This window comes from Acinonyx jubatus, chromosome B4, assembly GCF_027475565.1.
Source record: "Acinonyx jubatus isolate Ajub_Pintada_27869175 chromosome B4, VMU_Ajub_asm_v1.0, whole genome shotgun sequence".
Lineage (NCBI taxonomy): Eukaryota > Metazoa > Chordata > Mammalia > Carnivora > Felidae > Acinonyx > Acinonyx jubatus.
Genome location: NC_069387.1, coordinates 125,585,839 through 126,739,271, shown reverse-complemented (window position 1 = coordinate 126,739,271; position 1,153,433 = coordinate 125,585,839). Strand labels below are relative to the sequence as shown.

The 1,153,433-nt window shown below is 44.6% G+C and overlaps 1 protein-coding gene and 4 long non-coding RNA genes across 10 annotated transcripts; 2 read left to right on the top strand and 3 right to left on the bottom strand.

Moving 5' to 3' along the window:
- Nucleotides 1–75,353: 75,353 nt before the first annotated feature.
- Nucleotides 75,354–81,002, bottom strand: LOC113602749 (uncharacterized). Of its 2 annotated transcripts, none has more exons than XR_008300486.1 (3): nt 80,401–81,002; nt 78,518–78,644; nt 75,354–75,848 (listed from the first exon to the last, which is right to left on the bottom strand). It is a non-coding gene; the product is annotated as an uncharacterized LOC113602749 (long non-coding RNA). The 2 variants fall into 2 exon arrangements; XR_003424245.2 differs by having other exon boundaries at nt 75,354–75,665; nt 80,401–80,996.
- LOC113602747 (uncharacterized) lies at nt 77,903–93,673 on the top strand. Its single transcript, XR_003424243.2, has 3 exons — nt 77,903–82,391; nt 89,738–89,910; nt 93,570–93,673. It is a non-coding gene; the product is annotated as an uncharacterized LOC113602747 (long non-coding RNA).
- On the bottom strand, nt 84,705–471,126 carry LOC128316491 (uncharacterized). The gene is made up of 5 exons (XR_008300485.1): nt 470,244–471,126; nt 189,502–189,593; nt 160,389–160,557; nt 90,317–90,452; nt 84,705–84,896 (listed from the first exon to the last, which is right to left on the bottom strand). It is a non-coding gene; the product is annotated as an uncharacterized LOC128316491 (long non-coding RNA).
- A 70,431-nt stretch (nt 471,127–541,557) lies between these two features.
- LOC113602873 (uncharacterized) lies at nt 541,558–562,172 on the bottom strand. 2 transcript variants are annotated; one of them, XR_008300484.1, is made up of 5 exons: nt 560,093–562,172; nt 559,554–559,661; nt 558,203–558,366; nt 556,740–556,804; nt 541,558–543,289 (listed from the first exon to the last, which is right to left on the bottom strand). It is a non-coding gene; the product is annotated as an uncharacterized LOC113602873 (long non-coding RNA). The 2 variants fall into 2 exon arrangements; XR_003424403.2 differs by lacking the exon at nt 541,558–543,289 and having other exon boundaries at nt 555,269–556,804.
- A 51,711-nt stretch (nt 562,173–613,883) lies between these two features.
- Nucleotides 613,884–1,151,937, top strand: LARGE1 (LARGE xylosyl- and glucuronyltransferase 1). Of its 4 annotated transcripts, none has more exons than XM_053226710.1 (15): nt 613,884–614,030; nt 756,628–756,815; nt 858,079–858,380; nt 875,174–875,256; nt 892,444–892,567; nt 925,591–925,762; nt 1,037,730–1,037,834; nt 1,069,847–1,069,959; nt 1,071,655–1,071,780; nt 1,095,271–1,095,426; nt 1,109,751–1,109,914; nt 1,120,223–1,120,501; nt 1,141,467–1,141,613; nt 1,147,399–1,147,594; nt 1,150,418–1,151,937. In XM_053226710.1, the coding sequence occupies exons 2-15, from the start codon at nt 756,710–756,712 to the stop codon at nt 1,150,613–1,150,615; spliced, it is 2,271 nt and encodes a 756-aa protein (XP_053082685.1). In that variant the 5' UTR covers nt 613,884–614,030; nt 756,628–756,709; the 3' UTR covers nt 1,150,616–1,151,937. The 4 variants fall into 4 exon arrangements, with proteins under 4 accessions (XP_053082685.1, XP_026926699.2, XP_053082686.1 ...); XM_027070898.2 differs by lacking the exon at nt 613,884–614,030 and adding an exon at nt 616,191–616,613; XM_053226711.1 differs by lacking the exon at nt 613,884–614,030 and adding an exon at nt 657,704–658,384.
- Nucleotides 1,151,938–1,153,433: the final 1,496 nt, after the last annotated feature.

The window sequence follows — 1,153,433 nt, the reverse complement described above, 5'->3', positions numbered from 1 at the left end:
AAATAAATAAGAAAACTTAACATGAGATCCACCCTCCTAACAAACGTTTAAGAGCAAAATGTAGTATTGTTAACTACAGGTGCAATGTTGTACAGAAAATCTCTAGAACTTACTCATCCTGTGTAACCAAAGCTTTAAACCTATTTAACAGCAACCCTCCGCACCCCCCACCCTTGGCTCCTGGAGACCACCATTCCACTCTCTGTGACTCTGAGGTTGACTATTTCAGATATGGCATGTAAGCAGAATCATGCAGTATTTGTCCTTCTATGTTGGGCTTTTTTCACTTAGCATAATGTCCTCCTGGTTCATCCGTGTTGTCACATATGGCAGGATTTTCTTCTTTTTTAAGGCTGAATAACATACCACATTTTCTTTATCCACTCATCTGTTGATGGACACTTAGGTTGTTTCCATATCTTAGCTTTTGTGAATAATCCATACTGATGACTCACTAATCTCTGCACTTTTCACACAGAACTCTCTTGAGCTTCAGACCTATAAAATCAACTCCTCATTAATACCCACCAGCCTGTGAATTTTATGGGCATCTAAAATACAACATATCAAAAATTAACTCATGTCTTTCTCTCCAAACTGTTTTCTGATGTTCCTCCTTTCAGTGATAACACCCATTTAACTGTCAACCAAGCACAAAGCACAGCCATCATTCTTAACCTCATCTTCTTCTTTTGTCTCCACATGCAATTAGTCACCATGTCCTGTGAATTCTCCCTCTGGATTGTCTCTAAATTCTCTCCTCTCCATCTCTACCTAGTTAAGGCTCTTACTATCCTTTGCTGGATTACTACAATAATCTCTAACCAATTTCCCTCCACGTAATAGCCAAAGGGATGTTCCTTAAATGCAAATAAGCAATTCCTTATGTAAAAAGTATTTAGTGGGTCCCCTTTTGCCCTAAATGTTAAGCATGACCAACAAACAATGCCATTCCCTGGCACCTCCTGCCTGTCCAGCTGCATCTCTTTCCAATCATTCTCCAGACCTACACTTTAGTCACAATGAGCCATCTGAGGTGCCTCTGACATGTCATCTCTACGAGGGTCAGGTCTCCTTTATTGGAGCTTTTCCACATGCTGCATCCTGAAGCTGGCATGCTCCCCTGACACGATCTTTAAATTTTTTTTCATTTAATTTTTACTTGCCATGCTCTATTTTGGTGGAAGATTATATTTATTTGTATTAATGTGTTTCTGTTAATAGTAGACTTGGAAATTAATATTTTTGCAGTTTTATTGACAAATAATTGACAAAATTATGATATATTTCACGTGTACATGATAGCTTGATATATGTATGCATTGGGAAATGATTATCATAATTAACACATTCATCACCTCACATAGCTTTTCTCTCTCCCTCTCTTTCTTTCTTTCCTTCCTTCCTTCCCTCCTTCCTTCCTTTCCTCCCTCCCTCCCTCCCTCCCTCCATTCTTTCTTTCTTGTATGGTGAGAATGCTTAAGATCTACTCTATAAGTAAATTCAAGTATACAATACAATATTATTATGTTTCCCATACTGTACATTAGATCCTGAGAATTTATCATCCTGTAATTGAAAGTTTGTACTCTTTGACCAATACATCTCATTTCCACCACCCACAGCCCCTGGCAACCATCAATCTGCTACCTATTTCTATGAGTTGAAGTTTGTTGCTGTTGTTGTTGCTTTAAGATTCCATTTGCAAGTGATCCCATACAGTGTTTGTCTTTCTCTGGCTTATTTCACTGAGCATAATGCCCTCTAGGTTCACCCATGTTGTTGCAAATGGTAAGATTTCCTTCTTTTTTAAGGCCAAATGATTTTGCACTATATAGCATATGTTTATCACATTTTCTTTATCCATTCATCTATAAAAGGACTCTTAGGTTGTTTCTATTTCTTGGCTATTGTGAACATGGAAGTGCAGTTATTTCTTTGAGTTCATGATTTCATTTCTTTGGGCATATACCCAGATGGAATTGCCGGATGATACAGTAGTTCTAGTTTAGTTTTTTGAAGAAACTCCATATTGTTTTCCTTAACAGCAGTATCAATTTACAGTCTCCTCAACAGTGCCCAAGGGCTCCACTTTCTCCATATCATCACCAACATTTGTTATCTCTTGTCTTTTTTGATAGTAGACATCCCAAAAGATATGGGGTGATATCTCATTATGGTTTTGATTTGCATTTCTTTGATGATTGATCATGGTGAGCAACTTTTCCTGTATCTGTTGGCCATATGTACATCTTCTTGAAAAAAAAAAATGCCTATTCAGGTCATTTACATATTTTTAAGTCAGGTTATTTGGAAGTTTTTTTTTTTCTTTTTGCTATTAAGAGTTCCTTATATATTTTGGATATTAATCCATTATTGGGTATATGGTTTGCAAATATTTTCTCCCACTCTGCAGGCTGTCTTTTCATTTTGTTGATTACTTCTTCCTGTGCAGAAAAATTTTAATATGACATAGGCCTACTTGTTTATTTATGTTTTTGTTCCTTTGCTTTTGGTGTAAAATTCAACAAGTCATTGTTTTTTTTAATTTTGTTTTGTTTTTTAGATTTTTTTTCTTTTTTTTGAGAGAGAGAGTTGGAAGAAGGGGCAGAGGGAGAGGGAGGAAGAGAATCCCAAGCAGGCTCCATGCCCACCATGGACCCTGAGGCAGGGCTTTGTACCAAGACCATGAGATCATGACTTGAGGTGAAATCAAGAGTTGGACACTCAACTGACTGAGCCACTCAGGCAGCCCCAAAAAGTCACTGTTAAGACCAATGTTAAGGAATGAGGTACTTGGAACAGAGAGGATTTTTTTTAATGGAAAGTTTAGTCTTAGGGAGAAGAGGAATATTTTTTCTACTGTTAAAAAAAATTAAATGAGGGGCGCCTGGGTGGCTCAGTCGGTTAAGTGGCCGACTTCGGCTCAGGTCATGATCTCATGGTCCGTGAGTTCGAGCCCCCGGTGGGGCTCTGTGCTGACAGCTCAAAGCCTGGAGCCTGCTTCTGTTTCTGTGTCTCCCTCTCTCTCTGCCCCTCCCCCATTCACGCTCTGCCTCTCTCTGCCTTTCAAAAATGAATAAATGTTAAAAAAAATTGAATGAATTTCAGATGGCATTAGATAAAAATAAGGTCATAATTAGAGCAGGAGATTTGGATGGCACTTCTACTCCTTGGCTATATTTCTTATGTGAAGTAAGAAGTGAACTAGGAAGGAGATCATATACTGGAGTGGGGTCCGGGAGGAACTTGGTGGCTCAGGTTGGGAGATAGAGTTTATGAGATCCTGTACCTCTCATCCTCAATGAAATTATTATGTTCTTATGTCCTGTAGCACCAGATTCCCTTGGTGGATTAATTAAGAGATAGGATCTTGTCAGGCAGGGATTAGAGGTCAAAAGGCAGAAGTGAGATTAAGGGTAATGTCACAAGAATAACCAAATCATTGATTCTGGGGCATGTAGGGAAAGTAGTGAAAACAGAAAACTCCTCTAATAGATTGGGGGCAAAATCAGGTGTTCAAGGAAGTAAAGACCTCAATGAGGGAGTGAGATCTAGAAGGACAAGAGATTGGGATTATAGGTAGAGCAGATTTTTGGTAGTATCAAAATCCAGGGTAGGTATGATGTAGTCCTACTTATCCATTTTTACTTCTGTGGCTTGTGCATTTGGGGTCATATCCAAGAAATTATTGCCAAGAAATAATTGCCTAGCTTTAATAATGAAGCTTTCCCTGTATGTTTTTTTCCAGGAGGTTTAAAGTTTCACGTCTTATATTTAAATGTTTAATCCATTTTGAGTTGATTTTTGCGTATGGTATAAGATAAGGACCCAATTTCATTCTTTCACATGTAGATCTCCAGATTTCCCAACACTATTTGTTGAAGACCCTATCCTTTCCTGTTGTGTATATATTCTTGGCACCTCAACTGAAGGCCCATTGACTGTATATATGTGAGTTTATTTCTGGGCTCTCTATTCTATTCCATTGCTCTATATGTCTGTTTTTATGACAAAATCATATTGTTTTAATTACTAAAGCTTTGTAGTATATTTTGAAATCAGGAAATGTGATGGCTCCAGATTCTGTTTCTTTCTTGGGATTGTTTTTGCTACTGGGGTTCTTTTGTGGTTCCATATAAATTTTAGGATTGCTTTTTCCATCTCTGTAAAGAATGCCATTGAAATTTTTATAGGGATTGCAATTGAATCTGGAGATTGCTTTGGGTAATACGGACACTTTGAAAATACTAAATGTTGCAGTTAACGAAGATGGGATATCTTCTCATATATTTATGTCTTTATTTTTTTCGTCAATATTATGGAGTTTCCAGTGTACAAGTATTTTCACTTCCTTGGTTAACTTTATTCCTGAGTATTTTATTCTTTTTTAATCTATTGTAAATAAGATTGGTTTCTTCATTTCCTTTTCAGATAGTTTGTTGTCAGTGTATAGAACACAACTGATTTTTGTATGTGGACTTAGTTTATGGGCTCCTCCTATGGCTCCCACAACATTTCATACTTTCATCTAATATACCACTGATCATATCATATTATAGTAGTTGTGTTACATGACAGACACCCTCTACAGAGAGGAAGTCTTTAACAATTTTTTTTAATGTTTGTTTCTGAGACGGAGAGAGACACAGCATGAGTGGGGGAGGGGCAGAGAGAGAGGGAGACACAGAATCAGAAGCAGGCTCCAGGCTCTGAGGTGTCAGCACAGAGCCCGACACGGGGCTCGAACTCACAAACTGTGAGATCATGACCTGAGCCAAAGTCGGTCCCTCAACTGACTGAGCCACCAGGCACCCCAGAGAGAGGAAGTCTTTAAAACCAGAAATTCCTTATGTTTTTCGGGAATGATTACTGCTAGACAGTCAGTATAATATCGTGAAGAGAGCACAAACCTTGAAATTAAAAATACCTGAGTTCAAATCTTGACTTCCATTTATGAGGTGTGATGATGAGAATCAAATGAGAGAGCAATTGCAAAGTGCCTCATAGAGTGTCTTGCACTTAGCAAGCATTAGGTAAATGGTCATTATTATCATTGTTGCTGCCTGCAATCCTTGGAAAATTACTTAACTTCTTTATTGAAGTTTTGTTTTCTTCTTTTGTCAAACGGGGGATAAAAATGTATTTAATCAAGCAGACACATGTAATTCTGATTCCTCTTCTTCAGTGTTTCTATTCTAGAATGCCCGTGTGTGTGTGCGCACGCACGTGCATGTGTATGTCTGTGTGTGCGCGTGTGCTTGCTCAAACATTTCTTCTCCATTAATATTGCTTCCCCTTGCCTTATGAGAAATCCTAGCTCCAATCTGATAATGTGATGGAGTGAGAGTCCTTTAATACACTCCACCTATTTAGATTTGAGAAATTTCTCAGCAAGTCTAGCTCATACTCCTTCATGTCTTTTGTTGTGTGTTTACTGACTGGGGGCTTAGTTTCTTAATGCATGGTGGTTGTTATGGGGTCAGTGACTCTCCCAACAAAGGCTATCTTTACTGATTGAAAAATTCAATATGGTATACAACAGATTTTATATAACTAATTTTTGTGATTCTGTGTTATTATGATAGCTGACAGCAGAGGATGCTTTAGTCAAATTAATCTCAAAATTTTAACTATGAAATATTCAATTATACAAGAGTGTAGATTAGGGTTGTCCAATGGAATTTTCTATGATGATGGAAATGTTCTATAATCTGCTCTCTTGCATATGGCAGTCACTAGTCTTCCAGTATGGCAGCCACTAGCCACATATGGCATTAAGCACATGAAATGTGGTTAGTGTACTAAGAAACTGAATTTTAAATTTCATCAAATTTTAATTAACTTAAATCTAAAATGAATTAGCCACATGTGGCTAGTGACTACTGTATTGGAAGGGATAATATTGAAAAGCCCCTTGTCTCTACTACCCAGATTTATCAAAGATTTTTCATGTGTGTTTCAGACTTTAAAAAGGAACGAAACATTATAGATGCAGTTAAATTTCCCTATAAACACGATCTGCATTCCCCGCCCCATCTCACTTATATCCCTTCCTCACCAGTTATAATCACTCTTCTGAGCATAGTTTAACATTTCCACGCACATTTTTATACTTGAACAAAATATCTATCCATAAGCAAGATGTTGATGTGTTTTGCACATTTTAAACTTGGCTTATATCATACTTTTCATATCTTTCTACAACTTGTTTTCCCATATGCCCTTGGGACTCATCCATTTTGATATAGATAGTGCTAGCTCATTTTTTTTGCCTCCCGTATTCTACTCCAATAAATGAACATAGCAGGAGCTGTTTACCTGTTCTCCTGTAAATGGAAATTTGGGCTGATGAATCTCTCACATTTACAAATCATGTTGCAGCTAACAATCTTGTACATGTCCCCAAGTGTGTGAGAGATCCTTTACAGCTAGGACTTTGGTCATAGAGTATGTGCATCTTCAACTTTGCAAGATGCTGCCAAATTGCTCTCCAAAGGCTTGTCCCAGTGTACACTCCCACCAGTGGTACATGACCATGACTCTCACTCCACATCTGGTAGTGTCCAGGAAATCTGTCTCAGGGTATGCACAGGTGTTCTGTGCATACTATCCTGGCCACAAATTTTGTATGAGGAACTGAAAGTAAACTATTGACCTTCCCCAGGGTTTTTATTCTTTTGCTATATTAAGAAATGCTCTTCCAGGGGCGCCTGGGTGGCTCAGTCGGTTAAGTGGCCGACTTTGGCTCAGGTCATGATCTCGCGGTCCGTGAGTTCGAGCCCCGCGTCCGGCTCTGTGCTGACAGCTTAGAGCCTGGAGCCTGTTTCAGATTCTGTGTCTCCCTCTCTCTGACCCTCCCCTGTTCATGCTCTGTCTCTCCCTGTCTCAAAAATAAATAAAACATTAAAAAAAAAACTTTAAAAAAAAAGAAATGCTCTTCCATTCATTGCTCAGACCCCTCCTTTCCTCCTTCCCCCCTTTCCTCACTCCCTGACTCTCTCTTCCTTCCTGTTCACTAGGGCAGCAAATAGTTACAGAGGCATTTAAAATGTAGATGGACATCAAGATGAAAGGCACAGCTGTTTTCTTAAGGAGCTCCCAGCTGAGTGCACACACAGGGCTAAACCCCTGTGCACACACAGGCTGCGGAGGATGAAAGATGGAAACATAGAATCTCTGGCAGTCCGAGCATCAGGAAGGGCTGTCTGTTAAAAGATCACATCAAAGCAGAATAAAACACGGTTTGGGCAAAGAAACAGTCAGGGGGCATTTCCAGTAGAGGTTCAGAGGTGAAAAAGAAAGCAGGGCATCCTCCAAGAACTGCGGGTTGTTGGGCATCACCAGAGCACAGCTAGAGTCCTAAGAGATGAGTCAGGGGAGGCTAACAGGGCCATATGGTAAAGGCCCTTGTATGTCACGCTAACAGGCCTGTATTTCATCTTGGGGGCAGTGATGTGCCATTAGTAGTTGCTGTCTGTTGTTTCTGTCTGCCACACGTTCGTTTCCTTCCTTTTGTGATATGGCCTTCCCCTGCCCATCTTTTGGCAGAACTGACTTCCTCAGGTCTGCATGGTTCTGAGGAGCTAGCCAATCACAGCCTTCTTCCAGCTGCATGATCCAGGCCTGACAAATCACAGTTCTCCAAGCCCTTGTCTCAAGTTCTGGGTATGTGATCTAAATGGACCAATCAAGGTCCTTCTCAGGAGCTATAAATAAAAACGTGGAGAAGGAATGTTTCCTTTGATATAAAGGAGATAAAGATTTTACTTTTAGATTCATCATATAATATTCAGGAGGAGATGTTGAATGAATGGAGAAATGTTCTGTCCTGGAGATATGGATTTGGGGGTCTTTACTTGATTCTCACTTTCTGTCATCTCTTCCACTCCAGAGTTAAGTCCTTCAAGCTCTGCCTCGAAACTCACCCAGAATCCACCCATATTTCTCCATTTCCACTGCTGGGGCTCTAGTGTAAGCAACTGTCTTCTGTCTTCTGGGCCATTGCACTAACCACCCATCGTCTACAGTGTCATCTTTTTCCTCCATACGATATGCTCTCCACACAGCAGAGTGATCTTTTCAAAAATACAAATATGACAAAGTGGCCCCCTTTTTTACTTCCCCAAAAGTTTCCCATCAAATGTGGAGCGATTTAACTTCCTAGTGTGGTTTACAAGGCTCCATGTGTTCTGGCCTCTGCCTCCTCTAACTTCACCTTACAGCACATTTGATATCCATTCACTCATTCATTCATTCATTCAACAAATATTTATGTAGTACCTACCACTTTTCAGGCAATGGGGATGCAATGATAAACCAGGTAGACTAGATCCCTGTGATGATAGAGCTTACATTTTAGGGGGTAAGGAGGGAAAATCAGTAACATATAAACAAGATGCTTTCAGACGGTGATCAGCATTTATGAAGACAACACAAGTAGAATGATAACAAAACAGTGATCGGTATTGAATTAAATGGGTGACACTTAGATTAGATAATTTTCTTTTTTCTTTTTTTTTTTCTTCATACCAAAAGGCCAGGATGTTAGGAAAAATAAGTAAAACGATCTGATTTACATTTTAAAGTATTTTTTTCTAGCTATTGTGTTAAAATACAGTGTAGAAATCAAGGACAGAAGCGGGAAGAACCAGTTTGGAGGTTCTTGCAAAAATCAAGGTCAGAAAGACTCTTTTTATTTTAAGTTTATTTATTTATTTTGAGAGAGAGAGTGTGTGTGTGCACACAAGTGGGGAAGGTGCAGAGAGAGAGGGAGAGAATCCCAAGCAGGATCCACAATACCAGGGCAGAGCCCAATGCAGGGCTCGAACTCACAAACTGTGAGACCATGACCCGAGCTGAGGTTGGATGGTTAACCAACTGAGCTACCCAGGCACCCCTCCCTTTCTCTTTTTTAATGTGAGTTGTGTTTCTATTTCAGGACCTTTGCTTGGAGCCCTTTGCTCTTGTGTCTTCCCCTGGCTGCCTCATTCTTGCCGTTCATGACTCAGTCCAAATGCCATCTTCTGTGTGAGGCTTCTCTGACCATGCCACCTAATGTAGCTATAACTGTAGTTTCCCTTTGTTTCATGAGTTGCCCAAAGGGGGACCTGGCCATCCGTGAACTAGGACAGGGTATGTATCCTCAGAAAGGGGAGGAATTGCTAAAGGAACATCCACTTCTCAACCCTTATTCCAAACTCCTACTCATTTTGGACTGTGAGGGGCTGTCTCCACAGCAGTGCCCTAGAATGCTTGTATTTCATATAAAGTAACAAAACATGAAATACTAATAATATAGGTTAAAATAAAATCTGGAAATTGAGAGGTAACCAGAGATGTAGGCAATTTCTTCAATCAAGCTGAAAGCCACAAAAAGATTCTCCCTTTCTCTCTCTTCCTCCCTCTCCCTCTCTCCCTTGTTTTCTCCCCTTCACAGGATCTCAGCTTTTTCATTATGTAAAGTGAGACCATTAAGACTAGGAGGTCTTGGGAGATCTTCCATTTTTCTGAGTTCTGCCCACCTCCCTCCTAGTGTTTGCAGCACTGAGCTGCTCCATATGGTTCTGGAGTGCTTGGTGCTGGCACAGGCAGAGAAGAGAGACTCCTGTTTGCTAGAAGAGTCCGTGTTCACATTCAGTGACCCTGGGGGCTTCACCAGAGATTCAGCAGCAAGCCTGGAGGAGAACAGGAAGGCCAAGGGAGCTAATTAAAAGCTCTCTGATTGATCACTGGAGGAAGGATGAGTTACAGGGATGGGCCCAGGAGTTGTTATGCATTTGCAGCTACAAATTGCTTTTCGGACTCAGAATTGGCTCTAAGGAGGGACCTATTGCATATGAAGTGCTTGCTCCCCACCACCATCTCCCAGATTGTCATGTAAGCCTCTCCAAGGAACTCACAGAGAAGGCAGGCAAGGCACTGTGTGCACAAGAGGCTTGCCCAAGAGCAGGAAGTTAGCATGATCTGTACTATTTTGTATATCCAAGGCTGCCGTGTAGCCTCTGTGTATCTAATGAGGCCAGAAACCAATGCACCTTCAGTCTGTCTGTTGGAGGTTCCTCCCAGAACCTGATTCCATCTGGAGGAACTGTTGTTTCTGCCCCATAGGAGCTACATCTCTGGGACTGCATGTATGGGGAGGGTGAGCCTGGGCATCTGTGTGGGCATTGAGCCATTCAGCCCAGATTCGTGGACAAGCTTCCTACTTCAGTCTCCTCTTGAACACATCACTTCTCAGCTGTAGTTGAAGCTCTGTCTTGACCCTCAGCCTCCTGACTCTTTTACCCATCTCTACCTCTTAGCTGTCCTCTGGGGGTCCTGGCCCTGTTGCTGGAGGGCCTTCTGACGACTTCTGATGACTCACATGCAGATCACAGATGTGACCTGACACCTGACTCTGAGCATCACTATTGTCAATCAGACAGCCAGACCTGTCCGACTAGGTTGCTGAGCCCCTGCAGATATGATGGACTGGGCCACGGGGTGCCATGATGGCCGACTCCATACCCTATTGCTGCCTAGACCCATCTTCCCACCCGCACACCTTGTAGCTGAGTCCTCCCAGTCTGTGACTTGACTCTATGTGAGCCATTCTGTTTGGGAGCTAGGCCACAATGGGGAAAGAACAAGGTCCTCAATCCCAGTGGGTCTCGAGGAGGATGTTCACATTGATCAGAGCATACCTTGGAACAAATCAGGGGAGGTAGAAACGGATGTTCTGGGGATTAATTACGTGGAGAAGGTGGAAAGCAGAGAGTGGTCAGTTTAAGTCAGAGAAGCAAGGCCTCTGCTCCTTCTCAGCCATCGACCACCATCTTCCCCTCACCTGGTGCCAGGTGTCCTGCCTTTTTGCTGTTTCCTGACTGTGTCTGGCAGGGTCTGCTTCTTCTGGGTCTGCATGGGTCTTTCTTTCATTTCATCCAGGCCTCCACTCCACTGTCATCCCTCTCCTGAGAGAGCCTCCCCTTCCCACCCTTCCCTCTGTGTCACCCCATCACCATATACTGCTTATTCTTCCTTAGAGCACTAGTCACCATTTGCCATGGTGCGAGTGTTTATTTGTGTATTTGCTTATTTTCTGTCTCCTCCGACTAGAAGCTAAGTCCCCTCAGGGCAGGGAATTACTATTTGTGCTGCTGAGTCCCCAGTACCTCAAAGATTGCCAGGCACATAGTACCTGCTGAATTGATGCTTCTTAAATGAATGAATAAATGAATAATACAAAGGGTGGCCAGCAGATGGTAGATCTTGGGTTGGCCTTGAAGGACAGATGGGGCTGAATTGGGTCGGCATTCCAGGAGGAAGCATTAGTGGGGGCAAAAGAATGGAGGCAAAGAAGTGCAGGAGAAATTCAGCAGGTGGGGGATTGGGATAATGGAAAGAGGAAGGCATGAGTGTTGGTAGCCAAAATGGGACAGGTGCATGTCAGAATAGATAAGGAAATTCACACCAGCCTGTGATTGTGTTGGATCCCCACCCATCCACCTCTGGGCTTCTTCCTCCATCCAGATACTACACATCCCTCAAGCCTCGGCGTCCCACCTGTCTAACAAACTGGGCTTTGGAATCTCGTAAATTTTGGTTAGTTTTGTCCTTGGCACTTACTTGCTGTGTGACCTTGCAAGAATCCTGTCTCAGAGCCCCTGTGTCATCCCCTGCACCACACATTGTAAACGTGCTGCTCAGAGTGGTCTCTCAGTGTTTCAGGTGATATTCTTCATCCATTGTCACGAGCTTCTCTAGCACATGACTCTGATTGTTCATCAGTATTACAAAAAAGTGACCCTCAGGATAGGGAGAAAAGCAGAGATGAATCTGATTCCTGGTTCTACCCCCCTTACAAGTTGTGTGACTAGTAGCTGGACCTCAGTGTCCTTATCCATAAGATAGGAGTGAAAACACTTCCCTCATGGGTTTGTTGTGAAGATAAGTGCAATTCCATTTACAGGTGCTAAGCACAGAGAGGTGCTCAAAACAACATATCTTGCCTCCCTCACTACCAGTCCCCCACCCCCACCAAAAGGGCCACAGCTTTTTGCTAGAACTTTCTTACCAGGCCAAGTCCCCAGCTCCTGGTGGGCCTGGACCACCTCAGGCAGCCAAGGCTCTTGCTAATTAATGGGTTGAATTCTCAAGCAACCTTAGCCTCTTAGAGGGGATCATCAGCCCCATTAATCAGAGGAGGCCTTCCCAGTTCTCCTGTAAGGCAGCCTCGGGCATCGTGCAAAATTCATCATAAAAGCCCAAATGAAATGGCAAAAGTATGTTTCCATTTGAAAACTCTGATTACCAGTTTGCTAATGCAAGCTTGCTCTGAGACATGGGTGACATTTTTATTTATTTATTTGTGGGTGGTTGTTTGTTCTTGTGATGAAGTTTTCACCCTTCTTCTGAAGACTGATTGGACCTCCTACAGCCAGTGGGGTATGTTTATTTGCTTAGAATCTAATTACATTATAGATGGTCGGGCGTGGCACCTTGCCGTTTTTCTAGCCTGCTTTCCCTTTCCAGAGCATGTGGGAAGGTGGACAGCAAAGAAACGTTATAAAGCAATCATTCCCCTTGGATTTGGTAAATAAGTGGGGACCAGAGGATGTACGTGGATCCATTTCTGAAGGTGAAAAGGCCAAACCATCCCTTTCAGTTCCATGCCATGAAAACACTTCCCATTCTGCTCACGTAGGTCAGTGGAAACTCTGTCCAGAGCATACCCTGAAAAATGTACTTTTTCCTTCCCATATTTACACAGCAGTAAGTACTACTTGGTACTTATATTAGTACTAATATTAGTAATAAGTACTAATACTTACTGAGCTTTTACTAGGTGCCAGGCACTGTCCTAAAGACTTTAGTTGCATTGTTTCATTTAACCCTCACAAAAACCTTATTTATTAGCTGTATTATTCCTATGTAACAGATCAAGAAATTGAAGCACACAGAGGTTCACTTGCCCACCCACCATCAGCTCTTAAATGGTTGAGCTAGGTGTTGATACCAGGCATATTTGATCCAAAGCTGTGTTTTTAACTGCATTAATATATTAATATTAATGTTAACATATTAATTTGTATTGATGTTATTATTCGTATTAGCATATTGTTAATAAACAAATTAGTTGACAGAAAATGACAAATAATTAAATTGATAGGATTATGACGGTGGCAGCTTCTTCTGTTTATTTCCCAAGCAGTTTTCCTTTGGGATTCTTGGTTGCTCAGCTCAGGCTATACTTAACATCCCTGGCTGTGAGGTGGAGTCATGTGACCAGGCACACCAAAGGAATGGAAGTGCAAGAAATGTGTGCAATTTCTGTATCCCTTGGATCATAAGAAGCCTCAGTCCTGGGCTTTGTTTCCTCCCCACTGATGGGATATGGTGATGACTGGGAGCCTCATGTTGAAGGCAAAGCCACACTCCAATCCTGCCCCAGCCCAGTTCCTTTGATGATTTTATGGAGCAGAGGGTGGCAATCTGCCCTACACTGTTATGCACAAGAATCATAAATTTCTTTGCTCTTTAAATGACTGAAATTTGAGTCTCTTTGTTATGGCAGCCTAGCTCTTACTCCAACTAATATAGTGATTTCTCCTCCTTTCATAGAATCAAAGGTAATCTAGGCTAACTTTTGAATCTATCACCTGATAGAACATCTCTTGAAGACATTTAGTTGTAGATGGTTTACTTCCTATTGAGTCAGCCCTAAAGCTCTACCATTAGAAAGCTGTATCATTAGAAAATTGTTAAAATTTAAATTCTAAAATAAAATTTGTCTCAGTAATTCACATTCAGGGTCCCATTGTCCTTAAGGCCATATAAAGCAATTGTGATTCTCTTTCCAACATTGAAAGCATTTTTTTTCCCAGAAAGAGAGTGCAAGCAGGGGAAAGGGACAAAGAGAAAGAGAGAGACAGAGAGAGGATCTTAAGCAGGCTCCATGCTTAGCTCAGAGCCCAACACAGGGTTCGATCCTATCACTCTGGGATCTTGACTTGAGCCGAAATCAAGAGCCAGACGGCTCCACAGACTGAGCTACCCAGACACTCCAAAGAATCTTCCATTTTCTGAAGACAACAATCATGCCCCATGAGTGGTCTTGTGCACCAAATGTTCTCCATTCTTTCAATTTTCTTCTTACAACATTGATTTGAGATCCAGGCACCAACTCCCCAGCTATATTCCAGGGTGTCTATAGTTCTCAAAGCGTAGTGACTCAAGACAAATCTCAACCTCACATGTGTTTTGTCCAGTTGGAGAACAACAGCATAGTTATTCCTATTTTCATTTCTGTGCTTGTATTCATTCCTCTTAATATTAAATTCAACAAACATTTATCCACCTTTCTGCATTCAAGGATGCTCAGAGCTTGTAGGTGTGGCTTCTGTGTATGCTTAGCATGGCTGATTTTCTCTGAGCCTCCTGCGGGCTGCTGTCATATTGTCCTCACTGTTCTGTGAAGACAAGGGCAGCTGGTGTCAGAGAGCAAGAATACCTATCCCCTTCAAAGTCTCTCTAGCTGGACTAAGAACCAAATTGACATGAGACAGATTAGCAAGAGAAAATCAAATTTAATGACATTCAAACAGGGAATCCACACAGACAAGGAAATACCAAAGACAGACCAAATGAGGTATATATGTCATTCTGGAGTAAGGAGAAGGGGCTAGGGAGCTGGACCTACAAAGGGAAGGAATGCAATTTACAGGAAGATGAAAACCAGTACATGTTATAGTAACTAAATGTTTGCTGAGCTGCTCAGAAACAATGGGACATGAAGGACTTTGATCAAACAGGTCTTGCTAGGTTCCTCTGTGTCCATCATACCTAGCTTATAGTATAATGTAGTTCTCTGTGGTGACAGCTCTCTTCCTGGAGCAAGTCCTCTATCCAAATTCTTTTTAGGCAGTTGAGGGGGAGGTAAAGAGCTTTTCCTTGATCTGCTGAGTTTTGATTGCTTTTTAGCTCAAAATAATCTTCATGCCGAAGTAGCCCATCTTGGGGCAGCCTACGCTGGTTTCTTTAGACACAAGTGCAGAATTTCATATAATGACAGTTAGTTCCTCATATTGTCCAATCAAAATTGTCCTCTCCTGATTCTGTCATTTATGTTTCCTCCCAGGAAGGTGATGGAAAAATAGAGATAGTTTTGACAGAGAGCCTCTAAAGAGTAATAAGCTTTAGTCCATCACCCACACACCACATCATTTATCCTCAATCTAATATTTAGTTTATGTGCATGAAAGATGTCATTTTCAATACTGGAGAGGATGATTTACTTGACCTTGAGAACTATGTTACTCAGATTATTATTGTATGGAGTGGTTGCTTTAAAAAGCCTGTGTCATATTCAGTATAAAGCCTTTAGGTATTTAACTCAGGTTTGAGTTATTTTCTGGTATTTGGTAAAACAAACAGTTCCTTTAATCAAAATTAAAGACATGTTAGAGAGCCTTGGTGGAATGAATGGACATGGCATCTGAGGTATTTAAAATGTCTGCAGAAGAAAGAATTCTTGGAGGTTTCTCCAGGGAACATTGCTTCATTCGTATACTCTCTCTTCAAGTTCACCCCTATGACCATGTGCATTAGCCCATCCCCCCTCTCTGTCGTGTCTCAGTCTCTGTCTCTGTTTCTCTTTCTCTCTTACACACAGACACACACACACTCACACACATATACACAGAGCCAGGAAGGTCTGTTTTCCATGACCGTGCCTTCCACAGCTTTTCAGCTCTGCTTCTGGCTGTCTTTGTTCTCTCTGGCTAGGTATCCCTGGTGACCACTGTGAGTACCGCTGTCCAGATCCACTGCAGGGACCCTCATCCTGGTCAGGACCCTCCCTGGCTTCTCAGCAGGGGGTGATTTCTGCATTTCTGATGTCCTCAGACAACTTACAGACTGGTCACCTTCCCAAGGATGGCTTGGGACTAGGAAATTCAGTGGCCCAGGGACCAAGAATGACACAATTAAAGGAGACACAAGAGACAGACAGAGAAGACCTAGTCATTCTGTCATTTCCGGGACACCTGAGAAGCTTGGTGGGGGAATCAGGTGAGACAGGTGTTTTGGCAAGGCTGCCAGACATATATGTCTCATGAGGGCAAATGTCTCAGTCTTCTCAGGCTGCCATAACAAAATACGATGGGCTGCATGACTTATTTACTTCTTACAGTCCTAGAGGCTGGAAATCCAAGATCAGGGTACTGGGTGATTTGTCTCCTGATGAGAACCCTCTTACTGGCTTGCAAACAGGCGTCTCTTGCTGTGTCCTCTCATGTGGTAGAGAGTGAACAAGCTCTGGTTTCTCTCTTCCTCTTATAAGGGCACTAATCCCATCATGGGGGCCCCAGCCTCATGACCTCAGCTAAACTGAATTTCTTCCCACAAGCTCCAGATCCTAACACCATCACACTGGGGTTAGGCCCTCAACATATGAATTTTGGGGGACAAACCTATTTAGTCCTCAGCATCAAGGAAAATAAGCCAGCTCTTTTCATACCCAAACTTAGAATCCCAGCTCTGCCATTTACTAGCAGGAAACATAAATTCTCCAATCTCAGTTTCCCCTCTATGCAGTGGGGGCATGAGCATTCATGTTGATGCCCTTAGTGATATCCTCATGATCTTATCTCTTTCCCTTGGAAGCCTGGTCATACTTCTTTCCAGCATTTGCCTTTGGTTATCAGTAGAGGTGGGGTTAAGCTGCAGTGGATTGGAGGCCAAATGTGTGGATAAAAAAATATCAGACCGTCATCCCAGTACAGCTAACTTGAGAAGAAGGCAGAGGCCCACCCTCATGCACACATTCAGTCTCAGTATCCACTCCCTAGCCTCCCAAGGGTCATGGTTATTTCACAAGTGCAAGGAAGCAGTGGCAGGATGGTTAAGTACCAATCTCCCTCTACTCCCCCAAAGTTGAATGCGAACCAAAACTGGGCTCGTTGAATGCCCAAAACATACTGTGATGGCCGTGTGGGGTTCTTAATAAAGAGCTGTTCATCTAACACATATTTACCTGGAATTTCCATGTGGTGGGTTTTCATACTGGAGGCTGGGGAATCACAATTATAATGGTGAGTAACAGGTGTCACCACAGCTTTGCTTATGCTGTTCCCTCTGTCTCAAACACCCTTCCTCCTAACCCCCTTGTTTGCCTGGAAAACGGATACTTCACACATCATATCGTTTCATGCCTTCCCTGATCCTTCTAAATATCATTACTCTCTCCTCTGTGTTCTTATGGTACCTGTTCATACTCTTATTTTAACGAACCACTTTAAGTTATAGTGCTTTATTACAGAGAAGTAAGCTCCTCCAAGGCAAGGACAATACCTTAATATTTGTCTCTTGGAGATCTTGTAGGGATCTCAATAAATGGAGGTACTCAATAAATGAATGAATAAAACGATTCTTAAAAAGTTCTCTGTCCTGAAGAACTCAGGGTCTAAGAGTGAAAGAGCATTTATTTCCTCTACATCCCAACAAAAATAACAAACGGTAGGTTTTATTATGTGCATTTTATGGATGAGGAAACTGAGTCTCACAGAGGTGATACCACTTGCTCAAGGTCACATGGTGAGTGATTAGCAGACTGGAGATTCCAGTCTGAAGCCAGAGTTTTTCCCACTGCTTCAAGTTCACAATTAGCTGTGATATGGTGGGCTGAAGATGACTGTAGCCCCAGATGGAATCCATACTCTTCAGGCTTGAAAGTGTCATAAGAAGATTTGTTGGTTCTTCCAGGTCCGGAAGCGATGGAGAAGGCTCAGAATAGATATTAGGGAGGCAATGGCTTCTCACTGATCAGATATTAAAACAAGACTCTGATAGGGCTTGGGATTACCTGGCTGAAGTAAGACCATCAGCCTCCAGATGGCAACTCTGCAAATTTCCCTTCCTTGACTCCACCCTGAGCCTCCTGAGAAGCCGGGGAGGAAATGTGAGACCATATTCAATCCAGAATATCCATTTGGTAGAGTGGAAATGCCCTGATGTTTGATCTCATTTACTTGAGTAAGACTTTATATCCAGGCATCTCAGGTTCTAAATTACATGTCGTAGGCAATTTTTCTCTTTGGACATGACACGAGGGGCTGTCCTTTCAGGGAAGCCAATATGAGCTCAGTGTTGGGCATCTCTCTGTCTCAAAGAAGGGGAGGTTCGTTGGTTTCAAACATTCAGCATATCTATGCTGAGCATCTCTGCAGTGCCGGGCCCCATAGTAAGTGTTGGAGATACAAGCAGGAGTGAGACATGACTCCTTGTTTTAAGACGCACAAAACATGGTAACACTAATAGCTACGATTAGTCTATTCATTTCTTCCACAGATACATGTGGTGTACCTACTCTGTTCAGGCCCTTGGAATCTATCAGCTGGAGTTTATATTCTAGCAGGGGAGAGAAGTAGTGAGTAACACAATAAATGAGTAAATTATGTAATATGTTGGAATGTGATACATGCTTAATAGAAGGTAAGGACAGGGTTAAAGAGCTGGAGAGTGCTGGTAAAAGGGAGGTTTGTCACTGCAAAAGGTGGTCATGTGGATATCGTTCAGGAAGCATCCTGTGATGGAAAACATGAAGGAGAGAATGAGTACATAGATTATATTAGGAATGCACTTTGAAGCAAGGGCATAGCTTGTGCAAAGGCCCTGAGGTGGAGTGTGCCTCACGTGTTTTGAGGCACAGTGCAGGCATTCCTGTGGCTTCAGAGGAGAGAGCAAGGGAGAATAGGAGTTGAGGTCAAAAAGGAAAAGGGGAAGCACAGTAGGCAGGGCCTTGTAGACCATTGCCAGGACTTTGGCTTTGATTCTGAGTGAAATGGGAAGCTGCTGGAGGGTTTTGAGCAGAGGGGGGATGTGATCTTACTTCGGCAAACTCCACCAAGGGTGGAAGCAGGGAGACAAATGGGGAAGCTATTGCCTGATCCAGGTGAGAGATGGTGGTGACTGGGTCAGCTGGGGCCATGGAGGTGGTGAGAGATGGTGAGGTCCTGGGTATGCTCTGAATGTAAAACCAGTGAGATGTCCTGATGGATTAGGTGTGGGATGTACTAGAAAAGGGGGATCATGATGTTAGCCTGAGCCCTGGAAGGTTGGTGTAACCATCCACTGAGGTTAAGGAAGCTGTGTAGGGAATAGGTTTTGGCGGGAAAACGCTATTCCCTTTGAACACTTTACATCAGAAATGCCCATTAGGCAGCAAAGCAGAGAAGCTGAGTTTTTCATGCAAGCCCAGAATCTGATGTTGTGGGAACAGATTTGAGGGGAGGCTTGGACTGGAGACACGAATTAACAGAGCACTTACTAATTGCCAGCCCTGTAGTAAGCAGTTTATATGCTTCATCTCACTGAATTCTTAACACTGTCCTGGGGGGTAATATGTCCTCATTTACTGTCGAGGAAACAGAGGCTTACCCAGTTTCAGGTAACTAGCCCAAGGTCATGCAAGGAAGCAGCTGTACAGCCAGATCTCAAACTCAGTGTCACTGTGGGATGAGCAGTGGGCACTGGGGAGATTGGTCCACCCAGCCTGGGTTATGCTGTGCCAACTGCTACACAGCACTGGGACAGAGCTTGGGGACAAGGCAGGTTTGTGGTGGTGCTGGTGGTGGTGCAGGGCCACTTAAAATCTGGAGTATCGAAGAAATACAACAAGTTGGTGTGGGTGGGACCAGTTAGGTAGCCAATCCAAAGGAATCCCAGGCTGCTAAGCCAGAGTCTGGAAGGGTTGGAATTAGAACCAGAGAATGATAGAGGGGAGAAAAGGAAACAGGTTGTGGGGATCCCCTGGATATCCTAACCTCTGGTGGCCCAGCCTCGGACTCCCTCTGCTCCTCATGAGTCTTCCAGAGCCACACTGGTGAGTCTGATGCACAAAGTCAGACATTTCACATACAAATTATTCTCTGTATGACACAATTGTGACATCAGAACCTTTTGGCAGATCTGAGGGTGACTCCCAGAAGGAAGGGTGTCTGCCAGCCCCCATTGTAGATAATGGACAGTTAAAAGGATCCAGGTGAGACTGCTGACCCTGAGACTCCTCAGCATCCCCTAGCTGGGAGGATGTAGACAATGAAAGATGAAATAAATGTCCTGACCAGATTTCCATGCCTTTCTTTCTTTGGATACTTGTTTTTATCCAGGAGAGCTCCTCTTCTTGATCTAACTTGAGAGCACTAGAGATTGACCTAGTCTAGAATGGAATAGCCAAGCGAGCCTTCTCGGCCAGTCCTACTCACAGGATGTCAGAGGTAAAAGGACATTACATTATAATTCTATAATTATAATTCTGTATATATTTTCCATATATTTCTAATCTCTTCTTGGATGCCCTCAGTATGAGAGAATTTCTTAGACTATTGATGGAGAGAAGACAGGTTATGGCTAAAAGTGAAGGAACAGCCTTTGGAATTAGATGGCTATCGGAATAGGCTCCTCTACTGATCCATCCATTATGCAAGCCCCTTAATTTTCTAGCAAGTTCCTACATTCTTGCCTTCTGATGGCTCATTGGTAGAAGGAAGATGCTGTCCTCTTCTTAGCTGGTTGTTGTAAGGATCTACTGAGGCAGGATAGTTCTATGGTCAAGAGCATGGGCTGTGGAGTTAGACTGCATTCAAATCTCCACTCTGCTCAAAACCTGTATATTCTTGGGCAACTTACCTAAATTCCCTTAGGCCTCATTTTGTTTAGCTCCAAAATGAGAGCCAGAATAATGCCAACCTCCTAGGCAGGCAGGGTTACTGCCAGTTCATGCATCACCTGGACATGAATTAGAGAAAGGTTCTCTTTTCTCCAAGCCAGCATAGCCCAACACCTGGGCTCAGGACTTGGCAGACAGCATGGCCCCTCAGCAGCCAGGCAGGCCTCTTTCTGCAGAACACGTGTGCATGATGGGTCACGGCTGTCTGTTCGTGGAGCTCTTGCCACAATTCACTCCTGTGAGCCACCCGGAACGTTGTCTGATACACATAAATAGGTACTTCATTCACATCAGTAATTATTATTATGTAAAAATATGGATTCTTAAGGCAGCCTGTTTTACTGTGGGACAGTTTGGACTATTTCCTCTTGCATATTCTGAGATGAAATCTGCCTTCTAACAATAGCTCTTCACCCTGATCCCTGTGGCTTCACTGCAACACTGTTGGGCGGGCTACCCTTTTGGAAAAGCGATTGTTGGAATGCCCCCAGTTCCCCACCTCTCTTGGTATCTGCGCCCTTTGCCACTGGACTTCTCCTGTCAAGACTCAGAACCTATGTTTCCCATCCCAAGAATCTGGGCCTTGAGACTCAATCTTTTGTGCTTCCATTCTTTCTTGGAACTTGGCTGCCACCATAGGAGCAAGCCCAGGCTAGCCTGTGGGAAGATGGCAGACACCTGGGGCAGTTCAGTCTGACCCCAGCATAATGCACCTTGGCACTGCATATTTTAAGCTGAGGGAGTTTGAGAAAATGGCAGAAACAGGAAGGCCACTCCGACTTGTTTCTGCCCTTCTCCCCTGCAGCAGGTCAGGCAATCCTCAGGTGAGAGGTCCTCTCCCTGCACCCACAGGAAAGGAGCATCGCCCGTCTGAACACAAAGGGACACTGAGAAGAATTCAAACAATCAGGGCTTGCTAAGTTTCCCTCAGTTTCCTACACTGACCTCCTAATCTTTGCTCTATCATATTTCTCTATGCCTGGCCACTCTTCATCAAACCCAGCACACAGACACTCAGCTTTAATGGCTTCTTTGGGTCTCCATTTCCTTATGATGTCTCCTCTGTCATGTAAATCATATTAAATACATTTATATGCTTTTCTCCTGCTAATCTTTGCCAGTTTAATTTTCAGACCCAGACAGAGGGTCAAGGAAAGCTTTTTTTCTCCTCACACCCTCATTGCTTCAGCTGATAGCCAGTCAACTGCCAGACTTGTGAAAGAAAATGTTCTAGATCAGCCATGCCCCAGTGGACCCACCCACCAACCACAGACACAACAGGAAGACCAGCTGAAATGAGCTCAACCTGACTCACAGACTTGTGGGAGAAAAATCGGTGCTTACTGTTGCATGTGTCTGAGGTTTGGAGACCGTTTATTATGCTGCATTATTGTGACAGTAGATAACTGATTCAGGTCCGGACTTATTGGTGGCTATATCCAGATTGTGTCCCTGTTGCAGGCAGAATCCAATCTGGCCCGTATCATTAACAGCCTCCTTCCCCCTTGTCCTGCCCCCCACCAGGCTCTGAATTTATAAACCTCCCCCACATCTGTCTTGAGCCCTGCCCCTAAAGCCAAAGTGATTTTCTGCTCCCCCCAGTTCTTTGCCACATCCTAGATGAGGCTATGGGGACCAGACTTGGTCTGAAGGAACACAGCACAAGCCCTGAGGCTTTCTCTCTGCTGGTCTGGATTTCAAAGGACATTTGATTCTGGCCCCGCCGCACACAGTTCCGGGCTTAATGACATCTCAGTGCTCCCGCTAGAAAAGCCCTGGTTTTTCCAAGGGTATATAACTTAGCTATTATGACTCACTCTAGGGTAAAACTGGGCACACAAGTCCTACCGCCCGAAGGCGATTTGGATTTTTAAATTATGAAATAAATCATCTTGAACTTTTATGTTTTCTTGGGGTTTGTTTTTGTTTTTCTCTTTTGCTCCAAAACTTCCACAGTAGCTTTCTGGTTTGGGATTATTTATCACTTGGCTCTCTTCGTGCCCAAACCATATTTGTTTTGTAAAATGACAAATCACCCCATACACTCCAGGCCAGAACCTGGTGCTGAGCGGAGCGTGCGGGCGTGGAAGGGGTCAGAAGTGGAACAACAGAGGTTAGCTTCACTTCTGCTAAGAGGCTAAGGTTCTGGAGGTAGAAAGGGGCGGGGGAAGGAAGAATTCCCAAGCTATGTTGGTTATGAGGACAGGTTTGGATACACGTTAAGTCTCTGCTTTGGCACATCTGCTTATTATGTTTGCGTGTTTGTTTTCCTTATTGAAAAAGTCTCGGGCGCCTGGGTGGCGCAGTCGGTTGAGCGTCCGACTTCAGCCAGGTCACGATCTCGCGGTCCGTGAGCTCGAGCCCCGCGTCAGGCTCTGGGCTGATGGCTCGGAGCCTGGAGCCTGTTTCCGATTCTGTGTCTCCCTCTCTCTCTGCCCCTCCCCCGTTCATGCTCTGTCTCTCTCTGTCCCAAAAATAAATAAAAAACGTGGAAAAAAATTTTTTTAAAAATAATAAATAAATAAATAAATAAATAAATAAATAAAAGAAAAGTCTCCACAGATTTGTTGTGAACCCCAAATGTTTCAAACCAGGAATCAGACCCTCCCAGAAGTTATGGGGCCATTGTTTAGGGTCCTCAAATCTATGAATGTTCCAGAATTGTCCATAGAGTAGATAGATATGATGTCTCATAAATTCACATGTTCATCTTCTAACAAAATGGATAGTCATCACTGCACAGGCAAAATTCTATTTGGATTAATAAGGCAGCATTTTTTTAAAAAGCATCTCCAAATTCATCACAGATTTTAGCCTTTATCCATCTTCTCAGTTAATGAGTGTTAAATGTATGACTTCCACCGCTGGGGAGGAGGTGGGCTACATTTTATTATTATTATTATTATTATTATTATCATCTTAGATTATAAAAGAGGTTTTGCACTTGAAATCTTTGGGAAGCAGTTTCTTTTTTTTTTTTATAATATTTTTTAACGTTTTTTAATTTATTTTTGAGACAGAGAGAGACAGAGCATGAACGGGGGAGGGCCAGAGAGAGAGGAAGACACAGAATCTGAAACAGGCTCCAGGCTCTGAGCTGTCAGCACAGAGCCCAACACGGGGCTCAAACCCATGGACTGCGAGATCACGACCTGAGCCTAAATCGGACACTTTACGGACTGAGCCACCCAGGCGCCCCTAGAAGCAGTTTCAAATATGGAGGGAGTAAGGGCGCCTGAGCATTTGGGCATGGGGAATGTCAGGAGGACTAAGTATTTTCCTGCTGGGGGTTGTTGGCCAGATTTATGGATATAAATTAAGATTGCTGCAGAGGTTGCAAGTCTGGGAAAGCAACAACAAAACAGTCAATGGCAGGTTCCTGGCTGGCTCGGAGCCACGACCCCCAGCTATGTGTAGCTGCACTGAGGAGAATGACTCATGGTGGAGACATGGGTGGGAAGGGGAAAATGGGAGAAGGTGACCACATGGCTACTCAGGGGCCATGCAGACTTCCTGTCCCAGGAGGAGACACATTTTTACTGCTTAGGTCACTGTTATGTGGGTATTCTGTTACTTGCCGTTAAGAGCATTCCTGATACCGCAGATACACATGAGTGCTTGCTGGATATGAGCCTACACTGCACTGCACATCTTGAGGGTAGAATTCAATATTTTTAACATCTCGGCTCCCCACGGCCTTTAGCGTAGTGCCTGTTTCATGCTTGGGCTTAAAACACATGGCGTTGAGTTACATTCCCTCTGTTCCCTGCCAAGTAGGAAACCCGAGTAAACCTAACTAATCTAGCTGCTGCTAGTCCCTGCTGCAATGTGTCCTTTGCACAGACACCAGACTAATGACAAAATTTCTCTTTCCTAAAATCTTCCATGGCTCCCACCGGCTTCCATAATAAAGTCAAAAATTCATTTATAAGGCAATCAAGTTTCTCAGCAACTTGATTCCAGCTTGTTTCCAATCTCATTCCCCTCTGCATCCCAACCAATCTTCCTGCACACGCCAGTTTCTTCATTGTCCTCACCCCAGGCCAGGCGTATTCCCACGTGATTCTCCCAGCCTGCATCACCTGTCTGCCTCCCCTCCATGCATCCGAACTCTCTCCTTTTTAGGTAGAACCCAAGCTCCAACTGCCATGTGTGTTCATCCTAATGAGGGGGAGCAAAGCCTTGCTTGGAAAGGACAAGACCGATAGAAGAGACTTAGAAAGAGAAAACCAAAAAAGAAAAACCAAAAAAGAAAACCAAAAAAGAAAAATAAATAAATAAATAAATAAGAGGGAAAGCTAATGACTGACAATTGAACCAAAAGGACAATTCAGCCTAATCAGATAGAAACTGGCCTGTGAATAAATCCATACACTTGCAAGAATTTTTGAAAGATTACCACTGAGTCTGGTATTCCACTCAAGTGGACTCAATCACGCTGTGGACTTCGATACTGTAAAGCCATAAGATCAGAAGCTTGTTCAGGGAAACACATTTCGAACTGCTAAGCCGTAACTCTTGTGCTGGGTTTCCCACCTGGCCTGAGCCCCTCCTCCCACAGGGCTCCAGAAAAACATGATGAAGAACAGTATTATCCCTAATTGAAAAATTATTCTTGCACCTGCGAGTTGTAAACGCTCCATTCAGATGGGGGCCACATGCCCATTTATGCAAAGGCTGCTTGAAGTTCATAGCCACACAGGGGCTGATGCCTGGCTCCTGCAGCCTGTGGTTGTTTACTGCTATTGCTCAGAGTGGCAGTCAGTGAACATATGCACATTTTGTCTCTTTTGTGTGGGGGGGAGCAGGGGGGGAAGCAAGTGAAGGCACCTGAGTGCATAAAACCCCAGTCCAAGTTCACGTACTCAGGGAAGGTCCACTGAAAACAATCCCTGTGTTGTTCACTCAGAAATTCATTTGGAAGGGAACATTTCAGGTACAGCTGGATGCCAAGCAATTTCTTTTCCAGCCAGCAATGTGTGGACATGGCATTAGGTGTGTTAGCAACGAGAAAAGGAGAGAATCGGTACTTACTGCACTATTGTGTGCAAGGTGCTTTACGTGCCTTCTCAATTATTCTTTCTAATAAAGAGGGAGGAAGATATTGCACTTCCCATTTCACAGATACAAAAAGGGAGGTGCTGGGGGCTCCTGGGTGGCTCAGTCAGTTAAGCGTCCGACTTCAGCTCAGGTCATGATCTCACACTCCGTGAGTTGGAGCCTTGCATCGGGCTCTGTGCGGACAGCTCAGAGCCTGGAGCCTGCTTCAGATTCTGTGTCTCCTTCTCTCTCTGCCCCTCCCCTGCTCATGCTTTGTCTCTCTCTGTCTTAAAAATAAATAAAAACATTTTTTAAAAAGTTAAAAAAAAAAGGGGGGGGAGGTGCTGGGAGCCAACCTGAGTAACCAGACACAAGTGTGTAGAAAATGGTGGCGCTGGTATTCACATCCATGCTTGGCTAATGTCCCTGAGTCCCATTTATTCATTTAATTAGGATCCCTGAGAGCCTACTGTGTGCCAAGCACCAGTCTACAGCTTTATGGGAGACACCAGATTGCAGTATGTGCAACCTTTGGAGATGAAAAATGAGCTGGAAAGTCTTGGTCACTGACTGTGCAAGACCGGGGTCTGGAGGGCTTTATTATCTTTCCCCAGGTCACAGGGCTAGCACGCAGTGGTGCTGGAACTAGAACTCAGTTTATTCTGACTTCAAAGCCCATGCTCCCTTTACTGTTTGTCACTTCAGCTGGGCTGGGCTTGTGTCTAATTTCTGTGCCCATGACCATCCCTGGAGGAGCCCTCTCAAGGCTCAACTGCATTTTCCTGCATTGTGACCATTCACTGCCTACTGGGTGGTTATTAGCCAATCCAATAAATTAGTTGTGCCACAGTTTTAATGGGCACCTTAATGTTTTGTGGAGCCCAGAGAGCATATTTGCATTTTAACAGCAGCTCTTAATTCAGCCCCATGCACCCCGACTTAATTCAACAAATACGATGAGGCTCAAGGTTTGCTACATATGAGGCACTTTGCTATGTGATGTGGGGGGACAGAAGGTGAAAATGACCCAGAATCTCTTCAAAGGACTCTCCGGTTCTTGAGCAGTGGTGGGAGAATGTACACAACAACCTAAATACACAGAAAAATGATCCCAAGCAAAAAATGTAAAAGTTCATTATAGAGGCACAAAGAAGAATCATTTTGCCTTAACCCAAATGAGTGACTAAGGTTTAAGAGAAAGGTAATGAGGGCCCTGTCTCTCAACCCCTGAATAAGGAAACTGAAATCCAAGTTCAAAAGCCAGAAACAGAGGTAATCTAACTTCACCAAACATGTGTTTAAAGAATTTAGGGGCCAGAGGTTCCAAATGAACCAGCCACCATCTGGAACACTGCAACAGCTTACTGACTGATTTTCTGCCTTTGGTTTTGATTCTTCCAATCCATTCTCTTTTCTGAAGAGCTGGAGTGATCTTACAGAAACTCAATTCTGTTCATTATTCTCCTGCTTAAAATCCTGCAGTTATCCTCCATTGCCTTTAGGATAACATTTGAACCTCTGAACATTTGTGAAGTGACTGCAGAAATAAATAACTAAAATGTTGGGTAGGACTTCTCCCACTCAATCATGCCCCTGCTACACAACATCTCGAATATTGTGTCCAATCATAGGGTCTGTACTGTAGAGGGATAGAGACAAATTTGCACCCATGCAGAGGATATTATGAGGACATTAACTGGACATAAACTCATGTCATAGGAGGAAGGGGTAAAGGGACAGGATATGTTTAAATGAGAAGACCAGATGATAGGACAGTGACGGGAAGTAAAGGCTGAGGATTAAACCCAGTCCTCAAGTCTCTTTAAGACTTCCATGTGTAAGAAGGTGGGATCTTGTCCTTTTAGTTTATAGAAAGTAGAAGCAAGTTTAAGTAATGGAGGTCAGAGGGAGTAAGACTATAGCTTAACCAAAGAATGTCCCAAAGACTAGAGCAGCTCAAAGATACAGACAGGGTAGTATTTTGAGATATCAGTTGAGAGTTATTTACTGTGATATCCTCTACTCGCCTTGAACTGCCTCAGACTCATTCCCCAGCCTTATCACAGTCATGGCCTGATGCCAAGGACATAGCTGATGTTCTGAATGGATCTGAACTAGAAGAGACAGCAATCTTGAAAGACAAAGCTTTTGTCATTGTCATTGCTATTCTGAGACAGTGAGTGCATTTTTGTTTTTGCTTTTGTTTTGATTCTGAATGCTAGATGTTGAATATCAAGAAGAAAAGTTCTCATGGAATTTAAACTAGAATCAATAGTTTGAGAGGAATGCATGATGATAAAGAGCTGATTTTTACCACAATTCATTTATTTGTTTATTCAACAAATATTTATGAACACTTATTATTATTATTTATTAAGCACTTCTATTGGGGAATAGAAGCAAGCAAAAACGAGAACTTACATGTAGTGGGGTGGACAGCTGACCAGTGTCAGCCTGACTAATAAACCAATGTTGTACATGTTAGAAGGTGAGGAGGACTATACATAAATGAGAAACGGGCTCAGGGGTGCTGGCTGAAAGGGAATTGCTATTTAAAAATGGTGGTCAGGGTAGACCTTAGTGAGGAGTTGCAGTCTAAGCCCAAACTTGAAGATGTGGAAGTTAGCCATTTGGATAACTGGGAGAATGGCACTGTAGGCTGAAGGAACAGCTAACATCGAGGCTGAAATTTGAGATTGTTCCTGGCAGGTTGTGTTAAGGAAGAGTAAGGGGACCACTGAGGCTGGAAGAGGTGAGTAAAGGGGAGGAGACAGGAGACAGAGAGTGGAACCTAGGAGAGGAGTCTGGAGGGTGCTTGTAGGTTGCTATCAGGACTTTGGCTTTTTCTCTGAGCAAAACAGGGAGCTGTTGGAGGGGTTGGAGCAGAAGAGGGATGTGATACAACTTAATTTATAATGGGATCACTCTACCATGGTTGAGTACGAGCTGCAGAAGAGCAGGAATGATAGTGGGAAACCAGGTAGGTGCAACTACAATAAAACAGGCATGAGAGAAGATGGGGTGGAGAATGCCACATGATCAGATTCTGGATGTATCTTGATGGTACAGCCACCAGGATTTCCTGAAGAACTGGATACCAGTGAAAAGAAAGGAGGAGTCAAGAACGAGTTGAAGGTTGGGGGGAAGTAACTTGAAGTCCCTACACATGGTGATGGACAAGCTGAGTGGAGCAGGTATTAAATTGGGGGAGAGACCTGCAGTCCAGTGTCAGACAATTTCAGTTTGTTCTGCTTGTTAGACCTCTAAGGGAAGATGTTGAGCATGCAGGTGACAGACAAGATAGGATTTCAGGGGAGAAGTCTGGAATGGAAATACAAATATGGGAGTGGTCTTTATGGAAAAATCTTCACTCACCTTACTTTATAGTTTCATTCCTGGAGAACTCAATATATATTAAATTCAATGTATATAAAATGCAAGGTATATTAAAGTAATGCAAAAATATTTTGTGTTGATTCTGACTCAGGTTATGATCTTTACAGTGCTGGGATTGAACCCCATGTTGGGCTCCATGCTGGCGTGGAGCCTGCTTAGGATTCTCTCTCTCCCTCTTCCTAAGCCCCTTCCCTGCATGCTCACACTCTCTCTAAAAAAAAAAAATCTAAAAAAATGCTTTGTGTTTATTTGTAATGAGAGTCTAAGCACAGATCATTATAAGCATCAAGAGAGTCATGCAAGATGAAAGATTCTTTGTGTAGGAGTGTCTCCAACATTGTAGGACATCTAGAATGTCTGGGTCCCACCCAGTAAAAGGCAGTTAGTGTCCCCAATCACAGTGACAGTTTAAAAATTCCTGCATACACTTCCAAAATGTCCCCTGAAGGGGATTGGGACACTTCCCTTGTTAAAAATCCCTGCTCTGCACCCTCTACTCCAGGTTTTAAGGACCACGTGTGCACTAGTGACAATTCTGTATTTCCAGGTGGAACTTTCTTGCATTTGAGACCCACTGGCTGCTAGACACCTCTGTATGAATGTCTTGCTGGCAGCTAAAACCCAACATGTCCAAAGGTGAATTTATCTTATCATTCTGCCGAACTGCATTCTTACCTATCATTCCCACAAGCAGCACATGCAGCTACCTTGTTGCACAAACCAGAAATTAAGGCTTTATCCTTCTATTCCTTCTCCCCCAGCCAACCCCCTAATTTAACATGTCATCCCCATCTATTCATTTATACCCTCTGTATCTCACAAAAGCTCCCACTTTCTTCCAACCCTGCTGCCATTATCAAGTCTGGGCCACCACTCGAGACATTGCAATATCCTTCTCTGGCTTCTTGCCTTGTCTTGATTCCTTCAATGCATCTTCTCCTCTGGAGAGCTGGAGTGATCTTTGGGAACCTCAAATCAGATTATTGTTATCCTGACTAAAACCCTGCAGTGACTCTCCATTGCCTTCAGAATAAAGCTCAAACCTCTAGACAGTTGTATATTCTTTCATCTGATCTTCCCCCTGCAATATATTGGGGGTAAGTTACTTATCCTTTATTCTCAACTATACATATTTTTCTTCAGAAAGCATTCCTTACCCTCTGCCCCCAAATCCGGGCCAAATTCTCCCCCTACATGCTCTCAAAGTGTGCTGTTTTCTTTCTCTTGCACATTTATCCCGTTGCCTTGTAACTGCTGTTTGTCACTCTCTTCACTGAACTGTAAATGACACGAAGGCAAGAATCTTGTCTTGTCTTCTGCTGTCTTCTTAAAGCCTCAAACATTTCCTGGAACATGGAAGTTCCTTTGAAAATGACTCAGTGGGGTGCCAAGGTGGTTCAGTCCATTAAGCATCTGACTTTGGCCCAGGTCATGATCTTGCCGTTTGTGAGATTGAGCCCTGCTTTAGGCTCTGCACTGACAGTACAGAGTCTGCTTGGGATTCTCTAAACAAACAAACAAACAAACTTAAAAAAAAAAGGAAAATAACTCAGTGGCAGTGGATGGATAGTTAGATAGAAGGATGCATAGACAGATAGATGAATGACAAACGCAGGATTAATATTTGATTCAGCCCATTGACTATATCCCGCCACTCCTTCCTGGCCTGCCAAGTTTCTGTGGACAGGTCTGCTGCAAACCTGATCTGTCTTCCCTTGTTGGTTAAGGACTTTTTTTCCCTTGCTGCTTTCATGATTCTCTCCTTGCCTGAGTATTTTGTGAATTTGACTATGATATGCCTTGTTGATGGTTAGTTTTTGTTGAATCTAATGGGGGTCCTCTATGCTTCCTGGATTTTGATGTCTGTGTCTTTCACCAGGGTAGGAAATGTTTCTGCTATGATTTGCTCACATAACCCTTCCACCTCTATTTCTCTCTCTTCCTCTTCTGGGACCCCTATGATTCTGATGTTGTTCCTTTTTAATGAGTCACTGATTTCTCAAATTCTTAAATCATGCTCTTTTGCCTTAATCTCTCTCTTTTTTTCTGTTTCATTATTCTCCATAAGTTTGTCCTCTATATCGCTGATTCTCTGTTCTGCCTCATCCCTCCTTGCTGCCGCAGCATCCATTCAAGATTGCAGCTCAGTTATAGCATTTTTTATTTCATCCTGATTAGCTTTTACTTCTTTTATCTCCACAGAAAGGGATTCTAATCTATTTTTGACTCCAGCTAGTATTCTTATTATCGTGATTCTAAATTCTGGTTCAGACATCTTACTTATATCTGTGTTGGTTAAGTCCCTGGCTGTCGTTTCTTCCTGCTCTTTCTTTTGGGGTGAATTCCTTCATTGCATCATTTTGAAGGGAGAAAAGGAATTAATGAGTTAGAAAAAATTAAAATTAAAAAAATAAAACTAAAAATATTAAAATTAAAAAATTAAACTCATACACAATCGAATAAATGATGCTAGAATCTAGGTGTGTTTTGGTCTGGGTCTTGAAAGTGGCTTGATAAATTAGAGAAAGAAGGGGGAAAAAGAAAATAAAAAGGAAATTGTTTGAAAATTTGAAAAAATGAATACACTAAAGTAGACTAAAATGAAATGATGGAAGTAAAATAGAATTTGAAAAAAATTACACAAAAGTAAAAAATATAGTAGAAAAAAATTAAAGAAAAATGTTTTTAATAAAAATTGAAAATAAAAATAAATTTTTTCTCTTTCTGTATTCAAGAAAAAGAAAAGAAAGGAAAAAGAGGGGAAAAAAAGAAAAAGAAAGAAAATTGAACAGTTGGACCGGCTAACAGACTGAAATATGACTGAAATTACTTTGTTTTACCCTAGAAGTCAAACTATGAAGTGCCTTATAGTCTATAAAGTAAGCAGGTGGAGAGACCTGTGTTCCTGAAGAGCGAGGTTGGCCCATTGGGCGGGGCTTAGTATAATGGCTCCATCCTCCACTAGATGGTGCTGCTAGCCTACTGGGGTGGATTGTTGTGGCGCCTGTAGGTGTGTATGCACATGCATGGGAGCGGTGAAAATGGCATCACCCAGCTACCCACTCTCTGGTATCGGAACTCTGTTCTCCCTGATCAGCAATCATGGACCTGTCCTTCGTCTTCAGCTTCTGTCCACTCCCGATTTTACAAAGTCTGTGACCAAGCCCCAGGCAGCACCTCCCTCCTGAGTTTTGTCTCAGATGAGGCTGCCTTCCCTGGCCCCCCACTTTGAGGGACTGCAGCTTTGACCTGCTCTGCCCCTCTGCGGAGGGTCTCACGGAGCAATGGCTGGGTGCCAGCCACACCTAGGAATGTTCGCGGGATAGTGCTACTGCTGATGCCTAGAAACTGTGGCTGGGTGCCAGCCTGCCCCAGAAAAAGTTCGCGAGACAGTGTAGCAGCAGCACCTCAGGGATTATGGAAAATCACAACAGACATCTGGCACCAGGTTTCACCCTTAATGACCTTGTTCCAGCACCAGCGATTGTGGCCATTCTCTGGGGTCTGCTGGGCCCAGGTGGCCTCACAGCCTCTGCCAAATGTCCTTCCAGCAGTGGAACTGCTTCCCCATGTGGCTGGAGAACTCCCGGACCCCACTCTGCTCCTGGGGATTCACCCTTTCCACCAGAGCACCGCCAGTATCAAGCTGCGGAGTTGCAGACTCTGCACTCCCCCTGTTTACAGTCTTAATGGAATTTAAACCTCTCCTTTCTCCTTTCTCCTTTCTCCCTTTTTAGTTCAGTCCTTGTGGCTGTTTCCAATTTTCCACTTTCTCTCCAGATGCTTTTGGGGAGGGGTGTTTTTCCCGTATTCTCCCCCACATCTCTGTCTTCTCTCTGCATGCAAAAGCAGCTCCCTGTCCTCTGCAGCTTCACCTCTCCATGCCGCGTACTTGCTGAGTTCTGTGGCTCAGGTTGTGCAGATTGTTGTGTTAATCATCAGATCAGTTTTCTAGGTGTGCAAGACAGTTTAGTGTTGGTCTGGCTGTATCTCATGGATGGGAAGCACACAAAAAACCTCCATGCTGTTCTGCCATCTCGGCTCCTCCCCCTGCAAGATTAATATTTGAAATAAACCTGTGAGATGCGGGCTTCTACCAATCAGAGTAGAGTCTGACCATAAAAAATACCACCTAAATCATATGCACTTACTGAATATCAGCCCTGGATGGATGGATAGATGGATGGATGGATGGATGGAGCACAGCCCTGAGGAATACAGAAAAGTAAAAATATTTGAGAAATGAGATCAGAGAGATGGATGCTCACTGGGGTCCTTCAGAGAAGATTTGGAAAAGACACCTTCATGTGGACATCTTGGCCATGATTTCAGAGTAATAATCCTTATCATGGGGTCTATGGATACTGTTCAGGATGTCCACAAGCCATGGCAGTCACTGACAACTTTTCCATTAAACTTGTTGATTATTTTTTTGGCACGTGACTCCATAGCTTTTTATTAGGTTTCCAGAAGGGTCTATGACCTAGAAAAAGGTTAAGACCACTGCTTTAAAGGCACCAGGCCATCAAAAGCTAACACTGCCCTGTCTTTGAAGCTTTGCCCACCACGGTGGCTTTGAAGCTGAAAAGGCCATTCTCAAAGTTTTTTATGTTCAAGCAGGGGACTGATATTTTTCTGATGAGAAGCTATTTTTGACTTCTCTGAAGCCTCCTGAGAATGGGGCTCTCAGGTGGAGAGGTGAGGGGGGCTGGCTCTAAAGTGTAAGTAGGTGAGGGCGGTGTGGGCAGGTGCTGTGGTCTGGTCCCTAATGGGGATCCCAGTGAGCTCCAGAGAAGGGAAGCTATGTGATAGCAGCATCCAGCTGGGCAGTCAAATATTTTGCATTCATTTGGAGATTTTACAGACAGCTTTAGAAAAGATCATTCCTGCTACTGACACTGTGGATTGAAAACTCTGCATAATATCTATCCCTGGGCTTCTTCCAGAGGGTGTAACATATATATATGATTTGATATTTGATTTGATATATATATATATAATACATATGCATACAGAAATATATATTTTTCTTTATATATACATGTATACATTTCTTTTCCAAAGAATTGCAGAACTAATTATTTTATAAATATGCTCATTTATAGACAATTAATTTTTTTAATGTTTATTTTATTTTTTAGAGAGAGAGAGAGAGAGAGAGAGAGAGAGAGACAGAGTGTGAGCAGCGAAGGGGCAGAGAGAGAGACACATGCACAGAATCTGAAGCAGGCTCCAGGCTCTGAGCTGTCAGCACAGAGCCCAAAACCGGGCTTGAACCCACAAACCATGAGATCGTGAACTGAGCCAAAGTCGGATGCTCAACCGACTGAGCCATCCATGCACCCCTATAGAGAATTTTAAATGAAATCAGATTTGTACCGTTCAACCATGGCCTCAGGAGCCTTGAAATACCCAATCTGAAGAAGCCAGATGAACCCCAAGCAAAAATAAGGTGCACATTTCTTGACCCCCAGGCTTGACCTTCTCCAGACATTGTTCCATGCCATTCACATGCTTCCCTTGTCTAATTCATTCTATCGTTTACACACATGCTAACACACGCACAAGGAACTTGTCCCCTGTTAATTTTCCTTTGGGACAGTGAATCTTTGCCTCATGAGGACCCAAGATGGATGTACCCAAGCAGATGAAGCTTTGTTCTTTTACATAACATATAATGTATATTATATGGTTGGAGAGAAGGGAGGGTGCGGGTTGGGCTACCATGTCTTGTCTGCAACTGTAACCTATGGTGTCCAGATTCCTTTCTGAAAGCATGAGGCCACAGACTTTAATTAACTTCCTGCACTGAGCCCGGCTGTGGCTAATGAAGCACCTAATTCCCTGGCAAAGCAGCTTCTCACAGTGTGTTCAGGAGCCCCAGAACCCTGCAGTGCTCAGACTCTCAGCCCCTGCCTGTCACCCCTCACATTTCTGCACATTTCTGCCCTCTGTAGGGTGGTTTTGCCTGGACTGGTTTCTTTGGCATTAAAAGCTTGATTTTTCTTGAATGTAGTCCTGATGGGGATCTCACACCCCTGGCCGGGCAAACCCCAGAGGCCCTCCTGTGTGTGTTTGTTGTGTGTGTATTGGGAAACATGGGCTTCTTCCCATTTTATACTTGTTCTGTGACTGTCACTCCGGAGTCCACAGCATATAAAGAGTGAGTGGGATATAAGATGACATACCTACTCTTTTTTTTGAGGGACAATGAAAGGTGCTCCTAGCCCCTAACCACACTCTAAATACTTGTACAAATTCTTAAGGTGCCCTGAGGGGTCAGGTTCCCTCATTCCACAAGGAAGCCTAAGGGTAAAAGAGAAAATGTCCCACAGAGAGAAGACCCTTTGACCTGAGTTTATTTATGAAAGAAGCATTTATCTGGATAAGACAAGCTGCAGTGATTGTCTGGCACCTACTGAAACAGCTGTCAGGAGGCAGGAGGGGCACCTTGGTCTGGGCAGCCCCCAGAGCTGAGTTGTGTGAAGCAGAGTTGGTGTAGAAAGGTAATTCCCCAAGGTGGGAACAACATAAAAGACAAGAGGAAAGTGAGACATTCTCCAGGTGAAGCAAGGGACCAGCTGCTGGTGCGTTGGGGATCGCCCCTCTGCTCCAGATGGACATTTCAAAACCATAATCTCTACAAGCCTCATCTCGTTTAAGATTTGACAAGAATCACTGATGTCTCCATGAGAGTTGTGGACTTAGCAAGGGTGAGGGAGAAGAATGGGAGAGTCTGAAGGATCTGAAATGAAACTGGTGTACCAGCAGGGCAAAAGAGTATAGGAGAGGATTTGGGGCCCTGGACCTGAGCTTGGCCTGTGTCTGAAGAGGTAAAAGTGTGCCCTCTGCAGATTGAATGGCTGGGCATTAGATCTCAAATTCCCCCTTTGCAATGTGTTGCTGACTGCGAGTATCAAGGTTTAATCAGGAAAGCTAGGAGAGCATTCCCAAGAACTACAGCATGGGTAAATTTTATTTACAAGCAAGCATCAGTGTTAGCAAACCTTTAATCTAGCAGTCAAAACTCCGCACCTACATTGCCCAACAGCGATGCCAGGTATCATGATTCTGTCTTTTAGGTAGAAGCCATTTCCCACCCCCACCCTCCAAAATGCTTGCATTTCCTGACAGGCCAACACTAACACATACAAGAATGGCTCACAGAATACGGATACTTCTCTACCACTCAGGCGACTTGGAAATGTCATTCAACATCTCCTAGCCTGCTACCTTATCTCTAGCCTACAAATGACATGTATGGGTGGTTACAAGTATCAGAGGTTCAGAGTGTGGGGTTGACTATTTTACAGTGATCTCTCCTCTCTTCTGGGAAGGAATGTGCACACAGGGAGCCAGAACCAGATAAGAACCACTGGCATAGGCCTGGAGACCCAGCAAGACATCCTAATTCATGCCCTAATGGGAGTTTTAGAGGCAGTAGGAACAGAGGGGATCTGTGTCCACTTGTCCAGTAAGTCACGTGATGAGGAATAATGTAGTTGTGAGTACTTAGCCTTACAGGGCCCAGGGTAAGATAAGAAGCTCAATTTACAGTAGCTATTAACTATTATGAGTGATAATTTGATCTAGGATCATACTCTCCTAGAGAAGATAAGTACATTCCTACATCTTTTATATTGAGAACGTCCTCCTTATTGCCAAATAAATTTAAATTTCAAAAAACATGCTTAAGAAAGGCAGAGGTGCCTGTGGTCTAAGTATAGCCATTAGATGAGGTTAAGAGGACTCAGGTACTTAATTTATTTGGGTGACACACGCTGAGGAACAATAAGACACAGGTAGATTTCCAATACAGTCAACCTTCGTCTGTGCTGGTGTACCTTTAGCAGAGGCATCCCTGACCACCTGCCATGCCTGTAGGATGGCGTGTTGTCCTCATCAACTGTGACATCATAGTCACTCTCCATGCCTCAGTTAACACGTCTGTGAAAAGACTATAATAATGCCAGCTTCACCACATTGCAGCTGGGTCACATAGACCTTCTCTCTGATGTTTGGCACATCAGAAATAGGATACTCGATAGAGTTACTTGTGGTCTCACTAAAAAAAAAATCACTGACTTAGAAGTCTCGTTGTCAACCTCTGCTTCCCTCACTTAGAAAGGAGGAACTTAGCCAGCTTGGGTCTTTTCATTTCAGTCCTTCTGCGTTTCCATGTTATGATCGTGACTAAGAGGTGCAGGTGGAAATGTTATATAGCCAATGCTAAAAGAGAGTTCATAATAAGAGAACATGGATCAGACGGTAGAATCACAAACAACTGAGCCACATTTAAAGAGAGAGCTAGAAGTCATATTCAAGAGATCCAAAAGTGAGAGTTTTTCTGACCCAGGACACCAATTCTGAATACTCAGCTCTGGGACTTCTCACACCTGTCCCCAAAGACACAAGTGAAAGGGTATTCGTGGGAGTGTTGTTTTCAGCGTCTGGGAGACAGAAGCCACCTAAGATCCAACACTGGAGGGAATGGCTAAGAGAAAAGAATGGACGCTAGCTAAAGAACATTAGTTAGCTGTAGTTAGAAACAGCCAACTAGTATGTACACAGCAATAGGTAGATCTGGTAAATATAGCTGAGTAAGAAAAGGAACAGAATGAACCCTATTCTTGCAATGCCATTCTTGTAAGTTAGACACCAATGCTCATATGACAAAATTACAGATTTACAAAGCTCTACATAAATTCAAGAATTGCTAACAAACACATTGGAAGGGCTGTTCAGGAGATTAAGCAAAGTGAGTTGGGAATGGAAATTTTTTAAAAAGGACACATGCCTCGAGAAAAGGAGGAAAATATGAAAATATTTTTTCATATGAAAATATGAAAATATGAAAAGGAAAACAAAGTAAGAGTCTTAACATCAACCATCAGCGACCCACACTGGAGGATGTTATGTGCATTCTGGGAGATTGAGAACATATGAAAAGAACAGGAAGCAGGGCCTCAGTCAGAGTGAAGTGATTGCCAGGTTTTGTGTGGAGAACATATGGTCTGGAGCTGGGTCATGGTTCCGGAAATGTTCTTTGTGCCTCTCCAGATCTGCTCCCCACCTTTCTCCACTTGCTCTGCATCCAGGAAGCAGGTTTCAATCAACAACATCTGCCTGGATCCCTTGCCCTGGGTATCTTGATGGTTTGGGCCAATGGGAGAGGCTGGCAGGAGATGAATGGGCAGGAAGAGGGAGAGGTTGGGGTGTTCATTTCGGGGGGTTCCTCCCCACCAGGCCTTTGTTTAGCAATGTTGTGCTCCTATCCTGAAAGTTCCAGCTCTAGCTGGCCAAGACTCTCCTAGGCTTCAATTTTTGCTAGTTCTGGTAAACATTCCCATCCCTTGTCCCTTCTAGACCTAGGAATGGTTACAGCTTCCTGCTGTGGATGACCTTGGCTGCTTTACCCTCTCTTGCTGCTGCTCCTTACCTCTGCTCATGCATTCATAAATAGTTCCTTCCTTAAACTCTTAGTCAGGACCCTGGTTTATACAGTGACTTCACCAGAACTAGTCAAACAGGATTCAGGGTTTGGCTCACTCACATATCTGATGAGTGCTCTGACAGCCTCCTTGCTGTGGGGAATGAGACACTGGTAATTCGTGGCATGTGTTGGTGTCAATTACTTAAACTATTGCTGGTGGCAGCATGGGAGAGAGTGCTGGTGGAGACCAAGAGTTTGGGAGATGGAAGGACTGAGATACTTAGTCACTATGGCAACAATAGAGATCTCAGAGATGTCATGTGGGCAGGTTGCATCTGGTGTCACTAGAGAGAAAATACAGAGAAAAGGACAAATTGCAAGACTTAAATATCCTTGAATGAGCATGGGGGTAAAATCAGAAAGCCCTTATGGTCATTGTGAATGGATCTCTTACTTCCATGAATAGCTGCTTGGCAGTAAAACTCAGGGCCTGATTGTTAGGGCTAAGGAGTTGCAGAGCCAACAGCTGCTGGGTCTTTTATGCTTAAAGCAAGGGACTGGAGGAGAGAGTGAGGCCCTAAGACATGGGATAGGGATTTGGGACAGATGTAGCTGCAACTGAGAGCTGTGCCCTCAGGGTAGTGGCACAGAGAGAGAGAGAGAGAGAGAGAAAATTTCAAGCAGGCTCCATGCTGTCAGCACAGAGTCCAATGTGGGACTTGAACTCATGAACCATGAGATCATGACCTGAGCCAAAATCCAGAGTCAGACACTTATCTTACTGATCCACCCAGGTGCCCCTAGGGTAGATTATTACTTAGCAAACTAAAACAAATAGCAAAGCATTTGCAGCCATCTTTACCAGATTTACATGTGCTGATAAATTTGCAGTGTCTTGCTGACTTTTTTCAACAAAAATCTGGAGATTATGAGAGTTGATTCTAAGAGTGACAGATCAAGGGGTTTACAATATAAGATTAAATCAGAAGAAATTTGTCAATAAGGGACGTTCATTTAAGATATGGGAGTGATATATTGATGTAAATGGCAGGGAATGGCAGTAACTATTTACTGGACTGTGTAATTGAACATGGATTCAATAGCACTCTCTAGTACCTTTTCCATCAATTACAAAGAACCAAATTCTGCCAACAATCTGAATGTTCTTATAAATGGCTTCTTCTCCAGTACTTGTATGTAAGTGCCCAGTCCAGGCAACACCTTGACTTTGAACTTGTAGGACCCCACGTGGAGAACCTTTACCTTCCTCTCAGGTGGGCTTGTTTGGTTACTACCACTTCTGAGTGCCCAATTCACCAGCAGAAGAGGCCATTGCTGAATTTCTGATTTGGCACATTTCTTTGGGGGATGTCATCTTCCTTAATTAGGTAGATTCAATTAGATTTCTTTTCTTGTGGAAGAAGTAGGAGTTTATCTTCAAGGGAATGTGTGTGTGTGTGTGTGTGTGTGTGTGTGTGTGTGTGTGTGTGTGTATAGATAGATGATAGATAGATAGATAGATAGATAGATAGATAGATAATACATAGACAGATGATAGATAGATATACAGATAGATAGATATTCTAAATATAAGCTAACCTTCTTGTTGGCACTGCTTCTGCCAGGACCACCAGTCAGGGACTTATAAATGTTTTATCTATTGCCATGGCATCCCACAGTTTATGTCTCTTCCTCTGACAAAGAAACTTGTTTTATGACCAAAGAAATACACCACTAGACTTACATCCATTAATTTCCATCATTGAAGAGAAGCTGGTTTGATAAACTGATGGAATGCCTGTTGAAGCACTTCTGGTGCCAGCTGGAAGACAATACTCTATGAGGTGAGAACTTGTAGGGTGCAGTGTATACTGTAAATCAGTGGCCCATGTATGGTGCTGTCTGCTTCCTCTAAAGGGATAGAAGTGAAAGTGTACTTAAGGAATTTTCACTTCCTTTCCCAAGAACCTTACCCTTAATGTGTTTGGAGGCTCTTGTGCACAAGAGAGGAATGCTACTGTCAGGAAAGACAGACGTGGTTCTGTTAAATTTGAAGTGAGAATTCTCCTATTTTGGGTTCCTCATGCTGCTGACCCAACAGGCAAAAAAGGTGGTCACCGTAAAGGATGGATCCTGATCACCAATGAGAATGTTATGTGTTGTCATAGCCATCACTGTGGTAGCCCACAATATGCCATCTATAGTATTATTAATCTATTACTGTGTAGAAAATCATCCTGAACCTTGGTGACTAAAAACAATAGGCACTTATTAGCTGAGTCTTAGGCTTCAGGGTATCTCACAGGGCTGCAATCAAGGTGTCTGTCAGGGTTACATCTCATCTGAAAGCTCAACTGGGGAAGGATCCACTTTGAAGTTTACTCACATGGTCGTCAGCAGAATTCAGCTCTGCAATAGCTATTGGACTGGGGGCTTCCATTCCTCAGTTCTTCGCCTGTTGACCAGAGTCTACCCTGAGTTCCTCTCTATAGGGTTCCTCATAGCATGTCAGTATGCCTCATCAGAACAAGTACACCTGAAGAGCGAGATACAGGGAGGGAGGGAGGGAGACAGGGAGAGAGATCAAAATCCTTAATGATCTAATATCAGCATGCCATTTGTGCTGCATTCCATACATTAGAATCAACTCACCAAGTCTATCCCCCTACACTTAGGAGGAGGAGTTTACACAAGGGTGTGAATAACAGGAGGTAGAGATCATTGGGGGCCATTTTAGAAAGCTGCATGCCTCAAGGTAATTCATTTTATGATAAAAGAATTGAAGAAGTAGTCTTATATCCATTGTGTTCTATTACCTAGAAGGACTAAATTGAAGACAAATCCAGGAGCCAAGGAAATTCTCTTGGTCCTTCTTAGTACTTCCTTGACCAATTGTCCTGATCAGTGGAAAACTGTTACCTTTCAATAAAGAAAGGTGATCAATGACTAAGAGTCTAAAAAAGTGAGGGTTTTGTTACCCCACCAGGTAAAAGATTAGGAGATGTTCTGTAGATAGTAATTGTAACATGGTAGAAGGAAGCTATGGTTATCAATCCATGCCTTGTGATTGTTACAGAAGTGTGAACTGTAGCAGCTAAATATTAGGTGAATTAATTATTCCCTTGCCTTCTTCCCCCACTGGCTTTATATTAAGAGCCCTCTTGGTGTTAATATTTTAGGTTTAAGGTGGGAATGACTGAGTTGGCATTATCAGGTGATGATATCATAGCTGAGAAAATTTTGGGTGTTCCATCTGTTAAGGACAGGAATTTTCCATCCAAAGGATAAAAGTAAATGAAAATGGACAAAGGAAGGTGGATTATGTTGGATGCTCTTCGTTTGTTCTCCCAGCTGCACTCCCTACTCTTTTCCATGGCTCTTCTGTGCCCCAAGGGACCAACTTCTAAGGGCTGTTGGGTTCCTGTGGAATTCAGCCAATGACAGTCATTGGCAGAAGTTTATAGGGGGAAGGGGGAAAGACTTGAGTATTTACTTCCTTGTGTCCCTTCTGGGTCACAGTTTGAAAATGGGGGCTTTCTTCTAATGAAAACCACAGTTCCAACTGGGAGGCCATGACCTATAAAAATCATAGCTCTCTTCAATTCTGATAGCAGCCTCTTCCCTTGTCCCTTTTGTGTAGGGAAAGTAAAAGTTTTCACTCTTTCTGGCCCCAGGGTACATCACTGTCCCTTGTGGGTTTCTCTTTCTTCCCAGGCTTTTATAAATAGTCTCTTCTTCAATCTCCATCCTTTTGTGCAAACCATCTGTTTCACGTTGGGGCCATGATTTTCATGAGCAACTTTGCTTTTCTCTTCTATTCAGAAAATATACACAATTTAAGTTTATGCTCATGAATTATTTAGTATAGTTTATTATAAAACTTGTTTTGTGTTTCACAAAGGACGTTCAGCAAACACTTATTGAATGGAATGTGTGAGTTGTGACCTGAAATCTAACAGGAGCACCCTTTTTATAGAGACAGAAGCTAAGGAATCTTCAAACATAACAAGTCACTGCCACAGTCCAGAAGGTCTTATTTGACAGGCCAGAGTTCATTGAACGAGTTAGAGAGCTCAAGTCATAGGACGTGCAGTCCTGAATTTCCTCAAAAGGGGAGCTGGCCAAAGTCTGCCCTCTACAGAGATAGGAGAGAAGGAGGGAGAAAACATAGTGGATGATGACCTTCTCTGGTGAAAAGACTGGGAATGTTATATACAACTTTCTGCAAGTGATACCTGCCCAAGGCTGTTCCTGAAATTCCACTCTGGTCTCCCTGAGAGCCATCAAGCCTGGCCCTCCTTCACGTCTGCCAAATGAAGGCTGATGCTATTCAGTGTCCATCAGAATATCTCAGAGGCAACTAGTTAGGCTTACAAAATGCTTCTGACTATTTTTAAGACTTGACTTTCAGTTGACTTTAAAGCAACATATTTGGCTAAAATGCTATCCTTGGCTTTAAGAAGCTGGCTTGAGTCAGCTCCGCTAGGCACTGTTTGATCTTTTCCTCCAGTGGAGAGAGCCCTGGACACGGTGAGCACCAGATTTCTTAAGCCTTGTTCTGAAGTTCCTTCAAGGCTGGCACCCTGGCCCCTGGAAAGTACCTGCCAAAATTTGGATCTCAAAATTTCCATCTGTCTACATGTTTCTCTTTTAATCTTTCTAGAAAGATAGTCCCTGGAGCTCTTTGTTTATTTTCAGCTATCTTTGGCCATTCTCTGAGTTCCCTAAGATTTGATGATGTCTTTCTGATTGACATCTATGGATGAACCATTTAAAGTGATACTGATAGAGATTTGTAGAACACGAAAGAGACTATATTATAATGTTATATTAGGAAAGAACTGTACAAAGCCATATATATATATATATATATATATATATATATACACAATATGATCAGAATTCCTTGAAATATACTCAGGAAATACAGCAGCATACAGGGCTTTGGGATGTGGGAAATTGAGTTAATTTGTATACATATTAGAAATACTTTTTATAAAGAGTATGTATTACTTGTATAGTGTAAATATTAACTTTATTTAAAATAGAGTTAAGATCACCATTTGCAATTGCTGAGTTTGTACACTGCCCCAGGCACCTGGCCAGAGGGGTGAGCTGGGGCTGAAATTTAGACCATGCTTGGCTGTGGCATGGCTTGGCATGGGCGCATTCCCAGGGTACCAGTTCTCTCACATTTATCTGTTCACAGGAGGCAGCTTTTCCAATCTCTATGGGGGCTTTAGAAAGAACAATGGCATTTCAGAATATGTAGCTGGTGAGTAAACTGGTTAGCCTCATAATGGTGAGGCTAGGGTCCTAAGTAATTCTTCTAAATGTGACAATCGTGCTTTACATGTTCCCCATCCTCTGACATCATTTAGAAGCCCAGAACAACTGTTGTGTAATTGTGCTTTGTTGGTTCCAAATAGAGCTGAACGACTGAAGTCCAATCCCCTGTGCTAGGAAGACACGCCAAACTCAGTGGCAACTTCTCAGCCTAAAGTTTGATTTTGGCAAAACGTGGTAAGTGTTTTGGATTATTCAGCGTTAAGACTCTCTGAGTAAGTGTTGTTCTCAGAGGGAAGTTGGGCTGATTCTATCTGGTGCAAGTTAATCAGAAATTTCTTAGCCCAGGTTTTGCAAATTGAGCTCTGCAAGATGTTAACATGGTTTATGTCCACGCATCCACACATGGATGATAGAACAATGATTTGTTCTAAAGTTCACATAAAAGAATATTAAATGAGGTGCTTCCTATTTTCTCAGGGGCCTCAAAGGTCAAGAACAGCACAGTAGTCTGTGGTGTTCCCTCAGGCTAAAGAGATGTGTTTCTTTCTTTTTTCTTAATGTTTATTTATTTCTGAGAGACAGAGAGAGACAGAACACAAGCAGGGGAGGGGCAAATAGAGAGGGAGACACAGAATCCAAAGCAGGCTCCAGGCTCTGAGCTGTCAACACAGAGCCTGACACGGGCTTGAACTCATGAACCATGAGATCATGACCTGAGCCGAAGTCAGATGCTTAGCCAACTGAGCCACCCAGGAGCCCCTAAAGAGAAGTGCTTCTAAGGATGTGAACACATCACGGCTTACACTGGCCCCAACCCCCTTCTAGCCTCGGTATTAGGAGAGGTGGGGTGGATAGAGGACTTCGGAGAGGTTAAAAAGTGAACACTTGTCAGAGAAAGAGCTGCCAGGGAGCTGTGAGTCTCCACTCCCCTCTTCACCATAGAGCAAGGGATGCTTCCCCCACAACTCCAGCCAAGCAAAGAAAGCTTCAAGAAGACATTTCAAGAACTTGATATGTGTTCCCTGGGGTTGAGGACTGCAGGGCCTGGTATCTGACTCACATTCGAAAATTCTGGAAAGGAGAGCTGGTGCGGACGTTCCTCCAGTTGGCATGAGAGCAAGGAACAGCTGATTTGGGAAGGATCTGACTTCTAGCGTTTTGTGGTACAAGAATACATGCCTATTTCCAGAGGATCAAACGTGGACCCCTAGGAAAGGCACATGGAATGGCAGTCATGAGAGGGATTCTCCTCAAAAAAGGCCATCTGCAGGGGTAGAGAAGGAACAAGAATAGGAGAGTGGGCCAGGAGAAACCAGGGAGCCAAGGAGAAAGTCATCAAGGCGACAACAGTGACTGAGAAAATTCAATGGTCCAGGGAGTTTATGAAGAACTGACAAAGACGCTGGAGGAAAGGAAGGGTCGCTTCTGGACATTGAACTTACCTGTAAGATTCCAACATGAAACACAAACAGTACTTGTCATAACTTCTCACAATGGCAGGCGTCTCAGGTAGCAGCTGGTGAATGGAGAAGGTTAGCATAAAGAGGGAAAAGAGACAGAAAGGAGCTATAATTCTCCTTTGGTATCTCAGCTTCTCAGCCTAAGGTTCACCTGAACGGGAGGCAGAGAAAGGTTTTAAATTGCCTGAAGTTTGGAGTTTTGATATTTCACTGGACTATATACATATGTATATATATGTATACATATACATATATATACATATATATGTATATATATACACACATATATATGTATATATATATTAATATCAGGGCAAAGTCTACTTGTTTAATAACATAGTTATAAAATGATGATATCTTCCCGAGATTTCATCACAGACAAGGAGGAATCAGTCAAGAGAGGGTCTCAAAGAGAAAGTGGTGTGAAAGAACAGAGTGAGTCTCTGCTCATGTCTTACCAAGGTTAGCTCATTTGAGTAGCTGGTTATGGATGTCTAAGTATAACACCTTGGGTATTGATCTTACCTGAAGTTAATAGCCACCTGGACTCCTGCTTCCTTTACAGCAAAATATTATAGAAGGAGCACCCACCCTTCTACTTGCTAGAAACGATTTCACATTTAAGTATTCCCCCCTTCTGTCATTTCTTTTTTTTCCCCCTGTGGAATCGCAATCCTTACACAGAAGGGCACATTTTTCTGATCCCCCCGCATGTCAATTTTCTTGTTGCAAACTGCGGCCTCTCTTGTTGGTGATTCTTATGACAAATTGCTAGTTTCCATTGGTTCCACGGGACAGGTGACTCTTCCCTGGCCCCAGTGACAAGGCACTGCCTTCCTTGTGTGCACAGTATCAACCTTGGCTCCTCAGATGGCTACTCTGGAGCAGGAAATCCAATCTTCCCCTTGAAACAGGAGGTTTTATAACTGCTATTTCAGAAACTAGCCATTTCTCTGTGCTCCTGGTGCTGATGCTGCCACCAGTTGAGAACTCCTGCAAAATCAAAATGCTCAGTGGTGCCACTTACGCTTCCCTGTCTCCATATATCCCAGGATCTCCCACCTCAATTACCATCCCAGCTGTCTCTACATGTTGCCATTGCTCCCAGCCCCAGAGAGAAGAGTCTCTTTCTTCTCTATTCCAAATCCACTCCATTTCCTGGCTCCAGATTAACTACTTCTCCAGGATGCCTAGAGGGCAATTGTTAATTTCCTTTAGGAAAGTGCCTTACCACCAACCACTTGTGTATCACTTTGGCCCCAGCAACCTAGCAAGACAATAACAAAATTGACTTTTTCTAGGGTTCAGATTATCTATGACTAACTTTTCACTTAGGAAACTGAATGTATTTGTATAACTGCCTTAATCATTATACGATAAACTATCTTTACAATGTATCCTACCATACCATTGACACCACATTAGCATTGCCTTTGTTATGGATAGTGTCCTATAATTTCAACACACTTTTGTGACGACATTCAAATTGTATTGCATAATAAATATTTGCATGATTCCAACTTATTCCCTGGGGATCTATGGCAAAAAGAAGGAAACTTTGAACCTATCGTGGAGTTTCAATTCCCTCAAACTGTCTGAATCAAACAAAAACTCAGAACACAATCCCCAGTGAGGACAAATGATTGCACTTTATAATACATGAGCTACTGTTGGCATTCCATCAATGCATAAAAGCTATCACAGCGTGCCAAGTGTCAAATAGTTTAAGAAATGCTGTATTATCAGATGAGTGGGGGCTGGTAAGTAGAAGGTAGGTGGGTGCTGGTCAGGTTGTTTCAGAATCATGTGTCTGTGTGTCCATTGTGCTAAGGTGTCAGTGGCAGAGGATGAATAATCAGACTTTGCTTAGCAGTTAAGGGTGTGGGAGTTTTAGAAGGTGCCACAAAAGATCGTCATTTATCTTGCTGCCCAGGAGGTGTGGACAGAGCTCCAGTGACCTGCAGGGAATGAGTAATGTTTGTCTTTCTGCCTGGAGGCTCTCGTCAATTATGGGTTCTATAAAAGTACACTGGGTGCCCTGCTGGGGAGAAGGTGAAAAGGCCTTAGGGATTTCTCTCTGCTCTTCTTCTTATTAGTGAGGATGAAGCAGTCCCTGAGTGGGTGGGAGACATAATCCCACAAAGCAGTCAAAACAAAACAAAATAAAAGGATGCAGGGAGGCAGAGGAAGGATTAAAACCATTGACGTGAGTCTGGTCACAGAAAGAACGCAGCTCACAGCTCAGAAGAGCAAGGGACGGGAAAGGCTTTGAAGCGGGAAGACTGGCAGGTCTGGGGCTCTGCCTGCCACAGGGAAAGCTGTGCCTTCTAACAAAGCTGCTGCAGCTCATGCTTGGAAAGCAGGTTCAAGGAGGCTTGTGCCTCCAGGGGTGGCCTGGAAGTCTGCTGAGCTGCATGGGGTGTCTGCACGCAGATCCCATCCACCTGATCTGGCGGGAAGCTGGCTTCCTGAGCTGCCTGCACATCTGCCCAGGTGTATCAGACCCAGCAATCACTACCCACTTCCTTCAGGCCGTGTGGGTGAAATTGATCCAGCCCTAAGCAGCTTGAAACTTGCCTCAGTCTTAATAGTTTGATGTCTGGGGAAGAAGACTGAAGGCCCTCAAGACGCTGATATTGACATTTCTTCTTTCCCCCATGAAAGGATGATCATTTAGAGGAGAAAGGAAGGCGTGTGGAGTGAAACTGGTAGAAGATTTCAAAGAAATGGGTCACGGCCTTCTAGACTGTATGTTGAGATACCAGAATAATGAGCTTGCTACTGCTAGAGGCTACTGGGAAGAAAGGGTCTTGTTAAAAGTGAACTTCTCCCCTGATCAAGGGGGCTTTCAACTGAAATTTGAGAGGAGTGTTGGAAGGACCCAGATAAAAAGGTGTGCCAGGAGATTGTGGAGGATGAAGGGCATGATCTAGAACAGCTATTCTCAAATGGGGGAGCTTCAGTTCTGCATGAGGTTAATTGTTGTTCAGCTAAAAAGGGTTCTGTGATGAAGGAAGAGTGAGAATCCCCAGGTTACACCTCAATCAAGTTTCTCTAGGGAATGGCGGCTCACACCACATGCATGGTGACTTTCAGAGGGGGCTAGAGACAAAAGTGTTCCATAACTTATTGTACCACAGAATGTGTTTTTTTTCCTCATTGACATGTTTTAATGTTTCATAAAAATGCCAGTGACCCATGGCACCCCATTTTGGAAACAATGATCTGGAGGCATATAGCAGTTCTATAGAACCCCTTCCATCTTTTTCCACAATTTTACAAATCTCTGGGTAGGTCAGTGGGCATTTAAGACAGATCAGTAAATAAAGTCCTATTCCCTGCCAGAGTTAGGAACTGAAATAAAGCAAACAGCTGAACCAGAAGGAAGAGCATCCAGGAGTCCCTTTGTTACTAATCAGAGTTGGGCAGAGAATGAGGTGTGAGGTCTTTTAGTCATGTGGTGCTATGGACTGAAGTTTGTCCCCCCAAATTCATATGTGGAAGCCCCACCCCCCAGTGTGGTAGTATTTGGAAATTATACCCTTGGGAGGTAACTAGGTAACCTCATGATGAGATTAGTGCCCTTGTGAGGAGAACCCTGCCCCCTGCCACCTGAGGGCACAGAGAAGGTGGCCATCCACTGAGCCAGGAAAAAAGCTCTCACCAGAACTCAGCCATGCTGGTACCCTGATCTCAGACTTGCTGCCTCCAAGGTTGTCCAGACTGTTGTATCTTGTTGGGGTGGTCTGAGCTAACTGAAACATGTGGCCTCCCAAAGTGAACTCCACCCACCCAGTCATAAAGAACACTGGAAAAATGCAGGCTTCCACAATGGAGAAGTTTACCTTTGGCTAAGAACTGACCAGAATCCATGCAAGTGAGCAGATCTGCCATGCAGGCTAAGTGTGTTCTCCCAAACTCATTGATTACATATGTCATGGACCCTACTTTAGGATGGTTGAGAATGTGCTCTTTCCTCACAAGTTTTCCATTAACCTAAAAGGGAAGTTAAACTGGTGAGTAAGCATTTGGAACACTACTGATGTCCTGTATGACCATGAAATGAAATCAAACAAAGAGAAGCAAGAGGGCCTGGTATATTGCATGTGCTCAGTAAATATCTGCCAAATGGGTAAATCTGTGAGATGCATCTGTGTCTCCCTGTCTGCTCACAGAAACGCCAATGAGCTCATTAAGATGAGTAAACACTTCAGTACACACTAGTTCATACCTGTGGACCCACCTTGATGGCATATCCAGGACCACATGCAGAGAAGAGAAAAGACCGTGAGCTAATTATGTCCTTAGACACTACCAAGAGATCAGAGATCTGACCAAGAGATCAGAAGCTCAGTGTGGATTCTAAATATTCTTGGCAGAGAGGTTGGGAACTGGGTACCATGGTTCTGAGACCTGGTCAATTCTGACCCTTGTAATATTCTTCCATAAGGGATTCTTCTGTGAGCTTCTCCCTCCATTTCTGTTGGTTTCCATAATGATTTATAGTTATAAAAAGTTATAAAAGGAAAATTCCAGAAGAAGAGAAACAAGAGAGTCAACTGGGAGAGGGAAGCCCAGGGACAGAGGAGCTGTGAATCCATGGCAAGGAAGAGAGGGGTGTCCAAGCTGGTCTGGGCCAGAGTGGGGCCTTGGTCTTCAGCAGTTATGGGACTCTGGGTGGTACTTATGCCCAAATATGAGATAGAAAGATGCAACTTGTTTTTAAAAAAGTCTAAGAAGGTGGGCTTGTTCCATCCAGAGAATGAACAGTGGAGTGGAGAAGTTCAAACATGCAAACTGAAGAAAGGGTTCTGTCATCCTGAACTCACCCCATAGGCATCTGCAAGGTGCACACTGGCTCTTAAAACCATGAATTCATTCATTAATTAAATACACAGCTTGCCTTATGTAGATCTCTACTGGTTATCACATAACTGAGAATTAGAAATGCACAGTAAAAAATAATAATTGCTGAACTTCCCTTGTGTGTGTGTGTGTGTGTGTGTGTGTGTGTGTGTGTGTGTGGTTTTTGTTTTGTTTAAACTCTTATGATCTTTGGCCTCTTAGTTTACTTAGGTATATGCTACATGCAAAACTGTTCATATAATGGTCAATGGTGGTAAGTAAGACTACCTGTGACTTGAAGGGCAGACAAAACTGCATTGGGGTTTGGTTTTGAACCATTTTTAAATGAGTTTATTATTTTTAGCTTGCAATAACAAGACCAACATTGAACTGTTAAAAACACCTTTAGCTCTGGATTTTTGGAAGAAAAACAGCTTTGTTATTTTGACTCTGAAATTCTCTACTCTGAATTCTTTCTTTCCTAAAAGAAACAATTGTTATTGTAACATGATTTCCCAACCAAAGTTGTGTTTTCTCAAGAACACAACTTCCATGTTTTATAAGAGAACAAAGAGTGCTTGCAGGATCTGTGATGTCACAGGTTCTTCTTTTCTGTTCAGTGTCTTACCTTGGGTGTCACTTTTCTGGGCAATATCCCTTCCCCCATCTCCATTCCAAAGTTGGGCCATATCACCATGGGCTATTCCTGTGTATTTACAAGTTGGTCACCCCTTCTGGACTAGTATTCACCTTCCTAAATGGTGGGAACTGTGTCTCATTCACTGTTTTTATTACACTAAGCACAATATAGACCTTCAATAAATAGTGGTTGAATACATGAATTGACAAAAGGCAGATTTTCAGTGAGGTTAAAAGGGAGAAGGAACAGATGAGGTCTTGTGGGATTCTGGAAGAGCTCATTTGACCAAGCCAAGACACAAGTAATGAACAGGAGAAAGTGAGTTGAAAAGGTGCTGAGGTGGGGAGGAGGGAAAGAGTTGGGCAAGAAGAGCTGCATGAGGTGGGAAAGGTATTTAGAACCCAAAGAAAGCAAGGACGTACTGTGCCTGTTCTGCTAGAACAAGAATGTAATGTTCTTGAAAAACTTCATATGATAAAAATTCAAGTTATTAAAGTATCATTTCAATGGGAAAAGAGGGTTAAGGGGTTAGAGATTTTCAGGCTCAAAATAACAGATGATGCTTTTTCTATATAGATCTCAAAATCTGCAAAGAATTAAGATCTTTTACCAGTGGGAATTTCAATGAAGCAGACATCTGCTGGAGGTCTAACTCTGTGAAAACACACCAACTGATAAACTGTTATAAAAATCTAATAATCATTTCATTTTTCAGAAGCTGGAATAAGCAATAAAGGGAATAGAACTTAATAGCGATGGGCACAAGACAAGGCAGAGATAAGGAAGTGGAGGACCTTTATTCAAGCCCTCCTCTCTTCTTCCTTCCTATTCTCCTATTTTTCTTCAACATTTACTGTGTGCTCAGTGCCAGAGACACAAGATGATGATTAATAATGTTCCATTCCTTTCTGTCTTCAAGGAGCTCACAGGCCAGGAAGAAAACAGCAGAACACAACTAAAAAGTAATGTAAGAAGTCGCATTGAACCCAGAAGTCTGGGTTCAAATTGTGCAGCTATCTGCAAAGAGTTATTTGCAACTGCTGGCATTGGCTAGGAGGCTGGTCCCACTTTGTACAGGAGTTTCTTCTTTAATCAAGTGGGATAGGCAAAGGGATTTTACAGAATTCCCAGTGCAGGAGACAGCTTGAGTAGAGGCATGAGGGACACAAAAGGGTGCCATGTGTATGTAGGGGAATCATGACTGTATGGTATAGCTGGAATTAAGAGGATTAAAGAAAAAAACAAGTTAAGGCTGGAAACGTGAGCCTGTAAACAGTGTCTGCCTTCACACATGTTATGTGTCAGATAAATGTGAGTTATAAAGACAAAGAAATAGACAGAAGGGATTTAAATTGATGAGTTAAATGAGTAGGTTTGCATTTTAGCTGATAGAATCTACCGAGTGGTTAATGGCACGAAAGGGAGAGCTGAACATAATACAATACAATCTACCGTACTTAGCTTTAAGACGGTAGACTTTAGCAGGATCAGAACAAAGAGGGGGAGTCTTACAGGTTCGCATGTGAAAAGAGAGAACTCATCAGGATATTTCACAAAATGTAACTCTTGATACATTTATTTATTCACTATTCAACCAAGTTTCACCAAGTAAAAGTGTCAGGGATTGTGGCAGGTTTCAGAGATATGGCTGTGAACAAGAGCTGTGATCCCTGTCCTGGTGGTGCTTTACAGTACTGGCACAGCCCATTAGTTGGCTGTGAAGTGAATGTAATGGGTTCTGTCCAGTGGCAGAGGAAGAAAAAGGAGGGTGGGGGAGGAGGAGAGGGAGAGGGAGAGGGAGGGAGAGGGAAGGAGAAGGAGGGGGAGGGGAGGGGAAGGAGAACAAAGAGGAGGAGGAGGAGAAGGAGGGGGAGGGGGAGGAAGAGAAGGAAGAGGAGGAAGAGGAGGAGGAGGAAAAGGAGAAGAAGGAGGAGGAGGAGGAGGAGGAGAAGAAGAAGAAGAAGAGGAAGAAGAAGAAGGAGGAGGAGGAGGAGGAGGAGAAGAAGAAGAAGAGGAAGAAGAAGAAGAAGAAGAAGAAGAAGAAGAAGAAGAAGAAGAAGAAGGCAGGGGAGGAGGAGGAGAAGGAGGAGAAAAAGAAGAAGGAGGAGGAGAAGAAGAAGGAGGAGGAGGAGAAGGGCAACAAGAAGAAAAAGAGTAGGGGGAGGAGGGAAGAGGGGAACAAGGAAGACAAATAGCATGGCATAGAATTAAGGAGAATAAGAAATATTGGGCACATCTCACAAAGTGGGAGTAAAACTGTCTCATTTCCTCCTATGGCATCCATATATGAGTACATGTACTGAGTCATGATATAAGATGTATGCCTGACTGTGGGTCACAGTCAAGAGAGTTTGAGAAGCTGCTGGTTTTGGACATAGCACTTTGACGGCTTCCTCGTTGGTATCCGTTGTAGAAATAACCCAAATGCCAACATCCCCGAGACTTTCCTACTGATTCCACACCATTTGCTTTCTCTCTCTTCTGCTCCTGATACTTCTTTTCTCTTCCATCCTTTTGGTCCTTTAAAAATTAAGCTTACAGTTACTTACCTTTGTGTGGAATTGGCCGGTAATTATTTAGTTAATATAACATTCATGGAGGTTCCCCATCATGCTAAACACTGATGATTGAAAAGTGACTTCAGTAAGACTCCCTGGCATAATAGGGTTTATAATATAGTGGGGAAGGTGAATGTCAATAAAAAGATCACACGAATAAATAAAGAACTACAAACTGATGAGTGATCCCAAAGAGAAGCTCAGATTTCCAGTACAGTATATGAGTAGGGTGTGTGCATGGGAGGCGGTGGGGTGTTTCTGATGAAGCTGGAGGGGAGAATGTGTGTGAGGGAAGGTGTACTCATTTCCTGTGGCTGCTCTAACAAATTGTGAAAAAGTAGATGCTTAAAACAACAGAGATTTAAACTCTTAGGATTCTGGCAGCTAGAAGTCCAAAATTAAGGCATTAGCAGAGCCTGCTGCCTCTGAAGGTTCTAGGGAAAGGGCTTCTTCCTGGCTTCTGGTGGTTTCCAGCAATCTGCTGCTCTTTGTCTCATAGGCTCATTACTCAGATGCCTGCCTCTGTTGTCACATGGCCCTTGTCCCTGTGTGTACTTCTTGTGTCCTGTCCTCTTTCAAAAACAAAACAAAACAAAACAAAACAAAACAAAACAAAACAAAACAAAACACCAGTCACTGGATTTAGGGCCACCCTAATTCAGTATGATCTCATCTTAAGGAATTACAGCTGCACAATGACTTCCAAATAAGGTTCCATTCTAATGTTCTGGATGGATGTCAGTTTGGGGGAGTACTATTCAATCCCCCCCACCAGCCAGCTTCTCTGAGCTAAGAGCTAAGGGAGGAAGCATTAAAAGGGTGCATTAGGCAAAGAGGTTTGGGGGACAGAGTGATCCAGAGAGAGGAAAGGTGTGAGCTGGAAGAAGTGTGGGAGAAGTTAGAGCCTCAGAGGAACTAGCAGGATATAAAGTACATTATGGTTCCCCTCATGGGGGCCAGATCATGAGGCCTGACCTACCATGTAAGGGACTGGGTCTTCTAGGATAAGGAGCAACAGAAGCCCCTGATAGCTTTAACCTGGGCCAGATTCACATTTTACCTGTCCAGCTGGCCTTGTCCATGAGAATGCTCTGTCTCAGGGGTGCCAAGGATAATTTCTGTTCTCTTGTCAAACATCTGCTTTTCATCAAGTCCTGGCTGAATAGACCTCCTTAGCCAAACCCTTCCTGACACTCTATCTTTCCCAAAACAGGATTGGGCCACTCATCACAGGACTCCCATTGAACCTGGTGTTTCCTCCTTCCCAGTTGAACTGGAACTGACTATGGACTTGGCTCTTTCTCTCCATGAAAGTGTGAGCTTCCTGAGGACACCTAAGCCCTGATGCTTAGCATAGATTTAGCAGGAAGTACTTAGCAAAGGAAGGAAGGAAGGAAGGAAGGAAGGAAGGAAGGAAGGAAGGAAAGTAGGAAGGAAGGAAGAAAGGGACTGAATAGGCCAAGATCCTCTCCAACAGGGAGACAAAGATCTTCCTCCCCAAAGCAGAGGATGGCCAAAGAAACCATGCACTTCTTTCAATATGTATCTCTGTAGGGCATTTTCTCCTGTCTTCCCCAAACCCTGTGGTCAAATCAACCCCTTGTTTCCATCACACAGGCTCCATTAAATATGCTCCATGTGTGTAGCCTGGGAGCTGAGAGAAGAAGGATATTTCTGATGGAGTCACTTATTCCACTTTGTAGTCTACTGAATGCCTAATGCAGCTTGGGAGGTGGAGACAAGTTCATTACTTCCCAAATTAGGAGTTGAAAGTGAATTATAGTATCACTGACTGGCTCTCGTTTTAGCCATAGTTCTGCTTAAGAAGTTTTTATATTTTATTTTTTCTAGGTCCATACATAAGATATGTGAGCTGGACTCACTCTGCTATTTAGGCTTTATTGATGGGCAAGACTACTGCATCTTCTTCCAGATCATTCCTCTGATCAGTACCTGCCTTCCGTATGTGCTTTCCCTCCAGGCTAGATGAAAATGGTGCTTCTTTTCATCTGTGTCTGTAAGGCAGAGGCAAGGAAATCAATTGGCTGCCAATGTCAGTGTGATTCAGTGGTCACTGGGCAGAGTCTGGGGGTCATTTCTGATTCCATGGGTAGGTAGGGAGGCAAAAGACCACGAAATAAGAATTACCAGGCACGGAAGCTGTGAAAGCATTTTTTAAGATGAAGACACATAGCACCCCGGGGCTACTGGAAGAAGGGGACTCTGGCATCTTGTAAGCACGGAAAGAATAAGAAGAAAATACATTAAAAGTATCCTTCTGGAATCTAGGAATCTCAAAGATCTGATTCTACCCTAGTGATTCCAGCTCAGCTCTCAGGTCCCTCAGATGGTCTTAGCAAGGAATCCGTGCAGGGAGGTGACCAAAGCTCTGAGAGTCAATTCCCTGCCAGGTGCTGTGCAGGGTACTCTTCATCTCCAGGCTCGGCCAACCTCCTGACTGTTCTATGAGAAAGACCTCATCATGCTGTGGACAGCTCACAGTACTGAAGCTTCCAGAGGAAAGTAGCTTGGACAAGGTCAATCATTCATTCTACAACAGCAATCTCTGTGTTCAGCTCTGCAATGGGCAAGGGGATACTGTGGTTAACAAAATAGGCAAGATCTCTACCCTCCAAAAGCTTCAAAAGGATAGACAGCTGGTATGTAAACAAATAAAAATAAAATTTTAGAGTGATGAGTGCCATGGAAACAATAATGGTATAGTGTGATTAAGAATGACTGGGGTTTATTTTAGAGGCTCTGGCCAGGGAAAGCATCATAACAGCGGTGACATTTGAGCTGAGAATACTTGACAAGAAGGAGCCAGGCATAGAGATATATGGGAGAGAATGTTTTAGGGGGGAGACAGAAAATGTAAAATGTTCTCAGTGGGGAATAAGCTTGTTATGCTCAAGGGGCAGGAAGAAGGCCAGTGTGGCTGGAGCATCATGAGAAAAGGATCATTGAGGCCCCTCAGGTCAGGTTAGATCAAAAAAGCAGGAACACTACAAAGTATATGGATAAGCTATTTGTTATGGGGTTTGACCTTGTGCAATTGTAGGAACTAGTTAAAGAGTTTATGGAAAACATTGTTTTGTCCCCAGAGGCAGCATTACATGAGGGGTACCTAAGACCTTTAGACCAGCAGAGTCTGAAGATGCAAGAATAAGAAGCAAAAATTTCACTTGTAGATCATTAAAGGAGACGCTCCTACTTTTATCCATTGATTCTTCACCTGTGAAACCTGGATGTGGGGAAACACACCATGCATTGGTTGCTGATCAAGAGTATGTACTACAACATCCAGGAGGACATTGCCCTGATTCTGTAAGATGTGACCCTGCTGGTGCCATAGCTGAGACTTCATACAATTTGTTTCAACTGTCTGCTGTTGGGTAATGGATCATCCCAAAACATGGTGGCTTAAGCAATAACAATCATTTTATTCTTAATCTCTCCCAGTTGTAGAGTTGACTTGGCTTAGGTAAGGGTTTCTAGCATAGGGTTTTTCATGTGGTTCAAGCCAGCACAGGGGATGGAGTCACCTCAAAGGACTCCTCACTCACATGTCTGGTATTGTTCTGGCTGTTGTCTGGAACTTCATCTGAGACTGTCAGTTAGAACACGTACTTGTGGCCTCCTCACGTGGCTTGGGTTTCCTCTTAACATGGTGACTGCATCCAAGAGTGAGTGTCCCAAGATACAGGAAGTAGAAACTGCCACTTTTAAGGTATGGACCTGGAAAATGGCTGAGCATCATTTCCACCATATCCATTGGTCAAAGAAGTTATAGAACACCTGGACCCACCTCTTACTAAGAGAAGCAGATAGTCATTGACAGAGTGAGTTTTTAAATGCAGATCTAGTTGAAAGCTTATGAATTCTCTATTTATCTGTGCTGTTTTTGACTAAGAACCCTGGGTTTAGGTCTGGATAAGGGACTGGTTAATTCTGTGATACTTAAGAGAGTTTTGTTTTCCTCCTCAGTTATAAGTGAAAATGAGGGCATGAATGAGGTCCCTTCAAACTGTAAGGCATTAGGCCTTCTCAGGATCCTCGGGACAGTCTTAGTCATGACTGATTTTGCACACGCTGAGGCCTCGTTGGAAGCCTTCCCAAAGCTTTCCACAAATGGAACACCCTAGATGTTCATGTCCGTAAGTGAGACGCCCCAGGTGAAGTCCTACCTCCTCTTTGACCACAGGCTGTACTAGTACTTCCCAGTGCAGTTTAACATCTCGGCCCATAATTCTGTGTTTTAACTATTCGTTAACTAATTTGATAGATTTGATAGTTCACCCTCCTGCAAAGAACATTTGGGATATGTTCTCTGAATTTCTGGATTGTTTTGGAAGGGTGCAGGGAGCAGAAGGAAGAGTATTGCATCTGGGCTGCCACTCCGCCTCTGCCTTAACTGCGTTCTCTAGACTAGGCAAGCCACACCTCCTTTCTAGACTTCAGTTTCGTCCTCTGTAAAATGAGATGGGGGACAGGCTTGGGTAGGATGATATTTAAGGCTGCTTCCCCCCTCCATTTTTTAATTTAAATTTTAGTTAGTTAACATACCACAATATTAGTTTCAGGAGTAGAATTTGGTGATTCATTACTTACATAACAACACCCGGTGCTCATCACAACAGGTACACTCCTTAGTACCCATCCCCCATCTAGCCCATCCCCCATCCATCTCCCTCTGTCAACCCATAGAAAGGCTGCTTTTGACTCGTCTCGGCACCATGATTGATGCTTTTATATTTTATTTAAAAAAACTTAAGAGCTTTGTATATAGTAGTTGCTTAATGTATTTATGCTCCCAACATGATGACTTCTTTTGTTTTATAGATATTTCTCATTTTTCTTTCTTATCCCCAGTGAGATTATTGGTTCCTTATGGAGAGGGGCACAAAGAATTGGTACGTGCCAAATATTTGTTGAATTGATGCTGAAGAGTTAGGACTAACAGAATACCACTTCAGGCTGGAATAAGGAATCAAAGAAATATAATCAACAGGGGCACCTGGGTGACTCAGTCAGCTGAGCGTCCGACTGCAGCTCAGGTCATGCTCTCGCAGTTCCCAGTTCGTGAGTTTGAGCCCCGCGTTGGGCTCTGTGCTGACAGCTCAGAGCCTGGAGTCTGCTTCAGATTCTGTGTCTCCCCTTCTCCCTGTCCCTCCCCTGCTTGCACTCTGTCTCTCTCTGTCTCCCAAAATTAACTAAATGTTAAAAAAATGAATTCTAGGCTCTATGGTTAAAGTCTGGACAGAGTCTTATGGGAGATCACAGGGAGGGACAGTGAATTATAACTGGGAGCAGGGAGGGGTCCATTCAAGAACAGAATACAGGAATAAAATCTTGGTGGCAGAAGGGACACTAAGAAGGCTATTCAATCATTTATTTGACAAACTTCTATTGAACACAAACAATATGCTAGGTGGTTTTGTGGACATGGGAGATATAGGTGCACGGAAATTAAAGTGGAAAGGGTCAAACTACAATATAAAATCCAAACAATAGCAATAATATCTGACATTTATTGTATTCTTAGCAATGTGCCAGGTACTATACTAAGTGCCTTTGTGATTAACTTAATCTTCACAACAACCTTGTGAGGTATATGTGGCTATTCCTCCCCTTTTATAGATGGGAAACTGAGGCATAGAGATGAAATATAGGTAACTTTCCTGAGGTTTTATCATCAATAAATGGTATGGCCAAGATTTGAACCTAGACAGCCTTAGCAGGAAAAGAGGAAAGTCTTAGCAACAGGGTCACATTACCTCTTCACTAATGGATAAAGAGATTTTGGAGAACAAGAAGTGCCATAAAGAAACCAAAACAGGGCAGAGGGTAAATGAGATGGGGTCGGGGCAGGGCGGGGGGGGGGGGGGGGGATGCCACTATAACGGGATGCTTGTGAAAGACCTCACATGGGAGGTGATATGTGAATGGTATCTGAATGATGGGGAGACTATGGTCATGAAATGATCCCAGAAGGAGAGTCCAGCAGACTCCACTGGACGATTGAGAATAAAGGAGAGAAAAGCAACAAACATGCACATTGCCTTCTGGCTGGATGTATGGGTCAAGAGACGGCTGAGCTGGAGATGCTCTCAAAGGAGACATCAGAAGGGATGCCAGCAATGACCAGCTTTGCAAGGCCCAGAAGTTTCCCCCGCACTGCCTAACTGCCCTGGACACTAGCTTGCCACGAGTCTCCCCAGGTCTCAGCTATTTCTGGCTAATGTTCATTGGCCTGATGCTCTGGTTGAGAATTTAATGATACACATAGGCAATCTGGGCTTTGAGCAGGTGAACATGTATTTCCTAATTCTGCCAGAGCTGAAAGCCAAGTCTTGGGGAGCAAATATGTAACCAGATGTCTTTGAAGTGGGTGAGGTGGTTAAGCTTGCAGCAGAAGGTGGAGGGGCTCTCTGCTGGTCAGAAGACCAGAAGCCTCATCCAGAAGGTTGTGTGGGAGGCTGGGTCTTTGGAAGGAACTCTGGCTAAGTTTCTGGGAAAGCAGATGGGGGGTAAAATGCTGTTCAAGTCCTGGATCAAGAATTTGAAGATCTGGGTATTTACACTACTTTTGCTGCCAGCTTACTGTGTGATCTTGGCCAAGTCATTTTTTTTTTCTTTCTCTGGGCCCAATTCTCCATGTAAAAACAGGGCATTAGATTGAGTGAACTCTATCCTGATAGGTGCCTTCATCTTAGGGTTCAAGCACTTAATACATAAGGCAATTGTAAAGTAAGGATGGAAATTAAAAAAATTTTTCAAATAACTTAGTATTTCAATATTTCAACAAATATACCTAAGTCTCTATCATGGGAGAGGTATCAGAAGTTTGTGGGACTCTATTTTTGTTGAGGTTTAATATGATTTCTTGAAAATGAGAAATACACATAGGTTGCTCAGGAAGCACTGTCAACTGATTACTGAGTATCCCTGAAGGTCTAACCCAGACTTGCTCAGTCCTGCTCTTGCCTTCATTCATGTCTGGAGAGGACAGACATTTGGGAGGGAACAGGGGAGTCTTACCTGCTTTCCCAGATTCTTGTTCTCGTAGAAAACTTAGGTTTTTGCCAAAAGTTTTGAAAACATGGTGTTTAGGGATGGTACTGGGTGGTGCCTTTGGGCTAAAGGAATCTCCATCAAATTTTTGCTTCTATTTCCCCCTGAGCTCTGGATCAGTACTCAAGACCCAGAACCAAGCTTGAAGAATGGAATTGTGAAGGGCAAACATTCTGATTCCCAGAGGATGTGACAGCAGATGTTTCTACAGGTCTTTCAAAGCTTGGTGCATTTGTTCTTCCAACTTAGAGGCCTCTCCACCATCCCTATTGAAACGAGTGTGATGCTTTAATTCAGAGCTGATGGCCAATTGGGCACTTGGCTAATCAACTTCACAGTTAGCAGGTGGGAGTAGGTGGGAAGTGTCCTTGGTCAGAGCCAGAAGGCCCATTGTAAGTGCATCATTTCTCAGAGAAATCTGAAATGGCTATTTCTCTTACCCCTCTTACTCTTTTCCTTGTCTTTCTTTCAGGGAGCTTGAAGCATCCCTGCTTCTCCCAGAGAGATGGGGACAGATTAGCACAAGTAGGGACAGAGCAGACAAAGGCAGAGACTATCCCAAGCAGCCCTCTCTTCCCCAGGGTTCATCACCAGAGGTGGGTTTATCTTAAAGGCAATAAAGGAAGCTGAAGATTCAGGACCGCCAACTGCCCAAGACCCTTTGGAGGCTCTGGAGGAAGTCCTATCAGTGTGTTCACATGAGCAAGTCTGTCTTAATCCATTTGGGCTGCCATAACAAATATCATAGAGCAAGTGGCTTAAAAACAACAGAAATTTATGTCTCAGAATTCTGGAGCAGGAAGTCCAAGAACAGGATGGCGGTATGGTTGGGTTCTGGTGAGGGTCTCTTCCATAGTGCAGATTGTTGACTTCTTATTGTATCTTCTTCACATGGTAGAATGAGAGCTAACTAGCTTTCTGCCCTCTTCTTAGAAGGAAACTAATCCTATTCACAGAGGCTCCGCCCTTATGACCTAATTACCTCTCAAAGTCCCCACCTTCAAATGCCATCACACTGGGGATTAGATTTCAAAATTTAGAATGTTTGGAACTTAAATATTCAGCCCCAAACAATGTGCTATTATAAAATTTGCCAGAATAGCAAGTATTGATCACAATTATCCCCCTAGTGCTGGGTGGTTGTTGGTTTGAAGTGGCTCTGGACCTCTTTGGCACTGGCGAAAGGAACATTGAGATGGGGACACATTTGATTTGGGGTTAGTGACCTATATTTATGTAGTTGAGGCCATTTCTATTTATAATTACGATATTCCTGGCCATCCTGGTTAGGAATTGCTTCCTGTTATGGCAACTCACTTTTCAGTGGGACCCACAGATAGAGCCTAGGGCCTATTGTGGTATGAGTATGTACTATACTATCTCGTGCTGGAGGTACATGGGTGGTGGGAGAAAGCAAGGTTTGAAATGCACTGAGGCAGAAATTAGTACATGGCCCCTTCTTCCCCTCATGAGAAGTTCAGATTTGTAAATGGAGGATTGATTCATCTCTTACCAATACCTGGTCCCTAGGGAATTTTCCCTTGTCAAAAATATACTTGATAATGCAACACAAACAATTATGGACTGTTTGGGGGTTGGGGGTTTGAAGGGAATTGTGGCAAATACTGTTTATCAAAATTCCCATATTTTTAGGGAGAAAATTTATAGCTGTAGCACAAACATAAGTACACCCATAGCAGCTCGTATATAAAGCATGTGTGATAGAAGATTTGCCATATTTTGACTATAATCATAAACATTTACATGAAATTACAATATGAAGTTGTGAAGCTACAAGAGCGTTTTCATAAGCTATTAATAAATTGTTTTGATCTAGAGCGAAGCTTAATTATCTCTGTGTTTTCCATAGAATAATACAATTGTTATCACATGGAGAGCTTATAGAAGAGTATATAGCCACAGGGAGCATTATAGAAATGGTCACTTGATAATAATATTTATTTCTCTAATGTTGTGATTTTTGTATGTGTCATCTTTTAAAAAATATTTAAAATTCTTTTTTAAACCTAGTTTTGCATCCCTTTCCTTAAAAGGGTCCCCAGGGATGCTTGGGTGGCTCAGTCGGTTGAACATCTGACTCTTGATTTCAGCTCAGGTCATGATTCCAGAGTCGTGGGATTGAGCCCCATATCAGGCTCTGTGATGAGCATGGAGCCTATTTAAAATTTTTTCTCTCTCTCTCTTCCCCTGCCCCTCTGCCTTGCTTATGCTCTCTCTCTCTCTCTCTCTCACTCTCTCTCTCAAATTTAAAAAAAAATTAAGAAGGCCCCAAACACACAGGCATCAGACCCCATAAAGCATGGATCCATATTGCACCTCAGCTGTGGCTTCCGATGCCCCCACAGTGGCCTGCAGCCCACACCTCCTCCTGTACCAAGACAGGAGCTTCCTTTCCTCATGTCTGTAGAAGGGGGGGTGCAGGCCCATTCTCAGGTCTGGGCTGGGGCTCAGCACTCTTCTGGGGTCTTCTTCTACCCCTGGAGCCCCCATGCATCCCACTCAGGTCTGCATCCGGCAGTGCAGAGGTGAACCCCAGATTTGGGGGGCAGTAGCCCCTCTCCCAGCCACACATGCAGTCCTTATTCTCCTCCTCAACTTCCCACCAGAATGACTGAGGCCAAGAATCCAGGCCCCTGTCCAGGCCTGATCCTATTCAGGCCAAACATGCACACCTGGGGCTTGCTCTGGGTCAGGATCCAGGGTGCAGGACTAAGCAGGATGCAGCACTAGGACTATTGGAACGAGTGGCAATGAATAAGAATGACAAACCTTTCCTGACATCAGGTAAGGATGGTGATATGCAGTGTGATGTGGGCACTCCTGGAGGTTGCATGGAGGGGACAGGGGGATGGGGAAGAAAGCAAACTCTCCTTAGTTACTCATAATAAAGATGACAGTAACACTGCACCTTCAGCTGACAATAATCCTCAGCAAGAAGAGCAGTCCATGGTGAGCTGTATAAGGGCAGAAGCCACACAGGTTTGGAAACTTGCTTATCTGTAGCATCTGGACCAGAACGTGGTGCATAGTAGGTTCTCAATGGATGGTGTTTGTGAGTGAAATGATAAGAATTTTGGGTGCTTACTTTGTGTCAGGCACCGTGAAACGTGCTCCACTTCATTCAGACCTTGCAACCACCCTATGGAAGGTGATGTCAGTATCCTGTTTCACAGATGAGAAAACTGAGGTGGGTGTAGGTTACATGGCCAAGGTCCCACAGCTGCAGGGGTGGGTCCTGTCTGGTACTCAGCTTTCTTGCCTCATTCTAAGCCTGGAAAATTGCTTTTCCTTACTCAGTCCCCATCTGCAGCCAAATCCCAGACTGTGTGGTTGGGAACCAGATATCCCAACTGCCAGCCTTTGGTCTGGTCCTAGAATCCTGCTGCCTGCAGAGACAGGTGTTCTGGCATGACGACAGAATGGCCGGATCCCAGGTGTTAGGCCATAGGTTGGGCTCGCTACCTGGACTGCTCCACCAGTTGGCTGGATGTGATCTGCTTCTGAAATTAGGGCTCATCTGGCTGCCCAGACTAAACCCACAGAGTACGGCCAGGCTGTCCTACGTGATAGATCTAAACTCACACCTCCCTGCCACCTGCCTGGGGGGCTTCTATTTGCATCCACCTCTCCCCCTAGTCTACCCATCTTTAGAAATTGCTAATAGCTTGTACCCCTGTAAGTATCATCAGTGTTTATGTGCCTGCCTCCTCCAATGAGCCACGCATCCCCAGAGGTAGGGGCTGTGTGATATATGTAACTTCATGCCCTGTGCCCTTCATGGAGTCCTATATGTCCAGGTAGTGGCAATTTCGTACCTCATAGGGTTGTGTGAGGATTAATTTAGTCAGTAAACATGAGGGAAAAAAGTGGCACTTGACACAGAGAAGCTCTCTATCAGCGTTAGTCATTATTATTCTTAGTGACCATGGAGCACATTATTTTCTTTCTTTTAAGCTTGTTAGTAGTGCATGCAACACATTTTAACACCAAACCATTGGCTGTCTGGTGTTTTTCTCTGATTGTTTCTTATGGACACATTTTGTTGTCTTGATTACATTTTATAAACTCTCTAACGTTAAGGACCATTTGTTCGGAAGCTGCTGAGTTTTCACCTGGTGTGGGGTATAGACCTCTCCAGGAATCTGAGGAAAATCATGACTGCTTCTGCTCAGGGACTCATAGATGCAGAGTATCACCTCCCTTGTCTTCCCACTGCCAGCAAGGGCTCTCTAGTCAAGAATGTCCAGCCTGACTCTAGATCTCAACTGTCCCTCTTTGGGCTTCTGCACAATAAGGGAGACCATAGGGGCTTGATGGGTCCTTCTAGTAGGGACATTCCACACTTTCCATCTTTTGCTTTACCAAGCAATAACTTCCTTCTAAATTCTATTAGATCCGATAGAGGGGTAAAAAAAAAAAAAAAGTCTCATTCCATTACAGCTCAAAGCTTTCTCTTCTCTTCATAGTGCCTTTTAAATGGGATAGACAGAGAGAAAGCTTCATAAATCTCCAATAAGCCAGGAGCTTGACTAAAGTAATTGCAATGCGGGGCAGACAGGGCAGGGTGGGTCTCCACTTGCCGTGGCTGGACTCGGCTTCCCTCAATCTTCATACATCAAAAGCCAAAAAGGAGGGCACCGTTGTATATCACCTCAACCCCAAATGGAGGTGGGGCCAAGGACTGCTTCTGATAGGACAATTGGACCCTGGGGACCTGCTCTCCCCATCTCCAGTCTCAGGGGTCCATTACTCTGTCTCCACTTCCTAAACTGGTCCTTCCTCCACACTTCAGATGCACTCCTCTCCTGCCCAGATGTTGGTACTGGGCAGAAAGTACACAAAATATGTCATCTTTTGTAAGCTCTTGGCCCCCTTTTTTTTTTCAATTGTTTTTATTTTATTTTGAGAGACAGTAAGCAAGCGGGGGAGGGGCATAGAGAGAGGGAGGCAGAATCCCAAGCAGGCTGTGCACTGTGTGCAGACACAGGGCTCGAACTCACAAGTGGTGAAATCATGACCTAAGCCGAAATCAAGAGTTGGATGTTTAAGCAACTGAACCACCAAGGCGCCCCTTGCCTTACTTTCTTAGACTTTAAAACACCTTCCCACCCCACTGGGTTGGCATTTCCCAGGTAAGGCTCCATCAGAGGGATAATGACACGCAAAAACCCTGTGGTGGGCAAGCTCGATAGGAACTAAAAGAAGGTCAGAGCAGCTGGACACTGAAGGGTGTGGTATGAGATGTGGTGGTGAGCAGAGGCCAGTTCTTTCAGGACCTTGAATTTCCTACATAGTATTTTAGTGTCCAAGAGAAGTAGAAAGCCTACTGACAGGTTTCCAGCAAGGGTAGGGACGGGGATAGTGTCTTAAGTTCAGTGGCAGCTTACAAAGCAGGATGTCTTAGGAGAGAACATGGTGTTCACCCAGACAAGGCTCAGGCCCCAGGGAACAAGCACCATATGGGGCCTGGGACACAGGAAGCAAGCAGAGGCTTGGCTTCCAGAGCTGGGATGCAGGTTAGCAAGAAAAGCAGCAAAGCATCCTTAAGTTGTGTTTCAACTGGAGATTCTTGAAACCACACCTCTCCTCCTTCCTAGGGAGTGGGTCAGTGATGGCCCATGCTGGGGAAAGGACAACTCAGTCTGCAGGTGAGGGTCAAGTGATACCAGCTGGGGCCTGGAGGGCTGCAGGATGGGCCAGGGAGAGTTTAGGGCCTAAAATCAGGACCTGCACTCGGTCCTGTCTTTGAGGAGCTGTGGAGGGGACTCCTGAGGAGGAGGAAGAGTGCAGAAGACGGAGGGCTGGTGCACAGATAGAGTGGCTTTCGGAAGATGATGTAAAAGCACAAAAGAGGAAGCCCATTTCCTTATTTTTAGTGCATTTGCACTCAGGATCTCCCTAGCTGAGAGCTGGCCAAGTTCATTGCGATAGGCATTTTCTCTTGCAGGGACCTGTTAATGTATCCCATTATAGCCACGCCTCTCCTTTCTGTAAAGGTACTTAACATACATCTAAATTCTTCCTCTTTTAAAGCTGAGCCATGGAAAAGGCCCACTGAATTATGGGGTTGGGACCCTTCTTCCCACTCCCTCCCCCCAAATTCCTCTAACCTTACTTGTCACAGAATCATTATCACCTGCCTGCAGTAGCCCATTAACTAAAGAGCATATTAGCATAGATGGCTTTCTCAGATGTACATCTTCAGGGTACAATTCCACACAACCCTGGGCCTTAAGGGGGTGATCACGAAGGGGGTGATAATTGTGGCTTGCCTCTATATGAAGTGTAAAACTTCCATTTTTGTGGAAGGCAGCGTGGTCTCCTAGAAAGGACCAGGACCCCAGGTTCTGGTTCTCATTATGCCATTTCTCATCTATTCATTCATGTAAAAGGTTTGCCCTCATATTTCCTAAAGGCAGGAATCGACCCTGCCCTTAAGGATTCTTAATATTCTGCAGGAATGACATGATAGTCATACAGAGACTTATTTTAGTGTATCCATGTATTCAATTAAATGAATTTGTATTTCAGTTTAGGGTAAATTAAGAAGTCTTCATGGAAAGGTTAGCATTTGGAGAATGAAAAGGGACTGAACAACTCTTGGGGCATCGTCTGTAACATGTAACTTATTCTTTCTGTGTCACAGCTTCTGACCAGATCTGCAGATGGAGAAGCTCGCTTCTAGGCATGTGAATCGACTTTTAGTAAGTAACTTTCATGAGGCAGGGGCTGAGTTGCACACTAGGGTGTAACGATGCAGTGACTGGGACCTCTTGGTAAACAACCCCCAAGGCCATCACAACACAGAGCCATCTGCTTCAACCCCTGACTTACCCACACAGGCCCACATCTCTATTTCAGACCAAAATCAGCACTTCCGTTGCCTCCTTCCCGGGGGAATCACTGTTGGTCAGATTCTACCGCTGACTTGTTTCTATCTTTGACATGTGTGCAGTGCTCATGCACAGTCTCGAGGTGTTGCACAAACGTGATTAACACCATCATGTCTGGTAAGATAAAAAGCAGAGTATGGAACTTTCTAGCACAAAAAGTGCTGGGATGATGGAAAGAACCAAAGTAAGAATCTTGAAAATAAATTGTAGTGAAGAAATTACAGATGTTGTGGTCTGCGTGGGATGATTTGACTGTAGAGGTACCTCCAAAGGGCAAAACGCACACCATGAAGTATATGCAAAAAAAAAAAAAAAAAAAAAAGGCTGAATGTGTGCAATTGTCAATCTCCAGAAAAAGCAATCATAGTGACAATGGCAGAGCACCTACAACTTGCCAGGCAATTTCTAAGTGCTCTGTATACACATTAACATGCCTGTTTCTCACAAAAATCCTCGGGAGGTAGGGATCACTATTAGCATTAGCTCCATTTTACAGATGGGGAAACTGCGCCTCAGAGTTGTTATACAACTTACCCAAGGTTAGGGAAAAGCATCCCCTAGCAACCAATAAATAGGCACAATTAAACGTGTGTTGAGTATGTATTATGTGCCAGTGGCTGTTCTAAGGGCCATCGATCCACCTATTTCCATATAAGTTCATTTCATACTTACCGTGGCCCCGTGAGGTAGGCTCTAATTGTGCCCTTGTCCTGACGTGGAGAGAGGTGAAGTGACATGGTCAAGGAGGCAAAGCTGAGAAGTGAATCCAGCCTTCCCAATTCCAAAGCCTTCCCTTGCACAGGAGAACATTAAGGCAGTGCAGTGTTTATGGAGAGAAGGGGACCAAGCTGAGAAATGCTTGAGGCAAAACCCAAATGGCTTTGTGGCTGAGGGTGCAAAACAGGGAGAAGCTGAGATTTCTCTAGGATTTCTTCCAGCTTCCCCTCTATGATTCAAAGGAGGATAGCAGATGTGGGGGCCTTGGTGAGCTGTCTGAGCATTTGAAGCAAAAATTGAACTGGCATGGCGATGTGAATGCTGGCTCTGGTGTGCAACCAACTTCTGACTTCAGGCAAATTATTTTTACCTCAATAAGTCTGTTTCATCATCTGGAAAATGGAGGAAATAAGATCTGCTCTCCACTTACTTCACTTCAGTGTTTTTCAGATAAAAGACTGAATTATGCAGAACAGCATGTCTCAGCCACTGGGGTCGGGGAGTGGGGAGAGCACAGGTGCGAATGACTGACATCTGCAAATTCATTTATTCCCTCACTCATTCAGGTATGGGATCATAGACTCTTACAGCTGGAAGCCTTAGAAGCTCACTCCATCACCTCCCCAATGCAGGAATCCCACCCAAAATCTCCCTTAGTGTTCTGTTGCACAAACACCTCCAATGATGGCTACATACTGACTTCTCAAGGAATGTTCTTTCCACTGTTAAAAAAGGAAAAAAAAACTGTCAATGGAGGAAGTTATCCTTCCATTGAACTGAAGGTCATCTCTTAGTAGCTTCCTCCTATTGTTTTTATTTTATTCATTAAAAAAAAGTTCATTTCAACATGGAACATTTGGTGATCCACTGGCCATGTAGTAGACACTGTGGAGGACCCAAGGGAAACAGCCATTGCCATTGCCATTGAAGAGCTTCTAATGTGGCTAAAGATATAACATGAAAGCTCCTAAAGACCTGCACAGCAAACGAAAAAAATAAGAGCTATCAGAAAACTGAGCCCTGTAGGAGCCGCACAGGAGGTACAAAAGTAAGTGCCAGAGGGACTCAACAGAGGAAGAGAATCCAGTGTGGACTGAGTGGTCAGGAAGACCTGCCATAGGGGGACTTTCGGGGGATCCTTAACAGAAGAGTATCATTTGACCAGGTAGGGGAAAGGAGATCACCCAGGCCTGGGGAAACAGTAGGAGCAACGTTCAGCGACAAGACAGCACAGAGGCAGTACAGAATTTCAGTACTTCAGTACGGTACTTCAGAATTACTGCGTGAGGCAAACGATCGGACGCAAATTTCTCTCCGGATTTATGTACGAGAGCAAGTTAACATCCCAGTTGTGAGGAGCCTGAAATGGCAGCTCCGAGGACTTTAGGACTGAGTGAAATGTGATGTGCCCAGTGGTTACAGTCTGGAAACTGAGAGTCATCCTGACTTCCATGAATCTCTGTCTTCACCTCTTAGAGCCGGTGGCCCATGCAACTTCTCTAACATCTGCAAGCCTTAGTTTTTCATCCGTAAAATGGAGTCAATAGTGACTTCTTACTCATAGGAATGTAGTGAGGATAAGGTGAGATAATGGGGGTCAGGTGAGATGCTGAGCAGGTGAATGTGAGCTGCTATTGTTCTTGTTGATGCTTTGGTGGTTTTACCTAAACTCTCAGAAATGTGGAACCACTAATCCTCTATAAGCCTCAGGTTAGCATAGTTTTCTTCCTGGGAAAAGCCATTTATCTTACTAAGACCCAAACTGGCAGACAGACTGTTCTCTTTTGATTGTTCGGATCCTTTTCTGGCAGAAGACAGCAGTGACCCCAAAAATGGCCCAGAGGCCTCTTTGCTAAAGGAAAGAGAGGGAAACCAGCAGACCAGAGGGAAAAATGTCGGCGTTAATCTCAGCTCTGTCACTGACCTTGGGTGAGCCCCCCTACCCTTTCTTGCCCCGTTTTCCTTACCTGTCACGTGAGGGGCTCTGTCCTGGCAATCACTGACATCTGTTTCCTTTTCACTCTGGGGCTGGGATACGCAGTCTATGAATAATTGTGGCTTGCCTCTATATGAAGTGTAATCATTATTCAAATTAACTTTTGTATTTGTCTAGCACTTTTTACACTTCATGGAGCTTCCACATCCATCATCTCACCTGTGGCTTGTCACAGCCGTCTGACAAAACCAGGGAAACTGCTTTTGTATCTCCTGACACATAGGGAAACTGAGGTCTAGAGCAGAGAAGTGTCTGGCCAACCAACCCAGAGCCTCCAAGTCTCTGGATTTGTGCTTCTCATCTCTGGGCTGATTTCATCCCAGGGAAATCTTTAAACAATAAATAAATAAAACCACCCCCAAACATCTTATGTTTTAAGTTGAATGTTGTTTTTCTATTTCCAAATGAAACAGTCTATTTAATTTCTCCTCCAACTGCAATCTTGGTCCCTAATTTCTCTAAACCTTTTCTTTTTTTAGTTGAAGCTGCCAAAATTTCAGGTTGCTTGCAGTACAGATATTAATTTGACTAATGAGACTTGGAAACTATGTGATCCCATTTTCCAGTTCGTACCACACTATAGAAATTAAAGAAACATGCAGAGATTGGAGTGACAAAGAAGTATCAGATATTTCTCCCTGAGGAAAATGTTGATAAAGGCTGAGGTCTCTGGGTGGGTGAGAAGTTTGGACAGGTATATGTACCCACCGAAGCTGGTTGAGTTAAACTTGAAAACATACTTGAATATTCAAAATATCAACACTTGAGGGACATCTGCGTGACTCAAATGGTTAGGTGGCCAACTCTTGATTCTGGCTCAGGTCATAATCTCGAGGTTTGCGAGATCGAGCCCTGCATCAGGCTCTGGGCTGACAGTGCGGAGCCTGATTGGGATTTTCTCTGTCTCTTTCTCTCTCTGCTCCTCTCCCCACTCACACTGTCTCATTCTCTCTCAAAATAAATAAATAAACTTAAAAAAATATCAACACTTGAAACATTGGGTTTTCAAGTATGAAGAAAAAGTGCATGGACTAGGTTTTCAGTTGTGTCTTTGTCACTTACTAGGTATGTGATATGGGAAATGTCATTTAAACTTTTGGAGCCTTAGTTTTTTGTTTTTGTTTTGTTTGTGCGTTTGTTTGTTTGTTTTTCTTTGGAGCCTGAGGGTTTTTTTTTTTTTAATCTTTTAAGTGGCAATACTAATAGCATCTAACTCATAGGATTGGATTGAAGTTTGAATAAGGCAATCAGTATAGACTATCCTTTGTAATGTTTGGTGCATACTAAGAGCTCAAAAAAGTTAGTTGCCATTAATATGAGCTTAGGACCTAGAAGCCCATGTTTCCAAGATGTGCTTATATGTTGAAGTCCTCAGGCCCTTTACATCTCAGCCCAGCTCCTCAGCAGAACTTCTGACCTACCTATCTCCCATTCAACATCTTTTTCGGAAAGTCTTACAAGCACATTGGTCTCAACAGATCCCAAAGGGCTCTAATGATCTTCCTCCCAAACCAGCTTCTCCCCCAGGCTCCCCTGTCTCAATCAACAGCATACATACCATCCAACTATTCAGCCAAAAAAGCTGGAAACATTCCCAGGTCTTCCCTCTCTCTCCTGCCCTACAATCCCATTAGTTCCACCTCCTCAGCATGTCTCAACTCTGTCCATTTCCTCCTAACATCCATTGCCATCACACTAGCTTGAGAATCACCATGTCTCCCTTGAAACACCCCCACCATCTCTCCCCATCATTTCTGGCTTGTCTCTAATCCACTTTTCACAATCAGTCACATGGACTTTTGAAGTCAGTCCCGGGCTGCTTATTGGGATCTGTGCAGTTCCCCTACACACTGATAAATTTCTGACCACGGTCCTGTGCATCTCCACATGATCCACAATCTGTTCTGGCCTCCCCACTGTACTTGCAGCTCAGGGCTCTGGATGGTTTTCATTTTTATCAATATGCTTTATTTTTTATTTTGTAGGAAAATTGAATATATGGTACAGGGAGATCCCATACACACCCTCTCCCCACATCTTCCTCTATCAGGAGTGGGGTAAATTTGTTAAAATTAATGAACTAATATTGATACATTATTATTAACTAAAGTCCATAACACAAAGTTAACTTTCCATTGAACGACTCCATGGGTTTGACAAAGATGGAGTGCCATGTAACCACTGTCACAGTCTCCTGCAGAATAGTTTTGCTGTCCCCAAACATCCCTGTGCTCCACTTACTCATGTCGCCTCTCCTCCTCTAAATCTTTTTCCTGTTGCTATAGTCTTTCTTTTTCCAGAATGCCACACATTCTGAAAGCCATACAAGTGGAATAATATAGTACATAGCTGTTTTAGATTGACTTCTTTCACTTAGCAGTGTGCATTTAAGGCTTCTTCCTGTAGTTTTGTTACTTGATAGCTCATTTCTTTTTATTGCTGAATAATATTACATTATATGGCTGAGTAATATTACATTATATGGCTATAACTTGATTTGTGTAGCCATTCACCTGCTAAAGGACATCGTAGTTGCTTCAGTTGCTTAGTTGATGATTATGAATAAAGCTGGTATAAACATTTGTGCGCAGGTTTCTATGTGGACGTAAGTTTTCAATTCTTTTCGGGAAATCCTTAGGAATGCAATTGCTGGAGTGTCTATGGTTAACTTTGTAAGAAATCACCACACTGTCTTCCAAAGTGGCTGTTCTATTTTGCATTCTCATCAGCAGTGAATGAGCATTCCTGTTGCTCCCCATCCTTGTGAGCGTTTGGTGTTGTCGATGTTCTGAATTTTAGCCATTTTAATAGATATGCCAGAGGTATCTCATTGTTGCTTTAATTTGTAATTCCCTAATGACTTATGATGTTGAGCATCTTTTCATACACTCAGTTGTCATTTATATATCTCTTTGATGGGGTATCTGTTCAGTTGAAAAGACTATCCTTTCTACATTGTACTGTCTTTGCTCCTTTGTCAAAAATCAGTTGACTCTAATTGTATGGGTCCATTTTTGGACTCTTTATTCTGTTCCATTGGTCTGTCTATTCTTTCCCCAATACCACACTGTCTTGATTACTGTAGTTCTACAGTAGGTCTTGAAGTTGGATAATGTCTGTCTTTTGTTATCCTTTGTTCTGTGGTTTTGACAGCCCTAGGGTATACCTGTCAGCCTCCAAGGTTGATTCCTAAAGGATTCTTGATAAGCCTCACAAATGTAAGAGGGGTGGGGTCATAAGCAAACATGCTCATCCAACTCCCTTTCTCCAAACCCCCAAGTTTCTTACCATAACTTATTCAGACTCTACAAGTCAGGCCCTGGCTTCCTCCCTGAAATCATCATTCTCCTCTTTCCCTCTAGCACATTCTGTCCTAGCTACACTTGCTCCACACTGTGGGTCATACGTGCCATGTTTTAGCTGGCTTGTGGTCTGTGCTTCAGTGTCCCCTCTATCAGGGGCACCCTTCTTTCAGACTATGACATGGCTCAGTCACTTCATGTAGGCTCCTGTTCCAATGGGACTTCTGCAGATGTCTCCCCTGACACCTGTAGCCAACTCCCTTGCTCTCTGTTCTCTCATCCTACACTTACCATTATCTGTGTATTGTCTACCGCAGGGCCCTTGAATATAAGCTCTGTAAGGGTGGTTGGATGTCTTGTTCACCTCTGCATCTTCAGTGCCCAGACCAGTGCCTGGCACATCACAGGTGCTCAGAAAATATTTGTTAAAAGATTCAATGCACTAATAACCCTGGCAGTGCTGATTACATGCTTGATATGGACCACGTCTCTTGGAATCATTTCTACATTTTATTTCTAGCATTTCCCAAATAATTTTGATTCTAGGATAGAAATAATTACCATGAGATTGTTAGAGGACCTAGCACAGACCTGGGCACACACTGAGGACACAATGACATTTGTGGATGGATGGAGCTCTGCTGGACCTTTGCTTTTAGGTTGTGCCTTGAGCTGAATACAGTATATGCAATATCTGCACAGAGCCTATACGAGTAGGAGTTCCAGCAGCATTTGATAGGATATTTGATAGTGTACTAATTTTTCTCTGCTGCTTTTAATTTTAATTCATTCTAACCTTTTCTTCTCGTTCACAGTCCCACTGTGGTGCCTGTGAGCTGATGTCTTCATCAAAGCAGACATCGCTGGTGAACGTTCTGGGATGGCCCTAACTCTCCCTCAGGAGCCTGCTACTAATTCCACCCATTACAACATGCATGGAGAGTTACCATTTTCCTTCCAACACACTCTACCAAGCACTTTTTTGTGTCTTATTTTGTTGTCTGCTGTATTGAGTAATTACCCAATTAAAAAAAGTTCCTAAAGGTCCTCACATTCTTCCTTTTCCCCAAATCCTCTTGATCTAACTAGAAAACTTTGAGTTTCACATAAGTCTGAATTTTAGGAACATAAGATAACTTAGACAGACTCTTTTGATCTACTTCACTCTTGCATGTAGGAGGGACGGATTGCAGTGGCTCAAGGGGTTAGAAATGGTGCTATTTCCACAGGGCAGAAATTTCTAACTGACTCAGCCAAGGGTTTTGAGAACCTGAGAGTCATATAAAATCAGCCTTTCTGGGGCATCATAAATTCAAACATCAGACACACCAAGTTAAAGCCCCAAGTCCAGGGTACCAGAATCAGAGACGAGGATAGTGTCTCAAAGCCAAGAGCTGACAGCTCAGCTTTGATGGGAAGAAATTCAGAGGAGGTTGGATGGGATTTGGAATGTTCTCAGTGGCTGAAGCCTCATGAGGAGAGACAGGTAGGCCAAGAACAGGGAGAATAATCACTTCTTTGGGAGGACTTTTGATATTTCTGTGTGACCACAACTGTCACATGGGCATTCAAATCTTGATATAGAGTTTATGAAGGATTTTAACATGTGCTATTGTGTGTGACCAGTTCTGCTAGTTAGAAATGATTATATTTTCTCATTATTATTGCTTAGAAAACTAAAGGATAGAGAAGTTATATGACTCGCCCAAAGTTACAAGCTAGGAAATAGTTGAGACAGGATTCAAGCAGAGTTGTATCTAATTTAGAAGTTCTTTTTATTTACTCTATAGATACTTACTCAGTACTTACCATATGCCAGACACCATTCTAGAGGCTTAGGAAATATCAGAAAATCAGAAGGACAAGCACCTACCCTTCTGGGTCTTACATTCTCTCCGTTATAACTACATCATGCAGACCTTCTTGCTAGGCTCTTGATCTAACGAGTACAGGGTGGTTGTACCCAGTGCAATAATACAGCATATCTGTTTATGAAAAAGGCATTTTCCAACCACAATTAAGAAGAAGAAGAACGAGCATTTATTAAAGATGTATTATGTGTGGAGCATTGCAAGAAGTGTTTTCTGTGCATTATCAAATTTATCTTCACAAGCACCCTCTGAAGCAGGTACTATTGTTCCCATTTTAAAGATGGAGAGATTGAGGCTTGAGGATTTTTTTTTTTTACATGATTCACACAGCTAGTCATATTACAGCTGGATTTGGATCCAGGAGAGTCTGACTCCAAAGCTCATGCCCTTTATCATAGCACCTCACTGTTAGCGGTTTTGTTGCTTGACAAAAAAAGAAGGAAAAAAAAAGAAGTGGTCAGAGATATACTCAAAAGGGGGGGGGGTACCACTTTGACTGGATGTCAGCAGGAGCTGCACTTTTCTCTTTTCTCACCCACATCAATAGGACGGTGTTTCTGCAGGATTTCCAGCAACTGTGGGCTATGGTCCCTCTCCTGATAAGGTCTTGTGAGATTAAAACAATTAAAAGTCAAAATGACTCTCAGTGACCTTTGTTAAAGTACTCACAAAAGAGGGCTCAAATGTATTTTTTAAAAAGTAAATAGGGGCACCTGGGGGCACTGTATCCTAGTCAGTTAAGCATCTGACTCTTGATTTCAGCTCAGGTCATGTTCTCACAGTTCATGAGCTCAAGCCCTGCATCAGGCTCTGTGCTGACAGTGCAGAGCCTGCTTGGGATTCTCTCTCTCCCTCTCTCTCTGTCTCCCCACCGCCAAAAAAAGATAAACATTAAAAAAAAAATAATAGGGCGCCTCAGCGGCTCAGTCAGTTAAGCATCTGACTTTGGCTCAGGTCATGACCTCGCAGTTTGTGGGTTTTCGCCCTGCGTTGGGCTCTGTGCTGACAGCTCTACCCCTCTCTCTACCCCTCTCTTGTTCTCTCTTTCTCTCTCTCTCTATCTCTCAAAAATAAATAAATAAACATTAAAAAAACAATAAAAGGGGCACCTTGGTGGCTCAGTTGGTTAGACGTCCGACTTTGGCTCAGGTCATGATCTCAGGTTGTGAGTTAGAGCCCCATGTCAGGTTCTGTGCTGACAGTTCAGAGCCTGCAGCCTGCTTTGGATTCTGTGTCTCCCTTTCTCTCTGTCCCTCCCGCACTCATGCTCTGTCTCTCAAAAATGAAGAAATGTTAAAAAAAATTTTTTTAATAATAAAAAAATAGAAAAGCAAATGTAAAAATCTTTCAAAAATAAATAAAATATTTAACAATAATAATGCAGGACTAAACTCCAAATTCTATAAGCAAAACAAGAAAGTTGTGGAGAAACATTCGTGGAGACAGAAGCTTGCTCCTGTCTTCATTGTATAGGGAAGTAAACAGGATTTCATTGTTGAAGGTGATAATAAGAAAAGTTAATTTTGAGTATTTTTTAATGCACAAAGGGTTTGACATTGAAGACACGCTATCTCCTCTTCTCAAAGTCCCACTAAAGGAAAAATGTCCCACACGATGATCAGGATGGGAGAAGGCTCCTTAGCAGCGGGAAGAATGGAGGGAAGGCAGAAGGGAGAAGTGGCAGCTAATCGCGCTGTGTCAGACTCGCTTTATGGCCCTGTATATTGTTAATTTTAGCAAGTATTTTTTTTCCTGTATCCCCTTTAAAAAGTAGGTATTTGCAGTTTCTAAATGCATGTTTTGTATGTTTCATTATTTCTAAAATTAAGTAAGTACCTGTTATTTCTAAATTATCATAGTAGGAGCTGTGGGGAAAGAGCTTTATTTGAAAGCAGTGGTGCCTATTTTTAAAGAGCTTAGAGCACAGCTCCCATCGCAATTTTGAAAAAAATAGGTTTATGTAGGCAATAAAACCACCTGTAATCTCATGGTAACCTAATACAAACATTAACATTTTATTTTACTTATTTTAGTCCCCCCTCACCCCAAATACCTATTACTCATCTAAATCATGTCACTCGGGCAAACTGAAACACTGCCTTCCCCCACTCTGTTAGATACCTTTGCTCTTTCTTTCTACACCCACTCCCCTTAACCCTATTCTGTGTCCTGGGAATCTGGCTGGTATGGACACATCAACACTTTCTCCTTCCTCTGGCATCCAGTTGGCATTTGGCTAATGGGAAATCCCAGCAGGGTTGCAGAAGGAAGGAGTAGAATGATATTGGGTTAATTTTTCTCCTTGCTCTCTTCCTGCAGGTTCACCGCAGGTGGACTTCATTTTTCAGTTGAAGATCAAAGCTCCTGTCAAGGAACTCCTGTCCATGTGACTTTCTCGTTCCAGGTGCCAGTAACTTTATCCTTCCATCCACCCTCCAGATTTAGGGGGTTGCCACCACCCTGGGGTAATGTACTATGTGACTGTACTGCACTCTCCTCTCATCTTTGTAAGGAGTCTGTTTATTAAGCTTGTGTCAAATTAGTCTAACTAAAGCTTGCCATTTATCTCCTGTTGGGATCTTGATTAAAACAATAAATGGTATCGTATGAGGTCCCAGAATAGAGACCTTCAATATTGGGTCCTGGGATTGGGTTGCTCATATGTTTGACTAATGTAGGGATAACCTCCTTGCCGCGGGGAGGTGGGATGTGGGTAATCCATGGTAAGTGGAGACATGCATCATGATTAGGGTTTCATCAATAGTAGCATGGATAATGTGCAGGTGGGGGACATAAAGTGCCTGTGATACCTTATGGATATGGTGATAGTTATCATAAATATTGTGAAATCACATGGCCTCCTCTGTTGGCTCTGGAAGGTATTCTTGGGGGGAGAGGAGAATTTGTAAGCTGTAAACACTGAACTGAGAACATGGTGGACACCTGGAAGCTTTCAGGCTGTGTTTGAAGAAGCCCTTCAGCTGCTATCATAGGGCAACTACAGTGAGGATGAGGCCACATGTCTTTGTAGCACCACTCATTATGCATCTGGTGCAATGCTACACCACAGAAAAGACTGTCATGGGAGAAAGTATGTGATCCCGAGTTGTGAGTTGAGTACATATGAGCAGGCAAGTATGAGACTGAGACTAAAACTTTAAATCCTTGAATTTCTCAAATTCCTCTGAGCTTCCTTTGGCTACAAGGCAGTTCTACCCATGCACCGCCTCTGACTTCCACCACCCACCCCCAGCCACCATCAGCAGCAGCCTTACCATCAGAGGGGCAGCTGCATCAGAAGCTGAAGTTGATTATCCCAGGGCTCATTCCCAGCACACCTCCCTGTCTCCAGGCCTGTCACCAGACCCAACAGAGCAAGAATTGAGGAGCAGAAGGCTATTCCTACAAGAAAGAACTTATTCACCAGAAGAATTTCAAGGCTGGGACAGCAGTGTGGGACTGAATTATAAGGGTGTTTGTGCAAGTAGGAGAGAATAGCAATTTCTAATGGGCCAAGTTCATGAACACTGGAGCATCCTTCTAGGATTTGGGACTTAATGTGCTGGTTAAGCCATGTACCTTGGGCATTCGTGTCTCCTAGATTGGATAATTAAAACTCAGACTCAAAGCATGTGAGTTAATGAGGTTGAAATACTGGAACTTCCTTGATATGTTTCAGAGAAGGGAGTCTGAAGATTCAGGGAGACAGAAATGTGACAATGTGTCTACCATGTGCCATCTCGTAGCCTGCCTCTAACCATATCCTCATAGGAGAGCCTGGAGACATGCCCTTCACCAAGGCATTAACACATTCACTAGTGAGAGGAGCAGAAGCATCCTTAAAGCATGTTGTGTTGTCTGTATCCTGTGGGCTGGAGATTTGGGAACTGGATTTCCTGATCTTGATGGAGTTAATGGGATCCCACACAGCATAAGCTAGGTGGCAGCTCTTCACCATTAGACACAGAGTGGGTACAGGTAACAGGATAGACACAGGGATGGAGTGGTCACAAAAACACTCTAACTCTCAGGGATCTCTGAAGTTGGTTAATTGACCACAATATCCCTAAACACAAAGTAATCTACTAGGGTGCTTTATATATATAGTAAAAATTCTAAGACTACTGGCCAGAAATATGACTTGAATCTCTGCTGTGAGGATTTTCAACTTTTTACTTAATCCCAAAACCAAAACCGATTCACATATCCACAATCTCTCAGCCGTGGGTGAGACTGGCCCTCCTTGAAGAAGGATCCTGCTATGTTTCTCCACGTGTATAATGTGAATCTTCCTCAAATATTTCTCCAAAGGGGACTGCAGCCACTTACTAAGGTGTTATGCACTGAAAAAAAGGATAATAGCTATGTTTTCCATGGTCATTAGATACTGGCTCCTAACTGATGCCAGTATCCAGAGACCCAAAATATCTCCATGGTCCACCCTTCAGGATGGGGTCTTACAGAGACGAAGTAATAGATGGGATCTTGGCTCTAGAAGGTCTCACATGGACCCAGTGGCCCAAACACCCACCTGCCATTTCTCCCCAATCCTGGAATATGTAGTGGTAATAAATACACAGAATTGTCAGAGTAAGTGCTATGATAGTTGAGAGAGTCAAGACCAAGTGAAAGGCCTTGTAACTAATGTGAATTGATAACTGTCCCCAGAACAAGACACATAAATCAAAAATTAGCACTTACAGCAAAGATTTGAGAGACTGCAGGAGTCATGATTCCTACCCAATTCCCATTTAACTCAACTGTTTGGCTGCTACAAAGGGCACTTATATCATGGAGTGTAACAGTTGGTTATCACAAATTTAGCCAAATGGTACTGCTACTACCAGCTATGATCCCAGAAGTATCATCTTTACTGGAGCAACCCAGCACAATTCCTGGCACATGGAGCTATGACTTGGCAAATGCTTTTTGTCCCATCTCAATTAGTAAGCAAAATCAGAATCATCCTGTGTGTACAATAAAGCAGTATATGACCATCTTGATCCAGAGCCATGTCAGCTCTCTTGGTGTTTGTCACTGTAGTCTGGAGGGGCCATGATTATTCTCATAACCTACTAAATATCACCCTGGTCTGTTACATTGGTGACATTATGCTAATTGGTTATGGTTAGCAGGAAAGAGCAAACACCCCATATACCTTAAGATATATCCATGTCAGAAGATACTGGACAAATCCTGTTAAATTTCAGATGCCTAGCACATTGATGAAGTTTCTAGGGTCCAATGGTCTGTGCTTATCAGCATTATGCCATTGAAATCACAGCCTGTTTGCTGTGCCTTTCATCTTCCACCGTGAAGAAAGAAGTGCAGCACTTGCAGGCCTCTTTGTGTGTTGTAGACAACATGCATCATATTTGGTCATGCTCCTCTGACCTGTTTATTGAGTAACTCATAATGATGACAGCTTTGAGTGGAGCTTAGAGCATAATAATGCTCTGTAACAAGTCCAGTCTGTGATGTAAAGCATTACAAAGCTTTGTGATGCTGCAGGCCCAATGGTATTGAAAACATGTATAGCAAACAGAGATCCTGTATGAAGCCTCTGGCAAGCCCCAAAAGGTGCTTGACTCCTAGTGTTTGTAATGAGGACTTCTTCTGTGACAATTATTCTCTATTCGAAAAGCATTTACTGGACCCTGGTAGAAACTGAATGTCTAGCCATCAGACACCAAGAGACTATGAGACCTGAGCTGTTCATCATGACCTTGATGTTATTTGATACATTGAAGCATAAAATTGGCACATACAGCAGCCTTGCATTATAAAGTATAAATGGGATATACAGAACGGGGCCCCGATTGTCTGGGAGATACAAATAAGCTGCACTAACAGATGGTAAGACTCCCCTAGAGTCTCATCTACTGCTTTGCTACCTCTTCCTCAACTCACACCTCTGGCTTCATGAGACATTTCCTATTGCCAGTTAATGGAGGAAGAAAAAGTATGAGCCTGGTTTAATGATGGATCTGCAAAGTATGAGAGTATACACTGGAAGTGGATGGCAGCTGCATTTCCCCCATGCTGGGATGTCACTGAAAGAAAGAAATGAAGGAGACTAATCCAATGGGAACAGCCTCAGGCACTACATCTGGTTGTCCAATTCATGCGGAAGGAAAGATGGTCTGAGCTGCAGATATACACCACCGACACATGAGCAATGGCTAATGGGTTGGCTGGCTGCTTTAGGGAAAGAACAAGATTGGAAGACAGGAGACAAAGAGATCTGTAAGGAAGAAATGAACTGGAACCTAGAATAGGTAAAGAGAGTGAAGACACTTATATCCTACATTGATTCCTATCTGAGGGCATCCATTGCAGAGGAAGCTCTTACAAACCTAGACAAGAACAAGTGTCTTGTGGATGTCAGTCCCTACATACCCCTGGACTTGCTCAGTGGGCCCATGTATGAAGTGGGCATGACAACAGAGATGGAGGTTATGCATGGTCTCAGCATCATGGACTCCCCCTCATCCATGCTGGCCTGGCTGTGCCATGCTAGGTGCCTACCTTGTCAAGACCGGAGGCCAACTCTAGGCTCCAGATATGGCACCATTCCAGGGAGAAGCGGCCAACTCTCTGTTAAAATACCATATCATTGAACCGCTCCTCTAACAGATAGGGAAACCCTCTGTTCTAATAGGGATAGGCACAAATTCTGAGGGTGGATTAACCTTCCCGAATCAAACTGCTCTTTAGCAACAGTGCTGTTAGTTCAAAAATACATTATGCTTTATCCATACTGTGATATCTGAAACACCATCTCTGTGGACCGAGAAACTCGCTTTACAGCAAAGAAAGTACAGTCGTGGACTCATATCCATGGTCTTCACTGATCTTACCAGTCCCTTCACTACTCAGAAGAATTGGCTTGACAATATGAGGGGATGGTTATGAAGGTCCCATGTATGGCGCCACGTGGGAGCCACAACTTGGGTGCCAGTGAGAACCACCACAACCCAGGAAATGAGAATCACTACAACCCAACCAGTGAGAACCACTACAACCCAGCCAATGAGAACCACCACAACTCAGCCAATGAAAAGTTGCCACACCCCCAAACCCTCCCTTTCCTCCAATGGACTTTCATTTCAAACAGCCCCTTCCAGCTCCCTTCTTTTATCTTCAAAGGTAAGGCCCACTCAGTGTTCTTAAGACTTGCCTATGGTTGGGCATGTTTTGCATGACCTGTATAATAATTATCCTGCTACTCCTGAATAAACTCATTTTGCTGGTAAATTAACTCACTATTTTTATTTCCAAGGTTGATAGGGAGAAGGGGAATGATATTAGAATATTCTCCTGGATCACTCCACGGAGACTGACTTTAGGATGACTGTGTTCCTTGGTTTAATGAAGTCATAGCTCCTATCAAGGTGGACCTCTCCATACTACTTTCCTTGCCCCTTTCCCACACCTTATTAGACTTAGAGGTAGCAAGAGCTCTTTTACTAGCTCCTTATCATAAGTTTTCCTATACTCTGTCCATGCCTTTGTAAATAGTTTCCTTCTTGAACCTGTCTCAATTCATTATTTAAAAAAATTTTTTTTTAAATCTTTATTCACTTTTGAGAGGCAGAGAGAGAGCATGAACAGGGGAGGGGCAGAGAGAGAGGGGGGACACAGAATCCAAAGCAGGCTCCAGGCTCTCAGCTGTCAGCACAGAGCCCAACGAGGGGCTCGAACTCACAGACTGCGAGATCATGACCTGAGCCAAAGTCCGCCGCTCAACCGACTGAGCCACCCAGGTGCCCCTCAAGTCATTCTAATGTAAACTCATCGCCCATTTCCTTCCAGAACCATGACTGATTTACCTACCAACACCCTACAAGCATGGGTGAATATATCATAATTAACTCCATTTCCTCCTTGTCGTTAATGTTACTTATGATTATTATTTTGAATTATGCTGCAGAGAGCCTCTCGCTAATGTGTCTCCTTCTGTGTCTCTTCTCGATCTAACATTTCAACATATTTTTAGCTTAGATTCTGAAAATTGAAATGCCCCTTAAAAATTATCTGAAATCTTTTCAAGCGTCTTAGTACAAATTATGAAAATGTTTTGTGAAAGCATTACACAAATTCATACCATGCAGTAGATAAGTGTGATCATTTTTTATACTTTTACCAATATTGAATATTTGTATTTAAAAATAATTTTGCCAATTCTGTCTTACAATCCATACTTGATTTCTAAAAATTTACCATTCTCTTAATTGCTAGTGAGCTTGTATCTTTCCCCACATTTGTTTATCGGATATATTTTCCTCATATGTGAATTTTCTGCCTTCTCCCATTTATTGAGCTAGCTAGTAGTGTTATTTTATATTGACTGATATGAGCCATTTATAGGAAAAATTAATACTTTGTTAATATTTGCTGCAACTGTTATTTCAGGTCTGATTTTAGCTTTTGTATGTCTGTGTGTCAGGATTTTAAAAATTAAATTGTAAGTGGCTGAATCTGTTAATCCTCTTTGTGCTTTATTCTATTGGTCTAAGCTTAGAAAGTTCTTACTCCTCTGGGGATTTAATTCTTATTCACTCTTCTTTTTTCTCTAGTTTTTCTGAGATTTGATATTTTTATATTTAATTATTTAACCCATCTGGAATTGATTTCTCTGCATGATGTGAAGTAAGGGCCTAAAATTGATTTTTTCCTCCTAAATTGCTACCCAGGGGTCCCAGCACCATTTGCTAAATAATCCTTCCTTTTCTTATTGATGTGTGATGTCTCCTTTATCATATATTAAATTCTCACACATACTTTAATCTATTTCTGGACTATTTTGTTTCACTGGTCTATCTATTCCTACGTATTCTAGTAAAAAAGGACTTCTTTAGATATGCTTGGGGTAAGAAGATATGCAAGGAAGAAACAGGCTGGTTATTTGGGATCAGCTGCAAAATTTTGATGCAATGATGGAAAAAAATCATACTCTTTATTTTTTCCTGTTTCTCTTTTCTTTCAGAAAAACACTTCATTAAAAAAGAAAGGTCAAATTTTAGTCAACGGGGTATTAGCAGTTAAAAATGGGTGCAAGTTATTAAAAAAAAGAATAAAAAATTTCATTTACTTTTTTAAATGAGCACAAGTCTCCTGGCCTCATAAGCAAGTTACTGGTATCTTCCATGGTCCAGGAATTGTGTCTGAACTTAAATCCATGATCTCATTTAATCCTCAGATAATTTCTTTGTGGGACACATGTTGTTATCTCCATGTGTCGTGTCCCCAGGATTTCTTAGGCTTCAGTAACCCAACCATGATTCCAAACAGACCCCCACTAACAGAGACAGAATGCACTCTTTCTCTGGCTTCATCCTCGACTGTAATGTAGGAGCCATAGTACTCTCCACATTCTTTACAAATAAGCCAGTGGAGTCCAGTGGTGTCCTCTGTCCAGTGGTGTTCTCTGTGATTAGTTGTCTCATCACCAAGTGGCATCTTACAACTTACCTCCTGTCCTGCTCCAACAATCTTGCTAATGCTCCACCAAGGCAGCATCAATTCTGCTAAAACTTGCCAATACCCAGCCAAGGCTGCTGGTGCCCCATGTTGAAGGGAATAGAGTAGGGCTGGAAGAGTCAAGATGAGGGAACTTCAGCAGAAAGAGGATAACTAGGCTCCATCAAGGAACTGATCAGGATATGCAAGGAGCAAAGACAGAAATAGGTTATGATGTTAGTAAGGTTAGGAAGATAATTATGGAGTTGTTTAACTATAACCACAGGATGCTGAGTAACAGTTCCCATAAACCTGGAGGCAGTCATCAGGGCCTAGGTGACCATCTCCCTCTGTATCTCTGTCCTATTTAATCTTTTCCTCAATGAATTGAAGAAGGCACATTCATCGTGTCTGAAATTAACACTGGAAGTGTAACATTGGAAGTAAACATAGGGTGATATAATAGGAACCCAAATCATTCTCAGTGGATTGGTTAGTGGACCCATATAACTGACTTGGAATATCACAGGCTGCTCAAGTCCTGGATGAAGACAGTAGTCCAGCGATACGTTCGAGAAAGGCTAGGTATTAACTGAGTGTGACTTCAGCATGGCTGCTCAAATCTTAGCTGTCCTATCTTCCAGTTTGCTTCTTTTCCCCACCATGTTCTGTGTCACACAAATTATCTCCTTGAGAAGTCTTTACTTGGTATGGTAGGCAGACTTCTAAGATGGCCCCCAATGACTTCTCCCACATACAATTCCCTCCTCTGTGAATATGGTGAGATATCACCATGTTAGGTTATAAGACAAAAGACATTTTGCAAATGTAATTAAGGTTACAAAGTTGACTTTGAGATAGATTGGGTGGGCCTAACATAATCACATGAGCTCTTTGAAAGCAGAGTTTTCTCTGGCTTGTGGTATAAGAGGAAATCAGAGAGATTTAAAGTGTGAGAAGGACTTGACACAATGTGGCTGGTTTGGAGATGGAGGGGCTATGTGAGAAGGGATGTTGGCAGCCTCTAGGAGCAGAGAGTGGTCCTGGCAGCAAAGAAATGGGAGCCTCAGCCCTGCAAAGGAACGGAACACTCCCAACAATCTAGATGAGTTTGGAAGTGGATTCTTCCATAGTGTCTCTAGATATCTGCCTGGCCCAGTTGGCATTATCATTTCAACCTTGTGATATCCTAAGCAGAGAGCCCAGCTAAGCACAGCCAGACTACTGAACCACAAAACTTTGAGTTAACAAGTGGGCATTGTTTTCAGTTGCTACGTTTTTGGTAATTTGTTATAAAAAGCCATAGGAAATGAAGACACTTGGTTAATGTGCCTTGATGTCATGATAACAAAACAACAAAAACAACAATAATAGTAATGTATTGCAAGCTTGCTATGCATTGAGCACTTTATAGGATTCCTCTCAATGAACCCTTAGCTCAACTCTATGACCTAGTTTACAAATTGCTTAAAGTGACCTGCTAATTAGTAAAGCCAGGATTTGAACTCAGCTGAACCCTTCCATTCAATTATAAAATGATCCTACTCTCCACGCTTCCTGGCTTGGTTCATCAACGTGCCCCTGGCCTGCAATCTCTTTGCATGATTCTCAGATACAGACGCCACGCTCTACATATCATCATCCACAGTCTAAGGAGTTATTCCCCAAATAACCCTTCAAAGCTTCTCTGGCTACTCGAACCCTTGGATCTATTTCCTCTCTTTTTCCTTAGTACCAGTTATTAGCACCATTTTATTTGGCATTTAGTGCCATGCAGCATTATGAGAATTTCCCCCATATTTTATTTCCTGTCTTTCTACTTCCAGTAGAATATAAGCCCAATGAGAGAAGCAACATTTCTGTTTGGGTCACTGCTATAGGTCCCAAGAACCTAGAATACTTGCTAACTCATTGGAGATACTCAATGCATTTTTGTTAAATGAATGAATAAACTTAGACACTTTTCATTCTCTCCTTCAAATTATGGTGATCTGATCCATTTAAAATCAACTTTTTCCAGAGTTCTCTCTGCACGGCCTTCTGCTCTCTACTATACTCGAGCTTCTTGGAATTCATGCAGAAGATGAAATGTCGGTGTTTTCCCTTGAACATATAGCCATTAGTGCTCTAGCTGTGGAAGGGAAATACTATTTATTGATTAACTGCTTTGTTCCTGGTCTTTACCAGGTACTTTACATGTATGCATTATCTCATTTAACCATCATGCTACTGTACAAAGTAGGTGTTATAGCTCCTACTTAACTAGTTAAGAAATTGAAGATCAGAGAAGCCAGCCCAAGGTTACATGTCTAGTAGAGGCTATAACTGTCATTCAGGTGTTTCTGAATCAAAGTCTACATCTTTCCACTCTACCACGACCACTAGAAAGTCAACGCTGTGAAAACAGGCTCTTAGTTTTTATTTATTTCTCAATCTTTAGTGCTTAGCACACATTCGGAGATCAATATACATCTGTTGAATAAAAGTGAATCAAAGAACAAATGACTGAATCAAAGAACAAATGACTGAATCATGCTTCTTCTCTAGTCTTACTTCAGAGAGAAAGACTCTCATCCAAGTAACTTTGATTTATATTCTCCTATGCATGTTTCTGCATACCTTCCACATTCTTCTTGGCTTAATAGGGGTATTAGCATATCGGAATTGGAAGGGTTCTTAGAAGGTGGTTTTTCAGCTTCCCACCAATGTAGAAATCCTTTTTATAGCACCCTGGACAGATGGTTGGCCAGTCTCTGCATGAACACCTCCAGTGATGGAAGACAGAGGAGAACAGGAGGTGGCCTGCTTTATTTTGGAAGCAGCTCTGATGATTAGAAACATTTTCATTGAATTGAACTCGATTCTGCTGTGTCAATAACGATTCTTCATGTTGTAAGAAGCAGAAAGCAAAACTGAGGTTGGATTTAAAAATAGTGAGAATTTGGTTGACTCCATGATTGAGAGGTTCAGTGCTCAGGTGAGTTCTAGGTACAGTTTGAGTCAGAGGCCCATGGTGTCCTCAGAGTTCTGTACCATTTTTCAGGAATCCTCTGTGTCCTGACATCTTCCTTGGGCTGCTTTTGCCTTGTGGTGGGAAAAAATGGCAAGAGCATATCTAGAGCCTTCTAGCCACAAACTACCATTACAGAGAGGAAGAGAGAAAGCTTCTATTCCAGCCAATCAAGCAGAAGTCATGAGACTTACTGAGGAGACAGGATTAGAACCTAATTAACTCATGGGTCTGGGATAATGAAACATGGTGATTGAGCATAAGTCAAGGGTTCCAATATTGTTATGTTGTAGGAAGGGAACTGTAATGAACACTGTCAGCTACCCTGCAATCCTTCCACCTTTCCAATAGGAACCACATTTTATTCATGTGTCTACTCATTGGCCATGCAATCCATGTGACTCAGAGGAAGCCACTCTATCCTGGCATAAATTCTATGGTTAACCTCTGATTAGCCCAATATAATCAGTGCATGAACTCCCCCTGGTGACTGCTATTGGCCTGGGGTTAGGCCATAACCTAACTTGAACCAATCAAATAGAAAGGAAAGATGGAAAGATCATATTCTGTGTTTTGGAAAGAGGGGTTTCTCTTTCCTTCATGGAGATGAATACGAAAGTGTATAGTCCTGATTGCCACCAGCAGCCCCTTTGTGACAATAACAATAAGAGGTCAGACCTCAGGCAAAGCTATTGATACTGGCAGCAGAATATAGATGAAAGGACCTGGGTGTCAGTGTATTGTTGAGCTCCTAACAGCTCCATGCCTGAACCCCTCCCACCCATAGCTTCCGATGTCTTCATTATTTAATTCTTCATGTATGGGGATTTCTCTTTGTTGAAGTCAAAGTTACCCTTAGTGGCCCAGGTAGAACAGATATTGCAGTGGCTATCGACAGGCAGGTGCAGCCTCATGGGATCCCTCTGTCATCTGTCCACTGGCTCAATTTCCACCACTCAAGAATTTAAGAATGGGTGTCCTCTGACATGGTGCAGTGTTTTAAGTCAGCTAACATACCTACCTTCAAATTCACACAACTGCTCCTGGTAGAGATTGATCATGGTATGTTCTACCTTGAGTGGTTGTGTCATCCACACTTAGGGACCTCTGTCTCTGGTTTCCCTTCCAGGTAAAGCAATAGAGTTTACCACTATTCTACTGGTGTTGACTGTGGCTATTGCTGGAGTCTGGTTCTGATATGCTCACAGACAGGGCTATGATCTTAGTTTCCCAGGACCAGGGAGTGAATCGGAGAGAGAGAACAGGTCCCTGAAACCCTGATGGTATATGCATGAGGACGTGTTTCTTGGAGGTGTGCAACAGAGAGAGTGTAAATCTGCTGGTTAGCTGGAAATGAATACAAATCAGCCCTCATTTGTATTCATTGATTCACAAGCAAGCGGGTTTGGGAGGCTGCAGATGAGGCGAGAGAAAGCCTGGTCTCAGCCGTGCCTCTAACTTGTAAGTGAACTTGGGCACATTATTTGCTGAATGAGTCCGAGAGTCTTCTCTGTGAGGTAGGTTCATTAATAACTGTCTGCAGAACAGTCATGTACTTATGGGTCACATAGGGCCATCCTTGAATCCCAGCTCCACCGTCTGCCATTTGTGTAGCACTGAGCATGTTACTTAAACTTGTGAGCCTCGGTGTCCTTATCTGAGCAGTGGGAATAAGTAAGGATAGTAATCCCTAACTCAGAAGGCTACTGTGAGACTAAGTGAAGTAGAGCATTTATTTCACACAGAACTTGGCACATGGTAAGCACTAAAGCAGCGTTAGTGGTTCCCATCAATATTATTCTCTCATAGGGTTGTTGCACATAGAATATGAGACTTTATTTTCCCAACTGATTCAACCCCAAGAAATAATCATAATTATATATCAACAATAAAAACTGCATTATGGATTTAAAGGATCACTGATATTGACCAGTACATAGCAATATACTAAGATAATAGAAACATCTATCTTTTGACTAATAGAATTTTAGAGATGATTTAATCCTGCTCTCTTGTTTTATAGGTGAGGATACTGAAGTTCTATGAAATAGAATTGCTTGCCAATATCCAGAGCTAATTAGGGCAGATCGGGACCAGAAACCAGATCTCCTGACTCAGATATGGTTATATTTCCATTTGCTTCATTTTACATATACAGAAGCCAAAGTTGGAGACTGAATGCCCATGGTCACACAGGTCAGCAGCGATAGATCTAGGACTCCTATTTATGTAACTCACAACTACGGTGTACTTTGTATATGCTGAGCACTGTTCTCCGTGCTTTGCGTGTATCCAAACATTTAATCTTCCCTACTACCCTATGAGTTACTATCAGGACTCCCACTTTTCAGATATGGATGGGGCTGGAGAACAGACCAGGTCAAATAAATTGCCCAAACATTCATAGGACACACCTGCATTAGAACACAGACCATCTGGTTTCTAGGTCTGCATAAACCCCCATTACAATGTCCCTCAGCACCAGTAAGTCTGAACTAACCAGCTACAGCCCACACAAGGATCAGCACTTGCACCTGGTACCTGCAGTTCAAGTGTGGCTGTCTCTGAAGAACAGCCTGTGGCAGCACGCCAGACTACTGACCTGCGCTCCATGAGGGAAGGAGACTGCCTTGCCTTCCACCTCTGCATTCTGGAAAACCCACTGCTGGACCAGCATTGACATCAAACAGCAATCCACTGACTCACTGGATGACACGGGGCCAGGTTTTCAGTCAAGCCTGTATGAAGCAAGAGTAGGAAATGGGGGTCAACCTACTGACTGGATTCTCCAGGTCTGGGTTCTGGATTCTCCAGGCAGCAGAACTGCCTCCTTTGTGCTGATTAAATACTCTTGGACCATTCCAGGGCAGTGGAGAGGGCCCCAGTAGGAAATTCTGGGCTTCTTTGTAATCTGGGCATATGGGGAGCTTGACAAATTAATTGCACTATTAAACGAGATGCGACTTTATTTGTTCTGCGACTAGTTACATGAAATAATAGCAGGGACATTTAATGAGAACTTACGATGCTCTAGGCACAGTATCAAGTAATTTACATAACTTAACTCCTTTAATCTTTGCAACACGAAGGGGTAAGACGTACAATCCACCCTTGAGACACAGGACGACTGAGCCCCAGGAAGTTACATCACTTGTCCAAGGTCACAAAACTAGGCTGTGGCAAAGTATTCATAATCAAGATTTCTAATAGCAAAGGATATCCCTTTTCACTGTGAAACACAGCCTCGATTAAAATAGGGAAGGAGAAATATCATAGTAAACATATTAGATAAAAAGATGCATATGTGTTTTTGTGAGTTCTCTGGCAGGGAAGGAACTAAATAGCCAGTGAGTCTTGCCTTTAAGAGAGAAGCTTTAGTGGAAGAAACTGGTGTCCAAAGTGGGGAGGTAGGGGGAGAGCCTGCTGACTGAATAGGTTTGCCAGGTGAACTTGGCCAAGTCAATTTTCTTTCGAGTCTAGAGAGCAGCCCAGCTGGAAAACTGGGCACAGCACAAGAGCCTTTTCTGAAAACCAGATCTCGTCACTGAGCCAGGCTTTGTCCCTGGGAAAGAAATTGCCACAAAATGAAAGGCAGGAAGGGTCCTTTTCTAACTGCAAGAGCTATTTCAGAGCTGCATGAGAATGCTGTGCCAGGAGGCAACACAATTAGCAAATCCTGACACCAGTGGCTGCTTCTCTCCTGGGCAACGTCTGTGTCGGAGCCAACATCTGCTGGCTTACCTTGCCCAGCCAGGACAGGGACTGTGCCAGCCTTGCTGCCCACACGCTCCATGCCAGGTGCACTTGGCAGGGCCCTGCTGTCCCCCTGAGGGCTGTGTGGCATGGCTATGTTGAGGAAGGGACAGCCGAAAGACCGCAGGTGGCCCCACAATCAATGTTACTGCTGCCAACGCAACCTCTTGCTGTAAATACTGACCATGGCTCAGAAGAAAAGATAAGCCCAATAAATAAGATTGAAATGGACTCTGAGCATATTAGGATGTCTTTGCTGCAATGCGCTGGCAGAATGTGTTTGTTCAACAGAACTAATAATATTAGTTACCACTGACTAAGTGGAGACTCAGTGCCAGTCCCTCTTCTAAGGCTGTGTGAACATCATCTCAATGGATCCTTACAACAACACAAAGAGGAAGGTGCAATTGCACACTCCATTCTACAGGCTGGGAAACCGAGGCCAGGAGGCTAAGTAACCTGACCCACACTATCAAAAGTGACGGAGCCCAGGTAGAGTTCGAATCAACCCCAATCCTGAAAACTCTCACTCCACACTGCCTTCCCCTCCAGTTCCATCCCTGGCACAGTGGATCTGGAAGCACATACCTCAGAGAGTCAATCCTTTTGAAAAAGAACACAAACACAAAGGACCATGTTTACCTATTGGATATGCTTTTGTGCCTCTAGATTCACACTCATCACTAGAAATAGCAGTTTCCCAGGAGTCCTGAAGCTAGATTGTGACTCCGGTCAAAGAAATGATTCTCAGAGCAAGTTTTGGAATCTTAAGCAAAAGTCTATGTGTTCTTTTTTCTCTCTGGGCCTTAATCTCATCTCTAAATCCACGGGGAAGGACAACAGAATATCTGAAGTGCCTTCTACCTCCAAAACGCTAAGGTTCCTCAGAAAATCTGCACCACACACATGCTGGGGCCAAAGAGAACGCAACCATCCCCAATGCACAGAGATGGTATATCAATGTTGGATCTATTAGCCTCCATCATTCTCCCTACAAATGGCCTCTTTTTCCTTTTCTGTCTATCCAATCCTCTCAAGTAGTATAATCCCAAATCATGGACCATCTGCTTCCTGAGGCCTTCTATGAGCCACTGAGCCAGACGTAGCCTCTTTTTCCTCAAAACCATGTGAGCTGGCAGCATGTTAGTGCCTCTTCTGTGCTGTCCTATAGCACACCAAGGTTGGAAACTCCATACTTGCCCCCCCTGGACTGGCCGGCAGATGTGAGCAGAGCAGGTGCCCAGGGGATGGTTATGCTGGGGTAGAGGAAGGAGGAACATAGCAATGAAACATGCATGTAAAGACTTGGGGAACAGAGGAAGGGGCAAGATGTTTCATAGGTGCTGAGTGTGAGACTTTGGGGAGAGGGACACAAACCTAAACAATAATATTAGGAAATCTTGGAGTCAACTGTATTCCTACCCTTTGGTATTTTTAAGTAAGATCACTGGGAAAAATTTGATTGCCACTGATTACCTGTTGGTAACTAGACTCTTTCTTTGAATGTGACTCTGTACAGGGACTGGGCCACATGGAGCATGGGGATTTATACAGTTTATAGCAGTGTTAGCTGACAGTGTATTCCCACCAGACTCTACATCTATCTGCTTCCCACCCCATGCCTGTGATTTGCCCCACTGCCTATGGTTCCCTTCATGTAAGTTTGCTTTTATTATTTTTTTAATGTTTATTTAGAGAGAGAGAGAGATAAGGGGAGAGGGAGAGAGAGAGAGAGAGAGACAGAGAGAGAGAGAGAATCCCAAGCAGGCTCCATGCTAATAGCGCAATGCAGGGCTCAATATCACCAACCGTGAGATCATGACCTGAGCTGAAATCAGGAGTCAGATGCTTAAATAAATGAACCACCCAGGTGACCCAGTTTGCTTTTGTTCTTACTTTTCTTTCTGCCTAGAATTCCTTTTCTTTCCATTTTTTGGAAGCCATCTTTCTAGACTTATCTGTAGCATCACCTTTTTGAAGTGTCTGCAGACATTTTGGCCAAATAGAAGTGTCCAGTCACTCTGATCCTGGCATTGTAGCCATGACAGTTATGTCAGACGATGGATGCTATAGACTTACCTCCATTGATTTGTTGTTTACAGATCTGTCTCCTCCCCAACACGGTGCAACCAGAGGGCTGAGACCCATATCTGATTCCTCTCCAATCCCCAACATTCAATAAATTTTTGTTGAGTTCAAAAAGGTGAGAACTTTCAGAGCTCTAGTACAGAGTTTTTAAAATTATGTATAATTAATAATATCTCATATTTACTCTGTTTACTATTTACCAGAAAGTATGCCAATGTTTTTAGTGGATCACCAGATTTAATCTGTTCAACAACTCTGTGAATAACCTTATGTGATAGGTTCTACTATTATCATCGTTTTGCTAAGGAGAAAAATGAAGCATAAGAGGGTCAACTCAAGTCCCCACTACTAGCCAGGATCTGAGAAATCTAAACTAAAGTGAGCTCATGTATTCAACCTCAAAACTATATTGTATCAAGAAAGGAGAATGCATAGAGGGAACAAATTATATGTAATATGAGAACAGAGGCTGAATATTACTCAGGTGTACTAACAAAGTAACATATCTAAATTTTAAATAAGAATGCCTCACCTTATAAATCTTGGTAATTATTGATTATATATTCTATGTTTAGTATACATAGCTGATTACTCTCCCCGCCCTAGGCAGCCACCTGGAGAAGCCTGGGATACGCCAGAGTAACAAAGCCATGATTTGGAATGTTTCTGCTCCTTCTCCATAGGCAGCTACAGATCCCTGAGTGCATTCACCTGAATTTCTTCAGCAAGAGCAACCAACTCAAAGACATCTTTGTGCACTAAGAAAGGATGCCCTGTGTGGAAAGAGTCAAAAGTCACAGGGATCCGCACCTGGTGGGCTAGGAGGCAAGAAGAAAAGCTCCATCCTCTTAATTAAGAAATAGAATGCAATGTTACAGGAAGAGAAAGGTCTCTGAAGCCACGAGGCCCTCAATTCCCATCTCTTACATGACGCTTCAAAAACTTTGGTAAAGTCACTTAACTTTGAGTTTGTATTTCTTATAGTAAAATGGAAAGGCTAATAGCACCTACTTTCCAGTGCAATTTGTTGTGCTGCTGAAATAAGAATGTACGTAAAGAACATGCACAGTGCCTGGTACATAGTAAGCATGAGATAGTACTCTGGCAGGTATGACTTTAAAATTGTGATCCTTACTTTCAAGCATACATATGAGTGTGTGCTCATGAAGTTCAGGCCATCATCAGAGATCCAGAAAATTTCCGAGGAAAGATTGTATCGTGTAACTTCTGCAAAGAGTTCCCCTTTGAAGGAGAAACTTCATTCTGGTGCATTAAGTCACGTATTTTGTAAAATCAGGGAACATCTTCATTTAGACACAACTCATACACCTCTGGGCCCTCTAAAGTGCTTTGTGTGCAGAAAGATCTCACCAAACATGTAGCGAGTTGATTCATAATTTGAGAACTTAGCTGGAAGTCATGGTGGTGGGGAAGTAAATACTCTAGATTTATCCTTCCACATCTGCTGGTCACCTCCTTCAAGTATGCTTTCTTTTGTGCTGCAGAGGGAAAACTAAAAATGGCATTTCCTACCTAGCCTTGCCGCTACAATTTCAGATGTGATTTTGGTTGTGCAATCAGCCACAGCTGGCAAGACTTGAATCAGTCTTAAGCTAGTCAGGGAAGGTTGTAACCTAGGAGGCATTGTGTCGCTAGTATTGACCTTACAGTCTATATGAACCTGTGCACAAGAGCCCCTGTAGTGCATTCTTGGCCTCCATCATTCTCCTTATGATAGAGGCAGTAGTTCCTCTAAGAGCCACCTGTAGTTCCTCTACAGTGGTATTCTAGAAATCAGTCTCAGAGGCCAGTTTCACAGCCAGGTTCTCTGGATCCTCCAATAATTCCCTGTTTTAAATCTCTCAAAAATTGTTAAAGGAGTCCTGTCATATACACATCAGCCCTGATGGATATAACATCTGGTACCAGAAATGGCTGTAGGTGTTAGACTCCCAAGGATGGAAATCTGAGATAGGTTATGTAACCTGGATGGACTGAAGGTAGTAAAACCCTGGATACCGTCAGAGAATAGAAAACTAGTAGTCTATAGTGCCCAGTGGTAAAACAGTGCTTAAATGCTCACTTGTAGTCATCTGGCACGAAGCAGCTATTGAAGCCATAGCTTTGGCAAATGGAGTGGTGGCTGTGTTGGTTCTGCCGACACCCAGTACCTGGCATCTGATGAAGGTATGACGGACTAAGAGAGTAAAAGGGACAGCAGGTCTGACTCACCTTCCTGTCCCAACAGGGCAACTTATTTGAATACCCTCATTACCCTCCCCTTAACGGAATTTCACATTTGCCTAAAATTGGCGGTGGCCCCATGACTATAGCATGCCATTCTTCCAGCTGGAATTATTACAGTTTTACGTGAATGAGCAGGTATGTGTTCACAAGTGAGAAAAATTACTCCCTAAAATGACTAACATTCATTTTAGGGACAAGAAAACTGGCTTTATGGTTTTTTTTTATAGATACATCATGCTAGCATGTTTTAGTTTTTTTGCACATACTTTCCAGCCCAAATTTGAGAAATGCCAACCTATCAAGGGCACATGAGGGCACCTGCTCTCTCTGCCTCACCCCTTCCCCAGCTGCTCGGTAATCCCACCAGTTGTGAGGGTTGGACTGGTCCCTGTTGGCGGCATCCATGAGGAACCCCTGAGGCCCTTCTTCACAATTTGGAATTGTGTTTACTGCAGTGTGTACTGAGGCATCCTGTTCCTGATGCCAGATGACACTGTCTACATAAGAACAAACTGAATCTGTGCCTCGCGCTAATTGCCAGTCTCCCCCAAAGGTGATGGGTTGATGTAGTGGAGATAAAGTTTCTCCAACCCTCAGCGCATTTGGCACCTTTAATTCCATATTCATACTTAAAAGTTTTTTCCTACATTACTTTCTTTTTTTAAGTGCTGTAACCATTTTTCTTTTGATAAGACTCAGGCAGCCACAGCTTGGTCTTCCCTTGGGTCCTCCACAAAGCGGTTTTATTTTTCCACTGCCTGGCCACAGACCACTTGGAGATCAAGGCTTCTGCAGCCCTTGGTATTGAATGCAGACAGGAGAGGAAGCTGCACTGTTGAATATGTAAATCCTCCCTGGCAGACAGCCTTTGTCATCTCATCTTGGTGTGAGGAGTCTCAATTAAGGGCTGAACTCTAACCCTGGAGCCTAAAAGCCTTTGAAGGAGGCTCTGCGAGGTGTCCACGGAGAGAATATTGAATATTGAAGGTTAAAGAAGAAAGCTAAAAAGGGATCTTAGAGAAAAGGCCTTGATTATGGTGGGATTTTTTTCCCCTTCAATTCAAAGGATAGACTGGTAGCACTATGCTGTCACTGGCAGAATCGATCCTAACGAAGGCTACTCTCTAGAAGGTTTCGGGGCCTGGAGTTCCTCAATGGGCCGAGTAAGTGTTGTCGTCTTCAGGGCCATTTACCTACACATCCAGATAACACCAGCGATGATGCCAAGCAACACCGACTTTAAGAATCTGTGGTACCCAGGCTGAGCAGAACAGAATAGTGATGAATTCCAGTGTGCCAGGGGGTGGCACCTGGAATTGAGGTTTTGCTGCCCCGATGATGCCCGCAGCTTCTCTATTTTTAATTCACCCCATCTTATTTCTGATGGACTCTTCAGTGCCCCTGCTGGTGCTAGAACTCACTCCTGAGTTTCTCCCACCCCCTGTAGCCTGCTTGATGGCTTCCGAAAAGCTGCCCCCGCCTGTCTGTCTGTCTCACCGTTGTGTCTCCACATGACAGTGGCTCCCTGGTATTTGTTGAATGCATGAACTCCTGGCTCTGGGCTTAGGGCCTGCATTGTAGCCCAGACTGCTCTGATCCAGGCTGCTTGGAATTATATGGCTTCCACCAAAATGACTCAGAGTATTGCCCCTTCCTGAGCTTTCTGGGTGGTAGGGTGTGGTTGGGGGGGAGGCACTTACCAGATTCAGTCCCTGGGAGAGCAACGTTGGCACCAAAGAAGCTTGCCATGAACTTTGAACATGCTTCGGCTTTCCCTGAACATAACTACTCTCCTTACCCTCAGGTCTTTGCTCCTTCCCTCCCTCTGCCCAGTCCTTTCTTTTTCCCTGCCCACTGGCTAACTCTCACTTAGTCTGCCCCCTTCAGACTTTGCCTCAGGTGTCACTTCATCAAGGAAGAACGCCCTGATGTACCACACTCCTGCCACCCAAGGTTTGGTTGAGAAGCTCCTGTTTCCATTACCCTTGTCCTATAGTGTAACACTTACCAATCCATAGCCTTGCTTTCTCCCTTGTCAAACTTCTGTTTGACTGGAGCAGAGGATGGGGTGGGGGCCAACTGGGTATAGGGGTTCAGATTGTGAAAAGGTCTGCGTCTCATAAGAAGGATATGGGAGCACATTTGTGACTCTAAGGCAACCCCCAAGCCAAATCTGGCCTGTTGCCTGTGTGTTTTAAGTGGAGTTTTATTGAACACAGCCATGGCCATTCACTTAACTTGTGTTTGGCTTCTTTATCTCTATAAGGGCAGATTTCAGTAGTTGCAAGGAGGGCTGTCTGGCCTGAAAAATCTAAAATATATACTCTGGCCCTTTATAGAAAGAGTTTGCAGACCCTTGCCTATAGCCAAGGAGCAATATGGCCAGAATGACCTTTTGGAAAGATCATTCCAGAAATGGCATGATGCTTCTCATAAGACCTCATTTGGAAGGATAAAAGATGATGTTTCTAGAAGACTTGGAAACCTCCAGACTATGCAAAAACCTCAGATCCCCCTGCCACATGCGGCATGATGATGATGATTTCTTTGCCTCCTTCGAACCTGTGATCATCTTTATGTTCCAGTCTCTAAGAACACATTCTTCCAGGGCAGGGGATTGTAGCACTGCAACTTTTTGTCCTCATGCCCCTGATATCTATCTCACTGCCTGCCACCCATGGCTTAATACTGAATTTCAATGCATTGTTGAATGACTGCTCAGCTGACTTAGAGACCCACTATCATCCCATTCACCCCTCTGACTGTCCCCCTGGCTGAGTGCCCATCTGCAGGCAGGAATGCAGAGAGGAGACAATCTGGTCCCTTGCTCTGCCTGGAGCCCTAGCAAGGACTGAGTTGAGAAGGTTTTTATACTGCCATGTCTGCAACTCTTTTGCTCTTCGGTACCTTGAGGAAGATCTATTTTGAGGACTTTTCCAGGCTGTGTCCCCAGGTTGGCAACTCCTTGGCTGAAGTCCCAGAGAGAAGAAAGTGAGGTGAGGGTTGGGTTTACTCCTGGCCACCGGGAGTCCTTTAGGAGGCTAATCGGCATTTGCAAATGAAGATTAAGGACCAGGCAAACAACCCAGCAAGTGATAACTGCAAAGCTGACCTAATCTTAATGAAATCTGCAACATATATTTATATAAATCATAATGACTCTTGCTTGCTTTCCATGTAATTTGCTCAGATGGGTTTGGAATGACACAGCCAATTGTTTTGCCACTGCCTTTGCCCTATTTTGAAGAGCTTCTCAGCAGCCCACGCCATGCTAACAATGACATCCGGCTGGTCTAGTGGGACCTCAAGCCCGTTGAAAATGCATTATGTTTAACTCCTTATCCTCCTAGGAAAGCCAAGGATTATCTTCTCACCTGAATCTCAGAGAGGATGCAGTGGAGGGAAATGTGGGTGTGCCATTACTGGGGTCCCATTAGGAAGAATTTCCCTCCATCCCATACCAATTCTCCCTCTGGATGTCCTTAGGGATTCCAAGATTCACAGAATCAAGTTCTTTAACATTCCTTGCTGTTATTATGACCCATCTTGCTGATCTGGGCACAAAGAAGCCAGATACAAGCATGTCATGGAGAAGCATGGACAAGGATGCTGACGGTACACCTTCCTCCACCCTTCCTCTGATTCACTGCTTCCCCCACTCCACCACACCCTGCACCTGTCACGCCTCTTCTGTGTCCAACCGTAAGCCTCCTTCTTGTCTCTTTAATTCCGTGCTTCTCCAAATGTGTTCTGAAAATGGTCTGCATCAAAGCCAACTCAGGTGTTTGTTGAAAAGTTTTCTAAATTTCTTGAGGTGAAGTCCCAGAATGTGCTTTTTAAACAGACTCTGAATTATTCTTATGCTCATTCAAGTCTGACAACTATTGTACTTAACCTAGATATTAGAGGACTTTGTACTTACTTTGTAGCTTGGATTGGTCTTGTTTTTAATTCATCCAGTGCCCAAGACCCCTTCCTGTGATATTCTGGTTTCTTTCTATCCATGACTGAGATTACCTGGGTCATTTCTGATTCTGTCTTATTTTTTTTATGGCTAGAGTCTTATACATGTGGTCTCATTTAGCTGAGCTAGGCTGTTCCCGCCTCTCTGCATGGCCAGTTCCACAGCCTGTTTTCAGATCCAAGTTCAAACGTCACCTCCTCAGAAAGGACTTCCCTGACCCTCACATCTAAAGTATCCCCCACAGCTTAGTACCTACCACATTGTTCTGCTTCTTTCCTTCAGAGCATGGAGAACAATCTGTCATCACGCTGTTGTTCATTTATGTGTGTTACATCCAATGGGAATGTAAGCTCTGTGAGGTCAGGAGCTTTGTTTGTATCTTTGAATCCCCAGAACCTAGCCCAGGGTCTGACATGTGTAGGCACTCGGTAAACATTTGCTAACATTTGCTAATGAATGGATGAATGCACATTGCTGTGTTCAAGGAAGATGGCAGACGTCAAGTGGAGTGTAGTCACATGTGTCATCATGAGCAAAAGTTCTGGGGCTACCAGATGATGGGGCAGAGGCAGAGGTACAATTATGGGGCCCTAAGTAGTCACCACAGGGCCCTAATTAGTCAATCTTAACTATGCAATGAAGCCTTTATAAAACCCAAGAGGATGAAATCCAGGAGCTCTCTGGTTGGTGAACACTCAAAGGAGCAGGAACAGTGTTGTCCCTGGAGAGGGCATGGAAGCACCACACCCTTTCCCCAGACCTCGCCCTATGTATCCCTTCATCTGGCTGTCGATTCATATCCTTTATCATATACTTTAATAAACTGGTGAATGTTAAGAGAGTGTTTTCTTGAGTTCTGTGAGCTGTTCTAGCAAATTATAAGACCCCAAGGAGGAAATAGTTGGAACCCTGGATCTGTAGCAGGTGGGTCAGAAGCACAGGTACCACCAGGGGGCTTGTAGCTGGCATCTGAAGTGGGTGATAAAGGGGCAGTCTTGTAGGACTGAGCTCTCAACCTGTGGGATCTGGTACTGTCTCTGGGTAGATAGCATCAAGATTGAGTTGAATGAGAATTGCTGGCTGTTGTGTGGGGGACACCACCCCCACGTTGGAATTGGGTCCAGGAACCTAAAAGCAGAACTTACAACTACCCTGTGCTCTGCTAAGCTCTTCTTCTTCCTAAACCACTCATTTTATATATTTTTAAAATGTTTTTATTTATTTTTGAGAGAGAGAGAGAGACAAAGCAAGTGGAAGAGGGGGCAGAGAGAGGGGTGGGGGGAGACACAGAATCCAAAGCAAGGTCTAGGCTCTGAGTTGTCAGCACAGAGCCCTACTTGGGACTTGAACTCACAAGCTAGGAGATCATGACCTGAGCCAAAGTCCGACACTTAATGGACTGAGCCACCCAGGCGCCCATGAACCCCTCCTTTCCTTGTCTCTAAGACCTTCCTTAGATTATTCCCTCCTCTAAGAATTCCTAACTCACAATTCTATTCCGTTGAAAGTGCTAAGACTCCATTGGCACATACAGAAATGATTAGGGAGTGACTCCCTGCCACTGGAGCTGAAGGGCTAAAACTGTTTCCTGTACCGCGCCTGGTGACCTCAGGAAGCTGCATTGCCCTGCCCCCACCCCAGCAGTTCTCAGTTGACTCATGTGCCACTGCCCAAGGTGTTTGGATAAAGTTCTCTGCAGGTTCCCCCAGCTCTGAAAGTACTGTAATGCTCATCATGGAACTGTGGGCGCTGTGTCAGGCCAGAGGAGACAAGGCATATCTGGGGCAGACTTTTGTGCATTTCCTCAAATGCTGGCATGTCAGAAAATTCCTCTCTGCCTCTGATCAGCCCTTGTCTTCTCTCGCCTCGGTGCCTCCCAGACAGCCCGGTGATGTTTAACGTTGGGCAGAAATCAATGCGGCCAATTTCTGAAAAACAAACAAATAGCCCCAGTGTCATGTTGAGGCTGATAATAGATTAGCAGCACCTTCAGATCAGAGAAGTCATTAAATATTGGGCTCCCCTGAGCGCTTACAGGAAAAGAGCTTCCAACACCAAGTCGAACCTACCCCGCTGAGAGGTTTCCTGAATATGGAGCCTGCAAAAAATAGCCATGGTGATGAGAATATGGCCCAACCAGCCCAGGGCCTGACACTCCACCTGCCCCTTCCAAGGCCTTCTTGTTGGAACAAAAGACATCAGAATTAACTTCATTGTGCTTATGTCTATCTGTTCAGGACACATCTGAGCTGAGTGAGAAAAGGTCTCCCAGGATCTCCTGAAAGCATAAGGACTTTGGGGATAGACAGATCTGAGTGTGAATCCTGAACCCTCTCTGTATTGCTTAAAGTGGACATTGATCACATTGCTCAACATTTTAGTTTTCTCTTCTGTCGAAGATGCCATTGCCAGAATCATTAGATGGCATACGTGAGGTGCCTGCCCACGTGCTGGGGAACACTGGAGGTGATGAGCAAGTTAGGTTTCTTTTCCCTTGGTCTGTTATTCGGACCACTGCTGTGAGCCAAACTGGTCATCTCTGAATATACAGTTCTTTCACCACACGCTGCCTGCCCCCACCCCCCATTTTTCAATCCAGGTGTTTGGTGGAAGGTATGCAGCTCTGTTCCCTCCCACACACATTCATCCCCAGCTTTCTGACTGGCCTTCCTCACATCGCAGACCACCACCTCCCCGCCTCCAGCCTAGGGCTTATCAAAGTCCATCGCAGTTGGCTGAACCATGTCCCTGCTTCCCGCCCAAGATGGAGAGTTATTTAAGAAGCTATGGATTGTGTTTGTTTCTGTATCCCTATTACCAAGCAAACCGCCTGGTACATAATAAGTGTTCTGATTTCCTGTGGCCAAGAGATTAGAAACAGCACCCTGGAAGAGGGGGGAGATACAATGACAGCAGGAGATTCAACAGCTGATGGTTTGACATAGAGGTCAAGAGGGACACATCGTTCTACTGGCTACAGAAACCCAATATATAACAACAGAACTTCATAGGGAAGAAATGACTTTCTATTCTCTACACGCTCATTCATTCAACAAATATTTACTGAGCATCAATTTTGCATGAGACACTGTGAGGCAGAACTAGAAACAAACTTTGAATCCAGCCCTATTCAACTCAGCCCAGTTCAGTTTCGAGAGGAGAGATACCCTAACCCTGAAACAGAGTCAATGTAAAACCAAAGACATCCCCTATGCCTTCCAGCTCCAAATATGGCTGCAGACACAAGATTGAAAAGCAGAGAGTAATTACGTATTTAAGGTTTTAACCGTATGATCTGTCATGTTAGCACAAATATTGTGTCAGTTTGTTATTTTCTTTTCATTTTGTTTATGTGGGTTTTGATATCGAGAAACTTAATTTCTATATAGTAATCTATCAGTCACTTTCTCCTAGCCTCTTGGGATGTATGTGTATATGTGTGAAGGCTCTGATTGTTTCTGTGCTGGTGGGATTTTTTTCCCCCTAACTGGCAATTTTTATTTCTATTCAGTAAGACTAGATTACATTTGTAATAAAAACTTTTTTTTTCATTTTGCAAAGGAAGTCATTTTAAAATCAAACAAAATACATGGGCATTGAACAAAGAACCTAAGGATAGCCACGAAGAATGAAAATGTGTTCCAAACCTCTGCTTAAGAAAGCAAGGAAATATGTATTTACTTCCTTTAAGAATTATTTCCATGAAATGTCAAACCAAATGCTAACAATAAACCTTAACCTGAGCTGTATTGACAATTGGTCTCACTTCTTTCCTAACCTTTTTCAATAAGGAAAGCATGATTACAAAAATGCGATATGTGTGAGAGTGAGCAGCATCCTAGTCCGGGTTGTGCCATCAGAGGAGGGACTTGGAAATTAACTTATGAATCATTGTCAGTGTGCAGGTGTTGAGATCCTTAGAATGTAACTCATTTTAGCCAGTGCAACAACCATGCGGTTCTGTGTTTTTATTTCCATTTTCAAGAGGAGGAAACTAAGACTCAGAGACACCAAACTATTTCCTCCAAGAGGTGTGACTGGTGAATTGTACATTTGAAATCCAAACCTAGAAGTCTCCCTACATGGAGCCTAAGACCTACCCGCACCCCCCTGGAAGCTACCGGCTGTTTGTCCCTCTGGAGGAAGCAGCTGAGACTGTTAGAGTAACATGGAAGCTTGAACATCTCTCAGGCAGAAAAAACCATGTAGGCCACTTGAGCAAAACTAAGCCTGGTTTATTTCAAGGACATGAGCGACACTTTACCTAGGTTATATAATGTAGATACCTCTGATAAGCATAAACAAAACTGAAGCCATCTTTCTAAAATGGTACAAGATGATGATTTAAAAAAATTTTTTAATGTTTATTTATTTTTGAGAGATAGAGAGAGAAAACAGGTGGGGGAGGGGCAGAGAGAGGGAGCGAGACACAGAATCCAAGGCAGGCTCCAGGCTCTCAGCACAGAGCCCTACACGGGGCTTGAACTCACTAGTTGTGAGATCATGACCTGAGCTAAAGTCGGACACTTAACCAACTGAGCCACCCAGGCGCCCCCAAGATGATCATTTTTAACCATGCCCCTGCCTTCTGGAAATCCCCACTGTAACAACCACTCACTGTAAAGGTTGAACAATTTCCTCATTTTCCCTATATAAGCCATTCTGTAACATCACTTCCAAGCTTCATATTAGTTTTGGGTTTGAAGACTCCCAGTTCATGAATCGTTCTTCTGTATGCAATAAACTCTTACTAATTACTCTCTTACTGATCTGGTTGCAATCTTTACTGTTCCTAGATTTTTGACAAGATACACAGACTGTAGCTATTATCAATTATTTGTAAACAAGGGTACCCCAGTTTCTGGTTGCCCATCTCAAAGATTCATTACCCCTTTGCCACATGAGAGAAAAGCATGTAGGGTTTGCAACCTCTGGTTTAATGACCCTTTCTTTGTAAGCATGCTCACTGGTCTGTCCTGTTTTTTACATTAGGAAGAGACGTATGCCCTTTTGGAACTCTCCCAACTGTGGCAGATGAGTGTTGTTTCCACTCCGGTGAAGGAGAGATTCGGCCTATGGAATGGAAGATTGAGCAAGGGCCTTCAGGAGACCTGGGGCTTGAGGGAGAATCTAGATCATGTGCCCTCCCTTATTTCGACTTTTGGGCCCTATGAAATGGAAGCCAGGCCATTCTATACCTCAGAGCAGGAGATGTGATGATTCTTCGCAGGAATCTGGGTGGCTCAAGAGAAATATTTAAAGATACTGTCAAAAGAAAAACCAAAAGAGCTTCACTCGATATGAATATTTTATTGCACAAGAAACAAACGGTTCACAAACAGGGATACTTCGAACCCAAAGTATGGGTTCTGAGTATGAAGCTCAGAGGCAAATTTACAGGATGGTTTATACAGGGCAAATGAGGAAATTGTTCAACCTTTTACAGTGATTGGTTACTACAATGGAGGCTTTTAAAATGCAGAGGAGTGGTTAAAAGTGATTACTTTGTGTGATTGTAGGAAGACAACCTAAGTTTCATTTATGATTATCAGAGGCATGTACAAGAAATAACGTAGGTTAAGTTTCAGTCATGTGCATGAAATAAACAAGTTTTAGTTGTCGCTTATGTGGCTTACATGGTTTTGTTTGTGTGGGAGATTTTCAAGTCTGATCTCCATTTAATTTTCTTTTAGCAGTTCTGACTATAAAAGGTCTCCTAACCAGGTACTCAGGCAGACTCCTTTGGGGCACAGCTCCCCAGTTTTGATTGCAGGTTCTCTTAATATGAATATGTAGATAAATGTTGCCAGACATTCGAGGAAAGCCTGGAAAGATGGAGACAAAAAAATAAGAGAAAAGGAAAGAAATGAGATGAAAACAGTAACCTTTTGAGAGGCTCTTTCCAAAGAAGACGATGAAGAAAATTAACTGCTCAGGCAGATCAGGAATGATAGTATATCCACATAACAAAACCAAGGCACCATAAAAGGGAACATTCAGAGAACAAAAAAGAACTTTGGAAAATTAAAGACAAGACAGTAGAAATGAAAGACTCAATAGTGACTATGAAAGATCAGTGTGAGTAAATATGTCAGAATAGAGATTAAAAAAGATAGAAATGGGCACTGGCAGCAGTTCTAGGAGGGAGAAAATACAGAATAAAGAGGGGGAAATTATTCATAAAATCTATAAATAAAAGCAAGGTTTCCAGAACCACAGGGACTCAATTCCTAGACCAAAAGGTCCACAGTTTGTCTAGCCTAACGGATGAAAAAGACCAACAACATGGAATTTCAGAACACTGGAGGAAAAAAAGGAGATTCTTCAAGTTTCTAGAGAAAAAAAAAAGAAAGATAATTAAAAGACCAAGTATGAGGATGGCATCTGATTGTACAACAATAGCACAAGAAGATAAAGATGATGTAAAAATCCTTTAAAGTTTATTTATTTTGAAAAAGAGAGAGAGCAGGGGTGGGCAGAGAAAGAGAGAGAGAGAGAGAGAGAGAGAGAGAGAGAGAGAGAGAGAATCCCCAGCTCTCAGTATGGAGCCTAAGGGGGTGCTTGATCTCACGAACCTCAAGATTATGACCTGAGCTGACATCAAGATTCTGACCCTTAACCGACTGAGCCACCCCAAGAATTCTTTTATGATTCTGAAGAAGTTCTAACAATGCTGAACAAACTTCCAGTTCCGCCTTCAGCCAAAAGAATCAATTAAGTATGAGTGCATCATAAATTATCAGCTATGGAATCTTCTCAAGATTTCCCTCCCCTGCAGTCTTCTTCAGGAAGCTGCTGGAAAAAGGCTTTACTGAAATAAAGGAGTGAGCCCAGAAACAGGTGTGGGAGCTAAGAAACAGGTGCACCGACAGGGAAGGGAGGAAAGGCAGGTTCCCAGGATGAGTGTGATGGCAGGCGTGGGCTGAAGCAGCACTTCAGCAGACATCTCCAGGAAGACAAGGCTGATAAAACCCAAGGCATCTGAGTGCATTGAAGGGAGATTTACACACAGACGGGAGTTTGAGGTTCTGTGATGGGAACATGGGAAGTTATGACCTGAAGGAGAAATAAATGGTTACTTCCAGGGTAGGGGGTGGGGGCAGAAACAGGGAAGGAGATGAAATCAGAGCCTCCTACCTCGTTTGGCTATAAATGTGGTCACACAATCACGGTAATATCATGGGATGAATCCCCATCGTCTAATAGTGAGGAAATGAACACACAATGACTGAAACTGGGAGGGTTAGGTTTTGCAATATAGGGATATTATTTTTAGATACAAAAGTGAATTGCAAAAAAACACAGAGGAGTTAAAAATGGTTGCCTCTGGGGAACAGGAGGAGGTTGAGGACAGGAGTGGGGCAGGGGCAGGAACAACTGTGTGTTATAGTAAGTCTCTCTTTTTTTTTTTTAAGTTTATTTCTGAGAGAGAGAGAGACAACACAAACGGGGGAGGGGCAGAGAGAAAGAGAGAGAGACACAGAATCTGAAGCGGGCTCCAGGCTCTGGCTGCCAGCTCAGAGCCCAACACAGGCTCAAACTCACAAACTGTGAGATCATGACCTGAGCTGAAGTCAACACCTAACCTACTGAGCCACCCAAGTGCCCCTGTCATAATAAGTCTTATAGAGCTATTTGACTGATTTAATATTCAGGGATAAAACCCAACACCTGCAGGCAGAGGGCAGGTGGCCTGCAGATCGTACCTGGATAATGCTTTGCATTGTGTTTGATAAGAGATAAAATAATGATACAGGGCACAGAATAATCATACAATTTAGCTCTCATGGAAAGAAAACAAAGATCAAAGTTTGGCTTGGATATGAGGGTAGGTGGCCCAAGTTTGGCAGACCCTCCCTAGAACCTCAAAGTCAAAGTTGCAAGGTAAAAGCACACACATGGTTTAATTTGATTCTCATGTGAATCCATTCTCATTATAGGGAAAGTAATAATTTGTCGCCATTTTGCAAACGAGGGATCTGAAGCTCCCAGAGACAAAGGGCACCTGGCTCTTGAGAAGCAGGACCCGGACGCCAACCATCGAGTTCAGCATTTCTTCTGGTGTTTTGGTGCCTGTTATTCTAAAGGACTGAGCCTGAGCTCAAGGATAGATTATTGATACCGAGAGCAAACAGCCCAAGAGGTGCATTTATTTAAGCGATCATTGACTAACCATCCATATTCATTGAGATGGTTACAAGATGCTTAACCAGATGGTCACTATTCATTGCCCACATGGTCCAGAACTGAATCCAACAAAGAAATTGGTAAAAATAAGGTGACCCAGGCACTGGCAGCTTTGACTCAGAACAGAGACTTCCTTAGATACCTTGCCTTTACTGCATGGTTCTACTCCTTCTTTTCGGTTGGTGTTCTCTGCCTATTGCTGCCTTTGGAAACACTCCAGCCTTACCGTGTGGCTTAAAAACTGACATCTGGCCTTGGCTTGAGCCACAGTGACCAACTTGTTTCAGTTTACCTGGTCTCAGCCCTGAAGGTCCCCTACCCTAGAAAGTTCTGCTGGCCCAGGCAGATGGGACAGCTGGTCAACCTAGGGCAGGCATTTCTTTGCCATCTCTATGAAGATGAGCTAGTCCAATCCACATGCTCAAAGATGATCCAACAACTTGTGAATGCTTCTTTGAGAACTTCTCACTTCCTTTCCAGGTCATGGCTTCAACTGTCTTGAAAAGCAGGCGGATCCTTGTGTGCACATGCACCCAACTTGCCTTTTGTTCCCCCAGGGTTCCAAACTAAACAAAGATCTGCCTACAGGATCTTGAGCAAGTTATTTAAACAGCTTCAGATCCCTCACCAGAGCTAACAGTGCTTCATAGGAATGATATAAAGATTAAATTACACCATTTGTGAAGTGTTTGCTCTGTGCCAGAAACTCCAAGTCTTTTATATACCTTATAATTATTTATTTGCTTTCTTTCCTATCTCCTTTCAATAGCATATAAGGTTCATGAAGGTAGGAATTTTATCTTTTTTTCCCAGTGAGGGGAAATGTATATATGAATATACCCTGAATATGTGTTGGGTCAATAAATGAGGGGTGTTATTTAGTCCTACACAAAACTGTAAAGTAGCTGTACCCACTCCAGTTTCACAGATTAGGAAATAGTTGCTCACAGGAGTTAAGTAACTTGCTTACGGCAATAAGTGACAGACTCAGGGGGCGTCTGGGTGGCTCAGTCGGTTGAGCGTCCGACTTTGGCTTAGGTCACGATCTCGTGGTCTGTGAGTTCAAGCCCTGCGTCGGGCTCTGTGCTGACAGCCGAGAACCTGGAGCCTGTTTCTGATTCTGTGTATCCCTCTCTCTCTCTGCCCCTCCCCTCCTCATGCTGTCTCTCTCTGTCTCTCAAAAATAAATAAACATTAAAAAAAATAAGTGGCAGATTCAGAATTCAGAATCAGGTCTGCCCAACCCAAAGACCAGCCTCTTGGCCATTATGCTGAACTCAAACAAGGCATGTGAACCTCCCATATGGTGCTGGGCCATAGAAAGATGATAAATCCCTTCCTCCTGCTCTACTATACCTCCACTCTTTGATCATGGCTTCAGCCTGCACAGAGATGCATGGCCTATAAGTTTCTAGCTCTGAAAACTGCTTCCTTGATGCCTTCGTAGCTCACTTAGGTCTGTTCCAATAGGAAGGCAAACCCAATGGAGCAGCATTAATTGCTGGTGACTGGTGTGCACATCTAAACCAAGGAAGTGGCACCTCCTATCAGTGTTTGTCTCTTCACATCATACTGGGAGTAATCTGACCTGACACCCCATCACCATTTGACAGGGACATCGCAGCCTGGAGACACAAAAATAATAAACGTAAAAAAGCCCCGGCAGAGTGACAGTCAGAACGTCTGCATGGGACAATTGTGAGTGGCCGGCACAAGCAGGGCTTCAGGCTTGCTGGTGGTTGCTCACTCCATTCCTCAGCCTTTGTATCCTGCATCTGTATCTGGCTCTGTTGAAAGTACAGGTTCCTGGGTTTGCATCCTGGCTGTGCTCCCCCCACAACTGTGTCCTTCCGTGGCTCCTAGATCCCTTCTTCCTCCCTTGTCACTTACCTTTTCCTGGTTCTCCCAAGGCTCTCTAAATTCCTGGAGTTTTGCAGCTGTTCTGTTATGCACCTTTATTCTCTCTTCCACCCCCAGTATCCACCTGCAGGTGGGGCATACCCTGGTGTAAATTTCTTTTATTCTCTAAATAAGATAAAATAAAAAGAACATGTGTGATAGATCCCCCCGACCTCAAGATATCCAGAAACAAAGGATGTTAGAAGGTAGAAAGCGAGAGGAAAAAATACCCTGTTGCCTTGTTACTATTAACGACTGCATCATTCTTCGAGATGGGCCCCTCTTCCGCTTTGCTCTTGCAGCAGCTTGCCTGGGCTTCTCTGCAGCTCCCCCTCTGTGCTGCTCACAGTGGATTCATGCTTATGGTGCTGTCACCTCTGGTTGACCACAGACAGCTCTCCTTGTGCTCTCCAGCCTAACATTCATTCGCCCTATGGCACTTAGCAAAGAGCAGGTGTCCTAGGCTAAGAAGCTGGCTGCATTCAGGCTAATGAGGGCAGGTGCATGACTAAGCCATAGGCGAATGAACTGATCACGACTTGACTCAAACCACACATGCCTCCAGAATCAGCTCTCACCGACCTTCTTTGTGCTTCCTCTGGCCCTAAAGCAGCCTTCAGACTCAGGCTCCACCTTTACTTCTGATGAAAAGTGGTTGCCCACCTGTGGATTGTTCCAGCGACCACTTCCCCACTCTGCTTATGCTTTCTTCCCACTGCATCTTTTGAAACCACCTCATCCACAGTGAAAATAAAAAGTGAATATATGGCAAAATTGAATCACTGGATGCTGTACAATTTATTGGCATTATTATCATTGCAGTGTGATAAGGTATGACATATTCATTTCTGAGAATCCCTAGCATTTCATTCTTCCTTCTGATGCCTGCCTCTCATTTAGGAGAATTTTCTCACTCAACTTTTTCCTCTTTCCCCACCCTTTAAAGGAGTTCTGTATTTGCTCAGAGGTCCCCAAACATACTAAGCAGAATCAAGAATCTGAATACAGAGATTCCTAAAGAGATTAATCCAACACCAGAATGTAACATTTGTAAACATCTTTGCACCCAACATAGGAGCATCTAAATATATAAAGAAATATTAACAGACCCAAATAGGGAAATGGACAGTGATACAATAGCAAGGGATGTAAATGTCCCACGTGCACCAATGGATAGACCGTCCAGACAGAAAATCAATTAGGAAACATCTGGCTTAAATGACACGTTAGACCAGATGCACTTAACAAACATATATAGAACGTTTCTTCCCAAAGCAACAGAATACACATTCCTCTCAAGCACACACGGAAAATTCTCCATGATACATCAGATGTGAAGCCGCTAAACAAGTCTTAATAACGTTGTGAGGAAGGAGACATCGAAGACTGGAGAAATCAGGGAAAGGAGACATTTGCTGTTCAGCTTCCAGGCTTCACTGTGAGCAGTGGGTGAAGCGAGAAACCTCCAGAGAGGGGATGGTGTGGGGGAGGAGGAGATACAGCAAAAACAGGACAGGGATGTGGCTGAGAATGTGTAGGAGTGAGGATGAGACATCCGACAGCTGGGCCATCCATACAGTGGCCACCAGACACGACCACCTATAAAATCTAAACTTAAAGTAAAATTAAACAAAAGTAACAATTCGCATTCTCAGCCACCCTAGCCACAGTTCAGATGCTCACATAGGCAGTGGCTACTGTCCTGGACAGCTGGACATAGAACATTTCCAGCATCACAGAAAGTTCTTTTAGATAGTGTGGTTCTGGGGACACCTGGGTGGCTCAGTCAGTTAAGCGTTTGACTCTTGATCTCGGCTCTCGTCACGATCTCATGATTCGTGAGTTTGAGCCCCACTTCAGGCTCCATGCTGACAGTGCAGAGCCTTCTTGGGATTCTCTCTCTCTCCCTCTCTCTGCCCCTCCCCTGCTCATTCTCTCTCTCTCTCTCTCACTCTCTCTCTCTCTGTCTCAAAATAAATAATAAACTTAGATAGTGTGGCTCTAAAGGTATTATATAATGTGAAAAAATTAAAGAGAGGGGATTTTTAGGAAGTATTGTTGTGAGTTATAAAATAGATTTTCTTTTATCCTATGAGAGAAACAAGTAAATGTTGGATTTTTTTTTTCTTTTTAGGTAGTGGGAGCATTTTGACAGCTGATATATGTCGTGTGTGTGTGTGTGTGACCGGGAATAGAGTAGGTCTCCATGAGAACACTAAATTGGTTCTTGTTACAATGGCTGTAAATGTAGTATTGATTGGGAGGTACCATTACATAGGAGAAAGAGTATTCGTGTTGGCTTCAGAAAATCTGGGTTCAAATCCCAGCTTCTCCTCTTACCACTTTCATTCAAAAGATGCTGGCTGAGAAGAGTGGATCATTTTCCACTGGCTTTGTCTTGTTCTACAAGAAGAGAAATGCCACTCAGGGAATATTTACTGAGTTGCTACTAAGTCCATCCTAAGGCTCAGATAAGAGAGCAAATCAGATGGAGGGAAATGGCTTTTCTAGAGGAATCCTGATCATAGACAGAAGACAAAACAAATAAGCAACTGAAAGAAAAAAAAAAACACCCTCAGGATTTCTTCACGTAGATGTACAGACACATGACAGTCTCAGAGAATCTGGAAAGCAGATAGAACTGAGCCTGACTTGAATGGATCAGGCACCCGTTAGTCCTGGGCTATCTGCCTGGGGCTATCTAGCCACCTCTCAATTAGTCTGTTCCACTTGGAGGTGATTTTATCTATATCCACTAAGTCAAGACACTCATTGCTACTCAATCTCTCAGACTTGTTAGGCATTCGTTGGCATAAATGAGATGAATTCATGTTTGCAAAGAACCTATCACCAGACGAGGGTTTGTACCTGGAAGCTCCTCAGGTATAAAAAGATGCTTAGATTAGTTTTGTCAAATCAGGAATCTGTTTGGTTTTTCTTCTACCAGCTTAAAAAAAAAATCTTTCCCATGGATCTGTGTGTTCATAAAGTAGGATTGTTGTTTGAGTTTCCTTTTGAGCTTAATATCTAGATGCCTGGTGAGAACTATCTCTGAGTAAAACCACAGTTTAAGGGACATTTTACCCTTCCCTTGCTTTGACCAGATGTTGAACTGTGTTTCAGAAAGGCTGCCGAAAGATGATGGTTTCCCCAAATACTGTGAAGATGATCACAGGCTCTGGTGCGTTATAGCCATGTACACCAAACTTCCTTCCCTAACACCACGCTTCACCAATTCACTCATCCGTGTTTCTTCCCTCCTATTTTATGACTTGAGCTACTGGGAAAATGAAACCACATGCACTGAAGCCACCCTGACTAGGCAAGCCCTAATGAAATATAACTTAAAAATCTTTGATAGCAACCCTCTCAAATATCCGTTGACTTTGTTCTTAGCCTCCCATGCAGCCAGGCTTGGTCGGTAATGCAGTTCTTAAAAACAAGAATGACAACCCTAATAAAATATGTAGCATTTACCAATTTCCATGATGCAAATGCTTCCACCATGGTTGATACAGAGCCACCAATGGTTAACAGCTGGCACACAAAGTCCCTAAGAATTTAACAAGCAACTATTGAAAGTTGGTGTAAGTCAGCTTAAACAGACGAGTGGTTCTAGCCAATAAGACATTGGCTAGATTCTGCTGGGATATCTGGGAATTTTTTTTACCTTTCTAGCAGGGGAAGATAAATATTGCAGGTGCCATGTTTTCTCTATCCTTCCTGTCTTGAACATGGATGTGATGTCTGAAATTTCAGCAGCAATATTGCCACCGGAAGGCAAAGAAGTGCAATGCTAGTGTGGTAAGATAGGAAGATGAAGGGAATCATGGAGCCATCTTGCCAGTCACGGCTTGCCTACCTACAGTCTTCTCAATTTATGAGATAAAAGCAGACCCTATGGCTTCTAGTTGCAGGTCAAAGGAACTCCTATGTGAAGGGGGGTTCTAAAATGAGTGTTAGGGTAGAAAGAAGAAAAGAGACAGGTGGGGTAATGAGTCACGCATCGTAGCTGGACGTTGAAGCTCAAGTTACAGAAATGCTTGGGGCACCATTTTCTCCCTCATACTATATCTTTCTTCTCTAGTGTTTGGAGGTTATATCCTCTATTTCTGTTATTTAAGAATTACCCTAGTAATTTTAATGTACATACTTAATAAGTCTAGAGTTAATCTAAAGTCCCTCTGTGGGATGGGGGTGAAAGTCAGTCTTTCAGACTAAAGGGCAAGTCCTCTCACTGGTATGTGGGTCACACTTACAGGCACAAAAAGAGGCTGGAGATGCCAAGGGCTCTAACTGTGTTGGAGTGGAAATCCCTAGGGGAGGCATGAACTCTGTGACCTCCCTCGACAGTGTGCCTGGGTCTCCAGCGACAGGGAGCTCATTACCCTCCAGGGCAGCACTCCTAGATGTCAACACTTCCTATCATAAGCATTCTTTCTGTGTGTTCTTGGCCCTGGGTGTAATTTCTGAAGTTAACTGAACCAGCTTAGCCTTTGTTTCTCTCACAACCTTTCAGATATATGAATACAATAATATCCATTTTAAGCCAATGTCACCAGATAGTCAGAGAAGTGGTTGGTAGGAGGAAGGTACACTGCATGTAGTTCCAAATCTCTAGCTGTCTGGAAAATCGCTATTTATTTGTCCTGAACCCAACACTTTCCGAAACACTCTTTCTCATAAACACTGCCTCCTTCATCCTGCAGGAACTCTGAGAAGAGTGTCTCATTCCCTTTATGCAGATGGCACCTGGGAGGCTCTGCAAGTTTCCACGACTTGCTCAGACCGCAGGCTCTGAATAGTGGAGAGTTCAATGCAGAGCTTCTGTGGCCAAACGTGTGTTCTTGCCACTTCTTATTTTCACCGGATTCTGCTCTCCCTCTGCCCATCCCTGTTGCTGAACAAGCATTTCGATTTCATAACTGGTTGCTGGCTGATTTATTTTGGAAGCAAGGATTGACCACACGTGCCCATCTTACGAAGGGCACAAACTGAAAAACTCAGAGGAGGAGGGGGTCTTCACAAAAGAAGACACATTGGAAGAGGAAATGCAAATGGGTTTGTGGGGGACAGACAGCCAAATTCAGTCCTGGGTTTCAGTGGCCTTTGCTGATAATGGGAGGTAAGTCAGACACCCAACTCTGGGAAACACGAGGGACATGATTTCTCAAAGGTTCTTTGCCTCAGTCAGAGCCCACATGAAATGCAGTGAATCTGCTCTAGGGCCCTCCCCCTTGTTCCAGCTTCCGGTGCTACTGGCTGATACACGGTTTTGAGGCAGAATCCAGACAGATTCAATGGGGATTTTGTACCCCATCTTCAGAGGGAAGGATGATAGGGAGAACTACCATTCTGGCAGCATAGAAACAGCACGAGGCATGGAGCTTAAACCATCAGGTTCCAGTTATGACTCATTAACTTAATTTTTCCTTCCAACAAACATTTACCTAGGGCTGACTCTGCATCAGGGACTGTGCAGGTGTGAGGACACAATGCTGAGCTGAACCAGGCAGGTGAGGCCGCTGCTCTCAGGTGAGGCTTTGAGCTTGCCCTATGATAACAGCAGTGAGGACTCTGTACCAGGGACCAGTGTCAAGTACTTTCACATAATTAGCCTTCACAAGGACCCTCTAAAGAAGAAAGATGTCACCTGGGAAGACAACGGAAGGTTACACAGTTGACCCCAAATCCAGTAATCATTAAATGGCAAAGTCAGATTCAAACACACATCTGTTGACACAAAAGCCAGTATCCTTAAATCTCGGGACTGCAAGTTTTGTGACCCATGAAACAGGACAAATTAAATAATCCTACCTTTTAATGGGCTTGTTGTTAGTATCAAATAAAAACAGTTTTAATTTCGGGGCACCTGGGTGGCTCACTCAGTTGAGCATTTCGGCTCAGGTCATGATCTTGCGTTCATGAGTTCAAGCCCTGCATTGGGCTCTACACTGACAATGCACAGCCTACTTGGGATTCTCTCTCTCTCCCTCTCTGCCCCTTCCCCACTCGGGCCCGCATATGCCTGTGCACAGGCTCTCTCTCAAGTAAACATTTAAAATAAAAACAAACAAACAGTTTTAATTTCATCTGGGCACACAGTCATCTGGAGTTGACAGTATGTTTCTTGGACCTAAGGTGGCCACATGACCAAGTTCTATGTAAGGAGAAGCGTTGTGTATAATTTGTGGTCACACTCTTAAAGGGAGGATATAGTTTCCCCTTCCTTTTTCTCTCTTCCCTGCTGACTGGAATGAAAGTGTGTGGTGACCAGGAAACTGAGAGCAACACCAAGGGATGGTGAAGCCACAGGACTGAAGGAGCCTGAGCCTGTCACCATGGGGAGCTATGCCCGCCTCAGACTTATCATTGGAAGACTATTGTGGGAGGAAAATTAACCTTATCTTGTTTAGTCTTCATTACTTTGGATTTCTGATATATACAACTGAACTCATAGCCCTACCAAAATATACCCTTACCAAAATATCATCTATGAAAAATGGCAGGATAGCAGAAAGGACCTGTGACTGGGGATCAGGAAACCTTCTTTATCCTTTGTCTCTAACTTACTGTGACCTTAGGCAAGCCACTCTCCGTCTCTGAACCTCAGAGTACTTTCATGTGAAATAAATGGGGTGGTATGAGAAATAATAACGCCAGCCTGGGTGGTCTCTGGACCAAAGAGTGTTACTTGTGATAGAGGGCTATGTATTCCATAACTATTACCAATTCTTTCCAGTACTGGGCTATGTACTAGGGCTCTAAAGATAAACAAAAATAGCCTTGTTTTGGTTCACAAGAAATTTATAGTCCAGAGAAGACATACATGCAAGAAACCAGTTACAATCCAATGAGATTTGCAGTTTGGCAGACATGTATGAACTTGTAATGTGGGCATAAAGGAAAGCACTTTCTAGATCTGTCTGGAAAATCTGGGAGGAATCCAGAAAAGTAGTGACAGCCTAACTAAAACTTGAAGAATAAGTAGCATTCTGCCCTATAGATTAGGTGGGGGAGAAGGCTAGAAAAAAAGAATAATATAATCAAAGGCTTGGAGGAATACACTCAATGGTGGGTCTGAAAAACAGGAGGCAATTCAAGATGGCGACAGGGCCGGCGTGTTGGAGAGGCTGGCAGGATATGAGGCTGCACAGATGAGCAGAGAATAGGCAAAGAAGAAACACTGCTTGACAAGGAGCTGTGATCACTATCCTGGAGGCAGCCAGGAGCTATTGAAGGGTTTTAAAAAGGAAATGGCATGATCATATTCGCAGGAATAACAATTGTGGCCAAAGTGGGATGGAAGAATTTAATGGGCATAAAAACAGCAAGGGCACAAATTAGAGACTACCACAATAATGCAGACAAGATGCTTTGTGCCTGCAAAGAAGATGGATTCAAGAATATTCAGGGGATATACTTGACTATTTGACAGGTCTTTTTCAGTACCTGGATGAGGGTGAAGGAGGAGGCAATGTCTAATCTAGGGTTCCGGCTAGGGGTGTGAGGAGGCTGAAGAGATGATGGAGGCATTAACCAGACAGGCAATCTAAGGATGTGAGCAAACTTCTTTGTTTAGAAGGGAAGAGATGAATTGAGAATGGGCATATTGACGGGAAGGGTCTGTGGACATCCGGGGGGGGGGGGGGGGGCGGTGCATATCTGATGGCAGCAGTCATAACGTCTGGCACTTGCTTGGAGCCTGGCACTGTTCTGCATGTTGTACATATATAGTGAAGCTTTCACCCCTCACAACAGCCCTACAGGTATGGTTGCTCTCCCTGTTTTCAGAGAAGGAAACAGAGGCACGGAGAGTTTAAGTAACCCGCCCAATGTCATGTCTAGCAAGTGGAACACTGGCAGATGGGCTCCAGGTCTGCGCTCCGCACCACCAGAGCACACAAACATGAGCTATAAGGGTATGGTGCTCCGGCACAGATCCCCAGTTCCGCAGCAGAAATCTGGGCTGGGAGGCACCAACACGTTTGTAGCATGATGAACTTAGGCTAAACGATATCATACAAGGAAGGAAATCAGAAGGGTGAGTTTGTGACTCTGGAAAACAGCAGTATTTAAAAGCTGGGCCAGGAGATCTCCAACACAATAATAAATACGCACAAAGTGATATCATGACACCACACAGGGGAAGCAATAATCATATGACATTTCATATGCTTCTAGCACCTACTAAGTGACAGGTCTCGTGCTAGAAGGTTTAGCACCTGTCCTTGCAGGTGTTTATTGGGGGATAACAGATGTACGAACACACAGCTACCCAACACAATGTGTGTGACAGAGGACATGTCTATGGGGCACTATGGATGCCCACAGGAGAGATCCGCTAAGTTTCTCTGGGACATCCAGGAAAGATTTCATAGACGTGGGGAAACTTGAGCAGAGATTGCAAAGAAGAGCAGAACTTTATTTGACTGATAGGGAAATAAATGGACATTCCAGTCATAAGGGAAATATTATGTTCTAGATCCACTGTGACTCATGTTTGTCATCAGCTAACTCAACAAACTACGGCTTGTTGCAACAAGAAGCAGGTGGGGTGGGGGCAATCTCATGTTGCGGTAATGGCTCCATAATGCCATAATGATATTAGACTTTTTTTTTCTCTGCCATTCTTAGCATTTTGTCCCACGGTGAGTTACCTCATGGCCCCAAGATGGCTGCTGTGCTTTCAGACTCCTATGTTTATGTTACAGGCAAAAATGATAAGAAAGGGCCACAAGGGTGAAACGATGTACTGAATCTGTACTGACTAAAGTAGTTTCCCAAACACCTCACATGGTCAGTGCAGGCCCACATGGTCACACTTAGCTGCAGGAAAGTATGGAGAGGTGAGTATTGCCAGCTGGGCATGCTGTTCTTTCTTAGTGAGAAGAAAGAGGAATGGAGGTTGGGCAAGTAACAGGTGTCTACCATATTGCTGTAGAAAAACTGTGGGTCTGGAGGATGGGAAAACATGTCCCTGGCTGTAGCTATGACTTTGGCCAACTAAGATCAAAACTCTGTGTCCTAATTTTGCCCTCCATGAAAACTAGACATAGTGATATGAACCCCTCCCCCCATGTCACACAATTGTCATCAGCATCAGGGTTGAAGGTGCATCACAAAGTGCTTGGGACAAAGAGTAGACAGCTCTGCCTGCATGTGAAGAAACACTGTGGTATTCTATTAATCATTTTGAGAAGGAGACTCAGGAAATTGACTACCATCCATTCAGGAAAATGTTCTCCAAGGTGCTAAGGGGACGTGTGCAATGTGTGTTTATCTCAGCAGTGACATTTTTAGCAGATGCATCTAGTGCCTTAGCCTCTATTCCAATTGTAACGGATAGGTTTTTTTGGGTTTGTTTTTAGCATTCATAGATAAAGTATGTATTGTTGGAACATATTGAAACCAGATTAATCTAAGAAGTAACAATGCTGGAAGCATAAGACTGTTGTACTGGGGGTCTGTAGCCCTGGATAGCTCAGCAGCAAGAGAGAGGAAGGAAAGGAAGCTGATAATGCCCTTATCTGATAGGGAGAATGTGGTTTGTGGGGCCGCCTCTTCCAACAAATCCCATCTTCTTTCTTCATTTCCTGAGTAATCCTGCCAGTGGCTGGGAAGGGGCAAGTTGGCATTTTTGTTGCCTGCCTACAGAGTAAAGCCAAGATGATTAATTTTCATTTGCAGAAGGCTGAATTATCTCTGCCCCCCACATGTTAGCACACATTGTCCAGTAATTTCTTTTTTCCTCCAACTTCTTTCTAACATGAGTCCAGATGGGACTCTGGGCCAGCAAGTCAGGATCTCTAAATGGCTGTGTCTTTTGGGAATTAGCATGTTTGCCTGAAGATGATAGCCAATGAATATTTATTATTAATAGTGATAACAGCCAACAATTATTGAACACTTAGTATGTATTGGACTTCTATGTGCATAATTTTACAGATGATGAAATTGAGGCACAGGAAGATGAAGCAAACTGCGTCATGCTTTACAGCTAATAAACAGTGCGGTTGGGATCCAGATCCAGTTTTCTCCAATTCCTGTGTCCTTAACCGCTATGATATACAGTGATCATCAGATCAAGTACCTACTATATGCTGGACACCGTGCTAAGGAGGGGCAATATTGTTCCCGACCTTGAGAAGACAGGCTTGTAAACAAGTGTTATAGAGGCTCACTGAAATCCAGACGGGAAGGTGACACAGAGGAAAGTGGACAGTTCTAGAAGGGAAGAGAAGAAAGGTCATGAAGAAGTTGAAGCTTGAGCTGTGTATTGCTGGCCAGTGAGCCAGGAGTCCTGAATGTCATCCCTTCCTTACTCTGGGTGGCCATGTGACAGTGGGCAAAGTGATTCCCCTCTCTAAGCCTCAGTCTTCCCATTTACCAAATGGGAGAATCGCCTTGACCGTCTGGCCGGGACGTGATGAGAGTCTGTAACTTTGTAAACATCACAGCTGTAAAGCCAGAGGGTTTACCACTATGGGCTTTCTCTTATTCTATGGAGTGCAGAAGTGGAGTAGGGAAAATTTACTAACTTACTCCTCCATTTCCATGTTCTCTTCTTGTTCCTTTCTCTATCAGTGCATTTCATTCTGATGAGCAGCCTAGGACCAGAAACCTTCCCCTGCACCTCAGATAGAAGCCTGGAAGGGCCACCCTCAGAACAGAGGACTTTGTGACTATTCCTGCACTGACTGAATCATCCACATTGATAGGTCAGCACATGAGGGTCAGTGGACAGCCTGGCAAACCTCCAGGGCTCACATCTTGATTTAGCTGTTATCCTTTAGTCTTTATAGCACACATATTTAATAGGGACAAATTTAGGGATTCATGAATTGATTCAATCAGTCAACAAATATTTATTGAGTTCCTACTGAATGCCAGGCACTGATGTAGATCGTGGGGATACAACAGTTAACAAAGTTGGCAAAGAACTCGCATTCATAGGGCTTATATTCTGGTGATAGAGGCAATTACTATAAACCCAACACCAGGTAAATGGGGATCTGAGGAAGCCTTGTTATCAGGTCTTCAAGGCTCCTGTTTAATTCTCTCATGGTTTATCCCGTCTTCCCCATAATCCACCATACTGAACCTCTTACAGGTTTTGATAGGGTCAGGCTCCTTTTGTCACTGCTTTGTTGTGAAAGCAGTTCCCTCTGCCCAGCCTTTATCACCTTCTTACTTGGATAATTCCTCTTCATCTTTAAAATTTGAACTTCAATGTCACTTCAAGAAAGACTTTCCTATGTACTTCCACATTTACTCCACACTTTTCCCAGTATAGCATAGATCAGGCTGTATTAGATTCACTGGTTTTCCATCTTAAGGACAGGACCAAGTCATTTAACCGTGATAGGAATCAGATCAGTGGTTGTCTCTGCTGGAAGGCAAGGGGAATTGACTGGGAAGGGGCAGAAGGGAACGTTTTGGGAGGATGGGAATTTTCTATGTCTTGAATAGGGTATTGGTGTATGGGTGTACACATATAGCAAAATATTTCCTATTACTCACTTAAAATGGGTACACTCATTTATTGTATCTAAAGTCTAACTTAAGAAGTTTGATTTGAAAATACTCTCTACTGCTCTATAATTGAGTATTCTTCCCAAACTTCATGTGCAATTGGAGATTGGATAGGCACACAGCTAATACTTCCTGGTCTGTGTTCAGCCTACAGAGGATCAAACCTTGCCCTGCTCCTATTGGTAACATCCTTCAGTGGGCTCGTCTGTGGTGGTGATTCTTAATGACAAAGCATCTCAGAGCAAGTCCAGGTTGACTCCTCCTCTCTTTTTTTTTGCCCAGGGAGGAGGGCACTGGCAGTGACAGAAGACACCTCATGTGAGCTGTGTCTGAGGAGTCAGGGGGATCTCAGGGGGCATTGGCACACATCATCCCCTGGCATGGGGAAGTGGAAGCTGGCAAGATGCTTCTCCTTCCCAGCAGGGCAGGGACACCAGGGCAGAAGCTGGGCTCTCCATTCTGGATACTGTCATGGGCTTGGAAACAATGTCCTTCAATCCACTCGTGCAAGCGCATTCCAGGTCAGGATAGTGTGTGGGGTCCAGTTAAGACCCTAGACAGATTATTTGTTCTCCTTTCCTCTTGGTCCTCTTCTCGGTCTCGTTGCATTTTATTTTAGGACCACAACACACACAGGGTCAGATCATCTGAGTACAGCTCCCAGAGACTCTGTCTGAAATAAGGGACCACATAAAGTGGCTTCAGGGTACCCTGCTGCTCCCTCCCATCTGCCTTTAACTCTGAGCATCTCTGCTCTTTACCTCAGACTTCAGCAAGTCCATGTTACTTTTTGGCACCTACTTTGGTGAAGTGGGGGTGGGGGAGAGAGTGTGGGGTGGCAAAAAGGCATTCTCTAACAGGGCTCCTCTCCATCTCTTTAAACATCTGTTTCTCAGGAGATTAGCAGCTTTTTGAGGGTGGGAATAGTGTTTCATTCATCTCCCTACCTGCAGGGCCTAGCACAAGCCATGACGTTGTGTATTGAATGAACATTTATATCCTGAGCATTGTCTACATAGATTAACCATCATTAGGGGACAAAATAAAGTGAAGACATATTGTTTTTTCCTCAAGGAATGCGTTCTGCTGTCATGAAGATAAAACATTTCCACATAAAATAATTAGGAAAAAACACAAGTGAGCACAAACTTGGCTCCCAGCTCTCTTACAGTCAATTCCCATTCCTGCTATGGGGAAGCAGACACCAGGAACGATGCGTGCAGAATGCACTTGGTATTAGGAACATGGTCTTGGAGGGAATGGGATTTGACCCAGTATTTGGGGGGATTGGTGCATTTTAGGTAGACAGGGAGAAAAAGAAGAGTGACTTCGCAGTAGAGGGCTGGGCATGGATAAGACTTGGAGATGCACATTATTATTATTATTACTAGCATTGCTTATCCAGTTGAGACTCACATCTTTCATAGACTTTCCATTTCAAATGCTTTCCAGATTTCCCATCACTCGGGGATGTGAGCTTCCTTTTTCTTTCTTCCATGTTGTAGGATAGCAAAAAGCTTGTTGGCATGGCAATCTGGAGAGCAGGGCTCAAATGTCTGCTCCATGAGTGTAGTGCTGGGCATCCAATTCAGTATTTTTTTGCACAGGGGGGAAAAACAATCGTGTACATGTATCACTTCACCCACTGGAGTGCATACTCTGAGAATTGGTTTTATGACTTATCTCTAAGACTAATACCCTAGTACCTGGAATAGAGCCACATACAGATTAAATACTCAGATTAAATATTTACAGAAGTTAGTAATTAGCTTCTTTTTTTTCAGCTAAGCTCCCAGAGAGCAAGTTTTCATGAAATGGGAATAAGCAAAAAAAATTTCAATACCCCAGGCTTGGAAGTATGGGGAGACCTTGGTCCTGGTATAGAAGTGGTAGCCTGAGGTGTAGAGAATGGTATGAGGTTATGGGTTGGGCTTAGGTGGGGAAAAAACACTGGAAGGGTTGGCTGTGATCACTGCTCCCCCTAACTCTGGCTTGAGACCTGGATTGAATCCTGGATGTGTTAGCTTGCCTTAATGATCCCAGTTTTGTGCCCCTTCCTCTATCTACATCCTTTATCATGCAACTTTGTATTATCTCCCTATTATGATTCTGGGCTCATCTATCTGATATTCTTTAGCCAGTAGAATGAGGTGGAAATAACTCTGTTCCAATTCCAAAACTTGCTTTGGCCAATAGAATGAAACAGAAGTGACCATGTGCCACTTGCAAGACTTCGTACATGTTTCTACTTGTTCTCTCTGACCTATGCCATAGCCATGAGAAGGACCTTCCCAGGCTAGCCTGATGGCCCGAAGAGGATTAGAGACACATGGAACAAACTTATCCATAGCAGAGGCCAGTCAAGACTGGCCAAGCCCTGGAAAATCTGCCAATACGTTATAAATCATAAATGATTAAGGTGTGCATTTCTGAATTTTGGAATCATTTGTCAGATAACAATAGCTAACTAGTAATACACTGGCCCTTTCATATATTCATTGGGTGGCCCTAGGCAAAATACTGACCCTCCTATCTTAGCCATCATGGGCCACCATAACAAAATAACCATAGACTGAGTGGCTTAAACAAGAGACATTTATTTTCTCATAGTTCTGGAGGCTGGGAAGTCCAAGATCAAGGTGTTGGTGAGAGCCCTCTTCTCTCTTCATGGCTTGTAGACAGCTGTCTCCTTGCTATATGCCCACATGATATCTTCCCAGTCACCCTGTGCAAGGGTGAGCGGTGGGGTAGAGTGAGCAAGTTCTCAGGTGGCTCTTCTTATAAGTACACTAATACTATCAGATGAGGGACCCACCCTTATGGCCTCATTTAACCTTAATTACCTCCTTAGTAGCCCTATCTCCACATACTGGAGGTTAGAGCTTCAACATATGGACTCAGTAGGGGAACACAAACAATTAATTCATAAAATCCCTTAGTTTTCTTTTACTCATCTGAAAAATAAGGGTGCTTGGTACATGATACACATTCAATAAGTATTTGGTGAACGGAGAAAACTGGATTTTATAATTTCTAAAAGCCCATCCAAGGTGGTTTCCTTTTACATTTTCTTTTTCTTTTTGCCACAAAGTCATCCAGAGTTGATGTGAAAGGAAACATGCCCTCCTCTACTGAAAGTAAACTGTCAGTGAGTGGGGGGCGGGGCATGGACATGCCTGACATTATATACATACAAGTACAGTTCATATCATTGAGCAAGGAATGCAACCATTTCGTTCAATGTGGTTTCCTCCATTCTGTATAGCTTTTGCTATATAGTAGGTACCTTAGTATATTTACTGAAAATGAATGATCAAATGAATGAGTCAAATAAGGACTCATGCCTGCCTGCAGCAGTCCTCAAAGAGTTCAGGGAGATGAATCAAAATGAAGTGAGTCATTAGAGAGACGGGGTCATCTGCTCCACTAACAGGAAGTCCAAAGAAGGAGGCAGAGGGGGTTCTGAGCTATTTGGATGGTTGGAGTTCCCTTGCTGCAGTCAGCAACTCCTGCCTCTTCCCTCGGCTTCCCTTCACGATTATCCTCCTTCCCCAGGTGTCCCAAAGGTGCGTCAGCTGCAACATTCCAAACCACACTCATTTTCTTCCTCCTTCTCCAAACCTAATTTTGCTTATCCTCAGTATCCGCTTAGTTGTCCAAGTGAGAGATGAGTCATCTGCTTCCCTACAGCCACTCCACTGAAATGGAGAAATCCAACACGACCGTAATTTCAACCACTGACCTACCACCTGCTGGGATTTACCATGGGTCAGGCACTGTTCTAGATGACCAGTGTAAAAGATCTCATCAAATCCTAACAACAACTCCATGAAGTGGGTATCATCTTATACGGTAGTAAAGACATGCGAACTCAGAAAGGCTACATGACTCCCAAGGTCACAGAGCTGGATAAGGAATTTCACCTTATCTGATGGACTTTAACACCCCTGCCCTTTCCAAGCTGTCAGAATGCCTCCAGGTCAGATATTCCCTCCTCTTCTTTCTCCATTGTCTCCACTCTGGAATTGGGTTCTCATCTCTATTCCCATGCATATCTCTCTACTATTAGCCCGGATCATGTGAGAGGCTAATTTTTCACTTGCTCCTTTATGACCTGCTGGGAAGTGTCTTAGTTCTGTATTCTTTATTCTCAGCTCAGAGTCAGCTCTACATAGCACCTACTCCATAGATATTTTCAGAAATAAACTCCTATGTTCTCTTTCATGGTGTAGAGGGTTACATCTCACATAAATTGTGCGGGAGAAGAAAATCTTCCCTATCAGTCCAATCTTTTCTCTAAGAACAAAACTTTTACCGCCCCCCCCCCCCCCAAAATGTTCAGGCCTTCCTGCTATAAGATAAGAGCTGTGGAACTACCTCCATACCCCCACTGGCTGGAGGGGATGGATGCTCTTGAAAAGACTGACATGCCAGGGAAGCTTAGTGCATCCAGCTGAGCCAGGCTAAATCAGAGACCCCTCTCCTTCTAGAAGCCTGAAGGGGCTGCACCCCATTTTCTTACTGTGTTTTCCAGACCTTGTCATTACAAGATATACTCTTAAACAAATAAATAAACAATAACAACAAAAACAAAGAAAACAGTAACCTTTGGCTTGCTGTGTATAAACCATGGTTCTTGCTACACAGCTGTGCTTCTCTTCCCTCCAATATCACAACTCAACTTTTCTTTAGCGGTTCCATTCTCTCTGTCTTTCAGAATTCATGCTTGGGCACCAAGCAGACTCAGGAAAAGACTTCTAAAAATTGCTTGCTGTTCCAAAGGGGGAAAATGAAGCAGAACAAGCCCGATTTCCTGAATTGCAAAGAGGCAGCCATCTTGGCTGCCGACTCATTCCAGCATTCAAGTAATCCCTGAATTCACTTGGCAAAAAGCAAACCAGTAATTACCCAAGACAAGAAGTGAAATGGTTTTTATTCTTGCCTGCTTTTTTTTGCCTGCAGGAGAGAAATGACTGAGTGATTTTTATCTTGCTCTCAAAATAACTAATCTTGTTGGCCCAGAAGGAAAAAAAAAAACACTACTGTGTTATGTCCTACACCGGGAAATATTTCCAGGATGTTTCAAAGAATGGATCATGGGTTGGGGGCCTTGAGAAACTACAGTGAGTGCCACTGGTGTGGTTTGGTGAGGGCCAGAATTTGCGGAAAACAGGTGATTCTGTGGAGAAAATAAAGCAGGGCTTACGTCTAGTTGTCCTAACTTTAGCTTTTTCAGACTCCTCTTTGTCTAAAACTCTGGACTCTTAGGAACATGAGTGCAATTACTTCTGAACCATCTACCTGGAGTTAAGCCAAACTTTAAAGGGTACATTCACAGTCCTCCATAAGACCACCCTCACCTCAAACATCAGCCATGAGTTTGGGAGTTCCTAGGACACCCCCACTTCTCACCAGCTGTCTGCAAACTTGTGGATTCCTGCTAGGTCCCCAGGTTCGGCAACTCACTAAAATGACTTACAGACCTCAGGAAAATGCTATAAGTTTGGTGTTATTATAACAACAACAACAAAAAGATACAAAGGGAGAGAAACACAAGGTGAGATGTGGGAAAGTCTCAGATGGGAAGCTTCTGTATCCCCAGGGATGTGTACCCTCTGGATGCATTGTTAGGTATTGTCAATGAAGGGAGCTCACTAGAGCTTTTCACCGAGGTTTAATTATAGGGGCATGATTGACTGAATCACTGGCCATGTACTGGAACTGGATCTCCAACTGCTCTATCCTGCTGGAGGTGGGATTAATATCAACAGGGCACAAAGCCCCCCTCTTTTAGTCACTAGGCTGGTCTTTCTCACCTGGCAGCCTCCACCCTGAGCAATCTTATTAGCGTAAACCATCTAGGGGGCCATCTAGAGTGACCTTGTTAGCATAACTATCAGGTGTGGTCAGAGGCACTCACCAGGAATAACAAAGACACCCCTAGTACTCAAGAAATTCCAAGGACTGAGAGGTCATCTCCCAGAAATAAGGACAAAGTCCAGCCAGTTTCTTTAGTAAACAATAAAGAAGCCCAGATTCAGACTTTATGTCTCAGCTCGCAGGTTTCACCATTTCACCTCTGTATATAAAATGTGTGCCCTTATGCATGAGTATCTGTAGCACAAAATTCCCAGGAGAAGAATCGCTAGGCTACGGGAAGTCATGATTGTGTGGAAAATCCCAAAGTATCTACAAAAATCTCCTGCAACTAATGAGTGAGCACAGCAAGATGGAAAGATACAAGGTCAATAAGAAAGTCAGTTGTTTTCCTATTTACCATCAGTGAACAACTGGAATATGAAAGTTATAAAATCACCAAAAATAAAATATTTAGATATAAGTCTATCAGAATGTGTTTGGGATCTGTATGCAAAAAACTGTAGAGCACTGATGAGGGACATTAAAGTTCTAAATAAATTGAGACATGTACCAAGCTCATGAATCAGAAGACTCAATGCAGTTATTAATTCTTCCCAACTGGACTTATGGATGCAACACAGATAGCAATCAAATTCCAACAAGTTATTTTGCAGTGTTGGCAAACCGCAGAAGTTTCTCCAAAAGTTTTATGGAGAAACGCAAAATATCTAGAATAGTCCATACAATACTAAAGGAAAACAAAACCAAAGGACTCACCTTAACCTAATTTCAAGACTTGGTTATAAAGTTACAGTAATCAAAACAGAATAGATGACACAGAGGTCAATGGAAAAGAACACAGAGCCCAGAAACAGACCCACACAAATATAGTCAACTGATTTTTGATAAAGGAGCAAAACACTTCCATTGAGATAGGATAGTCTTTACAACAAATGGTATGGAATAATTAGACATCCATGTATGAGCAAAGTAACCTAGAAATAGACCTTATACCTAAAGGAAAACTTAACTCAAAAGCTATCATAGACCTAAATATGAAATGTAAAACTATAAAAATGTCTAGAAGAAAATAAAGGAGAAAATTGATGTTGATGAAGTTTTGGGGTGATGAGGGATTCGTGGGGTCTGGAACCGACAGCCAAGAAAGAATTCTTGAAGATGTCTTTGGTGCAAAAAGGTGATTGTATTGAAACATGGGAACAGGACCCACGGGGAGGGAGAGCTGCACTAGGGTTGTGACGAGTAACTCATTACACACCCTCAGGTTGGCAGGGGGCAGGGGTAGAGTGAGACTCTAAGGTATTTTGGAAGCAAGGTTTCCAGGACCTTGAGGGGCTAGCTGTTGCTAGGGAAACTCCATTTATCACCATTTAATAAAACCTCAGTCATGAGACCCCTCAGATGTATATGGGGGGCCATAAGCTTGAAGTGTTATTGCCAGCATATTATCTTGGGGCAGTTGAGATAAAGGAAGTAGATTTACCGGATCCTCGAGGTTGGGATAATGTGAAGCTAAGGTTCTCTTCTGCCCCTAGCAAAGTGTCATCATCAAGGCAGCTGAGCTCCTGGAGGGAGGTCACTCTGCCGGCTTCAAGGACTTGTCAATGGGCTGTAGGCAGTAAAGGAATTTAATTTTTCATTTGCCTTAGTTTCCCACATCACCACAGCAAGCACTTAAAACCCTTTCCTTTGTTCTTGGGTAGCTGGGAGAGTCCAAGGAATAGCACACAGATCCCACCTGGGGGCGGGGGTGGGGCGGGGTGTGTGTGCCAGCCTGTATTTTGCCCTCAGCTTGCTCCAAGCTCCCTCATCAATATGATTTTGAGTTTGGTGATGAATTTCTAGATACAACATCAAAAGAACAATCCATGAAGGGAAACAATGATATGTTGAACTGTACTAAAATTGAAAGCATCTGCTCTGTTAAAGACAGGAAGACAATGCAAAGAGGAGGCACAGAATAGAAGAATATATTTGCAAAAGTGCATCTGATAAAGGATTTGTATCCAAAATATATAGAAGAGCTCATAAAACTCAACAATAAAGAAAAGAAATAATCCAATTTAAAAATATGCAGAAGATCACAACACCTCACCAAGGAAGATATATAGATGGCAAAAAGGTAGAAGAGGTGCTCAACATCATTTAAATTGAAACCATAATGGAATGCCACTACATATACTTATTAGGCTAAAATAAAAAAAAAACTGATAATATCAACTGTCATCAAGGACACAGAGCAACAAGGACTTTCATTCATTGCTAGTGGGAATGCAAAATGGTACAGCCTCTTTGGAAGACAGGCAGTTTCTTACAAAGCTAAGCAAACTCTTATCAAAACCCCCCAAATCATGCTCCTAGTACTTTCAAAACTGATCTGAAACATCATGCACCAGAATGCAAATTTTTATAGCAGCTTAATTCATAATAGACAAAGACTGGATGCAGCCAGGATATTCTTCATTAGGCGAGTGGATAAATAAACCCTGACACGCCCATACATGGAATACTATTCAGCAATAAAAAGGAACAAACTATTAAGCCACACAAAGATATGGATGGATGTTAAAGTACACTGTTAAGTTTACAAAGCCAATCTGAAAACACTCCAGACTGTATCATATTTATAGAACATCCTAGAAAAGATAAAACTATAGCTATGGCAAGCAGATCAGGGCTTGTTACCATGTGGTCAAGGGAGGGGGCTGATTAGGTGAGAAACAGAGGATTATTTAGGGTGGTGAAGCTATTTTGTATGATCTTGTAATTGACACTTGGCATTGGTCAAATGTAGACAAATTTGAAAAGAATATATTTAGGAGGTCAGGAAATGCCAGGATGGAGTGCAGAACAGGACAAAAAATAATCTAACTCTATTCCAAGTGTACAAAGCAGCCTCACTGAAAGAAGTGCTGATTTAAGTTAATTTTGGGGAATGAATGGATTCTGTAAGATTGAAGGCAATATGAGCTACAATACAAGTCCTCTACTCTGGTCGATAGTTGTTTCCCCAGGAGATATGGGATAATGATTCTGGAACCACTATACATACAGGCAATTAAGTAAATGGATGATGGGAGTCAGGCTCCTTGCTGTTGGGAGTCTGATGTTACAAATAGACAAGAGGAGAAGACTGGAATAATCCATGTTGTAATGGATTAGAATTGGACACATCAGTATCAATTAATATGTTGCCTAATATAGATGCAGTTGTTTACATATAGAAATATTTAAAGATAGGCATCTATACAGCAATTAGTATATTCATTCTGTAGGCAGAGGGCTTAGAAACCAAGAGTCACCTCCGTAGTAAGAACACCTTGTACCTAGATCTTGGTTTCTAAGATAACATTTTCTAATAAAAGGAGCCAGTGCTCCTTGGAGAAATGGATGATTCTAGGACTGGGGTAGGGAATTTACAAGATGAGCCTGGAGCATCTTGTAGTTCCAGAAAATAAGAAAAAAAAATTTTTTGTTTTAAAGTACAATGATGAAGATATGTGAAAGGGATAGGGAAGGAAGCCTAGGGAAACAGTTCCCAAAGGAAACACTGGAACAGTTTGAACCACAAAATAATGTAGTTATTTGACTCTAAATATAAAATAAAAATTTATGAATCAATACTGATGTAAAACAATGTTGAATAAATAAATGGAGGAGAAGAGACAAATTCCTCACACAGAAGGACTTTAAATAACGTATGTAGAAAATCCACCTGCAGGGAGTTGGGGCATGTCTCTCCACTCCATAAGTGGGGACTATACATAGTGATTTCCTTCCAGAGAGCCCAGTGGGAAGAGGGAAAATACAGAGGAGAAAAACCTGGCAAACACTGCATCCGCAGTAAAAATTCATGGTGATAATATGTACCCTTATTAGGATGGGATGGGTTCCAGAATGTCATTTGGCCTGTTTGGTCTTCCTCCCAAGAACATGTGATACATGTTGATACATGAGAAAAACATCAGCATATCCCAATTGAGGGACAATCTTTGTACACAGACTTTGTAGTACCTGACCAGGACTCTTCAAAACTGTCAAGGTCATCAAAAACAAAGAAAGATCTGAGAAACTTCATAGCCAAGAGGAGACCAGGGAGACATGAAGACTAAATATAATATGGTGTCCGAGATGAATCCTAGATGAGAAGAGGCACATTAGGTAAAAGCTAAAGATATCTCAGTGAATTAATGACTTTACTTAATAATAATGGATCAATATTGGTTCATTAATTGTGACAAATGTGCCATAATAATGGGAAATGTTAATAATAGGGGAAACTGGATGTGAGGTGTATGGGAACTGTCTGCATTGTCTTCTTAATTTCTCTGTAAATCTAAAATAATTCTAAAGTTAAAAATTTGTTTAAAAATGTTGATTGAGGGGCGCTTGGGTGGCGCAGTCGGTTAAGCGTCCGACTTGAGCCAGGTCACGATCTCGCGGTCCGTGAGTTCGAGCCCCGCGTCAGGCTCTGGGCTGATGGCTCTGAGCCTGGAGCCTGTTTCCGATTCTGTGTCTCCCTCTCTCTCTGCCCCTCCCCCGTTCATGCTCTGTCTCTCTCTGTCCCAAAAATAAATAAATGTTGAAAAAAAAATTTTTTTTAATAAAAATAAAAATAAAATAAAAATGTTGATTGAGGGGAACCTAGGTGGCCTCCAACTCTTGGTTTCGGCTCAGGTAAGGATCTCACAGTTTCATGGGTTCAAGACCCACGTTGGGCTCTGCACTGGCAGTGTGGAGCCTGCTTCAGATTCTCTCTTCCTCTGCCTTTGCCCCTCCCCCACTTGTGCTGTCTCAGTCTCTCTCAAATAAATAGACTTAAAAAAACCACTCTATAAAAAATGTTGATTGATACTGACAAATTACCCCATTAAAATGTGTTCATATACACTTCCACCAACTATATATGAGAGTTTCTGTTCCCTTGACAAAAGTGAATATTATCAATCCTTTTAATATTTGTAAATTTGAAAGGTGACAAATGAGATCTCATTGCTTACATTTGCATTTTTAAATTACAAATGAGATTTAGCATCCTTCTCATTGATTGGACATTTACATTTCTTTTTCTATAGCTGTATGTTGCTATCGTTTGCTCATTTTTCAGACTGGTTGTCACCTTTCCCTTGTGTAGAGCTTTTGATGTGGTAAAAAATAAAAATAACCCTTTCTTTTCAGAAGTTTGTATTTTTTTTTTTGCAGAGTGTTTTGACATTCTTTATGTTTTTTCTTTAATGTGCAGAAAATGTAAACACTTTTAGATAATCAAATCTCCCTTAAATTACAATTTAAGAGTTTCAACACATTTCAATTTTATTTTCAAATTAAGTGCCCAGTGGCTTGATTACCATAAATGGGGTCCCTTCAAGCTAGTTTCTAATTATTTTACATGTTCATGAAAGGATGTCTCCTACGGGTTCACAGTCCACTGTCCGTTCAGATCCCTTCCGGGTTTTGCTCTTGCTCTCTTCCTGACCTGCCACTGGTTTTCTGAAAGCCATATGGAGACAGGCAACTGAGTCAGCCCTGGGGACACTAACACCCCCACCAAGAGTGCTGTTCTATCATTTTGGGTTCTATTCTTCTGCACATCAGAATAGTTTGGTTCACAAAGCAATGGTAGGAATGCCTTCTTTTCTGTTTATCATGAGGATCACGTTGTAATGTATATAAATGCTGACTTACGATGTCATACACCTGCAGCTAACATGATATTGTATGTCAAGTACACTTTAAAAAAAAAAAGAGAAAATAAATGTCTTCTTTTTTGAAGGACTTTTTCATTTGGTTCCTGTACACACACCTCTGATCACTCACCTGTTCTTCTTAATATCCTTCTTTGGTTTCTCCCAACTTCCTAGGGATTAAATGGTAGGTTTATGCTCTAGGTTTCAGTTCTTGACCTCTCCAGCAGCAATCATTTCTCAGGTGATGTCAGTTCATTTCATGGCTATAGCTAATGCTTCCTGAGATTACATATCCCCAGCTATAATTCAACCCTGGACCTCCTCTCTCCTCTCTAGACTCATATATACAAACTTACTCAGCCTTTACATTGTTTATTTAATACACCTCCCATGGTTAGTAAGTCCAAAGTTGAACTTCTGATCGTCATTCCCTGTCTCCAACATCTCAGTAATTGGTGACCCCATTATTCCAACTGCTCAGGCCAAAAATATTGGAGTCATTACTTATACTTTATCCCACACCCCATATCCAGTCTGCCTAGAAATTCAGTTCTTTTAAAAAATTTTTTTTAACATTTATTTATTTTTGAGAGACACAGAGAGACAGTGTGATCAGGGGAAGGGCAGAGAGGGAGACACAGAATCTGAAGCAGGTTCCAGACTCTGAGCTGTCAACACAGAGCCCGACGCAGGGCTTGAACTCACGAACCACAAGATCGTGACCTGAGCCAAAGCCAGACGCTTACCCGACTAAGCCACCCAGGTGCCCTGAGATTCAGTTAGTTCTAACTTCAAAGTATATCCATAATCCCAATGTCTTCCAGCACTCCTACTGCTATGGCCTTGGTCCAGGGTAAGGCCATCTCTCTTTTGGAATGCTGCTTGAGTCTAAGTGATCCTCCCACTTCAACCCTTGTGCCCCCACCAGCCGTTCTTTAAACAGCTACGGGGGATGTTCTTCTAGAACGTGTCAGAGTATTTCACTTCTCTGCTTAAAGCCCTCAAATGGTTTCCCCTTTATTCCTGATAAGACTCATTAAAACCCCAAACCCTACCATTGGCCTCAGGCCCAACGTTATCCTGGCTCCTGCTGTTTCTCTGAGCTGATCTCCAACACCCACTGCTGTCTCCCCGAGAACCACCGCCACCAAGGTTCTTTGCCATCCCTTGAATACACCAGGCGTGCATCCACATCAGGGCCCTGGCCCTCCCTGGTTGCTTCCTCCACCAGATAATTACGTGGCTCCTTATTGTTTCACTTAGCTCCCTCCTCACACACAGGGCTCCCCGCACACATCTTCTCCAAACCCCCAAAGAGCAACTCTCCTCACCTTCTGTCATCTTGTCACCTGTTTTGTTTTCCACCTGTGCACTGGTTCCCAAGTGACATTCTATGGTTTTGTTTGTTTATTGTGTAACTCCCCCCACTAGATGATAAACCCAAAGTAGAACAGAGATTTTATTATTTTCCTGGTTAAGGCCCTAGCAAATACCAGCATATACAGTAAGTGACTGCATCTGGTTATGTGCCTGCCAACCAAACTTGAAACAGACATCATTACTTCTAAGCTGCGGCCATATTTGCATCCCTTCATGTCTCAGTGGTCAGCACACTGGGGGCACCGAATGCTTTCTTGAGAAATAGAACTCAATTCCCAGGGTCTTGGCAAGCTAAGAGGAGGCCACGATGAAGGCAGAACAGAGTCTCTGGGAACACGTTGGAGTATGACCCTGGGGAGAATACACAAAAGCACAAAGTAGAGATGACCTATGAATGGCATGTGCCAGATCTAATGGCAAGGTGGATGCAGAGAGAAATGACACGACTCAACCATTTTTCTGCACCCTTTTCCTTTCTATAGGAGCTCAGTTTTCCTTCAATCCACTTCCAATGTCCAGCTGCTCTTGGAAAAGGCAGCAGGATCATGAGAAAAGAGCCCTAAACTTAGGAATCAGAAAGACTTGGGTTATAATCCTGCTTCTGATATGCAGAGCTGAATGAACTTGGACATGTCATTCACTCTCTGGGGATGTCACTGTCCTCATCTGCAAAGGGCAGTGAACAATGCCTTACCTCCCTAATTTTGCAGGAGTATTACATATGACGAAAGCCAGAAGAAAACATTTGTACCCAACATAGAGTAGATGCTCAGTGAATGTAAATGAAACCTATCCTACTGGCAGAAATTGGTAGACTTTATGCATGACCTTACAGCTTTCTTGCTTTATTTATAGCATCAGCTGGTGGAATTGGACTCTTTCCCCAATCCTTGCTTCCTTGAGTGTTTTGTTTGTTTGTTTGTTTGATTATCTGGACCCGTGGAATTCTGAAGTCAATCTGATTCTTCTCTTTGTACACACGATGTTGAACTCTGAGTTTTAGAACAAAGAGAAGCAAAAGAGAAGATGGTTGGATATTGTTACCTAAAGAAATGGTCTCTCTCTTTCTCTCTTTCTCTGTTTCAAGGTCCACAGTGGGGGAAAAGAAATGATTTCCCTATCCCTGCCCCAGCAAGCCTGCTACAAAAGCAGAGCTGGTTAACAGAGCCCCAGGACACCTCTTAAATGCATTCCTCCCAGTGTGGCATCAGTAGGCTCTACCATTAAGAAACAGCAAGGACAAGTAAGGGTTCAGAATAGCCTGGGCCCCTGGGGCACACAGAGCTGCCTTGATGAGAACAGACTGGGGCACCCTCAGGAGCTGTGACTTCTGACCCTTGGGAGGGAAAAAGAGGCTCAAGAATTAGAACTGAACTTGAATTCTGGGAGGAGAAAGCGTCTCTAGGCCCAAGGGGCGTTGTCTCGAAGTGACACAGTTGAAAACATTAGAGAGCATGAGAGCCACCTACAGGGTGCGTCTGGGCTGCCCCTGCAATTTTCTTGGGCTCCCCTCTGAGTTCCAAAACTGGACAGAATAATTCTCACCTTGATTAAGACAAAGCTTTCTTCCCAGCATGGTAGCCTCAAAAAGTACACTTTCAGGGCCATAAAACTCTGAATTCCATCTCTGCCATTCTGCCAGTTACTAGTGGTTGGCTTTAAGAAGGTTAGTTAACATCTGGAAGCCTCAGTCTCCTATCTATAAACTGGGGGTAGTGATACTTGTCTCCCAGAGGTCTTTAAAGCCTTAAATGGGAGAGCATATACAGAACATGAATCTGCAGGTGTCAATCATTTCTATTTGCATAGAATATTTCCACGTGGCCAAACTCTTCTTTTCCAGCTCCCTGGAGAATTTCTGAAGTCTGGGATATAAATGTTAGCAGAGGGAATGTAATTTATATTCTTATCACTGATACTCCTCATCCATATTATCTCTGCCATGTTTCCACCTCACCAAGATCTCTCCTTAACTCCTTTTCTCTACTGTCTACTGTCAGAAAGACAATATGGTCACCCCTGGACCACTCAACTCAGCTGGTCCTCCAAAAATATGTCTCTTTGAATTGTCTTGTATTCCTCACCTCCGCTTGCAACCAGGGAGCCCCAAATGTTCTACCCTCATTAATAAAGGCAACAGAGTACACAGCAATGTGATATTTTCTGTTTTAACTCCTGCCCTCCCATGATTCCATTCTCCATATGGCCATAGAGTGCTCCTTTAAAAACTCATAAGGATCTCACTCTTCTGGTAAAATTCTCCAACAGACTCCCATCTTATGGAGAAGTACAAACCTTTTACAATCACCTGCAAAGTCCTCCTTTGTTCTTCCCTCTGTTTTCTGTTCTGGGCTGATAAGTAGCTAAGAGTGGTATGTAATTCCCTCATTCCTTGCACTACCTGGCCAACAGAATAATCTTCCTAAGTAGCCAGTCTTATTACTTAACTCTCATTTTAAAATTGTTTACCAATGATGTTTGTTACCTGACAAACTTTTTGAAAAACTCCTGCATAAAAAAAAAAAAAGTACTTGGAAATGAACAATAAAATGTAACAGCATTCTTTTAAATGCATAGCTGAGCTTTTGAGAAGAAAGGATAAATCTCCAGGGACCTGAAACAGACATGAAAATTCAAGTTTTAAGCTGCCACCCATGCAGCCACTCTCCTGGAAGCATTTGCTATGCTTATTAACCAAGATATTTGAGTTTTAGTGGCTGTTACAGGAGAAAACAAGGCTTTTAGCTTTTTAAAGGTGGAAGTTGGGACTGAAACTCTGCATAAACCGGAGACCCTCAAGGGGCTACACTATAGGTAAAATAATGTAATAGAAAAAGTGTGTCCTGTAACAAAGGAGGCTGCAAGGGAATGTGTTTGCTTCAGCATGGGGCTTTGGGAAAGAAAAAGTCTTCTTTGAATATATATAGCCATAGGCTGCCCATTCTGAGGGGCTGGGGTACCGAGAAACCCCAAACACATCAGGGTCCGTTCTCAATAGCCAATGAAAATCCTCTCTGGAGGGAAAGTCCTCAGTCCAGGCTTCATAGGGTTTTCAAAGCTGCAGATGTGCTGAGGAAGATATCTAAGTTCAAAAGGAAAGCATAAAAATCTGAGAAATTAACTCAGAGAGCAAGAGTCAGCAGAAAGAGGGGTGCCTGCCTGGCTCAGTCGGTTAAGTGTCTTGACTTCGGCTCAGGTCATGATCTCACGGTTCATGAGTTCGAGCCCTGCGATGGGCTGTGTGCTGACAGCCCAGAGCCGGGAGCCTGCTTCAGATTCTGTGTCTCCCTCTCTCTCTGCCCCTGCCCTGTTCACACTCTGTCTCTGTCTCTCAAAAAGTGAATAAACGTTAAAAAAAAGAATAAATATCAGAATTAGACCCTCAGTATCCTCAGATAATAGAACTATTGGATTCAAACTATAAATAGGTGGAAAATTAAAAGCAGACTTGAAAATACAAGAAGTAAGCAATATCCAATAAAATAATACAACACAAGGTTGACTTAAGAACCAAACAGATCTTCTTAAAAATAAGATAGGATTATTGAAATTGGCAATTTAGTAAATGATTTAAAAAAGGAAATAGATAAATGTTTGAAGTGGAATAAATATTAGGAAATTATTAAGGATGCGGTACAGACAGTAAAAAAGAGAGAACACATCAGGTATAGAGAATAAACTGAGAAATTTACAACACACATCCAATTAGATTTCTAGGACAGAAATTGAAAGAATGGGGGTGTGTGGCAATTGTTGAAGATATACATGGGTAAGAATTTTCTATGAATGATGAAGAAATCATATATTCAGATTTAGGAAGCACAATGAATGTCAATCAGGATAATTTTTTTTTTTTAACCCACATCTAAACACATATTGAAGAACCCAAAATGGAGGGAATTTGCTAAAGTAGTCAAGAGGAAAAGACAAGAGATTTCAGTCTAAAATTACTAATTTCTTATTTTTCAGGGAAACAGAACTCTGTTTATTATTAAAATTCTCTCACTAAATGAATGTCTAAAAAAACATGTCAGAAAGAAAAAAACTCCTGCCCAGAGGGAAGACTTAGATACTGCAAAGACACTGAGTAAAGCAACAGTTAATTGTTGTGTAGGCTTTTGGAAGTATTATCTACATAAAATAATGATAATAGCGACTAAGTTGGGAGCATGTTAAAAACAAGTTGTAAATAAAAATATACTAGGTGATAATAAAAATAACATGAGAATGTGATGGCAAAATTCTAAGTTGCTTGAGTAGTTCTGAAAAAAGATTATACACTTAATTATTTTATTTATTTATTTTTAGAAGTTTATTTATCTTGAGAGACAGAGAAAAAGAGAGAGTGTACATGCAAGTGTGCAAGCAGGGGAGGAGCAGAGAGGGAGGGAGAGAGAGAATCCCAAGCAGGCTCTGTGCTATCAGTGTGGAACCCAGTGTGGGGCTCAACCTTACAAATCGTGAGATCATAACGGGAGCCGAAATCAAGAATCAGATGCTTAACCAACTGAGCCACCCAGGCACCCCACGCTTAATTAAATTTTAAAGATCATCACAAAAAGAAACAAAATGCAGTGTATAACTTGCAAGAAATGAAAAAAGAATTTAAACTATTTGATCAATCAGAAATAAGTCAGGAAAAGAGAAATACAGATGTAAGATAAAGTAGAAAGCAAAAAAGTAGATGTAAGTATATATATATTTACAAATATGTTTATATACATCTCTATATACAAAATATTTACAATATTGTATATAATATGATAATATATGTGCATATACACATGTATTTATATTTTTATTTATTTTTAAAATTTTTAAATGTTTTTATTCATTTTTGAGAGAGAGAGAGAGAGAGAGAGAGAGCGTGTGTGCACTAGTGGAGGAGGGGCAGAGAGAGAGGGAGACACAGAATCTGAAGCAGGCTCTAGGCTCTGAGCTGTCAGCACAGAGCCCAATGTGGGGCTCGAACTCACAAACTGTGAGATCATGACCTGAGCCTAAGTGGGATGTTTAACCATCTGAGCCACCCAGGCGCCCCTATTTATTTTCATTTTTTTAAATGTTTTTATTTATTTTTGACAGAGACAGAGTGGGAGCAGGGGAGGGGCACAGAGGGAGACACAGAACCTGAATGTGAGCCGTCAGCACAGAGCCTAACACAGGGCTCAAACTCATGATCCCCAAGATCATGACCAGAGCTGAAGTTGGATGCTCAACTGACTGAGCCACCCAGGCACTCCTACGCATGTATTTTTAGGTTGAACTTTTATTTATTTATTTTTTTAAAGTAACTTTTCTTTTTCTTTTTTTTTAACTGGTTCTTTTTTTTTTAAGTTTATTTATTTATTTTGAGAGAGAAAGTGTGCATGCATGCGCACATAAGCGCACATAAGCGCACATAAGCAAGAGAGGGGATCTGAAGTAGGCTCTGTGCTGACAGCAGCGAGACTGATGTGGGGCTCGAACTCACAAACTGAGCCATGAGATCGTGACCTGAGCCAAAGTTGGACACTCAACAGGCTGAAACACCCAGGTGCCCCTGGATTGAATTTTGAAAACTGAGAGTTATAGGTTGAATTGTGTTCCCCTAAAATTCATATGCTATAGTCCTAATCCCCAGTACCTCAGAAAGTGACCTTGTTTAAAATTTTTTAATGTTCATTTATTTATGAGAGAGAGAGAGAGAGAGAGAGATAAAGAGACAGACCCTGAGTGATGGAGGGGCAGAGGGGGAGAGAGACACAGAATCCAAAGCAGGCTCCAGGCTCTGACCTGTCAGCACAGAGCCCCACATAGGGCTCGAACTCACAAACTGCGAGATCATGACCTGAGCTGAAGTTGGACGCTCAACCGACTGAGCCACCCAGGTGCCCCCAAAGTGACCTTACTTAGAAATAGGGTCATTGCAGATGTAAAGAGTTAAGATGAAGTCACACTGGAGTATGTGAACCCCACATCCAATATGACTGGTGTCTGTAGAGAAAGGGTAAGAGGTAGACCCAGAGGCATAGATATAGGGAGATCACATTTGAGGATGAAAGCAGAGATCAGGTGATGTTTCTACTGACAAGGAATGCTGGAAGTTACCATCACATCAGCCAGCACCTAGGGAAGAAGTATGAGGCAGATTTTTCCTCAAAAGCTCCCAACACCTTGATCTCAGACTTCTAGCCTCCACAATTGTGAGACTTTCTATTTTTGTGTTTAAGACACCCAGTTGATTGTTCTTTGTTATGGCAGCCTTAACAAAGCAAAACACTCAGTGGTGTGTGTTTTACAAGAAACATACATACATACCTGAAAGATAAGGACAAACCAAGGTTGGAAGGAAAATGATTAGAATAAAGATGTATTAGGTAAAGTCAGGGGGAAAAAAAACACAAAACTGGTTTATTTTAGTAATAGCAGCATAAAAATTTAACCTCAAAACCAAAGCTTAATGATTATAAAAAGGATCATGATATGATCATAAAAAATGAATGTCACCGGGAAAATGCGGCAATTCTGAACATATATGCATGTTACATAGCTACATGCACATTATGTACATGTACATACATACATACATGGTTTATGGTAGAAAAACAAACAAAAATTAAAGTGGAGAGCTATAGGATATTTTAATACACCACTTCTAGTATTCAATAGGAAAAGCAGACAAAAAAAACTATGTACAGAAAGGAATAGAACAACACAACCGACAAATTTGAGAAACATGATTAACAAGCTTGATCGAAGAGTCCTGCCTTACAAGAATCCTGTCTGCAATTCAAAAAATAGATATTCTACTTGAGAATACAATAAACAGTCATGAAAATTAATGACGACTGGATCAATAAGCGAGTCTTCACAAGTTTCCCCAAATTACTATTATTACACACATCACATTGAGGAGGGTATCTATATAAACTCATGGTAGCAGAGTCCTACTTTAATAAAACTAAAACCCAAACAAAACACAAAGCATAAATAAAAGTTACATTATACTACATTAAAATCAGTAAATTAAACATCAGAGCTAATGTGGGGCGCCTGGCTGGTTCAGTGGGTAAAATGTGCAACTCTTGATCTCGGGGTTGTGAGTTCAAGCTCCATGTTGAGTCTAAAGATTACTAAATAAATAATAAGTAAATAAATAAAGTAAATAAATCTTAAAAAAAATCAAAGTTATGGGCGCCTGGGTGGCTCAGTCAGTTAAGTGTCCTCAGGCCATGATCTCACGGTCCGTGGGTTCGAGCTCCATGTCGGGCTCTGTGTTAACAGCTTGGAGCCTAGAGCCTGCTTCAGAGTCTGTGTCTCCCTCTCTCTCTGTTCCTTCCCCACTCACACTCTGTCTCTCTCTCTCTCTCAAAAATAAAGATTTAAAAAATTTTTTTAAAAATACACATTTAGGGGCACCTGGGTAGCTCAGTCGGTAAAGCGTCCAACTTCAGCTCAGGTCATGATCTTATGGTTCGTGGGTTTGAGCCCCACGTTAGGCTCCATGCTGACAGCTTGGAGCCTGGAACCTGCTTTGGATTCTTTGTCTCCCTCTCTCTTTGCCCCTGCCCCACTCGCTCTCTGTCTCGGTCTCTCAAGAATAAGTACACGTTAAAACAATTTTTTAAAAATCAAAGCTAATGTGAGTAAAGAAAAAAGACCACAGTTTCCAGAAGATATCCGCATTTCAATGTGATAAATAAGAATGACTAACTTAAAAAAAATTACTAACTAGAACATATAAGCAACTAAGAAAATGTTATTTTATTAAAATACCCAATAAAATATGAGAAGATACTCTATCTCTCCAATATCCAAGAAAATGAAAATTAAAGCTACAATGAGGTACCTGTCAGGTAAGCAAAATCTAGAAAATATAACAAAACCGGGGCACCTGGGTGGCTCTTTGGTTGAGCAACTGATTCTTGATTTTGGATCAGGTCATGGTCCCAGGGTTGTGTGATGGAGCCCCACATCAGGCTCTGCACTGAGCATGCAGCCTGTTTAAGATTCTCTCTTTTTGTCTCTCTCTGTCTCTCTTCCTCTGTCCCTCCCCTGGCCCGTGAGCGCATGCATTCTCTCTCTTCAAAATAAAAAAAATTTTTAAATGACAGTACTAAGGATTATGAAGACAGGGATAAATGAGGACTCATACGCTGTGGTGGGAAGGGAAACTATTTCAAACACTCTAGTGAACAATGTGGCAATATTTATTATGGTATAGTTGAAGATGAACATACTTGATGACCCAGCAATTCCACTTATGGATATAAATCATAGAAAAACAAGACATCAAAGAGAAAGAAAAATAAGGCAGACTGGCTTGGTCTAAAGGAGAAACAAGGACAGAAAAACTCACCTCTGGAGAGAAACAACTACTGATGCTAAAGCTGATTTTCCCACAGAATCTCCAGAGAAATGCCAAGCTAAGAGTCATCAAATACAAAGATCTTCAGGGATCATGGGAAAATAATCAGAGAAATTAACTAGAGAACTAAATTTGCAACAGCTGCTCACATCCTGCACATTGAATATCTCGTGGCCATCTTCTGCCCTCGGGGAAAAAAACCCTGAGAACCAGTATATAGACCAGGCAAATGACTTATTTTGGAAGGGCTCTTAGCATGAATGTTGGCATTGGAGAAATAGACATAGCAGAATTCGAGGCAAATGTGTAAGCATATACATACATACAAACAGACACTTTTGTTTTTGAAAGAGTTGGTTGCATTTAAAGTCTCCCACAAAGTAGTGAGAAGTATAGGTGTATCTTGGGAGACTTAGCATGTTCTATGTCCAGGGAATCAAGATACAACACCCAGGTGATAGAGCACAAAAACTGGAGACATGCACCCTTCTGCTCATGTGTCATCACTGATGAAATCCTCTTGGAATGTCCAGAATGTAGATTCATTGATGAGGAAATAGAGATGTATATTTGATGTAATAAAGGGTGTGCCAGCTTTCACTATTGTTCAGTTTACCCTTTAACTGCAAACTGGACCAGCCAAGAGCGGTCAAATATTTGAACAGACATGCACCTTGAAAGAGGACCAGAACCGAATGTCAGAAAAATTGGCCCTCCCCGCTAAAGAACAAATGTGATTGAGGATATAGAGAAAATACTTCGGAATAAATATAGTTATGTCCTCAGGGAGATTAAAAAGCCATCTGCTATGAAATGGAACCATAGTTCTGGAACTTAAAAGTAAGATAATTAGACCCCAAATATTTCCATATTCTAATCCTCAGAACCTGTGAGTGTGAACTGTTATGGCAAAAGGGACTTTGCAGATGCGATTAAGTTACAGATCTTGAGATGGGGAAGATAATTCTGGATTATTCAGGTACTGTTGTATTTACAGAGATCCTTATGAGAGAGACACAAGACTGTCAGAGACAAAGGACAAAGCGATGTGTCAACAGAAGCAGAGATTAGAGTAATGTAGCCAGGAGCCACGGAATGCCTGCAGCCTCCAGGACCTGGAAGAGGCAAGGAGCAGATTCCCTGGAAGTCTCCAGAAGGAACCAGCCCCACGGACACCTTGATTCTGGTACTTTAAGAATCACTTTGGACTTCTGACATACAGAACTGTAAAAGAATAAATGTTGTTTCAAGCCACTAAGTTTTGGTAGTTTGTTACAGCAGTAATAAGAGACTAGTACCTACGGCAAAGAGGAATTAAGGTTACAGATGAAAATCAAAACTGTTCATCAGCTGGCCCTACACATCTGAAAATCATGAAAATAATTCACACATTAACAGATTAAAAATAAAAAATCATATGATCACCTCAAAAAAAAAAAAAGAAAGAAAATCATTGCAAAATTCAATATCCATTCCTGAATTAAAAAAAAAAAAAAAAAAAAAACCTCCGCAAACTAGGAATAAAAAGTAAGTTTCTTAACCTGATAACAAGTATCTATGGAAAATCTACAAGGAACATTTAATAGTGAAAGACTAGGGGGCATGTGGGTGGCTCAATTGGTTAAGTGTTCGACTTCAGCTCAGGTCATAATCTCACAGTTCGTGAGTTTGAGCCCCGCATCGGGCTCTCTACTTCAACACAGAGCCCGCTTCAGATCCTCTGTCTCCCTCTCTCTCTGTCACTTCCCCACTCACACTCTCTCTGTCAAAAATAAATAAATAAAGTTTAAAAAAATTGTGAAAGACTAAATGATTTTCCCCTAAAATCCCCTAAAAATGACTTGTCCCCTAAAACAAGACAAAGCTGTCCATGCTCAGCACTGCTTAACATTGTACTGAAAATTCTAGCCAGTATAAGGTAAATACAAGAAATCCCAGTCAGAGAGACAGACATAAAACTCCCTGAATTCACAAATAACATTATCATTTACATTTTAAAAAATCACATGCACTACACAAAACTACCACCACAAATATGTGAATTTAGCAACGTTGCATGACATAACATCAGTACACAAAATCAACTCTATTCCTATATACCAGCAGTGAACAATCAAAAAATAAAATGACAGAAACAATACTATTTTCAAGGGCATCCATCAAAAATATAAAGCACACAGGGATAAAACCAGCAAAGGGTGTTCAAGACAGGCACTTGGAAAATTAAAAAACCTTGCAAAAAGAGTATGAAGAGGACCTAAATAAATGAAGAGATGTGTCATAAATTGAAAAACCTATTAACTTAAAATGATGTTTTTCTCCAAATTGATCTATAAATGCAACACAATACCAACAAAAAAAAAAACCCTCCCAATTATTTTGTAGCTGATTCCAACATGCATATAGAAATACAATGAACCAAAAATGGCCAAACCAGTTTGAAAAAGAAATCTGAAGGCTGTACACTATCTGATATCAAGATTTATTATAAGTCTACAGATATCAAGACAGCGTGGTACTGGTGTAAAGATAGACAAATAGATCAGTGAATCAGTCCAGATTTCCTACAAGTAGATCTACACTTGCGTCGTCAACTGATTTTCAACAAAAGTGCAAAAACAGTTCAGTGGACAAAGTACAGTGTTCTCAACAAATGGTACAAGAACAATTATCTATCAATATATTTAAGAGCTTCCATTTATACTTTGCACATACACAAAATTAACTCTAAAAGAATGATAGAACTAAATGTAAAATCTAAAAAAATAAACTCAGGATATTTGTTAGAACAATAAAAAGGCAAATGACTGACTGGAAATAAAGATTAGCAAATTACAGGGCACCTGGGTGGCTCAGTCGGTTAAATGTCTGACTTTGGCTCAAGTTATGATCTTGCATTTGTGGGTTTGAGCCCCATGGTGGGCTCTGTGCTGACAGCTCAGAGCCTGGAGCCTGCTTTGGATTCTGATTCTCCCTTGTTTTCTGCCCCTCCCCCACTCACGCTGTCTCTCTCTCTCTCTCAAAACCAAATAAACATTAAAAAATTACATATTTAAAAAAGATTAGCAACTTACATATTCAATACCTGGACATTTACCGATATAAATGAAAGTATATGTCCATAGGAAGACTTGCACACTAATGATCGTAACAGTGTTACATATAATCATCTCAAACTGAGAACTACCCAAATATCCATCAAGAGGGGAGTGGATAAACAAATTATTTACCTACACAAATGGCTACTATTCAATAATAAGGATTGAACTATGGATATGTTCAACATTGATGCATTTCAAAATAATGAGGCTGAGTTTTTAAAAAGCCAGACAAAATGGGGTACATACCATCGACTTCATTTATATAAACTGCTAAAGAATGCCAACTAATGTATTGTGACAGAAAGAAGATAGATCTGTGGTTGCCTGGGGTAAAGAGGTTTGGGAAGGGGGGATTACCAAGGATATTAATAAACTTTTGGAGATGATCTATATGTTCATTTTCTTGATTACCATGATGGTTTCATGGGAATACACATAAGTCAAACTTATCAAAATGTACACTTCAATTACATTCATTTTATCATATGTCAATTACACTGCATTACAGATGATTAAATAAAAAATTTTCTAAAAAATGACAGTAATGAATTATAACTTATTGAATAAAAATTTTAATCATTTAGAAAGTCAGTTCTAAAGGGATAGTAAATCCAAATGTGAAAGATAAAAAAAAATCAATCTAAAAGAAAATACATGAGGTATATTCATGACATTGGGATAAGCAACGTTTTGTTAAAGTAGATACATGTCCATCAATAAATGAATGGATAAAGAAGACATGGTATATATACAATGGAATATTATACACCCATAAAGAAGAACGAAATCTTGCCATTCATGGCAATATGGAGGGACCTAGAAGGTATTATGGTAAGTGAAATAAATCAGAGAAAGACAAATACTGTATGATCTCACTTTTATGTGCAATCTAAAGAACAGAATCATTGAATCCACAAGCAAACAAACAAAAACAGAAACAGACTCAAACACAGAAAACAAAATGGGGGCTGCCAGAGAAGATGGGAGCAGGGGAATAGGTAAAATAGATGATGGGAATTAAGAGGTACAAACTTCAAGTTATCAAATAAATAAGTGGATGCAAAGCACAATCTAGGGAATATAGTTGATAACATCGTAGTAACTTGGGATGGTGACCAATAGTAACTATACTTAGCATGGCAAGCATTTCATAATGTATATAATTGTCAAATCACTATGTCGTACACCTAAAACTAATAAAACATTATAGGTCATCTATACTTCATTTAAAAAATAAATACATAAAGTAGGTACAAAGAAACTAACTGGAAACATTTGGATAATCTAGTTAAGTTAAAATTAAATTTTCTGTTAGTTAAAAGACAATATTAAAAAAAGTAAAAAATGCACACAGTGAGGACAGATAAATACATGATAGATAGATAGATGATAGATAGATAGATAGATAGATGATAGATAGACCCAAATAAAGAACTTTTATCTATAGCCTTAAAGTAAGTTTAATCACCTAAATGTGACATCTAAGGCTTTCCTGACCTGGATCCTATCTACCTCTTTGTCCTCACTTCTATTACCCTTTGGTTGGCACATAAAACTCGTCTCCTGAGCAATTTACTATCTTCTCCATATGCTAAGCTACTTCAGTCTCTGCCCCTTCTCATGTGCAGTTCCTTCTGCCTAAAATAGCTTTACTTCCCTAATTTGTGAGTATCCTTGCTGACACCTCTTTCAGGAAGCTCTCACTGACCCCAGCACAGAATTAGGCACCTACCCTCAGGTTTCTGACATCACCCTAGGCACTTCCTTTCAGTGCAGCACCACTCTTTATCACAATGGTCTGCTTAATTGCTCAATATACCTTATTAAATTGGGAGTCTGAGTGGCAGAAACTATGTAGCTTATCTTTGCATTCATGGTCCCGGAGATAGTAGTTGCTAAATTAATGTTTACTGAAGGAATGAAGGAAAGGAAGAGAAAGGATACATCAGCTCTAATCTTACAAACATAAATCTCAAAACACTTGAAGAAAGCATTCCTGTCCCACAAGATAAAGCAACATCTGGCAGGCATCTGCAGTCCCCCTCTGTTGAGTAGCTTCTGGGAAATCAGAAATGCATGTAATAAAAGGTTTGGGCTTTTTTTCTTCCATAGGGTGTTCAGTGAGCCCCATGGAGAGCCAGGGGAGGAGTCAGGACAGCAGCCAAGCAGAACCTGATCACAGATCAGCTGTCAGATTGCAAAAGAAGTCTTTCTCATGCTGGACAGATTGCTTGCTGAGGATCATTAACCATTTAGGACACATGACATTTTTTTCCCCCATTGAAATTGCTTTCCAACCTAGCAATATGAAAATGAAACCCCATTATGACAAAATCATCTTTCATTCATTATCAGAATCTCATCCTTCAAATGCGATTAGGGAGAACTTGAGGTCATCTCCCACTTCTTGAGGTCGACCAGGAGGAGTACAGTGGCAATTCTGAGAGGGGTTGAAGGTTTGGCTTAGAAGAGGTGGTCTCTTTCTACTTATATATATCGAGCTCCTACTATGTGCAAGACACTGTACATAATTTCTTCTTAAGATGATGAGATAGTCACTTCATAATGAGAAAGAGGAGTCTCCAAGGGTGAAAGTAAATGCCACAAATTTACAGGCAGTGTCAGAGACAGGATCTGACATCAACTCATTAATTTATTCATCCAATAAATATATAATTATTGACTGCCTCATGTGAGTTCTATCCCAGGGATAGAGCAAGGAGGAAAATAGTCACAAGCCACAGGGTCACACAACCTCCAGCACCCCCCCCAAGATAGACTATAAAGCATTAATTACCATAAATTAGGATACCAGGAACTATACTGTGGCAACATAGAACCAGGGAAGCTGGTCTGTGGATTGAGGGCTGGCTTCCAGGAAGAAGTGACATTTAAGCCAAGATCTGTAAGTACAAGTCAGGGTTAGACCCACGAGAGTTTGGGAAGGGCTTTTTTTCAGGTGGAAAAAGATTTAACTAAATGTCCCAGGATTGCGGAAGATCCTGAGTTGCTAGAGTAACTGAAGTTTTAAGTGAGCAGGCATCAGGGAAAAAGAGGGTTCTGGGAGAATCCACAACACTCAGGTAGATCTAGGACCTTCGAAGCCAGTGGGCACAGCTGGACATCATCCTAACCGCAAGAGGGGGCCAGTTGGAATCCAGAGGGCAGCCCAGATAATAAGTAACTAAGGACTGTGCCCTCCTTGCCACTTTTCTAAGCAGCATACAGGCACTAACACCTTAGTTGCAGTAGCATAAGCCCCGACACTGGCCTTTGGTAATGGCAGAGCCCGGACCTGAGCTTTGATTGGCAAGGTATCCGCTTCAAAGGGGGGGCTACCTTCGCAAACACATTGCCAGTTGCTCTAGGTAAGGAGCCCACCCCCCACTTGTCTTCTTTGTTTTAGAGATTTGATTTGATAACTGACCATTTGGGCCCCTCGTTTTTTCTCTTCCTGTGCTTCAAATTCCGTCCTTATGTTTTAAATTCACCAATAAAGAGAGTCAGCCTGAGAAACTCTAGGCTCCCAAGCTGGACCCCAATGAAAGCAAAACCCCAGACCTATTTCTCTCTCTCTCTCTCTCTCTCTCTCTTTCTCTCTCTATCTGTGAACTTGCTGTGTGGCCCAAAGTGTACCATATAAGTTCCAGGACTAGTAAGTAATGAACCTAATTTTCTCCCCCCATTTCCCTCAGGGTCACTGCAAAGACATCCCTCGGTCAGAAAACCACAGGGCTGGTCCCATCACAGCAGTGGTTATTGACAGGCTGAGACCAGCACAAAACAGTTGCCTTATGATTTATCAGCCAAAGCAGGACAAGTTTGAGAGTGAAAATAGTAATTAATAACTAGGCTGGGACACCAGCAAAATTGTTCTAAGCAAATCAGAATGTATGGTCACCCTACATCTAATCCCCAGAACAAGCTCATGAGGTAGGTACTATTATGTCCATTCTGTATATGAGAAAACGGATAAGCAGGGGAGTTAAGTTACTTAATTAACCAAAGCTATACAAGGTCTGTCTAAGTGACATTTCAGATTTGCCTCCTTTGAAAGATTTTTCTTTCTTTTAAAAAAAATTTTTTCATGTTTATTTATTTTTGAGAGAGAAAGAGAAAGAGAGATTGAGACACAGAGAGTGAGTGGGAGAGGGGCAGCAAGAAAGGGAGACCACAGGATCCAAAGCAGGCTCCAGCCTCTGAGCTGTCGGCACAGAGCCCAACCTGGGGCTCAAACCCATGAACCGTGAGATCATGACCTGACCTGAAGTCGGACACTTAACCGACTTAGCCACCCAGGCGCCCCGAAAGACTTCTTTCATGGGTGCAATCAAAACTGACTGGTTTTCTATCTTGTTCCAGGCACTTGGTATGCGACAGTGAGCCAGAGGGACAGTGTCTCCCTCTATGGAGCTTCACTCTAGTGTAATGGAGCTGATGGGATCACAGAACTCCAGGATCCAGAGGGTAGACCAAGTAAATAAATCTGTGACATAAAGTCAAGCGGTGCTAATTGCTCAACAAGGGCATGAGACAGGGCAGTGGTTCTCAACCAGGACCGATTCTACTCCTGGAGACATTTGGCAATACCTACAGACATTTTTAGTTGTCACAGCGGAGGCGGGTGGTACCAGCTTCTAGTGAGTTGAGGGCAGGGGTGCTGGGAAACATACTGCAGGCACAGGACAGTCCTCCCCAATAAAGGATTATCTGCTTCCAAACAGTCATAGTGTTTGGGCTGAGAAACCCTAACACACACTCCTTCCTCCACAGACAGACACCCACACATAGTCACATCCCCACACCCCTACAGACACACCCACAGACACACCCACAAACACACACACTTCACTGCCACTGCCTACCCTCTTGCCCACCATTTTTTTTTAAAAATAAATCCTTCAAAGCTGCAGAATGTGAACTCTTCAGTTCGTAAAATCCAGTTTTATTGAAACCATCCAGATTTGGGCACTGCATAGATGCATGTTATGATTGAATAAACACACTAAGAGTAGATAAAAGCTGCAGTTTGGAAGATTAAATTGGTTTTATTAATTTAACCCATTACAGGTACTCTAAGCAATTTTCCACGCTTCTAATAATTTCATTTAAAAGTTAAAGACTGCAGTTATTATAGGAAATGGGTGTCTAAGTGGTAGGGTCTTAGGATTCTCTCAGGTGTTTCGGTTTGAAATTTGGAATAAAATTTTTTCCCTATAGAAATCCAAGAAGATATCAAGGCATTCTTGTTTATGGGAATAGGGAGCAAAATTATTTTGTTTCTTTCATAGTAAATAACAAGAACAACAATCCAACCTCTTTTAGTGTTCTCAAACCCAATTTCAATGTCAGAGACCCTCCCCCCACAACACTGAGCAATTCTCTGACACCAGCAGGGTGTTAAAGATTTCAACTCAATTCTGACGCTGTCTACCCGGGGACAGCACTGGATCCCACAGGATGAGGGCTCAGTCTCCATCTTAGACGCTAGTCGCAAGCCACCCGCTGGTACCTGCGGTTCTGACCCACTCGCTACAGATCCGGGGTTCCAACCACCTCCTCAATTTGCTAGAGCAGCTCACAGAACTCAGGGAAACACTTACGTTTATTAGTTCATTAAAGGATATGATAAAGGATAGGAGTCAACAGCCAGATGAAGGGATGCATCGGGCGAGGTCTGGGGAAAGGGTGTGGTGCTTCCATGCCCTCTCCAGGGACAACACTGTCCCCTCTCCCCTATGTGTTCACCAACCAGGGAGCTCCAGAACCTAGTCCTTTTGGATTTTTCTGGAGGGTTCCTTGCACAGTCAAGACTGACTCAGTCTCAGGCCTTTGGCTGATGAACCTCCAACCCCTCTCCTCTCCCCTGAGGTCCAGTGTGTGGGACTGTAAGTTCCAATCCTCCAATCACCTGGTTGGTTCTCCGGGCGGCCACTCCCACTCTCTGGTTACCTAATGGCTTTCCAAATATTGCCTTAACATAACAAAAGATGCTTTTATGGCCCTTATCACCGGAAATTCCCAGGGTTTTAGGAGTGAGTCAGGAACACTGGACAAAGATCAAATACATATTAGAAAGATACATTAGAAATATATATTTGGTCATTCAGATAGACAAATATATATTTCTGACAAATCACAATGTCGTACAACCTTATTCCCACATCCTGAAAACTGAAGAGACCTCTTCAGAAAGAAAATGTTATACTTTATAGTATAAATATAATTTATTTATAAATTTTGCAACTTTACAATAGCCCAAATAATATGGGAAAAATTTGCAACTTTACAATAGCCCAAATAATATGGGAAAAATCATAAAATACTGACAGAATTAAAAACTGAATGGTTATAAGCACTAAAGATAAGCCTGATCCTCCTCCCCGTGTTACTGTTAACACCCTCTCCTGAATCACTCCACAGTGTTGTCCTATAGGAATCCCCCCTGCCTGCACCCTTCCCACTCCATCTATTCCCCACAGATGAGGAATTATGTAAATTTCATACATTGCATAAAACTCACTTAATTGTTGTGCATACTATTTACTTCCAATCTTCTTTGCCAGCTAGAATGTAAGGTCAGAAGATCTTCGTTTTGCTCAATGATATCTTACAGGTACCTAGTACAGTGCCTGGAGCAAAAGAGGATTTCAAAACATGACCCATGAATGAACCCCTTTAATTCTTATCCAGGCACATGGTAGCCAGACTCGCTCGCCAATGAGAGCACATTATGCATCTCTTAATGTGCAATCATACACCCATGCTAAGATACTATTTTGCTTTTGGCCCTCATCTAGGTATGAGCAAAACAAGCAATGAGGCCTGATCTCTATCCCGTGTATCCCCCATTCATTTTACACTCCGTCCTAATCAGCTCAGTTTTCCCCAAATATGCAAAATTCTTTCAGACTCCTTTGCCGCTAAGATTTCGTCCGCCCAATGAATAATACTGAATGACAGCAAGCGCTAACATGCATGGAGTGTGCTGTTCTAAAGGCTTTCTATGCATTTACTTCTTTAGTCTTTATTACAATACCATGATTTTGGTGCTTTCAGTATCCCTTTGCTTACAATGGAAGAAAACTGAGGCTCAGGAAAGCGAAAATAAATTGCCTAATGACACGTGGCTGGTAAGCAAGGAATCTCTGACTCAAATACAGGAGGTTTGATTTTAAAATGCCCCTCTTTTAAGCCACTCTGAGGTGGGAAACAAAGGCAGAAGGAAATGGCGGATAGAACTAAGTTTCCTCATAGCCTGCAGCCCATTGACAAATACTTGAGGCTGGCAGAGTAAGACTTTTCTCCAGGAACTCCCTACATCTCAATGCTAATGCTTTGCTAGAGGGAAAAAACAATATTAGCTTGACAACAGCGAGGCCTCCAGTATCCTGTGAGTCTTCTTTAGCATATGAAAATCTCATTGAAAACTTCCCCTGGACTTTACCTCCCCCAACTCCATAGTATATAACCAGTCTCTCCTCATGGTCCCTGGGCAACTCTTCCTGCCCTTGGGTCCTGTCCCCGTGCTTTAATAAAATCACCTTTTTGCATCAAAGAGGCCTTCAAGAATTCTTCCTTTGCCATTGGCTCCAGACCCTATGAACACCACTATCACCCCAAAATTTCATCACACTCTATGACAGAGAAGAGCCCCTTTCTGTTCTTTGTATGCCCCAAATCTTCTTTTGGTCTAACTTAGAAGTCTTGAACTTAAATTCATTCAGGAATCAGGTGGGTAACAAAAATAGTGAAAGTGTTGATTGAAATGAAAGGGAATTGTAGGTCTGTAGTGAATTTGGGACTTCCCCAGTTCTCTTACAAACGCCATATGTGTCCACCAAGCCATGTTTCTGCTGGATTCAGCCCATAGGTCGAGATTTAGCAACAGTGCTGTGGATGCGTCTCCAAGGTCAGGGTCAGTCACTCCCTCTTGGGCGTTCCCATGGCCTTTATGCCACTTAGTACTTCATCTATGACAGTACTGAGCAGGTTGTTAGCACACAATGGATGGGCACAGACTCATGCAATATGGTGGTGTCTAAGACAGTGAAACATCCTGTCTTCTGAAGCTTCAATGTGGTAAGAAGAAAGACCCACAATAATGGCACTCAAGTATTACAGCCGCAGTGATAGAAGCCTGCTCAGGAGAAGTAGGGGAACAAAGGAGAGGGTGAAGCCATGGAGAAAACAGGGAACAAGGTCATTCCAGGCAGCATGAACTAAGTCATGAAGGCTTGAACAGCCAGAAATCATCAGAGGAATTTAGGAATATCCATATGGCCAGAACTAAAGACCTACATGTACAGGGGGGAAGGGACAGCAGAACAAGAGGAAGGCAAGAGTTTTCGTCTGGGTACAAAATTTCCACTGTGGGCTAAAGAAGGATTTTAAGATGACAAGTCCCCTGAGAAGGAAGGTTAGGTGATTTAAATAGCTGGATGAGAGATAACATGCTTTTGTATTCTTTGGAGGGGAAAGAAGGCAATGAAAAACAGATTTTAGAGATGGAAAACATGGAATCTTAAGGGCTTTCTAACTAATTGGGTCTAGATGAATGAGAAGTAGTCTAAGATGATGGCCACATTCTTGGCTTAGAGGGTAGGTACGTGACAGAGCCACCTGATACAGAAAGCATGGCTGGAAGGATAGGATTTGGGGGGAGACATACTAAGTTAAGTAGACTTTTAGGGCTCGAGAAACATCTGCATGGAAGTTCCCAGTGAGGTTTTAATACATAACGTCTGAAACTCAAAGAACAGCTCTGGGCAGTTGTTGAACCCATGAAGAGTAAACGATTTCAAGTGGATGCAGAGTAAATAGAGCAGAAGAAGCCAGGACAGGCCCCTGGGGGAAACAAGAAGATCTATGAGGCAAGAAGAGAAAGACAAGGCTGCAAAAGCAGCTGAATGAAGAAGGTATGGCCAGAGATCCGAGGAGAATTGTGGCAGAAGGGAACTGAATAAACATCACTGAGGACATCCAAGTATCTGCTGCATTCATCAAGACAGTGCTCAATGGTGGCTCTGCCAGGGCAGTGCTAGTCAACAGAGGAGGAGTATCCTGATTGTAGCGATTGGATGGTGATATGTGCAGAAGTAGACACAAGAAAATGTAGACAATTCTTTTGAGAAACCTGGCTCTGAAGATGAAAGAGAGAGGACTGGAGGGAAATGAATGGTTGGGGGAGGAGGTTCTTGCCATGGAAAACACTGGAGCGGGTTCTTCATCTCAGAAGAAGCAGTCAAGAGCAAACACAGACAGCAGCATGTGGGCTGAGACGGGAAGGCAGGAGATGCTCTGCACAGGTGGAGAATGTCCACCCAAAGAGGGAGGGCCACTGTCTCTGAGGCTGGGAGAAAGGAGGTAAAAGTGTAGATACAGGCATATTATAGCCCCCCCCCCAGGAAGTGGGGGGAGTTTCCATCTGACACCATCAGTTTTCTCAAAGAGGTGGGAAGGAAGGGCCTCCATTCAGAGCACCTTCTTCACAGTCACATGGTCCACCTTCCTCCGCAGAGCTGCCCTGGGTTTTTGTTTCCACGTGTGCTTGTTCCTCCCTAGGTGGTTGGAGGGCTTCTGTTGCCGTAACAACAGGATGCGGCATTTTAGATTAGTTCTTAAAGCATGTGTGTGTGCGTGCGCGTGTGTGGGCGCACGCTTCAGTGTGCATGGGCTACAAAAAATGGACTTGAATGTTCTAGTAAGTGCATGCGAATATGTGAATATCTAAGAGTATTAGAGTAGGTACTTCTATGACTGTGCATGTGGATAAGTAAGTTGGCAACATGTAAGTCATTTTTGTGTGCTGGCTTGAGGAGATGGAACTGAGAAGCAAGTGAGTGTGAATATCTCCTTAGGGCATGAGTGTGTTTGAGTGTATTAGCATGATGGTGTATCCACAAGGACAAGTTTCGTGTCTGGGCATGTGTGTGCATGCGGTATGTAGGTTTGTGTCGGGAAGGTCCTATAGGTACATGAGTCATGAGAGTGTATGAACAGCTGAATAGGTATGTGTCTGTGTGGGTGTATCTGTGTGGTGATAAATGTGTGTGAATCTGTGCACATGGGGGTGTGAGGATGTGTGTATGGGTTGGAGTGTGCCTGGTATGTCCCACAGCATCCCAGGTAGCCTTAAAGTCCTTATGCAGACTAGTGAAAAATTTCCATGCACTCCCTTTCATTCCCCACATAGATTTCAAATTTTATTCTGGCCATCTTTTTCTATGTCAGTGCTCCCTTGGAGCTGGTCTCAGCTTTTACCTGATGTTAGGAGCAATCACATGGGGACTTTGTGGAAACCCTATAGATGTGAAAGTGTACCTCAGAGGGTATGTGAGGACTATGGTGTATGTATGTGTTCGAGTCTGCATATAAGCTGTATGTGACAGCCAGCATCCCTTCTTTCTGCAAGAAATTATAGAGTAAGTTCTATGTGTCAGGCTTTGTGTCAGATACAGAAAACAATAGTAAGCAGAAAAGCCAGTTCCTGCACCCCTAAAACTTAGGTCCCTGTGAGGTGTGAGAGACAGTAAATTAATAAACTGGTATGTAACACGTAGAAGGTGAGGACTAAGAAGAAAAATGAAGAAACTGATACGGGGAAGCTCTTTTAAATAAGATGGTCCAGGAAGTGCTGCTCCCTGGGGAAGTCACATCGGAGCAGAAGCTGGTTTGGGGTGATGGAACAAACTGTGGGGTGGCTGGGGAAAGTGTTCCTGACAGAGGAAGAGCAGCAGCCCTGAACAGGAGGGTGAGGAAGCCGGTGTGGCAGGAGCTGGTGATGCAGGGAGAGAGCGGGAGCAGGGGGAGGAATGAGGGGTGGTTCAGAAGCCAGGTCAGGACTTGGGATCTTACTCCAAGGGTGCTGTGAGGGCAGTGAGGGGAGAGTTTTAGCAGAAGACTGTCACGAACCAACAAAAACTGTAAAAGATTGCTCTGCTTGCTTGCAGATGGACTTTAGACTCTAAGGAAGCAAGATTGGAAGCAGGGGCACTGATCAGGAGGGGCTACAACCAAAGTCCAGAGGCAGTGGAGACTGTGAGAAGCTGTCAGATCACGGGCACATTCAGTAGATCAGACAGGACTTGTCAGTGCACTGCAACCGAGAAGAAGGGAGTCAGTGGATCTCCAAGGCTTGTGGCTTAAGCGACAGGAATGGGGCAGGTACCATTTACAAGAATGGGGAGGAATACAGAAAATGTAGGATTAGGTATGGAATCATGACGATGTTGTTGGAAGTGCAGTCTGAGATGTCCCCCGGATTTCTGAGTTGAGAGGTCAGGTAAGCATTGCAGACAGGAGTCAGCAGTTTGAGAAAGGGCTCTGAGAAGGAATGAGAAATCTGAGAATCACCAGTCCAGAGGTGGTATTTAAAGCTTTGAGATAGACTGAAACCACGTGGAGAGCAACTTGGACTGAGGGTTGCAGAGGAGGAGAGGCCACAACACTTAGAGTTCAGGAAGTGAGGAAAGATCCCACAAAGGCAACTGGTAAGGTGCCTCTGGGAAGGTAGCGGGAATCCCATTTGGTTCCCCAGTCCTAAGACCCAAGAAAGGATATTTCAATGAGTCAGTCACTCCCTGTGTCAAATTCTGCTGATAAACAATTTAGATGAAGACCCAGCATTGGCCACCAGATTTGGTGATGTGGCAGTTGTTAGTGACTTTGACTTGAAGAACTTCCATGCAGGGGTGGGGCCAACAGCAGGTGTAAGGACATGGAATGCTGGGTAGTGGGCTTTGGAACAAACTCATCCCAAACTGTGAGGGCAATAGCCCTGAGGCCACAAGATGGGAAATCTTTCAGCCACTTGCAAAATGCATCTATCATGAGACCCATTGTTTTTGAACAGGAAGCCAAAGTCCTTAACATGACATAAAAAGGTACTGCATGATTTGACCTCAGTCCACCTCTGGGGTCTCATTTCTCTACTTGCTTGTTGCCCCCTCTTCCCCCAAATGGTAACTCTCCCAGGAGCAGAAAAAGAGACTGCATTTTCTCTTCCCGTTCAGTCCATTAACCGCATCTCGCTTCTTCCTCAATACCTTGCTCTGTAGATGCTGCATAAATGACTGAATTTTAAACTACATGATATGGACCAGAAGAAGGGGGAGCCCAGGGTTGCCCTTCATGCCGGGGAGCCTGACTCCTTCTCACTGGAACCTGAGAGCCCTGCAGGGCATTCAGAGTTTGAATCTGGCTTCTAGACCCCAGCATGCTTTGATTTACTGATGTTCATTTCTGTTCCCTGGCTTCTCAGAGCTGTCCCCTCTCTCCTCCCTCACTCCCTTGTGGCCTCAATCAGGGGCATGAAACCCCAGCAGGAACAGTGGATGAGCACCTGTTCTGGTCAGGCTGCTCCCTGGCTGGAATCCTTGAGTAGTGGTGACCCATCTAGGACCACACAGTCAAGGGAAACACCCTGGGAAGCCAGAAGAACAGGCCAAGTCAGTTTGGTGGGGGATGCCCCTTATCTACCATATGCTCTGGCAACTGACCCTTTGGAAACTGACTTTGAAGAAAGTAAACCCTTTCTTCCCTCCAGCTCTCTGTAATGTCAAGGGAGGGTGACCTCCATCCATTATTAAACTTCTGCTTAGGTAGGGGTGCCTGGGTGGCCCAGTCGGTTAAGCCTCCAATTCTTCATCCTGGCTCAAGTCATGATCTCATGGTTTGTGAGATGGGAGCCCCGTGTGGTGCTCTCTGCAGACAGCATGGAACCTGCTTGGGATTCTCTCTCTCTCCCTCTCTAAAGTTAAAGGCTGAAATAAACCTTTAGACTTCTACTTACTTACTTACTTACTTACTTAATTTATTTATTTATTTAGAGAGAGAGCAGGGGAGGGGCAGAGAAAGAGGGAGAGAGAGAGAGAGAGAGAGAGAGAGAGAGAGAGAGAGAGAGAAGAATCCCAAGCAAGCTGTCGGCTGTGCTGTCAGCCCAGAGTCCGATGAGGGGCTCAGTCTCATGCAACATGAGATCACGACTGGAGCTGAGATCAAGAGTCAGACACTTAACTGACTGAGTCTCCTAGGCGCCCCAAACTTCTTCATAGTTTTAAATTTCAAAAAGGTCATACGTGAAATCACTGCTATTTACACATATGTGCTTTGGGGAGAGCACCTTACATTTCCTGTGGCTCAGCTTCTTCATCTGTAAAATGGGGACAAACATAGTATCTTCCTCATAGTGAAGGATAAATGGGTCAAAAGGTGTAAAGTGCTTAGGAAAGTGCCCATAATAAATGCCATTAGCACTATAATTATTATTATTCTGTGCAGGGATAGGTTTAAGTTCAGATGGCTTCTTCATAAGCCTATTGGACAAATTCCTTGAATACCAGGTTGCCCTTCCAGATTTGCAAGGGGGTTATAGGTCTCTGACAAACATCAGGATGTAGGTGTGGCTGCGTAACAAAGACCCAAAATAAGGGTAGCTTGAGCAAGATGGAGGCGTATTCTTTCTCATGGAACAAGTTGGGGCTGGAATCACTTCTCCACAAAGCCAGCAGGAAGCCAGGCTTCTTCTCTCTAGCTACTCTGGCTTCCCTGGGGTGTAGCCCATGACTATGTGGCCCAAGGTGATCACCACCCTCCCCCTTTCAACCAGGAAGCAGGGGGAAAGAGGAAGACAAAACCATGAACTTGTCATTATCAACACTGCTTGCCCTCCATTGGCCAGGACATGGTCCCCAGACCCCATCTGGGGTACTAATTCTCTGTGGCCATGTGTCTGGCCTCAAATTCTGTTATTCTGGAAGAAGTGTAGAATGAATGTTGGAGGACAAAGTCCCTACCATACTCTTGGTGTTCATGAATGTCTATTTCCAAGTTTCAGAGATCAGGGCATAACCTGTGGCTAAGGCAGCGGTTAATAGCACTAACGCTGGAGCCAGACCATCTCAGTGTGAATCTGCTCACTAGCTGGGTGATCTTGGGCAAATTACTGGAGGTCTCTGTGCCTCAGTTTACTCATTTGTAAAATGCAAAAAAAAAAAAGCCAACTCATAAGAATTAATTATACGCACAAATCTCTATCTAGCTTAGACTGTGGTCACTTTATATTAACCAGGAAAGTGTTCGCTATTATTGTATTGGTGAACGCTGTATTATTATAAACTCACTATTTTTTTTCTTAAATAAAACATGTATCTAACCTCTTCTAAGGTAATAGTATGTATGTGCCGATAGTATATAAGGTTTAGTATACCAGTTATATGTAAGCTTTCCTTTAATATATTCTACTTTACAATAAAACAAACATGTAAGTCCTAAAATACTATTTTAGAAATTTACACACGCGACACCTGCAATCATCTTTACATCACCAGTGCACGTGCTTCCCACTTCAGGAAAGAATACCTGACCGAGAACCAGAACACTCAGATTCCAGTTACTGGCTGTTTGACCCTGGGCTATTTCTTCTGACACTCAGTTTCCTCCTCTATTAAACAAGGAAGGAGTCAAATCCATCCCAGGGTATGGCAGGGAAGAACGGATAAGGAGGACGTGGGACAGCATGGAGACTTTGCACCTGGTGCGGGACAGGTATGCAGCCGAGTGCAGCCGAGTCTGAACCTACCAAAGACAGATGTCTTCATTACCTTGTGAGAGGGGTCGACTGTGGGCAGCTTCTTCATCTGAGGGCTTTTGGAGAAGTAGCAATTTTAGAAACCAATGGCCCATGACTGTCTTCCTTGCTGGATCCAGAAGTATTTTCCTTGAAGAGTGAAGTCATGAATCTGCCACATAATTGTCTACTTCTTAAAGCTCCTGTGAAAAGGAGGGCAAACCGAGGTCAGGAGCCAGGCAGTCTCCAAAATGGAGGGGAACGCCCTTGAGACAGCAGCTCCCTTCTGCCCACCTCCCCCACCTCCATTTCCTTTTTCCTTCCCTCTGAGGTGGATTACATCTCCCCTGACAGGCTCTGGAGATGGAATTTTCTGAGAACTGGGGCAGAATCTCTAATAGAGAGATGCAGCTGCTTATCTGAGCCCTGTCACAGCTGCCTCCGTCTCTCCTCTCCCTTCTTATCTCTCCCGGCCCCTCCAGGTCTCCAACTCAACTGTTTCTCCTAGTTTCTTTCTTCTCTTTTCCCTCCCCCCTCCATACCTCTTGGGTTTGCTTTGCAAGCTTCACAAGAAGTGAATTTCCTGTCTTGAGACCTAATGTGGCCTCTGTGTGTCTTCTTTCTTTTCAGGGAAGCTTGCAACTTTCCTTCTATCTTCCATCCTGATGGCAACTGTGGATGCCAGGCATGGAAAGTTCTGGAATCTAACCACTGCACTAGTTGTGTGTCTTTAGTCAAGTCAAGTTACCATACCTCCCAGAGGCCCGGTTTCCTTCTGTGGAAAGGACAGATGTCCTTTCCATGTGGGGACCATGTCCTGGCCAATGGAGGGCAGGCAGTGTTGATAATGACAAGTTCCTGGTTTTGTCTTCCTCTTTCCCACTGTTTCTTCTCCTGCAGGGGAAGTCAAACCGGGAGGTACACTTGGGGGTCCTAGCACAATTCCTGAATGGGGACAGCCATTCAGTGGATATTTTTCTCTTCTTTGCCTTCTTTGATTTTCCTCATGGCACTCTGACCGTTTCATTCCTACAAAGGCTGTAGCATTTACTCACAAATGGCTAAAGTCCCAAAGCCCACAACTGGGACCAGGAAAAGAGGTGAGTCTGTTTCTTGTTGATATTGAAGAATATGACTCTAGGTTACTGAGTATGGACCATGTGCCAGGTTATTTTCATACCATTTTCATCTAAATGTGAATGTGAATTCACTGAAAATCTTCCCAAGGAGTCTAGGAAAATAGCCAATTGGCTTTGGCTAGAGGCTGCGGACCTTGTCTGAAGTCCCTGGAGTCAAAAAAGCAGACCTGGAATCTGATCCCGGGTATCTTTTGTGATGAAGATGAAAACACTTTCCCCAATCTCACGCTGCCTTCTCCACATGGGGGTGAGATGATGTATCTGGGCCGGTGAGGAGCACGAAAATTATCTTAACTATTTCAAGCAGAGGAAATTTAACACACGGGATCAGTTACACAGATGATGAAGGAACTGACAGACCATACAGGGTTCCAGCAGTAAGAAGCTGCTGCCTAAATCTTAGGACTTTAGGGTCATGGGGAAATGACGGTGCTACCAGAATCCAGGCATGAAGACCCTCCAGGAGATTTGTTGTAGTGGGAACCGCAGTGGGAACTGCCCTCCAGGAGCTGGATCCCAGAAGAGATGGTGCTAAAGTGGGAGATGTTTCCAGAAGCCCAGCTTCTCTCCTGTCCAGTCTTCTGCCAAGGCCCTCCCATCGGCTGAAACCACTTGAAAGCCAAAGAGCAAAAGATCCTGGGGAGTGTAGTTCCTTGCAGTGATGAGTACAGCAGGAGATGACCTTGGAGTAGACTTGGACTTGTGGGGACAAACAGGAAAGAGGTCTGCTAAAATAGCAGTGATGAGGTGCGCCTGGGTGGCTCAGTCGGGTAAGCTTCCAACTTTGGCTAAGGTCGTGATCACACGGTTCATGAGTTCGATCCCTGCAGTGGGCTCTGTGCTGTCAGTGTGGAGCCTGCTTTGGACCCTCTCTCTCTCTCTCTCTCTCTCTTTCTCTCGAAAAGAAATAACGTTAAAAAAATTTAAAAAAATAAAGAAGCAGTGATGAAGCAATGACGAAACAGGAAGAGAACTTAAACAAGGCCCAGTTAACATGTCACAGGTGCACTGAGAGAGGTACGAAGGGAAGTTGTTTGTCAAAGGAAGGAGAGCTCACTTCCATATTAGGTCGTGTTTTCCCAGGGAGATGGAGAGAAAGCACACCTCAGGGGAAGGAAAGAAACAGTCCAAGAGAAGTTTTCCTATGACAGGAAACACCTGTACCTGCAGGAAACTTGGGCACAAGTACTGGAAGAAAGTTTTTTGCAGGATTTTGAAGGGAGTGCTGGTCAGCACTGGTCCCAAGGCCATGTTCAGGATGGCAGCTGCCAATGGGGTAGCTTGGAACAGAAAGGGCTTGAGAAGCCTGAAGAAGCCCATCCCTGGCCCCATTACCTCCTGAGGGGAGGGGATGCTGTGGGGGTCTGCCCCCTTTTCCTCTAGGAACTGGGTGTCTACAATCAGTAGCTCTCCAGCACAGCCCCTGTGCTTCAAGTCTATCCAGCAGGGGTCAGGCCACAGACAGCAACACCCTAAGGCCACAGAAGCAGTGTGGATTCTCTGTTAGACAGGACAGGGTGTTTGTCCCCGGTTGGCAGCACAAGAGGTGGAGAGACATCCACCACACCCTCCTGTTGTCTTCAGCTTCCGTTTGTTCCCCCAGATCTGGAATGTGCCCTGCTCTGCAGCAGGGAGACGGTATCCCTGGGCGACCTGCTATGCTGGCTTCTCACTGGACTCAATGGGAGGTGCCAGCTAGAGTCTGAGGGTGCAGGAGAGAGGCATGCAGGCATTTCTTCCTCACTCCCTCTCTGCCAGCCTCAGGGGGCTTTCTCTCCTGAGGTTACAGGACAATAGCCACCTACTTTTGCCACTCTGGCTGCTTCACCCAAATCTCTGTAAACAATCCCCTCATTAAACTTTTTCCAGCAAACCCTCTGAATGTGCCACTCGCTTTCCTGCCGGGACCACGATGGAGCCAGCATCCTGAGGATACCTGCCAAGTCACAAAATCTCTATCAACAGGGCATCACAGAAAGCCTAGATGTCATCGGCAGCGAGGAGGGCATTGGACATCAGTAGGTCTGACTTTTGTCATTTTTCATTTGAGGGAATCGCAGCCCGCATCACAGTTAAGCTGTGGCTGGATGAGAAAAGGCTGTTATCACAGAGTTATCTCCACAACATTACACCCATTTTGTGCCTTAAGTGAGTACAAATTTTTTGTATTCAGTCACCTCTTGAAAAAACTAAAAAAATAAAAATGTTCCATCCCAGCAGAACTTCCTTACACAGAGATTCAATAAGCTGCTCTAAGCATAACATGCACTAAAGATAACAGTAATTTATGTTTTGTCGTATTGCCCTACTGACGCTGAACTTTGGTGTATTTGCAGAATAAAAAATTCTCTTTCCATATCCCATGTCCGTCGAGTCAACCTTTTTTTGGCAGCGAAATTTAAAAGAAGAGCTAGCATTATAAGTTGTAACCTTTACTGTGAACACAAAATGGCAGGGTCTTGATCATACCCTGCACCTGACAGCAGTCGGCAGCCCTGGTTCTTGAGGAGGAGTCAAAAGATTTCTCTCCCATCTTTGTCAAAATGAAGATCTCTAACAGTCTGCACGATTCCTAACAGCGTCTCAAACCTCCTTCTCAACCCAGGGGTGTGGTTCCCAGTAACTAAGAGTATAAGGTGATCCAGTGTCTCTGGCCACAGACGACTGGACCAAGCCTGTGAGCCAAATTCTCTTCTCCGGGGATTTGGACTTAAGAGAGGTAGACTGCAAAAGAGAAGGGCAGAGGGCACAGAGTCACGTGGCCAGAAAACCCCAGAGGTGTGGGTGGCTATTTCCCATCATGTGAACTGGAGAACGGAGAGAAATCAGACCCACAAAGCCAGAGTGGTAATACAGTCTCTGATACCAACAGTCCCCACCAAGACTTTACCACCTTCCAGTCCCGGATCATGGTCCGTGTCCTATATCAGGATACTTTCTGCTTTTAATTTGCATAAAGCATAAGTAGGTTCCTGCTAGTTAAAAAAACATGCCCTTGCTGTTCACATGTCCTGAAGGAGTTGCAGTCAACTATGAAGACACAGAGCTTCCGCGAGAGACAAACTCACAAGTTCTAGGTTGGAGGCATACTTAGAATCTGTGGGTCGTGGCACCTCTGATGCACTAGGTTTCCTTTGGTGACCTGCTTGGGTTGGCTCAGAAAAATCCCATGTCACCCAGATAAGGGAAGAGTTTCCTTTCAAAATTGTTCACCTTTTACCCTAAGGGCGGAGACCCAGAGAGTTTGGGCGACTACTTATCAAGAGCCTGCTATGTGCCAGGCACTTCCCACAAGCTGCTGATGCAGCTTCAATTCCCAGGAAATTTAGGAGGTAAATATCTTTGCTCTCCCCCACCCCTTGCAGATAAAGAGGGCTTATTAAAACACAGATTATTGGGCTCCACTATCAGGGCACCTGATTCACTAGGTCTTGGGTGGGGACTGAGATGTGCACTTCTAAGCAGTTCCCAGATGATACTGACTGATGCTACTGGCGTGGGGACCACAGTTTAAGAAACTGGTTCAACGCTTTCATTGGACATGTGAAGACCCTAAGGCTCAGAGGTGCAAGCAACCTTCCCAAGGCCATACAGTGAGCAGTGGCGCCTTACAGCTCATACCTACAGCTCCTTGTACCATCTTTCATTCCTCTTTACCCTGCTCATGCACCTTTCAAGGTGACCATGAAGGTAATTATAGCAGGTAATTTTTCAGTTCTTCTGAGAAAATAATTTAGGATGAAACTTGGAGGTAGAGTAAAAGCCAGAAGCTTGGTTTCCTAAGTCTTGGGACTATGCACCCTTTCTCTGTTCCATGATGTTCTCTTGTAGGGATAAGAGTACTGAGTTAGATAAGGGACCCTGGTATCTCTGAGGAGTAGGACAAGCATCCCACTCCCAGCATCCATGTCCTCATCTAGATTAGGAAGCTCTGCCACTTACTAACCAGGAGCAATTTGGCCAATGTCATTAATCTCTATGACATTCTCCATCTATCTGTGAGTAAAGAGTAATAGTAACTCCCTCATGGGGTCGTAGTGAGCCTAACACGATACTAAACAGAGTATCTAACAGAGGCCTTGCAAGCCAACAGGTCCCCAAGAACTGCTCATCTCCCCCTCACTTCTCCTTTAGGAACAGAACAAAAATAGCTCCAAACTGCTATAATAATAATGGATGAGAGTAAGAAGAGAGTGTAAGACCTTCTAGATCATCTAATTCAACCCAAGCATTTTGCAGATGGAGAGATGGAAGCATGAAAGTGCAAGCTGGATGGACAGAGAACTTTCCAAGGATAAAGCTGCACAATCTCCTCTATGTTCTGGTTTTTTTCTTAGGACAGAGTTCATTTACACGTGCAGTGGTCCTGCCTGAAAGCTTGAAATTAGATCAAGCAAGTCCTAGGTGTTATTAGACAATAAAAGGGGGAAAAACCTTGTAAACTGAATAACTGTAGAAAAGAACTTACATTTTTGAGTGTCAAAGCAGTATATTTTAAGTGTCAAGCATTATATTAGACGCTTCACTCGTTTTATCCTAATAACAACCCTGTGAGGGAGGATATTGCTTCTCTGGTTTGCAAATATAGGGGGAAAATGAAGTCCGGGGAGATAGAGTCGCTGGGCCTAAGGGCGCAACATATAGCAAGTCTTTTGAAAGACAGAAAGCAAGGTTTGAATTGGGTGTGTCTGGTTCCATAGCTCTTATTCTTGTATGTTTACCACAATCTCTCTCTCACTCTCGGATGATGTATAAAGGCTTTTTACTTGTTATGATGTATAAACACTGTCTTTATGTGTATATACTGATGCCCCAGGTATACCAAGGATCACTTGACCATCTGGCATCTAAACAAGGATGCTATTTGCATGCAAACTTCACATTCAGCTGACGTTAGGAACATTGGGTAGCAAAGCCAAGTCTCCTGTAGGGCTCTGAGAATGGGTTGCTTCATCACAAATGAAATGGAGATGTTCCAGGAGCCATGACTTTCATCCATACCCATTACCTGTACTCTGGTTGTCGCACTCCATTGGGCTGTGTACACAGAGGGGGTCTCAGATTGGCAGATCAACAGTGGCTTGCCTGAGCTGAGCACTGAGCAGAAAAGTCAATTACAGAGAAACAGCCAACACTTGGGAATATCTCCTTCCCGCGGGTTATCAGACCTTGACATAACTAGAGGGAATTGTAGTCAAGTTGATGTGCCGTTACACTAAAAAGGAATAGACTTTGTTAAGTTCATTCCATTTTATCTCTGAGGGATAGAAATAGGGCCATGAGATTGAAATTACTAGGGATCAGAATTGGCTCGATCCACAAAGGAACTTCTTATTCATCACAAGTGTGCAAAGGTGAAAAGACTGGCTGTGTAAGGTAAAGAAGTCCCTGTCACTGGAAGTGTATAAATACAGCTTGCATGAATGCTTTCAGAAGATGTTGAAGATAACGTTCAGTCAGTAGATAAATGGCTGTAATATTAGAAATTCTTTCTTTTGCAAACTGTGACAAGGTTCTGATAGCATCGTAGCCAAGAATTCTGGAAATAGCAACATCCTAGCTTCATCTCAGTAACTCCTTCCCTATGAAGTTCCTGAGGAAGCTTACAAGGTACAATGGTAAGTGAGAAACAAAATGAATACTTTATAATTGATTGAACTAGCATGTTTTACCCCAAAGGAAAAAAATCTGGTATCCCTGGATTACACCAAAAGCCTCACCTATACAACCCATTACGATTTCTATCTTTCTTCAAGCCCCAGTGGATCTTAAAAACTCAAGCTCTTTGGTTTGGTGTACTGGTCATGAAAACAAACTGATCACATGTTTGTCACATACACATGCAGGGAACAAAAGAGAGGAGATTATAATAGCTGGATATTAAGTGGCCTCTAGCTGAGCTTTCAACACAGCTGCACGGAGAGAAGACCCATGTGCATTTATACAATGTTTTGATGCACATGACACTGTGCACTTGCAAATGTGGTACAGTGTATGGTCTGGATTAGGACCCATCATTGGTAACTCCTCTGTCCTTGTGGAGGATTGGCAGGGATGGGGGAGAGGAAACTTCCCTCCCACTTGAGCCTACTCCCTCCAGCACATAATGAATGTGTTAAACTGTGGAAGAACCAATGAGTAGAAGTTGCAGTGAGCTGAAGTTCTGAATCAATTTTAGGAAGGTGTTTCTGACATAGCTGCTCCAAAATGGAATACGCTACCTATTACAAATTCTTAGAGTGGGGACACTTTCTTTCTTACCTCTATATCCTCCAGAATATGTAGCACAGGGCTTGTTGTGAAGCAACAAAAAACATGTTGTTGGGGAGTTGTGTGTTGAATTTGGGCTGACTAGGTCACCATAAAGGCCAAAAGACCATTCAGAAGGCTCCAGAGGAGCTGCTCACATGAAGTGAGTCATTACATTACACAGGCTGTAAATCATCCATATCTAAAAGTCAGTGGCTTATTTGTGTATTTCAACAGGGGTCAGGCATATGGTGAGCCCTGATACTACTGAAATGACTCTTCTAAAGTCATAGTTGTAGTTTTTAATTGATGAGGGAAATTGTGATTCTATGGTATGGTAGAAAAAGTTTGGGTTGGAAGTTAGAGAAACCTGGGTTGGGTAATGATTGAATGAGATAATAGAAGGGGACAGATTGTAATGGAAACTTACACAGGCTGGTGTGTTGGACTAGCTAGTTCTGAAGACCAGCTCTGCCACCATAAAAGGCATAGAGTCCAGATGAGAAGCCAGAGATGAAGGGGGTTCAGGTTGGATAGTGTCCAAGTCAGAAACAAGTACAGAGATGTTGCTGTATTAACACTATGAGACAAAACTGTGGTCACAATCTGGGAATTCTCAAGTAATACCTTCCTTCTCTTTCATAGCTGAGCAGCCATAAAGGTAGCTTTAAAAAATCATATCTAGATTGCTTTGGGCAGTATGGACACTTTACCAATACTAAGTCTTCCAACCCACAAACATGGGATGTCTTTCCATTTATTTGTATGTCTTTTAATTTCTTTCATCAGTGTTTCACAGTTTTCAGTGTACAAATCTTTCACTTCATAGGTTAAGTTTGTTCCTAAGCAATGTATTCTTTTTGATGCTATTATAAATAAGATTGTTTTCTTAATTTTCTTTTCAGATGGTTTGTTATTAGTGTATAGAAATGCAACTGACTTTTGTATGTTGATTTTGCATCCTGCAACTTTACTAAATTTGTTCATTATTTTTATCAGGGTGTGTGTGTGTGTGTGTGTGTGTGTGTGTGTGGTCTCTAGGATTTTCTATGTATAGGATCATGTCATCTGCAAACAGAGACACTTTTACTTCCTTTTTGTTTTGGATTCCTTTCATTTCTTTTTCTTGCCTAATTGCTCTGGCTAGGACCTCCAGTACTATGTTGAATAGAAGGGGCAAGAGTGCGTATCCTTGTCTTGCTCCTGATATTAGAGGAAAAGCTTTTATTTTTTCTCTATTGAACACTGTGTTAGCTGTGGCTTTTTTATATATGGCCTTTAATATGTTGAGGTACATTCCATCTATACCTAGTTTGTTGAGTGCTTTATATTATAAAAGGGTGTTAGATTTTGTCAAGTGCTTTTTCTGCATCTATTGAGATGATGTGATTTTTATCCTTCATTCTATTAATGTAATAAATACAATCTATTGTATTTATTGATAGGTGTATGTTGGAACCTACTTGCATTCCAGGATAAATGCCACTTGATAATGGTGTATTATCCTTTTAATGTGCTGTTAAATTTGGTGTACCTAGTATTTTTTTTTTTTTTGAGGATTTTGCATCTACATTTATCAGGGATATTGACCTCTAATTTTCTATTCTTGTTGTATCTTTGTCTGGTTTTGGTATCAGAATAATGCCAGCCTCATAAAATGAGTCCTAATGGAAATTTTTACAGAAATAGAATAAAAATTCTAAAATTTATATGGAACCACAAAAGACCCATAGTAACCAAAGTGATCTTGAGAAAAGAAGAGCAACGCTGGAGGTGTCATATTTCCTGATTTCAAAAAATGTTACAAAGCTACATTAATTAAAACAGTATGGTATTGGCATAAGGACAGACATATCGGCCAATGGAATAGAATAAAAAGCCTAGAAATAAACCCACAAATATAAAGTCAACTGATCTTTGACAAAGGTGCCTTGAATACATAATGGGGAAAGGATAATCTCTTAAACCAATGGTGTTGTGAAAACTAGGTAGCCATGTGCCTTAATAAATAAATGGGAAGAGAAAAAAGAAATTGAATCCCTACTTTACACTATAGGCAAAAATCAATACAAAGTAGAATAAAGATTTTAATATAAGACTTGAAACTATAAAACTGCTAGAAGGAAACATAAGGGAAAACCTTCCTGACATTGGTCTTGGCATGATATCTTGGCTATGACCTCAAAAGCACAGGCAGCAGAAGCAAAAATAGATAAGTAGACAAAATCTTCTGCACAGACAAAGAAACAATTAATGGAATGAAAAGTCAATATATACAATGGGAGAAAACATTTACAAACCATATATCTAATAAGAAGTTAATATCTAAGGTATATAATGCACTCTTACAACTCAATAGCAGATAGAATAAAATAAAACAAAACAATTCAATTAAAAAATGGGCAAAAGACTTGAACAGATGTTTCTCCAAAAAGAGTATACAGCAGCCAACAGGTACATGAAAAGATGCTGACAATCACTCATCATCAGAGAAATGTAAATCAGTACTACAATGAGATATCATTTCACACATGGTAGGATGGTTATTATTAAAAAAAAAGATAACGTGTGTTGATGAGAGTGCTGCGAAATTGGAACCATTGTACGCTGTTGACAGGGATGTAAGATAGTGTGGTAGCTAGAGAAAACAGTACAAAATTCCTCAAAAAATAAAAATAGGACTACCATATGATCCAGCAATCCCACTTCTGGGTATCTATCTGAAAAAACTGAAATCAGGACCTTGAAGAGATACGTGCATTCTAATGTTCACTGCAGCATTATTCAAAGTAGCCAAGATACAGGAACAACCCAAGCGTCCATCGACAGATGAGTGGATAAAGAAAATGTGGTATATGCATGTAAGGGAATATTGTTCAGTCTTAAAAATAAGGAAACCCTGCCATTTGTGACAACATGGATGAACCTGGGGATATTATGCTAGGTGAAATAATCTAGTCCATAGAGGGATAAATACTACAGGATTCCACTTACATGAAGTATCCAAAATAGTCTACCTCATAGACACAGAGAATACACTAGACATTGCCAGGGGCTGGGAGCTGGGAGAAATGGGGAGTTATTGCCCAATGGGTATGAAATTTCAGTTATGCTAAATGGATAGGTTCTAGAGATCTGCTGTACAACATAGAGCTTACAGTTAAGGATCTACTACTGTGCATTTCAAAATTTGTTAAAGGGGTAGATTTCACGTTAAGTGTTCTGACCACAAAACGAATCAAAAGCAAAGAGACAACAAGGAAACTTGGGGAGGTGATGATTGTGGTGATGGTATCACAGGTGTTTGCATACGGCCAGCTCATCAGACTGTACACATTAACTATGTGCTGTTCCTTGTATATCAGTTATACCTCAGTAAAGATGTTCTATATGTTTCCATTTTTTTAATACTTTTTTGTGTTTCCATTCTTTCTTCACTGAGCATGGCTTCCAAATTTATATCACCACTTTGAGCTTCTTTGAACTTCAGACTCACATATGCAACTGTATCCTTGATATTTGCACCTGGATGTTTAATGAATAATATCACCCCTCCACTCAAAACCTTCCAGTGGCTTTTCTTCTTACTCAAAGGATGACATTCTTAGGCAATTATTTATAAGGCAACAGCACTCCTTTAATGTTCTTCCCTCTGATAGTCCCATGGCTTCTCCATCACATCCCTCTGGTGAGTGCAGAGTTCCTACATCCCTTGAAGTGCTATCTTCAAGAAGCACTCCTTCTCTTGCTACCACTTTTTCACCATAATATATATTATCATCTCACACACTTCACACACTATATGCTTCTATTTACCATCTATCTCCTTCACTAAAATGTAAGCTTCATGAGGGCAGGAACTTTATTCCCCAGGGCCTTGACTTATACCCAGCACATGGATCAGTAAATATGTGCTGAGTGAATGTACATTGAACTTTTTTTTAGCCAGAAAGGGTAAATAAAAACAAAAAATAGTAGAGAAGCAAAAGTTCCTTTATAAAAAGCACTCAGCAGTGGTGAGATGGATATTCACATACAGACATGTCTCAAATTTCAGGGCCATATTAATGACTGCCGTGATTTGAGTGACATCTCTGATGTATTAGGCTTCTCACTGTGAATTCAATTGGCACCCTCAATCGTTGGCACAAATTTATTCATTTCTCACTTACAAAATAAAATTCCTTTAAAAAAAACTTGTCCCTATTTTGCTGATAACAATAAAAAAAAATCAACTAAGAAAAAATTGAAGTACAAAATTGCTGCATTTTATATTTTTGCAGAATTTTATAGTTTTCAAAGATCTTGTATATTCTTGGTCTCTCAGCAACCATAATGAGGAGCCATGTTCATACCCATCTTACAAGTGGGGCAGCAAAGGCTCATAAAGGTGAACTGACTTGCCCAGAGTCACTGCAGAGCAGAAGTGGCAATGCCAAGGCCTCCGGACACCAGGGCCAGTGATCTCTTCTACTGTCCAAGTTCCTTCAATCTCCTATAAGGTGCTGTGTGAAATCAAATCACATGAGGGGAAGTTCTCTACAAATGGCAAGGTAGGTGATGTGCTCTTGCTATTATTAACATGTCTTGCCACCACTACTACCATTCTCATGGCTTATTTGGAAAACTGTGACCTCATCTAGAACCGAAGGGTCTGGACAAAGGCGTCTCCCTTGATCTTTCTCACCTTCAACAGTCAATGATTTATTTTCCTTTAAGATCCTCTGGCATTCCTAAATGGGCCTGGGCAAGTCCCTCCAGAACAGATCAAAGGAAAGGCTGTCAAGGATGAGAGGCGAACATGAGAAAATTCAGCACCTTAAGAAAAGAATTATTTCAGAGCAGGAGAAGCCAGACAAACAAAAACACCACACTCAAGGGTTTCAAATGAAAGTGTCTCTTCAACCATGGCTTTAATGGAAACCACTAATGAATCAGGGCATCTGGTAAGGAATAAACAACTTCAAAGGGGCTTGGGGCTAAGATGGACCACAGAGGCTGATCTAAGACAGTCAAACAGGGTGTGGAAGGTTGCTTTTGTTCTGCTGGAAGGCAGTAGCATGGGACATGTCCATTATTTATTGATTCATATCCCTAAATGCTTACTGAATGCTTACTACGTGCCAGGCATTGCTCTCAGAGATAATAATACACTTTCTAGCTGTGAAAAGAGGTAAGGAAGCTAACAGGAACCAAGTTAACCAAGATTGTGTGATATCTCAGTGACTTAAACACTCAGCTTCTTTCTTTAATATTAAAAATTTGGAAGGAGCTACATAGGTCCTTAGATGCCTGGGGTCACTGAACAATGTGCATTTGTTGGTGGGGATATACCTGTATTTGTTTGTTAGGATTGCTGTAACAAAGAGCACAAACCAAACTTCTTAAACAACAGAAATTTAGTGTCTCCCAGTACTGGAGGCTAAAAGGCTAAGGTTAAGGTGTCAGAGGGGTTGATTTCTTCTGAGTCTGTGAGGCGAAGATCTGTCTCGGCCTCTGTCCTTGGCATGTAGATGGCCATCCTTCCCCTGTGTCCCTTCACACTGTCTTCTCTCTATGTATCTCTCTCTGTTTCCAAATTTTCCCTTTTTATAAGGACATCAATCATACCGGATTCATGCCCCAACCCCACCACCACATCACCTCATGTTAACTTTACCATTTCTGTAAAGACTCTATTGCCAAATAAAGTCACATCTGAGGCACTGGGGGTTAAGTTGTCGACATATGAATTTGGGGGAAGACATAACCCAACCCATAACATACCCCTTTGCAGGCAAAACCAGCCACGGAAAGGGAGTGGACAATGTAGTTTTGTTCTACTGAAATTTAGTGAAAACTTAGCAATCCATCACGCACAGAGTATATTCAGAGATGACTAGGACATGGCCCTGCCCTGAGCAGTAATTGTATTCATGTCACAATCTTGTTTAGTGGGCTTGAAGCCAGGATGTAGGCATCTAAATATGAATAAGAAGTGACCCTAATTCTACAAGAAACAATTATTGGATAATGAGAAAATTCAACTAGCCCACTGTGAGATACTAGGGAAAACCTCACTTTGAAGGTGCCATTTGAACTAAATCATGAGGAGTGCTGATGCATAGGGGCACTGTACCCCAATGTTTATAGCAGCACTTCCAACAATAGCCAAATTATGGAAAGAGCCTATATGTCCATCAAATGATGAATGGATAAAGAAATTGTGGTTTATATACACAATGGAATACTACGTGGCAATGAGAAAGAATGAAATATGGCCTTTTGTAGCAATGTGGATGGAACTGGAGAGTGTGATGCTAAGTGAAATAAGTCATACTGAGAAAGACAGATACCATATGTCTTCACTCTTATGTGGATCCTGAGAAACTTAACAGAAGTCCATGGGGGAGGGGAAGAAAAAAAAAGAGGTTAGAGAGGGAGGGAGCCAAAGCATAAGAGACTCTTAAAAACTGAGAACAAACTGAGGGTTGATGGGGGGTGGGAGGGAGGGGTGGGTGATGGGTATTGAGGAGGGCACCTTTTGGGATGAGCACTGGGTGTTGTATGGAAACCAATTTGACAATAAATTTCATATTTTAAAAAAATTTTTTTAAATGAACTAAATCATGAGGAAGGAATGGGAATTTTCTAAATGTGAGTGAGAAGTCCATTCCCCTCGGTACTAGTCAGAGGTCTCCAGAGGAACAGAACCAATAGGATGTGCATGTATGTATGTGGATAGAGAGATATCTGTCTGTCTATCATCTATCCATCTATCTATCCATCTATCCATCCATTCATTCTTCTACCCATCCTTCTTTCCTTCCCACCCACTGACCCACCCACCCAACCTTCCATCAACCTATATATCCATCCTTCTATCTATCTATCTATCTATCTATCAATCGATCTATCGATCTATCTATCTATCTCTCATCATGAGATTGATATATGTTAAGGAATTGGCTCATTGGCTCACATGACTGTGGAGGCTGTCAACTGTAGAATCTGAAGAGTAGGCTGGAAGGGTGGAAACCCAGGAAGAGTTGATGCTGCAGCTTGAGTCCAAATGCAGACTGTAGACAGAATTTCTTCTTCCTCAGGGGACATCTGTCTTTTTTGTCTTAAATTGATTAAATGAGGCCCACCCACATTATGAAGGGTAATCTGCCTTACTCAGAGTCTACTGATTCAAATGTTGAGGAACACCTGGGTGGCTCAGTTGGTTAAGTGTCCAACTCTTGGTTTTGGCTCAGGTCATGATCTCATAGTTTTGTGAGTTCAAGCCCCATATTGGGCTCTGCACTGGTAGCATGGAGCCTGCTTGGGATTCTCTCTCTCCCTCTCTCTCTCTGCTCCTCCCTGACTTGTGCTGTCTCTGTCTCTCTCAAAATAAAGAAGTAAACTTAAAAAAATTGATCTCATTTAAGAAATACTTTCACAGCAACATCTAGATGAGTGTTGGAACAACTATCTGGGCACTTGGCCTAGCTAGGTTCACAAGTACAATGAACCATCACATCCTCCATTCCCTGTGTGCTAGAGGATGCAGACTATACTAGTGTGACTTGACCTCACTCTCAGACAAAACCAGGGTACATCCTTCCATTGCACTTAGCATCTAGAGGTCCTCTAGAGTCACTCATGAATGACCATGATGCTGGGAGGCATTCTCAACGGCAGTTGGTCATCTGGTGTGTGAGGATTCTTAGCACGTGCACAGCATTGATTGCATTTACTTGGTGACAGAGTTGAAGACAAGGTCTCAAAACCCAGGGTGATGTCCCCTCTCCTGTGACTCCCAGATGTTCCACATGCAAGATCCAAGAGCAAAGCACACTATCATTCCGGACAATGGGACTAACCTAGGGAGACTTCCCTGCTATGGTGCAAGGTTGGTTTTTCTATCCAGGACAGTTCCTGGACACTCCCATATGGCCCTTCTCAGTAGATGTGTCCGCCTACTGGCCTAGTAGTTTCTCTTTCCCTACCAATATTAGGGCCATTCCCAGGAAACAAATCCCTCATCTAATTCATCTAATTTCTTCAGTTTCTTTGTAAAAACAAATGCTCCCTGACATTTAATTGATGTGTTTTCTATATTCTTCACTAGAATATAAGGACCCCAAAGGCAGACTTTTAATTCTTTTGTTTACTACAATTTCCCTGGTATCTAGAAGAATGGCACATTGTAGGCACTCAATATATAATTGTGGAAGGAAGGAAGGAAGGAAGGAAGGAAGGAAGGAAGGAAGGAAGGAAGGAAGGAAAAGAAGGAGAGAGGGAAGGATAATCCTCAGACCCAGTGCCTCTTCTCCCTGACATTTTCCCTCCCAGTATTTTCTCAGGGGCAAATTTCCCCATTAATTCTCTATCTTCCCTACTCCCTGGCTCATTAGCAAATAATCGTGGACTGTATTGACAGTAATCACTAATACTTATCATGTGCCTAGAACCATTCTAAGTGCTTTACAGTAAATCTTTATGACAATCCTATGAGGTCAATACTATTATTGTCTTTACAAAGAAACTGAGGCACAGATTGATGATTATACTTGCAAAGGTTGCCAAATTGGTATGTGGGGCAAAGCTTGGAATTAAGCTTAGCAGTCTGGATGCAACGTCTGTTCTTTTAACCATTCCATTATTCATACACACACACACACACACACACACACACACACACACACATATACACACACCCTTGAAGGAATTTTCCTACTTCCAGGTAGCTTTGTAGAAATACTTTTTTAATGCTGAGTTACCTCAACTCCAAAAAGGTTGGCAGAAGGACTTCTATAGCCCTGAAAACCCACAGAGTGATTTTTCAGTAGGTCACTGGGTCACATCTCCCTCCACGTTTGCTGGCCCATCTGTATTGTCTAGTCTACTGCTATTAGAAACAGTGGTCCACACATAATTGTAATAAATTGTACTGATGCTGTGGAAGGATCTTAGGACTCCAGTTCCTTTATTCCTATAGTAGAGTCACATATTTTGGTCTTTTCTCTCAGTGATGTTTATTTTTTAAAGTATCAGCATTCCTACCCTATGGCCTATATTTGGCAAGCTGCAAATGCACTTATTAGGAAAAAAAATGATTTTCAAAAATTTTACATTTTATTCATGGTGCCCAAAACAAGTCTGAGCACATCAGACATATGCTAAATAAAGTAATAAATAATTGCACTGTGACTCATGAGGGTATTTCTATCAACTCAGTGCATCAAGCTGTTAGGATCTAAGTGTACTTATGCTGAATCACTGAATCATCTGACTCCATTTATGCGCTGTTCTGCCACTGGAAGTATCCAATATTTCCCATTTGCTTCCAAAACCAAACCATCAACTCCTTAACACAACATTCAAATACTCTCCCAATCTGGCCCATTTACTTCTCCAGCCATATATTTTGCCAGTTTCACATATTTTCCTAACATATCATATATTTTTCCAACTTTCTAAGTTTGCTTATATTATTGCCTCTTCTTAGAATGGTTGTCTCCCATTTTTCTCAACCTAGACAACTCCTATTTATCCTTCAAAACCCAGTTCAATAATGACTTTCTCCATGTAGTATTTATTGACAGCTAGAGTTGGTTATTCCACTCTGTATGCCCACAATTCTTGGTATGTAATGGCAGCGTAGAACATAATATATCATGATTTTTTAAAAGAAACATATTCATCTGCACTAAGGCAGTTCATGGCATGAGCTATGTATTCATGAAATCTTTTTTGAATAAAGGCACTGCTCTCTCATTTCCTTAAAAACAAAATCAAGCTGGTAAAGAATGGCACATAGAAAATCCTAATATTCAGTAATCAGAACCATCTGGATGCTTTGGATATGTAGCCATCCAATACCATCCATGAACTACTGACTGACAACCAAGCAGAAAACAGACTCAACATACTGAACAGGCTATGAATTTAAAAAACTCTAGATAAGAATTGCTCATAACTCCTAAGCTCTACTGGGTTAGATTGTAAGACCCAAAATGTGTTTTATTGCCAACCTAAAAAGAATTAATTAAATTTTTTAATTTCTTAAGTAATTAAGAAAACAGATTTTTATAGTATCTTTTAAAATAGTTGTTATGATTTGCCTCCCTATCTGTAGACTCTTAAATAAAGAGAACAAACTGAGGGTTGCTGGAGGGGTGTTGGGTTGGGGGGTGGGCTAAATGGGTGATGGAGATTAAGGAGGGCAATTGTTGGGGTGAGCACTTGGGTGTTATATGTAAGTGATGAATCACTAAATTGTAATCCTGAAACCAAAAAATAAATAAATAATTAAAAAATAAAATAAAATGGTTGTTTATCTTGATAAGTAGTTCCCACTACTTGCACATAACTTAAAAATACAACAATGTATGAAGGAGGAAAAAAAAAACCCAAAACATACAGTTCCACATTCCCCCAGATAATCATGATGAAGTATTTTATTCTAGCCTGTTCTCCTACTAGCCTATTACATTAAAAATTAGTGAAAAATTCAATGAAAGTGTTTACTATTCTATTGTTTTCACTTAATATATTTTGAGCTATTTTCCATGCCATTAAATATTATTTGAAAGCATGATTTTATAACACAGTACTATCTGCTCACATTTATTTAGCTGTACTCTGGTTGTACATTTGGCTCATTCCCTTGTTCTTTTGCTTCTATAGGCAATGTTGTGTGCACACACTGGAACCTAAAGCCTTCTCCAATACTAACTAGCTTGCATCAAGTAGCAGGATAATGTTTTAAGGTAAGTATACATTTACAGACTACATTTATTTTCCAGACCAGTTTGGAGGAGCCTAGACCTAGGAATAAGGATGAGCCTGATCACTGGCCATTTCCTGACCCATCTGACAAACCCCGGAGGTGATGGGGTTGTGTGAGTGTCTGTGTGGCAGAGTCCTTGGTTCTGAAAGTGGGACTCTGGTCCTAGAAGAATATCATGTAGTGCCCTTAAAGAGGAAATGCCACATTGTCACACAGGAGCTTCCACCTCCTTGGGGATAGATGGAGTCTCAGGTACAAGCCCACTCAGGAGGAGAGTGCTGGGGGCGAACCAGAACTGTGTTGGGTGAGGGACAGGGAAAGCCCTCCGAGGTGGCCAAAAGTAGCTCAAGACTCCATATCCAAAGGGAGTGCCAACTCAAGCCCAAGCACAAATGGAGTCCAAGTCCAAAGGGAAGATCCAAGGTCAATCTGGTCAATTCAATATGATAAACTGGGTATCTCTGGCTTTAAATTCTCCTTGCACCTGGATTCCCAGCCAGGCTTTGCCTTTTGCCAGCTCTTTGATCTAGGGCAGGTATGTAACCACTCAATGCCTCAGTGTCCTCCTCTTAATACAATAAGTAATATCTGCCCTGAGTTAGAGCTGTAAGGTTTATGCATAAGACATGGTGCATGGTCTGCAAATAGCAAGAAGAAGAGAGAAAAAGAGAAGGGAGAAGTGTATTATGTCCGATGCTCTGGGAAACAGAAACAGAGATGTGTGTGCAGGAAGTTTCTTGGGGAAGGATCTCAGGACCCACACCTCTGTGAGAGTAAGGGAAGCAGGACAGGGACAGAGGGATGGTGATGTGGCAACAGAGGCCTTGGCCAATCCCAAGGGGACTCTGAAGCTGAGGTGATCCTTTTAGAGTTGTTTTGAATCTCAGCAAAGGAGCCAGGCCTGCTTGAGGAATGACTTTCAGATGCAGGCTGTGGCCCCATGGAGATGTGACCTTGGGGAAGGCAGCCCCCTCTGCCGACATTCCCTGCATTTGGGGGAATGTGCATGTCGGCCCAAAGAGGGGGGTTGGCATCTAGATGGCAAACCATTGCATCTACTACAGGGAGACAATGTGTCATTCATCGAATGCTTCCACCATGTTTCAGACACAGCATCACAATAAAATAAAATACTTCCAGTATTTACTTTGTTCCAGACACAGTTCCCAGTTATAGACAGTCACTCATTTATTCCTCAAAACAGTCCTGTAGGAAGTGTTATTGAGGAGGACACTCAGAACAGTTAAAAGATGGACCCAGTAGAACACGTTCACCCAGTAGAACACATCAGAGGCAGGATTTGAACCCAGGAGATCTGGCTCCAGAGTCTGTGCTCTGAATTTCCAAGATAATAGCAGACACTCTCTGGAGGAAACCACCACCTCATCGGATGTAAGGCACATTCTTGTTAAAGGCAGCAATGATTAGTTTTCTATTGCTACCTTAACAAAGTACCACAGATTTAGCAGATCGTCCAAGGTCATTCCAAGTTGCTGGCCAAATGTGGTTCCTTATGGTTTTAAGACTGAGGTCCTGTTTCCCAGCAGGTGGCCATGGGGGACAAATCTTTGCCGCCCCCCCCCCCCCCCCCCCCCGCCCCGTGAAGATGAGGGAAGGAAATCTCACTGAAGGTGGAGTGCGAACCCTGCAGGGGGCGCTCTCTGCAGATCCTTCTCCTCGCAGCCTGCATGTCCAGTGGAAGGAAGATAATTCTTACCTTGACAAGGGAGGATACTCTTCACACAGGAATTTTATCGCTTGCTTTTAAGAAAAAGAAGGAAGATGTTTCCCTGCCCAGTAACTAGGCACTACCCACCTCTGGCGGCCAATGAGGAACAGCCACAACCTCCAACTCCTCTCCGGTGAACTTTTGTTCAAAACAACCCTCCCGGTTTCCTCCTAAAACCTAATAAAAGCTGACCTTTCCTTTGTCTCTTCGGACTTGCCTGTAGTTTGCCATAGTTTGCTTGTCCCGAATTGCCGTTCCTCTGCTGTTCCCCGAATGAAGTCATTTTGCTGGTGAAATAGCTATTTTATTTTTAAGGTTGCCAGCCCAGAAGTTGTCCCCATTCCTCCTTAAGCTTTCCAACTGTCCCTTCCTCCAGGAGCAGCAGGCTGAGTCCCTCTTCTGCTTTAAATCTCCCTGACTTCTCCTTCTGCCACCTCTTTCGTACTCTAGACCTTTCTTAGCTTTTAAGGGCTCCTGTGACTAGGTAGGGTCCACCCAGTAATCTGGAATAATCTCTCTATTTTAAGGTCCATAAGTTTAATGACAACAGTAAAGTCCCTTGTGTCATGTAACATAACATATTCGCAGAATCCAAGGATTAGGACATGTTTCAGGGGATGGTCTGCCTTCAACAGGCAGTTTAGGGCTATAGGCATATCATCACAGTGATTGTTCTCTATCACCTTTACTTTTCAGGCAGACCTTCCCCTTATCTGTGCAGCTGGCACCCAGTAATGATGGGGGTGGGGCACCATAATTCAACTATCACTATTATTTTGGCTCTCCCCCACTTAAGGAGCTTCCCACTTCATTCTTGAATTTGCCTGGATTTTGGCCTTCTTGTTTTTATCTCCCCCTTCTAACTCTGCCTTTGTCCCTTGGGCTTAAAAGCAAATCGGGCTTCCCTGGTTTTCACCCATGTCAACTACCCTAACAAGGTTCCTTCTGTGGTTGATGAGTCCAGGAAAACTCTCCATCTGATTGGCCAAGACCTTCACTACCTAGCATCTGCCTACCTCTCCAGCCTCCGTTTTCCACTGTCCCTACTCCCCACCCCACCCCCTTCCAGAACCTCCCTGGAGGGCAGAGACAGTGTCTTATTCAGATCTGTAGCCACAGCTTCTAGAATAGTGGCTTGCATAGAATAAACAATCAATACAAGCTTGTCAAATTTTGAATGGGAGTAAAGTGGATGGATGGATGGATGGATGAATTAAATGAACAAAAGAACTCAACTAGTTATGAAGCATTGCTTTTTCCTAAGTGTTATGATTCATGAGGTAGGCCAGCAGGGTGAAACCCAAATGTATTTTCCTTTATAGTTTGTTTATTAAACAAATATTTACTGAGTGTCTACTACAAATTAGATTCTATAATAGGTTCTTCTGGTGATGCATAAGACATGCTCCTTGAGTTGAGGGAAGTTTACTTTCCTTCAGGAAGTGTAGCTGTATACACCTTTGTTTCCATTTTTCTCCCTCATGTCTTCTGACCCATCCCTTCCTCCTCTGTTTCTTCCATTCTGCCTCTCTTCCCTAAATCACTCCCAAAGCCCAGACCTGTGACAGCAGTTCCATAAAGAAAGAAATTTCCCATCCTAGGTTAAAGTTTGAAACAATTAGGAAGAGTTTGGGAGCTGGTTACATGTCCTCGGTGGCCCAAAAAAAAAAGAGAGTAAAAAATAATTTTAAAGAATTTTGTTATTTTGATTGTCACTCTTGAGGTCATTTGCTTTTACCTTCCATTCTTTGTAGCACAGATCTATTTTGGTGCTGGTCTCATGATCAGAACCAAATGAGAAAAGCGTCATGGCCATGGCAAAGCAAGAAGACCACAAGCTTGGGGCCAGAGTGGCTGGAATGTTTTTGTTCTCCCTCCTCCCGTCCCCCACTGCCACCAATGGAGATGAAATTCACTTGACATAAAATTAACCATTTGAAAGTGAACAATTCAATGGTATGTGTGATGTTGTGCAGCCACCACTTCTATCTAGTTCCAAAACATTTCCATCACTCTAAAAGGAAGCCCTGTATCTTTTAAACAGTTACTCCCCTCCCCACCACTCCCTTCCCCAAAGCCCCTGGCACACACCAATCTACTCTGTCTCTAGGGACCTTTCTTTCTTTCTTTTTTTAATGTTCATTTATTTATTTTGAGAGAGAGAGAGAGAAGTCCATCCAGGGGAGGGACAGAGAGAGAGGGAGAGAGATAGAATCCCAAGCAGGCTTTGCACTGTCAGTGCAGAGCACGGTGTGGGACTTGAACTCACAAACCATGAGATCATGAGCTGGACAGAAATCACGAGTCGGACAGTTAACTGACTGAACCACCAGTGCCTCTCTAAGGACCTTTCTATTCTGGGTGTTTCATTTAAGTGGAATCATATAATATGTGACTTTTTATGTCTGGCTCTTCTCACTTAGCATAATGTTTTTGAGGTTCATGCCTACACCTTGTAGCATGTGTCAGTATTTCTTTCCTTTTTATGGCTGAATATATTCATTTGTATATGTGTGCCATAATTTATTTATCCATTTTTCCATTGATGGATGTTTGGGTTATTTCCACCTTTTGGCTATTGTGAATTATGTTGCTATGAACATGTGTGTACACACATTTGTTTGAGTAACTATGCTATCAATTTTGGGGGGGGCATATTACTGGGTCATGTGATAATTCTGTGTTTAACCTTTTGAGGAACCAGTGCCACTTGGGTTCACACCATTGGGACATATGGATGAATGGGTATATTTCTGCACATACTTGCCAACATTAGTTATTGTCTGTTTTAAGGAAATTATGGTGACCCTACAGGGTATGAAGTAGTAGCTCATCCCTTACCCATAATTTTCTCTCCACCCCACTTCCCACTTTCCCTCTAGTTGGAAAAGGCTTATTCTTCTGAACTTTTGCCTCTTTTATGCCAACATGATCTCACACACTCCAGACTAAGCCTACTTATTCTGCAGGGATGCCTTCTTGGTTCTTCCAAGACATCAGAAGATCTGAGTTCCAGTCTCTGCCCACTGCATACTACCTGGGTGATTTGAAGGAAGCTACTTTACCAACCATCCCCCACAGGGTTGGTGTGGGACTCCAACAGGCTGTGAGTTGTTCATGCTATTGTTATTATTGGTTAGAAGGACTGGCTTTATTTTACTGTGTTTCCCTAGCACAAGATCTGGCCAACAATAGAGGATCTAGGATGAATAAATGAATGAATGACTATTATCATTATTATCTCACTGTGTGAATGACATTGAGCTGGAGGAGATATTCTAGTTTGTCTTTAAAGACAGTTTAATAAAGGATGCACACGCTGGAGAGTGCATCATCTGGTCTCAGAAGGGGACTCCTCCTTCACCTGGATTGTACAATCTTGGGTCCACTTGCAAAATGAGGTGCCAAGCTCAACAGGGGGCCCACTTTCCACCATTTTTCTGGCTTATCTTGGTCACAATATGAAGTGGAAAGTCAGAGGTATTAAGATCTCAGTTTATGAGCCGTTAAGGCCCTAGTTCCAAATGGACTACAGAGGTATAGTCATTTCCATTTATGGGATGCACTCAGTCCCTATCCCCATCTGGGAAAGGGGTCTCCCACCTGCCTCTGATCCAAACCCCCACAGTTCAAGATGGTTTAGCTTCAGGATTACTACTCTGGGTTCTCCATTATCTATTTTCTTCTCCCCCCGCCCCCAATGCTTTTGAACACAGCCACATTCTCCTTATTAGTATATAAAATATTTGATCTATAATTTCTATGCAATTGGATCAGAGAGAGAAGTGTCAGAGAATACTCACATCTCCAGATTGTCCTAGAGGGCAACGTTCATTGCTCTTTCTACCTTTCCATTAACAGGGCCCAGAAGGTTCATACCACGCCCCTTCCATTTATAAATAAGTAAATAACAAGCAGAAAGTAACTGACATAAGGCTTACTACGTTTGCTGGTTATACAACCCTATGCAACAGATGGTATTATCCTCATGTTATGGAAGAGGCACCAGTTTGGTATGTTCAGGATGCCCCTGTGAAACTGGATTCTGGTTTCGTTCTGACTCTATCACTAAATGTGATGTCTGTATATACTGCATCGGTGTGAGGAAGAGAAAACACGCATGCGCACGCACACACACATATTGTGCAATGGAGATGCACTCTGCTGTGAATCCTACGTTGAAAGGATCTTTGCTTAGAGCTTGTCAACACCATCTACTTTTCTGCTGTTTAAATAGCAGCAGAATCACTTGTCTTTCCACTTGATTGATGGGAGAAATCAAGGCCTTTGCAGTGGGCCCAGCCTATTAATAGGCTACAGAGTGGGTGCCCTTTGCCCCTTCCCACCCCCCACCCTTTTTTTTTCCCAGAAGCCAAGGGATATGGAGAGACAGGGAGCACTGGATCCGACAGTAATGGACTGTAATTTGAGTTCTCAGTTTATTTTAACTGCCCGGGTGTGATTGCCTGTGAAAATGGTTTGATTTTATGTTCTTTGTGAAGCTGCGTCAAGCCCCATTTGAAATAACTAGGCCCTTACTTTCTCTTGTTTCTGCTCAAAGTGGGGATGAGTGGGGTGGGGAGAAGGGAGGGTAAGTCTCCAAGAGAACTTGCCGGGGAAGACTGCTTGGTGATCACGTGCACAAGTGAGCGGGCAGATGGGGGAAGCCGTGCTACAGAACTGCCCTCAGGCAACCTGCAGCCTCGGCACATAACAGGTGGGACACGCATCTGGCACCTTCTACGCTTCTCCTCCAATCAGCAGCTGTTCTGTCAGGCCTGGTTAGGCGGGCATGTGATGAGATCTGCTCCATTTCCATGCACAATGGTAGCTCGGAAAGGGAAAGTAGGAGAGGTCAGAGGTTAGGCGTACTAACCAGAGCTCCATAGAACCCACTGGAGAAGGTCACATGGCTTTGTCCTGGCTCATTTTCACAGAGGCAGAGCTCAGAGCTGTGATGTCCAGTTCAGGAGACACTATCCACAGGTAGCTGCTGAGCACTTGAAATGCAGCTGAATTGAGATGTGCTATTAAATATAAAGCACACACTAGATTTCAAGAGCTTCATGTGATAAAAAATGTGGAAGAGCTCAATAATATTTTATTCCATGTCGAAATGGTAATATTTGGGATATATTAGGTTAAATAAAATATATTATTAAAAGTTAATTTTTGCCATCTGTGTTTTGTTAATGTGGCTAGTGGGAGACGTGAAATTACACGCATGGCTCACGTTGTATTTCCATTGGATGGTGTGATCCAAGGACTTCCCCAAATCCAGCATCCTCGTTTAGGACGAAGCACAGACAAAACTAGCAGGGATCCTGCAGTTTTGCTGACTAGAACCTCCTATCTTGAGGAATCATATTGAGATGCAAGAGAGTGGGAGTTCTATTGTCACAGGAATTCACTAAAACAAATCTGATGTTTCAGTAAAATGACTCATTCAACGCTGTTGTATTTTTGTTGTTTAATTAAGAGCAAATTCCTTATGTCATATGGGTATCAGGTAAGACCTCTCCCGAGCTGTTCAGATTTAAATTAATTTGTCTGGATGACTTCTAATCCGTGGTCTATGGAAGTTTCTCAAGTCCTGCTACTGGTGTAGGTGGTACAGGAGAGAGTTTCTTTCTTCAGGCCCCCTTCCCCATTTCTCCACCATCAACCGGCACAAGGAATATCCCCACCTGGGGTTTCCTCCACAAAGAACTCACATACCAAGCATTCATGACTTTAGAAGGCTGCAGTGAATACAGGGACTGAGGAGCTTCCTGGGGGAAAAGTCACGTCAGGCTGTGCAGAGCCCTTCTACACCATTTGGCTGTATATTGGTCAGTATTTGCTTGGGCTATCCTGTGATGACCCAAGATCTCAGAATCCTACAAGGACAAAGACTTATTTCTCACTAACACTGCACGGTTCGTGGCAGGTGGCCAGTAGACGGTGGCTCTGCTCCCACGGGTCTTTCATTCTAGGGTCCAGGCTGAAGCAGCAGCTTCTAATTGGGAGGCTGGACAACACAAAGTCCTCCTGTTTAAATATGGCATGTTGACTTCTTCTGCTCACATTCCCCTGGCCAAAGGTGACCTCACTGGGAGGAGGAAGAACTCCACAGGAAGGTGCTGCAAGTCACATAGCAACAGACTAGAGTTGCTTTTGCTCACAGTCTGTTAGCCAGAACTAGTCACGTGGCCCCAGTACAACCACAGTGGAGGCTGGGAGGCAGGGAAGTATGAGCCATTTGGTGAGAACTGTTTCTGCCATCGTCTCCACTCCATTCAGTCTGTGGTGGCTTCCCAGAGCACAACACTTTGGACCATGGCCGATTCCGGTGGTCATTCCGAGACATGAGCAGATGTCTCCAATGGAACTTTGGAGCCTTTGGCTCAAAAAAGGACACACCAACAAATCTTAAGAATTGCTTAGAAAGAAGCCTGACTTCTCAAGACTTCTATATGTTCTTCACCCTCAGGATTATCTGCTTCACTTCATAAAGGTGCCCTGACAGCAGTTGAGACTGTTGTCTTAGAGATTCCAATGCCACCTCTCACTCAGTGAACAACCTAGAGTAGATGGTTGACTGGGGTCAGCTTATACTCGCACCAAGGACAGGTGACCACAGAAAGCATAGAACTGTCAAGAGTGTGTGGAGGGTGATAATCTGCTCTGGTACTTACACCCTGAGTAACACAAGAGAAGCCCCTCCACTCACTATGCCTCGGTTTCCTTGTCTGTAATATGGTGACGATAATCTTTGCCAGCTCTGCCTCCTCAGCATGTGGGAGTGGGGGGCGTGTGTGTAAGGAAGATGTGAGTTGTAAAACTCCTACAAACATAAGGTCAGAGCATTGGCTGGAGCGCAAGGGCTGCATTTCTCAGTTCTGGCAGGAGCTCTCGAGTACCCGGAATATATGCAAAAATGTGTTTGAAACCGTGAGGAGATACTGATTTGCAAGGTAACCCCCCCTGCTCTTGAGGAGGCTGGAAACTAATGGGAAGGCAGCCCATCCATATAACCAAGTTACCTGTAGGTACAATCAGTATCTGTAACTCAACTCATGGCTGTTGAGTTAGAAGGATCATGGTGAACACGGTCTAGATTCTCATAGATGAGGAAACGAGGAGGAGGAAGGAGAGAAAAGAGAGAGAGAGAGAAAGAACAACTGCAGTTAATTACTGGCAATGTGTAAACAACCTCTTAAATGTCGTGACTCTCCAAAATATGTTGGGCAGAAACTGGCATATTGTAGGTGCTTTAATTAGTCAGGATATTCAACACTAGTTGCTTTAACAACAAACCCCAAAATAAATCTCAGTGGTTCAACAACACAACAGAAGTTTACTTCTCACTCCTTTGCAGTTCCATAAATGTCAAATGGATCAAGTGGGCAGCTCTTCGCCAAGGATTCCCTTGGAGCCCAGCCCCCCTACATCATGTGGCTGTCCTGTCACAGAATCCTTCACTGTCATCCATGTGGCCATGGGAGAGAGAGAATGTTTATAACATCTGGAGAGGAGGACCATGCATTATTGTTCTTCTTTCCTTTTCTTTTACCCTCCCATCTCCCCCACTCCTTCCTTTCTTTTCTATTTCTGTTCATTCTCCCTGCATTCCCTCTTTCTAACAAGTATGTACTGAGTATCCTGGAAGAAATGTGAGTGAATGATGAGAGGGAAGCAGAATAGCCTTACTGAGGAGCTCTTCCAGCACAAGGGTCTTCTTGGGGTGGTATTAGGAGTGGGAGATGGGGAGAAGCCGGGATGTGTCCATCCCCCCTCAACAGATGGCCAACATGCGTGCAGTAGATGAACCCCTAGGTTTCAGTTGTGTTGATAGGTCAGGTAACACAATGTTAAAAACAAACACTTTCTGTGAGAAGATGTTGCACATCAGAAGAAGAAAGCTGTCACTGATGGAGCTGGTGAGGCCAGAACCAGCCTCCTGGCCCGCTGGGGGGCTCTTCACCAGCCTCCCTCTGCCAGTACCCTTCCTGAGCCTCCTCCCCACCAGCTGGAGAGAGTGATGGCCACAGCATTCTTCCCATCCACTGCTTTCAATGTCACCTTTCCAGTGGTTAGCGTTGAGCTCCCTACATGGCGATCTCACTTTGGCAACCCCAAATGTAGCTCAGTTTATTATAGACTCATAAGAACAGCTTTATGAGCCCTTAATTGCTGCAGTAAAGGCTCAAAAAGGCTTGATATTCTAACTCCAAATGCAGTCAGAGCTGCAGGGTATTGTGTGGGCAGAACTGTGAAAAACAGACGGCACAGAGGTCATAGTCCCCAGGAAGGCACTCGTTGCCTCTGCTGTCCACACCAGTGGCTTTGTTCTTCCCTCTCTTCAGACCTCCATCTTGTTTCTTAGCTTTTCCTCATGTCCCCTAATGCTGGAGGATCCAAGCAATATCCATTGGATGGCTACATGCGCCAGGTACATGCCCATGACCATCACAGCACTCCTCCGAGTGGCTACCATTGTCTCAACAGAAAGATGGTGGAACTCAGGCTCTGAAAGCTGGGGGCATTTGTCTGAGGTCATATAGCCAGGTGGCAGCAAAACTGGGACTCAGAGTCCAAATTCAGTGCCCCCGCTAATTCATTGACTTATTCATCTCCCATTTTGCCGAACCACGTCCGGCTGTTAATTTTACTACCCTCACCCTCACTTATTACAAGAAGCCCTGGGCTTCATGCTTCACAGAGGGAAATAGTAGAGGAACAGGAGGGAGGCAGCTTTGTGTTACCTTTTATGATAAATATATTATCTTGCCTTTTTTTCCCCTTTGATTGGTTGATTTGCCGCCTCCACATTCAGGATATTGTCTCCTGTGCAGCAGAACAATCTGTGAAATGTATACGTAGAACCAAGGGAGTCCTGCATCCTGGATGCCCATCTCTGACCTAACTGGCTTGCTCACCCTTTGTCCTTGTAGGTTGCATTCTTGTTGGTGTGACTTTCATCTTTTTTCCCAAAGCCTAGAATACCCAATGCCACCTCCTTTAGTTTATCCTAGTCTACTTCATCTCTAAGGACCAGCTTAAATGTATCGTCCTCTTGGAAGTCTTCCCTGATCCTGCTTAACCAAACATGATCTCTCACTGTACCTGACATACGTTGTCCGGTTGGCCCTTTTCAACCTCGTATTATAATAAGGATGCATGCATGCCATCTCCCTTGTGAGATTTTGCAGGAGAAGCAGGCATTGTGGTAATTACATGGATTTAGGTGGCAGAGAGACTTGAGTCCACTGCTGGTTCTGCTACTTACGAGCTCTGGGACCTCAGGCAAGTGATGTAGACTCTCCAACTCTCAGCTTCTCTGGCTCCAATGTGGAGACTTTAACATCCACATCACGGGTGCTGTGGGTGCCAGACTAAGATAGAGGAAGGAAACACTTTAGCATAGTATCTGACACCCAAGAGGCTAGCAAATAGCAGGTACTATTACCTTTGTTATTAAATAAACAAGGATTTGAATCCCAGATCCACCTCTTACTTTGACTTTAGGTCTCTCCTAAAACCTCAGTTTCTTTATGCTTAAAACAAGGGAAATAATACTTCTCTGATAGGGTTTGAAATTAAAAGAGATCATATGTAAAATGCATAGCACAGTGAAATAGACATAAAGCAGGTATTCGTTAAATGTTTATGGAATGGATTGATAAATTAATAAACAGGCATAATGGTGATAGGGGCCACAGATACACAACAGATAGAGTCAGAGTTAATTCTGGCTTATTTAAAGGCCATATGACGATTTATTGACAATCTTACAAAAAAGTAAAGAAGAATAATAGTAACCATTTAGTGAGCACCTCCTCTATGCAAATATTTTAAAATAGTATCTGATAACTGCAAGAGACAATAATTATTACCCTCAACAAAGATCTGGCTGATTTAGGACTCAAACTCCTAACCACTACATTGGTTTTCCACTCATCAGATGGGAAAATCCAGGTGTTTTGAGAGTCAAGACACTGTTAGTCTGAGTGGTAGAAAGGCAGGTCAAAATAGCTCAAGCCAAAAAGAACTTATGGTCATAAAGCTGGGAAGAATATAGGATCTCTCTAAGAATTGAGAAAAGTCCTGGAACCTGATGTTTAAACCAGCAGCCCCACCTTTCCACCTGTTAAAAATTTGCATATCATTTAAGTGCAGAATCAAAGCTTCATTATTCATTATTTCTCTTCCTCTTCCCCACCAAACACGAACTGCTCCATTTTCAGATTCCCCCAAATACTTTGTTCATAGTAAAGTACTTGCCATATCTTGCCTGGTAGTGGTAAATAGCACAAATAACCTTTGTTATTCAATAAACAAGGATTTGAATCCCAACTTCAGCTCTTACTTTGACTTTAGATATCTCCTAAAACTGCAGTTTCTTTATGCTTAGAACAGGGATAATAATACTTCTCTGACAGCATCTGAGATTACAAGAGATCATATGTGGGGCGCCTGGGTGTCTCAGTCGGTTAAGCCGCCAACTTCGGCTCAGGTCATGATCTCACGGTCCGTGAGTTCGAGCCCCACGTCAGGCTCTGTGCTCACAGCTCAGAGCCTGGAGCCTGTTTCAGATTCTGTGTCTCCCTCTCTCTGACCCTCCCCCATTCATGCTCTGTCTCTCTCTGTCTCAAAAATAAATAAACGTTAAAAAAATTAAAAAAAGATCATATGCAAAATGCATAGCATTCTTACATGATAGTGGTACTTACCTTTGTATTCATACACAGACCAATTCGGCATTTGGTGCTCAAAAAGTTTCTGAATAGATTGATGAATGGACCAAGGGATGGACTGATAGGTCCATCGATAAATGGGTAGAGGTAAGGTAAAAATAGAAATTAATGGATAGACGAGTGAATAAATGAGTAGATGGGAAATATATTGATGGGTAGAATTGTCATTGGGTGAATGGATTGAAGAACAGATGGACACAAATAAATGGATGAAGGGGGATAACTTCATGACTGATAGATCGACGGGTAGATGGCTTACTGAATGGGTGGACATATGGGTGAATGGGTAAATGGATAATGAGGTGGGCAGATAGATGTCAAAGGCTCCTCTCCCTTTCAGGTACGTATAGAATTTTAGTCCCCTCTTGTATAAATAAAATGGGCAGCTGGAACAATTTTCTTTAGTTTTATTTTTTTGTCATGATAATTCTCTTAGAAGACATCAGGACAAAGTTGATGCCTTCTTTAGATGGAGTCTGAGAAAATGCAAGCAAAATGTCTACCTGCTGTCGTTTTTATATTACTCGTCATAATGTGTTTGAGTATCTCACTGAAGAGGAAAAGGAAAAACAGATTTTATATAATACGTGACAGTCCATTAATCCTGACTTGCCTCCCTCTTGGATTCTGAGAGTAATGCCCCCCCACGCTGACTAGGGAGGGAAGAAAGATCTGGGAGGTGAACAGAGCAGCAAGATGGACAAGTTCATCGCTTATTATCATTCATGGGGCAAACAACCCCCAAGAAACATATCCTGCTGGCCCCCTTTATTTTATTTTATTAAAAAAATTTTTTTTAATGTTTTTATTTATTTTTGAGAAAGAGACAGACAGACCATGAACAGGGGAGGGTGATAGACAGAGGGAGACACAGAATCTGAAGCAGGCTCCAGGCTCTGAGCTGTCAGCACAGAGCCTGGCACTGGGCCTGAACTCATGAACCGTGAGACCTGAGTGAAGTTGGATGCTTAACTGACTGAGCCACGCATGTGCCCTCTGCTTGCTCCCTTTAACCTGCCCTCTGCTGCACTCCTGACTCTGGCTCAGAGGGGCTTCCTCTGCTTTGGAATGACCTGGAATGAGCAGGAACAAAGTTGTATTGTGGAGCAGAGTCATGAAGAAAAGTCAATGAGTTCTTAGAATTCAATATAGCCCCAGGTTCTAGTCTGATTAAATTGGAACAGTCACTACACTCATGTTAGATGTAATATGGTTCCAAAGTGATGCAAGAGGATGGTGCTTAAAGGTCCTTGGAGGCAGGCAAATTTGAGTTTGTGTCCAAATTCTTTCTCCTGTCAAGTGAGGGACTTCTGTTTCTAGTGACATGGTAAACCAGGTGCCTCCTACCAGCACCAGCCCCCAACCCTCCTGTCAATGTTGGATAAAATATTTTCATATCTTTTTGAATGCTTCTTTGAGCTGGCCAGAAGTTAAGTGACCCTCATGATAAAGACCTAGAAATGTAAGGATAGCACCAAAAGTACCTTGTGCCTGAATGACATTTTCTGATCTTTGTGAAACTTAATTTTAAGTTCTTGCAGCTCTACAGGCTGGAGACAGAAGACAAACCCAGAACCCACCCAAGACAAGGTGATGGCTGCTGTAGGATCTCCCCAATAAAATTGGGCTCTGTAGAAGTTAGTACACTTTAATGCACAGGAGAATTAGAAATAATACGTCCTGGAGAATTGCAAAGAAGTTTGTAATAAAAAGAAGTTTGCCTTAGAAACCATAGCAATAAATAAAGAAGAAAATTTTCCCATGAGAAGTTACAAACACAAGAGCGGTCATCCAGGCTGCTGCAGTCAGAATTCACTCTATCTATTGAACGTCTGGCTAAGAGTTTAGTTTAAAATGGTCTTAGTCTTGTAGACCCCCCTGCCTTGGGCAGTAGAAAGAAACCTAGGTAAATCTTGACTGCAATAACCCACCCCAAGTTATTTCCAGAGGTAAAGTATCAGGGAAAATGTGCATATCTCAGTAAAGTAAACCACTAACTTTTTATATTTTTTTATGGGCTAGACATAGCTTTCTCCCTCAACCCTATAGTTGTCACTTTTCAAAACGGCAAGCTCTCATTTGAGTCCCGGGTAATATAGCTTTCTTTGAAAGAAGAAAATAGAACGGATGATAAGAATAATAATGAGAGTAACAATGAAAACAGGAGAAAAGATGCAAATGTACAGAAGGAAACATAATTTACATGACTGTTACTGTATTGCTGGATATACAGACTGTGACCAATTTCAATTAATATAAATAATGCTGAAAAGAGTACTTTTATGTTGAAATATTTGACCAGATTCTTTTTATTTACCTGGAATAAATTTCCTAAAAGTACAATTACAGAAATGAAATGAATGGCCATTTTGGGGTCTCCCAATTCCCAATGGGATCATGTATACAAAGAGCCTTATGAAACCTAAGTCAGGTAAAATAGAAGGAATTTTATGTTATTTTTATTAAAGGTAGGGATAAATGAAGAGTAATAAATGCATTGCATTTCAGTTTGATTAATTCACCAAATATCTCTTAAGCTCATGCTTTTTATCAAGGAAATCCTAGATACTAGGGATACAAACAGAAAAAGTCACAATCCTTGCCCTCCAGAAACTAACCATAAATAAGACGGGATGGGTAATTAATTGTATATCCATGCTTGGCACTGTGCCAGCACCTAGTAGCTGCTTAGTAAATATTTGTTAAGTTCAATGAACAAGTAGTTAGCATGTAATAGTGCCACGGTAAGGATGCAGGAGGGATTTTTCAGTTGAGCCTAAGCAGTGACAGGATATGGGGTTGACAGAGAACTCAGCACCCAGCTTCCAGGCAAAAAGCCAGTGCCCTGAAACAAGACGTGAAAGGTGAAACTCCACCTTCTCCTGGGGGTTCCCCTTGCACAGATGTGGGAAGCAAATCCTAGCAGGCATGGGAGGTGGTAGAAAGTGGAAGCACGGGGCACCTTGAGTTTGAGCTCGGGAAAACATCCAAGATGCAAGCCTGTGTGCTGAGCGCTAAACACCTCTTGCCTAGGAACTTGGAATTTGCTGCTTTCATGGCTGGACCACTCTTCTCCAAGAGCCGTAGCCTACAGCTCAGCCCCACACTCCACGTGGATCAAACATCACCTCCTCAGAGAGGATTTTCCTGGCCCTCTTGGTACTCAGAACCCCCCCCCCCATTCCTACCTTAATTATCTCCATTTTATTACCAGATGACTACTATTCTTATTAGTTAAATGTTGACCCCCCCCTCCCCAACGAAAGGAAAAGGGTCTTTGTCTCTTTCATTCCTTCTTGCAACCACAGTGTTCAGAACAGCCATGTAATATGCAGCAGAAGCTCTGGGTAGTGTCTGTGCTTAACAATACTCACGCTCAGATGTTAAGTGTTCTTACATACACAAAAGGGACTCAAGGAATTTTTGGAGGTAATGAATATGTCTACACATTACCTGGATTGTAGTGATGGCTTCGTAAGTGTATGCATATGTTCAAACTCATCAAATTGTTTACATTAAATAGGAGCAGTTAATAAAACTCGTAAAACAAACAAACAAAAAAGATACCCGATGAATATTTGTTGAATGGATAGATGAATGAATAAGTAAATAAAGGCTATTTTGCCTGGAATACCACCTTATTTAGCTACTTAGTTTCTTGTAATAACTGCCATTTCCTAAGTGCTTACTATTTTCAGGCACCATTTGGCTTTTCTTTGTACATTATTTCATTTAATCACCCAAGAAACTTATGCAGTGAGCCCTACTTCTATCTCATTTTATAGACAGAGCGATTATATAAGCCAGAGAGGTTATAAAATGTTCGTGGCATAGTGGCTTGATCTTGTTGTTGTTCTGCTTGTTGTTGTTTTTGGTTTATTTAACATTGAGAGGGCTTTGTGTGTCCTCTTAATCATATCACCTAACAGCTATAACAGAGCAGAGGGAGGTTGTGGAGAGAATGTAGGATTTGAAATCAGGTGACCTGAATTCTGGCTCCAGCTCTGCTCTGTCAGAATACAACTTTGGTGGGAGCCTCACTTTCTTCATCCATAAAATGGAAGCTCCTTCCTGTCTGTCCTGCTTTACAGAGTTATTGTGAGCAAAACGCAAATTAATAAATGGGAAGGTTCTCAGCAAGCAATAATTTGCTATACAAATCTGGCTATATTCTTACAGCTATACCCTCAGGGGAACTAAGTCTGAAAGACCTGAAGTTTCTGAGCTTCCAAGTTTATCTTCCTTTGCATATTTCATTTGCCTGACTTTGGTAGACAGGATCATTAATATTAATGTTCAGGCTTCATGAATTATGCACGTGAACCAAGAAAATTTTCTTCTACCTTTCCCATCTTCTACTTTGTTTCACTGGCCCAATGAACTTCTGCCACTGACAAAGACCCCACAGAAAATGAAGACAAGACCTGCCCTTGGAATGACAGAACATGCGGCCATCCCCACACCAGGCACTGTCCACTGCCAGCACAAAGTCTAAACTTCCGCATATGCCAGCACACATTTCAGTTCCCAGGTGTTGGTCTCAGTGTTCGCAAAAGTCCTATTGGGCCACCTACTGACCTGTGGTTGGAAACACTTCTGGCAGAAGTCCAGCCACACACTCAGTCAATGGCTTGTCCAGTAATGGACACTAAGGAGGTATGTTGAAGATATAACTCTCAAGGACGAGAGGGAAGAGCATATATATTTGGTAACTTATGATATGATCTCAACATTTCCACATCAATCAACAAGGTATCAAGGGAAGTGGAGGGAAGATGCCTGTGGTCGGCAGAACATTGCCCCCACCCCAAAAATGTCCTAATACCCAGAATGAGTGACTATGTTACCACACATGGGGAAGTATTAAGGTTGCAATTAGAATTAAGGCTGCTGATTAGATGACTTTGAGACGAGCCGATTCTCCTGGATTCTCCAGGTGGGCCTAATGTAATCACAAGAATTCTTAAATGGATAAGAGAGACAGAAGAGAGAGCATGTCACAGTGATACAGTGTGAGACCCAACTTGCCATTGTTGGCCCTGAAGATGGAAGGGGGCCAGGAGCCAAGGAGAGTGGGCAACCTTTAAAAGCTGGAAAAAGCAAGTAAATACATTTTCCCCTAGAGCCTCCAGAAACAAATCTAGCTCTGCCAAAACCTTGATTTCAGCCCAGTGAGGCTCCTTTCAGACTTCTGACCTCTAGCACTGTAATGCAATAAATCTGTGCTCTTTTAAACCCCTGAGTTTGTGGTTATTGCTTATAAAAGTAATAGGAAAATAATACAGTGCCAATACTCTAAATATCACCTGGAAGTTTCTGATCAGAATTGTGGCTCATTGCCCTGAAAGCTAGAATATTCCTCTGCTATATCAATCTGGAAGTTACAAGACCAGACACATTATCCGTATACTAAAATCAGTGAGCTGACAGATATACCTCCTTCTGAATCTCCACTTACTCACATCTGAGAGGGTTCAACATTGATCTCCAGGGTTCTTCTAGATCCAAAACCCAAGTCTGCAGGAACGTTTTGCCTCTGTGGCTTGCAACTACTGTCCTGATAGGAATGGACTCATTCATGTGGCTATAGAAGACTGACATATAAACACCAAGATTGGTTTTTTTTAATGTTTATTTATTTATTTTGAGAGAGAGAGAGAGAGAAGGATACAGAGGAAGAATGGAGGATGGGCAGAGAAAGGAGAGAGAGAGAATCCTAAGCAGGCTCCATGCTCTCAAGCACAGAGGCCAATGTGCGGCTGGATCCTAAGAACAGTGAGATCATGACCAGAGCTGAAATTAAGAGTCAGATGCTTAACCAACTGAGCTACCCAGGTGCCTCAACACCAAGATTGCTTTTAGAGACAATTCGCTAATACATGAAGCATTTCATAACGCTGCTGAATCAGGTACTCACTGTTGCACAAAAATTTTGCCCCAGAACTTTCAGTTCAGGACAACAAACACATGTGTCCCAGTTCCTGTGGCTAAGGTCTCTGGGTGCACCTTAACTGGGTGCCTCTGGCTTCATGTCCCTCACAAGGCTGCAGTCGAGATGTCAGCTGGAGCCACAGTCAAGGCTTGACAGGTGGAGGATCTGTTTCCAAGCTCCCTCGTGTGTTCATGTGGCTGCTGGCGGACTTCAGGTCCTCACTGGCTACTGGCTGGAGACATTAATTCCATGCCATATGGCCTTTTCATAGAGCAGCTCACAACAGGGCAGCTGGCCTCCCTCAGAGTGAACAACATCCGGTGTAGCACATGACCCTTCTGCTCACTAGGAAAGAATTAGTGAGTTCAGCTCACACTCAGCTGTTGGGGGCTGCAGATGACACAAGCGTGTGAATATCAAGAAGCCCGGCTTGTGGCAGGCCATCTCAGAGGCCACCTGGTTCAGATGCCCTCTATAATATGTAGGATGATGAATTGGTGAATATCCCCAACTATTACAGGGAATAATGAGTTTCATTCTTGGATGAGTGAAAGAATCCTATCTTACTGTGGCTGGTTTGACCAAAAGTTAGGAGATTGATCTAATGAGCCGAAGTCGTGTCTTTAAATCTCTTACAGGCCCAGGCCCACTACCTTCACCCTGGCCTGAGGCTGCTGAGGGTGAAGGATAGGAGCGTTTCTGCTCTTACCCTCACATAGGCTGGCATCATTTCACACCTGGATGACTGCAAGAGTTCCTTAATGGCCTATTGCCTTTTAATCTTGCTCCTTTTCAACTCATTTTCTACAAAGTAGCAAGAATATCTTTAAAATAAATTATGCCACTCCTCTGCTTAGATCTTTCAATGGTTCTCATTTATTTAGGATAAAGCGTGAAATTCTTAGCAGCCTACAAGACCAGCATGATGATATGGCAGCTGCCTATTTCTTCATCTTATTTCATGCTTCTATTTCCCCCTTGCTCACTGCTTTCTAAGCACTGGACCCTCCTGTTTGTCCCTTGAACCTATCCAATTTCTTTTTGCCTCAGGACACTTACACATGCTATTGTTTCTGCCTCATACATGCTCTTAGAACTCCACCTGGCTAGTTTCTACCTAGTTTAAATGCCATATCTTCAAGTGATGTGATTTGTAATTATATATATGGTTTCCTATTTGACTCTAAGTTTCTGAGAGGAAGACCCATATCTCACATGCTTACCATTATATACCAGCCTAGCACATAGGAGCTTGGCATATAGTTATTAGAGTGAATGAAGAGAACCCAAGAGTATCTAAGCCCTAGTTCGGACAAGCCACATCTCCTTCCCATAGGTCTTAGAAGAACAACATAGACAAAAGCAGAAGAACAAAGTAGGGAACTTAGGGTTAAACTCTAATAAGTGACACTCAGCCACAGGTAGGATTTTTTTTTCTCCTCTACTTGTTAGCTTTCAATATAACCTTGAGCCGATCAGGCTGAAGGCCTAGGATGTCTATTTCTTCCCATTGTTCAAATATGTCTCCTGCTTTTTCAATGAACCTAGAGGGACCATAGGAAAAGGGTCTGGGATGGTGGGGCCGGGGGCGGGGGGGAAGAACACTTACCTCATGGTGGAGAGCCAAGCTTGCTAAGGCTGCCCACAGACCTCTTGGTCTAGGGTTATATCAATGGGCCATATTATGTCTCTTGGAAGAAACGAGAGCATCCAAAAGAGAAAAAGAGAGGTGAGACCATATCATCACCAACTTGCTGAAGGAAGAAAGAGGGGGACATGTGCACTATCTTATCTTTCCATTTCCTTGAAAGTGCCACCCATCAGAATCATAGTTCTCATTAAATAGATGGAATGAGGCCACACAGGCCAGCATCCTTCCAACTCTTCCTCCTCAATGGGAGAATGCTGTGACCTTGATCCTGCTACATCTTTGGGAAGATAGGAAAGGAAGAAGGAGGAATTGTGTGCTGGACTTTTCTACTTAGAGAACAGTAATGACAGTTACTGGACTAGAGCCATTCCTGTGTGTGTGGAAAATGGAGGCCTATCTTGGGCCTTTTATTCTTTCCCATCAAATGGCACTTTAAATTTTGAATAGGGACTTCACATTTATTATCTCATTTGATCCCTATAGCGCCTCTACAACATTGGTTGGGGTAGGATGTTAATATTATTTGAAAGATGAATCATGAGACTTAGGTCATCTTACATATTTGAAAACATTACCAGCATGAAAATATTTTGAAATAACTTTTTTTTAACTCTATAAATTTCTTTTAAATGCTACTTCTCGAAAGTATTAGAGGATCTAGCACTGTTATCAATTTACGCACATATTTGTGAAACACTTAAGTTTGATTGTTAAAAAACAATTTTTTTCCTCAAATATTTCTCCATTCTTCTTCCCTCCCCTCCCTTTGCTTTCTCTGTCATTGAGTCAGAGAATAATTCAGTCTTAAGTCAATTAGGTGGGACAGAAGAGGGTAGGCATCAGCATTTGCAGGGGAGAGAGTGCAGTGCTCTCGAGTGGGGCGGGAGGGGAGAGCTCAGGGAGGGGAGGAAGGCTCCATGTGAGGGCTGCCCAAGCAGAATAACCTGAGCCTGGCCACGCAAAGGAGTAGCCTGATGTGAAGTGTCAGGGCCTGGAACATGTGAAAATGTTGTCTATGTCAGGGAGAGCCATCCCAAGTGTGCCAAGGGGGGGCATTCACAAAGTGGAGCAGCCTTCAGGGCCCAAGTGGGGTGAGAAGTAGATCTATTCAGTCAAGGAGGGGCAGCTGCCTGGCCTGGGAAGTCAGAACCTTAGCAAGATGAAGAGTGTGATCCTCAGGATGGACAGTCCATGGGGAGTGTCATGTGGGGGAGGGTGGCAGGACTAGCTTAGAGTGGAGAGTCAGAGCACGAGCAAAGTGAGGAGGGGTGCCTGGCAGTGGGGGGGGGGGCAAACTGCAAGCATGATCCTTAAGAGTATGCCCCTGTGTGGGGGCAGCTCAGTGCAGGGGTATCCAAGGCCCAGCAGGGTGAGGCAGGTGTTCATACAGTGTGGTGGCCCCACAGGGGATGTTGGAATTCCAATGGAATGAGGGGGCCATCTGCTCTGGGAGAGGCAGTGGGGACGGGAGATTAGCTGTGTAGGAGAAACTGACCAAATATAAGTAAATAAAGTAGGGGTGGTGGGAACCATTTGGAGAAGCGAGATACAAACGTGGAAAGAAAATTAGAAAGGAAACTGCGGAGTTGGATTACAGTTGGAGCAAATTCAAGGTTTTTAATATTGATAGTCAGAAACATGAATGCGTGAATATACGCACATATGTTCCCTGACTCTGTCCACTGAGAAGATCTGGGAGCAGCATCACCCCAAGAACAGTGAGCACACCTACAGCTCATATCTTGGTTTCTTAATGTCATTCTCCACTAAAAGAAACTCAAATTCACTGGGAAGTAGCTAATTTCAGGAGTGGGGCAGGGATGAGATTACAAAATGGAAAGGGAACACCGTGTGACAGAGAGAAATAACTGAAGCGTATTAAAGGGGCACAAACCTAGCTTGAATGAAACACTGCTGGCCAAATTGGAGAATAACCCAAGTAATCAAATAAGTCATAGTAATAGATTATTGCACACTGAAAAAAATAGGAAACCGTGAATCCACACTGATAAAAACAACTTAAGAGTTTGATGACAGTGGCATATTTAAATAGTCATAGAGTACTTTCCCATAAAATACTTGCTAGTGACAAAAAGAAGAGGAGTGAGTTTACAGGGGGGCAGACACCGGCTTTTCATCAAAGAATCAAAGTAAGCAAATGCACTCATCCACCACCTGGGGGGATGGGATGGGAAAAACACAGCATCGCTTCCACAGTATTTCTGCCAAAGAAGCACAACCCAAATCTAATCGTAAGGAAATATAATATAAAACCAAATAGAGAGGTATTCTGCAAAATAAAAGACTGCACTGTTCAAAAGTGCCAAGGCCATGGGAAGTCAAAGAAAGACGGAGAAACAACTGAAGGACACCCAAGTAGGTTCAATACATGATTAATAACGGAGTCCTCTCGCTATCAGGGAAATTACTGGGACAACTGGAGAAACTTGAGTGGATGGTGGTGATGTACTAATGCTGATTTCCTGATTCAAGGGATGTGTTGTGCTTCTTCTTCTTCATTTTAAATGTCTATTTATTTTTTGAGAGAGAGAGAAAGAGAGACAGCGTGAGGGGCAGAGAGCAGGAGACACAGAATTGGAAGCAGGGTCCAGGTTCCAAGCTGTCAGCCCGACACAGGGCTCGAACTCACGAACCATGAGATCATGACCTGAGCAAAGTCAGACGCTTAACCGACTGAGACACTCAGGCACCCCGCGATGTGTTGTGCTTCTGTAAGAGAATGTTGCTGTTTGCAGGATAGACACACTAAAGTGTTGGGGTAAACTGGATATCTGTTTGCAAACTTACTCTCAGATGGTTTAGAAAACAAAATATCTGTATGTGTTTGTAAAAGTTTTCGAAGTTTAGGGTTGTTTTAAAAATTTTTTAAAGGCAAATGGAGAGATAATCCTTCATTGTCAACAAAAATGCCAGGTCTTTGCTTTTTATTGAAATTAGTCTGATCACACTGCTGTCTCCTCCCTACCCCAACTCCTAATCAGAAATCCTAATTTGCAGTCATGAATGTCTCTGATCCATTTTAATGAAATGGTAGGGGAGGAAAGAAATTAAGCATTACTTACGTGATTGAATAGACCAAAATTTCCAATCTATGGATTTCCTGGGGAAAAGGACAATAAAGAGGGCCTTACTAACGATAGTAACAGCTAACAATTTCTGGGAGTCTTCTGTGTTCTAGGTGTTATTCTGTTTTATATTTCTTAATTCGGGCTAGTATTTTTCACAGCCCTATGGGGTAGGTTTTAATAATGCCACATTTTTTGGACAAGGCCACATAGTTGCTAAATAGCAGAACTGAGATTCAAAGCCAAGTAGTTTGACTCTTGGGCCCACAGCTACCAGGTTGGCAATAATAATTATTGTTATTGTGATAGTTGTTAATCGGTATTAAGTATTTAATATGTTCAAAGCACAGAGCTAGAAATCTATTTAGTTGAATGTTCACACAAACCCTATAAATTCGGGTTTCCAGATACGTAAAATTTGACCAACGGCACTCAGTAAGTGGGAAACCACAAATTCATAGGTGGGTCTGTGTGACACCTAAATGTGGTCCCTAAGCAATTACACCAGATCATCTATGTGTTGGTGGAAAAGTCAGTAACTCTAGAACTTTACTGTGCTTTTCACTGTTCCTCATGAGGTCTGGATTCTTTGTATGATACCGTTTAGGAAGAAGTAGATATAAGGTTTGATCTTTGTCAAACTCGGTCAGCGGCTGCCATATTTAAGTGATTCAGCCCTGTGAGTGGTTGGTCAGTTAGTCAATATACTTCTGTGTGACCTTTCCTAGCAGAAAACTGACTTTGAAGGTCCCCCTCGCAGTAGTGATCACACGGTGCTCTTGTAATCCATTTTTTTCAAAGGCCAAGCTGATCAAAACCTTCTAACCGGGAGCCAAGTTGTTTCCTGAATCTTCATCTAATGGGCTCAGAAGCCGCTGTACTTTGCAGAATTGCCTGTGCTCTGCTGTCATGTCTGAAATATAATGACTGGCAAGGAGGGATCTGATCAACAGCTGTGTATGAATAAAGCCCAATGTCAAAGGTAGCCCTCCCTGTTGTCTTAGAGTTTCAACAGAGGCCCCAGAGGCCTAGAATGCATAATGGGTGATGTGTACCCCCATATCCTAAAATAAGATGGCATACTCCCTACATGGGACATGGAAAGGATGTGATAAGACTGGTTCTGCCACTGAGATCACTTACCTCCAGCCTGTAAAATTGTCAAATTGGAGGTATTTGCAGAACAGAGCCCTTTGAAGAGGGCTGTTGGAGTGCTATAGGTTCTCTCTTCCTCTTTCCCTTCAAGGTGGAAATGTCAAGGGCTGTACCTCTGGACATTAAATTAGATGAGAGACAGCTAATGGGACCACACAGGGAACATGGCCTGTGTCCCTGAGGATTGAGGGAATGTTAGGGTGGTGTGAGCTGCTGTTGAGCCAACTGTGAGTAGGATTTGAGCACATGAAAGCCATCCTTTTGCTATGGTGGGACACAGTTGTGGATTTTCTTGGACCAGATACTGGCCACAACTCAGAGAGCTTGCCTGGCACATCTCAGGAGGATTCTGTCCAGAGGACACATCCTGAAGACACCCAATGAGAGGATGGACTCTCAGAAGATCCAGGGCTGATCGGAAACACAAGGTTGTCCCCTAGTGACACATTGATTTCAGTAAAGGAATTGCCTTGCTGGAAGATCCCAAGGGAAACACACATACGTGGTCTAAGAAAGAAAAGTCAGTTTTAACTGTTCACCAAACTTAGACCCGTAGCACCAGCTTTATGTGGTCAGCCACGTGTAGGCTGACTTTCTTCATCTGGGCTTACCCTAAAGGTGATGGAAGCAGCAGGTGGCCAGGGGACTAGAAGGATATCAAGAGAAAGACAAGAAGCCGAGCACACCCTCTATCCTCACTGGGGGCCAGTTTGCAAGCTGAGTAGGGGATGAGTTCAAACTTGAATCATGCTTGGCTTTACACTGCATGTGACATTGTCATTCACACAGATCAAAAATTATCAAATATTGGCATCTTCTCGTGGTTTAACCTAAAACAGTAGATTGGATTTGATGGTTTAATGGCCAACATGAAATTACTCTCGAGAATGAAAAGAACCCAAAAAGCAATGGCACATGCATAAGATTTCTTGCAGGTTCAGGGTAAGAACTAACCCACACAGCAGGCTTGGAGGCCAGTGGGAGAAAGAGCTAAGCTGTAATAAAATTGCCCTCATTAAGTCCAGTTCTTCCCACATAATGGGAACATGTATGATGCATTTTCCTACTGGGAAAAAAATAACCTTTGATATGTTCATGAGTTAATGCGCTTGGTAAAGAGCAATTCTTTAATAAATTGATTCATCCAGTAAATACTTATTGAGGTATTAGCACTCTTTGGTTCCAAGATTACATACTGAGGTGAGAAAGACAGACAGGATCCTTGCCCTCAAGGAACTTACATTCTTTTGGAAGGTGTAGACGGCTGGTGGCCACTATGAAGGAAAAAAAAAATAAACTTATAAGATCTTCCCAAGATGCCCAAAAAATGTTATGAGGAAAATGAATACCATGGTCTGACCAAGATTATCTAGGGCTTGGTAATCAAAAAGGTCTGCCTAGGAGATGACCTATGAACTGAGATGTCATAGGAAAAGGAATCATTCAATGAATTAAAAGAGGAGGGGAGAGGGAGGAACAAGTGTAAAGACACCAGGCAGGTGTGAAGGACAGAAAGGATGCCAGTATCAATGGCGATGATCAAGTTCTTCTCCTTGACTGTAATTGACTTGAAAGCTGAACCATGTCCCCTTCATGTCAGTTTCCTGATCCCCAGCTGGGCATAGTGAAGGTGCCCAAGTCAGGTGCACAATTCTTGAATGAACCTCACTTGTTATGTTTGGGGATACTTCCCTGGCCCCAAGTCCAAACCAACTTTTGAGCAAATTTCACAGTCAGACATGAAGTCTGACCAGTGAGAAGATGCACAGATGAGTGTAAGCCCTTACTTAAAGCCCAGGCTCTTCTGGCCGCGAATGAGCATGTGACCTTCAAGTAGAAAGGAAAGAGGCACGATGAGGAGGTGGAGAAAGAGAGATGGAGGGACATTTTCAAAAGAAAAAGAGTTCAGAGGGATGGTCAACAATCATATTTGACCTTCCACTTCAATACGGGCCTTCTTATTTCATCATTAAGAAGTGCTATTGAAGGTAGATGTTGTCCATTTTTTAATCATAAGGAAACTAAGGCTCAGAAAGGGTAACTTTTTGCAGAATATCACATAGCTAAAAACTAAAAACTGACAAGTCCAGAACTTGAAACCAAAACCATAGGATTCCAAGTCTAGTGCCCTTTTTAACTACAGTGTATTCCTCTAAGGTACAAGGCAAATGAGCTCATGAGAAAATAGATGTTGAGATGTTGAGATGTTTTCATGAGAAAACACATGTTGTCTACCTGTTGCACACCCCTATTGTATATAATTCAATCCTCTTTCAAACTCACAATGTTGGCATGACACCGTGTCAGCTACACTTCCCTGGGAAGCAGTAGCCAAGATGGAATTAGAAGCCCAAGCAAGGCATGCAGGGTGCTTGGGTGGCTCAGTCGGTTGAGTGTCTGACTCTTGATTTCAGTTCAGGTCATGATCTCACAGTCACGGGACTGAGCCTTGCATCAGGTTCTGCACTGAGGGTGGAGCCTACTTAAGATTCTCTGTCTCTCTCTCTCTCTCTCTCTGTCTCTCTGTCTCTCTCTTCCTCTACCCCTTTCTCTTGTGCACACATGCTCTCTCTCTCTCTCTCTCTCTCTCTCTCTCAAATAAAAATTTTAAAATTAAAAAAAAAGAATCACAGGGAATTTATTGAGGTAAATGCACATGGAAGATAAAAGGGAGCAATGGCAGGAGTAGATGAGGAGGGTCTCAGACCAAGATGCAGGTCTGGCACCTGTGAAGGGAGGGAGGGTAGAGGTCTGGGTAGGAAGAGCTTCTAGGGCTAAGGTGTAGATCTGAGCAAGTCTCAGCAAGGCTGTGGAAGTTTTGGAGCAAAGATGGGCGGTTAGAGGAGTCCCACAGAGGGCAGGTATGTCTGACGATAGTCCCCTCACGAGCTCAGTCCTCGGCTGGAACAGCCCAACATAACTTCTGCCACAGGTCATGAAGGTGTGACAGCTGGAGCTGTCTGCTAAGTCCTCCCCTCGCAGCAGGTTCTCCCATGAAGGGAGATCTGAGTGGGACCCCCACCCCCCCCACCCCACGGCTGTACAGACACCTACTTTATAAGTGGGTGTAACTGAGGTGCAGGGACATCGGGTGCCCTGCCCAAAGTCCCTCAATAATTGGCAGAGCTGTTTTTCTAAACCTGGTCCATCCCAAACCAAAGTGTTTTCCATCAAAACAAAAGGACACAAAGAAAGCAATGAAAAGGTATGGTGTCTCAGAGGGTCTCTCACTGTTTCCCTCCGTTTCCATTCACCTTGACCTTTATCTTCACAGACCTACCCAGACTTCACTATTTCGACCTTTGCTTTCTCTTACCCAAGGCCCTAGCCACACAAAAATGTCAAAGACACCGTTTCCTGTTTCCATGACTTCACACATACTGTTCCCCCATCTGGAAAATCCTTTCTGCTCTTATCTTCAATTGGTATTTGTGGCTGTTTGTTTTCATTATCCGTGTATGTGCCTGCCTGCCGCACTTGACCGCACGTTGTGAGTTCCGTAGCCTGTAGGTGACTCATCTTTGTTTCTTTATTCCCTGCTCCAGTGCCAAACACATAGCAGGATCTCAGAGAGTGTTTATGGAAGGAATGAATGAGTAAACAAATGAATGAGTGGCTATTACCACTGCCATGAGTCAGCCCTGGACCCTTGGCCTTCCTTCTTATCCCCTATCTGTGCAACCAGGTGGAGATGAAAGCATTATCTGAGCAGTTCCATCAGCTTACAGTAATAGACATTTCTCCTGTTTATCAGTGGTTACCACTCTGAGACACACAGGGATGACTTCTTATTTGCCCCCTTTACATTATTTCTAGCAAGCAGGGCTTACTTGGAACAATGAAATATAAGCCAAAGTGGTGTGTATCACTTTGGGGTGGAAGTAGCCCATGGCCAGGGTTCTCCTCCCTGCTGGGGAGTATCCCAGAAGCATACTTTGTCATGATGGTACCCTGGGTGAAGACAGCCTGGGATGGGCGCCACCACGTGGAGGACCACTGCTCTGGAGAGGCACCCACATTGACACCCGATGTTGCAGGAGCGGAAAATACACTTGTGTTAAGTGTCATACAACAAAATCTGGGATTTGCTTGTTACTGCTCTGCCTTGCTGCACCTGACTAACACAGGCACGGTCTCATCAAATCCAAGGACTAGAGAACTGGCAATAGTTTGCACATTCTTCCATGTGTCAGACATGAGCTTGCTCAACCTCAGACTCCCAGGTCTTATCCACAGAGATCTGTGAGTCTCCAGGCTTGGATTAAGGTTTAAAAATCTGTTTTTATGAAGCTTCTGGAGGCAAGTCAGATGTGTAGGCACATTTGGGAATGACTCTACCACAGAATATTAAATATAAAGTTTTTTTTTTTTATATGAAAGGGTTTGCCATTTGGCAGAAGGGTTTTGCTCCAGGATACCGCATCAGTACCGGAAGAATCTGGATTAATGCCATGGTATTTCTAGCTGTTCCCTCCTGCCACGGTGCTCCGAGTCCAAGCTTCCCTGAATCACCTACGTGGCCTTGGACAAGTCACTTCACCTCTCGGAGCCTGCTTCCTCACATAGGAAATGGATAATAAAACTTTCTCTGCTGGGTTGTTACATGCATCAGGATGGGTCTAACTGAATGCATTGCAGACGTCCAGTAAATGTTGCTTATGGTCACAAAGAGATTGAGGTCCCAAGAACCACACGAACGTGCCAGAGCTCACACAGGAAGCTTGTGGTCCAGAAGGGAACAGACTGCAGGATCCTTTCTGCCTCCCCAGCTACACATCTGGGTAACTGAAACAGGAGGGGAACATTTAGGTAAGAAAAGGGTCTGGGCTGGGCTAGGAGGAGCTCGGGCCAGCTCTGCTCTGTGAGGCATCAGGACACGGCTGGCTGCCTGGTGCATGAGTTCCCAGGTACCCGGTACAAAGTGAGAGCTTGCAGCCAGGCAGCGGGAGCGCAATTAAAAAACTAATGGCTTTTAAATGGAGCTGCCTCTTAAGCTGGCAAAAGTCAAGTTGCCTCCAAGTTGTAAGAGAAGATGGAGAGAGAGAAGGAGGGGCTTTTAAACCCAATCGGAGAGCATTCATTTCAAACTACCCTGACTCTTCCTTTCTTCCAGCACACAGGTAATGTCTTCCCTGAAGGCTGGGCTAGCGTTTCAATGGAGGGAGAGCTCAGACCACCAGGATTTTGATCAGATCCCCTGTTCACTTCTTACAACCAGCCAGTTCTTCTGGAACATCTGGCTGGGCTCAGTGGTCAATTGGTTACTCGACAAACAAGTTTGGAGCTGTGAGTTCAGGGTTGGGTTAGGATCTGTGATGTCCTGCTGCCCAAAGAGCCCTGCCTGGGAGTTAGTATGTATAAGTTCTGTCTCAGCTCTGCCACTCGCCAGCCGTGACCATCTAAGTGACCTTAGAAAGGTCCCTCCCCTCTTTGTGCCTCATCATCTATAAAATAGCAGAGAGGCTGGTTGAATCATACCATAATAATAACAAGCAACATTTATTTCGTGCTTATCACTTCTCAGGCACTGTTCTAAAGGCCTTACGCTTATAAACTTATTTAATTCTGGCAACAAATCGACTTGATCATTCCCATTTTACAGATGAGTAAATGAAGGCACAGGAAATTTCATAACTTTCTGAAAGTGACACATTTGGCAAAGCACCAGGGTCCTCCCCATCTCAATTCTCATGGTCTGGCTTCCAAGAATGCACTCTTAAACACTGCACTGTCCAGCTCTCTAGACTCTGCTAGCCTTACCAGCGTATGGTTCCAAAGACAAGAACTGGGCCTCCTTCCCTTGGAGATTTCTTCCCTAGTAGAGAAACAAGACCAGTGCCAAAAAAAGTAATATTGAGCATGACGGTCTGGACTGGAGAACTCAGAGAAAAGACAGAGAGGAAGGCTCCCAGCAGTTGGGGAAGGCTTCATGGAAAAGTTGACATTAGACATGGTCCTTGCAGAGGAGGTAGGATTTGGACAAATAAGAGAAGAGGGGGGGAGACATTTCTAATAATAGAAATGCATCAGCGAACCCCTGGAGGTTAGAACATGTGTGATGTCTAACAGAGAGCATGTCTGAGGATCTTATCCTTTTCTGTAAGCACTTAGCCTCTTGGAACACTCCTGCCCCATCCTCCCAGGTTCAACCCCAGCAGCATCTTCTTTTAACCCTTTTTATGACCACCTTCCACCCAACACAGACTTGGCTATCACCATCTGTGCTACACCTTGCCTTTCCTGATGGACCATGAGATTCTTGAGGCCAGATATAGGAATCTGTATTTGGTTCCCACCTCTGCACCCCAGCTCACAGAGCCTGTCACCGTCTGGTATGCACTAGATGAGGAATTCATAGTAGAGATAAGATTTATACCAAATGAAGCCAGGGCATGGTCCGACTGGCAATCAGAAGAGTTTGGATTTGGGGTGCCTGGGTGACTCAGTCTGTTAAGTGTCCGACTTCAGCTCAGGTCATGATCTCATAGTTTGTGAGGTCAAGCCCCGCATTGGGCTCTGTGCTGACAGCTCAGAGCATGGAGCCTGCTTCAGATTCTGTGTCTCCCTCTCTCTCTGCCCCTCCCCACTTGCTCTCTGTCTCTCTCTCAAAAATAAACATTAAAATAAATTTTAAAAAATAATAATAAACATTAAAAATTTTTCTTTAAAAGAAGAGTTTGGATTTGATCTGAATTTCGACTGGGGAGTTGAATAACCTTGGGCAGAGGAATGACCCCATAAAATCTGTGTTCTATAAAACCCACATTGGTGGGGACAAGATTTGGGGTAGGACAATAATCTTTTATCTTTTTAATATGAATTTAAGACCAGAAGAGGAGAAACCAATGATTCACATTCTGTAAATTTTACGGGTTATGGTTAAGGTTATTGGTAAGGAGGAGAATGACAGTGATGGTGATGTTGATGGTGGTTGATGATCCAACTTTGTTCTTTCAAGAATCTTTTCTCTTAAACCAGGCATATTTTTTACTTTTTTTTTTTTTTTTTTAGAATTTTCTCCCTCTCACTTCCCATCTCATTGTCAGGTTCTAAGACAATGCTTTTTACACAGTAGGTTTAAAAATGAGGACAGGGAGAGTAACTTTTACAGTGCCTGGCATTTAGTAAATTTCAGGTCAAACTATCTAATCAAGGATTTCCAGGAAAAAAAATTTTTTCAAATTACTCAGGTAGCCAATTTGAGCATTATTGAAATTCTAGTGTAGTTCTCTGTAGTTAATCAACTGCCCTACAGCTACATCAAGGACACAGGAAAAGAAAAAAGAAAGACGGATCCTACACCTAGAAGCTCCAAAGTGCCAAGAACATTTTTTTCCAAAAAGTGAAAATAGATGGAACTCAAGATAAATTGGGCTGGAGAGTTTTGAGGTCATTCACACAAGGAGGAAGGTGATTCTAGAGCTGGGCAAAAGACTTAGCAGGCACTTAGAGCTCTTATCAGCAAAACTATAAAAGACAAGGAAAAGGATAATTCTTCAGAAATATCCTAGGGGAAAATGAGCCTCTCTAGTTCAAGAACAAGGAACTGAACTTGCAAGGACACTTATACCTTTAGAATTTAATTGTTCAGATCTTAGAAAGTGTCTTAGGATCTTAGAGGTAAAGCCTTGGATCTTTGAGAGAACACACACACGCACCACACCACACCCATAGACTCAGCACATGACTGCTACAAACAAGCAAAACCAACTGGACTTTAGGCTCTTGTGTTTTATAGCCACATCTTACAGGCATCCAGGGATACCTGCTTCTCATTTGAGGGATCACTTAAGAAGACAGCATTCTATCTTCCCTTAACCCCACCTATGCCACCTGTGCCTACTGGACAATTATGGTTTCTGAGATCCAGCTGTGGAGACAGATTCCTCACTAAGAAGACACAATACAGTGTCAGGTCCCTGGAACCTAGGGGAGTCAGTTCCTGACAAGATACACCCCAGTGAGTCAATGGAGATCGCAAATGACATTTGCTGTAACGTAAATACATCCCATACCTTCTTCTTGCACATCACCCCCAACCACATCCTCAAGCACCCATCCTCAAGTACACATACACACTTTCACATACATGCTTTCAGCGCATGCTCATGTGCACACACTGCATAATCACGCACAACGCCTATCACCTCTGCAAACCTCACATCACCTCTACACTAACTCACAGATGATCAGCTATGTGATCTGATTTCCACTGTCCTAGGAAATTCCCTGAGACCATCTTATATACACTCAGAGGCACGGACACCCCACTATCATGTCACCCCCTCCCCACACATCCATTTATTATCTCATGCCAGGCACCGTTCTAAAGAATTGACGTTACATCAGCAAATAAGATAGCATGGCTCTGCCCTCCTGGAGCATACATTCCAGTGGACAGATACACGAGCAGTTATAAAAATAACACAGATTACATAGATAAATAAGATAATCACAAGTGAAAAAAAAACAATTTAAACAAGGTAACGTCAGGGAGACAAGAATCATTGAGCAGGATCCACGAGCCCACACCCACCACTCATACGCGTCACACCTCAGACCCTCTACTGTGAACAGTCCCACAAATATGCCTTCCATACAGTGGTGCACAAGTGTATTTTCCTCACCCACCCCATGTCATCACCCTCTCACCATCCCCACCCCATCTCTCCTACAGACAAATAACCACACATGTAGTTCCTTCCCTACCGTGCTCTATCGCACAGCACACCCTTGTCAGCTGTATTGCTCCATCACACCCTTGTCTGTTCACATACCAATATACCAGGGTCACAGTTCCACACACATGCACTCCCCATCACAATGACCCCAGTCCACTGCCCGCCACACACTATCACACATGGATGTACCTACACATGTCACCAGCATGCGTCATGACTCATGAGTTCCACACATCACATCACAACATTCTGTGGATCGACTATTGTGTCTGCACAGACCCGCACTCACACACACACTTCATTTATGCACAGATATACACAGTAGATCTTGCATTCAGCCTCATTTTGCTTCACAAAGGAGTGCATCTGGTCTATCACCAACTTACTTTAAGAAATAACACATCTCCAGGGCGCCTGGGTGGCTCAGTCGGTTAAGCATCTGACTTTGGCCCAGGTCCACCGTTCGCGAGTTTGAGCCCCACGTCAGGCTTTGTGCTAACAGCTCAGAGTCTGGAGCCTGCTTCAGATTCTGTCTCCCTTTCTCTCTGCCCCTCCCCTACTCATACTCTGTCTCCTTCTCTCTCAAAAATAAATAAACATTAAAAAAAAAAAGACATAACACATCTCCTATTATTCTCCTCACCAGCCCCAAGGATTATTCAGTCTGTAGTTCTGTTAAGAAAGAACAGAGCTTACTCTGAGCTCAGACTAGGTGATATCTGTAAACAGTAATGGGAGAAAAAAAATTCCAACTTTATTTGGTTGAGACCCAAGTCAGGAACTTTTTCACCATTTCCCCTGAAGTCAAAACCATGGGGAGTTTGCCTCTTCCTTCCCCCTGACCTCTGCTTCTGCAGCTTGTTAGCTGCCACTGTCATTGTTGGAAACAAAGATTGTTCCAAACAGGGCTCTATGGGAGCCACTGGTGTGGGGTTGTGGTTGACTGTGCAGTGAATGAATCCTCCGTGATGCCTCTACACAAGGGGACACATCAGAGGTCCTCATGACATATCAATTTTCTATGGCTCAGTGCCTGGAAACAATACCCACTTGTCATCTCGCAGTCTGCAGATCAGGGACCCCAACATGGCTCTCTGTTAAGGTCTCAAAGGCTGAAATCAATGCCTCCACCAAGCTGAGTTCTCATCTAGAAGCTTTGCAGAACTTCTTCCTGACCCACTCATGCTTGGAAGCTGGTTCCTTACAGTTATAGGACTGAGGCCCTCATTTCTTTGTTGACTATCAGACAGAAGTTGTTGTCAGCTCCTAGAAGGCTCCACATACCCTGCCATCTGGGTCCCCCACCTGCCTCCATCAAGCCCCTCTCGCACTTTCTATCTCTGACCTCTGTCTCTAACCTCTAGATCCAGATCGAAAGGGCTCAGGTAATTAGGCCAGGCCACCAGGATAGTCTCTCTTACTTAAGGTCAGCTAATTTGGGACGTTAATTGCATCTGTAAAATCTCTTCCCAGCAGTACCTGGACTAGTGTTTGAATCTCTGGGAGAAGGGGTGTGTAGTCACGGGCTGGGAAACTTGGGCCCATCCTAGAACTCTGCTTAGCACACTAGTGTTTGGCCTGTACAAATAGCTCGCTTCTCCTGGGTTTCCCTTGGCCCATATTTAGCCAGATATCTCCGTGTCCATTCTGATGGTAGCTCCTGTCTTTATTCCATTCTTCACTAATCACTGTGCTGAGGCCTGGGCGCACTCTCCTTTATGTGTCCAGCCTTCAGATATTTGGCCTGAGTAGCACAGCCCTCTCGGTCATCATTTTGCTTCATCTCACAAAGAAAGGACCTTTCATTTTTCCTCATAAGGTGCTCTTGACAATCTTCCTTATCCCAGCCCTGGGCCGCATACTCTTGAGAACTGAGAAATGTCATGCCGGACATGGTATTTAAAAGTCACTGAGTCCCAGCCCCTCGTTTTGCTGTTAGGGAAGCTCAGGTTACCAGAGAGACTGCCCAAGGTCACACATCAAAGAGGCATTAGAACTGCAGCCGCCCTAGCTACTTGTGATCCATGCACCCCGGTGGGGAAGACCTGTCTTCCCACCAGACAGACCAGAGCCGGAGGTCTGGTGCCAGCAACAGGTAGGCAGAAGGAACTTGGTGTTTTCTGAGCCCATGCCATGTGCCAGGCCTGAGACTGGGCAACTAACACACCACATCTTGAATTCTCACGGTCACCCTTAGTCAGTGGTTCTCAATGCGGGGCAGTTTTACCCCCCACAGGACATTTGCAATCTGGAGAGATTTTTGGTTGTCACAACTTGGCAGGGGTACTTCTGGCATCTAGTGGGTGGAGGCCAGGGATGCTTCAAGTATACTACAGTTCATGTGACAGGCCCCATGACAAAGGATTGTCTGGCCTAAAATACCAACAGTGCCAAGGTGGCGAAAGCCTGCTTTGAGTTAAATGCTACTATGCTTTATGCATCCCCATGATTCTTAGCCTGCCCAGACTTTTTAAAGGTAGATTGGGATATAACTATAGATCATCTTTGTTATGCAGGCTGTTACCCCTCTTTCTTCTCCAAGCTATAAAGACTCAGAATTTCCCTCAACATTGTCTCATGTGTGCTCAGAAACAGCTGCCTCAGCATCTCAAGGCACTCACCAAGCTCTTCTTCTATATCAGACCTTCCAGAAATGTCACCTTGCCAGAACAGTGAATGTCTACATACCTGAAGGTACCTCAACCTGCCTCTGATGTCTACCCCAAACGCCACTTTGCTGGGCAGAGTGACAGCCTCTCCTGATGGCTGATGTAGTTCCCAAATGGGCATTCTTTTCCCAGGGAGCTCACAAAGAAAGGGCCAAAGCCATGAGGTGGCCCAGAGAGAAAAGCTCCCTCTCTGCAGCCTGGGTTCTCCCTGGGTTGCTGCAACATCCAGACAGGATTGCATGGGCACCGAGATCTCAAGGAGATTTTTTTTTAATGTTTATTTATTATTGTGTGTGTGTGTGTGTGTGTGTGTGAGAGAGAGAGAGAGAGAGAGAGAGAGAGACAGCATGGTGGGGGAGGGGCAGAGAGAGAGAGACAGAGCACGGTGGGGGAAGGGCAGAGAGAGAGAGGGAGACACAGAATCTGAAGCGGGCTGTAGACTCTGAGCTGTCAGCACAGAGCCAAACGAGGGGCTCCAACTCATGAACCCTGAGATAAGCACCTGAGCGGAAGTCAGACGCCCAACCGACTGAGCCATCCAGGTACCCCACAAAGAGCTTTTTTAAAAACAACAGCAGAAATCATTGCTTCTGCTTCTGCCTACATGGTTTCATTTTCTAGGATCTGGGTGCATGGTTAGTCCTAGTCTGGGTGAGAAGGACAATTTGCAAGGGGCGCCTGGGTGGCTCAGTCAGTTGAGCGTTGACTTCAGCTCAGGTCATGATCTCGAGGTTCCTGAGTTGGAGCCCTGCATCGGGCTCTATGACAGCTCAGAGCCTGGAGCCTGCTTCAGATTCTGTGTCTCCCTCTCTCTCTGCCCCTCGCCTGCTCATGCTCTATCTCTCTCTTTTTCTCTCAAGAATAAATAAACATTAAAAAAACCTTTAAATAAATAAAAAATAAAACACACTTTTTTTTTTTTTTAAGAAGCACAATTTGCGAGATAAACACCGTCTGCTTCTTGCAACCCCCCTCCCCTGTGCTCTGGCATTGATGGTTCTCTTTTCACCAAAACCCTTAAGCAAGCGGACTCGTGAAAACTGCATTTGGGGGTGTCTGTCCCACAATCTTCCATAGCTGTACACACCAGACAAATCTCAGGCCAAATCTGGGACGTTTGACGGGGGTGCTTCTGGCATCTACCAAAGAGTAAACTTAGATGCAGAAAGGTTAAGAAATGTGCCTAAAAGTACAAAATATTCTTTCGGGCTCCAAAACCGACACTGGGGCATCTACATATTTCTGCAGAGATGGGATCAGCCCCCTACCTTCTTCCTGAAGGAAGAGAATAGCACATCCTTATCCCCTTGAATCCATAGACTCAGCCCTCTGATGGCCGTAACATATAGAGCAAATCACTAGGACAATTCCAGCTTCTCCTTTTCTATGCCTTTTATTTCACTTGACTTAACACTTCTTTTCTTCATAGTGTTTGTCCAAAAGTGTGAGTCACACAAAAAGTTCATTTGACTTAAATTTGCTCCGTGGCCGGGCAAGCTTATTTCTGCATGTGTTGGCCTAAGTCTTTCTTCTGAAGTTCATTCATTTCAGTGTTTTCTCCAAAATTTGGGGTCATCCTCCCTCAGGAGAGCTGGCGTTTTCTTCTAGCCCATGCTCCCCACCTCTCCTTTGGAAGTTCAAACTGCCCCCCCACTGTTTTCCGTGGCCTCCTGGTTGAACAAAGGCTGGGCACACCCTCCTCCCAGTGCTCTCAGGGCTTCTTCTGTCAGTTCAGAGGGACCCTTCTGGTCCGGTTCCCATGGGAACGGAGGTTCACATTGCCAAGGCCTCCTGTGGCCACAGCATCAAGGTTTCTCAGGGAGAAATCACCTTGACATACAACAGGCTCTGGCCTCCTCTGCTTTTTTCCAACCCAGAGCCTGTCAAACCTTCCTGTGTATCACCTGAAGGGGGTCAGGTTCAGTGGGTCTGGAGTGGGACCCAGGAATTGGCATTCTCAATGATTTTAATTATCCAGGTGAGTTTGATGTTTATCCAAGTTTGGTAATCACTGTTCTAATCACTTTGCAAACCTGCTTGAGACATTCTGGGATCCAAGAGTTTCCTGGTTTCATTTTTCAACCAAAGCTTCCTACTACTGAAGGTCCAGGTCCTGACCGGGTAGGATGGACCCATTGCCAAATTCAATGTCTTGCTCCTTCTAACCATTCACTCATTAGCAGATGATTATTCAAGACTTACCATGAGCCAGATTCTGCTTTCAGGTAACATAGTCCACGGAGGGGAAACAGTCTTCATCAAGAAAGCATCTACAAGAGCTCTCTCTCTGGGCGGATCCTGGCCCTAGTGCTCCATGCAGGTTTACCCACCCAGGCATTGACAAGCCTAAGTCCATAGAGGGTTTGTGCTGTGTGTGTGGTGGGGGAAGGGGCACGGAGAGTCCGGAGGACAGAAAAAGATGAGCATACACACCGGTGAGGGAGGTGGTGTCCAAGTCATGCTCATGGATACTTACACTGTTAAAAAAGTAAAGACCCCACACCACGCATGGACCAGTGATGTAGCTGTAACCCAAACACAACATTACACCTAATCCAATTCTGGTCAACAATGGCCCAGCCAGGAAAAACAATCCTAATCTTTCTCATAATCACAAAAGGGTCTATGGGGAATCGCTGGACTCACGCCGAAGAATGGGAAGTAAGTGCAGTTTATTCTAGAACTTTGTATATTATAAACCACAAAAGCCATGTGGTGGTGTCTGTAAAGTAAATTTCCTAAGATTTCTTAAATTTTATAAGTACCACATATGCATAGGAGAAAGTGAATTAAGTAGCATGACAAACAAGTACATCATATAAAAGCTTGGAAAGATGTAAAGAAGAATATTAAAATGACCCCTAATTCTACTACCCAGCTATAACCTCTGTTAAATTTTTGGTGTACTTCTTCATTTCTCTGTCTCCCTATATAGATACATACATGATAGATAGATGATAGATAGATAATATATTATATATGTGTGTGAATGTGTAAACATTTTATGGATTCCATTCTCTTGCTTAACACTTTACTGCAAATTATTTCTCTTATCGTTAAATATTTTCTAAATCCCCTGCGTCAATAAATATCTAAAATTTTTAAATGTTTATTTATTGTTGAGAGAGAGATTTTGAAGCAAGCTCCAGACTCTGAGCTGTCAGCACAGAGCCTGATGCGGGGCTTGAACTCATGAAACATGAGATCATAACCTGAGCTGAAGTCAGACATTCAACCTACTGAGCCACCCAGGCACCCCTTGTGTCAATAAGTATTTAAATTAGAATGCCATTTTTGTGCCAGACACTAGGTTTGGCTCTGCAGATCTGAAGGTGATGAAACACACATGGTTTTTGTCCTCCTGGGAATTACCCTCTGATAGGAGATAATCATGTGATCATATACATAAATGTAACATGACAAGTGTCATACAAGCTATGAATCCAGAATTCACAGTGCCAGGGGAGTGCATATCAAGAGGGAAAACTGGTGTGCATGTCAGGAGGCACCATAGTGTGTGTGTTGGGGGGGTGTGTTTCTTGGGCAGTATGGTGGATGAACTGAGTTCCCCCTGCCCTAAAGTCCAGGTCCTAACCCCAATACCTGTGAATGTGACTTTATTTAGAAATAGGATCTTTGCAAATATAATTAAGTTAAGGACCTTGAGATCATCCTGGATGTCGGGTGGGCTCCACATCGAATGACTAATATCCTTGTAAGAGAAAAGAGAAGAGATTTATTTTTTTTTTAATTTTTTTTCAACGTTTATTTATTTTTGGGACAGAGACAGACAGAGCATGAACGGGGGAGGGGCAGAGAGAGAGGGAGACACAGAATCGGAAACAGGCTCCAGGCTCTGAGCCATCAGCCCAGAGCCGGACGCGGGGCTCGAACTCACGGACCGCGAGATCGTGAACTGGCTGAAGTCGGACGCTTAACCGACTGCACCACCCAGGCGCCCCAAGAGAAGAGATTTAAAACACACAGACTTAAGAATAGGGTTATGTAAAGATGGAAGCAGATACTGGAGCTAAGAATCCCCAAGCTGAGGAATGCCAAGTGTTGCCACCAGCAGCCAAAACTCAAAGAGAATCATGAATGGATTCTCCTCCAGAGCCTCCAGAAGAAACCCACCTTAATTTGAACTTGATTTGAACTTCTGGTCTCCAGGACTGGGAGAGAAGAAATTCTGATGCTTTGAGCCACCCAGCCTGTGGTGGTTTTCCACAGCAGTCCTAGAAGATGAATACAGGGGCTTTCTAGAAGAAATGACATGTGAACAAGCATCTGAAGGATGGGAAGGAGTTACTGAGGAGGTATTCTAGGCAGAGGACATGACTTGCTCAAGCAGTGTGAGGTGGGAAGAAGACAGGTCAGCCTGAAGAACTCAAAGAAAGCCCATGTGGGTGAAGGGCAGAGCATGAGACTGGACAAGAGCCTGGGCCCCCCAGGTCCATCTACTGTCTTGTGAGGTCATGGTCTTTATGCAAAGAGCCAGCAAAGTCATTAGAAAGTTAAAGCAGGGCAGGATGTGGGGCTAGAGTGTGGAGAACAAATGGTGGAGGTCAAGGTGGATAAAGGAAGCTGGTCAGAGGCAGACTCCATGGAAGAGATCACTGAACAGATTATTCCATTCTAAACAGATTCCATATATTAATCCTCACAACAACCTTCAGTAACAGGAAGCCTTATTTTCCCCATTTTACAGCTGAGAAAACCGAGACACAAAGAGATGAACTAACTTTCAAAGTGTCGTATTGATAGTAAGTGATAGAGTGGAGATTTGGATGCATAGAGTCTGGCCCCAGATCTCATTCTCTTAAGTGTTAGCACAGATTAGAGGGAGGTGACTGGACAGAGTCCAGAAAGCCTGCTTTGAAGGGTGGATGGAATTGAGGTAGGCGGAGAACATATGAAAGGACATTCCAGGAAGGAGAAAGAACATGTATATAGAAAGGAGGTGTATTCATGGCATATGACATCATGCCATCATGGCAATTAGTGCCATGATGAGGCCACTTCGCTTGAAGCAGAGACTGTACACCAAAGAAGTTAGTCACAAAGATTGTCCCCAAGAACTCTCCCCAGGCTTTACACTTTGGTCTCTTCCATATAACATTTGAGGTGAACGTAAGAGACTAAGGAAACAAAATTAAAGTGTGGGGATCCAAGAGAGGACAATGGGGGCAATCGTTATCTCCTTTGCATCCCAGGAGAAGTCGCTGTATTCTCCATTTCTTCCTTTCCCCATTAGGTGTCATCTCAGGAGAGAGCCAGGAAATTTATCGGGCTGCAGAAGTTGAGCCTTACAGTCCAGTAAATCACAAAGCTCATGTCACTTGGGCTGCTAGAGAGCTTCCACCAGGGTCTCCCACAGGGTACGTTTGTGCTCACGTGTCAGCCACTTTCCGAGATTTATTCACAGCCTATTCCCCTGGAAGTTTCCCCTTCTGATCCTGGGACAGAGAGCTCAGTATGTGCTCTAGGTAGGGAGAGAAAGTGGGGAAGCAGAACGCTGGTCAGGCTCCACATGTCAATGGCTGGAAGAGACCTCCCAGGCCATCTACTCTCAACCCACAGATGTGGAAGCCAAGCCTCAGTGAGAGGAGATTTTCCTATGACCTTTCAATATATACAGGGCATGATTTGTTCAAGGTCATCTAGCAAGACAGCATGAGAGCCAAAGCTGAAATCCTGAGTGGATTCCTTTCAGCTTTACCAGAAAGTGTCTATATATGAAGCTGTGATATTTCTCTATATTGTAGAAGTATAAATTATATTTAAACTTTAAATTATATACATGTCTTCCTGTTAGGATGAGAATTTCCAGAGGTCAGAGACTTGCTTTTAATGCCCATATTTTAATACTTGTCAGGTAATGGGAACTGTGTGAGTAATAAAAGAGTGGATGGGTGGATGGATGAATGGATGGATGGATGGATGGTTGGATGGATGTATTCAGGTGGAAATTTTCTTCATCTTATCTCTTTCTCAAAATGTGATGTGCCTTCAGGATTACTGTAGTGTTTTCAAAGGTGCTAAGCAGTGTCTAGGGTTGCACTAGAGAAAACCATAAAATTAAATGAATTTCTTGTGACATCTTTTCCATGGTCAGTAGGTTCTTCTCACCAAACATACATCCTCTCACAACTAGAGAAGTTAAAAAACTTCCTACTATGCCACATCCCCGGGGCCTTTCTTTTCACCTGGTACCTATATTCTGCATCTTTGACAAGCACCTATTCTTTGTCAAAACTTCTCCATCCTGGCTCCCCTTCTTAGTCTCTTCATTAATTCTGTCTCCACAAAGAGCCACCTGGTAATCATCAACACTGTTCTCCTTTCTGTGGTCTAGATGCAAAATCGTAGGGCTATCCTTGACTCTTATCTTAAAATCAACAGTCAAGCTGCCATTAAATCCACTTGCTTCTCTCTCCACAGCATCTCTCTGTTTATTTGCTCCTTCCTATCTTGGTACCATTAACCTGTGTCAGGCCCTCACTCTCCTTGTCCATTACAACAACCTAATGGACATCGTTCCTTGCCTCTCTTTCTCACCTAGATTTGTTTAGTTTAGCACTAACGTGGTTATTTCTCTGGTCCTCTCACTACCCACCCCCACTCACACATGCCCCCTCACACACTCACACATATGTGCTCATACATGGTCTCACACGTGGGCACACACATACTCACATTTCCTTCTCCGAGCCTCAGTTTCACCACTTGTGAAATGGGGTCAGTGATAACTATTTCTCAGGGTTATGGCGCCATGGAAATGAGAAAGTATTAACAGACACCCTCATTTTATGTGAGTGAGACACTCACTGTGCCATGGTATTTGTGGTCTTATGCCTTCGAGCTTTCACAATAGTCCCAGAAGATAGGTATCCGCCACCTTGGTTTTATAAACGAGGACCCTGAGGCATAGAGGAATTTAATAAGTTTCCTGAGTTTAAGTATTAAGTTCTGAATTTAAACCTAGGCAGTGTCTCCTGAGAGCACTGTACTCAACTACTAAAGAATACAGCTTGTGTTTTGTATAAAGCACCTTGCAAACTGCCTGGCAACGTTAGGCGCTCATTGAATATTTTCACTTCCATTCCCAATAGAAATGTTGATTGCACTGAAGTGAACATGTACCATGTTGTTGAATCAAGCGCAGCTGTGGTTGGGAACTCCCCGTTTCACCCAAGTTGGAGAAGCTTGTATGAGACCAATCGTCTTGCCAAGAACTATGAAAGCTAAATCAACAACTATAACAACTACAAAAACAGCTGATGGAGGGCTGTGGACAGTGGCCAAGGTAGTCAGCACACAAGAGAAGGAACCTGTCGATTTGTTTGCAATGGGGAGCAAGGCCTTGGGTTGGGGGCTAAGCTTTTAGCAGTCTGGAGGTACTGGGGAAACAAACAGTAGAGTTCATGGCTACTAAATCAGCCAGGATTTGAAGGGTCAATATTCTCTGACCATTCTTGTTTGAAGATTTCTTATACCAAGGAGTTTGTTGAATCTGGACCCAAAGGCCTCGGCACAGCCCACTCTGCTTCCATTTCAGGGCTGATTTGTTACTGATAAAAGCAACTCTGGAGAAGGGTTTCCTTGCCTTCCCCTCCCACATCCCTTGAAACTCCAGTTCCTTTTGTTCTGCTGCTTTACTATCTGCCTCAGTCACCCTACTTTTCCATCCCCAAAGCCCAAGGATGCTGCTTTGAATTGCTTGGATCCTCACCATCCCTCTCCTGGATTATCAACCCATCTCCCTGCCACAGGCTCTCCCTGCTCTAATCTGTTCTTTTCACAGAGGCTAAACCTGTCTTCCTAAGGCACATGTCCAATCAGTTGACTCATTGAAGACTTTCCACAATCTCCCACCAATCTTGGGGGGGGGGGGCGGGTGGAAAGCCCATCCTTGTAGCATGATCCAAAAATCTATTTATGCCCTGGGCAAACCTTTGTAGCTTCCTTCTCTTCTCATCCCCTTCTCCTCTGTCTGTCACCTCAACCTACAGTTCTTCAAAGTCTCTCCACATATAAATCCCTTCTTCAGGAAATGGTCTCACCTTGTAACTCCTGCTTTGACCTGGCTAGTTACTATCAGCTGCCACACCCAGCACATGTCATTCTATCAGGAGACCTTCCTTAAGTGAGCCTACTCTTCCACCCTGGCAGCTGGATCCCATCATCTTTCCTGTGTTACCACAGCACTTTACGTCTCCTGTATTGCAGTATCACCATGCCAGAGAGAACTGGCCAGCTACTTGCTTCTCACCCTCCTTGATCACAAACTAGCTAAGGGCAGACAGAGCCCAGGTGGTTAGTCTTTACATATCTAATGCACATGCAGCTCTGGCCTATCACAGCCACTATGTTTTGAATGAATAAAGGAAAAAAGCATGGAAAGAAATGTCTACGATGATAAATGCTTCCAGATGCCAACTGCATTTAAATTAAGCTAGACTGGGCTGGGGTTAGAAGTAACTCAACAGGCAAGACCTTTCCCCGGGTCTCATAGCTCAGGGAAGATCATTGGCCATGGAGTAGGTCTCGTTCGGGACTCTGGTTGCAAGTCGCAGAGGCCTAGCTCATACTAGCCTAGAGAAATCGTGGACATTATTGGTTCACATGTCAAGTCCACACCAAGGTCAGGGAAGGGTGACACCAGGGACTCTAAGTCCACCTGCAGAGTCACCCTCTCATGATTCAACTTTGGTCTTCCGCCCTATTTCCCTAGATCAGGTTCTCCTTTTGACAAGGAAGTCGGTCAATGGTAGCTTCCAGTTGGCATCTTTACGGTCTCTTTTCTCATTTGGAAAGAAGCTTTTCTTACTCTGCTTCAGTTTTCCAGTTGGGAAGTTCCATGGCCTTTGATTTCCCTAGTTTGGTTCACATGCCCTCCCCACATTGGACTAATTACTATTGTTTGGGAATAAAGTACTCTGATTTTGTCCAAATTGGGCCCTATGCTCATCTCTGGCCTGTGAAGGAGGTGGAGTCAATAAGATGATGGCAACTCTCCCTTTGTTCCATGTGGCTAGAGAAAGGATAAGAGGAGGGGCAGTTCCCTGGCTGCCACAGCCATGGTTGCTGGGGGTGTCTTTGGAGCTAGAAAGGCAAGCCAATTAGGAAAATGGCTCTAAGGAGGATTTGGAAATGTATGAAATGGAGATATATCAATTTAGCTATTGCTGATTTAAAAACAACTCTAAACTTAGTAGCTGAAGATAACACTATTTAGTTAGCTCACAATTCTGCAGGTTGACAATTGGTCTTGGCTCAGTTGGATGGCTTTTCTGGTTTTGGCTTGGGGACATTCCTCAATCAATAGTCAACTGCCAGTCAATGCATGGCTCTGTTTTGGGGGGTTGACTGGCTCAGCTAAGGTGCCAGGGCTGATAGGGCTATGTATCTGTTGTCATCCAGCTGGCTAGCCTGGGGTTGTTGACATAGTGGCTCAGTATGATGCCAAGAGAATGAACAGAAATGTGCAGGGTCTCTTCAGTCCTAGGCTCAGAATTGGCATAAGGTCACTATTGCCATATTCCACTCCTCAAAGAAAGTTACAGGACAGCCCAGATTCAAGGGGAAGGGAAATAGAATCCACCTCTCAATGGGAAAAGCCAGAGAGTACAGGGAGGGTGGAGAAACCGTGTCTCCTAGGAGGAAGGAAGTGGGAGAGTAGGAGGAAACATAAGAAAAGGAGGGTTGGCAGAAGGGAGAACATGGTGGAACCAGAGGGACTAAGTTCACTAACAGTGTTCTGGGATGACAGGGAAGTACAGCCTGGTGGGATCTGTAGGCCGCAGAGTCAAGTCCAGGTGTTGTCTATCTGTCCAAGGAACTTGATGGTAGAGGCTGGAGGACAAATGTCCCGTGGGCTCAGCTTCATGGCACCCAGTCCCAACACTGGATCTTTGACTTTTCATCAAGCTTTTCTCTTAATTGGCTATCTCTAGAAAGACACTGAGACTATGCCTTGGCCAAGGATGGCCAGGGACACGAACAAGCCAGAGAAGACTGGGAGGCATTTTCCAAGCAGATCTTAGTTGGTTTCTCTCCTTCGGTTTATGCATTTTGCTTTATAAAAATTAAAAAGATAAAAGAAAGGCAGCCCCTGTGTTCCACTAAACTGGCTGTTAGGGGACTCCAGAGGGGAATTAGCAATCGTGTGTTATGATGATAGCATCTAGTTAAACCAGCAAAATGGCTCCTCTGACTCCAGCAGGGGAACTGGTGGGTGGGAACTCTCACAGCATCTGAGAAAGCTAAGCATGTGTTCCTAACAGGCAAGTTAGAAGCTACAGCAGAGTGAACCTCCTTACTCAGGAATTTCTGCCTGGGGCAAATGTATGAAGAACTGGCAAAGGAAGTGACTGGGTAGGGGGAAGGTAAGAATGGAACCCTGGAAAGAGCTCATGGTTTGGCAATAGAAAACCCATATCCAGGAAAAGTTTCTTTCTGCCACTTTCAGGCTGGGTGACCTTGAGCAAGTCAGGCTGAACCGCAGTTCTCACATCTGCACAATAAAGATAATAATATCAGCCTCAATAGAAAATGTTAATGATTCAGTGAGATCAGCTGGTAGTAATGTGAAAAATTTAAACACAAGACATAGTTCTAGCTATTTTGAGGAAAGTGAGTTCCCCGAGTCAGAGGCAAGATACAGAATGAATGATAAAATTTCCTCTCTGAGCTATAAAAATCCCTACTCCCTTTCCATAGTCCCAAATAAATGAAACTTCTCTAATCAAAAATGTAAAGGAAAAGAGCTCCCCTATAAACATGGGCCTGCATCAGTAATTCCAGAGCCAGTTTTTACCTACATAATTATTTAATTATGGCATTGTGGGTTGTGCTCGGGCTGAATTGGGACCACTGGACCTGCTGTCCCAGGCTCAGGTCTCCAGCGCTTCCTATTCCTCACTGAAACCCTGGACAAGGCACCCTGGCTAGAGGGATTGTGCACTAAGAGTCAGCAAATATCTCTGCATTCAAACCAGTATGATTAAAAATAAAAATAAATATTACCCACATTTAAAAAAATATTATCTCTTTTTATATTTTTGTAATGTTTATTTTTGAGAGAGAGAGAGAGACAGACACAGAGCATGAGCAGGGCAGGAGCAGAGAGAGAGGGAGACACAGAATCTGAAGCTGGCTCCAGGCTCTGAGCTGTCAGCACAGAGCCTGACGTGGGGCTCAAACCCACAAACTGCGAGATCATGACCTGAGCCAAAGTCGGACGCTTAACTGACTGAGCCACCCAGGTGCCCCAATTATATCTCTTTTTAAAACAAAACAAAACAAAACAAAACAAAACAAAACAAAACAAAACCCAGGAACTATAACAAGTACAATTGCACTAAAGAGTTGTTTACTGTTTGTCTTTGAAGTCAGGATGTTTGTATGTGACTAAAACGTGTTAGTAATTATGCCATGAGCACACATGTATGTATGAATGTAATACACAAGCATCCCTGAACAAACTTTTGGTGCAGTGGAGCTGTGGGTGTTGGATAGTGAGAGGTTTGGGGGTGGGGGAGGAAGGCAGTGACACCATAACACCAAATAGTTTGGGCAGAGAGGTGGACGAGAGAGAGAGAGAGAGAGAGAGAGAACAGGAGGGAGGAACCCAAAAGAGTGTATTGGAGAAGAGTCTGTTCCATGGAGGACTGGGTATTTTCTTTGTTCCTTTTTTCTTTTTCCTCATTATCATTTCCCCAGTGACTTGCAAAATGCAGGCACATATGTTCTCAATCAATGTTTTCTCAATGACTGAATAAAAAAGTAAATGAAGAACACACCCTCCACTGCAAATCAGGTGGCATCCCAACCGTGGGGGAATGTAAATTAAAACAATACATTTTGAATAACTGGCTTTTTTCCCCTAGATCTAATCTGTAGAACCCCTAGAAGCAAACACACTGGGCCACAACATTTCCCAGAAGGAAGAGGGAACAAGGCCTCCCATCCTTCCCCCGAGGGCACAAATCTCTCTCACGCTCATCTGGGACTGGGACTATGCTACATGCCACTTCCCCACCAGTGTCTGGAGCCTGTTGCTGTGGCTCTTCAGAAGCAGCAGAGGGCTGGCTGGGCCTCTTGGCCCAGTAAGAGGCTTTGGCACAGGATGGCTACTGTGTGAGCAAGTGAGATGGTTCGGCTTTGACTTTAGGAGGTTTGTGTATTGATTTGGTTGTTGTTATTTGCTTCTGAACTTCAACTGAGACAAATTACAAATGAGGCGAGCCAGGTTTGTTCAACAAGTATTTGTAAATCTCCTACTGGGGTGCCTGGGGGGCTCAGTTGGTTGAGCATTGGATTCTTGATTTGGGCTCAGTTCATGATCCCCGGATTGTGGGATCGAGCCCTGCATCAGGCTCTGCACTGAGCATGGAGCCTGCTTGGGATTCTCGCTCTTCCTCTCTCTCTGCTCCTTACGTGTTCACATGCACTCTCTCTCTAAAATAAAAACAAAAAAACAAAAAAAAAATTCTACTGTTTTCCAGGATCCATTCTGGGCACTGAGGATACAGAAGAACATTACAAGAAAGAAAGAAAGAAAGAAAGAAAGAAAGAAAGAAAGAAAGAGAGAGAGAAAGAAAGAAAGGTGATTATATACTGATGTGGGGACCAATTAAAATGATAGTAAATAAATATACAAAATGTTATATGATAAGTGCTCTGGAGATAAATAAAACAAGATAAGGGAAATGGGGACACACTCTACTAAATTGGGTGGCCTGGGAAAGAGAGCTACACGGAGGACCACAGCTTAGGGGAGCAGAGAGGAACACGTGACCCAGTGGGCATTTCCTTTTAAGAAGAAGAGAAAGAGAAAAGATTGAGCTACTCATGTATAGTGTCTCCTTCTCAAGTCACCAAAGGAAAAGTCTCAGCTTCCACAGAGGCAACAATGAGGGTGGAAGGTGAGCGTGTATGAGTGTTACACTACCATACGTCCCTCCACATGGAAGGGAACAGCAGGCACAGAAAGGAGATGTTCTGTTCTCACAAATAATTCATTAGGAGAACCCATGTAAAACACACAGCACGGTTGACCCATAGCAGGTGCTCCATCATTATTAAAAAAAAAAAAAAGCAAGATTAATAGCAACCATAATCATGTGTGCCAGGGTAAGGTTGTGCACCAAACATAATGCCAGGTGTCTCCTGTGTGTATTCTCCATTTTCAGAACAAGTCTAGGAGGCAGGCATGACTATTAAGTTCAGCCAAATGGAATTACCAACATTTTACGGTTCCATCGACTATGAACCCTACTTAACAGACTGGAAGATAAGCTGGTTACTATTGTTGCTGTCAATGTACACGGTCAATTTCTGAATTCACAGAAGCCCAACAAACACAAAATGAGAGATAGAACAGGTACAGTGGTTTCTTCTTCTCTTAATGAGGCTGAATTTGAATTGGCTTATCCTTCCAGCCTATAGAGATTGTCCTTGCTCCCTGCAGCATATTCCAGAAGATCGGGGTTATTTGTGGCTTACTGTATGCTCTTCCTGGACCCTACCCTCAGCAACATTTTCCTCAATAACTTGGGTTAAGGGTTAGTGCACTGAACAAATGTGTGGAGGACGCAGTGCCAAGAGAGTTAGATGAGCAAGCATGACTCCAATCAAAATCTAAGTTACAAGTTCCATCAAAGTGACCAAATCCAATTAGATTATATGGAGCAGGAATAAACTCATTCATGCGTGTATGCATTTTTTTTCACGCAAAAATTATTGATTGCATGTTTACCATATGCCAGGCACTGTGCTGGATGCTGGAGATTCAGAAATGGTCAAGGGAGGCAAGGTATCCACTTTGCTCTGTTGAGCTTTACCATCTAGTTCAAGAGACAAACGGTATACATGTACGCCAATAATAATCGCCACCTGTGACAGGTGCTATGAAGTAGGATGAAATGGAATGCAGGTAGGCAGAAAGGGCTATTTAAGTTGTGTGTCTCAGGGTTTAGGAGGGACCTGTATCATAAGAAAGAGGCAGTCCTCCGAAATCGTGGGAGTGGGGAGAGCATTCCTGGCCAAGGCACTACCTCGTGCCAGATTCCCGAGCTGGCAATGGCATTGGTGAGATGCACGAATTGGAGATCACAGGGACTGGAGTGGAAGAAGTGAGGAGGAGGAGGAGGAGGAGAGTGGCAGGAAATGAGACAAAACAGACCAGATTGCACAGGGCCTTGGGAGGGGAAATGAGCTTTATTTCTTGCGGCTAAATATGTACTAATCCACCTCCCCCCCCCCCCCCCCCCCCGCCAGGCTCAAAAATTACCTCCTCAAATACTGGGAGAAGCCGGAGAGACCATGAACTTCTTAATGACTTAATGATGGAACAGTGCCATGAATGAGCACAGCAACAGCAGATTAGGTCTATGGAGAGCTAAGGCAGCCTGGCGCTGTGTGAATAGAGCTGTGTTGTTCCTTACAGAGGAGGTGAGTAGCCTGGTCCCTCTGGGATACTCAGAACACAGCTGTTGCCCTGTGCACAGACCTGAGCTCCACGTTTTCAAAAGCAGTATCAACAAATGGAAGCACACCTCGAAAATGGAAAACAAACTCCTGAGGGGTCTGTAAATAAACGTGAAGTGCAGAACCATTGAGGGAAATGGCTTTTAGATTAAAGAAAAGGAGATTTGGGATGATCCGGGAAACATGGACTTTACAGTCCTTATCTCACTGAATCTATCCAACAATCCTTGTGAAGCATGGGGTGTCGTCCTTGTGTTCATTTTTCACATGAGGAAACTGGCTCTCAGGAAGATCCCTTCCCAGGATTTCATAACTATTCAGTGACAAAGTGTGATCTGAACTTAGGACCAGATTGGTGTTCTTTCCAATATGTCTACCCTCAAAAGAAAGAGAGTATTTCACTCGGGAGCCCAAAGGACAGAGAGAAATGGGATTTATAAAGAGGTGGAACTGGTCTCCAGAGGAGGGGGAGCTACCTAGGAACATGTGTGCTGTGTAACAGTGGAGTTCTATAGCATCATCACATGTGGTATTTGACCCGAGGCTGCAGGATCCTTTGTCTAGGAAGTTGTAGTGGGGTCCCACATATGAAGGGAAGGATGACTTGGGCTCTCAAGGCCCTTTTAAGAGTAACAAGATTCTCTGTTTCTCTCGAACAGTTTCCATCTATGCCCAAAATACTATAGGAGGCATAGAGACCAATGCAATAAAATTGAGAGTCTAGGAATAAACCTATATATCTATGATCTGTTGATTTTTGACGAGGATGCCAAAAAAAAACAATGTATGATAAACTCCCTCCCATCTCCTTGGCCAGTTCCCAGGGGGATGAGCCTCCTACTGCCTCTTTCCTCATAGCTCTGTCCAAGGTCATCTAAGGCCAAGTAAAACAAGCACATGAGCTGTAATTTGACTCTTGGCTTGGTTCCCCTCTTGGGTAAAGAGTCCTATCTCAACATTGTTGGCTCAAGGATTCTGCACAAACTCCTTTATAGACCAGACTCAAATCCATTTCACAGATCCATCTGGCTCAGAGGCCAGGCTGATCTCACTCTAGACTCAAGTTCCACAAAAAGAGAGAGGTCAAGAAAGTGGATTATTCGTGTCTTCTTGAAAAACTAATCATTTGAAATTAGTAAGGAAGTCCCTCCATGTAGATTAAGTGTAACTGTGTACCTCACACAGGAGAACCACGTGACTTGTGCTCACAGTATATGTTAAATTAGCAAGCGCACCTTACATTCCACATGAGTGAATACACACACAAAGCCACAGCACATTCCATGTACACACGTATGCAACTTTCTACACACCTAAATGCACATCTCCTGCACAATCACAAATATTCAGCATACATGCACTTCTGAATTCCACCCCCTACAAATGCATACAAATGCATGTACGTGCATGATACAGTCATATTCATAAGTGTGTACACATACTTATTAGTAACTACTACCTTTAGAAAACTATCTCAACCTGCCTGATTCTCCTTCAGAATCAGAGTCAGACACGGTCTCATCACTCTTCCCCAGGCCCCTTACACGTGGGAAAAATGCTTGTTCCTACCAGAGGAAGCATGTGACCCTTGCCTTCTCACAAACTCATTACAATAAATGTAACATCACAGTCATGGGGCCCCTGGGGCTGGGGATTAGTTAGGAGCTTGAGTTGGTAATCTAGATAAACAATTATTCCTGTCTCCCAAATTGGAAACCAGGTGATCTTGGCCAGCTGAAAAAGTATAAGAAGGCCTCCCCCTTTGTCTTGAACAAAATGAACTCTCTTCAGATACCCTTTAGCAGAAAAGCAGGAGATAAGAGGCAAATGGAAGGCTACTAATCTCTCTTTTCTTTTATGATAACAATGCATTTTTTATTATTATTGCTTATTTCATTCCACAGAAAGTGCTAATAGAATTGTAAACCAGTATAACTGCTCATGGAAGGGGAGAGAAATAAAGTTGTAGCCATAGAGATTCTAGCCTTAAGACATTGTTCTCTTCCCCCTTGTCTGATTCCCCACCAGTGGGATGGAACGGAGTCAAAGGAAAAGTCTCCTGGCTCCTTCTCATGTCCAGTGTCCTATGCAAGCTAGTTCCCCTTCACAGTAAATGTCAGACTGGCCTAGATTCAAATTCTACCTAGGATGCTTACCTAGCAATTTCAAGTAAACTAGTTCATTTTGCTAAACTGCAGATTTCTCTCCTATAAAACAGGGAGCTAATACCCCACCCTGCAGAATTACTGGAGAATTCAATGAAATAATCATTGTGAAATGCTCTGTAAAATATAACAAATCTAAAGACATCAGCTGTTTGTTGACTTGGGGAAATATCTCAGCAACTCATTTTTCACATTTGTAAAAATTGAAAATTATGGACCATAAACATATGGTAAAGGGTGTGTGTGGCACAGAAAATAAAAAGTACTTAATTACATTAATTCCTTCTCTCCTATTACAGAAAGATTAGGGTATTACCATACAGCTAATATCACACACACAGTATTTTTATGACCTCTTCATCTTTTCTGGGGTCTTATCCTCCATTGATGTGTGTACTATATATATATATATATATATATATATATAGTATGTATATATGTATATGTATATATATGTATATGTATATGTGTGTGTATATATACACATATAGTATAAAATAGACTCTCTGAGGGCATCAGGCAGCAAAGGCTACACTTTGTCTTAAAAGTCAGTGCAATATACTGAAACAGGGGTCATGAGGTTAGAGCCTCAGTCCTGGCTCAGCACTTGCATGCTGAATAATTCCAGAGAGTTATCATTAGGACTCCTAGGGTCTCATATTTCTCATTTATACAGTATGGGTGCTATTAATCTATTAATGTTCCACTTCATAAGACTACAGTGAGGAGCATAACCAATGTGGAAGAATTTTGAAAACTATTCCGTTATTAATCAGGTCCTTGTCTGGATCAGCAGATATTACCTAAGTAGTTACTCAGCCAAGGGGCCTGGCTGGTTGTTTAAAACCTCTCAACCATGACCTCTTGGTCGATGGATCATCTAGACTGGGGGTTGGCAAGATTTTCTTATAAAGGGCCAGATAATAAATATTTTATACCCACTCACCTCAATATCTCTAGGTGGAAAGAGGGAAGATGGTCTCTGTCATGATTACTCAACCCACTTGTGGCAGCACAAAGGAGCCATAGACAATATATAAAATGGGTGGGAGTGGCTATGCTCCCGTGTGACACTATTTACAACAACAAAAGGTAAAACTTATGGTCCAGATGAGATGACATAGGCCTGATTTTCCCTGCTCCTCCCCAAGAAGCACAACTATAAGCCCTGAAAATGGCACAAGAGACAAGCAAAGGAGAATCGTAACAGGCAGTAAGAAGGAGACGAGCAGTTTGGGAGGAGGGAGAAAACTGCCTGGGCTTCTCGTACCCCTCATCACCCAACATAAGATGAGCACCCAGACCTAATGTTTTTTGACCCATGGTGTAACACCAGAAGACCTCTCACGTAGATTCATTCCCCCACCATATCAACATCAGGTAAGACTAAATCCACCGCAGGTGAAAGACGCTCATTTCTCACTGTGCCAGAGACTCCCCTTTTCTGTTGAGGGACAACAAGCAGAACAGGAAGAACTGGCGGGGGGCAGGGGACAGCTACAGCAGGCATCCAGTCCAGAAAGACTCTTTGTACTACCCACGGGCTTGAGAATTTACTCCCCTGCCCAGAGACACCAGGGTAACTTAGGAGTACCAATAGAAGGATCTCCCCACATGCATCCACAGCAAAGAGACATTCAGCAGCCCCACCCCCCCACCGTTAGTGAATCCCGTCCACATCAGGCAGCACCACAAGGAACCCAATGGGAACCCTAGCAGCACCAGATAAACCAAGCAGCCCAAAAATAACACTGCAAAGTCTCTAGAAATTAAACTGCCTTTGGAACCATAGTCCACAGAAGTGGGCCAAGACCCACATGCAAAACCAAAAGGAGGTGATAGCCTGCTAAAATAAAAGAATTAAATAGAACCCAACGTCTCTTGACATAATAAATATAATGAATACAATGTAAAAAAAAAAAAAACCCATCATACCAAAACCAAGAAAATCACAACTTGAATGCGAAAAGACAGTTAATGCCAACACTTAATTTGAATGCAATATTGGGCTTATCTGACAAGAATTTTTAAAGAAGCTATCACAAAAATACTTCAATAATCAATTACAAATTATCTTTAAATAGTTTTTAAAAAATTAAACACAGAAACAGAACTTATTTTTAAAGAACCAAATGGAAATTATGGAACTGAAAGATTCCATAATATAAAATTTAAAAAGCCCTCATAAGATAGGCTCAATAATAGAGTGGAAGTGACAGAAGATAGAATCAATGAACTTAAGGACAGAACAATAAAATTCACCCCATCTAAACAACAGAGACAAAACAGAGAAGGAGAGAGAGATCTTTGGGACAATAACAGCAACCTAACATTCATACATCACAGTTGTAGAAGGAAATTAAAAAAGAGAGAGAATGGAACTAAAACAATATTTGAAGAAATAATTGCTGAAAACTTCATAAATTTGGTGAAAGACACAAATCTATGAATCTAAGAGGGTGAGTTAACACCAAGCAGGATAAACCCAGAGATATCCACACCAAATATATTATAATTAAGTTTTGGAAACTGGGGCGCCTGGATGGCTCAGCTGGTTAAGTGTCCAACTCTTAATTTCAGCTCAGGTCATGATCTCACAGTTCATGAAATGGCCCCACATCAGGCTCTGTGTTAACAGCACAGAGTCTGCTTGGAATTTTCTCTCTCTCTCTCTTCCTCTGTCCCTCCCCCCTCCTCAAAAGAAATAAATAAACATTAAAGAAAATGTTAAAAAAAAGATTTTGAAAACTAAAGTCAAAGAAATAAATCTTGAAAGCAGCCAGTGAGAAGTGACATATTACCTATAGTGGAATTTAAGTGAAAGAGGTTCTCATGCGAAACCATGCAAACCAGAAGGAAGTAGTTAATTCTATATCCAATGAAACTGTCCTCTAAGAATTAAGGGGAAATAAAAACAGTCTAAAATGAAAAAAAAATAAAAGAATTTGTCTTCGGCATACTTATCCTTAACGGTAGTTCTTCAAACACAAAGTAAAGGAAAAAGAAAAAAAAATATTGCAGCACCAGGAAGCAAGAAGGAAGAAATGATCAGAAATAGGGACCTACATTAAATAGTGTCTTTTTCTTCATGAGTTTTATGTCATGTTTTATAATTGAAAAAAAATTAGGATATCATCTGATATTCAAAACAAAGATATTTAAAAGTGAGGAAGAAAAAGGGCTCTAAATTCAACTGAGCTTTCCACATTTCTCTCTTTTTTTAATTTTTTAAATGTTTATTTATTTTTGAGAGAGAGACAGAGCGTGAGCAGGGAAGGGGCAGAGAGAGAGAGAGGGACACAGAATCCCAAGCAGGTTCCAGGCTCTGAGCTATCAGCACAGAGCCCAACTCAGGGCCTGAACTCATGAACCACGAGATCATGACCTGAGTCAAAGTTGGATGCTTAACTGACTGAGCCACCCAGGTGCCCCCTCACATTTCTCAAGTAGCAAAATGATACTAGGTGGCTATTATAAGACACATATGTATACTGTAATGCTCAGAGTGACCACTCTGAATACTATACAAAGAAATACACTCAAAAACACTATAAATAAGTCAAGATGGAATCTTAAAATATGTCAAGTAACCCTGAAGAAAAGAAAAGATGAGGAAACAAATAAAAAAACAAATACTAGAAATGGCAGACTTAGGCACCCAGATTTTAATGATACCTTAAATGTAAATGGTCTAAATACCAATCAAAAATCCAGGATTGGCAATATGGATAAAAATAAATAAATAACACCCAACTCTATACTGTTTATAAGAAATTTACTTCAAGAGTGAGCAAAGAAAATTACTGGAGACCAAGAGGAATATTGTATCATAATGATAGAAATATCACATTGCTGGAAAGACAATGATCATAGTTGTACACACATCAAACAACAGAGCTCCAAAATACATGAAGCCAAAATTGATACAGAACTCACCTTTCTCAGCAACTAATAGAACTACTAGATTGAGAATAAGTAAGGATACAGAAGATTTTAACACTATCTACCAGTAGGATCCAAAAGGCATATATAAAACACTTCACCCAACCACAGCAGAATACACATTTTTTTTCAAGTGGCCAAGGGATTTTCATCAAGATTACATAAAAAGACCATAAAACAAGTCTTAACAAATTGTAAAAAATTTAAAAGAATTTAAGTCAAAGTGTGTTCTCTGGCCATAATGGAATCTAAGTAGAAATTACTAGCAGAAGAGCAACAGGAAAATGTGTAAATATGAAAATTAAACAACATATATCTGAATAATCCATGAAGCAATGAAAAAGTCCCAAAGTCAATTTAAAAAACACATAAAACTGAATGAAACTGAAACATACCAATTTATGTGAGATGCAGCTAAAGGGTACTGAGAGGGAAATTAATAGCACTAAATGCTTACAATACTAAATTCTTATCTCAAAAAACTAGAAAAAGAAGAGCAAAATAAGCCAAGAGCAAGAAAAAGAAAATAAATAATAAAGATAAAAGTAGAATTCAATAAAACCAAAATAGGAAAAAGATCAATAAAATAAAAACATATTTCTTTGAAAAAAATCAATAAAGTTCATAAACCTCTAGCGAGATTGACATCAAAAAACACAAATTACCAATATCAGGAATGAAATGGGATATCACTGTAGGTTCTGAAGCCATTAAAAAGATAATAAGATTTCAACGACTTTATGCTCATAAGTTAGACAACTTAGAAGAAAGGGATCAATTCCTCAAAACCACAAACTACCAAAACACATCCAAGATGCAGTTCACAATCAGAATAACCCTCTAACCATTAAATAAATTGAATTTGTAATTAAAAACTCCTGAAAAACAGATGCGTAGGACCAGATGATTTCATTGGAGAATTCTACCAAACATTTAAATGCAAATTAATACCAATTTTATACAATGTCTTCCCAAAAATAGAGAGGAGGGAATTCTTCTTAACTCATTTTATGAGGCCACGATTACCCTGATACCCAAACCATACAAAAATAGTACAAGAAAACTACAGACCAATATCTCTCTTGAACATAAGCACAAAAAGTCTAAACGGAGTATTAGTAAACTGAATCCAATAATATATAAAAATAATCTTATACACCATGAAGAAGGGTCATTTATTCTAAGGGATTCAGGGCTGGTTTGAAAATTAATCAACGTAACCTATCATATCAACAAACTAAAGAAAAAAAAATCACATGATCATATCAGCTGATGCAGAAAAAAAAATGACAAAATCCAACAGCTATTCATCATTAAAAAAATACACTCAGCAAATTAAGAATTAAGGGAAATTACTTCAAATCAGTAAAGAGTATCTACAAAGGTCCTATGGCCAACATCATATTTAATGGTGAAAGACTGAATGTTTTCATTCTAAGATCGGGAACAAGGCAAGCTCTTAACCACCTCTTGCATCACTGGGAGTGGGAGGCAGGTAGATATGATAATAAAAGGTAACATGAAGGAATCCTTGTGGTGTTAGAGCTGGTCATTGTCTTGAGAACTGTGGTGGATACATGAACCTACACTGGTGATAGAATTGTAGAGCACCCGATAAACACACAAAAGCAGAATGGGATATATCTGAATAAGATTGGTGGATTGTATCGATGTCAATTTCCTGGTTGTGAAATTATACTACAGTTTTGTAAAATGTTATCATTTAGGAAAATGGCAAACTGTCAAGGGATCTCTCTTTATTATTTTTTGCAACTGCATGTGAATCTACAACTATCTCAATAAGAGTCTCAATTTTTTAGAAAAAGAAGAAAACTCAGGCAGTGGGCTATATTTGTCCTATGAGTCAGAATTTGCAAACCACTGAGCCAGACCATTGTTTCCCAATCCTAAAAACAGGTTAAAAATCACCTGGGAAGTTGTTTGTTTTTGATGTTTATTTGTTTTTGAGAGAGGGAGAGACAGTGTGAGCAGGGGAGGGGCAAAGCGACAGGGGGAGAGAGAATCTGAAGTGGGCTCTATGCTGACAACAGGGAGCCCGACTCAGGGCTCGGGCTCACAAACCCTGAGATCGTGACCTGAGTTGAAGTCCGTCATTCAACCTACTGAGCGACCCAGGCACCCTTCACCTGAGAAGTTTTTAAAGATGTCTAGGCTATACCCCCACAGTTTTTGACTTAATTGTTTTAGTCTAGGACCTATGCAGCTTTTTCAAAGCTTCACAGGTGATTCCAGTATACAGTCAGATCAGTGAACCTTGTTCTCTTGAACATAACATGTCTATCATTTTTGTCTTTTTTCCACTTAGCCCACATTTAGTCAGACACCAAAACCTAAAATATACCCACAGAAAACTTTAAAAAATTTCCTGTCTGTCTATGAAGAATACCAATGCCTTAATTTGACCTTCATCACCCATCACCTGAACCAGTATAATGGACTCTGGACTGCTCTGCTTCTCTCCTGTATTTTCCCTAGAAAACTAGTTCTGATGTACTTCCAGACTGCATGCCTGATTGTGGCATTATTTTGCATAAAATCCTTTTTAAATTCCACTTTGCCTGAAAGGGTGGAACATCTCTGTTGTTTCTTTTGGCGTGTTCCATCCAATCCCACACTCATCTCCATCACATGCACCTGTGTCTCACTCATTCAGAACTTCTCACCATCCTCTGGACACTTCTGGACTTAGCACAGCTTCATACTTCTGCACATGCTGGGCCTAAAGTAAACTTTTTAATCCTTCACTCGAAAAATTCCAATTGTTCTTTCAATACTCAACCCTCTCAATGAGCTTTCCTCCAGAAGGAGTAGCTCTTTACTCCTCTGCATAGCACTCTGCCCAGACCATCTTTCCATGTGCCTGTCCCCACACTCCATTTTATGTTCTAAAGTCAGTAGCCAGGAGGCTAGTAGTTGTCTGGTATAGGACTTGGAATACAGTAGCATTTTCAAACACAGAAATAATTGAAATAAAGAAATAGGGTCAAGGTACCTGTTAGAACCCAATCCTGCTACTCATCCTTGAGTCTTGGTTTAAACATGGCCTTTAGGAAGCCTTTTCTGAGTCCCATGAGTGAGGTTGGATGCCCTCAACTACTTCCCTAATAACACTATGCTTTTTCTATGGTAACACATATCACATTTTCTCCTATACTTGCTGATTTGTCTGTCTCCTACAGGCTGGAAACTCCATGAGATAGAGGGTCTGGATTTTTGTCACTCTTTGCTTTAGGCCTAGCACCTGGTATGGAATAGATGCTCAATAATCAGTGGTTTCATGAATGAATGGATAATCTCTGTCTAGTGATCTCTTAGTACATAACTAATCTCTCTTCTTTGCTTCATGCTCTAGAACTACAGCTTTGCTGTCCTGACATCATTTCTTAATGACAGGATATACTGTTTCCAAGCTAAATTGCTGAACCGTCTGTACTACCTTGACTTGGGAACGTCTTTGCTGCCCAAGTGGTGAAGAGGTGATAATACATGACCAATCTTCTTTGTCAGGACTTGGATAAGACATCACTCTGCCTGCTGAGTGTACAATAGTCAATTCCAATGGGCTTTAGGACCTGTTTACAATAATTACAGAACATCCTTTTGTTTAGGGAACAGGAGAATTTGAGCTGAATGTGAGGGATCCCAAGAGGGAAGGCAGCTTTGAAAGATGTGATGTTATCATCTGTGCTATGCAAATTGAGTTTGGGTTGAAATATGAGTTCTGTTTGCCTGACTCAAAAGCGCCCGGTGAAAACATTAGTGTTACTGTAAAATATGGTGACACACTGGAGCTCACACATTATGCCAAGAGCCTCCAGTAAAGCGAGGCAGCCCAAACAGTTCTCTTTTATTCTTTTATTCAGTGTTTGAGGGAGTTGCCGATCTAATAATAAATTCTTCTTCCTAGGAAGAGGGCACCCGATGAGTACAAAACAGCATTTTTGATTAAAAAAAAAGTATGCATGTTGGGGGAGGAAAGCACTTTGCATTTTTTCAGCTCCTTCCATAGAAGAAGGAGGTGGCGCTGAAAAACACACACTCATTTATTGTCACAGCAGCAGAACAGCAGGGACTCCACACTGTCTGTTTTTCTAAGGAAGTAAAATGGAGCCAAAGGAGAGTTCCTGAGAGCTAATAGCAAAAAGGACCAGGAACAGGATAGAGAATTGGCCAGCCCTCTTGAGGCCAGTAAGGTTCTGGGGGAAAGAACCCTCTGAAAGGGCAGAAGACTGTCCAGTTGTATTATGATTCTTAGCCTAATAAACAGTTTCTAAACTTTCAAAAATTAATTACTCCATAAGTGTTTTTTTTATTTTTCATGTTGAACATGCATCACCAATATATCTGTCCCTCTTTTTCCCTCACCTTTCACAAGAAAAACATAAGCTCTGTGAGGACAGAGACTGTCTTATTCAGTGCTGTATGTGAAGGGCCTAGGATAGTGCCTGGGGCACAGGGAGTGCTCAATAAACATTTGTTGAATGAAATAATAAACACATGAGTAAATACACATGTATTTATTTATGAATTATATTCATGTACTCAAACAAACTAATGTATATTCATGTAGTGAAATATTATGCAAATTGCAATTCCTATTGAAAAAGAGGAAAACTCAAAAAAGAGAGGCAAATAAATATGAATAGCAGTTCCAGTGATTTTTCCCTCCATTCCCCCTCAGCACATTACTATCTACTCCACTTTAAATTGCACATAAAATTATTTTTAAACTTCAGGGTGAATATGAATCACCAGGGAAGCTTTTTAAAAGTGAGTATTTTTATTCAGCTCTCTCCTTTTTCTTCCCCTTCACCTTTGCCTTAGATTCTGATTTAATAGGTATGATTAGGCAAGGCTTGGAAATTGCATTTTTACAAGTCACAGGAAATTATGTTGTAGATCTACTTGGAACTACATTTTATGAAACTCATTGTGGAGAAAGTGTTGGCTTCATGGGGCTTAAGTCACTCCAGTTCCAAGCTTCCGAAATGAGCCAGCTCTGCTACCTTCCACAATCATGGAGTTCTTTGGAGCCTGGCTTTACAAATAGGAACATACACATACACACACACATTTCCCACAGTATGTGGTACCCTAAGGGTCATATTCAATTACAGCAAATACATGGCAGAATCTAAGAACTACAGCAGTGCCTTGGCCAGATAGGGAACTACAGACATCTCAGAACCACGGACAGCTCCTGGGAGCCAACCAGCGGCCCAACTCATGGCCCCCTGTGTATGGTTCTTGGTGATATGCTGCCCCTACCTGGTGAGTGTGGAGCAGTACATAGGACGATAAACTGCGGGAGCCTCTCCTCTCCTCCCCAATCCCCTAATGCCTGTGCTGTGCCTGAGGACATGGTAGCGGCTTTCAATCCCCATATCCACCTTTGTTTCTTCTCTAGTGCTTCCTACTCCAGAATGCTCATGTCGTTCACATCAACATCAAATAATTCATGGCCATACATAATGTCATAAAAACAAACCTGGAAATGTGAGGATGAGAGAATAGCACCCCAATGAGGGAGACTGATTGAGATCATGGACATGGCAGCAAAACAATTTGATAAGCATATATTACATTTATTATTTTTTTATAAATAATCTTATTGTTTAGAGGAGCAGAGTGTTTTGTTTGTGTGTGTGTGTGATATTTTGCTTTTTTTAAGTTTATATTTTTAGTGATCTCTATACCCAACATGGGGCTCAAACTCACAACTCCAAGATTAAGAGTTGCACGTTCTTCTGACTGAGCCAGCCAGGCACACCTATTACATTTCTAGACATGCCAGGCACTGTGGAGGAGGCAACCAGACTAAGTGTTTATTTTTCCCTTTTTTTAAAACTTTTTATTTTTAAATATTTTTATATTTACAGAAAAGTTACAAAAATAGCTGAGTGTTTACATTTTATAATGTTAACTTAATTAACCATAGTTTAATTATCAAAATCAAGAAATTAATATTATAGACTATTCAAGTCTGACTAGCTTTACCCCAATGTTTTTTTCTATTCGAGTCTCATCTAGAGTCCCACATTCCATTTATCAATTATTAGTGATATTTTCATAGTATCCTTAAATCTGTAACAGTTCCTTACTCTTCCCTTGTTTTTCAAGACTTTAATGTGTTTGATGGGTACTGATCAGTTTTTTTGTAAATGTCTCTCAATTTGGGTTTGTCTGATGTTTTCTCATGATTAGTTTGCATTCAATGACATTGCTGAAGATCTCTCAGTGGCCAGAGATAGGAAATGTATTCATGCATTCATACATATCTAATTTACTTCTCTGTATATCTATCTGTATATATTATAGAGCTGTAAGTTCATATTGAAACCTAACATTCCAATCCAATGACACTAAGTTTATTCTAGCTGTTCCACTTTCCTTGTGACTTCTTTCTCTGACAAAATACCTGGATCTCATTATCTACAATTTACTCACTTGTTTGTACAACAGTATAACATGCAGTAATAGAACTGTAATGCATATACTATAAGGTTACAGTATTTGTGCCCAGTTCTTTTTGTCTTTAACCTTATAGCATCCTGTTTAAAAAAGCACTGCTTTCCAAATGTAGAGTATCTTTGATGTCAGTTTATAGTGTATGTGTGTACGTTTATGAGCGTATGTGTTTTATTCAGTACCTTCCATAATTTAAATGTGTCTCCTAGTCCCATTTCCCAAATGTAAACTGAAATTAAGCCAGTAGAAATGGCTGTTAATATATCAGCTATCTACTGTAGGTGAGGGAAGAATGGAAGGCTCACAGAAGGCATTCTGTCTCAGACATTAGCCCTTCCTTGCTATAACCCTCTTGATGTGTATCCTGACATCTTCCACAAAGCTTAGGATTAATTGCTTGCCAGAGTTTTACCAGAGCAATAATCAAACCTTCTATAACCACCATTTTCCTAAGTCTGTGTTTCCACAGATACCTGTACTTGCCTTTGTCATAACGTTTATTGCCCTCTATTATAAACTATCTTTTTACTACTCTCTTGGTGCCCAGAATGGAGTTGGCACTCTATTGACATTTCCTGAATGACTGAATGAAGATGGGGCAGCTTGGCTTAAACAGTGTCCTTAAATCCTTGAAGAAGATCACCCAATGTGCTTGCTCAATATGTCAACCTGGGGCCCTACCTGGCAGTCTTCAAATTCAGTAGATTGAGACAATCCCCAAGAATGCATTTTTGCAAGACACCCAGGAATCCTTATTGACTTTCAAGTTGGCTAACCACATGCACACTGGCTAATACAATCCTGAAAAGAAAAGTTTGGTGGAATGGAGTAGACAGGGGAGGCTTCTTGAAAGAGGAGTTACTATCTGCCTTCTTAAAAATGGACCCCACCAAGCCAAGAAAAAGCCAATGTACCCAGGTGACAAAAGGGTTGACAAAAACTATTTCACATCTCTTTCAGTTTCCTGGGAGAATAAGGAAGCCTTTAGAAATTCTTCTCAGAAGCCCCAACCCCTCCCTATGACAATTGTTACTATTTATAGAAAATGCAGAAGACGTGTTCTGGGGCTGGCTCTTCCATTAAGCCTCTGAATCTGAATGACGTTGAGAAATAACACTCATAATAATTACTACTGTAGTAATATCATTATCATCATTATTATTACTTACCCAACATTTAAACTATTCCATACTGTGCTAGGGCTTCTTTGCACATTGCCTCTATATATTGACCATAGACCTCGTCACTATTATAATTTCTGTATTTTGGGAGGACATACAGATTCAGAAAAATTCAGCAACTTCCCCTAATTTGCAGAATGGCCATGTTCCTCCTCTGTAAACTGGGAACGATAGCACCTCCCTCTTAGGGGTTGTGACGAGTTTTAAATTATAAGAGTTGCTGCAAAATTTTCTGATCAAATGCAAAAAACTACTGACAGCTCCAACTCTTTGGAAATGGATCGGGAGTTGGGATGACAGGGAGGTTAACGGTCCTTGTATATTTTTTGGTACTTTGTAAAATTTCTGTGAGCTTTCAATATCAAAAACAAATGAAGTAAAAAAAAAAAAATTCAACACAGAAGAGAGTGAAGGCAAAAAAGCAGAAAACTGCCGTAAGCCCTAGGCTGGAGACACAAAGGGAAGGGGCCGCATTATGAAAACCCAAGGGCCAGAGTCATCAGTGGAAGCTGGAACCAAAAGATGTCTGCCAGGGGAAGCTGGAGTCATTAGGAAATGCAGCTCTAAGCAGAGACAGGGCAGAGATTCCGGTGTGATAGATTACCCAATATTTAAAAATATTACTCCCGGCTCCCGCCCTCATGGGAAAAGTACATTTTCCCACTCCATCGATGTTGGGGTTGGCCATGTAACTGGCTTTGACCAAGAGAGATTAGCATACAGGACATAAGCAGAGTGTGCTTGCACAGTTAGACTTGTTCCCCTGCACTTTTGCCATTGCCATGCAAAGAGCATTCCCTGGGTAGCCAACTTGTCCCTGAAGAATAAGAGACACATGGAATAGAGATACCCCAGAAAACTTGCAGAATTGAAGCAAGGGGTATAGTTTCCTTGCCACTGTAGATCAAAGCAGAGCCAGCCCAATAGATCCATTGACATGGGAGCCTGAAATGCTTGCCATCGTATGTTACTGAGTTGTGTTATTACACAGCAATAGCTGATGGCTGCACCAGCTGTTCTCTTCCTCCTGCTCTCCAGTCTTCCACCCATGCCTCCCATTAGCTACACCAAGCCAGAAGCCAGTTGATGTAGGATCTTAGCAATTATAGCCACCTTGTGATACAGAGATAAGCAAGGAATGGATGGGGGGTGGGCAGGAGGGTCGGGGAACAGAAATAGGCACGGATCTGTCACAGCTTATTACAATGTTACAGTGTCTGGAATAAAATATGTTACCCGATAAATGGAGATTATTGTAATTGGGGGAAAAAATCTCTAGATAGAGTAAGGTTTACGACTGGGCTCAAGGTCACCTTCCAGGACAGTGTTCCTGGCTTCTAGCTGAAGAATATTCCTGAGAAATAGATCAACCAAGAAGCAAAGCATAATAATTTGATGACAACAATGATGATAAGGACGTAATGGTAAAATAGTTAACTTTGACTGAGCATTTAACATGTTACAGTTTTTTAAAGTTCTTTACATGTGATGATCAGAACAGCCCTGTAAGATTGGTACTAATATACAGACAATCCCTGACTTAAAATGGTTTGACCTACGACTTTTCAACTTTACTATGTGCAAAAGTGATATGCATTCAGTAGAAACTGTACTTCATATTTTGAATATTGATCTTTCCCAGGATAGTGATATGTGGTACGACCCTCTCTCTTGATGCTGGGAAGCAGCAGCCACAGCTCCTGGTCAGCCCTTATGATCACCAGAGTCAACAACCAATTCACTTACAGCCATTCTGCACCGATGCAACCATTGTGTTTTTCACTCTCATTACAGTGTTCGATGAATTACATGAGATGGTCAACACTTCATTATAAAACAGACTTTGTGTTAGATGATTGTGCCCAACTATGGGCTAACATAAGTGTTCTAAGCATGTTTAAGGTAGGCTAGGATAAACTACGATGTTTTGGATAGGTTAAGTGTATGAAAATGCATTTTTGACTTGGGATATTTTTAACTTACAATGGGTTTATCGGGACTTAACCCCATGATAAGTCAAGGAAGAACTGTATATCTATTTTACTGGTAAGAAAGCTGAGGCACAGACAGGTGACCCAAGATCATATAGCTAGTAAATGTCAGGGTCAGTATATGAACCCAGATAGTCTGGCTACAGAGTTCATAGTTTTGACGACTACGGTATGTGAGAAAAACTGTGTTTTACATAGTGGAAATCAAGAGATATGAGTAGGGGTGTGTGTATGTGTGTGCATGTGTGTGTGTCTGGCACTGATGGGGGAGGCACTGGCTCCTAAAGCTTAATCACAAGGCATTGTGAATTTATAAGCCTCGCTCATGCCGGGGAAGATGAATGGGGAAGAGGGAGCTGAGCTAGGGCATGGCATCTTGGAGCCAAGTTGATGAAGCTGAAGCCATAAATTCTCCTTCTGAAGCACTCCCTTCTTCCTGGAAGACTGTAGCTGACAAGCAGAGGAGAGGGACACTGTCACCTGGACTGGGGACATCACTGGTGGGTCCTTCTCTGGGAGTTCAGGCAGCTCAGAGACAGAGAAATGTATGTGTGACAAGAGTGTCCTGTGTTCTTTTCTCAGGTGGAGGAGGAGGGAAAAGCCTGGGGACTATCCCCAGAAGCTCCAAGGGATAATGGACTTTGGAATTAGGGAAACCTAGGCCCCAGTGTGGGTTCTTTCCCCTATCAGCTATATGACTCCGGGGAAGCCATTCAATGTCTCTCAATCAAACCACTGACACGAAAACTGGATGATAACAAATAATATCTCCCTGGGAAGGTTGTCGGGGACATTCAGTAAAATAATGTTTAATAAAATACTAGCTCAGTGCTCAGCATCTGATGGCGTTCAAAGCTTGTTGGAGACAATCCCTTTCTCTCCTTAACTGATTGTGATGAAACTAATAATGGTTGCAGGTGGTTTACCTATAATCAGATGGCAAACATTACAACAGCACATTCTGTAAGAAATACAGTTAAAAGGAAAGACCTTCCCCAGGTGTCAGAGGTGGTATAGCTAATAGGTTATGTACATGGGCTTGGGCATAAGCTGTCCGCATTCTCCATCCAACCCAACCCAACCGCTCACCTTCTATATGGCTTATAGCAAGCCAGTTAATTTCTTGAAGCCTTGGTTTCCTCATCTGTGAAATGGGCAATAATAACAGTGGCTGTACCATTGGGGAGTTACGAGAGCTCACTGAGCTACTGACACAATCAACACTGTCCGTGGCACACAGTAAACTCTTGATGCATGCTACTTGTGATTATCATGGATGTTAGATACACTGATCAAGGGTGTAGGCTCTAGAACCAAACCTAATTAACTCAAAACCTGGCTCTTTCAGTTACCATTGTACAGTAAGCATCCTTGGACAACAGCTTGGTCCTCCTGTGTCTCAGCTTGCCCACCCATGACATAGCAATAACAATGCAATCTTCTTCATGGAAGTTGCTGTGAAGATGAACCAAGTCAGTACATGAAAAACAGTCAGGATACTGTCTGGCTTAGATAAAGATTTGGGAACCATTACATTGTCTGCACTTCCAAAAAGTATCAACTTTTTTGGGCAAAGGACATTTTATCAGGTCACAAGATCACTGCATATATACTTAAAACTGATTCCATCAGGGACATGAAACCAACAACAAGCAAATCAAATCTCTATGAAATACCTAGGATAAAGGAGCTAAAAACAGGCAGGGGTTATTGATTGGGCAGGAAATGAAGTTAGAGGACGGTTTCTTTGTAAGCTCCATTAAGAGGGAGAAATCACACAAATAACTCTATCCATCATACAGAAAAAGTCCTCAAAAAATTATATATATAATTTATATATTTTACATATGCATGTACGCATATATTTTTAAATATATAAGGTATGAAAAGATGGCAAAAAAAGAAATGATTCTCTATACCTAATATCTAGGACAGTTAACCTGGTCTGTCGTTAGGGAAGAAGTGTGGTATATGCTGATTTAGGAACAATAATAGGCATGATCAACTAGGTGGAGACCACTGGTCCACAGAACCCCTTTCCCGTTCCTAGCATAGGAATTTAACTTTCCCACCTCGACCCCACCTCCCTTTCTTTTCTCTTGTTCCTACATCCATCCTCTATCTACCTATGATTGTTCCTTCCTCCCCAGACATAAGCTGCCTTACTTCCCTCTTCTCTCTGAGATGTCCTTCCTTTTGCCTTGTTAATTGCCAACCCATCCCTTCAAACCCTATTTAAATGCCCCATCCCTTCTGAAGTCCTTCTCAACTACCCCAACTACCTCTTTCCTCCTTGTTTCCATATCATCTTGTCCAAACATTAATTCTAGCTCTGACCACAGTGTTGTGATCACCCATTTTTGAATGTGTCTCTCCCTCTCCCTGATTTACTGTCATAGTACAGTGTTAGGCACAAAAGTTGATGTTTAATTTCTATTTGTGAAAAAAAAAGGGGGAACAAAATAATGGATGGATGAATATTTTCAATTCCTGGATGGACTTCTGCCCTTTCCTCCCTTTCCCTTCTCTTCCCACAGAGATTTCTCTCTCCCCCACCTTTCTTATGCCTTCTTGCCACTTCCAACCCTTCCTTTACTATACTCTATACAGGACCTTCTGATCTACCTGTTGAATCTCAGATGCCTTTCTTGCATCCCAATCTCTGACTGAGCCCTATGACCTCAAAAGTCTTCTAAAAGATCTACTTGGCTCTTTCCTACTTGACAGTCAGCATTCTTGCCTGGCATTACCACCTCTGCAAGACTTCTTGTACAACCAACCTGGACTCTTTCAAAGAGCCATTCAGGATTCAAGCCACACTAATCTAGGACTCCAAAACCAGGATGGACGACCCTCATCTTCCACATCCTTGCTGTGTATTCATTTCCACTTGATGCATTTGCAATGTTCCTGGAAATCTTCCCACTGTTCTGGCTCAGCTTCCAGGCTGCATGCTGCGACACAGGGAGTTCTGTGTCAAACTCGTAATTAACTAACTACTGTACTTAAGCTAATCTCAGCCTAATTGATGGCTGCTCAAGCCATTGGTGCTGATAAAGCAGGACTGTTCCTGCTCAGGAGCTCTATTTCCTGCAGACTCAACTGTGTCAGAACAGGGATGTGGCACACATCCAGACTTCTTCAGAGCCCAGGGGCTTCTTAGTTCAATCACAGGGGATTGAGTACAAAGATGAATTTTCATTTTCCGACTTTCTAGGACTCTTGGGAAGTGCTCTCCTGGGGTCCCAGCTCCAGTCATCTGCCCCACTCACCTAGAGGGGCCTTTGGGAGCCTGCAATACTCAGTGAACTAGTTGCTAGGTAAATTTGCTTACACATAGTCAAACTGACATTTTGCTGGCAGAAAACTTTTCCAAACTTTTCTATTTATTTCCTTTAAGGATTAAGGTATCATAAGCATATAGTTTTAAAAAGTATATAAAATTAAATTTCCCCATTAATAAAATATGCTGATCACAGAAGATGTAAGAAATACAAAACCATGAAAAGAGACACCTCTTCTAAAGGCAATCTCTTAGATAATTTTGATACATTTTCCTCCAGTCTGTTTCTCTAAAGTCTTCTCCAATTTTCAATCTCAATGTTTGCATAGTTTCGACAACCCTGTGGATGCAACCTTGAATCTTAATTCTTATCAGTATTTCCCAAGACCCTCTTTTGCTTGCTATGGATATCAACATGCATCTTGAATGTAACAAAATAATAATATCTCGTATTGAACATTTAGTAGGGTCCACAGTACATATTCCCATTCTCTCTATATTTTTCTAACTTAAATCTATACACCGATCCGGTGAGATAGTACTATTTTACCCACTATTACCCTCTCAGGACACTGGGGCTCAGGCAAACGAAATAACGCACTTAAGTTCACAGCACTGGGGCACAGCAGGGCATAGTTTGAATTCAGATCATTTAGATCCCAAACCTACTCTTACAAGACTAAGCATATTGTAGCCTAAAAACACTTTGATCAGTTTTCTCTAAACTGATGGATTTTGCACATATTTATGCGTATGTGTAAGAAAAATCTAATTAGATTTCAACAGATAAATACCTACTTAGAGTTCAAGCATTTTTAGGGCTCAGATTTTCTGCTAAGGCAGAAGCAAAGTAGAATGAGACCTGCATGGATTTCTCTATGTCATCAACTTAAACCTGACCCTCAAGGACCCATTATCCTTTCCCCGATTTTATTATTATGATAATATGATCCTTCTGTCCATTGATATAGCAAGGGCTTGGGAGCACACAGACTTAACTTGAATGCTAACTCTGCCATTTGCTGTTTCCATGGCCTTGAACAAGTGACATACACCCTTACTTTTCTCATTCACAAAATAGGAATAATCAGGCCCATTCTCCGATAATTGCTTTGAGTCTTAAATGAGAATAAATGAGTCAATAGATACAAAGCATTTCAGACTGTCCTAGATAATTAGCACAGTACGGGAAATGGTAGATACTTCCTTCTGTACGAATCAACACATCTGGGGTTTTAGCCTTCCTGGACAGTCATCTGTTATCATTCATTCAATCACAAATTTTTCTTTGCACTCAGTACCTATCTGAGCCAGCCTTTGAGGTAAGTAAGAGAAATGTGAATATTAAAATTTTTTACTCATCTCTGCAGTTCTCTCTCCTGAGAGATCTAGATACTCCTGCTTAAAATCAGGAGGCTGGGAGAGAAAATAAGCCGCAGGCTACTGCAGTGGCTCCTGTCCTGAGCAACCGGATGAACCAGGAGAAGTCGCTCCACCAGCCCAACATCTCTCCACACAGTGGTAGTGCTGGGTGATGCATTTGTGGCATGCGGATTCCAGAAATGTTTACTTCATTATGTGTACTCATCACAACTGTAGTTGTGGTTTAACCAAGGAGAGTCTGAAAATGTTTGCCCCCGTGTGACTGCCTTTATTTACATACAATTACTCAGAGTCTTCTCCTCCTGAGCTCCTTCTTTGTTGCACAAATCCTAACTAAATACCTCTCTGGACCTGCTTCCAGAATGGAATGGGCAGAACACTGGCTGCTGGTATCTAGTTAGGATTTATTTCATCAACATATGGATGGGTTCCTCATTTCAATATCATTATCACGAGGTGGCTCCACTCCCAGGATACAGCTTTATTATATATCTGTACCTTCTGCTTCATTCGGGAAAATTCTGTATATGCACACAGCCAAGCTTGCTTTTGTGATCGTGAGGGTGTAAGCACGCACCAGCTCCTCTTCCTTATTTTCTGATGCCCCATCTGCCTATATGCTTTTTTTTTCTACATTCATTCATGTTTCTTATTCTACTTCTGTTAACTAATACCGGTATTTTTTCCTCATCTGATAGAAAACATTTCACTTGTGATCAGTGCTGCCTATTCAGCAGAGTTCACCATGCAGTAGGGTAGACAGACATAAAATCAAATACCAGAAAACATTATTAGGTAAAACAATCTTACATCTGAGTACTATACAAACTGTAGAGGGGTAACAAAGAGGAGTTGCTAATTCTGTTCAGAGCAGTCGAGAAAGGCTTCTCAGGGGGGTAAAATTTGAATTGTGTCTTTTTATGGTTCATCCCCCAATCACCAAAAACACCCAAAACCAAAACAACAACAACAACAAAAACCCACAAGAATTGAGAGAAGATTAGCCCGAGGCCATAACATGGACAAAGACATGGAGGCCTGAAATATCACGATGAACCATGTAACTATGAGGTTCTTCCATAAGGGCTAGGATGTAGGGAGTGGGGTTGACAGATGGGAGATAAGGATGGGAAAACAGGTTTGAAGTCAGGTAACAAGAGGTTGTAAGACTATAGTGCTTCAAACTATAGGTGATCAGGAGCTATTAAATAATACACAAACAAAACAAAAATCTATACTATCTATAATTAAAACAGCAATCATTTAGTGAGCCCGAAATAATGTGGCAGGCCTGTGCTAAGCACTCTACATCTATTTCATGTAAATTCACTGTTAGAGACTAAAGGGAATGTTTGACAATATTGTATGGTATTACAGTGAGAGATCTAGGAATGCCTGGATCTCATAGGAAACCATCCCAATCCTACCAAGAAGTTCTAATAAATAGAGCAAAATAGGCAAATGGACATCTGGGCCTGGCCCCACCACATTTTAGAAGGACTGCTGGTGACTCAGTGCAGAAAGCTGGGAGGAGGTGGAAAAGGAAGCAGAATATCACTGCATGGGTCAAGGTCTGAAAGGCCTGAATTAAAGAAGTGGCCAAGGGGAGGAACAGAAGGAAATAGAGGGAAGTATGAGAAGCTGGAATAAACAGCGTTTATTAGTTGAAAGAGAAAAGTGAGCAGGAGAGAAAAAAAGCCTAGGCTGCCGGCTCTGAGCTGTTAGGGCGGAAATGGCAGGTGTGAGAGCTCTCTAGCTCTCTTTCAGAACCTCAACTTTTCTCATCTTGAAACTCTGTGAAAGTTTTCCCCACATGCCAGGGCACCCACTGCTCCCAGCCTTTCTCCATAGCCACTACAAACCCCGAGATGATTCATCTGCTCCCTGTCAAGCTTCTTGTCACCTTTCATTTGCCAACCAACTCTTCCTCTTCTAATGCTAACCACTCTGGCAGACACAGCTCATGTTCTGTCATTTCTGGTCCCGCTGGGCCAGCCTGGCACAGGGCCATTTCTCCTGAGCTCCTGTGGCCATTCATAGAGTGATGGGAAACTGAGTTTGACTCTAGTTTTTAAGCCTCCAGTGCTTGGCACAGTGTCTGGCACATAGAAGGTGAATGAATACATGAACCTTGGACTTGACTTTCCTGAGCTTGGGTCTCCTTATACACACAAAGGGGATGGGAAATCCTATCTCAGCGTACAATTTTGAGGATAAAATGTGGTTAAAAAACAAAAACTAGGTGTGCCTGGGTGGCTCAGTTGGTTAAGCATCTGACTTCGACTCAGGTCATGATCTCACGGTTCGTGGGTTCGAGCCCCACATCCAGCTCTGTGCAGACACGCTCGGTGTCTGGAGCCTGCTTCAGATTCTGTGTCTCCCTCTCTCCCTGCCCCTCCCCTCCTCACACTCTGTCTCTCTCTCAAAAATAAATAAACTTTAAAAATTTTTTCATAAAAAAGGAGAAAGTGTCTTGCAGGGTGCAATGCACAATGTGCAGCGAACATGGAAGGAAATACCATTGCCCTCATTATCATACATGATGGTTAGGTTTATGTGTCAACTCAACTGGGTCATGAGACATTCAGACATTTGGTTAAATATTATTCTGGGTGTGTCTGTGAGGGCGTTTCTGGATGAGAGGAACATTGGAATCAGTAGACTGAGTAAAGCCAATGGCCCTCCCCAGTGTGGTGTATATCATCCAATTCATGGAAGATCTGAAGAGAAGAAAAGGCTGACCCTCCCTGGAATAAGAGGGAACTTATGCTTGACTGCCTATAAGCTGAAACAACACTTCTCTTCTTGCTTTTATACTTGAACTGAGAAATCGACTCTTAAGCCTGTAGCTTTCAGACTGGACTTTGGCCTCAGTCTAGAACTATTTCATTGGCTCTCCTGAGTCTCTAGTTGGCCAACTGAGATCCTGGGACTTCTTGGCCTTCATAATCATATGAGCCAATTCCTTATAGTAAATCAACCTCCCTCTCTCTCTCTCTCTCTCTCTCTCTCTCTTTTCTTTTTCTCCAGACGAAGAACACTGACCAATACACTATGGTTACTCCTAAGGCCAATATTCAGGAATTCTCCCTCTTGGGAAGCTTGCACTGAGATCCAGGCCATGGTGAACAGAACAAGAAACACTGTTCTATGGGGCACCTGGGTGACTCAGTTGGTTAAGCATCCAACTTCCACTCAGGTCATGATCTTACAGTTCATGGGTTTGAGCCCTGCGGTGGGCTCTGTGCTGACAGCTCAGAGCCTAGAGCCTGCTTTGGACTCCCTGTCTCTCTTTCTTTCTCTCTCTACCCCTACCCTGCTAGTACTCTGTCTCTCTCTCTCTCTCTCTCTCAAAAATAAATAAAAACATTTTTAAAAAATTTTAAGAAATTTTAAGGGAACTTGGGCAAATACAAGATATGGGGACTGGAATGGACTAAGCATGTGGGGGCAAGCAGGGGAGAACAGCCAAGCCGGAGGCATCATCCAAATTTCTACCGAGGAAGAGACCTCAGAACTATCTTCCAACCCCAAGGCAGTAACAACTGCTGGGCCATTAACTACTGGAAAGAGGCATGACCAACATGTGACAATAAACCACAGGGCTGCAAGCCAAAGGTTCTAGTTTCTCACTTTTTGTTGCATTGTATCAGGACATACTTATATTATTTCGGGAAACATGACAGAAGTGAACAATAAAACAGCTGGTGAGTGGCACAGGGGTGGGTATCTTAGAAAATCATGGAAAGTCCAGAGATGCAGCGTAAGTTTTATCAAGTGGTTCAACACTAACTTAGTAACAAAGGTCAGGGGGTCAGGGGTCTATTTTTAACTCCTGTTTGGTATGACACCAGGAGGTACATGGTATCTTAAAGAAGTCAGGCAAACTGAAGGCTCTGAAGGAAAGTCTTTTCATGTTTTCATTTTTAAAAAATATTTGAACATAAGCATTACACTTTCCAAAAGATAGAAACATATGCAGGTGTAGCCCTGGACTTGAGTTGGAAGTGAGTGCTTTCGATATAGCTTCAAACTATTTGCCGGGTCATAGCCTGCCCTGAAACAAATTGCCTCTGAAGCTGGCTCTGCAAGGTTCCTGGGAAATGTATATCCATAGACAGCAGAGACGCAGAAATATGAGTGGCCCGGGTGACCTGAAGGGAGACTGATCAATGGGTTATTCAATGTCCAGGAAGGACCCGATATCAACAACATCAACCTCACTGTGAAAGCATGTGTAGAGTGCTTGAGGACCAGAGGAACTCTTCAATCTGGAACCAATCATAAAAAACTCAGACATAGTAAAGGATGAACCAGAGGGTCCATGCTGGGTCTGGGCCAAATGGGCTGGCAGAGCTGGATGAGAGTTACTCAATTTCAAGGTCACATGTCTGAATCAAGAAGGGTTACACATAATACATTAGGCCAAGAGTGTGGCTCGGCCCTGGGTTGATCTCCATGAATATACATATTCTTACAGATCCACCTCTGCGTTAATAGAAAGAAGATATTATCGCCTGAAAGATTTTTTTCCCCAACATTATTTATACCACTATAAACCATGAAACTTTTATAAGTTTACATAATGTCTCTGATTTATCCATTAAATAGAAATTAAAGTACTTTGGGTACAAGTAAGATAAACCCAACTTAATGAAGCTTAAGAAAAAAGGAATTTGTTGACTCATTGACTTACATCATTAAAAAGTCCAGAAAAATACAAAAGTTAGGCAAGCAAGATCCTGGAGATCAGTCAAAATAGTGGAGATTCTGTTACTCTTTTCTATTCTCAGAAATGGTCTTTCCATGTGAAGGAAAAGATGGTGGCCAGCAACCCCAGACCCACAGTTCATTTCCAGTGGAAATAAGTCTTTCCAAAAATTCCAGCAGAAAGCCTCATGGAAGACTATAATTGGTCCAGCATGGACCATATTTCTAAATCCTTAAACAAATCACTTCGGCAAGGAGAATAGGACATTCTTATGAAAAGAGAGAAACGAGGGGCGCCTGGGTGGCTCAGTCGGTTGAGCGTCCGACTTCAGCTCAGGTCACGATCTCGCGGTCCGTGAGTTCAAGCCCCGCGTCGGGCTCTGTGCTGACAGCTCAGAGCCTGGAGCCTGTTTCAGATTCTGTGTCTCCCTCTCTCTCTGACCCTCCCCCGTTCATGCTCTGTCTCTCTCTGTCTCAAAAATAAATAAACGTTAAAAAAAAAATTTAAAAAAAAAGAAAAGAGAGAAATGAGAAAAGGAGAGGCAGTGGTAAAATGGGCACTATACAGATGAAAGGAACAGATGTCTATACTTGCTTCCTTTTTTAGGTGTTTAAGACCAGCTAAGATAACTGCTTGCAGATCGGGTGGCAAAGTGAACTTATAAAAATTCAGAGATGTCTAGCACTTAACTTAGGGGTAGTAAATATTAATGTTTTATTTATCAGTGTCCACAAATAGCTGAGAGATGAATATGAGAGATTTTCTTGATTTTTCTCCCTGAGCAATAGAAAGCTACAGTTTCTGGAATAATGAGACCTGAGTTCATTTTTTTCCCCAAGCTTTTATTTAAATTCCAGTTAGTTAACATACAGTGTAATATCAGTTTCAGGTGTAATATGTAAGTGAATCATCACTTACATACAACACCCAGTGTTCATCACAAGTGCCTGAGTTCAAATCCAGACCCCTCTCTGTTACCAGATCCATGCTCTAGGGCATAATATACTGGTTCATAGGACAGCTAGGAGGGTTAAAAGAAGGGCAACATGTGGAAGTACTTTGTGACCCAGAGAGCTGAATGCAAACAAAAGAGGAAATAGTAGGAGTTGTGAAGCCAGATTCCAATACGAGGAGAAATGGGCAAGGTGCAAATAGCTAGGAGCTGAAAATTCCCCTCAAAGCCTGCAGGGCAGCTTCAAGGACTCAGATGGAAAGGTCAGTGAGACAAAATCCTCAGTAGTGGTCAGTTACAGAAGCAAGGACAGCCTTGGACAGTCATTGATGCCAAGGTCTTTTGGTAGATCCTTTAAGTGCAGAGAAGTTCAGGCTCAAGACTTTTCTGTCCTGCCTGCTTCTCTCCATCATTCTACATCACTCTCATCCTACAGCCTCTACTTCACTCCTCTTGAGAAGAGTTCAAGACTGAAAGAATCCACTGAAACAAAGGCTATCCAGAAAGCAGAGTTTACTGTTAGTATCTCATTACCGAGGGTCAAGGAACCCTGGAGAGTCTTGGTCTATCCAGACCCGCCTTTAGGGAAGATGGGAAGGGCAGGAAGAGACAGATTGGAAAAGGAGCGGTCTGGATGATTTGGCTACAGTACACGGATATCTTCTACACCAGATTCTTGGGTTTAATCTTATCTGGTGGGTCTTGCCAGATAGAAAGAAAGAGCAGCCTTGTTTTGGACCATGCCCCACTTAATTCAGTGATTTGATTAAATTATTTTATTTTTACTCTCTAAATATCCCATAGTGTTGCTCAATTCAGTTCTATTAAAATTCATTGAGTCCCTCTTCTGTGCCAGGTCTTATGCCAGGAGCGGGGGTGTGAGAATGAGTAATATATGATCCCTGTCATCCCAAGGAGCCAAGGAGGTAGGTACAGTGCAGCATGATGAATGTCACAACAGCAGAGGCACAGGTGAACTGGAAGAATGGGAGAGTGGTATCACACCCAGTCTAATGAGGCATTTCAAGACTGCTTCCTAGAGGAGGCAGTCCCTAAGCAAAGTTGGCATTATCCAGGTAAAGAAATGTGGGAAGGCCATTTTGTAAAGAAATACAAGAAGCAGCATAATACGTGTAGAGATTATGAGAAGATTTGTTTTATGAGAGGGTAAAGTGTGAGATGGAAATTAGGTTGTTGAGGGGGAAATATCTTGAGGGTGTGTGGTGTGTGCTAAGGAGCACGGACCTTATCCTGTTAGGGAGCAGTTGAAGGACCTTACGTGAAGTTCCATGGTCTTATTTTTATTTCAGAAATATCTTTATGGTGCCTGCATGGATGATATATTAGAGGTGAGCCCGCGTATAGGAAATAGAAAGCTGAGGCAATAATTCAGGTGAAAGATAATGAGGTTTTGAATAAGGACAGAGCTCTAGGAGGGATGAGAGAGGAGAATTAATTGAAATATATATAAGGTAAAAATGGCCAGATAGGCAACTGATTGAATGCAGAGCTGAGGAAGAGGACCGAATCAAGAATAACTCCTAGGCTGCTGACTCCAGAGACTAATGGCACCATTAAATGAGTTTGTCGAAAGGGGTGGAGCAGGTTTAATGGGGACCACAGTAGGTTTGGTTTAGGACATGTTTGAAATTGTGATATTCATGGAACATCTAAATGAAGACGGCCATTAAGTAGCTGCATCCACAAGTGTTTATGTTGGCAAAAACATAAAGGGGTGTGTGTCATCAGACGAGAGGTGGCAGTTAAAACCACAGAAGCAAGTGCAATTGCTCAAGGATAACTCAAAGACTGATAAAAGAAGCTAGTCGTGTATGCCAAGAATCTGAGCTATAAGGGAAAGAGGAGGCGGCAGAGCAGATAAGGGATGATAAGAAAAGAATGGCTTAAAAAGGAAAGACGAGAGAAGTTTCAAGATTGACAGGAAGTGGTCATTACTACCAAATGCTACTGAGATATCAGGTGAGGTAAGAGCTAAAGAGCTTTGGACAAGGCCATTAAGAGAGTGGTTGCAACTGAGCGTGAGTAGTTTGGGGAAGCCAATTAATAGCACCCTACCTTCCCAGGCTGTGGACGGAATCAGCTGAGGAATTAACACCTGAAACTCAGATGGAAAGCAAAATGCGGCTTAGGTGTGCGGTCAAACGGACTGAATACTTCTCCCTTTCCCTCGTGCTGACCATCTTCTCTGCAGTGTGGTTCTCTCGGTTGCAGGGTAGAATTTGCCCAAGGAAGCTTACTGCATAGGGATGAACAGATACGCCTGAAAGAAGAGGAGGATTGTTGAACAAGTAAACTTCAGGATTCTTCCAGTATCATCAGTCAGACGAGTCTATCCATCCACAGAGAGGAAACAGAGAAGCTAGCTTTTTCACAAAGCTGCCTTCTAGAAAGGGAGAGAAAAGTTGCCTTCCCTCTTCGAAATAAAAATGAAAGGGGAGGGGTGCCTGAGTGGTTCAGTTGATTAAGCGACAAACTCTTGGTTTGGGCTCAGGTCATGATTTTGAGGTTTGTGAGTTTGAGCTCTGCATTGACTCTGCACTGACGTTGTAGAGTCTGCTTGGGATTCTCTATCTCTCTCCCTCTCTTTCTGCCCCTACCCTGCTCTCACTTGCTCTCTCTCTGAAAATAAATAAATAAACTTAAAAAAAAATTTTTTTAATGAAAGGGGAAAATAAAGCTCTCCTCCAACAGCGGTAGGGATAAAATCCAAATGCCAAGACATTGGTAGGGGCAATGAGTGGGTGTTGAAGAAGTAGGGACCACTGATGTAGACAATTCATTTGGGGAACCTGTTAGCACAAGCAGAAGAGAGAGATGGGAGAGAGATTTGAATGACTGGGTCAGAGCACATGGATGTTTTTTATAACTAACTCTTAGATTTTTGTCTTACCTGCCCCAAGGCTATGACCCTTCTTCATTTCAATAAACAGCACACCCTGATGCAAGCGAGGGACCACTTCATCCTAACCAAACTGAATTATCAAAGTCAGTACTTTTGCCTCAAATATTTTCCCTGAGTGTTGAAAGAGCACTGGGCTCGAAGTCAGAATATCTGGACTCAAACATCAGCTCTTTTACTCACACCTTATACCTCCTTGAATAAATCTATTCTGAGCCTCAGATTTCCCATCTCTGGATTGGAAACAATTGGCCATATCTCATAGGGTTGTGAAAATCAAATCAAATGAAGTCAAATCACCTTAGGTTAATATCAATGAGAATATATATAAGGAGACCTCAGCACATACCTTAGGTGCTCAATAAATGCTCTTGATCCTAAATCTATTTACTGGCAACAATGCTCTTCCATAAAAGCATCTAAGAACTACAATCTAGGATAATGACACATTAGTAATATTGTTAGTATATTGTTAGTATAGTAGTATAGTATATTGTTGTCCTTTGGGGAAGATTCTTTTTTGTTACAGAAGAAATATCACACTAGGAGTCTGGCCTGCTCCCTCAGAGCACAGAAATACCTTGTTAGGATCATTTTTTCCCCTACACTTTAGTCTCCAGTTTTGTAGATTTGGATCCTCAATTTTGTCTCAATACCTAGAGGTGATATAACTCAAGGAGACAGATTAGCACTTCCCAAATTTACAAGACTCCTGATAGGTAATGTAGGTGCCAATATATATTTTCAGCAAATCTCCTGTTTGTTGATGATAATACTCAATAGGCTAAATTTATTTATTCAATCATTCATTCAGTGCTTAGTTGCATTATGTGTTAGATCTTGTGGAGACAGAGATGAACAAAAATGAGCTCTTTCCTTAAGGAACTCACAGTCTGTTAACCAGACAGGCATGCAAACAAATGCACATGAAGCTAGAGATGAGCATGAAAATCCAAGTCTAGGGACCTCACTGCCACTGAAGAGGGGTGAATTCACCCTGCTTGGAGGAAATCAGGAGAGATTTGAGAGTAGCAGCTGCTTGAGCTGAGTTGTGAAGGGTAAGTAGGAGTTTGTCATATGGAGATGGTGAGAAAGAGCCCTCCAGACAGAGGGAACCATACCCATAAAGCTATGGAGGCATGAAATGGCCTCTCTTTCTAGGAATTGCCCATTCAAGACACAAGTTTAGTGACAAGGGAGAACAGGGTGGAAGTGATGGAAGGGGGAGCAAAAAGGGAAAGACAGATGTCACTTCAGGGGGCACCATGAACATGAGGAGCTTGGACTCAGCCTATAGGCAGAAGGGTAGTGATACAGAGGGACAAACATGAGCCAATCTCTGCCTTTAGGGAGGATACCTGGGAAACCAAATTCTCCCAGAAAATTGTTTGCTGATTCTGATGCCAGAACAAGCATATTGGTAACATTCTTCAAGTTCATACAATTCACCTTACTAGTCCATTACTCAGTTGGCCTGCCATCATCCTCTGTAAGAGCATTTCACTCCCCATCCATGAATGAAGGACATATTCTAGGCTCCATAGGGTAACCTATTTCCATCAACAAAACCCTTTTCCTAATGCAAATACAATACAGCTTAGCAGTTAAAAGCATGCAGCAGACTGTGTGGATGCGAATCCTGGCTTCTCCACTGACTAGTTGTGGGACCTAAAATGTGAGCTTGTGCCTTTTATGCCTGTTTCCTCATCTATCAAATGGGAAATAATGTAAGTATCTGCCTTACAGTGTTGCTGGATTAAATGAGTTAATATTTTATACATATGATGTGCTTGGAACTGGGCCTGGTTCACAGGAAAAGCTATGGAATGTTAGTTGTTGTATCTCAGCAATTAGATTACAGCTTTGAAGTTCTGTTACATACCCAAGGGACTCCTCTAGACTCTGGGAGATTTTGTCCAGTGTTAATCAAGGAGATACAAATCCTAGTTCTGGCCCACAGTATCCATTTAATCTTTGACAAGCAACAAAATTCTCTTAGCATCAATTTCCTTATCTATTACCTAAAAGCAATTATATGCACTCAAAGGACTATTGTGAGGGTTTAACACGAGAATTTTGTAAGTGTCCCCATCATACAGAGAAGATGCAAATAATTTTCTTTTCCTTCCGTCAGGAATTGGCCAACACTGATTCTTTCCTATGTTCTGAATGAGAATGTAAATCCAACGAGCAAGAACACATGGAGAATTTTTGTCAAATAGGTATCAGAGATGAAAAACTGAAATGAGAACTGACTTCGAATTTGTCTTTAAAGCCCGGTGAATAGATTAGTTATGATTTATCCAGACATGAGTTTGCCTAAGCTGATTTGAAAATTGTGAAATATGTCTTCTTCCACATTGGCCCTAAATTCAAGTCGGGGGCACATCTATCCCAGGTCCTTTTCATGTGTATCAATGATGCTGGAGTGGCAGTAACTGTGATAACTCACCTTGGTGACAGCCTCTGGACTCCAGTAAAAGTTGCTTTTGAAGTCCCAAGACCTGAAGAGATGCCTATTGGAAGGTGACTTTGAATTAATCTAGCTGCCTTTCAAGAGACACTCAAACTTCCTCCCAGTGTACAGCCACCTTATGTGAACATCCATTTACCAACATTACTTTTGGAATTTACCTATCTGGGCAGCCAACTTCTCACTGGTAAGAATGCAATTTCGATGATTGGAGATTCTGAATGAAAATATACATGGGAGGGAAGGAGGACTGGGGAGTTGTCAATGTTTTCAGGGCGGATACGCTTTCTTCAAACTGTGCAAGCCTCTTGGGGATGCTGATCACTGCTTTCCTAGAGAAAGAGGGGAATAGTGCAACTCTCCCTCCCCTTACTCCTATTACTGAAAACTGGTTTTATACAAATACGAATAGCATGGGTAGGAGAATGTTGAGAGCTTTGGCAAGCTCTCAGAAGGGAGGCAGTTGGAAGAGTATATGGATTTAGATACTGGAGAAGTGAGAGTCAAGTCCCAATTAGATCTTTTATCAGAGGGAAAAGTTGTTCAAGTTGGTCTAGCACTGATTTACCCATCCACAAAGTGGGAAAGATGATCATTCTCTCACAAAAGAGAGATTGAATGTAAACTCATAACGTAATAAGAAATAATAAGTGCTCAAAAATGTTAGGTCCCTTTTCTGTAACATTCTGAATCTATGATTTGATGGGTAGTTTACAGGCAGGCACATTTTCACTGCATATTAGGAAGAACTTTCTAATATTAGGGTTTCCCAGCAATGAAACAGACTGCTTCACAGAATTCAGAATCCCCCAGCTCCTGGTGTCTCCTGCCATTGCTGACAATATTCAGACACAGACTCAATAATCTGCTTTTATGGCCATTTTGAAAGATGATGAGCTAAGAAGTTGGACTGAATGCCATTTAAATTCAAAGACTTCAAGATTCTTTAAAAGTCACTGCTAATGTTTAAAATTCCCTAACGGAGAAACTGGATGCTTCTAAAGGCATCACAGGAGTTCACAGTGAGACACCCCTATGACCCAGAGAAAGAAGAAGATTCTCAAATTTGAACTTGATTATCAGAAGGTAATTCTAGTGATATTAACCCTAAGGCATCTACCTCCTTGAGACGCCATCGAATTAATTACTTTAGTGTGTAAAAATGGAGATTAGACGGTGTCACAGCTGTCAACTAAAAAAATGAACAGAAAAAAAGCATTCAACAAAATGGTTGCTCATTTACATGACCCCAAAACAACCATTTTGACTTCTTGTTCTCTGTAAATTGACTGGAACTAACTTTGGTGCTTCTTAAAGAGAGGAAGAATATCCAAAGCGTCTTGGAGGTTGATGTTGGCTCTTTCACTTAAAGCAAATCTTCATGATGAAATCCTATACTCCAGCCCCCTCACTGCCCCTTGCAGCTATATGTCCTTGAGCTAATCATGAAATGCCCTGGAATTTCAATTTCCTCATCTCTAAAATAGGAGTAAACTTTTAAACACCTTGCGGTGCTGTTGGAAGAATAATCGAGCTCTGATTTTTCAAAATGTGTTTCCTTGCAAAATGGTGCAGCCACTTTGGGAGACAGTTTGACAGTTTCTTATGAAACTAAACATGTTCTTACCATACAATCCAGTAATTATGCTCCTCGGTATTTACCCAAAGAACAGAAAACGTATGTCCACACAAAAATCTGCACAGGGGTGTTTACAGAAGCTTTATTCATAATTGCCAAAACCTGGATGCAACCAAGATGTCCTTCAGCGGGTGAATGGATAAACTGTGGTGCGTCCAGACAATGGCATGTTAGCAATAAAAAGAAATGAGCTATTGAGCCATGAAGAGACATGGAGGAACCTTAAATGCAAGTTACCATGTGAATGAAGCCAATCCAAAAAGGCTACATTCTGTGTTATTCCAACTCCATGACATTCCGGGAAGGGCAAAACTATGGAGGCACTAAAGAGATGAGGGTTTGCAAGTGTTAGTTTTGGATGGAGTGGGGGAGGAATGAATAGAAGCACAGAGGATGTTTAGGGCAGTGAAAATACTCTGCATGATACTATAGTGATGGATACATGTCATTATACATGTGTCAAATCCATAGAAACACCATTCACAACACCAAGACTGAACCCCAAGGTAAAGTACGGACTTTGGGTGACAATGACGTGTCAGTGTTAAGTTCATCAGTTGTAACAAATGTACCGCTCTGGTGGGGGAATGGGAACAGTCAGGGGGAGGCTACCCATGTGTGGGGGCAGAGGGGAAATCTTTGTACCTTCTTCTCAATTTGCTATGAACCTAAAACTGCTCCCCCCATGCCTCCAAAACAAGTTTTTTGAAAAATGTGTTTCTTGATTCACTATGATTCTGCTAGTGAAGGGGGTCCCGAGAAATCAAAGTCTGGGCCTCTACTCCACAATGTCCAGAGCCATGCCTTACTCATTTTTCTTTTCAAATTTGGAAACCCTTAAGCTATTTCATGGATACATTCTTGCACTCACACATGTTTAGTCTACCCTGCTATATGCCAGGCACTGTCCTAGACCCTGGGGACACAACAGTGACCAAGACAGACAACGTCCCGGGCTTCATGGGGCTGTATTCCAATGGGATAATGCTCATAAGACTGTGAGGAAATCGATGGGAAAGTGATTATTACTTCACTAGGGGATCAGCTCGAAGGAACCCATCTGGCTGTCATTTGGAGAACATGTGAACTCTGAGTGTGGAAGCCAATCTTTGTGTCAGGCTTCTCAAGAAGTTGTGCCCATCTGGCCCCAAACACTTTGCTTTTGGGGAAGGGAATTGCCAAATGGCAAGGTAGGCTCCAGGGACTTAGTCCAGGCATCCTTCCCCCAACCCCCACCCAGGACAAGAAGCCCACTGGTCAAAATTACTAGCCAAACATCCTCTTTGTGATATGCAGAATTCACCCCTCGGCACTCTAATTAATTGAATCAATGCTTAATCTGCACTCAAAGGCTATCTCTGTATTGCCTTGGGGGAAGTTTTCCCTAAACCCGGTCATTGCCCTTCCATTTTGGAGATGTTTCCCCCCTCTCATTTGCTCTACCCGTATACCTCTGTTATTATTTTCTCACTATATAGGCTTAATCCTACTCACATTTTCGTCAAATAAATTTACTTAAACAGGAATATCTAGTAAATGAAAAGAAACCGGAACCGCTTTCCATGAACCAGAAGGTATGCGTAGGGAATAAATAGCACTCAGACAAATGTTATTAAACTCTAACTGGCTGCCTGCTAAAGATTCAGAGCCTGAGGCCTCGTCTGTCTTTGTTAAGATGTATTGCAGCAAGGGTTAAGATCCTGCTAAAGATTTGCTGACACTAAACCAGGACTTTGCTCGCCTTAATCAGAAATACGGAAATTGAAAAAAACTAATGATCTCAGTGTGCTGCTCAGTGTTGTGAATTCCACGGCTGCCTACCACCTGAAGGATCTCTCATACCACCTAAACTCAAGTCCTGCCAGCGCCCAGTGCCCCACTTCTGGAAAGCCGCTTCTAGGGACTTTGCCATTAGGCTCTGTGAAGCCTCAGATTTAGGAGATCAGCCCCGTAGATGCTTCCACACGTCACCCAGTCTGTGAGCCAGGGAGGAAGTCACTGCGTCTCACCTCCAAACCCACCCTGTGCTTTGCTTCTGAGGCTGACGCCAGGGCTCTGCAAACCATGTGTCTCCCTTAGCCAAGGAGTTCTCATTAGATTCTGCCAGTCAGAGGCATTGAAGAGATCCCACGTGGCAAGAAGAGGGAAGGGACTTGCTCCTTTCCGTTTGCATACGGTTTCTGCCAGCTTTGCACCAGCAAGGGCCTTTCACCCAGCCTAGGCATGGATGGCCACCATCCAGCCTTTTTACACACTTGCGGGGTCAGCCTCACCGCACCCCTTGGGGATGTCCCTGGCAGCCCGTCTGCACCCTCCCCTTGGACCCTCCATACCTCTGCACCCCATCTCCACGGGGACCTCTGAACTTTAGAGGTACCCCCGCAGAGGCTGACTCCCAGCTCCTCTAACTTCTGAAGTTCTGGTGACTCCACTCTCTCCCATTGTCCTCTTGACCCCATAGTGGTGGCTGCTCCCTCTAGTAACCATCTCTGTAGAACTTCAGAGCCCTCTTTTGGCCTTCTCAGCTCCCCAACATCTGTTTTGCCAATTCCTTTGATTAAATTCTCTTAGTCGAAATACGTGGTCACTTCTGTGTGCTGACTGGCCCCTGACTGGCACAAATTTGTTCACATCTTTCTGACTAGAGGGGGCTCTTTAAGAACAGAGGTCATTATTAATAATTCCCCCAATGGCTTCTGAATGAAAAAAACAATTATGCCTCTTGTGATCACCACTCCTTACCCTGTCCTGACTCTGAGTCTGTTCCCCTGCCGAGAGAGGTCTGCTAATCTGATTGGTTAGCCCCCAACACCTTGGATTTGCATCAGTCTCTAGGGTCAGGATACCCAGGCTTCTGCACCTCCACTTTCACCCTGTGTTGAGCTGATTCAATAAAGGCCTTTTCAGGATCTTTCTCTTTCCCCCCATAGACAGATGAACACATGCTGTCCCTAAGGTTTCGATTCAGAGGCAAGTGGGAGTCTCCCTTGGACCTCCAGGGCCAAAGCTCAACACAACTTTTATCTTAGACCTTGTATATACATTGGGGTTATTGGGTGCTAGATCTGCAAATGATAAAGTAGAACTTTAACACAGCCTTCTATTGGTTCTAACATGTTTTGCTTCCTTAGGAACTTGGTGGAGATAGGGGTGGTATTGTTTTCTATTCCTGCATAACAAACCACCCTAGTGGCTTAAGAAGACCACCATTTATTTGCTCATTCTGTGGGTGGACAGTTTGGACAGGGCTCAGCTGGGATGGCTTCTTTCTACTCTGCGTGGTATCAGCTGAGTTCACTCATGTGTTTGTATTCAGTTGGTGGCTCAGCCAAGGGCTTGCTGGCCCTGGATGCCTGATGACTGGCTGGGCTGATGGAGGCCACTGGACCACACATCTCTCTCCATCTAGCTGGTTTGTCTGAACATCTTCATAGGGTGGCTTAATCCCAAAAGCAGCAAGAAAAAGAGCAAGCTCTAATGCGCGGGTGATTTTCATGCCTTTGCTACTATTCCGGTGGCCCAAACAAATGACATCACATGGCCAAGCCTAGTCAATGTGGAAAAAGACATGGGTTGTAAGGCCTTCAATGATTTGTGGTCATGCTCATCTCCTTGGTTTTATCTCTCTCTAGAGTTCCCGAGCCCAATCACATCTCCTCCCTGCAGCCTCCTACCTGCCTTGTCTCAACCCTGTCTTATAGTCCAGACTTATGGAACTGATTGCATCCCCTGTCTCCTCCATGTTTATTTATACTGCCAGGCCTTTGCACATGCTGTTTCCCCAGGCTTGGACTCCTTTTTTTCACTACCACCCACCCTTCCTCTGCTTCTTGTGATCTGCTACTGGTCATCCTTGAGCATTAAATGAAACTTCCTACTGGAAGCTTTTTGCCAATCTTCTGAGGCCATGTAAACTGTTCCCAAAATGTATTCCCATGGCACCCAGCTCCTGTCTTATTATATAACATAAAGCTTGTCTGTTTGTTTCTCTGTATCCCCCACCAGACGATGAACTCTATAAGGACTGAAACCATGCACACTGGACAAGGAGAGAGTTCCTTTTCTGTGAACACAGCCCATCAAATTTGTTTTCTTTAGCCTTCCTGAAGAAAGACTTCTCTAGGATAGAAGGAACTGGTCTGTTTCCCTCTGGCATTAGGATGGTGTGAGGGCTGGGCAACCCTAGGATAATGAGATTTGGTATTTTCCCATCAGTTTGAAAGATGTTTGGTTAATGTGCTTTATAATAAGCTTCCTGAATTCAAACTGTTTTCCTTAGAAAGCAGTTTACCTGCCATACACAGTTACTCTAAAGTGTTCCTTAAGGGCATTACTGGGGTGGAGATGAGAAGCTTTAACTGCTAAGATATTAAGATTTTTTTCACTTTATAAAGATCTTATATTTGTAGACACAAATGGGGTAACATTTATCCATGTTGAACAACAAATGGGAGATCACTCAGACACCAAGACTAGAATGTAACAACTCAAGAGCCATACCTCAGCAGAATCCCCAGTATCTCTGCTTACAGGATTCGTGCTGTGGGGCAAACTCCAGGAGTCCCTTATTGAGTAAACTTTGTCTGACCTTCAAGGGCTAGGAGAACTTCTTGCTTTTGACTAGAAGGAACCCCTCACACACACACTGCCCCACCACTCCCAACATCAGTGTGGAAACAACAGAAACTTTTGCAAAGTAGTCATCTAAAAAGGGACATCGAGAAACCCATTCCCCCACACCCAGTGGCCATCAAATTTGAGTGTCATCTTGCAATGTTTACATACAGTCTAGGGCATAGAAGATACTAATAATTATACGATGAATAAATTGATGATGTTGGCCAACAATAACATAGAGTCTCTATTCAAGCCCATGTTCAAGTGCATAAAATTACAAACATGAGACATATCTTATAGAAAGTGCTTAACAAATACCTGTTGAATGAATGAAGCTCGGGCCCCAGGGAAGGCCATAACTCCCAATAAAGTCAGCAGTCTCAGGAATCAGCCTCTTCCTCCCAACATTTTCCCCAAAGTCAAAGTCAATTATCCTTGAACTGACACTGTGTCTCTGATTATTCTCAAATATGGTAACAAAGGGAAAAACAATAAGAAGGTCACCTGGGGAAATAAACTTTATGATGGTAGGCTTTGAAAGAGAGATTTGATTCAACCTGGCAACCCAACATAGAAACTGAATATGCGACCATGGGAAAAAAGTGGGAATGCCTCTGGGCAGTGATGTTGAGTCCTGCCCTCTGCTTCTCACCCCATCCCCCATCCTGGGAAGATACAAGGTCATTAGTCTGTCAAGGCTGGATCTGGATAGAGGCCCACTTGTCTCTGCATCTTCTTGTACTGCATGGAACCACAAACTCAACTCAAGATGAATAAGGTGGGCAGAGCAGGGCATAAAGGAAAGAGGCCTGTGTTGCACGTTGATAGACCTGGGTTCAAGTTCACTCTCTCCAGATTACAAACTTTAGGAACTGCATGAATTATTATCCCCCTTGGGGGCTTTAGCTTTCTAATGTGTAGATAACTCATGTGTAAATAACAATAATGCCTCAGGTTGTGGTGAGCAGTAAAAGAGAAAATGACTTATAATGAACAGAGCTACATAGTACGAGCTGCCATTATCATTGCTATAAAAGATGGAGATCCCAAGTGCAGCAACTTAAAATCTAATCAGAGAAATAGATCCATGTTTGACACTAGAATTCATGGAAATCTATACTCCTAATCTGTCTGTTCCTTGAGTGATTTTCAATTGTTATTTGTTCATTTAACAAATATTTATTGAGTACCTATAAGTGAGGAGATAATGCGCTTGGCATTGAGGGGACATCATGGCAAGAAGAAGGGAGACTATCACTCTCCTAACTGGATACTATGATCACTTTAGTTATTTTACTTACCTGAGTTGGAAACAAATAGGCAAAGTATATTCTGTGTGTGTGTGTGTGTGTGTGTGTGTGTGTGCGCGCGCGTGCGCACGCATGCTAAATGGGATACGCAAGACCACAGAATGGGCATCAAAAACCTAGAAGGATGACAAGGCTCAGTGATATGTGGATTCCCAAACTGAAAGTTCTTAGACATTAAGAATCCAGGTTAGATGAAGGTACTCCTATGTTTTTCCCCGGGCTGGCTCTTTAGGCTAAAGTTTAGTTAGGGGCCCTTTACAGAGGAAGGTAGGAGTCAATATGGCTCCCTACTCTAGAGTCAAGGCTAAAAGAAAAGAAAATTAGTGATTGTTCCTGGGGAATTGTTCCTCATCATCAATAAGAAGTTCATGACAGACCCTGGGAATAGAAACATGGGAGTTTGTGAAATACAGACACTTTTTCTCATGGGTGTTTTCATACAGATCAACAGTGAAAATCCTTACAGGAAAAAAAAAGGAAGAAGGGATCACTTCGTTGGGAGAAGCTGAGAAAAGATGGTGGGTAGAGATGATATTCCACTCTGCAGCCAACTGGATACCAAGCAGAAGCCGGGGCTGGGGCTGCTGCAAAGACTGTGTTTTCATGGCTCTGCTGGATGGAGAGGGAGGCAAATAGGCTGTTTGGATGCTGACCTGGGCCAGGGAAGGATACTGGGCTGAGCCCCAGAAAGACAAAGGAAGATTCATTGGATGAGGCTTTTGCTTATAAAACCAGAGAAAGCCCACTTCAGGCAACTTCTTCATCCCCCAGAAGACAAAGATGAAACCAGGTTAAAATTGGTTGAGATTGGAGCAAAGACCTGACTTCAAAACACATCCATGAATGAATGTAAGAGTAAACATGTGTTTGTTTCTGAGAGTAAATAACAAATAAGTGGAGCCTAAATATCCCAGTGCAGAGATGATCTTATCATACCCATGAATGCCGCAAAACTTCACAGCCCCTGTGACATGCAGGTGCCTGGGGCCTGACAAGCAAAAAGCTCAGTCCTCTTCAGTTTCCAAAGTGTTGCTTGGCTGATGAGGAAGACTGAAGAATTCAGACAGTGGTAGGAGGGAGGAGGAAAGGGGCAGGAGTTGACCGAGTCCTGTTCTGTTCATCCATTCTTTGGCTTGACACATGGTTTTCTCCAATTCAAAAAGAAATAAAACAGAGACCTCTTTTGCCTCCCTCTGCTCATCCTAAACCCTCAAGCTCATTCCCACAGGTCCACAGAACTATCAAATATCCACTGAAGTGGAAAAAACAAGAGGTTCTTTATCCTTCAAGTCACAAGCTTGGGAGCCCCTCTATTACAAGAAGACTTGATCTGTCACCTCAGTAATTAGACCGTCTTCCACAAGCTCCCATGGTGCCTCCAGCTGTCCTTGCTGTCACCACAAAAGGTGACCCAGAAGTGGGAGCGCCTCACCTTATCGATGTAGGTGAGGGGGTACCTAGAGCCCTCTTACAGAAGTAGATTTTTCTCGAGCTCTCAAGACTAGGACTGAGCACACCATAGGGTTCCCCCAAAAAGCTGGCTTCAGGGGTGTAGAGGTACCTGGGCATTGTGAGGCAGGCAGGATTCCCAGACTCCCGGACTTCCCTCAGAGGCTCAAATGCTTTCACACTTCCTACTCTCTCTTACTACTCTCTCTTACTGGTCTCTCTTTATCAAAATGTGCTTCCCTGATCTCTTCCATGCCAACCCAGACTTGCAGTTTCACCCAAAATATCACCTCCTCCAAGAAGTCTCCCTTGACCCTCAGATTTTTTCAGAATAGTAGACTGGTTAAGAGCACGGCCTAGGCCTGGAGTTGTACCCACAGCTACCACTTACCAGCTGTGGGCTTTGGGAAAACTACTTTACCTCTCTGTGTTTCAGTGTCCCCTTTCGATATTAATTTGGGGGAGTAATGTTGTGAGAATTAATTAAGTTATGGCACATAAATCACACAGAGTAGTCCCTGTCATATAACAAAAATTCCATAACTATCAGTTATTGTCATTTGTATTATGATTTCCCTTTATTGCACTCTTGACATGCAGAGTTATTTGTTCAATATCCACATTTGCTCCCAGACTTCAAGATCCCAGAGGTTCAGAGAGTGTGTCTGTCTTGTTTACTGCTGAATTATGACTGCTTAGCATGGCACATCAATGGCTGAATAGATTTTGAATAATGAGTGAATCAATCAATGAATTGAAAACCTTCCATAAATGCTGAAGTGACACACAGACCCCTCCAAGAATATTTATCATGTTTCCTTTAAAATTCCCAGGGCCTAGCACAATTTCAGGTTCCTAATAGACAAGAAATAAATATTTTTTGGGTGAGCAAATGATACTTTTGGGGGGAGGTGGAAGAGTAGTAGAGACAGGAAATGCAATTGCCAAGCTCGTGCAAAAATGCCAGAAAAGGCTTGTTCGTGCAAGCACTTAACATTCAACGAAGAATACCTATGATAAAGGTGCTTGCAGTGTAAAAGCCCATGAAAACGCAAAAAAAAAAAGCATAGTCATGGCTATCACATGAGCATCTTCAGAAAGGTGAAGCCAGATTGTGTTATTGGGGAGAAAGCATAATAAACACCTCACCACTTAGATCAATGGAGTTTTATTTCTGCTGCTGCTATCTGTGCAGCACTGAGCTGCAGGGAGTCCCTGGTCCCTGGAACCCCCCCCCCCCCCGCCCCGGCCACCGGGCTAACAGAATCTCTATCATCATACAATACTGCCATCTCAACACAAGACTCTAGGGTTTGCAGTAGCCATGGGAAGAGCATGGGGAATCACACGCCTGGCAGTTCAGGAAACAAACCAGAGCCTTGGATCATGAAAAAAAAAATTTTTTTTTTTAATGCTTATTTATTTTTGAGAAAGAGACAGAGACAGAGTGTGAGCAGGGGAGAGGCGGGGGGGGGGAAGACACAGAATCTGAAGCAGGCTCCAGGCTCTGAGCTGTGAGCACAGAGCCCTATGTGGGGCTTGAACTCACGAACTGTGAGATCATGTCCTGAGCGGAAGTCAGGCGCTTAACTGACTAAGCCACCCAGGTGCCCAAAGCTTGGATGATTGGAGCTCTGGTTTGAATTAGCACAGCTGGATCTTGATCTTTTGTGCAATCCCTGAGAGGCAGAAGTCTTTGGAAGTGGAGTGGAAGTGACAATGTATTAACTTAATAGTTGGTACCAGAAATTTTTCTTAAGGAGGAAATTGTGTGTGTGTGTGTGTGTGTGTGTGTGTGTGTGTATGTATGTTTAAGGGACATACCTTAGTATGTTTCTTAGGGTAGAAGGTGGGACTCTGGAAGCATGGGTTTCGGCAGGAGCTCGGGCAACAAAGAAAAAACTAAACCATTCTGCATGAGATAAAAGAGAAGAATATAAAGGAGGGAAAAAAATCTCTTGTTCCAAGGAAGGAGCATGTGGTTAAGAGAGCAAAGTGAAATGCTTGATGTGTAAACTGGGCTCCAACATTCCTTGCTTACACACAAGTCTTTAGCAAAGGCAACCAGCACAATGATAGCTTCCCATGTGCCTTTTGTGTATGAGTGTGTGTGGGTGCAGGAGGCTGAGCTCCTACCCTGGCTAAGCACAGATGCAAATGAGATACCATGCACCAGAGGGTAAGATATCCCAGAAACCAAGGGAGCCAGGCTAGTGTCAAAGAAGCTACGGGAAGGGTAAAGCCCCTGGGGATTGTTAGAAATACAGGACACTACTTTGAATTTTCAGAGACTGGGATAGAGGCCAAAACACACCTCATTTAGATCACAAGGGGTGGGAAGACTTTGGCTGGAGTCTGGGACACCTATAAATTCTAAACACTCCTCCAAATGTTTCTGCTCTCATGCCTGGCCATTGTAAATACCACATGCTAAAAATGAAAGCATTCATGGGAAGAACAGATCGGGGAGGATGGGTCAGAACTGCTTGTAACCAAAGACCTTACAATACAATCACAACCCTAGGACAGTTAACTTTGCACCAGCAGATGTACCCAAATCACACTTCATTCTCAGTGGCTTGACACCCTGGGCCTTCTGTCTCCTTTGACTAACAATTTCATCAAAATTAAGAATATGACTCAGAGGGTAGTCTTCTTCTGGAGTCCATGGCTTTAATAGGGGGGAAATGTCATCCCATATTCCCTAGAACCTTAACATGTGGGAAGTACAGTGGTTACTGGAGCCTTAAAACTAGCCATTAGATGTACTAGAGAAAGCGATTTTTGTCTTCTGTTGCGGGGTCTTCTTTATTATTTGGAAAACTCGCTCCCGATGACAGTAAAGCATTAATGTGCTGGGGAAATCTGAAGGAACTAACATGACTTCCAAACTACACAAACGTGTCCCTCTTAACTGATCACATAGGAGATGATTCACTCAATGCAACGTGACAAACAGTTTTGACTACGTGCTTCTCTCCATCCCTGCTTTGGCCTTTTGAAGGGCAAGATGGAGACTTCTGGGTATCTCAGGACCCACCAAATCGCCCATCCGAGGCCCTGCTTACCCCAGGGAACATCCTTGGCAACAGAGATGCAGGGATCTTGGGAAGAAAGCCAGAGAAGCCTTGAATGTCGTGAAAAGTCTCTTGTCCGAGCCTGTGCTTCTTAACTGTTCTGTTACTCTTTCAGGATCGAGTTTTGTCACAGAAATTTAATCATATTTTCAGAAACTTTTCATTGTCATATATTCATTTTTCTAGCTTTTCACTTATTCATCTTTTTATTAAATATATATTAAGTGGCTGCTGTGTTTAAGTGGAGGATACAAGGCATGAATATATATTAATATATATTTGTTTTCTAGGCAATCTTCCTCTCTAGATGTTGAAATCGTTTAAATCCAAGGCTCATCTCCCTATCTGCGTGGTCTATGTCATGGCCAGGCATACAACCGGCCCCCACAAATCCTGCTCAGTGAATGAATACAATTTGAACTTATTCAGCAGAGCAAAGCACATGGTCTGGATCCAGAAGAGCCAAATTTGAATCCCTGTTCCACCACAGACTTAGACCTGCTATTTAATCCCACCAGCCCCAATTCCCTATATGTGTAATGGGAACAATAGTTGTGACAAACGAATGAGATAATGTGTGTGAAACAACACAGTGCATGGTACATGTATTCAATAAATGTTGGTTGTTTGTATTATTAATTTGTTATTTTATTATCTATTATTGAAAGTATATGGATAAGACATTTGCCTTGCCCCCAATCTATATATTGATAGATCTAACTGACTTCTAGGTATCATTTAAGTGTTTTACAGATTGGGGAGATGCTCAGAGATTTAGAATGATTTGTTCAGGGCAGATTTAACAAAATCAGTTAAATAAGATACAGCACCATGAAGAGTTTTCTAAATCCTAGTCTGTCTGTTGTTTCTGGCCCTTTTCTGAATCTATTTTACTCTCTCAGCATCCATCCAATGTTTGTTGAAAAGACATAGACGCTACACTTATTCAAAGGATATAATTTTATATGTTCTTCCATGTGTATTACTGATGCTACCTTGGAGCCCTGCAGACCCCATGAAAAAACTGTGGCAAATATTATCCTCTCCATGAAGCAAGAAGGGTTTTTTAAATTGCAAGGAGTAGAAGACCCAACATAAAGTAGATTAGCCAATAGAGAAGATGGCTTGGCTCATGTGACAGGAAAGAGTGAAAACTGGCAGACGTTAGTGTGAGCTAACCCCGTAGCTCAGTGATACAAAATTAAAGATATGCTTGTTTCTGATTCAGCTCTGCCCTCCAGAGTCAGCGGCATCCTGGGGATGGCCCCATCATGGTCACAGAATGGCAGAAAGCACCAATCTCACGTCCAGTGAAAAGCTGCCAGTTCCATCTTACAGTCATCAAACAATGTCTCAAACTCTGTGGGGACTAGACCACCTCTGAACCAATACAGTTGACCAGGGAAATCCCGTATGCCAATTGGCCCAGACCTAAATGATATTCTCAACCAGTCACTGTGGAAAGCAAGGTGGAATTAACCAGATTGGCTTGGACCCAACAAGGCCCACCCGTGGAGCTGTGCATGGGGAAAATGCCACCCAAATCAGATGGCTGTTGGACAGTGGGAAAGAGGTCAAATGAAGAACCCTAGTTATAAATGAGTAAGACTAAAGGAAAAGCTGGGCATGTTGAAACTTTGTTTAGAATAGGGTTTGCCTGATTCTCATGCCAGCATGTTTTTTCTTCTATTTGCTCACTTTGTGAGAGGTGGGTCAATTTACTATTGATTCTATCTTTGCTCTGTAAAGGGAGTGGGGAGTGGGTGCCAAATCACTGACAACAGGGGTGCTTTCTAACACATCACTACCTGGTGTGTACCTGGTCTATGCTATTGTCTACAAATGGTTAGAATGAGTTTGGGGGACCCCGGAGGTCAGAACAATTTTACGGTCACCATGTGAATCTTATAGGACAGGGCAATTAGAAAGAAGTACACAGATCTTGTGCTGTCCAGCTTCTGCCCCTACATTTGCCCAGTCCTAAAGCCCATCATCCTATCATGATAGCCAGATGATACCTAACCCCACCAAATCATTGCAGGTTGGAGTTCACATGTGCAGAGTTCCAGGAGGTGGCTCAGTATGTCTCATCACCCAGGTTACAAGAATGACAGCACCACCAGGACCCCATGTTTCTGAAAGTATGTCCCAAAAGTCTGAATGGCACCTATGATTGCTCAGGGCTGAGCACAGAATCAGGGATCACTTTGCTCTTTAAACTTGAAAGAACCATATGGGAGGAAGTCTCATGAAGTAGAAAGACTCCTATACTTTGAAGAGCAAAGCCTGTGTTGAAATCCTGCTCTATCACGTGAAATTTGCTTTTCCTAAGTTATTAACTAGCATATATATTCAGCCTATAGCCAAACTTCCAAAACAAAAACAAAAACAAAAACAAAAAACACGTTTTGATTCCATGCTACTCTCAAGCTACCGCTATCCTCTCCTTCTGTCCTCATCCAAAATTCCCAGGGGCGCCTGGGTGGCTCAGTCGGTTAAGCGTCCGACTTCAGCTCAGGTCATGATCTCCCGGTTTGTGAGTTCAAGCCCCAGGTCCTGACAGCTCAGAGCCTGGAGCCTGCTTCAGATTCTGTGTCTCCCTCCCTATCTTCCCCTCCTCCCTTCCTGCTCTGTCTCTCTTTCAAAAAGAAACATTAGAAAAAATTAAAACTTCTCAAAAAGTGTTACCTGTATTTCCCTACTCCCTCAACTATATTAATTCTTCTTTAACAGTTTTATTGAGGTATAATTCATATGTCACACATCACCTATTTAAAGTCCACAATGTGAAGGCTTCTAGTATAGTCACAGTTATATAAATATTACCACAATAAATTTTGGAACATTTCATCACCTCATAAAGAATCCCACACTCCTTACCCAACACTCCCGATCCCCTCATTAGCTCTTCTCGAAACTCTTTCTACTGAGAAATATGCCGTAGGTGCAAAGGAGGGATGTAATGTAGGTGTCAAGTTAACAAAACACAAATAAAACACTTGAAAAACAAGCACTTGTAGAGTACAGAACTCATGTGTAATAGACAGCTGAAAAGTGGGCAAATGAACACACATCACACCCTCACTCCCCAAATGGAAAAATAAAATTTTGCTAATACTATTGGTACTTCCTGTGTTTTTATCTGATTTCATCCCCTCGCTTTTCTCCTAGAGGTCCCCAGTGTTTTGAATTTTTAAAAATCAAGTTGATTGCTTTTCTTGATAGTTTTACCCAAAGGCATGTGTTCTGAAACTACATATTTTTAGGTTTTCCCTGCTTTTGAAAGCTGAATTAATGAAGCAAACTGAATACATTCTTCGGCAACTTGGTTTTGTTTTGTTTCTTTCTTTTTCCCTCCCTCAACAACATAGTTTTTGAGACTTACCCATGTTGATGCTTATGGCTGTATTTGGTTTCACTGCTTATTTATGTGATGTCTGCATGAGGCACAATTTATTTAACCATTTCATAGTAGACAGACACTTTAGAGATTGTTTCTGCAATTTTAAAAACAATGCCACAATGAGCATCCTTTAGATGCAGCTCATTATTCATAAATACGCCATTTCTACAGTGTGTGCTCCTTGGTACAGAATTCTGGGACATTTCACATAGCAGGCACATGTTCCACTTTAGAAGCGGGGCCAAGTTGTTTATCAAAGCAGTTACCCCGATTTCCACTTCCTCTGTGAGTGAACACCACATCTTTGGTAGATTTTTAACTTTTTTCAATTCAATATGTTTATCTTGCCTTTTCCTAACTAATAATGAGGTTAAGAACATTTTGCTATATGTTTATTGGCCAATCATATTCCCTGTTCTGTGAAATGCCTGATTTTGTCTCCTGCTCATTTTATATCTTACATTATGGATACATCCTTCCTTGGCCATATATACTATGAAATATCTACTCCCAACTTTGTGGCATGTGCTTGTGATGTCTGTTAAGATGAGTAAAAATTCTTAAATTTCATGTGGTCAAAACCATCGAGCTTTTCCCCATGGGTTGCACATTTTTAGACGCTGTTAAAAAGTCCTACCCTTTCTGAGATCAGAAGGCCATTCTCTTACACTATCTTCTAGGAATTTTCAAAGCTTTCTTTCACATTGAAATCTTTAGATCCATCTGGAAGGGATTTTTACATGTGATGTGCAGAAAAGATCCATTACTATTTTTTCATCCATCTAACCGCTGATGAACATATATTGAAAAACGGACTATCACTTCCACTGGTCAGAAACACCAGCTTCATGCTATATCATGACTGCATATGGACGAGGGTACGTCTAGGGTACTGTATTGTGTTCCCTTGGAATAGCTGTCTCTTTCTACACCAGAATGATAGACTACCGATTATCATAGCTTTATAGTGAGTTGTGATGTCTGTAAGGACGAGTCTCCTTGCTTGGTTCACCATCTTTAGGAGTATCTTGACTATTAGTCGGCTTTTGGTCCTCCTGTGTGCTTATTGGAATCAGTGTATCACATTCCACAAAAGTGCTTCTTGGCATATTGATTGAAGTTTTGGGAAATTGAGAGATGAATTTGGAAGGAATTAACACATTTCATGGCATTGAGTTTTCCCGCCCACTAGCTTAGTATCCCTTTCCTGGTATATTGGATCTTCCTCAACGACTTTTCTGTAACACTTTATACTTCTCACCATAAAAGTCTCAGATAACTTCTCTTATACTTTGATGATTTCCATTTTTTGGAAATGTTATTTGTTATTGCATTTTCTCTTTAAAAATTTTTTTTAACGTTTGTCTATTTTTGAGAGAGATTGAGAGAGAGAACGCGCGAGCCAGTGAGGGGCAGAGAGAGATAGAGACAGAATCTGAAGCAGCCTCCAGGCTCCAAGCTGTCAGCACAGAGCCCGATGTGGGGCTCAAACTCACAAACTGAGATCATGACCTGAGCTGAAGTCAGATGCTTAACTGACTGAGCCACCCAGGTGCCCCTGTTACTGTATTTTCAACTTGACTGTGAGTAATGTATAAAAATGCAAGTGACTTGTGTATGTTGATTTTTTTTTCATCTGGAAACTTTGCTCAACTTCTTATACATTATAATAATGTACTATAGGTTCTTTGAAATTTTTAATATAGAAAATCTCATCTTCTAGTAATGACATTTTGAGTCTTGGTTTTCAGTTCATTTACCTTTTATTTCCTTTACCTGTTCTATTTTGCTAACTAGAAATCTCCAATGAAATACTGGAAATAACTAATGATAGATATCATTCTCATCTGTTTCTCTGACCATAAAGGGAATGCATTAAATATTTTATGAGTATAATGTTTGCTTCAGGATTTTTGTGTCTATGTAGGAATAATTCTTTTTTTCTCAATTTCAAGTCTGAGAAGAGTTTTCATGTTATCATGAATGAGGGTGGAACTTTGATAAACTGAGTTTTGTACCCATGGAGGTGATCATTCATTAGTAATTTTCCTTGAACTTGGAACGTAGTGATTATAATAATAAAATTTTCTAATTTTGAACAAACCAAACATCCTCAAGAGGAAACTCAGCTTGGTCATGTTATATTACTATTTCACATACGACTATATTCAGAGTATATGTGTACATTCAGGAAGAAGAGTGAGCTATGATTTTCTGTTATTACAATAGCAAGGTACAGTTTTGATGTCTACGTTTCAAGAAAGATATAAAGAGTGAGTTGGGAAACTTTTCATCATTCAACTTACTTTTTAAACAATTACTTTAAATTTACAATTGTAAAATTCATTCCTTTTGACGCACATTTGGTATGAGCTTATTTTTTCTACTTCAGCTGCCATCCTACTAGGCCCGTGGTGGCATCTCACCTAGTGACCAGTAACTGTATTGCCTGTCTTTCCATGTGCCATTCATATATCCTCTTGGGAAAGTGTTCAGATCTTTTAATCATTTTTTTAATTGAAAAAAAATTTTGTTGTCTATTGTCAGATTTTAAAAATCCTTTGTATAATCTTGACATAAGTCCTTTATCAGGATATATGATTTACAAATATTCCCTTGCCCTTACAGTACTGGTCATTCTTCAGGGGTTGACTTCCTGCCCCAAATGGCCTATTAATTATTTTTTCAGAATCTCCAGGTAGTTGATTTTTTTTTTTTTTGGTCTAGGGTTTTTAGTTGTAATTAGTGGGAGAGATAGTCTATGAAGAATTCCAGGGGCACCTGGGTGGATCAGTCAGCTAAGCATCTGACTCTTGATCTCAGCTTAGGTGTTGATCTCAGGGTCATAAGTTCGAGCCCCACATTGGGCTCCATGCTGGGCGTGGAAACTACTTTAAAAAAAAAAAAGAACCAATTCCACCTCAGCCTGCACCAAAAATCAGTCAGTTTTTATTCTTAAAATATTTTTCTCGAAATTTGGGATGATCGGTCCCTTTACGTTCTGTAGAAGTCACACATAAGATTGTGTGAACGTTTGTGGGTAGGTGGTAACTGCTCGTGTGTTTTGAAGCGGTCATAAAATCATTTGATTTTTCTCTCTGTCCTTCAGTTAGTTTTGTCACAGTCTCTTTTGTCACAGTATTCTTTCCCTTTGCTTCCCCTTTTCTGGGAGGGACATATCAGCCTTGCCAGAGGTTGACAATTCCTTAACTGTTTGTAGAGACTGACTTTCTTTTCTTTTTTAAATGTATATTTGCATTTTATTCCACTTCATCCCTTCCTGTGCTCTTCGTTATTATTTCCTTCCTTCTACTTTCTTTGGGTTTGAGCACTTATTCTATTTGAAACTTCTTTAGTTGGATGATTATTGCATTTGTGTCCCTTGATTCTGCACTATAAGCATTATACCCTTGATCTTAACCAAAAGGCCGAGAAGCGATGCATTATAAGCATTATAAACAATGCTTCCCTTCTGTGTAATACTTTAGTTTTTTTCTCCATAAGATTGCAGGTTTGGGGCGCCTGGTTGGCTCAGTTGGTTGAGCATCCGACTTCGGCTCAGGTCATGATCTTGCGGTTCACGAGTTCAAGCCCCGTGTCGGGCTCTGTGCTGACAGCTCCGAGCTTGAAGCCTGCTTTGGATTCTGTGTCTCCCTCTCTCTTTCTGCCCTTCCCCCTACTTGCGCTCTGTCTTGCTCAAAAACAAACATTAAAAAATTTAAAAAAAAAAGACTGTAGGTTTGTAGTTAAGAATTCTTAGGATAGACTTTTATATTTCTATTAGTTGTGTATTTTTAATTCTCTATTCCATGGAGGATAATAACCCTTTCTTTTGAGGCATCTCCAGTTTCTAGTCCATTCTCCTAGCCCCACACAACTAGCGCATGCTCTGTCGGTCTCTCCCCCAGGAGAGCCCATCCGTGAGTGCCATGCCTGCCCTTCCGCCTGTACCTGGAGAGGCACGATCCTTGGGGAACAAATGCGTCAGCTCACCCAGAAAAGGCTCTTCTCTCTCTGTAATTCTCATTCATCTATTGCTCTTTGCTTTCACAGCTCCCAAATGTTTTTGAAAATGTGAGTTTTTTGCAATGTTTTCTCCCTAGTTGATGCAATGGGAATGTGAGCCTACTATAACCTACCACATATTACTTAGAAGTAAAAGTCCTCTTTGGAAAAATTTCTTATGTCCTCATGACTCATAAATTTGTTATCTCTAGTTCTGAGCTTTCCCCTGAGCTTTGAATTCATATATTCAACTGCCCTGAGACCCATCGACCTGAATGTCCTACTTATGGTTCTAACTCAAGAGTATCCAAAATCGAACTCCTCGTGCACTGCTTCTCCTTCCTGCTCAATCCTCTCGTGCTCCTGGCCTCAGCTGGGGGCGCCACCGTGTCTCCAGTCATCCAGGCTGTCTCTATAAACACTTTCTATACCAAACAGTCCTAATGTGACTTATTATCTGTTTACCTTATATTTGTCACAAAGACAATGGATAAAAACCTGACTCAAGATGAGCCGATTGGAATCTTCTGTGGACATTTCATGTCTAGACCCAGAACAAGAAGGTCTTTCCTCTCTGGAACGATGTGTGCCTGTAGCATTTGTGACAATGGTTCCAATGCGATGGAGAAAGCAGAGCTGAGCGGGTAATACAGACATGAAGAGAGTGGCAAAGATGAGGGGGCAGCAAAGAGAGGGGATCCTAGCATTTGTGTACATTGCTCCAGCTCTAGGCTGGGAATTTCTATGGCCTTAGCTAGTACAAGTCAGGTTTTCTGTCACATACAACCAACAGAGCTCTAACCTGAGACGTGACTCAGCACATCCTTATTGGGCTTGGAGTGGTGCATGAAGCTAACGGCTAAGGCGTTAAAGTGGAGAATATTCCTAGTATCTCACTGTTAAATGGGGGACAGAGAAGTAAGGCACACACTTAAAATGACCCTCTTGTGAGTGTCACCAACCATCATTATTGCATGTGCCAGAAAGGGAAGTGCCCTTCTGCATGGGGTCATCTATGCCGGCTTCATGGAAGACAGAAAGAAACAGAATCAAGGGAGGCAGCCATGGACGGAGAAAAGTGATAGCTCACGTCAACTGAGCACACACCATGTGCCTGGCACGGTTCTTAGTGTCGTGTGTATTAACTATTTAATTCTTACAGTAGTCCTGTGAGGTAGGTGTTATTCTTCTCTCCATTAGACAGATGAGAAACTGAGGCACCAAGGGATTAAGTAATAGCCAAGATGGCACAGGTGATGAGCACCAAGGCAGAGCTCCAAACACAGGCAGCCTGGCTAGTCCCTTAGCCACTACACTATACTGCCCCCTGATGGTCAATCAGGCATTGCAGATGTAGCACGCCATATGGCAAAACCATGATCACGTGCAAGGTCATGTTAACTAGAATTCCCATTCGTGTGGAGTAAATGTTCTTATTTAAAAGAAACAGAAGAGAAAGTCAAAAACCAGCTTGTAGGTCACATGCTAAAAGCCTTTCAATGCCATGTGAGTTTGAACTTGCTTGTGTCGTCCTGAGATCAATGCAGCTAAACCATGGTCAGGTCACAATGCTGATATCAGTCTTCTGAGTCACCGGGGAAAAACTGTTGAAGTTGTGCACTGCACACAGGAACCTAGCTGCACAGACAGGTGGGGACTGGCATCTAGCCTACACATCTGTCCAAACTAGGGGCCCTGGCACAACGGATATCCACTTGGAGAGTCCACCCTTTTATTTTATTTTTTTTTAATTTTTTAAAGTTTATTTATTTGGAGGGGGGGGTGGGGACAGAGAGAGAGTCCACACAAGCAGGTGAGAGGCAGAGAGCAGGAGATACAGAATCTCAAGCAGGCTCCACCCCATCAACAAAGAGCTCCATGTGGGGCTTGAACTCACAAACCACAAGACCATGACCTGAGCTGAGATCAAGAGTCAGACACTTAACCCACTGCGCCGCCCAGGTACCTTAAGAGAGTCCACTTTTTAAAATTTGCGCAAAGTCCTATACTAGCTAGCAGCAACCCACCCATCTTCTCTGCAGGGTTGTTTGCTAGTAAGAAACTGAGAGAACTTTCCAGAAACTATTACTGAGAGCATCCTCCGTTTCAGGCAATAAACTGGATGTTTAAATGCTCTGACTATCCTAATCTTCTTTTCTAAAGTTGGTTAATGTTTATTTATTTTTGAGAGAAAAAGAGGGACAAAGTGTGAGCAAGGGAGGAGCAGAGAGAGAGGGAGACACAGAACCCGAAGCAGGCTCCAGGCTCTGAGCTGTCGGCACAGAGCCCGACGTGGGGCTCGAACTCACAAACTGCAAGATCATGACCGGAGCCACGGTTGGATGCTTAATCGACTGAGCCACCCAGGCACCCCATGACTATCCTAATGCTTACACGACCCAGCAAGGCAGGTTATAACATCCCATTACAGAAAAAGACTAAACGCCAAGAGAAGCTATGTCACTCACTCAAGGCAGCAGGGCCAACATTCAAATCCAGGTCGGACACCAAAACCGGTGACGGTTCACTGCTCCTGCCCTACCCCTTCCACATGCAAACTGACCCCAAACCTCAACCTTTCGACACTATGCCGCTAACCTGCCAGTGCCAGAGGGAAGCTGGCCAGCTGGTTCCTAGTCAACCACACCAGGACCGAAGACACCCCTGAAACCTCCTTGCAGCCACAGGGGGGTTAAGAAAGTCAGCGCCTGGGCTGGAAGAGCAGAGACAGACGGAGTGGACTGCCGTTGGCTTTGAATCCCACAGGAACTAAAGCACGGGAGACAGGTGAACGGTGTTCCTGGCAGCAGACGAGAGTGAAAATAAAATCTATTCTAAGCTGCCAGCTCGCACCTCTCCTTCAGCTTAACAAGTGTATTACTGTCGAATTTGCAGCTACGGACATGCCACTTATAGTTCAAAACCATTTCTGTTTCAGCCTCAACTCAGTCAGGACTAGCAGGGAAGGATTTTAAAAAAAGAAAAAAACATACCTTCCGAGCATTGTTCTCCAAGTGCATCTGAAGTCACTGTGACTCGGGCGTGAAGATGGTCAGGGAGTTCCCCAGAGGGCTCTCTCAGTTCAGCAAGGAGGGCATTTTGCCGTATTGCCACCCCCTGGTCCTTAACAGATAGCTCTTTTGAAACAGAATTTTTTTTCCTCTGAAATTGTTTTGAATTTCAAACGTCAAACAGCCTCCAGAAAATCCTGGTTGAGGGCATAGGATCCTTGCTGAGCCAAAAGAAAAAAAGAGATGATTTTGAATTAAGGTACTTCCTCACTTGAAGAGATGCTACATGGGGACCAGCAGATGGATGTATAGTTAGAGAACCAAGAGATTCATTGTAAGAAGGTGAGAAAAGGAAGGGAGCCCTCCTGCATGTGCTGTGTCCAGTGCTGTTCTAAGACACTTAGACTTAATTCGTTCACTTATTTTTTTTCTATTGTTTTATTGTTTTTTTTTTTAAATATAATTTATTGTCAAGTTGGCTAACATACAGTGTATACAGCGTGCTCTTGGTTTCGGGGGTAGATTCCCATGATTCCTCGCTTACATACAATGCCCAGTGCTCATCCCTAACCAGTGCCCTCCTCAATGCCCATCATCCATTTTCCCCTCTCACCTGCCCCTCCCATCAACCCCGTTTGTCCTCTGTATTTAAGAATCTCTTATGGTTTGCCTCCTTCTCTGTTTGAAACTAGTTTCCTTCCCTTCCCTTCCCCTATGGTCTTCTGTTAAGTTTCCCAAGTTCCATATGAGTGAAAACATACGACATCATATGTTATTCATTCATTTAAACATCACAACAGTCCAGTTGGGCAAATAACCAATTTTTATCCTCACTTTGCAGAGGAGGAAATGGAATCATTAAAGAGGTTAAGCAAGCAAGTCACCCAAAGTCAAAAACACTGGGAGTAGGGCTCTGGTTGGATCTAAGCAGTTTGGACATAGAGGCTGTGCTCCTAACCACAACACCATACAGCCTCTTGGTGCTGGGTGTGCTTTCTGGGACATTCGTGAGGACAAATTCTCACACAGCTGGATGGAGGAATGCTTAACAAAGGCACAAGCCACACACTGTGGGTGCACACAGGGTGAAGTGAGAGAGAGTGGGAAGGTAGGGATCCCTTCACAGATTGGGAAGCTTTGGACAGGGTCTTGAGAACTCGGTCAGATTTTGAAAGGTTATAGATAAGAGGAGAGCCTTTTAGATGGTTCCTTCTCTTGATTCTGTGAAACCCTCCAACTTGGCCAACCAGTGGGACTTCAACATGTCTGAAACTCTTCCGTTCCTTCCAAGCCTGCTTTTGTTCCATTCTGTCTCTGATGGCGGCCCCTTCACTCACCCAACTTAGAATAGGCTTTGATTTCACCCCCTCAATATCTCGCCAATAATTATCCTGTCCTCCACAGTCTTATCTTGAGAATAAGCCAATTTAACAGGGGGCTTGGCCTGAGGAACACAAAGGGGAGTCTCTGAGAAAGTCTCTGTGGGAAATATCACAAAGTCAATCCATGGAGAGCAAGCACACAGGGGAACAATTCAAGAGACAGTTTCTTAGACTTGGCATTCCCTAACTTGTGCAAAATGAATTCATCTTCCTGGACTTCAAATGCCCCTTCTGTAAAATGGTGGGTGAAACAGGAAAGAACAGAAGTTGGTGGACTAAATTATTTCTAGGTCTCCTCTTAGTTAAAACATCCTGTCATTCTTTGCCTTCTGTCCCATCACCTCCACGCTTATTAATCCTCTTCCCATCCTATGTAAGTTATGAAGTCAGACAGAGCTTGAGGTACCTGTGAACTTTGTTCCCTACAAGGTCAGGAGCCCTAGGAAATTACCTCACCGAGGTCATCAGGTGTCCACCCTAATTTCAAGGTAACTCCATTCATACCTCTATCCTAGACCAGAGGGCAGGTCTAAATGACCTGAACAAAGCTTCCTTTTCCATGAACCACACTCTCATTCCTGCCTAGGTCCCTCAAGAGGAAGGCTTCTCCCCAGAAGAGGTATTCCTGACTTGTCCTATCAAGCCAGCCACATAGGAAAGAAAAAAGAGAAAAACCCAGATAAGACAGAGAGAGAGAAGAGTCTGAAACAAAATGAAGGAAAGGACACCATAAATCCCTCACATTTGAAACAAGAAATCCCAGAATGGAAAGGTACCCAAATACAGTAAAAAGTTGATTTTCCATCCAAATATTCTATACCACCACCATCACCACCATCCTTTCCCCCACCCCCTGCCAAGATCACAGCTCCAGACTGCTTTCAGAAGTGAAATTGTGCCACAATGGTCCAGTGCCAAATAAACAGTAGGTATACAATCAATAACTGTCAAGTGAGGAATGAATACATTAACATTGTAATGTTCCTCTCAACAATACTTTAATAACAAAATCCAATTCGAGGCATCATAAATATTTGACCAAAGAAAACAAGCTTCCTTCCTTCTTTCCTTCCTTCCTACTTTCCTTCCTTCCTTCCTTGCAACTACTTGTGCCTCTGGGTCTCTGTTCATTTCATTTTTATTTTTGTTTTAGAAGCTTGTTGATTTAAAACATACTATTATCATCACATTTATCCTATCATTGAGGAAAGAGAGTTTTAGAGCTCCAGGTACTACTGATTGCCAAGTCACAGATTATGAGGGGAGCCAGGGAGCAAGTCTTGTTCTGCCTCACTTCCAAGCTGGTACTTTCTCCACTCACCTTGCATCGCTAGAGAGAAATGTGAACAAAGTCCGAAAAAAATAGACTCACATTTTAACATCTTCCTTTCCTCCAGCTTGCTGAGAAAGGAGGAACTTTGCTTTTCTGTTTGCCTGTTCGATATATGCCTCTTAGACGCCATGTCAAGAGGGAGATTGTGTTTCTTTAAGGAGTATCCCTTTCCCCATTTCCAGAAATGATGACTTTACCACAAGGCTAACATTGCATTACTATGGATTTTTTTTTTTTTTACTTAATTGAAATGAATGAGTTTTTCAGCTAGACTCCCTCCTCCTAAGAATCTGTCTTAAGATGCTGGACGTGCTATCAGGCACATTTAGTTATTCTTTTTCATTCCAAAGAATAGGGACAAACAGCCTTCTTTCTGGGGTGTGATGATGGGGGAGAGGACAACAGTGTTTGCCTTTTGCCTTGCCTATCTCTGTCACTATAACTAAATCTATTCCACTTATAGTTTAACTTTCCACACCCCCGTTGATTCTTTTATTATTTATTATTGAAGTATAATTGACACACAATGCCATATTTAGCTTCAGGTATACAACATATTGATTGGACAATTCTGTACATCACTCAATGCTCACATCCCCATTGATTCTTTTTTTTAATTTTTTTTTAACGTTTATTTATTCTTGAGACAGAGAGAGACAGAGCATGAACGGGGGAGGGTCAGAGAGAGGGAGACACAGAATCCAAAGCAGGCTCCAGGCTCCGAGCTGTCAGTGCAGAGCCCAACGCGGGGCTCGAACTCACAGACTGCGAGATCATGACCTGAGCCGAAGTCAGCCGCTTAACCGACTGAGCCACCCAGGCGCCCCCCCCCCCCCATTGATTCTTATAGCATCCACCTGTCTTTCCAAAAGACCTTGGCCAGAATACGAAGGCCTAAGTCAAACTCTTAGAGACATCAGCATGAGCAGGCTGATCTAAATATTAGCTCAACTGAATGTAGGCTGGGGCTAAATCTTGAAAAAATGAAAAAGAGACTGTTTATACTCTGCAAAAGCTTTGTCTTCCAGATGACTAACCCGTACACTTGTAGTTTTAAGTTTCTGTCCTTTGAAGATAATTTTTGTGATGATCTTTCAATTTCTGTATGTTCTCAAGGGAAAATATTAGTAGAAGGACTGCTTGGATAATGTCAGTATTAGACAATATTGATGTAGGTACACGTTCACACATGCCTGTGTGCAACACACACACACACACACACACACACACACACACACAGCCATTCCCTCCTCATCCTTTTCTACTTTAGAATTATTGGAGAAGAAATTCTATACCTATAGCCCAAAGCTTCCTTGCACACAATTCCTATCCCCTAGTGTGACCCCCTCCTCTGGCACATTGCACTCATTCTCCCCGCCCGACCCCCACACCCCCCACCCCGCCCTGGGTGCTGGGAGCAGTGCTTGGTCTAATAGTGAGTTTGAGAAGATCCAGGTGTGTGCAGATCAGCCTCTTCCCACTGCTTTCTCTTTGGGACTGACCAGCTCTCAACCACATGGTAAGTAAGTTTATCTGTAAAGTCCCCTGTCCTGTTGGTAGGACCTTTCCCAACCTTGCCCGTGTCTGAGGTGGAGAATCCTGTCTCATCCTGAAGTTTAGTATCACAAAGCCCACGTGAAGCTCATCTGAGCTGCATACTCTAGCTTTAACAATGATAATACCTCATTTTGCCATTCACTGGATTCCTGTTTTTTTCTCAGTTGGTTCAGAACACGGGCAGGGGAAAAAGAGGATTTGCATATGGATTTATGCCAACAGTCCTCAAGAACTACAACCACTTCCATTTTCCTTTTCCTTTGGAATGTGTATTCATTTTTTTTGAGAGAGAGAGAGACAGAGAGAGCAAGACAGCGAGAGAAGGCATGAGTGGGGAGGGGCAGAGAGAGAGGGAGACACAGAATCCAAAGCAGGCTCCAGGCTCCGAGCTGTCAGTGCAGAGCCCGATGCGGGGCTCAAACCCAAGAATCATGAGATCATGACCTGAGCCAAAGTCAGACACTTAACTGAACCACGCGGGCACCCCAACCTCTTCCATTTCCTAACCTGTAAGCAGACACTGGCTAAAGGAAGGGAGCAAACTCAGCTATCTGGGTGGAACATGAAGGGCACCTGTAGATACCAGCTACCAAAAGTCCCTTCCTTTTAATGTTGGGGGCAGGAAGGGAATCCTGGCTTCCTTTCTGGACCCAGTCATCAAACCAGCACCATAAAACAACTGTCAAACAGGAATGAAGACCCTTCCACACTCCCCTCACGAGCATAAGTGTTCTTTACTGACCCACTTTACAGATTAGGCACCTGTCTGGGCTGCACCTCCCTCACCTATGCAGATAGAGGTGCCTCTCACCTCGTAGGCTTATGGAGGACAGAATGAGGTAAAAGACGCAAAGTACTTAGTTTCTGGCACTCAAAAGATCTCAGTGAAGTTTCTCTAGGTTTGCTGCTTCTTCAGTTTTGTTTTTATTTCATATCGTTACTGTGTTGCTGTAACAATGACACTGAGTCCCAGTAGGTTATGTATCTCGTGCAAACATTCATTTCACTATCTGCCATCTGTTGGCTTTGACGCCTTGCCCATCTTTCCTCTGGTTGCCAGCGTGATGGCAAATTAGCCTAGGTGGACAGATCTCCCTTTTATGGAATGTTGTGAGAGCCCTAATCATTTTTTTAAGTGATCACCTTTAATTAAGAGAGACAGGACTTCCATGTGCCAAGAATTCTCACTCTGTCCCACATTGATTGGTGAAGCTGTTAATGGTACCAGCCTATAAATAATTATGCCGCCTTCAAAGTCAGCATTTCTGTTATCTCCAGCGTCATCACTAATGTGCCTAAGTGAGGGAGGCAAGGAACGAGGGAAGGGCCTGGCATGCCCTTCAAGGCAGTTCCACTCCCTGGAGGCCTGGGGGACCCACTGGGCACAGGGAGCAGATCAGATAAGGAGGAGGCAATGGCTTTAAGAGAATAATAGTTTAGAGCCAGATACTGTAGTGGTAAGCGTCTTAGCCTCTAAGTTGGGGGTTCTGGGTTCAAGTCACGTACCTGCCACTAACTCGCTGCATAAACTCTGGCAGCAGAAAGGAACTAACATTACCAACTGTTACTCCTCCAGGCTCCTAATGGCATGATTTTATTTCACCTCTTTAATGCCACCACGAGAGAGACATATCACCCCCCCCCCCCCCCCGCCAATTTACAAGGAGTAAAAATTAAGCTCAGACTAGTGAATACTTACTCGAGGGCACACAGCTAGAAAATGGCAGATATGAGATTCAAACTCTGCAGACCGGCTCATTGCACCATATCCTTCTGTCTCCAAGAGATCACGCTCCTAAACTACAAGGAGAGGAGCTGCCTCCACACCACAATCCCGTATATTCCCACACTACCTCCTCTAAGATGCTGCCTCTGACCCCAGCTAGATGTGACATCTCTTCGCTCTTTACAAGTCAGGGTTGTAATCAGTGCGAGGAATCTTGTCAGCCCCCTGCCTCAAATACACCAGCTCTTTTTAAAGAGCCATTTTGTTTGTGCCTATAATGGATATACATTAGTAGGTCTTCCCAGAAGACCTACTCTGTTCCACTAGGAAAAGCATCTTCTTTTCCTGGAGTTTCTCCTCCTGTAATTTCAGCTGTGATCCTCAAGGGGGCACTGCTATCTTCTTACAAACCCAGTCTCCTTGATTACATCAAGTTCAAGCCAGCCAATGATGAGGCCACATCTCCCATCCTGTTTCCATTCTCCAGTGATTGGCCCAATGGTGAAATAAGCACAACAGGGTGTCTGCAAGTGGAAGCAACTAGATGCAAAGTGCAGAGCCCATTGGTGGCTGTGTCCTGTGCCGTGGGGGGTAGCAGTGTGCACCGGAACAGACGGCAGCACAGATGGGAAACCGAGTCAAAGAAAATCCAGGCAGTGCTCAAATCCTCCATATCAGCTTCGCTGCACCCCTACGCTGCCTGCCATCTTGTGGTTCAGCTGCCACCAGGGTACCCTTGAAACATATCATGTTCTGCCTGCCTACGCTCACTTACTGGGAACTAACATATCTTCACATAATATCTACCCATCCATCTTGGGGCACACGTCCCTTCAATCCTCGCTATTCATGGATTCCATATTTGCAAATTTGCCTACTTGTTACTATGTATTTGTAACCCCAAATCAATACTCACAGCACCTCTGCAGTAATTAGCAGACACGTGCAGATGTGCAGAGAGATGAAAAATGGGTCTCCTGACACGCATGTTCCCAGCTAAGGTCGAACCAGACAGCAACACTCTGCCTTCTTGTGTCTGCTCTCATAGTATAAACAAACAAGTGTCCTTCTCACAGGCTACGTAGCACTACGTTTTTTACTTTTTATTTTTTGTTGACAACTTCACCATTTAAAATGACCCTTAGCCTAGCACTGAAGTGCCATCCGGTGTTCCTGGCGGGGATGTACCTTAGGGAAAAAATAGGTGTGTTAGATAAGCTTCATTCAGGCATCCATTACAGTGCTGTTGGGCCATAAGTTCGATGTTAATGAATCAACAATATACATCAAATTAGATGTCTTTAGGCAGACACACATACAAAAAAACAAAGGTTATGCATTGATGACTTGATGAAAATGTGATCAGAGGCTTGTAAGAACCTAAACCTGTATTTCCCCTTGGATCAATGGCTGAGTGTTTGCAATGACTTTATGGAATATTATTGTGAATAATAAGAATCAACTGTATATATGGTATATACTATATATACCTATGTGTGTATGTGTGTATACACACACATATATAGGTGTGTGTGTGTGTGTGTGTTTACACACACAATTAGTGGTATTGTGTATATTGTATATACACTAACTGTATATACATATACACATTACATAGACATAGACATATGTGTGTATGTGAGAGAGAGAGAGAGAAAGAGATTTATCATAAATATTTTCCAACAATGTGTTGGAGAACAGGAGCAATTTCTTACATATTTCTGACCTCTTTTCTCACTACTACCCTGCTTCATTCTTAATATTGAGTAAAAAGGGGCACCTGCGTGGCTCAGTGGGTTGCACGTCAGCTCTTGACTTGGGCTCAGGTCATGATCGTGGGTTCAAGCCCCACATCAGGCTCCGCACTGAGTGTGCAGCCTGCTTGAGAGTCTCTCTCTGTCTCCTTCTGCCCCACTCCCCCACTCGCGTGTCCTTTCTCTCTCTAAAATAATTTTAAAAATTGAGTCAATAAATGTCTGCTGAGTGAAAAATGTTGGCCATCTCACTTTCCCTAACAGATGCGGGTTATCAAGCACCTATTTATAACCATAGAACATATATTGAGGCAACCCTGCTGGGATGATACCAATCAATCCCACAGGAAAGACAACTGCTTATCCTGGGTTTGCCCATTGTCAGGACACCCTGCCTGAGGATGTACGGACCGCGGTCTCCACACCAAATCAAAGACCTGGAGAGTGCCTTCAAGAGGAAGCTGTGAAATAGAGACTGTGGACTTTGGAGGTCCAAATACCTGAGTTCAGTCCTTGGCTGCACACTCTGGGCCTTTGGCTTGTCACTTAGTACTCCCTCCATGAAATATTCCTCTTGGTATGAGAAGGTGCTCTCGACTCACCGATGTCCAGAAACCCTTTGTGCTGTGTGCCCATGGGGATGTCCCTGCAGTCACTCAGAGGATGGGGCAGTTCTAGAGAACAACACTCTCACTGCCTCCCCTCGTATCTGCTCATACAACGGGGGAGACGAGAAAGTTCTGTGTGACTCCACAGAGCACCGCCATGCAAAAATGGTTCCAAGAGGCCTTGAGCCTACAGCTGGTTGCTCAAACCGGCGGAAATAAACAGCCAAAGACGGAGCTAAAGAGGCGCCCAGGGCGGAGAGGAGACCGAGTAATTAAAAGCCCTGGTGAGAATTCTGTGATAAGGGGCAAGGTGAATCATGGCACGATGGGCAGACGTCATCCCGAGGCTAGTCTCAAATTAGGAGAACAAACAGACAACTCCCTGCGGAAACTTCAGTGATCTGGAGAGCCAGACCTCTGGGGCCAAGCCTCCTGTGCACGCACTGAAGCTGCTGACTACTCAAATTCCGTGCATAAAAGAGAATAAGTGCTTACATAAGGCCCAAACGCTTTTTAGTCGGCAAAGCACTTTCCTTATACCGTCTCATGTTTGATTCTCTCAAATACTCTAGAAAGTAGGCAACTGAGATTTTACTAAAGAGGAAATCAAGGCACAAAATTGAGGTGAATTGCACAAGGCCACGTTGCCAGTAAGGGGCAGAGCTGGGGCTCGAACTCCGGTCGCCTGATTCTAAGCCCAGGGCCCTCTCTGCCCACCATCACTATCCCCACTAAACTTAAGGACACTGGGGACTGAGCAGCAAGTTCTGGGCTCCTTCAAAGGAGACCAGCAGCAATAAGCCTGCCTGCCTGCCTGTATAGACAGCAAAGAGACTGGATGCCTACAAAGGACAGTTTTCAGGCTGGACCCAAACATAGTCTCATGAAATGGTAGAAAACACTTTTAAATATTTCCCTGGCAATTCCAATGCACAGCCAGGTTGAGAACCACTAGGTCAAAGAGTGTTTCTCAAATGTTGGCAGCAGAATCACCCGGAGAATTTGCTGAAACACAGATGGCTGCCCCCACCATTCCCCATCGCCACTTGCATTTCTGGTTCAATGGGTCTCAGTGGGGCCTGTTGATTTTCACTTTTAATAAGTTGCCAGGTGGTTCTTATTGATATGGCTGGCTCAGGGACCACACTTTGAGAACCACTGGATTGGAGTGTAGGGTGCAGTCTTGCCTCTCCCTTCTCAGCCCCACCAGCCTGCAGGGACATTTCTTTCCAGGCAACTCCTCTCTCAGTGGTAAACTGTGCAACGGACTCAGACTCTCTGTAGTGAGGTGTGCAACTTTTTAAAAGGAACCCCAAAACTGCTAAGATTGAAGCCCTATTTCCCAATCCCACCGTGCTTGAAATGATACTAATCTTTCTTTTTTTTAATTTTTATTAATTTTTGAGAAAGATACAGAGAGCAAGCAGGGGAGGGGCAGAGAGAGGAGACAGAATCCCAGGCAGGCTCCACACTGTCAGCACAGAGCCCTTGGCCAGGCTCGAACTCATGAACCGCGAGATCATGATCTGAGCTGAAATCAAGAGTTGGATGCTCAACCAACTGAACCACCCAGGCGTCCCACCCCTTTTTTAAATGAAGCTAATATTTCTGATCCCTTGTACAATTTTTCCATCATATCTGTACTCAGAAGAGGCAGACAAAGGTGTTATTTGTAAGTACTCTTCAAGTTCCAATGATAAAGAACACAATCTTCTGACCTTTGAGCTTGATGCTAGATTGGATGAAACTTTTAGGGATCTCAGGGTGAGAGTGAGTGCATTTCACATATGTGACCAGGAAGACTGGCTGTGACAGATGAAATCACCAGCCCAATGCTTCATTCCCTTGCAGCAATTATGCATCCACAACTTTGCCATGGCATCAATGGCTTCAAGGCCCCCCATGCCTTGACTTAACCTTGCTCGATGGAGTATCAGCACATGTGACATGGTCAGGATTTTTTTAATGTTTATTTATTTATTTTTGAGACAGAGAATTTTTGAGACTCGAGCAGGGGAGGGGCAGAGAGAGAGAGAGAAGGAAGGAAAGAGACAGAGAATCTCAAATAGGCCCTGTGCTGACAGCACAGAGCTCGATGTAGGGCTTGAACTCACAAACAGTGAGATCATGACCTGAACCAAAGGCAGACGCTTAACCGACTGAGCCTCCCAGGTGCCCCGACATGGTCAAGATTTAAAATAGGTCTGCCTGTTTGGATCTTCCTCTTGTTCTCTGAACCGCATCGCTCTAGAGAGGACATGTCTTAACCATGCCCCAAGAAGGAGGATGTGGAACAAAGCTGACCTGACTAACACTCAGATATGCAGACCAAGAGGAGCCATCCCAGCTGATCTGAGAGCACTTGAGTGAGAAATGCACGATTATTAAACGCCCATTGTGCTTGGGTGCAGCATTGACATAACCATTGCACTTGGGGGTGGACTGTGATGCAGCATTAACGTAAGAATTCTTGACTAATACAAGAGGGACAACAGATATCCCAAATGATATTTTAAAAGATACAGAGGAATGGAAATATTTGGAGAAGTTATGAATGGTTTAGGGTTTTCCAGAGAAATGAAAATAATAGAGTGTGGAGTGTGTGTGTGTGTGTGTGTGCGCACATGCTTTTAGGGCAGCAGTCATGGTCTAGCCCCTCACTAGAGTCAAATAAAGCTAAGCCAATTACTAGCAACCTAACTTCTCTATGCCTCAGTTTCTTTTTCTAGAAAGAGGGCCAATAATAATAATACCCACTTTTATGGGGCTTTTAAGGAGCAATGAATAAATGGATACACATTGTGTACTTAGAATAATCTGGCACATCAGAAGTGATATGTGAGTGTTTGTTACTATTGCTTACATCAGAATTTTTAAATAGCATCAAATACTAAGAGAAGTCAGGACATATTCAGGTGTTAGTGTACGATGGGAATTTTGAACTTATATTTTACATTCTACTAAATTATAATTTAAAATTAATATAAAGTAGGGGCACCTGGGTGGCTCAGTCAGTTAAGTGTCCGACTTCAGCTCAGGTCACAATCTCACTGTCTGTGAGTTCGAGCCCTGCATTGGGCTCTATGCTGTCATCTTGGAACCTAGAACCTGCTTCAGATTCTGTATCTCCCTCTCTCTCTGCCCCTCCCCGGCTTGCACTCTGTCTCTCTCTCAAAAATAAAAACAATAAGCATTTAAAAAAACAAACAAATAAAAATATATTCTTGGATGTTTAAGGTCTCATGATGTTTAACCTTTGTGAAATGGAAATGACCCAGAGAAAGATAGGACTAACGGTAAGTAACGTAATAAAAGTTGATGTTGTTTCAATAAACAGTAACCAAGAATGCAAGGAAAGGAAGCACATATCTGTGGTAGCACAAAGCAAAACTTCTTGATTGAATCAATGTGGGAGGGGTGCATGGTTACATAGGTATACATGGTGAGAAGTGAAATCATATGTTCATGCAAAAATCTGTACATAAATATTCATAGCAGCGTTATTCATAATAGTAAAAAAGTAAAAACAACTCAAATGTCCAACAATGAATGGATAAGTAAGATTTGGTATCCATATAATGGAATATTATTCAGCAATAAAAAGCAATGAAGTGTTGATATATTCTACTACATGGACGAACCTTGAAAACACTGTGCTAAGTGAAAGAAAGAAATCAGTCCCAAGAACACATAGTACATAATTCAATTTACATAAAATGTTCAGAACAGATACCTCTCTAGAGACAGATATAGATAAGTGGTTGTCTAGGGTCAGGGGTGCAAGGTGGGGATGGAAGTGAGTGTAACTGCTAATTGGTGTGGGGGCTTCTTTTTTGGGTTAATGAATATATTCTAAAATAGATTATGAAAATGATTGTATGACTCTGTAAACAGACAACAACAACAGTGCACTTTAAATGGGTAAATTGTATGGTATGTAAATTACATCTCAAAGAAAACAAAAAGGAAGTCTTGAGCCCATGTAAACAAAAGTCTTTCAAGAATTATGACAATAATAGGATCAGAAAAATAATTCAAAGCACAAATCATTTCAAAAAGGTCACCTTAAATTGATAAAATATTAATTCCAGAGTTAAGATAAAAGAATCATATGTTTCAAAGGTCAAAAAATAAGGCAAAAATATGAAGAAGCTTTTCTGTATTAGATGAGAAATTTACAAATACACAGCTCTTGTGAAAGACTTCAATGCACCTCTCTCAGCCCTTGACAGAAGAAGATGTGGATGTGAAAGGAAGAGCATGATGGAGAAGATTTAATAATTTACACAGTGTGATAAAATTAATAAAATATATATGCAATTATATTAACATCAAACAGAAAATATACTTTTGTAAGCATTCATGTGGTGTTTACAGAATTTAATTATACGGTAGAAATTGTAGAGGCCATATTCTCCGGCAACATTGCATTAAAGCTAGTGTAATCACAAAGTGTAATCAAAACAATGTGAGAAAACCTCTTGGAAATTAAACAACATTCTATTAAATAAGGATTGGTTCAAAGAGGAAATAAAAATTATAATTACATGCTATCTAGAAAATAGCAAAAATGAGAACAATATTTATCAAACCCAATGGAAAAGGTTACCTTTTACCTAAAGTCAAGCCCTTTAAAAGCTGTCATTATTAAATAGAAAATCATGTAATTAGAGTAACTAAGGATTTAATTTTTTAAAACAAACTAAAATAACATCAGGAAAGGAGAAAATGATAATGTTGAAGGCAGATATTTGTGAAGTACAAATAAGTAAAATAGAATTCTTAATTAAACTCTGGAAGGAATTCCTGGACTTCCCAACACTAAGACTATGACAACAGTAGAAGTCCAGAGAGACATCTCAGAACAACATACAAAATGCTGGATGAAATATGGGGCTTGAGCTTTTGAATACATCATTCAGCTGGAGAGGAAGCAAGAGAAATCATAAAAGGCCAAAAACAAAATAAAAAGAACAGATACAAAGAGATAAGTGAGCCTTGTAGCACCATTTGCCCTCAGGACTTAGGTCATCTGCTGCTGACCTAGACCGTAGGTTCTAAAGGATTCCATGTATCATGGGGACAAGACACATAATCAAAGGACAAAACCTGAGATACACAGTTGGGAGACCCTTGCATAAAGCCAACCCCTCTAAGGGCAACACCATCTTCAGTGAATTAAAATTACACACAGACACACACACACACACACACCTTCACACCTTCAGAGATAAACAATATGGATTCTGGTCCATACTGGCTCAGGTTTCTGTGAAAACCAGTAATAACAAACAACAACAAAAAAAAAGGGTGCCTGGGTAGGTCACTTGGTTAAGCGCCCGACTTCAGTCCAGGTCATGATCTCACAGCTCATGAGTTCAAGCCCCACATTGGGCTCTGTGCTGACAGCTCAGAGCCTGGAGCCTGCTTCAGATTCTGATTCTGTGTCTCCCTCTCTCTCTGCCCATCCCCTCTCTCTCTCTCTCTCTCTCAAATCAATAATACAACATTAAAAAATTATTTAAAAAAAAGATTCAAGGGGCGCCTGGGTGACTCAGTCGGTTAAGCATCCGACTTCAGCTCAGGTCACGATCTCGCGGTCCGTGAGTTTGAGCCCCGCATCGGGCTCTGGGCTGATGGCTCAGAGCCTGGAGCCTGCTTCCGGTTCTGTGTCTCCCTCTATCTCTGCCCCTCCCCCATTCATGTTCTGTCTCTCTCTGTCTCAAAAATAAATAAACGTTAAAAAAAAAAGATTCAAGATTTAATCCCATGAATCCTTAATGCCAAGTTTACGCTTGCATGAGTTTTAACTACCCAGGCCATTGTCCTCAAAAATAAAATAAAACTATAATTTAAAGTGTTCTGGAATGATAATCTTCCCTAACCCACCGGCAATAGCAAATGTATTCCTCTCTGGAATTCACACCCCCAAAATTCCCACCGATAACATTTCTCAAAACATCATCTCATAATCATAAATCACAGGACTTATGTGGGAATTAGGCATCATAATGCAAGGCAGCAGAAACAACTAACCATACCCACAATGACTGTAGATACAGGAATATATAATTAGATATGTAATTTATTTAAAATAAAGTCAAAGTGATCTATAGTTCAATGTAATCCCTATCAAAATGCCAATGGCTTTTTTTTTTTTGCAAAAATAGAAAAATTCCTTCCTCAAATTCACATGGAAACTCTGAACAGCCAAAAGAATCCTGAGAAGAAAGAACAAAGTTGGAGGATTTATTTACATGTCCTGATTTCAAAACTTAATGCAAAGCTACAGTAATCAAAAGAGTGTGGTACTGGCATAATGGCAGACATAGACCAATGGTATGGAGAACCCAGAGATAAATGCTTGCAAAGATGTTACAATGATTTTCCTCAAGGGTGTCGAGACCATTCAATGGGGAAAATACAGTCTTTTCAATAAATGCTGCTGGGAAAACTGGATATCCACATGCAAAATAATGAGGTTGGACCCTACATTACACCATATATGAAAATTAACTCAAAATGGGTCAAAGATTTAAAATGTAAAAGCTAAAACTCGAAAACTCTTAGAAGAAAGCGTAGGGGGGCAACCTTGTGACACTGGTTTGGCAATGACATCAAAAGTACAGGCAACAGAAACTGGTGAAATGGACTTCATCAAAATTTAAAACTTTTGTACGTTAAAGGATGCTAGTGGGGCACCTGGATGGCTCAGTTGGTTAAACGTCCGACTTCAGCTCAGGTCATGATCTCATGGTTTGTGAGTTTGAGCCCTCCGTTGGGCTCTGTGCTGACAGCTCAGAGCCTGGAGCCTGCTTCAGATTCTGTGTCTCCCTCTCTCTACCCCTCCCCAGCTTGCACTCTGTCTCTCTTTCTCAAAAATAAACATTAAAAAAAATTTTTTTAATAAAGGATGCTATTGACAGAGTAAAAAGGAACCCACAGAATGGGAGAAAATATTTGCAAATCATATATCTGATAAAGGATTAATATCCACTATATATAAAGAACTCCTGCAACTCAACAACAACAAATCAAAAGATGGGCAAAGGACTTGAATAGCCATTTCTCCAAAGAAGATATGTGGATGGTCAATAAACACATAAAAAGATGCTCAACATCATTTCTTCATTAAGAAAATGCAAATCAATGGGGCACCTGTGTGGCTCAGTCGGTTGGGCATCTGACTTCGGCTCAGGTCATGATCTCGCAGTCTGTGGGTTAGAGCCCCGCGTCAGGCTCTGTGCTGATAGCTCAGAGCCTGGATCCTGTTTCAGATTCTGTGTCTCCCTCTCTCTCTGACCTTCCCCCAGTCATGCTCTGTCTCTCTCTGTCTTGAAAATGAATAAATGTTAAAAAAAAAAGAAAAAAAAGAAAATGCAAATCAAAACCACAATGAAATATCACTTCATACCCATTAGGTCAGATATTAAACAAATAAACAAACATCAGAAAATAACAAGTGTTGGTGAGCATGTGGAGAAATTGGAATGCTTGTGCATTGCTGATGAGAATATAAAATGGTATAGTTGCTTCGGAAAACAATACAGTGATTCCTCAAACAATAAAACATAAAATTACCATATGATCCCTCAATTCCACTTCTGAATATTACACCCAAAAGAACTGAAAGAGAGACCTGAACATATATATTTTTGTAACAATGTTCATAGCAGCATTATTCACAATAGCCAAAGGTGGAAAACCACACAAATGTCCATGACGAGATGAATGGATAAATAAAATGTGGTATATACATATGATGGAATATTATTCAGCCTTAAAAAGGAATGAAATTCTGATAGAAGCCTCACATGAATAGATCTTGAAGACATTATGCTGAGGAAAATAAACCAGACACAAAAGGGCAAATATTGTATGATTCCACTTACATAGGTACTAGAGTAGTCAAATTCATAGAGTAGAACTGTGGTTGCCAAGGACCAGGGAGAGGGGGCAAGAGGGAGGGGGAAGTTATTGTTTAACGGGTGCAGAGTTTCAGTTTGGGAATGATAAGCAAGTTCTAGAGCTAGATGGTGGTGATGGTCGCCCGACAATGTGAATGTGCCTCATGCCACCAACTACACACTCCAATTTTATACTATTTATAATTTCCCACAGTACAAAAAATATTGATTAGTTCTACACATATATCATCCCATTGGGGGTGGGGGGCTAACTAAAAATGTTATGAATATCAAACCAAACGAAACCAAGTTACTGAAAGTATGATACAGGAAGGTAAGATCGCTATCACTAATACCCACGCGGACTTGAAAAAGAACCAAAAAGAGCTTCTAGAAAGAAATGTCTATATAATAATAACAAGTATATACTCCCACAAGTTAAAGAGCAGATTAACACATCTGAACAGATGGCTAGTAAATAAAGATAGAGCTGAAGAAATTATGTAAAATTATGGAAAATGTAGCACGGAGGGACAAAAAGAAAAAGTGTGAAAAAGAGGTTATAAGAATAGAGGAAAGGGAGAAAGTTTATTATGTGTCTAATCAGAGTTCCATGGGGAGATAATAAAGACAGAAGGGAAGATACAACATTTGACAAGGCAGTGGCCGAAACTTTGCTGAATACACGCAAAATCGCATTGCTTCAGGCTTAAAAACCCCAGCGAAACATGAGCAGGATGAAAAATAATAATAAAACTTACAACCTAAACTGGTCACAACCAAACTGCACAACATGGCAGAAGAAAAACATCTTTCTTTTCAATTTTTAAAAATATTTTTATTTATTTTTGAGATAGAGAGAGACAGAGCATGAATGGGGGTGGGTCAGAGAGAGGGAGACACAGAATCTGAAGCAGGCTCCAGGCTCTGAGCTGTCAGCGCAGAGCCCGATGCGGGGATCGAACTCCCGAACCATGAGATCATGACCTGAGCTGAAGTCGGACGCTTAACTGACTGAGCCACTCAGGCGCTCCTAGAAGAAAAATATCTTAAAGGCTGATGCAGAAAAATAATAAATTGCACAGAAAAAGATTAAGATGTCAGCTGACATCTCCCAGCAAAAAAAAATGGAACCCTGATAGGGCTAATAGGGGTGGAATAACATTTTCAAATTTAGGACAGAAAATTACTGTTGACTTAGGATGTATACCCAGTAAAAATGTCATGTCAACACTATGGCACAATTAAGACATTTTCATGGAAAAAAACAAACAATCTTTTATGCATAGACTCTTGCTAAACTTCTTATAAAGAATGAGTTTAGAGGGTTCATTTTAGGAAGGAGTAAAACATCTCACAGCATATGCGTAAATGTACACATCGAAACAAACACTGATTAAACAAAAACAATGTCTAAATGTTAGACTTTAAAAGAAGGTAGACTAATGTGGTGGCTAACAAGCAAACAAACCTCAGGAGAAGAGGGTGGGGACGGGTTAGAATGCATTGTTCAGAAGGAGAATAATGATACTGATTAACTTCTGACTTTGTTGTAAGTATGTTAAAAGTTCTGGAGTAATCACTCCAGAATTGAAACAGAACACAGAATTTTCCAGATTATTAGAAGGGAAACGTGGAAATGGGGGAAGAGCACAATGAATCCAAAGGAGGAAGAGGTATACAGAAAAGGTATGATAGCAATAAATCAAATATGTAGGAATCACCACCTACAAAACTCAACTAACCCCTCACAATATAGGACAGAGTTGTCAGATTAAAGTATAAAGACATATCCTAGAGGCTTTTGGTGCAACCAGAACATGTGACATTGGACACTGAACTTTACTGTCTGAGCAGGGCATTCTGACCTGGCAGTTCATTAGAGGCTTGTATAAGGCCAGCTTCTGACTGATGAGGCCTGGGCCTTCAAGCCTGAGAACACGTGTTCTTTGATGTTGGCTGGTGGATTCAGCTGATGGTACCTTTATCTGCAGGCAAGTGGCTCCTTCTATAAAGGCAGCACAGATAAGGAGACGAATTCCAGAGCCCAGCAGCTGGGCTTTGATAATAGGCACATTATCAAAGTCAGTGACACAGTCAGAGATCTGAGGGGCACCCATCCGAGACTGCCATACTAAGCTACCTTCCTTACATTGGGTCATAAGTAAAAGCCAAGAGACCACAAGGACCTCTTCAAGGATAATGTCTGCTGTTCAGACGGCCTGGTAAGCAGAGGCACTGACCTTCTGTTCTCAGCAGGTGTGGGTCACCAGTAGATGTGCTCTACATGGGGCTATGAGACCAGCAGAATCAGCCTGGCCTGGAAGTCTGCTAGAAATGTAAATTCTTGGGCTGCACGCTTGAACTTCTGAATCAGAATCTCCAGTAGTAGTAGGTAGGGCCAGAAATCTGGGTTTTAACAAGCCCAGCAGCAGATTCAGATGCATACCGAAGCCTGAGAACCACCGGTCTACAGCAACAAGGGAAGTTTCTGGAACTCATGGGCTCTTAGCACTATGGTGGATTCAAGATGCAGACTGCTACAGCCTCTTCCACAGCACAGCTTTTCCTAGGCATCTGTGTCTATAGCAAATAATCCATGATAGAGAAAACAACATCTCTATCAGACTTTGAGGCATTTGGGAGAGGAGAAATATTTGCTGCGTTTATACTGTGCAACAGCTTTTTTCCATGTGTGCCTCTGAGTCCTATTGGAATTTCTAGCTTTTAAATGACTGGTATCCAACCTAGACATGAAGGACTGGGCAGCTGCCCCAATTTCCCTTTAATGATCTTACCCTAGAAGGAGACTGGGAGTTTAAAACTTGGAAAGGGTAAACAGAGGGTGTTTGGGCTGGAAAAGTTAGAAACAAGACCAGTCTGCTCATAATCATCACTTTTACTTTACACTGCACTGGACGTTTCAGATGCCACAATTTAACAAAAAGCAATGAAAAATGGGAGAAGTAAAACAATCATTAGTTTCAGATTATGTTATTGTAATCCAGGAAAAAAAATCAAATAAAAAAACTGAAAATAAGAAGAAAGTGCAGGAAGGTAGCTCAATATGGTGGTCATGAGTGGGCACCTCTCAGATCTGTGACTGCATCATCGACTCTGAACTTATAACTACAGACCCAGCTGCTGGGCACTGGAATGCATCTCATTTGTGCTGAGGGCTGGCATACAAAGACAGGACCATTCCTAGGAGATGGAGGCTTCTGGAATACCTGATCCATAGGAATAGAATCCTGCATGGAATGACATCGGGCTGGAAGACCACATCAAGGTGACAGAGGTGTTGGTGGGCCCATACTCATGGGTTCCACTGGTGGGCTCACATACTGAACCACCCAGAGGCAGTCTTCCTCATGGGACACTGTAGTGGCCTTCTAAAGCTTAGATGGAATGCCAGATTTAGGGTAACACTGAAGACAATGGGGTACCATTCTTCAGGATGCAATGTATGTGTTAAATTAGAAAGCTTTGCATGATACTAGATCCCCAAATAGAAGGATGGGTCCAGGATGGATGAAGGGGTAGAAGTAGGAGCGGCTGTGTTTATGGACGCTCCCAATGACCTGCTGGGGTATTCTGTGCCTCCCATTCTCTCTGGATTCTGCAGGGTTTGAAGGTCTTATCTCCCAAGGAGGAACCTTGGCAGGAAACATAGCAAGGGTTCCATTGAGCTACAACGTGTGGCTATCACCATACTTGGGACTCCTGGGACAAGGGACCAGGGGTGAGGAAAATTGTCACTGGCAGGGGTAATGGATCTCAATCAGCATGAGGAGGTAGGGTTTTTACACAGGAGGTCAGGGTGGAATAGTGTGGAATGCGGGCACCACTATAACTGACCAAGAAGGATACAATTATGAAGAGTTCATGTTCTCGTCAATGAGGGTTTGGGGCATACTACCAGAAGAGCCACCAACTTGCTGAGGGGAGTGGAGGGAATCCGGAATGGATGGAGAAGGGAGCAGATGAGTGTACTTACAGCCCTAAGATCACTATGGTGACAAGGGCTCCACTCCCTTCTATCTGCTGTGTTTTCCCTCAGGAGGAAAGACCCACAGGAACCATGGCAGAGCTGCTCCCAAGTCCATGTGGAGAAATGCAATGCCAGGGGTGGACTGTGGTAGCCAAATGATGTGCTCTCAGACCTCAGGGTGCATAATTGACCAGCTAGCCCCACTGCTTGAAATCCATCACCACATGCCTACAGAGACCATGTTGCCCACTGGCTGCTCTCACCAGGGCTGAGCGTTTCAGGGAAGATGAATGGCTCCTCTAACAGGCGACCTTGGCTTCAGGACCACCCCCCACCACCACCACCTCCAGTGGCCTTGCTGAACTTTTCTCAGAACTGGACTACACTCTGACATGCTTCCACCCAGCCTTTCTCTCCTCACTCAGTGTCACACCTACATCTCCCAGCCTCCCTCACTCTCAGAGCATTTCTGTTAATCAGTCTCTGGCATGTCTAACTCCCATCTTGGCATCTGCTTCTTGGAGTTAGCATACGTAACAGAAAATTAACATATCTGTCATATACTCATCCAACAAGCTCTTTGTATCCTTCAACACCCATCAGCAATCAAGAGCAGACCCCATATACAATCACAATAAAAAAGATGAACTACCTAGAAAATAGAATAACAAAAAGTATTCAAAATGTATGTTTAGAAAAGACTTGTGGAAACAAACAGAATTACTGTGTTTTGGGATATGTAAATTCAATGTCATAAAGACTTTAATTCTTCTTATACAGTTTAGAGCTTTCACATAATGCCCATCGAAATATTAATGGGTTTTGTTTAACAAAATAGAAGTATTGATGGTCAAGTTTGTATGGAAAAAATTCAAATGCCTAGACAGACCATTTGGCCCTGCAGTCCCAACTTGGGGAAATGACCTCTACAAATGGTAAGTTATTGTAGCCTTGTTTATGATTGCTAAAGACTGGAAACAATGAAATACCTCTCAGTAGTGGACTGGTTAAATAGAATGTGGTGAATCCATACAATAGAATTTGCTATCCTGCTCAAAAGAAAAAAGAAAAGAAAGAAAAGAAAAACGAAGCTATCTACCTACTGGTTTGCAAAGATCTACAAGTCACACTGTTAAGTGAGAAGAGCAAAGTAGATAAGAGTGTATATAACATGCTACACTTTGAAAAAAACATATGCGACACTTTGTGTATAAAAAGAATAAAATAAAAATATATAATCATATCTGTGTGCATTTGCATAAAGAAGGTCTGGAAGTTATGGAAACTAACAAATGGTTAACTCTGACTCAGGATAATGGGGACTATATATAGTGAGAACAAAGTTGAAAACAAGACTTTGTCTTTGAACCATGCGTATAAATTACCTGTTCCCAATAATCGCACAACTTTATCTTTAAAATGCCACTGGGATTTCACACTGACTAGAATACTATTTCATACCCACAGTTTGGCAAAAATTAAAAAGCCTGGCAATGCTAAGTGTGGTGAGGGTTTGGGGTGTTCTAAAGCATTTCCAGTGTCTGCATGAACTTGCTCAACCCCATCAGAAAAGAATATAACCTAATAAGGTTAAACTCCAAATATCCTATGATCTGGAAATTTCTCTCCTTCTTATATGTCTGAGAAAGGACACAGGGGTACTAGAAAATATGTGCAGGAATATTCATGGCAGCAGAAGTTGTGATAAAAAACACTTTATCTGGGGGGCACCTAGGTGGCTCAGTCAGTTGAGCACCCAACTCTTGATTTCAGCTCAGGTCACAATCCCAGGGTTGTACAACTGAGCTCTATGTTGGGCTCCACACGGAGCATGGAGCCTGCTTGGGAATTCTCTCTCTCCCTCTCTCTCTGCCTCTCTCCTGCTCACATGCTCTCTCTCTCTCTCTCTCTCTCTCTCTCTCTCTCTCTCTCAAAAAAATAAATAAGTAAAAAATTTAAAAAATAATAAAACACTTTATCTAGAAGTCCTTTCAAAACAGGATGGAGGAACTGTATTATAATTCATTTGTGGGAATACCATACTGCAGTGAAAAAAGATCAGCCCCACTACATGCATAAACCTCAAAAACTTGCAACTGAACAAAAAATCATATGGCATGGGTCATCTCACAAAAAGTTCAAAAATGGCAAAACTAAATTAGATCTTATTTAGAAAAAGTACCTATGTTACAAATATGCCACTGACTCATATGCTATCTCAGGATGTGGTTACTTCTCAGCAAGGGAGGAAAGGGCCATTTGGAGTGCGTGAATCTGGGTAACCGGTATTATCTCTATTTACCTCGAAACTAGAATAAAATGTTTATTTTAGTTTTAGCACTTAAGTGTATCTCTATTTAAATGTAGTTTTTTGTGTGTGTAGGATATATTTTATTATTTTTTAAAGGTAAAATAATAATTCTTTCAAAGATTAGTAAAGTGGATACCTCTGACATATTAAATCAGGAAGAATAATTACATGAGGAAAGAAATCTTGCTACTGATGAGGAGGAAAAAAATAAAATAGTGAAAGACCATAAAAAACTTAAACTTCAGAATCTCATTGAAATGGAAAGATTCTGGGGAAACAGACACTTTAAAAAATTCACTCATGAAAAGGTAGAAAATTTGAACAAATTACTGGAGAAGACTAAAAAATTCATCAAAGAATTACTTTGCAAAAACTCCTATACCAGACAGTTCTGAGATTTAGTACTTTCAAACTTTCGGGGGACTAAAATCCCTATGCTATTAAAATTGTTCCAGGCTTAGAAAAATATGAATACATTTTTCATTTTGTAAAGCCAACATAACCCTGATTCCAAAACGCAAGAAGTGAGGATAAAAACTGTAGTAAAATTGGGAAGTCATGTAAAATCCTAAATAATACATTATTGGACCAAACCAGTGGCAGAATTAAGAGAATTATTCACAATGGCCAGGTAGGAATTATCTAAGAAATGCAAAGATAATTATTATAAGATCTATTAATGCAACATCCCAATGAATATATTTAAGGAGAAACAGGAATAATCATTTTAATAGAGGAAGAAAAAGTGCTCAATGACATTCAAATACATTCAATAATCACCAAATTTGTTTTGGGAAGAAATGAGAAATAGAAGTTTTTTTTTTTTTTAACATAGTAAGACTTTATATCTTAAGCTAACTATCAACATTACCCTTAAGAGTGGAAAACTAAAGAGAATTCTTATTAAAACCAGTGGCAAAAGCAAGTAAAGAAGATACTCGTCATTATTACAGTTTAGCATTTTCCGAAAATTCTCAGCAATGCAATTAGCATAAAACAGGAGGACATAGGATTGTTGAAAAGATAACGAAATTATCACTTTGTAGCATAATGCAATGGTACCTTTATAAAACTCCGGAGAACCTATGTTTAAAACATATCTTTCAAGTTAGTGTTTTTTTAAGTTTATTTATTTTGAGAGAGAAAGAGGGCACAAGTGGAGGAGGGGAAGAGACAGAGGGAGAGAGAGACAATCCCACGCAGTCTCCCCACTGTCAGCATGGAGCTCGATGTGGGGCTTGAACTCACGAGCCATGAGATCATGACCTCAGCTGAAGTCAAGAGCCGGGCGCTTAACTGACTGAGCCACCCAGGGGCCCCTTAAGTTAGTTTTATAAAGTAACTTCACAGAAGGTATTTTTTAAAGTCTGTATATTTCCTATATGTATCAATAATAATCCATGAAAAATGACCCCAAAAAATGACTTTACAGTGGTGTCCAAAACATATAATTCTGAGGGGGGAAAAACGTTTTGAAGAATAAGTAAGATCTGCAGTGTATGCCCCCAAATTTGCTGAAAAATAACAATAAACATTTTTAACATATAGGCAAAAATATTTGTGTATGAGAAATTCATACATTAATGCTTCTGAAATTAATTTATGGGCTTAATAAAATTCCAGTTACATTCCTAATGGAATTTGTTTGGAAATTAATTATTGGATTCTTAAGTTCACCTGGGGGGGGGAAGTGATAATAATACAAACAAAACAGATTAATGAAAAAACAGCTGTGAACTTTCTAAAAAGAGTGATTAAAGAGAGAATTTTCCTCCAAAAGAACACAAATGAATCAAAACATACAAACATCAGAATTGTGTGATAAAAGCAAAACAAGAGGGGCACCTGGGTGGTTCAGTGGGTTAAGCATCCAACTTCGGCTCAGGTTGTGATTTTGTGGTTCCTGACTTCAAGCCCCGCATCGGACTCTCTGCTGTCAGGGCAGAGCCCAGAGCCCAGTTCAGATCCTCTGTCCCACTTTCTCTTTGCCCCTCCCCTGCCTGTGTCCACTTTCTCTCTCCCAAAGTAAATAAACATTAGAGAAGGAGAAGAAGAAGAAGAAGAAGAAGAAGAAGAAGAAGAAGAAGAAGAAGAGGAATAAGAAGAAGGAGAAAAAGAAGGGGGGAAGGAGGAGGAGGAGGAAGAGGGAGAAGAAGCACTGTTAGAGGAGGTTGAGAAATAGGACTGATTCCTCACCAGGAAGGGAGACCTCACAAATCGACAAGGCAGTGAGAGGTTACCCAGGACTCTGCAATGGAGAGATTCACTTTTGGGTGGGGGCGTACAAATGGCAGCCTCAACTGAACCACTAAAAACTCATTCTGTGCTGACAAAGCGATAAGAGTACAAATAAGCAAATACACACACCCAGAAATCAGAAATCCAGGGGAACACATATGGGTGAGCGTTCATCTGTCTTTGGTTAGCCTGGGCTTCTTCACCAAGACCTGCCTCCCTCCTCACCCGCCAGATTGCATCCCACGGAACTGAGTTCTAATGCACGTCTCTGACGCATCCCCATCTCTCCATCTCTGTGCCACTCTCCCCAGGACCACTACCATAGTCACCACAGCTCTTCTGGTTCCACATGCCTCCCATCCATCCCCTACCCGGCTGCCAAAGTGACCTTCATCACACACAAATTAATTTGCATTCCTGCTCTGCTGACTTCCCTTCTTGACTATCCATTGCAGTTGGTATACATTCTGAAGTCAAAAAAAGTGTGTTATCTGATCCCCTCACTACCTGTCTCACCCCAGTTTTGCTGGTGTCCCTTTACTCCCTCTGCGGCTCTAGCTACCTTGGCTTCATCAGCTTCTCAAAAGTAAGAAGCTTGGGGGACACCTGGGTGGACCCGTTGGTTGAGCATCCAACTCAATCAAATCTCATGGTTTGTGAGTTCGAGCCCCACATCCGGCTCTGTGCTGACAGCTCAGAGCCTTCAGCCTGCTTCGGAATCTGTGTTTCCCTCTCTCTGCCCCTCCCACGCTCACATTCTGTCTCTCTCTCTCTCTCTCTTTCTCAAAAGTAAATAAACATTAAGAAAAAAAATTTTAAGAAGCTTGGGAAGAACACAAAAACAGGCAATGAAAGGAAGAGCCAAGAGAAAAGAATGATAGATCAGATTACTTAAAACTTTAAACTCTCTACATAAAAACCATCATTGGAAAAAAAAGCTGATGACAGACGATGAACAGGGAGGAAGGATTTGCAACAAACAACTAGACAAGGATTCAGAGGCACTGCTGTTTAACAAGGCTGTTCAAGTTAGGGAGATAAGAACCCAGATTCCTGTTGGGACCAGGTCTTGAACAGGCACAGGCAATTCACCAAATAAATGCTTAAGATAGATAAGCGTGTAAAAGATTTTCTTCCGCATTCAGTCAAAGAGAGGCAAGTTTGAACCACAAGACAGCATTCTTCACCCATTGCTTTGGTGTTCTCCTTTTAGAAAGCTTTTCATTGAGCTACACTTTACATAAAGGACACCAGTGTTTGGCATATAGTAGGCTTACTTTTTACATAGTTTTTACATCTGTGTAACCACACCCAGGTCAAAATATACAACATTTACAGCCCTCTGGGAACTCCCTTGTGCTCCTCCCTAGTAAGTTCTCCCTTCATAAGAAGCAACTCTTACTCTTTTTTAAAAAAAGTTTGTTTATTGGGGCGCCTGGGTGGCTCAGTCAATTAAGCATAGACTTTGGCTCAGGTCATGATCTCTCAGTTTGTGAGTCTGAGCCCCATGTCAGGCTCTGTGCTGACAGCTCAGAGCCTAGAGGCTGCTTTGGATTCTGTGTCTCCCTCTCTCTCTTTCCCTCTCCTGCTCATGCTCTGTCTCTCTCTCTCTCAAAAACAAATAAAAACATTTAAGACAATTTTTAATAAAAAAGTTTATTTATTTATTAGAGAGAGAGAACAAGCAGGGGAAGGGCAGAGAGAGAGAGGGAGACACAGAATCCAAAGCAAACTGCACACTATCATCACAGAGCCTGAGGCGAGGCTCAGTCTCACGAACCGGGAAATCATGACCGGAGCCAAAATCACAAGTAAGACACTTACCCGAATGAGCCATCTAGGTGCCCTGCTATCCTTATTCTTCTATTTCCAAAGTTTAGTTTTGCCTGTTGCTGAACTTGATAAAAACAAAATTTTACACAATGTACCTTTTCTGGACCTGCCTTATTTTGCTCAACAAAATCCCCTGGGGTTTGCAATTGTTAGTAGTTGCTTTGTGTTCTGTTTAAACTCGCTGTGTGGTACCCCACTGTAGGAAACACCTCAAAGTATCTCTTCATTCTCCTGTTGATGGACATCAAGGTTGTGCCACTGGGTCTAGTCTGGATAGATCTTCCATGAATGTTCTTGTGCATGACTCATGGTGGGAATAGATACTCATTTCTCTTAGATAGAAAACTTGCAGTAGATTGCTTCGATCATAGATCAGACAGGTGTATGTTTAGTTTTAGTAGATAATGCCAAATGGTTTTCCAAAGTTATTGTACCAAGGATTGGTGCTCAAACCTTCTAAAATGAAGTTCGGTGCCCTTTCTAGTCAGCAAGTGTGAAGGTGGAAGGCTCCTCCCTTCCTTATGTCTTCTTTCTGTCTTCTCTCTCTCTCTGTCAACCTTTTTTTTTTCCATCCACACAAACTCCCTGCTCAACCCGTCTGCATCCCCCTCCCTTCTTTCCTCTTCCCAAACCTTTTCAGACCACTTACAGTTGGAAGATGTTCCAGGCCTAAGCAAGCCTTTAAACTAGAGTCTGAGCTCCCTGCATCAGCAACTGCCTAATTAGAGTCACGATTTGCAGCCCAGTGAAGTCTCCACCAGTCTAATGTGCCTGGCGGAGCTGTGCTTCTGGTAGTAATTACCTTCAGCTTCCAGTTAACAGAAGGGAGAGAACATCTGTATCAAGAGTGATGAGAAAACCCCTGCCCAGGTTCCTCTGGAGCTGGAATGTGAAAGCAGGGAGCCAGCAGAAAATCTCATTAAGTGGACCATCCATGACTTACCCCCTGACAGCTTCTATCTCCTGTTACATTTCTCTCTCGCCCAAGGAAGGGAATTTAGTTCCTACTTCTGGAGCTGGGTCTCTGTCCAGTATGTATTATTTAAGTGGGAGAACAGGAAGAAAATGTGGCAGGGGGGCATAGATTCTTAAACATGAGAACACTGAGGCATGTAAAAAAATTAGTTCCTAATAATTAAAGGACCACTGTCCAAGGGAGTCTCTTTTCCAACAGAGAGAAGAGGCAAGTCTTTCCTCACAGGAACACTCCTCTCATTTACAGTTCCAACACCACGTATTAAACTCTCTTTCCAGTACCTACTTGTGCCCAGCAATGGGTACCAATTGTGAGAAAAACAGAAGTGGTCCCTGTTATAGTGGTTCTATGGTCTAGTGATATATTAATCAAGTAATCGCTCAGCTACTTCCCTAGTGGCTGTTTCATGTTGGGAAGGAATGCAGAGAGCATGAAGGCATATGAGAGCTTATTACAAGGGTCTTGAATAAGGGGTGGGAGGGGCAGGAAAGGCATCCCTTAGGAAGATCTCCAGGATGAATGGGGGTTGGGCGGTTGGAGGGCAAGCCACCAAATAGCCTACAATGAGGCTGTTTTTGTGGTGGGAGAGAAAGGGCCAGAGTTCCAAGAGGGCACCCAAAATTACTAATCTCCCTGGTGGCTCCCATTAAAGTATCATAGGCATATGATGGTTTATACTAGTCTCATTTACTGAGGCAGAAGAAAACAAAGAGAAACATCGTCTAGCAGCTAGTATTTTTTGAGCACTTACTATGTCTCATGCATGAGAAGTATTTTCTCATTTAATCTTTAGACTCCTCTTTTGAGGTTGGCCTTCCTATTACGCTGGTTGTACAGAAGTGGAAACTGAGGCACAGAGCAGTTAAATAAATTTTACAAGGTCGCCCTACTCCTAATTGCGGAGTGCTAAAAAACAAAATTCAACCGAGTAAAATTTAAAGTTCTTATTGTCTTTATTCAACCATTTGTGAATTGGACAGCAACCCATCTAGCAAACTGAAAAGAGCTCCAAAGAGCTGCACAAAATGAAAGACTTTTATAAGGAAGAGAGGGTGGGGGAAGGAAATTACTAGCAAAGACTGGATTGTTCCAGGCAAAGTCACCTTCCCTTAGGGGATGGCAGGTGTCTATCAGGCAGATGACCTCACTGGTTCTGATCAGGTGAGCCCAGATTGACCGGTTTAAGATGTCACTCACGGAACAGGTTGAAACTGTAATTAAATTAGGTCTTGAGTGTTCATTTGGTGACAAAGGCTTAACACTAGTGACTCCATTTGGGGCCTGTAGTCTCTTTTTAAGGGGAGCCAAGGACACATAAGATTCCTGTGTTTTGCAGAAGCAGTGATAGCCATCATCCATCTTCGGACTTCTCTCTAGCAACAAATCTTCTGTCAGCCCCGGGAGATCCCGTGAGAACTTAATGGAGCCAGCAGGCTTCCCAGGAGCCCCTTCTTTCCTGAGGCCACGGGTGTCAGTCCCAACTTTGCCCAGCCGACCTTCAGAGACAGGCTCCTGGGGAAGGACCGGGGAAGCCCAGGAAGGGCATGAGGAAGTGCACTGTAACAGGTCGGAGGAAGCCCCGCACACAGGCTGCACACAGCCCTGCACACTCAGGATGACGTCACCCAGTGAGAACATCAGGGTAGCAAGCATGAACTTACTCCCTAAATTTCAGGTTTAAAAAATACATTCTTTCGGAAGGCATTCTCTTTCTGAACCAAATGGAATCTGGCTTCTAGGGCCATTAGTGAGTATTGGTTCCTCTCCGTAAGGTCGCCGGAGAACTCAAAGCGACAGAATCAGTACAGAAAACATTATGGGTAGCACTGTTCTTTCTTCCCTCCAGGCAGTCTCCCCAGCTCCCTCTACAGAGGACGGCTCCTCTCTCCATGGCGAAAATTCCAGCCCTAAAGACCACCCCTGGGAGGGAAAATGCTCATTCGTTCCCTGTCAGTGCAAGTGCAAGTCAACCCTCCGTATGCTGGTGGCAGAAGCAAATTGATATACCACTTGGTACTTCCTGATGAGCCTAGGGAAGAACCAAATTATCCTCTGTGCATGCATGTGTGCGTGTGCTTGCGTGTGTGTGTGTGTGAGAGAGAGAGACAGACAGACAGACAGACACACAGACACACAGAGACAGAGAGAGACAGAGAGAAGACAAAAATCTAACTCAAGAAAATACTCCAAATACGCATACCAATCACCTCAGCATATTGGGATTTGGAATGATTCTTATTTCTTTCTTTGTACTTTTCCCTATTTTCTAAATTTTCTGAAACTGCCTTGTAGTCCTGCCATAATCAGAAAGGAAGCCATAGAAGCCCTTCCTTCCTCCCTCCTTCCTTCCTTCTTTCCCTCCTTCCTCCTCCTCTCCTTCCTTCCTTCCTGCCTTCCTTCCCTCCTTCCTTTCTTCCTCCCCTCCTTCCTGCCTCCCCCCATTCTTTCCTTCCCTCCTTCCCTCTTTCCTTCCTTCCCTCCTTCCTTCCCTCTTTCCTTCCCTCTTTTCTTCCTCCCTCCTTCCTTCCTCCCTTCCTCCCCACCTCCTTCCTTTCTTCCTTCCTTCCTTTCCTTCCCTCCTTCCTTCCTTGCTTCCCCCTTCCTTCCTTCCTTCCTTCCTTGCTCCTTCCTTCCTTCCTTCCTTCCTTCCTTCCTTCCTTCCCCCCTCCTTCCTCCTTTCCTTCCCTCCTTCATTCCTCCCTCCTTCCTTCACCCCTCCTTTCTCCCTTCCTTCCCTCCCTTCTTCCTTCCTCCCCCCTTCCTTTCTCCCCCTCCTTCTTTCTTTCCCTCCTTCCTTCCTTCTCTCCTTCCTTCCCTTCTTACTTCCCTCCTTCCTTCCTCCCCCCTCCTTCCTTCCTCCACCCTCCTTCCTTCCTTCCCTTCTTACTTCCCTCCTTCCTTCCTTCCCTTCTTACTTCCTCCTTCCTTCCTTCTTTCCTTCCTTCCTCCCCCTCCCTCTTTCCTTTCTTACCTCCTTCCTATCTTCCTCCCCCCTTCCTTCCTTCCTTCCTTCCTTCCTTCCTTCCTTCCTCCCTTCCTTTCTTCCATTCCTGTCTTCGCTCAGGCCTGTGAACTTTCAGGATGCCTCCATTGACTGTAAGCCCTTAGAGTTCCACTGCACATGAAGCTGCATTTTGTTCCCTTCTGTCTGACTGCCATGAGCGGCCGCTGTTATTATTACCAGCTTTCCTCCTGCTTCACCATCTAGAGAGACAGGAGCTCAGAAATCCAGCCTCCTCACCTCACACACAGTAGGTCTAAGGTTGGGATGACTGGGACCCGTGCCTGGAGTCTGGAATGGAGGGGGAACTTCTGGGGGTCATAGCAGTCTTAGCCAAGAGGAGAGAGAGAGAAAGACAACTGGGACAGAGGGATCTAAGACGCCACGGTGCTGGTGCTGCAGTTCTGTGTGTTTTCACGAGAGCAATTTAGTTCTAATTACTGACAATAATTATTTCCCAACCCACAGTGGGAAGCTGTTGGCCTTGTAGCTATGGCAAATTCCAAAGGCCTCTACTTGGGCTGTGCCTCTGTTGTGAAGCAGTCTGGACCCCAGAGGTTCTCTGGTAAGAAAGGCCGAGCCTAGAGATTAAGGGGGAGAGAGGGAGGAAGAATTCCAGGCAGGAGGGAAAGAGCCAAAGGAGGCCAGGCTGGTGGCCAGAGCATCAGCAGGAGAGCATTAGCCTGTGGAAAGAACACCCACCACAGGGCCGGGAGACCCAGCCCTGTGGCTAACTTGGACCTCTGTGCAAATGTGGACCTCCTTTTCTTTAATTTTTTTTTTTATTTGAGTATAGTTGACATGCGCTCTTACATTAGCTTCAGGTGTACAGCTTAGTGATCTGACATCTGACATCTGTCATCTCTACATGTTATGCTAAGCTCACTACAAATGTAGCTACCAAATGTGGACCTGTTTCAGCCCTTGCTGTTGCAAATGTAGACGCCCCCGTCCCCATTAAGCCTCAGTTTTCTCATCTGTAAAATGACAATAACATGCCAACCTCACAGGCTTGTTGTGAAGATTGAATGGAAGGTTCTAGAACAGAGGGCCTTTGTTGGATTATGGCCTTCCATCACTCTTTCTACCTTCCTTGAGTAACTACAGTTCAACTTCCGACTGAAGAACTTTCCCCTCCCCCACTCTGTTCACATGCCTCAGTGGGCACCCCTCACGTGGCTCAAGTGGCCAGAAGCCAATCATGTACACAGGTCCCTGGCCCACTGGTTCTCACAGGAAGAGTGCGTGTGCACATTCAGTTACAAAAGCCAAATAGAAATTGTACATGAACCCAAAGTGAGGCCACTCAAGCAAACTGAAATGTCAAGTTTTCTTTTTTTTTTTTAAGACTCAAACTATATTCATTCAATGTAGGAAAACTGATTAATTCATGCCTGTCAGAAGGTCTTTTTGTGGAATGCCTTTGGTTTTTTAAAAGCATGAGTACAAATTAATTATTGCTTAACAGATGCACTGTTTTAGACATAGCCTTCTGAAACATTAGATCCCAGGGGGAAATAGCTACCGGGCTGCTTGGGTGTTAAAAATGATGAAATCCTAACTAATTCCCTTCTGGCTCTAACAATCTTTGAGCATCATGTGGAAACTGTAAGCCTCTGACAGGCAGAAGGGAGTATTTGAGGATTTGGGAGCAAAGCTCAACAATCAGGAAACCATACTGTGTCATCAAGCAAAGGAAGGAATAACTAAGCAGAGGTTAGCACTCTGCTGGGCTCTTTCCATGAGTTTTCTCACTGAAGTCTCACAAAAACCTGACAGGTTGGATTATTATGCACACTTTACAGATGGGGAAAACTGAGGCATGGAGAGGGTATAATCATTTCCACAAGGTCACCCATAAGACAGCAGTATAGTCAAGGTCACAGGGCAGGGCTTCAGAACTTGAAAGGCATGCGTGCCCAGCACCAGGAGAGCCCCTCTGAACAAGCTCGGAAGAAGCAGCCACAGCCAGTTCACTGAGCCCTGCACGGTAACTCAGTTGTATTGTCGCTGGAGCCAATAGTTTCTGCCCTGGAACTTCTTGATTCCCCAAATCCTTGATGCTGCTGAGGAAGCAGCTCCATGGGCACATTGGTTCCTCCATGTTTTTCTGCGTAGCCCCAAGCCCAATGGCTGCTGCTCCAACCTTCCCAAAGATTTGGAAATACTCTACTACTCTGTTTGAAATAATTCCTGCTGAAATTATCTACCATAGCCTCTGTTACCTGCATCTGATTCCCAGTCAGGTCAACTCCAAACCTCATTCAGGTTAGGAAAGGAAGGGAGGGAAATAGCCAATGTGAGTATCTGAACACAGAGCAGAACTCTTCCATGGGGGGGTTCACTTTCATTTCTTCTGCCAGTGGGTTCCACGTTCTTACCTTGGGATAGCTATGACTGGAGCAAGTTCGGGACTGTTGATTCCTATTCTTCCTTTTCCACATTGTTGCAGAATTGCTCACAGAACATATATATTTAGGAAGCAGTGATGAATCTACTTTCTCGGATGCCCTCTAATTATAAATCAGCATTTAGAAAGCCCTTACACATTTACACAGAGTTTAACAAAAATGTTTCATTAGATATTCCTTAGGCTGATGTGCCACACCAGGCTCTGGAACGGGCTCCAGAACTCATGTGGGGGAAAACTAAGCATTTGTGGGACCAGAGTAAGAAGGAGCATGTTCTGGGATTGGAGTCCCACTTCCATTGCCTCCCTGATGGAAGGCAACATGGGGCCCTGGAGTCCCCAGGCCTTGTGTGAGCATTTCACATCCATCCCAGTGCTTCATAATACTGTGCACCCATGGACATTTATTTAACCATTTGGTGTTATCTGAGCCTTGACTATAAAATTAGTCGAAATTATAACAGTACATGATTCCAGAAAATTGTTGTGGAAATTAAAGGAAATAATGTGTATGCTTCACTTAAAACAGGTCCAAGCAAAATTGAGTTCTATCTAAGCATTTTCACCATTAGTATTTTTCACGTGATTTATACATTTTACATTACATTTTACATTTGAGGGATGGGAGGCTCAGAGAAATGCAGTAGCTTACTTCAAGTTTCTGCTGTCACTTCCTGTCTATCTGACAAAATGTCATCCTGCTTCCTGCCCCAGTTCAAATGCTCCCTTCTCCGTGAAGCTCTCAGTCATACATACAGACTCAGCCCCCCCACACACACACATACACTCTCCAGGTTAGGCGTAATATTTCCTCTCATTGTACGTTACACTTTTCATAAGACTTAACACATTTGTGCCATATAAAGTCAACAAGGGCACTAATAATGTCCCTTGCTATGAATGTATATATTTTAATGTTTATTTATTGTAAGAGAGTCCATGCGTGCATATGCCGGGGAGAGGCAGAGAGAGAGGAAGAGAGAATCCCAAACAGGCTCAGCACTGTCAGTACAGAGCCCAACATAGGGCTCAACCTCAGGAACCATGAGTTCATGACCTGAGCCGAAACCAAGAGTTGGCCGCTCAACCAGATGAGCCACCCAGAGGCCCCAGTGTCCCTTGTTATGAATTGCAAGACTCCACAGAGACCCCCAGTGGCTAGCATTGTGGCCTTGCACATGATAATAATAATCATAACCTGTGTATGTGGAACAATCTTTCATTTGTGTCCCATGATGCAGTTCTAACCCCCCCCTATGGACTAGATATTGCTCTCCACATCCTACAATAATGAGATAGAAGCTGAGAGATGTGATGTCATACACCTTGTAAGATGTCATACAGCCAGTGTCTCAACTGAAAAGCTTCTGGCTGTTCTAAGACACTACTGTCACATCAGTAACAAGCTTTGGGATGAATGGAGGCATGGAGAGGTGGAGTAGAATGGAGAGATAAAACACAACGAGGAGAGGTAAGGAGAGGACAGTGCGTGCAGGGAGAACAGCATGCACCGTCTGAGTCCTAGGGTAGAAAGGAACAGTACAACTTGACCAGTGGACCACATTTCCTCAATAAAACCAATAAAACCATCTGTCCTTTCCTTTTCTTCAAGGCTTTTGTGAACATGAAAAAAAAACCCAAAACTAGAAAATGTTGAAGGAAAAACCCAGTGCTCCCCAGAAACAAAGGACTGTTAATGTTATCTCAGTGACAATGGAGATGACTGGGCCTCAGGGTGCTCTCCCAGTCAGAATATCCTGGCCTGTCCATGCTGACATCAAAACTACTGGGGGAGGGGCACTGGGTGGCTCAGTCACTTAAGTGCCCCCCACTCTTGGTTTTGGCTCAGGTCATGATCTCACAGTTCGTGGGTTCTAGCCCCATGGGCTCCATGCTGATGGTGTAGAGTCTGCTTGGGATTCCCTCTCTCTTTCCCTCTCTCTTTGTCCCTCCCCTGCTTGCTCTCTCTCAAAATAAATAAATAAACTTAAAAAAAATACTGTGGGCAAAGAGTCATTCCTCCTCCTCCTCCTAGCCATGGCTGTGTCCGATTCTCCTTCTCTCCATGGGGCTGAGATATGTCAGAACAGAATATGAGGACCAGACCTACTGGGCTCAGGTCAGCCTGGAAGGAACTGGGTCCCCCAGGCAAGAACCGGTCATGTTTCTGGCAGGTCAACAGGATGTGGGAGTCCCTGTGGGGGTGACACTGGGGATCTAGGCTAGAGGCCACAGCTGATGGTTGGCATCTGGGCACCCTAAGCAAAGGCAGCTAGGACCCACTTCACAAGAATATGTTTGACAACCAGAACTCCATTCTTAAAAATGCACAAATTTTGTGCAGGAAAAAAAAAAGGGATGGGCATCCTTTCCCCCAGGTAAAACACAATGCAACACCATGAGCCAGGAACTAGGCCACAGGAAATTTCTTGGTCACATCACTCAAATGGAGCACCAGGGCCAGAGCAAGTCTAGGAGCAAAGTTTCTGTGATGCTGTATTGCTGGAGCCCCTGACTAGAAGCCATACTTGCTTCAGGATGGGCCAAGCTGTTCTTCTAGGTGGAAGTCAGGAGTGTCCATCTCCTGAGTCCTATCTCGGCCCCTGCCCCACAAAAACTCAGGACCTTGTGCCATCTGAATTCACAGCAAGTTATATCTCTGTTTTAATAACTGATGGGATATCAAGAAGCACCTAGGAGGGTCAATGCTTGAACATGTGATGTGATTAGGAACCAAGGCACACGTTAATTCATTTTTTTTTCATTTATCAGACATGACAAATTAAAGATTGTTCCTGACTTTAAGGTGCTTGCATAAGACAGACATGTAAATAAATTATTATGTTCTTTGAGCAAAGGGCCATGCACAGGCAAGCCCATTCCTATGAGGGCTTAGAGGAGAAGTGTCTTAATCAGACTTGAGAGAGTGAAGGAAGGCTTCTAAGAAGAGATGAGGCTTAGGTCCAATACTATAGGATAAGAGCGAGTCCACTGGATTAGGAAGAGAGAGAAGAACATCTGGGAAAATATCTAGTTTACTCAACATGTCTTTGCGGAGACTATAATATGTGCCAGGTACTCTACTAGGGAATGGGGACATAGCCAGTGAATGAAATAAACATGGTTCCTGGCTTCATGGAAACTGCACCCAAGTACTTACCATAGACACCTTATAAAACCCTGATTGGCATCCCTAATGGACAAAGCAATTTGAGAGAAATTTATTTTATAGAAATTGGTAGAAGGAATAGACGAAGGTCAAAGAAAAGCCAGAATCAAGCCAGATGTGAATATAACCAATGACTTTAGTCTAGGGACTTGAGCCAAAGTCCTAAGAAACCAAGTAGTATGAGGGGGTAGCAGGCTGATGCCACAATAAGGTAGATCTGATGAAATAGCCACATCTCTGAGTCCTTTGGTAGGAACCAAAACTTTAAAACCCAATGTGAGAGGAGGCCAATGTGGGCGAAATAGATGATGAATCCCTGGGTATTCACTTGATGACTTTTGGAGAAGAAGAAATTTAAACTGTTAAGGAGGTGGAACATTATCTCATATCAATAGCTTTGAGACAGAGAGGGTGACCCCACAGCTGAAGGGTCACTTAGTGGTCTGCATCAAGGGAAGAAGTACTAGCAAGTGCCAGGAGGTGGAAGAAAATGGTGGGTGGGTGCAGCCAGTGGTGAGTCCCTATGAGGTTCCTCATGGACTCCTGAGAAGGACAGAAAGATTCAGGTGGGGTTAGAGTCCTAAGGACTCCGTGGTAGGAACTGAGCCAGAGTAACCATTCTGGTGTCTACCCTCAGAGAAGGCAGGATACCCCAACTCAAATTCCACCACCTCTTGTTCACCAAGAGTCTTCTTGGAGGTCAGAACACCAGATCTCAGGCCAAGACCCCCTGAAAGACAGAATGGCCAAGAAAGCAAAGTGAGCCTGACTGACCAGTTTCTACATAAATAGCAGCATTTCCCTTTCAAAATGGAGTAAAAGAAGTAGGAGCGAAACCAGTGGCCAGTGTTGGGGATCTTAAGGAACCCTGTCACAGACTTTGAGACATACATGGATAAAAGGCAAATGCTCCTCTTACAGCAAGACAGCCTTGCCCTCTGAGCCTCCACATTCTTTCTTCAACTCCTTCTGTTTCAAAATATCTTACCTCCCCTTACTACATATAACCTTCTTTACAGGACCTAACCTCAACACCAACCGCCCCCACAGTGGTAGGCTGGCCTGACCCCCAAATAAGCCCAGAACTGCTCACTGCTCTCTGCCAGGCCTTGATTCTCCATGGCGGGAACCAGGATGGGAAAGGAGAGGTCTGGGAGAGGATGATGAAGAAAATGCCCAAGGGCATGATGGGTGGGAAAAAGTTTATCAAAGGGCAGCATTCAGCTCAGCTTACAAGTCGGGAGAAACTGGGGCACAGAGAGGCTAAGGGACTCAGCAAATATCACACAGCTCAGAAGTGGCAGAACTAAGCTGTGAACCCAAGTCAGATTTGAATTCCCAGTCCAAGTCAGAAATTACATCATGTCCACGGAATAATCCCAGTTAATATCTGTTGAATGTTTAGCACATGTCATGCCCTGCTCTAAGCACATTTTACATGAAATAATTCACCTAATCCTCACAACAAACCATGATAAAGATTAGTATTTGGGGCGCGTGGGTGGCTCAGTTGGTTAAGCGACTAACTTTGGCTCAGGTCATGATCTCATGGTTCATGAGTTCGAGCCCTGCAGCGGGCTCTGTGCTGACAGCTCGGAGCCTGGAGCCTGCTTCAGATTCTATGTCTCCCTCTCTCTCTCTGCCCCTCCCCAGCTCATGCTCTGTCTCTCTCTCTCTCTCCTTCAAAAAGAAATAAGTATTTTTTAAAATAATTTTTTTAATGTTTATTTATTTTTGAGAGAGAGAGAGACAGACAGTGTGAGTGGGGAAGGAGCAAAGAGAGAGAGGGAGACACAGAATCCAAGTAGGCTCCAGGCTCTGAGCTGTCAGCACAGAGCCCCATGTGGGGCTTGAACTCACCAACCCTGAGATCATGACCTGAGTTGAAGTCGGACCCTTCAGGTACCCCATACGACAGTAGAACCCCCTCACTTTTACAAACGACCTACATTACTACATGTTTTTGCTATCTGAAAGCAATCTAAAGAGGGCTTTTTCTTTTATGGAAAAAGTCATTACTGGACTAATATAGGTCTTTTGTAAAAGCGAAGGGGTACAATGTGAACTTCCAGAAAGTAGGAGATACTTGTACATCTATTTTACAGATGACCAAAAAAAAAAAAAAAAAAGAAAACAACCTGAGGTCACCCAGTTAGTGGGTTTAAATCTAGACAATGCACCTCCAGACTTTCTACTTTTTGCTCACAGTAAATAATCACTTCATTAAGCCCTTGATGGGGAAACATACATAGGCTGTACCCAGAAAGCAAAGTAACCCTTGATTTAGTCACTGGGACAGACTGAGTCCAATACAGAGACCTCTGCCAAGATGGACAGGGCAGCACAGCACTCCTTCCCCTAAAATCAGTTTACATGCTTCTAACCCCAACAAGCCTCGAGGATGCTCTATTTTCATGCCAAAACTGTACCCCGGATCTTCCTGGCCTCAGACCAAGACACCTGGTCATGAAATGGGTGGGTCCTTACTCTGCAGTCCAGAACTTAGGGAGGTAGAAGTGATACCTTGCAAAGGAATTTGAATTTGGCCAGGCAGGAGTTTGGACTTGGGGAAAACACATCAGTGAAGAAGGTCAAAATCAGGTGCAAGAGGATCCTATCCCAGCGTGGTTTTGGATCACACCATGGGCAGTGCTCTAGAAACCCCATTCTCCAGACTCTGTTAGCAGCCAGTGTCCTGGACTTTGGACTCTAAGGCATTACAGAAAAGGGACAAGACATGATGCTGGGTCTCCTGCCTTTTCAGCTTTGACTCTGAACTTTGTGGGATGTGAAACCATTTGAACGGGGCCTCTAGCACAATGGGTTTAGCTCCTGGCCCTGAGCTACCCCATCCTTCCTCTCAGTGTCAGGAGCATAGAAACACTGAGGGTCAAGGTCTACCTTTGTCCTTCTGGGCTGTGCAACATTGGGCATGTTACTTAACCTCTCTGAGTCCCAGATTCCCACCTGTCAAATTAAGAGAGCTGATATGGGACCTAATTTGCTGCATAATTATGAGGATTAAATGAAAGTGGTGGTTTAAAATACTTAGCATCAGGGCGTCTGGGCAGCTCATTTAAGCATCCAACTCTTGATTTCGGCTCAGGTCATGATCTTATAGCTTGTGAGTTCGAGCCCCACATCGGGCTCTGTGCTGACAATGCGGAGCCTGCTTGGGATTCCTTCTCCCTCTGTCTCCCTCTCTCTGCCTCTCCCCGCTCATTCTCTCTCTCTCTCTCTCTCTCTCTCTCTCAAAATAAATAAATAAACATTAAAAAATTTGTAAGTGCTTAATATCACACATTACAAGACCTCAGTAGATGTGTGCTAATGCATTATTTTTTCTACCTTTCTTGAGGTATGATTGACACATAAAAATTGTATATATTTAAGGTGTACAAGGTGTTGTTTTGATATTCATATACAGTGTGAAATGATTAGCATATCCATTATTTTGAAGGCTAGAGCACACTGTTGAAACAAATCCCAGTTGGCACCCACTCAGGGACTGCCACCACCCTCAAATTTGCCCAGTTAGCCATTGAGGGCTCCCCATGCCCCTGCCCTCCCCCAGTGACTGCTGAGTGGTCAGCTCCCCATCACAGTGATACCATGTTCTGCTCAGAAGGAAGAACAGACGTGGACATGACCGGCAGAACACTACTGGGGGCATGACGTCAGAACCCGAGATTCTGGGAACAGAGCAGAGTGCCAACACTCACTCTGTCCCTGTGAATTCCGATACTCTTCTTCCCAGAAAGTTTTTATTTTTTATTTTTTATTTTTTTTAAATTTTTTTAATGTTTATTTATTATTTTTGAAAGACAGACAGAGCGTGAGCAGGGGAGGGGCAGAGAGAGACAGGGACACACAGAATCTGGAAGCAGGCTCCAGGCTCTGAGCTGTCAGCACAGAGCTCGACGTGGGGCTCCAACCCGCTAACCATGAGATCATGACCTGAGCAGAAGTCAGACACTTAACCAACTGAGCCACCCAGATGCCCCCTCCTCCCAGAAAGTTTTTAAAAAGAGAGAGAGAGAGAGAGAGAGAGAGAGAACACATTCTTTTACTGACTTTAAAAGCACTGACCTTTTAATCTGTCCTTCCGGGGAGAAAATGGTTTGTGCTTCACAATTTCTTTGGAGCCAATGATCCTGAATACATTCATCGAAGCCAACTCTCATAAATCTCTATATGTACAAGTTAAAAAGATAATGAAGCTCTCTGATTCTGAGAGCCATCCGTCCTCGACAATTAAAAGTCCCAAAATGCATTCACCTCAAACTCTTCTCTTTCTGAACCCAAAGAACTTTCCTTGCCTTCTTACTCCTTCTCATAATAATTCAATCAAAACAATACTCCCTGAGCATATTTTCTCACTCAGTTCCAAGGGAGCCCTGGAGAGAATACAAAGTAAATAAAAGAATGGGAGCCCATATTCTCTAAGAACTTAGATCAGGTGCAAGGCAAATTCAATTCTTTATCCCACCAATATTGTCAGGTGGGTGCTAGAGACAAAACAGTGACCCAGACAGGCATGGTCCTTAAAGATATGGGGGTAAGGGGCACCTGGGTGGCTCTATTGGTTGAGCATCTGACTTTGGCTCAGGTCATGATCTCATGGTTAACGAGTTCGAGCCCCGCATCGGGCTCACTGCTGCCAGTCTGTCCATGCAGAGCCTGCTTTGGATCCTCTGTCTCCCTCTCTCTGCCCCTCCCCTACTTCTGCTCTCCCAAAAATAAATATTTAAAAAGAAAAGAAAACGTCATTTGCAAAAACAGGATATGGAGGTTAAAATCTAAAAAACTATTGAAAATAAGTAATGAACAAATGCCCAGCTAAAATCAGGGGCACAGATTGGTAGTGGGGGCCAGACTAATTTGAGTTCCTACTGTGTGACAACATTATAAAGGACACTCTGCAGGTAGGATAGGATTGAGCTCTACAAGGAAGGGGCAGAGATGTTCTGCTTTGTGAGGGCATTCACTGACTGGCCCACAGTCACACAAACAGAACGGTGGCAGAGCTGAGGTTTGAAACTCAAGTGTGTGTTCTTTCAGCAGTAGGAGAAGTACTACGGTGTGAAGATTTGCCTGAGATGCTGAATCCAGAGCCCAAAGAACTGACTGGCTCCCGAATTTCTGGTGCCTGCTAAAGCAAATTCCTCATCTGATACTGAGGTTCACAGAAATGGACATGATTTACCACAGGTTAAACACATGTGTTGTTCTTTCCTTGCCTCGGGCCAAAGCCTCTTGCTCTGGGGAATTCCTGCTCGCAGCTCCCCTTTGGGTGAAATGGAAGGTTCCCCTGTTTGTTCCTCTGTGAAGAGCCAGCCTTCATTTCCTAGGGCTGCCATAACAAAGAACCACTAACATGGTAGCTTTCAACAACAGAAATGTTTTGTCTCCCAATTCTGGAGGCCAAAAACCCCAAATCAAGGTGTCAGCAGGGCCATGCTCCCTCTGAAGTTTCTAGGGGAGCATCTTTCCTTGCCTCTTCCAACTTGTGTTGACTTTTGGTATTTCCTACCTTGTGGCTGCGTCCCTCCAATCTCTGCTCCTGTCTTCACATGGCCTTTTCCCCTGTGTCTCTGTGTATTCTCACAGGGACACCAGTCACTGGATGTTGGGTCTACCCTAAATCCAGGATGATCTCACCTTGATATCTTTAACTAAATATATCTGAAGAGATCTTATTTCTAAATAGGGTCATACTCTGAGGTTGTGGGTGGACCTGAGTTTTGGGGAGATATTCTTCAATCCACCACTGGACACTATCATCTATTTCTTTGGCTTTGTTTATTTGTTTGTGTGTTTTTAAGTTTATTTATTTATTTCGAGAGAGAGAGAGAGAGAGCACGAGCAGGGGAGGGGCAGAGAGAGAGAGGGAGACAGGATCCCAAGCAGGCTCCACACTGCCAGTGCAGAGCCCAACGTGGGGTTTTAACCCATGAACTGTGAGATCATGACCTGAGCTGGTCAAGAGTCAGGCGCTTAACCAACTGAGTCACCCAGGTGCCCCTCTATCTCTTTGTTTTATAAAGACAGATGTTGGTCAACTCAAAATAGTCTTTCCTAAGTTTATTATTAAGCTATGAGGCAAAAGTGGAGGGGACAGGGTCTAGAACGACCTGAAACGTTTTTATGATACCATCAGGTAAGGTACTAACAATATGGAATACGAGCTATGAGATATGGCTTGTAGTATTAACCTCATCATTTGCCAACTGTGTGACCTTGGACAATTTATTTAACCTCTCCAGAAGCTCCATTTCTCAGATAAGGAATGGAAATTTCCAGAGGTTTAGAAATAGCGAACTGCCCACCAAAGATTTTTGTTATCTCTTCAATACTAGAGATTATTGCTTGAAAGCAGCTCACCTACCAAAGATCACATATCAAGTTCACTTTTCATCCCCTTGGGGCCCCATGGCAAGATCTTACTGATGGTATGTGCATCACCTCCAGCCTGTGTTGGCTAAGGAGTAGCTATACCTTCTCTACCCTCCATTTCCCCATATTTAGACGGAATGAAAGGGACGCTGAGGGCCCGGGAGGGATGCAGTCACAAGGCGGGCAGAATCAGAGTCCCTGAGTAACCACCACAGGGAAGACTAGCCAGTAACAAGGAGCAAAGGTGTGAAACTGGTAAATGAACCAAAAAGAAGCATCTGCTACACTGTCTCTTCGAGTTGGGGCCTTATTTGTGATAGCACATAACATCAGCCAGACGATACCCTACCCAAAGTCATGGGACAGGAAAACTGAGATGCAACTACACTCTTCCTCTGAGCCCCACACCCTTCCCACCATGCTTTCCATTCTCAGATATGAAAGGGAGTGGGATCTGGGCTCAGGCCAGAATCTCCATCGCAGAAGCAAGACGAGCATTTGGCCCGAAAAGAGCTTATCCTGAATCTCTAAGGAAATGGCATTCGATGGATGTGGTGCAGAAAATCAGTGCTAAGGGGGGCCACAGAGGAATGGTAGAAAGGTGGACTAAGCCTATCAGCATGAAGATTGAGGGTGAGCTCAGTGCAGATTTGGAGGGAAATCTCCACACGGATGAGCAATTCCTCGGTTTCTACAAAGGGAGAGATCTTTGAAACCCGGAGTGACCTCTTTCAGACTTAACCGCGTCTTCATTTTCCACACAACCAGCCCAGCACAGGACAATGTCTCAGAGACAGTTTTACTGTTCTTTTAATAAACCTAAGCCCTCTCTTCTCTCTCCTGCCACAGAAATGTATGGGCCTGACGTAAAGAAATTGGTAACTACAACTGCGAACATCAGATATTGAAAGTCAACTGTTGGAGTTTAAAAAAATAAAATAAAAAGAACACTTCTTGTAGAGTACATTCCTTTGAAAAGCCTTTGTATTTCCCAGTATTGAAGTGATGGTGTTTCATTCAGCCAAACATAAGAAATTTGAAGCCATTGTCGAATATCCAGAGGAAATTTGTGGATGGAATTTTCTGCCTGGGATTAAAGGCACGTTTGAGCAAACGCTTAGCATTTTATTGCACATAGGAGATCCCATCAGAGCTGGGGCTTTGTTTGGTGGCAGAAAGGCCTTTATTGCTGCATTTAATGCCTTGTGTTATAGATAGTTTTATCCATTCAGAGCCCTGGATTTGAAGTCTGACAGACATGATGTTCAGGAATTCATTATAAAGTTTTGGCCCTTAGAACCCAAAACAATATTCAGACCTAGCCATCCTGGCTTCATCCCAAGGGAGAGACACTCACAAGGGACAATGACAAATGGGAAAAGTCCGTAAAATTTTATTGTTGTTGGGCTTGTACCCAAAGCCACAGGCATTGCCCTCTGGCAGATTTACCTGGAGAATGTAGACATGTTCACCTGCTGCCTGTCAGGGATGGATCTACTCTGAGCCAATAGGGCAAAACCCCACATTTACCAAGTGATAACATTCAAGTCTGAGAGAGAGAGACAGAAAGAGAGAGAGAGAGAGAGAGAGAGAGAGAGAGAGAGAGAGAAGCCATTATCATCCCTTTGCTAGGCAGTCAACCACCTTCTAAAATACCAAGCCTAGTCATATTTCTAGAACTTACCAGATGAGGAATTCCTGAGTAGAGGGCAAAAGGAAAGCAAAGTTTGGAGGGTGGGAGGTGAATCATTTGGATGCAATTCACACCCAAATACTTACCTTCCCTCAAAACACAATCCTCTCTCTCTTACCACATTTTGTGCCCCTGGGAAAGCCATCAGTCTTGCTTTAACCTTGTCCAGATGACTGATGCAAATAATAAAAGGAATAAAATACATAAAGTTTCTAAAGCAATGCCTGAACTCTACCAAGGTGGCGCCTTTCCTAGCTCAGATCAAAACAGGCCCTAGAGATTAGGGGGAAGCCTGAGCATAAGCTGGAGGTAAGGTGGCCTCAGCGGCAGAAAGGAGGAAGGCAAAATTAGAAGGCGCTGGTCTGAGAGGGCTTTGGGAGAAGCGCTTTCATCTTTGACGAGGCAAAACCTGGAACAAGAAACAAGAGGCAGGCTCGCTCTAGGGCTGGAGTACAGGTCACAACGAGATCCTCAGCTAGTCTGACTATCTGGGATTTTTGAGTCCTCCTCGGATGAATAAGCTGGTTGGTTCCAGAACCCGAGGCAGCCCCGGCCTGCTGTGGGGATAAATGGCCTGGGCTGCAGAGGATCGGAGAAAGATGGAGGCAGGGAGCCAGGCAGGTTATTACAGATTCCAGGTGCCAGCATACAAAGGAAGTGGAGTCTGGCGATCACAGGCCAAAGAAGTGCCAATGCTTTTTGACAACTGTCATTTGATTGAATTGTTCCGAGGCAGCATTGCTCGGCAGTAAATACACTGTGGAGGTTCAAGAGAACTCGGAGGTTCTGGTGGCCACTGTGGCGTGACGAACAACTGAATAACTCCATCAAAGGGGGCGGGCCGGGGGAGGGGTGGAGATGGCCGTGAAGGATGCTGTGCTGCTCTACTGTTCTGGCAGGAAAGTGTCCAGGAGTCAGAGTTCAGCAGCTCCTCTTCTGGGCCCTGCTCCCTGATCTAGAAGTTTGTTCAAGGTCACCCTTGTTCAGTCCTCCCCGCCCTACCGGGGAGGCCAGGGAGAGCTGGCTTTTGTAGGTCTTCCAATGACTGGGCAAGTACAAAGTGTTTTCCTTAACCAGCACTGTTCAGTGAAGGTTATAATGACCTATATTTATTGAACATTTATAATTTCTTTTTAAAATTTTTTTAACGTTTATTTATTTTTGAGAGAAAGAGACAGCATGAGCAGGGGAGGGGCAGAGGGAGACACAGAATCTGAAGCTAGCTCCAGACTCTGAGCTGTCAGCACAGAGCCCGACACGGGGCTTGAACTCATAAACTATGAGATCATGGCCTGAGCCAAAGTCAGACACTCAACTGACTGAGCCACCCAGGCGCCCCTGAACATTTATAATTTGAAAGCACAGCGTAAGTGCATTTTAAGAATTACCTCATCTCATTCTCTAAATAAACGTACGGCTTCACAACAGTTATAAAAGCAATTGCTCCAATGAAGAAACTGAGGCTCATGTGTGTTGAACAATTGCCCACAAATATGCAGCTGGTCAGCCAGCCAGGAGCTCACTCCCGTGCCCACACCCCCAAACTCCATGGCCTTGCTTCCAGGAACAAGAGCCTGATGGAAGCATATACTTGGTGCCATTTCCTCTAGGATGCATGCGGTTACAGGAAACAGATTGCTTGCCAGGAGTTAGTATTAGAATTGTTAGTACTTGCTTAATAAATTCAGCACCTCACCAATGTAAGGTCTCTGGCCAAAGTCTCTGAAGTTTCCTTGGTCTTTTCCTGGTGGCTGAAAGATACTGTCACAGTTCCAAATGTGACATCCTACCTAAGAGCTACCATCCCTCTCCCTGCTCCCCTTTAAAGGGAGACTCTTCAAAAGAATTTTCCTTACCCTCTGTTTCTCCTTCACCTCCTGCCATTCTCTCAGGAACCCAATCCAATCAGGCTATGTTTTGCACCAACCCCATTAAATCGGCTCCTTTGAAGGTCACCAAACTACCTCCACACCACCTGCTCCAACAGTCAATTCTAGGTCCTAAACTCTTAACCCATCAGTGCCCTTTGATACATGTGATGACTCCATCCTTTGTGAAGGACTCTGCCCACTCTTGGTCCTCCTTTTACTTTTCCATCTCACTCTTCTGATGGCTTCCCTTCATCTTTGCCAGCTCCCAACTCTTGGTGTGTTTCGGGGCTCCTTCTGTACGTCTTTAACATCCATGGGTAATACTACCTGCTAGGGCTTTAAACACCACTCATAAACTTAATCAGTCAAAGAGTATGTCTCCAGCACTAAATTTCACACTGAAATATAAGGTTGGCTTTTTGACCTCTCTACCTAGTTGTCTCCAGAGTTTACATGCCCCCAACCTGAACTTTTGATCCCACTCTTTTCTCTGAATCTAATTCTTCCTCTGATGACCCTTCTCAATAAATGGTAACTCTATTCTTCCAGTTGCTCGGTCCAAACCACTGGAATGATCCTTGATTTCCACCTTTCTTTATCACTCTACATCCAAACCATCAGAAAGTCTTGTTTGGTCTAGCTTTGAAGTAAGTCTGTAATCAGACTACTTCTAACCGTCTCTTCTACCAATCTTCTGACCCACCTTCACCTCTCACCTGGGCTGTTGCAATGGTCTCTTACTCTTCTCTGTCCTTCCACCTTTGGTTTATCATATTCCATTCTCCAAAGAGCAGCCGGGGTCATGGTTTAGAAACATAACTCATTCCTCAACAATAAGTGTTCTCTTAGCCTTCCTACTCAGCCCCCTTCAAGAATGTGAAAAGCCCATCTTCTGGCCACCACCCCCCCCCACTACCTCTCTGATTTTAATTCCTAACACTCTCAGCCTATCCCAGTGTAATTGTAGGTTCTGACTACTGGCAGATTATGTAATCAGTTTACGTAGTCATGACCAGAATTTTTTAATAAAATAGAATAGACAATATTACAGAACACTGCATATAGCAAAGGTGAGTATTCTTTTGTAAGACTCTGAATTTGGTGAGAGTGTGTGTGCATGCGTGTGTGTGTGTGTGTGTGTGTGTGTGTGTGTATGTACTGGGTCCCCATATAAAATGTACGTCTCACTACGAGTCATGGCCCAACAATTTAAGCCTTAGCTCACTCTGCTCCTATCACTCAGATGTCTCTTTAGTTTCCCCAACATGGCAACCATATCACCACTTGAAGGATTTTACCCTCTTCCTGGAATTCTCTTGCACCACTCACCTATCCCCTCACTTCTTAGCAATCTTTCCTCAAGGTTCACCTGATGAGAGAAGTCTTCTCTGGTCACATTATATAAAATAGCTCCATCCATCCTACCCTGCTTAATTTCCTTTCATTTTGCTTCTTACCACTTGACATACTACAGATTAATTTGTTAACTGTGGGGTGCACAGTAGTGCAGAACCATAAAAATGACCATTCGTCTCATGAACAATGCAATCTCAACAATGGGAAAAATTATGATTGTTCTATGACCTTGAAAAATGTTTGTCAAGACAGTACTCTTACTACCATTTGTAAATCTAGAGAGAAATGATAAAATAAAACTAATACCATAGTCCTATTTCCCTTCTTATGTGTCCCCTCTCTGTGACAAGGTTATATGTCTTGACGTCATTTCCCTTCCCACTTGCCAAGGACAATGGAACATGAGACCAAGTGATACCTAACTTCAGAGCAGAGTCTTAAGAACTAGCTCTTGGTTCATCATGTCTCTCTTTTCAGTCCCAACAGGGCCTTCTCCCATATGCTGGCAAAATAAGATGATGCAGAACAGAGCTACAGACAACCCCCAGTGCTCTTGTAAGGTAAGTAAGGAACAAGTCTTTACTGTTCTAAGCCAGTGGTTCTTAAACTTTAGTGTGCACAAAAACACCCAGAGGGCTTGGTAAAGCAAAGACTGATCAGCCCCATCCTAAGATGGTCTCAGTAGGTCTAAGGGAGAGACAAGAATCTGCATTTCTTTTTTTTTTTCTTAATTCAAATTAGTCAACGTTACAGTGTAGTCTTGGCTTTAGGAGTAGAATCCAGTGATTCATCTCTTACATATGACACTCAGTGTTCATCCCAAAAAGTGTCCCCTCTTAATGCCCATAACCCACCCACCTCCCCTCCAGCAACCTCCAGTTTGTCTTCTGTATTGAAGAGTCTCTCATGGTTTGCCTCCCTCTCTGTTTTTATGCTGAGCGAAATAAGTCAGAGAAAGACAGATGTATGATTTCACTCATGTGGAATTTGAGAAACACAACAGATAACATAGGGGAAGGAAAGGGAAAAAAGATAAAAAAGAATCTGCATGTCTAACAATTTCCTAGGTGATTCTGATGCTGCTGTTCAGGAACCACATGTTGAGAATCACTGTTCTAATTCACTAAAGATTTGGGGGCACAATTGTTACTATAGCACAACTTAGCCTATGCTAACTGGCACAGAGCAGAATAAACATATACAGATATAGGAAAAGAATGGCTCAGGCAGAAGGTACTTCAGGGCTTTGGAATCAGACAGATTCCCCAATGTGTCAGAGATTGTACCAAGATTCATGAAGGTGAGTTAGAGTTTCTTCTCTCAGAAAGTTCATACCCTTTGGAATATTATCTAGATTTTTAAAAAATGACTCCTTAATCACTTCCCCAATGGTGTGACACTTATGATTCCCTCAAGTGACATTACACTGAATCAATATGGGCCCATTTAACTATTTCTCCCAGAAAAATTAAAATTTGATTAAAGGTATAGTAGTTAAGTTAGTTATTTCATTAGTCAGTTTATTTAATTGTTGTTGTAAAAGTAACAAAAGAGCCTGAGGAAAAAAAGAGAAATGAGATATCGAGAGAACTTTGATGCCATATCAAAGAGAACATGCTCTCAGTTTTGGGGTTCTAGAACATCGATGGAGGCTCTCACCCCAGCTCTCTGGAGAGCAGAAAGAGAAGACCAAGGCCTCCTATGGCTTCCCTGCAGCTGACCTGGACCTGCTTCTCACCTCACAGCTGATCTTCACCCTGTCTCTTTTCTCTGCTTCTCACCTTCTCACCTTCTCACCTTTTCACCCCTTACTCATCACTCCATCCCCAGGCCTCCTGCCCATTCTCTCAGGGCTGGCTCTGGACATAACTGCCTCTGTGGTGTTTTAGGTAATATGGGCTGAGCCTTCCAACTCTCCATTACTGTGCTTGTCACAGTGCTCAGCATGTACTAAACTCTCATTAACCATCAGATGGGTAGATGGATGGGTGGGTGGGTGGAGGGTAGAATAGTATAGTTATTAAACGTATGAGCCCTGGAATCAGGCAGAGTTGGTTTGGAATACAGCTCCATCACTTACTATCTCAGTGACTGTGGGCAGAGGATAAATTTTTCCACGCCACAGTCTTCTCATCTGAAAAATATTGCCTACATCATGGAGTAGAATTTTCAGGAACGTTAGCTTTTCAAAAATCATTATAGGAGCTAGTTTAGTGGATAGTGAAGGACGCTCCTTCAAGATTGTTTTGACAATGATGGACGAGGAGAAAGACAGATATCAGATGCTGAAGTAAGGAGGGAGGAGGAAAAGTTTAAAATAATTTAGAATTCAAGAATGGGTGAAATGATTCTTGGCATTCTGAAGACCCACACTGATAAAAGTGGATGAAACAATCAGCTTCAGGGATCTCCATGGACATCCAGAGGGGAGGGCAAAAGGGAGATGCATATACTCCCTTTCTCCTTCTACAACCTTGAGAAAGTGAGTTAAGAAGTGGCTTTAATTTCCATCTGCTGGTGCTCTAAGACGGGAAGGCATTGGAAAGCAGTTAACCCTAAGAGCTCTGATACTAAACTACTTGTAATCCCTCTTCCTGTGGGGGGAATAGATAGAAGTCACTGCCTTTAAGAGTCAATGTCCATGCAGGAAAACAGAAATCCAAATAGGAAACTTGAAAAGGGAAGATGCAATCCAAGGAATGAATTATAAAGTGTTGCTGAGGCTGAGAAAGCAAGGAGCAGAAGGTGTGATGACCTGGGACTGAAAAACTGCAGGAAGCAGCAAGCACCCTAGGGCAGGAGGAAGGGTGGGGGGATGGCGCAGGCAGAGACCAGGGTGCATTCACACCAGTGCTGTAGCCATGCCGCCTGGTCAGCGCAGAAACTGCCCAGGAGAGCGGACCCCAGTCCATGCTCAACCCATGGAGAAGGGCTGAGGATGGCAGACACATGGAAGGACGTCCCCTTCTGAGGCTTTGATCGCCAAGAATCGGGTGCTGTGTCTGACACCGGGATCATTCCAGTGCGAAGCAGCCCTCTCCAGAGATGCTGCCAAGAGCAGAAAAAGAAGAAGCCAATGCAAAGCCTTCGCTTTCTGACAGTGTCTCCTTATTGATAAAATTGAACAAGGAGCCAGATGGCAGGGGAGTTCAGGAAATGTAATTTACACAGGCTCCCAGCCTCAGCATTACAAAGAAAAGTACAAGTCTATTACCTCTTCTGCAGAAGGGAGGGTAAGCTGGGAGGGAGGAGATGATGATGGTGATGATGTTGACGATGACAAGGACAGTAAAGACAGTGGTGGTGATGACAACGATTATAATAGAAATACATCAACAGCAGCAAAACCAGCATTTATGGCCAGGCACTGTGCTAGGCACTTCATGGATTTACTCAGGAGCAAGAAGGAAGAGGAGAGGAATCAGAGGGAAACAGAGTGAAGGAGAAGTAGCCCCTCCTGCTCTGAGATTGAGGATTTCATCGCTGAGAAACTTCTGTCCTTGTCCTCTCTCACACCCCTCCCCTTACACACACAGACAGAGGAGAAACACACACACACAATGAACAAGTATTGGCTGACAGCTGGGGGCTGGCCATGGTGCTGAGAACTCTTTATCGCATTACCTTATTCAATTTTCACAAAAATCGTAAGTTGAAAAGAGAAACAGGACAAGAGACGTTAAGTAAGTCACTCACAGCCAGTAAATAGCTCACAGATGGCAAAATTTAGTTCTGTCTGATTTCAGAGCCCATGCTCCTTCAAATTAAGTAGAAAGAGTGAAAGCTGTTCTCACCCAGATGTCCAAAACCAACGCTCCTACCTGCTCCCTCTCAGAAAGCTGCCTTCATTTCCAGAGAGGTTCTGGCTTCAGGGCTGTCTTTTAACTGGGAATCTACTGAGGGAGCACGGAGCCTCTGGCCTGAGGCTAGCCACTCTGGCCTAAAGGGGATTTGCTTTGAGAAAGGGGTTTTGAAGTTGACAATGAAAGTAATTTCCCTTCTAATGGAGCCTAAATAGCAGATCTTGAAAGCCCAGCCAAGTAAAGAATAGTTTAAAAGAAAGAATGAAAAATTCAAAGTACTGCCACCAACTGCCCACCCCCAAAAAGGGGACAGGATTCAAACACACTGAACTATCTAAACTAACAGAAAGGACCAATAACCCTTTTTTGTCCCCAGCTTTACTGAGGTATCATTGAAATGCAGCGCCTGTCAGTTTAAAGTGTACGATGTGATATTTTGATACAAGTATACATTGTGACATGATTATCACAATAAAGTTAGTTAGCACCTCCACCTCCTTACATAATGACCTTTGTGTGTGTGTCGATTTACTCGCTGGACAGCTTTCAAGTAAATAGCACAGTCCTGACAATATAGTCTTTCTATTGTGTACTAGTGAATGTATTCATCCTATAGCGAAATTTCCTACCCTTTGACTAACATCTCATCTCCCCAACCCTTGCCCCTGGTAACTACCCTTTCACTCTCTGTATGAATTTGGCTTTTTCAGATTCCACCTGTAAGTGACAGCCTACATACAGTATTTGTTGTTCTCTGTCTGACTTACTTCCTTTAGCATCATGCCCTCAGGTCCATCAATGTTGCAAATGGCAGAATTTCCTTTTGTGTGGCTGAATAATATTCCATTGTGTATATATCACAGGTTCTTTGTCCATTCAGCCACCAATGGATACTTAGACTGTTTTCATGTCTTGACTCCTATGAATAATAGGAGTCCCATGCCGCAGTGCATGGGAGTGTAGATGTCTCTTTGAGACAATGATGTCATTTTTTTTGGAAATCTTCCCAGAAGTGAGATTACTGGACCACGTGGTAGTTCTATTTTTAATATTTTAAGGAACCTCTATAATGTTTTTCCATCATGGTTCCACCAATTTATATTTTCACCAACAGTGCACAGGGCTTTTCATTTCTCCACACCCTCGCCAACACTTGTTATTTCCTTTCTTCTTCGATAATAGCCATCCTATCAGGTGTGAGGTGGTATATCTCATTGCAGTTTTGATTTGCATGTCCCTGATGATTAGTGATGTTGAGTGCCTTTTCACGTATTTGTTGGCCATCTCTATAACCTCTTTGGAAACATATCTATTCAAATCCTTTGCCCACTTTTAAATCGGATTTTTTAGTTTTTTGGTTTTTTTGTTTTGTTTTTTGCTATTGATTAGCATGAGTTCCTTATATATTTGATAAGGTGTTAATGCCCAATAGAGTTTTTAAAAAAATTTTAAGTTTATTTATTTATTTTGAGAGAGAGAGAGAGAGAGAGAGAGAGAGAGAGAGAGAGAATGAGTGGGATTGAAGCAGAGACAGAGGGAGAGAAAATTCCAAGCAGGCTCCACACCGTCAGTGCAGAGCCTGATGCAGGGCTCGAACCCACAAACTGTGCAATCATGACCTGAGCTGAGATCAAGAGTCTGTCACGTAACCGACTGAGCTACCCAGGCACTGCTAATAGACTTTTTTTTTTACAAGAAGCCACAGGTGTTAAGGTTCATCTGTGTGTGGGTGCCTCCATTGAGAGAGAAGCAACCCAAGCTGCAGTCAGTCAAGTTCATGCCATATGAATGGGTTCACTGTCTTTTTCCAAGAGAATTTTCTGATGATGGAAAAAGATAAAAGTGTCCACTGGTGCTCAAGGCAAGAAGGAGAAGGGGCCACTCTATTTGTTTTCTATCACTATTGATTTCCATCACCAGAACGGATTACAACAGACTTAGCAGAGCCTAAGAGAGCACACACTTTCTATGCTATTCTATCGGGAGTCCCAGCATGGCTTAAGGTCCTGTAGTTAAGGGTCACAAGGCTGCAACAAGGTGTCAGCCAGAGTGGAGTTCCCATCTGAGGCCAGAGATCCTCTTCCCAGCTCATTCAGGTGTCAGCAGTACTCGGTTCCCTGCAGCTGTAGGACTCAAGGAGCCTTGCTTCTTCAAAGCCAGATACACACACACACACACACACACACACACACACACACAATGAAGGAGAAAGAGAATGTGGGGTGAGTCAGCTGGCAAAATGAGACTTCCATACCATAATATGATCCCAGCAGTGATGCCCCATCACCTTCTATGTATGATTGGTTAGAAGAAAGTGACAGGGCCCAGCCACACCGAAGGAGGGGATCATACAAGGGTGAGAACACCCAGAGGTGAGGCTCACAGGGAACATCCTAGAGTCTGTCGGCCACAACCCCTGAGGCTGCCAAACATGACAGTGATGCCATGCTGCTGAGAAGTCACCTGCCCTCCTACTTTCTCTTCCCATCTTGTACCTATATACACCCACTCCTTGTCCACCTTCCCTCCTACGAGACCACTCAGCAGCTCCTGATCACACATCCCAGGGGCCCATTTGTCTGAAAACACCACCAGAAGCCTCTGCTGCTCGGGGCTCTCCTGACAATGGGTCTGGGACAAGGAGGAAGGCCCTGGAGGGCCCTGCTTGCGTTGGCGGGTCCACACCTCAGGCCCCACACCTGCACCTGCTGTGGGAATCGAGAGGAGGGGATTAGCAGCTGATGAGAAGAAGCATGGGTGTGTTTAAACCTTCTCCCCACATAATCTCTTATTGACCGAGAAGCATCACAGGGAGGTGTCTGGGAGGAATTAACACTAATCCTTTTCCAACTCTTGGGCGGCTTTGCTCACCAGCCCCTCCTTGCCTGGACAACCACAGGAGTGGGTTAGTCACAGAGGATGCTGGGTAATCAATTAGGATGCTAACACACCACCTTCAGAAATGCATTAGCCCTGGTCCCACCAGCACATTCTTAAATAAATCACAATAAAAGTGAGATCTGGAGCATCACAAATGAATTAAAAGAGGAAGATGAACGTAGAGAGAAACACAGGCATGGCATGGGGTTTCATTTAAATAGGAAAGGAGTAGACGGGACATAAAAGGTAAGAAAAATGAAGGGAAAGAAGAGGAGAGGAAAGGAAGGGACAAATATATTTTTCTTTTAAAACTTAATTCTGTGGCTATAAAGTGGGCCAGACAAGCCCCTCAGGCCTGTTCAAAGGGAAGATTCACAGCAGTGAAAGTATAACAAGAGCCAAGTGGTCTGAGGTCAAGTTCATGATGATTGAGAGACGACCGGCCCTGTCTCTTGGGTCCATACTGCCAATCACACAGCTGAATATGGAAGAGGTATTCTGGAAATGATTGCTGAATGGATTGGTCTTTTGTTTCCTACAGCAGCCACATCATTCCCCCCCAAGGGCCCTGGTCACCCCATCTTCATTCATGCTTCCATCGATTCATCTATTCATTAGATATTTCCTGAGTGCTACCAGTCTGTGCCGGGCACTATGATCATATATGGTGTTATCACAGTGAGTCAGAGGACATGGTTGCTTTCCCCACACATTCCTGCTCTTGGGCAGAAATCCTAAAAGCTAGAAGACAGTATAAGTAATAAGTATAAGTCAGTACCTATAGGAGAGGCACTTAACCCCAGTTTTTATGGGGTATAGAAAACCTTCTGGAGCTAGTTACATCCAAGTTAAGACTAACAGGTGACAGCAGGCAAGAGAGCTTGGGACAGGGGTCTTCCGGTCAGAGAGAAGAATGTGTTCCAAGCCCTGGTGTTAGCACAGCACACTAGAGGAAACCAACATGGTTTGGAATGACGTAGGCAGGACCAGGTCCAAGTCCCCAAGTACAAGAAGTGCAGGAGCATCCGAGATACAAGACTGGAGGAATAAGCAGGGTCAGATAAAATTGGATATTCTGTTCTGAGGCAATAGAGACCACCTGGAGGGTTTTAGGCAGGAAAAATGGCATAATTCAATTTGTGTTTAGCACAAAACTAGACAAAAGGAGATAAAAATGGAAGGGAGTAATGGACCAGGTGAGAGATGAAGGTGGCTTGAATGTGAGAGGTAGTACGGATGCCGGGAAGAAGTGAAGAGATTGGGCGGGGGGTGGAATCTAACAGAGCTTAGTGGCCGATTGGACGTGGCGGAATAATCATCAGTGACTTTCCTCCTGGTATCTATGTTGCCCAACTGGCTGGATGGTGGTGCCATTTAGTGGAAGAGTAGGAAGGTGTTTCGAGAGAAGACAAATGAGGGGTTCAAGTGTAGAGGAGTCCATGGGACATCAAAGCAGAGAGATGTCCAGAGGCTTCCTGGGAGCAGTCTGGGCTAGCAGCACCCGCATATAGGTGCTAATCAAGGCCAAAGGACCAGATGAGATTACACAGGCAGATGTGGGTCCTGCAGCCACGCCCTGCCCTATTCATTCTTCTCCTGCCAGACTCTTAACAGACCTGTCAGATCCCTGACCAGAGGTATGCATGTAGCTGAGCTCCCCTAAAATGGACTTTGTAGCAGCTTTTTTGGGGGGGGGGGAAGACAGCTTCCTTAGCAGCAGAAAAGCTTTCTGCTGTTTCCACTGTGATTCTTAGAGCCAGAAATGTGTATTTGGAAAGTTGGCTATTTTTATACTGCCTGTATTTGCTGCAATTATTTCCTTTCAGTTTCCCTTAGTGTTGAGTAAAAAATCTTTCTGAAAATATCACCCTGTCTCAGTTGTGTTAAAGGGATGGAGGAAAAGAGAGTCTTATCAAGCTTGGGCTCAACTGTTGAAAGGGATGCTGTGGCCCTTGGAGGCTTGGCATGGTGTCCCAGGAGGAACCAGACAGAAAGAGACCCAAATGGAAGGTAAAACGCTAAGGAGTGGAGTCGGGGCCATTTGTACATCTGCCCACTCCAACCTGAAGATACAGTCTTCCAACCTGGTTCTCTACTCTCACTTGCTCTGTGAGATATAGCAGAGTGCTGTGAAAAGAAAAAGAATGTGGGAGTCAGACAGAAATGGTTTTGACCCCTAATGCTGCCACTTAACAAGCTGAGAAACCTTGGGCAAATTATGTAAGCATTCTGAGCCTCTGTGTTCTCACAGTAAAATGGAAGTAATAATAACCAACCTGCAGGGTTGTGAAAATGATGTCTGTAAAGCTCCAGGCTTAGAGTAGGAACTCAGTAAATGGTGCCTGTTATTATTATGATCCCTATCAGGGGTAGCCAGAAGTAGTGAAAACAGCAGAGAATTCAAACTCAGAAGTCAAAGATGAGCCTAAAGGGAACGAATCTAGGGAACTTAAAGACAAAATTAGGTCAACAATGGGGGTGGGGCCAAAGCCAGGTTCGGATTCAAACCCAGCACCCGATCAGAAACAGGAGGCTTTTAGGAAGCAGAAGCAGAGAACAGAGAGAACATTAAGAGGCCCCAGCCTTCGAAAGATGTCAACTTGAGACTAATTTATGCCCCCGCTCTTCCATTCTTGCATTTTTCCTGCTGGGATGGCAGCCTGGCCCTCAGCTCCACTTCCCTGTGATCTGAGGTTGGTCCAGTGGCCAGAGGGAGCATATAGCCAGAACTGAAGAGGGCATTCTGAGGTTCTTCCTGGGATGAAGTTCTCTATAGACCCATTCGCACTGAGCCCCTACAGCTCACCAGTGGCTCTAGGTGCAGCCCATAAGCTCTATCTACTTCCTACATCTACTCTTTCCTTCAATCCCCAAGGCACCAAGCAGAAAAAGACCTCAGTTGCATCCCATACTGGTCACCTTTTAAAGGCTGGGTGAGTGACTACAAGAGCAACCCATGTTCTCCAGTCTGCTTCCTCCCTTTACCATTGTCTCCATTCTTCTCCCCACCTCCCATGGGAGGAGGCAGACAGAGAGCAGTCACTTCCTGGGAATTAGAACTGCAGAGATGACCAGATGGCTGGGAGGGAGGTACCCTGGCATGGATTTTTCTAGATATTTTTAATGCCAGAGCCGGAAGCGTTCATTAGATCACAAAATCCAGGGGTTGCAAACTCAAACAGTCACCCCAATCCTGTGCCCTTGTCCCTAGGCCTATACCACCAGCCGTGGCATCCTCTTGTGGGAACAGGTCTTATGCTGTCAAAAGAGAACAAGGTGCAAGACTTTTATTCACTGGTTGGTGGATGAAAGGCCATTTCCCTGCTCCTAGATGTGAGTGAAGAACCAAGTAGCCCCAGGAGCTGTCAGCATCTGTATCATTAACATAAGAAGTCAGCTTGAGATGAAAGCCAAACTACAAAGGAGAGAAGAACCAAGGGAGGTGGGGGGGGGAACTGGAGCTGTGGCCCCACATCCATTGTGAGCCCCTAAATCAAACAGACCCTGAAACCTTCTCCACTTCTGGGTCAGTGCCAGTAAGCCAGCTTGAGGCAGATTTTCATTACTTGGAAACATCAGCACTCCTTCCTGACTTACTACTTTTAGAGACTCCTTCTCTTCTCCTCCCACTTTGGATCAACACGGACCTCAAACAAGGGGCCATGTTGCCACACTCCTCACTCCCTCTGTTTGGAGGGAGGACTACCTTTTGACCCTGGATAAATTACTTAGCCTCTACACCTCTGGTTCTTTATCAGTAAAATGGGACAATAACAGATCCACCATATGTAATGTGCTTATGCCAGCACACGAGTGCTCAGTATATATTGGGAGTTGTTATTATAAGTAGTCGTAGAAGCAGTGGTAGAAATAGTATTAGTGTGGGTATTACTACCCTCAACTCTGATTCTGGGCGAATTCTCATTCGCTTCCTTTTTCTGTAGCCTGGGTAAGTCACTGGGTAAAGATCAGTTAACTCTGTAACAAATAACCCCCAGGTCTGGGGAAGAGCCCAGGATCTATGAGGTGCCTGGGCGGGACACCTAGTCAAGCATCAGTTCAGTGGACTGTGGTGTTATCTGGGTGACAAGGGGTGAGAGCCAGACTGAGGTTTCTTATCGAGGACTTGGGAAAGAAAACAGCTGACCAGGCAAGTCAAAGCAAAACCCTTACTGCTCATGGTTAGCCAACCTAGGCAACCTGAAGTCAACCAGCAAGCCCACATGTGAAGAGCTGAGTCACAATTCAGGTACAAATCAGAACAGAACTGGAGCGGGGCAGGAGGAAAGAACAATTCTAAGGAGATTGCTATTCAGCCGTGAAGACTTTGGTGAACTGGACCACATCCTCTGGATACTATTGTTACCAAGGGAGATGCCATATTCTCCACTCCCTCTTACTGGTCACTGGCTGTGTGGGTCACAGGGTTGGGGTGGGTGAGGACTGGGTTCAAGAATCAAGGTCCAAAGGGACAAGAGGTACTGAGGATTTGGTGTCAGTCATTGAGAAGCTTCTATGGGTTATGTGATTCTGTGAACCCTAAAAACACAGGGGCCATCATCGCTGAGATTTACTTTGTGCAACTGGCAACATCAAAGCTTCCTGAAATCTTCCTCTGAGAAAGCGATCACCAGCCTGTCTGGTTCCTCCTGGATCAGTCCCTCCCCCTGCTACCAAATCACACCAGGTGGACAGAACAGTTCTCTAGGGAAACCAGGAGCTCTCACTTCCTTCCTTCCTAATACAATTGGTCTCTGATAATCTACTTGTCATATGTGACTTTCACCCTAGCTAGCAGCAGCAACAAGGGCCCCTCTCATTACATGGCTGCCAGGCCTGCTCCAGCCCAGCCTGCTGCAGAATTAACTTGTCATGTCCGCCCCACCACTGGGGACCCACAGGGTGTCACAGCCTTGAGCAGCTGAAGCGCCAGCGGGAACGAAGACTGGCCGCCTGAGTCACTCCCCATCTGCAGCACGTTAAGGAGCGCGCTGGAAGGTGCTGTGGACAGATCCACATACAAGCAGGATGGGGACCTGCTTTTGAACCCAAGGCCATAGGACACATGTTCATAAGACATTTTACACCTTCCGGAACAGCTTCTCACATTCTCATATGTGAAGCATGCCATGGGGAGGTGATTATTTCTCCTTTCACAGAGCTAGTTGCCAAGCTGCAGAAAAATCCTTGAACTCTGAGTCAGGGGCACCCGTTGCAGTAATGTCTCTGCTCCTGACCAATTTGTGAATCTGTGCGAAGTCCCCTAGCTGTTTCGATCCTCCGTTTTCTCGGTTCCAAAATCAAAGCAATAAAACCAATGTTAAGAGCACTCGATCAAACGAAAAGAATTTTAAAATGCTTTGTAAATTTTAAGAGACTACACCCATCGATCCATTATAATGATTCTACTCTGAGATGATGAAGTGTCAGCAAAGGCAGGAAGAGGAGGGGGTGCCCTGGGGCCAGACTCCCTGGGTCCAGTCTCTGCTCTTCCTCCTCCTCCTCCTCCTCACTCTGTGGCCTGGGGCATGTTCCTCGGCTTCCTTGTGGCTCCGTGATTGCATCTATAAAACGGAAAGTAATAAAAGCTACGTGGAGGTTTATTTTGAGGATTAAGTTAGACAGCACAGGCAAAGTCCACGGCACAGAGGCTAGAATAACACCGACGTGCAACGAACAGCTGGCATCCGTATCTTCACTACTAATTTCCAGATACTACACTTTAGGATCAGAATCCAGCCTCCATGATCACTGGTCCAGTGCTGCAGAAGTCCCCTGTCAACAGGATGACTCTAATGACCCTGACCTCAGACCACAGATGGTTGGAGTGAGGGGAACGGGCAACCGCAGTCCCCCTTTCTGAAGTCCTCCACTTCACAGGTGGAGTTAGGGAAGGAGCTCAGACGTTAAGCCCAGTTCCTGGGCTCCCAATCCAATGCTCCTTCTACCATCCTGCTGACCCAGAGACTCACTGACTTTTGGCCTGCAGAAACTGAGAGACCACCGAGCTCACCCCTTTTCCCACAAAGGGAGGCAGTCTCCATGAGGACAAGCACAACCACATTGCTACCCAGCTTCTTCCTCACTCACCTCAAGCCGCCTTAGAACTTCACACTGACCACGACTGCGGAAGCGAAAATCGCGAACTTGCAAACAAAAAGGAGAAATCGCCTTCAGAGAAATAAAAAGGATAAGGTGACTCACTCATCAGCAGATACAAGGAATGCCAGAAACAAGAGAATGGCCGCTTTAAAGCTCTGGGGAAAACCAACCAACCAACCAACCCAAACAATGGCCAGGCTAGAATTCTACTCAGAAAAACTGTGCTTCAAAAACAAAGATAAAATAAAGACATCCCCAGACAAACACATACTGAGAACATCTGTGACCAGTAGGCTTACACCACCAGGAATGAGGCTTTCCAGAATGAAGGGAAATATTCCAGACAGATGCATGCAAGTTCAAGAAAGAATGAACAAGCATTGGAGAGGATAAATATATGGGTCACATTAACAAATATATTTACGGCTTAACACAACAATAGTAACAATGCCTCTTAGAAAGCAGGCATGTGTTGAGGGAAACATACAACAACAACAAACAGGATGAGGCTAAGTGGAGTTAAACTACAGAAAAGATGTAGCAGTGTTCTGAAGGTGATAAACAATAAAAAAAATTAGAAGAGATAAAACAGACGAAGGAAAATATGCACATGAAAAATACCAAAACTAGTAAACAGGGAGTAATAAAGCAAAGAACATAAAGGACCCATAAAAAACAGCAAGATGATAAATTTGATCAATTTAACCTCAATTATATCAGGAGCGGTATTAAATTTAAATAAATAAATACTCCAATTAAAAGGGTGTCAGACTGAAGTAAAAAACAAAAACAAAACACAAGATGTGCCTATGTGCTGATTACAAGAAACATATCTTATTTTATTTTATTTTATTTTATTTTATTTTATTTTATTTTATTTTAAAGTAGGCTCCATTCCCAATGTGGGGCTCGAACTCACAACCCTGAAATTACGAGTCACCTGCTCTACCGAATAAGCCAGCCGGGCACCCCGAGAAACACATTTTAATTATTTCTTTATTTTTAATTATTTTTTTTTATTTTAGAGAGAGAGAGAGAGAGAGTGGAGGAGGGGGCAGACAGAAAGGGAGAGAATCTTAAGTAGGTTCTATGCTCTGCGTGGAGCCCGACCTGGGGCTCAATTCACAACCGTGAGATCATGACCTGAGCCAAAATCAAGAGTTAGAGACTCAACTGAACCACTCAGGTGCCCCAAGAAACACATTTTAAACATAAAGGACAGGTTGTCAGGATGGAAAAGTATATGTCATACAATATGCAAATGCTAAGCAAACATTACGCAAAAGAAAGCAGGCGTAGCTCCATTAATACGAAGGAATGGCAACTGCAAGGAGAGAGTTATGAGTGAACATGAGGAACATATTATAACAAGAGAGTAAATTTAATTGGAATACACAGCTATCCTCAAGTTGAAAGTACTTCATAATATACTGTTTATATAAACTTGAAGTAGGCAGAGCCAATAGGAGAGAGAGACACAAAACCACACAAAGGTTGTAAGTTGTCACACACGCATGTCAATAATCACAGACCAATCAGAAAATATTAGTGAGGCTACAGAAGATTAGAACCATGTGGCCAACCTGACCAGTCGGACCAAACTGAATACATTCAACCACGCCAAATATGTATCTGTTGCAAGTGTACGTGTAACATTCATCAAAACAGGCCAGACTATTTGCTAGGAATCCCATCTCAAAAAATTTCCAAAGAAGGCAATAACTTAATGTGTATACTCTGATGACTGTGGAATTAAATTAAAACTCAATCACAGAAAGATAACTAGAAAATCTTCAAATGATTGAAAATTAGATAACACATCTCAGACAGCCCATGTGCAAAATGGAAATTAGAATGGAATTTAGGAGATAGTTTCATCTGAATATTGAATATCTCAAACACTAAATATCTATATTTGTGAAATGAAGCTAAAGCAGAACCTGGAGGGAAAGTGTATTTATGTGCATATATTAGGGGAAGAAGAAAAGTTGAAAATCAATTATCTAAGCTTCTAACTCAATACACTTGAAAAATAAAAAAATAAATTAAGCCTAAAGAAAGTGAAAGGGAACAAAAGTAGAGCAGAAAAAACTATAAGACAGTGTAAAATATAAGACCTGTGATAGAGAAAGTAACACAGTCAAAAGTTAACTCCTGAAAATATTAATCACATAAATAAAAATGGAGCAAGAAAAGAGAAAATATGAAATACACAACTACACATATCAGGAATAATCAGGTACATCATTATAGAATTTGCTGACATTTAAAGGTAAGAGTATACTATGAATAACTTTAGGCCAGTAAATCTTTTAAACAGATGAAATGGACAAATTCTTGAAAATCATGATTTACCAAAACTCTTGCTAGAAGAAATGGAAAATGTGAGCTATCCTATAGCTAAATGGTTTCACTGGTGGGTGCTATCAGACAGTTGGGGAATAAATAATACAAATCTTTTTAAAACTCTTCCAGATAATGGAAAAACAGAGGACGCTCACTGACTTGTATTATGAATTCTTTATAATCTTGTCCTGAAGCCTGACAACAACATTCTAAGAAATAAAAATTAAGGTCAATATCCTTCATGAACACAGAAGCAACAATCCAAAACAGAATATTATCAGGCTAATTCAGTGGCTATTTTTATTTGTTCCAGGAACACATTGAAAAAATAAAGATTACAAGAAACATTATTGAAAAACTGCATGTCAATCTCTCTTGTGAACATAGAAGTAAAAATCATAATAGCAAGAAAAGGGGGGAGGGGGAGGAGAAAATCATGTAGTAAGATTTATTCTGGGAAGGCAAAGTTGATTTTATATAACAAATCAGTCCTATAATTCACCATAAACAGAAGAAAGACAAAAACGATATGATTATTTCGAAAGATGAAGAAAAAGCATTTGATAAAATTCAATACCCATTCATGATCTTAAAGAAAAATTCAATTGAAAAATTTTTTCAATCTGATAAGGGATGTCTTCAACAAATACCTACCACTAACATACTTAATGGTGAAATGCGACATTGGGAACAAGATTAAAGATTTCTACTAGGGTGACATTTATTCAATTGTATTGGAATTCTTAGAGCAATAGGACAAAAAAAATAGAAATAAGAGTCATAAAGATTCAAAAAGAAGGACTAAAACCATCTTTATTCCCAGAAAATGATTCATAAAATTCTGTAAGGAGAAGATCCAAAGGATCCAACAAGGAAATTATTAGAGTTAATAAGTGAATTTAATAAAGTCAATGAAAACAATATAAGTATACAAAAAACAGGTCTATTTATATATGCCACAGCAAACAATTAAAAAATAAAATTTTTAAAAAGGAAAATATTTACAACAGCATCAAAAATATCAAATCCTGGAAGTGCTACACTTCCATACCAAAAAAACAAAACAAAACAAAACAAAACAAATTAAAACATTGCTAAGGGACATTGGTGTGTTTAAATAAATAGATAATCCATATTTATAATTTAGAAGACTTCCTATGATAAAGATGTCAATCTTCCTTGAACGAATGTATAGATTAACGCAAAATAATTCCCGTCAAAATACCAGAAGTGGTATGTGTGCACATGCATGTGTGTGTGTAAATTAACAAGCTAATACTAAAATTACATGAAAGTGGAAAGAACATAGAGTAGTCAAGAAAATCGTGAAGATCAAATCTGGAGGGCTTCAACTATCACTATTAAGTTATAGTAATTATGACTGTGTGGTATTGGCTCAATGATAAATAGAACAATGAAAGACAATAGAAATGCATGTGAGACATAAATCCTCACATACATTGCACTTAATCTGTGGTGTGCATTCCGATGCAACTCATTTGGGGGTGGGGGAAAGAATGGTCTTTTAATACATGATTCTGAAACAACTGGATATTCATATGAAAGAAAAAAAAAAGGACCTTGACTCCTATCCCACATCAAAAGTTCATTTGAGGTGATCACATTCCTAAGCATCAAAGGCAAAAATAGAAAGTTTCTGGATGAAAATGTGGGAGAATATTTTTATGACCCTGGGGAATGTGAAATTTTAAAAATAGGACAGAAAACAATAATCATAAGTGAAAAATAGATAATTTGTACCTCATTAAAATTAAGAACTACTATTCATCAAAAAAAAAGATAAGAAAGTAAATAGCCAAGCCACAGACTAGAAGAAATTCTCAATATATGTATCTGATGAGGACTCATCACCAGAAAGTGTATTTTTTTAAATGTCAACCCAATTTAAAAATGGGCAAAAAAAATTGAATAGGCAGTTCACAAATGACAATATTCAACTGGCCAATAAGCCCACGTAAAGGTATTCAACACTGGGCAAATGCAAATCAAAATCACAATAGGACAGTGACTCACCCCCATGAGAACAGCTAAAACTAAAAAGACAATTCCAGATTTTGGCAAGGGTCATAAGTGACCAAGAAATCTCACTGCTATGTATGTATACGCAAGACAAATGAGTGTATATGCCCACCAAAAAATATGTACAAAATTTTTAGAGCAGTTTATTCATAATAGTCAAATCTTAGAAATGATCAAAATGTCTAACAACAGAGAAAGTGATAAAATTTGGTATATTTGGTACGGAACAATAAAATAAACAATAAAAAGGAACACAACATCCAAACGTACAATAACATGAATGAATCTCACATTATCGTATTAGGTTAAATGAAAGAAGCCAGTAGTTTCCATCTTCTGGTTGGACTCTGATGGATACAAGTACATACTATATGATTCCATTCATAGACCTTCAAGAACAGACCGAATTATTCTTTTTTTTTAAGTTTTTTTTTAAATTTATGTATTTTGAGAGAGAGAGCACACACAGTGGAGGAGACGCAGAGAGAGACGGAGAGAGAGAGAATCCCAAGCAAGCTCTGCACTGTCAGCACAGCCCAATGCAGGACTCGAACCCATGAACTATGAGATCACAACTTGAGCCGAAACCAAGAGTCAGATGCTCAACTGACTGAACCACCCAGGTGCCCCCAGACCAAATTATTCTATGGTTGATAGAAATCAGAACAGAAATTACCTCTGCGGTGGTGGTATTGACTAGAAAAAGGTAGGAAGGAATTTTCTGGGGTGTTGATGGTATTCTGTTTTGATCAGTATGGGAACTACACAGTTGTATACATATATATTCACTGAGTTCTTTACTGGATGTTAGGTCTCAATAAAAAAGAGAGCAAAAGGGGAACCTGGGTGGCTCAGTGGGTTAAGCCACTTCGGCTCAGGTCATGATCTCATGGTTCACTGGTTCAAGCCCTGCATCAGGCTCTGTGCTGATAGCTCAGAGCTTGAAGCCTGCTTCAGATTCTGTGTCTTCCTCTCTCTCTGCCCCTCCCATGCTCATGCTCTGTCTCTCTTTCTCAAAAATAAATAAAAAAACATTTTTTAAAAATAAAAAAAAAAAGAGTGAAGTATTGAACTGCCCTTTCAAATCAATTTTCCTGTTGTGTTATCTTTTCCTTGTCAAATTTTAAGCACATTTTTATTTTATAGATGTCATGTCTTGATCTATTGGCAATATTAAACTTTTTCAGATCTACTATTTATTAATTCTGTCCACTGATTATGTTATGGTATCTTTCATCATACAGAGTTTTCAATTTTTACATAGTCAAACATTTCTATCTTTTAAAGCATCTGGACCTGTAACTATGGTTAGGAAGTTCTCAAGATCAGATTGTACATGTAGCTCCCTGGACACTTTATAAGATTTTTATTCATTCATATATATGTATTTAAATATATTAGTATATATTTAAAACTTTAATCTATATGGAATTTATTATTGTACATAGTGTTTTCTATGGACTGAATGGTGCCTCCCCAAATTCATATGTTGAAGCTCTAAACCCCAATGTAACATATTCGAAAGTAGGGCCAAATGGAGTAGTTCAGGTTAAATGAGGTCCTAAGAATGGGGTCCTGACACTACAGGATTAGTGCCCTTATAAGAAACATGAGAGAAATGATCTGCCTCTCCACCGTGTGAGGACCCAATGAGAAGGTGGTTGTCTACAAGACAGGAAGAGAATCCCCACCAGAAACCAAGCCCTTCCAGAACCTTCATCTTGGACATTTTAGCCTCCAGTACTGGGAAGAAATAAATCTCTGTTGTGTAAGCCACCCAATGTATGGTATATTGTTACGGCAGCCTGAGGAGACTAAAACAGCCTATTACGGGAATCCATTCTTCTCTTCTCCCAGGTACATACTCAATCCCTCTTATTTATTTATTTTTTAATGTTTTTATTTATTTTTGAGACAGAGAGAGACAGAGTATGAGCAGGGGAGGGGCAGAGAGAGAGGGAGACACAGAATCTGAAGCAGGCTCCAGGCTCTGAGCTGTCAGCACAGAGCCCGACGCGGGACTCGAACTTACAGACTGTGAGATCATGACCTGATCTGTAGTCGGCTGCCCAACCGACTAAGCCACCCAGGCGTCCCATAATCAATCCCTTTTAAATTGCCTTTCTTTCATCTACTGATTGAACTTCTCAAGTATTTTGGGATCAACATGTGGATTCTCTATTCTATTCCATTGAAAAGTTTTCCATTTCCACATGAATTTCAATACCATATGAATGAAAAATGCCCAGAAACAGCCACGAAAAAGGAAGAAGAATACTAAGTATCAAACTAAGTATTATGGCTCCTGTCTGATTAATATGGGAGTTGCCAGTGGGCATCAACTGAGAAGCGTACGTTTATGTATTGTTGGTGGAAATGTGAAGGCCATAGCATTTGTAGAAAACGATGTGTTCAGCATCTATTAAATTTCATAATACATATTTCCTTCAATGCAGCCATTTCAATTCAGGGTATATGCCTATGGAAATAAAAGTTTAAGTACATGAAGACATGAATTCTAGGGTGTCCATTTCAGTAGTGTTCTAAGAGGCAGTGTACTGGAAATAAAAGTGAATGTCCATCAATAGAGAAATGGCTGAGTAAACTGTGGGCATTCCTACCATTAACTACAGAAAATGAGTTAAAGTTACCTAAGGACTTGGAAAGCTTTACAAAAGGCATCACTGAGTGAGAAAAGCAAGAAAATGCAGCAAATACTACGCAACTAAATGACTCCATTTCCTAACCTTCCTTGTAGAAAGGTGTGGCCATGTGACTAAGTTCTGTCCAAAGAAGATATACGGGTAGTTGGTAACTGCTTCTTTTTTTTTTTAATTTTTTGTTTGTTTATTTATTTTTGAGAGAGAGAGAGAGAGAGAGAGACGAAGACAGAGTGCAAGCCGAGAAGGGGTAGACAGAGAGGGAGACACTGAGTCCAAAGCAAGATCCAGGCTCTGAGCTGTCAGCACAGAGCTTGACACGGGGTTTGAACCCACAAACTGAGATCATGACTTGAGCCAAAGTTGGACACTTAACCAACTGAGCCATGTAGGCGCCCTTGGTAACGGCTTCTTGAAAGGAAGAGGATATGCTCATCCTTTGTCTCTTTTCTTCCACCTTATTTCCTCAAGTATGGATGTGATGCTTGGAATTTGAGCAGCCACCCTAGAATATGAGGATTAGCCATGAGGATTGAGTCTATCCCAGGAGTAACAGACACAAGAGCTGGAAAGTTCCAGAAGTAATCACCATTAGCAGTGGTCCCCAACTTGACTGCATATTTGAATCAGCTGGGTAGAATTTAAAACTCCTAATGTCCCCCCAAATTAGAACTTCTGTGGGCATCTGTATTTTTAATAGCTAGGGTTGCCTTGTATGGCCAAGGTTGAGAATGATTGTTTTAAATTCTCTTCAGTGTTTTCCCAATGGTGACCAAAGAATGACAAGAGTCCTTATGCCCATACGTGCCCATCCAATGGAAGTTATAATTCAGTAGGGCTTAGGTGGGGGCCCAGGAATCTGTTTGGTTTTGGTTTGGTTTCTTTTTTTTACCAAGCACTCCAGGTGAAGCTTATCTTCAACCAGGTTTGGGAAACACTGGGTAGATCAGTGAGCCCAGATCAGTGCATCTAAATCAGAGTAAAGCATCAGGATCACTTGGAGAGCTCGTTTGGCTTTTTAACAGCTTTACTGAGGTATATTTTACATATCATAAAATTCACCCATTTCCAGTGTACAATTCAATGATTTTTAGTAACTTTACTAAATGGCATCGTAACTTTAGATGCATTTTCATCTAATTTTAGAACATTTTCATCCCCCCGCCCCCAGTAAGATCCCTCATGCCCATGGACAATTAATTCCTATTCCCACCCTCTGCCCCAGGCAACCACTAATATCCTTTCTGTCTGTATAAATTTGCCTTCTCTGGACATGCATAGAAATGGAATCACACAATACTTGTCCCATGTGTCTGGCTTCTTTCACCAAACATCATGTTTTTGAAGTTCATCCATGACAGCACTTGCCAGTAGTTTGTTCCCTGTTGCCGAGTAGTATGTGGAGAGTTTGTTAAAATCCAGACCTTGTCGGGCACCCGGGTGGCTCAGTCAGTTGAGCATCTGACTTCGGCTCAGGTCATGATCTCACGGTTCATGAGTTTGAGCCCTGCATTGGGCTCCATGCTGACAGCTTGGAGCCTGGAGCCTGCTTCAGATTCTGTGTCTCCCTCTCTCTCTCTGCCCCTCCCCTGCTCATGCTTTCTCTCTCAAAAATAAATAAATACTTAAAAAATAAAATAAAATCCAGACCTTATCGTGGGCTCTGCCTTGGAGATTCTTATTCAGTGGGATTTGCATTTTTTAACATGCTCTCAGGTCTTGCTGGTGCTGCTGGTCTACAGACCACACCTGAGTATCACTGGTCCAGAAAATGCCAAACCAAGACCACCTAAAACTAACACACCAGCCTACAAGTTACCATTCCCCGCCAAGTTACAAAACCTCATTAGGAATGTGCCCTGGGCACACGGATTCATCCTGAGAAGGTTTATCATCAGAAGTTGCCTTTTACTTTTACCTTGTCATTTACCAGCAAAGATGTCACTGCACACAGGTCCCTGACAAAAGCTCAGAGAAGCCAGTTAGAAAAATAAAGAGAAATCAGGTCATCAACACATGGGAGCAGTACATTTGTCCAACAACGGGGAAGAAAATGTTTAACTTCACTAATAGTTCGAAGGATAAAAAGTGAAATCATATTAACCGATTAAACTGCCAATGATACATTTAAATATCAAATAATCAGGGTGGATAAAGGCATAGCGAAATCAGTGCCACCATTTATAGCTGGCGGAAGATTAATTAATAAAACCATTTGGGATGGCAATACTGTCCGTATTGAGATCCTTAAAACGTTCACGCCCCTTTCTCTTCTTAATTCTGCTTTTTGAAATTAATCCTAACAAAATAGAAACACATGTATATATACAATGTTGTCTGAGGCTGTGTTGTCTTCATGTTGAAATGTCCAACACAGTAGAGAGAGGTGCTATACATATTTTAATGCATTTTAATGCATTAAAAATGGTCAGAGGCCAAGAGCAGTAATGAGTCTAACCTAGAGGAGTTGAGATCCCTGCTGTGCTGATTGCTGACCGCACGACAATGGGCAGATCACTTAATCTCTCTCTGCCTCAGCTTCTCCATCTGTAAAATGGCAATAATTATATTACCGACCTCAAAATGTGTGATGATTATTTTTGTAGGTCAACTTGATTGGGTCACAGGTCACAAACACTTGGTCAAATATTATCCTGGGTGTATCTGTGAGGGTGTGTTTGGGTGAGTTTAGACTGAGTAAAGTGTCCTTCTAATGTGAGCTTCATCCAGTCAACTAAATTAGGCATGAATAAAACAAACAAAAAAAAGGGCTGACATCTCCCCAGATAAGAGAGAATTCCTACTACCAGACTGCTTTCGAGCTGAGACATTGAATTTCTCCTGCCTTTAGACTCAACTAAAATATTGGCTCTCCTGGGTCCCCAGTTTGCTGCCTACAGATCTTGGGACTTGTCAGCCTCCACAACTGTGTGAACCAATTCCTTATAATGAGTCTTTATTCCCCCTCTCTCTCTCTGTCTCATATCAACTGATTGGCCAATTGATCACCTATTGGTTCTGTTTCTCTAGAGAACTCTGATACAAAATAGCAATATGTCCAATAACTGGGAATAAAATGTTAAAAATAAATTTTAAATTTGTTCTGAAAATTAAAAATATAATTATCAAATGACTCAGCAATCCACTTCTGAGTATATACCAGAAGAATTGAAAGCAGGAACTCAAATAGGTATTTGTATATCTGTGTTCACAGCAGCATTATTCACAATAGCCAAAAGGCAGAAGCAACTCAAGTGTCCATTTATCTATGAATTGATTTTTAAAATGGGATATATCCAGGGGTGTCCACGTGGGTCATTTGGTTAAGCTTCCCACTCTTGATTTCAACTCAGGTCATGATCTCACAGTTTGTGAGTTCAAGCCCTGCATTGGGCTCTGCACTGACAGCATGCAGCCTGCTTGGGATTCTCTTTCTGCCTCCCTCTCTCTTACTTTCTCTCTCTCTCTCCCCCCCCCACCCCTCAAAATAAATAAATAAACTTAAAACATGTTTTTAATGGGGTATATCCATTCAGGCTTTAAATAAAGGAGATGCTGACATGTGCTACAATGTAGATGAACCTTGAAGACATCATGCTCAGCAAAATAAGCCAGTCACAAAAGGAAAAATACTGTGTGATTCCATACCTAGAATTATCAGATTCATAGACAGGAAGTAGAATGGCGGTTACTAGGGGCTGCAGTGTGCAGTGAAATGGGGGCTTAGTGTTTAATGGGTGCAGTTTTGGTTTGGAAGACAGAAAAGTCTACAGGGGTGCCTGGGTAGTTCAGTCAGTTAAGCATCCAACTCTTGGTTTCAGCTCAGGTCATGATCTCATGGTTCATGAGTTCGAGCCCCACATCGGGCTCTGAGCTGACAGCACAGAGCCTACTTGGGATTCTCTGTCTCCCTCTCTCTCTCTGCCCCTCCTCTGCTCGCTCTCTCTCCCCCCCAAAAAATAAATAAATAAACTTTAAACATTTTATAAAAAAATTAAAAAAAAGGAAAAGTCTAGGGATGGTTGGATGGTAGTGCTGATCACACAACAATGCGAATGTACCTTGTGCTACGGAAACGAACACTTAAAACGGTAAATGTTACGTATATTTTACCATGATTAAAGAAATGGGGGAAAAAAGCATGTACCTCATAGGATATCTGTGAGAGGTAAATGAGTTAATATGTGTAAAATGGCCCAAAATAGGCACGATATCAGTAATATTTGATTCACAAATGAAGATCCTACATATTTCCAAAGTATATTTACATATGAAAATACTCATGGGAGAAGGTGAAATGAAAACACAGAATACAAAACCAGGCACTACCAGTATAATCTGAATTTGGCTTGAAATATTTTTTTGAGATCTACGAAGACCTGGGGCGCCTGGGTGGCTCAGTCAGTTAAGCGCCTGATGTCGCCTCCTGTCATGATCTTGCGGTTCATGAGTTTGAGCCCCGCGTCTGGCTCTGTGCTGACAGCTCAGAGCCTGGAGCCTGCTTCAGATTCTGTGTCTCCCTCTCTCTCTGCCCCTCCCCCACTCATGCTCTGTCTGTCTCAAAAATAAGTAAACATTAAAAAAAATTAAAATTAAAAAACGATGTACATATAGCTGTCTATGCATAGAAAAGAATGCAATCAAGACCAAGCACATGTTAAACTAGTGAGTTCTGAGTGATGATATAGGATACTATATGTTCACTTGTCTTGATATGTTTCTGCTTGTCCCCATTTTGACTAAGGATATGTGTTATTTCTTATGCATCACCCCTAAATGATGGTTTTAGGTGTTTAAGGGGAGCATGTCTGCATCCCGTGACCTGTTTACATTTCCTCATCAACTGGATATGCCCTCCTCCTTCCAGGAGGCAGCCTGCCCTCTCCATCCCCACAAATGCCATCCGCATGTCCAAGAAAGATCAGCAGTCCCTCTAGCATGGGCACGCCTGGCAGCTTCTGTCTCACTCCCTGCATGCAGAAGAATTTCGAGAAGCAACGGGGACCTGGAGACTGGAAGTTCAAAGGAAGAGGTGTCAGGCAAGAGAGTTGGCTCTTGTCACTTATGGACACACTTGACACTTTTGTGTGTGACAATCGGTTCCGGTGACCTCAGGGAAGTCCCCCACATCCTGTGTAATCAGGGCTCATTTCAACATCTCCAAGACAGTACTCTTCTCTGGGCTCTCTGTGTCAATCACGCCCCCTCTCTTGGCTTCTGTGTGATTGGAGGGTTTCAGAAGAAAAGCAAAGCTCCAGAGAATGTCACTGCAGGTCCTTCACAATCCAGACTCAAGTGCCCCCACCCTGCTCCAGGTGTCTGATATCTGAACATGAGGCTACAGCTTGCGGCATCCCATGCTATGAATGTTCAGACCGTGTGTGTGATTTTCTCTCTTCCTGGGCCAATTCTTCCTAGTCTTCTGCCTTTGTGAAAGTATTTCCCATTTTTCAAGGCCCAAGGGCATTGTCATCTGTGTACAGCCTTTCCGATTCTCCAGGCAGAGTGGAGTTCTCCAGCCTCGGAGGGCAACTGGAAACTACCCAGCTGATTCTTGTGATGCACCTCCCTAGACAACTAGAATGTGAGTCTCCTATAGACCTGGGTGGTACTAACTCAGCTCTGCTAATACAGATCAGATATGTTTTGTTCAGTTTTACCTTGACTGTGACATATCACTAATGGGAGCCACAAGCTCATCTGTTACATGGAGAGGCCATTCTTACCTACTCTGCATGGCTGGCAAGAGAAGGTGAAAATCTAAGAGGTTCTTCTGGTGGGGGTGGTGGAGGGGAGACAGTGAAATCTCTTATTCAGAAAGTTTTGAAATCATCCAAAGGATCGTGATAATAATCATGAACTTGCCTGACTCCAAATAAGCAAGTTGGGCCCAAAACATTGCCCTGGTCACAGCTTTGCTTTGTACTGCTAGAAATGGAAGCTTCGCTGCATTCGCCTGAATAATTGAATGGTTCACTGCTCGGGAGAGGAACAATTGAGCTCACTCCATTGTTTGGGAGAGGACTGATTGAATGTTTCATTGCTTGAGAGGAACAATTGAGCATGAGACTATTTGGAAGGGAAATAATTACGCATCCCATTGTTTCAGAGAGGAACAATTTAATATCTCATTCCTTGGGAGAGGAACATTTAAGGACAGACTTTCACCAATTTAGGACTCTATTCTACCTAAAAGTTAGCTTCCAAGCCATTTATTTGTTTGGAACAGAGAACACATTTACCCAGAGACACAATGTTTGCCATGATTTGTAGATTTGCAGGCATCCTTCCAGAGTAGGACCTTCACCCCCATCAACGTCTATTATCTTTCCATTATATTTGAAGCATGCTGGCTTTGATTTCATTTATACCATACCGCCACTTCTGATACTGCATCCGTAAGGATTTTCATTTCCGAATCCAGCTCTAGGTGCCAAGAAGTTGCATGATCTGCCTTCACTGCAAACATGTGACCTCTGTTTCCACTGTCCTTGTCAGTTGTGTTCCTTCATAGATAGATAGGTTACATGATCCAGCTAGGTCGCTGTAACTCTCAACCCTTCCATGTAACTGAAGTCAGCTCTGTGTGTTTGCATGAGAGAAAGTAACTCTCTGGGCCAGTCACTCTCCCAGGTGTCGTAAGTGGAACACTGACTCAAATATTCTGCATCCAAAGGTCGTATTAAATCTCAGGTTACTAGAGTCCCATTGCTTTGTATGTCTTGTCTTCCAAGTGTAAGTGACAATGAGTGGAACCATCTGCTGAGCCACTGGACAAGATTTTAAAGAGTTTCTTCAACTGGTTGTCCCATCTAGGCACTGAGATAAATCTCTGACATTGGGGTGCCTGGGTGGCACAGTCAGTTGAGTGTTCGACTCTTGATTTTGGCTTACATCACGATCTCACAGTTCGTGGGATTAAGCCCTGCATCAGGCTTTGCACTGACAGCCTGCATGGAATTGTCTCTCTCCTCTCTCTCTGCCCCTCCCCACCCCTCTCACTCATGTGTGTGCTTCCTCTCCCTCTCTCTCTCTCTCTCTCTCTCTCTCAATAAAAATAAACAAGCTTAAAATATTTTAATAAAAAAATAAATTTGACAGTGACAATGTCCTTCAGATAAGATCTTATTTTATTTTTTAAATGTTCGTTTATTTTTGAGAGAAAGACAGAGCATGAACAGGGGAGGGGCAGAGAAAGAGGGAGACACAGAATCCGAAGTAGCTCCAGGCTCTGAGCTCGAACTCACAGACAGTGAGATCATGACCTGAGCTAAGGTTGGATGCTTAACTGACTGAGCCACCCAGGCGCCCCCTTCAGATAGGATTTTAAGTAAGTCTTTCCGTCTTTCCATCTCTCCATATTATGATGGATTGCTTGCAAAACTGGCTGTCCTGGTTATCTTCCCTGTAATCTCAGCCTTGGTTATCTCCTCCCATGCTGCCTTGGGTTTGGCTATATAACTTGACTGATCAATGGGACAACAAGAAATATAATGCAGGCAGAGACGTGAAAAGTGCTTATGGACTGGAGCTCGCTCTATCCTTAAAACTCTGCTACCGTGAGAAGAAGCCTGGGCTAGCTAGTTGGGTGATGACAGACACTTCGCCAAGTCCCCTCTATTGCCCCAACTCAAAGTCTGTAAACTTCCAGGTGTGTAAGTGAGGCCATAGATTACTCACTCAGTCACCAGTCTGCCAGCTGACAACACGTTCAAGAGCAACCTAGCAGAGCTCAGCCACGATGACCCACACCAAGAGAACCAGCTGATCCACAGAATCAGAAGCTGAGGAAATCGTTGTTATTTTAAGCCAGTAAGTTTTGGAGTGTATTGTGACACAGCAAAAGCTAACTGGTACAGGAATTGATACCTAAAGGCTGGCTGCTGCCATTAGCAAAATCTTATACATGTGGCATTGGCTTTGGGACCAATGGATGGAGACTGGAGAAGAAGCAAAGAAAATGTTAATGAAAGGGATAAAAATGATGAGCAAAGTGTTAGTGGAAACTGGAGAAACAGTGATGGGAGTGCAAGAGAAACAGAAAAAAATGTTGGCCTGTATTATATAGCAGTGGGGCAATCAGGGCAATCATCAACACTGTCATCCGTGGTAAAGTATAGCAAAGGGTCTCAAGCTTTTGGACTTTGGCAAAATCACTTCCAGGCATAATGTTGAAAGAATCAGTTGGCTTATTTAAGAGTCTGTGTAAAGATACAAAAAAAAAGAGTATAAAGGAACAATTATCCAGTTCTGGAAGCAGAATTTAGAAGGCATAGAAGGGTCAGAATTTTCTTGACGGTAACATGAATGTGTTTCTCAATCCAAGTCTTGAGCAGGCAAAAGATTCTCAAAGTAAGTAACAGCCTCAAGGTAAAGATAAATTAAGATGTGGCTCCAAAAAACTCTAAACCTCATGAAAAGACTTGATGAGCTGCCTATCAGACATTCTTAGTTAGTGAAAGGGACTTATCAGAGTCTTAGGGCAATTGTCCCATAGTAGAGATGAGCTTTTGTCAAATGGAGTGGACTTATTATTTGATACCTAGAAAACCCACAAAGTGTTGAGAGACTTGTATCAGTAAAAGAGCCATCAGCTTTAACTGGGTAAGACTGATATTGCTCAAACCGCAAAAAGACCTCTAGGCTCTGGGCTCTACATGGGCATAAAGTGAGCAGAGAAAGCTATTCAGCTGCCAACATGGGCCATTTCTTATGGAAAAGGAAGTATATCTCAAAAGGTAAGGGTGAGAACCAAGAGAATGGACCCTTTAAAAATAATAGACTCAGAGTCCCTATCAAGGAGCTGACCTGAGTCCTCATCAAGGAACATTTCCTTTGTCCACAGTAGGGAGACAGGGCAGCATCTGCCTGGAGGGCTTTCAGAATTTCTCTGGGTCAGGATTGCCATGTGCATCCCATTATTTTCACTTGCATGGCTGTCCTTCCCTGTATTATTAAGGTATTTTGAGGGGGGGGGGGTTGGGGTCAGATAGCTTTACTAGTTCAAGGGCTCAAGATGAAGGGGAACCACATTCAAAGAACCACACCCAAGAAACCTTATCCATATCTAGACTTGATGGCGATCAGGAGATCCTGATGCTATAATTGGATGACATGTAGAGGACCCAGAGATGGGACAAGCATGTTTTGTGTGTGAGTGGAATGTAAACAATTTTGCAGAGGGCAGACTATGGTAGATTGGAAAGGTAGCCCAAGATTCTTCTTCAAAAGGCTTACCTCTGGGGTTTCCCAATCTTGGTCTTCTTGAATAAGCCATCAATTGAATAAGCTGGGCTAGCCTGCCACGTGAAAATTCCCGAGCTAGCCCCTTGGATGATTATAGATTGTGGCACAGTTACCCCCATTGCTCCTAACCAGCAAATCACCAGACATTTGAGCACCACTTACTATCATCCAGTACCAGCTAGCCTCCAGCCAACCTGCTAGGACCAAACGAACTTTTGATTGGATGCAAATATATGAGCAAACTCTACTGAGATTCACTGAGTCTAGCCAATCCAGAAGATCCACCCATCAGAAATGTGAGCAGAAGCTGACACACTTCTAAACATCTATGATCTATTATTAACCACCTTACCAAGAGGGAACTATAAAACCACTTGAATAAATTACACATATTCTAATTTGGAAGCCTTAACACTGGTTAATGACGTGCTCCATCCACGCTATGTATTTACCACTTCCCCTTCTCCATTCAAAACGCTTGCTACTTTATTTACTGTGGAGAAAAGTCTCCCCTCTTTCCCAACTAGACTGTAAACTCTTTTAAGAGGAAATGTGGCACAGTAGTTACTAGCACAGACTCTGCAGCCAGATTGCCTGGATTCAATCCCTAACTCCAGGACTACAAGTTCTGCAATTCTGAGTGAGTCACGTGACCTCATTGTGCTCAATGTCCTTAGCTCGAAAATAAGGAAAATAACGGTATTGGTTGTAGGGCTATGGGAGAATTACATGAATCAACATGTGTGTATCTGCTGACAATGGTTCCTGACATATATTAATAGTGAATGATATATGTTTGCATTATCTGAGGTTCAAGACGAGTCTTGGGAATGCTGGACCCCCTTCACTTCCTGGTGTTTTGAGGGGTAACACATATCTACAAGGAAGCAATCGTAAATCAAAGAAGTGGAGAATTCCAGGGCACTAATAAGACTATAAACCAGTGAAGCAGATGTAACATATTCATCCCATTACCAGTATAAGGTATGTGGGAAACACTTTTCATTTGAGGATCTGGGAGTGCTCCCCAGCTATTATCTCAACCAGCCCCGCCACACGCACTGCTAAGCTCTAAACCCAAAAATAGGTAGATGATTTTTCCACATTGGTTCTCTGCTTTATTATCAGAATGTACCTTTGTGTGCAGAGGAAACAAGAAAACATCTGTTGTGCCACCTCAAAGACTGGCCAAGGCTGAGAAGAGCCCCCACGTGTTGGCATCCCACTTTCTTGATAGAATCTACCATGTGGTCTGTGGGCTCTGATTTCACAAGAGATTTTTCAAATTGCTGGACAATTACTGGACAATCAAGCAGCACAGTTTCTTTGAAGGCAGTGCCACGACGCTGTTACCTGAGACAAAGCCTGGGAATGAGTCCTCTATGAGCCAATGACAGTAGAATTTCCTTCAAGGAGGATGAAATGATGAATGGATATTTCCATGAAAAGAGGAAGCTGCTTCAATGTCAAGAGTCTTCATCTCTTCAGACATGAGGTATGTCAACCTCGAGCCGCTCATTGCCCCAGTAAGAATGAGGACCATTGAGCAAGTCAGACACAGTTTGTTGGCATTGATGGAGACCTGCACAAATTCAATCTCTCCCTTTTGCTTATGGATATCTGTAAAATGCGGTCTTGGCCCTGCATCAGTATCTCCAGGAAGCCAGCTACAAATCTGATGCTGAGGCTCAACTCAGACCTATCCAGTCAGTGTCCCTAGGGTGTATGGGGCCTGGGAAGCACCTCTCACCAATCTCCCCAAGAAGCACACCTTGTGTACAGTGACTGATATTTAGGTCAGGTGCTGGCTTGAACTATAATGACAAGAAGCACTGTGAAGAGATCTGGAAGTGAAGAATCAGATATCCTTTCTTAACAAGTTCCTCCAGTATTCAGAAGAAAGAGAGGCAGAGATAGAGGGAAAAGGAGGAGGAGGGGGGAAGGGTGGAGGAGAGAAGGAAGGCGGAGGGGGAGGAAGAGGGGAGGAGGAGGAGAAGGCAGGGAAGAAGAAAGCTAGAGAGAATGACTATTTATACAGAACACTTTTTACGTCGAGACCTGACATACAAGCCCACAAATGACACACACTTAACCAAAACAAAAGTCTCAGGAAACAATACTTACTGAAACCTCCTGACACAGTGTGGACACCTATTCTTTTTATTATATTTTTTGTGAATCCTGGTCACATCCAAGTAACTTGGTGCTTCCATCCACTAATGGATTGCAGAAAGTACTGATGTGCAGGACCCAGGGGTGGTGGTAGTGGAAACCAAGGTAGACAAGAATCAAACAAGCCTGGGCTTTTTCTCTTTGCACTGACAGCTAGTGACTGTTACCAATCAGAAAGAGGATATGAGGAGACTCGTTCCTCCTCCAGCTTCAGCGATGAGCCTCCTGTCCTTTTTATGAAGCGCAAGTCACAAATCCCCTAAGATAACTAAAAATCTTGGGGAAAATGAATCGAGAACAAGAATGGTGGTTAGACAGGAACGAAACACACTGACCTGAGAGAAGAGAACAGAATACGATAATTTTACTATTTGTGGGGACTCTGATGTTTCTCTCACGTAAAAGAAACTGCACTTAGGTTAATACGAATCTGCGAAGGGTCCAGAGACATTAACTGGTGCCTCTGTGGCCAGAACACTTAGTTTTCCATACCATTCTTTTGTTCCTTCAACATATATTTATTGAGTACCTCGTAGAACTAGCGATACAACAGCAAATGAGAGATGAATAGTCCCTGCCTTCATGGAGCTCACATATCAGCAGAAGAAGGCAGACTTTTTTTTTAATGAATGAAATATAGAATATACTAGATGGTGATAGAGAGTCCTTGGTTCTTCTGTTGGGAAGTGGTATCTGAAGACCACACTATGGGGACTCAGAGCGCTCACTGCTGCAAGGTTGGTCATTGTATCCAGGTCTTTCCAGTGGTCCAAGCTTGAAAACAAGGTTTTTGTGATCTGTTTGCATAGGAGGAAATTCATCACAAGCCACAGTTAAACTTCCAAATCAAATTCAGGACTAAAGAGCCTTGACTTACCCTCTTCAATCTGACGCCTTCATATCATTTCCGCCACACAAATAATTCTGCTCCTTGACAATATTAACACAAGCGCTTAATCTATCTCATGGCATACACATACACACAGGTCTCAGAAGAGCCCGATTAGGGGCACCTGGGTGGCTCAGTTGGTTGAGCAACCGACTCTTGATTTCGGCTCAAGTCATGATCTCACAGTTCGTGAGATCAAGCCCCACATTGGGCTCTGTGCTGACAGTGCAGAGCCTGCTTGGGATACTCTCTCCCCTTCTCTCTTTCCGCCCCTTCCCCCTTGGCACTCTTTCACTCTCTCAAAATAAATAAATAAAAAGAAAAAAGAACCCCATTAACCCCACACCGACATTAGGACCACTGCAGATGTCCACGTTTATTTTACTAGTGTTTCTATCCATAGAGTATACGCCATTAGAGATGTAGTTATCTACATCTACATTTTGAAGTCATTTGAAACAATTCTTCTCTAATTTGATTGTTGAACACACACGTTCATTTATTTCACTTTGCTTTCAATCTTCAGAGACTGCTGTTTCCTAGATGTGATTTTGCTTTGTAATTATGTAAAATGTCTTCCTGGTTCCAGGGTTCACCCTGCCTGTTTCCCTCATCTTGTTTCTTCACTGCCTTATAGATATGCGTAACCTTTCTTATCTGTGTTTGGTTTCTCTTCCTATCATTATATATATACATACACATATGTATATATACACATATACATATATACACACACATGTATATGTGTGTGTATATATGTGTACATATGTGTGTGTATGTGTGTGTGTATATATATATATATAATTTATATGCTTGTCCTCATATTCTTAAATTACACATGCTTTTTTCCACTTTGCTTAATTTACTTGCTTTGGTCCAGAATATATTCCAGAGACCACTCCACTGTTGTCCTTAAACATATTCTCTGTTACAGCTATGTGGAAATCTCAAGGTTTATTCAACTAGTGCCCTGTTGATGTACATTTGGCTTTTTCTACTCTTTTGGGCATCTTTCTGTTTGCCCAAGGGCATTTTTAGATCCTCCTGTAAATTTTATGAAAACTTTGGCTCTATAGACAACAGAAATCTCGAGAGACCAGTTTGGAGGTAATACATGGAGAGAAATATACCCTGTTTATGTCTTATTTCAACCTAACAAGGGTTATTGATCCTGTGTTGTGTCAAAAGCACAGCACTAAGTGTCAAGGGGGAACACCACAATATAGAGAACCATCCTGCCCTAAAGGGCCCCAAGTGGGTCAAAAAAGCAACAAACAATTAATTGTGTAATAAAAAAGTAGAATGAGCTCAATGTTACAATTATGGAGGAGAAAACAAAGAGAAAACATGTGATGATGTATAGATGGGAAGAATTAGATGTGACTCATAGTGAAAGACTACTGGATCCTTTAAAAAAAAAACTGCAGACATTTTGGCCAACATGGGTGGAGGATGGTACCTTGGGAAGAATTAAGGGCACAAACATAGATACGCTCAAGAGATATGTGAGGCAAAGCTTGCAACTATTAAGAGGTGACTTATGGAGAGTACAGTGGTTCAAGCTTGGGGTAGACACTGGAGTCCAAATCCCGGATGTCCACTTAACTCTGATCTTCACCAAGTTCACTCAACAGCTACCTATGCCTATATGGGATCAGGCATCGTGGGGTAGCCCTTGTCCAGCCGAGCCCTGAAATAGAATTTTGCAGTGTGTGACACTGTGGACAACCTCCATCTCAAAACTCTTCGCCTTGAACTTCTGCCATGACCTCTCCATTTCCTAACAAAACTGTCTATTCTGCCCTCCCATGGGCTGCCTTTCTCCTAAGGACACAGGGGGCAATGTCTGCTGCAGAGGAAACCTGGCCTTTGTTCTTAGCACAAAGGTGTCTTCTTCCCCAGGTGGCCACCTCCTTGGCTGGAGATGTGTTGGCTTCCATGGCAACCACCTCTGCTACACACACATCTCTTCCCCCCAGACATCTCCAGAGAACTTTCCCAAGCTTGGGGTGTGGCTTGCACCTGTAGCGTCTCAGCCATCCCGAGATTCTATGTCAGACAAGATTCCCCACTTTGTCTTTGCCTCTAGCACACCTTATTCCTCAGAGCCGGATCAAACTCTTCCAGACATTGTGATGTAAAGTCACCCTTCATCTCTCCACAGTAACAACAATGGCTAGTTTGACAGCCAACATTTTCACATGCATTCAACAAATTTCTTTTGACTGCCTATCTTGTGTCTGGGAGGCTTTAGGCACTGAGGATAAAGGTGTGAACAAAACACCTGGATGAGGGGGTTATGGAGCACACAACATGTGCCAGGTGCTCTGCTAAATATTTTAGGGCAATCGGATGGTTGGATCCTTGCAACATGTCTCTGAGAGCAATATTTTTGTCAAGTCAATAGATAGGTGAATAAAACGAGTGTTGGTCGGATTAACTAACTCGATACCTGAGCTTGTATCTGGTTCTTGCTCTGACTTGTTATCCAACTTTAGGTAAGTTTCCTTAGAAGTGCTTGGGGCACTTGGGTGGCTCAGTCAGTTGAGCAACCAGCTTTAGCTCAGACCTTGATCTCACAGTCTGTGGGTTAGAGCCCCGGGCTCTGTGCTGACAGCTCAGAGCCTGGAGCCTGCTTTGGATTCTGTGTCTCCCTCTCTGTCTCTCCCCCACTCATGCTCTGTCTGTCTGTCTGTCTCTCTCTTTCTCTCTCAAAAATAAATAAATATTAAAAAAAAAATCTTAAAAGAAGTGCTTTGCCTTACCTTCCCAATCTGGAAAATAGGGATCTTAGTAGCTACCTCATAGTGTTTTGTGAGAAATAAAGGAGCTTTTATCTGGAATGAAAGTAAAGGGGTACCTTACCTATTTCTAGTCTTATACGATGTAACGACCATTAGTTTAAGCATTTTCTCCTATTAGATCATGAGATTCTAAGGACTTCGAGTTTGTTTTTATCATCTTGTGTAAAATGGGGTTAATAATACTGACTTTGCAGCTGAGTTGCAGGATTAGGGAGAATGTTTCTACAAAGGACTTCACACAGTTCCTAATCTATGGTCAGTGCCCAGTAAATTTCCATTATTATAATTATGATTGTTATTGCTATCATTGCTACCAGTATTATTCTGTAATGATTAGCACAGTTCTAGGAATGGAAAGAATGTTCAAAAAGCATTTTGTGACTCACATAGAAATAAATGGTGTAGCACTGATTCAGAAGCACCCCCCACCGCCCGTGGGACCTGAGGGATTAGTACTGCCTCCCTCTGTTTCCTGAGTGGCAACTCATCACTTGCTTTGGTTAACATTGAGCGGTAAGGGCTCACCCCTGCTAACTACTTAAAAACTAATATTGAGTTTGCAAAAACTGCTTTTTAATGATCTTTAACAGCCCTCCAGAAAACCTCATTAGCAGGCACCGAATCACTCAGGGCTGTGCAGAAGAAGGTTTGCATGCATGGCCAGTGGCCTTTAGCCTCATTTGTCTCTGACTGAAGGCCAAGCACACGCCATGTACAGGTTCACAGAGGCCCCTCCATGAGGTCTCTGAGTCACCCCTTCCCTCTTGTCCACCTTGTCGGGAGCCTTGGACCTTCCAGAAGAGTATTGCAGTCACTTGTCAGCTGATCCAGCAGACTCCAGTATCTTTCTGCACAGAACCTCCCTGCTCCTAATAGCGAGGCATCACTCCTCTGCTCAAATGCCCAGCATGGCTCCCTATTGCCTCTTTCACCAACTCTGAGCTCTTCGCCGGGGACCCTTCCCACCTTCCTCCCTTGCCTCTCATGATACCCCCACACTGAGACTGTCTACATCAAATGAATTAGGATGCTTTTCCCAGATCAAAGGCTTGTGGTCCATTTTTCCTGCTTCTAAGTTTTTACACATACAGCTCCCATAGCCTGGCTTGGCATTGCTCATTCCACAGTTGTTGTTGGAACAATATAATGGAGGACAAAGAACTCAGAACATGGACTCTAGAGATAGGGGTTATCTCATTTTTGCCCTGACCAACTATCGGGTTGAGCCCAAATACATCATTCTATAGTCCACCTATTCTTTTCCATTGTTCAAAATATTACAACAGTGTTCCTAAAACTTGGCACAATTGATATCTAGGGCAGGATAATTCTTTGTTGGGGGGGAGTGCTGCCCTGTACATTGTAGAATATTTAGAAGCATCCCGGACCTTACCCACTAGATGCTAAAATCTGTCCCCTTTCCCCCAGTGGTAACAATCAAAATGTATCCAGACATTTTCAAATGCCCCCCTGGGAACAAAACTACCTGCAGGGAAGGAGCTTTTCTTTACAATGACTATAAGAGCCCCTGTGATATTCTACCCAAGGTAGTGTAATTTTCTCCTCTACTTGTCTGGACCCCTTGTTAATAAGAACAATCATAGCTAATACTTATGTAGCACCCACTATATGCCTGACATTGTCCTTACGAGATTTACTTACACTAGCTAAGTCTCATCACTTACCCCGTGGAGTCCATGCTTTTGCTGTCTCCATTTTATAGATGAGGAAAATGAGACACAGAGAAGACAAATAACTTGTCAAAAGTCACACAGTCAGAATTCAGTTCCGGGTAGTGTGTCTCCAGATTCCCTCTTCTGAATCTATAATGCATCTTAGAATGAGCAGGTACTTTGAAATATGAAAGACCTATGCTTATATTCTAGCTCCAGCATCTATGAGCTCCAGAGTTTTGGGCAAAAGGTAGATCCCCAGTTTCCTTAGTCAGCAAGATAGAAATAATAAAATCTATACTGAGGGTTTGTTTGAAACTTAAAAATAACATACATAAAACTCCTATCATTGGGTCTGACCAATAGAAAATGCTTAATGTTGGGGGCTGATGATGGTAGTGACTGAAATAAGAAAGACAAAGTTGAAAAAGCAGAAGGGAAACAACAAAACCCTGGGAAGAGTCGGTATATTCCTATGGTCCAGACAGTGCCTGGCATAGTATAGCTGCTACATCTCCATCTTTCTGGAATCCTAGAGCATGAGTTGGCAAACTAGATCCCACAGGCCAACCCGGCCCACCATCTATTTTTGTTAATAAAGTTTTATTGGAACACAGCCATGCCTGCTCATTTATTCATTGTCTATGACTGCTTTCATGCTACAATGGCAGAGCTGAGCAGTTGCGACAGAGACTGATGACCCACAAAGCCAAAAATATTTGCCATTAGGCATTTTTCACAATGGGGTCACTTACCTCTAATGTACAATTTAAATTAGAAAACACTGAATGTGAAGATCACTCATATCCTTTCGTGGCTCAAACACAATTCTGTGATTTTCTCAATTCTCAGCTCTAAATTCGCCTTATCTTTGTAACCTTCTGTAATTGACCGCATCCAGCAAGGGCTTTGTTGACTATTTCCTCTCATTGTCCACCCTGCACCCTTGGATGAAAGTACCATGCTATTAACTTTCACTATCTCTCGTGTTGTTCATATGCAGGTGTCCGTGAGTGCTCCCAGCATGTGCTTCTGCTGACAAACTCCCTAGTGTTTGCTCAATGGTGTTGCCACGGGCTGCCCTCTGAAGCTGTTTGACAGGGCAATTACCAGCCTCACATTCAAAGGGAATAACAGAAAAGACTCAGGCCAGCCCACAAGTGGCCCAGACCTTTCCATCTTCATTTCCCTTCCATCTTTGCTGGTGGCTCCAGACCTGGCTGGTCTCCTGTAGGCACCATCATGCTACTCCCTGCCTATCAAAACTCTTCTCTGTCTTGACCAGTTATGGTAGGATAGATTCTCTCTTAAGAAGAATTTTGGGGGTTCCTGGGTGGTTCAGTCAGTTAAGCAGCCAATTTCGGCCCAGGTCATGATCTCATGGTTCGTGGGTTCGAGCCCTGCATGGGGCTCGATGCTGACAGCTCAGAGCCTCGACCCTGCTTAAGATTCTGTGTCCCCCTCTCTGCCCCTCTCCTGCTCTCTCTCTCTCTCTCTCTCAAAAATGAACATTAATAAAAACTAAATATGAGCTCTGAACTGGAGAAGAACTCCGAAACTAGAGCGGGAAATAAAACAAATCTGAAAGTATAAAGAAAAATAATCTCTGAGTTAATTTTGTTTCCTAGGGACTAATGCTTAATTTCCAAGTTAGATTCCAACTCAGAAATTGCATCATTCTGCAGAGTGATGCTATGATATTAACAGACATGGTGTTCAAAAACACAGCTCAGGGCCACCTATTCACCATGTGACAAGGAGGCATCTTTCTTCATTAGGGAAGAAAACTCTCCCCAGAAACACCCTCAGATAGGTTCCTGTGCTCCTGCCATAGCTGCAAGGGAGTCTGAGGAAGTAAACACCTATCATTTCAGCTTCTGTTGTGAGAAGTAGTCTCTTTCAGAAGGAAAAAGAGGTTGGGGAGCGGCTACTGAGCAGGAGCAATCTGTGTTTGCCCTGAGTAGTTTCCACTCGATAAAAACATATAATAAAACATCCCATTTCTATATCCAACAATGTACATTCTTGTTTACAAATGTCAGCTACTCAGAGGGCCCATGCTGTGAGCCTGCTTTCATCTTTGTTCTCAGAAGGACAGGCATCTGTTTTCTCTAGGATGATGAGTTTTTTCCCCTTCAAGAGGCCGGAAATTTCTAACAGATTCCTAGGGTCAATTTCCCAGAGTCTGGTGAGACTGGAACACTGGGGCTAAGAAAGGGAAGGCCCCAAATATTCACAGTTCCTGTAGATCAGACACTCTGCTAAGTACTATTTGTGTGTGTGTGTGTGTGTGTGTGTGTGTGTGTGTGTGTGTTTTATTTATTTTTGAGAGCAAGAGAGACAAAGCATGAGCAGGGAAGGGGCAGAGAGAGAGGGAGACACAGAATCCAAAGCAGGCTCCAGGCTCTGAGCTGTCAGCACAGAGCCCGACACGGGGCTCAAACTCACAGACCATGAGATCATGACCTGAGCCGAAGTCAGACGCTTAACTGACTGAGCCATCCAGGTGCCCCGTGTGTGTGGTTTTATTTGATTGTCACTGCAGTCCTATGGCATAGATATGATCATCACCAAGGTTGGGGGATGAGAGTGAGGAAGTGGGGTACGTAGGGCTAAAAATTTAAGGTGGCACTCATTCTCAGGGCCGAGCCAGTGGCATCCCTGCACCTACATGATCCAGAGAGTAAGTGCCCCCTTAAACTTTACCCACTAGGCTCATCACTCACCTCAGCCTTATCCTGGCCACAATCCTCGTGACTGTATAGATGAGACAATCAGGGAGGTGGCAATTTATCCAAAATTACATTCCTGAAAATTGACATTAAACCCAGTCTGCCCAACTCCAGAGAACTCACACTGGGCAATGCTCCTTAGGGCATGAGTGAGGCAAATATCATAGAAACAGGGTAGAGGTATGTTCAAAGAGCTGGAACCAACAGGTAGACCAGATATCTTGAAGAAGGAAGACTCTGCTTCACTGAGCGCTTATCCATTAAGCGCTCCATGTTGACCACAGCTGATAGAAGTGTCTGCCCACTTCCCCTCCCTGGTTTGCTGTCACTCCCACCCATGGCTCTGCCCCCTTTTGTTCCATTCTTCTTCTGTGCCATTTGCCATCCTTCCTAGTGAAACACACATGCAAGTCCCTATAGCACTACTGAACCTCTCTTTCAGATAACTAATTAAAAATCTAAAATGAAGCATTACCCAATGCCTCCCTGGTGTCACCCAATAAGAGATGTCTCCCAACTGGATGCCTTTGTTGTCTGCTCCTTAGTTCACATTTCCTGTATGGTAGCCACGGAGGAAACTGAGCAGCAGAGTTCTTTTCTACACGTGGGTAAATTTCACAGGCCAGTTCATCTAACTCTGCCGATGTTCTTCTAGCTAACCACAAGAATCTGAGTATAGAAAACAAATCCATCTGGCCCCTGCCTGGAAAAGAGGAACAGGTTCAAATGGTGTTTACTCCCTGATTAGCAAGTACACACTGAGCTGCTGTGATGTGTGAGCCACTGTGCACGTCTTTACCAAAGACACTAGGGCACGTGTGCTGAGCTCCTGAGATTCTGCCCCCCTCCAACCTAAGTGAACTTAAACTGGAGGGCAATTAACCCCCACCCATAGGTCCACCCTGCCACAAAGGTGAAGACCAGTGTTTATTACCCAAGTAAGGGGTCCATTATGTGAACACCTCCAAATCTACCCAGTCCCTTGTTCTCACTTTTATTCCCCTACTTATAGGAAGTGGCATTTTCTTATTTAACAATCAAGCTTCTCTCTACATTATATCCCCAATTTAACAAGCCGGTCTCGGTCCATCCCACCAGACTCACACAGCGCCTCTCCTAGCCCTGGGTAGACATCCCCGTGTGATGGAAAGAACACGGGCTTTGGAATGAGTTAGGTCTGCTTCAGAAAGCCTGAAGTTAAGCAGAAAGACTAGCTCCTGGTCTAAACATACCCTATTGACACCAGTTAACAATTATACAGCACAAATCACATGCCAGGGACTGTTCTAAGTGCTTAATGTAGATTGACCCATTGCATTCTCACAGAAGCTCTACGCAGTAGGCACAGTGTTGTATCTACCCGATCACTGAGGAGATTGAAGGGACAGAGAGGTTAAATTGCTTGTCCAAATTTTCACAGCTGGAGAGCGGCAGAGGCAGGACAGCACAGCAGTCCAGCATGAGACACTGCACTCTTAATGACGGTGCTTCACAGCCTCTCGTACAGAATTCTTGGACAAAAATAATTACAACCAAGACAAAAATGCAGTAGCATTTGAAAGCAATAGGGAGGATTCTCCGCTGCGAAAAAGAGGGAATTTAAAGCCAAGAGGTGAGCAGGGGCTGAGGGCAACATCCAAATTGGGCCTGGGGTTTTGATATCCACTCAGGAACAGGAACAGAGACCTCACTTCCTAGGTCCAGAGACACCTTCCCAGCACAGAATTCATAAAAACTCTGAGTCAAGTATAAACAAATGAGGAAATTCTACAGAAGTTAGAAATGATGGGAAAATAACAAGAGTCCGAAGAGAAAGTATCACTTTCGTTAGGGCTGACAATTCTTGGCAGCCAAGAACTTTGGTTTTAACAATCCATGCAGCTAGGGGACAGCAGACAAAATATAGGACTTGCAGTGGGGGGGCTGGGGTGTCGGGGGAGTTGAATTTGGAACCCATATCTAAAGATAAGACTCTCAAAAGTGATTTAAGAAAAATTATTTTTTTAAGGTTTATTCACTTCTCAGAGACAGAGAGACAGAGTGTGAGCAGGGGAGGGGCAGAGAGAGAGAGAGGGAGACACAGAATCTGAAACAGGCTCCAGGCTCTGAGCTGTCAGCACAGAGCCTGATGCGGGGCTTGAACTCACGGACCATGAGATTATGACCTGAGCCGAAGTTGGATGCTTAACCGACTGAGCCACCCAGGCACCCTAAAAATAATTTTTTTAAAAAGACTTGCTCTCCAAAAGCAAGGTTGGACTGTTTTTTTATCTCTTGGTAAACCAGATTAAATCCTCTTCAAGAATCTCTCCTCTTGGGGCTCCTGGGTGGCTCAGTCGGTTAAGGGTCCGACTCTTGATTTCAGCTCAGGTCATGCTCTCACAGTTGTGATATCGAGCCCCACATTGGGCTCCATGTTGGGTGTGGACCCTGCCTGGGAGTGTCTCTCTCCCACTCCTTCTTATGCTCCTCCCCACCATCCTCCTTCCCCACTCTCCCCCCCTTTCTAAAAACAAACAAATAGATAAAAAGGGTCCTTACCCATAAGTCTATCTGCATGTGGGTTCGGGTCCAGAATTCATATCTGATACATAGTCCAAAAAATATCCCAAACCAAAAATGTAGCTAAAAGTAGTCCAATATTTTAGTAGTGCCCCCAGGGTCCCTGGGGCCTCCTCTAAGAGGCCTCTGAAGAATGATGTTCCAGGGAACATGCACTCACAGTAACAAATTACATAACATATAGGAGCAAGTCAGTATGATTAAGATTAAAATCATGAACAACACTACCACCCCAAATTGCAGAACTAGACTCATAAAGACTCAGTGTTGGAACTGACATAGGAAGATAAAAATAAGTGTAAAAAATATATTTAAAGGGGTGCCTGGGTGGCTCAGTCGACTAAGCATCCAACCTCAGCTCAGGTCATGATCTCATGGTTCGTGAGTTCAAGCCCCATGTCAGGCTCTGTGCTGACAGCTCAGAGCCTGGAGCCTGCTTCAGATTCTGTGTCTCCCTCTCTCTCTGCCCCTTACTCACTTGTGCTCTGCCTCTCTCAAAAAAAAATAAATAATAAACATTAAAAACAAAACTATATATATATATGTATATGTGTGTGTGTGTATATATATATATATATATATACATATACTTAAAGAAATATAATAGGGTATTGAAGGTATTGAAGGTATAATAGGGTATTGAGAACACCATTCTCCCTCAAAAAAAAAAAAAAAACTATCAAAACCAACCAGGAAATATTGAAAAATAATAAAATGGAACTTTTAGAAATAATAAACAAATAAATGAAAATTAGAAACATTATGAATAGATTGAGTAGCAGATTACACAGAGATGAAGAAAATCTTACTGAACTGGAAAATAAGTTTAATTAATTACCAAGATTGTAGTCTGGAAAGACAGGAGGCAGGAAATATGGAAAAGGACTCACAGAGAATAGAGCAAGGAGGTCTAACAAGCAACGAGCATCCACAAGGGGCCAATAGAAAGACTAGGGAGATGGAAACCATGTGAAGATTACCATCAGAGAAATGTTCAGAATAACCAAAAGGCACAATTTCATAGCTGTGCTCAATCTAATGAATCCCAGAAGCAAAAATGCACGTTACTATCAAAGGGGCTATGGACATAAGCTGACCTCTCATTCACCATCCACAAAAATGGAAGCCAGAAGTCAAAAGAATAATATCTTAAAAGTAGTGAAAGAAAATCTTTGTCAATCTAGAATATGTATTCTGAGAAATCATTTTTTTCAAGAACAATAGTGAAACGAAGACATATTCATACAGAAACCAAAAAAAAGTACTTACTACCAAGAGACCTTCGTAAAGAATGTATTTTGAAAAGAAGAAAAAATGAGCCTCAAGAAAGGCATGGGATTCAAGGAGGGAGGGTGAAGGGGAAAAATTAACAGGTGTGAATCTCAACCACGTAGGAATGTATAAATAAATCAGATGTTCTCTTTGTGAGGTTTAAATAGAACGAAAATTGGGCATCATTTTATTATTGGAGGGTAAGCAGCACAAAAACATCCTGTGATCCTTTTATTGTTTAGGAAGAAAATAAAGACAAATTTTGGGCTATTTGAAGTTAAGTGAAGCATCGAGGATAACCACAAAAAGAAACGAAATAGCTAACATGAACATGTGTAGTCATAAAAATATAATTGAAAAGATCTCAATTCAAAAGATGGCACAGAAGGCGTGCCTGGGTGGCTCAGTCAGTTAAGCATCCGACTTCGGCTCAGATCATGATCTCACAGTTCGTGAGTTTGAGCCCTGTGTCGGGCTCTGTGCTGATGGCTCAGAGCCTGGAGCCTGCTACCGATTCTGTGTCTCCTCTCTCTGCCCCTCCCCAACTTGTGCTCATTCTCTCCATGTCTCTCAAAAAATAAATAAATGTAAAAAAAATTTAAAAAAAGAAAAGATGGCACAGAGGGAGATAAAATTGATCAGCACATTGAAATCAAAAACAAACAAAAATAAAACGTATGATTTTTACCCCCTTCCACTGCTTGGAGAAGAGCAATGGAATCTGCTGATCCCCTGAGCTAGACGAAGTCAGCCCTGAGTAATGGAAGCTCCCATCCTTGCCACGAAGCATGGCATCCAAGTTAACACTGTCCACATGGTGTCCACCCCAAACTGGGAAATGTACAAAAAGACTGATCCAGAACAAGTTAATCCTGTAGCTCCTCCATAGAGGCCAATGGTAAAATCCTCAATAGGATGCTTGCATAAATCAGGACATGTAGGATTCACAAGAGAAAACAAATGCCACTGAAGACAAGCTTGCAGTGAAAAACTACAAAGTACAGGGGGAATAAATGTCAAATGTGACCCAGCCGATGGAGCAAATGTCAGAATCACATCCCATGGAAGAACCAAGGATAATAATAATAAGCAAAAAATAACAGCCACTATTCTGCAGACATAGAACTCAGTGTTTAGTGAAATTCAGTCGCCTTTCTAGTCCTCAGTATATTACACTTTATCCATATTTCTGACAGTTTTGGGGCCGAGGCCAGATTGGAGATGCAGCTTCCACTTCTGTATGTTTAAAATACTCAAAGAGAAAAAGGATGAAAGAGACTCAATAGTATAATAACTATGAAAAAAAATTGCCTACAGATTTGAAAAAGAACCAAATACAAATTGTGGAAATAGAAAATATAGTAGTAGAAAATAAATAAATAAATAAATAAATAAATAAATAAATAAATCCTCAGTGGATAGCTTATATGATGAATCTGTAACAGAATTTCAATTCTACCACCTACTAACTAACCTTGGTTAAGGAAGTTATTTTATTTCTCTGACCCTTAAATTCCACATTTATAAAATGGTCTTTTAATAGGTATTTCATTAGGTTATTGTGGCATTTAAATGAATAGTACACATAAAGCGTGGCACATGGTTAGTCTCAACCTTGTTCCTTTTTCACATTCCTGCCTAGTTTTCTGCTTTGTATTATAGTTATATCTGTATTTGGTTTTCCCACTATTAGACTGTGAGTCTTTCACAAGCAAGACCTAATACAGAGCTTGCATAAAGAAGTCTTTAGATAAATAAAATTGTATAGAATATACAGAATATGGAACATATACAACATAAGGGAAGTAAAAATATGTTTGAAAATGAAAGTAAGGGGAAAATCAAGGATCAGTATCCAAACATATTCAAGAATTCTGAACAATTGCCCCAAATTTGGACTGATGGTTCCTAGAAGTCAACCACACTTCTTAAGTTAGCTCAGGAAACATTTTCTGTCAAGAGCAGAGAGTAAATATTTTAGGCTTTGCAGATCACACGATTTCTGTTGCCACCACTCACTCGACTCTGCCCTTGTAGCTCAAAAGCAGCGGTAGACAGCATGTGAGTAAATGAGCATGGCAGTGCTCGCTAAGACTTTATTCATAAAAACAGGTATCAGGCTGAATGTGGCCCAAAAGCCACAGCTTTCCAACCTCTGAGGCAGGCTACTTTTTTTCTATGGCCTTCTGCCATTTAGTTCCTGCCTTTTCTAGCTTTTATCTCACCACATGGCTGTGAACTTCCCCAGGTTAGGGACACGAGTGATTCACTTCTACAGCCACCATGAGTAGGTAGCAAAGGCCTGGCACTGGGTGGGTGGTCTGTAAATATTTGTTATGGAAGTGAGTGCTTGAGAGCTGAGGTCTACTCCCCTTCCCCTTGAATCCATACCAGTTTTAAGGACTCCCTTGACTAATGGGATGTGATGAAAGTGACATGGGGGATGTCTGGGGCTATGACGTGAGAAGTCTGACAGCCTCTGTGTGGGTCTCCTGGAACACGGTCTGGAGCCCTGAGAGCTATGTAAGAAGTCTGACTGCTCTGCAGGAGAACATTGGGAGAGGCAGACTCTGAGACTACATGGAAAAGGAGAGTGACCCAAGGCCATCCTGCCTGCTCTCGTCATCAAGGCATCAGGCATGTGAACAAGCCATACTGTGAACAAGCCCTACGGTAGCCCAGCCTCCACGAGCATGTGTGGCTGTAGCTGATGCAACGTGCAGCAGAAGAATCATCCAGCTGAGCCCCGCCTGAATTCCTGAGCAAAGATGCAAAGATGTCACAGGAGACTACCATAAAATGGTGGTTGTTTCAGGCCACTACGTTTGGGGTAGTTTGTTATACCTCAGATTACTGGAACAGTTGGAGATATAACCACACCATTGGGCTCAGTAAGCTCCATCCATTTCTCTGAGTGCTACTGTCTGAGAAGCTGTCTCTCTCTGTCTTGGAATTTTCATGTCCTGTCCTTCACTCCCAGAGGGCTCCCCTGACTCTTGTTGACCTTTGAAAGTTCTGCCTTGATGTAGACCAGGCCACGGTCTACACCCTTCTCTGTATTTCAATAGTATGTATTTCCTGTACCACCCTTTGGAAATTCCATCCAAATCACTATTTGTATGAAATTGTTGTTTAAATCTTATCAGGGTTTTTACTTTTGTTCCTGTATTTGTGGGAGGTGGAGCTATAGGACCCCTGAGTTCTCTTCCAGCTCAGCCATTTCAAGGTTCCACTGAGGATAGCTGAACACTTAACTCTAATCAGGTCTAAACTTCTCCTCTTTGGAGATCTATCAGGGATAGGGCCTGGGGCAAAGCCCAGGATGTCACTTAATGTGCAGGCAGAAGGGCAACAGCTCATGGCTCTCCCATCATCTCTGCATCCTGCAGCCAGGTGTGCTTAGACCTGGGGACAGCTGGACAGCCTGTGGGTCTGGGCTCCAGGGAATGGACCCCTACCTGCTGCTCTGCCTTTTTAAGGGATGAGCATGAGAGTGGCCTCAGAGAAAGAAATAAACAATTTAGACTCAGATACCAACCAGATTAAGCCTAGCTGCCAGACATTTAGAGGAGCCCTGGAATGTCCAGATGCCAACCACACAGAGACCTTGGGAAGTGGGTGTCAGGCATAACCCTTCCCACTAAAGGGTGGAGCTCAGACTTAGCTCACTGGTTGCCAAGCAATTTGAAGAGGGCTGAAGGGATCATTCAGCCCTTCTTGTCTGCACAGGGGGTCTTGCCTTCCCCTGTCATGTCCACTAAACCGTGGTCTCTCTTGTTTTGCCCCATTGACCCAAACCATCCTAAACCACTGTCTTTGTGTACCAGGCCCGTCCCCCACCAGCTTTGCCCAATGGAGGACAGACATGCTCTGTTCCTCTTCAGGGCTGTCAAGGATTTCTTTTGCTCACACTCTGCATCCTTGAGCAGTCCTTCATGAATCCACAGCAGATGTTTCTTAGTCCTTTCATTTTCCATTTTCAGAGGAATTGTAATCGGCTATGCTTTAATTAGGATCTCCCTCAGGATACTCAGGCTTTTTTCCACACCCGGGAGTTTGCAGATTCCCTCTTAGTGCACCAGACTGATTAGATTTCTTAATTCCCTAAAATTTGCTGTCTCAAAGCCTAATACCCTTGTAGTGATGAGGTCTGTTTCTCTTCCTCTCCTCTCCTTATTGGGCTAAATCCAGGTGCCAGTCACTGGTAAGGTGTTTAGTCTCTGACTTGGTATGAACGCCTTTCTGGAATGGGTGAGCTGGCCGTGCTGAGGGAGCCTCTCCTGGATGGACAGATTTGCTGGAGCTGAAAGGTGCCTCTGCCCTGATTTGGACAGTTGTCCCCCATTCAGCAGAGTGGGGCTGGCCCCACTGGGTTGGATCTCACTTGGAGCGACCAGAGCAAGCCTAGCACAGCGCTTAGTTGTAGCCTCTCCTTTATTGTGCCACGAGTTTGTATTGGGGTCCCACTCTGTGCAAGGGGGACACAATGATAAACATGGTTCTTAATTTGCTAAAAATTATTATCTAATGGGGGAGACCTATAAGTGAAAAGACAAATACTCTGTAATACTAAGAAATGTGCTTGCAGCAAAGCAGGACACCAGACTCTGGGGGAACAGAGAAGGGTTTCTGGGAAAATCGACATCCAAATTGAGACTTGAAGGGTAAGTAGGAGTTTCGGGCCAAGGAGACTGAGGATAAGTTGAAAAGGCAAGGTTAGAAAGAGGAGAATTTTCTGGGCAAAGGGAAGACCCTACGAGGCAGTGAGGCTTGCCCTGGGATCTGCAAGCAACTCATGGCTGCTGGAGGACAACTCAAGGGGCAGAGAATTGAGGGGCATATGTGTGAGGGATCTTGAGAGCTGAAGAACAGCATGCAAGGACCAGTGGGCCATTTTAAGTCATTGACACTGCACTGGTGGAAAGGGATCTCGCCCCTTCCTATCATTTATAGTATGGATTTCAGGACCCGGAGCATCATGCTCCCGGGAACTGAGAGAGCCCCTAAATACTCATGTGCTAGTGAAGACTGGTCCTGGTAACAAGTGTCTCCAAAACCGAAAACACACACCATCTCTGCTAGTTGAGGCCTGCAAACCTTCCGACAAAGGGAGCAGCCTTGGAAAGACAAAGTGGATCCAGCAGAGATGTAGATGGAAAATACCTACAGCCTCAGTGAACTAGGAGCTGGGTTTTCTGGGCACTGGAAGAAGAAGCCAGAGTGATGGGCCCGAAATGCTTTCAACTCTCTGTTGTCAGTAACATCCTTGCTAGTTCCACACATGGCCCAACAGCCATGCCACGTAGACCTGAGTGTGAATACTTGTCACAGATACACGGGCAAGTTGTGACATTTCAGACTTTGTCTCAAAAGATTCTTGTTGGTCTGGAGGGTAGAAGAGTGGAGGAAAGGGGCAGAGAGGACAGGCATGTTTGTGTTATTTTTTTGTCCAGATTCAAAGCAAAGCAGAAAATAGAACTCTCTTGGAGGATACAAGTCCAGGAGAAACAAGAGCCCGTGGAGATTGTAGATCAGAGCAGGCTTGGAGTTAGGGATCAGGGTGAGAAAAACACAGATTAAAGGGTAGGAAGACACCAGAAGACGAAGTTGGCCAAAAGACAAAACCAAAAACCCCCAAGAGCGTATTGGACCAAACTATCAGCTACACAGAACATTACCAATTATCAATCAACTGACAACACTGTTACCAGTGTTAGTTGAGAACAGTAATTGTTAGCAATGATACCATTGCTATCAACTGATTACATCAGCAATGATCATCATTGATAATAAAAATGACACGCGTTTGTCAGGCACTTCCTGTGTGTCAGACACTACATTTTATAGATGGGTACACAGACACATGCATACATACACACATATATGCATGCATACAGTCAGGTTACTAGATACATAAGTAGACAGATAGCAGGAAGGTCTGTCTCCTTGTTCCCTCTGATAAGGAAATAAAACGTAAGGACTTCAAAGCCGTAATTGGGCAAAGTGCTTTCAAATTTAATAGAAAATGTCTATGTAGAGCAAGAAATAGACACAGCCACTCTTATCAGATTAAAAATTATAGTAGTGTAAAAAATGGAATCTTATATGTATCCTGGGTGAGGACTATTGCTACAATATTAACCCATACAGGACAAGGTATCTGTTTTGTTTGGGGTGTTTTTGTGTTTTGTTTTGTTTTGTTTTGTTTTGTTTTGTTTTACTACTTCAGGATACTGAAGAAACATGGGGAGTAAAAAGTCAAAGGGGGATCCAAGAGCAGATGGTTCTCACGTCTTTCCCCAACCCCACTGTGTCATCATGGCTTTCCATGTCCAGCTACTCAGCAGCAGAAACAGACGCAAGAATCCTGAGATGCAAAAGGAGCCTGGGAGCTTGACAATTGCTAGGGAAGAATGACGGTGTGGGGAAAGAAGGGAGAGGAAAGGAGGGGAGGAGGGGAGGGGGCTGCAGGAGAAAAGCAGTGACATTCTTCACTGGCTGAGAGATTGTCTGCAAGGCGCCTGGAGGCTGGCAGCTGGTGCCAGGAGCTGCTGTGAAAGCCCTGTTATCTGGAATGATTAGAACCAGTGAGTTGAAAGAAGAAAATCTTTAAAAATGAAAGATGCACCCCTTAAAGGTTTTGTTTCAATCTAAGACATATGTTGATATGTCACCTTTGTTTCCCTTTGGCTGTAGAGCGCACTTCTTTCTTCCAGTAGGGGCTTGCAAATTGGAAATCCCAATCTTCTTGTACAAAACTCCTTTCCCTTTCAATTTCCAGTTTCAAATCCGTTAAAACAGGATGAGGATGTAGAGACCGAGTGAAGGAGTGTGAGTGAAGGCTCGGTCTCTATTTTTATGATTGTTTTCCAGCCGCTTACAATGATCTCACACATATCTGAACAACATTTTTAAATGACTTGGCTTTTCAAGTTTTCTTCAACTGACTTAACTTAGTTTTTATGGGAACACTGCTCTATTTCCTTTTACATGCACATTTTATCAACTTATATAATTTCTAATTAGGTTAAGGTAATAAGAGTTGCGGGATAGCAAATGGAACTTTTACTGTTGACCCAGAATTAGCTACTCAGACTCAAAGCAAATGGCAAAGAGGCATCCAGTACCCCAAATTTTGAAGGGAACTGAGAGTATTGGGTGACCACACACCCCCTCTGGAGTGATGGCATCACTCAGCAGCTGAACCAATGACAACAGACTCCTTAATGCTACTAATAATATCCACTTCCCAAAAGCCTTATACCTCAACTACTACACATCTAGATTTAAAACCCCTTCCATTTGTTGTACATTTAAGTACATTATGTCAGTAGTACAGAATGAAGTGATACAACGATATCAACTGTACATTAAGAAACAAAAATAAGGCCTCTTTGGGAGACCTGAAATGAGTTCCTAAGAAGAACATATAAATACAGTAGTACTCTATGGAAAGTAACTTCTGTATAGTCAACCTCAAATAAAAAGCAATTGAATGGCTTAAAAACAAGGTTCTGATTAGAAAAATTATATCATCACAGGGTTTTATCAGAACAAGTGACGTTATGGTCTCATTAGTTTTCTGAGTATGTCTATTCTAATTATAAGAGAATAAGATTTAAAAGTGAAGCAGAAGAGGTGTGCATTGGTAGCTGGGTTTCCTTAGGAGAGAGAAAAAAAAATGGGTGGCGGGAATATTTGATGAGTACAAAGACTGTTTCTACACTAATTAGGAATAAATCATAAAAGGGAAGTCAAACTGCATATTGAACATGAACTTCTGCTCCCCAAGCCAGCAGACCAAGCTGTCCAGGGCAGCTTCGGTTAACATGCATCGTGATTTAGCAAGCGTCTGTTTCTCCCCCACTTGTTGAAGATGTGCATTCAGATCCAGGCTGCAAAGTACCCTGAGTGAATATTAACCACTTGGCACTTGTGGGCTTCTGAATGGACTACCCTTGACACAGGTAAATCTGCTCTGAAGAAGGGATTAATAGGATCTTCAATTTTTGAAAAGCAGAGGCCAAGAAAGTATCTTGGTCAAATGTCTTTTGATTGCCAATGACAGAACCCAACTCAAACCACCTTTCAAAAGGGGGCGGGAGGGTGTGGTAAACTGTGGCTCGTTCAAAGAAAAAGTAGGGTATTCTAGCTTCAAGCAAGGCTGGATCCAGTTGGTCACACAATGTGGAAATAAATCAGTCCTTCTGTCCCTCAACTCTGCGTCCCATTATAGAGGCTTAATTTTCAGTCTTCTCCACACTGTGGAGGGTGGGGATAGAGGGCAGAAGCTCCTATGAACTCGGTGCTTGTGTGATCCCAGCTTCAAATCAAGTGGAAAGACAGCTCCTTTCCAAACGTAACAACAAAGTTCTATAAGCACATTTCACTGAGGCCCAAAATAGGTAATATGCCCAGGGTCTTAGTCTGCTCAGCCTGCTCTAACAGAACACCACAGATTGGGTGGCTTAAACAATAGACATTTCTTTCTTGTAGTTCTGGAGGCTGGAAGTCCAAGATCAAGGTGCCAGCGTGGAGGTGTCTGGTTAGAGCCCTCTTCCTGGCTTTCAGACTGCTGCCTTCTTTCTGTGTCCTCACACAGTGTGGGGGGGGGGGGTGGGGAGAGAGAGAGAGAGAACTCTAGTCTCTTCACTTCTTCTTACAAAGACACTAATCTCAGTATGGGGTTCCCCATCTTCATGACCTCATCTAAACTTATTACCTCCCAAAGGCCCACACTTACAGATACCATCACATGAGAATTTAGGGCCCCATATAATTTAGTGGGGACCCAAACATTCAGTCCGTAGCACTGAACCAACTACCGTTGAAAGGGATACTACACAGTGAATGGCCACACTCATGGGGTTTTATGCCCTTCCCTGATGCCAGAGGGGAAGTCAGCTCTGCCTGGACCATACACACTGACTGGACCAGGAGGGCTTTTCCAGAGGAATATTGAGACACTGTAGTAAGGAGAAAGGGGATGGGTCCTTGGAAGGAAAAAAGAGAGAGAGAGAGAGAGAGAGAGATTTCTTCTACAGCCAAGGAAGGTCATTGAACTACCATTAACTGAGCATATATTTTGTGTGGAGTAGGCTACATGCGTTGTGTCTTTTGATCTATACAACCACTTTCAGAGGTGGCTACCATTATCCCTATTTACTATAAAAGAAACTGAGCTCTGGAACCATTAGGAGACTTTGCCAGGCAGCACAGAACCAGTAAGTAGGGCTGCAGGGGCTCTAAGACAGAGATACCTCACCCAAGGCATCCGCTGCCCAGTGTTCTGACTTCCACTGTGCCGTTTATAAGCCCACCAACATGGCATGCTCCTGCTCGGTCTGAGGCAGGGGTGAGGCTGGTGTGTATCTCCCACGTGCTTGGGGCCAGCAGGTAATTTCACAGATGAGCAGAGAACTGAACGGGACCCCGAAGTGGAGGCAGAGTTCGTTCATTGGGAAGAAAAGGCACATTCAAAATTGTAAATACCAAAGAGTCTAATTCTGTAAAAATCCAGCCAGGAAAAAAAAAAGAAAAAGAAAAATACCTACATCATATTCAAAAAGGTTGGGGAGTAGATGTTCAGGGAGTTAAAACTTAAAGAAATTATTTTCTTCTTTATACTTTTCTGATCTTTCCAAATTTTATACCATGAGAATGATTTATTTTGAATCAGGGAAGATCTATTTTAAACAATCCTGGAAATACAAGGTGAGAAAAGGTAAAATAACCTCTAAGATTTTTGAACCAGGTTGATAAGCTGGAAAAAGCTGTAAAAATCTTGTCAGGTTTCTGTGAATGAATTTTTTTAAATGAAGCATTGGAGTTAATAGCAAATTCTCTGCATGAACAGAAGTTAATATTTTCGTGCCCTCCAGCACTTGGAGGCCAGCAGCACACAGTGCAGGCATATATATTAACAACCTGGACACTGGTGCAAATAGCAAGGTTGAAAAACTTGATGACTCAGCCAGGCTCCCCTGACTGGTGGGGTTGAAGCAAGGACAAATCCTGAGGACTCCTGAAGACTGGGAGATTCTAGGATCACAGGCAGAAGAAAAGTGAGCATAAACCTGAGAAAGGAAATAAAAGCGATTCTTCTCTGGAGCACAGGACCCTGGACAGCTCCCGCCCACTCGCCGCCTGAAATCCTGGTTCCTGGTGAAATCCGAGAAAAGAATCCTTGTCACAATCATGATCCCTTAGGTGTCTATCACTCATCACAGTTTACAACCCGTTTTCTCATTCACTGTCTCATTTGAGCTTCACCTTTCCTCATGAGACAGGCAGAGCAGGAGAACCAGGTAAAAGTCTGGCTGTAATTATCTCTCATTGGAAGATAAAGAAAACAGTAAACCTCAAGCTATGTTAGGGGCTGAACGAAGTGTTTTAAGAAAACCAAAGTGAGCTTGGAATTATTATCAACGGCTGATTGCAAAACTGTGTGCAGCGATGCTATTGCTGTGTGTTGCACTGAGGGGAAAAAAAATAGATGTGAGCCATTAAGAACTAAGCCTCCCTCCAGTAATGGGACGAATCAACATCATAAGCCTCCCAACATGACACACCAAGAAGGACACAGCAGCACTTCTGTGATATTCCTGCCAAAAATTTGTAACCTGAATCTAATTGCAAGAAAACATCAGACAAACTCAAGTTGAGGAATATTCTGCAAACAACTGGCCTGTTCTCTTCGACAATAACAAGTTCATGAGCTACAAAGAGTGAGCAACTATTCCAAACTAAAAGACACCAAAAAGATGGCAACAACTGAATGCACCGTAGGATTCTAGATGGGATTGTAGACCAGCAAACGTTTTTGGTTTGTTTTTTTTGTTGTTGTTGTTGTTTGTTTTTTTACTGTAAAGATCATTATAGGGACTACTGATGAAATCTGAGTAAGTTCTATAGACTAGATAATATTATTAAATCAATGTTAATTTCCTGATTTTGATCATTGTACTCTGGCTATATAAGAGAATGTATGTTTTTAGGAAACACACACTGAAATATTTGGGGTAAAGGAGCAGGGGCATAAAGCTTGCAATTTGCTCTCAAAATGATAGCTGGATAGATAGATAGATAGATAGGTATATAATGATATAGAATGATAAAGCCAATAGTTACATAGGTAAAAAGACAGATATGTAGGTATAAGTATAGAAATGAAATGATAAAGCTTATTGACAATTGTGAAATCCAAGTGAAGTATTTCTTTGTACTATTCTTGCCACATTTTGAAACTATTTCAAAATAAACAGTTTAAAAAGAAGGAAAAAAAATAAATAAGTCCTCATTTCTGTTTGGCAGGTCAGAAGCAAGTCTCCATAGCATTTGACAAAAGATGCAAGAAGAAATTAGGTGGTTGAATATGGTCACAGGTGAGACTCATAAAGTAAACATTGCTTGCTTGCAAAGTGGATTGGACCTGATTTGACTCTATTCTTTCCTTATATATGCTACTGTCCTAGAGTACTCATTATGATCACTAAGAACTTCCAGCTGCACCTTTACCTGGAGAGACATCACAGCTCAGGTGAGTATCATCCCTGGAACCAAGGATTGGAGATGAGGGAGAACTAGCCGCTTATGACTCGTCTAATAAATAGACTTCAGTCTTAAAAAAAAAAAAAGTAAGTGTTAAGGGGCACCTGGGTGGCTTAGTCGGTTGAGCATCTATCTGACTCTTGATTTCGGCTCTGGTCATGATATCACAGTCATGAGATCGAGCCCTATGAGGGGCTCCGCACTGAGTGTGGAGCCTGCTTGAGATTCTCTCTCCTTCTCCCTCTACTCCCCCGCTCAAAAAATTAAGTGTTAAAAGCACTTATTTGAATTGGTCCAGGTGGACCGACTGCTGAGGACTGTAATAAGCTGTTCTTACAACTGAAATACTGGAGCTTACCCATGAGCTGAACACTACATCCATCACTTTAGCTATAGTAAGATGGCCCAGCAGAGCCCAAATGTTCCTGTCTTCATCCTACCCAAACAAAATGGATGGACCATAGAAACCCTGCCTCCTACAAGATGCCAGAGTGGTGCATAAGACTCAGTACCCAGACGAGAACAACATCTGCAGAAATGGGCACACAAAGACTTCTTAAATAATGTGTGTGACTTGTTCACAGTTTCTCAGAGGGCAATCGATACCATCCCACCAGTGGTTAAATTTCAAGTCCCCCAAGACAGGGTAAGGGCTGCTGCTTATTATTCTGGCTAACCCAAGGTCTATTTGGAGGAATAATATCATTTCCACCTTGAAGATGAGAAAAGCCGAGAGATGTTAAATGGCTTGCCCAAAGACACACAGAGCAAAAGCAGAGACCTGATAATTACACATTTTATATCCTCTAAATTACACATTTTACCTGAGACACTTCCAGAACTTGTGATTTCTACACTGTTTCCATTTTTTATCCCTGGCCATTAGACAAAAACATTTTGTGGACAAGATTTTTGTAGATTCAATTTTGAATGCACATCATTCCTGGTATAATACCAGTTATATAGTTAGTGCACAATAAATGTGTGTTTGACTAGATAGTAACGAAGGCTTTTGGCCATCTAGCCCTGTGGTTCTCAACCTTGGCTATTTATTAGATCTATCTTTGGATGGTTTTTTAAAAACCCCAAAGCCCAAGATCCACCTTAGACTGACTAAGTACAAACAGTTGGAGCTGTTTGTGTGAGGGGATGGGAAGGGATAGGTTCTATACCTCTTTAAAGTTCCCCAAATTGTTCTAATGCAGCCAGGATTGAAAACACAGATCTAACCAAAATATCTCACTTTTCAGATGTAGAATTGAGGTATGTGGAGAGGTGAAGTGGATTTCTTAAGGTCCTATGTAATTCAGTGGTACTACGGAACTAGAAGGCGCCCTTCCTTGCTCTCTGCCTTGCAATCTTTCCATTTATCATGCTGCTTCCTAATGCACTCATATTGTTTTAAATGCAATGATATGGGGTTCAGTGGTATGGAACAGAATGGAAAAGTATAGAAAGAACAGGAATAGGATGGGAAGGGATGGGATGGGATGGGAAGGGAAGGAATGGGATGGAATGGAATGGGATGGAATGGAATGGGATGGATGGGATGGGATGGGATGGATGGATGGGATGGGATGGGATGGAAAAGAACAGAAAGAGGTGGGATAAAATGAGTTGGGTTAGGATGGATGGATGGATAAAGTGGAGTGGGATGGGTGGGTGGATGGATGGATGGATGGATATATGGACTGGAGTGGGATGGATGGATGGAGTGGAGTGGAATGGAATGGAATGGAATGGAAGGAATGGGGGGGTGATGGAATGCTATGGGAAGTAAAGAAATAGGAGAGCTAGGGTGCAATGCAATACACTGCAATGTGATGTGAAAGGATTATAAAATGAGAAAGATACTGTCAAGCAGAAAACACAATGTGCATGGTAGCTCCTGACATTCATGGCATGAGACAACCTAGCACCTAGACAGTGCTCTTCAAACTCAAAATTTGGGGTGATTTTATTCCATGCTTTTCTATCTTTTCTTCTCAGCTGAAGACACAAATCCATAACATAAGCATTTGATTTTCCAGTCAGGAAGCTCTGGATTTTTTTTTTTACCCTGGCACCACCACTTTCCAGCTGGGAAATTTCTGGAAAGTCCTTCCCATCACTAAACCCCAAACCCCCTTGATGGGAAATCATGCCTGTGTCACAGGGCTTTTGTGAGGAAATGTGAAATACGTGAGAACCATCAAAGAGAAAAGAACTTTTTATTCTGATTTTTATCCACTTTTACGTTCTCAGAATCTGGCTGCCTCTGTGTCCCAGAGGGACTGGAGAGCTAGGCCGAGCTGTAGGCTCTTCCCCCTGGAAGGGTTTCATCTCACCACTATCCACTGAGTGACCATGCCTGACCTAAGACTGGGATCATGAACCACTGGGAAACCTAAGTTTCCTTATAGAAACTTATCCTCATACACACCAAGTAAACATTTTGAAAACATTTTTATCCAAAAACAGATGATGAAACCATTAGCAAATGTAATGGAAAATATAATATGAACCACCTTATCTCTTTACAAAGCCACGAAAATGAGGCACCATTATTAATAATGAAAAGGGATGCTTCATTGCATTTGGCACAATTTGTGATTTTTGTATTTATTCGTTTTTTATTTTTACAGTGTCTCTCTCCCCTCTAGACTAAGCACCAGAGGGCAGGAATTAAGTCTTACTCATCAATGTTTCCCTAGTACCTAGTAGTTTCTAGCACATGGTAAATGATAAATATATGTGTGTTAGGTGTATGAAGGGCAAATGAATGAATGAATGAATGAATGGGATTTTCTAGGTCTGGAGGGGCTTCTAAGAGCTGATGACTTTGGTTTGCATCCATTGAACTTCTAACAGTCTATTCAATTCTCAAAAATTATCCACAGAGACTTGGAATATGTAAGTAGACATATTCTAAACCCATATTCTAATCTTGCCTACCTCAGTTTGCTGGGACTCATCCTGAGAGGATATGCCTCCAACCCCCTGGGTGCAACCATGTTGGAAGAGATTCCCTGTGTCCCTATTCTCAAAAAGCTGAAGATAAGTGTCCAGGGGACTGACCTGGAGCTATGTTCTGGAGTAATCTTGTCACCTCCAGATGAAGAACCATCAGCCTTCCATTTACAAGCTAAAGTGGCCAATTAGTAGGGGACCTCAGAAACCAAAGGAGATCTGGAGGGGAGCCATTGGAAATCAAAGCCCATCTGCATAAGAGTCAGAGTAGAATGAGTTTCTGTGTCCTTACTACCTAGGCCTGAATCCCAGGTCCACCAGGCGGGTGCTCTGTGACCTGGGGAAAACCCCATCAGTTAGGAATACCTGTTTCCTTGTCCTTCAAATGGAATGGGACAATAGACTATATTTCAGAAGATTTTGTGAGCCATCAATGAGGTAATGCAAGTGAAGAAATTAGAACAGAACCAGGTACGTAGTAAGCACTCAGTCTTTGCTTTTTTTATGGCGAAAGATCCAGGGCAAAGAACGAACAGGTATCAACAAGAGACCAAAATAAGAAGACCTCAAAGTGGAGACAAAAAATGTGACTTAAAAACTTCATTAGAATGTTTCTGGGACAGCATGCTCTTAGAAGCCTGCAGCACAGCCTCTGGACCATGCTATAGCCTTTTCAAAGGTTCCAGGAGCATCTGATAATGGCCACTGCTGAGTGCTCAGAGAGCATGGCTGACTGGCAGAAATGCATTATGTGTCCTCTGCCTGAATTCAGGGTTTGCTCCCTCCTGCCCCATCACAGGCTCCTGAGAAGACCAACTTGAAACTCATATCAACATTTAAATTGTCAGGATATGATTAAGCCTTGGAGAAGATTAATTACCAGCTTTCTTATGCATCAATCCCCCCTGCCCACAAATGTTCCCTACCCCCCACTAAGCCTCTGAAAGAATCTAACATTATAAACAAGGATCTAATTAGCAACTTGAATTCAGGCTTAAGATCTTTTGTGAAGGTTTGGTCACAGATGCTGCTTTAATCTCTGAGGATTATTCTTCAGCATCCGGAGAGACTTCAGTTACTTTCCTAGGCCTTTGAGGAATTTTATCTCACTTGAATACTGCTGCCAGCCCCAAGGACCTGCTGAGGAGTGGACCCAAGATTAGCCCTTGCTGGGCTATAAAGAACTCTCTTTTTTGTATTAGAATTCCTTCCCATTTCATTTACATCTTCAGAGGAAGCTAAGTAGGGGGAGGCTCCCCCCACTTAAGTTTCTCTTAGTCAGGGTGACAAAGGAGATATGGATCTTCAAATGCTGGCTTCAAGCGGCAATTCAGCTTTAGTGGTAAAGGCTCACCATGTGGCCTCCAGGGCTCCTGTTCCTTCCCCCTCCTCATTCCCACTGTTCTGCCCTCGTGGACTCCACATCGCCTCTCGCCAGGACCACAGTCTATCTCCACTCCACCCCGTTTTCACTCCCAGATGGCTTTCACCTTCCAGCCAGATCACGGTCCTCCACATGGCTCTGGTCACATCGCTGTCCAAATAAAACCGTTAGAGGTTCCCAGCTGTCCAATGACGAACGTGCAGAGTCCTTACTCTGACACTGGCAAGCCTCCCTGCTATGGATCCAAACCACCATACCTGCCCTTCTGCTTTAGCTACTTTTCCACACCTCCATTCTATAGGTCTCCAAGCTGCAGGCAGTGGCTCATCAAGAAGGTCCTGAAATCAATCATGTGTTGTGACCAGCATTTGTAATGTGGTTCACAGCAAAAGAGCAAACACTCACATGACTTTTACCATACAGCAGGCTCTGTGTTCAATCCTTCACATAGATTCACGGACTTCTCACACTGACCCAGTGATGTAGGCACTATTGCCATCCCTGTTTTACAGATGAGGATACCATTACATGGTGAGATTAAATAAATTGCCCAAGGTGATTAAGGTAGGCTTGCACCCAAGCAGCCATGGTGTCAAGGCCATGTTCCTCATCACTATGCAATACTGCCTCAATATACCGTAGAACCGTGTGGAAGAGGGTAGAAAATCTAGGGTGCACTGAACACAGAAAGGTGACTTTCATGAAGGTCTGTAGCAGATAACTAAAAATGTATACAGGCATAAGTGCAATAAAAAGTGCTCGTCGTATTGAGTGTACAATGTAAAATCTGTGTCTTGCTGTAGCTTGTGGTCAAAACAGGTGAAGTCCTAACCAAACCATAGGACTGGCCACCAGTCCCTCACCCTTCCTTGCCTCTGTGCCTTCTTCACCCACTCTGACCCTGGCCCTTAAAATGTCTTTCCTCATCTTTCCCCTCATTACACCTCTTCAGTCCAAATGTTGTCTCCTACACACAGCCTTTCTTAGTTCTTCTTCCATTCTGTCTTCCGAAGTATAAGCTTTTGGAGGACCTGGGTGCTTTGAGTTCCCCACTGGGACTCACTTTCTGAATGGCTAAGCCCCATCTTCCCGGAGGCTTTCTTTCTCCCTCGCTCCCTGTGGGTCTGACGGTTTTGCGGCACTCAACTTTCTGTGTTAATTCAGGGCAGTGGGAAGTGTGGTCCCCAGGCCAGCAGCTTCAGCACCCCCTAGGAACTTGTTAGAGATGCAAATTCTCAGGCCCCACCCAAGACCTGCTGGATCAGAAATTCTGAGGCGGGGCTACAGCCATTTGTGCTATAACAAGCCCTCCGGATGATTCTGATGTTCACGCAAATTTGAGAACCACAAGATTAAGGAAAAGCCATCCTTATTCAGTATCAGAGAAGGGGTCTCTCCATGAATCTGGGCCAGTTGACTGCAATGTGATGCTTATGAGGACAAGGTCATGAGATCATCCTCACGCATCAAGGCCAGTGATATTTTTCCCCCTATACCGAATCCCCTAACCCTAGCCTCTGTGCACTTGCAGGCTATTTAGTCCTAAGAGAAGGGACGGACGTCGCAGCGCAAATCTGTTTGCTCAAGACTAATTCCCAGCTCTAAATTACGAGTGCAGTGTCCTTGCTCATTGGTGGAGCCCAGCTTAGAGCAGTGAGCTATCTGTACCCAGAAGGAGGCAGTAAAAGCAAAACCAGGAATAGACAAGGATATTGTGCAAGGCCAAGGGAATTTGCACAGAACACCAGCCTGTAAGGCGAAAGCATTTTAGGAGGTATGATCAAGACAGACTGCAAATGACAACAACAGGCAATGAAAGAACATGTGGGTTTAGAATAGGAATAAAATTTCACAGAAAATCCAAGGTCATGGAAACAACAAGCCAAGAAGGCCTGGGAGCTAGCTCTTGGATTCAGAAGCATTTGCATGAACATTTTATATTTGAAGAAACTCAGATCTGCATTCTCAGATCACACAGTGAGGAAGTGGCAAGGCTGGGGTGCAAACCGAGCTTTTACTGCCCCAGCCTCCCCACCCTCAGGGAGCTTCCCAGTCATCTGAGTGTTCCCCCCGCCCCATTCTCTTTCCTCTCTGCTCCTGCCACAGGTCCCTGATGTGCCACCATGCCTGACAGCAGGGCTCTACACCTTCTGGTCCTTCTGGAATCACCCTTCCCTAGATGTCCCTACAGCTGTCTCTGCTTATCCTTCCAGCCTCAACCCCAAGGTCACTTCCTCACAGAGGCCTTCCCTGACCCCTCAGCCGACCCTCTGCCCCATGCTAGTTTCCTGGGGCTGCCAAAGAAATCAATGACTACAGTGGGTGGCTTAAAACAACAGAAATGTATTCTCGTACAGATCTGAAGGCTGAAAGTCTGAATCACATCAGTCTCCGCCTGCATGCCACATGGCACTGTCCTTTCTGTGTCCATATCCACATTTTTTTCACAAGGACACCAGTCATTGGAGTAGGACCCACCTTAACACAGTATGGCCTCATCGTTACATCCGCAAAGGCCCTCTTTCCAAATGAGGTCACGTTTCATAGGCACTGGGGGATTTCAACATGTATTTGGGCAAGGTGGTGGGGGACAGACATAATTCAACCCATAACAGTGCCAGACACTTCCCATCACAGCACTTTATTTTATCTTCTCCATAATGCTTTGCTTATCTCTACATGAAATTATCTATTTACTCAGAAGTGTATGTATCCATTGTCTTCCCGCTCCCATTGTAGAAAGTAAGCTCCTTGCAGCCAGGGTGCCTCTGTCTTGCTCACAGCTGAATCTCCAGCACCTAAAATGAAGCCTGGCACAAAGTAGTACTTAACAAATATTTACTGGCTGACAACTGTCTCTTCCCACTGGGGTCTTTCATTACACGGACCAAATTCACCAACCATAGGGATGAATATTTCCCCTAGGCTAGTCATTCAGAATCATTTTAAGAATAGACTGTGTGAGAGTGGGAGTCGTGTTCTTTCCTCTGAAGCTATTGGCTATGAGGATGATAGTTGCTAGCAAAAATACAGAATGCTTAATGCATTTTTAGTGTAAGTATATGCCAAACATTGCATGGGGTATACTTATGCATGCAACATACAATATTTTTTAAATGTATTAAGTTATCTGAAATTCAAATCTAACTGAGCTTCTTATATTTTTATTTGATAAATCCAGCAAATTAATGATGTCAGTCCCAATTTATCAGCAGCCATGTTGTCCACCCCATGTAGAAAGCCTGCCTAAAAGTGAAGGCTTTCTTCTTTTTTCATAGCTTTTTTTAAAGTTTCTTTCTTTGTTTTCTTTCTTTCTTTCTTTCTTTCTTTCTTTCTTTCTTTCTTCCTTTCTTTCTTCTTTTGAGAGAGAGAGAGCATGAGAGCTTGAAGGAAGGGCAGAGAGACAGAGACAGAGAGAGAAAATCCCAAACAGGTTCTGTGCTGTCAGTGCAGAGCCTGATGTGGGGCTCGATCTCACAAACAATGAGATCATGACCTGAGCCAAGATCAAAAGTCAGATGCTTAACCAACTGAGCCACCCAGTGTCCCAGGACAAAGCCTTTCTAGAAGAAAGCAGAACCAAGAAAGAAAGATTGATTCCTGGAGGTATTTTCCAAGTGCCTGGGTCCAGGTCAGGCCTAAATGCTTCCTTCACCCCTGGGACTCCCCAGTAATCCAGGTCAATAAAATCCTCCTTTTTTTTCTTTCTTAAATTTTTTGTTGTTGTTCGATTAAGCTTTGCCACTTTCAAATCAAGGAGGCCTGGGGCAAGCAAGTTACCTTGCAAGTTACCTTGCAAGTTACCTGCAAGTTACCTTGCAAGTCTTCTCTCCAGGAACACCAGAAAGTGCACAATGTCTCAGTCTCCCTCCTTGCTCTTCCACCACTTCCCCAGGGGGCCCGATTTCTTTCTGATGTGGCCCTTTGTGTTCAGGCCAGACCTCTCAGCCACCACCCCTGCACCTGCATCATCAAGTCCCATCAAGACACAGAACAAGCACCAACAAGGCACAAAAAAGAAGTGAAGAAAGCAGAGAACCCCATCCTGCTGCAGCAAAAACTCAGCCACGGCTCCAAAGAGACAGGCCCCGTTGCTAGGGCTGGGCACTGTGCTACAGGCAGCAGCAGAAGCCCAGCCTTTCGGTCTCTTCCCCAGCTTCACTGCAGTGGTTCAAGAAAGACCCAGTTGACCATACAAGAGTGAAGCAAAGGATAAGGTCCACAGAGGCAAGACAGCACCCAGACAGCTGTACCCACAGGTGATCTGTGCAGTATGCCAGCTATAAATTGTGTCCTTATGGTTCTGCATAATGAGTCTCTTGGGAAGTGACAGACAGCTGGGATTGATACATTTAGTTTTGGCAGAGCCTGATTTGATAAAGATCAACTCCTTCATTCCAAGAAGGAGAGAAAGAATAGGTCCAATACTAAGGTGCCAGTCCCTTAGCATCCGGGCAGGAGAGGAGACAGAAAACTCAGGGCCTTGCCAAGAAATCACTCAAATGGCCATGGGCAGGGACATTGACCTCCCTCCAAATTAAACACCCAGGCTTCTGAGCTGAGTATCTGCCAAGCATACACTTTGCAAATCGAGACATTGTTTATCCATCCCGCAAATATTTATTAAGATCAAACAACATGAAGACCCAGTGCTAGGCTCTTGGGAAACAATAACGGGCAAATGTAAACACTCCCCCTTCATCTGCCTGCTTCTCTCCTTGGGAATACAGACATTGATCAAATAAATACTTAGGTAAGTGGAAACATTATTGTGCTAAATGCTACCAAAGAGAGAAACGTGCAATATAAGAACAAGTGGGGGAGGCTCAACAGACTTCATTCGATATTCAACTAATTCTTTGCTGCTCTGTGCCAGACCCTGTTGTGAGTGCTAAGAGTGCTAAGCTACAACCACACTTTATCCATCCAGGGTTTGGATCTATTTATTAACTGGAATTATTTACACACACCCCCACCCCCATGTGGAAGCTCATCTCCGTCCTGGCTTGTGTGGTGAACGTTCCTCCCATCCGATTACCGGCTTCCTGGGTACCTCCGTCCCAGAATACACGCTCACCGTACTTATTAGTTCAAGCCCAATGAAGTCCAGGGTCTGCAATTAGTCTCCCTGGGCTCCTGAGAAAGCAGGGCGCAGGCAAATGAGGACTCACATCAGAATGGAACAGGCTGTTATTTCAGTTTTTGGACTCCATCTGTGAGACTGTAGAATTCAGAGAATTACACAGTGGAATTAATGTAGTGCCCAACTGGTTCGTATTCAGGAGCTCTACACGTCGCTGGTGAGTCACAAGCCGGGCACTTTGGGATTTTAACTGCTAGGTAGTAGCCTTTGCGTTTTTGTTTAACATCCCTGGCCGCCCGTGGCTTCTCCCCAAGTCTGATGGTCCCCGTGACAGCTGGACTGCAGACCCACCCTCCACCATTAGCTGAGGAAAACCCAGTGGTCCTTTCCTTGCCAGGAAAAGTGCCCTTGCTCTTCCCATAGAGTATTCTGGCTGTTTGCCCAGACTCAAAATTCTCAAAAATTCTACAAACTTAGAAAGCATCCTCCAGCTGCTCTGGACCTTAGCATCTCATGTGTTAGTCCTTTGGCTGAAGGTAAAAACAACCCACTTCAAATGAGCCTAAGCAGCAAAAATAGAAGTGGGGAGGGGGTGCAGGGGTTATTAACGGGACACGTGGATGAGTTACGAAACCCAAAGGAGTAGAACATTGCTGGGCCCCACAAGGGTCGGGTGCCAGTAACTGAGAAGCCAACAGGAAGCAAGATGGCCCCAGATCCATCCCTCTGTGTCCCCAGGTCTGTCTCCACTGACCTCTGCCGTATCTGGATCATTCTCTTCCTCTGCAAAGTCCCTGTGTCTTTTTTCTGTGCACAGATGGAGAAGATGACTCTTCTACAGCTCCTGCTCTTTCCTGTCCTTGCTTTCTGCCACACCAGAGACTGACTAGCTGTCATTTTCTTCCGAGGTGCTAAAACCTGCCACTTATTCATTTCGCTGCAATTAGTAAGGACCCACAACGTTCCAGACACCGTCCTAAGTGCACTATGAATATTCACTCATTGAGTCGGGCCCCTCAGAAACCCCAAATCATCACTGTTGGTTAGGGTCTTTTGTTTCTGTTTTTTAAAGTTTATTTATCCATCAAGTGAGAGAGAGAGGACAAGGAAGTGTGCTCAAACTCACAAACTGTGAGATCATGACCTGAGCCGAAACCAAGAGTCCGATGCCCAACCAACTGAGCCACAAGGTGTCCCAGTTCGGGTCTTCTGTAAGGGTCCAATAAACAGCATCCCCTCCCGCACCTGTGTACGAAAATGTACTTTGAGAGACGAGAATATCAAGCCAAACTATTGTTTTTATTATTGATAAAGACTAGGTTGGACGTGTATGCTCTCTAAAACTGAACCCCAGAATTGAAGGGACTTACTTACCTTCTCAGACACAGACAAACCTGCCAGGATTGGCCTGGGGCTCTGAGCAAAGATAAGGTGCACTGCCTCAAGGAGAAGCTTAGAACTCATTTACCCTAAGGGCAGCTCAGTCCCAAGGAGAAACCAGGAAGAGCTGAGATGAGTGTGATCCATTTGCTTCTAAATTTACCAAATAGATAAATCCCTTCACCTCCCCTGGGGCAGGGTGTCTGAAGAAGCCAAGAGAGACAGAGAGAGGTCAGGAGGAGTGAAGCAACCTTTCCACGTGGAAACATTGAGAACAGGAAAAGCACAGTGTATTAAAACAATCATATTCGGCACCTTTCTTTGTCTTCATCACTTAAGGTTTTTAAATCTTTCATTAAACAGTCTGATTTCCTACTTGGCCTAGTTATTATAGGGTTTATCATTCCAGGCCAGTATCCCCAGGGTGTGTGAGTGTGTGTGTGTGTGTGTGTGTGTGCGTGCAAATGTAATTTCTGAAAATTTTTCATGAATTATGTTTTGGTTGTTTTTCCATCCCACTATTTAAGAAAAAAATTTTTTAACGTTTTATCTTTTGAGAGACAGAGAGCAAGAGAAAGTGTGAACAGGGGACAGGCAGAGATAATGGGAGACACAGAATCTAAAGCAGGCTCCAGGTTCTGAGCTGTCAGCACAGAGCCTGATGCAGTGCTTAAACCCATGAACACAGATCATGACTTGAATTGAAAGTGGATTCTCAACCAACTGAGCCACCCAGGTGCCCCCATCTTACTATTTAAAAAGATGTATTCTCTGGGGCGCCTGGGTGGCTCAGTAGGTTAAGCGTCCGACTTCAGCTCAGGTCACGATCTTGCGGTCCGTGAGTTCGAGCCCCGCGTCGGGCTCTGGGCTGATGGCTCAGAGCCTGGAGCCTGTTTCGGATTCTGTGTCTCCCTCTCTCTCTGCCCCTCCCCCGTTCATGCTCTGTCTCTCTCTGTCTCAAAAATAAATAAACGTTAAAAAAAAAAATTTAAAAATAAATAAATAAATAAAAAGATGTATTCTCTCACTGTGTTAAAAGGAAACGAAAAACAAAAACAAAAATAGAGACCACCCATTATGTGTATGTTGTATCCCCTTTATCCACCTTCCATCACTATTGTTTTATGTCGAATCCATTCTCGTCCTCTCTCCAGGGACATTTCATTTAACTCACTTTTCTTAATCTCTCTTCCACCTCACTCATTATGTTTTCAGCCATGTGGAAGTCTTTATTATTGTGTCTCCTCTTGTAAAAATCTTCATTCTTGTGATGGCTTTATTTTTATCCTTCTCTCTCTCTCTTTTTTTTTTCCTGAGATCCACCAGATCACATTTAAACTTTTCTGTTGTTTTATGTTATTTCCCCTGACCAATTTTATGTCCACTTTAGATTAATTTTACAAAGGTTTTTTTTAACATAGTGATAAAATGTCTTTTCAAAATGTGCTTTACAGTAATATTTTGTAGAAAAAATGGCAAAGCCCCAGAGATCGGCTTGATCCTCAAATGCATATAACCCTGATGGGTATTGAGAAGGGCACCTTTTGGGATGAGCACTGGGTGTTGTATGGAAACCAATTAGACAATAAATTTCATATTAAAAAAATAAATAAATAAAAAGTAAACAAACAAACAAACAAACGAACAAATGCATACAACCCTTGTGGTGCCTGGGTGGCTCAGTCAGTTAAGCATCCGACTTTGGCTCAGGTCATGAACTCGTGATTTGTGAGTTCGAGCCCCACATCAGGCTCTGTGCTGACAGCTTGGAGCCTGCTTTGGATTCTGTGTCTCCCTCTCTCTCTGCCCTTCCCCTGCTCATGCTCTGTCTCTCTCTGTCTCCCAAAAATAAATAAATGTTAAAAAAAAAAAGTTTTAATGCATACAACCCTCCGACCAACCCACACTCATACACAAGGAACATACCCACAACCTCACCACCACAAACTGCCCAGGAAATGCACAAGACCAACCTCATCATGCCTGTATTTCTATTTGTCAGAACCACCAGACTTGTCAGACTCTCTGGATAGCACTTATCATTTTGACTCTCAATCCCAGCTGGTGATGTATACTCTTTTATTTAACCACTCGCCTACCTTGCTTCATTTCTGGGAAACTCTATTTTCTGCCCTCTGGAACTCATAGTCCATTATCAGCAAAGTCCCTTATATTCTCACTTCTTCTCTGAGTTATTCCTTCATGTTCCTCCTCTCAGTGAAGCCTGGCCCTAACTAAAGACAGACAGTTAATCTCCTACAGAGTTTTCCAGAGCTGGCTGATTTCCCCCAAATCCCTCTGCACCACTGGACCTGGTATGGTGCTTGCCTGCCTACTCATCAGTGTTTTTTTCTCAAATAATTTTCACTGCTTTCCCCATGGAAAAACCTTGGCTTTGAAGCTTACACCATCAGCTTATACACCATTCACTACCCCACCCCTTCCTGCATTTGTCTACAGAAGTCTGGATCAATCCTCCTCATCCATCAAAGATTTTAGTACCTGGGTCACCTCAACACTCTCTGATACTATTCTCAATTATTTCAGTATCTCTACGTAAGATCCTCCCAATACCACATTCCCTAGGTTTCTTTATGTCTTCTAGTTCAATGATTTCATTGTCCACCTAACCCAGGCTCTCATTCTTAGAATCACATTTGATTTTACCATTACTCCTGATTGCACTCCCTCCTCAACAGTTTTGTGCATCCTAGGCCCTACCTCCTTTGAAGTGTCCAGCCCATTCTTTCTCTTTTCCCAACACCAATGACTTCTGAATCCAACAAGGACCTTCAATATACTGATTCTGCCACCACTTTCCCAAATCCCATTTCATATGCTTATTTCCCTGCTTATCGAGCTCCGATTTTATGTTCCCTTATGTACATCTTCAAATACTTTCCTTTTTTCTCCCTTCCAGACATCATTAGCCTGGAGAAATAAAAGAATCTTGGTTAGATATTTCCTACCCAAACAAGTGAACCTGTTCATAAGATATGCATATTTACACACATGCACACACACACACACACACATACACACGCACACGCACATGCACACATTTTCACTGGGCTTATTTGGCCCTGTGGCCATCAAATTCATATGGGCCCTTTAGGTATATCCAACAGCATAATAATAATTTTTTCCTTTGCCCCTTCATTCTCTCTTCTAGAAAATAGTTGTTAATTTTCTCTCTTCTCAAGTCTTCCACATGTCCTTCCCTACTCTAATCTCAACTGATAGTAATGCCTTCTGGGACTTTGAAAGCATAGAAGCAATGAGAACCCCAATAAGCCCCTCTGACATACATGAACCCTCCAGATCTAATCCCATGTACTGCGTTCCCTTCTATTGCCAAAAATACACATGCTCCTGTTAAAAGTCTAGTTCTTCTCCTGTATGGCGGACCCCCTCCTGTCTCACCTCTACAAGAATACTGCTCTCACATTTGCTTCCCTGTTCCCCCACCTTAGTGGGATCTCTCTTCTAGCAACTACCCTCAGCACCCTAGCGTGCCCATGCTCTTGTATTAGTCAGGGTACTCCAGAGAAGCAGATCCAACCAATATATCTGTATCTATAAACAGAAAGAATTGACTGACCACACAAGCAGAGCTTTTGAACAAGATGATTTTGAAAAAGCCAAGGACATTTTAAGAAAGATGAGATCAAGTTAGAGAAGATTCCTCTCTACTGATTATTAGTTTAAAAGTTTTAAAAATAAAGTTCTTGTATGTTTCAAGAAAAAAATCTATATCTACATCTTTTAAGAGTGTAGTATGAGGAATGGGTTCATGCAACTCTGGAGGTGGAGAAGTCCTATAGTCTGCCATCTGCAAGCTGGAGACCCTACAAGCATTGGAGGCCAGTGGTGTAGTTCCAACCCAAGTCCAAAAACCCAAGAACCAGGAGAACCAATGATGTGAGTCCTAGTCCAAGTTTGAAGGTCTGAGAACCAGTAGCACTGATGATCAGAGTCCCAGTCCAAGGAAGGAGAAGATGGATATCTCTGCTCAGTCAGGCTGAGACAGCAAATTCCCCCTTCCTCCACCTTTTTGTTCTATCCAACCTCTGAACAGATTAGATGATGCCCACCCACACTGGAGAGGGCAATTGCCTTTACTCAATCTATGAATTCAAATGCTCATTTCATCCAGAAAAACACACACAGACACACCCAGAAGTAATGTTTAACCACATATCTGGGCACACCATGACCCAGTCAAGTTGACACATAAAAATTAATCCTCACATTTCTCAACCCCACCTTCCTGCAGCTGTTACCCCATTGCTTTGCTCACCTTTATAGCAAAACTCGTGTTGCACTTCGTCACCGCCCATTTTGACCTTACCCACTGGGTTTTCATCTCTACCCTCCAACATCCCAGTAAATATCATTCTCCTTTTCAACTGAGAAGGGCACCAGCCTCTTCTGAGCGAGTAAAATAAATAAGCTTCTTCATCACGATTTCTTTGTTTATTCGTGCCAGATGGTTAATACTGTCGCCAGGCTGGCTGAGAGCTATACACATTACTCTGTTCTGTAGGGGCTCACTATCTCTTCATCATCTTGCAAGACTGATCCCAATCACTTCCTTTTCCACAATATTTCCCTTGAATTCTCCACCAGTTCAAAGTGAGGTCTTCAACTTCTGAGTTAGTTTGACACTTCTATCTGTATCTCTCTGATAATGTCTCTAACCTTCTACTTGACATTAAATAAACATGATGGAGGCTGCATTACCAGCCCCAAACCTTTTACTACCCTGTGATATTATAGATCTGCATTCTTGGTGTGGTCAGGAGTACTTGGCGTTGGGCTTTGACGTGTGACTTGCTTTGGCCAATGGGATTGTTAGAGAATGTGACTCAAGATGAAGCTTGAAATGGACCTTCAGAGCTGGGCCTGTCTTCTTGCATTTCTTTCTTTTTTTAATGTTCATTTATTTTTGAGAGAGAGCACAAGTGGGGGAGGGGCAGAGAGAGAGGGAGACACAGAATCAGAAGCAGGCTCCAGGTTCTGAACTGTGAGCACGGAGCCCGACGCAGGGCTCGAACTCACGAACCACAAGATCACGACCTGAGCCCAAGTTAGACGCTCAATCAACTGACCACCCAGGCACCCCTGTCTTCATGCATTTCTGCCTTTTGCCAGGAGAACATTCTGGAGGTACACACTGCTCTAAGAGGATCAGAAGGACCCAAACTACAACTTGAAACCAAGCCCAGCCTAACCTAGACCAGCCAAATCCCAGCCAATCCAGCATCTGCATGAGTGAAAAATACATGCTTGTTTTGCACGCCAGTGTGATTTTGCTAATGTTTTTATACGGCAGTCACAGACTAAACACACATCAATGCAATTTCAGCTCCTTTCTTAGCTGGGGCACTCCTGGAAGGCAAGCTTTCCAGCTTACTCTTTGTACAGCTTTGTGATGACAACTGCATCCAAACATTATAGGATGCTTACTACAGACCCTATGAAAAAGCTGAGGCCCAGAGAGGTTCAGTAAATTATCTAAAGGTCCCTAATGAAGCAGTAGTGGAGATGGGGTTCCAATCCAGGCGGCCCGGCTACAAGGGCTTGGTGCAATGCATCCATCTGCATAAAAAAAAGGTTCACAAAAATATTTGTGGATGCAAAGGAGAAAGAAAGGGAAAGATAAAAGAAGAGGGGAATTAAGGAAGAGCTCTAAGATTTTTGTTGTATTTTTAAAAAATATTTCTACATTTACTACTGAGAGTTCTGAAGTATCATTGTAGTTTATGCCCTTGAAGAGGATGTTTACCATTTGGATTGCTCAGGAGTCATTCCTCTCCTAAGAGCACCTGACTACCTTTTGGGGAACACCTGTACCCATATGTCTGGGTGAAGTGTGCATCCTGGCAAGGCCTCTCACTACAGAACCCCTCCATCTACAGGATTTCCTGCCCCTCTGCCACAGAACAGAACAGCCAAGGGATGGGCTTGTGAGCCAAACTGACCCACTGGCCACTCTTCCCAGGACTCAGGTGAGTGGTGGACGTGTGCACGCCAGACTCCCTGGTTGGGACCCATGGTTGGGGCTCCTATGCCGAGTTCTCCTTAGCTCTCCCCAGCTCCTCCCCTTTTCCCTGCCCAGTCTCAGCCTCCTTAATAAAGAGAGAGACACAGGCAGAGAGAGAGAGAGAGAGAGAGAGAGACAGAATTTGAAGCAGGCTCCAGGCTCTGAGCTGTCAGCACAGAGCCTGACGCGGGGCTCAAACCCATGAACCATGAGATCGTGACCTGAGCCAAAGTCAGACACTCGACTGACTGAACCACCCATGTGCCCCTCAGCCTCCTTTAGACTGAGCCACCCAGGTGCCCCTCACCCTGCCAGTGAACCTTCTTGCACCTAAGAAACCCAGGGTTGGTTTCTGTTGTTTGCAACCAAAAACCCTGATTGACTCTATTCTTCTTCCCAAAACAATCCACAGAGCTATGGAACTGTGTGCTCCATTGACCTGAAATCAGGAATGCCTTAGATTTTGAAAGAAGTCCGTTCAAGGCCAAGTTGCCTGTTGGTTGCTCTTTTGCCAACTGTGGTCTGAATGAGAACAGTTCTGGGCCCAGTAGTCAGTGGTTTGAACACATCTACTGTCCGGAGAGGAAAATGAACATGATCTATGTAACAGCTTCTGTCACTAAATCACAGAATGTTAAAACTAGATAGGCTCTTAGAGAACATCTAGACCAACTCCCTCACTGAACACATGAAAATAAACAAGGCCCTGAGAGGGGAGATGACTTCTCTAGAGATGAACAACTTAACGGCAGGGCAGAGACTAGAATGAGGGTGTCCTGATTCTCATCCAGGTCTGGTTCCACCCCACCACCTGCTGTCCATCTGCCAGAATGTTTCATTCTCTTGGTATAGTGGTTAAGAGTGCAGTTTCAGTGGATAGACCACTGGGCTCATATCTTAGCTAAGCCACTTAGCAACTCTCCAACCTCAAGAGCACTGCTTGACTATTTGCACTTCGGTTTACACATCTGTAAAACAGAGATCATTACAGGATCTATCCCCTAGGACTGTGATGAGTAACAAAGAGTATAAATATATTATCTCAGTACCTGGCAGATAGCAAGTGCTTGATGAATATTAGACATCATTACAATTATTCATAGAGAAGTGACCTTGAATATCAATTCTTCTTCATCTTAGCATTTTAGCAGAGGTAAAGGGAACACACCAAGCTCATGCATCTTGAAACTGGCATGCTATTCCCACACACCATGCGTGTGTTTCCCAAGACCAGGCCATTTTCAGTTGCATTGACAGGAAATCTCAACCTCAGCAGTGAGAACTTACTGATTCATGTAACTGAAAACGATGGTTGCTGATTTCAGTACTGTTGGGTCCATCTACTTACACAGTGGTCTATCTGTCTGTCTCTTTCTTTCTCCGTCTGTCTCGTTCTCCTCCCACTGCTCCCCTACCTCTTGGCCTTGTTTCCTACTTGGTTGGTTTCATCCTTAAATAAGCCCTGCCCACATGGAGATTCATGCATCTCCAGGCTCAAATTATTATTATTAATTATTATTATTATTATTATTATTATTATTATTTTGGGTGATAATCCCTGTGGGAAAAAAAGAACTATTATTTCTCAACTATTCCTGCAAAATTTCTGGAATTCATGCTGATTAAAGTCAGGTGTTCGAGTCTCAACCAATCATGTTGGCCAGGGGCACTTGAGTGATGAGGCAGCCTGACTAATGTGCCCATTTCTGGATCTGATGGGATGGTCACTCCCACTTAATCACAGAGACAGAGTGTAGAAAGGGATTCAATACCAGAAGAGAGGATGGGGATGTGCGGGCCAATGCAACCAGAATCAGGGGCCCACCTTTCCACTCTTCTCTATTATGGAAAGACCCCTAAGGCACTCATTTGCCATCACTCCTCTTCCCTCTGGCCTCCTCAATTCTGTCAATCTCTTCATTCTGCTTCTATTTCTTCTTAGAACTTAAAGTTTCTTTTTTTAATGTTTATTTATTTATCTTGAGAGGGAGAGACAGAGCACAAGCAGCGAGGGGCAGAGAGAGAGGGAAACAGAGAGAATCCCAAGCAGCCTCTGCATTGTCAGTGCAGAGCTCAATGCGGAGCTCCATCGCCCAAACTGCAAGATCATAACCTGAGCTGAAATCAAGAGTCAGACACTCAACAGACTGAGCCACCCAGGCACCCCTAGAACTTAACATTTCTGGACTCCTAAAAGATTCCCGGTCCCAAATCTGAGCCTCAGTCACCGTGTACAACTCCCTGCACCAAACATAGAAATGTGGTAACCTATAAGCACAGTTATCTCTGAAGCAGATCTGGAGACTCAGCCAAAAGGGTGACCTACTTCTCTTTTCTTTAGCACCTCAGACCCCTCCTGGGTCAGGGACTCATCCATCAGCAGCCAGGATCCTCTAAAGAAGAAACAGTGGGGGCTCAGATTTGCTGAGAACCGGCATGGCCTTGAGCACAACCAGGGAAAATCAGAGTCATCCTCTCCTACTGGTTATGGTACCTTAACAGCAAGCAGGCTGCCTACCTGCTCATTCATAAGCCTTGGGGCCATATAAAGGGGCACATATAAGGGCTTTGGAAGCATGGGTTCTAATACCACATCTGCCATTAGTAGGCAATGACCTTGGGAAGGTCGCTTCTCCTCTTGGACGTCTCAGATTGTCACCTGTAATATAGAAACAATAATATCTATATGCCAGGGGTGACGTGAGCATTAGATGAGACAGTGCATGTGTTGACCTCTGGTGGGGCTCAGCACTCTTTGGTCCCCACCCCCTAGGCCCAGCCATTCCCCTCCTTTGGGATGAGCCAGGATCTGGGACAAATATCTCTACCTCCTTAAACAGAAGAATGCCAAACTGGTGAATTAGATCGCAAGACACAAATTGGGCTATGTGTTCAAAGGGTCAACTGTTCAATGGGTGAACAGGTCAGTCAGTGTAGACACACCAGGGCTCTCTTCCTCTTCCTCACCCCTGCAGTGTGAGCGCTGGGACTCCCTCTGGATGTGAGAGGACCCAGTTCTTTTTCTGTCTCTGTCTCTCTGTCTATCCCCTTGTGGCTACTGTTGTAGATTAAGAAAGATTAGGGCAGGAGTTTCTCAGCTTTGGGGTCGGCCTTTCTCTTTCTGTCTGTCATCCTGATGCCATATCCTCCAGGGCTGGGGGAGCCTCTCTTGTTGCAGTGGCATACAGCTGTGTGACACTGGGCAAGAAATTTAGACTTTCCTGGCTTCAGTGTTCCTTTCCACAAAATAGAGATAAATAAGACCAGACCTCCAGGTCATTGTAAAGGTGATGTGGGATTTCAAGAGCAATGCAACTAGCACAGTGCTTGGAATATTGCAGGTACTAATTATAAGTCATTTATGCTTTGCTCTCGTTCTGCTTCTTTTTTTTTTCAAATTTTTTTTAACATTTATTTATTTTTGAGACAGAGAGAGAGCATGAACGGGGAAGGACAGAGAGAGAGGGAGACCCAGAATCAGAAGCAGGCTCCAGGCTCTGAGCCATCAGCCCAGAGGCTGACGTGGGGCTCGAACTCACGGACCGCGAGATCGTGACCTGAGCTGAAGTTGGACGCTTAACCGACTGAACCACCCAGGTGCCCCTCTCGTTCTGCTTCTTGTAAACATAATGTAAACTGGCTCCCTAGCACAGTTCCATCAAGCAGCTTCTGATAAATGTGTATCCTGCCCAGACAGTGGTCAGAACCCAGAACTTTCCTTTTGTTCCACTAGTTGTTTTTTTTTTTTTTTCTCCTTGTTGGAATTCATGTGAACATCAGGTATTCCTGGCGTTAGCAAGAACCATTTGTACGTTTGACATCTGACATTGGTCAAAAGGTGTCTGACCAATGTCCTGTCTACTCAGAGCTTCATGCCCTCACCGCAGCCAATAGGATCTTCTGATGGGCTTTTCTTATCTTTTTGGTGGCATTCATCCCATCTCGCTTTGTGGTTAAGGGGAAAAGAGTAGCCATGCATGGAGCCATGGACATGTAGCCATCCTAGGTGTGAGTCTTGGCTCTCCTAAGTGCCAACTGGGTGACTTTGGGCATATCACCGCCCCTCTGTGAACCTATTTCCTTTAACGAGATGAAGATAATAATATTTTCTTCATTAGTGTTGTGAGGATTTGGGGATGGTTATGATATAAACCCATGTACATATTGGGTATTACTGAATATTTTGTCTGTTTTCTAGAAATCTCTCTCCCTCTCCTACTAGACAGTAGGTTCCTTAACGGTGATATATCATTGCATCAACAATACCATTCATTCATTTACCACTCATCATTTATCACTGATATGATTCAATGGTGTCAGTCATTCATTTGAGAACCCCACAAGTTCTAGAACACAGAACATATCCAATGTGTTGACTAATCAAATGGATTGATGGGGATTCTCTTCAATATATTTATTTTTTTATATATTTAATTTATATTAATTTATTTAATATATTTAATTTATTTCGTTTACAGGACCCTTTGGTAAATAATCTTTCTGATTCATTTCTGGATCCCCATGTCTAGAAGCTCTCCAGTAAATACTTTCTAAAAGAATAATTGAATAAATGAGTGATAGAGAATTCATATCTTTCTTCTCTCTGTTCCTTTGTTTCTCCCTTCCTTTTAGTATACATCTACCACCTAGCTTGTGTTGGCCACTTTACTAGACTTCATTCACTCTGTGCCCTTGGCATACGCAGCCTGCATCACACAGTAAGGAAGTACATAAAGAGGCAGTATGGTGCTGCTGTTTAATTACCAGCCTCTGAACTAAGACTACCTGGATGTGAATTCCAAATCTGCCACTTACTAACTATATGACCTTGTCCTGGTTAACCAACTCCTTCAACACTTAGCTTCCTCATTTATAAATTAGGAATGATAGTAACTATCTCACAGAACTTTTGTGAGAACTATATCAGTATGTATGTAGAACAGTACTTAGAACAGTACCAATACATATTATTAGTAGTACTACGGGCTGAACTGTGTCCCCTAAAAAGATATGCTGAGTCTAACCCCTGGTATCTGCGACTGTGACTTTATTTGGAACTAGGGTCACTGCAGATGTAATCAAGTTAAGATGAAGTCCTTAGGGTAGGACTTAATCCAATATGACTGATGTCCTTATGAGAAAGGGAAATTTGGACACAGAGACACAGACATGCACAGAGGGAAGATAATGTAAAGACATGGGGAGAACACCATGTGAAGGAAGAGAGAGAGATTGGAGTGAGCCTCTATAAGCCAAGGAATGGCAAGGATTGCCAGCAAATAGCAGAGGCTACAAAGGAGCCAGGAAGGATCCTCCCTTAAAGCCTGGAGAGAGGGCATTGCCCTGCCAACACCTTGATTTTGGACTTCTACTCTCTAGAACTGTGAAATGATACAGTTCTGTTGTTTTGAGTCAACCCACTGTGGTACCTCGTTATGGAAAGCCACAGAAATGAACACAATTAGCTGCCATTATGAGTATGTGGTTTAAGTGCTTTTTTAAAAAAATTTTAATGTTTATTTATTTATTTTTATGTTTTATTTATTTTTGAGAGCAAGAGAAACAGAGCATAAGTGGGGGAGGGGCAGAGAGAGAGGGAGACACAGAATCTGAAACAGGCTCCAGGCTCTGAGCTGTCAACAAAGGGCCGGACAAGGGGCTCAAACTCACAGACTGTGAGATCATGACCTGGGGTGAAGACAGATGCTTAACTGAGCCCCTAGGTACCCCATGTTTATTTATTTTTGAGAGAGAGAGAGAGCGCGCAGGAGAGGGGCAGAGAGAGAGGGAGACACAGAATCCGAAGCAGGCTCTAGGCTCCAGCTGTCAGCACAGAGCCTGATGTGGGGCTCAAACCCATGAACTGTAAGATCATGACCTGACCCAAAGTGAGACTCTTAACTGACTGAGCCACCCAGGCACCCCTTAAATGCTTATTGAATACAAGAATGACAAAGGGCACCTGGGTGGCTCAGTCAGTTAAGCATCTGATTCTTGATTTCAGCTCAGGTAATGATCTCACAGTTCATGAGTTCAAGCCCCACATCAGGCTCCATGCTGACAGCACAGAGCCTACTTGGGATTCTCTCTCTCTCTCTCTCTCTCTCTCTCTCTCTCTCTCTCTTCCCCTCCCCATTCACACTGTATCTCTCTCAAAATAAATAAACTTTAAAAAAAAAAGAATGAATTCATGTATTTTGGACTCTCTCTCTGGGTTTCTGGGACCCTTTGGGAGTCCAGAGTAATGAAAAGGATTCAGAAATAAATCTGGTTTGCAGAATCTTAGGAGATTTTATTGCAACCATTGTTTCATGACATCATGGAAACAGGGCCATGAATATCTTCAGCCTAGTTTACTAGGAAATTTATTTTAAGTGTATTTATTTATTTTGAGAGAGAGAGTGAGAGAGAGAAAGGGAGGGGCAGAGAGAGGGAGAGAGAGAATCCCATGCAGGCTCCATGCTGACAGCACAGAGCCCAGTGCAGGGCTCGATCCCACAAACTGTGAGGTCATGACCTGAGCCAAAATCAAGAGTAGGCCACTTAACCGACTGAGTCACCCAGGTGCCCCTCACTAGGTGAATTTTAACTGAGGCTTTTATACAAATGACAAAAAAAAGCCTGCTCCCTCACTAATGCCTCCTCATTCTTATACAGCTTCAACCTTATGCCCATCTCCATGATCAAGCCATATCCAAGGACAAGCAACAGGCATTTCGCACAGAGAGATGAAAAGAAACAGCCAGGTCATGCAGCCTCTGTCCCCATTTCAGAAGGTTGATCATCAGAGGTCACATCCTAACTGGTCTACTCTCCGAATTTGATTTGATTCTCTCCCATGAGTTCTAAAAGGGTTCCACATGGAACCAGTCTTCAGTCAAAATCTTAGCACCAAGTATATATATGACTTGAAAATCTCTTCCATGTCCTAAGAGTATTTTTCCATCAAACGTCCTCCTGGTGGTCAGATCAGTTGGAAGGTATGTACCTTCGTGGCTTGATGCATATTCATGGTGGACTGAGTTGGTTGCCTACCCAGTATCCTTTTGTCCACTTCTCCTTCTGCCTGCTCCACAAGCCACGAGCCTTAGGACACTCATACCCCTGAGTTCAGGAATCGATCCTAATTGGTCTAAGTGTAGTCTCATTTCCCTGGCCAAGGGTTGGTTCAGGAATGGGCACTACCCAATTCAGGGCCATAAAATGTGAGGGGTATTCTGCAGATGGGCCAGTGAAAAAATTTCCTCAATCAACCAAAGAGGCAAGGAGGGAGAAGAGGGGAGAGAAGAAAGAGATATAACCTCTCTCCTTCTCCAAACATTACTGACTTTTGATATGACACTTTCAGCCTAAGATGAAGGAAACACCCAGGATAGTGGAGGAGAGATTTACAAAGACTCTGGATCTTTAATACAAATATTGAACTGCTAAATCAACCAATTTGGAAGCCTGACATGTTTTTGGATATGTTCTATTAAATGAGCCTATAAATTTGCTTTATTATTTAAGCCAGATTGAGTCAGTGTCTGATACTAGCAAAATCAAAGCATTTCAATAAATAAAATATAAAATATTTTAAAAACAAAACTAAAATATTGAAAGTAATGTTTATCTTGCTTTTTCACTTACCAAGAGATTTTTCCTACGTCAGTAGATAATCTTTATAAATTACATTTTATGGGGACATTATTATATTTTGAAAATGCATCATAATTTATTTAACTATTCACACACTTTGGGGTAATCAGGTTATTTCCATTTTTCACTATTATAAATAACATTGATGTCAACATCTATAAACAACCCTATTTAGTTCCTTAAGATGGATTAGAGACATAGAAATTCTGGTTTAAAAATAAAACTTTTTAAAGGTTTCTGACGTTGCCAAACTGCTTTTGAGAAAGACCAAATCAATTTATACTCCCATTAACATGGTATAAGAGAGCCTTTCTCACTACAACATAAGTCATAGGCAATTTATTAAGATAAAAGAATAGTATTCTCATCTTAATTGAAATATTTGATTACTAGTGATGCCGTGTTTCCTTTTATTTAATGGCCACATACATTTTTCTTCACCAAATTGCCCATTCATGTTCTTACTGATTTTAATTGAGATTTTACACTTCCCTACAGACCTTTGAGAGCTCTAGGACTAACATGTACAATTAACCTTAAATTCATAATTTACTTTAATGCCCAATATAATTTTTTAAGGTAGGTTTGATTAAACCCATCTTACAGAGGAGAAGACATAGGCTCAGAGAAGTTAGATAACTTTGTAGTAGTCATCAAGGTGTGTTTCAAGTGTGAGGGCAGGTGCGCACACTCAAATACCAACTTGACATTTGCCACTTGGAGTGACTTCAGCTACCACCCACACTGTGCTCTTTTTCCTGAGGGTGGGCCTTTATACCTTGGCAATTGTCTGGTTCTCCATGTAAAAGGGCTTCTGGTAATTAATTTTAATTTTTTAACTTTTTATTTATTTTTGAGAGATAGAGACAGAGCATGAGTGGGGGGAGGGCAGAAAGAGTGGGAGACACAGAATCTGAAGCAGTCTCCAGGCTCTGAGCTGTCAGCACAGAGCCCGACGCGGGGCTCAAACTCACAGACCACGAGATCATGACCTGAGCTGAAACCGGACGCTTAACCGACTGGACCACCCAGGCACCCCCCTGATAATTTACTTTTGTAAAAGGTAAGGTTGTATTTCTTCTACTAGGTATGTTTCCTCCTCTTTTGATGACACGTATAACCTCACCCACCTCCCTGTGAGTGAGATATTTCCCACCATCAGAATGCCTCCCAATGTGGCAACTGTAGCAGTAAATACAGATGTTCCTAATGCGTGAAATCCGGCCAATAACTGACTATACCACCTGCTTCTTGGTTGTTAGCAAGTGCAGGGATAATTGCATCCCATGCTTGAACTGACAGATGATACAAGTGGTAGGGGACACTTTGAGCTCTCATTTTGATAGAGATCATAAAAGGAATCCAAAGGAGGAAACTGATGGTGTTTATCGGGGCTGGGAACTATAAAGCAGTGGTTTTGAACCCGCATGTAAGAATCACCAGGGAGATTTTTAAAACTGCTCCTACTTCAGGCTACACTCAATACCAACTAAATCGGGATCTCATGGGGTGAGACCCAGACATCAATATTTTTTTAAACTCCCCAGAAAATTCCATTGTGCAGCCAAGTTTAAGCACCAATGCTATAGAATCACACCTCTGATTTCCTGTCCTAAAAAGGAAACCTTGCACTCAGAGATGCAGGAAGGCTTCAGGAGAGAGAAGAAAGGAGTGCTCAGGGAGAGTGTGGTGATCTGGCAGGACCAGCAAGACCACACTAGGATGGCATCGTTCCTCACAGCATGCCTCAATGTGAAGACGTCCTTTGATATAAAAGTAAGGTATCTCTGCTTGTTTAGGTGATACATGTTGAGAATCTCCCATCCACCTTTGAGTAAACTTGTACACTGAAAAAGTCAACTCACTGTCTGAAGAGAAGGGCTTGTGTCAAAGACTGAGGCAGGTCCTTGGCTCAGAAAGCAAGTATACACTTTTAATAGATATCTCTTTTGATCCAGTGAAATAGATAGGAGCTTGGAGGCAGACAGGACCCAGGAACCCTCCTCACTGAGTGTGATAATGCTATGAGACTCCCCCAACTCCAAGCTCCAGTCATGTGCTTCTGAGCCAGACATTTTCCTAGAAGCTGAGTAAAGCTGTAAGAGGATACCTTCCTTGCCACACCAAACAAACCAAAACAAAAAGGGCAAACATGTGGAAGTTACCACTGGCCTCTAAATACAGTGAACTCCCATTTCATCCTTGCCTCTTTTGGTTCTTCTTCACAACTCCACACTCTCTCTCCAGAGGCTAATTAAATGGTAGTTGTCTATGCACAAATGTGCTTCAACATTTCTGTTGTCTCAGAAAAATCTTGCTCTCACATGATCACAATTCAAGCTATTGCTTTATGTTTCCCTGTAGTTATGTGTTTCCTAAGCTTTCTTTCCCATCATAATTAGCAACAATGTTCTAAAAGTCCTCTAGTGCAGAGCAGGAACTACAATTCTCAACTCACATATGGACAGGTCAAGAGCATTCCCAGACCCAAAGCTACACAATGGGAAAGCTGAGGGACACTGAGGCAGGGATGTGCAGAGAGAGACAGCAGTTCAGAGATGATTAGAAAGCAGACAGATGCTCAAAGATCCAAAGAAGGAGAAAGACACAGAGATTCTGGGGGTTACAGAGACATGGAGACATAGGAGAAAAAGACCCAGAGTCAGGACTAGAAGGGTCTTACTTCCTGGTTTGAGAGTAAAGCACCTACAGGCAGGTCTTAGCAACAAAATCTACAGATGGGTGGTGCTAGGTCATTTCCACTGTTCCTTTCCCCTATACAACTGCTGTGACCAGATCAGAGGTGACAAACGAGTTTCAACATGCCAACTGCAATCAATCAGCAGTCACTTAAATGCTGTATTGACAGATTTGAGGCTACACGTGCACGCAGAGCAAAAGACTACAGTGATGGAATCGCGATGTCTGCCATGGATGTGGGTGAGGAGAATTACAGTGCATGTGCCAGGTGTTCATCTTGGAAGCAGATTACTTCTAAATTCAAATTTCAGTTCTAACAGTCTATGATTCAAAGCAACCATAGCAAAAATGCAAGATCTTTTCACTAGACCACGTTTTTCTCTAAAATTGTGACTATTACCTGCCACCATTGGGTATGAGGAGAAGAAAATATGATACAAGCAATATTTCAAGAGGGAACATTTGTGGTTTTTCTTTTCTCCAAGAGCTTCTAGAAATATGAACATTTTAGAGTGCTAGAGGCTGCTTTTTGCATCCCTTGGAGAGGTGGAAGAAGGGAGACAGCTGGAAAAATTTAGGACAGTTCTAAATTATTTAAGACCCTTTGCTTTACTTGTACTTTCCAAAAGAACACAGGCACCAAGGTTTCAGCCACATGCACCCTGCCTGCTCAGTAAGAAATATGGAAGCTTAGGCTGCAAAAACTGAAGACCACAGCATGTGCTCAGAAACATCTGAAAGCTGGAGTTTAGTGATTTGTGTTTTACAGTACAAGCACTCTGTTCTCCAGGAACTGAAATCTGTGAAGGAGGAGGAATCGTTGGTAAGGAGTTCAGATACATGGTGGTTCAAAGGGTGGTGATCTTTGGGAACAGAATATTCTAGCTTGGGGCCTAGCACCAGGCTGCCCTTGGGGGGTCTAGCCATCCTATGCCTTCCGGCAGAGGCATCTCTATAATGAGATGCTCTGGGCTGAGACATCTAGAAACTGATTTTAGATTCTAAGAACAGTGGGCCCTTGAACAACATGGGGGTTACGGGCACTGATCCTCTCACACAGTTGAAATTCTGAGTGTAATTTCTGACTCCCCAGAAACTTAACTATTAATAGCCTACTGTTCGCCTGAAGTTTATGATAACATAAACAGTCGATGAACACCTCTTTTGTATGTTGTATGTATTTTTATGCAGTATTTTTGTAGTAAAGGAAGCTAGAGGAAAGAAAATGTTAATAAAATGACAAGAAGAAATACACTTATAGTGCCGTAGCGTGAAAACTCCATGCAGAAGTGGACCCGCACAGTTCAAACCCAGTTGTTCAAGGGTCAAGTATATTTCAGAAATCTTCTCATCTCTTTCTGACTCTCCTACTGCCACCCTGGATGAGATCCTCATTAATGTTCTCGCAGACTCTACCAAGGTCTTGTTTCTCCTCTCTTTGTCTCTTGTGACACACTTGTTCATCCTCAACGCCGCAGCCACACTGACCTTTTCAAAGTGTACCCTTGACTGTATCGCTCCTGTTGAAAACCCTTGATGGCTCCTTTTACCTTTGGATAAAATCCAAGGTCCTGAAAATGTCCTAGGAGATCTGACCTTACCCACGATTTCTGATCCCCACTTGTAATATGCCGCTACCTCCAACAGAGTTGAGTTTTCCTGCAGAATGTGCTCTCTTCCCTTCATTCCTGTCTTCGCTCAGGTGGCTCCATCTGAAATCGATGATCCATAGGTGTTCGCCTGGAGAATTCTTTAGCCCTCCATTTTGCCTCTTTCTGCATATCATGATATTTACCATATTTTGCTAAAACAAGTATATTTTTTTCTTTGCTCTTCCAGACAGGAGATCCTTGAGAATAAGAGCCAACCTTCTCATCCCTAATTTTTGCCATCTGAATTTGTGCCAGCCACCTTACAAATCTTTGTTCAATAATACAATGAATGAATGATATAAAAAAAGTACCTACCTTATACAAGACTCAGTCCTGTTCTTTAGCAAATTTACCCAAGGGAGGTAACAGTGCACCTTAAAAGGATTAAACCAAAGTCAACTTGAAATTTTAAATGGGTTATACTAATAGTCTACCTACCCTTTTTCTAACTAATCTTCCCATTTTGACCATTTTCTCAGTGAAAACTTACTCAGCTTCCCATCTCTTTCCAGTCATGTGGAGCTATTGGCCCTCCTCATGCCTCTCTTAACAGCTAAGTTCACATCTTCACTTCAGCACAAAGGGAATCTCAATTTCATATATCAATGTAAACATCAGTCTCCCAAGCTAGAATCCAAGTATCTTGAAGGTAGCAATTGTGGTTGGCTTGTTTGTCTTGGGAGTAAAAAAACCACAGTGCAGACAGTAATCATGTACTACTTTTTAAAATAAACAAGTGAATTCTTTTTTATTATAATAACTTATATTTACTGAGTACATATTAACTTCTCACAATGAGATAAGGTAGCTACTATAGTTTTGCTTATTTTGTAAATGAACAAATGGTGGCCTCTAGATGTTAGGTGACTTGTCTGAGGTTAAATTACTCCCAAGTGGCTGAACCAAAACTTGAAGCTGGAACACCATCTAGTGCCTCGATGAATGGATGAGTAGATGGATGAGTAGATGGAGTGATGGGTGGATAAGTGACTTATGGGTGGGCAGATGGATAGATGGATGATGGATGGATGGGTGGGTAGAGGGATACGTGGATGGACAGGCAAATGGCCAGGGCACTGAAATCATATGGAAACATTAGACATTCTTCACCACCATCGCCCCCTGATGTTTTGAGAAGACTAGCAATTCTGGTATTCATTTATGAAATAATTTCAGTGGGAAGGAGAAGAGAAAATCTGAAAGAAAAAGCTTAGATTGATTCACCAAAAAAGGAGAGTGCCTTACTACCTATATCCTATCTGCAAATTTAATAAATAAATAAATTTTTTAAGTCTTTGTCCAGACTCCCTCATTTGTTTTGCTCTCTGAATATTGCTGTGTGTGTGTGTGTGTGTGTGTGTGTGTGTTAAGATGAGAACAATTTTTCCCATTTACAAAGGAAATATTGATATTTTATATTGTAAAAGAAATCATATTGGGGCACCTGGGTAGCTCAGTCAGTTAAGTGTCTGACTTTGGCCCAGGTCACGATCTCACAGTTTGTGGGTTCGAGCCCCGCATCGGGCTCTGTGCTGACAGCTCAGAGCCTGAAGCCTGCTTCGGATTCTGTGTATCCCTCCCTCTCTCCGTCCCTCCCCTCCTCATGCTCTGTCTCTCTCTGTCTCTCAAAAATAAACGTTGAAAAAAAAATTCTTTTAAGAAAATTATATGAATGCACTACAAGAGACAAATGGATTTATCTGGTTTCAAATGCTGCTAGAAAAAAAAATTATTTCTCCCTGACTCTTGATGCTTTCCTGTTCCAGAAGGAATTCCCACTTAGTCTAATTAGGCTCTCTCTCTTCTTCACTGGGTCTCCATCACTCATTAGTTTCCAGCTGGGTGATGCATTACAAGGAGCTTTCTAATTACCTTCATTTTGTAGACATCCTAACTTGCAGGTGGCCAATGAATGCTTACTTAAGCCAGATTGCTGATCTCCACTGACCAGTGACCTGATACCTACAAGCTGCTTGTTCTCCCTTTCTTATCCTATTAGGAAACCAGGAACCAAAACTCACACCAAACAGAATAAAGAGTATCACCATTATAGGTCTCTTAAAGGATTGACATACTCAAGGTAAAGAAGCAGGGATTCACTTTCTGTACCTTTCTCAAAGCCGAGAGTTTAACACAAGATTTCTCCATCAGACCATCCTGGTCCAACAGCAGCTCTCTCTGTGCTCCATCATATAAGACCTATAGCTTGTTGCCAGCAATCGCACCACTCTCTTCAACACATCGGTAGCTCACGGAAATTTTCAATAACCAGTGTTGCTGTATAACTTATCATCCAAATTAGGGAACTTGGGGAAGCCAAAGTGGGCACTATTGCAGTTACACCAGGAAAAAAAAAGCGCCAACTAGGACCATCCTGATCAATAACCCTATCAATAACTGACTCAAGCATTTGTACATTTCTCCCCTTAACCTCCACCCATGTTTTCCAAGTCAGGTTAGGCTTTGTGGTCAGGCCCCTGGCCCTCTGACTCAGCTCTCACTGGACACACTGTGCGCTTGAACCAAACTCCCCACGTAACAGAGGTCTACTTTATCATGATTGCTTGGGTCATTGTGTTCCCTCAGAGACTATATGCTACATGATGGCACGCACTGGGTCTCTCCTGTGTCCCTAGCGCTTAGCACAGTTCCTTATACACAATAAGTCTCTAATAAATAATTGTTTTGCCCTTGAATGTAGAGAACATACCATGTAACCTGGTCACTTGTGACCCAATTAAGACCTTCAGATCGTGGTAGTAAAGTTGATGACAATTCACCCATTCATTCATTTTTTTGATTAATTTAGATAAATGTAAATAAGTGTAAGCAATAATAAAAGTAACTGATTCACATTCACAATTGCACCAAGAATCATAAAGTACCTAGGAATAAACCTAACCAAAAATGTAAAAAAATCTGTATGCTGAAAACTATAGAAAGCTTATGAAGGAAATGAAGAAGATATAAACAAATGGAAAAACATTCCGTGCTCATGGATTGGAAGAATAAATATTGTTAAAATGTCAATACTACCCAAAGCTATCTACACATTCAATGCAATCCCAATCAAAATTGCACCAGCATTCTTCTCGAAGCTAGAACAAGCAATCCTAACATTTGTATGGAACCACAAAAGACCCCGAATAGCCAAAGTAATTTTGAAGAAGACCAAAGTGGGAGGCATCACAATCCCAGACTTTAGCCTCTACTACAAAGCTGTAATCATCAAGACAGCATGGTATTGGCACAAAAACAGACACATAGACCAATGGAGTAGAATAGATACTCCAGAATTGGACCCAAAAAAGTATGGCCAACTAATCTTTGACAAAGCAGGAAAGAATATCCAGTGGAAAAAAAGACAGTCTCTTTAACAAATGGTGCTGGGAGAACTGGACAGCAACATGCAGAAGGATGAAACTAGACCACTCTCTTACACCATTCACAAAAATAAACTCAAAATGGATAAAGGACCTGAATGTGAGACAGGAAACCATCAAAACCCTAGAGGAGAAAGCAGGAAAAAACCTCTCTGACCTCAGCTGCAGCAATTTCTTACTTGACACATCCCCAAAGGCAAGGGAATTAAAAGCAAAAATGAACTATTGGGACCTCATGAAGATAAAAAGCTTCTGCACAGCAAAGGAAACAACCAACAAAACTAAAAGGCAACCAACAGAATGGGAAAAGATATTTGCAAATGACATATCGGACAAAGGGCTAGTATCCAAAATCTATAAAGGACCCACAAAACTCCACACCTGAAAAACAAATAATCCAGTGAAGAAATGGGCAGAAAACATGAATAGACACTTCTCTAAAGAAGACAGACAGATGGCCAACAGGCACATGAAAAGATGCTCAATGTCGTTCCTCATCAGGGAAATACGAATCAAAGCCACACTCAGATACCACCTCACCCCAGTCAGAGTGGCTAAAACGAACACATCAGGAGACTATAGATGCTGGAGAAGATGTGGAGAAACAGGAACCCTCTTGCACTGTTGGTGGGAATGCAAACTGGTGCAGCCACTCTGGAAAACAGTGTGGAGGTTCCTCAAAAAATTAAAAATAGGGGCGCCTGGGTGGCTCAGTCGGTTAAGCGTCCGACTTCGGCTCAGGTCAGGATCTCACGGTTCGTGAGTTCGAGCCCCGCGTCGGGCTCTGGGCTGATGTCTCAGAGCCTGGAGCCTGCTTCTGATCCTGTGTCTCCCTCTCTCTCTGCCCCTCCCCCGTTCATGCTCTGTCTCTCTCTGTCCCAAAAATAAATAAATGTTAAAAAAAAAAATAAAAAAAAAATAGATCTACCCTATGACTCAGCAATAGCACTGCTAGGAATTTACCCAAGGGATACAGGAGTACTGATGCATAGGGGCACTTGTACCCCAATGTTTATAGCAGCACTCTCAACAACCAAATTACGGAAAGAGCCTAAATGGCCATAAACTGATGAACGGATAAAGAAATCGTGATTTATATACACAATGGAATACTACGTGGCAATGAGAAAGAATAAAATATGGCCTTTTGTAGCAATGTGGATGGAACTGGACAGTGTTATGCTAAGTGAAATAAGTCATACAGAGAAAGACAGATACCATATGTTTTCACTCTCATGTGGATCCTGAGAAACTTAACAGAAGAACATGGGGGAGGGGGAGGAAAAAAAAAGGTTAGAGAGGGAGGGAGCCAAAACATAAGAGACTCTGAAAAACTGAGAATAAACTGAGGGTTGATGGGGGTGGGAGGGAGGGGAGGGTTGGTGATGGGTATTGAGGAGGGCACCTGTTGGGATGAGCACTGGGTGTTGTGTGGAAACCAATTTGACGATAAATTTCACAATACATACATACATACATACATACGATAATAAAAGTAATATAAATACATATTAAAAATAAATTTAAATAAATATTTACTGAGCCCTTAACTATCTGCCAGCCACCACATCTTTATTTGCAGGCAGACTAAGTCAGGTGTATTTGGTCTCTGTAATTTTGTTTTTCATTCTCTTCCACAGTGAATCAGCTGATAGATGGATCCTATCCCTTTTAATTCCTGAATTTTCATTTTCCTTTTGCTGTTTTTTTTTTCCTGCCCAAAACACAATGCCTATTTCTTGGCTGTGAAGGTTGTATCTTTTTTAAACTGGGTCAGCAGATTTTGATCCCGATACACCACAATGGGATAATATGATACATTAAGCCTAGACAGTCACAATTAATTCCTAAACAGACTTAATTTGATTTCCCTTCTCCAATAAACCCAATTTACCTCGGCGGAGGTGTGACACGTCTGATTAGGCACAGCGATGCTCTGAGCAACCAGCCTGAGAGGAAAAGGCTTGTGTGTGCAGAGCGATATGAGGTCAAAGCTGAGTGGGATTCCTCCACACAGTTTGATTAGCTGTAATTCAGCAGAACCTCCAGATTGGTGGTCTGCCCTTTGCTCTTTAACTGGAGAGATAATTACAGGAGGAGGTGGGGAGGGGGAGCCAGGGTCAACCCTCACTTAGCACTGGCATTACAGAGAAGAGACTAGTTCAGGGGAATAATTATATAATTTTCTAATGCTAACCCAAAATCCAAATTCATCTCCCATGGCATCCCACTGAGGAGAGAATGGGGTCAATTCCAGTGCTGTGGAGACAGCCACCTTCCTCAAGAGAATTAAGAGACGCCGATGCTTAGGTCAATATGCAAAGTATTTTTTTTTAATTGAACGAATGTTAATTCGGCCCTATTCATGTTTAGGGCACAGGACTTTTGGACCACACTGTTTTGACTTTGGGTGTTGAGGGTAGTGAACTTAAAAAGACACACCAATTCTTGTACCAGTTCTCAAAACCTTTAGAGGTTGAGGGTTGCAGACTTTGGATTTCCCCCATTTAGTCATCATTGTTAACTGCTCCTGAAAAACCTTCAGATATTCAAGAACTCATCCCTTATGTGGGCAATTTCATCAACCTACCCCTCATTCTCTTTCTTTTTGTTTAAGTAGTCTTAATACCCAGTTGGAGCCCAACACAGAGCTTGAACTCATGACCCTGAGATCAAGACTTGAGCTGACATCAAGAGTCAGATGTTTAACCGACTGAGCCATGCAGGTGCCCTGTCCTACTTCTCATTCTCTAGCATTCCTCCCATGATGTGATGCAGACAGCTGACTCTGTGTTTTCAATTCTTGTTCTTGCCCTGACAAGCTGTGCAGCCTTAGGCGAGCTACCTAACCTCCCTGAGCCTCAGTTCCTTCTCAGGATGAAAGAGGATGATATTACCTGCCAAGTCTCCATCAAATAAAGTAGCTAACAAAAACTATTGCTTCGTATGTTCTCAATAGAACACAGCGCCTTTCTTTTCTAGGAGTTGTGCCAGTGACATACTGCCCATGAAAATATTTCAGACCATTTCCTGATTAAGCAAGGAGGCATCACGATCGGGGGTCCAAAATGACAGCAGAAGAAAGGAAGACAAAAAAACACCTCTTAATTGTGACTCTGTTGAACAGAACTGAATTTTAATTAAGCAACAACATGGGAGACACCATGCATTTCCAGGCAATTATGGAACACTATAGGGGGTGTTTGTAAGGTAGAAGGCTGCAGGCTGAGTGACTTCAGAAGTTCACCAATTCCCACTGACACACAGCCCAGGATGTCTTGTAGCCAATAGGGAGCGATATTTGTCAATGAAAATAAGAGACAGTTCTGGCAGTGAGACAGAAAAGGTCACCAGAGGGAAAAGATGGAATTTGGCGGGGAGGGGAGGGTCTGAGCAGAAGGATCCAGGGCCCTTTCCATCTCATGCTGAGCGCACACAAAATACCTCCTGATGGACAGATTTAATATCTTATTTAATATCTTACCCACAGTCGGCTCTCCTCACGTCAGCCTCAGGACCAGAGGAAGCAGGCAGGGCACGTGCGGGGAGAGATGCAAGGACCAGAAAAGCTGGCTGGGAGACCAGGAGAGAGAACCCGCAGAGGAATGTGGAAATCTAGAGCCAAGACAGAGGCAGAGAAAGGAACCTGGCACAAGACCCCCAGTGGGAATACAAATGGTATGTCAGTGCTCATTCACATCCTCAGAGCAATGCCAAGTACTTTATAGACATAAGACAAAGTCTGGTTTATTACATTTAACAGAAAAAAAAAAAACAATTGAGGCTCAGAAGGATTAAATATATATGTTTTGGAATTTCCCCAAAGTTACATAGCTAGTAAGTGATGACTGAGGATTTCAATCCAAGTGTTTGATTCAAAACCCACACTCGATCGCTACACAATCATGATATATAATCGATACATTCAGCGGGATTCAAAATTGGAGGAGACGGTTTCCGAAAGCAGGCAGGTGGAGGGTTCAGAGTGCATACCAAGAGTGAAGCTATAACCTGGGTGGGAGTCCAAACATCATAGCTAAAATGTGGAGCATAGGGGCGCCTGGGTGGCGCAGTCGGTTAAGCGTCCGACTTCAGCCAGGTCACGATCTCGCGGTCCGTGGGTTCGAGCCCGGCGTCAGGCTCTGGGCTGATGGCTCAGAGCCTGGAGCCTGTTTCCGATTCTGTGTCTCCCTCTCTCTCTGCCCCTCCCCCGTTCATGCTCTGTCTCTCTCTGTCCCAAAAATAAATAAACGTTGGGGAAAAAAAATTTTAAATGTGGAGCATGAAATCACCCTGTCAGGCCAAAGCAGAGAGATGGTCGAGAGGCATGGATGTAGTTGCACAGGTCAAGATCAAGGCAAGGAGAGCAACCAGCCAGGAGAACCTTTCATACTATGCCAGCCCTCTGTGTCAGCCTAGGAGATGTGTGTACTCGCTGTCGAGAAGGGTCCTGTCCTCGGGCTTTTTAAACCACTCCCTGGGGTGCTGCTTTGTCTTGTCTGCCTGGAGCCTTCTTACTCACCGGTTCAAAGGCACAGGTTGAAAACTGGTGACCAAAGCATCCTGCACGTGAGTGTATTTTGCCAGAACAGTGTTCTTTATTTTTTTTTAATTTATTTATTTAAATTCAACTTAGCTGACGCACAGTGTAGTAGTGGGTTCCAGAGTAGAACCCAGTGATTCATCACTTACATATGACACCCAGGGCTCATCCCAACAGGTGCCCTTCTTAGTGCCCATCACCCATTTAGCCCATCCCTCCATCCACCTGCCCTCCAGCAAACCTCAGTTTGTCCTCTGGATTGAAGAGTCTCTTATGGTTTGCCTCCCTCTCTGTTTTTATCTTTTTTATCCTTCCTTTCCCCTATGTTCATCTGTTTTCTTTCTTAAATTCCACATCTGAGTGAAATCATATGATATTTGTTCTTCTCTGACTGACTTATTTCACTTGGCATAATACACTCTCATTCCATCCATGTTATTGCAACTGGCAATAACATTCAAGATTTCATTCTTTTTGATCACTGAGTAGTATTCTGTTGTATATATATATATATATATATACACACCATCTTCTTTATCCACTCATCACAGTGTTGTGTAAAAGGTTCCTTTGGAGGGGATGGGTATTCCGTGCTTGCAGGATGCCTCTTCTCTCCCAATTGTCCCAGATCTGGTCACTTTAAATATTTATCTTACCTGTCAGCTCCAGGAAGGATCTGAGTTTGTAAGCCCAGTTTAAGGATCACCGTTGTGATGAAGGTGCCCCTGAATGACTCAGGCAGAACCTTCCTCTCTGCTCCCCAACACCTTGCATCTAACTCCATCCTAGAGTTTATCATGCAGCCAGTGTGCTTGTGTACTTCTCTCCCATAAGAAAAAGTTCTCGCGGGACAGGTTCCCAGGCTTGTTCATTTCTCCAGTACTCAGCATACCGTGTGGAACACAGAAGGAGCTCCATAAATAGTAAGTGGATGAATGAATATTTGGACCTTGGAGACTTCCTGGGACAGGATGGGACGATGGTTGAGATGGTAACTCATTGGCTATCCTCATAGAAATCTATACAGCCAGTGCCATTTTCAGCCCAAGAGACTAAGAGTTTGGGTCTCAGATGTTCGTCCTCCTGTCTCAATATGCTGCTGAAGGCAGCAAAGGTCCTTGGCATAAATGTTGATAGCAAGAGGTATTTCAGTCGCATGCCAGCTGCTGGTGGCCATCCTGGAAGCTTCTCCATTCCCAGAGTGGGTATGGGCGGGGGGGGCTCCACTTACATGTTCCTGGGAGGAGTACCTAATCACACCACACACATACATGTGCACAATACACACCACTCCAGAGTCATCAAAAAGTCATCTAAAGTAGACTGATACAAAAGACACATGGTGGCAAGGAGTACAGCCCTAAGGCAGGAAGATGTGACGGAAGAGGGCCCTGGGCCACCAGGCAGGCTTGGGAAAGCCCAGCTGTGTCACTAATAACTTCAAACTGGGCACATCAGTTATCCTACATAGGGTACATGGTAGGACGGTGGGGGAGAGTTTCAGGAGGCATAAAATCCAACTTGAGTGGCTTAAATAAAAGGGGGATATTACTGATTCATATAAAAGCAAAACACAGGAATAAACTGAGCTTCAAGTATGGCTGGATCCAGGCCAGGGTTAGGTGATCGGGACTGTTTCTCTCCATCTACTGGCTCTGCTTTTCTTTGTGTCGGCTTCATTCTCAGGCAGGCTCTCTTAAACCGGTGGCCCTCAGAAATCCCAGGCTTACTTAATATTCCCGGGTTCGAGTCCAGCCCACAAGAGAGCATCCTCCTCCTAATAACCACAGAAGTCACCAGATTAGCTCTGATGGACATTCGGGGTTACATGATTACACCTGGAGCTGCAGGGCAAGTCAGCTCACCTTGAACTTCGTAGAGGACCTCCGAGTTTTGTCCTTGTTCCTTTATTTTTCTTTCTATAATTCCCCCCTAAATGATCTCATCCAGTCCAACAGCTTTAAATATCTTCTATACCCTGAAGACTCCTAATACGTCCCTATAGCTCTGACCTCTCTCCTCCAGAAGTCCAGACTCATGTATCAAACTGCCTCCTTCATGCACCTCCACTTATTCATCTATTAATCATTTCAAAGAAAATTTCCAAAATAGAATTGTTCATTTTCTACCCCAATCTCTCTTTTCCTCTAGTCTTCCCAATTTCATTAAACAACACCACCACCCACCATGCTGCTCAAGACAGAAATGCAGGGGTCATACTTGATTCCTCTCTACCTCTGCATTTGTCTGATCCATCAGTCCCTTTAGTCCCTCCTTCAAAACACATCCCACATCCAGGGAAGAGCATGGAAGTTTTTTTGTGTGTCTCACATCCCTGAAATACAGACAGATCAACACTAAACCACCCTGCATACCTAGAAAACTGATTTGAGGATTAGCACAACAATCCGCACAAACTAAACCACGGAATTCAGCAGGTACATGGTGTGGAAACGTGAACTTGGGGAGAGAGAAGCCACGGAGGGCAGGGAGCTGTTTTTGCATGCAGAGAGGACGGAGACGGGGAGGGAGGGAAAATATGGGAAAAGCACCCCGCCCTCCCAAAAGCAGCTGGAGAGAAAGTGAAAAAATGGAAACAGCCACAGGGACTGAACTAAAAGGGGAGAAATGAGAAAGGAGAGGGTTTAAATTCCATTAAGACTCTATAAACAGGGAAGTGCAGAGTCTGAAACTCTGCAGCTCAATACCTGGTGGTGCTCTGGTGAGAAGGACAAATCCTCAGGAGCAGAGTGGAGGCTGGAGGTCTTCGGGCCACATGGAGACAGTTGGTTCCCCTGCAGGAAGGACATCTGGTAGAGGCCGTGTGCCCCCCCCCCCCCCAGGCAAAGGCGCCACTGGTCGTGGGAGAAAAACCACATTCGCTGGTGCTGGAACAAGGTCGTTAAGGGTGAAGCCTGGTGCCAGATACGTGTTGTGATTTGCTATAATCCCTGAAACGCTGCTGATACACAACCACCCAAACCTTTTCTGCGGCGGGCTGACACATGGCTGCAGTCTCTGGGCATCGGCAGCAGCACAGTCCTGCGAACGTTCCTGGGTGCGGCCGGTATCCAGCCATTGCTCAGTGAGACCCTCTGTAGAGGGGCAGAATGGGTCAAAGCCACAATCCCTCAGAAATAAGGGGTCAGGAAACACAGCCGCATCTGAGACAAAACTCAGAAGGGAGGTGCTGCTTGGGGCTTGGTCACAGACTGTGTAAAATCGGGGAGTGGATAGAAACTGAAGACAAAGGACAAGTGCATGATTGCTGATCGGGAAGAACAGAGTTCTGATACTAGAGACTGGGTAGGTAGGTGACGCCATTTTCACTGCTCCTGCACATGTGCATATGCACCTACAAGCACCGCGACAATCCACCCCAGTACGCTAAGCAGCGTCATCTAGTGGAGAACGGAGCCATTACACTAAGCCCTGCCCAACTGGGCCAACCTTGCTCTTCAGGAACACAAATCTCGCTGCCTGCTTACTTTATGGACTATAAAGTACTTTGTAGTTCAACTTCTAGGGGAAAACGAAGTAATTTCAATCATATTTCAATCTGTTCTCTGGTCTATCTATTCAATTTTCTTCTTTTTTTTCTCTTTTTGAGTTCTTTTCTTTTTCTTGAATACAAGAAGAGAAAAAATTTATTTTTATTTTAAATTTTTATTGAAAGTATTTTTCTTTAATTTTTTTCTACTATAGTTTTTGCTTTTGTGAAAGTTTTTTCAAATTCTATTTTACTTCCAGCATTTCATTTTCTTCTATTTCCATTATTCATTTTTTTCAAATTTTCAAACAATTTCCTTTTTTTTTCCTTTCCCCTTTTCTTCTCTAATCTATCAAGCCCCTTTCCACACCCAGACCAAATCACACTTAGGATCTAGCATCATTTATTTGATTGTGTGTGTGTGTGTGTGTGTGTGTGTGTGTGTTGCTTTTATTTTTTAATTTTTTTAATTTTAATTTTTTTAATTTTTTTCTACCTTATTAATTCCTTTTCTCCCTTCAAAATGACAAAACAAAGGAATTCACCCAAAAAGAAAGAGCAGGAAGAAACGACAGGCTGTGACTTAACCAACATAGATACAAGTAGGATGTCTGAACCAGAATTTAGAATCAAAATAATAAGAATACTAGCTGGAGTCGAAAATAGATTAGAATCTCTTCATGTGGAGATAAAAGAAGTAAAAAGCTAATCAGAATGAAGTAAAAAATGTCGTCACTGAGCTGTAATCTCGAATGGATGCCACAGTGGCAAGGATGGATAAGGCAGAGCAGAGAATCAGCGATATAGAGGACAAACTTATGGAGAATGATGAAGCAAAAAAAAGAGGGAAACTAAGGCAAAAGAGCTCAATTTAAGAATTAGAGAAATCAGTGACTCATTAAAAAGGAACAACATCGGAATCATAGGGGTCCCAGAAGATGAAGAGAGAGAAGAAGGGGTAGAAGGGTTATGTGAACAAATCATAGTGGAAAACTTTGCTAACCTGGGGAAAGACCCAGACATCAAAATCCAGGAAGCACAGAGGACTCCCATTAGACCCAACAAAAACCGACCATCAACAAGGCATATCATAGTCAAATTCACAAAATACTCAGGCAAGGAAAGAATCATGAAAGCAGCAAGGGGAAAATGTCCTTAACCTATGAGGGAAGACAGATCAGGTTTGCAGCAGACCTATCCACAGAAATTTGGCAGACCAGAAAGGAGGGGCAGGATATATTCAATGTGCTGAATCAGAAAACTATGCAGCCAAGAATTCTTCATCCAGCAAGGCTGTCATTCAAAATAGGAGGAGAGACTTAAAGTTTCCCAGACAAACAAAAATTAAAGGAGTTTGTGACCACTAAACCAGTCCTGCAAGAAATTTTAAGGGAAACTCTCTGAGGGGAGAAAAGATTAAATAAATAAATAAATAAATAAATAAATAAATAAATAAATAACAAAAGCAACAAAGACTAGAAAGGACCAGTGAATACCACCAGAGACTCCGACTCTACAAGCAACATAATGGCAATAAATCCATAACTTTCAGTACTCACTCTAAACATCAATGGACTCAATGCTCCATTCAAAAGACATAGGGTAATAGAATGGATAAGAAAACAAGATCCATCTATGTACTGTTCACAAGAGACCCACTTTAGACCTAAAGACACCTTCAGATTGAAGCTAAGGGGATGGAGAACCAACTATCATGCTAATGGTCAGCAAAAGAAAGCCAGAGTAGCCATACTTATATCAGACAATCTAGACTTTAAAATAAAGACCTTAACAAGAGCTGAAAGGCATTATATCATAATTAAGGGGTCTATCCACCAAGAAGACCTAACAATTATAAACATTTATGCTCCAAATGTGGAACACCCAAATATATAAATCAGTTAATCACAAACATAAAGAAACACATTGATAATAATACCATAATAGTAGGGGACATCAACACCCCACTTACAGCAAAAGACAGACCATCGAAACAGAAAATCAACAAGGAAACAATGGCTTTGAATGACACAGATGGACTTAACACAGATGGACCAGATGGACTTAACAGATATATTCAGAACATTTCATCCTAAAACAGCAGAATATACATTCTTCTCCAGTGCACATGGAACGTTCTCCAGAATAGACCACATACTGTGACACAGATCAGCCCTCAACAAGTACAGAAAGACTGAGATCATACCATGCATATTTTCAGACCACAACTCTATAAAATTTGAAATCAACCACATAAAAATTTGGAAAGGTAACAAATACTTGGAGACTAAAGAACATCCTACTAAAGAATGAATGCATTAACCAAGAAGTTAAAGAGGAAATTTAAAAATACATGGAAGCCAATGAAAATGATAACACCACAACCCCAAACCTCTGGGATGCAGCAAAGGCGGTCATAAGAGGAAAGTATATAGCAATCCAGGCCTTCCTAAAGAAGGAAGAAAGGTCTCAGATACACAACTTAAACTTACACCTTAAAGAGCTAGAAAAAGGACAGCAAATAAAACCCCAAACCAGCAGAAGACAGGAAATAATAAAGATTAGAGCAGAAATTAATGCTATTGAAACCAAAACAAAAAAAAGAAAACAAAAAACTAGTAGAACAGATCAATGAAACCAGAAGCTGGTTCTTTGATAGAATTAACAAAATTGAGAAACCACAGCAAGTTTGATCAAAAAGAAAAAGGAAAGGACCCAAATAAATAAAATCAAGAATGAAAGAAGAGAGATCACAATCAACACAGCAGAAATAAAAACAGTAATAAGAGAATATTATGAGCAATTATACTCCAATAAAATGGGCAATCTGGAAGAAACGGACAAATTCCTAGAAACATACACACTACCAAAACTGAAATAGGAAGAAATAGAAAATTTTAACATATCCATAACCAGTAAAGAAATCAAATTAGTAATCAAAAACCTCCTAAAAAAACAAGAGTCCAGGGCCAGATGGCTTTCCAGGGGAATTCTACCAAACATTTAAGGAAGAGTTAACACCTATTCTCCTGAAGCTGTTCCAAAAAATAGAAATGGAAGGAAAACTTCCAAACTCTTTCCATGAAGCCAGCACTACTTTGATTCCAAAATCAGACAAAGATTCTACTAAAAAGGAGAACTATAGACCAATTTCCCTGATGAACATGGATGCAAAAATCCTCAACAAGATATTAGCCAACCATATCCAACAATACATTAAAAAAATTATTCACCACGACCAAGTGCGATTTATACCTGGGATACAGGGCTGGTTCAATATCTGCAAAACAATCAATGTGATTCATCACATCAATAAAAGAAAAGCCAAGAACCACATGATCCTCTCAATAGATGCAGAGAAAGCATTTGACAAAATACAGCATCCTTTCTGGATAAAAACCTCTAGAAATTAGGGATATAAGGATCATACCTCAAGATCATAAAAGCCATATACGAACAACCCAACGCTAATATCCTCAATAGGGAAAAATGGAGAGATTTCCCCCTAAGGTCAGGAACAAGACAGGGATGTCCACTCTCGCCACTGTTATTCAACATAGTATTGAAAGTCTTGGCCTCTGCAATCAGACAACACAAAGAAAGGCATCCAGATTGGCCAGGAGGAGGTCAAACTTTCACTCTTCATAGACGACATGATACTCTATATGGAAAACCCAAAAGATTCCACCAAAAAACTGCTAGAACTGATTCATGAATTCAGCAAAGTTGCAGGATATAAAATCAATGCACAGAAATTGGTTGCATTCCAATACACCAACAATGAAGTGACAGAAAGAGAAATCAAGGAATCGATCCCATTTACAATTGCACCAAAAACCATAAAATACTTAGGAATAAATCTAACCAAAGAGGTGAAAAATCTATACACTGAAAACTATAGAAAGCTTATGAAAGAAATTGAAGAAGACACAAAGAAATGGAAAAAGATTCCATGCTCCTGGATAGGAAGAACAAATATTGTTAAAATGTCAATACTATCCAAAGCAATCTACATATTCAGTGCAATGCCTATCAAAATAACACCAGCATTCTTCACAGAGCTAGAACAAACAATCCTAAAACTTGCATGGAACCAGAAAGATCCCGAATAGCTGAAGCAATCTTGAAAAAGAAAACCAAAGCAGGAGGCATCACAATCCTAGACTTCAAGCTGTATTACAAAGCTGTAATCATCAAGACAGTATGGGACTGGCACAAAAACAGACACTCAGATCAATGGAACAGAATAGAGAACCCAGAAATGGACCCACAAACGTATGGCCAACTAATCCTTGACAAAGCAGGAAAGAATATTCAATGGAATAAAGACAGTCTCTTCAGCAAGTGGTGCTGGGAAAACTGGACAGTGACATGCAAAAGAATAAACCTGGACCCTCTTCTTACACCATCCACAAAAATAAACTCAAAATGGATGAAAGACCTAAATGTAAGACAGGAAGACATCAAAATCCTCGAGGAGAAAGCAGGCAAAAACCTCTTTGATCTTGGCCGCAGCAACTTCTTACTCGACACGTTTCCAGAGGCAAAGGAAACAAAAGCAAAAATGAACTATTGGGACCTCATCAAAATAAAAAGCTTTTGCACAGCAAAAGAAACAATCAGCAAAACTAAAAGGCAACCAACAGAATGGGAGAAGATATTTGCAAACAACATATCAGATAAAGGGATAATATCCAAAATCTATAAAGAACTTATCAAACGCAACACCCAAAAAACAAATAATCCAGTGAAGAAATGGGCAAAAGACATGAATAGTCACTTCTCCAAAGAAGACACCCAGATGGCTAACTGACACGTGAAAAAATGCTCAACATCACTCATCATCAGGAAACTACAAATCAAAACCACAATGAAATATCACCTCACACCTGTCAGAATGGCTAACATTAACAACCCAGGCAACAACAGACATTTGCGAGGATGCGGAGAAAGAGGATCTCTTTTGCATCATTGGTGGGAATGCAAGCTGGTGCAGCCACTCTGGAAAACAGCATGGAGGTTCCTCAAAAATTAAAAACAGAACTACCCTATGACTCATTAATTGCACTACTAGGTATTTATCCAAGGGATACAGGTGTGCTGTTTCAAAGGGGCACATGCACCCCCATGTTTATAGCGGCACTATCAACAACAGCCAAAGTATGGAAAGAGCCCAAATGTCCATCGATGGATGCATGGAAAAAGAAGATGTGGTATATATATACAATGGAGTATTACTCAGCAATCAAAAAGAATGAAATCTTGCTGTTTGCAACTATGTGGATGGCACTAGAGGGTACTATGCTAAGCCAAATTGTCAGTCAGAGAAAGAGAAATATCATATGGCTTCACTCATATGAGGACTCTAAAACACAGAACAGACGAACACAAGGGAAGGGAAGCAAAAATAATATAAAAACAGGGAGGGGGACAAAACAGAAGATACTCATAAATATGGAGAACAAACTGAGGGTTGCTGGAGGGGTTGTGGGAGGGGGAGGGGCTCAATGGGTAAGGGGCATCAAGGAATCTACTCCTGAAATCATTGTTGCACTAGATGCCAACTACTTGGATGTAAATCTAAATACGTGCATACATACATACATACATAAATAACACATCCCACATCCAACCATATGTCATAGTTGTAGTATCCTCCTAACTGAATCCTCGGCTCCCTCTTTTTCTTCGTATAATTTATTCTCCACACAAAAGCTTCAATCATCTGTAAAGGACATAAATCCTTCTCCTACCAAAACCCCCCAGGGGCGTACATTCACTCAGAATAAGATCCAAATTCTTTTCTAGGACCCACATGATCCTACATGATACAGTCTCTGCTGGCACCTCTCTGCTTTTATCTCCCTTCACGCACCCTTGCTTGCTCTACTTCAGCCATGCTGATCTTTTTGCTGTGTCTGAAAATGCCAAGCTAGTTGCTACCACAGGGCCTTTGCACCTGCTTTTCCTTCTGCCTGGCACACTTGCCCCCGACAACTATCATATGGCTTGCTCTCTCACCTATTTGATTTTCGACTTCAGTGAACTTCCTCAAAGAAAATTTCCTTGCTACATAATCTTCTTTTCCCATCCTTCCCTATACCTAATTTCTATACCTAGTTCTATACCTAATTTCTACACCTAATTTATTCTATACCTAATTTCTCTTGATCACATTTGTCCCTTCCGTAAATTACATATTTAACTTATTTCCAATTTTCCCTACTAGCATATAAGCTCCATCAGGACAGGAATCTTGTCCGTCTGACTCACCACATCCTTTATACCTTTCTTAGTATGAAGCACACGACATAAGCTCAGTAAATAAAGAACGAACTGATGGTGGAGGATGGGTAGCTATGTTTTTAAAAATGAGGGCGAAGGGCACCTGGGTGGTTCAGTCAGTTAAGCGACCGACTTCGGCTCAGGTCATGATCTTGTGGCCCATGAGTTGGAGCCCTGGATCGGGCTCTGTGCTGACAGCTCAGAGCCTGGAGCCTGCTTCGGATTCTGTGTCTCCCTCTCTCTCTGTACCTCCCCTGCTCATGCTCTATCTCTCTCTGTCTCTCAAACATAAATAAACGTTAAAAAATGTTTTTAAAAAACGAGGGCGAATTTACTGGCACCAGGAGACATGAATGTAGGGCAGGTGCCGCCCACAATATAACCCTCCCTAAAAATATCTGATGATCGAATCCACCCATTTTCTCAGAATTTCCAGTAACTAAGAGGTACCACACATGGTTACAAACAGAAGAGTCCAACCTTTTCCTAACTCATCCCAATGCTAGATTCATGAAATACTTCAGGTTCAAGAAAGACTACAGAGGTTGATACAGGGCTACGGTTGGAGTCTATGTAGGGCCTTGGTTCAGAAGTTCAAGAGTGAGCACAGAGTTTGTGGAGTGGCGAGCAGAAGCTGTGGTCGGGAAAGGTGCACAACACCAGCCTCCATCACATACTTCCCTTCAGCATCAGGGCACGGTGAGGAAATGTTTCCGTTTTACGTATTCACACAAGACGAACTGTGAGGGTGGGTATTTAAGAGGGTGAGGGTAAGGGTTCCATCATCCTGAATGGGGTTGATTTCATTTCCTACATAAAAGTTGAATGACTCAGAATACATGAACTAGATCATTCTCTTCCTATTAATACACCCGAGCAGCCTAACCTATTTTCAGATTGCGTGACATCTTTTTATTTTTTTCCTCCTGAAGCTTGTAGTAAGAGTCTGATTTTAAGAGCAGGTGAGCAGCAATGTGGCCTTTTTTGCAATGATGACAGGCTGATATTGTTTTTACCCGTTTTCTTTACCCTCTTTCAATCAGTTGCCTTGAGATGTTAGAGATAGCTGCATTGATTCCCCAAATCTCCCTACCCACCCTTCTATCAATACTGAGTTCAAGGTTACAGGAGGTACCATTTGTCTTATTGATGTAATTCCTCCTTCTACTTCCACTGGCCTACCTTGGATCAATTTTATTAATAATACAATTGGTATCTTTCCACACCCTGCCCCTCCCTCAATCCCCAAATACATTTCAATGTTTGCCTCCCCCTTAAAAGCATTCACTCTGTCAGAACATTCTGAAAAACTGCACTCTCAAGAATGAACCCTCCCTTGATTGTCTCTGAGCTGAGGGTATTCAACCTTTGAAGAATATTTTTAAAAGCTACATGGTGTATTTAAGAAGGTACAAGCTTAGGGAGTCTTTATTTCCAATGTTTACATGTTCTTTTCATTCCATAGGGTTCTAAAGTCCAACCTCACTTTATTTATCCTTTTACTAGGAGAGATTATTGTTTTTATATACTTCAAACTCCTTTTTCTATTGTAAGCTTCTTGAAGGTAGATATTGTATCTCAGCCACCACTGAGTCTCCCTTAGGGCTTAGCAAAGATCTTGGCAGATAGGTGGCCCTCACTAAGTATTTGGAGAATGCAGAAGCAAGTGAATAGCTAAGATTTCTGCAGGGGCATATATGTTATCCACAGATTTCCTAGAACATATTCTCAAAATGAGTGAGCCAAACACCCTCAAATGAGCTTCTAAGAGCCTGGGTGACCCTCACCTCTGTATCCCCAGGAACAAACCAGCGCAGCGCATGACAGAGAACAGTAGAGGGTTGTTAAATTGGAAAACAGCAATAATTTAAATTACATATCTACTAAAGTGAAAAGTTGCAGGTAATGCTCCTTGGATTTCATAGGATGTTAGACTTTCTCTGCTGGGAAGAGAAACTTGATGAGGGGCACTTGATGAGTTGAATGGTGCCTTCCCTTCCCCAAAAGAGAAGTCCACTGGAAAACAGTCTGGAGGTTCCTCAAAAAATTAAAAACAGAACTATCCTACGACCCAGCAATTGCACTATTAGGTATTTATCCAAGGGATACAGGTGTGCTGTTTTGAAGGGGCACATGCACCCCAATGTTTATAGCAGCACTATCGACAATAGCCAAAGTATGGAAAGAGCCCAAATGTCCATCGATGGATGAATGGATAAAGATGTGGTATATATATATACAACGGAGAATTACTCAACAATCAAAAAGAATGAAATCTTGCTGTTTGCAAGTACGTGGATGGAACTAACATGTATTATGCTAAGTGAAATTAGTCAGAGGAAGACAAATATCATATGACTTCACTCATATGAGGACTTTAAGATACAAACCAGATGAACATAAGAGAAGGGAAGCAAAAATAATATAAAAACGGAGGGGGACAAAACATAAGACACTCATAAATATGGAGAACAGAGGGTTACTAGAGGGGTTGTGGCGGGGGGATGGGCTAAACGGGTAAGGGGCATTAAGGAATCTACTCCTGAAATCATTGTTGCACTAACTAATATTCTAACTAAATAAGTTATTTAAAATTTTTTTTTAAAAAAATAAATCTTTTAACAAATGGTGCTGGGAGAACTGGACAGCAACATGCAGAAGGATGAAACTAGACCACTCTCTTACACCATTCACAAAAACAAACTCAAAACGGATAAAGGATCTGAATGTGAGACAGGAAACCATCAAGACCCTAGAGGAGAAAGCAGGAAAAATCCTCTCTGACCTCAGCTGCAGCAATTTCTTACCTGACACATCCCCAAAGGCAAGGGAATTAAAAGCAAAAATGAACTGTTAGGACCTCATGAAGATAAAAAGCTTCTGCACAACAAAGGAAACAATCAACAAAACTAAAAGGCAACCAACAGAATGGGAAAAGATATTTGCAAATGAAATACCGGACAAAGGGCTAGTATCCAAAATCTATAAAGAACTCACCAAACTCCACACTCGGAAAAAAAAATAATCCAGTGAAGAAATGGGCAGAAAACATGAATAGACACTTCTCTAAAGAAGACAGACAGATGGCCAAAAGGCACATGAAATCATGCTCGATGTCGCTCCTCATCAGGGAAATCCAAATCAAAACCACACTCAGATACCACCTCACGCCAGTCAGAGTGGCTAAAATGAACACATCAGGAGACTATAGATGCTGGAGAGGATGTGGAGAAACGGGAACCCTCTTGCACTGTCGGTGGGAATGCAAACTGGTGCAGCCGCTCTGGAAAACAGTGTGGAGGTTCCTCAAAAAATTAAAACTAGATCTACCCTATGACCCAGCAATAGCACTGCTAGGAATTGACCCAAGGGATACAGGAGTGCTGATGCATAGGGGCACTTGTACCCCAATGTTTATAGCAGCACTTTCAACAATAGCCAAATTATGGAAAGAACCTAAGTGTCCATCAACTGATGAATGGATAAAGAAGTTGTGGTTTATATACACAATAGAATACTATGAGGCAATGAGAAAGAATGAAATATGGCCGTTTGTAGTAACATGGATGGAACTGGAGAGTGTTATGCTAAGTGAAATAAGTCCTACAGAGAAAGACAGATACCATATGTTTTCACTCTTATGTGGATCCTGAGAAACTTAACAGAAGACCATGGTGGGGGGGGGGGGGGGAAGAGGTTAGAGAGGGAGGGAGCCAAAGCATAAGAGACTCTTAAAAACTGAGAACAAACTGAGGGTTGATGGGAGGTGGGAGGGAGGGGAGGGTGGGTGATGGGTATTGAGGAGGCAACCTTTTGGGATGAGCACTGGGTGTTGTGTGGAAACCAATTTGACAATAAATTTCATATTTAAAAAAATAATAAATAAATAAATCTTTAGCAATTAAAAACAGAGAGAAGTCCAAACCCATGGATGTCCAAACCCATGGAACCTGTGGATGTGACCTTACTGGGGACAAGAGGCTTTGAAGATGCAATTTAGTTAGCAATCTTGAGATGTGGGACCATCCTGGATTACCTGGTGGGCCCTACATTCAATGACAGGTGTCCTTAAGAGAGACAGAAGAGGAATATGGCACAGCAAAGAGGAAAGACCATGCGAACAAGGAGCCAGAGATTGGGGTGAGGGATGCCACAAAGGAGGGAGCAGACACCAGAAGCAAGAAGAGGCGAAGAAGAACTCTCCCGAGAGCCTCCAGAGAAAGCACAGCACTTCTGCCTCCAGAGAAGGGAGAGACTGAGTTTCTGGTGTTTGAAGCCACCACGTCTGTGAAGTGTTTTCCAGTAGCCTCAAGAAACTGACACGGGCACGCACACTGGGTTTTTATGCCACTGAATCCTCTGAACGCTTAGTGTTTTCATTGTTACACAGGAGGAAAGTGAAGCATGAAGAGTGAAACAACACTGGTGTCATAACCAGTCAGGAACCGAACTGAGGTTTCAAACAAGGCTGGCCTTGAACAGCGATGCACCAGACCTTCATTGAAATGGGGCTTTGCTCCCGGCCCAGGTGAGGCTCTGGGAGTACAGACCACACAAGATAGGAGATCTACTCATGAGGGGCTTCCAGGGGAGGTACTACCTTCAAGCCCAAGTCCTTTCCTCTGTACACGTTGTGAAGAGAAACCTCGTAGCACCACCTTACACAACTGTCCATCCTTGCTTCCACATGTCCCAGCAAGTCATCCACGAACAGTCTACCCAGGGTCTGAGACACAGGAAAGGAAGGGGGGGAAGAAGAAAAAGTCGATTGACCAGGAAGGGGTAGTAGCATGGGAGTTGTTCTAGAATGAAGGACACTGGCTTACCTGATACGCACCTGGTTGCCAGTGCTGCCCTTGGGAGTGACAGAGACAGAAAGAAAGCCCCTTCTGTCTTCCCCTGGAATTCCTTCAGACATTTGAGCATAGCTGCTGTGTGCTACCCCTGCGTACTCTTTCTCAGGCTAAATCTATCCATGGTGTACTGCTTCGTGGTTTGTGAAACCTATCACCACCCAGTACCATGTTGAACTTCCACAGTCTAAGGAGGTAGGAATGGTTGTTCTCGCTTTGTAACAAAGGAAGCAGTTGCATAGATGTTCAGTGACTTTCCAGGTCAGAGACAGGATCCAAACCCAAGTATTCTGAATATGGATTCCCCTGTATCTACGCGTGAAAATTTATGAACAGAGACGCTTTCTATCAGGGAATGCTAGTCCCCTAGTATCTACTCTTGCTTTGGATTTTAGCAGGGCATTGGGCCACTCAAAATAAAAGCAACATTTCCTAGCCTCCCTGGCAGTTAATTATGGCATGTGGCTGAGTTCTAACAAAGAGACACGTGCAGAAAGTTGCATCCAATTTCCAGAACAAATCCATACATGGAGGAACTGTCTTTTTTATTTCTCTGTCCTTCCCACTCCTGGCTGGAATGCTGATGTGCTGGCAGGACCTGAGCAGCCACGATGGACTACTAGCTGAATGTTGTTTTGAAATGGCAAAATAGCTGCTAGAAATGATCTGGGACCCAGTGATCAAGTAACTGCCTCATCCAGCCAGCATTATCTATATTTACCTATATTTACATGGGGGGGGAATGAATTTCTCCCCATTTTGTTTAATTCTGTATTGCCTGGAGGGTTCCGTTATTTATCAGCCAAACCTAATTTTAAGTGATACGGTGCCTAAACTTTCAAGGAAACCAAATAGTTTAAAATCTCTTGGTTTTAAAGGTTCAGGTTGGGGGGGCACCTAGGTTGCTCAGTCGGTTAAGTGTCTGACTTCGGCTCAGGTCATGATCTCTGGGTTTGTGGGTTCAAGCCCCACCTCAAGCTTTGTGCTAACAGCTCAGATCCTGGAGCCTAATTCAGATTCTGTGTCTCCCTCACTCTCCCACCCCCACTCTGTCTCTCTATCAAAGAAAATAAATAACATTAAAAAAAACTTTTTTAATAAAATAAAAAATAAAAATTCGGGTCATTTGCTGGTTCTTGTAAGTTTCCTAAAACTGCTTCAGTATCTGAAGATTGTGAAGATGGGGGAAGTTAAAATCAGAATTACACCAAAGCCACAGAACAGTTAGGAGGCGTCAGGATTATATTAAGAAAGAATTACCTACATCAATACCAAGGCATCTATTCTTTTAGGTCTTACTACAGGTTGAATTATTGCCTATTATAGAGACCACTTAAACAATTACATTTTTTGTAGCCTGCTTATTTCATCCTTTTCTTGGTACCAGCTTTATAGAGATATAATTCATGTACCATTCAACTCACCCATTTAAAGTGCACAATTCCATGGTTTTTATAGTCACAGAGTTGTTGCGACCATTGCAACAATCAACTCTAGCAGATTTTCATCATCCTGGAAAAGAAACCCCCTGCACCATAACAGGCACTCCCCACTCCCCCACCCCTCCCCAGCCATACGTAATCACTAACCTACTTCCTGTCTCCGTGGACTTGCGCACTCTGGGCATTTCGTGTACAGATCTCTCTTGATGTGCGATGGGGTCATGTTCCGATAAACCCATCACAGGTTGAAAATGCATTTGCTACACCTAACGTATCAAGCATCCTAGTTCAGCCTAGCCTACCATAAATGTCCTCAGAAGGCTTCCATTAGCCTACAGTTGGGCAAAACCATCTAACACAAAGCCTATTTTATAACAAAGTGCTGAGCATCTCACGTAATTCATCAAATACTGTACTGACACTGAGAAACAGAATGGCAGTCTGGGCGCAGAATGACTGTCAGTGTCCAGGTTGTTGACCCTCGTGATCACATGGCTGACTGGGAGCTGTGGCCGCCTCTGCCCAGCATCAGGAGAAAACCATCCTGATATCACTAGCCTGGGGAAAGATCCAAATTCAAAATTCTAAGTATGGTTTCTACTGAATGCCTATCGCTTTAACACTATCATAAAGCCAGAAAACCCTAAGTCAAACCATCCTAAGTTAGGGACCTTCTATAAATGGAATCGGGCAATATGAACTTCTGTGCCTGGCTTCTTTCATGTAGCACAATGTGGTTGCAGATTCATCTATGTTGTCATATGTAACAGTACTTCCTTTTATTGCCAAACAATATTCCACTCTATGGATATACCACATTTTATTTATATAATTGTCAGCTGACGGACATGTGGGTTGATTCCAATCTGGGGCTATGATGAATAATGCTGCTATGAACATTCCTGTGCTATTTCATCCTCAAAGAGTTCTATTACAGGGCTCTTTTTTTAATTTTTAATTTTGTTTTTAATTTGAGAGAGAAAAAGAGAGCATGAGTGGGGGCGGGGGGGAGAAGAAAGAGACAGAGAGAGAATCTTAAGCAGTTTCCATGCTCAGCACAGAGCCCGACACAGGGCTCAATCTCACAACTGAGAGATCATGACCTGAGCCAAAATCTAGAGTCAGACACTCAACTGCCTGAGCCACCCAGGCACCTCCCCAAAAAGCTCTTATTTATATAAACCACATTCTAGCATTCTCTAAGTTACAACTTAACGTTTATTCATTTTTTGATAGAGACAGAGCATGAGTGGGGGAGGGGCAGTGAGAGAGGGAGACCCAGAATCTGAAGCAGGCTCCAGGCTCTGAGCTGTCAGCACAGAGCCCGACACGAGGCTCGAACTCATGGACCGTGAGATCATGACCTGAGCTGAAGTCGGACGCTTAACTGACTGAGCCACCCAGACGTCCCACAACTATTAGTCTTAATTTAATTTTTTGATAATTATTTTAGGACAAAATATGTTTTGTCTGGTAACCTGGTGTTATAATCACAGTACTCTGGGAAAAGCAACCTGTTCTTAGCATCAGAGGTTAACAGCACCAAAGTTACTAACATGTTACTAATAACAATAATAACAGCAGCTACCAGTTGTCGAGATTCTCCTATGTGCTAATTACTTTCCATTCATTCAGTTCAGGCACCTAATTTATCTAATAAATCTCCTATTGCTGATGAATTTGGGCTGTTCCCATTATATAACATTAAGGTTAACACTTCAATAACCATTTCATGCAATTTTTTTTCCTTCTTCCCGAAGTATTTTCTCAGGATAAATTCATAATCCTGGTAAAAAGGATAAACCCTCTTCTAGTCTCCATGCTTAATTGCTGTATTGATTTATAAAAGTATTTAGAAATACCTGTTTCAGCACACTTCACCAGGGACAGGTGCTGACTTCCTAAACTTTGACAAATGTTGTCTGTGAAAAACACAAACTCCTCCATAATGCTTTAGTTTGATTATCTTTGATTACTTCTTTGTTGTTTTGTTGAAGAGTAAGGCTGGGATACCTCATGAAGTCCTTGTCAAAAGCTAAAATTAAATGAACACAAACTTTGACCCAAGAGCCTATGAAGCCTGACTGAAGGGGTGATAACATAGTTAAATTAAAGATGATTATTTGGCACAAGAGCGAGCCTCAGTGGAATTACCCAGAAATGGCTGCAAAACTCAATTCAATTCAATGTTTTATCATCATTAATGATTTGGAAGAAAAGAGTACACAGCACTGAAATTAACTTCACAAATGGCTCTAAACTGAGAGAATTGTAAATAGCAATGAATAATGAGAAATTTCCCAGGGACCAGAAAGGTGAGAACTCACAATATATAAAAGCTAGTCCATACTGGAAAACAAGGCTGCCAGGTCAGGAAAATAGAGCATCCGGTACAAAAGTAAGGAGGTGCCATAGGCCCACATCCACCGGTCACCCACCCAGCACATGACAAGTATCAGGGCCTCTCATATCCCCCAGGTAGCTGCCTTTTCAACGCCCTGACCACTCACACATGCTGTTCCTTTTGCCTGAATATATTATCCTCCCTATTTACCCAACGGACTTCTCCCGGGACTCAGTTCAGACAGAAGTTACCTCTTCTAGCTGACCTCCAAACCACCCTCCATCCACCTTCCTTTGCATCTCATGGGCATCCTGTGCCTACAGCCTTTTTGGCACTTTTAAGACCACATTTTGGAGTAAAAAAAGAAAAGATGGCTACTATGGTATACTAGATTTTTAATCCCTTCCCATAAAAACATACAGAACACTTGGGACAGCCAAAGTGAAATTCCACAGACAATATCTACCATACAACCAGATGACTAGATATTCTCATCAACACCATAATAAGACCCAGTGAAGACAGACCACTGCCCTTCATCAGCATGTGTACCTGTGTGTAACGTAGGAGAGGGAAGCAGAGCGGCATCTGACAGACTGGGATGGGAAGAACTCTCAAAAGAGCATCCCATATTCCTCAAACACATAAGTCAACTTAAGAATAATAATGGACACTAGGAGAGATTGCCAACATGATCTGTGAGTGAATGCCAGGGGGTTCACGCAACACTGGAAGGGCTGAAACCATCTATGCCGTCTCAACACCCCAAATTAACTGGTCAACATAACATGCCCTTTAAAACAAAGTTCCGGGAGCACCTTGGTGGCTCAGTTGGTCAAGAGTCCACCTTCAGCTCAGGTCATGATCTCATGGTTTGTGAGTTTGATTCCTGCATCAGGCTCTGTGCTGACAGCTCAGAGGCCTGGAACCTGCTTCAGAGTCTGTGTCTCCCTCTCTCTCTGCCCCTTCCCTGTTTGCACTCTGTCTCTCTCTCTCAAAAATAAATAAACATTTTTAGAAATTTTTCTAAAAAATAAAACAAAGTTCCACAGTGATGACAACTTCTGTGAATAGAGGTGAAATTAATAGGATGAGGAGACAGGAGAAAGGACAAAGACATCCAGATAAAAATGGAGGAAGGAAAAGGGGCCAGGAGATGTCAGAATTAATAAGGACTTGATTTTTGAACACTTCACAAAACAACAGAGGAGAGAAGTCCAGAGCTAAAGGTAGAAAGTCTTTCCTACCATCCCCAGAGGTGCCAGAGAATACATTCATGTAAAAATGACCATCAGGAAAAGATTATGCACAAATCCCACACAAAATTATTGTGAAAACAGCTGCATGAGCACAGAAAAATGTCCTCCCATACCAAGGACAAAATAATGACCAAAAATTGAATGTTTTTAAAGAAACAGATGAGGGGCACCTTGTTAGCTCAGTTGGTTGAGCGTCTCACTCTTGATTTTGGCTCAGGTCATGATCCCAGGGTTGTGGGATGCAGCCCCACATTGGGCTCTGCTCTGTGCTGGAGACTACTTAAGATTCTCTCTCTCTCTTTCTCTCTCTCTCTCTCTCTCTCTCTCTCTCAATCTCTCCCCCTCTGGCTCTCTCACCCACTCATGCACTCTTGCTCTCTCTCTCTCTCTAAAATAAAACAAAATTGAAAAGAAAGAGAGAAAGAAAGAGATGAAACTGTTTATAATCTAATATTTCCAATGATCTAACAGAAACCAGAAGTGATCATAGAAGATGTGAACTAACAACATGAGTCAGAATAAGAAATAGTAAAAACTGGGATAATACTCAGGAAACCATAGGAACAAAGGCAAAAGAGCATTTTAGAAGTGGAGATTCACACTGAAAAAAAAAACACAAGAGGAAAAGAAACACAACAGATAATGCCTTAAAAGAAATAGAAGATGTAAAGGAGGAGTTTTTAAATAAAAAAATAAATAAGGAGAATTGAACGAGAAAGTGACAAATGCAGAAGATAGTCAAAGACAATCCAGTACATGTATAATTAGAGCACTAGACGAAAAACAACCAAGGAAAAGTAACCGAACAAATTCTAAAACTATAGCTTAAAAAGACTATCCAAAAATAGTTTTTTTTTAATTTGAAACCACATTTAAAATGCCACATCCTATATCTGGGTACAATCAACCCAGGACAACCAGTATAGAGACATATTCTAATAAAATAGCTTGACTTTGAAGGAAAAAACACCTTAGGGCATCCAAGTACAAAAACTAAGTCACTTCCAAGGGAAAGAATATCAGATTGTCATCAAACGTTTTGAAAGTAGTACATACAATATGCCAGAAGACAAGGGGCAAGAGTTAGTATACTCAAAGAAAGAGAAGGTGAATGTTGAGTGAATGAAGCCAGTCCTAAAATACCACACTTGTATGATTCCATTTATTTTAATATCTAAGATAAGCAAATCTACAGAGACAAAAAGTAGATGAGTGGTTGCCAGGGCTGCAGGGAGGAATTACTGCTAACAGATACAGGGTTTCTTTTGAAGATGATGACAGAGTTCTTGAAATAGACAGTGGTGGTAGTTTCACAACTTGGTGAATATATTAAAACCATTGAATTGTACACTTCAGAAGAGTAAATGTTATAATATGTGAATTAGATCTCAATAAAGCTGTTAAATTTTAAAAAATGAAAGAAAAGACAATGTGAGCCAAAGATTTTATATCTAGCCAAACTAACCTTCAGGTATAAGTGCTAACAAATGGTTCTCATCAAGAAAGTACTCAAGGAGGAGCACCTGGGTGTCTCCATCGGTTAAACATCCAACTTTGGCTCAGGAAATGATCTCGCAGTCTGTGAGTTCGAACCCCATGTCGGGCTCTGTGCTGAAAGCTCAGAGCCTGGAGCCTGCTTCAGATTCTGTGTCTCCCTCTCTCTCTCTGCCCCTCCCCCACTCATGCATGTGTGCTCTCTCTCTCTCTCTCAAAAGTAAATAAACATTTTTAAAAAAATTTTTAATAAAAATAAAAATAAAGAAAGTACTCGAGGAGTACTGTTGCCAAGAACTCTTCCAAGCATCCACTTGAGTGTGAGCTTCAGCTTGCCAAAATCACTGGAATATTAAATACATATAAATATAAATAGATAAGTACTTGTATAAATATATGTAGTAGAGCTAAGACTTTTATAAGGGAGAGTGTGCAGAATGCAGTGACTATATGTGTGACAGCATAGCTACCAAAAATGGGTGGGAGAGACAAATAAATAAAAAACAGATTCTCAAATATAGAGAACAAACTGGTGGCTGCCAGAGAGGTGGCGGGTCGGGGATGGGTGAAATAGGTGATGGGGATGAAGACTACGCTTAATCATGATGAGCACAGAGTAATGTACAGAATTGCTGAATCATTACATTGTACACCTGAAACTAATGTAACACTGTATGTTAATTATTCTTGAATTTTTTTAAATGGGTGGGCGATGAGGAGAGTGCCTAAGAATTCAGTTAAGCTAGTTGATTTATAATTTTTAACTGGGTATAAGAAGGTTTTACTTGGGGGGAGAGATGAGCAGAGGAAGAAGAGGTTACTCACTGATTTCAATAATGCTCATTGCAAAGAACCAATAGACCATAATTAAGAATGAGGAACTGAAGGTATTATGTAAAGCTATTAGTATACAGCTGGAAAAAAAAGAAATGAAGTGTATCTCTATCTACCCCTATGGAGTAATCCCAAAATATATGCTTCAGAGAAAATAAGAAAGAAGAAATAGAAAAGCACATATAATATGTTCCTGTTTATTGAAAAAGGGGGGTATACATATTTGCTTCAATTAAAAAATCAATGAAAGATAAACCATAAATTTTTAATGGTTGCCCATAAGGGAGGAAAGGAATAAGGTGAAAGGTACAGAGACAGAAGCTAGAGTTACTTGAATATATCTTGTTTTGTAGATTTCATTTGGAGTCATGGATTATTTTATGGAATTGTAAAGTAAAATGAAAAGCAATGACTAAACGTTAAAAATAAAGAAGTTTAACAATATCAAAGATCTCCAAAAGCATATCCAATTGTCAGCAGAGCCACACAGAGAAGAATTATTCCAAATAACTTTAAAGACAGTAATTTTAACTGTAAATCCTTAGTAGACTATACACCAAGATCCACCACATTATTGGAGCAACTACTGCTATTGTTTTTCTGTTCAGGTGTGTAATCACAAAGCAAATTTTTATGATACTCTCATTCTATTATTCCCAATTTTCATGAGATCAATCCCAGAATAGAAGAAATACAAATGTAATAGAGAAAAGATTAAGGGAAAGCTCTATATTCCTGACATTTGATTGTAAGTACCATGAATTCAAGTATTCAAGTATAAATTCATGATGTATTTTATCTGTTAAAAATGTCTTAGCACAGTCCACTGAAAACACCTAAAACCCCAATGAAAACCCCAACAGCAATGAGCATTCCTAAAGTACAGATTGTACTCTTGACATTTCATTTACCAGTAGAAGAAATCAGTACTCCTTGGAGAAATGACTGATTCCGGATCTGGAGCAGGAAATACACAAGGCGAGCCTAAAACAGATTGCCATACCAAGATCCTAGAAAACTATCAAATATTACCAATGTCAAAACAGATCAGGAACCAAACTGAAGAGACTCCCCCTGGCCAAAAATAGGACATTTTGAGCTTCAGTGGATTGAAATACATGGAATTTATTTACACCCACGAATAAATAATGATGCTTTAAAAATTTAAACTAATCGGTCACTGTTGGGATGATATAAGAGAACTCAATTTACTATTTTTAAATACCTACTTTCCTTTATTTCTAGGCAGCTAAATAGAATTACAATGTTGCCATTTTATAACTTCTAATTCATTAACAAACGTAGGCATTGATCATCACCAAGATCACAAAAAGAACACTATTGCCTCCTGATGGAAGAGTCTTGCTAATAATAATAATAATAATAATAATAGAACCTGAATCTGATCATTGCCAGTTTATAGGAAGTAGAAAGGACAGAGAGATAGTTTAAAATATAACAGTTGGGTACAATCACTCAAATTCAGACCAGCCACAAAGAACAAAATACATACTTGTAATGGGGTAGGGAAGAAAGAGAGGAAGAAAGAACACATTAGATTTTAAGAGTAAATTACATATCAAACAATCACAAGGTATTGACCTTATTCAAAGAAGTTATTAAAACTGACACTTAGGAAAAATGGAAATTTGACCAATATCTTAGTGTTTGATGGTATTAAAGAATTGCTGTTAAATTTTTAAGATATGAGAATGATATTGTGGAATTTATTTCAAAAATAGTCCTTATTTTGTAAAGCTATATAACTATAACAATTCTGGGAGCAATTACATAATGTCTGAGATTTGCTTCAAGATGATATGGACAAAACACATACATACAAAGAAGTACAAGAATACAGGAAAACCTGGAGAAATCTGAATAAGACAGCAGGTTGTATCAATGTCAATATTCTGGTTGTGATATTGTACTGTAGCTTTATAGATATTCCCACTGGGGGAAACAGTGTGAAGCATACACAGATTTCTCTGTGTCATTTTTTTTTAGCTTTTTTAAATGTTTATTTATTTATTTTGAGAGAGAGTGCGCATAGGCAGGGGAGGGGCAGAAAGAGAGGGAGAGAGAGAATCCCAAGCAGGCTCTGCACTGTGTATACACAGCCTGATGCAGGGCTCGATCTCCCAAACCATAAGGAGGTCATGACCTGAGCCAAAATCAAAAGTCAGCCACTTAACTGACCGAGCCACCCAGGCACCCCTCTCTGTGTAATTTTTTATAGCTTTGTGTAAATCTACAATTATCTCAATAAAAGTTCCAATTTAAAAAAAAAACACTAATATGGAAGATGTTGGTGGAGGTAGAGACATAGTAAGATTAGTGAGGCTGGCAATGAATTGAGAATTGTTGAAACTGAGTGATAGGTTCAAGGGAGTGCATTATATTATTTTATTCATACTTGTATATGTTTGTAATTTTCTATAATCTAGTTTTTGTTTGTTTTTAACGTTTATTTTTGAGAGAGAGAAAGAGGGAGTATGAGTGGGGGAGGGGCAGAGGGAGGGAGACACTGAATCGAAGCAGGCTCCGAGCTCTGAGCTGTCAGCACAGAGTCCAACATGGGGTTCGAACTCACGAACCGAACTGCAAGATCATGACCGGAGCTGAAGTTGGACACTTAACTGACTGAGCCTCCCAGGCGCCCCTATGATCTAGTTTTTAATGCTCTTTTTTTCATATATCTCCATCTATGCACTTCTGAAGACAGGATTTGTGTATTATGTATCCTGGATTACTTGTAGAGGACTTGGATGAAAATATGTCAGTTAGATAAACTCATGAAGAAATGGATGGAAAACTAGTTATGAATGAGTGTATAACCAGCTGGAAAAATACATAAAACTGGTGAAGCCTTCAGTCCCAGATCTGATGCCAAAGCCTTATTGTTACCAATCAGTGCCAACCTAAGGACCAAAAAACACCTATATGGTAGACTAAACTGCTTACCAACATCTGATTCCCCACCTTGGCAGTGGATTATAATTCCACGGAAATCAGATTTGTGGTATGACTTCCTCTGGCCAATTAAAGATGATTAAAAAGTCATTTGTGTCATTTGCAGGAAAATCTTCAAGAGACCATTCACCATGTTCCCTCTCTTTGTCGTGGGCAGGGACTCCAACAGAAAGTGGCCGCGCCATTCCAGTGTGTGGGTCCCCTGAGTAACATGAGGAGGAGATACAGCTGGTCAGTGTTGAGTAGGTAGTATGTGCAAAAAGTAAACCTTGGCTGTTCCACACGACCGAGATTTTGGAGCACTTTGTTATTACACCATACAGTAGCATAACCTGATAGAATTACCGGGGTTTGCTTTGTTTTGGTAGAGCAGGAGCAAGGAGGGTAAAATCCAGGCTTGCAGTAGCCCAGAGCAGGTAGTGAGAGTATAAACCAGAGCAGAGGCGACAGAAAGAGAGCCGAGATGCTATAGAGGGAGGATCCACAGGGCTGGGAGGATGCATAGCGGGCATGAGGGAGAGAGACACAAGGATGTGGAATGAATGGCGTCACGGTTACTGAGGAAGGGAGGACTAGGAGTCGAGGGGCAGGCTGTTACTGAAGGGGAAGAGGCGGATGACTTTGGTCTTAACTTGAAAAGGCTCAGGCAAGACGGCGAGTACGTTTTGTACATTCCAGCTGCACAGTAAGCAAGGCAGAATCTCAACACCGACTGCAGGAATGGGAAGACTGGCAATGTGAATAAAGGCCCCCCGCCCCGGCCTCCAAGCTGGGCTGGGCTCGCAAAATCCCTGACAGATGGGCACGTTCCCGCTTCTCAACCTTTGCCAGGAAAGGCGAGTTCCCTGACTTCCCCAGGAACCCGGCAGTGTCTGACAAGGCCAGCGGTCAGCAGGCTTTCCCCTTAGTAAGCAGGCAGCATTCACCCCTGGGGGAGGCAGACCACAAGCATTAATCAATAATCACTTCAATCGGGGCTTTCAAGAATTGGTTTTGGAGGTAGGGTTCCAGAATTTCTGAGCTTTAACCTTGAAATGACCTCTTTCCAGAAGTCTCTTCTTGTCAAAAGTGAAACACACCATGAGAGATCTAAGTAATACATCTTTATTTGGTAGTTTCCCACAGTAGCAGTCTCTTATATACAGAGACTTTATATATATTACATATAAAGCAGGCTTTATGTACATTACCTTACTCATTCGTGTAGCCCTCAAATCAACTGTATGAAGTTATAAAATAATGTGATAGAAAACACAGACATGGCATGCTGACCAAGTAAGGCAAATTCTGGAAGTATGGCTTTTCTGTTTGCTGAGCAAGGTGATGGTTGTGGGGATGTAAGCTTGGAAGAACCAGAGGTAAATTATTGTATCTAATCAGAGGACAGGAGGATGCAAGAGACAGAAGAAGAAGGTGAAGGAGCTAGAGGACAATGCCTAGAAGCTGCAGCCCTGAGTAGGAGAAAGAACAGTGCATGCACACGCAGGCACATGCACAAACACACACACACACTTGGTGAGGCGTCTGGAAATATCAAACAACTTGATGTTTGTTGCAGTGCATAGCAGGTGAAACATCTCTGAGTTCCCTCTACAAAATCTTTAATGAAATATACATTGCACACTAATGCTTTGAGAGGAGGATTTTGTTGGGGGGATGGTTATAAAGAGGTAATAATGCCTGCATGAAGGTTAAGGAAAAGCAAAACCAAGGATGCTCAAGGCATTATTCTAAGTGAAATAAACCAAAGATAAATACTGTATGGTATCACTCAGCTGTAGAATAAAAAAAAAAAAAAAAAAAAAGACAAATTCATAGAAACAGAGTAGAATGGTTGCCAGGGACTGGGGAGGGAGGGTAGAAGAAATGGGAAAATATTGATCAGAGGGTACAAACTTCCAGTTATAAGATGAATAACTTCTGAGGATCTCATGTACAGCATAGTGACTACAATTGATAATACTGTATTGTCTATTGAAATTTGCAAAGAGTAGATCTTAGACATTCTCATTATTAAAAAGGTAATTATATGAGGCAATGAATATGTTAATTAATTGGGGGAAATATTTCACAATGTATACATATATCTAATCACTTCATTGTACATGTTAAACATATATAATTTTATTTGTCACCTACACCACAATAAAGCTTGGGGGGTAGGAGAAAGGATGCTCATGAGTTCTTTACAGTAACAATGACAGCAACATTTATATTAAGCTAAAAAGAATCCAAAACTCTAAATGGACCCATCAAACTGTGGTACATCCATACAGTGGAATACTACCCAGCAGTAAAAACGAGTAAGCTATTGATCCAATAGCAACAAAGATGCATCTTAAATACATTTTGCTAAGTGAAAGAAGTTCAGACCCAAAAAGCTTAATGATATATGGTTCTATTTATATGATAAAATGAGGGGCACCTGGGTAGCTCAGTCACATAAGCATCCGACTTCGGCTCAGGTCATGATCTCATGGCTGGTGGCTTTGAGCCCTGTGTCGGGCTCTGTGCTGACAGCTTAGAGCTTGGAGCCTGCTTTGGATTCTATATCTCCCTCTCTCTGCCCCTTCCCCGCTTGCACTCTGTCTCTCTATTAAAAATAAGTAAACATTAAACAATTTTTAAAAATTATATGATAAAATGAAAAAGGCAAAACTAGAGGGGCAAAAATCAGATGAGTAATGGCCAGGGGTTGGGAGAAGGGGAGGGGTTGACTCTAGTGGAGCACATAGGGGAATTTTTTAGGGTGATAAAGCTGTTCTGTGTGTTCTGAAGTGGTTAAATACATGAATCCACATTTGTCAAAATCCTTACAGAGTAAACTTTATTGTATGTAAAAAATGTTTAAGCAATCAGAATGTCTAGGGATCTCAGGATGGAATGCAGATCATGAAAAATAAATCTATCTGTATAAAGTACACATCACATAACCTTACTGATGGGAAGGAGTTGGTGTAGGTAATTTTGATTGCTTACAGTATTTTAACAATTTATATAAATAAGTTGTAGGTAACGAGAACTAGATTTCCTACTGTCTGAGAAAGAAGGTAAAACTCAGAGAGAGAAAGCTAGAATAAACCTTGGGTATAGGCTGGACTTATGACTCATTTCCAAGGAATAAATTATGGAAAGGGGAAAATATAACCCTTAAAATGGAGAACGTGGCAGACCCAACTGGAACCAAGAGATCAAGGTTAACATCGTGAGTCTTAAGTCATATGGATGTCCTGTTTCTTGGACACGAAGGAACAAGGACACTTCCCCTCAGTGGTATTCTTCTCCAAATCCCATAATCCTAGTCTAATCATGAGAAAAAGAAATCCAGAAAAACTAAAATTGAAAGACATCCTATAAAATATTTGACCAGTTCTCTCAAAATTACTAAATTTGTGAAAAACAAGCACTGAATGAGAAACTGTCACAAATTAGAATAAACTAAGGAGATAAGGTGCATAAACGTACTGTGGCATCCTGGGTTGGATTTTGGAACATAAAATGGGGTAGGAGTGGAAAAACAGTGCCATCGGAATAAAGTCTATCGTTGAGTTATCAGTAAGGCGCCAATGTCAATGTCTTAGTTTTGACCAGTCCGTCATAGTTATGTAAGATGTTAACATTAGGGGAAGCTGGGTGTAGGGCCTATGGTAACTCTCTACTCTATCTTTGCAACTTTTCTGTAAGTCTAAAATTATTTCAAAAGAATTGGCATGGGCTGGGAGTAGATTATACCACCTCTACCCACACGCTATTGGCTAGAAACTAGCCACACATCCCTAATCAACCCGTATGGGTATCTGGGAACTATAATCAGCCTGGGTGCACAAGAAGGAGAACATAAAACATGATTTTGCAAACACCTAGCACTGTCTCTATCTACCACTCTAAAGGTACAAGGCAGACACAATAAGCAAGAGAAAATTCACCATCCCAAGCTCCAGCAGCATCTTCCCCCAAACCTTGGGACCCTGACCTTTAACTGCCCACAGAGTAGCCAGCCACATTTTGGGAACAGCTGTGGTGCTGGGAGAAGAGTTTGTGCAGCAGTGTGGGAATGAACACTTCCAGCTCGTGAACCACTTTATGCTTTAAATGTATTGTCACATTTTATCCTTTCACCAGCCTCCAGTTTTAGAGATGAGGAATCTGAGAGGTTTGGAGGTTCTCACCATATGGACTTACCAAAGGTCTTAGTGGATGTTTGATGAGGCCATGTAGTTAAAAATAAAATAAAACGAAACGAAAAACTTACTGGGACTCTGTTATGGCCTGAATTGAGTCCCTTCTTCCCCCAAATTTATATGTTGAAGTCCCAACACCCAGAACTTAGAATGTGGCTGTATTTAGAGATGTGGGGTTTTTTTAAGCTTAGTTTATTTTGAGAGAGAAAGAGAGAGAGCTTGCTCTGGGGAGGGACAGAGAGAGAGAGAGGTAGATAAAGAATCCCAAGCAGGTTCTATGATGTCAGCGCAGAGCCTGATGAGGGGCTCGATCTTAGGAACTGTGAGAGATCATGACCTGAGTTGAAATCAAGAGGCAGACACTCAACTTACTAAACCACCCAAGTGCCTGAGATATGATCTTTAAAGAGATGACTGAGTTAAAAGGAAGGCTTCAGCGTTGTTCCTAATCCAATATAAGCATAGGAAGAGGAAATCTGGACACAGACACATGTGCACAGAGAGGAAAGCCCATGTGAAGATTGCTGTCTACAAGCCAAGGACACAGCCCTCAGAAGAAATCAACCCCACCAATACCAGAATCTTGGATGGTCAGCCCCCTGAACTGTGGGAAAATAATTCTATGGTTAAGCCACTCAGTCTATGGTCCTTTGTTATGGCGACTCCAGCAGATTAACACAGCCTCTCTGTGGTTGTCCTCAGGTCACTGAGGCCCATAGGAAGGAGTGAAGAGTGAGTCTTTTTCTTCTCAGCTGGCTTTTCCCAGGGAAGCAAGGTGCTACCCACTCACTCAGCCCCTAAAGAAACAGGAGATTCATTCTGCCCATCCCCACTACCGACCTCGATCACCTTTCCAGGTCTAGTGTGAAAGGTGAGGCCATGTCCCTCACCAGCTGAGTCACCTTGAGAGAGTGACAACCTCTCAGGACCCCCACTACCCCATCAAGAAAATGAGAAAAATGGGCAATGCCGGCCCAACAAGGTGTTAGTCAAGCTAAATTGGTCTGTGAAAGCTCTAAACACCAGGCCCAGTATACATCCAGTCAAAACATACACAGCATCCCCCATCACTACAACTTGGATATTCTTTTCTCCTGTGAGTCACGGCCAAGAGTCAGGATGCAGGAATCACTGACACCTGGGCACACATCCCCAAGTGACCTCAGTTAAGTCAGCCCTCTGAACTCTGCTCGGCTGTAAAATGGAACAGTGGCTCCCTCCCAGGGCTTTTCTGGGGCCCTGACAAGATCGTATGCACAAAGCTCTCAGCGTGGAGGCTGGCCCATCGTTACGCTCATCGCCAAGGTTATTAGAATGTTGAGTTTTGTTTCATTTTCAAACGTCTCTTTTTCCGTTTCCCTGTGACGCTGCTAACATGAGCACAGCTCACATAAACTCGTCTGAGGCTACCGTGCTTTAATCACCAGTCAGACCAGTCTGCGGATGGGCAAACGTGGGGCCTCATTGACGTTCCTTGGACTGTGTTTTTAAAGCAGCCTTTTATTGGCTTCTGGGGAATGGATACCTCCTAACAAATCTTTGTTTTAGAGATGGCTCTACTTAAAAGGGCAAAAAAATGTTCAAGGAAGGAGTATTATATTCTTGTTCTCAGACATTGTTCTGGAAAAGGAACAGAAAGTACTCCCAACAGGTCGGCATCAATACAATTCTATATTTAATCGTGTGGTTTGCTTTTGTGAATTCTTTATTAGCCGGTCATTAAGAGCATAATCGCTGATTGGAATCGGTGCTCAGGGAGGAATTTTCTTGCCTCCTGCTTTTGAATCTTAATTGTAAGGCAGATGGAATGAGTTTGTGTACTGACCTGGGAATGAGCCTGAAGACATCTTTTCAGCGGCGTCAAAAACAAACAAACCAGCCCACGCGCCGCCTGGCTCAGAACGAACAACCTGGAAGGTGGTTGGAAAAGGGGGAACTGGAGACAGACCCCTCTGGAGCTGAACTCTGCTTCCAGAGGCCAAGAAATGTGAAGTGTGGATTGACCGCCAGAGACAAGGGCGAAGGAGGCTGAAGATTTTCAAGCTTGTACTGAGCCCCTAGAAAGCACCCCACGCTAGGCGCTTCATGGCATACCAACCACACAGCCCTGGGAAAGCTCCCTATTCTCCCTGAGCCTGTTTCCCTCGCTGTAGAATGGAAATAATAATGCCTACTTACTAGAACTGTCATGAGATTTAATGAGCTAATGTCTAGTAATGCGGCTGTGCAGTAAAAAGTACTGCAGATAATATTTATTAAGTGTTTACGAGGTGCCGAGTGCTTCCCATGGCTTGTCTCATTCAACACACACAATCCTATCATTCAAAATTTCTTATTTTAAAAGAAAAGAAACTTTAGACTCCAGGGAGTGGAGAAGTGTGCCTTGCCCTCAGATCCGGCAAATGTAGGCTAGAACCAGGCTTCACGTTCAAGTTATTGATTACAGTCTCAAGTCTTAATTAACCCGATAGCGTGGTCAGTGGCAGAGGCAGGGACATCTGGATTCACTGATAATTAAGCCACAATCCTGGCCCCTAAATAGCTTGCAGACTGATAGGGGAGCCAGACACTGTAAACACATAAATGACTTAACAATGCATTAAGTACTGGAACGGAGTCACAGACAAGATGCTGTGACTATGTAAAGGATACAGGAGCTTATCAGCCTGTTAGAGCTAGAACAGAATCACCGAAGAGGAAATATTGAAGCTAAAGAGCTCGCCAGGCAGAGAAAAACAGGAGAGGTGGGGGCAGAAAACAAAACCAAAACCAAAAATACCTTCAAAACAAGGTATGAAGTCACAAGATCATGAAAGAACCTGTTTTGTCCAGGCCATGATGACAAGTCCAGTGTGCCTTTACTTGATGGCGCATGCATAGGGCAAGCAGTTAGTCGTGCACAGAAAGGTCCACGGAGGCCAGTGATGAAGGGCCTGATGGATAGCAAGTGATGGAGTTGATCCTTGTAGAAACCAAGACGTGAATGGCGGTTGAAGCAGGGCAAAAACTTATCAAATTGTGTTTTTTTAGGAAAAACTCTCCTAGTAGCAGCTGGCATAGTTGAGACAGTCCCTGAGAAGATGAAAAAACTCTGAGAATTAGATCAGGAACTGATGAGTGAGCGACAATTAGGACCATAGTGTCTGCAAACCGTAGCTTACAGACCAGGCAGGATGGGCTCTGTGGTCTAAAAATGAAATACACGTTCCAGAGATGGAGAAGCATGTCTGCTTGGAGGTCAGATACAGCAATGGAGGAGGCCTTGACATGAGAAATGAAGGAAGGGGCAAGTCAGATAAAACCTTTTGCCTGGGAAAATAAGGATGCATTCAGACATCTGACAAATTCTCACTAAGCTACTTATTAAATTGTAGGCACTGGAAGCACAAAGATGAACAAATCACCATAGTTCCTGATCTTAAGGAACACACAGTCAATACATGTGAAGAACACTGAGTGCAGGAGGTGTCCAAGGGTCACATGGGAAAGACCGTGGTCAACATGCCCAGGGGCTCTCCACCTTCCTGCAGAGCAAACATGGATGACGAGCAAGGTGACCTAGCGGTCACTACCCAAGGAGGCAGTGCACTCCCAGAGCATCACTGAGACCCAAGGAGGCAGTGCACTCCCAGAGCATCACTGAGACCGGGTGAAACACGATTCAATAAAGGCTGACCAGGACATAAGAAAGGATTCTTCTTCCCTTCAAGATGAAAACAATGGAGATTCCACTGACCAAAACTGGTGACCTAAGTGACAACGGAGCAGCTTTCTATATTAGCATTTTAATAAGATAGAATCACCTGGCACCATTTTAGGAACATAGGATTTGGAGTTTTGCCAACCTGGGTTCCATGTCAGACTCCCAAGTTGACCATCTGAGCGATCTTGATCGGTTGCTGCATCTTTCTCCTGCTTGTATGGTCTCTTTATCTGAAGAATGTGGACAGTAACACCTTCCACTTAGGTTTGTGGTGAAACATACATGAGGGAACATTATAAAATGCGTATTGAAGGGCCTGGAAAACAGCATGTGAATGTCAGAGTCTCTGCAGCACATCCAGTGCATATATATCTCTCCTCCCCATCTAACTTTCTAAACAAGGAGAGAAGTAAAAAGCAAGAGCAAAATAGAGGCCAAATATCAACTTTATTACTGATCATCTACTGCTGTATAACAAACCACCTTAAAATTTAGGGGCTCGAAAACATATTTATTGTGCTCATAAAGCTGCCATTTGGACAGGGCTACATTTTGGACTCCCTGTCTCTGCTCTACTCGCATTGGTTGGAGCAGCTCAAAGGTCCAGGGCTAGAATCATCTGAAGGCTCTGTCACTCGCATGCCTGGCAGCTGGGCATGTGACCCCCTGGCACCTGGGACCTGGGACCAGGACAAGGATACATGTCCTCTCCATATGCTGGCTGGGTTCCATGAGCAGGCATCCCCGGAGGACCAGGTGGAAGCGATACTGCCCCCACCTTGGACTCCACCAATGACTCAACCTTGGAATTCACGTGGCATATTTCTGCCATTTTCATAGTCCTGCCCAGATTTAAGGAGGGAACATGGAGACTCTCTTGGTGGAAGAGTATCGAGATTATGTTTGAAGAAGGAGGGTGGGATGGGATATATATTGGTGCAGCCATCGTTGGCTAACCCACTGATAGAAGCTAACCAGTCAGGCTAAGTTACGGAGGAAGGTTTAATAAAGTATCTATTTATAGGCACCTGCGTGGCTCAGTCGGTTAAGCGTCCGACTTCAGCTCAGGTCATGATCTTGCTGTTTGTAAGTTCAGGCCCCACATCAGGCTCTGTGCTGACAGCTCAGAGCCTGGAGCCTGCTTTGGATTCTCTCTCTGCCCCTCCCCTGCTCAAGCTTGCTCGCTCTCTCTCACTCTCTCTCAAAAATACGTAAACATTAATAAAGCATCTATTTACAAGGGTATGGGGAAGAATTTAGGAAAAGCAACTAGACCTGCATACAGTGGGAGCTGTCACTATGCTTAAACTTTAAGGCATAAGGGGAGGGAGTGACTGCCTGAGAGAGTCACATACTTTAGTTAAGGAATGCAGCTGACCAATGACAGCCGGCAGGGAGAAAGCCATGGGAATAAATGCCCCAGCCTTACCCTCTTCCTTCCAGACCTCCCCGGTCTGAGACCAGGGCTACACGTATTTTCTGAGACCGGGGTGAGCACGTATTTTCGAATGCAGCAAAGAACAGAGAAGGTAGGATCTGGAGGGGTAAACAAAAGTCATCAAGCACAAAGTCCATGTTGGAATATCTGGGGGTTTTGGTGGGACTGCTAAATGGATCCATCATCTTCCGGCCTCCTGATCCTGAACTACAACCAGCCCATTGGGAAGAAGTTTGCATCTGCATTTACTGGGGTCATTGCCTCCTGTTGGTCATGTGGAAGACGAGGATAAAGCCAAACCAGCCCCCTTTGTTACTTGAGTCCAAACAGAAATGTGGACAGATCACCACCCCCCCAAAGCACACACACCCCAGACAATTTACTGCACCACTCTGGAGGTGGGAAGCATAAGAAATGCAGGGGTTGCTGTTTTTGTAATAGGAAAAGTCCATACCAAGAACATGGGAGGACTCCCCCCTACCAGGGCTCAGCCGTGTTCCTCCTTTTGTTTACCTGCCCCCTGCCTTCCACTGAAAAGGAAACCCGGGCTGTGTGAGTGCAGTGCGTAGCATAGAAGGAGAGATTTTTGTCTATATTAAGCCAGCGGCATCATCCATCAATTTCAGGCACATCAAACAGACCAATTTAAAACAAAAGACTTTTCATTGGATTTCTGCATTTCCCATGTACACAAATAATACGAGAGGAGACAAGCAATGCCCGAGCATTTCAATCTTACTCCTTCCAGATCTTAACAAAACCTGACATTCTTCAGGGCAACTTTTCAAACAAACAGCCAGGGATGGACAGGAGGCAAATGCTTTGTGCAAACACCAATAATTCTCATTCTATCCCCTTACATATTGACATGTTCTAGCTGTAATCTTTTTATTTATTTTTTTTCTTAACCTGTTCTGCTTTGGGAGAAAGTGAAAAGTCTCAGGAGGCAATTTAAGTGACAGAAAGAGTAGAGGCTTAGTAGTGGCCCCCCAGGACCTGCCCCAGATCTCCCAGGCACTGTTGACCACTCCCTCTTTTCACTGCCCCCACGCCATGAATTAATTACACGTGGCATTTCCTTGTTCATGTGCTCTACCTTTCCACCCTCCTTAAAGGTAGAGACAGCTTCTTGCAGGTGGAAACTATGCCTTTCTCAGTGCTACATAGCTGAGTACCTGGCTCATTAAACATGAGGGGTGTGACACCAGCTCTGGAGATAATTGTAACACTCTTCCCCTTCTCCAGTGATACATGCTCAACAGATAAGATGTGTGAGATTGCTGTACAACCTGTAATCCCGTTACTACATCGTACTGGTTAGTCCCAGTGCTGGGAGACACAGTGGTCAGGACCCCGAGGCTCCACCGTGAGACCAGAACAGTCTATTTCAAATCCCAGAAATACAGCCCAGAGGTTAAAAGCGGGGACGGCCTCAGTTCATATCCCAGCTGAACTCATTACTAGCTGTGTGATTTTGGTGAGGTCACTTCCCTTCTCTGTGTGCCTCAGTTTCGTCATTTGGAAAATTGGGAGTATAACAGAACCTACCACCTAGAGTGGCTGGAGAATCAAATGAGCCAAAACCTAAAACTTTTGGAACAGTGCCCGGCATATGGTAAACACTATATTAACATTAGCTACTATTAATAAGCATTGTGATTTTCATTCTTAATGTTACTAGCCCGTCTCTGGCTGTTGCCACAGTCTCCTGAAATCCCAGAAGTGGAGAGAATCTTAGAGGTCCTGCGTTCCCACCTCCTGCCAGCGCACCTCTGATGGGTGGGTGGCCGACCACAGAGGGAATTAACATGTTTCAAACACCTACTATGTGCCAGAAAGACTGCTACATGTCTAGCCCACTGCATCACACTCTCGTCTCGATAAACTTCGCTGAGAAAGATATGGCTCTTCCTCCATTTTACAGAGGGGGAATGGAAGTTCGAAGGGAAAGCTGCGTCTGGTCACACAGCTAGGAAAAGCAGGAGGCGGATTCCAACTGGGATCGCCTAAACCCCTCCTTCACAATTTGTTGAAATTTGTTAGCTCGAGTCCTGCCCTGCGCTCCAGTCACTGTGTGAGTGCTAGCCTTCTCTCTGTAACCAGACTCAGCACCTGCCATTTCCTCCTGCACCATCCCCTCCACCCACGCCCATTTAATAAGTGTAAAAATACTTTCACTGAATCATTTATTCATAATTCTCCAGACGCCCACCATATGTCAGTCACTACCATGTGTGCTGTGGGTACAACAATGAGTAATCCGTAGTCCCTGACCATGGAGTCTAGGGGAGTCTTGGGAACTCTGTGCTTCTCATGCCAGGTAAATATCAATTAGGCCATTTAATTCATTGAGACAGCGGAAGAGATAGACAGCCACAGTCAATGTCTTAGACTGAGTTTCCTCTGGAAAGCAGGGCCTGAGTCAAGGACTTGCATGCAGGTAATTTGTTTTGGAAAGGGAGCCTAGGAACAGGAGTGGGAGAATGGATAGTGAATCATGGAAGGGGGGAAAGCCAATGTGAGGGCATGATGTGTAAGACCAACTTGGTCGCCACCATGGGCAACTGGGGTGCTACTTCCCCTGGGACCTTCAGAGCCACCGTCCAGAATGCATCTCAGAATGAGGGGCGCCTAGGTGGCTCAGTCAGTTTGGTGTCTGACTCTTGACTTTGGCTCAGGTCATGATCCCAGGGTCGTGGGATCCAGCCCCGTTACAGGCTCCACATGTGGAGCCTGCTTGGGATTCTCTCTCTCTCTCTCTCTCTCTCTCTCTCTCCCTCTGCCCCTCTCCCCAGCTCACATTTTCTCTCTCTCTCTAAAAAAAAAAAAAAAAAAGAATTGCCTACTAACATGTAACAGCAGCTCTTATCTTCTATGGCTCAAGGGTTCATCATGAGGCCTTAAGTGCCTTGCACTTCCAGACAGCACATGCTGGAGCCCCAAGCAGTTTCCCTGCAAACATCCACTGCTAAAAATGCAAAGATGCCCCAGGGCAGAACGCGTGGCAACTGCATTCACTTGGACAGAGGACATTACTTCTGAACAGACTGGAACAAAGGAACAAGCAACATCAGCACCACATTAGAAGTTATTATAAATACAAATTCTCATACCCCAGCCCAGACTTAACTGACTCAGACACTCAGGGAGTGGGCTCAGCTATCTGTTTTACCTCCAGGTGATCCTGGCGCACACACAGACCGGAGAATCTCTGGCCTATGGAACTTTGGGTCAGGATGCAAGAGGAGTCTAATCCAGTTAATACGCTGATCTAGAATTCTAGCAACTGAAAGGTCCAATAACTTCAGGTCCCGAAGTAGAAATCTGCAGGTGGCCTTCAACTCACCTCCCAAGTCTGACACTGCCTCTCTCCCTACAACACCTATTGTCTATGGCCACTGTCGTGCAAACCAGACCATGTGGTCACAAGCCTACAATATTTACGATTTAGCCCTTTAAGAAAACTTTTGCCAACTCCTAAAATAGACTCCAAAAATATACCTACACAGATATGGTCATAACTGACTTCTGACAAAGTTGCAAAGGCAATTCAAATGATAGTCTTTGCAGCAAACAGTTTGGGAATGAATGGGCATCTATACGCAAGAAAATAAACTTCAACCTATATCTTGCACGTCATACAAAAATTAATTCAAAACAAGAAACAGAGACATGAGTGGAAAACACAATCATATAAAACGCTTGGAAGAAAACATCAGAGAAAACAATGGTGGCCTTTGATTAAGTAAAAGTTCATAGACACAGTAGTGAAAGCATGATCCATAAAATAATAAATGGATCAATTATGCTTCCTTAAAACCTTTGGTCTGAGGGTGCCTAGGTGGCTCAGTCGGTTGAGTGTCTGACTCTTGATTTTGGCTCAGGTCACGATCCTACAGTCATGGGATCTAGCCCCACGTCGGGCTCTGTGCTGAGTATGGAGCCTGCTTAAGATTCTCTCTCTCTCTCTCTCTCTCTCCCTCTCTCTCTCTTCCCCTTTGCCACTCTCCTCTACTCACTCTCTCTTTCTCTCTCTCTCTCTCTCTCAAATAAAAAAATAAATAAAAAAACTTTGGTCTGCAGAAAGCAATGTTCAGGGAATGAAGCACAAGCTGAAGACTGGAGGAAAACACTTTGCAAATCGCTTTTCAACAACAAAAAAGAGCTTCTAGTTAGAATATATAAAGAATGTCAAAACTCAACAATAAAAACACAAACAACCCAAGTTTTGAAACGGACGAAAGAATGGAGCAGATACTTCACCAAAGAAGATATGTGGATGGCAGAGAAGAACAGGAAAAGATATTCAATGTCGTAAATCATTAGGAAAATGCAAATTAAAATCGTGAGATATGCCCACACATCTATTAGAATGGCTAATTTTTTCTTAGAAAATGTTACATCTGACATGACTAAGTGCTTATAGGACAGGTGGCAACTGGGTTTCTTGCGCATTGCAGTCGGGAATGGAAAATGCCGCAACCCCACTAGAAAATACCTTGGCAATTTCTTAGAGAGCTTAAACATACACACAACTGCATGACCAAGAAATCACACTCCTTACATGGACCTTGGAGGAATGAAGACGTGTTCACTCAAAACCCTGAGTGTGAATGTTAGTCAAAACCAGCCAGTGGGACGCCTGGGTAGCTCAGTCGGTTAAGCAACCAACTCTGGACTTTAGCTCAAGGCATGATCTCACATTCCATGAGTTCAAGCTCTGTGTCAGGCTCTATGCTGGCAGGATGGAGCCCGCTTGGGAGTCTGCCTCCCTCGCTCTCTGCCCCTCCTCCACTTGCGCTCTCTCTCTCTCTCCAAATAAATTTTAAAAAATCGCCCCCAAAACTGAAAATAACAAAAATGTCCTTCAGTAAGTAAATGGATAAATAAACTGTGGTACATCCATACAATGAAACACTACTCATCCATAAAAGGAACAAACTATCGATAGTCACAGCAACGTGGATGAATCTCAAAAGCATTATGCTGAGTGAAGAAAGTCAATTTCAAAAGATTATGTACCGTATGATAATATATGACATTCTAGAAAAGACCAAACTATAGTGGTTGCCAAAGGCTAGGGGTGGGAAGGATGAGATTATAAAGGAACACCGTGAGGCTGGTTTTTGAAATGGTGGTGCTGTTCTGTGTCAGAATAGTGAAGATGTTTACAAAAATCTACGCATGTATTAAAACTCATAGAATCATATGCCAAAATAAAATGAGTTGTGTTATATAGCAATGAAAAACAAGCATCGAAGAGCACAGAAGGCAGGCTCTGGGGTCACTTGAGCCGTTTGGTTCCCTTACTGGCTCTTACTGGCTGTGTGACCTTCAGTGGGTCACTTAACCTCTCTTTGCCTCAGCTTCCCGAATTGTAGAATGGAGATAATATTTCCTACCTCATAAACTTTTTGTGAGGATCAGTTGAGAAAATCATATAAAGAAAGCACCCAGACACAGCTTGGCATATGAAAGAAATGTAATAATAATAATAAATGCTTACTCTCGTTGGAGTGCCTGGGTGACTCAGTCGGTTAAGTGTCCGACTTCAGCTCAGGTCATGATCTCACAGTTTGTGGGTTCAAGCCCTGGGTGGGGCTCCATGCTGACAGCTCGGAGCCTGGAGCCTGCTTCGGCTTCTGTGTCTCCCTCTCTCTCTCTGCCCCTCCCCTGCTCATGCTCTGTGTCTCTCTCTCAAAAATAAAAACTAAAACATTAAAAAAGTTTTTAAATGTTTACTCTCATTAAGGTTAGTCCAGCTGTTACACTGAATGGATTTTATTTTATCATTCAAAAACTGATCTCTTCAGGGGGCTTGAACAGTAATTCTCGCTTAATTCAGAATATCCTATTTCATATAACAACTCTTCCATCCGTACCAGATTCAGAAGGATTTTATGAATTTTTGTGACTTATCCTTGTAAGACCATGAGATCATCCCTCTGTATTAAACTGTCCATCGCCCAGGTTGTGAGGCTTTCTCCAAGTCTAAGAGTTTAAGATAGTTTATGGGAAGAAGTCAGGACCCAAAATTAGAGTCCAGAAATGGAGAGACGCCTCTTCTAACACTGTGTAGTTGATATTCCTTCCATCTAGCCTTGAATCCCATTACTTTGATGGAGTGAATCATGATGCTTAACACCGAACAAGTGACTCACCCTCTGTTCCCCCACCATGGAATCTTCTCAGTCATTCTTTCCTTTCCTGTCCTGGGGTTCTTGCAATAATCCCTCTTTTATACCGCTTCTATTCTCCTGCCCAGAGCTTTCCACCAAACCCAACTCCCTGAGTAGATGATGGCCTTTGATATGTCATTTCAGTCTTCAATGGCCCCGAGATTCTCTTTCCCCTTCACAAATCATCATTAGGTTTCTTTAGCACATTTTCCACTGGAGATAATTGTTGTGACATGTCCTCGATCCCTTTCTAATGAGAGTGGAGCGTAACCCAGGGCTTTTCAAAATTTGAACAAAAGGACTTCACCTCAATCATACATAATACAGTCATAGCCAGCTGTCAGTTCAATAGCTTAACAAACGTATATTGAACATCGTTTGTGCCATGTGTGGTGGGAGCAAACATGACTAAAAATGGCCCCATGGAGCCACAGGGATTTTCATATACTGCTGGTGAGCATGTAAACTGGAACAACACTCGAGAAAACAGTGTGCCATTATTATCAAAGCTGAAGATGTATCCTATGACCCAGCAATTCCACTCCTGGGTATATATCCTAGAGAAACCTATGTGCACGTGCTCCAAGAATTGTATACGAACGTCATACAGCATTCTTCCAACAGCCCCAAACCAGAAACAACCCAGTGCTTATCGGCACTTGAATGGGTAAACACATTGCCGTGTATTCGCAGGATGGAACATGGAAATGAAAATAAGGACAGCTACACACAACCACGTAGGTGAATCTCACCCTGGTGAACACAGGAAGCCAGACATAAAAGTACGATTCGATTTATATACAGTTCAAAAAATGCACAGCTACCGTGGTATAGATGGCAGATAAAAGATAAGTTCCGAAATGGGCACCATCAAGTCCGGAGATAATGGGTGCTTCTAGCAGGAAAGTGAGAGAGTCATCACGGACGCTTTTGGGATATCGGTAATCTTTTACTTCTTAACCTGGAAGATGAGAATTCGAACGAGCAAACGGGAGGTGAGTCTGCCGTGGCTTTTCCTCTGGTGGTGCCCAGTGGGTGCACACAGCAGCCCAAACCCAGCAAGTGAGCACCCAGGTGAACACAGACGGCTCCAGGAGCAGCTTCTGGTCGTGACTCCAGGCGCAGGACAGGGCACATTTTCCCCTCTCTCCGTTCGCAGATCTAGACCCCAAGCAATCCTGTGATGTCAGTGCCAGAGGCCCAGCAGGAGGCTACGGGGACCAAAACGCTGAGGGAGGGGGCCTGGCTCAGCTCAGTGCAGCAAACACCCATTTGAGGTTTTTATATTTTTAATTTTTTTAATGTTTATTTGAGAGAGAGAGAGAGAGAGAGACACGGATCGTAACCGGGGGGAGGGGGGTGTGCAGAGAGAGAGGGAGACACAGAATCCAAAGCAGGCTCCAGGCTCCCAGCTGTCAGCACAGAGCCCAAGGCCAGGCTCGAACTCACCAGTCAACCAACTGATCCACCCCGGCGTCCCTCTCCATTTGTGTTTTATAAATGCACTTTTTAAACTCTATTTATTTATTTATTGAGAGAGAGAGACAGAATCCGAGCAGTGTAGGAGCAGAGAGAGAGGGAGACACAGAATCTGAAGCAGGCTCCAAGCTCTGAGCTGTCAGCACAGAGCCTAACATGAGGCTCAAACCCACAAACTGTGAGATTATGACCTGAGCCCAAGTCAGAGACTTAACCAACAGAGCTGCCCAGACGCCCCTGTACTTTTTCAGTTTAGAATAGTTTTCAACTTACAGACAGCCCTGAGGACAGTGTGGAGAATCCCCATGCACCCCAGAGGCAGTTTTCCTATTGTTAGCATCTTACATTCGTCTCTATTTCTCTGTCTTCCTGCAGCTTGGCCCCAGATACAGGCATAGCTGCTAAGTGCTTAGCAAGGTAAGCTAACTAAAGCCCCAACTTTCTAGCCAAAGGAAGGAAAAGGGGAGCCCCAGGAAAATAAATGAGAAGCACCGGAGACATAAAGCAGACACAGGGGCTCAAGAGAGAGGACCCCCCACCCCACCCCGTAAAGTGGTTGATGAATTCGTGTGCTCACACCCAAGCTGTGCCTGCATGGGGTCGGATTCAATTCAGCATACCTAACACTGAGACCTGGACTCACAGATGTACCCTGACCCATGTCTCTAGACTGACCACCGGGTGGCGCAGCGGTGGCCAGATCTAAATAGCTGGACAGAGGTTTGAAAAACAAACTCCCTTTGGAGCCAGAGTTCACAAAAGGGAGGTTGGAACTTGCTACCTGAATCTAACCCATTGATTTCCTGCTCAAGCAAAACAATTTCCATAAGAGTTAGTTAAATAAGGACCAGAGTTGCATAATATGCAACCCAAACGTTCAGAATCTAACTCAAAATCAGTCAGTATACAAGCACCAGAAAGCTCTTAGCTCCCTTGGGAAGAAACGGTTAACAGACAACACAGGTGTTGGAATTAGTTGACAAAGGCTTTAAAGCAGTCATTATACAAATGCTCCAACAAGCAATCATAAACCATCTTGAAACAAATGGAAAATGGAGAATCTCAATAAAGAAATAGAAGATCTATCAAAAACGTTAAAAGTAGCTAAGTGAAATTTTTTTTTAAAGAATTCCCTTGGATGGGCTCCATTGCAGAATGGAGATGACAGAGCAAATATTCAGCAAACTTGATATTTTAATAAAAATGATCCAATCTGAAGAACAGAGAGGGAAAAAAAACATTACATAAGTGGACCATTATAGACCTGTGGCACTATTACAAAAGGTCTAATATTTGTGTTATCTGAGTCCAAAGGGGGAAGATAGAGAGTGTGACGCTGAACACCTTTAAAAAATAAAGACTGAGGGGTGCCTGGGTGGCTCAGTCGGTTAAGTGTCTGACTTTGGCTCAGGTCACGACCTCACGGTTCGTGGGTTCGAGCCCCACATCGGGCTCTGTGCTGACAGCTTGGAGCCTGGAGCCTGCTTTGGATTCTGTATCTCCCTCTTTATCTGCCCCTCCCCTGCTCGCTCGCTCTCTCTCTCTCTCTTTCTCTCAAAAATAAATAAACATTTTAAAAATTAAAAAAAAAAGGCTGAAAACTTTCCCCAAGTTTGGCAAAACTGTATAAAGCTACAGGGTAAAAGTGTTCAGTGATACCCAAACAGGATATACCCAAGGAAATACACATACAAAGACACATCACAGACAAATTACAAAAACTAAAGATAAAGAAAAAATTCCTGACAGCAGCCAGAGAAAAAGAATGCATTACTTAAAGAGAAGCAAATATTCAAATGACTATGAATTTCTCATCAGAAATCATGGAGGCCAGAAAAAAGGACTCTAATGTTTTTTAGTGCTGAAAGAGAAAAATCGTCCATCTAGAATTCTGTATGTAGTGATCTGTAACAGAACAAAGTTAAAATAAAGGCATTCTCGGATGAAGATAAACAGAGAATTTCTTGACAACGCACCTGTAAGATACACCTGCTTTTAAGGAATTTCTAAAGCAATTTCTCCTGGCATGAATGTACATGAAACCAGAAGAAGACGAAATATTGTCAGAATGAAGGAAGAACAAAAGACATAGAAAATATCAGGATAAAATAATAGGCAATTCTCTCCTCTTGAGTTTTTTAAAATGGATTTCACAGTTGAAAGTAAAGAGCATTTTCTGGTGGAGTTTTAAATGAATTCAGAAGCAATATGTAAGACAGATACAAAGGTGGGGGAGTAAAGGCACCTAAAGGATGGTAAGTTTTCTATACGTGTCTTGTTTATAAGTAGATTACAAGAAAATAAGTATGTATATTGACATCCCTTTGTTGAATACTGAAGTAACTATAAAAGAGATATAGTCAAAATTTAAATATATAATTAAAATAAAACACTAAAACTATTAAAATAACCCAATAAAGGGCAGGGAAAGGGAAACTGAGAAAAACAAAGGGAAACAAAAGGAGAAATAAAATGATAGATCTAAATAAAAACGTAACAGTAAATATATTAAATTATAGTAAATATAGTAAATTTTATTTACTATAGTAAATATTACTACATTTTATAGTAAATTTTAAATATAGTAAATTTTCTAAGCACACTAAATAAAAGAGATTTTCAGAATGGGCAAAAACATATGCCCCAACTATAGGCTGTGTATAAGAAACTCACTTTGACTATAGTGATATAGCTAAGTTAAAAGGGGAAAAAATGAAAAATGACGTATCACACAGACACTAATATTTATATATTTTTTAACATTTATTTTTTTGAGAGACAGAGAGAGACAGAGTGGGAGTGAAGGAGGCACAAAGAGAGAGGGAGGCACAGAATCCAAAGCAGGCTCCAGGCTCTGAGCTGTCCGCACAGAGCCCAACGCAGGGCTCCAACTCACAAACTGCAAGACCACGACCTGAGCTGAAGTCGGAAGCTTAAAGGTCTGAGCCCCCAGGCACCCCTCATAGAGACACTAATAAAAAGGAAGCTGCAAGGGCTATTCTAAATAGACTTCAGAGCAAAGAAAACTACCAGGCCCGAAGAGGAACAAAACGTAATGGTAAAAAGGTCACTACGGCAAGAAAACATAATAGTCCAAAATGTGTATGCAACCTAACAACGATTTTCAAAGCACACAAAGCAAAACTGAAAAACTGAAAAGGAGAAATGCATAAATCCACAAATACGGTTTCAGATCTTAACCCTCCTCTTTCAGCTATATATAGAACTAACACACAAGAAATTAGCAAGGACGTCAACCAACTGTATTGAACTGATATTTATTAATTATGAGTGTTGTGTGCTTTCCACACAACAACATCCGAATACACATTCTCTTTAAGCACGCGTGGAATATTTACCACAATAGACCATATTCTAAGCCGTAACACAAGCCTAACAAGCTTAAAAGAGTTGAAACCATACAGAACATGTTACTGGACTCCAATGAAGTTAAACAATAACAGGAAGTCTGCAATACCTCAATACCACTTGTGTTTTAACAACATACTTTTCAATAATCAGTGGGTCAACCAGGAAGTCTTAAGGGAAACATACACTGAACTGAAGAAAAATTTGCCAAATCTGTCAGCTGCCGCTAAAGTGCATAAAGTGCATAAAGGAAAAATTATAATATTAAATGTTTATTAGAAAAGGAGAAAGGTCCCAAAGCAATAAGCTAAGTTTCCACCTTAAGGATTAGAAAAAAATAAAAGAGCAAAATAAAAGTAAGCAGAAGGAAGAAAATAATAAATGTAATGAAGAACGGACAAAGTGCTTGAAAAACCGTAAACTACCCAAGGTGAAATAGATAACCCGTAGCAGGATTCTCACAGAGTCCTGACACTGAGGCTTTTCTTTCCAGGAAGTGACTTTATTCCTGTTGGCACAGCTCAGTTGGGTTTGTACCCAAAGAACTGAGCCCTGAACGCCATGTGGCATAGTTTTTTTATATATTTTTTACTGTTTTGTCTCCCATATATGGTAACACACAAACATGCAGTCTGATTAAGTGGTCTCATTGTTACAAGGTCAGGAGGGATGTTGTCACATATAGCCAGGTTGCCTACAGGTTTGTCTGTTTTTTTTCTTTCCTTAGGGAGGGGACCCTACCACAAACACGCACAGACTTTTAACTATTAAGGAAATTCAATTGCGGGCATCTGGGTAGCACAGTTGGTTAAGCGTCCAACTCTTGATCTGGGCTCAGGTCATGTTCTCACTGCTTGTGAGTTCAAGCCCCACATCAGGCCCTACGCTGATGGTGCAGAGCCTGCTTGTGATTCTGTCTCTCCTTCTGTCCCTCCCCAGCTCCTGCTCCCTCATGTTCTCTCTCTCTCTCTCTCTGAAAATAAATAAATAAACTTACATATATAAATAATTTTTTTAAAAAAGTAAATTTAATTCAGAGCATAAAGTCTTCCAAAAAATAAATCTCCATGTCCAAATGGTTTCACTGGAAAATTCTCCCAAACGTCGAAGGAATACATAACACCAATTCTGTACAACCTCTTGCAGATATTATAAGCAGAGGAAACACTTTCCAACTCATTTTATGAGACCACATTCCCCTGATATGAGGGGAGAGTTCGGGGCTGGCGGTTGGAAGCTGGCAGAGCAATAGCAAATAGCAGTGCATGTAAAAATGCAATGGCTGAGATGCCCCAAGCAGAATGCATCTAGTAGAAAGAATTGGGGACCCAGGAGAGAACGCTGGGAAACCACCAGGGACTGGCAGGGCAGAAGGATGTCCGTGAAGGAGACCAAGAAGAAATGGTCAGAGTTGAGACCAAGAGAAGTAACAGCTTCAAAAAGAAATGAGGGGTCAATAGTATCAAATGAACTGGTGTGGTTCAGACAAGAATAAAGGTGCCCACAGTTAAGAAAAAGTGTAGGCTCCCTAAAAGGGAACCATTGTGCACTGATGGTGGGATCATAAATTGGTTCAGTCACTATGGAGAACAGTGTGGAGGTTCCTCCAAATATTAAAAATAGAACTACCATTTATGATCCAGCAACCCCACTTCTGGGTATACATCCAAAGGAAATTAAAATAGGATATGGAAGACATCTATGCCCTGCAATGTTTTTTGCAGTATTATTCACAATAGCCAAGATTTGGAAACAACTTAAATGATCATCAATGTATGAATGCATAAGAAGATGCGATGCATACACACACACACACACACACACACACACACACACACACAATGAAATACTATTTAGCCATGAGATAGAAGGAAATCCTTCCATTTATAACAACATAAATATGGACCTTGAGGGCATTATGCAGCGTGATACAAGACAGAAAAAGACAAATACTGTATGATACCCCGTATATATGGAATCTAAAAAGAATCCATCTGGAAAAAACAAGAAAGTAGAATGGTAGTTACCAAGGACTGGTGGGTGGGGAATAGGAGAAATGCTTAGGGGTACATACTTGTAACTAATGGATACATACATGAGTCCTGGAGATCTGATACACAGTATCAGATTATAGAAAACTGTAGGGAAAGGTCATCAAGAAGACGTGACCGGCAGTTGACCTGTTATGGCAAGGGGATCAGAGGCTCTTCACCCCCATCCCTGTCCTTGGAATGTGGGTTCTGCTTGCCTTTACTCCCCCAGAGGCTACTCCAAGGACATAGCTTTGAGATAATGTTTCTATTTACTAAAATTGCCACCTAACAACTTAGAATGGCCTATCTCTTTCTTCTCTCTCTGCCCTCCCAGTTCAGGGGGCCAATTTCCATTACACCCAGGAAGCTCCTGAGAAGGTTACTAACGGACATGAAAACTGTACTATAAACATTAGACTTGCTAAAAAAATAGATCTTAATTGCTCCCACCTCTAGAAGAAATGATCATTGATTGTGTGACACCACAGAAATGTTAGCTAGCTCTACAAGGGCAGTCACGTTGCACTATAAATGTATCAAATCAATATGTTGTAACCCTCACACTTAACAATATTATATGTCAATTACAGTTGACCCTTGAACAGCATGGTTTGAACTGCACTGGTCCACTTATGCACGAATTTTTTTCCATAAAGATAGTATGGTACTTTAAATGCTATGATTTCCTTAATAACATTTTCTTTGCTCCAGCTTACTCCATTACAAGAATACAGTACATAATATATAAAACATACAAAAATATGTGTTAATCAACTAGTTATGCTATCGGTAAGGCTTCCAGTCAACTATTAGCAGACTATTTAGTAGTTACATTTGGGGGAATGAAAAGTTACACTCAGATTTTCAGCTGTGTGGGGAGGTCAGTGCCTCTAACCCCCTCATTGTTCACTTGTAAATTGTAAAGTAATAAATAATCAGCTTTAGAAAGAGCATTAGTTCCCAAGTCCATCCTACTGGGCTCAAACCCTGGTTTCACTACTTAACTCAGATAAGTTACTTAACCTTCTATGCTTCAATGCCTTTATCTGTAAAATGGGCCAATGATAATCCCTGCTTCGAAGATTGCTGTGAAAGAAAAATGAGGTAACGGGAGTGAAACATTAGCACATAGAAAGTGCTCAGCAAATATTACCTGCTAATACTTCAGCACCTTACCTGCCAACTTGCCTAGCAAGAATCAGACCTAAAGTATGTGGAGGAAAAAATGAAGCAAATAACAGCCCCTTACCTCGGGTGGTCTCGTTGCAAACACGTCACTCTTGTCTTGGCAGTGAACTCTGCTGTCAATAAAGCCTCAGTCCTTCTCTGAAAATTCTCAGCACAGTGAATCCCTAATTATAGGCATCATCTTATTTTCTGATTGTTCCAAGTCAATAAGCCTTATCTTCAGCATATAATTAAAAGGCAGCACGGTATTTATATAGGATCCGTAGTCCAGTTCTCCAAAGGCAATGTTTGCAGCCCTTGGCTCAGCCACCAAAGGGCTGTGTGAATCTCGGGCAATTCCATCGACGTCCCCGAGCCTCAGTTCCTGGTCGCCACTGACATGCTTCCTTCTTAACGTAATGGGTGCAAGGGCTTGAGCAGTCCACTGACAGCAGAGTCTTGACCTTCCTCAATATTCCCGGGCATCGCAAATAGGCAGCTGTGTCTAAAATTCCAAGCCTGAAACAAGTGAAGATTTTGAAGATCAGCAGGCCAACGTGGATGACCGAGAGAGAGTGACCACATTGCTCTCTGGTTTTTCAGATTCCCTTTCAACCTCTGCTCCATACTTCCAAGTGATGGAGATCTCACTGGTCATCAAGACCAAGCCCCAAGAGCCTGGTTCCACCTTTGACCAGCTCTCACCACCCAAAAGACGCCTTAGTATGTGGAAGCAGAAGAATCCGGGGAGTCAGGGCACCTGGGTGCCCAGCCAAGTCCTGACCCTAATGAACTATGAGATCACAGACAAGGTAACTCCTCTCTGTGGGTACCCGTTTTCTCATCCAAAAAAATGAGAGTGTTGGCCTGGGCCCTGAGAAGTTTGCTTCTAGCTCTCAGATTCTTCATCCTAAAATGAAAGGGACAGAGAAGTCTTCCTGAAATTCAGTGAGAGAAACTTACTGGAGGAATCACCTAAGCATGAAAATAACAACAGAGTTAACCACTAGTTCTCCAGAGTCTCTGGGAACCACCCATGAGCATTTAAGTTTGCAACCAAAGTACATTGTTGCTTTTTAGTAAGGAATCCACCCCCCCCCCCTTCTTTCTCTCTTGGGTTGGCATTTAATGTCCACAGAAGAGTAGGTTTTATTTATTCTATTTTTTTAAAAAATTTTTTAAATGTTTACTTATTTTTGAGAGAGAGAGAGAGCATGAGCAGGGGAGGGGCAGAGAGAGAGAGAGAGAGAGAGAGAGAGAGAATCCAAAGCAGCCTCCAGGCTTTGAGCTGTCAGCACAGAGCCTGATGCAGGGCTCCAACCACCAAATCATGAGATCATGACCTAAGCCGAAGTCGGAAGCTTAGCCGATTGAGCCACCCAGGTGCCCCAGAGGGTAGGTTTTAAAGCTACAGTGGCAGAAATGCAGTATGATGGTGACAAGAGGAGCTTATTCTCAAAACTGCTTGTTGTTCAAGGGCACAGAAGGAAATCAACCCACTATCATTTCCCAATTATTTTTCCTGAAGCTCATTAAGGCTTTCTCAATTCATAATCAATACATTAAAGTCCCTCTGTTTTATAAAAACAGTTCATCAATATTTTATGGTTTTAATAATTTATGTTTTATTACAGAAGCAGATGGAACCCTACAGCACACATGTTCTCTAGAGACGGCAGAGGAGAGAGAAAACCTGAGTTGCAGATTCCAGACTTAACTAATCAGCCTTTCCAGGCCTCTGCCTCCAATTTGGAAGTTTTTGCATGGTGGGTGGGTGATGACCCACTTGACTATGAACTTCATGAAGGAAGGGATCAGTTCTGATTATTTCTTCACTATCTTACCATGTGTCAGCCACTATGCTAACTATTTAACAGACACTCCCTCATCTACTCCCCCACCCCGCCCCCACCAAATAGCCATAGTGGAAAAGTATTATTGTCCCCACCGCACAGATGAAGAAACTGAGGCTCAGAATTAGCAAGTAACTTGGCCAAGCCTGCACAGCCAGGAAATGCCAGTGCAGGGTTTGAAATGAGGTCATCTGACTCCAGCATCCATGCAGTTTGACACCTCTGCCATACAATGGTCAACATTCCTTCGTTTGGAAATATTACTTATTGAGCATCGACTTCTGTAAGCAGTGGGGATGCTGAGATGAACTGCACAGGCCGACCTGAACACGTGGGGCTAATGCACTGGTGGGGTTAGACCACATACAAGCAACGGTTTTTAAAAATCCAAAGAACTCGGAACTTCCACCAGATTCCATCTAATTCCCCCCTTGTGGCAACGCTTCCTGCAGCCCATTTCACTAACCAGGTTGTGGCATGACTTGGTCATCTTTGCTGGGCTCACGTGGTCCAGAGCAGAGATCTGGACTGGATGGTGGAGAGACCAGCTTCCAAACATGTGCTCCAGCGGGGTACATGTTTTGAGGACCTATCCCCTGGGAATGTGTTTTCCCAGCGCACTGGTGAGTGGTCTCCTGGGTGTTAATGTTTTCCCAGTGGCTGTTATTCTTAGGGGGCCTGTGGTTTATCAGGACAGTTAACTTCTTTCAAAGCACACAAAGGAACCTCAGGCTGGTGGAAACATTTGGCTTCAGTTTCCAAGGTGGAGACCAAATGTATAAAGGCTCCTGTCACTATAACTTCATTGTCTGCAATGCATCTGTTTCCCACATCAAGTTATTAAACCTGGGCTTTATGTTTCTTTCAGTGCCTAACACAGTGTTTGGCATGCATTAGGTGCTCCATAAATTAATGAAAAGAATCATTGTTTGAGTTCAAAGCTGGGGCACATTTACTTCCTGTGCAACCTTGAACAATTTACTTAACTCTCTGTGTCTCAGTTTCCCCATACATAAAATAGGGCATTGAATAGTACCTATTTCTTTTGTTTTCTTTTTTTTTTAATGTTTATTTATTTTGAGAGAAAGAGCGTAAGCCAGAGAGAGGCAGAAAGAGGGAGAGAGAGAATCCCAAGCAGGCTCCACACAACATCAGGCGCTATCTCACAAACCATGAGAACATGACCTGAGCCGAAATCAAGAGTTAGACACACAACCGACTGAGCCACCCAGGACCCCAATTTCACAGAGCTTTTATGAGGAACAATTGAGTTAATAGGAAGCCATCAGTAGAAAGCATGACACTTGATATACACAAAATAAATGACAGTTTCCTGTTTTTCACAGTATCTATAACAGCAAAGGCCATTTTCCAGATGAATGTAATTTCCTGTGCATATTTTCCCAGTGAGTATTTGTTCAATGCAGGATATGTTTCTGTAGGTAATTTTTAATACTAGGTGCGATCTTTCCCCCCAGACATTTTTCTGCGCATATTTTTTGAGTGGTCATTTCTCCTAGTGAATGTTTTCCTGGTAGGCATTTTTCCTAGAAAGGCTCTTTCTCCAGAGGTTATATCTCCTCCCCGTTTTTTTTGCAATTATTTTTTCCAGTGGATACTTTGCCTAGTGAGTATTTTCATGGTGAGCATTTTCATAATACAGTTTTCCCAGAGAATATTTTTCCTAAGGAGCATTTTTGGGGAGAATTTTTCCTGTTGGATATTTTTACTAAGCAGTATATGTTTTCATCAGATATTATCTCAGAATGAAGTGTGTTTCCAGTAGTTATTTTTCCAAATAGGCACTTTTCCCTAGAAGTTACATGTTTTTCTGTGAATGTTTCCCCAAAGAAGTATGATCCCATTAGGAACTGGATTATGTCCTCAGATTCATCAATTGGAAGCTCTAACCCTCAATGTGAGTGTATTTGCAGATGGGGCCTTTAAGAAGGTGATTAGGGCTTGATGTAGTCATTAGGGTCCAATAGGATTAGTGTCCTTCTAAGAAGAGAGACAGTCACCAGAAGGGTGTAAACACCGGTGGAAAAGCCATGTGAGGACACATCAGGAAGGGGACAATCTGCAAGCCATGGAGAGAGGCCTCAAGAAAAACCAACTCTTCTGATATTTTGATCTTCTGGAGACTTCCAGCCTCCAGCCCTGTGAGAAAAAATAATTTGTTTTTTAAGCCCCCACCCCCAGTATTTTTTATGGCAGCCCAGGCACACTCTTGTAACTCCAGGACTTTGTATCTTTGTGGCTGGAGCCGAAACAGTGGCAACCTCTTTCCTTCAGGCCACTTCTGCTGGTCCCTCAAAGGTATCTCTTGTTCACCCCACATTGAACACTAAGTCCTAACTCAACACAATTAGAAGGTCTATACTGGCCTGTGGCTCCCTTTAGTGCTGGCGAAGGAATATATTGTCCTTAATCTGATTTATTTCTCAGCCTGAAGCTCCCCATAACTCCAGTCCTGCAAAACCAGCCCAGTAACAAGTGCCCTGTTACCATCCACGCAGCCCTGAGGTTGTACCACAAAGCGATGCAGACACGTAAAGATCCTGAGGAGTGTGGAAGAGGTGGCTTAGGTCCCTTTGCCCGTATAACCTTAGGGGAGGGACACCCCGAGGGTTTATCCCTTCTGATCTGAATGTGTTTCCAGAGATGTGGAGAAGTGTTTGTAGACTCTCTTCACCAGAGGGCTTGCCCTGCTGATGGCCATAGCCATCATAGTTGGGAAAGGCCACCTTACACACTCAAATGTCAGACTTTGGGTAATCATATATTAATTCCATGTAGGCATAGGGACAAATTCTGGGCACCACAGACCAGAAGAGCCAGAGAGCCAGGCTAGCTCATACTTGAAAGATACTTCACCATCAGCCCCCACCCCCCTCCGGGACCCCAGGAGCAAGGACCTGGGACCACCACTCACACCCAGCCTTTCACACTGCCTGATAGATTGCATTCCTTCTACACAGAACGCACCAAAATCCCTTTCCTCCCTTCTTATGTTTTTTTCAGTAACAAAAATCATCAAACACAGATCCGTGCTGGGGCGCCTGGGTAGGTCAGTCGATTAAGCGTCCAATTTCGGCTCAGGTCGTCATCTCACAGTTCGTGGGTTGGAGCCCCCTGTGGGACTCTGTGCTGACAGCTCAGAGCCTGGAGCGATTCTGTGTCTCCGTCTCTCTCTGCCCCTCCCCCATTCGCACTTTGTCTCCGTCTCTCTCAAAATAATAACTAAACTTTAAATTTTTTTTAAATAAATAAATAAAAGATTCAAGTCCTTACATTAAAGGAGTAAATATCTGCTATATGGAGTTTGCAGGATCAACTAATTGGGGGAGGGATGATTGGCAGGTAGCAGCCATCTGCCCTGTACCTTCTCTACCTTTCCTGCACCTGGTGGATGTTCTAGAAACAAAGTCATCTTGCAGGATGCCGCAGGGCGCCCAGGAGGGATCCTGCAGATACCAAACAAAGCTCAAGATGTGCTCCCCTCTACTCAAGTCAGCACAAGACATTTTGTAGAGTGAAATTTCCCATGTGTAGGAGAAAGGAAAATGCCCCCATCAAACATGCAAGCGGCTGTAGGCGTCCGTGTCTTTTCTGCTGCATTACTCCAATGAGGCTCTGCCTCTTACCACCTATTTGGTTCTGGTGGATGTGACTGGTGCTCACTGACCTCCACATTCTCCTCTTCAAGGGCACATGGCCACACAGCATTTCCCAGCCATGGCCACAAAACGAGGTTCTGGACAACGGAATGGGAGCAGAAGTGATGTGTCCAACTGCCAAGTTCAGCCCATAAAAACCCCCTTGGGGTGATTCTCACACCTCCTTCTGCAGCTGAGCACCGACCGTCTCTGCGGACTTGTAGCCGGAAGAAGCCACGGTGTGGAAGGCACCTGGCTTCCCCAAGGGACTGGAGGGAACAGAGCCCCTGCCCGTCCACGCTGGACTGTGATATGAGTGAAAATTTAAACTCTATTGTAGCAAGCCACTAAAATTGGGGGAGTAATTAGCCTACAGTGAGCCATTTACTTGCCCTCTCTAAGCCTCAGTTTCTGGACTAGGAGAATAAGGAGACCATGTGCTGTCTGGGATTACTGGTCATGAAAGTCTCTGCAGGTCTCTGACTTTTTCCAGAATTTGGTCCCAGGTCTTTGAACACAAAGGAAAAGAAAAAGTGCATTTACCCACCAAGTGGGCTCTTAGTGTTCTATATGTTATGCTCAGAACACATCCATTTCTTTTAATAATAGAACAGCAGATCCATCCGTAACTGGCTCATTCCTGAGACAGGGTTTCAACTGACTGAGCCTCCAAGCGTTTGAATTCCATAACATAAAACCAGTCAGCAATTGACGGGATTTAACTAATTTCAGTTTGTGGGAAGGCTCCTGATTTAAATGTAATTTCTTTCCCCCTAACCCTGCTCCAAGCCTACTGTACCCCAAAGAATGACTATCATTCCACATTTTCCAGCCAAGAGAGCTCTCGGGGGCTTGTCCACCTTGAGGGAGCAAACTCTTGCCTCGATTTCCTGTTTGGGAACTTTGGAGGCATTCTTGGAGGCTAATATTCAGGGTCAGTGATGAAGTCTTTCCAAGTTCCATGATACTGGCTTTGAGTGAGACCCACCAGGGTAGGTGAGTTTTATTTGTTGGACGATGCTCACTGATCTTCCTAATGGTCCCACTGTTTCCCTGCTTTCCCCTAGAGTTTACTCTCAACACAGTAGCCTGTGTGATCCTGTTAAAATGCAAGTTAGATCAGGTCACTCCTCTACTTGCAGAATTCCAAAGAATTTCATCTTGCTCAAAGTAAAAGCCGAAGTCTTTATTAACCTGGCCCATGAGGCCCTACATTTTATGGTCTGACCACATTTTCTTCTCATCTCTCACGGCTCTCTCCACCCCAGCCACGTGTACCTCCTTGCTGTGACTCAAACACCCTAAGCAGACACCTGCCTCAGGGCCTTTGCACTTGCTGCTTCTGCTTCCTGGAATATTTTCCCCTAGATATCTTTTTATCCTCCCACATTTTCTTAGCTCTTTGTTCCATTAGAGAGCTCTTCTCTGAAAATTCTATTTATGATTATAACTCCCTTCACCAATGGGACTGCCTAGCCCACTTTCCAGATTTTACTTTTCCCTATAGCCCTTTTCTCTTTCTAGCATACTCTAGCTGTCATACCTAGCTTTCTTCTATTGTCTTCCCAGCCCTTCCTGAATATGAACTCCATGAGACCACATCATTGTTCTTTCACCGCATTCCCCCAGCACCTAGAAGATTGAATGGCACATAGCAAATGTTCAATAAATACTTGTTGAATAAAAGTAAAATTTTATTCTGCCCTCGAATTTATCAAATCATACTAGAGGCTCCTTATATTTAACATATTTCATTATTTTCCTTGGACAGATGTCAATTATTGTTGTTCTTACTGTAACTCTAGTGTAAGTTCAATTTGGTCACCCATGTTCCATAGACAATGGAATGGCACTGCCCTACTGAGAAGAGTCAGCCGGGCAGGACAAAGAGGGCGGTGACAGGTGCTGAGGTGTTGGGACCCCATTTCCGCAGAGTTGGAGATACCTGGGCCACAGTAGAGGTTGCTGACCCAAGATATGTGGACCCCAAAGTTTCAGGCCTATAAATCATCTGAAACCATAGGCAAAAGTATGTCCGTGTGTGTATGTGTGTGTGAGTGTACATGTGTGAGTGTGTACGTGTGTGTAAGAGCGTGTATAGAGTATGTATATGTGTGGGTGGACGTGTGGTAAGAGTGTGAGTATGTGCATACGTGTGTAACTGTGTATGTACGGGTGGATGTGAGGTGTTTAAGGGTATGTGGGGGGGTGTATGTATGGGTTGACGTGGAGTGTGTATGTGCATAAGTGTGTAAGAGTGTATTTGGAGTGCGTGTGTATGTGCGGGTGGATGTGGAATGTATGTGTGTGTGGAGTGTGAGGTGTGTGCAAAAGTATGGGGGGATGAGTGTGTGGGTGGATGTGGGATGTGTATATGTGTGAGTGTGAAAGGTTGTATGTGGAGTGTGGAGGTGGGGTTATGCATATGTGAGTGTGTAAGTGTGTAAGAGTGTGTGTGGAGTGTTGTGTATCACTATGGAGAATGTGTGGAGTGGTATGTGTGTGGCTGTGTAGATGTGGGATGCATACATGTGTGAGTGTGTGTAAGTGTATGAGTGTGTGAGTGTGTGGGTGGGCAGATGTGTGTGCAGCGTGAGTGTGTATAAGTAAGTAAGAGTGTGTGTGGAGGGTATGAGTGGATGGGTGTGGAGTGGGTGTGAGTGGGTGGATGAGGTGTGTGTGTGTAAGAGTGTGTGTGAGCAGGTGGGTGTGAGTGGGTATGAGCGGGTGTGTAAGAGTGTGTGGAGCGGGTGGGAGCGGGTGGGTGTGGAGTGTGTGTGTGAGTGTGTGGGATGGGTGTGGAGTGTGCGTGTGTTTGTGCGAGTGAAGCATCCGTGTGCGCTCCCCAGTTCTTTTCACGACGCCCACAAGGGCCGACCCCCACCGCCGGGCTGTAGGATGACCACCGGAAGTCACTGCCCGGGAGCAGCTCGCATTCTGGGGAGAGAAGACGCGTGAGGCCCACGCCTATTTTCTATAAGTAACAAAGCTAAGAGGCCAGAGAGTAGGCAGGCTGCCAGGGAGCCCTCGCAGGTAGCTTGGGCTGGAAGGTCTCTTCGTGAAGGTGGACCTTGAGTGGATATCTGAATACAGCAAGGGAATGGGAAGTGCAGTCGTCTGGGGCACAGTGTTCCGGACGGAGAGAAGAGCAGATGCAAAGGCCCTGAGATGAGATATTAGCATGTTCACGAGACGGGGAGGATGCCAGTGCGGCGGGAGTGTGGTGAGCAGCGGGGAAGATGGCAGGACAGGAGGACAGAGAGAGAGATTAAGATGCATGTAGCATCTTGCTGAGCGATGTGTTGGCTTGGTATTTGATTTAGCTGTGAGGATAATGGGATTCCAGCAGCCGGCTGTGAGCAAAAGATCCAGCACCATCTGACTCGGGGTTTTTAAAGGCTCGCCTGGTGCAGAGCGGACTGAAGGGGGCAGCGTGGAGCAGGGAGACAACAGGAAAGGAGTGCAGAGACCCACGTGAATGGATGGCCTGGACCTAAGTAGCAGTGGAGGAGGTGAAACGTGGGGATGCTGACTGATACATGCAGACACGTGGACGTGTTTCTGGAGAGACAGTCTCTGCTGGCCATCAGTGTCTCCTGACCTCCCCGCATGCATTCCTCCTTCCTCTGGCGAAAATACATCCGCTTCACATTTGGCCAACTACCCTGCCTTGATGGACACAGTGGAGATGGAAACGTCCTGCAAAGTTCCCAGACTCTCCTGGCTGAGGGGCCAGCCCTGGATCTCAGCTAGGCAGCAAAGGTCTCTTCCTGGAAAACTGTGTCTTTATTCAAATGATGTAGTTCTGAAACTAGGATATATCCACCCTGACAGGGTTCCCCTGAAGGGACTGCCCATGCGTTCTGCTGGCCAGACCCTAAGGCTTCCTTGGTCCCCTTCTTTTCCACTGACTGGAAGTTCCACTTTTTCCTTTTTTGTACCATCCCATTATACACACACAGACACACACACATGAACATATATACACCTATATGTATGAATATATACATACATGTACATATACACATTCATATATAGACCATATGTTATTATATATGATTGATTATATCACTCTATGCTGTGTATGCTATGTTATGCTATGTACATTAGCCAAAGTTTCTGTTCTCATCAACCAAATAACCTTAAGCAACACAGAGTCCTTAGCTGTACTCAGATTGTCGAAAGGGTCCAGTATCTCCAAAGATTCACCAATAGTTTTCAGAGCCTTGTGAATCAAACTGTGGTCTGCAAACGAGCATCATCAAAATCACGGAATCCTACACCCCACCCCAGACCTACTAAATCAGAATCTGCACTGGCACAAAATCCCCAGGTGATTCCTGTGCCCGCGAGAGCTTGGAAGCTCCAAGAGTCAGTATGATGTGGGAAGAAGCTATCAGAGAGGGATTCAGGGAACCTGGGTCCTAGATTTGGTTCTGGCACCAAAGAGTCACATGATGTTGCCAACTCTCTTCCCTTCAAGTCTTCTGCATTTTGTTTTCTCGCTTCTTGCAAAAAAAAAATAATAATAAATAAATAAATAAAGTGGATCCGTGACTAGCTGTTTGCTGTGATGGCTCTTTGTACACACCCACATTCCAGCAAGAGACACGGAACATTATAACCGGTTCAATGTCTGCATCCTCCACCATCTGGAGGAGTGGGCAGCTTTATTCATTCACTGAGAAAGGTTTGTGGACTCCATTCCACGTGACAGGCACCTGCAGTGTTCTGGGATGATTACCTGTGCCCGCCCCAGCCCAGTGTCAGTGTTCAGTAAATGTTTTCAAACAAATGATTTCATTAAAGGATTCCTTTAGAAATAAGTGAATGTGTCAAATGTACAGTGTAAGTTACTTTTTAATTATTATTGTCTCTCTATAGAGATCCTTCTCCGGTTCCAACAGCCTAGGAATCTATGGAGTGAGTCATTTATCAGCTGAAGGGTTAGCAGGATGGATCATATCTTCTGGAAATCCCAAACCCTCACCTGATGCTTCTCTTAAGTGATGCCATTAGCAGGTTACTCCAACCCACCCAAAGAGACCTTCTTAGAATACAATTGGTAGGCAATTCACCTGCCTGGGAAAACAGGTGCTAACTTCTTTGTAGCTAAGCTGTTGGGGGGGGGGGGAGGGTAAAAACAACCATTTCCATAGCAACAGAGATGCACAATTTAAAGGACATAGTGTCTCGCTTAAATCTATTTATAAAGAATGTGTAGGAAATACAATTAAGGAAACAGCAGATGAAGTCCTCAGTCTCTGACTTAATTGTCTGTCTTCTGTCACTCAGCACTCAAGCAAAATGAGCTATGAGAGGGTCCAGGGGTCAGCGGCCAAGGAGGACGCACCACAAGGAGCATGTGGCTTTCCCGCGTTGCTGCAGAGAGCCCAACCCCTTCACAGCCTGGTATTCCCAACCCCATTGCAGGAGCTCCCACTGCCAGAGGCTAGCTTCAGGCTAGCTTCGCTCCAACAGTTTTTAGGGCGGGCCAGAGATGTAGGTTAGGAAGTCATCTCCTTAAGGGCTGCTTTCATTGTCCCTGTGGCTTACTAGGCTGCACAAGTCTTTTCTGTGACCTGAAACTCCCAGCATGAGACTCCCAAAGCTGCATTTATAACTCCTGCTTCCTCTCTAAAATTCATCACGCTATTTGGTGCTACAGGGGTGCCCCTCACTCAACATTTCCAAAGCCAGTCATCTGTCTGGCTGCTGACTTCTGTCCCACCACCGTCTCTGGCATCCAGGACGCACATCCCTAAATCGTGCCCACTTTTTCTTCTCATTGTCTCTTGCAACTTGTCCATCATCGTGACCCAAGACTGCACAAAACGCAGCCCAGCCGGGCTGGATGCAGGGCTCCTGGGGACAGTTCTGGGCTCTTTTCCAGGCCACATGGCCTCTCCCACCACACACCCTAGTCCCTGGGCTCCAGCCCCCAGGAGTATCCAACTAAAATCTAGTGTGCAGAGCAGAACCCTGGCCACATACCTCCTGAACTTGCTGGCCCAGCCCTGAAGATCCAGATGCTGGAGTAGCTCGTGTTGATGTTCCCTGTGCAGCTTCTCAAAATGGGTTTCAGTTTTCACCAACTCTGCGGGAGCTGGGAGCTGCAGCCTCCTCTCCACGGACACCCCTGTCTACAAGTACGCAGGGTGTGCCTGACTGGCAGTGGTGACTGGCGACCCCCTCCTCTGACCTCTCATGCTCCACGTCAACCTCAGACACGCATGCAAACTGGAAAGAGGAAAAGGCCACCCCTGAGCATGAATGCGTTTCTCTAACGAGGCGAACCTGTTAGGGCCACGTGCAATCCACATGGACTCCTAAACCGACTAAGATGTGCCTCTCCTTGTCACATGAGTTGATGATGACCCAGCACGTCAAAATAAACAGAAAATCAAAACAAAAGCACAAGAATACATAGTGCCTTGCTTGTTCAGCTAAACTTCCTGGGCCATTTCTCCAGCACCTTCCTCCCTTCCGCAAAAGAACACATCTTCATTTTTCTGGAGCATCTAACATTTTTCTGTGACACAGGTGCTGCTGGGCAAAGTTTACCCTTACACCAAGGTTCTCAAGCAAAGTCCATGCTCCTTCCAAGGCTCCAGCTCCTTCCCCCAAGGAGCCAGGCACATTCCCTTGTGACGTGCTGTTCCCTCCCTGGGTTTCTGGATCTCTCTTCCCCCAAATCCTTATTTGTTTGGCTCCTTCTTTTTTTTTTTTTTTTTTTTTAATGTTTATTCATCTTTGAGAGACAGAGAGACAGAGCATGAGCGGGGAAGGGGCAGAGGGAGAGGGAGACACAGAATCTGAAACAGGCTCCAGGCTCTGAGCTGTCAGCACAGAGCCTGATGCGGGGCTCAAACTCACGGACCGTGAGATCATGACCTGAGCCGAAGTCGGACGCTCAACCAATGGAGCCACCCAGGCGCCCCTGTTTGGCTCCTTCTTACCCTTCAGTTCTCAGCCCCGAGCAACCTTCCTGGACCACCCTGTCTGAAGGAGCCTCAGCCAGGGTCATCCTGTCACTGTTTCCTTCCTCCATGGCATTCATCACTGCCTGCAATGATTCCATTCACTTGTGACTCCACTGATTTTCTGTGTCCTCCACTTGGATCTTGATTTACTGAAGCAGACACCCTGTGTCAATTCTGCAGCCTTAGTGCATACTCAGAGTCTGGCACATAGTAGGAGCCCAGCAAGTTAGTTTGTTGAATTATTGAATAATCTTTGTTTACACCTTCCTAGTGTGTGGTTAGCCAAATAATCACCCTGAGTAAGAGAGGACAGTAGATCTCATGGGATTCTGTGAGCTCTCAGGTAACAACCTGGGGTGGGGCTCTTCCGGAAGACCTGCTACTGTAGACCAAGGGTAGATGCCCTGCACCTGAGAAGAAAAGTCAATGGATAACAAGGGATGGAAAGATACGTAATAAAATTCAGTGCAAAATGCTGAAGAAAACTTTAAAAGATATGAAGCACGACAGAATGCTTCAGAATTCAGGCAGAACCTCGGTCCTGAGCTCCCATTGGTTAAATACTCAGTAGATGTTAGCTATTACTGCATACTGCCTGGTGCAATCAGGAGTGTGAACCAGAACAGAATACCTGCTTGCTACAAGGGTGAATGTATTAGCCCGTTCAGGCTGCCATGACAGAATACTCCATACTGGGGGGCTTAAACAACAGGAATCTGTTTCCTCGCAGTCCTAGAGGCTGGAAGTTCAACATCAGGGTTGGAAAGATGGGTTTCTTCTGAGGGCTCTCTCCTTGGCTCGTAGATGGGCATCTTCCAGTGTTTTTGCTTGGTCTTCTCCATGTGTGTATCTGTGTCCCAATCTCCTCCTCTTGTAAGGACACCAATCCTATTGGATGAGAGCCCAGCCTACCCTAATGTCCTCACTTTACTTTAATTACCCCTGTAAAGGTCTTATCTCCAATTACAGTCACACCCTGAGGTAATGGGGGTTGGGACTCTCACAAGTAAGTCTGGGGGGAGACACAATTCAAGCCATAACAGTTAATGAGATTTCCAAACATAATACTGTGTATGCAAAATTCTTTAAAATGATGCCTGATACATTCTCTTTAAAAAAAAAAAAAATTCTAATGTTTATTTTTTTGAGCGAGAGAGAGAGACAGAGTGTGAACAGGGGAGGGGCAGAGAGAGAGAGGGAGACATAGATTCTGAAGCAGGCTCCAGACTCTGAGCCATCAGCACAGAGCCTGACATGGGGCTTGAACTCACAAACCCTGAGATCATGACCTGAGCCAAAGTTGTACACCCAACTGACTGAGCCACCTAGGTGCCCTGATGCCGGATACATTCTAAAATTGCTCTATAAATGTTGTTATTATGATCATTATCTGTAATTTTAATAGATTTCATCTCTATATCTTTGCCTGGCATGTAGGGTTCAATAAATATGAGTTATTTTATTAGTTTATTCTAGAAATATTGATCATCATCTACTGATGTTAGCCATTATTCTAGGGTGTGGAGTAGAGCTGTGAAGAAGATGGATAAGAGACCTGTCCTCATGGAATTTATTATATTAGTAGTAGTAGTAGTAGTATTTCCAAGGCCTTTCATAATTAGCCAGTCACATAACTTTACTTTAAAAAAAAAAAAAAAGCTGTGATTTAGCAAATGTGAATCCACGTTAGCACCAAGAGATTTACTTTTCCTAAATGTTGGTACATCATCTGTTTGTTATCTGCCCTGGGACTTGATGGAATTAAAGTTTAGTGCTTTAGGGTGCCAGCTGTCTACGTCATCATATGCTGGGACAGAACAATCCCGTGACCCCTCCTCCACATCTCCACCACCTCTGGGCTCCTCTCACCTGAGCCCCTCAGATATCTTCTCTGGGTTTCTTAAGATACAGCTTTTCTCTCTCGTTGTATTTATTTATGATGATACAAAGTCCAATTGTTCTTTTTAAGAATTTATATATTCTTGGGACACCTGGGTGGCTCAGTGAGTTAAGCTTCTGACTCTTGTATTCAGCTTAGGTCATGATCCCAGGGTCGTGGGATCAAGTCCCATGGCAGGCTCTATGCTGAGTATGGAGCCTACTTAAGATTCTCTCTCTTTCTCTCTGCCCCCATTCTGCACTCTTTCTCTCTCTCTCAAAAAAAAGCCTGTTTAAGAATTTATACATTCTTTCAACAATTATTTATCAAGCACCTACTATATGCAAGATACCTATTGTAGATCCTAACAGTATACCAGGTAACAGGAGAGACACTATCAATATGCTCCCAGACCCTCTACTTCAGTGAGGTGGGGCATGATATGGGTATAATATAGGTTTTATTTTTTAAATGTCTTATCCTAGTTTTGAGGCCCTGGCTAGAGGGTGGTCAGTCCCATTCTTGAGTAGTTGATTAAGTTCACACCCCCCACCCACCTCTCTTGTAGGGCTCACACTCTGGGTCACTGCCCATCAGCTCTAACCACCCCAGGGCCACATACCACACAATCAGAGATAGCCTTTATGGCCCACAACCTCCTGAAATTATTCAAATCAGCCTATCCTAAACCTACTTTTCCTGCCACACCCTTTCCTTCTTGCAGAACCCACAAAAAAGCCTCTGTCTACAGATACCTCCCATGAACCTCATCACCCACCCTATGCTTCAGCTGAGTGTCTCTGAAGAGTATGCTATTTCTTCCCAGGGAGCCAAGATTAAGAAAATGGTACAACTCTTTCTAGTTTCTCTCTCTTGATGTGCGTCTGGCCTCACTATGCATCAACCAAGATAAAAACAATAAAACAGTGTGCCGGTTGAATCCCTGATTCTTGATGTCTAGGTGTAATTGTCTCAAATTCCCATTGACATGACCGAGACGAGCCCTCAGATACAATGGAATTTCTACTAATTCGTTGTGGTTTGGATTCCTGCATTTCTACATAGTATCCGTGTTCCAAGCCCAAGTCTCCTTGACAAAAAGCTCACCTTCTTCTTCTAAAAGAAATACACTCACAACTAGTGTTTGTAAAATTGTACTGAAGTCTCTGTGAGCTTTTGGCAGATATGGACATGGTTGCCTGGGGAGAGTACAGCAAGAGAAGAGAAGATCTAGAATGACACTCTGAGGAGCTCTGACATTTCAAGGCTGGGTAGAGCAGGATATGGCTAAGGAAGACTGAGTTAAGGCTTCCAGGGAGGTGAGAGAAAGAGCAGCAGAGGAAGCATCCCAAGAGCCAAAGGAAAGGGAAGGTCCTGTCAATAGGTCTTGAACTTCCATGAGACCAAGAAACCTGAATGTTGAAAAGCATTCCTTGGATTTAGCCATGTGGGGATCTGTGGAGATCTTCTCATGAGGTATTTCAGTAGAGTGGTGAAGACAGATAAGAGTAAGCTGAGGACTCTGTGGGAGGTGAGAAGGCAAATGCATGCATCTCCCTGAAGGATCTTGACTAAGAACGGAAGAATGTGGTGAGAGATGCTACAGGAGCCCCAGATTCCAGCCCACAGCTCGGTGTCACACTCAAGTGGCATAGAGGTGAATCTTCCAGCATGGCCATCAGAGTGGCTAGATGGATGAGACGGAGGGAGTACTCCTGGGCCCATATGGCCTGCAACTGTGGCCAAGCGATACCAGGAACATCAATGTGCTCCAATTAGAGGACTCTGAGTTTCCAAGGGGAATGTCAGAGCAGCCACCTAGAGGTGGAGCAGAGAGACTGCAGAATCAGATAACCAAGCCCCCAGGAATGCCAGCACTCATGTTGACCCACAGAAACAGATGGCACCAAACCCACATACAATGATGCAAGCGTGTCAAAGAACACAGCAGCCAACTGGAGCCAACTGACTCCATGGCCAGAGCTGGAGCCACTTAAGCAACAAAATTAATAAAGTACTATTGGATTATAACCCAAACTATAAAATAAATATCCATGAATAAATAAATAAATAAATAAATAAATAAATAAATAAATCTATCTATCTATCTATCTCCTGTGCAGATGGAGCATTACTTTTCACTCCATGATTGTGAGCTGTGCATAGTGACTTCCTTCCAAAGAGGACAGTATGGAAAGGAAGGGATACATTGGTGGTGGAGAAGCCTGACATATACTACCTTGGCCAGATGGTCAAGGTCAACACTAACAGTGATAAGTCATATCAAAACTATGTACCTTTGATTTCATGTGAGAAAAATGGAACTTTACCTCTGCGATCTTCCCCCCATTCACACCCACACCCATAGCCCCAGTCTAATCATGAGAAAAACACCAGACAAATCGCAACTGAGAGACATTCTACAAAATATCTGACCAGTACTGCTCCAAGTTGTCAAGTGATTAAAAGCAAGGGAGCTCTGAGAAAATGTCACAACCAAAAGGTGCCTAAGGAGACATGACAACCGAATTGCAGTGTCCTGGAACAGAAAGAGGAAAAACTAAGGAAATCCGAATAAAGTGTGGACTTGACTTAATAATCACGTATCAGGGTTGGTTCATTAATTGTGACAAATGTACCATACCAATGTAACTCGTTAATCATAGAGCAAACAGTGTGCAGCATATGGGAACTCTCTGTATTATCCTCACAATAATTCTGTAAATCGAAAACTGTTCTAAAATAAAAAGTTTATTAAAAACACAAAACAGCATCAGATGTAGTGTGCTTCAGGGCTCCACACACCCCTGGAGATACTCCACTCTGCAACAATTAGCAGGAAGGATCCTGAGGATTTGAGAGGAATTCAAAGACCCTGTCTTTCTCCTCCCACTGCCTCCTTAAAGTCACCTGAGACACACTCCCTTTTCCATTCAGATTCTAACATGCAGAGAAACAGGAGAAAAACAGCACTCTGCAAATCAGGGAATTATCAAAGCCAAAGAAAAAGCTTAAAGCACTGGACTTTGATTACTGGGTTGGACCCACCCGATGGGGTAGAAAATGGGGACAATCAGAATAGCCTTCTGAAATAAAGAGGCTCCATTTATGTTGTGCAACTGAATGTATTGTGAGTAAATGTGCAACTCCTTTAACCTTGAGGTATGTTCAGGATTCTTAGTCCATGTGTGGCATGCACTTGCCCCCACAGGCTGATTACAACTCCTTAAACCAAAAATAGCATAAGGTCATCTGTGGCTGCTGCCAGGATGCCAAGGCACAAGAATGTGTAGAGACCCCGTGTAAGCAAATCCACATAAGAAAGGGAGGATGTGGGGAGGAAGGGTCTCCTGACTCGGTAGAGGTCCTTGTCGTGCATAATGGTCTACTACCCGAACTCCCTCCACTCTGGTTGTGCAGACCATACTGCAGCAAGCTGGAATGAAGAAATCCACACCTGCTGGCGGGTCATCCTTTGGGGACTCTCACCCAGAGATCCCAACTGTGTTGGGATCACTTTCCTCAGAGTGGAAGAAACTGAGAGATCAGCATTGAACATTCCTAGTGCATCCTATAATGCCCTCAGAAATGATGCCATTAGTTTTTCTCTATTTCTCCATGTTCAGATAGGAAATTTGACCACCCCCTGTTCTCTACTTTGGGAGATGGAGGGGCAAGGAGGTGATGAAGATCAGGGAGGTTATTTAACATGCAGCCAATTTTAGACAAAAGGCTGGGGGTCCAAACTAAGCAATGTTGTGAGGTATTACAGAGACTTAAATGAGCAAGTATATAACACCAGACTAAGGTAGCAGGGCCTGCAAGACAGGAACCATGCCTCGCTAGGGAACACCAGATAAGAAAATGCAACCAGTGGCAGGCAACCCACTCCCTTGCTCATGACCGGGAAGCTTTATTCCAAGTATAGAAAGTGAGTGAAACAGGGGAACCCACAAACTCTATCTGGAACCCCGTGGCTCCCATCCTTCTCACCCACCTTCTGACTCTGAATCAGTAGATCTAGGATGGAGCCCATTAATGCGAATTTCTAGCAAGCTTCCAGGTGGTGCTGACTGCTGAACCGAGGGCCACACAGTGTATTGTACTAATATGGGAAAAGCTAACTACATAAAGCAATGAGCAGAGCACAGGCATTTATTCTTGTGCATCTCTTTTCCCAGCTCAGTGTGTGTGCTTCCTCTCTGCCTGGACAGGAGTATCCACGTTACCTGAAAGTGTAAGATTGCTTGAGAAAGAATGAAAAGAACAGCAAGTTGTAACCTGTAGGAGATTCATGAGTAAAAGATTCTCCCATCCTGTCCACTGCAAAGTCACTCTTCAAGACTCTGCCCCCAGGATCTGCCTTCCCGACTTCAGAGAGAAGCTTTGACTTAAACTGGTGAATTTGTTACATGAGGGGGAGGGGTGGGATCAAACAAGGACTGAATTAAACACAAACGTTGAAAATCTGGGTCCCACTGAACAGATGTAAGAGTTAGTTCCCTTCCCCTACCCTAGTTAGGAGGTCGGTTAAAAAGCAAGCCTTCACAAAGCTGTTCTCATGGTGCCTGAGGTATAAATTCATAACATCCATTGAAGGAGTGAACCATAATCTCCTCTGTTATACATTTCTTCTAAAGTAGTTGCTTGCCTCCCAATCTCACGTAATCACTTATTGAACACTTACTAAGGACCATGTACACTGGGAACAGAGACAAAGGACAAGGCTCTACACTCAAAAGCTCACAACCTAATGAGGAAGACAGACAAAACAATGGTCTGTGGTGGTACAGCTTGATGGGTGCTATTGTAAGAGGTGTTTGCAGAGAGAGATCTCAACCCATGTTGAGAGTTTTACCAAAGGCTTTCTGGAGGAACTGATACCTGAACCAAGATCTGAAGGACAAGAAAGAGCTGGCCTATGTTATGGACTGAATTCATATGTTGAAGCCCTAACCTCCAGTGTGATGTTACTTGGAGGTGGGGCCTCTGGGAGGTAGTTAGAGTTAGATGAGGTCATGAGGGTGGGGCTTTAGGATGCTGAGATTAGTGGCTTTGTATACAAAGGGTAGAGAAGGAGATGGCTGGCCTCTGGATCTGTGAGAAATGAATGCCTGTTGGTTAAGCCCCCAATCTATGGTATTTTGTGGTAGCAGCCCAGGAAGACCAGCACAGACTAATAATAAAGAACAAGAGGGGCATTCCAAGGAGCAAGAGCAGCCCCAGCAGAGCCCCAGAGGATTGTGAGAGTTAGCCTTGTCCTGGTAGCTACAAGGGCTTCCAGATGCCTGAATCCCAGGGCTCCCTTATTGCTGGTACTACAAGGAAGGTAACAGTGAGAATGACAATTAGAAGTTCAAAGCAAGATACCAAAGAGCAAGAATGCACACTACCAACTGTGATTAGTATGGGCATTCAAGGAAGGACAAGTTCAGTGAACGCCGAGCAGGGAGGACTTCTTGGAAGGGGTGTGGCAGCAGAGGGGACGGGCCTAAGGCACAGGATGGAATCCCATCCAATCCCACTTTGCATTCCATTGTAAAATGAGCGTGGCTAATTCTCTTCTCTCATCCCCTCTGCAGAAATTTGCTTTCCACAGAAAACTGCTTAGGGACATGTATTTGCTTGAGGCAGATTGGAGAGGCCATGCCTTTGGTAAATGTGCATGGAGCTCATTCAAATTGGATGGATTAAAGAACATTTTGGCCAAAGGATTCTCCAAAGCTTTTGCCTGGCTGGTTACATAGAGGCAACTCTGCTGATCGTCTGACTCCCTTCTGCGTGCTGGGCTGTACATCTATGGCAACCTTGTAGGGCACTTACCCAGCAAAAAATAAAATTATGCATCGAACTGGAGGCGTGATGTGCAGGAGAGAGACAACAGCGTCTCTATTAAACCACTTAGCATCACCATCCTCAGCCACTTGGGGCCGGAAAGGATGGTGTGTTTGAAGGGCGGTGTTTTAAAAAACGTGTCCCAAGCACATACAGAAATAGTTTTTTTCTAACAATTAAGAAACACTTTCAGATACTTTGCTGTGGTGGGGTATTTCAGAAACATTTGTGTCTTTAAATGCCAGATTCTTCAGACTGGTTATTGCAGAAGTATGAAAAGAGAAAAAAACTTCTATTTGAAGAAATTTGTTTCAGAATGCACTCAAGCAGTAGTGATTTGGCTTGGGGAATTTTTCATTCTCTTTCAACCTCTTAAAGATACGTACAAGTGCCTTCAGACCTTCGAGGATCTTAATGACTGGCCCCCTACTTACCTCTATATTTTCTTCTCTTAAAACTCTTCAGTTGACCTCCTACCCTAAAATGTTGTCTAAATGTCAATACTTAGCCAAATGTTTCATGCTGGTGGGCGCCTTTGTCTCTGTGCTATTCCCTCTGCTTAGAATGAATTTGCATGGTGAACCCCTTCCCACATCCTTTGAAATCAATAGAGACACAAGGAAGTCATGGAAGACGTCCTCCAGACCCCCCAAGGTAAAAAGTGACTCATTTTCTCTCTTCCGCAGTCACACCTTTGAGTTTGGTCCCTACTCTTGGCCACTGGGGCAGTATGGATGAGCCTCTGCTCTTCTCATTACTTTGTAAAAACGGAGAGTCAGAAACAGCTTCAAACATGACCCTTGGTTCCTCACCCACCCCAGAAACATACAGCTTCCCCAGCCCTGCCTCCTGCTTATTCTAAAACTCTCTCATGCTTAAGTGGGTATGTTCCTTATCTGGTAAGCATGTATGTTCTGTGTATGTTCTCTGGATGGACACATAGGCACATGGAGGCACATATAATATCTGACAGTCATGGAGTGCTTTATGCAATGGGCTTAAGAAGCGAAAATTTTCTTACTCTCAGTCTTTATAGGCCTGGGCTTATGGAGGCAGGGTGAACCAAAGGAAAGCCTATATTGGCCAACTCGCCAAAGATGAGGCTTGAATTCTAGGCATTCTGATGAGCACTAAATAGAGTCTGGCACAAAGTTCTATAGGAACACAGAGGGTGGAGCTGCTGGTCTTGCCTGGCGAACAAAGAGGGCTTCCCAAAGGAAGTGCCCAGTGCCATCATTGCATCCTTACCAGTGCAGCCCAGAAAGCAAGGCAAAGTCTTGTTCGTGATGTCTGGTTGGATGTGGATGAACGGTTTTCTTGATGCTTAAAGATGACAAATGATACATGTACCATGTGGATTTGGCCAAAATTCGAATAACCCGAGTCTATGATATACCATTCCATTTGCTTACTTGATGAACACCATTCTGCCTTCATTGAGAGAGGGTCATTCGCCTAGACGTTTTCAAATATTAATTCATTTGAGCCTCATAACAATTCTATGAAATAGGTACTATGTGATTTTTCAGGTCCATAGGACAGAAGAAACTAAAGCATGGAAAAGTTGGACAATTTACTCAAGGTTATAGAACCAGCAAAGGGGAAGATTTGAACCCAGGGAGCATGGGGCTAGAGCCCATACACTTAGATACTATTGTATGCTGCATCCAGTGCAGATACAGTGAGAAACCATAAGCTCAAGGAAGCTTACAGCCTGGCACATAATAGGAGCTAAATATTGAACACTTTTGAATAAATGGATGATAGAAACAATAGAAAGAGCAGATCACTTATTTGGTTGCACTAATCACACTATTGTATACACCTGCTTACATATTTGTCTTCCTGTGAAACACTGAGATTCTTAAAGACAAGAAGGGGATCTTAGTCACTTCAGAATCTTCTGAGGTCCAACACACGCCTATACTTGCTCAGTGAAGAGACATGTATTTAGTGCTTTGAAACTAGATATCACACAGTAGAAGATCCACAAATGGTGCTATAATGCTGCTCTAATAATTGGGAAGAATTCTTTTCTTTTTTTTTTAAGTTTATTTATTTATTTTGAGAGACAAAGAGAGCAGGGAATGGGCAGAGAGAGAATCCTAAGCAGGCTCCGCACTGTCAACGCACAGCCCAATGCGGGATTCCATCTTGCGAAATGTGAGACCTTGACCTAACCTGAAATCAAGAGTTAGGCACCCAGGTGCCCCAGCACAATTCTTTTCTTTTCTTTTTGTTTTTTTAATGTTTATTTACTTTTGAGAGAGAGAGAGAGACAGCACTAGCAGGGCAGGGGTAGAGAGATGGAGACGCAGAATCCAAAACAGGCTCCAGGCTCTGAGCTGTCAGCATGGAGCCCGATGCGGGGCTTGAACCCATGGACTGTGAGATCATGACCTGAGCCAACGTCGGACATTTAATCCACTGAGCCACCCAGGCGCCCCAGGAGAATTTTTTTCTAATCAAAGATGATCGGCACATCAGCCATAGGTCTATCTATACCTGTGTCTGGCCATCCTCACAATGGGGTAATTCCTTCTAAGAAAGCCAGCTTTTCACAACAGAGAAGTTGACAGAGAAGCCAGGTTACATGTGTTACGAAGAAGTAAAACAGAGCTTCCCCTTCGTATTGATTCCCCTGTGATGGACTTCAAAGTCATCCTATTTTTGAAACGTTAACTGGCACTCACTTTTTCAAGGACAGTTCTGTGATTTAACATGAGCATGCCCACAAATCAATCAACTCACATTATGCACATATATCTCGCAGGGATGCCCACAAGAAAGGGCACAGAGCACTCTTGTCAGATATTTCATAATTCTTTTGACAAAATTAGGCAATGGCTACCCTTTCAATCATAATTAGTGACATTATCCAATGGAGTATGGTACAGAAGAGTGGAGAAGAAATGAATTTGAAAATTGGACCCACATGGGCTCAAATTCTAGTCTGTCTCTTCTAGTTGTATGCCCTGGAACATGTGACTCAACCTTTCTATCCTTACCTGTGGAAAAAAAAAATGGAAACGATAATGTCCATCTGTAAGGGGCCTTGTGAGATGCATATGCCAAATAGCAGATACATAATAGCTCTGATATAAAAATTGTTTTCTTTACTTCTTTCCCATGACCCTTGGTATTCATAAAAATATCATCATCTCCATACTACCAATAAGAAACACCTAAGCTAGAAAAGATATGTCTCACCAATGTCTTGACCCTCTGAGTCAACCACACAAGGAGTCTGGTTATCTAGGGTATTCAGAGTGAATAGCAATTAAAATATGATGATAGGAGGGACTGCCCCCCAATCCCGGGTTTTCTTGGGGCGTTTTAGTTAGTGAGTTCTTTGAAAACACAACAAAAGGAATTCCCATTATGCTATTTCATGGGGTGAGTGATGCAATCTCTAGCCACTTACATATAAAACGTGTGTATGTGCACATACTCAGTATATTCTAGTTTTAAGAATGTACACCCTAGAGTCAGACTACTTTAATTAAAACTGAGGCTTCAACATGTATCAGCTGTGTGTCCTTAGGAGCTATATCTAACTTCTTCATGCCTTGACTCTGTCATTTGTAAAAGGAAGATAAGAATAATACCCATTTCTTAGAGTTTTCTGGGGGATTGAATGAAATAATGCATGGAAAGCACTTAGATCAGTGCCTACCATGTCGAAAGTGCCCGAGGAATTATACATATCCAAGTATCAACAGGGTTATCTGGGTAACAGGGTGATGGTTGATTCTCACTGCCTCATATTGTCATGCATTTTCTGAATCTTCTGCAGTGTTAGTCATTTTTGCTTTCACACATATCCAAACCTTAATGCTGTTTCAATTTGAGAAACTTTTTTTTTTTTTAATGAGCAGCCCTCAAGTCAAAGGGTGGGAGAGAATAGAGCCAATGGGTGGAATCCAGAAACAACAACTGAACATTGGGAGGTGAAGTCTAGAGCAATTCTTAGGGGGAAAGTAACTGCAAGAGCTTCTTAATAGGTGGCCTGAAATTGCAGGCCAATGGGGTGAAAAAAATCTTTAGAGTAGGGTCCGGACTCAAAAACCTGCAGGGGTTCCTGTAGACAGCATGAATGGGTGAAGCTGGCAGGGTAAAATCAATACTAGAGGGGTGTTGGGTGGGGGAATGGGCTAAATGGGCGAGGGGCATTAAGGAGGGCACTTGTTGGGATGAGCACTGGGTGTTACATGTAAGTGATGCATCACTAAATTCAGTTCCTGAAAATATTATTACACTATACGTTAACTAATATGGATTTAAATTAAAAAAATAATAGTAATAAAATTTAAAAAACATACCTCAATAAAGCTGGAAAAGCATCAAAAAAATAGTAGTGGCAGGCACTCCAGAGACCTGGATAGTACGTGACTCATTCTAACAGGGCAGTCACCACTGACTGTGGCTTGTTGCAGCCATACTATGCTTCTAGATCTTGTGATTTGGGGAGAGAACTCAAAAATCTGGAATTTTATGTAAAGTACCCCAAATTTTAAGTGTTGCAAACTACTTTAATTTTTTTTTATTATCGAAAGCTAAACAAATATGTCAGGAAGCCATCAGTTTGCAACCCATGCATTAGAGAGCTTGTCTCCATCCTAAAGAATTGGTAGAGGAAGCAGAGAAAGTTCATATAAAACGCAACAGGGGGCAGGAGAGATGCCCAGTGGGTGGCAAAATAGAAGGAGCAGAAAGACCTGGGTTCTTGATGACACTGGTAAGACAACAAACCAATCCTGGCACTACCTGTCTCCTGTCTGGTTAAAGATAAAAACGATAAATGTTTAATGACTTCATCCACTATCAGCCAGGTTTTCTGCTTTTGCAGCCAAATGCACCCTCCCATACACACAAAGCAAAAGAAGGTCAATCTGGAGAACAATCCAGACAGAAAGGTGAAGGTGTGGATAAGCAATGCCTCAAAAAAAAATCTATTTGCTCACTTAGTCATTTTACAAATATTTATGGTGGAACCACGCTGTGCCAAGCACTGGGCCAGACACTGAGGGTTTCAGGGATAAATCAGATTCAACCTCTAGGAGCTCACAAATGGAGGCATTTGCAGCTTATTTTCATGGACCAAAAGGAAAAAGAGAATGAGCTTAAAAGACTAGGCCATGTGAATGGGCTGCCTACAGGTGCAATCCAGAGGATGGTTTCATGCCAGGTGGGGCAAAGAAATAGACCTATAGACAATCCTTTGGCTGGCTGCCAAGAACATGGAACCTGTGCACCAATGTCAAGGACAGGGTGTTCAAACATGGCCCCCATGCCATTTTTATAAGGCATTTTCATCTGGCTGCTATCCAGGAAAGCCCTGGCCCTCGTCTCCTTGCCACTTTCTTGTACTGTCCAATTTCACAGCATAATTTACAGCTCTTCCTGCTCAGATCCTCCCTGGGACTGGGGAAAAATAGACAAGCAGAGTAGATGGCCCAGAGAGAACCTGGGGAAACCAGGGCGATCTGGGAGGAGAAAACTGGCTGGGCATCGCTCTGCTGCCCAGAAATGAGTGCGTTCTCTCCATCCTCTGTCTGTCCTCCCTGTGATGTCTCCCCACTATGTTCTTCCCATGTAGACACTGAGCCAGCTGTGGGGAAGGCTGAGGCTGGTCCAACAGTCGCAGAAAGTCAAATAAATTAAAAGGCAAGGACTAGTTGTGTCCTATTGGAAAGAACATCTTTCCCTCCTGTTTCTAAGTTCCCATGCTCAGAAACAAGAAGTGGTCAAGTGCACAAAGGAATAAAAGAATTTCTTCCCAAAAGAGCCCCATTTCCTTCTGCAAAGGCCCTGTCCAATTAACCTGAAGGAAGGGGGGGTTTTGCCTTTCTTCCTTGAACCACGATTTGCCAGATGTGGTTGAGTCTGGGCCGCAGGTCATTAATCTAAGCCTCAAGAGTATTGTTGTTACGGTCTCCTGTAAGGCTCAAAGACATAAAGTTACAGAACTGGAAGTGAATTTAAACACCATCTGGACTTATGCCTCCTCTGCCCCATCTGACACTTCAATCCACCCTGCCAAATCATTTAGCCACTCAACAGACTTCCCTTGAACACCTACTGTGCACCAGGCACTGAGAATAGAACAGTGGACAAAACAGGCAAAGGTCATCACCCTCATGGAGCTCACACTTGAATTCCATGTGGTTGTCCTTCATCTGAATAAGAAAATGAGATCTTGCAACCTCTGGGGCCAGAACAGCCCTTCCTGGGACAGGTCTGACTTCTCCAAGGGTCTTCCCTCCATTGAATCAAAATATCCATAAAAGTCTTTCCCTTCACATGCTAGGTGTTATATCTCTTTCACACCCCCTTTACAGCTAACAATCTCCTCATCACCCCTTCAAAATCCAGCAGAAATGCTACCTTCTCCGTGGGGTCTTCTCCACTCCATCAGGGAATGTAAGTCCATACTCCCCGTGTTCCTGAAGGACTTTGTTATTGTTCACAGCTCTGCTTTGGCACTTACCAGGCTGAAGCCTAGGCCTGCCTCCAGTGCTGTGTCTGTCCTCATTCCCCTAGCAAAAGTCACTGAAGGGCAAAGCCTGAGTCTTCCTATCTCTACGCACAGCATCAAGCACAGAGACTAGCATCTAGCAGGTGCCGGGGCATTGATTGATTAAATGAATGAATGACCAAAATATGCCCAGTTCTTTAGCATATTTGTTATTCTGAGGTAAGTAGCCTTCAGATATTCAGTAGCTACCTCTTTTTTAAATGTTTATTTATTTTGAGAGAGAGAGAAAGAGAGAGTGGGGGAAGGGCAGAGAGCGAGGGAGAGAAAGAATCCCAAGCAGGATCCACACTGTCAGTGCAGAGCATGATGTGGGGCTTGAGCTCATGAACTGTGAGATCATGACCTGAGCTAAAATCAAAAGTCAGAAGCTTAACCAACTGAGCCACCCAGGCACCCTTCAGTAGCTACCCCTTAAGTGCCTACTGCATGCTGGGCACAGTTTGAGGCCTGGAGCCAAATAATTTAGACAAAGCTCCACACTTGTCACTCAACTCTGTGTGCACCAGTTCTAGCCACGAAAATCTTACTTTACCTCTGTGATCAAATTCCCACCGAGAACCTCATTTCCATCATTTATGTTTCAACCTTGTCTCCTATTAAGGAACCCACCTGAGCCCAAATCCTGCCTCTATAACCTAGCTTGAGACCCCAGATCTTTCAAAACCAAGGATTGACTTTAACTTAAGGGATTCTTGCCTCTGCTCCCCTAAAAGAGAGGGCCCTGTCATGTGCTAGCTGCTGCCAAGCAGACACTTGATATGGCAGTCACTAGACTAGATGTATTTGCAAATATTCTAGTTCTCTTACTTCCAGGGACTTTCACACCCCCTGAGAGCTGTATGATCAGTGACATACTTTAGCCAACGAACTGTAAACAGATAACTGAGTAACTTCCAGGTAGAAGCTTTACGAGCCAACGTACAAATTGCCACATCTCTCTCTCCAGCACCACAAAGGTACGGCATTTGTCAAAAGGAAGCCCCCTTCTCATCTGTGTTGGACATAAAATGTTAACAGAAATAAACTTGTGTTGTGCTGAGGCACCAAGAGTCCATGGTTATGATTGCAACACAATGTGCCCCATCCTGATCAATATAGAGATTAGTACTCGAAAGTAAGGGATGGCCGTAATGAAGAACTAAAGTACATTATACTGATCCAGAAGATGGACAGTGGGTGACTCAGGATATCCAAAATTAAGTCAAGAGAGCAAGTCAGGGGAACATGGAAACACAGCAAATCTAGGAAATCTAACTACTAAAGAGTTGTAGGTATGGCTGTTGGCTCACGGGAGCTACTACAGTTTAATGCTGGCCTCTAGAAGCTCACATCTGTGGACAGCTCAGCTAAGTAAACAAGTAAGGACAATACTTTGTGTAACAAGTGCCACGATGGAGAAGTCATAGGAACAAAGTCATAAGAATAAGAGAAAGTGAAAGTGGCATTAGTAGTGCCTTTAGTTATACAGCAATAGTAAGGTTAGTTGGCCAGGCTACATTTAGTAGCTTGTGTAGAGTCTGTGCAGGTAGGGATTTGTCTGCCTGATTCTCTGCTGTATCCCTAGATCCCTAGTAGGCACTGGTGAGTAGATGTTGCATAGATTTTTGCCAAATGAAGAAATTTTGAATCTCAGATAAGGCGGTAAAAGAGTATTTCAGGCAGAGGCAAGTGCATATGCCAAGCCACGAAGCTTAACTTTATAATCTCAGGATTCCACTTACCTGGATAATGTGATATAGCCCAGGATAAGGAGGCTAAGAGAGACATGGCAGAAGGAGTCAGGATGATCTTGGAGAAATAACCTGGGACTCTGATTTGCAGCCATTTAGTCAAGGTCAAATACCCACAGGGACAAGGAAGAAAATGTGAGTGTGTGAGGCCATAGGTTGTTAAGACAATATGTGCTGGTAGAAACCTGGCCAACTTGATGAACTGTCGGGTGCATCTTCCTCGTAAAGGCTTTCAGTTTGGGATGATTAAAAATATTGTGATGGCCTCACGCAACATGTCTGGAGGCCGTAGGCCGGTTGTAAGGCACCGATTTTCAAATCCTGCCAAAGGAGACATTCAGAAGACAACCGGGGTTTCAAGAAAAAGAGTGCAAGTCCCCAATCATTATCCATAATCTCAAAATTCTAAAAGCTGACAGCTGAAGGCTTTTCATGGGTTTGGCCCAAACTCATCTGGCAGCAAACACTGACTGAACTTACACGAGGCTATTCACAGTCTTCATTTTTCCCTCTTCATGTGAATATTCATACATTTCACTTGATGTGTTTGATTACAGGGTACTGCCCTAGAGTTCACTGCTAGACCTACACGATATGCTGTAGCTTGTTTTTCTTAACTCCAAAAGCTTCCAAATTTTTGGAAGACTCAAAGTTTTGGATCAAGGATTATGGGTTTCTGACATGATCAGATGCATAATCTTTTGGTGGAAAACTCTGGAAGCTGAGCTAAGGGTAGGCTGAAGGAAGGAGAAAAGAGAGCTGGTTAAGGAGCTATAGGCAAACCGGTGGTAAAAACAATGGAGAATTGCTCCAGGATGGATCCACTGGAGACAGAGGGGCTTGGGGGACAGCTCCCAGTCGGAACAACACAAATCAGTGCCCGATTGGAGGTGGGAGGTAAGAGAGGAAGGAATCCAGGATGAGTCTCATGCCTCCAGCTTGTCAGAGTGGACAGATGGTGAGCCATCCACCACAAGAGAAAAGCCAGAATGATTAGAGTGAAGGGAATTGAAACTATAAATGCCAATTTGGACCTGTGCATGTGAAGTTCTTCGGCACCCTGTGGTTGGAGATGCGCAGCAGGGAGTTGGAAATGTGGATCTGGGTCCCGGGTAAGAAGCTGGTGACAGAGTATAAATTTGGGAGGTGTCATGGTTCAAAATTTATTTATTTATTTTGAAAGATGCAGGACATGAGTGGGGGAGGAGTAGAGAGAGAGAGGGAGAGAGAGAGAGAATCCCAAGTAGGCTCTGCACTGTCAGCGTAGAGCCCAGGGCAGGGCTTGATCCCATGAACTGTGAGATCATGACCTGAGCTGAAATCAAGAGTCAGACACTTAACCAATTGAACCACCCAGGCACCCCAAAGAGATTTCATGATTTAAATAGTGTCCCACAAAAAGGTATGTCCAAGTTCTAACCCTCAGTAACCATGAGTGTGGATTTGTTTGTGGATATGACTAATTTCAGAATCTTGAAATGAGATCATCCTGAACTAAGAGTCCTAAATCCAATGACTATTGTCCAAATAAGAGAAAGGAAAGGGAGGTTTGAAACCCAGAGAGAACACAGAGGAAATTAGAAATGAGAGTGATTGCCAACGATGCCAGAGCCACTCGAGGCTAAGAGAGAGGAATGCAATGGGTTCCCACCCCCGCCTCAGAGCCTCCACCAGGAACCAGCCCTACTGACACCTTGATTTTGGACTTCTACCCCCAGGACTGTGAGAGAATAAATTTCTGTTATTTTAAGCTCCCCAGTGTGTGGTAGTTTGTTGCAACAGTCCTAGGAGATGAACACAGGAGGCTTCAGCCATGCAAGGAATTTTAAGCTCCAGGATATGGCGAGGAAGGAGAGAGGTGGACCCAAGACAGAAATCAAGTGAGACCAATATGGCATTGAAAATATGGCGTCAGAATGGTGAGTAAGGGCAATCAGAGAGGTAAGATGAGAACTATGAGAGTGGAAGCTCGAAAGGGCATGAGCTTCAGCAGGAAGGTGTGCTCCTCAGTGTCAGATTTTGCAGAGAAGACATATAGACTGAAGGCTGAGAAGAGAATACCAAATTTAGCAATAAGGGCATTGGTGACTTTGAGTTGGAGAAGTTCCAGTAAACTAAGCAATAAGTAATCTGTGAGAAATGTGAAGTCAGTAGAGAATTCTTTCAAGAAGTTTGGCAATTGTGAAGGGAAGAAGGTGGCCACGCCGGCAGCTTGGAAGCATTTAAATTCAAGAAAAAGCGTCTGCAGGCTAGGGAGCATGAACATGTCCAGAGGCTGTTGTAGGAACTAGCACTGGGCAAGGCTGGCAATGTAGAAGAGAGCAGAGACAATGAAGGGACTAAGACCATCTGAGAGAGACTTAAATGCAACATTTGGGATATGGAGTCCAGGGGACTTCTTAATAGAGAGCTGCTGTGGGGAAGCAGGTGCCCAGTGGGAAACATCTCCCAGCCTCCCTTGCAGCCTGATGGGGACATGTGATCAGTTCTCGCCAATGGTGTGGAGCAGAAGTGGTACGTCCCCTCCAAGCCAAGGTGGGTGAGGAGTGGGTATGCCTTCTCTACCCCTTTTCCCCTCACCTCCAACTGGATGCAGAGGACGTCATAGCCCTTAGGGATGGTGGCACCACAAAGCTGAGAAAGCCTGGGTTCCTGAATCACCACCCGGAGGAAAGCCTTCTGTTAATAGGAAAAGTCACAATGGACTCCCATAAGTGAGAAAGAAAGATTGTCCCAAGTCATGGAAATATGGGAGTTTGTTTGTTTTAGCAGCTAGGTGACTATAATACAATCTGCATATTATATGTGTCCAGAACTTACACTGCTGGCTTCCTGCAACCTGCCAGAGCTCTCAGCTGCTACCAGACTAACCCATTAAAGATCATCTGCCTGACAGTATAACACCTCTCCTACCCTAACTGAAAGTCTCTCATTCATTCAACGTAAATGGTTAAGCTCCTACCACGTGTAGTACCCCGAGCAGGAGACAGGGATTTGGCCATACGTGTGATAAGGTAGCTTACATTTTTAATGGGGCACACAGAAACTAAACAGACATGTAAACATGTAATTTAATATTAGGTAGGAATATATGATGTACTTTGAAAACATGAAGCAAAATAAAGGCATAGAAGTAAATCGAATAAACAGAATAGAGGGATGGATGGGCTGGGGTGCAATTTTAATTGAGTTAGTCCAGGAAGGTTGCCTTGAGGATAAGACGTTGACGCTGAGATTTATGCAAAGGGACCAAGCAAAGCTAAGAAAAAGCTGAAGGAAAGGCAAGCTGGACAGAGGGAGCAACTCATGCAAAAGCCCGGAGAAAGGAATGTGCTTGGCATTTTGGAGGGCAGCGAGAGGGCCAGTGTGGCCTCAGCAGAGTGGGCAAGGTGGAGGGGGCGTGACAGAGGTAAGGCAGAGAGGTGAATCGCGAGTCAGACTGCCTTGGGTCTTGGGGAGGAATCTGAGTCCTTTTCTAGGAAATTGGGAGCATAGACCCTGTCTCCCAGGCAGACAGGCAGGCAGGCAGGCAGGCAGGCAGGACTTCTCTCACCATTTCCCCAGAGCTTGCCTGTTTCCTCCCCGCACACCTGTCTGGCTTCCAGGACCCAGCTCCTGCCCCTCTGTTCCTCCCCCTGTTAACTCGCTCTGAGCTCTCCTGGGCACGGAGCAGCCAGACTGCAGGGTGCCTTTGCCAAGGAGAAGCAAGGTAGAGGAAGCGGCTTTTTCCATGAGAGGTGACTCCTCTGCAGAGAAAATGAAGTTCATGGGCATACTGGGAGAGAAGCAGCACCCACGAGGCAGTGAGCACTAAGTCTATATTTGAGCTGAAAAACATGCAGACAGGCGGGCGGGAGCCCAAACACAACTGTTTATGCCTTCTGCGATCGCAAATGAGTAATTTTGCCTCCTGGAGTTTCAGGAAGCTCCTCCAGCTCGGAAGCAGAGCCATCTCTCATACTAGAAGGCCGCAAGGATGCGCGTGAGGGTGTGGGGGCCTCCACAGATGGAAACGCTTCCAACACCCGCAGTCATTTGCATTTGCACACTACGCTCCGCTCCTTCTATCCTCGTGGTCCTGGACACACAACAATCTGGGGCAGGGACCGGCCTGTTTTGTTTGACAAACGAGGGCATACTGGTGCTGACAGGTGATGTGTTATGTGGGCCTAAGTTCGCAAAGCCAGTAGAGGGGTTATTCTTGTGAACCACGTTTAAAAGTCATCATGATTCCACCCCCCCCCCCAACCCCCTGCATGAAATAATCCATGGGTACTTAAAATTCAAACTCCTTTCCATGTCCTAAGAAATCTTACACCAGGGACCAGCAAACTCTAGCCTGCTGCCTGATTGTGTAAATAAAGTTTTATTGGGACAAAGCCATGTTTGCTTATTTGCGTATGTCTATGGGTGCTTTTGCACTACAGTGGGAAACTTGAGTAGTTGCTTCAGAGACTGGCTCACAAAACTAAAAGAATTTACCATCTGGCCCTCCAATATCAGATTTATTGAACCTACCTCTTCACCATCTGTTCAGACCCACCTTTCCTCTCGTATCTCTGCTCTCTCTTCTACTCACTCTTTTCCAGACACACTGGTTTTCCTTCTCTTCCCCAAACAAGCCTAGCTCCTCCTGCCTCAGGACCACTTGCCATTCTCACTGAAAGGCTTCATCATGATCTTCACACACTGGCTTCCTTTCACATTTCAGGTCTCAGATCAAATGCTAACTCCTCAGGGAGGCCTTCCACAATCTCCTCACCTAACAGGGCCCCGGTCCTGTCTCAAATTCACTCCTCTGCATTTTTTTTTTTTTTTGGTGGCATATATGATCTTCTAAGTCATCTTATTCTTTAATGTACTCATTGCCAGAGTCTTTCACTAGAAAAACAGCTCCATGGGAACAAGTACCCTAACTGTTTTGGTCACAATTAAATCCCTGATATATAGAATGGTATCTGACACATAGTGGATGCTCCATAGTCAAGTGCTAAACGAATGAATGAATCAAAGAATCAATGAGTAAATCATCACTATCCTTGATGTACATCGTAGTTTCTCAACCTCGGCACTAGTGATATTTGGGGCTGAATAATTCCTTGTGGCAGGAACTGCCATGTGCACTGCAGTGTTTTAAGCAGCATCCCCGATCTCTACACACCATATGTCACCAACACCACCGAATTGTGACCACAGAAAATGTCTCCACACATTGCCAAATGTCCCCTGGGGGTGGCCGGGGAGCGATTCACTGCCAGTTGAGAACCACTGAAGATACATGGTTTAAAGCTGTCCTTGGAGCTGGAAATATAACAGTGGGCTTTTATACAAGACCACACTCATCCAGGTTCCTAGTTAATTGTAGATGTACCTACCAGGGGCGTCTGTGTTGGGGCCAGCTCCTCGATGAGCTGATGAAATTGTTTCATTAAGGAAGTATGAGCATTGTTTTGGAGACGAAAGTCCCAAGCCAGAAACCACTTTAATGTTTTCAGTAGGGAATGGTGACTAACTGGGGAGCCTGAATGTATGGATTACAAGTTATTACCAAGCTCTGAACTGACATGAATGTAAAGAGACATTGCTGTGTCCCAGGCAGGGTGGCAGGCAGAAGGGGCCGTGTGGACAGAGAGGCCAAGGGGCTCTCTTGGGGGATCTGGCCATTTACAGGGAATCAGAATTATTAATGTGAGTGTTTTGTTAAGTCTTTTCCCATGACAAGAAGAAAAATGGATGAGAACTGAGATGGAGCAAATGCACCGCCTGGCAAGGGCTGCGGGTGATCTCTGGGGTCCGCAGATGCAGGGAGGGTGGGGAGAGCCACTTAGTGATGTTGTTTTCTATGAAGAAACTGCTGAGTGTGGGAGCCTGCTATTGACACAAGCCGGCTCCTGCCACTCTGCCTTTGATGTAAAGGCTGGTCAATGTATTCTGCTCAGTTCCTGGGGTTGGAGTCTATTTTCATAGCTCTGGCCCCCATGGGGCATAGCTTAATATGCCACCCAACAAACACAGCCCTGCCTCGCCAGAAGGATGGTTGTCCTCCAGCAGGTGACCCTTGGGGCACCATGGTGTCAGCAAAGAGGAGGGACTCAGGCCAGGCCAGGCCGTCCTGACCCATCAGCTGCAATTCCTGGTGAAAGTGGGGCTTGGAGGGAAGAAACAGGGCGGCATCGGCAGCAGGCAGGAGCACTGCCTCTTGCAGCTGGTACATTTCCCTCAGCCTAACTTCCCGTGGGTCCTTTTCCCCTTCCGACAGCCCCAGAGACTAATCCTGCCTCCCATTCCCCTTCACTGCTGCCGGGACTGCCTCCAGTTCTCAGATTTGTCTCCCACCAAAGACTGGTTTCAAATTAGGATGCAGTTCTGGCTCCCGGATTTCATTGTGGAAAATAAGCACACAGCCTTTTCTTCCTAGGGTGTTGGGACTGGGAAATAGACAGGGGTGAATGAAAACAGCACAAGAAGGGAAATGAATATCGTGGAATCTGTTATTTTTTTATGTATCTAGGCTCTATTCCCCCTTCTGATGATAACACTCACATTCTGGGGGAGAGCCATCACCCCCTAACTCTCAGTTCTTGGGATCTGAGCTACGGCCAGATTCAGGGATAGGTACTTGGCCCAGCGCTGTGACAATCATGGTACACCATCCTTCTGTTCATGGTGATGGATTTATAGATGGACAAATGACCCTGGTCAACTCAATCATCATTAGCCCAAGGACTGATGCTACATGCTAAGGAGTTTAGGGAAGAGGTATGTTCCTCCTGCTGGGATTGAGAAGAGAACAGAATGATGGCCAGGAGCTGTTGGAATCCATTTCCACCACTGGCAGGGAGACTGCCAATTGAGCCAACAGCTCTATGAGATGGGGACAGCCTGACCACGTCCTGGTGCTGCCTTGCTACAGCCATACCTGAAACTGGCCCCCCTTGGAAGCTGTCAACTCCATAAGACACACATTATATACAACAGTCCTTTTGATTTTTGTTTCCAGCTAGGTTTTAGTTGGGTTTTGGATCTCTTGCAACAAAAGAATTTTGTAGTTTAAAAAATTTCTCAGAGGATTTTGATCGAGGATTAGTTTCCTTCTTCCCTATAATTCCTAAGTCCTTTCTCAAACAGTGGCTGGGTACTTTCTCATATATAAGAGTACTCCTTCTTTTTTTTTTTCTCAATATATGAAATTTATTGTCAAATTGGTTTCCATACAACACCCAGTGCTCATCCCAAAAGGTGCCCTCCTCACTACCCATCACCCACCTTCCCCTCCCTCCCATTCCCCATCAACCCTCAGTTTGTTAAGAGTACTCCTTCTTTAACCCTGATGCTGGAAGCTGCTGAGTAAATATTTATTGATAACCTACTATGTTCAAAGTACCATGTTTGGTTTTTTACCTAGGGTTGCTTATTATTATTATTATTATTTATTATTATTATTATTATTATTATTATTATTTAATTCAGGTTACAACAACATGCGATGGATAGTCTTACTCTCAATTAAAGATGAACAAACTGGGATTTAGAAAGCAAAGTAAGTGCTGAAAGTCATACAGCTAAGAAATGGCAGAGTGAGCATTTGAATCCAGCACATCTCTCCTACGTCATATAAGCCCTTCTCCCATTGAAGCCTGAAGTTACAGTTAAGAAAAACAATGGTTATGCACTGCTTGATCATTGGAATTAATAATACAATTCGCCATTGGAGTGCTCACTGGAAGCCCAAGCCCTGGGCTAAGTACATTGTCTATAATATTTCTAACGTCCACTCAATACTGTAAGATATGGATTGTTTACTTACCACCATCTCCATTTTAAGAACGAAGATCCTGGGGCACGTGGGTGGCTCAGTCGGTTAGGTGGCCGACTCTTGGTTTCAGCTCAGGTCATGATCTCATAGTTCATGGGTTTGAGCCCCACATCAGGCTCTGTGCTGACAGTGCAGAGCCTGCTTGGAATTCTCTCTCTCCCTCTATCTCTGCCCTTCCCCTGTTTATGCTCGCTCACTCTCTCTCTTTTTCAAAATAAATAGATAAACTTTAGAGAAAATAAAAAAGAATGAAGATCCTGAGGCTCAGAAGATGTAAAATAATTTGCTCAACATGCTACAGTTAGCTCAAGAAGAGATAGAATTCCAGAATTCCAGACCACGGAGAGTCCAAGCCAGCTCTCTTTCCAGTAGCCAGATTTCCTCCCAAATCTCAAGTGAGAAATTAACATCTTAAGAGCTTTGCGTTTTCCCACCCCCATGTATCCCTGATCCATAAAAGAAAGCTCTTAGGAAATTTCGTCATATGCCATCCACTTAAATATTTCATGCAGGAGAAGCTTGACTCCCCAGTTAAAATAAGATACTTGGAGGCTGGGTCCATGATTTAAACATCTACACACCAAGAAGCGTAACAGGTGAATCATGAATACTTACTGAAGAAACAAGGTAATTCTCCATCTAAACCTTTTCCCCAAGTGCGGTCTGTGGAGATTTCCCTGGTAATCTTGCTAAAATTGCAGATGTCCAGATCTGAGGCCAGGCCTAGTGAATCAAAATACAGGAGATGAAGGAATAAAGCAAATGTGGTATATATATATAATGAGATCTTTTATGTATATATAAATATAATAACAATATTATTCAGCCTTTAAAAGAAAGAAGGAAATCCTGCCATATGTACCAACGTGCATGAACCTTGAGAACATTGTGCTAAGTGAAATAAGCCAGTCATGGAAAGATAAATACTGCATGCTTCCACTTATATGAGGTATCTAAAGGAGTCAAACTCACAGAAGCAGAGAGCAGAATCGTGGGTGCCAGGGCAGGGAGGGAGAAAGTAATGGTCAAAGGACATAGAGTTTCAGTTATACTAGAGGAATTCATTCTAGAGATCTGCTGTACAACAGATCTCTATAGTGCCTCTAGTTAATAATAATGTATTGCACACTTAAAAATCTGTTACTACAGCATGCACAGCACTGAAATAACCCTGAGTTATTTACCAAAAAAGAACACCAGCACTTGTATTTTTAAAAATCTGTTAAGAGGGTAAATCTCACCTTAAGTGTTCTTACCACAATAAAATAAAAATGCAAATTTAAAAAAAGAACATAGGGGGACAAAGCACAGGAATCTGCATATCAACAAGCAACCAAGTGTCAGTTATCCAAGTGACAGTGCATCCAAGTGTCTACTCTGCTAAACAGCAGTCAACCTGAGGGACAAGCCTTTATTCCTTCACTTAACAAACTGCCTGAGTGTCTCTTATACCAAATGTACCTTGTTAGCCATTGAAAATAAACAGTAACCAAGGTCCTTTCCCTCAGGGGACCTAGCAGTGGAAAAAGATAGTATTCAAGTAATTACGAAAACTACTGTTTATTTATGATTATGCCAAGTTTTGTTGGAACAGCAGGGAGAGATCATGGTACACCTTGTGGACCAAGTGACATTCTCACTGGGCTCTGAAGGTGGGGCAGGTAAACAAGCAAAGTGTCTCAGGCATAAGGAACAGTATGTACAAACACCTTGCGAAGGAAAGGTGAAAAGAAGGTTCTAGAAACTGAAGGAAAGGGAGGAGGTCTACAGTGTTGAGAGGGAGGGTAAGAGTGCTACATTATGAGGCTGGTGAAGCACAACCTGGGGGGGGTGGTTGTATACCACTAGCATTTTTTTGGTTTCTTTTGTTTTAATTCCAGTATAGTGAACAGTTATATTGGTTTCGGGTGTACAATAGAGGGACTCAACAATTCCATCAGATGTGCATTTTAAAAACATCAGGTTTTTCCAGCTGCCTTGTAAAGAAACATTGGAAGAGGACAAGAGTAGAAGCAGGAAAAGCAGTGGGGAGACAGCTGTTGTCCAAGCAGGAGATGAAGGTGAAGGTCAATGTGGACGGGGGTGGTTGTGGACAGTGGACAAAGCCACAGGTATTTGGGGAGTAGAAACAACAAATCTCAAGGATCAGTAGGATACAACAGCACGGGAGAAGAGTTGCAAATGGCTAGAAAGACACCCAGGAGAGAACAAGTGCTCTGTCGGGGAACATGATGAGCTTGGTTTTGGAAACATCAGTTATAAGTGTATGTCAGTCAAGGCTCAATGGCAGGCAATGGAAACCACTCTAGCTGTTTTAAGCAGTAATGGATTTAATTCCCAGAATTAGATGTTCTCTCTGGTATCTCTTACTGTGGAACACACCATTCCAAACTTTGTTTCTTATAACAAGAGCCATTTCCTTAGCTCACAATGTCTCTGACAATTTCGGGTTGAGCTTAGCCAAGTGGTTCTTCCAGTCTTGGCTGGGCTCACTCTAGTCTGTGGTCATTTGCAAACTAGCTTAGCAGCTCTGCATCTGGACACTGATTAGCTGTTGGTTGAGCATGATGAAGAACCCTGGGCCATATATTTCTCATCATTTAGCAGTGTGGCTTGAGCTTTTCACACAGCTGCTGGGAGAAGATGTATATGAGGCCCCTTAAGGGGTAGGCTCAGACTGGGTAGAATGTCACTTTACCTCATTCTGTTGGTTAAAGCAAATTACAATGTCAGCCCAAATTCTAGCAGTGGGGAAACAGACCCATCTCTTTATGGGAAGAATTGCAAAGTCTCCCTGCAAAGGGGAATGGATATAGGGAGATATAAGACATCATGACCATTTTTGCAAGCAATCTATCACAAGTACTTACAGAATCATGGAAAGGACTGCAGGAACACGCCCCATGCTCAGGCTCCAACAATGAACCTGAGAACTTGCCCTCCAGGGGAACCTCTGCCTCTGCCACAACCAGGATGGCTGCCGCAGGACCACTGCTTTCAAGAATGGACCGCTGTCATTATGATACAACAATCAAGAAGCCGCTCTTGCTGCTCCCACTTCAGAAGCAGCTGCCTTTCCACATCCAAAAATGCAGTGACCAGAGGCGGGGACCCCACTGCAGAAGAATCCAACATCCCACCAACTGCAGCAGGAAGATGGCCTCTACCTTCCAAATCTCATGTGCATACATGTAATTGGTTTTCCTCCAGAATTCCAGCTGCAATGGAGTCTGAGAAATATAACTGCTAGCTTTCCAAGCTTAATAGTTCAGGAAATTACTCCAGAAGGCATTGGGATGGATTCTGGGTGTCTGACCACAGCATATATCTCAAGGTGATTGCAAGTAAGCCAAGGAAAAATTAAAAAGAAGCAACTGGGTAAATGCAACCGCCATCCAGGTGAGAAGTCTGGACTGGTTTGAGATTTGAACAAGAGCTGAGCATGGCCCAGGGATTCACAGTGTGCCTAGGATTCATGCCAAGGCCAAACATCCTGACCATTTCCAGAATACAGTTAACAACCTACCCCATCCCCCACTGTCTCAATGATTCTTGCTCTAAGACAAGAATGATAGAAACATTCTTCAATTACACTGAGCCCAGAATCTAAGCGTGCTACTCCATAGCTCTGTGTATTTGACCACTTCCTCCTACAGTCTTGGTGTTTTCCCCAGTGTAGCAAGATGAGTCGGATTTGTCTACATAGATGAATCTCAAAAGCCTTTTGCAGCAACGGAATCTATGAGAGTTCCTTGCTCCCATGCACAGGTATGATTCATCCTCCCCCTCCAGAGTCTCTTTGTGAAATGTACACTTCCCAGCAGGTAGAAGGATTCATTCCCTCGACATTTGGTGATGACAGCAAGGAAGGTGCCCTAGATTCCAGCCAGGCTGTCCTGTTCCCTACTCCTGCTGAGAGGCAGCTCTGCCCCAGTGCTGGGCTCCCTCCATGTTCCTTGCCGTGTCACTTTTCTCTTCTACACAAACCCTCCCCCCATCCAGCTGCAGACCTGGTCTCAATCTGGGACCAATTACAACACTTGATCCAATTGTCCTATGAGGGCAGCTAAATGGCTGAGATCTCAGTAAACTTTTGAATCCATCTATTGTAGACTCAGTGATTACTCAGGGACCAGTCAGATGGTTGGTAAAAATGTCTGGGGGCTTTGTCCTGTGGTACTATTCAATGAAACTAAAGGATCAACGGAGAGAGGAAAGCAAAATGGAAGAGAAAAATCTAGAAACTCAGCAGTTCCATCTTTTTATCGAATCAAAGTATATGAGAAAGAGTTCATCCAGAATAGTGCCCTAGACATAAAATGAGAAAAAAAAAGACCTCTACCTATATATTTGAAGATCATGCTGCCTCACATAGCAGAAAGTTTTAGCGTCCTTACTACCGGTCCCAGATTGCTTCTTAAGCCAGGAACTAATATAAAGATCCTTCTTTCCCACTTCCTGTCCCAAATTTTAGTCCTAAAAGTATAGCCTCCCTATTTCCACTCATGACACACCCACTAAGCCATCCTCCAACAGCTAGAAATGCAAACACAATTGTGTTCCTCCCAATTTATAACCTTTTAGTGACCCCCATTGTCCCTTTATGTCACACACGAGACTTTTCATGATCTGGCCTCTCCAGTCTTGTCTCTTGCTATAACTCCTTGTTCCAGCTATGCTCCAGCCCTGTCGACCTTCTTATGGTCTCTGGGAAACACCATACCCTCAGTGTCATACCTTTGCCTGTGCTTATCCTGCTACCTAGAAAAGTTCCCCACCCACCATCCCACCCCTGTGTTTAGCTTCCTCCGGTGCCTGCCTTAAAACTTATCCAGGCACCACTCCTGGACCCCAATAGAATGGGTTCCAAACCCAACAACTGGGCTTTCCTCCTCCTCTCCCCTGAGCAAAGTTCATGAGGGTAGATATTGCCTTATTAGTTACCAGTGTCCGGCCCAGAAGAGGCACAGAGTCAAGGTTAGATTTTAAAAAGAAAATAAATCAATCAATGCATTAGAAAAACAATGGTTCCTGAAGATATGACATGTTTTACTGGGCGTCTCAGTATATACACTCCACTATAAACAAGTATGAAATTACAACACCAAGGTTTTAAATCCAACTCACAAATGGTTCCAATAATACCTCTGTGTGTTTGGCAAGAGGTGGGACCCCTAACTTCCACATTCACCCTGATGGTCAATCACCAGGGCCATCCAGAGATCAGAATATAAACGTGGTGGCCCAACCATTTCTCCAGATTGTCAATAAATATTTATTGAGCAGTTACTATGTGTCAGACATGGTTCTAGGTGCTGGAGATTCAAGGGTAAAATATTTGACAGAAGCTCTGATGTTGTTGAGACTGCACCCTAGAGAGGAGATGGTGAATAAAGAAAGGAGCCCATAGATGAGCAACATAACTCTAGCAAGTGTTAAATGCTGTGAAGAAACCAACACAGGACAATGGAAGGTCCATTGGCTGCAACAGGCTGCCCAGTTCCAATGACTGTGAGGGCTACTCAGAGGGTGTGGAAGACATCACTGAGGAAGCAGCCTGTGAGATGATTGCTGAATGTCAAGAAGCATCGGAAGGCAAAATTAGGGGAGTGTCAGGCTCTGGGAAGATAGGGGAGCAAGTGCAAAGGTCCTGGGTGCATGCCAAGTTTGGGGCATTCAAGGACAGACAGGCAGCTAGTGTGGTTGGAAGTCAGTGAGCAAAGGGCAAGTGGTAGGTGCTGGTGGTCCCAGAGGTCTGCAGGAATTGGTGACATAGAATTGTACGGACCACCTGAGGAGCAGGAATTCTATTCTAAGAGCAATGGGAAGGGGCTGGGGGGTTTTGAGCATAGGGATGGCATGATCTAATTTAAAAGATCACTCTGGCTGCTGTATAATGAGTAGGTAATGGGGGCTAGACAAGAGGCAGGGGAATTGATTAGGATTGTTATTGCAGCGATCCATCTAGGTAGGAGGTGACATGAGAGATGATGGGGCCTCTGCACAGGTGGAAGCCATGGAAATGGCTGGGGTGGGGATGGGGGTGGGGGCTCAGACCAGAGGGTTAGCCAACAGGACTTGCCATTGCAGGGAGTAAGGGAAACAAAGAAACAGAGAACGACTTCTAGGTGTTTGGTTTGAGCTGCTGGGTGGATTCTGATGACGTTCACCGAGAGGGGGAGGTCTAGAAAAAAGACAGATCTGGAGAATCAAAGTGTGAAAACTGTCCGTGTTACACCTGGGATGCCTCCAAGATGCTGACTTGGATGTGTGAAAGAGGTAATCCATGTGGGAATCTGGAGTACAGGAAGATCAGGCCAGAGATACTGATTTCACCATCCTCACCAAATACATGGCTAATAAAGGCTTGGGCTGGATGAAACCATGCAGGAGAATAGCACACACCAGAAAAGGACCCTGGACTGAGCCCAAGGGTACTCTGTTGTGTTGAAATCAGAGGGTAATAAGTCAGCAGAGGAGAATGACCAAGCTAGAGAGATAGGTGTGAGCCCAGGAGAGGGCAGTGTCCTGAAGCCAAGGGAAACCCAGCACCCGAACAGATAAGAAGAGCCCACATCAATCGCGCCTCCTGGAAGGACGTTCGATCACTGACATCATCTGCATGGAGAAAGGAAAGCACTTACAAGGAAACGACGTTGGGTAAATAACTATGTGATAATCAATACCCACATCAGGCAAAAGAACTATTTGGTGCCAACAGTAATGACAAGCCGAAATCACAGATCATGGTTTGAATTAATTTTGAGAGCTTAATCTTGAAAACCCCAGTCCCTAGAATAGGAAATATCGCGAAGGACTGCACTCCATCCTTTGGATAAGGTCTGTGAAGTGCCTATTGGTTAAAAAAGAAAAGAAAAGAAGGTCCTAATCTTTAACTTACCTTATAATTGCTTCACAACGCTTTTACCTGTAGCTAATCAGGGGTAGTTTCAAAGTGAAATGAGGTGTTTCTGCCATAGGAGGAAGAGCACCAGAAAAAAGAGAGAAAAGAGGATTGATTCACCTTGTTTTAGGTGTACCGTTCTTACCTGGGGCCCCCTGGGGAGCCATGGATAGAACTCAGGGGTCTATGAAGTTGAGTGGCAAAAAAAAAAAAAAAAAAATTGGTTTTTTGTTTTTTTTGTTTTTTTGTTTTTTTTTTTAGCAAACTTACTTTTGCTAACCTCTGACATTTGCCATTTTTTTCAGGACCTTTGATTCTGTGGCCAAGAGAATCAAGAAACTTCTATATAATATTACAGTTGTGGCAGGGATCTTGAAATACTGTTTACCCTCACCAACGACTTCAAAGGACACCTGCCTATAGATACTATTATTTCATGGTGAACGAGGACGGACGAACATTACTATATCACAACTCTTGTTGCTTTTGCCTTATCAATATTTTGATAAACTGAATTTCAGTATAATTCCTCAATACTCTTTTGTGTTGTATTTGATGCATTTAAAAGCATGACACTGAGAAGGGGTCCATAGGCTTCCACAGATGGCCAAAGGAACCCACGATAAAAAGATGAAGAGAATGTGTCTAGAACAAAGTCTGGCCTCGGTGGGGGGAACTACTTTAGGAAAAATGGGGGCTCCAGAAGCAACTCTGATTTGGAAGAGAAGATACTCAAGAATACCACACACGAGAAGAACAGAGTTAAGTAGAAATTGTTCCTCAGGAAATCTAGAAAATGTGGAATAGGAAAATTCAAAATATAGGAGCCCTGAGTACTTAGGAGCAGCAAAGAAGCAAGCATCTACTTTTGGAACGGTCTGAAGCAGAAAAACCCAAAGCAGAAATTTCACAGTAAAGATTAATTAAAAAAAACAATAATAGTAAGGTGACAGAGTATTACATTAATGGTTCCGATGTAGCAATGCCAGATACAGCAAATGAAGATATTAGATGATCAATTAAATTTGCACCTCAGATAAACAAAAAATATTTTTAATACAAATACACCCCAAATATTGCATAGGACATACTTACACCAAAATATATATATTATTCTTTACCTATCTGGAATTTACTTATGGTTGTCCTGTGTCTTGTCTTGCAATCCTACCGATAAATCATGCAGCCACACTTCTGTGTGGTCCCTCCCTTATTGATGCTGGCCATGTGACTTGCTTTGGCCAATGAGATGTCAGCAAGTGTAACACATACAGAGGCGTGATAAATGCTTGGGCAGAGACTGCTGTTCCTCTTGAAGACTACTGCCACCGTGTGAGGAAGCTTGGTTTAGCCTCTTTGGAGATGCATGACACCTTGGAGAGAGGAGCCCAGCTGGCCCAGCTGGCCTAGCCCCAACTGACCCTCCAGCTGAATGCAATCACATGAGCAGCCCAGATGAACCTCTCAGACTGCCAACCCACACAATTAATGAGAAATAACAAGCCACTGCCATTTAGAGGTGGTTTGTTAGTAGCAATAAACATTCAATACAGTGCATCTTATCCTACCTCACCTAATGAAGGTTTCTAGAACCTTCTTCTACACACAAGCCACTAAAATAGGTAGATGCTCTGTAATTGCCAGAATGCTGTAACCTGCCTACAGTTGGATCACATAGAGTGTGTGTTAAAGATCTATAGTCATGTACCTACCTACTTTTGGAAGTAGGACTGAGTAATTTGCATTTTTGATGAGCCTCCCTGGTGATTTTTAATCCTCTTTAGAGTTTGAAGACTACTACACTAAAAAGACCCCCAAATCAGTAGACACTGTTCAGCCTTCAAGTTCTGTGATCAAGGGGAGGACACAGAGGGGTGTGTGAATACCTACAATCCAAAGCAAAAGGACAGGACTGCTCCAAAAGTGGCAAAAGGAAAATCGTATAGCACAGAGCAAGATGAGATTCGAGGTACAAGAGGGCTTCACAGAAAAGGGGGCTTTGAAGCTAGAACTTTTGCAGTGAGTATGGGTCACAGAAAAGTCCCGGACTAAGAATTTGGGTTCTGGGTTCGGGCCTCAGCTAATAACAGCCACCATTTATTGAGCAACTACTATTTATAAGGGAATGAGCTAGGCTCTCTACACTCTTTTGAATCTTCACAACAACCCTGAAGCGTAGATGCTATAATCCTGTTTTTAAAGGAGAAAAGAGGCTCAGAGAGAATATGGCACTCTCCCACGGGCACACAGCTCGCAGTTGGCGGAACAAGAAGTTCATGCCTATCACCTGACTCTATAAACCAGGTAGGTGCCTTGCATCGGATGGCATTGCCACTGACAAGGAGCCAGCGGCCCCTCTGAGCCTCCGTTTCTTCATTTGTAAGATGGGACAGGATGCATGAGTTAATTTCTGAGGCCCCATTACTGGAGCCCAATCAGCTCTGCCCTCGATACTGATTGTCCTTGTTGGGTTGGGGGTGCGGGGAGGGCGGCAACAGAAAGGATGGACTTCAGCCCTTGGGGATTTGGTGCTAGGTATCTGTCTCAGTCAGCCTGGGCTGCTGTAACAATATGTCATAACCTGGTTGGCTTATAAACAAGTTTATTTCTCTCCGTTCCGATGACTGGAAAGTCCGAGATCAAGGTGCCGATGTGGTCAGGTTCTGGGAAGAGCCCTCTTCTGGGTGGGCAGACACCAACTCCTTATATCCTCTCATGGCAGACAGCAGAGAAAGGCAAACTCTCTAGTGACTCTTGTAAGGTCACTAATCATGGGGGCTTTACCCTCATCTAACCCTAATTACCTCCCAAGGTCCCCCTTCCGAATACCATCACATTCGGGATATGGTTTCAACATATGAATGGGGGGGCACCCACAGTAAGTCGATAATCATGCCCAACCCAGAAATACCAGTCACAAACCATCTGCCTGCCACTTTCCATAACAGTGGCTCTCAGGACTCTGTTTGCCTCCTGCAGGAAATGAGAGGGAAAGATAGGATGAAGGGAGGGAGGCGGGTTAGTGATTAACTGAGTGCCTGAACGAATGATTGAATGGACGATAAATCAATGGATGAATTATGGGAACCAGATGGTCGAGGAAACTCTGATAAAATGGCCTCAGCTGAATCAGGAGGACTAATACGTACTTGAGAGCAAGGGTAAGGAGTGGAAACAGGTGCTCCAGAGGAAGAAGAGCCTAGCAAACATCAACAAAGGCCAAGGAATAAGATAAAAGGTGTGACGGTGTCACAAGACCCACCTGCACAGCTTTGGCCTTTGGGGTCCAGGAGGAAGGCAGAGAAGGGTGTAGGCAGAGAGAACTGAGCAGAAGGTGAACAGAGCCCTGCCAGTGTCGCAAAGCAGCTTGCCACGGAGTAAAGGCCAAGCAGGGAGCGTTGGGGCTCCCTGCACAGAGTTCAGCCCAAAGAGGGTGGGAAGCCACTAACTGATGAGGAAATAAACAGGGAGAGTTCAAAGATCAGCCAAAGATCAGCAAAGACACTCAGATGCCTGGATGGCAAAAGTGCTAGGGTCTTTAGAATCTGAGACCGTGCAGGTTAACGAGAGGGTCAAGGATATCAGCCCATGCCGAGAGCCCGTAATTCTGTACTAAATGAAGTCAACTCAGATCATTTAATTAACTGTTCTCAGGTTTTCTTTGAAGAGGAAGAAAAAAATACTTCTATTTTCTTCTGATTTCTGAGAAAATGAGTCTAGGCTCTGAGGCTGCAGTAGGCACTTTGATAATCAAAAAATGTTTTTAAAGTGCAGGGGATTGCTCTGTTAAAGCGAGGAAATCTGTTTAGAAGGAGAGAACAGGAACCGATATTTATACGCCCAGTACTGTACCAGGCGCTTTATAAACACCAAATCATGTAAATCAGCCCAGCAGCCCCCAAGTGGTGATTTGCTGTCTATACTTTACAGATAAGGAAACTGAGTCCCACAGTATCCAGCCAACAGGACACAGAAACCCAGGTTTAGACTCTGCCTGGGTGCTTGCCTCTGGGACTTTAACTTGTCAGTGTTTGATTTCCTCTTTCAGGGTACAATCCAGAGAGTTCATCTCTTCAAATATTTGCCACATTAAAGTATATTTTCCATTGCCAAAAACCATCCTATTAATTGAATTTGGGCATCTAGTCTAGGACCTGACTTTTCAATAATATTTAATAACTATTGCCTCCTTCTAGTTAAAAGGGTAAACATAAGAGCTGGACAGAAGTGTTCAATCCAAACACACCCCTAATTGAGGCTCTCTTCCAGCGCTAGTAATGATAAATTATATTTCTATAGAATGTTACAAAATTCCAGGCATCTCGCACTTAACACGCTCAAACCGAAGCTTTGATCTTCCCCGAAGCTCTCCTACCTTTTACAGTTTTTCCTCATATCAGCCAATGGCACTGGCATCCATCATCCTGCTCGGGCCATGTGTTGAGGATGCAGTTTTGTTTTCCTTTCCTTCACCCCTCCCCCACTCGTTCCCCACCCAGCCCTGAGTCCACCCTCGTTGCCAGCGTCACACCCCCCATCTCTCACTTAGCTCACTGCCATGGCTTCCTAACTTCCATTTTATCCCACTCTGATGCACTCCCACAGGTAGCGAGTTATATTTTAAGGAGGTGGCCATTCTTAAGTAATCTTCCTGCTTAGAATCTCCCAATGATCTGAAGTTGCGTTAATAGTACAGTACCGGTGTTAATCCTAGGTTCTGATCAATGGAACCATTTATGGGAGATGGGAGATGGCTATCAACATTAGCAGGAACTGGGTAAATGGTATGAGGGAACTGACTATACTATCCTCGCAACTCTAAAATTATTTCAAAGTTCAAACAATTTTTTTAACCTTCCAGAGATTTCCTTCTGACTTGGACTAAGATTAGGACTCCTTTGCACAACCTTGCCTGCCTCCTGTACACCAGTTCCTGTAACCCTCTCTTGCCCCCTGCTCCATTCACTGTGGCTTCCTCTTGGCTCCTAGAAAACACCAAGGGTCAAAGTCCTTCCTCACGTCAGAATCTTTGTACATGCCACCTTTTCCTCTGGTGACTTTTTCCTCCAGTCTCCATGTTACTTCTTTTTGGTCCTCAGGTCTCGGCTTTAAAAAAAAAACCCGCTTGGGGGGGGGGGGGGGCGTCTTCCCTGATTTCCCATCTAAAGTGGTTTTCTTCCTCGCCATGTCTGCTTGCACGAGGCTGTGGGCTCCTCTAGCACGTTGTCTGGTACATGGAACACGCTTGGTGTTCCCTTCCCTCCGTCAGCTTGCACTGTGATTCCCAGATGGATGTTTGGTGTGCTTAATGCTCCCCATCTCTGGCACCAGCATTTACATCACAGAAGCACAGTCCTTGGAGACCTGGAGAAACTTGTCCTCACCAAGGCATGCTGGAAATAGATAAATTGTAGAATTTACGTCCCCAGCCCATATTCTGGAGAATGGACATTTTGAACAAGATTGATAAAAGGAATGAGAAAAACCCTTTTCTGCACACTGTTTTTGGTCCCATTTCAGCCCCCCCCCCATCCCCCGCACAGGCTATAAAAAGGTTATAGAAAACACGATATGAAGAGGTGGAAGAAATAAGCTTGCCATTGAGAACTTCATCCCTAATTTAGATAAGTGTATCTCAGGAGACATCCTCCTGTCATCCCCTTGAAAGGTTTTGATATCGTGTGACCCTCAGCTTAGCATTTTAGTTCTGAATTCCCCCATCCCCTCCCCACTGCCATGCTAGTTCAATGGATCAGGCAAAATCAAAGTCGCAAAGATGCTACATACCACCCATGGGCAGGGACAGGCTTCAAAACAAACAGAGTGCACATCATAGTTCTGTTTAGTGAATAAGAAAATGTGGTACAAATAGCTGTCATTTGCTGCCGGTTTCACCGCTTACGAGGCATTGAGTATTGAAATGTATGCCTTATATTATCTCATTTGATTGTTTGCATTGTCTTGTTTAATGATGTCACCCAAGTGCCAAGGATAGGCACAGAGTAGGTGCTCAGTGATGTTTCCTATAAATGAACAAATAATCTCCTGACATAGGTATTGTTAATATCACCATTTTCTGGATGAGGACTCTGAGACTAAGAGAGAGTAATTTGTTCAACATGACACAAGCAGGAAGTGGAAATCAGGATCAAACCCACGTCTATTCTGAGACCACATGCTTTCCAATCACAGCCCCCTACTCCATTCCAAAACTCATTTTGGCTACAGGTCCATCAGATTGCCCAATCCCCAAGCACAAGTGCCCAATAACCCCCCAAATCTAAAGATAGTCACCCCCACACCGAAATACCTCTCTATTGACTTTCCAGATGATTGGATCTGTGCACCGCTCTGGATGAAAGAATAACCTTACACAGAGACCTTTCTCCAAAACGGCATTGCCCTTTAAATTTGAAAGTCATCCGGCACTGTATTTCTTCCATTAGTTCAGGGTTGCTGAATTTCCAGTTACTCGTCCTGTCGGTAGATATACAGGGAATATGCGCGGATCAGAAAGTCCAGATCCGTTTTGCTGAGTAACTTGAGGGTGAAACTGGTTTGATTGGTGTTCTCACCAGGCTGCTGGTCAGAACCCAGGAGTGCAGAGTCTTAAATAGCTCTACCAGCCTGCAAGGCTTCCAATATTCATGCAGAAAACAAGACCCACAGGGAAAAGAAAAAAACAAGCAAGAAAATAAAATGGGAGTCAGAGCATCTGACATAAAAACAATGATAAAAAGTAAACTTGTGGGGGCACCTGGGTGACTCACTCAGGAAACCGTCCAACTCTTGATTATGGCTCAGGTCATGATCCCAGGGTCATGGGATTGGACACTGTGTCAGGAGTGCTCAGGAGTCTCTTTCTTCCTCTGCCCCTCTCCTTTTTGTGCACATGCACACATGTGTGCGTGCTCTCTTTAAAGCAAAAAAAAATTTTTTTAAATTTATTGAACAGGATAATCTAAGAATATAATGGGAACTGGGCCCCTGGGATTATGACATCAGGCAGACTTATATAAGTGCCAACAACTGTACTAAACACCTTACACGAATTTTCGCAATTAATTCTCACAGAAAATCTTAATATAAGCCATGTTATTGTGTGTGATTTCCAATGAGGAAAGTGAGGCTCAGAGAGATTGAGCATCTTTCCCAAAGGCACACAGCTACTACATGAGAGAAGAATTTTACCAACTGCTATGAAAATCAGCAAAAATATGGAGAAGTCACATGCATTGGTGAGATGCTATGGCTTCAGGATATGTGGGTTGTAGTCCTGAGTCTGCTTCTCACCAAGTATGTGCTCACAGGCTAATCCCTTCTAAGATCTGAGCCTCAGTTTCCTTATCTGTCAGATCAGGAGACTGAACCATATCAACCAATTAAATGGGGAGTTGCTGCCTATAGATAGTTGGTACTAGAAAAACCAGAAGAGGGGTCTAATCTGGTGTGGCCTAAGGCAGAGGGAAGACATACAGGGGGTCTCAGGAGGTCATTTGTGACCTCGGACATAAAAGGTAAGTAGAAATTTGTGGGGACTAGGACTTCAGGGACAGGAATGGCACATGCTAAGGGACAGACTGGTGAGTGCAAGGCAGAAACCATAAGAAAATAACATGTTCAGGTCTTCAGTAGATCACCTCTCCTCTCCTCCTCCCCACTTTGTTTGTTTTTAATCTATGAGATGAAGGAATTGGGGTAGAGGCTCTGGGGGTTACATGTCTCCATGATATTATCAAGAACACCAGAAAGTGTTTTATTCAGTGTATTTCCAGTAAAGACTATGTCCGCCATTTACCCAGGTAATTAACTATCTAGTTAGGACACCTTTCCTTCTAATTTCAATATCTTACTTCACTTACTAGATTGCCTACATTCAAAGCCAGCCCTGCAGACTAGCAGCCATGGAGCCGTGGGCCAATAACATTGCTTCTTTCTCCATGAGTCTATCATTTTTCAGAAAAGATTTGAGAGAATAAACAAATGTGTCTCTATTCAAGGTGATGAAACAGGAAATAGTTGCTGGGTTGGACGGTACAGTTCTTTTCAACTCTCTACTGCTCCTAGAGCTAGAATGACTTTGGGCTTCAGCTACATTATTGGAACAAGAGAAAAAAGGATGTCTTCATTTTCCTAACACTAGCCTTCCGCCTGAAAACCTGGGGTTGGTTTGGTAGATACTTGAAACTCAGCAGGCATTTCCCAATTCCCACCTCATTCTGCCCACAGCTGGACTCCAGAAACTTGGAACATTAATCTACCATAACTCAAAACCGTGATCACTACTGATGTTACAAACATCATATTTATATTTTCAGATTTGGCTCACTGACACGGCTTTCAGTCACCATCGATGGCAGAGCCCAACCTTTTTTTCCTGTAAGTATGAATCAAATAATTGCTTCTTCTTCCTGACCTGTCATACCACCTGAAAATCCACTACGAACATCATTTTAATCGAGTCCTGCCATAAAGCTAACACCTGAAGATTTTTACCAGCGAATGCCAGGCCACTTTCCAAATCCACAGGAATGGCAGACAGACAGAAGAATGAACCTCGATATAAATGGATCAAGCACAGGAGAGGGAGACAATAGAAGATAATTCCCACTATGGCACAATTTTCCCAGGGGCTCAGACAGGGTCAAGAAGTGCAGAGAATTAGGGGTTCTGCTCTTTAGAACTTGCATAAATGAAGAAAGGCAATACGAAATGAACTCAATGATTAATGTATAAAAAGGTCCAAAGAGAAAGAGTGTGAAATCAACCATGTGAACCAAAGTCGTTTTTTTGTTTGTTACCTTACAGTTTCCAAGCAAATAGAGCTCTTCCTCATCACCGTCTCCAAACTTAAATTCAACAGATCTCACACACACACACACACACAAACACACACACACACAAAATGGGTCTCTTGTTTAAAAACCTACTTAGGCTGTAGCATTAACTCTTTGTGTTGTGGATGCTGGAGAGGCAGTCTTCCAAAGCCCAGGGAGGATGGATTGGCTAGGAAAACTGGCTTGGCTGGGATTAATCTGCTATGTAAGAAATAATATTTATCTCCAACTGTGGGGCAAATTAAATTTGAGATGGCTCTAGAGGGCCTTCTCTCTTCAAAAAGCACCCCTAGGGGCGCCTGGGTGGCTCAGTCGGTAGAGTGTCCAACTTCGGCTCAGGTCGTGATCTCACGGTTCATGAGTTCGAGCCCCGCGTTGGGCTCTGTGCTGACAGCTTGGAGCCTAGAGCCTGCTTTGGGTTCTGTGTCTCCCCCTCTCTCTGCCCCTCCTCCACTCATGCTCTGTCTCTCTCTCAAAAATAAAAATAAACATTAAAAAAAAATCACCCCGAGCACATACTTCCTACAAAAAGGGATGATCTGCCTCATACCTTGAAGAATATTGAGTTTTATCTGAATGGTTTATTACTTTGGAGTTTGGGGATGGGAAAGATTTAAAAGACACAGGACTCTGGCTATCAAGATTTCATCTGTTAGAGGGGGAATTTTGACTACATTTCTGCGACTGCAGCCTGATGACTTATTTGATGATATTTTCTTCTCAGACATTTCCTCAACCTTCACACCCTTCTCTCCAAACTTGGTTCCATGCAAAACCCAACAGCAAGTCCATTAGAACTACTGCTGGAGAGGCTGATAAGAATACTTATTCCAATAGTCATAAACTGGAATTTAAGAGGAAAGATCATGCAGTTATTAAAAGCGCCTGCATTAGGGTCACAGTTAGTAGTGCTATGACCTTGGCCAAATTACTTGACCTCTCAGAGACATGTTTTCCTCATCTGTAGAATAGAAATCAGAATATTAACCCTGAAGGGCAAATCTAAGTCTCAAACGATGTCTGGAGAACTTTCAGCATGGTGCCTGGCATATGATAACTGAACATTGAATGGAAGGTACTATTGTGTGAAGGAGAAAATGAGAGTGGTTTTCCACTGGAACTTACATGAGCTTGAAAACAGGGACCACACCTTATCTCTGCATAGTAATGCCTACTATAGGGCTTGGCAAATGGAAAATGTTCACTGAATATTTGAATGAAGAAATGAATAAGTCCATTCAAAATCAACACAGTTAAAACGATACTAATAATATCAAAGACTTGTATAGTCTTTACTACATGAGGTACACATAGCAAACTCTTTTAAAAGGTTAACTCATTTAGGGTCGCCAGGGTGGCTCAGTCAGTTGAACGTCCAACTCTTGATCTCAGTCAAACGTCTGACTCTTGATCTCAGCTCGGGTCTCGATCTCAGGGTTGTGAGTTTAGACCCCATGTTGGGCTCCCCACAGGGTGTGAAGCCTACTTAAAAAAATTTAATCTTGGGGCACCTGGGTAGCTCAGTCGGTTAAGCGTCTGACTTCAGCTCAGGTCACGATCTCACGATCGGTGAGTTCGAGCCCCGCGTCGGGCTCTGGGCTGATGGCTCAGAGCCTGGAGCCTGTTTCCGATTCTGTGTCTCCCTCTCTCTCTGACCCTCCCCCGTTCATGCTCTGTCTCTCTCTGTCTCAAAAATAAATAAACTGAAAAAAATTTAAAAAAATTTAATATTTTAAAACTCGTTTAATCTTCACATCAACTCTATGAGGAATGTCCCGCTAGTATGCTTATCTTAGACAAGATGAAATGAAGACACAGAAGAGGATATTAATTTTCCCAGTGCCACACAGCTAATAAGTAGCAGGACTGCAATTTAAACATAGGCAGCCTGGGTTTTGATTCTGCGCACTTAAATCTAAATGTATTGCCTATCTCAAAAAAAGAAATTTTACTTATTAAAAAATACCCCAATTCATGCCTGTTTTGGAAAAATTGGAATGTGCATAGTGTGAATCTTTTGGTTTACTTCCTTCTAGGCTTTTTTCCTACCTTTATTTGATCTGAGGTACAACCATAACCTACATGCAAAGTTACAGCTTTTCAAAGGGACTGGTTGCATAATTAACTCTGCTACAAGTTTTGTAAAGGATTTTTGCAAAGTGAAAATTTGAAAAACCTGATTTATTACTCACAAAACTTTGGAGTCCTTCCCAGCCCCTTGGTCGTAGGGGCTCTGATAGACCTTTCCTCCCAGAATTTGAATCTGGAATGTGGAAGCTGATAATGCTTAACTGGCACCTATTCCCTGATTTTATACACTCAAAATCAATCCACTGCTCCTCATGTCCAGCATTATTGTTCCCTTCACAATCTACTCAATATCCTCTTCCCCTTGTCCCACTCCACATCTCCCAGTTAGGGGTCTATTTGGACAACTGCTATTGAACACAGCAGGGGACAGTAAGGACTTTTTACCTTTGAGTTCTTGTTAGTTTATTCCTCTGGGGCCTGTGAGTTACAATCTACAGAAAGTGGAGTCTGTGCTTTTCAAGAGAAGTTAATACAGTGTTTACAGCTGAACTTTGTGCCTCCTCTGCCCATCGCTGCTATCTATACACAGCATTTATTATTAAGCCTTCCTACATGGTGAAAAGATGTGCCGGGTGCAAGCATTGGAAGCCTTTATTTTTTTCCTGATATTGACCTATAATTTCCAAGTAAGTTCCCTTATTTCTCAACATCACCTCACCTAGAAAAATATGGGCCAAGGCAGTGGTTCCAAATTTTGGCTGAACATTGGGCAAAGGATCTGAATAGACATCTGTCTAAAGAAGGAACACAAATGGACACCATAAATAAATGAAAATATCTCAACGTCGCTGGTGATCAGGGAATTGCTGATGAAAATCACAATATGACACCACTTCATACCACGAGGAGGGCTATAATCAATAAGACATATAATAACAATTGTTGGTGATGATATGGGGAAATGGGAGCCTCATACACTGCTGATGGAACTGAAAAATGGTGCGGCCACTGTGGAAAACCATCTGGCAGTTCTTAGAAAAAAAATTCAACAGAGAGTTATAAGATGACCAAACAACTCCACTCCAAGGTATATACATAGGAGAAATGAAAATACATGTCCATACAAAAACTTGTACATGAATGGTCACAGCCACACGAGTCATAACAGCTCAAAAGTGGAGACCATCCAAATATCCATCAACTGATAAATGGGTACAGAAAAGTGGTATGTCCATACAATGAAGTATTATTCAGCAATATAAAAGAAATGAAATATGTACTGATAGATGCTACAGCATGGAGGAACCTCAAAAACATTATGCTAAGTAAAAGAAGCCAGCCACAAAACACCGGATATTGTATCATTCCATTTATATGCTATTTGCATAATACGCCAATCTACATAGATAGAAAGTAGACTAGTGGTTGCACCCGGCTGGGGGAGGGGGAGATGGTAAGCTGGGAATGACTGCTAACAGGTGCTGGATTTCTTTGAGGGGCTGTAAAAATACCTTACAATTGATTGTGGTGCTGGTTATAGGACTCTGAATACACTGAAAATTGTTGCATTATACAGTACCCTTTCTTATCTTATCTGCGGTTTTGCTTTCTGTGGTTTCGGTTGCCTGAGGCTAACTGTGGTTCTGAAGCAGATGGTCCTCCTTCTGACATATCGTCAGGTCAGTAGTAGTCTTACACTACATCACAGTGTCCGCAGCGTTCACCACAGTGCATCTCACCATGTAGGCATTTTATCATCTCCCATCATCCCAAGAAGTAGGGTCCCAACAATCAGATATCTTGAGCAAGAGAGACATATTCCCATAACCTATTAAAGCATACTGTTATAATTGTTCTGCTTTATTATTAGTTATTATTGTTTAATCGCTTACTGCACCAAATTTATAAGTTAAACTTTATCACAGGTGTGTATGTATAGGATAAAACATAGTATATAGAAGGTTTGCTGCTATTCAGTTTCAGGCATCCACTGGGGGTCTTAGAACATATCTGCTGTGGATAAGGGAGACCACTGTATAATTTAAGTGGATGAATTGTATGGTGTATGAATTATATCTCAGTAAAGCTATTTTTTCATCAATCAAGATAATCAACTAATTCAGTCAGACATTTGTCATTTCATCATTGAGTGGGTCAGACACACCAATCACATTTCCGACCCAGTCTTTTCCTTCGTGTAGATATGCTAGCCATCCAAAAACAACACTGTGTCTTATAATGGCAACATTTGTTTAGCTCATAAATCTGCAGATCTAGTGGGTGGTACCGCTGCTCTGGGCTGAGCTAGGCTGATCTTGGCCTGACTTGCTCATATGTTGGTCAGCTGTTCATTCAGCTGACGGTTGGCCAGTCTAGGATGGTGTTGGCTGGAATGATTATCTCTGCCTCACGTGGTCTCTGCTTCTCCAAAGGGCTGGCCCAGCTTTGTTCACATGGAGATAGTGGGGTTCTAAAAATAAATGGAAGCCTGCCAGACTTCTTGAGCCCTAGGCTGAAATTGGAAATTGGCACAGAGTCACTTCATCACATTTTTTTTTTAATTTTAGAGACAAAGAGAGAGCGTGAGCAGGAGAAAGGGCCAGAGAGAGAGAGAGAGAGAGAGAGAGAGAGAAAGAATATTAAGCAATCCACACTCAGTGCAGAGACCAACACAGGGCTCGATCCCACAACCCTGGGATCATGACATAAGCCAAACTCAAGAGTCAGACGCTCAACAGACTGAGTCACCCAGGTGCCCCCACATTTAATCAGCGGGTCATAAAGCCAACCAAAATTAAGGTGGGGTGGAGGGAGCCTCTGAAAAATCACATTGCAAAGGGCGAGGATCCAGGAAGCAGTAAAGAATTTAGGCAAGTTTTGTAATCAATCTATCTTACAGTTTTTGGGGCAATAAGTCTAGCTTTTAATTTCATATTAACCACTCATTTTGTGGGTAGCTTTGGGCACATTTATTGCTTCTTGTAAAAGAGATAAGGCATGCTTGATCTTCAATCAGATTTCCTGGTTGAAATTAGATTGAAAACTTCTTTAGACTATGTATTTTAAAAAATTAAGGTTAAATACAAAGAGGATTCCATACTTATTAGCAGCAAGTGTCTTATGATCCATGCACATAAATAAGGCAGAGTTCAAACAATCACCTACTGGAGAGACCTGAGATTTCTGAGAATTAAAAACCTATTTAGGGAGTACCTTCCTTGGAATGAAAACAGAGTACAGAAAACTTTTACATAGCCAGCGTGATTCACCCATTCTAATCCATTTGATTTATCATGACCTGCTAAAGACAACAGGGATGAATTACAAGAATGAATAAGACCCTACCCATTTTCCCTAGGAGCAGGTTGAGGTGAGAATAGGAAAAGAGAAGCTACATCCCAGAATCCAGAGGAGAGAATTTCAAGCAGGATGGACAGTCAGCAGCAGGAAATGCATCTGAGAAAACTAGTAAAGTGACAGCGAAAAGGACCCACAGGGTTTGGCCGAGCACATTCATTCAAAAATGTTAGCTGAGAAGATACATATGCAAGGCCCTTGGTTGAATGCCAGCACACATAATTAATGTCTTCTTGATCTCAAAGAGCAAACCAGTGGGAGAAAACAGACATAAAAAAATAACAATACAATGTGAAAAAGAGTTTTGATGGAGGTTATTGGTCTCCTTACAGAGTGTGCTTTTGGTGGGAAGAGAAAGTCAAAGCAAGCCAGCTGCAGGTTGGGTAATGAAGGAACGATAAAGACTAATGATAGTAATTGAAGAGAAGGAACCGGGGAGCAACTTAAGGGAAAGGTTGAGTTCTGAAAAAGTTTGCTTTGGTTTGTCTTTGTTTTTATTTTTGTATGGGGGCCACCAAAGCATGTCGAAGGCTACTGGGAGAAGCCAGTAGAAAACAAGAGCTTGAAAAGAGAGATGAGGTGGAGGGGGAAGGGGAAAGCAATAGCATCGCTTCCCAAAGGGAAACTGGATCCAGGACACAATAGGGAGGATTTATTTTGGAAAGGAGTAGGAATCACTTCATCCTCTAAGAAGGAAGGGGAGCAGAAAACTTGGACAAGTGCCCCTATTTTTTAATCAAATATCCGAACATAGAGCAGTTTGTGTCAGCTGGGGTCAATGAGAGGTGATCTAGGGAGATTTACTTTAGATTCAAAACTATTGGCGTCTGCAGGTATCCCTAAGGTTTACTGGGAAAACAAGACAGGATAATTGAAATGGGTAGTTTCCAGGAGAGTGATGCCATGTGTTTGCTTAGATATCCTTTTTGGAGACAGATGTGAGGGAAGTTGAGAGAAACCATGGGAGTAGGTCTGTGTTTGCCTGCTGGGGCTGGCATTAGGTCATCTGCAGACAGGGGCAGGTGGAACAAAGCAAGGGACTTGATGGAGAGAGGCAATCACTTGGAGCCATGGAGACAGGAGGGGAAAGGGTGCCAACCACGGGTCATCTCCCACATTATCGAGAACTACTGCAGAGGAATTGATGTATTCCGGGAGAAATGCTGAAGAGGTCATGCTGGTTTATGGGAAGCCTAATTAGGAAAGTTAATCAGATGCAAAATTATCCCAATGAAGTCCATGCATTCCAAAGCTGGAGAGTTATGATTCGGGGATTGCCTGCTGTTCTGGATCTTGTGTGCTGCCAACTCCCCTCTATTACTGCAGATAATTGTGTCAGCTCCGTAGAGTGTCTCTATATATAAATGCGCAGGGCGTGTCACACTTTTCCTGGGTTCCACTTGCCTCTAGGCCACCGTGTCGCCTTAAAGCTGTCATCCTCACGGTTGCGCCTGCAAGAAGAACCGTGCAGCCAGACATGAAGACCACCAAGCCTTCGGCGGCATGCAAGCGACATGGGTACCATCCTAAATCCTGAAAACCCATGATCTCCATCCCTAAAACATCAGCTCCAGTTCCCCTTATTAAAATATGCTTTCTTCTTTGCTAACAGCAAAAAAATGTTGAGGAAGATTGCTGATGCCTTTATATTTTTCTTTCTTGGCAGTAAACTTTAAAATAACTATCCTGAAGATGAATTGCTGATGACTTCTAATCATAATCTTGATGTGTGTTTGAAACATTCCAGCACTGGTTTTGGAGTCGACAGTTCTAGACTAAAAAACCAGCTCTGTTGTCTGGGGTCTGTTACGTTCTCTGAGCCTCTGCTTTGTTCTCTGTGTATTACGCCAACTATATGCACATAAAGTGGTGTATAGGGTATGTAGACAGAGAACAGAAAGATGGGTGATTGATAGAAGCAGACAGACAGAAAGAAAAAGAATAGAGATGGTGAAGATGATGAAAATGGTAGGTAGGTAGATGATAGATAGATAGACAGACGGATGGAAAGATACGTAAGGATAATAGTGAAGGAGAAAGGAAAGGAGAGCATATTATTCAGGTTATACTACTAGTTAAGAGCACAGGCTATACAAATACACTGCTAAATCAAAGCCAAGATGTTTCAATTACTAGCTACGGGAAGTTGGGCAAGGTCTGCCTCATTGGATGGTTGTGGGAGTTAAACTCAATAATCCTATGGGGCTCCTGGATGGCTCAGTTGGTTGAGCATCCAACTCTTGATTTCAGCTCAGGCCATGATATCAAGGTCATGGGATTGAGCCCCACATCAGCCTCTCAACTGAGCGTGAAGCCTACTTAAGATTCTCTTTCTCCCTCTGCCCTTCTCCCCCACGTCCGCTCTCTCTCTCTTTCTCTTTCTCTCTCTCTCAAATTAAAAATAATGATAAAAATCCTATCTAATAATCCCTGGCACATAGCCACGTTCAAAACCAATAGTTACTCATGCCAATTCCATGTCAGCTACCAAGCTAAGCAATGTATGCACGTGAACTTACTTAACTCTCCCGCCATCGCCCTAAGGAAGATATCGTCCCCGTTTCCAGATGAGATGATGCAAGTCCAGGCCACCATAAATAGCTGGGAGGTCTATGCATTGCCCACCCTTGGGGCTGCCATCCACAAGGGCTAGATGGGCTGGGACTTTAGAGAAATTGAGTACCTTATCCCAACTCATATGGGAAACAAAGAGTAAAGCAGTGATTTAAATCCAGCTGTTCCTGACATCTATGTATGCTTTGAATGCATCCTACCATAAGCACTTATTATTATGTTACCCAGATGAGGCTGGTTGATAAATCGGTTTAGTGTTCAGATGAATAAAGAAGGAAAGAAAGAACTGTTGAAAAGATAATCTTGACATGTCTCCATCTCTTCTCTGGCCCTCGTCTCGGACACTGCACAAATTTCATTACCAAGCCTACAAAGCCCATTTACATTGGATTTTCAATCCTTTTGCATTTAAAATCTGGTTGTTCCCTACTCCCAATTAACTGGGTGTGGCTTGTCCTTTGCTAAATCATCTGCAAATGCCCCTTATTTCCCAACCAATCACTACTGCCCACTGTTGCCTCTCTGTCCTAGTGTTTGCTGAGGGAACAGAAGCCAATTTAAATCCTAGCCCTAGGAAATCTTAATTAGGAAGTCAGGGTGCTGTTCTTTTCCTCCCTGCTCTGACAGATTCCACAGCTGAAGGCCCAGCCTCAGCGCAGAGTCAGGAGGGTGGAGACACTCATCAGCATTTAGATCATTCAGCCTGGAATAGACTCTGAAGGGGCCAGGATGCAGGTTCCAGCACATCTGAGAGTTGTCAGCAACCTAGCCTGTCATCCCCACGTTGGGCTCAAATCCAGGGTTGAAGAGCAGCGTGACTAAAACATTTGAGGAACCCCTCTGTCCATGGTTCTAAAAATTAACACCTTGGAAGCATCCTCCCTCCTTTCTTTAAATACCATTGACTTCTATCCAATCTCTGTGAGGAATGCAAAACTCAGTGCCTTTATTGCCTGTCTTGTAAACATTTCCGATAAGGGCAAAGCTTAGTGTTAGAAATGCAATGTTTTGACCCATGCTGAACAAAATTTACACAAGAGTGCAAAGTATCCAGTTATTTAAAAGTAAATTATTCTTTTATATATTTTTATATTTGATGGTGATTTTCTAATCACCATCTCAGTGGCTAGATCTCAATGGATACATTTAAATCACAACGTGGCATTTTAGTTTTAAATGTCAATATTTATAACTCACTAAAAATGACATCCCTGGCAATTATTTAAATTTCAGATGAAAATTTCAAGACATTGACTCAAAAACTTTTGAGGAAGCATATTAATTTCCAAAATTATTTTCAGAGGTAATAAGCAAATACATTTGGAGACTGCTGTTAAGCCAAAAAAGAGCTATGACAGAGGGAAAATTTGGAAGTGCAAAACTTTTAAATAATTGTTTTGAGATCTTTGCTAAGTTTTAAGTACCCATCCTTCTCCAGCTACTGTACACATTTGTTCATGGCTGCAGCTAATCCGAAAGCGAGCAGCCAAGATGGATGATGCCTGCCATGGAAGCAAGTGCACAAGCACAGAGTCCCCATGTAGACAAGACAACTTCTCAAGGCTCAGGGGCTACCCATCACCTGCATCTCCTTCCTCTGGATTTCTCCTCCAGGTCCCTAGACTGCTAGGTGCTGCTCCATGAGGCAGGGAAGTTTCAACAAGAAGGCAGTGGTTAATAGAGTTTCCTCCACTCATACACTAATTAAAACATATCTATAATAGCCTCAAATCTAAGCATGTTCCAAGTGGCAAGGAAGACTTTGTTGTGGAAGAGACATTTCAGCCCAGACCTACATGACTCCAAGGAGCTAGTGATGGAAAGTCCAGGAAAAAAACAAAAAACAAAAAACACATTCCATTGTATTTCTCTGATGATGAGCAGGTTAGCCATCTGGATGTTTTCTTTGGAAAAGTGTCTATTCATGTCTGTTGCCCATTTCTTCACTGAATTATTTGTTTTATGGGTGTTGAGTTTGATAAGTTCTTTATAGATTTTGGACACTAACCCTTTATCTGATATGTCATTTGCAATTATCTTCTCCCATTCCATCAGTTGCTTTTTAGTTTTGATGATTGTCTCCTTTGCCGTGCAGAAGTTTTTGCCTTAATGAGGTCCCAGTAGTTCATTTTTGCTTTTGTTTCCCTTGCCTCTGGAGATACGTTGAGTAAGAGGTTGCTGTGGCCAAGGTCAAAGAGGTTTTTGCCTGCTTTCTCCTCTCGGATTTTGATGGCTCTCTGTTTTACATTTAGGTCTTTCATACATTTTGAGTTTATTTTTGTGTATGGTGTAAGAAAGTGGTCCAGGTTCACTCTTCTGCAAATCACTGTCCATTTTTGCCAACACCATTTGGGGCCGAAGAGACTGTCTTTATTCCATTGGATATTCTTTCCTGCTTTGTCAAAGATTAGTTGGCCATGTTTGTGGGTCCATTTCTGGGTTCTCTATTCTGTTTCATTGACCCAAGTGTCTGTTTTTTGTGCCCATACCATATTGTCTTGATGATTGCAGCTTTGTAAATACATCTCGAAGTCCGGGATGGTGATGCCTCCAGCATCAGGATTTCTTTGGCTATTTGGAGTCTTTTCTGGTTCCATACAAATTTTAGGATTATTTTTTCTAGCTCTGTGAAGAATGCTGGTGTTATTTTGATAGGGATTACATGGAATATGTAGATTGCTTTGGGCAGTATCGACATTTTAACAATATTTGTTCTTCTAATTCATGAGCATGGAATATTTTCCATTTTTGTGTGTGTCTTCTTCAATTTCTTTCATAAGCTTTCTATAGTTTTCAGTGTATAGATTTTTTTCACCTCTTTGGTTAGGTTTATTCCTAAGAATTCTATGGTTTTTTGTGCAATTGTAAATGGAATCGATTCCTTGATTTCTCCTTCTGCTGCTTCATTATTGGTGTATAGAAATGCAACTGATTTCTGTGCATTGATTTCATATCCTGTGACTTTGTTGAATTCATGGATCAGTTCTAGCAGGTTTTTAGTGGAATATTTTGGATTTTCCATATAGAGTATCATGTCATCTAGAAATTTTGCCTTATTTTTACTTCCGTTTTATAGATGAGACAACTGAGATTCAGAGGAGTTAAATAATTGCTGTATGATTGTAGGGCGCATAGGCAGCAGAGCTGGGATCTAATTCAACCAAACTGGTTCAAGAGTGACCAGTCTCGAATGTTATACCATGGATTCTTAAACTTGTCTAAGCCTTTGACCTCCTCGGCATTCTAGTGAAGCCCAGGGACACTTTCATTTTAAATGTTCCAGCCAGAAGCAGCAGCATGTGTGGAGATGCACAGGTGTGAAAGCTGCAGCGGTGTGTTCATAGGACCATGGCAGTTCCCTGTTGTTAGAGGGACATATTTTCTCTTCTTTTGATGTCTTTCCATGGCCTCTTTCTACCCCTTTACTCACTCTATCCCAGGGGAAGTAAGGACACTTATGTGATCAGTAAGTTTGGAAAGAATAAAACAGACCTCCCTTTATCCTCTGGTGAGCAAATTACATGCAAAGAGCAGTTCTGTGCATCTTCGCATCATGCATTTTACACTTGCTGGTTCAAGACTCCCCAAGCCAGGATTTCTTGTAGCTGGACGGGGGACTTGCCTGGCTCAGGGGAATCAGCTAGCAGGCCCATGCCACTCACACAAACTGTGTCATCTAACTTAGCCCCCCCTTTTTTTTAATGTTTATTTATTTTTGAGAGAGAGAGAGATCATGAGTAGGGCAAGGGCAGAGAGAGAGGGAAACAGAATTCCAAGCAGGCTCCATGCTGTCAGCACAGAGCCCAGTGTGGGGGCTCAGACTCACAAACCATGAGATCATGACCTGAGCCAAAACCAAGAGTTAGATGTTTAACCAACTGAGCCACCCAGGCACCCATAACTTAGTTCTTATCAGAATGAGAGGTGGTAATTTGGTGTTCTGGCTCCCTTGAGTTATTTTTCTTGACTTGTTCAAAACCCAGATGAGGAAGTATAATGCTACGCTCCTCAGAGACTCCAAAAACCACAGCTTGATCTTAAGTAATGAATGGGAGGTGTGGGTAGATATAAAACCAGGGGGGGAAACAGGAGTGAGACTGACCAGGGAGGATGCTGTGGTCCGTGCTTTGGAGTTCTGATTTTAACTTGAGGGTTTGAAATAAGGGAGAAACATAGCCAGATTTGTATGTCGGAGAAAATCATTTGATAGAAGAATAGATTGGAGCAAAGGCAAGGCTAATAAAGGGAGATGAGTTCGAGGCCTATATCAACCTGTCCAGAAGTCAGGTTGAGGAAGTGGACAAGGAGGGGTAAGTATGGATTCTAGAGAAACTGAAAGAATTTCTTGGGACACTTGGGTGGCTCAGTTGGTTAAGCATCTGACTTCAGCTCAGGTCATGGTCTTGCGGTTTGTGAGTTAGAGCCCTACATCCAGCTCCGTGCTGACAGCTCAGAGCCTGGGGCCTGCTTCAGATTCTGTGCCTCCCTCACTCTCTGCCCCTCCCCCACTCACGCTCTGTCTCTCTGTCCCTGTCTCTCAAAAATAAATAAACATTAAATTTTTTTTTATTTCTTTATGTGACTTCCACCAACTCTCCCATTCTTCCCAGCTCCACGTGAGCAATAGTCTCTCAGAATCCCATTTCCTTTTGTTCATACTCCCTGATGAAAATCCCTTTGCCATTTTCACCACTCATGATAGTTATCTGCCATGTTTTCCCGACCCAACTGGGTTGTTGCTTCATGACAACTGAGACTTTGACTAATCCATCTCTGTTACTCTCACTGACCCTGGTCAGAGTTAGCCATAAATAAATTCATAGAATGCATTCATCTTTGTAAATCAGGAAAGAAAGATTCTGGCAAAATGAGTGAAAGGTAAACCTGAGAAGAAGGCTGTAGCAGTTAGCTATTACAGCATAACAAACTATTCCCCAAACTTAGTAACTTAAAACGGGAGCCATTGTTTGGTGAGCCATTGTTTAGAGGTTCTGCTGACCTGGGTCAGGCGTAGCCTTATTGGCTGGCCTCAAGCATGTGTGGTCATCTGGCAGGGGGTTGAAGGCTGATCAAGCAAGGATTGCCGTCGGTTGGTGGGGTGAGTACTCCTAGACCACATGGCTGTCACCATCCAACATGCTAGTCTGGACTTATTCTCATGGTAGAAGCCAACTTTCCAAGAGAGCAAACAGAAGGATTCAAGACCACTTGAACTGGGATAATAATAGTTCTGTATTCTGTTGACCAAAGCAAGTCACAAAACCAACCCAAATTTGAGAGGTAGGAAAACAGAGATGGGAGGAACTCAAAAATCACACTGTCAAAGGCATAGATATAGGGAGGGATGGAGATTTGAGGACATTCCTGCAAACAGTATACGATGGGGAATTTTCAGACATAGTTCTGCCTGCAAGAAAATAATCCCCTTACCAGCAGTGACCAAGAGAAAGACTTGCTTGATGATTGTGGATGATGAGGAGGAAGAGGAGGAAGAAAAGGAAGAGGAAGAGAAAGATAACACCACAAGTCTTCTTCACAATAACTGTGAGTTGGATACTGTTGTAATCCCCATTTTGCAGATGTGAAAATTCCGACTTCAAGCAGGGAGGTCCCTTACTCAAGGTTATCTAGCTACTGAAGTAGTAAGTAGCAAGCCTAGAAACACACATATGCAGTCACCATATGGAATGCAGCACAGCTAGCTTGGGCCCCAGCTACAGGGAAAATTTGCCCAAAGTTTCCCTACACGGCTGGGAGCTACAGGAGACTTTTCATCCAGGTCTGTTTTTCCTGTTGTGTCTTTCTCTGTTCATCCCTCTTGATTATCCCTATTCTTGTTAAGTCTATTTTTCAGATTTAGTTCATAATGTGTTATAATAAAAGGCTTTTTTTCTTCACTGCTTTATAGAGGCATGGAGAGGATTAACAGTTAATTTAATGTTTGCAAGACGCCTTGAGCACCTTAGAATTAAACATGTCATGTGCAAATAAATAAATAAAGGCTTTAGAGTATAGAGACATTGGTCTTCTCTGAATAACACGCTCACAGTGTCTAAATGCATGCATGCACACAGCCAGCTGAAAATCTGCTGATTCCACTAGACAGGAACCAGGTGACCTTAGAATTTGTGCTTCCACGTATGGTATTAGAAGCAGAGTTGCAAGCCAAAACTCCATCACCCACCACATTTTCTATCTTTATGTCGGGGATATGAAAATCAAGAAAAGTGCTCAGTGTTTGGTAACCCAGGTACGCGCATACATACACATGCCCCTTGCCAGGATCCAACAAGCTGACAGGTGACTAAGCAATGAGAAAGAAGAGGATTGAGCCCTGCATTGGGCTCTGTGCTGACAGTGTGGAGCCTGCTTAGGATTCTCCCTCTTCCTCTCTCTCTGCCCTTCCCCTACTTGCCCTCTCTCTCAAAATAAGTAAAAAATAAAATAAAATCAGAGAAAGCAAGAAGTTTGAGGCTTATATAGTGGCAATGTCTAGTTTATGAATATGTCTTGGGCTTTTTAAAATATTTTATTTGTTTTTGTATTCTTTCCTTTTAAGTGGGCTCCATGCCCAATGTGGGGCTTGAACTCACAACCTTGAGATCAAGAGTCACATGCTCTACTGACGGAGCCAGCCAGATGCCTCTATGAACATGTTTTTCCATTGATAACCAGTCTATTGGCACTCCCCTCTGCAAACAAGACTTCCACCCTGGTCCTAGCTTCTTGAATCTCAGCTAAGGGAAGTATCCCTGAGAACACAGCATTCATGGAAGCCCAAGGTTCAGGGAATCTCCAGAACTCATAATTTACCTGAAATTACATGTGCGCTTAATAGGTCTTTGTGGGGTGCCCTGAAACCATTTAAAATGTCTTCTCTTTGGAAAACCCACTTCAAGTCTTAAACAACTAATATGTCAATGGATTCTTAGAGTAAAACTTAGGGTTGCCAGGCATGTGGATTTATAATCAGATACAGCAGACCAGATGAGAAAGTCTCCAATTTCTAGGCCCACCCCTCCAACCACATGGTGCATCTTTTTTTTTTTTTAATTTTTTTTTTTTAACATTTATTTATTTTTGAGACAGAGAGAGACAGAGCATGAACAGGGGAGGGTCAGAGAGAGGGAGACACAGAATCTGAAACAGGCTCCAGGCTCTGAGCTGTCGGCACAGAGCCTGATGCGGGGCTCGAACTCACGGACCGTGAGATCGTGACCTGAGCGAAGTCGGACGCTCAACCGACTGAGCCACCCAGGCGCCCCGGTGCATCTTTTTTTAAATAGATTTCTTTTTATTAGAGCAGTTGTAGGTTCACAACAAAATTAAGAGGAAGGGACAGAGATTTCCTATACTCTCCACCCCCCACCACAGGCATAGCCTCCCCCATTATCAACATCACTCAGGATATAGTTGTTACAATCAATGAACCAACACAGATACGTTTATCCAAAGCCCATAGTTTACAAGTTCCCTCTTAGAACTGTATATTCTGTGGGTTTGGAAAATGTATGACATGGAGCCATCATTATAATATCATACAAGGTAGTTTCACTGTCTTAACTCAGGGATGGCACATCTTGATGAATTATTTTCCCGTCAAGGCTTCTGTTGGTTTTCACCTTGACCAGATTAGAGGAACGCTTTCAGGAAGGATAACACTTTCTGTGAGTGGCTCTAACTTCCAAACGTTAGGAGAAATAAGGGATGGAAAGTGGATAAAGGAACAAATGTATGCTGGGCATCTCTAGAACCCGGTTAAGTTTAGCTTTCCTGCATTATCTCATTTATGCCCCCAGACCCTTCGAGGGTGGATGTTTTCACCTACACTACTTTACTCATGAAGTCAAATGAGGCTAAGTACCTCATACAGCTCTGAAATGGACTGTGGTCACCTTGAGGAGAGGACAGTCTCTTACTCATCTTTATACCTCCCCGTGCCTAGCATAGCATCTGGCACAAAGTAGGCCCTCTGTGCATATGCGCTAATGGAGAATTAAGGAAACAGAGGTGGAACTGAAATCCATCCCTGTTGGTCTCCAAAATCTGTGCATGTTTCTATAGAACCAAACTCGTGTGTGTGTGTGTGTGTGTGTGTGTGTGTGTGTATAAGACCACAGTTCTCACCCTGGCAAAGGTAATGCCCAAATATGAAAACCTGCTAAGCTCTTTGTCTGTTTTTCTCCTCCTTCCTGAAAATTAAGTATCAGTGGAATACATCTTTGACAATACAAGGATTTTTTATTCTTCTTACACACTTGTATTCTCATTGCCTCTTCCTGCTTCCAGAGATGGGCCCTGAGTTACAGAAACTCCCTACAGATTCATTCATGCCTCTTATGGAAAGACATTTGAATAAGACCCTTGAATTCTTGGCAAACTGTTTAGGTTTGAGAACTATATACAGATAGGAAATTCTCGTTTTATTATTAATTGGAACTTTGAACCCAATCCTATAAACCCAACATGACCTTGCCCTGTGGCAGCACTGGCCCTGGTTTCCCACGCTCTCCTCCTTACTCACTGGGCTCCCGATACAATGGCCTCCTTGCTGTTCCTTGGACAACCCCACACTACTCTTCCACAGGGACTTTGCATTTGCTGGATCCATCTTACTGTGGAAACTCTATTTCTCACTTCCTCACTTCCTTCAGGCCACTGCTTAAATGTGACCTAATCAAAATCCCATTCCTGACCACATTATCTCACATCCACTCCTCTACCCCATAATCCTAGGTGCTATTTGTTTTTTTCACAGTCTCAACACTACCTAACATCTTACAAGTGCATTTGTTTATTGTCTCTTTCTCCCACTAAGATGTAAGAGCTTGATTCCCTCACAATTCTGCCTTTAGTGCCTAGAACAATGCCTTGAACTTAATGGGAACTCTGTGTATTCTGAACACCTGAATGGAATCCCCATGTCCTGGATGGCAAATGTGTGTTTCACTCCCCTCTTCTGTGTTCATTTCAGACATCGCTCTCTGATCATAGTAAACATTGCTGCTAAATCAGGAGAGAGCCTCAGAATCCCCTCTAGGCAACAACTGCCAACCAACTGAAGTCAGCACTTGTGAAGAAACTTATGTGCTATTCTGAGGCCAATGTGGTCTTCTGCCCTGGTGAATGAGCTGGGCCACAGATCATGCAGGAGGACCCTCCTTTGTCCCTCTAGCTTAAAGCCAAAACTAGACCTAGCCAAGTGGCAAATTCCTTTGTATTTACTTCCACTGGCTCCACAGTCTGGTCCTCGGACTTGGCCCAGAGCTGTACTGGAGCTGGAGTGGGTGGCTCATGAGAGCAAAAATTGTGCCTCTCTTTTCCCAAGTCTGTGTTCTGGGACTTCATTTGGTAGCTTAAAATCAGCCATAAGCTGGGGCGCCTGGGTGGCTCAGTTGATTAAGCATCCGAGTCTTGATTTCGGCTCAGGTCAGGATCTCATGGTGTTGGGACTGAGCCCTGCGTTGGGCTAAATGCAGAGCCTGCTTGAGATTCTCTCTTCTCCTCCTCCGCCCATGTACGCACTCTCCTGCTCTCAAAAAGATTAAAATAAAATAAATGAATAAAGTCAGCCATAAGTGGAAATATTGACGCCATGGAAATCAGCAAGTGCTACAAATAAGAGTTTTTTGTTGTTTTGTTTTGTCGAGAGGCCATTGTGAAACCAGAACACCTCTTCCTAGACCCTGTGCATTCCAGGAACCAGGGAAATATGGAGACAAGTGCCCAGTTTCTTTCCTCACCTAGAGTGGGAGTGACCGAAGCCACTCGTGGGAGGCTTCTGTCCCAGGGCCCCCAATCCAGTTTCTGTCTGGCCTTTTATGAGGTATCTGGGGGTGGGGGAAGGTGGCCCCCCAACAGGAAGCAGTCTGGGTCACAGGAGACACAGAGATGACAGTGGCTTGCCACAGGGAAGAAAAGGGCCTTTCCATCTTTGTTCTGTCCATGGAAAACCCTACTCCATACCCAGGAACATCTGGGGACATTCCAAGACATTTCCCCTCCTCCTAAGTGAGGAAGTGAGGTTTGTGGGGGGAGGGGACCAAGAGACACTGACGAGTGTGGTTTTCCTACTACTTGCTTCAGAATCCCGAGATGCGTGTTAAAATTTTCACTACTGTGCCGCTGTCCCCCGTGTGCTGATCAAACTCCGAAAATGGGATTTAGAAAAATGCATTTCCATGAACACAACAAAATGACTCTTATGAGCGCAATAAGTGATTATTAGGCTTGCTAAAATGAATCCAACTCTCTTAGGGAGGTCATTTAAAATGCATAAGCCTGAGCCTGAGATCAGGAGATTCTGATTCGGCAGGTCTAGGGTAGGGCTCTGTGTTCTGTGGTTTGATAAAGCTTCCCAGGTGACCTTGATGTGGGTTCATGTTAGACTTTGCGGTAAACACAGATTTTTTTCCCCTCTCCTTTCATTGCTTTTCTTCACAAGATGAGCTTTTCAAAATTCCTTAATTCTTTGCAAGAAAACATGAGTACTTTCATCAGATAACACTGCTAAACACATACTGAACACTTAATATGAGCAGGCATTATGCTGAGCCCAGGAGGTGGAAACTTTTACTGGAAAGGTAGATGCCATTATTGTTCCCATCTTAGAGGTGAGGAGACTGAGGCCTGGAGGAACAAAGTCATCTATTCAACACCACAGGGCTAATGAGGCAAAGCCAAAATTTATACCCAAGTAGTTTGATACTAGGACCTACGCCCTTAATTGCTAAGCTTACTGCCTCCGAAAGACTTCCAGAAACAGGGGCACCTGGTGGCTCCTGATTGGTTAAGCGCCTGACTTAGGCTCAGGTCATGATTTCATGGTTCGTGAATTAGAGCCCTGCGTCGGGCTCTCTCAGAGCCTGCAGCCTGCTCCGGATTCTGCGTCTCCCTCCCTCTCTGCCCCTCCCCTGCTCGCACTCTGTCTCTCTCTGTCTCAAAAATAAGTAAACATTAAAAAAATTTTTTTTAAACTTCTAGAAATAAAAAGACGAAACTTTAATTTGAAAATCTCACTGATTGAGCAAAAGGATTAAAAAAAAAAAAAAAAAAACCCAGCAACAACGGATCCTAAACATTTCACTAAAATGTCAAAATTCCATTTTTCTGGATTTTCCCCCTATAGAAGTCTGGACTAGTTGAAATAGATTTCTATGGGTGGAAAGCAATCAGAATAATTGGTTTGAGTAGCGCAGAGTAACCAATAAATTAGCTTGAACATGACCTTTCCAAGGCCGGCCTGTATTTTGTTTCTATTCTCTGGCCCTGAATTGTCGCTTGTTAATTGGTGGTTTGTTCCTCAGGCAGGCTGCTGGTTTCTGACACAGGGTAATGCATTATGAGATAATCTACTTTCTGTGACTTCACACAGTTCCCATGGCAACCGTCAATGCCATTTTCCTGCAGAGCGGCTGCCTCGCGTGTTCTGAATGTGTTGCGGGAATGTAAACATCTTCACTAGAAATGTCCCGTAACATGACAGTCCAAGAAAAGAATGGCATTTCTATAATTACAAATGGGAAACAATCGAGAATTATCCCAACTTTCCCCCTGGACCAAACGGGGGTGCAGGGTGGCTTTGTTGTTGCTGTTTTAACTTCTGTTTGAGGGAAAAAAATAAGGAAAAGGTTTAACAAGACTTACTCGAAGAGACACAACACTTCTTTGGAAAGACCTTGCTCATTAAAGCTTTGGTTCATTAGAACCAAGGTGGCAGCATTTCTGGAAGGAAAGAACCATATCTGTCAACCCAACTACCATGACTCCAGGCAAGCATTCACTGGGAGCCTCGGGTGACCTAGACCTCCTGTTGTTCAAAACTAATAATCTGAGGTTTTCTTGGTTGATGGAGAGAATTCTTTATTTTTAACTATTGCTAGCTAGCTATGTGTGTTCTCAAAGTGAGTTCCTAAGGACATTTCTCCAACCAAAAACTTCAAGACACAATCCCAAAGTAAAGGAAGTCAATGCCTGGATTTTTCTTTTAGCTTTATTGAGCTATAATTGGTAGACAAAAATCTGCATGTATGTAATGTGTACAGTTTGATGAGTTTGGACATAGCATCTGGATCTCGATGGCATTTTTCAATGACTTCTCTTTCTTTTATGTGCAATTCTTTCTGCCTTGTGTGCTCCCCCCACTTCCGGGTCAGTTCATTCCACTTGTTTTTTTAAAACTAACTTCAAATGTCACCTACTCTGGCAAGTTGTAGTAGGCAGAATTTTAATATGCCCCCCAAGATTCCCACCCCCTGGTGTATATACTATATGTAGTCTCCTCCCATTGAGTGTGGGTGATATGTATGTGCACATGGAATTTCTCTCCTGGGATTAGACTAATGAAAAGGGAGTTTATTCTGAGTGATCCGGACATAATCAGGTGCACTCTTTAAAAAAGTCAATATGGGGGGTATATGGGGGGGGGTGGCTAAGTTGGTTAAGTATCTGACTCTTGATTTTGGCTCAAGTCATGATCTCATGGTTTGTAAGATTGAGCCTTATGTCAGGATCTGCACTGATAGCACAAGCTGCCTGGGGTTCTCTCCCTCTCTCTCTGCCCACCCCTCCAAATAAATAAATAAATAAATAAACATTTTTTAAAGTCAATACAGGGCTGTCAGTTTCAACTTGGACATGTAAAGAGCTTGGAAATTTTTATTCCCGTCCTTACACCAAGAAAAAATTGGACAACGTGAAAAATCAATGAAGTTTTTTGACTCATGGGATGGCCGTAGTTGTAAGAGAAACTGCCACCCTAAAATCCAGAGAGACACAGGTGAGATCTGCTTACCCAGAAGATAAATTTTTGGGGTCGTAAGCTGGTAGGAAGACTCAGAAGGCAATTTTGACAAATTGCTGGAGGCTCAGTGTGGATGACCATGAGAGTGAGAAACTCCTGGAGGCCACAGCCTTAGAAGGACCCACGCTTTTGTGAGTTTTACCTCCAGGAACCCTACCAGGTTCACATGCTGAAGATCCAAGAAAGATCCCTTCTTGGCTCTGCCAGCAGGAGGGAAATACACCAGGAGCCTTCTCCATTACAAAGGCCTGACCTTCAGAAGAGCTTTGCCAGAGCTATCCACCTGGAAGGATCGTCCCACTCCAGCCTGCTTCAACATTCCCAGATCACCTACAGGGAGGAAAAACATAGTCAATAAGGATAAGGCCTTCCAAGAAACAGATAAAAAAACACTATAGCCAGGGAAGGAGGGAGGAGACAGGGGAAGGGGGAAAAACAACTGTATCACTGGAGAAATAGTTATGAAGGTCACAGCAAGACACAAATCCAGGGAAAGACTGTGATTTTTAATTAATTAATTTATTTTTTAGAGAGAGAAGAGCACGCGTGTGCACATGCAAGTTGGGGAGGGGCAGAGGGAGAGGGAAGGAGAGAATCCCAAGCAGGCTCCACATTTAGCACCAAGCCCACTGCAGGGCTTAATCTCACAACCATGAGATCATGACTTGAGCCCAAATCAAGAGCTGGATGCTCAATGGACTGAGCCACCCTGACACCCCCAAAAGACTTGAGATTTAACTGGAAGGTGTAGACTGCTCCCCATTCCTCATACCTTTCCACCACACCAATAGGTCTCCCATACAACAATAGTGGATTTGGGCCGAAACAGCAGCAAGGGACAGACTGTCTCTGGGGAGGGTACTGAAGGAAGCCCAGAGTCAAAAAGAGAGATACAAATAAGGGCATTGAGGAATGGGAAGCCTCTGGCACCTGTAGTTACAGCAAACATTAATACAGCACATTTTGTAGACAGAGTAACATAAACCCTTATGTTTAAGGCCTATTTACCTGATCCCCTATTACCTAATACAGCATGTCTGGCTTTTAACAAAAAATTACAAGGTTGGTCAAAAGGCAAGAAAAGCAGTCTGAAGAGACTAAATAATCATCAGAACCAGACTCAGATATGACACAGATGTCAGAATTATCTGACAGAATTTAAAATAGTTATAATTAATATATTAAGAGATCTAATGGAAAAAGTAGACAACCTTCGAGAATAGATGGGTGATGTAAGTGGAAAAGTGGAAACTCCAGGAAACCATCAAGTGAATGCTAAAAGTCAAAGCACAGTGGGGGCGCCTGGGTGGCTCAGTTGGTTAAGCCTCTGACTTCAGCTCAGGTCATGACCATTCGTGGGTTCAAGCCTGCATCGGGCTCTGTGCTGACAGCTCAGAGCCTGGAGCCTGCTTCCAATTCTGTGTCTCCCTCTCTCTCTGCCCCTCTCCTCTCATGCTCTGTCTCTCTCTGTCTCTCAAAAATAAACACTGAAAAAAATTATTTTTAAGAAATAAAAAGTTCAAAAAAAATCAAAACACAGCAACAGCTATGAAGGACACCTTCAGTGGGCTTGACAACAGACTTGGCATAGCCAAGAAAAGGTCCAGTGAGCTTGAAGATAGGTCAACAGAAATACCCAAAAAAGAAAATTCAAAGGGAAAAAAACAGAATAGAGCATCCAAAAATTGTGGGTCAACATCAGAAGAAATTACACATATAACTGAAACACTGTCAGAAGACAGAGTGAAGCAAAAGAAATATTTGAAGTAATAATGGCTGTGAATTTTCCAAAATCAATGACAACACCAAACCACAGATGTTCCAGAGAACATCAATGAGGATAAGTAAAAACAAAACCAAATGTATCAGGGCATTCATATTCAACCTGCAGAAAACCAAAGACAAAGAGAAAATCATAAAAGAAGCCACAAGAAAAAAACACCTTAGCGATAGAAGAACAACGGTAAGAATCATGCGGAACTTTGTATCAGAAGCCACGCGAGAGAGAAGAGAGTAAAGTAAAATCTTTAAAGTTTTGAAAGAATAAAACCCTACCAACTCGGAAATCCGTATCTAGCAAAATTCTTCAAAAGTGAAGGAAAAGTAAAGACTTCACAGACGAACAAAATTGGAGGGATTTTACTGCCAACAGACCAGCCCCGCGATAAATGTTGAAAGTTCTTCAGGATGAAGGAAAATTATATGGGACTGAAACTTGGAGGTGCGTAAAGAAAGGGAGGATGTTGTAGAAGGAATAAATGAAGGTAAAATAAAATAGTTTATTGTTGTCATTCTTTTTTTTTAATTTTAATTTTAATTTTTTAATGTTTATTTATTTTTGAAAGAGAGAAAGATAGAGCATGAGTGATGGAGGGGCAGAGAGAGACGGAGACACAGAAATCCAAAGCAGACTTCAGGCTCTGAGCTGTCAGCACAGAGCCCAGTGCGGGGTTCGAACTCATGGACCATGATATCATGACTTGAGCCAAAGTCTGATGCTCAACCAACTGAGCTACCCAGGTGCCCCTGTTGCCATTCTTAATTGGCCTAAAATATGACATATTGTTTGAAGCAATAATGGTTACAGTGTGCCAGATGAGTGTACTTATAGATAAGTAAATAACAGCGATATCCCAGTGGACAGGAGGAAGAAGAGTGAGAAATACTCTTGAGGCACCTGTACAACCTCTGAAGTGACGTAGTGTTTTTTGAAACAGACATAGATTGTTCGTAAATGGAGATTGCAAACTATAAATGGGATGTGGGATCCTGAGCGGGATCTTGGAATGGAAAACAATACTGGGAAAAACAAGAGGAAATCTGAATAAAATCAGAATTTGAGTTAATAATAATAATGGTTCATCATTGGTTCATTCATTGTGATAAATATACCACACTCACATGTGCTGTTAATGGTAGGACAAGGTATGTGTGGGATCTATGGGAACTCTCTGTCCTATCTTGTGACTTTTTCATAAATCTGAAATTTTTCTCAAGTTAAAGGGAAACAAAGTGAGACTCAGAGAGATGATCCTGCTGACATCAAGAAGGAAGCAAAACTGTCTTGGAGAAGGGCTGTTTCCTAGCTGCAAGGGCCTCAGTCCTACAACCACAAGTCAACCACAATGAGCTTGGAAGAGGACCCCAAGGTCCAGCCGAAAACCACAGAGTGGCCAAAGCCTTGACTGCAGTCTGGTGAGTCAGAGGATCTGTCTGAGCCGTGCCTGGAGCGGCTCTTTGGGGGGAAAATGATACTTCAAAACTCTACTTCCAACTGGAACATGTTTGGCACACAATCATGGTTTGCTGCACGAGCAAATGGAGTAAAGATGTAGGAGGGATTCAACGTTCACCACTGCCCCTCAGCACACAGCCCAAATGTGAAGAGTAAACGGAAGTCCTCTGAAACGGGAAAGTAAATGCCTTTACAGGCGGGCGGTGAAGTTCGTGTTCTGTCCTCTAGGGCGGGACACCCTTGGCCAAACAGAGAGCCAGTTCACAATTTTAAGGAATTGGAGTTATCTTGTTTCTTAGTCCAGAACAGATTAAATGAAATTTATGGGAGTTGACGCCCTAACAATGAACCCAGAGTAGGAAAATAAAATGCACCTGGCTGTTGAAATTGGGGTGTTTTGCTGCAAAGAAAATGCAGCAAGTGGGTGTCTAACCTCCAGTCTGTAGCCACATAATGATTTTGCAGATTTAAAAACAAGGCAATTGTAATAATGGGCATCTGCATTGCGCTGTCCACAGACAAGTTTCACTCAATCTTCTTAGCAAATGTGTGAGAAGTTAAGATGCTTGCTTGCAAGGAATAAAAAATGTAAAATCGAGGAAGTAATGGGTTTGGGGAGTGGTAGACAGTACAGAAGGGAGGAATGTGAGACGAAAGAGGATTCACTGGAGACTTCAGAGGTATTGGTGATGGTCTGGGTGTGGCAGGGATATCCAGGGAGAAGACAGAGCATCTTTCTTGGTTAGCACCACAAAGTTGAATAATATTAATGTCATTGTTATGATTATGCTTTAATCCTTGTGATGCATGCAATGCGCACTGGTCTACGCTGTGTCTGATTTTATATATAGAAAACCACTCAAGTGCATCAGAACTGCCTGCAAGGCAAGTCGTAGTGTTCCCTGAAACAGCAAAAGAGATTCAGGTTAAGTAACTCATAACAGGAGCTGAATCCACTTCTGCCTGACTTAAAAAAATTTTTTTAATGTTTTATTTATTTATTTATTTATTTTGAGAGACAGAGTGAGCACAGGGGGAGGGGCAAAGAGAGAGAGGGAGACAGAGGATCTGAAGCGGGCTCTGCGATGACAGCAGAGAGCCCAGTGTGGGGCTTGAGCTCCCGAGCCTTGAGATCATGACCTGAGCTGAAGTCAGATGCTCAACCAGCTGAGCTCCCTAGGCGCCCCTCTGTCTGATTCGAAAATGTCATTCCAGCCACTAGCCTCTTCTTGTGAGTAGGCCCCCACTCTCCAACTCTTTTTCATGTTTCTTAGAAGTAAAGGATGAAGCAGGCAGGATCGCTGAGACCCTGACTCTCAAACCACCCTTCCTGCTTACACAAGGTGGTGGTCAAGGCTTCACTTCAGCCAGAGTTTCCCACAAGCCCACTTCTTCACCGCAGAGTTCGGGTCAGATGCTGAGTGTGTGGTTCAGGCGTGAGGTATAAATGCCTTACTGCTTTCTGATGCTAGGGATGCACATGTTCAAGTAGGCACGCAGCAAGAATGACAGACAGACAGACAGACAGACAAAGACCTGGCTTCTCAAGAAGTCCCCAAGCCCACCTGCTCACACAGCCACCTGGATAAGAGATGGGATGTTAGAGTGTGTGTCTCTGTAATCAAATGACCTTGATTTTCTTTAAAAGCAAAGCCCAGTGGATGTCCTGGATCTTCAATGACCAGGTCAGTAAGTCCAAAGTGTTTTTCTTTCCTTATGGCAAGTTGGTGCCTAAAATGTGCTGCTTGGAAATAAGGTATTTATTCAAGACCCAAATGGTACTTTCTGTCTGGCTTCCAGCACCAGCCTAAATAAGTCTGGTCCATTTGTAAACTCTTCTTAGCCATAGGGGAGCCTGGGTGGATCAGTCAGATAAGTAGCCAACTGTTGATCTTGGCTCTAGTCATGATCTCATGGTTCATGAGGTTGAGCCCTACATCAGGCTCTGTGCTGGCAGTGCAGAGCCTGCTTGGGATCCTCTCTCTCCCTCTCTCTGCCCCTTCCCTTTGTGTGCTCTCTCTCTCTCTCTCTCTCTCTCAAAATAAATTTTAAAAAAACATTAAAAAGATAAGTAAACTATTCTTAACTATAAAATCCTCTTTTTGAATGAAATCTGTCATATACACATGATACAGCAGAGGGATACATGTGAGAGAGTTGTGTTTTTTCTGAATTCAAATCCATATCATTGGACACAATTCTTACATTATTTATGGAACCCATAATAGCTCCTTTCTAGGCATGAAGTTTAAAAATCATGATCTAGATCAGTCTCCAAACCTCTAGACCAAAGAAGGGTCAAAATGATCCATAGGAGTGTTGGAAAAAATTCTATACCTTTATTTTCTGTACCTTTTTATACCTTTATTTTCAGTTCATTTAAAATTTCTAGTTTGGGTGTCCTCTGATGAAAAATATCTATTAGAATGGTAGTACATTTAAATATTTTCTCAATAAACAAATATACCTATGTAGTTCAAAGGATGTGGGGGTGTGTGTGTGGTTTTACTAATAGGAGCACACGATCAAAATAGCTTGAAGGTCTCAGGTCTCTGAACTAGATGGGGGTCAGTAAACTTTTCCTGTAAAGAGCCAAACAGTAAAATATTTTAGGCTTTGGAGGCCATATGGGCTCTGTCAAAACCACTCAACTCAGCTTCTGTAGCATGGAAGCAGTCATAGACTATATGTAAATAAGTGAACATGAACGTGTTCCAACTGAATTTTATTTGCAAAAACAGGTGGTGGCCGGGTTTGGCCTACAAGCTGTAGTTCTCTGACCTAGGTGATCATGGCCTAGGTGATTTCTGGAGACAGTTTCAGCAGGAGCATCTTTTGGCTCAATTCCAATATTGACAAACTGTAGTGGGCCAGAGTGGAGGGTCTCCAATATCACCCATACCCACTCGATCCTAACCTTCCACATATGCAACCCTTCTTTAACAGCATTGAAATATATAACAAAGTCTCTTCAGAAATTACAAAGTGGTTAAATCTGAAGCACTGGAGTTGAACAGAAGTTAGAATGCAAATTCCACTGTGTAGAGCTGGGCTCAGTTTAATTACTTCTCCATCCCTGTCACGTGTAAAACCAGGACTCTAACAGCCACCCAGCAAGCATGCTGCACTGAGCGAGAGGGATAGTGGACCCAGAAGCATCCAGTGCAGAACCTGTCATGTAGTCTGCTATCCCGTAAGTGCTAGATTCCAACCCTGTCTTTGTTCTGGGCCTTTTTTTGACTTCCAAAGCAAAAAGTAGAAAAAAACAAACAAACAAACAAAACAAAAACAGAGTGAGAGCAAAAGGAAGAAGAGAGAGACAATGAGAGAGCAGAAAGAAGGTTTTGTCTTCCTATGCTCTTTCTCCCAAAGGTTTTGTGTCTTGTGTTGGGAAATCTGCAGCTCCTACTTGCTTTTGTCCCACACCCAGGAGCCTCCCTGAGGACAGGAGACAGGGATAAGAAGATGGGTGTGGCCAGCAGGATCTGTAACGCATCCTTTTGGTTATTGGTCCCCCAAAGGAGGGGTCTACACCGGGGGTCTTACAACATGATCCACTGGGGGCACAGGGAGGAAATGTTAGAACTTCTGTTCATATTTATTTATTTTTGTTTTGCAATGTTTATTTATTTACTCACAAATGGTGAGATCATGACCTGAGCCCAAACCAAGAATTGGACACTTAACTCGCTTCACCCACTCAGGTGCCCCATATTTATTTTTTATCTCATCTTTTTTAAATTTCTATTTTCGAAATTGAGATGTTTTCTTAGGGATTTAATATATTACACTGTAGTACATGCATCTGATTTATCAATAATTATACACACATTAAAGAATCGGCTCAAACAAATGCCCTCATTGTAGTACACGATCAAGGAGATAAAAAGTCGGGGATGGGGTGCCTGGGTGGCTCGGTCAGTTAAGTGTCCAACTTTGGCTCACGTCATGATCTCACAGTTCATGAATTTGAGCCCCGTGTCAGGCTCTGTGCTGACAGTTCAGAGCCTGGAGCCTGTTTCAGATTCTGTGTCTCCCTCTCTCTCTAACCCTCCCCGATTCATGGTCTCTCTCAAAAATAAACATTTTAAAAAATTGTTTAAAGTTGGGGAGACCTCTCCTTTAGGGTTTGACAGACACATTGATGTGTCAGGGGACTCCAGAGGCGGCAGGGTAAATTTGGTATGCCTTCTTGACGTATCCATGTTGTTTGCAGATGTTTCCATGATCGTTCAAGCAAATACAGATTTTGGAGTTAAATCCAAATCCTCATGATTTTTTTTTTTTAGTTTAAAGTTCAACATAAGACTTCTAAGAAATTTTTCAGTGCTTAGTTCCTTCAGGTATACTCCACACCATTCAAGAATCTGTGTCTACATTCTTCCATCTGGAAGGGGAAAGTCTGAGAAACAGTGCTATTGACAAAGGATCTGCTTGAATAAAGTTGCTCTTGGCTGTCTGAATCTAACTTTTTCCAATGTATAGAGGTAGGGGATATTCTGGAGGCATGCCCTGGAGACTCACATGAGACTCCTATATCAATATAAATAATAGTTTATGTTTATTAAGCACTTATTCCATGACAGGCATTTCATCTATGTCATGTTGTACAATCCTCATAACAGTATCACAGAGTAGATGCTATTAGTATTCTCCTTCTACAACTAAAGAACTGTGGTGGGTGGACTTCCAAAATGACCCTCCGTGACCCATGCTTTTGTATAACCCCTTGTCCTGGACTGTGGGCAAGACCAGTGGCTATGATAAGACGTCACTCCTGTGATGTCCTGTGGTTGTGTTACGTCATATGGCAAAATAGATTTTTGTAGATGTGATTGAGGTTGTTCATCAGCTGAGTCCATCAAAAGGGAGCTCATCCTGGGTGGGCCTGGCCTTATCAGGTGTGCTCTTAGAGGGTCCGGCAGTTACAAACAACAAAGACGAGAGAGATGTGTTTCTGCCGGCCTGGAAGAAAGCAGAGTTATGTCGTGAGCCACCTAAGGCAGTTATGTGTTAAGAAACTGCAGGCAGCATTTGGGATCTGAGAATGTTCCATGGCCAACAGCCAGAGGCAGAACAGGGACCTCAGTCCTCTTACCACAGGGAAAGGAATTCTGCCAAAGATCGGTCATCTTGGAAGAGGAGCTCAAACCTCAGCTGAGAATTGCAGCCCCAGCCAGAACTCTGATTTCAGCCCAGTGAGACCCTAAGTAGATTCCCAGGCCGCAGAAACTGTGAGGTAATACATTTGTGTTCTTTTAAGCCACTAAGTTTGTAGCAATTTGTCACACAGCATGGCAAACAAATACAGGAAAACTGATCCTGCTAACCAGAGGTGGTACCGGAATGCAAACCCAGGCACTCCTGGTACATTCGTTTGCCCATTCATTCATTCACTCATTCAACTCTGTTCCTGGCTCCGGAAGTACAACAGTGAATAACATGTGTTCCTGCTGTGATAGAGACACCATTCTAGAATCTCCAGAACTCTTGCTTTTAGTACGGGGCCACACTGCTCTCTTGTAAGCCAAAGGGGCCGTAAGACAAAGTATAGTCCCCAAGTAGGAAAGGGATTTCAGATCCCTGTTTTCAACTTCTCAGGTGAAGGTGCTTTTTCCCAAATACAAGAATGGGAATGCACAAGCCAAGATGAGATCACCACTTTGCTCTGGCTTTCTTCTTGGACTCAGAGGGTCTTTCCCACATAGACCAAAGAAGGTCGGTGTAGGGGGCTTCTGTCACAACATGCTTTGTCATATATTTAATCTTATTTGATCTGGTTTGTTTCCATGGGGTTTTTTCCTAATCCGTTTGTGATTCTTTTAAAGATATTCAGGATAACTAATAAATCTTCCAATATGGTTTTCTTTACTATTTTTTGTAGATTCAATACTTGGATGCCAATGCTTGGAGAGAAAGGACTGGAAAGTTGCCATTAGTCTGGGAGGGCTCTGGTTGAGCCATGTTTAGGTGTTTAGTATGTTTCTCCTGCACACCAGAACCTGGCAGTGTGGCAAATGAAAAGAAAGTCTATCTCATACCTATGTGCTCAGAGGCTGGACAGAAAACACACACACATGAACATCTAAGAGTATAAACCTTCAGAGATGCAGACATCAGGGCACACCTAGGAAAGTCCATGGGCTCTGGAGTCACCCTGACCCAAGTTTGGATCCCTCCTCTGCCCCTCTCTGCCTTAGTAGAGTTAATCATAGTGATAGCAACAGCCATCATTTTATTAAACGTCTCCTCTATGCCAGGCACAATGCTGAGCCCTATATACATAATTGCAGTGACTGAACCCATGAACCTGGAAAGTACAGTATACTCCTCATTTTATAGATGGGGCCATAAAGCTCAGAAAAGTTAAGCAACCTGCCCCACATCACCCACCTGAAGAGTGGGGGAGGTGAGATTTCTGTTGAACTTCCTAACCTAAACTCCGGGCTTCAGTTTCCTCAATAATAAAATGGGCTTAATAATGCCCACTTCACAAGGTTGTGTGGAGGAATAAATGAGATCATGTCCTCACTGCCCCTGGCCAAAGGCAGTCACTCAGGACATGTTAGTTTCCCTGTGGAAAGAACTACTGGGCTGCAGAAGTACCAGCAGTCTTCCTGGAGGAGGTGTGGCCTGCGAAAGGTGCATTACACTCAGAGACCATTTGGAGTTCGAAGTCGTTAGAGTTACGTCCAGTTTGCCTTGGCAGTCAGGCTGCTGGGCACCACGCAGAAAAGAAAGAACTCTGCCTGATTTAATAACAGCGATTCATTCTCTCCTCTGCAGGTAAGTCTGGTGAAGGCACCTGGGATTCCGCTCTTGGTGCACACGCCTCAGTGCTGGGCACACACCAGGATGCTTGACTCGGCTGCTTTGCAGATGAGAAGGAGCCCAACAGGTGACCCCACAATATGCCACTTTGGCATGTGGATTATTTTGAGCTGAAGGCAATCAAGACCCGGCAGATTCAAAGAAAACTTTTTTCTCTCTCCCTTAGCTACGCTTAGATAGGGGGACTGGCCCAGAGAGAGAGCTATTACCAGTGATGACTTTTTATCTGAAATGACCTATCTGTGTGGCAGGGCAAACATCTAATTACCAAACATCTGGTCCTCTTTTGTTCTGTGAATCACCTTCCCCCACTTTGAAGCCCCAGGTCCCTAGCCGATTCCTTAGCTCAGGATGGCATATCAGCCACCATTGCCAGAATTGTCCTTGGGTGTCATATTTTTTATGGCACTCCAGGATGTACGTAATTAAATTTGTTTTTCTCCTGTTAAACCGTCTTATGTCAATGTAATTATTAGACCGGCCAAAGCACTGAAGGGGCGGAAGGGAAACGTTTCCCCCTCTGCCCTGGAGCACTGCACTAAGAGGAAAACGGTGCCCTTCTTGAGAAGGTGTAAGCTCTTTTCCATTTGAATTGACAGAGAAATATTTATCCAGGGTTGCAAAAATCCTCCAGGAGGGCATTGCGTTAAAAAAAGAAAAAGAAAGAAAGAAAGAAATTTCCTGCTGTACTGGAGAAGCAGTGCCTCCCTTTTGACATTTCGTAAGGCATAAATCTGATAGCAACAGAGGCCCCAGAGACAGGGTGTTAGCTAAACTTCAGGTGAAGGCATATTGCGCAGGAAGTCGGGGAGCACCGCGTCCTTGCCTTTGTTATCCTGAGCACACTCATCTACAGTGTCTCTGGTGTCGTCTTTCTCCAAGGTTAGCTCGCCAGGGACTCCGGCTTTCCATTGCAGCCTCTTCAAAACGCGTGTTTTAATCCACTCCCCCAACTCCCTTGCCCGGGTCCTGATAGGTCCTGACGGGCGATGACTCCAGGATCTGAATGTGAGAAATTTGGCAGAGCCGTCTGGGGCCTTGCGAAAGCCTGTTCCTGTTGTTTCTGGCTGGCTTCTTCAAGTCACCCCTTTGGTGAAGGGGCAGCAACGGTGACCGCCATTAGGACCAAGGGGAGGTTTTGGACCAGAATACCCACCAGTGCTCATGGTGGGGTTCAAGAAGACATTTGCTGCACCAGCTTTGAAAAACTATTTATTTGTTTGTTTGTTTACTTATTCATTCACTCATTCATTCATCTATTTATTTATTTCAAAGTTTATTTACTTTTGAGAGAGCACAGGAGCAGGGGAGGCGCAGAGGATCCAAAGAGGGCTCTGCGCCGACAATGGCGAGCCTGATGCGGGGCTCAAACCTACAAACCCTTGAGATAGTGACCCGAGCCAAAGTCGGAGGCTCAACCGACTGAGCCACCTAGGCGCCCCACAATTTTGTTTATAAATAACGACTGGGTAGGGTTGGGAATCTGATCCTCTATGGGATGAATTTAGGGATCTCCTTAGTTACGTAGAAGACATTGAGTTGCTGTGGTGCTTGAACTTTTGTGCAAATGTGATTTACCTGCTTAGGGTTGTTTGTTTTTTACAGAAATTGACCTTTATTTATTGTACTAAGGTCTGCCTGACATTTGATCCAGAGTAAGTCTCGTTTTATGGAAACTGTAGATTCCTGGCCTCCATTCCAGGAAGATTTGCATTTTGCAAGACTTAGGTGCCATTATTTATATATATATATGTATTTATATATATTTATATAAATATAAATATATATGTATTTATATATATTTATATAAATATAAATATATATGTATTTATATATATTTATATAAATATAAATATATATGTATTTATATATATTTATATAAATATATATGTATTTATATATATTTATATAAATATATATGTATTTATATATATTTATATAAATATATATGTATTTATATATATTTATATAAATATATATGTATTTATATATATTTATATAAATATATATGTATTTATATATATTTATATAAATATAAATATGTATTTATATATATTTATATAAATATAAATATATATGTATTTATATATATATAAATATATATGTATTTATATATATTTATATAAATATATATTTATATGTATTTATATATATGTATATATATATACACACATATATATACATACATACATGTGTGTGTGTGTGTATATATATATATATATATATATAAAGTAATCTCTACATCCAACATGGGCTGGAATTTACAACCCCAAGGTCAAGAACCACGTGCTCCACCAACTGAACCAGCCAGGTGTAATTTTGATGTAAATGGCTAGGGAGCCAACCTCTAGAAGCTTGAAGAAAGGACTCTGAAGTCAGGAACCAGCCTCTGGCTCAAATTCAAACCCACTAAGGCATTTACTTGCTGTGTGATTTTGGGCATGTGATTTAACCTCTCTGGGCTTTGGTTTCCACATCTATAAGTAAACCTCTGTCTCAAGATGTCTGTCACCTTTTGGAATCCTAGACTACTGAATCTTTGGATGGAAAAGGAAAGGGGACAGGAGCCAACATTTGGTGGAGCCCCTAAGGTATGCCAGGCTTGTGATCACACTCCCACTAAGTCTCCTTCAGCTAAGTTTTTCTCCTTCCCAAGTCAAAGAGCCTGTGCTACTCTGTTTGGGCTTCTGAAAAATGCCTTCAGGGCAGAGATTTCTGACCCATGTTCTAACACAAAATGTGCACGGTGGATTAATTTTGTTCAACACACCTTGGTTGTTTTGTGAAAGGAAAGTCTATGCAACTGAGTTCACTCATTCCCAGCAAGCATTTTTTGAGCTCTACTGTGCTCCAGAGCCTGTGTGCAATGCTGGGGACCCCATGGTGGGCCATCTTTGTGGAGCTGGGCACACTGGCACTCCTCGCTGGCCGATCGTGTGAACTAATTCGCAAGCAGGTGGAGCAGACACTGCCCGGCTCAGCCTGGGTTAGGAGAGGCTGAAGGGAAGCCATCAGAGTCTGCTCTGGGAGCTGAGCCGAACTCTGCATCCCAGCTTGGCTGCTGGGAAATGAGAGAGACTCAGGCCAGCTGAATTCAAAACACCTGCCTGAGATAAATAGCAAAATAATAATAATGTGATATTTAAACACTGGCGTCCAGACTTCTTAGCCACTGTGCATGCTTGTAGGGAGAAGCCTGAAGCAATGGAAAGATCACACACACCCCCTTAAACAGAAATACTGAGACATGAACAAGCAGGTTTCCTCAACATGTGGTCCCCAGGCCACTGGCCACACAACCATCTCAGGGAGCTTATTTTAATTTTGGGCTCCTGTTCCTTTTCCAAATTTACTGATTCAGAACCCTGAGGGGGCGTGCTTATAAACTGTGTATTTAACAAGATCTGCAAGCCTCCCCACTTCCCCTCACAGTGAGCCGACTCGAATCTGAGAATTTCTGGAATGTCGCTACAGCTAAATCTGTATAACTTATGCAGTAGATGTGTCTCCCTCCTTTCTGGTCTTAGTGGTAATAAAAATAATAATTGGCAATATTTACTGAGCACTCTCTATCTGCCAAGGAGTGGTAGATCAGGCATTTTACACACAACTCATTTTATCTTCACAAATACTCTATTTTGGTCCTATTGTCATCCCCATTTTCAAGATGGTGAAACTGAGGCACAGAGTTTGGTGACTTGCCCAAGGTCTTACTCATTAGGAATACAGCCAAGATTCAAACTCAGATCCACGGCTCATGCAAGAAAGGATCCGAATTCCTGTAAACACAAAACAAAATAAAAGCAACATGTTGGTGGCAGCTGCTTTGGGGTGCTGGGAACAAAAAGTTTAATTTTTGTCTATGTGCCCTTCTAATTTTCCCTACAATAAATGTGTATTTGTTTTTAGTATGAAAACAGACCGGCGTTCATATTTGTTATTCTGCACTTACTTGCTGTACAAATTCAGGTAAATATATAATATCATTGAAGTTCAAGGTTCTCATCTGTAAAATGGGTATAATTTGTGTTATTGTCAGACTGAACTAAGATATTTTAAATTAGAGAGCTCAGTGCAGTTACATAAAAACACATTAGGTCCCTTCCTTATTTATTTACCTCTACTACTCTCCGACCCCCCAAAAAAGGCATCATTGTTTTCCACTAATGACTGGAGCTACAATTGTACCCTGAACCCCAGAGCCTTCCCACCCCGAGTGTGGTCCTGGACTAACAAACATCATGAGCATCCCAGAAAGCTTGTTAGACTCTCGGTCCCCCACCCAGGACCTACTGAAGCAGAATATGCATTTTAAGAACTGCACTGGTTCTCATGGAAGCATGGTCTAGAAGATTGTTCTCCAAAAAGGGGAGTGTCACACAGGGAGTTAAATCACTGATGTTCTGGGAAGCAGGAAGAAAATACTAGAACTTCTACTTATGTTGACCTTCCAATTCCTTTGTTAACATCTGGTATTTGTGCATGTTTTATGATGTATTCAGTAGATTAGTAGTGAGTACACACATACACAGTTTGTAAGTAAACATTGTCCTGAAGGAGGGGACCCTGAGGAGGGGATCCAGAGTTCTGCACACTCAGATAACATTGGCCTGCCACACTTCCCACAGCAACTTCCGGGAAGTTGGTTAGGAAGGGGGATGCGCCTCCCATGCTCCGGCTGTTTCCTTAACCTTTTGGTGCTACTTCTAACCTTTATCCTCCCTGGGAAGGGAGGATATCCTACCCTGCTGGGTAAATTGGTAGCTCACCTTTTTTCCCCCTATCCCTCAGGGAGAGCACATTTCACTCCTTCTTCCCATGATGTGCACTTTAAAGGGGCTTCTCTGTCTCTATGGGGTACCCCATCCACCACCACACCATCAAGTCTCCCACCTGCCCTGTCTCCATTGTCCTTGCTCAGCAAAATCCAAATCCCAGTGAACCCCAACCCTCAAGCCGGCTCGGTGCCTGCTCAGGAAGCAGGATGCAGCCGAGAAAACACATACCCAGGCTGACAGCACTCTCCTTAGATTTATGGCCGTGAAAGTCAGATGGACCCTAAATTCTGCCTGCCTCCCCCCACATCCCTACCAAGTTTCCCTCCTTCCATTACTCTCCCTTCCCTTGTTTCTCAACACCGCCCCCCCAGTCCACACCCCCCCCCCCCCATCCCCAACCTCAGATCGGGACCTTCGTCCCATGCTTCACATGTTGAGAAGGGGCTGTCCTTTGCCAGGGCATGCCTGGCCTGGATGTTGCATTTAGATACTTCAGTCCTCTGGAATCAAATCAGCTCGTCTCTGGTGTTGTGTTCTTTCCAGCACATGCCGCTGCTGGCTCTCTGTCAATGTTGAATCCAAACACCACGGTTTTAGAAACTGCCCTTTTTCCAAGCACCTTATTAATCCTCAAAGCACTTGTGAGCTTTAAAAAATGGTGCTAGCAGCATGTGACATGTGTGACAGGCCACGGCTTGCACTCCCCATTTTCCACACCAGGAAAACTGGGACAGCCGGGCAGAGTTCCTGAGCCAGCGTCATACAATGAGTCAAGTCAGAATTGGAGGGGCTTATCCCCTTCCTAAAACCCACTGCCTCTTTGGGACTGTATTAAAATAAAAAGGAATTTTTAAAAATGCAAAATACAAAGACTTCTCCCCTGCCCCCTCCCCCCAACATGAGTTTGAATGCTGTGGTCTGGAAGATGTCTACTAACATAAGCTAGTTTCAAGGCCCAGAATCCAGGATGAGAGCTAGAGACACCAGGGACAGGTCAGTGTTTTTATCCAATGAGATCTTTTAAAATAACAAGAATGACTCCAATCCGGGCTGGCTGTTCAGTTCTCCCAGTGGCTGTCAAATGCCAGGGAAGCTGGGCTTTGCAGAATGGGCTTTGCAGAAACACTGAAGCCAATTTAAAATGCCTGTTTCTAGGCCCCCAACTAGACCTACAGAATCCAAATCTCTAGGGCTGGATCAGAAAATCTTGATTTTTTTAAGACACCCCTTAGCTGCTCCTGATGCACACACAGGTTTAGGAGCCCTTGAGTCCTTGTCATTATGACTCTATTTATATCCTAAAATGGCAAAGCTGGCAGGGACTTAGAGATGCTTTAGTCCAACCCCTCATTTTACAGATAAGAGAATGAAGTCTTGGAGAGATGTGGCCTGTCCAAGTTCCTAGACCCAGGCTGAGTTAACTGTGGCCCATTTAACTTTGGGTTCCAGTAGCAGGATCTAATTTCAGGATCAAATTGGCACCACAAAAATACACTTGAATATTAACTTTTTAATGGCTAAAAAGCAGAGCCAGGTTTTCTTATTTAGATTCTCCTATCCAGTAAAGTAGGTAATTTAAATCGTAAGACTAGTCATCCTCGCACTCTATAAAACTCAATCAAGTGATTTCCATCTTCAATGGGGGAATAATGCATTTTATTTTTCGGCATTGGCCTTTAAGTATTGAGCAGTATTGGTCCTGAAATCGGGTCTCTACCTCCATATACAGCTCCCAGGAATATTTGCTCACCGTCTTTCATTGGCCCGGTCAGTTAGATGGATGCCTGTGGCTGGCTGGTGTCTTTCAAACACTGAATGATCAGGTGACCTCCTTAGTTGGACCTTGAAAGCCACTCACCTGAAACAAACAAAATGCAAACGCCTTCTGTGTGTGCTTTCTCCCTGTGGTAGGTTTGCAAACAGGGGTTATACACCCGATGTAGAGAAAGAAAAAAAAAGCTCATGTCCCTTGGCCCAGGGAACAGAGTAGCTGACAGAATAAACATGCTATCTTAGGCAGTATAAGAACTAGGAGGGCAGCTGCAGCAGTTACTACCTGATGTCCCTACCCTACCGAGGTCTCTCCCTTTAGGGATTTGCTCCTACCGTCTTGGCTTGAGCTGTGTAGCCCAGGCCTGTGTATTTTGCTGCTGGCAAGCTGTGTGCTTTCCTGGGCATCTGCCTCCTTAAACCCACCAGAGCCCGCTGGGAGCTTTGAGCCCAGCACGGTGCCTGGAACTTTGTGGGCATTCACAAAAAATATTTGTTGAATTTTTGAACTGGACTTACCCTCCTCTCTGATATCCATATGTTTCTTGAGCTGCTTCCAACTGAATAGCTGATGCCAAAGTGAAATCGACTGGATTTTTCTCCAACAAGCATTGAGTGCCTGCTGTTTGCTGTGGCTGTATTAAGATCAGTGAAATAGAGGCCCTCCCTGCCAAGAGGCTGTAATTGAGGGGGAAATGCACACAGACATTCACGTCATCCTTACATAAGGTAGCCTGTGATAAACGCAATTCAAAGAAGTGCAAAGAGGCAGGCCGCACAGTGGGAAGATTCCTGCCTGACTTCCTCCTCTTTATATAGATTTTTAACAGCTTTATTGAGGTACCACTGACATTAAAAATTGTATGTACTTAAGATGCGTGACCTGATGTTTTCATATGCACATACATTGTGAAATGATCACCACTATCAAGCCAATTAACATATTTATCACCTCTACACAGTTACCGTTTGCACGTGTCTATTGAGAAGATTTAAGATCTATCCTCTTACAAATATCAAGTATACAATACAGTATTGTTAACTCTCATCACCGTCTCCGTATTAGACCTCCAGAACTTATTTATCTTGCATAACTGCAACTTTGTGCCCTTGACCCATATCGTTCCATTTCCTCTCCCCGCACCCCAGCCCCCCCACCGCCAGCATTCTTCATTCTGCTTCTATGAGTCTGACTATTTTGGATTCCACATATAAATGAGATCATGCAGTATTTCTTGTTCTGTGTTTTGCTTAGTTTGCCTAGCATAATGCCTTCAAGGTCCACCCATGTTGTCACAAAGGGCAGGATTTCTTTCTCTGTTAAAGGTTAAACAATATTTCATTATATATATACATATATATATTTCATTATATATACATATATATTACATTATTGTTATATTATTACATATTACATATTACATCATTACATGTCCCTTTATCTGCCTGAGGACACTCAAGTTGTTTCCACATCTTGGTCATGGTGGATAACAATGCAGTGAACTTGGGGGTGCAGACACCCTCCTAACTCAGGGCAGGTTGTTTATCGCCTGTTGCCCCTTCTCCAGACAGTAAACTCCTCAAGGGTAGGGATCTTTGTTACTGTTTGCTGATCTTGCCAAGCACTGAAAACAGTAGCCGGAACATAGTAGGTGATTTAAAAATAGTTCTAAATGATTTGGATTCAGATCCTCTTTCTGCTGGTTATCAACTACATGACCTAATCAATGCTTTTTTTTTTTTTTTTTTTTTTTTTTGGGCTTCAGTGTCCTGATCAATGAATCTAGAAAAATGATAGTTGAGAGGATCAAAGTTTTTAAAACAAGTGGTTTTCAACCAATGGCATTAATCTTACTGTGATCATCATATCCTCTTAGTGATAATATTTTTAAAAGGCACATATCTCAGGAGAGATGATTAATTATAACTGACACACTGATTCTATCTTGTAACTATCCATTAGGTTACTTTCAGCCAGAAGTCACGGAAAACCAATTTGCAATGGCTTGATTTTTTTTTTTTTCCTCGTATAATAAGTCTGGAAGTGAATCTACAACATCAGAGCTGGCGTCTCTATAATTCTCTTGACCAGGGATTGACAAACGATGGCCCACAGGCCAAATCAGGCTTGCCAACTGTTTTTGCAAATAAAGTTTTATTGGAACACGGTTATGCTCATATGTTTACATATTATCTTCGGCTGCTTTTGTGCAACAACGGCAGAGTTGAGTAGTTGTAACAGAGACTATATGGCTTGAAAAACCTAAAATATCTGCTTGTTGGCCTTCACAGAAAAAGTTTCTGACCCCTGCCCTTACCATTTCTTAATGTGCTCTGGAAAGCACATTTGCTTTCAGGACAAGGTTGGAAAAGTGGTGTAAGCCCCATCCGGCCCCAGCTGACTTTCCTTTTCACCTCACGGGTCACATGGTGACCTTTTGCAGAAAAAGAGTCTCGGATACTAAGAGATGGATAAACCTGAGCTTTCCAGTAATGGAGCCACTAGCCGAGTGCAGCTATTAAGGACTTGACATGTGATTGGACTCAAGAGAGATGTGCTGTAAACATAAAACATACAGCAGATTTCAGTACCAAAAAGAAGGCAAACCGTCTCATTAATAGTTTTGTATTGATTGCATGCTAAAATGCTAATATTTTAGATATATTGAGTTAAATATACGATCAAAATTAATTTTACAAAATTTAAATATACCATCAAAACCAGTTGTACAAAAACTAAAACATACTCTCGAAAGAAATCATACAAAAATTAAAACATACCCTCAGAATAACTTTCTGCTTTTTTAATGTGGTCGCCTCACAGTTGTGGCTCTCAGTCTGTTTCTCTTGGACAGCGCTGTGCTGGGCTAATCATGACCCATTGCCTGAGGCTGGGAAAATTGTTACCTTAACCACATAGGCATTCTGTCAGCAAGGAGAACGGGGGAGGAATGGGGAGGCCAATTTGGACAGTAACTAACAGGGTTTGCCATACTCATTTGTTTAACCAAAAAAAGAAAAGAAATGAGTACCCAATCCGTGGCAAGCACTGAGAGATGATAGCATACACACGGTCCAGCCATCATGGACCGGAAAAGGTAACATTGGACCTGGGCCTTGTAGAATGGATTGGACTTCGAAAGGCAAGTGACAGGTAGTGTTGGGTAGGATGAGCTGGAGGGCATTCCAGATTCCAGTCTGAGGGTGGAGAATGTAAAGATGACTGGGGGGCGGGGAGGGGGCAGGTAAATAGGGAACAGGATGAGGAGGAAGGTTTTTACCTCCACCCATTCTCCTCTTCTCCCTGCTGTACCTTAATCCAAGCAAACTCACCTTCTCTCCATTTCCCAAACATATGGGCATTCCCACCCCTGAGACTGAGATGTCCTTCCTCATTTTCCTCTCCCCTGGGGGGGGGGGGGGGTGGTGCTCAGTCAAATCCCATTATATTTCCAGGCTCAGCACATGCATCCCCTGTCCAGGAAAACTTCCTTGACCCCTAACCCCAGAAGTTAAGCTCTACTTCCTTTGTGCTCTAATAAAAAAATAATAATAGTATTAAAGTAGTAATCATGAACATCTGTTGAACACTTATTACGTCTCTGGTGTCGTGTTTATACTGTATATGAATTAGATTATTTAAGTTGCATGACCACCTTATTAAGTAAAAATTGTATCCCATTTTACAGATGAAGAGAATGAGGGTTAGAAAAATTGATGGGTCCATTTTACATGTCCTGAGCTAAGACTGAATACTACAAAAAAAAAGTAGGAGGCTTCCAGGTGGATTAAGGGTAGAAAAAAGACATTTTAGAGAACATGGTGTTTCACCAAAGCAGGTGATTCCCTAATAGGAGAGGCAGACATGGCAGGAATGAGACCCAGAGAAAGAGGAAGAAGCACGTAAAAATCAGACAGGGAGGAGCCCACATGTCACACAAAGATGCATGAATTTTACCTTTTAGATGACTGGGAACCACCGAAGGAGTCTACACAAAGGGCATCACTCAGTTTGCATTCTGGAGACAGGAGAACTTTTAGGAGGGGATCCCACCCATCCAGACAAAAGATGATGAGTTGTATCAGAAGGACAGTAGCAGCAGGGGTGCCTGGGTGGCTCAGTCGGTTAAGCATCTGACTTTGGCTCACATCATGATCTCACGGTTTGAGGGTTCGAGTCCCGCATCCGGCTCAGCACATTGATGGTGTGGAGCCTGCCTGGGATTCTCTCTCCATGTCTCTCTCTCTCTGCCCCTCCCCCCAATTCACACTTTCTCTCTCCCTCTCTCTCTCTCTCTCTCTCTCTCTCTGTCGAAATAAAATAAACTTAAGGGGTAAAAAAGGATTGTAGCAGCAGAAACAGACATTTGGGGGAACTTTGAGAGGCATGACCCTGGTAATTTGTACCCTGGGATAAGAAGATGAAGGTTGCACCCCCACTTCAGGTGTGGCTATGTCACTCACCTCATCTAACCCCACATCCTTCTTCAAGTTAGGTGTCCACATTCGGATGAGGGCCCCAAGACCCAGGCAGATAAGCAGCTTGTTCAAGGTCACACCGAGTATATGATAGAGGCGAATAACCTATCTGGCCTTTCCAAAGCCCAAGATCTTGTTGCGACCCTGCATCACCTCTAACCTTAAACTAGGAAATTATTCTCTGTCCTCATCTCTCCTTGTTTGTCAAACATTAAGTATGAGGGACTCATTCATTTACAGAGTGTTTAAATTCCTCACTAATCTGCAGAGTACCTTGCTATCTGGGTTCTTCACTTGATATGCATTTTGTGTCTTTTGGGTAAATACCATGTTTGCAGATGGATAGCAGTCCCCCTATTTTGTACATACTCATGCCTTTAATGGTAAGAAATTAAGGGCCAGAGACATCCAGTAAATTATTCAAGATCCTACCATCAGTAATGAGCAGAACTTGGGTTTGAACTCACATCTGTCTTATTCCATGTTCTTGCTCTTAAATACTACACTCTCCAACTTCCCGGATTAAAGGATTAGGTCCAGCCTACAGAGGGGAGAACCTGGGAAAAGACTGACAAGGAAGACACTAGTTTTTTGGTTCCCCATTACCTTTTACACCTACCTGCCAGGCACTTTGCCCTTAATTCTGCAAAATGCAGAGATAAAAGTATTTGTTTCATAAGGATACTGTAATCCATGCAATTAGCTCATGCACACAGTAGGTGTTTGATGAAAGGAAACACTATCTTTTATAATTTAACCACTAGCTGCCCCTTCAGTTGTATAGGCTGGCTTTGCTCTGGCTTTGAGCCAACCTTTCTGCAAAGGTTGACCCTTCACTGACTCCTACATGAAATTCAATTGTTCAATCATGGCTTTTGCAGTTTGGGTAAACTCTTTGTGAGGAGACAGTGGATAGGGTGTACTATTTCCAGGAAACAGCTTAGAAAGCCTCCCATAGATGTAGTGAAGATGCATCCTAATCAGGGTGAGCCCAGAGAATCCATGTCTGCTTACAAACTAAAGCAGATACATACAATGGAACATTACTCAGCCTTAAAATAGAGGGAAATCTTGTCATGCTACAACAGAGATGAAACTTGAGGACATTGATAAGTAAAATAAGCCAGTCAGGGAAAGACAAATACTACAAGATTCCACTTATAGAAGGTATATAAAGTAGTCAAATTCATGGACACAGAAAGTAAGATGATGGTTTCCAGGATCTGGGGCCCAGGGGAAATGGTTCAACGTGTATAGAGTTTTAGTCATGCAAGATGAAAAAGTTTTATCGATCTGCTATACAATGATGTGAATATAGTCAATGATACTGTATTGTACTCTTAAAATTTTGTTAATAGGGTACATTTTATGTTATGTATTTTTTTTACCATAATATAAGGAAAGAGGAAGGGAGGGAAGGAGGGAGAAAGGGAAAGAAAGAAGGGAAAAAGGAAAAAGGGATCAAAGGAAGTATTCCATCCTAGAGCCTTCAGAGGGGTCATGGCCCTGGCAACACCTTAATTTCAGACATCCAATCTCCAGTACAGCAAGAGAACACATTTCTGTTGTTTTGAGCTGCCTAATTTGTGGGCATTTGCTACAGTTGCCCTAGGAAACTAATCTAAGAAAAAATACTAAGTTCAACACATTGAAAAACTAATACCCAAGGAAATCAGAGGGCCAAAATAGAAAGAAAGAAAGAAAGAAAGAAACAAAGAAAGAAAGAAAGAAAGAAAGAAAAAAAGACTTTAAAAGAAAGAAAAGTTAAGTGTTTCTGCAGGGACAAGGAAGGATATCCATGAAGTAAGAATAAGACCAGTTTGCCATCATAGATAATATAAGCCATAAAATCAAACCAAACGTGATAGTCTGAAGAACAGGATGGACATGTACACGGAGAACAATGTGAGAAATCGGTAGGCTGAACCTAGGAATTCTCTCAGAATGCTGTGCCAAAGAATAGAAAGGGAGAAAGTAAGAAAGAATATTAAGATAGAGAAAATAACAAGAAGCATGAACATCCTCCAGTCAGGATTCTAGAAGAGAGAACAAAGAGAATACAGCTGACCCTTGAACCAGCTATCAGTTAGGGGTACTGATGTATAGGTGTTGACTCCGCCAAAAACTTAACTAATGGGATACTGTTGACCGGAAGTCTTACCATTAACATAAACAGTTTTGTATGTTATGTGTATTATATACTGTATTCCTACAATAAAGGAAGCTAGAGAGGGGCGCCTGGGTGGCTCAGTCGGTTAAGCGTCCGACTTTTGGCTCAGGTCATGATCTCATGGTTTGTGGTTCGAGCCCCGCGTCGAGCTCTGTGCTGACAGCTCAGAGCCTGGAGCCTGCTTCAGATTCTGTGTCTCCCTCTCTCTCTGCCCCTCCCCTGCTCATGCTGTCTCTCTCTGTCTCTCAAAAATAAATAAATATTAAAAAAAAAAAAAAGGAAGCTAGAGAAAAGAAAATGGTATTAAGAAATTACAAGGAAGAAAAATACATTTACAGGACTCTATTGTATTTATTGAAAAAAATCTATGTGTAAGTGGACTGCACAGATCAAACCTGTGTTGTTAAAGGGTCAAATGTGCACAGGAAGTAATAATAAAATGAATGAGAAGACATTCCACAGAGTTAAGAAAGATACAAGACTAAAGACTTAAAGGGCACAAGAGCAGTTTGAATGAAAAGCATGTTGATGTTACAAATTTGGGTACCTAGTGCATGAGATGCTCAGAGGTAATTGGGTTCCCCACCCTCTCCTTTAACATTTGTCCTAGGTCTGTCACTGTATAGAGGCTTTCTCTTTGTTCCCTTGTCTTCAGTGGAACTTCTCCATTATATAAAATGCAATAAAAAGCATCATCTTTGATTCTGGGCCAATATTTGTGGTGGATGGAATTGGAAGTATCCATTTCAGAAGAAGCCTGTGGGATAATTAGAGTTTATTAGTCTCCGTAGCGTGTTATTCAGTAGTTCATCCCGTTTGACACAGTCTTGGCCTATGACAGACAACAGCTTTAACCCTGCCAAATTGGAGGGAAAATCAAAATAAGAAACCATCTCTGAGATCCTTTATTGCATATCAAATGTGCAAAATGCTAAAAAAAAAAAATCTCATGTAACAATCTGCTTGGATAATATTTCAATATATTTATGGGTGATGTCGACACTTAAGCAAGATAATTATTGTTCATCAAGTAAAGCAGACTGGGGATTATAAGAATCTCTGACCAAGTAACAAAAATAAAGAGTTACGTAAACCCATCAGTTTTTAAAATTAAAACAGCATTAATCTCAGATGTGTGATATCACTTTTGTATGCACGGGCCAGGGCTGGCACTTGGTAAAGTCCAGTGTCTCCTGGGGAGTGAACAGTTCACAGGATTATTTTGTTAACCAACTCATGGGAGACAAAACTGAACAAAAACATTTTAATAGTAAATGGAACATATTTAATTTGATGTCTCATTCTGTACCAGTCTGTCATTAGAGGGACCTACATCGAAACTTATAACAACAGCTTCCCATCAATAATTGTTCGACAGTTACTATGCTACTGGGTGCACCTTTCAAATGTATAATTAGGAAGACCTGGCAGATGGGACATCTTGATCAATAACATAGTCAATTTCCTATTATGGAAATAAATTGATATTTCCACTGTAAAAACATTTCTTTCAGTACCTCAGAACAACACGATTTATTTCCAGCAAGAAGGTAACTAAGAGGAAGTATAATGTTAAGACAATACTAGTAGGCACTTACCAGTCCTTTGAATTGCACTCCATTTCCAACATCCCCAGGAGATGTCAGGTTTGCTTAGCAACTTCCTTGCAAGAGATTTGTTCTCAGAATCCTGCCTTCGGGCAGGAAAACTGGATCCAACTCTTATCTCACTGCTCATCCAACCAGGGCCACTGTTATTGGAGATGGAGTTAGCATTGGTGGGAGATGTGATACAGAGGAATACAGATACCGAGCACAGGTGCAGGAATCACATCTGGATATAAATTTTAGCCTTGAACGTGAACACATTGCTGGCTCTCTCTGAAATTTATATGCCTCACCTATAAATTGGAATCAACTAGACCTAACTTCAAATTGTTTCTCTTCAGCTTACTAACTAGCTAAGAAGCTTCAACAATTTACTGGACCTCTCTCAGCCTTGCTTTCCTCAATGGACCGTGTAGGAGTGAAATGACATGATATACCCAGGTATTACAGCACCAAGGGCATGCCTCACAGATTTCAGTTACTTTGTCCTTCCCTGTGATATGGGCAATGTACAAACAACGCACCAAAGTCTTGAAATGTGACTCTCAGTGTGCAAATTGCTCAGTCCTTTTTTTTGTTGTTGTTGTTTTTGTTTTTAAGAAAGGCAGGTTGCCACATGCAGTGCCCCATTGGATGTGTCTGGAGCCTTGGAAGCTTGACTATCCTTTGTTCTACAAATGGACCTTGAGAGCTTGTTTGGAGGTTCTAGCAGGGGAGCGCAGCTACTCCTATACCCTTCACCAAAGAACAGTCTTCCTGTATCAGGGAAGGTTGTCCACTTCAACTGAATATAAAGCTTTGAGAGGGACACACATGGAGCAGTGAGGGAGGAAGGGGACCCCACCTAGTCAGCAAGATCCACAGAAATCAAGCCTGTCAATGAGGTGACAGATATCACATCCAGATCGCCCTCAAACATTCTGCCCAGTCCTTTCAGATGTTATTTTCCCTAAGAACCTGAGTGTATACTCAAATACATTTTATGTATTGCTTCATCAATTGTTGATGGCATCTGCTTGATCAGGTCAATCGCAGATGTTTGATGAGAAGCACTACACAGGCATGAGAGCTGATGGACAGAAGACCATGTCATGACCTCCGATATTAAGAGGGTTAAATCTAGTTGGGAAGTCCCCACACAAACTGAGATCACCTAGTCACAACAGTGACCCTAATGCCTTTTAGGGGGTAAGGGGAGCCAGACTCTTAGAGTGTCAGGAATTCTCACCAGTACCCAAGTTCTGCCAAAGTATCTCAGAGAACATTGTGCCTGAGACTTCTTTCTTGCCGTCTCTCTTGCCCACTAGGAATCTAGCCAGCCTGAGGAGGAGGGAATAGTATATTCCTGCTTCAATTACTGACAGCCTCATCATCTCCATAGCCCACCTCAGGCTGAGATACCATCTGTTCTCTCCATTATAGCCTCGTGATATTAAAGAATGCTCAGGATCAGAAGAAAATTTGATTACTTCCTTGGGACTTGGTTCTTGGAAACCATCTCAGGATGGTCAAGGACAGTCAGTGGTATAAGGAAGACCAGCAAAAGAACAAGTGAACTTGTTTGGGAGGGGTGAGAGAATGGGGACTCAAGAGTTCTATTTCAGACATGTTAAATTTTCACTCCCAATCAACACTCATGGCGAGATGTCAAGTAGCGTTTCAGATATGCAAATCAGGAATTCAAAGGAGATGTCTGAAATGGTGAACTGATGTTATAAATTGAGAAATCATTATCACACAGAGGTAAGTAGAATGTTGGAGTTACCATACATTTCCAGGGGAGTGTAGAGACAGAAAAGTAACAAACCCAAAGGAAGGCCTCCAGGAGAGAGGCACTGAAGGATTAAGATTTAGATGGATGAAGAAAGAAGAGATGCCCCCAGGTAGGTTCAGGATTATGAGCAGAAACACTACAGGACAAATATAATGTCTTGTTTGGCAGCTAGTGAAGATACTACTAACTGGGTTTTCAAACAGTAGCCCATGGAACCCCTGGGTTCCCCAAACCCTTCAGGACTGTTACTTGGGGCCAAAAGGAAGTCCAGCCATGTGCATCTCAAATCTCCCATCTCTCCCTCAACCATAACAGCTCCTTTAGAGTCTCTTTTATATTCTTTAAGTTAATGTTTTCTGCAAAGACAGAACTTTAATGCCTTTTGAAGAAGTTGGTTTTGTGATAGACTCACAGGTCCTAGAGTCCCAAGAAATACCTTAAAATCTAGACTCTGGTCCTTAGATGCTATATGACCTCAATCAGTTTTCCTCTGGTATAAAAAGAGGCTACTAGCACTTGTAACTTGTGAGTTTATTGAAAGAATTACATAAGAAAATGTATATAAAGTACCTAATGGAGTACCTGACACTTAGTAGGTCCTCCACCCTTATTGATTTCCTTCCATTTTCGAGGGAGTGCTGACCTAGGAGAATTCATTCCAGACACACCGTTCTCCAGGGTTCTCCAGCATTGCTAGCCTGATCCAAATGCGTTTTCATCTCTTGGAGAGTTTCTGCTCTCTTACCCTCAACCTCAGCAACCCTGGCGTGTGCGCACACGTGCACACACACACACACACACACACACACACACACACCCTCTGTTTTATTTCCTTCTGGTTCCTGGAGTGTTAAGTCTCCGCCTTATTTCAGCCTCCCCCATGCAGACTCCCTCCTACTCTCACAAATTCCCAAAGGTCAACTGTGATGGATCAAGGCTTCCCCAGGACCCAGTGGGCTCCCTGGCACCAGACAAAGCCACCAGAGTCCCCTCTGGAAACCTGTCCCTCTTAGGAGGCAGGTTTGGATGGGAGGCTTCCAGCATTCATCAGCTCACTTCACACCTGTGAAGGCCAGCGCTGAAGGTGCCCAGAGAGGAAGCCAGGGCCTGGAGAATGAAAGAGAGACATTTTGAAGACTTAGTAGAAAAGCTATAAACTGCTGCTTTCTTCTCCTGGACAGACCGTATTTTCCAAAGATGGCTGCAACATTCTCTCCCATCCCACATGCTCTTCTACAAAGTAACCTGACCCTCCTCCCTGAGATATGGGCTCTAATTCTCCTGCCCTTGAAATCTGAACTGATCTCGTGATTTGCTCATACCCAGTAGAAGGCCGCTGAAATGGATTCTCTGACCTCCAAGACTGGGTCAGAAAAGTACAGGTACCTCCCACCTGACTTGCATGGACTGCTCACTCTGGGCACACTCCCTCCTGGGAATCAGGCCCCATGCTGGGAGAAGGCTGAGCCACATGGAGACACTGCCTACCCATCATGCTCTGGGTGAGTCATCCCAGACCAGGTAGCAGGCAATATCTCTAAATGCTCCCAGCCTCAGACATCTGAGCCACCACCAGCATTTTCATTCTCCCCAAGTGAATCCCCAATATTATGGAACGGAGACAAACTATTGCCTTTGCTCCCTGTCTGAATTCTTGACCCTCATAATCTGTGACCTGAACAAAATGCCCATCACTCAGTTTTTACATCACTCAATGTGGGCTGGTTTATTATACAGCATTAGTGAAGGGAACACAACCCCAAAACATACAAGTAAGCACACACACACACACATGCACGTGCTCACCCATGCTTAAAGAAGAAAGAACAACTCACTATCTCTATCTCCCTGTCAGGTGACAGGAAGGTACAGCTCTAGGCTCCCAAAGACCCTTCCCGCTCTGACATTCTGCTTCTGGGACCTACTGGGACTTTCCCTCCCTTCCCTGTTCTCTTCTGTTCAAGACTTGTCTGAAATCCTCAGCTTCTCTGAGGTATCCATGACTGAAGACTCCCCAGTTATAGTTGCATTTTTATTTTATTTTATTAACATTTATTTTTGAGAGAGAGAGAGAGAGAGAGAGAGAGAGAACATGAGTGGGGCAGGGACAGAGAGAGAGAGAGAGAGAGAGAGAGAGAATCCCAAGCAGGCTGTCAGCACAGAGCCGGATGCAGAGCTCGATCCCACAAACTGTGAGATCATGACTTGAACTGAAATTAAGAGTTGGTGACTTAACCAATTGAGCACCCAGGCGCCCGTATAGTTGCATTTTACACAGTGTGAAAGCCTCCAGCGAAAGGAATCAAGCTTTGATGGTGGGATTTCAGAGCCAGAAGCTATTTTTTTTTTTTTAGGGGATGGGGGAAAGTGGTTATCCTAAGTCTTGAAATTATGAAAGTATTTGTATATCATTGTTCCATAACGCATTATTTATACACAGTAACTGTTAATACATAAAGTGTAACCTCAAGCTAGTGCTGTGTGCTGAGCATCCTTCTAGGCACAGAACATGTTTTCTCCCGTTAGCCCCTCACAACGGGAGATCGAGTGTGCTACCTGTTAGGGAACACAAGGACACCTGCCACGGGGGGAGATCAACATACCCGAGAATTCTACACTAAATGTGGGTCTGTCCAGCCCAGGGGTTTTCAAAGCTTGCTGCAGTGAGACACATCTTATGCTTGGAATCATGGTGTTCCTCTGATAAAACAGAATGATGTTAATGTCTTCGTTTGCAGAGGAAGTATATTAATAAGAGGATTTTCTATTTTCCTCCCATAATTTCTTTTTTAATCTTTGGCATTCACCGCCGCTTGCTGACTAGGAAAACCAGTTCTAGCTCAAAGAAGAGGAAGATATTGGAGTAATTAAGAGAATGGGCTTTGGAGTTAGAAAAAAAATGAAGAGGGACACTTGGGTGGCTCAGTCGGTTAAGCATCCGACTTTGGCTCAGGTCATGATCTCACAGCTCATAGGTTCGAGCCCTGCGTCTGGCTCTGTGCTGACAGCTCAGAGCCTGGAGCCTGCTTCAGATTCTGTGTCTCCCTCTCTCTCTCTCTGCCCCTCCCCTGTTCACGCTCTGTCTCTCTGTCTCTCAAAAATAATAAATCAAAATTAAAAAAAAAAAAGAAAATGAAGAAAATAAAGCAGTCACATATTGCCATGTGACCTTGGCATGGTCACTGTTCTCATATTTAGTCCTGTCATCTGTTACAGTGATCATGATAGTTTCTCCCTCATAGAGTTGTGTTGGGATTAAAGGACATTATGTATTAGGTACAGTGCCTGGCACATGTAAAGGCCTAATACAGATTCACTGCTTTTATTTACCAACCATTCCTGTATCATTGCAGGCAAATTCAAGATAGAAGGTGATTTTCAAGGTGATTTTGGCCCGCTAGAAAAAGTCTCAGGAATAAGGGAAGGTATGTGTGTACATGCATGCACATCTGACTTACAAATTAGATAATGTCTTATAATAAAAATGTCCAGATTAATTGTTGAATTTTCCATACTTCTGATACAAAAATGCTGAAGCAGGAAATGCATGGCCATTGGAGCAGAACAGAAATAGATTCTAATCCCAGATTAGTTACTTATCTTCTCTGAATCTTGGTACAGACACGACGTATTAAGTGCTCAATAAATATTTGCATCACCAAATTCTAAAAATTACTATACTAATATCTACCTTTTTCTTGTTTAGGATTAAGTGAGATATTAAATAAAAGTGCCTAGCTCACAGTCACTAGTTGGCAAATGTTCATGTTCTTTATCCTCCAACTATGTTTTAAGTGCCTGGCATATTTTATTAAGGAACTCCAAATTTGATCAGTTCTTTTCATTCTGATGAATTTTAATTCCTTTATCATGCAGATAACGACGTTTTAGCTACTGAGATAGTTTTACTGAATATACTCTATTCATTCTGGAGATTAATAACCATAGGCTCTATGGATAAAGGAATGGTGCTTCTCAGAGCAACTCAAGAAGCTGTATACGTATTAATCCTCATCCTTGTGAAGAAAGTAGGAAACACCTCATTTTTCACTAGCTTAAGAGATAGCTGAGTTTGCGTTTATCATGAACACACACACACACACACACACACACACACACACGCACACCTTGAATACAGTGTCTCTTTATAACCATGAAGTCTGAGATGGTCATGGAATCATTAGACTCCCTTCCTCTGGAGATAAATTTAGATCTCTGCGACTTCCTGAAAGCAGATCATTTGTTTCATCTTTAAAATTAAGGAGTAGTGGGGGAAAGTTCCGGTGATTCTTTTTTAATGCTCAGCAATTTCTAGTCTTCCACTTAGAAGCAACTAAATTCACATCATGTGACTCACCTTCCTGCCATAAGTCTGGTGATCAATTTAAAAGCTCCAGTCTGCCAGCCATTTCCTAGGTAACCAACCCCAAGTGACTGTAATGGACAGCCCATGACAGACAGAAACCAGCAAGAGAAAGGAAAAACTTGTCAGTTTGTACTTTTTTCTCAATACGTTTAAATAATTAAAAACGCCATCAAGAAACTAATCCATAGACACAATGGTATATAAAATATGCTTGCATAGTGCTTTGCTAGCATCATTGATTTCACTCGAGAAGGGAAAGAACCTTTTACTCAAGACTTTGCTTGTCCCCAAAGGAGTTTCTTCCAACCCTTGAAATGAAGTTAGTTATCAGGTCAAATCTTGTGGAGTGGATGAGTGACAAAAGAGCTAAGTATTTACAGCATGACCTCGAAGTTTCCTTTCAATCTGGAACTATCATAAACGGACTCCTGCTGGAACACACATTGGATTACATATAGTGAATCAAGAAGCAAATCTTTCTCTCCTGGCCCAGCCTTTAGGTGATGGCAGACCTGTGGCCATCTTGACTGTCAAGATGCCCTGAGCCACAACCAGCTAAGCCATTCCTGGGGACCCTAACCCTTAGACTACGTGTGATGATAAATTTGTTGCTCTAAGTTGCTAAATTTGGAGTAATTTGTTACACAGCAATAGACATATTCTTAAGTGAAAAAGCAACTGGCACACACCATGAGGCACACTATGATTATTTTCGTTTGTTTGTTTAAAGCATACCTAGGCATATGTAGAAAAAAAAAGCACAGATATTGCTACCTCTAGGTGGAGAGATTATTTGCATTTTTCCTTCCAACGTCTCTTTATTTTCCTCACTCTCCACAATGAATCTCTTGTTTCTGTAATAAAAAACAATTGAAGTTAAAAATTTTTTAGTAATTCAACGAAGCTTAAAGGTTAAAGCATATCCATTTGGGAGTCAGTCCTCAGTGGATCCTGGATGCAACCTATATCAGCGCATGACCTTTGGAGAAGATACATAATCTTTCTGAGCCCCTATTTTTTCATTTGTAAAATGTTGGTAATGAAAATAATTGTATCTCATTGGGTTTGGGGGACGCTTCAATCAGGTAATGCAGGCCAAGCACGTAGCACAACGCTGGTCACATTGTAAGCATTTAATAAAGGTTAGAAATAAATTTAGAAAGAATCACCTTCCTATATGTAAGTAGTTTCTGAGTGTCAGGCAGCAGGTTAAGGTAATTAAACACAGAAAATACCAGGGCAATAAAGAATTAAATGGCTCTTAAGTTGAAAGAAAGAAAACCATTAACTCTGGAATAGCAGCAGCAGCATTGTAAAAGGCAAACAAATATTGAGCACCCTCCCTGTACAAAACAGAGCAGTGGATGGGAAGAACATGGGTTTTAGAAGCAGAAGGAAGTACGTTCAAATCCTGTCTCTTCCTTATTAGCTCTGTGATGGTTGAAACACAGCCTGCCCTCTTATCTTCAAAATGTTCGAGTCCATTGGGGCCATGGTTGCAATTGACATAAATGGACTGGGCAAACTTACCCCGCCCCCCCCCCCCCAAAAAAAACACAAGTCATTGGAAGCATTCGGGTCTTCTACAGCCAATGAGACTAGAAGACCAATTTGGAACACTGGTAAGTTTGGGAAGGTTCCAGGTGACTGGGCAGAAACCACAGCAAGACCATGCAGCAGCAAGAAGGTGGTTAGTGACCATTAAAGCTGCTGGCATGAATATGACCTCCAACTGGCCCCATGTCCTTACATTGATCATTGGCTCAAGATTCAACGTCTTCATTTGTGACTGCCACGTCACTCCCATGTTGTTGTTGGCTCTGCCAGGATGGAAGAGATCTCTTCAGCCTCCATCACTGCAGGGGTTGCTGTGTCCACCATGACCATGCATGTTGGGCTATTTCAGGAAAGGGAAACTGGGTACCAGAATGCCAAAAGCCCACCCTCATAGGGATAATGATACAAAATACTGCAAGCTCATTATGAGGATGAGGCACTAAGTAGACTTTAACATGCATATCACAATGCCTAGCACATAATTGGTTCTCAAAAACTGGAAGCTATTATTATTAGACAATCAAAATCTAGCCTCTGGAACAGAGCAAAATTTAACTGGCCACCAATTCTGTGCCTGGCTCCATGCTGGGCTGAGGCTAGACCAGTTATAATATTGTGTAATATAGTGTTACATTGGCTTATAATGAGATTACAGGCCAATGGGACAGCAGAGAAATAAAAAACAATAATAGAAATCTGAAATCACCACGATGAGGATCAGATGCTCTAGGAAGGAGTAAAGTGTTCTGATTCTCAGAGGAGGGAACTATTCATTCTGTCTTGGGTGGCTGGAGAATGTGGAAAGAGAATGTGGTCACTGGAATGGTGGCATTTGAGCCTGGAAGACATTCTCCTCTCATCTATCCTGATCCTGCACATTCTTCAAGGTGCTTCTTCAAATAAGACAGCCTTGCTTCTCAATCCAAAATACAGATTGAGGAATTTGAATAGAGAAAAGTTTGGAATGAAACCTTCCAGGTGAGCAAGGGGTTGCCAGTCAAAGGTATTCTTTTTTTTTTTTTTTTCCTTCATTACCTTCCATTGTCATCCCTACATCATGCCCAGGGGATACTTCTCCTTCTTAATTAATGGTCTGATTCAAAGCAAAGGTTTTTCTCTTATTTATTCATTTGTCATTTCAATAGATGGCCAACACTTATTGAGGAGGTAACCCATGCAGTAATTTCCTGTGTTGAAGCACCTGGGTTATAAAATCAAGCAGATCTGGTACAGAGCCTACTTATTCCCTTACTCTCCAGGTAACCTTGGACAAGGAACTCACTGGAACTGTTTACGCATGTGTAAACCAGGATGAACATGGAAAACATGATTCTCAGAGCTGTGACACCACATGGGTACACCCTTGCAGGGTGATAGATGTCCAGTAAATGTTAGCTATGTTGTTACCATAGGTAGGATGTGTGTTAGCTATGCTACTATTCAAAGTGGATTGTGCATCATTAGCCAAGAGAAGACAGGCTGGAATTTTCAAAAGCCTTTGTTAAATACTAGCAGAGACGGGAAGGAAATAAAGAAAATTCAAAAAATACAATAGTTTGACATAATCGAGGACAGCTTTCTGACTCTTGACTACCTATTCTGTTACTGTTTATTCATGTCTACAATGGTGGCCAGCCCCAGGAAGGTGCTCTACAGCTTTTAGCGAATTATTTGATTGATAATGTATGCTTACTCAGTGAGGGTTAGCCCGGGACTGTTACCTTCGACAACTCCAGGGGGTACCATTTACATATGACACACGTAGATGACATCCTGCTTTAGCACAGTGGCTCTCAAGTTTAGCTGGACTTTAGAATTACTTGGAAACCTTTCGAAAAATATTGATGCCTGGGTCTCACCCCTAGAAATTCAGGTTTCATTGGTACAGGGTGTGGTCTGGGCATCAGGATTTTCTAAAGCTTCCAGGGATCTTCTAAAGCTTCCACATGCAGCAAAGTGTGAGGACCAATTCTCCAAGTATTTTGTGTGAGTTTTGACCTCTGGATTGGGTGGCAGGGTCGTCTTGTTATTAATGGCTCAAAATGCCGAGTTCTCTAAGATGTACAGTGAGAGGCGAAAACAGCAGGTCTGCCTGCAGGGGTAATTTATTATGGTGGGAGAGTGCAGGATTGCAAACAGGTATGCCTGGATTGAAGTGTAGGCCACAGCTTATTACTAAATTGTGTAACCTTAAGCAGCTTGCATTGGTGGGGAGTGTCTTAAAAATTCAGGGAACTGTGACACAGAGTGCCTGGCGGAGGGTTGGCCCTGAATAACGGCTGGTTGTAACTAAGGTTTCTCTGACTGTTCAGAGCCGATCACTTCTGCACCCTTCCCTCATGTTCAAGCAAAGCGAGAATTGGCAAAGTACAACCAGTGGATCCAAAAGATTTGCCCACCTGTGTTTTTAAATAAAGTTTTATTAGAACACAGGCATGCTCATTCCTTTAACGGCTACGGCTGCTTTCACACTTCAACAGCTGAAGAGACTCTTATGACCTGCAAGGCCTAAAATAGTTACCATCTGGCCCTTTACAGAAAAAGTTTGCCTGTCCCTGGTCTAATCACCAATGAAAGACATTTTCTGTGCTGTTTATGATAATGAGGATCTATTGTTATTTGAAACCCCCCTCCCCCACATTGTGATTTAGGTTCTTGGAAGCCAGGCCAGCTCCTGTCATTTTTCTCTGATGATTCTATTTCATATTCACTTCTTGCTTGCCAAAGAACTTTGATGTGTGAGCTGTCATTTCCCACAGAGTCTAGCATAGTGTTGAGCAAACAGAAGACACTTGAAAAATATTTGACTGATTGATTGCCTTTCTCTGATTTATTTCAAGCTTGAGCAATTGGGCCAATGGTTATTTTTGTCACTGACGTGATAGGTCACGAAGACCATCACAAATCCCTATATCAAATGGGGACGGGATATTTCAAACCATTGTATGAAATGGCTTTTTTATAACATTTCTGATCATCACTAGTTTTTATCCATTCCTTTATAAGCATTATGTGATTCTTCCCACAAGAGACGGTGCTGTTTCTGTAGAAAAGAATAACGTTTGGGCTTGAGCTAAAACCCCAGCCTGGCCAGTTCCTAGCTTTGAGGCCTCGACCATGTGGCTCATGATTCTGCATCATTTAGAACCTAGGCAAGTCAGGTTGTCTCTTCTCTTGGTCTCTGTCCTCTACCAGTTCCTGGGAAATCATGTTGGTGAATTGTCTTTTACAACTGTAGACAAGGGCACAGACCAATCTAAAGTCAGGTTAGTCTGCTGAGAAAAACGGCGATGAGAAGCAAATGTTCAAGGCATAGATAAGAGATGTCGTGAAATGCACACGCCTATCTGTGAGACTCTGGAGTGATGTGACATTTCTTGTCATTGATTTGATCTGCTTCCAGCTCTTCTATGTAATAAGTGGCAGGACATTCAATACGATTAACTATTCTATTTCTAAACAATGTAGAGTTCATTTTAATGATGTTTTCCACTTATTTTGTGCTTGTTGTCATACCAAGAAGACCACTTTTTTTTTAATAATTGAATTTACCAAGGAGATTGCATTACAAAAACAAGCTGAGCATGGCCCAGTTACTTAACACTGTGGCTTAATGTGAACCTGATGTTGACGTTTTTAATGGGAGACTTATGTAATTATTTTGAGTTAACTCTGTCTTTATTCCAGATATTGGATGGTCCTTTGTCGGGATTTTGTATGTATCGGATGCTTTTGTCTGGGATAATTTATGAGGGCCTCTGAAAGAGATTATGTAGCTGGAAAACAAGACCAAGAGTGGAAGAGATATTTTTCAACTCTACAAGAAAATGGCATGGTCGCTAATGGTCTACCCACCATTGCAGGTAAGCCAAGGCACGAATTATCTTCCCCACAGTCATATATTTTGTAGCAAAATGGATTTTTAAATTTATATTTGAATATGGAAAGGTCTTATGTTATGGGAATTTGCTTCAAATTAAATAATGAACCACGAAAAATTAAATCTGAGCACTCTTCAGAACTTTGATAATGTAAGTCTTAAGCTAATAAATAATAATAATCTTTCCATGATACATACTTGATAATCACAATGATCCTACAAGGTAGGTGTAGCAGGTATTAAAGTTCCTATTAAGTACAGAAAGAAAGTCTTAGGGAAAGCAAAACCTATGCATATGACTGGGTTTTAAACCCATACTTGACTTCAAATCTGAGGTTTTCAGTCTTTTGCAGATAGGTCATCTTCTGCTCCCCAGGAGTGGGGCAAGCCAGATCTTAATCATTGTCCTGTGTTCTCCTTCCCTACAGCATCTATGCAGCTTCTGACTTTTGCTTTGGTTTTGTCTCTCAGCTCTAATCTGCACCCTTCCCTTGGGAACCATTATAGAATTTAACTTCCCTCTTTGTGGCCACATTTTTGGCTCTTCATTATTTTAGGGTAACTGTCCAGCCCTTACCCAACTCTGCTGCAAGACCTGAATCTATTCTTCTCCACACTTGGCAGACACGGTCTGCTCTAATGAGGTGTTCTGTCTGGCAATGAGGCCACGCACTCCGTTTACTCCAGGAGCCTCTGTTCAGAGCCGAGTGGTGGGGGCCAGAGATCTGGCTGGAGGCTGGAGATACAAGAGGGGATGGAGATTATGAAGGGGATATTCTCCAGCTGGCAGGCTGCGGGAGCCAATTTTGGTCCTCGTGGATAGAGGAATAGAGGATTGTTTTCGTGAAAAACTTTGTGAGACTCGGAGCAAAAATCAAAGCTGCTTTGGAGCCTAGTATTGTCATTCGTTCAACAAATATTTAATAAACAACTACCGTGTGCCCCACACTGTTAACAGACATTGAAGATACATCAGGGAATGAAATAGGAAAGAATTCCTGATCTCAAAGACCTTACATTCTAGTTGGATAAGCAGACAATACACATATAAACAAAAATATGCACATTTTAGTCTTTCAAACTTTGAACATGATATATATTTCTATTTAGTTATTTTATTTCTCTCAGCAGTGTTTTATAATTTTTAGTGTTCAGACCTTGACTTTTGTTATATTTAGTTCCAAGTATTTTATGTTTCTTGAAGCTATTATAAATAGAATTGTAACATTTCATTTTCTAATTGTTTACTGCCGACATATACCACACAGTTGATTTTGCATGTTAACCTTGAACTGTGCAAGCTTGTGAAATTCACCTATTTTTTCTAGTCATTTTGTGGATTTCTTAGACTTTTTTATGTAAATAATCATGGCATTTGCAAGTAGAGACAGTTTTACTTCCTCCTTTCTGATCCCTGTGTCTTTTCATTTCTTTATCTTGCCTTATTGCAAAAACTAAGATGTGTCCTGCTCAACATTAAAAAGTGCGGTGACAGTGGACATCCTTGCCTTATTCTTACTCTTGGGTGAAATAATTCAGTATTTCACTATTAATTATGATGTTATTTGTAAGTTTTTTAAAAATGTCCTTTAACAGGTTGAAGAAGTTCCTTTTATTCCTTCGTGGTTTGCAGAGAGACTTTATCATGACTAGGTATTGACTTTTGTCAGATGCACTTCTGCATTACATGGCTTTTCTTATTTATTCTGTTAATGTTATGAATTATATAAAATATAATATGAATATTATGTATAACATTATATATGAAATAGTTAATATAGAATATGTATAAGATATAATAATATTATGAATTACATAAAAATTATAGTAAAAAGTTGAAGTATACATGCTATAAGTTCTATTCCACATAGGAGTGAAATCACATGGTATTTGTCTTCTCTGACTTATTTTGCTTAGCGTTATACTCTCTAGCTCCATCTATGTTGTTACAAATGGTAAGATTTCATTCTTTTTTATGGCTCAAAAAATATTCCACATCTTTATCTATTCATCATGTGGAATTTTATTTATTTATTTATTTATTTATTTATTTATTTTTTCAACGTTTATTTATTTTTGGGACAGAGAGAGACAGAGCATGAACGGGGGAGGGGCAGAGAGAGAGGGAGACACAGAATCGGAAACAGGCTCCAGGCTCTGAGCCATCAGCCCAGAGCCCGACGCGGGGCTCGAACTCACAGACCACGAGGTTGTGACCTGGCTGAAGTCGGACGCTTAACCGACTGCGCCACCCAGGTGCCCCTCATCATGTGGAATTTAAAAAACAAAACAAAAAAGGCAAAGGAAACAGAGAGAGAGAGAGTGAGAGAGAGAGAGAGACAAACCAAGAAACAGACTCTTAACTATCCAGAACAAAGTGGTGGTTACAACAGGGGAGGTTGGGAGTGGGGGGCGATGGGTGAAGAAAGTAATGGGGATTAAGAATGCATTTGCCATGATGAGCACCAGCTAATATGAATCACTATATTGTACTAACATAATGCTGTATGTTCAATGCTGTATGTTAAAATTAAAAACTGAATAAAAAATAATAAAATAATAAATAATTTAAAGGGAAAGAGAAGAATGGGATGACTGTTTCAACAGTGGGCAAAGAAGGCCTCTCTGAAGAGATCACATTTGGATAAAGACTTAAATAGGAGCAAACTGTTCAAAAGTTTGAGGAAATATCATTCCAGGGACCAAGTGGTAGAAGATGGGTTTGACGTGATAACCAGAAGTTGACTATGTAAGGCCTTAGACACCATTGTAAAGAGTTTGGGATTTATTCTGAGTGCCTCAGGGAATCATTAGATTTTTTTTTAGCAAAAAAACAAAAAAAAAAGCACCATGAATTGATTTATGGCTTTTAAAGATCTTTCTGGGTGTCATATGGAGAATTGAATGCTAGTGTCAAAAGTGGGTGGGGAGTCAATCAGGGCTGTTTTATCAGGCCACCAGGGACACCGGCACCCTGGATTAGAAAGGTAACAGATGAGGTGGTGGAAAAGGACCTGTCTGAGATTTGCTGTTGGATTGGATCTGGGGTAAGGGGAAAGTAAAGATTCAAGGAGTCTCCTAGGGTTTGGAGCCTGAGAAGCTAGGTGCTCGGTGGTGCCACTTACTGATGGGAGAGAATATTGGGAAATAGAATAAAGAAGCCTGTTTGGCCATGTAGACACTCACCTCTTTGAGTGAATCCAAAATAAACAACCAGACACACAGTTCTGGAGCTCAGGGAAGAGGTGGGTAGAGAGAGAAAAAAAAAAAGGGAAGCCTTAAGAATATAGATAATATTTAATCCCACTGGGGTGAGGTGAGTTCACAGAGGAAAGAGAGTAAGTAGAACTGTGTGCTGGAGAATTCTAACACATGTCGAGTCAGGAGGAGGGGAGAAGTCTCAGAAAGGAGGAGGAGAAGGAGCAGCCAGTGAGGTAAGAGGAAAACAGGAGGAGGGGGGTAGCTCAGAAGCCACAAAAGGCTTTGAGAGAAAGGGAGTGGTCCACTGTGTCCAGTGCTTCTGAGATGTCAAGTGAGATACAGATCAAAAATTGACCATGGACTTTGGTAAGGTAGAAAAGAACAGTGGGAATGGAGGAGGCAACCTAAATAGGCTAGGTTGAATAACAAAGAGATTTACAGTAACTGGGTTGAATGGTTTGGAGACAGCAAGTATATACACAGTCTTTAGAAGTTTTACCTTAAAGGCGAGCAAAGAAATTACTTAGGTTTGAGATGGGAAACGGAGGTTAAAAATGGCTTGTTCAGTTTTGCTTAAACATCACAGCTATTTCTCATGTGCTCATATACTTATGGGAGTAGGTCCTACAAAGAGAGAAGCTGTCCATACAAGAAATAGGTGGGATAATCCAAAGAGCGGCAAAGCTCATGACTAATAGGGCAGGATGAGAGCCAATGGCAATCCCGGGGAACCGGACCCATTCTCCACAGAGAAGACAAAAAGAGGAAAAGCGATGAAGCAGGAAGAAGCTGGCTGAAGCAGCCCTCTCCCTCCAGATTCCATCATCAATGGCAGTGAAGAAAGAGATGGAGTGAATGACAAGGCCAGAGCAGCACTGGAATTGTGGGGAGGGAGGAGACATGATGAATTAGTAGCCCAAAGGGTAAGAGAATGAGGGGATCAGGGCATCCAGTAGAATAGCCAGGCAGCCCTAACATCTGCATATGACTTACCATAATTTGAAGTGAGGTTCATCAGCAGGGATGTGTGTTTTTCTGCTATAGAACGTTTTTCCACGTTCAGCTACTTGGGCTGAGAAGCAGATGGTGAGCAGTGTTGGGAACTAGTGTGCTGGCTCGGTGGTAGTGACATGTACAAGCTGTGTTGATTGCAGGGGTGGTCTGTGTTTTATAAGCTGAGTTCAAAAGTAATTGATAAATAGTAAAACAGTGTTAGGGTTGGTGCAGGTCTGAATGAGGTGGGAGAGACCTGTTTGGGAGTGGAGGAAGGGGCTGTCGTCACATAAATGAGCTGGAAAAACAGAATCCACTTGTCAAAGAGTAAGATGCTTCAAGCAAGAACCGGAAGATAGTTCAGCTATTGCCAATGACAAAGTCGAGGGGGGAGTCATGTGACAAGATGCTTGGATTTAGTGGAGGGAGAAAATGAGAAGGACATGGGAACGCAGGACGGAGGCCTGGATGTTGGATGGATAGGTTACCTCAATGTTCTCCTTGAAGGCTTCGCACATTGTTTCTTTCTCAGATACATGCCTGGTTCACTGCCCATTGGATGTGCTTTCTCCTAGATCCTAGCATCCCTGTTTTTCCCTCTTCCTCTCCTTTTTTTTACCCTCTGCTTTATTTTTTACATGTTTCATAGGTATTTGTTATTTGTTGCCACCCCCGTCTCCTTCATGAAGGCAAGGATTTTATCTGCTTTGGTTCACAGCTGTAGCTTCAGCCTAGAGGGAACGTGGGTGGGTCTGGATGAGAAGCCCTTAGGACATGTATCTTGTCCCCTAGTCTGCTAATCCTTGGGGTGAAAATAACAACCAGCACTTGAGAGGGCCACCTGGGAGGTGGTTTTCTCAGGGGAGTAACAGCAACGAGAGAACGGGGACACACAGACAGAGATGGGGTGATGGGTGTAGATTTTTTTCTTTTTCCTTTTTTTGGAATACAGAGAAGAGTGAAAGGGACCAGGAAGGGAGTGTGAGATCAGGCCAAGCAAGTGATGTGCTGGACAATTTGGGGATGTGTCCAGGGGACCAGGGATGGTCAGACAGGCTTGCCAATGTGACAGGGACTGAGGTAACAAGGCATGGAAGGCATAATAGGATCAGTGCTGGGACCTTACAGGAGAAGGTAAGCTATCGATTTTCATTATGGACTCCCTTTACGGATTAGCCTTGAGAATAGTTAGCTAGGGGGAGCAGATTGTAATGGTCTTCCCAAGAGCCCATACATTTCTGGTGGCTTCCTTAAATACTCTGGTGGGTCACATCATGAGATGTCTCTCCCACCTCTGCACAGAAGCCCGCACCCCAAGTCTTCGCAGTTTGGAGAGGATTGGGTCACTCTGCCCTGCATGGACCTTGGTATCCTTGCGATAAGCACGTGGGACAGGGGTAACTGTAGGAAACCTTTCAGCAGATTCCAGATTCCACGTGGCACAGCAGACTGATGAGAGCCAGAGCGGAAGAGGGTTCCCCAAAATGACCTCCATTCCTGCATCAGAAGATGTGGGCTGGAGAGTTGCCCAAGTCACTGTAATTTGGGCTTAAGTATGAAGAACCCCCAGGTAGAGGGTCACAGGTAGAGGAGGCCAGGTCACAGGCAGAGGAGGCCAGTGGCCAAAGAAATCACATGCAACAGTTTCCATATCTAGCTTCTTTGCCACACCTTTCCCTAATAACTCACTTCTTGCTCCCTCTCTTAAAAAAAATAATAAAGAAAAATCTGCCTTTTTAAAAAGCTTCCCTAGAGCAGAGGTGGTTCTTAAGGACTCACTTTTGAAAGGACATCTCAGTCTGCAGAGCCCTCCAGAGTTGAGATGTCAATAGAGAAAGTTAGAAAGTGGAGAGCCGCGGGCTGCCACACAGCACCGTGAAAGTTCTGCACCAGGACACCCAGAACAAAGATCACCATTTACTAATTTGAACAAAGGCACCTTATGGGCAAATGGCAGTCCTGGGTCGATAAACTTGAAAGCAAAACCAGAGCATATGTCCACGAGAAAACAAGAGTGCTCTTCATCCGTACGAAGTAGGAAGGCAGAGACCTCATTTATGGGATGAGAGAGAATCAGGTGAAAGGTGGAGAGAGACACAGGTATTTGAGTGGTTCTAAGGAGTCTTAGAACACAGCCCTTCTAGCAAGACTTCTCCAAAAAGGCAATTTACAATATTTTATCTTCAATTCTGCATGGAGGGGAGGGAGGGTCTTGCAGCGTCTCTTTTAGCTCTCAGAATATATTTGCTTGTGTTTTCTTTCCCTTTCCAGGGGTTAGGGTTCTCGTCTAACTGATCTTTGCATTCCCAGGACTTGGCCAAGGCTGGACACTCAGAATATGTTCGTTGAGCAAAACTGTATGACATGCTATAGGTCATAATGTGAAGTTTCAGTTCTAAGAGAATCCTGAACTCAAGATTTTAATATTACAAAATCAGAATGGGTACTAAAAATAACTCGCTTTTATTGAGAGAGCTGTATGAACTCTATGATTTAATCCTCACAGCATAGTCTGTAAGGTGGGTATTGTTATTACTTCCCTTTTGCAAAGAAGAAGAAAAAGGAGGAGGAGGAGGAGGAAGTAGAAGAAATACATACATAGTGTTTAATATGTGACAGGCATTGCTCTAAGCACTTTTACTTATATAAACTAATTAAACCCTACTAATAAAACTTTGTGGAAGCTACTGTCACCATCTTCATGGTACTGATAGCAAAACTAAGCTGTGGTAGCACATTTAGTAGGTAACAGAGCTTGGAAACCTCCTGGGCTCCAGGGTACATGTGATTAACCAATATCATCCCCAAATATATCCCCAAATTCCCTATCTAAAATAAAAACATTCCAAGACGTTCCAAAGCATCCGTACCGATCTCATCCAAATATCAATATTATTCTGAACTCCGAATCCAAAAGATTCTTTCTTCTTAGGAGAGGGGAGAGTAACAGGTAACGGGAACACGTTAATGGGAGGGAAAAAAAATCAAGAGTTTAGAACTGTTATTTCAAAGCCTGCCAGCACCCTTTCAACGATCCATGTGCCACCCTCACAGTAAGTGGCTCAAGTATAGATTTCCCATTTGGTCATTAACACCCATTATCTCACTCCCCCCACAGACTTGCCAAATTTACTTTTAACTGCTCTCAGCACTGAGACAGAGGGGGGCAGGATAATGAGTCTCCACAATGTATAATTATTATAAATGAGCAGAGATAAACTACACCTGTCAAAATAAATGATCAGCATCCTAAAACTGCTGGTTTCTCCATTCACTGTTTTGTAAACTGAGAGTTACCTGCCCTTGCTAATTTCTCCTACTGCTGTTGCCAGGACTTTTTTTTTCTCCTAATTTGAGCCCCTAGAGTTAGCTCAGAAGGTGCTTGTCACCCCTAAATTCTTCTGAGGATAAGAGAAAAGCTCGAAGTAAATTGTTCCACAGGAAATGAATTACTACATAACTAGAGCTCCCTGAAAGGATGTCAGACATGGGCTGGCTCATTGTGACTCCGTCTATCAATGTTCAGTTTTTCAATAATACCCCATTTTTGTTCTTTTCCTAAGGTTCTGCCAAAGTGACAAAAAAGACAATGGAAACACAGTATAAAAGTCAAGCTAATTTTAAGTATAACTGCATTTGAGGAATGTTCAGCCAACGGTATTTAGGATGCAGAAACACATATTTCCATGATCTCTGAAGTGCAAACCCAACTAACAAGACTCCTGACTGGTCTATACCAATGTAAAATAGTTGTCTATGTGGTTTTTAATGATAGTACGCTTACATCTTTTTCCTGCAAAATATTTTCCTTACTATCTTGGGTGTATTGGGATTCTCAGAATGTGAACAACAGAAATAAGGAAGGGAGCTTTATTAGAAGGACAATGAAGTCACTTGGCAAATCAGAGAGAGAACTGAATGACTATCGGACAGGAAGCAGAGCAACTCTGAGCATGTCAGGAATATGGACGAAGTACTTCCTAGGGAGACCAAATCAGATTAATTCTAGCACCACCCATCCCATTGAAAGAAGATCTGATTGACCTTGATAGCACCACCCATTCCATTGAAAGAAGATCTGATTGACCTTGATAGAGCCATGTGTCCAGCTGCAAGGGTGGATGAGCAAGACATTGTGAAAAGTGAGCCTATAACCAGAAGAAGGGAAAATAAAAACAAAACAAAAACAGATGGAACTCCTATCCTGTGTTTGGTTTGTTACTCCATACAGGAAACTCTCAGCTTTCCAAAATGTAGTCCCTGTTCTGATTCTCTGGTCCGAGATACAAATCTGTTTCTCTTTGAGTTCTCAGGTAACAAGAAGCTCTAAGAAATGACAGGGCCAGTGGTGGTCAGTACATGAGACTTTTCAGACAACTCCGAGTCCACAGATTTGCTCTTTGTTGTACAGGTAGGGAGATTAAGAGTGTCAGGAGAATAAAGACTGGGTAGCTGGTCTCTATTTACCAAACACCCCAATTACACTTCTTAAAAGTCTCTCTCACATACCCTCAATCCACTGCTGATCCTGTGGTTAGCTTTACCCTGGGGATGAATACATGCAAGGATGATATTCCAAGCCTATAATAACCTGCATCAGCACAGCCTCCCCTACCCCCCTGGAACAGATCCAGACCCTGCCGTAGTGGGAATAACCCCTTCAATTGCTGGATCATGGGAGGTCCATAGGCAGATATATTCCAGCACCAATCAGAAGCTTCCCTCTCCTCCCAGGTGAGGGTCCACCCAGCCTCAAGGACCCTGCCCTCTTTCCCACGGCTGTAGCCTCTTGAGGTGCACCTGCAACCTGGGAGCATTCTGAGAGCTCTAGTCAGAGACTTGGTGTCAAGCCATTTTGCTGGACATCTGAATCTGAGTTTCTTCTGTTGGATATCTGGGTTCCAGTCCTATTTTGAAGCTATGGTCCCCACGGAGTGACCTGAAATTGAGTACAACAGCCACCCTTTGTCCCTTGTAACCAGCTTCTGTTCTAATAATATGCTTAGTATCTCATTCCCAACCCATGACTGGGGCATGGCCTGCTATGGACCATGTCCCTTTCCATTCATCCATTTTTCCATTCATGAACATTCCTTAGGGATTCTGAGATTAAATAAACACCATCTTTGCCCTTGAAGAACAAAGAGGGCCCCACCTTGCACCAGGGGACTGACTACAAGCTCTTGGACTTCTTAGAAAGCAACAGCCTACTTGGACATCTGGGTATTGCTGCATCTAAAATTGCTGAAGCTACACTCCATCTATTCGTTGGGAAATCTGACTACTGGTCACTGTGGGCTGGAGAACTTGGATATTAGGACCAGTCCTTGCTTCAGCGTCAGGAGCTTCTCCACCCCTCCCACTCCCCACGCCTGCCAAATGAAATCAATTTAGCTCTCTGAACCCCCTCTCACCTTCCTTGGTCTTACTAAGTAACCGGGCACATCTAGTCACACCCCCACATATAGCACCCTTGAACTCTCTCTAAATTCATGCTCCATTGTCATCATGGGAACTCTTGTGTTTTCCCTGTTCCTTGGGAACTTTGAGGCTAAGGACTGTATTGGTAGGCACAAACTGTGAATGTTCAGCTTTTCCCAAAGACTCTGCTTTAATATAAAAAGTATGATATTAGCTTAGAGATGTCACCATAAAAAATCATCACCAAAAATAGGTTATTAATTCAGAAGATGCCTGATTTTGAGATGTCCTACTTTGTTACCCTAAATTTCAGACTTTGCTATATCTATGTCTGGCTCTGCTGCAAAGCTATCCCAGTGTTTACAGAATACAGAAAATTGGAAGAATTGGCCAAAATATATTCAAGGGTGTATTTGTCCTTCAGGAGAAAGTAACCCCCTAAAAAGCAAATGTAACTTGTGGGTATCAGGCAAATTTTGGGTTTTATTCCAAAGGCAACCAGGACACATAACTGGGAAGGCACTAGATTGTCTACCTCAGTGTGTTCTGTAGCAAAGGCAAACCTGCAGAGGGGAGTGGGCAATGCTGGGTTGGCTGCATCTTGTGAATGCATTTGGTTAGTGTCCAAAGATGTGAAGAAAAAGCATTTGTAGGAGCAAGGGGACATTGGCATTCAGTCCTGCAAGGGTCTATCTCCTTGATTCATTAACCTGGACCTTCAATACCCAGTGTCACCTGTTTCTGCCCCCTCTTCCCCACTCCACCCCCCAGCCCCCCACCAGGTACACTCAGCACAGAGCATTCCAACCAGGTTCCAATTGCCTAGACTTCCAACTCTGTCACTCTTTTTCCTGTTGATGGCCATGGTTCATCTTGAAGGCCTAGTGTTCAGTCTCTCTTTCCAAACTATGACCTTGACTGACATTCAGAAGCCATCTCCAGTTATTTTGCTCTGGATTCTCTGAGTAACTGTGCATCCCAATTTGTTGTGTTCACTGGGCACTAGAATGGTGCCTCCTAGAAAGAGGATTGATAGTCAAGCATAGTCATTCTCTAAAATGAGCTAACATCTATCTTTCCCAAAAAGAATGGCAATGGCATCAGGCCATTCCCTTCAAAAGAAGCTATGAAGTCTATTGCCTTGGTTTCCATCTGACATTTCATGAGGGTTTGTGTGAAAAACAACAACAACAACCAACAATAGCAACTGCAAAAACCTGATTTGCTGCCTAACTGGTGAATTTGGAAGGTAAGTGGACATTGCAGCTTACCTTTGGTTAGAGCAGCAGGGCCTCCCAGCTGGGTCTTTTGGCCCAATTCCTGGCTGTGTAAGCCAGCTCTACAAAAGATATTTGCTGCTTTTGGCTATTTGGTACATTGTAATAATTAGTTGGCGGTTTATGTGATTGATAATGGAGCTTTTAAAACAGATTTTCTCCCCCAGCCCCTTGTAAAAAATTCAGGGCTTAATTGTTCTTTCAGAGTGCTATTGGAAGAATTGGGGTTGGGTGTGGAACTCAAAACAAAACTGATGCCTGCGTGAGAGCTTTTCTGAAAACATTCCACCATGCACCTGCTTGCAAGGCAATGGAATTTTGAGAGAAGAATGTTCGAAAAGGAAAAGTGACTCTAGATTCAGTGTGCTCTTGGACTTAGTTGTTTTTCAAAGCAAAGAAGTAAAAGTGGCTTTTGGTTCCTTCTTTAGAAAATGTAAACATGCTGTATCTCAGTCTCACCATGTAAAGCTCTATCAAAGTATGTTTTAGTAGCAAGAACTCTGGACTCTGAATTCTAGACCTGATTGCCCCTAAGACATCATGTGACATAAGATGTGTATTCATTTACTCATTCACAATTATCTATTGAGCACCTACTGTGAGCCAGACTCTACTGGGCACCAAGAATACTTCAGCAAGTACAGTGGACACCATCCCTACTGGTAAGAGGTCACATAAAATGAGAATTGGATCCAGCAAGACAGAAGCCAATGGGGACCTTAGCAAGCGCCACTTTCCATGAAGTAACAACGTCAGAAGCTTTACTGGGAGGTGGGGAAGGATGGTGTTGAAGAGTGGCTGGTGGGACATGAACTGCACAGCAAGGGCCCAACACATGTTTCCAAACTCTCAAGAAGGCAAAACGATTTGAATTGCTCACTTTTAGAGAAGAGATGTGAAGCGTAGGTCAATCCCCCCCACCCCAAATACAGCAATCAGATGATGCCAAAATTAACAGCTTGATGGGAAATTTCTCTCAATGGAGTTTAAATTCAGGATGATATAGATTACATTCTCCTGGAACAGAATGATTGTCATCCTAACGAGGCTTAACAAAGGAAGATTTTCTCTCCAATGTCTATGCTTTGGCCCTCAGATACCACCGATTCTACAATGGCCTTTGGCAACTCTAACATGAGTTCAGACCAAGGGGTGGGCTCTTAAACACAATTTTGTGTGGAGTAGATGCTCCCAGGGCTGAGGATTAACCGTTTAAAAATTATGTGGATGTGTTTGGGAAAATCTTATGAGTACTATTGATAAAATCTTCCCTTGACTCTCAAGCTACTGCTCTATTTATCTCTTTCTTAACAGCAAAACGTCTCAAAACACATGATACAAAGCACCCAGAACAGTACCTGGAACATAGCAGACATATATATGTATTTTTTGGTTTTGTTAGTATTATTTTTGTTTCCGTGATTTAATCCCCCTGTATCTCTAGTTAGGACTTCGGTGATGGGTGTCCACATATCACTGGTAATTTTGAGTACCAGGCAGGTGTTCACAGGCAGCTACTAAACAGAAACATTTTTATACACAGTAAAATTTGAAGAACCATAAAGTTGATCATTACAGCTCAATTTTGGTGGGGGGAAGAGGGGCATGAGTGAATGGTTCTCGAGATACATGTGTTGGGATGCATTCAGCTTCAAGTAACAGATAACATTGACTCAACCAATCTAAACAGTGAGGACATTTAAAATGTTCAAATTGCAAGGATTCTAAGATTAGGTGGTTTCATCATTAATTAAGTCAAGATGCAGTGACATTAAGGACCCACAGTTCTTCTAGTTTTCAACTGTGCCATGGTGCTAGCTTTGTCTTTGGTGAGATCATGGTCACGGGATATGGCTGCCACCATTTAAGCATTACAATGCGAACACAGTGATGTGCAAAGGAAGGAAAGTGACCACTGTGTCCCTTTTTATCAGTGATGAAACCCACCTCCCAAACCTTCAGCATACTCCTCACATCTCGTTGGCCAGAACTACTTTAAGTCATATCTCTAAACCAACTTCTGGCAAGAGGACTGTGGCTCAGTGGTAGATATAGACTAATTAGGATCTGCCCCTGGAGTTGGGGCTTTGCCTGCAAGAAAGAAGGGAGGATGACTTTGTCAGTAGGCACTGTGCACCATCTCAGAATTACTGCAGGACCATCTTTGAGCAACTCCCAGAATGGTTGCTTTGCATTAGGGAATCAAAGAATAATCAGGCCTCCCAGGGTTCCCTTTCAGCAGAAGGGTACACAGAGTAGTCTAGGAGTGTTTTATAAATAAATGTTTAATAAAAAGCTACTGTTCTGGGCTAGGGGGTGATAAGGGAGCAGGCTTGGAAACAGCCTCAGGCTATTTCCTGTGGACAAGCCTTTATGGCCATTGACCAAAAGCTTTCCGTAGACAATGGATACTCCATTAAGACCCTTAATGACCTTAAGACCCCTTGGCTGGAAGAGTCAGTTATACTACAAATGTATTGAGGTTGGACAGTGTGATATTGTGATTTACAAAAAGAAATATATGATCTTTGACCCTGTTTCTGGCACAGAGCTCCTAAAAGTCTTGGAATTGCCCAAGAGATTACTGAAGTGTTTTTTGATGTGTTAAATACATGACTTTGGGGACTTACCTAAGGATGGTGCTAGTTGCCAGGAGAACCAATCACCTGGTTAGAGGGCTATAACTTTGAGACCAATGTGCTACTCCCACCCCAAAACCTCCAGGGAGGGCAGAGGAGCTGGAGACTGAACCTATAACCAATGGCTAGTGATTTCACCAATCATGCCTATGTAATAAGCCTTCATCAAAACCCAAAAGCTACATGTTTGGAGAGTTTCAGGTTTGGCAAAGAAGTGGAGATTCCAGTGGTAGTGGTGTGACCAGGGAGCATGGAAGTTCCAAGCCTGTTCCCCACACCTGGTCCTATGTATTTCTTCCCTCTGGCTGTTCCTAAGTTGTATCTTTTCACAGTAAACCAGTGATCTAGAAAGTAAACTCTTTCTCTGAGTCCTGTGAGCCACTGAAGAAAATTAATCAAACACAAAGAGGGTTCATGGGGATCTCTGATCTGTATCAGGTTGGTCAGAAGCACAGAAGACAACCTGAACTTGCAACTGGCTTCTGAAATGTAAGTGGGGAGAGGGGCAATCTTGTCAGACTGAGCCCTTCACGTCAGATTTGATGTTGTCCCTGGATAGACTGTGTTGCAATTGAGTTGAGTTCTCAGAAACCTCAGGCACCACTCTCCCCCTCTGCTCCCCAGTTGAAACTGGGTGTAGGAATCCAAAGCAAGCAGTAAAACATTCAAGTCTTTCGTGAAAAATAAACCCCAAACAAATGAGACTGTTACCCAACACTGGGTTTGCCTCTTGGTGGGTGTCAAGCCACAATGCATTTGCAACAAATGAAGGAGAACATCAGGCACATTCCCCAAAGTAGTGTCTCCCCCAACAACAAAACTGGGGAGGTTTGAAGCTAACGGCACACACATTCACAAAGGGGCTCATGCAGTGGGGAATTCGGCATGGAAGTGAGGCAAAAGTCGTCTTAAGGAAACAGATTCTAGGTCTTAGTTGATGGAAGAAGTCACCAGGGCTGGCAAGGGTGAGTATCATCGATTCTCTTGCTCCACTTGGCCCACTATTTGATTGCTCACAGGGGTTTCAATCTTGCAAAGACAACTCAGGAATCTCCATCTTCAGGTCAAGTCTTTACGTTTGAATCAGCACTGGGAGTTTTACCACTGATGTATTGCCCCTGATGTGATTGGATTATCTCCTGCCCTGACAGTGGCAGTTTGTCCTTATACTCGTACCTCGCTTAAAATCACAACCACATAGGTCTGTCCTTCTGCAATTCATCATATCCCAGGAAGTTCAGTAAGGAATGTGCTTTGGGCAAGTAGTGCTGGTCAGGGACAGATGGCAAGATGGCGGGGCACCTTCAATGACGTCTCTTATGTCGAGAAAGCTACTACTTTTTCTGGAGACTCCTAACCTTTACTGCTTGCAAAATCACCTCAACAGTGAGGCCCCCTGCTTTTCTTCTCCCTAACTGATCCCCTGGGAAGTGGAGTGGGAAGAGATTGCATGGGGAAGGAGACAGGATAAATAGTGAAGGCTTTTCCAAGATGCAGAAAGGACTAGAAGAGAGAATGGGAAAGCTAGAGACATAACTGAAAATCTGTGTGATGCTTTTAAGAACCCAAGAAAGGATGAATTTCCTGCTCAGAGCAACTCTGCAAATGTACAATAGTAGCATGCCTGTTGGCAGCTAGACTCTAGTTTTTTTAGGGAGCTTATCACTGGATTAGGCACTTGGCTCAACATCGATTTCTCCATGAATGATCACTAAAGTTTTTAAGTCTGGTTTTATTCACAGAATTTAAGTAGTATCTCTCCCTTAAACAAGGATTTTTTTTATACCTTTAGGCCAATCACTATTTTTCTGAGTTAGTTTTCATAAATTAACTAATTAAGCAACTATGCTCACATCTTTAACACAGAAAATAAGACGTAATGTGATTTTTTTACATTTATTTATTTTGAGAAAGAGAGAGTGCACATGAGTGGGGGAGGGGAGAGAAAGAGGGCAAGAATCCCAACCGGGCTCCACGCTGTCAGCACAGAGCCTGACTCAGGGCTTGATCACATAATGATGCGGCATCCCATATGTAATGTGATTTAAAAAAACCAAACCAAACCAAACCATTGTTACTCTTTAGTGTCATAATCCAAATGATTTAAACAAAGTTGGGGGTGGGGGGATGCCTGGGTGGCTCAGTTGGTTAAGCCTCCGATTCCTGATATCAGCTCAGGTCATGATCTCACATATGGGCCCTGGGCCCTGCGTCAGGCTCCGTGCTGAGTGTGGAGACTGCTTGGGTCCTCTCTCTCTCTCTCTCTCTCTCTCTCTCTCTCTCTGCCCCTCCCCTACTTGTGTTCTCTCTCTCACAAAGAAAGAAAGAAAGAAAGAAAGAAAGAAAGAAAGAAAGAAAGAAGAAAATAAATTTTTAATGATTTTTAAAATTTTAAGTAGAATTTCTGGATGTTAGAGCTAAAGGCAGATCAGTTCACACCATCCAACCAAAAATCTCTAATCAAAATATCAAGGATATCAGTAGCAATTTCTGGTTAGTCCCGAAATCTCAGGTTTCACTAGGGAGAATGACCGTGTAATTTTGCTAATATCACACACTGACAGGGAGGAGCAAGAAAGCTTCTAGACAGAAACAACCACAATGTCTAAGTAAATGAAGGGATTATTCCAGAACAGACTAAATACAATAGTACTTGATTAAAAGACCCTCAGAGGATTTTTGATATCAATTAATGAAATCATAAAAGTTGTTAGAACAACAGTCACTACCATTTATTGGTCATCTCATGTGTCAAGCATCCTGCTGTGTGTGAGCACTTACAACCAGGCAGGGTGTAGGCTGCAAACAACAGAAACCATTTCTGGTTAAGATAAGCAGAAATGGATATTTTCGGAAGGAACCAAAGTGGTCTATAGTGGAATTGAGAAGGTTGGTGAGGCAGGGAAACTGAAAGGACTCCATTTTATTTTTTTTTATTTATTTTGTTTTTATTTTATTTTATTTTATTTTATTTTATTTTATTTTATTTTATTTTATTTATTTGAAAGGACTCCATTTTAGAAAGACTCCATGTTTGCTATTTCTCTGCTACACCTTATTTATTTCTGTTCTGTATTTCACCTGGCATCTGAGTAAACCAAAGAAGCAATGTTCCCACTCCAAGGGGAGGCAGGAAAGCTAATCATTCTCCGAGTTTCGTCCTAGGCCCCCGTACACCTGATAATGTCTAAGAAGAATTGGATCCTTAGCATGTTCTGGGACATTAGTTTCAAACAAACCTCAGTCAACACTGGCATCAATACTGCCTACTTTCCGTGATTTACGGTGTAATATCTGTTGTCCACCTGACACTTGTCTTTGATGGGACCCTATCCTACCTTGGATTCTTGGAGGAACGCGTACCTTGGACCTCTTTCCAATATAAACCCCTGACCCCAAATGATGGGGAGACTTACCTTTCCTTTCCGAGTCTCCCAGACACTCTGCCTGCTGTGCTCTCTCACTTATGCTATTTGATAAACTCTGCTCTCACTTCCTCTTTCCTCACGTTTGATTTCTATCCTCCACGAAGCCAAGGATCCCCTTGGCTGGTCCTGTCAGACCCCCTCTGGGTCCTTGGATTCAGCCCATTTACGCCACGGGTGAATTCAAACTAAAAACTGGTAGGAAAGAAAGGGGACAAGGGAGCTGAGGCCGCAGGCAAGTACGCATTTCAGAGTGAGTCCGACAACTTAATATCTAAACAACTGCATCTGCCTCCTTTGAACTCTGAAGCTTCTATTTGGTCAACCAGGATCAGGTGGCCACATCTTAGCTGCCAGAGGGAGGAAACACCTGCTCCTATCAGTTTCCTTATTGGGGGTGGGGCCGTATCCAACCAAGGTCCTTATAATGAGGAATTTCACCTCAATAGGAAGGATATTCAGGTTCCAGGCAACCACAAAGTATAAGATAAAAGATATGATAAAAAGATCTCCTTGAAGTCTGCCCCTTCTAGCACCCAGTAACTTCAGAACACTTCTTCCTACGTAAAAAAAAAAAAAAAAAAAAAAAAAAAAAGACTGCTTCTCACTAAAATAGTACCAATTCAACTATTCCTCATACAACTGAGAATGGTCTATGAATGTTCTACTCAAAGCCCTGTTCATGGCAAGGCCACTCCAGCCCTATTCTACAAGACTGCCCATAAGTATCACCACAGGGTATGTTAAAAAAAGAAAGAAACCCAAATTGGAGTCATTTGCTCCCCTCCCCAAGCCAGCAAACCAAGACTTAATGACAGTTTCAACCTATTCTAGGAATGTGACCTTTTAACTGTCAACCTGAAATTTCCAGATCAGCATTAGTGAGGTAATCCGTGTGATAAAAACCCTGATTTTGCTCCTCTCCAAAAAAAAAAAAAAAAAAAAAAAAAAAAAAAAAAAAAAAGCCCTGCCTGAAACAATCCTTTCTTTTGTTTTGCTAATAATGTCTTTGTCCTGCCTATTAAAAACACAAACAAACAAACAAACAAAAAAACCTGCCTATAAAAACCTTCCATTTTGTGCAGCTCCTCAGAGCATCCTGCTACTTGTTACTTGGGGTGCAGCTGGATTCACGGGTCGCTTAATAAAGCCAATTAGAACTTCAAATTTACTCAATTAAATTTTGTTTTTAACAGGCACGATTCTGGCTTAGGCACACAGTGAGGACCCACCATATGCCAAACTCAAATTGTTTCCTCCTCAGCCACTGGAAAATCCCATGATTTCATAGATGTGGGGCCTAGATGAGTAGCAAAGTAAAAGGGGTAAGTACACCTGGAGTTTGGGCAGTGTTACTGTAATGCATTTGTGCTTTCAAGACCACGGGGGGCTTGTCTTTGCGCCTGCGCGCCCGCGTGGGTTTCGGCCAACCACCCAAACTATCCGTTAGAACTAATTCCAGTTGTTTGAGCTAACACACTGAATTCAGCATCTCCAGCATGTAAACCCATATCAAAATTTTGTGACTCATCCTTTACCCCCAAGGCTTAACTTTTAAGTTGACTTCCAGCTCAAGGAATACTGGGACCTGAGTATTCATAGGTATGGAGGTCAGGCAGAGAAGTAACTGTGTCTTCAAAGAGAATGCCTTTAGGCCTTCCAGCGAGAGAAAACAGCCTCAACACACGTGGGTAGAGAGGGCTGCTTTTCCTGCGGTTTAGTGGGAGAATTACTGAGGGTTGGGAGTTCCCATGCTCTAAATTCTCTCACATATCCCCCCTTCTAACTCTTGAGGGCCCGCTCTTAACAATTACCTACCTTACACAAAAGACACTTGGTGGGACTGAATTCAACAGGCATTGCTTTGGTAATCCACGGGATCAAAATTCGCTTTTGATTTTCAGCTGCAATAGATAACATTATTTAGCTGCAGTCGTTCAAAGTCCTCCATTTTTGAGTTTTGAGCCCAAATGGGAAGATTTGAAGACGTCATTCTATTTCTTTGTTACCACCCATCGTCCACGAATCCCTCATGCTCTCGTAAATACAAAATTTGACGTGTTCTCACATTAATTGTTCAACATTTCCTTCGAGATGTTTTCTCTTCCATACTGTTAGCTTTTAAGCTTCTTGGCCTATTTCCGCCCCCTCACTGCTAACTGGTGTGATTTCATTGCTTAGCTTGAAGCTATGGGCCCTTCTACTTCTGATGAAAGGAATCTCAAGAAAAATAAGGAGATAATGTTCACCTTTCTGCTTCAGCAATAGAAAAGCAGATTTGATTTTGTACAGGGATGCTGTATGTGCAAATGTATTTTCTTAACAGAGGAGTCCTTACAACTCTCAGACTCAAGATGGCCTCAGCAGGTTGGGTGTTACCTTTTACTTCTAAAGCTGCTGCAATTGTCTTTGTTACTTTTAATGATTTGCTGCCTGAATATAATATATAGAGCGGCATCCTCACAAAGGCTACAAATACTTGTGAAGTTTCTTTGATAAACCAAAAGTCTTCTCGGTACTTCTTTCTTTATCCTACATGCATGGATGCTAAAAAATTAATAAATAAAGCTTTGACTCTGTTGGAGTTCTTACTGAAACAAAGTATCTCAGATGATTTCAATAAAAGCCTGTTATTTGCCCTGTAGCGGCGAGGAACACTCACTGGTCCTTCAATGGGCACAGGATTCGAGGTGAGCCAATGCACTGATTTAATTAATTAAATGACTGTAACATTGTAATGTATGGCATATATATATTTGGTATTCACCCGTTTAGGTCACAGAGGTCCTAAAACCCCTGGAATTTCCTGAGTGCTGAGAGAAAGCAAGGTGTCCTTTGTTATGTTAATGAGGTGACCCTTGGATTGCACTTAGAAATGCCATTGGAACTTACAGGGAAGGGGAGAGGGGCTGGAGGGTGAATCCTTTGCCAACGGCCAATGATTTAATCAATTGTGCCTTTATAGTGACACCTCTATAAAAATCCAAAAAGATGGAGTTCAGTGAATGAGCACCTGGACGTATGGGGAGAGCAGCGCCCCTGGAGAGGCCATGGAAACTTCATGCCCTTTTCCCAGACCTCACCCTCTGTATCTCTTGCATGTGACTGTTCCTGAGTGTTATATCCTTTGATAATAAACTGATGATCAAGTGGGTGAAGTGTTTCTCTAAGTTGTGTGAGCCAGTCTAGCAAATTAATCAAACCTGAGGAGGAGGTCCTAGAACCTCATTTACAGTTGGTCAGAAGCACAGGTAACAATGGGAGCCTGTGATGGGCATCTGAAGTGGGGGAGGGGCAGTCTTGTGGGACCCAGTCCCTAACCTTGTGGGGACATCCATTTAGTGTCAGAGACTTGCTGGGTGGTGTGGGGGAGCCAAGTGTAGGGGCCAAGGGCACGCTGTCCCTAAATACACCACTTCAGCCATATTGATTACGTTAAATTAAAAGTTACTCAAGAAACGGCCAGTGAAAGAAGAATACTCTGACCTTCCTTTGCCCCCCTGAAAGCTGGAAATAAATCTCCCACGTGAGAGGTACCCTCCTGTGCCAGGAGGTAAAGAGACATCCCAATCACCAAAGAGAGACCATTTAGAGTCAAAGGCTGTATAAATAAACCTTGTTACTTTTTACTAATTTACTGCCCCAGCCCAAATGCTGTTTAGAATTCCTTACTAATTGAAACTCCCAAATGTAAGTTTACTTTGTCCATCAGTTCCTCACAAATTTGCTGTCTCTTCGTCTAAAAAGTATAAAGACAACCTGCCTTGGTCATTTTTTTAGGTCATAATTTCATTATGGGGCCTCTGTGCACATGTAAGTAAACTTTTTTCTCCCTTCTGTTAATCTGTCTCATTTCAATTTAATCCTTAAACCAGCTAGAAGACCTAGAAGGATAGAATACAATTTTTCCTCTCCAACACCCTCACATGTTGGAATCAGGTCCAGGAACCTATAAAACTACCATATACCATAATCTGCCACATTGCTACAGCCCCGATTAGTCCAAAAACAATCACAGATTATTCCCTTTTCTCTTTGGTCTACTGTTGTCCACCACCTACTCCCTACTCCCAGTTTCTATACCAACGAGTATTGCAAACATTAGAGAAATTATTTTACTGGAAGGTTATGACAAAGCTTGTAGAACTGAAGGAAATGACGGAAAAGCAGGCTCAAAACAAATGTGGAGATTAAAGGAAGCCACCATAATCGAGTCTATGTCTTAGAAAGAATCGGGTTAGGATGCCACTCTGGGTACCGTCACCCCTGGAAAGCCACTGAAGCAGCCCCCAATTTTCAATTCTGCCACGGTCACCAGGAGCAATCTCCAACTGACCTGGGTGTCTGCTTTGCTCTCTCAGATGGCAAAGTCCTGACGGGGACATTTAGTTAGCTCAGCCTTGATCATACGCCCTTGCCTTAGCTGCCAGAGAGTATTGAGAGGGAATATCTTCCCTGTGATAGATACTTGGATATTTCTCGTGTTTTCTGTCTGCCTAGGAAACCTTTTGATTACCCTGTAATCTCTGGGCAATCCACTCCCTCCCCCATGGGTCCTATCTTCCCAAGGTAGAAATCAGAAAAATTATTTCTCCGGACTCCTTTGCAGCCTTGACCCAGAGATGCGACCTCAGCTCCACCCATCCATAGAGGACAACAAGAGGAAGCAGGTTTTGGGTGGAGTGTCTATTTTGTGGGGTTGCTGGTTGCAAGGTCAAGTTCCCCATGCATAAATGGCATACTAGACAGGGCAAAACGTTGAGTCCCTAATGGGCTGCAAGCGCTAACATCTAGAACTCAATGAGAGCACAGCAATTTCCTCATGGGGCCAACTCCCCAGCACGGTTTCCACATCCTTCCTAATCGAACCCCTTTCCTCAGCCCTCCAATAATCTGTAAATTGTCTGTCCTCTGCTTCATCATCCAGGGTCACTTAGTGTTGATCATAATCAGGATCCCTAGCTGATAATATATCGCTCTTCAGTTTCCACGTTGAAAAGTTGGGATCTCACTCCTACCAAGACTAAAATAATAAGAATGTCTCCCCAATTAAGAATGGTATTTGGGGGCACCTGGTTGGTTCATTTGACAGAACAAGTGACTCTTGATCTCAGGGTTGTGAGTTCCAGCCCTATACTGGGTGTAAAGATCACTAAAAAAAATAATAAAATAAAATAAAAAATAAAATAAAATAAAAGAAGAGTGGTATTCTGGCCCTGGGAAGCAAAAGAGAAAAACAAGACACATTAGGGGCACCTGGATGGCTCAGTCGGTTGAGCTTCTGACTTTGGCTCAGGTGGTGATCTCACAGTTTGTGAGTTTGAGCCCCACATGAGGCTCACTGCTGTCAGCATGGAGCCCCCTTCGAATCCTCTGTTCCCCTCTCTCTGTGTCTCCCCTGCTCATGTTCTCTCTCTCTCAAAAATTAAAAGGAAAATGTATTTTTTTAAAAAAGACACACTAATACTACAACAGCACTGTTACATATATCTTCTCCAACACTCACAATGATCCCTAAATTATCTATTACTAACATAATCATTTTACGATTTTAGAAATGAAATGGGGGCAGCTGGGGGCTTAGTCAGTTAAGCGTCCAACTTCATCTCAGGTCATGATCTCGCAGTTTGTGGGTTTGAGCCCCCTTGTCGGGCTCTGTGCTGACAGCTTGGAGCCTGGAGCCTGCTTTGGTTTCTGTGTCTCCCTCTCTCTGCCACTCCCCTGCTCGTGCTCTGTGTGACTCTCTCTGACAAATAAATAAACATTAAAAAAATGAAATAAACGAAGGCTCAAAAATTTAAAGTGACTCGTGTGAAGTCCACAGACAGCTACGGGGCAAAGTTGCAGCTGAATCCATCGAGCTCTGATGGCCACTAAGCATCGTGAGCCAAGTCTTTCTAATTCCTATTATTTTCCACTGTGACACACCTTTTTGTTAAGAGTAAAAACACAACACAAAACACAAAAGTCAGCAAAAACCCTCTCTTCCAGAGAAAGTACATTATGCCTGGCGGTAAATTTTGTGAATTTTCTAAAAAGGTGGGCATTTCTGTTGGAACGTTCCAGAAAGTGACCAGACTCTACCCTCACCAAGAGTTTCACAGCACACAAAGAAGCGGGCTTTCCTTGGCTTGTCTACCAGGCAGCACAGCATCATAGTAGCATCCTGGGAAAGTCCCTTAACTTCATCTGAGCAGTGGGGATAATAGAACCACCCTCTTTGTTCTGAGGTTTGAAAGATAAAATGCATCTAGAGCACTCACGGAACGCAGTGTCTGATATATATTAAAAACTCAACAAGTGTTGGCTATTATCCTCGGGTGATTTTGATAAAAGGCGAAGGCACTGCACAAAGAGGAATAGGTCAGCTAAGGGTTGGGAGGGAGACTCCAGGGATGTGGTCGGAACCTCGTGTTGGTCTAACCTGCTTCTGAATATCTATCAGAGTGAATCAAGGCTGAGTTTTGTTTTATTTTTTCCCCTGGGAGATAGTAACATCCACCCTCCCTAATTCACAGAGTCATTAAGCGGACAAAATAAGAGAATGTATGTATAAAAAAAGCACTGGGAAAAAAGTTAAGTGCCATAAAGTTGCAAGGTATTGTTGGCCTTGTGGCTGTTATTGTTTTTGGAAAGCTCTTACCCTGGTAAATAATAAGACTTGCCCTTGAAAGCCCTTTCAATATGTAAGGTCTAAATATGTAACCAAGAAAAAAAAAAGTTTAAGGGATTTAAATTAGTCTGGGGAAAGGAAAGCTGAACAGGGTGATTTAATTATTTTTTGTAACTTGAATATTGTCTCCACAAAGAGAGCTGTGACCAAATCATCTGGTTTCTACCAAGGTCTACACAATAGGAAGTTAGTTTCAAGTGCTACTGAAAGAGATCAGGTTTTAACTCCAAGAAACACTTCCAGAGATTGTATTGGGAGGATTAAAGATGTCTTATGTAAATACTGTCAGTGTAAGAGTTGGGGCTTTCCAGAAGGAGGAGGCCAGTTGGATGCTTTGAACAAAAAAGGCCAGTGCTTTATAAAATAAGGTCACGGCTTTTAGTCCAAAGGTAAGGTGTGAGGGATATGCGTTCCTCAAAATGGGATCCAGCGACAAGCAACTGATTGGAGGTGGTACCAGGAAAGCCACAATTACTGAAAGGCCATCCCATTCCCACTGGGAAGGAGATGGGAATGTGATGGGATGGGAGGGGATATCGCAAACCTACTCAACGTAGTCAAGGAAAAGTTGACAGTTTCCAAATAATCTCCCTGCTTAGGATAAGGTGTTTCCAGAATATAGTTAAAGACAAGGCTACATAAGAAGGTTAAGTAGGCCTTGTAGCATGGATTAGCAAATGCAGAGGCTAAGGGACCAGGCAGACCATCACAAAAGGTGAAGCTGGGTTATCTTGCATCTCTTTAACCCAGGCAAAAGTAGAAGACAGACAGAGTGAGAGAATGTTGCTGGAGAAAGTCCCAGAACGGGGTTGAGATGGATCAGCACTAATTTCTGCTAAGTTCAAGGGGCAATGCTGCTACTTCATATGTTCATCTCTTGTTGATTCCCTTAAATGCCCTCAACAGCTGCTCATGTCTTGTTCTCCTCTTCAGGACTGTCCTTCCTGCTCACCAAGCAGCAGCCGCACTGGCCTTTCAGTCCTTAAACATGCCAAGACTTCCTGCCTCATTGCTTTGCACATGCTATTCCTTCTACCTGGAATATTCTTTTTTTTTTTTTTTTTTAACGTGGAATACTCTCTGTCCTCATTGATTGCCTGGATTATTTCTACTTCAGGTCCCAGCCTGAGTGTCCCTTCCTTGGAAAGACCAACCTGAACTCCAGCTTTTGTCCTTTTCCCACTGTACCCCTAACATGTATATTGTAGCATTTCCCACAGTTAACAGTTATATAGATATTTGTGTTTGGTTGCTTAATTATTTGTCTCTCCAACTAGATCGTAGCCTCCACGAGAGAAGGAACATGTCTATTCTGCCCACTTTTGGCACCAGGCTAGAAAAGCAGGCCCTCAAAAAATCCTGGTTGAACATATGAGTGTTAGAATCAACCCAAATGGGGGTGCCCAGGTGGCTCAGTCAGTGAAGCTTCCAGACTTCGGCTCAGGTCATGATCCCACGGTTCGTGGGTTCAAGCCCCATGTCTGGCTCTGTGCTGACAGCTCAGAGCCTGGAGCCTGCTTGGGATTCTATGTTTCCCCCTCTCTCCATCTGCTTGTGTTCTGTTTCTCTCTCTCTCAAAAATGAATAAACATTAACAAAAAAAAAAAAAAAAAAAGAATTCTTTAGAATCAACCAAAATGTCTCTCCACTGGAGACATTTTCCACCAGCTTTCAGCATGTAATTTATTTATGTTGGACAAGAAAGAGTTAACTCAACTTTTCATTAGCATCAATGAGAGCATGAAGTAGCAAGTTGGTTAGGTTAATCTGGCTAGCTCTGGTTTGGCTAACTTGCCCAACAAGTATGTCATCTTATGCTGGGTTGAAGTGGTCAGCTGCTCCCCAGAGAAGCAGTATCTGACTTCCCCACTCTCCTTCAACCTCAGCCTGCTTTCACTGGGAAACTGAAGTATATACCTTTCACTAAAATTATAACATTAAGAAATCCTTCAGAAGGTGGTGCTCATAAACAAAGGCCCTATAACCAGACACAAGAAAACCATAAGTTGTGATCCTCTCCCTCCTGAGCATGAAAAAGCTTTGGCTGATCACACATCACCTTTCACAACGTTTTACAACACAATAACATGGAAAAGTGGGCCTATCGATTGAGTAATTATACCAACCACATGGCTGCTGGTGGGGATGAAGAAGCTCACAGTCATGGATCGCCTTCATTGGGCCAATAGAAGTAACGGGAGCTTGAAATTGGTGGATAGACCCTTCGGCACAACCCCCAGCCCCCGCCTTCTGATTGAGAAACTCTAGGTCTCAACTAACCAGAGTCTGAAAGGTAGAGTCTTCACAGGCAAAGCAAGATAGGGAAGCACAGTGAGAGGAAGAACTGGGAATTCTAGATTTGCACAGTCCACTTGTTCAGAGTATCAGAGAGCCACATGGCAGGGAGAGAGAAGATTCATTCTCAAATGAGCAAGCCACAGAAGACACAGTGGGCTGTGGGGTAGGTGGGGATGAGACATTGGGCCAGGAATTGTGTATGCATATCAGTGTCCAGCCAGCTGTAGATCTGGAAAACAGTTCAAAACTACCACTCTGAGAATTGAGCTAAGGGAAATCCATCACCAGTATATTGGTAAACACTGGGTATCGATGGATTTGTTCTTATTTGAGGATAAATGAACAGGGAACCACAACCATATGAAGCCAGTGAAAAACACTGCAGAATAAGGTAAAGGGAAGACTGTCCTGAAGATCTAAGGAGAGAAGAATTCTCTCACAATGATTTACTCTAGGAAATAAAGTGATACTTTAGAATCTGCTTAACATCTATAAAACTGGAGCAGAAAGGCCAAGATGTCAAGACAAAGAAAATGAAATTAAAAGAGAGACAGGTGGTATAAATAAGAATTGTAAGGAGAACAAAAAATGAAATACAAACAGAGAATTGAAATCTACAATGAATCAGTAGAGAGCGGGACTGAGCATATGGAAATGTGGATCAACGCCAGAGAGGATGAACTAGGGTAGCCTTCTCAGAAGGCATATATGAACCCTCAGGGGTTAAAAACAATGAGACAGTGAATGGCATCTCTATCAGATGACACCTACAGACAAAACGAACTACAGGGAACTAACCTGCATCTTTGTCTACTCCCTCCCCAGCCCTTAGCCAAGGTTGTGAACAATCTTTAAAAAGCCCCTACAGTTTTGTTCTGGGGGCTCAGAGCTGTATCTCCACAGTCATCTCTTAGCCTTTGTTATGATCTCCTTAATTTGTTCTACGCTCACACTTTGCGGAGGCAATATGGCATAGTGATTAAGAGCTCAGACTCTAATTTTTTTAACATTTATTTATTTTTGAGAGACAGAGACTGAGCAGGGGAGGGGCAGAGAGAGGGAGACACAGAATCTGAAGCAGGCTCCAGGCTCTAAGCTGTCAGCACAGAGCTGGACATGGGGCTCCAACCCACGAACTATGAGATCATGACCTGAGCCAAAGTCAGACGCTTAACTGACTGAACCACTCAGGCATCCTAAGAGCTCAGACTCTGGAAATAAACTGCCTGTGTCTGGAATCCAGTCCTACTGTTACTGTGTGAACTTTGTAAGTCATCTGATTTCTTTATGCCCTCATGTTCTCATCTGTAAAATGACCACAATGATGACAATAATAGTAATTACCTCAGAGGGTTTAGTATAACTAAATGAGCTAATGTACGAAAGCGTTCTGAACAGTGCTAAGTGGATTGCAAATCCGTGGTAAAGCATTATTTAAATCTTTTGCACTGTCCCTGGTTTCTTCCTCTCTACTGAAATGGGTTGATACTTGAGGACTGATACTTCATTTGAGAATTTCAGGTGATGTTCTGGACTTTGGGTTTTCCCTTGGCTCTCCTCTCTGGAGAACAGGGAGCTTTTGGATACTCTCTAAACCCCAGTCTGGGGCTAGTATCTCAGATCCTCACTTTGGGGAGTCAAACTAGAATTATAGATATTTGGGGGAAGGACCTAGAATAAATAAGACAGAAGTAAAGTTAGTAAGTTAGTAAGAAATATGCTCAGATTTACTTTGTAGAGTTACTTTGGTTAGCGTGTAGGAATGGGAAAAGGCTAGTTTAAGGAAGTTGAAGGTAAGTTGGGTGGGTTCTACAATTTTCCAGGTGAGAGATAAAGATCTGAGCTAAAAGGGGCACCTGGGTGGTTCAGTCAGTTAAGTGTCCAACTCTTGATTTCAGTTCAGGTCATGATCTCACGGTCATGAGATCAAGACCCACGTTGGGCTCCATGCTGGGTATGGATCCTGCTTAAGATTCTCTCTCTCTCTCTCTCTCTCTCTCTCTGCCCCTTCCCCACTTGCACTCTTGCTCTCTCTCTAAAAAAAAATAAAGAAAGAAAAACCAAAAAAAAAAAGGATCTGAGCTAAGGTAGTAACAGTTTGGATGAAGCATTTGAAGGATGTTCTGAGGGTAGGATGAACAGCAGTTGGTGACTGAGGATAAACTGTGGATGGAGTCAAAGTTAAGAATTTAACCCATCACATTTTAATATTTTTCTTTCCTCTGTCCACTGGCTGTGAGCCACTAAAAAAGTAAGAACTGTCTTTAGTTTTATTAAAACCCTCAACAGTCAGCATAGTAACTGACACTCAGCAGGGATTCAGACACTATTTGTCAAATAACTCTAGATTGAAATTAGCTTTCCAGTCTCTGATCCTTCAAATAATTGTGTCACTTTAACCAATCACACCTTCTATTTAACGCCTTAGTTGTTTCTCAAAGCTTGAAACCTTTTCTCTTTGCATACGGTCAAATCTTGCCAAACCGTCCATGTCCAACAAGAAACTCCTGCTTTCAGAAGTCTTCCAAAGACCGGATGGAGCATGGTGATCTCTGTCTTCGGATTCATAGTATTTCTTGTTCTTACGGCATCTTTTAAGAATACTTAAGGACAAGTCTTTGGATTTATCTCATATTTGCAAAGTCATTTAACTCTTCAAAGTAAATGCTTTGTCCCCTGATTTGGATTTGGAGATTCTCAAGTGTAGGAACACATCCACATCTCCTTTGGCTTGCTGTCCCCACAATGCCCACCCCACAGAATGCATAGCACAGCAGTGATGTGCCTCACAGTAAACCATGAGGCACACGATTCTAAACACTCAGGTTACGTTTTTTAATCTTCTTAATGGAGTAATTTTTAAAACTGTTTAAGATGAGAAATCCATGACTTTCTAGCAGGACTGGGTAAAACACTCAGAAATAGCTCTTCCCTGGCCTCCAGACCTGCTCTATTCTGCCTTAAAAGAGACCAATTTGAGGCTTGGGTTTGGGAGTTTAACTAGGACACCATGACTTGCCCTGTCAACACAGAGGTCATTGATTCAAATTCCCTAGTTCTGTAACTACAGCACACTCAAACTCAAACATATGGGATTAAAAGCCAAAGGTCCAATTGCCCTGGTGGAGAATGGAGCTATCACAAGAACTGTCAGCCATCATCAGTTCTCAAGTCGGGTTCTTGCTGGAATGTAGATCTTCCAAAGTCAAAGCAAAGGTTCTAGAGGCAGGCTCCAGCTCCCGTGATAGAAATGCTGGCAGGAACTGTGGGGTAGGAGAGAGGGTGGTGAAAGAGGTAACCAAGCAGGCTGGGTCTTCATGCCAGACTCAGCAGGAGATTGGAATGGTAAACGGATCCTTGTGCAAAGGCAAGTTGTAGTTGGGGAGACCAACCACATGTGATAGGTGGTGGGTAGAGTGTGGGAACCGCAGGTTCTAAGTCTGTTCACACTAAGCATAAAATAGCAAATGATTTCCAAACAGAATTTCAGTCTCTGGAGGAGGGGGAGCCCCTCGTACCCTTCCAGGATCAACTGTCATCCCATCCAGGAATACGGAAGGTGAGAATTGCTAAGTCCGAGTCTTTGGGCAACAAGCCCTCTTACCTATATTGGTTAAGATATTTTTGGATGCAAATAAGAGAAATCTCAACTAAAACTTATGCAATAGGTATGTTTATTGGTTCATGTAAATGGGGAATTCATAGGGTAAGTTCCAGTGTTGCTCTATTCAGTGTCCTCAAGGGTCCTAGAGAAGGCACTGTTAGCTGGTCACTTCCAGGACCAGCTATTTGTTATTTGTTAACAAAACCCAACAGTGCTCCATCTCCAGAAGAAGAATCATAGCCCAAGTCAATCCTAAGGGAGAAATCTAACAAAAGACAAAGCACATTCTGCCTGGCTTTTTCTTTCTGCTTTGGATGCTGGTTTGAGAACATGATGCTTACAGCAACCACAGCCAACTTGTGACCATGAAGCAACACATAAAGCAATACATGGAGGATGGGAGAATGGCAGGCTAGAGAGAAAGATCTTAGCTCCTTGATGAAAGCATCGAGCTGCTGTACCAAACATGGACATGCCTACTCTGAGATTTATCATTTGGGAGATTATGATTTAAAGACCTATTACCTGGATATTTTGTTACTTGTAGCTCAAAGCAATCTTAGTTGATACAGATAGATTTTTCCCCTCTCTCTGCGCTCTGCTATTCTCAGTGTCACTTTAATCTGTCATGGCATTAAAATGGCTCCAGCAGTGCTAACATTTGTATCAGCAGAACACTGATAGGACACTGAAAGAACAGTGGTAGACCAGCATCCCAAATAAGACTCCTGAGAGTCACCTTGATTGGACTGCCTTAGGTTATCTACTGAGCCTTGAACCAATGATGGTGTCTAGGATATGGAATGCTTTGATTACCTTATGTCTACTCATGTCTGCTCCTGGAACTGGGGATAGTTCAGGTTCAAAATAAAATCTGGATTCATTTAGCAAATGTTACAAGTGCCTTGCTCGTATCCCCCAGACCCACCTTGGTGATCACCTCCACCTTTGATGGATAGATTCCACATAAACTGAAGGTTTCCTATCTTAAGCACCTGTACCTCTCTGCTGTGGGTATTCTCTGGCCTTGGGAGCATGGAACAAGTGCTAGAAGTGACCAATTCCCAGGAGCAATGCTCAACAGATGAAGGGATTTGGTGGATAATTACTTCCCTAGGTTTCCTGTCCCTTAATGGGACAATTCTGAGTTATGTTCTACATCTGTGCTGTCCAACACAGTAGTTAATAGTCATGTGTGGCTATTTATATTTAAATCAATTAACATTAGATAAAATTAAAAATTCATTTCCTAAGTCTGACCAGCCTCATTTCAAGTACATAATAGTCACTAGTGGCTACTATATTGGACAGTGCAAACATATAACATTTCCATCACGCAGGTTGTTTGGACAATGCTATTCTACACAGTCTCTCAGAGCATCCTTTTCGTTAGTAAGCACCCACTGACCACTTATTAATATACCTCTTATTAGCTTCCTGCCCTTTCTGGTTTTATTTCTTTGCATCTTCACTATGCTTCTTGGAATCTCCTTCCAAATAAGCTTCTTGCTCCCAAATCTTTGTCTCAGCATTTACTTTCTGGGGAACCCTACTAACACCATACTCTCAGGAATAGGAACGCGAGGGTAGGATATTGTTGACTACCAACAAGTGTCCTCTATATCCTGGCTACTCAAAGTGTAGCCCCTGGACAGGAATTTGTTTGAAAAGCAGAATCTCATGCTCTGCCCCAACTCTCCCGAATCAGTTTCTGCATTTTCAGAAGGCTCCTAGGTGCTTTATATGCACATTGAGGTTTGAGATGTCCTGCTGTATGGGTCCCTTAGATAAAGAGGGGAGAAATAAGCAGAACTGATAAAATATACTTACACAACTATGATTGCCATTTAAACAGCATTTTGTTTTGTTTTGCATAAGAGCTTCAAAAAGTAGATTTCATCATTTTGATTCAATACTTTGATGCTTTTACCAATGTTCAAATATGTACACATATATATGTACATATATGTATGTATATATACACATACGTGTATATATATGTGTATATATATGTGTACATATATATATGTGTATATATATATGTGTGTATATATATACATATATTCATTTTTTTGTCTTGGTCTTCTGGTATACTAACTTGAGGTCCCCTTTTCTTCCGGGGGGCCAAGACCTCAGGATAAAACCTGGCTCTGGCCTTTAAAGTGACCTCTTCAGCACTGATTTTTCCTTCCTATCTCCAAAAGGCCTTTGCATTCCCAGTTAAGCACTTTATCATAAGGTGATCAGGGAGCTATATACCTGACAAGGTTTTTACTCTGATGGATTTTCGCATTCAGTGAGTGGATAAACCCTCTTTCTTCTAAAGACAATGGGATTCTCTATCTAGAGCCAAATTTGTTCTAATTAGCTGCCTCTGAGGTTTTCAGTGGCAAGTCTTCCGGAAGTTAATAATGCTATTTTGAGAATACCTGTATGTTGCCTGCTTAATGAACATGATGATGGGAACATAAACTATTTTTCATTCCACCAAGAAAGACTTTATCCTTATTCCCCATCTCACATCAATTCTAGACTTGCTTTGTTTTTAGTTAAATTATGTTCAAATCACACTTTCATTAGTGTTAATTCTGTGGCGTTTGCAATGCTCTTTAATCCTTCAGCTAGCAAGTGGCTGGTATCCTGCTTAGAGCTGATGGAGGCATTTTGTTTTGCTCAGAAATGTCTTTTGATTATTGGCCTGAATGACAGAGGAATGTTTCACGCCCCACACATACATTTTCCCTTGAAATGTGTCTGGGTAGACTACCTTTTCTAGATACTTCTCCAGCATCAGCTGAAAGATAACTAGTCTTCTCTATATCTGTGCAGTCTGAGTGCTGTTTGATTCTTGACTCTTGGAAGGGCATTGTAACCTAATTTACCGGTAAGATGTGGGAAAAATATTATGTGACTGCTAAGTATTTGAAACCTTGAAGATTTGATTGCTAGATATTGAAGTCTACAAAAAAAAATTTGAGCAACTTTACATATAATCACACCTGATATTCAATTGTTTTGACAAATATAACATTACCATTTAAAATATTGAAATCCTTCCAGCCCCCATCCCCTGTCTACCCCAGCTGCCATAGTCCTCTGCCCAAACCTTTACTTCCTCCCACCACCGTTTCACCAAACCCAGCACCAAAGAACTAATACTGGGCCTACCAGACACCTCCAGACTCTGTTCTAGTGCTGGTGCCCCATGGCTGACTTGACTTCCCATAAGTTGCCTGGTAGGTGCCCTGCTGTTACAGGTTATATAATTTTCATATTACCCCTGTGAGCATTCATTAGTTTCCCTACCTAGCACTTGAACAATGTTCAAAACATTCAGAAAACAGCTCTAAAATTTTAGAAATGAGATTCCATTTGGAATAGTAAAAGTAATTGGGTTGACTTTAAGATGGTAAGAGTATCAGGCCACCTTCGTCTGGATGAGTGCAATATTCTTTATTATTATTATTAGTAGTAGTATTGGGAGGAAAGACAGAATTGGGAAAACGGAACTCTCTTCTTTAAAAACATAAAACCAATCTGCCTCCAGACTTTGCATCATGTTCTTATTCCATTCCAGTTCCTTGGGGTGCACAAAAAAATGAGACCAGGAAAAGCGGAGGGGAGAGCAGGGTTCCAGGCTTCCTCTTTGAGATGCTTTTAGGGCCCCCTAGTGGCTGATTTAAGACAATTTTTATTTATTTTATTTATTTTTTTTTTAGGATTAGGTCTCCTTGACCCTGATTAAAAAAAGAGAGAGAGACCTTTCTGAATCTCTCCTGTGACAGGTGCAATAACTGTGTGGAGAAAAATAGATAACAGTTGGTTTAGAGGGCTCAGTATTTTTTCACTTCTCAGTTCTTAGCGAAAGCAGTGCAGATTCTTTAGAAATAACAGATATATCACCTTACATATTTTATTCTGCATTCCTCATACTATATTATGTCATAGCGAACTCCTTTTAAGACATTTATATCCTGGTTTGTGTCAAAGGGCTATAATTCATAGGTAAGTACATCCTATCTTAGGTTTTACACACACACACACACACACGCACACACACACACACACACCTATCCATACCATTGGTGGGGCAAAGGAATTCTTTTCATGTGGGGCTTCACGTGATATTAACAGAAGGGCTCAGTTTCTGGAATATTTCACTCTGACAACATTCCTATCGTTTAGAATATTAGATAGGCTACTGAGTTCAAAACTGCAACATTACATTGAGAGAGCAAAGCTTCTACCCGTTTAGGGTGCCTACTGACTGATGCAAGTAATTTTTGTGAAATCCCCTAATAATGAAATATATCTTTAATGTATCTTATTGACCAGAGTGAGTATTACTCTGTCCCTCACTATGGTCATATTTTTCTCTCTAAAATCCAATCTAGAGAATGCAATATACTGGGTAATTATAATGGAGATGTTTCTTTACCACATGCTTATCTTTTAGTTTCTGATATTATTCCATTATTTCTTCTTTGCTTATAAATTTCAGGTCTCCCTCCCCTTCCTCAGTAACGTTAACCTTATTACTATGCTAATGTGTTGTAATAATGCATTTTTACACCACTAATGAAATGAAGCAAAGCAATGAATAAAAAGAAAGCCCAAATTCTTGCTTTAACTTTACCGAATTCCAGGGCGGGGGGGGGGGTGTGGTTGGGGTACGGGAGGAGGAAGAGTAGGAAGCACGGTCGACCCGCAAAATAAAAATGATCCCCTTGTTTTCAGCGCGTTCTAGAACAGAGCTGCACGTCAGAGGAAGAAGGAAGCAGCATTCGAGCTAAAAGGATTGACATTAAACTTTGACACTTTAATGGTCTCTAGGATATTAGACAATATTTTATCATCTAATGTTCTTCTCTGACACGGTAGTGACATCAAAACCAGATAACGATCTCCTATCCCTGCAAACGTGCAGGGTGAGACTCATCCCCGCGGAGATAAGCCAGCAGGACCCCGGCTTCGCAGTTAACTTATCCAGAAGCTCCAGTGCAAACGTGTTTTACTTCTTCGCCGGGGACGCCGCTGTGTAACCGCTACCGTCTTTTTGCATTCTCCTTTGCTGGGTCTGCCGCTGAGATTAGGTAAACAGCGCTCCAGAGCTGCGGGAGAGCCGGTGGCGGTGCACGAGGGGTGGGGTGGGGAGCACCGAGGCCGCGGGTCTTTGCCTAAAGAGGCTGGAGGAAAGGGAGGGGATGGCGGAAGGGTCCCGGATGGGTCGAGCTGAAGGCCAAGAGCGGGGTTACTTGGCGGGAGCCAGGTCCGAAGCCGAGCGAGGGGCCGGACTTCAAAACCCTGGGGCCCTCAGCCTGACCTCTGGGGAGTGTGGTCAGTACCGCAGCCCGAGCTCGGCATCCTTCTCTTATGCACCCTCCCACCCCACGCCTTGCACTTTATCTCTGTTTTTGCATCCTTCCCCTGCCCCTTCCTGGAGTACTGTGGGCTTCCTGCTGCCTCATCTGCACCCATGGGACGAGAGAGAGGCGAGCGGAGGCGAGGCTGGGACCCGGGGCTCGCCGGGCTGGGGAGGGGTGGGGATCCGGGGCTGGGGGGGGGGGTGGGGTGGGGAAGGGGACCCCAGAAGCCCTGGGACCGAGCTGAGGAAAAACCCGGGAGCTGGATCGCGCGCCGGAGCTCGGGTCTCCCAGTCAGAGTTGCCCATCCCTCTGCGTTCTCCTCCTCTCCGGGCCTGTTTCCCCCTCCTTTGGGTTTTCTCTCCAGGCCTCCTCCTCCCATTCACTCTCACACCACTGGCCCCTTTGGCCTGCCGGTTTCACCCACTCCTTCCGTAGCTTCAGAGGACTCTCGGCGCCCCACTCGCGGCTTTAGGACTGGGAGGCTTTGGAAGTCCATTCAGTGGGATGTCGCGCGCGGGGCTCTTTTGCCAGGACGGAGAGCAAGAATGAAATTGGAACGGGGAGGGGCATGTCGTGCGTGCAAGGGTGTGTGTGTTGGGGGTGGGGGCAAAGAAATGCAGTTTTCCCGAAAGAACTGGGAGCTTGGGACCGGATTCTTAGATACAGAGCTCCAAATAATGTGTTCGAGCGCTTCATCGTGGCTCCTCGCAGCCGCAGGCTGCCCCATACCCTGCCCACGTCGGAGAGAAGCGGCGACCCGAGTAGAAGTGGAGGCGGGGAAACTTCCTACTTCCCACGACGGCGGTTTTGTCCAAGGGGGAGTGGGCAGGCTGTACAGCCCTGTGAGCCTGCCGGCGTCACGACAGCGGCAGCTGCGGACCCGTCCCTCTTCCCTTCCCCCTCTTTCCGCGAGGCTGGCCAAGCCCGAGGCGGCCGGGGGCGGTCGGGGTGGGGGGAGAAGGGCGGGGAGCTCCCAGCTAGCACCCTTTCATCCCAACCCGGGCCGAGATTCCGGCTCCGGGTGTTGCTTCCGCCCGCGTGCGAGTGAGCTGGAGAAGTAGAAGGGAGGAGCCTCGCGGGAGGGGGCGGAGCCCAGGCCGGGGCGGCCTCGCGGGCCTTGCGGCTGCGGCTCCTGCTATTGGCCAGTCGCGCCGTCACGGGGTGGAGGCGGGCGCCCAGGCGCGCGCTGGCCCCGCCCCCCGCCGGGAGCCCGGCCCGGGCTCGCGGTCCCCCCCAGCTGCACAGACATGACACAGACACACAGTCACTGCAGCTGCTGAGCGAGCCCGGAGCTCTGGGCACGCGGCGGCGGGGCCAGCCCGGAGCCCGGACCCCAGCGCCCGCCCGCGCCCCCCCTCCCCCCGCGGGCCTCCGCGCGGCGGCCCCCGCCTGGCCGGGCGCGGGAGGCGGGGATCGCGCGCCGGCTCCGGCCAGCGGCGCCCGGCTGCCGGCGGCGGCTGCAGCGGCAGCCCAGCTCCGAGCGCCCGGCGCTCGGGGAAGCCGGAGCGTCTCGAAGGCGGCGGCGGCGGCCGAGGCCGGCGAGCGCTCCCGGCGGCAGCGGGGCCGCCCGCCCCGGCTCCCCGCACCCACCGCGCTGCGCAGCGCCTCCGCTCCGGTGACCTTCCCGGGGCGCCTCCCCCGGCCCCGCGCCCCCGGCCCCGCGCCCCAGGCCGGGGCGAGGCCCTATCCAGCGCCTCCTAACCGCGGAGCCGCGGGAGGGCGGGCGGCGCAGGCCCGGGGGGAGGGGGCGCCGCGGCCGGCTGCAGCCTCCGTGCCGCCGCGCTCGGCGTCCGGCCCGGCCAGACTGCCGCTGCCCCGCCGCCGCGCGGAGCCCGGGCGCCCGAAGCTGGGGGCGCGGCCGCGCTCGCCTCGCGGGGCCGGGAGCGGGCAGGCCCTGCCCTGAGGGGGCGAAGCCGCGGGGAGCGCGGGAGGTGGAGCCGGCCCCGGCGGCCGCCCCGCGTCTCTCCCCAGCGCCCCCTTCCCAGACCCGGCCCGAGGCGGACGCAGGCCCCTGCCCGTGCGGGGCGCCCCCGGCTCTGAAGAGTCCCTAGGGCGGGGAGCAGCTCCAGGCAGCGGCGCCGGAGGGAGAGGAAGAAGGGACTGTGCCCAGCCTGGGCGGCCCGGACCCTCCCCGCAGCTTTTGGAGCCGGGGGCCGCCCCGAAGTCTGCGCTTGGCACCGCCGCTTGAGCTAGGGCAGCGCCTGCTGGGACCCGGACCCGGACCCTCTGCGTCTTGTAGGCGGCGGCGGCGCCGCCGCGCCACCCAGCTCTTCCGCGGTCCCCCTGTGTTTGGCGGCAGTCACGGCCAAGGTAAGAGCCCGGGGGTGCTTGAGAGCCGCCCCGGGGACGCCCTGGTGAGCGGCGCCGGACAAGTTCTCCGAACCTGTAGCTGGTACCCCCTGTGAGGGCACACCCTCAGCTGTCTGGGCCAGGAACCCTGGACAAGCTGGAAGGAAGTACAAGTCCCCAAGTGTCTGATGTCCCCAGGACCCTTCTCAGGGACTGTCTTGCTCCTAGGCACGTAGGCTGCTTAACGGGGAGCAAGCAAGGAGGAGTTTCCTGTTCAGCACCGGGAGGTGGTGTGCCCGCGCCCCCCCCCCCCCAAACCCCCCGCAGCTTGTTAGCTTTGGGCACCTGTGCTTTGGGGAACCTGCTGTGTTTTTAGCTGCCCCTCTTCGGTGATCCTCACCTGCCTTTCCTGGTGTGATGCTGTGAAGAACTTTTCTTTGCTCCTTGTTGTAGAGAGTCGTGGCGATTTAGGGTGAGCCGCCACAGCTTTCCAGTCCCTCTATAGGACAGAGTGGTTGGGTGGCGGGGACATCTGTAGAGAGGAAACCTAACCAGAGTGCCAGTCCTGTTTCCACAAACCTGCTCGTGGGGAGTGATCAGTATATAGCGATCCAAGTATTCTTGTGAATATCTCTGTTGCTGAAGGCTAGAATGGCCGACTCCAAGGTTTGTGCTTCCTTATTTTGTTTATTGCTGTATTACTTTCTTCAAAGTTTTCCTTTTAAGGAACCTCAGTCCTATAAGCCTGTCCTTGCCTGTTTGAAATTTATTAAGCCTATGAGATTTCCCTGGAACAATCTGATTTTAAATGGGTCACTTAGGAAGGAACAGATTGTCTCTCCTACATTGACTCCATCCCCCCGGTGACCCTGTTTAATGGGGATGGATTTTTTCCGTCCCTGAGCTGATGTACCTCGGTTGAGCAGGTTTCTGTTGAATCCCGAATCCGTGAATTTTGTCACTCAGTCCATTAAAATGATCTCCTGAGGGAGCAAAATAGCAGCTTACATTTTCCGTGAATGTCACAGGAAGTTTTACAGGGTCTTATGTAAGTTGCCCTAGAGAGCACTCAGGCTCCTGCTTCCTTCTTGGGGGATGAGGTGGGGTTGCTGCTAGTGGGTCCGGCACCTCCCCTAAAGTCACCTCCCCTAAATGCAGATCGGTCCCTCTCAGACACAGGTGGAAACCCAGAGTGCTTATTCACTCCGTGGAGGTAGTCACCTCGGGCTAATTTTTCTCACCTCTCCTGTCTTCCCTCCCCAGGAATCAGCTTTGGTAGACTTAAGACAGGGGAAGGTTCTAAATAAGGAAAGGAATAAGTGGTGTTTTCTTTTCTCATCTCTCACAAATGGGTGACACGAACGAATTGCTCGCGGGCATGAGTCCTCACTGGGGATCAAAACAAAACAAAACAAAACCTGGCTTTAAGGTTTCACACATTTTAGTGAACCTTTCTATTTGAAGAGTGTTTTCCTTCAGTGAAAATTGTTTGAAGAGAACACACGTTTATCGAGCCAGGCCCTGTTACTTCCATACCAGGAAGAAAATTAATTGGAACAGAGAGGCAAAAGTCCTGAAGATCTACATGTTAATGGGTTTTCAAGGGTGGTGAGGAAAGGAAACAAATTCCCCTAACAGGATAGAGAGAAGGGATCATCTTTCCCTTCATCTTTCAGGGAGAAGATGGGATCACTCTGGAGTGGGCCCTTTTCCTTCAGGTAGTGAAATGTGCTAGCTGGTGGGTTAACTTTTGGCTGTAAGAAAACACAGATCGCATTGACTTTGGAAGCAGAACTAGAAGGGCCTTGGAAATGAAGTGAAAAGTTTTCCCGGCTCCTCATAGGTCCCAGAGGACCTCCATCTCATTGGGATGATATGAAGGTTTCCTTAGGTTCTTGGGTTCCTGAGCTGTGGTTTACTGTGGATGCTGATTGCAGGAGTATCTCCATTTTTCAGCCATCTACAGTGGCAGGACACGAGGGGACTAGTTTTCTATTCCACCACCAATGAAGAAAACATAAGGACCCATGTTACAAAAGGCTATGGTGTATCTTTAGGGCTCAGGAACTTGACTTTTTGGTACCTGATGTATGCTTGCATGAATGAGTGTATTCCAAATGCTTAAATGATGGGCCTGATCACATCTAAAGTGTCATTTAGGCAACTCAGAACCGGTTGACTGCAAAGTACTATGCAAGACTGAAAAAAACTCAAGTTACAGTCTCTAAGTTTACAGGGGCTATACATTTCGGGCAGACAGAATCTCTTGCAGATTCCATCCTTTGGGCAGCAGACCATGCTGACTTTGTGTTCCCTGAGAGGTTGTAATCCCCTTTTTGGTTTTGGACTGCACCGAACACCCACAGTCTTCTGAGTGGAGTCCAGCATCAACTCCCTCAAACTTAAAATTTCTCACTTGTCACCCCTTAAAAGTACACACCTTGTATTTATACACATAGAACATTTGACAGTGTGGTTTCATCTCAGATGCTCTCTGCACTTTTAACAGCATTAAGTCATTAGTGTCTAGGTTTCTTCCAGCAGAATTGCAAGATAATTCTATTTCACTGAAGAACAAAGCCCCATTGCCCAGGCTTACCTTACACACAGTGGCCAAACCTTATCAAAGCTGACTTCCAGAGGTGAACAGACAGAAAAAGGTGAGAAGCAGAGTCCAAGAAGAGATTACCCATTTCAGAACACTGGCACCAAAAAAGGCAAATGTCACCAAGATTTAGGTCTCAATGGATTCTAAAAGCCCCAACTCAGCATATGGAATTAGATTTAGTGTCTGGAACCTGTGAACCTGTATGAGTTATTACACTTTCCTGAACCCTGGGGTCTGGCAGACCACATTTGTGATCTTTTACCCATATGCGTAGTGCATATTTAGGTAGTTTGAGGGGAGCTATTGTTGTGGTCTAAGGAAAATGGTCAGCATAAAGCTTTATTTCTGTTATTAAAGCTTTATAGATTGATTCTCATAGGCACCGTATAGCCAGGAGGTAGGAGATTGGAGCAGGAAAACACTGTTAAATTTGCCATTGAGCATCAACTAGTGAAAACTGGTCCTGCAAAAGATATATACTGTGGACCTACAGTGTGTGCGAAGTCTTGTGAATTTTAGGGACACCAGGTGGCAGAGGGAGAGTAAGAAGTTGAGGCAGAATACTGGTCTTCCTTAGGGTCTGTGAATAATGTGAAGGCATCTTTGCAGCCAGAGTTCTCAGAGAGTAGGGAGCATGCAAGGTCAGGGGTGTGTGTCCCAGGGCACTGGGAGCTCTGGGCACCCAGTCATTGACACACTTGAGCAATATAGCCCCCCTCACAGGATCCACTAGTGTTGTTGAGGCTTTGCTGCTCTACTCTAGAGGATTTGGCATTGAGAGGGACTCGGGTGCTGAGTTCCTCTTTGACCACATTGATGTTTGGAGCTCAGTAGGAAGCAGCTGGTAAAGTTACAGCATAATGCAATCTATTTTCTTTTATTTTCTTTTATATATTTTTAAATGTTTATATTTGAGAGAGAGAACGGGAAAGCCTTGGTGTTAGAAGGGAGAGAATTTCATAGGATTCCATGCTGGGGACTAGCTTCATGCTCCTTGTATTCAAATGGCAACAAGAAAGGTTTCTGGATAAGATCCTCGAGTGCTAGTTAATTATGCCACAGTGTTAATAGAAACAGGAACTCTCTTTTTTGTCCTTTATCCTTCTACATATAGCACTTTGTTCTTTAAAAAAACTATTAGCAATGCAAATAAAGAAAGGGTCCCTTATCAACCATAAGTCCGCCCTCTTGTGTACAAGAATTCCATCTGGGGCTTTCATTATGTGATTATGCAGCAGTGGGAGAAATGACAATGTTGCTTGACAAATGATATAGTATGGGGGAAAAAAAAATCCTTCTCTATGACAACAAATTCCATTTTGTCAGAGTTGCTTCTGGGTAGAGTTATGGCCGTGTTTAGCACTTGAACAAGGTTCTTGTATTTGAATCCTCTCAGTTGTGGTCTGAACTTTCTTTGCTGTTGGAAAGAGAAGAATGTAATAATGAGGATGAGTGTGTGTGTGTGCATGTGTGAAATGTACTTGTGTGTGTGTGTGTGTGTGTGTTGTGGCATGAGGAAACTGTATAGTGAAGAAAAACCACAGTATAGCTGCTGGAGGATGTTAGGGAGGAAGGAAAATCACAGTGGCAGCAGTGAGCCCCAGTGCAAAATATATTTAGTGTTTTCAGAAATAGGAGCCAGACAGTGGAGGTAAAAGAAGCTTCTGTGTGCGTTTGCTTGTATCATCTTTACCTGTGTTGAGTGAGAGGCAGGGTGGTTTAAGTAAAATCAGAAAATCTGGGTCTAGCCTTGCATCATCTGTTGCTGACTTGCTGTGTGACATTAGAATACTTCTTGACCTCTCTGGGCTTCAGGCCTTGTCTCTCTATACATGAGTTGTTTATCTTGCTACTGGGAATTTAGAGCCCAGAAAGGGAATGGGATTACCTAAGTTAGTTAGTGGCAAAGTTCGGACTTCTTAAGATTTCTGACTCTGAAATGGGAAGAGGCCTGGCCAGTTCAAAGGTGTACTTTACCTGGAAATATAAAACACCACAAGGATGGAACACTGAATAAAAGAATCACAAAGTCTTCGCTGTGTTGCTTGTAGATTCTCTGATCTCTCTCTGATGTATTGGGCCATTCACACATAAGCAGCTAGGCTTGCCTGCTAACTTATTATGTAATATGGAAGCCAGTTGATTTTGATGTTACCTATTCTTTGAGAACGACTTGAGAATTAAGTACCTTGTGATAAAAAGCAATGCTGAAAATTTTGATTGTTTCCACCTTAAGTAGATAAAAGCTGAGTTGACCCTTAGGGATTTTGCAAAGCCTGGACTCTAATGTGGAAAGGGGAACCCTTTCATATGGCTGGGGCGGGGGCGGGTTACCTTGTAGTCAAGCTGTGGGGCAAGTGTGGGGGGAGGGATGTTTGGAAGAAAAATAGATGCAGAAAAGCACTTGGGTAGATGAACAAGTCTGGAAAAATAAAAACCAAGTTAATTTTATGCTTCCAAATTTGTGTTCTAGAAAGAAGGCTCTTCCCCCACCAGACATTGATCTCCTGGATGTAGAGGGTGGTGCTTACTGGAAAGAGGAGATTCGAAGTGAGTGCAGTGTAAATATAAGGTTTTGGGGTTTTTTTTTTCATTATTATTTCAGTTTTGAAGCTAACTATAGGAATGCCCTATTTTAGGAGAATTTGCCTTGTGAAATCTGATTTTATTTAATTTTATTTATTTGAAGTTTATTTATTTTTGAGAGAGGGAGAGATACACACAGAGTGTGAGAAGGGGAGGGGCAGAGAGAGAGAGGGGGAGACACAGAATTTGAAGCAGGCTTCAGGCTCTGAGCTGTCAGCACAGAGCCTGATGCAGGGCTCGAACCTTCAAACCATGAGATCATGGAAGCCGGACGCTTAACCGACTGAACCACCCAGGCGCCCCTGGAATCTGATTTTAAAGGTGAACACGTTAAGATAAGTAATTGGGGCACACCAGATTTTTATTATACAAAAGGGATTCATAAAAGACTCTTTTTAAGGGCTAGTTCCTTTATTGTGTTTCAAATTATTTGATTACGACAATCATGATGGATGCTTTTGGGAACCTCTGTTCCATAAAACCATGGATTTTTTTTACTATAAACTTCTCAAATGTTTTAACAAATAACTCCCTATGTTCACCTGCCAAGGATCCTAATAAGGATCTGTTTTACTGAGAGAAGTACAGTAGTTATATTAACTTTCATAACCACTAACTAGCACCTAGTGTTCCCTCACTTACCTAGTTACTTGGGGCAGATTTACTTGTTTAACTGCTCATCTTCCTGGAGATGGCAGTCCTAACTACCCACCTGCCTGAGTCTCTTCACTGCCCCCACTGAGCTTCTACCTCTGAGAATATATCAAAAACAGAAGCGGTTTAAAGAGGAAATTAGGTAAGAGTTTCCAGGATTGTGAGTTTTCCTAATTGCGGAGACATGGAATGAATTTTGTTCTCAGTCTACAGGAGAGGAGATAAATGTAGGAGATGTTCAGAATCATGCTTGCCTGCTAGCTTGTCCTTTGCCGCATCTGAAATGTCTAGGGCTTTTAGTTTTGTTTTTTTGTTCCTTTATCTCTCATGAAAGTTCCCAGAAAAGAATTTGTTCTAGGAATGAAATAAAATAAAATGTGAAGCACTTACGGCTCCAGAGGTAATTTGGGGGCAACCTGGAGTTGTAGGCTGGGGCCAGAATGGAAAGTCCCGTGTCACCGGTAATTTTGGCCTCTCTTGTCACCTTATGGGGCTGCGCCTTGGACAGGCAGCAGGCGAAGATGGAGACAGAGCTCTGACTTACTGGGAGAGGTTTGCTCTTTGCACAGTCCTTTTTCAAAGTGCCAAGGCCAGTCGGGAAGAAAGGCCAGTTGCTGATCTTTCCACAGAAGCAGTAGAATTTAGGGGGTTTACAGCAGCACATGGGCATGTGGGGATTTCTTTCTTCCTCCTTTTTTTTTTTTTTTTTTTTTTTAATTTAAATTCAGCAGGGAGTCATGGGCTCTCCAGTGTTGTTCTGTGGCTAGGGATTGCCTTGGATACGTTGGACCACATACTTATTATTGAGTAAGGTTAACATTTCTGTGGCTACTGGGAAACACCCCCTCCCCTGCTTTGTTTCCAGAATGGTTGCATAGATCTTGAATATGCCAGCCTGTGTGTGTACCAGCCTCCTTGACTGATGTCAGCTCTCATCTGGGAATGGCATTTCCTGGTTGCTTCAGGAGCCAAGGGAGGCACAGGCCGAGGGACGGAGCAGGATGGGGCTTTTCCTTGCCTGCACGCTTGGTGCCTGGTGCTTAGTAGGTCTGCACCAGGTAAGCAGTGTGTTCTCCCAGAACGGTTTGTTTGATGAATGCACAAATGGTCGTGTTTTCAGTGCTGGGGTGGGGGTGATGGGGGAGGGAGAGTGAGTAAACACCAGCAGACATACAGACTCGAGGCCTCTCCAGGAAGATGTTATTTTAAAAATGTGAAGGACATTTCAGGTCAGCAAAATGAATTCTCTTAGGGGTCATTGTTGTGGTTCAAACACTGATGGCTTTGTAACAAGGCAAGGGAAGTACAGTACCGAAATGTGTGGCGGATTTCCTTTGCTCTGAATTTGTGAGGATTTTGACTTTCTGGCACCAGACGAAGGGGCGTGCCCTAAAGCCTGTCAAATGTACACGCCAGGTGGCCTGGAAGATGCCTGGAAAAGCGGGATTGTTGCTGATGCTGTTCCCAGCAGTGGTGAGGGTGATTATGAAGTGACCCGAGTGGAGCCGGGTGGGGGTGGGGGTGGCTCCCTCTTAGGAGGGGGAAGAGGGGGGGCTTGGAAAAGCTTAGGAAGGCTGGAGCCTGCTCTCTTCCTGTAGGGAGACCTCTCCACTGCCATCTTGTTGTCTGGTCTCCTTTCGCTGTTTACATGGATCACTGGCACGTGGGCTCTTCCATGTCGGGGAAGTTCTCTGCATCAGGGGCAGAGCTGCGGTGTGGAGATGCCACCAGGGCTGGAGGAGACCTTGAGCCCCCCAGACCAACACCTTCCTTTCACAGCTGTGGTTCCTAAGGCCGGAGGTAAGGAGGATTATCCGGAGGGGAGGTAGGACCAGCACCCAGCTTCCTGACCACCCCGTGTAGCCTGTGGCTCTGCCTTTTCACACCCGTGACTTCTGGGTGTCTGTCCCTAGCCCCCTTCCCTTCCCGTCATCGCTCTATGTCAGCTTGTTCCACACCCAAAACTACGTTCCCCGAGTGCCTCCTTTGTGGCAGGCACTCTTCCAGTGGGTCATTTTGTGTCGTTTTGGCTTCCCGCACCCTTGGTGGTGGGCACGGCACTCTTGCTCTCCCCAGCTACTGGGCGTGGAAGCTGAGGCTTGCGCAGGTCACACAGCCATGAAGCCTGGGGCTGGGACTCGACCCTGGGCTGTTGAGACTCGGTCTACTGCCTCAATACTGACCTTGCCTGGCTTCCCTGCCTGTCTACACTCGCTGTGTGCCCTACGACCCTGTAGGTCTTCTCCAGTCCTAGCCTATTGGCTGTTGCCCAGAAACGCCTCTTGTTTTCTTGCTTGGGCCTGTTAGTTACTGCTGCTCCCTTTGCTGGATCAGACTCTTCCGTCCTCCCTCCTTTGGTCAGAATCTCTCCTGCCTAGTGGCCCCGTGCACTCTGTGTGTCTTTGATGGCATTTCCTTCATTCATTCCACATCCACTAAGCCAACACTCTTCAGCCAACGTTCAGTATAAACTCCCATGATGTACAGGCCTCAGCTTGACATCTGCAACACGGGGGTGAGATCACCCGCCATCACCCGGGAGCCTTGGCGAGGGAGGTATATGCTAACAAGGGCATGCATGAAGGGCAGTGGGCACCATGTGTTGGCAGTGTTGTGCTTGGGGGGTCGAAGAAGAGAGTATTCAGTCTGGCTCTTAGTGACTAGGAGACAGAAGAACAGAGTGGAAGAGGCATTGCCCCAGACCTGGGAGACTGTGGCATGTTCTCATATGGTCTTCTGCGTGGCATCTTGTCAGTGTCTCTACCCTTTTCTTACTTCCTCACTGTGGCTGGGTTAGCCCATCTGTGTTCCTAGCACTTAGGAATCCTAAAGTAATCAATCATTTATGAAATCAAATTGAAAGCCCTCTGTCCTTGCCCTCAAGAAAGATACTTGGAGAGATTTAAAGAACGTGTGGTGAGGCACCTGCATGGCTCAGTCAGTGGAGCATTGACTTCAGCCCAGGTCATGATCTTGTGGTCCGGGAGTTCGAGCCCCGCATCGGGCTCTGTGCTGACAGCTCGGAGCCTGGAACCTGCTTCAGATTCCCCGTCTCCCTCTCTCTCCTCCTGCCACTACCCATCCCCTTGACCCTCGTGCTCTGTCTCTCTGTCTCTCAAAAATTAATAAACGTTAAAAAAAATTAAAGAATGTGTGGTAAGTTAAACAACAAGAGAAGATTCAAATCAACGGTTCAGAGCAAGAATAGAAACCATGTGGCAGTGCAGTTAATGGTTGTAGATTATTGGAGCCGGATGGGAAACAGGAGGTGGGAGTTCACTTTAGCTGCTCAAACTCAGTGGAGGTAGGATTTGAGTTGGGTCTTTGGACTCAGGATAGTTAAAATCTGAACAGAAGAATTATAGGGAGGTCAAGGGGCCCACGTTAGGCGGACAAGTAAGTATTTCTGGGTTACAGGATTTCTTGGGTTTCTTTTAGCAGGGAGTTGGAGGTGAACTTGGCAAGCAAGGTTGGGGCTGTGGGCTTTTGGAAGGCAGGGTGACTTTGATCAGAAGGATGGTGTATTAAAGGCTGTGTTTTAGGGGCGCCTGGGAGGCTCAGTCGGTTGGGTGTCCGACTTCAGCTCCGGTCATGATCTCGCGGTTCGTGAGTTTGAGCCCCGCGTCGGGCTCTGTGCTGACAGCTCGGAGCCTGGAGCCTGCTTCGGATTCTGTGTCTCCATCTCTCTCTCTGCCCTTCCCCCACTCACACTCTGTCTGTCTCTCGAAAATAAATAAGCACTAAAAAAAGTTTTTAAAAAAAGCTCTGTTTTAGGAAGATGAGCCCAACAGTATTGGGGTCAGATTGCAGTGGGGAGACATGGAAACTGCAAGGCCGTTGAACAGGCTTTTGCCCTGGTTCGCACGAGAAGTTCTGAAGACCACTGGGCCAGAACTGGTACGGTACGGATGGTAGCCCAGAGGAGCTTCTGAACTTTTCTCTGATCCCAGTCATTGGTGCAGAAGTCAGATGGTTGACGTTTCCTCCTGGAAAGGTTACTTGTGACACTAGCGGTGTTCTTAAAATAGCGCTTTCTCCCTTGGCTCTGCTGGGCAAGGGGATGGGCTTGGGTCAAAATGCACCCTCCAGAGCCTCTTTCACTGGGGTTTTGTTCACGTGAGCCCCGCGGTAGAGAGCAACGTTTTTCCTAGCCCTGGATGATAGTAAGGGATGGAATGGAGAAAATTCTTCTTTTCCTCCTGAGGGGTCCCTAAAGCAGTGGCAGCAGAGAGCTGAGAGCAGAATGACTGGGGCTGTGACGTCCAGCTCCCGATCCACCTTACAAGCGAAGCTGTGCTGTGTGTCCCGTGACTGGTGGTGTTTCTCCGCCTGAGCAGGGCCTTGCTGGGAGATTACAGTCCCCACCTTTCAGAATTGCAGAGTAAGCCATTCTGGATGACAGAGTTTTTCAAATCGACTAGCCTGATCCCTTCTAGATAAGAGAGCCTTTATTTTTAATCTTTAAGGAGTGAGCGCTTTTCTAGAATGTTCTGTGTATTTACCCTCACCGGCTCGCTATTGGCCACTGGAAAGCATCCAGCTTTCTTATCAGGACACACAAAGCTTGTTATGAACTGGCCCCTGCCTTTCTCTGCGGCCACATCCGCCTTCCCCCACCTTCATGCATCCTCACTCATTATCTTTTTTTTCCTTACTGGCTATTTCCCCCTAAACCTGCCAAGCTGTGCATGTCTTTCTCCTTCTCTCTGATGAGTTCTCTCCCTCTGTCTGCCTCTGACACCTCTGTTTTTCCTTCACAACCCAGGACAGGCAGCCTTTCCTGCAAGTTTTTCCTGGTTCTGGGTGCTAAACCGCATCTGTGTCTGGGGCTGGACTCTGCCTCTGCATTTTCTACGCTGTATTCCTCGCTCTTCAAGCTGGCCGCCTTGCCGTGAGTGTGGGAGCCTTTCAGAAAAGAGGGCACCTTAGGGCTGAGGGCTCTTCAGTGTTTCCCCGGATGCCTGGACTGTGCTGTCCGCTCCGTACGTGGTGGCAGTGATTGTTATTTGGGATTTCATCGAATTTGCGTGTCCAGGCATAAGACAGCCCTTTCCTGCAGAACCTTGAGTGTTCAGTGTGCTGTAGGGGCACATGGGGTGTGCGTGTGTATTACCTTCTCAAGGTACCCCCAGTCTAAAGAGGGCATGCACCCTTGCTGGGGACCAGCATGGCTAATGTGGGGTGGAGGTGGGGAGGGGGCCCTTGCCACCTCTCCAGACAGAGAAGTGCCTCTTACACAAACCCCCAGGCTGAATGTTGAAGTTTCGCTTAAAGAACCTCTATATCCCTGCTGCTTCCTCTTGTCTTGCTCCGTGTAACTATGTTGCCATCACCCTCACCACACCCTCTTATGTGTCTGCTGCCTCAGCGTTGCATTTCTCTGCTTTCCTCCATTGTCTCTGATCTTTAGCCTCTTCTTTCTTCTCCTCCTAGGCTTTTTTAAACCCTGATGGAGAAGGTCAGCTCTTTCCTTCAAGCCGTAGCGGACCTTGCCCTCGAGTGTTTGATTCTTTCTGGTGATGCTGCTGGTCCCTAGGTGCTGATGGAGTCTTTGACCGTGGTTTCCGTTGTTTACTAGGCTTAATGCCGTCGCACGTTCTTTAGAGAACCAGTTGCAGAGTGGCACTTGGAGTAGATTGAGAGATTACCAGGCAGTGATGGGCAGTGGCTGAGGAGGATGGATAGACTTGCACAGAAGCCCAGCCCCAGCGCCCAAAGACTCTGCTTCAGGTAACCAGCGTGTTTATGTCGGAATTTTTAGGATCACCTCTAGTATTTGTGAGGTCCGTTTGGGTTTTTATCACACTGCCCTTGTAAGCCCGGCATTGGTGCCGTGTGAGTAGGTTTGCTTAGCGAATCAGGGAGGAGTGATAGATGAACCCTGGGCTTTATCAGAGGGTGTATGTGATCTGGGCACTGGCAACACTTTGTAAACTTGCACTTGGCATGGGAGTTGGTTTCATGGTTCACAAAGCCCTGCTGCTTTTCCAATAGTAGTCTGACTTCATACATACCAAGGGATGCTTTCTCTGGCTCTTACTTATTGACATTTCCCTTTTTCTTCTGCTTGGATTTATCGCTAGCTCCTGTTGAAACAGCATTTTTGAGCTCATTAAATCTGTTAATGTGTCTGTAATGCTTAGGACAGAGCCTTACACAGAAAGCATGCCATAAGTATTAGCTGTTGTAATTGTGTTTTTATTTAGAGCTTCCCCACCGTTTCTCCCCTCTCCCTCACTACTTATGGTGGTCGTGCTTGGCAAAAGAAGGAAGCCAATGGCTTGGGGCAGAGGAGGGGGCCACAGGCTTTGTCTTTTCAGCTCTGTCCAGAGATCTCAGAAAGCTTGCAGAGAGGCCCTGAAGGTAACGGCAAATACTAGCCCACTCATCACCTGAGACTGTTTTTCTGAAGCTTTCTGTCCCACCATGCTCCTTTCTCATATTGGGAAGTTGGCACCCTGACTGGCAAAGGAGGTGAGAGTCAGTGAATGCTATAGGAGAGGACTCTTCCTTAGCGAGTTGTGTTTCACAGTATTTAAAATAACAGTAACCGTAATAATGGTAACAGTTGCAGTGGTAATAGTCGTAGACCATCCGCTGAGGGCCTCTCACGTGTTTACGAGATACACTTTCCATGCACGACACCTTTTGATGCTAACTACAACCCTCTGAGCTATGCCATTTTATTTTACAGGTGGGGAAACTGAGGTGCAGAGATGTGGTCATTGGCCTAAGTGTAAAGCCAGAGACTGGACCCCAGTTCTGTCTGTAGAGCATTTCCTCTTAATCTCTGTCCCGTAATCCTCCAGCCCAGCGGTCTTGACACTGGGATATACACACCCCTGGGGACATGTGAAGCCTTTCCATGGAGTATGCAGATGTGGATGGCTTCAAGGGAATCAGTTTTCAGATTTTCAAACTCACATGTGAACTGTCCCCTGAAATTTATTGCACGGAGACCACTGCTCCCAGGTCCATGGACTGTCTTTTCATTTTCGCAGTCTTCCCCCGTGATTTTTTTTTTTTAATGTTTATTTTTCAGAGACAGAGACAGACCGACAGACAGACAGACAAAGCGATAGTGGGGGAGAGCAGAGAGAGAGGGAGACACAGAATCCAAAGTGGGCTCTAAGCTCTGAGCTGTCAGCAGAGAGCCCGACATGGGGCTTGAGCCCACAAATCGCGAGATCATGACCTGAGCCGAAGTTGGACCTGAGCCACCCAGGTATCCCAAGTCTTCCCCCGTTTTTAAAGGGACATCTCTTACCCAACACGAATCTCCCTCTGGTGCACTGCTCTTGAGTAGAGAACCCTTCAAGAGGCACCAAACAGAGGAACTGTTTGAAACTGGCGGGCAGGAACCTTCTGTGAATGCAGCCACTGCCGTATGGCACCCCTTTGCAGACTCACTCTCTCACCTGTTTAAACTTGGTGTTTAAGCAGGACATCTGGGCCCCTTTGTCATGCTGAGGAATGATGTAAATGTTTCCAATCTCCAAAAAAATAACTTGCTCTTGAATTTTTAAAAATGAGTGATGGGGCTCAGATGGTTAGATTCTGTTTAAAGATGTGATGTGAAGGTTTTACTTTATTTATTTATTTATTTCTTATTTTTTTTTAAGGTTTTATTTTAAAGTGTTACTGTTTATATGATATGCTGGGAATTCTGTCCTTAGAAATTAGTTTATGATGAAGAACTTCAGATGTCAGCCTAAAAATAGGCAGGGTGTTGCAAGTGTTTCAACTTTCAGAATTCAAAAAATAGCCTGATCATTGTACTGTCCTTCCCCCACCTCAGATACTGAAGTTTGGAGGGGACAGCTCCTAAGTTGGGTTTCTGCCACAGACTCTGATGCACCTAATTTTTTTTTTCTTTCTTAGAATTTCAGAGACATCAATGTCTCCTAAAGCTCATACATTGCACTCCTAGTTAAGCACACTTGACATCATGTGGGGTTTTAGTAAACACACTTTGAATTTTGATGAAACTTTTACGTAGGGAGCAAGACATGTGATCATGAATACCAGAATGCCTCAGTGGCTCAGTGAGGACTATTTCATGCATAAATGGTGGGAACCCCGTTCATACTGGTGTTAGGCAAAAAAAAAAAAAAGGACTTTATCTGCCTAAGTAACTGAAAAACAGAGGGCAGCATCAGGAAGTGCTGGATCCAGTCCTCAGGAAGTCATTACTCTGTCTCTTGGCTCTGCTTTCTTATCTGTTGGCTCTGTTCTCAGGTAGAGTGTCCTCATGGGAAGGCAGGATGGTTGGTCCTCAGGCTTGCATCGTACTCACCTCGCCATCACAGCTGAAGGAGGGCGTCTCTTCCCCAGTAGACGTGGTGGGAGTCTTGGTCATGATCTGTTAGGAGGGCTGAGATGAAGCCCTGGGGCTGGTTGGGGGGAAAGTGACCAGTCCTGGTTGAATTGCTCAGAGAGTGGGGAGGGGTTGCCAAGAGAAGCTGGCCAAGCAGAAACCCCCAAATGCCCAGTGGGAAGATGAGCCTGGAGATCTTGAAGTCATATCAAACCAACCACAAGTCTCTAAAACCCTTTTATTCTCCTGGATAAGCTTCCCTTACACCAACCCCCTCCCCCCCCCCCCCCCCCCAGCCAACACTTTCAATGTTAGGATACCCATGTGCCCAATGACACAGTGACATTAGTGATACCTTCTGTTCCCTGCTTTGGTAGTGTCAAGACTTTGAAAGAAATGCCAAAAAAAAATCCCTGACATAGTGTATTCTGTGATTTTTAAAGACCGTGAGTTATGTGATTAAAGAAAAGAAATTTAAAAAAATGTGGAATTTCATGGGTGTCAGTTTGCTTGGGCTGCCGTCACAGAGGACCGCAGACTGGGGGGCTGACACAACATTTATTTCCCCACAGTTCTAGAGGCTAAAAGTCCAAGATCAAGGTCTCAGCAGGCTTGTTTTTTTGGAGGTTTTTCTGTTGGGTTGTCTGTGGCCGTCCCCCCCCCCACCCCCTCCACATGGTCCCTCTAAGTGTTATTTGTATCCATCTCCTCTTATAAGGATACCAGTCAAACTGGGTTAGGGAAATCATCTCTTTTAAAGAGATGGCCTCCAAAAGCAGTCACATCCTGGGGTCCTGGAGGTTAAGACTTTAGCCTATGGATTTGGTGGGAGAAGGGGGAGGGGAGACACAGTTCAGCCCCTAACACCATCCTGTCTTTCAACTCTGTGAATGGGTTATATTTTGAAAAATAATACTAATGCACACACCTTGTTTAAAGCACAAATTGGTAACAGATTCGCGAATGAAATGCAGACAACCCATTACAGGGTGGTAATCTTGACTCTGTATTTGGGTAACTTGTCCCCTTAATAGGAGTAGAGAGAAGGCAGGTGAGAACTGATTGTGGGTTTGCCAAAAATGCTTGGGATCCGGGGTGGGACCTGGACCTTTCACCTCCTTAAGCTCAGCTGCCAGTGTTGTTCAGGTAACAGTTTCCCTGACATTCCCTGAGGGTGAACTTGGGTTGTGGAACGAGTTTTAGGACTTTTTGCAGAGCTGGGTAAGAGGCTGCGTTGAGGCAGGATTCTTGCATTAGCTCAACAGCTGGTGGCCAAAGCCGGTTTCCTTTACTCTTTCCCTTGGAGCAGGTGCATTATTTGACCTTGAGCTCTGTTGGGCCCCCCCCTTGTGCCCGGGCTGGTGTGTGTGAAGGGGAAATCTCGTCATCCTGTATTTTGTGTCTTAGGGAACAGAATTTGCAAGTGAGGGGTTTTATGAGTCAGCCTGACCCGAGTCCCTAAAAGGGCCGAAATCACTTTCCATTCACATTCCGGGCTCATCTCTGAAGCTGGCAGGTGACAGACCTCTCAGATATTCTCCTTTGCTGAGTGGTTGTTACTGAGACCAGGAACAACTGAGACCAGTAACATCTGGTCTGTTGATGGAGCATCACAGCTGAAAAGATGGGGGGGGGGGGGCGGTGAGCAGCCGCCTGTCAAATTGTAGTCTTTTCATGTCAAAACCCCCAGATGTCCCACCCAAACTGTGCTTACCTACAATCCAGAAAGTTCAGTACTTAGTGCTTAGGAAAGCCCTCTGCTGCAGGACGTGGTTGAAGGGTACGTATGTTGCCCGGAGAGAGGATGAAGTTTTGAAAAATCCGTCCACAGAGTAACACCCCTTCATATGCCAGTGTGGGTTGCGGTAAGCGATTTCGAGATTGTCTTCACTGAAAGCGGGTCACAGTCCCTGGGAGACTAGGACTCAGGAGGTGGAAGTTTGGGCAGAACATGGTTTATTGTTATTCACTAGCTCAGCCTTGGGCAGGGCACTTGCCTTCTCTGTATGGGATTCCTGTGGCTGCTGTAACAAAGTTCTGGAACTGGGCTTGGGTGGTCTAAAACAACAAGTTTCACAGTTCTGGAGGCCATCTCAGGGTGTCGGCAGGGCCATGCTCTCTCTGACAGCCCTAGGGGAGAGCCCTTCCTCGTCCCTTCTAGCTTCTAGGGTTTGCCTGGATCCTTGGCTGTTATCACTCTGGTCACATGGCTACCGGCTCCCTGTGTGTCTGCACACTCTCTGCCCTCTGTGCACAGCTCCGTGTCCAAATTTCCCGTTTTGTACGGACACCAGTCATTTTCGATTAGGACTCATCCTAATGACCTCATTTAAACTGGAATCTTCTGTAGAGACCCTGTTACCAAATGTAGTCACATTCTGAAGTCCTGGAGGTTAGGACTTCAACATACCTTTTGTGGGGGGGGGGGAGGACACAAGTCAGCCCATTGCTCCCCGAGCTTTATTTTTCCTTTTCACAGGTCCGTTATCTGTTCCCATCTTCAGCGTAAGGATCAAACACAGTCACGTCCAAGAGCACTCTAGAAAACATATCCCCTGAGTGACGGCTGAATGCCCTATGGGATGTTAGATGTGTCTTCTTCCTGGTTTCTGGTACCTAGTAAGCGTTCGGATCTGGCGCATGCCATGTTCTCTGTGATTTTTCAAGTAAAGGTCCTTTGGGGACTGTGAATGTTTGACCAGGGCTGTGCATTTGCCGGAAACTCGGGGCAAGTTGTCTGTGGACTTGCAATGGGTATGTCACCCCGAGGATGAAGCTGTGCCCCCACAGAGTCTGAGACTGCTGTGTCTCCTGCCTCGTCCGACTCGCTAGCCACTCACTGCCGCCCCGCGGTACAGTTTGGATGTAAACCCTGAGATATCGGTCCAACTCTTGAATCTTTCATTGAGGGCATGGGACTGTGTGGTAGCTTTATTGGTTTGTTTTCATGAGATGTATTTTGATATTCAAAAGAGGTTCACTGGGGCAGAGGCTAAGGATGTTTTCGGAGAGTGTTTCTCTTTTGCTTTCTCTTAGTAACTTGCAGTGGTATGAAAAAAAAAAAGCTACAAAACAAAGCAAAAACAACCCTCAAAAGCCTCACCCTGACATGGGAAGGATTTGGAGTCTTCAACTTCCTTTTACAAAGAGCTTAGTATGTTCTGCTGTCTGAATACTCGTACATCTTGATGTTTGCTTGGAGATGGCACAAACTTGGCAGAGATCTCACTTCTTTGTTAAGGTCTTAACATGGTCCCCATCAGCTGGATCAGTGTTTCCAGGGGCTTCGGGTCAAACGATGCTGCATTTCCTTCCTTCCTTCCTTCCTTCCTTCCTTCCTTCCTTCCTTCCTTCCTTCCTTCCTTCCTTCCCTCATTCAGTGAACACGCATCATCTGCTATGTCCCAGGCACTATGCTGGGCACTGGGGTGAGGACAACACGTGAGGCCCTGCTTGCATGGAGCTCTCATTCCCAATGGCCTGTGGTTCATTGCAGTTCATTTTGTCTGGGTTGTGTCGTCTCCCTGCTCTCTGTCCCACTTGCATGCAAAGCTACTTCCTTTGACACTTGCCACGTGCACTGAAGGCTGAAAGCCACCATATATCTAACTCCACTTGGTATTTATTGGGTTGTTACACCAAATTTTGCAAAGCCAGAGGCATCGCTTGGTTACAGGGAATCCTCTATTGCACTCCCAAGAGGCTGCTCAGCGGGCTTTGATGATCCGTAAAACCCAACTCCGTTTCTAACACGAGAGAGCTTGTAACTTTTTTTTTTCTTGCCTTTTCTGAATTTGAGTCCTTTATAGAGTATTTTGAGAGTTGGGCACTGTCGGGCGGGTTTTATGTCAATGCCTCTCAGATGGCCAATGAAGCCCTGGGATCAATTTTGTTATATGGCTGCCTTGCGTAGTGCCGCCCTTGGAAGCATTACATTGCAAGAAGTGTTCTTTTCATGTAGAGATTTAGATGTGGTAATTGAAACGGGAATGCCTGAAAGGACCGTTGATGTCCCCACACTGTGTGCAGGAGTCGCCAGCCATCTTGCAGAAGAGTGGAGAGCCTTTGTTGCCTTGTTGCCTTCTGATGGGGAAGGGCATAAATTGGCCCTGCTGTGGGGAGCTGGCCCAGCAGGTTTAGCCTTACAGACCTCCCATCCACTTCCTGCTGGATAAAATTGGGAGAGGATTCCCTTACAGGATCTACGATGACCTGTCCCTGGACAACACCTTCTCGGGGAATGAGGGGCGGGAGGGAAGGTTTCCACGTGGATGGGAGAAGGAACCAGTGGAGAGAGTCTCCGACAGTTGCACAGTGGGTTGGTTTTATCTTAGGATTGATGCTTTGTAATGATTTTGTCGAGAGAGAGGAGGAAATAAATACAAGTACTGTTATCTGGCTTAAAGTTCTTCACTCTCCCTCTGCATCCTATAGAGATGCAGACTCTTTGGGCTCCAGAGAGACAGACATGTGGACAAACTGGATGATTTGGCAATGGGTACACTTCAGCCCGGGAGGTCAAAGGACCTGTCTAAGGTCACAGCAACTTCAATGGTGAAACCCAGGCCCCCTGACTTCTGGCCTCTGGTTGACTCCCTCTAGCCCAGGCCAAATGGCCCAGGCTGTTATTGGGCTGGTCTTCCTCCCCCCCCCCCCACTCCAGAGAAATGGTCTGGCCCTCCTGGTGATGGTTGGGTACCCTGTGGGCTGCTACAGGGGTGGCCACATTGATGCTGGAAGGAATGGCAGGGCTGGGTCTTGTTTTTTAAGCGGGGTCTCATTGCTACGATTATTGAACGTATCTTTTAAAGATGAATATAAAACAGCTACCCTCCCAAGCAAATCAAAAACAAATTATGCCCTTGCCACCCAGAACTACAGAGAAACAGCAGGCTCTTCGTGGCTGGGAGAGTAATGGCTGCAATATTAAAACAATGATGAGAAACCCGGGATCGGATGGCTGGAAGGCAGGGAGGAGAGCAGTCCCTTAATCCCCCAGGGATAATGGGTCTCCACGACAGGCCCCTGTGATTTATTGTGCTTAATGTACTTGTTTTTATTTGTCCCCTTCAACACGGAGCTTTGTCACAGAAGAGATTTGATAATGGCCTGTTTGCAGTCACTTAGACTCTGTAATAAAGCGCCACATTTTTGGCTGTCTGGAGTTGGGCGGCCTCATTGTCATTCACTCTCCGATTTCACCTTCACTGGCGGAGATGGGATGGAGTGAGGTAAGGACTCCTTTGCCGCCCTTGTGTATTCCCGTCACACGACCCGGCCCAACTCCTGCCATGGAGCCAGGCCCCTCAGTGGCCCAGCAGACGTGGCCCATCTCCCTCTCTTGGGCTGCTTTGGGGACAGCAGGAAGGAACCCCTCATGCTGCCTGTAATAACACATCCCTGGGACTTTGTTTGCATGAACCACCCATGAGAGTTGACCACTTGCAGCTTTTGGGGTAAGCAGTAATAAAAGCAGAGCCGTGGGGGGGGGGTTGGGCAGGAGGATTTCCAAAAGAGCAGGCTCGACTTACAGGCTCCAGGTGCTCTACCCCAAGTGACCAGCTGCTGCGCAGAGAAAGATGTGTCTCATTCATTCGCTGAGAGTGAGTCACCCTGAGGTTTCCTTTCAGCTTCCTCCTGGCTTTTTGGGGAAGGGAGCGCCTCAAAGGACTGGCCTCCTTTTTCCTGCAACACTGCCCCTAACCTGCTAAGGTTTGGTCAGAGAATTCGCAAAGCAGACGATAGGGGGAAATGCCTAAGAGGGGGGGGAAACAGACTCCAAGTCTTTTCTAATCCCGAGTTTCCTCTCTTGGAGGACCTTTCCTGGTGTTGTGTCATCAGGTCTGGTCAGTGGGGAAGGTGCTCTGCTGTGTGGCGTCCACGCTTGGCCTCTAGGCAGTGCCAGGAGAGACTGTCTTTGACCGTGAGCTTTTCTGAATACCGAGAGAGCAAGTGTCTGCTTACAGGAAACTCAAAACAGAAAAAGACTCCTTCAAAATGCAGAATGATGAGCAAAAGTCAAGAGTACACAAAGGGTGGGTAGGTATGGGGAGTGGTTGGCATCCCGACCCCTGTAGGTGGGATGCCACATCCACTTTTCGCTTGCACATTCTAGCAGGGTGACGGCATCCCTGAGAGAGAAGAGGTGCTGACAGTGTTATGTTGCTCCTGGGTGTCATTGATTCCCCCCATGTGAGGTGCTGGGGGGAGTCCCATTCATAGAGACTGAAGGAGTGGGGGCTGACGGGGCCTGGGGAGACAGGAGAACAGGTAGTTAGCATGGAGGGCTAACACCTGGAGGGCTTCCGTTTGGCGGGAGGTCAGATAGGAGGTCCAGTAGGCAGAGGCAAAGGTCCCAAACACAGTCAACAGTCACCCTTTCCTCTCCCCGTCGAGTGGCTGATGGACTGATTGACTGAGGTTGCAGGGTTTCAGTTTAGGGAGATGAAAAAACTCTAGAGATGGATGGAGGTCGTGGTCGCCCAACGGTGTGAATGGATCTAATTTCACTGAATGGTGCACTTGGAAAGGGTTGCAGTTTTCAGTTTTGTTATTTGTTTTTTTTAAGCTTATTTATTTTGACAGAGACAGTGTGAGTGGGGAGGGGGGGGGAGAGAGAGAGAGAGAGAGAGAGAGAGAGAGGGAGAGAATCCCAAGCAGACTCCACACCGCCAGCACAGAGCCCGGTGCGGGGCTTGAACCCACGAAGCCACGAGATCATGACCTGAACCAAAACCAAGAGTCAGACACTTAACCACCTGAACCACCCAGGCGCCCCTTGTTATGTGTATTTTACCACAATGGGGAAAAAAAGTGGTTGTCTGTGACCCCACTGGCAGATGGTCACGCTCTTGTGTGATCCCTTGCACATGGGGTGTGAGTGAACTGGTGTCTTGCTCTGACCAGTAGAACGCAGCAGGGGCGATGGGATGCTGCTTCTGTGATTCTGGCTGACTCGTGGTAGAGGCTGTCTTTGTTGGCTTGATGAAGTCGGCATGCTGGGGACGCCCACGTACGTGGCCAGGAGCCGTGGGTGACCGCCAGCCTGCAGCCAGCAGGGAGGCGAGGCCCTCAGTGCTACAGTGCAAGGACTCGAGTGAGCTTGTGTGTGGGTTCTCCCCCAGAGCGTCCACATGAGGATGCCACCTGGGACCCCTTGGCTGCAGCCCTGCATGTCTCTAAGCAGAGGACCCAGCTAAAAACCACAGCCAGACTCCTGAGCTGCAGAAACCGTGAGATAATAAATGTGTGCTGTTTGAAGCCACTAGCTTGGTGGTGATTTGTTACATAGCAGTAGATAACTAATACGGAGCCTCACAGGAGACCTGTGTGGATTTATTCCATTCTCGTTTTCCATCCACCTTGTCACTTCAGACCTCCATCTTCCCTTTTGTTTCACTGGCAGTGTGCAGCTTCTCTGTTTTCTGTTTACGCTCAGTTACATTCCACGTTAGAGCCGCTTTGTCCTTCCGGTTCCTGCCTACTCTCCTTCGGTTTGTGGTTTGAGGGGAGTGTCCCGTCCCCTGTTGGAAAGAAGAAGAGTAGTTTCTGGTGTACTGGTGGGCATTGCCAGAGAGAGGCTCGGGGTACCACCTCTATCCCTCACCTGCTTGCTCACTGCCAGTGGCTTAACCTGTCTTGCCTCCTAGTTACAGTGCTCACTATATAAAATGCAGGTAATCGGATTTTCTAGGGTGGCTCTGGTTTCAAATCTTCTGCCCCATTTGTTGTCCCCGTAAACCATGAAACTGTCCCAGATAGTCTGTTTTGGGATCTACGCTCTTTTTGGACTGGTTCCCTTGCAGTAAATTAATAAGAGCTGCTGCCGTCTTTTGAGCACCTGCTGTATGTCAGACCCTTGATTAATGATTCCCCTCGTGTCTTCCCATCAGCCCCGGTGAGGTGGCTATCATGATGCCTGATTTACACAGGAGCACGCTGAGATGCAGTGGGGTTTATTTTCCTGTCCAAGGTCACACGGAGTGCGTGTGTGTCCAAACCAGGATTAGAACTCCAAAACTGTTCTCTAACTTGTCTGGGCTCACTGCCTCGGAAGAGCACAGGGGTGTTCCTGCCAGGTCCTGTGTCCCAGTTTTGCTTGGAAGATAGAGTTGCTGCACACAGGCCACCTGGAGGTTTCTGATAATTTCTTCCTGGTGGACCACAGTCGGACAATGTGGGGTAGAGGGCACAGCTGAGCCTTCAAGCCAAAATAGGGAGGGAGACCACCAGGTGCTCAGGAATGGAGATTTCATTTGGAGTGGGCAGAATGAGGGGTCCCAAGTGGTTCTCAGCCCTGGCTGTCTACTAGGATCATCTGGGGAGCTTTCACATCTACTGATGCCTGGGCCCCACCTCTGGAAGTTTTGATTCAACTGGTTTGGGGTGCAGTTTGGGCGCTGGGAACCCCAAGCTCCCCAGGAGGTTAGCACATGCAGTCAAGATTCAGAACACTGGAAGAACCTTCCTCCACGTGGCAGGAAGTTGGGTAGGAGGTCCAGTGGACAGAGGCTAAGGGTAGGGGCATGGTCCCAAATACCACCCTACTCCCCCTTCCCCTTTGGTTGATTGATTGAGAGAGCATGCATGCACAGGAGCATGAGCAGGGGAGGGGCAGAGGAAATGGTGGGCAGAGGAGTGGGAGGGGCAGAGAAGTGGGAGGGGCAGAGAAGTGGGAGGGGCAGAGGAAGTGGTGGGCAGAGAATCTTAAGCAGGCTCCATGCCCAGCCCCAAGCCCCCGAGCCTGACGTGGGGCTCAATCTCCCAACCATGCGATCATGACCTGAGCTGAAATCAAAAGTCAGAGGCTTAACCAACTGAGCCACCCAGGCACCCCCTCTTCTCCTGTCTCCCCCATTTAGAGACAGACTCTGTGTTTATAGCCTTGGCCTTGTAGAGTCCAGGCCCACAGGACTGGCTTCCAGGAGCCTAATTTGGGGGCCCAGTGAGGCAAGCTCATAGTTGGCTGTGGATTCGGTGGACCCCCGCTTCTCTAGTGCCATCAAGTCATTCCTACTCAACACACAGTGAAAGGGATAGAGGGGTCGGGATACAGATCCCAAAGCCTTAGTAAGTCTGCTGGTATCTGCCTGGACTGCTTTTGGTTCTTGCCTAGAGTTAGTGGTTACATCTGGGCTGGGCTGTTTTCCCACGTAGCTGGAGCACTTCCTGACGAGCGGTGCTAGATGGCAGTCATCTTGTGGGTAGGACCTCGCGTGTGATCTGCTGGAACGAATGGCGTGATGGATTTACCATCATGGGTGCTGTGTACAACTTCAGCTGGCGATTGGTTTAAAAAGCTTTTGGAAGTTGAAGCGCAGGGAACCTGAGGTCACTTGGGCAAGTGGAACACTTAGTGATTTTTGCCCTGTTTAATTTGCAACTATGTTAACTGCACCCACCGCCTCCTGTAGCCTGCTCCATTTTTTTTCCTATATGTAGCATCACTGTTTGTTTATACACTGTGCAACATACTTAAATGTAAGCTAATGGTGGCAGGCGTTTCTGTCCCGTTATATCTGGCACATAGAAGGCTCTCGGTAAATATTTGCCGAATGCATGAACAAATGGTGGCTTGTGGCTCATCTAAGACTTTTCCCCTTGGTTGAGCTCTGAGATGAACTGCAGGCTTTCCCAGGGCAGGAGGAATGGAGAGCTATGGGTTAATTTTACTTTACCTACCCTCTTAGATCTGGTGTCTTCTTTCTTAATTAAAATGTCTTTATTTTTCTTTTTAGCAGTTACCTTGTAATGGAAAATGACAATTCTGCAGGCTTTAGTCTTTTATGTCTTGCAAACCGAGCCCTTTCCCCTGCTGTGGCTTCAATAATGCATCATTTCATAAGTTCACGGACTTTAATGTGCTTCTGCTGAGCCTCTAGTCTCAGGTAGGTAGTTAAATGAAAATTAACCGCCGTAGGTTTGATTCAAAGTCACCTCTTCACCTTTTCCCTTTGGATCCCCTTCCCTTACCTCATGTGTGCAAAACACTGTCACATTTTCCTTCTTTTAGGGAGAGGGCGTGATGTGTGTGTGCATGCGGGCTCCCGTGTGTGAATGGCTATATTGGTTTATTCCATAATCTGAGATCCATGAAAAAAATAACAATGTGTTCACACAAGGTTTTGAAATTTTGCCTTTTCAGCTAGAGTACAGGGGCGTCTAGGGACCTGTAGCCAACGAATATTTAATGAGAGTGTTGTTGTATTACCAGATTTAGGACTCAGAGTGGCTGCTGGTAAATTGTCATGTGTCTTGACAAGGTTCTGAAAGACACTCAGTTTTCTTTCATTCATTCATTCATTCATTCATTCATTCATTCATTCACTTATTCATTCAGTTAGTCCGTGCCCAAGGATTCTGTTTTTATGTATAAAGGTGCCTGGGTGGTGGATGTGATATGTAATATGCATTAATGGTCTCAGTTTTTCACACCTTTCTGAATTCTCGGAATTCCTATCTAAAGATTATGGTATATTTCAACTAGGTGACTTTAGGCTGAGGATGAGACAGAGGTGCTGGTGTGCCAGTTCTGACCCTAGGCCTTTGAAGACCTTGAGTGTTCCTGCTTTTCTTTGCATCTCTGTGCCTTTGCCATGGGAACAGCATGCCCTTTTAGCTTGCTGTTCTGAGGAAGAGCAGGATGAGAGATCCTTGGAACAGAGCTGCCCAGCCAACCCGAGAGACTGCAGTGAGGAGCCGAGCCCTCCCCCCCCCCCCCCAACCGGATCTGCTGAGCGCCAGCTGACCTGCAGATGCTTGAGTGCAGATAAATGATGGTTGCCTCAAGACACTGCTTTTGGGGATGGTTTGTTACACAGTGTTGTGATGTGACAGGTGGCTGAAGGAGGGATCTTAGTGTGACTCAGACATAGATCCTCAAGTCTTGGAGTTTGGGAATGTGATGGTGGGGCCAGGACAAGATCATTACCTCCTACGGGGCAGAGAAGATGCTTGAGTACCCTAAGAAAGGACTCAATAAAGGGAGTTCAAGGAGGGAGAGTCTGCTGGGTGAGTGATCCAGGAAGGCCTCAAGGAGGGGGTGACCTTTGGAAAGGATGTTCTTTGACTATGTTATCAAAGTTCACAATAGAGGACCATTGACTAGATTTCTGAATTTAGAATATGTGATTTTTCAAAACAGATTTCTCATCAAAGCTGGATTGCATTGGTATCAATTTTCCGTTAAGTGTCTAATGACTTTGCTTTCACTGGACCAAAAGAAGGCTCTTAAGACTTAAAGCTACATTGGTGTCAGATTACAGCATTCCCCTGTGATGACAGCTAATATTTCCAAAGCTTATCACAAAGAACTACCCGATGCGTATTTGACATACCTACTGAGTTCCGAGGATGTGGTTACTCAGCATTTTATAGGCATGATCTCATGTAATCCTCATCACCTTAAGATGGAGTGATAGATACTAATGCTAATTTCATTTTCCAGGTAAATTAACCAAGCCAGAGAGGGTAGGTGACTTGCTAAGCCCTGCAGTAACGTCAGAGTCTCATTCTACTCTCTGTACCTGTCTCTCCCATTAGATTGACATCCTCTCCATTCATTTTTGTGTCACTACGCAGAGGATGATGTTTTGCACACAGTAGGTGCTCAGATGACATCTGTTAAGGGAAAAAAAAATGAGTAAATCTATTAAGAAGGAATAGTGTCTGTATGGAAATTGTATCTGGTAATGAGACTTCAGTCTCCAGATTTCTGGACTGATCCTTATAAAACAATGAGGCTGTGTCAGTGGTTGGAGATCCTGGAAATATTTATAGGTATTTGGGAGAGCCCAGAAAGGAAGGGTAGCACCTTCTGGAAGTGGTGATCTCTGGAGTGAGTCTCAAATGAGTCTGAGGTAGACAAGGGAGAAGCAAGGGGTCTACCCGCAGAGGAGATGTGAGTTTATAGAAACCATATATACATGCCCTCCAGTGCCCAGCATAGCTTCTGGGACACAGTGGGCGCTCAGTTATAAATGTTCGTTGGGTGAGGGAGGTGCTGGCAGTGAACTTTCTGAGCTCTTGTGACCACAGCTGTGAACACTTGAGTCTCTGCAATCTTATAACCTTGTTTCTAGTTCCCCTAACCCTTGTCACTTTAAGGAAACTGAGGCAGCATAACAAAAGGAACCAAGACCCATTTTGTCGTAAACAACTTGAGGAATTATTGCCTAATAAGGCTGGCTTATCACCAAGCCAATGATTCTCTTGAGTGGAGCTAGGAATTCTGCAGATATAAAATAAATTTGGAATAGTTCGTGGTAGTTTGAACCGCCGTAGAATCACACACAGTGACTCTCAGTTTTGAAAGTATTTACTGACAACTTGCAACTTGACCCAGATCTGAATCCTGGCCCCAGCATTTGTCTGTGAGAATTTAGTGAAGTTCCTTAATAGCTTTCCGAACCTCTGTTTCTTCATCTGTGAAATAGAGATAAAATCCACATCCTAGAGTTACACAGTTAAATTAAAAAAAAAAAGCTAGGATTTTTTTTTCTTTTTCTTTTTTCTTTGTTTTTAGCACCAACTATGTGTCAAGTGGTCTTTTTTAACCTCTGTATGAATGGATTCATTTGATATTTTGAATCCTCACAGAAAACCATGCGATGGGGTGATTCCCCCCCCCCCCTTACAAATGAAGTGTGATAACTCCCCTTATCGCTACAGCGCTATTTAGGGGGGCACTAGGATTTGAACTCCCCAGAGCCATCCTCTTAACCCCTCAGCTGTACTAACTCTGTCCCTAAAACTTGTGCAGACCTCCCCTTCTTTTGCAGACCTGACCACCATTGTTCTGTCCCAGTCCTGAGGAACCAGTGTGCCTGCCAGGCTGGGAAGGCTTGGCGGGCACCAGCTGGGGTCCCGGTTCATGGGTGGCACCTTGGGGCGTCTCTTTCAGTGCTGACATGTGTGGCCATTTGTGTTTGGCCACATGTTTATCATTGTTTATCCTGTGAGATTGCATACATCACCAGGGGCAGAGACCATATCTGTTTTCCTGTATTTCTGGCACTTAGTACTTTTTCTGCTTTGAGCTCAGTAAATACCAAATGAATGAATAGATTTCTGTTCACTTATCTTCTCCCCTGTCCTCCGGTCACTCAAGACCACTCTCCCTTCAAATGATCCCATCCTCCTGTAGGGAAACTAACAGCTTGAGCCTATATATTAATATTATGCTAGTATTTTATGTGGGTGCTTCAGCGAGGGCTGGTGGCGGTCTCCTTGCCTGCTGGTGAGTGCCTGTGGGACAGCCACCCCCGCAGCAAATATCAGGCCCAGAGCCCATTTTCCCATGTCAGATGTTCTCAGTAAGTGCTGTTGACATGAGTTGATTGAACAGAGGCCCTCTTTGACTTTTGCCTCTGTTAGAACTTCAAAGGGGACCAAGAGAAAAAAAGTTTATTTAAGGAAACTATTTTGCATAGTTTCCAAGCCTGTATTATTCCAGCTCAAACTTATGAATGGATGGGCTCCAAAGGATACGTCTTCTTTTCTCCCGCTGAAAAAGATGTCATAAAGATGCTACGGAATGCTGCTCGGTACACAAAAGTCTGCCTGGCCCAGGAGGGAGTTAACTCTGGGACCTTTGCCACAAAATTGTCAGACGGCCACACTTGCAAATCTGACAATTAAAATGGGAAGGCGATACAATTGACTCAGAATGTTTTTCATTTATATTGAATGAAGGGGCTTGTAATTAAAAGGAAAACATAGAGCTTCTGGAGGGAGCTGGGTAAGAATTTTAGAGGTACCTATTGTTTACAGTTCAAAGGAGAGGGTTTTCTTTGGTGGAGGGGGGAGGGAGTTGAGGTCCTGCACGGAGTCTGGGCTCTAGGATCAGACAGACCTCGATTAAATCGGGCGCTTGACTAAGTGTGGGGCTGACTTTAAGTAAGGTACGAAAAACACCCGTGGCTTTCTTATCTCTAAAATGGGTGAGATGTTTTATGAAACGGACTGCGTGTGTTATAAGGACATATTTGAAGGTGCTTCTCAGGCAGGAGGGCCTCAGTGGATGTTAGTCCCTTTCTCACCCTCGTGTGTGATAGATAGAAGGACTGTCCATTGCATGCATCATTATTGCATTTATACACAATACACACACCATTTCTGAGACTGGAAGAAAAGTGGAAAGGCAGCTGAAAATGCAAGGGGGACGGGTTTTTTGAGGGTGTGGAGATTTTGACAAATGGAAGGGAAGCAGGTTCTTTGTTTCTCTAACAGTGTTCCCTGATGGGCTTGCAGGTGTTATCTGAGACTTTTTTTTATCACCTAAATTTTTTTTTTAATTTATTTTTGAGAGGCAGAGAGAGAGCATGAGTGGGGTAGAAGCAGAGAGAGAGGGAGACACAGAATCTGAAGCAGGCTCCAGGCTCTGAGCTGTCAACACGGAGCCCGACACGGGGCTCAAACTCATGAGCCGTGAGATCATGACCTGAGCTGAAGTCAGATGCTCAACCAACTGAGCCACCCAGGCGTCCCGCATGTTTTTAATTTTTTAATATTTATTCATTTTTGAGAGACAGAGACAGAGCGTGAGTGAGGGAGGAACAGAGACAGAGGGAGACACAGAATCCGAAGCAGGTTCCAGGCTCTGAGCTGTCAGCACAGAGCCCGATGGGGGGTTCGAACTCACAAACCGCGAGGTCATGACCCGAGCCGACGTCGGACGCTTAAACGACTGAGCCACCCAGGTGCCCCCACTTAAATTTTTTTAAATTGAATTTTGATGTCATCTCAAACTAATGTAAATATGTTCTGGGTCATCTGGGTGACGACCTATAATCAGATACTCGCCCTGGATTTGTACCGATAAACCATTGCCTTGGCACCAAATGGTTCCTTGTTAAGTTGAGCGAAGCTCATGAAGGAAGGATAGAGTGCTTATCATGAAGGAGGCATCTGGGCTATTCCACAGTGTTTCCAACATCAAGAAGGCATACAGCTGGGGGCACTAACCTCAAAAGAACCTCGTTGACCTGAGCACAGTGAACCATGCTCCCTTGGGAAAGTGCTGGCTTAGGTTCAGCCTTGACTATCACATTGAGTTGATTTACACTTATATTGTTGCTGAACTTATAAAAAACAAGCAGGTACCTTGTAAGTTGGTTTGCCTTCAAGGTTGTATTAGAGCCACAGGTCCTGGGTGTGCGGCCCCCATTGGATGGTCATGCCCACAGCTCTTCACCTGGTATTCTGTCCTCATTCATCAGCCCTGTCCAGGAACTCCCCACCCTCAATTTACTTACCAGTCCTCAGTCCTCCCACACTGCCTCGTCCAGGTCAACACCTGCCTTCTGTGTTTTTGTTTTTGTTTTTAATTTTTTTTTAATGTTTATTTATTTTTGAGACAGAGAGAGAAAGAGTGTGAATGGGGGGGGAGGGGAGCAGAGAGAGAGTGAGACACAGAATCCAAAACAGGCTCCAGGCTCTGAGCTGTCAGCACAGAGCCTGACGCAGGGCTTGAACTCATGGACCGTGAGATCATGACCTGAGCCTTGCCTTCTGTGTTTTTAAAAGAGCTTTAAGACTGCTTTCCCAGTTGATTTTTACAGTTTGTTTGTTTGTTTGTTTTGTGGGATGTTTCAGTTCATTTCTTTCTTAGGTGATTTGCTGAGGCCAGGAGGACACCTGGAGGGTACCTCCTTGTTACTCTGTCTGCAACACTGAGCACAGTGCCTGGTGTTTAGCACTCAGTCGATATTTAAATCATTTTTTAATTTTAATGTTTTACATTTTAATGCTAAAATAACACTAGAATAAAAACTAAGCCATAATGAGGCTTCCCTGCCAATTTCTTTTCTGTACAAGTGGCCCCTGGTCACTCAGGTTGGAGGAACATTGTGTGAGAGGGATTGCCAGAGGTGGAGGAAGTGGGGAAGTAGGAATGCTTTGGGTCCACGTGATCTGCTGAGCACCAGGAGGCAGGACTGCCCTGGGTCAGTGTCTGGTGGGTCCAACGAGGACACGGCGGCCTACGGCTCACCTTGTCTACGTACCTGAGGTGCTCACCTGGAGAGCTTGTAATCTGAGTCTACCCTTTCTAGATTGGGTGTCGCCTGGAAGGTTCTTGTCCTTTATGAAGTTTGGAGAGACTCAGGCCTAAGTGGGAGGTGAGCAGGAAATTGCAGCTCAGGTGAGCCCATGCTCACCTCTGGAGGGTAGCTGCTTATGCCCAACGTTCAACTTCTTAATGGGTGTTACTTGGACTGCGTCATAATCATAACTGTGTTCTAACAGCCTTTTATGGGACAGAGAGTACACCAGCAAACCTTTTATTACTGTCTATAAGGTCTTGACTGCAACCAGGGGAAGTGGATATGGGATAAACATTCCTATTTCACAGATGAGCAGACTGAGGCTTAGGGGGATTGATCTGAACTTGAGTCTTAGGGCTTCAAGGTCCTGTTAACCTCCACGTGCCGTTTGGCCCTCTGAAGGAAAGTGAGCGCCTCCATCCAGGTCTGGAGTTTCAGCTGCTTCCCCCTGCAGAGGGTCACCTAGGACACCAGCTCGTGACAGAGTGGCTCAGCAACAACTCTGTTATATTTTCCAAACTGAAAAAGGGATAGGTCCTCTTGGTTCCATGAAAGGCAGTGTGGCTTGTGAGACTCACGCCCTTGTGCCATACAAACTGGGTTTGGAAGCGGGCTCTGTCCCTTTCCGGCTGGAGTGGATTACTTCTCATCTGAGCCTCAGTTTCTGCCTGGGTAAGATGGGGATACTGATGGGTTGAATCAGGGCATTAGGGTGAAAGGAGCCATCATTTGAAAACTGGCTGGCTCAGCACGCATGCACATTTTATTGCTGTTATTCCTGTTCCCCAAGGTTCTCAACCTGGACTTTTATTAAAAAATTTTCTTCAGGGCTTCTGAGTGGCTTCTCAGTCAGTTGAGCGTCCGATGGCTCGGGTCGTGATCTCGCGGTTCATAGGTTCTATAGCCCTGCATCTGTCTCTCTGCTGTCAGCACGAGAGCCCGCTTCGGATCCTTTGTCCCCCCCCCCCCCCCCCACCCCTCCCCTGCTCACACACTCTCTCTCCTCAAAATAAATAAACATTAAAAATTTTTGTTTTGTTTTGTTTTCAGTAGAAAGCCTCACAAATGCATGTGCTCTTGTAGCATCACGGGCGCAGGGTGACCCTGTCCTTATGCTCAGCAGGCACCTTGGAGGCTGCAGGAACTTGGGCTTCAGAGAACAGGAAGGAGGTTGACTTGAGCCGTTGGGGGAACCTAGAGACGCTCCTGTCATGGTCCCTCGGAGGCGAGGGCTGGCTTTTGGAGTCCGTGTGCGTGTGTGATTTGCAGGAGGGGGAGGCCTCCCTTCCCCGAGCAGGCAGATTAAAGGCTGGGTTGCCAGCCCTCAGCCGTGTAAGCAGTGACCTCAAGGATCTGGCAGCTCTGTGGGACGGTGGCATCTGGCCTTGCAGGGCCTCCCCCATCTGGCTTCGCCCGCCCTCCCACTGACTGATTCCCTGCTTCGTTGTGACTTTCCGGCCAAACTCACAGTCGCTTGGATGTGGCACGTGCCTTCTCGTGTCAGGTGCTCCGCTTGGGCTGGCGCCGTGTTAGGGCCGCGGAAGAGACGTGGGGTTTGATAAGTGGGCCGCTTCTCCTAGGCTCACTCACCCCGCACCGTTGCTGTGTGTGAAGAGCACACTCTTTAATGCCATCAGAGGAAAGAGGTCCCACATGCGGTGACCCAGGACCACGTTCTTTGCAAATATCCAGGTGCTTTAAAGTGATGTGTTCCGAGCAGCCTGGAGGGATGGCTCAGGAATGACTAGTAAATGGTAGTAAATGGAGGAATCTAGCGTTGACTGAGGCCTGTCCTGTCCGCTTAACTTCTGCTGTCCAGGAGCTGGTGCTCTACACGCTAGCCCAGACTGAGAGAACAGAGAACACCTTGTGGCAGACCTGTGTTCAAATCATTTTTTTTTATCATACAAATATTGATGGAGTACTATGTGTGGCATGGTTATATGTGCAGTGGGTCTATTAGTAAACTAATTATAAATAAACTAATTAGTTTACTAATTATAAATTAGTAAACTAAGTTTATAAATTATAAACTGGGTGATAAAGTATTTTTTTTTAACATTTATTCATTTTTGAGAGACTGAGACAGAATGAGAGCAGGAGAGGGACAGAGAGAGAGAGAGAGACAGACAGACAGACAGACAGAGAATCTGAAGCAGGCTCCAGGCTCTGAGCTGTCAGCACAGAACCCGATGCAGGACTCAAACTCATGGGCTGTGAGATCATGATCCGAGCTTAAGTTGGACGCTGAACCGACTGAGCCACCCAGGTGCCCCATAAATGGAGTGATAAAAGTCCCTGTTCTCAGGGACCTTACATTCCATTTGAGAGAGACAGAGTAACAAATAAAATAAGTGAAATATGTCGAGCCTTCTGTGGTGATAAAAGTCCCCACGGAGAAAAAGAAATTGCAGGTGGGAGGGTTGGGGATGTGTATGTTGGGAGGTGGAGTTTGCCAGTTGAAGTTACTCAGGTGGGGATTCTCCAAGGTGATTTGAGCAAACATCGGATCTGAAGAGGTAAAGAAACGAATCATGGGGCTATCTGGAGAAAGAGCTGGGGTAAATGCAAAGGCCCTGAGGCCATTTTTCAATTGCTAATTGAGAGACCACAAGGAGGTCAGTGTCTGGAAGGCAGGGAGCATGGAGGAAAGTAGTGGGGGATGAGGTCAGAGAGGAGTAGAGGCTCAGTGGTTCAGGTGGTGAGCTGGGGCCATTGGAGGAGTGACCTAATAAGCCCACCCATTTCTCAGGTAGTCACTTAGGACACTCCTCTGTTGAGGATTGCCCTTGGGGGGCACAGATGGAAGCAGGGAGACTGTATACGAGGGGCTTTAGTTCAGGCAGGAGGTGACCTTGACTCCGGCTAGGGTTACAGTGATGGGAAGTATTGGTTAATAGTTAATTCTGGGTCTCTATTGCTTACAGTCTCTGTGAACCTGCGCAAGTTACTTATTATCCTTGGATTTTAATTTTCTCAGCCTTGCAATGAAGATAATGAAACCTACTTCACAGAGCGGTTGCCACGCAATGGCCAGGCATGAGCCTGACCCAGTGGGGGCACTGCCCACCCTCCCCACAGCTGGCATTGGAGGCTGTGTGCTGTCCCTTCCGTCGTGTCACTTGGGAAGGGGCTTGAGGTGTTGAGGCCGACAGGCTTCTGGCAACTTCTCTGCATGGTCTCTGCTGGGGTTGATGAACCAGCAGGTCTGCAGAGGTGTTCTCACCCAACCTCCTTGAGTTCGTGATTCGGAAGCTGGGGCGCAAAGTGATGAGTCTTCGCATTTTCCACATAATTCATCCAGCTGTGTGTCACGTCTCATGGCGTCCAAGGATTTGTGAAGAGGCGGGGTGATTTGTGGTCCAGTGTGAGGAAAATTGGATTATGGAGCAATAAATTGAAAGAGTGCTCCATCAGTCTGTTGAAATCCTGTAATTTTGGGCTCTCGGGGTTCAAGGTAACTCCTAGCAGAGAAAGTAGAAGAACAACAGAAGAAAATCAAAATTTGGGCTCATTTTTCTTAAGGAATGCACACCTGTTGTTCAAAGATCGAATATCAGGCATTGACTAGAAGTGCCCTAGTGAGGTAATTAAGGGTGTTTTATTGCTCTGTGGGACGTATGGAACTTTTATTTGCAAAGTGCATTATTTACTGTCGTTAGTTTCTTTCTGTGACAAAGGTCAGCATTGCCGCGCCATTTTTCCTGATGCGCCAGTCCTTGGTTTCCCAGCTGAATGCCATCGGGGTTGTTTTCCCTAAGGTTGAGCAGTATTTCCTGCTGGCATGTCTCCTGGCCCCCTTATGGCTGCTGGGGGCAGAAGTGGTGGCCGTCTGGCAAGATCTGGAGAGATGTTAGATGGCTTCATCTGGATGGATATCATTTACCCTGGGCCCCTGGCCTCTTTCATCAAGGAGAGGGACAAAGAGTTCTGGAAGGACAGAGGCAGTTTTGCTGGTGTGGTAAGGGTGTTAGCACCTACTCTGTGCACGTGTGTGGAAGGCTTTTCTTCCGTGTCACGTGTCCGTGCTGGTTGTTACTGCCCTGGCGGCTTTTGCAGTCAGCCTTGGGTCCTGGAGAACAAGCCCCAGATGTCAGTGTGGACACAGCATCGCCGCACTGTTCCTTGAACTTTCCCTGACCCGTAAGGCTTAGCCTTGGTGACACAGACTCTGTAGGCGGGTCTTTCTTCTGTATGTTCTAGGAGAGGGAGCTGCCACTTCAACAAAACTTTTTAAATTGGGGGTGTATAAGTCGATGGTAAACTAAGAAAAAACAAAAAAACATTGCCATGAAGCTTTGCTGTACTCTTTTGCAGTTGGCATGTATTTTTAGGAAATAGGACCTGTGCTTTTGAACCAGCCTCCCCCTCCCCCTTTGAGAGGCGTCAGTTTGTTACCCACGTTGAAGAAACTTGATGAGAATTCTGTTTTACCTTCCATTTCCTAGATTCCTCTCCAGGCAGAGAGGCTCAGATCAGCCTTCCTATGCAGATGCACACCTTCCCTTTGCGTTCTCCACCTGTTCATTTGGGGAGCAGGAGGCGACTCCCCTCCATGACTTAGCACAGGGACCCCTGGGGGCTCCTGAGCCCACTGCAGGCTTTGAGCAGTTTGCTCGTGAAGCTGGGCAGTAAGCCGTACAGCCTGTCTTGTGCACAGAACTCTTTTCTCGGCCCCCGGGGGTGCTCGTAACTACGCTTCTGGAAACCTGGTACATGGGAAGGCATCTGGAATGTTAGACTTTCCATATGGAAGCCTGTCAGGGAATGTCATGGCGGGTTGGCCTAGCGGCCTACTGGCATCTTTATTGAGCATGAAAAAATCTGCTTTTTTTGTGAACTAGAAGGGGACAATTTGGAAGGATGACATTATTCTTTGCAATCAGAAGCCTAAAAAGTACATGAACACGTATGGTAAATCTTCCTCACTTTGTACTTCCCTCTGCTTCTGTGTTTACTGCTCACAAAATGGTGCAGAGACAGGCACATGTGAGGGAGAGGAATATACCTTCATCAACACCTGTGTCACACGTGAGAGAAGCAGAGGGAGTAAAAACGTCTGCATGAAAACTTGTTCTAGAATTTGAAAGCAAGATTTAGCTGAAGGTTCTGATGAAAACGTCCTCACCCACTATGTCTGGGAGGTTTGGGAAAGCGCAGCCGGAGGAGAGAAAACTTGAATCACGCAGGTCAGCCCCACTTCGATGAAGTGATCAGAGCGAGGCAGGTGAGTCTGGGAGAGCGGGCCAGGCCGCAGGGAGGAGACAGGAGTGTGGTCCTCAGGTCTGGATGGCAGGGACTAGTGATCACTCGTGCAGTGATCACGGAGGCCGTGGGCAAGTCTATGGTGTATTTCTCAGCTGGGCCTCAGTGTCCGTCTCTGAACGCTGGTATAACACCAGAGTCTCTCACACTGTGAGGGCATGCAAGTGAGAATGTACATCAGGGTTCACTGTGATGCCGACCTGCTGGGTAGAAGCCTTGGATGGCTGAGGTTTTGGTCAAGACTGTTCCAACATCCGATGCGACTTGCACCCACATACTCTGAAAACTATGGCAGCCGTGCAGGGTCCAAAAGGCCGTGAGAGATTCCGTCTCGTTTCAGCTTACACCTGTTTTCTTGGTCATCCAGAGATGCTTTCGTGTTAGCGTGGGTGGGCACAATTTGGAGTGCTTGATTAACCCAGCAATTAATAAAAGTGGAGAGGTGACAATTGGTGTTACCAAGCTGCAATTGAAAGCAATGCATTTGGCTTCTCTCCACGCAAACAGATTGGTGGAGAAGCCACCCATGGGGAGGAACATCGGAGTGCAGAATAAGGAAGCTGGTTGGAAAAAGGGTTCAGAGCAAAAAGCGGTGTCAGGATGGGTTGCTTGGTTGATTATTCTTTCAGTCAACCGATATTTATTGAGTAATTCCTGTGGGCCTGATTCTGTGCCAGGAACTGAAGATACGTTTGTGGGTAAGGTGTAGCTTTTCTTGTGAAGAGCCTGAGACTGTTGATGATGGAGGTAATGGACACATAAGCAATGAATTCTGATGCTTTATAGTAGGTACAGGATAGATGGTATTCAAAGTTCATGGGGACCAAGGGAAGGAGAGGTTGGTGTCTTTTTTTCTTCTTAATTTTTTTTTAATGTTTATTTATTTTTGAGAGAGAGAGAGAGAGAGAGAGACAGACAGTGTGAGTGGGGAGACACAGAACTCGAAGCAGGCCCAGGCTCCGAGCTGCCAGCACAGAGCCTGATGCGGGGCTCGAAGTCATGGACACACGGATTGTGAGATCATGATCTGAGCCGAAGTCAGCCGCCCAACCGACTGAGCCACCCAGGTGCCCCCCTGAGTGGTTGGTTTTAAGAAAAAAGAGAGAGCAGTATTAACTTTACAGAAAAGTAGTGTGAAAACAGTATTTTCGCACAGGCAACCGCAGGAGCAAAGGTTTGGACGCATAAGATGGGGGGGGGGATATGCAGTTGATGAGCAGGGACTGGTTTGAATTTCAGCTCTGCCACTTACTAGCTGGGTGACTGGGCAAATCACTGAGCCTTCCTGTGAGTCGGTTTCCTCATCTGTAAAGTGGGCATAAAGACTCCATGCCTCATGGGGTATTGGGAGGATTCTTTCCTACTACGTGCAAGGTGCACTGTGCTTGGCCCGTGGTGACCCTCTTGTAGCAGTGAGCCCTGAGATACACCAGGTTCCTTGAGTGTGCCCTGCGTAAGAAGGACCTGAGACTGGAAATGTCACGGAGGGCCAGCTGTTAAAGGGGTCAGAATATCACACGTCCTGATTTTACCTCTGCAGACATTTACTCACACCTTGTTTAAGCCTTGTCTCCCCTTGAGGTACCCATTGATCTTACCCTTTAAGAAACAGCCATGTGTTTGTGATCTTGATCGCAAGGGATTGCACCTTGGTTCTTCATTCTCTCCTGGGGAGATGGCATAGGGCAGACTAGTAGACATACGCCAGTTGGTCTGAGCGTTGGGAGAAGCTCGGGCAGTGTCTGTTTGGACCTGGACCTTGTTCTGGCCGCACCGTTTGTAAACCACGTGACCTCACTCCTGGGTGGAGTTTCTGCACCTATGGCATTTTGTCTGACATGTATATATGTATCGTGTGAAACATTTATCTCAAGGACTAGGATGGAAACACCTTTGAAGGAAGGAACTGCCTCGTGTAGGAAAAGATGTTGATAAGCTACAACATGTTGTCCAATAGAAATAGAATCCACATATGTAATTTAAAGATTTCTGGTAGCAAGGGTAAAAAAAAAATAAGTAAAAAGAAACAGGTGAAATGAATTGTGATAACAGGTTGTATGTAAGTCAGTATAACCAAAATGCGTGTAAAAATTATTGCACTATTTGGTATTCTTTATTTTACACTAAGTCCAAGGTGGTGCATGGTTTATATTTATTGTGTAGCTTGATTCAGACCAGCACGGGACAAGTGTGGCTCCTGTACTGGGTGGTGTGGGTCCTGGGAGGAGCCAGAGTCACAATGCTGTAGCTCTTCCTCCCTCTCTCCATCTGTGTCTCTCTTCGTCTCTGTCTTTCTCTCCATGCTTCCCTCCCTGAAAGGGCTGAGAAGATAAATGAGCAGTGGAGACCATAGTGGATGCTTTGTGTGAATGGATTTTTGTCGACAATGAAGACCGGGATAAGTTTCATGGAAGGACACAGAGAAAGGGGCAGTGCACTAGGAATTTGCAAAACAGTAGCAGCCGTATGTCCAGCACTGTTCTAAGCATCTCACTGGAGCCTCTCTATCTGCACAGAACCCTAAGAGCTCATCATTTCTCCCCTTTTGAGAATGGGAAAATCAACACAGAGAAGTTAAGAAACTTACCCAGAGCCATGAAGCTGAGGTTTGAACTCAGATAAGCTGTCTCTGGAGCCCTGCTGTGCTAGTTACCTTAAAAAATCCAGGAACTGAATCTTACCATTCGGCCTGGACTGGGTAGTTTACACCAGAGGTTGAGGAGGCAGGAAGGCCCCAAGGATCATCTGGATGAGCCTGAAAGTCTGCTAGAGAAAGGGCTTTCTCCGGTTTGCTCCCATCTAGACCCAAGCCTGGTGCATAGTAGCTGCTTGGTAAATATTTGTGCACGTCGGTGGGGATGCGTTAGCATCAGTGGATATGATGACCCCTGAGCCCGTCAAAGGCTTGGAGACGAAGCTGTGCCTTTGTGGGATGGTCTCATAAATACAACCCTGGGTGAAGGGGACTCATGTGGAAGCATGTTCATATCCAGAGTTCTCGCTCTGAGCTGAGGACAGAGTTTATACATCCCATGCCAAAGCTCTTGTTTTGTTTGTTTTTCTAGCAAAATTAAGAAATCGAGATACAGCATAGCCAAGCCCAGAAAACAGTGTGCAGCTTGATATATTTTTAATAAGGGGAGTCCCCTATATAACCAGTTCTCACATCAAGAAATAGGGCATTTCCAGTACCCCAGAACCCCAGAGCCACCCTGCCCCCGCCCTCCCAAGAGTATCTGCTCTCCTGACTTCTGACCTTCATGTGCCCATGCTTTTGAGAAATCCTGATGATTGGAGATGGGGGGGAGGGGCAGTTTGTTTGTCTTGTTACACTGATGTTCTCCAAGGTTAAGGTTCTGACCTGATTCTTGTGCCCATTGCGCAGATGAGAAACGAAGGCTCACATCGGTAATACAGCTTGCCCAGGTCTCATGGCTTGAGCATAGATCGGCAATTCAGACCCAGAGCTTTAGTGCTCCAATGCCTGTGTTCTTGACCATCCCATATCCATAGGTCTCCTTCTACGACATTTTGTCTAAAACGCAAGGTTGGGACGTTCAGGATGAGATTGCTGGTCTGAGCAATATTGGAGCCGCCTCCTTGATGCTGCAGAGGAGGGCTAGCCATCCCGGCTCAGAGCTCAGCGTGCTGGATTTATCCCAGAGGCCGCACCTCCCGCACCTTCCAGAGTGGCTTGGCTGGCGAGCCCATGCCGGGTGGGGTGACAGGGACAGGTGGGCGGGTGGGTTCCTCAGTGCCCCATGTTCTCCACCCCCGCTTGTTGCTGACAGGCTCGCCCAGGGCTCTGTTGGGGGGAAGCTTTCCATTCAAAAACAGCTCACTCCCACCTAAGTGGAAAGGACTCTGTGCTGCCACACACACTGGTCTCCTGCTCTGGGGACACGGCTGGGGCTGCTGCCTGTGAGGACCTTGGAGTTTAGCACCCATCAGTGCTCCTGGGAGGGAGCCAGAGTGGCAGGCTGGGGAGGGCAGCCCCTGGCTGGCCTGGAGGCCCCTCAGAGGGTTGGAATTGGGCATACGTATTCTACGCTGGGGAGCTTTGCTCTCTCCGTGGCACTGCCCTCTGCCCCCACCGCTCTCCAGTCCAGAGGGACAGGTGGTAGCTGTCATTCTGCAGTTGGCCATGGCCTGAGAGAGATTTGCCAACAGTTCTGGAATAGAGATACCCCCCAGCCTCTTTGGCCCGGAGAATGCCGCTTGACCCATAAAACTGCAAACAGGCAGTCCCTCAGCCTGGCTTTCTCTCTGCTAGGACGGGAGTGGATAGCAGGCAGAAATAGAAGCTATTACCCTAGGCTCGGTGCCCTGAGGACTGAAATTTAATTCAAAAAGGCAAAATAAAATCATCCCTCTGAGGCAGTGGTTCTTATAAAAATAAAGCCAATATTATTATAATAATCCTAGCAAGTGAGTTGCTGAACGATTTACTCTTAGCTGGCCACTGGGCCTAGCATCAGGGATTGAATGGCATAGCTCTGGAGCCAGATTGTCTAGGGCTGAATCCTGCCGTCCTCTGCTTAGCTGTGTGACCTTGGGCAAGTGACTTGACCTCTCTGTCCAGCTGCGACGTGGAGCTGTCGTGTTCATGAATGGGTCCACGTGGAGCCCTTCGGTTACTGCCTGACATGTTAAAGGCTCAGTAAACTTTCATGTGGTGATGATAATGAAGAAGATGATGGTGATGAAGACGTGCACGGATCGGTTCTAGTCTCTGAGCCATCTGGGGTGCTAGATAATTTCGTCTTCACAGTTCACCTGCAGAGAAACTGAGACGCAGATAGGGTCAGCTCCTGGCCGGGAGGCCACTGAGGTGGAATGTGAACCCAGCACAACCTTCTGCAGGCTTTCCAGTGAATGGCGGGTAAAGCTGCTGTTGGCTTTCCCAGAACTACACACGTTTCACACATTCTTCCCATAGTTGCAGGAAAAAAACAGGACAGATGCTATTTATTTTATGATCCATTTAAAATAATACACATAACTAATGTTTGCTGAGTGAATGGCCCCATTTCAGCTGCTACATTTCCATGGCCTTTGTGTGTGGCTTGTGTCTTGAGACCTGGGTGAGAAAGTTCTGTGGTCCTGTCAGACCTGAGGCTCCTCGTCTCTCCTCGTCTCTCCTCGTCTCTCGATGATGTGCTCACGAGAGGGGGAGAGGCTTTGATGTGGGAGGGTGGAGGCAGAGGAGTCTTCAGAGAAGTGAAGCCTCGCTGTCTCATCTGTCTGTGCTTGGTGTCTGTTGCCAAGGCTGGCTGGACCCTGCTGACCTTCAGCCCTTCTTTAGGTCCCATCCTCGGGACCTGTACCAGCTCTGGGAAAGGACCAGAGCAGCCAGGAAACAGGAGAGTCGGGTTTGACAGAGATAGGAGGGCACTGCACAGTCTGTGGAAAGAAGGTACCATTTTCGTGTTGAAGTTCCCTGAGTAGAGGCAAGAAACCAGCACCAGAGAGGAGGCCAGAGGAAGGGGGGGGGGAGAGAAAAATGCCATAGGGGTGGAGAGTGAGGGGGAGGGGATGGGGCAGAGGTGGGCGCAGGGGCTCAGGAGGAGGGAGGTGAGCCTGGTGACTTGTATTTGGAGTTTTGTGCCTTGGGAAGTGCAGGGCAAGCCTGGGGTGGAGCCAGCGGGGAGGAAGGATGTGAACAGCAGGTGGCAGACAGTGGGAGGGTGGAGGATGGCTCGGGAAGAGAAGGGATCCCACAGGTTTTAGTGCCAGAATAGACTCCAGGCCCCGGGATGGGGTGCCGCTGAGAGGCAGACCCTGGCCCACCTTTGGCCACGCAGCGGGTGAGTGGCCAAGCTCCCTGACTCCCACCCCAGTGCTCCCTGGCTGCCAGGTGGCCTCTCAGGGCAGAGGAGGGTGAGGCTAGAGGGGCTGGAGTCTGCTCCTCAGCTCAGCCTATGGGTCTCCCGCCTGCAGCAGAGTTTCTGAGAAGGTCCACCCGGGGACCTCGGCCTCCGTGCCCGACGCCATTCAGAAGAGGCTCCACAAATAAAGTCCACGGTGTGTCTGTCTCTTTAGTCCAGGAACAGCTTGAGCTAATCGAGGCGTGCCTCTGCCGTGTGCGGCTCCTGCCAGGGGGGTTAAAAAAAGAAATACTCACACCGATCCAAGGGCTTTTTGTAGCAGTGCAGAAATAATAAACCCAAACACAGAGGCGAGCCGTTTCAGGAGCGAGGTTGGTGCCTTATCGGGGTCACTTTCCGCCAGCTTCTGCCGGGCCCCGGGAGACCAAAGCTGTCAGACGGCCAGTTCCGCCCCCTCCATAGGGGCAGGGCGATCTCGTTAAGGGGCAGAGGTGAGTGGGAATGTTTCCTGGTGAAAGGATCCGATTTTAGTGTTTGTTTTCCCAGTGAGGTCAGTTCCATGGCCCTTGACCATGGTTCCCTATTTCCTGCCAGCCTGCTCCAGGAAGACCAGCTCCCAGCGTGAGCCGGGCCAGCCTCCCCTGCCCGCGCTTAACTCCTGGTCCTTCCACTCCATGAGAACTGGGTTTCACACATGTGGAAGTTCAGGTCGAGAGATGTAAGGGGCTTGCCCAAGGCTTGTACACAGCTCTGGTGGCGGTACTGGTGATGATGATTAGTGATGGTGATTGGTGATGGCGATGGAGAGGCGTAGCTGCTGGTTGGTTGCCTGGGCACTGTGTTAAATTCTTTGGTGATGAAGACCGTGTTGATAACAGTAATGGCTAGCACTGACCGTGTGTCTGTTCCATGCCTCACTTTCCTCTTTAAAATGGGACAGCTTTGGGGCAACTGAGTGCCTCGGGCAGTGGAGCATTGGACTCTTGATTTGGACTCAGGTCATGAGCCCAGGGTCATGGGATCCAGCCCCATGCCTGGCTCCGTGCGCTGAGTGTGGAACCTGCTTAAGATTCTTTCTCCCTCTCTCTCTCTCTCCCTCCCTCTGCCCTTTTCCCTCTGTCTGTAAAATAACCAGAAACTGTGATAGCTTCATGGGGTTGTTGTGGGTTAGGGTCTTCGTGGAGATTGTACAACTTAATATGTGTAAAGCACTTAGTGCTGCCAGGTTGGTGTTTGTTCCCAGTATCATTTGCTATTAATTAAGCCATCAGAGGTGCACTTGATCTTGAAACCACTCTGTATACCCCCTGTATGTATGCATGCGTGTATGTGTGTGTGTATTTTTAAAGTTTATTTATTTATTTTGAGAGAGAGGGAGAGAGAAAGAGACGGGGAGAGAGAATCCCAAGCAGCTGTCAGCGCAGAGCCTAATGTGAGGCTTGATCCCACTACCATGAGATCATGACCTGAGCCAGAATCAAGAGTTGGATGTTTAACTACTGAACCACCCAGGTGCCCCTGTATGCCCCCTGTAAAGGCTCAAGTCAGGAGGCGCCTAGGTGGCTCAGGCTGTTAAGCACGTGACTCTTGATTTCGGCTCAGGTCATGATCGCACAGTTCGTGAGTTCAAGCCCCGCATCAGGCTTGCACTGACGGTGCGGAGCCTGCTTGGGATTCTCTCTCTCCGCTCTCTCTCTGCCCCTCCCCACTTGCTCTCTCTCTCTCTCTCTCTCTCTCTCTCACCATGAATAAACTTAAAAATGTTCTTTTAAAGGGTTAAGTCAGAACCTTCATTCTTTCTGATAAGCCACGCATGATCGTGCCATGCTGTGTGTGGAGAGGCCCTGCAAGTGAGTGAATGGCTGGTTGAAAGGTGGGTGACAGGACACATCTCTGTTCTAGATCTTTCTTCCTTGACACCCCCCGTCCCCCACATGCTGCTCCCTACCCTCCTAATTTTAGTGTTTGTTTCCCCAGTGAGGTCAGTTCCATGGCCCTTGACCTTGACCTCCACCTTTCCTAATACTGTTCTCTCATTTGTTGATAAAGAATATAGATGGGGCGCCTGGGTGGCTCAGTCGGTTAAGCGACCGACTTCAGCTCAGGTCACGATCTCGCGGTCCGTGAGTTCGAGCTCCGTGTCGGGCTCTGGGCTGATGGCTCAGAGCCTGGAGCCTGCTTCCGATTCTGTGTCTCCCTCTCTCTCTGCCCCTCCCCCGTTCATGCTCTGTCTCTCTCTGTCTCAAAAATAAATAAACGTTAAAAAAAAAAAAAAGAATACAGTGCAGTATTCTGTCACTCTGTCAACAAATGAGGGATAGTTTAGCTGAATGACTGCTCGTAACCGTCACCAGTTGTCTGTTGACTTTAGTTTTGCAAAGGCTCTGACTCTTCCCCCATTTTTTTTTCTTTTTTGAAGGTGAACAATTAACTCTATTCCCTCTGCTATGGATTAGTGAGCATGAAAATTGAATGTCGCCAAATGTGCACCAGTGTGTTTCACGCAGTGAGAATACTCTTGTTTCAGGGAAAAGTTACAGAGAGACAAAAAGGAGGGGGGCGGGAAAGAAAGAGGGAGCTGTTTGGGTCAGCGTCATAACAAGCAAGATGGTGCTCAGATACCTCCTATTCTGAAGCCCCTGCTGTGGACCTGGGCAGATTCAGGTACCTCTGCTCTGGCCTCCAGCAGCACCTCTGCGCTGACCTCAGTGCTGGAACCCGCCAGGATAGGTGGCCGTTTGACCATGCCCATGTCCTTCCCGGGCTGGAGCTGTGACTTTCTGCTCCCATGACCTGACTCTGTGCTGGCACGTAGTGGGCTCAGTAAACGTTTATGGTACATAAAAGCTTTGTAAGTGAAGAGCTTTATTTCACTCTGCCTGTTTAGTGCTCGAGCTACCCTAATTGCTTCTTTCCTGTTTTCTCTTGCCCATATGGACCTGGGTCAGTTTTAACTGCTAAAATGAACTAATTTGAATTTAATCTGAATTAATGGTATGCATGCAAGTCACTGCTCATTTAATTAATTTGTCCGTGTCATCAAATAAGCATTCTGAGGTCCCCTAAGTGCAGAGCATTCTGTTTGACGGGTGGAACACAAAAGGTGACACAGAGGCCCAGGATGTGGGCTTTAACACCAGAACACCTGAGCTCAAGTCCTGGTTAGACAGTCTGTTTCTGGCTTCAGGTGGTGACAGTGAGTAAGAGCACTGATTCCGGGTGTGAGTTTGAATCCGGCCTCCACCACTTAGGATCTGTGTGACCTCAGGCAATTTACTTAACCTTTCTGTGCCTCACTTTCTTTCCTCTTTAAAATGGAATACCTCCTTGGGGTTGTTGTGGATTTTAAACAAGTTAATATATATAAAGCACTTAGTAGCAGGTTGGTATTTGTCACTAAGTTTCAGTGCCCTCATGCGTAAAACCTGACTCTCTCAGTACCTACGTCTTCATAGAATTGGGATGAGGCTTGTATGGGTTTCCTGTGGCTGCTGTAACAAGATACCATTAACTGGGCAGCTCAAAAGAGCAGATATTCATCGTTGCACAGTTGTGGAAGCTGGAATTCTGAAGTCAAGGCACCCCAGCAGGGCCGAGCTCCCTCTGAAACCTGTAGGACAAGCCTTCTTTCCTCTTCCTAGCTTCTGGTGGTTGCCAGCAATCTTGGGTCGTCCTTGGCTTGTAGATGCATCACTTTTATCCTGTGTCGTCAGGGTGTTCTTTCCGTTTGTCTTCACATGACATCTTTATAAGGACACCAGGCACCCCGGAGAGGAGGGCCCACCCTATTCTAGTATGACCTCATCTTAATTATATCTGCGATGACTCTGTTTCCAAATAAGGTTTCATTCTGAGTTCCTGGGGGTCAGACTTCAACATGTCCTTTTTGGGAGGACACAGTTCAACCCATAACGAGGATGGAGTAGAAGAATCCATGAGAAGCAGTGGACACAGAGCCCAGAAGAGAATAGTGCCAGTGAACATTGGCTGTGCCTGTCATTGCTGTTACCCTGTCATCATTAACACAATGGCAGCCCTTTGCTGGGTGGCCGTGGGAGGGTCTCTGAACATCTATGAACCTCATGTCTTCACCCTGTTGGTTAAAATACGAGCTTTCCCATGTATTAACTGAATGGCGTGGCCCGTCTTCCAGGGCGAGGCTGTTTTTTCACCCCGCTGATCTGCAGCGGGTCTCTGCGATGGGAGGAAGTAGGACTAGTCCCTCCAGGATGAAGTGAGGCCCAGTGTGTTGGTGGCCTAGACACATGGTACTTCCCATGCTTGCCATCCTTCAATCATGGTGGGTGATTTATAGCCCATTGAGGACAAACTCCTGTGGGGGCCACTGCACAGACAAAGAAGGGTCCTTTTTCCCTTCCTATGGGGTCAGGAAGGCTCAAAGCTGTCTCCAGACATCAGCTGATTTGGATTTTCCAGATCTCCAGTTGCTTTTGCAGTCAGAATGGGGAAAAAAAATTTTTTTTTTCCACTTGGGAGCCGAACAGATTTGCTACAGAGAAGTCTAGATATCTATGGAAACAGTCCTAATTTTAGCCTTGCCACACTTAATGCCAGCTCGGAGAGTGCTGTCTTGGGTCAGGGCCCAGAGAATGGGGAAGGTGAGCAGGCCTGAAAGGGTCAGAATGAGCACAGAGTAGCCAACTGACAAGCAAGAATTTGGAGGGTGCTGCAGTCTCAGTGGTCACAAGGGACTGACTCCGGGGAGAAAAGGTGTCTGGAGAGAGGGGCTTTGAGAGATGAGCATGTATCAGAAGTTAGTATTTGGACCCAAGCAATTTCCTTCCCCTCCCCCTCCCCCTGTCCAAATTCTGCTCATTTTCAGCCCAGTCCAAGACCCTTTCTTCACTCCCCTCCCCCCCCCCCACCTTTGGAATCAACCACAGCTGCCTGGACTTCCTACCATTTTTATGATTCTGAGGAAGCACTTCTGGCCTCTCATTTCATTGTAAGGTTAGTCTGTGTATCTTGCAGTCTCCTGTTTGTTTTTTAGCCCCTCGAGGTCAGCCATGGTCATTGTCGTGTCTGTAGGCTGAGCCTGTCATGGAATGGACATGCAGAAAATGCAAAACGAGTGGAATTAGACATGACTGGTGGTCTCCTGTTGCCCAAACCAGGGCCTGAGCAGCCTTGAAAAGGACATTGAATGAATGAGAATAATAGAGTACACAGAGACCCCTTTGGTGGGAAGAGTCCACATGGATGGGAATGAAAATCACCTGTCATTGACTTAAGGACATGCTTAAGCTTAAGCTTAAGCTTAAGCTTAAGGACATGCTTAAGACAGGTAAGAGGTCCCGCATGGTATGCTGGGTGTTGAGTGCAATGGGGTGTGGGGAGAAATGGACAGAGATCATTTCAGGCCATGTAGGGAACATCGCTTCCCTGTGTCAGCCCTGTCCTCCTAGCCAGCTCAGCTCCTAGCAGAAATCATCCTAGAACATCAAACACAGCACAACCCTTAGATATCATCCAGTCCTGTGTGTTTTGAAGTGTGATATTCAAGACAAGCATTTTTATATTACTATAAAACTAGCATCCTACACCTGCCATTTCTCAGGTATTACTGCTTAGGGTAAGATAGGTCACAGTAGCTCTCTCTTGCAGATCCCACGGATTACATGGTGGTTCTCCTGCATGCCCCTGTATGTGTGAGACCTATAATGAGCAATGTCCTATTATAACCATTTGGAAGTCAGGCTTATGCAGATGGAAGAGGTTGCTGATGTGAATTCTTGTATTGCATTTCCAAATACCTTGCATTCTTTTCATCTGGATGAAAAGCAACATAGCTGTGGTAAAATAGGGAAGGCCGTGTGCAAGAGACTGCACAGATCAGTTCAGCCTCCTCTTTGGAGTGCTAAGGAAGTGGGCGAGGCATGGGTTGACCAGCTGGCCCTGATGGTGTCAGCACATGGGGCTTAGACCACATCTCCTCCTGTTGTCAACCCATCTTGACATGCTAGACAGAACGTAAACTAGTTCCTACTATTTGGGAGCTTTAAGTTCTGTCATTTAATCCCGCCAACAACATCGTGTAGCGAGCAGTATTTCTCCTTACTGTGCAACCAAGGGGAGGCTGAGACATAAGGACTTGAAATAACTTGCTGAGGCCTGTCCTGTGGATAAGACGTAGATCCAGTGATTCAACATAGCCCCCTCCCATGACATTTAGCTGTGTCAGGGAGCTGCAAACCTATCAAAATGAGCTTTTAGATTTTTGCAAATAGAAACACAGGCAGAGGTATGGTGCCATTTGCCGCCTCTTGGGAAAGATGTGCCCAGTGAGTAATAGAACTGGGGCCAGTGTGCAAGAGTTGCCTCAGCCGCAAGTGAGTCTGAGGGCTGGACAGGAGTTTGCTGGGCAACAGGATGCCTCCCTCTTGGGTGGCTGTTTGTCCAGCACCAGCAAAAGGCTGTTTGCCTGGTGTGAGAGGTGGGTAGGCAAAGTGGGTGTGGGTCCCTTGGTTGGTTCATTTCCCCTCTGGGTACTACGGAGGGGAGTGAGCAGCCCCAGCTGGCAGGGTGAGTCAGAGCAGAGCCCAGAATAGAAGCCAGAGGGCATGTATGTAAAGGCCACCTCTATCCTAGCATTCGAGTTTTAAGATTCTCGTTAAAGATGATTAAGCTTTTATGCATAGCAGTTTGCACACTGCTGTAGGATCAGTTGTTAGTGTTGCCTGGCAACAGCTGTCTGAGTTAGCCACGCCCACCAGAGAGTAATTTACTGGGTCACCCAGGGTCCAACTCACTATTTGTACATTATCTAGTCCCCTCCCAGCTCCCTAATTCATCCATCCATCCATCCATCCATCCATCCATCCAAAGAGCACTTTTATCAGGTATCTGTTTGGGGCTAGTTTTATATTTGGCAGCATTCTCTCTGCATTGCTGGGAGTGCTTAGGATGTGGTAAAATGGAAATCTGGCTCTGCCTATTTGTATCAGCACAATAGAGCCCCCGTTCGTTGAGACCCTAAGCTCCAGGAGGCAGGGCCTTTGCTCATTTCTAGGTCTCTAGTGCCTAGAAGTATGCCCAGCACAGAGTAGGTGCTCCATGAACATTGGTTGAAAAAAAGAGTGAATGAACTGAGTGTCTGCTATGTGTTTGGCCCTGTGGGAGGTGTTTTACATAAAACTTAAAAAAAAAAATTCTCCCAGTAACACATCTCTCATCCTACATGTGTCTGTCCCCCATTGTAGGGTACTAGCTGGTGAGTGCCAACCTTTACTGTAAACATTATCGTACGCGCTTGCACAGCAGATAATAATCATCACTGAATAATGTAGCTGCTATTATCCCCATTTTACAGATGAGGAAATGAGGCACAGAGACGTTAAGTAACTTGCCTAAGGTCACACAGACTCTCTTTCTTCAAGCCATTTTTCCTTCCTTCCATACGAGCGCCGTCCAGTAGAACTTTGTGGTGACGAAATGCTCTGTTCCTGCCCTGTCCAGTATAGTAGCCACTAGCCAGAGGTAGTTACTGAGCACTTGAAATATGTTTAGTGTGACTGAGAGACTGAATTTTTAGTTTGATTTCATTTTAATTGATATAAAGGTAAATGACCGCAGGTGGCAAGTGATTACCTTATTGGATAGCACGGTTCCTTCCTATGCGATCTGTACATATTCTAACAGTTTACCGTAATTGTTTAGCATGTGCTGCAATTTTTCAAATGCTTTACAGCAGTAAGTGATTTAGGTTAATCCTCACAGTCACAAAGGAACTAACGAAGGTCAGGGGTCAAGCACTTCCTCCCACCCCCGAGATTTTACAGTCAGAAAGTGGCATAGCTGGATTCTACCCCAGAGAGAATCCCAGCGTTTTAAATGATCTCCCTGTTGCCCTCCCTGTTTTCCGCACATACAGCAATGGATATCGCCATGAAAAATGAGGTCTTGGTGTTCTAAGTGGTTTTGAACCTCACACACAATGCCGCTCTCTTCCCTGCTTGGGAAAGGGGTCAGCCCATATGCAGGCTTGCGAACTCACTGTTCCCACCAAATGACTCATTTGGGTCGAAAACATTTATTTACCTGAAGTAGAGTTGTGTCAGTGTCACTCTGAAATAAAATAAGATGCCAGTATTCCTTGCCAGGATGTTCTTTAGTGAAAACAAACAGACCAAACAAAAGCTGCTTCTTGGTGTAATGGTGATAATATTTCGAGGTCAGGCTGGGAAGGAGAGGAAGAAAATGGAGCTGAAATAATCCGCAGTCCTGCTGGGGTGAACAAGGGACTGCAGCCTTTGGGCAGAATGAGCAGACTCTACTGCTCCTGGCTGTACCCTCCCTTCTTGAGGATGGGTGGGAGAGGGCTCTGTGTCAGGGCTGGGGTGGCAGAGGTCACTGAATTGTGTTCCACAGTAGAGGTCAGCTTACTTTGCGAGAAAAATTCATCTGACTGTGTTTTGCATGCTGGGCTGAGGCCGTCTGTCATTCATGCCCATGGCTCATCCAGAAACCAAACAGGGATTCAGGTTACAAGCAGAGCTGGGGGAACGGGGATGGGGAGAGAGACATAGAAAGAGGGTGAGAGGGATGGGCCTAAAGGATGAGGCCACATCAGGACCATGGTCCAAATACAGGCAGTGATGGTGGATGGAACCCAGGGACCACAGGCCAAGAGTGCTTTGGGTTCTGAGAAGCAGGGACAGAAGAAATGTGGCCTCTGGGGAAAGCCTTGCTCTCTGAGGGCTTTGATTGGCCAGTTAGACACACATTCTTCTTGTTGCTATCTCAAGGTGGTCACACAGCCTCCCAGACCAGCCCCTTCTCTCTGTGTGTTTGTCCATCCATCTGCCCGCCCACCCAGCCAGCATTTGAGTCTGTCCGTGATCCTGAGGATAGGGTGGTGAACAAGGCACCGTCCTTATGCTTGAGGAGGTCATAGTCCTGTTTGGAGACATGTACGTAGGCATGTGTTTATGAAGCAGGTAAAGAAGGCATTGGATGCTCTGCACCCCATGGTCAACAGCACTTTGGCTGTGTAGCTTTTGCCAGTAACATGAGGCCAGCATGGCTTTCTCTGCTTCTCCTGTTGTCTTTATCATACATGTAGTTACTGTCTGCATTATGCTTCGGTGTATTTAAGTTATGCTCAGGGTAGCCCTTTACTGCATCTTTATTGTAACCCTCCTGAGGATAGGGGTGTCCTTGGGACCCAGCCCAATTATAGACATGGCTAGGGACTCCAGGACCATGAAACTAAATCAGAGCCCCTTAAACTGGAAGGGATCTTAACAGTCCTCAGTGACTTGAAGGGCCATCCCAGCTTTCTCCTCTGTCTTTGCCTCTCTTGGGTAAGGCCCACCAGGGTATGTTCTGTCATGAGCTATTGCCAGTCAGTGGAAGAAGAAAGGGAAGCCTCACCTCTCACTGAAGACAGAGGTTCACCAAAGCTCGCCACACCTCCATGCACTTTACGGTCCCCCTGGAAACAGGTGAGGGATTAGTTTTCTGGAGTAAAAACGTGGGACGTTACATATTACTTTGCATTTAGGTAACACTGAAATGTAAGCATGCCAGACAATTTGTTTGGTTATACAAAACTCCAGGTTTCTCTTGGTGTCTTCAGTGTAAGAACCACAATCTACAAACTTTTGGAGAAAAGGCACTCTTACCCACTCCCCTTGCCCCTTTACTCCTAATAAAGTTCACCTGAGCCTAGAAGGAGTCCAAGGCCTCGTTCAGACTCCTAGAAATGGGGATGGCATCGTCCAGCATTGGGAGGGGTGCCACTTCCCACCCTCCCATCAGGAGGCGGGAGGCAGTAGGCAGTCGAGCAAGCAGAGAAGGCATGGGTCCCTCTGAAGCCGGAAGAAAGAAGGTCACCAAGTTCATGGGAGTTTATTTTGTGTCAAGGGCTTAATTCATGTTGTTTTACTGTAATTGTCTTGGGTTCCTAGTGAGCCTGTATTAATCTCCACTTAAAAACGAGGGAACAGGCGCGCCTGGGTGGCTCAGTCGGTTGAGCATCTGACTTTGGCTCAGGTCATGATCTCACAGTCTGTGAGTTCGAGCCCCGTGTTGGACGATGTGCTGACAGCTTCAGATTCTGTGTCTCCCTCTCTCTCTGACCCTCCCCCGTTCATGCTCTGTCTCTCTCTGTCTCAAAAATAAATTAACATTAAAAAAAACAACAACAACGAGGGAACAGGGGCACCTGGGTGGCTCTGTCGGTCAGTTAAGCATCCAGCTCTTGATGTCGGCTCAGGTCGTGATCTCATGGTTAGTGAGATCGAGTCCCTCATGGGGCTTTGCGCTGACAGTGTGGAGCCTGCTTGGGATTCTCTTTCTCTTCGTCTCTCCCTGCCTCTCTCTCTCTCTCTCTCTCTCTCAAAATAAATAAACTTAAAAACAAACAAAAAAACAACAAAAAATGAAAAACCATGGAACACTGTAAGCCCAGGAATCCCATTTTGGACTTACAACCTTCAGAACCATACGGATGCAAAATTTGTGTTAAGCATCCCTGCCCCAAATGTCTTACAGCTACTGAGTGGCAGATTCTGGGACTTGAACCCTAATCTGTTGGCTCCTCTATGTTCCCGTCTGCCACGATGATGTGTGGAGAGGTGGGCATACTGAATTCCCTGCCGAGGGCCCAGGATCACATTCACACAATCTGGAGTAATTCACTTGATTCCTGTGCTTCAGTTTTCCCACCTGTATCTGTAAAATAGTTAATGATAATAGTAATATCTTGCAGGATTGATAAGGATTAAATGAGATTACTCAGGTAAAGCCTGGTGCGCCACAAGCTCTCAGTACATGTGAGCCCTACCGGATGAGTAGCGTTAACAGTAACATTAATGATCATTACAGTTTTGACAATTGTTGCTTCTAGTAACAATTTTGACCATTGTGTTACTGGACTGTGCCTTTGTTAATAGAGTTGTCATTTTATTAATGAAGACACAGCTCTTAGAATAAGAACTTCTGTTTTACAACATCAAGCCCATATGCAACATTCCGGGGGCCCCCAAGGACATGTAGCCAGAGCTGTCTCTCCAAGGACCCCCGTGTCCTGGCTGACAGTTTCACCTCCCATGGTCCTGGTGACTGTGCTGCTTGTAGCCACTGTATGAGGGAGGCCCCCCCCAAGGGAGCTTATGATCTCTTGTGGGGGAGCCCCAAACGCCACTGGAAAAGCGGAAAGGCGGTACGGGACTGTGGTGGTACTCAAGTCCGGGCTTGGATCACCACTCGGTGCTGGCTGGCTGCCCTTCCCTGGGCAAGTCCTGTATTGTTCGTGGCACAGTTCGAGTGTCACCACCCCAGAGAAGCCGTCCCTGATAACATGGACTGTCCGCTCATGCTTCCAGGTGGTGTGAGCGGAGCCTTCCTTGCTTCCATGGTGGTTTGTGTGAACCTCTGTTGTAGCCTTTCCCATTGTGTGTTCTTAGAGGTTTGTGTGTCTCAGCTCCTCCACTGCTGGGAGCTCTTGAAGACAGGAGACTGTGTCTGTCGTAGAAACTTCTGCTTCTCACCCAAATCCCACCCTCTTTTTCTGGGGACGGGGGCCAGTTCCCTAACCCCGCCCTTTCAGTTAGGCAGGGCCAAGCGGCTCCTTGTGGCCGAACTGTGGCAAGCAGAGGTGACATGCCTTACTAGCTCCCATGTTGATCCATTCAGAAGCCGGTGGGGCTAGGGAAGTGGTACCAAATACAGAGGGGAGGGGGAGGGGGTGTCTAAACCCTGAGCAGCCGAGATGGCAATGTGTCCATTCTGCAGGTGAGGAGCCTGAGGCTTGGCCAGGTTAGTCAGGGTCCCACAGCTGGGATTCAAGTCCAGGTCTGGCTTGTTCCATGATGATGTGCTACCAGCACCCTGTCCTGGTTTCTGTTGTTGTGTTGTGGGGTGGAGGGTGTGTGTGTGTGTGTGTGTGTGTGTGTGTGTGTGCGCAGGTGGGTGGGTGAGGGGACATCTAGCAAAACCACAGGGCTTGGCTCCTCTTGCAGAGTGGGTGATGGTGAAGGCTGGAGTCATTAGCCTGCCGGGTTCAAGGAGGGGAAAGGAGCCCACTGTTCTGTTGGTGCACAAGCCACTTTCCCTTTAATGTGGAACAATAGCAGGATGGGGCTGAGCTTTGACCTTTTCCTTGCTGCCCGGATGGGGCAGGAGAGTGGGAAGAGCCGAGGTAGAGGCTGCGTGGGCGACGTTGCCTCCCCACGCTCAGGCTGAGCAAGCTTTCATGTCCCGCCCCTCTGGGGTTCTGGGGTGAAGGGAATGGATGCCCCAGCCCAGCTGTGGCCGTTGGAGGGGTGGGCTGGCCTGGAGGGGTTGGGGGGGTCAGGGCAGTGGCCTGGCTAGCTGGCTGTGTTGGGTTTGTCCCCACTTTCACCTGGTGATTTCACCTGGAGCTTGATTCCAGTGCATCTCAGTTTATGAGCCCTCAGCATGTGCCAGGCGCCCTCCTCAAGACTTCCCGCACATTTATTCCCAGAACATTTCCCCTCTGAGCTCTGGGTGGTCCCGCTGCCCTTTTACAGATGAGGACCGTAGAGGTTGGGTAACTTTCCTCAGGGCACACCTGGACGGTTTTGCACCAGGACGTTCTGACTCCGGAGTTCCTAACTGGTGTGATTTCTCTTCCAGGCACTTAATTGCTACCATATAGGCATCAACAACTAGAAGAAAGATTTAAATATGTGCTTTTGGGTGCCTGGGTGGCTCAGTCGGTTAAGTGGCTGACTTCGGCCTAGGTCATGATCTCACAGTTTGTGAGTTCGGGCCCCACATGGGGCTCTGTGCTGACAGAGCCTGGAGCCTGCTTAGGATTCTGTGTCTCTCTCTCTCTCTCTCTCTGCCCCTTCCCCGCTCATGCTCTGTCTCTCTTTCTCTCAAAAACAAATACAAATAAATAAAAATAAGTTAGATATGTGTTTTATTGTAGTATCTTCTCTGGGAAGCGTAACTGCAGCCGGGGCTTAATTTAGCTCTCTCTTTCTCTGACCACATCATTTCTTACAGTTGTGTGTCCACTGGGAATATTTACTGTGCACATCTGTTAACTCTCGCATTTGAGGCTGTTTGAGTACCAGAAGCTCATGATGGATTTTCTCCTGCCCTTGAGGAGAGTCTATTTTTTTTTTTTTTTTTTTTTGCTTTCCAGTTCAGAACCAAGTGGGCGATGAGGTGAGCTCCCTAAGGTTGCCAAGCTCCATCTGCCTCGCGAACCTTGACTTCAGATGCTATTTTAGCCTTTTCTGTTTGCTCTTGGCAAAACAGAAATTGGAAGAAAAAGAGATAATGACAGACAGGTTCATCTGACAGCTGACCTTAGGAGGGGAACTCGTCTATTTTTTCGAACGAACATTTAGACACAAATTCAAATGCATTGGCCGTTGTAGAGCACCTGTCATGTGCCAGGTAAGATGTGGAGTGTTTCCAAAGCTGTTTTATTAAATCCTCAAGGGAACCTTTGCAAATTGGTGTTTTGCATCTGGATGAACTGTGCTTAAGTGACTTGCCTAACTGTCACAGAGCTGTAAGTGGAAAGGCCGGTGCCTCAGCACTGGCCTCTTATGAGTTCGGGGCTCTCTTCTGCTTCTCCCACCACAGAAGACATAATGGCTTCCTCACGTTGACCCGGAAGTGATCCTGCATCCCAGTCCCTGGCCTCCTCCTATGGAGGGTTGTGTAGCCCAATGGAGAACATTTCCAGAGGAACACGGCTGCCCAAGAGCTGTTATAGCCACAAATCAACACTTAACTCTGGTTAGACTCTGCATATGGAACATTCCGGAATCTCTTCAGTGGAAGTCTGGCATGGAGCTCTCTCCCATAGCTTTCCCCTGCCCTACCCCTCTCCCCTGCTCTGCCCTTGCTTCTAAAAACAGGCCATTCCTTGTGCAAACTCATCCCCCTCAACCCACAGTCCTGAGGCTGAGCGGCTTCTAGGAGGGCTAAGGTTGATCCTGTCTCCATCAGTTATTATTTATGTTCTCTTAATCTTTTTTTTGCCGAGGTTTCCTTGTCTTGGGGTGAGAGTAATACCCCTCTGTGTTGGTGCTAGGTCTCAGGGAGCAAAAACGTTTCATGGGAGCAGGTATTTTTGTTTCGCTCACTGTTGTATTTCCAGGTGGGTGCTCAGTGAATGTTTACTGAATGACTGAGAGAATAAGGGGTACCTCTCTAAGCCTCATTTCCCCCACTTTGAAAAGTGAGATCATGATGTTGATCAGAAGTTCTTAAAGGGGGATGCTCCTCAGAAATTCCTTGGGGGCTTTTCCTATAAGCCCCCAACAAAGCCCTGCTTCTGAAAGTCTGCCTCACTACATCTTGGCTGGAGCCGGGCACATGCATTCTGAAAATGAGCGTTCCGGGTGATGCTCCTGTGCAGCCCCAGTTAAGAAAGAGGGGCATGCTGACCTCTGAAGTCTCTTGACTGATTTGACTTGACCTGTTTGACAGGTAGGGGCAAGTTCTCAGGGTCTCCTCGCACTCATTTCAGCCCTCCACCTCCCACCCCTCCTTCAAGATGCAGCTTAAAAGTCACCTCCAGAAAGACTCCCCTCTCCTCCTCAGATCAAAAGCACCCCTCTCTGTTCAGTGCCCCACGGTCCTGCTCCTGGACATCTGTAATGCCACCACCAGCTGGAATGAGATGTGTCTTCTATGTTAGGCGATAGGCTAGTGGAGGGCAGAGTCTTGCCTGATTCAATGGCCACCCCTCCCAGCACGTTTCCCCAGCCTCTTGGATCTAATTGGCACATCATAGATATTCCAGTGTGTCACCAGTAAATATATGAATTACTTTTTCAAAAGCTAATTTATCTGGTTTCACATGTGTAAGTCATAGCTGACTCCTTCTGTTCGTTTTCAGACCAGTGACAAAGGACATCTTTGTCAGACAGGTCTTTTTTTTTCTTACCTTTTTTCTTTTTAATAAATCAGGGACATTTGGGGTGGGGGGAAGGATACTCTTCCTTTGTAATTAGCCTTGATGATTAGACTGTCTTTTCCATTATGTTTTATTTTTATTCCCTTGGAATTGATCAAGTGGCCTCTTTTCTGTGAAGGTTACCCTTCAGATGAGCAAGGGAGCTTGATTAGAGCACCAGGGGATTTAACTTTGTGTTTTTATAAAAAATAAGGAACGTGGCGGAGAAGGCTGATGTGAGCTGATGGGTGAAAGGTCTGCCCTTGAGCTATAAAAAAGGACCTTCACACTGAGGAACTGAAACCCATGCTCCCAGGACAGGACTTTTTTTTTTTCCCTTTTTTTTTTCTTTGCCAACAACTGCTCAAGTATTTAATAGTCACTTTTAGTTTTGAATTTGTTTTATATTTGGCAAAGCTTCCCGACCAATCCCTCGCCGCCAGTCATCTGTGCCAAGGGCAAGTTCCTTTTTATTTTTTAAGCACATTAGTATTTGCGTTCATTAACTATGAATTTATCTTAATTGTTTGAGTGTGAGGTTTGTTTTATTTTTTTAACTTTTAATTAAAAAAACTTTTTAATGTTTATTTATTTTAGAGAGAGAGACAGCACAAGTCGGGGAGTAGCATAGAATCTGAAGCAGGCTCCAGGCTCTGAGCTGTCAGCCAGAGCCCAATGCGGGGCTTTAACTCACGGATAGTGAGATCATGATCTGAGCTGTTGGAGGCTTAACCGACTGAGCCACCAGGTGCCCCTGTTTTATTTTATTTTTTTGATACAAACAAGTTTGAGTCAGTTGTAGAGTGCCTTGGTAGACTGCCTAATCCCCAAGTGGCACCTTAATTTTCTTGTTCAGCATCTGAAAAGAATGTCTGGTGAGGCCAGGCTATGTGTACAGCTGGCCATATTCCTGCCTGTCTGTTGGGAATCAGATGCGGACATGCTGAGAACAGTTTCATTTCACATTTACTTCCTCTTGTCCACAGCTGAACCAAGAGGTGATCTTGGGGGAAGGGTCCCTCCAGTGTTCTGGGCAAAGGGCAGAAGGAAGTTTGCTTTTCTCTCTGTTCATCTGGTGAATATTTAGTACCTGCTTCAAGGCGGGTTCTGAGGATACAGAAGTGAAGACAAAGTCCTTTCCTTGTGAACATGCTCTTTCCAGCTCAGCTTATGTGGGACGGGAGCTGGATGGGTCCTTGCTACACAAGGCATACTTATTTAGACCTCACCAATATTAGGGATTATACACACACACACACACACACACACACACACATTTGTAAACATTAGTTTGGTGTGGGGTGTTTTGCAAAAACAGTTAAGATATGGAATTATGCAGTCTGGGTTTGAAAATAAACCCTGCATCTTTTTTTTTTTTTCTTTTTAAGTTTATTATTTATTTTGACAGAGACAGAGGCAGTTTGAACAGTGGGGGAAGAGCAGACCAAGATGGGGAGAGAGAGAATCCCAAGCAGCCTCTGTGCTGTCAGTGCAGAACCTGATGCGGGGCTCAAACTCATGAACTGTGAGATCATGACCTGAGCTGAAATCAAGAGTCAGATGCTTAACTTTCTGAGCCACCCAGGCGCCCCAAAAAATAAACCCTGCCTCTTAACCAACTGTGCGGTATTGAAAAAGGCACCTCAGTGTTCATAGCCTCATGTCCTCCTCTGTTGAATGAGGCTAATGGTTGGTTGGATGTCCCTCTCTGGGTCATTGAGATGACAAGTGAGGGGCATAGCAGATGGCCTGACTGCATAGGGGCAGCACTTAGTAGGTGGGATCTTTGGTGGGGAGGACAAATTTTCCCCTGCCCTCTAAGATTCAGCGGCCAGGCCTGCAAACTAAGCTGACAGAAGACAGATTAACAGGAGAAAAGCATTCAAATTTTATTGGATGTTGCAAGTTTTATGGGGCACAGAGGTGGGGGGAGGAGGCTTAGGAGTAAGAAGAGAAAACTCCCCAGAGAAGCAGCTAGGACGGGACAAAGGAAGATACAAAGAAAGGGGTTTCCGGACCTTTAGGGGTGGTGAATTGTGGGAAGGTCACTGTATCCGGGTGGATGGGGGGCACCAGTGGCAGAAAAGGGTTATCTAGCAGGGTGTGTTTATGTAGATTCTCCTCCGTGCAGTCTGCCTCTCTGGCGATAAAGTTGTTCTCCCCACTTCCTGGTGTGGGAGGGAGGGAACCTTCACAGGGGAATTTGTGCCCTGTTTTCAGGCAGGTAGGGAGAGGGCAGAGAGCACATCCTGGGTCTGTCTGCTTTTTCTCCATGACATCTGCTCAAGTGGTCCTTATGCCAGCGGGGCAGATCTTGAGTGGCCTATTCTGAGTCCGGCGATGTGGATACACCCATGTGTTGTCAGCCTGGCTGCGAGTGAGAAAGTGAGGCTCTTTCTAGTTTCAGAGTGCACGCTTACACCCCTGAGTCTGGAGTTCATCCTGGGCCCAGTCCTGCGCGAGGGATGACCTTACATCCAGTTTGCTGTCAGAAAGGTCACTTGTGGCAGAGGATCCAGAGGCCACAGGGCTCCCTGGTTCTACCATGTAATTGCAAGGTGGTTTCCGACATGTTCCCTGCTGCCACAAGTGTCACTTTTCTTGTTTCTGAACTAGGACAAGTTGCTAACTTCTGTGGTCCCCGTCCTTCATTTCCTTCAAAGTGTCTGTTTAAATTGCATATGGAGGAGGCCACCTCTGGCCACCTGCTTATCACTGCTGACCTTGCCTGGCATGTCCCATCTCCTTTGCCCTGCTCTGCCTTTTATTTTTTTCCCAAAGCACTTATCACTTGTAATATACTGTAGAGGTTGTTTTTTTTTTTTGTTTTTTTTTGATGTATTATGTTTATTTTTAATTATCTCTTCCTCCCATTGGAATGTAGCCTCATTAAGGGTCAGGAACTTCATTTATTTTGAACTTCCATCGTCTTGAAATTGCCTGACACAAACAGGTGCTGTGAAGAGTTGAATACGTTATAGAGAAAAGGAAAAAAACCCCAGCAGCTTCTGACTGCTGTGTGCATGGGCTGGCCTGGCTCTGATGGAGAGGCCCTGGTGTTCTCCTTTTGGATGAGAGGAATTTCACAGCGCACCGAGATGTGGCAAGGTCACTGTGTGATGGTGATAGAACCTAAGAGGAAGGCAAGGCCACTCTATGACCAGGACTGATCGCAGATGAAGACAAGCTCACTGTGCAGTCCACGAAACTGGCCAAACACCCGTTCTCTCATATCATGTGAATGACTGCTGTCTCTTCACCAATTATAGCCGTAGCCCTTGTCTGTTCCTCCTGCTTCTCAGATCACTGTTACAAGGGTACGTGCTCAGAGAATTCCTGCTCTACGACTGCACCCACCAGGGCAAAACCATGCTTCCTGGAACCCTCCCCCAAACCACTAAGCAGGCCCAAGTTGTACTGAATACTTCCTAACATCCTCTTACTGAGACAGCTCGGACTCTCCAGGGTGACTTCCTTGTTTGACTTCAGGTGTGTTCCTGGTGGTCTTTGGCTGGAGGCTTCAGCATCGAATGGCCTGGAGAATAAAACTCTGTCACTAGGCATCACTGTACAACTGTGTAGGTCATCATTAATAGATAAATGGTATTGAACAGATGTGGTGTCCGCTCAGCCTCAGTTTTCTAATTGGCAAAGGGAGAGGGTTGACCAGATAACTCACTGGTGTTTCTTATAGTTGCCACATTCTGTGACTCCTGGGTATTACTAAGTGCTCAGTGCGTGTTATGCATTGTGAGGGCCAGAAAAGAGGTACAAGTAGGAGGAATTCCCTCCTGGGCTGTAGCACTTGCACGCTGTGTGGCCCTGCACAAGATGCAGGGCCCTGAATTCTGGTGTTATTAACTGTAAAGTTTTGACGATGTTAATTAATAATGATGTGGCCAGATAATATCAATGGTAATGATAGCATAAAATTTCCAAGAGCTTACTCTGTGTGAGGTGAGTCAAGGTCCCATGAATTCTCACAATAACCATACGAGGGAAGTGCTGTTACTTCGGTAAACACACAAGGAAATGAAGTCACAGAGAGGTTCCTAAGATCACACAGCTAAACAGTGTCAGAACTGGGATTGAAACCTAGGTCTTTGTCTTGTGAAGTCACATGTTTGGACTTCCAAGCTCAGACTCTGCATCGTAATGCTTCAGTGAACCACAGTGATTGCTGTTGGAAAGAAGCGGAGGGCTCAGTCCATCAAGCCTCCCCTGTTTGGGATGTTAATGCAGGGGTCCTGGTATGTGTGCCTCAAGGCCTGGAGGTTGAGAGAAAGGGAAAGCCTGCTGGAGGGGGCTGATAGGACAACTTCAAGAGACACTGCAGGTCTTGAGAACAGCACTGGTCTTCTGCTGATTTCACTGTGTATGAGCTCGTAATGACTCTAATTGCTAGAATTTTAAAATGTAAAAAACAGGGCCAGTAATCTCTCTCTACCTCACAGAGGAGGTAACTCTGGTAGAAGTGCTTTATAAATGGTCGGGTGCTGTAAAAGTGTAAGGAAGGCCTACTCTAATTGTGGAGAAAAAGAAAAACAAACAAACAAATGTGGTTTCAAGGTATTTCACGGAACAGAAGCCAGGTGCTAAGTGAGCCCTCTGTCTTCCGCTACTCAAACTTTACTAAGGAGTGTTGCCATAGGAACCTTGTCATTATTATTCAGCAGATGTAGACTTGGGAGGGTAGAGTATTTTCCCAAGGCCCTTTAGGTTACTTGTAGGGTCTTGGGGGCAGGAATGTGGTGGGAGGGGCATTACATCAATAGGGGAGCCCACACAGCCCCTCCCTCCGGTGTCCTGGATTGAAGGCACTGCTACCTTTAAACCATCTGCCCTATCCCCTCCACTCTGAGTCAACCTTAATTGTTCAGGGATTGAAACTGGAAAATGCGTTAACCACATTATTCTTCCAAATAAGGTTATAAAATCTACCTGTATTAAAGAGGGGAAAGGGCGCACCTCCGTGCTGACAGCTCAGAGCCTGGAGCCTGCTTCAGATTCTCTGTCTCCCTCTCTCTCTGCCCCTCTCCCACTTGCACTGTTTTTTTTTTCCTCTCTCTCAAAAATAAATAAACATTAAAAAAAAAAAAGAGGGGGAGAGTTCCTTCTATGGAATTTCAGACGATGATGATGATGATGATGGTGGTGGTGGTGGTGGTGGTGGTGATGATGGTGATATGTAGCAATAATACCGCTGTCTACCGTTTACTGGGTGTCATGCTCCAGACACTGCACTCAGCATGCGTATGCATTATCTCATTTAGCACTTACAACAAATCCATTGTTATCCCCCTTTGAAAATGAGGAAACTGAGGCACAGAGAGACTGAATTACCTACCCCCAGTTACCAATCAGCAGGTGTCATAGCCTACATTTGAATATGTTCCTTCCGACCTCAAGTTCCAAAGTCTTAAGACTCTGCTCCCTGGGGTCCTCTCAGAGAATCCTAGTATATGAGAGCTATTTATGTAGGGCATCTTCTTTTAGTTGGGTAAAGGGAGGTTGGAAGAGGTGAGGTCCCTGTTAGAGGGCCATGCTGTTGGTGGGGTTGGGGGGGGCGGCTGGGCTAAGACCTCGATCTCTACCTCAGTCTAGAGAGTTCATATGATTTTTTCTCCTGATGGTTTTCTCCTAGTGTGGTTTCTTGAACAGAAGTGTGGGTCCCCTTTTGTTTTTCAGTTGGAAAAGACCTAAGACCACAGAGCCAAACTACCTGGGCTCCCAGCCTACCTCTGCCCCTGGCCAGCCACGTGATGTGGGGCTTGTTGTATAATCTCTGTGTGCCTTTATGTTTCCTCATGTGGAAAATTGAGATAACAGCCATACCTATGCCAGAGGGATATGATAAAAATGGGAGGAATTAATATATTTGAAATGCTTAGTACACGGTGAGTTATCAGTAAGTGCTACCTGTTCCACGGTCATAGTCCTAATTTGAGTCTGTTCCAGTATGCTGGAGCTCCGGTCCTTGCCCCCGCCCCCTGCCCCAGCCCAGGACCCATATCCCCCCGCCATGGATGCCGTTGAAGACATGGTGAAGTTGGGGAGGTGCTGGATGGTGAAGTTCACGAAAAACATTTGCTTACCACACCCACCCAGGTGGTTGGGTGTTCTGTGAAGTGGACTTGTGTGTGTGTGTGTCTGCTGGACCTGGTATTTAGGAGACGGGTTTATTTTGATCAGCATGCCATCCTGGGGTGACTCAGGCAAAGGTATTGCCTGGCCTTTGAGACTGATGATACAGCATTGCCCCTAGGCCAGAAACAGCACAAGGGCATAGAGGTTATATCCTGCTCATCTATCTATGGTCCCTGAGACAGAGCAGGCGCTTGGGAAACAGATGAAGAACAGGGAAGCAGAGTGAAAGAAGAGGGTGGGGTGGAGCAGAGAAGACAGGGAGTGGTCATATAATTACTCTTTTTAATCCTTTTATTATTTATTTTTTTAATATAATTGTCCAGTTAGCTAACATACAGTGTATACAGCGTGCTCTTGGCTTCTGGAGTAGATACCTGTGATTCATTGCTTACATACAACACCCAGTGCTCATCCCACCAAGTGCCCTCCTCAATGCCCATCACACATTTCCCCCACCCCCCCATCAGCCCTCAGTTTGTTCTCTGTATTTAAGAGTCTCCTGTGGTTTGCCTCCCTCTCTGTTTGAAACTATTTTTTCTCCCTTCCCTTTCCCCATGGTCTTCTGTTAAGTTTCTCAAGTTCCACATATGAGTGGAAACATACAATATCTGCCTTTCTCTGACTGACTTACCCTTTTAGATACCTTAGAAGGTAGTGAGTATGGCTCTCCAATTTGGAGACCAGAGAGGTGTTTCAGATAAGTTATTTACTCAGGGCTAGTTAGGGATGGATCAAGGACCTGGACGCAGGTCCCTGTGCCTCAGAGTCACTCTGGGATGGACCCAAGGGCTTACCTCGAGTAATTAGTAGAATAGCAGTTTATTCGGGACGAGAGCTCTGTGAATGCAGGTGGGCATACCTTTGCTGGGTTTAAGGGCCCCATGCCTGGCTGTGTGTCAGAAGTAGGGGATGCCTTTGTCTCAGTATGGCTTCAGGAATAGTTAGTTCCCTCTCCTCGCTGGCTGAGGTAGAACCCGGATCAGGCTGGGAATGGGCTGCTGGCTTGGGGAGAGTGGATAAGGGGCACATCTTTCCTCCTCTTCATTAATTCTGGAGGGAATGGTTATTTAGTGGCCCTCGGGGGGTAGGGGATAGAGTTGCTGGCCAAAAACTCTTCATACCTACTCTTAGTCCACTGCTTCCTTGGGTCTGTGAGCCTGGTTTAAAAACCACTTAGCCATCCTCCTGTTTCTGGCCTTCTACACGACATACTTCAGATGTAAATAAATGCATTTGCCATGAGCATTATTGGGGTGGTCAAGATAGACTTGGGAGGAGACTTCTGATTAGTCTTTTCTTGATAAGCACCCACTTGTTTATACTCTGAGCTTCCACAGTGGATCCAAGCAATAGTGTCATGCCAGTAAAAAAATAAATAAACCTACAGAGGGCTTTAAAAAAATCTGTGTTGCTGATTTGGTTTTGATTGCTCATATTCTGGCTTCTTTCATGGGACTATTAACGGACTGGAGAGTGACTGCTTTTAGCCTCAGTAGGTCCCTCGTCAGGAAGTGGAACAGGGACATCGATCGTTTTGGGGTCCTCCAGACAGTGCCACACAGAAACAGGCTGTTAATTTTGTAACCACCAGTTAGCATTAGTGGGGGCGGCAGGAAGCACTGCTTTGATTATTGATCGGGGACTATGGCTTCTAGTTAGGCTCTTTGGGGGCGGGAAAACTGATGAATGAGCGACTTGAGGCAGTAAGAGATGGGGTCATGCTGGGATTGTTAAGCAATTATTTATAAAAAAAGAAAATGTGAAGTGGTGGAAAACAGGGTTTGGTTGGCTTTTCCTAGCAGTTTATCTGAGAAGATGATTGAGAATTTTTAGCAGATGTGGTATCTTCAGCCCTTGCGCAGGTCAGTTGATAGTATGTAATACTCTTGGAAGTCGGTGGATTCCGGGGCGCCTGGCTGGGCAGTCGGTGGAGCATGGGATCCCTGATCTTGGGGTCGTGAGTTTGAGTGCCACATTCGGTGTTGAGATTACTAAAAATCAATAAATAAAAACTTAATAAGACTTAACAAAATTTAATGGTGTTGCTTATTTATTCAGTACCTGTTTATCAGTCACCTGCTATGTGTAAAGCACTGTTCTGGACAAATTCTGGAATTTAAACTGTAAGTTGTTATAATGTCAGCTATACCCAATATCATTACCATGTTAACTGTGTCTTATTGAATTCTGATTTTTAAAGTGAATAATCTCACATTGTTCAGCGAGAGCTTCAGATCAACAACAGGGTTTAATACACTCTGGGTAAAAACAAAAAGGTATAGCTTGATGTTTTTGTATGTTTGTGAAACATTTTGGAAGATACACAAGAAGCTAAAAAATAATCTAATAAAGAAAGTCATAATTAATGGCTGCCAACAACGCAGAAAGAAAACAACCAAATGTTATGTGTCTCCTGATGGAACTGGAATCTGGTTGAGATTTCTTCCCCCTTATTTATTTTGAGAGAGACAGAGGTAGCACAAAGGTGTAGGGGGAGGCAGAAGGAGGGAGAGTGAGAATCCCAAGCAGGCTGTGCACTGTCAGTGCAGAGCCTGACACGGGGTTCAAACCCATGAACTGTGAGATCATGACGTGAGCCAAAACCAACATTTGGATGCTTAACCAAATGAGCCACCCAGGTGCCCCAGTATCTGGTTGAGACTCTTGATCTACTCTGAAATCAGCAAAAATACACGAGGTACAGCCACATGTCAAATGACAGAGATGCAGTCATGAAAATCCAGGCAGTGGGAAATGCTATAGAAAAAAATCCTTCATCAAATTAATTGCAAGAGGGAAAAATTGATGGAGCAGTGACTTGGATGTCAGATGATATTAAGGAATTAATGTTTTTATTTTCTTAGTAATGAAACTGAGGGCTAGATTTTCAAAATCTCTTGTCTTTTAGATAAATATGTTAAAATATTTTTGAGTAGATGACAGCATTTTGGGAGATAGTTTTTATTATTATTTTTTAATGTTTATTTTAGTTTTGAGAGAGACTGAGCATAGCAGGAGAGGGGCAGAAAGAGAAGGAGACATAGAATCTGAAACAGGCTCCATGCTGTGAGCTGTCAGCACAGAGCCTGATGCGGGGCTTGAACCCGCAAACCGTGAGATCATGACCTGAGCCAAAGTCAGGTGCTTAACTGAGCTACCCAGGCACTCTGACATAGAATTTTAAATAAAGTAGTCATCAGTCTGGTCTATTTCTCCTCTACTCCATGTGGAGAATTATAGTAAGGTCTGCTGTAAGTAATATGCTGAAATGTTCCAATATGGTATGATCTTAGAAAGATGAACCAGTTTGCTAGAACTGTCCCCTCGGTCTCTAGGGGTTGGGAGAGGGCAGGGAGAGAGACTCAGTAGGTACGGCTTTGTGAATCCTACAAATGCACTTTGACCACAGCTGTTTCACTTGTATATTTTATATCTTGGAGTTCTCCCGTAAGATTTCATTTGGGACAAAAAGATATTTTTACTGCCTAAAAAAAGAAAAAAAGTTTGGAGAGCACTCCTTAACATTATAAACCAGGAAACTGAAGCCCAGGCAGGGAAGGTGATGTATCCAAATTCACACCCCAGGCACGCGGCAGAGCCTCAGACCTCTTGTTTGCTGTCCCTTGCACTGCTCAGTCATGCTTCTGGTTATTCTTTTAGGCTTCTTGTGCAGGGTCCCCCAGGAGGCTCGATCACCTGCATTCTGGTATTTGGTGCTGCGCTCCCCAGCTGCAGTGGAAGCAGGCTGAAGTCCTTCTCTGGGTGCAGTTTTTGCTCTAGGCTCCTGCTCCGGGCTCCCGGACTTGCTCTCTGCCCAAATTCATGGCTGTGCTCCTGTGCCAGGGAGCCTTGGAGCCTTGCAGCAGGAGAAGGACATCGGATATCGGATTTGGGAAATAAACGGTCTCATTGGGACCCTACGCAGGCTGGAAAGCCTGTATACTGAACACTGAATCATTTTTAATGCTTGTTTCATCTGCTGCTTGTCTTTATTTGCCTTCAGTCAAACTAGGTGCCTTGTAGGGACTCAGGAGATGCCCCATCCTTCAGGGCCAGGTACACAGGTGGAGCACAGCTAGAATCCAGGCTTATAAGGCTGTTTCTGTACATTGAAAGTAGAGGTTCCCCTCTCCCCCTCCCATCCCGTATCCAGTTATCCACCTAGGAAAAGAGGGGAATTGGTAAACTAGAAGTATGGAGGACAGTGGTAGAAACAGATTGTTGGCTTATAAAATCTCTTAGGTTAATGTTGGGCCAGTGGCACTTTAACTTCTGTTACTGCCCCCAAAACCTGCAGGATAAGGCTTAACTTCCATCAGGAACATTTGGGTAGAGATTTGGCCAGATTGGGGATGGGGAGAGGGTCTGGGCTAGTGATGGGACATATGGGAGGGTGGTGGTAGTGACTTTGAGTGCAGTTTGAATAAGCCCCCATGAAACTCTTTGTTCTACCTGTGACTTCCCTCCTCTATGTCGGGTTACCCTGAGATCTCCTGTTTAGTCTCAAGGCTGTTAAGCATTATGGGGTATATTCAGAACTGAATTCAGGACTGGCATCCATCTGCTGGAAGGAGAATTACTAATTTCAGTCTTTAAGTTGTGCCTGCTGTATGCTCTGACTCTGGGTTATGGGGATGGCTAGGTCTAGTACCTGCTCTAAGGTGCATAGTCTAATAAGGTCATGGAAAAATCATGCCTAAGAGCTCAATTTTATTGAGTCTTTGCTCCTTGCCAGCCACCATGGTAATAATGTTTTACCCGCGTTTGGTCATTTAGTCCTTGAAGCAACCACAAAGGAGAGTTACCATTAGTAACCCCATTTTACAGAGAGGTCCTGTGACTTGCCTGGACCCAAAGAGCTCATAGTAAGTGCTAGAAGAAGGATTTGACACTAGGCAGCTGTCTTCTAGAGTGCTCCCTCTTACCACCATGCCCTACTGCCTTCTGCTGTGGAGGGGACATTGCAGTGTGCCAAACACAGCCACGGAAATGTGCGTAAGCATAGAGGTGATGGAGAAGCAGAGGCAACCCACTCTCATGAGTGTGGAGGAGAGAAGGGAAAGTCAGGGAAGACTTCAGAGAAGCGGTGAAACCTAGGTTGTATTTTGGGGATGAAAAGGAGTCTACCCACATAGGCCCGGAGTGGAAATTCCAGCCCAAAGAAGCAGCACGTGCAGGAGCCAGAGGCACAAACAGGCACCTATTTGGAGAGAGGCAGGTGGTTGGTTTGTGCTGGGATAGAAAATGCAAGTGGGGGAGAGAGACCAGTAGATGGACGGACATACTGGAGAAAGTCTCAAGGGCAACATCTGTCCTGTCCTCCTCTTCAGCAGCCAAGAGCCACATGTAGCTACTTTAAATTAATTAAAATAAAATTAAATAAAAATTCCAGGTCCTCAGACTTAATAGTCCCATGCAGCTCGTGGCTGCCATATTGGAGAGCACAGATGTGGAACAGTTACATCATTGCAGGAGGTTCTGTTGGAGAGTGCTGGACTAAATCATTTCCTTATTTGGCAGGCACCTGTCAGGCCCCACCTGGTGTATCACCTGCAGGTGTCAGGTTTCAGAGAGTTTGGTTTGGTTGGTTTGGGGGGAAGAGCATGTGTTGGCTGCCTAGGCTCTCGCTGAAAGGGTAGTGGGATGATGTGTGCAGTTAGAAGAGAAACACTGTACACTTGCTTAAGATCCGAACTTTTTTTACAGCACTGTTCAGATCAGTATATAAAGCTCCCAAGAAATATATCATTTCCCCTCTAAGCCAGCAGAGCTACTAGTTTCATTAAAAAGGCAATGGCAAATCTATTTTTAATTTTATTTTTTATTAAAAAACACCCTACTGCTTGAGATTCTAATCTCTAACTGAATAATAGGTGTCATTTTAGAGTTGCAAATAGCCAGTGAAATAGCACGCATTGAGGGTACTTAATAAATAGGATTCAGTGCTTTACATTAGTGGAGGGACAAAAATAGGTCAAAAAGCTTTTCCTCTTTCCTTTTGAGTACAATGATCTGACTTTCCAGATGGTGAGGAACCATTTAGAGCCATAAAGGGATTTTGATTTAGATAATGGTAACCTTGCTTAATTTCACAAAATTTATGTTTTGTAAAAGGGGCTTGGCTTTCTTTGAAGTTCTGTGAGCCATCGATCAATAGTTTCAAATGTTTTTTTGTGACCAAGAGGTTTGGTTTTGAGGCTTTTTGTGATTTACTCCCTGTGTTTTGAAACAGTTTGCCACTGTTTTTGGAGTGCATGCTTTCAGAAGATTTTTACTTGAGTCCTGATTGTGTCTCTTGGTATTCTGTTTGGTGGGGCAAGACTTGGAAGGGCAGCTCTTGGTTTTCCAACTCAGTATGTGTTCACCCTGTTCAGGTGGTAGATTTCTGTGGAAATCTACTTCACCCCATGAACTTTGGAGGAGACAATATTGTGCCTGACTTCAGGGTGTGACCTTCAGGGGTAAGACAGATCACCCCTCACCACAGTGATTTGAGTGGGCACATGGCTTAGTCAGAGCCAATTAGATGTGATGGGATTTTTGTAGGGACTCTTGAGAAAGGTGCGTGTGTTCCTTTCCACTGGCCTTGAACCTTAGAGGGGAGAGCTGTGCACATCCTAGCTACATCCTACGTGGCAGCTGTCTCTTCACAGCTTGGCGTCTGCAAATGAGGTCAGTGTGGATAAGAGCAGAGCTGAGAACTGGAGAGAGACCAGGTCATCCCTTAGACCTAGATCAAACCTTGCCTGAGGGCAGATCTACCCTTGGACTTTGTAGATTATAAGCCACTAAATTGTCTGTTTTGTTTAGAATAGTTCTTCTATTCCTTGCAACTGGAAAAGCCTCCCTTTTTAAACATTCCTAAAGGAAAAAACAATGAAAGTATTTGCCTATCACCTAAGGTTATTGTAAAGGTGAAGGAAGGTGACATATCCAGAAGCATTTTTTCAAAGGGTGAAATCATACTGGTATCAGGTATTTGTAAGAAAAAAGATGTTAGAACCTTCTAAACCAAATTTTGACTTTGTTATTTATTTATTTATTTATTTATTTATTTATTTATTTATTTGATAAGGAGCAACAATTTAGTTTCTTCAATCAACGTTAACAGAAGAGACTAGACCCTATTATAACATTCTCAGTATTTTCCCAAAGTGAGCTGGCCTCCAAAAATAATTTTTAAATGAATATATGTAAAAGTAGTTCTTAAGAACTGGGAGTAAAACTGCAAAAGGGTTCTTTATTTTTAGGGCCATTTTTGGTTTTCTAAACTAGGTCCTTTTTTAGTGTATTAATTTCCTAGATTTTTAAGTGGGGCTTTCCAATTTGAGAGGCACCTATTTAGTGCCAGGCTAGCTGTTATGCATAGGATGTTATTAAATCAAGTACTTTTATATTAAGCATGAGGTAGACTGGAATCCCAAACCTAGTCACAATGGGCGTGTGTTTTTCACATTGTACAAATTTTTCTCTATTGATTTGTGTTGTGTCTTACCTTTTGCCATTCAGAGGCATTTTAGAGGCATGTTCTCGAACTGACCTGTGGATGGTTGAATAATGATTTCATAATCCACAATTGACTGGAATAAGCAGAGTTTTATGTCCTAAACAGCAGGAAGTGCATGGGCTTTGTTTTGAGGTTGGGTGGATGTGGGTTTGAGACCTGGAGCCCCCACTCCTGGGTCTGGGTGACCTCATCTGAAAAAAGGAAGGATCACAGTTCTCCGTGGTGGGTTGGTTGTGAGGACTGAAGGGGGTGATACGTGTCAAAGCACCTCACACCTGGTAGGTTGTCAGTAATTACCTTTCTTATTTTTCTTTTTTTATTCATGTAGATGAGGTATTTTCAGGCAGTGAGTCTAGCTCTAGGGAAATTAGGAATTTTATTAAAGAACCAATTGATCCCAGTAGCATCCATCTTTTAATTCTTTAGACTACTAAAACTGGTGCTCAGCAGATGTTCTATTTTTTGAGATCTGGGCAAGTTTTAGGTAGAAAGATGAGGAGGTTCTCTGTTCAGACATGTGAAAATATATTGGTCCATTCATTTATTCATTCATTCAAATTATAATTGGGACCTTCTCTGCCAGGTGTTGAGGAAACATCTTTCTTTTCACCTGTCCTAAGTCATTTCTTGAGTTCCTAGTAGGTCTGTGGACTTGGGGTTATTTCTGGAGCTGATACTTAGATGAAAGTAGAGTTTTCCACCAAAATTACATGTTTGCTTGCTCTCTTGGGTTAGATTTTATTGTCATGGGAATAGTCTGTTTCTTTCATTTTCCCCCTCTCTTGATGCAAATAAAAATGTGGAAACTCTTAGGGGGAAAATGGAGGGTATAAATTCTGCAGACAAAATCCAGGAGACCCAGGAGCTCTGGGGAGAGTCACCAGGAGGTGGAGAGCTTCCTGGCACAGAACTTTCAGCACTGGAGCTGTCCACCAGCCGGGTGGGCTGTTTCCTCAGGTAGGTGGAGATCTACTGGCCAAGGTGCTTCACAGAGGCCAAAGGACAATTTTTAAAACAACATTTTTTGGGGCACCTGAGTGGCTCAGTTGGTTGAGTGTCTGACTTCGGCTCAGGTCATGATCTCACAGTTTGTGAGTTCAAGACCCACGTCGGGCTCACTGCTGTCAGTGCTTTGGATTCTCTGTCCCTGTCTCTCTCTCTCTCTCTCTCTCTCTCTGCCCACTCAACGCATGTGAACATGCTTGCTCGCTCTCTCTCTCTCTCTCAAAAAAAGAAAAAAAACATTAAAAATTTTTTTGAGATATAGTGGTTTTATGAGTTACTAACGATTGAATAGAGGAAATTCCAGCATCCATAGCCCCAGCTTAGAATGTCAAGAGAATCTTGACGTTCAGACCGTGTGATAAGACACAGCAGTGGGGAGTGGTCTAGAGCAGGCATTAGCAAACTACAACCCACCGCCTGAGCCCATGAGATAAGAATGGCTTTTATTACATTTTTCAGTGGTCAAAAAAATGAAAAAAAAAATACTGTTTCATTGCATGTGAAAATTACATGGAATTTAAATGTCAGCGTCCACAAGGAAGGTTTTGTTGGTACACAGCCACACCTGTTCATTCACTGTTGTCTGTCGCTGCTTCCCACTACAAGGGCAGAGTAGTGGCACCAGAAACCATATGGCCCCGAAGCCCAACATATTCCTTTCTGACCTTTACATAAACAGCATGCTGATCCATGCTCTAGGGCAGAGCTTTCTGACGCTTCTCACCCTGAAGCATCGTGGAAAATGATGCCCTTTGCTCAGTGGATGGTGCCCTGCTGGCCCAGGACTGGGGGAGCCCTCACCACACCTGAAATCCTCGTTCGGAGACTGGCCAGGAGCTTCAGCCCCACCTGCGGCTGTTTGATATGGACACTCACCTGGGCTTGCTCCCCTGCAGCTCCTTGAACGTCCTCAAGACTCAGATGTTCCCATGAAGATGTTCTCACAAAGCTCTTTATGGTTTACAAATGCTTTTCACTCTTGCTGCTGTATTTTGGTCTTTGTTCTCAGGCACTAGGTCTGCCTTTCATAATCCGTTTGAATTAGCCCTTCTTGAAGGTGTTAAGGGCAGGTATGAAAGCGTTAAGAATTTCGTGATGTTGTTGGGGAAACAGTATATATGTGGAAAGGAGGGTGTTACAAGGACTCTGCCTTTGACATGACTGTCATGGGCTCTGCCACATTCCCAACACCTGCGGATAGCAGTGGCCTCCCCCTTGTTGATGGGGACTGTTGTGGGCATATGTGTTCATTGCCTTAAGGGTGGGCAGCCAACACGGCCATTGCAGAGTCTGGGCAGCATTTTTTTGTAGTGGGCTAGCATAGGAACCCGAAACCTGATGCGATAATGGTGACTAGTTATGTGTATCTTTTAGAGAATCTTAACTAGAAATACAGAGAGAAGCAGTCACTTGGCCTCAAGAAAAGAAGAGAAATTCATTCCTGTGACAAATAGTTACAGTGTTTCTTCTATGGATGAGGCACTCTTCTAGGGGCATGAAGAAGCAAAGTCCCTTCCTTCTTGGATGTTACATTCCAGGGTGAGGCAATATAGAAAAATGCTTTTTATTGTTTTGAAAGACAAGTGCTATAAAGGAAATAATCCAGATCGATGGGCTAGAGAGTGGACAGTAGAAGGGAAGGATTAGGTGTCAGGGAAGGCCTCTCGGGGAGGAGACAGCTGAAGGCTGTGATAAAGCAGCTGTGCAAAGATAGGACAGTAGAGCATTTGAGGCAGAGGGATCGGCAAGTGCAAAGGCCCTGAGGTGCAAGTGAACTTGGCTTGTTCAAAGGACAGAGAAAAGCTGTTGTGTCTGAGATGTAGCAGTGGCATATGAGATTGGAGGAAACGAGGCCAGATCTTAGAGACACATGGAGCCATGGAATCCGCTCGTGGCAGAGCCCATGCTCCCCCAGCTGAGGTCACTTGTGCTGCCTGGGTTCTAGTGGCCAGTTCTACATTGCTTGGTTATACTACGGCTGCTACTCTGGGGTTCATGGGAGGGGCTGTCTCCCTTTTTGTCCTTAAAGTGTTCATGGTAAATTGTCATTATCCACGCTGGCCTCATTAAGTCTGTGTTTTTCGCAATCAGATCTGAATCACAGCTAGTACTCATAATATGCCAGGACTGTCTTCACACTTTACATGGATTAACTCATTTTTCCCCAGCCAGGTATATAACCATGATCATCCCCATTTTACAGATTGAGAACCTGAGTCCTGGAGAGGTTAGGTTACTGGTCTCCAGTCACCAGCTAGGAAGTGGGAGGGCTGAGGTGTGAACCCAGGTGGCTCGATTCTGAAGCTAATGCTGCCACTTGAAGGAGGGATGCAACTCAGGCCCTGGCTGTGGGGCCAGGCATGGACGGGACTAGCTGGGAATAGAGAGAGTGTGGGATTGTGGGTGGGTGTAGATGGGCAAGATGAAGCCCAGCCAGGTGCAGGAATAGCCTAGGTGGCATGGGTTCGTGATGTGCACGAAGCAGCGAATGGATGGAAAGATAAGATGAGGTGTGTGCTTGGTCCTCTTGACCAAGGGAACCCTCCCATTCTCCCAGCAGGACTGTGAATGGGAAGACTAACACTTAGTTGGTGCCACTGCATGTCAGACATGTGTTATTGTATTTAACCCTCCCCAAAACCCTGCAAGGAGGTGGCCTAGATCCTGTTTTGCTGCTGAAGCACTGTGCTCAGAGAGCTGGAGAGCTCTGCCATCAGCCCCTAGCAGGAAGGGCACAGATCCAGGATTTGAACTTTTGAACTGACTCCACTGTCTTTCCACTTCATCACACGTGCTCTGTCCAGCCTGCAGGAAGCAAGCTGAACAAGAGGAGCAAGCTGCACTCCACATAGGTCGTTGTCAACCTTTTCTGGCTGTGGATCCCTTTGGAGAGGCTGTTACAATGTGGCCTCTTCCCCAAAGGGGCTCGTTTGTGCATATTTGCATGTGCACAGTTTTGCATGCACGTGGAAGGACTTTACTGCATCTCTTGAATGGGTCCGGAACCCCATTCCCACTCTCTCAAGTCAGGCTGGACCCTGACACACCAACGCAGTGGGGAAGAAGAGGAACAGAGTGACTCCTGACCATTCTTCTTATGTGGATCCAATAAGCTGTGACCTCTTTTACCTAAATAGCATACCTTTAAGTGCCTAGTCATGTGTCGGGTCTGGGACCAAGAGCTTACGGCTTCATTTCATCTCAATGTCCCCGTGATCCTCTGTTAAAGGTATTGTAATTTCCTCCATTTTAAGGATGGTAGAACCAAGCCTGGAGTTTGGGGGATTGATCCTTGCCAGCTGAGCTTCAGAGCCTGGATTCTAACTTAGCTCTTAGTTACACTGAATCTCAAAGTAGTCAGGCTGCAGTTAGTGCCAGAATGTTCTTAGCGTGAATAAACAAGTGCTTGTAGATATTGCCAGGACCTCAAATGTCATTTCTCACCTGCGCCTCTGTTAGGCAGCTCAGATCCACGAGCCTGGGGAATGCTATTGAATTTCTGGTTCCGTCTTGAATGCCATCGATGCATTAATTAACGTGGCTACAAAAGCACCTGACACTCCTGGAGGGCTGTGGGGATGTGGAGTCCTTGCTGTTTCTTTCGCACGCAGCAGTGCGGTTAATCCCCCCGCAGAGACAGCGCCAGGCCAGCCAGGGGGTTGACAGTCACAAGGGGTTTGCACAGACTTGCCTGCCATTACGGACCCCAAAGTGCAGGATTGTAAACGGAAAAACACTTAAAGATGCCACATGTTGTGTAAACGCCTCTCTCGCGGTAAAATATTATACCAACATAAACCCCTCATAAACATGTAATAATAATTTACGCGTAAGCACCAGCCATAAAGTGAAATTCAGCTCGATCCAGTTTTGCAAGAATTTTCCCTGGCGGAGAGTGTTAGCCATTGTGCGGATTCTCATCTGGGTGAAGAAAAACAAAATCCATTTCCCTGAGCGTAGTTATTCTTTGAAATAGCTCTGGCCTCAAACTTTAGAGGGAAAATTATCCTGCGTAGGAAAATGCTAACTGTATCATTTCTAAGGCTGTAGCTTTGCTGCCGAGGCATATTAATGTGATAGAAACTTTACTCAGGGCTTATAACTTGCCACTGCTTGATTTTTTTTTTTTTTCATTTAAAGAAGAGTAAAATGAGTGAGCAATGTTCTTTTTTTCCCCAGCACTTTTCCTTTGAATATTCACTTTATGGCTTAGCTTTTTAAAAACAAAACTTTAATTGTTTGGCTTCAATGTTTGTAAACTACAGATGGGAATAAGAAAAAAAATTGCTCATATTTCTAGTGCTCCCTGGTTATTTCTTAAGGTAGATATTTTATATTTATCGGATTATGGTTATCATTGACCTCTCCTTCAGTCGTAAGCTCCATGAGAGAAGAAAGAGGCTTTTTGGTGACTCTAGTATCCTTAGCACCCTTTAAAAGATCTCAGCATATAGTAGATACTCAATAAATGTTTTGCAGTAAATGTCAGATCCTTAGGAGGGAGTAGAAGGAATTAGGTTTTATTCTCTTGAATCCCTCTTAGCGGTTAAGTCTGAGAAGTCCAATGTTCTCATGGTACAATGAAGGTAATTAACACACTAAGACTGACCTCTTGGGTGTGTTAGTTAGGGCTGTTGTTACAAAGCACCACAGAATGAGGGGCTTAAACAACAGAAATGCATTTCCTTACAGTCCTGGAGGCTGGAATTAGGGGGTTGTTTCTCCTGAGGCCTCTTTCCTTGGCTTGCAGATGACCGTCTTCTCCCTGTGGCCTCACATGGTCTTTCCTCTGTGTGTGTCTGTCCTAATGGCCTCTTCTTATAAGGACACCAGTCAGATCAGACCACCCTAGAGATGTCATTTAATTTTAATTACTTCTTTAAAGACCCCAGTCTCCAAATACAGTCACAATCTAAGGTCCTGGGAGTAAGACTTCAGAACATGAATTGGCAGAGGGTGAGGCGGGGGTGGGGGGTGGGGGTGGGGAGCAGGGGTGGAGGGCCAGGTGAAGGAGGAGACACGGTTCTACCTGGAACAGGGAAGTTACTGACTTGATTATAGGGCTTTGTAATTGGTGAAGCACCATTCATGTGTTTTGGTATTACTGAAGAGTTTCAAATCTAATTGAAGATACAGTATAATTAATAGCATGAAAGTCAATTCACAGGCTGGTATATTCTAAGATCTTGGCGAACATGGTGCTTTTGGGTTCTAGAGAGGACCTCCTTCTACCCCTTTCCTGCACACGTTCTCCTGTGGAAGGTACATATGCGTCCTGGGGCTTAAGGAATTGCTGTGGCCTGCCTTTACCTACCTGAGGACAGGGTCACACTTCAGACGCTCCACAGTACCTGCAAAGTCCTGTCTGGCCTAGTTCATTAACAGTGGCCTAATAACAGCACTTATTGAGCGCTTACTGTTTGCTGGGCACAGTTCTAGTTGGGCTCCTATGTAGAGTTTTGGTAAGCTCCTCCAGGATAGCACAGCATGTGCTGGAGTTTGTATTTTTAAAAAAAAAATTTTTAACGTTTATTCATTTTTGAGAGAGAGACAAGAGCACGAGTGGGGAGGGGCAGACACACACACACACACACACACACACACACACACACACACACGCAATCCGAAGCAGGCTCCAAGCTCTGAGCTGTCAGCACAGAGCCTGATGCAGGGCTCGAATCCACGAACCGTGAGATCATGACCTGAACTGAAGTCGTTCACTTAACTGACTGAGCCACCCAGGTGCCCCTGGAGTTTGTATTTGAAACCCAGGGGGCAGCTCACCTACTCTATGCCCTCTGGGTGGAGCCAGCCTGTTCCCAGCCCTCTGGGGTTGCCTCAGCTCAAAAACCCTTCCTGACTTCTGGTCTGCAGAGTTCTAAACTGGGCCCAAGCCACAGCTCCTGGGAAGCTTGGAAGCTCTGGCTCTGCATCCTGGGTCCCTTGGTCATCGACTTCACTTTTGGTTAAGACATGAGTTTGTCTTGGTCCCTCTGTGGTTTTGGTCATCAGACACCCATCCCCCTCTCAGGGCTGTTCCTCATCTATTTTGTCGCTTAGATGGGGGCTCTTGGAGTATATGGGACTTAGGCTTTGTGTCTGCCCTTACATCTGATCCATGCATGAGGGCAGAAGATAGCTGGGGGCCTCCAGGGCCCCAGGGAGGGGCTCCCTGGGAATCTGGTTGTTATGGCAGGTGCTGGGACTCCCTGTGCTCTGACAGGGGACGTAAGGAGCAGTATTATGGGGCCCTGGAAAAAGGGCCACTGACTAGAGGCTTTCAGGGGAGGCATTTGATTCCAGAACCTTGAAAACTGATTTGGAGTTAGCTAGAAAGAAAGGAGGGAGGGCCTGCCGGTCAGTGGGAGCTGCAGGAACAGGATGGTGAGGGACTTTTGAGATAAGTGGTGGAAGACACTGTTCACACCTGTTAGTACGACTGCCCAGGTGCCTGGGATTTGGAAAGGTGAAGTAGGTGTCAGGGGATGAGCCCTGGGCCAGGTTGGGAGGGCCTCTGTGTGCTGGCCAGCAGCTTGAATCCCCTCTTCTTCGGGGGCTCAAGTCTGTGTGCAGGTACATGTGCGTGTGTGGTGCACCTGCATGGGCACCTGTGTGTGTGTGTGTGTGTGTGTGTGTGTGTGTGTGTGTTGTGTGGACTCTGTCCTGTAGATCCCACGTTACCCAGTGGTGCACCTGTGCCTGAGTGCAAGGGGTCCATGGACTTGACTGTGAGGGCTGGAGGGCTGGATGTGAAGGCACTAAGGAGAGAGGCAGACATACCATGTGCGTTCTCATTCAGTGATCTTTTTTAAAACTGAAAAGTACTTTTCCAGCATCTGCTTCCAGGAAGTCATCATCAGCCCCAAGAGTGCTCCTGTGAGCCCCCAGGGCCACCCAAGGCCTCGGGGCTGGCATTAGGTCCTAGTGCAACTACTGATGAGCCTCCCACCCACCCTGTCGGCTGCTCTCTCCCACTGTCGGCATCTTTTCATCTCTCCAGACTTGTCTCCTTGTTCTCAGTTGTGTTACTGGAGGAGTAGGAAAGGAGGGGCAGAGGAACAGTACTCATACGCACCCCGTGCACGATAAAGTACTGCGTTTTATGTAACGCTTCTCTCAATGTAACTCCAGAATCTCTGCTAATCTGGAAATAATATCACCACGACCATCCCCTTCATTACCACCACCGCCAGTCCCGTTACCATCATCACCACCAGCATCATATCATCCTCTCCGGCCTCTAGAATACAGGTGTACCCCAGTCCTTGGTCTTTATGCTTGACATAAATGAACTCACCTAATTTTTATAACAACCCTGGGAGTTAGTCACTTCGCCTTACTTCGCCTTTGAGGTGTTGCAGCCTTACTTCGCCTTTCAGGCGTGGGGATGTTAAATCAGTTGTCAGAGACCACACAGCCGCTGAGCGGCCGAGGTGGAACCCCACCCCAGGCTGTCTGGCGCAGTGTGAGCCGTTGCTGCCTCTCACGGAGCAAACGTGTCCCTGGTGGTGTCTCCACCCGTGCTCCAGGGAGGGGGTGTCCTGGATGGCAGCCGGCTCCCTCTGCCTTGGCATCTGCTCACTGTTGCTTTCCTGTGCTCTTGAGAGCTCCCCGAAGTTTTATGTTCGAATCGAGTGTGGTCAGCACTTGCTCGTGGAAAGTGATTAAGCTGCACAACTTGTGTCTGTAAACCTCAGAGGTGGACTGTCCGTTGAAGACTGAGTGGCCGTGGGTCTCAGGCCTTGGAGGTGGCAGCACGCACCATCGCTTTAATAAATGAGCTGAAAGCATCCTTGGCCTCCAGCCTGAAGGGCCTTGTTGACGGATGGGCAGATGGTATGTTACATCTGTCGCTGGGGTGGCGCTCCTTACCTCCCCCAGGCGCTTTCACTCTCCTCCCTTTCTGGGACCGTCACCTGTAATCTCTCAAGCGGGGACCCGGCCTGCCTCCTGCCTCCATCCTCAGGGAGAGGTGGTTTCCTCCCAGCCTGTGTGGAAGCTCTGTGGCTCAGAAGGAGTTAAGTCCAGCCAGGCTGCCTCCTGGGAACCTGTCCCCCTGGATCACTGTTGGTTTTAATCTTCATTATCTTGAATGACAATGCTGTCAGCACCCAGGAGGGGTCCTTGAACAGCCAGATGGTGGCTGGATTTTTCTGCCAGTCATCAGTTTTCCTCTGATTGCAGCACAGGTGCAGGGAGGAGCTGGTTTTTACTCCCTCAGGTTTCCACTGCTCCAGTCCATCCCCCCAGGGACCCTTAAAGGGACTATTAAGGTTGGGATGGGATTCCAGAGAAGTAAGGCGATGGATTCATCAATAGTTCTTGATGCTGACTGTACACAAATAAAAAACAATTTTTTTTAATATTTATTGAGTCCCTACTACGTGCCAGAAGCTACACACTGGGGATATAGGAAGGAGCAAAGCCAACCCCATGCTCTAGTGGGTCTTCTAGTGAACAAACAAGCACGGATTATGTCAAGTGCAGGAGGTACTGAGAAGGGAAACTAAAGAGGGTGACTGGGCCATAAGCATGGGGTGGGATGTTGTTTTAGAAAAAGAGGTTTTTAAGCCTCCTGGAGAAGGTAGCAAGTAATCATGGTCCTGAGTGAGGCGGGGAGGCAAGCCACCTAGATAAGCAGGGAAGAGCATTTCAGAGAGAGGGAACAGCAAGAATAAGGGCCCTGAGTGCAGAATGTGATTGATTTTTTTTTAATGTTTATTTCATTTTAGAGAGAGAGAGAGAGAAAGCATGAGCAGGGGAGGGGCAGAAAAAGAGGGAGACACAGAATCCGAAACAGGCTCCAGGCTCAAGCTGTTAGCACAGAGCGCTACGTGGGGCTCGAACTCACAAACTGTGAGACCATGACCTGAGCTGAAGTCGGATGCTCAGCTGACTGAGCCACCCAGGCGCCCTGCATGGAATGTGATTAGAAAGGAGACTCTGGGAGCTGAGGAATGGGTATGAAGAGGTGCACACCAATTTTTCTTTTCTTTTTCCTTCTTTCCTTTTTTTTTTTTCCTTTTTAATCCTCACTTTTAAGTATGGCCAAATGAATATTCTCAGCCTTATCAATCAGGCTAGCAATTTCTCCTTCCTTGGGGAGAAGAAGAAAAGTGTTGGCAATAAAGGGGGTAGGGTGGCAGGTGCATTTTCTCTTCCATCTGGATTAAATTTAAAAAGATGCTTTTCAGGTGGAAATGCTAGAGCTGAGTTTAAGAAACAGAAGTCCAAAGATGGGGGGAGCTATTTGGAACTGATGTTGGTCTGTTCTTTCTTTTGTCTTTCCATATCACTCTTACAGAATTTTGATATTTTATTACATTATATATATATATAACATACATAACAAATGTAACTTATACCTCTATATTATTTACATTTTCTCATTTATTCATTTATTCCTTCAGTTTTCCTTTACCAAGGATGCCACTTGTCAGGTACTACTTTAGGGACTGGGAATTTATTTCATTTTTTTTTTATTTTTACAATGTTAATGTTTATTTGTTTTTGAGAGAGAGAAACAGAGCACAAGCAGGGAAAAGCAGAGAGAGAGGGAGACACAGAATCCGAAGCAGGCTCCAGGCTCCGAGCTGTCAGCACTGAGCCCGATGTGGTGCTCAAGCTCATGAACTGTGAGATCATGACCTGAGCTGAGGTCAGAAGCCCAACCAACTGAGCCACCCAGGCACCCCCCATTCCTCTTTTTAGATGGCTCTTTTACCTCTAGAGAGAGTGGTCCCTCACTGAGAAGATATAAAACTCTTTCTTCCTTCCTTTTGCCTCCGCCTTCAACACCAGGCCTCAAAGAAGAGCCCATGGCCAAGGCTTTCACATTCTCAGCTGGGCCATCAGAATCTGGCTTCCGTTCCCAAGCTGCAGTCTGTGCTGTCAGTGAGTTGGTTGTTAGGTCTATGCGCCCCTCTTCCATCCTCCCCCTTCCTGAACCAGGTGGCGCATTTCATCCCACAGATCACCCCCCGCTGCTGCAGAGGCCTCCTCCTGGGCACTTCCTGGAAAAGGATTCTCCACACTCAGCTAGCTCCTTGAGGACTCCCATCCAGCTGGCTATGTCGACACCCCTTCTCCCACCCTTCAAACGCGGGTCACCTCCAGGTTCTGTGGCTTCACCTCATTCATGAGCTCGCCCCCTGGGTGTGTGGATGTGTTTGCCCACCTGCTCTGTTGTGGCAGCTTTATACTTAGCGTGTGGAACGCCGAATCCTTCACCTTCCCTCCTCCTCACGGCTCCCCCTTTATGCTCCCACTTCTTGTGAATACAGCACCTTTGTGCCTGTCAACTCATTTCTTCACATCCACCAAAACCGTAGGAATTCTTGAGCAGTGCTGTCTCTGATACCCACCCCTTTTGTTCCTTTTCTACTTCTCTTCCCTGTCCCAGCCTGGGTCCTCCAGAAAACAGTCCCCACAGACCAGCAGGCAGCTTCCCCAGCACCTGGGGACTTGTGAGAAATGCACATTCTTGGGCCCCACCCTGGATCTACAGAATCTGAGTCTCTGGGGGTGGGGCCCAGAAATCTGTGTTTTAACACTGTCCATCCAGGTAATTCTGATTGTTCCTGAAGCCTGAGAACCAACGACGTAGGTAACTGAATAAGCCTCTTTCCCCGTCTCCATGACTCATTTCTCTCTGCTCCCATCAGCTGTGCACCACGATGCTGGCTTTCTCTTCCTCAGGAGCAGCCCTGATCAGATCCCAGTTGTCACACACCTCCCGTGTGGCTCCTGCATAGGCCACTGTGTGACAGGTCTGAGGTCACACTGCCCAGGCGTGAACCCACGCCAGAACTCTTGAATTTCATATTTCTGGTCTACTGGGCTAACTCAGAAGTGGCTTTTTTTTTTTTTTTTTTTTTTTTTGGTAAATTATATCCCTTTGTAGAGATGTGGCTCATTTTATGCAGCAGATGTACCAAAAATTTATGCACGGTGGATTTTTTGAGGGGGGGGGAGAGGAGGGTAATAGAATATTCTTTTCAGGGAAGTTGTTTAAATGCCCTGGGAGAAGCCGCGGATTGAAGTAGCTTTTGTTTGCCTGGCTGTGTCTTCTGGGGAATTCCAGGCCAAAAACTTTCACCTCTGGCCTCTTCTTTTCAGTTGGAGGAGGCTGGAATGTGCTGATGTCTAAGGCTGTTACTCCAGCATTGGCTATCCTAGGTCTGTGACTCTGAAGGTAAAATATTTGTCTATTTTCTTAAAATTAGGTAAGAAGAGACTTGAAGTAGGCTGAAAAATGTCCCCCACAGATATGAGGTCTTAATCCCCGGAACCTGTAAATGTTACTTCACTTGAAAGTCGGGAAAGACCCTTTGCAGGTGTGATTGGTGAACGATCTCCAGATAAGGAGATAATCCTGGATCATTGGGGGTGTGTCCTAAATGCAATCCCGTGCATCCTTATAAGACGGAGGCAGAGGGAGATGTCCATGCACAGAAGGGGGGAAGGCGATGTGACCACGGAGGGAGGGACTGCTGTCAAGAAGCCACAAGTCAGGGAATGCTAGCAGCCACTGGAAGCTGGGAGAGGCAAGGACTGGATTCTCCCCTGGATCTGCTGCAGGGAGCCCAGCCCCGGGATACCTTGATTTTGGACTTGTGCCTCCAAAGCTCTAAGAGAGCAAGTTTCTGTTGTTTTAAGCCACCAAGTTTGTGACATAAGGAATTTTACCACAATTAAAAAAAAAAAAACAAACTTTCTTTCTTTCTGTTTTAAAAGAGAAACGAATGTGCCTGTGTTTGAAATGTATGCTGGATGGCAGATGTGTCTGTCCTTGGCACCAGGATTTCTAGGTGTGGGACGGGCAGGTTGGCATCCTCAGCCCTGCCCCTCCCCAGCCCCGTTCTGATGCGTTCCTGAGCCTCCTGCTCTGCGTTCCTCATTGAGTGGCACTTTGTGTGTTGCATTCCCGGCCGCTTCCTCCCATCATGCTGCTCTCCCACATGCACACCTGCTGTTTTGTTCTCACTAATTGCAGCTGGGGAGTTTAGTGGCTTCCAGTCTCTGTTGGAGTCAGCATTGATGGGTGGTGGGAACGCCAGGTGGGCTTTGTTTCCCTGTCTTTGTCTCCATCCTGTATTTGGGATCTGATAAATACCCCTATTCTGACATGAAAAGAGTGGCCTCTTGGATGTTCCTTTCTGAGCTTTGTTTTAGAGCGGCTCAGTCATCTGGGACCCCCCCCCCCCCCCCCCGTTTTCTAGAGTAAAGACCCGTGTTCTCTGCAGAGCGGACTTGGGGGATTCCCTCGGGTGCTTAGTCATGAAGTCGCTTATTTATTGATCAATTACTAGAATCACAAATCAGAACATTTTAAGACAAGTTCCTGGAGATGATCTAACACATTGTCCTCATCTTGCATACGAGAAAGCACAGCCCCCAAGTGTTGCCTCTGGGGTGAGCACTAATACAATATAACATAAGACCTGGTCCCTATTGCCCACCTGCCCCCATCCCTCTCCCACCTCTCTTTACCAAAGACTGTGCCAAAATGTCTTGGTGGGCAATAGCTGTCATTTATTTAATTTTATAAACAGCTGACATTTTCTGAAGCCATACTATGTGTGTGGCACTGCTGTTAGCACATTCCCTATATTATATAGTTCATCCGATTATCATTAAAACCCTATGAGGTAGGTGCTGTTATTAGTAAAGAGTGCCTCGGCTTTGTAATGAGTCGAACCTTTAAATTCTGGAACCATCATTTGCTAGTTAAATTGAAACCTCATATAGAAAATGGGGATAGTAGAGCTCTCAGTAAATATTTGTAGGTGAAAGGAACAAGTAGATGAACAGATAAATGGTGGATTCAGAAAAATACATGTGATTGAGAAATACCAGTCAATAAAATGTTAAGAAAATCCAGGACCTGTGTGTGTGTGTGTGTGTGTGTGTGTGTGTGTGTGTGTGTGTTAATGTTTATTTATTTATTTTGAGAGAGAAAGAGTTTGAGCAGGAGAGAGGTAGAGAGGGAATCTCAAACAGGCTCCAGCTATCAGTGAAGAGCCTGACACGGAGCTCAATCTTACAAACCGTGGGATCATGACCTGAGCCGAAATCAAGAGTCAGAAGCTTAACCAGCGGAGCCATCCAGGAGCCCCCTGGGTGTTTCACTTGAGCATGTGACATGAGCCTTTCAGTTCATTCATATTCTCATCTAGAAAATGAGGATAGCAATATTTACCCTATGAGAGTGTTCTAAAGATTGGGTGGGAGAGGAATGTAAGCAAAGTACGTAACCCAGTACGTAGCACAATGGCATGATCACCCAGTACATGGCACCAATTTTTGTTAGTTGGTGAGGTACTTGAAGGGCACATGAGGAATGCATTGTCATTGGGCTGTGGGGTGCTCTGGGGTAACTACAAAGTCCTGTTCCATGGTCTGACCTTCCAACAGGACAGCCAGTGTGAAGTTCAGATGACTCAGTCGGTACAAGGATAACTTGACCCCAAAGGGCAGCAGAAAGAGCTCTATCGACCATCAGCCCTGGCCAGAAAATTCCTCACTGTCTAACGGGCAGGCACAATGGACAGAAGGAGCCGCTGGCTGGGTGCAGATGCATCTGTCCACAGTCACACTGTCTATGGGCATGAGTCATTGGCTGTGTCCTCAGATGTGGAGGGCAAGGACAGGGGACAGCATGCCATTGGACCTATCTGATGGGGTGGTTGGAACTGTGGTTTAGGAGGATGGTTGAGCCTAATTCCTTTTCCGTTACAGGTCCTGTGTTAACTTGGGCAAGCTCTACTAATTATTTTTTCCACCCTACATTAGTATGTATTGACCTCTGTTCTGTATCAGGCACTGTATTAGGTTCTGGGGAGACAGGAAAAAGACATGGTTTCTGCCCTTGGGCAGGTTTTAGCTCCCCGGAGACATAGCAAGGAAGCAGTAAAATCAGGTGCACTCTGGTACTGTGGATGTATTTATAAATTTTTTTAAGTTTATTTATTTGTTTTGAGAGAGAGAAGGAGAGAGTGTGTGAGCTGGGGAGGGGCAGAGAAAGAGAGAACCCCAAGCAGGCTCCACGCTGTCAGGGCAGAGGCCAAAGTGGGGCTCGAAATCACAAAACTGAGATCATGACCTGAGCCAAAATCAAGAGTTGGACGTATGACTGAGACACCCAGGCGTCCCGGGATATATTTATGCACGTGAGCAAGGGCAAGGTGTGTGTTGTGGTCTGAGTATAAGCTCATGAATTTTTCTCGTTGGAGGGCCTCTTGACAGATGACTCATGATTTTGTTTTCTTTTTTAATATATCATTTATATTTGTCATGATGGATTAGATTATGTTATTTATATGAGCAATTCCCAAATCTCTGTGGTTTAAATAACAAGGATTTATTTCTTACTCATGTAACATACTCATCTGTGGTTGGTATGTGTCTGTGGGGAGGGTCTCTGCTCTGTGTTACTCAATACTCTGGGACTCAAGCAAGTCCCACTCCTTGGAATGTGCTAGATCCCGGTGGCTGGAGGAAGTTGGAACTTGGGGAATCATGTTTTGGCTCTTACAGGCTTTTGCTTACAGTTGGTTGTCCAAAGATAGTCACAAGGTCACTGTTCACTTACAGGAGCTGGGGACGATCGGGTCTGCCTATGATTGGGAGAAGATGAACCATGTGATCCCTGATAGCCTTAGATTATTCTGACCAACTTCATGTTTGAATTCCTAGGCTAGAGGATATAACAAAACAGTGCATTGAAAGACGAGCTTGAGAAGCTGGCCAGAAACATGAAAAGGAGTGACAGCCTGACATCTAGGAAAAGTATGGGAAAGTCATGTCTACCAGTGATAAGGTCAGGTAGATCCATTGTGTAGAGCTGATTGCCAGGATGCTTCTTTAGCTCCCGGGGGCACATATAATGCTGTTGCATATAGTAAAAGCTATTGCTACACAGTGCCTTGGTCAGGCCCATGCCAAGGTTGGGGATATGTAATTAACTAGGATCATTAAGAAAAATTTCGAATATATTTGTTATATTGGTTATAAGACCAGAGGAAGTGTCTTTTCACTTAGTTAAAACTAAATGTAACAAAAACAGTAAGCCTTTTGTTACCCAAAAATGTTACTTCAATAGAACTTGGGTAAATTGAGGCACTGCTGTTTATAGTTTTCCATTTCTTCATGGGCAGTTTGTAAGTGCTTGATCGTTTGCGCAGACCTTAGTCTGTCTCCTTTCTTCTTATTTTATTCTTGTTCCTTATGCTTATGGTTGTTGAGAATTTCCAGTAGAGTACTGACAGTTGAGCTACTTTGATGTAAGTATATATGAACACACGCACACATATCTTTCTACTAGGAGAAATATGGGCTTCAGCAAGCAGAAGATCATTGGCTGGGGTAAAGAGGACACAGGACATCATTTTGGAGTAGTCTTTACCTGTTATCTCTGCTCTGTTCTCTTTCTCAGCATGTTCTTCTATATCCTTTATATAGGTGGCTAGGAAGAAAGATCCTTAAATATCTTTGGTTCACTTTCCTGGAGATCTGCACTAGCTAATCAGTCAAACAAACATTTATCAAGCATGGTTTATATCCCCAATGGCATGGTGGAGAAAGAAAGGGAAATGTAAGTATGGCCCCCAGACTCTAAGAGCTTACAATTTCGAGATGGGGAGATCAGTCAGGATTTGCCTATTACGTGCCGCACACCGTTCCAAGCTTATATCACCTAACTTAACCCTACGGTAGGTTTCTGTAGCTGCCAGGTTTTCTACTTGATGATGAAGAGATTGAGACCGGAGAAGACTGCTAACTCTGTTGTGCTTACATAGTGAAGTGGCAGCATTTGGATGTGAAGCCAGGGTTCTCTTTAAGTCCATTCTGCCCTTGCTATGATACCTGCCAGCCAGCATGGAGCATTCGGAGATCCCTGAAGCAGAGTGGGATCTCAGGAGGGCAGAGGGGTTTGTTCTGTTTACCACCATGTTCCCGGTGACGACATGGAAGTCTGGTGTAGATACAGTGATGGTTAAGAAAGGCTCCTGCCCTGGGTGCCTGGGGGGCTCAGTCAGGTATGCGTCCGACTCTTGATTTCAGCTCAGGTCATGACCTCATGGATTGTGAAATGGAGCCCCGTGTTGGGCTCTGCGTTGACAGCATGGAGCCTGCTTGGGATTCTCTTTCTCTCTCTCTGCCTCTCCCCCACTTGCGTTCTCTCTTGCTCTCTCTCTCTCACAATAAACTTAAACAAGAAGACGAAGAAGAAGAAAGGTTCCTGCCCTCAGGAGTGAATAGTCTAGTGCTGTGTAACTGACAATAAGTTCATCAAGTCGGTGCAGGGAGTCTGCTACCATGGGCAGCGGCACGGGCGAGGGTGCCTCATGTGTAGTTCATGAGAAGCATTGAGGGTGTTCAGGGGTGTGGCACTGTGTGACTGAGTTTCAGCCAGCATACCTCTTGAGCAGCGGCGAGGAAGGAGCAATTTGGGAGGTGAGTTACCAACCGCCCCCCCTCCCCCACCCTGGCCCACTGCTGTCTCCATCAAGAAGCCATAGAAATGAGAGCCATCTGCATTCAGATGGCTGCAGGGGGATGGAGAGAAGCACTTGGTCTCATGAGTGGTGAGTGGTAAGCATGGGGAATAAAAGAGAAGAAGGAGCCTGGGAGGGTCTGCACATTCCTGGCTTGGGCAGCTAGCTGGGTGGTGGTGGACCAGGAGGGAGGACCACATTTAGTAGAAAAGACAATCCTGTTTCAGACAGGACCAGAACACCTGCTTTGGAGTCAAGCCCTCTGTTCTCTCTTAGCTTTTTGACCTCAGGCAGAATCCTTAACCCACCCTGAGCCTTCGATTCCTGAAACCTGGGAATACAAATGGTACCTCCCTCATAGGGGTTTTGTAAGGAAATGAAATCGCACACACAAAGCACTTCAAGTTTGACACGTGAATGCCAGCTGCTGCTAGTTACTGATAACCAGTGCTTAATAACTGATGATGAAGATGGGTAAAATGCAGCTTACTTCAGAGAGGAATGTATTTAATTAGTTGGTTTATTTTGTAGTTTTATGGTTGTATTAACAGAAATACAATGCGCGTGCGAGCTGTCTGTCCACTCTCTTCATTGTGCAGCCTGGCGTTGTGATGGCTGACTCTGATGGCCGGCCGGGCTGCTCTTTCCGCAGTGGCTTTGGAGGACACGTGTGAGCAGTGTCCACATCTGTGCAGTGCGACGTGTTGCATGTCAGCAACACTTCAAGCTCCTTGACGGTGTGGTTTAGGAGCTTCCGGGAGTCACCGGGCAGCACGTGCTTTGCTTTCTTGTTACTCCCGTAACCAGGGTTGGGCGTCACGATCTGTCGCTTGAATCTCCTGTGCACCCTGTTGTTAGTGCCTCTGGGTTCCCGCCAGTTGCTTCTAATTCTGACGACTTCGTCTGGCTGGTGCCGGATGAACTTCTTGGTCCACTTTTGAATGGTCTTGGGCTTTACCAGGGGTCTGAGCAGGACATGGCTGTCAGCTTTCCAGGCAGCACTGAGGGCGAGAGTGCAGTGGGGAATTTAATACCTGGCAACCTCTGTTCTCATTTTAAAGAGTCGGGGCAAAATGCTACAGGAGCGAGTAAAGGGAAAAAAATTAATCACGTGTCTGTTATGTTGGCAGGCTCTATGTCACATCCCGTACTAGGCATTTTGCAAATGTTTTGTTAATTATTATAACCATCTCATTAGAGCAGCCTGAATAGCCCCAAGAGTGTAGAATGCTTCAAGAGGTTTGTTTCTCATTCTCCAAAGGAGAAGGTTGGGGAGAGTAAAGGAGAGGGGTGGCATGTCTGCTCCACACAGTGACTTGGGTCCTCATGTGGTCTCGAAGCTGTGGATACTGATGTCCAGCCAGCACAGGACAAGAGCACGGTGCCAGTGCTGCTCACGTCCCACTGGTTAAAACTTAGTCCCCCAGGGTCACACCTCACTGCAAGAAGGCTGAAAACTGTCTCACCTTGTGTATGGGGCTTGGTGAACAGTGAGTTCTCTCCACAAAGGGCCCCACGGTTGGGGGATATGTAGGTTAAGGAAAGTGGATTTAGTGGGATTAAGTAATTCGTAAAGGAGGGATATTTATAGTTCAGATAGTTGAGGAAATTCTTGGATGATGTCTGGGACCATGAGCTGGTACCAAGGAGGCGTGGTGGTGAAGGATGTTGGCATCAGAAATTAAGGACTGGGTAAACCGGTGGTACGGACAGCCACAGGCTGGCTGGAGCTGCCCGGGGATGGTGGTAGAACGGGAAAGGGAAGGAGAAAACCTGAGATCTGTCAGCCACAGAGGGATACAGAGTTTGTGGCCAGAAGGTCTAAACTTCAAACAGGTTATTCAGGGCATTTGTATGTGTGGGATAACTTACTTGTTTAGTCCTCCCATGTGCATTGCAGGCTAGCAGACCCAGGGAGAGCTTCGAGCTCACGTACCCTGGGGAGGAGATAAAATGAGACGTGACGGTGGGGTGGACGGAAATTGGCTGTCGTGGTCAGTACTTCTGGATTACAAAGGTTATGGGATCCGTGTGAACTTGGAAACCCGGATCAGACTGCTGGTAAAATGGATGAGTCCAATTCCCCTCAAACTGGTGGTCTTTGAGGTTGCTTTTGAGCGTGGGGATAAATCAGTCTATCAACGCATATTTATTGAACACGTACCGTGTGCCCGAATATTTGTGGCATCCGTTCCTGGGAAGGCAGTGAGAATGGGATGGGGTGTAACCCACAGCCTTGGCCGGAGCCTGCTTGTGGAGCGGAGACGCTCCTGAGGAGGGGTCGAAGGACTGATGGTTCTTTCGGCATCCAAGGGAGTCAGTGATCACAGCACACAGAGCCCCCGAAGGTGGGACCACCTCGGTTCTCACCCGCTGAGTTCTGTGAGCCTTTGCCAAGTCACTGGGCTTGCTGGTCCTTGGGTGTCTCATCTGTTTAAAAATAAACCAGAAAGCGCAGGCAAGGCTGCTTCGTTTTCATTATTCAATAAGTATTTGCTATGTACCATCTGTTCAGGTCCATGGGGCACAGAAGGGTAGGACACAGAGCTGCTGCCCTCAAGAAGCGAAGGAATAAAATAAATACATGCTGGGGGGGGGGGAGGGGGGAAGGCAAGCTTGTACAGACTGTGGACAGGTATTGATGAGAACCCCTGCTGTACAAGGCTCTGCCCCCAGGGCCCCAGCAGTAGGTAGTCTGCCTGCTTCCCGCGTGGTCTCAAGTCCATTCCAGTCCTGTGCAGCCACCCCATGCTCCTCCTCTCTCCTCCTCCCTGATCATTTGGAAAGTACTTCTCAAACACCTACAGTCTATTGGGCTCTGGAGAGACAACCATGAATGAGTTGGCAGGGTCCCTGTCCCCATGGAGCAAATGTTGTCTTTGGAGCAACAGGCTGTAAACGGGCAAACAGGGTGGTTTCACACCTTGGTATGTGCCCCAGGTAAAGCAGAGACAGCAGTGTGATGGGAGTGTCTTGTGGGGTCATGATGGATGGGAAGGTCTTTGCAGGGGTGGGGGGTGCTCTGGGTTCTGAGGAGGTGGAGGAGCTGCCCCGTGACGGGGGGACCAGCAGCTAACCTGAGGGGTGAGGCTTAGCCGTGGGCAGCAGGAACTGAAGGGGCCACAGTGGTGGATGGCTCAAAGCTCAGTCAGGTGATGGGGGTAGAGTGAATGCATATTGAGATACACGTGAGAGATGGTAACCCTCTTCCTAGTCTCTGGCACGTCATAGCCGCTCAGTGAATATTTGTGAAAGAGTGGGTGCCCCCATATGCACCACCTCTTTGAACCCCCTTCCCTCCCAGCCGACTCTTCCAACCTTCCGAGGCAAAATGTTTTACTAAAAGCCCTTCTCCCACTTTTCTTGTTAAAATGCCCTGGCTACATAAGAACTAGTAGCCCATGCACATGAATAAATCTTGTAAACTGGCTCTCACCATGCCCGCCATATTGAGCCCTGGGAGCCCCCAGGTTGGAATCCTGAGCCCCTCACTCTCTTGTACTCCATCTTGACTAGGAAAAGAAATGCCATTTATTTAACTCTTATAAACTGGCCATTGTATCATAGGGAGATTTTAATATTTGTGCTAGTGTGAGTAAGTATAGTCATATCTTGTGTTTTTTTTTTAAGTTTATTTATTTTGAGAGAGAGAGCATGTGCAAGCAGGGGAGGGGCAGAGAGAGAGAGAGAGAGAGAGAGAGAGAGAGAGAATGAATCTCAAGCAGGCTTCCCATGTGGGGCTCAAAGTCAGGAATCGTAAATCACGACCTGAGCCGAAATCAAGAGTCAGATGCTTAACTGAGCTACCCAGGCGCCCCAGTCATAGCTTGTTTTTTTTTTTTTTTTACTTTTTTTTTTAACGTTTATTTATTTTTGAGACAGGGAGAGACAGAGCATGAACAGGGGAGGGTCAGAGAGAGGGAGACACAGAATATGAAGCAGGCTCCAGGCTCCGAGCTGTCAGCACAGAGCCCGACGCGGGGCTCGAACTCACAGACCCTGAGATCATGACCTGAGCCGAAGTCGGCCGCCCAACTGACCGAGCCACCCAGGCGCCTCATCATAGCTTGTTTTTATAGGTGACACACTGTGGCACAGACTGTCCAAGGTCAAAATAGTTACTGAACTGGGGTGTCCTTTGGGGTCGTCTGCCTGTAAAGGCCCCTTTTCCATGTGCCACACTAGGCTCCCCAGTTTTCCTTCCTCCGTTCTGCCTTCCCTCTCTCCTCAGCCTCCCTATCTGTCAACCATGGATAATGATCTTGTCCTACCTTACCACCGACCCCCTCCATGATATTGACCTAGCGGGAAGTTGTAAGGCATAACCAGTAAAAATGACAATGAAGCGTTTTGCCAATAGAAGGTGTGCTACTGAATGTTAATTCGCAGTGGAGCCTGTCTCAGATGTGAGGGCACATTTATTAGGTAGCTGTTTAGCCAGCGGGCTTTTTCCTGCCCCCAGCTCGACTAGGAAGCTGAGTCTGACTCCAGCGGCCCTAGCTCCGTCCTCTGTATTTTGGTCTGTTTCCCTTCTGTGATCTCTCTGCATGTGGATTCGGTGACTCTGCAGCAACTCAAAAGCTCTTTGGCTCTGTGAACTGGCCAACAGCCACAAGAACAGTGGACGTCGTGCTAGGGATCCAGCCATGAAAGCAGTAGGGGCTGCCCTGAGGGTGTCCTGGTCTAGAGAGAGGAGAAGGGCAAGTGTGTGACCAAGTGCGGCAAGCCATGGGAAGGCCTGAGAAAGATGCTCACACATGGAACACCATTGGAGGAGAGGTAAGAGGGAGCCAGAGGGCCTTTCATAAACCTCCGACAGCCTCTGCAGGGGTCTGTAGAGGGAGTGGCCTACAAGGGGCTGAGGTGCGTGGGAGACAAGGTTGTAGGCAAGTGCCAGGTGGGGAAGGTACCGACGTGCCTGGCGAAGGAGAGACTATGGAAGCTACTGAGCCTCAGGGGTATGTGTTTGACGCTGTGTGTGGGTGTGTGTATGCAGATAATGTGTGTGGGTATACACATGTATACTTACCCATAACACACATACACACATATGACATTTACCTGGTATCTTAGTTATAGGGACAGATTGGTTGAAGAGAATGACTTGAGAGACAGGTCCTTAGGGAGAGTGACAGTCCCTCTGAGCAGCTTTTCCAGGAGAACATTCTGGAATTTGAGATGGTCAAGTGAGGGTAAACCCTGTGTCACAGAGAGGATATTAGTTTTGGAGATCAGACAGACCTGACTTAGAATCTTGGCTTCAACAACTCACTCACTCCCTATCTATTTATTCATCCATCCATCCATCCATCCATCCATCCATCCATCCATCCCCACTATCTGTGTATCTATCTATGAATCTATCTATCCATCCATCCATCCATCCGTCTGTCTGTCCATCCATGTCTGTCTATCCATCCATCCATTCATCCATGTCTATCTGTCCGTCTATCTCTCCCTCCTTCCCCCCTCTATCTGTATCCATCATCTATCTGTCTATATATCCATCCATTCATCCATCCATGTCTATCATCCCTCCCTCCCTCCATCCCTCCCTCCCTCCATCCCTCCCTCCCTCCCTCCATCCATCCATCCATCCATCCATCCATCTGTGTCTGTCATCCATCCATCTGTTTATATCTGTGTCTGTCTGTATCTATCAGTCTGTCAAAACAAACTGCCTCTTGAGGGTTACCCTGCATGTTACTCCAGAGGCTGCCTCACGCTGTTCATCTTTGGCCTGGGATTTTCACTCTCTCCTTTCCTGCACAGGCCACAGGGGCTACTGTCAGGCTCAGTTTCCATCACTTAGACTCTTGCTATTTGTGAAAACAGTGCAGGCATCCAAACGCCAGGCCATGCTTTGTGTGCTCATTTAATGAGAAACTTGAATGCAAAAGAGGGAAAGTTTGGAGATAATTGGACTCAGGAGGGTTGCAGGTTTTTGGAGGTGATGAGCAGTTGATAGTCTCATAAGAGGTGCTCATGATGGTCTACAAACGGCTGAGCAGCCGGGTTCCTACTTCTAAGGCACATCTCCCCAAGGTCTTCCTCGTGTGGCCACCCCTCCTGCTCTCTGCCTATGCTTGAGGCTGAACACTCGCAGGGCGTCCATGTGCATGTGAATGTGCATGCACCTCCGGTGATGCCCCTTGTGGGAAAGGCAGCAAAGGAGTTCCCACCCTCGCTGCAGCTCTGTTTTGAAACTTCATTTTCGTGGCCAGCCTCTTCTCTGAAGTTGCACAAGTGTGTGAGTCCCTGGGCTGGGTTGACAGGCAGGTTCCTGCACTTGGCTCACTGTTGAATTCCAAAGAGTGGGTCTTAGATGAAAAGAGTCCTTTTTTTTTTTTTTTAATGGTTGTAGAAGCCATGGTCAAAAGCCAATCACTCACTCACTTGTCTTCGAGCGGATGAAGGCAACACAGTGCTTTTTCTCCGATGGGAGATTCTCTCGGCATGAGGAAAGAAACATAATTGGAAAATGGGCAATATTCACGGAGCAATTACTGTGCCCGTTAATGAGGTTTACATGAAGGCTTCCAGTGAATTAATGAAGAACGGTGATTTTGGCATTCATGTTGAACAGCTGGACAGCTTGATAAGGGAGCACCCCAGGAGGGCCCAGGGCTTAGCCAAGGTGATAAGCACTGAGGGAAACTCTCTGCTCGGCTAGCCCCTTCCTCAGTTGTCTGTGGTCTCATTACTGTCCTGGGAGAAGTTGAGCCTGGTAGGCTCTGGGCTGCAACACCAGGGCTGCCCCACCAAGAGAAGAGGAACCAGTTTGCTTAGGTTGTGGGCGTCCATTTTCCTTGGGCTGTGTTCAAGATGTAGCCAGCGGCAAACTGTTAAATCTCCTTTCCTCGGGTGTTCTGATTAGGGATTACAGTGGCTTTTGGGGGACAGCATGTCTTGGGAGAAAGGCACATGCCATTGCAATATGACGGTCTGAGTCTAAGTGATGGCCCCGTCAGTTATGTCTGTGTGTTCCTTGGATGTGTTGTTCAGTGGTGGGGAGCTGTGGTTTCTTCCTCTGGAGAAAAGACACTCTTACATCAGTGACCTGTTGTGAGGATCAAATGGAATAGTTCACACGGGATTACATTATGCATGTGTTAGTCGTTGTATCAGGCAAGGTTCTCCAGAGAAACAGAACCAATAGGACATAGAGATATATTTATACCTAGAGGCTTTATTTTAAGGAATTGGCTCACAAGGTTGTGGGAATTGTGAAATCTCTAGGGCTTGCCGGCAGGTGGGAACCTCAGGCAAGAGTCAATACTACAGTCTTGAGGCAGAAATTCTCTGAGAAACCTCAGTTTTGGCTCTTCAGGTCTTCAACTGATTGGACAAGGCCCACCCACATTATTGAGGGTAATCTCCTTTACTTAAACTCAACTGATTGCAGATGTTAACCACATCTACAAAGTGACTTCGTAGCAACACTGAGGCCGGTGTCTGATTAAGTAACTGGGGACTATAGACTAGCTATGTTGACACATTAAACTAACCATCATTGTTGTTGTCACTGTTATTGAGATGCCAGGAACCAAATACTGTATTTGCCCCCATTGGGGACTATTGGAAAAGTGTCATTTGCTGGCCTAACACACAGCCAACATGTTAACTGTGAAGACAGATTGTGATGGATGAGGTCAGGTTGAGGAGAATGACTTGAGAGACAGACACACTTAGGGGAGAGTTACAGACCATCAGACCAGCATTTCTAGGGGAACATTCTGGAATTTGAAATGGTCAAGTGAGAGGATGTCATGGAGAGGATCTTCATGGAGAGGATCTTCATTTTGGAAGCGAGACAGACCTGACTTAGAATCTTGACGTCAACATAACTTCCTTCCCATTCCACACTGTGATAAGTGACCCTCAGCGATGGCTTTTAAAACATTTTTTCTCCATAAAATGGGGAAAACAAACATCTTTTAGGCTTATTGTAAGAGTGTGGAGTATATCCGGCATGATTGAAACACTCAGTAAATAATTGTTTCCCTCCCTGTGTATCTGTTAAGTGCTTATTGAGTTGTTACGGTGGGACATTTGTTTTCTAATTAAAGATTTTCCTATAAGGGGTTTGAAGCTGGGAACGTTGCAGAATGCAAGAGAGTTCAGGAAAGCTGGAAGTATCTGTCAAGGTGGGGACAAGTATGGTGTTCAGGACTGCCTGGCTTTCCCATGTGCACAATGAAAGTGCATTTCACCAGGAGATCTTTGATGAGCAGAAGAGATAGAACACCCCGAAGGAGTGCTTTGTCATCCGAGCTGAGAGCTGGGCGAGGGCAGAAGTGGAGGCTTGTTTCCTGATGCTTGTGTGCAAATGGGAATCGGTGACGTATCATTTCTGCAGATAATCCATCACCGTTGTCAATCCTGTGTCATCCATCCCTGTCCTGTTGGGCAGAGGGGATCTGAAATGCACTACATGTCCATCTTTCACCAGCATGTTTGTGTGGGACAGTATTGGCACCTGTTTTGTTTCTGGTCCTGGGGCTGTCAGAAGATGGACAGGGAATCTATATGAGCCTGGTAAATTCCCGCTGCAACAGACCGGCCATCTGTCTATCTTCCCCTCCGATATTTATGTTGGAATCCTAACCTCCAGTGTGTTGATAGTATCAGGAGGTGGAGCTTCTGGGGATCATCATGATTAAATGAGGTCATGAGGGTGGAGTCCGCCATCAATGGGATTAGGGCCCTTTTTTTTTTTTTTTTTTTTGTGGGGGTAAAGTTTATTTATTTTGAGAGAGAGAGAGTGTGCCCAAATGGGGGAGGGGCAGAAAGCTAGGGAGAGAGAGAGGATCCCAAGCAGGCTCTGCACTGTCAGTGTGGAGCCAATGTGGGGCTTGAACTCGCCAACCATGAGATCATGACCTGAGAGGAAGTCAGATGCTTCACCGACTGAGCCACCCAGGCACCCTGGGATTAGTGTGCCCTTATAAGAGTCACTGCCAAAAGGCTTTCCAGATGCAAGGATACAAGAAGTCAGCAGTCTGCAACCATGCAAGAGGGCTCTCACCAGAACCTGGCCACACTGGCACCTGAGCTCAGCCTCCCAGCCTCCAGAATTACAAGAAATAAGGGTCTGTTGTTTCTGAACGCCCCCCATTCCATGGTACTTTGTTAGAGCATTCTGCAGTGACTAAGACAACCCCTTACATACAGACTATTTGCTTCACATTGGTTTCTATACTAACTTGGTACCTCTGCATGGGAAAACACCAAAAAGCATGCAGAACCAGTTGCATTAAATAGGTCTGTATTTTGTCTTTTTCTTTCTTTGTCTCCTTGAGAAGGCTGTGAAGTCCTTGAAGGACAGATGGTTTTCTTTCCATCGCTGTGCCTCATTGTCTAGCACAGGGTCTGGCATGTTGTCAGGGCACAGTGTATATGTTTGTTGGATGAGCAGACACACTGTGAAGGAGTTTCTTGATCCATGTTGTGCTGTTGGCCTGGACAGCTGTTGAGGCTTGACTGTGCTTATGGAATGAAATACTCCAACACAGGGAAATGCAGTAATGGACCAGAGTCCCAAGAGGAACACCTCGGAGGGTCTGATAGATGGATGGGACAGCCTGGCGAGGCCTGTACCATCTGTGTCTCCGACCTGGCAGATCGAAGGTGAACGCGTGATTGAGTGAGGTCTTACCAATGACAACTCACCCTAGCTGGAAGGTACATGCTGGGAGGCGCTGGTGTGAGTCCTGGTGTCCCTTGAGACTTGAATGGATTGAAGTGGCATCGTGGTATGCAGGGAGAGGGCCATCACTTGAATACATCCGGTGGAAGTAATGACCTGGAGAAGACAGCACATGTCACAGACGGAGCCTTGTCCAAAATGTAGCTGTCCATTACACATTACAGGCAGGCGTGCCGCTTTGTCAGAACCACAGAAAAACAGAGTAGGGGGGGGCGCCTGGGTGGCTCGGTTGGCTGGACATCCAACTCTTGGTTTCAGCTCAGGCCATGATCTTGCTTTGTGCTGATGGTGCAGAGCCTGCTTGGGACTCTCTCTCTCCCCCTCTCTCTCTGTCCTTCCTCTACGTGTACTTTCTCTCTCTCTCAAAATAAATAAACAAAACTTAAAAAAAAAAAGGCAGAGTAGGGCAGGCAAGATTCTCAGTACGTTTCAGAGCATGTTGGATCCTTGTGTAGCCTTGACCTCATGATCTAGCCCTCTGGGGCCTCTGCTCTTGGAGTTGTTCAGATATGAAGTGCCCTTGAATGGGAAAAGAAATGAGATTTTAACATCTGTGTTTGCATATGTTAATCATCTCTTACATTTCCCCTCCCAGATTAAACCTATCAAAATAATTTCAAAATGTCTCTTTTAATGATACCGTTGTGTCCCCAAGGTTGAAATGTCAGAGTCCTCTTTAGGAACTCTGTCTCTGATATTTCCCCTTTCTTCGTTCCTCCTTTACTTAGGTCATCCAGGCGAGGAGGATTTTCATCTCCACCTGCCACAGGCTTGGGTGGGGTTCCCATCATCCTGGGCCTGGACGATGGCACTAGCTGCTGGTCTGCTTCCCCGCCCCCCCCCACCCCCCGCCCCCTTCCTGTGTCTCCTAACCCATCATTCCCATGCGGTGAGGGCTTGTTCTAAAGCTCAGAGCAGCTCATGGCAGCCCATGGCTAAGCCTCTGTGATTATTCCTCATTGCCTCTAGAAAAAGTCTGAACAAGTGAACATGTTATAGAAAGCTGTTCCCAGTTGGGCTCTGGTCCTCCTGGCCTTGGGCCCTACATCTGTGTACCAGACCTCAACTTGACCACTCTCCGAATCTAACATATTCTCCATGTTTCTAAGATTTGTGAGCTCTTTTCCCTTGGGAAGCCTACTAACTTTTTCTGCTTCTGAGACTCTTACTCCTCCTTTAAGACTCAGGGTTTTTGCTTTTTGTGTTTTGTTTGTTTGTTTTTGTTTTGGGTTGAATTGAATTGCATGCAAATGAGCATTAAGAAGGTGCTGGAATTGGCAAACTTCTCTTCAGTGCTTTGCTTTAGTTTAGTGGAAATTCTCTTCAGCTGAAGCCATGAGTGCCCCACAAGGGAGCCCAGTTTGTTCATGTCTTCACTCGCTCTGCTAAATTGTGTTTTATTAATGTGTGTGATTGTACTGATGCTCGGGCTACTGTGCTAATGACTGATAATTGCCTTAATGAGCTATTTGTAAGAAATACAGTAATACCAGTAGGGATGAAACCAGACCCCACCACAGCTGGTGGTGTAATAGCCCTTTCACTGGCTTTGGGGAGGAGCAGACTGCTGGATTCTGGCAGTGAATATAAGGAAAAGCTCCGAGCCCCCCACTTTTCCTTGAACACCAAACTTACCCATCTTCCGCTGCAAGTTAACTGTGTGCACGTCCATCAGGAGGCTAGGTTATCTGGGTAACCAATCTCAGTGGCTCACATTAATGAGTCCTCTCCCCAACCCCCCACCCCTACCCGTAATACATGTTTATCAGAGGTCACCTGTGGCTCTAGCCCATGCCATCTTCGGGATCCAGGATGATGAGGCACCATTTCTGGTCATCATGGCAGAGAGAGGGAACACTCACTGGTTCTTAATGCTTCCCCTCAGTTGCTTGTGTGCTCATTTCATTGGCCAGAGTAAGTCACGTGGCCACACCCGAGCGGAGAATTTCTGTTTCAATGAGCTCCGAGCTGGAGAACTGGTATTTGGGAACAGCCTGGCACCCACCATAGCACAGTAGAGTGGTACATTCCTATGCCTTGTACAGTGTGGTTCTAGGGAGTCAGTACAGAGAGATTATGGGGCTCGGCGAGTCTTGTAGTGAAGGACACAGGCTTGGGATTTAGCAGTCCATGGTTCAGATCCTGACCACCACTCATTAACTATGTGACCTTGGCCAACGACTTAACCTCTCAAATCCAGTGTCTTCATCTGTAACATGAAAACAGCAATACCTGTCATCAAGGACTACTATGGATCAAGTGAGATAATGGATCGAGAGCATCTCTGATTTTGTCACAATAAATGGTCATTGCTGCCTCCCCTAGAGCCCATTCAGAGTGGAAGCTTCTGTGCCTGTTCCCTGCAGACTGCTATACTTGATATCTGTGCCCTCCCTAATGGAGGACACACCCCCACGTGCTTCTGGAGCTTTCGAAATGTGGCTGGTGTGACAAGATTTTATTTAATCTTGATGATTTAAATTTTATTTTATTAAAAATTTTTTAAATGTTTTTGTTTATTTTTGAGAGAGAGACAGAGCATGAGCTGGGGAGGGGCAGAGAGAGAGAGAGAGGGGACCCAGAATCTAAAGCAGGCTCCAGGATCTGATGCAGGGCTCAAACTCATGAATCACGAGATCATGACCTGAGCCAAAGTCAGATGCTTAACCGACTGAGCCACCCAGGTGTCCCTTGATGATTTAAATTTTAAAATGAGCAGTGTAAAATATTTTTCCTTTAAACACAAGGATAATTGTTTTGGAAGGACTGCATTTCACTTTAATTATTGAAAACATAGCATCAAAATTGAAGTGTACCATAAGTATAAGACATGCACCCAGTTTTGAATATTTAGTATGAAAACAGCATGTAAATTATGACATTAATCATTTTTATGTTGGCCACTTGTCGAAGTGATAATATTTTGGATATATTGGGCTAAATAAGATAATTAAGATTAATTACTAGAGAATTTTAAATTACATACAGGGCTAGCATTCTATTGGGTGGTGCTGGTTTAGAGATACAGAAAGTGAGGTCCCTGCCTTAGTGGGATTTCAGTCTGATTATCTTTCTGTCCATCCATCCATCTATCCATCCAGTCAGTATAGATTTACTGATCACCTCTTCTGTGTCAGGTGCTGTGCTAAGCCCTTGGTTATCAGTACTGATCAAAACAGATGTGTTCTCGTAGCTTATGCTTAGTGGTGGGGGGCTGGGGACCAATGATACCATGGTGTATATACATAAGTGTAAGTCACTATATGCCACATCAGACAGATAGGATTATAGGAAAGCAAATGACACAGGACCTGCTCCTTTTAGTGGGTGGGTGGGGTTAGGGAAGGGGTTAGGGGGTGCTCCTTGGGTTGGCTGGGTGGGGTTAGGGAAGGATTTGCTGAGACCTAAACTCAGAGGGAAGGGGGTTGGATGAAGGCGGGCCTGGGGTTCAGAGAGGAGTGTCTCAGGCAGAGTGAGAAGTATGCACCTGGGTCCCGGGGCTGAGGGGTAAACAGTGCCAAGTCTCCGATCTCATCCTTTCGAGCTGCACAAATAATTCATTGTCATGGGGAAATACAGAGAGGATGATCTCCTGAAAAGTGTGTGAAACCCTGAATCTTTTCGCTGTGTTCCCAGAGAGGTCCAAGGCCAGTGTGCACTTCACTCCACGGAAGCCATCAGACTGTGTACCTGCTCAGGATGGGGCGATTCCGAGTCCTAGGTACGCTCCTGATCCGAAATGGTGCACAGGGCCTTGCAGCTTGAAAACATTTGGGAAATACTCATGACGCTTACTTCTTACTGGAGAAGGCTCCTTATCACGTTCCCCCTGCTTTTTTGTGCCCGGTGGTGGGGGCAGAGGGGTCTGCTTATGCCCCCTTGCTGACTCCTCTCAGCACTCTGGCGAGGCTTCATTCTTCTTTTCCCAGATAACAAGATGGAGGAACTCGAAGGGTGAAAACTGGTTGTGAAAGTGAAGGCTTCTTGCACACTCACTAAGTGCTGGTCCCTGTTCTGAGTGCTTCCTATGGGTTAACTCATTTACTCCCAGAAGTCTGAGGGTGCAGAAACCACAGCTGTCCTCCTGACTCTGCAGATGATGACACTGAGCATCCACTCATCCACCTTTCTTTCATCCACTCATCCACCCGCCCATTCATTCATTCAACACTTATTTTTGCCGACTGTTTTTCTTCCATCAGGCACTGTCCCTCGGCTCAGGAAATACAGCGGCGAATAAAGCAGAGACTGCTGCTTACATTCTGGGCGAGGGGCGGTGGAAGAAGTCAGACGCTAAAGGTCACACATTGTGGGATTCCACGAACATAAAATATCCACATTGGTAAAATGTAGAGACAGAATGCAGATTGGCCATTACCAGGCCCTGAGTGGGGAGAAAGTGCCCAGTGCGTAGGGGGTTTTATTTTGGAGCGATGGAAATATTTTGGAAGTTGGTAGGGTTGGCAGTCGCACAACATTGTGAACTCACTAAATGGCAGGAGATCGCTCACTTTAAATACTTAATTTTAGGGGTGCCTGAGCGGCTCAGTAGGTTGAGCATCCAGCTCTTGGTTTCAGCTCGGGTCATGATCTCACAGTTTCATGGGTTCGAGCCCAGCATCAGGTTCTGCACTGGCAGTGTGGACCCTGCTTGGCATTCTCTCTCTCTCTCTCTCTCTCTCTCTCTCTCTCTCTCTCTCTGTGTGTGTGTGTCTCCTTCTCTCTCTGCCCCTTCCCCACTCACACTCTGTCTGTCTCTCTCAAAATAAATAAATAAATAAAATTAAATATTTAATTTTATGTTCTGCTGTGTTTCACTTTAATGAATTTAAATTTTTAAAATGTTTATATTTGAGAGAGAGACAGAACATAAATGGGGGAGGGGCAGAGAGAAAGGGAGACACAATCCAAAGCAGGCTCCAGTCTCTGAGCTGTCAGCACAGAGCCCCACACGAGGCTCGAACTCACGGACTGTGAGATTGCGACCTGAGCCGAAGTTGGACGCCCAACCGACTGAGCCACCCAGACGCCCCACACTTGAATGAATTAAAAAAAAATAGTAAAAAAAATTCTAGGGAGGGGAGATGAACATTAAGCAAAGGAAGTTCGTGGTGCAAATTTTAGAGATGCAAGGGAGGGAAAATGGGGCTCCTGGGTGCAATGTTGGGTTGTCGTTAGAGACAGGGATGTGTCAGCAGAGGATTGGGAGAGGCAGAGGGAGGGGAGGGCACAGCAGGACAAAGGGCTGGAGGAGAGCGCGTCCGTCATGTGTCGTGTTTGGGGAACAGGCCGAGTGGGGATCAGAGCCAGAAGGTGCTGCTGCTGTCCCCAAGTGCCTGAGTGCAGATTAGAACAAGGCGCCCTCCACCCCCAGAGGTGCAGCCCATGAGCACAGGGCTCCCCAGAGGGCTGGCTGGAGTTCATCCCTCTTTGTCCTGCCCTCTCGTTTGGGCACAATGTGTGTGTGTCAAGTGGTGGCCCAGCTAAGAACTGTGGGACAGGGAAAATGACAGGAAGGGTCTTTACTCTGAGGCTCCCAGCACGGGGATGACGCGACCTGGCTTGCTTTTCAAAACCATCCCTCCAGCTCCTGTGTCAACAAGAGACTGGGGACAAGGGTGCAAGTGGGGAAGAGCCATCAGGGAGCTGGGACAGACACTCAGACAGGAGGTGCTGGTGGCTTGGACTCGCACTGGGGTTGTAAACATGGTGCGTTGTTTTGCATCAGAATCTGAGTGTGTTTTCGAGGGAAGTTCACCAGGATTTGCTGCCCTGTGGGATGTGGAAGGAAATCAGTGGTGAGTCTGGTTTCTTATTTGAGCAGCTTGAAGGAAGGAGGGAGGGCTTCCATTTACAGTAACGGGAAGGTTCCATGGGTCCCAGTTTGGGAGAGGATATTAGTAGTTTGGGCTTAGTCTTACTGAATAGCGGTGCTCTTTAGGTAACCAGGTGAAGACACTGGGATGTGAGCCGGAGGTTCGGGAGCAAGGTTGGGGTAAGGAGCTGTAGACTGGAGGTTGCCACTGTTTCTGTGGCATTTAAAGCCACGGGTCTGGCTGAGATCAGCCAGGGAACAGAACGAGTAGAAAAGAGGAGGCTGTACTTGGCTGCACTCTATCCATGCTCTGGAAAAATAAAGTCTGTGCTGCACTGGGAACATTGGGGGTTCTTTAGTCTTTTTTAAAAAACAGATTTAAAAATTTTGTTTAATGTTTATTTATTTTTGAGGGAGAGCAAGCAGGGGAGGAACAGAGAGGGAGACACAGAATCCGAAGCAAGCTCCAGGCTCGGAGCTGTCCGCACAGAGCCCGACGTGGGGCTCGAACCCGCAGACCGTGAGACCATAGCCTGAGCCGAAGTCAGACACTTAACCCACTGAGCCACCCAGATGCCCTGAGTTTTTTTTTTTTTGTTTTTTTTTAAAGCAAAGAGTTGCAGTCTTATTCTCTGGGGAAAATAAAAAACCAGGTTGCTCAAGGTATCAAAAGCACACAGATACACAGCTGGCTCTGTGCAATGTTCTGTGGCACACGGTCCCCAGGTGTGTGTGTGTGGGGGGGGGGGTGGTGTTTATTGTGCTGAACAACAGTGCACTGGGCTGTGGATGTCTGGCAGCCTTTTTTCTCATATGTGTGTCGCCAGTGACCGAGAAATGGTCTGGTCCTCACAAGGTGCCAAATACATGCTTGAGGAATGAGTGGATGGATGGTCGTTGAGCCCTGTGCTCGACCCAGGTAGGAAGTTTCAGGGTTGTTTTTTTACTGTTAACTCATGGTTGGAAGCAAAGAGGCCTACCAATACCTTGGTTGTTGGAGATACAGTCCACCTCATGAGTTGAAGAGTCACTATATTTTGCACTTAGGGCCCTGAAGGTAGATCTCAAAAAGAAATCCAAAACAGCTGTGAACAAAGGCAGCATCGTTGGAATCAGCAAGTGACTTTCCAAGAAGACGACTCGGGCCAAAATTCTTCTGGGTGTATGGCCCTGTGCAGATGAGAGGTAGCGGGCCCGGCTGGTATCCGTAGAAAGGCCTGTTTACAAGGTTGGCCCTTGGCTGACGTCTGAAAACTCGGATTTTAGGAGGGTTCCCACCCTTCCTGAAGCTGGTAAGGGTGGCTCACTGTGCCTCAACCGTCTGTGCAAAGAGTATAGTTGATGCTGAACCCCTCTCTTCCTTCTGGGAGTCCAGAATTTTGGCACATGTTAGGCAAAGGATACCCATCTGACCAGTCTCTGGCAGACAGCCTGGGCACCGAGTCTGAACTTTGCTGGTCAAACATTTCACATGTGTTGTCAGAGCTCATTGCTGGGCGGCTTAGGTGCATCTGGGTGACTCCAGCAGGAGGGGACTCTGGAAGCTAGTGTCTGTTTCCTTCCAGATTTTGCCCATGTGCCTTTATTCTTTGCTGGTTTTGTTTGGTGTCTATTTGCCATAATAAGTCATAGCCATGAATGTGTGTGAGTGTATGCTGAGTCCTCTGAGTCCTCTTAGAGAATCATGGAACCTGGGCCTGGTCTTGGGGACCTCTGACACTCCTCCACCTTTGGTTGTTTGCTTTACTAAATAGTCCTATCACCTTAGAGACCATGAAATGTCATTAGCACTACTATCTGTAAATGGCATTAGCGTGTCACATCTGTAAGACGTCTGCATCTCCAGGCTGATTTGCCTTCACAGAGACTCACTCCATGACGTGCTTCCATGGGTGACTTGTGCCTGAGACATTTCTACGTTTGGGGTGCTATGTATGTCACAGAGACGATTGATGCAGAGACAGAATCTCAGTTTGAGGGAGAAAATGTAAGTTTGATAAAAGCAGAACCCCTAGAAGTTGGGGAAAATTCCATGATGTGACAGTCGTTTTTATTAAGGACAGGCTTATGCTTCCTGTCTTGAGGGTGTGACAGAAGGGACTATAAGACACTGGTAGAGTTGAGTGGTTTGGAGAAAGAAAGCTTTGCCCTTCCCTGGTATCCCTTGCTCGTCTTTAAGCTTTCATCAGTGTGTTCATCTACCTGTCTTCCTATCCATCCAGTTGTCCGTCTGGTTATCCACTCACCCACCCAGGCAGCTTGTTAACTTCCTGAGCATTGACTATGTGTCACACAATGTGCTAGGCATGGGGTATGGGAATGAGCTGAGTAGGGTCTCTGCCCCCCCTGGAGTGTGGTCCACGGGGAGGGAGATAGACATAGAAACAAGTACTTCTGGGGGGAAAGTGATATGCATAAGTCTCGCCAGAATCCCACAGGAGCATACGCCTCATTCATCTGGGTGGGGAGATAGCGAACGTGGTCAGTGAGGTTGTCCAAGGAGATTAATCAAACAAAGGGACCAGTGCAGGGGTCGGGTGTCCTGTCCCTGCCTTCACGGACATTTAAGCAGAGGAGAGGGGAAGGCCCTCCTGTGGGGTTCCTCAAAGGTTAATTTAAAATATTCTTTTCCTTTGGCATTGAGATGAGTCAGAGCCAGGGGACAGAGCCATTTCCAAAGGAAAGTGGCAGTTACCTCCTTCACCTGCCAGTGGTAATCAAAGGAAGACCCCGGAACTGAGTGGTCTAGAACCTGCAGCAGAGGCTCAGAACTCTTCCCGCAACGATATGGGGGCCGAAGCCCCCATAGAGAGTCAGCTGTTGTGAGTTGAAGAAGCCAAATTGTCGCTTTTATTTTTGGCTTTGCCTGGGGTCAGAATTCCTTTTGTTTCTGACTTACCTTTCGTGTGAGCAATCTGGCCTGATTTCTGTGTTTAGAGCATTCTGTCCTCATCTCTGCCTCCAAGAAATCATTCCTTTGCACAGCTGCTCATTAACCCTGCATTTTTTTCCGGAGTTAATTACCAGGCCTTTCCTCCCAGTGTCCTCAGGAGGTGGGGGGAGCGAAAGGTATTCCATGAGTGCGCGAAAATAATAAAAACCGCAAACACTGCATTGTAAGTGCTTTATAGAATACACTTCAGCTCTTGATTCTTACAATAACTCATGAATTAGGTGGGAGGCTTACCCTCCCCCTTTTACAGGTGAGGAAACTGAGTCATCAGAGGGTTAAGGAATGTGTTCAAGTGCCTCTACTAAAGTTGGATTAAAGAAAGGCAGGACACCAGAAGCACAATTCACAAAACAACACAAAAATACAAAACAAAATGGATAAATTGTTCTTCTTCAAAATTGAAAGTGTTGCTTTGGAAGGGGGGGGGGGGTCTGCTATGAGGAGGGGGAAAGACAAGCCACCAACTGGGAGAAAACTTGCCGATCGCATATCTGACAGCAAAGCTCTCTCCAGGATAGATAGAAATCCCTCCAAACTCAACAGGAAGAAACCAAACAGTGCAATTAGAAAATGGGCAGCAGGCTTACATAGACACTTCAGCAAAGAATACACGCAGATGGCAAAGAAGCCAATGAGAAGAGATTCCACACCATCAGGGAGCTACAGATTGAAGCCACAGTCAGCTAACCACCACACTCCTATTAGAGGGATGTGAAAAGTGCTGGCAGTAGCCGGTGTCGGTGAGGATGCACAGACACCGTGTCTTTTGCAGAGATGTGAAATGGTGCAGCCATTCGGCAAATCTGTTCGACAGTTTCTTAAATATACACTTACCATACGATCCAGCATTCCCGCTCCGGGGCACTTATCCATTTCATTTCACAAATGAAAACTTGTGTTTACACACACACCTGGACACAAATGTTCATAGGAGCGTTATTTGTAATAGCTCCATGCTGGACACGTCCCCTGTGTCCTTCAACAGGTAACTATGATAATTATTATCATTATTATTTGATGCCAGAATTTGCTTTTTTTTTTACACACGCATTTATTTTTATGCAGCTATATTGAGGTATCATTGATATATAAAAACTACACATATTTAATGTATGCAGTTTGATGAGTTTGAACATATGCATGCACTTGTGATACCGTGGCCACAATTTAAAGAAAAAAAATTTTTTTAATGTTTATTGGTTTTTGAGAGACAGATGGAGACAGAGCACGAGTGGGGGAGGGGAAGAGAGCGGGAGACACAGAATCCGAAGCAGGCTCCAGACTCTGAGCTGTCAGCACAGAGCTTGATGCAGGGCTCCAACTCATGAACCGCGAGATCATGACCTGAGCCGAAGTCGGATGCTTAACCGACGGAGCCACCCAGGCGCCCCGACACTGTGGCCATAATTAAGATGACAAACATCTTCATCATCAACGGGCAAATTATTATGTAAAAAAAATTTTTTTTAAAGTTTGTTTATTTGAGAGAGACAGAGTGTGCGGGAGGGGCAGAGAGAGAGGGAGAGAGAGAGAATCCTAAGCAGGCTCTGCACTGACAGCACAGAACCCGATGCGGGGCTTGCACTCACAAACTGAGATCATGACCTGAGCCAAGATCAAGAGTCAGACGCTTAACCCACTGAGCCACCCAGGAGCCCAACAGGTGATTTATTAAAATGTAGTCTTGTCTTACAATGGAATACTACTTAGCAATAAAAAGGGATGAACTTCATAGGTGCAATAGCTGAGGTGAGGTCTTCAGGTCATTATGTTTAGTGAAAATCATCTCAAAAGGTTACATACTATATGATTCCATTTATATAGTATCCTCTGTATGACAGAATTGCATAGCATAGGAGCAGATCAGTGGTTGCCAAGGGCTGGCCAGAAGCAGGGGTGTGTGTGGGGATAATGGGGTAACTTGAGGGAGTTGCCTTGGGGGTAACACAACAATTCTGCATCTTGACTCTGGTGGTGGTTACACACATCCAAACGTGATAAAATTTCTTGAACTGTACCCAAAGTCCAAAAAAACAAAAAACAAAACACTAGTAGCTGCACAAACGAGTGAAATCTGAGTAAGGTCTGTGATCTGACTGTACAGGGCTGGTGTTAGTTTTCTGGTTTTGATGAGGACTATAGTCATGTAAGATGTCACTATTGGGGGAACCTGGGTGAAGGGTACACAGGACCTCTGTGAACGTGTTAATTATTTCAAAATAAAAATAAGCATAAAGTTTTTAAAAACCCTTGGAGGTAAATGCTTAACAGTCAGAACATTTGCTACAATCCTTGCCTACAAGAAACTGACTGTTTAGTACAGGGGTTTGGTATGCCCACACTGAACTTTTCAAATAGAATGAGTCAGGGCCTAAGAGAAAGCTGCACAGAGTCAGGCTTCTTAAGAATTAAAACACACAGGGGACCCTGGGTGGCTTCGCTGGTTAAGCTTCTGACTCTTGATTTTGGCTCAGGATCTTGCCATTTCATGAGTTCAAGGCCTGCATTGGGCTCTGTGCTGGCAACATGGAGCCTGCTTGGGATTCTCTCTCTCTCTCTCTCTCTCTCTCTCTCTCTCTCTCTCTCTCTCTCTCTCCCTCTCTCCCTCTCTCCCTCTACCCCTCGCCCATTCACACTGTCTCTGTCTCTCAAAAAAAAAAAAAAAAAAAAAGAGAACAGTAGAAAGTGTATGGGGCAGTTACGATATTGCTTTTCCCTGCACTCTATCTAAGTGCAGCTTGCACATGTGTGAGCACACACACACACTCAGCAAACCCTTGTCCATACTTCAGATCCTTGCTGCAGTGTGATCTCGTCAATGGAGACGTCTCTATTTTCCGTTTGTGCACATCAAGCATTTCCTTGCACCAGCATACTTTTAGCCAGTGACTCTTTTTGTTTGTCAGAATGTTTTTATCTCTAGCTTTACAAACACAGGCATCCCTTTTTGCTAGAGTTAGTTGCCTACTGATTTGTTTCTACCACATGGATTATGCCTTTATTCTCGCAGCCACGGTGCCAGCCCGTCGTGTTGCTCTAGAGATGCTTCTCGCGTGAACAAGCAGGTGGTGGTGTGCCCTTTCCCAGTCTGACTTCACAGGGGTAGTCTTACCTCCTACCCACAGGATTACAAGCGTAATATTCTACTACAGACACCGTTTTGCAAGGGACAGGGCATATAGCTGCTCTCCATCCTGATAGGGATCAAATTTGTTATCAGCAATTTCTTGAAGAAAAAGAAGTCTCCAGATTCTGGAGGCAGAATACTGATGAAGGTGTTCAAGCCGGTCATACAGACCGGAAACCTGAGTTCAGTGCTGTAAGTGACCGAGGTCCACACCGTTGTTACTTTTAATTGAGTGCAGTAGTGTTGGCTGGGAAGTTGAAGTACCTGACCTTGAAGGTTCCTTCCACCCCAGCGTCTCTTTGGCTCCACTTAAGAGCAGGATGGAAAGCCCTCATGGAGAATGATTTCTGAGGAAGGATTTAGGAAGGTTGTCATGGCGTCTGCCTTTGACACCCGCGTCACGGGCCAGATAAGGCTGGGCTGGTGCCAGTTTTCCTTTCTGCATATTCTTCCAGTAAGAGAGCTGGGGGTGGCGGGGACCTGAAGGATTGCATCATCCCCCCAGATTAGATCTTGGAAAAATGTGTCCAGATCCTGCATCCAGCGTTTGGAGCAGCAGTTACCAGTGTGGAACACTCCTGCTGCAAAAAAGCCATGTGTGTGTCTTGATAAAGAGTGGAGAGGGACGCCTGGGTGGCTCAGTTGGTTAAGCATCCGACTTCGGCTCGGGTCATGATCTCGCAGTTTGTGAGTTCAAGCCCGCATCAGGCTCTGTGCTGACTGCTTGGAACCTGGAGCCTGCTTCAGATTCTGTGTCTCCCTCTCTCTCTCTCTTTCTGCCGTTCCCCTGCTCATGCTCTGTCTCTCTCTGTCTCTCAAAATAACTAACTAACTAACTAACTAACTAAATAATAAATAAGTAAGTAAGTAAATAAAATGTTAAAACATAAATAAAAGAGTGGAGAAAAGGAAGGAGATTGTCTGCGGAGCACTTCCTGTGGTCCCCCTTCCATCAGTTTCCCTTTTAAACCCTAGGAATAGGAGGACCTATAAAGTTCCACTTACTCCTTTCCTAAAGTTTTCCTGTATTCCTTTTTCACTGATACTTTTTATTATATAATATGTTCATTTTTAAAGATAAATGCGGCTCGTGTGTGTGTGGGTGTGCATGTGTGTTCACATCTATACTCACACTACTCCAGATATTGCTGGGTACTTTGCATTTATTGCCTTACATAATTCACGCAACACCCTGCACTTTAGGATTATGATCCCCATGTTATAGAGGGGCAAAATAAGATGAGGGTGGGGGTGGGGAGGGTTGGTTAGGTTAACTTCCAGGGTCACAGTTGTAAATGGCAAAAGTGGGGTAAGACTCAGGTCAGTTTATTTTCAGCACCATGTGACAGATAAAGGAGGATCCCAGAACTCAAAGGCACTGTATCTGTTTAGATGACTTTGTTGTGAGAAGCAGCATCTATAGACTGGCTTAAGCAGTTTAGGGAATATACTGGAGGTTTCCTGTAATTAAGAGTTCCAGAGGTAGGACTGACTTGACGTGACAGTGTCTTCTTCCATGTGCTGCTTTTCCCACAAGCAGCATTGGCTCTGTGGCAACTGGAGTGGCTCAGGTGCGTGCCACCTGGCATCCCTCTCTGTGGCCCTGGGACTTTGATTCCAATCAGCCTATACGATCGTAATCAACTGTGACACTGGAGGTGGTGGGATTCCTCCCCACGCCCGATCGGCTGGGTGACCCAGGTCCTTTGGGCAGAGGGAAGAAGAGAGAAATGCAGACCCCACTGTCTGAAGGTCTCAGATGTCGTCAACAGGCAGGCCAGGGTGGAGGGAAGCCAAGAGGCAGGAGGCGCTGCTGGAGAAGGTGAATGGCTTGGCTGGAGGGGTCTCCTTCCTCCCCCTTTTTCATCTGCCCGCTTCCAGATTGACTGGAAATCCAGCCACCCACCCGTGTACCCACCCCCATCTATTTTTTTTTTTAAGTTTTAATGTTTTTATTTATTTTTGAGACAGAAAGAGACAGAGCATGAGCGGGGGGGGGGGGGGGGCAGAGAGAGAGAGGGAGACACAGAATCGGAAGCAGGCTCCAGGCTCTGAGCCGTCAGCACAGAGCCCGATGCGGGGCTTGAACTCACGGAGTGTGGGATCATGACCTGAGCAAAGTCAGAGGCTCAACCGACTGAGCCCCCCCAGGCGCCCCCCCTACCCCCATCTATTGCTCATGTTCCTTGTAGGTCCCCACACCCGCTGGCACCTTTCCATATGCTTTTAGAAGAGCCCAAGTCCCACCACATCACCCTTAAGGTGGAAACCTCCCCTCCTGTTCCACCTGTTTCTGTCTCTGCATTTTCCCAGGGTCTTCCGCAAGCAGGACTTTCCTGTCACCTTTCTCTTAGTTCCTTTTATTGTGTTCTTTGCTGGCATGGTGATTTTACAAGGAAGATACTGTTCCTGGCCCCTCTCCTCCTTTTATTATTTTAAAGGTTTATTTTGTGTTTCTTATTAGAGTTTTGAATTATTTTCAATGCTTCTCTCCTCCACCACCAAGTGAGTGGGTTGTCCAGGTTCATCCCTTCTAATGTTTCAAATTCTTAGCTGTTTATTCTTCACTCCCACTGAAACCGACTCTCAGAAAGGGTTCCAGTAACAAATTAAATTAGATGATGCAGGCATTAATGTGTATATTGCCTGGGTAAGATCTGAGCACTTCATATGTTTTAAGCATTACACATATATTTACTTATTAAACAGAACCCCTATGAGGTACGTACAATTTTTATCACATTTTACAGATGGAGAAACTGAGGTCCAGAGATGTTAATTGCTTTGCATGAAGTCACACAGCCTATATAGGTGGCAGAGGCAGCATTTGAACCTAGGCAGTCTGGCTCCAGAGTCTACACTCTTTTTTTTGTTTTTTTAAACATTTATTTTTGAGAGAGAGAGAGAAGGAGAATGAGCAGGGGAGGGGCAGAGAGAGAGGGAGACACAGAATGTGAAGCAGGCTTCAGGCTCCGAGCTGTTAGCACAGAGCCTGATGTGGGGCTTGAACCTACAGACTGTGAGATCATGACCTGAGCCGAAGTCGGACGCTTACCTGACTGAGCCACCCAGGCTCCCCCAGAGTCTATGCTCTTAATCATTGCATCTGCCGTGTGTACACACACACTTATAAAACCCCACATGCATATATCTACCAGTGTATATGTGGTTCTGATTGCTGCAAGAATCAAATTAGCTATATCTATGTAAACATAAGTAAATAGTAGTAATTATTATGGCTAAGAGTTAATCAAATACATGTATGCTGGGTGTCATGTTAATTGCTTACTTAAATTATTCCATACTGAACTTTATTTTTAAAAAAAAAAATTTTTTTTAACGTTTCTTTATTTTTGAGACAGAGAGAGACAGAGCATGAACAGGGGAGGGTCAGAGAGAGAGAAGGAGACACAGAATCTGAAACAGGCTCCAGGCTCTGAGCTGTCAGCCCAGAGCCTGACGCGGGGCTCGAACTCATGGACCGCGAGATCGTGACCTGAGTTGAAGTCGGACGCTTAACCGACTGAGCCACCCAGGCGCCCCCATACTGAACTTTCAACAGCCCTACAGCTTGCTACTATTGCTAACCCAGTTTTTAGGTGAAGATACCGAGGCTGACAGAGTAAATAGTATCTACCAGGTGACACAGTTTACAAGGATGCAGCCTGAATTTAAACCTTTTTGAAGATCAGTTCTCTTAAAATAGGACCGGCAACAACTGTTAGGAAAACATTACTTACACTGTCACATTTGAGCCATCCTCCGTTATTTTGGCCTCAGTTTGTGTGAATACTACTCCCTTTTTTGCTCTTGGGATTGTCCAACTTTGGGCAATTGTATCTGTGGTTGCTGGACAGATGAAGACACCGAGTTCAGAGGAATTGTGTGACTTCCCCAAGGCCGTATGACAGTAACAGGGTGGGTCGGGCTGGAACCCGGATCCATCTACTCCAAGAGCCAAGTCTTTCAACCATTGCAGCCCTTCCCCCACCCCCCACCCCCAGCCCCTCTGAGAGTTTGCTGCCTCCGTGGCAGAGGTTTGTGGGCAGAGATGCTCTGTGCTCCAGCCCCAGCCCCCAAGGTCCAGCTGGGACTGCAGGTGCCTGGGCAGCTCCAAGGCTTTGGACCCCTTCTCTCCCTCCCTCCTTCCCACCCAGCTGAGCATTGAACGGAGACTCCCGTCTTTGGTGGTCCAGTATCTGGGAAGAATCGGCTGCACAGTCTTGTCAACATTTGCAAATTATTCACCAATTATATGCACAGACACATGGGGCCCTACCACACGCTTCAGGGACGGGAACGTGGGAGCTGGGAAGTGCGTGTGGATCTGTGAGTTTCGGAGGCTGGGTGGGCGTCGCGTCGAGCATAAACGTGTCGTCTTGGTCTTCGTGAAACCTCACAGTATCCGAGCCCAGTTTTTCCCTCCGCATCCAATAAACTTCCTTATTTCCCCTGTAGTTGTAGGAGAGAGAGGCCCTACAGAAAACTCAGAACCCAAAACATATTCTTTTGCAAAATACCAAAAACAAACAAACCCCAAAGCTGCCTCTACCAATTCCATCTCTATTAATATTGCTTTTCTTTTTTCTTTCTTTTTTTTTTTTAAGGTCTATTTGCATGAAAGCAAAAGATTCTCACACTACTTTTTATATGACAAAGCTTGAGAGGGCAGATTCTTACAGATGAAAGGGGGCTTGCCTTCTATAAATACGCAGAGATTCCACAAGGGTGAGGATATAATGCAGACATGCCTCCAAGATTGGGAGCTGAGTTGGAAAAAGTTCTGTTTCCAGGAGAAGGATTTTCCCGAGTTCCCGGGGTGGGGGGGTGGTGGGGGGGTGGGCAGGAGAGACTCTGAACATGGTGGCCCAGCCGTCTGCATTCTGGAATCCAAGCCCTTGTCCCGAGGGAAGCAGTGTTCTTTACTTCCTACAGCCTCTGCTGGGGTTTCAGGTTCTGGAGTGGAAACTGGGCAGGTGAACCTTTTATTTTCATCAACGGTATTGTAATAAAACTGAATTTATGTCCCAGCTTCAGCTGTTGGAAGCGGCTACTCCCGGGTTTGGAGGCTTTTTTCTACTTGGTCTGCGGTGGGCATTACGGATGCCAGCTGGAGCTGAGGCTGGGCTTGTCCTTCCTCATGTGCGCTTGGAAAAGTCCGGTGTCCGTGATCAGAGGTGGGGTGGTTGGCTGCTTCCTTTTTTCCCCCAACTGTTATGACAGCCTCCAGGTGGTGAGAGACAGAAAGGAATTCTAAACTTTCAGAACGTGTTTTGCAGCTCCTCGTTGTGTCCCTAGCGTGAATCGTAACACCGTCTTGAACACCCGTCTCCGAGATGCCTTGAGAGCATGTTCCGCATCTCCTGAACCTTCTTTCTTGCCTGCAGCAGCTCAGCCAGACAGGGAGCTCCCTCCTTCGGATGCGCCCAGGGGTCTTTTGTCCTGCTTGTGGAAAGCTGTTCGTGGATATTAAGTAAGATAACACTCGGCACAGATTAGATGCTCTTCTGACCTCCCTGACCCCACCTTTTCCTTTCCTTTTCTCATGGGTGGGGTTTTGGAGAACCCCTGGGACATAGTGGGAAGGGAAGTCTGTTCTGGAAAATCACAAAGCGCACTGGGTAGTGAAGTTGGGGAGAGAGACGCTTCTGTGGACTGCAGGCAGGGGACTTGACGTTGCCTGTGTTTCCTGTAGAGGAAAAGTCCAGAAGCTTGGTGTGTTTTTTTTTGTTTTGGAGCGCGTGACTCTACTAGTCTGGTTTGTAAGGGCTGGCTGCCCTTAGGTCACAGAAGACTCTTCTTACTCCTTCCTGTTCTCCCCCCATCCTGCCCCCTGAGAGGGGTCATCTAAGAACAGATTTTCCTGGTCCCACCTTTGCCCTCTGGGCATTTCTCATTCCAGAATATCTGCAGTCATAGTATGTTCTGTCACAGGGAGGGGTAATAACACTGGCCTTGGAGTCGCTGTGTCTGGGTCTGAACGTTGGCTCTGACACGGGTGCCTTGCATGCCACTTAGCCTTTCTGGTATCACATTCCTCGGATGGAGAAGGGGACAGGTGGTAAGGGACAGGGACCGAATGAGATCGTGTTACCTGGTACCTATCCTAGCAGGCAGTGGGTGTGAAACAAATAAGACACACAAAGATTTCCTTTTCCCTTAGGCACATGTAAGACTTAAAATGTGTTGTTCCTAGAAAGATGGTGGTAGTTGTTAGTGGTGGTGGTAACCATAGCAGTAAGGCTTTGGCTTAGCCTCCATATGAAAGTCGTTAATGATTTCTATGTAATCATCTGTCAGATTATTATATGGAAAAATATGCTGCTGATACTACTAATTTTTTTAGTTTTCTTTTTTTTGATGTTTATTTATTTTTGACAGAGAGAGAGAGAGAGAGAGCGAGCGAGCACGAGTGGGGGAGGGGCAGAGAGAGAGGGAGACACAGAATCCGAAGCAGGCTCCAGGCTCCGAGCTGTCAGCACAGAGCCCGACGCGGGGCTCGAACCCATGAACCTCGAGATCATGACCTGAGCCGAAGTCGGACGCTTAACCGACTGAGCCACCCAGGCACCCCTACTGCTAATAGTATTAATATATATTCTAATAATGATGCCACTTAACATTATTCTTGAAGAGATTTAGCCATGAAACACCCAATAGCCTAATAATAAGTCATTGCTAGCAATAAAATGTTCCATACAGGTAGGTTTCTGAGTGAAAGAACACTTGTCCCCCCCGTAAAGCAGCAAAATATCCCAAACCAAAGAAAACCAAAAATGCATAGTGACTTTGCGGAAAACGTTCTAAACTCCCATTTCTCTCCCTTCTCAAACGCAAGAGACCGAGTATTATTTAAACCTCTCATAATGCGACTCATTTCGCCTTTGTGCTGTACTGTCATCCATGGGGATGGCCCCGTGTGAAGAATACTTTGCCCCTACAATCAGTGGCCCCCACTGTGGTGCTTTTGTGGCTTCTGGGGCTGCCTTTTGCTTCTGTTTTCTTCAGGCCTGCTGTCAGCTGCCAGGGGCCATCAGCCAGTCCTCCGCACACCTGAAGTACCTGGTGAATGGGGGGGGGGGGTGACCGCTAGGAAATGGCTCACAGACTTTTAAATTTGAACTGTTTATCTTGTCACTTGATGAGCTTTTCTCATTCACTTCTAGGAAAGTGGTTCTTTCTTCACTGAAAAGCCTCGTCTTCACAGCCAACCTGAGTTACAAAGCAGCTGTGTTCTTTACCTTCTCTTCCGGAAATTTTGTTTGTGGTGTATACAAAGAGAAGTCACAGTGGTTGTTTTTGGCAGAATTCTTACCTGATGTTCACCTTGAGAGGATATGTGCCTGAGGGCATTTTAAAGCAAAAAAAGTGAGGATTGAAACTTCTGAAGTAACCTGAATAAATATTCTGGATATGGGTTGCTATGGAAAACAAAATTCAGAACAGCCTTTGGAAATACCTGCCAATTATATCTCCTATTTTGCTGAACTTAGGAAGTTGGCACGTCAGATAAGTAGATTCTCCAGATGTGGAGTTTTTGTTTTAATCATTGTGATGGGCAGGATAAACTTCTACTTTGGTCAACTTCCACAGGAGCACAGGCTGGCCTTTCATCATATTTTTGAAGGCGAAAAAAAAAAAAAGGGAAATCTCTGGATGGTATGAGTTGTTAAGTGTTCCTGTTGGGTTATGAATACCTCCAGGAAAAGAACCATCTTCGTTTTCTTTTTATTCACGTAACAAGCGTTTCTCAGCTTTTGAGAGAAAGTTTGGTACAGAGTTCCAAAGTTGAAAATGTTTTGGACTGGGAGCAGGGAGACGTGGTTTAAGTCCCTGCTGTGTCCTTACACCATTTAGCTGAAAGCTTCTGCATCTCGGTTTCTCTCCTCAGTGGTTACTGAGTGGCCACTGTGTTCCAGGGGCCAGGGGCGTGGGCGTGACCGAGAACCAGCCGGACACTGACCCCCCCTAGCCTGATGGAGTCTGCAGTTGGCCAGGGCTTCCTGAGCTCTGCCAGCTCTCCCATTCTCGTCTTCCTGTTGAGTGGTCGTCCACTTCTTCTTAGGACCTTGTTATTTACGTAAATACATTTATGGTAATGAGAAATTTATATCATTCTCCCTAAGCAGGTAACCAAAGCAACCCATGATGTGTTAAAGCCTGGCTACGTGCTGCTGCCCACCCAAAGCTCTTTTAAAAAACATTGTTTTTAAATATTTAGTTATTTTTGAGAGAAAGAGAGAACACAAGCAATGGAGGGTCAGAGAGAGAGGGAGACACGGAATCCAAAGCAGGCTCCAGGCCCCCAGCTGTCAGCATAGAGCCCGACGCGAGGCTCAAACTCACAGACCGCGAGATCATGACCTGAGCCGAAGTTGGATGCTCAACTGATCGAGCCACCCAGGCGCCCTAACCCAAAGCTCTTTTTAAGGGGAGTCCTCACTCCGGTTTGTCAAATAGTGGAAAGCCTTCAGGATACACCAGCATCATAAGGAGGGCTGAAAGAGGAGGAAGTAACTTTCTCACTAAATTCTTTTGAACTAAGATAGGAAGATTTGCAAAAACTGAATTAAATACTTGATTTTCTCATTCTGATGGAGCTGAGCCCTGCCTGCCGAGGAAGCCTTCATAGAGGCCATTAAGTGATGTCTCGTTGGAGAACTAGCAGCTGAATTAGCAGATAATTTGGAGGAAGGACATTCCAAAAGGCTGGTCATCCAGTTGCTTTTATTTGGTTTTGAAATGTACATTATTTTATATCTGGTGTCAAATGGTGAAAGTCTGAAATTCTAGAGATTAAAGGACGTTTCAGAAGAATATTGAGACTTCACTGTGAAGATCTCTCTGTTTTTAGGAAGATCATAGAGACCAAGTGCCCGTTTAATCCCCACCTGCCCTCACTTCTTGCTAAGCATAAACATCATGTCTTGACTTAAGGTCACCAGTCTCCTTAGTGCCCCTTGTTCTCTGAAACTTACCTCTCCAGCACTTTTCCAGAGGTTTGGGTTAACCAATAAATCAGGAATTTCAAAGATCTTCTCTAGTTCCTATTTAAAATTGGGTAAAAAAAAATCCTATCAGCCATGAGTTGAAAGTAAAGCATGTTATTTACTTGGACGTAAGCCCTGTACACATGGAGCATATTCTCTAGAGGGGAAGAGAGACATTAATAAAATAACCTTGCAGCGGCACCTGAGTGGCTCAGTCGGTTAAGCGTCTTAACTTCAGCTCAGGTCATGATCTCAGGTTCGTGAGTTCTAGCCCCACATCGGGCTCTGTGCTGACAGCTCAGAGCCTGGAGCCTGCTTCGGATTCTGTCTCCCTCTCTGTCTCTGCTCCCCCCTCCCCCTCTGCTCACACTCTGTTTCTGTCTGTCTGTCTCTCTCTCAAAAATATGTAAACTTAAACAAACAAACAAAAACAACCTTGCAAGTAAGTGTAGGTTGTCACGCAGGTAAATGCTAGGAAGGAAGGAGGGTATTCCCCAGGAATGTGAGAATTGAGAGCTGAAGGGACTGTCTGGCTATAAAGGCAATGTCCTTTCCTCTGGAGGGAGTGGGGAGAGATTAGGCCTCCGCCCTCCTTCCACTGGCAGGCACCATAAGGTTCAAACATGAAATGGAGTTTCCAAGGGCTGTAACTAACTAAATGGGACTCATTCTTCAAAGAAAAATGCCCTTTGGCTATGGAGTAGCAATATTGAATCTTTGCCCTGAGAGCTCATGGTGGGGTAATTTTGGAGAGAGAGATATATTGGGGATGTTTTATTATTCTGATTAATACACTTGAATAAGAACCTTGGTGTTCCCCTGCATTATAAAATGAAGGCAATAGTAAAAGAAAAGTTTTTTCTCCTAACAAGGGCCTTATTAGAACTTGGAAAGCCACCTTCCCAGTCTCCCCGGCCTCTGAATAGTGAGCCCTACTTACGCACATGATGACAGGCTTCTTGAAAAATTCCTCATTCCCTAATGATTCTGAGCTTATAATTTAAAAAAGCCGTGTCTTTGCTACCTACAGGATTAAAAAAAAAAATAGAGGCTGTCAGAGTCGGCTTGCAGGCAATTTTATGCTGCCTGTGGCTTATTTGAAACTTTCCCTACCACCCTCCCTTCTTTTATTTCCTGTGCCATCCTGCCCCGGCGGTGGGACTTAATACAGCATGTCTGTAAATATCTGCAACGTGTTTGCACAGAAATAGTGCCCAAATTGAATCAAATGGCATTTCCTTTCTCTCCTGACAGCTTGGATTTTTTTTCCCTCTCTTTTAAGTGGCTTTGATAAGACTCAGGGCCAAATTATTAAATCACCAGGGCTACCCTTTCTGTTCATCTGCCGCTAATGAACTTAGAAAATTGGCATCTCATCTGGCAGACAAACTCATTTTGTTTGACAAACAGCTGAAAAGTGTTTGTAAACAGGAACAAATTGGGGCTTGTAATTTTTTCCCCCTCTCACCTGGCCTTGTATCCGTGTGCATGGGTTTTGGGGAGGGTTTCTTTTTAAACTTCTCTCTGAGGTTTGTAGAAATGCAGCCCTAGCTTTCTTCAGGTCTGTTACTTCCCTTGTGTTAGTCGTCAGCAGGGCGGACCTCACACACAGCAGCTGTTCTAGAATTAACTGGTGTGGTGTATTAGACATGTTTGTTTTTTTTTAAATTAATTTATTTATTTTGAGAGAGAGACCCGTGTGAGCGGGGGAGGGGCAGAGAGAGAGAAAGAGAGAGATAATCCCAAGCAGGCTCTGCACTGTCATCACAGAGCTGGATGCGGGGCTCGAACTCACAAAACCGTGAGATCACACGTGACCTGAGCCAAAACTGAGGGTTGGACACTCAACCGACTGAGCCACCCAGGTGTCCCTGGCCTGGTGTGTTAGAAAGTGTGCTAGGTGTGCGTGTGACATATGGCTTGACCAGTTACTCATCAAGTGTCTCTGTCAAGTTGTTTAACACCCTTATTCCCCAGTTTACTACTTGATAAAATGGATAGGAAAGTAAAATGTATACATGTGGTGTGTGTGTGTATATGCCCTGTATGTATGTGTATTATGTGTCGTATGTGTGTGGCATGTGTCTACTGTATAGAGATAGTGTACACATTTTTTAAATATAAACTGTATACGCATATGTATGTGTGTGATTGTATGGGTGTACACATTTATATGTATGCATATGTAAATAAGATAAAGATTGATTTGTGCTTATTAGTACCTGCAACTATCTCCTGAAAGTGGGACAGACTGAGAGCAGAATGCTACCTTCATTATAACTTTTCAACATATTATTTAATCTTGCATTAGAATGCCTAAACTTTGAGGTAGTTTAAGAAGCAAATTAGGAAATTAGAAATCTTTACCTTTAATTTTTTTTTTTAGTTTTATGTATTTACTTTGAGAAAGAGAGAGAATGAGAGAGAGAGTGAGTGTAGGGGCAGAGAGAGAGGGAGAGAGAGAGAGAGAGAGAGAGAGAGAGAGAGAGAATTCCAAGCAGTCTCCACACCATCAGCATGACCCCCGATGTGGGGCTCAATCCCATTAACCGTGAGATCCTGACCTGAGCCAAGATCATGAGTCGGATGCTTAACCGACTGAGCCACCAGATGCCCCTACCTTCAATTTTTATTCCTTCAAATTTGGAAGAAAATTCAGAAATTCTTTAGGTAACTGCCAGAGGTCCAGCCTCCATAACCCAGAGGTATAGTGGAAAACCTGCTGGAGTCCGGTTGCTGGGTTGACATTCTTGCTCTGTTACTTAACGGCTGTGTGACATGGGGCAAATTGCTTAGTTACCTTTTGTCTAAAATGGTGATAGTATCACCTAATTTGCGGGGTTGGATTTCAGTGAGACACTGCATGTGACACGCTTAAAATGCAGTGCTTGGTACAAATATATTGTTTGGAAGATGATAGAAAATACTACTACTCGTCTTGTTGCAATTGTTAAAACAGAAAAAGGGTTCTAAGTAAACAGAGTATTAGGGGCGGTGCTCAGAGGAGTCTGGGTCTGCTTCCCCAAAGAGGTGGCCCCTGATGGAGGGATTGGAGGTTGTCATGACTTATCACGCACAAAAGGAGAAAAAAGGAAAGAAGAAAGTGAGAGATTGTCTTAGCGGTTCAGTATTGATTGGTTTTAGCAACTTTGAAGTTCCTTTTGAGTACGCAGGTCCTCTTTATCATCCACCGATGAAAGAAGGCTCTAATCCCCCTCCACTGCCTTTTCTGGCCCAGGACTTCCTGCAGAGCCTGGTGATCAATAGCCACCAGGGGATTTAGAGCCACTTCTCAACACAAATTGTCAGAATCGTGCAGTGGCACTGAGGTTGCTGTTGTCTTGTGGTGGGACCATGCCCCTATCCCCAGCTGGACTGTAAGCACTTTATCATACACCAGTAGGCTTCCATGGAAATTTGTTTGATTGAATTAACGGGGAATTAAAACCCTTTTGCCTGGAGTACCTTTAAGTAGACACTTCTTCCTTTAATGGAAACTCCCCCCCCTTTTTTTTAAGTTTATTTATTTATTTTGAGAGAGAGAGGAAGAGAGAGAGCAAGAGAGACAGAGACAGACAGAGATCGAGCCGGGCAGGGGCAGAGGGAGAGGGGGAGGGAGAGAGAGAATCATAAATAGGCTCTGTACTGTCAGCACACGGAGCCCAACTCGGGGCTCGAACTCATGAACTTTGAGATCATGACCTAGCCCAAATCAAGAGTTGGGCGCTTCACCTACTGAGCCACCCAGGTGCCCCAAAACTCATTTCTCAACCTTCTTTGTTTTCCATTTCCTGGCTCCAGTTCACCTTCCTGTAAATCTCAAACTGTTCTTTCACACGTGTTCTTTTCCTGAAAAATCATAGTCCCTGCTTAGAGGGGCTCATTCTCTGATGAGCCAGATCCACACCAACTCATTAAAATAGATTTTGCTAAAGTCCGTGATAGAAGATAGAGAAGACAGTTGTTTGATCCCCTTATATGATCTTGAGGAAATCTCTTTTAGGAGACTTAGTTTTTTATCTGTAATTTGGGGACGATAGCATTTGTGCCACAGAATTATTGTGTAGATCAAATGAGACAAGGAACTGTTGTGTGTTACCTGACATGCTTATGTCTGGAAATTGCTCAGGATAAATAAGGTGACTGGTAGAATCTTGTTTTGTTTTGTTTTGTTTTGTTTTGTTTTTCTTACAGCTTGATTCTTTATTTTGATAGGGGCTGGTCTGTGTTGTTCAGCCATGACTGTTCTGGTGTCACTGAGTATTTTTTCAACTGAGGTGTAATTTACATACTGTAGTTTTTACTGTGAGTGTACTAGTCAGTGGTTTTAGCGTATTCACAAGATTGTGTTACTGTTGCTACATTTTAATTCTGGAACACTTTCATTAGCCCCAAAAGAAACCACATACTCATTAGCAGTCCCCCCTTCCCCTCTTCCGTGGGCCTCAGGTAGACACTTTCTGTTTCCTTGGATTCAGACTGGGAGATTCTTGAAGAGTATCTCTCTCTCCCATCTTGAATACTTACAAATCATGAATCTTTACATATTTAGGTCCTTTAAACATTTTAAATTTTTTTAGAAAGAGAGAGGGTGTACACATGCACAAATAGGGAGGGGCAGAGGGAGAGACAGAGAGAATCCCAACAGACTCCACACCCAGTGTGGAGCCTGATGTGGGGCTTGATCTCACAATCCTGAAATCATGACCTGAGTCGAACTCAAGAGTCGGATCCTTAACTTATCCAGGCACCCCTAGGTCCTTTAAACATTTTTAAAAATTTGTGCTGATTTGAAGACGATGAAGAAGATAAAACAGAAGCAGCAGGACAGGAAAGCAAGGACTTGGGTTCCAGACCTAACTGTGCCCTTTGCTTTCTGGGTGACTTCGGGATGTCACTCCCTTGTCTGAGCTGCAGTTGCCACAGTTAGATGACTTGTATTCAATTTGAGAACTGCTCCCTCTCCAACTTCTCATTTAGGCTTAAACTCAGTGATTTTGAGTCTATGCATGTTTATATTGATTGGCTTTAAATGTGTGCTTGTTCTTTAAGTTTCTTGCTGCTTTCTTATCTTCCATGCTGGCATTGCTTTCCTTTTTTAGTTTCCAATTCAGCGTGCTATGTGTCAAAATACGTAAATATATTATATGTGTGTGTGCGCGTGTGTATAAAACAGTGGCATTTTTGGAGGCAGCTGCCTTGGGAGGACTGATGAGATCATTCATGTAAATTAGCTGAGGATTTGGCACTTAGTGTTAGATAACAGCTCTTTGCGAAGTGAACGATGGGATCACCCGTTGGTGATGGTAGACCAGTTGACACTTGCCCATGTGAAACTTGTTAAATTGGTTGTCCCACGTGATCCCAGTCGGAAGCTTCCTTGATCTTGGGATGGGGCTTCTGAGAGAGTCTTCCTTTCCCCCTTTGCCTTCACTGGTGTGCGGAACATGTCAGTGCGAAATTATAGATTTGGAAAAACAAATGCCATGAGAGGAGCAATTTACCTTATCCTGCTCTCTTCAAGTGACACAGGAAATGAAAAACGTCCAAACTAAGACGAATTTAGTGGATACCAAAACCACCAGGCTATTGATTCTTAAAGCCAGACAGCACGGTTATGAATTGGGTGATAAAAATGGAAAGCATTTAGCTTGACTCTGAAGACAGGGACAGCTTTGTGTTATCACAGCGATTAGGTTCTCCTGACAGCCTCACAACTAATGAACTAGCTCTTATTAACTAGCCTGCTTACTTTCTGTGCTTCATCTGTCTGGTGTGTTGTGTGAGTGAGCTACGTCGGAATAATTTGATTTCTTTGATAGAAGCCTGGATGCCTGAGACTTAATCTCTAACCTTAAAGGTAGCAGGACCATTGGCTGCAAAGTTCTTACGTAGAGCGAAGGCAGTAAGAGATTGTTAGAAGCCATGAATAGTTCTGCACCATTGCAGAGGTGAGGTTTGTATCTCCTGATGGACTTTGGAACTGACAATCAGGTGCCTTTTGGGTGTTAGAGATCAGTTATGGAACCTGCATTTATTATCATTGGATGCTGAGGCCCAGAGGAGGTGAGTGTCCAGTTGAGTCACAGTGTAAGTTCCTGGTTGAGCAGGACTAGATTTCCTGAAGCTTGGTCTCATGCTCTTTCTTTCACATCATTTAGAATGTTGAGACCTGTGGTAGGTCCAGGCCAGCCTGTCCTTCTCCAGTGTCCTCGAGTCAGTCCTGCTGTTCTTTGACAGGTTATCCCTGACCCCATAGGACTGAAGTGCCTCTTCATGACTCTCTGCCTTCATGGTGGTTTCTTTTCTTGACTTCTGCGTGATGATGAAGGTAACTGTTAGCGACTGAATTGCATCTCTGCAAAATTCATTATCTTAGTGGTGTCTTAATCCACAGTACCTCAGAATATGTCCTTATTTGGAAATAGGGTCATTGCAGATCTAGTTAGGTAGAATGAGGTCATACTGGATTGGGTTGGGCCCTAATCAAGTATGACTGTTGTCCTTATAAAAAGGGAAATTTAGACAGAGATAGACACACGGGGAGAATGCCCAGTGAATCCTGGGGTTGTGCTGCTATAAGCCCAGGGACCACCAGTAGCTCAGAGACTAGTCTGGGTCAGGTCCTCCCTTGGCAACTTCAGGAGTGCTCATGCTGCCATCTTGGATTTCCATGGAGCCTTCAGAATTATGAGATGATACATTTCTGCCAAGTTACCCATTTTATGGAACTTCGTTCCAGCAGTTCTAGGAAACTAATACAGCCACCCACCAAGCATTTCATACCATAAAAGTATAATTAGTTATGAGAATAAATAATCGACTGTAGTACCTTCCTTTTTACCCTCCTCCCAAGTTCTTTTGTTTTTTAATTATCAAACTGCCATTAGGTGTGTGGTGAATTAATTGGATATTCATTCATTCATTCATTCATTTATTCATTCATATTCATTGTTTAGCTGCTCTGTGCCAGATAAAATGCTGGGCACTTTCCCACTGTGTCTCATCCTGGTTCTACCTCATACTACACGTGTAACATGTGTGGCATTTGACCCGCACTGAGGCATGGTTTTCTCTTCTCCACAGTGGACCAATGATACACAAATGTTAGGAGTCTTGAGGGTTGAATGAGATGAAAATGTCAAGTGCCCAGCATGGACCCAGCTGCATAGTAGTTGCTAAATAGCTGCTACTGCTTGAGCTCCCCAAGTGTGAGGTTCTAGAAATTTAAAATCATTAATAATAATAGACCTCCCTGTGTGCATGGAGCAAAGGGATTTAGATAACCTTAAGAAAAGCCACTCTTCTCAAGGAAATACTATACGCAAGCATTTATAGTGGCACAGTTCAGAATTCCTAAAAGGTGGAAACATCCTGAATATCCATCACCCGATGAATGGATCAGCAATGAGGTCTATCCCTGCAGTGGAATATTATCCAGCCACAAAAAAGAACGACCCACTGATACATGCTACAACACAGGGTTGAAGCACAGGAACATTATGCAAGGTGAAAGAAGCCAGGTACAGAAGGCTGGAATATTGTATGCTTCCACCTATATGGAATATCTAGAATTGATGAGTCCATAGAGACAGAAAGCAAGTTGGTGGTTGTTAGGGGCCAGGGGAGGGGAAATGGGGAGTAGCCATCTAACGGTATGAGATTATCTTTTGGAGTGATGAGAAATTTTTGGAATTAGATTGAGACGGTGGTTGCACACAACACTACGAATACAGTAAATGCCGCTGGATTCTGTGTTGTTAAAATGGTTATTTTTATGGTAAGTGAATTCTAACCCAGTAAAAAGAAAAGCTCGTTATTCTTTAGTCACAAGGATGTTTATGTGGCCCAAATCAGGGGAACGTGGAACAGGGTCAAAATGTCACACTTGGAAGCCATCACACAGTATGGTTCAAATATCTTGAAATTGGGAGGCATAGAGTCTTTGTGATCTGAGGCAAGTAATGTTTCTGTCTAAAAGAGGAATTATTTTTTCACTTTCCCTGCTGTGGCTTTGGTGTCACTGTGACTTTTTATTGCAGTGTAGGACCAGGACTCCCCAAACTGTTCCCTGGCAAAGGAGAACAGTACTGCTCCAGCACTCTGAGACCAACCATGACTGATCCTGGGCGTCTAGAGGCCCCATCCTTCAGCATAGTGCTGCCTCACTGTCTTAGTCCACTAGGCCTTCTGGAACACAGTACCACAGACCGAATGGCTGGATTACAAACAATAGAAATGCAATTGTCACAGTAACTGTGATCAGGCTGCTGACATGGTCAGGTTCTGGGGATGATACCCTTCCAGTTGACTTCTTACATCCTCACATGATGGAAAGAGTGCCTCTAATAAAGACACTAATCCCATGCATGGGCTCCACCCTTGTGATGTAATTACTTTCCAGAGGCCCTACCTCCTCGTACCATCATATTGGGGATTAGAATTTCATCATATGAATCTTGGGGGAACACAGACCTTCAGTCCATTGTACCCATATATGTACCAAATTGGCATCATGTTAACAGAAATGTCCCCCAAACAAGGACATGGCTATTGGGATGGCCCCCAGCTGGGCCTGCCACCAGAAGCCTGTAAGTTGGCCTCTGGGATGTGTGTTCTTCTTTGCCCAACCCAGAATTCATATTGCTCGTAGAGTTGTTGGTCTTCTTGACCACAGATGGTGTAAGTCCTGCCTAGGAGTCTTCAGCAGCTCCTGAGGGTCTGTAGAATGAAGTCCAAGTTCTCCTTCATTTAGTGTTCAATGCCACCCAGGCTCGTTCCCCTCCACCCATCAGCCTCCTTACCTGACTCTGGAAGGAATGGTTAGCTGCCATCCCCTGGTCCCAGGCATGCCCTTGAACTTTCCTGAGGGACTCCTTCTGCCAGGGATGACTTTTCTTCCCTTGGCAGCCATTTGAATTGTGCCATCCTCCTTGGCTCAGCCCAGATGTTTTCCCCTGCGAGCACTTTCTCTGGTCCTGTCTTGTGTTCCTGTTCATGGTGTCTGCGTCTGTCTGGTCCCTACACTCTTACAAGTCTGCTCAAGGGCAGGAACGCTGTTGTACCCTTCTCTTATGCTCGGCTCCAAGCCCTGTGCCTGGAATAGAGTGTGTGCCCCGTAAACACGTGCAGAGTGGAATGAGGAGGAAAGTGGCAGAGTCAAGAGAAGGTAAAGAAATAGCTACCTTCTTATCATTTGCCACAAGAGATATTTACATAAAATCTCCATAGGCCTTGAAACCCAGAGGAAAAATAGACTCTGCGAGTTAGACACATCACCCTCCAGCAGTTGGGAAGACTGGAGTGCATTTTTCGTCTCCGCCCTTGTTAAGTGCTTATGAGTGTTTGCTTAAGCAGAATGGAAATGGGAGGCAGTGCCTGCTTAAATCATCCCTTTCCAGAGTGAAAATCAAAAGAACGAAGACCAAAACACTCCAATGGGTAGCCTCATGGATATGATTAAGCGCTGATTTAACATTCAGAAGAAAAACATAAAAATCAGCCTTCCCGGAGCTATAGTCTGACCCCAGGAAAAGCGTGTATCCTCAGGAAAGATCAATTTGCATTAAAGATCTGTTTGGCAATGCATTGTTGAAAGAGGTTAATATTGTAAGTGGAAGTTTTTGATTGCGTCTCGACTCTTTTCTTTCCTTTTGCCTCTCTACCTGTGTCACCCCAGAGAGAGCTCTGTGTGAGAAGTGATAGTCACACTGCCTGCCAGTCAACATCTCAATGGAACTTGAGTTTCTGCTCTTAAAAAGCAGAATCTGGGTTGTATGATGCGATAGAAAGGGTGGAAATTAAGGAAAGTCCCTGGAATGCACATGAACACACTCTACCTCCCCGGGCCGAGGGAGGTGGTGACTTTGGAGGAAGATGACCACAGTGGATGTGTGGTACTTCCTGGGCCACTAGATGCTAGTAACTCCCCATTCTCTCCAGTCTTGACTGTCAAAAATGTTTCCAGACATTGCCAGATGTTCCCAGGGTTGGGGGCAACATTACCCCCAGTTGAGAACCAATGTCTTACAGGCTCACCACGCAGATAAGCAGGAGGTAGACCAGTAGGAAGAAGTCAAAGCAGGCAGAAAGGCAGGGAAATGTGACAGACACAGCGTCCTTCATCTGGTGCTCGTTCTGCATTGGGAAGTGTGACGTGGGTGGGCTGGAGGTCGTGGAGGCCTTTAATACCATGCTGAGGAAAACACATTGGATTTGAAGTCAGAAGCCTTGGGGTTAATCCCAGGCTGCCCCCCTGTCCCCTCACTATGTGATGAGAATCACTAACCTTTTGAGTCTTGGTGCCCTTATCTGGAAAAGTAGAGTTGCACAGCTTGGTTGTAAAGACTGAGTGAGCTAAGACCGTGTGGAAGCATCAGTATGGTGCTTGGCACTCATTGCCCGATAAATGTTGTCTTCCTTCTTTTAAAAAAAAATTTTTTTTAATGTTTATTTATTTTTGAGACAGAGAGAGACAGAGCATGAACAGGGGAGGGGCAGAGAGAGAGGGAGACATAGAATCTGAAACAGGCTCCAGGCTCTGAGCTGTCAGCCCAGAGCCTGATGCGGGGCTCGAACTCACGGACCATGAGATCATGACCTGAGCCGAAGTCGGACGCTTAACCGACTGAGCCACCCAGGTGCCCCTGTTGTTTTCCTTCTTGAAGAAAACGTCTTCACGCTCCCACATCTGGTGACCTCCAGTCCCTCTAGCTCCACTGCCACCCACTCGGGCTGCCATCCATCCAGCCTGTGTTATTGCAGAGCCTCGTGGGTTCTCTGCTCCAGCTCCGTCTCAGGCCTGCAGCCACGCTTGCCTCCTGAAACAGGATGACAAGAAGGCTCAGTAGACACTTTCCTGTACTGTCCAGCACTGTGGCTCTGGGGCACTTGAAATGTGGCTAGTTCAATTGAGCGGTGCTGTTCCTGTTAGGTGAGCTCTGGAGTTTGAAGACTTAGGATGAGAGAAAAAGAGTATAAAATATCTCAATAATATTTTATGTTGGTGACGTGTTACAATGCCAATGTTTTAGACATGCTAGCTTAAGTTAAATGTATTCTTAAAATTAACTTCCCTTATTTCTTTCTACCTTTTTAAAGGTGGCTCTGGGAAACAAGATGAGTTTTGTAAGAGGAGCTGTTGTCTTGTCCAAGGAAGCATATTGGTTTGGTTCAAAAGAGAATCATTTCCTGGCACTGAGTTTTGAGATATAATCTGCTTCACGGAGCAGTCCGTTTAATTTTAAAGAACAGAAATGGCCCCTTTAAAAGAGTAGCCATTTATTGAATAATGTGTTCAGCGCAGTCTTTTTTTCCCCTGCAGATGTTAGGATGCTTTTTTCCTTTTGAATACTACTCCCTTTACAGTACAGTATTATACACCGCCTTGAGGCAGGACGAGGGCACACCCATATTTGTTACCTCCCTCCCTACCTTAGTTACGACTGAATATTTGTGTCCCCTAAGATCTGCCTGTTGAATCCTAACCACCAGTGCAATGGTCTTAGGGGGCTGGGTCTTTGGGAGATGATTAGAATATGAGGGCAGAGCCCGTGTGAGTGGGACTAGTGCCTTTATAAAAGGGACCTGGAAAGCCCACCGTGTGTAGACACAAGAACAAGATGACTGTCTACAAACTAGGAAGGAGGCTCTCCCCAGACGCTGAATCTGCCAGAGCCTAGGTTTTGGACTTCCTACCCTCCAGAATGGTGAGAAATAAATGTTTGTTGTTTAAGCCGTCCAGTCTATGGTATTTACCCAAGCAGCCCAAACGGATGAAGACGCCCCTCTGCCAACTTTGTAGGTGCGACAGCAAGTACTTAGAATTTGATTGGTCAAGCAGCTGAAATCCAACTGATTCATTTTAATGTTACTAATACTACTCTAGCCTCTCACATTGCTGTAATCATATTTTGGATATTCTTTTGGTCTCCCTCAATGCTTCCAACAGCTATTAGTGCACAGTACTGCCACTGGCTTTCACGAAAAAGGATGGGGGCCCCTGGGATGTTGAATGACCTGTCAAGATACTGAACAGCCAATATGCAGAGCTGATGCTTGAGCCCAAGTCCTGACTCCCCATCCTCTGTAAATGCTGTGAGGCCCACATAGAATGCAGACCATGCCTCGGAGCTTGCTGTTGAACATAGTGGAGACAAGATGGCAAAACTCTCAGGCTGCAGGCAGCATGTCCTAACTCCAAAGGTGTGTGACATGGGTGGTTGAAGACCAGATCAGAGACCCTGGTGAGGCCCTCCACCCTTGATCTGGGACATCATCATGGTTTTGAGAGCGAAGGGATATGTTTCCTTGCAGCAAGAGAATTTGACTTCACAGCGGGATCAAGACGAACAAAGCTGGCGACAGTGGGCCCTTAGAGTCCTTTGAAACACAGCGAACTCCCAAGTTTTCAATGTTTGTTCCCAAGCATATTGCATGTGGCCTTTACTCCTGTAGTTCATGTGATTAATTTTTAAACAGTGCCTCCGAGGCCAAATGCCATTCTCCAAATGAAAAAAGGAATTGGGAGTGCCAGTTTGACAAGCCCAAGGATCATCTACAGGAGGGAGATGCCTTGGGCCCTGATGTGCAGAGAAGAGAGGGAGGGAGGAAGCATCTGTAGGGTGGGCCTCCAGGAGCGCGATGCCTTAGATTCAGGGGGAGAGGTCAAACCCCCTTTGTGTGTTCCTCCTCATGGAGCAGAGAAAGGAAAGAGAGTTGCCAAAGTGAACTTTGCAGGTGACCTCAAATGTACCAAATGGTCTCTGCAGGGTTCACTGCAACTGTAGGGACCTACTTGAGGTGCTGTGTGGCTTCTGTTTCTCCTATTATAGATGTTGTGGAGTCCGGCAGCAAGATGGCAAGCTTTTGTTTAGAGAAGGCTGCCAGGTGCCTGCGTGATGGCCAAGGCTGTCTGGCATGTTCATTCACTCGCTCATTCATCCATTTAAGGGCTGCCTCCTGTGTGCCTAGGTGCCATCCTGGTTTTTGCTCAAGTGGAGACTGAAATGTAGTGAGTGAGGCAGCCATTACATAAGTAATCCATCAGATGATTGTATCATTCCAAAGTTTGATGTGTGCAGAGGAGGAGGAGGTAACCAGAGAGCAGGACGGAGGACGTGAGGGAGGGTCACTGAGGCCTGGGACCCTCTGAGAAGACTTCTGTGAGTTGACAGCACTCAAGAATCTCAAGGACTTAGCCAAGCGAAGAGCAGAGCGAGAAGCATTCCAGACAGAGGGAAGACACTTGCAAAGGCCCTGAGGTGTGTTCCAGAAGTGAGAGGGCTGGTGTGGCTGGAGGCAAGCAGAATGGAAGGGATGCTGGCCAGAGAGGAGGACGTAGAGACAGTTAGAGGTCAAGCCATGAGATCCTTACAGACATGACAACGAGTTAGGGGGTTATTTTAAGAGCTGCGGGGAGACGTTGAATAATTTCCGGTGTGATCTGAGTTAGGAGGCTATCATACTGGGCACACGCGTGAGATGATGGCGGCTTGGGTTTATATAGTGGCAGTAAAACTGGAAAGAAGTGGGTGGATCAAAGGACAGAATAAATGTTTCAGAGGTAAAAATGGCAGGGTTTGAGGATGGCCAGATTTGACAAGATATGAGGAGTGAGTAAGGAATTGAGGTACTTGGTAACTGGTACCCAGGTATCTGGCTTGAGCATTGATGTAGACGATGGTTCTCTTTAAGGCAGCGGAAAGCTCTGGGGAAGAGGGGGTGGAGAAGGGGGAGATTGGGATTGAGGCACCCGTGGTAGGGAAAATCATTGTACATGTGAGTCTGGAGGTCAGAGGAGAGGCCAGAGCTGGAGGTACAAAAGTGGGAGACATCAGCCCGGAGGCCGTCTCCCACGTCATTGGAATGGGAGATCTCACCTGGGGAGAGAAAACAAGATGGGTCCCACACTGCCTCCTGGAACATTCCTGGAATTTGCCGTCTGGAGAAGAGAAGGCTACAGGAGAAAAGGAATGTATGAAATGAACATCTCAGAAAATAGCACCGTGAGTTTACCAGAGAAAGGTAATAGCACCTCTTAGTAGTTGACTGACCATTTGAAATCAGACGTGATTAAATGGAACAAATCTGCCTGCCTGATAGTGCGGTTTCCTACCCCAACATTTGGCTTCCCAAGTAGAGCCGTGGTACACAAGTGCGGTTGTGCTCATCTGAATGACTGGATTTCTCCAGGCCAGTATAATTGGAAAGAAGGAGGGCTAAGGGAGGGAGGTTATAATAATGAGCCATGACATCTAAGCTGAATGAGAGAGAATAGAAAGAAAATCTAGACCTGGATGGACAGTAATGAAGAAAGCCGGTGGACTGGGGTTCATGATGACAGTGAAGAATTTGGGCAGTGGCAGCCTGGGAAGGCTAGCAGGGGGCTGGATGGGGGGGGGGTTGATGTTGACATTTGAGATTTTTGGGGACTGTGCTGGTTTTGGTGACACCAAGAGCTAGAACATAAAATTTGGTCCACATGAAGTGGCAGATGTTGTGAACCGACCATTCCCATCATGGAACTGAGGTGGAGAGGCAGAAGGACATGTGTTGGACGCTGAGGTCTTCAGACAATGAGAAGAGTCACCGGGAGCTTCCAGATGACCGTGACAAGGACAGAGAGAACGATGCTGAGCCAAAGACGAATGGGGGCTTTAGGAGAGGGGGAACCAGTAAGAGTTGGCAGACAGCCAGAAGCCTGGAGGACAGAGGCCCACCTTCTAGCCATTTCGTACTTGCTTGAGAAGAGTAGGGGAAAGGGTTCTCCTTTGGGGAAGGCAGAGATTGGGGGACAGCTGTCCTTTCACACAAGAGCAGAGCTGGAATGAAGCCAGGCGAAGCTGAGGATAAAGAGGAGTTTGCTGATCACATAGTGGAAGTTCCACAGGATTCTACAGTTGGGCTTGGGAGGAAGGTGTGGGCTGGCCCTTGTGTCCCAGGAGTAGTTTGTATGGTCGTGAATATCCAGGAGTCTGCCGGCTGTGACTGAAATACTCAGTCATCGATCCATTCAATGTTTATTGATCTCCTCCTATATGCGAGATACTGTGCTAGCAACAAAGAAAACAGCTGTGGCCAAAACAGACGAAGTATCTGCCCTTGAGGCGTCAGTTGTGTGTCCTGTAGCATAGAACTGATTTTCTGGGGTTTTTTGTTTTGTTTTGTTTTGTTTTCGTTTTTCAGGAAGCACTGGAATTTGAGTCCCAGGGTTTCCAACTAAATCAGTGTCCTTAGCCTCTCTTGGTCTCTGAAAGATGGATACAATGCAGCCTCTGTGGGTGGTGTTGGTGCTTTTCAGTCATTCAAATATGGAAGAGGTGTTTTTGACGGGAAGTCAGGATGGGTCATCAGAGCAACCTCTAGTCCATAAGATGCTTCTGTTCGATTAGAAAAAAGCACTTTTCCTTCTGGAAACTCTGTTTCCATCTATCAGAGAACTGTTGTAATAAATCTGCCATCAACAGAGTCCAGGATGTGATGGTTCTCCCTAGTATACTGGCCAGTCCCTGCAGGGGTAAGGTGAAGGAGGGGGTCAGGTAGGAGTGGAGGGAGGCCAGCTTTATTTATCAATAACCAGTTGTTTACTCAGTGCTTTGGTAGTAGAGTGCACCCGCATCACCTGGGCTCTTGTTAAAATGCAGATTTTGATCCATGGAGCTGGGGTGGGGCCTGGCAGTCTGCCTTTCTCGCAAGATATGAGCCCCCACTGCTGCTGCTGCTGCTGCTGATTTAGGGGCCACACTTTGGATGGAGATGGCTAAGTGTAAACCAATGTTTTAGCTCCTGGTCTCTGGCAGAGGCTTAAAACAAACACTAGAGGGCCAGGATCCTTTGCCCTTTCCGGGTTTTAGTCTGATGAAGAGAGATTAGAGACAGGAGATGATTAGAAGACAATGACAGTGGATGATGGGCATTGAGGAGGGCACTTGTTGGGACTAGCACTGGTGTTGTATGTAAGCAATGAATCATGGGAATCTGCTGGAGAAGCCAAGAGCATACTGTATACACTGTATGTTAGCTAACTTGACAATAAATTATATTTTAAAAATAGTTAAAAAAAAAGACAATGACAGTGATCTGGATGGTGCTCCTGATGGCCTTTGGAGTTTGGAACAAAGGGAGGGAACATCTCCAGGTCTGGACTTGCCAGAGATGTTTCACTGAAGCAGCCAGGACTTGAAATTTCTCCTGAGGTCCAGCAGAGGAGGGAAGACACGGCAGGACAGTCGGGCTGTGTGTGAGAGGCTTGGGCAAAGGTGTGAGGTGTGGATATAACACTAGCAATAGTACAAATAATGACACAACAAAGCCAACATCGGTGGAGGGTCTGTCTGCTGTAGGACCTGTATTATAAGCTCAGTGAGGGCCAGCCCTGTGCCCTCTTAGGAACTGGGACAGCCTCTTGCAAGAAAGGTTCACTTGAGATTGGGATGACTGTTATGCCCAGAATTCGTGATCCCCAAAGACCACCAGGGAGCCGAGTCGGAGGCAAAAGCAAAGAGCCTTTATTCGAGCTAGCTCCAGCTCAATCCCCTACCAGCACCAACGCAGCCCTGAGATGCCGCCGGAGAGATCAAAAGCACAAAGGTTTTATAGGGATTTAGGGACAGTTTGGGGGGGGGGGGGGGAGATGGTCTCGGCCTTAGCTGATTGGCTGGGGAAGGGTCAGAGTCCTGTTGCGCAGGTTGCTGGGTGTGGTTTGAATGGGAAGTTTGAACGGGTGAGCAGGAAGTTACTCAAGGAGAGGAGGCGTGGTCTGAGGTTTGAGCTGGAATTTCTTTCTGTGGTTTTTCCGGAAAGGGGGCCATGTCGGGGACATAGTCACTCAAGATGGAGGACACAGAACAAAATAGAGTCGGCCGGTCTAGGTCTGCTCTTTCAATGACAATATGGGACTGACAGGATTCACCGTATCTTATAGTTACAATTGGTAATTGTAACAAATAACATATAACCTGTAACAACATAGAATATAACATGTAACAAATCTGTTACACGCCTATAGGATCAGTTGGGGCTCCTAATAATTCTGAAGGGTTTCAGTCATTGGGTTCCTTAGACTTTTGTTTGTTTGTTTGTTTCCTTTGGAAGTTACTTAGATTTTTATTCACTCTTCATGTGCAGAATTTCTAGACAATTCACATGTCTTGAACACCCATGAAAATTCATTTCTATTGATGCTAATTAAAAGAGAATCTCCAAGAGTGCCTGGGTGGCTCAGTCGATTAAGCATCCGACTTCAGCTCAGGTCATGATTTCATGGTCTGTGAGTTGGAGCCCCGTGTCAGGCTCTGTGCTGACCACTCAGAGCCTGGAGCCTGCTTTGGATTCTGTGTCTCCCTCTCTCTCTGACCCTGCCCCACTCACTCTGTCTCTCTGTCTCTCAAAAAATAAATAAACGTTAAAAAAAAATTTTTTTTTTAAAGAGAACCTCCAGGGATGCCTGGCTGGCTGTCAGTGGAGCATGGGGCTCTTGATCTCGGGGTTGTGAGTTCAAGCCCCAAGTTGGGCCTGGACCCTACTTAAAAAAAGGAGAAGGAGGAGAAGGAGAAGGAGGGGAAGGGGAAGGGGAAGGGGAAGGGGAAGGGGAAGGGGAAGGGGAAGGGGAAGGGGAAGGGGAAGGGGAAGGGGATGACAACTGTCTGGTGTTGATCAGCTCAGCTCAGCATTTGGAAGGTGGGCTTCTGATTGGAGTCTTTCAAATGGTAGCCAGCCACCCCCAGAAGATGTATTCCTAATTAGGATCCTGCAGATCGTAACTTACTGAACCTGTCATGGAAAGTAAAAGTAACACATGTATTTTTCACTGTCTGCCCTGAGGTATTTTGAATCATATGCAATATAACAAGAAGACGTGGTGATTCAAATTTTAAAATATTTTTCAGTTATAAAAGCAACACATATTCTTTGTCAAAGTTTTTTGGGAGAAATCTGTATTCAGATATATTGAAATGATCCGTATCCTATACCCAGAGATAACCTTTTAACTTTTATACCGTTCATATGTATAGTTATATCGGTATTTATACGTGTTTTGTTGGACTGAAAGATACTTGTAATCACATTTATGTTCAGCTGTGAGTACTGCTTTTGTGGCTTTAATAGAGCACGATAATTTTTCTGGCTCATACAGTGTTCTGCATAAATGTGACTTTCATTGGTTAAAACAGATGGGAGGAGACAGATCGAGTAGTAGAAGTTTAGGAGCAGGAATTGACCAGCTTGGCCAAGGAATTGGATGATGGGTTTTGAGGTATTTTATTGTATTTTATTTTATTTTATTTTATTTATTTTTTAAATATGAAATTTATTGTCAAATTGGTTTCCATACAACACCCAGGGCTCATCCCAACAGATGGGGGCATGGGCATTTTAGAGGTGACTCTTTGCCCTGCCTATTCACCCTGGAGTCTGTCTCCCTCAGACCAGGCAAGAACCGGTTCCAGACTGGTTTCCCCAGTTAATCCATCAACATTTGCACACGTATGGGAGGTGATTTCCAGACCTTCCTTCTTTCTTGTGTTCCTTGACTATATTGACTTCCTGGAGTAACTCCTGATATAAACTGAGATTTTTCTTTGAATTGTGTTTTTAGTGCACAGAGGTATCATTTAAAAGTCAAATCCATGAAGGAATATTTTTTTACCTGCTGGGTTTAATTTCAGATGCCAGTGTTATCATAAAATGCAAACCACCCTGGACTGTGTTTCAAAACTTAGGACAAATTGTGCCAGTTGAAATTAACTTGTGCAGATGGAGCGAAGAAAGGAGGAAAGGAAGTGTTCTAAAGAGGTTTTTAAAAACGTTTTTAAATATTAATGCCACTTGCGTTCAGCTCCGGATATCTTCGTACTACTTACCCCTGAAGTCCAAATTCATCTATTGCTTTCCAGTTTTTGCTCTGTTGTACTTTTTTTGTTTGTTTTGTTTTGTTTTGTTTTGTTTTGAGAGGGAACAAACGGTGGTGATGTATTTAACCCGGGGAGGAAAGTAATCCTAAGATTCAACATGAAAGATTTAGGTTAGATCAGAAGGGAAACGACCCCTGGCAAAGGTTGTTGGAATCAGTTACTTGGGGAGAGCAGAGCCCAAGGTCTCTCGGCCGTAGGGGCATGTAACCTTTGGCCCGTTCATCAACCTTTCTAGGCCTTAGTTTTCTCATCCACTAAATGGGGATGAAAAATAGTTTCTACCTCATAGGTTATCTTGGAGAATTAAAAGAGCCTGAGACATAATACATGCTGCTTATTGCTAGTTGTCTTTACTATTATTATTATAAGTGAATTTCAGGAGCGCCTGGGTGCCTCGGTGGGTTAAGCATCCGACTTCAGATCAGATCATGATCTCCTAGTTTGTGAGTTCAAGCCCGGTGTAGGGCTCTGTGCTGACAGCTCAGAGCTGGAGCCTGCTTTGGATTCTGTGTCTCCCTCTCACTCTGCCCCTCCCCAACGTGTGTGTGTGTGTGTGTGTGTGTGTGTGTGTGTATTCTCTCTCTCTCTTTCAAAAATAAACATTAAAAAAAAGTGAACTGCAAAAGAAACAACAAAAACAACAACAACAAAAAACCAAAAAAAACAAACAAAACCAACAACCCAAAAACCAAACAAACAACCAAACACCAAAAGAGGCAGTTTTAATGTGGTGTCTTCCTGAAGGAGAATCCAGTGGGTCCTTCTGATTGAAATCACCCATTTGCACTTGACAATGTCAGCCGGTACTTATTTATTTGTTGGGCTCTTTTCTCCCAAGCCCTGTGGGAATGGGGAGTGAGAAAAACATGATACTTCTGCCCTTCTGCTCTCAGGAAGAGGTGGGGCTCACCTTGCCTCATGCTCCATCAGTCCTTTCTGGGCCCTTCTTGAAGGGATCTCTCATTTAAGACTCTCTGGCAGAGAGGGCATCACTTCAGTGTAGATGGACAACATGGAACTTACCCGGAGACGGGGAGTTCGGCAGTGCTGCAGCTAGTTGAGTGTGGAACTGGATTTGAAGCCACATCAGTGTCACTGCATAGCCTTCTGTCCCCAGTATGTTCTTCCTGAGAGATCCCCCAGCATCTGGGAGATCCTTATTCTTAGTGACTCACAGTTGGTGTGGAGGGTTTGTTGCCCATGCTTCAGAATGAAAAACTTTCTATGGTAGTGGAGGGGGCTGGGGGAACCTGTTCTCAAATCAACAGGAGTTTTGCTTTTTTGGTTTTACCTTCTAGGCCACACCCTCCAGCCTTGTGGTCTTTCATGTGTTTCGAGGGAGGGCCATTTAGAAAATGGCGTCAGAGTGGTTGCAGAAGAAAGCCTGGCACTGACAGTTGAGATTGGCTCCATTAGGTGTTTATTGCCGGCAACTTGCCGAACGCAAATTCCTGAAGCTCCGAAAGGCTTTTTTTTGGTTAGACTCTGATTCCATTTGTACGTTCAGCGGACAGTTACCAGCCAGCCGGCAGGTGACAGGCAGCATGCTAAGTCTTAGGCCAATGTAAGACGAGTGGACAGGGTGTCTGTCTCCCGAAAACGCCAAGGCTGGTGGGGAGGGGAGACAGTTCAACCAGACCTAGTCACATGGGGCTTAGGGGTTCTGGCAGAGGGAAGGACATTTGTGGGACTACCCAAGGGGACACCAAAGCCAGCTCTTTCATGGACATTGTTCTTTGGGGATGGGAAGCCTTGTATAGGTACCTGCAATAGTAGCTTCTGCCCTGTTTGGGAGGCTCCTAACATGTGGATCCCGCATCCCACCTGCAGCCATTGTGACATCCACATTAGGATATAGGTGAAGAGATTGCATGGTCTGCCGGGTTTTGAATTCCTTTGTAAGGCATATGACCTGTGGTCAGATACCCAGGTGAAGGATCATGGACCCCTGCTCCATGAGAATTGACCCTCCTCCCTCTTTGAACATGTCTCAGCCAGTCTTCTGCGTGACCTTAGGACTGGCTCTCTGCAGATGAGTTGTAGGTTATCTGTGTTCCTCTCCATTTTCTGCACATTTTAATTGTTTCCATGCTTTTCTGGATATCTTCTTCTGTATTAAAGGCGGGAGCTATTAAGATAGTCCCTGGTGAGTGTTTGTGGGTTATCAACTGTGATCCAGTTGTAGTCCCCTGCAGATGATGATGTGGCCAGTGCAGTCTCGTCTCCTCTGAGTGTGCCATCAGTCAGCCTCCATTGCTTTCCTCAGCTCTTCCTATCTGGAACTCGGGAACGGTTCTGCCATCTTGGCCACACCTGCATCAGTCAGCAACTTCATTTGTCTTTCCACAGAGCTCTGTGCACATCTCAGTCTGTCACATTCTTGCTGCAAACTAACCTACACTATAGAATACATGCCTGTGTGTGTGTGTGTGTGTGTGTGTGCGCACGAGAGAGAGAGAGAGAGAGAGAGAGAGAGAGAGAGGCAGAGGCAGAAGGGAGAGATCTCATAGGGTTTTTTGTTTTTGTTTTTTCTTATAGAAAGAGAGAGAACATAAGCTGGGGAGGGGCAGTGGGAGAAAGAGAATCTTAAGCAAGCTCCATGCTCAATGCTAAGCCCGACGTGGGGTTCGATCCCACAACCCTGGGATCATGACCTGAGCCGAAATCAAGAGTCAGATGCTCAACCGACTGAGCCACCCAGGTGTCCCTTGAGATCTCATACTTTTTATCATCCTTTATTCATTTACTTTTTAATTTTTTTTAACGTTTTTATTTATTTTTGAGACAGAGAGAGACAGAGCATGAACGGGGGAGGGCCAGAGAGAGAGGGAGACACAGAATCGGAAACAGGCTCCAGGCTCTGAGCCATCAGCCCAGAGCCCGACGCGGGGCTCGAACTCACGGACCGCGAGATCGTGACCTGAGCGGAAGTCGGACGCTCAACCGACTGAGCCACCCAGGCGCCCCTCATTTACTTTTTAAAGAGCTGTCTCTGTTCTGATAGACTGCAAGACTGTAGCACTTGTCTCAGAATAGAAGGTTAGCAGGAGATTGTGGACGAGTCCGATACCTTCACGACCTACAGGGTATTTCTCCTCTGCAATCTGCATCCATTTACAGTGCTAAGAACTCAGCCCTTCCTCTCTGCTCTTCCTTTCAGAAAGTATTATGAGGGAGGCCGAGGACCCCGTGCTCCGGGCAGAGAATCGGCGCTGGGATTAGGGGTTGTCACTTCTGAGAGGATGCTGGGAATCTGCAGAGGGAGACGGAAATTCCTGGCTGCCTCGCTGACTGTTCTCTGCATCCCAGCCATCACCTGGCTTTACCTCTTTGCCGGGAGCTTTGAAGGTAAGAAGGAGGCTTCCTCACAGGGAGAGGGGTGGAGAGGGAAGAAAAAGGACACTGGCCGTCCCAGAGTCCTCGGAAGCCCCCTCCGGGTCACCGTGTGGAGCAGGAGAACGTTGGTGCTCAGGCAGAGACTTGCGTGGGGCTTACACAGGTGTTGGAGGGAGTCCGTCGTGAGGAGGAACACAGAGAAACAGAAACGAAGTAAGGTGCACCTGGGTGCAGTGGATGGTGGAGGTTACACAAATGTCAGCTACCAGCTCTGCAGGTCGATCGCTGTGTCAATAGCGGGCGAAAGGTTTGGGCCCTGGAGAGATTTCTCAACCGCATGGAGCCAGCTGTTTCATTCATTCTTCCATTCATTCATTCATTCATTCATTCATTCATTCATTCACACATTTCACATTTTGTTGTGACTCTTGCTGCTGCTGCTGCTGCTGTTGTTGAACATCTGCACTGAACCAGGTGCTGGGAATGCAGTGATCACAGATCTGGACATTCACAATGCGGTGGTGGGGGGGATGACAAGTGAGCACAGGACTGCCGTGCATGGAGCCCAGGGTGCCGCGGGAGGCAGCAGTTGGGGTGTCAGGCCTGGCTGGGTGTGAACGATGATGGTCACACTGGCCGGATGGAGGCGTGCAAGCAGAGGAGCGGCCCTCCCCAAGCCAATCAAAACAAATGCCGATGCTCGTCGCTTCTCAGCAGTCAGTGGAGAAGACAAGCCTGGCCATTCTCCCAGCCAGCAATTTCAAATGCGGCGCAGTGTTTCGCGTATCAAAGGTGGTTTTCTAAGCTTCAGGGAGGGAAGGGATGGGAGCATCATCGAGGAGGACACTTTCTTTTTATTTACGCCCATAAGTGAGTTCAAAAAAATCTCCGATGAAAATCTGTCTCAAGGAAGTCACTACTGTGTTTTTAAACATTTCCTTTATGCATATTTTTTTTTGACAGCTCAAGGCTACCTTTTAATTAGGAGTTGTGGACTTTGTGAGATTTGCCCTGAGTTAGCTCGACTGAGTGTGATCGAGGTGTCTGTGTGCCTGTAGAGCAGGAAAGGGCCTGTATGTCCTGCCCTATACATCCCTGGAGTCGAGGAGTTTCCATATGAACAGCTACATGGAGTAAATTATGCCATGGCAGTGGATGATTAAGTTTTGGCAAAGAGATCAGAGGGAGAAAGGTGAGTTGATGTGGATCCTAGAAGAGACAGAAGGAAACATTGGCCCAGGGATGATGGAAAAGCCCTTGTAAAAGAAGGCTGAGAGCACCCAGTGCTGGTCCAGGGTTAGCACGTGAAAACCTTGACCCTGCCAATATAACGGGACTAGTGATGATACTAATGGTGTAACAATATTAACGATAACGAGCATGCTAGGGTTTCAGACATTTCTGTGGGCCAGTTATCGTTGCAGGGGCTTTGCCTGCACTGTGTCGCTCTCCCCAGTAATCCCATGTAGTAGGTATACAAGAGGAGGGCGAGGCAGAAATCCTTTAGTGATCTGTCCAAGACCCCAAAGCCCGTCAGGATGGGCCTGTGTTATTGGACTCGAGATCTGAGCTTCGTAACTACAATACCATGTTGTAGATGGGGGCTCCAGTGAGGTATCACACTTTGGCTTAGGGGTTGGTCAAGGTGTCACATGACCTTTCTGGGTGCCTCAGAGGCAAGTTGCAGAATTTTCATTTGCACTCGTTGATAAAAACCCAACCCCAAATGATTTTGGCAAGAAGGGAATTTGGGGGCTAACAAAACCAGTAAGTTCAAATGTAGGATGGGCTTCAGGCAGGGGTGGATCCAGGGGCTTAAATGATATTTTTGTAGTGCACTCTCCCTTCTTGCCTTTGCTCTCCATTTCTCCACCTTGGTTTCTTTCAGGGCAGTTTTATCTCCACAGAGGAAGCTTTAGTTTACAACTTACACTCACCAGTGCCTGTGGAAAGAGGAGTTTGTCCTCCCCCTGCTTCCACAGTATTGCCTGATTGGATTGCCTCTGGTCACTTGTGGTCCAGAGACCAATCACCGTGGCTGGGGGAGGTGCCTATTTTTGGTCTTAGGGTAAAGAGGAGTTCCCTGAAATAAGTGGAGTCAGAATGAGGGACTCAAAATGGCCCCCAAAGGTAAATGGTGCATTTTCCCAAAGAGGAGACTAGGAGTGGATCTGAGATATGGAGAATGTATAATTGGCTGTGCATAGTGGCAGATTGATGTTAGCTAGAAGTCTCCTTTCCAGCCTCCTGCTGTCTGGGCCAGCCTTGGCTGATGGAGTGACCACTATCTCTGACTTTGAATGATTGTATTAGACTATCAGACAGACGACGGGAAACAGAGAGGATTGAGGAAATAATACTCTGAGGTGACCTGTACAGACTGGAAAGAGGTGCCCTATTTACCAACATGTTGCTAATAATAAATTCTCCCCTTGGGACCAAATCACAAACTGCATTAAATAGGGGCTAGATGATGTGAGTATGTTAACAGAAGTATCCCAGCTAGAATGACAGCGGGGATAGATGCCTTTTCTGGGGTATCAGTTAATCCACAGCTGGACCACAGCATTTATTTCTAGATGCCACACTTGGAGGACAATGTAGACAAGTCAGCACATTCAGGAGAGTCTAGGCGAATGCCAGTGCCAATCCAAACCTTGTGACATACAGAATAGTGGAAAGAATTGGGGCTATTTACCTTGGAAAAGCAGAGGTTCCACTCCAGGTGTACATGATCGGCTTCCACAAACAGTCAAGGAGCTGTCGCCCCAAAGAGAGATGGCCCCAGAATCTATGGAGGGACATGGCAGGGAGCCAGCTGTCAAACTCATCCTAGTAAAGGATCATCCTGTCCAGGGCTGGAATGAGCTGCCCCAGGAGGTAGTGAAACACCCAACATGAGAGGTGTGTAAATACAAGTGCCGTGTGGTACGGGGAGCTCAGCATGGGGCAGGGGGTGGGGCATGTAGGGCAGGATGACTCAGAGATCCTGAGGCTCTAGAAAAGGCTGAGTATGTACTGGGAGACAAAGGTACCTCCGTGGAGCCCCTGCCAGTTGTCAGCAGATATCAGTGCATTTGCAAAAGAGCCTGTGGAGACATTCTTTTCTCTGTAGTTAAACATAACAACTTTGGGGCGCCTGGGTGGCTCAGTCGGTTAAGCATCGAACTTCAGCTCAGCTCATGATCTCGTGGTCCGTGAGTTCAAGTCCCGTGTTGGGCTCTGTGCTGACAGCTCAGAGCCTGGAGCCTGCTTTGGATTCTGTGTTGCCGCCCCTCCCCTGCTTGTGCTCTCTCTCTCTCTCTCCCTCCCTCAAAAGTAAATAAGTAAATGTTAAAATTAAAAAAAAAAAAAACAAAAATGTAACAACTTTGCAATCCGTTTATTGACCCCCTTGAGTTTTCTGTTCAAGGCAGGTGGAGCCATAAATAAGGGACAGAGTTGCTGCCTGTATTCATGGGGATGCTATTTATATTTTATGTGAGTTTATTTATTTTTCAACCCCGTTTAATTTCGATGGATCTCTTGAGAGCAGAGCCTAGACTCTCCCAGAGATGCAGATGCCTCCTGCATAAAGTTTTCGAATTAGATGACACACAGCAGGAAGATCTACTGAGAGTATCCTGGATGGCAGCCTCAGGCTCCAAATCAGCTGAGCCAGAGTAGCGGGGTGATTTGGGGTACAGTCACTGCTCTTTCTAGGCCTTTGTCTCCTGCTACACGAAGTGACATAAAACTGAAGGTCACCTGGGGCGCCCGGGTGGCTCAGTTGGTTGAGCGTCTGACACTTAATTTCGGCTGAGGTCATTATTTCCTGATTCATGAGTTCGAGTCCTGCATCAGGCTCTGTGCTGACAGTGCAGAGTCTGTTTGGGATCCTCTCTCTCTCTCTCTCTCTCTCTCTCTCTCTCTGCTCCCCCTGCGTTCTCTCACTCTCTCTCAAAATAAATAAACTTAAAGAATATATTTAAAAAAAAAAAACACGAATGTCACCTGTTGGGGCTATTGGGGCACTAACATTCTGGAAGTTTTCTATTCTAAGCATCTGACGTGAATGAATTGGAAATGGCCAGAATCTTCTCCAGTTAATGGCAAATATGTCGGGAAGAGGGAATCGGCTTCCTGTGATTTGCTCCTGAGTGTGGATCCAGGATCAATGCATAAAAGTTATGAGGAAACAGGCATTGACTCAATGTAAGAAAAAAACTATTGTAATTGCAGATTCGACTTGCCAGGTGTTGGAGTCCACATCTTGGAAAGTGATGAGATCCCCATTCGCAGAGCTGTTTGTCAAAGGCCAGGTGCCTGCTGGTTACAGATGCTGGTCAGGGGATGTCTTTGCTGGCACTTCAGCCCTCCAGTTCCTCAACCCTGTTTCCTCCCCCATCCTCCTTTTCTCCTGTAGCATCTCAGTTACCATTCCCAGCTACCCGTCCATCAAGCTCAAAGCGTGGAGTCTTTGCTTCCTTCTTTATTCTCTCCATCGCCGGGTGCCAGATCCTGTCGCACCTGACTGTGGCCTCTTCCGGCCACGTCTTTGCTTCCCGCCTTTCACCACTGCCGTGGCCCTGGCTCAGCCGTTCACCTTCATCCTTTGTGGTCGTGGCTGATGGAACATCCTGCCGTCTCACACGTGTCCTCCACCCTCCAGAGAGCGGCCAGAGCTCAGTCGCGGGGCCATCCTGCTCCTTGTCGGCTGTGCTGCCTCTGTTTCCTTATGTCCCCTCCCGTCTTCCATCAGCCACGCTGGATTTGCTTCGGGTGCTGTGCGCACCTGCCCTCTGAGACTGCTGGTCTTCTCACATGCTGGCTCCTGGGACACTGCTGCCCTTCCATCCTTCCCCGCCGCCCACCCCCCCTCCTTCCCTCCTTCTTTGCTGGGCTGACTTAGACCCTCAGGTCTCAGCTGAGCATGATGGGTCCTCCCCCTTAGCTAGGTTGGCTTCTGCCACGTCTGCAAACTCCTTTTACTTTCTTTTCTTCATACCCTAATTACTTTTCTTGTGTTTTCTTTTATGTTTTAAAATTTCTTTATTAATTTTTGAGAGAGAGAGAGAGACAGAGTGTAAGCAGGGGAGGGGCAGAGAGAGAGGAGGAGACACAGAATCCGAAGCGGGCTCCAGGCTCTGAGCTGTCAGCACAGAGCCCGACACGGGGCTCGGACCCACGGACTGCGAGATCATGACCTGAGCCGGTCAGACCACTAACTGGCTGAGCCACCCAGGCGCCCCTTTTCTTGTTTTTTTTTTAATCACCTGTCTTCACAAGTGAGTACAAGCCTTAGGAGGGAATGGAGTGGTTTTCTTCTATTCATCTTTCTGTCACTAGCACCTACTCCAGCGTCAGGAGAATTGTTTGTTGAATGAATGAATGAGAGAAGAATGCCCTCTTCTGGCTTTGAATGCCGACAGCTCTCAGCTCTCACCGTTGCCCTCTGGGTTCTCTCCATACTCGTGGTCACTGCTTGGGGTCTTTCACAGACATTTTCCCTTAGCTCATGATTTCCACCTCTACTCAGGTGAGTGCCTCGTTGAACGCCTTGAGAAAACATCTATTTTCCTACTTCTCAATTTTTGCTCTTTGTTCCTTCTGTCCAGTATACAGTTCTCTTTTTCTCGCACTACCCTTCCTCCCAGCCAACATCTTCAATGCCCAGATTCAATGTCATTTTCCCCTAATGTCTGATTCTGTGTGGAAACTTCTATGACAGCACTCATCAAGGGATGTTTTGCTTGTGTGGTGTCTTTCTGGCCACTCGCTTTTGGGTTTCGTGAGACAAGGGGCTGTTTTATTTATCTTTCCATTCTCAGAGTCTGGGCATCACTCTTAGTTGGGCCTTAGTGAATGCTGACTGGGTGGGAGTCCGGATGTTGACGGAAGCAGGGGTCTCTGGTAGCCAAGGGCTCATCCGGAGCCCTGAGCATCTGTGATTTTGAGACCTCAGAATATGGCTCCAGGTGCCACCCCTTAATTCTGGATGGAATGTGAATTCTTGGACTTGAGTAATTCTGCTTAAACACACCTCTGTTTGAATTTAGATCATGCGTATTATTTTCCACCAGAATCACCTTATCTCATGGGCATGTGAGTTTTATTTACGGGCTGTGGTTCTGTCTCTTCTGCCCATCATGGAGATGGTATTCAGCTGTTACTGAATTACCAGCATGCGGAGAAAGCGTGCTTTTCGGCCATTCAGAAGATTTTTCACACATGCTGCCTTCTGATAATTTATGACCAGCTCTGTGCAGAAGCTCAGGCCGGAAGCTTTCAATGGTCAGGGAGGCAGGGCAGGGAGGGTGCGGGTGCTTTCAAAAGGAAATGTCTTCAGAGGATGCAAAGTCCTGAGCATTTAAAACTGGTGTCGGAACAGGCACAGGATATTAATATCTGGACTGGTTTCAGCCCACACCCACATTTTAGTTCACTGTTCATGCCATTCTTATCAACATAAATTACTCCTAAAATGAATGGTTTGAGAGTTGTCTTGATAAATTTCAGCAGAAAGAAATGAGGGCCTGACATTTGACTGTTTTGAAGAATTGCATTGAAAACCCAGGACTTGTAAGTTAAAGCGTTTTCCTTTTCACTGTGAGGGATCACGGGGCGCATGAACAGTGGAAAAGGGGAGGTGGGGGGGCGGTGTCCAAACCTGACTGATTCCCTAGCCTCCCGTCCACTTCCCTCAGCCCAGAGACCGTGCCCCAAGGTTGGTGAGTTTGGAGTGTGCGAGGTGCTAGTGAATGATTTGCTCAAGGTTTTGGTGTCTATCCCCTGGGATGAGTCTCTGTGGCAGCTGTGATGTGAGCCACGCCCTCCTGCCAGTGGCCCAAATGAACCCCATAATGAGGTGATTATGGGGTGCAAAAACACAGGGTGCTGAATGCAGAATGAAATGGAAAGTATACAGATTGTTCTTAATAGGTCAGAAATGAAGGGCTTTCCTGGCCAGTGCATCCTAGTTGTTCATGCCGAGTGGAAGCCTACGAAACAGGATGTGAGGGAGGCAGCAGTGAGAGGAGCCCAAGTCGCGGGCACAGCGGGCCTGCACACAACTGTGCTTCTTACCTGGGGCCCCAAAGCATCTCCTTATTTTAGACCCTGAGGGTGGCTGAAATCCATCCCCGTTGTGTTCAGCTCCGAGATGGTTGCTAAGGTGACCTTTACTTTTCTCGCACCAGCTTTTGATCATAAAGCATTCTTGGCGGTCCTGCTGGGGTGGAGGAAATGGCCCTGATTGTCATCAGTTGGCTGTACCTCCTGGAGGAGCTCATGGTTAGAATCTCTGACCAAGTGTTAGGAAACCTGGGGTCTACTAATCCCAGCAGCCACCTTGTGTTAGTTTCCTACGGCCGCTGTAACCAAGTACCCCAAGTTCGGTGCTGAAAGACACACACATTTGTTATCGTATGGTTCTGGAGGTCAGAAATCTAGTCAGGTCTTAGTAGGCTAGAGCCTAGATGTTGTCGGGGCTGGTTCCTTCCAGAGGCCCCAGCGGGGATCCATTTTCGAGGGCAGAAGTGTAGCTCCTTCAGGTTACTCTTTCTTTCTTTCTTTCTTTCTTTCTTTCTTTCTTTCTTTCTTTCTTTCTTTCTTTCTTTCTTTCTTTCTTTCTTTCTCTCTCTCTCTCTCTCTCTCTCTCTTTCTTTCTTTCTTTCTTTCTTTCTAAAAACCTTTATTCATTTTTGAGAGCTGGAGAGAAACAGCACTAGTCAGGGAGGGGCAGAGAGAGAGAGAGAGAGAGAGAGAGAGAGAGAGGGAGACGCAGAATCTGAATCAGGCTCCAGGCTCTGAGATGTCAGCACAGAGTCTGATGCGGGACTCGAACCCACAGACTGTGAGATCATGACCTGAGCCAAAGTTGGATGCTTAACCGACTGAGCCACCTGGGCACCCCTCAGGTCACGCTTTCTAACTCTGAGCCTGCTGCTGGAAATCCTCAGGTCTCCTTCTCTGACTTCCTGTCTTCTTGAAAGGACCCTTGTGATTCCACTGGGCCCACCTGGATAGCTCAGAACAGTCGTTCCATCTCACAAGCCTTAGTTTAGTCACGCTTGCAAAGTCGCTCCTGCCATAGAAGGTGACAGATTCACAGGTTGTGGGGAGTAGGACACGGACATCTCTGGGGGCCATTATTTGGTCCTCCACATGGCCCTAGTCTACCCTCCCCATCCCCTCCATCTTGCTCTTGTCTAGGGACAAAAGGATGTGGAACCATCTCTTATGTCTTATCCTGCTCTAGGAGTTTGGGGTTCTATAATTCTAATACACATAAATATCCAGCAGGACTTGCCCCTCATGAAAAAGGCATTGCATTCATATCTGTTCAAACAATTGTAAACCATAATATTTTCTATAATAGGTGTTTATTCAATAACCAATGATAGGCTAAGGTTTTCTGAAAAGAAGGGACAGGAACTTCTCTTTGGGGGGGTGCAGGTTTTAAAGTGATCTTCTTTCTTATTTCAAACACCAATTTAACCAAAGAAGGGGGCATTTCACTCAGAGAGCCCTGTGATGGTCTATTAATTCTACGTAAAATGTTTGTGTAACTACTTTGGAATACGATTTGGTGTTACCACCTAAACCTGAACATAGCCCGTAACCCATCAGTTCTGTCCCTGGTCACATACCAAAGAGAAGCGTATGGATGTTTGCACAAAAGACGTGTGCAAGAATGTTCACGTCAGCATTATTATTAATAGTGCCACATAGGAAAATACTGAAATGTACGTCCACAGTAAAATAAACCTATAAATAGTGGCATATTTATATAGTGAAGTACTACAGAGCAATGAAAATGAATATATTCACAGATAGTGTTGAACAAAAGAGTATGTATAGTAGGATTCAATTATGTAAATACAAAAGCAGACAAAAGTTGATCTAGGAGTAGAGACTGGGGAGGAGCCAGAGGAAGACTTGGTAATCCAGGTGACTAACTTTTTAACCTGTGATTACTACAGGGGTGTTCACTTTGTGACTATTCATCGGCTTTTTTGTTTTCTGCATGCGTTATTTAAAAAAGACAAAACAAAAAACAAAACACTATGCAGAGTCACCTGGGTGGCTCAGTCGGTTAAGCATCCAGCTTCAGCTCAGGTCATGATCTCATGGTTTGTGAGTTTGAGCCCCGCATTGGACTCTGCTGACAGCTCAGAGCCTGGAGTCTGCTTCAGCCTCTCTCTCTGCCCCTCCCCTGCTTGTGCTCTGTCTCTCTCAGAAATAAATAAAAATAAAAATAAAATAGTATAAAAAAACACTGCAACTCTATTGATAGTTAACTGAATTTGAAGAGATTTTGTGGGGTTTGCATTCTTTTCAGATAAGAGGAATTTTATTAACCTTTGGGATTTACGAATCAGTGTCATTGTTTAACTTTGAAATTCAAATACCTTTTAAACACGAAACTTTTCTTTTGGGATATGTATTTAACACTCCTATTTCACCACGTTTCCTTCTTTTTTCCCTCCTGATCCACCTTACCATTTGGACACACACGCCTCCTGTGAGGGCCTGATCACAGCACTGATTCAAGATCTGAAATTTGCTCATAAAACCCTAATTCTGAAAGAGTGTTTCCATCACTTTGAAATGAGATCAGTGTTCCTAACCAGAACTCCAGCAATGACAATTTCCAATTAATATTAAAGTGATAGTATTTCTTAATACGGATTCCAAGCCACATTGGATAAAAGTTCCCATCTGCATTAATCAGCCGACCTGCATCTCCATAAAACCCTTGTGCCTGGAAAAGAAAGGAAAAGAAACTTTTTAATGTTTTATTTTTGAGAGAGAGCACAAATGGGGGAGGGGCAGAGAGAGGGGGACAGAGGACCCAAAGTGGGCTCTGTGCTGACAGCAGTGAGCCCGATGTGGGGCTCCAACTCATGAACCATGAGATCATGACCTGAGCTGAAGTTGGATGCTCAACTGACTGAGCCACCCAGGTGCCCCAAGAAAGAAAATTTTTATTGGACATGAAAACCTGGAAGGGATAACACTTACTGTCTCTGGTTAGAAAGTGGCTGCATCTGGCCCAAAGTTGCATTGTGCTTGGCCGGTACACTGCTTTTACTGTTTTTAACTGGATTTTTGACCATTAAAACTTGGGAGAGCGCACATAAAAATCATGATTTCTGACCTTGCTTAACAGCGTGGAAAGATCTAGCAAACCAGACCCACTTTTCATCCTAGCAGCCATCGGCTGGAGCTGGGCAGTGGCTGTCCCTTTGCCCAGTGCATGGACATTCCAGTTTGTCACCGAGCCATCCTTCCTGGTTGATCCCTGTGTCACTCTGTGCACTGTTGTTTTACACAGAGCTGGATTGAGAAGAAAGTGCTTCTGGGATTTGCTTAGGTCCCTGGTTGACCCTGGCTGGCTCAGGCTTTGCATTTGGACTTCCTGGCTTACTCTCTGCCGTGTGCCGGGGTGGGGATGTGCCCTACGTTCTCTCATTTCTTCCTCCAGACAGCTTCACACCTTCCTGTTTGACAGATGAGGTACTTGAGGTTCAGGGTGTTGTGTTCCTTCGCTGAGGTCACCCAGCTGGTAACTTGGAGCCAGCACGTGAACTCAGGCCTGCCCCGAAAAGGTCCTGCACGTTGCCCTTTCTCAACTTGAAGATACAGAGACGGCTGGCAGAGGAGATTTTAAAGTCCATGTGCTTAGGGGCACCTGGGTGGCTGGGTCGGTTAAGCGTCCCACTCAACTTCAGCTCAGGTCATAATCTCATGGTTCGTGAGTTCTAGCCCCATGTTGGGCTCTGTGCTGACAGCGCGGAGGCTGCTTGGGATTCTCTCTCTCCCTCTCTCTGTGCCCCTACCCTGCTCATTCTCTCTCTCTCTCAAAATAAAATAAATGTTAAAAAAAAAAGTCCATATGCTCAGGTTTTCAGACAAGGACAAGACAAAACCCATCTTGGTTGAGAAGAGGGCAAACCATATTCTGTGGCTAGCAGGATTATTATTAGCCATATATTGGCTTATGTAGCAGAGAATTCGATTAGTCTTATAGTGCAGATTGCATTTTGCTTCTGCTGTAGACTCTCCTACAATTAAGAGCGGGAGTGAATTTAAGGATTCCTTTGGGCAGCCTTACAACCCAAGCAGATAAAACCTCTGAAAACCACTTGACTTTGGGGCAGGGGCTGCTGGAGGGTGGGGGTGGTGAACACGTTCCTGAGGGCCAGGTGGCATGATTTAAGTCAGAGGGACAGTAGGCATGGGAGTTCACAGCACTCCCCTGTGGAAAGGGAAGCAGGATTGTAGTTCATGCATTTGTTGTGAAGGCTGAGCAGAGTGTCTTACAGAGTGACAGTTGTTGAGGACGTTTTCTTCCCCTTCTCCTGTTTTGCTAGAGTGTTAGAAGGTCCTCCTTGGAAAGATGCAAACGATCACCCCCCTGGTCTAAATAAGGCCCACAGAGGCCACTGAAGTCGGCAGAACTGGACAAACTAAGCTTGCGACTCGGCTGGCAGTGTGGCTGGAACCATCCCTCAGTACGTTTCTGTACATTGCCAGCATTCCCTGTAGGTGTTGGAAAGCAGGGGGAGGAAGTGGGGAGACTGAGACCCGTAACCTGTGGTCGTAAATGCACCCGCAGCTACTTGGGGACCTTGGAACCGTGCTTGGAGAAGTGAAGCCATTTCACATGGATGGCCTTGTGGTGAGGACATTGAAGGGTAACAGAGAGGAGAGGACCATCCTCTGACTCCATGATGAATCACCTCTGTGACCAGATTTGTCTTCTAGGGCTGGAAATGCGTTGGCACACCTGCCTCGAATTCCCAAACCTCCTGGCCAATGCTGTGTGTTGTCCGCTAAGGAACTTAACCCCTCTGTGCCCAAATGGTCCCCTCTAACAGTGGGGTGCTGCTCCCTATTTAACAGGGTTTTTGTGCAAGTGAAAAGGAATCCATTGTGTGTAATTTGGAGTAGATTCGCAGTCATTTTGTGGTTAGCTGTGCTTTATACACTGTGCTCTCTGAAGCAAGAAAATCGCTTCAGGAACCACCAGAATTGAATGTTTAAGATTGTGCCATTCAGAAGGATCTTGGCGACTCAGGCCAGGGTCTTACAGTTCTTGGGTCAAGCCCTGCTTTGAGCTCTGTGCTGATAGCGGGGAGCCTACTTAGGATTCTCTCCTCTCTGCCCTTCCCCCGCCCCCTTCATGTTCTTTCTCTTTCTCTCAAAAGAAATATTTAAAGAGATCCTTTTTTTTTTTTTAATATGAAATTTATTGTCAAATTGGTTTCCATACAACACCCAGTGCTCATCCCGACAGGTGCCCTCCTCAATGCCCATCACCCACTTTCCCCTCCTCCCCACCCCCCATCAACCCTCAGTTTATTCTCAGTTTTTAAGAGTCTCTTATGCTTTGGCTCCCTCCCTCTCTTTTTTTTTTCCCTCCCCCTCCCCCATGGTCTTCTGTTAAGTTTCTCAGGATCCACATAAGAGTGAAAACATATGGTATCTGTCTTTCTCTGCCTGACTTATTTCACTTAGCATAACAGTCTCCAGTTCCATCCACGTTGCTACAAAAGGCCATATTTCATTCTTTCTCATTGCCAAGTAGTACTCCATTGTGTATATAAACCACAACTTCTTTATCCATTCATCAGTTGATGGACACAGGCTCTTTCCATCATTTGGCTATTGTTGAAAGTGCTGCTATAAACATTGGGGTACAAGTGCCCCTATGTATCAGCACTCCTGTATCCTTTGGGTCAATTCCTAGCAGTGCTATTGCTGGGTCATAGGGTAGATCTAGTTTTAATTTTTTGAGGAACCTCCACACCGTTTTCCAGAGTGGCTTAAAGAGATCCTGATGATGCAAGGCTCCTGGTCTTTCCAGGGTGGGCCCTTTCGATTATGGGTATTTGTCATTTTTGCTCCAGCAGAGGGCAGTCCGTGCCCCATCTTCTGCCTACCCGGGAGTTGTCCTGACCGAGCAGGTGCGGGCTGTTGAAGCTGGTGGTGATGTCCTAGGTGGGAACCCTCTCCACTGCACCAGTAGGTAGCCATGACGATTAGGTAGCATGGTGCTGCCACACAGAAGCTTTCTCCCATACATTTAAATAACCCTCCCCCAACTCCATTAGGGAAGGCAGTATTTTGTCTCGAATGAGGTAATTGAGCTTCAGAGCCGTTGATGGATCATCCGAGGACCTTCGTTCATTCAACAAACACAGCCAGGGACTGTTCTGCGACACTGGGGATCGAGCTTGCAATCCCATGAGCATGTCCTCTGGTCTCCCGGAGCTCCCTTTCTGGTGCAGGGGGAGAAATGATTCATGGACAGTTTCCTCTTCTGCTGAGTGGTGGTGGGTGCTACAAAGAAAAATAAAGTTTGGCAAGGTGCTGGTGAAAGCGTCAGGAGAGGGGAAGGTGCTGTTTTAATAGGGTGGTTGGACAGGGCTCTCTGCTGGGTGACATTTAAGCAGAGCCAGGTGGAGATGGGAGGAATAGCATTTCAGGCAGAAGGAACGGTGGGAAGAGGTGAGTGCTCAGTGCCTTTGTAGAAGGGCAAGGAGAAATCAGGTCGCTGGAGAAGGGAGCGTGGTGGGTGAAGTCAGGAAAAGTGGGGGCCACCGCACGGGCCTGGCCGGTGGGTCTTGGAGCTCTGGGCTCTGATTTCTTCATCGTCCGGGTCTCTTTCCGGGATATGCTGAGATTCTGCTGCTGAGGTGCCCAGGTGCCTGTGTTTTTAACAAGCGCACCAGGGTGAGCCTTATCTTCTGGCAAGCTGGGGAGGTTGGACGCGAGTCTAGATCTTTCCTTCTGCTAGGTAGGTTCCCTTCTTCCTCTGGGTGTTTGACCTAAGCTCCCTTCCTCAGCTCATGGGCTGTAGGACCTGCATTTGATAACGGTCAGGTTGGTGATGACAGCATGGCTTTAATGCCTGCTGTTTGTATTCTGCAGCAGCCCAGCTCTGTGCTTTATCTCTGACATTTAAATCTCCTCCCACCAGGTTCCCGAGGGAGATATTATTACTTCCAGCCACTATACTGTCTGTGCCTCTGTTCAGCTTCTAGAGTTGAATTGCACCTCCCTTACGTAACTCACTTCTTTTGCGAAGTTGGCGTGTAGGCTAGAATAATGCCGTGCGTCGCTCAGAGAGGGCCTGGCACAGGACAGAGTGCCGGATCAATTGTTTTTGTTGCTAGTGTTCGCCCTCATTTCTACACCCTTCAGATGGTGAGGTCTTGCCTTTCTGTCATCATCTCTGAATCCTTAGTGTGGGGCACCTGGAATATAGTGGGTGTTCGGCAAGTGTTGAAGAGTGCCTGAGATAAAAACACCAGCTCTTATTTACGGAGGATTTAGGTTCTTGTAATAACTCATCAGTGCGTCAGAACAACTAAGGGAAGTACTGACCTTCCCGTTTTACAGATGAGGAAACTGAGGCACAGGAAATTTCAGTAATTGGCTCAAGGTTCCAGAGCTAGCACATGGTGGCTTTGCTCAGGCAGTTGGTGTTCACCAGGATCTCACCAAGGCTCCCTTTACCTCTTAAACTGACACGATTATAGACCTTTCTCTTTACTGTGTGAGTTCCCTTCTTCCTGTGTCGTTCTCCACGGAGGTTGGGAAAAGCAGGTCATTTCCCATGTGAGAGTAACCCTTCAGATATACTTGGAAAGTACTAGACCAAATCTTCCCAGGTGGTGGGGTATCCACTTGTGTTAACCTTTCTTACTTGTCCAGCCGTGGGTTTTCTTTCCTGCCTCCTGGGCTTAGCTGCCAGTTGCCTCTGCCCTGTTGATAGTTGGATCCAGACTTCAGGGACAGATAAGGGGTCAGCCTTTTCTGAGCAATAGGGCTAACTAACCTATGCTTTCTCCTACCTGGAAACCATGCCTGTGATCTGTGCTTCCCAGAATGCAATGCCTGGCTTGCCCTGAAGAGATTGGGGGCACTTGGGTTTCTGAAAGCTGTCAGATCAGTCCAGAAATGAACGTAGGCACTCCCCTGTGGCACACGTGGGAGACTGCTCTGAGGTGGCAGTGAGTGAGACCGGTCTGGAGAGAGAAGCCTCTCACTCACAGCTTAATTTCATGTTTTGGATAAACACTCTGAGGTGAGTGATGTGAAGGGGTGGATAAGTAAGGATCTCGGAGAGTGAGTATTTATGAAATCTTTATATTTCCCTCTCACCACCGCTCTCTTAATACAGAGTTCTGCTCAGGTGGCTGGCTGAGCAGAAAGGAGTCTGCTTTTTCCCTTCAGTCCACCCCTCTGCCCCAAACAATCTCTGCACTGCTTTCCAGATGCCTTGATGACAGGTAGTAATCAGCAAGAGACCTTGAGTTGCAGATTTTCTCCTCTTCTTCCCTTGTTCAGTTAGTTCCCTGGGCTCCTTCAGACGTTGAGACCTGCCTTCCGTCCGCCCTTGCTGCGGGACGAGGGAAGTTTGCGCTGTTGAGTGTTGGCTGTGTGTGCTGTTCCAGGCACACACACTGCCTCTGATAACGCCTCTTCGGGCAGGTCCTGTTCTTGTCATCCTTGCAGGGATCAGGTGCAGGGTAGTTAGGAAACTTGCCCTAGGTTGCAGAGCCAGTGAGCCCAGCCTGTCTGGCTCAGAGCTGGTGCTCTTAACGACCAATACACTGCCTCCTGCCTCCCTCCCTTCCATTATGGTCGCACGCACATGGTTCTCCCTCTGTGCAAAGCATGGTGCCCGACACAGGGGAACAGGTGAGTAGGACTTCCAGGGCACAGGGTTGACCCAGAAATACAGAAGTCCAAATGTGCTGCTGGTGCCATGAGAACACTGTACAAAGCTCAGGGGGCTGTGCAGGGGCCACAGGTCAGAAAAGGGCTTCACGGGGAAGTGATCTGGAGCTAAATGTTGAAAGGGTGGTTAGAGTTTTTCTGGGGATTCATGAGAGCGTTTTTGTCATTTGGGAAGACACGGAGGAAAGAAGCCACCAGGGCAAGAGGGAATCGGAAGACGTCTCCCGTGCCCCCTGCATGGCAGTTGCCTATCAAAGGAGCGTGCACCTGAACGTGAGGACAGCAGGCAGGGCAGAATGGAAGGGACATGAGCTTTGCAGACAGAAAGCTCTGGGTTTGAACTCTTCTGTGCATCCACAGGCACACCTCTCACCTTTTCTGTGCCTCTGTTTCTCCTGCCTAAATGGGAACAGCGCTGTCTTCGTAAAGATTTATTCAGAAGGCTGAGTGTGAAGAGTTATGGAAGCACCTAACACATCCTGGGCTCTCGGTAAATTGCAGCGACGTGTTTTGTTTTGTTTTGATGAGGTCATTTATTGATAAACTTCAGATAGGTAATTGAAAATAAAACATAGTATAAAAATGCCTCTTTTGGCACATAGCTGTTGCCCAGTAAATATAAAGCAGAGGCTTTGTTTGCACGTGGTTGGACTGGCCTCATTGCCAGCAGGGCATGATGGGAGAAAGCACAAAATGAGAGAGTGGTTAAGTGGATTGTGCAGGGTCACCGGGCCAGCACATGGGGGCACTCACTTTCTCGTCGGTCTCTGCAGCAGCTCTGAGAGTCCAGCTGTGCTAGTGTTCTTTCTCTCAGAGAAAATGAAGATCCAAGGAAGCTGAATATCCTGTCCAGTCGCTCATGTCATTGGCCCCAAGAATGGACTTCATCACCAAACAGCCATGAAGCCGGTCCAGGACTCTGTTTCCTAGCCTGTACAATGGGAGTGATAAATATCTGCCCTGCCCCCACCTCAGGGAGTTGTTAAGGAGATCGGATTGAATAGTCCTTGAAGAAGAAAACCAAGAAAGTTTAGCTGGCTTGACAAAGGGCAGGTGGAATTTCATTCCCGATTCCTAATTTTCCAGGGTGGCCTGCTTGAGCTCATTCTCTAGAAATACGGAAAATGTTTGGAGACTCTTTTTGGTGCACACAAGGATCTTAGAACAGAGTCAAAAAGATGAAATGCCTCCTCCTCTGAATACAGCTGAGGTCTGCAGGGTAGAAGGTGGAGGTATTTGAACACCGACCCTGTTGACCTCACACCTTCTCTCGCCCAGCACCCCTCCCCAGCCTTGCCCCCAGCTTCAAGACCCTGCTGAAAGCCACCCTGCTCTCCCCATACCCTTCTGAAAGCCTTTTGTTCCCAGGCCTTGGTGGTCACTCCTTCCTGTGCAACCCATCTGGCTTGGCTGGCCATTTAGAAGCAGAGTCTGCAGCCTTATTTTGATTTCATACGGCCTCATCCACTTATTAATTCAGGAAAAATTCACTGAGGGCATGTTATGTCCCAGGCACACTTCTGGGTTCTCTGGAAACCCTCTGGTCCTCAGGGGGCTTCAGTTTACCAGGAAATAGTAAGAAAGCAAGTTTACAAATAAGATAATGACACTGCGCGTGCCATTTTGGAGAGGGCGGGTGGGGAAGGACTTTGATGAAGTGACATTTGAACTGGGACCTGAAGCATGATTCTAAGCATGAGAACAGCCACACAAAGAGACCAGCTGTAACAGCTCAGAGTCTGGAAAGGGGCATGGTGTGTTTGAGGAAAGCTGATGGAGGCCCAGGAGCCAGGGGTGGGATAAGCATGAGGATACGTGGTCTGAGATGCACTTGGGGACTTAGGCAGACACAGTGTGGACAGACCACTGATGGGAGTTTGGATTCTTTTAAAGACCAGTAGTGTCCTGGAAGCTGGGGGCCAGGCCAGCCTCATGGTGGGTGTATTCACTTCTTCTGCCCTCGTAACAGGTGACCACACCCATAGTGGTTTTAGGCAACTCTGATTTATTCTTACGGTTCTGGAAGTCAGCAGTCCACAGTCTGTGTCATTGGGCTGGAGTCAGGGTGTCGGCGAGGCTGGTTCCTTCTCGAGGCTCCGAGGGGATCTGTTTCCTTGCCTTCTCTAGGCTCGGCTCTAGAGGCTGCCTGGTTCCTTGGCTCTTGGTCCCTTCCTGCATCTTCAGAACCTTCCATCTTGCTTCCACTGTGACGTCTCCTGTCCGACTCTGACCCTTATGTTACACTGTGCCCACCGGGATCATCAGGATAATCTTCTCATCTCGAAGCCCTTCATTTAATCACTTCTGCAAACTCCCTTAAGGCACCATAGTCCCAGGGGCCAAGGATTGGGACGTGGATGTTTTGGGGGATGTTATTCAGCCAGCCATATCAAATTTACGTTCGGAACCGTCACTCGGGGGTCTGCATGGAGAATGCTATAAGGAGACGGGAGTTTAGGCCAGACCTCCAGCCAGGTGGCTAGTGTGGTCGTCTGTGTGAGCAGTGAGGTGACCTGACCTTGGATGGTGGCCGTGAGGTGAGGCAGAAATGGCTGGCCGCTGCTTTCTGCAGAGAACCTTCAGGTCCTGGTGATGTTTGGTTCGTGACGGTGAGAGAAAGGCAGCGAGATCCAGCAGAAGAGCCGATGTGGGGCAACCAGTGGCCGGTTTGTGACCTCTCGGTGACAGACCAAACATCTGACAGTAAGCGCCCTCAACCTGGTCACACCTGGGTGTTGGGACCGTTGAACCAGCGACACTTAGCAGAGAGGTGATGTAAGCTGCCAACGTCAACAGCCTTTGCTAGGAAAAAGAAATGTTCCATGGAAAGAAAGATTGGGATGGCTTTTTTTCGTTTCCAGTATGAAGTGGACGCTGTACTTTCAATATTCATCATAAAGAAAAGTGTGTTTGAAGTCAAGTAGAAGTGCCAGCAGTGGCTTTATTAGGTGGTGCTGTGGAGGTGTGCCAGGGCAGCCAGTGTGTGGCTCTTGGATCATAAGACCTGGACTCTGAGTCGGATTCTCCTGCTCACAGATGCATCAGCTTGGAGCGGTCCCATGCTGTATCGGGGCCTCGGCTCCTCTTCAAGCTTTAGGAAATGGTTGTGACAGATGAGCTAACGCAGGACAGGATCCTTGCAGACGTGCTGCCGGGCGTGCAGGGGTTATTCGGCAAGCGTCAGCCCTCTTTGAGGGAAAAGAGATCAGAGGGAACACCGCTAGCATCTATTGAACACTCACACGCTCTCGGCGCTGTTCTCTGTGACTTACCCAGATGAGCTCTTTGATCTGTATGAAACCAGCCTGCCAGGTTGGTGTCTTCATTATCCCCACTTACGGGTGAGGACATTGAGGTACCGGGAGGTTAAATTACTTGCCCAAGGTCTCTTTTCTTGGAAATAGAGGAGGTGGCCCTGGGGGCCATGCTGTTAGTTACTGTGCGGTCTCCGCACATGGAGGGGACCTGCGTCATCCCCATCTGACAGATGAGGAAACTGAGGTGGCAGGGGATCAAGTACCTACAGAAACAGCGGGTTTGTGGCAATTAGCACGTTTCTCACTTGTGGATGGTTAAAAGCTGAAGTTGCTTCTGCCGGAACTCCCAGTTAAGGAGGGGGTTTTCATCTCAAACAGGGGCTCCAGCCCTGTTGCTATACTCCTCCGAGTCCCGGGCCTCGGAAAGGTCGGCTCTTTCTCCAGATGGTCTCAGGACCGGACCGTAGCTCTCCTCCTCCCTTCCAGCTGCAGTTCCAGTGCCCTGGCCATGCGGTCCAGCGTCCCTGTTCCCCTGCGGCCCCTCCCCCTGGGTCCCCCTCTCTGCTCCTGCCTGTAGCTTAGTGAGAAGTTATAGTCACGGGTGTGTGGGGTGTGTGGGGGTGATTTAGCCAGAATCGTGCTGTTCTGAGGACTCTAAGCCCCGTAGGGTTGGGCGTCCTTACCGGCTCCGTGTTTCTATACTTGGTTCAAGCAAGCTTGTGCATTTAGGAAAGTCTCATTTCCATCAGACGTGTTTGCAGCTTGCCCCAGGTGCCTGACATTTCACCTTGCAGCTGCTGGGTTTTCTAGTATTTATATTGCCTATCAGCCTGTGAGAGCCTTGAAGGTTCAAACTGGCTTTGGGGGCTCTTTAAATCTCCTACTAGGTGCAGCACGTGAGGGTAGTGATCAGTACTTGAGACGGTGGTCCTATATTGGCCACTTCTTAAATTTGTTTTCCTTGGGGGCGCCTGGGTGGCTCCATCAGTTAAGTATCTGACTTTGGCTCAGGTCATGATCTCATGGTCCGTGGGTTCAAGCCCCGCATCTGGCTCTGTGCTGACAGCCTGGAGCCTGCTTCGGATTCTGTGTCTCCCTCTCTCTCTGCCACTCCTCTGCTTGTACTCTTTCTCTCAAAAGTAAATATTAAAAAAAAAAAAATTTTAAGTAATTTGATTTTTTTTAACCTACGTGAGGGAGGCATGTTATTGCATGATACTACTTTTTGTTGTTTTTTTTTGAAATCTAAAAGCTGGAGCAAAGCAGTCTCAGTACTATAATACCGCAGCATTTATTCCATACACGTGTGTGTTTTATATTCCAGTGTGCTGATTAGTATATACACAGAAAATATATGTGTGTGTCACACACCTTTTGATGACTTCCTTTCTTGTGTGAGTTCCAGGCTAGTCGCCTTCATTTGAAGGTTTTTTTCCCCTTTAAAAACTATTTTTTTATTCTTTTTTTTTTTTTAATGTGTATTTATTTTTGAAAGAGAGAGAGAGACACACAGAATCCAAAGCAGGCTCCAGGCTCTGAGCTGTCAGCACAGAGCCTGACACGGGGCTCGAACTCACAGACCGTGAGATCATGACCTGAGCTGAAGTCAGACGCTCAACTGACTGAGCCACTCAGGCGCCCCTAAAAACTATTTTTTTTAAATGTTTCTTTATTTTGAGAGACAAAGAGATTGCAAATAGGGGAGGGGCAAAGAGAAAGGGAGAGAGAGAATCCCAAGCAGGCTCCATGCTGATAGCACATAGCCCCAAGCGAGGCTTGATCTCTTGAACCATGAGATCATGACCTGAGCCAAGATCGAGTCGGACACTTAACTGACTGAGCTACCCAGGTGCCATGTAAAACATGGGCGTAAATATTGTTCTGCCCAAGGCTTGCCCTGCCCTTCCAGATTCCCCCATCCCAATTCCACTTTTCCCAAGCACTTAAGCCTAATGGCAGATAGTGTGGCATCTGGGGAGTCAAATCCTGAGCTTATTGGAGATGAAAATTCACCCGGAATTTGCGAGTGAGGTTTAGTAGGGAGTGCTACTTTCACTGCTTTTTTAATTCATTTTTAAACATATTTATTTATTTATTTTGAGTGAGAGAATGAATGAGTGGGGGAAGGGCAGAGAGAGCGAGGGGGAGAGAGAATCCCAAGCAGGCTCCACACTGAGTGCAGAGCCTGATGTGGGGCTCTATCTCACCACCCTGAGATCATGACTTGAATCGAAATCAAGAGTTGGGTGCTTAACCAGCTGAGCCACCCAGGTGCCCCTTACTGTGCCTTTTTTAATGACCTCTCCCCCGCCATCCCCCTTGAGAAAATCCTGGTATTTTTGAGCAGGAAAGACCTGCATTATCCCCGTTGTGTTTGCATGTTTCTTTGTGTGTGTTGAGGTTCCCTCTGGATGGCCACCTGATTTTATTGCCTTCATTTCTTACTCCCCTGTTTTCCTATTAGATGATGGAGGAGGTGTTTATTAAGTACTGGGTATATGTTTGATTCTGGACTGGGGTCTTGAGAAAGACACAGAGCAGGTTAAGGTATGGTCCCTGCCCTTAAGATGTTCTGTTGTTAGTCTTAGGTGATCATGACCTTTTAGTAAATGGTCATTCCCTGAGGACAGTGGATCCTTGGAGGAAACCACATGAGGGGACGGGACCATTGTGTCGTGGAGGAGGGAGGTCACAAGTGGTGGAGAGTACTGTGTGGTTGAGGAGGGAGGCTAGAGGATGATCAGAAGTAAGATTAATGTCTTCAAGAGCAGCAATCTCTTTTGGAGGTGATGCGCCCCCCCTCCCCGCCCCCACCACACAAAGTTACAGTCCAAAGGAGCTACTGTGTTAGAAGTATGCACACCTGTTTTGGGGAGTCCAGCTGGCTGGGGCCATCAAGGAAAGCTTCATGAGGACCGTGCCTCTTGCGCAGAGTCTCGCCACATGACCAGGAGCAAGCCAAGGAGAGCAGAGTTGGAAGGCCACGGCTGAGCTGTTGTTGCTTGGGGTCAAGAGATTGCGAGGTTGGTCCCTGCCGAGATCATCCAGTGATGACGGATAATGGTCTTTGAGAGTGGTGTGCTTAAAGGAATCGGCCCAATGATCTTAGTAAGAAAAGCACAAATGACACCCGGATCTGTGTGGTACCATGCACAGGCTAGCAGGTTTTCAGTATTAACCTCCGAGCCTTGAAGAAATCCTCTCTCCAGACATTCAGGGTGTCCCTTTCTGCCTCTGTATGGTATTTGTGAATCGCTGCCCTCCCGTCCCCCACATCCGTCCACGCCCCCATCTTTGGCCCTCAGTGATTCTGTATTAATAGCGGCGATTAAGCCGCCTCATCTCATCAGGGAGGAGATATTAATCTTCATCAGGCCCGTGGAGGAGCTGGGGTTTTTTCTGCTCTTCCCTTCCCTCCCCCCAGCTCCCCCCATGGAGCTTAGGGGCTCTTACGTGTCTGCTCAGTAATCTGCTTCTGCACACGCATTTCAGGAGGGTCACTTCTCCGCTTCCCTCTCTTAGCCTCCCTGCATCCAAGCATCACATGCTGTAATTGAAGACCCCTGTCAGGGGATGGAGGGAAGGGAAAATTGCTCCCTCTGATGGGAACTCCCAGCTTCACTGTCCTCACTACTGCTGGGGAAATTAGAACGGGGCGATACCACAGCTGGAAGCTGTAGGCTTTTTAGTCTATGAAATACCATTCAACGCTTGGAGACAGTACAACAGCACCTGAGTTTCTGTGATCCTGGATGGCTGGGGAAGGAGGCAAAGAGCTTGAGGACCAGACAGGATGGAAGAGGACCTATTTTCCAAAGCTGTTCTCCATCCCAAGCTGTTCCTGCTTCTGTGAACCAACTGCCAGAAATAGGTCACCGTGCACCAAGCTTCTGTTATGTGCCAAATGCTGCGTTGGCATAGTCGGTCACACACGAACTTGCCAGATGTGCATTGTTAGTCCATTTTCCAGATGAGGAAACTGAGCACTGGGAGGTTGCGTGCCTTTGCCAAGGTTGCCAAGCAAGGAGGAACCAAATTCGGTCGTTGGTTTCTTGACTCCTCCTATTGGCGCTCTGCCCACCAAGGATGGCTGTACAATTTATTGTCCAAACTGGAACACTTTAAGGAATGAACGGGGATGCTGAAATAGTTAGGCTGGGCCACCAGGCATAAATGGTGGCTGGTCCAGGGTAACCAAGAAGCACGGTCTCCTGCCTCTGCTACAGCTGGTGACAGAGGGATGCTTCCGTGCCGTTTCTGGAAGCGGAGATGGCAGGACAGACCCCATTGTCTCTTCCTCTTTCCCCTCCCACTAGGACAGAGCCCTGCTGGCTTCCCAGATGCCTGGTGCAGGAGGGCCTGATTAGTTTGCCTCCACAGCAAAGAATCTCAAATAACCACCGCCTCCCCTGCTCAGCACGCAGCCTACGTGCCCAGGCCACCTCGGAGGATCTGTTTAACTCCCTCCACACAGTGGGATCGGCCTTTTTTCGGCCTCTGATCACACCTGGGTTGGAGAAATGGTTCTGTTTCCCCTTAGAATGGTTTCCATTTGCATTCCGCCAGCGATGCTCTACCTCAGAGGGATCCCCGGGACATTAAATTAGCAGAAAATGACATTAGCGCTAAGAACCAAACTCGATTACCTGAAATACCAGTATTTATTATTGTAAGGAATAAAACAGCCTCCTCTCTACCCCCGACTCTTAGATCAATCATATCCTCACACTGGATCATATTAATACTGGTTTCTTTTTAGTTGGCAGCCTTTTTCCTTTTCTTTTTTTTGGCAGATTGTCTGAGAGGCACAAAATATGCATGATTTTGACACAGTGTGACTCTTCCCCTGTGTAATATGCTGGCTGTCCAGGCTGTGGTCTAGGAGTGTGAGTTCTGAGGTTCCAGGGGCTGTGCCCTTTCCCTTTGCCTGGCCCCCTCTCCCTGGGGGTATACCCATCCCTCTGTTCACTTGTCTTATAAATTGACAGGTATTTTGGTGCCTTTATTTTTGCCCCACACTCTGCTTTTTCCCTGAGAAGTTCCATTGTGCAAGGTCAATTCCCGGTCCCTTTGTACTTGAAACTGTCCCCAACTCCTCACTCTGCCCCTGTAGCACTTATGTGTCCCTTGGTTAGAGTGCTTTGCGCAGAATCGGTGCGTAATGTGTGCTATAAATGGGGCAGTAATATTCTTACTGTACAAAGTTGCTATGGGGTTAAATAATGTATTTTTGTATCCCCAGGTACAGGGTACACGGTTGGTGTTCCGTGAAGTCTGTTGAGTGAATAAAAGTCCACCTGGGAAAGGGAGGTTGTGAGAACGATACTTTACTCCCCTGATACCTGAGGGCCAGTTTGAGGGCTGGGGTCCAGGACCTGAGATTAATTGGAAGGGTTCTGGGACATGTAGGAAGCCTGTTCAGAGCACTGTGGGTCATTTCAGGCTGCTGCAGGGCTGCTGAATCTGAGTGCTTCTATGGGGATGCCATAGCCTTCTGTGAAGAGGCTACCTACCCAGTGCGCTCAAGGGGAGCCAAAGCCAGCCCACTGTGGACATCAAGGCAGAGAACCTGAATGTGAGTCCAGCTGTGTGGCCGTGGGCAAAGTTACTCCTCCTTTCCAGAATCTGTGAACTCGGGGGCTCAGCACTGAGAGAGTTAAACGTTATGAGGATTGCCATTCTCTCCAAAGGATAAGAACGAAAATCAACTCAATGGATTGTAGAGCTCAAATAAACCTATAAGAGCTAAAGCTGTAAGACTCTTAGTGGGAAACAGAGGAGTAAATCTTTGTGACTTTGGATTAGACTGGTTTCTTAGATGTGATATCAGAAGCAAAACCAAAAACAAACAAAGATTGGACTTCATCAGGATTTAAATCTTCTGCATGTCAGAGGATACCATTAAGACTGTGCAGACAGCCTACAACGTAGAAGGTATTTGCAATCTGATAAGGAACTTACATCCTTCATAAAGAACTCTTCTAGATTCATGAGAAGACAACCCAGTTGAAAAGTGGGCAAACGACTTGAGTTGGACATTTGTCCAGAGAAGCCACACAGATCGCCAATGAGCACACGAAGAGATGTTCAGCATCCTTAGTCATTGGGGGATGTACATCAGAGCCACAGTGGGATGCCATTTCACCCACTAGGGTGGCTGTTATCAAAAAGGTAGAATACCACAAGTGTTGGAGAGGATGTGGAAAAATCAGAACCTTCTGACAGGGCTGGGAGGGTTGTAAGACATGCAGCCACTTCGGAGAATGGTATAGCCACACGGTGGAGGGTATTCAGACATGACAAGGAATGAAGTATTGATACGTGCTACAACATGAATGCACCTTGAAAACATTACATGAAGGAAGACAGTCATGAAAGACTGTATATGACTCTGCTCAGGTGAACTGTCCAGATAGGCCAGTCCAGAGGGGCAGCGGGTAGATTAGTGGTTTCCAAGGGTTGGGGGAGAGTGGCTGAGAATAATGGGTATGGGGATTATTAGGGGAGGGTTATGAAGTTCTGGAATCCGACAGTGGTGATGGTTGCACAACTCTGAATGTACTAAAAACCACTGATGTACGTGTCCCATAGGAAGGACGGGCGGATGTAGAAGTCAAAAGTCAATCTCGATGTTCTGACTCCAGAAGAAGAAAAAACCACCTCCTTGGTATCAAAGCTCAAGGTTTAAAATGCAAAATTAACATTTGAAAGCTGTGTGTGTCCTCTCTGTTGGAGCCTCTCTTTAGCAACTGTCTTCAGGCACACGTTTCCCAGTGTAAATAACTTTTGGACGTGTTAAAAAAGTTCACCGGTGTTTAAGTTCATTAAATTAATGTTGTCACTTGAGCTGCTGAGTGTGGCACGGGCTGTAAACTGTTCGTCGTGTTTCTGGAATTCTGCAGCAGTGATGTCTTCAAGAATGTGGGGTGCGTTAAAAATAGAAGAGTTGCTTTATTCCGAAGAGTCCTAATCCAGGAATTCAGTGACTCGGGCCTGCCACTTAATGCTGTGTGGATTTTATTTTGTCAGACATTCAGCTAAAATCTGAGTGCCAGCTTTCCACCATGGACTGTGAATATTAGAGGTACAGCGGTCAAAGCAGTAAGCTCCTGCCCTCAAGGGGCTTGTCTAGTCTGGGTGGTGTGCAATAGAGGAATGAGGCAGAATTCGGGGCATATAATTAGAAGCAGTATGTTGGAAGGTAGCATGGGGTGTAGACTAGGGCACCCAGCCCCCAATAGCGGCGGTCAGGAAAGGCTCATCATGGGAACTTTGCCTGACCACAGGTGGGGGGGCTGGCGTTCTAGACACAGAAAAGCATATGCAAAGGCACTGCGGCCTCTGCCCATCCCTGTGGCAACTCCTAGAGAGAGGGGCCCAGGTGAAAGAGAGCAGTGGCAGCAGTCTGAGTGCGAGAGTGGCCTTGCTTGTGAGCACTTTGGTGGTGACTGCACGTGTTGGGTGCAGAGGTTCTAGAATATGGGTTTTTTTTTTCTTTTGTTTTTAATTTTATTTTTTCAATTTAATGCTTCTTTAAAATTCAATCACATACATTAACGTCCTCTCATTTGCAGATGATTTGCTTACTGAGTTGTTCATCGCTGACCTGTTCATCTGTTGACAGAATGTGTCCTGTGCATACATTTTGTGTCCAGGTCTGTGCCAAACACTGGGCAATGTGACAGTGAGCCAGACAAGCCACGCAGCATCTGTCTGCTGAGGAGACCTCCTGTGCCCCCCACCCTCCACCCCCCCAGCCCTGTCTGTTCACCTTCCTCCAGGAACACAAGCCACTTCCTCCTTGCTTCTCCTTACACGTACTCTTGCCCCAGGACCTTTGCACTGGATATGGGAATTTTTTTTCTGTTGCCCTTCCCTATCTTCTTCCCCTGCTCCATCCTGGTGCCCCTCAGCCTGACTTGTATGGCACGTGGGCACAGGCTTCCGTGCCCCCAGTGTTCTATTTGGAGGACTCTGGCAGGAGATCAGTGGGAGGGAGAGGGTGAGGCTGGGTTTGCTGCTGTTGCTTTAGGCTTCCTCCCTGAGGGCAGAAGGAATGAAGCAGGGAAATTTGCAGCTCCTGCCGGCAGCCTTCCCTGTGCAGTTCTGTCGTGTTCCCAGGACCACGTCGGGCCTGCAGGTGGCCTGGTCCCTACTCTTCCTAACCCTGGACTACTGAAGTGCTGATTATTTCCCTAAACCTTTGAGGACAGGCTCCTCAAACCAGCCAATCTGAGCGTGCCATCTTTTTCCTGCCAGGAGTCCCAATTAGCTGTTCCCTTTCCTGAAATGCTTTTCCCTCAGATGTCCACATGTCCCCCAACACCACCTTCTCAATAAGCTCCCTCTGACCACTCTAGTTAGAAGTGCAACCTGCTGCCACTTTTTGAGTTTCTACTTAATGTTTCTCCTCTTGCCACTTTTTTTTTTTTAAAGAGAGCATGAATGGATGAGAGGGGCGGGGGGTGGGGAGAGAATGAATGAATGAATGAATGAATGAATGAATGAATTTAATTAAGCAGGTTGTAGACTCAGTGCACAGCCCGACGCAGGGCTCGATCCCACAGCCCTGGGATCATGACCTGAGCCAAAATCAAGAGTCAGACGCTCAACTGACTGAGCCACCCAGGGATCCCTGTCCACTTTTTAATCTGTTGTAGGGTGCGGTTATTTGCTTTGTTTTGCATCTCCCCTGACACGTGTGCATGCAGACAGTACACACAGGCGTGAGCTCATGGGACAGGGGTTGTTCTCATTGCTAGGTACTGCTGTACCCCACAGTCAGAAGTGTCCCTGCACATTCCAGGCTCTCTGTAAGTATGTGTTGAAGGGCCAAGAGGGGCAGGCGTCACAGACCATATCTGTGCAGGGCCTCATGCACACTAACCCCTTCTCCTAATAGCCTTCAGCAGGGAACTGAGAGAATGACTTTTGGCCTGTAGGAGCCAGGCTTAGGGCTGGGGCTGCATCTGTCCTGTGTTCCTGTCTGCTGATCTTCATTGCTGTCCTCGGCATCATCTGTTGAAGGGAGTGAGCCCTGAAGGTACTTTTGGGGCACCCTCGCTGTTTGGGGGGCGATGGTGGCATGTTCAGTTGGGGTGAATGAAAGCGTTCTAGGACGACCACTCTGAAGGAGGCTGAGGTCGCTGGGTGTGGAAGGCCTGTGGGCTGCAGTCTGTTCTGTCCCTCATTAGCACATTCTTTCCCATGGTTCTGAAAACCATATTTGCTTCCTCCTCTTCTGTAACATATTGGTGATCGTGTGTGTCTCCTGAAAGCTGATGCTCAACCCCATGCCCTGTGACATTGATCCTGTCCCCTGAGCAAGACACCTTCAACTCCTCTCTTTTTCCTTCCTGCCCTGGCTGCCCTTGCTTGCGACAGTTGATTGCAGTCATTGACCTTTGCCGGGACTTGATGTGACCATCTTCTTCCCAGCTCCTTACCCCATCATGTATCTCCTCTTGCCGAATTGGCGCTTTGGTGTTCTGTAAACATATTACAGTTCTCAGCCAGCTCACTGGGGAAAGGAGCAGGAAGTAAGGATCGAAGTGTAAATTGAGAGTTCTCATCACTGTGCCTCGATCGGTTTGTCACCAGTGTATGTTTGTGTTATGATGGCACCACATAAGTTGGTTCTATTTCAGAAATAAACGCTGATTCTCAGGGTCCCTAGTTGGCTCAGTGGGTTAAGCGTCCGACTTCGGCTCAGGGTCATGATCTAGCAGTTTGTGAGTTCGAGCCCCACATTGGGGCTGCTTTGAATTCTGTGTATCTCTTTCTCTCTGCCCCTGACTGACACTCTGTCTCTTTCTCTCTCTCTCTCTCTCTCTCTCTCTCTCTCTCTCTCAAAAATAAACATTTAAAAAATTAAAAAGAAATAAAGGCTCATTCCAAAAATTAACTTTTTTTTTCTTAAAATGATTAATACCCCTGAGCTTCTGGACTTTCTATAAAGATTACCAGACGAGCACAGAAAGCCAGATATTACCCCTTTCACAGAATTGAGACAACTGAGGCAGCCGGAGGCCAGAGACTCACTTAAGACTGTATCTGCTCTCTTTTCGTAATATTCTTCTGTTGTCTTGGTGTTTACTGAGGGCCTACGGCCTTGGAACACCTGCAGGTGCTCATATATGGGTCCTACTCTGGGTCCTGCCTCAAGTAGCTGGTGGGGAGGCCAGACGGTGCAGGCAGGGCCAGTCTCTTACGTGCTGAGTGGAGCCGTGGTCTTCTGGGGGTGGGAAGACCTGGAGGTCGGTCTGTCCTGTCACTTCCAGCAGACAGGTGTCCCTGGAGTAAATCCCCTGGAAACGGTTTCGTTTGTGGGATAGAGAGTCTGGAGGCTGGAGGAGCGGTCTACATGTGTGTAAGAGGAGAGGTGGATGAAGGCAGGAAGCGGTAAAGGAGGTGGGCTGATGAGGGAGCATCAGACCACATGTGCGGTGTGGCACAGTTGATGGAGAGCCATTTGCTTTGAGCGGGCATTTCTGCATCAGACTGAGAGTTTGATTCCATTGTGCATGATGGTCGATGTTTGCCATCAGGCCTTGTGAGCACTGGGCCCCATTTGCCGGGCCTCAGAGTGTCCCTTACTTATCCCCCGTTCTTGAGCCTGTTGATGGTTCTGTGCTGGCTGCACTCGCACCCATACTTCAAAGTTTAGCTCAAATCCCACCTCCCCCAGGAAGCCCTCCCTGAACTTCCTGAGCCTCAGGAATTCCTTCTTTACTCCCTTTCCTGGCCTTCTCTCTTTGCCTTTGTTTTCTGTGTTAGTCATTTAGAGAATGGACCCGGGTTGAGGTCCCAGCCTTATTAGTCCATGGATTTGTGATCTTAGGTGCACCATGTCACTTTCTGGGTCTTACTTTCTTTATCTGTAAAATGGACGTGATGATAGTTTCTAGACAAAGAAAAGAAACAGACACCTCCGTCTTCTTCCTGAAACAATGAACTCAGGCTTGATCTCATTCCCGTTGGACAGCGTTCATCGTGGGATCTGGAGCCACAGGGCTCTAAGATCGCATTTCTCCTCATGTTCTACTGTCCAGCCCCATTCACATTACTACAGTATGATGGGAGAACACACATTACACAGTCACATTTGAATGCTGGCTCTTTCTCTTGACTTGGTTTAGCAAAATACTTCTGGGCCCTTGATTGTGGTATATAGGGGGTAATATCAATGTGCAGATTGAATCAGGTGGGGAAATGGATCAGCCCTAATTCAGTGCCCAGCCCAGAGTGGATACTAATAAAATGGCTTCATCAAACCAGCCCAAGCTTCGCTGTTTGTGGTGACTCCTTAGAGCAGTCTGAAATCTCTTGATTCTTAGCAACCACATGCACAATGGTTGGCATAAGACATGGAAGACGTCTTTCTCTTTGGGGGTCCGGTTTGGGGGCACTCTTGTTTGTGAAGCCCTCCCTCTTCCTTTCCATCCTTAACCGTCTTCCACCTTGTCATGGCTGCCCTATATCACCTCGACCTTCAAGCCTTGGTTTCGCTGCCAGTGTTTGCCGTCCATGCTTGCCACGGCAAACTGACTTTCCCTATGTTGCTTTTCCAAATGCACTCACATCTCTCAAAACCTGTCTCTTTCCTTCACTTATATTGCCTTAATTTCTTGTTCCTCTGCCATTAAGTAGGTATTGATTTCTATTAAGATGAACATCAGGATTTATTGAGTGGAGAGGTAAATATTGACAGGCAGGGACGTGGGGAATTCCTCCCCCACCCACACTCCCTCCTCCTGCTTGCTGCTTGGAGGCAGGCAGGCCGGCCGCGTCCCAGTGTGGCAGCCCTGTTTGTTGCAGTAGGAAAATTACCTACCTTGGGCCTGGGCAGGTAAGGAACGCTTTACAAATGGACCGGGTAAAGAGGAGGACCCCCCTGCATCTTGTATTCGAATATTCCCAGTCCTGGCACTGTGCTTGACACGGGGTGGATGTCAATAGATATTTTTGGAAGTAAGAAAGCGGGTGGGGGGGGGGGGTAGGGAGGAGTATCTAGTAAATGCATTTGGCACCTCTGCCTTCTCTGGGTAAAGGGGAAGGAATTTAGGATTTGTATGCCTAATGTTGCCATGAGTCTGTGAGTGTTTTTACCAAGCTAATGTCTCTGCTGCAGAGGAGAATGACTCCTAATGACATTAAGGCTGGAAGCCAGTGATCCTGTACATGTCCGAAAGTCCTACCGTTGGGGGCACTGGTTTAGCGTGGGGAGTGAGAGTCACAGGGCCATATGCCAGTTCTTGGCAGAGCTTGACTTAGAGGTATTTCCTCCCAGCCCATTCCCTGAACTTGTCTATATTTCTTGATTTTTCCCATTTTGGTGTTAATCTCTCTGCCTATCTGTTATACTCTACCAATCTATATTTAGCTATGAGATAATTAGAAATATGTATTTGGTCTTTGCTCTGGTTCCTGACACAGAGTTTGTAAAACCTTTGGAATTTCCTAAGGGGTGAGAGGAGCATCTGTTGTTATTATAATTAGCCCCTTTTAAAACTACCTGGATTTATGCTAATGAGGTGATACTTGGTGGGGGCCCCAAATAGCTTTGGGATGGGGAGCTGGTTGTCAGAGCAAGGCAATGGGGTGAGGGTATGGGGGGGGGGGGTTGCATCTAGAGATTGAGTAAATCATTGGCCATTGATTGGCCAGCTCGGTCATGCCCCGTTAAACCAATAAGGGGTTTACATAGCTTTCTGGTTGGCGCACAGCTCTAGGTTCTGGGAGGGTGGCACCCCTTGAAACATGGAAGCTCCATGTCTTTTCCCCCACATACCTTACCTTCTGCACCTCTTCCATTTGGCTGTTTTGAGTTGTAGGCTTTCTAATAAAGCAGTGACAGAGGAAAGTGCTTTTCTGAGTTCTGTGAGCCAGTCTAGCAAACTATGAAACCCGAGGAGGGAGTCTTGGAAGCATGCCAACTTTCTAGCCAGTGGGTGGGAAGGGAGGCCCATGCTTGGACTGGTGTCTGAAGTAGGGCCACCAGTGGGGTCTGCATTAACTCCGGGTGTTTTAGAACGTAGGTGAGGGGGAGACACTATACATTTGGTGTCAAAAGTGCTGAGTAAAAAACTGTTCAACTTGTCTTTTGGCCTCTGTTGCTGCCGTTTTGTAGTTTAGAATGTTCCTTACTGTGCTCTCTTGGGTACCATGACTTCCCAGCAGACCAGTTTCCTCAGCTGGAAAAGAGAGTGTCATGGGGATTAAATGAGCAGGGGTGTTAGGGGCCTGAGGGTTCTTTGTTACGGAGCACTGTCTTGTGCATTGTATGATGTTTAACAGTTTTCCTGGCCTCTCTACCGGCTAAATGCCGGTAGCATCTGCCCCTCCCCCACAGTTAGGACATCAAAAATGTCTCCAGGCATTGCCAAATGTCCGTTGGGGGTTGAGATCACCCTAAGCTGAGAACTACTGGCATGAGTAAGAAGATATCATGAGGCATTTTTTTTTTAAGTTTGAAAGAGAGCACAAGCAGGGGAGGGGCAGAGAGAGAAAGAGACAGAGAGGGAGAGAGAGAGAACCCCAAACAGGCTCCACATTGTCAGCACAGAGCCTAACGCAGAGCTTGAACCCACGAGCTGTGAGATCATGACCGGAGTGGAAATCAAGAGTCGGACGCTTCTCCGACTGAGCCACCCGGGTGCCCCAAAAGACAGACTGAGGTCTTCTTAAAAACCTCATCACTCTTGATGATAATGCAGTTGTGTGATTTATCTGACAGGTATTTGTGTAGCATTTACTGTGCTCACTGCATTGCACCGGGTTCTGAGAGACCATCCAAAAAGGTAATGAGATTATGATGGGCTTCGAGGATCCTACACCTGAGCATATGGGCTTTCGGGATTGCTTCGAACATTTTGTTCTGACCTAAAAATAGCAGAGGGATGTCGACAGTCAGGCCTTCCTGTCGTGATTCCCAGCGAAGAGGGCAGTGGGGAGAAGGGTTGATCTCATCGGCTGGTCCTCTGGTTCCTGTGAACCCTGGCCTGGGAGAGGCTGTCCCTTAGAGCAGCTGGCCCTTGGAGATGACAGGCACTGTGACATTGCTGTTGCCTTTCTCCTTTGCATTCACAACCCCACCAGAATCTGGCGGGTGGGTCAGTTCCACCTCTTCCCTGTGCTCACCTGTCACTGAGGCAGAGGAGTCCACATTGCAAAGCGCCACTGCTCAGAGCTCTCCATCACACTGGACTGTTGACCTTCCGAGGTCTTCCCGAGGTGCCCCCCCGTTCACCCCCAACTCCTCTGTCTCTACTCCCCCTCAGCCCTTCAGCTCATTCTACTCCCTCCACAGCTGCTCTCCTTGCTGGGCCCACGGCTCTGGCCCCTCTGGGAATGCTCTCCCTCCCCATCCGTCATAGCTCACTCCTTCACTCCGAGCAGGTCCTTGTCCACACTTCATCTTGTAAGAGAAGCCTTCCCTGGGGCCCTTTATGAAGTGGCTCTCCTCCTCCCTCCCCCCACACCTGATTTTATTGTCTTCACAACTCTGATCACCACCTGACGCATCCATTGTATTTTGTTGTTGTTGAGGCTATTATCTGTATTCTCCCACTAGGGTGTTAAAGTCCTTAGGGTGGACCATTTGTAGGTCTTTTCAGTGTCCAGGAGAGTGCCTGGCATGTCCTGAGCACTCAGTAATAATCCATGAATAAGCAGATGGATGGATGGATTCCCTCTTGACAAAGGAGACTTTTTAAGGTGACTGTGTCACTACAAAGTTGCCAAGAGTGCGCACTGCTCTGGTAGTGTGACCTGGGTGCTGGTAGTCTGTACCTGTGTGAATCTCTGAGTGGTGTTTGGTCTGCCTTATGTCAGCCCTTCTCTCTCTTGCGGGGACTCTCTCCTGGTTATGAGCCCACATGGACATACAGATGAGGTGTCAAGGAGAACCCTTGTAGAACTCTGGCTGGGAGCCCCAGACTCCACGTCTGATCGCCAGCATCATCAAGAAGGGGTGTCGCGGGGCGCCTGGGTGGCTCAGTCGGTTAAGCGTCCGACTTCGGCTCAGGTCATGATCTCGCGGTCCATGAGTTCGAGCCCCGCATCGGGCTCTGTGCTGACTGCTCAGAGCCTGGAGCCTGTTTCCGATTCTGTGTCTCCCTCTCTCTTTGACCCTCCCCCGTTCATGCTCTGTCTCTCTCTGTCTCAAAAATAAATAAATGTTAAAAAAAAAAAAAAAAAAAAAAAGAAGGGGTGTCGCCTCCGTGCCCTGGGACTCACTGCTTCCTCCACTCCTCCCTCCCCGCTCACGCTCCCCGTCTCCCCCCATCTAATGCACACAGAATTTTGACATGGGTCATCATTGTTGCTCCCGTATCTGCTGTCTTCCACACAGCCTTGTGCGCCAGTCCGCCTGCCACGTGGGCCACAGAGTGTGCATGAGTGAGGTCCCCAAAGACCCTGCAATGCACGGGGAGTGGGCGAAGAAAGGGGGCTCACAGTGGGTGTAAATGCAGGGTCACATCCTGTATGGATATGTGTAAGGATGGCACAGTCCTGGAAGACGGGACTTTTTCTCTCGTCCGGCACAGAGGCCATCTTCCAATGGCTTTTGTTCTTGTACTCCAAATTCTGTGCCCTCCCGCCTCCTTTTACCATGATGGCTCGTTTCAGCCTCGTATGCCCTCTACCCAAATATACCTGGTGTCACAGCTGTTTTGGGGTGTTGGATCCTCAGAATCAGCACCTGCCTTTTTCATTCTTGTTTCCACTTTCTTACCTTACGGGACATCACACGTAGCAGGACTCCCTAGAGTGTCTGCAGAAACGAGCTGGCTGGGGGCAGAAGAAAGAGCACGAGGCTCGTAGTCCCCAGAATTTCTTTGTGCATTACCCACATCCTGAAGTTCTTGAGAGATCCAGAGACGGCATGTCTCCCCTTCTCCCTGGACCTTCGAGGTTGTGAGTCTTTCGCCATGAACCCAACTTGGGGCTTTCTGTGCAGCCCACCCGGAAATTAACAGTCTCCCCCTGTTACGAGAGCTTCATCAAGTTCTTTTAAATTGAAACTTTTCTCATTTGTAATTGCCCCTAGTGGCCGTCTTGTTTCAAACAGGCTTCGTTAGCTCAGAACGGACCTCTTCTCCCTGCCTTCTGTCTCCTTTCGTTCCCCCAGTCCTTCCTAGGGATTCCAGAGGAATCCTCCTCAAAGGCTGTACCACTCCCTGCTGGAAAGCCTTCTGTGGCTCCTTGTTGCCAGAACAAGAGTCGTGAGCTTCCTGTTTCTGCTTTCCAGCATCTCGCTCTGACTTCCCTTTCCAGCTCTACCGAAGTGGTTCGCCTCACCCCTCCTTCCATCCCCAGCCATCAACCTCAACTGCCACTCATGACCCCAGCCCTCAGCAGACCCCTGCAGCAGCCATGGGAGATGTTCCTGGAAGTCCTCATCCCTTATGTGTCTGCAGGCCGGTCCTCACGCAGGACCCACCTCCTCTCTCGTAGGCCCACCCTGTCCTTTCCAGAGAGCCCCCCTCCACTGTTTCCTCTCCCAGTACTATTCTCTGCTCCGTCTTGTCAGAAGGTATTTTTCCCTCCTCATTATTGCCATCATAACTCCCTCCATGACGGTAGCCTATTACCGTGTGCCCTCTGCTGGGACTCTCGAATGCTTTTGTCTGTCCATTCAGTTAGTTCCAAGGGCAGGAGTGAATGGTGAATCCCTGTTAATGTCTGGCTCCGTTCCATGCATGCCATAGGTCTCAATACATTTTCATTCAGTTGAAGCACTTTTAACGTTGTCTGTGTTTCATTTGTTGTCTTCATTGTTTTCATCCAACGTGGTTGTCATTACTATCTTTATAGTGACTTCGAAGCGACAGCATAATTTCTTATCCAGGCCCTCTCCGTTGGACTTCTGCTGCTGGGTATAAAACAGCATATGCTGAGAGACAAAGATAAAAATACAAATCGTGTCAGGGCTGCACGCAAGACTTTCATGTTTCCATTTAGCGCCAAAGAAGGTCACGCTCAGACCAGATGAGTTATTTCCGCGTGCGAAGTCCAGAGCTTCTGTGAGAAGTTTGTTCTTACGTATTGCTTACAGCTGATGCCATTAACCTGCATTTGACCAATAAGCTTCAAGAGGGCACCATGCAACATTTATTGTGTGGCTGCTTTGGTTCTCTGTCAGATTTCAATGCTGTTCTTAATTTGGGGGCCTCAATTGCACTTAAAAGACATCCCTTGAAGACGCTTCATAGAAACGTTCCTGATTGCATTTCCTTTGTGCTCATGGCTTTGTGTCATCCTTTGTTGTTCTTTGCCCCAGTTCGTCTGGACTTTGAAGAGGGGAGTTTCAGAGTTCTGTGACTCAGCAACAAGCCCCCATAATTGCCAAGTATTGTACATAAAGGACTTACGTGTTCAGATTCTTACATTGTCTTCATAATAAACCCGGAAAACAGAATTTTGTCCATAGTCTGGTATTTTTGTGGTATTTTTGTCCACATTCTGTGAATGAGATTATTGCCGTTCAGAAGGAATAGATATTTTGCTATGGTTTGATAACTTGCCCAAGGTTGTCTACAGCAGGATAGCCAACATTTCAATCTAAACCTACTGACTTCGAGTTCGGTTTTTTCCCTGCACAACACCTGACTCTGAAGTCATTTTACTGAATCTTACTTAGTCATATGAGGGTTGTAAATGGTAAAGCCCAGCTATATTGCTGCTGAATCCCACTCCCTTCTGCCTCTGTTTTTTTGTCAAGAAGATTTGATTCACCTTTAATGCTCTGGATTTCTGCTTTCCATTCAGTACCCTAGGAATCCCATGGGCACTAAGGACCCAAGAATTGCCCTCCCTGGGCAGGCACTAATGCTCTGCATGGAGATGGTGTTCTTCCAGGCTGTTCTTCCAGCGGCCCTCTGCCTTCATTGTCCTGGCTTTTGTTAGCAACCATCTTCTGTACAGCCGGATCATTCCAGCCAACGATTTCGCCCCCTTACTTAAACCCAACCCCCCCCCCCCCCCCCCCCCGTGGCTTAGGACAATCTCAACTGCTTGTAGTCACCAAGGATGTGTTCAAGGTGGCCCCTGTTTACCTGGCAGCCTTATCTCTAGCCAGTTCCTTCTCTGACATTCTATATTTCAACCTTATTATAAACACAAATCATCTTCTCCAAGCCTCTGAGCCCTGGGCCTCCGGGTGTGCAGTGGTATACTGACTCTCAGAAAAGAAAGAATTAAAAAAGGCCTGATATGCAATTATTTGCTCATTCATGTGGCATAAATTCTCCCAATGGTAGGAGCCAGCCGGCATACCACTGGCAGCTTTCTCTTTCCTCTTCACCTTGCTGATTCTTGTTGGAACTTAATTCAGATACTACTTCTGCTGGGATGACTTTCTTGACCAGCACCCACCTGTCCCCTGCCTGGCAGAGGCTCTGTGTGCTCACATGCCTCCTTGCTAACATTGGTTATAAATAACACTTATCAGCCTGTATCATAATTGTGTGTGCTGGGAAATCTCCCTTCTGTTTTCTGCACTCTGTGGGTGGGTACCAGCTGTGTTTTGATTCATTCCTCCAAGCCAGTTCTAAGTACAAGGTCAAAGACATAGAAGATGTCCAACAAATCTTTGTTGAAGACACGTTTTGACCTTAAAAGGACCTTTGTGCTTCTCCCAAGGAGAGTGTTTCATGTTGATGAAGTACTAATCCTTCATATTTTAGTTGCAAGACCTGTAGATCTGCTCAAGTTTGGAAAGGGGGATGGTGGTGGTATCTGTGAGAACTAGGTATATGCCTGGAAATCCAGGAGTGAGAAATACAGCTCAGTTTTACCTGAAAATCTATGAATCGAGGCTTTTACTTTCAGGATGTAGGAATCCCTAGGATCCATCTAGTCCCCAGTCTCCTCTGTCTGTCCGTCTCTCCATCTTTTCACTCTTTCTTGCTGTCTTTCTCGTTCCCCACCCCATACACTGTCCATCTCTGCCTCTCCTCATTCATTGCCTGTGTTCTTCTCTTTCTCTCGTTCATTCTTTTCTGCTCTCTCTTTTTTTTTTTTTTAATACAACTTAGTAGGGTTTTTCCAGCTCCAACTCCTTGTGACCTGTCAGCTTAGGCACCTGCCATCAGTGATAACTTCTCTTTGTATGCCTTATTTAAAATTTCCATGAGAAGAAATATGAGTGGCTCAGCATTGCTGGTTGAAGCCCCAAGCCGCCATCTTGGATCAGAATCTCTGGCTGGTGTAATCAGAACAGGGGAGGACAGAATCAGGCTGGGACACACAGACAATGACAGACCTGTGTAAGACATTTGGAGATAAGGTGGTTCCCTCCAAATGGTGCCATCCCAGGCTGAGTAGAAGCTAAAAATGATAGTGAATTAAAGTTGGGGTGGGAGAGCCACTTCACTCTCATTAAAATAATTGTGGATCGGGATGGAGAGAGCTGAGTCATGTGGCCACATGGCCAGCCAGCTCTTTGTTGGCTCATATTGTTTCCACCCAATAAGAGCCCAGGTCTATTAAGAATAATCATGGCTTCAGCTTCAGTGATTGCCTCTGGGAGTCCAGTCAACATATTAATTAATTATCCTCGGTGTGAACAGATTTCCTCTAAAAAGTCTCCTGTCTGTTTATTTTCTTAGCCTCGTTCTGTGCCTTCCAATTTGTCCAATCCTGTTCCCCCTCATCAATTGGTCACTGTCTTAGATTTCTCCCCAGCATCTGCTTTCACTCTGAATGGTGTTGTCTTCCAGTGAGCCAGCTGTGGTTCTGATGGACCTCACTTAGCCAAGAGGCTTCAGAGAAGGAAAGCGGGTCTCTGCTTTGGTCTGCCTCTTGAATCAGTACCTCAAGGTATTGATAATCTTGGACATTTGGTCTCTGGGGACAGTCAGTGTGCTAATAAGGAACCATGAGCTGCGGATAAATAAATAGCACACTTGGCTTGGTTGAAGGGCAGGTATAGATAGTGCTTAGAATTGTCAGCAGTGAAACAGAAAAGGTGGTTTGCACTGCAGAATTGTGATTGACAAAGTATTACAGGAACCTAGAGAGCAGAAAGAGAAAAGCTTTAGGGTTGAGATGGGCAATGAAAGCCGAGGGACTATGTATGAGAAGGATCTCTCAGAGGTGGAAATTAGTGGTGAGTGAAGTGGGAAGGCTTGGCATAGGGGGCAGGAATGCGGGTGGACATCTTGGCTCTTGGCGACGAACCTGACTTTGGAGGAATAGGTTTGAAATGAAATTTCAGGACATGGTCAGTCAAGTGGTTCCATGCATGTTTTTAATAATCTTTATCCTTCATGCATTGTTTCCTTTTTCATTTGCTGTACCAGCGAGGGAAGCAAGTGCCAGTTGGTTTCTTAGGTACAGTCCTTCAAGCTTGGATTGCTCACAAAAGAAGGGTCTGTTGGGTCAACAGCTTTCCCAGATAACCTGTGGCTAAGAGCACTCCTGTCCCAGTGCAGATATTGGAGGGTTCTGGAGTGGATTTATTGGCCTTCCATGGCTCCTCTGTTTCTGGATTTCTGTAGGGTTGTACACTGACCCCAAGCAAATATTGAGTAGGTTGAAAGAACTGGGTCCTGAGAAGGTCTGGGCTTTACCAGTGCTAGAAGGAAGAAAGCCTTACTCTGTGGTAGCAGCTGAGAGCAGATTTACAAAATACTGTTCCAAAAGAAGCCCTGGGAGAAAATACTGGTGATTGAATTCTAGTCCACTGGGGTATGTCCCCACAGCTCTAGAGCATAGCATCAGTGGATGTCTTGATACAATAAACGGATAAATGTTATACTGTGAGCAGTGGACGGTTGGGTGGGTGGGTAGGTAAGGAAAGGGAAGGAAGGGAGGAGAGAAGAAACCCACCTACATGACCCTCAAACAGAAACAACATTTGGTCTACTTGGAGAGGCAGAGTATAACATATACAACTGAGAGGAGTATCTTGAGTGTCACTTGGGAATGACTTGGGTACTAGTGATAGAAAAGTCAACTAACGGTGGCTTAAACAAGAGTGTGTTTGTCTTACACCTTGGAGGCGTGTGGTTTTTGCCATCAGTTCTGTGGCTCAATCATATTGGTCCTCTGGATGGGCATCTCTGAAGGTCTCCTGATCTTATATTTGCAAGATGGTTGTAGGAATTCCCAAGCATCAACAAACACTAAAAATCACCCCTTCTCCAATGGCCAGTTGGTAAACATTTACAACACACCCCTGCCTATATGTCCTTATATTTGTAGTATAATATATGCCTATGTGTCATATATTTGTAGTATTATATTTATATATCTGTTACCATATGTCTATAAGTAACGTATAGTAAAGGCTCAACATATTTTTTTTTAAATTTTTTTTTCAACGTTTATTTATTTTTGGGACAGAGAGAGACAGAGCATGAATGGGGGAGGGGCAGAGAGAGAGGGAGACACAGAATCGGAAACAGGCTCCAGGCTCCGAGCCATCCGCCCAGAGCCCGACGCGGGGCTCGAACTCATGGACCGCGAGATCATGACCTGGCTGAAGTCGGACGCTTAACCGACTGCGCCACCCAGGCGCCCCTCAACATATTTTTTTGAATGAGTGCACAGGTGCCATATAAAATACAAGACTATTAAAATTTGCACTTCAAATAAACATCTAACAGTTTTTGGTATAAACATCACTTAAACATTGCATGGACACAACTCATACTAAAACGTGGTTAGTTCATCTGAACTTCAGATCTAACTGGGTGTACTGTATTTTTATTTCCTGCATCTGGCAACCCTAGGGACATCGGAGTGACTTTATGGAAATACATCAGAAGGTTTGCCTCTGTTTCCCAAAGTGAGGCTACCTGTTGTGAACCTACTTAAGCATATGGATTGAGGTGGAAAGTTGAATGTAGATTGTGCACAGAGTTGGAACAATTTATCTGGAGGGAAACATGAAATTGGAATTAGTAGTTAGTGATGGAGAATTAGCTCAAAATTAAATTGTGAATGGTTTGTAACTCCTCAGAGAGATTTCTTAGTGTTGGCTTCAGAACAGTGGAAAGAAAGCCCCACTGCCAGCTGGAATCCACAGCATGGCAGTGTGGGTCTTTTTCTTCATGACATCTGTGATCACAAGAGAGATTTGACCCGTGTTGGAGAGAGTAGCAACTTCAGGCTGGCTTGTGCGATGTCCCCCAAGGTACCAGACGGGGGTCTGATTTGTGATCCTTGCCACATGTCATGTTGCTGGATCAGGGAGCTCGGGGGAGAGAATTTCTGAACTGGGCGCTTGTTTGGAATACGATTTCCTGGGTTCCACCCCAGACCTACTGCAGCAGTTGCCCTGAGGTATGGGGCCCAGCACTCTTAGCTTTTAACTAGCCCTCAAGGTGGCTTTGCCCGCTGAAGTTTGAGCACCTCTGTTCTAAGCAGCAGAGGGACTATTGAAGAGTGTTTGCTTTGTGGTTCAAAGAAAGGCTGTTATGAGCCCAGCCGGCCTGGAGAAACCACTTGGAGACTGGTTAACACCCAGATGTTACCCGAACATTACCAACCTGCCCTTAGGAACATCCACGTAAGCAGGATGGCAGGAGTCTGCTGTTGTACCTTCAAGGAGCAGTGGGAGGGCTCAATGGGCTCAGAAGACGGCCTGTTGGTGGTGAGCTATCTCAGGTGTGTTGATACCAAGATGTGGGAAAAGTCTCGTGATAGGTAGGCACCCTGGTTTCTAGTCATGACCTGCCCAGTAAGTGGTCCAGTTAACCTCATACGACTGCTTTCTTTTCTCTGGACCTCAGTTTCTGGTCGTGTCAAGGGAGGATTTAAGAGGAACAGCCTTGATTTGGACTCCTTGTTGCCCAAGCCTCTCACACAAAAGATGAAGAGTTGGAAGCCCAAGAATTTCCCCCAGCAGAGTATGAGCTGGGGTCTCCTGCTTCCCACCCAGGCTCTTTGCTCTCTGTTTTGTTGTGCCCCCCACTTCTCTCCACACTTGCACATCAGTCCTTCTGAGGATGAGGGGGGACTGTCTGTGACTTGGATTCCAGAGGACATCCTGGAGGGAGCCAGGAACCCTTGGAGTCCATCAGGCCCAAGTTCGGATTCCTATCCTGGTGGGGGTGGAGGGGTGGGGAGGGAGGGAGGGTGGAGGGAGGGGCAGACAAGGTGATGCAGAATGAGCAGGTTCACCTGCAGGTGTCTCCCTTGCTCAGTCTGCATGAAGGGCTACGGAGCCCAAAGTCAGAGGGGATGGGGATGAAATGAAATGAGGTTCTGAGACTGATTCCCTCCTTCTCTCCCACCACCTCTGTGCATTTTTGGAGGCATTTTGGAGGCACGAAGTAGTCGCTTGTATGCCTCTATAATCTGCAGTGGCTTACGTTGGAATTCAAGAGGTCATGAAGGCCAGAGTGAGCTTGGAATGGGTCAGAGATCTGTGTGTGGTTGGTTGGTTTTCAGAGAATTTCTCAGGGCCAGTGATAGGCCTGTGTGAGAACAAGATGATGTCACAGTCCATTTTGCCTGGATTTTGTATGGTCCCCCCCCCCCCCCCAGTTTCTTTTGTTTTCCCTTTTTTGATTGGTTTGGTAAATGTATATTATAGTTCTTAATTTAACATTTACACAATCAAAGCAATTGTTTCTTATCTCTAGCTCCAGTTTATTGTATGCTGTCTTCTATCCCAGTTTGATCTTGCTCATTTCATCTCATGAAAGTAGGTATAATTCTTTTCACCAGTTCAGCAATGAGGCCACTGGCAGGGAGGGAATGGGTATGTCCAAAGTTGAACAGGTAAAGGAGCCAGGATCTGAACTGGCTCGTTTGACTCTAGATTCGGTACTTTAATTTGTCCAGGCAAGGGTGGCTTCTTCATTTCTGGTCTGTCTGTTACCACGGTGGTAGGATAGTGGGAACTTTCTGCTGTTGTAGCCAACTTAGTAGAAAGGCAAGCATCCAGTCCCCAGCTGCCTAGACCATTGTGCAAGATAATCCGGTTCAACATTACCAACTGGTGGGGTTCATTTTTAAACCCTGAATATCACAGAGGAAGAATAAACAGATACACAAATTTACCATTTATGACAGGAAATTTGCACCTGGGGCGGGGGGGGGGGGGGGCGGTGGGGAAGCCTAAAACAAAACCATCACCTAGATAATTAAGGAACTCTCACATTAATACAATGCCAACCTGCTTTACTGGGCCCAGCCATGTGTGCTGGCTGGTGTGTTTAAAAATAAACCACCAACACCACAATATAAGTGAACGGTAAGCTGTAACTAATGTGCTTCCAACATCCAGGGGTGGTGCCCTGCGTTCCCATAGTAGAGGCATGGCAGAGGTGGGGCGGCTCTCCGTGAAGGGCTGTTTGGGGATACATTTTAATGTGGTTCCAGAAAGACGTGGAAGAGGCCTCCTCATTTTTTCTTTATCTGATTCAGGGAAGACAGGGAGCTGGAACCTTTTTAAAAACCAACTTCATCCATTTCTTTAATGATCATCTGAACAGCTAAACCTTCTGGGACGATTATATATAATCGTTCTCCAAGCCGTATCCATTTTCCCTGGTCTGTAGATATATCTATCCCTCGCCTGCTTTTTAAATAAAACTGATCCTGATTAATTATAAGAAAATAGATATGAAATGAAGCTTTGAGCTTCTTAGCAAATCTTAGCCCTCAAGTGATGTGGTTTTGCTCTCTACATGAAGAGGTTCATAAAGGGGAGATTTTGAGGACAAACAAAAACAAATTAGCTATGGGGGTAGGCAGTTTGTGGCTGTGAACAAGTGGCTGTCATTGGCACCATAGATATTTAAGATATACCACCTGCGAGTATACCTGTTGTACAAGGCAGATTCCTGAAGGTGGTAGAGTTGGTGCCATAGGAACAGAATTTAAACTTGACTTAGGTAAAGGCTGGTGAGGAATGAGGGGGCCAAGGTAACTGGCTCTTTTTCGCCTTGTTGCTTTTACTTTGTTTTTACAAAGACTGCGTTATGTTAGTAGCTTTTCTTGCTGGCCTCAGTAGGATGCATGATACCCATGTGTGTGTATGCACACTTACTCTCCATCCTTCTCTCTTAACCGCTGTGGCTCTGACCATTCTTGGTTTCCTCTACCTGTTCTCTACCTGTTCCTTTCTGTGTCTTGACTACACTTGGAGCCAAGTTGATCTCCTGGGAATTTCCTGTTGATGATGGAGTGGAGTGTGTGGCTCATCTAGTTGCCCAGTGGCTAGACCTCTCATTCTGGCGTGCTCATAACTTCTGGGTCTCTGGTCTCAGTGAACACTCCCCTCTTGCGCTCTTCTCCTTGAGGGCCTCCTCCCAAGACCCATCTGATCCTGCCTGCCTCAAGACTGCTCGGATGTTCAGGGAAGAACCATTTCTCCAACTGAGGCAGCATCCTTAGTGGTCCAGAGCCATTCATGTCCAGTGGTAGGCCTGGCATCCAGGTTCTTGGCTTCCCTACCAAGTTGCATCTGCCATCTTGTTCTTCACCCAACATGGTTGACATGGTTGTTGAACAGGGTAGTGGGAGTGGTTAAAGCTCTCTGGAGTCAACCTACCCTTTGGCAGATGGTACAGCTCCTGGACCTCCAATTTTTGCCACTGTTCTTCTTAGCTTGCTCAATACCTAGACAGTTCTATCCATGGGCATCCATTAGACCCAGAACTAGCCATTTTTTTAGGGCCAAGGTCAAGATTTACAGTTTTAGTCTCCCATTTGATGCTTTGATTTACTGTCTCTTTTCTTCTTAGAATCCTTTATTTAAACTCCTAGACTTACACTTGTTACTGGTATTCCTCAAAGACTTAACACATTTTAATACAATTTGTATTGCATTGTTCTGCATTCTTGAATTTTTTTTTATCTCCTTGAATTCTTATAAACGCCTTGCTTCATGAGCTATTGTCTTCTGCTTCTTTGGGAACTGCCCATGGTAATTCTTTGCATATAGGGCTACTCAAACAGACATTGGTTGAATGACAATGGCCTTTTCCAGAAAGGAAACAGAGACAGTACAGTCAGATGGCGATAGTGAAGTTTTCCTTCTTTTTTCCACCTAACAAGTGTCTGGCAAGAGAAGAAAGTACATCAAAGTAGTGTTGGGATTAATTCTGAGGGCAAAGTTTAATTGGTCCTGGGGTTTTCCATCATTCTGTACCTGAACAAAGGCCATTATTTTCAGTGGCAGCTTATCACTGCATTGTTTCCATGGGTGCTGCTGCCCTGATCCACTGGCTGGGTGGGAGGAAGACACACTTTATAGAAGAAAGAAACGGTTTTGGACCTGATGTAATCCTCAGCTGTCAAACAGCTGTCCCAGTGTGTTACCTCCTAGAACAGAATCATGAAACTTAATTAAAACTGGGAAGGCTCTTTTGAGGTTACCTTGACCACTCCATCCATTCATACATACGTTCATGCATTCAGCAGAAATATTGATCAGGAAACTACGTGCAAGGTTTTCCACGAGGTACCATCAAAAGGCTCTGAGGAAGCATGAAATCCAATTTGGAGAGCAGGCATCAATCACATGGGGGCTACTGAGGGTTGTGATCCCACAGTTGAGTGGCTCGTAATGAAGGTTTTTAAAAATTGGTGCACTGCCATGGGGAATGGGTAGCTCTACACAACCATGGTGTCTCGACAACCCTGAGCAGAGGAGAATGAGTCATGACGACAGGCAGTTGCTGGCTCAACAACCACAAAAATGCCAGTTTTAATCCTAGAGCAGTCTTGGCATGCTCGATGCGAATGACTCCTTGGGATAAAGTTAGACCTTAGGTACAGGCTCCACTGTCACTCTGTTTAGATCTGTGACCCTCTGGTAAGCTGCTTACCCTTGCTGTGTGTGTCCCGTTCCTCAGTGGTAATGACTGTTATGGGTTGAATTTTGTTCCTTTCAAAATGCATAGGCTTAAGAACTCCTACCCAGGAAGTGACAGTATTTGGAGATAGAGTCTTTAAAGAGTTAATTAAGGTAAAATGAGATCTCATGGGTGGCCCTAATCCAGTGTTACCGGTGTCCTTTTAAGAAGAGGAGATGAGGACACAGACACACAGGAAAGACCATATGGAGACAACAGGGGAAGACAGCCACCTATAAGCCAAGGAGAGAGGCCTGAAAAGAAATCATCCCTGTTGACACCTTGATCTGGGAACTTCCAGCTTCCAGAAATGTGAGAACATACATACATTGCTGTTGTTTAAGCACCCCCAGTCTGCAGTTCTGTTACGGCAGCATTAGTAACCTAAGACGGTGACAGTCACCAGAAGAGAGGCAGTGTGGCTCAAGAAGGCGTGCGATGTCTAGCTTACATGGTGCGCCACATGGCAGAACCCTGGCTGGACCGAGTAAAAGGGATTCAGCTTTGAGTCCGCATCCGTGTCTCCACCTTCTCGGTAGGTGGACTCAGTGCCTGGTGCACAGTCGTGCTAACTACTTTCTTTCTCAAATAGCAGCCCCGTTGGGTGCCGACAACTTCTCTCCAGTCTGTGGAGGCTACTCACACCACAGTGCCAGGCTCAGTCGAAAGTGCTTTTGTCTCCTCCAGACCATGCAGTGTGGTTGGTGAGTTTTGAGCCATTCCTCCTAGGAAATGGCCCAAGGAGGTTCTCCTGAAGGTCCGGGGGGTGGGGGTGGTATTTGGGGCTGCGTTATTCTCAGCACCCAGACTTCTGTCAGCCCGCTCAGGTGTGTCTGCCTCTCTAAGACTGATGTTCAGTCCATTTGCTGGTCTCTGTTTGGTGCTTCTGTGGACATTTCCAGAGCCAGGTATACACATGGTTCCCTTGTTTCTATCTCTGGCTTTCTCAGATGTGCTAACTCTGGTGGATTTTTAGCGGGGGGTGGGGGTGGGGGGGTGTACTAGCCCTAGGGCCCGCACAGTACTACTAAAATCCCAACAGTGACATCAGCCACTTGAGTGTGTGGGTAGCCAGTGGGAGGCAGCTCCATCTGGAAACTAAAAAGGGAAACAACAATCCTCTCCTTTCACTTCTAGAATTTTCTGTGTCTTTGCAGGTAGACAGGGCCAAGTAGGGAATTTACAATTTGACACTTTTTTTCCCAAAGCAGCTTGATTTTTTTTTTTTAAGTTCCTTTGATTCCAAAGAACTGGGAGCAGAGAGTAAGGCTGGCTGGGAAGCCAGAGCAATTGGAGAAAGGAGGGCGAATGATGGATACGTGCCTGGCATCCTGCGTGCTTGGAAAACCTTGGCTGTGGACTGAAAATGCAGCCATAAACCCCAGCAAGAGGAGCCCTAGAACCATTTCCAGCTGTTAGCACCTGGAGACTTCCTAAGTTACAATGAAAAGAGCAACTCTGGCAAGCCGAGCTTGACTTGGTGAATTTTGTTATGTGTAGCTTGACTGCTTTTCATTCTCCCCTGGGCATTCTCTGTATTTCACTGATGGATGTATAATAAAATGGTCAGACTGTTTGTGCCAGAGGACAGGTGTGGTCCTGGGAGGTCTCCCTTTAGCAACGGGCAGGATGACCAGGAAAAAGACACATCCTTCTCGTGTCGGGACAGTGAGGAAGGGAAGCCGGTGTGGGCTTTTCCCTTCCTGCCTCCCATTTTTGTCCCATTAGTCATAACATTATTCGGCTGGCATTGGTCTCGTGTGTCAGTTCTGGATCTCCTGAGATGATAGCATTCTCACTTGAGGATGGAGGTAATGATTTCTTTTTCAGGCTGCTTTCAACCTGCAATATTACCAAGATGTGAGCTGGCGTGGTATCTGAAAAGAGTCTATGATGGCCACTGCCTTAGGGCAGAGAGGAGCCAGCCCGTAAGTTTCTGTCTGCATTTTTGAGGCAAAGGACTTGTGAGATGGTAGGTTAGCTGTGCAAATGATCTGGGACCCAGGTACCTGGTCTTGATTTGCTGAATCTTTTCCTTTCTTTAAAGCTGTTCAGTCGGTCTTTACCAGAATCCACCCTACCCACCCCCACCCCCACCCCCCCCCCCCCCCCCCGAGGGGAGTCTGAAATTCCATCAAGTTATTTGTCTGATTTATCAGTGTTTGCAAGGTCAAGACTGTCTCGCCCCAGGTCACTCCTGGCGGAGCTGGGACTTGAACCTGCGACTTCTTTCCCATCTTGGACGCTCTTGGCCTTACAGGGAGCTCCTTCTGCTTTCTAGGAACTGTCACCCTTCTGTTCCATCTGCACTGCACAGTAGAGACTGAGAGGAACCTTCATGTTTTCTCGAAGGCTCTCACAGGAAGGCCCCTCTTAGCCATTGGAGGGGTCCACTGAAGGCCTCTGTGGGATGTGGGCTGATCCTGTGGTCCTCGTTCGTATAATGGAAAGCAGCCCTCAGGAGAGAAGGATGTGCATTTGTATGCAGCTGGGCGGATGGCGTTGAAATAAATGCCACCCTCATCAAACTACACAGCCGGCACATCGCAGGGAAGATGGACCAAAATGGAATGCTGATTTTTCTCACCACCATCTTTAGAAACCTCCTTCCTCACCACCCACCTGCTGGTGGTAACGGCTAGGAGCGTCTAGCCTTGCAACAAACTGCTTAGGTTTTGGAGACCGCCCTGTGTTCAAATCCATTTATTGATGGATGGATTTATAATCTGTGGAACTGTTGAGGGAAGTCACTTTCCTGAGCTTTATTCCTTTTATCTATAAACTGGGCATATTAATGCCTAACTCAGGTCTTTAGAGTTAATACGCGAATGTAAAGTACTTTGTACAATGACTTACACACAGGGAGCATTCAGTAGTAGGTGCTATCCTCGCTGGGGTTTTCCTTATTGAGATTGACTCGCTGACCTTTGCCTGGGGTGGATGTGCTGGCTTCCATAACAGAGAAGGTACCCAGTCTAGTCCCTGCTCTTGGTTATCGTAATAAGTGAAAGCTATTGTCGCAGTGTGGGATAATTCAAAGATCTGAATAATTCAGCAGATACAGCAGAACTGGGAGATCCAGGGACTTGACTTTCTTCTCCCAGCCCTGTCTCAAAATAATTTGAAATACTCATAGTGTATTGGGGCAGCTTGCTTTACTTTACATGACCTCAGTGTCCTCATCAACGAAATGGGGCTAACCGAGCGCCGTTCGATCCTGAAGAGAGAGCACGGAAGGGAGGTGCCCATCTCAGTGCTGGGATTAAGTCAGGGCTCAGTCAGCGGCTGTCGGAGCAATACCGACATCGCTCTTTCTGGGGAGTAAACTGCCAGTTCACCATAGGAACTATAAATTGTGCTTTTACCCTTTAACTCAGTGATTCTATTCTTAGGAATGTACTGTCCCCAAATATAGATCCCAAAAGAAAAGGGGGAGCGGGGAAGAGTGGAGCCTGTCAGAGCGGTTCATAGCAGTGCTGTTTAAAATAGCTCCAAATTGAAAACGCTGCACGTGCCCGACGTCGTCAGCCCTTTTTTGGCGTTTTAACGCCACAGAGCCCGCTACGGCCACGGAGCGTGTCAGAAGCGTGGGAAGTGTGCACGGCTTCCGGTCTGTGGGATGTCCCACGGGGAAGGCAACAGGCCGCTGTTTTCACCGAAGCCCAGAGAGGGCTAGGGTGTTTTTGAAGTCAGTTCTGAGGTCTGTGGAGCACCCTTCTCTGTGGGTCCCCTGCTTTGGTCCCAGCCGAGGCACTCCGTGGCCACCTCTGCAGCGCCTGGCCCGCGGCCTCAGGGGTCTGGTGGCAGTGCCAGAGCAAAGCCAGCTTGTTCAGATCCGGGGCTGCCGAGATGCCGCCTAAGCAGTCCCTTTGGCAACGAGTGACATCCGGCAAAGGGCGCAGCCGACAGAGGCCCTGAAGGAGGTGCCTGTGGGTGGAGGATGTGATGCACACGGCGGGTGGGGAGGCCACGGAGCCTGGAGGCTGGCTGCAATTTCACATTTCAAGGCCTTTCTGTGTGCAGACAGAGACTTGAAGAGATTTCTGGGGTGCGTGGGCAGACGGATCATCTCCTCTGCTTGGATTTCTCTAGTACTGGGTGCCTGGTGACAACAGTCCTTGGGGGATGGCTCTCAGTCACTGGACACTCAGCCCCCACCCCCCCTCCCAGCACTTAGAGTCCCGCCCAGAAGGGTGGTTATCATTCTTCCTCAGAGGATCGTTGGGGGCCTCGGCAAAGGAAATGTTCACAAAGCTTTTGGCCCCAGTGAGCGCTCAGGACGTGTTGGCTGTCTTTCTGCTTCCTGGAGGTGGGGAGCGGGGCTGGATTTGAATGTGGTCTTTCTTTTTATGCACATGGCAATCATCCATCCAGGAGTTTTGGGGGGGCGGGGGGGGCTCTCAATCCCTGGTCCTGTCCAGCTGTCCGCCCATGCATACTCCTCCCTGATGACGGTTCTACCAATACAGGTGGGCGTCATCAAAAAACACAAAAAATGGCCTTGCGGTGGGGGGGGGGGGGGGGGGGCGGCTGGCACTAGAGTTACATATTCTAGTACGTTATTCCTTCTTTTTCATAATGTCATTATAGACCATGATAAAAGAAATGAGTCAATAAAATGGAGAATTAGACGTGGTAATTCCCGAGATTTAAGATCGAAAAATGTGACGATTCAGTGCTTTAGCACGGGCAATCTTATTATATCATCCCTCTGCTTAATATCGTTTAGCAGCAGCTCCGTGTTGAGGACAAAATGGAAACTCAGCCTCGTGTACAAATCCTTTCACGGTTTGGCCCATGGCTGCCTCCTCGGTTCATTTTTTGGTCCTTTTTCTTGAACGTTCCCGAAGATGTGCGTATTAATTTCCTGTTGCTCCTTTGACGAATTAGCACAGACTTAGCGGTTTCCAACAATGCAGACGGATTCTTTCAGACTCCTAGAGGTCAGAAGTCCAACATCCGTCCCTCTGTGCTCAAGTCAGGGAGTCGGCAAGGCTGGTTGCTCGTGGAGGCCCTGAGGGGACAATCCGTTCCTTTGCTTTTTCTCGGCTTCAAGTGGTTGCACATGTTCCTTGGCTTGTGACGTGTTCCTCCGTCTGCAAAGTGTTTCGCTCCAGTCTCTGCCTCCGTGTCGCACTGACTTTCCCTCCGATGCCGACAGTTCCCGCATGTGTCTTAAAGACCTTGCGATTGTACTGGGCTCACCCAGATAATTCAGCATCATCTCCCCATCTCGAAATCTTTAATCATACCTGCAAAGTCTCTTTTGCCTTATGATGTAACATTTACAAGGGCCAGGAATTAGGACTTGGGCATCTTTGGGGGACTGTTATGTAGCTTAACCCAGTGTGGTTCCCTGGTCTCTGTGTTGAGTGTTCTTGATGCTTGGGACATCTTTGCCTGCCTCCTTCATGAGGTTCATTCCTGCTCATCCTTCAGAACCCACCCCTGAGGCTTCTCTAGAAGATTTCTTTGGTCCCCTTCCATCTCCTGCCCTGTTGATCTCGTACATGCCTCTCCTTATCTGACACCTTAAACCCATTACTAGCATTGCCACACTGTATGATAATGTAGGTTTATTTGTCAGCCTGTCCCAGCAGTCCTTGGGGACAGGGACTGCATTGTCACTGTCTTCCTATCTCTACCATGTGGACCAATGGCCACGCTTCGTAGGTGCAGGTTGATGGGTGCCCAGGAAAGTGGGAGCCAGGGCAGGAACCACGCCACCCATCATGGAGATATTCAAAGGGGAAGCCCTTTGTCCTGATGTCCACACGACCTCATTGGCCTGGAATCGTTTCCTCCTGGGAACTGTAGTCCCTTGGGCTTCAGCAGGTCAAGGTCCCATGTTTTCCTGTTTCTTCAGCTGTCTAATTCCCTCTTTGTTGGGCTGCAGTAGATTAGCCTCAGTAAAAGCGAATAGACAATTTCCTATTAACATTTATATTGCTTTTCTTTTCTATTTCTTGGCGAGGCTCTGAGGACTGGGATGGCTGCGGAAAATGTTCTTTCATCTAAATAATGTCCCTGTTGGGGGCTGGATGCTGGTTTTTTGCTGGGCTGTGCAGAAGAATGGGTGGGGTGGACTCATGAGCCCAGGAAAAATTAAGGCACCGAAGCCAATCTGGAAAAATCAGTAAATGTATACGGAGTGCCCCCTGTGTGTCTGCTCCCATGCTAGGTCTTGCTACACAGAATGAATGTCTTGCATTTATTAAGTGGTTACTATGTGCCAAGCATTCTCCCAGGTGCTTTAATTTTTATCACTTCCTTGACTTTCTTAGAGCTACCCTATGAAACACAGGTCCTATTATCAGAGTTACAGAGGAAGAAACTGAGGCAGAGAGAGGTTGCTGTCCACGTTCAGGGTCACAGTCTGGTGAATGATGTGGGCTCCGGAGCATTCTCCTGCCCACCTTGCTGACAGAGAAAGCCCAGCTCAGCCCCTCTCCCCAAAATGCTCCTGGTCTGGAGGGGAGGAGACATCTAAGCTGGCAGTGCCCTAAAAGGTGAGTGGGAAATCCACAGGTAGTCTGGGATTGTGAAGGGCAGTCCAGGCAGAGGGAATAAGGAAACCAGAAGCAGGGAAGTGTGAAAGTAATTATTGTGTTCAGGGAAGAGTGAGTAGCAAGCACTTCAGGGCAGTGTAGGTTGCTTTGAAAGCTGCTGTAGGGAAGGCTGGCTGGCAGAGAGTCCCGGAAGGACAGGAGGATGTAGCCGGAGAACGGATCTCCTGCTCTGTGGTCAGGAGGTGAGCAGCTGGAGGTGACTGTGATGAGGTGGACAGTAGTGTCTGTTGAGCTGTAGTAGGCACACAGATTTCCTGGGATGTGGTTGATACAGACTCTGGTCCAGAGGCCTGGGGTGAGCCTGAGAGACTGCTTTCCTCAGTCTCCCAGGTGACACTGATGTGGTCAGTACCTACCTCTCACTGGGCAGGGAGGGTGTTGGGGGGAAGCAGGTCTGGGAGCGTGTGGGGGGGGGATGCAGGTCTTGGGGGGGGAGGTGGGGGGGATGCAGGTGTGGGGGGGTGATGCAGGTCTGGGGGTGGGGGGGTGAGGCAGGTCTGGGGGATGGAGGGGGAATGCAGGTCTGGGGAGTATGGAGGGTGATGCAGGTCTGGAGGGTGTGTTTGGGGGGGATGCAGGTCTGGGGGGTGTGTTGGGGGTGATGCAGGTCTGGGGTGTGTCTGTGGGGGGGATGCACGTCTGGGGGGTATGGAGGTTGATGCAGGTCTGGGGGGGTGTGTTGGGGGTGATGCAGGTCTGGGGGGTATAGAGGTTGATGCAGGTCTGGGGGGTGTGTTTGGGGGGGATGCAGGTCTGGGGTGTGCCTGTGGGGGGGTGGTGCAGGTCTGGCAGGTGGAGGGGGATGCAGGTCTGGGGGGGTGTGGGGGGGTGATGCAGGTCTGGGGGTGGGGGGGTGAGGCAGGTCTGGGGGATGGAGGGGGAATGCAGGTCTGGGGGGTATGGAGGGTGATGCAGGTCTGGAGGGTGTGTTTGGGGGGGATGCAGGTCTGGGGTGTGTCTGTGGGGGGGTGGTGCAGGTCTGGGGGGTGTGTTTGGGGGGATGCAGGTCTGGGGTATGTCTGTGGGGGGGATGCACGTCTGGGGGGTATGGAGGTTGATGCAGGTCTGGGGGGTGTGTTGGGGGTGATGCAGGTCTGGGGGGTATAGAGGTTGATGCAGGTCTGGGGGGTGTGTTTGGGGGGGATGCAGGTCTGGGGTGTGCCTGTGGGGGGGTGGTGCAGGTCTGGGGGGTGGAGGGGGATGCAGGTCTGGGGGGGTGTGTTTGGGGGGATTCAGGTCTGGGGTGTGCCTGTGGGGGGGGTGGTGCAGGTCGGGGGGATGGAGGGGGATGCAGGTCTGGGGGTGTGTGGGGGGGGTGACGCAGGTCTGGGGGTGTGTGTGTTTGGGGGTGATGCAGGTCTGGGGGGGTGTTGGGGGGTGACGTAGGTCTTGGGCGTGTGTGTGTGTGTGGGGGGGGTGATGTAGGTCTGGGGGGGTGTGTGTGGGGGTGATGTAGGTCTTGGGGTGGGGGAAGTGACACAGGTCTGGGAGTGTGTGGAGGGTGATGTGGGTCTGGGGGGGGCTGTGGGTGAAGGTGCTTGGAAATGAGGCCTCCCCTTTGCTGTCAGGCTAGAAGGTCGGATGGCCGTGTGGTCATGTTCTCAAGAAGAAGGGCGTAGATGGAGAGGAAACGCGGGGGCTTGGTGCAAAGGTGTTCAGTGCGGAGGGGGTGCCTGGAGTGGCGACCGAGAGGCGGCTGGTGGACATAGGGGTGAATCAGGGACGGTTAGGCGCCCCAGCATGCGACAACAGCCCCCAGTAACCGCGGCTTAAGCCCGAGGGAAGTTTACTTGTCTCCTGCACCCAGGCAGCCCGCCTGTTGACAGTGGGTTGGTGTGGTAATTTAACGGTGTCATTGCCAGAGCACTGTATTTTGGCTTTGCCAGCCTCCGCTGTGGGCCGAGGCACCTCCGCGTCCAATATGGCGCCAGAGCCTCCGTGTCCTCGTTGTGGGCTGGCAGCCAAGAAGAGGCAGGAGAGGCTGCCAGAATGGGCACACGTCGCCACTGGCAAGCTGCCTGTAGTCCTGGGGTCCTGCTGCCATGCTTCGCTGCTGCAGAGGCTGTGAGCCGTGGTGTTCTTCTGGCTGCTTTGCTCCCCTGAATGTAAGCAGGGTTCCGTTCCTGAGCAGCAAAGGGAGCGTGGCTCTGGGGTGGCAACATGGCGGTGCTTGCCGCAAGTGGAATCCACGGTGGGGGCTTAAAAGGGGACGGAGGCCTGTCGAAGTCATCAGGTTCTTAGAGCAGGTCTGAGTGATAGCCCCTTATGCTCACAGGGCCGTGGATCTTCTTGTGCCCTTTGCTTGTCCCAGTTCCTTAGGGTGAGTGTCCTCGAAAACTCGCCCCAAACCATCTTCCCCTAGAAGATTTAGGCTCCACTGCCACCTCCTCTGGGAAGCCCACCAGGACTTCTGCGTCAGAATTTATCCCCCATCCCCTGAAACAGAGTGTGGTACTTACGGCACCTTCCTCAGCCATCCTTTCATTCTGTTTTACATTTTGCTTAGTCATTTGCACGTGTACTTCTTTTTGTGAGGCAGCATTCCACCCCCAGCACCGTGCCTGGTGCACGATGAGTCCCCAGGACATTTTAGTTCAACTTGCATAAGTAGTTAAACTTGAGTGCTCACGCTGATGGCACTGGGTGTTTTTCCTAGAGCAGTGATTTTCAAACCCTGGTATGAATCAGAATCAGCTGGAGGGTGTGTTATAACAACCCCCCACCCTGTTTCTGATTTAGTAGGTCTGGGCAGGGGTGGGGGGGAGTGGGGGCTAAGAAAGTGCATTTCTCACAAGTTGCCAGATGACACTGATGCTGCTGGTCCTGAAACAACCCCTCCGAGAACCACTGTCCTTGAGAAACACACAGATCTGCTGCTTTTCCCCAGGGGAACCTTCAGTGTACGTCAGGCCTGACAATACACATGGGGATTAAATACGGAGAAACTAAGTCCGGGGATAAACCAGCAGAGAAATATTTGGGGTCAAGGGTACTTTGGAATCTTGTTTCTTAGTTCTTTTTTTTTTCTTTTTTCAAACAAATTCCATTTCATCTAAACCTAGATGCTGCCAATTGTAAGATGCACTGTTGCTTTATATAAAGCCAAGAAAATTTAAAAAGGCTTTTAATTAAACTGCGACACAATGCTTTCTTATCCTGCTGAATCTTTCTTTTGTACTTGTTGAAAGGGCCCTTTTAGACCTAATTAGATGGGTTTTTATTATATTTTACTGCCATGCCTACGTCAAAAGGAAAGTATTGGCAAATATGTTGGTTCTCGCATTCCTAAAGCTTCTTTACATGGAGTCTCGCTCTTCAAAATCCTTTCTCAGCTCTATGTCCTTGCCAGATGTGTTTTGGCTACACTGTGCCCTCTTCCTCACCATTGTGAACGTTAGGTTTCCTGCAAGAATCCCATCAAGAAGACACTTGAGCCCACTTTGCGGCTCTGTGGAGCTGGCCTGCTCCTGGCTTCTCTGATTTCAAGAATGTTGCTAACACATCTGATTCTCCACCTCCTCCTGCCCCTTCCCTTCCCACAACCGTCCGGTTCACGGGGTTAAAAGACTGCCCTCCTCCATGGTCTCCAGGATTCCTACTGAAGCCACTGGCCCCCCAATCTGTTCTGCAAGCTCTGTGAATGTGCTGGGGATGACAGTCATGTTTCTGCTGCTGTGTGGTCCTGTTACTGCTGGGGGCTTCTTGGTTTCAAAGATGTTACAATGTGAAAACCACATCTTAAAATTTTTTTAATGTTCACCACGTGCTAGGCACATGTTCTCACCGTCAGGGATTTTCACATAACCGGTCTGTTAGTATTTATGACAGTTGTCCAAGGTCAGCATTGTGACCTCTTGTATAGGTGAGGAACTTGGGTCCCCATTAAACATGCAAACAGGCATTCACTCCCCTAATAGTTAAATGAGCTCCTACTCTGTGCTAGTTGCCAGTATAGGCACTAAGAATACTGAAGTGGAAAATTCTCTGGGTGGAAAAGTCAATGAAAAAATAGATATCTAAGATTGAATCATGTAAATGCTATAAGAAGAAAAGTTGGGGTATGCACGGTGTTAGGGAAGGCTTTTTGAGTAGACACTAGAGTGCAGTGAAGGTATACACTATACAGATGTAGATTTGAACCAGAGGGAATGCAAGCGCAAAGGTCCTGTGGCAGGAATGTGTTTGTCTTATTTGAGGGATAGGAAGTCTGCATAGTTCTTTTTCTGCAACACTTCTGACTCCAAATACATGGGGGTGCAGGCGGTTTCCCACCAGTTGTCCATCTCGGGACAACAACTGGATATCCTAAAACTCCATTCTGATGCTAACTATCCAGAGTTAGTACGGACCCCACAGGGGAAGGGCTTCACATCCAACAGACTGTTCCTACTTCGTACTCCATTCTCAAGTCCCAGGTTGCCACCTAAGTTTTGACCAACCAGCTGTATATTCAGAGGTTCCCATAACCCCTTCTGGAATTCAGGAAAGTGCTTTACTTAGTATTGCAGTTTTATTATCAAAGGACCGAAGCGGAAGAGATGCATTAGGGCAAGTTATGGAGGGGGCAGGGGTTATGCATGCCGTCTTGCCAGGCCCTTGATGTGTTCATCAGCCTAGATGCTGTCTGAACCCTGTCATGCAGGGGGTTTTATGGAGGCTTCATTATGTAGGCATGCTTGATGAAATCATTGGCCACTGGTGTTTAACTCTGTCTGCAGCCCACCCTCTAATTGTGCCTTCCTCTCTGTGGTGACCAGTACCCATCCTGAAGCTGTCTAGGGGTTCCCGGCCACTGGTCGCCTCTCCTTAGCACACACAGGACATTCTGGGATGATAAGAGATTCCAAGGGATTTTAGGCACTGTGTGTGCCAGAACTGGGGACAAAAAGACCAAATACACGTTGATCACAGCAAGGAAGCCAGTTGTGTTGGAGCTCAAAAAGGCTTGATAAATGGCACAAACTGGGATCTAGCCTGAGCTGAAACTTCTAGATCTTTGAGCTCTGAGTCTGGGGTTTGTCTTCATGCAGGTAAATATGAGAAGCTCTGTAGACTACACCTCTGTCTATTTACCGGACTGAATTTAATCTTTTCAGAAACACTGTCTTGATTTGATTCAGTTCCAGTAGCGAGTAGCTGTTCCACACCACCCCCCCCCCCCCCAAAAAAATGTGCTCATCATTGTCACCATCGTGCTGCCTGGGAAGTGTTCATGGCGTCTGGTTCCATGAGCAGAGGTCTAACCAGCCCAGGTGGGGATGACTGCACGCGTGGGAAAGTGGGCAAAGGAGGCGATGACAAAGAGATACAAACATTATGTTCCCAGTGCATGTTCTCAAAATAGAATATGGGACTTTCAACTCCTTCTTCTTTGAAGAACACAGTGCCAGAGAGAGACTCTGGCAGCACACTCTAGAAGAAAGGACAGAGAGCAGGGTTTTGATCGCAGCTGTGCCAGTAATTAGCCATGGGACTCCATGTATTAGAGTTCAGTTACAGACAAGAGAATGCATGAGTTTAAACAGAAAAGGATCTATGGCCATGATTGGGTGCAGGGTGCTAGGGGAAGCCAGAGGCACAGGCTCTCCGCTTGAGCTGTGAGGAGCAGTTCTCTAGACCACACAGAAGCAGACCACCAGGGAGACTGTGGTTAAGAAGGCCTGAGACTACTGCCCCATAAGGACCACACCCTGTGTGCTGAGATCTGGGTCAGCAGTACGGGCATCACGTTTTCTTGATTCTCACAAAGTTCAGGACTGGACTCCGGGATCTAACTACAGGTGCCTTGGAAGGAAACCAGCCTCCCTTGCTTAGGCTCATCAGAAAAGACTAGAAGCAACAGCAGAGCTGCCCCACCTCCTGATGTTCATTTGTGGCTTTCCAATCTCCCATGGTTGTATCTGTGTGGTGGAAACTATGTTTCACAGTGGGTGTCCAGGAGTTAGGAGTAAATAGGCTTAAAGGAGCTCAGAAAATGTCTGATGTGGCTCTCAGTGTATATAGGGGAAATACTGAGACAACCTGTGTGTGTGTGTGTGTGTGTGTGTGTGTGTGTGTGTGTGCGCGCACGCGCGCACGCTTAGTGTTTACTTTGAGAGAGCACACGAGCGAGCGGGGCCGATGAGAGAATCCCAGGCAGGCCCAGCTCTGTCAGCACAGAGCCTGATGCAGGGGCTCGATCCCATGAATCATGAGATCATGACCTGAGCCAAGATCAAGAGTTAGACACTTAACTGTCTGAGCCACCCAGTGCCCAAGGTAATCCTATTGTAAATTCGAGAGGGTAAAGGGATTCAGATGGAGTTAGGGTTTCTGCACTTCACTCAAACTTCATGATCTGCTGGCCCCAGGAGACATTGATAAGTTATGCTGGTATAACAATATTTAGAGCAAACCATTCAAAAAGCCATACAAAGAAATACACTAAAGAACAAACAAACAAAAAAAACCCATAAGTGAATCAAAATGGAATTCCAAAACAATGTTTGAGGACCCCACAGAAAGGCCGGATGAATCAGGAGATGCCATCACAAACCCACCAGGATGGCTAAAATTAGAAAGACTGATAATATCAGATGTTGGCAAACATGTGGCACAGTACAATTCTCCTACATTATTGGTGGGAGTATAGACTGGTTCATCCACTTTGAAAAGAGGTCTGGTAGTTTCTTCTAAAGATAAACATGTACCCTCTGAAACCCTTCAGTTTCAGTTGTAATCATTGCCAAAACTGAAAATAACTGAGGTGCTCCTCAATAAGAAAATGAATACTGAACAGATATATCAATACAATTAATACAATGAACCGTCACTCACTGAACAATAGATAGAAACTGAAAACATGCATGAATCACAGAAATGTTATGCTGGGAAAGAAGACTTACCCATAAGAGTATATACTTTGATCCCTAATAAATGAACCTCTTTATAATGGGAATAAATTATAAAAATGGCTGCCTCTGGGGAGTGCAGGCAGAGATTGGGAAGAGGTTTGAGTTAAAGCCTTCATCACTCCAGAATGTTCTGTGTCTCGAAAGGGGTTTGGGTTTTACAGATGTATGCATTTGTCACAATTCGCCCTGTGCATTTCATTATAATAAGGTAACTTTTTCCTCAAAAGAAAAATACATAAACATTACTGATCCTTAGTTAATGCTATCCATACTGTAGTGCCTAGGGTATAATGTGCGGGTGACTAACTTACTGTTTTGAAATGCATTTTTCAAGAGATGAGTTGATGGGTACGTAGGTAGGGATGATAAAGCAAGCATGGTTAGATGTTAATGTAGGTTGCAGATATGTTCACTGTATACATGTTCACTGTAAAATTCTTTCCCCTTTGTGGTGGGTTTGAAAATTTCCTAAGGAAACGTTAAAACAAAACTGGTAGGATGTGTGGTCCCTTCCTCTCCTGCATCAGGCAGCAGTTTGTTTTGTTGTTAACCGAGTCACTTCAGCTGGCTGGCACCACTCTATGGGGCGAGGCGATTTTTGCTAAACAGGATACACGATGGCACAAAGGACTCCTAACTTGGGTGACTGAAATAAGTGGGATTAGGGACGTAGTCTGTATCCACCCATCCTCAGAAGATGCCTAGAAAGTACTTAATCTATTACTCTGTAGTGATAGCCCAAAGTCCGTGCTAGCAAATACTACAACTAGGCATTTCTGTGATAAGGTTAAGCGCAAACTTTTATAGTTGGAGGAGACCCAAAGTGGGAGGGGAGCGACGTAATCCCATTTTATTTCTTTGTGAATTTCCCTGAATCAATTTGGTCATTTAAAAATCTTAGCTGATTTTGTAGGGAATGGTAGCAACCAAAACATTTGAGTTGGATGAAGGTTAGCTTCCCGCCGCAACCTTCCTGCATTCATTAGTCAATCTGCACCAAGCGATTGAAGCAAACTTAAAAATATCAGTGATGTCTCTGTCCTCTGTGCTTTCAGATGCCCTGGCTACCATTTTACAGAAAGGATGACAAGAGACAGGCATGGCTGCATTATTACAGGGACCATTGCTGTTCTCATATAACTAGTGTCAAGAAGACAGAAGTCTTTCCAAACAGTGGCTGGAAACAAGACTACTTAGGGATCCACCTGTAAGATGCTGTTGCTGAGGATGGCCACTGGGGTGTCTCTAGATTTTCAGTCTGTTTATGGAAAGGTGGGAGAATCTCTAAAACGCTTTAGCCTGCCTACACTTCTTGAGAACATCTCACCAGTCACAGCTCTTTTCTAAATTCCACCAGCCGTTTATTTTAACAAGCCACCAGGTCACCAAGAAAACGCCGTTTGAAAACAAACTAGATCCAGATCCTTTCCACAGGTCTCTGGATCCATACTCCATGCTTCTGGGTTGAGTTCCTAGTAGAGTGCATCTTGTCTGTTTATAGTGAAATAAACATGAAATTTACTACTTTAACTACTTTTAAGAGTACACTTCCATGGTATTAAGTACCTTTACAATGTTGTATAACCATCACCACCATCGATTTCCAGTACTGTTTTACCATCTTCTATAGAAGCTCTGTGCTCGTTAACCAGTAACTCCCCATTCCCTGGCCCCCCAGCCCCTAGTAATCTCTATTGTACTTTGTTTCTGTGAATTTGCCTATTCTAAGGACCTCATATATGTGGAATCATACAATATCTGTCATTACGTGACTGGCTTATTTTACTTGGCAGAATATCTTTAAGGTTTGTCTGTGTTTGCGGCGTGTGTCACAACTTCCTTCCTTTTTAAATCTGAATAATATTCTATTGTATGTATGTGTATTGTGTTTTGTGTATCTGCTCATCTGTGGATGAACAGTGGGGTTTTTCTGTCTTTTGGTGATTATAGATAAAGCTACTGCCTCTATTTTTTTTTTCCTTATGTGCAGTCTATGAAGTTTGGGTATATCTCAACCCCACACTTTTGAAGTGATATTTACATAGGGAGAATTTATATTTTCATTGCAAAAAACCAATATAATACTTTTAACAAAATATCATATTGTGATAAGCATTAAGTTATAGGGCAGATACAATAGACAGAAAATCAGAATCCTGTGTAGAGACTTTAGAAGTGCCCAAGCCTCAACAAGATGGGGATGTGGGCCTAGGAAGTTGCTGGAACTAAGAAAGGTCACTCGGCTGCATGCACAGCAACTGTTGGCTGATAGCTGCATGAGTAGTTTTCTGGTCAGGAAGTGACATCTGTAAGTATTTCACATCCTAACGAGAGAAGGTGTCACTTCTATCCAGGTATTTAATGTTTATGATGTCTTCATTTCATTTTATAAAACTGAGTGGGAGGAGGGAGTTGGCTTAACGTGTAATGCATTATAAGTTTTAATTATAATTTTAATTTATAATTTTAATTATAACGTTTCCCACTTAAAATCATGGGAAATTGGTTCCGTGGTAGCTTTTTTGGCACAGAGCATTTTACTTTCAGGAATGAATTATTGAAATAACAAGGGAAATGTTTGTTTGCCTTTTGAGGTATATCACGGATGCTATAACACTGCACATTTTGAAGAGGAGAAGAAGTATGGATGCAGAGTGAGAAAGAGACCTGGTCCTCTGGTATCCTTAGACTGCCCAGAGAAGAGTGGGGTCACCTTCCTAGGCCGTGGCTCTTTGTGGTTCCTTAGGGGGGGGGTCTCCCATTGTCTGCATGTCTAAACTTCTGCAAGGACTGGCCTAGAGAGTGGGAGCAGTCGTGGCCTTTGCAAATACTTGTTAGGAATCCGCCACGTTGGGCCAGGCATGCTGGGAAACTTGGAGAGATTAATGGGGCTTAGTCAGTTTTTATGTTTGAGTCTGTATGGGGATGTGTGGTTGTGTGTTTTGCTTGCTTGCTGACTTGCCACCTCCTGGCCTGTGAAGAGCCTAGTAGTAAGTGTTTCCAATCTTGGGCTCACAAGCTATCTTAGTGTGCAGTCAATATTTGCTGGTGAGAAGCCAGTCGACCAGTACCACTGCATCTAATGCTCAGCCTCACTGATTCTCTCTGTGATCAATGTCACACGCGTGGCTAGTGGTGGTAGGGCTTCGACAAATCTTTTAGGAAAGGTAGAAGATACTGACCAGCAACCTCTTCTCCCTCCCTCCCTCCGTCCCTCGCGCCCTCAGAATGACAGTTGGATTAACATCTTGCAGGTGTGGCTGCCTGCCCATCTGCTTACGGTGTGTGGCTGGACTGTGGAAAGCAATCGCACAGAGCCTCTGTGGGGCTTCTGTGTTTCCCTTCGGTATCGCCCGTAGCACATTTACCCTGTTCTCAAGCCAAAGGATGATTCCAGTAACTCAACCTGGGGTCAGTGCTTGTGGCGGGTGTTCCAGGCAGGGTCCCCGTGAGCTCTGTTTTGTGCAGCAGCTGTGGCTTTGCGATACTGGAAGAGTCCAAGGGAGTCTTGGATGCCTGGATATATGCTCTTGGAGAAGAAACCAGACAGGACTGCGGGGAGGTGGCAACATGGGACCCCCTCCCAGCACTGACCCCACTGAGCCACAGGGAGATGGTCCAGAAACTGACCTTGATTTGGTCAAGAAGTTCCCAGGATGTCTTTCCTTTTTTTTCTCTTCTCTGGTCTCTCTTCCTTCTCACCCCTCCTCCCCCGTGATCTGAGGGGGAAAGGGTGCTTCTCCCGCCCTTTACTTTCTTCTTTCCCCTGCTCTCCTTTCCTCTTGTCTCTCCCCCGTGGTCTCTAGAAAAAGGAACATGGAGCATGTTAGAATTCTGTGTCCTATTGAGTGTGTGTCAGACTTGGGCACCAGTGTCTTAGAGGGTTGACTGCAGATACCTACATCCTTGCTGTTTGGGAGATCTGGATAATGACCGCGCTCACTAGAACTTTTATAGCCCTTATGTTTGTATATCACCTCCTGGTTCTACATGTGTGCACTCAATCCTCAGGACCATCCACGAGACAGGACTATTGTCTTCAATTCACAGATGAGAAAACCAGGCCTGGCGAGCAGCCAACTTGCTGAAAGTCACACAGCTATTACATGGGGAAGCCAGTGTCTCCACCCAGCCTGGCTCCATCCTTCACACCATGGCAAGTTTATCCATGGAAGCATCTGGAACATGGGGAAATGAAGGACTAACATTTATTGGACATCTATGGATGAAAGCTTTTTTTAAGTTTTTATTTTAATTTCAGTTAACTAATAGTGTTACATTAGTTTCAGGTGCACGATAGAGCGAGTGACCAGTTCCACACGTCACCCAGTGCTCATCACAAGTGCACTCCTGAATCCCCATCACTTGTTTCACCCATCCCTCGCCCCATCTCTCCTCTGGCAACCCTCAGTTTTCTATAGTTCACAGCCTGTTTCTGGTTTGCCTGTCTCTCTCCTGTTTTCCCCTTTGCTCATTTGTTTAGTTTCTTAAATTCTACATGTGAGTGAAATCCTATGGTATTTGTCTTTCTCTTACTCAGTTATTTCACTTAGCACAGTACTCTTTAGCCACATCCCTGTCATTACAAATGGCAAGATTTCATTCTTTTTTATGTGTGAATAGTATTCCATTGTATATATACCACATCTTCTTTATCCATTCATCAGTTGATCAGCACTTGGGCTGCTTACGTATCTTGGCCAATGTAAATAATGCTGCTATAAACATAGGGGTGCATGTATCCCTTTGAAGTACTGCTTTTGCATTCTTTGGGTAAATACCCACTAGTGAGATTCCTGGATTATAGGGTGGTTCTACTTTTAGTTTTTTGAGGAACCTTTGTACTGTTTTCCACAGTGGCTACACCAGTTTGCGTTTCTACCAACAGCGCACAAAGGTTCCTTTTTCTCCACATCCTCACCAACACTTGTTCCTCATGTTGTTGATTTTAGCCATTCTGACAGCTGTGAGGTGGTATCTCATTGTGTTTTTTATTTGCATTTCCCTGGTAAGTGATGCTGAGCATCTTTTCATGTGTCTGTTGGCTATTTGGATGTTGTCTTTGGAGAAGTGCCTGTTCGTGTCTTCTCATTTTTTAATTGGACTCTTTGGGGGTGTTGAGTTATATAAGTTTTTTATATATTTTGGATGCTAACCCTTTATCAGATTTGTTATTTGCAAATGCCTTCTCCCATCCTATAGATTGCGTTTTAGTTTCGTTGTTTCCTTCACTCTACAGGAACTTTTTATTTTGATGTAGTCCTGATAGTTCATTTTGCTTTTATTTCCTTTGCCTCAGGGGACCAATCTAGAAAAAAGTTGCTACGTCTGATGTCAAAGAACTTACTAACTGTGCTGCCTTCTAGGATTTTTATGGTTTCTGGTCTCATATTTAGGCCTTTACTCCATTTTGAATGTATTTCTTTGTGTATGGTGTAAGAAACTGGTCCAGTTACTTTCTTTTGCATGCAGCTATCCAGTTTTCCCAGCACCATGTTAAGGAGACTGTCCTTTTCCCATTATATATTCTTTTTTTTTTTTTTTTCTTCACTTTTTGATTGGAAGGGAATATGACGTTTATTCAAGAGGCTGGCCACCTGGGGAGAAGGCAGACTCTTGTCCAAAAGCCAACTCCAAGGTTTCTGTCTGGCCCAAGGATTTTTAAAGGGATTTAGGGCAGTTAATCAGTTAAGGGAGTGCAGTGAACTGTGACAAATCTTGATTATGTGCAGTCTCGATGGTGCCAGCTACAGACGTTACCACAGTGCTTGGAGGCTGTGGAAGAGGGTCTGGTTCCTTGGTGTCCTGGCTGGTACAGAAAAGCCTGGTGACATGTGTAAGTGACCTGTTCTTTCTTGAAAAGAATGCATGACCTGAAACCACAGGCTGGTTCCCTTGGATTGGTCCCACGGTTTGGACTCCTCAGGGCTCATTGGGGCCACGGATGGGGACCCTTTTTTTTTTTTTTAATTTTTTAATATAGTTTATTGTCAAATTGGCTTCCATACAACACCCAGTGCTCATCCCAACAAGTGCCCTCCTCAGTGCCCATCACCCATTTTCCCTCTCCCCCATGCCCCCATCCACCCTCAGTTTGTTCTCTGTATTTAAGAGCCTCTTGTGGTTTGCCTCCCTCCCTCTCTGTTTTTAACTATTTTTTTCCCCTTCTCTTCCCCCATGGTCTTCTGTTAAGTTTCTCAGGATCCACATATGAGTGAAAACATGCTATCTGTCTTTCTCTGATTTATTTCACTTAGCATAATACCCTCCAGTTCCATCCACATTGCTGCAAATGGCAGGATTTCATTCTTTCTCATCGCCAAGTACTATTCCATCATAGATATAAACCGCATCTTCTTTACCCATTCATCAGTTGATGGACATTTAGGCTCTCTCCATAATTTGGCTATTGTTGAAAGTGCTGCTATAAACATTGGGGTACAAGTGTCCCTCTGCATCAGCACTCCTGTGTCCCTTGGGTAAATTCCCAGCAGTGCTATTGCTGGGTCATAGGGTAGCTCTATCTTCTAATTTTTTGAGGAACCTCCACACTGATTTCCAGAGCAGCTGCACCAGTTTGCATTCCCACCAACAGCGCAAGAGGGTTCCCATTTTTCCACATCCTCTCCAGCATCTATAGTCTCCTGATTTGTTCATTGAGCCACTCTGACTGGCGTGAGGTGGTATCTCAGTGTGGTTTTGATTTGTTATTTCCCTGGTGAGGAGTGACGTTGAGCATCTTTTCATGTGTCTGTTGGCCATTAGATGGGGACCTTCTTTCAGGAACTGAGGTGGAGGTGGAGGAGGAAGCAGCAGAGGTCAGCCCCTGCGAGTGCCCACACTGCCTGTTAGGAGCTGTGTGGCTGAGTGCCAACTCCACAGACCCTCCTCCCTCTGGCACCACCCGAGGGCCAGTACAGCCGCAGCAGCTGTTGGGTGGATGTGCCACTCTGTGCGCCCCCATTAGATAGTCTTTCGTGCTTTGTCAAAGATTAATTGACCATATAATTGTGGGTTTATTTCTGGGTTTTCTATTCTGTTCCATCGTTTTCGTGCCAGTACCATACTGTTTTGACCACTATAGCTTTGTAATAGAACTTAAAGTCTGGAATTGTGATGCCTCCAGCTTTCCTTTATGTTTTCGAGATTGCTTTGGCTCTTTGGGGTCTTTTGTGGTTCCATACACGTTAGGGTTGTTTGTTCTAGCTCTGTGAAAAATGCTGTCGGTATTATGATAGGGACTGCATTGAATACATAGATTGCTTTGGGTAGTATGGACATTTTAACAGTATTTGTTCTAACAATCCATGAGTGTGGAAGGTCTTTTCACTTTCTTGTGTCGTCTCCAATTTCAGGTGAAAGTTCCTTAACATGCAATGTGAAAGATGCACAACGTATGTATTGGGCGTATAATTACAAATTATAACTATTTAAAAGATCACTCATTTTTCTATTAATGGTCCTGTTTTTTTTTTTTTTTTTTCCTTTCTCCTTCTTTTTACACTTCTTACGCCCTTTTTCCTGGGGATTTGGCCCAGCCCCCCTTCCTCTTTAAAAGCTTTTGATCTTTTCTCGTTTTTGCACTCCCTAGTATATTCCCCTTCTCCATTTCCTTTTTGTCTCCCTAAATCTCTCCTCCCACCGTCTGCTTCATGCCTGTCCCTCTCTCCCTTCTCATCTCTCTCTGCTTTTATCTTGATGTTTGCCATACCAAATCCAGCAAGGACAGAAGTCAGCCCCTGTCTCCAGGCACAGTGGGAGCACTGGGGAGTCTGTGCTAGCCTCGGGCCCTCCCATTCCTGGGGGCACAGCACAGGGTGGAGTGTGGCTCCTCAGGCAGTCACCAGGGTGTGCCCCGCCTTTATTATTTATTCCTGCCAGAGGAGATGCTTCTCAGGCAGGGGGAGATCCCTGTGCAGGACTCTGGCTGAGAACTTAATCTCCCCAGAGTCAGCAAAGTTCTGCGACGGAATTTTTGCATTCCTCATAACTTAGCCAGACACACACACACACACACACACATTAAAGGCAGTAAATTTGTCAGCCTGTACAGTAACACACAGTTCTAAATATGGGCATGGTAGGGAGAGAGATGGTTACTGTGGGAACTATAATTTTTAATTTACTGGCTTGGAGCTCTAAACCAGGGCTTGGTGCTTAATGTAGTGTTTTTACATTTGGATATGTGCTCGGGAAGGTCATAAAACCTTGCAAAGCTAGGGCAGTGTTGGGGGTAGTCACTGAAGGATGCTGTAGTGGGGGGAAGGCTTGAAAAATTAGGTAGGTGGAATGGGGCCATTAGTTTGCCCATAACCTTCAGAAGGGAAGAGGCAGACAAATCCTGGAGAGCCTGGCTCATGAGCATGGGAGGCTTCAGGACCAACAAGGCCACTTCTATCAACTCGCAGCTGAGAGCAGGGTCCAGAGAGAAAAGTGATGTGGCTGGGAAAGGAGGCTGAAAGGAGCACAGCTTTTGAAGCCAGAGGTCTGGGCTCAAATCTGTGCAACATACAGGGAATTTAGATGCTTAAAATCTGAGCACAAAGAATGATGAACACTGGGGTAGTGCTTCCTATCTGAGAGGGCTCAGTCATGAATCTTCACGTCTTCATGAGACGTCTGTAGATGGACGTTGTGGCAAAGGTGGCATCAGGGCTAGGATTCAATCGCGGGCAGTCTGTCTGGCTGTGGTTTCTACACTCCAGTTGCTACGTTTCCCTGCACGGGAATCCCCACTTTGCTTCTTATTTGCTATGTTGCTTGGGGTAAGTTACTTAACCATTCCTAGCCTTGATTTCCTCCCCCCTCCCCCCAGAAAAATGAGGGCAGTAATACCGTCTGCATGGGGTTGTGGTGAATTGTTGGGAGAGAAGGAACATATGGAAGTTGTCCGCAGGCGTGATGTCTCAGTGTTTACCATCGAGAGAGAAGCTGAGTGCGGGCCTTGTTTGAGGAAGATTAGGACAAGAATTAGTATTGGGTATTTTTACTTGTTAGGTGGGCAGCACCCATGCTGGCACGGGGCCCACCTGACAGATCCCCTTTCTGCCTCCCACCTCCCCGTCCTCCCTGGGAGAGGGAGCGTCCGCTCCACGTGCCCCCCTGCACCACCCCCCGCCCCCCACGCTTTCCCAGTACAAGATGTGACAGAGCCGTCAACAACACCTGCCGGGGTGTTCAGGCCTGGCATAGCGCCCTCCTTGCGTGGCTCTCTCGAGCGGAGTGGAACACGGTGCTTCCTTGAACATCTATTCATTCAACAAATGCTTATTTCGCACTTACGACCAGCCTCCTATTGCTCTCAGCCCTGGGGATATACTCATGACTGAGACAGATGGTCTTGACCTCGTAGAACCTTCCAGAAAGGGTGGCGGGTACTAAATAAATCCTGTCAGCTAGTAATGAATGTTAGAAAACTTGAGCAAGGAAGGGAGATAGAACCTGGCGGACTGGGTAGATAGAGAGTGTGGTTTTAGTTAGAGAGGACCTCTGAAGAGGCTCTCTTGGAGCAAAGGCCTGAATGGAGTGAGGGATGAAGGCCACACAGATTGGAGGGAATCGTGTCCCAGATGGAGGGAACGACACGTGTAGCTATCCTGAGGCTGGACAAGTCTGGTATGTTCCAGGGACAGTAAGGAGGACAACGTGGGAGCAGAGTTAGGCCAGTGCCAATGGTATGGGGCTCACAGATGCTAGAAAGGAGGTTTCGATTTCAATTGCAGGCAGAGGCCATTGATACAGTGTTGCCAGATAAAACATAGCATGGCCAATTAAATTTGAATTGCAGATAAATGATGGGTAATTGTTTAGTTTGGACATCCTGTATTTTTATTTGCTAAACCTGGCAACCCTACATCAGTGGGCTCAGAGCAGAGGCCTGCTGTTTGAAGACTGTTGGCTAGAAGGAATTTTGCAATCAGGGGACCGGGAGGGAGGCAGTCATCCCCAAGATAGACGTGGGCTGGTTTGGGCCCCAGTGGCCCCAGTGGAGGTGTGCTGAGAAGTGTTTGGGTAGATATATTGGATGTTTATGGGACTTGGTAGTGGATTGGACATGCCAGGGAGACAGAGGATGCAGGCAGGGCTGGTCCTAAGCTCTAGTTCATGAGGGGAAGCGTGGAGTCCTACAGGGTCAGCTGTAGACCAAGTCGCCTGCTGTTTACCTAAGGTCTTGTTGAGCTAAAGATTCAGGTGCCCACAGATCGCAGGGCAATTTGCCACATTTTGCTGCATTTGTTTTTTTGTTTGTTTTTTATTTATTTTTTAATGCTGATTTATTTTTGAGAGAGAGAGAGACAGACAGAGTGTGAGTGGGGGAGAGTCAGAGAGAGAGAGGGAGACACAGAATCTGAAGCAGGCTCCAGGCTCTGAGCTGTCAGCACAGAGCCCGACATGGAGCTCGACCCCATGAACTGCAAGTTGAACCCACAACCTGAGTTGAAGTTGGATGCCCAGCCGACTGAGCCACCCAGGTGCCCCTGCGTTTGTTTTTATATTCACTAAATTTATATGCGCTCTGCCTGGATAGTTAGTTCTGTGGTTACTATGCTAGATGAATACCTCATCTTTTGAGCCCTTAACCTGTGCCAGGCTCTCAGCTAATTGCTCTCTACAACTGTCTCCTCTTATGTGATTGCCCCCCCCCCCCCCACCAGGTGGGGTCGTGCTGGGATCATCCACAGTTTACAGCCCAGCATATCAAGGGTCTGAGACCATGTGACTTGCCTGCTCCCTGCTGCATTTTGGTGTCTGGGTTATTCCTCTGCTTCCTACTGTGTTGTGGGCATGTGAGCATCAGACCCACATTTGGCCCTCGGCAGCCGGGTTGTTCACATGAGGGACATCTCCTAAAATTGTCCAAAACCTCAGTGTCAGAATTAGAACCCAGTTCCATAACTTTATATAGCAGTGTTCTCAGTCTTGAGTAGGAATACAAGCCACTTAGGAGGTTTGCTAAAAATGCACGCTCCTGAGACCCATGCCTCGGGTTCTGGTTCTGTCAGACTGGAGGGTATGGCCTGGACATGTGTTTTCGGACAAACCCTACAGTCGATTGTGATGTCATTATTCCTCTACTTTCTTTGAGAAATACTCTGTGACTCTGCTTTAATGATGCCAAACAGAACCCAGTGGGACATGCTTGGATTCCGTCACTGGGCATTAGGGATGCGCTTTGAGCACGGTTTGATCGCATAGGTTACTCAGATTCGTATTTTCAGGGATTTCCACATCGTTTACCAGATGCCTCGGGGAAGATCTGCAGTCAGTGTTTCGGGCAGAATGGCTTTGGGTTTTTCTTTTGCCTTTTGATGTCCCCTCACACTTGCTGAGTACCTTCCCAAGGGTTCCAGGACCCCCCAGCCATCAGGCTGTGTTTACCCTTCTCACATCCAGGACCTATGCCGGCTGCTCCCATGTGCTTTCCTCAGCCGGATGTGCTCTCACCCCACCCCGTGTGCACGTTTTGGGGAAGAACGTGGATTGAATATGTTTTGGTTACATGCTCATCCCAAGGGAAAACTCTGCTGGTGGAAATTTGGTGAAGTAAGGTGCTTCTGCCCCAGGCACCTGGGGTGTCCTTGAAATGAGGGTGATGTGGAGCCTCAGAAGATCTCATCCAGCACCTCAGAGAAGTGAAGTAAAAGCTCAGAACCGAGGCCAAGAAAAGTTGGGGGTCGGGGGAGGAGAATATAGGTGTGGGAGGGCAGGGGGCCTGGAGTGGCATCCTAAGGGAGTACAGGATGTGGAAGAGAGGGTAGCCTTATATAAGGAGTTCTCTGCTTCTTAACTACACTTTTGTGGGCTTGGCAACATTTTTCTTCATCCCTGGGTGTACTACTGAGGACCTTGGCATTCATTCCATACACAGTGACCCCCAGTGAGCGAGGTCCTGAAATTCCCAGTTCCTCATGAGGTCTGTGCAGCTGTCCCCTTGCTGACAGGCAATGCTACTTAAGAAACTGATGAAACACCAGGTGAGTCCTCTTTGAGGAAAGAGAGAGCTCCTTGTGGGGTTCTCTCTAGGTTTTTCCCCGGTATCAGTCTTGTTTCCTGAGGGGAGGTCCTACCTGGTGGGTGGCAGGGCCGTGAAGAAAAGAACACATGGGGAGCCCAGGGCCAGTCTCTCAATCTCTCATTGGCCTCGGTAGTTGTATCGTGGTTCCCCTTGCTCCCTGTGAGTTTGTTGTCCCAGGTCGATGGTGGGGAGCTTGCGTGGAGGAGGGATCAGATGCCACAGAGCAAGGATTCCGGGGAGAGGCATCCTAGAACATTCCTCCCCTGAACACATGCCACGTTCGCTGGGTGTCCCCACCCGTGGTGATTTCTGATGCTGCTGACTTACGGGGAAGCGCATTGGGCACTAAATCTTGCTTTGCGTCTTATTAAAGAGCTGCTCACCGTAAAACTGTTACGTTAGCTCAGAATGGTTTGCTCTCTGCGCCTCTCTGCCCCACTGGCCTCCATGCCAATGGACAGCCATCAGCCTAGAGCGGTCTTGCTGTTACCACCACTGTTAGTAACAACGAAGGCGGCATCCGCTTACTAGACTCTGGGCTGGGGGTGGGGCTTTACCTCAGTGAACCGTCCGTTCTGTTCCGGTACCTCTGGCCATGTGCGTGGGCATTTCATCGCAGGTTGCAGGGAGGGTCCCTGCTGTTCTGGTGGCGTTCAGTCACCCTGGGAAGAGAGGGTAGATGGTAGATGTTCAAATACTGTGTCTAACTTCTAGAAGCCGTGCGACTTTGGTATCCTGCCTGATCACTCAGTCCGCTGAGCACTGATCCTCAGTGGCTGTCCTCTGGAGATAATAATAGCCTGTGTCTTACGGTGTTGTAAGTAAAGACAATATTGTTACATGGGAGGTTATAACATGTTACCTGTTGTTATTTCCATCATCGCTGTCGTGGATTCTCTTACATGGTGGGTTGGAGCCAGGAAACCTGGCATTGAATTTGCACCTCTGCTTCCTGCTGCCGATGTCACTTTGGGCTATAGATTGGCCTCCTGTGTCCCCAGTGAAATCCAAGCACGCGTCTCTGGTTTTCCTGTGGGCTCAGGTGAACACAGCAGCAGGCACACAGCAGAGTGCCTGGCCCACAGTAGGTAACTCGCTCGTGGGCGTGTTTTTGCTGAGCACTTGCTGTATGCCAGACTGGGCGTTCATGGCTGGGGATCCAGAGATTCACAAACACATGGTCTCTGGCTTGAAGCAGCCTACTCTTCCATGAGAACACAGATGTGACCAGAGAGGGTTTTGCACAAAGCTGTAATGGCTGAAGTAGAAGCTCGCATTCATAGCAGGAGCGGGACCAGGTCGAAGACAAGCTAACTTCTGCTGTAGGAATCACCAGGCTTCCCGTGGATGGGTGTTGGGGGCACTTGAGAGCAGACTAGGACTTTCCCGTCTGGGGGAGATAGTGGAGGCCGGCGACAGGGGATAGAAGTGGGTGCTTTGCTGACGAAGCACGGGGACAGGAGAGGAGCCAGGACCAGCTCGCAGGCCCTCTGTTCCGTGGGTCCGTTAGGGCTGAGTTTCTTCACCTTTAGAACCTTGCCATCCTGTTCCCAAGGAATGCTGTTTCCACAGCCCTCTGTGTTGACATAAATAATTTTCATGATATTATCGACATGTGCAACTTCGTGCAACCTCTATAGAAGTAGCTCGAATGAACTATAGAAGAGCACGACAGATGTATGTAGTATTTCCAATACAACTGCAACATTAATAAAAAGTGCAAATGATCAACCTGATCTTAACATTTCGGGGTCGGGGGGGGGGGTTGGTTGCGGTGTTCTTGGCTAAGGGATGCGTCACCGTGGCATAGAACTTGGAATGCCCATGTGCCACACGGTGGCTCACTTTTGGTTGTGACGTTCCTCTGTTCCCACCAGAGAGCTCCCAACCACTTTGCACCAGACTCGTGGGCTTTGTGAGGTGTAACTGCATCATTGACGAATCTGTTCTTTCTCTGCCCTCCTCATTAGCCAGAGGCCGTTAAGGTAGTGAAATTCACATGCTAGCACGTGCTTAAACTGTATGCCAGGCACTGTTCTGAGGGTTTCTGTATGTTCTCTGATTTCATTCCACCACACTCCTCCAGTAGTAGTTCTACCAGACAGGAAGAAGACGAAGCACAGAAAGTTGTGGTCACAGCTTAGGGACACAAACACAGAGTCAGGATTTGAACCCAGGCAGTCTGGCCTGGGACCCTTTGCTCCTAACAGCTGCAGATTTGAATGGACTTTTCAACTCCTTGTAATACGATCTCCTCCAATAACTAATGACTTGATTCCCACTAGCTTCTGTGTGTGTTTAGGGGTTGACAACTTGCTAAAATTTAATATTCAGAGCAATGTTGCCACAGCTATTTGACAACTTCGGATATAAATCTACCTTAAAGATATACAAGTACAAATTATGCAACCTGACTTTTAAGTGCTTTTCCAGCAATATAAATAATGAAGTGTGTTGGAACTGGCAGGTATAGTACATTAAATTGAGTGCAATTAAAACACTGTGATATTTTTAAATTAACAAGAAAAAAATAAGTGGCAAAATTAAGAAATCCGACTCTGCCCTTGTAGCCTCCGCCAGCTGATAACTGGGTGGGTGATTGCAGAGGATATTAGTAACATTTGTGCCCTGGATCACAAGTGCAGGGACAGTCACATTTAACACAAAGAGCACTTTGATTTTGCTTCTGCGTAACAGGCAGATGACATTTCCAACAACATCATCTTTTCAGTTTTTTTTTTTTCTTTCTTTTGAAAGCAGATGACAAGAGGGTATTCTGAGAAGACATCTGAGTTGAAATAATGACTCGCCTTCTGGGTAATGTCTCAATGAGACATCTGAAAGTCAAGATTCTCATTGCTAGACTCGAGTACAAGCTGCGTCTTTCACGCTCGCGGGTGGGCTTTGCCCTTTCCAAAAGCCAAGAGTCTGTTCCTTGGGAAGCAGGAGGATAGGATTGTTCTCAGCCCATGGTTACTGTACAGCCAGATCAGTACAGATTTGTAAAAGCCTCCGTTCTGGAGTTAGAACGCTCCAGGCAAGACACCCCAGTAAAAATACCTGTACCTGTGAGTTCACCTGAGTGTTTTCCCTGGAGGTCGTCCCCTCGCACACCCGTCCCCTTACTCCTAGTACGGACCACACGGTGGTCAGGGGCTCCACGGAAACCCAGCTTTTGAAGCTGGATGCGTAACCTGCACGCGGTACCTTGTTTTGGGTGGCCCAGATGGTGACCTGGGGCAGCTGTAGAGTGAAGTGTTACATTCCGTAACTTCCTGAATTTGGAATCCCTGCCCATTAGTTTGTCAGGGCTAACGTGAGAAAATACCACACGCTGACTGGCTTAAACAACAGAACTTTTGTCTCAGCATTTCCGGAGGCCAGAAGTCCGACATCATGGTATTGGCCGGGCCATGTTCCCTCTCGTTTGATAAGGGCCCCAGGCATATTGCATTTGGGGTCCTCTCTGCTCCTGTATGACCTCATCTGAACTAATTACATCTACAGCTACCCTATTTTCAAATAAGGTCTCCTTCGGAGGAGCTAGGGGGTAATACTTTGACATATAAATTTGGGGAGGGGGCACAGTTCGACCCATATGAGCCTGTACACGAGCAAAGTGGCTGGTAATAGAAGATCAGTTCGTATCTATTTTGAGAGAGAGAGAGAGAGAGAGAGAGAGAGAGAGAGAGACTGAGACTGCACACAGTGCAGAGAGAGAGAGGGAGACAAAGAATCCCAAGCAGGCTCCATATCATCAGCACGGAGCCCGACACAGGGCTCAAACTCACAAACTGTGAGATTGTGACCTGAGCTGAAATCAAGAGTCGGACGCTTAATGGACTGAGTCACCCAGGTGCCCCCAAAGAGAGAATCTTAAGCAGGCTCCATACTCAGTGCAGAACCCAACACGGGGCTCAATCCCATGACCCTGAGATGAAATCAAGAGTCGGATGCTCAGCCAAGTGAACCACCCAGGTGCCCCAGGAAGCTCATATCTTAATCGGGGGAGATCTTAAATTAAAAAAAAAAAAAAAAAAAAAAAAAGGCAGAGGGGAGCCTGGATGGCTCAATCAGTTGAGCGTCCGACTTCAGCTCAGGTCATGATCTCGCGGTTCGTGAGTTCGAGCCCGCGTCGGGCTCTGTGCTGACAGCTTGGAGCCTGGAGCCTGCTTCGGATTCTGTGTCTCCCTCTCTCTCTATCTGTCTCTCTCTCTCCCCGTCCCTTGCTTGCACTCTGTTTATTTTTGAGAGAGAGAGAGACAGAGAGAGAGAGACAAACATGAAAAAATAAAAATAAAGTAGTGATGTGCTATGAAGAAACACGGGGAGGCAGGTAACCACTGGTGTGTGCCATGGGCAGCTGTTTGAGATGGAGTCAAGGCAGGTGTCTGGGAGCCGGTGGCATTTGAGCCAAAACTTCCCTGTGCCATGAGGAGATCTGGAGACATTGTGGCCTGCACTGTGGTGATTCCCCAGTTGCACATTAAGTATGACGTGTCGCTAGGGTTCGTTGAAGAAGGTATTTGGGGTTGAGGCTTATTTTTATTTTTTTATTATTTTTTTTTTAATTTTTTTTTCAACGTTTATTTTTGGGACAGAGAGAGACAAAGCATGAACGGGGGAGGGGCAGAGAGAGAGGGAGACACAGAATCGGAAACAGGCTCCAGGCTCCGAGCCATCAGCCCAGAGCCTGACGCGGGGCACGAACTCACGGACCGCGAGATCGTGACCTGGCTGAAGTCGGACGCTTAACCGACCGAGCCACCCAGGCGCCCCAAGGCTTATTTTTAAAACACCCTGGAGGTCCTTGGGAGTGAGTTCTGATATTTGAGAGGAAGGAAGGAAAAACCTTAGGGAAAAGCAGCTGCGTTAAATGCATAGTAGAACTCTTAAAATCTTGTGTCACATTTGATCTGAACATTGGCCTGGAAAGCAATTTCAGAGGCCTCTATCCCTGTTTGAATCTTAGTTTCACAGGGTTTCAAAGAAACTCCAAGTCTGTTCAACCTTCTTCCCATCTGTTTGTAGATGTGAACCTCTTCTTCTAACCTCTCCAGTGGGGCTGTGTATTCAGCTCTCTGTTGAGCCACCCCTTGGATAGATAACTCAGTTGCCCTATTTAAGACCTCCCACTCCATTGCTAGACCAACAGCTGCAAACCTGGGTCATTGGCCCATGGAGATCCTTTACTCCTCTGTCTTTTCTCTTTGCCCAAGGCCCTATGTATCCTTTGAGTGTTTCATGCCCTCAGTCAGTGGTTCTGAAGGCTGACTGTATGACAGAACCATCTGGAGGGTTCTGTAGAAGGCCGATTCCCAGATCCCAACCCACACCTACTAAATTGGAGTTTTGCAGTAGGTGCTTGGCAAGTATGTTTTTTGTTTTGTTTTTGTTTGTTTGTTTTTCTAACAGCGCTCCGAAGATATTATTAACAATGCTCTGAAGATAATTCTGCTTTTAAGAATCACTGCCCTGAAACACTGATACTATTTCCCCAGTGGTCAATTCTTTTCTTAGACCAGCATCAAGAGAAGGGATGTATGGGGATGTCACCTCGCTTGCCACTACAATGACTTGGATGTCATGAGGCAGAGCTGCCTCTAGCGTGCCTTGTCCTCGTGGTCATTGTGAAGTGTCCCGTTGTTCCGTGCACTCGGCTCGGATTTGGGAGGATATATCACATAATAACCATGCTGTCCTCAAATCTCAGCACGTCATTAAGAGATGCGGAGAGATCTGGGCCAGCTTGGAGAAGCAGAAAAGAGAATGAGCTGGTTCTAGGGCTCGTGCTAAAAACAGAACTTGGGCAGAGATTTATTTTCCTGTTGCTGAAGGACCATTCGGGCAGAGAAATCAGAGACAATGAGCTTCCTGGTAGGGATCTCCATATTGAAATCTGCCATCAAGTGATGAATCTTTTTTTTTTTTTTTTTTTGCAATGCTAGTTCCCCTTCCCCCAAATGCCTTGTGTACCCGCTCAGGTGATCATTTCTACTGTGTTTTCAAGGTGATTGAGAAACTTTGCTGCACCCCTTAGCAACTCCTGTTGGAATGTACTGCCAGCTTCTTTAAATCAGACAGGAGGCCCTGGTTTCGATTCTTGTTCCCCCCACTCATGCTGCAGCTCGCCACAGTTGTTGAATAGTATCCCTTTACAGAAAATAAGAGCAGCCACCGCCTTTGAATTTTTGTAGTTTTGCATATTGGATTTTTCATCTAGATGATTATTTTCATCGCTCTCATTTGGTCTGTCTCCAACTCCTGCATATTCTTCCTGAATTGAGTAAACACATCCCACTTCCTTTAAGTAATTTTTTTTTTTTTATTCCGGCCTGGCTTTGTGCTCCTCCAGTCTGTCTGCTGTTTCTCTCGGATCGTAGGTACCAGTCTTCCCTGTGGCGTCAGACGTGTGGAAGTGTGTGCCCATCTCTCAGAGGACTGGCTCCTGCCTGTGGCTCCGGCATGTTTCACAGGCATTTGGGACCCCAGGTCTGCTGCATCTCTGGCCACGGCTAGCCAGAGAATACATGCCTTTGTGAACCGCACCTGGTGAATCCCCGTACTCGTGCATGAGGACTGGATGCTCTGTTCTGAGAATTTGGATGGACAGATGCTGAGCATCGGCTGTGGGTCTAGAGCAGAGGGTGGGACCAGGGCAGTGGTACCACTGTGGCAGGTGCACTTGTTCATGGGTCAGCTGGAGATGCGACTGTAGGCAACTGTGAGCCAGCAGGGGACATCAGCTGGTGGAGGGGACAGTGTTGCGAACACTCTGAGGAAAACACAGAGGAGAGTCCCTCAGGCTTCTGGTAGAGATGCAGAGAAATCTGTGGATGGGGAGTAGGGAGGGAGGGGAAAATGGAGGGTGGATATGGAGAGATAACTGCCTTGATTTCCAGTGGTTTCAGTCCCCCAAGACTCCGACTCCTTTGTTCCTAGACGGTTCCCATGTGTTTATGGTAAACTGTCTTTTTCCATTTGGACCAGTGTAAGTGAGTTTCTGTCTCTGCCCCTGGAATTTTGCAGACGGAATCCCACTTGGTGCGGTTGCATCTTGAGGACCATTTCTGTATCTTCCCCGATCCTTTTCCCAGCCACAATGTTGCCCCCTCCATAAGCAGTTAGCCCCAGTATGGTGACAAGCACCTGAATGTAAGAGCCCACCACACCTGGATTCTATTCCTGGCCCTGCCATCTGGGTGGCCCTGTGCAAAGTGTTGCAGGTCTCTGAACCTCAGTTCCTTCTTCTGAAAAATGGGGATAAATGGCATTTAGTTCACAGAATAGGGTTTTTTAAAAATTAAATAGAACTCTGGGAAATATTTAATTTTAATTTTCCTCCTTGTGCAATATCCAAGCTCTGTGTTACTACCTTGAAGGATGGGAGAAGACCTATTTTTGGCCTTCAGGGATGGGGATTGGCATATTACGGCCTTCAGGTCAAATCTGCCTCACTCTGTTTCTGTAAATAAAGTTTTATTGGAACACAGCTTCATGTACCGTTTGTGGCCATTTTTGAGCCACAGTGTGGCACAGCTGAGTAGTTGTGACAGAGACCGTGTGGCTCAGAAAGCCTAAAGTGTTTACTATCTGTACCTTTATAGGAAAAGTTTTCCAACCCTTGTTCAAGTATCTCAGGGTCTTGATGCGAATACATAAAATAGCTTTCTGTTATTCGTGTTGTGTATTGTAGACTTTGGCTTTTTGATTTTATTATATAGTTCTGGTCTTTGATGTGTATTTTCGTTTTTACTTGTCTGTTGTATGTAATTCTCTGTTCTCTTTCGCTGTCTTTCTAAACCACTTCTGGTTAGCTAGCAATTTTTCCCCCTGCCTTTGATCTGCAGTGATACGACATGCAGGTTTAACCCATGGGACGTACTCTTATATGAAAAGAACGGCATGTGAGCAGTGACCTCTCTCAGGATTCCCCCACCTGTGATGGAGCGAGCGGCTCCTGCTTCTCCATTTTCATCTCCAGGATCTGGCTTCTTTGGGGGAATCTCCGAGCTGTGACCTGAGTTTCCCAGCAAGTATACTGAGCAGTGAATCTGCATAAACCACTTTTTGACGTTTTTATGCAAAAATATCCTTTGTTACCAAAATATCACCCTACAACTTCCACTGCTGGTGTCTGAAATGCATAAAAACATAAAACTGTTCTTTTGGAATAAGAATTTACATAAGTGTAAAAAAAAAAAAAAACCTGAAAAAACCCCCTAAGATTCTAGGCTTCCTAAGAGCCATGGTTTGATGAAAATCCCATGGGTGTTAGGGACAGATCGTTGTCCAAACTTCAGGCCCTTTCACCAGCTGAATGGCCTGGGGCCAACTGGCTTCACTTTCTTGGTTTCAATTTACTGTCCTTTAAATCAGAGAGAATAACCACTTCAGAGCAGCGTGAGGATTAATTGAGATAATGATATAAGAAGTTAGAGTCCTTGCCCCTTATATAATCCTTGTGTATGTGTGTGTGTGTGGGGGGGGGGGTGGTCTTGGAGACTTAAGGGCGGGTTCTACTGTAGTGTCAATTTGCTAAATGAACAAGCAAATAAAAGGCCTTTTTGAGACCTTGCTAGGTGCCATCAGGTGTGCTGGGCCCTGCAGATAGAAGGGAGATAAAGGCTATGTGCTAAGTGAAACAAGCCAGTCATAAGGAGACAGTTTTTGTCTGATTCTGCTCAGACAGGGTCCCTAGAGGAGTCACCTTCACAGAGACAGAAAGTAGATGGCGGTCGCCAGGGGTGGAGGGGAGTGGAATACGGGGCTCCTGTGTGTGGACGGTTAGAGTTTTGCAAGCAGAAAAGGGTTCTGGGGATGGATGGTGGAGGTGACTCCACAGCAGCCTGAATGTACTTGACTCTGACCTGCACACTTAGAGATGGCAAAGATGGAAAGTTTCGTGTGTTTATTTCACAATTAAAAGTAACTAAAAACAAAACAAACCACAACAGGAATGGATCCAAGCGGATCAGTGGGAAGAAATTGGGAAGAAAGTGGGAAGACGCCATTGGGGAGAAAACCCGGTAAGGAGTCTGGCACGTGGGGTTCCTGGGAGGGATGGGAGAGGACGGGATTGGCCTGGAAGGTGACCGTGGAGGTCAAACTGCTGGGGACTGGGAACTGGTTAGCAGCAGCATGATTTGGGGGTGAGAAGGAATGTGGTGAGTGTGGCTCCTGGGGCTCGGGCTTTTGCCCACCCAATGGGGAATAATTTGCCAAGATACAGAACCTTGATAGGATCCATCACAAGACTTTATATTAATCACACTTACAGCTAAATAATTAATCGGCCGTCGGCTGTCCTTCTGGTGAACTAGAAATAGCACCCAAAGAGAGACCATGTCTGCTCGCTTCACCCAGTATCCCCAGCACCTAGCCTGAGGCCTTGCACATTCTAGGTGCTCCACATCCTGCTTCTGAAGTGTAGTTTATCAAGTCTACCTTTCCATTTGCTGATTTGGTGCTTTGGCTTATTTCTAGTGTTAAGGTTTCAGGATCAATAAGTAATACCCCTCTGGGGCACCTGGGTGGCTCAGTTGGTTGAGCGACCAACTTCAGCTCAGGTCATGATCTCACGGTTTGTGAGTTGGAGCCCCGCATCAGGCTCTGTGCTGATGGCTCAGAGCCTGGAGCCTGCTTTGGATTCTGTGTCTCCCTCTCTCTGCCCCTCCCCCACTCATGCTCTGTCTCTGTCTCTCTCTCTCTCTCTCTCTCTGTCAAAAATAAATAAATAAACATTAAAAAAAATTTTTTTTAAAAGTAATACCCCTCTGTCCTGTGTGTGAGATGAGAACAGGTGGAGGAGCATGGGATTGAGCCCAAAGAGATCAGAACTTCCCTTTTTGTTAAAGCCACTTGGAGAACGTATGTGTCTCAAGCAGGCAGACTTAATTCCTCACTCAAATTAGACTGTCTTAGCAAAGCAAACATCAGGTTCTCCCCCTGGGGACATGTGGCACATGCTCTCCACAGGCTGATGGACCCTGAATGAACAGGGAAGCCAGGCAAGGCTGAGCACGCACAAGTCATTCGCACAGATGGGCAAACGTAGCCTCCTTTTCCCTAGGAGGAGCGGCAGGTGCCGTGATGGACCAGGATTGCTGCTCTGGCAGAGCTCGCTCCTCCTGGGACCCTGCGCAGTGAGGTCGAAGGGTTAATAAATACAGAACAGTAGCTCTTGCTGCAATTTTCAGAGTGAGTAGGTTTTTCTGGGGTAAGATCTTGGGACTGGCCAAAGCCCCTGGTCCCCTGACCATTCTCTGTCCTCTATAAGAGACTGTGCGTGAGCCGCCAGTGGGGTCCTGTCTACTGTGTGCTCGTTCTAGGACAGCCTTTACACAATTTCTCTTCTTTGTTCGTTGTTCTTTTCTCTAAGACCCAGTGGATATGGTGACTTTTTAACTACTTAATACCCTGCTGTTTTCAGACTTTTGGAACTGCGAGGGAAGTTGGGATGATGTGTCTAGCTTAGCTTTAGGTTGATAAAAGCTTTTCTGTGCCTGGCAAGAAATTTTTCTTCAGCATCACATTTTAAAGGAAAAGTATCTTCGTATGAAATGTTTTGGTAAATTTGTTCCCAGTAGTCTTTGTAATTTATTGTACAATGTATCACACCTGTAGATACGAAGAGTCAACATTCTTTAAAATCTTAGCTTTGGAGAAATGACAACATACATTGTTTCAGCATGTCCAGCATATCAAACACGGGAGGTTAAGCAGTTCAGATTTCACCATATATTTCCTTCTCTTTGAATCCAAAAGTTGGTTTAGGGATTAGAGGACTAAGCAAGCCTGAGCTTTGGCAACAATGTAGAAAAAGGAGAGGAGGTGTTAACAGCTGTGAGAGGTCCAGAGAGGACTTAAATTCACTGTGGGTTGACTATTAGAATATGAAGCATACATATAAATGCTACCTAATGGTAACTTTTGTTTGTAAGGCATTTTACACTTGACAGTGTGATTTTACTTAGGTTCAGTGGATTAGATGAAATTGCAAGCCTCTCTGCAGAGACTCGATGGCTTTCATTGGAACTGGTCTGGTTCTCAGCGTACCTCCTCCTCAGTGTGGCCTCAGCTGTGTGGTACCCACATGATGGGCTGTGAAGTGCAGATATTCTGAGAACTGGGGAGAGTCCGGGAAAACTCAGGCAGCATTGCATTCAGTGCAACAGGGAAGTTCAAAACTCTTTTGTGGGTCCCACTGGCCTCAGAATGAAGGTCAAGTTCTTGATGGTGCCCCCAAACCCTCTGTGATCTGCCCTACCTGTCTTTCCAGCATCTCTTTCCACCCTCCACCCCTTGCCCTGAGTGCCTTATGTGAAAATCTTTTTTGTCCATTATAAGCTCCAGGCCCTTTGATCTCTAAACCATAGGTTCCCATATTTTCTCATTTCTTGGGCCCCGTAGTGTCACCTTGCTCATAGGTCAAATGAAATACCAAACTATTCAATTTATTAAGTGTTTATGTCCTAACAATTTAGTAGCTGCTTGAAAATAGGACACACATAAAGTGACACACAGCGTTATTTACTTACGGGATGCATAACTTCTCAAATCTTGGAAGGAGCCTGGACACCTGTTGATTTCTTGTGCAGTCATTGCTTTCTTTCCTAGCAAATTCTGAAAACCCAGCTTTGCCCAAGATACGGAATGTGGTACAACCTCCTATTGAAACTGAACTATCTTGAGCTAGTAGTTCGGGCAATGCCCAACAGGTACTAAAAATTGTTGTGCTTCTGTAGCGATTTTAGAATACCTTGGGGTGCCTATGTGGGTCTGTTGGGTCACCCTGGGGAATCTGGGCACAGTTTGAGAACTGTGGTTCTTAGCTTTTACATATGCTGTTTCCTCTGCTTGAACACTTTTCCTCTCCATCAGGCTTCTTGTGCCCATGCTTTAGCCATCAGCATGAGGACTCCTGGAAGTTTCCCCTGGGCCTTTACGTGCTAAGGGGTGCTGCCGCATGGATGCATCATCCTTGTTAGCATCTCTATCTCTTAATAGAGAGAGAGAGAGAGATCCTATGATCCTATCTCTTTGCAGAGATAAACAATATCTCTGTCATTTTAGCTTCACTCATCTTTCTCCCTGGGCTTTAAGCTGCTCAAAGGAAAGGACCTGTGTAGTGACTGTCATATTGCGGATGCTTTGTAAATGTGTACCTTGAGTGAATGAATGAGTAACTTACTGGATCTTATTCAGAATGAGCTTGTAGACCGGAGGAGATAAGTGTTCCAAACAGACAAGGTTGACAACTACAGGGCTTTTCTCATTTGTATGAGGATGTCTTTTATAAAAGCCTGACCTTAGTGACACGCAGTGTCTCTTGCCCTCCGTGACCTCATATGCTCCTTCTCTGCATCCTGCAGACCTCCCTGGGTATAAGCACATGGCCTCCTGAATTTCAATATAAACCACAGCGGAGATCATTTTGAGCCTTTTGCATTTATTCATGTTGCGAGACATTGACCCATAGACACATCTTTTTGGTTGGGAAGTTGTACGTATAACCTGCTTCAAATGTGTTTGTTCTTTCCTTTAGGGGAAAAAAGGTTACATTGCCTGATGGCTCCAACTGCCGGCATACTGTAGCATTACTGGAAATACAGTTGTGCTGTGGTCATTTAATCTCCAGGTGATGGAGGCTTGGGGACGGTGGCCCGGCTCCTGTCAGGGGGTGCAGAACGTGGGTTTACACCAGAGCAGGTGGGAGAGGTCTCTTCGGGCCTCAACTAGCAGACGGTGGTCACCTAAGTGTGCACTGGTCGTCTGTGTTTCTGTTATCTGTTCCTGGAACTGATGAGATGAATATCAAGGAAGAAGGATGGCCACGTCCTCCACCGGGCTAAAAATAACTCAAGTGGCTTTTTTAGAGCTTGGTGGACATTGTTTTTCTTCAGTTTTGTCTTATCCTTAGACTATGGGGACAGTAATGCTATAAGGAACCAGATGGCTGCTTTTACTGCTAAATTAAATAACATGGTACATGGGACATGTTGGTGGCTCTGTCATTCTAGCGTCTGGCTCTTGATTTCCGCTCAGGTCACTATCTCAGGGTGGTGAGATCGAACCCCGTGTCAGGCTCCATGCTGAGTGTGGAGCCTGCCTGAGATTCTCTTTCTCTCTCTCTCTCTCTCTCTCTCTCTCTCTCTCTCCCCCCCCCTCTGCCCCTCCCTCCCATGGACACATGTACTGTCATGTGCAATCCCTCTCTTTCTCTCTCTCTCAAAAAACAATAACATGGTTCATGAATAATGTCTAGTAACAGTACTCGTAGTTACTGTGTGTCTTTGCTTAAGAACATCACGTCCCAGGGTGCCTGGGCAGCTCAGTCAGTTAAGCGTCCGACTCTTGATTTCAACTCAGGTCATGATCTCATGGTTCATGAGCTCGAGCCCTGCATCACTCACACACACACACTCTCTCTCAAAACAAATAAACATTACAAAATAATAATAAAAGATCCTGTCCCATTCCCATAAGTCTCTCTTACCTAGGCCTTTCCTATAGGCCCGTTCTTTTTAATGCATTTTCAAATAGCCCTGTAAGGTAGACAGGAAAGTTTGTTCCCTGTCATTTGAGGCTTACAGGTGTTAAATTACTCGCCCAAGGTCAGCACAGCTGATAACCCTTTACTGCTTCCTTTCTGTAAGGGCTCAGTTGTTGCAAGGGGAGACTTTTCTCACTTATGCTGTAACCCTGAGGGCCTTTGAAGATCTTTGACACAGCCTGAGGCTTCAGGACTCCAGGTCTGTGGAAATGTTTTATGTGGAAGTCCAGGATCGGCTGAGGGGTCTGCATAGAAGCTTCAAGTCTGCTGTCTTGTGACCTTTCTCTATTGCGAGCAAAGATCTGTTTCTCTGCACCTTTTTACTCCATGAAATGCTTGCTTATGCTGCTTCCAAAGTTACAAAGGTGATAGGAAGCAGCCAATATGCACGAGAAGCAATTTCTGGGAATGTGAACCAACACTTCTGGTCCTGCTCTTGACATTCCCGGGCACGTGCCTCTGCGCCTCCAGACCTCACTTGCCTCATGCAGAGTGGGAACAGCCATAACCCCTTCCCTGCCTGTGTCCGTTCACATGAAAGACCAAGGGGGACCAAAGACCCACAGATGCTCCGAACGTGGTCTCACAGTTATATGCTCTACCGGCATAAAGGAGGAGTATTTTTTACCAGAAGCATATGGAAGGTGATTTCAAAGCCTGCAGCCATAGTTTACAGAAGCAGTGACTTGACCCCACCTAAGAAAAATGGCAAAAAGTTTTCCCAAGTGCTCCTTTCCCACCTACCCTGGGAAGTGAAATGCCCCCTGGGAAATCTGCTATTCTTTCCCGCAGCACCACAAGGGAGACTCAGTGGGAGATTCTTAATGCACCTCCACTGAAGAGGGGCTCCTGGGTGGCTTAGTCGGTTGAGCGTCCGACTCCAGCTCAGGTCATGATCTCGTGGTCCGTGGGTTCGAGCCCCACGTCAGGCTCTGCGCTGACGGCTCAGAGCCTGGAGCCCGCTTCAGACTCTGTGTCTCCCTCTCTCTGTGCCCCTGTCCTGCTCTCTCTCTCTCTCAAAAATAAACAAACAACAACAACAAAAAAGAACCACACCCAATAACCATGCATTCCTCCATTCCCTCTATCAAAATACTGTTCCTAGCCCACTGCATGCAGTCTCCTGGATATTGGGCTGCTTTCTAGAACTGTTTGGCATTTGATCCCACCAGTTGAATTTTGTGCTTAGCAAAAAAACATTTTAATCTATTTTCAAGTCTGTTATAGTGTATCTTTATCATATAATTAAATGATACAGTTATTACAGAAGGCCGTGAAATATGAGCGCAGGAAGAAGCGGGTCTATAGAAAACTAAATTGTGTATTTTGGAACAATGACGTAAAGGCAGATTGCTGTAAAAACAGCTGTCAAATGTAAGCAAGACAGCTAAAAAAACGGGGGGGGGGAGATAAAAATATGAAAGGAATTCTGTACTCTGATTACTTCACAAATGTCTTTAAAGTTTCCCCTGTATTTTAAAGATACCCAAGCCAGGGACGCCTGGGTGGCTCAGCCAGTTAAGCATCTGACTTTGGCTCAGGTCATGATCTCGTGGTTCGTGGGTTCGAGCCCCACATTGTCAGCTGTGCTGACAGCTCAGAGCCTGGAGCCTGTTTCAGATTCTGTGTCTCTTTCTCTCTGCCCCTCCCTCCTCGTGCTCTGTGTCTCTCTCTCAAAAATAAGCATTAAAAAAAAAAAAAAAACAAACTCTAGCCAGAAGTGTTTGACAGTTTCTTTCTGGTTTAAGCAACAGAGGTATTGTGCCTTTTCACACAGTGGGCCTGTTTTTACAGTAAAGGCCTTGGCCCCATATCAAAAGATTGTCAAATGAATGCGTGTTTATAGGTTATCAGTTAAAAAGTTCATAGTAGATACATACCCCAATGATGCTGGGTAAGAGGGTTCCTGCAGAATCTTTACTCCCATTTTGCAGATGAGGGCACTGAGGTGCCGAAAGGATCATGGGCTTGACCAAGTATGAAGAGATCCAGAGTTGACAATTTGTTGTTGTTGCTGTTGTTGTTTTTAATCCTGTTGTCTGTTTCTGTCTTCAGAATGTCATGGGTGTAATTTTAGACACCCTGTAAATTTAGACAGCCCCAGCAGCATCCTTATCACAATCAAGTCGTAGCGCCTAGAAATGGCATTGGTATTTGAAGTCCTTGATTTTTGAAGCCATGCTAAGGGCAGTGTCCTCGCTATACTCCTGGGATTGATGGCTCTTCCCCATATGGCATCCTTTCCTATGGGAGGAGAGACAAGTTCAGTAACTTCTTTCCTCCTCGAAAGCCAAGACAAAGGTCATAACAGAGATAAGCTATCAGATACTTGGAATTTGATGCTCTTTGCATTTCCTTCTTTCTTCTTCGGGGCAGAAGCTTCTTAATCGACAGGTGCAAAGATTGAGAAATGCCAGGAAACCCGAGGAAGATAGAAGCCTTGCTTTGGGAGAAACTAATAACCATTCTGTCCGGCAAAACAACCCAGGTGTGTGTGTACAAGCTCATGTGCACCTGGCTGGGTAATCACATTCCTTACAGACCTGTTTTGTGGTAGGATGCATCCTCAGATCTGGAGAAAAGAGGTCTCTTATTTGAGCTCTGGATTTTGACAAATGGTGTATTTTGGGATGTGGGGTTTATTTCTGCTGAATATCTGGCTTGATTAGCGTGGAGAAGCACATGCAAAGCAGGCTGGAGCCCCACCCCACCCAAACCTCCCAGGGCTGCACAATCAGGAAGTGCATTCTCCTCCCATTGTGGCTTCCGAGGGAAGTGTGCTTTACATATGCAAATGAAAGCCCCAAGTTTCACTTAATAATTATCAGCTGGAGATTCTATTGATGAGCAGCTGAAGCTGCTCCTCAGGAGAGAAACTGTGAGTTAACCATTTCTAGTCCATCCGGATATGCCGCCTCCCCTAGCCTCTGAATACTCCGGTGATTGGAGACAAAGGTTCTGATTTCCCCCTTTTGTCCCCCCTCCTGTCTGGCTGGAGCCTGGCAGCTGAGTCTTCCTGACCCCTCGTATTAGCATGTGTTCATCTTTCCTGTGCCCCCACCTCCTTTCTGTTTTACAGGCTACAGAAGGCAGAATAGACCCATCTCTATTGGCCATGGCAGGATTGCTTCCAGCCCTAGAAATACTGGCCTCCCTGCAGTAGCTCTCCTGTTCAGAACCAACCAACAGCATCCTTTCCGAAGGACGTAGGGTGACCCAGAGGCACGGTGCCCAGGATCTCTAGCTCACGATATCCAAAACTTTCCTCTGCTTCTCCTGTTCTTCTGTGTGTGCACTTGCCTCTGGGGTGTGTAGAAGTAACACCTCGGCTGCTTCGTCAGACTCCCTTGTTCCGGCTGTGCCTCAGCAGAGTTCTGTTCTGCAGGCTGGCACAGATGGTTTTACTTGGATTCTCCGAGCATTCTTGCCACAGGACACTCTTAACTTTCTCGATGCTTGTCGCAACCGTCTTGCCCTCATCTCTCTTGTGTGTCTTCTCCTTGTCACATCAAAAGGCAACCTTTGTTTTCTGGAAAGAGAGCTGTTTAGAGGTAGAAGATGGAATGAAAACAGACTTTTTCTTTGGAGGTGGTGTCAGATTCTTTTTCATCCTGGGCGTTTTTACTTTTGCACTAAGCCTTGGCAAGTTGCTTAAGCTCAATGAACCTATCGCCTCCACCTTAACATGGGGACAATCAAACCTACCTCGTACAATAAGGTGATACGTGTGACCCACTCAACCAAAGTGGGTGGTCAGTAAGGGAGTTATAATCATTCTCTTTTGAAAATCAGTTCCCACCACTGAACTTTCTAGTCCTTGCCTACCCCCATTAATTTTCATCATTTAAATGATATTTATTGAGTGCCTACTGTGTGCTCTCCATTCTGGGCCCTGGGCACATACTGGTGGATAAGACTGATCTACAAAAGACCTTTCCAACACTGAACTTGTATTCTAGGTGTGGAGACAGGCACACAAGAAAGAAAACAAAGACGTTTATACTTAGGGGAGTTCTAGGATGTGTGCAAAGGGGAAGAATCACCAGGGAAGGAGTGAGAGAGAGATTCTGGCTGAAGGGTGGCCAGAGTTTTCTCTGCAGAGTGGTATCTCTGACAGCAGGTGCAGAGGCCCCAAGGTGGGAGAATGCTTGGTACATTCGAGAAGCATCTAAAAGATGGTGGGGGCAACTGGGTGGCTCAGTCGGTTAAGCGTCTGACTTCAGCTCAGGTCATGATCTCGCGGTTCGTAGGTTCAAGCCCCTCATCAGGCTCTGTGCTGACAGCTCAGAGCCTGGAGCCTGCTTCAGATTCTATGTCTCCCTCTCTCTCTGCCCCACCCCTGCTTGCGCTCTGTCTCTCTCAAAAATAAACAAACAAAAAATAAAGACCAGTGTGGAGGAGTGCGTTAAGGTCGGAAAGATAATTCTGATAAAAGTTTTGTAATCCACTGTAGGGTATTTGGGTTTTAAGTTTGCTGGGAAGCCATAAGAGGGGCAGTTTGAGCAGGATAGTAGTGGGATCCGAGAACCATCTTCACATGTTGTCTAGGTGCTGAGTGGTAAGTAAACCGTCGGAAGTAGGGAGGCCGGTTAGGTGGCTGTTGTGTGAGTCCAGGTGAAAAAAGGTGGGGCCTGGGACTTGGATGGTGGCCTAAGAGTTTGTATCTGGGGTGTACTGAAAGTAAAACACACATTAAAATATATCGTTAAAGAGGTCTATGGAACAGGAGGGAAGAAGTTCAAGTTCAAGACTGAGTTCTGTGTTTGTGGTCTGTGCGCTGGTAACAACAGTGATGCTATGTGCTGAGAGAGCAGGGGGTTTTGAGGTGGGAACCAGGTGCTCTCATTTGGGTATGGAGACACGAGGGGCTCCTGAGTCCGTCTCTGTGGTACTCGGGAACAAAGGGACTCAGCGTGGCGTCTGCCTTCACCCACACAGTGTCTGCCCCAAACAGGTGTTGAGGGAATGGATAGTCACGGTGCGAAGCAGGCTACATCAACAGTTGTCACAAATGTAATAAGAGCTGTTGCCTGAGGTCTGTATTGTAGCAGGTTGCAGGAAATCCAGTGACAGAATGGAGGAGTGGCTGACTCACCCTGGACGGATGGGAGAAGGGTTCCTAGGAATGATCTCTCAGGTAGGGGAGAGTCCATGGTAACTCGCCAGGTGACAAGGCCTGCAGGGGAAATCGCACAGATCCTTAAGGCTCCTTCCAGTTGCCAGTCATGGTACCCAGGAACTTAGCATAGGGCTTGCACCTGTCGGGGCTTTGGAACTACTCACTGGAGAAGGTCACGGGTTGTCTGAGGTACCCTTCAGGGCCAGAAGGTGGAGTCATAAAGTGCAGGGCGTTTCAACAGCAACACCAGGGTTTCTGTCCCAACCTAGCCTCTGAGGTCAGTCCCATTAGTAAAGCCTTGTCTGGGTCCTGCAAGGGACTCATTTCTTTGGGGCCAGGAAATTGGGGTCTTGTCCTGGAGGCTCCACCATCAGGGCATCTCTTGGAGCCTCTGTGTTTGTTAGCACTCCCCACACCCAAGCCCAGCTTCCTCTCAACTTGCTGAGGCATAGCCTCCCTCTGCTTCACAGCCCAGTTGAGTTGAGGGTCCTTGGTTTTATTATTGTTGCTCGTTTGCTACTGGTGGAAGCGCCTTATAAAAAATCACCGTCATCCCAGGAGTAGGACTTGCAAATAAATAACAATCTGTCAGAAGTAGAGATGGCAGGTTTTGCTTAATAGGTATTAGCGTAATATTTTACCCAAACATCTATCTTGCTCTTGGTAATGTCTTATCTTTGCCAAGTGCCCATCCTGATAAAGTGTTATTTCTGTCAAGCTGAGCTTCTGATAAAATCTTCTATTTTCCCCTCTCCCCAACCCCACCCCATCTATCCTGATAAAACCTCATACTTCATTTCTGATTTCCTCCCAAGGGATGGTTTGGATTTGTCAGGAATGGGTGAAAAAAGGGATGATAAGGGTTTTCCCTCTTTTTTTCCCCGTTGTTTCAATATAGATAGTCACGAAAATTGGAATATAACTTTAAGTAAGTCGAACTGATAAAGGAGGTTCGGAGACTCTTTAGAAGGGGGAAGAAGACGGCATAAAGGAGGGCAGACATTTATAGGCGAGGGGATGTTCAGGCAGGCTGTTGCTTGTTTTCTCTTGTTTTTAATTTACAATTGAGCTGAAGACGATGGCATTGATTTAGGTGACGTGGCAGTTTGCAGGAAAGGGGCGCTAGTGAAGGAATCAACCACCTTCACAGAAACATTTGCTTCCTCTTCTTGTTGAAACGTGTTAGATTGTTCTTCGCGGCAGCTACTCATGCTGTTGTGGGTTCCATGGCCATTACCCACTTAACCCTGTGCACATGAAGAGCCCTACTAACTAACTTCTCCTACTGACCTGCCTTCTAACCTCTTCCTTTCAGTATGTCATCAGGTTTAACTGTATCATGAGCACCACATGCCAGAGTTGGGTTCCCCTGGGGCTGTGTGCCCTGCACCAGCATGATAGCCACAGGCGGTGGGGTAAGTGTTGTGTGAAGGGCAGTGGCTTTGTCTCTCAAAACCAGTTCATTGCAGAGGAGAGGGGGAACGTCAGAGGGCCCAGAGAACATGATGCAGACCCAGCCACTCCTCATTGACGCTAAACCACCTGAAACACCAGAAGTCCCAGCAAGGAGTTTTCTCCTATGTTAATCCTCACTTCCACCCAATGCAGAGGAAGAGAACTTCTGCTCAGACTTGGCGTGTGCCTGATTGGAGGTGGGCAAACTGAGTGCCGTCACTGACATAGGGCGTGAAGAACACGCTAGACTTTGAGTCCTGTTTTGCAGTTAGTTTTCCTCTTACCTAGGGCATTTGTGAGACTACTGTCTTCCAAACACAGGGGAGAGTAGTGATGTCTGAGAGTGCTGTCTGGTAGTCCCTGTCCCTCCCTAGGAGTGCTCTGCCCTCCTAGTCTAATTACAGTCACACGCGGGGCGCCTGGATGGCTTAGTCAGCTGAGTGTCTGACTCTTGATTTCAGCTCATGTCATGATCCCAGGGTCGTGGGGTTGAGTCCCACATCAGGATCTCTGTGCTGAGCAAGGAACCTGCTTAAGATTCTTTCTCCCCCCAACCCCTGCCCTTGCCCACTCTCTCTCTATAAAATAAATAAAATGAAAAAAATCTTTAAAGACACACTCTCTTAAAGAATAAGAGACCCTAATTCTTTCCCGTAGATGTGAATTTCACTGTGACACTCCACCCCTGAAAGAAGATGACTTAAACGCCCGGGGGAGGGTAAGGAGCAAGAATGGGATGGGGCCAGAGTTTTGCTGATTTGTCTGGAGACCTGTAATACCGGCTACCCGCCAGTGAAATCTTTATCCCTTTGCCATCCAAACCAGATATTGTCAGCATTCCCCATTTAAAAAAAAAAAAAAAATCACAGAATTCCTTTTTGGTAAATACTTAATATGGCTACCAAGAATGATGGTTTAAGTTTTATGGCAAGTGTGGATTCACATAATTAGAAAAGGATAGCTTTGAACATCCTTAGTGTGACCAGCGTAAAAAATTTTAAACTTTGCTACAGTGTCCTCCCATGTGGTTCTCTTGATTTGAACAAGATTTTGTTAAAAAAAACACACACACACACACAAAAATCCTTGTTCAAAATTTTTACTGTAAAATATGACTCTCCCCAGCACATATGATTTGCCACTCTTGGAACCTATTAGTAGGATTTTATAAGGGCTATGAATATTACATATAAAATAACACATTTATTGCTGGGATTTTTTAAAAAAAATTAGATCAGTGGAAAAATAACTTAGGAAATCTTTCATCTTGAATACTGCCAAAGAGAAAATAAAAGAAGAAATTTTAGAATATTTCTGGGTCTGATTCTATAGTCGATCACCATATTGATGACTCCGGTGAGGATGGCTAGTTGATGTTTTGCTAAGGATAAAATCATCATGCCTGTTTTCCTTGGAGTGTTGAGGACTGTCCCTGAAGGGGAATGGTGTTCAACTGTTGTACACCTAGGAAATGTGGCTCAGGATACCAAAGGAAGGGGAAACACCACCTTCCAAACTCAACCACTGGAGGCCACTATGAAAACTGGGTGACTTGGAGGCCATGCTAAAAGTGATTGAAGTTAATGAGTTAAGTGGGGACAGAGGGTAATCAAAGATTACTTGGAATGTGAATTTATTATTACCCACTGGTTGTTTTTCCAGATTTGGAGTGACTATCTCCTCACATTTTCTGGGACACACCGTGCCCAGTAGTTATTTCCGGGGATCTAAGAGAAGAACTGGACCCCACTGTCAAATTGTTCAAACATATAAAAAATAGAGCACTGCTCACATTATCCTTTGCCTTGTTTGGTGATGGTTTGAATGCTATCAACAAGGTCCTTCTGTCTGTACTTAGACTCCTTGGGAATCAAAGAGAAATAGAATTGGCCAGATCTAAAACTGGAAAGACTCAGTTACTCTGCTGTGAGAATAGTAATTCAGAGACCAACTGTCTCAAACTTCCAGAACTTAGGATATTCGGCAGAAAACATTTGGAGCTTTGAAGTCCTTGAACCTGAAGTTTCAAGGGGCAAAACATTGACATCATTGCTCATTAAGATATACTTCAAGCACTTGTAGCAAAAACCCAGCTATGGATTATAGCAAATTGGTGCTAAAAATGTCTTCATTTTCTTGACTTAATGAAGCTCTTTAAGGCAAGGTTCTGGAAAATACTTTCGTGGAGGAGAAAAGTCAAATTGCATTTCGCCTATTATGACGAAACAGAACCAGGCTTCTTTCCCTGGCTTTTTAGAAGCTTGTGGGGAACTGTTTTCTTAACTGTTGTTTAGTCTTTGCCAGAGGATCTCCAAGGTCTTTGCTGGAACTCAAGTTTACTTTGGTTGCCAAGACAACTTCCAGAAAATCACTTTGGGGAGTTTTTGGGTAAAATGTTCCCTGTTTACCCCAACACAAGTAAGCAGCCTTTGCTCATCACCACTGCCATGTTCCTCCCTGCAGCAAGTCTAGTTCCACAATTCTGGAATTAGGAAAGTGTCCAGGCTGAGCCCTGTGTCTTACTCAGCCCAGAATTAGTGCCATATCCAATTCAGCTGTCATATGGACATCCATAGATCAAAATGTTAAAAAATATATATGTTTTTTTAAATTATTATTATTTTTTACATTTTCTTTATTTTTGAGAGAGACAGAGTGTGAGCAGGGGAGGGACAGAGAGAGAGAGACACACACACACACACACAGAATCTGAAGCAGGCTCCAGGATCCAAGCTGTCAGCACAGAGCCCGACGTGGGGCTTGAACCCACAAACCATGAGATCATGACCTGAGCTGAATTTGGATGCTTCACTGACTGAGCCACCCGGGTGCCCCCCAAAATTTTTTAAATGTGAGACTTTAAAGATGAAATTGAGTTCTCTAAATTTTTCTGAAGTGACTCTGGCTGCAATATTTATTTTGCAATTTCAGAATGTATTGAGGTGTGAAATTTTTATGTTAATTAAAGAGGAGGACATTGTGTTTAAAAAAATTACAAAATGCTTACTTAATGAACACAGCTTTATGTGGAAGGTGAGAAATTGGAGAATTCGTTCGGCATGAAGTGACCTGTGGGTCAAGAGAAGGGAGCCTAGAACCAGGGAAGCTGGAAGGTCTGGGAGCAGGTGGGGGGTGGTGGTGGGTAGCTGCTTTGGAAAGGGAGGCATTGACAGGATCAAAACAGCCCCAAGCTTGAATGCACTAGAACACCGGGCAACCTAGCTTCTAGGAATTCAGGAAGGTCCTGCGTTATACAATAGGAGCTGTCCTAAGAATACAGTTGAGACTCGGGCCGGGAAACGGGGGCCCAGTGTCAGAGCAGTAATGGAATTGAGTGTGGCAATGCTAAGACCTCCTTTGCACCTGAGCCATTTCTGAAATTTGCCTTCAGGAGCCAACAGGCACACTTGCAAGTGGGGGGTTATGGTGCCTTAGAAGATTGGGGGAAATGCCTAAATCAGGGTTTCTCAACCTTGACTGTACAGGAGGACCCCATGAGAGTGGCTGCTTCTAAAAATGCTAACTGGATTCCCACCTCTGAGCTAATTCATTGGAGAGGGGGCGTAAGGACATTGGGATTCCGTAGAAGTTACCCAGGGGATTGTAACGGCAGCCAGGATTGAGACCCACTGGACAAAGGCACCAGGAAATGAAGCAGAGGCAACACAAAAGTTAGACTGGACTTGTCTGGAGAGAGGACGAGCAGGAGACATTCTGGTTTAGAACATAAAAGGGCCATTGATCTGGAGCCAGTGAATCTGGGTTCAAGACTCTCCCTCTGCCATTTGCTGCTGGGATGACCTTGAACAAGTTAACTCGTGTGTCTTATTTCTTGTTTCCCTCCTGCCCCCCTTTCATAGTCAAGCTGGGAAAGTGAGAATGCCTGCTTCATTAGTGTTGCTAAATCAAATGAGACGGCGCACACGGCTTCCACGCACGGGCTTGTGCTCACTAGGAATGGTGACCAAGTGTTTGTTGAAAACGATAGAGGACCTTAAAGTAGATGGAATTGCTTCTGTGCACCGTCACAATGCAGGATGCGGTACCAATAGGGTTGAAGAACGTTATCCCTGGCATCTGTGAGTGAAGCTGGCAGAAATAGGGAGAGATTGGAGGCCAATGTTCTTAGGACAGGGGCTCACAAACTATGGCCCATGGGCCAAATCTGGCCCACTACTTGTTTTTGTAAATAAAGTTTTATTGGTACACAGCCATGCCCATGTGTTACACATTTCTGTGGCTGCTTTTGTGCTGAACTGGCAGAGCTGAGTACTTGCATCAGAGGCTGTATTGCCTGCAGTGTAAAATGTATTTATTTTCTGGATATTTACAGAAAAAGTTTGACCCCTGGTTTAGAATAAGATTAAAAGAATTGGTTTGGGATGGAATGCTTGAAATATAGTGATAGAAGCAAGTACTTTAAACACGGGGAAGGAAGAATCTTCAGGCCCTAGTGACAGATTGTACGTAGGGGGATTTTGCTGCATAAAGGTTAAGGATGCAGTGTCTTTCACGTGGGTAGAATGATACAGAATGACAGGCTTCCTGAAATCTGGGCATGAGTGTAGAATTTTGGTGTCCTTGACTAGAGAGATCTAGGTCTGTCCCCACTGGAAGGGGCTGGTGGAGTCCCCTACATGGGTGGCCTAAGGGCTGGGAGGCCACCCAGGTCCTGACCCTGCCTCTGTTAAGATCCCCTCCCCACCCGCAGTTCTGGTGGTGGATATCACACACAATGCTAAACACTAGCACTCTGGAGAGATCCAGAGCGATTCAGTGCACACAAATTGATTCAGGTCGTCACTTAGAACGTTTTGGATGGCAAGTCCCTAATCTCTGTCACCACACTGCACAGAGGTTGATTTTCAATTTACCTTTTTTGTTCTCAATCTTAGATGTTTTGCTTCTTAATTCAGAGCATTCATCTCAAGTGGATTCAGAAATTCAGATCTGATGATAAATTCACGTTTGTTGAGAATTTGGGAGGGAGGAGGAAGATGTTGTCAACTAAGCTTTTGAATAATGTCTGTTCTGACATTTTAAACTCTCAAGTGGGCTGAACCGCGGATCAACACATATAGGCATTATGTGACAGAGATGTACCATGTGTACAAATAGACTGTGTGTATCTGAATAATAGGACCTGGAAGGGAAGGTAATAGAGAAGCAAAAGTAAAGGAACTCAGAATGAGGGATCTTCTCTTGCTTCCAGGTTTTGTGCGGTAGGGTAGGAGGAAAGAGGAAATTCATGTGTCTCCTCTGATTAGGCCTGATGCTAAGTAATATACATACACACATACGCCTGCCCCCCCCCCATTTTATAGATGGGGACACTGAGTCACAGAGAAGTTAAGTCCTTCGCCTAAGGCTGTTATTTATTAGTAAGTGGAAACTATAACTCAAATTCAGTTCTTTCTTATAAGCGTCTGGGATTCAGAATAACTCTACCTGATTTCCTTTTCTTGGCTATTTCTCCCTCTCCTTAAGCACTTAATATTATCATGAGGCCACATTTTTCTTTTTTGTATATGATGAGGCCACTTTTTAAGTAACTGGTAGTTTAAGATTTGCTAGATCAATTTTTTATGCCTTTTTTTCTAGATGCCATTCCTTCCCTCTATCCCTTCCTCAAATGTTTGTCAAGTACAGGCAGTGTGCCAGGCCCTGAGGATAGAGAGACCAGGTTTTGGGCCGTGCCACTCAGTGTGGCAGACTGTTCTTGCCAGTTCTGTTCTTGGTCCCTGTTCTTGGTCCCTGCATTAGGGTTCTCCAGAGAAATAGATTACTAGGGTTTGCATGCATTTGTGTGTGTAAAGAGATTTATTATAATTGCCTTTTGCGGTTATGGATTTGGTCAAGTCCCAGGATCTGCAGGGTGATTGGCAAGCTAGAGACCCAGGAAAACTGACGATGTAATACCATTCAAGTAGCCTTCAGACCTAGGAAGAGCCAGTGTTTCCGTTCATAACCAAAGGCGGGAGGGAAAAAACAAAACAAACAAAAAACCCCACAATTTTCCCAGTCTGAGGGCTGTCAAGTAGGAGGAAGTTTCTTACAGAGGAGAGGGTGAGCTCTTTTGTTCTTTTGAGGCCTTCAACTGATTGGACGAGGCCCACCCACATTAGGGAGGGCAACCTGCTTTACTCAGTGTGCTGATTCAAAGGGTTAAGCTCCTCCAGAAACACTCAGAATAATGTTTGACCAAATATCTGGGCACCCTGTGGCCCAGTCAAGTGACACACAAAATGAAACATCACAGTGCCCAAAGTGCACTGCACTAATAAGGAAGTATGAAAATTATATAAGAAACTTCTAGAGAAATTGGACTTTGTGGCAGCCCAAGCATGTGATCAGTAGACTTGATGAAGAGGGTATAGGCCAATTTGTCAAATTCATGTGATGTATTGCATGTGGGTCAAGCTATGTACTGGGTACATGTGTTAGGGCCAGATTTTTATCCAGGATTGGTTGGGAGGAAAATTGGTTCTTTTCCACTGATGGTCTGAGAAGTACTGGTGTGGGCACAGCTGTCGACATAGGCCATAAAATCCCATGTGATGGGCCTTGTAGTGACAAGCTGTACCCAGAGCTAGGGGAGCACTCCCGGGAGAGACCAGAACCCATAAGATGTCCCCATCATTGGTGTTTGCAAAGCACCTCTGAAAAGGTGAACTTTCGCTGTCCTAACCCTTCCCCCTCCCCACCCAGAGGGCTAGGACAAGCCAAAACAAAGAGGTTAGGAACCAGAGAGATGAGTAGCCCAGGAACAAAAGCAAGAATCAGGATGAATGAAATTAGAATGAGCCGTGAACTTGGCAGAACAACAGGTCCCTTTGGTATCAAGCGGCATTGGGATCCATCCGCCAGGGAAGAGACACAGGGTCCCTGTGCACACGAGGCAGGGAAAGTCAGCTGAGAAGGGCCTGAGGCACATCTCCAGTATGCTCCCTTCCAGAAGCTGAACCTGGCCAAGGAAGAGGAAGGGCAGCTCAGGACAGCCTACCTTTAGAACAAACCAGAATTCTGCTCTTGATTGAGCACTTCCTATATGCCAGGTGTAGGGCACAGCATACATGTTGCCTTTCCCAACATTGGTTCCCCTCCTTAAGGCCTGGCATTTATCATTTTGTGTGTCTTCATGGTTGAGAAATCCATAGAGCTTTATTTTTTATTTTATTTTTCAAGTTTATGTAGTTAGAGTGCAAGCAGGGGAGAGGCAGAGAGAGAAAGAAAGAGAGAATCCCAAGCAGGCTCCACACTGTCAGTGCAGAGCCCTATATGGGGCTTGAACTCATGACCTGTGATACCATGACCTGAGCCAAAACAAAGAGTCAGACACTTAACCTACTGAGCCACTCAGGCACCCTGAGAAATCTATAGAGTGAAGCAAACACCTGCAGGCCTTGGAGAGCTAAGTTTGGTTAAAACCATTTGGGGTCCAGGGGCGCCTGGGTGGCTCAGTCACTTAAGCATCTGACTGCGGCTTAGGTCATGATCTCCCAGTTCATGAGTCCGAGCCCCATGTTGGGATCTGTGCTGGCAGCTCAGAGTCTGGAGCCTGTTTAAGATTCTGTGTCTTCCTCTCTGTCTGCCCCTCCCCTATTCTTGCTCTCTCTCTCTCAAAAATAAACATAAAAAAAAAAAAAACACCATTTGGGGTCTAAAGAATATTGATAGCATTTCCCCCTTGCTACCCTTGGAATTGTAATTGCTTGGGGATTACATAATTATGACTTTATTTATAAGCACATAATCAAAGAATTATAGGCATGCAAAATGTGGGGCTTTTGGGAGGGGAGCCAGAGGAAGTGATGAGGTCCTCCTGGGAGCCTACCCACTCCTCCACTTTGCTTCTGGATGAACTTGGACCTCACTGAGGCTGAAGGGAAGAAGGTTCAGAGATGCCACAGATCAGAATAAGCCAAGGTTTGTTGGCCCTTTTCTCCCATACGCTACTCAGAGAACAGCCCCGAGTTCAGAAAATGTACAGCCTTTAACACGCTAATTTATGTCATCAACTCAGCTTACTTATAATACCACTCACTCTCATTGGAAACTACTGGAACTGTTTGCCCAATGAGAAACAAAGCGCCCAGAGCTTTGTATTTCCATACCTTACTTAAGCCTCCCATTGCGCCTGTGAGGTTAGCGTTTCTGTTCCCATTTCAGAGACTGGAAAACTGAAGCTCAGAGCATTTAAGTAATCCCTCCAAAGAACAAATTTCTCATTTTCTTTTGTTGTGAATTTTCCGGAGCTTCTGGGTGCCTTCCTAAATGTTCCGGTGTTTTGTTTTGTTTCCATAAGAAAGAAGACCGCTCAAGCCCCAGAACTCTTAACTCCCAGCACGAAAGCAGGGGCGTGGCCCCATACCATACAGTCATGGAAACTTTATTTCTGCTCAGGCTCCACCCCAACAGGAAGGCTTAAGTGTTTAGAGTCTGACACCTGTTTTTGTTGGAATAACCTAAGACATTATCAGCACGGAACTACCCAGCACTGCACGGATGCATAGCGGGGCCCTGATGCTCATCTCTCCCCACCCCTGCTCGAAGGGTCGATGCCAGTTGAGCAAACACAATTGCCGTCAGTGGCCTATTCATTTTTATTCTCAGTGGAACTAATTTGGTTTTACCAAACAGGGAAACAGGTTTCAAAAGCCTGGGTTAGAGTTTGTAATTGGCCAGCTTGGGGACAATACAACCCTAAGCCACTGTGATTCTGTGTACCCACACATTCAGCCTCGGCCTTTAATCTGTGGTCCTGGGCAGTGGGATGCAGTGAGTCCTATATGCCACATTGATAGGAGGGGGCCAGGAGCTCAGGTGTTTAACCCCGAGGTGATTAAGAGGGAGAGAAATGAGTCATGTTTGTGAAGGCCCAGAGACACATCAAAAAGCCCTGGGCAGAGGCCGACTCAGTTCAGCAGCACAGGTGAACCCCGCAGGGTGTAATTCATTGCATTCTTTGATCCTCAAGTTTTGTGGGTTGCAGAGACTCTCTGGGATGGTTTGGAAGCTCAGTGGGGTCTGAGCAGGAAGAAGAAAAACTTGAAGTATGGAAAATGAGAAGCTTCTTTTTTGGCAGATGGCTAAGAGAGGGTAATTTTCTAGAGATGTTATTTTTGCTTAGTAGTCCCTAAGGCAGCCGTGTTGTAGCTGGATACTGGGATGTCTGCAGCACAGGAACAGAGAGGACAGACAGCTTTGAGTGTGTCGTGTTCCTGGGGCACCTGTGTACAAGATGTGGTATGCTAAGTACCTTTGGGAGATGGGGATGTTGCATTAATAAAATGTTTTAAAAATCCATAGCTCTCTATAGGGCCTCTTATGAAACTGTATTTAAGTGGAGAGTGTATAGGATGAGACATAAGAGAGACCTGGGGACGAATTCTGACACTCCTGGGAAGTGATACTTCAGAAACAGGGTTTTGAAGGATGAATAGGAGTTCACATAGGAAGACCAAAATAAACTTCTGTCGTTATTAATATTTGTTCTTTTTGCTCTCTTCCACTTTCTCCTTTTCCTCTTTCCCTTCCTCCTGCTATTTCTTCATATTCATGTGTGTTTTATCCAGAAGAAAAACGCCTACCAGGAAATGTGCCAAGGTGGGAAAAGACAACAGGGTATTTAGTTAGGAAAAATTATGATTGTCTTCTCTAAATAGCATGTTACTTTTTATCACCTCCTAAGTCATTCTGTTCTCAACTCTGTCCCCAGGTCAGTCTGGTCGCATCTCTTGGTCACTCACTTTGGATCCATCTTCCCTCGTGAGCGGAACAGATGCGTGGGGTGCGGGTCGGGGCTCGCGGTGTGCTTCGTCGCGGTTAACCGTCCCCCGGTCTTTCCGCCTCCCCAGATGGGAAGCCGGTGTCCCTGTCTCCGCTGGAGTCGCAGCCGCACAGCCCCCGGTACGCGGCCGCCGGCCAGCGGGAGCGTGAGAGCCTGGAGGTGCGCGTGCGCGAGGTGGAGGAGGAGAACCGTGCGCTGCGCCGGCAGCTCAGCCTGGCGCAGGGCCGCGCCCCAGCCCACCGCCGCGGCAACCACAACAAGACCTACTCCATGGAGGAGGGGACCGGGGACAGCGAGAACCTCCGCGCGGGCATCGTGGCGGGCAACAGCTCGGAGTGCGGGCAGCAGCCGGTCGTGGAGAAGTGTGAGGTAAAGAGCACCCCGGGGGCGGTGGTCCAGAGGCCAGCGGCCCTCACCCCTCGCAGACGCCACCGGGAAGCACCGCCAGGCGCCCGCAAAGGGCTGGCATTTTTGACTCGGGCCTACGTGGGAACCTTGCACGGCCGCTACCGTTGCCGTGTGGCCTGGCCAGTCGATTAGCCTCTCTGAGCCTCAGCCTTGCCATCTGAAAAGTGGGTACGAGAAGGCCTCCAGCACAGAGAGCTTACGAGGAGCAAAGGGATGGAAACCACCGCTTCCTTCTTTGCGGTTCCTTTTGACCCACTCAAGGTCTCTACGCCTAGTTGTCTTCCTGGGGACACCTGTTAATTTAGACTACGGTGTGAGTGGTGGACCTGGAGTTGTGGCCTTGCTGGGCAACAGTTCCCTTGGCCACCTCCTTCCTCACTTAACGATCAGTTTCTGGAGAACCAGAGAGCTGTTGCTTCTCTAAGGCAGTGTCTTGAACTTTTACAAGTGAATATCCTGCCCCCCACTTTTAGAGTACGCTTTCTGTGTTAGTAACTCTTTGGACATTTGGAGAACTTACCCGCCCCTTCTGCCTACCGCCCTCACCCCTCTTGTTTGTGCTTCTGTGTGCACTGAACGCAATGGCATGCACGTTCATTTCCTGCTTCTCCCGGTTCCCAAGGACAGGAATTAGAGCACCCCTGTTAAGAGCAAGGCCTTTTGTGACCCAGACACGCCCGAGTTCAAATCCCAGCTCTGATGGTTTCTGCCGTAGGTGCTGGAGCAAGTTACCTGACCTCTCTGAACTTCAGATGCCTCACCAATAAATTTGAGAAAATAATTCCTGCTTCGTGGGGGATTTATGAGAAGTAAAAGGGATGGGCCATATAAAGCCACAGACGGAACCTGGTTCGTAATATGTGTTCAATTGTGGTTAACTTTTGTTAATTTTGGTTAGATATATTACCTGCTGTTGCTTTATTCCATTTCCTGGCCACATTCTCAGAATACTAGACTTCAACCCCCCTGAAAACACTTGGCAAACAGCAACATGTTGTTCATGTGAGGGGAGTCCTTGGTTCTGTTGCTCATACTGCAGTCAGGGAATGTAGGGCTTGCTGAGCAACATAGACTCAGGTCTGGGGAAGGTCAGTGGTGAAGGAGGAGAGCCCTTGGGCTGGGAGGATTTGTCATGGTCTCTCCAGCCTGGATGAGGGGTGGAGAGGTGGACGCAGGTAGATGGAGGCTGTCCAGTGAGAAATGTACATGAGAGTATGAAGAATAGGAAGCAAGGTGAGAAAGAATGCAGGGCATGGGGGGCTGGTCAGGAAGCACAGACAGCCTGGGTCGACCTGTATTTTCATTCATTCTTCCATTCTTTCGTCCAGTAGTTACTGAGCCTCCGTTATGTATACCATGCTGTTCCCTGTGCTGGGAAATAGCAATGAACCAAACTCCTCTTGTCTCATGTTGAGGTGGGGCGTGGAGGAAGAAATGTTCAAGAAACAGCGAGTTGGGAACATCAGGACTTGTTAAATGCTGTGTGTTTATTCAGTCCTGCCTGCATGCCTGGTCCCATCCACGTAACCTTCCGCTGCCATCGGCAGTGGCCCGTGGTACTGAGTATCTCTCTTTTACATCTTCAAAAATGGGGACTCGGCAGTGTTATCAACTTCCCCCACTTTAGGCTGGTCTGGGAGGGCTGTAGTTTTGAGAACTTGTATTCTTGCCTGGGAGAAGGCTTGCTTGCTCTCTTGCATGTTGTCTGCTCTCAGGTTATGGCCCAGGTAGGAGGGCCCAGAGGGAGGAAGTATATTTATGCCGTTATGACTGAGACCCACTCAGCTGCCCGAGCATCAAGGAGGTCAAAAGTGGAGAGGGGAAAGGAAAAGAAAAAAGGAGGACACGTGTAGAGCAGAGGGAGAAAATGGGGGGCTTTCTCTTCCTCCCACGGTCTGTCTGGCCAGCAGCTCCCTTCCCCCCGTTCAGTTTTCAGAGATACACCTCCTATTTCTAACGAGGGCTCTGCCTGGAGTGCCTTGCAAAATCGTGTAGGCAAAACAGCTACTGAGGCTGGTGGTACATTGACCTACATCCTGACCCCATCGCAGCTTCATAGCCATGTGGCAACAAGCAGGTTGTATCATTTTCTGTGTCTCAGTTTCCTCGTTTGTAAACTACCGGTAACAAGATAAATATCAAGCTCCTGCCTCGTACTATGTCAGGGGTGACGATATATATTAGAACTAGAGGCAAGCTCTAAAATGTTGTTATTGGCATTAGATTTCACTTTTAAGTGTCAAAACATCCCAGCTAACCATGGCTTTGAGTCTTCTCTTGAAGCTTAAGAAGGCTGGAGACCTTTTGAGTGGGGATGTCTGTTTTAGGGATACAGGCTTCCTTTATGTTTCGCTCAGCTTGCTTGACTGGCATTCCCAAGGGGGTCTCTTTGTCCACAATGACTGTCCCAGCACTGGTCATATCTGTGCGTGCCATCCAGCAGGCAGGAAGGAAGCAGCGATAAGGCAGGGCATGTCACCTTCCTTTAATAATACGTGTTAGACATTTCACCATCTGTTCCCCTTGGAGCACGTTGTGGAAAAACATTACTGCAGGGCTGTTGGCAGCTGCCATCTAGCTGCAAGGGAGCCTGGAAAAGTTGGGTTTTTATCCAAGGAAACCATGTTCTCTGCTAACATTTTGGAGCTCTGCCACTTGAGAGAACAGATGTTAGGGTTACAGTGAACATTCCCTATCACATGGGTTGTGCCCAGACTCAGTTGTGACTAGAATTGGGTACCCAAAATGCATCTTCTTGGGACCCACCCTCAACCTATTACTTGAGGATCTCTGAGTGTAGGCTGCAAGAACATGGGCATTAAAGAAATCTGTGCAGGTGATTCGAGATAGTGGGGCATGTTTGGAGGCCACTGCGTGAAGGCACAACATAAACAATGGGGTTCTCTATATCCCTTTGCTCTTTGAAAGATAAAGTAGCACCATAGGAATTAAGATCTTGGGATTGTTGATTCTTATCATAACTTCTCTTTTAAAAGTCTTTTGACTTGCACCTGGGAATTAAGATTTCTTCATTTTTCTTTGCTTTCCCTGTGTGTCTTGATAATGTTACTTCTTAGGTGCTTAAGGTTGGTTTTGGTAGAATTATCTGTGATGAAACCCTGGTCCTGTTCAGAGTTTCCGTAGATGAATTTGGAAGTCTTCATCTTGCTGGCATCTTGTCTCAGCGTGGTCTCCTGGGTCCACATTTACCATGAGATGCTGACTTCATACCCATTACAGTATAAACGCTTTCTCTGTCTCCATCACTCGGTGTCTTTAAAGATTTCAGTGAAGAAGCCATAGAAGCAAACAAGAAATGTCAGTTAGTGGTGAGTGGCGTCAAAGTAGAAGTCTCCCTTCGTCACGACACTTTGGGATTACAAGTGCCAAAGCTGGTCCTGACGCCCTGTCAGAGCACAGCGCCTCATAACCGAGGATGTTGTCATCCTCTCTTGTTGCACTGAAACTTCTCTGGGGTATGACAAGTATTTCTGGAAAGTCTTCTGTAATGATGCCAGGCTGTCAGCCGAGATATCTGGTGATGGAAACAATGGGCCTTCGCCAGTCCCTGTGCCCTCTTATCGTTCCTAATTATGTGGCCTTCAAATAGCTGTCCATTTTATTCTTGCCTTTCTCTGTTGTCAGGGCAATGCTGTTTCAGCAAGGCACTGGTTTCTGTGTGCCATGGAACTTGGAGCAGAATAATCCTCTTTGATTTCCACTCGGGCCAGCGTGTGTATGGCTCTGTGTATTTTTCTTGCATTTCTGGTTCTGGTGTATTCTGAGAGTCCGCTCTGGTGCAGCTGAGAAGTCACCGACCTTGGAATCCAAATTCCTGACCAGGAATCTTTGCTTTGTCAGTCACTAGTCATGTGAGCTTGGGTGATTCAGTTACCCTCTTGTAGTCTATTTCATCATTACAAAATGAGAGTTATAATATGTTCTTCCCAGTGCAGTTGTAAGGCCGAAACGAGATAGCGGCTGGGAAACTAATTCTGCAAGAGTGTCACATATACTTACTCTGGGTGGTCCACTTTCCTAATGCTGCCTAACACACACCTAAAATGTAATGGCTTAAAACAATAGTGATCATTTTATTAGCTCTCTGGTTTTTTGGGGTCAAGGATTTGGAAAGGGCTTGGGTGAACAGTTCTGGTTTGGGGGTCCCTCATGTAGTTGCCATTAGTTCGTGGCTGGAGCTGAGCAGCGAGGGCTGGAGCAGTGGGCTCTGACCCAGCATCCTTCTTTCCTGTTGTAGACTCAAGGCCTCTCTGTGTCTGCCCCTATGGCTGGTTTGGGCTTCCTTACAACATGGCGGCCCCAGGGCAGTTGGCTGCCTCCGTAGCAGCTGAAGACTAAGTACAAGTACTCCAGTGACCAAGATACAACAGAAGCACTTTTTATGACTTGGCCTCAGAAGTCACACAGTATCACTTCTGCTGATAGTGTAATCTGTTAGTTGAAACAGTTCACCCAGTTTCGTGGGTAAAAGGATACACATTTCTCATCTCTCAGTGGGAGGAATGTCAAGCATTTGTGGATATACTGTAATATGGCAACAATTAATATTGTTATTATGGGAGATCAAGTGAATCGTACTCTCTGATGTGAGACCACCATTAGGGAAGTATGTCTCTCCTTCTGCACTGTGCTTTGAGCTTCATCTCTTAGTATTAATGTAATAGTAATAAAAGTTAACATTTACTCAGCCTTTAAAGTAGATCAGACACTATGCTAAAATTTACATAAAATATCTCATTCGGTCCACACAGCAGCATACTTTGTTTTACCCATTAGAAGCCTGCTAAGAAAGGTTCAATAATTACTTCAAAGTCATACTGCCTGGAAGTGGCAGAGGTCAAATTTAAACCTAAGCAGTTTGCTTCTAGAACCTGTGCTTGGAACCATTGCACTCCCGCTCTGTGAATTAGAGCGCCCGGGACCCACACTTACAGCCCCAGTCTGGCAGGTGCCCCACCTTGAAGGCTTCAGGGTGACCAGGCATGATGGAGGTCATCTTTCCCTTGGGGGCTACGGTAGCCCTGTGAGGGATACTCATTTCTCAGTAGGTTGAGGCAAGGGTATGTCTGTTCTTATAAAAGAAGTTCTGTTTTAAATTGCCTTCCAGATTGTGACTGCATTTGTTAACTTAGTAGAGGTGTACTGTTTTACGTTAGGCATTATGTTTATAAAACTTGACATCTTGCAGCTTCATTTTCTGGGCCCCTAACTAACTATACGGTATTTCGATCTATTGTTTTTACTTTGAGGATTTTATGGAATAACTCAGCAGTGGAGGGCTTGCCTGCCATCCTCCCATATGCATGTTGCTCTTGGAAGATGCTGTTGCAACATTTGGATTCAGATTTCGTTAGCTTCATAGGCGGTCTTTGGGGCTCCTTCAAGGATGTAAATCTGCTAAAATATCTTCCCTAAATGTCAGGCCTTGGAACTAGGGAATGGGTACAACTGGAAGAAACTTAGTAGGATTTTCTTACGTGTTGATTTTCAGGGAACCCTAGCTCCTACAGTGGTAACTTAGGTTCCCTCCTGTCCCCGAATCTGGTAATTACTGTTTCACACCAACTTATCCCCCAAACCCAATGGCTTCAAGTAACAAGCATCTATTTGTCGTACAGTTTATGGAAGTCAGGAATCTGGGGGCAGCTTAGTCGGACATTGTGTCTGTAGTTTTCTCGTGGGGTTGCAGTTAAGATGTCTGTGGGGGCTGTGACCATCTGTCAGCTTGACGGGGACCTGCTTCAGAGACGGCACAGAGGCATGGCTGGGACCTCAGTCCCTTAGGGTTGCTTGAGCGTTTTCACATTGTAGCAGCTGGCTTCCCCCCCGAATAAGTGCAGAACAAGGCAGAAACCACAGTCTTTTTTTTATGATCTAGCATTGGATATCATATACTGTTACTTCTGCCCGGTGCTATTGGTCATACAGACCGACCCTGATACAGCATAGGAGAGATTATTCAAGGGTTACACAAGCTGGCAGGGATCTTTGGAGGCAGTCTTGGAGGTGGCCACCTCACCGTGACAATGGCAAGGGGCCCTGTCTCCTGCAATCTCTTGTCTGTGCTTACCCTGGAGCAGTCCTGCCTTGATCTCTTTTCTATATTGTACTCTCTTACTATATTTTATTTCTAAAATGTACCATTAAGAACAACAAGTAAAGGTACAACCCTCTCGTGTTAAAGATGATGAAGCTGAAGTTGAGCAAAATAAAGGATCTGTCCTAATTTTACACAGTTGCCACCAAGGCCGAAATAACGAATGATTCCAGTGGTTCATTTCCATGTTCCTGTGTCTTCCGCCCTCTTGTATGGGAGGAAGGTGAAGGAAGCACCAACATTTGACATAGCAGAGGGAATTGGGCAGCTCTGAAACCCGTCTTTTCAATAGTGGGGGAAAGACTATCCCAATCCTTACTTGAAGGAGAGTTGGTGATAAGGGCAGAAGGAAAGAAACTGATGTCTGACCTTCAAGAATATTTAAGGCTCAATACCGTGAAGGTGGTGGACCCTTCAGCATAGTATAAACTCTTACATTAATAGTAACACTACTGATTTCTGATACATCTCTCCTACTTACAGGATGCCAGGCTCCTGTAAGATGATGAATCATCTCAGTTAATCTGTCCAGATTTCTGTGAGTTGAGAAATTTTTACCCCTTCTTTATAGATGGAGAAACGGAGGTTCCATTAGGTGCTAGTGTATCTTGAAAGATGGGGAGGAGTTTGTTAAGTGAGGTGAAGGACTAGGGCATATTAAATCGAGGGCATATTACGGAAGCAAAGAAACCCAGCAAGCCATCCAGCTTGACCGGGGCACGGACACCACGAAAAGAAGCGGGCAGGGCTTTTGGTGAGAATGATGCTAACCATGTCTGCTTTCACTTTGTGAGCAAGAGTTTGCTATGTGTGTGAGCTCCTGGACTCTTAATCATCCTAAATTTTAGCTGTGGAAGCTTGGGCTTGGTGAGGCTACATGGCTAAAAAGTGCAGGTCTACATTATAAATCTTTTTTGTTTTTAATTGTGGTACAGCAAAGCCACTTGACATGAAATGTACTCTCTTAAAAAAGAGATGTGTGTTTCAGTAGTGATAAGTATATTCACACGGTTGCTCAACAGATCTCTAGAACTTTTCCATCTTGTACAATAAACTATGTCTGTTAAACAGCAACTCTCCCATTGTCCCCCCCCCCCCCCCAGACCCTGACAACCACCATTCTGCTTCCTGTAAATGTGTCTACTTTAAAATTTTTTTTTCAACGTTTTTATTTATTTTTGGGACAGAGAGAGACAGAGCATGAACGGGGGAGGGGCAGAGAGAGAGGGAGACACAGAATCGGAAACAGGCTCCAGGCTCCGAGCCATCAGCCCAGAGCCTGACGCGGGGCTCAAACTCATGGACCGTGAGATCGTGACCTGGCTCAAGTCGGACGCTTAACCGACTGCGCCACCCAGGCGCCCCTAAATGTGTCTACTTTAAATACTTCATATAAATGGGGCCAGACAGTACTTGTCTTTTTTTCTTTTAATGTTTTATTACTTATTTTTGAGAGAGAGAGAGTGTGAGCAGGGGAGGGGCAGAGAGAGAGGGAGACATAGAATCTGAAACAGGCTCCAGGCTCTGAGCCGTCAGCCCAGAGCCCGACGCGGGGCTCGAACTCACGGACCGCGAGATCGTGACCTGAGCTGAAGTCGGATGCTCAACCGACTGAGCCACCCAGGCGCCCCTAAATGTGTCTACTTTAAATACTTCATATAAATGGGGCCAGACAGTACTTGTCTTTTTTTCTTTTAATGTTTTATTACTTATTTTTGAGAGAGAGAGAGTGTGAGCAGGGGAGGGGCAGAGAGAGAGGGAGGCACGGAATCCCAAGTGGCTCCAGGCTCCGAGCTGTCGGCACCAGAGCCCAATGCGGGGCTCAAACGCACGAACCGTGAGATCATGACCTGAGCTGAAGTCAGACGCTTAACCGACTGAGCCACCCAGGCGCCCCCAGCCATCTGTCTTTAACAAGTCTTCCAGGGAATCCTGATGAGAACCTTGAGTTAGAAGGCGGCCAGGGTAAGGACCCTTCTTCCAGTAGCCAAATTTGGTTCTGGCTCCAATGTATTATGAGTTTGTAGTATTCTCTTTGGACAGAGTGTTTCTTGCCACAGGCTTTCTTTGACCAGCTAAGGGCCAGAGCCCAGGTGAGCTTTTCTAGAAAGCTTCAGGAAAATGTGGCTAACTTTGAAGGTCAGACTTTTTTGAAATTTTATTTTTATTTTAAGATGTTTATTTATTTTTGACAGAGAGAGAGAGAGAGAGGGAGAGAGAGAGACAGAGCATGAGCAGGGAAGGGGCAGAGAGAGAGGGAGACACGAAATTGGAAGCAGGCTCCAGGCTCCGAGCTGTCGGCACAGGGCCTGACGCGGGGCTTGAACTCACAGACCGCGAGATGATGACCTGAGCTGAAGTCGGACACTTAACCAGCTGAGCCACCCAGGTGCCCTGATGCGCATCTTTTTCAAAAAAATAATTTTACTTCTTGTTTGTTTTTAAATATCTTGGAGTAACTAATATCCATATTAATTAATATCCATATTAATCCATATCCATATTAATTAAGCAATTGATATCCAACATCAGTATATATAGCTCTACTCTACCTTTGATTTTTTTAATGTTAATTTATTATTTAAAAAATTATTTTGAGTTTATGTATTTATTTTGAGAGAAAGAGAGAGAGCACAAGTAGGGTAGGGGCTGAGAGAGAGGGAGAGAGAATCCCAAGCAGGCTCCGCACTGTCAGTGCAGAGCCCAACATGGGGCTCGAACTCGCAAGCTGTGAGATGATGACTGAGATCAAGAGTTGGATGCTTAACTGAATGAGGCACCCCATTAATTTATTTATTTTTAATGTTTCTTTATTTTTGAGAGAGAGGGAGAGAGAGAGGCAGAGAGAGAGGGAGACACAGAATCTGAAGCAGGCTCCAGGCTCCGAGCTGTCAGCACAGGGAACGACACGGGGCTCAAACTCACGAACTGCGAGATCATGACCTGAGCCGAAGTCGGACGTTCAACCGACTGAGCCACCCAGGTGCCCCAGTACTTGTGTTTGAGACTAGCTCGTTTCACTTACCATGACGTCCTCAAAGTTCAGTTATAGTAGGAGACAGGATCCCCTTCCTTTTTAAGGCTGAATAATATTTCACTGAATGTATAGCCCACATTTTGTTCATCCGTTCATCTGACACTGGACACTCGGGTTTGCTCCCACCTCTGGGTATTGTAAATAATGCTGCAGTGAACGTGGGTGTGCAAATATCTCTTTGAGACCCTGCTTTCAGTTCTTTCGGCTATATACCTAGAGGTGGGATTGCTGGATCATATGGTAATTCTATGTTTAATTATTCCAGAGAACACCATATTCTTTTCCACAGGAGCTGTACCATTTTATCCTCCCAGCAATGGTGCACGAGGGTCTAGTTTCTCCACATCCTTGCCACAGATTGTAAATCTTTATGTATCTGATAGTCTGCTTCCTCTGCTGGGGAAGTTGACTGCAAAGTGATCACCAAGGAGTTTGCAAGAATACATTGTGTGGCTGTTTCTCCCCCCGCCCCCACCTCTGCCTCCCTGTGCTGTAGCACCTCTGGCTTAGTGCAATGGTAAGACACACCTGAGACGGAGTTTCATGTGCGGTCTATGAAGGTGTGCCCTTGGGACCGGCGCCTGAAGGCTCTGTGGGGTTTGTTAGAGGTAGCTGCCCCAGCAAACAATTCTCTGCAGGGAAGGTGGTTCCTGGCAATACATACCTCATTGAAGGGGCATTTGGGCAGCGTATCATGGCGTGTCCACCATGCTTAGGTGATTGCAGTAGCTTCCTGACCTTTCTGCTTCCAGCTTGCTCCTTCTGCCGCCCTCCCCATGCACCTGCACACAGACATGCTCTGTTCTCAACGGGCAGCTTGAGTGATTCTTTAAAATAGAAGTAGGATTGCTTCACATTCTGTGTCTCCCTCTCTCTCTACCCCTTGCCTGCTCATGCTCTCTCTCTGTCTCAAAAATAAATAAACATTAAAAAAACAAAATAAAAATAAAACTAAAATAAAAAACTAAAAATAAAATAGAAGTAGGATCATGCCATTTCTCAGCTCTGAACCCTCAAGTGGCTTCTCTTTTCACACACAGGAAAAGCCAAGTTCTTCCAAATGGCTGTGAACTCTAGAAGGTCTCCCTCACCTCCTGGCTTTCTTCTTGTGGACTGGTTGACATGCAGCCTGGCTCCCTCTTTTGCTCCAGGCTATTTCCCCAGCACCTACAGTTGAGTCTGGCACATAGTAGGTGCTCAAGTCTACATTTGCAGAATGGTTGCAGGTTTGGCGAATGTGGGTAGGCTTTTGGCTCAGGCAGGTCAACCTTAGGTAGGGGTGTAACACACACCATGTGTGGCAGGTTCGTTTGGGGCTGTATTCAGACAGTGCACCTGCTCCAAATCCTGGTTAGACTTCTGTTGACTCACCCTAAAAATCAGTCTGCCCCTTTAATATGTCTTCCACATAAAATTTGGATTTCTGATCAGGTGAGGGTACTCTGTTCTTTGTAACACAGGAAAATCCTAAAGTGGACCAGAAATATGCAGGATGGAGAACGCCTGGTGGTTCATTCGTTTGTTGTGCATTTATTAGGCCTTGGCTATGGAGAAGGTGCTCGAAGTCCCCAGTGCAGGGGTGGCCCTTCCTGTCCTCATCCTTGGCCCTGTAGCCCCCGTGGTTCCACCTGCCCTTCCTTGCTGAGCCCCTGACAGCTTGGGTCCCATTACAGTCAGGAGATGTCTACTTTTATTTTTAAATGATTTTTAATTTTTTGAATGTTGACATACCTTAGGAGGTGTTCTACCTTTATTTTCTACAGGATGCAGATAATTTTGTCTTTTGAGTCCATGGGTTTTTGTATTTAGAGAAAACAGAGTTCGATCACTGGCTTCCCAGAAGAGTAGGGATGTCCTGGAGGTTTGTAAGATGATTTTAGATGGCTCGTTAGCAATACATTGCTTTCATTTTAATAGTCACATATGTCACAGGGTGGTATGGGTTTCACAGCAGGACTGTGAATTCAACCCCTTGGTTTGCCACTGACTGGCTGAGCCAAAGACACTTAGCCACCCTGTGTCGCTCACTCGTCATCTTGAAATTTGGAAAACGCTGGATGTTAGGAAGACTGCAGAAATCCCCCCCGATCCATGCTTTCACTTTCCACGGTTACAGTTAGCCGTGGTCAGGCTGTGGTCTGGAAGCAGATGGTCCTCCTCCTGATGATTCGTCAAGTCAGTGGTAGCCTAACGCTGCGTCAGAATGCGCACGTCATTCACTCATTTCATCTCCGCATGTAGCGATTTCATCTTCCTTCATCACAGGAAGAGTGAGTACAGGACAATATGAGACTTAGGCCACATTTATATAACTTATTATAGTATGTTGCTATAATTATTTTGTGATTAGTTACTGTTGTTAATCTCTTACTGTGCCTGATTGATAACTTCCACTTTATGGTGGGTATGTATCTGTAGGAAAATACATAGTATATTATAGGCGTTTCCAGTTTCAGGCGTCCACTGGGGGTGTCTTGGAAAGTATCCCCTGTGCACTATTGTATATAGAAATTCTACACTGCTCTTAGACAGGATTCACCAAGGATCAGAGAGGTTACGTTACTTGCACAAGGTCACTCAGCTGGCCAGAGGCTGAGCTGCAGCCACCACCCAGCTCTCCCGAGGGGGTTAAAGCACAACGATGCTGAACAGCTTTTCTTTATGCTGTTGAGGCATTTGGTGAACAGCATTATTTCACGAGGTGCACCTTCTTGCCCTCCCTTGTCTGCGTACAACAAGCCAGTGGGGCGCCCATTTTTATGTCCATTTTACGGACAAGCCAGTGAGGCTCAGGGACATTGAATGAATGCTCCTCAGTCACAAAACAGTAGCTTAGCCTTGATGTCGCAGCTCAGACCAGATCTCCCCATGAACCTTCTTCCACCTCTGTTTCTAGCTGTGTGCTTCTCCCCAGCTGCCTGTCCTCCTGGAGTCCTGCCTCCCTGCCCCTTGCTCCCCCACCACACAATCAGAACGTGGGCTCAGCCTGACTCCTCACAGCACGTTGTTGAAATGGGGTTCCGCCCTCTCTCCCATCGCACAGTCTCTCTCGCAGTGTTGCTGGGGCGAAGCACAGCTGGGCACAGTATTAATTACTTCTTCTGGGGCCATACCTTGTCTGCCGTCCCTTAATTTTTTCCTACGTTTCTTTCGGGATAGCGGGAACTTTTTCCCTGCGTCCATATTTGAGAAGACAACCCTGTGGAGATTTTTCTTGTGTGTGTTGGGGTTGGGGGAGGGGAGGCCAGAACACAGAGAATGTTCTTTTTCAGGTTCTCTTGAAGGCTAACACACAGAGAGTTACAAATCCCAGGTGGCCCTGAATGTCAGAAGTGACAGTTGCTCTGGTCCAGTCACTGGAAGGCCCTCTCCTCCCTGAAGCCCGCGGGTACCCTTTTGGCCTAGATGGTGCAGGTTGCTCTAGGCTGCAAGGACTCTGATCTCGTCAACATAGGATCCTTCCCAGTGTTTGTCCCAGGGTTGTCTGGTGAGCTGTCTTTCTCCCTCTTCTCTTCATCCCGGGGAACTGCTTCACCTTTCCATCCAGCTCAACATAGTGCTTGGCATATCAGGGACGCCAGGAATGCCCATGTCATGCCTGAATCCTTCTTATAAGTCCTAAAAGTCGATGTCACTCACTCGAACCTAGTTCAGCTACATCATGTCTTCAGGGCAGCTTGTGGATGTGCTGAGTGCCAGATTCAGGACTAAAGGGAGTGAGCACGAAGCTTCGTGGGCTTCCTCAGAAAGAACTTTTCGTCCGTGTGTCTGAGAACTTTGTCAAGCTACTTAAAGTTTATACATACAGCTTCTACATTCTCAAGTTTGTTACATTGGTGCTCTCCTGCCTTTTTTTTTTCAGCTTAGGGATGGACAGTTTATCTATGAATGCTTCAGAGTCCTCTGTGCTTCCCTTCCAGCCACCGGAACCAATGTGAGGCTAGGAAGGGTCACTGGAATTGGTCAGGCCCTGGCAGGAAATCAATGGCACTCTTGAAGGAGGCAGGAAGGGTTTAAGGCAGCGCAGACATGCGAACTGGTGAGGGTGGTGAAGCCACTAGAACCCCTGGGCCTGAGGGATAGGAGACAGGTGGCCTAATGGAGCCCAGCAGAATCAGAACTCAGGGGGAGGGTTTCTGACAGGTGCAGGGGATCTGATCTCTCTTGCCTGCCCTCAGGCCTCCCAGTGACCAAACTCCACCAGAAACCAGAGGCAGTGGGAGCCCAATTATTCAGTCTGTAAATGTCAGGCACTTAGGCACAGAGCAAATTGAAAGAGGGTAAGAGTGAGTTTGGAGGCACAAATTAAGATCATCACCCCAGCCCAGTCTGAGCTTTGTGACCAGTAAAGGTAAGTATGACATCTATATAAAATGTAAGCAAGTCTTGATGACTGGCCTGTGGTCACCCAATCTGATATTTTAGATGCTTCACTTTGATGGGATGAATGTCCAAGTAGTTTGGCCACTGGCCATCTTTTTTTTTTTTTTTTTTTTTTTTAGTTTAGTTTATTTATTGAGAGGGAGAGAGCACGCACAGGAGGGACAGAGAGAGAGAGAATCCTAAGCAGCTTTTGCACTGCCAGTGCTGAGCCCGATGTGAGGCTCAAACTCATGAACTGTGAGATCATGACCTGAGCTGAAACCAAGAGTCAGATGCTTAACCGGCCGAGCCACCCAGGTGACCCTGGCTATTGGCCATCTTTAAGTCACCACAAAGAGACACTTGAAACCTGGGCTTTGTAGCTTCAAAACCAAGTTATCATGGTGAGACCATATTTGTGGCTCTGCTCTTTCAAGGGACATTCATCCCTGTCCCCCTGCTCTCTCTGCTCTGAAGCCTAACCGCTGACCCATTCTTGGCATTCACTCCTACACCTACAAAAGCTGGGACCACCCAGAACTCTTCCAAGAGCATGTTCACAGTGCTCCAATTTTCTGCCTTTCTTGGTAGCAGGGCCTTGCTGCTACGGCTCCAGATGATGAATTTATTCATGGTGGCAGGTGTATTGGATGAAACTAAAGAGATTGGAAAATTATGTAAAATGTTTGAGAATGTGCACGCTCGTGCTTTCATTTAATGGGCCCATTTTAAAAAGCCCCTGAACCCTGAAGCCAAGACAAAGTTTGATATCTCAGAGGCCGCATGTTTAAATATTTGCAATTGCAAAGAGCTTGATTCAGCGTGCTTTTATCCATTCTTGTCCCCTTCCTGGTTATGTCTCCTGCGTGCAGGCATTTTCCTATTCATTTCCTTCGTGATTTAAACGGTGATGGTTGCATCCGCATAACAGTCTTTCATCCCAAGTCTTTTGGAGATATTATCCAGAGATAAGTGATGGTGTCTTCTCTTCATTTTACAGGTGGAGAAATTAAACTATGCATAAATTAGACTGAGTCAAGGTCGGGTTGGTAGCTTGTGGGTCTGAGTTTCCCTGTACCCTCTCTTTTTCTTTCTAAAAGCAGGGTTTCCTCACAACAGCCCTGTGACCTTTTGGACAGGGTAATGCCATGTTGGGGGGCTGCCCTGAGCCTTGTAGGGGGGTCAAGCAGCATCCCTGGCCTCTGCCCACTCAATGCCAGTAGGCCTGCACACACCAGGAATGACAGCCAAAAATGACTCCAGACACTGTCAGATGTTCTGGGTAAGGCACAGGGGGATGAATTTTGCCTCCTGTGGAGAACCATTGCCTTCCAGCAGAGTAATTTAAGATCCTGGACACCAGAGATTGTGAGTTCATTGGTCTGAGGTGGGGCTGGGGCACAGGGTGTATTTTATAAACCTTTCAAGTGTTTCTGATGTACTATCATGGTTAAGAATGTCTGCTCCAGAATTCGAATCCCATCTAAGCCTGAGTAAACTTCCCCTGGTGATGTTGCGGGGGGTGGGGGTCCGGGGGGGTGGGGAGTGTGGTAAAGTAGGCCTGGGAACCAGAGGTCATTATCCTGAAAGCCTGTAGGGGAGCAACCAGGATATCAGAACTGCTTTTTTATTTTTATTATTGTTTTTTAACTTTGTACTTTGAAGTAATTATAGACTTCTAGGAAGCTGCAAAGGTAGTACGTAGGGTCAACAGAACTGTGTTTTGAACTGGCTGATGAGAATAATGGGGAGTCCAGAAGCCATGCCATGGGGAGAGGGCACCTCTGGAGGCCCCTCTCTCTTTTTTTTTTTTCTTTTTAATTTTTTTTTTTTTTGAGAGCAATTTATTGCTCTTCTTTTTTTTTAATTTTTTTTTTTAACGTTTATTTATTTTTGAGACAGAGAGACAGAGCATGAACGGGGGAGGGTCAGAGAGAGAGAGGGAGACACAGAATCTGAAACAGGCTCCAGGCTCTGAGCTGTCAGCACAGAGCCCGACGCGGGGCTTGAACTCACGAACCACGAGATCATGACCTGAGCCGAAGTCAGATGCTTAACCGACTGAGCCACCCAGGCGCCCCATGGAGGCCCCTCTCTTAATTAAGTATTGGGTGCTAGAGGGAACGTGCTCGTTCTGCAATACTCCCAGGACAGAGCAAGCCTGGGGTGGCTGTTAGGAGGCCGGTTTCAGTACAAGGTGGACTGTGCTGTGGCGAAAGGTACAACGTTGAGAGGCGTGACCCCTCTATTCTTTGAGCTGTTGTGAGAGGCTGGATGGCTTTCTGTAGGGGCTGCCCTAGAACAGGGTTTCCCAGTCTTTGTCAGTTGCTACAGCACACAGGGTAGTCGTGCCTGAGGGGCCAGCCCTGCCTGGTAAGCCTTAAGACCTCGCTTCAGGATATGAGTGACTTTGTCCCCTGTAAGTCACTGACAGCACACCAGGGTGCCAAGGGGACCCCATTTGGGAAGCCCAGCTCCAGCGAACATCATCGCTATGATCGGAAGGCTGTGTGCCAAGCGCCATATTTATTCCACTCTTGGTATTGTTCCCTTATGTGCTCCATGACCTCCTGCAGGACATGTGTCATGGCCCTGTGTGACTGTGAGATGCCACACCTTTCCCAGGGTCACCCTGGGCTAAAGGAGGAAGCCAGGATTCCTTTCCGGAGCCCGAGCTCTTAACTGCTCAGATGAGATGCCCCATAAAGTCCCCTTCACTTCTCCTGTCTTGAGTTCTTGGAACGATGTCCCAGCTGGCGCCCTTAATAGGTGTTCATTGGTGTCTTTGCGTGGTCAGGCTCCCCTAACCTGAGTCATCTTGCGAGAACATTTCCCAGCTCTGAGCCATCACTTCTCAGTCTGAGATCCCTGATTGTCACTGCTTCCTTTCAGGGTGTATTTCTTTCTTCTCTCATGTGACCAGTTGTCGTTGTCCCCCAGCTTGGGGGCAGGGGACGCACTGTTTGCCTATGTGAGCCGATTGCCCTTTCTCTCGTCCCCAAAATGTAATTGAAAAGAGCCTTAATGGTTTCCAAATGATGATAGCTCCATAAACCGATTAAAAAGGCCTTAATAAAACTCTCTCAAGTTATTTTCCACAGCTGCAGACTATGCCCTTTGTTTTCTAATGATCCCAACAAGAAATGAGGGTGGTTTTTATTTTTCATGTGGTCTGGAACACCAGGAAGGCCCTCTTCCATCTGTTTAACTGCTCGCCCGGTTTTCTTTGCTTCCCAGACAATCCACGTTGCTATTGTCTGTGCCGGATATAACGCCAGCCGCGATGTCGTCACCTTGGTCAAGTCTGTCCTGTTTCACAGGTAAGCGCGGCCACTGTTCTCTGTGGGCTTGTGCATGGGGCCGGGGCGCGTGGCTCGTGCGTGTGATCCATCCGTGTCACTGCCTGCCTGCACACTTCCTCTGGAGAGAGTCAAAGAAGGGCAGCATTTCTCATCAATCACTGAAGCTGCTGTGAAAATATGCTTTTTGTCTGAAACCCTGGGGAGATTATTGTGTTAATAATGTTTAACGGGAGCAGTTAGGTGCTGTCCCACAACGTTTAGGATTATAGCTCTTAGACCTAAAGGGACCTTCAAGGACACTTCAGATTTGAGGCTTCCATTTCTTCATTGGCTTCCTCTCCCGACAGTCACCAGACCTCTCTGTTTACACATCCCTGTTGACAGGTTGTGTTGTGGACTGAATTGTGTCCCTCTAAAACTTATCTGCTGGAGCCCTAGCCCCTACTCCCTCAGAACGTGAGCTGTATTTGGAGATTGGCCTCGAAAGAGGTAATTCAGTTAAATTGAGGCAATATGAATGGACCCTAATCCAGTATGACTGGTGTCCTACTAAGAGGAGATTGGGAGACAGACTTATGCAGAGGGAAGACCCTGTGAGGACACATGGAGAAGACCCCCCCATGTACAAACCCAGGAGAGGGGCCTCAGGAGAAACCAGCCTTGCCAGCACCTTGATCTTGGACTTCCGGCTTCCAGAACCATAGAAAATAAGTTTCTTTTGTTTAAGCACTCCCAGTCTGTGGTATTTTGTTATGCAGCCCTAGTTAGCTCATAGAGGTTGCTTGCTGTATTCCATTTGTAGCCTGTCCCATATCTGGGCATTTCTAACAATTGGAAAGTCCTGCCTTATATTAAACTGAAATTTTCCAACCCGTAGATAATGTGTGTGGGTCCTCGTGGATCCCCGTGGAACTAGCCACATAAAGGACAGGTTTCTCCTCCACCTGGAAGTGATTCTGCTTCTCCTAAGTCCTCTCATCCAAGTTAAACGCCTGCCATTTGCTTCTACTTTTTTACAGGACTTTTCTTGTGTTTTTTTTTTTTTTTTCACTATTTTGATTGATTGATAGATTGATAGACCTATTCAAGGTGTATCCAGAATTGAGTTTGTAGTTCTAGCCAGTATCCTTGGCTGTGTTCTAACATTCTTACCAAGGGTTTAAATAAAGCTTATTCATGGCTGTGGCCAAGATGCAGAAGGTTCTGGGCAGTATGAATAATCACGAGAAGCTCTTAGATCTCAACTGAACAGAGATCAATGTCACGTTAATGCCCGACTCTAGCTGTCAGTGCTGAGGTCTGCATAATCTCCCTCCTGCACTTGGCCTCCCAGTCCCCAAAGATCTAGCCTCTCCAATGCCAGGTGATACTTTAAAAAGGCAAATCTGATTTCTTCAAACCTTTTCTTGGCTCCTCCTTGTGGACGGGAGAGAATTAAACCTCTTCACCATGGTCTATCTAGACCATCAGGACCTGATGTGATTCTCTCTCCTCCCCTTGCTGATACTTCACTCTCCAGAAACATTGACCTGCTTGAATTCCCACCCTCTCCCTGCCTGTTGTCTATTTGTCCATTTCTCACCTCCTCCAGCCTCTTCCTCCTCCCAGCCTGGCAAACTTCTTATCCTTCTTTTTCTTTTTCTTTTAAAAAAAAATTTTTTTTTTAACATTTACTTAATTTTGAGAGAGAGACAGAGAGAGAGAGAGATCAGGGGAGGAGCAGAGAGAGGGAGACACAGAATCCGAAGAAGGCTCCAGGCTCTGAGCTGTCGGCACAGAGCTCAATGCGGGGCCCAAACTCATGAACCATGAGATCGTGACCTGAGCTGAAGTCGGCCACTTAACCAACCTAGCCACCCAGGTGCCCCTCCTTATCCTTCTAACAAGAGGCCCACCTGTACCTGTTAGTCTGGGCTGGGGCTCCCCTTCTCCCAGCCCACAATACCCTGTGCATCTTTCTGTTACTGGACTTAGTACATTGTATTTTATTTCTGTATTCATGTTGTCTTTTGTAGTCGAATATGGGACTTCTGGGGACAGCAACCATGCCTTATATTTCTGTATTCTCAGTATCTTAGCAAAGGACTTCACATGTATTAGGTGCTCCATGAATGTTTACTTGTTTAACAAGTGAATCTGGGGAACTTCATTAATAAATAACCTGAAGATAAATTTATTCAACCAGTTAACTAATAGATCTAGCTCAGACCTGGTTCAGCTACACATTCATGCCACTCTACAGCTGAGTGATTTTCAGCAGGTCATTTTAACCCTTTAGACTTTCATGCTTAGGTTACTTACCTCTTGCTGTGAATCAGTTCACCCCGATATTTATTAGATTGAAGACAAAATTTATTAGCTCAACTGTTTAAACTGAACTCACCTGGGCGGGTCTTTTGGTGGGTGCCCTGATGTGCCTGTAGTCAGGTAGCAGGCCCACAAAATGTCAGATTCCCTGATCTGCACCCAGGAGCAGGAGATTCCCTGCCTTCCTCCCTGCTCAGTCCCTGCCCTGAGCACTGAGTAACCAACAAGTAGAGAATGCGGTCGGCTGATGGGAGGGGCTCTCCGTTCCCTCCTCTTACCTCTGCCAGGTCGGTATTGGGATTTCAGTTGCTCCTCTCAGGAGGAAATGGGAATACCAAATAAAGATACCAATAAAGCCCCAAGTGGGGCTCCACCTCATGTCTTCTGACTTAAAGTGAGATACCGTTTCTACACCACCATCACTCCTGTGTGTTGTTTGAGACTCCTTGTGGTTCGTCAGCCTTCATCTGCTTGAAACCGGGCATTTTGTCCCATAAGCACTGAATTAGATGAGTGGTTCTCAGCCTTTTTGTGTTTGTTTCTTGTCACCAGTAAAAAACTTGGGTCCCTCCCTGATTGGGGGGAAAAGCCCCCCTGTTAAGAGAAGAGTATTTGCATGATTACAGACAGTCAAATGTGCTGCCTCTCAATTATGGCTCATGTTAAAGCCATAAAAATGTTTTGTGTTGCTGGGTGTAAATATTATCGCTGTTGCTTCGCTACAAATCAAATAATTCCAGTAGTTGCCGAACAGCTTCGCTACAAATCAAATAATTCCAGTAGTTGCCGAAACCCTAAGGAATCCCATTGAGTGTAAACTTTTACTCCTACAGTAACTGCGCAGCACAAAGATGTTACATTTAAAAATAGCAATAGATTTATAATTGGCTGCCAATGGCATGCCGTGCTTTGGTGGCAGCCTGGGGATTTGAGAAGAAAGCAAATTCTTAGTATGCGTTAGGAAAATTCTACACCCCACGTCAGTGAGGACTTGATCTTCACCCAGATGACCACTTAAATCCCTCCCATCCTTGAAATTCTACAATGAGAATGTCTGTGGATTGATGTGCTGGTGATAATGACTGGAGATATCAAGACAAAAGGACTTTTGAAAGACTTTCAGCTCAGAAAGTCCAGCTATAAATAGCTTCACTGCTTCCGAAGCACGTTATGGGGATTAACCAATACATGGTTATAAAATACTTTGGCAAATGAAGTACCTTTCTAGTGTTAATAATAATGTAATAATAGTGGTGTAGGATGCTTCTTTTGGCTTTCTCTGTTAATTACAGCAATTAGATTTATTTTCCAGACAAGACTTTCAGCAAATTTTCATTTAAGGCTTGCTTTGTTACATCAAATCAATTTTACTTCTGCAGTATGCCTGGTGACAGTTGACATAGTAGATTTTAAAAGAGAGTAAAAGAGTGATATAGGCACTCCTGTATACTCCTACCAGAACCAGAAATTGCTATAACCTTTTTGGAAAGAAATTTTATGGTGTTATGCCCAAGACCTTGACCCTATATGACGACTTCAGAGACTCTGTCTTAGGAGGATAATCCTGGGTGGCCTGGATGACTCAATTGGTTAAGCATCCAACTCTTGATCTCAGCTCAAGTCATGATCTTACAGTTTATAAGTTTGAGCCCTGCATCGGGCTCTGCTCTGACAGCACAGAGCTTGCTTGGGATTCTCTCTCCCTCTCTTTCCCTCCTTCCCTCCCTCTCAAAAATAAATATTTAAGGGGCACCTGGGTGTCTCAGTCAGTTGAGCGTCTGACTTCGGCTTAGGTCATGATCTCACAGTTTGTGAGTTTGAGCCCCGCATCAGGCTCTGTGCTGACAGCTCAGAGCTTGGAACCTGCTTCGGATTCTGTCTCTGTCTCTGTCTCTGTCTCTGTCTCTGTCTCTCTCTCTCTCTCTGCCCTTCCCCTGCTCACTCGCTCTCTCTCTCTCTCTCTCTTTTTCAAAAATAAACATTTAAAAAAATCAAAATATTTTAAAAAATCTTTAAAAAAAAAGGATAATCCTGATTGTAGAAAACACTTTTATGACATACTGCTTATAATGATAAAAATTTGAATCATACTCGGATGCTTGGGTGGCTTAGTTAAGCATGCAACCTCGGCTCAGGTCATGATCTCACAATTTGTGAGTTTGAGTCTCGCGTTGGGCTCTGTGCTGACAGCTCAGAGCCTGGAGCCTGCTTCAGATTCTGTGCTCCTCTCTCTGCTCCTCCCCCACTCATGCTCTGTCTCTGTCTCTCTCTCAAAAATAACTAAACACTAAATTTTTTTTTAAATTTGAATCATTCTTAAAAACAATAAGACTAAATAGTGGATCACTCTTTTATATAGTAACCCATGTTCTCAGTTGGTGGACAAATTGTATTTTATGATATAAAATAAGTGATAACACAGTTCAAAACGTGCATAATATCATTCTGCTGTATAAATACAAGCACATATGTGTCACATGTGTGCAGATGTGCACAAATATTCTCAAAACACTGGTAGGAGAAAGACTAGCAGAGACTTTGTTTAAAAAATGGAATTTTTCATGTGTTTGGAGAGGTAGAAATAAAGGTGATATTGTTTTTGTTTTCTCTTTATGTGTATTTTGGGTCATCTCATTGTGCAAAGAAAAAAGGTGGATGAGAAAGAATGAATACAAAATACATGTGAACAAGGGTTTATCTCATAGAGGATAGCACGATATGTGTCCATGGAAGGGCTTTTAAAGGAAATTGGGGGACGACCTGTAACTCCAATCCCATTTGCAAATAAACTGGGAAGTGTAGCTGTTCTTCAAGGAAGCGAAGCTTTTAGTGAGCGGAGCGAAAAAAAATTACTTAGTTACTTAGTAGCTAAGTGTTTACCTCCTGGGCAGGAAGGTGGGCCAGCTTGTAAAAATTTAATATTTGTTTGCTGGAATGATCTACTGATTCTTACACTGTATAGTCCCGTTGGCAGGAAGAAGCTGGGTGATTTCCCTTACTTTGCATATCAAGCAGCTGGATTTTTGTTTTTGTTTTGTTTTTTGTTTTTTTTTTTTTTAACTTCACTCGTGCCCCTGAAGAACATGGAGGGTAAAACAGCCTATTTGTGCCAAGTATCCGTCTCTAATTGTGTTATTGCTTATTCAGGCTTAAGCTTATTATACAAGTAGAGTCTAGCTTGTGAAGGGAAGAACCTAGGATTTGAATAAAACAAACAAACAGAAGTAGGTTCTGATTTTGGTCTTGCCATCTATGAGCCAGGTGACCCTAGTGAAGTCTCTGTACTTCTTAGAGCTTTGGCTTGTTCTGTAACCTTTCTTACAGCCCTGCTTGACTGTCAACAGAGATAATCTATGTGAAACATTTCTGTATTTTTTTTTTTTTTTTGAGAGACAGAGAGAGAGAGAGAGAGAGAGCATGGGAGCTGGGGAGAGGGACAGAACGGGAGAGAGGGAGAACCCTAAGCTCAGATGGAGCCCGGCATGGGGCTCGATCCCACGACACTGGGATCATGACTTGAGCTGAAATCAAGAGATGGGCACTTAACCACTGAGCCACTCAGGCACCCCTGTATTCTGTTTATTGAACAAATATAAATGTAGCTCTCACTCTATATCAGGCTCTGCTCTAAGTGTTTTTCAGATATTAATGCATTTAATGCTCCTGTGACTCCAGGAGGTGGGTACTATTATCACCCCCTTTTAGAGATGAGGAAGCTGAGAATTCATGTTAAGTCCTAGCTCAGAGTTGCAGGATGCTCAGATATGGGTTGGTACCCAGTCAGTCTAGCTTCAGAGTCTGAGCCCTCAACTGGGGGTGGCAGGGGGGTGGGGTGGGGTGGGGGTTACTATTTTGAATATCATTATTCTTTCTGTTTTTAATCATCATTTTGGGTGACCTTGTGGGCATTGTTATTGCTACTATGATCTCTGTAATCACACCTTCATCCCTCCACTGAAGTATGTATTTTTGAGGTGCTGAGTATAAAATAAAATAGTGGTTTTAAAGGCTTGGACATTAGTGTTCTTGTAAAACTTAAGAAAAAAGCACGGAGGAAAGGAAGTGGTAACTGTGAGGTGATAGTTAACTTAATTAGCTTGATTGTGGTGATTATTTCACATCCCACACATATGTAAAAACATCACCTTAAACGTTCGTAATATATTTAATGTATACCTTAAATGTATACAGTTTTTGTCAACTCGACCTCAGTAAACCTAGGGAAAAGAGGAAGTGCTATTGTCATGTGATATCTTCGAACAGGTAGGATACCTATGCTATTTGGTCATGCACGTACATGTAAAGCCAAAGAAAAGTGATATGTGTAGTTCAGATACCAGGCATCACGTAGGCCATTGTATTTGACCTTCATCCCAACCCGGTATGGTAGATGCCACTGCCCCCACAAATGGATGAGGAAACTGGGGCTCACAGAGGTTAAATAGCTTGTTCAAGGTCACAGGTGAGTAGATGATGCTCCTGGGATTCTAACCTTGGTTGTGCCAAAGCCTGGAATCCATGAGGCCTTTTTGTTTGTTTGTTTTTGGAAAGTTGCTCTGTATTTCTCCCACGGAGAGCTCTTCTGATGTGATGCTGACTTGCCCTTGAACCCTCCCACACGATCAGTGCTACCTCTCTTCCTTCTAACTGGGAACGCACACCGAGAAACCCTCATTCTGGCGGCTGTGTTTTTCTGCAATAAGTTGTATTAAATCTCCAAGTGTAACAGATTCACTGAGCATTGGAGCCGCTGTCACAGGCTCTTTCTTTTTCTAAAAATTGCCATTCCATTGTAAACTTAATAATTAAGGATTATTTCAGCTCAGATGTCCCTGTGTATTTTAATAAAAGCAGACCCTAGATTGCCTTGTAGGGGCTGTGGCACATTCCTGACAAGATAAGAAAGGAAAGGCAGGGAGAAAGCTGGAGTTTAATCATCTTTGCTCTTTGTATTACCATATTTACGGCATCCCAACCTGGACCAGGGGAGCAGTTAAGGAAATCAGAGGCGGCAGGAGCATTGCTCATTATAAGCGAAGTCTGCAGGCTCTGCTGAAGATAAAACATGCACTTGCTTCTTTCTTTGTTGTCAAAGCGTGATCTGGTCTGAATATAGACCAGACTTAACGTCTGTGTCATTCAGGCCCCGGCAAGCTACATGGGACCCGTTCTATATTAAGATATTCTGGCCTGTTCACATAGAAGCCTTTTCTCATGGGCTCAAAGCAATGCTCCCCAAATGCATATATAATTGGCAGCTGGTATAAAAGGCTGTTTTTGATGTTGTACAGAAATAAAATTAAATAACAATGAATCATCTATCGAGGAAATTATCTTTGTGTGTGTGTGTGTGTGTGTGTGTGTGTGTGTGCGTGCGTGCGAATAGTAAGAAATTCTGGATAAGTGCTTATCCTTCCCTTGGTAAAGTTCTGTTGGTGTGAATGTATCGTTAACATCTGTCTAACTCTTGCTAATCTCCCACTGAACAAAAGAGAATAGGTGGCAGGCTCTCGGCCTTTGGCTGATTTTGGAATTTGAAGGCGCCGTATCGTTAAAACTATTCCTTGGGGCACCCGGGTGGCTCAGTCGGTTAAGTGTCCCACTTGGGCTCAGATCATGATCTCCTGGTTCATGGGTTCGAGCCCCGCGTTGGGCTCTGTGCTGACAGCTCGGAGCCTGGAGCCTGCTTCAGATTCTGTGTGTGTCTCTCTCTGCCCCTCCCCCGCATGTGCTCCGTCTCTGTGTCTCTCAAAAATAAACATTAAACACACACACATACACACAATGAATTCACGCCTTCCTGAGCTAGGAGCTGAAAGTAAAGTAAGACTCAGAAGTCACACCTGGAGATTGAAATGCCACCTTTATTGCAGTTTGCTGTGGGCTGTGGGATGTTCTTTCAAATGTGGGCACAATTGGGCTCTTTTTTGTCTCGACCAGTTGAGTTTCCCTCCCAGTCAGAGGCTGGCCTTCCCCATGTGGCGGACCGTTTATTGTACAACACAGCTCCCTGAGGAAGGAAGCCAGAGACCACCGAGCGGACCGGGTCTACTTTCCTCCCCCAAACCCACAGGTCACATCCCATGACAAGCAAATGAATAAGTATTGGGATTTGATTCACATACTGTAGCGTTCACTCCTTAAATGTGTACAGCGTGCTTGTTGGTTTTTAATATTCAGAGTTGTCCATCCATCACTGCTTCCTAATATTAGACCATTTCTATACCCTCAGAAGCCCTTGTACCCATGCAGAGTCTTGCCCTGTTTCCCCTTCTTCCATCCCCCAGTGGCCACTTGTCTTTCTGTTCCCGTGGATGTGTTTGTTCTGGACATTTTGTAGAAATGGGACCTTCTACTATTTAGTCTTTCGTGAGTGGCTTGTTTCCCTTGGCATCATGTTTCCATCCGTGTTGTGGCCCGTGTCTGTGCTTTATTCACTTCATTGCCAGTAACATTCCACTGCGTGGCTCAAGCACGTTTTGTTTGTCCGTTCATCACTTGGTAGCCATCAAGGTTGTTTCTGCTTCGTGACTGTTACGGATAATGCTACTACAAAGGTTTGTGTGCAAGCTTTTGTGTGAACACGGGTTTTGTGTATAACTAGGAGTAGGACTGCTGTGGAGCTCAGCGGCGGTAACTTTTTTTGCTTAATTTTTAGAGAAACTCCAAGAACCTGTGTCCAAAGCAGCTACACCATCTCTCACTAACAAATAAGGGTTCCAGTCTCCCCACATCCTCACCGACGCTTGTTATTGTCCTTTTTTTTTCATTATTATTGTTCGAGCCATGTTAGTGGCTGTGAACTGGTATTTTGTGGTTTTGATTGCCATCTCCTGGTGACTGACGATGTGGAGTATCTTTCCTTGTGCTCGTTGGCCATCATGTCTCCTTTGTGAGAAATAGCTGTTCAGATCCTTCACTCAGTTTTTGATCAGCTTGCTTCGTGTTTGAGTTGTAAAAGATCTTTATATATTATGACTACAGATCCTTTATGAAAAGCTTTGCAAATTTTTACTCCCATTCTGAGATTATCTTTTCTAGTTTCTTGATGGTGTCCTTTGAAACACAGATGTTTTAAATTCTGACGAAAACCAGTTCATTTTTTCTTTTGTTGATTGTGCTTTGGATGTTGTGTCAAAGAAACCATTCCCTGGAATGCCTCGGTGGCTCAGTCTGTTAAGCATCCAGCTCTTGATTTTGGCTCAGGTCAAGATCTTGTGATTTGTGAGATTGAGCCTCAATCCAATCCTGCTTGAGATTCTCTCTCTCTCTCCCTCTCTCACTGCCCCTCCCCTGCTTGTGCTCTGTCTCTGTCTCTCAAAATAAATAAATAAACATGACGGGCGCCTGGGTGGCTCAGTCGAGTGGGCATCCAACTTCGGCTCAGGTCATGATCTCACAGTTTGTGAGTTCGAGCCCCGCATTGGGCTCTGTGCTGAGAGTTCAGAGCCTGGAGCCTGCTTCAGATTCTGTGTCTCCCTCTCTCTCTGCTCCTCTCCTGCTCATGCTCTATCTCTCTCTGTCTCAAAAATAAATAAAAACATAAAAAAAATTTCAAAATAAATAAATAAACATGAAAACAAAATTAAAAAAAAGAAACCATACTATAACCCAATGCCAAAAGATTTACTCCATCATTTTCTTGTAAGTGCCTCTACTTGTAACATCCAGGTAACTGTGTCAAACTGTGAGAACATTTGGATCTCTTTGGTAATTATTGTCTGTTTATTTATTCTTTCAATAAACAGGTACTGGATGTTACATCTACAAGGGGCTATTGAAACTCTGAGGATAAGATTATTCACAAAATACAATCCCAATGCCTAGACTCCATCTAGCAGGAAACAGAGAAGTGAGTGTCAGTAGATTATTGCGGTCACATGTGTTTTGAGCCCCGGCGTCCATGAGAAGCACAAAGAAGGGCATCTGATCTAGTGGAATAGCTTCCCCGGAGCAGTGGTGCTGACACTTGACCACAGAAGGCTAGAAGCGCAGGTAGGGAGGGAACATGAACGCGGTTAAGGAAGAGAGACAGCAAGCACACAAGTGTGCAGGAAAATGTGATTAATCTGTACCCACAACTAGGCACTTGCTTAGCACTGGGTTTGTAGAGAGAGAAAATGAGGGCGGTGTGCTGTGAAATAGCGAAACTCCACCCTACATAGCTCACATTCTAGTGGGTGGGCAGGAGGTAGACCTAAAGATGAATGTAGAGATTTCCAGTGCTAAGCAGTGCTAGGAAGATGGGGCGCTTGGGTGGCTCAGTCGGTTAGGCATCCTACTTCAGTTCAGGCTGTGATCTCACAGTTTGTGAGTTCAAGCCCCGCATCGGGCTCTGTGCTGACAGCTCAGAGCCTGGAACATGCTTGGGATTCTGTGTCACCCTCTCTCCCTGCCCCTCTCCTGCTCATACTTTGTCTCTCTGTCTCTCAAAAATAAAACATTAAAAAAAGTTTTTAAACAATAAAAATAAAAGGAAGTGCTAGGAAGAAGCAAGGTGGTGGAGAGCCATAGGGGAGGGAGGGGGCACTTTGGAGGGAATGGCCATGAAGGGCCTCCCTGAGCAGGTCACTCTTTATTCCTGAAGAGGGAGAGGAATTGGTCACATGCAGGTCTGGGCAAGAGAATGATTGGAATGCAAGTTTGAGGAGGGAGTAGGAAGACGTGAGCTTGGAGAGGTGGACAGGGTGAGATTATCAAAGGTCCTGCTAGCTCCAAGCAGGAGGCTGGACGCGACTCATCGTACAGTGATGAGCAGGGGGTTGTGTGATCATTTTGGAGGGAGTTGAGGGCTTACAGGACAGAGGATCTTTTGGAGGGAACCAGCACAGAGACCCCATGAGAGAAGGGGTGAATATATTGATGAGATCTCACCAAAGAGCAGACAGGCTAATAAATGCTAATGTGTGTTAAGTCCTTACTCTTTGTGGGTCACTATTCTAAGTGCTTCATACATTTTAAGTCAATCTGATAATAACAACCTAAGAAGCTGAGACTCTAAGACTAAGTGGCTTGCTCAACTTCATATCATTACTTTGTGACAAACCATGATAAGAAGCAGCCAGGCAATTTGGCTGTAGAGATCTGGCTCCTGACCACTGGGCTGAGCTGCCTCTCAGGGCATGGAATTGATAGGGGGTGTGGGAGATGGGCCGGGAAGGAGCCCAAGCAGTACTCCCATGTTAAATGATGTGCCTTTAGCCCCGGCAGGGAATCCCGGAAGACAGACATGTATAAGAGGCCCCTATTTAATATGCCCGGTGTCGTTCTGAGAGCTAGGCTGCACCATGAATCACAGCCAAATGTCTGTCCTCATGGAGCTTACATTCTTGAGGGAAGACAGGTACTAAACAGTCTGCAAAACTCGTAGTAACCTGGTATTAGGGTTGTGATTAGGCCATCTTGATTCTGAGTGGTCTGTGGGCATGAAGGTGGGACCATCTAGTTGATGGTTGGATTTATAGATTAAAGCTCAAGGGAAACATTCTGGTTTACACAGAAACTTGAAACAAAGTGGTCTGGGCAGTGTTTTCACATGGTTGTCCTGTGGCTGCCGAAAGGTGCGGTTGACAGGACCCTCATTCTCACGGTGGTGTGGAAGGCGGAGCTCAGTAGAGCCTTTCCAGGCATTCTGCCTCCAGGGAGTGAGACCAGGCTGCTGGTGAGCTGTGTTGGGTTGCGGAGATCGTCAGCAAAATGCCAGGTCCTCCATGGTCCCCTGGACTGGGGACCCTGGTGTGCCCTCTGATTAAACATTTTCATAGTCTTCTAATGAGGCACATGGACCCCTTTGGCCAAGCAAACAGCTAGTTTTGCCCTAAAGATGAGCTAAGTGTCTCTCTGGATTGATTCTTCATTCTGGGGAGATACTTGCAATAGACCAGAGTGAGAGCTTGTAAGGGGAAGGCCTCACACAAGCGCTCTCCGTGCCCTCTGTGGGCCTATTGCTCTTTCCATGCTGGCGCATCCTCTGCTCTGTTGCCAGATTAACGTCCCGAATTACAGCTTTGATCTCCTTCCTGCTCGGCACCCAAGTCTTGTCTGGGTCTCCTTCTCTTACAGAATGAAAGTCATGGATCTTAAGAGGTCACACACGCTGGCTCAGCCTTCCGTTAGGACTTTCATTTTTTCTTTTTATCCTCCCTATTCCTGGCATGCAGGAGGTGTCCACCAAATGCAGCAGTGTGGTCAACCCAGATAAAACTGTTGTTCCGTCATAGACATGCTGTGTACTTCCTTGCCTCTGTCCCTTTCTTGATTCTGTCACCCCTGCAGAACGCCTTCATCCTCCCATCTTTTCTTACCTGAATGTCTGGTTTAACAGCCACGCAGTCCACGCAAACATCCTAGATTCTCCACCGTGGAGAAGTAGCCTCTTCCACTCCTGTAGCTTTTCTGTGTCTCCTTGCAGAGCCATCCCGTACAGTTGCACAGTTGCTCACCACCCAACTCTAAGGGTACCCTTCACTTACTGTCCGTTCAGATGTCTCCCCGGGAGGTGTGCAGTTCCCAAACTTAGCAGTTGTGTGAGGTAGCCCCGTGTTCCGGCCCACCCATGTTCCAATGTTTATTTAGTTATCTGTGTCCTCTCTGTCTCTGTTTCTGCCAGCCTGATAGCTTCCCGAAGAGAGGAGAGTTCCGGTTCCTGAGTCACCTAAATCCCTGTTATGCCTTACTTGTACTTACTGCTTGACAGCTCTTTGTTGCATGTTTATTCATTCAACTCATTTTGGGTTTATGGATGGAGGAACTAATTGAAATTACTTCATTTGAAAAGTGATGTAAAGCAGTAGAGAAAATAAGTTCCCCGAGTTAACACTGGTAATGGTGGCCCCATCCACTCAGGGTGTTATAACAAAATACCACAGACAGGGTAGGGCTCATAGACAACAGATGTTGATTCCTCTCAGTCCTGGAGGCTGGGAATCCAGGGTCAGGCACCAGCGTGGTCTGGCTCTGGGGGGAGCCTGCCTTCCTGCTTTTCGGTTACAGGTTGCTGACTTCTGTCTGCATCCTATGATGGAAGGAGAGGGGGAGCTCTCTGGGGCCTCTTTTCTAAGGGCGCTAATCCCTTTCAGTGGGGCTCTACCCTCACCTGCTTTGGGAGTAGGGCCCAAAGGCCCCACATCTTGACACCTTCACCTTAGGGGCTAGGGTTTGACATAGGAATTTGAGCAGGCAGGGCACCAACATTCAGACCATACCAGGGGTTAACATACGTTGAAATCTTACACACCAGACACTTTGCTAAACACCTTATATATACATTATGCTGGGTCACGTGGTTGACTCAGTCAGTTAAGCATCCGACTTCAGCTCAGGTCACGATCTTGTGGTTCATGAGTTTGAACCCCGTGTCAGGCTCTGTGCTGACAGCTCAGAGCCTGGAGCTTGCTGCGGATTCTTCGTTTCCCTCTCTCTGCCCCTCCCCCACTCATTCTCTCTCCCTCTCTCTCTCTCTCTCTCTCTCTCTCTGTCTCAAAAATAAATAAACATTAAAAAAATTATATACATTATGTCACTTAGTCTGCACAGTGAGGTATTGTTTACTTACCATTACCATTCTTGATTTGGAGATGAATAGATTGATGCCTAGAAAGATGAAGTGATGTGCTTCTGGGCCTTCAGTTAGCAGTTCGTGAAGCCAGGGCTCCACTCCAGACATTCTGGAGCAGAGCCCCCAGCTCTGAAGCATTGATGTAGACTGCCATTGACTATTGTTACCATTCTTACGGTAAAGTTAATGGTGGCTTAGAAGGAGGGACATTGGCTTTCTTTTCCTGTTGCACAAGTGTTTGTTGAGCCCCTGTTATGTGCCAGGCTTTCTGCAGGGCACTGGAGATGGAGGTGAAAACATGGTTTCTGTCCTTGGGGGCCTCGTAGTAGAGAAAAGGAGCCACATGTTTGAGTAAGTATCGTAGTGCCGTGCTAGGAATGGTAGTCATGTTTTTCGTATGAGATGCCAGGTTAGCAGGAAAAAGGACGAGAGAGGGCTTATAGGAGGTGTCCTGGAGGAAATGACTTAAAAAGGGAAGTTTGAAGGATGAACAGGAATTCGTGGGACCTCTAAGTAGGGGCGAGTATTCCCTGGAGAGCAAGCTGCACATGGAGATACAGACGTGTGGACAGCGTGATCGTGTTGGAACGAATATATGTAGGTTGGTCTGTTTGGTATTGCCATTCAGTGTCGAAAATTATGCCGTTCCTCTATTGTGGATACAAATGTAAACTGACAGTTACAAAGGCTTACCTTTATCCATTCTGGATGCATAAGTCTCTGTTGTGGCTCCTGTGGGTGGGGGGGTGGCCGTGCCAACACTGAGGGCTAAATGGACCCATGTGTCTTCCCAGTGACTCTAATGAGCTGCCTCTCACTTAGCCTTCAGGCAAGTCACTGGCTGATAAACATGCCCCCGCCACTGGCACCAGTCCTCCACCTGGTAGCTTCTTATGGGGAAGCTTCTTAGGGCTTCCAGGGAATGTTGTAGGGCAGGTGTGCCCCTTCCCCTTGACTATAGGTAGTTTATGGGCAAATTTGCACTTTTCAGGCAATGGGTCCCCGTGGAGAAATTCTGCAGTGCTGATTGGGTCTTGTATTCATTTATTCAGTTTGTCACCCTTGAGCACCTGTTATGTAGATGGTGGGTTTGCCTTGGATAATAATTGCCTTTGGGTCCAAACTCATCCATTCAGCTCCATCTGGCTTTACCCCCCTCATCTTAAACTTGGTGCCTCCAATCCCAAACCCATCATCTTCCTCCAATATACCTTTCTTCTCCTATCCCCTGTCCTGGAGATACCACCACCAACCCAGGAACCTCAGTGTCCCCTTCTGCTTCTTTTTCTCCATTTCCCCCCATATCTAAGATCTCTTTTCCCAAAATCCCTCTAGATTCAGCTCCCTTATTGTTCTTCCCCAGACTCAGTCCTACTCAGATCCTCATTTCACATTCACCTAGTCCCGTCTTCCAAATGATGTGTCCACCTTGGTTCCCCTTATCTGTCCACTTTCCATCACCCATCCCTCCATTCAGTTCATTTATTGAACTCTTCCTGCATTCCATGCACAGAGCTACATCATAAGGTGATCCACTTGAACGTGACTGGCCCAATCCTTGACCTCCCTAAGCTCACAGTCATGTGAGGATCTAGACAGGTAAACAGGTGAGCAAAACCTAAGGGTGGGTACATGGCACTAAGATGGCTTTTCGTTGGGAAGGCCCCTGACCCAGTCATGGGTAGTCAGGGAAGGACTCTAGGAGAAAATGGTGGTAGACCTCAGAACTGAAGACTGGATAAGAGATAGATGCTGACTGGGCAGCGTGAATGGTGGGAGAGGAGAGGGCCAGACCATGAGATTTCCAACAGCAGCGATGGTGTGTCTTACCTTGTCCCCAGCATCCTGCTCATCTCCCGCTAAGTAGTAGGTGCTCAATAAGTAGTTATCAAAGGAGCAAATGCAAGAAGGTTTCTTACAGAGCAAACCAAATATGCAAAGGCCTAGGTGAAGACAGCGTGGGAGCATGGGAATCTGAGGGAGGGTCTAGAGCAGGGCTGGGGAGAGGCTGCACGGGGGGCCAAGAGCTGAAATCAGTCATGTTGCTACCACGCCTCACTGATGAAGTCTGGACTCTTTAACTGGGCGTTCACTGCACTGCTTCCTGCACTTTGTCTTCCTTTGCTCTGACCCTTGGGTCCCAGCTAACTGCTTGTCCCCACATACTCCTGGCATGCCCCTCGGCTCTGGCCATAGTCTCCTGTTACTCTCCTTGGATTGTGTCCCCCTCTCCCTTTGCTTCCTTTCAAACCCCTTTATCTTTTGAGGTATTGCTCCCCCAACTCTTCCTTGTACTCCTGAGCCAGTCAGAATTAGCCCTTCTTTTTCTTTACTCCCATAGAACATTGTGTTCTATTGTGGTTATCACCAACATTATGTTCCACCTTGTGTTTGTATTTAATTGTGGATCCCCCGTCCCTCTAAAGACTATGAGCTCCTTGAAGTCACGGGGACCAGGTCATTCTCCTTTAGATTTCCCAAAGGTGCGCATGAATGGTGTTACAATTTATGCTGCTGTTTTTACTAGCTCGATAGTATTTATGAGAGTAGTCCTCCTGGATTGAACTATGGCTTTGTGCCTGGTGCTTTCTCAAGAGAACATATCTGCTATTTATTGTCCTATCTGTGTTTATTATTGATATGCATCATATATTATACTTATCGACACAGTAGCCCGATAAGGAGATGTTTCTCAACGTTTTACAGAATGAAGCAGCAGCAGTGAAGAAATAGAAGTGACATGCTCAGAATCCCCACTAATAAATACCACAGTTGGGACTTGAACCCATTTCTGGTTGACTCCGGAAGCTTTTCCCATGTGTAATGCTAGTTTGTATTTTGGGTACTGCCTCAGTAATGGCTGGTTGATGGAGGTGGAACAAAGAAAAGCTGTAGGAATGTTAAGTGAGGGTAAGCTGATATTCAGTGATGGGAGCCCCCGGTGATGCCATCTTGGATGCCTAGGTTCCTTTTAGAGAGGAGCAAGCAGAAAACAGAACTCAGAATCTTTCCAGTTGCATTCAGCCAGTCCAGAGACCCTTCTCTGTCCATGTGCTTCTGAAACCAATGCAGATACCGTTTGACCAAATTGTTACATATGCTTAAGATTTCTGGAAACACAAATATGCTAGTAACAGGTATGGTGGTTGGCTTGGATGGAGCGTTACCAATGATTTTACCCTCTCTGAAATCCTGAGGTTGCGTGAGATGCCTTCTCTCCTTTTTAGCGCTGGGTTGGTAACGTGCCTGACTGACTTTCACAGCTGCTGTGAAATTGGTAAGCATGTGATTCTATGGCTGGAACTCTCCCTGCTGACCCGTCTTCTCCCCGCTTCCTACAGACGGAACCCTCTCCACTTCCACCTCATCGCCGACTCCATCGCAGAGCAGATCCTGGCGACGCTCTTCCAGACGTGGATGGTGCCCGCCGTACGTGTAGACTTCTACAATGCGGACGAGCTCAAGGTACAGGCGGGAGGGGAGAGGTGGCCCCCTCAGCTCCTCATGCTGGAAGCTTTTCCTGGTTGTGGTTCGGCAGACTGGCAGTGGAGGAAATCTCAGCTTTCAACTGGAAACATCCAGAGTATAATTAATGTTGTTTGCCACCTGCATCAGATTTGACTGCGGAAAGTATTAGAGCAACCACGTCCTCAGCACAGAATCCATGTTGGTCTGTGCGGTTCTGGCCACCAGGGCTTTCCTTAGAGGTGGAGGCCATTGGCCTGGTATACATCTGAAAGAAGTCCGTGGTGGCCGTTCTAGAGAATTCTGTTCCCCAGTGAGGTCAGTGCTGAACTCAGAGTCAGATGGGCCCGGGTTGTAATTCGTATGTTGTCATTTACTGGTCATAAGATAGAAAGCAAATAACTTAGACCTTTGCTTTGTCTGTTTCTCATCAGTGAAAAGGTGATTATAATATCGACCTCAATTGGATAATTAATAGGCAAAAATGAGAGAATATGTGTCAATGTGCTTTAAAAGATTATGCTGAATAAATAGCACAGACTGTGTTGGACTGGAGGGTTTCACCAGACGAGACTCATTTGGTCATGCCATTTCCTTGTTTAGAATCCATGTTGTGCCACGTTGTTGCATCAGGACTGAGATTCACGGTCTCATTAAGAAGTCCTGCTTCTGGCTCTTGACTCTTCTTCCAGTCCCATACTCCGCTCTAAGAAACCACCTCTGGTCCCTGCTGGCTCTCCTGTGTTGGAGCCTTTGCTGATGGTGTTCCTTCTATCTGGCCTGCCCTTGCACCTGCCTTTTCACAACTCCTCCTCACCCTGCAGGACGCTGCGGCATTGGCACCTCCTCCGAGAACCTTCCCTGACCTCTCCAGAAAAGAGGAAGATGTTCTCTATTCACGTGTCTGTCTACCGCTTTAGTTTAGAACCTTCTTAATGGGGGAGGGGGCGGGGAGCACGTCTTACTCCTTTCTAATTTCTAGTGCACAGTTGGTACCCTGTAATGCTTGTGGATTTAACAAATTGCTGTTGTTAGAGGAACATGTAACTTTGCAGAAATATGTTGATGTTCTATCTCCAGTCACCTTGGGAAGGACTAAACACCTAGGCATGAGGCAGATTCGAGCAAATTGCTTGTTCCAAACCTCATAAAGCCATTATCTTTTCATTTCGGAGCCATAACATTTTAAATAGATCACAGAGATGCCGGCCGGAGTTTCTGATTTTCCCATATTTCAGGCTCTGAGGTTGATCGAGATGTTCAGAATTTAGCATTTGGGGATTGTCGTGGTAATTTGTGTGCCATTCCAATCTATTCTGAGCTAAAATTGATTAACACTCTTAAAAGGGAAAAACAGAATTTAGCAAATTGCTGCTCTAATTAAGGTGAAAGCAAGCCTCTCTGTCTCCCAGGGTCTAAGCGCCAACACAGTGGGGAAAAGCAGCGGGAGGGGAGGCACAGTGCCTGGCTCTCACGGATGCTCCTGCCTCCTTCTTCGTTCTCCTTTTTGGGACTATCCTGTGCCATGTCCCATGTAAGCCTGTACACCCTACTCTTTAAGAAAACACAAAAGTAGATGAACAAAACCCCAGGTTCATATCCTCACTTGCCATTGAAGAACCATCTGATTTGGGTCCTGAGCCCTGGCTCCATCAGGGCCGGCCACCAAGTCAGACCCTGAACAAGATAATTCCTATGAAGGCCCAGCAGTGCCTGAAATGCAAGTTCTTGAAAATGCCCCATACACTCCCCTTTGCAGCCAAGGCAACATAGGATTAAAATACTCTGGAGTATATGGCCTGTTAGGAAACCTGTGGACCATTGGGAAACTGAAGGAGTAAGGCAAGGAGTATAGCAAGGGCTATAATCTCCTGGGGACGCAGGGCTTCCCTGAGGTCTTGAACGAGATGGGGGAAGGAGGGTTGGTGCTCTGACTCTCCTATGACCACTTTAATCCAGGTGGACCTGCTGTTTATTACTTTATATACTGGATTTTTATCCATTTGAATTGGTGATTCCATGGCTTAAAAAATAGGAATAAAAACAAAAAACAAAAACAATCTGATGTGTTCCAAAGGATGCTGCCTTCAGTGTCCTGTCCTCTAGTGTGACCTTTGCTCCCAGCTACACTGTGCAAGGTCCTGAACACCTGCATTTTATCTCCCTACCAGTTAGCACCCATCTCCCACCATCCTGTATCCCATGAGACTCTTGTCCGAATCCTGTAAGGACAATGGGTGTGAAACCATTTCGTACACATAATTTGGCCATAATTGATGATCACAGTAATAATGATTTATGCATAATCCAGCTCTGCAAACTCTAAACCATGATCTGCCTACTCCCTGCAGCCTGAGCATCTCTTGGCTGTAGCACCATTATCTGTCTGCTTAGCTGCACCCCCAGAACCAAGAGTTCGTCTTTGACAGCCCCTCTTCCTCACCGTGTGTCTGTCCACTCCACATCCTAGCTGGTCTCCCGTCTCCCCTGCCACCATCCCACTCTGAGCTCTTGTGACCTCTCCCTAACACAACCGCAGTCTCTGTCCAGAGTAGTCTTTTCCCCTCTGCTCTGCTCACTCCGCCTCCCCCAAATGTATTCTCCATCAGTAGCGTGAGTTGGATTTCCCAACGGCATGCCCAACCATGCCGTCCCCTTTCCTGTGGCTAAAACCTTCCATGGTTTCCCCGTGCTCCTAAGATCAAGACCACAGTCCTGAGTGGCATCTCCTTGGGCTTTCTGGCTCCTGCCTCCCTCCATTAGATCATCACGTCTGCTCTGCTCGTTCCCTCCCACCAGGGGGCCGCTGCACTGGTTATTTTTCTGTCTGTTAACCTCTGTCCCCCAGCCTGCCTCCTCTTTCCCATTGCTGGTTAATTCCGTGTTCTTTTGCTTAAGCTACATTTACATTGAGAAATCTTCCCTGCCTTCATAATCTCATAGGGGTTCCTTTGTTATAGGTTCTCATAGGGTCTCCTACATTTCTTCAGTAAACTCATCCCTGTGTGCTCTTTCCTGCCTTTGTGTAGTAAGCTGGTAAATGTCCTCTTCCCCAGATAGTTGGCTCCAAAGCGCCGAGATCACGTCTGCTTCTCATCACCCTGCTGTCTTCAGTGCCTAGTGTGATGCCTGGCCTATGAAAATATTTGCAAAATGATGATATACAATAAGCTCAGTGCTGGTTCCCAAGAGTAATAAAGCCATTAGAAAGGGGTTTCTTTATCACTGTCAGGGCTCACCACATTCGTGAGGCCCGTTGTGCCTTGGGCCATGGGCGGGCCGCCAGAAATTTGTCTACCAGTGACCCTGCAGTGGCATAAATAAGGCAGCTCCATCTGTGCAACCCCGTGTAAAGTCCCAAGAGCATCCCTGGGGACAGGTGAGTGTCTTTCCATGAATGCATTAAAACACCATCCATTACCTGATGTTAGCAAAGGGGGAAGAATAGGAAGGGAAGGGACGTGTGCTGTGTTCTGTAGTTGCGTTCAGGAAGCGTGTCAGATGGCACCCTCAGCAGACACACACGATGGCCTCTCCGATCTGGTGCCGAGAAATCGCTTTGTACAGCTGTTGGAAATGGCATTTCTCAGAAATACTCCTGCGGGCCCCTTATTATATCCGTTAGTGCCGGAGAATGGACTAAGAGGGAAGAGGAAATTTATGAGGGATTGGTGCATGATTAAAAATGAACTGTGGGAAATTCGCAGTGGACTGGTATGCTTCTCTCAGTAATGACCAATTAGTGTAGATTTGCAAATAGTGATCACTCAGCTTGCTTGTCTCTGTGGCCTGTGAAATGCTCATTGGTCTTCCTGATGTTTACAGGGCCCATTCATTTCCAGCCTCCAAGTCCCCATGTCAACAGGCTACCAGGACTGAGTGCGTCTTTGTGCCCCGATCTCCACTCAAGACATGCAGCTCCTTTCAACAGAGGAAAGAGGAGCAGGAGGCGGGGGGTTGGGGGGGGGGGGCTTATTTTTGTGTAGAGCTTTGTAGATGGCGGCATGCCGTCACTCACTCCTCGCAACAGCCCTGTGGGGTGGACTGAGAAGTTTTATTACCTCCATCTCACAGATAATTTATAAATTGAAGCACGGAGTTGAGGAGTATTTGCCTAAGATCAGGCATCTAATGAATGCCAAGGCTGCTGTTTAACTTTTCCCTTTCCAAATGAAATGAGATGAGATACGGGATTGTATAATTCAGTAGACTCGGAGGTGGAGCAGATCTGAAAAGGAGGAGAGAGGCATGGGCTGCAGCCGCTGCGGAATGAAATTGCCACTGTTGGGTTGCACTTGAACACAGAATTCTTGCTTTTGGTGCCTCTGGACCCCATAGCCTGCAGTATGACAGGTGTTATTGATGGGACACTTTGTTTCTTGTGTTTTGTGTGGTTCTTTCATAGAATGCTCAGAACTCTGTGGAACAGGTGCTATTATTACCCCCACTATGCAGACTAGGAACCTGAGGCTTAGGGAGGTTAACCCCAAGTCATGTATGCACCTCATACATGGCAGAGCCAGAATTAAAACTCAGAACTACCCAATTCCAAAACCTGTGCTCCCCGGTGTTGAATTTCCTTCTCTGTAGCCAACTTTTAAGCTGGGACCCTGTTATTGTGTCTGCACAGGGGTCCTCTAAGCTGTCAGTGGAGGTTTTTTTTCTGGTTGTTCCTGAAGAACAAATGTTAAGCATGACCCCTCTGTTAAAGACCTACTGGGGTGGGTGGGGGGGGCACCCGGGTGGCTCAGTCGGTTGAGCATCCGACTCTGGCTCAAGTCATGATCTCGCAGTTCATGTGTTCAAGCCCCGCATCGGACTCTGTGCTGACAGCTCAGAGCCTGGAGCCTGCTTCAGATTCTGTGTCTCCCTCTCTCTTTGCCCCTCCCCTGCTCATGCTCTGTGTCTCTCTCAAAAGTAAATAAAACCTTTAAAAAAATTCAAAAAAAAAAAAAAAAAAAAAGGCCTATCGGGACTGGAGCTTCCTGCTGAGGATAAAAAGACACCCCACCAACGATGCTGCTGAGGTTCGGGGCGGCCCTATCACTTGCACCCAAGGATTATTTTCTAAACGAAGTAGTCACTACCTTGGATGGTTTGCCTTAAATCAGCAATATATATCTTGTCAGTTTTCAGAGAAGACCTTACCTACATACCAGCTTTGATCTTGCCCCACTTGGCTCAGAAAGTCACCCCCATGCCATCAACTGGGGTGAGGATGATCCCGAGCTAGCAACGAGAAGCTTCTGGGGTAGGGGCTGTTTCATGATTCACCTGTCCAGTCAAGGGTCATGATTTATCTCCTTTTCTCTTAGGCCTGATGCCTGCTTGTTACCAACATCAGAAAGATTATGAAGTGGGATTCAGGATGATGGTTACAGAAAATATTGATGGCTGACTCTTAACAATCAGCTTCCTACATAGGAGATCTGCCAGTCTCCAAACAGCTGGTTGACTTGCTCTGTCACCCCAAAGCATGGAATCCATGCTTTTCTTGGAGCCACTTTTGACCAGGTTTTGTCCGAAAAGCTGGGCACAGAGATAAAAGTTACAGGCCTTACCCTCTTGGTTCTCACAGTCTAGTGGGGCAGGCACATGAGTTAACAGACAATGATATACACACTTGCATTTGGTCTTTATTAATGCTCAGGACCAATGAGGGAATCAAAAAGATAAAAGATTTCAGTACAGCACAAGGCGAATATTTCTAATAGAGTTTCTAAATATGGAACAAGGTCCTTTGGGAGGTAATGGTCTCTTATCTCTGGAAGTATTCAAAAGCAGAAGATTAATGACCATTTATATAGAATATTACAGAAGAAAGTGGAAGGTTATGCCCGATGAATGCCAAGTTCCTTCCTAATTAAGATTCTATGATTCTCAGAAGGGGACAGGCCCCGCTCATTAGGACACCCCATTATTTAAAGAAATATTTGCCTGTGTATAAAGTGAATTGTACAACTCACACAGAAAGATTCTTTTTAACGCAGATTATAATTTGTTGGTTGCTTACAATTTTCCATGTGTAATATTTAAAAGCCAGAGACTAGCATTCTGAATACATTTTCAGATGCATTTTAATCATCCACGTCCATCCTATGATCTCACCTTTGCTACACAAGGGCCAGAGGTCCATTGCTGGCCTTACGGAACCAACCCTTATATTCACAAACCACATGAATAATCCAGGGCTCAAGCAAGACAATAAAGAGAATGGGAAAATGGTAACTTTTCCATACCTGAACATAAGATTTAACCTCTGCCAGCCCTCCTATATAACATGAGACTCAAAGAGAGAGAAGGAACAAGAACAGATTTAAGAGGTTAATCATAGCCATTTTCAAATATATGAAAGGGAAAGGGAAAACATAGAATTTTTGAGTGCCCACAATGTGCCAAGCACTGTGCTTTCCATTACGAGACCTCATTTCCTGCATTTAATCTTCACCAATAAAGGGGAGCTAGAGGTAACAATCTTAAAAGACAATTAACCAATGTATGTTACTCTGGGTATTGCCATATTATTACAGAAGCCACGAAGACAATCCCAAAGATCACACATACCTTACTTCAATCCTTACTCTTCTGCAGGGCATCTTAGAGCAGATCATATCCTCCATGAGATACATCCCAGCATGTCTGTCTTTGCTCTGCAGGCAGAGTCTAACTGGAACCTGCTCCAGCCCCATGGGGTTATTTGGAGACTGCACGTGAAGTTCAACTATTGCCGAGTGCAGTCCCTTCGAACTACATCCCAGGTTCCACAGCCCAAATGTCCAGACTCAATTTGGGGAACAGACTGTGTTAGGAAGAATCACATGTGAGATCCTGGACAATTCTTAACCACCGCCACCCCCCCACCCCCCCCACCCCCCCGCCCAACCCTGGGCCTCATCTATCTAAAAACAGTAGCTATTTTTATTGGGCTTCTTTCTAACCCTGAAACCCTATGATTTCCAGTTTGCATGAGTGCCTCCTAAGTGAAAATGTCCATCATCTGGAAGCACATCTTCCTAGGAAACAGGTAGGGAAGTGTAGGTAGCAGTTTATCCACCCCCCGTGAGAAGAACAACGTAAGTTTGTCTCCCACCGGACAGCAGGGTGCGGTTATCTAAAGAGAACCTCTGCAGTACTCCACAAACACCAGCACAAAGGCAAACGCTTTTGTCACTTAAACATACCTTGTGACATTTTTGTGTAATACATGGTTTCCAAGTTGTTGCCTTCCTTGAATGTGCTGACTTTTGTCTCTGTCTTGTCCACCATTCTCTGTGGTCCTTCAGAATACAACAGTTGTGTCAGATCTATGTAGGTGACATGCCCCGTCAGGAGCTGTAATTGGCCTGGGCTCAGACCTAAACACATTCAAAGTAATTAAGTGTCCCTTTGCCTACCTTTTCCCCATCATGAGTGTCGATCCCTTCCCGTTTTCACTGCTGTCCTCTTCTCCTTTGTAATCCATTCCCCTGATAAAGAAGGAAATGCTTTCTTGTGCCTTATTCTACTGTGTCCTCAAGAATCCCATGCTGTGGAAACAGCACATGTTTTCTTGTGTTAATAAGGAATTTACCAAAGGACTAATCGGAGGCAGAACTGATGCCAGAATCTACTTCTTTGGCTTTGAATACAGTGCGCTTCCCTAGTACTAAAAAATTGTACCTATCCACAGCTTGAGTTAAAAAGCAACATCAGTGATTTCACAATGTGGTGACAGCGACGGATTTTGGAATATAAGCTGGCCCCAAACCAAACCAAAACAAAACAAAATAAAACCAGAGCTATTTGATGGGTGACAGGAATGGGCAGAGTGAACTGAGAATTAGGAAGTTAAGACATTATCCCAGTGAGAACATGACTCTTCTTCCAAATGTTTTGAAAGAATAAAAGGCTGGACTTGGGGAGTGAAATGTTAGACCCTCAGTGTTTCAGATGAGGTGTATTTTTTGACATGTTACCCTGAGACTGCGTGATGAAAAGTTAATGCAAATTAGGAACTCCAGGAACTTCAAGGCAAGGGTGGTGATGGGTGGTCCATCCATAGGATGATGAAATCCAAGAAAAATTCTCAAGAAGGGAGAAGAATTCTATGCACACAGATCAAAAAAAAGCCCCTACAATTCAGGCAAAATCAGCAACAAGTTGGCCACATCAGGGGACACCCTAGAAACATTATGAGTCATAAGGATTACAAAAAATACAAAAAAATTCTTCCTTTGAGAATAATAATAGCTCTCATTAATAAGAATTGATTATGTGCCAACACAGTAGTTTTACACACATATTATTATTTTATCCCCACAGTAAGCCTTGAGGTTCGTATAATTATTTTCACCCATTTCCAGGTGAGGAAATGGAATCTTCTGAAAGAGACTTGTTGAAATTACTCAGCATTGTCAGCCAGAATACGACTGGAATCTGGCTCTTGAGCAGTGCTGTCTGATAGAAATACAATGACAAATCATAGGTATAATTTCAAGTTTTCTGCTGGTCATATTTCCAAGGGCAAAATGAAACCAAGTGAAAGGGATTTTAATAGTAACATTTTACTTAATGCTCTATATCCAAAATATTACCATTTCAACATCAGTATTTTAAAAATTGCTAATGAGATATTTCATGTACTTTTTTCCATACGATCTTCAACAGTCGATGTGTATTTCACACATCTCAACCAGGACAGGCTGCATTTCAAGGGCTCAATGGCCACATACAACCGGTAGCTGTGGAGAAGCAGCAAAACCTGGTTTCTGAGGCTCCACCGTAACTCCAGGGCAAGGGGTAGAGAGAAACACATCTCTGAAGAGTAAAAGTTCTACATAAGCCTTTTTGCTGGGGTAATAAATGTTCTTAATAAAATGTCTACCACACTTTTTGAGCTAGAAAGACAGAGAGACCTCAGAACACCAGCCACGTTTGCTCACGTATAAAGACAACAGAAAAATGATATTCAGTGCAACAGCTCACAAAATACACACCACTGTGTACTTCTGGAGGAAGTGTCATCAGTAATTTGCCAGCCAACCAAAACAGTCATCAAAATGAATATTCGGGAATGAAGAGATCGCATTCTAAAGGGGCAGGCAGTGTGTACTGAAAGAAGTTACACATGGAATGATCTGTAAATAATTGTTTTAAGTCAGTTGCAAAGATGACTGCAAATGCCTGAAGTTGTTCTTTAAAACACACACACAAATAACCAGTTCGTTTGGTTGTTGTTCCCTCTTGGGCCTGTGTTGCCCGCCCCGCACCTCCCACCTCTGGCAACCGTCTATCTCGTCTATCTTCTCTGGATCTATGAGCTTGGGTTGTTTTTGTTTGTTTTGTTTTTGGTTTGGATTTCTTTTTGTTTGTTTGTTTTTGTTTTAAGATTCCCATGTAAGGGTGATTATATCTAATTGTTTTTCTCTGTCTTACTCATTTTACTTATCATAATCCCCTCAGGGGCCATCCATGTTGCCAGATAGTAAGATCTTATTTTTTATGGCCGAACGATACTCTTTTTCTCCTAATCCATCAGTGGACACTTAGGTTGCATCCGTGTCTTGGCTGTTGTAAATGATGTTGTACTGAATACTGAAGTCTGACCAGTCATTTTAAAACAGGTTGGGAGGTGCTGTTAGACTCAAAGCTGCTAAGTGTCTTGTGTTTTGTATAACTCAGGTGGTATTTTGTAACCCTTCTCTCTGATCATCGAGGAGAGACAAGATGTTTCTGAAAAACATCAAAGGTGACCACTGGTAAAGTTACAAATAGAATTAAAACTGAGTTGTTGGAGGTGAATATTGCAAGTGAAACAAAGTCTATATAAAGACTTTGTAGGTAGGGAGCAGAAAAAAATAATAATGATGCTGAGCATTAGATATCCGTATGCGGAAAAAATGAACCTTGACCCTCTTCATACCATATACAAAAACTAACTTGAAATGAATCTTACAGCTAAAGATAGGAACTAAAAACAATAGAACTGGTGGTAGGAAAAAAACGGAGGAGAAAATCTTAGAGACCTTAGACTAGGCAAAGATTTCTTAAGTGGAATCTGAAAAAAAGCGCAAACTAAAAGAAAAAAATATTGATAAATTGCAGTTCATCTAAACTGATAGTTTTTTTGTTCCGAGACATTAATAAGAAGATGACAAGCCACAGACTTGGAGAGAAAATTTGCAAAGCATGTGTCTGATGAAAGATGTGTATCTGGAATAAGTAGAGAACTCATACAACAGTAACAAGAAGACAAATGACCCAATTTAAAAACGGGCAGCATATTTTAAGAGACATCACTGAAGAAGACAGGGATAGCCAGCAAATCCCTAAAAAATGCTCAGCATCCTTAGTCACCAGGGAAATGCAAATTAAGGTCATCACAGGATACCACATCACACCCCCTGCAGTGGCTAAGATTAAAAAGACTGACAGTACAAAGTGTTGGTGAGAATGCGGAACAACGGGAACTGTTGCACTTAGCTGACGTGTAAAGTGGTACATCCACTTGGTAAAACAGTTTGTCAGTTTCGTGAGCCATGAGGCGTATGTTAACAACCCACCAGTACCACTCCTGGGTATTGATGCAAGAGAAATAAAAACGTGCGCACACAAAAATTTGTCTGTGATTATTCACGGCAGCTTTATTCATAGAATACACATGTCCATTAGCCAGAGGAAACAGTTGTGATATATCCATTTAATGGAATGTTACTCGGCATTGAATATGGTATATATGGCAATATGAGTAAATCTCAAAAGTAGTATGCTGAGTGAAAAAAAACAGACACAAAAGACTACACGTTATATGACTGCATTCGTACAAAATTCTCGAAAGCAAGACAGAAGTTACGAGGAGCCAAAGAGTAGGATCTTTTCAGGATCACCTGAAAAGGGGCTGAGGGGACACAGGGAGAGGGTGATAGAATTGTATAAAGCAATTGTGTGGTGGTTGCAGACTGTATACACTTGTTGAGTTTTTCGTTTCAAAGGGCTGATTATAACGCATGTAAATTTTTTCTCAAAGCTGAAAAATGATGCACAAGAATACTGTTCCAGAAGCAAAACCAACAAATATACAAGCATGAAACTTCTGTCATTGGAGAAAAACTCAGATGCTTGATTAGATAGCAGTATCTTAACCGTATGCTTACAATCTTAAAGAAACATACGTAAAATAAATCATAAAATTTTAAAATAAAATTTATATTAGGATGTCTCAGACATACGAAGAAAAATAGGGTACGAATATGTTAATTTCAGACCATCTCAAATATAAAGTATATTTAATTGAAATTAGTAATTTTAAGTTGACAAGTGTGATATCCATAAGAGGAGATAATAGCCAAGCTGTTTTCCAAGTAGAAAGCTTTCTAATAAACAAAGCAAAAACTGATAGAAATATAGGATATATCGGTAGAGTTTCAGCCACTAACAAGGCAAATCATATTGTTAATGACAAAGGCAGTTTTAAGAGTATAATCATTATGAGTAGATATCAAAGCTCATATCCATAAAATGGAATAGAAATGGATTTTTGTGTGTTTGTGAAAAAAATTACATAAATTGAGAGCATAAGAAAACCTCATTAAATTCTGAACCATAAAGATTATATAGGCCCCAGTTTTGACTGCAATGAATTAGTTGTACATATCACAAACTTTTAGATGGGGGGCTCCAAATACCTGGAAATTAGGGGAAGGTAAAGAATTTTTCTAAATGCTTATTTAATCCAAAAGGAAATAAAACTAAAAATGATAGCCTATTTTGAAAACAACAAAAGAGGAATATTTCACAGTAAAGCTTATGGAGTGTGCTCAAAGCTGTCATTGGAGATGTTTTAATAGCCTTCAGTGCCTTCATTATTCAAACACAAAGATGATGATAAATGAACCTCACATTCCACTCGATAATTTGAACAAGAACAATGGTGTGGACCTAAGGAAAGCAGAAGGAAAATAAAGTTAATAGCAGAAGTCTGTGAAATAAGGAAAATGAAAAACAGAAAGCTAGGATTAAATGTTTGAAAGCTGGTTCTGTGTGTAGGAAATGGCAGTCCTCTGGCAAGTGTAGTAATGAGTGGAGAAAATATTAATAAGCTAAACAATAAGATGGGATAGAACAATGCACAAGGAAAATGGTAATAAAATAGCAATAGTAGCCGCCATTTATGTGGTACTTATGTACCAGATACAGTACTAAGTATTTAATGTGGGTTAGCTTTTTTAGTGATCACAACCACTCTTTAAGATTAGTGCTGTTATGATCCCATTGTGCAGATGAGGAACCTGAAACTAGAGACCATTTGGCCAAGACCTATGGTCTAGAAGGGGGTGGAAACAGGATTGGAGCCCTTCAGCCTGATAATGTGTCTGGGTTTTGATTCCTAGAACATAACGCTGTAAATTGCTGTCCCTTACATAGGTGTATTTTAGTTGTATATGTAGAATATACATTTTAGTATATACTGTGTGTGTTAGGTACATGTAATATACATGCATGGGATGGATCTCATATGCATACATTGTATGTAATATGGTATATACATATTCTATATGCATATATGTAATATGGTATATACATATTCTATATGAATATATACTACATATATTTCACTGAGAAGGCTTTGAGGTCATCTAGTTCACCATGTTACCCGAAATCGTGGTCTTCCCTCCCCACTGACTGTTTCCTAAATCTCAAGGAAACTCTTCTTGGCCCAACATCCTATTAATGTTTGGGTTCTCAGAGTTGTCATGCGCCTCTGCTTCCTTTTCCCTAACGCTCGCCATTGTATAATTATTTGTTAAACACCTCTCTTGTATGATTATTTGTTAAATACCCTCAATGCCCAATATTAGTTATAAGTCTGATTCTTCTAACTACAATGTACAGTCCACTTGGATGGACCCCCTCTGTTCTTATCTTGCCTATCTCTACTGTTAGCATAGTGCTTGTGTGTAATTGACTCTAAGTAAATGTTTGAATGAAGGAGTCTTAATAAGAATGCTGAGGCTTTTCCTCCACTCAGCAGGGAGGAGTCCCAGGAACTGTTACTTCTATCAGCTGTGAATATGAAAGGAAAGAGTGATCTCTTATGTTCAGGGTAATTGTCAACCTTTGCTCAAGGAAGAATTTCCAACCTGTAGAGAAAAAATGGATTCTGTAGCAAAAGGCATTATTGTGAAATTGAGCATTTGGGAAAAGATCAAATAGGATAATGCCAGATACAAAAAATAAATTTTGGATAGTTTGAAGACTTGCAGAAGCATTAAAACTAGAAGAAAAAATATGAAAAATTTTCATTCAAGGGTGAGGAAAATTTGTATATGCCAAAAAGAAATGGGGGAAAATATAGTCAAAGGAAAACTCTAGTAGATTTAATTGAAATGAAAAAAAAAGGAAAAATTCTGAATGTCTGTCAGCAATTGAAACAAATTTAAGTGGCAAGTGATAAATTGGGAAAATGATACTTGAAACCCACATAGCGTATAACACATAGAGCTCACAAATCAATAGGAAAAATAGACCAATGGAAAAATGGGTAAAGGATACGAATAAAGGAATTCACAAAATAAGAAAAACAAATGGTAAAAGGGTGTATGTACTGTTATAACATACAGCACATATGGGGTACTGCTAATGAATTGCTATGCATTCAAAGAAATAGAAAAGTAAGATTTTTATATCTAAATGGGAAAGGCTTTAAAAAGATGTATTACCCACTATTGGCAAGTATCCAGTCGGACTGACTCTTGTGAAAATTTCTGTTATAAATGAACGTCAGGATAGTGTTATTTTTAATAGTGTGGCAGTACTTATATGCACTATACGCAAGCTATAGGATGCAGAAATTCTCTGTCCTGAGGAAATAGAGGTGTGGAGTCCAAGGATTTCGTGATGGTATTGTTTATAGTAGCAAAAATTAGACACAACTTAAATCCCAGGAGTGGTGAAAATGTAGATTGTGGTACATTTTCACAATGGGATATTTGAAACTTTTCAAAATCTCTCTTTTGATGAGCTTTTTATTGGTTTAGTAACAAGGTGGAATGTTACTTGAATTAATGAAAAGGGAAAATACTTGTGATGTATTTTAAGTTAAAAAAAAAAGACACAAAGCTACCCCCCCCCCCCCCCAGTTTAAAGCCATCTGTGTGGTTATATAATTATTGAAAAAGGAAGCACACAGGGCATCATTTAATAGCTTTCCTTTGGGTACAGGGATTCTGGTTCTTTTTTGTCATTGTTGGATTATACAAAATTTATATAGTTAGTTTTCAAAAAATTTTTTTCCTTTTGGAAGAAGGGAGGGAGAGAAGGAGAAAAACAAAGAGAAAATAATGACGTCAAGCAAGTGATCAGAGGAGAAACCTTGTTCTCCAGGTGTGGTGAGCAGATGGCGTGTTCAAAGGTAGGAGAGCGCACGCACACTGTGGGGTTTGTCTCATCTGCCTGTGAATCGTGGCTGTCAGGGCACCACCATTGCTGTGTCGCAGGTGAGAATCTGGTTGGAAGAACACCCCGGAACTTCTTGGGGCTTTGTGCATATTAGTAAGTCCACCCTCTTTGCTTCGATCATGTCTGAGATGTTCTTGCGGGACAGGTGAAGAAGTATAATGGAGAAGCAGGTCACTAAGGACTTGCCTTCTGCTCTCTTGAGCAGCCCCAGTGACTCTTGGTTGCATTATTTATGTGGTCAGAGTAGAACTGGTTCATCTATTCTAGACTCACTGTTTTATACTGTGACAGTTCCCAAAGAGAAGTGACAGAAGTATGGTTCCCAGTGTTTCACATGATCTCCTATCAATTAGGTTGCTTTTGGTACAAGTAAAAGAACTACCCCCGTAAATATGGCTTAAGCAACCTATTCATTTTCTTACATAGCAAGAAGCCCAAAGATTGGCCATTCCGTGAGAGATGGTAGTTGTCTTGGGGGTTCTCTTGGTCTCCTGGTCACAGAGGCCATAGCAAAATCCAGGAGGCATCTCCTCTCAGGACGTTGGGAAGGAAAAGGAGAGCCACCACTGCCTGCTCTCTCTCGCTCTCTCTCTCTCTCTCTCTCTCTCTCTCTCTCTCTCGCAAGGAAGGAATCTCAAGTCTCCCAGCAGACTTCCCCTCAGGTGCATTGGTCAGGATCGTCATGTGTCCATGTCCTGTCTTCAGGGGAGACTGGGAAAGTGAGGGTTTCTGTGTGTCTGCATATTTGCAGCCTTTCCGCTAGAGAGCTGGAAGAGCTCTGGGTAGACAAGCAGTAGAGTCTCTCACACTTCCCTTTGCAGGTTTGTTGTGAGAAGAAAATGCATATTTAGGCAGGGATAACCCCTATATATGTGTGTGTGTGTGTGTGTGTGTGTGTGTGTGTGTGTGTGTGTGTGTGTGTGTGTATTCTTTCTCTACTTGCTCTGAGTTAACTAGTTTGGAGTTTATGATGAGTAACTTCATTGGGATTTCCCAAGGCACTTAGTCTGTACATGGGGAAGTTCCCAGTCCCTCCAGGATCAAGGTAGACAGACTGCCAATGGTTTCCATGTTCTCAGGAGCCCAGGGAGACTGACTGGCTTGGGGAAAGCCTGATGCTAACTCTAATTATTAGGTAGCTGAATTCTCAATTAAGAGGAAGCAACTCAGGTCTGTACCTTGGTATAAGTCAATGAGTAGATAAGGATTTGCTGAATGCACACTATTCCAAGAGAGTGCAGAGATAGAGCAGCTAATATCTTCTCCAGGAATTTAGTGAAAGTGAATAAAAATAGGGAGAGATGAAGTACCAGTCAGTTACCAGCTAGATAGCAAGGGATGGCTTGCTATCTAGAAATGGGATTTGGAGCTGGGCCTTGGAGGCTAGTGCAATTTCCAGAAGTGAAGGGGAAAGAGAGGGGCGTTCCCATGCTGGGTACATCATTATCCAGAACATGGTTTGAGGAAGAGGGTGGAGAGAAGGCAAGGCGTAAGAGCTTTTTATCTTGCTCTGTGAATTAATGACAGGCTTTCACTGCCCTAAGAAGAGAATACCTTTCCCCAAGCAGGACTCCTTTGTCTGCTTATTATCTGCTGAGTTTAGCTATAAAACTTAATACCCTCATCTTTGTGCTTTTTCTGTCAGAAAAGAAAGAAATGCATTTCTTTTATCTGCCTGGCCTTCTGTTTTTCACTTATGAAGGTCAGACCTTTTGATAGTAGAAGAAACGAATAAACCGGTTCACTAAGACTGTATCACCCAGGACTGCTCAGGATACCGATAGGAGAAAAGTTTGATTGTTTTTTACCTTTTAGTCTTCAGTATCCATATAGTCACGATATCCACCATAAAGCCAACAAGTTGAATGACTACTGTATGCAAACTATCTTAGAAAACGTTTAGAGGAGTTTCTGAGGTAACATAGTGAATCTACCACAAAGGATGCTCAGATGGAGGAGATATGTGTATATATGTAAGTTACCCATGGAGTAAAGGCAGAGAGAAGCATGCTTCGTAGCAGATGAGTGTGGACCTGACTGGCCTTATATTTAGAAAATTGAACTTTGATTTTACAGTGTGCAGAATCCATTTAGAAATCAATGACACTGATCAGTGGGTTTGAGGACAAAAGGGGAGCTGAATGGGATGAGCATTGTCAAATTCCTTCCTGAGGTTCCGTTTCCCTTAGGTAACTTGAAACAGAATGCCAACTCTTTGTGCTTCGGGGCAATGCTAAAATGAACAATTAAGTCCAAGACCCTGATCTTAAGGTTCTCGGGACCAGTGACCTGGTGACAGTATGGATCTTGGGGGCAGGATGTCATGGTGGATGAGTGAAAAATAAACAGTAGAATTGGCTCATCTACTCCAGACTTGCTGCTGTACACTATAACAGTTCCCAGAAAGAAGGTATAGACGTGTTTTGGTTAAAAGTCTCCTCCCTAGACCGCCTTCTTCCTCTTCAGGTGACTAGTATTAAAGGCAGATTGGTTTTTTATAGCTTTCGTAGGGTTTGGACCTGTTGGGTATGGCAGTAGAGGGAGAGAGGGATCAAGTTCACTTCCTAGAATCCTGTAAGGAGCTGGTGGGTGTGTGGTGGTGTCACCTATATTGAAGGAAACTGACAAAGGGACACCTTTTCTCACGAAGAGCAAGAGTTCTGTCTGTCATCTAGATATCCACTTAGGGAGTATAATGTGTGTTACTGGAAGTGCTCATAATGAATGTGATTCTCCCCCCCTAGATAATTGCATAATGCAGGGTCATCAGGTACACAAGTACATCATTCTTTAGGCAACCTGCTAAGTAAGAGGTGAGCCCCGTTGGGACACAGCTAGGTGCATCCTGGGACTGTGATGCAGCAGAAGGAAACTACTGTGCTTTGTATAGCACAAGGATGGGAGGGAACCTAACATTTGGGGCTCTGGAGTGAGAGAGCCCGGGATTAGGTAGAAGTGCTTAGGAGGATGCAAAACAGTGACAGCTGCCCAGCGCCTGGAGCTTGGAGTCCTGGGTTCTTCACGAAGTAGTCTTTAGGATGAGCCTTATCTGCCGGGTGGAGGGAGCGCCTGGGTCTGGTGGAAATGGGAATTGCTCTTGCTGGGAGAGGGGCTGCCATGGCCGCTGCCAGCCAGGAGAGTCCTCCTTGAATCAGCCTCTGGGCAGTCTTGCTCGTTGAAACTTTGTGTTCTTCTATTTCTAAGCCTCATTTACTCTTCTGTCTTGTTTGTGCGGCTGTGGAAATACCGCTTCTCTTCCTTTAGCTCACGATGCTGAGGACTGAAAACCCTTGCCTTCCTCCTCTTCAGACATAGTTCCCTAACTCTGGGTAATGCAGTAGTTTCCAGTATTTGCCTCAAAACTGAGGCAAACTTGTACTCTGGTACTAGGATGCAATCAGTATTTTCCCTGTTCACCTGTATACTTTTTTCAAGTTTTCACTAGTATTTTTGAACAAGGGCCTCAACCTTAGCACCGCTGACATTTTGGGGCAGATAATTGTTTGTTGGGGGGCTGTCCTATCTGAGGGTATCAGGCAGCATCCCTGACCTCTACCCACTAGATGCCAGTAGCTGTCTTCCAGAACCTCGGGATGTGGCAACCAAACATGACCTCAGCATTGCCAAATGCCCCATGGGGGGGCAAAATTGGCCCTAGTTGAGAACCAGTGCACTAAAACCTGACAAAATTGGAGGTGAGTCTGCTGTTTAGGCAAGCCCTGACTGTGATGCTCTTGAAGGCCATGGAGTGGAAAATTCAAGCCGCTAAGTCAGAGACGACCAGCCAATTAGATTTATGTCTTTTTATGCCCAGTCACATGACATACCCACGTGTTGCCTGTTCTGGACACGTTAGCTGTGGACCCCAGGGTGATGTCCATTCACCACTCTTTCTTACCTCATTTGGGACACTGAAGGGCCAGATTCTTTGTTTTCTAATGGAAATGTGGAAAGCAAGCTAGAATTATTTCTACACAGAATTATTTCTACACAAACATGTTGCGCCATGTAACCAACAAAAAGGTGCACAGAGGTGTCCGAATGTGAGCTTTCTTGCTGAGGAACAAGAGACAATACTTGAGTCTCCCAGTTCCATCTGCTTACCATGATGAAGTCAAAGCATTGCTGGGGGGACCTCATAAAAGCGATTTTCCTGAAGGCCAAAAGAGATGAGTTTCAACCCTGCCATTTCCTAGCTGTGTGGCTTTGGACAATGCTGTTTTCAAGTCTTTGTTTCCTGTGTGCAAAGTGGGGATATGAGTTCTTGCTTAATTCACAAAGTTATTTCAAGAATCAAATGACATAAATCTGAAACTGCATTGCAAACTAGGAAATGCTATGCATGTATTATCATCATGCCCCTTACCATTTTTGAAAGATGGACGTCTTCACAAACTGCCCTGTTAAATATCCCTTTATATACTCAACTCCCTTGGCTAAAAACTCATCTAACTAGGATATTTTCATTGGATTGAACCACTCAGCTAGGCTGAATTCAAGAACCCCAGTGGGTTTTAAATCTGCTCACTACTGGCTAAATAATATGTTTGAAGAGAAAATAGCAAGCAATGATCAACATCTTATTCATGGGCATAATAGCACTGCTGCGACTCCCCTTTCTCCTCCCCTATTATTATTAATATGGTGCTATTACCTAACGTACATTGTGTCCCAGAATGTGCTTGTCGCCTTTACATTACATATACATAATACATAAGCCCTACCCTCCAAAACCAGCCATTATAAAGAAGCAAGAGGAAATCACCAGCGGTGGCAGATGTGGTGAGGCTCTGGCATTTCAAGTTGCTCACTGTGATCAGACCTTTATTCTACTTGTCACGTAAAGAAATATTCCTTACTTCTATATCCAGAATTAAGCAGCAGCTGTGAGTGCAGATTCTGTCAGGCACTCCGCTTGGTGCTTCCCCAGACATCATCTGGTTTTCAGTCTCCCACAAACAGTGAGCGGCTTTGTCTGTCTCTTTCAGGTGCAGAATCTGAGAGAGAAGGGAATTGACCCGATTCCCTGTGTGTGTTTTCAAATTCTGAGTACAGCGCTCGCTCGTGTCTTTATTCCATGTTGCTTCCAGATCAAGAATGCTTAAATATTCCCACACCAGGGAATTAAGAGAGACAACAACAACAACAACAAATACTCTGTATGGGAACTGGACAGTGTGTGTGCAAACAAAAAAGAACCAAAGGTAGAGAGCTGGGCCATCATTAATTTGATTTCCCAGCTAGGCTTAGTTACAATTGATTGGTTGGCTCACTTCCCCAATTGTTGCATGTGTACCTCGGGCTCGATTGCACCTAAGAATCACTTGATAGACTTTACAGACACAAAACAGCACCCACAAAACAATGGCAGGGCCTTTCATTGATTGCACATTAGCATCGCTTATGATCTTTATCAAACCAGAAGCAGTAGCAGCACCAGGCCTGCCTGCTGGCTTTCCTGGGGCAGGCCCAGTTAGTGGGACGAGGTGGTTCTCATGTGCGGCCAGTGCCGGGCCTCGCCTCCAGCTGGTGTTCCTCAGTGGCCTAGAGAAGTTGGGCCCTCGATCGCACTGTTCATATAAAGGCTGAGCATCAGAAATTACGAATTCATTTTAACACTCTTTGGGTCTATTTTTCAATCTTCCCTTTCTGCTTTTCATTTTGGTGTTATTAACAGTGTTCTTCTTCGAACTCTTACTGGTCACTTGCAGCCTTGTAGATGCTGGGGAGACATTTGCACTGAGAAGGTATGTGACTCCTCACAGGTTGCATTGACTGTGACTTGTGGAATGTACCTTTGTGCCGAAGGTATGTGCTCCACGTAGTAGTTACCTTTGCCTTTTCTGACTGTACTTCCTGTTTCCAGGTACCACCAGTTTGCTCCATCCCCAAGAATTCTAGTGAGAATTTATTTATAGCTTTCCCTGCTTGACGATCGTTTGAATATCTTATTTGAGTCAGTTTCCAAAATGATTAAGATTTTTGAAGCAAATCAAATCTGATATGTAGTCCCGGCTCCTATAATTCTTTAAGATTGTGTGATTTCCTTAATGTCTACTTTATAGGGTTATTGTGTGAGTTAAAAGAGAGTATTTATAAGTTTCTTCTAGTGTCTGTTACACAGTGAGCATTCAACAAATGCCATATTATTATCATCATAAATATAATAATACTCTTTCCTTTTTACCCATGATCTCCTAAGAAATAAGAACATTCCACATTCACTGCTCTTTCCTTCACATCTATGCGAGAGTTTGGCACACACAGTGAATGTCTAGAGAAATGAGTCACTTTCAGAATTAGGTGATTTTTTTTTTTTTTTTGAAGAGGGATTTAGAGCATTAGGAATTCTTTTGATCAGTAACCAAATCCCCAAGTGGAAAGTACAGGCTTAATGGAATTATATTATGCCATTACCATCGTCTACAGTACTTTCTAAGGGTGACATTCATCTCCCTTCTGTATTCTTGTGTATGATAAATTCTAAATCTAGACAAGTTAGCTATCTTCAACACCTGGTTTCCTTGACAACCCTTCATATAAATAGTAAGGGCCTGTTGTGGAGGTGAATGTCAGTATAACTAACCACAGTCTAAGGCTTCAAGGTCAAGGTAAAAATATTTTAAATTACAATAAGACTCTTGGTTAATGTTTGTTAGATGTATTACAAGGGCTGAGTAAAGGCACCATCTTTTCAGGGATGACCAGTGAAGAGGGTCATTGACAAGGTTTTTGTTGGTCTTTGTCAAGGTTTTCCTTTGGATCTGTACTATACCAGGATAGTTTCACCTTCCATGCTTTACGAGAGAAGACCGTTTTTAAACCAACCAGGAATTAATTAAGTGGCAACTCTCGTTCACCCTCCTTAACACTCTTTACCTGCTCCAGGTTGCCCTCCCATGTGTTTAGAGTTCATTTGACCTGCAGGTTAGATCTCTGAAGCTGGGACCAGAGAATGTCACAGGAGAGAGCGTCACCTCCAAAGGATTGCAGAGCCCTCCGAAAATGAAAAGCACCTCATTAATGCAGAGCAGCATGGTGCCTCATTAATTGTAGGCTCTGAGGCTGCCTCTCACTGGAAGGTTCCTTCACAGGAAGGTTCCCTGTGAGGAAGTGGTTGGAGTAGGAGAGAGGGAAGCCTGGGCAAGTGTTCTCCTAAAATCTCCAGATGAACTTGAGAACAGATAACTGTAGTGTTTTGTGATTAACCTGCCTTCTGAGTAAATTCAGGAAGAACTGCTCAGCTCAGCAGATTTGGGGCTTTGGTTTGTTTGTGTCGTTGTTCTTTAATTTTTTTTTTAATGTTTATTCATTTTTGAGAGAGAGAGAGAGAGAGAGAGAGCACAAGTTGGGGAGGGGCAGAGAGAGAGGGAGACAGAATCTGAAGCAGGTTCCAGGCTCTGAGCTGTCAGCACAGAGCCCATCGCAGGGTTTGAACCTGCAAATTGTGAGATCATGACCTGAGCCGAAGTCAGACGCTTAACCGACTGAGCCACCCAGGCACCTCTGTTTGTGTTTTTGTACACTTTTCTGTTTTGTGGCTAGCTTGGTGTCCTGTAATCCTTTAGAGCAAAGTTTCTCAACCTTTGGAAAAAATTATTTTCAGCCTTTCCCTAGGAGCTTAGTTAGATACATTTTTCCCCCTAATTGCACCTGTGAGATTTTAATAACAAGTCATGATAATATCCAAGATTTTTTATTTTTTTGCCTCCCAAACCAATTTTTGCCTTGTTATGAATGTATGCTGAAGAATAAATTTATAGTAACAGGGAAAGAAGAGGTTTTTTCCAGACACACCACACCCCCTCCTTGCATTTACTAGCAAAATGATTATCTCCATTTTTTAGCTCTTTGAGCAGGAATTGAGAGAGAGACAGAGAGGTGAGGGAATGGGGTGGGTTTTTAGCTGGCTAAGCCTGGTCTCTCTAACTCCCAAATCCCGTGTTCTCTCTAGTTGACATTCTTGCTTCTAGGTCACCCATGACTTCCTGTACACATAGGCCCATACACACATTTGAAGACTGTAGAGAAGTAGGTTATGATGACGCTGATGAAACACCACACCATCTAACTTAGAACTAGAATAGTATCAGCAGAACCACCAGGATATCCTCCTATTCCGTCCCCCTACCACCTGTAGCCTCCATTAACACAAACCAGTATCCTGAATGCTGCAATAATGCTTTTTTGAAACGATTGTTTTTGTCTCTTCAAGCCGTCATCTGGTATTTGAAAGGATGAGTGAATGGTCAACGCGACAGGTTCTATCCCCATCCTGAGGAGTGGCTCTCGATACTCACCACCTGTGCGCTTGTATGATTTCACGTTTTCAGAACTATTCGTTGAGTGCCTTCTGTGTGTCAGAAAATACATAAATACACACTGTGTGCTGCTGTGCGCTGTAATAAGAGTTGCAGCTTCTAAAAATATTAAGTCCAGGCTACGCAGGAGCTAATGCAGTTTTCTCCTCAGTGCATTGAAAAATCTATTAGTTAAGAAGGCAGCTATATTTCAGGAAATTAAACCACTGTAACAGTCCAGTTCACAAATCAGAACTCCCAGTGCTTTGAAATGCTTCGTTTCATAACGTAAAGTACTGAGGGATGTTCGGGCAATCCATAAATGCTCCAGTGACCAATGCCCTCCAAGCTTCACAAAGCTAAATACAGAGTGCTTCTTGCCAGACGTGAGAGGAAGGGGTTTCATTGCCACTGATATGAGGAGGAATGTGTTTATAGATCCACGGGCACATTCCTCTTGATTCATCCTACCTGTGTCATCACTCTAGAATTAATTATGTTTGTGGAAGATGGTTTCTCAGGAGATTTGTGAACACTGAGCATTTCAAGTGGAAGCCAGCTAACTTACTTCAGGCTGGAGTTGTGAGGTCTGAATGATGTTCATTGACGCTTGGTGTAGAAGGCTGTCACCTGAAAAGACCAACCTGGGGGCTCTTACAAGGTTCCCTTCCAAGTTTCCATTGTGGGAAGATGTGAAATCTGTAACTCAGCTCTCCTGTTGGTACTGGTTCCTTAGAATTTCACAGTAGCTGACCTAGAGTGGCTTTTATGGAAATGGGATTTCTACTTTTAAAAAGGACAGGCAGGAAACCTTCTAGGCACCACAGTCCTAAACTGCCCACGAGGTATAGGGTTATCTAAAGAACTCCTGACCTCTCATCAGCTCTTTTTTGTATTAATCTTTGAGAAAGGTCTTCTCTCCCTGTACATCCAACTGTATCAAGTTCAGGTGGTACCCTTAAGTTTGGGGCTATCTTATGTCACGTTTCTGAACAGTTAGCTGGTTGGTGATCCAATGTAAATGATTCAACCCACAAGTCCTTGAGAAATACAGTGCTTACTGTGTCTCCTTAGTGGTTCTTAGGGTATAGTGTGGGGACACCTGTTTCAGGACCACACAGGGCTCTGGTTTAAGAATACAGATTTTTTTAAAATTTTAAGTTTTTATTTAAATTCAAGTTAACATACAGTGTAATATTAGTTTCAGGTATGCAATATAGTGATTCAACACTTCCATACAATACCTGGTGCTCATCACAACAAGGGCACTCTGTAATTTTCATCACTTATTTAACCCGTGGCCCCACCCACCTCCCCACTGGTAACCATGAGTTTATTTCTAAAGTTAAGAGTCTGTTTCTTGTATTGCCGGGGGCGGGAAAACCAAAAACAGATTTCTGGACCCTACCCTGGACCTGATGAATCCTCACCACCTCTGGGTGTGATTCTGGGAATCTGCATTTTCTTTCTTTTTTTTTTTTTTTAAGTTTGTTTATTTTGAGGGAGAGAGAGAGAGCACATGAGCAGGGGAGGGGCAGAGAGAGAGAGAGAATCCCAAGCACATTCCATGCTGTCATCATGGAGCTTGACGCAGAGCTCAAACTCACAAACTGTGAGATCATGACCTGAGCCGAAACTAAGAGTCGGGTGCTTAACTGACGGAGCCACCCAGGCGCCCCTGGGAATCTGCATTTTCTGTAGGCATCCTCCAAGGTTCTGATGCCTCTGAGCTGTCTTCTGTTAATCTTTTCCCTATGCAAGTTGTTAGAGTTTATTCTAAGAATACAGTTGAGATTATGTCTCTTTGCTAGTGAAAACCCTTTTGTTTCTTCCCACCATCTTTAGGACCTTGTCCAGTGTTCTTTGGCAGGGCATACAGTATTCTCCAGCATTCCGCCCTTTCCTCGTCTCCATGTTCTTCTTCATCACTTCCAGCTCCAAGCTTTTCCTGGGTGTATCAGACTATCACACACACATGCACGCACAGTTGTTTACTTGTATCTCTGTGCCTTCACCGATGATAATATCTCCACTATCCTGCTTTTCTCTCACTATCTGAGAAACTCAATTTTCAACACATTTTTTAAGACCAATTTAAGGCTCATCTCTTCCAAACATCTCTAACTGGCTACCCTTCCCTCCCCACCTCTCTCTCCCTTTTAATTGTACTTCTACTAGACTGCTCTTATACATACACTTGGAGTTCATCATAATCCAGTTAATAACCATATTCTAGAATTACAGATGTGGTAACTAGTTTCTAAGATGTCCCCCAATAATCCCTGTCCACTAGTATTCACACCCTTGTCTGTTCTCTAACCACGTTGCCAATAACCAATAAGCTAACCAATAAGACATTGCAGAAATGACACCATGCCACTTTTTTTTTTAAGTGTGTTTATTTTTTGAGAAAGAGAGCACAGCAGGGGAGGGGCAGAGAGAAGGAGAGAATCCAAAGCAGGCTCTGCACCATAAGTGCAGAACCCAGTGCGGGGCTTGGACTCACGAACAGTGATCAAGAGTCAGACGCTTAACCGACGGAACCACCCAGGCACCCCAACACTGTGTCACTTCTGAGCCAAGCCGTAAAAGACACCCTAGGTTCTCTCTTGATGACTTACTCTGGAAGAAGCCGCCTCCATGTTGTAAAGACATTCAGGCTGCCCTATCAGGTGGTGCATGTGGTGAGGAGCTGAGGTTTCCTATGAACAGCCAGCGTCACTGCCGTGCGTGTAGGAGTGAGCTATTTTAGAAACAGATCCGAAGCATTCAGATGTCTGCAGGCTCAACTGACACCTTGACCGCAACCTCAAGAGAAATCCTGAGCTAGAACCACCCAGCTAATGTGCTCTCAAATCCCTGACACTGAAACTAGGTGAAATAACAAATATTTCTGTTTTAAGCTACTATGTTTTGAGGTATCTTGTTATGGATAATGAATATCTAGTAGACCATGGACTCCTTGAGAGCATCAGCTATGTTTTATTCATCATGGACTCTGGTCCCTAGCCTCTCCTCAGTACCTGGCCCACAGTAAGTTTTCTAGAAACGCTTATTTAAATGATCACAACTGAGCTAAAGTGGATTTTTTTTTTTTTTTTTTTTTTTTGCTGGAAAGCGTAAATATAACTGCAGATGACTTTATCTCGTAGACATGAATCTCCTCTTTTCTGTTGCTTTAAATATCTTTGATAATATTAACAATGAACAACAATAGCCAATACTTCTATATAGCACCAGCATTCTCACAGTCCTATAGAGTATGAGCTGTAAGAATACCCATTTTACAGATGAGAAAAGTGAGATACATGGAGGTTTAATCACTTGCCTGATGTGACGCAGCTAGTGAGGGATAGAGCCAGGATTCAAACCCAGGCAGTCAGGCTCCAGAGTGCACACTGTTAATCAGTTTAAAAGCCTTTTAATTTTTTTTTAATGTTTTATTTATTTTTGAGAGAGATATAGAGCGTGAGTGGGGGAGAGGCAGAGAGAGAGGGAGACACAGATTCTGAAGCAGGCTCCAGGCTCTGAGCTGTCAGCACAGAGCCCGATGCGGAGCTCAAACTCATGAACTGTGAGTGAGATCATGACCTGAGCCGAATTCAGAAGCCCAACCCGACTGAGCCAGTCAGGCGCCCCTTAAAATCTTGCATTTTAAATATTGAGCGCTTACCATGGGGCAAGCACTGGGCCAGATACCTTAGTTCCCCTGCCTTATTTAATACTTTCCCAAACCTCATGTGATCTATGTCATGTTCTCTATTTTATGGGTGACAAGGTACAGGCTTAGAGAGATGAGCTTGCTGGTCTAGAGGCCACGGAGCTGGACTGGGAATGTGGCCAACCAGACGCCTGAGCTTGTGCGTGTGCTGTGGCCCTCCACCGTGGTGTCTCCCAGAGCCCTGCCCCATCTGCCATCCTCACCCTCCTTTCTCAACAATTATGTTCTGAACATACAGGTTGGTTGCCAAGACGACCACTCAGAAACAACATGAAAGGCAAATGACTTTTCGAACATTCTGCGGGTAGGAAGACTTCTTTTTTAATTTTTAAAAAGGTGTCAAGGTGATTTGTAATCCACAGGAAAATGTTGATATGGGTGAGAAATCTATTCTGAGCAATAAATATTTCCAGGATGATGGGGGAAAGCTTAGAGACTATAAATAAAATAACTCCCTAGGAAGAGAGCAGGATGTGCTACTATTATCCCTATTATACAGATGAGACAATTCAGGCCCAGAGAAATGTGGCAGCCAGGAATACCCAACCCCAAACCCTTCACACCGAATTGGCATGAAAAGCTGCTTCTCTGTTTGTCTGGATGGAGACAGGCTCGGTTATGACAATACAGGATCCCACAGGGGTGAAAAGCACTCCTGGGACCAGGGGCAGGGGGCGGGAGGAGAGAAACATTCATCGTTTCAGAGTGGAATGTCTCAGGCTCGGGGCTGAGAGACTGGATAGGAAGAACTCAGGCACTGGGATGGTAACCCTCCACCCACTCACGGTGGGGAGTGGCTAACTGAAAGCTTACACAGAAGGCTCTTAACGTAATGCCTGACCCACAGGAAGCACTCAGGAAATGCTAGATGGTGTTTTCTATTGTTCTTATCATTGGGGCATCCCCGGTGCCTCCTGAAACTCAGCGTCTTCAGGAAGAAATTCGCATCATTCCTTGATAAAACCAACCTCTCTTCCTGTCTTTCCCTTGTCTGTCAGAGGTAAGGAGCCTGGCATCACATCAAGACATCGCTTCCCTTCACACCCTGGGCTTCCGTGTTCCTGTTACTACCCCGGTCAGGTTTTCTGAGTAACTTCTCTGAGGATCACCCAGCATCAGATGAACCTTAAAATCACCTGTAGCGCTTCATAGAAACTCCCCTTGGGATCTGTCTGACAAGGAGCTGGCAGTTTGGGGAAGGTGAATGTTCCCTGGAGAGCATCCCCCACCCCCTCCTCTGCATAGAAATCCTGAAAACCTGGGATTGCTAATGCTCCTTGATGTGTGCATTAGGTAGTATTCTTGAGCACAATTGCATTTTTGCTAATTAAATCTTAGAACATGCCGCTTAGAATTATTAACAGCCATTACAAGGATAATTGTCCATTAAAATAAACCTAACTTTCATTTTTATTATTGTTTTAATTACATAAACCCTTCGGTGTGTTTAGAATGATGAACATGCTAGGTTCTTGTTCCGTGACACATTGTCATCTTCTAGGATGCTCTGAGGTCAGTCTGCCTGGGGTGCCCCCAGGTCTCTGCAGTGTGCCTCTGAGGACGGTCTTCTCTCTGCTGACCCCATGACTTAATGTCCCTGAATGGACTGAAGTTTATTGCAGGATGGGAGTGAGATTTGATAGCAGCAGGGGTTACACCAAGAGACTGTCCCAAAGGTTTCACGGGTGACCACTTCACCCAATTTGGTGGATAAGTAGGTTTTTCCTCCTAAAACCAAGGGTATCCTGTCCGGTTTGGAGATCTACCAGCAGAGGCTTTGAGTTTCCAAAGAGGTCTCAATTTAGGATTTTGTTAATAATCTATATAGGACTATAGGGAAAGGTGATGAGTGACCTTTTCCTCTGACAAAGCCATTTTCATTCCTGACTTCCCTTTACTGTTAAAGGTAGCCTCATTCCTTGCTTTTATCAAGCTCGACATCCTGAATCATCTGAGCCTCCACTGTGCTGACAGACCTCCCCTGGGAGAAGGGGCCTTTGCAGAGGCTGGCTGGGTGTCCAGCACCAGGCCAGGTGCTTTGCCTTTCTCCCAGTGGTGTTGTAAAGAGAGCGTTCCAAGCCCCCATTTTGCAGATGAGAAAAGCCTCACAGAGCTGAAATGATGGGATGGCGCTAAATCCCAGGCTTTCGGGGCTCAGCAAGCCGTGCCTCTTCCGTTGCACTGTTCTGACCCTGGACTTGAGCAATTAGGGCTGTTTCTGCTGCTAGTTGCAGAAAACGTCAAAGGTAGGATTTAAACTCGGCAGTCATGCACGTCCATCAAACATTTTTTTTGAGTAATGACTGTGTTGTTACCACAGCAAAAATGACATCGTCCCTGCTTTGGGGAGTTCCAGCCCAAAGCTGGTGAGAGACATGGAAAATTAGACACAGCATGAGAGTGTGCCGTGCTGGAGGGAAGCGGCTTGCTCCAGGAGCCCATGCCCAGCCTGGGGCCCCAGGGAGGTGGCGACTGGGGGGTGCCTTCTAAGCTGAGGCTGGAAGGAAGAACAGGATTAGACTAAGGTGGGGGTGAGGGGGCATGTTATATTCTACTTCTAAGAGAGAACACCATTTATAATAAATGTATCTGCTTCTTACCACACATTCTTTCCCCCTGTAGATTCCTCGGTTTTCTTTCTGAGGTTTTCTTTCTGAATACAAACTCATCCGAATGCTTCCTTTACCTCTAATTGAACACTCTGACTTAATTGATTATGTATTAAGTCGGGGACTTGGGGCGACATTCCGGCCTGGGCTCATGTTGAGATTAATTTATTCCTGTCTCTCTACCGTTCTGTGATGCATCTGAGTGTGTTCACATGTGTGTTAAAAATAAAGCCGAGAGTCGGGGCAATCTAATTAGATGGCTCAGCCCAACGCTCTGGTGTTCAGTCTTCACCAAGCTCTCCGGCTTTGATGGTAACCAAAATAGATGAATAAGTTAATCAAAGGTCTGATTAAATAGCACAGCTCTGCCGCGTGGACCTATGATTGCCAAACTTCAGTTCAGGAAGGTTCTCAGGGGAGAGAAGAAGCTGAGCTGAGTTCCAGAGGCCAGGGCTTTCATGAGGAAGAGTTCTTTAAAGTCCACTGGAGGCACTTACTTGAGGAGCCCCCAGCCCTACAATCTAAGCTGACGGCTAGTCAGGGTGCTCACTTCAAAGGAAGGATAACGTGGCTTGGGGAAGGAACACATGCCTTCCCCTGGCGGCTTCTAACTATAGCTTTGCATCCTGCTCACTGTGGGATTGTGGGCAAATCGCTCACCTTCCGGTGCCATATGCCCATCTGTCCACCCGCCCATCCTTCTGTCCGTCCTTCCATTTGCCCACTCACCTCCCATCATGGATAGCATTTTGCATCTGTCATGTAGAAGGCATTGCCTTTTGGTCTTGGCCATCATTCGTTTAATGACTGCTGGATGTATCAGGCAGTCTCTCCAGGTGCTCTCTGGCCCTTCTCCACCCTGCTTCGTGCCCCGCGACACTGCTACATAGGGCCATGCCTCTGAGCTCCCTTTCCCTCTGGCTTCCATTTGGGTTTGTACAGAGGGGCACCCTCACAGGAGATTGGTGGGTAGGAGGGGAGAGAAGCCGAGTGACGTGTGTCTCCCTGCTCTGTCCTGTGAGATTGCCACAGGCTGGTCGCGTCTCTCTACTGAAGTTCACTGCTCCTTCCTGGTGGCTTATGTGTATGGCCGCCCTGTCGAGACTCCAGCAGCCACTGGTACCAGCCCTTTGGGCCTTGGGTGGTCACGACCCCCCACTCTTTGTGTTCTCGGGTGCCACATGGTGCCTCACAACTGGCCCTAAATTATGCACACGCTTCGTAGATAGTTCTTTTATTACCTGTTTTCCTCAGATTACCCAGTTGGAGTGTGCCATTTCCACCCACACCTTGATATAGTGCAGTAAGCAGGACAAGTAACTGCCTCTTTTAAGTGACAGAAGCTCAGAAAGGCTGAACAAACTTGTCCAAGGTGACATGGTGATTAAGGGACACCAGAATCTGAATCCAGGTGTGCCCGACTCCAGAACTCTGGATCCCCAACCCCCTTTTTGGTATGGAGCAAAGAGGTATGGAGCTGTCTAAATCCTGGACATGATGAGAGAGATCAGGAGGAAGGGTGGGAGCTTCTATGAGCTGAGGGTCTTTTGTGTACAGAGCACTCACCCCGTCTGATCTCTTAATTTTTCTGTGAACATGTGATGTAGGCACCGCCTCCATTTTACAGGTAGAGGAGCTGAGGCTTAGGTCAACCCCTTGTATGGGACAGGGCTTCACATTTTGTCTTCTGTCTCTGCTTTCCCTCCTCTCTGCTGCCTGGGAACACAGTGTTGGGGGCGAAGAGTTCAAGGTTCTTTTCCTGATGCCAACACGTGGTGAACAGTTTCGTCCATCAGTTTATGTGTTTTCTTTTTTTTTTTTAAATTGCACATGTATGCAAAGGACCATTGTAAAACTGATAAGGAGTAGCCGACATGGTATTTTTCAAGTACGTTGGAGATGAACGCAGAATCCGGAGGGGGTTTCAGAGATGGGCTGGACTGTGTGAGTTACCATAGGGCTCCTTTTTCATAGCTTTCCCAAGGCAGCCTCTGTGTCCCTGTTTTCCTACCATTACTAGATGTGGGCATGTTTAAAAAGAATGCAGGGCTTAGGTTTTCTTTACAACAGTAGTAGTTGCTCATTTTAAAAAGTTGAGAAGTGTTTAAAAGTGTAGGGGTGCTTGGGTGGCCCAGTCAGTTAAGCGTCCACATTGGCTCAAGTCATGATCTCACAGTTCATGAGTTTGAGCCCCACGTTGGACTCTGTGCTGATAGCTCAGAGCCTGGAGCCTGCTTCAGATTCTGTGTCTCCTCTCTCTCTCTGTCCTTCCCCTGCTCATGCTCTGTCTCTTGCTCTCTAAAAAATAATTAAACCTTAAAAAAAAAAAGTGTAGTTAAATATATGTGTATGTGTGTGTATAGTATACATATCCTTTTATCTAGAGGGGGACCCGTCATCCCAAAATGACCACTATTATAATTCAGTGCCGTGCTTCTATTTTTTCTTTCTCTGCGTAAATTTGGGTGTTTTCATGTTGATTATACATAGTGGTTATTAAGCAAAAACAATTTTAAAACTTACTTTTTTTCTTTTAACATCATATGCAAGTTTCTTCTCAGTATATCTTAATCTACATTGCTCATAGCCATTGAATAGTATGCTTAGCAAGCTGAAAAAAAAAAAGGCATGTTTTCATTAACTGTCCAGTTTAGGGGTATTTGGATTGTTTCTGTTTATAACATGGTGATGAACATCTTTGGGAACAAAACTGGTTTCTTGCTTTTAAATGTGACTTTTTTTAAGAACAGAGTCCTCAGAATGTCCCTAAAGGGCAAAAGGGAAGGGTATTTTTTGGAATCTTAATAAGGTGGCCTCATTTTCCACTAAAGAATTCCATTATAAGTGTTAACTTTTTTTTTTAAGTTTATTTATTTATTTTGAGAGAAACAGAGACAGCATGAGCAGGGGGATGGCAGAGGGAGGAAGAGAGAGAGAATCTCAAGCAGGCTCTACGCTGCCAGCACAGAGCCTGGTGTGGGGCTTGAACTCATGAAACTGTGAGATCATGGCCTGAGCCAAAACCAAGAGTCAGATGCTTAACTGACTGAGCCACCCAGGGCCCTCCAAGTGTTAACTTCATGAAAAATAAGTGTGTTTTTGCCTCCATGGAGATTCCCCATGGCAGCTAGAATGGGGACCCCACCTGTAGTTACATTCATATATGTCCTGTACCTGTACAAACTTTCAGCACACTGGTGTTCTGTATTATTTTTCGCCTTGCCTTTGGGTCCCAAGTGGTACTGAGATGTGTGAGCTGCTGACCGAGTTACTGACCTTTGGGACGTTGGTTGTTCTGTTATATCATGTGAGGATTTCAATGGTGGCTCTCCATTGGTGGTTCTTTACCATGTATGGGTGTGTATCCTCTTACTCCCCAGTGAAGAGTGCTGCATGGGTCATGACCAAGTCCTTCTCATGTGTTTGAGAAACAGGAAAGGAGCAACACTCATTGGTTTAATTACAGCTCTAAAAAATAGATAAGCAGAAGCTTTGACAATGCCACTGAAGTAGCAGTCTTTAATGACAAGCAGAATATGATTTAAAGAAATATTTCTACCTAGGAACAATTAAGTATTATTTGTAAAAATGAGGGTATGATCCAATTTTTATATTTTTATTCTTTTGCACATATTCTTATTTTCCCCAGTGAGCCTATATACTTTTTATAATAAAGGTTTTATTTAAAAAAAATTTGAGCCTAGCATTTGAAATAATATTTATTTAATAAATATTGCTTTTCCTCTCCCTTGATTCAGATGCATTTTCTTCCAAAAAACTTCACATGCCAAACTGTACATCACATAAACGTATCTTTAAGAAAATACTCATTTACTCAGCAAATTTTTATTGAATACTTTTTATGTACCAGGCACTATAATGTTTATGCAAAAAATGAATGTAATGATTCTTTTTGTTTTTCTTTTTTCTGCTCCTTCTCTTCCCTGCCTGGTGTAGTCTGAAGTTTCCTGGATCCCCAACAAACACTACTCTGGCATTTATGGTCTAATGAAGCTCGTCCTGACCAAGACTCTCCCTGCCAACCTGGAGAGGGTCATTGTCCTTGACACGGATATCACCTTTGCCACTGACATTGCAGAATTGTGGGCCGTGTTCCACAAGTTCAAAGGTAATTGTACCCCATGTTCCCTGGTGTCTTTAAAGGTCTCGCCATGCCAAGAAGAGGGATTGTATTTTTTTTTTTTTAAATGTGAGGCCGACACTTAATGGGCCCATACTAATGGACAAGGAATTACAAATCTAGTTAAGTATCAACTCTACTGGCATTTGAAACACGTTTGAATCAAACTGGCATATGTTTGCATTTCTTTAGTAAATAAAGAGGTAAGGTTTATGTTCATAGGAAGAACCCAATTTAGGATGCATTGTAAGAGAGAAACGTCAAATGTATATATTTTATATGCGGATACTTGAGTGTTGACTTAGCTGTGTAGAGACATACATTTATCAGTGTTTTTGTTTTGTTTTGTTTTGTTTTGTTTGTTTTGTTTTGTTTTTTAAATCAAATGATGTTTTGATTGCGAAGAAGGCCTGTGAGGTGGTAGAAATGGGTACTGATTAGAGTGTTGGAAAATGTTCTTATGGCTTTTGCTTTCATTAATGTTGTGGTTGATCATTTTTAGGAAGTGTATAAGTTTGGCTTTTTATGACATTCCCTCTCATCCAGTTAGTTTTTTCTTAGCTATTGTGGCTCTTGTCACTGCCTCAAGGTATATGAGATTATGTGGTGGGGAATTGTGAGCCCAGTAGGTGTACTTGACTCTGGTGTGGATGCATGGGAGAAGTGACAGGTTAGCACAAATCTCGGGCTTTAATTCTAATCCCCCCTCCAGATGTCTTTCTTAAAATTGCATTATCTTACAAATTCTTCTCTGTATTAGACAAATGCAGTGGGAGATAAATTTGGGAGTGAGAGGTTTTTTTTCCCTTTTTATTTCTTAGTTTTCTTTTTAAAATTGCATTCTGGCTTCTGTGTTTAAAATCCCTCCTGCTACTTCTCTGTAGCTTCTTATCCTATGAAGGTGAGCTACTACTCAGTGATTTTTAAATCGCAGCTGTTTCCTAAATCTCAGGGTATTCCAGTTGGTCTCATGGACAGAAGAGTAAATTCCTCACCTACTCTGGTCTTGGCCTGCTTCTTTCTGGGGGTCTCTCAGCTCTAGGCTAATTGAAAAAAAGTCCTCAGCATCTCATGGGGGAGACACTCTGACCCTCAGACTCTTCCCCTTGTTAAGATCGAAACATACTTTCCTTACCCATGTCAGTAATGACACTAATAGAGACATCATGTGGCTCAGCTCTGGTCTCTTCTTCACGGAATGTTGGGGGTCTGTCCTTTCATGTCACAAACAAAGAAACTGAGGCTTGAAGGCATGCAGGATTCAGCCCAGAGTCGAGACCAGAATGTGTATGTGTGTTGGCTTCCGTGCACGCCTCTTTTCGAGTTCCCTATTACTTCTGCTTGTTTTTCTGATTACATTGAACTCCTTGAGGACAATTTTTAAAAAATAATTCTAAGATATTCCTACTTTTATGCCAATGTCTAGTATTCAGTGATGTGTTTATTCAGCAGGCATTTATTGCATCCCTACTGGGTGTCCCTGGTATGCTGGGCTCTGGAGACTTCTTCTGAAGGGGATTGGAGAAGGCAGCTGGGAGGGCTTCACAGAGGAGGTGGTCATCATGCTCTCACTTGCCAGAGAGAAGTGGTTCTGTGCAGTGGATGCTGACATTCCCCTTTGGGAATAAAGGATGTATTAACTCCAGCTGCTGGGATCACTGCCCGCATGTGGCCCTCAGCTACCAGCCCCATGAAGAGCCACATGCCTGGGGCCACGTCCCCTTCCTGGAGAATGTGGAGTCTTGCAGAGCCAGCTCTAACCCTCCCTGGAGAGCCCCTCGCAGCTGGTTTTCTCCCTCTGCCCAGTCCTCTTACCTTTTGTTTTCAGATGCTCTTCCCAAGACCCGCTCCCTAAATTAACCTCCTGCATGCTAACTTCTGTATCAGAGTCTGCTTCCCCAGAAACTCACCCTGAAATATGCATTTAAAGCTATAAGTCTCCCTTGGAGAAATGTAACTCAGCAAAATCACTAGAACAGGTGGTCACTAATTGTAGCATTGTAGCTAGGAAATACCATTTATTCTGTCCCAGCTAGGACCTGCCATAGTGCTGGTGGGGTTTTGAAGCCAATAACAACAATAACATCACTGTGGTTTTAAATCCCTCGATATCCTCTGTGAACGAAAGGCTCCCAAGGTGCTTGTGGCCCAAGGATTTGGATCCTGGGGTAGAGCAGAGTATATGAGCCAAGGTCAGAACAGGGACCTGGGGGTGGCAGGAGCCAGGGGGGAGTGTGCACTTGAATGCAAGGAGCTGAGTTAATGGGCTATATTTTATTTGTTCATTCTTTCATTGGTTTATTTCTAGCATTTGTTAGGCCCCTGCCGTGCAGAGGAATATATTAGATGCTGTTGTTACCTAAAACGGTCGAGAACACAGCCCCTGCCTTCAAGGAGCTCACAAACAAGGCAGGCTGCATTGTATTTTTATCTATCACCAACAAAGGAATATAAAAACATCTGAGGTTTTCCCATGCCCACTCTAACTTTTCTGGGAAAATACGGAGGTGAAAAGAAAATAAGTAAGCTCTTCTCTTCTCCATATGGCACTCTTTTCTACAGCTTTTTTTGTTGTTGTTTTTTAATTATTTTTTTCTAAACTGGAACGATTAGTAGCCAGAACATGGAATAGGAAGAAAGCCCCATAGGACAAACTCATGAATGTAGGAAGTTCTGATCCCAAAGGGAGAGTTCCCCTCTCCTGAGGGCAATTGCATTTGGCGTTCTTCACCATAAACATTTTGAGTGACATTGATGTAGTTTGGCCTTGTTGATTTTTCTCTGTTTCACAACGGCTAGTTATCTGGGGCTCTTGTGTTCAGATCACATATGCTTGACTCCTTTGTAACGCTGTGAAATTCCCCTCACCTAAATCCATTTACACAGAGACACTAGTAAGAAGCCTTTTAGAAAGGGCTTAGATCTTTGCTCCGCCTCCACCATGGGAAACTTTGGGTGCCTCTTGGAAATGTCCACATGCCCCCGGAGACTTGACTTCACCTAAATGGCAGGTGCCTCCCTCTGCACCCTTACCACCAGCTGCCACTGCTGGAGGATTTTCAGTGGTTCTCAGCAAAAAGAATCGAATGTGCCACGGATAGCGAGAATGAAGGGCCACCCATTCGGTCATATTACTGAGCTTAATAAGTTGCCAGATCATCTCCTGACTGTTGGGAATGTTGCAAGAATAAAAGAAACCCAGCCCCTACCCTGGCAAGTGTATAGTTGAGTGGGGTGGTCGGGGGGAGACAGACAACAAACAAGTAAAATATACAGTATATTAGATGGTGATTAGTGGTTGCTCTGGAGGAAAGGAGATGAGGAATACCTCTGTGTGTGCACACGTGCATTGTTTTCAGTATTCAAATCCAGCAGCAGTGGAAGCTCTTCCAATGGAAGAGTGACATTTAATGGAAGGTGACATTTAAGCAGAAACATGAAGAAGTTGAAAGAATAGGCATGCCAGGTGCCTAGGGAAAAGTGGAATAGTGTCCCAGGCAGTAGGAACAGCAAATGTGACGTTTCGGGAGCCCTGTGGCCTCGTTTGTTTGAGGAATGGGATGGAATGAGCCCAGGATGGCTGGGGGCTAATGGGTCTGGTCACGGAGGTCTCCTTTGTCAGGCACAGGGAGAATTGTGCCTTACCCTTCTGTGATAAGGGCAGCCATTGTGCAGCTTTGAGCAGGAGTGATGTGATCTGACGGATGTTTTGTTTTAAGTTTATTGGGGGTGTGGAGGGGGCACAAGTAGGGAAGGGGCAGAGAGAGAGGGAGAGAGAATCCCAAGCAGGCTCTGTGCTGTCATCACAGAGTCCAGCTCGGGGCTCGAACTCACGAATTGTGAGATCATGGCCTGAGCCGAAACCAAGAGACGCTTAACCGACTGAGCCACCCAGGTGCCCCCTGATTGATGTTTTTACTGGGTCATCCTGGCTGCCCAGTTGAGAATAACAGGAAGCAAGGAAACCATTCAGGAGACGTGGCAGTCATCCAGGCAAGGCCTGTTGCTAGCTCAGACCCGAGGGGAGCAGCACAAGTAAAAGGCGTCGTCAGGGTAGGGGTACGTTTTGGAGGTCAAGGTGGTGGGAGGTGAGAGGGCACAGAGTGTGGGACGCCCAAGCCGGCGTTTGGCAGACCCCACCACAACTGCAAGAAGAAGATTTGGGTTTGGGACCCTTTAAATTTGAAACGCCTCATTGGACATCCACACGGAGATGCCGAGAAGGAGGCAGGTAAATGAGTGCTTGGAAAGCAAAGGGAAAATACTGGTTCCTACGGACTTCTTCTGGTCCAGGCCATGAGCTAGAAGCTTTGTACTTTTGAAAAGCAGGATAAACTGGGCTCCAGAGAGGCTAAATAACTTTTCCTGCTCAGAGAGCTAGTCACAGCAGAGCTCAGCCCTGGACCATCTGGCTGTGGAGTCTGCGCTCTGCCTCCTGTGTTTCTGGGCTTCCTGATGGTGAGGGGGCTGTGCGTGTTCCAGGGCGGAGGGGGGGAGGGGGTCGTTGGGGGGTGCATGGGCTGAGGGGGGGCTGCCCTTAGTTCGGCTGTGACCGCTGATCCTGAGTCACCCACCACCCCTGAGTGCCGTCGGTTTACTGCACAAATATTTGGAAACACTATCTGATTTTAGCAATACTGGAAGGGGCTGTTAGGAAGGCATAAATAATAAATGTACCCCCATAATCTGAAGCTTTTAGAAAAACTCCATACTGCATGTTCAACCTAGTATTTTTAATTCTTGAGAAGAAATGCCTTCCCTGTAGGAAGAGCATATTGCCGTCATGTAAAGTTCTGGCCCCAGAACAGGTATGGTCAGAGTACCAAGCACAGGTGGGTATTGCCCTGCTCACCCCCACGGTGCCACGGTGTGGGTAGGTATGTGATACCAGTGGATATTTTTCAAGAGCTAACAGACTCACTGTGGACCAATTACAGCTAACATTTTTAAGCACTTACTCTGTGCCAACCACTCTGTTAAGCACTTTATGGTGAAACTCATTTAATCCTTACAACACTCCCATGAAGTAATTATTGTTAATGTTTCCATTTTAAAGATCTGGGAACTCATGCTTAGGGAGACAAAGTAGCTTGCCCAGCACCTCAGCTCCTAAATTGCAGAACTGGGATTTGAACTCAGATGACCCGACTCTAAATCCAAAACCCTTTACCCTGCACCTACACTCCCCAGAGGAACAGATGGAGTTTAGAGTCTCTGTGGAGAGACCGAAGCTAGAAACAAGAAAGCAGTCTGGGTGACCATGTGAACTGGGCTGTAGGGGTGATATCGGCATCCTGAGAACAGAGGCATGGAGGCAAAATCAGGGCCACGGAGAAGTGTGGTTTTCCCAGGATTTGAAAATAAAATTTTGGTTTCCAGAATCCTGGCCCAGCTTGTGACATCCCAGAACATCATCTTTAAAGTAGCCGTGAGCCCCAAGAGCTCTACTCATGCACTCATCATGGCCAGTAGAAGAAGGCAGAATCGGGGTCACTCTGTGACCATGGTGGGTTAACTGACTTCTCTGGGCTCAAATGAACCAGGAACAGTGCATGTCTTTGTGAGGAGTGCACAAGATAACGTGCGTCATTCTCCCCAGGGTCCACTTTCTCTAAGGACTCCCACCGGAGTATGGGATGATGGTGGACATCCTTAAAGTGCGTCTGCTCCATTACTTTGCAGCTTTGTCTACAAAGCCCTCCTCGGCACTGGGGTGGCTGTAAGGGTAAAATAATGTAGAAAAGCTGAATATGAAAAACCTTGAAAGTATGGCTTCTGGAAAGACACTTGTAGAACTTTTGTGATTATAACCACTTGCCTTGAAGGAGTTTTTAAACACTCGTAACATTTCTTCCAGTGGGTCAGGTCTATTTCTTATCTTGTGAAGGCTGCCCCTCCCTTCTCCCTCCCTCCCCTCCCTTCTTCCTTGTTCCCTTCTTTCCTTTTTCCCTCCTCCCCTCCCCCTTCTCTCCCATTTCCCCCTCCTTGCCCCCTCCCCATTCCCCCCTCCCCCCCCCACCATTCCTGCCCTTTTCCCCTCCCCCTTTCTCTCCCCCCTCCTTCCCTGCTCCTCTCCTTATCGGCTCCTTTCTCCCCTCCCCCTCCCTCCCTCTGTTAACAGAACTGGTGGAGTAGGAAAAGCTTTAAAGGAAGACCTCAAGTTTCAAGTCCCCGCTGGTATGCTTATCAGTGGGATGATCTTGAGGGGTGGAGGGGGGGCGGTCATTTAACCTCTCCACCATGCTCCCTTACCTGTAGAAAGAAAACACAGATGCCACCTCACAGGGTTGTGGGTTTGAGGAACCCTAGTGCCCAGTACACGCTTTTCCTTCCTTGTTTCATTATTTTTTCCTCTTCCTCTTCCTTTTCCTTTCCTTTCCTTTCCTTCCTCTTCCTCTTCCCTCCTGTGTCTACTGTTGGTCATATCCCATGTGCCCCTTTTCCTTTGACTTTAGATCCTTCTCCTTCCCTCCCTTCACTGACCTGCAAGTAAAGTTCCACACTCCCCTCCCCCTTCAGCTGACTTACAGGGAGTCAAAGGGCCCATGTTCCCTGAGTGAAGCCAGCCCTCCTCGGCCAGGCCTGCTCTGGACCAGGTCCCCCTCGCTGCACATCTGTTCCTGCCTTCCTAGAGAGGCTGCTTGGCCCCAGGGAAGAAAAGCAGAAACTTTGAAAGCTATGAAGTTTCAGATCAGGTGCTTTCCAATGACTCTGACAGCCTGTGTCTGTGTGGGTGGTGCTCTGTAAGTGTGGAAGGTGCTGGGGTTCTGCTGTGATGGGGTGAGTCTCCTCCGTGGGGTTTGTGTTTCATTTTAGGGTTCAGTCAAAGGCTGGGGCATTGCTTTTCGTCTGCGCCGTGGTTTCGAATGTTTTCCTGCACTCCTCCTGTTCGTTAAGTTCCTTGCTCACCACCAGTTTTCATTGCTTTGTTTTTTAACTGCTAATTCTTAGCTGATTTTCCGTGTGGAAAATTTGAGGGCCCTTTATGTCCTCATCCACTTCCTTCTTCGAGTCTGTTGTCCTGTCCGTGCTGCCTTCCATTCAGAGTCCAGGAACTAGCTCTTTTTAAGTTTATTTTTATTTATTTCGAGAGGGAGATACAGAGCACGTTGGGGAAGGGCAGAAAGAGAGAGGGAGACAGAATCCCAAGCAGGCTTTGCACTGGCAACACACAGCCAATGCGTGGCTCGAACTCACAAACCCACCAACTGGGAGATTGTGACCTGAGCCGAGATCAAGAGTTGGAGACTCAACCAACGACTGAGCCCCTCAGGTGCCCCCAGGAACCAGCTCTTGGCTTCTCTCCTTAGAAGCTCACGGTTCTTCCCTTGGACAGGCTGAAATGTTCATCACTGGCGGAACGTCAAGGGATTCTGTTCCTCGCAAAATTGGTGAAGACGTTTTAATTATTTTTCCCATTAACTTGGAAGGGGATCTGCCTTCTTTCACTATATTAGAAAAATCGTTTGACTTCTCTGAGCTTCCTTTTTGCTGTTGTTCTATGAAAGTGGGGGAATAATTTGGCCATAAACACCCCCATAGGTTTTATTTTGGTGGTGAAGTCAGGAAATGGCTCTGCCTTGCATGCTACTTAATCATCAATGATAATTCCCTTTCCCATCTGCGTCTTTGTTTTCTTGTTCTTCAACCAGCAACTCCTGAGGAGTTAGGGGGAACAGAAACCCACCTGCTTCCCTGCCACCCTGTCCCTGTCCTTCTCTCTGCCTCCATGTTCATTCATCCACTCATTCTTTCGTTGACTCCTTATCTTTTGAGCCCCTGGACCCGCCTCAGGCTTGGGAGAAGAAAATCACGAATAAGGCAGACCCAAGTCCTGCCCTCACGGTACTAATTTCTAGTAAGTGCTTTTCACGTGTCAGGCAGTGGGCTATTTCATTTAGCATTCATAAAAGTCTTTAACTGTCTTGCTGTGGCAGAGACTAGACCGAAGCCAGGGTGGCCCCAGAGCCCGTGCTCTTGACCACTGGATTCTAGATCCAGCTGAACACATGGTTACATAAAATGTGGAAAGCACCTTGAAAGGGAGAATTCGGGGTGAGGTAGAATCACATTTCAGGGAAGGCAGCCCTGGTCTGGTGGGCTGAGGGAGTCAGGAAGGCTTCTGGAGGGAAGAGGCATGGTGACATTAGCCTCCGTGTCACCTCCCAGAGAGAATGCCACATGCAGATCCTGGAGAGAGAATGGTGCAGACAGGCATTGAAGGGAACATCAAATCTCCTCAGACAGAGTGGGAGGGCTCCTGCCTCTGGTCCTTTGCTCTGATGTCCCCCTGCTGGGGAATGCTTATTCCTAGCCTGCTCTGTCCTGCTGCCCCAAGTCCCTACGAGTCTTGGCTCAGATCTCAGCTTCTCAGTGAGCTTCTCCTGATTGTTGCCTTTAATCCTGCAACCTGAGATGCCAGCCTCTTGCTCCCACCCTGCTCTTTTCATGTTTTATAGCACCTGTTACCTTCTAGTCTGTCTTGCAAGGATTTACCAAGATGGCTGCTCCACCCTACCCACTAAGCAGCAAAGACCTGGGCACCTGGATGCCTGTGGCTTTACCTGGTTGCTGTGTGTCTTTCCTGCTGATGCATAAATACTGCCTTTGTCTGTCTTGTTCCTGAGATATTTCCAGCATCCAGAACTGTGCCTGGCAGATGATAGGTGCTCAGTTAATATTTGTTAGGTAAATGAACAAATAAAGCGTATGATTCTAGGTGATTTGCGGGGTGGAAAGTAAGAGAACTAGGAAGGGTCTTCTAAGTTACAGCTTTGAGTTTTATCCACAGGTAATTAAAAGGCTTAGAGTTTCAGGTAGAGAAGTATGCTCAGATTCTCAGATCGGAAAAGACTTCTTTGGCTGCAGTGTGGGCAATGATCCAAAAGGTGAGGCAGGAAACCCATACCTTGAAAGAAACTGGTGACAGTATACGTTGGGTTGGCTACTGCTTCAGTCCAAGCAGGACATGTGGCCTATGGTAGGATAGTGCCCCTGGGAGCAAGCAGAGGACCTGGATTAGAGGTGAACTAGGAAAGTTGAGTGGATAGCACCCAGTGCCTGGAGTTCAGGGTGGAACATGCAGAGACGGATGAGCAGCTCTGAATCTTACAGCAAAGGTCTGGGCTGGAGGTATCTTTAGGTGTTTCCTTTTTGGTATTAAAATAGTGTTCTCACTGAGCTCTTACAGTTTCCTTTTCTGAACTTCCCGGTGTGCCCTAGTGTAGCATCTGGTTTTCTGTTTTCTGTGGTTCCTGGTTTCCGAAGGGAAAGTGGCAGGATTTGCTGTCCCTAATAGAAGGCTAATGAGCAATCGGCAAGCACCAAGCAGGGCGAGGTGTGGTTGGCAAGCCGTGGTTAGTGAGCAGGAGCGACAGGGCGAGTGCAGAGCTGAATTCATCCGAGAAAGATCCCCGACCTTGCCCTGATTGTGCAGCACATACCTGGAGACTGAGGGCACCTCCTGCTGATGTGGCTGTGTGTTCTCAGGCCAGCCATGCCCTGTACATCCCCAGGAGCCCCCTGACTGGGCAGACGGGACCTCTGTCAACTGCGTGGCTGTTCCTAAATGCACACGGCTCCAGGCTCTCCAGGACACTGGGAGGCTCCCGAGAAAGAGGAGGAAAGGCACATTTCTAGAAGTGGCTGTGAAGTATTCCTTCCCTTCTTCCCTAATTCACGTGTCCACTGCCAAGGAGTGGGACAAAGACATCCAGGCCCTTTCCTTTGGGTGGGTCCCCTTTCTACCCTTGGTACCATCTCAAGTCAAATTTCCTGCCTGTAAAATGGGGATAATAATGCTGCTAGGGTATTTCTGCGTGGGTCGTGTGAGATGTTGCACGTAGAGGTTAGCTCAGTACCTGCAGAGTCAGCACTGACCGTGTGTAGCTGCTGCTGGTACTAATATTAGAGTCATTTTGTGGCCATCCCAGTAGGGCAGCTGTTTGGGGACCTAAGATTCAGGGTGGGAGGATCTGGATATCAGAGAAGGCAACCTTAGTCCTCTGTGAGTAAGGCGCACTCCCCAGATAGCCCCAGTCATGATCATGGTGGAGGAGGGGAGCCTGGGAGGAGGGTCCTGGGGGAAGTCAGGGTTTTGTCCTAACTGGAGAGCATCAGCTACGTGTCTCTGTGGGGAGAGCACAGGCTGTGGAGTGTGCCAGTCCCAGGACCTGGGTCTGAGGCTGGCTCTCCCATACAGTTGGCACGTCTGTTGCTCAATCTCAATGGGAATAATAGTTGGGAGGCAAAATATGTAATTCACCTAGTGCTTTGTAGGTATTTGTTATATTAGCTCAGTTTTTCCATGCAGGGGTTTTCACATTTTACTATCTGCAAAATTGAGATGTGTGACTTACAAAAGTAATTTGCCTGATGGTCTTTTTCTCCTGAAAAATGTTTTGATATATCCTATAATCAGTGGCCTCTTAGAATCCAGAAAGTATGGTGTTATTATTTTTTCTAGCTTTTTCTTTTATCGTGGAGTGGTAGAGGAGGGACAGAGTTTGGGTAGGGCTGTAGACTGGAGTTGGGAGGGTGATTAGAATCAGTAAAAGAGAAGGATTTGCGGGGGTGGGGGGGTCTTAGCAGGCCACTCTTTGATCTCCTGTTATTGTATGACCACAGGGTCCTGGGTCATCTGTGCTGTTGCTGTTTTTGGTGAACACTTTGCTTGTGGCTCCCACGTTGGAATGGTTACCACCCCTAACGGGCCCTTTTGCTGTGGAGACTGACTACGTGTTTCCTGGAAATAAAAAATATGTTGTGGGCATGGAGAAAAGGGGAGATCATCGAGTCATGGAACGGAAACATTTTAGGCTTTGAAAATTTCAGAAAGAGCTATCAAAAAGCTTAAGCATCAAACCCAGAATTACAGGAAACTGCTCTGCCCAGAAGTCTTTTTTTGCTCATTCAGACATTCAGTAAATATTTCCTGAGCACCTACTTGGTACCAGACACACAAGCAATGCTCTCTAGTGCTCAGTCTATTAGAAATCTATGCGACTAATTCATTCTTCCTTGAAAAAAATCAGATCGTTCTGATTTTTTTTTTCTGGGAACACTTTAGCAGTCTGTGTACCTGCTGCCCGCTCAGGGCGGGACCCCGGACTCCGAGAGGGCGCAGTGCACTGGGAGTGCCACTAGGTGGTACCTGCCATTAATGTGAATTATTCAGGTTGCTTTTCTTTCAGTTAGCTGATAATCAGCTACCTTCAGGCAAAGAGATTTTGATGGTGAATGTAGCTTTAGTGGATGCATAGAGGATATAGGTCTGTCCTGGGTCATTCTGGGGGAAGGGAGGGAGGGTGAGGGAGCAGGTTGGGATCAAATAAAGGCATGAGAGAGAGAGAGAGAGACAGCTGCAGAATAGGCAGTAGGAGGAAAGAAGCAAATACCTGTTGAATGAATTGATGGGGAAAATGACAAAGCCCATCTTTGGAATCATATGCTCAATTTTTTTTCTTGTTTGCTCTACAAGTATTTTGGCTAAAGGGGCCTTACATGAAGGGTAGCTCTAGGGTGGAGAGGCCCTTTTCTGGTATCAGAATTACCTGTAAGGTCTTCCCAGATTTCACATCACCAAGGCACACTCCTGTCCCCCACACTGGCCTGGACATCACCAGTGATCTGAGATTCATTGCCTTCATGCAGTGTTTCTCTAGCTTGGTGATGCTGAGATTTGGAGCTGGAGAACTCTTTGTTGTGGGGAGCTGGTTCTGTACATTGTAGAGGTTTAGCAGCATCCCTGGTCTCTACCCACTAGATGCCAGTGACACCACCCTCCCCAGTTTGGACAACCAAAAACATCTCCAGGTATCACCAAATGTCCCCTGAGGGGCAAAATCTATCTTTTTGAGAACCCTTTCCTTAGTGGCCCACCATTACTGATGAAAGTGTATGGGCTCAGTCAGGCATTGGTGGTGATGGTGGTTTTAAGTGGTTGATAATGAACGTTCAAAAGAAGAAATAAAATTAGAACTTTCTATAACTTGTTTATCAGTTCCTATCTTGGAAAACCCCCAACCAAATGCCCTTTGAATGACTTTCTGAATCATCCCGATTTTCAAGTTCCTGTTCTATATGCTCCAGACTTCTTTTCCCTTGTTTATCCTCAGTGCTAGCCTCGAAGATGCTTGAACTGTAAATTTTCTCTTTTTCTAGGGCTACAGATAAGAGTTGAACAGCCAGTACTGAATTTCCTTTCTCAGAAAATAAATGAATGCATTCACTCCCCTGTACCTGGAAGCATACATGATACTAAGGGAAAGTGTGATTGAATTAACCAGACTCAGATGCATTCATATCCATAGAAGGCCATGATCCTGAGGGGTGCCTGGGTGGCGCAGTCGGTTAAGCGTCCGACTTCAGCCAGGTCACGATCTCACGGTCCGTGAGTTCGAGCCCCGCGTCAGGCTCTGGGCTGATGGCTCAGAGCCTGGAGCCTGTTTCCGATTCTGTGTCTCCCTCTCTCTCTGCCCCTCCCCCATTCATGCTCTGTCTCTCTCTGTCCCAAAAAATAAATAAACGTTGAAAAAAAAAAAAAAGAAGGCCATGATCCTGTTAGGACCCACTGGAATTTACCATCTTCCCCCGAAATTACAAGAGGGACCAACTTACCCCTCATCTACATCCTCATGAAAAGAGGAAATCGGCGCATGTCATTCGCTGACTATTGCAAGGACACAAATTTTTTTTTTCCCTCCGAAATGCATATACATAGATTATTAGCAGCATCTAATATATGACAAGGACGGACGTGGCCTGTCAAGGAAGACAAATAACTGTTCTCTTCTCCGCAAGGTGCACTGGGCTTGCCCATCTGGAAGAGTGCAGTGGGCAGAGGTGTGTGTGCTGATTCCTTATTGAGATGGATGGAGGGGCCATTTAAGGGAACACTGTCAGCCAGCCTAGGACCAGGTAAAATTACCAGCTTCCCTAGAAGCAGAGGGTATTTTTTTTTTTTTTTTCATTCACAACCATCTTCATTAGAAAAGGAAGTCTGGTTTCTGTTTTTTCGTTTGCCTTTTGATTGGTCTCAGAGGCAAAGAGGTCACGACAATTTGGGGCTTCTCTTCTTTATTCCTGAGATGGCAGAAGAGACCCAGGTTGATGCCACGATGCTAAGAAGTCTTACAAGATTAAAAAGAAGATTCCCCAAATCCAGCCACTGAGCATTTTTATTTTTGAAATGATGTGATACTAGGTTTTCAAAAAGGAGAAGGCAGACTTTGAAGGGCCTGGGGGAGCAGGGAGGAGGGAAGAGGAAGGAGGAGGGTTGGTTGGTAGGGATGGAACTTACTTTTTTTTTTAAGTGAACTTTAAAATTTTGGAACAATTTTTGAGTTACAGAAAAATTATGGAGCTAGTACAGAGTTCCTGTACGCCCTGCACCCTCTCTCCCTTATTATTAGCATCTTACATTAGTATGGTACATTTTGGGGGGCAAGTTGTCTTTTATTTTATTTTATTTTATTTTATTTTATTTTATTTTATTTTAGGGAGAGAAAGAGAGAGAGCAAGTGAGCTCTAGTGAGCTGGGCAGCGGGGGGGGGGGGAGAGAGAGAGAGAGAGAGAGAGAATCTTAAGCAGGCTGGACATAGGGCTCAATCCCATGACGCTGCGATCATGACCTGAGCTGAAATCAACAGATACTCAACCGACTGAGCCACCCAGGTGCCCCAGAACTTGCCTTTTTACAAGCTGCCTGGTACAGTCCAGACTGTGCATGCAGCCTAGATGCTCTACATACATATGCTTCTTTCATCACAACAGTCCTGACAGAGGGATAATCCAATCTCTGTTTTTTATAAGAGTGAAAACCCAACACTTAAAGAGGTTAAATAACAGACCCAAGTCACCTCATAGTACATGGCAGGGCCACAATGATAGCCTCTTTCCTTTGTCAATAAGCCCACAGGTTTTCAGCCCTGCTCTTTGTTGGTACTGAGCTGTGAGGATAGTGAGTGATACACCTGCCTTCAGGGAGAAGACACTCTCATTGAGAATTAGAAAGGCACACAGCTCCTGAGAAAGGACTGTGGGCAGAGATAGGAGGGCATGTACCAAGCACAGTGGTGCCACCATTGAGAGAATAGTTAACTTTGGGGACTGGGAAAGACGTCACCTACATCATAAGATAAATTGGTTTTGTGCATTGGTTAGAGTATCTCCACGAAGGAAGAGGGGAATGGGACATTTCAGGCAGGAAAACAGAATGGGCCAAAGTCATGAGACATGAAACAGTATGGCGTGTTCTTTAGACTTCAGGGGGTTCCCTGTGGCTGGAAAATTAGTACAAAGAATGGAGCATGGGAGGATGGGTTGGAAATGTGATGGAAGATTGAAAAGTAGGCAGGAGCTAGGTCATGGGGGGGGGCTGGCATTGGCATTCCATGCCGTGGAGTTTGGGTTTATTCAGAAGATAGTGAGAATCCATTGACTGTCTCTAAAAAGATTGACCAAGTCAGACCAGTCAGTCCCCAGTATGAAAAGGTGATGTGCTGTAGTGGGGGAATGAATTGGATGGCACAAAACCAAAAGCAAAATCCAATTAGGTGGCCATGTCAGTAATCCAAGTAAGAAATGGTCATTGCCTGGACAAAGGTAGTGTGGGATGCAATGACAGAATCAATTAGAAATGGATGGATGTCCAGATACAATGTGATACAAGAGAGAGATTTGTAGATGACTCTTGTTTCACAATTTAGCAGATTGGGTGTAAATACAAGAGGAAGCATAGTGCTGGGTGAGAAAATGAGTTCAACTCTTCTACGTGTGATATGGTCGTGCTAGTGTCAGTATCGGAGGTTGATGTTTTAATGGTAGCAGATGCTTCCTCATAATATACTGCATTTATGCTCCACTGTGGTAGAGGTCCTGTTTGTCTGCTCAGCATCCATGTCCCCCTTCCATAAACATCGGCAGAATGTCTTTTTCTTTTGAAAACCTTGCGTCTTCTTGTCTTAATTGATTTTCAGGGGTGGTAATCCATCCCTGGCTGCAAAGTAAGGGCATGAGCCAGTTCTGGTCAGCGTCAGGACCCCAGCCATCTCCCTGGCTCTAGTGATTGATTGGTTCAGGGTGGTTATGTGCCCCACGCTGAACCAATCAGAACATGAGGCCAAGGATTTTTTCTGGAACTTGTGGAAAAGATTTTCCACTCCAGTTGGTAAACTATGAGGAGATGAGACTGGAACTTCCATCAGTCATTTTGCCACTGTGTCAGGGGCTCCTTGAGACCACCCCTAGATTCTGTGATTTCCTAGGATGACTTACAGGACTCAGCGTGAGTCATACTCATGGCTATGACTAACTTCAGCAGAAAACATAAAGCAAAATCAGCAAAGGAAAAGGTACATGGGTGAAGTCCAGGAGTAACTAGGCTCAGGCTTCCAGAGTCCTTTCCTAGTGCCGTCATCCAGGTCACACGTCATTCCTCTAGCAATGAGTTGTGGTGACATTAGTGAAATGCTCTTCACCAGGAAAACTCATTAGAAATTTAGCACCTGGGATCTTTACTGGGGGCTTGTCATGTAGGCACCTTCTACTAGCCCATACCAAAATACCAGACTCCCAGAAGGAAAGCAGGTGTTCATAATAAACCATAATGTTTGCACAGTTTAGACAATGGGCAATTCTTACCAGGGAAGAGTGGGAACCTTCCTGGAACCCAGGTTCACAGGTGCCAGCCAAGGCCTAACTTGGCAAGCAGGCCTTTTAAAAGAGAAAAGTATCAGGCCGGCTGTGGTGCCTCTTTCCTGCACAGCTTTTCTGTCTGAGAGTTAAAGCGGATCTGAGAGCCTGAAAAGAGAGACCGATTCCAGATTACATTGTATTATAGTCCCTAGTTCCAGCCATGCCTGAAGCAGATTTTCCTTTTTTAATTTCTTGGGTCAATTTAAATTTCTGTCACTTACAGTCTTAAGAAGCACACTGGCCAATAAAACCTATTCTACCTAAAATGTTCTTTTTTAACTTCTTTACCACAAATCCCCATCACTGTTCCTTGTCTCAAATGGGGTCTTCCTCGGTGACCAGGACTAGCCTATAATAGACATGGTAAATTTTTGGCACGTGAACAGATTTTCTTCAGTTTTTTAGAGGAGTATTCTGTCTAGATTGAAAAGGTAGATTTTGGAGCCGATTTATCCTCGAATGTGACCTAAATTAAAAGTTTGACCTAACTGAATATCTCCTTGATCTTCCCTTTTACAAATTACTCTTTCCTGAGAAATTGGCCATAGCTTCTAGTAAGTAGTGCCTCCAGCTTGGGCTCCGTCCTGGGCATTCTTCCTTGTTTGGCCTAATTAACTGTGTCATCATTCAAGCAGATTAGTTGTGTGCCTTCCTGGGACATCAATTAAAAAATAAATCAGTGTTTGTCAAAGTGGAAAGGTGACACGTTGAAAGATGAATTTTCTTTCCAGTCTTGTATGGAAGCAGTAGAAAACAAAGGAAGTGTTGTAGTGGCTTTGCTGGCATGCTCACATGGAGGAAATAGGGACTGGAAGGATGTTAAGAGATTGTGAGCTAGTTTAGTGCTTTCTGTCGCAAAGGTAAAGAGAGGTCCAGAAGGTCTTTAATTTGTGAGATTCAGTTGCAGGAGAACTTAACTTAGGTACAGGTCTCTGTTTTGTCATTACTACTAGCCTTAGGCAGGTCACTCTACCTTTCTGACCCAAGGATAATTCTTTGATAAGTATTTATTGAGTGCCTCATGCAGAAATGAATCTGTAAAATGAATGAGTTTGCCTGGACAATCTCAATGCCCCTTTCAGGTCTGCGAATTTTAACACAAATTCACATGGCTAGAGGCAAAGCCAGAATCACAGAAAACATGAGTCCTTTTCATGCCTCCCTTGACCCCGCATTTATCTACCAGCAAGTCCTGTGAGACCACCTTCAAGGTGTATCCCAATCCAAGCCTAGGAGATACTAAAAAATTAGTTATTGAATAAACAAAATTAGGTCTTCAGCTTCTGTGGCTCCTTGGATTCTAGAATAATGTTTGTTTGTTTGTTTGTTTGTTTTCCCCTGTCTGCTCCTATAAAGTAGGAAATCATCTGCCCTAGAGTCTCCAAGGGGACCTGAAGCACTGAGGTTCAAGGCAGGCATGAAACACAGTTTAAGACAGGAGTGGAGATCCAGTGAGGAGAATGAAGTCAGCCCCAAAGTAGGGTTCCCATGAGGATCTAGAACTTCTAGAGTGAACAGTGACTAGCTGGCTTGGCTCAGTCCAGCGAGAAGCTCCTGACAGTGGGCTTCCAAACCCACGCCAGGTTCTGGCCTCTGTCTTGGAGAGAGGTGTGGAAGCACCAATGATGGGAGGTGGGCTTTGAATACCTGTTGATGCTTCTCCATTGCGGCATACGCTAGGTGCCCATCCCTATAGCATTTGTTCCTCTGACTTAGGTTTTTAGAGGCACACTGATGCCCATGACTTCGGCTCTACGTTTTTGTTTTGTTTTGTTGTTGTTTTTGCTTTCAAATTTTGAGGAAGAAAATATGTTTTCTTTGTAAAACAGTAAGAAGAGAAGTCTAGTCAGGACAGGGTGCAGGCAGCATAAAGACGCCCTCTGGGCATTATTGTAACAGTGAAAGAGCTTCATCTCCAGAGGCAAAAACAAGAATTTACTAGATCCTTTCGCAAACAGACTGCTCTGTCGTGGGCATCATTAAGGTTCACTACACTGATCCATTTTATATGTATGTGTCATGAATAAAACAATGCGCGTCCGTATCAGCACAAAGAAAACAAAACTCCTCCTGTGTTTCTACTACCTAGAGTTCAGTGTTAACATTATAGTATATTTCCTTTCAGACACTTTTCCATGCATATAAAATTGTTTATTTTTTGTATAAAATTAGGATCCTGTTGTAATACTGTTTGCACGTTATTGTGTTTTCTCCCTAACTACACATTGCGGCCGTTTTCCAGTGTGATGTGCCATGTTGTTTTTTATGCTTCCTCATATCCTGTGGTATGGCTGTGTTATTATTTGCCAATCCAGGCCTTCTGTTTTAGATTCTTGGGCCATTTCCAATGGTTTTTGGTATTCTCAAGAAGAGCAAAATGCTCGCCCTGTCTTTGGAGCCCTGAGGCTGCTGACATATGAAGCTCACTTAGCCTCATGCTACAATGTCATGGCTGCAGAGAGTCAGATAACCCTGTGTTCAAGTCCCAGCCCTGGCTGTGTGATCTTGGATGAGCCAGTTAACGTCTCTCTGTTATACATTCCTGCTATGAAAACCAGGTACTTTCTCCCCAGTTCACAGGGGCTGACCTGAGGGTTGAACCCAGTCATGTACCTCTCTGTTCCCTTCCCTTCTCCCAAATGTAGTTTTCCTCAACACTGGCTTCAAGTTGGAATCAGCTGGGAGCTTTCTAAGAAGAGCAGTGCCCAGACCTACTCTCTACCAACCAAGTCAGAATCTCTGGTCTGGGCTCTGGATACGGCATGTTGACGAGCCCCTTCTATAAGTCTCCCGTGCCACCAAGGTTGAGGCTCCCTGCTCAAAAGTTTCGGCCCCGGGGTCTGCTGGCTGCTGCTGCAGAAGAGACATTGTGTCGTGGCTGTTTTGTCGTGGGGTGGTGAGGCAGGGTAGTGTTTGGAGACAGGATTAGAATCCTGGCACTCATGCCTCCCAGGGAAAAGTGCCAACCTGTTTATTTTGTGTCAAGAGCTCAAACAGTGATCAAAATCCAATCCGACATCATAAATACCAGAAAAGGTCAGGACTGGGCTTGCTCGTAGGATCGAGCGCACACAGCCGAGCTGGGCTTGGCGCTTGGTCAACTCCAAACTTTGAGCTGGCACACAGCGCCGGGGGGACTTGGCAGGGCCCAGGCATACGGCGCCCCAGCCACAGAATGGAGGTTCACGTGGCTCTGTTGCTTTTGCCGAAGGAGGAGAAATGCTATTTTCTCAGCGGTTGTTCTTCTTGACTCATTAGTGTACTTGGCATGTGGTTATTTTTTAACTTCTTTGCAAATATTCGTAGAAAGAGAAGGGGAGTGGAAGGCGGGAGATGTTGGTGTTTACTGAGCTTGTATTTTGTGCAGGCCCTCCCAGGATTGAAGGGGTGCCCCCTCACACTGGGCCCACTTCCCTAGTGCAGCCGACGCACCTGAGGTCACCACCTGGCCGGCAAGTGGCCGAGGTGGGAATTTTATCTGAGATCGGCAGAACTTCAGAGCCTGTGACCTGTTCCTCAGGATTCCACATCTTAGGAGTTCAGGGGGTTTAATTAGACCATTTCTGGCTCATCCCATCTTGATTGTGACAATCAGAAGGAAATCCCACTGTAAACTATTAAAAGGTTTTCCATGTAAGTTTGTCAGGACAGCCTAGGGAATAGAACAAGACATACCTGTGTGGGTGACTTTCCCCATGGGGCTCACGTGGGAACCCCACTGGCTCCTTTAGTAAAAGGACATCCCGTTTCTCAGGAACGGCAGTGGACTGAATGTCAAGTGCAGACGCCCATGGGCTTGGGGAGTTTACCTGTCGGGCCCTTTATTAACAGAGCTGACAGGAATCCATTACCCAGCCTTTCTTGCTCCTTGTATCTAAGTATAGATGTAGGAGCATCAGTACTTTATATACCTTTTTGACTATATCCTACAGTAATAAGTATATCTTACATCGCAATCTAAAGGAAAATGCGTGTATGTGTCTATACATGTATACACATACACATTATACAGACACAGCTGTGTAACTAAAACACAGTATCTTCATAAAACAATACTTTACCTTACTAATGTTCAGCGAATTTTTATACTTCTGATCTATCTAAAGGATTTTAATTTTTAAAATGCTTGTCGAAACCCACTAAGTTATTTTCACAACCCCCTAATGTGTGGCACACCCTAGTTTCAAAAACATTTGGACTGGAAATTCTCTTAAGATGGCTTTTAACTCTGTGTTGAGCATTCTAAAATTCAGCAAAGCTGCCAGTAATCAGAGAGGAGATCATAAACTCATTTTCTAGAATCCATGAGCTGGAAGGGGCCACGGGGATCTCATTTAGTCTGTTCCCCTCTTGTCTGGCCGACCTCCACTTCAGTGAGCTAACGTGTGGGGTGGCATCCAGCACGGTGGCTGGCACATGGTGGGGGACCCCATACGTCTCATTGTCCTTTCTTCCCAGGCGGGTGTCGGGTTTTATTCATCTCTCTCTTCCTAGCTGCTAGTGTAATGCTCAGCACTGGACTCAGTAAATCGATGGGGAATAATCTTAAAAAAAAAAAAGGTGGCTTGGTTCTTTTTTCTCATTAACCTTTGGGGAAGATGGCTCAATCCGCTTGGATGATGCAATTCATCTGCTTTTGGTTTTGTTTTTAACTAACTGCAATTCAGGAGCACGTACTCAATGCCTACTGTGTACCTAGTAATGGTGGACATGGAAGATATCATATGGTGAGTGCACAAGAAAGGGAAGGGATCCTCGTTCTTAAGGAACTCCTGTATAAGTGAAGAGGAAGGGGGAGGAGAAGCAGCCGTCAAGTAATGTGGTCCTTGCTTGTGCAGAGAGTTTACCAAAGTGCTGTGTGGACATGGAAGATGGAGAACCAGTTCTGGTCAGGAGTGGCAGGGGCAAACACACAGGGGAAGTACTCGATCTGGGCTTTGAAGGTTAGTAGGAATTTGTAGGGGCCAAGCAGATGGTAATTCCAGGCAAAAGGAACATCTTAGAAATGGCAAAAAGGAGTGGTCCCGCGGGGTACATTTGGGGGACATTAATTGTGGCTAGGGCTTAAGCTCCGGGCTCATGGGGCAGCTGGCATGCACAGCAGGTGGTTAAACACTCGGCCTTGAGGCACAAAACACAGGTCTGAATTTCAGGCCTTTCTTTCTACCTGTGGTAGGCTGAATAATGCCCACAAAGATACCTTCGTCCCGATACCTGGAACTTGTGGAAATGAAACTATACGGCAAAAGGGACTTTGCAGATGTGGTTAAGCTAAGGGTATTGAGATGGAGAGGTTATCTTGGAAGATAATGGGTGAGCTAAAAATGTAAGGCGTGTCTGTGATATAATAGAAAATATATATATTTGGTCTTTGTCCCCAGTTGCTGACACAGAGCTCCTAAAGTTCTTGGAATTTCCTGGGTAATACGAATGTCTTTTATTCTATTGAGGCTACTCTTAATGAGCCCCTAAATAGCTTTAGGATGGGGCTGGTAGCCAGAAAGACCCAAGGCATGGTTACAGCATTGAAATCTTCAGCCCCCTTCCGCTGCAGGGCCCCTACATCCAGAAGGGCAAGGGGGTGGAGGCTGAGTTAATCACCAGCGTGTCATTTAATCGATCATGCCTATGTGACAAAACCTCCATCAAACCCTGGGAGTTGATGGGCTTCCAGGTTGGTGGGCACCTGGAGACGCCGGAAGGGTAACACACCCAGAGATGGCGTGGACGCTCTTATGCCCCTGCCCACGCATCTTGCCCTATGCATCTCTCCCGTTTGGTCTTTCATGAGTTAAACCTTTTATAATAAGCTGGTGGTAAGAAAGTAAAATGCTTTCCTGAGTTCCGTGAGTCATTCTAGCAGGTGATTCAACTTGCACAGTGAGGGTTGTGGGAACCCTCGACTTTGTAGCCATTTTGGACAGAAGTGTGAGTAACTTGGGGACCCAGTACTTGGGACTTGTGTCTGAAGTGGGGCAGTCTTGTGGGACTCAGCCCTTAACGCTGTGGGTCTGTGCTGACTCCAGGTAGTTAGTGTCAGAATCGAACTGAGCTGTAGGATGGTTGGTATCTGGAGAGTTGGCTGGTGTGAGGAAAGGTCCTACATATCTCGTGTCAGAGGCGTTAGGAGTAGAAACAGCGGAGAGGGTCCTTCCAGGAAGAGACAGGGTGATCTGACTGTGGAGAGAAAGGATGTGATACAGAAGCAGGGACTGGAGTAATGGCTCTGAAGCCAGAGGCAGTGGCCACCAGCCAAGGAACGTGGGCACCCTGGTAGCCGTAAAGGACAAGGAATCCGATTCTGCTCCCAGAGTCTCCAGAAGAGAGCAACCCTGCCGACTCCTTGATGGTCGCCGAGTCAGATTCCGTGCTTCCCTCCAGAACCGTGAGGTAATACATTTAGCTTCAAGCTACTAAGTTTGTGGTGATTGTTACAGCAATTAGGAAACTAATGCAGTGTCCAGATGGCCTTTGGAATTTACTTCTTTAAGCCGCGTGTGTAAAAGTGGGAGTAAATGGGAATAATCATGCTGACAGCAGCAACCTCATGTTGTGTTTTGGTGAGGATTGTGTGTGTCTCCTTTAACACGGGGATTAGCCAGCTACCTGGCATGTAGGCAAGATTTATTTGTGGAAGTAGATAAAAATAAGAGACCTCATCACAGATCAGAATGACTTTTTGCTACAATGCTTGTTGGCTTGTCTTTGTTTCTAGCGAAGCACTAAGCACTGAGGCGAAGGGACCATATCTGTTGGGTTTATCCCTGTCTCCCCAGCGCTTGGCACGGCCCTGGCATGTTTTGCATTCTAGAATTAATTGATAAACGATTGGATGCATGCTCTGTTGTATTTAGAGGTTCCAGATCAGAGAGGGGAAATGCACAGCACAGAAGGCCATTAACAGAGGGAGAGGCAGCAGGTAAGGAGACCAGTGTGGGCCCCACAGTATTCCAGGTGAGAAGGGGTTTTTGCTGTCTGGCTAGCATCCCTCCTGTCATACTTTTATGCTCATGCCCTTTAATTCTGTTCGCAGAGCAAGAGAACAGGTGCACACTGTCCTCAAATGGTCTCTTCCCTACCATTAATTTGTTCTTCAGCCTTCTCTTCCCAAGCAAAATGACCCAAATTATTTTGGCTTTCCCTTATTCATAGGACAGCGTTGTGAGGCCTTGCAGATGTTGCAGATGATGGTCCAGAGGATAGATTTGGTTTGCACACGTGTTTTAAGGGATCCACACTTCCTTTTTTTTTTTTTAATGTGAATTATAAAACATGGCAGATTGAACACATGCGTTTATTTCTGGACCCTCCCAAAGTCTACTAAAATGGAAGGAAAGGAATAAAAAATGACACAAGTTCTCAAGAACAGAGATAACGAGAGAGGAGAACAGACAAGGGCATCAGTAACTGTGGGATCTAGAAGGCAGATGGGGGGCACTGCACCCCCATAGCTCTGACGCCACCCACCCCCTTCACGCACACATGGGGTTGGGACTGGACGCTGGAGTGAATGTCGGGAGATTGCCTCCAAGTCTGTGTCCTGGACAGAGAAGACCCCTCAGTCTCCTCCTCTACCCAGAGCTCAGAATATGTGTGGTAGGTTTCCTGTCCTTCTGGACAAGACATTGTTTGATGTCTGTGGGGAAAGGTCCCAGCCCAAGAGTCTGGCACTGACGTTTAGGACAGCCCGTGTGCTCACTTAAGGCCATTTTAAGTTTCTACTCTCAGCTTCAAACCCAGCCTCGTGTGCTCTGCTCTGCGATGCTGGGGCTGGGACTCTGCTAACATTTTAGTCCTGCCCTTGGCTCCTGTGAGGTTCTATGCATAGGGCACTAGAGGGAAACTAAGGCTGGAGAGAAGAAGGGGCTTGCTCCTGCTTATCGACAGTCTGTTTTTTGCAGGACTTCCTCACCTGGGCGTGCAGTTCATTCCAACTTTAGTCTATCCCCTCCCAACACTCACATTGTGGTGCCTCCTTCTCAGGGGCCTGGGCCCCAGGTCTGAGGGGGGGGTCCCTTCCTAGCTCCTAAACTCTAGGAATCCTAATTCCTCACTTCCCTTTGTTGTGCTGGCTCTCTGAATGGCACTTGTCACAGGTGCTATTTATGTGACATTTCAGTATTTTCCTTTTGGCTTTTCCAGCCCCCTCATACCTAGCTAGCAACCCTTTACTAAGGTTCCTCTGTGTGGGGTTCCTCTTCCTTGACTGGACCCTGACTAATGGACCTAATAAGAGACCAACACTTGTTTCATCACCCTTTAGTGAAGGCCAACAGCCAGGAAGTCCACCCACATGAGATGCTGGTCAAAGGGCACAAACGTCCAGTTATAAGATTAAGAAGTTTGGGGAATCTAATGTACCGCATGGTGATTCTAGCTCATCATATTGTATCATACTTGAACAGTGCTAAGAGGGTAGATCTTAAATGTTCTCACCGCAAACAAAGAAATAGTAATTATGTGATGGGATAGAGTTGGTAGCTGATACTCTGGTGATAGTCACTTTGCGCTTTATAGGCATATCCAGTCAACACCCTGTGCACCTTAAACTTGATGGTGCATGTCTGTTATATCTCTGTAAAGCTGGGGGGGAAATTTAAAAAAAAATTTTTTTTAATTAAAAAAAATTTTTAAAAAGCTTACCCGTGAACTCAAAGCTGCCAAGCCATTTTTAGTGTCTCATTCATATCTACTGTGAAGAGTCAGTACACATTGGAGGAAAATCTCTAATATAAAAGTCAGAGGTCCATTTTGACAGATGAAAGAAAGGAATACCTAAGAAACAGAGATGAGGGAGAAAAGGAGCACTCAGCTAACTTTTGGTCTTAAGAAAGTTAGTAAATGGCTCTGGGCTTCTGTGTTCTTGTAAAGAATATGGGGATGACAATACTTAGTCTCTCATGAAATTGTTGGGAGCTTAAATCCTGTAACACCAACATCTAGCATAGTTCTTGACACAGGATGACGTAAACATTTTGTTAATAATAATAATAATAAGTAGTAGTAGTCAGAAAAATTCTTGGCTTCATATCCCTGTTGAATGGGGAGCCTCGCCACCTAGGTTCTTTCAAATGACTTTGGGCTAATGAGAAGAAAACACAAACTAACAACTTATTGAACACCAAGTGTCAGTCTCAGGGATAACTCTACATTATCCTGCTTATTGCTGGTAAAAGTCCACGAAGTCTGGGTGTTTTACACCCACTACATTAGGAAACCGGGGTGCGGAGAGTACTGCCTGATTTTAAAGCTCCTGTCAGCCTCTTGAAGGGGACTGCATGCCCAGAGAGAAAGCCTGCCGTGAGGTTTCAAAGGGGCCATATGGGCAGACAGCCTCTTATTCTGGCTAATTTAAAACCAGGAAGGTGTTCTGAATAGGACACAGCTGATAAGAATAATCCCAAGTGAGGGCTCGTTCCTTCAGGCATGGACAGGGCCACCCAGCAGCTGACGATGTTAATAAAATTGTCAGGCAGCTATTAGAATAACTTAAAATTATCCAGATTTTTATAGCTACCTAAAAAGGCCAAACGGCTCTTGTCTTTGCCCATAAAATGAACATCTGTTAGCTCCTAAAAGACTAGTATCCGTGCTCAGTGGCTGGACCTCAGTCCCTCTCTCCTCCTGGGATGCTCAATTATGTACAGTTTTTTTTTTTTTTTTTACCCCCATCTCTAAAATGGTCTGTCCCTACAGCAGATAGATCTGCTTGATGTTTCTTTGTTCTCAATATTTTTACCTTTTTTTCTCCCACTGAAAGAAACCAAGCATTCGACTTCAACGCATGTCTTGAGCTCTAACCTGTGCCATATCTTGCTCTGTGCTGGCTCTCTGGTGCACGAGTTCTTGCTCTCCGTGTCCATTCCTAGTGAATTAGTAGCTGGGCATTATCCAGCAGCCATTTTCAGGAGAATTGTGCTGACCGCTGTGCTTGGCACTTAGAAATTAGCATATACCTCTTGTATATACAAGGGGAAAGGGTCTTAGGACTGAATTCTTTTCCATTCTGAAAATCAGCATAGTCTTGGGGTGCCTGGGTGGCTGAGTCAGTTAAGTGTCCAGCTCTTCTTGATGTTGGCTCAGGTCATGATCTTATGGTTCCCGACATCGAGCCCCGTGTTGGGTTCCACACTGAGCGTGGAGCCTGCTTGGGATTCTCTCTATCCCTCTCTGCCCCTGCCCCACTCATGCATGTGCACGTTCTCTTTCTCAAAATAAATAAACTTAAATCAGCACAGTCTTAGATATATCAGGAGGGGCTGATGAGCCCAGAACTTAAGCCAGCAGTGATAAGCACTTGCAGACAAGGACCAGGCCACCTAGTAGCTGTCTGCTCTTGGGTCAGTGACCACCTCAGTCCACCTCAGTGTTTTTATCTGTAAATTGGGGATGAAAAATCTCTGCCCTAGAGTGTTAGTTTCTGGATTATTGGAGATGCTCCATGAGACATACACAGAGTGGCACCCGGCACAAGAGTAGGGGCTGAATAGATGGGGCTCCTAGTCTCCCCCCTTTTCAGGACTTCTACATCTGTGCATCCATCTGTTGCCTGCACAAACCCATCCTAGAGCCTGTGGAGACAGAGACCAGTATAACAGGTGTTACAGGTGGGGGAAAATGGGACACTAAGAGATTATTAACAAGTTCCTAGATCTCACACAAGGAAGACTTAGGTTAATACAATTAGCATGTGATGGAGTTAAAGGATATATATGTGGCCCTCTTCATTTCTGTTTTTTTCATTATTTAGTAAGCATTAATTAGCACCTACTATGTGCCAAGCATATCAGAGTTGGATACCACTGCTACACCTAAGTTCATGGCACAATTACGCTAAAATGGCTTTCTGGATCACGTCGGCGCTCCTGAGGCTTCAGACCCTTCCGTATAAGCCCTGCCTTGCAGGTAGGGTGTTCAACCTCTGTTGTATGCATCCTTTGGAAAGAAGCTAACCTCACAGGACAATCTTCTCTGCTTCTGGACATCTTGAGCAAAGCTTGCATAAGCCTAAACCACTGCCTGTCTTCTTCTCCCTGTTTAGAGTCATGTTCTCCAAGACCTAGAGCTGAGGCTGATTGATTTTCTGATGATGTCCTTTCAGGTAATTAATGGCTGGCTTCATGGCTGCCTTCAAGGCTTATCTCCGTCAGACCCAATGTCTGAATTCCTCTAGGAAGTGGGATTCCATGTTTACCGGGATCTCTGTCTGGGGTGGCAGCACATGATCACAAAACCAGCATAGGACCATACTTATGTTCCACTCTGCCATTTTCTTGCTGTGTGACCTTGAGCCAGTGAGTCAGTCTCTAGGCTCCTCAAAAGGAAGGGGCAGTCACAATGATGTCGACCCGGGATAGTTAAAGGATTAATTGATGTAGCTTTGCATGATAGTGCTGTATGTGTGTCTAGCTGTCCACACGGGCAGCGCTTCTGACTTGATGGGGTCAGGTCTCAGGTTATGGATGAAGATGCTGACGTACCATCAGGACACGTGAGCCTCCAACCTCCCAGCCTGGGACGTCTGTTAGAAGGTCAGGGTGAGGCTGGATATCAGTGCCCTGTATGTGCCCTGAATGACCGGGTGGAAAGTCAGGATGGCCAGTCTCTGCAATGCCTGAATTCCTGCTGTGCACAGGGTGGTACTTGATTGCAATTCTTGCTGTGCACAGGGTGGTACCTGATGGCCAGACAATAAGATAGTGTCCTTCCAGTCTGGAGAAAAGGGCCAGCTAACCAAATGATCATATCCGAGTCTGAGTCCATATGCAGGCTGGTATTTCTCAAATTTGGATGTGCCTCAAAGTCTGTCTCCTAGGGAACTTTCAGACCATGGGTCCCGTGCTTGAAGATTCAGATTCTACAGGTACGGAGTGAGGTCTGTGCACTATGAGACTGACACAGTTGACTTTAGGGGGCACAAGAGAGCAAACACACTTAACTTCTCAATACTGGTGAGCTGAGGTCTGGGATAAAAGACATTTTGCCCCTGGATTGTTTGGTCTTCATTTTTAGTTTGCTGGGAAAATATAAAACCAGTGCCATTAGGAGGCTTATCTGATAGCTTTAAAAAAAATGCTTCAGTGAAACAGTCTTGCCCTACAGGAAGTGAACATCTTTGGTTTGCCAAGTTCTAGGCCAATTGCTATATATGTCACTTCAGTTAGGTGAGCTTTTGCTGCAAGTGACAGGGCTTTAAGCCATAAGGAGGTAGGGAAGCCCAGGGCCTTTGCAGCAGCTCCACGGTGTCCTCAAGACCCCAGATTCTTCCCATCTTTTTATATTCTTAGTGTGTTGGCTTTTTGTCTCCATACTTCTTGCTTCATGGTTGCAAGATGGCTGCCATGGCCCAGGCCATCTTATCTTTACAACAGGGTCTCTAAAGAAAGATAAAGCAAGGCGAAAATCCTTTCTCTTCTGGAAGTCCTACCTTTTCATTGAGAGTAAGAACCTCCACCGCTGTGAACTATGTCGTCTTTCCTTTGGGGTACTTAGTGCTCTCTGCCCTGCCAACAGCTCTACACATTAGGCTGCTTTTTGTCTCCTGTGTACTTCATTGCCCACTATCGTTTTTGGCTCCAGGTGCCCACTTGGTAAATGCCCTTGACTGGATTCCTGTAGGTAATTAGGTATCCACAGTAAATTAGGAAGATTCTTAGCTACTGCATTTGGATGGACCTTAGTGGTGGAGTTGTGATTCCCACGGTGCTGGTTCAACCTGAGGGGCCACCCAACCAGAGGTTGGGTTGATAAAGCAGGAGGCCATCACAACACTCAGTGGCGATGAGCCAGGTAATAAGAGGGTTTGATATTTCTTCTAATGAAAAGCACACAAGATACCATTTGAAGTTCATCTTCCTCCAACTCTTCAGAGAGTTCTTTTTTGGTAGGACATGGCTGGTAGAAAAGATACTGGGGAAGTAAAAAAAAGAGAGAGAGTAGAGAAGATATTCACCGTTCCATGTTTAGGGAGTTGGGTAAGGGAGATGGAACGTTGTAACTTTTGATGGTGGGTGTACAATAATTGTTGTAGTTGATGAACGTCTCCACCTTGGAAAGTAAGGGTATAAGACTAAAGAATTTCACAAATGTAAATACTGAATATAGTGCTTCATATTTAGTAGACATGTATTAAATTATCTGCTATTATTAATCTTGGAAACTGTATGAGATTTGACCCTCTAAAACCCACAATTTGAAGGAGAAGAAAGGAGGTACATTAATTACTCTGTGCAAAGATCTAGTGCTAGAACTTTTCTTTTTATTCCTCCAATAGACTGAGATCGATATTAATATACTGATTTTACAGAGCAGAAAATTTGGGGGCCCTGGAAAGATTAAGCTATTTGTTCAAGTCCAGAAATCGGTTTGATTTATTTTGTTTCCCTTACTCTTAAGAAACTAGAACTTTCTATCTCCTGGACTTCCTTCTCTTCTCTTTGTATACTAATTAATCAAATAGTCAATTAACCCACTGTTCAATTAAAAATACAGCAGATGAGGTCTGGGGATGCAGAGATATAGTCACAGGCTTGCTCCCATGCAGCTGTTTAGTTGTTCAAGCTCAGAAGTATCTTGGCACCAAAGCTGTTCTTCTGCTCTTCCATATGGGAACTGCGTTTCTGCCTACGGACGTCTAGCCCTGCTCTAGGGTAGGGTATAACTTGTCTTTTAGGAACACCGGCTCATTCTCCGTCCTCTCCTTTCTGGGCCTTCTCTCTCCTCTCATTTTTCCCTCTTGCAGTTACAGTTCCTTTCACCCACATAGTCAGTCACTTTCTCTTTGTGTTGGCACTTTCCTTGAATGGGGTCAGCATCTGGGCAGATGGTTGTACCTTCCACAGAGGAGCCAGGGGACCGCAGACTCTGTGGCACTCAGAAGCTGGGTCAGGAGGTGTCACATCAGATACAGGGGCATGTTAAGTCATCTTGATGGTGGAGAAATGGCGAAAGTGGTTCAAGTTGACGCTCATCTTTGAGGTGGTCTCTGAGCTGCCCACCATCCCAGTACTTCTCACCAAGAAAGAGTCATGTCAGGATTGATCTCCCTGAAGGTAAATGTCCTCTGGTGCTCCCACCACATCACCTGCTTGGGTCTTTGGAGCCCCTGCCACGTGCCAGTGTCATTGTCACTGAGCCAATGTTTGCCAACGTGTATTCTGAGGACCACCAGCCTAGAAACATGTGGGGCTTCCTTAGGAAAACAGATTTCCAGGTCCAGGTCCCCAGACCTACCAGGATTTGACCTTGAGATCGATATTTTTACCCAACTTCATGGGTCACACGGATGCAATCTTTGGGTCATGCTTTGAGAAAGGCTTCTTCACTCAACTGTGAGCTGCATGGGAGCAAGTCTGTGACTGTATCTGTGCAGTCCCAGCACCTTGCCTGATTATTTTTTTAATTGAATGGTGGGCTAATTGAGTATTTGATTAATTAGTATACAAAGAGAAGAGAAAGGAGTTCAGGAAATGCAAGTTTCCTGAGAGTAAAGGAAAACAGTATAAATCAGTTGCCCTGAAAGATCAGAACAGCCTTTGCAACTTAAGAACTTGTGTTCAGCGTTTTCCGTGTGAACTCTTCCTGGGGCCCCATTGTCGCTGCTCTCCCTCGATCGTGTCAAGCCAGACCCTTATGTGGGGAATTTACCTGTATTGTGAACAGACGCCTGCACTGGGCTTTACTCATCGGACGAGTGCTTCCAGACCCTAAGCCTGGTTTGGGCATTACCTTCTTCTGAAGCACATTCTGTTTTTCTCCAGATCAAGCAGGGTCAGTCTCTCCTTTAATTCACTGCCATCTCTTTCTAAAACCGGCCTCCTCAAGAGCTTTGCTTTGTGTTATTTAAAATGTTCACATCTCCCTTATTAGACTAGAAGCCCTTGAAGACCAAGAACTTCATGTGCTGTGTACATAGTAGGCACATAAATCCTTCCGGAATAAATGGTTAATGAAGTGACCAGGTTCTGATACCAGCTCTGCTTCTTAAGAACTAGCTGACTTCATCTCACTGCGTCTGATTTTCCTGAATATCAGAAAATGAATAATTAAGCGGTGGATCGTGCTGTGAATGGAGGAGATACTAAAAGATGGACTTGGGGCTCTTTATTATCATTTGTAATACATAGCAGAGAGAGCAATTACTTTAGCTCATCTTCCAAAGTTGGAAAGATATTATTTAACTTTGCTTTGACTTTTTCCCCCTCGTAGTAATTTTTTAGCAGGCATTCATTCATGGGGTCTTTATTGTATTGGGTAAGCCCATATCTTTTTCTTCTTTTTTTTTTTAGCAGCTTTATTAAGATATAATTCATATACCATAAAAGTTGCCCTTTTAAAGTATGTAGTGCAGTGATTTTTAGCATAGTCAAACATTCAAAGAGTTGTGCAACTATATCAGAACTTTTTAATTTTAGAACATTTTAATCACCCCAAAATAGATACTTCTCAGCCTTTTGTGGTCACTCCCCATCATTCCTCACCCTGCCAGCTCATGGCAACCGCTAGCCTACTCTCTGCATCTAGAATTCACCTAGTCTGTTTCATATAAATAGAATAATACATTATGTGATCTTTTCTGGCTTCTTTTGCCTAGCATGTTTTTAAGGTTCATCCACCTTGTAGCATGTATCAGTACATCATTCCTTTTTATGGCCGTGTCCTCTTCCATTGTAGGGTTATACCACATTTTTTAATGCATTCATCAGCTGATAGACATTTGGGTTGTTTCCACTTTCTGGCTCTTAGGAATAATGCTGCTATGAATATTGCATAGCTCGTTTTTGTGTGGACATGTATTTTCAGCTCTCTTGGGAATATACTAAACAGAAGGTCTGTTTAATATTTTGGGGAACTGCCAAACTGTTTTCCAAAGTGTCCCATTTGCAAGCCTGTATCTTAGACCTAGCCTTTCGTGTGCTAAGAATACCGACGCCCGTGTCTTCGTTGAAAGCCAGCTAATCAGACAGGTGAAACACAGGTGACGAATGTGGAACAAAGAGCTGCAGCCTGCTCCATCACTGCAGCCACTCTGAGGCCCAATTCAGACACAGTGAGTGGGTCCAGTGTGATGGGTAAAGACACAGAGGATCCAGGGCTTAGGGGTCGCCTTGGGACAGATGAAGTTGTTTAGCCATGAGGCAAAGGCAGGATGGTATCTAAGAGGTAAATTTCCATGACGGGTGCCTGCATCCTGATCACACATCATGTATCACTTGTATTTGTTTTTCTTTCTCTTCAGTGGCATGCAGCAGAATTGCTTGAGAGGCTATTTCCTGCAGCTTTCGGCTTCCGTCTCTCTACTTTGTACAATAGTTACAATCAAGGTTCATAATACCTCCAATCTCTTACTGGAGGTCACACCTTCTATGCTGCAAATCGTGCTGATACCATGGCCCTGAGGTGGCCACTGATTTGCCCAGGAGACTGTTTTTCATTGAAGGTGTTTTCTCTGGGCCTCCATCCTAAAGGATTAAGCAGAGCCTGTTAGAGCCGGCAGGTCAAGGGTCCCTCTGTTCTTGATGGCAGAGCAGGTAATGAGACCTTCTGCAGTACGGGGTCAGCTCTGACTCTTGTCCTCCTTTCTCCCTGCCCTAATTATTATTTGTCTCAACTGAGGTAGGACTTTCATCTTTATGACAACACCACACTCTCTAATGGAAAGATTCTAAACAAAAGATTAACAAGCATTTAGACCCTTCCTAAACCAGAAGGTCTGTGTACTAAATCGACAAATGCAAAACCACCTCAGTGGTAGCAGCCTTACTGCATTTCAGACAGAATTCCCTGGGGTCCCTCTTGCCAGGTTTCTTTGCCACAACAAACTACCTCTACCAGAGATAAATTCCCCTGTAGAGACACTGGAAGAGAAAGGGCTCTCTGTGCCATGCCTAGTGACAGTGGGCTGAGCTTTTCTTATGGCTTCTGTTTGATTTGAAGGTGTTCTGTTTTGTTTTAGCTTTACCTTGTGATTTTTGGTAGATCAGTGACTCCAGCCAACCCGGAAGCAGGAGTGGCTTTTCAGACCTCTAGGAGGCTCACATCTGTATTGGAATGAGAGAAAGGTTTTACTGAAAGGCTTTTGGGATGAAGGCAGTTGTCTGGCACCCGAACTCACTCCGGAAGGGTGCATGTTGGAGGGAATGAGAGAACACGGAACGGGATGACGACGCAGACGTTCTGGGGTCCCAGGGTTGCGTTGGTAGTTTCCCAGGTTCAAGTAAACACATTTTACATGGGACCCTATACTTGGAGCAGTAGAGATTTTAGAAGATGATGAGGGCACAAAGAAAAATAAGTAGGTTAGAAAGGAAATGGCATGAGCAGTTGCCAGGGATGAGAGAGTACAAGGGAGTAGCTACAGTTTTGAAAGCAATGGACGGCATCAGGGAGGTGTTTGCAGTCAGATGAGACAGGTCAGGTTCCTGACTGCTAGGTAGTTAGTTGACTCTCCGTGTATGATAAAGTGGTACAGAGCTATTCACACAGTGTGCCAACATCAGTATCCTGGTTGGATATTGTACTGTACTTAATGTCAGACATCACCATGGGAGAAATTGTGTGAAGGGTACGTGGGACCTCCCTGTGTTATGTTGCAACATCTATAATTATTTCAAACCAAAAAAGGTTCTGTTTTTGTTTTTGTTTTAACTTGAGACGAAAAAAAAGAAATAGTACTGCAAGCAGAAAAAAAAGTAAATGATGCGATGGACAGGGCAAATAATGTCCTAGCGTCTAACTAGGTGTAACCTCTATTGCGCTTCTGACAAATAGTGTCATTTCAAACCAGAAGGCAGCCCCTGGTGGCTTGTGTGGTGTCCATCGTCAAGATTCCCCAAGAGGAAATTGTTTGGCTCATGTCACACACAAGGGACTAATCTCAAAATTATATGCTAAGAACTCCTAGAAATTAACATGAAAAAGACCAACAACTATGGTCAAAGAATATGAACACATCATTCACAAAGGAAGAAATACAAGTGGTTCCTAAACATAAAAGAGACTCAACCTCTCTCTCAAAAATTAAAAAAAGTTATGCATATAAGACTATACTGAGATACCACTTTTAAAATCTGAGATTTGCAAAGATCTGTAAATTTGGTTAACACGTTCTGTTGACGGAGCTGTGGGAAAGCGGCCCTCTCAGGCTTTTCTGGTGGGAGTATGAACGGGCGACTCGGCAGAACTGACAAAATTCCTGGAACAGAGAAAATTCATTTTGCCCTTCCCCAGTGATACAGTTATAGCTGGAGCATGGCTAAGCAGCCAAGGGCTACCCTTCCCAGCAATGTGTCTGCTGCAACTCAGCAGTAGGATGCGAATTAAAAACGTGCCTGTGGGGGCGCCTGGGTGGCGCAGTCGGTTAAGCGTCCGACTTCAGCCAGGTCACGATCTCGCGGTCAGTGAGTTCGAGCCCCGCGTCAGGCTCTGGGCTGATGGCTCGGAGCCTGGAGCCTGTTTCCGATTCTGTGTCTCCCTCTCCCTCTCTCTCTCTCTGCCCCTCGCCCGTTCATGCTGTGTCTCTCTCTGTCCCAAAAATAAATAAAAAACGTTGAAAAAAAAATTAAAAAAAAAACAAACGTGCCTGTGTATGCGTGTGCGCGCATGCACATTTGCAGAAATGGCCACAAGTTCCTTCCTTCCCTGTGCGCATGCCCTGCACCACGGCTTTGCAGCCCCGCCCATCAAGAGGAGGAGTTTGTCTTTACTTCCTGAATCTGGGCTGCTCTTAGCACTTGTTTTGGCCCATGGGATGGGAGCAAACGCGACCGGAGCAGAGACTGGAAAGCTTTGGGGCTCACCCCTCTGCTGCCTTCTGCTGTGACGTGAACACTCTTGGGCCAGCCTGCCAGAGGATGAGAGACCATGCGAAAAGAAGTCCCTGTCGCCTGAGCTGCCTTATGAGGGTTGCAGAGGCCATCACATAGTAGCCAACCCCAGCTGATCCACGAGCCAACTACAGATGCTGAGCAAACTCAGCCAAGAGAAGGGCCACACCAAGCCTGACCCAGAGCAACCCATCTGGGTCAGGCCAGATGGTCCACCTGCGTGTTGAAGCCAGTACGTCTTGGGGTGATTTGTTACACAGCAGTGCGGGTCCCAGTGTGCTCTTTCTGAGACAAGTTCTCCAAGAACCACATATGCCCTGTCATGCTCTCTCTTCACCATTTCATCATCATTCCTGAGATAACTCATAGCTCAATCTCATCTTCAGTTAGACAGGCAGTACCAGCAAATATTCATCAAGACTCTACTTGACAAGTGCTAAGGACTCAAAGTCAGATGCCCTGGCTTCAGGAAGCTTACCTTCCAGCAAGAGATAAATAGAAACAGTTATTTCAGGTGCTGGCAAGTGCAGTGATGGGAGTAAATTGGGAAGGTTGGGATGCCCTCCCTCAGTTGACAAGGAGGGAAGTGTAGGGCACTTAGCGCTCAGTGCTTGCCTTTCACAAATGAGCGAAGTAAGTCACAAAGTGATAGCTTGTGTTTTGCACAGTAATCCCGTGAATTTCCTGCAGTCTGTGTTTCACAGAGCATTACTGAAACCAGGACAGAAATACAGAGAAAACCATAGGGAGTCCAGCAGAGCAAACCCAGGATTAGGACTCCACTGTGGACTGCAGAAGCAGTCGGAGAGTGGACTGTGCTTCAGCCTAATGCACAGGGAGTAGCTGGACACGTGTCAGGGGCAGCTTGAGTTGGAGATGACAGTTCTGAACTGCTGTTTTCTGCAGAGAGAGGTCTGAGTTCCCTGCATGCTTGTTAGAAATGCAGAAGCCCGGAGGATGTTCCCTGGACAATTGTGGGATCCGGGAGGCTACATTTTATCACCCCTGTGTGCAGGGCTCAGGCTCACAGCAGTTTAAGAACTACTGAAATTGATGAATCACGGTCTCTTACAAGAGAGACAAGCCTCTCGACAAGGGAAAGCCAGCTGGAGCAACTTTTTAACCCAAGGAAAAGAAAATGCTCTTTAAATAAATACCAAGAAGAAATAAATCCCCCTTTTCCTTCAGAACACAACTTGGAAATGTTGCCTTTTATGTCCGACATTAAAAACAATGTGGGCTAGTGATGTAGCCATCCCAGATCAGGCCTCTGAAGAAATGAGTGGTTTCTTCCCCCCCCCCCCCCTTGTTCTTTACTTCCAAAATATTGTTTCTTCTTTTAGTTAAATGACAGACTTCAGTAGAGCAGAGAAGATGTAAAAATAGCAACTATTTAAAAGAAATTTGGGAAGGGAATCATCATTTTTTTTTTTAATGTAGGAAGTAAAGTCCTCAGGGGTGGGAGATGGGGAGCCTGGTTTGTGATATGGAACGTGAAAGATGTGCCCTTTGCCCCATGAATGAAACCAGAAGGGTCTGGCTGGGGCTTCCTTTTATCAGCTCAGGTAACCTGCCTCAGGACCTGGATGGAGCTTCAGGTGAGTTTTAGAGGTAACAGTGCCCCCTTCTGGCGTGAGTGGTTTTTAACACTAGAACTTGCAAAATCCTGGGCCCTCTGTGTCTGGGGTAGAATCTGTGCCTTAGCCATCCACCTCCTAGAGTTCCCCGGTCTCCTTGGGGGTGAACCTCTCTCTAGAGCACACGTGTCCTCCTGACGTGTGGGCAGCTCAGAGGCCTTCAGGGTTTTGCCAGAGATCAGTGTGCAGGAGGAGTTGGATTTTCATTCAGCAGCTTAGGCATATCCATGGGATTTCATTCTTCCTGTGGAAGCCAAAGTCCCTTTAGACTGTGGTATCAGGTGGCCGCAAGTGAAACCTTTTATTTTCCTTTTCCTAAAACACGTTACACCCAGCTGACTAAATGGAATTTTTCTTCGTGTCTGTTCTTGCTAGGTATATCAGATTATTACCAGAATTTTAAACCTTGTCTAGTACCCCCAGCCGTATCCCTTTGTCTGAATCAGTCTCTTAGGGACCCTCCCAGGAAATAGCTGGCACTCTTTTTACCATGGACTGTCAGCCTCATTTCTCACACATCGACCCCTATCCTAGAGAACTGTCCGTGGCCTGCTGACTTAGGAGGGTCCCTGTGGGTAGAACTTATGTGGGATCCTGTTATGGTCAACACTAGTGGAGAAGGACCCGTCGGCCAGCATTCCAAGTCCTGAGCCTACCACTTACCGGCTGTGTGACTTTGGGCAGGTGGTTTAACTTAATTGGGCCTCAGTCTCCTCATGTATAAGATGGGGATGACAGTAACAGAATCTAACTCATATGGTTAGTGTGACCATCCAGTGAGGTAATAATATATGTTACGTGTTTAGAACAGTGATTAACAAAAGATGCTCAGTGCACATTTGCCATTGTTCCAGCTCCTTCACTTAAAGGCCCGAAGTTCTCCTGTGGTTGTCTTCTTGGCCATAAAAACAGCCTTAAGTCCTATCCTGAATCCCACTGCCTTGGGAAGAGAGAGCCCCAAGTAATAGAAAAGTCTGTCTAAAGATGGTAAGGAATGTCACCTTCCACTTGTAATCTCCTGGACCTAATTGCTGGGGTCCAACTTTGTGGCCTTATTGTTGTAGAAGAAGCCACTGTGGCTGACCCAAATCTACCCCTTCCTTGCCAGGGTGTGCTGTGTCTGGTGATACAACAGTTGGGTGCTGGGCCAGTTCCTTGCCATGCACCCCATTCCTAAGTCCGGGGAGGGGGGGCTCTTACCTGGGGTCCATAGATTATGGCAGTTCTCAGACCCCTCAGAAGGTATGTGCAGAACTGTTTGTGTATCAGGTGCAACTTTGGTGGCACTGTCACACATGGGTTGTCATTTCTTAGACGGAAACTGTCACGGATGTGAGAGTGTGCCCTGATACTTGACAGGTGATCATGAGGAAGGGGAGAGTTGGTGGTGAGGGAAGTAAGCTTGTAACCACCTCGCAATTTTTCATCCTTCAGCAGCTTTGCTCAGTAACGGAGAGTTCGCTTTCCCGTGGCTCAGGTTGTACCGCCTCAGGATTACCAGTCAGTGCTTATTCACAATTAAGGAAACTATGCAGGGGAAGAAAGAAAAAAAAGCCACATGCTACCTTCAAGAACTGGAGATTTTCATCACTTCTTTTGAATTATTCATACTCCGTATTCCCCTTATTAATGCAGATAATAAAGAGTTGGCAACATTTTGGAGGTCTGGGCCCCAACACAAGAGTGTTTGTTTTCTTTTTAAAGCTCCAGTAAACATTAAAAAAAAAAAAAAAAATGATGGTGCCCGCCCCCCCTTGTGGACTTCTGTGGGTTTCTTGTCATCACTGTCTAGTAAGTGGGAGAGAAAAGGGCTTAAACAGGACAAAGTGGGGAGCACTTCCCCCAGTGATACAGGCACTGGTCTTGAGGGTAACGTTGGCCGGTCCTCTGTGGATGGTGTTGCGAGCAGCAGATTGACTGTGTAATTTGTGGAGCCCATTGCAAAATTACACGTAAGACCTCCTCTTTCTAGAACTGTTAGGAATTTCAGAATGGTGACAGCAGAGTGTTAATCCAAGTGCAGCTTGGGGTTTTTTGTGGCTAAATGGGTCATAAGACCATGAGGCCAGCCCTGGAAGGATGCTGGGATGGGGGCTTATCCCCTATGCTTGCCACACTTTGAGCATCTGGATGTTTGCTGTGTCTCCATCACAGTGTGCACATACCTGCCTCATGGCTTTGTACTTGCTGTCCCTCTGCCTGGAAGTCTGTGCCCCCAGGTCACCCTAGGGCCCACCTAGGTTCCTGCTCAGACGTCACCTTAGCAGAAGGGCCTTCCCTGAGCATCCTCCTCCAAATAGCACTCCCTGCCTTTGCAAACACTCTCCCTTACACCCTTTGCCTCAAAGACCTGACTCTCTCCATACATATGGTTCATCATTATTGCTCTTCTTACACCAGTGAAGTGTAAGCTCTTGGAGGGCTGGGACTTGATCCGAGCTGCTCACTGCTCTATGTATTCCGTAGGGCTCGCCCAGTGCCAGTCACACCTTTGTTGCTTGGTATGTGTGGAGTGCCTGTGTGGGGATGCTCTTTGCCATCTGGCAAAGCCAAACCAGGTGTGAGGGTTCAAGAGAAGGCCGAGGGTTTGCTCTTGACTCTGCCTGCTTTTTATCAGTGATCTGCTCAGGCAGAAGCATTTCTTCCTCTTGGTCTCCATGAGTCTGATTCAGATTCTGTGCCATTTGTAAGATTCAGGACCTTGACTGTGAAACAGAAAACAGGTGTTGGCACGTAAGAGGCCAAAGTCGCCACTGAATTTTAAGAATCTGCTGAAACACACTACTTCCTGCACTGAGTTTGCAGCTGTGGTGTGGGACGGTTCTGAGGTCAGATATGCTGGAGGGAGTGGGGGATTAAACAAGGTGACCTGGCTTTTGACTTCAGGGTTCTCAGAGCCCTGTGTGTGCTGACATGCACTGAATTTCACAAACTTATTCATTCATTTCACCAAGTATCTCAGGGCACCGTTCATCTGTGAAGTACACATTGGGACACCCTGGTGTTTTGGCAAATGCCTGTTCCTGGACTCTGCACTCCCTTCCAGGCAGATTAAGTCAGGAGACCCCCACCTCCTTACCTGGGTTCTTCAGTCTATAAAACAAGGATGGCATTTCTAATTTTATTATTGAATGTGTGCTGAGTGAGCCCAGAATTCTTGTCCAGCTGCAACGTTCTGGAAAAGACAGTCCTGGCTTTCTATTCTCTAATTGCTGTCGATATTCCTTCCTTCATTTAGCCGGCCAGCAGATGTATGCTGAGTACCCATCATGTACTAGGGATTCTTTGAGCCCCTCAAAAAAGAGCAGTGAAACCAAACCACATCTCTGCCTTTTGGAACATACCTTTTCATAGATGTCCAGGATGAGCCACTGGCATGGATAGATTTGCTATCTCTCAAGGTCTCGATGCCTCAATTAGCACTGGAAAAGCTACTTGTAATGGTGTGAAAGAAGGAACATTTGGGCCCAAAGTCTAGAGACCTGAATTACCATCCAGGCCTCACCACTGACAAAGGTGGCTTTGAGATCAAGAGTTTACCCTCTGAAGTTACACCACACCGGGTTCAATCTCGGCTGTGCTGTTTGCTGACCCCTTGAGCAAACAACTTCTCAATATCAGCTGGTAGTTTTCACATGCTGTATAGGGCCAGGCACACCACCTGCTGCCAAGGAAATACTGCACGTCAATTCCTTAGCCCAGTGCCTGGTTCCTGTGTGCACATGAGGCTTTGTCCATTCATGTTGTTTGAACCCTCTCTGAACTTAGGCCTCTTGCTTTGGACTTTGGCTGTCCCTTTCTATAAGACCAAGTGTTTGTTTCAGCTCGACATGGGCCTGTTTCAGACTCAGTTTAAGTAGTATTGGACCTGGGATGATTGTCTCTCCTCCACATATACACTGGGCAACTAAAATATGGCAGTATGAGGTCTCTATATCTGTGCCTGTATAGAAATACGTATCATATATGTGTACATAAGTATACATATATGTACATATGCCTTATCATGTGTGTGTGTGTGTGTGTGTGTGTGTGTGTGTGTGTGCGTGCAAAGAACCTCAGCTTGTAGGTCTATAGAGCTTTTCTGTTTCTGTCGTTGCAGTCTGGAGTCCGTATCCCAGCTCCTGAGCGATGATGCATTTTCACATATGGGGGAGTGCTCCAGGGTCAGAGAAATTAATTTCTGCCCACTCCAGTGCAAGGATTCTATCAATCCTTGTGCGGTCCATGGGGATTTTTATTAATTTCCTCTTTTGCACGTACTTTATTTCTGTTTATTCTGCTCTCCTGGATCTGTCATCATTCTGCTTACCGTTAACTAGTTTCCTGGAGCAGAAACATCTTCTTGCTGCTGGTCTCCGTCGTCTGCATGCCAATTCTATGATTCAGGAGCCTGGCCATACAACTGTATGGAATAGGAACCAAAAGGTTCTGGAATTGCCCCATTCTCAGTAATACTCAGATTTCACAAGGGTTAGCCCATTTAGCACATAAAGGAATCTCAGCCAAAATTTAGACATGGGTAGCTTTTCCTATTACCTTGAAATTAGTCTCGATTACCCTTAAATTATTGAAGATTGACCGCCATGCAAAGTGGTTTCTCCTTTCATTAATCTTACTAAATGGCTGCATTTGTTACAAATCTTTTTTTCCCCCCTCTCCAGCACGATTCCTTTTCTCAGAAAGGCTCTTCTGCAGTACCTTTCTTTTACATTCCTTACTTTTGTTTGAGCATGTTGATTAATGGTCACACCAGAGCACATCCTGACAGCCCTGCTTCTCACCTATGTTTCTCCAGCAAAACATCTGAATGCAATGTTTGCATCTTCTGGGATCCTTGGGTGTTAGGTGCCACTGCCCCCCCCCCCAGCCCCCCCACCCCAAAAAAAAACCTTGGTCAGGGTGATATAGCACATCTCACTCAGGCATTTAAAAAAGAATGTAAAAAAAAAAAAAAAAAGAAAAATAACAGTGCATGTTCCTCATTATAGAATAAAGTCTGTGCATCACAGAATATGTTGGAGACTCGAGAAGATTGGGAGAAGTGAGGGAAATCATACTTCTTCTACTACTTAGAAATCACCACTATTTGATCAGTTACTTCCAGTTTTTCTCTACATTTTTCAAGACAGTTGTGTTGCTTCTGTAGGCAATTCTGATTCTTTATATTTTCACTTAACATTATTGATCCATATAATCATCACTTCCACTATCTGGGTAATGTTCCACTTAGTGATATATCATTATTATTTTAAGACAGTCTCACTACTTGGGGCCAATTAGGATGTTTCTGATTTTTTTTTTTTTTTGAAGATTTACTTAAGACTTTACTGAATTTCTGTGGCATATAGCATTCCTTCTTCCAGATTCATCTTTCAGTATAAATTAGCAGAGTGTGATTTTGGGGTTTGAATTTTCTGAAGGTTCCTCATCGAAATTGTCAGTTTTCTTCTTACAAGGCATGTTGCTGTATAGTACAGCCAGTGATGTCAGAGAGAGCCCTAGCAGAGGTATAAATTTAATGTTTTAGGTCACAGTGAAGTTCTGACTCTGATTTTTCTTTCACAGTACATTTTTTATAAAAGGAAAAAAAAAGAAAAAAAGAATGGCTTAAAAAAAATATTTTGTGTGAGCTGACCACCAACTGACAAGTAAGTGGTTCCTTGTCCTGGGCCTCAGTTTTCCTCCCTGTAAAATAAAGAGGTCAGACAAGGTGATGCCCTGCGGTCCCATCCACAGGTGTGGGCGGTTGATATAGCTGGACAGTTCGACAAAAGCATCTCTTCTGGTGGAGCTGAAGGAGGAAAGCTGGCCATTAAGTAGAAAAGTGATGTTCTGTTTCATGGGAAAAGGCAACCCTGACATCATTCAGATTTGTCTTTACCAAGCTGGGGTGTGCAGAAGCTGCCTCGAAAGATGCAGGATATAGCAGAGGCCGTCAGAGACGAGAAGACCCACTCCTCCTTGTGAACACATTCCTTCTGCCGAGTGCAGGGTGAGGCATTCCATCTCTGCCGTAGGGGCCTGCAAACATCCCAGCTTTGGGGGAGTTCTGTCTCTAACCTGGAGCCATCCTGTCTTTATGGGATTAATCTCAGGGGTGAAACTGCTTAGTTCACCTAAATCTTTAGAATATTGGGGAACGATGATAGCAGAGCCGAAATGCTCTGGGGTTTATGATGCAAAGCTGATTCCTGCTTTGCTCTCAGTAGCGGCACCATGGATAACACATAGAAAACCTCTTTAAATGCCAGGAAAATACCACCCGTGTTGTCTGTGTCAAAGCCTTCAGGTCTCCGTAAGAGTTTAAAGGATACTCAACAAATATTACCACGTAGGGTATTAAGCTTCCGGATGAGGGCACAAGGAAGTACGCACACAGGTACAACTCAACGCGGGCAGCATTGGCAACATAACAAAGAGGTGGCGATAAAAGCTGCATGCGAAGGTATCCGAGTACAGCTGCCACATGTGGAAACATCTGGCCCAAATGGGAGCAAAATCTGGCTGCCCCAGATCAGTCTCATTAGTCATTTAACAGCCCATCAGTAGAACGGGAAGAAAATCACTTTGTGTGTGAAGGATTGCTTAACATTACTGCACCGTCATGGCACCCGCCACCTTGAGTTGTGTTTCCTAGTTTCTATGCCCGTCTTCCTCTTGAGAACAGGGGCTGCCTCATGTCAATCATCGGAGAGCCCGGGGGCATGTAGCACAGACTTCAGAATCAGAAGCCGAGTCCATTCGAAACCTCCGTGGGCTTCTGTTTTCTTATCGGTGGAACGTGGGTAACGTCACCGACCAACAGAGGCAATAGGATAGGGTTTGGTACATCCCCTGAGGCCGGTGACTTGGGTGCAATTGTTACCTTCACCTTTTATGAGCAAATTGGCCAAGCTGTTGAACCTCTCTGTGGCTTAGTAGCCTCTCCTGCAAAGTTCCAACTCCCAGGGTTGTTGGGACTAAATAAGTATGTGCCAAGTGCTGAGAAGAAACTTGGGACCTGACAGGCACGCTGTAGGCATGTGCTGACGTCTCTGCACTGTCCTTTGCACTGGTTAGTGTGCGGTGGGGCTTAACTAACAGTAGTTCCCATTGTCATGATTGTATCCTTGACTCCCAGCGCATTGTCTCTTATGGCAGTTTGTTGAATAAGGCTCATTCCTCGGGTTTATTCTCTAATCTGTTAGGTTAGGGGCTGGAACCTTTATTATCATATTTACACATTCTACGTCTTTAGGTCTAAAATGTGTATGAAGAGCAGGGTGGAGAGGGGTCCTAGCAATGAAGCACAGGACGTTTTCTAACTGCCAAGTCACAGCTGGGTGAACCCCAGGTGAGGAAGCTTTACTCATTTTTCCTCTACTCTCTCTTGGATTCATTCTGTCCATCTGAAAAAGCAGAAAGATTGTAAAATGCCCAGTTAGGTTGTGTGGGGGCGGGGCAAATCATTTCAAATCCCCGTCTTTCAGTAGATATCCCCCGCGTTCATACAGCATCACTCTCCTGCCTGAGGCGGTGCACCCTGAGACCCTACAGGGCGCTCGGTTGTCTTGGGCTGCGCCCGTCCATCCGTTCGCAGCAGGTGGGACAGCTGAGGCGGGAGAGGCAGAGCCTACCTTGGCTGAGGGGAGTAGAGGATTGAGGAGGCCAGTGGTTTTCAGCTGCTGGCCCTGGAACCTGCAGCTCCAGCATCACCTGGGAACCTCTAAGATACTCAGATTCTTGGGCCCCACCCCAGGCCTGCGGAATCGGAATTTCTGGGGGGTGGGGCCCAGCAGGTCTGTGCTAAATAACCTCCAGGTGATTCCGACGCTCGGGAAAGTTTGAGACCCACTGGGGTTAAACTGGACATTTTAGACAGTTGATGCCTTTTTAAAGGACAGCCTCAAGGCTTGAGATACCTGCTCTTTTTCCTCACTCCCCAAGCAAATATATACCTGTGACCACACAATCAGAGCGGTAAATTGAAGCCAATTAGCAGTTAAGTAACTGCCAGCACTTGTCACCAGGGTAGTTGTTAGTAATTAGCACTAATGACTCTAGAGAGGAAAACAGTTATGGTTCAAAGACATCCCCACCATTTGAATTCACTCTGAGTTTTCTCAACGTTTTTCTGCCATGTTTCTCTTTTGCATTCAAAACACCATCACAGTTGGATGGATTCTTCTCTTGAGACAAGATCACATGAAGTAATAATATGCAGTGGTATTTTTTTAATGCTTGCCAGGACGTGCTGATTCAGTTGGGGTGTATGTGAAAGTTGTGAATCAACCTTTTGGATGCACCTGCATAGTTCCTATGGCGATGTCAGGATGTACATTGTAACTTTCTCCGGGAAGCAGAAAATGATTTATAGGCATGTCAGAAATTGTTGGATGAGCTCACCAAATGACAGTTCTCTCTGAGTTTTGTGAGACTAGAACCAAAGAGAAAGAAGAGAATCCAAGAAAGGATCATTTCCAGATAGAAAGGCAACTTCATAAACTTTTGACAACCGTGGTGTTGAGTTACCAAACATAGGCTTTAGGAAACTTCCAGGAAATGTTAAGAGATAGAATTAACACGAGCCTCCCATTAGCTTGTCCATGAACATGGTGCACGTTGGAAGAAGAGAAAGGCTGCTTTGGAACCGCGGGGCGCCTTCAATTTGGCAAGGATCGTATCTTGTTCATTCCCAGTTCTCTGCAGCACCCCCATGCCTTACGTGGGTTGACTCTCACAGCCGTCTTCATATGTTGGGTTGAGTTGAGTCAAGTTGGATTGAGCGGTGTCTGATTTCAGCTGTGTGAAATTCTCTTTTCGGTACAGATACTATGTGCTCCACTGTGATCAAAGCTCATCACCGTGGAAGTTTTTGAAGCTGGCAGATGTTTAGTTGTGTGGGGTCCTGTTAATTAGGAGAGGGAGCACCTTATCAAAGGATGCCTGCCTATTTCAGCTCTGCCTCATTTCTTCCCTCAACCCAAAGGGGTAAAATTAGTGGAGTTTGTTAAAAACTTGGGGAGGAGGGGGAAATTGTGTGACTTAAAGGTTCACCTCTTTCAGGAGGCGACAGCTTTTATTTATTTATTTTTTAACGTTTATTTATTTTTGAGACAGAGAGAGACAGAGCATGAACGGGGGAGGGGCAGAGAGAGAGGGAGACACAGAATCTGAAACAGGCTCCAGGCTCTGAGCCGTCAGCACAGAGCCCGACGCGGGGCTTGAACTCACAGACTGTGAGATCATGACCTGAGCCAAAGTCAGACGCTTAACCGACCGAGCCACCCAGGCGCCCCCGGAGGCGACAGCTTTTAAAACTGCTAGATTAGGGGCGCCTGGGTGGCGCAGTCGGTTAAGCGTCCGACTTCAGCCAGGTCACGATCTCGCGGTCCGGGAGTTCGAGCCCCGCATCAGGCTCTGGGCTGACGGCTCAGAGCCTGGAGCCTGTTTCCGATTCTGTGTCTCCCTCTCTCTCTGCCCCTCCCCCGTTCATTCTCTGTCTCTCTCTGTCCCAAAAATAAATAAACGTTGAAAAAAAAATTAAAAAAAAAAAAACCTGCTAGATTATTGGTAAAGAGGGAGTCTGAGACATTTCCCGTGGGTATCTGGTTCCCATACCACACCAGTGCAGTGCCAGCCGAGATTCCTGAATTTATAGACTGCAGAAGGGGGGTCCTGGGTATGCTTCCTGGGCATAATCTTTTTTTTTTTTTTTTAATTATTGTAAAATATAACAGAAATTGGCATTTTAACCATTTTCAAGTGTACAGTTCGGTGACATTAAGTGCATTCACACTGCTCAGCAATCACCACCTTCCCGTCTCCAGAACTTTTTTATCTCCCCAAACTGAGACTCTGTACCCATTAAACACCAACTCCCCGTTCCTTCTCCCACCAGCCCCTGGCAAACAAAGTTATTAAACCAAACTGCTCACAAGCTCTCAGGTCTTTGCGTATTCTAATTCCTGTGTCTGGGATGCCCATCTCATCAGCCTGCTGGATTCCAACTCATTCTCAGGGCATCGCTCTGGGGTCCCCTTGAGCTCAGTACTCATGGCCTCCATGTTTGCATGGCGTGCGACACTATGATAATTACCCACTTCCTTCTCTCTCCGTGACTTTTCCCTTCAGCCTGTGAGTACCCCTTGCCCTAGTATCTCCCAGATACCTGGAAGAAAGCCCCGGCACACGGTCTGTGCTCAGTAACCTTTGTTGAGCAGCTTGCTAAATAGAGGCAAGAAAACCCAGAAATCCTAGTAGAATCTTTTTTTTTTTTTTTTTATAAGAAAGGAGATCCGTTTGGGACCTCGCAGATTCCATTACACTACCCCAGCTCCTCCCCGAGTAGAATTTTGCAAGTTGAGTCCAGCCTAGGTGATGAGGAAGGGCCCCTGTGAGGTACATCTATAGTTGTATGTCCCCGATGCCAAATTCTTGCCCTGAGGGGCTTGATCTCTGGCTCTAGGAGCTGTATGGTTTTCATGCCTGGTTCAGAATTGTCATTTATTACTAGGTGTAAATGGAAAATTGTTCCAGAAGCAGCAGCTGCCTCTTTAGCCCTAAGTAAGAAGATGTCTTGCTCTGATTTGGGGGGTGGGGGGGGGGGGAATATATATATATATCTACATACACACACACACACACACATACACACATACACAATACATATTATATTTAACGTAGTGTGTACCATGCTCGAGGCATCCTGTGAGGTAAAGAGGTTTGAAATGAGACCCCATTCCTTCTTTCAGGGAAGATCTAATGTCAGAGGGGAGTCAAGCAAGTGTCCAGAATGCATTGCAGTGAGTCTTATAATTGAGTGAGGACAGTTTGTAATTATAAAGCATAGGGAATGTTGCTGCCCTGACCCACACACTCAGCGCCTCCTGTGCTTCAGGGCCCTGGGGTGTCTGGGATGAAAAGAGCAGTCCCTGGCAAGGAGAACGGCATGATGATTATATCTGATGTAGAATGACCAGTGCTTAGTAGAGCAGAGGGCAAGTTGCTCTGGGAGCAAAGCGGTTGTCAGATCCGTCATTTATTAAGTACTAGGAAGTGAGGGAAGAGAAGGGAAATTGATTCCAAATGACAGGAACCAAGAGACGGTGCCTCAAATGACAATCTCAGCATGACAAGTAATCCTCAAGGCCTAGAGTACCCACTTGTCTTACCCAAGTCGTCAGCTAAGCTCACATACCCCCAGCGATGGTGAACTCACTATCACAACAACACATTCCGCCTCCAAAGAACAGTGACCTTTGAAAGTTCTTCGTATTCAACCCCATGTCTCATTCTGTAACTCCTTTCTTTGTTCCAGGATCTGCCCTCACCAGGCAGAATAAATCCCCCTTCCTAGAATTCTCCTTCACATGTCTGGGGCAGGTAGAATGGACCTGGTGAGCCTTTTATTCTCTTCTTCCAGGGGAAACTCTCTTCAGTTTCTGCACTTTTTCTAGGGGGTGGGGGTGACCTGTGAGCTGGCAAGAGATGTAGCACTTGCTGGACACATGATTAATTGTGCTTTTCACTGTCATGTGTTGTTTTGATGATCACAGCGTCCACCTAAGGTATTTTAAGTGGGGGGGGGTCTTATGGCAAATGTGCTGCTGCCTCTTTACCCCTGTGAGCTGGGGGTGTGGATCTTGTGCCGATGTGGAAACTAAAGCTTGCAGAGAGAAATTCACCTGCCCTATTTCACATGGCTTAGTGATTAGTAGAGCAAGGATTCAGACTAAGGATTCAGACTCTGTCAGAGTCTTAGTCACTATTCCTTTTTATTTTTTAGATGTGTTTCACATACCATAAAATCCCCCTCTTTATAGTGTCTAGTTGAGTACTCTTTAGTATATTCACAGACTTACATGACCCTTACTACAATCTAATGTTAGACTTTCACTCCAAAAAGAGACCTGTACCCATTAACCATCACTCCCCAGCCTAAGTAACTACTAATCTCCTTCCTCTCTCCATGGAGTTGCCTATTCTGAACGTTTCATAGAAATGGAATCAGACAGCATATGGCCTTTATGACAGGTTTCTTGCCCTTAGCATGTTTTCAAGGTTCGCCCATCTTGTAGCCCTTGTTAGTGCTTCATTCCTCTCTATGGCCACGTAATGTTCCATTGTATGGATATATGCCGCATTTCATCTTTTCATTCATGGTTATTGGACACTGAACTGAGGCTGTTAACCACTTTTTGACATTATGAATAATGCCACTAATGACTTTTTGACATTATGAATAATGCTACTAATGAAACTCGTGTACAAGTTTTTCCTGGGCGTCTTTCCATTTCTTTTGGTGAATACCTAGGAGTGTGATTTCTAGCTCAGGTAATAACTCCGTATGCAGTGTTTTGAAAAACTGCCGAGCCATTTTTTCAAAGTGGCTGCTCCCATTTCCTAGTCATTGTTTTTGAGTGCTTTTTTTGAGTGCAGGAATCATGTCTTAAGTGAGCAAACTCTCCTGACTCATTATTTTAGTTTGATAACCTAACTCGTGAATTTCAGCTACATTACACAGACTAGCCTACCTATAAAGTTTCTGAAGGGTACCTGATTGGGATCTCCACTTTGGGACTTACCACCTCTGTGACCTTGGGTTTATCAGCTGTTCTTTCTCTAAGAGTAAAAGGAATTGATTGAGTGGGAATCAGTGAATTAATGGATTCAGTAAGATACAGTACATAAAATCCTGACATCGTAGTAAATCATTCATTTCACTTCAGCATTTATACTTGAACTTTTTTTAATAATTTATTTTTTTTTTAATTTATATCCAAGTTAGTTAACATATAGTGCAAGAATGATTTCAGGAGTAGATTCCTTAATGTCCCTTACCCATTTAGTCTGTCCCCTCCAGGTTGTGTCCCCACAACCCCTCCAGCAACCCTCTGTTTGTTTTCTATATTCAAGAGTCTCTTATGTTTTGTCCCCCTCTCCATTTTTATATTATTTTTGCTTCCCTTCTATTATGTTCATCTATTTTGTCTTTTAAAATCCTCATATGAGTGAAGTCATATATTTGTCTTTTCTCTGACTGACCATTTTCACTTAGCGTAATGCCCTCCAGTTCCATCCACGTAGTTGCAAATGGCAAGATTTCATTCTTTTTGGTTGCCGAGTAATACTCCATTGTATATATATACCACATCTTTATCCATTCACCCATCAATGGACATTTGGGCTCTTTCCATACTTTGGCTATTGTTGATAGTGTTGCTATAAAACATGGGGGTGCATGTGTCCCTTCAAAACAGCACACCTGTATCCATTGGATAAATACCTAGTAGTGCCATTGCTGGGTCGTAGGGTAGTTCTATTTTTAATTTTTTGAGGAATCTCCATATGTTTTCTGGCCGGGGTGGCTGTACCAGTTTGCATTCCCATACACTTGAGCTTTACTATGTGGTGTAAAAGCACATAGTACGAACCAAAAGGGTAAGTAGTGAAAAATACAGACAAAAGTCCATGCCTACTTGCCTCTCCACATACTCCTTGCCTCACTCTAGAAATATTGGTGTTCTGTGTTTCTAGAGTGACTCGTCCTCCCTGCCACCACAGGGCCTTGGCACATGCTCTTCCCTCACACTGGAGCTTTCTTCCCTGTGTTCCTAGGCCAACCTCCCCACCTTTGCTTGGTTGACCCTACATGTTCTGCCATCCTCAGCCCTGTCTTCACCCTTTCAGGAGAGCCTTGCCTGTTCAGATCAATTCCTCTTATTTTATACCTACATCATGTTACCCCTTCATAGCACTTAGGATTGCTGTCATTTTGAATTTATTTGGTTTTGCATGATTCTTTAATTAATGTCCCATATATCCCACTAGACTCTAAAGTTCCAGGAGGGCAAGGCCTGGGCCATCCTTGCTCCTCACTGTATTCCTGGTATCTGGCACACAGTAGTAGTGAGCAGTCAGTACATATCTAATGAGGGAATGAATATCTGTTCCTTTCCCTGTAATTACAAACTATCAAAAGTGACTTGCTTTGAGCTAGAAGGAAGGCATCATCCATCTCATGGATGAGCGAAGAGTCATTGTGCAAGCCGCCTGCCATCCTGTCTGGATGACCGTGTTCAAGTGGAATATATGTTGACGGACAGCCAGGTGTTAAGTAGGTTGATATTAACAAAGACTTGGAGCACTTTCTACTGGGAAAGAAACCCAGAGTGTGTGAGATCAGAATTGAGGGCTGCCAGCAGGTAATTTCAGGGTAACCAGCCCGTCTCCTGCCTCATAATAAAGTTAATTAATCCTCCTTCCTATCCATCTTCTTCCCACCCTGTGACCACCACCAGCTCCTGACCATCACAGGTGTGTGCATCCAGACTACTGCCCCGCCCCCGGGCTTAGTTCTTTTGGAAGCAGTGATGCAGGGGGTGACCCCCCCCCACCTTCCCCCCAAAGTCAGCATCTTCTGTTTCCTGCTCCTGTTCTTGTGAGAAGCAGTCCCTCTCCCCAGCCCCTCTGCTGCTCACTGCCTTTGAAGTATAAGTAATAAACTTTTACAGATGGTGACAAGAAAAGCCTCATTAGCTTCGTCCCTGACTTGGAGAGTAGCTCTAATCCACTCGCCTTCTGAGTCCAGCTCTTTAATGTATCATTTTCAATCCTGTGCCTCTCAGATGCAGCCCCAAAATGGCTTTGAAGTGTCACAGCCTGCCCCTACCCCCTCCCCATTCTCTTGGTTCCTCTTTATGTTCCAGCAGGGTCCTGGGCTGGGTCGGGAAGCCATCCATAGGCTCCCTTGAAACCTCCATCTCGTCACCAGTCCAGCAGTGATCATCTGCCGTCTCTCCCCTGAGCTTACACCTGTGTTGGGACCAGATGTTCCTCCTGCATCCCTTCCGGGGATGGCAACTCTTCTGTTGGTTTAGCTGTGAATTTCCATTAAGGCACTTGCCTGGATTGGCTTCTGTGTTAGCAAGTGCTGAAATAATAAGAGTCATAACATTAGTAATAATAATACATTCCATTTATTGATAATGCCAGTCATTAGGCTAATGGCTTCATGCATATTGCCTTATTTAATCTCCAACAGTCACTTAAGGAAAGGTGCTTTTATCATCCCCATTTTGTGGATGAGGACACAAACACTTAGGTGAAGTAGCTTGCCCATAGTTAGCAAGGAGAGCGTCCCCAGGTAGCATCAGGGAGGGATGCACACACCTGCACTTAACCACCTTATAAACCAGGAAGCTATGGAACTTGTTTTTCCTTAATAAATACATACGAGAATTTTTATATCCAAATGGCCTCCCATAGGAGATTCTGCCTGTAATGATGTTTTTCCTCTCTCTTTAATTGTCAACATCATGGTCCTCAAAGTGGGTTTGTACTTGTAATTGGGCAGGTAAAGGTAGGAGTTTGGAAAGATCGAGATATGAAGTAAGTGCCTTGTAATTCCTTTGCTGCCTGAAGATGTTCTAAAACTTTTTTTAAATTTTTAGTGTTTATTCTTAGAGCAGTGGAAGAGGGGCAGAGAGAGAGGGAGACACAGAATCTGATGCAGGTTCATCAGATTCTGATGAACTGAGCTGTCAGCACAGAGCCAATGCGGGGCTCGAACCCACACGCAGTGAGATCACGACCTGAGCCAAAGTCAGTTGCTTAACTGACTGAGCCACCCAGGCATCCCCAAGAGGTTCTAAAACTTTAATGGTCTTTTGAGAGAAGCCTCTCCCACTTAGTTAGCAAAGCTGTGTGCTAAGCACTGGGGATTCAAAAGCGAATCCTTTTCTACTTTGAAAAACTTATGTGTAGAAGAAAAAAGAACATATATGCAGATTCACATATTATCTTACGTATATGTGTTCTGATGTGTACATAGGAAATGATATAATTATTATATGTTTACATACTTAAAATCTGATGTAAGGAATGACATAGGGTGCTCTGGAAACAGAGAGAGGAATCGTGCTATAAGGAAATCCATACCATACTGGCATAAAAAATGAATGCACTGCTTTGTGTAATTGCAGGTGGCAGATGGGCTTTGGCTCGTTTCTCAAAGATTCTTCATCTTTGTCCTCAGGCTGACTTCCCTTTTAGTAGCACATGATTTCTATCCATCCCTTGGGCTGCCAGCTTCCTCATTTATCTCTAAGGGAGGAAGAGTCCTGTGCTTTACTCTAATTGCACTATCTCAGGCCATAGCCCCACTCCTTATCCAATCTATATAGCTAAATGAGCGGATTATGCTCCTTGCCTAGATCAGGTTGGGTCCAAGCTTTGAGCAGGGGTGAGGTGACCTAAACTGAATGGCTGCTACAAAATAGAGGAGGGAAGAAGATAAGAGGAAGCTGCAACTATTAGTCTGCTACAGAGCACCTTACTTTGGTTTCCTTATTGCATTTAGGGCAGAAAGCTCTAGGCTTGGGGTCTGCTCTGACCCCAGAGTTCACCTTGCTACAAAGCATTAGCCTAATTCTATGGAAGACAGCAAGCAACAAAACAGAATATCAAAGAGGCTACTCTAAATGTCCATCATCGCCAAAGTCCTATTACAAAACTACCTTGTAAACCATGTGAGTCTCCTTTTAGAGTCAGTTTTATTTAAAAAAAAAAAAAAAAAGGTGGGGAGGGTAGGGCGCCTGGGTAGCTCAGTTAGTTAGGCATCTGACTTCGGCTCAGGTCATGATCACAGTTCATGGGTTCGAGCCCTGTGTCAGGCTCTGTGCTGACAGCTCGGAGCCTGGAACCTGCTTCAGATTCTGTGTCTCCCTCTCTCTCTGCCCCTCCCCTGCTCATGCTCTGTGTCTCTCTGTCTCAAAAATAAATAAACGTTAAAAAAAATTTTTTTTAAGAAAGAACAAACCCTCATTACTTTTCTTTACCACTTATCTTATTTACAAGATTTAAAAGTACATGGGATTCTTGGCTTTTTAAGAAAATTAAATCAACTCTCAGAGGGAACGATATGCCAGTCCTTTGGTATTCAGAAAATGCTTTAGGATATTACTACAACAGTAATAATTTTAACAATAGCAGCATCTTGAATACACATACTCAAGATTACTATTCTGAAGGAAGAAATATCCTAATCACAACCCGTTTTCTCCTAGGGAGTCACTCTAAGGAATTCTAGAAATTATTTTTATAGAACAATTCCACTTGAGTGACTTTCCCTTACTTGAGGTTTTAGGAAATACAGTTAGCGAAAAAGTTAAATCTGACTCCCCTGCACTGTGGGGCCAGGGACAAGTCACAATTCCATCGCTGATCCTCAGCTTTCTTATCTATAAAATGAGCACCCGTTAAGCCTTCCTTTGTGCAGTGTCAGGTAACTGAGATCAAGTATATAAAAGTTCTGTTCGTTTGTATGTTTGGAGAGAGAGGCAGCATGCACCACGGAGGGGGCAGAGAGAGAAAGGGAGAGAGAATCCCAAGCAGGCTCCGTGCTGTCAGCGTGGCAGGGCTCTATCTCACGAACCAGGAGATCATGACCTGAGCCAAAATCAAGAGTCAGATACTTAACTGACTGAGCCACCGAGGCACCCCTAAAAGCTCTTCTAAAACAGTAAGGTTGTTATCATTTTCATTGCCTGTACTAACTTCATTATTTAGCAAAGCCTTAGTAAAAAGTTGAAAGTAATAATACATTGCGTTGATTTTCATGCCTTGCTTTAGAAGAAGAGTTGCTCTCATTTATTCAATATGTATTGGACACTTTGTATGTTTTATCACATTGAAAAACTGATAAACATATTAGCCCTAAGCTTCTGGCAACAACCTTGTAAGAATCCTGTCTACAAATTTTGAGGCTCTTTTTTGACATTGTGCTGAATAATTATGGTAGCTGGCACTTAGATAGCTCTTACTCTGGGCCAGACCATGACACAGGCATCATTATTATTATTATTATTATTATTATTATTATCATTATTATTGTATGAGACTGAGGCATAGAGTGGTTACTCCATTTGCCTAAGAAAATAGCACAACTAGGGTCTGAATTTGATTATCTTGTTCCCGAATTTGAGATTCGGGTCCCTATCTATACTGCCTCTCCAGGTATGTCAGAATACTTCAGGCAGAGCCCTATTTTCATTGACAAGAGCAAAAAAGAAAAATAAATAAATAAATAAATAAATAAATAAATAAATAAATAAATAAAATATAACAAACACAAAGAAACAAAACTAAGTTGAATTTATTGTTTATTTCATTGCCAGGTAAGGGAACACACCAATGAAAAAAAATTACCGAATAGGTGGCAGAGAGAAAAAGTCAGTTTTTAAATGCAAAAGAGGGAGGTAGGTTAGGAAAGAGCACTTGAAAACTGTGTTCTCAGTGGGACAGGATGAGTTCATTGGTTTGCACAGAGGTTTTGAGAGGAAGTAATACAGTTCATTGGCTAGGAAAGAATTTTTCTTTTTAGGTCCAGTTAGAGCCTGCCATGATCACGGTCTCTGAACAGCTTCAGCTGCTTATTAAGAGCAGTTGCCCTGAAACACACACTTCCAGTTTTGGTGTCTCCTAGGCAGGTGCTGCTGGGGTTGGAAAATTTTTTTACACCATGTAACACATACTGCATGAGGTACAGCCAAGGGACTTGCACCCATGGAGCTTAGATCTCTTGGTGGAGGAAAGAAGACTGCACAGAAGCAACTTGCGATGGTGATAAGGGCTATGAAGGACCCAAGAGCAACAATACAGAGATGGGTGGGTAGATGTAGGGCTGCTTCTGTGGGAACTCACAAAGGGTGGGCGAGAACTTTCAGCCAAGAGAAGACACCAACGCTTCCAAGAGCCAAGAGTGCTTTAAGCAGAGCAAACGGCCAATGCAAAAAGCAGATAAAGACCAACCGAGGAAGCAGGTATCACCGAAGTACAGCAAGTGGAGGAGGGGAGTCAGGAGGTAGGGTGTGGGGATCATTCATGGAGGGCTTTCTGATGAACTGGAGGCAGAGCACAGAGGAAATCAGCTGCTCTCTGACTTGGGGCTCAGATATAGCATTCCTGAGCGGCGTTTGTCTCTCCCTGTGAACCGTAAGGTGCAGTTATCTGCCTGACTGCAGCACAGTGGAAGACTAGACTTGAGGATGGTTTCCTGCCTTCTCATGGACTTGCTGTGTGATCCTGGAGAAGCCGATTATCTCTCTTCCTTGTGATCTCGCAGAACCTGCAGGTATTTTCAAAGCAGCGGTGGCAGAAGGAAAAGAAGGAGAATCCGATCTCTGGTCTTAGCTGCAACAGTGACACCAACTAGCCTCCTGGCTTTAAGCAAGTTCTTCAATCTCTCTGAACCTCACGTTTCTTATCTGCCGAAGAAGTGTAATGTTAGTTGAGCTACCCGCCCGCCAGGGGTTTGTGATTATCAATTGGAGAAGATGGTAGGAAAGCAGTTTGAAACGGTTTTATTATTTTTTTTTAATGTTTATTTATTTTTGAGACAGAGAGAGACAGAGCATGAACGGGGGAGGGTCAGAGAGAGGGAGACACAGAATCTGAAACAGGCTCCAGGCTCTGAGCTGTCAGCACAGAGCCAGACGCGGGGCTCAAACTCACGGACCGCGAGATCGTGACTTGAGCCGAAGTCGGCTGCTCAACCGACTGAGCCACCCAGGCGCCCCTGAAACGGTTTTAAAGAGACACGTTTGCAAGGTATTGATGTTATTGATCCGAACAATTAAAAATATAACACGGCAGCACAGATCCCAATATTGTGATGCCGTTGTCATGTACAGCATATTGAACATTCACTGTGTGTTAGGCACCAAACTGAACACATTCGCACACAGCTGACCCTTGAACAGCTAACTACAGGTTTCAGCTGCCCGGGACCACTTACATGCAGATTTGTTTCAATAAACACAGGACAATGCTAGTATTTTCCTTTATGATGTTCTAAGTAACATTTTCTTTTCTCTAGCTTTGTCGTAATAGCATATACAAAACACGTGTTGATCGGTTGTTTATGCTCTCAGTAATGCTTCTGATCAATGGTAGACTATTAGTAGTTAAGTTTGGGGGAAATCAAAAGTTGCATGTGGATTTTTGACCGTGTGGGGGCAGGGGGAGCAGCACCCCTAACCCGGCTGTTGTCCGGGGGTCATTACGATACATTAATCTGTGTCGTGTTTAGAAGGAGCTCGGTTGTTGTGGACATTCACACAAGTCATCAAATAGCATTTAACCTTAGGGAAGCATGTCTCAGTTTATCTTTACAGCAGCACTGAGGGGCCAGAATTACTAACTCCACTTTACAGGCGGGAGAAACAGAGACGCAGCGGTTAGGTTCATCACTCAGAACCATGCAACCTGTAAGTGGAAAGGTTCCTCATCCACACCCAGGGCTGTTTGGTTCCAGAATGGATTGACCATGACTCCACCCTGCTTTCTCTTGACAGAGTTTCATACAACCATAGCCTTGCCAGTATCTATCAATTACCCAGCATTCAAACTTGACTTCTGGGCTGAGGAGCTTAACAAAAGCAAATTTACCTTGGGCATTTACCTTGTACTTGTGTTAAATTGACAGTGGGCATTGCAATCTCCGAGCAGCATCTTTTAGATGAGAACCTTTGGCAAGGATTGAGCAACTATTCCCTTAGCACCAATAGAAGGTGCTAATGATGGCTACCCAATCAGAAGATAGAAGACCCCACTCAGCAAATGGGTTAGTAGAGCTTCTTAATTGTGTCAAGAGAAATGAGCTTACTGATATTTCTTCGCTTTGTACTATGCAAAGGTGGGCCAAGGAGGCAGGCTACCTGGGGCGATTTGCTAAAATGAAGGCTTTTGAATCCAGTTACATCGATGTGAATCCCAGCCCCAAGATGCCCTAGCTTGGATCACCTTGGACCAAGCAGTTCAGCTTTTCTGTCCTCAGTTGTTGTGTTTTTTTTTTTTTAATTTTTTTTCAGTGTTTATTTTTTAGAGACAGAGACAGAATGAGCAGGGGAGGGGCAGAGAGAAAGGGAGACACAGAATCTGAAGCAGGCTCCAGGCTCTGAGCTGTTAGCACAGAATCTGACACAGGGCTTGAACCCACAAACCAGGAGATCATGACCTGAGCCAAAGTCAGATGCTTAACCAACTGAGCCATGCAGGTGCCCCCTTTCCGTCCTCAGTTTCTTCATCTGCAAAATGGATGTGATAGTACAGCCTATTTCATAGAGTAGTTGAAAGAGATTAATTGGGGGCAACCCATGTAAAACCCTTTGGCCAGTACCTGGACCAACACTCAGAGTCACCTATTGTCACTATTAGGGTCAGAGTCACCTGTTGTCACCATTAGGCTGAGCGATAATGTCAGCTGCACAGATGACGCAGACTGTAAGAAAACACCATGCCCATGGGAGTATTCATTTAGACAGAGAGGATTTTTACCAGGAAAGTAGCCTAGATAGGTTATTTCTCAATTGGAGAGAGTACGTGCGAGTTATTTGCCAGAGCACTATGGCTCTCCTCACTTATCCAGCCATTAAACATAATTTTGACTTTAATGGGGCACTCTGATATTTCCTATTTTGCCATGAAAATGGAGTGTGAGGAGGCAGCATGGTAGAATATGTTGCCTTTCAAGACAGGGTGCACATGGCCCACCCATTGTTCTCCCCTCTCCCCTTGGGTGCCTGCTATGACTCCAGTCACTGTTCCAAGCCCCCAGGACAAGGACAGTATGTCCTTCCATATGGTAAGAAATTTAAAACATTATTTTTCAGTTAAAACACAAATACAAGATAAAATGCACAAATAATTACGATAAAAATTGAGACTTCAAAGAAATGGCTTGCTTACCGGCAGGCTAATCTGGGCTGTGTATTCATTCCCCAGGGTCCTAGGAATTACGTTAGTGAAAAACTCTGCAGAGCTCTGAGAGCATCCAACCTGTGCCTTCAGACAGCTGTAAGTCCTTGCTCTGCTCCCTGCTTGCTGTGTTACCAGAGTATACAAGTTGGAGATTCAGTTTCTTCTGCTATAAAATCACGATGATATTGCTTTCTACTTCAGTAGATTTGGGGGAGAGTCAAAGGAGATAACATATGTAAAGGTGGAGCACAGTGTCTGGCAGGTGGTTTACACCCAGTGTTCTCTCCCACCCTCCTTTGGCTTCACTTGGCATTCAGGAATCAAGGGTGGCCTGCTCTGTTCCCTGGGCCATGGAGCTTACAGTCCAAGAGCTCCGGTTTCTTTGCACTTCTCAGCTAGAGAGGCTCCATCCCGCAGCTCACCCCGCAGCTCAGAGTATTTTTGTGCCTTTCCCTCCATCTTCCTTGGTGATGCATTGGCTCATCTGTCACCTGCCAGTGGCTGACCGGTCCCATCAATCTTACTGTTACTTGCTCATCCACCAGCCTTTTTTCTTCTCTGTCATCGCCCATTTGGTAATTCAGCACTTTTCTGGCACCTGCTCGGCGCAGAACATTAGCATCTTTTGCAAGTTTTCAGTTTTCAAATATTCCGTGAAACTCTTCTCATGTATTGAGCCCTGCAGCCCTGTCGGTGGGTCAGTCCCCACCTCGGCAGAAATTTTGCCTTACAACTTGCTGTGGAATGGTGGGTTTTTGTTTTTTTTGTTTTTTTTTTTTCTCCTAACCTCATCTGCATTTTGTAGTAATTCAGCCACATCTCAAATTTCTCTCCTGTGTCAATTCGACAATTTTGCTTAGTTTTAACTATGCAGGCAGTGTTGGCCAAAAAAGACTGAATTCATACTTTTCAAAAACTTTTCAAGCCACCCAATGCTGGGCACAAAACTGGGGCTAGAAAACCCGCCATTGAGTTCCAGTTTAAATGAAGTGGCTCATTGTCTAGGCAAAGCCCCATGTGATTTCCCCTCCATAGACCAAGACCTGAGCTCAGGGGAAATGCAGCCAACCAACACTTTCATTAGAAGTAAGTTTGGAGAAGATTCTTTCCTCTTCAGAATTTTCTCTCACCTTGAAATGAGAGTCCAGCATCGTCTTTTAAATTATTGAGCCCTAGCTGCCTGGTGTAGCCCAATTGAGAATATGCATTCATCTTTCTAACTATTTTTATCAGAGGTTCTGTCTGACCCCCCCACAGGTACAGGTCAACTGACCTTAGTCTTCCTGTCCACAAACAGCTAATGTATAAAAACATGGTTCCTGCTCATGCCTACTTAATACTTCTTGAGGGGTGCTGTGTGACTCAGTTGGTTAAGCATCTGACTTTTGACCTTGGTTTGGGTCATGATCTCATGGTTTGTGAGTTCAAGCCACGCCTCGGGCTCTTTGCTGTCCGTGGGGCCTGCTTGGGATTCTCTCTCTCTCCCTCTGCCCTCCCTGCTTTCTCTCTCTCTTTCTCTCTCTCTCTCTCTCTCTCTCTCTCAAAATAAATAAATACACTTAAAACATTTTTTTTTAAATAGGGGTGCCTGGGTGGCTCAGTCGCCAATTTGGGCCCAGGTCATGATCTCATGGTTCGTGGGTTCGAGCCCTGTATGGGGCTCTGCATTGGGCTCAGAGCCTGGAGTCTGCTTTGGATTCTGTGTCTCCCTCCCTCTCTGCCCCTACCCCCGCTCTCAAAAATAAATAAACATTAAAAACTTTTTCTGATTTTAAAATATAATTGTTAAGCTGTATCTCTATAACTACATGTAGTAGGTGGCCATCTATTCAGGAAAGAGCATTTTCATGCCCTTGAACTTCCAGATACTGTGTTGCCAGCACTGTGGGATTAGGGTATGTACCTCCTCTCGACTGCATTGAAAGCAGATGCTATTCCCTTTTACAAAAGAACATTCCAAGACCCAGAGACAGATCTGCCCCCGTGGTCCTACAGCTATTTCAATGGGGCATGAGGGTGCAGGGCTCAATTTTGTCTCGTTGAGCTGCTGAGATTTTTTACACGTTCTCCAGACAATATATAGGTAACATATGAGAGAAGAAACATGGGTTAGGAGGGAAGAGAGTCTGGGGAGTTGGTGCCAAGGGTTTGAAGAAGTGAACAGCAGAAAAGACCCAAGAGGTGGGGCCGCTGTGCAGCTCAGGGTGGGGGGCAAAGAGCCATGTCCATACTTACAGGCTTTGAAATGTCCATACTTACAGGCTTTGAAAACAAAGAGTATCCTCACCATAACTGAGTATCGAGAGTGTTGGAGATGATGTGGAGGGTCAGTAACCACCTTGAAGTCACTGCAATGCCTTCACATACGAGCTGTCTCTTTAGTGAGCAGATAAGCTGTACAGGATTCCCAGGTGCCCACTTTCAGGTTTACTAGTCAGGTTGTGCTAGAGTTGTATCTTACCATCATCAGACACTAAAATCAGAAGCATTCCCGTAGTGTACTTACTAGATAACAGTGCATGTACTATAGTAGACAAACAATGGATTTAGATTAGGAATGATTATAATAGCAACAATTCCTATTTACAGAGGAATTTTCATGTTCTTGGTGCGATTTCAAACACTTCTGCACACGTTATTTTATTTAAATGGCACATCAGTGCTTTATTGTGGGTGGGCAGGGTGGACAGAAAACAGGTCTTTTTCAAGTTAGGACAAAATGATAGGGGTTCTTTTATCCTCTATGGTAGAGAAACAGGGCAAGCTTTGTAGCTGGTGTTCCGTGAAAGCTTCTAGAATAAATAAACGAAGATGGATAAGACACTGTCCCTGCCCTTCAGGAATTTGAACCCACTGGGACTAACATATACCTAAATCCATAATGTAATATTGTATGATACTAGATGAATCAAGGTGTTTATAACATGCAGGGAGAAATCCATCAGGGGGAGAATCAGAAAAGCTCCAGAAAGTACCATTGCAGTCAGGGCTTGGAGAGGAAACAGAGGAGGAAGTGGCCACCTATGCAAGTGCATGTACACTAAAAGATGCATGTACAGTCTGTGCATGTCCAGCCGCAGTGACCTTCTCTGTAGATGGGAACACCACCTCTCCATCCCCATCTTTGCATTCCTATATCCTTTCACCTCCCTTATCCTCGGTACTTGCCATCAGCTGAGCCTCTACAGTGTTGCCTTGCTTATGATCCCTCTCAGCCACTAGGCATAAGCTCCATCAGGTGTTGTCAGGGCACCTGTTTTGTTTGTTGCTGTAGCCACAACGCTTAGAACACCTCCCAGCACATGGCAAATACGCAATAGAAATCTATTGAATGAATGAATGATAATTTCAAAGGATTTAAGAAAATAATATAATATCTAAATGTAAGGAAAGTACCCCCACCAGCCACCACCCATGTTTTGGTTTCTGTAGCACCTATCGCCATTTGGCATATCCTATATCTAAATACATTTACTTATCTCTTGTCTCATCCGACTACATTGTAACCTCCATGAGGGTAGGGATGGGATCTTGTTTTCTCCTGCCTTCACTGTTTGTATCTCTAGTACCTAGCATAATATTCGGCACCTAGGAGTGCTTAATAAATACTTTTTGAAGGAATGAATGGCTGAACAAGTCTGCGTCTGTGAGATTGAATGCAGCAGGAGTAGTTAGGGGTCTGGGGCAGAGGAGTAAGGGTGGGTTTGGCGAACTATAGTCAGGTTGTGCAGGGGATCCTATGCCAAGCCGAGGGCTTTTGATAAGTAATCTAGGGAAGAGTGCTTTGTGAAATTTTTGAAGCTGGGGGATCTGATCACAGTTGCATTTTACAAGGGCCATTGGGTGTGGCCAGAGGGAGTTTGGGAGCACACTAGAGCTTGTATAATAGAGAGTAGGCTATATCTGGAGGGAAGACTCCTTACATCCGAGAGTATTGCAAAGCATTTCCGCAAGTCATAATGTTTGAGCACATGATTTATTTTTGAGGTATGGCTCCTTAGTGCTAGGTTATCAGAATTAATATTGTCAGGGCAAATGGTAGGGGAACGATTTGGCTTGTTGGAGTGGATTCTGTATGACTTTTTAATAAATGTCTTTATTTGATCTGTGCTAATTAGTAAAAGATCTGAAAATGTAATACCTTTGAATGGTGCTGAACTGTTAGTAACCACAACTACTAAAGGTGACCTACAAAGCCATCCAGATGCCCCCAAGGCACTTTGTTAGGACAGACCACAAAGGGGAACAGCCTCACCCTATTAGCCTTGACAAATTACTGAAAATCTGCTGAAATTTCACAAGCGTCTATGGAGTTGACCCTCACACCCTGGTGTTGATTTTTCTCATTTCTCCTTCCATAACTTATTTTATATTTCCCAGTTCCGATAGAATTTTGTAGAATGATGGAAATATTTTATGTTTGCACTGTTGATTAAGGTAGTCACTAGCCACACTGGTCATTAAGCACTTGAGATGCAGCTAGTGTAACCTAGGAACTAAATTTTAATCGAACCTAGTTTTGATTAGATTTAAGTAGCTGCAGGTGGCTGGTGGCTGCTGTATTAGGTAGGTACATGGCTAGCACAACTCTAGATATCTGGACCAACCTCGTTTGACATTTCCCCAATTCCTGTTCATCATTGAAGTATTTAATCCCAACCTAGTTGCTCCAGAAACACTCTTTCTAGGAAACCAAAATCCCCCACCAGTACCTTGATCTGAGGCTGATGTGAAGTGGAACAGATTCTATTTGTAAAAGTACTTCTTCACACACTGCCTGACTCATAGTAAATGCTCAATAAAGGTAGCATTTATTTAACACTGGCAGTAACCCTAAGGGGAGCTATCATGATCTCCATTTGTAGATAGGGAAACTGAAACACAGAATTTTAAATCAAGTGCCCATGACGGTTGTGCAGCCAGTGAGTAGCAGAAGAGAGATTCTGAATGCACTTTCCTAAGCACTGGGCCAGAAAGCAGACTTACTTTCTAGACTTCAGTGAGTTTTTCCTCTTTACTCTGCGAAACAAAATCACCTCTTAACAGTGGCAACAACACAGCATCCTTAGCAACGTGTTCTCAAAACTCCCTTATTCGAGAGGTAGACTGACCCTGTGAGATGGACAGGCATGTTCTCTGATTTCCCAGCTTGGCAGCAGGAGAGAAAGACCTTTAAAACCAAAGTGCTCCCCAAAGGTACTGGACAGAGTAACTCATGAGCCAGAAAAGCATTCAGAGGGGTGTGTGCTGGGTAAAAGGACTTGGAAGAGAAAAGGAGAAAGACCTTAGGCTGCTTCAGAGAACCCTGTCAGACTGATGTAAATCGAAGCAAGAGGAATTGGTGGCCTGCACCAGGGAGTGGGGCCAGGGAATTCAGCATCTTGTGATGATGACAGGAGGCAGCCTTCTAACCCCTGGTGCAAGTGAGTTACATCTTTCTCTCCAGTTCCAATGAGATTCTTTACCCCCATTGCCTTGCTGACAGGAGATTTTCAATAGTCATCTGTTGGATGGATGAACAGGTGAATGAATAAATAATTTGATGAGCATAAGTTTACGGTTGCCCTAAAGGACTTCTAAAAAAAAAAGTGTTTGCTTCTGCAAACTTCTATAGCAATCTGGAAGGACTGGAGAATCACCTGGGGCTGTAATCACTCATTGGGAGAGAATGTAAGAAGGGAATATTTGTGTCTGCAATTCAGATCCAGCCTTTTGATAAAAGTCACAGAATCACAATAAGAGCACAGTTATATAACTCAGTAAACAGATTCGAGAGGTATCTAGATATATCCTCCTAAATTTGTTACAGAAGTTTTGGCAGCCGCTTCCTGAGGATCCTGGAACCCTCAAGCCAAGTCTGGGGAGTGGGAGCCTGTGAAACCACCTAGTTTCATCCCGTCCATCAGGGAGGTGGGGGAGGAGGTGCCCGGAGTGAGGACATAGAGCTGAATTGGCATGGTTTGTGTAATCCCCATGGGATTGCTGGAGGGTGACAGTTGCCTGAAGAGTATTTAAATGCAATTGGGTGAGTTATGTGAAAATTAGCTCCCCTGCCTCTTGGTGCTCTTTTTCTCCCCCTCTCTGAAGTTACATTTAATCTCATCGATGGAGTTTCTCAGTCTTTCTCTGGCTGGCTCTCCCTATCGCTTCTGTTTAATCCTGCTGTCTTTGTCATGGCATTTTGGGAGCGCACTGAGCTTGATTTTGATGCTCTGTTTGAGATTCTTGGAGCTGATTAGCCAATAGATAAAGTTAATGAGATCATCTAGATGACAGCACTTAGTAAACTGTCAAATGCTGTGCCAGTGGAAGGGGGTGGCACGGGGTGGATGGTAGGGAGAGTAGTCAGACATCCACCCTGCTTTTTGTGGCTGTGTGTTATTTTCTCCATACTGTCCGTATGATAACAAGGAACAGATAGATGCAAGAGCCGTGGGCTTCGGGTCCCTCCAGCCCTCTCATTTACATAAGTGAGGAAGCCAAGACTCAGTGTGGACAAGCCATATGCTCCAGCTCAACCAGAAAAGTAAGTGTAGAGTCAGCCCTGGCGGCCAGGGCTCCCATGCTCTTTCCTGGCCTCCCTGCCCCTTTCTCTCCACCAGCACAAGTGGCAGACCTGCAGAGGCCGTCCCCTGGAGTGATGGTCTTTGTTACTAACAGTTCTTCACCGGGTGGAGTAGAGTGCTGGCTGTTTTGAGGTAATTTCGGCTCGTTCCTTCAGCACTGCCTTGTCCTTGGGTGTTAGTGACAGAGCAGCAAACAAAACAGGCAAAGTCCCTGTCCTGGTGGAGCTGGTATTCTCCCCCAGGACAGCACATAAATACATAGTGTTTTAGGTGGTGGAGCATGCATGGGGTGGGGGTGGGGGGGCGGTGGGGAGTAGAGGAGTTGCTATGGTAACTGGGAAGTACAGTCTGAGAGGCCTCACTGATTGATAGCATGGTGTTTGAGCTGATGATTGAGTTTGGGTGGTGGTCTAAGAAAAAACAGCATCTAAGCTCCAGAAAGTCCTTGAATACCCTCTAAAACGTTATGGGATTACAGTTCTTTTTTTTTTTTTTTAATTTTTATTTTATACAGAGAGAGTGCAAGCAGGGTAAGGGACAGAAGGAAAGAGAAAGAATCCCAAGTTGGCTCCACACCCAGCGCACAGGGCTCAATCCCATGACCCTGGGATTTAAGCCAAAATCAAGTTTCAGATGCTCAACCAACTGAGTGAGCCACCCAGGTGCCCCTACAGTTCTTTCTATTCGCTATATTTTTATTCCTAGCATTTCACACGAGAAATATATATTACTTTTATAATAATAAAAGATTCATCGATTACTGTGAGTGACGGGGGTTTCATGGTAGTGAAGTGATAGATTAACAAGCCACAATGAGTGTGGAGGAAAGAGAGAAGTTGAACGAGAATAACCAGATGGGGCGTGGCTCAGCATCCTCTTGGCAAATTTAAGTAAAAATGTGGCAGCAGGAGAGTAAAAGCAACCATTATGCTTGATTTTTTTTTTTTTAATGTTTATGTATTTTTGAGAGAGACACAATTCGAGTGGGCTAGGGACAGAGAGAGAGGGAGACACAGAATCCGAAGCAGGCTCCAGGCTCCGAGCTGTCCGCACAGAGCCCGACTGTGCTCGAACCCATGAGCCATGAAATCATGACGTGAACGAAAGTTGGACGCTCAAGCGACTGAGCCTACCCAGGTGCCCACATTATGCTTGATTCTTAAAGTCAGCTAAAGAGTAAGCCCTGGACCCCTCCTGCACTTGTGTCCTCCAGTACAAGCCCCCCAGAGCCTTCCTGCATGCCCTTCCCAGCTCACTTCAAGATGGCGGGATCCTCGGGCCCTTTAACATTGCTGGTACCTACAGATGCAGAAACTCTGAGAAGATGGGAAAAGAGGAATTTATCATCCCTTAACATTTTTTCTAGAAACATTATTTCTTTTCCAAGTATGATTCGCAGTAAGATTTATTGAGTATTCCTGTTCCTGCATTTAAATAGTGATGACATTGGTTGTAGGGGGAAAAAAGTCTCTTAAATAGTCATTAAGTGGAAACTCCTCAAGGTTAGAGACCGTGGCTCATTTTTCTTTGTATCCCCCGTAGCACCTAGCTCCATAAATATTTATTGATTTTATTAGAAAAGATTGTTTGATAAAATGAGAAGAACAATGGAAATACAGCTAATTTTTTTTTAAACATAGGGATATCAGAATCTCCCCCACGCTGTCCATTATCTTGTTGTTTCCTGTATTTGGTGAGGAGCACCTTTGAAATGTCCCACATTTACAGCCCAGTGATAAATGCATTTGTAGGAGGGAGATGGTGGTCATCATCCCAGATCATGGCTTTCCACTGTTTGTACCCACAGTCTCCTCAAACATGCTCACAGATTACCAGAAAAATCTAAACTTGCAGCCATCTTGGTTGTAGATCTCACTGTGCCAGACCACCATCGTGATGCCTGCACCCACCGCCAGGCCTGGCCCAGACACAGACTGGCACTCTCTCATCCTGTGTCACCCTCCCCAGATCTCCAACCCATTGCTGTGTCATTCCTGCTTCTGAAGAGAATTTTAAAAGCCAGTGGCCCACTATCCTGCCTCCATCAGTTTAACTGAGTGAAGATAATTTAATTGTTTTTTAACGAGACAGGAGCTTTAGTGGCCCGCGGTTATAATTAAGAGTGTCAGCGGTCTTTAGAAATATCCACTGTCCTGGTGCAGTTCTATCCCTCAGCCGCCTGTGGCTACTGCCCCACCCACTCTCACCTGTTCCCATCTGTCTTTAAGCTTCTGTATCTTGATTTCTAGCCTGCCTCTTCACTGCCTTATCCTCCTTCTGTCTATCCTTTCCTCCCCTGTCCGTAAACTACCTTGTGCTCAGTCCTCTGGGCATGAGAACTCAGTGGCCAGTTTTGCATGCCTTCCCATCCCCTAAATCAACGTATCCCCCCCCAAGCTTTGCTGGACTGCTGGCTGTGCAGGAAAGCATTCTCATTAATAAAATGGAATCTTGGATCTCCAGGGTGGCTGTGGAAGTACAAATGCCTTTTCTAAGAAAGGGTAGAGGGCCTCTGAATTTGACCTTCCGTGAGAGTCTTTCTCCCCGCTCTCACTGCTACCATATTGGTGGCCCTTGGGACGATACCACTTAACCCTTAATGCCCTGGCCCGAGTGTGAGCCAAACCCAATGCACACCAGACAAGTCTTTCAAAAAGATTCAAAATTTGCGATTAGAAAGTAGTGGGGAAATGTAATTCATAAATGGAACCACCAGAGACATGACAGTAAAAGATCAATGGTGGAGTTTCTGGTTCTGTAGTGGTTGGTTTGCTCCAAGACCTTGTAAGGCCCGTCCTATCTCAGGTGGGATCTCTGCTTTGCTGGTTTCCCAGCACCCTGTGGAGAGGGCACCATACCTGTCCCCACCAACTGGGAGCTGCACCAATGCTCAGACTCTTGGCATCATCATTTTGAGGAACAACAAAGCCAGCTTTCCATTAATAGAGACAAGGGTCTTTTTACTCTGATTTCTCTGCTCATGGAGGAACTTTTCTCTAGGGGAAGTAACTCATTGATTAACATCTCCCTACAAGCGAGACCCTCCTTTAACATGCAGGAAGTGGCCTTACTGACCCAGAAACTCAGAGTCCCTTGAGGAACTCGAAATTCTCAACTCTGTTGGTGATGTCCATGTCCCTCAAAATTGTATTGTTCTAAATGAAGCTGCTGCTGCCTGACTTTGCTAAGATAACTGGTAAGGTTATTGGTAAGGACCAATTTCTACATTAACTGCCAGCATCTCCTTGGGTTGGTGATTGCTCTAAGGGATGAAGTTTACCACCTTGAAGAAAATTCCTTTGATCATCCCATAGATAAATTACTGATAAACTTGGAGTGAACGGTGGTGGTTTTCTCTCCTGTCATTTTACCAATAACTATTTGATATGTAAGGAGACAAGAGAAACTACAAGTAAAAATTAGGAGGGTGGATGAAGAGACGAGACAAAACACTTAAAAAAAATACGTCGAGGGGTGCCTGGGTGGCTCAGTCGGTTAAGCATCCGACTTCAGCTCAGGTCGTGATCTCGCGATCCGTGAGTTCGAGCCCCGTGTCAGGCTCTGTGCTGACAGCTCAGAACCTGGAGCCTGCTTCTGATTCTCTGTCTCCCTCTCTCTCTGACCGTCCCCCCATTCGTGCTCTGTCTCTGTGTCTCAAAAATAAACATTTAAAAACAAAAACGTCGAAAGAAACTACTCTAGGGAAGATGTACATCATAGATGAAAAATAATGCATTAGTATTTCAGTATGTAAAATGTTGCTATAAATCAATAAGAAAAAAATAATGGTCAAAGAACATGGATATCCTTTGCTTCAGGAAATCCAGAGGCCAATTAACATAGGAAAAAATTCTACTTTGTGACTAATCAAAAAATGAAAAATAAAACAGGAATTAAACACTACCATATATACATGTGTATATATACATGTATATATACATATATATAAATATACATATATACACATACACACACACACACACACACACACACACACTCACACACACCAGTGATGGTAAAGATAAAAATGTAAGGACTTCTTTTCTTGCTAGAGGTAGTATAAATGGCCAAAGCATTTTTGCAGGACAAGTTGACAAAATGTATCTAATTTTAAAAATATGCATGTATGTGACATGGCCATTTTATTTCTAAGAAATTATGGGAGATGAGAAATTATGGGAGATATTTATCATTATTTGTGATAAAATGTTGAAAACAAATCCAGCATCCAAAATCAAGAACTTGTTAAATTGCAGTGTGTCCATAGAGCAGAATGCTAATGGAACTAGTAAATAAAAGGTAGAATATTGACATGAGTAAATGCTGATGACATATTTATAGATCAGCTGTAAAAGTAGGTTACATAGTGCCTCTACCATTACCCTTTTTTTGTCAGAATATGTATCTGTATCTCAATATGGAATAAAAGTCTAAGATTGCATTTTAAAAAAGGTAATTTTATTTCCTTGTTTGTGCTTTATTCTGATTTGCACATTTCATGCAAGAACACTTTTTTTTGGGTCTCATCATCAGACCATCAGAAATCAAGAATGATAAACCTATAAGTTACTGGAAACGTGCGGTTTTGATTTACTGAGATTCCATTTACATGTAGTCTTTAGAGAATGTGTCTGTTTTTAAAGCAAGGCCCAGCTCTCCAAACCAGGAATAATAGGCTTCTTTCTGGAAAATACTCCCAGGGAGAACAGGAAGCACTACAGAATCTCCTGTGGGGCACTGTGGGGCTTGTCTCTCCTCCCTGGGCAGAGAACCAGAAAAATGAGCAGGAGATTTATACCCACTTGACTTCTTGGTCTTATCCTTTTTGATTAAAAAATACATCAAGACATGAGACGGATGGAAAAACCCATAAAAATAGTTTTACTGCATCATAAAAGGCTTACATTTTTGACATTAGGATCATGAAGGGATTAATTGAGACTGTCATTCTCTACTTTCCTCCCCGAGCGCACTCTAGCTGGGGTGGCACAGCCCTGCTCTGCGATGTGTGAAGCCACAGAAGGTGCTTGTTCCTTTTCCTCCTGCTGCTGTCAACCCACTGCGTTGAGTTGAGGCGTGGTTCTAGGTGTTTGTGGCTGCTGGAGGGCAGGGCCACGTCTTGTAGTCCCTCAGCTTTGTACATTGCCTGACCCCTAGGAGACCTTCATGTTTCCTACTGTCTCTCAGCTTTCATTTTGACTTGCGTGAATGTTAAACTGTCCTAATAATTTTGAGGAATCAGCAGATCAGGAAATAATATGAGAGCAATTTGATTTGTCAGTGAGTAGTAATTGTTTACAGCTAATTTTCCAAATGGGTAGCTCAGCTTAGTTTATTCAATTATTCATCTGTTCATTCAACAAATATTTATTTAGTCTCTGTTAGTGCCAGGCACTGTTTTAGTCCCGTTGGATACAGCAGTGACTAACAGGGGACAAAAAGACACTTTTTATGAAGCTCATATATCAGTAGAATTGAGATCAGTTCCTTCCTTCCTTCCTTCCTTCCTTCCTTCCTTCCTTCCTTCCTTCCTTCCTTCCCCCTCTTCCCCATCCTTCCTCGTTCTAACCATCTGCCCATCTATCTATCCATCACTTATCGAGTGCTCATCTGATGCCTGGTATTGTGGTAGGCATTGGGAGATACTGATAAACAAGGCCCTGCTCCTGTTCTGAAAAGGTGGAAGGTCTAATGAGGAAATGAGACAAGATCAGGGACTGTCCGGTAAGTGTTATGCTGGGCGTAACCCCAGCACGCCCAGTGGAGGCATATGGGAGCACCACCCACACAAACACATCAGCTACAGATCACCTCTTTCCTGGCTGCAGGAATGCCTGTCCTTATCTAGTTCCTGCTTCTGCAACTCACCTGCTCTGGATGGAAAGTTGGCCTCAGGAATCATGCAGAAAGAACTCAAGAGGTGTCACCTTGCCACCAGGGAACACAAATGGTAGGGTTCCTTGAAAAATAACTACTTGTAAAATTCTTGATATCAGCTATGTATTGAAGCACCCACTCCGTGAGCCTCGAAGACTGGGGATGTAAACCCCAAGCAGCATCCCATGGGAAGGAGAGCCATCAGTACTTAACCACCTGTAAGTGCCAGCTCAGTGATGTGGACCGTGTCTGTGTTACAGGAATTCCATAAAATGAGAGGGGGAGGAAACAGACTTTTATTGAACACCTATTAGATTCCTTCTAGGCATTTTGCCAGATACTTCCTTGTGCTATCTCATTTAATTTTCAAAGAAATCCTGTGACAGTTTATTAAGCTTTCACAGCTGAAGAAATTGTGGTTCAGAGAGGTTAATTGACTTGGCCAAGGTCACAGGTATCGAACTGCATAACTGAGTCCCAAACACAGCTGTCTGCCCTCTTCATCCCTCTGCAATTAGGGAAACAGCATGGAGGAGGGTTTACCCTTTGGTGCTTTATTTGAAGTTCTCTTTTGGCAATGATTTCATCCTACTTGGTAACGCAGCACTGTTTCCCAGACTATTTTGGAGAACAAAGCTGTTAATAGGTGTTTAACCAGAAAAAGCTTCCATGGTTAAATACATTGGGGGAAATGCTGGGTTAAACAGGTTTAAGTAGGGAGCTTCTTTATCTCTTCAGGTTACATACATGTTCTGTGAGGCTCGGAGAGGATATTGTGGCAGGCATACATGAACACACAGTGCATCATGGCACTTGTGTCCCGTGAAAGCCAAATTCAGAAATACCATTCCTTTAACCAGCATCTGATGAGCTATTCTGAGAATGGCACCCGTGGTCTGCGAGCCTGCCTTTCTCTGGACTGTGTCCTATTCCTCCCTTCCTCCCCAGTGCCCACTGAACTTGTCATCACTACAGCCTAATCCATATCTGAGAGGGTGTGTGAAATGGGCCTTGACCTTGACTGAAGAACTGAGAAGAAGGCTTCCAGGAAGAAGGTCCTACGGCCCATGACTCACATGTTCAAGCAGAGAGGCTGCGTGTTGGGGAAATGTAGAAAGAATCTGGGTAAGGCAGGGTGAGGATTTTAGATTCTTTGGCAATCAGAGATTCTTTCTCTGGGCATTTGGGCTATTTTTATTGCAATGAAATGGACTGTGCAAGATCTGAAAAGACAGATGGTAGTCATAGGCTTTAATTCTCCATTTATTAGCAATTCATTGCAATTCTTAGTGTTACCTAGGTCATAGTCATACTGCTTTTAGCCCTTTGCTTGAAGTGGGATTATTCAGTGGAGCCCTGGGACTGGGAGGACTCACATTTAGGGGGGAGGGTGTGGTCTGCATCCTTGGCTGGTGGGGGGGGTGGTTATGCTTACCTGTGGACAAGCTTCTGGGGGTATCTTCTGAATCCTTTTATAGATTCCCTTGGACATGAAATTAAGTTCCTGTGAGCACAAACAGCATTCTTGTACCTTATTCAGTACTTTATACTGAGACAATTTTTTTCCTACTCTTTTGTTGAACCCAAAAGAGCAAGACTGCATGGTTTCTAAACAAAGCAGGACTTTTGTCAGAAAATCTTCAGACAGCATAATTATCAAATAGAAACTTCCAACAAAGAGCCCTTCAGAGATTGCAGAATTCCCCTTTCCTTGCAGCTGACAGGCAAATGCTTTCTTGGAAGGGACCCATTGGCCTCGCCTTACTCTTGCTGAAGTGTCATAATTATACTCTGTTGATCCCCTCCTGACTTGTGTAAGAAGGAAGAATCTACACACACAAGTGTCAAGATCTCTCAAACCCCAGGTGGGGCTCTTCTAAGAATATTTCTTACAGAATCCCCTTGGCACCCATGGCACTTTGAAAACGAAGTCACAGTGCAGCTCTTAGCCCTTCTTTTTCATCTCTCTGAAAACTTTTTCCAGGAAAGTTATTTCTACATGACCTGAGAAAAGAAAACGTGTGGCAGGCACATAAGGCAGCCCCCCCAAAAAATGGTTTCTTCACGTCTTGGGCGGTCCTGAGCCCCCTGCTGCCTTTTGTTTCTGGTAAACTAAGCTGAAGAATAGCAGGTATGGTAGGCTGCTCGGCCACCGGCCACCATAGCAAAATACCATAAATGGGGTGGGGTGGGTTGAACATTTATTTTCTCCCAGTTCTGGAGGCAAAGTAGTCCAACATCAAAGTGCCAGCAAGGTAAGTTTCATCCTGAGATCTCTTCTCTTGGCCAGGAGGCTATAGCCGGCTGGCTGTGCGCTCACATGACCTGCTCTTTACGTGCACATGGGGGGATGGGCGTACACAAGCTGTCTACTGTCTCTTCTAAGGCTATGATAATGGATTAATCCTATCAGACTGGGTCCCATCCTCATCACCTCATCTAACTAATTACCTCCCAAAGGCCCACCTCCAAATACCATCACGTTAGAGGTTAGGACTTCAGCATAAGGATTTGGGGAGGATGCAAACATTCAGTCCATAACAGCAGGTAGCATATCACAGTACATTTCCAGGTAATGTCACTAAAGCTTGCTGTCAGCATTGATGAAGAAAATCCTGTTGCAACATTTTGACACCACTGTTTGGGTCTCTAATTCTGCCCTCTTTGTTCATGACCTTACCATTATTTGGGGCCTGCCTAAATAGTACCTAATTATTTCCTAGGGGTGGAGGTGTGGAACAGAATTGGAGTGAAAAGTTACCTTATTTAAATGACAACACATTGTAATTGCACCTGTCCAAACTATGGGCTCTAGATGGTTTAGGGACAGGAGAGATGTGTTTTAAAAGAATGGCTAATTTACATCTGTATGAGAAAGGATAAAAATCATATGATTCTTTCCATAGATTGAGAAAAAGCATTTGACAAACATTCATGATAAAAATCCTCAACAAAGTAGGTTTAGAGGGAACATACCTGAACATAATTAATGCCGTATATGAAAACCCCACAGCAAACATCATACTCAGTGGTGAAAAGTTGAGAGCTTTTCCCCTAAGGTCAGGAAGAAGACTGTATTCAACATAGTGCTGGAAATCCTAGCTTCCAGTCAGACAAGAAAAAGGAATTAAAGGACATCTAGATCTGTAAGGAAGAAGTGAAACTTTCACTGTCTGTGGATGACATGATATTATATATATAAAACGCTAAAGAGTCTAACAAAAAACTGTTAGAACTGATAAATGAATTTAGTACGGTCACAGGATACAAAATCAATGTACAGAAATCCATTGCATTTCTATACACAAGGAAACAACAGAAAGAAATTAAACACTTCCATTTGCACTAAAAATAGTAAAATATCTAGGAATAAACTGAGGAGGTGAAAGAACTGTACTCTAAAAACTGTAAAACCTTGATGAAAGAACTTGAAGATGATGCAAAAAAATGCAAAGACATTCCAGGCTCATGGATTAGAAGAGCAAAATTGTTAAAAATGTGATACTACCCAAAACAATCTATACATTGAATGCAATCCCTATCAAAATACCAACAGCATTTTTCTCTGGAGCTGGAACAAACAATCCTGAAATTTGTATGAAACCACAGAAGACCCTGGATAGCCAAAACAATTTTGAAAAAGCTGAAGGCATCACAATTCCAGATTTCAAGTTACACTGAAAAGCTGTAGGAATCAGAACAGTATGGCACTGGCATACAAATAGACACCTAGATCGATGGAACAGGATAGAAGATCCAGAAACAAACTCAAAATTATGTGGTCAATTAATCTTCTACAAAAGAGGCAAGAATATGCAATGAGAAAACGTCTCTCTAACAATTGGTGTTGAAAAACTGGACATTTTGTTAACATCATACAGAAAATAAACTCAAAATGGATTAAGGATCTAAATGTGAGACCTGAAACCATAAAAATTGTAGAAGAGAGCACAGGCAGTAATTTGTCTGACATCAGCCATAACAACATTTTTCTAGATATGTCTCCTGAGGCAAGGGAAATAAAAGCAAATATTAACTATTGGGACTACATCAAGATACAAACTTCTGCACAGCAAAGGAAACAATCAACAAAACTAAGAGACATCCTTCTGAATTGGAGAAGATATTTGCAAATGACATACCCGATAAAGGGCTAATATCCAAAGTATATAAAGAACTTCTGCAATTCAACACTCAAAAAACATCTGATAGGCAGAGGACATGAACAAACGTTTCTTCAAAGAAGACATACGGAAGACAACAGACACATGAAAAGATGCTTAACATCACTCATCATCAGGGAAATGCAAATTAAAACTACAATGAGGTATCCCCTCACACCTGTCAGAATGGCTAAAATCAACAACACAAGAAACAACAAGGGTTGGCAAGGATGTGGAGAAAAAAGAACCCTCTTGCACTATGGGTGGCAAGGCAGATTGGTGCAGCCACTGTGGAAAAAAATGGAGGTTCCTCAATATATTAAAAATAGAACTACCTGTGACCCAATAATCCCACTGCTGAGTATCCAAAGAATATGAAAACACTAATTCTAAAGGATCTGTTCACCCCTATGTTAACTGCAGCATTATTTACCATAGCCAAATTATGAGAGTAGCCCAAGTGTTCATGGATGGACGAATAGATAAAGAAGACATCTACACATACCCACAACTGAACATTATTCAGTCATAAAAAGGAATGTAATTCTGCCATTTGCAATGACACAAATGGAGCTGGAGTATGATGCTAAGCGAAAGAAGTCAATCTGAGAAGGAAGTACCATATGGTTTCACTCATATGTGGAATTTAAGAAACAAAACAAAGGAAAAAAGAAAGTAACGAACCAAGAAACAGACTCTTAACTAAAGAGAATAAACTGATGGTTACCAGAGGGAAAGTGGGTGGGGGGATGGGCGAAATAGGTGACAGGGATTAAAGAGTGCCTTTGCCATGGTGAGCAGTGGGTGATGTATGGAATTGTTGACTCACTATAGCATACCTCTGAAACTAATATAACACTGCATGTTAACTATATTGGAATCAAAATTAAAAATTTAATAAAAATAGCTAATTGTTCAGCATGTTAATTGTATCTAAATCAAGCTGTAAAAAATAATAATAACAGCTGATACTGAGTATCCAAAATGGACCAGGAACAGGACTAAACATTTTCTCTGCATTCTGTCTCTCAATTTGTGTTTGTAAACACTCTCTATAATGTAAGCTCTGTTGTTACCATCTTTAGCTAACAAGGAGGAGGCTGACTGAAGATATGCCAGTTGGCCTTGACCGACAAAGTTATATAAGTAGCAAGAGATGGAACAGGGATTTGAGCCCTGGTAGTCCAGCTCCAGAAGTCACCTCCTATACTGGATTAGACAGTCTTTCAGAAAAAGAAAAAAGAAAAAAGCCCAAAAACTTCTGAATGCAGTTTTAAACTCTAAAGCTTTGTTTCAGTGAATAGACTCTACCATTGCCTATTCCCATACTCAGGTCTTCTGCCCCCTGGTCCTACCCCTTGGGGTTCCGGAAGATGGTGATGGGTAGAGAAATGCAGACTGACAGAAGGCCATAGGTCTCAGTAAATCCAGTAGTCCTTTCAGAAACCCATGTTCATGGCGTTTTGCTTCTATCTGTCTGCTTTTCTTTTTTTTTTTTTTAATACGAAATTTATTGTCAAATTGGTTAGAGAGGGAGGGAGCCAAAACATAAGGGACTCAAAAACTGTCTGCTTTTCCTACCAGTCTTCCCTTGAACTAAATTGCTTCAGGATTACAGATGAGCAGCGGTTTGGGGTTCGGGAGGTTTAGCATCGTGCTGACAGCTGAGTTTTCTCTGGGGACACCAGCTAACCCACAGCATCCTGCTCTTTGTCTGCATTGCTTATTTTCCCCGGAAGCTTTTTGGTTCATTTCCTCTTGTGACCACCTCTTAATCTTCACAGAGAACTGTTTTCCAGTTACTGCTTATTATCTCACAGCAGATGTTCAAGGTGAGGCTCAGGATCACTTATCAAAAATATAGAAGCTGTTTGGGTCTCAGAGGCATAGAGCAAGGTTTCAAACTCATGTGTATGCAAGCAGAAGGCATGTGTAATACGAATACACAAAACTTTCCAAGTATAAGTCGGTAGGTTTTATGTCTCTGGGATTGTACGTAGGTGAGTCACCTGCCACGTTATGTTGCCTTTTATTTATTTATTTTTTAATGTTTATTTTTGAGAGGGAGGAGAGCAGAGAGAGAGAGAGGGAGACAGAAGATCCAAAGAAGGCTCCACACTGACAGCAGAGAGCCCGATGTAGGGCTCAAACTTATGAACCCTGAGATCATGACCTGAACCGAAGTCAGACGCTTAACTGACTGAGCCACCCACGTGCCCCTATGTTGCTTTTTAACAGGCAACTTAAACGCAATGGCCAACAATACATGTCTGGGACTCTTTGGATACAAGTGATTATTCAGATGTAATGGTGTTGAAGTTCCCTTGAAAAAAATCTGTGATCCTGTGATATTACAATTCCTTTGTAAAATCCAGGCCAGCTTTCTTTGCCCTCCAAAGAAGTGTTGGGGAGCTACTTGGCAGAAAACTGTCACAATATGAGATGTCTTCAAACTGTGGGGTGGCGGGAAGGTGAGCCTGTATTTCAGCCACATGTTTCTAGAAAGAAGCAAGCATGTATATGGAGGGGAATTAATTTTTGTAACTCTAAGAGAATGGTCTTTCTTTTTTCCTTCTCCCATTCATTCAGCAATATTTTTTGAGAACTTTCCATGTGCCAGGCACTCTGTGTATATGGGGGGGGGGGGTATAAAGAAGGAAAGAAGGCATGATTTTGAGAGTACAGTGCTTATGTGTTCCTGTTCAATGAGGTGTCCAACCCATCCCAGTTTACCTGGGTCTTTTCTCATTTAGCATTAAGAGTTCTACATTCAGGAACCCCCTCAAGGACAATTCGTCACCCTGATGCTCAGAAATGCCTACCCTGGAAGACAGGAAGACATGATGTGCTAGCTTCAACAGGTAGAATTCCTGTGCCGGTGACAGCCACAAATGCAGAGAGATACAGATGTGTTGTGGTGGTGACTCCGATACTCCCAAGTGACGCTGCTGTCGATAGCATTATTTCACAAAATGATGAACTCTGGGTAAAATTACAAACAAAACCGAATCTTCCCTCTGTTTACTCAGTAGTTGCATTGCTGGAAAATTCAGCATGTATCCATGTCTGCAGAAAAATGTGGAGTTTACCTGTAAAATGTAATTTTGATTTCATACACAGATGATTATTGACATCTTTTCCCCTTAAATGAATATCTAGTGAGGTATTTGAAAGTCAAGAGAGGCAAGAGACAATTCTTTGTGGTGTGGAGTTGTCCTGCACACTGTGGAATATTGATCATCCTTGACTTTACTTTCTGAATTTAGCCGGTGGCTTCTCCAGTCTTAGCAATAACAGAAACCTCCTGCACAGATTTCCAGACCACCCACTAGGAGGCAGTAGTTCCCTCAGTGGAAATCACTATATTACACATTTGAGAAGAAATAAATATTTAAGGAGAGATCAGGTACAGCAGACCTTCTCCTGTCCTTGTTCTCTTATTTCCTGTCCTTCATCAGCTACAAACTGTAGAGATTTTCTCTGTGTACAACATCCTGCAAAGTCGCCTGGGACAGTCTGCAGATAACTACCATCTTCATCTCCAAACTGCTTAGGGTATGCTTGGACATATCAAACCAACCCAAAGGATCAGCTCTAACATGACCGACATGACCCTGAATCAGGAATGTCTGCTGAGTTCCAGCTGTAACTGAATTCGTTGGGTGGTCTTCCCATTAATTCCACTAGCCCTGAGCTGAGGTTTCGCTTCTTTTTATTGATCATAAAATCAGCCCAGTGTTTTCCCTCTTTGTGTCCTCTGGACTGGCAGTGGGAGAGAGGGAAGGAACTAAGACCCACACCTCCTTGAACGAAAGAATTTCCCAGGCAGTCTGGTGTTCAGTCTTGACCAGTTATTCAACTGGTACATGTTTTTTTGTTTTGTTTTGTTTTTTAAGTTTACTTATTTTGAGGGAGAGAGAGAGCATGAGCAGGGAAGGGGCAGAGAGAGAGAGGAAGAGAATCCCAAGTAGGCTCTGCACTGCCAGTGCAGAGCCTGACACGGGGCTTGATCTCACGAATCGTGAGGCCATGACTTGAGCCGAAATCGAGACTCAGACGCTTAACCGACTGAGCCACCCAGGCACCCCAGTCCACGTTGGTATTCCTTTTGGTGAGGCACGTTGGTAGGAAATGAAATGGTTAAGACACAAAAAATTACCGACCGGAGAAAGAAAAGACCAGTGATAAATCCTTAAACACATTGAGAACTTGAGCATATGCTTTGTACAGAGAGGCAATGGTTTTCATTATTATTAGTTATTAATAATTATTGCAACAGTAATGATTATTTTTGCTTAATGTTTTGGGGGTTTGCTTTTGGACTTTCTGTAAGCCATGTAAGGCCGGGCTCTGGTTCTGCCACTTTCCAGCTGAGTGCCCTTCAGCTGTCAGTTTGTTTCCTCATCTGAAAAATGGAGACTGAGATATGTACTTCAGCTACTAGGAAAAATAAAACAGATAATATTTTCAGAGCACCTGTTCCCAGGAAATAATAAATGTTGTGGCTTTATGTCCTCTTTTTCCAAAGAATTACTAATGGGTTTGATAATTAATTGAGTTCAAGCCCCCAGACTTGTTGCCTAAAAATGGCAACCGTGCTGGAAAAATTTGGAGTCGGGCTGTTACATGCTGAACTTGAGTGACAGCCGCGTCGAAATGTTGGGTGTAGAGTTGGTGATCTGGGACCGAAACTCATACGAGGTTCGATAGGCACGCGTAGAGTCAGAGATGTTGATGGAGAGAGCCCCTGGCAAAAAAATGAACTTTCTATTGAAAAGGTGACAAGATCACGGAAGAGACAGGGCTCTCTGTGCTCTGTGCCCTCCCCCGTGTTGCCACAGTGCAGAGAGCATGCTGTTGAATAGTTCATCGGGATGCTTCCCGGGTGTTCCCGCCACATGCTGAGCTCCTTCTCTGTCCTCATCTTCTGCCACAGCTAGCGAGATTGACCACCTGTGCCAGTCACCCCTCCGAGCCTCAGAGGGGAGGTCTCAGAGAAGCTGCGGTCAGGCCCTTCATTAGCATCCAGGGCAGGCACACAAATTTCCAGAGACAGATGGAATCGAATAGCTGGGGGGTATTGGTAGCATGGACCTCAACCAAAGTGATTCCAGATGTTGGAATCAGCACACTGTCCTCTTCTGTTGCTTTCCGCCCACGTAGCATTAAAATTATCCAGAGAGCAAGTGCCGAGTAATGAAGTCTGGGTCACTCCCGTCTGTCTCACGAAATGCCACTTGGAACCAGAGCCTTTTCATTTGACAATAAAATCAATGAATGAAATATCGCAGGGTTGAAAGCAGTGCTGTACAGAATTCATTACAGGCGACGTGTTCCTAAGGATGGAAAGGCTTGGCCCTCTGTACTTTACTTTCCCGTAACATCAACACATCTACTTAATGAAACTTGAACCTTCCGTTAATCCTTCACCTATTTGCTTTTAAACTTGAATCCTTTGAACAAAACTCAGAAGGCTTTCTTTTTGGATTCTGCCTCTTTATGAATGAGCTGTCATTAAAAAAATTAGAATATACATCAGTTAAGGGAAAATGGGACTTGTTAATTAGGAAAACTGTTCATGAGATTAGAGGTCTTGTTCTAATAATCGCCGCGTCTCCAATGAGCCCTTATCATTTCCTTTGAATTGTTCTCGTAGTTTGAGAATCATCTCAACACTGAGCACCCTGGGCTGAGTGTCACCATTTGTACAGATTCAGAGACAGCCATGTGGCAGGTAAGCAAGGAAGAGTGGCCAAGGGAAGGCAGGGCGTCTCCAGTCTTTTCCTTACAGGTCACACCTGCCCCTTGGAGAATGTAAGAGAACATTGAGACAATAATATCGTTCCTTTAGAAGTGACAGATAGGATCAGTGTGAGAGAACTACCACATCAGGTGTGTGTGTGGTAAAGGGGAGAACAGAGAAAACTCAGGGGAGAATGAGGTGAGGACTGGTTCTTCTGAGCTCCTTTGCCACAGGAAGCATCCTGTCCTTGAGAGAGTGGGTAAGTGAGGAGATCAGGAAAGGAGGGGAAACACCTGGGATCACAGTTAAGGTTCATGACTTATCCAAGGAGTATCTTCCATTGTAATTAATCTGGCCTTCCTTTTTTTCCTCCCCTTCAAATATTTATTGAACACTTACTATATTCCTGACACTACTGGGCTCTAGACATAGAATAACAACCCCCCTCAGAAGCTTATGTAGTATGAAAGAGGCAAGAGAAAAATCAATGTGATAGGTCATCTGAAGGAAACATGAGAGAATTTGAGAATAAAGGAGTGGGGAGGTATTTGGGGAGAGGGACAAGAAGGAAGGCTTTTCTGGAAGGAGAACCTTAAGCTGAAAGAGTGCAGAGGAGCTGACCCTGAGAAAAGTAGGGAAGAGCTTGGCAGAGAACATTCCAGCACGTATGGCATCTGAATGGTTGGCCTTGGAGGAACGGGATGTCCCATGTGGCTGGAGTAATCTTGAGGGACACACATTAGGAAGGGCAGAAGGAGATGGGCAGGGGCTTGTTCATGTAGGGATCTGGAGGCCACAATAATGGTTTGGTTTTTATGTTTAAATAGTTTTACAGTAAGGTACTGGTGTGGATCTGATTTGCATTCTGAGAACATAGCTTGTTTACAGCGTGGAAGTGGGATTGGAGGAGACAAGTATCAAAGCAGGGTGACTGGTTAGGGCAGGGGAGGATAGCAACATTTACAGAGAGAGGTGTCTGGATCTCAGATATATTTTGGATGTGCTACTTAGGATGCTAGGCTATGGTTGGTGAGGGAGAGAAGGAATCAGAATTGACTTCCAGCTTTCTGGCTCAGGCAGTATGAGGAAGGATGCCATCATCACCAGTCAACAAATGTTCGTGGCACGTCAGCAATGCCACGGCTGGGGAAATAGATGGGAGCGGAATACAATCGCTGCCCTCACCAGGTTCACGGTTGTAACAGGAAGACAGGTGTGCAAATAAACACTTAGAACAACAGGACCCACTGGCACACAACTGGAGGCGCTTGGCAGAATCCCCTGGGCTGTTTATTTACCCCTTGTCCCCCTGCCTCCAACAGCTTTATTTGTTTTGTAGCAACTGTTGTCATTTTTGTTCTTATGTATTTAAAATATATGAGCCATGCTCTACACGGAAAGGAATACATTTGATATTTACATTCTGCTTAAAGAAGAATAAATCCAACATCCATGTATTCACCATCTAGCTCAAGAAATAAATCTTCGTCAAACCCTTTGAAGCCCTATGTACTCTTTGCCCAGAGTTAAATCCAGAATCCAGTATGTTTTATCACCTCCTGGCTCTTCTTTGTAGTTTAACAATCCACATTCTCAAATACTGTGTTATTTATTCTGCCTCTTTTCATTTTTTAAAAATGGAAGCATTCTGCCTATATACTTTTGTAACTTCCTTCTTTTGCTCATGTCTTATTAGTGGGCTGCATCAACATTGCAACATGTAACTTGAGTTCATTCTGTTTTCACTGCCCTGTATGCCTAAGTCACAGTGTATCCCTTCTTTTGCCACAGTTTTGGCTATTCCCAACAATACTTGTATGAATATTATTTATATATATTTTAGGGTGCATACCTCCTGAGGTTTTCCTGAGGGGTTACACATAGAGGTGGGTCATAGAATATGTATATATTCAACTTGATTACTGATTGCCAGTGGTTTTCCAAAGTAGTTGTTACAATTTATACTCCCACTGTAGTGATTAAGGGTTCCTATGGCTACCCATCTACACTGGTAATTACTCCTTGTTGTCTTACTTTTTAAAATCTTTGCCAGTCTACTGTGTGAAAAATGATATGTCACTGGTGCATTAATTTGCATTTTTCTATTACTAATGAGGTTGAACATTGTTAATGTGTTTATTGACTGGATTTTCTATTCTAGAAATATTCATGTCTTTGCCCATTTTTCCATTGAGTTGCTCATCTTTTCCTTATTGATTTGTAACCACTCTTTATATGTTCTAGATACTAAGCCTTTGCAAATTCTATATGCTGCAAAATCATCTCTCAGTTTATTTCATGTCTTTCTAATTTTTTTTATTGTGTCCATTGATACACTGACATTAGAGCACAGTTGAATTTATCGGACTTTTCCTTTATGGTTTGCATGCTTTTGTATTTGGTTTAAGAAAATAACCCATACCCTGAGGTCATGAAAATATTCTCCACATTTTATTCTAATTTTTTTTTAGTTTGTTAAAGAGTTTTTCATATTTAACTTCATATGGGATTGATTTATATAAAGTTTGTTTATTTTTTATAAACATTTGTTCCAAGATAGTTTTCCAAATCAACTTTCTCCCATTTATCTGTCATAGATCACATTCCTGCATATGCATAGACTATTTGCGCATCCCTGTATCAGTACCACATTATGTTACTATACCTTTATAATAGGTCTTGGTAGCTGGTAGTGGTGGTCTCCTCACCTATTCTTTGCCTTTAAAAAAAAAAAAGCTTTTTAAAATTGAACTATAACAAAAATACAGTATGTATAGGTGTTTATACCTTAGTGAATTATCAGAGTCTTGCCTATTCTTAAATATGTGTAAGAATAAATTTCTCAGGTCCTGTGCATGTATACACACACTCATAAACATTGGGATTTTGATTGGAATTTTATCAAGTCAATATCCGTAAATCAGTTTGACAGGAATTGTTATCTTGATGATAATGAGGGTTTTTTTTTTAATCTATAAACATGATTTGTTATTCTTTTGGTTTGTTCTTTAATATCTTCCAATAACACTTTATAGTGTTCCCCGTAAAAGTCTTACACATATTCTGTAGATGCATTTCTGGGTATCTGATGTATTTTTTTCCATTGCAAATGATATTTTAGTGTATTTTTAACTTATTGTCCATATATGAAAAGACAATTAACTTTTGTATATGGACACTATATGCAGAAATCTACTAAACTCTTACTGATCCTAATAATTTATCGATAGACTTTTACTGATCCTAATAATTTATCGATAGACTTCAATGTTTTCATAATGTAAAGACTACCTCTAGTGATGTCTTTTTTTGGTATATTAATAGATGTATTTCATATTTGCCTTTTAGATTTTTTTTATCTTTTTATTTTATTTCTTTTTCCTTTTTAAATGACATGTAGCTGGATTTAAAAAAATTTTTTGTATAAAAATCCTTCACCCAGAAGGTATGGGTCTATTTATCCAAATTTCTGTTATTCATATGGTGGTTGTTACTTCTGCCATTTGATTTTGTGCCTCCTACTGGTCCCACTTCTTAGGTTCCCTCATTTCTCCTTTCTGATCTTCTTTGGATTTTAACCTCTGTTAGGTTGAGGAATCTAGGAATCTTAACATGAATATTTAACTTAAAGTCTAAAATCAATATTTTCCCTCTCCTAAAAAAAACCCATGAGAACTTTAGAATGCTTTGTCTATAATCACCTCCTCTTGAATTACATGCTTGTTGTTTAAAGTACGTTAGGTTGTTTCACTTTTCTTCTTTTTTTTTAATTTTATTTTTTGAATTTACATCCAAGTTAGTTAGCATATAGTGCAACAATGATTTCAGGAGTAGATTCCTTAATGCCCCTTACCCATTTAGCTCATCCTCCCCTCCCACAACCCCTCCAGTAACCCTCTGTTTGTTCTCCATATTTATGAGTCTCTTCTGTTTTGTCCCCCTCCCTGTTTTTATATTATTTTTGTTTCCCTTCCCTTATGTTCATCTGTTCTGTGTCTTAAAGTCCTCATTTGAGTGAAGTCCTATGATATTTGTCTTTCTCTGACTGACTAATTTCACTTAGCATAATGTCCTCCAGATCAAAGAGGTTTTTGCCTGCTTCCTCCTCTAGGATTTTGATGGCTTCCTGTCTTATGTTTAGGCCTTCCATCCATTTTGAGTTTCTTTTTGTGGATAGAGTAAGAAAGTGGTCCAGGTTCATTCTTCTGCATGTCACTGTCCAGTTTTCCCAGCACCACTTGCTGAAGAGACTGTCTTTTTTCCATTGGACATTCTTTCCTGCTTTGTCAAAGATTAGTTGGCCATACGTTTGTGGGTCCACTTCTGGGTTCTCTATTCTGTTCCATTGATCTGAGTGTCTGTTTTTGTGCCATATTTCACTTTCTTCTAATTTCATTAGGTAGCATTGTTGATTTTCAGTTGCTATGTTTTTAAAACTTTATAAATTTGCTTTTTTCTCTCTATTCTTTCCCACGTTTCAGACTTTCCTTCTAGGATCATTTTCCTCCTCCCTATAATGTATATTTTTAAATTTCCTTTAATGAATGTCTGCTCCTAGTCAAATTTGTTCCTGATCCTCTGAAAAAATGTCTTTATTTTGCCATCCTAAAGGATGTTTTCACTGTTTCCACCAGTCTAGGTGATAATGATTTTCTTTTGGCACGCTGAAGAAATTCTTCCACTCTCTAAAGGCTTACATTGTTTTTGTTGATAAGTCGGCTGTCAGTCACTTTTCATTTCCACATCCTTTTCTTGGTTTCTTTTCAAATATGCCTGGTCATTTTTGACAGCTTTCATGTTCTTTTATCATACTTTTTATAGTATGGATAGTTACCTATTCATCCATACCAAATTAAAATCAACTTTAGTGACTTAAAACAACTCACTTATGTCTTATGATTTCTGTTAGAAATTCAGGAAGGGCTTAGCTGGGCATTTCTCATTTGGGGACTCATGCTGTTGTAGGCATATGTCATCTTGGTTTGGATAATTGATCTTCTCCCCTTTTTTTACACACAAAATATTTTATTGTGTTATGGTGTTGGTATTTTATTTTTGTTTCAGTTATTTTTTTCAGCTTTATTGAGATAGATTTGACTTATAAGATTATGTAAGTTTAAGGTATACAACGTGTTTTTGATTTGATTTGATTTGATTTGATACATTGTACATTGCAAAATGATTACCATCATGTCCCAGTCTTTGTGATGAGAACATTTGACATCAACTTTCAAGTATGTAATACAGTCTTACTAACTATATTCACCCTGCTACATATTAGATCCCCAGAACTAATTCATCTTATTACTAGAAGTTTATACCCTTTGACCAACATTTCCCCACCCCTCTCACTGCCACCCTCAGCCCTTGGTAACCACCGTTACACTTCCTATGAGCTTTTTCAGATTTTCCGATATAAGTGATACCATATAGTATTTGTCTTTCTCTGTCTTATGCCATTTAGCATAATGTCCTCAAGGTCCATCCATGTTGTGTCAAATGGCAAGATCTCCCTCTTTTTATGGCTGAATAATATTCCACTCTATATACCACATGTTCTTTATTTGTCTGGTCACACTTAGGTTGTTTCCACGTCTTGGCTATTGTGAATAGTGCCAGGGTGAATAATGAATGCTGCATGGGAGTGCAGATGTGTCTTTGAGATCTTGTTTTCATTTCCTTTGGATATATACCCAGAAGTGGAGTTGCTGGGTTATATAGTAGTTTTGTATTTAATTTTTCCATACCATTTTCCCTAATAGCTATGCCAGTTGACTTTCCCATCAACAGTGCGCAAGGGTTCCCTTGTCTCTACATCCTTGCCAGTACAGGTTACCTCTTGTCCTTTTGATGACAGCCACTCCAACAGGGGTGAAGTGACATCTCACTGTAGTTTGATAGGCATTCCCTTGATGATTAGTGATGGCTGTACTTTTTCATGTACCTGTTGGCTACTTGTATGTCTTCTTTGGGAAAAACATCTTTCCAGGTCCTCTGCCCATTTTTTAATCAGATTGTTGTTTTGCTGTTGAGATGTATGAGTTCCTTATATATTTTGGATATTAACTCCTTATCAGATATGTGATTTGCAAATATCTTTCATAGGGGCGCCTGGGTGGCTCAGTCGGTTAAGCAAATATCTTTCCCATTTCATCAGTTGCCTTTTCATTTTGTTGTTTCTTTTGCTATACAGAGCTTTTTAGTTTGATACAGTCCCACTCATTTAATTTTTGCTTTTATTGGTTGTGTTTTTGGTGTCATATCCAAAAAAGTCATTGCCAAAGTGAAGAGCTTTTTTTTCTATATATTTTCTCTTAGGGATTTTATAGTTTCAATTTTTATGTATACGTCCTTAATCCATTTTGAGTTAATTTTTATGAGTGGTGTAAGATAGGGGTCTGATTTCATTCTGCATGTGGTTATCCAGTTTTCCCAGCACCATTTATTGAAGAGGCTGTGTAATTGACTTTCAAGTTATACTCACATAGCTGGCAAGTTGGTGCCTGATGTAGGCTGGGGGCTTTATTGACCCTTCATGGAGGCCTCTCAAGTGTCCTTGTCTCATGGAGACTGGGTTCTCTCAAAGTGAGCAAACAGTGTGAGGCAGGTTGGTATCGAATGAATCATTCAATGGGCAGAGGATTAGACTCTACCTTTTCATGGAAGGAGTGTGAAAGAATTTGGGGATGTTTTTAAACCACTACCCATTCCCTGTTACTTCTTAGTCTGTGGGTCTGTGTTATGTTCTTATGTAATGTTTTCAATAGTCAGTCTTTTGGGGTTGAATTCATTTTGACTTCTGCAGGGTTTGTTTTTTGATAGATTTTGCAACTGTGTGTATATGTGTGTGTCTGGGGGGGGGGGGGCGGCGGCAAGAGAGTTGGAGATTTATCTATGAGAACTCTTTGATGTCAGGTTTTAAAATACATGCCTCCAGGGAGGATTTGTGTTCACAGTGGTTTCAAACCAAAAAGACAGCTATGAATTCTGGCCCCCAAATACCTGCGGATAGGCCTGGAGTTAAGAACTCTCAGTAGAGACCTCTTTGTCACTGTCTTTCACCCAGACTTGGAGCCAGGACAGGCAAATGTCCCTTCTCTCTCCCTCTGCAGGGCTGGCTTCACTGACCAGGGCCCTGACTTCTCCAGGGGTTGTGGAGGGCAGGGTGGATTACTGGCTTTAGTCTTTGCTGCCCAGCCTGCTTTTGCATAGTCCTACAGTCCTAGTCTGTCTCTCTTCCTGTGTTTGGCTTATTAAAACCAGTGCTTAATGATGCTCATGGAGGCAGGTTCCCCAGCTCATGTATTGCTTTCAGCTTGCTTACCTCTCTGGATTTGTGCTTTCTTATCAATTCCTTTATTGACTCTGAAGATTATCCTTATGTTCTTGTCTATTCCTTTTTTTCCTTTTTTACACACCCCCCCCCACATCATCATCATCATCATTATTACTAATCCAGCATTTTTAGGTTTCTACCAAGATTTTTGGTTTGTTTTTCAGGATATATTATCCTCCATACTGTCAAATACTAATGTTCGGGGTTGGGGGAGGGGTTCTTTAAAAATACTAATTCCCTGTCCAAAACCCAAACTTAGCAAATTAGAATCTCCTGAGATGGGGAGCCAAGTGCATGTACTTTTAAAAAGCCTCCTCAGAGGATCGTGATGCCTGCTGATACTAAGAGATAATTATTATAATGAGGACTGGTCCAGGAGCAATGGAAGTGCAGCAGGAGAGCTAAATTTGGCCCATGAAGTTGGGAAAGGCTTTATAGAGGAGGAAATTGCTTTTCACCCCTTTTAAACCTTCCCTCTCATCCTCTGCTGCAGTTAGCTTTACCATAGGTATGCATCCAACATCAGCATCGCTCCATGTATCGAAGGCCCCCAGGGAATGTTCACAAGGTGGCAGCCATCTTCTCACTGTGTGTGTAGCAAGACCGTGTGAGGTGGCCGACCTTGTGGCATGAGGTTCTCAAACTTCCTAATGCTGTCCACGTGTCTGCCCACTGCATGGGCTTAGCCAACAGCGTTCCAGCCTACAGAGTAGAAACCCACCTGCGTTGTTCTCTGGTCCTACTGAGAGTATGGCGTGGGCTGTCCGAGCTGTCAGGTGCTGAAAAGTCAGAGAATTTCAGCTACACTGGCTGAGCCAGGAGGATTCTGGACAGGAGACAGCCCTCAGGATGTCGGGTCCATTTCTGGCAGGACCCCAAGCTGTATCAAACCCTGTGGTGTCAGGGGAGTTTGGTTGTACTCTTCAGTAACCTGAAAAAGTCTTCACAATGGACCACACCCCTAGATTCACATTGAAAGGAATTCCTGAACAGTTCACAAGGCTTGCATATCTGGACTCAGGAAGGACCTGGGTTTGAATCCAGCTGCACAGCTTATTAGTAGCATGTCCACAGGCAAAGGATTTCAGTTTTTCTAAGCCTCGGTTTCCATTTCTGTTAAATGGAAGGTAACAATATCTATCTTCTAGGGTTATTGGAAAACTTAAATGAAACAGTGTATTTTAAATGCCCTATACTAATTGTCTTATGGACACTTCTGTTTGTTACTTTTGCTGTTGTTATTATGGTTCCTAAAATCCCTAAGGCATAAATAGGACAAGGATTAGTTTCATATTCTTTTCCTGTTTAGCAAATTTGATGCCCACTCACTTCAGCATCTAAGTCAAGACCAGATTTCTGTGTCCACGCTGACCCCAGTCCACTTGCCCAGATTTAGTTCTAAGTAATAACAGTAAAAACCACAATTCATTTATTAAACAACATCAGTGTAGGTATAGATACTTTACCTATATTATCTCTAGTCTTTATAGTACCTAAGTGGGTTTTATCAGCCCCATTTTGCAGAGAACAAACTAAAGCCCAGAGAATAAAAGGAATTTGAAAGGACACACAAGTGGCCAGTGGCTCAGCTGGGACTGGAAACAAAGATGGTGGTGTCTTTGATACGTATGCAGCCTTCCCTTCCCCATGCTGGGCTCTATGTGATTGTTACGCTTGGGGTCTTTCCTCAGCCTGAAATGGCCCTTCTACTTTTAATCTGCCCACCAAAATCTTATTCATCCTTTAAGACCCAGCACAAATACCACCTCCCCTGGCTCTCTCAGTTGCAAAGAATTAGTGCATTGCAGTATTTCCATGGGAGTTTACTTAGGTTCCACTGGGGCACAGTGGATACTCTCTTGTGTCTCTCATGCACATAAACGTCTCCTGTATTTATTTGCAGTGTGTCTGAAGTCAGCAGTTCTATCTCATTCATTCTTTTACTTAATAATAATCCATGACCTGTCCTAGATGTCCACTAAATGTGTATCGAATTAAAGAATAAAAATTCTGGTTGTGATTCAGTATGTTCTTCCACATACTCGTCCTTAAATCTTCAGTGATGTGTACAAGTGACTGTTAGTGGAAGACAAAGTTGACTCACTTTGCCTTAGTGCCTAGCTTTGTTGATGGCCACAGAATTTCCCAGACTGCAGGTTTGCTCCTGTTCCTCGTCTGTATCTTTCTTTGCGGCCCCCTTTGGCTTCATTCTCACCTGGCACATTATTCCAAATCTACAAAAGGTGAGTGGACAGCATGTTGAGTTCTGTTAGCTCAGAGCCACAGCTGCCCACATGTACAAGCTCTTTAAAATGATTCATGATGAGGAAGCTTGCCCCTAAGTTACCGGGTCAGCAGCAGTCAAAAATTGCATAAGTGGAACGGAATTAGAATCTCCTGGGGGCTAAAAGGTTGCGCTTATAACAGGTTCCTCTGTTTCTCTGATGCCTTTCATCCAATGACACCTTAATACAGAGTTAATTGAAATGGAAAACGTCAAGCACAGAAGCAGCACAAAGGACTTTATAAGATGTTTAAGAGTTTTCCACACTTTGATTAGGAATACATTTAGAAGTCACAGGCAAACCAAGAACTGTGTGTTTGAAAACTATGAAGACAATATGTCCCAAATCTTCCTGTCTCTAAGGAAGAATAAAAGTACCCAAGGTGGGGAGCACTGATTATAATAAGGTAGGTCAGAGTCCTTAGATCGTATGGGAGACTTTGCGGTACAGATGGATTGATGGATGTGCTTAGGTCTTAAGAAGCTATGAGCTAATTGACAGCCACAGAATCCTAGTGTCAGAACTCAGATGGACCTTTGGGATTATTTTGTGGAAATATTTCACAAAAGTGGATGCCCAGGTCTCGGAACAATTGGGCCTGGCCTAGAACTCTCGTGATGCTTGTTTCTTTTTCTTTTTTTTTTTTTTTACATTTATTTATTTTTGAGAGACAGAGTGAGACAAAATGAGAGCGGCAGAGGGGCAGAGAGAGAGGGAGACACAGGATCGGAAGCAGGCTCCAGGCTCTGAGCTGTCAGCACAGAGCCCGACCCGGGGCTCAAACCCACAGACCGCGAGATCATGACCTGAGCCGAAGTCGGCCACCTAACCGACTGAGCCACCAGGCGCCCCTCGTGATGCTTGTTTCTGAGACTGCCTATGATAATTGCTCAGGTATCACAAAGATGGTCATAATATGGGGAGAAAACGTACAGATGAACCATGGCTGTAAATGCAGGTGTTTTGAAGTCACAGCTTTGTTTCTGATTTAGAGTCCACTGATTATCCTTATTTGGCATTTTTTTATATAGCCTACGCTTGTAATGTCATTTCCAATTTCAGTTAGAGGTAGCATCAAAGACACTCTCCAAGCCCGGGAATGCAGAATCCAGCCCAATGTTTACTGCCTTTCTGAGTCCTCTAATACAATAGCCGTTATTCAGCTACTCACTGCCATCATCAGATCTTTCTCAAGAATCCAATTTAGTTTTCAGAGAAACAGCTCTTCTCACACTCCTAATTAATCAATTTACATAATGTTGACTTAGCATACTTAATTGCAACAATAACAACAGGCCTACACAGGTTTTGGAGCAACCACAACTCATTCTTGGTTCACCCATGGCCCAATGGGCAGAGACGGGAAAGTGGAGACATCTTGAAGAACTCAGTAGACCTTGTTCTGCGTGCCCTATGCACCAGTCCATGTAACACATTCCTGGGGAAACAGGAAGGATGGGCAGGAGGCCCTCGATGTATTGTAATCTATTCCCTCCCCTTGCAGACCCAGGAACAAAAGAAAGGTGATAGACCTTCAATCAAACACATTAATGGTATTTGAGAGTTCTACCTGGTCTGGTGTCTTCATCCATTTGGGCTGTTCTAACAGAATTGCATACACTGCATGGCACGCTTATTCCTTACTGTTTTGGAGACTGGGAAGTCCAAGATCAAGGCATCAACAATTTTGGTGTCTGGTGTGGGACTCCCTCCTGGTTCATAGTTGGCCATCTCCTTTCTGTGTCCTCACATGGTTGACGGGGTGAGGAATCACCTCAGAGATCACCTCCTAAGGGCCCCACCTTCAAGTACCATCCCACTGGTGATTAGGTTTCAACATAAGAACTTGAGGGGCACACAAATACCCAGTCAACAGCACATGCCAAACAAATCGAGTCAACAGATTCATGGGGCAGTTGCTCCTTGGACAGTGGCACGTAACTACATAACTGTTGGCATATACATAGCAGTGTATGACTGACACAGCTCTCGTTAGTGTGGTGATGACAGGATATATAGCTCACAGACCTCGTGTGTGAAATCCGGACCAGAGCTCTCTTCAGTGTGGCAGTGACTGGGGCGGGACGGTTCTGGGCCCTCTCTCCTTGCAGTGCCTTGTGATAACATGACCCAGAGTAGGGGCCCTTATTCTTGTTTTTCTTTTTTATTTTTTTCTTTTTTTATTTTTTTTAATGTCTATTTATTTTTGAAGGAGAGAGACAGCATGAGCCGGGGGGGGACAGAAAGAGAGGGAGACCCAGAATCTGAAGCAGGCTCCAGGCTCTGAGCTGTCAGCACAGAGCCTGACGTGGAGCTCGAATTCATGAACGGTGAGATCCTGACCTGAGCCCAAAAGTTGGACGCTTAACCGGCTGAGCCACCCAGGCGCCCCAAGGGGCTCTTATTCTTGGAATCTCATCCCTCCATGTCCTCCCAGGTACCTAATTCAGCGCAGTGATTAAATGTAGCTCAACAGAGAGAGCCTCTGATGTATGTTCAAAATGCAGCAGGAAAAGGATAAAATGAATAGTTTTCCCATTTCTCAGGTTTCTGAGAAAACTGAGAAAACCCAGACATCCAACAGAAGCTACAGGAAGTGAAACGGAAATAGGAACTGGAGGTCAGAACCAGGTCACTTCCGTGGAGTTTAGCCAGAATCCATGTAAAAACCAGGATCCAGGAGAGACGGACAGCCTGACAGATGCAGAGACAGAATGAGGATGGGCTGGCCGCAAGCTGCTGGTCAGATGTGCTCCAGATCAAGGTTAATGGAAAGGACCGGGCCCCTCGGTGAAACGGGTGAACTCGGCTGTCCTTGACTGTGCGTGACTCTACACATCGGTTGAAGCTTTATAAACTCTAACCTCTGGAGTGGGGTAATTTGTGCTACTTCCTGGGAGACTGGACTGAGCATATGTAGCTGTCCAAGTTAGCAAGTCAGTGAAAGGACAACATCTCAAAGTCTTCCTTCTAAGGGAGTTCCAAACCTTACATGGTGACAAAGAAGTCAGCTTGTCTTTGGCCCACTACTAGAAAATGGAAAATGGGAAACACTTTGCAAAGATTCATGTCTAACAAACCATAGTGAGAAACCGTGTAAGAAGTTTAAACAAAGTTAAACACCTAACAGGCTCTATGTTTGCACAAACATTCTGTTTTATTTATCACTCATTTATAGCCCACTTTATCCTACAAAGGGTTTTAAGCAACTTACACAATAAGTTATGTACAAGGTTCATTGTATCCTGTGCTGTTTTTAAAGTTGAGCTCTGAGCTTCCAGGCTGCCAAAGTAAAAAGGTCTACTCGGTCATTTGAAGGATTCTTGCTCCAAAAGAATATATAATTGTTTATTTTGAGGGGACTCAATCTATAGTGGACGGTATCCTCAGTAACATCCTTGCAATAAATGCAATGGAGAGTTTTGTAGAGCTCTTTGTTCAGTGTCCTTTGGGGAAAATTGGAGGCCAGACATGGGAGTTTAGTACAGGCCCCAGGCAGTGTGGCCCTGTCATGCAGCATTCTGCAATCCCCCCACCGGCCCTTAACCAGTCATCCATCACTGTGACTCCTCTCTCCCAGGCCTTTGGCAGGACCTCAATGGCAAATCATGCAGGGTTAAATTCTGATAGCAAAAGAAATGACTGTTTTGTAAGTTAAAGCCTAAATGAATTGAAATGTCCTAATTTTGACTACGAAAAGAGGATGGGAAAGCTGTAGGCATCTTCCCTGGGATCCACGTACACTTCTCAACTTCTGGGCTCAGGGAATGTGTTGTTTCTATGCACTTCTCTTTTTCTGGCCAAGATGGGCATCATTTCCCTCCTTTGATGGCTCTGAAATGTATTTCCAACATACAGCATGCAGCCTTGTGCCTTCTGACCTATTCTCCAGCAGCCTTGAGCTCTAAGTAAGGAACACATTCCATCCAGGCAGATTTTTTTACCTGCCACTTGCTACTAAATCAGTGACCTTTTCTAGATTGAGCCTCGACAAAAGCTTTTTCATGCAGCCAGCTCACCTGGGACAGACAGACAGACTGCAGCTGCCCCTGGTTCCTTCCCTGGACGCCTCGGTGCTATAGGCTCCCCATTCGTCTGCCGCTTTTTCTTCTTTCTTTTGCTCTGAGCCGAGGGAGAGTTTCTTTCTCCTCAAATGTCACCTCAGCTATGCTTTTCCAACCCCCTGTCTTTTCTGGTAGGCTCCCATTCCCGCTGCCGCCATCAGTGTGGACCCCCTCCTCTACTGTGCTGTCCCCATGTCTCTTAGCCCCACTTGGCATTTTACTGTGGATCTGTCTGTGGCCTGGCTCTCCCACTGGAACGGATGTGCCAACGAGACAGGACCTTAAGGTTTTTGGCTTTGTTGTTGTTGTTTACGACTCAGAGCCCAGAACAGTGCCTGGCACATAATCGGCACTTAATAAATGAATGCTGGATGAATTGAATGGGTGGATGGCTGGCTGGCTGGCTGGCTGAGCAGATCTAGATTAGAATGCTGGCTCCTTGTTCAGAATTATGTGCTTATCTACATACACATACATGCATCCCCTGTCTGGCTCTCTCCCACCACTGCCCAGTGACTTCACCAGACCAAATTATTTTCTACACTGAACTTGCAAGCCTCCATTTATAGTCTGCATCAAAAAGGATATCAAAACTGTTGAAAAGCAAGGTCTTGCGTTTTGTTATTGGCGACTTAATACCATGCCAAAGAAGACCATTAGCTGACTATTACAGGTGTGTTGCCCTTGGCTTGCTAAGCGAGGACTCTCTCTGAGGAGGACGGCAACCAGCAGGCTTCGAGACTGCGAGCAGAACCCCGTGGTTTATGTGGCGTGTGTGCTGTTCAGCTCCTGCAGGTGTGGCGTGAGAAGAGTGTGTGTAAGGGCCCCAGGAAGCCAGGGTCCACGCCAGCTGTTGGTATCAGCAGCCTTCCTTCCCACGCTGATCCTGAACAGCTGAGAAGCACCGTTTTGTTAAGACTTGAGGGTTCTGGTCTCTATACAGCTGTGTAATCTTGAGAATCCCGTTTCCTCTTACTGTAACTCGGTTCCATCAGTGATGCCATGACAAGGTTAGAGGAGATGATTACTAAGTTGTTCCAAGTGTAATATTTTTAACCACATTAGGACCTGGTATTGATAAGCTGTTCTAATGCCCTTTTGAAGTCTGCTGTTTAGCATGTCTCTCTTACACGTTTCAGGCCATGTATTTGGTCACGTGCTTTGTCTCCTTGATGAGTCCGTGGCCTTTCTGAGGGGGAGGACCCTGTCTTGTCTATGGGTCTGTCACCCATAGTCAGAGCTAGTGCCCAATACTTGTGCATTGTGTGGACAATGCAACTCAGCTCTTTTCCTGCACTTGGGTACCTGCTGATGGAGTTTTAATTATGCAGTGAAATGCCCCAAAACACAGGTGGCTTGTGCAAAATTCATAAATCCTCCATGCATAAGTTCTGAGAATCTGATCACTCTCGTATGCCATCTCTCACATTTCTTCAATATAGAAAACTTTTTTTTAATGTTTTTAATGTTTATTTATTTTGGAGAGACAGACAGACATACAGTGCACGGGCAGGGAAGGGGCAGAGAGAGGGAAACAAAACTCGGAAGCAGGCTCCAGGCTCTGAGCTGTCAGCACAGAGTGCAGCGCGGGGCTCGAACCCACGAACTGTGAGATCATGACCTGAGCCAAAGTCGGACGCTTAACCAACTGAGCCATCCAGGCACCCGTAGGAAACTTTTTTAACCCCCTTTCCTTCTCTTTTCATCTTCATCCCAGAAGAATGACACCTAGGCTTCAGGTCACACTCGGATCCCAGCTCCTTCATTAGCCTGTGCAGAATCAGGCTAGTCCCATTTTACCTCTGAGCCTTACCTGTAAATGGGAACAACGCTAACCTTGCAGGGTTGGTCACAGGATTAAGTAACCTCTAGCACAGTGCCTAACAGAGACTAAGTAATGTTAATTGTTCCCTCCAGGGCTCAGTTCAAGACACCCTCAGAGCTTTCCCAGGCAACCCCTGGTGGTTGTTCTTCAGACACCATAGGATATGATACCTCTGTTGTTTATCTTGGAATATCTATACTCACTTTTGCACAATAGATTGTAAAATGCTAAGCATCATGGCACCTACTAGAGTGTCTACTCTTTTTTTAGCCCAGTGTCTGGAAAATAGCAGATGCTTAATTCATGTTCTGTGCAGGCAGCGGAGACCGCACAGGGGAAGGACAAGGGCACCTGCTAACATTCCTTTATCATTCGGATGGAAAGTGTGGTCCAAAATATTCCCCAGGCCCTTGCCACTTTGATATCCTATGCCACGATGCTGGAATGGGTTTGTTCATTTTTTTTCTTGGTTTTGTTTTTTTTTTTTTTTAAGTAAAAAAGCCTCATCCTTGATGCAGGAGTTTCCTTAGACACGGGGCGGAGGGGTGGGGGGGCTTTTCTAAACACGAGACACAGTTTTCTTCTGTGAGCACTTGTCCTCAGGTTATCGACAGAGAGAAATGTGATTTTGAGCTCAGCTTTCCTGCCCCAGTGGGCTGCTTTGGCACATTGTTTCAGGGAAGAAGAGTGGCAACTGATTTCCCTCCCGGAAGGACATGTATCACAAGGCGTGTATATCAGGCGCTTCAATCTGAAGCTGGGGAGAGAAGGACAGAGACCTTGGTTTCTCACCACTAATGCTAAGGAAACCAGTTACAACTCTCACCATAGACAGCATCTTGTGAATGAAAGATGATGGCAGGTGTAATGAAGCGGGGGAGGGTGAGTCTGGGTTTGGGAGTCAAGACTGCTTCATTGCAAATTTTAGATGGAGATGGCAGAATCCCTACCTTTAGAGTCCCCATTGACGGGTGACAGACAGTTGCCCTCCCTTCTGCTATTATTCAGGGGAGATTCCTTTTCTGGCTTCTTTCTCCTTTGTTCAACAGCAAAGCATTATGGGGCTCAGCATTCCGCCTTGCTCTTCTCCGTTAGCCTCTCCTTTTCATGAGCTTGTGTCCTTTTTTCTTTTTTTTAAATGTTTATTTATTTTTGAGAAAGAGACAGACTGTGAGCAGGGAGGCACAGAGAGAGAGACAGAGACAGAGACAAAGACAGAGAGACAGAAGCTGAATCAGGCTCCAGGCTCTGAGTTGTCAGCACAGAGCTGGATGCGGGACTTGAACCCACGAACCATGAGACCATGACCTGAGCCAAAGTTGGATGTTTAACTGACCGAGCACCCAGGTGCCCCTCCATAAGCTCATGTTCTTAAATGCCATTTGTGTTCCAGTGGTACCCAAATCTGCAGCTTGGATCGCAGGCTTAATTTAGGCCAAACAAGAACTCTTGATTCCACCCCAGTTGTGATATATCCAAGCTTTAGGATACGGTTCAGCAATAAAAAGAAAAGCAGTATTAATGCATATGGCTTGGATAAATTTCAGAAACACTATGCTAAGTACAGGAAGTCAAATATGAAAAACTGTGTGCCCTGTGATTGTGATTCTATTAAGTGCAGTCCTAGAAAAGGCTCGACGATAGTGTGACGGAACGAAAATCAGCAGTTGCCTGGAGCTGGGGTTCAGGGAAGTAGATTGCAGAAGGGCCCCAAGGAAACATTGGGGTGTTGGAACCATTCTGTATCTTGATGGTGAGGATGGTTACATGGCTAGACATATTTGCCAAAGTTTTGTTAAACTCCAGATCAGTGAGTTTATTGAATTCCACTGTATTTCAGTAAAGCTTGAGGAAATGATTCCATAGTTTCTGTCTAAGCAACTAGAGAGGTGGAGAGAGTGAGCTGCTCTTCCCTGATGTGGGTAGCACAGGTGAGAGCAGGTGGAGCAGAGAAGGATCAAGACCTCAATATGGGATGCACCAAGTCCAAGATGCCTGGTACATGCCCCAAGGAGAGAAGTGAGATGGCGGCTGGATTTATGATTCTGGGTCTCAGTGTAGAAATCAGACTGGGGATATAAATTGGAAGTTACCAACACGTGGGCAGTATTTAAAGCAGGGTGGCCCCGGGGCACCTGGATGGCTCACTTGGCTAAGCGTCCGACTTCAGCTCAGGTCATGATCTCATGGTTTGAGAGTTCAAGCCCCATTTAGATCTCGCTGCTGTCGGCACGGAGCCTGCTTCGGATCCTCTGTCTCTCTCCCTCTCTGTCTCTCTCTGCCCCTCCTCCACTCACACTCTCCCTCTCTCAAAAATAAACAAACATTAAAAAAAAATTTTTTTTAATAAATAAATAAAGCAGTGGCCTGGAGGGAAGTCACTGGGGACGCAGGCAGATGATTGGCAAACAGAGAAGCTCCAGGGATTGAGTGAGGTCTCGGCACTCTGGCCTCAGTGGTGAAGACACAGGGGGATGCCCCACGTAGACCTATTATTGACATATATTACTTCCACGATGTATTAGCTACGTTGTCATCAGCTTTTATGTTGGCGAAATCCAATTCAAACATTGCCCATTTTTAAATGTGCATTTCAGTAGTGTTTAGCTGTTTATAGCATTATGCAGCTGTTCTTTCTCTGTACTTTCAAGACATTTCCTGTCACCCTAGAAAAGCTCCCCATACCCAGCCAGTGATCACTCCCCACCACCCCTCCCACAGTGCCCGTTAACCACTGACCTACTTTCTGTCTTTATGAATTTGCCTACTCTAGACATATAAAAGGAATTGTACAGTATGTGATCTTTTGTGTCTGGCTTCTTTCACCAGGTGTAATGTGTCCAAGGTTCACCCAAGTTGTAGCGCATATCAATACTTCTTTCTTTTTATGGCTGAGTATGTTATTTTGTTATTATGGCTTCGTGTCTCCCCACGCTGACTCCAGAGAGCATGTGTGGGAGTTCTTACCTGAGAACTTTCCTCCCCTCCTCCTTTTACCTCGCTGTCCCTTCCTTCCCCTCCCTCTACTGATTTGACTTATTTTAGGGGGTGAGTCTCACCTCCTTGGAGACTTACCCCATGCCCAGCAGCATCTCTTTTGCGTCCCTCAAGACACATACAATAATAATTCCATCAAGTTGCCTTTACCACCTCTTTCCAGGAGGCTGATTGGCTCCAGGCACAGGCTGACTTGTTATCACCACAGCACCATCCCCAGCAAGGAGAGAGCAGTTCAATGCTCTCCGGGGTATGTGGAGCCCTGGGAGATCCAGGGTTAGGGGAGCGTCAGAGTCTATCCCCTTTCCTACATGCTCCACCCCCTTACTGGATTGCAGGCACCTCACCTCCACCTCTTGGTGTGGATGGCCCTCAGCCCAAGCATGCCACCTGCACCCAGATCCCTCAGAAGGTGTTTACTGACCATGATGCATGTCTGCAGCCCTTACATCTCCACGCATCTCCAGGCATGTGGATCTCCAATGGGCTGTTTCTAATAGAAGGAAAAAAAAATAAGACCTTTGGTTGCTAACCCTTCCAAACATCCACTTGTCCTACCCCGCACAGCAGCAACAACATTCTTTTCAGATCCAAACTCTGATCACACGGGCATTTAATGGCCATAAATGAGGCTGTACAGTTCCCCTCAGTGCCACACCACACCACAGCGCACGGTTCACGTTGTCTTCTTTGCACATGGTGCCTGGTGTTGTGTGAGCAGATGGTCCTGCCTGCCTCAGACCCTTCAGCTGTGTCCCTGCCTATCCTGCACGGAGAAGTTCCTTACTCCTTCACCATGAGGCCCTGCACATTTACCGCGTTGGCTATCAGTCCCTCGAGGGGTGGATTTTCCTCCTGACACCAACCAGTGCTCCAGCCCCCTGGGGACACCAAGTAGGCATCCTACAATTCAGTTCTGACACAACTACCTGGAATTGGCATCCAACCCCACAGGCTTATGGGCTCTGTCCCACAGGACTGCCTGTCCCTCGGACACCAGACATGATCATCAGGCCCCCAGGTTACCCACAGTTCCATTTGACTTGGCTACAAAGTCAGACCCTCCCTCAACCCCCTTCTCACATCGGTTTGCTATTTGCTAGAACACAGAACTCAGGAACCCACTGTACTTACTGTTAGTGGTTGATTCTAAAGAATGCAACTCAGGAACAGCCACATGGATGAGGTGCCTAAGGACGAGGTTGAAGGGGGAGGGTGCGGTAGAGGGGCCGTGGCCTTTCTGAGTCAACTCCCCTCAGGCACCCTGACGTGTTCACCAGTCCGCAAGCTCTCTAATCCCGTTACTTAGGGTCTTCACGGAGGTTTCGTCAGGTAGGTAGGCATGGTTGATTAAATCACTGGCCATTTGTGATGAACTGTCTCCGGTCCCTCTCCCTTCTCTGGAGGTTGGGCAGTGGGGTGAAAATCCCAAGCTTCCAATCAAGGCTTTGTCTTTCTGGCAGCCAGCCTTCCCCACCCAATGTAGCTCTCTAGGAGCCCACCAAGAGTCACCTCATTAGAACAAAAGATGCTGTGGGGCACCTAGGTGGCTCAGTCAGTTGAGACTCCAATGCTTGATTCTGGCTCAGGTCATGATCCCAGACTCATGGGATCGAGCCCTGTGTAGGGCTCTGCACTGACTGTGAAGGCTGCTTGGGATTCTTTCTCTCCCTCTCTCTGTTCCTCCCCCCTCACACGTGCTATCTCTCTCTTCCTCCCTCTCTCTCTCAAAAACAAAAAAAAAAACTATATGGGAAAAAAATTAAGTACTAGCTACAAAAGACACAAAAATGTTGGCTAATAATGGTAATACTTAAAGTTGAGCAGTAGTTTATGGTTTGCAACATTTTATTTTACCCTTAAAATAACTGTATGATGGAAATAGAATGAATTTTACCATCATCCATTTTAAAGAAATGAAAACTAAAGCTCAGGAATCAAGCAGTTTTGGCCCAGGTTGCACAATTAATACAATTGACCTTTGAACAATTTCAGGAATGGGGGCACCGAACCCCTGCCCCTCACGCAGTCAGAATATCTGCATTTAGCTTCCGACTCCCCCCAAACTTACCTACTTACTGCCTGGAGGCCTTACCAATCATGTGAATAACTGCTTGGCAGATATTTTGTACGTTATCCGTATTATATCCTGTATTCTTACAAGCAACCAAGAGAAAAGGAGATATTAAGAAAATCAGAAGAGCAGTGAATTTACAGCCCTGTACCATATTTAACCAAAAGAACTCCACGTGTAAATGGGCCTGCACAGTTCAAACCCATGTTGTTCAAGGGTCAGCTATAATTGGAAAAGCCAGAACTTTTCTGGTGGTCTTAGACTCCCACAAGTAAGTGCTTTTTCTTCAATCGTAGTAGGAAAAGTGAGATTGTTTCTCCTAGGTGCTATCAACAGTGAGTTACAGGAGTATCTGTGAGCCAGGTATCTGAAAGTTGCTAACAAATTATGGGTGTTTTTTTTTTTTTATTCTTTTTTTTTTTCAACGTTTTATTTATTTTTGGGACAGAGAGAGACAGAGCATGAACGGGTGAGAGGCAGAGAGAGAGGGAGACACAGAATCGGAAACAGGCTCCAGGCTCTGAGCCATCAGCCCAGAGCCCGACGCGGGGCTCGAACTCATGGACCGCGAGATCGTGACCTGGCTGAAGTCGGACACTTAACCGACTGCGCCACCCAGGCGCCCCGTGGGTGTTTTTTTTAAGTTTATTTATTTATTGAAAGAGAGAGACAGAGACAGAGAGACAAAATCCCAAGCAGGCTCCTTGCTCTCAGCACAGATCCTGACACGGGGCTCAAACTCACAAACCATGAGATCGTGACCTGAGCCGAGATCAAGAGTCGGACACTTAACCAACTGAGCCACCCAGACGCCCCCAAACAAATTGTGTTTTTAAAAAAAGATCCAAGGAGTCCACGGATGGAAGTTGCAGCTGGATCCAGGCCAGCTCTGCTCCCCTGGGGGAGGCCTCATCTGAGAGGTGACAGCAGTCAAGCGTCCTGGGAGTTGGTGTGATAAAAGCAGCCTTGGAAGATTGCCCAGCGGCTGGCCCTGTGTTCCTTTTTAGTTTTTCCCATTTCCAAAGACCAAAGATCAAGGAAGGAAGAAGAGAGAATCATTATTTGAGATTGAGCAGGATTTTTTAAACTGTAAGTTAAGTTAATGTGGGCTCACTTGGGACTGACCTAAGGAGGTGGGTGGGGACTTCTTCTTGCATCTTGGCAGATGGAATCGTTACCTGGACCTTTATTGGATTGCAGGCTCTTTTCTGAGCCTCAGGCTGTCCTTTTCTGTTCTCCGCAGATGCCCCTGGGGTAGGAAGTGCTCTCAGCTCAGTGCTCTGGGATTAACACTCAGATGAACCACAGAGGACTCTGCCGTATTCAGGACCCCTACCCACAGCCTCTGGTGGCGGTGCAGGCAGGAACAGGTGTGCAGGTCAAATACGCCTTGACCAGCCTTTTTACCCATTCTTTCCTGTCCTTTGGAGCCTTACCCACAGTGTCAGGGAGAGGCCCTGCAGGTTGTTCCTAACCACAAATGTAGGTGTGGAAACAGAGTGCAACAGAGTATCTGAACACCGCCTAATAAAGAGATTTTACAATCAAGTTGGAAGGGAGATTTGAGGTCATCAAATCTAGTACAGAAATCCCTGGGTGCCCTCCCACTCCAAAGGCCCCCAAATCTGCCATGTATGAGAATTAAGGGGGCTGTCTTTGCAGAGAAATCCCCAGGCCTTATCCCAGAAGAATCTGCTTCAGTGAGGTTAGGGGTGGGGCCTGGCGGAAGGTAGCTAAACCATTTGAGAAACGTGTAGAGATCATAAAATCTGACAGGCGGGGACTGGGCCTGTTTTCTTCTTCGCTGTTGTTTCTCCAGCAGTTGGCACAGAGCCCCGTGCACAGTAGGATCTTGGTGAATACCTGCTGGCTGAGGGCTGAATCATGCAGCCTTTTCCAGAACTATGCCAGTATTTAAAAGCTGCTCCCTAGAAAGGCAGCCTGTTTCCATTTTGGCGAACTCTAAGGGAACTTACAGCCTTGCTTATAAGAAGCAAAATCTATCTTCCTTCAGTCTTCACTCATTCAGCCTAATTCTGCCTTCTAGAGTGACACGGATTCTAATTCCTCTTAGAGGGGATTATCCCTCAACTATCAAGGTCAGCAAGAATGGGGTCTTTATCTCCAAATGAAATCGAGGTTGACTGGAATGAATAAACTAGAGAAGAACCCCCAAGGCAAGAAAATGATTGGAGAGAAGACCTTTTTTTAACTAGGGCACGTGCATTCCAACGCAAGGATGCACAGTATGAGCCTGTGGTACATAAACCTAACCAAGAGTCTCCAGGAACCCCATGAAGTAGATCCCTTTACCATTTTCCAGAGGAGGAGACTGAGGGACTACGAATTGACCCAGGATTACCATTCAAGTAGAATTTGAACAAGGTGAGAATTATATTCAGGTTCAAAGAAAGGAGAGGCAGCTGGGTTGGAGAAGCTTGCGCATAGAAAACACAGCCAGCAAGGAGTCAGCACTTGAGCCCCAGCATTGGATGGTATGTTCCCAAGCACCTCACTCCCTTTCTCTGGGCTCCACCTGTAAAAGCAGGCAGTCCCGGAGTGAGTACTCAGATCTTTGCTGTGCCTGGGACTTTCGGTGATCCCAGAGTGACTTCAGGCAGAGTTATACTGAGGATGTAGGATGTAGGGAAACGTGCAGATTCCCGAAACAGTCCTTTTCAACCCATCCAGGGTTGTTTTAAATACCTTTTGTGTTGCATCTTCTCAGGGGATGCTTTATTATTCCGCACCCACTAGCAGAGGGCATCCAGGGCAAGGAACAGTCCTTTCAGGATGTGTAGTAAACGGTAATGTGATACTATACGTTTTCCTTATTACAGCCGTCCTGTGCTCAGACATGCATTATTGAATGGTACTATTAAAGACTTTTCTATTTTAAAATAGCTTATTAGAATAAATATGAGGTTGAAAAGTCATTGTTGCTTTCTCTGCTGATACTACGGACAGCCCCTAGCTATCACATTTTAATATTCACCTGCTGGTGCAAGCAGAGCAGTTTTGATATGCAGCGGTGATTAGTGGACTTTCTCTGTGCATCCAGGAGCTTTCCTGGGGGCGGGGGAAAGGAGGCAGCCCTGGGAGCATCTGCAATCCGCGTTAGAACTCTGTTCCTGGCGTTTACCTGGAGAGGTTAACCTGTAAGCATCCATTTCCATCCCATTCAGCTAGAAAGAGTTTACCAGTTCCAGATGGGCTAGGGTGGTCCGTGATAGATTTTCATCTACCCATCCATGCTATACTGGGCCCCCAGGAACACTAAGCTTTTAATCAAGGAAGCAAAATTATCAAATTTGCACCTTCCAAATATTTTTACATAGGCAGAATGGAATGGCACGGCTCCCCTCAGAGAAGGTGATCAAGTGCGATCTGCCAAGTAATCTGGGAAGAAAATGTGATAAGGGGGTGACAGAGCAGGCGAGGGGACAGGTTTGAAAAATAGCAGATAAAATCTGTGGGGTTTGGTTATGGCAAGGATGTGAAGAGCAAGGAATTAAGAGAAGATGCTTTGGAAAGTGGTCTGAACTGGGATGGAGATAGGTGACTAACTTCCTGTCAGTGGTACTTGAGGCCACTGGAGCAGATCCTGTCATCCAGGGATAAAATGTAGAACAAGAAGGAGTGGGGAGGGGGGCAAGGATGGGAGTTGGGGAGCACCAGCATCGAAGGGGAGGCAGGGAAAGAATGTTCAGAGGGAAGAAAACAGCCAAGAGACTGGTGCAGCTGATAGCTTCAGAAAGGCACGGCAGGGCCAGCAGGACAGGATGCGGGCAGTAGGGCCAGATTTCGCAGAGTCTAGTGTGTGCAGCCGGTGTGAGCACTTGATAGGAAGACTCAGACACCATATGCATAGTGACCATCACCGTGGAGAGGAAGGGCAGTGCCTTAGGCAGGCATCTGCCAGGAGCAGGGCTCTTTGCCTGTGTCACTTGACTGCACATCCTTCTTGGAGGCAGGAGGTAGATTCTGTCCTTGCCCTTTTACAGTGAGGAAATAGAGGCTCAGAAAAGTAAGACCGTGGCCAAACCATACAGAATCAGGGCTAGACCCCTCTTCATCTGGGTCACAAACCGTTTGTCTAATTCACCATGCTGTCTGCCTCCCTCCCGGCCAGCTGGTGGGCAAAGCCCAGCATGCCCTGTCCATGGCCCCATGTGCCACGTGGAAGCATCACCATCCCCCTGCTTCTGGGGCTTCACCTCCTGAACGGAGCTCTCTGCCTTGAGTCAAAAGCTACGGAAGGAGGGAGCAAGGGGAGTTCCCAGCCTGGAGCCATCCGTCTGCTGGCTGGTGACACCGACACCAGGGCCCCAGCAGAATAGCAAGCTTGTTCGCTCTTGTCTGGCTGTTAGTGGTGATGTATGAATAAGCAAAGAAGACAGCTTCATTTTCATAAGTTAACTTGTGCCTGGAGTAAGGAAGACGGGGAACAGTGCACTTAATCATAACCACAGGGCTTCACGGAAAACAATGACAAAGCCTTTTCTGTTAGTCGGGGTGGTTTATTATAATAACTCCTAAGAAGACGAGACAGTGCGGGATGCTGAGCGAGGCAGCACGCCAGCGGCCGTGTTCTCCCCCAGCCCCCCGCACTGCCCCCCAAGAGGAGTCCCCTGGGACTTTACCTCTTAATGGGATGGCAGGTCTCGTGTGTTTGCATCATCCAGGTTAAGGCTTTAGACTTTGACCTCTGGAGACCAGATGCCATCTGGCTGATGAGCTGGGATTGGCAAAGCTATAAAGGATGGCCTGTCTTATGCACCGTCTCTGCTGAGAACGGTGTTGTGAGATAGCACTGTTATCAGAAAAGCTTGTGGGGAAGCTTGGGGGTTTGGAGGTCTGTGTGGACCAGCAGGTGTAGCCCACAGTGCAGGTAAGGATGCAGTAGACGACCCCGGGGAGACCCCAAGCCAGCATCACCCACCCTCCCCCACAGAATCAATTATTCCCTGCCCTCCATTCCTCTAACTTATCAGTGTTTCTGTCACTGCGGGTACCATGCTGTTTCATAATTGTTTATCTGCCTCCTCTTCTAGCTGCCTCTAGGGCAAGGACCGTGTTTTATTTGTCTTTGATTCCTTAGTTTCCGTGTGGTATCTGACACAGAGCAAACCCTCAGTCGATATTAAACAGAACCAAAGTCTAGGCAGAGTAAGGACCGTGTCAGCTAAGGAAGGATCGGGGGAGAAGGCCGAGACTGCTGATGCCTGAATCCAGGTGGATGGGACAGAAGGTGGGGCCAGGGAATTCTGGGTGTAATGATAAGAGCAGATATTTACTGAACATTTTACTGTTTTTCCAGGCATTGTTAGTGGTAACATTTGAATAAGCAAAGAACACAAAATAGTGCCTAGAGAAAAAAAATTAATTTTAAGGGATGTCCTACATATTCACTTTATAAATAAATGGGCACCAAGAGATTGAGTAACTTGTTCAAGGTTGCACAGCTAATAAGTGGAAGAGCCAGGATTGGATGTGGGCGGTCTGGCTCTGATGTTCGCTTTCTTCATCCCTTCACTGTCCTCAAGAAGCCTACCACTGGAGGCTGCCACTGAGTTCTGCTGGTTTGTCGGCTAGATTTAGTTGCCATAAGAGTTCATCGTGTGCTGGGGACCCGACTGGTGAACCTCGCCTTCGACCCTTGCCTTCGACTGTCAGGGACAGAGTTTCCACACCTGGATCACTAATTCTCAAACGTTAATGTCCTTTCCAATTACCTGTTTTGTTTTTTTTTTAATTTTTTTTCAACGTTTATTTATTTTTTTGGGGACAGAGAGAGACAGAGCATGAACGGGGGAGGGGCAGAGAGAGAGGGAGACACAGAATCGGAAACAGGCTCCAGGCTCTGAGCCATCAGCCCAGAGCCCAACGCGGGGCTCGAACTCACGGACCGCGAGATCGTGACCTGGCTGAAGTCGGATGCTTAACCGACTGCGCAACCCAGGCGCCCCACCTGTTTTTTTTTAAATGCAGATGACCAGACCCGGTGACCGGAATTCTTATTTAGAATTGAGGCATGAGAGAATTAATAGATGACGTGAACCCCACCTTCCCAGACACTGAGCCAATTTAAGGGTAAAAGAGAGCAAAATGTCACCTTTTTAGTGCAAGTTAAATTGGAGGGCTTACTGTGGATGTTTGTCATATCAACACTCTGAGTTGGAATTGCGCCCCCCCACCCCGTCCCAAGAAGCGTGGGGCAACCGTGGCCTCGTGGAAAGGGGCCTGCCCCAGGAAAGGACAGGGTTAAGGTGACCCTCTGTCAGAGAAGGGATGGAGGAGGGGTTAAGCAATGTAGGCTTGTTTCTCTGAAGCTCACCAGCCAGGCAAGTCCTCCTGTGTACATAGAGGAGACAAAGGGTTGGGGCTAGCAGCCAGGAAATTCCTCCTTCTAGAAACCAGAGAGGCAGGGGGAAGCTGCTTCTGGGTCAAAATTAATGTCTAGGTTGACGCCCAGGAACCTGCAGTTAATAAGAACCTCAGAAGCACTCAGTTCTCAGACCACAGTTAGATAAAGTCCTAGAAGGACCTAACTGTTGTGCTAGATTGACCTTCAAAGAAAAGCTTGTGGATGGGCTTGCTCTCTTCCAGAAGCTTCCAGGGGAGCTTGGATGATCTGTGAAAATAGTTATGACTTACAGAGTGCTTAATAGGTTTCAGGCCCTATGCTTAACCCTTAACACACATGAAGTCATTCAGACATGTGTAGACACAACAGCCCTAATGTTTAGAGACTGAGGCCAAGAGAGGTCAAGTAATTTTCTCAAGGCTACACAGCTGGAAAGGGCCAGGGGCAGGGGCAGGGCCAGGAATTGGGATCAGGCAGTGGGACCTGAGGTTTCCACTCTTTACCTCTAGCTACCCTGCTGCATGGTTCCCTGTGGATGGACAACAGACCTCTGCAGGATAGGACACATCAGACAGTCCAAGGTACTCACAAGCCCACTTGCAAAGCCCAGCTGCCCTTTTTTTCTTTTTAATTTTTTAAAATGTGTTATTATTTTTTTAATGTTTATTTATTTTTGAGAGAGAGAGAGAGCATGTAAGCAGGGGAGGGGCAGAGAGAGAGGGAGACAGAGAATCTGAAGCAGGCTCCAGGTTCCAAGCCATCAGCACACAGCCCAACGTGGGGCTTGAACCCATGAACCATGAGATCATGACCTGAGCTGACGTCAGCCACTTAACCGACTGAGCCACCCAGTCACCCCATTGTTCTATTTTATTTTTGAGAGAGAGACAGAGACAGAGTGCGAGCTGGGGAGGGGCAGAAAGAGGAGGAGACACAGAATCTGAAGCAGGCTCCAGGCTCCAGGCTGTGAGCACAGAGCCAGACGTGGGGCTTGAACTTCCAAACTGTGAGATCATGACCTGAGCTGAAGTTGGACACTTAACCGACTGAGCCACCCAGGCTCCCCAACCCAGCTACCCTTTTAATCCCTGACAGAGCAGCTAATGAATCCATCTGAAAAAGCAAAATGAAATCTTAGTAGCTATTTATTATTTTGCATTTTGTCAACCAGCGGATGTTAAAATTACAGCTATCATGTTCCTAATTAAGGATTTTTTAACCTTAAAGAGGGCTGGCATGTGTAAGGAGTCGTATGCAACCATCATGAGAAATGCAGCCCAGGTGCAAATTGAGAGGGGAGTTTGGATAACATTAACTTAGGTTAATCATGTATGTCACTCCTTCTCTGGAGATCAAGACCTTGGGTTCGAGCCTTGGGCAGAGCAACCAACATAAACATGCTTTCAGGTGGTGCCACCCCACCTTTGCAGTTTTCCATGCAGGTGAGGAAGATGCCAGATTTGCCAGAGAATGTGTTGGTGAGTAGGGGGAGGGCAAAATGCTTTGCAGCTTCAGAAGTGTGGGGGTACTAATACACTACACTAACATTGCGGGTCTCCCAGTCGGGAGAGGTTTATCCACCAGACGTCATTGATTTAGTATATTTATTGGCACCCGTTAGTGTGTTGGATACCACCCAGTCCTTGCCCTCGGACTAATGTAGGTGGATATTTACAAATGAGGTGTGGGTGTACCTGCATATCACCCACTCTGTCCTTTACAGGGCGTAAGTCGGCTATGCAAAACATGACAGGAGGAAGTGCTAAATAGAGCTGTCTCCCATCTCGTGGGAGCGAAGGTAGAGTGACCATTCAGACTCAGGGGTGTTCATAGGTGGCTTCATGCTAGATGAACGGGAAGGGTTGACGGGCAGGCGTTGTCTGGGGGTCAGGGCAGTTCCCATCAAGCAAGAGCCAAATGAGCAATAGCCAGAGGTGAGAATGTAAACAATAAAACTGTACATTTTCATTTGTCAGGAATGAAGTGTGGTTAAATAGAGAAAACTTCTGGGGTGCTTGGGTGGCTCAGTTCGTTAAGCAGCCAACTCTTGATTTCAGCTCAGATCACGATCTCATGGTTCATGAGATCGAGCCCCGCATCGGGCTCTGCACTGACAGCACAGATTCTCTGACCCTCCTTGCTCACTCACACGCACATGTACTCTCTCTCTCAAAATAAATAAACTTAAAAAAAGGAGAGAAAGCTTCTGAAGAAGTAGATTGAGGCAGAACACAGTTCATGGAATGCCAGAGTATGCGATTTGGACTTCGAAGGTGCTGAAGATGAGCATATCTGAACTTCAGGTGGCTACCCTAAAAGTCAGTGAACGATCATTCCCCTGTTGTCATTTTCGAGCATGTGACAGACACCATGTTCATTGTACTGAACCCGGGGTCATTAGTAATTATGAACTGGATCCCTCAAGGACTCTGTGGCCCCCCTGCACCCCAACCTCTGTGAGAGGTTATCACTGTTATGCCCAGAATTCGTGATCCCCAAAGACCACTAGGGAGCCGAGTCCGATGCAAAAGCAAAGAGCCTTTATTCGAGCTAGCTCGAGCTCAATCCCCTACCTGCACAGCAGCAGTGAGATACCAGGGAAAGAGAGCGAGTTTCAAAAGGACAAAGGTTTTATTGGGGCCTGGGGGCAGTTGGTGAGGTAATGGCTATGGCCTCAGCCGATTGGCTGGGGAAGGGTCCTGGGGAAGGGTCGAGTCCTGTTAGGCAGGTGAGGGGGGGGTTACTCAAGGGGAGGAGGTGTGGTCAAGGTGAAGGACACAGAACAAGATGGAGTCGGCTGGCGTAGGCCCGCCCTTTCAATCACGTGGACTCTGTAAGGAGGTCACAGCATCGGGATGTGGCACACATCTTTCTCAGCTGAGGACAACCTGCTTTTCAGATCTCATTGTTTTGCATGAACATCCCAAGCTCGTTGCATGTAGAATTGATTGGCTCTTGCACTTCTTGAATTGTTGATGTGTTTTTCTGAGGGATTCTACAAGTTTGGGATGTGATCATATACAATGACAAAGTGGGTGGTAGTATTTTTCCCATGCCTCTAATTTATGTATTTGTGCCGGGGTGATGATTTAGATAGGAGCTCGATAAATTGATCAAATAAATTACGCCGAGCCCACACACCATCATTTCAGGGAGCTGCCATCACACCAGGGAGGTTCTATATCATGCAGCATGCTGTTCCGGGAGAAATGTCGTGTTTTTCTTAACATGCTGCCAGGCTTTCATTTGGTCAGAAAGGTCTTTATTTCTCAGATTGGCCAATAATATCAAGATTTTAGCCCCAGAAGGCATCGCTTAGCTCTGGAAGACCATGATTATTAGTCATGTGACCCTTAGCAAGCTATTTAAAATATCCAAGCGTCAGTTTCTTTTTCCATAACAAGGGTTTTTCATTCTTCCCACAAATGCTTGTTGTAAAGGCAAACGGGATGGAATTGAGATGGTGGAAGGAGTGTGTGTGTCGCACAAGTATTAAATTATGTGCTGGCTCCACCACTACCTGTGCACATCATGATCCCGGTGAACTTCAGTTTCCTGGTGTGTAAATAGTTGACGGTTAAATCCAAGGGAATGAATACCTTCTGCAAGTAGATAATGGGCTTGTCTCGTGGAAGATGGGTGGGTCTGATGCCTTGCTTGCCCTCCATAGAAGGCCTGGACTCCCAGGAACATTATGTTCTAAGAAATCAAGAGAAGTGACTGACTCCCCTAAGGTGCTGAGAAACTAGTCTAAGAGGCCTGGCTCAGCCGTGCTGTTGGTCCCAGTACAGCAGACACAGGCCAACGTCAGAGCTGAGTGCTGGGGACAGAGAAGCAATTGCTCTTCTAGAAAACACTCCTGCATTGACATGACACAGTGGCTTGGGGACTCATGATGAAATGGACGTGAGGGTGAAAACGCTGTGGGGAGGTGGCCAAAAGGGGGCTCTTCTCTGTGGGCTTCCATCTCCTTCACCAAGGGGCATTTCTTCCCTCCGATGGGGGCAGATGATCTCAGCTGATGCCCAGACAGCCAGTGAACTCATGTACAGTGGGGGATAGTAGAGCTGGAACACTTGAGGTGTGTCGGTAAATATGTGTTGCATGAGTTAAGGGATGGATGGTCAGCTGGTCAGCTGGTTGGTTGGCTGGTTGGTTGGTTGGTTGGTTGGTTGGTTTGGGATTCCGGTATTATCACAGAGTAACTGGGTGACCTTGGGCAAGTTAATTATCTGCTCCTTAGTTTCTTCTCTGTAAAATGGGGATAATAAAAATGGCGGGGCAAGGGGTACCTGGGTGGCTTAGTCGTTTAAGCATCCAGCTCTTGATTTTGGCTCAGGTCATCATCTGGTGGTTTGTGAGATCAAGCCCCAAGTCAGGCTGTGTGCTGACTGATCAGATCCTGCTTGGGATTCTCTCTCTCCCTCTCTCTCTGCCCCTCCCCCATGCACGCATGCTCACTCACTCTCTCCCCCTCTCTCTCTCTGCCCCTCCCCCATGCACGCATGCTCACTCTCTCTCTCTCTCTCTCTGTCTCTCTCTCTCAAAATGACTAAATAAACTTAAAAAAAAATGGCGGGGCTGCCAAAGTTTGAAAATTAAATACACTAATACAAGTTAAGCACTTAGATCAGGACCTGACACTTAATAAAAACTACAATAAGATTTACCATTACTATATCTCCTATTCAGTACTTACTTACTGTTCCGTGTGGCTTGGCTTCTTTTAAGACCTTTGCTTCCTCTGTACTCTACAGGTCAGCAGGTCCTGGGCTTGGTAGAGAACCAGAGTGACTGGTACCTTGGAAACCTGTGGAAAAATCACCGTCCTTGGCCTGCCCTTGGAAGGGGCTACAACACAGGTAAATCGTGAGGGTGGTACATGGTGGGGGTTTCAGAAGGTGACGTGAGGGTTCAGTGTGCCTTCCTCTGAGGGAGGAGGCAGGCAAAGGATAGGAGGAGACCACTTGGTTGCCTGAATTCTGCAGTGGATGGTACCTACACAGCTGACCTTCGGTTCTTTCTTAGAGCCACAACTATAGTCAGCTTGGCTGTCAGTTGCAACCTCAGCAAAAAGCCTCCCTCCTGACTCACCTTCAGATCTAGATCCCGTTGGGCTTTTTTAGAAGTATGACCTCTAGGTCCCTTGGCTCCGTTGATACAAAGATCGTTCCACAGTGACAAAGAACCCGACATTCAGCTTCTTACCACGACAAAGATTTACTTTCCTCCCATTCCATGTCCGTGTGAGGCCTGCTGGATCTTGCTCAATGTAGGCATTCCGGATTCATCTGGATTCATCCTTCCCGGTATAGGGAGGAAAGTAGCAGATGTCCTATTGATTCTGAAGGTTTCTGGTCAGAAGTGACATAATTTCTGCTAATAGTTCATTGGCTAATGGTATCTTCATTCATTCATTCTGTGTTCAACAGCTATGTATAGACTGCCTGGTGTGGACTAGACCCTAGACCCCGTGCCAGGTAGGCCAGATAACTCCCATGACCTCACAGAGTGTATCAATAAGAGACTAGAGCGACATCCCTCTCCTTAAGCTCAGGACTGCCAATGTCTATTGTTGCAGTGCTTCTGGATCCTTCTGCCCTTTCTCCTTTATCTTCTATTGCCACTGCTTTGGAACCTTGCTCTTGAAGGATGTAGATGTGTGGCCTGTGTCAGGATCAAAACTTGGAGCTCAGGGGGCAGTAGGTTTGGTGAGGCCCAGAAGGACTGGGACCCGGCATCTGAGACCAGCTGGACTGGGGTGGGGCGGGTGTCAGGGGATGGCGCCACCTAAAAGGTCCTGGGGGCTAAAAGTCAACTCTGAGAGCTGAGGGTCAGGTGCGAATGCAGGGGCCCTGGAGGCCAAAGAAAAATGGATGACAGTCAAGCTTCCAGAGGTGAGAGTTCAGAGATGGGGTCAAAGCTGGAGGAGGACAAGGAAAGGAAGTGTCAGAGTCCATGTCCAGAGGTGCCAGTTAGGGAGTCCTGTAAAGGCTGTCCTTTGAGATGGGGGCTGGGGCCGTCCTTAGCTGACATTTGGCAGAACATCCAGGCATGCCTCCCTCTATGGAATTTTTTCCTGTGATACCTTCCAGGCATTACAGCCTTCTTTGAAGGTTGCAGCTAAGGAATTTTAACAGGCCTTTCACACACCTCCTGGAGGCTCCCCTGCTGCGCTGGGCATTAACCCTTGAGTTGCTGGATGGTGAGGATGTCTGAGGAATCCCTGAGAGGGGCCAGGCTGGGGGAGGGAGGCAGAAGGGCTCTGAGCACCAGCTCTCCCTCAGCTGGTGTAGAAGTATTTTCATAATGGCTAAGGCAACATCTCTGGTCTCGGCATACCAGCTGAGTATGTACTGGCTGCTTTCTAGAAGTTACTCTGATTCAATCCTTACACTAACCCCACCAGGCAGGCACTATTCTTATCTCTATTTTATACCCAGGAAACTCACACTGAGAGGGGTTGAGGCTCTAGTCTGAGCATTAAGGAGGCTGCCTTGTTAACTACTGACCTTCCTAGGTTGAACTTCACTGGCTTCAAGATCAAGAATACTATACATTGTGGAATTCTGGACTCTTGTCTTTCAACCGTCTGGAGACGAGCCTAGAATTTTGCCTCATAAGCCTCCAGGAAGTTTCTGGAGCAGAAGAGTCTGCTCTGAAATGTGGCACTCTGTTTCTTCTCCAAGCAAACCTTCCCACAGGGCTTTCCCAGTGTATTTGAGGCTAGACCCTTTAGGAACCCACTGTGGGGCCAATCATATGCCTTCCTCCCACCCCACCCCGTTCTTTCCTTTGGTAAACGAATTATCATCTGATGTTGATATTTTGTAAAAGCCTGAATTCCAGTACATTCACTCCAGGCTCTCAGGAAGCCCGAGACACCCATGTCTGTTGGGTGGGATAAGGGAGATTTCAGGTAAACCCTGGTATCTGTCTTCCACAACACAGAATAATAGGCAGTGTCACACAGAGATATATACTGCAGTGGTCTCGAGGACACAGCATCAGGGTCGTGGTTATCTGTGTCAAACAAAAACCACAGGTCATCAATCTGGGTTTGCAGGGAGGAGAAGGATGTGGCACACTGGGGAATTTATTATGACAAAAATGACACGTCCCGTCCTGCCTCTCCCAGTTTGCCTCAGTGTGAGGTCAGGAGACATACAAGTCTCTAAACCACCTCCAGCTCCTCCTTGATATGCCAAGGCAGTGAGTTACTTTCCCACTTGCTGCTGCTTAAAGGGCAGAGCAGATGAGGAAAACCCTGTTAGAAGTGATGTGTCCATTTAAATAAGCCAGTGACACCGAGTGATCATTATAAAAGGATTTATGCGACATCAGAATGCATTGGCTTTCATGATGGGGATTTGTTATTTTAAGACTAGGAATTGTACCACACATCAGTGGATGAGTCATGAAGCACTTAGATTCTCGTGGAAATTGAGGACTCTGCTGGGAGGGAGCCCGCTGCCCTAAATCCTAACAGAAAGCAGGCCTCCAAAAGGGGTATCTCCAACAAAGCCCCGCGTTGAGACTTCTGCTTTGTCTTGGCAAACTCTGGCAGATCCATGTTGGAATCGTGATTCAGCCACTAAGTGCCCATGTAGGCTTGGCCAAGTTAGTTCACCTCCCTGAAACTTAATTCTTTCCCCTGTAAAATAGGATCATAGTACCTAGTATGGGGGGATTAACAAGGTAACTAGTTCAAAAGCCTAGCCTGGTGTCTCGCACAAAACAAGTGCTCAGTAAATCTTAGTTTGTGCTCCCTTGGATTTTCTGTCACTTGTCCTATGGGGGAATGGAACCCGTCCTCTGCTTTTAAACTGGTGGTTATGTGACGTTTGTTAAGGTCTTCAAAGCCCTCTCAGGTCAGAAAAAAAACCTGAGATTTTCGCTCTTCCCTAAATACAGTGCAGCCACCTAGCACTTTTTCTCCTGTTTCTCTACTATCTGGAAAAAGTTACCTTTTCATATCATTTTAGAAAAAGAGATGATTTTACTTCATAGACCAGCTTCCTAACTGTGTTTTACTTTAAAAATCCTCGGGGGTGGGGGAGAAGCATAGGCTGTTTGAGTTGAAAATCTGTCTTCAAGAGATAACTTTATCGCTTTCCAACATGGTTCCTTTTGGAACGCTACTCAAGCTCTCTGAGCCTTGGGTTTGTTTCTGGGAACGGAGAATGAATAAGCCCACCCAGAACCCATTGTGAGGCTCTGTTGTGGTAGTGTAGCTACAAGGGCCTGGTGAACTGAAATGCATTAGGAGTCGGTTGTAGTTTTTATATCTCCTCCGGACCACAGCTTAGCTGAGTAACTGTTTTCCAGTCATTTAGATTTGTCCACATTTATCAAGTTCAGCTGCATTCACCAGGCATCAGACCAGACACTTTACTATGCACTATCTTCATTAATTCCTAGAATTGTCTTGTGCAGTAGACATTCCCCTGAAAATAACCAGCCAGCTTCCTCCTTCCTTTTGTTTCTCCTTCCCAGTCTGCTTGCACAAAGCCCACAGGGCCTAAACGATTAGAGCAGATCTGTTCGCCATCTCCCACATCCTCCCCTCCCTTCTTACCAGAGCTGTTTACAACTTAATTCCATCTTCACAGAACTGCTGAGCCACAGCAGCTGTGGACGACCAGGCCGACCCCAGCACAGTGCCTTTGCCATGAGCACTCGGGTGGAATTAAAGGGCACCTCCCACATCCTTGCATCGAGATGGGTTCATTTCCGACCACTCTGTCCATTCATCATCTAGGTGCGGGAAGCTGTCATTCACCCAGCATTCAGCTGTCTGCAGGACTTTTTTTTTTTTCTTTCCTTAAATAAGATTATGACAGGCTCATTAAGATTCAGCCCACTTCAGTTCCTACGCTGACGCTGACGGCGAATATCTTAAAAACAAACACCAGCAAAGAAGAGAAGGAGAAGGAAAGCTACAAGTAGCAGGTGACCGGAGAATGGGGTGAGAGAAGTCAGGCCGGTAGGAAGGAGATGCTTGACAGAGAGGTTTGTTTGTGGACGATCCCAAAGGTTACTCCAGGACAAGGTGCGTCCTCCCCGAGACGAGGTTGTTAACCAGAGGATGTGCTTTAAGAAACAATTTAAAAATAAAATGTATCCCAATTCCTTTCAGTTTCCAAAGTAGGCCAGAGACAGGCAGATGGAGACCTGGCTCTCCAGGGAGGGAGGAGGAATTTCTCTAGGAATCCTTGTCCACAGAACAATCGAATGGGGACATTCAAGGGTGGACTCAGCTCTGAGGCTAGAGCACAGTAAGAGGTACAAGTGGAAGGTGGAGGCCTGGCAGAGCCAGGTGCCACGGTGATTCCAGGGCAGGGATTCAAAAGGAGCCAATGTTTGACCACTTGCCAAAGAACTGCTAAACAATTAGCTTTCGAGGGCCGCCCAGAGCGTGGGATGTCCGCTGACCCTTTGCTCTGCCCCTGACCTCCAGTCTTCTGCAGCCCAAGGCAAGTCCTTTCATTTCTCAGAGCCCTCCTTGTCTCTTGGCTCAAGAACTAAGAACTGTTTGTGCTCTGAAGGAGTATTAGTATTGGATGATTTGTCTGCAATAATTGCTTTCAGAGAAACTAGCTTTAAATGTAGTTCATTCAACACATGCTACTGAATGTCTATATTCAGGGTAGAAAAAGATTTGTAAACAAAAAAAAAATGAGTGCTACCAAGAACTTTCCTTTAAGAAGATTGTGGTTTAGTGGAGGAAAGTTTGCATATCCACAGAGACTTAGGGTGACTTGAGCCCCTAGGATGATTGAGATTCAGAGTTGAATGCTGATCTCGCAGTAAACCTCAACCAGCATTTTCTAGACTAATTCCAGAAGGCATTGCAGGAGATGTTGATACATCTTTAGAAACTATGGACAGATAAGGTTGAGAAATCTGTACACTAGATCCTTCCCTTAGAGATTCAAATTGAGTATTGGTGTATTCGAGATCCTGGAAAGTCAAAAGTAAGGGAGGCTTTTCAGCCCAGTGGATTTTCCACTCTTACTTGATCCTAGGGCTATGGAAAGAAGTTTGGAAAAAAAACTACTTCTACACTAATTCTGGGGACAGGGATTATGACTTTTTGAGCTCTGTATCCCAAGCTCGTGGCACAGAAGAGTTTAAATAGAGTTTGTAGAATAAGCCCATAGAAAGATGCTTGCCATTCAAAGCATGGTTCGCTCAGTAGACATGTCTAGTCTATTCTGTACTGTATTTTCTCATCCATCTCTGTACTGTAAGGATGTAGACATGCTCTTACTGCACCTTCTTAGTCAACATCTTCAGTGTCATTGCATGTCTGAAGCCAGTTGCCAGCTCTCCAAAGCCTCCTTCCCATAGGAAGGAATTCTGTGTGAGATAGCTTCTAGATCTTCCACCATCCTGTTGGGTTGGCCATTTTAGGAAGCTCCAACTTCTCTGTGAGGGCAACACACTGATCTGAATGATACGTTCTGGATGTTATCAAACTGTCAGAGGTTCACGCCTCCACCTGGACATTTCTGTCCGCTCTTCTGAATCATTTAGAATGTCTGCTTAAAAATGTCAGCTTTCAGGCTCTAAACCACATAAAGTGAATCTGAATCTCTGGAGGTGAGGCCAAGTAACTGTGCTTCGAAGCGTGCTCCCTACGTGATTCTGATGCATGCTAAAATTTGAGAGACAGCCTCCTGGTACACACTTTTATTGCCATTTGCACATCAAACTCACATTGAACTTGAGTTCAACTGAGAAGCTCCATGAGTGACTGTTGAGCCAAAGGTTCCCCATTCTGTACTTCTGTACTAGATTTATTGACCCCAAAGCACAGACTTTATATTTATCTCTAGTTGAGTTTTATCTGATTTAGACCCATCTTTGTCTCATTTTATTTGACTTCATTTTAGTCCTCAACTTAGGGTCATCCACAAAAATAATGAAAATGCCTTCTGTTCATTCAGCCAGTGGCCTTGCCTCATTTTTGTAACAAATGTTTTGAAGGCTTTTTTTACAATCTTGGAATAAAATTCAAAGGTTACCTATATTACACTGTCTACAAATACAATTTCAAAAAAAAAATCGATATAGTGACCTGGCTATATAATTTACAGAAGAAATAAAAGGAAATTAATTTACTATAAAATAATATTGACTTCACATGTAATTGCTCAGGCTTGGCTCCAGTGGAACCAGGACCTGATGGAATAGTCAGATGCTTCTGTGCCTGTGTTCAGGGTAGAGCCATCTTCAGTGTGATGCTGACAGTGTTGAACATCACCAATGGGGCACTGGCAATCCAGATTCCACGAGTGGTGTTTGTGATCTGTGAGATGTTTTCCCAAAGTGGTAACCATCCCTTGGCAAATTATCAGCTAGCAGGAAGTATCCTCCTCCCTCAATTTGCACTCCAAATTCATTGTCTATTATTAAAACCATTGAAAAAAACATCACTTAGTTCTGTTTCTGTAAGGAGTATGAGTTTCAGGCTCAGATAGTTAGAATGCCTAAACACAAATGTCCAGGGGGACCCATGGGATGCAGGAATAGTCTTCATTGCGGTAGCCTTTCCTGGGAAGAAGAGGCATCGCCCCCATGGAGAGCCATGAGTTCAAGGCACTGCAGCTGTTCAACAGATGGACCCAAGTGCAAAGCCGTGACCTGCTTGTGATCTCCCTCAAGGTTAGCATCAATGAATAAGATAATATGCTCCCCTCTCAGAGGGAAAATTCACTCATCTAGAAGTCTCTGTAGCAATACTGCCGCCAGCTACTTCTCTGCATTTACACTTCTTCTAAGGCTCAGTGAAGTTACCCAAAGCTTGTTCACTTCATTTCCTGAACCAGAATGTCCTTTGGCCTTCGTTCTTCTTCTTCTTTTTTTAAGTTTATTTATTTTGAGAAATAGAGAATGCACAAGCAGGGGAAGGGAAGAGAGAGAGTGAGAGAGAATCCCAAGCAGGCTCCACCTGTCAGCACAGAGTCCAACGCAGGGCTCAGTCTCACGAACCAGGAGATCATGACCTGAGCTGAAATCAAGAGTTGGTTGCTCAACCGACCGAGCCACCCAGGTGACCCTCCGTTTTCCTTTTAAAACACAGTATTACTTGTGGAAATGAACAGTTGTGGGTTCAACTCATGGCTCCATCTGGTTCTGGCTCCATGATATCCGGGCATCTAATAGTCTTTATCATATCAGGACTTGAAGCATTCTCACCTCACAGGGTTGCTTTGAGGACAAAATTAGATAATATTTATAAAGTGCTTGGGGCGATCTCTGGATCAGTCAGTGTCAGATATTAGTACTTTCTTTTTATATTTGAGGTTCCCCGGGGCTCCTCGGTGGCTCAGTTGGTTTACTGTCTGACTCTTGATTTCAGCTCAGGTCATGATCTCACAGTTTGATGAGATTGAGCCTCTGTGCTATCAGTGCAGAGCCTGCTTGGAGCTCTCTGTCTTCCTCTCTCTCTGCCCCACTCATGTTGGTTCACTCTCTCTCAAAATAAATAAACTTTAAAAAAATGTTATGAGGTTCCCATAGAGGGAAAACAGTTGTGGCTCTTGAACATGGTTTGATAGTCACCCTATCGTTAGTCCATTGAAGAGGTCTGGGCCTGAGCACTCCCTCCCCAGCACCAGCCATCCGTGTGTTCAGTCATTCGCTGGACACATAATCCTCACGCACCCAGCATGTGCGACTTGCCAGGTACCTTTCTAGGCCCAGGGGATGCTGCAGACAGAGCAAAAAGGAGCTGTGTTTGTGGGAGGTCCCTTATTGTAGGAGAGAAGCAATCCCCCTCTTGTATCCTGTGATGCCCTGGTGTCAGGCGCTCCTGAACTCACTCAGCTGCAACCACTCTGCCTTCCCTGCTGTTCCTCAAACACACCTGTTTAAACCTGGGGGGGCCTCTCCAGCTTCAGAGAGCAGCCTCACTCCATTGCCTTTCCCTGCCTTACTCTCCTCGGTCGTGGTAATTGCCATCTGACCTACGATAATTTCCCTCATTTTCTTTTTAATTTTCTGTCTCTTTCCATGAGGATTTAAGTTCCTCAAGGGTAGTAATTTCTGTCTGTTAATTTCCCTGCTTTATCTCCTGTCCGTAGAATCACGCCTGGCATATATTAGGCATTGAGTAAGTATTTGTTGTTGAATGAAATTAATAACTTTGGAAGATGGTAAGTGTTTTGGAGACAGTAGCACAGAGCAGCGGTCATCAGTGGGAGTTGGTGGGGAAATCTGGCTCTTGGGGGACATTGGCACTGTTCAGAGATGTATTTGGTTGTCACAGTGAGGGAGATACTTCTGGCATTTAGTGGGTAGAGGCCAGGGATGCAGCCAACCCAACAATACACGGAAGGTCCCCTATAAAAATATGTCCAGCATAAAATGTTTACGCTTCTGAGTTTGAGAAACCCTGATGTAATATGATGTGCTGAGAAGCATAGAAGGGAATTGGATTCTTCTGGAAAGAGCCATTTCTTTAGGGAAGGGCTCTCTGGGAGGATGGCATTTGAGCAGCAGACCTGAAAGGAAGGAAGTTGGCAGCCATGCTGGGTTCTGCAACAGCATTCCAGAGAGAACGGCCAACACAGCAGAGGCCCCCAGCAGGAGTAGACCTGGATGTGTATGTTCCTCTCATGGTCACACCCCACACCCCCTGGCCACAGGTGTCAAGCACACCTTCACCAAGCTATGGAGGATTAACCCATCTCTGGGCCATTCCTTACCTGCAGGGTCCAAGCCCTCCACTAGAAATCTAGTGATGCTCAAAGCAGGGTCTTCAAGTATGCAAGATTCAGAATGCCCCCAGATTCTGCCCTGCAGGCCCTGGGAGCTCTGACTCATGTTAACACACATTGGAACCTTGCATCTGGTCCTGTTCTCCTGCTTTGGTCTAGGGTTTGTAAAGATCACCACTAGCCCAGAGAGAATCGTGGCAAAGTGTAGCATCATTGGAAGGGGGGCATTCTGGGCCGGTCCTGGCTACCTCTCCAGGCACATGGCCCCTCCTCTTCCCTGCACATTCCTGTTTGGCCACACTGGCCTCCTGACTGTCACCCAAATGCATTCTCACCCCTAAGCCTGAACCCTCTGCCTGGACTGCTCTTTCCATTACTACCTTCAGTGCTCTGCTCAGACAGCCTCTCCTCAAGGTGGGCTTACCTGGCCTGCTTCTCCCAGGGAACACTCCCCATCCCTCACCCTGGTTTCTTTTGCTTCATTGTGCTTTTCATCAGTGTTATAAAAGACACATTTTTTATTATTCAGCTGCTGCCTGTTGTAGGCAGATGGGCCCCCGAAAAATGCCCATGCCCTAATCTTTGGAATCTGTGATTCTGTTACGTTACATGGCAAAAGAGACTTTGCAGCTGTAATTACAGACCTTAAAATGGAGAGATTATCCTGGATTATCCGATGTGCCCAAAAATCTAATCACAGGAGCCCTTGAAAGCAGAAAGCTTCTTCCACCTGACAACAGGACAGATGTTACAGAAGGGGAGCCAGAGAGACTGGGAGCGTGGGGAAGAGTTCTCATGCCACCCTGGTGGACAGTGTGTGACAAGGAGAGCAGGTAGCCTTCAGGAGCTAATGCATGCAAGGAAGAGGGGAGCTTAGTTCTACAACCACAGGGAACCGAATTCTGCAAACAACCTGATGAGTTTGCGGGTAGATTCTCCCCTAGAACCTCCAGTTAAGATCCCAGCCTGGCTGACACCTTGATTTTGGCCTTGTGAGACTAAGTGGAGAACCCAGCCCCACCCCTAGGATTCTGACCTACACAGCTACAAGATAATGAATGTGTGGGTTTTAAGCTGTTAAAGTAATTTGTTATGGCAGCAACAGGAGCCTTGTATCCCTGTCTTTCCCCACAAGAAAGCAAGGTCCTTGAGGGGTGAGAATCTTGTTTTGTTTGCTCCCATGTCCCCATCCAGAACAGGGAAAGTTCTCAGATATTTGTTGAATGAATAAATGCATTCCAGCTTCCATCAATCCTGCCTTTCTGGACATGGAAGACAACTTGGAAAGTCACTGGTGGGAAACCATCTATGTCCCCATGTCTTACAGGATGTGCCCATTCGATAGGCATGCACTCAGCAGGTCACAGGTGCCTGGCATCAGGCCCTACACTAGGAGTAGAAATTAAAGTCCCGTGTGGTCTCTGCTTGCACCCCCATTTCCCCTCCCCCCACATGGTCACGTTAGATTTAAAGTAGGAAGTTAAGGACAAATACAATGCAGTTGGGTGCTGTGATGGAGGGGTGTGCCCACAGTCCCTGCTTGCATGCATTGAGAAGTGTCAGCCAAGAGGACTGGAGGTGGGGATGGGGGTGGGGGTGGACATTCCAGGTCAATAGAGCAGCAAGCCCCCCCGCCCCCCAACTTTGCCCCTTGCCCAGGCTAGGAGATGTAGAATTTCTTAGCACAGAAACCAAACAGCCCATGGTTTGGGCTTTTAGTTTAGTCCAAGATGTGACTTGTAGAGTATGTGCCCAGCATGTGGGGAGTGGTGAAGAGCCCAAGTTCTGGCTCCTTCAGTGGCCTTACAGCAACCATACAGTGGTCACTTAGGCACATCCCTTCACCTTTTGGGTTTTGTTTTGTTTTTGTTTTTTTTTTTTGCCTTTCTTGTAAAATGGGAGTGTCGGTACAGACTCAGAGGATTGCTGGAAAGTGTAAGTGAATGGAAAATGCCTGGCAAACAGTAAGCACTCAATAAATGGTAGCTAAGACTCCTGGCATAGCAGTACAGAGCACAGTGGTAGGCCAAGAGGCTGGGAACTTAGGTAGGGCCAATGTCTGAATGCTAAAGGGCCCATCCAGCTTCACTGGACAGGCTGGAAGGTTTTTAAACAATGCACAGCTTCACTCTTGGCCCTAGGGAGAAACTGTCCTCACCCAGCACTCTCTTCCCTTTTCATGGTCTCCATTTAAGTCTTGTCTCTGAGCCAGGTTCTCATCTGAGCACTGGGGTTACAGCCTGTGCAGACACTTTGCTAAAGCGCCCATCAGCAGGCCCAGGGCACTTAACCCACCACATTGCCTTCAGTAGCTCTGGGTTCTCTGTAGTACCCTCGCAAGGCAGCCAAGCAAGAGCCCCCCTCCACTTGTCAGACTTGATGGGGGGCCTCCAATTACCCTGAACTGCTGAAGTGTTTTCCTAACTGCAGCATTCTGAAAACATGGCAAGATTTTTCATCCCCCACCCTCCTGAGCAAAAGCCCCTGTTCTAGAAGAGTTTCTCTGTCATTTGCTTCCTTCCTTCCCCTGGCATGGCCTCATGAGAGAGAATGTGTGTTTAATTTAAGGCTTCCAGAATCTGACCTTAAGTGCAAGAAGTCTGCTTCGCGACTTCTCTCATTCTGGGATCTTTTCGCCTGAACTATTTTCCTTATAAATGATTCTGTTTCCTGGGTAGCTCTGACCAGGGTCTCACGGTTTTCTTCTCTCTTTGCTAAGTAAATCATAAAGAGAAAACCAAGAACAATAGTAAAACTTGCCCACTGGCCTCCACTGGGCCTCATCTGCAGTTGTCCAGGTGAGCTAGAATGGCCTCATCTGTCACCTAGAGAAGGGGGTGCAACTGGCTGCTGCTGAGCTTGTCCTTAAACTGCTATGCATCCTGAACGGAAGGTAGTCCAGCCGCCTCTCCAAGCCTCGGTGTTCTCTGCTGTGAGTTGAAAGCAACAGTTCTGTCTTAGTCCATTCAGGCTGCTGGTAACAGAATACCTGAGACTGAGTGGCTTATAAATGACACACATTTATTGGTCACAGTTCTATAGACAGGGGAAGTCCAAAATCAAGGTGCCAGCAGATTTGGTGTCTGCTGAGGACCCTGCTTCCTGGTTCATGGATGGCCATCTTTTTCCTGTGTTCTCACATGGTGGAGAAGGCAAGGAGCTCACTGTGGTCCCTCTTATAAGGGCTCTAATCCCATTCATGAGGTCCCTGCTGTCTTGACCTGATCACCTCCCAAAGACCCCCCTTCCTAATGCCATCACAGTGGGGATTAGGCTTCAACATAGGAGTTTGGGGGGCACACATTCAGTCTGTCATAATTACCTGCCCTGAAATGTCACCCTACTGCTGAGAAGGTAAAAGCGTAGAGATCTATAGAGCTGAACAAGGTTATCAGTGTTTTCTTAACATCTGAGCGCCTGTCACCAATCCTACACCGCTTTGTTAATTACATATCACCACTTGCTCCTCCAGCCTGATCACACCTGTTTTATCCACTTATCTTCAGCCATTCCTCATTCTGCAGCTAGAAACCCTCTCCCCAGGGCATATGGCAGTCATCTTCATAAACAGGGCTTCCTGTGCCTTGATGTTTGAGAGGGCTCTCAGGGGTCTGAAAGTCTCAAATCCTGATACCTACTTAGGGTATTTCAGGGCAGAAGTAGAGATCTTGTAAGGTGTATGTATAGTGTGTATGTTTAAAAATCCATATTCTGGGGGCGCCTGGGTGGCTCAGTTGGTTAAGCATCCAACTTCAGCTTAGGTCATGATCTCACAGTTCGTGGGTTCGAGCCCCATGCCGGGCTCTGTGCTGACAGCCCAGAACCTGGAGCCTGCTTCAAATTCTGTGTCTCCCTCTCTCTCTGCCCCTCCCCCACTCTCACTCTGTCTCTCAAAAATAAACTTTAAAAAAAAATCCATATTCTGGCACATAGCAGGCACTCAATAAACGCTTTCTGTAGAACCTGGCACACAATGGGCCTTTCAGAAAGACCTTTAAAATTCCACTATAGACTCTGCCAGGTGCTGTGAGAGCACTAGATTACTGCCAAAGAATTGGATCACTTTTTTTTTTTTTTTTTAATTTTAAACTGCATGTAAAAAACTTTAGACAACAATCCATGTCCACATTTGTTGTAAAGGACAAATAGTAAAGAAGTGCAGTGACGTACTAGAGCCTTGGCTTGTGAGAGCCTGTGGTTAAACTTTCAGGAAATACGAGATCTGGTTGTTAAACACAACTACTATTTAAAATCAAATTCTGTAAAGTTACCATTAAATAAGTTATTTTTTAAACAGGTAATAAATGCTCAAAACTCATTACTTCCTAAACATCTTACTACTATCTGTGTTCTTAAGGTTATTTATATCTGCCAGATTTATACGGTGGGAGTAGTGTATTGTGATTTGCTACTGCACGTCTCCTCCCAGCTCCAGCAGTGACACTGTGTTAGTAATTTGAAATCTTCCACAGTGAGAGTATTTACACCATGGGAATTGGCAAACACTACAAATCAGAGCTTGTCTTTCTGCAGATGCAAATGTTAAACATTTGCCAGCATCTAACCGAGATGCCGTAATACGTGAAATCCCCTCTCCGCATCACCTTCCCCAAGGTTAATACTTCTTCTGCCTGTGTAATTATTTCTCTTTACGTATGCATCTCCTTTTTAGTTATGTGCTCTGTTTACTTAAAAATAGGATGTTGGGATATCTTTCTACATTGGTACATAAAGTTGCATTTTCTTTTTAAGAACTGCATGCTTTTTCCATTTGATGAATGTGCCATAATTGATCTCATTTCCTGATTAATTGCTATTTTAGGTGCTAGGCTTTGCCCCCCTCCATTTACAAACAATACACAGAAACATCCCTTATATTTATTTGTTTGCTTATGTGTATTTATACACAATGGATTTTAAGAAGGGGTACTGCTATATCAAACATTGTGGGGGCACCTGGGGGTCTCAGTCAGGTAAGCATCCAACTCTTGATCTCAGCTCAGGTCATGATCTCACGGTTCATGAGATCAAGCCCCACATTGGGCTCTGTGCTGACAGTGCAGAGTCTGCTTGGGATTCTCTCTCTCCCCCTCCACCACTTTCTCTCTCTTTCTCTCTCAAAAATAAATAAACTTTTAAAAAATCTTAAAAAGGGAGCACCTGGGTGGCTCTGTCGGTTAAGCATCTGACTTCAGTTCAGATCATGATCTCATGGTTCGTGAGTTTGAGCCCCGTGTCGGGCTCTGTGATAACAGCTTAGAGCCTGGAACCTGCTTCAGATTCTGTGTCTCCCTCTCTCTCTGCCCCTCCCCCACTCGCACTCTGTCTCTGTCTCTCTCTCCTAAAAATAAACATTAACAAATTTTTTTTAATCTTAAAAAAACATAGATATTTTAAATTTTTTTAGATTAGAAAATGCTAAATGTGTGGCGATCAGGTGAAAAGAGGTAATATTTAAAAGTAAACTTAAAAAAAGTCTAATGTGTGTGTGTATATGTATGTGTTTTGTTTTCGGTGCTGGGAACACAGTCTGTATATTGCAGAAGAATCTGTATTTTGCCAAGTACCTACTTAATAGGAATTTGCTGTAGACTGAATGTGCCCCCTCCCCAAATTCATAAGGTTAAGCCTTAATCCCTGATGTGATGGTATTTGGATATGGGGCTTTTGAGAGAGAATTAGGTTTACATAAAGCCAAGAGAGAGGGGCCCTCATGATAGGGTTAGTGTTCTAATAAGAAGAGACACGAGGAGTGCCTGGATGGCTCACTTGCTTAAATGTCCAACTCCCGATTTCGGCTCAGGTCATGATCTTAACGGTCGTGAGATCAAGCCGCACGTCGGGTTTGGCACTGGTGGGCTCGGCACTGGACGTGGAGACTGCTTAATATGCTTAAGGTTCTCTCTCTCACTCTCCACCCATGCTCTCTCAAAAAAAAAAAAAAAAAAAAAAAAAAAAAAAGATACCAGAGAGGCTCACGCTCTCTCCCTCCCTCCCTCCCTCCTCCTCCCCCTTCCATGAGGGGACACAATGAAAAAGTAGTCTTCTCCAAGCCAGGAGGAGAGCCCTCACCAGGAGCAATTATCTGGGAGCAATTATCTCCCACTTAACAGAAGCAGAAATTCATTTCCGGGGAGAAATTTCATCCTGCATTAAATAGATCCTTGGAAGGATAATGCCGTTTGGCTCCACCGATCCCCACTCCTTCCTTCTTTCTGTTTTATTGAACGCTGGAAACGTTATCAAGGGAAGGACGTTTATCATTCTTGCTGAAAGCTCGGACCAGGGTAATTTTGCGCCTGCTTTTTCAATGATTGACACCACAACAAAGCTGGATTAAGTTCTCCCTTCTTTCTGCCCAGCATTCAACGTGCACCCCACTAATCCAATTTATACGAAATCCTCTCTCGTGAACAGGACAGCCTGTGGGTTTGCCCAGATCAGGCTGGCAAAGAGCAGTAGGCTCATTCATTAGCACAGGCTCACACCCCGAAGGGTTACCATGGCCTTCTGCCTGCTGGAGTCGCTTTCCAGTAGATATGGGCCTTTGTGTGCCCACGGGAATAATGCTAATAGTCCTGGCTAACATTTATTGAGCACTTGTTTTGAATGTGGTATTTCAAATGGATTATTATCTTGTTTAACTTTCACAGCAGCCCAGGAGGCAGGCACTCCTTGCTGTTCCTGCAGTAGATCAGCTCGCCCAGGGCCTTTGCACCTGTAGCTTCTTCAGCCTGATTTCCTCCCCCCACGTCAGCATCCCATGCTCCCTGGCCTCATGCAGGTCTTTGCTTAAATATCACCTTCTGAAGAGAAGCCTTTGCTGACCATCCATTCAAGATTTCAACAGGTTCCCTGCCCGACTGCTCCTTATCTCCCATCCTGCTTTATTGTTATCATCAGAGAACACACTTTTATCCTCAACCTGCTTACTTGTTTATTGTGTTTCCTCTTCTATCAGCATATAGGCTCCATGAGGACAATGGCTTGTTTTCAGAATGGGTTCTGGTACACAGACTCTCAGCAGATATCAGTTGAGTGAAAAAACAAATATAATTATCGCCATAACCATTTTACAGACCAAGAAAGAGAAGGTTTACAGAAATTAGCCAGTGTGCCCCAGGTTGTTTGGAAAACAAGAAATGAACCGATCCAGAATTAACCTGTGTCTCAGACCCTCAAGTCTTTACGGTGCTACCCTACAGCATCTGGCCAAACCCAAAGCCTTCTCTAGAAGTGTGGATGTGCTAGGAAATACGGAGACAGAACTGCCTACTCCTCCTGTAAAAACGTTCGCTTAAATTCAGCTTTAGTGTAACAGGGATTCACTTTAACCAAGGGACAACATGTGGTCCCTCCTGTGGCTCTAGGCACTGTGCTGGTTGAAATGCAACTGTCCAGAATTCAGTGCAACACCATGGGTAGGTCACTATATTTGTCTTGAGCAGATCTGCCGTGTGTCATGGACTGTTTGAACCTGGGGTGCAGTTGGTGAGACACATGCTACCCTCTGGGAGCTCACAGTTTGTGGCACAAAGCATGCACGATGGCTGTGGATGTTAAAGTCACATCTGTGTAGACAGGGTTGTGTGGGACTTTTTCACAGCCAGTTTGCTTACTAAGCTTGTCCGGCTTCATCTCATCGACATTGAGCCTGGGAAATGCATGGCTTTGCTAACTAGTTGAAACTAGGTTTGAATCTGGGCTCCTCCGTATTAGCTTCTCCGTTACTTCCAACTTTCCTGGGATGTTATAAGGAGTAGTGGTCATGGACATGCGTAGCACAGTGCCTGGGGCCTAGAGGGGGCCTATTAGTGGGCTCTGCCATCCTTGTTAGTTATCAGTGCCATTATTTATTATCATTTGGCTTCTGAGCAATAAATTCAGTGCCTACACATCAGTAGGAAGAACTTGGTTTGAGTTTTAAAGTCTACCCTGGGTAATAACAATAGCTCATTATTTAATGAAGGCTACCCTGTGTGTTAGTTGCTGTGCTGTTTTATTTTGTCCTATTTAATCCTCCTAACAATCCTAGGAGTTATGAATACCCATTTTACAGAAGAGTACACTGACCCATAGAGCAGTAATTAAGTCACTCTACTTGCCCCGGGTCACGTAGCTAATAAGCATAAAGCAAGCATGTGGATTGTTGCTGGAACCCTTACTCTTCACACCTACGCTGGAGTCCTCAGATAGTCCAGGCTGGGGGCTTATGAGGTGCCAGTCAGGGAAGCAACAGAATATACCAAAGCTGGAATCAAGAGACTGGCACTCAAGCCCTAATTTAGCCACTTATATGAGCGTCCTGAGCTTCCTCACTTTACTGAGTTCAGTCTTTGGAGTCTCGCTTTCCTCATCCATAAAATGAAGAGATTGCCCTAGATGTTGTCCAAGGGTCCTACCCACTCCATGGGTCTCTAATTCTGCAAGATGGCTCTTTCATTCCACCTGCCACAGGTCTCCCAGAGCCAGCATGCTGTGCCCTTAGAGTTAGAAAGACCTCAGTTGAAATCACAACTTTACCACCCACTAGCTGTGTGACTTTTCTCAGCCTCAGTTTCCTTATTTTCCAGCTGAATATAATCATCAAAATTTCTTGAAACAGTCCGGGGGATGAAATGATTATAATATACATGTAATAGGATGTCATCAGACATAAGGTGTTGTAATGAAGGGACTATGTATGAGGTGAATGGGCAGCACTGAAGGTATCAGCAAGGATGCTGAGGCACCAGAGATGAGCAGAAGCCACAAGCTGTTGCCACCTCTGGGCCAGGAAATGTGTGTTAGTTTCTCAGGATCTGCCATAACAAAGTATAACCTATCGGCTGGCTTAGCAGGAATACGTTCTCTTATAATTCTGGAAACTAGCAGTCCATGATCAAGTGTCCATAGGGTTGATTCATTTTGAAGCCTCTCTCCTTCGCCTGTAGTGACCACTTCTCCCCGAGCTTTGATTGACCCTCTGTGCCTATCTGTCCAGATTTCCTCTTCTTAGAAGGACACCAGCCATACTGGATCGGGGGCCATCTTGATGATGTTATTTGTACTTGACACCTCTTTAAAGATCTCATCTCCAAATCCAATCACATGATAAGGTACTGGGGGTTAGGACTTCAACTTGGGAATTTGGGGGGGGGAACACAGTTCAGCCCCTAACAAAATACAAAGAGAAGAAACCAGCATGGCTACCCTACATGGCTACCTACATGGCTACCCAGTAGAAGCGGAAGCAGGAGAGGACACTGGCACTGTAGGACACATTGCCCAAACTGGTAAGTGCATGAGAAGAGAACACCCTCTCTTTCCTCCCACCCTCCAGTCTGTGGCCAATGCCTCCAACTAGGAATCATCCAGCAGGGGTCGCAGGTAATTCTGTCTGTGGGGAAGCATCTCTTAGGGTGCAGAGAAGACCAGAGAGTGGGGCTGAAGCGGACAGATGGAGAATATGCCACTTGGCAAGGCATGTGCTGCATGAGAGACACTCCAGAAGTGCTATTTCTTTTCACTTCATAAATGGAGGGAGAAAAGTGAAGAAGGCAGCTGTGCACCCCTACCTACCTCACTGGCTGTCCTGCAGTACATGCTTTTTCTCTGAGCATGTGAACGTGTGAGTAGTGAAGAGGCGCACAATGCATCCTTCCATGTGGACTCACTTTGGTTAAGTCTGAAACTGCAAAAAGCTTCTTGCCCTTTCTGCGGGCCATTAGCTCCGCATTCAGCCAGGCTCTAGCACACGTTCGGCTGGTCAGAATCGCCCGGCCATCCACACCGCCTCGCCCTTCTTGGTAAGCAAATGAGACATCATCTTGTGCAGTGGAGCATCCAGCCAGACTGGTAAGGAGAGGCAGGCTCATTATTTGTAAAAAATTAAAATCTCCATGCCAACTAGCTGGTCAGCAGGTCTGACTTCTTTTCAGAGAATAATTATTTTTCCGTACCTGCTGAAATGTCACAGGGTTCCCGGCCCCCCAGACAGGTTCTGCTGTGCTGTCCTTGGCTCTTGCATCTACCTCTGGCTTTTCTAAGCGTTGTAATAGGCTCCATTTTGTTCAATGATAATTTTTTTTAATGTTTGTTTATTTTTGAGAGAGAGTGTGAGCAGGGAGGGGCAGAGGGAGAGAGGGAGACAGAGAATCCGAAGCAGGCTCCAGGCTCTGAGCTGTCAACACAGAGTCCAACATGGGGCTCAAACTCACAAACCGTGAGATCATGACCTGAGCCAGTCGGATGCTTAAATGACTGAGCCCCCCAGGCGCCCCTTACTGATAATTTTTAGATCTACCGCTTGGACTCTATATATTCTTTCCCATATACAGCTCCAGAAAATACTTTCCTCTTGCTGGAAGAGACAGGTCAGAGACTCTTTAATAACCACCTTAATGACAGTGGGCTGGGCATGGTCAGAATATCTCTTCAGTGTCTGTTGTCTCCTGCTATCTGATGGTCTGCCAATGAAAGCCTGTCCTTGTCTCAGAGCAGGTCCTGTACGAGACTCCATCTCCTGATGTGTTTTCTGGGTAGCAGGAGAGCCAGAACTACAGACCAGCAGGCATGGCTTCTGCCTTGGATTTTTTCTTATCACTCACTGTCTAAAATGGGCAAACTCTGGGGCTCCTGGGTGGTTCAGTTGGTTAAGCATCCCAACTTTGGCTCAAGTCATGATCTCGCGGTCTGTGATTTTGAGCCCCACATCGGGCTCTGTGCTGACAGCTCAGAACCTGGAACCCACTTCTGATTCTATGTCTCCCTCTCTCTGCCCCTTCCCTGCTCACACACTCTCTCTGTTTCTCTCTCTCTCAAAAGTAAATAAACATTAAAGAAAACTTTTTTCAATAAAATGGGCAAACTCACTTACCTTCTAAGACTTAATGATTATCTGAAAACTTACCCGAATCAGAAAAATGGCAGGAATAAGTTTGGCCGAAGACAGCAGTTTAGGGTGCTTGAGAATCAAGTGGATTTGGGGTCTTGGTGTTATGTCAGTTTCCTCGGCTGTTGTAAGTGCCAAGGACTCGGTGTCATCATCAGTTTATTCTTTCATGGCTCTGGATGCTAGGAGTCCAAATCAAGGTGTCTGCAGGGCCACGCTCCCTTCTGGGTTTCTCAAGGAGGATCCTTCCTTGTCTGTTCCAGCTCTGGCAGCACCAGGTGTTCCTTGGCTGTGGCTGTACCACTCCAGTATGTGCCCCTGTCTTCACTCTACATCTGTTTCTGTGTCTTCTCTTCTTATAAGGACACCAGTCATTGGGTTAGGGCCCATCCTTATTGAGTGTGGCTCATCTTAACTTAACTATACCTGCAAAGACCTTGTTTCCCACCAAGGTCCTATTCACAGGTAAGGGGGTATGATGTGGACACACCTTTCTGGGGGGACTCAGTTCACCCCATAATAGTGATTTTCCTCCACTTATTATTTGCAAAACACTGTCTGATTAAGAAGACCTACCTACAGGGCCACGTGGTGGCTCAGTTGGTTAAGCTTCTGACTTCAGTGTAGGTCATGATCTTGCAGTTCATGAATTCAAGCTCCGTGTTGGGCTCCACGCTGATGGTACAAAGCCTGCTTGGGATTCTCTCTCTCTCCCTCTCTCTGCCCCTTCCATGCTCTTTCTCTCAAAATAAATAAACAAACTTTTAAATAAGAAAAAAGACCTACCTATAGAATCTCCTTGGGTCTGTGCAGTTGACCAGGAATTATCTCCCTTATTTTGGTCCAGGAGTCTAGAAGGACCACACCGAGAGGAGTTGCAAGAGCTTGGTTGGAGAGAAATGGGGACCAGGAGACAAAGAGAAAGCCCAGGAGAAGGGTGGGCTCCTGGGGAAGTTGTGTTTGCTTTGTGCTGGTTATTTTACTTTGAGCCACCCACCAAGCCTTTTTGAACCTCAGTTTCCTCATAAAGATGAAGATAGGGGTGGGAGCATGGATTTGATAACTTTTTGAGGTTTCTTCTAGCTTAATATTCTTTGGTTCCACAAAACTAGCAATGTGGGCAGGGAACACCACCCACCCAGGAAAATCCAGGCAGCTCTGAGCAGTGGGTGTCTGTAAGTGCAGAACTGGACATAAATCAGCATCAGTCAGCTCCAAGACCCACAATCCTTTGCTTTAAAAGTGGACAAGGGCACCTTCGTGGCTCAGTCAGTTGAGCATCCTAGTTTGGCTCAGGTCATGATCTCACAGTTCGTGAGTTCAAGCCCTGTGTCGGGCTCTGTACTGACAGCTCAGAGCCTGGAGTCTGCTTCGGATTCTGTGTCTCCCTCCCTCTCCCTCTCCCTCTCCCTCTCCCTCTCCCTCTCTCTCTCTCTCTCTCTCTCTCTCTCTCTCTCTCTCTCTCTGCCCCTCCCCCACTCATGCTCTGTGTCTGTCTCTCAAAAATAAATAAACATTAAAAAAAAAGAAAAAAACCTCTCGTGCACTGCTAGTGGCTGTGTAAAGAGGAAGAAGCAATTGCAGTGTCTGCCTAGACTGCACGTGTGCACATCCCGGGACCCAGAAAGTCATACATATGATGCCAAGAGACCCAATCAGGGATGATTGTAACTTTCACGACTGGCAAAACCCAAATGTTCATCATCAATGTAATACGTAACTAGGGCGAGTTCTATCCACATGATAGGTTATATACAGCATTAGGTGAACAAAATGTCACGTGTAATAATGCGACTGGATCTCACAGGCATAGTTTTGAGTGAAAAGGCCAGTCATAAAAAGGCCACATACTATATGATTCAATTTACATAAAATTCAGAAACTGATAAAACGAAAGTATGATGTCAGAATTTGGGATAATGGCAACATGGCGGGTGTGTGTGCGTGTGACTGTAAAAGGCATTCTAGTCTGTCAGTGATGTTCTGTTTCCTTGTCTGGGGTCTAGTTCCAGCAAGGAGTTCAGGGGTCTGAAAACTCGTGAAGCTGTGCACTTAGGGTCCCTGTGGTTTTCTGAATGTATATGATACTACAATTAAAAGTTTCCTGTAAGTCGCAAAAACAAAAATGCTCTTCAAGTCTTGGTTGAAAGTGTTTGGCAATCAGGGCACCTGGGCGGTTAAGCGTCTGACTGTTGATTTTGGCTCAGTCGTGGTCTCACAGTTCATGGGATCAAGCCCCACTTTGGGTTCCAGTATGACCGTGTGGAGCCTGATTGGGATTCTCTCTCTCCCTCTCTCTGGCCCCTCCAACCTCCCCCCACCAAATAAATAAACTTAAAATAAGTGTTTGCCAGCCACCAAACCCTTCATGTTCTTAGCCATATCACAACCATAGCCAAATACATTCTGTCCAGTGACAGATATATTTTTGAACCAAGCCTGCCCTTCTCCAGAACACCCCTCTCTGTTTGAACACCCGTAGATCCTTCCCACTCTGGCGTGCGGGAACCACTCTGTTTTCCATCTCTGTGTATCTGGTGCATAGAAATTCCTCAATAAATATTAACTGAATGGATGATTGAGTGAGTGAATGACCACCAGCCTCTTGTAAGGTATGAACTGACCTTTGTTTCCTGTCCATCCACACTTTCAGAAATCCCAGCAAATGTAGGCTTCAGGTGGGAGGATCTCCATTTTCTCTCTGTGCTCAAGAGCTTTCAGAAACGAAAAGATTTAACAAACAAAAAGTAGAAGCTTTTAATTTATGTGATCAAAAGTGAGTCCCAGGTAAAATCAGCAGGGGATTTTAAATTAAGTGGTTTTTAATAAACTCACTTTCTCGTGGGTCACGCGGGAGAAGAGAAATGTAGAACTTCAAAGCGGGAGAGGAAAGTGGTGATTTTGAGGGTCATCTTCGTGAATGTTTCTGGGATGAGAGCCCACATGTTCCCCTGAGCCCCTGGTACAGAAGATGTGCAGTACCCACTTAAGGCTTTCTTAAGGTTTCTTGTTTCTCTGGTTCAAACCAGCAAAACCACGGGAAATGCTGAGGGACGAGGGGAACAGATTTGTATCTTCATGTGTTGGTCCCTGCAGTGCAGATAGAGAGCCAAGAAAAGGCAGACAGAAGCCAGTGAGGGCTCAGAATGAAGGAAAAGCAACATCCTACCAGATTCCTGGGGAAAAGGGGAGAAGAGGTCCTGGTAAATAAATCTGGGAAATGCTGGATGCAGTAGCCCCCTTTGAGATTCACTGTGCACACAGATACAGCCTACTGTGTTTAACTGACCATCTCCTAAACTTAATTTACTGATTTGACCCTGTTTCCCACACACCTGTTGGCATCCTGCAGGACACCACGCAATACATTGTGACTTAGCACGAGTGTAAGAACAGGGGTCTCATCTGAAGCCTGCTCTGATCTCGTCTGAAGGAGTCATGTGGCCACTTCGGACCTCAGTTTCCCCTGAACTAAGAAAGTACGTGGTCTGAATTAACCAACCCAATTCTGGCAGTATTCTTGAGCTTGACTAAAGAGTGGAAGCAGGTTGCATAGAAAGAAAGGAAGAAAATAGTGGCAGACTCTTTCAAGCAGAATGCTTGCACAATCTAAAGAATGTAGGCAGGAGGTGGTGGGACACGAGCTGAGGTCTGAGTTGAGTGGGCCCAGACACAGAAAGAAGAGGGTCTCTGTGCCACCCAGGAGAGAGAGATGACATGATAGCTCTGAAACACTGTCCTGACTGCGTCTCTCTCCAACTGGTCACCTGTGCTCCCTTGTAGCTGATCAGGCCCCACTCTATGGGGAAACCCTCCCTTTCCTGGCCTCCTGTAATGCCTGATCTCCCGTATGTTTTCGTGCAAGTAAACTGCTTATGGCCTGTGGTCTTCACACAGTCCTTCAAGCATTTACTTATGTTTTCTAAAGAGCTACCTGACTTGTTTTGGCTTTGGGCCACTGATTCAGCTAAGTCTTGTCGTATCCAGTCATGAGCATGTGCACACACACACACACACACACACACACACACACTGGGAGGCAACATGGCATGGTTGAAAGGCTACAGGTCAAAGGGTGAGACTAATTTTGCCCCTCACTAGCTAGGTGAGTGTAAGATGGGGATGATCTATCCACCTTGCAGGATTGTCCTAAGGCTTGGAGGCCCTGTAAGCAAAGCCCATCTCTAGTATGCAGCAGTTGCTTGAGAAATGGCGGTGTTATCAACCCTGGTACCGTGTTTAGTCTCTTCTCCTTGCACTTCCATTGGTAAGAACCAGTATGTGGCTCTTTGAAAAAAGCATGATTTTCTCCCTCCTCTCTTCATAGACCTCCCCCTTGCTTTCCCTGCCATCTTGGCTAGCAAGCTATTGCTACATGTTCAGTTTGGAAAACAGAAACATTGCCCTCTGATCCACAGATGAAACACCCTACCACTGGACCAGATGTTCGCAGGAGAAGCCTTTGATTTTTAATTTATTTATTCATTGATTTATTTAGTGTTGGTCTCTTAGGCTCCCAGCACAACAGCTGAAGGTAAAGCCGTGCCAGCCCCATGCCTCCCAGCCAGCTCCGTGGGGAGTCCCTGTCAAATGGAAGGCGTGCTGCCTCTGTGCAGAGTGCTGGCCTCCAGGGCCGAGGGCTCTCTCTGTGCTCCCAGATCCGGGCAGCAAGTATGGAAACGGGAGGAATTGTGCAGTAGCAAATACCAGCCAAAGGCCAAAGTCAAGGTCTTTGGTACCACCATCCCCCTGACAGCAGGAAAGCGCTGTCAAAGTCTGACTCAGGGCAAGCCCCGCAAAGCCAAATCTGTGTCGTTTCGGCTCAAAAGGGTCCAATTTCAAAAGGAGCCGTCTTCATCATTTTAACCAATATTCACTCAAAAAGCTTGTTCCCACATTGAATGCATGCATATAATTTGTATTCATTCTAGTGGGAATTATGCAAGTTGAGTGAGTGATAATTAGGCACCTTAATGAGGAAATGTATAGTTTCTGTAACTGTTATTTATAAGCTTTTATGTACCACTTCATATTTTCAAAGCCCTTTACAATCATTAATTAGGATATCTCCCCAGCACCATAGGAGTGAGGTCAATAAACAGCTAGAGCTCTGTTTCTGTGGGAAATGTTGTTTTTCAGCTCTTGTACAATCTGTGTGCAAACTCCTAACCTTTGAAGAAACAGGTAGATTCTCTTATGAGTGTGTACCGTGTGATTGTATTTAACAGTCTATACAGACTTCCTAGCTGCTTAGAAACATCATTTATGCACATAATTTTACTTATGGTAGATTTTCTTTCCTTTATTATTATTTTTTTCTTCCTTGTAGGTCACATCCCTTAGCTGCCACTTAATAACCCCAGGGGACCTCCTAATCATGCTGGTTGTGACACCATAAGCTGACTATTTGACAGAAATCTGAGGAAGAATATAGGCTTGAAGATATTTCAAATATTTTGAGTGTCCGGGGCATTCCACACATGAGGGGATTTTAAAGAGTTTTAGAAAGACAAGTTAATTTAGGCTAGTAAGTGAATTACTAGGCATGCATATTTATTATCAATTAATATTTCTCAGTTCAGCCATATTAAGTACTGTGCCTGCTGTGCTAGATACTTTTTTTTTTTATTTGAGGGAGAATCTTAAGCTGGCACCACGTGCTCAGCACGGAGCCTGATGCAGGGCTCAGTCCCACGACACTAGGATCATGACTCAAGCTGAGATCAAGAGTCAGCTTCTCAACCGACTGAGCCACCCAGGCACCCCTAGATACTTCATAATGTTGTGGGATTTTTATTTTGAGGTAGGAAATAATAGATCGTGGCCTATACCAGATACTTTTAAAGATACACTTTTTTAAAAAGTCCTCCTAGTCATGTTGAGTTAATGTGGGATTGTCCCCATATATTCTAGGTAAGGCACTGGGGCTCAGAATCCCAGTGGCTTTTTTCAAGAGAACTTGGTGGTAAGTGATGATGTCAGGACTCAAACCCAGGGCTTCTGTTTTCAAGTCCAGTTGGAAAAACTTGAGGTTTCCACTTAACATACAGTTTCCTCTTGTGTGACAGCTACAGAAACGCCTGTATTCCCAGAATCCACTCAACTGCATCAGCGTGAGGATGTGAGGATATTTATTGTACAAATAACCCGTGGTTAATTACAGATTTATGAGCAAAGACAAATGGTTTCACCCATGCTAGACAATTTTATGTGGCCGCTTTTTAACTTTCTTTTTTGGGGAGAAGAGGGGGAAATGGGTCATTACCTTTTAAGGTCTGCTGTTCAAATGTGGTGGAAAATAATCTGCTACCTGATAGGCAGTCACAGCCCTGAAGGGACAAGCGTGTCTGGCTTGACCTTCACACAGGTGATCCTTCTTGCATCCTTTGAGAGGCTGCAGGTTAGACAGGATTCAGCTTTCAGGTTGGACATCATTTTTTTCAGGAAGCTTTTCCCTAATGCTTCCTCCCACACTCAGATCACATTTCCCAGTCCCAGATCCCATGCTTCTTACCCCATCTTGTATCTGTCACAGTGTTTACATTGTCTTGATTGCCCATCTCCCTTCCCTATTAGATCTTGCTCCCTAAGAGCAAGGACTGCGTTTTACAAACCGCTAAGTCACCAGCTAACCCAGTGAATCGTAGGATGCTCAAAACATACCTCTAAATGAATTGTAGAAGAAATAACTTCTGAATGCAGGCTGCGTGAATAAAGACCGGACAGGATCCCCGCTGGTTTGTTTGACAAGTCAAGAGAAGCTCACATATGGCCAGGCTGTAGGTCCTGGGAGCCCTGATTCCCATGAGCTTTTGTTGGCCTGTGTTGGCCAAGTACGCACTTGGCATTAATGTTTAGCATGAGGCAGCTGTTTCAAAACATTGAGACAGGGGCTCCTGGCTGGCTCAGTCAGTAGAGCATGTGACTTTTGATCTGGGGTTAAGTTCAAGCCCCACAGTGGGTGTAGAGAGTACTTAAAATCTTTAAGGGGAGCCTGAGTGGTTCAATCAATTAAGCATCCAACTTTAGCTCAGGTCGTGATCTCACGGTTTGTGGGTTCTAGCCCTACATCAGGCTCTGTGCCAACAGCTCAGAGCCTGGAGCCTACTTTAGATTCTATGTCTCCCTCTCTCTCTCTGCCCCTCCCCTGCTCATGCTATGTCTCTGAAAAATAAATAAATGTTAAAAAAATTTTTTAAAAAGACTTTGCCGTATTTCTAAAAAACAAAAAACAAACAAAAAAAAACTTAAAAAAAAATCAAGACATACATACATACATCCCATAGACCTTGCTGGCACAGGGGATACACCGGCTTCATTAGTTCTAATGTTCTACGATAAAGACCCTTTTCTAGATGGGGCTGTGGGAGACATTTACCATGACATTGGAAAGTCACTTCGTAGCACCTCACTTCCCACGTCTATCCAGAAACGATGATGAGTAGCCTGTCTCCTTTCTAAGGATATGGTGGAGTCAGAAGTGGATAAATGTGGAAACTCTTAAATGCAGAAGCTGACAGTGAAGTTCATAAACTTTATAACATGTTCGTTCACGAGTTTTTGTTTGTTTTGGATTCTGATTGAATCAGGGATGGGCAGTAGTATATTTAGTAAACATTCTGGATTCTGATGAGAAAGCCAAACTGCATATTGGCTTGTCAAGTTTGCAAAGAGAGAGATAGTTAAGTGGCAAAGTGCGATTGATTGTGCCAGCTTTGCTGCATAGTCTGACGGAAGGAAAAAAGTAAATGTGTGGCTGTAATTCCTGTGGAATTATAATTCCTGGCTAAGGAATTACAGCTTGTTCTTTAGGCTTCCTGAGATACTAGAGGCCTTTGAGCCTGTGAAGTGACCTGATAAAGCAACATTTCAGGTTGGCTTTTCTGAAACAGACCCAGTTGTGGTCATTCCCTTGCTCAAAATCTTTCGCTAGCTCCCAGGTGCCCTCAGCAGGACTTTCCAACCAGTGTGGCACACGTGGGTAATAGATGTGCCAAAATAGTGATCCCATCAGCCATCGGGGCCCCTGAATGGGGCCTGGAGCAGCCAGACCCCTGGGTCAGCCTTTCCAGCCCCGAGCAGGTTGTAAGGATCTCATGTTCTATGTAAGAAATGACATGAAAATGGTTGGAAAGCACCTCTTGCACAGATACGAGCCCTTCCTGATCCATCCCTGCTCACGTGTTCAAGGTCATGTCCTGACATTTGTGCCAAAACACTCTATTTCAGCCATCCAGCCATCACACACACCTGTTCCCACACGTCTTACTGCTCTGCCTTTGTCCGTGTTTCTTCAGATGTCCCCCTCGTGTCTGCCTGGCCTGATCAATTCAGGCTGACCACGCCCCCCCCCCCCCCCCCCCCCGCCGCCGCCCTCCCCAGACTCTCTTAATGAACAGTGCACGTTCTCAGTGTTCACAGCCCTGGCCTTGAATCATGATGCTTAATGTGTCTTCCACAGATGGGCATGACCAAGACTAAATGCTCTCCATCCAGTAAATATGTGTTGAATTAATATTTTGAATAAAACCCAAGAAATTGGGAAAAGTAGGGAAGAAAAACATGTACAGGTCTGTTTCAGTTGTTTGCACAAAATAGGTGCTCAATAAATAACCACCAAATGAGTGAATAAAGGAAGAGATGCAAAAGCCATTTAAAAAAAATTTTTTTAATCTTTATTTATTTTTGAGGGAGTGAGAGAGAGACCGAGTGAGAGCAGGGGAGGAACAGAGAGAGAGGGAGACACAGAATCCGAAGCAGGCTCCAGGCTCCCAGCTGTCAGCACAGAGCCCAACGTGGGGCTCAAACCCACTAACTGTGAGATCATGATCTGAAGACACTTAACTGACTGAGCCACCCAGGCACCCCTGGTTTTTCTTTTGAGAGAGAGAGACAAAGAGAGACAGAGTGTGAGCAGGGGAGGGGCAGAGAGAGAGGGAGACAGAATCCGAAGCAGGCTCCAGGCTCCCAGCTGTCAGCACAGAGCCCGATGCGGGGCTTGAACCCATGAACCGTGAGATCATGACCTGAGCCGAAGTCAGACGCTCAACCGACTGAGCCACCCAGGCGCCCCGCAAAAGCCGTTTTAAATGTAGCATCTGTGGGATGCTGCAATGGCCCAAACACGAGAGAGGAGAGAGAGTAGTTCGAGATGTTTCGGGGCACGTGGCACCATCAACACAGCGATCCTTGCACAGTTTTGGAGGCTGGACCCCAGCTCACCTCTCAGCCATGTGCCCCACAAATTGAGATTAGGACGCTGACTGCAGCATCGTTTGTAACAGGAGAAACAAAGGAAGCAGCCAGAATGTTGTTCAGTCAGGCAATGCATAAATAACTTGTGGTATATTTTTATAATGAGTGAAGTGATTGCCATGAATAGACTAGATATTGCAATCTTAACATGGTTAAGTCTTAAAGACGTAATGTTGGGTGAAAAGGTAAATGAGAATTGAGAAATGAAATACTCTAAAGGCATCATAGATTGTTAATTAATATATGCACAGAGAATAAAACTATAAAAATATGCATGGAAATGAAACCCAACCACCTCAGGATAGTGGTTACCCTTGGGAGAGAGAGAGAGAGAACCAGAGTGGGATGAAGGAGCTTTTGATTTATCTGTCATGTTTTATTATTCACAGCAAATGTGGCAATATATTAGCATTTATTAAATTGGGGTGGTGGGTATTTGTCATATTAGTTTCTAGACTTTTCTGGTGGTTTGAAATAGTTCATGCTTTTAAAAATCAACATGACAACACCCAGTGCTCATCGCAACAGGAGCACTGGATGTTGTATGGAAACCAATTTGACAATGAATTTCAAGAAAAAAAAGTCATCACATAAAAAAAAAAAAAAAAAAGGCTAGGTAACTGGGAGAATAACCCCACATTTCTGCATTTAGTCTTCTGGTCTAGACATTTGCCTCTCTTCAACTAGTCTGGGAAACAGGGTGGAATCACATTGGCCACAGAGGACTTGCCAAGTCTTAATACCCATTAAAAAGCATTAGTTCTCAGTTCAGTCCCCTGAGACTGATAGATCTCCCATTGACATCTCTAGAGGCTTCAAAATGTGCATTAATATCCTCCATCTTGTTTGTAGCCTCCACTCCCTTCCCATTTTTTCTGTATATTAGAGCACCTATCCAACCTAATTAGGATTAGTTTCTACAGTAAGATGAAATTGTTTTACGTGTTAGGGATCTATTTTCCTGAATCTATCACTATATTCTCTTGGCTTGTAACTCTGTAAATTTTTTCTTTTCTTTCTCCACAAGAAGCAAATAATATGCTTATGGTGAATTTTACTATTTCTGAAATTGCTTCTGTGAACAGTTTCAGCGCCTGCACTGACTGGCGAGGGTCAGCTGTGTGCCCGGTCTTCCCAATGGGGTGTTCAGTGAGATTACTTTGGTAGTTTGAAATCAGCCACGATAGGAGAATTTACACCATAGGAACCAGCAGATGCCACAAATCACATTTTCAGGTTTCCCCCCTCCCCCCCCGGGAGCTTGTGGCTAAACATTTACCAGTGTACCACGAATGGATATAACAGCTTTCTGAGTTGCACAGGGCAAGTAGCATTTTTCTCATTTTACACATATAGAAACCAAATGTCACCAAAGGGAAAAAGTCTTGGCCTGAGTCCCTGGGCTCGGGTGCTGAGGCTTCGGCTTTTGTGGTGTAGATGAGGGAACACTAGCCTTGGAGCCAGGCAGATCTGAGTTTGAAGCTGGTGTAGCTTCTCTGGTACTGTGAATTGTTCCAGAGTCTGACTTAGTTTCTCAGTTTCCCCACCTAAGAAATAAGGGTGACAATATCTAACCTGCAGTGATCTTGGGAGCAAAAAGGGAAAAGATACGTGCAAAAACTGAGCAAACCATAAAAGATGTGCAAAGGATGTAATTTAACCCTTTGGCTTAACGAGTTCAGATCTGTGTATTACCCCATTATTACCGCTACCATATATATATATATTTTTTTTTTCTTATTTCATCTTTACCTGACCAAACACCTTTGACTAAATGGTGAATTTACTTTTTTTCTCCAAATATGTGCCACTGGAATAGGTTTATAAAAAAAAAAAAAACTCCCAGAGTTGACATTTATATGTGATTTGGGGAATCAGATTCTCTCCAAAACTCTTAGAAACGTATGTACTAGGTATCAACTCAGATCATTTGTCAACTGCCTGGAGTTTTCTCCGCTGAGCTTTCTGCTGAGCTCAGCATCCTGAGGAGGATTGATTTGGGAGCCCATGGGTGCTACAGTTCCATCCACCAAATTAACTGCAGTGGCCTGCAGGGAAATTCTCCTGGTTCCTCGTGTTCTGTGCTCTGTGTATTCTCTATATGCTCTAACTGACCTGGAAGTAGACAGCTGCTTCTGAGTCATTCAGCAAAGCCAAAATGTGCTTTTCTTTTTAGGCTTTTACTAGTTAATTTTTACCTGAGTAATAAATTGAGTTGTTTTAACATTAAAAAAATAATAACAACAGCAGGGTATGCAATGGCAGTTTGTCTCTCTGCACGACCCCCCATTGACCCAGGTCCCTCCCCGTAAAAACTAACAAAAGAAAGATGGAGTGCATCTTAGAGACCAAGCATCAGCACCACCTTCACTGTAGTTTACATCTGTGTTCGTTGTGGGGACCAGAGAAGACTTTGGCAATCAGAACACTGAGGCAAGCTCCCATGGCTTGTCAATAAATGCAAAGCAAATCAGCCAGTCTCACCTAGAAAAAAGTCACAGAGGAGCCGCTTTGTGCGTGTAAAGATAAACAGCATATAGGGTACAGATGCCTTCCATCAGCTACACCTAGGGAGGTTGTCCTGTCTCTGGGGCAAAAACACAGGGAAGAACCAAATGCTTCTTGGGAGTGTAGTACGTATCAGGTGCAATACGAGGCTCTTTTCAAGATTAGCGTGGCAGAATCTCCATAGTACAAATGTACCGCTTTAACCTGCTTTAAGTGTGCAGTTCAGAAGCATTAAGCACATCGACGTCATGCCACTGTCTCCACCTCCCCTCTCCAGAAAGCGCGAGGCTCTTCGGCCCATCTCACTTAGTGTCGGCCACAGTCTTCGATGCTATTGTCATGTTTTCCAGCAACGAAGATGTTCAGAGAGACTGTTTGAAGTCTCATCCTGAGTCACTGGCAGAGCCTGGGATTGAACCCAGGTATGTTCGTCTCCAAGACGTGGACAGGTGTGTCTGGCTGTCTGTCTGACTGTCATTTTTTCCTTCTTCCACCCTATGCTGTTGCCTAGGGGTGATCCTGCTGCTTCTGGACAAACTACGGAAGATGAAATGGGAACAGATGTGGCGGCTGACCGCAGAGAGGGAGCTGATGGGCATGCTGTCCACATCCTTAGCGGACCAGGTGAGTGGCGAGGTGAGAAGGTGCAGTTGTTCTTGGACGCCCTGTGCAGTTTCTCCAGGAAGCTTGAAAGTAGAGGGGTCTGAATGATGTCTCCACCTGTCGTGTGACCCATTCATCACTTCCTTCAGCAGACCTTCACTGCATGCTGCGTGAGCCAAGGATGACGTTCAGAGACAGGATTGCAGAGGTAAATGAAGGACGTCGTCCTTGGCCTCAGAGAGCTTCTAGCTTATTAAAGGAGACTGATGAGGAGGCATTCGGAGGAGCTTGCTGTCTTCATCTTGGTGTGGGGTGCATAGAACACCACAGCACATTTCCCAGACAAGGTTACATTCGCTTTTCCGGCACATAGGGTCTAACTTTAAAAGCAATGCCTTTCACTTAGATCCCCGTGCTATGACCCTATCCTCAAGGGAAATGCATTTAAATGGAAGAGACAAACTACCTGTCTTGAATAACCAGCTTCTAATCCAGGCGATCTGAAAAAGTCTGTGAACGCCACCATTGATGTGAATGCATAAAAATCCCATTCCTCATTTTTGCTAGCAAATGCAGGTGCCCGAGCCTTTGACCTTGGCTCTGCCAGGCTCACACATTTAGATTTTGAGTTCCCTGTGGTGTAGATGGCTGTGTTGAAACGGGGAGAAGACTTGTCTGGGTTCTCTGTGTTTTACCCGTTACTGTTCATCCAAAAAGCAAGTGCAGTCCCATGTTTTTGCCCGATGTTCAACTGTCTGAGTCACTGAATTTTTGTCAAGTTTTCTAATACAGAGGAAACAAGAAACTCTGTAGGGTGACTTTACTATTTTTTTTTTTTAGCATTGTTATTATTCAGTGTTTCCCAAGCAGCCAGAAACTAATTTCCTTTTTCAAACATGAGATCTGGTATAATGAATGAGTTAAAAATTACCCAGGTAGCTGTTTTAAACCTGAGGGGAAAATTGTCCTCCATCATCATATTTTAAGTCAGGTCACAATGACTCCAGCATGTCCCCAAAAGCTAGCAGTTGCATATCTGTGTCCAATGAGGGTAGTTTATCCAGTCATCTCCTTCTGCGAAGGCACATAATTCACCCCCCGGCACCAGCTGTCAGCAGCTAGTTAATAAGTGTGGTCTGGTGCGACGAGAGCTTGGAGAAAAGCCCAAAAGAAGGAAAACTCCCTAGAAAAGTCGGAGTTGGATTTGGAGGTGGGGAGAGCGTCCTCGGGCACCATGGCCTGCAAGAGTCCAAGGCGCATCCATCATCGAGTCCCCGCCAAAAGCCCCAGGAAGAACTGATGAAACAAGATCTATAATTTGTCTCGGCCCCTGAATGAGCAGAGCAGTTGTCATCATGCAGTTTCCTCTCCAGGAGGCCCAGGATGGATGACACAGGGCTCCTGGATGAGGTGGGAAGAGGGGTGGAAAAGTGACTTCATTTCATCTGTGCTGGCTCCGGTATGAAAGACCAGCCATGTCTGCTCCCACGTCCCCTTGCCGGATGGCGCCTCCTGAGGCCAGCAGAGCCCGTGAGCTTCAAGCACGCTTGGGGCGCTCCCCCGTCCGTTCCAAGGGGAATGCCTCACAGCGCAAGCCAGCCTGTGCTCAGAGCAGGAGCCTAAAGAGAGGCCTTTGCACAGGAGGTGCTGTGCCCGTGAGCTGGCCTCCTAAGTGAAACGCTCCTGACCATTCTATCTCTGGCTTTTATCTCCCAGGATATTTTCAACGCTGTCATCAAACAGAACCCCTTCCTCGTGTATCAGCTCCCCTGCTTCTGGAATGTGCAGCTGTCGGACCACACCCGCTCTGAGCAGTGCTACAGGGACGTGTCTGATCTAAAGGTAGAGGAAGGACAGGTTGCAGTGGATGCAGGGCCCATGGCCGGAGGTGGAGGGAGGTGTCCTGCGGTGGTGGCCGGTGGATGGAAGCCAGATGGGGAGGGCTCTTCGGGGGATGAATGTCTCTGAGCTTTGTGTGCATGTGGTGAGAGAGATAAGGACACAGAAGAGCAGAGAGAATGTGCTTTTCTCCTTTGTTTTCTTTTTTTCTCTTGTTTGGGCTTTCTAGAAAGCGTAAGAACCAGCTTGCGTGGTTCTTCTTCTTGCCACCTGCTGCTGGCTGTTTTGGTTCCTGTCCGTTCCCCAAAGCCAGTCATTTAATTGCAACAGAAACATTTATTGAAGGACTACTCTGTGCCAGGTGCCATAGATATGGATGGGAATAACTTACTTCCTACTCTCAAGTCAGTCGTGGCTAGGGCAGAGACACATGTGAGGAAGTGAATGTAAAAATGCCTGCCAGGTGCTGTGGTGGGGTGGGGTAGGGGTGGGAACGCCAGCACAAACGTCTCATTCTACCTCAGGCAGCAGTGACAGTGACAGAAAAGCCTTCAATGTTGGTCTCTAGGTACTGGACATAGTGGTAGGGCCGGGACATAGAAAGAGTAATGCAGAGGCTGCTTTTAGGTGACCAGCCCGAACAATGGAAACCTGAGTGAGGTACAAGGACCCGCAGTGACCCCGCAACCCCCTGACCAAATACCAACAGGCCCATCAGGTGACTCACCTCAAGATAGCCCCAAGTCCTAGCTGACCAATGAGTTACTAACATCTGGACGCCGTTACCAAACAAGGAAAATTCCATATTCCCCATACCTCCTCATCCTCCTCCTCTAACTACAGCCCCCCCACCACTGCCTTGCATCAGATGGTCTCTGCTTTCCTGTCCTGCCCACCGCTCCCTTGTGGTGTATTCAGTAAACTTCTGTGTCCTGTTCTGCCTTCGGTGAATTCTTTTCACCACTCTGCAGCCAGCTTCCACCTGATTGGGTTGTCCCACATTTGGTGCCCGCCCCCCATCCAATTGGGAGACTCCTCGTTTGGTGGCCTGTATGGAGAGCCCTTGTGCATGCCCCCACACAATGAAGAAAACAGGATGTATGAGTTATCTGCTGCCATAGTCTAATAGTGGCTTAGATCAATAACCATTTATTTAGTTGAGGAGTTTGCAGGTTGGCGGGATGGTTGTCTGATTTTCATTGGCCTAACCAAGTGTCTGTGGTCAGCCTCGGATCCGATGGCTGGTGGCTGGGATGACCTGGTCCTCCTCCAGTGTCTGCCATGTCCCATGAGCAGTCCAGGCTGGTTTGTCATAGCAAAGCAGAGGTGGGAGAGGAAGTCTTAGTGCTTGCAAGGAAAGCTTGAGCCCTTGCTGCTGATATCCTGTTGGCCAGAGTACCCATAGGGCTGAGTCCAGTTAAAGGGTGTGTCAGAATATCCTACCTGCAGAGGGAGGAGTGAGGAACCGACCTCATCTGATAAGTGACAGAACAAGGATTTGAACCCAGGCCTGCCTGACAGCAGGTGTGTTTGCTTCTCTGGCTGTATCAAACAGGAAGCAGACACCTATAACCATCAACAGTTCATGTCACTTAAAATGTGTAGCCATTGCCCACGTGACACTGCAGTAACAAAAGTTTCAAATTTTTACTTTTTTTTTTTGACATGTATTTATTTTTGAGAGAGAGAGAGAGAGAGAGAGAGAGAGAGCATGCTAGCAGGGGAGGGGCAGAGAGAGAGGGAGACACAGAACCTGAAGCAGGCTCCAGGCTCTGAACTGTCAGCTCAGAACCCGACATGGGGCTCAGACTCCCAAACCATGAGACCATGAGACCAAAGACATCAGTCTTTTCCAAGTAGGTATGTGTTGTATCTCATTTATTGTCCTCAGGCACATAGAATTTTGTACACTTCTGTTGCTGAGCCATTGCTGTTAGTTTAGTTGTTTTCAATTTTCACAAAGATAAATTGTGTTGTAATGAACAGTCTAAAGTTAGTGAAATTACATAGTCAAGAAGAAAGAACTTCTTTTTGTTTTTTCACTGCTCTTGAAGTTCATTGCAAAATCTTAGAAAGTGTTTAAAATGGAAGTGCCTCCATCGTTGAATCTTTCAACCAACTTTTATGCAGTTTCACTGTGTCATGTGTTTCTTAGACATAAAGAAAATATATGAAATACTCAGGAATATTTCTAAGACTGTCAAGAACTAGAAGTTTAAAAGAGAAAGCGAATAAAACCAGCCCTGTAGAGAACACCAAAAAATACTGGATAAATAATTTTTTTTAATGATTTGAAAGCATAGTAGATCAGTCCATAAAGTAAATGAAGTAAGGAGAGACCAGACACATGATAAAATATGGATCCAGAAGGATAAGCAAAAAGCAGCTGGATCTGACATTTGCTGGTATCTGCTGACCGTTGGTAGCTGGAGCCCTGGCTTAAATGTAGGTAACTATATAATTTAAACAAAGGAATGCTATTATTAGTTACACTGGGACATTAGACCTAAATCAAAGTCAGGCAAACCTATGTACAACCATTCTATTGGAAGGCTGTGCGTTGGAATTTGGGTCTCAACCCCAAGAAAGACAATTAAAAGATCCTTGCTGAAGTCAAGATCCAGGAAAAGTGATATCCTCAATGGATAACACGTTTAAAAATATCCATAGAAGAAGATGATAGGGATTGTTACATGTTTTATCCTAGGCTTTAGGTAAAATAAGAGAAATGTTTCCCATGGGAATCTCTCATTTCAAGCCTGTGCTCATATTAATTGATGGACTAAAATTATATGTGTGGGGCAGAAATAGAAAAAAATGAAAATGTGCCAGGTGCCTGGCAGAAATAAACAGAAATATGATCTAGAAGAATGCTCTCAAAAACAAGAAAGACTTCAAAGAATTCTTTAGGTGACATTTCAATACAAATGAGTTCTCATTCAGTAATCATTAAACATATAGGGAAATCAGCCACCAGGAGAAAGGGCAGAGACTATAGAACTAATCTCAAAACTTCAGGTAGTAGACTCATCAGATGTAAAACAGAAGAATTGTCATTATGTGTAAGTAATAAAAGAGAATTAATAGGATGGAAGAACAAGAGATTTTTGAAGGCAAACAGACATATTTGGATCAAATAGTACTTTTGGAAGTGAAAAGTATAATTACTGAGATTTCAAATTGAAGGAATGTGTTAAGCAGTAAATTAGACCCAGGTAAAGAGAGAATTAGCGAACTAGAAGAGAGAACTGAAGAAATCATCCAAAACCGAGCACACAGGGAAAAAGAAAAACTGAGAGAGAAATTAAGATATCCAGATATGTCTAATTAGAATGTTAGAAGGAGATAATAGAGAAAATTGGAAGTGAGGCATCTTTATAGTGAATGGGAATTTTCCAGAACTGTTAAAAGTAGCCACAGATGCAAGCAGTTTAAATTAAGAGAAAGCTATACTTAGACCTACAGTAGTAAAATTGCAGCACCCTACTGTGACTTTTTTAGAATAACCAAGAGAGAAAAAAACAGATTCTCTACGAAGACATTTCATGGGTGGGAATGAGAGTTTTTATCAGCAGCAGTGCAAGCCAAAAGAGTGGAAGTAATACCTTCAGGGTGCGGGGTGACAATAACAATATGTATACTTAGCAAAACAGTCCTTCAGGCATGAGAAAAGAGTATTCAGATGAGCGAAAGCAAAGAGAATTTTCCGCAAACATACCTCTGTGAAGAAACTTCTAAAGGATTTACTTCGGGAATAAGGCGTGTGATTCCAGATCCAAGAAGGAATGCTGAACAAATAAGAAACATGTAGGGATTTCATTCAATAATTTCTACATAGTAGTTGTAGGAGTAGTAATAATAATACCATGTAACTGTGGTCTTAAAAAGGTTATACCTAAAATATCAGACAATGACATCACATAAGTCAGGAGGGAAGCGGTGAGAATTCAGGTATTCTGGAATCAGAGTTTTGTTGAGAAAGGGAATGAGATAGTAATTTTAGCCGCTAAGTAGCTGTACGTGTTAACCATTCAAGCTGAAGCCCTGAAAAGAATGGGGAAGAAAAATGCATAACTTACAGCCTGTGATGGGTAGGATGGTAAATGGAAACGGAAAAAACAAAACCAACCAAAATATCTCCATCGTTAAAAAAAAAAGTGACAGCATAGAAAAAGTGGGGGGAAATAGAGAGCAAGAAATCAGATAATAGAAAGAGGTGCAAATATATCAGTAAGCAAATAATTGCAACCTAAGTTTGAGAATGAAAAGACCAATTGTCAGACTGAACAGGAAACAGTGTGCAACATATGCTGTTTATAAAAGACACACCTAACGTATAACAACTTGAACAGTTGACGATGCAGAAAGAATGCCAAGATAACTGTGTTGGTGTCAGAGCATCGGAAGGTGTAGAGATGATCACAACTTAAAAATTAAAGTTCACCAAGAAGACACAGGAACTCCAGACTTGTATACATTCCATACAGTGGCATATATATACATGAAATGAACAAAATCCTACATATGTATAATTTACCAAAACTGACCTAAGGAAAAAATACCAATTCTGGATTACCTTCTAGCCATTAAACCCTCTTACAAAGTACACAGCATCCCTAGATGGTAAATAGAGATTAAGTTATACCAATTTTTGTAATCAAAAATTCCCATTTTAAGTAAATTTCCAGAGAATAGAAAAAAAGGAACACTTTTAACCCATTTAAAAGACCACAGTATCCTCGATACCAAAATCAGACGAGGAGAGCACAAGAAAAGAAGACTGTAGGCCTGTAGCATTCATGAATATTGAGATGAAAAAACCTTAAGCAAAATATTAGCAAATCGAATTCAGCCATGTAGAAAATAGATAATACATCATGGCCAACTTGGCTTTATTCCAGGAAAGACAAGAATGATTTAACATTGAAAAATCCACAAGTATCATTCAGCATGTTAATAGGTTAAAGGAGAAACACCACATAATCATGTAAATAGATGCAAGAAAGTTATTCGATAAGATTGAATATTCATTTATGAGAAACACTCTCATAAATAGTATCCATTGAAAACCTACAGCAAAGTTTTGCTGAGCATTTGCTTAGGGATGTGCTAATTAATAAAAAAAAAAGAACAGAGAGCCCACACAAATGGGAATGTGATCTATAAAGAGATGGCTTGCTGGCCATTGGAGAAAGCATGTAATCGTCCACAAATGGTGTTGAGGCACCTTGATTATCCAAGTGGAAAAGTGAAAATTGGTCCCTGTATCACACCATGCACAAAATTAACTCTAAGGGATTAGAGACTTAAAACTAAACCAAATTGAACTTTAATTTAAAAAAAATTTAGGTAACTGGCCTATGACCTCAGAGTTGGGAAGAATGTATTCAACAAGACAGCAAAAGCATATGTCACAAATGAAAAGATCCGTGAATTCAACCACATTGAAATTAATAATTCCCATCAAGGTAGCGTCAAAAGGAGAAAAGAAAAAGACATTTCAACACAACTGACAATGGACTAGTAAACTAAACACACAAATAACTTTTACTAATTAATAAGAAAAATATGTAAAAGATATAAACAGTCATTTCACCGATTGTGAAGAAAATGGCCAATAAACACTTGAAAAGATGTACAGCTTCTTTATTAAATCCTGGAAGTGAAAATTAAGACCACATATAATTTCACCCCCACCAAATTAGAAGAGTGGTATTGTCAAGTCTCAGCTGATCTGTAGGAAGTGTCCAATCCTGTTGACAGAAGTGTCAATGGATACAACAAAATTGGAAAAACACTTTGGCACTTGACCAGGCAAGTCTCCTTGATAGGAGACTTCTAAACTCTCAAGTCCTATTTTCATATAGGATAAAAATAAAAACATAAATAAAATAAAAACATAAAGACACACAAAAAGAATAAAACATAAAAATTCTACAAAAACCAGTGCAACTAAAAACCTTGGCAGCCCTTAAAAAGGAAGGAAGTTCAGACACGTGCCATAATGTGGATGAACTTTGAAAAAATGCTAAGTGAAATAAACCAGACAAAAAAGGAAAACTATTGATGATCTCATTTATATGAGATACTTGCAGTAGTCAAATTCACAGAGAACAGAAGCAGAACAGAATGATTACCAGGGGCTGGGTTGAAGGGAAAACATGGAATTAATGAGTACAGATTTCCATAGGAGATATTGAAAGAATCCTCAAAATGGATGGTGGTGAGAGTTGCATAGCAATGTGAATACACTTCGTGGCATTGAACTATACCCTTGAAAATGGTTAAATTGGTAAATATCATGTACATTTTATCACAATAAAAAGAATTCAGGGGTGGGGAGGACTGTGGCAGGTGTCTTGTATAATTAATTGATTGTTTTTAGCAGGATTAGTATGAGTTTCATTAAAAAAAAAACCGGACAGGTATTCATAAGCCAGGATATTCAACGGGTTATCAGAGATTCTAAATTGGCAGCCACAAAAGGGACAAGGAAAGGCACCATAAAATAGAGGAGATCTCCTCGGTGAACCTTCAACTTAGACATTTCATAAATGCCAACAAAGCTAGCTAGGCGTCCAAGTGAAAGTGTGTCACATCTGTCCCTCACAGTCATACCAATGCATTTGTGCATTTACTAAGTGGTTACTATATGCCAGACACTGTCACAGGCGCTGTGATGCTATGGGAAACAAAACAGACAAAGCCATTGGTCACATAGAGACAGACAGACAGACAGACAGACAGGTAGGTAGATAGATAGATAGATAGATAGATAGATAGGTAATATATCACAGCCAACTTGGCTTTATTCCAGGAAAGACCAGAATGATTTAACATTAGATGTTGATGTAGCAGGTGGTGACACCACTTTGACATTGCTTAGTGGTTGCTTAATTATTGTCACTTTGAAACTATCAAACAAAATAATTTGTGAACCAACTCTTTTTGGCAGCCTATTCTACGTACAAGTAGAGGCCTTTGTATCAAATAGCAAAATCAGGAAGACAGAGTCAAATCAGATTAATTTCTATCTTTTTAGATAAACCCTAAAAAAAAAATCTGAAAGTCATTTTACCCACTAATACCTTTTCCACCCAAATCTTACACAGAACCCTAAAATACAGCCAATCCGTAAAAGTGGGGAGAGGGTTAAGAGATGAAGGAGAAGGGCTGGCAGCCCAAGTTTCACCCTTTGGGTGATATCGGGGCCTGTACATTGCCATGGAGTCCGAGGGCCTGGTTTAATGACACAGTGTGTCTGTAGGTCCCTCCAGGCCAACCCGGGCCTCAGATTCCAGGTAAAGGTGCATCTTTGTCATTTTCTTTCTTCTTCTCATTCTGTCTCCTTCTCCCATCCTTTCTTTCATCCATCATGTTCAGCAGGAATGAAGGACCTCCTGTTTGCTGGGTACCATGTTCCCCCCTGGGGAGTATACAGAGATACCCTGAATGCTGTTTTCCCTCAGCTCACACTCCAAAGGGTAGCCAACCTGAGAAGCCCACCTGTGGGTCACCCAGGGCACCTGTGCTGGGTCAGCTGATTGAAAATGTCGGTTCAGGCAAGAATCCTAAAAATAGGTTAACCTTGATTAGCTTGTCTTTTCAACCAAGGCCAGGTTTTTTCGTCTGCTGATTGTGCTGTATTATCCTGCGTAGACATCTCTCATTATCCATTTTCTGTGGTTCTCCGATTCCTTTCCTTGAAGGGCGAGCAAGAACTTAAGGACTCTTACAAAGCAGGTGAAGGACAGTCCTAGATTTTTATGGTCTCTCACCCACAACTAATCTGACAGCCACTTTTTAAGGGACTTTTTTTTTTTTTTTTTTTTAATCAAGTTGTCCCAAAGCTTTGGCTTGCCTTTCATGGAAATAGCAACTCTTTTTGCATTCTCCTAATTCAGAGAATATTTGAATACATACATTTCCACTTACATTATAAATAAAAGTGGCATCAAAACACATTTGGCAACACACAGCTCACTGTTGGTAAGCATAAAGCTCACTCTGTAGGAGCAGACGTACTCCCACATCCTACCAGACAGGAGCTTACCAGCCTTGGGCATCTATCCTGCCCTGGGTGTCAGTAGAGAAATTTATGCTAAGAAGAGATTTCCCACAACTAAGGGAAAAGTGGTTTCACTGACAAAGGGGAAGAAGCATATGGGCTTTTGGAGCCAAGCAATCCCTTACACTCTAATGCCTGTTCAACCTCTTACCAGCTGAAGGACTTGTATAAACCACGTACATTCTCCCCATGTCAGTTATGTTCTTGTAAAATAGAGGCCATGATTTTTGGCCCTGTTATCAACCAGGCCCCTTGAGTACTCCGTAGAAATGCACTTGGCTTTTTACTTCAGTCTTTGTGTTTCAAAGACCTTCATTTTTATCTTTCAGTCCTAAAGCTTGATGACTCAACCTTCCCTGGCTGAGTCTTAAATAAAAAGAGAAGGACCCAACGGAGCATCTTTTTGTCTTTTCACCCAGAGCACAAGCTCTTAGGAGATGAGCAAAAGGGCTGTGCATTGGCTGGGAGAAGGTAGATTGGGAGGGTAGCTATGACACTGTGTTCTAGTCTTTGAGTCTTCAGTAGGCGTTTAGAGAGGGAAGTCCTGGACACAAACAGTGGGTGATGGTCAGGAGGTAGCAAGCAGGGCGTCCAGTCCTTGCGTCTATAAGAGTTACTGGAGCCCCAGGGCTGAGTAAGCCACAGCTCCTGGCTCTCAGGAGGGTCACAGTCTAGTGAGAAGCAAGCATTAAGCAAACAGAAGATTCCAAGTACAGCCTGCTAAGTGCTGCAGTGGAAGGAAGTAAAGGGGGCCTGGGAGAACCGGAGGGGGCCCCTCTTGGGAGAAAATGTGATGCAGCCTGTGTCTTGAGGGATTCTATAGGACGTCCAGGCTCAGTCGTGATACCAAGTCTCTTCCTTCCTCGTCTTCTGCCCTCACGTCATTCCTCAGCCCCCACTCCTCTCCCCAGTCCTTCTGTGTAACCACTTTTCCTCCCCTGAATATGACCCTGGAGAATGGGAAGGAGCAGTAACCCCCATGCAAGTTAGGAATAGTGAACCGGGGGCTGGTAGATACTTGCCTAGCAGGGACCACAGCAGTGCTCTGAAAACATCTGCCCGGAATGCACTGATCCTTTCTGGGATTGACAGGAAATGCCTCTCAGAGGAAGCAGGCTGTGGCCAGGACCTCAAAGGATGACCTGGAGTTTTCAGGTGGATGGGGTGGGGGTGTTGTGCCAGGCAGGGGTCACTCAATCTTTACAGAAGCATCACGGGCTGAATATTGGTCTGTTTTATACATCGGAAAATTAGGGACCATATGAATGAAGTCACTTAGTTGCTTGCCCAGAGTCACACAGCAAAATATGACAGAGCCGAGGTTTGAACTCACGTCGGCCTGACCCTAACTCTAGAGCTCTTTCCTCTGATACAGGGCTGAGTTCCCACCTTCATATAGTTTCCCAGGAAAGCATTTTACGTGAGATAATGCTTCTGTAGGATTATTCTATGTGAGCCCTCCTTGCATTCAGTGGCTTTTTGAGGGCTGACCCCAGAACAGAGACTCTCAATATAACATTGCCTCCTTGAAAGAACATTTGGATTTTAAGCAGCAGAGTCAGAGACTGGATTTTTGACTGCCATCCATTCATACATTGGGAGCGGAGTACACTTAAAAGAAAAATCCTAAAGAAGAGAAAAACCAAGAGAAAACGTGCCATCCATATGGAGAAAGGATGCATGTGCCTAGAGGCAATCTGTACCATTTGCATAAAAGGAGTAGCACATAACTCAAGTTTTAAAACATTTTATAATACTTAGAGAGGTGTCAGTTTTCACATCTTTTGAGGAAGATGAGGGGCCGCCGTGCATTAGCATACTGAGCGTGCCGTAGCTGAGCAGACTACAGTGAAAAATGAGGCCGGGGAAGCCAGAGCGAGGGTAATAAGAATGATGAACGGTAAGGTTGATTTTCGAAGATTAGGATGGATCAGGAAGAAAAAACAGTTGCTGTGGGGGAGAAGATCTAAAATCTACAATTACCACCTCCCAGCCAGACCTCTCTTTACTCCAGGCCAGGGCCTGTTCAGTTTCATCGCATGACTCTAGTCCAAGGAGCTATGTATAAAGCAGTTGGTACCGAGCTGGGAGACACATAGTAAGCCTCATTTCCTTCTTACCAATAATTAATAATTAGTAATGTTCCCACTCTCTCTTAGAGTCGTTTTCAGTCAGCTAGTGGGCATGTAAACAAGGGATCTTCTTCCTCGTCTGTCCCAATGCCCTCATTTCACAGACCAGAAATAGGGACCTGAGGAGGGAAAGGGCTGTCCCCCGAGATTAAGCCCTGGTTTGTGGCACTTGGTCCTGGGCCCTACTAGTGTGCTGGAGAATGGCATACCCAGTGTCGGAGACTTTGGAGAATTTAAGTTTTTGGTCTTTTGTCTTCCTTCAACACTCACCCATTCTTTGCTCATGAGGTGATTTTCAGAACTTAACTCCTTTGGGTGCTAGTGATTTAAGTTATCCATCATTGGCTTTTGTTATACGTAGCTGATGAAGTTGAGATGCAATTATTCCTGGAAACATCAACAACATTCCTAGGAGCAAGGTGTTGCCTCTGGAGGGTCTGCCCTATGTAGTGCTGTTTGGGGTATGTATCCAAACAAGTCTAAGAATTGTTAATGGGATTGCTTTAAACAGGGGGGAGCTGGGGAGGGCTGCAGAGGGGGAGTTCTGTGTACTGTGTATACAAAATAGCACATTATGAAGTCCTGCGGTAAGGAATCCTGATGGGATTGGTGGACCCTCAGCATTTCTGCATCAACACACAGAGCAGATCCCTTTGATCATAGAATATCTTGTGGGACTGGTTCCTTAAAAGCCTACTGTAAGAAAACACTTCCCTAAATAGTCCGGGCTCTCGAATGAAAAAGATTTTGAGAGAGGGAATTACCAATTAAGCAATATTGGGTGGTTGTGGATATCAAACCACTGAAATTTCTAAGTATGTTGAAATGAGAGTTTTGATAGGTAGCACAGCATTTTTTTTTAACCTCAAAATCCCCATAACAATGGCAACAATTTCAAACATTTACTTTCTAAAAGCCCTATCTATATCACATGTTCTTTCTAAAAGTAGTTACTTCTCCATTCATTACCTTGACATTGAAGGGTCAGATTAAAAGTATATTTTTTTTTTCAAAAGTACGAGATAGCATACGAAAGATAACCGGGTTTTTTTTTTCATGAAAACATGCATAAATCACCTTTATGTATGCCTTCTAAAGGGCTTTGCTATGAACTCTGTATTTTACAAAAGATATCCATTGTCGTTCCTGGTATCATTCCCAAGTATTGTAAAAATTCTATGATATTTTCAGTCTTGCCTTTATAAAAGTAACCAAATCAGTGACATTCAGTGTGCAGCTGGCTTCAAGGGCTTTGTTGCAAACTTTACTTCACTAATGCGTGAAAGAATTCAGTATCACTTTGTAACCTTACTTGGAATCTGGTTATTCCAATTAAAGCAACTGTACCTTTCATACATGCACTTTCCATAAAAGCACTGTCATCATGAAAGCAGGAAGTTGCTGTTCAGATTATAACTCATCTTTCTTTTAGTGCTCACTGGAAGGTTGGTCTTTGGGTATTTCGTTATTGAAACAGAATCTTGCAAATAGCCTAAGCTGACACACACCGGGATCCTCTATGTGTTGATTTAACTCGGTAGCAAATCTCCCATGTAATTTGTTCTCCTACGTGTATCTTCAGGCCTTCAGCATTTGTTTTCGTGACTCTTCTCACAGCATTTGCTGACAAAGGAATTTACTTCATTTGTTACTGTATTATCTTGTGTATTTTTTCAGCCATTTTTGCCTAGGCAGGAAAAACAAGTGTTTCCCATATTGGATTTTATTATCTTTCATTGTTACGTATAAATCCCCAAAGGGACTGCTAAACTCTTTTCATGGGGGTTAGTGGAATGTTACAAAGTTCTAGACTGACTTTCACAAGACTTTAAACATCATCAAAAAATTATGCAGGCTTGTCTTCATATTCTGGATAATTTGTTTTTAAATGTCTTGCTAATCATGCCTCTTTGTACTAACATCAAATGGTATCTCGAGGCATTATACACACTTGGGGTGAAGCTCTTCCTTAATGATAGTGGTTGTAAATCCATATTTGAATTAATGGTGTTTTTTTTTTTTTTGTAGCTTCTTGTCAGATCTAATGAGACAGACATTTCTGTACTTGGGAATGTAGCTAGGAGGTGCTCATATTGGAAACAGAAGCATCAGCTTGGCTGTTTTCTTGCTGGTCACCTGAACTTGTCTCACTGATGTTCTCGATCAGTCGATGCTTTGTAGGACTGTGTTTTGTGTTAAATATTTTTTTTATATATATTTGAGAGAGAGAGAGAGAGTGTGTGTGTGTGTGTGTGTGAGGGAAGGGCAGAAAGAGAGGGAGAGAGAAAATCTCAAGCAGGCTCCTCACTGTTCGCGCAGAGCCCGATGTGGGGCTCCATCCTGCGAACCATGAGATTGTGACCTGAGCTGAAGTCGGACACTTAATCAACTGAGCTACCCAGGCACCCTCTCTTTTGTTTTTAATACACACTTTTGTTTGGAAGGATTTTTGAAAGAAAAGGTTGTAAAAGCAGTTCTGAGAGTCCTGTACCCCAGCCATCTAGTGTCAGTTTCCCCTAATGTTAACATCTTACAGGATAATGGTGAACTGTCAAAACTGACAAACCCACGTTGGTAGATTGCTCCTCACTGAACTGCAGGCTTTAGGTACATTTTGCCAGTGTTTCCATTAGTGTTCTGTTCCCTTAGTCTCCTCTAGCCTCTGACACCATCTTAGTTTTCCCATGTTTTTCATGACCGACCTTGATAGTTTTGAGCTGGACTGGTCAGGTATTTTATAAAATATCCCTCAAACTTGGTTTGTCCAATGTATTTTTTCTCATGATGAGACTGAGATTGTGAGTGTTTGGGGAGAGTATCGTACAGGCTAAGGGTGCCCACCCCCACAAGGGCATCACATCATTTCAGGGAGGGCCTGAGTTTCACACACGACTTCACGAAGGGCTCTCTCTGTACTTGGTTAGGAGAGCGTTTCCAGGTTTCTGTACCACACGGTGATTATTTTCCCCTTTCATGCGTCATTTTTCGGAAGTGAGTCCCTACACCCACCCCACGCTGGAAATGGGGAGATTAAGTTCTACTTCCCAATAAGGGATTCAAATCTACATATTAGGGCTGTTCTGTAAGGAGATCTGCTTCTCTCCTCCATTTATATTTATTTATATCCATGTAGACGCATGGATATTTATTTTATACTTTGGGCTATCGTGCAGGACTCCTTTTAAGCCATTTTTTCCATTTTGTGAGGGATATTTTAATTAAATATTGATACTATTAAATATTAAATGTACTAGCAATAGCTGTTAATGGTTGGTGGAACGCTTACGCGCACACATTTAAACTCCAGTACGTCTCAAAATGTGACAGTTCCACATTCTGCCCTCTGCACTGACACCGCGAAATATGGGCGCTCAAATGACATAGGAACTCATTCTCTCCCTTTCTCTGTCTCTCTCGGGCTGCCTGTGTTTCCGCAGGGTAACTTTTAGCAGTCCCCTCACCAGTAAGTACGCAGAACTCAGTTCTTCAACAAATACGTGCTACAGGTGTGCAGTAGACCAAGCACTGCCCTGAGCACTGGTTATATGGTAGTGAGTGAGACTGCATAGGCCCTGCTCTCCGTGAGCTTATGCGCCAGCACAGAATATAGATACCAAACAAGAAAACAGACGGTCAAATGGGGCATTCCAGGCAATCGAACTGGCTATGAAGAAATCAAAGCGAGTGATGTAACCATCACTGGCACTCATAATCCCAGTGTGGAGAAAGAGACCCTCTTTCTCTCAGTGCCTCAGCTGAATGACTCTGTTGATGCTTCTTAGGACACATGCCCACACCTGAACCCAACTCTTTGTTCTTAGGGATGGTCAGGAATGGCTCATTGGTCAGTGTGAGTCACATGCCCATGCTTCTGGCATATGGGGCATGACTGATAGTCCCGTGAGAATCATCCGAAGAGGACCAGGTCTGGTTCTGTGATGGAATGACGTAGGGCATAGAGAAAAGCAATAGCCATCACGGAAGGTGTCTGCTGGGAACCAGGAAGCCAGCTGCCTTTCCTGGAGCAGAGATCCATGTGGTGCCCGCCCCTAAGGACATTAATTACCCCCTACGGGCAAAATCCCACTGGACTACAAACCCAGCTGCTCCTCAACCAACCTTGGGAGAATCCCTCTGCTAAAGATCCATGCTGTCCCTACAGGTGGGATCTGCTTCCCTCTATCCTCCCTGTCCCCAGATCAATAGACACACTCCCCAGGAGGACACTGTGAGAAGTCTGTGAAATGTGAGTCAAGTCCTAGTAATTAGTTAATTTCATAGAGAGGAAGAATATGGGGCCAGTTATCATCCACAAGTCTTAAGTCAGATGTCTGCAGAGAAGCCACATTAAGACAACACTCACTGAGGGACTCTTCAGTTTGGACGGCTTTGCCATTTCCTGCTGTCAGTGGTCCATCAGGAATTCCCCACACATACCAAAACCCAGTTCAAACTGATTATTAACCCCATTTTATAGCAAAAAAGAACTGAAAACATTGAACATGATGAACATGAGAGAAGATGGCTAGACCTTCTCATGGATTCCTGACCCTGTCGTCCCTGAGCATTAGCAAGGGTGTCCATTTTCCTATTGTTATTTTCCCCCTCCCTATCCTCTCCCTCCTCAGACAGGGAGAAATAATGTTACAGAGACAGAACAAGAGATGGAAGGATGTAGGACAGGGCCTCGGATTCATGCAGGAGCCTACGTGTCTACCTTTTCCAGATGAGGAGACTAAATAATCACTGAATTTGGTCTGTACTCTGCTCCTTTCATGGGTAATGATGCACTTTTGTCTGGGAAGAATTTTTTTTTCTTTCTGGGATTTGTAAGAACCAAGAAGCAACAAAGGACCTGTGTAAAAAGGAGACAAAGAGTCAACAGAGCCTTTGTGGCTTGAAATCTGAGTTTCAGACACACTGTTTTTGTTTAATAGCTACTCCCGGTAATTGTCAGGAATGGGAACAGAGAAGGACGAGAGCTGGAAAAGAATCTTCGACAGTTGGTGGGGGCAATAAACGAAGTGAGGTGGATTCCATTGTCAGTCGACAAACATTGGCCAAGCCTGTCACTGCACATGCAGAGGTGGACAAACACAGGCCTCACATTCAGGGAGCCGGCAGTCAGGCGGTTAGAGACTGAGGGATAGTGTCACTTTAAAGGACATCCCATGGAAACAGAGTGTGTGTGTTCCACGCGAACTGAGCGCCAGTCTGCTCCAGACTCTGCAGTGGGCGCCTTGACACTTCTTGTCTCGTGGATCCTCTGAAGCAGGCATTCTTATTTCCTTGCATCAGATTGGAAAATCGAGGTTCATGCACATCAAGTTGTTTAGGAGACAGAGTTGAGAGGAAGCAGAGGTGAAATTTGCTTTGTTCCTCTGCCCATTGGCACTGCTCAGTGTCTGCTCAGTATGTTAAACCTATTTGCCTTACTGAGTAGTCCCTCTTCAAGCCTCTCCGTGTGGTCCAGCCAGGACCGCAGCTTCTTCTCTGGGCTGTGTCGTCCGACCCGTCCTACCCTGCTGCCTCAGCCTGCGACCACCTGTAGTCCCCAGCTTCCGTTCTTGTTTCTCGTTCCCGCTTCCCACACAGAGACTCCATTTCCATCTAGCCTTCCTAGTTCGTAAGGTGGCCATTTTGTGAAATCCAAACCCAGATTTCTTTTGTGACTTGAGGTGCACATGCGACGTACCTTCATGTGCATCGATCCATCGGTTCTGGGCTTGACCATGACCTACAGGGTGGTTTCTGTGACAGTCCTTTTGTAGATGAGGGGCTGTCTCCATGGTATTAGGCAACTTAGCACAGGCCAGCCGCTGATGGCAGCCAGTGTGTGGGTGGGTCTGCTTCTCCCCTCTCTCCCATGCAGCGTAATCCTGAGGATGACAGGGAAGAGGACTTGTGAGACTATCATCCCCTCCTGGAAATACCAAACAAGGGGGGAGCACAGAGGGAGCTTCAACTCCTTCAAGAGAACATGACAAGCTGTTTGGCCCTTAGACAAAGAAGAGGGGAATATATTTCTCCATCCTAAAGTCCACATTAATAGGGCTTTTATAAATGATTTGCTGTAGACAGAATGTGAAGATTATTGAGAATGTCATCATCATGATTTCCATTCTTGAAGCAAAGGGCAGCGATTGAATACTAAGTACCTGCCAGGCACTGTGGCACTCAGGAAGAATAATAAGTCATGCTCCCTGCCAGCCCAGAAATTCACATTCCATTGCTGCCAGGTGCAGGCATGTAAATAAATAACGACAAGAGTGTGCAATGAGTCCTCCATAGAGTTAAGTGCAAGAATTCTATGGAGCATTGAAGAAGGGCCCAGCAACAGCCCTAGGTGTTACATTAAGAATGCTTACACGGGCGCCTGGGTGGCTCGGTCGGTTAAGCGTCCGACTTCGGCTCAGGTCATGATCTCACAGACCGTGAGTTTGAGCCCCGCATCGGGCTCTGGGCTGATGGCTCAGAGTCTGGAGCCTGCTTCCCGTTCTGTGTCTCCCTCTCTGTCTGCCCCTCCCCCGTTCATGCTCTGTCTCTCTCTGTCTCAAAAATATACATAAAAAAAAATTTTTTTAATAAAAAAAAAAAAGAATGCTTACAGTGAGAATCAGAAAACCCAGTATGCAGGAGGCTTAAACTAAGCCCCCTATATTGGGGGAGTTTAATTTCTTAGCTAAGAATACTGCAGTAGATACAGACATTGCTTTGTGACTAGCAGCACGTTGAGCTCTTTCTCATAGTCACAGGATGGCTGTCATGGTTCCAGTCATCACATCTCTGTTTACTGCAGAAAGGTGAGTGGGGTGGGAGGAGAATGGCACTTTAACTGAACCTTATTATTAGGAAATCAAATATATGCTTCCCCGTGTATCTTTTTGGGCAATCCTGAATCATATGGCCCACCTTGGCTGCAAGGGGGTCTGGGAAATCAGAGAACAGGATCATCATGTTTAGCTTAGATCTTAAATGGATCATGGTCCATTCACAGGAGCTGGCAGTTGCAATTACAGAGTTAGTGTTCTGTCAGGAATGAAGAATGGGTTGGAGAGACAGACCTACTGGGAGAGAACCTTCTGCCACAAGTGGTCAGGCAGAGATTTACAGAAGAGACATGCATTTGAACTCAGCCCTTCAGGACGAGCAGGTCTTCACGTGAAAGAGAAGAAGTAAGGACTTCTGGGGAGGGGGCTGGAGCATATGCAAAGGCACCAAGTCATGAAAGACAGGCTCAAGAAATACCAGGAAATTCTTTTAGCCTGGAGATAAGAGCAGGAATTGTAAGTGGGAACCATTTTGCAATAGGCTTAACTACCAGGCCAAGGAGGGTAGGGGTTATTCTGTGAGTCATAGAAAATCAGGGGAGGTCTTGAGACACATACCCACTTGCCAGATACCCCTTATCCCCGTAAACTTGGAAGACATAAGGCCCATGTTCTTGCTCACCTGGCACTTGCATGCAGGCTCTGATGTCTTAGCATTTTGGTACCATGCATTATTTTTATGAACCCTCTGGGTTCTGAGTGCTTCAGAAGCTGAATTTTTGAGCTCTTTCCATAGTCTTGTCCTTGTATTGAGGTCTCGTTTCTACCTTTAAAATGCCTTTTCCTTGATGGGCGATAGAGTCTCCTGTTTCTCCTTTAAACAAGTTGACTTCTGCTGTCTTCCCAGATGATGTTTAAGTTTCTCGGACAGTAATCAATTTCTGTCAATTTCTCTGGCTCACTCCAGGCTGACTCCAGGTCTGCACATACACTCAGCCTTTACAGACATTTCAGACCCAAGCAGATCACGCCCACGGGACCCCTCGGTGCCTGGCAGCTTCTGCAGCCCACCTGGCCTGCAACCTGGATACCTCCTTCTCTGCTTCCTTCCAAGCTGGAGATTCAGCCCCTGTATCTGAGAAGCCCTAAACCATCCTTCGGCCTCAGTATCCCAGGGATGGGTGAGGTCCCTGTGCTTGGAAGGGGAAAGTAGGCTTCTTTTATGATCCTATAATTTTTCAGTAAAACTCACATTCATTGCTGTGAATGGAGTCATTTGATGATTATAGACATGAGAGAAATGAGAGAGGAATCCCTAATGTCTCTCTCCCTCAGGTTCAAATCCTGACTCTCCTGCTTCCTAGCCATGTAACTTAGGGCAATTCGCTGGATTTTCCTCACCTGTAAGATGGGATAAGGAGACGATCACTTGTAGTGTTGAATGCACATGTTAAGTGAGCTATGACAGCAAAGTATTCAGAGCAGTGCCATGGCACGTTCGCAAGCCTCCCATATATGTTAGCTGCTGATACTGAGTATTCTTGCCATGCCAATGTGCCTCAGTAATGGAGTAAGTTATGATGGGTTTTTACCACAAGTCTTGGGAGACTCACACGCACTTACCAGCTCCTTGCAAAAATCTATTTTTGGGACACATTCTCCAGTGTCACTCCATCTCATGTGTGAAAACTTGTCACCAAATGTCATCTACACCGCCAGCTTGCTGCCCCCAAGCCAGCAATGATGGGTGATTCTGTCCCTCAAGGGACCAGGAAATGACATTTCTCAGTCGTCAGACAAGCGCTGATCAAAATTATCAGCAATACTAATCCTGAGTCAGATTTTCAGAGGCAGGCATATGGTTTAGTGGAAGGAACAGTGCCCCAGGAGACAGATCCTGGGCACAAATTCTCCCTCTGCTGTGTGGCTCTGGACAAGTCACTTTCTCCCTCTGGGCCTTGGTTTCTTTACTATAGCTCAGGAACCATCGATAACCGCCTGTCTTTAATATCTCTTTAAGAGTACACATCATACCTGTAATTTAAAATGGACAGCTATGTAATATCTGCCTCTCTCTCTCTCAGTTGTAAGTTCCAGAAAGAGAGTCATGATCTCTTGTGTTCATCTCTGCATTCATGGCCCCTCTCAGTGCCTGGCACACAGTCAGTGCTCATTTTTAATATATATTGAATAAATGAATGATGTGATAGAAAGAAAAAGATTTGGGAGCACGACAGACCTGATTTTGCATTAGGATTGGTTACTTACTGAGTGACTCTGTGTTAGGCTCAGCCTCAGAATTATCATCTGCAAAGATGGGGATAATAGAAATAACTTTACCAAGTTGTTTTGAGGGTTGGATGTGAAAACGTCACACATGCACACACATGCCAACCGTGGCCTAATGTCTAGGGTATGATGGGTATTAGATAAACATAGCTATCATTTACTTCTCTGGAGCCTAGCACAGGGGAAGGGAGTATGCTGTGTCTAGCTGATTAAAAACTAAGGAGAAAAAGGTAAATCCGAATATACATTGTTTTTCCCTGTTGAAGAGGCTCAAGTTTTTTGAGTCAGATGCACATCCCTCAGCCTTCCTGCTGGCTTAGCACTTGGCAAGCACCAGGATCTTTGGGTGAGCTTCCCTGTCACAGGCCACCCAGGTGGCAAAGGGTTTCCCAGAATCCCCTTGGGCTGCCGGTGTCGCCACCGTCTTCTCCCTCTAACTTTGGCTAATTTTTATAGAACACCAGTCACCAGTATTTACCTGGATGCAACAGGCAGACCTAACTCACTCTGCAGACACAGAACAGAGTGAGGCATGATGGGTTAAGAGGTGGCCTGGAGTGGGTCGGGGGCATCTGGAGGTCTGGGTCCTCATTGTAGCCTTGACTGAGTCCATACTCACCATGTGATCTTGGGCAAGCCACCTCCTCCATAAGCCTCACTGTCCTTGTCTGCAAAGCTCTCAGCCCACAGCGCCGTGTGTGATAGCAGTTAGGAAGCTGGGGTTCGGGTTTAGAGCTGGCTTCGTGTCTCAGCTCTGCCACTTACTCGCTGTGAGACACGGGCAAGTCAAGTACCATCTCCGTAAAATGGACACTAGGACCCAAATGGGCTTATTTGGGGGATGTGATGACACAGTGTCTCCAAAGTGCCTGGCAGATTTGTGCACCGAGAGTGAAGATTTGTTTGTCTGGAGACACAGAGGCTAACCCTGATTTTTACTTAGTGTAAGTTTCTCCCTGTTGAGGAAGTTCAGGTTTCCTGAGTCAGATGCATATCCATCAGCCTCCCTGCTGCCTCAGCACTTGGCACACACCAAAATGTCTTGCAGCAAAGACATGATCCCCACAGGGTGTGAGTGACACCAGCTCGTATGCAATTATTTTAATGCGTGGCCCAGGACCTTCTCCTGCCCGGGTTGTGTGTTCTCAGGGGAGAGCCTTCCCTCTCTTTCCCTCTTGCATCCTTCAGAAGGCACAGGAAGAGAACACATTGTGCACACTCCTGCTTCCCTGAAATGCAAATGCCACCAAGTGGCCTCATTCCAGGAAGGGTCTGCTGGCCATTCTGCACTGTCCTGAATGCTAAATACTCTCTTCCTGACTTACTGCTCCAGTGGACTTCAAGCCGGCAGGAGGAGAAGGGAGGGCAGGATGCCAGTAGGCAGGCTGCTGCCACCGTCTTTGAGGAGAGAAGAGAACCCACATAAGGTGGGCCCACCCCGGCCTATAGGCACTGGGCCGGGTAGGCATCTGTTTAAACCTCTTAGCTACTCTGTGGAGTCAGGGTTACTGATTCCCACCTTGCACACGAGGAAACCGAGGCCCCAAGAAACAAAACGAGCCGCCCTGGGACACACACAGCTAATGAGGAGCGTAGCTGAGATTCAAACCCAGGCTGGCCTGACATCCCGGGTTCTTGCTCTGCCATCACCCCATTCTGGTCATGGGAGGGCAGGGGGTGTGGTTTGCACCAGTCAGGTCTCCTGTTGTTCCCTTTGCCTTGAGAGAGGGACTTGGTCTCGCAGAGTATTTGCCCAGCCAGCCTCAAGGGCTGTGGCTGCCATACCTCCAGAGGACCCTGAGAGAGCGGGCAGGGGGAAGTAGGCCTTCCAGACCTCTCTAAATGGCAGCCTGTTGAGGCTCCTGCAGAAAGAATGTGGTTAAAGGAGAGAGCCAGGAAAAGACTGAGCTCTGACACCCCATTCCCTTCCTCTGTCTCAGTGTCAGCTCTGCTGGTCCCCCCACCACGTGAGGCGAGTTGGAGAAAGGTGAGAGCTAGTTTGTTTCTTCTGTGATGTGACAAGGCATCAACAGGGAAGTTTTTACAACCTGGCTTCTCCTGTTCTCTGCCCTGTGGACAGAAGAACGTGGGCTTTGGAATCAGGTTTATTCAGACTTAGGTTTGAATCCCGGCTGCCATGTTTACCAACTCTGTGGCCTTGGGCAAGTCACTTCTCCGGTTTCTTCTTTACAATTGCATTCCTGGGATGCCTGGGTGGCTCAGTCAGTTAAGCATCTTGGACTCTTGGTTTCTGCTCAGGTTATGATCTTGAGGTTTGTGGGTCCCAGCCCCGCATCGGGCTCTGCACTGACAGCATGGGGCCTGGTTGGGATTCTCTCTCTCTCTCTCTCTCTCTCTCTCTCTCTCTCTCTCTCTCTCTCTCTCTCTCAGATAGATTTAAAAAAAACATTTAAAATTGAATTCCTTGTTCAGGTCACCATAAGGATTAAAAGATGACAAATACAAAGCTGATGGTGAGGGGTCCCCCCTGCCAAGAGCATGAGCTGTGCCTGCTGGGAAATTCTCCTAACTGGCCTCACTTGCTGCCCGTCCACCCTGCCACTCATGTCTTGTCCAGTATAGTCAGAGGATCCTACTCAAACATGGAGTTAGTAATTTCCTCCTCTGTAAAATCTCCAGTGCCACAGCTGAGTTCTGAGCCTCCATGGAGCTGGGCTCTCCCTGCGCCCCGAGCATGGCCTCCGTGGAGCCAGGCTCTCCCTGCACCCTGCTCACCTCTGCAGCCTCATCTCCCACCCACCCCACCCAGCACCTGGGCTCTGGCTGCAGCACATGACTTCTCATTTCCCACCAGTCTTCCCTCTGGCTGGACTGTGCCACCACCATCCCCTCCGTGCCCGCCCCTGCCTCCCAGGAAACTCTGCTTCATCTTTCAGGCCCCAGCAGGTGCACCTCTGGAGCTCCTCTTCTAGAGCTTCCGTTCTCCACGCCCCTCCCTCCATGGTCACATTCTGAGTCCTGTTTGTGGATGCCCCTCCCACCCACCGCCAGCCAACCAAGGGTGAGCACTGTCAGCAGGGGGCGCTGCCCCTCTCCCAACCTGGTACAGGGTTGGCACTTACTAGCCAGCCTTTATTGAGCGCTCACACTTGGCCAGACACTCCTTACATGCTTTACATGTATTAACGAGTTGAAGGCAGCTCTGAGACGGAGCATCCCTCAGTCTGGCTGGAGGCAGGAACCATACCAAATATTTAAACAGAGAATTTAATTTTTAAACAATGGCAACTACACATAAAGTGTTGATTTGGTAAACTAAGTAAAAATAGAAACTCGCAGGAAACCATTACCACCCCCCGGGGCTGAAGGAACAGAGGGAGAGGTGGGGGGATTCTTACAGCTTGGGGCTGGAACCCAGACCTGGGCTGGGGAAAGCAGGCAGCTCCAGGGCAGACGAGGAAACTTGTTCTCAGTGTTGGGAAAACTGCAGAATGATTCTAGCTGCTGCTAAAGGGAGGACTTGCCACTGCCACCTTGAAGAAAGGAGGGGGGTGGGGCGCCCTGGTGGTTTGGTCGGTTGAGCATCGGAGTTCAGCTCAGGTCATGATCTCACAGTTTGTGGGTTTGAGTCCCGTGTCAGGCTCTGTGCTGACAGCTCCAAGCCTGGAGCCTGCTTCAGATCCTGTGTCCCCCTCTCTCTGCTACTCCCCGGCTCATGCTTTGTCTCCCTCTCAAAAATAAACATTGAAGACAAAATAAAAATAAAAATAAAGGAGGTAGGGTGATGCTTGCAGAAACAGGCAGCAACAGGAGGGCCACATTCCTTTTTCCTTCTCCCAGATTGTCAGTCAGTCTCCCTGTCACGGCCCCTGCTGGCAGCATCTAATGGGAGGCGGCTGGCAAGGCAGAAATAGGGTTTGCAAAGTCCCTGCCTCAGCATCACAAAGCAAGCTTGGAGCTGAGAGACAGAAGCTAAAATGCTGGCACGGGCGGCAGCTGTTGCTCTCCCCATTTCACAGATATGGAAATTGAGGCACAGAGAGTAAGTCACTTGTCCAAGATGAAGGAGCTACCTAGACAGAGCCAGGATTTGAACCCAGGCAGTCTGGCCTTTGCGCCCTTCCTCTTCAGCACTGTACCATAGATGGTGAGTGAGTGAGTGAGTGAGTGAGTGAGTGAGTGAGTGGACAAGCCACCAACACTGCTTAGCCCGGAGCCCAGCTGAGTCTTTGCACAGTCCTCCCGGCCTGACGGCCCCTCGTCGCCCGGGCAGGTCATTCACTGGAACTCCCCCAAGAAGCTGCGGGTGAAGAACAAGCACGTGGAGTTTTTCCGCAACCTCTACCTGACCTTCCTGGAGTACGACGGGAACCTCCTGAGACGAGAGCTGTTCGGCTGCCCCAGTGAAGCCGATGTCAACAGCGAAAACGTAAGTGGCTCGTGGGGCCTGGGGGTGCAGGGCAGGGCCCCCGAGATACACAAGCCACCACCCTTGCCCCAGGCGGTGGGGGAAGCAGGTGAGTCAGCACATCCCTGCCGTGCTCCCCGCTGCGGGTGTAGAAGGGCCGTGCAGGCCCAGACGGGGTGAGGTCGGAAGTGAGTGTCCAAGCAGAGGAATCAGGACGAGCCGAGCGCCAGTGAAACAACAGATGCCGTGTCTCTCCATAGCCAGGAAACTCTGACATCCTTGTGGACTTGGCAGCCACAGGGGAGACCCTGGCTTCAGTGGTCAGTGCCCGGGGGGCATCAAAGATTTGCACAAGTAGCTGGCTCCTTTAGGGTTAGCAGAGGTGAAGAGAGTGTTAGGTACGTGGCATGGCTAACACCTCTACTTTCCTGTCTCTTCACTGTTTATAATCGTTTATATGTTCTGTCTCCTTTGATGTTTGTAGAAACCCTCTCCCCGCCCCCCATCAGAGTTGAGAAGTTGAGGCACAGAGAGGTTAAGCAGGTTGCGCACAGCAAGCAAGGGGCGAAGTTGACAGTGACTTGAAGTTCTGGAGAGCAGGAAGGGGGGAAGCAGCAAGCTGTCATGGAAAAAGCAGGGCATGTAGGGTCAGGCCGACCTGGGTTTGGCTTTAACTCCTTCCAGTTACCAAGTATGTGACCTCTGGCAAGTTATTCGACCTCTCTGTGCTTCCATTTCCTCAACCGCCAAATGGGGACAAAAACCTTAGAGGCGTGTTTGAGACTAAGCACAAAATTGCATTTGAAGCACCTGGTTCAGCGTCTGCTGTGTTAGACGCTCAATAAATATTTCCTCCCTTGCCTTGACCCTTAGTATTAGACACAGAAGTAACTTGTTCATGTAGTCAGTTGACAAACATTTACTGAGGGCCTTCTTATGCTGAGCACTGAGTATTCGTAGGTAAAAAAAGGACGATGGTCCTTGCTCTCACTGTGCTAATATTCTTATGGGGGAAACATAGTTGATAACTACAAGAACATTCAGGAAAAATGATCAGCCAGTGGGAAATACTACATAGTACTGAGCATATTAATGACGAGCTGGCTACTCCGCTGGTTTGCAGGGTCTGGAGGGCTTCTTTGAGGAGGTGATGGTCCATCTGAGACCTGAGTGACAAGACAGAGCCAGTCATGGAAGAGCGAGGGATCAAAGCCACAATGAGACCCCTCCTCACACCTGTTAGAATGTCTATTCCCAAAGAGCAAAAGGTAACAAGAATTGTTGGGGATGAGGAGGAACCAGGATGGTTGGTTGAACGTACAATGCTGTGGCCGCTGGGGGAATCAGTATGGCAGTTCCTCAAGAAATTACAAATAGAACTGTCCCATGACCCAGTAATCCCACTCTGGGATGTGTCCAAAAGAATTGAAATCAGGATCAGGATCTCCAGGCAGTGTCTGCATTGCCATGGTCGCTGTGGTATTACTCTTGACGGCCAGAGGTGGAAATGACCTACCTGCCCGTCGACAGACGAGTGGATAGAATGTAGTGTATATATACGATAGAGTATCGTCCAGCCTTCAAAAATAAGAGGAAATGTTAGCATTCGAGACAACGTAGGTGAACCAGGCAGATATGATGCCAGGTGAAGGAAGTCAGTCCCAGAAGGATAAATACTGCATGATGCCTCATGTATGTAGATGCATCTAAAATAGTAAAAGCTGGAGATGTAGACCACAGAATGGTGGTTACCAGGGGGCAGGGGGAGGGGCCGTGGGGAGCCATTGTTCAGTGGGTGTAAAGTTAGTTGCACGGCATGAATGAGTCCCAGAGACTTGCTGTACAATGTAGTGCTTACAGTTAACAGAGTATTGGGCGCTCAAACGTTTTAAGAGGTAGACCTCATGTTAAGTGTTCTTAACACACACATACACATACACACACACTCAAAATCTAAGAAGGTTTTGGGGGTGATAGATTTGTTTATTACCTTGATTGTAGTGAAAATACATGAACGAATGTAGCGTATGTCCAAAGTCACCAAATTGTTATCATTATGTGTAATTTTCTGTCTGTCAATTATACTTCAGTAAAGCTGGGGGGGGCAGAGGTGGAAGGGCAAAGGAAGTACATTCCGGGGGGGGGGAATAGCCAGTGCAAAGGCCCTGGGGTAGGGCCAGGCCCACACGAGGACCTGAAGGATGGCCAGGGTGGCCAGGGGCTGGAGGGGGAGGAGGAGAACACGAGAAGCTGAGCAGCAAGAAGGCAGGAGGCAGATTGGAAGGATGTTGTAGGCAGGCTAAAGAGTCAGGATTTTATTTTGTTACTATTATTGTTATCGTTTATATTCTTATCTTGGATGTCATGAGAATTCTTTTAGGCTCCCAGTGGCAGGGGAGGGTGTGTGTGGAAGGTCTGGAGGATGCGCTCGGCTGGACCTTTATCAGGACAGCTGGTCCCAAGGCCCCCCTGCCCTCTAGTATTTGACCCCTGAGTCACAGTGGACTCCCCTCAAGCTCTGGCCCTCCTCTGCATCACCCCATGCCTTTGTCAGTGTCTGCCCTTCCCTACCACTGGCAGTAGAGGAAAGAAGACCATTAAGCACTTGAACTCTGGCTTGAATTCTGGGAAGCACTTAGAGGTTTCGACAGACACCGTGTTCTGGTTTTTCCTTCCACTCTCTAATCAGTATTTGCCATCATTGTCAACATCTAAGTGCCCATTCGGCACTTTTGTCCCCAAATACTAAATGGAAACTGTTCTCTTGCCTTTGTTTCTTCCTGCATAGAAGAGGCTCAAATAAAAAGCCTTGCAGGATGAAGCCATCGGTTAGCTGTCCCTATCAGTGAGTTCCCCAGGTGCGCTCTTCTGTGTTTTAGGAGGTGAGACTCCCTTTATAAATGACCCACCTGGTTCTCCTACCACCAGCTTCCCCCGGAGGGTCATCAGGGTGGGGAAGTCATCAGTGGTCCTTCTCAGAATTTGTAGCCACATTTATTTGCTCGACAAGCAGGTGTGAATGCCAGCCATCTGCCAGACCATGCAGGACACCGGGGTTGAACTCAGAGGCTGGCCCAGTCCCTGTACGTTAAGTCACTTGCTGTGCAACAAGTGTTAGCGCTGCCAAGGGGGTGGTCTCTCCGAGTAGAGGGAGGGCCACAAAGGAGAGAACAGCCCTCTCGATTGCTCACTGCAGCTGTTGTCCCAAACACTCTGCCCTTGACTGTGCACTAGCCACACCCACCTCCTTCTGCTCCTTCTGCTCCAATCTCCTTCCCATGGCAGGGCCTTTGTGCTTGCTTCCTTCTGCCTGGAACACCCTGCCCCCAGGTGCCCAAGTGTCTCAGATGTGGCGTCCTCAGAAACTCCCCTTGACCTGCCCCTAACCTCAAGTAATGCTTCAAGTCACTGTCTGTGATGTGCTCCATTTTCCTTTCATCTGAGCACATGCTACTGTCCACAATTAGTTGGTTCATACAGTTGTTTCTTTTTTCTTCTTCTTTTTTCCCTAATAGAAGACCAGAATATAAGACCTTTAGAGACTTCGTCTTGTTCCTCTCTTGGGACTCCTTCCTCTAGCAGAGAAGCAAGGACCTCATAAGCACTTCACAAATATTTATGGAATACTTGAACAAATAAGAGAGATGAAGGAAGTCCCAGGTAAAGGACCGAGCGGATAAAAAAGCAGGGCATTCACAGAGAACGTGCTGGCAGCTGGTATCCTGGAGCACAGACGTGTTGACAGTGATAAAGGATGAAACTGATTAGAGGGACCTTGGCTGCGCTTAGGAGTTTTGACTGACCTGTCAGTAGTGAAGACCCACTAAAGGGCTTTAATCAAGGTCACATTTATATTTGAGAGAAATCGCTCCATATAGAGAATACAATAAGAGGGACAGGCTGGAGGCTGGGAGGCCAGTTAGACCATTGCCACATCCCAAGCAAAAGTGGAGGTGGGGCTCTGACCTAGGGCAGCAGCAGCAGGGACAGAGGGAACAGCTCAGAACGGGGGAGCAGTAAAACTAGCACTCTAAGTCAAGAGGACAGGTTCCTGTGCCCTGCAGCTGCCAGGTTCCTCTGGCTGAGCCCGCCCCCAGTGGCAGGGGCGGGGGCAAGGAGAGAGGCTGTAACATTGTGTCCCTGGAAAGGCGTCCCTGTAGGGAGTTCCAGCCCTGGCCCTCTAGCATGTCAAGTGTCACCGGCAAACACAGCCAGAAGGAAAGGGTAAGATCTTGGACGTGGGCTGAAGCCAGATACTCCCAGCTCTGTGGGAACAGGTCATTAGTAGAGCTTTGACAAGTGCAGTCTTGAAGAAATGAAGTCGGGAACCTCTTCATGGGACTGCAGGTCCCAGAGGGGAGAGGGCTCCAAAGGGAGTATCCGCTGGGCAGATAGTTCAAACAGTCACTGGCCACAGGACTAGTGATCCAGGGGGAGTGTTGCAAATCGCAGCCTGCTCTAGTGAGGGATGCAGACACGCAGGGGTCGTTCTTCAGTGTGAGAAGTGACAGAGCAAGGTTGTGCTTCGATAGTACACGAGAAGGCCATTCCATACACTACAGGAGAGCAGGTGCATCAGCGAGACCTTCCTGGAGGAGGTAAGAGTTGAAGGCCAAAAAAGGAGGAATGAGGGGGTACAGAGAGTAGACCTGGTGGGAAGGAGGGAACAGCACAGGCAGTGGAGACCAGAAGTGAACACAACAGGGCACATGCAAAGGAAGGCAATGTGAACATAAAAAGCCACACGAATTCACTATTATTTCTTCACTGGGGCGGTGATGAGAAGACAGTGGGCTCCCTCATCACAGATCACTCATTCAGCGGACATATGACTCAGAGAATTCATGCGAGGCCTCCGAACCTCAGTTCACCATCAGACAAGTGGGGACAGTGATGCCTTTGTCACAGTGTTTTATGCATAATTTATGTTAAATCACCAAAAACGGGACTCAGCACTAGGAACACAGCATTCACTGAGGTGCATTTTTTCACCAATTGCAATTCCAAATCCCTCTGATACTGAGTCCAAATCTGTTGTTCCACAAATGGTTTTCAGATTTTATGAACATTTTTCCCGGGCAGGCCTGGCAGAGAGAGGAACATAGCGTTGCTTAGAGCCCTTGCTGTAAAACATAGCAAGGGACTATCACCTTTGCTCTGGGCCAAACAATCCCAAATGGATTTCCCACCAGGTAGGAGATTCTGGGTGAGAAGGAGAGCCCATTTGGCTGACTTTGCTGCCAAAGAGTAAATACATTCAGAACCCAATGTGATGGAAGGAGCAGACCCCCATTTTAGACTGTGTTTGAGGTTCTTGCTTGAGGACAAGATGGTTTGGTTTGAAGAACAGGTTCCATCTGTGGTTTAGATGAACAGCCGATGGGACACACAGTCTCCCCTGTCCCATAACATCTCTCCCTGGAACCAATAATTTATGTAATGCAGTAAGCATTCAGTGGGCATTGGTTGTTATCTGAAGTTCCAGTGGAGTCCAGAATTCTTTACCTTAGCATTTCCGTCCCTTTTCCTCAGCAACCCCGTCCCTCAAGTGTATCCAGGAAACCCTGGGGCTCCTCAGAACACCGTTGGATGATCACAGACACTCCCCACCCCTAATCCATGCAAAAATCCTTCTCCAGCAACTCTAACAGGCTTGCATCTGGCCTCTGTTGGAATCCTCCCAAAGACAGGGAGCTCATCACCTACAACAGCTTACTCCACTGTTGGAAAGCTCCAGATGCTAACCTGTTCTTCCTTATGTTGAGTGTAGCCTTCCCTTCTGAGTCCTGTCCTCTAGAGCAATGAAAATAAGGATACACCCCTGCTGTCCCTGACAGCCTACCAGATAGGGTGGCGTGTTTCCATACACTGGTGATTCAGAAACCGGCAACTCTCCCTAAGCATTGCATTTGTAAAGTGATGTTTTATCATCAAGAGTGCCTTGTTCTACCTAAGGGAATTTTCCAGATAAAGGAAGCTCACCTTTTCAAATGCAGAACCATTAGAACACAGGTGTGTTCATCAGTTTGGATGGGAATCTTCGTAAAGTACACGTGCTTCCTTTAATAACTAAAGTATACTAACCTCAGTTTACAATTTTCAGTGACTTAGGCGGCACTGACTAGACTGAGGAGGCAGGAATTGGCCAGAGGAAGGAGGATGCTGTTTATCCTGGCAGAAAATGGCCTCAGACTCTCCTGCTTATTCTGCAAGTTCTTTTCTGACAGCTGTCACTTTGAGTTCATCAGCTTCAGAACAACCTTTTCTGGGCTCACCTCCCCGTTCATCCATCCCCTGGCAGCTGAAGGAAAAAAAGTAAAAACAATTATATGTAAGTCAGAAAGACCCTAGTAAAAGAATCACACATTATTGTGTGAGAAGTTAAATTATGAAACATAGCAAACATCCACAATGTGCCAAAAAAAGAAAAAACAACAAAAAACTGGACACTGATGAGTTTTCACCTTTATGTGGAATTGTAAGTCAATGGACATTGCAGACTTGGAGCTTCCTTAGCACATGTCCGCAGCAGACATCACTAATCAATGACCCCTCTCTTTGTACTTGGGCTCAGCCCCATCCCCAGCATCCTCGCCAGGACAGCGCTTCAGGAAACCAGCCCCGGTCTCCAAGTGATGACATAAGAGATGCTGGAGCCTGTTGAGTCTCCCTGTGCCAGGCATTAGTCACTCTAGTGTCTCCTAAATGGGGACAGCTCTCTGTGTGGCTTCAAGACTTTTATCTGCTTTTTCTAGCAGCCTCTGCCAATTGGGGGTTTCCTGCAGAAAGGGAAATGCAGCTTTAATCTTCACTGCAGTTGAGGGAGGTAGGCTTTATGAGTCACATTTCACAGATAAGGAAAGCAAAGCTCAGAAGGGATGAGTTACTTGCTCAAAGTCAAACAGCTCCTAAGTGGTGGGGCCATGATTGGAAACCAGGTCTGTCTTACTCAGGAGTGATGAACTGGGGCCGTGATTCCCATGTGGATGGAGCTCCGTATAGAAAATGAACATAATGAGAACTGCAGGTTATTCGGTGACTGTCCTCATGGTTTTTACTTATCACCACTTCTTACTCTTAGGCGAACCCTGCAAGGTAGTTACTGTCTCCATTTCTGGAGAAGGAGGTAGCGGGTCCGAGGAATCAAATCATGCAACAGGTTGATGGCAGCGCTGGAACCTGTATGCAGCTTGACCCACAGCCGAGTGGCCTTTCTACAAGTATTTAAAACACTCCCCGATCTACAAGTGTCGTACCTGCCCTCTACCCCAGCATCCCTGTCTCCCAGGGCTCCTGCCTTTATTTTTCCCCACAGCACTTCTCACCACTAGATATATTATAATCTTGACTTTTTTATTTTGTTGATTATGTCTCTCCCCGCTAGACAGGAAGCTCTGTGACTGCAAGGATTTTTGTCTGTTTCATTCATCAGTGTATCTTCATGCCCATAAACGACCGCCTGGCACCTGGTATGTGTTCAGTAAATTTTGGCAAACACATGAGCTATTATAAGTCCTTCTCTGGAAGCACCTGTGGTGTACTGGAAGGACCCCTGTGCTCGAAATCAGAACAACTGGCCTGAAGACTAGATATGGGGCTTTAGGTATAACTCTCACCTCCCATGGCCTCAATGGGCTCACCTGTAGAATGGTCCATAATAAATAAGCCCAGCTCAGGCTGTTGTGCGGGTTGATGGGTTTAAGGTGTGTGGACTACTGCACATCCACAGGAGGCCAGGTTCGGCGCGCTGGCCAGAAAGCTTGTCCTGACACCTTCCCTTCCAGCTGCTCTGAGAGCGCCCCCTCGCCTCTGAAAGGACGGTTTCCAGACTCAATGCCCTCATCCTACGAGGGTGGCAGGCTGCCTGTGTGGGCCACGTTCCCTCATACCAAGCCCACCAAAAAGAAAAGACCACAGCATCACCGTGGCTCAATTAGAAGTTAAAAATAAAGACATATATAAGTGGATTCTATAAACACTTTACAGCATCCGTCTGCGTGGCAGGGCCGGGGAACAGATGGCTCTGGAAACAGCTGTATCCCAGAGAAACCCCAGAGGAAAAACCAGAATGCATTATTGCCCTCACGTGCGAGCTGCATGTCACCAGCTCTTTGCTCACGTGGTGGGCAGAAGAGCCCTTGGGTGGATGGCACCAGGGCCCTAAGACAGGCTGCCCAAGGCCAGCCTCTGGTGGCCCTCCACAGGCATATTCCGTTCTGGAGGAGCCCAGAAGGATCACAGTGTTTGCCTGGGAGGCGGGGGCAGGGAGAAGAGGAGGAGCCACGGGGTCCTGGTGCTCAGGGGATGTGTCTGGGTGCTAGGCACGCCATGGTGGCCTATCTGCTTTGTTCCCGTCCAGCTCCAGCGTGCACGCATCCCTCCTTCCCGCCCCAAGGCTCTGGCTGGAATCTGTCCCAATGTGCCAGGTGCTCTCCCTTCATGTGCTTTTTTTTTTTCCATGTGTATTTCTTTTTGAGAGAAAGAGAGACAGAATGTAAGCAGGGGAGGGGCAGAGAGAGAGGGAGACACAGAGACTAAGAATCCAAAGAGGCTCCAGGCTCTGAGCCATCAGCACAGAGCCCGACGCGGGGCTCGAACCCACAAGCCGTGAGATCATGCCCTGAGCCGAAGTCGGCTGCTTAACTGAGTAAGCCGCTCAGGTGTCCCTCCCCTCGTGTGCTTTTGCAGCAGCTCCCTGCCTTCTTCTCCTGGACTTTTTCTCCACTGGCCAGCTCCTGGTGCCGTACCTAATAGGGCAGCTCTGGAGCAGGGTTGCCGCATGTAAAATCTTAGGAATACTAAATATGAGATTTCAGGCCATTTACTTAAACTCTTTGTGCCTCAGTTTTCCCTTCTGTTAAATGGGCATCGTAACTAGTGCTGCCTGATAGGCTCAGTGAGAACTAAATATAAGAGAGCTGAGGAACTTTGGGCACCGTGACACACAGCACATGCCCACCCCCCCCCCCCCCACACACACTAGGTTTTGTTGGTATTTTGGATACACAGCATTGTAATTGCTAACTTGCTCATTTATTTCCCCACCCAGACCCTATGAACAGTTTAGATGTAGAAATGGGTTCATTCCCCATTCCTAGCACACAGCTTGGTGCATAATAAGCACCTATTCATTGTGTGTGTCACATACGAATTAATACTGATAACCTGGGTGGGAGGAGACCAGGCCTTGTCCTCATTATTTTCCTCAGAGCCTGAGTTCTGGGAAGACTCCCTGAATGGACCTAAACCCATGCCTTTCCCATCCCACAAAAACAGGAAAGTGGCGCATGGGTTTTTTTCCTTAGTAGATGTTTTGAGTTCCTGGAACTTTGTTGATTAATACACACTGCAGACAGCCAGTGTGAGCTAGTAATCTTTCTCCCTGTCTGTGTGGTTTAATAAAGCCTAATTGCTTCACGGAAAACCACAGGGAAGAGCCTTGAGGTAGGTTTCAGGAGACGTGCGTTAGAGCCCAACTTCTCGGAGCAAATCTCTGGGGCCCTGGTTTCCTCATCAGTCACCTGAGGGCAATAGGGCAGCCCCACCTGTCTCATTCAGAGATTGAGAGGAACACATAAGGCCATGGGTGTCGAGGCCATAGAATACCGAAAGTAAGTTGAAAGTATAAAGCAACATTCTGGAGTGTTATTTTACCCACCAGGTATCCACCTGTGCTGCCAAGGCATCCGAAAGAGAAGTGTCCTAAGAAGGAATAGACTTCTTACTTGGTCTGTTGGATTCTGTCTTCATCACTCAGTGGCTAGAAGAGGCAAGTAGGCTTGTTAGTTAAAGTAACACAAGCAATTGTAAAATGGGTTCAGCATGCTAGCTGTTTATTACTCACAAAAGTCCAAATGGATGTTTTTGATTGGCCGGTGTGTTTTTTCCAGGTTTAGGGACCCAGACTCCTTGCATCTTGTGGCTCTTCCTTCCGTGGAGCTTTGAACTCTACTGGAAGCCCTTGCTCTCTCTGACAGAGGTGCATAAGTTAGCCTTGAAAGTGGTGCCCAGAGTAGCCAGAACCTGCCCACATTCCACTGACCAGACTTTGCCATGCAGTTAGCTTACCTGCAGGAAGGTTGGGAACACAGCCTGGTTGTGCACCCAGGAAGAGAAGAGAACATGAATATTGATGAACGCAGAAGGTCTCTGCCACTGTGGGGAATACATGTGTTCAGTCTCCTATAGTCACAGAACTATCTAGCATTAGAACTAGAAAGAGTCCCAGAGATTGATTAACAAGGTATTGTAGTGACTTGATCACTTACAAGGACTCAAAGGAAGTACACCTGGAGGTAATATCCCAGCTCCGTCCACTCACTGTGTGACCTTGAACAAGTGGCTATACCCTTCAGATGATGAATGCTTTCATCTGTAAACAGGCAGATAGCTGTCCCTAACCCATGGAGTCTGTGTGAGTATTAAAAGAGAAAGTGTCTGGGGTGCCTGGGTGGCGCAGTCGGTTAAGCGTCCGACTTCAGCCAGGTCACAATCTTGTGGTCTGTGAGTTCGAGCCCCGCGTCGGGCTCTGGGCTGACGGCTCAGAGCCTGGAGCCTGTTTCCGATTCTGTGTCTCCCTCTCTCTCTGCCCCTTGCCCGTTCATGCTCTGTCTCTCTCTGTCCCAAAAATAAATAAACGTTGAAAAAAAAATAAAATAAATAAAATAAAAGAGAAAGTGTCTGCAAAGCTCCCAGCACGTTTGCTGACCCTAGTGAGCATTTGATCCTTGAGAGCTCTTTTATGAAGCCCAAACTCTTGGTCTTATGAATCAGGGAAATGACTTGGTCAAGGTCACATAGAAAATGGATGTCAGAGAGATTAGGTCTCAGTTTCTGGTTATCCCCATAACCTCTCTCTGTAGTTTTGCCTGACTTTGAACAGAAGGCCATTAGGCCAGAGCCATGGACGCACTTGCAACCCCTCTGAATCCTCAGGAATGACCAGCCGTCATCTCTGACAGCTCAGAGGTCAGTCCAGGCCACTGTCTTTAAGGATGGGAAGAAATAAATGCAAAGTGCTTAAAGGGCCATTTTCCCTTGAGTCCAAATCTCCCTGTGCCTCAGCTGGCTGCCCAAAGAAGCAATTTAGCAAATGCATTTTATCTCAGGAGAAATCTGTCTTTTGTTTCTGTGACTTGCTTGTCAGGAGCCCCCTGCTCCTTCCCCCGTGGCCAGAGTACGGAGTGCGGGCGCATGCAGGCCCTGTTAATGAAAGCCCTCCCTCCAGCCCAGCATCTCCCTGGAGAAATTACGCCTACCCTGGGTGAAAAAGAGGTAGTTTTAAGCAGTTTTTAAGCTGTTCCAGTCTTCCCCTTGAGATAACATCAACCATGCAGTCAGCACTAAGAATTCCTAGATTAGAATTTGGAAAGGTACATAATGGAATCATAATAACATTGCTTAGGTTTTGTGTAGCACTTTACAGTTTATAAAGCACTTTTACACACATTAGTTCCTTTGATAAAATTGCAGGGAATTTGTTAAATACAGAAAAGTATAAAGAAGCTAATAAAATTCATCTGTGAATCCACCAGTCGAGAGAAAAGCTTTGGTTAACATTGTAATGTGTTCCCTTTTGTCTGTTTTCTGTGTGGCTTTTTGTTTGTCTTTTTGCTGTATTGGGATCATACTGCATACGCATTTTTGTGGCCTGCTTTTTCATGGAGGATTGTGTCTTCCACCATTTCCCTTGATCCTTGTATCTATCCCCTGGAAGAGGAGTCACCACACTGCGAAGATGTCCCTGGTGTGAGGTCTGAAGACTGGATTCTCAGTCTGGACTGCTCCTTAGCTGTGTAACTGGCAGATAACTGAAACCCTCTGAGCCTCAGTTTCCTCCTTGGTAAAACGGATGTGTGCTAAAGGATTAAATTAATAAAACAATCCACCTGAAAACATTTAGCACCGCACCTGGCCCAGAGCAGGTGTTTCACTCCTGTTAGCTGAGCAAAGGTACAGACCACCATGTTGATAATGAATAGAACATTAAAGCTCAAGGAAGGCAACAGTATTCCCTAGACCCTACCCCTTAAGCCACAGGTGACCTAGGGATGGATGCCACTGAACCACATTGTTGTTACTATGAAGTTCATAGAGGCTACTTATCCCTCAGGACTATTGGTAGACCCTCCCAACTTGGTCAGACCATGCTTTGAGAGTTCTGGAAGCGTCACTGGTCACTGTTCCCTTTTTTAACCTGAGTACATGGCTATGAGTACATGTAGTAGAGACTGTGTGAACATTCAGGATGCTCTAGATGTTCTAGGTACAGGAAATTCAGAGATGAATGGGCTACAGCCCCTGCCTGGAGGAGCCATTTACCTTGGGATGGTTTTTGCCCCTAACTCAAGGGTATGTGCCTGCATAAGTAAAGAGAAACCCCTATACACCCATGCATTTCTTATGTTCTGCCCACTAATTTCCTTTCTCACATGATCAAAATAACCTTCTCTTTTTAAAGCTCATCAAAGACGCTTTTCTCCATGCACACATGTGTGGCCACCTTTACACACATGTCCACATCTATCCTCACATGCGACCCCACACCTGTCTTCACTGAACCAGAAGCCATGCACTCCTGTCAACACATTAAAAAACACCACACAAATCAACCCCCACCCCCGCCCCAAACAACCCTGCTTTTGCAAAGAACTTTGCAGATGTATATTCTCTGAAAGGGAATAATTGCTTGTGTTCTTTTGCAGTGTGGGTGGGAGAGGAGGAGGATATGAGTTGGTTAAGTTTCCTCTTGGGGGGTGACACTGTGGTTTCTAGGTATATTTGGGTTCCTCAAGGAGGAGGAGGTAGGGACTGTGTTTGACAGAAGTGCTATCCAGGCTCACCCAGCCCCTGCCTCCCCTGCCCTCCCTGTACTGTCTCCTTCAGGTGGTGGTTGAGGATGGAAAGCATCCACCCACGTGTCTCCCTTTCCTAACTGTGATAACAACCTTGGTAATAGACAGCGTTGGCTGTGTCTTTACTTCCCTCCAAACACTGTACTCTGCATATGCAGGATCTCTTGGAGTCCTCCTACAGCCCCCTGGGGTAGTTACTATTATCAACCCCATTTTACAGTTGAGGAAGTGGAAGCTCAGAAGGGTTAAGCAGGTCACCCAAGATTGTAGAGGCGGGAGTGGGATAGAACCAGTAGCCTCGGCCACTGTGCTGCATCTGCTTCTTGACCCAAGGCTGAGTGAGCATCCTTCCCGGAGAGGCAGCTTGGTGGCAGACCCAGGTTCGGCCTCCCCGAGTGACCTCAAGATCTCGAAACTGCTTTTCATCTGTCAGATGAGGCTGTACATGCCTCATTGGAGGGCTCCAAGGGATCACATGCACCCGCCACCTTGCAGAGAGCCTGGTGCATGCTTGTTTGCTGTCCAAAACGTTTTCAGCCATTACAGACCCTTGAACTGCAAATATAGGAGCAAATAAAGGGCTTAAGAAGGATCACCTTCTATGTATAGCATTAGAGGATATGGAAGGAAAATTAGAAGGACAGGCCTTAATGCACAATGATTACAGTGTATGTGCAGCAAACATTTCTCATGTGTGCAGCACATGAATATTAAGCACCTGTCATGCAATGGGCACAGTGCTAAGGGCAATGGTAAAGTGTCACCATGGCGCCATGGAAGTTACCCTTGATTAATTTCGGTTCAAACTAATGAGTGCTTTAGCAGAGTTATGAATCAAGTGCTCTTGGGGCACAGAGAAGTGGACCCAGCTCTACCTGGCAGGGCCAGCTAGGGTCTCACAGACAAAGTGTCCTCCATTTCCATCCCCCAAAAAGCTTCTCTCCTGCTTCTGCCCAGTCCATCTACTCTGCCCCCACACGTCCACTGATCTAATTTCTATCCCTGCTGAAGTTCTTTTACTTTTCATTGTAAATCTTTACTTTACTTTTTTACTTTACTTTTCATTGTAATTCTTTGTCAGTGAAGTAGACACAGGCGGGAGAAAAGCATCAGCTCACACAAAGGCACTGCCGCATTTGGATTTCAGTACATTCTGCCCTGTTATCTGAAATTGTTGTACTAGGTCATCTACCAAAAACATTTTTCTGTTTATAAGAAGTTTGTGGTTGCTTGTATGTTTGTTGATGATAACCACCATCATTCTCAGCTGAGAGAGGCTTGTTTCTCAGATCGTGAGATCTTCATGGCCTTCATTTCTTCATCATGGCCTTTATAAAATTAAATTGCCAAGGAAACTAAAAGCAGTGATCCTGTCTTTCTATGTGTGACCCATCAACCATGTCTAATGAGTAACCACCTCAGGCAAGGGCAGGCTCCTGGCTCCTTGGGGCTTCCCTTCCTGGTCCCATACCCCTTTCTTCTATCTTTCAGCTCCAGAAGCAGCTCTCTGAGCTGGATGAGGATGACCTGTGTTATGAGTTCCGGCGAGAACGATTCACTGTCCACCGAACCCACCTGTACTTCTTACACTATGAGTATGAGCCCGCTTCAGACAACACGGATGTCACCCTGGTCGCTCAGCTCTCCATGGACAGGTATGCAGATGGGCCCTGCCTTCCCCACAGGGCCCTCCCTGCAGCTCTATACCCAGTCACACGGAGAAGGGAGATATGGCTTCACAGGCTTAGGCTCAGGTCACAGCCCTCTCCAGCCCTGAAACCCAAGGGCTCTTGTCTTCCAGTGAGGGTGGTGGTTTTGAGGATAGAGTAATAAGAATAGTGCTCTACTCAGACTATCTCAAGGAAGAAGGGGTGTGTTATAGGGAAACACATATTCTGGAACCACTGTCACTGCTGGAAAGCAAGTGCTGTTCCTTTTCCTTAGTGGATTGATGCAGCAAACATCCATCAACCCCTTATCAGGAAGTACTGATGTGATTCCACCCTTATGTGGCTTACACTCTAATGCACTGATTCTCAACCTTGGCTGGGGACAAATTGAATCATGTGGGGAGCTCTTAAATTCACCTTCAAGCTCTGTTGCACACCATTTAAGTAAGAATATTTGTGTGGTAGAGACCTTGCATTGTTTTAAGTTTGAGATGTGCAGCCAGGGTTGAGAATGTGGGGATAGTGGTATAAATAGCAACAAATAGTTGAGTAAAATGATTATAATTGTGATACGTGCTTGGAAGGAAAAGAGATTGATAATAACTATGATAAGAGAGGGACCTTCTTTAGGTAATGTGGTCAGGGGAAATCTTTATAAGGACGGGACATTTCTGCAGGGATCTAAAGGATGAGAAAAGGAGGCAGGTATGTGGGTTGCTGAAAGAAAAACGTTTCCAGGTGGATAAAATAGCGAGTGTAAAGGCCCTGTGGTGAGAAGGGTCTTGCAACATTCAAAAACGTGATAGAAGAGCAGTGGCTGAAGCCTAGCAGGAAAGTGGCATGAGAGTAAGATTATAGAACATTAGAAACTCACAAAATATTCAGATTTTATCCTAAGGGTGGTGAGAACTTAGTGAAGACATTTATACCAAGTTATATGATCCAGGTTAGGTTTTTGAAAATCTCTCTCTCTGGCTGCCAGGAGGTATATGGGTTCAGAGTCCTGAGGTCACGCATTCAAGGCTATACTTTTCTTTGCCTGGGTGTCCTATGTGTCTCCTTCCCACCTCGAGTGATCAGCTTTCTCTTTGATTTACACATGGCCCACAGTGGCTCCCTAGCCCCAGCCTCCTTCATATCATTCCCCCTCACCTCCCACAGTTGGGAAGGGAATTTGATTGGCTCACTCTGTCTTTGAGTCACCTTGGAGATGCCTGTCCAGCCTATGGATGAGATTCCATGGGGTTGTTTTCAGTATTAAAGGAGTTAATGCCTGTTTTCAGGATTAAAGGAGTTAAAACAGTACTTGGCACATTTGTTAGGTGTTCAATAAATGTCAGTTGTTATTAGCTGGGACTGATTGAAGACTGTACAAGCCAATGAAGGGGTAAGCACTCAGACATGAGAAGGTTCACACATAGTCCAAGGAGTGAGTGAGCGGAACCTGGCATCGAGAGACATCTGGAATGAGTCAAGTTCAGTGTGGCTTATGGAAGCAGGCTCCTCACTGTGGGAGTGCCACTGTGTGTTGGCGAATGCTTGCTTGTGGAATTAAGTGGCTCCATTGGTTGGGTGTTTCCTGGAGATGCACAGGCTCAGGGCTCCTGTGCAGAAATACACAGAACTTGCTGAGCATAACAGGTGGCAGGTAGAGATGAACTGGGACACAAGAGGAGAGCACAGAGGTCCTTGTACCAGCTCTGTCCTGACCTACCGTGTGACCTCAAGCAAGATTTTCCCTTCCTATGGCCTCAGTTTCCTAATCTCCAAAACTCGTGTGACCACTCAGCAAATATTGTGTCGGCATCTACTCCTGTGTTGTACCAGGCTTTTGTGAAGCTGGGGATATTTGTGAGAAGACCCCATGTTTGCCTTCAAGGAGTGTATAGCATATTCATGGCTCAGACGGTGTGTGTGTTATCTATTGTTGTAGAACAAACAACCACAGATGGAGCAGCTTAAACAGATACTTAGTATCTTCCAGTTTGGGAGATCAGGACTCTGGATACGGGCTGGCAGGGTCCCCTATTTGGCTCTCAGGACTGCAGTCCAGGTGTTGGCTGGGGCTGTGATCTCATGGGAGTCTGGGTCCACTTCCCAGCTCATTTGGCTTTTGGCAGAACTCAGTGCTAGGACTGAGGTCCCCGTTTCCTTGCTGGCTTTTGGGTTGAGGTCCTTCTGAGCAATAAAAGGCCACCCCTAGGTCTTAGCCTTGTGGTTTTCTCACAGCCTGGCAGCTTACGTCTTTCAAGCCAGCAGGAGACTCTGCAGTCTGTTATATCATGTAATCCATGGGAACAATATTCCATCCCTTTCTCTGGGTTTGGCTCACACTCAAGGGAGGAGGTTATACAGGTCTATATGTCAGGGGGGCAGGAGTTGGGGAGCCCAGCTTAGAATTCATCCTTAGAATTCTCACTATAGAGAAGATGCTATGAGAGGAGCCCCCATCCCAGCCTGGGGGCAGAGAAAAGAAGAGACAGGGAGTGCATCCGAAGGGAGGTGTTGCCTACGTTGAGCTGGAGGCTGAGTAGGTGGGCAGGAGAAAGCGCACAGGGAAAGAAGGAGGCTTCCGGAGGTGGAGCTAAGTGTATTCATGGGACAAAGAGGACCCCAGGCCCATGGGGAACACGCAGGCTCGAGTGTGGTTAGAGTTTCGGGGGTTGGTGAGGAAGAGGAGATCAGATGAACATGGCCAGGTAGGATTACAGAGGGGGTTGGGGATGCCAGGGCCGGTGCCCCCTGCCCCTGCTCAACCCTGTCAAGCTCCCTGTGAGGCTCCATAAGGGCCTGACCAAGACCTGAGCCCCAGAGTCACCCCTAAACTTCTCTGTCCCTTGAGCTCCTCACCCAGCCTTCGGTTGGGGTATGCACGCTCTCCCCTCACCAGGCAGCACTTTAGTGAGTGACCTGGCCATTCCAGTCTCCTCATTTCTTTTTCCTTTTCCTCTATGCCATTTAAAATGAAAATAAAATCGAATCCTTAATATTCATGCTGAATGATGTTTGAGATTGGCTTTCTATATTCTTCAGGCAGCATAAACGCACGTCAGGCCCCTCAGATGGGTTCCCTGAGGCTCAAATACTGTAATCTGCCCAGGTGAGTGAGTTTCAGACAATTCCAGGTTCTCAGCTCTCAGACCATCCCTGGTTTTCCTTGGTCCAGTTCATGCCTCCTGTTAATACATTCAGTTTATCAACAAAATATGCTGAATCAAGATTAGTAGCTATCTGGTACCTCCAAACTCAGGAGAAAATGAAAGAGGTAAATCTGGCATCCTTTCTAATCTGAATAAAGTGGTCTGACCTTGAATAATTTGGTCTCAGGAATCAGACACTGTGGGGTCTTGGTGGTACTGCCACTTCTTGACTTTGACCCTTGAACAAATCACCTCTTTTTTTTTTTTTTTAATGTTTTATTTATTTTTGAGAGAGACAGAGTGTGAGCGGGAAAGGAGCAGAGACAGAGGGAGACACAGAGTCTGAAGCAGGTTCCAGGCTCTGAGCTGTCAGCACAGAGTCCTATGCGAGGCTCGAACTCACGGACCGCGAGATCGTGACCTGAGCCGAAGTCGGACGCTCAACCGACTGAGCCACCCAGGTGCCCCTGAACAAATCACCTCTTAAGCCTTGGTTTCCTCATCTGTAATCTGGGAATGCTAATGACAGTAGCTCCCATCTAAGGTTGTTGTAATGATCAGGTGAGATAGTACATACCCAGGACTTAGCCCTGGTGTGTGGTCAGAAGCTCCTTACCATTTGATAGCACCGTTGGCCAAAATCTTAATATTTGTGGTAATGCACAAAAGGACACTCGTCTCACAAAGAGCTCTGGGTTCAAATCCCACCAACTCCATTACTCTTCAGCTGGTGATCTTGTGCAAGATCACCACTTGCACTTTGGTTATCTTTCTCCGTCTATAAAAAGAGTTAAAAAAAATATTTGCCTCATAGGGTCCCAATTAGGATTAAATGAGAGACTGTCTATGAAAGCCCTTGGCATATATTTGCCTTCAATAAATGCTTACAGATCTCAAAACCCTGACCACAGCATCTGCACATGGTATGTTTTTAGGAGAGGTGAAGTGATGTGGGAACAACAAAAAGAAACATCTGGGTTCAAAGCCCATTTGCACCACTTACTAGCTGTATGAACTTGAGCAAGTTACTTAGGCTTTTTGAGCCTCATCTTACTTATCTGTGAAGTGGACAATACTGTCAGGGTCACAGAGTGGTGTCAGGTGTTCTGAAATAAGAGGCTCTGGAGTGCTCAGTGAGATGTAGGTCTACAACAAATGCTAGTTTCCCTTTCCTTAGGTTGTTTTTTTTTTTTTTTTTTTAACCTCTATGCTAGCTATGGAATTCGCGATCTGGAATTTATAGACAACTAGAAAATTGTTTAAGTGATTAACACCCCACAGCCATCCTTCTGTATGCAGTTGCCATCAATAAAAGGATCCAGGCAAAACAGAACTGCTCCTGCTAGTGCTGGCTGGAAGCATCCTCCCAGCTGGGGCTGCAGGACCCCCGCAGGCCCCCCTCTCCCAGCCCTCTGAAAAGAAAACCCTGGCCCCTCTCGCATCTGCCACAAACACTGACCACAGAGACCTTCCCTTCAAAGCACGCACATCCCTCGGCATAGCAGGTGCATGATCCCCTCCTCTAATGTGTTGTGACAAGTGTTGCCATCCTAACAATACCCCAGAGAGCCCAAGGAGTTCCACACCCTAACGAGAGATGCTTAGCAGGACATAATAAAAAATTATAGAGCAGTACCACAAGCCGATGGAGACGGTAGGAATTCCTCCTTCCGCTTCATCCTACACATCCAATTATGATGCAGCAGGCTGACTGGTGCCTGTTGGATTGATTCTTAATTGAAGAAACATTCCGGGTGTGTTTGTAAACCTTTGAGTCAGAAGTAGGCCCTACGTGAACGCCACAACGAATTAGGGGAGCCGGCACACAGGCTCCCGTGTCCGGCTCCCTCTAGAATTCTGTTCAGAAAGAATGAATGTCGCCTGCCACAGCTATGAAACCGGCAGGTTTGCTCTCTCCCAGCACACGGGAGACGTCCCTCCCATCCTAGCAGCACACGAGAACGGTCGATAGGAGGGATTCTGGTCACAGCATCCTTGCCACCTGGCTAGGAGAGCTTGCTCTTTCGTGTTCCTTTGACAAAGTTATTGACATACTGAATATAGCTCCACGGAATCCTGTGGTTGATGGGTCTTCTCTGCCTTCTGTGAGTGGAGGAAGGGATGTTAGCTGAGGTGAAGGGGGCCCTGCTTTAGATCACCCAGGAGCCTGTTAGAGAGACAAATTCTTGGCCCCATCCAGACCTAGCCAACAGCAACCTCTAGAGTGGGGCCCAGGAATCTGTGTTGTAATAAACCTCCCAGGTGATCTTGAACATGCTTAAGTTTGAAAAGCATCGTTCTAGAGAGTGGAAGGTAATCCCTTCTCCATGTAACAGCCAGAGTGATCTTCTAATACAGATCTTCCTTAACGTCCAGTGGCTGGGGCTATAGCTCAGTAAACCCATCATAAGCTGAAAAGATCGTAAGTCAAACATGCATTTAATACACCTAACCTACCACACATCCTAGCTTAACCTCGCCAACCTTAAATGTGTTCAGAACGCTTACCTTGGCCTGCAGTTGGGCAAAACCATCTCACACACAGCCTATTTTATAATAAAATGTCGGATGTCTCATGCAATTTTTGGAATAGTGTACCAAAAGTGAGAAGCAGAATGGCTGTCTGGGTACAGATTGGTTGTCCGCGTATCAGTTGTTGACCCTTGTGACTGTGCAGCTGACTGAGTGTCGCAGCCACGGCTGCCCAGCATCACGAGGGAGCATCACACTGCATGTTGATACCCCGGAGAGGAAATGCAAATTCTAAACCCCAAGGATGGTTTCTACCGAATGCACCATCATAAAGTTTAAAAATTGTTTTTTGTTTTGTTTTTTAAATAATTGTTCTAAGTTTATTTATTTTGAGGAGGGGCAAAGACAGAGAGAATCGCAAGCAGACTCCGCGTGGTCAGCACAGAGCCTGATGTCAGGCTCGAACCTACCAACCGCGAGATCATGACCTGAGCTGAAATCAAGAGTCAGACGCTTGACCGACCGAGCCACCCAGGAGCCCCAAGTTGAAAATTTGTCAAGTCAGCCCATCATTAGCTGGAATCTGTCTGTACATCAGGTCACCATCTTTAAAACTCTCTGATGATTTCTCACCACATTCAGAACAGTATTACAGCAGCCCACCGTGGCCTTCCGGGCCCCGCGTAACCTGGCACCTGCCTACTCCCCAGCGTCTTCTGCCCTTCTGTCCCTCACTCACCCATCTTCCCTTTCTTCTTGCTTGAACATGCTATACCCAGTTATCCCAAAGGCTGCTCCCTCTCCTTGGAAAGCTTCTCGCCCTGACTCCTCAAGGCTGGGACCTTCTCCTTACCCAAGTCTTAAATTCATGTGCCCATCAGGCTTTCCCCGGCTAGCCGTCACAGTTACTCCATCCTGTTTCCTGTCTTGGTTGCCTTCTTTAGCCCTTCGCTCCCTCAGAATCTACTTTGGTTTGTTCTGTCTTTTCCCTCCACTGGAAAGAAGCTCCAGGAGCGCAGGAACCTTGTCTTTCTTGTTCATGGCAGGGCCCAGCACGTTCACCTGCACATTATAGATAATAAGTATCTGTTGGCTGGGTGCATGTTTGAAAGGCAGAAACAGAACCTAAGGAAGAGTACAGCTGCCATATATTGAGTACCTGCTGTGTACCTTGCTTTGTGCCAGATGCCTCATAGAAGCGTAGTAAGTAGGCTTGTCCCATGGTGGTTGTCACAAAGCTAGGGCCAAGCCCCACCATGTCAGCATGGTTTAACACCTGTGTTTGTGTCCTGTTGGAAGCAAGTCACGTGGCCATCCCAGAATCGGTGTGGGGAGTATTAGCCGAGGGTGTAGATTGAGAGTGAGGAATAAATTGTAGCCCTTTGGTGATCTACAGAGGTTATCACTGTCCACGCTGTGCACGTGTGGAAATGGAAGCTCAAAAGAACCATCATGGCTTGCTCAGGGATACTGACACAGCTCAGAATTCCCACCCAGTTCTGACTCCGGAACCCATGGTTGCACTGCCTCACCATGCATCCTGCCTTGCTCTGGTGAACCAAATTGGCTGTCTTGTAGGGAGTGAGTTCCCATGTCAGCAGAGGCTGACTGGCATTCTAGAATCCCTTCCAACCCAGTCTTACAGGTTTCTGACCTGGCTGTCTCCTTGCCTGCTCCCTTGATTCTAGACAGAGCACACGAGGCTTCCTGTCTCAGTAGGACTCCCTGGGGTGGCCCTGGCCTCAATCTAGCCCTTCCTGCCATTTCTTTGTCCTTTCCTGAGCCTTTGCCCTCCCCTTCCAGACATGAAGCAATGGTGGAAGTGGAGAAGAGCATGGGGCAAGAGAGTCGGGACCATGAGTCCTAGCGCTAACGAGCTCTTCCATTCGCTCACTACATGCTCGCCAAGCCAAGCCCCTCTCCGAGGCTGAGCTCTTTGATCATAAAGATGGCATAATCTAAGAAAACCTCTATGATTCTTGCCAAACTGAAAATTCCATAGTTGCAGAATGAACCTTTGTCTCTTGAACCTTTCTCCATCGTCCCCTGTCCTTGCTGTGACTTTATCTTCCAGTGTAAGAGACCAAAGAGCGACTCAGCACAGAACTTTGTGTGGACAAGAGCTGCACAGGGGGACCCTAAGGAACAGGTGTGGGACACGCAACCAGGAGGAGGGTCAAGAGAATGGCGGGGTCTTTGAGACAGACCCAAGACTGAGGAGGAGGAGGAGGAGGAGGAGGAGGAAGGAAGGAATGCACAGAAGCTGACACCAGGGGAAACAAGGAGAAGCTGCTTGGGGACATTTGTTTCAGCCTGCCAGCCATCCGCATGGAATAACCATCTATGTTCTGCACACTGGAGTCCGACAGACCTGGGTGTAAATCCAGCTTCCCCACTTTGCAGTTACGTGACTTAAAAGAAGTCCTTCGCCTCCTTACCTGTAACACAGTGGTTAGAACCTCAGCTTTAGGGGCGCCTGGGCGGCTCATTCGGTTAAACAGCTGACTCTTGATTTCAGCTCACATCATGATCTTCCGATTCGTGAGTTCAAGCCCTGAGTCGGGCTCTGTGCCTGCTTGGGATTCTCTCTCTCTCTCTCTCTCTCATTAAATAAACCTTAAAAAATTTTTTAAAGGAATCTCAACTTTATGGAATTAGTGTGAATGTTAAAAGCCAGTAACTGAAAATGTGGCCAGCACACTGGAAGCAGCAGAGAAATGATGGAGATTTATTGTATCACAGTCACATTTTCTGTAGTATCATTATGATAGACCTCAGTCTCCCACTATTGTTCAGGTCCTGCCAGAAAGCTTAGTTTTGAGGCAGGAGAGGTGGGAAAGCTTAGGGCTGGTGGCGGACAGGCAAGGAGTGGCTGGGTCATTGTTACTCTTTGTTCACTGTACTCTTTATAGTAAAGCCCATGTGGGTGTGATGTATACCACATCAGCAGCACCTGAGAACCTGGAGTATTTGTGTCTCTGTTCTCATGCTAAACCTTTGGCAGAGCTGGCTCCCCACGCAGAAAGCTCAGAGTCAAAAACCCAGGCAGTGGGGGACTCCACCACAGGAACTGACCTCTCTTCCCAGCAGACACGCACACCTCCCACATCGCTGTCCCTCTAGCAAGCTCTTCCTTCCACATGTTAGAAATTATTCTTGCCCTTCACTCCCCAGATCTCAAAGGATTTGTACAAACAGCTGTCCCTTCCAAATGCACGGTCCCCACCCCACTTCACAGAGAGCGACAGTGCGGTGCACGTGGGATCATTCAAAATCTCGGGTTCTCTGAGCCCAGCGGAGAACAGGGTCTGTGGCTTAAGCCAAATGCACATTTCAGGGAAATCAGGCATTGTAGAGAATGCAGACCCTCTTTGAAAACTGGCTGTGGTCAATTTGATTAGTAAGTATAAAGTATGAGAAATGGAGGGCATTTTATCCTAGTGAATATCTTAATCCCCCGTCATGAAAGAGGAAGCAACTCCAGGCAATAGCAATTCACAGAATTACTGAGAGGAAACTGAAAGTCCATCGAGAAAGCCATTGACACAAGATAGGTGTGCCTGTTTTCTTTTGTTTAGAAGCAGGGAAATGCATGGAATCTATTTCCTGGTAATTGTCCGAATAAAGTGGGCATCCGACCAGGAGACTGCTGATTATGTACCTCTTGCTGGGCAGAGAAAAAATTGAAATAGGCTATTGCTGTCTCTTAACCATAGATCCTATCTGCCAGGCACTTCTAATGCCTTTGGGGGGTAAAAAATCTTTATAGATTTCTCTTCATTTTTGTAGAATCCTCTCCATTGGAAGCACCTCCTGTTTTTTCTGTGGGCTTTCTTCTTCCCTGCCCATAATCCTTGGCTTGGTGCCTGTCATGTTGCCTCGCAAAATTGGCTCAGACCCTGAGGCAATAAGGCCTCTGACAAATGAAGACAGCGTAACTCCAGGCAAACTTTTGTCCCTGGCATTCATATGTTTTTCCGTTCCCAGTATTTGTTTCTTCTCACTGTCTCCAAGGCCCTGTCCCAGTACCCATCTGTACGGGTCTGGTCCACATCCAGGAATCCAAGCTGACTGGACATCTGGATTCCCTGGTTTCTCCATCAGAGAAATGATGGTCATGCACAGGGTTGTTGAGGGAGTTCTGGAAGGGGTCTGGTGCATAGTTAATGAGTCGGTGATCATAGTTGTTATCACCCCTGTTTTAATGCTCCTTGTAACTTATGACCCCAGTTTGGCTAAATCTTCTATGGCTGGTCACTGCTTTAGCAGAGCAGTGTGGCTCTTGTACATCTTTGCTGAGAGAGGAGAGGCAACGGAGTTTTGAGCTGGAAGGGGATCTTTATATCATTTAATATAATCATCCCCACCCCTGTGGAAAGAGGAGTCTGAAAAGAGAAGGCTGATAGTAGGATATGACTCTGTCAGTATCACACCTTCAATTGGAAGCAGATAAAGACAAGAACCAGAAAGGTAAGTGTTTTTATGGCCATTTTATAGATAAAGGAACTGAGGTTTGGGGATTTGCCCTCATTGCACTGTGATTAATGTTAGAGCAGGGATTTGGATTGGGAGCTGGTTGACCAGGTGTCTGTGGAGGTGGAGTTGCCCCCACCCCCTCAGGAGGCTGGGTGGATGGTACGTGGGCCAGGTCCCCGTGGCTCACCTTCCCTGTCTCGTCCAGGCTCCAGATGCTCGAGGCCATCTGCAAGCACTGGGAGGGACCCATCAGCCTGGCCCTCTACCTGTCGGACGCTGAGGCCCAGCAGTTCCTCCGCTACGCACAGGGCTCCGAGGTGCTCATGAGCCGCCACAATGTGGCCTACCACATCGTGTACAAGGAGGGCCAGTTCTACCCCGTGAACCTGCTGCGCAACGTGGCCATGAAGCACGTCGGCACACCCTACATGTTCCTGTCGGACATCGACTTCCTGCCCATGTACGGGCTCTATGAGTACCTCAGGTGAGGACCATGGGGACATCAGCTCATGCAGGATGGTCCCTAGGCGCTAGTCCAATCCTTCCCTCTTAAAGATGGTCCTCTCGGGTTTGGAAGGGCCATCAGGCAAGCCAGCATCTTCATTTTCCTGACGAGCAGGCTGGAACCCCACTTTGCATATGGAAATGTTAGTGGCAGAGCTTGGTCTCAGAAACATCTCTTGTGCTCCCAGTCCAATGCTCTTTCTGTAGCTGCTATGAAAACGTGTCGTCCCTCTTCCAGTTTTGGATCAGATGACCTTCATCTAACCATTCTAGAAAGATCACTGCCTATTCTGTAAAACAGATCAGAGTGATGGTGAAGGCTAACATTTATTGAAGTGCTTGCTGAGTGCCAAGCGCGGTTCTGAGTGCGTGACAAGTAGTTCATTCCCACCCCCTGCAGTCCCTGCGCTGGGAACTATTATTATCTTTATTTTCCGAATGGGAGTGTGTGCAGCTGAGATCGCGAGCTGTTAGCACAAGGTTATACACCTACTGCAGGAGCTGGGGTCAGCCGGCCCGACTCCAGAGCCACGTGCTGAATTTCCATCTTGGCTGCCTCTCTGACTGTCCAGTGACCCTTTCCAGAAGCTCTGCCCATGTGGAGGGGCAGGCATCCAACAGCTGGAGAGAGCCCTCGGCTCATGTCAGGCATAGATGGCTGTGTGGGGAATGGCATTTATTATGAAATAACAACCAATCTGAACTGAAAGGGACTGTTGAATTCATATAGCCCTAGAGTCCCCATGTGAGAAAACTAAAGTCACAAGATGTAAGTGGTCAAGCCTTTTGTTTTGTTTTCATTCTTTATTGCTGGCTTTTGTCAGCACGAAATATCTCTGCTACCCGGTGAGTGTTTGCCTGGATCCAGGTACCATGAGAGGTGGTTTGCACATATGAATTATCCTGCTGGAGCCTCACATCAAACCCAAAAGGCAGGCATGGTTACCCTCCTCAGACTGTGGGCAACCATGAGGCTCAAAGGGGCAGAGTCTCCTGCTTGCTCCAGAATTTGAACCAGTGTCTGTTAAATTCCAAGTGGGCAAGTCGCCCTGCTTCATACATGTCTGGCTGCACCCAAACCAGGTAGGATCTGAATCCTTTCTCTCCTGCTCTCTTGCCCTCCCTCCCTCTGTGTGTGTGTGTGTGTGTGTGTGTGTGTGTGTCCGTCTGCCTCTGTCTCTCAGTCTTTCTCTTGCTGTCTCCATCACTCTTTTTTTTTTGTTTTTTGTTTTTTGTTTTTTGAAATGTTTGAGAGAGAGAGAGCACGCACAAGCTGGAGGTGGGACAGAGAGAGAGAATCCCAAGCAAGGCTCCCTGTTGTCAGTGCAGAGCCCGACATGGGCCTCGATCTCACGAACCGTGAACTCATGACCTGAGCTGAAATCAAGAGTCAGATGCTTAACCGACTGAGTCACCCAGGTGCCCCTGTTGCTCCCAGTGTTAAAAAAGCCTCTTCTTCCAAAACACTTTCAGCCATTTGTCCTGAAGCCAGAGCACAGGTGTGATCTAAGCTCCCTCCGCACCCTACTCTCTGGAGCAAGGGAAGGCAGCCTGTGTTCTCTGTCCACTTTTCTGAACCAGACTTCCTTCCAGGGTGATCTTGGGGTTTCATAACTTCAATCCCTCCCCTATGCACAGGAGGAGCCCCTTCCAATCTCCCTCTGTCTCCACCAGCAGGGTCTGCGACCCTGGAGCAGCATAACCCTCGGCCAGGGAGGATGGGAGGTGTCTTCCCGAAGAGCATGGGCTTTGGGGCTCCAGGAATGGATCTGTCCTCCGGCTCTGTTCCAGCTGGGCCTTGGAAGCCCAGTGTGTGGGCTCAGGGTGCCCTCGTGTGGCCAGACTGTGTTCTCAGCGCCTGAGTCGTGTAGATCTGAAGCCACTGCAGCCTGCAGGCTCTGGGAGTCCCTCAGGAACAGACAGTGGTTGGGCCGCCCTCCACCAAGAAGAGAGAGGAATCAGGGTTAGACTGCGGGGCCCGTCCTCCCGCTGTGGAGCTAATCTGCGGGAGCACCAGAGGGGCCTCCATTCCCAGGAGTTAAGGTGAACTGGTCCTCTCTTAAGAGTGTGTGGTCTGCTCCCCACCTCCAAGCACTATTTTATTATCTTACCTCATGGGCATAATGGTTTTAAAAACCATCACACATGAACAGATTGTTTCTATGTTGTACTCCTATGTTGTACTGATCAAAGACTCCATTAATCTCTAATCAAGACCTTACTCAAAATGAGGTAAGCAGTGTTGCCCACTAATTAACATTTTCTTAACACCCAGTCACCTGAGGCTCGGTTGGCCTTTGCCACCTTGTTACAGGAAGGTGCGTGGTCCCCTCAGGGGTTTTGAAATAGTGCACATGGCTTCTACCGCTCTGCTGCTCTCTTCACAGGCCATGTAGCAGCCCAGAGACCCTACCCTGAGTGAGAAGAAATGATCTTGTCCAATCTTTTTTTTTATTAAGTTTTTCATTTTAATTCCAGTATAGTTAACATTCAGTGATATATTAGTTTCAGGTGTACAATACAGCGATTCAGCAGTTCTATACATGACTCAGTGCTCAACATGATAAGCATATCTTTAATCCCCATCACCTATCCCCCATGCCCCCACCCACCTCCTCGCTGGTAACCATCAGTTTGTTCTCGATAGTTAAGAGTGTGTTTCTTGGTTTCTCTCTTTTTTTTCCTTTGCTCATTTGTTTCTTAAATTCTACATATGAGTGAGATCATATGTTATTTGTCTTCTACTGACTGACTTATTTCGCTCAGCATTATATTCTCTAGCTCCATCTATGTGTAATAAATGGCAAGATTTCATTCTTTTTTATGGCTGATTAATATTCTGTTGTGGGGCATGTGTGTGTGTGTGTATATATATACACCATATCTTTTTTACCCATTCATCTATCTGTGGACACTTGGACTGTTTCTGTATGTCTATTGTAAATAATGCGGCTATAAACATTGGGGTGCATGTACCCCTTTGGATTAGTGTTTGTGTATTTTGGAGGTAAATACCCAGTAGTGCAATTACTGGATCGTGGGGTAGTCCTATTTTTTAACTTTTTGAGGAATCTCCACACTGTTTTCCAGAGTGGCTGCACCAGTTTGCATTCCCACCAACAGTGCAAAAGGGTTCCCTTTTCTCCACATACTCACCAACACCTGTTGTTTACTGTGCTATTGATTTTAGCCATGCTGACAGATGTGAGGTGGTATCTCATCATGGTATTGACTTGCATTTCCCTGACGATGAGTGATGTTGAGCATCTTTTCATGTGTCTGTTGAGCATCTGGATGTCTTCTTTGGAGAAGTGTCTGTTCATGTCTTCTACCCATTTCTTAGTTGGATTATTTGGTTTTGGAGTTGCATTGTATTATCCAGTCTTCTCTTTAAAGTATACATGTGGAAACTGAGAACAGGGAAGCTGTGTCCTGCCCGTCTAGAGTGAAAAGACATTGTGACTCTCCTGATTCTTCTTCCCCTCCATCTTGTCATTCATTTAGTGTATGAACTTTTGTAAGGTACCTACTATGTGCCCCCATGTATGTGAGCCACACAGAGAGGAACTATGAATCCCAGCATTTACAGGCCAGCAGGAATGACCATTAAAGATGTAAATTCTTGAGGTTCTGTGAGGGACCGTGCCCCCTCCCAATGGAATTCACCTAGTCTGGGGTGGGAGGAAGGATGTCCTGAAGAAGATAGATCTAAGCGGAGGCTGAGTGGGAATTTGCTGGTAGAACTAGCGATGTTCCAGGTAGAAGGAGCTGTCCATTCCAGAGGTGCAGGGTGGTGAGAGCCTTGATGAAGAGAACAGCAAGAGATGATGTGGCCAGAAATGTAAGCCAGAGTGGGTCCCGCAGAACTTCGTGTAAAACATGCTGAGGAGTTTGGACTCCGTGAGGGAGGAAAGCAATGGAAGATCATGGAGAGAATGGCCGGATTAGATGTTCATTTCAGGAAGATCATTCTGGTTGCTTTGTGAAGGATCTCAATCAGCAGGGCCAGAGGAAGGGGGATAAGTGAGGGGACGATTGCATTAATTCAGGTGGTAGGCACTGAGGGCCTGACACAGGGATCAGAAGCAGCAGGGTGACAGTTGGATGGACCAGTGAGGGATCCTGCAGCTGAAATCAGTAACTTTCTGCAAAGGTGTCTAGACGTTGAAAGGGAAGAGGAATCTCTTCCAAGTGCTGCCACCCAAGTCTTCCTTTGCAAAGCCTTCACCCAGAAGTCCTGCCTGCTTTGGCCCACATGCTGGCCACCTGTTGATCCGCTGTGCCCATTCCTTCCAGGACTGGGCAGGATATCTTGGCATTGATTTTGAGTGTTATGGTGGACAGGACGCTGGCTGAGACCCAGGAATCCTGTTCCCACTCACCCCGTGTGCTGTAGTGAACTGTGTGGCTTCCAGCAATCCTATTTTTACCAGCCTGTTTCCGCATTGTAAAATGAAGAAATGAACTTTTATCAGGAGGCAGAAATGCAGTCTTGGCCTAAAAGAGCCAAGAATGCTGAGCCCAGCCCCCACCTCTGGCTGCTGGCTTCTCTCCACCCTAACTGTGGCATGATTGCTTTGGGAATGGGGTACAGGGCTGAGGTCTTCATATTTTTCAAGAGAACCTGGAAACTTGGATTTTTGTGTTTTGATTTTTAATGTTGACAACTAATTTAAAGAACAAAAACAAAAACACTATTGATCCCCAAATCAAATATGTCTTCAGGCTGAATAGAACTTCCCACCCCCATCCTGTGCCACCAGTTTGTGACCTCTGACCTAGGTAATTCCTAGGTACCAGAAGTGGGGGGACTGGTCAAGAATATGATTCTATCGGGCGCCCCAAATAAGCACGTACTGTTCTTCTCATATGAAGATAACCATATTGGCTTGCCATCGGCTTCTGGAAAATTTTGTCCCCAGTGAACGGGACGAATGTGTTTCTGATCCAGACACTAAAAGTGGATGTGCTTCGTGACCAGTATTATATCATTACTTTGGGATGAGGTTAAGAGTACTGCTTGCCATGAGAGTCGTGGACCCCAACAAGGCCGGCGGACCCTCTTCGAGACTGACTTCTTCAGCATCGATTTCCAACAAAACGCTCTCCCCAAACTCTGTTAAAACGTTAATATTAAAAATGAGGATAGTTACAATTTCTTGAGCCCTTAACATGGGCCAGCAAGCCTGCCAGCTGCCTTGTTATATGTCACCTCTCTTGTTCACACTTCTCTGTGAGGTAACGGTTATTACAGGTGACCAAACTGAGGCCCCAGCGAAGTAAAATTTTAGTGTCAGTGGAGGAAGGTGGGCTTGCCTCTGTGACACCCTGCTCCCTAATGGAAGGGGCCAGACCACTCTCAGACCCCGGGACACCAGCACAGGCTGACTGGCAGCCCTCTCACTGGACCCCCCCAGACATTCGTATCATCCTTTTGGGGGGACCTTTCCCCACACAGTCCAGCATCATGGCTCCCCTCAGCAGTTGCTTACCAACCAGCTAATATTACAGCAAAAACAAACAGATCAATTGGAAAATAATGAAATCAGTTATTCGCATGGACACAGCTGCAGAATTTCACTGAAATCTCTCCCCCGCCTCTTCGCCAGTTCCTCCTAAAGGAGCTGGTAGATGTGTGGCTTCCACTGGATCTCAGAAGCGTCAAGTGGGATTCAGCGGGGCGCAGCAGACCTGCATCCGAATCCTGGTTCTTACCAGGTGTGTGACTTGGGGCAGTTTCGTCTCTCCAATCCTATGTTTTCTCAATGAATAAAGGGGCTAATGATAGCCTCGTGTGAGGGAATGGTCAGTATACAGCACTCAGAATTGCTCACAACACTCAGAATTGGACTTCATTGCCAGGCCCCCACCCCCACCCCTTCCCACTGCAGACTGCCAGCTTTGGTGCCCCCAGGTGACTTCATATAACCACCTCCACTTTTTTTCTTATAAAATGAGAAGCTGTGTAGTTATATTCACTTATTCAAAAAAATATTTAGTGAGTACCTATTATGTGCCAGGAAGTGTGCTGCATTGTGACAGTGCTGTCCCTGGAGTCATTCAGACTTGCCTTTCTTTTTCTTTTTTGTTAAGTTTATTTATTTTTGAGAGACAGAGAGAGAGGGAGTGCACAAGTAGGGGAGAGGGAGATACAGAATCCGAAGCAGGTTCCGGGCTCCGAGCTGTCAGCACAGAGCCCGACGTGGGGCTCGAATTCACAAACTGTGAGATCATGACCTGAGCCAAAGTCAGACACTTAACCGACTGAGCCACCCAGGTGCCCCCAGCCTTGCCTTTCAATTCTGAGTACCCTTTACTCAGCTTTTAGTTGGCCTCCAGAAAGGTACTTAACTTTCTGTAACTTTTTTTTTTCTTCATTTGTGAAATGGGGATCATATTATTCCTTCCCTCTTAAGGTCCTGGGAAAATTAAATATAGTAGTATTTGCACAGCACCTGGCAAAATGCCTTGGAACGTGCTTCATTCCCCGAATTGTCATGGCTGCCGCGGCCCTGCACCGTTCCAGGCGCGGGGCTATCTCGGTGGGCAGAACAGGCCCCGTAGGTTCCTGCCCTCATGGGGTTTACATTCTAGGGGTTACTCTCAACTGTTGTTGCCGTTGCTGTTCTTGTTATTGGTACAGACAGAGAAGATCCAGGAGCTCAGACTCACAACCAGGTGACCCAGTGTGGTGGAGAGGGGAGGCCTTGAAAAGAGTTGGGTAGTCAGTAATGGACTCGAAGGACTAACAGGCGTAGAGGCCTGATACATCCTGGCACTTTCAAGGGCTGTTCCGGAAGGTAGAGGGAGATCCATGAGACTGGGCAAGCTTCCCGCCCCTTTCACTAATCCTGAAGAATCCTCATCTTTGTTCACTGCCTGAAACTTAAAACATCTGCTTTGCAAATGTTGCTTTTGCTTTCTAGGGGACGAACATGCCACCCTACGCGGATACTGTATTCTGACAGCGTGCAGGAATGACAGATTTCAGTTTTATTCTGTTCTCTCCAGGATGATGTCTAACCACCTTCCCGCATCAAATTTCCCTTGGCACACATAGCTTCTCTATAAATACTTGTTGAACGAGTGCAGAAATCTGAAAAGACCAGGCCGAGGTAGCACCAAGCAAGGCCGACTGGCTGCCTTCCAAGAGCCATGACTACATGGCACTTCCTCGGGTTAATTCATCATTTAATCCTGCTATCTCGATGACATTTAACGTTTATTGAGCACTTACTATGTGCCAAGCACTGTTACCAGCACTCTGCCTGTATCTTCTCATTTCACCTCATCACAACTCATTTTAGAGACGAGGTGGGTTAGACTAAGAAGCATGCCCTCAGGCACAGCATTGCCAAGGGGACAATTCACTTATCTTGGGCTTATCCCAAGGGTTCTTCTACGCTTATGGTGTTTATTGCTCCCATTGCCTGATGGGCCCATCTCCACCGCCATCATGATGGCCACGCCCATCATCACGGGTTATATTTGTCAAGTGCTATTCCATGCATTGGAGAGCTGTCTTCACCTCTACATGAGATAACCCATTTAAGCCTCACAACCGCCCCCCCCCCCCCCCGCCACCACATGCACAGAGAAGAGAAAGCTGTGGCACGACGGTGTAACTTGCTCGAGAGCACAAGCTGGTGAGGGTCCAGGTAGGATGTGAATCGGGCAGCCTGCCCCAAAGCTGCCCTCCTAACTTCGGGGGTATTGACTGCCCTCCCATAACCCACAGCCAACACTTAACAAAGTGCCCTCACAGAGAAAGCGCTCCCCGAAGTTTAGCCCTGATTGCTAACAGTAAATATGGTGGCCATGGGGTAGTTAAATAGGGGTCGGTAGGGATGTTGAGAATTACATGAGGTGGTGAATATGGAGTCCCTAGCGTGGAGCATGGTGTTGTAACTATAGCTATTTCGTTGTTTAAAAATTTGCCCCCAAGACTCATTTTCAGCTTCTCTTTCTTCCTGACCCCTCTCTGACTGACAGGTTCTCTCTCTGGATATGTTAATGCCACCAATTTCGGAGCCACGGGATCTTGCTGGGGCCTGGGAGCCTCCTGGCTCTCCAGACCTCATCCATTATGTGTGTCTTTTACAGTCGCATTCTCTGTGGGCAGCCTGATCACCCTCATTTGCAAGTCTTTGCTGTTGTCCCCACATACCTCCTGGAAGCCTGTCTGCCAGGAGCTCATTTCCTAGGCAACTGGAATAGGGTCTGAGTCCACCCTGTTACCTGCCTCCCTGTTCAGGGAGGAAGCAGGGCTGGCTGTGTGAGGCCTGCCTCTAAGGTTATCAGCACAGTAATCAGGACAGCGGCACTCTGCCCCTGCCTTCCCCCGCCCTGAGGGAGGCTGCTGAGCCCTCAGAGATGCGGTTCAGGTGAACCTGAACCTGGTTCAGAGCCCCAACACTCTGGTTAAAGCCATGCTTACATCTAGTGCTACTGAAGCTAGGTGGTTTAAGGGGTGGGGATGGGGGCAGCTGGAGACAGGGGCCTCTCCTAGCCTCCCTGAGACACACACACACACACACACACACACACACACACACACACACACGATGGGGTTGTGGAGTGGTGGGGGTGTGGAGCTGATGGCCAAGAAAGAATTCTTGAAACGTCTTTGGTGCAAAAAAAGGTGATTTTATTAAAGCACGGGGACAGGACCCTTGGGCAGAAAGAGTTGCATTATAAGTGTGACGGGTGACCATTTATATACTATGGAGTTGGGGTACCTGGGTGGCTCAGTCAGTTAAGCATCTGACTTCGGCTCAGGTCATGATCTTGTGGTTTGTGAGTTCGAGCCCCACGTCGGGCTCTGTGCTGACAGCTCAGAGCCTGGAGCCTGCTTTGGATTCTGTGTCTCCCTTTCTCTCTGCCCCTCCCCTGCTCATGCTCTGTCTCTCTCCCCAGAATAAATAAACATTATAAAAAAAATTGTATACTAGGGAGTTAGGGGAGGTAAAGACAAAAAAAGGGGGGGGGGAATTTCCAAATGAGCTTTCTATGCTAAAGAGGACTTCTAGGATACCGGAGGCCTTGCTATTGTCAAGTTAAAGTTGTTTTCTCTCTAGTAAGACATTAGCGTTGGGACAGGACGGGGGTTGCTGGAGAAATGTGTGACTCTGTGTTCTGTCTCAAGTATCTATCCGTGGGCTGCAGGTTATAAAGCAACTTAACTTTACCTACCATTCCCTCCTTGCCTGTTCCCCACATCACTGTGGAGGGGAGGGTGATTTGGGGGCTCCAGGAAGCTAAGTCTAAGGATTTCTGGAGATTAGGCTGTTGAGAAGATTGCCTTTTTCTTGTAGTTTACTAAGACATTTGTAAACTAATGAAGACTTGGGTCCTGCAGGACTGTGATCTCTATCAGTTAACCATTTGTTTTCTTTCCTTTCCTGTGTCCTTGGGCAGCCAGGAGTGCCTGAGTACTATCACACACATCCCACGGAGTGGGGGAGGGGTTGTGAGGTGTCAGTTTGCCTTATGCTCCCTCACCCCCCCCCCCCACACACACACACACGAATGCCCTTCCTTGCCCCTCCCCGGTTGGTTACACCTGTGGCCACACTAGCCTGCTGCTTCTCACCATCTGAGCTCACTTACGGGTTTGGTTTGCATCCTGCCCACCCACTAGCTCCAGGAAGAAGCTGAAATCAGGAAAGGGTCTGAGGGTGAGCCTCAGACGTGTGCCTCAGCTTTCTCTTCGAGCAGGGACCACCTCAGCTGTGCCCACGTACTCCTAGAGAACATCACCAGAGAATGTGACCGCACAGCAGTCTGCGAAGGAACAAGGAAGGAAGGAGCGTTTTACAAGTGCCTTCTGTGTACCAGGCACTGTGCTACGTGCTCGACAAATGTTCTCCTTTTTATGGCGACCCAGTCAGTGCACAGGGCTTCCATTCCCATTATCCAAGCGAGAGGATGAACGTGCAGAAGATAAATGTGCCCAGAGGTCCTGTGGATTAAAGGGCAGGACCAACCACAATTTCAACCCAGTTTTGGAAACTCCATCATTTCCAAAGGATAACCTTCGCAATACCGTCCTCTCCTCCATAGGACAACCATAGACGAATTCCTTCATTCTCTGTACACTTTTTGAGTGCCTACTGTGTGCCAGAGCTAGATACACAGCCGTGGACGAGGTGCGTCCCTGACCTCAGGCCTGGCAGAGCTGACAGGTTACACACGCAGGCTGTCTGCATGCTGTGACCGCGGCCACCTCCCACCATCCCTAGCGAGCAGAACTGTCCAGAACCACCTCCCACGATCCCCAGCGAGCAGAGCTGTCCAGAAGGAAGCAGTCCCCAAGAAGATGTGGGCCCATCATCCGAGGGATGCGTCAAGGCCAGCAGAGGTGGGCAGGAGAGGTGCAAGGGCAAAGCTCCTCCTGCTGGCTGTGCACAAAGCCTTAAGAGAAAGCGTGAGGCCGTTCTGGGGTTTCAGAAATAGGTGCACACTCCAGCATAACTTTCCTTCCCGCCTCCCATCCCTCTTGAATATGACTTTCACCTAAGTGCCCAGGAGCCCGTAAGAGCTGCTTGGACTCCTTACAGCTCAGGTTTGATTAAACAGCATGCTCTCTGATATCGGATGCTGCCGACTAGGCTGTGCAAATGCAAGGCTCCGAGAGCTGATGAGCCTCCTCCTTCTCTCCTGGCATTTCGACGCCAGCCCCAGTGCCTTCAGCCCGTGGTTCCCAGCAGTCTGTCACTGGTCAGCATTGGCCCCAGCCATTCATCGCACTGCCACAAAATACCAGCTCAGCCAATTCTGTTATGGGAGCAGAAGTTCGCACGAGCAGAAATCAAGGATTCCCCCCCACCCCCACCCCTGCCCAAAGGTAGACAGAACAAGAGATATCCAAATGGTAACCAGCACCACAAGGGCTGATGCCCAAAGCAGTTCCCTGATCAAAGCCGACGCAAGGGGGAAGCTGCTGTCCAGAAATTCTGGGATGGAGTTCTCCAGCTGAGGGCAGAGGGCGTGGTCTTAGTACCAAATGAGAGAGGAGTTGGGGAAGATGGAAATGGAGAAGTGTCAGATTTGACAATGAAGGGACACTACTGATCGTGGCCAGATCCGGGGCCTCGATGGCAGACTCCACTTGTTTGAAGAAAGGAAATCGCCAGTGTGGGAGGCTCAGTAAGCCAGCACATCGGTGCTCACGTCTCCAGACACCGCCTGTGCTCTGGCCTCTGCCCCACCTGGCTGCTGTGAGGAAGGGTCTGCCGTGAGGATAAGCATACGGACTGTAGCCACCGGTGTCTCCCTCCTTCCCGTTCCCACTGGCTCTTCCATCAGCTGCCTTGACCCATGGACTCCAAGAGGCTCAGTGCTCCAGGTGTAAAGTCCCCACATGAACAGAGTTGGCTGAGACAGATCCCATGATTATTGATCTTTCCCAGTTATTTCTAAGCTGGTGCAGCCTTAACTAAAACAGTGATTGTCATCACCTTCACTTGATAATGATGATGTGATGATGGTGATTGCACCTGCCAGCTGGGTTATAAGGCAAATTGCTCAGCCTCTTGGAGTCTTAGTGGCTTCATTAGTAAACTGGAAATACTGGTGCCTGTGTCCTACATGGCAATGATTCAAGAAGTGAAGCATATAAAGTGTTTAAGATGCTTGGTACTGAACATACATAAGCATTCTTTACTACCGTCTCTTAACCACCTACAGTGAATGTACCAGGCATTTCTAAGAAATTCAGTTTCCCCAAACCTTATGTGCTTTCTCATTTTCAGAGCTTTGCAAATATTTAGAGCCCCCTCCCCTAACCAGCTAACTCCTGCTTCCTCGAACACAGTGGTGGGAAACTCTCTGTGACTGCACTAGAGAGCCCTGCACTCCTGTCTTCCTCCCCCCCTGCACTTTGAGCTCTGTGCAGACAGGTTATATCTGTTCATTCAGCTCTCTACTCCGTTTCTATGCCTGGTTTCATAAATGTCCATTAATTAATGAGTGTAGTATCTCAGTTCTGTTAATAACCAGGTCTGTGAAATGTTTATTATCAAGATAAGGAAACAAAAGCCCAGAGAGTTGAGCTAATTGCCCCGATTGTACAATTAGTGAAGGGGTAGGGTTCAGATAGGATCTCTGTCATCTAAAAGATCACACTTGGGGCGCCTGGGTGGCTCAGTCAGTTAAACGTCCCACTCTTGCTCTTGCTTAGGTCATGATCTCAAAGTTCATGAGTCCAAGCCCCACATCAGGCTCTGTGCTGACAGTGTAGATCCTGCTTGGGATTCTCTCTCCCTGCCCCCTTCCCCTTCCCTTGCAATCTCTCTCTCTCTCAAGATGAATCAACTTAAAAAAAAATTTTTTTTTAAGTAAAGATCACGCTCTTTCTTACTATTCAGCCTCCTTCAAACTGGCACCCCCCTGAGGGAGATTCAGCCCTCAAATGCATTGAATTTTAGCTGGCTCCTCCTGAAACTTCAGGCTACCTGGCCACAGGGATGCCACAATGCCATGTGGCTACCACACAGCAGGAGTTGAAGAGCATCTCAGTGAGAGGTGTTGGTCCTGGTTCATCCCATCCCCTGCCCTTCTCCCTTTTGCCTGCCCAGAACTGACACCTGATGTCCGCTATCCTCCACTGCCCTGCCTGCCCTGCGGCTGTGCCCCCGTCCCTCCCACCCAATATAGACCGAAATAGGAGATAATTCCAAAACCATTTCTTCCAGTTCAAATTTGACTGTGTTGTCTCCTTTTTAAAAAATTTTTTTAAGTTGTATTTATTTTGAGAGAGAGAGAGAGCATGAGCAGATGAGGGGCAGAGAGAGAGAGACAGAGAAAATCACAAACAGGCTCTTCACTTCAGCGATGGAGCCCAATGCAGGGCTCGAACCCGCAAACCCGTGAGATCATGACCTGAACCAGAATCAAGAGTCAGATGTTTAACCGACTGAGCCACCCAGACGCCCCTCTCATTTTTATGTACATTGGAGATAGATTATTTTTCTCATTTTGTTTTCCTAAAAATAACATCAAATGGGGTTGGCAGTGCCTAAGCCCATGCCCGTGAGAGAGGAAGCTTTTGTTTCAGGGAATTCTGAACAGAGCAGAGTGCAGGTAAGTAGAGAGGAAGGAGTTAGCTAATCCTTTGAGGGAAACTGGCAAGTAACTCGAGTCCCATTTGCAGGCAAATCGTGACCCTTTGTGGGACCCCTAGAGGGTCTAAATGGAAAACTTGGCCTCCTCTCCTGGCTCCCAGCACACTGTTAAGAGGTCAGGTGTCAGTGGGGAGGTTTTACTTATTTCCTCTCCACCGCACCATGCCGGTCAGTTCTTTCCAACCTCTAATCACATAAGGTGAAACTAAACATTTTTCACAGCAAAGATACTCATGACAACAAGGTTGTATGTTTTTGCCAAGTGTAAGGTCCCATTTCTTGGCAAGTGACCCTGGCCTCTCTGAACACCCCTGCTTCCACCATAGCCAGCCTCTTCTGACCATCAGCGTGCATGCTAGGTGGGGGACGAGGGGCCAGCATGGTGACATGGATCCCATTCCTGACAAATGATTTGACCCTCCTCTTATGTTGATGTGGTTCATTTCTGCAGAAGTACGGGCAGGCCATGCCAAATGGCCATGGCTCTCACACCCACCCATTATCTGGTCTTGGCTGCTGCTTCGGGTCCAGGTGGCAGCCATCAAGGGAGAAACCACGTTGCCAAAATCCAGTGGTCAGTGCCCGCTTCTCCTCTTCACTCCTCCACAGCATTTGACCGCTGATGGCTGCTCCATTTCTTTCTTCATGGCTTACCGAAGTACATCCCTGTCTCCTGGTGGTTCTTGACTTTATTAGTCCCTCCCTGTAATTCTCATTGCTGGCTACTTCTCTTCTCATTCCACCGTCCTTCAGTGATGTTGTTCAGTCTTGTGGCTTTAAAGGCATCTGCCACTGATCCCCAATATAGCTCCACCCAGCCCTGTCCCTTGACCTCAAAACTCCTATGTCCCAATGGCCTTCTCGGTGCCTCTGCTCAGTTCTCCCATGAGCATCTCAAATGAACTGTTCAAAACTGAAGTCTCATCTTCCCCCAAAAGCCCACGCCAGCATCTCTGTTGATAGCAACTTGTCTTCCCATGATGCAAGCCAAGAGCCTTGGGTCACCTCCTGTACTCCACTTTCACAGCCCACGCCCAATGGGTCAGGAAATCCTGCTGGCTCTAAAACCAGGCTAGTCTTTTTGCCTTCATTGTTACTAGCTTGGTCCAAGCTAGCTCACCTGCATCACCTCAGGAGCCTCCTGACTGATCTCCCTGCTTCTGCCCGTGCAGCACTGGAACCTCTTACCAACAAGGCAGCCAGAGAGACCCTTCTTTTTTAGAGAGTGAGAGAGAGAGAGAGAAAGCAAGCAGGGGAGAGGGGCAGAGGGAGAGATAGAGAGACTCTTAAGCAGGCTCCACTTTCAACACGGAGCCCAACACACGGCTCAATCCCATGACCCTGGGATCATGACCTGAGCTGAAGTCAAGAGTCAGAAACTCGGGGCGCCTGGGTGGCGCAGTCGGTTAAGCATCCGACTTCAGCCAGGTCACGATCTCGCGGTCCGGGAGTTCAAGCCCCGCGTCAGGCTCTGGGCTGATGGCTCAGAGCCTGGAGCCTGTTTCCGATTCTGTGTCTCCCTCTCTCTCTGCCCCTCCCCCGTTCATGCTCTGTCTCTCTCTGTCCCAAAAATAAATAAACGTTGGAAAAAAAAAATTAAAAAAAAAAAAAGAGTCAGAAACTCAACCAACTGAGCCACCCAAGCACCCCTAGAGGGATTCTTTTAATATAGAAAGCAGCTCATCTCACCCCTTAGCTCAGAGTCCCCAGTGGCACTGCATCTCACTAAGTAAAATCCCAAGACCTCTGTATTGGTCTCCTGTGGCTGCTGTCACAAATCACCATGAACATACTTGAAAACAACACAAACGTATTATCTTACAGTAGTGGAGGTCAGGATCGGAAATCAGTCTTTCAGGGCTGAATCAAGGCACCCCAGGCTGCGTTCTTTCTGGAGGCTCTAGGGGAGAATGTCTTGCCTTCTAGGGGGATCCACATTCTTTGGCTTGTGGCCACCTCACCCCTACCTCTGCTTCCATCATCCCATCTTTCTTTCTGACTCTGACCCTTCTGCTTCTGTCTTATAAGGACCCTTGTGATTACACTGCACTCACTCAAGTAAAACAGGATCATCTTTCCATCTCAGCATCTTTAATCACATCTGCGAAGTCCTATTTGCCAAGTAAGGGTGCGTGTTGCCAGGTTTCTGGGATTAGGACAGGGACACTTTCAGAGGAGAGGGAGTGCCGTTCTCTTGCCCACCTCAACCTTCAGTGATCTACACGACCCCATGTGACCTGCAGCACCCCTTCGTCCTTCGTTGCCTCTCTGGCCCCACTTTTAGGGACTCTCCCTGTTCCTTATTGTGCTCTCGTCATTAGGACCTTTGCATTGGCTGCTTCCTTAGCCTGGAAAGCGCCTGCCCCAGATCACATGACTGCTCCCTCACCTGCTGCTCACCCTTCTCCGTGAGGCCTTCCTGGACCATTCTATCTAAAACTGCCACCCACTCCCCACCCCTGGCATTCCTAATACCCCTCACCCAGCCCCTTCCTCTCTCACAGAAATTCTTGCTTTCCAACAGTAATTCACTTACTGTTGTGTCTCCGTCCTGGAAATGTCAGCTCCACGAGGACAGGAATGTCTGCCTGTTGTATTTACTGATGTATCCCAAGTGCTCACACAGCCTCTGGCACGTGGTAGAATAAGTGAGGACATGAACAGATGAGTAGCAGAGTCAGACCTTGGCCAGTGCTGGCGCCAGCCTTTGGGACCCCAGTCAAGCCGCTGTGAGAAGATGGGTGGGCAGTCGTGCTAGTGGCCGTCGTGCATGGTGTGGTTACTGTCTGCAGGGCTCTGTTTAAGTGCTGTGTGGTCCTCACAGACCCCCTCTGAGACTAGTGCTGTTGTCACCTCCCCCGTGATCACAGATACAGAAACTGGCACAGAGAGGATAAGTGATCCACCAGGATGCAATGCTAGGCAGCCCAACCCCTTATCCTCACCACTGATGGGGTGAAGTCAGAAGAGCTCTGCAGTGCCCTGTTCCTTATTTCTCTGAGATGCTCTTCCGTAATCTCTTCGTGCCTGGTACCTGTTTCCCTGGTGACAGAGACCTGCGTCTTGGGCAGAGGATGGGGTGAAAAGAGATTGACAGAGATGGAGGGAGGGGTGTATGTGCTTGTGTGTATGGATGTGCACACGCACTGGTCAGGACCAGTCTTGGGGTTTGGTCATTCGAAACCCCAGGAAGCCTGTCTACCTTACAGGGTACCCTTTCGTGCTGTTTCTTTGACATGACACTGAGCCCAGGCAAGCCTACAGTCCGCTCTCTGCCACCCCGTCAGTTGGTATAGGAATCCTCACTGCTCATGTCCTCTCCCCTGCTCACCACTTTTCCCAGGCAAGAGCAAAGCAGGCGGTATTTGTAGACTTGAGCAAGCCATGGGAAGATGCCTAGGGAAGATGTGCAGGAGAGAGCACTAGTAGGGCTCGAAGACAGATGCCACCCAGCACACGGTCTCCCTCCCCCCGTCAGCTCGGCCAGATCAGACAGGCCAAACTTAATCTGCCGGGAACACCTGACTTGTTTTGGACATGAAGAAGGACCCAGAGATGTGGCTGGAGACAGAGATCTAACACAGTCTGTCTCTGTAGATAAGCAGCTTGGCAGCCAGAGTCCCGCCCCAGGTGTGAGAGTGTGTTCTATTTCCCACCTTCCCTGCACTCACACATCTCCTGCAACAGGCCCATCAGTAAGCCGAGCCGGAAGGGGGAAGGGGGTTGTTTGTGAAGCAGCTGTTCTAAGTCAGGCACTGGGTCGGGCTCTAGAGGGACTGTTCTGCTTCATCCTTTCAGCAGCCCTATTGGTAAGAGTCATCATCTCCACTTTGTAGACGGGGAACCTGTGAGCAGGAGAAATGGAGCATCATGCCCAAGGTGGCAGGCAGGATTTGAACCCAGTGCTGGCTGGCCCCAGGTCACTTGCATGTGCTGCACAGGGTTCTGAACTACTTCAGTAGAAGCCTAAGGTTTCTTTTAAGAGTCCCTCAGTCCAGGGGCGCCTGGGTGGTTCCGTTGGTTAAGCATCCCACTCTTGATTTTGGCTCAGGTCATGATCTCACAGTTGTGGGTTCGGGCCTTGTTTTCAGGCCTTTATTTCCAGTCAGCTGATTGTAAATGTTAATGATATCCATGAAATATTTTCATTGCAACATCTAGATGAGTGGTTCCACCAAACAGCTGGCAGCATTGCCTCCCTAAGTTGGCACATAAAAGCAACCGTCTCATAGGCTGAACCATCACATATGCAGTGCTTAACGTGTGCTAGGCATGGCACCAAGTATTTCCATATGCACGTGTGCTTTTCCTCACCAAACTATTTAATGAGAGCATGAACTCTGAATCTCAGAATGGTTCAAGTGACTTTCTAGAGTCAGAACTAGAAGCTAAGTGTGTCTGATTGCTCCTGTACCAGACTGCCTTCTAGAATCTTCAGTGTTAATCTAGATTTAGGATTCTAAGAGGAATGAGTGAAGTGACCAAAAGTCACTCAGCCTGTCAGGGCTGGCTCCAGAACTCAGGTCTCTTGGCTCCCGGTCTAGCCTTCTCACCTCAACTATACTGCCCCTCTGTTCCCTGAAGATTCTGCATTGGAAACACTCCATCTCCTGCAGGACTCACTTTCCAGGTAAATAGTGGAGGCATGCTGTGTATCCCTAGGTGGTCCACAAACCCCCAGCAAGGGAAGGAAGCCGTGTGGAAGGATCCAAGCTGTCTTTGCCATGTCCATGAGCAGATGTGCTTAGAGTCAGCATCCTGGAACCACTTTACTGCTGCAACAACTTCGTAATGAGACCCATTCAGGACATCGATATCAGAACCTCTTTGAACTGAGTCTGTAATGGTCCTATCTAGTGACAAACCCATCTTTGTGGCAGTGCGTGTTTCAGGGAGATTAAAGGGAATTTGCAGAAAGCACTCCAGAATCTGATGCTCTCTATGCAGGGAAATAAGGCTTTCTCGGGCTGCATTTTGTGAAGCATGCTGCTTACTGGGTCTGCTTACTCTGGGCCTTGCAACATATCGATCAGGGTGGTTTGGCTGCAAGCAACAGAAACCAATGGTAGGCAGCTTAATAAAAATGAAAAGAAATCAAAGGAAAACAAGACAAAAACTAGTTGAGTGGTATTTCTTATGGAATCAAAGTAGAATCTGGAAAAACCAATACCTGAGACCATAATTAACCTGGGCAGCTCTGGGCCCCTCTGCAGCAGAAGTTCAGAAGCCTCGGGGCGCCTGAGTGGCTCAGTTAAGCATCCGACTTCGGCTCAGGTCATGATTTCATGGTTTGTGAGTTCGAGCACCACATCGGGTTCTGTGCTGACAGCTCAGAGCCTGGAGCCTGCTTCGGATTCTGTGTTCCGTTCACTCTGCCCCTCCCCTGCTTGTGCTCTCTGTCTCTCAAAAATAAATTAAGATGTTAAAAAAAAATCTTTTTCGAAGTTCAGAAGCCTCTAGAGTGCTGCCTGACATTAGTACATGTCAGCTCTTTGGTTTTCAGTCTCTGCATCTCCATTCAAACTTCCAAGAGTGAGAAACTGATTTGCTCAGCCTCAGTCAAGTGTCTGCCCCTGAACACTGCCCTGGCCGTGTGTTCTGGGAGCTGCTCCTCCACACAGGGACGACGAGAAGGGGAGTCATCTTTGAGCAGGCAGCCTGAGAAGTGGCCACCGTGACTGTGATTATAAAAGTAATAGAGATAGACACACGTGCATTCCTGGATCTCTGTTGTGGCTGTGTATGCACGCTTCGCCCATCCCTTTGTGGTTCAGAGCTACTGGCCTCCCACGCTTTTTCCAATTATCTTAACACAATTATCTGCAAATGCAATCTTGGGCTTTTAGCATCCTGAGATATTTGAGACAAGAATGTAAATACCAGGCAGGAAAGATGCGGCCTATTTTGTTCAGTCTGTGTCTCCCAGTGCCTAGTGTGGTGCCTGGCACATAGTGGGTGTGCTCAGTGATTGTTCAATAAGTAGCAACTATCTATCCGTGCTGGGAGGGGGGGACCTCCCAACCCCTCCTTCCTGGTAGTTGCAGGGGCTCTGCTACCTGGTGAGTCCAGGGAAATTCTGTAGACCCATGTGTCCCATCCTCAACACCCAGAACCAGTAGATAAGGTATCTAGTTTTCCTGGAGGAAAGGTGACGAGCCTCAGTTCTGCTGATGTCTAATATAAGATTGATATAGAAGAGAATGCTTGGCCGTGGATGAGGGAATCTTTGGTGTTTGAAGCCATGAAGTCATTGTTCAGAGACACAAAGCAGGAGAGGAACGCAGACCAAAGCTGTCTGACTCAGACTTGTCCTCCAACTGGCTAAATATAGCTCACCCAGATTCTATCTTGGTGTCACCCTCTGTGAGTCTCCCCAGAAATAGTGCCATCGGGACCATATATGATTTGGTATATAGTGAACATAACACAAGCCTAATTCTAAACAATGAACTACAAATGATATTCAGAGCATTCTAAAATGACCTTCTGGTCCATCTCTCAGCCACCTCTACTCAAGGGGACACTGGTGCTACCCCTTAAGCAAGGGTAACTTCCGAGACCTGTCCTTATTCTGACCTCATCATGGATGGATACCAAGCCCTGCCTCATCCTTCTCAAACTGCGGCTCTGTTCTTGCCCCATGCTGGCCCGGGATAACAGTTACTAAATGGTAGCATGACTTCCCTTTGCAGACCAGTCCCTGCTTACGCATAGGCTCAAAGTTGTGTCGAGTGAAGTGACTTTAACAATACGGCGATAAGTTGTATTGCTATGGAACTGCTGCTTCCAGTATTTTGCAAAATGCCTTCCAGTGCCTCGATTCCCCCAAGGAAGACTTCAGAGATAATAAGCAAATAGCCCTTGCTGGCATTGAGACCCGAGAGTCAGTGGTCTGAGCAGGAAGCCAGAATGAAGTACCATAGTTGTGACCAAAAGGGCTCATAGGAAGACCAAAGCCGGAATAATGATGGTGTCGTGGCAGAATAGTGACCTTTTGTTGCTACAAGTCAGCCATGTGCCGAGTGTACCGAACAGCATTTGTATTTATATTACCTTGTTCAGCCTCCACAACAGCTCCAGGAGGGAGAGATCATTGCCCCGTTTTAGGGAGGAGGAACTGAGGTAGTAAGAAGCTAAATTACTTGCCTGGTACAAGACCCATCATCTTTCTGTGTCCATTACAAACCTCCTGCTCTTCTCCCCTTCAGAATGGTGGCCACAGAGCTAGGCAATGGCAGACGAATTTAGAAAGGCAGGAGCTGGGTCTCAGGGGAGTCGAGCAGAAGGCCAGGGTCAAAGGTAGGAGTGAGTAAGAGGATGGAGAATGTCCCACCCTTGCATGGAATACCAAAGCTCTATTGTATTGGGTGCTGGCTGCAAGGGGCAGGCCTGGCTAGTTTAAAGGTTCAGGGTCTGGGGGATTCAAGGGGTTGAGGAGTCCAAGAGAGGCGACCCAGAAATGCCCAGGTTGGTGATCACGTCATCAGCTTTACGTCTGACGATGCCATGTGGCCAGTGGCACAGCAGGAGTGTGCGACCAGCACAGTGGCTCCTGCAGGCTGAGCTCCAACCCCCTGTGAGTCCTTGGAGACCTGCCTTCTGCACTTGGCTCAGAGGTGACATTGCTTCTCTGGACTCCTGAGTGGTATTGGACTGGCTGCTTGGCCTCCCCAAGCCTCGGTTTCCCCATCTTTAAACTGAGAGTTTGACTTGGGCTTTCTGTCCTCCACCCCCTTGTGCCAACCCTCTCCCTGTCCTCACGTGGGAAAGGCTTTTGCCTGGTATCATGAGACCCTGTTTCTGCCTGCCCTCTCTTTTCAGGAAGTCTGTCATCCAGCTTGACCTTGCCAGCACCAAGAAAGCGATGATTGTCCCTGCATTCGAGACACTGCGCTACCGGCTGTCTTTCCCCAAGTCCAAAGCGGAGTTGCTGTCAATGCTGGACATGGGGACTCTCTTCACATTCAGGTGAGTTGCCCTCGGTGCCATCCCTCCTGGGGGTGTCCAGGACCTTCTTGGAAACCCAGGCACCAGAGCTGCTGGCCCAGAAGTTTGTTGCTACCTTAAACCATTTAAAGGCCAGAAGAAGCACCGTTGGCCCCTGCTAGGTCTTTGGAATATTCTTTCTCTTCCCACATGCCGTGTGCTCTGTTTTGCACATGGGTGGTGGACATCATGTGTCCAGATGGAAGGATCGGGTCGTCAGGTAGGAAGTTCAGCTTATACTTGATCCCATCTCCTCTCTCTGAATTCTCTCTTTGGTTTGTTTGTTACTTCATTCATCTGGGAAATGGGTTCGTCCTGTTAGCATGATGACTCCTATTCCCCCTTTTCCTTTTTCTGTGAGTGGTCTGGTCTCCAAGGTCCTCAGGCCTAGGATGGGCTCATGTAGCTTCAACAACTAATGGCATCAAGGTGACTGCAGGGTCACATATAGCAGATGGGGCCACTGACTTTGCTATTGCCCAAGTGACAGGTCTGAACAAGCCTCTCACTTGCCTGACTTTCCAAGTTCCCAAAGTCCTGCAGGAGCATCGCAGGGGAGCTGCCCTGCCACCTGTCCACAGTGCCCAGAGAGCGTGTGCACCTGCACAGGTGGGAAGGGGCTCCGACTCCCAGAAACAGGCTGTAAGTGTAAACAGTAAGTGTAGTGCCCTTGGGGGAAGTATGAGTCCTCCCCGGTCTCATGACAGAACAGTCTGAAGACAGAGCCACTGCTCCCATCTCCGATTTTACAGAGAAGCCTCCACTTTGAACAGTGTAAGAATGGCCAACGCCACCTTGGAGTGAAAAATCATACATTTCTAGGCAACCCGAATTTTACCAAAAAGATTGTAATAGTGGGGCACCTGGGTGGCTCAGTCAGTTCAGTGGCCAATTTCGGCTCAGGTCATGATCTCACGGTTCATGGGTTCAAGCTTTGCATCGGGTTCTGTTCTTACACCTCAAAGCCTGGAGCCTGCTTCAGACCCTCTGTCCCCGCCTCTCTCTGCCCCTCCCCCACTCATGTTCTGTCTGTCTTTCAAAAATAAATAAACATTAAAAAAATTCTTTTAATAAATAAATTTTTTAAAAAGATTGTAATAATAACTTAAGTTTCCATACTACTACTAAGTTACTAGAAGTTTCTAGAAGGTTTTCTCAAACAAGTTTTATTTTGGGAAAGTACCTTCATGAGATAGGTTATTCATTCAACAATTTGGAGATGATCCTTTTACACATTTTATACAGATAAACTGAGGAGTGGAGGGGACCTGCTCATGCCAGGACTTGAACCCCAACCTTCTTCCTGTATCCAGAATTCTGGAAAGTGATCTGAAATCACTTGGTTTAATACCTGCCCCCCAAAACGAAGACTTCTTTCTTCTTGGAGAAAAAATAACAACAACTACCAGTTTTTGAATATAAAACTTCTGCCAGACACTGTCATCAGCTCATGGAATCCTCACAACAAATCCATGAGGCAGATAACTGTTATTCCCCTTCTACAGATAAAGAAACTGAGACTCTGAGAGGCTAAATAACTTGCCCAAAGACACATCGCCAGTACGTGGCAGAGCCTGGATTCAGACCAGGTCTTAGGAGCTGCACAGCCAGTGCTTTTAAGTCTAATACCATTGGACTGGGTCCTGAATGTTCCCACCAATCAGTGTCAGAAGATAAAGGTAAACATGGAGGCACTGAGACCAAAATCAGTCTGAGTTTCCTACAGATGCCATAGCCTCATGGCTCCACGCCTGGTACATTTCCAAGGCATCTTTCCTTCCATCCCCATCCCCAGGTGATCTGAGAACTCATTTCAAGGCCATGTCTGTGGTCATGAGAGCTGAGGTTTGGCCTGTTGCGTCCATGATTGCTGCTCTGGCCAACAGCTCACAAGCCACAAGGCCAAGTGCTAAATTATAGACCTTCCCTCCAAGAAATTGCTTTTGTCACCTTCCCTCCAAATGATGACCTGTCAAGTCTCCTTGGACAAGTCGCATCCAGCATCCCCTGGAAACTTCCAAGTTCCAACTCTCAAGCCCTATTCCAGATGTAACCGATCAGAGGCTCTGGGGGTGGAACCCAGTGATTGGTTAAAAAAAATAGTCTCCTAGGTGATTCTGGTACTCAGCTCAAGTCTAAGTACCACTGCTCAAAGCAGAAGGCCCCCAGATCTCTCAGAAGTAGCATCCCACATGCTATATCCAGGAAACCTCTCTCATCTCTGTTTCTTTGGAGGCTACCTGGTGCTGATGGTCCCAGAGAACAGCCTTGAAGTCCAATGTCTACTGGACTCACAGTAGGTTCCTTGAGCGAGTATTCAGGCTGTGATGTGTTTTCATGGCAGGTGAACTGTAATGTCACCCTGTTCTGTGCTGACCAGCCACTCAGTATGCTTGTCAGTGTTCCTGCTGAGCTAAGGAAAGCTGCCTTCCCACCCAGGAGTAGAGGACTGAGCCAGCTGCCTCCCTCCCCCATTTCCTCTTTCTCATACAGTAGGCCACGAGTTTATATTCTAAATAAGAAGGCTATTAATGCACTGATATCCCTGGGAGTAAGACCACTGTGAATTGACATTGCAGTTAGGGCAAACAAGGGGAAATAATGAGAATATTTTCATTTTTTGAGGAATTATTACATATCAGGCACTGCTCTGGATACTTTATGTGAATTCACATAGTTGTCAGAAATCTATGAAGTAGGTATTAGCATCTCTGTTTTACCTATAGAAAGAAATGAATCATATTAATTGTTATTTATTAATAAATTCACCTAGAGAAAGAAATGAAGGAGCAGAGGAATTCAGTAAGTTTTCTGCACCTGCTAAGTGACAGAATTCAAACCCAGACAGGGAGGCTCTAGAGCCATTGTTTTTTGTTTTGTTTTTTTACATTTTTTTTTTAATGTTTATTTATTTTTGAGAGAGACAGAGTGTGAGCAGGGGAGGAGCAGAGAGAGAAGGAGACCCAGAATCTGAAGCAGGCTCCAGGCTCTGAGCTGTCAGCACAGAGCCCGATGCGGGGCTCGAACTCATGGATCGTGAGATCATGACCTGAGCTGAAGTCGGACGGACGTTCAACCGACTGAGCCACCCAGGCGCCGCTAGAGCCATTGTTTTCAGCCGCCTTGTTATAGTGCCTCTAGGGAAGGAGCATTTATTGAACGCTTGCTGTGTGCTAGCACTGTGCCAAGCCCTTTATAAACATTTTCTCATTTCAGTTCCTGAGCAGTCCAACAAGATAGATACTCTTTTCTCCAGTGGATGCAAGAGGCAAGTGAAGCCTCGTTTAAATGCTTTGCTGACCGAGGTCCCCAGCTCCTAAGTGGCGGAGGTGGGTTTTAAACCCTGGTGCGGTGGTCCCACTGTGCCATGCTTGAGCCTAGCGCATGTTCACAGCCACCGGTCGTGCTGGGCCGGCTCTGTGCAAGTCTCAGATGTCAAGGCTGCCTGTTGGGCTAGTTCACAGATGGAAAATCAACTCCTTCCCGGCCTGATTTTTTGATTAATCCCAACATCTTGCAGTATCCCTGCTTTTCACACTCTGTTAAGGTGATGTGACTCAGCCTTTCATTTTTCTTCCCATTGTATGACTGTGGTTTAGGTGGCAGTTGCTGAACTGATAGAGCTGAGGATTCAAGTCCCTGCTCTCTGCCAGCCTGGCCATGTCGCCCACAACACAGCTTACTGAAAGGCCAGTGCCCGCGCACTGGGGAGTTCCTCAGGCTTCAGGGCAGGCCCAGCCTCCGTCAGGAGGTAGTAGAATAAGTAAGCGGCCGCCTCCCCTGCCAGCAGGGCTCCACTGACCACCCACTGTCACTTAAACCTCACTCGCTTTAGGGGCGCCTGGGTGGCTCAGTCGGTTGAGCATCTGACTTTGGCTCAGATCATGATCTCACGGTTCCTGAGTTCGAGCCCTGCACTGGGCTCTCTGCTCTCAGCGCCAAGCCCGCTTCGGATCCTCTGTCTCCCTCTCTCTCTGCCCCTGCCCCACTCACACGTGTGCTCTCTCTCTCTTGTTCGCTCTCTCTCCAAAATAAATACCCATTAAAAAAAATCTCACCTCCTGCGTGGAGGTGGAACCCCCAGACCACGAGCTCTGTTCTCCCTGTAGCTCCCTAAGATGTTACGGTCCTACCCTTCAGTCTCACTTTCATTTTATCTTCTACCGTGTTCTTTGTCCCTAACCCCTTGCTCTTGGGCCAGGTCTGCTGCCTTCACTAGGCTCCCAGCCTCCTGCCATCTCTTTGTAGCTTCCAGAGGCAGATTCCTGCCCTACTGTCTGCCCTCTGTCTTAGGTACCCCTCAGGTTTTTAGGTTACTCGTTAGTTAAGTTATTCAACTTAGTGTCTGATTATTGACTCTCTGCTGTGTGTATAGACCAGAGAGTGTGGGTAAGAATGACACGGAAGAGAGATAACCTAGCATAGTGGTTCAGGGTCCTGGCCCTTGAGCCAGGCTGTCTAGGATTGAATCCCGGCCCATCCTTATTATTTGTAACTTGGTATTAAGTTATACCAATTTAAAGCTATAGATACAGTATTTACAATATAACTGGTATACAGTAAGTGCTTAATAACTATTAGCTTGTTAGGATTGTTGTTATATAGTTGTATTCATTTGCTGTATAACAAGCTGCTGCAAATTTAGAAGCTTTAAACAATACAAATTTGTTACCTCACAGTTCCTGAGGGTGAGAGATTGGGGCATGGAATGTCTGGATTCTCAGTAGGGTCTCACTGGGCTGAAGTCAAAGTGAGGGCAAGACTACAGTTCTCCTGAACTCTGGGCTCATGGACTTCCTTTCCTTGCACTTGGAAGGCTACGGTCACCATTTCCCTGCTGGCTCTTTGCCACGTTGCCCCCACAGGCAGCCCACACATGGCTCTTCACTCTCTTCCAAACTCAGATCTAAAAGTTCACATGATTTGGCCAGACCCACCTCAGGAATCCCCCTTTTAATTAGTCCAAAGTCAACTGATTGGTCAATTTAATTACATCTATGAGGATTCTACAAAGATCCTTTTTGCCATATGATGTAACATACTCACAGGAGTGACACGGTCACAGGTTCAGCCTCAGGGGGGAGAATGTTGTACGAGGGCAGGGGCACCGTGTTCTCTGGTAGGATCAACCAGCACACGCTCACCTGCAGTTCATTCCATATAAATGATACAGAGCACTCTACGAATTCACCGACCCCTTCATTGTGAGAGTCTTGGCGTTAGTGAAAGATGTATGTACATAACAGACTGGGTTAGTCTCCTAAGGCTGCCATAACAAAATTGTACAAAGTGGGTAGCCCAACACGGCAGAAGTTTATTCTCTTGTAGTTGTGGAAGCCAGAAATCCAAAGTCAAGGTGTTGGCAGGTTCATTCTTCCTCCAAAGGCTCTAGGGAAGAATCCTTCCTTGCCTCTTTCCAGCTCCTGGTGGAGGCTGGCCAACTCTGATGTCCCTTGGCTTGTGGGAGCATCACTTCCATCTCTGCCTCCACCTGTCCATGGCATCCTCCCAGTGTGTGTCTCAGTGTCCACATTTGCCTCTTCTTATAAAGATACCAGTGGTTGGATTAGAGCCCACCCTATTCCACCATGACCTCATCTTGATATATCTGCAAAGACCCTCTTTCCAAATAGGTCCCATCCACAGGTACTGGAAGTTAGAGCTTGAACATCTTTTGGGGGGGACACAGTGCAACCCACAAGGACCGTATCGGCATAAACCTTTCCTTCCTTCCTTTTGCCCAATGGCTTTTCTCTCTGTGACCTAGGTACCACGTCTGGACAAAAGGCCATGCTCCCACAAACTTCGCCAAGTGGCGGACTGCCACCACGCCTTACCGTGTTGAGTGGGAAGCTGATTTCGAGCCATATGTTGTTGTGAGAAGGGACTGCCCTGAGTATGACCGGAGGTTTGTGGGCTTTGGATGGAACAAGGTGGCTCATATCATGGAACTGGATGCACAGGTGAGACAATGGACTGTCATGGCTGTGAGGAAAGAAGCAGCCTAGACTTCAGGGCTGAAAGGGGACCTTGGAGGTGAGAAAGCAGAGCCCGAGAGGGAACAAGACATGGCCTAGGACCAGAAGTGAGAAAATGGCAGTGCTAATTCTTAGGGCTGTTGATTTCCAAACCTTCTTTCTCTACATTTGGGTGAGAGTTCGATTCCTGACCAGGACCCAGGCAAGTGTGAGTGTCCTGTGACAAAACATTCCACCCCCCATCCTTACCCAATTTAATGATGAGGATGAAAAATCGTCACTTAGCGTTAGAGCCATATAAGTGGTCCAAAGCATTTTAGGAGTTCCATATGAGTGACACAAGGCTTGAGGCTGAGGGGCAGCTCATTATTGTACGTTATAACTATAAGTGATGGTCTTTAGACTGTATTTAATTGTGAAACACTTTCATTCATTCAATAATACTTATTAAACACCTGCTTTAGAAGAAATCAGTAGAATTCCAACAGGTTAAACCAGGAGTCTGCAAACTTATTCCACAAAGGACCAGATAGAAAATTTGGGGACTTTAGGGGCACCTGGGTGGCTGTCGATTAAGCGTCCGACTTCAGCTCGGGTCATGATCTCACATTTTGTGAGTTCAAGCCTCGCATCGGGCTCTGTGCTGACAGCTCAGAGCCTGAAGCCTGCTTCAGATTCTGTGTCTCCCCCTCTCTCTGCCCTTCCCATGCTCATGCTGTGTCTCTCAATAATAAATAAACATTAAAAAAATTTTTTTTTGAATGGGGGGCTTTGTGGGGCCTACAGGTCTCCTTCTCAACTACTTAACTCTGCCTTTGTCATTCAATGGTAGGCAGTATCTAAACCAATGAGTGTGGCTGTGTTCCAATAAAACTTTATTTATAAAAACATGCAGCAAGCCGGACATGTTGCAGTTCATCAGCCCCCGTGTTAAACAAACCAAAGTAAAGTTGATCTGGTTAAGTTAGGAGAAGGATTCCTGGGCCTCTCAACTCCACCTTTTTCTCTTTGTGTCTATTCTCCAAGGCACCTGTTCATGGAGCACAGTGCACATACTTCTCAACAGGAGCACCAAATTCATAAAAAAAAAAAGCAAGGTTGGATATGCTCAGTGCTTGCTGCCTGGCCTGAGAATCACCTGGAGAATTTTCCAACAGCTCGTTATATTTGAGAGCAGTCCCAAGTGGTTTTAATAAGTATCTAGGGTTGCAAACCACTTGTGTAGATGGAAGGTTGTAGACTAGTGTCCATATTTAACAACAGAAGCATGACTGATAGTATTCATTTTGTCATTGATACTTGGAGGTAGTCTAGTGCTACTCACATACAGAAATGTTTAGTCTGCCTCAGCTTCTGCTTGAACAAAAAGAAAAGTACTATTTTTGTATCCAGCAGTGTGGTGAGGTGAACTGGTTCAAATAAAATTAATTTTTCCAGCACTAAAACCTGGGCTTTGTTTGTTTTAGGCAATTTTGGTGGGATTCTTGAGCATTTCTTGCTTATTTCCCTTTTTTGCCAGTAGCACAGCCAATTTTGCCCTTTCCAGTGATTGAAGGAAATAATGAGGTCATACCTGACAGGTAATCCAGCCACACCTACTGGGGCTAATGGGATCGGTGAGCTTCTTTGCCCCTGTAGGAGATGTCGCAACAGCTAAGCTCTGACAGTTCTTGCATTTTCTTTTCAGGAATTTTTCTTACTCCTCCTTACCATCACCTGTCATTTCTTGCTGCGGTCAGTGTTCTTCCATCTGTAACAGATGCCTTTCTCCATTTTTTTTTAATGTTTACATATTTTTGAGAGAGAAAGAGAGACAGACAAAGTGAGAGGCAGAGAGAGAGGGAGACACAGAATCCGAAGGAGGCTCCAGGCTCTAAGCTATCAGTACAGAGCCAGAAGCAGGGCTTGAACTTGTGAACCACAGATCATGATCTAAGCCGAAGTCAGATGCTTAACCGACTGAGCCACCAGGTGCCCCTACCTTTCTCCATTCTGATTTTCCCTCTCATAGTTTATTCTGATCTGTTCTAGGCCGGGAAACTAGATGATCAAAGCCTATCAGACATTATGTCCAAAACCAGAATACACAGAGTCTGAGTGAAGGTGCACCGGATTCTCCTTTGTTACACGTTCTAAATTTATGTCACCCATTTGGGCTGTTTGGAGACATTTTATTTTTGGTCTGAGTTTCTGTATTCTGCCAAGCGGAGGCCCCTGTATGGCGATGTGATGTGTAAGAAGGATAGGTAGGCAAGAGCTTTGTTCCTAATGAGCTTTCCATGAAAGCTCATGGAATCTATGAGATTCCATTGGGATCTTTTTTTTTATTATTCCTTTTTTGTCCCCTCTTGTGTACTAGTATGTTAGTCTGTCAAACCTCATCAAGCCCTATGAGAAATCACATTAACAGACATCATTTAATTGAGCAACAGAGTCTCTCGTGGCTTATGTCATTCTAGAACAACCACGTGGGCATGTGCTCACATTTATCAAGAACCTTTCATGGGCCATGAGCTCTGCCCAGCATCATCCACACATTATTAGTCATCTTTCAAGGTAGGTATTATTACTTTTACTTTATAGATGAGAAAACTAAGGCATAGAGAAGCCAAGAAGTTTGTCCGGAGTCAGGGAAACAGCCCTGCTCTGTCCCTCTCCAGCATGGCAGGCTTTCCATGGCCCCACCCTCCTTGCTGACATCATTCCCCACTTCATTCAGTCACTTTGTCATTTGGTCATGCACTTGGGCATTCATCATGCATTCTGGAGGGTTCTTGCAAGCGCTCTCACACTACTCTTGTCTTCCAGGAATATGAATTCATCGTGCTGCCCAATGCCTACATGATCCACATGCCTCACGCCCCCAGCTTTGACATCACCAAGTTCCGGTCCAACAAGCAATACCGCATCTGTCTCAAAACCCTGAAGGAAGAGTTTCAGCAGGACATGTCCCGCCGCTACGGCTTTGCCGCCCTCAAATATCTCACGGCTGAGAACAACAGCTAGCACCAGGAAACCCACCCCTAGGGAGAGACCTATTCTGCAGGGGAAAAGCCACTTTGCTATTTGGGGCCCAGCCTTCAAACTCAAAATTTGAGCAATGCTTTTTTGGTTTGTTTTTATTTGTCTCTTTGGCCCAACAAAGCCGCCCACACTACAGAGATCTGGGACAAGGATCCAGCCAGCTCCTCTCTGCTCCACAATCTGGCATTCCCAGAATGTGGAAGAGTAGCTCATCGACACAGTCTCTTCAAGAACGGGACACAGGGGTGTTAGAGGGAGCAAAGGGGTTATCCTACTAAAAAGCCACAAAACCGAGCTGGTCTTTAGGGATGTTCTTGTTGCTTTTTAAGAAAGGGAAGTCAGGGTGCTGGGGGTTAGCGATCCCAGAAAATAAAGGCAAAACTGTCTTTTTGTCCAGAGGAAACTTTCTTTTGTGTCCTGCAATCTACCTGTGTATCCAAGGTGGGGGCCATCCAATGATCTGAACCAACCATGCGGAAAGACCCAGTGGGGACATTATACCTGGTGGGACCTGGAGGTGGGGTGGGTTGGTTCTTTATCCTCAAGGTCGCTCTTGTTTTGCTTTGATTTCTTTTCCTTTGAGGGGATTTTGTTTGTTTGTTTTTGGTCTGGGAATCCAAAATTGAAAACTTGATCTTTTAAGTCTCTGAAAGAGAATCAGCTGCGTCAACCAACATCCCCTTATGAGCAGTGGCCCAGCAAGGAGGACAAGAGTCTTGCCAATATTTAAACATGGGCAGCCCTCTTCAGGATTCTCACTGAGGCCCCCATGACCTTGAATTCCCTACTCTCCAGAATCCAGGGGCTAAGACGGGGACTGTGGAAATAGGAAGACCATCCCGTCTACAACCAGTCACATTTTCTATTGGCAGTGACCGCTTCCTGAAGAAAGGGCTCTGAAGGGGCTGCTTCGGTGCACATGAAAGGTACGAACCTCCCAGGCCTTCAGAAGAACTTTAATAGTTCACACATGCCCAATTCCGAAGATTCACATGTCCCTTTGGAGACCTTGAGGAAGAATGTGTTGGGTTCCTCCGACTCCTTGCTGCTTCGCTGCGGGTGGGAGGAGGTCACAGCCTCAGGCTCCCTCTGGGACCTGTCCAGAGGGCAGGCAAGCACCTTTACCATTACAAGGATTGAGGAGACGCTGGACTTTTTACCCATTTTCTTGAATCTTCAATATTAATGTTGTGTTTACATTGATGAGAACAAAAGTCCACGCCCTCCTCTAGGCTGGGCTGTTTGTATTGAGTTGCAATGTGACCAGCGAACGCTGCATTCAATAAACGAAAGTACGGACTGTGTCTCCCCCGCTCCCTCCCTCCACTCATGTAAGAAGCTGCAGAGGGTAGCTCCAGGGTAGAGAGCAAGATCCATAAACAGCAACTTTACACTTTGTGTTCTCCCGTTTTGTTTTTCTCACCATTTGAACCTTAACCTTGTTTTCTCCTTTTCTGAGGTTAGATCTCACCACACCCTCTGACCCTCAAAGCATCTTCAGAGTCTCCGTCCAGCTTCTGTCTCGGCACGGAAGCCAGATGTTTTATATCTCAGATGCTAGCACGTTAAAACCTGGTCGTCAGTAGCAGAGTGAGCCTCTAAGACTCTGTCCTGGTGGCCATGTGACACCCCACCGCAATCTGACCTATGAGACCCTTCCATGTGTTATATGCCCAAGGGGAGATTTCACTCAGGTTGATTTTTAAAAATTTAGGAAAACAATCAGTAAGACTCACCCTCACACAGATACGGATAAGTTTGTGTGTCTGTAGGCATGTGTGTATGTCTGTCATGGTATTACATACATATAGCATATAGGTAGCATGCATATCACAATATATGAATACTGTAAAAAGTAGACTATCACAAAAGTATTCAAAGTACATGGTAAAGTCCCCTTTCTCCATAGGTGTGTGAGAGCCAGCCCCGACCAGCTCATGAGGACTTACTGTGTGCATCTTTCTCCTACTCTTGTGTTTGAAATTGGCCATGATGGAAGTATTTACACCATGGGAAATCTGAAAACCACAAATCAGGGCACCGCACCCCCCCCCAAGAGCTGGTTGTTAAACATTTACCAGCACACCAGTGCCTTTTTATTTTCGTTGTGTACACACACACACTCATTCACTCACTCAAAAACTCTCTTTTCTAGAGAAGACCATTGTTAATAGATGTAATTTTTAATTAATCACTACCAGCTACTTGAGCCAAGTGAGAATATACAGTAGTACTAGCTCTTTGATGTTAAAAATCAATTTTTAATTCCCTAAAGCCTTTTATGTTTTAAATTTTTCACAGCCCCTGGATCCTGCCCAGCCACCTTGCTTTTACTTGCGTTTGTATGGGTATGAGAATGACCGTATCACTTACCATGCAGACCAGGTCACCTCTGAGAAGAAGAGAAGGTAGTAAGTGCTTTGAGACAATAGGTATAAATTGGAGGACAATGTAGTTTCATGCACACTGAATTTATTAAAGCCCGAAACTGACTCTCCACACCAACAGGAGAAAATCCTATTCCCCCAAAGACAGGTGCCTGACACAGTAAAGCCGGTCTCACTTAAGGCTAGAGCTCAGATGCTAAGGCCCAAGTTCAATACAGAGGCTGCCAAGTCAGTGGAGGCTGAGGTCTGCAGAGCCAACAGAAGGAACTTCCAGAACTTAGCCCGCAGCGGCATCTCACTGCACATCCCAGTTCAAGGGTGGGGGGCGCTGCCTGTGGGCAGAGGCAATCACTATCAATGTGGATTCCCTAGAATCAGTTCCCCAGGGCAAAACAAGCTTATAAATGGGCCAC

Excerpts from the sequence above, each read along its gene's own strand:
- LARGE1 (XM_053226710.1), top strand. The coding sequence starts at position 756,710 with ATGCTGGGAATCTGCAGAGGGAGACGGAAATTCCTGGCTGCCTCGCTG. Across the intron at positions 1,095,427-1,109,750 it reads CCGATGTCAACAGCGAAAAC|CTCCAGAAGCAGCTCTCTGA; the intron begins GTAAGTGGCTCG and ends TCTATCTTTCAG. Across the intron at positions 1,109,915-1,120,222 it reads GCTCAGCTCTCCATGGACAG|GCTCCAGATGCTCGAGGCCA; the intron begins GTATGCAGATGG and ends TGTCTCGTCCAG.